At 31.5% G+C, this 1153433-nt stretch overlaps 2 protein-coding genes across 2 annotated transcripts; one reads left to right on the top strand and one right to left on the bottom strand.

Moving 5' to 3' along the window:
- Positions 1 to 16981: 16981 nt before the first annotated feature.
- Ac3 (Adenylate cyclase 3) lies at positions 16982 to 968655 on the bottom strand. The gene is made up of 20 exons (XM_075358061.1): positions 968200 to 968655; positions 591141 to 591290; positions 416655 to 416773; positions 366120 to 366231; positions 331703 to 331830; positions 248852 to 249010; positions 235957 to 236095; positions 65251 to 65328; positions 59556 to 59665; positions 55638 to 55799; positions 50650 to 50737; positions 47750 to 47866; positions 45609 to 45874; positions 43426 to 43501; positions 39746 to 39971; positions 35894 to 35976; positions 32140 to 32238; positions 26379 to 26502; positions 19351 to 19475; positions 16982 to 17608 (listed from the first exon to the last, which is right to left on the bottom strand). The coding sequence occupies exons 1-20, from the start codon at positions 968653 to 968655 to the stop codon at positions 17333 to 17335; spliced, it is 3093 nt and encodes a 1030-aa protein (XP_075214176.1). The 3' UTR covers positions 16982 to 17332.
- Positions 968656 to 1076051: 107396 nt separating this feature from the next.
- bor (ATPase family AAA domain containing bor) lies at positions 1076052 to 1117242 on the top strand. Its single transcript, XM_075357098.1, has 12 exons — positions 1076052 to 1076368; positions 1077039 to 1077252; positions 1087599 to 1087693; positions 1088823 to 1088988; positions 1093354 to 1093511; positions 1096119 to 1096266; positions 1098976 to 1099078; positions 1101363 to 1101610; positions 1110040 to 1110207; positions 1111492 to 1111690; positions 1115012 to 1115175; positions 1116886 to 1117242. The coding sequence occupies exons 1-11, from the start codon at positions 1076179 to 1076181 to the stop codon at positions 1115165 to 1115167; spliced, it is 1845 nt and encodes a 614-aa protein (XP_075213213.1). The 5' UTR covers positions 1076052 to 1076178; the 3' UTR covers positions 1115168 to 1115175; positions 1116886 to 1117242.
- The last annotated feature ends 36191 nt before the right edge of the window (positions 1117243 to 1153433 follow it).

The raw sequence follows: 1153433 nt of genomic DNA on the forward strand, positions 1-1153433 counted from the left end.
AAATATCAATAAATAAAATGATTATTATCAATTTGAATAAATAAAACATAATGAAAATGATCAGGAAATGGAAACAGAAAAATTGAAATAGGAACAGAAGGTTTGAAATGTAATTTCAAGTGTAATAGGAAAAAAGGTAAACTGTAAGTTCAAGAATTCCAAACTAAAGCGACCAAGATCAGATTGAAACTTTATTTTAAAAAACCAAAATAATGACCAAAATGAAAGATACACCAGAGTATCTTAAAATATAAAACTGTAAGATTGGAAAAATAGATTACTTCACACATCTAAGAGAATGGATAAACTGAGACATGTCCAAAAAGAAACTGATTGTAAATAAAACGAGAAGATAAAACTAGCATTCTAGCTGACCAAAAGTAGTTACAACAAAAAGTCACTTTCCTGGAATTCCAAACTAAGTAATAAAATGGAACAGTAATAAAACCAGAAGCTCTCTACGCAGCAGAAATGCTAACACTAAACAGCAAATGACAAACTGAAAAATTGGAAAAGAAGAGAGAAAATTATTCAAATTCCAAATTGATGAAACAAAATTTATACCAAATATAGAACTACACAGGAAAATTGAAAAACTCTCTGACCCAATGTAGAAAAGAGAAATCATCTTCTACTGCCACATGAAAAGGATGAACCAAAGCAGACTGACTAAATAGATTTTTGACTTCTACACGAACAGCTAAGCCAAGAAAAACTGAACACACGCAAAAAGACCTAAAAGAACTAAAGATCTATGAAGACATCACCAACATACAAAAGATCAGAATGACACTTAAAAATTCAGAACTAAGATCCCACGAAAATATCTGTCAAAACTGGATTGAAGATGTCAGAAAAGAGGAAAATCACCTCAGAAAGAATGAAAAAATATTGGGAGAAGAGAAAAGAACGACACATAGAAATAACGTATTCCTACAAAAGGGAATTCTTTTGTTTGGTACCATAGTTGGATATATTTTTAAATTATTTTAAATTAAGCGAACTATTTTCCTAAATCAACAATTGTTTTTTGAACCACTTGTTCATTGATTACATTTCATGGATTTTTTTATAATATGTACTTTTCCCCTTATCTAAAAGTACTAGAGAATCTAAGAAATGCCAATTAGGTCTTAGATTTCATAAGGGGAAAATCCTGAAATTTACTTCTCCTTGATAGAGAGGGGGCAACGATCATATATATTGTTTACATATTATATATGTGTTGATCACATATAAGTTAACCGAATTATGTATTTCACACATAAACGAAGGGACCGAACAGCTTCTGCGATAAGGAACTCTAATTCTACAACTGTCAGTGAGCTTTTTGGAGGGTGGTTGAGCAACAGAGGTCTGGGCACTTTTTGGCCCAGGGGCAGAAATTGCCCCCAAAGATGGAAGAAACTTCTACAGAAAGTCAATGACAGCATACAGAAGGCAACAAAATACTACTGTATTTTGCTAGTCAGGCACTATGGTGAATTCTTCTTTTGTTAAATAATTCCAGAGGTATAATGACTTTTCATGTGGATCTCTCAGAAAGCAGCAGAAGGAGTGTCATAGAAAATACAAACCAGTGAGAACAGGTACATGGAATGTCTTAACATTATTGTTGTTAGGCAAGTTGAAAAACTTGAAGAGAGAGAGATAAAAATAAATAAAATGGATATAGTAGGGATAAGCAAGGTTAGATGGGAGGGAGGAGGAGAGTTGAGATGTGAAGTTATTAATCAGAAATTGAAAGAGGAAAAACAAAGTAGGAATAGCTGTAAAAAATAGCACAGCAAGAAGAGTATAAAAAGTAATTTATTTGGATGATAGAGTAATTGCTTAAAGGATTGGAATGTTGCCCAAAAATCTAGTAATAGTTCAGGTATACATGCCAGTGTCAGTATAAGGATGAAGTTATTGAAAAGATGTATACATTAAGAAATTATTAGAAAATGAACAGGACTGCTGTAAAATAACTATGGGGACTGGAACACAGTGGTGTAAGAAGGTGAGGAGGTTTAAACAGAGCTAGGAAAAGATATCTAAAAGAAGGATGTAAAAAGACATAAAAGATTTAGAAGAGAAACATAATTAAAAGAAGTATTCTACAAGAAGGTAAAAAATGCCACATGGGATAGAAGAAATCGAACTTATAAAATGAGAGTACATGAAAAGAAAGATGGTAAAAGCATTTATTAAGAACATGAAATAAAGGAACGATGGTAAGAGTGTATAGAGGACCTGTATGTAGGTAGAAGGAAACATGAAACTCGGGAAGCTGAGATGTAAGAAGAAGTTATGGAAGAAAAGAAAAGCCCACTACTTTTGAGATTTGAAATTACACAAGCTATTTAAGACATGAACAGGAAAGCAACAAGAGTATATAAACTTCCAATAGAACTCGTTAAATGTTTAGAAGATAAATGAATAGATGAAATACTCTCAATGTGTGCAATTTAAGATACTGGAGTATAGCCAGATTTTGTTAAAACAATAATTATATCGATACCAAAAAAGATTGGAACCAAAAATATGTGAAGAACATAGAACTATCAGCTTCATATCACATGCTGCAAAAATAATGCTGAGAGTTATGAATAGAAAGTTGATTAAAAAAATGGAGGAGAATGCTGGGGAAGAACAGTCTGGTTTCAGAAAATGAAAGGGAATAAGAGAAGTTGTAGGACTGATCAAAATGATTGGAGAGAGGTGTTTTGAAAGAGGAAGAGGATTGAACTTGTGTTTTATAGATATGGAAAAGGCATTTGACAGAGTAGTGGGAAAAATTATTTGAAATTTGAAAGAGAATAGTTCATTGGAAGGTTAGGAGATTGAACAGAGAATTATATATGAAGAAAAAAGAAGCTATGAAAATAAATGAGAATCTCACTAATTGATTAGAATTAGGCTGAGGAGTGAGGCAAGGCTGCTGTTTATCACAATCACTGTTTACCCTTTATGTCGAGGAAATGTTAAAAGAAATACTGATGGCCAAAAATGAGTAAGCATAGATGGAAGAAATATAAATTGTGTCAGATTTGTTGTTTATAGCTAAACACCGATGAAAATAAATGTGAGAAAAACAAAACTAATGAAAGTGAATGAGAGGGAAGATATGATTTTTGTAACAGCAGAAGATACAGATAACTCAGGACAATACTAATTGAAGATTGGAAGAGTAAAGAAGACATTAAGATGAGAATTGCAATGGCAAATCAGGAGAAAACTTTTTACTTTAAAGCAAATTGATGCAGAACCTGAGGAACAGATTGATAAAATGCTGTGTTTGGAGTATACTTTTGTCCAATAGTGAAATGTGGTCACTGGGGGAAAGGAATAAGATAAGATCAAGGCTTTTGAGATGTGGGTCAGGATAAGGATGGAGAAGATAAAATGAGTGGAAAGAGTAAGAAACATATAAGTATTAAGAATAATAATGAAAATAGAACAATATTGGTGATTATCAGAAGGAGTAAAGGAAACTGGATCAGGCATATAATTAGGAGAAAAGGTATAAATAAATACAGTTCTTGAAGGCCCCATTGAAAGTAAAAAAAGGATGAAAGAAGAGGCTAAAATTAATAAGTGAGATAAAGGTTATAATGAGACAAAAAGAAAAGCATAGAACGAAACACATGTAAACAACAGCGGAGCCAGGGACTGGCAGAATACCATACGATGATGATTATCTTTTTTTCAAGTTTAAGATGTACGTATATATGCATATATTACGTATATATTTTTTTGTTTTAAAAATTCATATAATTCATTAACATATTGACTGCTGTGCTAATAAAATTTAATATTATATGAAATATAAACCATTGAAACACAGTAATTAAGATAGCAAGTTAAACACCATATTAATTTCTAATAATTGATTTTCGCGGCATCCGCATCTTCAGTTTTTTTTTTTGTTTAGTCTCCAGAACCACAGGCTTATTTCAGAGGATGATGTGTATGAGTGTAGTCTTGTCTCAGGTCGACCATTTCTGAGATGCGTGGTTAATTGAAACCCAACCACCAAAGAACATCGGTATCCGCGATCTAGTATTCAAATCCGTATAAAAGTAACTGCCCTTAGTAATACTTGAACGCCGGAACACTCGACTTCGAAATCAGCTGATTTGCGAAGACGAGTTCATCACTAATCCAAACCGGTGAGTTCGTATCTTCAATTGGGGTGAAATTCTATAACTATATTAAACATATTCTTTTTATAATTTGTCATTTTATTTAAAATCGATTGTTTAAAAAATTTTATGTAGCTGATAATTTGTTAGAACGCAAACAGTATAACTAATTGCAAAAATTATTTAGAGATTTTGAAAATTTGTAATATTGAAAAAAAAAAATATTCTTGAACAATTTAAAAATCTAAATATAAAAAAAAAATAAGTAAAATGATGAACCACCAGATCACATTCGGAGTGATAATTTAATTAAAAACATTAAAAAAATACAATCTAAAAGTTGGTACTAAAGAGAGTAGAACAAGTACTACGTTTTAACGTTTACATCATGCCAGTACTGGACAGCCGAATTTGATATTACGTTTGTAATATAATTCAACATTTTTAAAACTGAAGCAATTTTAAAGTGACAAATCATAAAAAGAATATGTTTTAATGTAGGAATAGAATTCGATACCAACTGAAGATGCGGGATGCCGCGAAAATCGATTATTGGAAATTAATATGGTAAGTTGTAACTTAAACTAATACTGCATTTTGGTGGTTGTCTTTAATATAATATTAAAGTTTATTAACCCAGTGTTCAATATCTTATTGAATTATTTGAATATTCAGAAAATTGTATGTATTTGTAAATTATTATTTTTAGACGCGGGAAACATTTTTGATTTCTTAAAAACTCGATTCTGAATGTAATCAGTGAAGTTAAATTTGTAGTTTTCTCTTTCAGTATCCTTTAAAGAATAAAAAACAAGTCCGTTAACTGTTTCTGTAAACGTACATTTTTAAACGTATGTGTATGTATAAAATGCGCCCAGGGTTTTATTTTAAGCTATTTATGTGACCACGACCATCGTTAATTTTTTTTATGAGAAAACTCATTTATATGTTGGTGAGGCAATGATGATTAGAAAATTGGTTTGATGCCCAACCAAACTATTTGATATTATTCCTGACCACCATTCTGTTTTTAGGTTCTTATAATAACGTTTTCTGGTTGTACTGATCCCCAAACAGAATCAGAAATTTTCACCAGATATGTAGAGATAACAATAGCCAGCTTATTGTTAGCAAACCCACCGGGTTGGTCTAGTGGTGAACGCGTCTTAGTCCTAGTAAAGGCAGTTACTTTTATACGGATTTGAATAGATCGTGGTTACTGGTGTTCTTTGGTGGTTGGATTTCAATTAACCACACATCTCAGGAATGGTCGAACTGAGACTGTACAGGATTACACTCGTACATATCATCCTCAAGTAATACCTGAACGATAATTCCTGGAGGCTAAACAGGAAAAAGAAGAAAAAAGCTTAATATTAGCAATTTTACAGCACTATCATCATTATTGCACTACTGTATTAACAATAAATTCTATGGATTTAATCAAGTGATGACAGTTTCTAAGTGATGAACAGGCATATTCACAATTGTCATGTGCTCCAAATTATACAAAACTTATGCACTTGTCTTTCTATTTGGAAGGTGGACAGATTGAAATCCCTTTAAATTTTAACATGATATTTCTTGATTTTTTCTCCTTTTTTTTAGCTGTTTTTAGATTTTTTATTAACAAAATACTTTTTCTGGTTATTTTAAATGTAACACTGCTAGTACATTCTCACTTCATGAAAAAGAGTTGCAGTTACTTGGGATTCTGACTAAATAAACCTGCACTAGGTATCCTAGATACTTCTAGATTGTTATATTACTCATTTTCTACAAATTCTATTGTCAATTACTTTCTTTTCAAGCATATAAAATGTTTTATCTGTATCACAAAATATAATAAGTAAAAACTCCAATCGTAATTTTGATTACTGTGAAAAACAATAAAATATAGTTTACTGAAAATATACTTATAAAATGCAGTATATTTGTATTGTTAAAACCATGAAATATATAAAAAATACTTTTCATATTTCAAGCGCTTCTTACTAATATGCTTGCTTGGTCCCTCAAAATACCAGTTTTTACTACTAATCTCAAATACCGTTAGTGTTGGTTCATGTAATTCTCCACAGGTATTTTATTTATATTTAAAAAAATAAATAATTTTAATAGACTATTAGCTTTTTTCTAGTGTAACTTTGAATTTAGTAGTTGAAAAATGTTTTTAAATAAAAAATATGTAATGTAAAATATAAAAACAAAAAGAATAAGTTTGAAGGTGCATGCACTATCATTCTTCTATAATAGGGCACTATTTTCTCCTAAATTAAATACAGTAATGATTAATGGTAACTGACACTCAATAGTAATATTTTTATATATCATTACACATGAACTTATTTTACTGTGCTATAACTTAATGAAAATTATTTAAGCATAAATATTAATATTATTTACAGTTAAAAGTTATTTTTTATAAACAATCAGTTTTACATACTTTTAGTCATATTTTCTTTACTTGTTTCATGAATGCTTTTTAGTACTGTTACAATTCTTCAGAAATACTCTACAATATGCACAACATGTTCTCTTGAGAGAGCGTGTTATGCATGTTGTATGTTAAGCAGTTGCCTGGAGAGATCAAGGAAAACTGTGATAAATGTTGGTCAGAGCAGCATCACAAAATGCGAAGTTATAAGATTAAAAGATAGAAGAAGTTAGAATTATTCTTGTTAATACTTAAATATAGTAAATTAAATTAGTAATTAGAGTATTGTATTATCTCTACAAAAGAAAATTTTATATTAAAAAAATAAAAGTAAATTGGTGGTGGGATGATCATTTAAGAGAATTGTTATTTTTATCACAATGACAATAGAAGCATATTAAGTCACTTGCTTTTTCTCCAAAGTATTGTACTAAGTATATAAAAATAATTAATATTGTCTGGTTTGATATAATTGGATGTTATTATTTATTTTTTTAAATAAGTGAGTATCTTTAGGGTAGCACATTCTTTAATATATATAATATAAACATGATTAACTTAGAATTTTTAATTTAATAAATATCTGTCTATTTCATTAGTAAGATGATATTTAGTAAATATCCAACTACAGTACTTCATTAATAGGTGTCAAACAATGATCTAACAGCTCATTTTTGTCTTTTAAAAATTCTTCTTACTTTCTGAAAGACCAACTAGAAGTGATATAATATTTTACGACGAATATACAACAAAAACATTCACAAAATAAGCAAAAAGTAATATATATATTTATGTAAAATCATTCTTTTTCTGGAATAGATTTAATAAATTTCAGTTTTTTCACATTAAATAATTTTCTAATTATTACTTCTTAAAAAAAAAAATTAAATATAGTAATTTTAATAAGCTTTTTTATAATTAAAAGTTGTTGCTGATACCAAGCAGTTCCTTCTTTATACAGTACATTTATCATTTTATCCTTTTTTTTATATTTATTGTTAAAATATTTTATCTGATTTATCTATTCCATTTTTATATACAATATTATAATAAACAATTTACATTTAAAATTAAAACTAAAGTTTACACAGTCTTAATCCTTTTTAAAAAATTAAAAATTAAAATTAGCATTAAATACCTGTTTATCATAATTATTGCCACCTTATACAAAAAGCTTCTGAATAGTCAAAGCTCATGCTCAGAAGAGGGATATACAAAATAAATTTTATTTTAAAACATTACAAAATATCTTGTAGTCTAAATTACATAATATGTATTTATTAATATGTATTACATAATAAGTAAATTTGTATTTTATGTATAATTAAGATTATTACACAACAGCAACACAAATAATCATTTTTTTCTAATATTTATCTATTAATGAATCAGAGAGATGAATAAGAGTGCCATACAAACATTATTTATTTTCCAGTCTGGGTTTTTGAACTTCTTGAGATAAATAAGCTTTTTGATGAAACATAAATTGATGGAAAAGTGAAAAATTTATTAATTAATTAATAAGAAAACTATTATTTTATTTTTTTTACTCCTGTTTTTTTACTTTTATAAATTCTATTTTTGGAACCAGTTTTTTTAACTCGATTTTGACTTTTCTTAAATATTTTTTATATGCAGTAATTATTAAACTTATTGGTAAGTTGGGAAAGAAAATGAGTAAGCTTATATTTATAATTCATATTTCAATGTATGCAAAACTAAAGTCATTTACAGTATCAGTTACGAAAAAAAAAATCATTTGAATTATCTTCCTGTTTATACTCCTCACCGTTTATACTTCTATTTTTAAACACAGAGATATTTTATTTATAATACAAAGATAAAAGCTCACTGACGATACTCAAGTCAAGACCAATATAATATCCTTCATTTTCCTTGGTGATTTGTTTCAAAAAATCATTAATCATTTATATTTGTTCTTATAATTGTGTTAAAGAACATAGCAATAATTGTTTGAAAAAATATATTATGTGAAAAGAAAAAATTATTATTTATTTTTTTCATTAATTTAACTTAATAAAAAAATATTTTAATCTATCTTAAATTTAAAAAAAATTTCTTCTTTTATTTATCTATTTATTTTAAATAATTTATTTTTTTATAAAGAAACACATCATCAGGAATTTCCTAAAGTTTATCTGCTGAAACTAGTAGTCACTAGCACAAAATAATTATTTGTATTGCTGGGTAGAAAATTAGTTTAAAAATTATTAGTGGCTTATTTTCACATAATTTTATCATGTATTTTGAAGCTAAGATGCAGCACTTTGGTAAATTTATTGGTGGCAATTTATCTCCACTGAAAAGGTTCTGCATGATTACTTCTAAAAGGATGTTCTTGAAGCATAATTTTCATATATTTTTGAAAGCGAGTTGCTAATATTTCTATTATTATAAGTAAGTTATATTATATTTTGCTTTGGTGATAAATGAATTTAATTTAATTTGAAGAATAATATTGTTATTATTATGAATTAAAGGTAATAAATTATTCTAAATCTAAAGAAATTAAGTACCGATTAAGTTAGAATAAATTAATTAATTTTATAATTTAAATTATCTATCTGTTTTTTCACATATTTATTTTGTAAAATTTTGTGCACTCATAACTTAATAATAAAATATACATATATCATATTTACATAAAAAACAATTATTTTTATTGATTTACTTAATCATTGTGATAAAAGTTTAAGATTATTATTTTTCCGACTACATAATAGCAAATTACAAACCATTTATTTTTAAAAACTGCGTAAAATAAAAATAATAGTTTTTGATACAAGATTTAGAAATAATTGTTCTTCAAGATTGTGTTTTTTAAGTTTAGATTATAGTATTTTCTTTGTTATAAATGATGGATATTACGACTTTAATCTACATTTAAAAATTAAAATTTATTTATAATTTGTTACTAAAGATTATGTAAATACAGCATTTTATTGATTAAAATATTTTCATATCAGAATGGGGAAAAAATGTGTGGTATATAAGTTTTTAATATAGTATTTTAAGATTCTTGACATTCTGAGATGTGACAATGCAAATCAACGAGTTCTTGTTTTCTAATACCTTTTATAAAAAATAAACAAAAATTTTATTCTTAGACAGTTTCAGTTTTAAAAATCAGTATAATATCTAAAATTGATATAAAATTATCATTTTTAAAATTACTAAAATTAATTCTTTTATATAATTATCACCACTGACCATCACAAGCAAAATATATTTAAAAAAAATCATTTTGCAAGTCCATAACTCATAACAATTGCTTATAATGTATTAAAGTATATCTTTTTTATTACTGCTAAATATCAACATTATATGACATATTTATTTAATGGTCATAAAGAAGAAATGCTATGGTTAAATAACTGCTTACATGATAACTAGATAAGTAGTTTAATACTCTCTCCTCTTACTAAATTTTATTTACATATACATATTAAGTGATATAAATTAAATTTGGCAGAACAGGTTAGTTAAAAATAATATCCATGGAGGCTAGCTGGTTAGGAAAGGTTTGTGTTGCTGATTTGAATAAACTACTGACAAATTTGAACATAAACTACTAAAGTCAATCAACAATTAATTATAATGTTTTTGTTATACAATTTTCTTTTGTTGTATTGCTTTTTTATTATTTCTACCAATGTTTTTACTGACTGAGCCCATGTTCTGACTAGTTGGAGGGAGTGCAATGTATCAGTACAATAGTAGAGGAGCATGTATGTATTGTAATGATGATTAACTAGAAGACACGAAATAAAAATACGTTATATGATTCATTTTTTTTTTAAGTATGACACAGGTCCCCAAGTTTTGGTGAAAATTAGAAAAAAATCTTCAAGCAATTGATAAAAATAGGTAAAATTTACCATTTTTGGTGCGATACTGGATGTAGAGGATGGTTGGTAAACAAGATAGAAATTTGTACAGCTCAAAATACTGCTGAGTAACACAAACGGTTCTATCAATGGCTGACAGTTAGTGTTAGAAGAAGCAAAAGCTTACAAGATATGGATGTCCTGTAACACACCAGTGGATATTAGACAATGGAAACTTTTAATGCAAAAAGTCACATACATTAAAAAAAATACTGCAGCCAATGTGTTAAACAGATTAATCACAATATAACTCATAAATTGCTAATTTATTTAATACGAGGATTATTTTTTTTCAAGGTCTGATTGGTCGCGAAATAAAAACCCGCGCAAAAATCAGATTAACCTTTGCACATATGTGTTGCACAGCGTCTCTAGTATGTCCTTCAATCATGCCGCATCACTTCGTTTAGCTCTGAACACGCAGCTAACATGTAAACATATCTACAACAATACCATCTCCCGCCAAGTGTGAAGTGCGTGTGGTAATTTGATTTCTTCAGGTGAGGGATGTAATGCAGCTGAATTTCATTGAGTAAGTAATGTGTACGTTGAAACTTCAATGAGTGACAGCCAAGTGCAACAGTGGTGCAGGAACTTTAAAGCAGGACGTACAGATGTTCATGATGCAGGCGGTCAGGGAAGGAAGCCAGTGTCAACCGATGATCTTGTTGAGCGAGTGGATGAGGCAATTTGAGAAAATTGTCGGTTCACAATTTCTGTATTGAGTGATTTGTTTCCTGAAATTTGAAGGTCACACCATTGTGAGTGAGAGACTTAAGTACTGCAAACTGTGTGCGAGATGGGTTCCCAAGATGCTGTCCGACCATCACAAAACAATGAGAATGGATGCCTCCCTAATGTTTCTCCAGCGCTACCACAATGAAGGAGAAGAATTTTTGAACAAAATTGTCACAGGGGATGAGACATGGATCCATTTCGAAACTGAAGAAACAAAAGAACAATCCAAACATTGGATGCATTCTCATTCTCCCAGTAAACCAAAGAAGTTCAAACGAACCTTCTCCAACAGAAAGTGTATGGCTACTTTGTTCTGGGATCGGAACGGAGTTCTCTTGGTGGAATTCATGGAACGTGGCACGACCATCATTGCAGTCTCATACTGCGTGACTCTTCAATGTCTACGAAGGGCAATTCAGAATAAGCGGAGAGGAATGTTGTCATCATGTAGAGAAATAGCGTAACTATGTAAGTACTTGTTACAAATAAAAAATGTTTTATTTTCACTGTGGTTTTAATTTTGTGACCGATTGAACCTTGGAAAAAAAATAACCCTTGTATGATATTTATTTTCTTTCCAGTTGTTATCAAAATGAAAATTTTGATAGTCATTGTTATATTATTTTTCTTAGAAAAAACTGTTCAATACATATATAAAGACATATATTATTTTTTCTTGTTATATTTTTACTTAAATTATTTATATGGTTTCTAAACATTTTTGAAGTACTACTTTTCTGGTTTAAATTCTTATTACTAGTAGTTTAGAATCTTTTCATTTAATTTTTGTAGTAATTGTTGGTATGTAATATGCAAGTATTTTTAACAATTTATTTATATATTCATAAAATTTATTAATGTACTCATTCATAGAAATATTACATCTTTAGTAGTAACATATGTAATGAGAAATTTATTGCATACTTGTTTTCACAATAACCAGCAGAAGAATTTTGGGGCCTTAAGTTATTTCTTAAATTTTTTTTAAATATCAATAATTCTTTTCATTTTTTCTGTAGTTATATAAAATAATGTGTTAATGCAGAATTCATTTTAGTTGAATAGAGGGTCTATATAATTTTAATTATAATATACAAAATTTTTCTAAAAAGTTTCATTTTATCCAAAAATATTTTTGTTCCATTATGTTTGATAAAGATTTTTAATCTCATTATTCTTAGGTATGACTCTTGCTGAAATCATTTCTTTTTGAAATATTTTGAAAATTATGAAACAAAAATATTTATTGTAAGTATTCTGTTACTAGGTTTTCATTATGTACATAAGGGATTAAATTACATGCAACTGTTTAAAAATATAAATTTAGTTTGTTTTAAAATCAAAAGTAGCTATATTATATGAGAGAAGTAATAAAATGATAATGTCTACGTTACAATACTAATAAAATAATCTATTTTATTTACAAAAACTAACTCAAATTGAATTACATATAAAATTATATTTAATAACTACTTGTTTAATATATCTAAAAAGTAGGCAATTAATTATACTAGAAATAATAAATAAACTTAAAAAATAACCATTAGGCCAAATAATAACAAAGGTTTGCAGATCTTCATGATGGAGTACCTTTCATTCACAGGTCCTGGGTTTGAATTCCGGTCAGGCATGGCATATTTCATATGCTACAAGTTTTGATTATCATATAGCAAAATGACCCAAGCATTAATGCCAGTCATCTCAAAAAATAAAAAGTAAATTAAGTACTTCTTATTAAAAATTAAAATCTTTAATCTTTAATTGTGAAGTAAATTCATACAATCATGTAGCGAAAAAAAATTTTATGATGATTTCACTCAACTGTATTTATGGATTTCATAAAAATTAATTCTAGGAGAAATCCCTTTCTCTGGTAAGGTAGTAAAAAAATCTATATTTTTTGGACAAAAGTGAACTCATCAAAAAAGTTGCCAAAATCTTTTAATGTTTAATGATTAAAACCTCATTTGAATTTTCAGAACAGTGAACTCACAAAATTATTGTACTGAAAATGTTACTGTATTGTAATTATTAGAACTGTTACTAAAATCTCCTAAAGTGTAGTCCTATTTGGTGTGTGCGTGTGTGTGTTTTAATGTAAATATTCAGCTTGTTAAATATAAATTTTCATAATATTACATGTAAATGAACTTGAAAAGTGGCATTCAACACATTGAGTGGGGTTACATTTTATGGAATCTGTATTTTTTTAAATTTTAATAACATAAAACTTTTGTCAAAGTATAAAAACTAGAACTTCTATAATAAAAATAAAAATTCAAACTTTTTGTAATAAATGACTGCCTTTAGCCTCAATTAATTACCTAGCATTATATCAATCATGTTAAAACAGACTTTAAAATCATCTTATTTAATAATTCAGATTCCTATTCGTACAACCTATCCTGATCAGAGACATTACAAGTTTGCATTGATCTTGCCCTTTTTTATCCTCACTCTTCATTAATTTATCCTTTAGCCCTTCTTTCTTGGATAAAATGCTGAGATTTTTAAGGCAATCAATAATGATATTACATATGGATGTTGTATCAGCTGTTTTCCTGGTTCTATCTTAGTGCCATGGTGGCATCATTTAGTAGTATGGTGGTAGAGCAAACTTCATTAATGGGATTCACTATTTTGGCTACTCTGCCAGCAGGATTCTGTAGGGTTCACTTTGGTATTCAGAAGTTGCATATGAAATCTAATGGGTCATGGCTATTGGGTATAGCCAGGACTTTTCACAAAATTTAAATTTAGAATCTATCTTATTTATTATTATATATATAGTTTTTTCAAATCAGGTCTCAGTGCTATTTTATCCTTTTATTTTCTTGACAACAAGAATGTCTTTTATTCCTTGATGTTTTGTAACAAAATTTTAGAAGAGAAAAATATCAAAATTGTAAAATACAATTTTTATTTAATATCTAATAAAATAAAATAAATAATAAATACGAGTGTAAACTAAAATAATCCTGTTTGAAATTAACTTTTTTTTCATTTTATGACTATTTAAATGATAAATTCATCGTCGATCTTGTAGTCGAGGATGTAAGGTGACCCCACTTGTACCAGCACCATGAACATGAGCACAGCTGTGCTATGGTATCTGCAACGGATAGCCTCATTCGGGTTGGGTGGGAGGCTCCACCGTCTCATCTTTGATGATCAGGTGGGGACTCTTTTGTAGTATTGTTGGGGGAAAGTAAGACCATATAGTCCTGGTGGGGATCCCTTTAGAGTTCCTTATTAGAGGTGAGGAACCCTTTGGGATCCCCTCAAGTAATGCATGGCAGGCAAGGAAGACTGAGTCCCAGCTGCCTCTCTCTTTTCCTGTTTAGCCTCCGGTAACTACCGTTTAGATAATACTTCAGAGGATGAATGAGGATGATATGTATGAGTGTAAATGAAGTGTAGTCTTGTAAATTCTCAGTTCGACTATTCCTGAGATGTTTGGTTAATTGAAACCCAACCACCAAAGAACACCGGTATCCACGATCTAGTATTCAAATCCATGTAAAAATAACTGGCTTTACTAGGACTTGAACGCTGGAACTCTCGGCTTCCAAATCAGCTGATTTGGGAAGACGCGTTCACCACTAGACCAACCCGGTGGGTGAGTCCCAGCTGCCTGGGATTAGTGAAAAATTCAATAAAATAATAAACAATTTTTAAATTAAGAAAATTTAGTTACTCATCAGAACATTTACATTCAATAAAACTATTCTTCAATAAAAATTTGTTATTTTTTCATGAAATAAGGGAACAAATAAACAATTTTTTTTATAGGGATTTTAAAATATTGCTTTTTGAGAAAATGTCCAATATGTTTTTTTTTTTTAACTATATTGTAAATACTGATCAATATAGAATTTTCTTTACATAAATACTATTTTCACCATTAAAGAAATAACACTTGTTTATGTGTAATTTCTTCATTAAAACAAGGTACAAACAAATGCGAAAAATAAATTACTATAAAAAATAGATGTTCAACAGTTCCAGACAGAACTTCAACTTTTTTCTACTTGTGTTAAATTTTAGTGACAATAAACATCCATGTTGTTTGCTTTGGTGATCATATCAGAGAATAAGAACTTGACTGTTGAAAACTGTCAATATTTATTTCAACTTTGTTGAAAAGGATTATTTTTTTAAAACACTGACATTCTTGTATTCTGTTTTATGTCCGTAAGAATAAAATTATTTTTACTAAAATTTTTAAGTTGTTTTTATATTTAATTTGATATGAAGATAAAATTAATCTTACAAAAATATATAAGAACAAAATGGTATTTCTTCATTATTTTATTTTTCATTAGCTGTTCTTAAACATAAACAATAACAGTTTAATAACATACACATAATTTTACAGTTATAAATATTATCTTTATTACGCTGGTATAAAGGCTTGTGAAAATATCAAATTGAGGATTTAGTTTTATCAAAAATTAATATTTCTTAGTTTATATACAAATAAATTCTGATTTTTTTACTTGTGATGCTTCTTCCTGCACCATTGTGGAATATGGTTAGTGATGTTGATGTAACATCTTACATTTTTTTTTGCATATGTATATTTTTGGTTTATTGTTACTAGATATGTGTCGCATAGTTAGACTGTTTGTTTTGATATATAAATGTGTTTGAATATACTTCAAAATATAAGTGGATTGACCTACTTGTAGAATATAATGACTATCAAACTTTTTAAATATTTTCCATAGCTTATTTATAGTTATTTCATGAGTTCACTTTTACTGTAAACAATATGTATTCACATAATTGTAAACTGTATTCACTGAAAAAATTAAAAAATCAAAAAGAAGTAGTAGGTGTTTGAATAATTAGAAGATAATTCATAAATTAAAAGAAACATTTCATTGTTTTGCGGTTCACTTTATCCTTGATTAATTTTCTCCTTTTACAGTCAAATAAATCCTTAATAATCTGTAAAATTGTTTTACTAAAAAAAAAAAATATTTATATTAAAAAATCTCTTAAAGCGTGTGTTTTATTCATGAGAATTAAAATATTAAAAGCCACATTCTCTGAGAATTCAGTACCATTTTATTTTTACAGCTTTTTTTTATAAATACAGGTGAAATAAAATTGCAGTTTATGAGTTAGTTTACTTAAGGTAATAATTGTTAGCTGCTATAAACATTAAAGAGATTCATTTTGTTTCGTGTTGTTAAGATGAAGGACAACATATTAAATAGCTTAAATAGTGAAAACGTAAATAGAAATTGGGTAGAAAGAGATGCTTATTTAACAAGAAAAAGTTTTCACCAATTAAAAAACAACTTCAACAAAGTACTTCTTAAATTCTTAAATAAATGCATTCTAAACACATCGCTTATTAAATTAACTTTTTTAAATAGCGTACAGCTAAAATCTAATATTTTATGTTAATAGGGAGTATTATTTATTATTATTGTTTTATTTAATTATAATTAATTTTTTATAGACATCTACACAGTAAAAAAATTATAGCATAAATGCAATAGTTCTGGTGCTGTAATGAGTATAATTATTTAACAATACTTATAAGTACAAAATATAAAAAAACTTTTCATAGATTATTCATTTTTTATAACCTTAAAATCACTGTAATATTAACAAGGAAGGACTGATTAAAATTCTAGTTCACTACATGTTGTTAAGTCTATCATTTATAATGTATGAACATCAATTTTCTAACGGATTTTCCTTTTTAAATGCAAACTTTATAATTAGTCTTTAAATATGTGGTTGGTAGACTACAGTAACATAATAATTACTCACTTATAAATAAGATATTTAACTAAAAATAATTAGCGGTATATTATAAAAACATAATATATTTCTTATAATATATGTAATACTTCAATAAAACTGTTCAACCAACTTTATGAAGTCTGTCTGTTGTAAAACAAAATTAGTTGTCAGTTATTTTTCCTGCATTATGCAGTTTTCACTTACATTTATTAGATGTCTAGTTGGTAGGAATAACTTATTTCTCCATTTTCAGAACTGGCAATAAGTTTTTATCCATAAATGGTAACACTACACCGGTATATGGTATGATAGGCTACACTATGTGTAATTTTTTTTATCTGTACATAATCAGAATCACATTAATGAATTGCATTATCAGTTGCTGGAGTTATTACGGGTACTGGTCCACCAGATAATAATGCTTCTTTATCACCTAAATTTGTATCTTCACTTTCTTCTTCCTCTTCTTCTCGTAATGTTTCCATGGTGGAATAAACCTGTCCACTGGTAGGGTTATTACCTTTACCGATTAAATAGTATGTCATTAATTGTCCCTTACCTTTAACAGCAACTAAACCTCGCTGTTCAAAAACATAACCAAAATTTTGTAAAATTGCACATGTCTCTTCTGTAACCTAAAAACCAAATCATACATAATAAAGTGAAATAAATATATTGAAATGTTACTTAGAAGCAATAAAAATTATAATTTATAAGATAAATACTCAGTCTTTTATTAATGTCATAGTTACAGAAATACATTAGGTGGCCTTCATTAATAGATTAATCCGTATATGAAGAATATGTAAAGACCGTGCTGTATAATTAATAAAATATAGTTGTAATTTTAAAATAAATAATCTGTATGTGATTGATTTATAATACTGAATTGCCTTAAAAAATCATTTTATTTGCAGCACTTTTAGAATAATACACTCACTGTAAACTAATACTGGATAAAATATGATTGTGATAAATAATTAGGGTACAGAAATACCAAAAAAGGATAAAAATTTTGGGTATTTATTTTATAAAAAAGTTTACACTTAATAATATTAGTATGTTTAAAGTTACTGTTTTTTTTATGGTCAAAGGATACTAATACATAACAAATTTAGTAGGAAATGTTTTTGATTTTTTTTTTTTTACTGATTAACTATAAAATCAATCAAATCAAATCAATTGCTAAAGGTGATGCTTCATTGAGATTGCCGTGTATCTCTGCTTCCATCACTGCTATTTTGAAGCCTGTACAACATGAAGTCCATCTCCCTCTTCATGTTGTTGAAGAATGGAATTCTATGATTTCCTTTGGTTTCTTACCTGTTACTTAATTTCCAGTATATTTTTAGGAATTAATTATGTCATATTATTTGCCCAATCAGTTTTTCCTACTTTGTCCATTACTTGTAAAGAAATATGGTGATGTACAAAATATCTTGTTTTCAGATGAATGTTTAGTGTTGGAAAGAATTATATGGAAAATTTAATGTGTTCAGTGCATTATATTTAGGTGTCATGACCATTCCTGTGAACATTTTTTGTTTTCATATTGTGTTATTATTTTTAAGAATTAATATAAATCTATACAATTTCCATAGTGCGTGTGTGTGACCTTTCAAATAAACTGAAACAAATTTATAAACATACGGTTTTTAAAAGTCACACCTGTGATGTTTCACCCTTGACTAAGCTGATTTTACAGCTAGGTTTTTGGGAATTACACAGACACATATTTATAATGTGATAAAAATTAAATTGGGTATGAACTGTTTCTGTTGTCGTGTATCTGTATATCTCATAATCTTTGAGTGCGTTATGTGGTTCTTTTTTGTGTTTGCATATATATCAAGGTAATCAAATGACAAAAATGAATGACAATGTACAAAATAAAAGAAAGATTTCAAATCAAACTCAGGCGTTACGCGCTTACCTAACTGTAAAAATGTAACTCACAATAACATCCTCTGATGCCACTGTAAAAACAGTGACACCATTTTGTAAGATAGCCGTTTATAAGAGCAACTGAAAGTATTATAACATGATTCTTAAAAACTGTGCGTAATAAATTTGGTTCAAATTTGTTGTTAAATATTATGAAAGTGATGTAATCAGGTCTAGCTTCTAAATCAAGTACTCAATCTCTACAGCAATTTGGTTTGAGTAAAAGCTACCTCATACTTGGATAATTTCTATTTTAAAATTCACATTAAAATAAGATAATTTATTTAGATTTAAATTCTATTGTACATTTATTTATTTTATAATCTGGTTTTTGGGAATCCATACTGTGTAATTTCTATTTAATGTTACTACATATGCTTAATGAAGTATCAAAAACTATATTAACCTGAAAATTTTATGTAAAAATATTCACCTGTATGCATCCTGCTTTACCAGTGCTTTCCATTCTTGATGCAACATTAACAGAATTTCCCCAAATGTCATAATGTGGTTTTCTTGCACCGATAACTCCTGCTGTGATTGGTCCATGATTAATCCCTGTTTGTTACATAATAACTTTGATTACTAAAACTATAAGATTTGTAATCCAATAATTATGATTATTAAAATTTAGGACAGGATGATCAGTTATGTAATGAAAATGAGTGTGGTAAAATTAGAATAATGTAGTGAACCTGTGGATAAACAAACATATAAAATAACTAAAACATAATATTAAATAGTAATTCCTAGGAAAGACAAATCATCTCATAAGTCATAGTGAAATCCATTTGGACTTCACTAAAATGATTGATATGGCGGTTGGTGACCATGGAGTGACTGTGTTCTTATGAAGATCAGTTCCACGTTTGTTGCAGGAGGTACAAGATCACCCAGTCTGTTTTTCTGGATCTTCGGGGTAGGCCGATAAGAACTTATGGTGCTCTGTAGAATATGTGTCCAGGTGGATGGAGACAAAGCACTTTATTCATCTCTTCAGTTAGACATCAGCACAGCCATCTAAAGGCAAGAAGATACCGCCAGGTCCTAACCCCGCCATGGTTGTAGTTAAAGCAGAGGGGAAGACCTATGTGAACCTCCTCCACTCTGTAAAGGGTGCGGTGTTGCCAGGGGAGACAGGAGTTCTATCCACAAGGCAGGGTCAGGGAGAAGACTTGCATATCCAGGTGTTGCCAGTGGTGTTGCAGAACAACTCAGTGGAGAAGATCGAGGGTGCCACTGTGGCATTAATTGGAAAGGGTGGCAGGAGGAGTCATGTTGTCATCAAGGACTTAAATGTTATTACAATGATGGGTGAGTTCATGAAGGAACTTTGTAAAGTCATTGGGAGAGTTGGTGTCTGTGGAAATTCTGTTTATGCGGTCGGCTTGTGGTTCAACACAAGTGGTACTTTGGTCTTGCCACTTCTTCTTGCAGAGAAACTACTTTTCGACAGGTGCATCTGCATTGGCTGGGTGACTCAATGTGCCTCAGGTGACCTTTGCTTTCAGTGTTGGGTTACAGGGCGTAGGGCCAAGTTTTCTCTTGGCCCAGACCGAAGTGGTCATGGTTTTGCCTGTGGTATGGCCGGCCACATGAGGAGGGACTGCACATAGGAACCCCGCTGTTTGTCATGATCACACAGACATGCACCCGGAGGTCGAGGACGTAAGGTGGCTCCACCTGCACCAGTGCCATGAATATGTGTACAGCTGCATTGTGGTATATGCAAGGGACAGCTTCATCCGGGAGGGGTGGGAGGCTCCAGCATGTCATCTTTGATGATCAGGTGGGATTGCAGTGCCATTGGGGAGAAAGTATGATCGTAGTCCTGGTGGCGGATCCCTTTGGGGTTCCTTGTTAGAGGCGAGGCGTTACCGAAGTCCCAGTGAGGGGAATCCTTTGGTATCCCTCCATTTGAGGTATGGCAAGCAAGGAAGACCGAGACCCAGCTGCCTGGGTGGGACCTTGTGCTCTTCCAAGGTAGTTTGAGGCAATGACATGTTGTCCATGCAAATATTTATACTTTCTAAAAATTCTGGTTTTTTTTTTTTTAATTTTAGGTATTTTTTCAATTTCACTCCATTTGCTTTCTATCACTGTATGTTCTATACAATGTACCAAACCTTCTTTTCAACCTTTAGACCGGACCCGAACAAGCCTAAGATGAAATGTCACAATCTTTACTTATAAATCGTAAATGAAGAAATGGAATTTCCCTTGCGTTGAGATTATTTGGTTGTTATTTAACTTTTTTGAATTACAGAATTTAAAAAAATGAAAATGTTCGTAATAACCAAGTTTATGATGCGTCAATACCTGGCTAAAAGCAAGTTAATTTATCATTAATGAAATAGAACACCAAATAAATCCCAGAATGTTGCTCGTTACAAGCGAACTCGTTATTTGAGGGTACCACTGTACATGATGTTTTAGCTGTAACTGGAAAATATATTGATTGGTAATGAAAAAATTGGTCCTTAAGTTTTGTGCCTTAAAAGACATTAAGAAAAACTTTAAGATAAAGAAAAAATAATTGATTTTATTAAATTGTAAATAATTTTTGAAATAAAACTTTATTCCAATATTTCTTCAAGTCCAAAAAAAAATTATTTTTGCCAGATGAACGTTTGTGTGTGTGTGTGTGTGTGTGTGCGTTGCTCGCGCGCCCGTGCGTTGCATATTAGCTTGTATTGGTCTTACAACTCTGAATCCCGACAACCAATTTTCTTCAATCATAGGAGACAGATACTATCCTCAGGGGAAAAGAATGTATTAAATTTTTGCAAAAATTGTTAAAAGGTGAGGGTCATTTTGACCAATGTAGAATTTTAAATTTGTACTGGGGCAGTTTAACATAACATTTTTTTACAAAAGTTGAATTTTTTTTTATCAAGATCACAAATTACCAATTCTCTATAGTTAATATTCACCCCTCCCTAAAAAAATACTTTATACAGAGTGATTCAAAAGTATGGAAACCCCTCAACAACTTTAAAACTGTTCCAAATAGAATCTGTAACTTTCAGGTATCAGTCAACTACCTTTTGATGAAAAATAAAATTTACTTTTTGGGGAGGGTGGCCTAGGAGTTGGTAACTTAAATATTTTATTTTAAATGTTACACTCTTTGTGTGATATATCATTTTAAAGGTCTAAGACAAGAAAAATGGTTTAAGTGAAAAGTTTGAATTTTGAAAATTACTAAATTAAGATCAAATAATAAAATTAAATAAAGTTTAAAATTTTGTTAAATTATTAAAAAAATAATTAATTAAAAATTAAATTAAATAACTAAAATAAACTGAATCTAATTAAAATTTATTTTAATTAATTTTAAGTTAAATTAAAATTTAAAAAAAATTATTTTTTAACAAAAAATTGTTGTTCTTCAAAAGTAATGAGTAAACAAATAAAAATATTGTCACCTAATCATGCTGATCAGCTGTTCATTGATGGTTTGTTACCATTGCTGCAAAAATGAAGCTTACTTCATTGTGTAGTATTCCATTTAGAATGTTTCATTACTACATGTTAGTTTCTTATGAGAATTTATTGTGATCAGTTAGCTAATTGATTTTGTACCTTTACCACATTTATAAGCAGTTTTTGTTATTTACATATTTTTTACCTTTTTTGTAATAGTTTTTTAGTGAATTAATTTTTTCTGTTTGCTACTTGCTAAGATTCGCTCTCAACATATCACTTAGTGAACAAGAGGGGGTCACACTTTTAATGATGATGGGCTTTGTTGATAGAGTTAGGTCGTATGTTGAAGTCTGTGAATTGTTTATTCTATTTAGAATCTTCATTCCTCGACTCAAACAACAGCATGAGAACATAACAGTCATAGTTCAATGATTTGAACATTAAAAGTGAAAATTTCAGACCCTTCAAAATTTGTATGATGCAAGAACTTAATGAAGATGACTATGATCAAAGACTTTAATTCTGCAAAATTATGATGAACAATATTTATGTGGATCCTAGTTTATTAAACTACATAGTTTTTAGTGATAGGCTACATTTTATAAAATCGAAATTAAATTACCGTAATTGTCAATAATGGACTGATATTAATCCCCCATGGTATCGTGAGGCCCATACGCAGTATCCAGTGGGCCAAATCCATGGGCAGGTATTTTTGGTGGACGATTGATAGGACCTAGATTTATTGATGAAAGTTTAAACGGAGTGAAATATGAGGTTGTGCTTCTTGACCATATCATTCCAAACATTCAAATCGTTGTTGGCCTCCAAATTCCAAAACATTGAGTTTCAACATTATGGTGCTTGCCTCATTTTGGTCTTCAGGTAACTGAAATTTTAAATACATTTTTTCCTGAAAGATGGATTGGCCAAAGGGATCAAGAAGAATGGTTAGCAAGATCACCCCCCACCCACCACCATTGGATTACTTTCTATGGGGTCACTTAAAAAGTATTGTTTATCATAATAAGCCCCAATGTAACAAATATTTGCAAAATGGAATTCAAGAATCAGCACAAAATATCACTAGGGGATCAATGAATAATGCAGTATCATCCTTTTACAACCAACTGACACGCTGTCAAACAACAGAAGGAAGACATTTTGAACATTTATTAAAATGAAATATTAGTAAATAATGCTTAATAAATAATTTAAAAAAAATATTTGATAATATCCATTTAATAAAATTTTTATAAATTTATTTATTTGCACAATTGCTTAAATTTTCAATATAATTTTTTTTCAAAATCCAAACTATTTTGTTGACATTTTGGGTACAGACATCGTACCAATTTTTTATTTATACCATTTTTCTTGTCTTAAAGAGACCTTTAAAATGATCACACAAATGGTGTTACCCTTTTAAAATATTTTAGTGGCAACCCCTGAACTATCCCTGAAGAGGGGGTTGAAATTCTATTTCTCATCAAAAGGTAAAGTAGTTCACTGATACCTTATTCTGAAATTTACAGTATTCTATTTAGAACAGTTTTAAAGTTGTTGATGGATTTCCATTCTTTTTGACTTGCTCTGTATATTTTTGTTAGGTAAATCATAATTTAGAAAAGGAATTAATGGGAATTTTTTTGCATCTATATTTTCTACATTGTAAGAATTCAAACCACTTTAATTTCTTTTGTCCATCCCTTTCCAATGATCTGTGTAACAAATAATAAATGCATTTCTTTAAAGTTCAATTTTAATTTAATTGTATCTCACAAATTACTTGTTGCATTTAAAATGCAAAAATCCTTTTTTTTATAGCCCTTATTCTTTAGTTTTCTTGAAAAAAAAATAGCCAAAACTTTTTAATTACTTTCCCAGAAAATTACTACTTTGTTTATTTAGAATTATGGCCTTATTAAACAATTTTAAAAAGTTATATTTTTAAATTTATTACTAACACTTGCGGTTTGTTTTCTTAAAAAGTAATTTTATCCGAATGCTTCCCCTTAAGTATGGGAGTCCCCAAAATTATTCTTTTTTTTTGCAATTTTTAATGCTCAAAACATATTTTTTTACATAATAAAGTCTCCAAAATAACTTAATATCACCTTTACTGATGGGGAAGCTCCTAAATTTAAAAAAAATTGAAATTTAAAAAAAACATTAATTGTAATTTATTAAAAAAATAAATTTTGGTGATTATTTTAATCATTCAAAAGCCCCCTGATGCACGAGTTCCTAAAGTTTCAAAAAGTCAAAAACATATTTTTCAGAGTTGTGATAATAATAAAGTAGTTGCCACTTATTAAAATCACTGGGTAATTGAATCATTTTTCTAAAACCCAAACCAAAATACAGAAAATCTGTGTAAAGTTCTTCATGTCAACATTGGTATATTGAATCAACATTTTAATATTTTATGTTTATTTGTTATAATACAAAATGGATTGTTTATGTTTATTGCATTGCATTATATTGGTTTTGCTTTCATTTTACTGTGGTACCTCTATTTAATGTTTAACGTAAAAAGATGAAACACACTGAAAGACAAATGGGCTAGAGTGTACTGTGCTGCATGTATACATATTTAATCTGCCATCTTTTAATGACAGAAGTCTGGCATCGCACCGTTTATCTTTCGCCAGCTAGCGACCAGACCATGGTACGATGACACATTTCCTTGAAGTAATCAAGTTAAACATTAAATAGAGGTACCACAGTAAAATGATAACCACAGTAAAATGATGAGGTACCACAGTGTAAAAAGATGAAACACACTGAAAGACAAATGGGCTAGAGTGTACTGTGCTGCATGTATACATATTTAATCTGCCATCTTTTAATGACAGAAGTCTGGCATCGCACCGTTTATCTTTCGCCAGCTAGCGACCAGACCATGGTACGATGACACATTTCCTTGGAGTAATCAAGTTAAACATTAAATAGAGGTACCACAGTAAAATGATGACCACAGTAAAATGATGAGGTACCACAGTGTAAAAAGATGAAACACACTGAAAGACAAATGGGCTAGAGTGTACTGTGCTGCATGTATACATATTTAATCTGCCATCTTTTAATGACAGAAGTCTGGCATCGCACCGTTTATCTTTCGCCAGCTAGCGACCAGACCATGGTACGATGACACATTTCCTTGGAGTAATCACTGTGTATATGCGGTTCGATTCGTATGTTTGTTTAAATCTTTTAGTTTTCTTTTTGTGTGTGTTTTACCTGTTGTTAATGTTTAGTATTATGTTGTTTGCTTGTGATCATTTACGTTTTTTCTGTTTATTTTTTGTGTACTGCACTGAAATTTTTGTGAATTTTGAAGCTATGTCACAAACATAAGGATTTAAATTTACATGAAAAATTAGGTGTTTTAAAAAAAAGATCCCTTTCAGCATGCCGGAAGGCTGAGGTAGATTTCACCAGTGCTAAGTAGAGGAAAAAAAAGATTTCCACCTTAAAGTTAAGAAAAACTTCAAATTTACTCAATATAACAGTGGTTGCATGTGAAAAAAAGTTTCACGTGTTTACCATATGACAAACCCCATCTTCTTATAATTCCAGCAAGATTCTGGTCATCCCTTACCATAAAGGTTAGTTATATCAAAAATAGTTTTAGACAAAAGTTTTATGTTACGTTTAGAGGACTATCAACCACTTTAAACTGATTCGATACTGTGCCTATCTTGGGAGGTATGATTTTTTTTTTTTGTCTTTAAAACCCCATTTCTTCCACCCCCTGAACCAGTGGTTGGTGATATCAAAAAGCTTTTTGTAGATAAGTTTCTAGCCCTTATCCAAAGAATAGTAGAAACTTTAAACGAATTTGATATTTTACTTAATAAGAAAGTTATAGTGATATTATCTCCATATTTTATTCTTATTTTTTTTTTAATTATGCTAACATTTGGAAATTAAATTATTTTTCTTATTTTAGAAAGTCAACTTAATAATTTTTGAAATTGGCAAAAGATTAAGCAGTCTATTAGTTTGAAATTAGTAAATATATCTTACCCATTTTTAAGACAAAGTGATTAAAACTCTGTTCATTAATACTTTGTAGTGCTTTTTTCAATTCGAAAGCAAATTCAACTAAAAGTGCTAAGTGTGCCCATCTCACCTCAATTGGATCTTCAGGCTGTAAAAATAAAAAATAAAATTAATTTTAAATGAATTTTATTGTGTTATAAATTAGTGCACTTTTTTCCATTTTTTTATTTGAAAGTAATAGCAGAATTTATTTGTTATAAATATTGACAAAACCATTTTGTTTTTCATTTGGCATTTATTTAATATAATGTGTTTTATACATAAAATGTTTGACATTTTTAATGTGTTTTGTGTGCGAGCCCTTTTTATATTTTTTTATTTTTTATGCTTAAGTTGAAACTACTTTAAATATAATATTTTTGTAAGTAGTTTTACTTACACGTGTTTACTTTGATACTGTGTCATTAAAAAAGTGACATTTTTTAAAAATCTTTTTGCTTCTTTCACGCTTATTAAAACACTAACTATATCAATTGCAGCAGGCAATATGAGGTTTTCTGCAATTTTATGGGGTTTGGACATCTCAGCTCTCTTAATGGTATGAGATAAGATGCTTCAAAAGTACTTATATCAGTATGGCTTGATTTACAAATAGAAGTTAGTTGATTTCTCAGAGTATCTAATTTTCTTTTGAAAAATTTCAAGGGTTTATTTTAAGATCTGGATGTTTAGTTTACAGTTTTGATGACTTCATGCTTTTATCAGAGAGGACTTGAAAGTAAGCAACGTACTCTTGCTTTCCATCCAATGAGGTAAAATCGTAATTTAAATAACTGTCATTGTACAATCTTGTCTTTTTATCATCAATTCATTGGATGTACACAGCTCACTTCATTTTTCAAAAATTTATCCAATTTACATAAGAATCTAATTGAAACAAAAAAAGACAGTCATACATCTGACCGCATGCTTAAATACTGAAACTACAATTATTATTATTTCCAATGAAGCTACACTTTTAAAAACGTAAATAAAGGCACCAGATCCATGGTTCATATTCGAAAATAAACTGATATTCTACAATCCCTTACGCCTCTTTTATACAGCTGAACATGACATGTTCAAACATATTATATGCATGTTTGAAATGATGCTCTCACAGCAAATTTTATTTAAGCAGATTAAATTACAAGGAGCACATACACAACCAAGTTGGAACGTGTAAATGCTCATAGTTGTACACTTCATATATGCATTCGTTCATACCCATTGCTATCAACACAGCTAGATAGTTTTAACTAAGTTTTATTGGGTTACAGTTGGGCTGGTCACAAAGTATTCATATTTTTTTTTTTTTACTTTTTTGGAGGTCTTGGAGCTAAAAAGTTTGAGAATTACTGATCAAATTAAATCATTATCTTTATTTGTTTTGTTGTAATAATTTACAATGTATTGTACATTATGAGTTTTTGTGTGCACTTAGAGTTGTATTTTGTGACAAATCAATTTGGATGATAAATGTTTTGTGGGTGAAAAAATTCCAAACTTTTGGAACGTTGAGAAAAGAGGGAGTCTATTAAAAACTTGTCTTCGACTTTGGATTGGAAAAATTACAGTAAAAGACTGGAAGAAGAATAAAACATACATAAAGACTTTTTGTTCCAGTGTATAAAGTGCAATACCTTCTTTATCAGGTCAATATACGCTGAAGAAACCGAACCTGGAAACTTTGCTTGATGTTTTATGGTTATGATTTGTTTAACAAAAACATAAAAATGTGCCTTTGTGTAACCCAATAATTCAACAGAAAGTTAAAAATTTATATTGGTCACTTAATGGTGACATGAGTTTTATTGCTAGCGAGGGTTGTTTATGAAATGGAAAAAAAAATGACACGGTGTTCACATTCAATTTGCAGAGAAAAGTTATCAGCTGATCAGTTGGCTGCTATTAATTTTTCAAATCTGTTAATAAATATTAAACTGATGAAAATTTGTTGGCTGATCAGATTTATAATATAGATAAAATGGATTTAAATTGTAGAATGGTTCTGTATAAGATGTTTGTTTGACAATTTTAACTGAATGCACCAGGTCATAAATTGTCTAAAGATAGAATTACTATTGCAGTTTGCTTGAATGCTTTGGGATCATATAAATTACTCCTTTTTGTCATAGAAAAATCTGCAGAACCTAGGGCTTTTAAAAATATAAGTTCATCATCACCTCATCGCTAGCCGTTTATTAATCACCCACAGAAATCTGCTTGGATGGATTTCTTTTTATTTCAAGACTGACTGTTAGTGAATTTGTTTCAAAAATTAAAAATATTTCTAAAATCGAAAATTTTCCAGAAAAGTCTATTGTGCTATTAGACAATGCATCTTATCTCAAATGCGATCAAATTAAAGCTGTACTCTTGCCTGAATGTTTAGTATACCTGATGGATCATGGTGTTATAACTTTAATGAAAAAACTGTACAAAAATGGTTTCTGACTTCAATTTTGGAACGATCTGACAACTGTAATTTTGATATAATACTAGTTTTAAAACAAATTAACATCAAGGACATTATTTACAATATAGCAGGCATATGGAATGAAATATTTGAAACCACACCGAAAATATCTTTGTGAAAAATTTAGCGTTCAGTATCACAGATGGTGTCACCCAGCACTGGGGAAGATGAACTCTTCTCATTAGTATGACAAATGCAAAAGACTGATAAACAAGTGTGTCGCAAATCGACTGACAAACAAAACATAATTGATTAAATGAAGATGAAAATGTGGAAAAAAGAAATGGACAATGATGAAATTACTATTTCTGCATTGATGAATATTGAAGAACAAAATGAAAGTGAGAATGAATCCGATGATCAAGAACAAAACATTTTTCACGCAGAAGTTAAAGGTGCACTAGAAATGACCCTGCAATATGTTGTAACAGCAGCTAACTTCAATTCTAGTCAGTGTTCTGAATCTGAAAAGATGATGGGATTATGCAGCTGACAAATGCAAGAGTAACATGAAAATGAAAGAAAATTACAAATTTTTTCTCATACTAACAAGTTTTTGACATGTACTGTACATTTACAGTACTGAATTTACAGCAATGTATAATGTAAAATGTGTATAATATTGTTTGTGTTGTTTTAATACAGTATATGTATAATGTACTGTACATAAATTACATGCCGCAAAATTTTATTTCATTTAACCTATCTATATGGGACAAGGAAAATTAAGATATGTAAATCATTCATATGTACAGTACTATTACACATAATCTTATTAGGTATATATAACACTAGTATAATATTATAATTACAATTTTCTATCTAATCATATATGTTCTTAATTTCGTAATCTAAATTGGGATTACAAAAATAAATTAAATTGAAATCTAAATCTAAATTGGGATGTGACTTGGTCACATCCTAGTCTGTTAAGAGAGAGGCCACATATATATATATATATATATATATATATATATATAATAAAGGTGTTCTGCTATTAGCATTATCTCCTAAGCTATCTATGCATTATTTCCTAAGCTATCTATGCATTTCCCACTTTTATATACTTATGTTTGAAACTTAAATCAACCAGTCTAATTATTTAATAAAAAGTGTAAAAGTTTATTAATAAATTATAATTATTGTGTCTTCTTTCCTGGTTGGTTTATGGAAACAAAACTTCTGAATATTTATCATTATCTGATAGTCTGATGTTTCCTATATTGAGCCAACTGCATACAGAACTTCACATAATGTTTGCACATGTTGCAAATAGTTAAAAAATTTGTACCAGTACTTATTAAAAAACTGATGCCTGCAATACTTGACATATACATAACCCAGTTAAAAAAATCAGTTTCGGAAGAAAATAGCAGTGAAAGACTGCTTGTTTCTAGCACCATTAGTGGTATTTATACTGTAATATGTAGTATGGAATAATAGATTTTATAAATCAAAAGGAGTCAAGATAAAAAACCTGATGATCCCTTCTGGGTTGGAGTTTTTCCTAACCAATTTAAAGTTTTCATCAGTTGTGAAACCTAAAGAGATTAGAATGCTTTTTTTTTTGAGGACACTTACAAGTCTTCTGATTACATAACTTCTGAGGAACTGTCTGTTAGTTTCTTCAAGATAAAAGAAAAAGGAAGGAACTTATACATGAGAAATAAATTTAGTACCTTGGAATTGTTGATGTTATTCACTGCTGAATGGAAGTTATAAAGTTGATTATGACCAAAGGAAATGGTTAACACATAATCAAAAGTGAGACAACTTTACTTTTAAAAATTATTATTAATTTAGATATGATTCTCTAGAAATGGATAGAGGTTGTGAAAATAAAGCTACAATATTTTTTCTGTAGTTTAGCCACTAAAAAGCTTTCTTATATCTCTTTAGTTGTAAACTTTTCTGTTCTTATTTTTTATTATACATTTCTCATTCGTATGTATTTGCTGTTAAATAATGATATTTCTGAACTAGATTTTAATGTTGTAAGTACTACCTCTATACTTAGTAGTGGATAAATTAAATAGGTAGTTTTAGCTTCCACTTCCTGTAAATAACCAGAAAGAAATAATAATTGAAAGTATTGCAGAATATAGATCTTTATCTTCTCTATGATGATTCATCTAAGTTCTCTTATCTGATGATATGTGAACTGATATTGATCTTCGTTTAAATTTACATTTTGTATCTTCTTATTTCTATCTTCATTGAACATTTAGTATTGGTAATTATTATTATGATGTTTTTAACACTGAATTTTTTGGTTGAAAAAATCATGTATATTCATGTAATATGCCTACAGGGACGCATTCGTAAATTTTCCAGTACTGGAATGTTTGATTTTGTATTATAGCAGACACAAGAATGTGGTTCACAGCCTTAGGCCATTGTCTACATGACAGTATTATGAACAATGCAAATTCATTTCGATGTTTACATTGATAAGAACCAAAACTTATCTTTTACATGTCAAATTTTTAGCCTTTTGTTTTGTGAATTAGATTTTTAGCAAATTATTTTGTTGTCATTTACTTACTGGTAACCAAAAATAAGGCCCATTTTCATGGGGTCTGATTTTTATAATTTAGGTTATATTTTTTATCGACTTGTAGTTTGTTAATAACATATCAAAATAAATATTAAAAATAAAAGTGGAGTGAGGGTTAGAAATCAAACCAAACTATTTTAATATCCACAAAAATACTTAATACATGATCATTCATTACACCCCATTTCAGCATTTAAGAGAGTGATAATATCTTTCATTAAGAAATATAACAATGAATACTTAATGTAAGCCAGACTCTAAATTAAAACAGATTTTATGTGAAAGGACAATGTTTTATTTCTCTCAAAAATCAGTATTGGAATGGTGTTAAGCACCATTGTACACCTTTATGCTTATGGCATAACCTAAATGTTAACTTATGGAGAAAACAAACCGGGATATATATTTTGGAGTATTAGACCAGAAGGATTTATTATGTTACACTATAAGTCAATGATTACAGGAATTCAATTAACTCGGTTAACTGCACAATTATTCTACTGGTAAATCTATATCTGTCACATCTGGGAAATCAGTTCATGATGAAAGAATGACTAGATGAACACCTTCGGAGACCATCAGAGGTTTCTATAGCTTTTCAATCATAGATCAAATCCTGAAGCTTATTTAGTCATTATAAAGAGCAAAAAATGATTTTAAATACTGCTAAAATATGGAATATACATATTTTGATTTAGGCAGTAACTAACCTTCACTTTTTTTGTAGGATTTAATCCACTAGCTGCCATGTAAGTCGAACCTATTGTTTTTATTTTTATTATGTCTTGAAATTGTGGTAATTCAAGGAGCTGTAAAAGAATAAATAATTTATTAACATAAGTCAGTTTTTTAACCGTAACATTTAATTTCTGGAGAATTCACATTAATTATAATAGGAATATTATAACTTAATTTATTACACAAAGAAATAACAATGCTAAATGTTATTGAAATAAACTAGAAGAAAAAAAATAGTCAAAAAATGTTTGCAAAAAAATTTACTTAAAATCTAAAAAAAAATGTTTCAATTATTAAATAATCAGCATCAATGTATTTTGTTCCATTTTAAAACCCCTACCCCCACCACCAGTTGATTTTCTTGGAAACTTCCATCAATATAAAAAAATTTCTTAAACAAAAGTTACTCCGACTGGAGGAGAACACCTCATGGTGACCTTGGATTTAAATTTGATTGTTATTTTAAGGTTAACCATCTTAGATAGTCTTATATGAATGCTGGATTCTTTTCACAGATATTTATAGACATTGGTTTCTAAGTTTTAAGAAGATGATTACTATTTGGTACTGCCTTCAAATTTCAGCAAATTGTGTTAATCAGATACTGCATGTAATTCGTAAACCATGAACTTCAAGAGGATCGAAAAAATAAAATGTCATGACTAAATTCAAGTATGACAATGTGAGATTTTTTCACTCTTTCCATTGGCACTATCAAAAAAAGAAACTACATTTGAAAAACCTTGATGATCTTTGAATTACCTGCAAAGAGGACCTCAAGCTCATGGTCAAGGTCACCATCGGATGCCTCTCTCTTATCCACATAACTGTAAATTCAATTTTATGCTTTTTCCTATAGTTTGTGGGATAAACGGTCTAGATTATAAATATTACGTTGCGTGACCTTCAAAAAAGTTTGAAGGTCATATGTGTGACTACATATTTCATTGTAAAATGTTCCCCTGTTTTCATTGGTGGGGTTAAAAAGATCATTCCATTTTTTTTTTAAATGTTAACCTTGAAATAACAATGAAGGTGATTATGAATCACCCCCCCTCCAGTTCGAGTAACTTTTGTTTAGGTAATTTTTTTGGATTGTGGGTAGTTTACAAAAAAATTTCCTAGAAGGAATTAAAATGAAATACCCCAGTACATAAATAAATTTAAAAAAATCACTAATATTTCCCTTAAAATTCCAATTATCTTTTCCTTAAAGTTTGTTCATGGGAGGATCCTTGAAATATTTCTAAATTCTTGAGATAAATTTTTATCTTATTCAATTCTGTTTAAGAGATACTCATTAGGTTGTGTAATGGACAAATGAGTTGAGATTTTATGGGTTTTTTTTTAACCTCTGAGATGAATGACAATTTTTGTAGCGTGTTAAAATGCCGTGCTTGAACAAGATTTTATGGGAATAGGTGCTTTTAAGCTAACTTCTTCTGTTTTCATTTTGGATTACCTTAAACACAACATTTCTTAGTTATTGTTTATATAAAAATATATTATTTAACTTTTTCTATATTGTTAGAAGTATTGATTTTTTTTATAGTTTTATTAATTATCTGTCTTACCTCTATCAAAAATCGAACTAAACAGAGCAAAAAAATCATTTTCTAGTTATTCATAGTTATCAATTATTTTTAGTTTTTTTTTTTTTTTTAATGATTGGTTAGATGTAAATATTCAACTTATTTGTTTGTTAAGTTAGTTAAATATTTTAAAAAGTGATATTCCTAACAAAATACGTAGTGTGGCAATTAAAGTTTATGTCATAAATTTGAATTTACATGTGTAGTAATAAATATTACTCGCATTTCTTAAAGTATTACCTTGTTATTATGATATACAGACTATGATAATTACATAATAATTAGTGCAGTTAAAAGGTGGAATAATTAATCAAATTAATTAAAGTATGAAAAATGTTAAGATAGGAAAATATATGTGGTATGCAATTTTCTCTTTGGAATGGAAATGAAATGATATCTTTAATAGATTTTTTAAAGTAAATTTTAACTGATATCAGAAAACATCTGAAGGATAAAAAATCTCTTAAAAATTAATGAAGACTGTTATGAGCTGAGCATTGTTAAATTTACAAGTATACAGAGCTTGAAATTGATCTATTAAAATTAATAAGGGAATTTTTTCCTGATACATCAAATATAATTTTAAATTCACTCAGTAGTTCATTTTAGTTCAGTTCAGTTGGTGAAAAACATACCAGAATGATTGTTTTGCATATACTAGTTTTACTTACTAGTTTTCATAAATCCATGTATGTGTAGAGGCGAAAAAATTAATCCAAACCAAGGGAATTTTTGTTCTGTTATAGGGAATTTTCATTCTGTAGCAGATTGCTTGCTATTTGGTGTTTCAGGTTTTGTTGTTCATATATAAACAGAAGTAGTGGTTTTTGTGCTTTTATAGTTTGTTGTCAATTTAGTTTTTGGTGACCTTGTCAGTTTCTGTTGAAAGTTTGTTATTTGTTTCTAGTTATTACAATGGATTAACCCCATAAAAGTGGTTAAAAATTGTTGCTCTGTCCCAACACACACAAATGATTCAAAAACAGATTGCCAGTGAGTGTAATTTGGGGTTATGTACTGAAAATGAAATTGTGAAAAGGTTTAGGGAAACGGGTTCTGTCTCTCCAAAGAGAAAATATAAATTGGACGAAAGCCAATGGGATTAATGTTTCTGATATGACAGTTTGTAGAAGATTATTGGCAGTGGGAAGGATTGCTCAGAAACCTAAAAAGAAGCAGTTACTGACACAGGTTATGAAGACAAAGAGACTTCAATGGGGAAAGAAACATAATTAATGGACTATTGAGATGTAGAAAAAAGTTACTTTTTCAGATGAGTTTCGTTTCTTTGTCCAAGGGGAGAGAGTAGCCTATATTCGTAAGTCAGTAGATGATAATACTATGCCAGCACACCTGTAACAATTTCCCAAACACCCAGGCAAAAAGATGTTTTGGGGATGTTTTACACAAGAAGGGTCAGAAGCACTTATAGCTGTGTATGGAATGATGAAATCTGATCAATACATTAACATATGCCAAAGAAAAATTGTCCTACTTACGCAGAAGAATCCACAACTCATTTTCCAACAGGACCTTGCACCATGTCGCATGTCAAAGCAAAAGAGTTCTTCAAAAACCAAAAAAATTCAAATGCTCTCGTGGCTAGGGAACTCCTTTGACTTGAATCCCATTGAAAATTTATGGGCCAAACTAAAAACAAGACTTGGGAAAATGAATTGTAGCACAAAAACTGACCTTATTAGTTTAGTGATACAGCTTTGGTTTTGAGATGAAGAAACCAAAAATCATTATTCTACCTTAGAAATCAATGCTAATGAGGATTAATGAGATAATCAAAAACAATGGAGGACACATAAACTATTAAATTTGAGTAAGTTTGACTATTAAACATTTTTTTCTTTTAAAAATAAAATTTTCTGTTAAAAATACTGTGTTCGGATTAGTTTGTTTGTCACTGTAAGAAGAGTTATTTTAGTAATTAGAAATGTTATTTTATTTACAATTTACCATTATATACACAAATTTAATATTTAACAAATAAATAAACAAATAACTTCGGAAGATATATTAAAACCTAACTGTTGCATGTTAGCTTTCATAACTTAAGTTAGGCATCAATCAGTATGTTATGCACTAACTTAACAAAAAAAAATTCTTTTGACCCTATACTTACAGCATCAAAATCAGATATGACCTCATTTAAGAACCGAAGACATTCCAAACCTTGATTATTAACTGTCTCTTCTGAATAGAAATCTGAAAAAAATAACATTAATTACTAACACTAATAATATTTTACTATACTTTGTAAAATCCAAATCATAAATCCTTTTTGATGACTGGCAGCTCTTAAAATATTATCATTTCTTTCAAATAAATCCATGGCTGTACATTTTTACTGAATTTAGGATGTACAGAGCAAGAATAATAATGATTACAGTTTTTATAATAGTTATTTTAATCATGCAATTTTGTTAATTTGTAATATTTTATCATAATTTATAAAAGTATCTACAAGTAAGTCAGTAATGAAAAAATAAAGTTTATGAGAATATGTTTATTATTAAAAAAAGTCTCTATGTAAGATGTTATAATTATTAAACTAAAATAAGGAAGAATTCAAATCTCTTGAAGTTATCTTAAACAATGATAATGAGGAAAGAAGTGAAATGAAGATGAAATAGAAAGTATCTTCAGCTGTAGTTTTTATAATAGACTTATCAAATATCTGTGAAATAATTTAATATCCAAAAATACAAAAATAAAAATATATAAAACTATTCTTCAGTCTGTACTGCTTTATGAAGCAGGAAAGTGAACAATTTTAAGAACTTAACAAGGAGTAAAACTTATAGTTTCTCTGAGAAGGATATTTGGATGGCCATGCATATATGGTGCATAGAGAGTAGAAATAATGGAAAACAATTTAAAGAAATAGGTTCCTTTTCACCTTAAAGGAAAGGCAGTGTAGCCATAAAAGAAAAATCACTCCAACAAAGGATTGGTTACTAGAGAGAAAAAGTAAATTTGATCCAGAATTATCTGCTGTGAACTTAAATTGAGAATTAGCAGCCAGAGGAACAGATTTATCTGTGAAAACTATTTGATGCCGACTTCTTGCAGCTAGATGTAAAGCATGTTAGCCAGTTTTAACACCAGCATTGTGCAAAAACAGGCTGTCGTGGGAGAAAGCATATGCTAACAGGACCAAAGAAGACGGGAGAATTTTGTTTTTCAATTAGTCACATTTTTATGTTTTAGGGGTTAAGGGTTCCATCGTTATAAAAGCATCAGATAAAGTACATCACCAGGTCTTAACTAGTAATCTGTTAAACATCCCTCAAAAATGGTTTTGTGGTTGTTTGACATTTAACGGCCCTTTTCATTACTTCCAGTAGATGATAAATTGGAAAGTGATGGATATATCAAGATTCGGAAGGAAAACACACTACTTCAAAATGAATTCTCATAAGGCAACTGAGTGTTCTAACAAGATTTGGCACTATGTTACTGCCAAAAAAGTGGGAAAATATTTTTAAGAATGAAACATTAAAGTGCTCCTGTGGCCAGGTAACTCCCCAGATTTAAATCTAATTGAAAATCTTTGAGCAATAGTCTAAAAATGACTCAATAATGGATTGTACCATAAAAATTGACTTCATTAAAGCAATAATATAGGTATGATTTCACGATGAAGAAATCACAAAAATGTGTAGAAATCTTGTTGAATTCTGAGGTAATATTACTTCTGAATTTTGAGATATTATTACACTTCATATTTTTATTTCTCTATTTAGGATTAATTATTTTTTATCCGATTGAAATGTATATTTATTTTTTTCCATATAAATAAAAAATAACAATCGTATTTATTACTTCTATTTTTATTGTTGTAATGTTATAATTTATATTCGGTTTGGCAAATCATGTACATGAAATGAGTAAGAATATACTAATTATTAGATATTTGCAAATTATACAGGTATGATCTTTTTTTTTATAAAGTTGATTTTTATTTAACACCTGTGTTCAGATTAATTTGTAGGTGGATGCACTAGATAAAAATTTATTTTTGAAGATTGTAGTGACATAAAAGACAAAGTGAACAGGTAGGGATTAGTGGATATATATTTTTTATGAGGCCTAAAACTTACTGGTTTTCAAATAGTCTGGGATGTAAGAGAGTAATTTATTTTGTAGTAAACTGATTACATAATTTTAACTGTGTTAACATTAAAAAAAAAAAAGTATTGGAATTTTCTCTTATTACACAGACTTTTCAGTTTAATGTATTTTCTCTGAAAAATATGTTTGTTATAATATAAATTAATTGTCTCAGAGTAAGTTATATAAAAAAGCCTAGTAAGAAAGGTAGATTAACATTTGCTGAAAAATACTGGTATTGATGATAATGAGTTAGAAAGTAATACTCATAAACTAAATTAACTCAAGTTTAATATTGCAAAATTATATGATTTCTTCAAAATTTCTTTATTCTTCAAATATATAAAAAAAAAGTGATAATTCTTAAAAAACACTATTGAGTATTAAATGATTTACTTTCATTTTTCAAAGGATCTTTCACAATACATTTTGAAAACAATAAACAATATGTACAAATTTATATAGAATTCTAACAAAATACATACTACTAATACAGCCAACCAAAAGTATACAAACTAAACTGCAATGATAGGACAGAATAGATGCAATTCACCTCAGATACATACAAGCGCTACACAAAATAAAATAAAATTTCATAAATCATTTACAACAAATATACTAGTTGAAACAGGACACATACACAAAATTCCTCTCAAGTACAGCATATGAATTAAAAGTTGTACGTTCAGGGTAGAGTTACATATATGCAATAAATATGTAAACACAAAGTCTGTGAAACCAAAATATCAACATACTAAAAAGTATGGAATTTATAAACCCTCAAAATTTGACAAAAACATCATACTACATGAGTAAACAACATAAATCAAATACGTTATTTTATTACATTCTTGAAAGTTCTCTAACTGCTTATTGATGAGAATCATTAATAATGCTCATTCCACTTTCAGGAATCCCACCAGTAGATACTGCTAATTAGCTCGGTAAAATCCTTTGGAAGAATCCTAAGCATCTCCATGAAATTAAAGATGCCATTATTTTCAAAGTGAGTTGTTAAATAGTTTTAAAATAAGTTTCGTTAAAATGTACAGCAGATACTTCAGCCTGATATAGCTTGTGCTTTGATTAGATTTTTTATTTTATTTTATAAGCTTATTTAAATAATTACACAAATACAAAAGATAATTATTCCTAATGATAATTTGGAAAATAGTTCACTTTTTCTCTCTGGTTTTTTGTTATATACAAGTAACATTTCCAATGATCGTAGCTGGTGAAGGCAATTTAAATACAGATATATTGTTACATAGCTACTACTCTTAAACACCACATGTAGTATATGACTCCATTGCTCAGACAATTTCTTTTTATTAAAAAAAAAAAAAAATCATTTTTTTCATAATTATATCTACTAATGACTTAATATAAAAAACTACAGATCAATATTTGTTCTTAATGAGATCAAATTCAACTTGCTTGAAATAAATTTCAGCCCATACAATGTAATTTTTATAATTAAAATTAAATATGATAAGTTTTAATGTTGTTAAAATAGTTATTTTACCTACATAGCTCTTATGTAGGAACACATTGATTTACTACAATGAATCTATAATAAACAGAATTAAATTATTGTCTTATTAAGAATAAGAATTAAATATCAAAATTTAAAAAAACTTCAAAAAATAAAAAAAATATCTAGTAATGTATTAAAAGATAAAGTTACTCGTACTTCATCAGAGTTTAAAAAGACTGTTTGAACTGAATTCTATAAAATAATAATAGTTAAATACATAGGTAAAATCTTTTCTGCGACTGCATCAGTATAGGGTTTATTGGTTGTCAGGAAACTTTGTCATTTACAAATTATTAAATAATGTTAAATAGATAAATATTATACCAGAAAAATTCGGCATTGATGCAAACAATACCCCAACTTCTGCATAACTCTGACTGTATAATTCATCATGTTGTCTTTTGCGACTGCCAAGAAAATGAGCAGCAACATGTTGTGGTAAGATGTTATAAACCAATGCTTCATTCCTGCGTCTAATATCAGATGCACGCTCTCTTTGTTCTTCAACTTCGGTTTTCCATAAGAATAATACTCGTGAGGATTTTTCCATCTGTTTGGAAATAATTAAAGAATTATTAGTTATGGTCTTCTATTACACTTCATATTTTTATTTCTCTATGTAGGATTAATTATTTTTATCTAATTGATATGGATATTTATTTTTTTCATATGAATAAAAACTAAGAATATTATTTATTACTTTTATTGTTATTATTTTTGTAATGTTATAATGTATATTTTTTAAAAACTTTTTCCTGTACTGCAATAAAGTTTTATATACTACTTTTAAGCCACAGAAAATGTAATACTTATAAAGGTAGTCATAAAGTTGGAAACTACTTTTTTTTATTAATAATAAAAATATTGTTGAAAAATAAACATTTATATATCTTCTGCACAATTAATGTAATTAAATTGTTCTATTTTTTTATTTAATTAAACTAGAAAAAACATTTCCTAATTGTTAATAATAAATTTAAACAAACATAGATTACTAAAAATTGGACTTTATAAAGTTAGTTTTTAAATTTATTAAGTTAACAATTATTAGTTATACTTCTAAAATATTAAAAGTAAAAATTAAAATAAAGCTTATTCTTTGTATAACATTTATTTATTAAAATCAAAAAGTAAATAATTTCATTTAACTGTCAGTAATTGAATAATTTTTTTTTAACCTCCGGGACTACCATTAGTATTGCTTCGGAGGATGAGATGAATTATTTGTATGTCAAAGTCAAAAGTGAAATGCATGCTTGTGTGCTTCTTCGATTCCAAGGGAATTGTTCATAAGGAGTGGGTGCCTCCTGGACAAACAGTTAACCAATATTTCTACAAAGAAATTTTAGAAAGACTTCGTAAACAAGTTCTTCGTGTCCATGCCAACATTGCTGATAATTGGATTCTGCATCACGATAATGCGCCATCCCATACTGCTCTGTCAGTACAGTAATTTTTAACCTCGAAACAAATTTCAATACTACCACAGCCACCTTATTCACCAGATATCGCTCCGCGGGACTTTTTTCTATTTCCAAGAGTTAAAATGGCGGTCAAGGGACACCATTTTCAAACAACACAAGATGTCCAAAAAGCTGTAACGAGGGACACAAACACGTGTTCACTTATTACAGCACAACTCACGACTGAGCAGTTGCATCAATGTGCTGCTTGGACTAGAAGTAGCTTATAGACCAAGGTCAAAGATGGTGTGCCTACGCAAGCTGCAGGGTTGCCACAGCTTGCAAAGAAAAATCAGTCTCATTACTTTATTGTCACACCTCGTATATATATATATATATATGTATATTTTTTTTTTATTGTTATTATTAAATTATTATTTATCGTAAAAATGTTTCTACAGCCAGAGATTAATAATTATTAATAAATCAATATATTTAAATTAAAAAAAAATTTTTAAAAGTAGATGAAGTCTGATTCGAACCGATGTGCCTTCCCCTTGTAAGATCCAAATATTTCATTAATTAAGCGTTTTATTTGGATATAACTCTGGAACCAATGAAAATAAGTAACACTTATGATATCATTGAAAAGTTTTTGATAAGGACTTATTATTGCAGTTAAGAAAAAGTCCAAAATCCAGATTTTTTTGAATTTTTGGACACTTTTTGTCCAGTTGATTGATTGCAATCAAAAGGGGAGGTACACAAGTAGATGTTAAAACAGTCCTATCAAAATTTCTACATCCTATGGCTAATTGATTTTTGAGTTATATGAGATACATACGTATGCACATATGTACGTACATACAAATGTCATGCCAATACTAGTCAAAATGGATTCAGGGATGGTCAAAATGGATATTTCCGTTGAAATCTGAAAACTGAAATTTTTCATGATCACAATACTTCCTTTATTTTGTACAAGGAAGTAAAATATAAAAAAGCTTATCTAAAAATAATAGTTGTATATTAACAGATATTAATCACAAATGTAACAAATATTAATAATGTGACTAAAGACTATGGCCAAATCTAAAATGTTAATGGCAATATTTTTGTATGAATAAAATAACCTTTTATCTCAATATTAACTTATACTTACATCTCATAAGTTGATCATAAGCAAACATTAAAAAATTCTAAAGCCATTAAAGCAAACTATCAAAGTATGAAGTTAGAAATCACAAAATTCATTTGACCAATTATTTATTTTTGTTACAAGTACTGTTGCAGCAAAAAGTGATAATGAAAGGAAAAGGTTATACTGTTAAAAAAAAAGAAAGCATAAAAAATGTAGAGGAAGACAATGATTAAGACATGTAAATATTCTAGATGCAAGATATCAGAGCATTGTTACACATTATTAATTAATGTGTATTAAACAATTAAAAGATTACAAAAGAGTGAAGAAATGCTGAAACAAATCAATTAATGCCTTTTTTATATTTGATAATTTAATAGTTAGTTCATCTGCCACTATCAGTGCTTATTTCTTTGATTAAATAGATATTTATTTTATTATTATATACAAAGTTATGAATACTGAAATTAGAAGTGGTGATACTTGCAGTGAATTATCTAACTCATTATACAAATTGTCAGTAGAATATTTCTTATTAGATTCATAGCAGGCAGGATATCTAATTTCAAATTTTGGATGCATCTTCACCATATGATGAGGTATCCAAAATATAAGTAGAATCTGTACTCACAGTTTAGATGTAGTTGTGAATTCTGCTATTAGGTGTAGTTAGCTTTCAGTACTGTATTACTCTGTAGCATTCTGTCAAGTACGTTGTTGCTCTCTATTGTTCATAAGGTGTTCAGTGTCAGTTTTTTTGGGGCTTGGTAAATGTAATCTGTGATTTTTGTGATGAGTGAAAATAAAGAACAGAGAACGCACTAAATTTTTTTTCTCCTAGAAAAAATAGCTGCTGAAAGAGTAGTGATGCTTCAAAACACTTTCAGAAAGGAAACTTTAAGTAAAACTCTGGTCTATAAGTGGTTTTTGTGTTTTAAAACTATGAAATATCTCTTCAAGGGGTTGACCTTCCACAATTAGGAAAATCTTGAAAAAATTTGCAGAGAAGTTTACAAGTTCATTGTCAGACTGTTGAACAGATTTCTAATTGACTTATGTGTCGTAGAATTCTTGTGAACAAATTTTAACAATTATTTGAATATTTTTGTTTTACAGAAAATCAGAAAACCATTCTTGTTAATATATGCTATGATTTGAAGAACCAATTGTAGACTGATTTATACTTTAAAGTACTCTGTTCGATAAACTATTGATATAAGTTTTGAGTCTTGCTTAGAAACAAACCAATACGTGAAGGATAATGTTTTTAATCGAATTTCATTGACTAAAATATACCAGTAGTAAAGACATAAAACCCTAATTAAAATTAATACTCTTTAAGTAGGATATGAACATGAGTTTTTTCATTACATTACATCATAATCACAATGGTTGAATATAAATTTAACTCATTAATTTATCAACAACGATTAATTAATTACAATTAGTTAAATACTGACATGTCGTGCTAATACAGCAAGAGCTATTGTTACAGCCACCAAGAGCGCTGATAAACTGTATTTCCCAGGTGTAATACTGAAATATGAAATATATATCAATTAGGTTTATAAAATAAGGTAAAATATAAATTAATATTTCATATTTACAATAAATTATATTAATGTACTATAAAGTAACTAAAGGATGTAATGTTTAGAATTAGACGTTTTAAATTTTCTCCAGAATAACAACTTTAACAAAAGTCAGATCAAGCCTCCACAAGGTGTGCCTGAGCATATCCAGAACAAATAGGAGAAATCTGTCTGGTAAACTGAATCTAAACAAACTTCATCTATCATTGAGCCATATCCCACTATCACCTTACTAGATGACATCTAGAGTTGTAACTTGGGACCTACCCACCACAGGTGATTCCTTGACAGTCTTTAAGGAATACTAAACTAGCTTAAACAAGCAACTTTAGAGTTCAGAGTAGGTAGCAATCTGATAGGTGGGCTGCTAGAAGATAATATGTGATCGGAAGCACTGGAATGCCCTAATACTGACCAGAAATAAGAAAAATACGTAGCCAGAAATAAGAAAAACCATCCAGGACTTCATGGAATCTTAAGGATATAGCTCTACAAAGGTATACCAGGGAAGAGAGTGATGAAAAGTGCCCCGCAGTTTGGAACAGGCTTTTTGGTTAGCCTGGAAATGATAAACTCTATACAAGAATTTAGGTTACAATTCCCAAGAATATCAACACTCACCCTAAAAGTATCTAATAAAATCTACATCATAATAAACACTTGCACCCCCAATAATAATAAAAAAAGAAATTTCCAAAAGACCGTAAAGAAACAGAAACGTTTTGGATCTGCTTGACTAGACTATAAATAACATTCCCAAAAATCATGTTAAACAACTAATCGGAGACTTCAATTAACAACTGGATAGAAAAAGAAGATACTGTGACATCATTGGAAAATGGCCCGCCCAAAAGAAAACAAGTGAAAACATACAGATTCATTGATCTCTCAGGAATCACATCCAAATCTCGAAATTCACATGTTTCAAGAGGAAACCTCAGAAACTCTACTTGGAAACACCTCAACTACACTAAAGGAGAATAGTAACTAGAGCATGTCTTCAAGATAAATGCCACCACAATGAGATCTACAACGTAAAAGTCCTCCAAGAAATACACACAGATACAGATCACTACGTAGACAGAATTAAAACTAAATTCACTCTCCAAAGGAAGAAACAAAACCAAACCAATTTATTTTTTCAAGAACATCACTTTGTATGTCTCTTTAAAATTAATACCGTAAGCGATTGGTATCAAAGGATATTTGTTATCATTGTGTTGTAGAACCACTTTTAAACTATACTTGGATGAATCTATGAAAAGGCACCAGTCCTCAGTTTATAAACTTCTCCTAACCAAATTATTTTCATCAATAAAGTACTGAGAAAGATCTTTTTGTTGGCTTCAAAAGCCCAAAATTAAAAATTTTTTTAAAGTAAATTCCAACCTTGCAGTCTTGATCCTAACAGTTTAGCTTGATTTTTTAATAAATCCCTAATCAAGTCATTTAATTCACCTTGTGATATAAACAATAAAAAATGAGCTAACAAAATACAATATAGGAGCTTAAAATGCTTACTATATGTTGAAAAATGAAAAAAATCCTTTAATTAAAATTTAAAAATTTTTCAAAAATAGTGTGTGATAGAAAGATTCTGAGTTGATATATGTTTTCAGCATCAAAAAACAGATTAAAATCATGTATTGCATGTTAGGAAACAAAAATGATATTTATCCGTATAATCAGTAAAGGATCAAGGCACTGAGATAAATGAGTAAATCATGAAACGACTGACATTTAGTTATCAAATTATAATAATTTCTTTTATTTTTACAACTCTCCTTCATAGTGTTCTTCCAGTACAGCAGATATTTGTTATATTGTTCCAATATGAAATATAAAATAGTGTACCCCGAAAAGAAAATGATGTTTTCATCTATAAATAATATTGCTTAACAAAATAATGTTTTGTATAATAATAAAAAATACAAAATAATCTGCCCCTTTAATTAATAATAATGTGTACATTAATAGAGAGTATGTTTCATTTTTAATATGTAAAAAAGATTTTTTTTTTTAAGTGATGGTTTTTTTTAATTGCTACTTACTTTGCCCAATCACGATGATTGACAGCTTCTTCACAATCTAAAGCTGGTCCAATAACAGTTATATTGACAATACATTGTGCTAATGATAATACAGCTAATACACCTGCTTTGACTAAATGAGATAATTGTGCCGGCAGTCCTGCTGCAACCAGAACTAATACACTAAAGTATGAAAAATACGATGGATAGAGACATGCCTGAGTTACATCTTCTATACTTGTACAATTATACAGCGGTTCTATAGATTTAGGTTCTGTACAAGATGCCTGAAATAATAGATTAAAACATTAATTAATTAAAATTAATTACATTATATAATTTTTTCCAACCAATCTGTAAAAATGTTGGCTTACATTTATTCACAAAAAAAATCATATATTAAAAAACGTAACAATTCAAAACAAGTTGTTAATTACTGTCAACAGGCACTGTTCAAATTTACTTGGCTATTATTAAATAATTATGAGAATTAAGACATAAGACACAATAAATTTGGCATAAAAATTGATTAAAATCTCTAAAAAAAAATTCACTGGTAATGCATATTATCGCTTGGCAAGTGAAAGAAACTTCTTGTGTGTTAAAAACAAAATTTTACAGGAGAAGCAAAACCAATAATGTAATAGCTTTAATTTAGAATAACAGTATAATATAGATGTTCTGATGTATGGTTTAATTAAACTGTAAATAATTAACACATTTTGAAATATGTTTTTGACTGTTGTCGACTTCTTGATAATGAAATTAATTTTTTTTGTTACATTTTTGGTTTTGCTTGTACCTTAAATGTCATTTAGAAGATATTACTGAGTATTTATTAAAATACTATGATATCTTGAATACAAATAACTATTTAAATTTTTTTTAAATAAAGCATCATATAAAAATTTACACACAATAGATATTAAAGTGATTTAAAATATATATATATATATATATAAATGATTTAAAACACAAAAATTAAAGCATTCTTTTTTTTAAAGATAATTTTACCATATTACATTAAATAGATGTTAAAATTATTAATAATCTTTTTTAAAATTTAAATGCTTTTTCACATCCAGTTACTATATCTCTTACTAATTTAAAAAAAATAAAAATTTCAGTTTTTTATATTGTTCTTTGTCAAAATGTGTTCTACATTTAGACAAGAGCAGTAGTAAATTAAATAGTACTAAAATGTTTGTAGAACTCTTAACTTATTTGGTTGTCCAGACCCCTCAATTAAAAAAATATATATATATATAAATGTTTTTATAGATTCTTCTGCTTGGAGAGGGTAGTAAATACTCATGTCAGTAACTTGCACTCTTACTTCTCCTTTCCCCCGCAATTAACATTTGTAAAGTATTGTTAGTATGTTATAAACTCATATATAACTACAGTCTAAGGTACTAAAATGCTTGTGTTTTGCTAAATTTAGGTGGTGTTTATTATAAAATGGACTAATAAAATAATATTTTTAAACTTAAAAAAAAATTAATGACTTTTTTCATATTATGTTTCGAAGCCATACATATAACATTTGTGTAAATCAAAGTTTGACTTTGAATCTAATAGATTCAAAATAATTTAGAAGGTAAATTTATTGCACTAAAGTTATTAATTTTTATATCACTAATAATTAAGTCTTAAGTCTTAAATCATGCGATTATATAAATAAATATATTTAAATGCAAAAATTTGATAAAAGCACAATATATATAAAGCATGAAATGATTAATCAACAGATCATTTTTGAAGATGATGATTTAATTATAGTTGTTTATAGTTAGTTGGTTGTAGCAGTTGGCACCAGTGTTTATAAACATAGTTGCATAACATTTTAAATTTATAATCATTCTAATTGATACTAAGTTGTGTTGTTCAAGTTTTGTTGGTTGTTAGGGTTTACGTCTTCAAATTTTTGAGTTTTTATTTATTTATTTGTTTTTGTTTGATGTTGATGGTGGATCCTGCAAAAGTCAACTTTTCGTATTAGTTTTTCAGATTCTGTTACTGTGTTTGGTGGTTGTTTAGTTGTTATTTTAGATACATACAAGTATGTGTATATATATATATATATATATATATATATATATATATATATATATATATATATACATATGAAAACAGTATAATAAAAAATTGTGCTGACTTACAACATCTACAAGATTGGCAACACCTAGTACACATATAGCAAGAACAGCTATACATCTTCTTAACCACAAAGCACTATTTATAGTCTCACTCAAATTAACCAATGCCCGTGGAAATATCTGAAAAATAAACAAACTGTAATAATATAATGAATACAGATAATTTATTTAAAACTGTTCAGTTTGTAAATTAATTAATTGGTTTAATAAAATAAATTAACTTTGTTTTTAATTTCATTATACCGATTGATCATTATTAGTATGTTTTAATGAAGCTAATATTTACAAGTTACTTAAAAGGAATAAATGTGTAATTGATATTTAATTTTTGTGTCATTTGAGTTACAATTAACTTTGAAAATTAATTTAAAAGTTTTCTTCAATAAAATAGTGTAAAAATGGCAAATATTCATCTGAATTTTTCCTCATATAGAAAAAGGTTTGGTGTTTTTCTCTTAAATATTTATAGATAGGTACTGTGTGTAAATTTTCCGTAATTGACCACTTTTCTGCATTTAGGTGGTATGATAAGTATATGAAATTGTATAATGTAGAATCTCTATATTGAAATAGTCTACAGTGTGTATTTTAAATTCAATTTCAATTGAAAACTCAATTTCAATGTAGCTTTCATTCATCTTTATTCTTCTGTACAGTTGAAACCTGCATGATGATTGAAATTTAAGAAGAGTATTATTTACAGAAGGCCTGATCATTAGCTTGAATTTAGTGTGTTCAAAGATTTTTTTAATGATCTCAATTAATAAAAATATCTAAATTGAATTTTATTTATTTTATCATTATTTCAACATTAAAGGAATATGCTGTCTCATAAGACTTATTGAATTTATAAAACTTAACTTAATTTTTTGGATTTAGTTGGGATTTTATTATTTATGCAAATACTTAAAATGGTACAAAGGCCGTGAGTGTAAAATACAACACCTGTGCCTTGTCTCCTGATTAAAGCTATTTTATTTAATACATAAAAATAATCTAATGGTTCTAATACTTTTTCTAATAACTAACTATATACTGCATACTTCTTATAAGAATTTTGTATTATAATTTCATCGATTAAAAATAAAAATAATATTTTTTTATGTGTAGGTAGTTCAATGATTATTTTTCTAATGGTGTTTCAATTATATTTTCTAATCTCGAGTGATGAAGGTAATACTTCTTGAATTTAATATTGTTTTAATCAGAAATTAAAATTTTGTTTTAATTGATTAATCAGAAGTTAATAATTAATTATCTCATCTTAGCAAAGTCATACACATAACATTGTCGTCTGCTAATATTTTATATTCAAAATTTAAAAAAAATTTCTTTCTGCCTTGTAAAGTTAACTCTTTTAAACAGAGAATAATTCAATTCCTTGCAGGAGCCATTACTTAGTATTTCTTTTATCTAAATATTGATAAGACAGGAGAATTATTGATAAGCTAATAATGAAAGCTTCATCTTATAAAGTAATTGAAATACTTATCTGTCTTCCATATTTCATTAATTGCTGTGGTTTGTGTACTGATAGGAAGCTGTTTCATCAGAGGAACTGACAAAGAAGAAACAGTATGTTTAATTTGACTGTTTTTCTGTTCTACTAAGGTATATCAATAAGTATTTTCTAATGTGATTTTCTAAATGTGATTCTGTTTTCAGTACAAAACATCAATCACCATTTCATTTTGATTTTATAACATATTTTCACTTGAATAAAATAATTAATGCATGTAGCTCAGCTTGTACAGTACATAGCTTGATTAGGTGACTGAATTTAACTTTCTCATCATTATTTGGTGCAATCCTTTCCTTTTTGTAGCTTTTGATATTTTTTGTGATACAGTATGTAACTTACAGTATTTTATTTTGCTGTATCCAATACGTTGTTCTCTTTTTTGAATTTTAATTAGTGTGTAGTGTACTAATCACATAACATCTAAGCTTAGAAATAATAATATAGTAATGTCGTAGTTAATACAAGTTTTTAGTGTATTCTTTTTCTTTCTTTTTCCTGTTTAGCTTCTGGGAATTACCATTCAGGTATTCAGAGGATGAATGAGGATGACATGCATGAGTGTAAATGATGAGGTGTAGTCTTGTACAGTCTTAGGTCGACCATTTCTGAGATGTTTAATCGAAACCCAACCAGTAATCGAAACCAAAGAACACCAGTATCGATGATCTGGTATTCAAATCTGTATAAAAGTAACTGGCTTTACTAGGATCCATCTTCCTTCCTTTTTTCTGTTAAGCCTCCTGGAGTCACCGTCAGTTATTACTTCAGAGGATGAATGAGGATGATATGTATGAGTGTAAGTGAAGTATAGTCTTGTACAGTCTGAGGTCAACCATTTCTGAGATGTCTGGTTAATTGAAACCCAACCACCAAAGAACACCAGTATCCATGATCTAGTTTTCAAATCCGTATAAAAATAACTAACTTTACTAGGACTTGAACGCTGGAACTCTTGAATTGTTTGTTGTATTGAATAAACTCATCTCACTACAAATTAATCTAACAGTCTTGGAAATATGACTAAATCAGAATTTTTAGTGTTAAAAAAGTTTCTGTTCAATTTAGGTTACTGATATTTGACTGTACTTAAAGTTTTACAGATTGATCTCGTTAACAATATTCAATTCAACAGTTTGTTGGTAAATTTCAACGTAAATTTAAATATTGCTTTTCATTAAACAAATTTATTAACCAGTATTATTTCATAGTTGGATAGGATAATATATCACCTGAAATAAATCAACAAAAAAGTGACTTTGATTAGGAATAAATGTATGAAAATAGTATGTACTATTTATTTTTATGATAGTGTAAAGCAAATTATTATATCGTATAAATTATATTGAACTGATATATAAGTATGTTAGAGAATATTACTTACAGAAGGGAAAGCCTCAGCCACTGGAATGACAGTTATCACCAGAAGAACAATGAGACCCACAGTAAAAGATAATGCACTTAGAAGATCCCTGAAATTTGAAATAGAATGTAAATATATCATGTGATATATATTTAAGTAGTTATATTCTACATTAATGAATAATAATAATAAAAATTTCATGACCCAAAAAAACACAAAAACAAAGGGATTTGCTAAATATTTGAGTATGTAAGTACTCATTAACTGAGTACTGCAAATAATGCTAGTTTATCTAAATAGTACTTAACATATAAACAGTTACATAGTTTCTTTAAAAGGGTACTTTTCAATTTAACCTAAAATAAGTTAAACATTTTTTAAATAATTTAAAATTGTTATTTTCCCCAGTTATATTGATATATGCTGCTGTACCAGCTATATTTATAATGGTATATGCTACGTATATAGATTGATAAACAAAAAAAAAAAAAAATTGGAATTTTACTTCCCTGTATAAAGTAAAGGAAATACTGTGATCGTGAAAAATTTCCGTTTTCAGAATTAAATGGAAGTATCCATTTTGATCATCCCTGAATGCATTTTAACTAGTTTTGGCGTGACATCTGTATGTACTTATGTATCTCAGATAACCCAAAAACAATTAGCTGTAGGATATTGAAATTTTGGATTTAGGACTGTTTAGGATTTTGACTATGTAGTTGTGCAATTTCCCTTTTGATTGCAGTTTACTGAACCAGAAGTGTCCAAAAAACTTTCTTAACTGCAGTAATAAGCCCTCATAGAGAGATTTCCAACGATACATCATAAGTGGTACTTATTTTAATTGGTTTCAGAGTTACAGACAAATTAAGTTTTAATTAATAAAATATTTGGATCTACAAGGGGAAGGCACATAGGTTTGAATCAGACTTCATCTCCTTTTGTTTTTGCAACTTTTTGTCTTGTAATTTAAATATATTTATTAATAATTATTTACCTCTGCAAAAAAAAAAATACGATAAATAATAATTCAATAATAACAATAAAAAATATCAGAAGTTATTAATGAAATAAAATTTTATGTACTTTTCATTTTAAAAAATGTGTATGTATAATTTAATAGGCGTACAAGGAAGTCATGTGTGTCCACATCAGATTTTTTATGTTTTGTTTCTTAAGGAGATATTTAAAAAAAAGATTTTTTACAAAATAAAAATATTTAATAAATTGTATATAAGTTGAAAAAAAAATTGTTCAATGCTCCCGAGTCCAAAAAATCCATTTTTGTCAGACAGACATTTGTGTGTATACATATATATATATATATATATATATATATATATATTTATTTTTCTAAATTTTCGAAAAAAAATTAGAAAAAGCGATCGGGGTATTTTGGCCAAAATAAAATTTCTCAAATTTTTACTGGGGCATTTTAGCAAAAATTTTTTTTTACAAGTTCATGTTTTTTTATCATATCATAAATTACCAAAAGGTTTAATAATATTCACCCCTTCTCAAAAAATGTCTATATATATTTTTTTTTACGTATACATTGCTTCAGAAAAGAAGTTAATGTCAGTTTTTGCATCGGAATTTTGTCTAAATCAATAGCCCTTCAAACCATTATAAAAAGTCTTTACCTGTTCCACTCCAACCGTCTATGCTATCAAAAACTATTTTATAAATTTTAAAATTCTTTAAAAAATTTATTTTATATTTAAATCCATCTCGCAAGTTACCCATTGCATTTAGAATGTAAATATCTTAAATTTTCACAGCACTTACTAGCACTATAGTAGTCTTTAATATTTCTTGAAAAAAAGATTAACCAAAAATTTTCCCCCTTCCTAGAAAATTACAACTTTTTTTATTTAGAATTATGCTGTATTTTAGTGTTTTTAAAACAGTTTTAAAAACATTTTTTATTTTATTACCATTTAGGGATAATTTTCTTACTTTACCCAAATAAAGTAAAAATCTTTTACTATCAAAAAAAATCTTTTTGTGCTATTTCAATTTTTTAATGCTCAAAACTTATTTTGTTTAACAATAAGCTCCACTAAAATAACTTTCCCTAATAGGGAACTTTCCCTTCTCGATGGGGAGCTCCCAAATTTTCCCAAATTTTTTGTCGAAAACATATTTTTTCACATTGTGACACTAATATATTATTATAAGCTTATATTTGTTGAGCACCTTGGCTTCAAATTTTAAAATTAAACAATTTAAATATAATCAAACAAGTAATTTTATATTTAATAAAAAAAATTGTTAAATCAAGAACATTAAAATTTATTAAGATAAATTACTATCTAATATGTTTTTTTTTAAATATGTCAATGAAGAAATAACTGAAGTTGACCAATTGAATATTTTTGGATGAAATTTTATAACACATTTGTAAGTTGAAAAAAGAATTCATAATTTTGGTATTGTTTTTCAATAGAAAGAGATTATTTTATCATAAAGATACAAATAGAGCTTAAAATAATTTAATAAGCCGAAAGTTTTTTCATAAATGAATTCCATAATTTGATTGGCATAGCCTCGAAAGTTATGCAGTTCATGCCTGGCTTTTAGTTAATTAAATTATGAGGACTGTCCAGAAAATAACTTCTATTTTGAAATAAAAAATCAGCCACGTAAAAAAAAATAAATTTTATTATATACATTTGAAAGGGACAATAAACTGTTTTTCTACATAGTCGCCATTTATATTGGCCATTATCGTAATGATGCACAAGCTTTTCAATTCCTTCTCTGTACAGATCTGCCACCTCAGATTTTTGGTACCCATCTTGCACAAAACTTATGATAACCAAGCTTTCTCGATACAATTTCATGCAGCAAACTTCGTGAAATTTGGGGGAAATGAAGCGAGAGTTTCATAATTGTAATGCGGCAATTTTCACGAATTTTATCATTGATTTTCTTCATCTATCACAAGGCTAGGGGGACCACTGTGGTCCTCATTATTAACATTATTGTGGCCATTTTTAAACTGAATGTACCACTGCCTCGCTCCACCTTCACTCATTATTCCTTCTCCATACACCCCACAAATTTGCTGATTAATTTCTTTCTATTGGTTTGAGGTTTTTTGCCAGTAAAAACCTAATCACTGAATGCACATCACAACTTGTAAGATTTTCTATTGAATCGCACATTTCAATAACTCACAACAAACAAAGCAGAAAAATCACAGTCTACACGCTATGACAGCTTGATGCGTACTGAGTGTAGAAACAAATGTCTTGACGCCAAGATGGTGGCACTATCCCAAAATATAATTTACTTTCTGGACCGCCCTAGTAAATAGAAACTGTACCTGGTTTACTAAAAATAGGAACTGAAGCGTAATAAATAACAAAATTATTAATTTTTTGTATTAAACTAAATCATTATTATTCTTTTAAAGTACACATTAATTTTTGTATAAGAATTTATTAGAATGATAAGTTTATGCATATAGATCAACTTTAAATGTCCTGATTAACATAATGAAATTAATATATTGATTCAGTCAAAGATCTGAACTAGTTGACTTCATATCTGTTTGATCAGACTTAATAAATTACATATTTTATTATACTGGTATATGATCGGTCATATAAAGTTTTGTAGTAGATGTATGTGCATCTGAAAATAAAAGTTTAGTTTCCCTCCATAAAAAGAGAAGGCTAAATGATAACTCTCTTTTCCGATCTTCCTAATATAAATTCTTTTTCCATTAATTCCATTTTCTTCAAGATTCTTTTTCATGAAGTCAACCATTCCTTCTTCTTCCTTCATATATGTTTTTTTTTTTTTCATAGTCCTCTCCTCTTATTAAGTGGTCAGACCAATTCAATTAGCTTTTCAACTCTTTCTTTGATATCTCTCCTACTTTTTGCTAATTGGCTTTTCCCAATTAGCTTATTCTTGATTTTATACTTTCAAGATTTATTATTACTTAAAATTTTCAGTGAACATGATAAAATTGAAATAAATTGTAAACATAAAAAAATTAAATAATTAAAAAGACAAACTGGCTAAAAAAAAAAAGAAAAAAATAGCTGTCTTTTAATATTCCATTGAAATAAGCTGCTGGCTGAATCATCATATTTTGTTTTTTCTTAGCCAGCAAGCATTCATCCCATCTAAACCTCTGGGGAGATTGAACAGTTTTGCCCAGGATGGGAGAGTATAATTGATAAATGAAACGTATTTGCGAGAAATATTGAATTTTCTAGAAAAAATTAATGACTGTGCTAAAGAATAAATTTAATATTTCTAAGGAAAACCTCACTTTATTATGGAAGTGGGTAGAATATCAAAGAAAACAACTGTACTATAAATTATTCAATCCCTCGCATTGTAGGATGTTCAATCTGTTAAATTTTTCATGTTCTTATTAAAAAAATGTAATTTTTTTATTTATTTTACTGCCAATTATTGTTAGTTTGAATTTGGTTAACTGACAATTTGAGAAAAAGTTTATTGTATAACATTGCCCTACTCTGTCTTCACTTAGTAAGGATTTGCTTCTTGTAAAATAACATACTTACAGCATACAAAATTATAAGAAACTTAATGGAAGAGGGAATTAGTTATCGAGAGTTCTTATAGCACATTTCATTATTTGCTTATATCAGCAATAATTTGAGTAATAAGTTATCTTAACTTGTTGGCAGGTGTTCTCAGTAAACTTAAACTGTTACAGACATTGGTTTTGTAATAACATTGCAGTTCTATCTTGCTTCTCTTTGGAAATAAAATGATAGAGTGCTGCAGAAAGGGAACAGTGAAATGTACTTTTAATTAGTTCTGCTCAAAATTAAATTAGCGTATCTCTTTTCAGGTATTGCTTAATTTTTAGTATTCTCAAGGTATCCGTATCAAATAGATTGATATGTACCATATTTTAATTAGCTGTTAAAAACAAAAATTAAATTTGAATAATATGATTATAATGTCATATTTATATTTTAAAATAGATTATGATAAATAAATATTTAACTTTTTACCTTGGTAGAATGATGAATTGTGCTGATGATGTGAATAATAATACTAATGGACAGCCGATGAGGCTTACTCCTGAGAATGATTCTTTATGATAATTATAATCACGTTCTTTAATGCTGTCTTTAAACGCTAAAGAAAAGAATGTTGTATGCTTGCTTAGATCTCTAAAATTATAAAACAGAAATAACAGTATTAAAAATTTATCAAATATTATATTAATTATGCATTATTAATTATTATTTCGAAAATAAATGGTCACAAACTATTTTCTACGTAATTTTTAGTTTATTATGGCTTATAGATTGCTTTATGCAAGATAAAATTTCATCTTTGTGTCAATATAAATAGTTCAAAACAAGATGGAAGGAATCATTTTATCTGTTTTTTTCTGAAGTAGAAAAACCAAATTTTTAAAAATTCATATAGTAATCTGATATAGGTAATATTGACACGATTGCAGTAGTTAAATTACCCTTTCATAAAATTAGAGCAGCTGAGAAATAGCTCCATATTTTTCTTGAACTAACTAGTTGTATGTATTATAACGATTCTAGAAATATTACCTAATGGTATTTCTAAGTAGGTAATGAAATATCAAACTATAAATCTTTAAATTACATTACAACTTCTATTGATTGAAACGTTTGTAATTCAAATACACTTCAGTTGATTTCCATGTTTCAAAAACTTTGTAAAATTTGGAATCTTACCTAAATCTCAGTAGGAGACATTATTTGCTTATTATGAAATACAACTTGGTCAGTGACTCAAAAATGAATTACATGATACAAAGCTTTCATTTATATTAGAATTTTAAATGTTACAAGAGTTAAATAAATTTCATATGTATATCACAGGCAAAAAGAAAAAAAAAAAATAATATAAATAGTTAAATTAACATTTAATAGTTGTTCCCAAGCCAATTTTGACGTTAAACAGCAGCATGTTTTTATAGTAGAATTGTCTCGTAAAAAAATAACACACTTTGGAAAGTAGTGGATAATGTTTCAGTCTTTTTTTATGTCAAATTCAGTATATTTGTAAATTTTGTTGATCAAGAATATTGGGGGTCTTAATTTTTATGGTACGCTTTTTCTATTTTAAAGCTTTTCTTTCTTGAGATGTGATTTGGTTATTGAATTTGATCAATCAAATTTGCGTGGATGCATTTTTTAGAATAACTGATGAGGATATCTAAATTTAAACAGTTATTAAGAACTAATTTTGTATATTGACATAGATTTTTTATAATTTTGTTAAATATATATGTAAAATATCACGTACTCCCTAATCATGGTAACTGCCAAACCATGTGGTCTAATAAATTTTAAAGAATATTTGACATGTATCTGCTGATCTCTCCGACAGTGTGGATCCTTTCACATCACCAAGATTCTGTTTATCAGTTTAGGCATTTTTCATTTATAACAAAATAAGTAATTTTTAATTGTGTTCTACATACATCTGCAGATTTTCATGACAGAGAGGAATACTTCATCTGAAGGTTTTGCTTTTGAAACCCCATCAGGCTTGGAATTTTTCATACAATTAAATTCAACTTACATGAAAAAAAAAATTAGGTAACTGTTATTACGCATTTACCTGATGTCTAAATAAGTGAAAAAATAAATAAGTTGGTGTAATACAGTTGCTAAGAAATAAATTTAATTTGACCACAAAAAAAATTTAGTGTTGAATTGACCGTGGTAACTATACAACACCCTTAATAACCAGAAGCAGAAATTTTATCTTTTCATTTATTTGAATATTATTCTGCTGGTAGAATTTTTAACAATGTTTTATAGAATTTCAAAAAAATTAAATTTCTGGTTATGACCACTAAAAATTTATGTAGGGAGATATTTGGGATTTGAGTCCAAATTCATATTAAAATTATAACGTAGTTACACTGCCACATTCAGTTTTGTTACAAGAGGTGTTTCAAATTCACCTTAAACATACACATGTGCACACACAGAAAATTAAAAAAAAATATAAGTACAAAATGATAGTCAACACGAGTCTTCAGAACCCTAATTCTAAAATGTTTAAATTTTCTTGACAAACTTTATTTCATTATGACCATCAACAAAGAACATGAACTGTCTCATAGACTTGTATGATTTTGTGGGATAATAGTTTATATCTTGGCCATTTTTATTTGTTTTTCTAGGGAAAGTTCTTTCATCTTGCAGCGGAAAGACGAATATAAGTCAACTAGTCTTAAAGGAATTCTACAGTCACCGTAATGGAGGCTCTACTCAGGTATATTTTAATTATTGTTTGAATTACAGATTTATTTAATCGTAAAATATAAAAGAATGAACATAGAGAACACTAGTATTATGACAGTACCACTAATAATGACATTAATTACAATAATAATGAAATTTTAACTGTTTTAAGCATATCTTTCTGGTGGGAATATACATTCTCTTGCAAGTGCTAAATTTTGGATATAACTAACGTTTTGGAGACCTAGACAGCCCCTTCTTTTACCGTTCTGAATTAACAATTTAGTCAACCGTTATTCTTTTTTGCTAGTTAGTTATGTTAAAATTTTCATCATGATTAATCTGTGCACTATCTTAGTATGAGTTGCTATCTTTTATATAATTTCCAGTAATATTACAAATGAAAGAAAACTTGACTGTATAATTGAAATAAGGTATTAAGGTTATAAGGTAATGAGGTATTTAATAAGCTTTATTTTGGTTAAATTAAATACTCGCTTAAAACTGAGATTTTGGCTGTGCTTAAAATGAGTACTAAGTAATGTTCTCATTGATTTGAGTGTTATTTTCTATCCATCTTAGCATTGTCACTCTTAATATTTATAGTCTATGCATTTTGGAGTACCTCCATTCTCAGAATTACTTTTACACTGTTAAAAGTTGTTAAAGAGTACTTCACTCACTTTTAGAGTGTGTGTCAAAAGTAGTTTTGAGAAAGGAGGTACTCTGAAATAGGTCGATTACGAATGTTAGAGTGACAGTGATAGGAAGAGTAGAAATAACACTCGGATCAATTATGATAATCCTAGCAGAAATAAAACAAATATTATGAAAATGTTCATATCCCCTTTTTATAATTTTAATGTTACCTTTGTGTATTAATAAAAATCCACCTTCCTCTGCTATATATATTAAAATCTATGTTAACTGAGTTCTTCAGTAGAAAAGATATCTAAGTTTAAAATCACATGAACATCATAAAAATGCAAATAATAAACATTTGTATTTGTAATTGTAGTAAAAAATATTATTATTATTGCTGATTTTGTAATTTAATTCTATGTAACTGTAATTCCTTCAAATTATATTTGTCAAGCATTATTATTAATATTTGCAACTTATTCAGCTAAATATATGCATTTTTTTAAATAAAAAAAAAGTTAAGGAATTTCTTTTGAAAATGCTTTTGTATCTTTTCAACAGCTTGTAAGTATGATTTTTTTTTTTCGATTATGTCAGTTTAAAATTTAAACTTTTGTAATGACAACCAAAGAAAGTATATAATACAAACAATCTTCAGATTGTTTCAAAGATGACTGAAAATGTTTTTGAAATAAGTTACAAAATTGTTGTTTTATTATATACTTTGGTTCAGTGCATCATTATAAAAGTTTAAATTTTAAAATAAATATGTTTTATCACACATAAAATTTAATCAGGCAACAATTTTATACATTTTATAAATGTTAATAAATCTTCATCACCACTGGTTAAAAGAGAATCTTTTAAACCTTAGTGAAAATACTTTTTATTATTTAAACTAAAGATGCATTGCAAAAAAAAATGAAATTAGTCTTAAAGGTCGGTCCTTTAATAAATTAAAAAATACCTCTTAACATATTTTTAAATTATTCAAAATAAATAGAATGCTAATTATATGTTATGAAAAAAAATAGTATTGCGTACCTATGGCCATCTCGATTCATTAGATCCTTTCTGAGCCTTTGTTTGAAATCATCAGAATCTTCACTCGACTGTGCATTTCCTGTTCCTTGCTCCTCGACAGGAGAAGCCCCCTACACACAACCAATCCGCCTGCGTCCATAAAACGTTTTTGAAGTAACTAATCATACTCAAATCTTAATATGTGTAAAATATTTTACTTTATAAAAAAAAATTAAGAACCTCCTTCTTAAAAAAAAGATAAATTAAAACAATCAAAAATTGAATTTATTATATAGAAAACTGATATAATTTAAATAATAATTAAATAATAAAATATAAACTTAAAAAAAAAATTGTAATACTGTATTATATAAGGGAGGTTTAGATATAAATAGGGATTTTAACGTTGTACCTTACAGTAACTACTAGGTGGATATGCATGAAATGCATAAACATTAAATGGATAAACATTTGCCTGTCTGAAACTGTAGTTAGTATTATTGGCTGCTTTATCTTTTTTTCTTGTCAGTTGTAATTAATATACAATAGTGATCTAAAATTAAATTAATTATTAAATTATTACAAATAATTACTAATTCTATTTTACATTCATTTGAAGCATAAGAATCGGTACCGGGTAACCGTGACTCTTTCTGTATCATTCCAGAATGAATGAATAGTGCAAGTCATTCAGAGATGGTTAAAAGAGAATTGAAAATGAGCCGTATGCTAGTCAGCCGAGAACCTAACTCGATGAAGACAGACAAAGTGAAGTCGAAGTGTTTATTTGACAATATCAGCAAATTACTTAATGAAAAGCTCTGAAAACTTAAAATAAATATTGCCAGCCTAGAAAAATCTGTTGGGATCATTTTAAATTTAAAAAATTGATTACATGTTGGGCTTTCCCCTTTACAGTCCGAACACAAAGAAAGAAATCAGGTTGCTGTTGCACAACTTCTGAAGCATTAACTTAAAGATACACAAATTTTTAAGCTCTACGATAACCTCTGATGAAATGTGGGAGCAATATTTCATTCCAGAATCAAAATAAACACATGCAAGTAGGCAGTATAAGTAGGCAGTTCATTAACTATGAGATACAAAAACCATTCTTTCACCTGGGAAAAATAAAGAAAGAGAACCTTATTTTCAGATTCAAATGTTACATTCCACTTTGACTTTCTCAGAAAACAAAGAACTATCTCTGCCTAGTACTATGCTCATTCTTGTGTTGTTGCATTAACTACAGTAATGCTGGAAGAGCTGAAGTAGAGGGGTGCTAGATATCCTCGTTAGTATCATAGGACTAATAGCATCTTAACCCGCTAATTATTTTTAGGCGGGAAGAAATTTGATTCATATGATGAGGTTACTTTATAGGCAAGGATGGTGGGTGTATTGTACAATTGTGTGTTAAAACTTTGTAATAATTTTTATTAAAAGAATCCTTTTCTTCCGAGTTCATGAAGCTTTCCGAGTACTGAGCAAATGGAAGAGTAATGAAAGCAGAGCAATTGAAAAGTAGTGTAAAATTAAGCTCATTGTACCTAGTACAATGAGATACCTAGTAAATAGATATAGATATAAAATTGTTCATATTTGAACAATTCTATCCCTCTGTAGATTAAATTATAATAGATGTTTAAATACATAGGTGTATAGATAAAAATTTAGAATAATAATAATAATCTCTGTTTTTCTAAATAAAATCATTTTTTATTATGTATTATGAGAGAAAAAAAAGTGTTTGACGAAACAAACATTTTAATTTTTTGATCGAGTTAAATTTCATTGTGGTTGTGTATTATACAGAAAGAAAACCGTGAAAATTATTTTCTTTAATTGAACACGATACACATCTACATTTGTTATATCTATATATTTCTTTAGTTTAAAAATCCAAGATAAACTATTTTAAAATACATTCGAAAAGAATGAGTAAAAAACTGATAACTTTTATACTGTCATTCATGATTAGTAGTGATTATATGATCACATAAATCGTAAAAATAAACCATATTCGTTAAAGTTTCACCACAAATTCCTGGTGTTCAGAGACGACTTATCGAACACCATAAACATCTTTAAGATGTTCCAGAAATGCAAATGATTTTATAATGTGAAAAGATTTTGTAAATTTCGTGAGGCGATAACAAAATAAAAACTGCCGCTTGTGATCTCGAATCTGCCGTAGAGAAATTGTTGGGTGGTCGTAGTACGGCGGCTTTGAAATTAATATATAATATGTAGAAACAAAAATAACAGGAATAGTTATATTCCTGTTTCCACATTTTTGTACGGAAACTTACGAATTTGTAGGAAATTTTATAAAAATATTTAAGTAAAAATAATAAATTTAAAAACTACACAATTCAAATAATTATTACTCGGCTTCATTATTATTATTATTATTATTATTATTATTATTATTATTTATATTTGTTTATAAGATTTAACTTTTAGCTGACAGTAAAAAAGATTTAGAGGAAACTATAACGGCATGGATGAAATTCTACGCAAGAACTATCGCATGAAAAAACAAGAACAAAACGAAAGTAATGAAATGTAGTAGAAATATCGAAGATGGAGCACTGAATGTAAAAATAGGAGGAGAAAAGATTATGGAGTAGAAGAATTTTGCTATTTGGGAAGTAGAATTACTAAAGATGAACGAAGCAGGAGCGATATAAAATGCCGAATAGCACAGGCGAAACGAGCCTTCAGTCAGAAATATAATTTGTTTACATCAAAAATTAATTTAAACGTCAGGTAAACATTTTTGAAAGTATATTTTTGGTGCGTAGCTTTATATGAAAGAGAAACTTGGATGATCGGAGTACCTGAGAAGAAAAGATTAGAAGCTTTTGAAATGCGGTGCTACAGGAGAATGTTAAAAATCAGATGGGTGGATAAAGTGACAAATGAAGAGGTACTGCGGCAAATCGATGAAGAAAGGAACATTTGGAAAAATATAGTTAAAAGAAGAGACGGACTTATAGGTCACATATTAAGGCATCCTGGAATAGTCGCTTTACTATTGGAGGGACAGTTAGAAGGGAAAAATTGTGCAGGCAGGCAACGATTGAAATTTGTAAAACAAACTGTTAGGGATGTAGGATGTAGGGGGTATACAGAAATTAAACGACTGGCATTGGGTAGGGAATCTTGGAGAGCTTCATCTAACCAATCAAATGACTGAAGACAAAAAAAAAAATAATTAACATATTGATTTAAAATTTTAGTATTTATATTAAGCTGAAATTGAATTTTTGGACTAAATCCTGCATTTATCGAGCTATTGATTTTTGTTCGTCCGGACCACTAAGCATCACGTTTGCTTAATAATTTGGAACTTCTTTCGTTTTCCCAGTATCTTTTCATATTTGCACTTTGTTGTTGTTTTTCTTCCTCGGTCCACTTTCTTCCTATACTCCTCTTATCCACCTTCTCCGTAAACTTAAACACTGCGATTAATTTTCTAAATTGGTCATTATATAAACAGGTTTCTTTGGAGATTTTTAAGGTTTTAAGATCGTGTTTTACTTCTTTTAAACCAAGTAATTTTAATAGTCCAACGTTTTAAAAGTAGCCTGCCTCCGTGGCGCGAGTGGTAGCGTCTCGGCCTTTCATCCGGAGGTCCCGGGTTCAAATCCCGGTTAGGCATGGCATTTTCAATCACACTAAAAATCATTCATCTCATACTCTGAAGCAGTACTTGACGATAGTCCTGGAGGTTGAAAAAAAACCTTAAATATTTGATTTGTCAATGTGTTTTCACTCATTCTGTATAAATGACCGTAAAACTGTATCTTTTATACTATCTTCTTCGGATGGTATCTTTTATTTTTTCTGTATTTTATAAATTTCAGTTTTACTTTTTAGTTTATAAATTCCTTCCAAGTTTTCGGGTCCATATATTTTACTTAAAACTTTTTTTCTGTCTGAAAAAGGTCTTCTTTATCCGAAACGTTTTGCGTTCAGCGCCGTATAACGCCTCCGGAAGAATAACTGTTTTGTAATGACGAGGTTTAGCATTATGCGAAAGCGATTTTTGTTACATAAATTTCCTGTTAAGTTGAATGCTAATGCCAATTTCTGCGTTCGTTCTTTTAACGCTTCCTTTTCTAGAGCGTTTGGCGTTATTCTTCGTGATATATAAATTTTGATAATCTTTTAATTTCCTGATTTCCGACAATTTTTAGTGTGTGTAATTTTATTTTTTTATTGTTGGAGAACCGTTTTATTTTTTCGAAAGAGATTTGTAAGTTATTAGCACATTCACTTAATTTGTTGACCAATTCGAGCGTCGTCCACGTACTTTGCAAATATTGCGATATCATCTACGACGGCTAATAAGGTTGTGTTTATAAATTTGTTTTTATATCCCATTTTAAAATTCTTTGCAATATTCAGTTTTTTGAGTTCTTTCTTCCATTCTCTTAATTACGTTTTCTAGAATGCAGTTAAAGAGGATCGGAGGCGTCTCCTTGTCTGACGCCTAAAATTTAACTTTGGATTTTGTATTTTTAAGTGTTTCTTTAATAATGTTAATTGTTTTTGTGTCATTTTAAATTATACTATTTTAAATAAAGACTCGCGATGTATGGAATCATACGCTTTTTGAAAATCTATGTTAATTAATTTTGGGTTTCTAATTTTCTGGTACTGTAAAATTTGTTTTAAATTAAATATTTGTACCGCGCAACTTCTTCGGTTGTAAAACCTTGGTATTCGTCTATCTCTTTTTGTATTATCGGCTGTTTAGCAAGGCATTGGACAGAATTTTATACGGAACTGGTAGAAATGAGATCCCTCTGTAATTATTAATATCTGTTTTATATCCTTTTTTATGGAGTGGATGTATTAACGCGTTTTTCCACTTTGTCGAGATTTTCTCTTTTTCCCAGATTTCTTTTAGAATGGTTTCCAGTTTTGGGGCTTCATTCATCGGTCACATACGTCAGTATTTCTGCTACTACACAATCCTCTTCATAAGTTTGTTTTTTTATAGAATTTTTTTTCTTTTTTCATAAAACATGTATATTTTTATCGTAAAGGAAAAAAAAATAGAAAACCGTTTTTGAATAATGAAACAGATTTAAAATTATAGACATTTTTATGTTGTAAATGAAATCACAGAGATAACAATTGGTTAGAATTGAATTTTTTGTAAAAATTGAACCACTATTCAGCCATATCGTAGCTGTTTATTTACTGGTTTGAATAAATGAGGTGTCTTGTTTTGTTCATAATAAAAGGTTTAATGTTTTATCTAATAAAACTGTTTTGTTCATAATAAAAGGTTTAATGTTTTATCTAATAAAACATAATTTGGTAAAACTAAAATTTACGAAGGTTTTGATTAAATTATGTAAATGGCCACCATTTTTTGATTTTATTTATTTTGTAGATTCTGAAGTTATAAATTTTTATTGAAAAACTTAAAACCAAAGCCAAAGTGGAAATGAAGCAAGATAGGAAATTTGTCCGTGTGTCTGTGTCTAAAACTATAAATTAAAAAAAAAACAAATAGTAAAATTAACTATTCATTTCTAATTAATAATACAAAAATACAGATATAAAAGCATTAGGTATTAAGATGTAAAATAAAGGGAATAAAAGTTAAATAATTTTTTTTTTAAATTGTCGGATGTCAGTACATCTGAAGATTGTTGATTCATAAACTTTAAGCGATAAAATAAAATAACCTCACCATGAAATCAAAATCTTCTTTTTCATAAGAAAAGTCCTCTGTTACGGCACCATTTTGGACGTCTCCTCCGGGACGAAACTGTAAAAATAAATAAATAATTAAAATATTATTTTTTCAAACCTCCAGGAATGGAATATAACCGAAGTTGATTTTAGAATTAATTCTACCGAAACTGCTTTTATAGGTTACATAGAAGGGGAAGTAGTTTATATCGACAAAAAAAAACCTTTTTGAGAAAGGAGATTTATTTATTTATTAATATTTTCAGTTTTAAATAAAAATTTAAATTTACATTTTGAGTTTAAAATAAATCATAATTATTATTTTTTTGTCAAATTATAATAATATTAGGAAGAGATAATGCTTACATTGTTTTTGTATTACGAAGTTCGGCTGATAAATTTTTCACATATATACGTAGCGTGGGAATGAAAAGAGATATTGGGATGAAATAAAAAATGAATAAAAGTACAATAGCTACAAAATACACTATTTATTTTTCAATGTAATCCCTGTTTACACGGATACACTTTTCCCAATGTGTAACAAGTTTTTGTATTCCGTCACTGAAACATTCGGGCGATCTTTCTCGGATCCAAGTGGCTACAGCTTCCTTCACTTCATCGTCGGTGGTGTAATGATTACCTTTGATATTCATCTTAAGATGAGGAAAGAAGTGGAAGCCCCACGGAGCCAAATCCGGCGAGTATGACGGATGCGGAACAGGCTCAAACTTCAGCTTGCGAAGATCTATCAAAGAGTTTGCGTGGCACTCTTCTTCTTTTTCCTGTTAACCCTCCGAGCTAAACAGGCTTCATCATGCCACGGTTATATTGGTATTGTTTGTGATTCGCTTTGGAGCTCCCGCTGGTGAGAGGGGCGTGCCACCAGGGTATGGTAACCCGTGCGACCGAGGGCGTGGCTTCCTCCGTCGATGGCAGTCCTGATCGTTACTTGGTAATGCCACGCGAGACACCATGATGGGACCGGATGGTGGTGCGGGGTTTGTCCCCGGCTCCTGCGCGAACCGGAATGAGGTTACGTTCCCCTTGTTAGGTGACCTAAATTGGTCGACTTATTTGGGTGTTGCGTAAAACATAAATTTGATTTGTATGAGTGTAGCACTGATTTAACGTTCAACTCGTTCGTTTTCTGAGACATTCACAATCACGAACGGTGTTGTGAAATCTGGACTAGGCGCAGGGTTCTCGCTTCCGCGGTTTCGGTCAGTTAGTTGGAGGAAATCATGTTAGGTTGGATGTGAAGATGTTCGTTTGAGACCTATGTGAAGGGAAAATTTGATTTCTATTTTACTGATCCAAATGTCTGCCGAGTCATTTACATCGGTTGCATCCGACCGAGGTCTGGCTGATGACTGTGAGTTGTAATCGGTTAGAGGGTCTAAAGACGACCTCCGGTAAAGCCCCTCAGGGCTTGGAACGGAGAGGGTGGTGTAGCGACCGGTAAGTCACAAGGTGTCTTCCCGCTACGGGGTTGGGATATTTAGCCTCCGGGAATTACCGTTCAGGGATTACTTCAGAAGATGAATGAGGATGATATGTATGAGTGGAAATGAAGTGTAGTCTTGTACAGTCTCAGTTCGACCACTCCTGAGATGTGTGGTTAATTGAAACCCAACCACCAAAGAACACCAGTATCCACCATTTAGTATTCAAATCCGTGTAAAAATAACTGCCTCTACTAGGACTTGAACGCTGGAACTCTTGACTTCCAAATCAGCTGATTTGGTAAGACGCTTCACCACTAGACCAACCCGGTGGGTTTTGTGCGGAACCCATCGTGCATAGATTTTACGGTAACTCAATTGTGCGATAATATGGCCTACTCGTTCTTTAGATATGCCTAACTGGATAGCAATTCTTTGCTGGGTGATTCACCGGTCACCTTGAAGCAAGTCGTCCACCTTCTTTTGGTGTTTCTCGTCAGTGAAAGAAACTGGTTGTCCGAGGTGCATCCCCAATTTTCGCTTTATCAGCTTCACATTCGCCAAATTTCAACGCCCATCTATTCACAGTACTGTCAACAGTTTCGCTACCATAAACCGCTTCTAAACGATGCAAAATATTCGTAGGATTCATATTTTCTGCTGTTAAAAATTCTATCGCTGCGCGCTCTTTTAACCGTGCTGACATATTGGCCTTACCCGACTCCATTTTAACTGCTACTGAAAACAAACCGGTGAATGGATTTCAACGCATTATCGCAGGTTTGTAGAGGAGGATTTTAGTTATGATGTTCTGCCACGTCAACTCGATAGTACCTTTTATCTCCGTATAGCACGCTAGTGTGTAAATTTATCAGCCCAGCCTCGTAGTAATGGTTTTAACAATAATTGTATAACATGGTTTGGCAAATTAAAGTTACTAAGGTATTGATTCAATTAAATTTTTGAGAAATAATTTTAGGACGGGTTCCTGTGTTTTAGAGTGGTTGGAATTTATAAAAAAAAATTCGTTTTTTTATGTATACTTTCAAAAATCATACCTCAACAAGAAAGAATAATCATTTATTCCCTTATAACAGTATTTACATTTTTCTACCTTTTTACGTTGCAGTGTATCGATTTGAAATTTTGAGTTATTTTTACACGACTTCCAAAATACGTGTGTATTGTATTTAGGGTGTATGTCTGTTCCACCTTAGCGCTGAACAAATTTAGATTATGACTCCGCGTTGGAGTCCTTACGTTACCGGGATTTTCGTCGGCTATATAAATACGTATGTAGTAGTGATTTGCTGGTATGAATTGAATTAATGAACTGTGAGCTTCTCTACCACTGTGTGAGCTGGGTTTGAACTGAATTATTCCGAATCAATCGAACGAATAATATTACAAAAATAATACAATTAAATTTACTTTAAATAAAATATAGTAATATTAAATACATTTAAAGAAAATCTGTTTAATAATAATGGGCTTCCCGTGGAGGACTGCGTGTGAAGCTAGAGTGATGATGTGATGTGAGTACCTCGTAAGAGGCTAGAATAATCGTCAGAATCATCCGGAAACTAACTGGGGCGCTGTTTTGGGAGGTGCAATGGGGTGCTCTTATAATAGCTATTCAAACAATCGTCCGATTTTCAAAATTCAAACGGGGTATTTGTTAGTACGTAGGTTGAGGACTAACTTTTGCACGCATCAGGTACTAGTTCGATCTAACAGCTCACGGTTATTCGGAAACGTTCTTATGTCTCGCAACCGATATTCCGAGTTTCAAATTTCAAACAGGGTATTATCTAGTATTATCTACAAAATTACGATGGAACCAAATCAGAACAAAAAGAGCAGTGTTTCTCAGCAATGGTTTTTTCGGAAGTCATGTTTTTTTAATTTTTAATATTTATCTATTGTATTATTTTAGGCATTATAACTGTGAGAATAGATATTTATCACAGGTGCATGAAATAAATTATAACATTTCAATAATAAATTATTTCTTCTCAAATTGCTATTATTTTTGTTTTGGGTGATATTAAATTAATTTATTAAATCTTAAGAGGGAATACTGTTTAATTTATTAATTTAATTCGGATAACATTTAATGGTTTAAAAAATATAGGAAGATATATTTTCTTTTGAATAAATATAAAAGCTGGCAAAATATCGCATGACTTTTTGGCTACGCCGGTCAAGTCATGATTACCATAATATGATTTAAGCATTAAAATTCTCAAATTTGAATAAACAAATTTTTGATTATAGGAGCTTCCTCATTTCTTAAATTCTATAAAAGTTAAGGAAATGTATATAAGAAGTGAATAGTTTTGTATATAAAACTAGATTTATTTACTTTTTATGTGAACCAAAAAAACCGCATATGATGTTCTCATCACGAAGTTCGTTAGATCTTCATCGGTAAGAGGCGACGAAGTCAACAACTACGTTTACAGTTCTAAACATGACCTCAGCTAACAGTGAAATGAAAATGGGGGGGGGGGATATGAAAACATTATATTTCAGTTCAGTTAGATTAGTAGTAAAGAATATTTTCAAAAAATATCTCGAAGTTTGTTAGACAACGTTTTTTTTTTTTCTATTTGATGAACCGCGGGACTCGAATATGTAATTTTATTCATTTTTTACAGTGACTACGAATCGCGCCGCTAGATAGCATTAGTTGATAGCACTACATAGCGAACAAAAATTTGATATTGTACATGAAATAATACAATTTAAAAGAAAATATACTACAGCTTCTTTTAATATTAAATGCCGTTACGTAAATGAAAGTACTGAAGATGAAACAATTTTTTAGATTCCCATCACTTCTTAAAAATAAATAAAAGTATTAGTTTACGAGAGATTATACTAGTTTTATTAAAAAAGGAATAAATAAAACAGAAATAATTTCGACTGGTAAAATCGAATTTAACAATAAAAATCGAAGGTTACACTTACAAAGTAATAACTGCAGTATTACATCATGGATTTTCGATTCGTAAAATCCATTATATATAATTGTTTTATTAAAAAAGGAAAAATATGGTATGAAGTGAATGACTATCAAAAGAAAAAATTGACCAGGAAATTCAATTTGTTTGTTCTAAGACAGTAAATTTTAATAATTAATCCCATAAAATAATAATCAGAAATTCATAAAAAAAAATAAAAGCATAATCTAACAAAATGCAGTGATATCAAAAAAAAAAATTACATGAAATTGTAAACCGTACGGTAAGAATCTCAAAACAAGTCTCCAGCATCACCACCCAGCCAGCCGGGACTGGGTCTTTACGCCTTATTAATTATTTTTTACCCCAAACCTGTCCTCCCCTGGAGTCCTCGCCCAGTATCGTGAGTGGGACACCTCAGCGCCATGGACCCACCCCTCATGGACGGGGCTATTCTAACAATCCCAACGACCTCTTCGTCGGTGTCATCTTCCATCTCTTCCTGAACTTTTTTCGTCATGTTGGCAATGATTATCTTGCTAATGATGTCCCAGTTTCGCCTTCCAACAACCATCGCCTCAACAAGAAATATCTTCTTCTTTTTTTTCCCCCAAACCGGTTATCCATTTAAGTATACTCGGTCTGGGAGAGTGTCCTTATACTCTAAGGGGGCCTTCCCGCCCACCGGTTATAATTCCGGCATGGCAGGTCGGTCCCCGGTCGGATCTTTTATTACTTTTACTGCTTGCCTGCCTCCAATCCCCAAGTAGGTAGCCAGGTCCAGCAAAGCTGTCCCCAGTCCCGCCCCAGGGACCGGGTCTCGGTCTTTTAGTATGCCTGCCTCAAACCCCGCAGCCGGGGAGCCCGCCCCGGCTATGCCGTTACGGACCCCGACCACGAGAGGCCGGGTCTCGGTCTTGATATTTACCCCACACACTAAATCAGAAACAAAAAGACGCTTCACTCATTTGAATTCAACCAACAATAAAAGTCATGTAATACCTCTCCAGAAGAAAAAAAACAGAAGGCTCCTAATAGCCTCTTCCTCATCTTTTTCTCTTAAGACCAGACGTGTGAAGTCCTCAAATTTCATCCAGTTGTCAGACGAAGTCAGCAAAAATCCCAGAAATACATCGGCATTGAGGCCCCGAATATCAGCAGCTCTTCTGCGTTCAGTCCAATATGGGCAATAAAATAAAGTGTGCTCGGCCGTATCAACCGTCGGACAATACATACAAATGGAGGATCTTCTCCGGCCAAAACGGAAGAGGTATTCCTCAAAACAGCCGTGCCCAGTAATCATTTGAGTTGTATAATATCCAACCTCGCCATAAGCACGATCAAGCCACATATCCAAATTCGTAATCAGTTTTTTAGTCCATACAGATCCTTGTAGCTGTGTCCATCTTTCACGCCACTTCTGTCTTGTGGTATTAATAGCCTCTTGCTTGCCAATCCCTTGGAACCTATACAACCGTTCCAAAACTTGTAACTCGATAGGTGGTACTGATGTAACCACGCACACAGTTTCATAGGCAACCGTACGATATCCACAAGCTACCCTCAGAAGAGCCCGCCTATGGAGGCTTTGAAGTCGTCTAACATTTCTCATTGCACCTAGTGCTCTACTCCATACCGGGGCAGCATACAATAAAGCAGATGTCACAGCTGAAATATTAACCCGGCGTTTAGACGATCTTGGGGCATATCGGCCAGCTAATAGCCTTATGAAGGCTTGTAGTAATCCTTCGACTCTCTCGCATCTATATACTATATGAGCACTAAAGCTCAAGGCTTTATCAATTATCACTCCCAGATATTTAGCTTGATTGACACGTTCAAGCCTATGTTCCCCTATCTTAAGTTCAAGATCTCGCAGCCGTCTCCTTCCCGCCAACATAATATATTGACTTTTATCTACTGAAAGTGTTAATCCTTTGTCGGTTAGCCAGTTATTTACGATCTCTAGAGTATCATTGCCCCTTTGTTCGAGGACATCTTCTGATCTCGCAGAGGTAAGTATCGCTAAATCATCAGCATAGGCCACTATTTCCGTCTCTTCAGGTAGCTGTAGTCGTAATACATTATCAATGACCAGTAACCAAAGTAATAGTCCCAGTACTGACCCCTGGGGGACACCACCATGAACTTGGTATCGTATGTCACCATCAAGCGTGCTAACCGTAGTCCATCTTTCAGACAGGTATTCGGAGATCTGTCTCCTAATGTAAAGGCTTATTTGCCTTCTGACTAAAGCCGCCATGATGGAGTCCCACTGGACGGTCCCAAAAGCATTTCTAATGTCGAGGATAACCAGTAAAGGAATCTTCCTGGTGCGCCATGTTCCAGCCTTGACTGTTATAGCCCAGCTAGTTATCTTTTCAGTCGCCTGAAGCGTTGATCTGCCACGCCTGAACCCATACTGGTTGTTATGCATACCCCCGCCTGTCTCTAACTCAAGCAGTAACCTTTCTGCGATCAATCTCTCAGTTACTTTCCCTATATTGTTTATGAGGCTCAACGGGCGGTAACTAACCACTTCTGCATCAGCAGTCTTCTTGGGCAAGAACACAGTGCGCGACTCCCTCCAACAATCAGGGAATGTCCTGTTCTGCAAGCAATAACTTGCCACATCTGTCATTTCCCAAGGGGCTTTCATCATAAGTCCCTTGAGGATCGCAGCAGGAATACAGTCTGGACCCGGACTCTTTTTGTTCCTAAGTCTAGATACCGCCAAGGTGACTTCATGTTGTGTGAATCGACCTGCATCGCATTCAACCAGCTCCGATAGACCCGATTCAGCCACCGGAAAAAGTGTTCTTAATTGTATACCAGCAGACTCAGCCGTAAGGACAGGTAAACGTCTACCCAGTCTTCCCATGACGATCTGAAAAGGACGTCCCCACGGGTCCGAGTCTAACTCCAGGCATAACTCCTTCCAATGTGCTCTCTTGCTAGACTTTATAAGGTAATTTAGTAACCGCCTGGCATCAGCAAACATATTTACAGCATGCTCATACACAGCACCGCCTCTTCTACGGAATCTAAATTTTCTCCTTCGCCAGTACTGCAGAATCTGTGTTTGGTCCGCAATCTCCGCAGTCCACCAGTAAGCGGGTTGATACCCCCTGATATTTTGGGGAATCCTCGCCATCTCTGTGACTATTAATTCCTGCAGAACAAAAGGCGTAACCTCTCTGCCATCCATGAGCTTGCGAGCAACTTTGTCAACCACTACTTCTACTCTTTTAGACAATCTCGGCGGCTTTGATGTTCTCCCGATCACCAGTCGTATACTGTCAAAAGAAAATATCGTGGCAAAGTAATCACTACCAGTTTCTGACCTCAAAACTATCCAATGATAGAACGAAGGATCCCAACTATTGTCAACCAATGTCAGGTCTAATACACATCTATGACCTCTGGCTTCAAATATATAAGAGTCGTCATTTAGACAGATCATATCAGTCGCCCATCATCATTTCTGTAAAGATTTGCCCTGTAAAAATTTAGCCACAAGGATAAAATTCGGCAAAATAATCGCTAAAATCCCCTCTCCACTATGATGCAACTGCCATTCGATCCTATTACTGTGGTTTGTTATAGCGACATCACCAACAGCATCAGCCAGCCAGTCATGACGAGCAGCGGTACCCAAGTTCGGCTCAGTAGTAATCACGATGTCAACATTCAATTCCCTGGCAGTCTGTCTCCCACTAAATCATGGGACAGAATACTCCTGTTGGCATTGGACAATATTATACTAATCATTTCTGGCTTTGCCGCACTTTACGCCTCCGGTGCGATGGTCAGTCCCATTACAATCGAGGCATTTGGACGCCGCTTTACAATCACGTATAAGGTGGCCTGTACCCCCACAGTTGTAGCACAAAGCCGACCTATCAGAACCTCTGCATTCAAAACTGGTGTGTCCCAGCGCCCAACATTTATGACATTTGACAGGATCCGTTCTGATGTATGAGCGGCAGTGCACCCAGCCAACTCTTAAGTCTATTCGAAATCAATTTTAGTGCTGCCCTGATTTGTGATGACTGTAGCATTACGTGTATTACCGTAGGCGTTTCTTATCGAGGTGATCCGGAACGTTTCAGCGGCACCAATAACTGCAACTATCGCCTCACTAATATCACGCTCCGACGTGTCTTCTTCTAAGTCCTTTATATGCACAACCGCTCTTCTATCACCCCTAGTTCTTACGTTCACTTGAAGGTCTGCCGCTCTGTCCTTAAGCACCGTAGTAAATTGAGCTGCTTGCTCGGCATCCTTGATCCTGACCTCTAATTCGTTGTTTCTTCCTCTTCTTAGAGAAAGAACTTCTCCAGCTTCTTCCTTGTTTATTTTTCCCTTTATGGTACGGAGAAAATCCGCATAGGACTTGCCCTGTCCCTTGATAACAACTATCTTGCTCCCCTCAACCGGAGGCGTCGAGCGACGAGCCGAAGCAGACCTAGATCGCCCACGGCTTGAGTCTGATTTCCTGGGTACTACCAATGTTGGAGGTTCCTCGTTGTTTCTATGCAAATAAATAAGTATTTTTCTCAAAATATTGCCGTATTCACCAGTTGGTAGAATATAGGTCACTTTGCGTACACTGACTAGTACCTTTCTTAATGCATTTATAATGCATCTGGCCGCAAGCTTTTCCCCTTTTTCGGAATCGAAGAAAATAGTAAATTTATTTTTCTTAGTAGCCTCCATTTGGAAACTCACCATCATTGTAGAGGAGTCTAATGCGATCATGCCTGCTTGGATCTTCTCTATGGCGGCTCTCTTCGATTTACTGATGTCAATAAATTGACATGTATCCCCGTCTGTCGAAGAAATTATATTTTTTTTTATTTTTTTTATTTTTATATTCCCACCTACTCCTCTGGAACGGATCTACAATCAAGTTTGACTTGCGCCAGAGGAGTGTCCTTTACTCTAGCTCGCCTCCCCGCCCGCCGGCTGTATGTCCGGCGCGGCAGGTCAGTTCACCGGTTAGCTCTTTTATTTCTTTTATAGGTATTCATCATACACTGATTACTGAGAGTCCACCACCCTTGTTCTCTCAGCAACAGTCACCCCTATTCTTTAATCTCTCTCTTTTTTTTATATGATATCATACCAACCCAACCAATTAGTTTAAAACTTAAGCCACGGAGTCCTCAGGTTTCTTCACCTCTCTGCCCATCCACGCAAGCACGAACGAGCATGAGCTCCACCTTCGGCTGTCCGTCATCACAATCGAGCAAGAGCACCACCTTAAATTACCCGTCAACAACAAACCTTATGACAGTTTTCAGTATCTTTTAACAAATTTTTATAAACTTATAATATAAGAAACACAAAGTTTAAGAATCTATAAGTTCCTTCACCACTTATCCGATAAAACCTACAAACCAGAGCTCCATCATCAGCTTCCCCTCAACAACAAACAATTTCCTCTTGTAAGTTTTCAGTATATTAATACATTTTTATACATATTTTATAAATTTTTTTTTTTGGTGTGTAAACCACACTCAAAGCTATATCTCAATATTGCCCATTCTTTCAAATATTGACAAACGGAAATTCCACCTACGACAAGCCGTCATCAGCGAGCGGTTTCTTCTTGACGAGCTTCCTCATCTTTCTTCTTTATAACTGCGGTTATAAACGACGAGATCACATTAAAGTTATCCTCGTTAAGTAGCATTTTATCCTCCACATTCTCCGTAGATAATGGCCCTATACGTCTTACACAGGATTGCCTGCTTTCAGTCCAACGGTTACATTCAAATACTACATGTTCAGGGGAATCATATGCCCCACAGTAAGGACAGTTGTTGTTATCTACCCTTAGTCTTGCACATAAATAGGACCTGAACGACCCATGCCCTGTAAAAAATTGCGTTATCCAGTAATTTATGTCCCCGAACTTCCTTTCTATCCATGGTCGGATCAAAGGTATCAAACGATGTGTCCATCGTCCCGTGTTGGCTACTTCCCAACGATGTTGCCAATTACGCAGCATCTCTTCATATGCTTCTTTAGAAGGTTGTCCACGTGCTATATTCACTCGCATCTCCGCCAGTTGTTTAAGCGGAGGAACTCCTGCAATTACGAGTACTGCCTCGGTGGAGACTGAAGAATATGCGCATATCACTCTTAAGCCAATGCGCCGTTGAATTCCTTCAAGGGCTCTTCTGTTCTTGTCGGCACGCAGAGCTCTTTCTCAGACTTGTATACCGTAAAGTAAGATGGAATTAACTACGTGAGCGTAAATCTTACGCTTCGCAGTTCTGGATCCTGTCATATTACCGAGTAATCTGCTAAGATTTTTGACCGTGTATTCAGCTCATTTACGTATTTCATTCACGTGTGCCGTAAAACCTCTCCTCTTGTCAAGCCAGATCCCTAAATATTTGGCTGAAGTCTGTTGCTGGACAAGATTACCCCCTACTCGAATTAGGATGTCAGATATTCTCCTACGACCTGTCATGACTACGTATTTTGTTTTACCATGCGAAAGTTTTAAGCCTTTAGTGGACATCCAGACTTCTGCCGTTCGTATCGCTACGTTTGCCTTCTCCGATACCTCTACTTCAGTTTTTCCAGTAACAACCAAGACCAGGTCGTCAGCAAAAGCCACTGGGAAAACACCCAGAGGATAACTCAGCCCGAGAATTCCGTCATAGACCAGATTCCAAAGGAATGGCCCCAAGACAGAGCCTTGAGGCATTCCACACGTCACTTTGAAGCGGAAGCAGGATCTACCCTGGTGACAAACAACAAACCTATCCTGCAGGTAATTCTGGATAATTCTTCTTAGATATCCAGGAATATCCTTATCTCTCAACGCTTGTAGGATCGCATCCCATTTCAGCGAATTTAAAGCATTGCTCACATCAAGCAATATCACAATTGTTATCTTCCTGGTGCGCCAAGTACCCGATGCCGCTTCGTCCACCAGACGCATAACTGTCTTAACAGCACCCACGGTAGAACGCCCCTTACGGAAACCAAATTGTGCGTTAGAAAGGCCACCATGTTCTTCAATCGCATTTTTCAGCTGCAATTCCAACAATCTCTCTAGGAGTTTGCAGATGTTATTGATCATGCATATAGGTCTATATGCTACTTGTAAGTCATCGGTCCCCGGTTTCTTGATAAGGGCCAACCTGGACTCTTTCCATTGCATTGGAATACAACCATCTCTCAGGATCTTATTCATGATATTAAGAAGCTCTGCAGGCATCCTCTCTGCTAATATTCTGATTATCTCGGCTGGAATGCCATCTGGCCCGAGTCCCTTATGTAGCTTCAGTCTTTTCACCGCCATTAATAGCTCACTAGCGTCAAGAAGTTCAAAGTTATTATCCACAATCTCTTCCCGAATAGGATCCGCTTGCTGAGGAAATAATTCCTTAACAACACGATGGATCTTATCGTCTGTTAAGGCAGGTAATCTCTTCCCTAACTTGTTGGTAACAATTTTAAAACCCCTGCCCCATGGATCAGCATCTATATCTTGACACAGTCGCTTCCAGCAACTGGCTTTAGCCCTTTTAATTGATGCATTATATGCATTCCTTGCTTCCACGTATACCTCACGCGCAGCATCTCTTAATCTAGCATTCTGCCTACCCGATCTTTGGTAGGCTCTTCTTGCTTTCCATGCTGCCTTCCGTAGTTGTTCCAAATCAGGCGACCACCAGTAAGCATGTTGCTGCCTCCGGGGATAAACTAAGACCCCCGCTTTTCCGCATTCCTCTTGAACTTGTTCCACAAAGTCTTCGGGGGACATATCGCCAGCAAGTCTTAGGATTATTCTGTCCCTAAACCGTAAGCATCCTTTTTTGGAGAGGATCAGCCTTCCCGACATTACACGAATTTCCCTGGGTCGGGACTCAAATGTTATAAATAGATGGTCCGATAAACTCTCTTTATTAATAATCCTCCAATCAAAGAAGTCGTTAATATCAGTACTCGTAAAGGCTAAATCTATTGCCGAACACGACATTCGTCTACGGAACGTCATATCTTCACCGTTTATACACGTCAGCCCTAGTGTATTAACATACTCACTCAGGTGACGCCCTCTTAGACTGTTTACAGTTCCCGCAAATTCGGACTTTTGGCGTTAAAGTCTCCAGCGATTAAGACTTTACGACCTCTATGCCTCATAACTTCTCCTGCAAGATTTTCTAGGAATACTACAAAATTATCTATTCCCGCATTTGGAGAATTGTAGCAAGAAAATACCACGATTTCACCGAGGTCGGCCCATGTAAAACCGTCACTGCTGCCACTGCTAATTATAGGGATCCCAGACACCGGAAAACCAATAGCTGCTGTCGTTGTCGTATCCACTAGCCATCCTGTTCCAGAAGTAAGATCATAAGGAGGTTCCGACACAAAAATGACGTCTGAGCGCTCCGTCAAAGCGGTGTCCCACGATAAAGCCAATGACTGTCGGCTCCTATTGCAATTGATTTGTAGAAATCTTATTTTGCAACAGTACACCGACCGGTCCTGTGGCCCTCCTTACCACATAGCATGCACGTTGTCAGGTCTTTACATTGTGCTCTGTGATGACCCGCTTTTCCACACCCGAAGCACAGTTGCGTACGGTCCACACCCTTGCAGGTCGCAGAGACGTGGCCGAAAGACCAACATCTAAAACATCTTTCTTCCGGTTCTCTTATGTACGCTCCACAATGAACCCAGCCGATGCGAACCCGTCTTTCCGTTAATTCTTTTGCGGCCCGGAAGTTCGTGATTACGGTGACGTTTTTAGTTTCACCGTAAGCTTGTCTTATTGACGATAATTTAAAGTCTTCGTCCTCACCGAGTACTCGCGATAACGCAGTGGTTATTTCTTCTTCTGTTGTATCCATGGCTATGTCCTTAACATGTACCACCGTCCGCCTGCTTTCACGTGACCTGAGATCAATTTTAAAATCAGCCGCCTTGGTTTTCAATAACGTTTTCAGCTCGGCAGCTTTCGTTGAACCTTGGACCGGAATATATAAATCATCATTTACACCTTTCTTTAGTGACAAAATATCACCCACTTCTTCTTGTGACACCGAAGACTTGACAGTCCGTAATAAATCCGCGTAGGATCTTCCCTGCGCTTTAACAATAACAGTACCGCTATCAGTTACCGCGGGTGTAGTTCTTAAGACCTGTTTTACTTCTTGACGTCCTTCTCCTGGTCGGACATAAATCTTAATGTTTCCCTCCTGTTGACGAAGCAAGTACAATATAATCTTGCGTAAGCTTGTCCCGAATTTGCCTCCAGGAAGAACGAAAGTCGGCACTGCAGAACTACTTACAACTCTTTTCAAGGCAGCTAATATCGTCTTGAGTAATGGCTCCTCATGCTCCGATGAGTCATAAAATCTTGTATATCGCGTAAATTGAATCGTAGAAGCATCACTACACATTATAGTAGAGATATCTTGCTTTATTTCACCTGGTTTCGCTTGGTACCTCCTAGATTCTTGAACGCTTTTATTTTTCACAATGTCATGAAAATGACATGTGTCACCCTCCTGTGGATATTCCTCTAGTTGTACAAGACGCTGCAATAAATCAATAGGCCATTTCCTTTGTAGGAGGCGTATCAGATCATCGTCCGATGTTATATCCGCCATTATGTCCACTACTTGACTTTGGTGTGACAATTCAGTCTGAGTCGGAATCTCATTACATTGCTTCGGATGTGAGAGCTCATAAAGAGCCCTCACCGAGGTTCCTAAGTCTTTAGCTAATTCAAAAATCTTAAAAGCGCATTCTTTAATTTCTTTCTTAGTATTAGTGCTTTCATGCACTAATTTCACTAAATTTCCAACTTCTTTCATCAACTGATCAAAGTCTGTGCCCTCGATAGAATCACTATCTGTGCTAGCTTCAATCTCCTCTAGTTTACGTTTTTGAGGCTTATCACCAAGGGCCTCCCTTCTCTTGTCTCTTTGTGGAAGTGGGACCGTCCGTACACTAGGTGTAGTCTGCGGAGACACGCTCTCCAATTGGCTCACAGACTGTTCCTGCTGCGATACTTCCATCCTAACAGGGGAACGAGCCAGTGTTTTTTTAGTTTTAAAACATTTGTCAGCCATCTCACAATTCAGTAAAAGCAGATAAAATTATAAAATATTAAAAATCTAACTCTCAACTCAATCCCAATTAACTTGATACCCCACTCACTATAATCGGAGGGGGTCCAATACGGGGGTCAGGGGGTCACTTACTAGAAGCAAAACTAATAAAACTAGGTCTATATATAACAAGATTAAACTTGACTTCTATTCCAGTAACTTATAAATTAAAATATTTATATACTAACACACTGCATGTTAATAACACACACACACAAATGCAGTTAAATGTAAATAGTTTACTCACTACGATACACAAGTAACACGCACAGTCTTAATATAATAAAATAGCTTAATATTATATTTATAAGTCTCTTATCAAGAGATAACGCAAACAAAAGAAATAAATTTAACTCTGTTCAAGCCACAATAGCTTATCACTGTAAGCTATTGTTATTAATAATATAAAGTAATTATAGATAACAATTTATATTAAACACCTGCATCCATAATAATGTAGAAGCAAGCAACTCTGAACCTTATTGAAACTCAACAAAAAGTTTTATACACTATTAAAAATGTAAAACACACGAAAAAAACACTCACACCTACCTCGCGCACTCACAAAAAACCACCAAAACCATACCAATAGCTCCAGAAAACCTCTGGACCGAAAATTTCTCCTAAATTCACTAGACTATAACCAGTTTCAGTACCGAAGTACGGAGCCAGTTACAAAGCAACCAAACACGCTGACGTCGAGTCAGACACTCGACGTATCATAAGACACTCGACGTATCAGACGTATCAGACACTCGTTGTATCAGATATCATAAAGAAATGATATCTGCGAGACTCTTACCGTACGGTTTACAAATTCATTGTAATTTTTTTGGGTTGTCTGTACTTCAAATTTTCTAATAAAATCAGTTTCATATTTAAAAAAAGTATTCATCAGATTTATTTAAATAAATTGAAAAATCCGAGCCAGTAAAGATTAAGTATTGAATTTTGATAGGTTAATTAAAATTTTTTAATGTTTTGAGTTATATAATGAACTATCGTGATCATTTTAGCTCGGTATTTTAGAGTGATGTAGAATAGTGTAATGTAAATCTTTTGTAAATAGAAATTAATACTGCTCAGTAAGAAAAAACGAAATAGCATGAACTAAATAAATAAAATAACACTTTGCTACTGTTCTACGAAGCCAAACGGCTCAAATTAAATTTCATTCCTATTTACATTGTAAACTCAATAAAATTTTTATTTCTCTGTCAGGCTTTAAAGGATTTAAAAAAGTAAAGTAAGGTCATTGCATGTAATAAATTTTTATTTAGTTACAAAACTAAATTTGTATTGTTTTTATCTTAACAGTAAAATAATTTTTTTTTGTTTTTTTTTTTAAATTTAGTAATATAATAAAAACAAGTTTTTATAACAGATTCAAAGGAAACTTTAATTTATCTTCATGTACTTCAGAAGACCACAAGAGAAGTGCATGTTATTAATTATATTCATTACCTTAAATTGTAAGTGGAAAAAAAACTCGTTCTATTTTCTGTGTACATTATTTTAACCTTTCCGAAAAACAGGAGGAGGTCCAATGCATTCGATCTATATACTTGTTTTTAGTTTGTATGTTTAAGGCCACCAAAATGTGACAATTTCTTGTCTTTTTTTCGTTTTGTAGAGGAATTTCATCTCCGATTAGCGGAATCATTTTATCTATATATATATATAAAGGAGTTGATTTCTTTGAAATGCAAGATTAAGGACCCCCATAGGCATACAAAAAAATCTAATTCGGCTAAAAGTTTCTGTTTATTGTAGTGGTGGTTTTTATATTTTTCTTTTACACTCTCGATTAACCGGTCATTCTCTTATTCCAAATTGAATTATATCTACGAAACGGAACGATCAATTTAAAAATTCAAACTGCTAATTTTTTACCATATTGAGTGCTAACGTTTGGCTAAAAAAAGATGTACGTTGAATCATTCGGTTATCCGTTAATTTTCCGAAATTTACTTCTCCGAAACGATACGACCAATTTTAAAAATTCAAACAGCGTATTTACTAGCTGTAAATACGCTGTATGCAGTACGTTTGCATACAAAAGATATACTCTCGATCATCCGGTTATCTCGTTATGTATATTCATATCTATATTTATAAAAAAGGAATTGATTTATTTGAAATTCAAGACTAAGGGCCCCATAGGTATATAAAAAAATCTAATTCAGCTAAAAGTTTCTATTTATTGCAAGTGTTGTTTTTATGTTTTTCTTTTTTGGATGCGACTGCTCATGCGTCAGTAAATCGCACATTTCTATTGCACGAATCCGGTTACACAACTATTTTTTTGAAATGGTTAAAAGATTCATTTTTTAATTATTTATCGATATGCCAAATAAACAAACATATTTTGTCGATCGTTATCTAAAGTTATCGGTTATCGAAGATTTAAAAATTTCTATTTTTGTATTAAATAACTTTTAAATGAAACATATAAAAGTAAAATTCAGGACAATGATAAGTTTCGATTTTTAGGAACTTTTGAAGTTTTTACAAACTTTCTACACCCAATTTAAGGCTGTAAACCGCGAAAATTTACTGCGCAAGCGCTATTGAGTACAGATTTAAAAAAAAAAATCGAAGAATGTTTCCTTGAAAATGTCTATTTATATGCACTTTTAGTTCCATAAGTTTTGGATCGATAAAAAAGTTAAAAAGTATAAAAAGTTTTGGATCTGTAGCTAAAAAATGACTACAATAATTTCATCGCGACGAAATGCTAATAAAAAATTTTATGAAAGAATATTTTGTGATCATTTATAATATCAGATAACAATATCAGTAAAATTTGTTAATAGTAACACTTCTTTTTTTGAAATTCGTTAAATTCGAAGTAACTAAATACATAACCTCAAAACAATAAAAACCACGTTATATATCGTGAAAGTAATTTATATTTAGTACTTCTTTAAGGTGCTTAACTTTAGTTGTATAGTGCTTTTTCAAGGTGCTAAAGTTTAATTGTTTGGTAATTTTTCTGCGATTGTGGCGAAATGTTAATATTTATATTCTTAAAATATTTCAATAAAATACTTAATGTTTTGACAAACATGTGGATACGAACGTGTCGAGGATTTAGGAGGCACAGCCTTCCGGCTAGACGGTCGGACGAGCGAAGAAAACCCTGACCGGCTAGTTTTTTATACAGTTGTAAAGTTTTTTCGTACAATTTAAGGAGAACTTTTTCAAAGTATTTTTTTCTCTTATTGTTGTAGTAATAATTTTATCCGTACTGGTTTCTTACCGCGTAATGATATATAATTTGATGTCAACGTTTTTGCCGATAAAAATTTATTGAAATATTAGCTGGAAAACTAGGATAAAAAGGTTATACATATTACCACAATTAAGGGAATCTTGATCCACCATTTTTAACGATCTCTATTTTTTTACTCGTATTTCGTTTCATTCTAAAATAGGGTTCTCGCTTATGCAGTGTTTGCAAATGGCTTTCTTCATATCAGATTTTCGACGGTGAGGGTATATATTCGTTCAGTTGCTTTTTCGCTGTCGTAGTGTGTTTGTTACTGTGACTGTATGAATATATGTTGGTAGAGTGTGTTATATTAGTTTTGTGAAAACGTCATGTTGAGTTTTGTGAAAATCATCGGCGTCGTTACAGTAATTTTTATAATGGATTCTCTTTCTTTAGATTACAATAAGTTTAACGCAGCATAGTATTATAATTCCATTTTATTATCACGGAAGGTGAAAGAAGTGGGGGGTATACGAGAAAAAAATTTGGGGAGCGGCGTAAACTTATCCAAAACCAGTTACCCACCGGGTTGGTCTAGTGGTTAACGCGTCTTCCCAAATCAGCTGATTTGGAAAGTCGAGAGTTACAGCGTTCAAGTCCCAGTAAAGCCAGTTATTTTTATACGGATTTGAATACTAGATCGTGGATACCGGTGTTCTTTGGTGGTTGGGTTTCAATTAACCACACATCTCAGGAACGGTCAAAGTGGGACTGTAGAAGACTACACTTTCATTTACACTCGTACATATCATCGTCATTCATCGTCTGAAGTATTATCTGAAAGGTAATTACCGAAGGCTAAACAGGAAAAAAGAAGTTACCCTCCGGGTTGGCCTAGTGGTGAACTCTTATCGCAAATCAGGTGATTTCGAAGTCGAGGTTTTGTGAGGTTGAAATCCTAGTAAAGGCAGTTAATTTTATACGGATTTAAATATTAGATTGTGGATACCGGTGTTCTTTGGTGTTTGGGTTTCAATTAACCATACATCTCAGGAATGGACGAACTGAGATTGTACAAGACTACACTTCATACATATCATCCTCATTCACCCTGTGAAGTAATACCTTACGGTAGTTCCGGAGACTAAACAGAAAAAAAGACGAGAATAGTCGTGTTTAATGTTTTTAACTTTGACAAACAGGCTCAAGTTAGACCGATCCTCCTTAAACAAGTTCAGAAACGGTGTCTCCTAAGCTATGGGAATTTTACTTAGTAGTGTTCAAAAAATTCTAAATGAAGCAAAATCTAATTCCGATAAGTTTTAGCAGTCCTAAAATAATTGCAATATAAAAAAAAACAAACTAAAACGTCCGTAGACAGCTTTTATAAAAGTTATTGGTAAAACGATTTATAATTTTCAGATCGATGAAGATGAACGCGTTCCTCTTACTTACTACTGATTGTAAAAGAAAAAATCAATTTTCAGGGAAGCCTTTGATCTTTATGGCTCATTATCAAAGATGTGGGTTTCAAACGGAAGAAACTGTAGATAATAAAAAAAATTTAGTAGAAAAGTTAGGAAATCGGGAACTGAGACTACGTTACTTCAGACCTATTAAAAAGTACCATAACGAAAACAGACCTATAATTTACAAAGGCGAATCCTAAGTGCATGCTAATCATTTCAAACCAATATCGAAGAGTCACGGCTCTGACCGCATCCTTACTGCTCCGATTTCTAAAGGCCAACGTGCTTGAATTGTTTACGCCGGTTTTGAAAATGGTTTTGTCAATAACGTGCTTCTTATATTTAAATCTGGTACCAAAACAGGAGATTACCATGATGAAATGAATTATGTTAATTACAAAGCGGTGAGTAAAACAGCAATTAATTCTTAATCTTCCCTTTAACTCCGTCATCGTCGTAGATAATGCTTCGTATCGTAACGTACATCTGAACCGCGCTCCGAATTGGAACACGCGAAAAGCAGACAAGATCGATTGGCTTATATAAAATAACGTGTCACGAGTACAATGTTGAAACCAGAACTGTGTAAACTGCATAAGACGCGTTTTGCATTATTTAAAATCGATTCAGTTTTAGCCGAGATAGGTCACTGTTTTTTTTTCTTCAGATTGCCTCCTTATTCTCCGGAATTAAATCTGTTTGAAAAAATTTAGGCAAAAAAATATTTCAAGATTGATGCATGTCGCGGTAAGGTAATTTTAAATTAGATGATGTTATTGCATTAATAGAACGACCAAATTCAATTACGATTGTAGAATAGAAATCAATGTGCGACATCTAATTTGTCTCGGGAACCTTTAATTAATAATCCGATTGAAAGTATCGTTATAGCTTAAATGGTCATAGCGATGATAGTGATTTAAGTGATGATTGTGATATAAATATTAGTGGTGATGATATAAGCGATGACGTGTTATCACTAATTGAAACACAATGACTTGATTAGGTTAAAAGCAGTTCAAACAATGTTCGTACGTTTTATAGCACTACCTGCGCCACTTCTCGACAGTTATTTCTTCTTCCTTTTCTACGTCAGTCACTTCCCTTTCAAACTTATTGCAGTTTGCAACAAGCTCGTAAAACCTTTTTAATCTATCAGTTTTTTAAATTAAAAAAGATTAAATAATTTTAAAATAAACTTTCTTAAAACATAAAACCGCGTAGAAAATTATTTAAAAAATATTTTGTCAATTCTTGTTTAATTTATACGTTTTACTCGGTGTGCCAGAGATATTTTACGGTAACAAATTAATGGAAATTATTTTTAATTTGGCACTGTTTCTGAAAGTCAAAACCTAAAGAATTTTAAGAAATTATTTTTATTTTTTTAGAACGTTTTTTTAATGTCTTTTTTTAAAACATTAATATAGATGTTTACTTCAAATAAAATTCATTCATTTGAATAATAAAATTGATTTCTATTTTATGAAGTTTCGTTGAAACAGCTTCTCTAGTTGAAAACAAATTCTCTAATATGAGGTATGCTTTTATCTTATCGGTAACTGAATATACAGGTGATTCCAAATTGCACGGCAATCTCTTAGGAGATGATTCTAAAGCCAAAAATAAGAAAAACGTCCATATACACGTAGGTAAGGAAACGATTGGTTAACGAGTTTCAGCTAGCGAATATTTAGCCCTGCTTTCTGCTCCCTCTGTGAACTTAAACCGTACTGAAATTTTTGTTGTACAAATCGAGGGGTAAATTTGGTGCTTCAAAGTTTACTAGAAACGTATATTTGTTTCTTCTTATTATTATCTTTTATGATCGTGTAGGATCATTTTAGTCACTCCATTACCCAAGTCTCTTCAATGGACCTGTTTGGGCCTTGCGGTACTTTGTCATACTTTCCGATCTTTGTGCCCTTTCTAATGTTGAAATATTCGTGTTCCGAGTTTTTTCTTGAGTCTTTTTGTTCTTGATTTTCGTGTTTAATTTATTTTATTTGTGATGTCTTCTGGTTTAAGGCCAATTTCCTTCAGATTCTCTTTTGTTTCTTTGATCCATCTTGTCTGTCTTGGTGTTTTTCGAGTCGAGATTGTACTGTACTAGCTGTTTCAGAAGTCTTAAATCATGCATCCTCCTGATGTGTACAAAGAATCCTAGTCTCCTCTTACGCACGGTATTAGTGATGGATTCTAACTACGTACATGACTTTGTTGGGCACACTCCACCACTGTCCGTCTTCTGAGAAATGATAATTTCTCAAAATTTTAAATGATAATTGCTATCAAACGATAATGTTTTTCGAATGATAATTTTATTTGCAATGTTTTGAAATTCTAATATTATTTTTACTTTTTGGGGGCATTTTTTTTAGCCATACAATTTCTAGAGCGCAGTTGAATAATACCGGTTAGATCCCGTCACCTTAGCGCAGTCCTGTTTTGATCTCAAATGGTTCCCAGAGCTCACATGTGAATTTTATCTTCGATGTTGTATTTGTAACGGTCAGTTTTAGCGTGTATATTAATTTTGTTTGTAGTTCCAGATGTCTTAGGATTTTTCTTGAAATCTGCAAACGTTATCACCATGTCTCCGTTTCTTCTCCTGTTGTAAGCCATTATTAGCTTGAGACTCGTGATCTGGTCTGGACATCTTCTCCAGGGTCTGAAACTTCCCTGGTATTCTCCTAGTTCTTTCTTGTTGTGAACCAGTCTATACAAAATTCTTTCAAGAATCATCTTCAATGTTGTGTCAAGGAGTGAGATACCCCTCTAATTGTTAAGGTCTATTTTATCCCCTTTTTTGTATAGAAGATAGATGAGGGCTGTCGTTCAGTGTTCTGGTACTTCTTCTTTGATGCACATATTGACAAGCTGTTGATGAAGGGAAACTTTTGTTGATCTTCCTGCGTGTTTCCTTATCTCAAAAGTCGTATCCCAAAAGTCAAATTCTCAAAGTTTGTACCCTAAAGAAAAGTCTGATCTTCTTTCGCTGGTTTGTAATTCTTCATCTCATCGAGTGCTTGGTGGATTGCTTTTATTGTGGGAGGATTGGTGTTTAGTGATGGTGTTGAATTTGAGTTCTGTCGGTTCTTCGGAATTATATTTATTGATAAATTTACAGTTATTTTATTGTAAACCTAAAAAAGTGTATTTTCCGACAAAACATTTTCGTGTTTTATCCCTTATTTCTTAAAATCTGAGATAGAGGCCTGATCGACCACTTTTATTCAATATTTTAGATAAAAAACCATAAGGAAGCGCCACATTTACCCTTCGATTTTTACCCCAGGGATTTTAGTTCGGTTTAATTTCAGAGAGAAAATAGAAAGCAGGGCTAAATATTTCGCGAGCCGAAACTCGCTAACAGAGTTTCTGACTTATGTTTATACGGACATTTTTCTTATTTTTCGCTTTAGAATCATCTGCCTAAAGATTGCCCGTACAATTTGGACTCTGTAATGGAATGTTTTTCATCAATTTTATATTTAAATGCTTTTTTTAATTTCCTTCTTTATTCAAATCGGTTAACATGATGCTACATTTTTTCTTTCTTTGCTTGTTTTACAGATAATTTTTCTCTATTTTTTATTTTTATTTTTGAAGCTGATAGGTTTCTTTATATCAAGTTAATAAATCTTAATATCCAAAAATGTATAGAAAACATTGAAATTTTTTTTCTAGCTCAAACAATCACAAGAATTTTAGGCGGGTTATATATTTATATTATAAATTTTAAAAAATTCCGTTGAGAAACGAAATTAACTAAATTTTGCTTATGTAATCAGTAAGTTGGATGGATTTTCTAAATCAAATTCGCGTTTATCTATTCAGTATTTTATTTTAGTCGATCTGCCATAACTCGCAAGTCAGTTTCTAAAATCTCACATTTATTCCCTAGAATAGCAAACTTCTTCGTTGAAATATAAGATTTATATATTATTCAATGTATGATGCGTAACATGCACACATGGAAATTGAAATTATAAAATTCAGCCTTACAAGTGAGCCTGTACACTATGCAGTATAGGGACTGGCTATTCATCATCATCATTAATCTTATAGAAAGTAAGACTGATTGATACCTTTTGTAAATCAGTGATTTAGATGCATCACAGATAGCTTTGATAGGGTAATGCAACAAATTAATGTAATGTAACCCCTTTCCGTTGTAAAGTAATGCATTATAATGAACTGTTTCAATTCAGCGAATGAATTATTACAACTATTAAAATTTTCAGTATTTGAATGGTTGTTTTTAATTATGTAAAATCTTTGTATCATGTAATAATTCAAAATTAACCAAGATAATTTGTACAGCTTTGTTTACTTTAACCTTGTAGGTTCTTTGTGAGCGAAACGACAATGTGTGTAAATAATATAACGTACCAGCTTTACCAAACAGATGTGTATGTTGTTAATTATAGCCTAAAAACAGTTATTAAACGTGAGATGAGGGTAGAGAAAATTGTAGAATGAAAATTTAACCGGAACGGTTTAACATCGACGTGTTCTAAACCTTCCGCATGAAAATACAACATTTAAAATATGTGCTACGTTGTCTCACATTTTACAATAAAAGATTCAAAACTATTATTGTTTTAGAATATATTTTATATATTTATAGCATTGTAGTAACTTGGAGAAGAGAGAAGCTGCCCTACTTTTGAATTAAAAAATTTCGATTTAAAAATGATTTTTTCTGTTTCTTTCTAATAAGTATATCACAGTTTTAGTTATTGTTATTTAATCACTAAAATAACCGTAAAGCAGATCGATTTATAGAGATCACATCTGAATTAATTACATTGATACACAAACCGAGTTAGTGTATTTTAGAGTACATATCGTTTGATAGTATATCATACTCTAAGCTATTTTATTATAATATCGTTTCAGTGAACCTTTATATCATATTATATTTGAGCAAAGGATGTCCAATATATATATATATATATATATATATAATTCTATCCTTCATTAGTTAGCCGTGATCCTTTGAAACGCTTTGAATACCTGACTATTCAACTATAAAATATTACTAATCGATATTCTTTAATCCTCTCTCGGTCCGTGTATAATTTCAGAATTCCTAATAAAAAAAATATCGCGTCATATAACATATTATATTTCCACTTCGAAGAATAAAAAATGACATTTTATTATACTCCACGTTGAAAAATAACTTTTCAAAAATTCTCGAACATTATTATGGTATTTGTTTGAGTTTTTAATTTTTTTAGTTTTTTAACTCAGTTTGTCTGGATTTATTCCCTTATTTAAAAAAAAAAAAAATTGGTTTAAGTACTGAAATTTGAAATTTGGCTACTTTTGACGGATATTGAATTTTGCTTGACCTTCCTAATAGTCTTTAAAACTTTTTTCGAATAATATGATTAAGAGTAATTATTAAAAAAAAGTCAAATTTGAATTTAGAATGTTCTTTATAAAAAACTAAAGTTAAATAATTTTTAATTTTAATTAAGAAATTTTTTATTTTATAGGATCCCTTTTAAATAAAATGCTCAGTTTATTAATATATTGATTGTAATAGTTTACAAAATACAACATATTTCTTTATGGTTGATGAGAGGAGGTGCTTAAAATTAAAAAAAATCTGTAAAGGTTTGTTTAAATTTACCGCCTTTGATTTGATGGATTTTTATTTCCATATATTCCATAGAGTTTTTATATATGCATGATTTAATTACGATATATTTAGAGTATTGCAAAAAATATCAAAATATCTATTAAAAAACGTTTTGCTTCGATTTGACCCATTTGATTAGCACAATTTTACGTTAAAATTATACAATATTAAAAGTGTAATTGAGAAAAAAATAATTCGTAGTTAAAAAATTTCGGCCCCATTTGAACTACCTTAACGAAATTACGTTTTTTAATCAAAATTATCTACTATTTAGAATATAATTACTAAAAGAAAAAAACTTTTCGTAAAACAATTTGGAAACGTTTTGGATACCATTGTTCGATATCTATCCGTATAACACTTTTTGTACAAAAAAAAGAAATTTAAAAAAAAAATTAATTTTTTTAGTCGGATTCCATTTTATTAAAAGTTTCCGACTTGTTTACACTAATATTAAATAAATTTGGATTTTTAATCTTGAAAATTAAAATTTAAAAAAAATCTGATGTGGAGACCACATCACTTCCTTGTACGCCTATTAAATTACTTATATACACACATTTTTTTAAAACCCCGAGTACATAAAATTTTATATAAGTTCTGATATTTTTTCACATTTTTTTTTATTGTTACAATAAAATTATTATTTATCGTAAAACGTTTTCTAGAATCAGAAGTTAATAAACCAATATAATAATAATAAATCAATAGTATTAGTATTAAAGTATTAAATTAAATTATTAAATTAGTAATAATATTAAATTAATAGTATTAGTATAAATCAATAGTATTAGTATAAATCAATAGTATTAGTATTAGTATTAAATCAGTAGTAGTAAATGAATAGTATTAATAAATCAATATACTTAAAACGAATAAAAAGTTAAAAAAGGAGTGAAGTCTGATTTCGAATCGATGTGCCTTCCTCTTTTAAGATCCAAATATTTCAGTAATTAAAGTTTTATTTCGCTATAACTCTGGAACCAACGAAAATAAGTAATTATATATCGTTGAAAAGCTCACAATGAGGGCCTTTTAACTGCAGTTAAATAAAAGTCCAAAATCAAAATTTTTTTGCATTGGGCATTTTTAGACACTTTTGGTTCAGTCAATTGCAATCAAAAGGGGTGATGCACATCTAGATGTTACAACAGTCCTAAATCCAAAATTTCAACTAACTACTGCTAATCGTTTTTATGTTATCCGAGATACATATGTACGTACAGACGTCACGCTGAAATTAGTCAAACTGGATTCAGGGATGATCAAAGTGCATATTTCCGTTGAAATCTGAAAATTGAAATTTTTCGCTACTTCCTTTACTACAGAAGTACTAAGCCCTCATTGAGAGCTTTTCAACGATAGGTACTTATTTTAATTGGTTCCAGAGTTATAGCGAAATGAAATTTTAATTATTGAAATATTTGGATCTACAAGAAGACACATGGTTCGAATCTGACTTCACCTCCTTTTTTATTTTTTTAACTTTTTTTAAATTTATTTTTTAACACTTTTTTAAAATTAAATATATTAATTTATTAATAAATATTAACAATAAAAAATAAATTTAAAAAAAAACCGAAGTTATTAGTAAAATAAAATTATATGTACTTTTAAAAATGTGTATGTGTAATTTAATAGGCATTATACGTATGTGTATATGTAATAGAGTTGGTGATCTGATTTGATCTGATTATTTAATATTAATTGAAAATTATAATTTAGAATCGTATTATGTTTGAAAAGAAAGGTTAACGATTGTAAATGAAAGAGAAAGTGTAACTAAAGTGGTACAAAGGATATATTTAATAGATTCAAATAATAGTCAAATATTATATAAGAATAGCCTACTATAGTATAAGATTAAAAGTTGGTATCCTAAATTTATTGATGTAAATGAATTGAATATGACGAAGTGCAATATTCTGAATTATCAATAGACCTTAAGAAGTATTGTATATTAATTGTAATTGCTATTATTGTATTTTATATTGAAATATTTTTAATAAAACACACCTGTGCGTAATAATCAATCCCACGGTGATCTATTTGGGGATGGAGGAGTTATGTTACAATAACATCCTGGCACATTATATTACGTAAGCCATTTGTGCTTCGTATCATTCTGTATTTAGAAATCTACCGTATGACAGAATGCAATGCAGCTGCATCCTGTACAAGTGTACAGAATAATTATTCAATTCTGAATAGACTCTCGTCGAGTAAAGTTCTGTTGCAGTACTCGTTCGATGCACTTTGTCGACCTAAGTAAACAGAGACCAGTCGAGTGCGGATACTCTGTATGAGAGGACGTGCATATTGAGCTTCACGTTTTATATAATTTTGGTTTGGTTTTTCGGATAATTTACTGATTTTGACTTCCGGGACTCAAAGTGGTATGGTTAACGGACACGATTGTTAATTTTCAAGAGATTTGGTTAAGGACTTAGTTTTATATTAAGATTTTTAGTGAAATGGCACTTAGAAGAGTACTGACTAGATCAACTTGCGCCATATACATTTTGCCTGGTGGTCCCCACGGAAATATAATTAAAAAGATGTTGATTTATCTACATAGGACCAGTGATGTGTTAGTCTCTCTGGTGGCCCCCAGGAGGGCTGACGCAAGCCGAACGCGGTCACGGTCAGCTTCAAGACGTCGCTCCACGCCTCCCGTTGAGGGAAGCGAAACAGTGGTCGTAAAGGCTCAAGGCAAATCTTTTGCCGATCTTCTCAGAACTGTCAAAAATACTGTGACTAAGGAGGAGGCCGGCGAGGTCCTGTCTCTTAGAAAAGGCAGGAATGACGAGTTGGAGATCCGTATTAAGGGAGAAGACAGTGCCGCCCAATTTACGACCACATTACGCGACAGAGCTGCTGAGTTGCAAGTGGACATGAGAACCAAAGGCGATAGGCGTGCTATCGTTCATATCAAGGATCTTGACTCGGGCACGACAGAAAGAGACATTAATGATGCAATTGTTGCTGTGGTTGGTGCTACTGAGACTTTTAGGGTGACGTCCCTAAGACATGCATATGGAGACACTCGTAATGCTACCGTAATTACAAATCACAGAACTGCGACAAGGCGGGTCCCTAACAGGCTTAAGATAGGTTGAGGCCACTGAAGGGCTTACATTCGCACTGATAATAAGTGTCATAGATGCTGGTCCACAGGACATAAGACCGCGGACTGTAAAGGACCGGATAGATCTGCCTTCTGTTTCAATTGTGGTGAGAAGGGACACATCATCAGGGACTGTAGAGAAGCCATGAAGTGCCTGGACTGTGGCAGTAGAAATCACCGCACGGGAGGCGTGAAGTGCGGATCCGAAGACCATGGCTAGGTTATTATTATTATCTAATGCCAATCGGAGCTGTCTCTCCCATGAACTAGTGGAGGTGAATGCCATGGAGATTGAGGCTGACTTGGTAATTACCACGGAGCCTAACAGGAATGTTGCCGCTCGTCACGACTGTATAGCTGACATGTTGCAATCAAGAATTGTAGTAATAGACACACTTGGCAGTTGCATCGCCGGGATGAAGGAATTTTGTCAATTATACTGACTGAATTTGTCTTAGTAGCTGGTTACCTTAGTCCCGATATTGTTCTCGAGGACTACGAGACATACATTGACAGACTAATGGGTATAATTATGCAGGCGCCCAAAAGAGTCATTTTAATGGGAGATTTCAATTGCAAAGCAATTATCGCTGGCAGTGACTATACTAACAATAGAGGGCATATATTTGCGGATATGATGATTGCTACGGGTCTAGTTTGTCTTAACAATGGGACTCACACCTTTGAAGCCAGAGGTCATAGATCAGTACTTGACCTAACTTTGGTGGATAATAGATGGAGTACACACATCTTCCAATGGAGTGTACTGGAGACAGACACGAGCAGCGATCATCGTGCAACTCTATTAGTTATGGATGATTCCCCTGAACTCGCCCAGACCATCTCCAAACCACCACGATTCAGTGAGAGACAACTTGACATGGTCGTTGAGAGGTCAGCAGTAAAACTGGCTGACTGTAGGGAGGTTACTCCATTGGTCTTGCAAAATATTATAATAGAAGAGATGGCCAGAATTCCGCAGCCGAACAACAGAAGGCATCCTGTCTATTGGTGGACTCCAGAGATAGCACATCAGCGCGATAAACGACAATTTTGGAGACGCAAAAATATAGACTGCGAATTGCTGGTGGTCCTCCATATGTGGCTGCATCAAATGAGTTCGTCGTGGCTAGGCGTGAGCTTAATTATCTGATCAAACGCGCCAAAAGGGATCGATGGAGGGAGCTCTGTTCCGAACTGGACTCTGACCCTTGGGGACGGGCGTATCAGGTAGTCATGAAGAGATTTGGACGACCATTGCCCGTCCTCACGTCAGAGAACGCCATGTTACAACTAAGGGATTTGTTTCCCGTTAGAGACTCAAATCGCCTTGAAAGGGTCGAGTGTGAAGGGGCAAGATTCACGCAGGATAAAGTCAATGAAGCCATCAGTCATCTCAGAAATAAAAAAAGTCCAGGACCTGACGGTATCACCGCTGCCATTCTCAAGGGGCTAATGAAAAGAGTCCCTTGGGAGATGACGGACTTAGCCAACTTTGGAGTCTCGTATAGAATGTTTCCTGACTGCTGGAAAGCCTCTCGGACTGTGTTTTTACCAAAAAGAACTTCCGATGGAACTACAGTCGCATACAGTCCTCTTAGCCTAATCAACAACTTGGGTAAGGTGGCTGAGAGGCTTGTACCAAACAGGATAATTCAGGAATTGGAAGACAACAACGTCTTACACCATAGTCAATATGGCTTCAGGTGGGACAAGTCTGCTCTACATGCTATTAATAAAATTGTCACTTGGGCGCATGAAACCAGAAGAGGGACCTGGCGAACCAGGAAAATCCCTTTGTTTATAACTGTTGACATAAAAAATGCTTTTGGGTCCGTCAGATGGGACGCCATAGTGGCCGCGTTAAACAGGAAGCAAGTCAGTCCATATCTGCAGAGGCAGGAGGCTGACTACTTGACTGAAAGATGGACCATGGTCGATACGCTTGAGGGACCCATCAGGCATCAGATTTTTGGCGGGGTCCCTCAGGGGTCTGTTTTGGGCCCCCTATTATGGATCATAGTATTTGATGATATACTGAGGTTACGAATGCCTGCCGGTGCCGAAATTTTGGCGTATGCGACGATCTAGCCATTCTTGTCGGTGCCAAATCAGAAGTCGATCTTGAATTAATAGGAAATACCGTACTTGAGGCTATACACGAGTGTTTGACAGGCGTCGGGCTAATTTCGTCCTTAGATAAATGCGAATACACCGTGCTGGCTGGTAGAAGAAACATCCGTAATTTAGACCTAAAGGTAGGAATGTATAATAAGCGTAGGGTACCGCATATCAAATATCTTGGAGTTACTATTGATAAGTCGCTGACCTTTAGTACTCATATTGCCAATAAGTGCAAAGAATCAGAAGTGTTGTTGAAGACTCTGCTGGGGCTAATGTCGAGTCGAGACGCGCCAAGATCTTCTAAACGTAGGGTCATTGCGTCGGCCTTGACCTCTACTCTCCTTTATGCCGCCCCGATTTGGCATAGTGCCATGACAATAAATAGGAACGTTAGGCGCCTCCAGAGTATATATAGGCGAGTGCTAATTGGAGTTATCTGTGGATACCGTACAATATCATACGAAGCTGTGTGCGTAATGGCAACAGTTCCACCCATTGATCTGCTGGTGATGGAACGTTGGCTGCCCTTCCATGGTTTGGGGAAGCGGTAGGCGACCGTTATACAACAAAAATGGCAGGAGAGATGGAACCGACATACAGTTGCATCGTGGTCTAGGAAAACGGTGCCCGATATCAGCCAATGGATTAATATAAGACATGGCGAGATGGGTTTTTATACTTCACAAATAATGACAGGGCATGGAAACTTCGAGCAGTATCTGGATCGATTTGGTCGACGGGTCTCTTCAAGATGCATGTACCGCGAAGAGGAGGATACAACAGAACATACTCTACTTAAATGCCCAAAGTGGAGAGTCCAGAGATCACGGAACAGTATTCAAGGTTTAACGATTGATGATCTACTACCGTTTCTGCTGGCCAATGTGGATAATTGGCAGAAATTTGAAACTTTTGCCAGTCAAGTTCTACGAGAAAAGAACAATGAGGGAAGAAGGAGGGACTTCTAATATTGGTTTAATGGGGTAACTAAATCAAGACCGAGACCCGGCCTCGTGGCTGGTGGTCGGGAACGACATCGTCGTGCCTGGCCTACCTTCTGCGAGGTTAGAGGCAGGCAAAAACAAAAGACCGAGACCCGGTTCCTGGGGTTGGGGCTGGGGACGGCATAGCCGGACTCGGTTCTTGCCCTGGGGATTTGAGGCAGGCAATATAAAGATAAATTAAAAAAAAAAAGATGAAAAGATCCGACCGGGCGGGCTGACTTACCGTGCCGAGGACACTTCCTCGGGCTGCGTATACTTAATTGGATAACCGGCCCGAGGGAGTAGGGGGAAAAAAAAGAAAAAAGTAAACAGAGACCAAATAGCCAATTTTTTGGTACGAAGCCGGGATCCATGGTTATACAAGACTCAACCGTGCTAGAAGATGATCGTGTAACAACACGTGGCACAAAATACTATGTGTTATATAATTCTGAGGATGGTGACAGCCATGGCGGCACAAGTAATAAAAGCCATGAGAAGGGTGGTTGATAAGTCGGAGTCTGCAGTATTCATTATGCCGCCTGGGCCAACGGGAAACGTGATTAGGAAAATTGTGATCTACCTATCGCGGGGAGAAGACCTTGCCGAGAATGATCTTGCCCGGCTTGGGGGATCAGGCTCGAACGAGATCGAGGTCAGCATCGGCACAGAGAGGTACGCCACCCGTGACGGATAGCAACATGGTCGTGGTTAAGGCTCCAGGGAAAACACATGCTGATCTTCTTCGGACGGTCAAAGACAAAGTCAGCAAAGAAGAGGCGGGAGAAGTTCTCTCCATAAGAATAGGGAGAAATCAGGAGTTGGAGGTCCGGATTCAAGGGACCCAAAAGGCCGGGGAATTCACGTCAATATTACGAGATCGAGCGGCTGAGCTACAGGTCGATTTACGAACTAGGGGAGACATGAGGACAGTAGTGCACATCAAAGATTTGGATAGTGATACCACAGACCAGGATGTCAAAGATGGGCCGACGAGGTGAAGAGAGGCACTTGGCGAACCAGGAGAATTCCACTGATGCTATCACTAGACATAAAAAACGCGTTCGGGGCTATTAGTTGGGGTCATATTAATGACGCAATTGCGGCTAGGGGCCTCAGCCCGTACCTGCGTAGGCAAATTGAATGTTACTTGTCCAACAGAGGATGTCTGGTGGAAGCACAAGAAGAAACAGTACATTTTCAAATGCACGGTGGAGTTCCGCAGGGCTCTGTTCTGGGGCCGTTGTTGTGGCTGGTGATTATAGATGAACTCCGTCAGAAGGAGTTTCCTGTCGGCGTCCAGGTCCTGGCTTATGCAGATGACCTTGCAGTCCTCGTAGAGGGAAGGACGGTCTTGGATGTGCGGGAGAGGGTGTATGCGGCCATCGACACTATACAGGAGTGGTTGAGGTCCAGGGGTCTGCAACTGTCTACGGAAAAATGCCGTTGTATTGCCTTTACGGGTAGAAGAGTGCTAGAACCGTTCAATATTTTCATCAACGGTCATGCTATAGAAGAAGCGAATAACATCAAGTACTTAGGAGTTATCCTCCAGAAAAACGGTAGATACACCGAGCACATAGTCAATGTATGCAACAAGGCAGAAAGGATGATAAAAAGTCTAAACATCATTATGTCATCGCAGAATGCCCCTCGGACCTCAAAGCGCCGTTTACTGGCGACCACCGTCGTGTCTTCGCTTATGTATGCCGTTCCGGCCTGGTGGCGCTCTATCGCCATCAGGCGCAACAGAGAGACTGGCGAAGACGCACAGGTGTGTGCTCCTAGGTGTTGTGTCCGCATACAGGACAGTGTCCTATGCCGCCCTGTGCGTGGTATTGGGTATCGCAAAAAAGAGGGTGGAGAGGGCACAAGGCAAGCCAGAACAAGAGGTCAGGGATGCCGTTTATAATATCTGGCAGGAAAGATGGTCGCAGGAAGCTGTGGGTCGATGGACGAGTACCCTCATCCCCAACATCAAGCCGTGGTTGTCGAGAAGATTTGGTGAGGTTGATCATCACCTATCGCAGTTTTTTACAGGACATGGTTCCTTCAATAACTACCTGCACAAAATAGGCAAGAGAGAAGAGCCAATTTGCAACTACTGCAACGAGATAGATGATGCTGAGCACACCTTTTTTGAGTGCAATAGGTGGGACACACTTAGACATAGTAAGGCACCCCTATAACTCCAGAGACAACAGTAGACTACATGCTAAGAAGCGAGTCAAACTGGAATAATTTTGCTAGTTTTGTTAGACAAGTTGTTCTACAGAAATACTCCGATGAGAGAAGACAAGGTGTTGGCTAGAATAGGACTGGGTGGACAGCCTTGCTGGTGAGGTCCAGCATGCTGCGGTGTGTTGGCACTGATGAGCCACCAAGGACTCCACGGGTAACAGTCAGGCAAGAGCACACTGAATACTGAAGGGACCCGGTACCGCGTCGCGGCGAACTGGGTCTGGCGTGGTGTATTAGTATTGCCCTTTTGGGTCCCCAAGGGGCCAATATTGACAAAGAACTCTCAAAAAGAGCTAACCGGTAGGCCGACCTGCCTTGCTGGTATATAGCCGGTAGGTGGGGAGGCCTATTTGAGTTTAAAGACACTCCCCTGGGCGGCGTAATACCAACAAGTCGGTCCGGCCCAGGGGAGCCGAGAGGAAAAAAAAGAAAAAAAAAAAAAAAGAAAAGGATGTCAAAGATGCGCTCAATAAAGTTTTAGGGACTAGCGAAAGCTTCCAGGTTACCTCACTCAGGGGTGTCTACGGGGATAATAAAAACGCAACAGTGATTACCACTCACAGGGGTGCGACTAGACTGGTAGCAACAAAACTCAAGGTGGGTTGGGTTAATTGTCGCACTTATATCAGAACAGAATAAGAACGCTGCTATCGCTGTTGGGATGCAGAACATGGCAGTAGAAACTGTAGGGGACCTGACCGCACCAACTTGTGTTTTAATTGTGGCGGTGCGGGGCACCTAATTAGGGAGTGCAGAGAGGCAACCAAGTGTCTTGATTGCAAAAGACTGACGCACAGAACAGGAAGTGTAGACTGTACAAAGCGGCATGCTTAAAGTATTGTTAGTTAACAATAACAGAAGTCTCCTCTCCAATGACTTGGTGGAGATCGCCAATAGGGGTGGCTACGATTTCATCGTGGCAACCGAACCGAACGTCTATTCGGTTGCTAGAGCACAGTGGATGGCTGAGATTGTTGGAAATGCGGCTATAAGAAGAGCCACGGGAAACAGGGGATTCCGCCTTCACCTCAGAGCCGAGGGATCTCTGACCATCGAATTGGATGAGTATGTGATATTTGGTATATAAATTAGTCCAAATGTTTCTACAGGGGAATATCAGAACAGGATAATTCACCTACAACGCCTGATAATGCAGTCCCCCAAGAGAGTCATCATTTTGGGGGACTTTAATTGTAAGACTATGGCCGCCGGTGCGGAGTCTACTAATGCGAGAGGTGAAGCCCTGGAGGATTTTCTAGCGGCCACTGGCACTACATGCCTAAACAACGGAACGCCAACCTTTAGAGCTAGAGGACATGAGTCCATCCTAGACCTAGTGATAATAGATGGGAGAATGGCCCTAAATTTAGCCACGGAAACTGTATTGGAGGAGGAGACCGGTAGTGACCATTTGGCAGTATCCTTGGAAGTTATGAACCCACTGGCAGCTACTACTTTGCGGTATACCATCCGCAGGCTGACTGAGAGACAGGTGCGGATAGTTGTAGAGAGATCTGCACAAAGTTATTGAAGTCAGGAGGCTAAATCCCGATATACTACAGAGCATCATTGGAGAGGAGATCTCTAATGTGCCGGCCAGAGATGTTAAACAATACTCGGTGTACTGGTGGAATCAAGGGATTGGTGACCAACGGACAGTTTTGCAGCGGTGCAAACAGAGGGTCCAGAGGCTGAAAGCGCGTGTAGATCTGACGACTGAAAGCAATATAGCGATTGAAGATTATAGGATGGCTCGCAGGAGACTGAATTTCCTTATCAAGCAGGATAAACGAGATAAATGGAGGGATATGTGCGGTGAGTTGGATGCGGACCCTTGGGGGCTCGCCTTCCAGATTATTACAAAACGCCTTGGAAGGCGTCTGCCAGCTCTAAATAAGGATAAAGTGGCGCAACAAATGACTATACTTTTCCCGTGGGGGTAAACTGAGAGACTAGGTACAGTCCTGTGTGAACGTGGCAGGTTCACACAGGACGAGGTGACTGCTACAGTCAATAAACTGAAGAATAAGAAAAGCCCGGGCCCAGATGGGGTTCCGGCTGCAGTCATTAAAGGTCTAATTAGGATCGTCCCGTGGGAGATGACGGATTTCGCCAGTTATGGTTTACAATACCGCACATTCCCAGACTGTTGAACGGCAGCGAGAACGGTCTTCCTATCTGAATCAGCCGCTAGTCTAGGCACCAATGACTACCGTCCAATAAGCTTAATAAACAACATGGGCAAAGTCGTGGAAAGGCTTGTAGCAATCAGGCTACAAGAAGAATTAGAAAGAAACAACAGCCTGCACGGTGAGCAATACGGTTACCGTAAGGGTCGCTCGACGGTAGTTGAAATAAATATGGTGGTGCGATGGGCAACGGAGGTCCGACAGGGCACTTGGCGGACGAGAAGGATACCGCTAATGATACAGCTTGATATAAGGAACGCGTTTGGGTCCGTTCCGTGGTCGGCTATAATGGCAGCGTTGAGAGGAATGAATATAAGTGACTATTTGATTAATCAAATAAATTGTTATCTCAGTGACAGATGGACAGAGGTCAACACGGTTGAGGGGACGGAGAGGTAGCAGATTTTTGGTGGTGTCCCGCTGGGATCCGTATTAGGAGCCCTGCTTTGGAACGTTTTTATGATTTCGTGTTTCGGCTTAATTACCCAGACGGCGTTACTATTGTAGCATATGCCGACGACGTTGCTGTACTGGTTGAAGATCGGGAGCTAGACGCTGTGGAGGCAAAGGCTAACCTACCCCTTAGATTGATAGACGAGGGTCTAGCGAGAAATAGTATGGAGGTGTCGCCTACTAAAAGTAGGTGTATCCTCTTCACGGGTAGACTGAGACTTCGCGGTGTGAATATTGCGATCCGTTAAGAGGATATTACTGAAGTTACTAGCATATTACTCTAGTTACGACATTGTACTACCGTACAATGTCGTACAATGCGTTATGCGTTTTGGCATCAGTTTCGCCAATTGACCTACAAGTCAAAGGTAGGAGGCTAAGGGCGGCTGGTAATAATAAAATTGAAGCAGAAGAGGTGGTCAGGAATGAGTGGAAGACGGTCTGGACCGAGTCATCAGTAGCAGAGTGGACCAGGCGATTAATAGATGAATTAGATAATTGGCTGGACCAGCATCACGGTGATATGGATTACCACATTACCCAATTAATGTCTGGCCATGGCTGTTTCAGCACCTACCTGATTAGAATTGGTAAGAAGGAGTCGCCTCTTTGTGGATATTGTCAGGGCGTAGATGACGCCGAAAATACGCTGTTCGAGTGCCATAGACGGGCGCAACACCGCCAACGATTAGTAGATGAACGCATTGTGACGGGAAATCTTGAGGAGTGGATTTTGGCCTCTGAAAATAACTGGAAATGGTTCGCAAACTTCGCGAGAACAGTTCTCCGAACGAAGGTGGAGGAATATCGACGCCGGGGTTACTAGAGTGCTAAGTGTAGGGAAGGATGGACAGCCCCGTCTCGGAGGACCCGTATGCTTAGGTGTGCGGGTTCCTTTGAGGGGACGGGGACTCCATGGGAAAGCCTTCGCGAGGGGTTAAGTTAAGACCGAGACCCGGCCGAGGGTGTTGGTTTTCTGGGGGTGCTTGAGCCCTTGGTGCTGGCACCTTCGGTTTGAGGCATCGCATAATGACCGAGACCCGATTCCTGGTGGGGGCGGGGAACGGCATAGCCCGGCCCTGTTTCCCCCGCCGGGGATTAGAGGCAGGCACAAAAGATCCAGAATCGGGGGGGTTGACCTGTCGTGCCGGATGTTAAGCAGGTGGATGGGGAGACCTCCTTAGAGTCGGAAGGACACGTCCCTGGGCCGAGTATACTTAATTGGACGTCCGGCCCAGGGGAAAAATAAAACTTCGATGCACTTCAACGTCATATTTAATTCATCATTAACATATACGCAAACTGCCAAAAATGGCAAATGCTAAGATACAATGCTGGTATTGACGGAAAGACTCCGAGAGAGATGATAGATCATATGCTCAGTAGGGTAGAGAATTGGAGCAAAGGTTGTAGAGTTCATAAGGTCAGTCCTTAAACAAAAAATTATAGATGAAAGGAATATGGGTTTTTAGATTGTAGTTTGGGTGGACAGCCTCAGCGGTGAGAGCCAGCATGCTGAGGTGTGCTGGTTTCGATGAGCCGCTGAGGACTCCTTGGGTTGACTGTTAGGTTTTCTTAACTAAGTTAAAAAAGGGGAAAAAAATCTCAAAAGAGCCAACCGGTAGGCCTGACCTGCCATGCCGGTATGTAGCCGGTAGGTGGGGAGGGCCTATTAGAGTAACGGACACACCCCTGGGTGGCGTAATACCATCAAGTCGGTCCGGCCCAGGGGAGTAGAGAAGTTAAAAAAAAAAAAAAAAAAAAAAAAAACGCAAAGTGATGTTAAAAGTTAATTATTTAGTTAATGTATACCGATTGTAATAATGTTAATTGTATAAATGAAGTTCATGTTTGATTTATAATTAATCATGTTATATTAATAATTACTTATTATATTAATAATAATACCTCTGATTGTAAAAAGAGTTTTACGATACATTAGAATTCAATAAGTTATTAATGAAATAAAATTTTTTATACTTTTCATTTTTAAAAAATGAGTATATGTAATTTAATAGTTGTACAAGGGAATCATGTGGTGTGTACATCAGATTTTGTGTTTGTATCTACAAGTTGTACTGTTGTCAATTTCTATATTTTTATCTGTCTATCGGCTCGTTATCGTTAAATTATTTGTTGTTTTTATGGACTATGAAGTGAAGGCAAATATATTTTTTTTTACTAACGAAGTTTTAGAACATTGCTTACTGATAACCTTTGTTATGGACTGATTTATTATGGGAGTTTCTTAAGAACACCTTATCATGTGATAATTATCAAACGATTTACTTACGGTTCCATTTGAGGAGCCGATTATAAATATACTAATTATGGAACTATTGTTACGCGCTCGTAGTTTTATAAAATAAATGTATTTTGTGCATTTTTATAGGATATGTAATTAATACCTAATCAATATATAACATTTTTACCTGGTTAAACACGTAGCACCATCTGTAGGTTAAATAAATTCGTTTTTTGGTAGATGCTTGCTTTTAAGCCAACTCAGTTATTCATATCATCGATAAATAATTTGTTCGCTTTCAATTTGAATTGCTGCTTTTAATAATTATGTTAACGTTCGAAAATCCTGTTATTACGTCTGCAATTAAATTGATAAAAAGAAAAATTTATTTATAAAAAGTTAAAAGATATTTTTACCTTTTCGAAAAATAAAACTATCTTTAAATATTAATTTTTTTATTAATGTTTTAACTCCTCTTTAATTAGCAATTAATCATTAAGAAAGTTATAAAGTTTTTTATTGTAATAATAAAAGAATCCTAAAAGTATATGGTATTTGATATAAATATATAATCCATAACTTCCAATATACTAAACCTTAAATTTTTATATCGAGTGATATAAAAACAAAAGATTAAACCTAACTTTAAAAAGCTTAACTTTATTATTAGATACCGGATTATATGCAAAATAAAAAGCGTGAAATATGCATGTAAAATGCTTAAAATATGCAACTTTTTAAATAATAAAAAAATAGTAATTTTTAGTTTTTATTTCAAAATTAGCATACAATTAGTAAATAGTAGAATAATATGTCGATAAATTCGATAATTAACTTTTTTTTTTACTTTTGTAAACGTAAACAATCAGGTACTGTTCCAAATCTTCGGTAGTAAAATTGTGTCTTGGATTACACAAAATATTTTTATAAGATGAAAAAGATCGCTCCACATCCACTGTAGCAGTAACTGGGCAGTATTTGAATTTAGGTGCTATGTTAGCACTTATTGTTTCTGAAAAAAATTCCCCTGTTTTTAATAAAACTATCAATTTGACCCAAAGGTTCAAAGCCTAGGTTATTGTTCAAAATGTTTTCAAATTTTTCTTTAATTTTACACAGGCAACGCGAAGTTCATTTGGCGGATTTTATTCATTAACTAAATAAAAGACAACGCCAAGCCTTGAGTTTCAAGCGTTTTAATAGTCGCAGATATGTGGGAAAAATGAATTCTAATCACAGCTATGTTTTTTTTTTATGCTAGAATCGTTAAATGCTTCCTTGGACTGATTAAGTACTATAGTGTAGATGCTACACTATCGAAGTCTTGTACTACACCTTTGATGGCCTCGAAATGTTCATTGTAAAACAGTACAGCTTCATTCCACCTTCCCCATCAAGTAACCACTGGTTCGGGGGGTAACGGCACATTTGGTAGTTTTTCTTTATAGACTTTCAAGTGTAGTCTTGTAGAGTCTTAGTTCGACCATTCCTGAGATGTGTGGTTAATTGAAACCCAACTACCAAAGAACATCTGTTACCATGATATAGTATTCAAATCCGTATGAAAGTAACTGCCTTTACACGGATTTGAACGTTGGAACTCTCGACTTCGAAATTAGCTGATTTGCAAAGACTCGTTCACCACTAGTCCAACCTGGTGGGTTTCTCATAATAATATTATCCTACCAAAACAATAGATGCGCGGCTGCTAAGTGTGCTCTAAGAGCCGCGGGACTGATAGGTTTGGTCGGCTACAAGTAAGATTTCATTTATTAACTAGGCACCCTACTGAAAAATATTGTAAATACAGCGAAAATATGCATCATCACTAGATTTTAAGGAAAACAGTATGCAGTAACTGGTGAGAATGGTCTTAATATGCAAATGCATATAATCCGGTCTCTATTTATTATACTGTTTTCAAGTACGAGTAATAATCAATGAATTGATTAAATGAATTAATGACCGCAAAAGTTAGCATTTTTTATCGTTTGTATAATGTCAATAAAAAATATTAGTGTATAGGTAAACAAACATATTAAAATATATTTTGGTATTAAACAAATTAATATAATTACGAGTATAATGTTGTGCAAAATTTTGGCAATTTAATTTTAAACAGTTGATAAAATAAAATACAATAAAGCCTCAGTTTTCCAAATTGACGATTTCTGACAATTTCAGACAACTGATTTTTTGGATAATTACTCGCATTATTAATAAAAAATTAAATAAATTCATTGAATTATATAGAAATATAATAATGTATTACTTTTTAATTTTCATTAAATGCTGCTTAATTATCATTAACTCTATGATTAGGTCTTTTTTTTTTTTTTTTTTTTTTTTTTTTATATCTTATTAAACACCCCAAGGCAACCAGCCTCCGCCCGTTAGGACATAGCATGGTCACCTTGCAGTGTCGTGGCAGCAGTCTCTGCCCCCCCTATCTGCCTCCTGCCGGAGGATCTCCCACCGGGGTCCCCAAAGCCTCTTCGGGGTGAGCCAACCACCTCGTGCGGGCAGCTAACTCCCATCTCCTCAATGGGGCTACCCTCCCCGTCCCTATCCTACCTGTAGCCGGCGGCACGCCTTCCGCGTACCGCTACCCCCACGCGTACCTCTCATACCTGAGGGTCCTTAATGCCATCATCGGGGAGCCCCGACTCCATTACATGGGGCCAGAACACCCTAGGCAAGAAGGCTACCTCCCTGGTCCCTAATCGTCGCCACGATTCAAACCCCAGCCTCCAGAATTTTTTGAGGCTAATTTTTTTTTTTTTTTTTTTTTTTTTTTCCCAGCACTATATTACATCAACAATATACAAAATTAAAACACTCATACATTAATATACTATATAAAAACACACAAACATCCGAAAAAACCACACAATAATACTGTAAACCGAGAGCTCCAAAATGGCTACCTTCCACCTTCAAGTCCAGCACTCGACTCTCTATGATTAGGTCTGGTGAAAGGTAACACCACCACTTGTCAGACGATGATTAAAATATTGTAATACAAAAATATATTAAACGTTTATTAAATTATAGAGATTAAAACATCCACTCTCAGTTAATTTCAAATTAAAATAAAAAAAATTCCCTTTCGACATGCCGGATGCCGGAAGGTGGAGGGAGATAGATTTCACCGGTACTAAGTAGGGGATAAAAAAAAAATTCCACCTTAAAGTTAAGAAAAACGGCAAATTAACTCAATACGTGAATGGTTGCATGTGAAAAAAAAAGTTCACATGTTTAGCATACGCAAGCCCAAGCTTACAATTCTGCACGATTTTGGTCATCCCTTGCCGAAAGGATAGGTCATATCAAAACTTATTTCAGACAAAAGGTTTTAGGTAATGTTTAGAGGACTAATGACCACTTTAAACCGATTCGATATTGTGCTATTAAGGGAGGTATGATTCTTTTCTGTCTTCGAAACCCCATTTTTTCAACCCCCAGTGGTTGGTGATATCAAAATAATTTACTTATATAAATTTTAGGCCCCTATCCAAAGAATAGTATGAACTTTAAACAAATTTGCTATTTTACTTAATAAGAAAGTTATAGCGATATTTTTTTTTCGAAAACCCCCCTCCACTTCCATTCACATTGTCCGATACTGGCCGTTAACGAACTCAGCCAAGATTTTCGGACGAGTTAAGGAACAATTTAAAAGTGATTGGCGGAAAATTACAGCAGTTATCGTGTCCACAATAAAGTGAAATATATATATATATATGTATATTTATTTATTTCACTTTCTTATATATATATATATATATATATATATATATATATATATATATAAACGTTTGAGCTGACGGTGGTCTTGGGGTCTGGGGAACGTGAAACGCGAAAATATGTCGAAATTTTCCGTAAGTTGAATCATGGTACTCATTACAGTGGTTGCTTTCTTAAGAAATCTACCTAAAAACTGTTACAATTAGTATTCCATCCAATTGTAACATAATACGATTATATTTAATGAAATAATTATTACAATACTAGGTAGGGGGCTCCACCCCCGGGGCCCAGGTTGGGCCAGGCGAATCGCGAGGCCGACCCCGTGGTTTAGGGGCCTACTCCAGGGCCGCGAAGCTCGCTTCATTTGCCGTTACCGTCGTGCCATTGGACCCTGCCCCCTGAAGACCCCCCCTGTATTGCTTGCTTCACTAGCCCTTACAGCAGAGATAAGATTAATTAATATCTTATTATATATGAAGCCGAAAGTCTGTTCCTGCATCATTCGGGACCCAACCGGTCCATTGCATTCAAATTTTCTGGAGCGAGTGAGACATGAGGTAAATTACAAAAATTCACTCACCGTGGGGCTGTTTCAATTACAAAATAATGAATAGCAAAATAATATTACTCTAAATAAATGTTGGGTTCTTGCATCCAAATAAGCGAAACAATGATGTTTACTAACGTACAAGACAACGTGAAAAGACAGTCTTTGACAGATGGATATAAACGAAAATAACTCCGTGGCGAGAAAATTTTTGTTATCTTTTCAAGTTTTAAAGAAGTTTGAGAGTAGCAAATAGTATTCAGCTTCTTTGTATATCAATTTTTTTTTCGGATTCGGGGTTAGTAATTGTTTTTTAAGGGATACCTTCACTGTAGATATCTAGGATATCTAGATGTTTTTATAAACTTCACTAGATGTTTTACATAAAGAGGATATGTTCACACCAGAAGAAGTGCAAGATATATTATTGCACTCTGAGATGAACTTGCTGTCGCTGACTATACCAGGACAGTCCTGCGGGACCTAATTACCTGGATGGAGACTCGCATAAGAGCTAGGCGTCGGAGGGCACGTGGGCGGACAAGCCAGGGGAGCCCCCCGGGCGCGTGGGGGTCACCTTGGCGCGATGAAGCTGCGGGCACTTCGCACAGGTGTTGGAAGGCAGCCAACACCTGTGCGAAGGTGTTGGAAGGCTTGGTATTTTAGGTATGTACTGTATCTGTGAAATGTGTGACAGCTGTGTACAGCTTCTGTGCTTCTGGTGTGACGTACTCTAAATTTTTGTGTTTATCCTGTTCTGAATGATAATATGATGTTTAGTTTTAGATGTTTTGAACTTACATTGTTTGTTGTATATGGTTAGCTGTATTTGTACATGTATCGTGTATAATTTGTATCACGTTATGTTTGTTTTGTGTTTTGTACTGATTATTTAATGATCTCCTGTAAGAATCTGTATTGTGTTTTCAACTTAAGATCTGTACTTGTAGTATGATATGACGTACGACTGTGTGTGGGCGATATCTCCCTACCTGATGGAATGCGTTATTAGCTATGTCAGGGTGGGTGGGTAGCCAGGGATGGAGGTTTAGTCGGTAGTGCGCAGGTATACATACGCTCTTCCTAAAACCTAGCGGGACCTGTTAGCGACCCCGACACTGCTTCGGCTCTGTAAAATGGATTCCTTACCTCTACAAAAAAAGAAAAAGAAAAAAAGGATATCTTCACATTATAAGTGTTTGTATTATTCACCAATTTTCTTATATCGTTCTGTTTTTGTTGGTAATCAGGACAACAATGTATTTTATGCTTCTTTTCAACTAATTTTTTTTTTTTTGGGTGTGATATTTGGGAGTTTGATAAGGAGATTCTCTAACACTTTTACAATGAAATTATTTTGTTTGATGTTTGTGATTTAAAGTTTATAAATAGTCTATTACTAGCTGCAGGGCGTACCTACGGCACGTCTCCGCCTAGGCCGTCTAGGCGGGGTGTGAATTAGGCAATTCACCACGCATATGAAAAAATTGGCAAAAACATCAAATTTTTAATTTGAAGCTATGACTTTCACATAATCCTACATATCACCAACAAAACTTGTTGTCAAATCCATTCTTATATACCGTCCTAAAATTATTTTTTACATTTTAGTGCGTTTAATTTAATAATGGTGTTTAAGAAATTTTTTTACATATTTTTTATTTTCTACTTTTTAGTCTTTTTAAGTTTATACTTTACAGCTGCACTAGCGCACAGGTTTGAACGTATTTAACGAAACATCGGATCGGTACGTTTTACGGTGGGTGAGTGCAATCAAAACATAGGACTAAACGATTTAATTTCCGGATAACCGAGATCCGGTCGATCAAGAGTGTACCTGATGCGTTAAACAGCTAAAGCTCGACCTGCTCATACATATGCCGTTTGAATCGTGAAGTTGGAGGAGTGGTTGCCGAAATATTACGGTGGCACCCCATCGCACCCCCTCTCCAATTTCCGAACGGCGCTCATGGGCTTTTGAAAATATTATCAACCGACGGATACCACTGGGAGCGGATGGTTTGTTATAAAGCTGGTCGAAAAGATTTTCCAGAGCGCTACGATCCACCGTTTTCGAGATATTTGCGATTTTCATCCGAAAATTAAGATCGGGTTAAAAAGCACTAAATTTTCCCAAAACTTCGAAATTTAATGAATAATTGTGGCTGTAACGTTTTTCAGAATACTACGTTACAGTATGTTATTATATTTTACTACATTTAACGTACAATAATATTTGGAATCGCAGAATAAATAAAACGTAGTCAGAGATAACAATGTAGTTAGCTCTAGGGGATTTAAAAAAAAAGCGGAATTTTATTTATTTAAGCGTGTTCACTGTACTCAGCGTATCATCTATTAAATAGAAACTTCGTTCTATCTTTATTATTTTAGGTAACAAGTGAGAGAATTTTCGTAGCGATCCGTATTTGTATGCCGCATACATAATTAACATTACTCGCACTGTTTTTGGTAAATTTACACGATAGAAAAATATTTATAATATCTGTTACTTCTTCAATTTACGTATTCCCAATTGGAAAAAATTAGTATTCCTATGTACGAATACCAATCGTTCAATTTTTCTCGCAAAATATAAATTTATAAAGAAAAAAATCGCTTAACACATCTGCACATGTGACTAATTCTTTTACCAGTGCTGTTGAAATATTTGGAATCTATGAAGCCGTTAATTTATCCGAACATCTGGATTAATTAGTGCCCATTAAAGCTTAAAACTGGAGAAAATGCTATTTTAATAACCTAATTTCTAGTGCAGTTATATGCTATTGAAGTTTTAGCACGGTAGGGTATGTTTTATTTAGTCGAAGTATTTCATTTTTGAAATCTGTTCGTTCTATTTGAGCTAAGGGTTATTAGTTAAAAGATCTTTTTTCACCTTTATTTTCCTAAGTTCACATGCGATCAATTTTTCTAGCGAGCGATATTTAAATACTCCTTTTTTTCCTCTTTTCCCCGGGCCTGCAGTTAAGTACTACACAGCCCAGGGGAGTGTCTTTATTCTAACAGGTCTCCACGTCTCAACTCGCCGGTCGGATCTAACTTTGCTGCCGCCTCAAACCCCCATAGTAGGATCCAGCAGGCCCGGCTATGCCGTCCCTGGGTCCCCATTTCGGGAGCCGGGACTCAGTCGTTATGCCAATGCCTCTGACGGAGACACCTCGAGTGGGGCATCCCTGCCGGGACTCAGTTTTTTTCGCTCAGCGGTGCGAGAGTTTCCGTGCCTCATCGCTGTCGCCTACTCGTGTAAGCACGTGCGAACGGCACCTCCGCAGAGGGCTGCCCCTCATCCCCGAGCCCGCCGGTCCTTCTCCGGAAGAACCCTGTAATGGTATCAAAACTCTTTTGGATCCGATTTAAAGACTCCTTCTGTAATTTTTTTTTTGCTTATTACTGTAAATAATTCAAAAAATGATTTTATTTGCTTGTTATTTCTTGGTATCCAACAAAATTAATTTATTTAAATTTGTGACCATCAACGCGATTCTTCCGAATTAGGGTCAGTACGGAATAACACAAAAACGATATAATTATTTGTAAGACATCATTATTGTTGGCTCGTTGGATCCACAAACTGGGGTTTGTATAGCAGCCTTCAGTTTTAAGAATCAATTAATTTAAACTAGATCAAGTACTTTACACATTGGAAATTTTAACATCTGCTATTTTTTCACTAGAATATGATTACAATTTATATATTGTAATGTACTGTATATGGTATGATTACAATTGCCTGCCTGCTCCCTTTTGGTTACAAATATGTTTTAGTTAATTCTTATCGCTCATAGTGGAATTACATTATACTTGTAGACTAACAAATTAAGACATCCTTCCGTAGTAGTTAAAATTTTAAAAGTTGCTAATAGGCTACATTCTCGGACTGTTTTTAAACTATTGTGTGAAATATGCAATTTATGCATATGTCCTCTAGAATTTCTATTTGAATCTTTATTTAGTTTTTATGTTTTAAAAGTAAGAAATATTTTTCAAGGAGACATTTTGATATACAAAATATGTTAATCGACCGTTATTTTCTTAACAAATAAACTAATTGCAGTTTAATTTTGTATAAAGTTTTTATAATGGCCTCATTTTTTTTTCTTTTTAAATGTTAATTAACAAATATTTCGACGTGCAAGGGAAAAAAATGCTAATGAAAATCAGTTTATTTAATATGAAATCTTACAAATATCATACAAATATATTTTTTTTAAATTACTACATCCTTTGTGATCATTAAAATAAATAAATATTACATATTAAGAAATGTAATAAAAAAACTAATGATACATTATTATCTTCTGCTAGTCGCTGATGAAATGTAAACTAATAAATACTCGTAGATATCGTTTGAAATTTCATGTATTTAAAAGAATAATGATTTTTATTCATTGTGGTAACCGCTTAGCCACTTAGTAACTACTATGTATCGTAATCCTTTCGGTATTTGATTAAAAGTGTATAAAGACTAGCGATGACTCAGTAGGGCTGTGTTTGGTCCCGACGCGGTTTCTATAAGTTCAAATCCCTCCTCTTTTGATTCGTTAGTACAAAAAAAGGAAAAATTATTTATACTGTTATTCTCAAAAACGAACTTTCATAACGATATGCAATTATTTACGTGGAATGAAAACGAGTTTGATTTTAACGATTATTAAACTTAGCCTCGAACCTATATATTTCAATTTACACTTACATTTTTATATCGGTTATTAAACTTATTAATAATTTAATTAATTTTCGAAGCTCATAAGAAATTTCAAAGATTTTATTCTTTAGTAAAGTAATAAGTATTTCGTATTCTTTTTTCTTTTGGAGAGTATTAAATACCGTAATTTCGTAAATGTTACCTAGGAGTCAAGAACCATCAAATTATTGGATCGATTTATGTAGTCACTTAATACAACCGAACGAAAATTTAATACAATTCGATTGGCTCGACGTATTCCTTATTTTGATCGGTTAAAATTGTGATATTTATGTTAAAAGTATTTGATTATTGTAGGAATTTGGTGTATTGTAATTGCTTAGAACATTTCCTCCGTTAGAGCCACTACTGGCTAGGAACGGAGGGGGTGGTGTAGCGACCTGACACGCTGTGAGGCGGGATCTTCTCCCATCGGTTGGGAGGGGGGGGGGAATCGAGATGCTTAGAACATTCAATGCTGTTTTAAAATTGGTCATTTTTTGTAACCTATTAAATAGTTGAGATATTGGGAGCGGTTGGAAATACATGTAAGTGATTTTTGTTATCGATTTGCAATACAACTATTCCACGGTTTTCATTTGATAAAGAAATTTTCCATGATGTCTAATCATTTAAATGTGAATTTGAAAGAAGCCAATAATTCAGTAATTTAGTTTCATTGATTTTGTTTTTATTCCTAAAATATGTCACGGGTAAACTTGAGAGAATTTCTGACCTCTTTTTATGTTTTATTTACTACTTAAAAGTGGCAGAAACTATTTTGTTTTGATGGATGGGAATTTTCACATTTTCTAGCTTTAATTTTTGAGCGCCTGCAAGAAAAATGCACAGTCATAAATGTGATTGCGCATAGCAACTTTTGTCACTATTAATGTTAAATAAATTAAATCAATTTGATTAAATATGATCTAATATTAATATATTTATTAAATCTCACTCTCATTTTCTATTTTTCAATAAAGGAAATAAACGTTCCGTATTCAGTTTTTTAATAAAGGAAAAATTAATTATGGAACGTTTCTTTATTAAAATTTCAATTAATCTCTTGTTTAAATAAAAATTGGCCATTCACTTGAAAATCAATAATTATAACATTGAAAGAAATACGGTAAAGGCAAAGATTTTTTTAATATTCACCATATTTTCAATAAAATTATATTTTTTTTTAAATTACTGGAGATTTGTAACACATCGTTGTTACCTATCATGTTTCGTTAGTAATTTGATACTTTAATCGGGAAAAATGAGATAATCCAGTATTCCATGCTCTTTATGAGTATGTTAAATGCATGGCATTTAACATATTTTATTGTATGTACTAGCCGGTCAAAGCACGCTTCGCTCGCCCGATCGCCTGACCAGAGGGATTCGCCCCCTAGACCTTTGGCCCTTTCGTATCCTCATGTTTGTGAGAATATTAAGTATTTTACAGATATTCATTAAAGAAAAAAGATAGTAGCGTGTAAAAAGATATTTTTCTGAACTTTTTTGTGTTTTTATGTTTAAAATAAGCTTAATGGTAGATATATAATTTAATGGTTTTTAATAGAAATATGTAATATTTAACGCTAGCCATATTGATAACAGGGAGTTGTCTTGGGGACGCCGTATTCTTAGTTTAGTCTTGCGTGTGTACGTATGAGGTTATGTTAGTTGCCGGGCTGCTGCACCTTACTCTGATGCTATCCGCGCAAAGCGGACCACGTGGTACACTGGGCGGCTGCGCGCAGCCGACTCTCTCCCGTTCCCTGTGCCTCTTAGTCTTTCGTTCCCGCAGTTCTTTGTAACGTACTTTTAAATAAGGAATCCTTTTTTTTTACTGCTAAATATTAACTAAAAACACCTTTGTTTTATTAATAAGTTTGAATAATAATTATATAAATAATTAATTTAAATATTAATAAGAATTGTTAATCTTTGATTTAAATTTAATAATAAATTATAAATATTCATTATTCAGTTGTTAAATTATTTTCCGCTAGATGGTAGCGTTATAAAATAAAAATGTGAGCACACAGTAAACAAACCAACGCACCATCCTTTTTTATTGAAGAGAAATAAAACTTTCGGTAGGAATTAGTTTAATACGGCCTAGTTAGCCGTATGTTTATTATTTAATTAATGTTTTCCTTCCTTTTCGAAGTAAAGGAAGTATTGTGATCGCGTAAAATTTCGGTTTTCAGATTTCAATGGAAATATTCATTTTGACTTTCGTTTCGGCGTGAGATCTGTAAGTACGTACGTACGTATGTATCTCGCATAACTCAAAAACGATTAGCTGTAGGATGTTGAAATTTTGTACTTAGGACTGTTGTAACATCTAGTTGTGCACCTCCCCTTTTGATTTCAATCGACTGCACCAAAAGTGTCCAAAAAAGCCCAAAATCCAAAAATATTTTGATTTTGGACTTTTTCTTAATTGCAGTGATAAGCCCTAATTGAGAGCTTTTCAACGATATAACGTAAGTGGTACTTTTTACTTACTAGTAAGTGGTACTTGGGTACTTACGTATTAACGTCACCGCAGCTATAGCTTTATTTAAAAACAAAGTAGTCAATCGGATTTCGGTGGAAAATGGGCCGATATAGAGTTTAACATAGATTCAAAACAGTCTATTTATTTTATAAATATAATTTAACCAAACCTAACCTACGCCCGCCTCGCTCGCTAACCTTGACTAATTAACACCGTAATTTTTTGAGTATTTATTTAATAAATTCAGTAATTATTGCAATTATTTATTATTTAAATAACAATATAAAATAAATAAATATAAATAACCATTTCTTAAAATTAATAAAGAGACTGAATAAAAAAAATACTCAATTTTAAATAAAGCTGTAGCTGCGGTGGCGTTAATATGTAAGTACCGGTACTTATTTTTATTGGTTCCAGAGTTATAAGCAAATAAAATTTTCATTAATGAAATATTTGGGTCTTACAAGGTGAAGTCACATCGGTTTGAATCAGACTTCATTTCTTTTTTTTTTTTTTTAATTTAAATGTATTGATTTATTAATAATTGTTTACCTCTAATCGTAAAAAAATTACAATAAATAATAATTCAATAATAGCAATAAAAAAAAATAAATATGAAAAAAAATCAGAAGTTATGAATGAAATAAAATTTTATGTACTTTTAAAAATGTGTATATGTAATTTAATAGGCGTACAAGGTGGTGTCCACCAAATGTGGTGTCCACATCAGATTTGGTGAAACATCTGATTGTTTAATATTAATCGAAAATTATAATTTAGAATCGTATTAATTTTATTTATGTATTTGTTTCAGTCTACTTGATAAATATCGCTATAAAATTTAGTAACCTTCTTCTGTTTTGTTTTTGTTTTTATTTTGTTGATGGTTACATCATAATAATTAAAAACAACATAATAATAATAAACATAATAAATCTTACATTTATTTAAAGAGTAATATTACTCTAATCTAATATTTTAGGTAAGGTTGTTGAATTAATAATTGTATAAATATTTGATGTTAATAAAAAGTAATATTTTGGCAATTGTGTAACTGTCCACTTTTATTAAACAACTGTAGGATTGTATCTCACTTTTAAATGAAATAAGTATAAATGAAGTGCAGCAAAAATGTGATATGTAATTTAATAGGCGTACAAGGAAGTCATATGGTGTCCACATCAGATTTTTTATTGAAATTTTAGGAATTTTTGCAACTATACAGTCATCAACTCAAAATTTATTTTGTAAGCAGTAAAGCTTAACTGATCCCTCATTATATTTTACTATGTGAACTTTATCTAGAAAAATCTAAAGCCTCTGATAAAATAATATTCGATAAGAGATAGGCAAATAATATCGCCGAACGGTTTTTTAGAAAGAGACTGAATCATAACTTGCTTACAATGAGTTCCTTATTTTAAGATATTTAAATTAAATTTATTCTGTGCAAACTACTCGTTATAAATAAGTTTAATTTAATGAATACGACGTTTACATTTGCTTAGTTTTAATTAACGACTTTGTTAATTAGATTATTAATGCATAAACGAATATTTTATACATCGTATTAAGTAAACTGCGTAATAAATAAATTCATTCTGTTCGAAATAGCGTTCTTCCGATTAACTTAATCAGATGTACAATTTCCCTTTTACATCTAACTACGAAGATGCAGTTGCGAAACAACGGTTAAGTTTGCTAACAGAACTAAAGTTTCTTTTATTTTATTTTAACCTTTTCTTGTTTCGTAAATAAATTACAACAAATTATAATTCACTCTTATAAAATGTAATTATTTATTATTTTCGGAAAGAAGCTCTAACCGGAATCTTTTCTTTTAATGTAAGTATCTATTCTCAGTTATGGTTTACAAAATTAAAAAAAAAAAAAATCAAAGTATAATGCTTGTAAAAAGAGAAGATAACTTATTTTTAAAACCAACTTATTTAATATTGATTACTCATGAAAAAAATGAAAAAAGTGTCTTTTGTTTAGCATAGATGGTTTCGACGTTTTCTTTTACCATACGTCTCACATTTGACGTACGCATACAACATAAAGTTGTATGCGTACGTCAAATGTTGAGTTATAATTGATGGTGCTCAGTTTCGTTTCGTTTATCGGAATCAGTAGTTGCGAGAAACCTAATGGTTATTTCGGTAGGAGAATGCATTTTTGTCGTCGAACATCTTTCGTGAAGGTGACAATTATACTGATCTAAGGAACACAAGTTTTTTGAAAAGTTTCTTTCATCGCAATGCAGTTCGAACTCTTTATGAAAAAAGTTTCGGCAACAGGGTTTATTAAAAATGCTGATCGAAAAGGAAGATCGCCCTAAGCTAAACGAATTCTGTGGACGAAAGTCCATCGAATTCAACGCGTAAGTTAGCACAGTAACAAGATATCGGACTTGCTACCGCACATAAAGATGTAAGAAAAGAACTGTATCTTTACCTCTACTAGGTAAAGTGTGTTCGAGAACTGAAACCTACAGATCATGCCAAAAGACTAAATTACTGACAACGTTTTTAACGTTTATCCTCGACATTACGTTTTTTACAGATGAAGCGTGGTTTTATCCGAAAGGGTTCATTAATTCACAAAATACACAATTTTGGTCGACAACTAAGCCTCATGAATTTAACGAATAATCTTTACACGAAACGAAAATTGAGTCTGGGTTGGTGCGTGTAGAAGGCGCATTGTGGGTCCAATCTTTTTTAAAAATACAGTTATTAGTGATCGTTATTGTGCTATTTTAACAAACGTCATTGGACAGTTAACAACGGAAGTGGAAATCAGTCGCGGTCGGTTCGAACAAGTTCGGTGGGCCCACAGAGTATTCAGCTAACAGGTCAATTATTTTTTTATGAAATGTCTTTGTTGAACGAATCATTTAGAGCGATTTGTGGCCTGCACGATCGCCCGATATGGCTCTCCCAGATTACTTTCTACGGAGGGGCAGCAAAACAAGCAATTTTTAGCAGTAGACCACGCACGATTGACGAATTAAAATCCGCAATAACGGCTTATGTACTAGATATTCCAGTGTATCAGCCGGTTAGTGTTTGAAAAAAAATTGAAACTTGTGCAGAGTGTATGTTGAAGGAGGTAATTTTCAACAACTTTTTTAAACTATTCCAGTTATTGTAATATCCGTTTTTGTAAAATAATGAAATAAAAAGACAAAGTAATAATTAAAAATGTTTCGTCATTATACTTACATTACATAACTCCAGTGCACAGCAATTTTTCGAACGCTGTGTATAATAATATTCATATACTTGTGACGCACTAACGTAAGTAATTTTATCAGTCAAATTGAATTCTTTTACTCCTAATTTCACCATTATTGGGGTCTTTTAATAATTTTTATCGACTGTGTAAATTATAAATAAACAATTGATCAGAAACATCTAATTAAGTACCAATTTATCTTGTTTAACTTGAAATTTGACTCTTTGAAGTCGATTTCGCTTAATAAATTATTCGAATAATAGGTCTACTGTAATAAATTTTTTATGGGTTCTTAAACGAATGCGTTGTATGCTTAACTGCTAATTTTTTTTTCTTATAGTACAATATTCACGTTTTTATAGTTGATATTTTTTATGTTAAGTAAATTGCAGTCATTCCTTTGCAGGCGTTTATCGTTAAACGTAGTGTCCGATAAGAATCTACGATATCGAATTAAGCATAATTTTGTTTTTTAATTTCGAAATTATTTTACTTAATAGTTTAATTTGTGTATATATATTTTTTTAATTTTATCTTTCAAGTTAACTCTGAGCTTAGTAATATCAATTTTAATGTTATATTAACAGCATAAAAATTGAATTACCTGGAACAAACAGGATAAAAGTTTATATCCAGTCGTGAGACAGTTTTAATTAACGTTTTATCCCGATTATAATGTTCAGCTGATACGAAATACAGATGGAGAAGATGGAGGAAACAGTTTTATTGTGCATCTGTTCTCAACTGACAAGCACCTCTTTTTCGTAAAATTCCCATATATCCTTTCATCCTGTTCCGTAATTTCTTTATCTTTACAACTCCCTGCCAAAACCGACAATTCCAGGCTTAATGAGCGATAAGATTAATTACATGCTAATGACTACAGTTGGAATGACACTGCTTAAGCTCATATACCGGCAAATAAGACTTACAATATGAGTATAAGGATATAGTTTTGTTATACAAAATTTGTCACTCAATCGAAGTAATGTAATTTCTACCTTATGTTCGTTATCCAAGATAAATTGAAAATGAAGAGTAGAAATGTACTTATACAAATTTAACTATTCTCAAAATGAAAAATAAATTATAAATAATTAATTTTGTTTGAAAAATATGTTAAGAATAAAGTATGAATAATGAAATGTAAAAAAATAAAAGTAATCTTTTTTTTTTAATTTACGTATATGACCTTATTAAATGAGAACTAATCGTAAATAGTCAAAATCGATTTTGGTTTTGATTATTTTTAAATATCTATTAACTATAGCGTCTGTATGTAATTGTTTTCAATTAAAGTATTGCAAAAAAAGGAAAATTCATTAATTTGTTTTAGTTGGTTATCTATTACAGTGAAACCTCTACAAAACGGAACGTCCAGAAAACGGAAACCTCCTCAAAACGTACGGTTTCCCAAGTTCCGATGTATTTTTATAGAAATTAATCTCTTCAAGACGGAAAACTCCGCAATACGGAAACGGAAAAGAAACATAGATTTTTCTTTTAATTTTACATATTAATCTTGTCCCATAAGACGGAAAGGAAAATAAAAAAAAGATTGTACATTCTAACGATTTAAAAATTATAAATCCAGTAGAGATGATTATTATTATTATAATGCAGTACTGGAACTGTTGTTTATGTAACAATCGACTTTCAGGTGAGGCTAAAGATGTAGATACATGAAATAGTTATAGATTGGAAAAATAAAATTAATGAAATAACCGCAGGTTACGAACAAAAAAAATATCGGTAGTTGCGATGAAACCGGTTTATTTTTTCGAGCTTTACCGGACAAAACACTATGTTTCAAAAATTAAAAGTGTATTGGAGGCAAACAATCCAAAAAAAAAGACTGTTCTGGTGTGCGGTTTTGCGGATGGCAAGTTGTTTAAACTATTGGTGATAGGTAAATCTTGGAAGCCTTGATGTTTCAAAAATTTCATTTAGTTACCACTGGAATAGTACGCAAAAAAAAAGTTTTAGATGACGTCTAACGTAACGGAAAAAATGGCTATATGATTTAAATGAAAAAAATGGTTAATGAAAATAGAAATATTCTACTGTTTTCAGACAATGCGTCGTGTCACCCTCATGGAAATTATTCTAACATAATACTTGTGTTCTTTCCTCCAAACACAAATAGTGTAACTCGAACGACTGATCAGGGAATTATTAAGTCATGAAAATTCATTATCGGAAATACATTCTGCAGGCGCTAGTCGCCAATATGGATTCATGTTCATCTGCTCAAGAACTGAAGCATAAAATTACTATTCTGGATGCACTAAGGTGGCTCTCTTCATCATACAAACAAATTTCAAATAACTGTGTTAAAAATGCGTTTAAAGAAGCTGGTTTCTGCACGGAAACCGATTATGATTATGTTCCTGATACATGTATTTTGCACAATACAAATATATTGCGCGAAGTTGAATTTCTGACACGTAGAAAGTGGTCAAATATCGGTTCATGCTGAAGACTACGTGGGTATTGATAGTGATTTGGTAACCGAAGAAGGATTTCAGAATAGATGAAATTATTTTCTCTGAAACTAGCGAGATTAACCAAAGTTCAGAAGAAGGACACGGAGAAGACAAAGAAGACAAAATTAACAGTTTCCGAGAAGCATTGGGTATGGTCGCGCAGCTGGAAGAATTCGCGATTCGTATAAACAGCGATGATTTGCGAAAGAATATGTTAAACGCTAGAATATATTATAGAAAACGAAAGGGTGTTATTGAAACAGAACTGTACTTGATTATCTTAGAAAATGATTTTATTTTATTTTTATTTATATTTATATTTTATTTTTAAAAATATAAAATACCCTCTTTTGGTTTAACTGAACAATTTTTGAAAATTAGTGGTTAATGTTTTCTATATGCGGTTTAATTTCCAGATTATTCCAAATGTTTATCCTTGTATAACTTCATTTTACATTTGTATAATTTATAACACAGGATCTCACAATAAATTAGCCCAATTTTTAAAAACTCTGCAAGACGGAAACCTCTTCAAAACGGAATTCTTATTCGGTCCCATCAGATTCCGTTTTGGGGAGGTTTTACTTTGTTTCAATACATACCCGTAAAATAAAATATTTTCTTCATTTTTTGTCACGCTTGGTGTAGTTCCCATTCTCTTGCAAAACGGAGAACTACACTTTCTCAATAGAACGACTTTACTAAAAATTATAATCTCTGATATCTGTAGATTTTATTACTTTGTTGTGTAATTTGATTAAATTCGAAAAATAGAAAAATTATCTCCTTTCTTAATTTTTTTGTAATATTAGTACGTCACAGGAATATTCATACATTATTAAATGTATTCTGTATGTTATACATCCCGTTCTAACTTTAGAAAGAAAAAATAACTTTTTCCTTAATATGCTTTTTTGAAGTAATGCGGTATCGTATACAATTTTTACAGAGTTTTATGAAGACCATAAAATAAATTAACATGAATTACTACTGGTCATATGAAAAATCGTGTAAATTTCGAATACTGTCATGCATTGCATTTTTTCCAATTTTTTAGAAAGGTTTTTCTAGAAATATTCATCTACAGGTTAAACTTAACAAATTTGATGAAATAAAATTTTCTCTAAATCCAATACCCGCTTCAATAAAAGCTAAATAAGAAAAAGAAGATTTAAAAAAATGTTCCGCATATCAGATCCGGAGTTTATAATTTAAAACAATTGCAGACATTTCTTTACAGCTCTGTATATGAATTATAAATTTTCAATACATTTTTTTGAAAAATATTCAAACCGAATGGAGACAAAGCAAAAGTACAAAAAAACATTAAAGAGCTGCAAGGTTGATTTTTTGGATTATTTATATAATCCATTGTTGTAGGTAACAAATTTGATTTAATAAAGTTTTCTCTGAAGAAAATCAAAATTTGTTTTTTAGCGATATCTACTCCCCCTTGACGAGTTTGAAAAATCTGTTATGAACAATACGCCATATACAGAAATATTAGAGCCAAAATTGAAGAAAATCGGTCAATTGTGAGATATAAGGCCAAAAGCAGTGCTCCACACATATGTGCTCGCATTTGGTTTGCTTGGCATTTCTCCTGCCACCACCCCATTCGGTCGCCCTAAAGCATAAGACCGAATGTCTGTGCCACAAACGGCTATTGAGCCTCAAACAATTTAGCGACCAGTATCCTAAATAGCTCCTATAGCTAAAAATATATATGACATCCATAAATTAAAATTCATATCATCGAGACAGCAATACCCTGTTACGCCTAGGTCGTTGAATGACAGAAAGTACCTGTCCACCATATTATACCGCTTGGAGCCTTAATTGGCTGGTGGTCAGCTATATATATCCCTATGTTAGGTTCCCACAGCACATATTCCCTTAGGTGAACTACTGATATCGGTTGAACAAAGCAACCGCATCAAGGAACTCCCATACGGTCCGACAATGCGGTTCACGCCACATTGACTCGTCGTTTGTAAGTGGCCAATTTTTCCTTTGAACTCTAAGTTCCAGGGTGGCCCGGTCTTGCCCCCCCCCCATGAGCAGGGCAGTCAAACATCAGGTGTTCATTTGACTGGACCTCCTCGCAGACGCACAACTTATCAGCTGCCAGGCGGAACCGAAACAGGATATTGGGTAAATTAACATGGTTGGTGAGCACCTAGACACCCGTTGCGCTTAAAAACGAGTTCGAGGCATACCATCCCCCAGAACCTGTATAAATTTATACAAGGATCTTCCCTTAGTCGTGGTGTGGCATTCCAGCTGCCACGCAGCTGCCTGTATACGTACTCACAAGATTTGCAAAAAATACAATATCCCATTTTTTACTTTATCACCATACTTTCTCCTTTAATATAGCTAGAATAGTTATATTCACCGGGTAAGTAAATTAGTTTCATTATTTTATTTAATTAACTTCATTTAGACCGCCGCCTAACATGAAAGAAATCATGTGAGAAAAGAGAATACGATTATATGCGATTGAATTGGTTACCAGGAAGGAGGTCCGTGTTGTTAAGTGACAAACTGTTGTAGAAGGCGTTTTTAAAGCCAATATGGGCCTTTGGAATACAACTTTGCGGTACGGTTATTGGCATCATCCAAAGGTTCCAGAACAAAGTGCTGAGTAAGATATCGGAGGTGCCATAGTTTGTTAACAACAGATCCCCGATGATATATATTTTCGTGAAGAAATTGACCGGTTAAACTCAAAGTATGTACTTAAGCTTAACACTTTTGAAACCCATCTGCCGTTAACTTAGTAGAAAATAGGCAGGATGTGGTAAGTCGGCTGAAATGATTGCACGTACCGGATCATGAAACTTTTGGACAGTAAATATTTTCCTTTTCTTTGTTTTATTGACCATTTATCCATTTTTGCTCTGTTTAATTACTTGTTCGTTAATATATACTTTGTTCCGAACTTTGTGTGCATTTTAGTTATATTTTACTCGTTCTACGTTTAATTATATTCAGACTTTCATTGTATTGTATTGGGAGATATGTTCATCATTTCGACAGAATTGTGATAAGAGTTTTTTTTTAAAATAGAAGTTCAATAAGTTATCTGAAAACAGATGTAAAGCAAAATATGTAAGAACTAATAAACAGAATTGAAGTCGCAGATTAAAAAGTGAAACAATTTTAAATTTAGAAAAAAATTCCCGTGAACTAAGTATGCTGTAGTATTAGATTGCCTGTGAGGTGTTTGCTTATGTGATTGGATGTGACTGATTGATGTGGAGTGTGCGGGGTGAGGTATGTATTCTGGAGTGATGATTGGAGTGTTAGGTGTGGTTTTAGTCTGATGTGTGATAACTTGCGGGTAGGTGAGGTCTGTTAACTGTGGTGTCTGACTGTGTGTGAAAGCATATTTCCTCCGTCCTGAAGTAATGCATACCAGCTGTATCAGTAAGGGTGGGTAACCAGGGGTGAAGGTTTAGTCGGTAGTGCGCAGGAACACATACGCATTTAATAACATCTTGCGGAACCTGTTAGCGAGCCCGACACTGCCTAGACGCCCGTGAATGGGATTCTTCAACTTCTTGTATAGCGGAGGACCAGGGTAACGGATTTCTTCCAGTTAAGAAGAAAGAAAGAGAAATAAAATAATATTGAAAAGAAGAATCCATAAGGAACTAAAAGAGATTCTTTTGTTAGAGTAACGGGTCCGTTTAACAATCTGTTCGCTTAATGAAAATAATTACGCTTCAACAATTAAAGGAATGAGGCGGGTACTGGTTCTGCAAGCCAGAGAATATAAATACTGTCAGAGACCGGCGAGAGAGTAAGTAGTTCTGCGAGGCCGTTTTCGGCGGGGTCGTGATAAGCGATAACAAAGTAGTTTCGAAAGCCGAGTTGGACGCAGTTGCGTTGACGACAATATCAGTAAGCGTGTGATAACAACGAGTGAAGAGTAAGAAACGAACGTTCTATTGCGGACAGTATTTGAATGCAGGAAGTTGTTCGGCGAGTTATTGGTAAACAGAAAGGGAGAGTATTCTACTCATTCATAAAGTGCAGGATAGTTGTATTGTAAACAGTAAAAGTAATAGTATTTGCAGAAAATGAATCGGATGAATTCTCTTCTTGCAATATTGGGCTCTAACGATCGATCATTATAATATTTTTAGTAAATTGGATTGTATTCTGGTTTTTATAATTTAACTCTTATTAAATAAATTTTGTCTTTTTATTTGATTTAATTTTTTGTATGTTATATATAATTATTGTTATTGAAACTATTATTTTCATTATTTATTTTGTTTATATGTCTCTAGAGTAATAAATTGTATTTATTATTTAGTTCGCTAGTCTCTCAATATCCTGGTCGAACTGCGAACACGCGACAGTATTTTATATTGTAATATTAATACAAAACCAAGAATTTATAAATAATTTTTGTATCTTAAAATTTTGCGTCTGCGGTTGTCCGATAAGAATAAGAAAATTAAAATGTAATGTATTTGTTTACCATACACACATTTTATACATTCCACCATGTTAAACTAAATAACGACTAGTAATGCTCTGTTTCATATTTAGTATCGTATTGAAGCATTAAAAGCGATGGAATATGGTATTCCCTTAATTTGTGATGCATTTACGTGGAATATCCTTTCCCTCGCTCAGTATTCATGAACAAAATCCCGCATACTCAGGCACGCTCACACACTTACGTATACACACGAAAATATACGTACGCATCTCTTTATATTGCTTGTTCATGCAAATGTGAAATACATTTTTAACTCTGTATGGAGATTTAACATGAGAAGATTTAAAGGGTAGCCATTTTTCTTATTTCTTGGAATGTAATTTTATCTTTTTTTTAATTTAAATAAATATAAAATAAAGAATATAGAATTTACTGAAATACCGATCTATTTCGTGATATTTGAATATAGCGAACGTATTTTTTATTTTTTTAAATAAAGCGCTTTAAAACACATAAATTACTTGAAAATGTTTTACGGTTTTTTTTTTATTTCTTTATATTCACATTCATTTGTTTGACAGTGTATTGATAGAGAGTGAAATAACCGATTGTATTTTGATAAAGCAATTAATTACATTACGGCTGATTCAAAAACATCAGTCCTGAGATGTGCGATTAATTTCAACCCACAACCATCAAAGAACATCGGTATACTAGATACTTGTATACCGGTGTTCTTTGTCGGTTGGGTTTCAATAAACCACACATCTCAGGAACGGTCGACCTGAGACTGTACAGGACTACATTTAATTTACATTCGTTCATATCATCCTCATTCATCCTCTTTAAGTAATACCTTACGGTGGTGGTTCCGGAGGCTAAACAGAAAAGAAACAGTTGGTGATTCAAAAAGGACTTCATAATTTGAAAATCGTATAAAAATTACTTATAGATTACAGATAACTTACAGATTCGGTTGGATCTCATTTAATAGCAAGACACATCAAGTTTTGATTACGTATTCATTAGTACCGAATTCGATCACCAGCGCTATCATCAGTATTTTTAAAAATGAATATATTACTGGTGAGGAAAATGCTGATTGTGTATTTTGGTTTCATGATTTGCAGTCTGCGACTGTAGTTCAATATAATTTTCGTAGAGAATACGGTAGGGAGTCTCCTAGTGGGCATTCATATTACTTTGGCAACAAAAAAATCGTTGAGCCGGGTTCTGTTAAACGTACAAAATCACCAGACGCCCACGGGTCCCTAAAGGTGTTGTGGAACAACTCAGAGAAAGCTTTGCACGTAGTCCGAAAAATCAACTCGACGCGCGTCACGTAAGGGATTGCACTTTAAGCTATACAGACTAACCGGGGTTTAGCAAATTACAGATGTCGACGTAGTTGCTCGGTTACAGTTTTGGGTGGAAATGATAAATAGTATTGCAGACAACGATACATTTTTGGACAGTGTCATTTTTAGTGATGTGTCATCGTTTCACAACAATGGAAAGGTGAACACCCCATAACTGCAGAATATGGGGTAGCAAAAACTCGTGAAATTTTGAAACATTTGCGATAGCCCTAAGGTCAATGTTTTTTTTCCTCTAAGTAGACACAGACTGTACGGCCCGTTCTTCTTCTATGAAGCAACCGTAAATGGTGTCGTTTATCTGGATATGCTTCAACATTTTTTAATTCCTCGTTTAGACGATCTGGACCAACGTGGACGCTATTACTATCAGCAAGACGGGGCACTACCTCACTACCGCCTACAAAATTTACCCGATACTCGATTCCCAGGTCAGTGGATCGGTCGTGAAGGTCAATCGCGTGGCCACCTCGCTCCCCAGATTTGACCCCGCTAAATTTTGTTGAGTTAAAACTTCGAATTAATGTCACAGCTGTAGAGGTAACGCCCAGCTTACTGGCTACATTCTGAAATAAAATCGACTTCAGGTGGGTGGGATGTACGAGTATTTCTCATTGCAAATGGAAGCCAATATCGAACCAAAGTGAATGTCGGGCGATAAACTTGATGTTTTTTTTTCTATGAAATTAGACCTCAACCGAATGTGTAAGTTACCTCAATAAATGTTTATATGTTTTTAAATTTGTGAAGTCCTTTTCGAATCATCTGGTGTTTATTAACTATATTTTAGTAACTTGTAAAAAAATCTAAGTACCTCTTACTCCCGACTCATTCAGTCAGGAGATGGAAGAATTTTAGAGATAAGCTGTTATTATATATAAAAAAGTTGGTACTATTGCGGTTTTTTTTTTTCATAATGGTTGGTCGATAAGTTATTTTAAAACAATTTTAAAGAGGAAATGTTGGTCAACAAATCAATATAGTTGATAGAGCAAATATTTGAGGGGAGCTGCTTAAATATTTATAATGTAGAATAATTCATCAGATATTGAAAAAATTTCAATATTTAAAAATACAATTTATTATTAATTTCAGTGCATCTCTTTAATAATTGAATTTTGACATCTGAATGGCATTATTTATTTTCCTCTCGTTTTTATGAATATGATAAATTTTAGATCATTGCACATATTATATTTACTTTAATTCTTTCAGATCTCTTTTATATTTTTAAGTAACGCTTTAATTTGTATTACGCAGATAAAATTCGAGGGTAGCTCATTATATTTCAATAAATTTGTACTTCATCTTCGGTCTTAATTAAAAATCTCTTATCGCCTTATTTTGTGTATCTGTTGCTTTGAAATTTCTACGAATTTTTATTTTTAAATCACTGGTGTATGAGGACGACGTCATCGATCAGTAAAGAAGCGTTAGTCTTTTAATCCGTTACCTAAATATCTTTTCTCATATTTTGTAGTCGTTCAAAGGTATTCAGCTCGTACCACTTTCATAGAACATCTTTCTGTAACAGACTTCGAAATCTCATCATTACCGAAAAATAAATTGAATTACAACATAGTTATCTGTGAGATATTTTGAATCACTTATTTGAATTAAATGCTACGTAACTGGTTTCCGATTGTACACAACATCTTTTAAGTGATTGTAGCCAAGTAAGTCTCGAGGTGAAATTTCTGAAGAACAAATAAATTGTTAATTCATATCTCCAATTGGTTATACGATGCTTCTTTCAAACAAGTTACAAAAATAGTAGCCTTGCATATATGTTGTGTTTATTTTAGTCGTTTTACTGAAATCATTAGTTCTTTCTCTCGCGTATCCTACTGATTTTTTAACTGAAACAATTATTCAAAAATACAGTAAGTTATATAGAATCATGTCGACTGAACTGGCTACTAAATTCTCGCCAACTAATAGAAAAATAAATAGTTAAAAATAAAGCATATCTACTGAACAATTCTTGTTTTTTAATTGATACGTTGTAAATTTACATATAAAATTTATTTAAAACAGTATTTAAGATTTTTCATCTAACGGGGAGTTTCACATTACATCGCAAATTAATACAGATACGAGATATATAGAGTGACTTGATGCAATAATCATTGACTTCATGTTATCTGAACTGCTAAGTTTATTTCTTTATAAGGAATCTGAAACTTAACTGCTTATTTCTTTCTGATATACAGTATGTATTGTAGTTACGGTGTTTTTAGTCGTGTCTAATAATATTGATAGCAAGACGTAGGCACTCACTCTGCGTCTCCACCAAGCATTCTCTATTTGAGAGGTATTCCCCTATCTGCCTTCTTAAATAAGGACTGATACCTTTTTCCACTAATGCCCTATTTATTGATTCCCACTTAATAGAACCGAATGCATTTTTTACATCTAAAGCTATGAATAGGGGAATACGCCTCGGTCTCCATGTGCCGCTCCTAGTATCCTTAGCCCAGTCGATCACCTTTGTCGCCGCCTGTATCGTCGAACGACCCTTCATGAATCCAAACTGATTTCCACTAATGCCTATTCCTTCCTCAAGTTCCTTAGAGATTCGGCCAGCGAGCATCTTCTCCACTACGTTCGCCATGGTATTTAAAAGACTCAATGGTCTGTATAAAGGTTCTCCATTCTCATTTGTGCCTTTTGGGATAAACACCACCTTAGATTCCTTCCAGATTCCTGGAAATGTCTTGTTTTCTAATCCATGGCTGGCAACATCAAGCATTTCATAAGGAATTCTCTTTATCAGCCCTTTAAGGAGTGCCGCTGGAATTCCATCTGGACCCGGGCTCTTCCTATTACCCAGTTGTGCTACAGCCAAGTGCAGTTTAGAAAACGTGAAGCGTCTGGGTTCGCAATCTATAACATTTCCTGCAGTTTCTACTCTACCGGGGAATAGCTCATTAAATTGTTGTTCTACCTGCTCATTATTTAATACGGGCAGACGCCTTCCAAATGGCTTAGTGATTATTTTGTATGCCTGTCCCCAGGGGTCTCCGTCTAACTCCTCGCAGAGTCTGTGCCATTGTTTTTTCTTAGACATATGAATAGCTTTGTTTAAGGCCCGTCTGGTCTCTTTATAAGCCAGAGATGCCTCCTCGTACTCCTGTCCGCCTCGCATTCTGAGTCTCTGCTTCCTTCTTCTGCGCGATTGTAGGAGCCCTCTCAGTGTTTCAATCTCCATATTCCACCAATACACTGAGTGTCTATTGGCTCTTCTGTGAGCTACTCTGCCCATTTCTTGTCTTATAACGTTAGTCAGGGCAACTGGTGTCAGATTCTCTATGTTGATAATCCTTTCGGCCGTTCTATCGATTATGATCTCGATCTGTTCCTTTGTAAAACTACTATAGGGCATTTTCTCTCTAGTCACATAGTCTGAGCCTTTTATGGTAATCATAGTGGCATGATGGTCACTCGCCACATCATGTGGTAACACTCGCCAGTCCCAGTGTTCCCTACTCCTTCTATCGTCTATGATTGTTAAGTCCAAGACTGACGAGTGTCCTCTCGCCTCATATGTAGGGGTGCCATCATTTACACAATGACAGCTAATTGCCCCCATCATATCCGTAAGGATCTCACCTCTGCGATTGGTGTATGCGCTCCCTGCTGCAATCGCTTTACTATTGAAATCACCTAGAATAATGACTTTCTTCCTAGCGTTATTTACTACTCCTTTACTAGACATAATACAAATGTCTAGTCTTCTAGTAAATTCATGTATTCACAGTTTGGAGACACATAGGCACCAATCGCTAGTGTTGAATCCGACTCCACCGCCAACATGCCTCCAGATCTGGACGTCAATCTCCATGCTATCCTGCCACTTACATCCATAATTGCCACATCACCATTTGTATCCACCATCCAGCCTGATCTAGCAACAAGGTACTTGTTCGGCTCCGTGATTATTGCCACATCACCATTTGTATCCACCATCCAGCCTGATCTAGCAACAAGGTACTTGTTCGGCTCCGTGATTATCAATAAATCAGCCCTCTGCTCTATGACCAGTTCACTAACCAAATCATGAGACATGGTGCTTCTGTTTGCGTTAACCATTATCACCCTAAGCATTTAAATGTTTTGAGCACCCCCAGCCCCCGGTGCGGTGTTCTTGGCTCCCACAGTCCAGGCAGCTACTATGCTCCCGGCATTCAGCAATCTTGTGGTCTCTGCCTCCACAATTGAAGCAGAGATCCATTCTGTCAGGGCCCTTGCACTCATGTTTACGATGTTCAGTATTCCAGCATCTGAAGCACTTTTCCTCTGATTCCCTAATATATGCCCGACAATTTACCCAGCCAATCCTCAACCTTTGTTCCACCAGCTTACAGGCAGCCCTATACGAGGTGATAACTGTAACATTTTGGGTCTCGGCGTACCCTTTTCTAATTGACGATATCTTGATGTCCTCATCAGTACCTACTCTTGCAGTAATTGCAGCAAAAATTTCTGCCTCAGTGGTGTCATATTCTACATCTCTGATGTGAACTATTGTGCGCCTTCCCGCTCTTGTACGCAGGTCAACATGCAAATCTGCCGCCTTATCTCGTAGGTTACTTGTAAACTCAGCAGCTTTCTGTGCTCACTGAATTCTCACGTGGAGTTCTTCATTCCTGCCCTTACGTAAGGAGATGACCTCTTTTGCATCTTCGCTACTTACTGCAGACTTCATCGTTTTAAGTAAATCAGAATAGGATTTTCCAGCTGCTTTGATAATCACAGTACGACTGTCAACTGCCGGTGGTGTCGACTTTTTAATACGGGCTTGTCCAGACTTGCCTTGTATAGCTTTACCTTCAACTGGGATCGTAAGCACTTTAAACGCTACTTCCTCGTCTCTCCGCAAATAAGATATTAATTTCTTCGTATAGTTTCCAATATTATTATTGGGGACGACAAAAAACTAAATTACCAGCCTGAGGAATAATCTTCCTTAAAGCCCTCAATATAGCTCCCATTGTGCTCTTCTCAGTAGCATTACCATCATAGTAGATTTTGTATTTACTTTTCTTAATGTCGTCACAGTCTCCAAGAATTGATTGTACATCTTTACGAATGTCGCCTACTTTGTATTTGGTACTAATACCTTCTTTTTCATCCCCTTGTACTTAAATCACCAACAGTACAAGAGTCCACCACCTCAGAAGGCAACTCGTTAATCAAACTAATTTTGTTCCGCAAACTATTTGGCCACCTTTTGGGCAGTAGATCTATTATTTGCTCATCTGTCAGCTCCTTAGTAAGAATTTGCTCCATCTCATCTTCCACAACTATAGGGTCCGTCTGAGTAGCCTGCGTAACAAGACTTGCGTCAAGGCATTAAGCCCATCATATATGCCTTTGAGCTCCTGCTCATGTGTACTTATGTATTTTGAGAGACCCGGTCCCATATGCTGTCTCAACGCCACCATAGTTAATCCTAATTGGTAAACCAGATTGCTAAGGCTCTCCGGCGGTCCTTCTTCTTCTTCTTCTGAGGACCCATGTCGGGGTCTCTTTTTACATTTACCCTTCGTTTTCTTAGTAATGGTAACCTTTTGTGAGCTAGAAGCTCCCTGCAATGATCCCTCTAAGGGGAGTGATCCTCTTCGTCTCATATTAGCGCTGTTGGACTATGGGGACGATCCCGAGTCCAACGAGTACCCACTCGGGGATGGGAGCCCCAAAAGAAAATTGGGGGGGTCGATAAAATGTGTCAACCCAAAAATAGGGTCCAAAATTTTGGGGGGTCAGTGGGTAGGAAACTTTTTGGGATGGATTTATAACTTGGGATGAGGGATGTAGGACGAGTGGTTCAGAAATTATTAAGGAACTAAGAATTCCCTAATAAAAACTAGTCTAAGGACTCGTATAACGACTAATACACGAAAAAATTTCCCAAGTCCTTGTTTACAGTTAATTTCAGACTGGTATTAGCCTGTCGACTAACTTAGAATAATTTGCTTCTATAAGCTCTATTATAACCCACAAAACTGTTAAAAAGTTATTGTACAATAAGTTTACTCACTTTTTATACACACTAGTGGTCTTTTCGTTATTGTTAAAAGTCACCAACACTTTAACACACTATAATATCTAATATTTAGCGAGTAAAAAACACAAAAATATTGATCTCACTAATGAGAACAAAAAACTATAAAAAACTTGATAAATCCGTAACCAAATAACTCAAAAATGATAGTCCGTATTCCTTGTCCAATCCACTTATAGTTCCAGTCCACCAAATCAATGTAAAAACCAAAAAACCCATCGAAAATAACAAAAAACGCGGAGCTCTAGAAAGACACGTCTACACCCCGTGCAGTCCATAACTCGACAGCTTCTTCCGCTCACCTTTTTTTTTTTTTCTCAGCTCCCCTGGGCCGGACCGACTTGGTATTACGCCGCCCAGGGGAGTGTCTTTAAACTCAAATAGGCCTCCCCACCTACCGGCTATATACCGGCAAGGCAGGTCGGCCTACCGGTTAGCTCTTTTTGAGAGTTCTTTATCAATATTGGCCCCTTGGGGACCCAAAAGGGCAATACTAATACACCACGCCAGACCCAGATCGCCGCGACGCGGTACCGGGTCCCTTCAGTATTCAGTGTGCTGTTACCTGACTGTTACCCGTGGAGTCCTTGGTGGCCCATCAGTGCCAACACACCGCAGCATGCTGGACCTCACCAGCAAGGCTGTCCACCCAGTCCTATTCTAGCCAACACCTTGTCTTCTCTCATCGGAGTATTTCTGTAGAACAACTTGTCTAACAAAACTAGCAAAATTATTCCAGTTTGACTCGCTTCTTAGCATGTAGTCTATTGTTGTCTCTGGAGTTATACCTGTGAGTGCCTTACTATGTCTAAGTGTGTCCCACCTATTGCACTCAAAAAAGGTGTGCTCAGCATCATCTATCGTTGCAGTAGTTGCAAATTGGCTCTTCTCTCTTGCCTATTTTGTGCAGGTAGTTATTGAAGGAACCATGTCCTGTAAAAAACTGCGATAGGTGATGATCAACCTCACCAAATCTTCTCGACAACCATGGCTTGATGTTGGGGATGAGGGTTCTCCTCCATCGACCCACAGCTTCCTGCGACCATCTTTCCTGCCAGATATTATAAACGGCATCCCTGACCTCTTGTTCTGGCTTGCCTTGTGCCCTCTCCACCCTCTTTTTTGCAATTAGGTCAATAGGAGGTGTACCCGATAACACGCACAGGGCGGCATAGGACACTGTCCTGTATGCGGACACGACGGTGGTCGCCAGTAAACTGCGCTTTGAGGCCCGAGGGCCATTCTGCGATGACATAATGATGTTTAGACTTTTTATCATCCTTTCTGCCTTGTTGCATACATTGACTATGTGCTCGGTGTATCTACCGTTTTTCTGGAGGATAACTCCTAAGTACTTGATGTTATTCGCTTCTTCTATAGCATAACCGTTGATGGAAATATTGAACGGTTCTAGCACTCTTCTACCCGTAAAGGCAATACACCAGCATTTTTCCGTAGACAGTTGCAGACCCCTGGACCTCAACCACTCCTGTATAGTGTCGATGGCCGCATACACCCTCTCCCGCACCTCCAAGACCGTCCTTCCCTCTACGAGGACTGCAAGGTCATCTGCATAAGCCAGAACCTGAACGCCGACAGGAAACTCCTTCTGAAGGAGTTCATCTATAATCACCAGCCACAACAACGGCCCCAGAACAGAGCCCTGCGGAACTCCACCGTGCATTTGAAAATGTACTGTTTCTTCCTGTGCTTCCACCAGACATCCTCTGTTGGACAAGTAACATTCAATTTGCCTACGCAGGTACGGGCTGAGGCCCCTAGCCGCAATTGCGTCATTAATATGACCCCAACCAATAGCCCCGAACGCGTTTTTTATGTCTAGTGATAGCATCAGTGGAATTCTCCTGGTTCGCCAAGTGCCTCTCTTCACCTCGTCGGCCCATCCCGAAATTCGGCAGATAGCCTGCACGGTGGATCGCCTCCGCATAAACCCGTACTGGTTAGTACTGATTCCGGCTCCCTCTTCTAGTTCTTTGATGATGCGGCGAGCCAGCATCTTTTCTACTAGCTTCCCCATCATGTTAAGGAGGCTCAGGGGTCTATAGGTTATATCTTCCTCCGAAGAGGTGCCTTTAGGTAGGAATACCACTCTGGTCTCCTTCCAGCAGTCGGGGAAGTCTCCGTTCTCCATGCCATGGCTGGCAATCTCGAGCATCTCCCAGGGAGCCTTCTGAACCAGCCCCTTGATTACTGCCGCGGGAATCTTGTCCGGGCCAGGGCTCTTTTTGGTTGCCAAACTCGCCGCAAGTTGTAGCTCTTCCATGGTGAATCTTCTATTGTCGCAAGGTGTGGATCTCACGATATCAGGCACTGTATGCGGGGAACAACCAGGCTACCTCCCTGGCAACACTGGTCTTATTGAGGATAGGCATACGTCTCCCGAACTTTTTGGTCACAATACGATATGCCTGGCTCCAGGGATTGCTGTCAAGCTCTTCGCAGAGCCTGATCCAGCAATCCTTTTTACGTCTCTTAATAGCCTTATTGAGCGTTCATCTTGCCTCGAGGTATCTATTGGCTATTTCCTGGTACCCTTCTCTGTTATTTCTAAGAATACGTTGTTTCCTTCTCCTAAGGGACTGGAGCTCTTGTCTCATTGCTTCAATTTCAGCAGTCCACCAATATACGGAGCGCCTCCTTGTATTGTTAGCTGCCATTCTGTCCATTTCCTGCTTTATTATATTAGATAAAGCCTCAGGTGATTGTTGATGTCTATCAGACATCAGTCTACTTGGAGTCCTGTTGACGATTTGCTCTATTTGTACTGATGAGAACCTCGGTGGGGGGGAGTGCACTTCACGCCTGAAATCTACGTCTTTAAGATCCAAGATAGTGGCGCTGTGATCGCTCGCTATATCTTCTGAGAGAACCATCCACTGGTACTGATTCCTCCTCCACCTGCAGTCCAGGATGGTGAGGTCAAGCACCGACCGATGACCTCTCGCTACGTACGTGGGCGTATCGTCATTAATGCAGATGCAGCCGGTAGTTTCCAGGAGATCGGCAAGGATATGTCCCCTCCTGTTGGTGTGTCGACTGCCAGCCGCCACCATTTTGCTGTTAAAATCACCCCACATTACGATCCTCTTGGTTGAATTGGTAATCACACCTTGTAAAGTATCGATGAAGTTAGTAAAGTCCGCGATCGCAATGTTGGGCGAAATGTACACACCCACGAATAGAGTTGTTTCGGTCTCAACAGACACCACGCCACTACCGCTAAACTTGAAATTCCATTGTATACTATGACTTACATCCATAATGGCAACATCTCCCGACATATCAACAGTCCATCCAAGTTTGGCAGCTTCATATTTATTGGGTTCGGTGACCACAAGGAGGTCTACGTTCTTGTCTGCAACAACACGACTAATTAAGTCGTGAGCGAGAATACTCCTATTGGCATTCGCTAACATAGTCCTAATCATGCAATTTTTTCTTACATTGCCATGCTCCAGTCCTGTGTTCACCGCTCTTACAATCGAGGCATTGCTTAGGTTCAAGACAATCCGCTATCTTGTGACCTCTGCTACCGCAGTTGAAGCACAAATCGAGCCTATCTGGGCCCTTACATTCGTGCCTTCTATGGTCCGTGCCCCAACAACGGTAGCACCTGTCTTCATCTTCCCGGATGTACGCCCGGCAACTAATCCATCCGATTCTTATTCTTTCCTCGACCAGTTTGCATGCCGCTCTATAAGAGGTCATGACCGTAATATTTTGTGTCTCGCCAAAACCTTTCCTCATGGATGTTATCTTGACTTCCTCGCTAGAACCCACGCGTTTTAAAATGGCAGCCATAACCTCTTATTCTGTTGTGTCATGCTCGACATCTCGGATGTGCACAACAGTTCTTCTTCCAGCTCTGCTTTTTATATCAACGTGAAGGTCGGCAGCCTTGTCCCTCAGGATAGATGTAAATTGTTCCGCTTTCTCTGCACCCTGTATCCTAATGTGGAGCTCCTCGTTACGGCCCTTTCGCAATGAGATGACGTTATTTGCCTCCTCGCTGGTGACAGCATCCTTCATAGACCGGAGGAGCTCCGCGTACGTTTTTCCTTCCGCCTTAACAATCACTGTACGGCTTTGCTCCGCCGGTGGAGTAGCCTTCTTTATCGGGATTTGATTATTACCGATGTGCCTGGAGAGTTAACACATATACAGGTGTTTCCCTTGCTCTGAAGATATAGGATATGATCTTCTTGGCAAAATTTCCCATACTGCCCGAAGGCAGTATGTACGCTGAATTTGGTGACTGTATAGCTATCTTTTTGAACGCCTTCAACAAAACAAGAAAGGGTTTCCTTTTCCGGGGCTCCCGAGTCATAATGTATCTTAAATTTCTTCTTCTTTTCTTCAACGGTTTGGTCTCCTATTAGAGTTATTTCGTCTTTTATGATGTCACCAGCTGCGAGCTTGTTACCTATATCCTGCTCACCTTCTCTCCTTAAATCTCTACTCTCCTTAAATCTACTCTCTAAGTCTTAGACATTTGTCTAAGACAAATGTCTTTGACTTCAGGTGGAAGGTCAGTAACCAACTTTAGCTTGCCCCTAAGTGAGTTAGGCCACCTTTTAGGGAGGAGCTCAATGAGTTCTTCATCACTCAAATCGCTGGTCAAAATATACTCCATGTAATCGTCACCCGCAATAGGGTCCGTTTGGGTAGCTTGGGAAGTCTTTGTGTCTGGAGAGGACCGCTCGGAAAGCGCATTCAGTCCCTCGTATACTCGCCTTAGATCCTGTTCATGGGTCGCAATGTACTTATTCAAACCTGGCCTAAATGCTGTTTCAACGATATCAGTATCAGACCCAATTGGTATGCTAGACTGCTCACTGTATCGGGTGCCTCTTCTTCCTCCTCGTTCTTTCGCTCACCTTTTTTTTTTTTTTTTTTTCCCCTACTCTCAGACCGGATATCCATTTAAGTATACTCAGTCGGGGAGAGTGTCCTTTTACTCTATGGGAGTTTTCCCCGCCCACCGGTTGTACACTCGGCACGGCAGGTTAGCTCCCCCGGTCTCGGATCTTTAATTTTATTTTATTCGCCTGCCTCTAATCCCCCGCCTCGGTGACGGGGTATGGCTACGCCACCTCCCATCCCCTCAGCAGGGAACCGGGTCTCGGTCATTATGTCTTTGCCTCTAATCAGCGGTACCGCCCCCACTAAGCGCCGAGGCACCCGCAGGAGCGGCACTGCCACCCGGGACTCGGTCTTTTATTTGTCCCACACTCCCCAGGAGTTCCCCCCCTTCTCAGGAACCCGCACACCACGGCGTACGGGCCTTCCACGGAGGGACTGTCCTCCCTACCCTAATTTCATAAACCCCTTGTTCTGTCCTCTTCTTCCTTGGTGCGTAAGATTTCCCCGGCAAACCTACGGAACCAATCCCAGTTATCGTCACTATAAACCATCCAATTTAAAAGGTTTTCAGGTGTAAGTCCGTTGTCCGAAATTTCTCTTCTATTTGGAGCCCAGCTTGGGCAGACAAACACAGTGTGTTCCGCATCATCAGTCTCTGGCAGTACACACATTGTGGGGTAGGTCTTTTTCCAATTCTATACAGATAATGGCCGAACGAGCCATGCCCCGTCAACAGTTGTGTCGTATAAAAATCTACATTACCTATTCTATTACTAGTCCACATATTTATGTTGGGGATTAGTCGCCTGGTCCAATCCCCAACTCTAGAGTGTGTCCATGTATCCTGCCACTCTTGATCAATTAGCCGTTCAATCTCATCTTTGGACATACCCCTATATCTAAATGTTCTTTGTTTAATTTGTAAATCAATGGGTAGAACCTTCGTTAGTATACACAGCGCGTCGTATGACACTGTTCTGTATCCCGCGGCTACACGCAGTAAAGCAAGCCTGTGTACTCTTTTTAATTTTGTTTTGTTTCTCTGAATATTCATTGTATCTCCCCATATCGGGGCCGCATATAAAATTGCTGACGTGGTAGCCGCAGTTATCAGTCTCCTTATTACCATTTTCGGTGTACCATGGTTCTGGAAAAGAGTCCTCAATGCCTTAATCAAAGGAGTGACCTTGTTACAAATCATCTCTACGTGTTTGCTAAATCTTAGGCTTTTATCCAAAAGAACCCCTAAATACTTTGCTTCTATGACCTCCTTAATTCTCTCTCCTCTAATGTTTATATTGAGGTTTCTAATAGGTCTTCTACTTGAAAACACCAAACAACAGGATTTGTTAGGGGATATCTGTAGCATGCTTCCTACCAGCCATTCATCAATTATTCGTAACGCCTGATTTGCTTTATCCTCTAGGTTATTAACTTCTCTGTCTTCTACTAGGATAGCAATGTCATCAGCATATCCAACAACAAAAACCCCCTCGGGATAATCTAATCTAAAAATTTTGTCATAAAAAATATTCCACAGTATAGGCCCAAGGACTGATCCTTGTGGAACTCCTCCAAATATCTCAAATGTGGATTTTCCTTCTAACGTTTTAACCTCAATGAATCTATGGTAAAGGTATTGATTAATCTGGTTGACTAGATAATCACTTATATTCATGGCTTGTAATGCTGCGATAATGGCTCTCCAAGGAACAGATCCAAAAGCATTTTTTATATCCAACATTATAATAAGTGGGATTTTCCTAGTTCTCCACGTGCCGTTTCTACTATTTAATGCCCAGGTCTTAACTTTGTCGATCGCGTTTATCGTAGACCGGCCTTTTCTAAAACCATATTGCTTCGCATGTAAACAACCTTTTTCCTCGATTTCTTCTCTGAGTCGGGTTTCTAGTAATCTTTCGACTACCTTACCCATGTTATTTATTAGTGTGATTGGTCTGTATCCTACTTGTTCTTGATTTGGTCCTATTTTAGGAATGAAAACAGTTCTGGCTTCTTTCCAACTATTGGGGAAGTTACGGTTTTGTAAGCCATAACTTGCAACATCCACTAATTCCCAGGGTATGATCCTGGCAAGGTCTTTAATGATGGCGGCAGGTATGCCATCCGGTCCTGGACTTTTTTTATTTTTTAATTTCATGATGGCTTCCAAAACCTCCTTTTGAGTGAACCTGCCAGCCTGACACTCAATTACCTCTCTATTGAGATCTTCTATTCTGGGAAATAGCAATTTAACCTGTGACGTCCGCTCACCTGTGACGTCACGTCTTCCGCTCACCTGTGACGTCACAACATAACGGACGATTGCAACAGCATTTTTTAATCGTTATCCTTCTTGGTATCTATTTTAGTTGTAATGCGAGTAAATCGCCTAAAAGATAAATTATCAAGTCAGAGTTGCTTTCTTTAAAAGTAGTATCTTCATTTTATAGCAAGCTATATCAGTGATCGAAAAGGTGAAGGTGTCGCTTAAAGACCTAAATGTATCCTGCAATTCAATGCCGCTTTGTATGCTGAAATATGTTTAGTTCCGTGCAGATGATGAAAAAAGCAACTTCAATTTTTTTTTTTTATAAATCAGATGTAAAAAAGAGTATTTGTATACGTGAAAAGGAAATTCTTAGTATTTATAAATATCACGTAAATTTAAAAATTTGTCCTTCTAAATATCTAAACCTGTACCTGTGAGTGGCGGCTGAGATTGAATTTACATAAATGATACAAATAAATGTAATTATACCATTATACCATATCGATGTGGTTATAACAACTGGAAATCAAAATTTTCATTGAATAACAATTATTGCACATAATTATCCTTAAATCGTTCTGGACATGAGCTACGCAGTTTTGGATAAGTCAAATAACAACAGCATTGAAATATTTGAGCGATTCCAATCAAAAATGCTTATGATCGTTACAAATATATTTTGGTGTATATATCCAACACCATAATAGTTTAACAGTAAATGAAGAAATTAAACGCTTCAGAAGCAGATAAAAAAGAAAACCATAAAAGTCGACGAGCTACAGATCTCCTTGACAACATGAAAGACTACAGTATAAGCGAGTATATGGAATTATTTTTACAACTATTCATTAACATATAAACAAAAATATGCCAAGAGGTATTTTGTCAATCGAAATATGTAACATTTTAGGCATCTATTTAATGAGTGTTCTATTAAAAATAATATGTGTGTGTGTTTATGATATATATATATATATATTACATTACAATATTTAAAAAAATAAATTATTATTAATCCCTCACAGTTTTTAGAAACAAAGATTTTATATAGGACTTAGAGAAAATAAGGGGAAAAAACCTTGCGTCCTGCGCAAGAAGTCCGACTTTACATTATACATGATATTAAATATAAATATATCATATTTTGATTTGCTTGACATTTCTCCTGCCACCACCCCATTAGGTCGCCCTAAAGCATGAGACTGAATGTCTGTGCCAGAAACGGCAACTGAGGCTCGATTTAGTGACCAGTGAAAAACCTTCGGTTTAGTGACCAGTGTCATAACATAGCTGCTAGAGCTTACCTAACAGCATAAGCTGACTAAGCGCGGTGCCATACACCATCGGCTTACGTGTCCCAACCGCTCATTGTCATATATTTGCTAAAATGGGTAGACGCACCCCCCTCAACTACTGAAAATATATATGACAACCATAATAAAATTTATTTCGTCTAGGCAACAATTCGCTGCCACGGCTAGGTCGCTGAACGCCAGCAAATACTTGTCCACCATTTTATAGTGCTTGTAGCCATAGTAATTAGCTGGCGGTCAGCCACACTCAGGGTTAGCTTCCCACAGCCAATGCGGTAAGAGTCTTTCCCTTAAGCAAACTACTGATGTCGGTTGAACATAGCAACCGCTGTGTGGCTCTCGCCATATTGACTCGCCGCATATGAGTGGTCAATATTCCCCTTGACCTCTAAGTTCCAGGGTGGCTCGGTCTCTGCCCCCCCCCAAACCCCAGAAGCAAGGCAGTCAAACATCAGGTGTTCATTTGATTGGAACTCCCCACAGACGCTCAGCTGCGGGGACTCATCAGCTGCCAGGCGGATCTGAAATAGATATTATATTGTTTCAAGTTAGCGTGGTTGGTGAGCACCCGCTGCCCTTAAAAACGAACTCGAAGCATATCATCCCCCTAAATTCTGTATAAACTTATACAAGATAGATATTATATAATTTAACTAATATTAAATATAATATTTTATATTTAACTTTTTTTTCAAATTTGGTTTTATATTGCTAACAGTAGACACCACAAATAAAGAAACGTCAACTTTCCAACTTGCAGCATCATAAGAGACCACGCTTCAAACTTGCCTTGAACTAATTTTTCCGACTATAAATTGCAATTCAAGAATGATTCAACTATTCTTCATAAAATTTTCATATAAACAACTTCAGATACGCTACTGCAGCAAATCTAAATTATAATGTAATTTACGTAGTGGTTTTGCAGATTTTTGAGACAAAAAATTTTATACATTGGCATTTGTATATATACACACACACACACACACAAGGAAACCCCCAATTTAAGCGATTTTCGTACTCCTTTTATCTCAAAACGTATATAAAATTCATTTTCGCCCTCCACTCCCATCACGCGACCTTCAGCAATATTGTACTTATCTTCGAAAAGTCGGTAAAATAATATTTTAAAATTATAATAAATAAAAATAAAACAGAAGACAAAAAGATTAAATAACATTTATATTAATTTCATAAATTTTAAACTAAAATAAAACATCTGTTTTATATCTATATAACAAAAACAACAAAAAGGAACTTAATAAAAATGCACTTTACTATATGTGTTTGGAAATAAAATTGTAAAATTTATTTCTGATAAAATATTGAAAGTAGGGTATCCCATTGCACAATTTCAGTAATATTATATATATATATATACATATATATATATATTTTTTTATTCCATTTAGGTTAGTATTTTTATGTTCTATCTCAAACACTAACATAGATTTGTATAATAAATATTTTATTTTATCTTTTTTAAAATTTCGTTCGTAATAGGGAACTTTAATTCTTATGTTTTATTTAACGTTTAAAAAAATTGTTTTTTATAATTTAGGTAGAAAGTTTTTACAACTTTAGTAGTTTAATTTTTCTTTCGGTAGAATTTCTTCTAGCTGTTTTCTAATGATAAGAAATATTTATTTTTAATTGGTTGGATTATTAGTTATATAAAATATATGTAGATCTTTTCATAATCTACTGTTTATTACAGAATTAAAATAAAATAGAACATCAAACAATTATTTCAGTAGGTAGATTTATTTGACATCACATGCAATATATTGTTCATTAATGTTAATCTGAAATTAAAACTAGCAAAGAAAATAAGGTTAAGAAATCCTGTTTTCCAATTAACGTTAGTATATAGTAAAACAAGTGTTATCGAACACTTTTAACAAGTGTTAAAAGTTTATTTATTATAATAAATCCTTTGTTCCCTGCCGAAAACTTAGAAATAAGAAATTTTGGTACATCTTTGAAGCAGTCTGGTTTGTAATTACAAAAAAAAAAAAACAATATAATCTATCACAAAGTTTACCTTTACAACCTATTCTTCTCGTGAAAATAATAAAAAAAGTTCGTATAAAATATGTGTCCTAAAATGCTTCATTTGCGAGTTACGGCTTGTGAAAGATTTCCCTCAGATTTCAGGTACCCCGATGAAATTAAAAAATTTCAGTACCCCGGTACTGAAATTTTTAGACGTTAAGTAAAACGTAAAATGAATGATTTCTTATGGGTTTTGACCTGAAAAATCAAATAAATTAGGTCTCAGAACCATATCTGCAGCATTTTATGATAAATCTTGGGTGGAAACCATTTTTATTCCGATTAGAATAAAACATCTGTTTTTTATGTTTGACGTACAATAACATTATTAAATAGGTGATAAACGCATAACATTTTTAAATGACATTTATAGGGAATTTAATTCTCAACTAAATAATGTAAGATAAGTTGTATAAAGCAAAGTTAGAAAAATTATTATTTTATTTACACTAGACCAAAGTGTACGTACCACTTTATAATAAATATTCAAAATTGAGACCGCCATCTTCAACACATTTTATTGGCGTGCTTCTGTACTTTTGTTGCTCTTTTTATTTCATCAAGGCTATTTTTAAGTTGTTCAGCTGCATCTGTGATGCGGATAATCAATTCCTTAGGAAAATATATTTTTGTTTTGTATACAATATTTTTCATCCCCAGACGCAAAAATCTAAAGGAGAACCCTTTATCTAAAGGTTAAATCTAAACCTTTAGATTTTGTTTAAATTTTTCATCAGGCGATGTTGGTGACAAGTAATGTGGACTTCCACGACCGATCCATTTCTCAGGCAAATGATGAATTAAGTGAGTGGAAACGGCACAAAAGACGTATGGAGGCGTGCCTCGTGCTAGAAGTATACTTTGCGACTCAGCGCTAGAGGAAAATCTTCAAGCAGCTGTGGAAATTCTTTGTGAAGAAATTGCATGTAGACCTCAACATTTAAGCGGCCGGGTAATATGAACGATCCAGACGGCTGATTGTGAAGAAGGTCACACCGGGCACTAACGCTAAATCTATGTTGAAAATTGCCTTTCACCGTTTCATGCAAATTTACTTCTGCCCATGTATGCTTCTTGCGTAAGTTGTTGACGTCATCTACAGTGAAATTTTTCTCGGTAAACAAAACATACTTTAAGAGGTGTCGATTTGTATTCCAATTGCAGAACACCAAGGGAAGCTGACCGTCTCCTGGGTGTAGATGTTGAACTAGCTGTTTATGATGAAGATAAAATGTTTATTGTCTGTGTCCTCTAAACCGTCGAATGCGAAACAACGATCCGCTTAGAGCGATGTTGTGTACTGATACATGAACTGCATAGATAATAATTTCATAAGCAATAGCATCGTGTTAGACGGGTCGTAGTGAATCTCTTTCCTGAAGATTGCGAATAGTCGCGCTAATTGTTTTGGGATCTAAAATCCTGCGATTCTAGTAGTAATGTCCAGTATCTAAATAAAATTCAAATGTTTTTTTTTTTTTTTTTTTTTTTGTTATATTCTTCTCTTAAACCATTTTGTTCAGAATTAAATTCTTTACAAAATAGTTTTAAAAGTTTTATGTGTTTATTACCCATTTAGCAAAGTTATTGTACGTCAAAGATAAAAAACAAGTTTTTTTCCCCAGTGTATTGGTTTTCGTCCCTTTTTTTTCAAAACCTACTGCAGGTACGGTTCTGGGATCTATTTTATCAGGTTTTTCAGCTCATCAACAATATGAAATCACTAATTTTTTCTCTTAAGTTGCGTTCTACACCTGATTTCATCAGGGCAGCTGAAATCTGAGCGGAATTTTTCACCAGCTGTAACTATCAAAAGAATCTTTTTAGAACATATATTTATATCAATTATTCCCGTTATTTTCACAATTAGAATAGGTTACAAAACTCCCGAGAGAACTTTGTGATATACTTTGTACACAGAGAGAGAGAGAGAGAGAGACACTGGGGGACTCTCAATCCTTCGAGAAAAAGACCGGAGGTCTTCATCCGGAGGTCCCGGGTTCGAATCCTGATCAGACATGGCATTTTCACACGCTATAGGATAATTTATGTCATCCTCTGAAGCAATATCTAACGACGGACCCGGAGGTTAAACAAAAAAAAAATTATTTATTTAATTCTTCCGCTCACCTTTTTTTTTCTCCCCTACTCTCCCCGACCGGATATCCATTTAAGTACACTCAGTCGGGGAGAGTGTCCTTCTATTCAAAGAGGGCGTCCCCCAACACCCACCGGCTTTACATCCGGCACGGCAGGTTGGCCCCCCCAGTCTTGGATCTTTTGTTTTATTTTTTGCCTGCCTCTAATTCCCCGCGTTAGGGCCAAGGTCCGGCGATGCCGTCCCCCAGCTTCTCCGCAGGGAACCGGGTCTCGGTCTTTACGCCTATACCTCTAACCGACAGTACCCACCCCACAAAGCGCCTAGACGCCCGCAGGGAGAAACACCGCCGGCCGGGACTCGGTCTTTTCTTTTACTCCCATCTCCCCTGGAGTTCTCCCCCTTCGCAGGAACCCGCATACCAGGGAATACGGGCCCTCCACGGAGAGACTGTCCACTCTTCCCTACTTAACTTAATCACAGTCTTTCGCCCTCTTCTTCCTTAGTTCTCACGATCTCTCCAGCAAACCTTCTGAACCAGTCCCAGTTCTCTTGATTTTGTACCATTCAATTAATTAGATTATCCGGTGTCAATCGATTTGTTAAACATTACCCTCCAGTTTTCAGCCCATCTAGGACATACAAATATAGTGTGCTCCGCATTATCTGTTTCCTCACAATAAACACATTGTGGTGTGTCCCTTTATCCAATTCTGGCAAGGTACTGCCCGAAAAATCCATGCCCCGATAATAACTGTGTCATATAGAAGTCAACGTTTCCGTATCCACTTCCATACCATTTACCTGTATCAGGGATTAGTCTTCTAGTCCAATCCCCGACTCTTGAGCGTGACCATTCCAACTGCCATTCTTGCTCCAATTGAGCTGCTATCTCGTCTTGTGGTAGTCCCTCATATCTAAGCATCCTGCTTTTAATCTGCAAGTCTATTGGTAGAACCTCTGTTATTACGCAAAGCGCGTCATAGGACACCGTTCTGTAACTAGCGGCCACCCTCAACAGTGCAAGTCTATGCGCGCTTCTCAATTTTCCTTTATTATCCCCTTAGAGCGATGTTGTGTACTGATACATGAACTGCATCGATAATAATTTCATAAGCAATAGCATCGTGTTAGACGGGTCGTAGTGAATCTCTTTCCTGAAGATTGCGAATAGTCGCGCTAATTGTTTTGGGATCTAAAATCCTGCGATTCTAGTAGTAATGTCCAGTATCTAAATAAAATTCAAATGTTTTTTTTTTTTTTTTTTTTTTTGTTATATTCTTCTCTTAAACCATTTTGTTCAGAATTAAATTCTTTACAAAATAGTTTTAAAAGTTTTATGTGTTTATTACCCATTTAGCAAAGTTATTGTACGTCAAAGATAAAAAACAAGTTTTTTTACCACAGTGTATTGGTTTTCGTCCCATTTTTTTTCAAAACCTACTGTAGGTACGGTTCTGGGATCTATTTTATCAGGTTTTTCAGCTCATCAACAATATGAAATCACTAATTTTTTCTCTTAAGTTGCGTTTTATACCTCATTTCATCTGGGCAGCTGAAATCTGAGCGGAATTTTTCACCAGCTGTAACTTTCAAAAGAATCTTTTTAGAACATATATTTATATCAATTATTCCCGTTATTTTCACAATTAGAATAGGTTACGAAACTCCCGAGAGAACTTAGTGATATACTTTGTACACACACAGAGAGAGAGAGAGTGACTGGGGGTCTCTTAATCCTTCGAGAAAAAGACCGAGACCCGGTTTGAGTGCCCTGCACAGGGTGTATTCACTAGAGGAACTGGCTTCAAGACCGAGTCCCGGCTTCTGAAACGACATAGTCGGGCTTGGATACCCCGTCATAGGGGTTAGAGGCAGGCAATGAAAACATCTAACCGGCGGGCTGACCTATTGGACTAGATTTATGACCTGTGGACGGGGAGGCCCGTTTGAGAAGACAACTCCCTGGGCTGTGCTTTCCTTTGTTGTGGATCTGGCCCGGGGGGTAGGGTGAAAGAAAACGCGAGAGGGTTGTCAAAGTAAATAAAAATGTTAATATGTAATACATACGCACGCTATCTATTTGTATTGTTTTTTCAAATTTTTTTTTTGTTTTTTATAAAAACGATAAATATATATATATCTATATACAGGGTCATTCACGGGGACCGGATGTTTTTGCAGTGGGTTGTACTCGGGCGTTCGTGGTGGGAGGGGCACGTGGCTGGTGACTGACGTTTCCTTTCTTCATAGCATTTACATTTTAGTCGTTGAGATGGAGCCGTGGACGCTAAACCAACGCCTGTACGCGTATGACAGTTTTGTGCGAAATGACGAATCCGTAACTGCTGTTCAGCGAGATTTCCGCCGTCAGTTTAATATCCATCGTAATGCAAGTGTCCCTTCTCGTAACACAATATTGCGATGGATAAACAACCTTCGAACAAGCGGTTCAATATTGAAGAAAAAACCACCGGGTCCCCGACGAACTGCTAGCACTCAGGAGAGCATCGAACGAGTAATGGAAGCCATTGTCAGAAGCCCACGCCGCTCTATTCAGAGGTATTCAGCAGCGCTTCAAATGAGCACAAGTACGGTAAGACGAATTCTGCATGCATTTCCATCCTTACAAGATAGCCGTCGTGCAGCAGTTAAACGAGCAAGATTTCACGCAGCGATTACAATTTTGTCGACAAATGCTTACCATTTTTGAAGAAAACGAAAATTTTTTATTGTTAATGAGTGACGAAGCCCATTTTCATCTGAATGGCTTCGTCAACAAACAGAATTGCCGGTATTGGGCAGAAAGAAACCCACATCAGCTTCACGAGAGACTACTTCATAGCCCAAAGGTGACTGTCTGGTGTGCAATAGGAAAGGTCGGTGTTATTGGACCATATTTTTTTGAAGAAAATGACGCTGCCGTAACTGTAACAGCTGATCGTTACATTACGAAACCGGGGAATCGATTGTCAAAATGTGTTATTCCAGCAGGATGGAGCTACAGCGCACACAGCGAGGGCAACGATGGCTGTTCTCCATAACTTGTTTCCGGGACGGATCGTTTCCAGATTCAGCGACATTCCTTAGCCCCCTCGGTCCCCCGACTTGAGTAGTTGTGATTTTTTTCTGTGGGGGTTTCTGAAATCGCGTGTGTACGGCAATAAACCGCGTACATTGGAGGACCTAAAGATCGCACGCAATTCGTCATCACGTCACCCAGATTGATGTAGGTAGACATGCTACAAAGAATTGAGGCCAGTTACCGTGAAAGTCTACAACAATGTATTGCCCAAATGGGCATCACTTGCCGGACATAATTTTTCGTTCATGACTAAGTAACAAATGCTTTGATTTAACAAGTGTTTCAGTACCAATAAAACTTTTTTAAAGTAAATATTCAATTTTTTATGATTATTTTAAAAACATCCGGTTCCCGTGAATGACCCTGTATATATATATATATATCTTAATAATTTTAAATTTAAGGTATACAAAAACTATTACAAAATAAATAAGTTTGAACATTTTTTTTTTTGAAATTCCAAAACTTCACAACTTTCAACAGTACACATACTACTTTTTCATCATTAATATTTTCTTAAATATTTTTTTACCAGCTATATTATTTGTGTTAAATAAAATATAAAGAAGAATTTTACTGTAAATAAAATTATATTTTATTTGTTCAAATCGGTAAATGAGATAAGATAGAACAGAAGTAGAAAGCAAAATTATGCAGTCTGACAATTTTGTACCTGTTCTGATATTAATAATAATAGAAATTATTAAAATAATTCAATCAGTAAACGAAGTATTAACACAAATATTGAAAAAGCAGAAAATGGTAGGCGGAGAAAAAGTGAAGAGGGATAGGGCGTTGTCCACATATAAACGTTTCAATCGAATTAAAATTGGAAAATTTATTTCCGGTAAAATATTGAAAGTAGGGTATCCCATTGCACAATACCGTAGGAAAATAAATACATTATCCATTCAGGTTTTCAATTTTGTTTAAAGTGCATTATATGAGCATTGTTTAAAAGTTATGTGAGTTTTGTATATATATATATATATATATATATATATATATATATATATATATATATATATATATATATATATATATATATATATATATATATTATATATATATATTATATAATATATATCATATTATTTTTATATGTACACCGGGAGAGGAACTTAAAACCGAACCGCCACAGTCTAAACACAACTGCAACATGTACCATTTTATCAGTGAAATGAAAACGTAAAATATTTTAAATTCTATATTTATATTAGCAGTTAACATATTTAATATATTTTTAAAAAAGATTTCGAAGTGAGCACCCTGAATAGCGATGCGCTTTTGAGTGTTCATATTAAGAGCCATCTGACGTAAAACGTTGTAGAATCAAATTCTTAAAAGTTTTGCTTAAACCTTTTATCTGTTTATTACTTATTTAAACAGTGTGTTTTTCGGCCTCAATATTTTTTATTTTACTTCAGATTTACTTCAGAACATGTACAGGAACCAAATAACAACAGTAACAATTGAAGAACATAAGAAAGAAGCCGTAATAAGAAAGGGAGTCCAACAAGGATATTCCCTAACTCCATTACTTTTTAATCTTTACATGGAACTAGCAGTTAATGATGTTAAAGAACAATTTAGATTCGGAGTAACAGTACAAGGTGAAAAGATAAAGATGCTACGATTTGCTGATGATATAGTAATTCTAGCCGAGAGTAAAAAGGATTTAGAAGAAACAATGAACGGCATGGATGAAGTCCTACGCAAGAACTATCGCATGAAAATAAACAAGAACAAAACAAAAGTAATGAAATGTAGTAGAAATAACAAAGATGGACCACTGAATGTGAAAATAGGAGGAGAAAAGAATACGGAGGTAGAAGCATTTTGTTATTTGGGAAGTAGAATTACTAAAGATGGAAAGATGGACGAAGCAAAAGCGATATAAAATGCCGAATAGCACAAGCTAAACGAGCCTTCAGTAAGAAATATAATTTGTTTACATCAAAAATTAATTTAAATGTCAGGCAAAGATTTTTGAAAGTGTATGTTTGGAGTGTCGCTTTATATGGAAGTGAAACTTGGACGATCGGAGTATCTGAGAAGAAAAGATTAGAAACTTTTGAAATGCGGTGCTATAGGAGACTGTTAAAAATCAGATGGGTGGATAAAGTGACAAATGAAGAGTTATTGCGGCAAATATATGAAGAAAGAACCATTTGGAAATATATAGTTAAAAGAAGAGACAGACTTATAGGCCACATACTAAGGCATCCTGAAATACTTGCTTTAATATTGGAAGGACAGGTAGAAGGGAAAAATTGTGTAGGCAAGCCACGTTTGGAATATGTAAAACAAATTGTTAGGGATGTAGGATGTAGAGGGTATACTGAAATGAAACGACTAGCACTAGATAGGGAATCTTGGAGAGCTGCATCAAACCAGTCAAATGACTGAAGACAAAAAAAAAACTTCAGATTTTTCGAAAACTACTTTTTTTTTACCTCAGAAAACAATTTTTCACCGAATTTATTCCTTAATCTGGATCTCATGAATATCGACTACGGCTTATGGATTCCTAATGGAAATCGCCTAGTTCTTTTAAATTTTGAAACCGATCACATTGCGTTTTTAAACCGAATCGTATATGTTACGCTTTGCAGGGATACTGGTATTCACAATTTTTTCCGCGTTTATTTGACGCGTTTTTTGAAAGGAACCAGAACTCAGATAAGCATCCAATATAGCGATCCTTTCATCGATTAAAAAACACAATTTAGAAAAACATTATTTTAATATATCTCACAGAGACACTAACACAATTTTACGCATTGTTGATCAGCTGTTGTTATTTTACTGCCGACTTTGAAATTCAAATAATTTGTTTTATTTCTGTCATTAAGAAATAGAAAATTATTGTCTTAGTAATTTTTATGTAGTTTTTTTTATTGTTTAATTTCCAGTTATTTTTTTATTTTTTAACAGCATTTTTTAATAGTAAGTTTTTTACTTTTTAGCAAATTTTTCTCTTCACCAAAAAAAATTTGGTTTTGGTATACATTAAATAAGTACTTTTCTGACAGATGTAGTAATGTATTGTTTCTACATAAAATTTATATTTTCTTTGTTTTATTTTTTATTTTTTTTTTACTTTTGAGGCCACGTTCTAGTCATTCATTATATTTAGTCAACCATATTTCAGTTCCTCTTGAATTTCTGGCCATTCGATTTTCCCAGTATTTCTTCATTCTATCGGATCGTTGCTTCCTCATCTCGTCTGTGACCTCCACTTTGTTATGCCTTATTAACGTTTAATCTATTGTTTTGAAATGCGAAGTTAATTTTCATTTTATTACAGCTGTCCTCAACCCTCAATCCAATTTCTTGAAGATCTCTTTTGTTTTCTCAACGTATTTTCCACAGGTTTTTTGTTAATATTCTTTGTGACCGGTTGTTTTAGAATTCGGTTCTCAGGTATTCTTAATATGTGGAAAAAATGGGAAATCCTTCGTGTTTTCATTGTACTGAGAATCAGATCGACTTGTTTGTAGACTGTTTCATTTGTGGCGATTTGCCAAACTCCATCCTTTTGATAACTTTTAAATTAAGCAAGTTCTGATAATTCGCCTTTCTGTTTTAAGTAATCGGTCCGTTTTACTTTCATTCTTAATCTGAAAGATAGTCTCACAAGCATAAAGCGCCACCGGAAGAACTTCTGTGATATAATGGAGAATTTTGGATTTTATTGAAAGACATTTTTTACTGTATGTTTGCCAAGTTTGACTTTATACTCTTTTAATTATTGTTATTCTGTTTTGCCATGTTTGTTTTTCCTTCAATCTGCAGTGAATGATTTTACCTAAATATTTAAATTGTTCAACTAATTTTATTTCTTTATCGTCAATTTTGACTTTGCTTATGCAGAGGGAATCCATTGGCCATTATTTCTGTCTTTTCATAAGAGATTTTCAGGCCAATCCTTTGGGAAATTTTTTCTATGCTGGTGATTTGTTTTGTAATCTCTTCCATATTTAATGCTAGTAAAGCCAAATCATCAGCAACTCCTAATATAATAGTTTTTATTGAATTTTTACCTGTTCCTATTATTGTTTTAACGGAAATTTTCCTTATGCCAAATTTTAATTATGTTGTCCAGTGTAATATTGAATAGCAGTGGGGAAAGTCCATTACCTTGTCTCAATCCGGTCTTTATCGGGAAGGGTTCAGACATCTCGTTTCTGAATTTAACCTTGGACTGTGTGTTGTTAATGTTAATTCTATAATTTTCACCAATTTTGGGTAAAGCCCATAATTTCGTGGGATCTAGCAAAGTTTGTTTATGAATACAATCATATGCCTTTTTAAAGTCGATGAAAGTTATAAATAATTGCTTGTTATTTATTTTATAGTTTTCCTTGTTATTAATTTTAATGTAAGAATCAGGTCTGCACAACTTCTATATGGTCTAAATCCACTTTGATATTCCCCTAATTGGGGCTCTAATATGTTTTTATCTTTAAGTTTATTCTGGAGAGAATTTCATAGGTACAGTCGTAACAGCGTTGTCCCCTGTGGTTTTCTGAAGTTGTCTTATCCCCTTTTTTAAAGCGGATGGATTATACCAATCGTCCAGTGTTCTGGGAGTATTTCTTCTCTCCAGATTCCTATTAAATACCTGTGCAGTTTTACCAGTGTGTTTTGACAGGATTTTTCCAAACTTCCGCAAACATTTGATCTTCACCACAAGTTTTGTAGTTCTTCAATTCTTTTTTTGCTTGTGTTAATTTGATGTAGGATGGGCTTCTTCCCGTTTAGAGAGAACTTCTGGATTTGTTTCTATAAGGAGCAATTTAGCAGGTTGTTCGCAATTATAAAATTTTGAACGCTTCAGCCAGAATTTTAGCATTTTCTGAACTATGTGGGCTGTTTTACCTTCATCGTCTTTTAGCATTAGTGTAGGAGGATCGAATTTTTGCAGATATTCAATTATCTTATTAGAAACACATTTTAGTAACTGTACTGCATTGAACAATAATAGACGTGTAGTAACATATACGACCAAACCGAGGCGGTTCGGTTTGGTTTTAAATTGCTCATTCGGTACATATATATATATGTATATATATGTACTTACATATATATTTATTTATGTATTTTTCTAAAGTTAATGTTTTCAAGACCCATTCTTTGTACTAATATACAAATATAAACCAAATTGATCCACCTAAGTATAGAAATTACATTAAATAAGATGACTTACCTTATTTTTTCATATCTTTACAAAAACGTTTACGTGGAAACCCACATCTTCAGTTGTAATTTATCTTAAACTCTTTATATCAAATTACATACTACATTCGAATAAATTCAAATTTTTCAAGGTAAATATAAAACATTTTTAAAATATAAATTATAGAAATTAAAAATTAAAAACTAAATATATAAAATATGACATCAAATTTGATAAAACTTAAAATAAATAAATAACTAAATAACCAGGATGAAATGGAACACGTAACTTGTCTAGCCAATGTTACAGTATTGTCACTTTAATTTCGATAATTTATATTTTATAAAAGTTTTAATTTATTTTTAATTTTTAAAATAAAAAAAGTTACATTTACCTTTATAATTTGGAATGTATTCGAGTGTAGTATGTAATTTAATATAAACCGTTTAAGAATATATTACAACTGAAGATGTGGGTTTCCACGAAAACGTTTTTGTAAAGATATGAAAAAATAAGGTAAGTGTTATCTTATTTAATATATATTTCTGTACTTGGATCAATTTCGTTTATATTGTAACAAGACCGGTATAGCATGCCTGAGTAACGGATTACTTAATTGGAAGTAATCCGTTATGAAAGTAATAATTAATATAACAATTAGAAGAATCCAGGAAGGGTCAAAAAGGAGAACCCTTTTAGTAAAGTATAGGTCCGTTTTACAGTTGACTTTTGTTATACCGCCCGCTAACATGAAAACCTGTTGAAAACAGGTTGTACGGCAAGAAGAGTCCAGGCTTGGAATTCATGGGAGCAAAGCCTCGGTCGACTCTTCTCACGCTTTGCAGTATAAATAGCCCAGTAAGACCAGCTAAGAAACAGTTCGGCGGAATTAAAAACCAGTCTGTGGGGCGTTACGACATCGGTCCCGCAAGGTCAATTTTGCGAGGAGAGGAGGCTCCGAGTTGTGTGGGTTCGATGGAGTTCTGCGAACCAGTCCAGCGACAAGTTACGACTTCGGTCCAGCGAGGAGAGTCACAGGTGTGAGTTTGCGAGACGTCAGTCCAGCGAGGAGAGTATCCAGTTCGATACGATTAAGGTGACGCCACGAGTAATTCCAGTAACCAAGAAATACTATCGGTGAGTTACAGTAAATCTAAAAGTATATAAGCGAAAGAAATAATGCAATAACTTCATTCATAAACTGTTAGGGTAGACAACAAAACGGTATTTGCAAGTGAATTTTATAAAATTGTTTTTTAATATAAGACTGGTGGTTAAGAAGGGTTAAAACTTGTTAATGGGTCTGAATACTAGTTTTCTGCTTATATACTTGGAATAAATTCCGAAGGATTGTTTATTTTGTAACTCTGTATTATGTGTAATCTGTACTTATTATCGACTATTGACGTTGCTATCACTATTTAATGGATAGTAATTTGATTGTTATTCTTTGTTGATTACGTTATGTATTTTTGTCTTTTTTTATGTCATGGTTACTGTTTTGATTATTTTATGTCTTATATCAATGTAATTATCGTTTACTACAATTATCCTGACTATTATTGTGGTTGTAATTACTATATTAATATTAATATTTGTGTTCATTATCTGTTTTATTATTGTCACCTATTATTATCATTATTGTTATTACTATTAATTTGCCTGGTTGTAATTTGAACATTTTAAACCAATAAATTGTAATTATAAAACATTGTTTTAGTTTAACTAGTCATGCATCAAAAATATTAACTAGAATTTTATACAGAAGAATTGAGAGGAGAGTGGAAGAAGTGTTAGGAGAAGACCAATTTGGTTTCAGGAAAAGTATAGGGACAAGGGAAGCAATTTTAGGCCTCAGATTAATAGTAGAAGGAAGATTAAAGAAAAACAAACCAACATACTTGGCGTTTATAGATTTAGAAAAGGCTTTCGATAACGTATATTGGAATAAAATGTTCAGCATTTTAAAAAAATAGGGTTCAAATACAGAGATAGAAGAACAATTGCTAACATGTACAGGAACCAAACAGCAACAATAACAATTGAAGAACATAAGAAAGAAGCCCTAATAAGAAAGGGAGTCCGACAAGGATGTTCCCTATCTCCGTTGCTTTTTAATCTTTACATGGAACTAGCAGTTAATGATGTTAAAGAACAATTTAGATTCGGAGTAACAGTACAAGGTGAAAAGATAAAGATGCTACGATTTGCTGATGATATAGTAATTCTAGCCGAGAGTAAAAAGGATTTAGAAGAAACAATGAACGGCATAGATGAAGTCCTACGCAAGAACTATCGCATGAAAATAAACAAGAACAAAACAAAAGTAATGAAATGTAGTAGAAATAACAAAGATGGACCACTGAATGTGAAAATAGGAGGAGAAAAGATTATGGAGGTAGAAGAATTTTGTTATTTGGGAAGTAAAATTACTAAAGATGGACGAAGCAGGAGCGATATAAAATGCCGAATAGCACAAGCTAAACGAGCCTTCAGTGGTCGAAATATAATTTGTTTACATCAAAAATTAAATGTCAGGAAAAGATTTTTGAAAGTGTATGTTTGGAGTGTCGCTTTATATGGAAGTGAAACTTGGACAATCGGAGTATCTGAGAAGAAAAGATTAGAAGCTTTTGAAATGTGGTGCTATAGGAGAATGTTAAAAATCAGATGGGTGGATAAAGTGACAAATGAAGAGGTATTGCGGCAAATAGATGAAGAAAGAAGCATTTGGAAAAATATAGTTAAAAGAAGAGACCGACTTATAGGCCACATACTAAGGCATCCTGGAATAGTCGCTTTAATATTGGAAGGACAGGTAGAAGGGAAAAATTGTGTAGGCAGGCCACGTTTGGAGTATGTAAAACAAATTGTTGGGGATGTAGGATGTAGAGGGTATACTGAAATGAAACTACTAGCACTAGATAGGGAATCTCGGAGAGCTGCATCAAACCAGTCAAATGACTGAAGACAAAAAAAAAAAAAAAACATTGTTAATTTTCAACAACCTCTATATCCTGATCGAGCCACGGAACACGCGACAATTTTTATATATATATATATATATATATATAAAGGACATTTTTTCTGTTAATTTTTCAAGTTATTAAGAGCCATTTTATGAATACTAATAAGATCATACGAACGATAACTAAAATCATTTAAAAAACGTTTATACTTATCCCATTTTTATTTTACTTTCAACTTTAACCTTATTCATTTTAGTTCAATAAAATGCTGTTACAGGAATATTTTAAAATTTAACATGTCGCAAACCATATTTTCAAATGGAACAAAGCCGATCTTAGCGTCTAAACTATGCATTAAAAAAATAATATCTTAAGTAGTGTATGGTAGATTGAAAAAACGTCTTGAGGTGGTTTTCAATAAAAATTGATTTTTAAATTGATTTTATTTCATTTTAGTATCTTAAAATGAATTTTCTTAATATTAATTTCTCTATAAATTTTGTTTTTGTACTTAATTGACAGTTTAACAAAATTAATTTATTCCAAACGTGTGCTTATTGACTCCAGCTTAATTTTTTGGGGTTTTACAATGATTTTCTTGAAAACTGCTGGAGACACAGTTGTGGAACCAAACAGTTTTCAATCTTTCATATAAATTTACATACATATAAAACTAGTAAATTTGCTGAATAATTAGATTTCATAGAGGTTTTGTTTTGCATTATTCGACAGCAAAAATCTGGGATAATTATTTCGCTATGTAACTTAAAATTAAAGTGTTTCCCGACCTATGATTTTATGAATTTTTTTCATTATTTTAATGAGAAAAATACCTTAAATATCTTTCTGTGAAGTTCTCAAACATATTTGAATAAATATAAATTCATCTATTACAGAAATTTATAATACATAAGCAGTTTGATGAAACGAGTAATTCAAATTGGATTACTATGCGTGAAAAATTGAACAGATTACTATAGCTGCTAAACGATAGTACGTTGATAATACAGTTCTAAATTTTGTTTATGATCAATTTCATGCAATAACAAAAAAAAGCTTTTCACGAAACTAACATCTCCATTTAAATACTTTGGGAATCCTAATATGATTATTTGTCTCAAATGTGTTTTTTTTTTTTTATTATTTTTTTTTATTATTTTATTTATTAGAGGAAAAAGAATTTTTGAATTAAAATATAATAAAGTTTGACAAATACACATTTTAACGCTAAGAAAATAAAGTTATCCGATTTCTTTTTGTAAAGGTTTAAAATTAAAGTTATGAATAAATTTATAATCTGTTAACATTGTAGATAATAAGAATCTTGAGTGTTACCTTTCATTAGGTACTATGCTTTTTAAGAACCATTACGGATCAACTAACGCACCTGGTGTCGTTAAAAGGTTTTCGGTTTAACTGAGGTAAATTCAAGTAGATAAGCGAGTGACAAGGATTTTTTTGTGTTATAGAATACACACGATAAAAATTTCTTTCTTCTCATTATTTTGATTAACAATTTCACTTACTTCGTTTATTTTGATTTTCATTAAAATGATTATTGTTTTAATCATTTAATCATCACACATTAAAAAAAAAATTATGTTAAGGCATTACTAAAATAAAATATCTTGTTTTAGAGATAAAATTTATACCTAGAAGTTAAAATTTATACCTAGATACATTTAGGTTTTCGAACAGTCACTGTAAGTAAATAAAAACATATTTAAAAAATCTGATGTGGACACCACATGACTTCCTTGTACGCCTATTAAATTACATAACATATTTTTTGCTGCAATTCATTTTAGCTTATTTCATTTGAAAGTGAGATACAGTTCTCTAATAAATGGTCAGTTACACAATTGGTGAAATATTAGTTTTTATTAACATCAAATATTAATAATAATTATTAATCATAATAATTATAAATTAATTAATTATTAATAATTAATTAATAATTAATAATTATTATTTGTTTACATTAATTATTAAACAAATAATAATTAATAATTATTATTTGTTTACATTAATTATTAAACAATTATTAATTCAAGAATCTTACATGAAATATTGGTTTAGAGAAAAAGTTCGTTTATTACTCGTTTCACCAGATCAGTATTGTTTGTATTTTCGTGAGTTGCTGATTAACAAATGTTTCAGATTTCTGGTGTTTCGAAAAAATAAAAGTTAATAATAATTAAATTATTCCGTTTAGTGAACTCCTGTATACTGGTTACACATGTTACTTTCGACGTTTCGGTGTAAAATGTTCAGTTTTTATTATTGGATTACTTGGTGAATAATCAATAATGAAAAAGGAACAACTATACAGGAGAAGAAAATAACATGTAAAAATAAATGCCAAAAAAACAACAAGAAGATGAATATGAAGAGGAAGAAATTGTTAAGAACAAGGGAAGAATAAAAAAATTAAGAGATGATAAATATATAAAGAGGAAAAAAATGTTAAAACTAAAGAAAGAATTAACAGATTAAGACGATCATAAATATAAAGAGGAAGAAAACGTTAAGAGCAAGGAAAGAATAAAAAGATTAAGATAGGGTGATGAATATAAAGAGATTGAACATTTGAAAACTAGTGTATAAAATTAAGTTCAGAAGAATTATATCAAACCAAAGAGCGATTAAAAAATCGGCAAAAAAAAGAAATAAAAGAAGTGATGATGAATTTCGACTTAGGGGAATATTGTCCGACAATATCAGAGGAGTAATGAACTAAAAGATAAGAATGTTTGCAATTTATTAAAGATCGGGCATGTATGCCTTTAAATCCGCCGAGTTGGTCTAGTGATGAACGCGTCATCCCAAATCAGCTGATTTGGAAGTCGAAAGTTCCAACGTTCAAGTCCTAGTAAAGACCTAAAGTCTCTATACGGATTTGAATACTAGATCGTGGATACCGGTGTTCTTTGGTGGTTGGGTTTCAAGTAACCGCACATCTTAGGAATGGTCGAGCTGACACTGTAAAAGACTACACTTCATTTAAACTCATACATATCATCCTCATTCATTCTTTGAAGTAATGCCTGAACGGTCATTCCCGGAGGCTAAACACGAAAAAGAAAGAAAAAAAAAGGGCATGTATGCCTCAAGTGTATATGTTATTCTTTTGAGGGTCCAAAATTTCAACATCGACAGTTAAACGTTTTTGAGTTATGTGACATACATGCATACATTCTTACCTACAGACGTCACGCCGAAACTAGTCAAAATGGATTCAGGTATGGGTAAAAATGGATATTTCCGTTGAAATCTAAAAACCGAAATTTTTCGTGATCACAGTACTTCCTTTTACTTCGTACAAGGAATTAAAAAATTACGAATTTAAAAAGGTAATAAAATTCAGATGTATAACCCCAAGTTGAAAGGGAAAGAATAGCTAATGATGCAGTACTTAATCTCTGTACTCAGACTGATCACAGAGACATTTTCCAATCGTTTTTATCAAATAGGATAAGAGTTACGGTTTATCTTTCCTCATGGATAAATGAGGAAATATTTAAAACAATCAAGATTATTTTAAGACAAATTGTATCACGAGATTTTTATGTTCTCAAGAGAGAAAAAGAACTATGATAAATACAGTAGTATGTATTTACAGTAGTTTTTAAATTCCTTATCCGTATTCAACAATAATTCATTTTTGTAATCATTATTAGTAAAGTAAATTTTCCACCTATCTAATTCCTGTTTATTACAAACGTTTTTTAAAACTTTTTTAATGAATTCTCTTTGGTTTTACTATAATCAACGGTCTCGTCTTTCAAAAGACTTAATTTGTATCTTCTAAAAATAACCATAACAAAAATGTTTTTCATAATCTTTATTTTGAGTTAACTTTATTTTCTCGGACTAGTTAATGCATTAGTAGGTATCATCTTTATACAGCGGCTGAGAAATTAAAAAATATTGAAAATCCATAAAAGTCACACAAATGAAACTGAAAAATGAAATTTCCTTTTATTTTTAAATTAAATTGGTAAAGGTTTAACAAATTCAATTTCCATTTTTTATTTACAGATTTTACACCTTGGTTAGCATCGACGATTAATATTTCATTTTCTTGGACATATACTGTAATATTGTTATCCACGTAATGATTTTCAATATAAATAGGATGAGATTATTTTGGAATAAAGCGGTTTTCCTTTCAGTGATTTAGCATAGATGAATGTAGAGAAAATATAATAGCGAATTAAAAAAAAAAAAATTAATAGACAATACATTTATTAGAAAGACCAAAAAAACTGTACATCGAAAATCAGATAAGATATGAATCCGTCTTCCAAATGAATCGTAATAGGTAAATTGTTAATAAAAGCAAATATGTATGAAACTACATAATATAGTAAATTATCATGTAAAATTTACCTAACACTTCTTCAAATCTATAATAAAAATAATCACAATTTTAAAATACTGTCGCTTGTTCCGCAGCTCGATCAGGATATTGAGAGGTTGTTGACAATTAACAATGTTTTATAATTACAATTTATTGGTTTAAAATGTTCAAATTACAACCAGGCAAATTAATAGTAATAACAATAATGATAATAATAGGTGACAGTAATAAAACAGTTAATGAACACAAATATAAATATAGTAATTACAACCACAATAATAATCAGGATAATAATAGTAAACGATAATAATATTACATGTCAATAATAACAAATCAAATAATTAATACATAAAAAAGTAGGATATAAAAACAGAGCAAAATACATAACGTAATCAACAAAGAATAAAAATCAAAATATTACACATCAAGTAGTGATAAATAGTAAATAATCAATACAGATTACACGCAAGACAGAGTTCAAAATAAATAATCGTTCGAAATTTATTCTAGGTAGACAATTAGAAAACTATACCCATTAACAAAAGAAACAGCTAGTTTTAACCCTTTTTAACCACTAGTCTTACATTAACAAACGATCTTATAAAATTCACTTGCAAATCCCTTTTGTTGTCTACTCTAATAATTTATGAATGAAGTCTATCGCATTATTTCTTTCACTTATACACTTGTAGTTAGTTTTATTGTAACTCACCGATAGTATTTCTTGCATACTTGGATTTACTCGTGGCGTCACTTTAATCGTGTGGAACTGGTTTCAGGACTCTTCTCGCTAGACTGACGTCTCGCAGACTCACACCTGTGACTCTCCTCGCTGGACCGTCGTTGTACGTTTCGTCTCGCTGGACTGGTTCGCAGACTCCACCGAACTTACACGACTCCACACAACTCGCAGCCTCTCCTCGATGAACTGCCCTTGTGGGACTGACGTCGTAATGCCTCGCAGACTGGTTCTAATAGAACTCTCTTTTAGCTGTCTTATCCTGACAATTTATAATGCTCGCCTCTTTACCTGACGGACCGGATCCAAGTCGAAGTGTCAGACCGGTTGACCGAGGCTTTTTTCCCCATAAATTCCAAACCTTGTCTTTTCTCACCGTACAACAGGCGTTCATTGTGTGTTAATGGGCAGTGTAACAAAAGACAATTGTAAAACAGACCTATTCTTTACAAAAAGGGTTCTCCTATTTGTCCCTTTCTGAATTCTTCCAATTATATTAACTATTACTTGCATAATAATTGGTAGGAATCAGTTACTCAGGCCCGCTATACTGATTTTGTTACAATACCTTTTACGCAAAAAAAAAAAAAAAAATAATAAATAATGTTTAAATCAGTAAACGAACTGCTTCATTATAACAAAAATAATTTTATGGTTTCGTATAGTTGTTTTGAAATTGGGAAAGATATCTAAATTATTACATCACAAAATATTAAATGTGGATAAGCGCGTATTACGAATGTAAAAGATAATTTTTAAAGAAAAGTTTAATATAAATATAAAATGAGGTAGAGCAAGATAAAGATTAGGTAAATGAGGATCAGGGTTCGGGTACAGAGAGGTAGAGAGAAATTTGTTTTGATAGAGGAACGTAAAAGGTGTTGTAAAGGAAGCGAATCCTTACAATGCGCCGACAAAAAAAAAGAAGAAAGTTGTTTTTTGTCAAAATATTTAGCTAATATTTTTTTATTGCAGATTTTTTTAAAAATTATGAACCTGTTTTGATGTGTTTTAAAATAGTCACTAATACATGAATATATATTTCATACTCATTTTTACTTTTTCGGCTATAGCTCTTACGATTGCTGCAAGGGAAAGTGTATACTTTCCCTTGTCTGTCCAAAATCTTAATGTCTGATTTTTTGCGAATAGCGACATTTTACACGTTTCCCTTACCGATATTTCAAGGGAAACATCGATATTTCTGTTTTTTTTTTTGTTTTTTTTTTTTAATTAATCTTTTTTAAAAGAACATAAACGTAATTTTGTAGAAGATGTATGCATATGCATACGTGTGTTGGCCTGAATTTTTATTAATATCTCTGGATTGTTTCAACATATTTTTTTGAAAACTGTTAAAAAATGTCTAGATTATGATTTCATTAGATTTTGAACAAAATAAGAAAAGGGGTAAGGTAGTTTTTGCTATTTTTAATATTTTACTTTTTTATGATAGTGGAAGAAAACTGGGCTTCAGCACGATGAAAGTTATTAAGAATTAAAAGTTATAATGCCGATTGAATTAGTAATGAGGAATTTAACATTATCTCGAAACAGTCTTGTTTTGCTTCATATTTCGTAAATCCATAAAAAAATTGAAATTTGTTACAAATATTTGTCAATATGTATGTATTTTGATTATTATTTATGTATTGAAATGTTTTGTTTTTTTTTTTTTTTTTTTTGTTAAACTGTATTAGTTTGAGGCTATGTACTGAGCCCTAGTCTGGTCCGTCTCGCTGCAGATGGGGAGAGCCCGTGGAATATTTAGCCGGGTGTACAAGGACGTCATCCTTCGGGTATGCCGGACTTGCGTCTCTAGATCTTTTCGTTCGGAAGAGGGATGAGATGTACAGAAAGATGGGTAAGGCGGATGCTGAGGCATCACTTGCCTGCAGGTGGCTGGAGATATGGAATCAGTCGATAAAAGGCAGATAGACCTACCAGACTGATCCCGGGCCTTCAGAGACGGCTGTGCCGAAAACATGGGGAACTAGGGTACGAGTTGACCATTTATTTACGGGTATTGGGTGTTTCAAGTCATACTTGTGCGCGCGGACACTTAGGCCCACAGAGGATTGTGATTACTGCGGGGAGGAAGGCACCGCGGAACACTCTGTGTTCGGTTCCTGCAGCATAGGGAACATGCGAGAGAAAATTCGGTGTGCTTATCCTAGAGAACATCATCGGGACTCTGCTAAAAACTGAACGATCGTGGCACGCTGTGTCCACAATGCTAATTAAGATCATCCGAACAAAGTTGGCGGTAGATGTCTAGAGCTGAATAACTACCTCTGAGTATCCCTTGGGGCAGGTACCCGGCCCAAAAATGTCGAAGTTAAAAAACCGCGGAATCCCGACAAGTTTATGCGTGGGGCCAGCAATGGAGGCGCGGATGGAGACAGGACAGATGGATTACTGTGAAAATACCGTAAGGAGAGCCCGACATCCCGTTTTGTAGAGGGGGAGGGGCTTTAGTGGATAGGTCCGCAAGGGAGAGTCCCATAGTACTATGGGGTATTAGACCGCATGGTGCTTAAAAAGGTTTCCCCTCCTGCGAGAAAAAAAAAGAAACGAAGTTAGCGACTCCCTTATTTTTATTCTTTTAACTGAATTATTATTTCATTTTTCTCACTACCAATGAGGTGCTTCTGTTTTAGCTTTAGTTAAAATTATTTTATTAATATCTTTCATTTTGACGATTTATTTCCTTAATTTTAGCTCGAAATTAAGTGTAATTTTACCTCTATATTCTCTTCTTTACTGTAATTTAAGAAATATTAAATATTTGAAGAAGTATTGATTTTGATTTCAATGCTTTTTATTTGCAAAATAAATGTTATTTTTAACTATTTTATTTAATTTTTTCCTTCATTATATTTATGTTTTTCATTCATGGATTACTACTAGAATTACAAATTTTAATACGATATTATTAAATCTTTGGACTGATTTTCAATCCAATTTTTTTTAACATGGCAAAAAATCGGAACCAACTTATTGAAGCAGATAATTATTCGAATGAATAAAATTTTAAGCTCCAAAAAATAAAGGGCTGAACGAGACCCCTATTGTAAAAATCATTTTTTTTTTTAATTTTGAATTTCAGGAATAAAAATTAAACTGTTTAATGTTAATGTAGACAACATAGGAATGTTTTTAAAAAAGGGGTCTCATGGTACCCGATTGAATAATTAAATATATTTTTTATAATTTCTGATGCTTTATCTGTTTTTCAAGTCGTGACTGTTACTAAAAGTTTTGTATGAGGTAGCTGTTTGGCAAGGGGGACACAAGTTTTTTTTTTACTAAATCTTTATTTTTTTTTATGATAAAAATGTAATTTGGTCATCGAGGTCAAATCGAATCAAAATCTTTTTATTGAAGATTTTGTTCTTGTTTCCAGTTGTATTCTCAGTATTAGATAATTAAAATTTTATGGTATATTTAATAACAAAATCTGTAAAGAATGATGCGGGTAAAATTATGAACCTTTACTGGCTCCTTAGAATCTCAGAATTACAACAAAGAATAATAATAATGTTTTTTTCAACAGTACTCTTTATTTGATAACATTGACGCCGCTTTGTTTATAGGATTGAAAGAAAGCTTTTACCTGTCGCTTATTCTTCTCGTCATTTATCTCAAAGGTTGAAGACGGAAGTCATAACTTTTCAATACAAAGTTTATTTTCAGTTCTCTCAATACTCCGGTAGAAAGTTTAGTTATCTACAAGCTTGAGAACTTATTATGAGTATAAATTCGTGAGAGAATGTGCGCCGCACACACGCGTGCATGATCTAAACAACTTTGTTTCGTGTTTAAACTTTATCGTGAAGATAACAACGTATATGGCCTTTTTACTACAGTTCTCTCCAATAATAATTGGATGGAAAATTTAATAAAGATTTAATTTATTTTTATAGGCTTAATTTTCCCATCGAATAAAGTATAGTACTGAAACTTAAAGGATCTTTTCAAATTACGTGTACATTACAGTATTTTATTTATTTTGTTTTTATAAATAACGTCCTGTAAGATAAAAAAGTTAGTAAGATAGTATGATTGAATAACTAATACAAGTAAGTTAAGTAAAAAAGGAAACAAAACAAAAATACATATATCAATATATTGAATAAATGAAAAGAAACCGGACAAAAGTTGCATAACTTTTCCGGCTTTTCTCTAGACAGGTTTTGTTTCAAATAAGCCATTGGTTTTTTAAATGTTAAGACATAATTATGCAGTTTTTAGAGTACAGCTGCGAAAAGTATCAAAATGTTCAGTAAACACATTAGGGTTTCATTATCCCCTCGTTCAAACGACCTTTATAACATTAATTGTGATACTAAAAGTACATAATTGAGAAAAAAACGAGTGCGTTGGTGCGCGAACACTCGACGGAAGCGCTTCCGTCGATGTATTTCTATTTTTTGAATATTTTATGAATAATTAATGTAATGTAATTTATGCAATATTTTATGAATTATTAATGGTATAAAAAACGTATACGCAATATATATACAAATGATAACATTTTATTAATAAAAATTTTAACTAACAATGAAATACACATATTATAAAATATATTTATTTCACGCGTATACGCATAAAGCCGTATATAAGAGTGAGAGAGAGAGAAACAGCGCGCTTACTGAACGGCGTATTAATATCGGAATATAGAACGCGATAGGCATAATGGGAGAATCAGCTAGCGCGTGACGCTCGTTTTTTTCAGACTGGCCATTCCGAAGACAGCGTTAAGACGCTTCCCTTCAAAAAAATTCTTAGTAAAACACATAATGGGTCTCAGTTGATCCTTAACCAAATGTAATTGTTATCATAAAAAAATATATATCCGTTATTTAGAGTGTAAATGCTAAAAAAGACATAATTTTTAGTAAAAGAATTTGGATACCATATGATCCCCTAAAAAAGAGGTAGGAGAGCTACCTCTTTTTTTAAATTTTGTCCAAGACTTACCGCCATAAATGCCCCATACATAAAACGTTTTTGAGTCACTTATAAAAAATCTAAGTTAAAAATATATATGAAAAATTAATATCAGTTGTTTCTTACTTTACGATATTATACTGATCTTTGACACTCGTACAATATATAAAGTTTAAAATTTAAGCTTATGTCATCGTATTAAAAATATGATGACATAAAATACCACTAAAATTTAGAAAAAATAACAATCTAACTATTACCGTAAACTACTATTATCTGTAAACTATTACAGATCTTATAAAAGACATTGTGGAATTTTTCCAACAAAATTTTTATTAAGCTGTTGAGTAATTGCTTGATTTTTCTCCTTAGATTTAAATGCTGTTGTAGATCTAACCTGAATGGTTGTAATAGATCTGATGAGAAACGCTTATTACAATCGAAAATGGAAAAGTGTTTAGGGGGACATGAAATGGTTTACCATTGATGTTCTTATTGACCCGAAAATACAGTAGAATACAAGGATAACAAATCGACCAAAATATATATAATATAACAGTGTGGATAATAATTTGTGGGTATAGTTAACTCAACCCAACGGGGTGGTCTAGTGGTGAACTCGTCTTCCCAAATCAGCTGATTTGGGAAGACGCGTTGAGTGTTCCAGCGTTCAATTCAGACGCGTTGAGTGTTCCAGCGTTCAAGTCAGACAAGTTGAGTGTTCCAGCGTTCAAGTCCTAGTAAAAGCGATGGCGGTTACTTTTATACCGATTTGAATACTAGATCGTGGATACAGGTGTTCTTTGGTGGTTGGGTTTCAATTAACCACACATCTCGGGAATGGTCGAACGGAGACTGTTCAAGACTAAATTTCATTTTCACTCATACATATCATCCTCATTCATCCCCTGTTACTAAAAAGTTACTTTTTAATCTTTACATGGAACTAGCAGTTAATGATGTTAAAGAACAATTTAGATTCGGAGTAACAGTACAAGGTGAAAAGATAAAGATGCTACGATTTGCTGATGATATAGTAATTCTAGCCGAGAGTAAAAAGGATTTAGAAGAAACAATGAACGGCATAGATGAAGTCCTACGCAAGAACTATCGCATGAAAATAAACAAGAACAAAACAAAAGTGATGAAATGTAGTAGAAATAACAAAGATGGACCGCTGAATGTGAAAATAGGAGGAGAAAAGATTATGGAGGTAGAAGAATTTTTTTATTTGGGAAGTAAAATTACTAAAGATGGACGAAGCAGGAGCGATATAAAATGCCGAATAGCACAAGCTAAACGAGCCTTCAGTAAGAAATATAATTTGTTTACATCAAAAATTAATTTAAATCTCAGGAAAAGATTTTTGAAAGTGTATGTTTGGAGTGTCGCTTTATATGGAAGTGAAACTTGGAATATCGGAGTATCTGAGAAGAAAAGATTAGAAGCTTTTGAAATGTGGTGCTATAGGAGAATGTTAAAAATCAGATGGGTGGATAAAGTGACAAATGAAGAGGTATTGAGGCAAATAGATGAAGAAAGAAGCATTTGAAAAAAATATAGTTAAAAGAAGAGACAGACTTATAGGCCACATACTAAGGCATCTTGGAATAGTCGCTTTAATATTGGAAGGACAGGTAGAAGGGAAAAATTGTGTAGGCAGGCCACGTTTGGAGTATGTAAAACAAATTGTTGGGGATGTAGGATGTAGAGGGTATACTGAAATGAAACGACTAGCACTAGATAGGGAATCTTGGAGAGCTGCATCAAACCAGTCAAATGACTGAAGACAAAAAAAAAAAAATCATCCCCTGTAGTAATATCTGAACGGTAATTCCCGGAGGCAAAATAGGAAAAAAGAAGGGTATAGTTAACTCAATATTATACGTAATATTCAGTGGTATTCCTGCAACAGAGGCATAAGTATAAAATATTCATTGTTGTCAGAGTAAGCGATAGAAGTTTGTGAGTCTTGTACCTCATTGGCTACAAGAAAGAATGGTATTGAGTGTATAAAACAACAAATTAATAATTTTTTTTTTTTCTTGGACTGAAAAAAAAAACAGACTGTTACAAAGTAGAAGAAGGTTTTAATTTTATACACATTGTCTCTATTTAGTAAGAGGAAAATAAGCTGGTTTAAAATAATGGTGATTCCTTAATCATTATTGTGTAATATACTTACTATATGGCTTACAGCTCTTAACAAGGAGTTAAGCTGGAGTTTTATTTTCTCCTCAATATGATAACGGATAAAATTTAAGTACCGACTGATTTATGATGCTCATTTAGTATAAATTTGTTAGCCATTGCAACAGTACCGAGCTGTGTTTACTGTTACAGTATAAGAGATTTCAGAATACCATTCTCTATGATAATAAAAAGTAGAAAGAGATTTCAAGCCAAATTTTCGAATATTATTTTTTGTATTAAAAATCTCCCTTTAATGTGCTTCTGTGAGAGTTTCCCTAAGGAAATTAAACTAGCATTTGCCTAAGATAAAAGTTTTATATACGAATAGGTTTCGAAAATATAGTATCTTAATAAATGTTTCTAACTTTTATATACACGTTTTTATTAAAAAATGATCATTTATTATAAATTTTAATGGAATTATAGAGAAAAATTTTAAATAAAGTAATTATTAATTTAAGAGCTTTATCGATTTTTTCCATTGCCACTTATCATTTAAATGTAAAGTAAAGGTTCTTTGTTGAAGTGAATTATGAATACAGTTATCAGGTAACAGTGTTAAAATAATTAAGCCTGTCGTAAATTAGGAGGGTTGCTTGGAAGGACTACGGGGTGTCGGGCTGTCATTTTTACATGGTGCACTGAGGTGTCTTCGAAAGTATGACCTCTTATGCTGCGTCCGTTTGGGCGCATAGGTTGGGAAGAAATCGAGTACTTATTAAAAATTTAAGGAGTGCCCAGCGCACAGCCTTAATCGTATGTACTGGTGTGCTTAAAACAACCTCCTACGAGGCTACCACCGTATTGTGATAAGCTCTCTCAATTGATTTAGTGGCGAAAGGTCGGGCGACCATGTGGAAATTGCGAAGAGATAGGAAGGCCGAGGTATTTGGGATGAGGTTTCGAGCCGGCCCTGTATCGGAGTGGAACGGTGATCACAATGCACCGGTTCTAAATTTCGAACAGTTGCCCAATTTCCCGCCTGCGGAGGAGGCTTTACAACCTCGCGATGAAAGCATGGTAGCAAAAATGGCACGCCACGTCTAAGGGTAGGTCTTTGTATAGATTTATGCAGAACTTGGGTGGATGGTACGCCTCTAGCTTCGTTTTTAAGGGCAACGGGAGCCCAACTGCTCTCCAACCACGCGAATTTGAACCAATATTTGCTTCGGTTCCACCTGGCAGCTGTTGAGCTGTGCGTCTGCGGGGAGGTCCAATCGAACGAACACATGATGTTCGACTGCCCCGTTCGGGGGGCGGGGGGGCAGAACTCAGGCCACCTTGGAACTTAGAGGTCAAGGGGAAAACTGGCCACTCGTAAGTGGCGAGTCAATGTGGCGCGAGCCGCATTGCCGGACCGTGTGCGAGTTCCTTGATGCTGTTGCTTTGTTCAACCGGCATCAGTAGTTTAAGGGATGTAAGATTTCTACGGCTTACTGACGGAAGCTACCTTCGAGAAATGACTGACCATCAGTCAAATACAGCTCCAAGCGCTATAATATGATGGAGAGGTACTTGCTGACATTCAGCGACCTAGGAGTGGCAGCAAATTGCTGTCCATGACAGAATGAATTTTAATTTATTGACAAGTCATATATTTTAGTATATAGACGGGGTGCGTCTACCCATTTTAGTAATGTATGACAAGTGAGCGGTGAGACTCGCAAGCGAGTGGTGTAGAGCACTACGCTTATTCCGCTCATGCAGTTAGGTGAGCTCTAGGAGCTAATTAGGATGTTAGTCGCTAAACCGTTTTGAGGCACAATAGCCGTTTGTGGTACGGACATTCGGACATTTCAGTTCCTTAAGATCATCATACACCTAGAATCACTCCCGGTTTAAATCAATTTATTTCATTCCAATCTAGTGAAAATATATACAGACATTCAGTAGTTACAAACCCACAAAGAAAGACACATTTCAGTTAAATTCTTTCTTTTCCTGATACCGTTTGGTAATAATAATTATTAATAAGTGAAAAATATTTTCTTTTAAAAACCATAGAATATTACTCCTATCAAATTATGTTCAGTGCTTCGCATCTGTACTCGGGGAGCTTTAAGAATTTCACAACACTTAGGCTTAAGACGAAGTTCTGTCCGTTGTACTTCCCGAAGGAGCAACCCTGAATGGAATTACCGACGACTTGGCTTTGCTCGTGAACGAAAGCCAGGTTATGGATACTGGCGACGATACATAGCATCGTCGTCATATATCGAGATATTGGAATGCAGCTTTTGCCCGAGAAAATCCAGCGGTCGTGATCTCGGGTAGGCGGAAGTTCAGCCCGATTTCTTTTAGAATTGGGGACATAGTTGTTCACCCTTCTTCTGCAGCGAAATACGTAGTGGTATAAATAGAAAAAATTCTACTTTCCTAAGGCACCTTACCGATGTGTCTCAGAAGACAGAAATATCGGCTGTTACCATCGGTCGGATAATGACAAATATCGAGGCTCTCGCACGTCTAAGTGGAGGGTTACGTCACACGTGTTGCTCTCCGAAGTGTTCTAACGAACAGTAGTCTGGTTTGTTGCGGTTGCAAAGGAGAGTACTTGAAAAATTTCGAACCGTGTTCATAGGGTTGTCTCAAAACGATATGCTGTTTCTACAGGACCATCTCAAGGATACCAACGAGATAATGGCCGGGGAGCACCTCTGCTTCTCGTCGTTCTAAAGCGGGAAAAAAAATACCGAAGTGTAAGTAAAGCAGAAGGTAGACAGGAGAGATGGTATCACTTAACCAAGGGTTGATAGGCTCATAGACTGATCCCCAATCTCCAAAAATAGCGGGTGTAGAAAATTGCAGGTTGAGTTGAGCCAGTTCCTCACCGGTCACGGAAGCTTTTCGTCAGCGCGGAAATTGAGACTATTACCCGAATCTGACTGTTGAGGGTTGGTAGGACCCCTCAGAGCACACAGTGTATGCAGGAGACAGGTTTATGCATCATACGAAAGCATGCCTAAGAAAACAAGCGGGCAAGGAACGCGGTTTTTATAATGTTGGTATCAATTACCCGAACCAATATAGGAAAAGTACTTCCTTGATTTCCCTTGGGCTTGTGTTCGTAATAAAAGCAGGTGTGATCGCAAGGAGTAGTGGTAAAAAACATTACCTAATCCGATGTAAGAATTCAACATGAAATACAGTATAAATAGAATTTGTTTTAAATTATTTATCACAAGATCTGAATTTTTTTTTATAAACATAAGATATATAAAAATTTTGTAGTTACGCAAATGGTAAGTCTGACCGGGATTCGAACAATTAAACCTTCCTAAATACAGATGTTCAGAAAAAATGGTAGAAAATTATTTGCGATTATTGTATTTATCCGTTGTAAGTTTTTTTTTATTAAAAACTATTAGCATTTTTCGATCTGACCATCGATAAATAATTAACAATGCACTTCTAATTTATTTAGAAAAATGAGTAACATTATGTGTTATTCGATGAAAGAATTTGTATAAAATATGACCCCTTTCCAACTCAATTTTTTTGTTTTTTGTAATAGGAAGTAGGCTTAAGTCAAAATAATGATTAACTTGGAGGGGCGAGGTAATGAGGGACAGCCCCCTGCGGAGCTGCCGTTCGTCTGTGCTTGCACTGATGGGCGGTAGTGATGAGACACTTCGTTCCTTCGTGAAGAGACAGATACTCTGTGCGGGTTCCCTTCACGAATCCCTACATTAGAGGCTAAGGCGACAGGACCGAGTGTCAGCATGGAAAGATCCACTGGAAGGCCGGAGAACGCGACCTGTGTGTGAGGGGGAAGTGAAAGACAGCTCCCTGCGGAGCCGTCGTTCGTCAGCGCTTGCGCAGGTGGGCGGTGGTGGTGATGCACGGAGACTCCGAATTCCCCCTTGCCCAAAGGCACCTCCTGGGGTCGTTTAGTGGTTGATTGCGGATTCGGCCTTAGGATGGGGAGTTGATGAGGTGGTTAGGTTGAGTCGTTAGGGCGCAGGCAAACATGCGCACTTAAGTAACAATTAGCGGAACCTGTTACGAGTCCGACACTTTGTCCGTAAATGGTATTCCCCTCTCATCAGGAAAAAAAATATTAACTTGGAGTATAGCATATAACATATAAAATTATACATCTCATGTTTTACAATGCGTAAACTTAACCTTTTAAATCCGACTAAGAAAATTACTTAACTATGCATTGGTAAATTTGTTTCGTTTCGTATGAATACATGTAATGTGATATGACACTATCACATTAAATTTAACGATCACATAATCTAAGTATAACAATTTTTTTTAAATCCCATAACATACCTATTTAAAAAAAAAATTAAGGCTAACAACCAGACAAGTTATAATTGCAAATTTAATTAACTTACTTTTGTTATACATAATATGTTTTGTAATTTAAATGAATAAATTGTCTTATTTAAGATGCCTGTCAATATGAGTACCATGAAATGGAAGAATGTAATTGTCCAATTGAATGCAATTACTGTAACAGATTTTAAGTTTTATTTACGTATTTGTTTTAAGTTATATGCATATTAAATTGTTTTTGAATATTCGCTGTTAACTGAAGAATGCCAGTATAAATTTTACTTTACTATTTCTGTAATAAAAGTTTATTTGTTTTTTGTGTTTGTCAGATATCAGTCATATTTTATTTTTATTTCTTTAATGAGTTTTGTAGTCCTATGAAGGTAATGAAAAGAGTCCTGGTGATAGAGGACTAATTATAGATAAGAATTATTAATTAATTAATGTTATTACAGTAGAGGTTTATATTTCCTTTTTGAATTCCTTTTACTTATTTTTGTCATTTATCTTTATTATTATTATTTTCTTTATTATATACAAAAAATAAAGTTATATCGCAAGTTTACTAAAAAATATTATAGGATTTTTATAGAAAAGCAAAGCTTCACATAAAAAAAAAATTAAAAAGCAACGGTATTTAAGAAATAAATAAGCAGCACTGAGATATTTAAGGGGAAATCTGTTAATTGAATATCAACGAAAATTTGCGTTAAATCTATATTAAAGAAAGAAGTTTTTTAGAGATGAAGGAAAAAAATAAGTAAGAAGACCGTAATGTACGTTTCCCACGCCTATTTGAATCTAAGTATATAAATTTATGGACGATGATTGACTTTAATTTAATATACAGTCGCTCAAAACTCTCAAATGAAAAATCTGATCTGAACATCTCATGTCTTTCTTGCACGCCTATTAAATTACTTACACACATTTTTTTTTTTTTTTTTAAATGAAAAGTACATAAAATTTTATTTCATTAATAACTTCTGATATTTTTCATATTTTTATTATTATAATATTATTTATTGTAAAACTTTTTACTATCTGAGATTAATAATTATTAATAAATCAATATAATTAAATTAAAAAAAAAAAGGTTAAAAAAAAAACGGAAATGAAATCTGATTCGAAACGATATGCCTTCCCCTTGTAATTTCCTAATATTTCACTAATTAAAATTTTATTTGGCTGTAACTCTGGAATCAATGAAAATAAATACCACTTATGATATATCGTAGAAAATCTCTCAATGAAGGGTTATTACTGTAGTTAAGAAACAATCAAAAATCCATTTTTTTGACTTTTTTGGTCCAGTCGATTGCAATCAAAAGGGGAGGTGCACAACTAGATGTTACAATAGTCCTAAATTCAAAATTTTAACATCCTACGGCTAATCGTTTTTGAGTTATGCGAGATACATACGCACATATATTCGTACAGATGTCACGCCGAACGTAATCAAAATGGATTCAGGGATGATCAAAATGGATATTTCTGTTAAAATCTGATAACCGAAATATTTCGATATCACAATACTTGCTTTACTTCGTTCAAAGGAATAAAAAAGGTAGTCTAATGAAAAAAGTATGGTATAAAATGCATTTTATTTTCTATAAAAACGAACATTATTTTTCCACACAATCATTTTTTTTTTGTACTTTTAAGACCATAATGGATCACTTTAGTTCATTTTTTTTGGCAAGTTCTTTCTTTTCTTGCTGATTTGTTGTTTTTCTGCTTTTCTTTTTTGCCAGTAATTTCTATTGGTTTCAGATCTTCTTGCCCTTTCTTGTTCAGAGTACACCCGGCTTATTGTTTTCTTGGGTTTTGATAGGAATCTTGTTTCTTTATTTTTTAATTTCTCAGTTTCCGGTTTTCGTTTTTAGGTTTTCATGGGTTATGTCTAATTCCTCCATGTCTTTCTGTACTTCGTATAACCAGTTCGGTCTGCTTTTCTTGTTCCAGAAAAGTTCGATTATCCGCCTGATATGTCTGGTCTCTTCCATTCTGAAAATATGTTCTAGAAAGGAAATTCTCTTCTTTCTAAATTTATTAGTTATCGAGATGATCGTTTTGTAAATCCCTTCGTTTGGAATAATTCTCCAAATCCCGTCTTTTTTATTGTTTTTCCCGATGCATCGTCGTAGAATCTGTCTTTCAGTCTTTTCCAGTTTGTCGGTAAACCTTGTCTGGTACGGTCCAAATATGGTTTCGCATCCGTAAAGTATTTCTGGTTGGATAACTGAGTTATAATGTCTTATTTTTGTGTTTATGGACATGCATTATTTGTTATAGATGTTTTGTGTTTTTATTGTGGCTTTGATGAGTTTATTTATTCTTTCATTCCAGTTTTGATTTTCTTGGAGGTTGTGTGTGATGTTTTCCCCCAAACATTTAAAGTTTTCTACTAATTCTATATCATTATTGTTTACTTTTGCTTTGCTTATGCATAGTGGGTCTGTCACCATAATTTTGTTTTTTTCGTATGAAAGTTTTGACCAATTTTTCTTGCAATTTCTTCCAGTGTTGACTGTTGGTATCTGGCCTCTTCTATATTTTGGGCTAGTAGGGCTAAATCGTCCGCAAATCCTAGGCAATTTACTGAGATACCTTTTCCTATTTTAACGTCATCTTTATTTAATTTTTTCCAATCCCGTATTACAAATTCAAGGGCACAGTTACTATGCCCTTGAATTATATGTATATACTCATTATTTATATATACACATTTCTCCCAAAATAACCCGGTTTTCTTATTCCGTCACTGGAGAATCCTGTCAAACTTATCTTGATCCACGATCTCACCGCGTACTTCAGTTCTTAATTTTTTCCTTAAGAAGTGAATACTCTGTAATTGCGAAAAGATATGAAAATGTCACAATGTATGTGATATTTGTGTATGTATGTATTGTTGTGTGCAGAATTATCGGCTAACAACAAATGCTTCCTAAGGTATTGTAATAAGACTGGTATAGCAGACCTGAATAACGTATTCTTACCAATTATTACAAAAGCAATAGAAAATGTAATTGACTGGTAAGAATCCAGAAACCTACTCTTTACCCTTTTCTAAAGAATAGGTCCGTTTTGCAATTGTCTTTTGTTATACTACCCCTTAACACACAATGAACACCTGTTGGATGGTGAGAAGAGACCAGGCTTGCAATTTATGGGAACAAAGCCTCGGTCGACTCTTCTCACGCTTCGACTTAGATCCGATCCTTCAGATAAATAGGTTAGCAGTATAAATAGACCAGCTAAAAGATTTGTAAGATCGGCATAGAGTTCTGCGAACCAGTCTGCGAGGCGTTACGACGTCGGTCCCGCAAGGGAAGTTCTGCGATGAGAGCCTGCAAGTTGTGTGGAGTTGTGCGAGTTCGGCGAACCAGTCTAGCGAGACGTACGACAACGGTCCAGCGTGGAGAGTCACAGGTGTGAGTCAGCGTGACGTCAGACCAGCAAGGAGAGTATCCAGTTGGATCCGATTAAGATGAGGCCACGAGTAATTCAGTAACAAAGAAAGTACTATTTGTGAGTTACAGTAAAACTATAAGTTATATCTGAAAGAAATAATGCACTAGACTTCACTCATAAACTGTTAAGGTAGACAATATAAGGGATTTTCAAGTGAATTTTATAAGATTGTTTGTTGATATAAGACTAGTTGTTGAAAAGGGTTAAAACTAGCGTTTCTTTTGTTAATGGGTCTGAATACTAGTTTTCTGTTTATATACTTGGAATAAATTCTGAACTGTTATTTATTTTAAACTCTCTAGTGGATAATCTGTATTCACATGCTATCACTATTTGACGTGTAATAATTTTGATTGTTATCTTTGTTGATTACTTTATGTATTTTTGTCTGTTTATATGTCATACTTATTGTTTTGATTATGTTATGTTTTTATATCACGTAATAATTGTTTACTACTATTATCCTGACTATTATTGTGGTTGTAATTACTGTATTAATATTTGTGTTCATTGACCGTTTTATTATTGTCAATTATTATTATCATCATTATTGTATTTATCACCATTGTTATTATTATTAATTTGTCTGGTTTAATTTGAACATTTTAAATCAATAAAACTATAATTATATAAATATTATAAATTGTCAACAACCCCTCAATATCCTGATCAAACCGCGGGGACCACCTCATTAGGCGACAGTATTTTTAGATCTCTATGTATCGTACAGAATTTAGTCGATCTGGTTTCTAGGTAATCGGTAACGTACGCCTGGTTGTAATTCCAGAACACTGTAACAGAACTTTTTTAGCAGAGGGTTGTGTTTTGAATTTTTCTGAACCATTAGTGCCGGTGTTCCCTATTCTGCCGTTTTTTCTTTAGGGTCGTAATGATGCATCGGAGGTTCATTACCTGTCACAATATCGAAAAGGAAGTAATCTTTTTCATTATTTTGAAAAGGATTAATTCTTTTCAACACTTTCTGTGTTCAGATTACTTGTATTGTTGTTTTTCTTTTCTGTAAATCATCTCATAACTACCTTTGTAGCGAGTTATACACCGCGAACAGATTTTACGGTAGCCCGTTTAAGAAATAATATTTTCTACTCGTTTTTCATTACGCATATCTGGGTGGCGATGCGTTACTGTGTGATGCGATTTTTAATTTATTTATTCACCTCCACAGTGGATTCTCATCAAGACTGAGTGTGCGCTGTACGGCTTCTGATGCACGAAGTTTTATTGCTCGCCTATTCACAGTACTTCGATCAATAGTTTCATCACCATAAATGGCTTCTAGACGATGATGTTCTGCATGTAACATTCAGCTGTTAAAAATTCAATCACTGCACGTTATTTTACACGCTTAGACATAACACGATTATTCGACTGTACAGTAGTAAGACTAGCAATAATTAGACAGAAAATGAGAGGGATTGGGTCATAGAGTATGGAAAGTTAGTAGTAGCGCTGTTGGTTTGTGCGAAATGTTTTTCTCCCGTTACATTCCAGTGTGCATTACATTTTGGTCGTTCCTCTATTATAACGAAATTAAATTCTACACCTAATATAGTATTTTACATTACATTGCAGATCACATGTGTTATAAAAAAATACACCCTATATTTATACTCTTTTAACTTACAACTCGTTCGTTTTCTGACGTATTCACAGTCACGAACGGTGTTGTCAAATTTGAATTAGGTACGGGGTCCGCGCTTCTGCGGTCAAGGTTAGTTAGTTTGAGGGAATCATGTTAGGTTGGATATGAAGATGTCCGTTTGAGGCCTACGTGAAGACAAAAATTGATTTGTATTTTACTGATGCAAAGATCTCCTGAGGCATTTACATCGGTGGCATCCCGACCGAAGGCTGGCTGATGACTGTAAAATGTAATCAGTTAGAGGGTTTAAAGACGACCTCCGGTAAAGCCCCTCAGAGCTCGGAATGGAAGGGGTGGTGTGGCGACCGGTAACGTCACAAGGTCTTCCCCCTACTGGGTTGGGATAGTATATTACATTGCAGACCACGTGTGCTGTAAAAAAAAGTACACCCAGTATTTAAATATCATAATTTAATTCAGTATATTTTTTTTAAATTATGCAGAATGACCTTAATGTATTTGTTAGTGCTAATATGTTGCAGAGAATGAGTCTTTAGTACATCACAACACATCAGCTCATTCAGGAATGATATTTCTTTTAATCATTTATTTATTAAAACCTATTTATTTTCTGTTTTGTCTTTTTTTTTATTATTATTTTGTTTTGCACAAAAATATTTTATTTTGTGTTAAAATATTCAGTAATTTTATTATTTTTCATTTATAAATATATATGCTCTGTATTGATAACATTAAATAAATTGTAAGGCTCTGTATTTGACTGAATCCTTTATTTATTGAAGCAGTTTAATATGTTCTTATCTTTGTGAACTCTATAAAACGTGGCTGAAATAATTATGAACTTTTAAACAAAGGGTTTGGGTGATTGACCCGTAAAACAAGAATTCCCACCAGGCAAAACCTCATTCCTAAGCGAAATAACAGTGACGTCATTTACCTAATAATTCTCATTCTGATGCTTCTTTTTTCTCTTCATAACTTCTCACTTCATAATCGTAATTAAAAATCTTTATAATTTTCAAACAATAATAACTTTCTATTTAATTACTTTCAAAATTTGTACTATGAAAAAAAAAAGTGTATTACTATAAACATTTAGAAATAACACACGAGTTTATTCATTTATAAAATGACAGAGAAAGTAATTATTATAGTTTGAAAAGAAGCTATACATCATGATGGTTTTATTGTTTGCCGTCGAGTGAATAGAAAATTTATGACAGATTTTTAATGCATGTGACTGAAAAAGGCTAATTAAGTTTCTTTTTACTCGTAATATTTTTAAAATTATTACAAAAATTAATTATTTTTTAAATTAAAAAAATAAATCTACTTTTTGGCTATCTATCTTTCATCGGTTGGTTTTTAATTAGTTCTAATTCATCATTTGGCTGCTCTATACTTGTAACAATTTAAAAAAATATGCCATCACGAACCGATTTTCTCACTTTGGGATTAAAAAATAGGTTTGACTTAATTTTCATTTAAAAGAAAAAAATCCCTTTCGGCAAGCCGGAAGACGGAGGTAGATTTTACCGCTGCTAAGTAGGGGATAAAAAAGATTTCCACCTTAAAGTTAAAAAAAAAAAAACTTCAAATTTACTCAATACAACGGTTGCATGTGAAAAAAAAAAGGTTCACATGTTTACCATACAACAAGCCCCTTACGAAGATGGGGATCTTCTTAAAATTCTAGCAAAATTTTGTTCATCCCTTACCGTAAGGAATAGTTCATATCAAAAATTGTTACGAAAAATAGTTTTAGGTAATATTTAGAGGACTAACGACCACTTTAAACCGATGCGATAATGCGCTTATTAAGGGAGATAAGATTTTTTTTTCTTCAAAACCCCATTTTTTCCACCCCCTGAGTCAATGGTTGGTGATATCAAAAAACTTTATTTACATAAGATTTTAGGTCCTTATCCAAAGAATTGTAGGAATTTTAAACAAATTCGATATTTTACTTAATAATAATGTTATAGAAATATTTTTTTAATTTTTTTTCGAAAAAGCTCCCCTCATTTCCATTCCCATGGTCTGATTTTCGCCCGTGGTAATCCTTCTAGTGGTAATCCTTCCAGGTCTTTGGTATAGAAGAAACCAAATGATCTGCTCCTATGTAGCTCATATTATAGCGCAACCAAATCATCCGACCTTTGATGCGGTGTTCGTGAACCCGCATTTTAGTCAATATCAGGAGCAGCCGAGATCTACTACCCGGTTGGGCATCAGAGTCCATTACCTTTTCTTATCTTTAAATGTACGGATACCTCACTATTTACTGTTACTCAATGTTATTACCCCTTGGCGGTCTCATGTCGTAAATTATAGCTTTAGTCTTTCTGTAGATCATAAAAGTACACAAATCCTGTTATCGTACGAGAAAAATTTTACAATATTGTAAATAGCGTGAATCCTAACGCTATACTTTATATAGACGGGTCCAAAAATTATAATTCTGATGGTTGTAGTTTTGTGATTGGCAAACAACATACATGTTTGACCTTCCCAGCATCGTCAGTGTTTCGTCGCGGAGCTGTATACTTTTAATACTTTTAACATTTCCACACGTACTTTATCTTATCTTATCTTTAATATGAAATTCTTTTGGTTTGAAATAGTTTCCTGGAAGAGGCCACGAATTGCTGAAGCGAAATACTTAATGTACTATTTTGTCTGCCTGTCCAGTTACTATCAAACAGTATTTTGTTTTCAATCCTTTAGTTACTTCAAGTATGAACGGTCAATCCAGTTTTGAGTAAATTTATTGATAATAGTTATCCTGGCAATGATTTATACGTTGGATAAATTTAATACGAAATATTTTAAGAAGCTCTTCCTGTTTGTGAGAGACGAGACATAACAGGGTGAAGCTGAATAATTAGAAATATTCGTTCGTACATAATTATTTGAGATAATTTTTTCAAAACAGACAACACAACTATTTGCTCTTAATTAAATATAATACTTCGGTTTATGAGAAAGGGCGTTCTTATGTTTCAGTTATCATCTTTAGTCAATTATTGAATCATTTAAAAAAACTTCCCTCTAATTAATTTAGAACACAGTTAAAAAAATTTCTTTTACAAAACAGTATTACTCTATTGATGAATTCTATAGAACTAGATTAACTAAGTAAAAACTTAAACAACCGTGAATTTTCTACAGCTCCTTTCAGTTTAAAAATTTGCTCAATAATTTTCATTAACGTCTTCCGAATTGTAAATTATTTTTCAGTTCTTCTTTAGTATCATTTCGTATTTAACTTATTATTTCATTGTACATGTTTTACTTAAATAACTAATACGCACTTCAGTCACATCTATTTTTACAATCCTGGTTATAGCTCTACTGCTGCTGCAGGAGCATAGCTATAAAAGGAAAGAAATAAGGAGAAAAATTGTTAGTATCAAGATTTTTGCAAATATCGACGCTTCAATACTCTCTTGGTTCAAAAAACAAAAAAAAGAATTAGATATTTGCGGACGATGAATGCATGTACGTATGTTGGGCTATATTTTCATTAATATTTCCCAACTGGCTCAACAAAAATTCTTCGAATGTAATACCAAATATTTGTATATATAAGGGGAATTGATAATATTAAATTTTATAAATGTATAGAGAGAACAGCAACGTGGGTGGCTAGGGACCCGCCTCGATGCTTACTTCGCAAAGATAGCGTTTTGTTATCGAGGCCCGTTTAGCTGAGATATTCACTGTTAGGATGAGAATGGATGTGTGGAGAAGTCTGTGAATGAGCTTTGGTGTGGGAGAGTATATGCATCGACCTCGCTCCCGAAAGCGAACCAGAGTAGTGAGAGATAGGTTATGTTTTCATTAGATGCTTATTAAATTTGTGAATCGGTTTCTTGATTTTTAAATAAATCAAGTGGACTTTGAGTAAATTGAATCGTTGGACAAAGTTGTCTCATTTGCGATCATCACTTGTTTTCTTGGTATGAGGATAGAATTTTTCGTGTTTAAAGACTCAGTCATGTATTGATCTGAGTCTATAGTCTAATTAAAGTTAGATATAAGAAGAGTTTTTGTGTGAAACTCTCGCTGATTGAGGAAGACGCGGGAATCGCACTTCCGCGAATCGGGTAATTTGTTAGTTGAGGGTTGTAAGTTACGGTAGATGGTCGTGGTTGGAAGAGTCCATCCGAAGATGATAATAAGTTGTGTAAATACACTGATTGAAATATGTGCCGAGTTATTTGCATCGGTGGTTTCCTGACAAGAGGTCTAACTGATGACTGTGTTGGATTATCAAGTTTAGAGGGTCTAAAAGACGACATCCGATAAAGCCCACCAAGGCTAGGAACGGAAGGGAATATGTGGCGACCGGGCTCGTCACAAGGCGGGTCTATTCCCCTACGGGGATCAGGATGGATGATATTAAATTTTGGAAAGAATTAAAAAACGGGAATATTATTTTCCCTATTTTTAATTTTCGATTTTTTTGTACAGTGGTCGTATAAAATTGAGCTTTAATAGTAACAAAACACTTGAGTAATTAAAAATTGAATACGTTTAAACAAATCAGATTTATAGGTGAGAGAATATTCAACGTTATTTTTAAATATTTTTCCTCTATTTCGAAACTCAAAGTTCAAATTTGACACACGTATTTACATATATTCCTGCATTTTCGATCCCATCGGATACTGGGGAATCAAGGTATTCACATATATATTTTTTCTTTTCCTCCAAAATGAAGTATACAGAGCTTACTGAGTATTGTTAGCCAAACTTAAGATACTGATTCAGGATGTCAAAATAAATGTATATCCTATTTCAACTTCATCTTCACTTTATCCGCCGTATTTTAAAAACTAAATGAATTATTTAAATGAAATTTTGTGAATACATGTCCGACAAAATGTTCTATAAAATACATAAATTTAAAAATTTTAACTGTGGAAATAATCAAATGGCGGCCGTTTTAATTTTTAACAACTACTCGTTATAACTCTGTACATATTAGTTTTGCCAAATAATATTTTCAGAGATAAAATGTTAAGCCTTTTATTGTAAATAAAATGAATACTTATTTATTCAAATCGTTTGGTGAACAACCGAGATATGAATGAAATTGTTACAGTTTGTTAAAAAATTATGCGTGAAAACAGCCACAAAATGAGACTGTATAATTTTTGTTATTCCATTTAATGATTTCAACCGCGTATCTCTTATATAAAAAAAAAATTAAAATGAAATTGTAAACCGTACGGTAAGAGTCTCGCATCCCCTTTTAACGATTTCAGACGCGTATCTCTTTTATCAACTGATTTGGAAAAATGAGATGTATCCTGAATTGAGCAAATAATGAACAAAACCCTTTGGCAGTTTTCTTATTTAATAATTGGGGAAATTGTTGATGGTGCTTTACCACGGTTAGATATGGTACTCTACAAATAAAAAATAAACTTCTCCAGTATTCCCTGGATGAATCAAGGAAAACCGTGGTAAGATCTTTAAGTATCCAGGAAAAATACTGGAGTGAAGTTTATCATATTTTTCTATTTGTATAGCAGCATATTTCCTCTTTATTTTCGTGATTTATGAAATTTACTTTTATACACCAGTCAGAATACAAATACCTACTTATTGTTTTTAAACTGTTTTTTAAGTGCTTTTCTTTGTTACGACGTTAATAATAAACTTGTTATATTTCTTTATTATTAATAAAAATACTTTTTAAATAATAAGCAGTAAAGACAAGAAGGAAAACAATAATTTTTTTTTTACAATTTACTGCAGGATGAAATTAAATTCTCTATTTGTATGTTTATGTGAGTCTGTGTAAAAGATGAATAACAACAAATATATGTTAAATAATGTTAATAAAAATAAAGGAAAAAGTAGACTTTTATTTAATTTTTGACAATTGTTTGACAGCAAGATTTTTTTTGATCGTCGATTTTAGTAAAACTAATTGTAAACTATTGTAACATTACTAAAATAGTTTTTTCTCTTTAATAAATGTTGAAGAGTAATGTAACTTAAAACAATTTTATTTCATCCAATTATTAAAATATACTTTTTCAATATATATATATATATATATATATATATATATATATATATATATATATATATAAATTTGATGTGTACAGCAAATAACTTCCTTGTACGTCAATTAAATTACATATACACATATTTTTAAAATGAAAAGTACATAAAATTTAATTTCATTAATAACTTGTGATATTTTTCTATTTTATTTTTTTATTATTATTGAATTATTATTTATCTTATTTTTCCAATCGGAGATTATTAATAAATCAATATATTTAAATTTAAAAAAAAAGTTAAAAAAAGATTAATTAGTATCTAATTTCGCTATAACCCTGGAACCAATGAAAATATCACCAACCAATGCTTGTGATATATTGAAAAGCTCTCAATGAGCGCTTATTACTTCAGTTATGAAAAAGTAAAAAATCCAAATTTGTTTGAATTTTGTGTTTTTTTGGACACTTTTGGTTCAGTCGATTGCAATCAAAAGGGGAGGTGCACAACTGTATGTTAAAACAGTCTTAAATCCAAATTTCAACATCTACGTCTAATAGTTTTTGAGTTTTACGATATACATAAGTACATACAGACGTCACGCCGAAACCAGTCAGAATGGATTCAGGGGTGGTCAAAATGCATATTTCCGTTGAAATATCAAAACCGAAATTTTTCGCGATCTCAATACTTTACTTCGTACAAGGAGGTAAAAATGTATGTTTGTCCCGCATGCGTTCCTATACCACTCATCCGATTGCGACGAAACTTTGATGAGTTGTGCGCACGCCCGCGAAGGTTTCTGAATTGGTTTGGACTGACGCTAGGTGGCGCTGGGGTCGAGATATTTCGAAAAATAGTATTTATGATCCGATTTGGCTCATATTAACAATATATATTAGTTACGCGAAAAGAAATGTTTTTGCAAACAATGGATTCACTAGATGGCGTTGGGGTTGAGATATTTAGAAAAATTGTATTTATGGACCGATTTGGTTCATATTCAGAATATGAATATTAGTTACGTGTAAAGAAATATTTTTGCAAAAACTATACCCGCTAGGTTTCGAGATATTTACGAAACAAACAAACAAATATACATACAGATTTTCTTCTATATATAAGGCAATGTTCGTATGCGTGTCCCTTTAAACTAAAAAAACTAGTGGACCCATTTACGCGCGGGATTTTTCAAAACGGTCCGCGTTGTCCAGAGAAGATTTAAAACTTTTGAAATTCTCGATCTGACCAGTAGAAAAAAAGGGGTATTTTGAACCTACTACTGCGTTTAGTGAGTAATTTCAATTAAATCCGATAGGTAGTGCTGCTGTTTTGACGATTGGATTTATTTACATTCTGATTTATATAAAGTGGAAGGTTACATTTTGTGAAGTTCCGTAATGTTTTGTAAGTTTGTTAATGTTCAATATTAATCGTGATGATTTTGCAGCCATATCTCTTTTCGTTAAAAAGTAATTTTTTTACCGACAACTGTGTTTAGAGAGTGGTTTGAATTAAATCCGTTAGGTAGTGCTGTTGTTTTGCCAATTGGATTTATTTAAATTCTGACTCTTATAAAATGAAAAGTTAAATTTTGTGACGTTCTGTAATATAAATTTTTTTAAATGTTTTATCAAACTTTCAACTGTATTCATTTAATCTATTCATATACTCAAATCCAGCAATAGCGAAGCATTACCTGATCTGCTAGAAATAAATAAATATATTGAGCGTTTCAAACAGATAAATAAATATTAATGAATCCAATCGGAAAATGAATAATATTGATATGAATTTTTTTTATATAAACAAGAAATAGTTTATTAATATAGCTTACCCTTGTGTACTTCAACAAACCGTTTTTATTACAAAAAAAATATATATTTAAAAAAAATTTTTTTTTTTTTTTTCTTCTAATCTATTAAATGATAAATCCTTTTATTCGTTATCACTTCACGTATATATTTTTGTATTACAATATACATTTTTTGCCGTAAATTGAAATAATCAGTTTTGAAAACTAAAAAAAAAAAAATCAACCGATTATTTTATATAATATTAGTGTAATCGTTATTATCATCATAATCATTATGCATGCAAAAGTAATGAAATATGTATATATCAATTTAAAGTATTGTTTTGAATAATATTATAAATGTTCGTGTGTGTGTGTATATATACGAGAGACGATCAGAAAGTAAGTTACAGCCCCTATTTGAAACAAACACGTATTTATAAGGCAATTTTTTTTTATTGAAAAAAATACATATTTTTATCTAATTTTTGACGTAATCACCAAGTTTTTCTAAACACTTTTCATACTTCGCAAGAAGTTTTTCAATTCCACTCTCATAAAAATTTCGTCCAATTTCCTTTTACCATTTAAGGACCGCTTCCTTCAGTTCATCATCATTAGCGAAACCCTTCCCTGTCAGTCCTCGCTTGAGAGCACCAAACAGGTGTTAGTCGCAGGGTGCTAGGTCAGGGTTGTAAGGCGGATGAGACCGCACTACCTATTTGAATTTTCGCAGTAATTCCTTTGTCACATGAGCTGAACGAGGAGTAGCGTTGTCATGAAGAAAAACGATCCCATCGCTCAATCTTCCGGGTCTTCCGTCATTAATGGCTTTACGCAATTTTTTTAAAGTCTCACAGTAAGATTTGACATTATTCCTGTTCATCGAGGAATAAATTGATTGTAATTACTTCCGCGGTACCCGTCGTATTTGCAATTGAAGGATCCCCAGCACGCAGTTGGTCACTCTCTTTTGTTCTTCCGTTTCTGAACATTTGGCACCATTTTGTGATCTTGGGGCGTTTTCATCGTATAAGTCAACAATTTTGCGATGACTTTCAGAACAATTTTAATTTTTTTCCCACAAAAATCAGACTACCGAACGGCAATTCTAAGCTGGATAAAACCTCTAGAGAACACGCCATATTGACAACGACACTACACACGTACTGAATGTCTTACGGAATCGCTGCTGGGGAAGCGTGAAAACAACAACACAACCAGTGCTGCCACCACAAGACATTAATATATCCCTTTCAGTACAAGAACACGGTGAGGGTGTAACTTATTTTTTGATTCACCACTCGTGTGAGGGTAAGTCAATTATTATCCGCAATGTAGTTATAAATTTTATTGAAATACAAATAGGAAACTTACATGTACATCATTTTTCAACGTAGTCCCCTTGCATTTCAACGCATTTGGTCCTTCGTTGCACAGGCTTCCTGATGCCCTCATAAAAGAAGGTTTTCGGTTGAGCTGCGAGCAAGGAATGCACCGCTTCTTTCACTGTTTCGTCCGAGGTAAATCGAAGGCCCCTTAATGCCTCTTTGAGTGGACCAAACAAGTAGTGTCAGAAAGGGTAAGATCTAGACTATACGGAGGACGAGCCAGTACTTCAAAGTTGAGTTTCTGGAGCGTTTCAGCAGTGTGGACAGCAGTATGTGGACGGGCATTGTCATGAAACAACACAACACCTTTCGACAGCAGTCCTCGATGTTTGCTTCAAATTGCAGGCTTCAGCTTGGCAGTAACCATCTCACTGTAACGCGCACTGTTTATTTTCGTGCTCTTTTCCTCATAATGTTCCAGTACTGGGCTTCGTGAGTCCCAAAAAACCGTAAGCATCAGTTTTCCTGCGGACGGTTGGGTCTTGAACGTTTTTTGCAGGGCGAATACGGATGTTTCCATTCCATACTCTTCCGTTTACTCTCCGGCTCGTAATGATGGATCCATGTTTCGTCACCAGTGATGATTCCGTCTAAGAAACTGCCCCGTTTGTTACCGTAGCGATCCAAAGGTTTCTGGCAGATGTCCAAGCGCGTTTGTTTATGCGACTGTGTGAATTGTTTTGGGACCCATCTTGCACAGACATTATGATACTCAAGTCTGTTGTGGATGATTTCGTAGGCAGAACCGTGACTAATTTGCAGACGATGTGCCACTTCATCGATAGTTACTCATCTGTCTAAGAAAACCATGTGACGTGCACGCTCAGTGTTTTCCTCATTTGTGGCGGTAAACGGTCGTCTGGCTCTCGTGCGACCATTTTTGAATTTATCAATCTATTCGTAGACACTCCGTTGTGGCAACACACTGTTCCCGTATTGTACCGAATGTTTTCGATAAATTTCGGCCCCTGACCACAAAAAACAGATCACTGAACGTTGCTCTTCTTTAGTGCAAATAGAAAGCGGAGCAGCCATGATTAACGGTAGAGCAGCGATAATGGAACTAACCTAGCAGGATCAAACCTGCACAGACATAACAAAAATTAAACCTCACATGCTTCATCTACGCAACACGACAGTACTACCAACACAAACAAAAATATAACTAAATTGCGGATAATGATTGACTTACCCTCGTATATATATAATACGAGTAAACATAATAATATTATTATACATTATATGTATTCTTTTTCCTAATGTGTACGTTGCAATCTGTTCAACTGGTGAACAATAAGCAACGCTCCACGGCCCAATGAGATGAGGATATGTATTTCGTGTAAATGAGATGTAGTCTTGAACAGATTCAAGTCAACTATTCCTGAGACGTGAGGTTAATTGAACCCCAACCACCAAACTACATCGGTGTCCACCGTTGTCTACTATACAATTCCGTATAAAAACAGCTAACGTTTAGTAGGATTTAAACTTTACAACTTTCGACTTCGAAAATCAGCTGTTAAAAACTGTTTTATGATGACGAGTTATTCGCTAGACCAGTTCGGTGGGCTTATTATATTATATGTAAGTAAATTATTATTTAAATCTAAGGCATAACATTAACTGATAAATTTATCTATAAAATATTACTGAACTAATAGAATATTATATTATATATATATATATATATATATATATATATATATTATATATTTTTTTCATGACTTAGTTAAAGAGTTATACTTTCACTATGTAAATTTTTTTTACCAACCCGGCTGTTCAGTTCCACTGCATAGCTGCTCAATGTAACGATATAACCGGGATAGTTCGTTAGTCTGATCAATTTTTGAACGTTAGCGTTTTTGGAGATAAGATCTTGGTCTTTCATGACCCTTATAAACAAAAACAAAATTTTATCTTTAAAAATTTCTGTATGTATATTCATACTTAAGTATATTTTTCTATTCTTTGATATCTCTTGACTGGACGGACCGCTTTTGATGTAATTGGGTTAAGAGAACAAACAGATAGTGACTATTACTTCCTTTTACGAAGTAAAAAAAACTTTCGGTTTTCAGATTTCAACGGAAATATCCATTTTGGTCATCCTCGAATCCATGTTGACTAGTTTTGGCGTGATTTTTTGTACGTACTTATGTATGTACGTACGTATCTCGCATAACTCAAAAACGATTAGCCGTAGGATGTTGAAATTTTGGATTTAGGATGGTTGTAACATCTAGTTGTGCACTCATTTGATTGCAATCGACTGAACCAAAAGTGTTCAAAAAAGCCCAAAATCCAAAAGAAATTTGATTTTGGACTTTTTCTTAACTTCAATAATAAGCCTTCATTGAGAGCTTTTCAACGATGTATAAGTAGTAATCATTTTCATTAGTTCCAGACTTATAGCCAAATAAAATTTTAATTAATGAAATATTTGGATCTTACAAAGGGAAAGCACATCGGTTCGAATCAGACTTCATCTCCTTTTTTTAAATTTAAATATATTGGTTTATTAATAATTATTAACCTCTGGTTGTAAAAAGAAAACACAATAAATAATAATTCAGTAATAACCATAAAAAAAAAAAAAATATGAAAAATATCAGAAGTTATTAATGAAATAAAACTTTATGTACTTTTCATTTTTTTTAAATATGTAAATGTAATTTATAGGCGTACAAGAAAGTTGTGTGTTGTGTAAACATCATATTTTTTTTTTTAAATATGCATGCAATGAATGAATTCAAAATATAGGAGATAAATATTAAAAAATATCTCCTTTTAGTATTGCTGATTTCAAAACTAATGAATGCGTTTGGAATAATTTCCATTCGTAATATTCCATTTTTTTTGTAGTTCTGAGAATTAATTAAAATTATTAAATTTATTTAAAAATAAAATCCCTTCTTTGGAAAAAATATATTTTTCAAATTACGTAATAGAAATTATTTTACTTCATTATAAAAATTAAAAAAATGAAAACTATTATGTTTAATTTAACCGGCATTTCCAAAGAGCTTTAAATTTATCCCCAGCAATAAAATTAAAATTTATAATACCCTTAATATTATTTCATAACCCAAAGAAAGATAAGAAAAAGAGTTCAAAAATCATCATAGATAAAAAAAAAAAGTTAAATTTCATACTAAGGAATTCAGTCATCGGTTTTATATAATCTTTGTAAGAAAAAACTTCAGATGACAATATACTGGGCTATTAAAGTAAAAAAAAAACTTAATTTTTTTTTTTATTTTGTAAAAATGAAATAAAAAAAATACAAAATGAATTGCAATAGAAAAAAGTACCATATTTTTCGGGATATTGCATTTATTATTTCCTAAGCAACTGTTAATGTTTGAAGAAAAAAACATTGCTTCGCCATTGATCAATGCAAGGTTTACAGTAAAAAGAACGAAAAATAATTTAAATTGAAAAGAAGGAACAGAAAATTTTAAATAATTTATAAAACTCGCCTCTTCTTGTTAGGTTTATTACTGCTAACATTCTTACAAATTATGAAAAAAGTCATGTCGATAATTTGAAAAAATAAACAAAATAATAGATCCAAATTTTATTACTTGAAGAGGGGCAGGTATCTTATTGTAATTTCGTTTTCAATAAGTAAAAACCCAACGGCGAACACAATATATCTTAAAATCCAGTTCCCCTTTGAAATATATCCTCAGCCGATTAAAAAAAACCTAACCAAAGAAAGCCAATATCTTTAATATAAAGGTTACTATATTTCATATATGTTGATAAGAATGACATGTAAAACCAAATTTAAAAACCAAAACACAAATATTCACATTGAGGAATTCCTGGTTTTCGCCCGCCCGCGCGGGCCCACACGCAAAAAATCAGAAAACTTTAACAAAGAATTTAGGATTTTTTGAATTTTATTATTTATTGTGGATCAAGAACCGTAAATAAGTACAAAAATTCTGAAGAGAATCATTTTTTGATTGGTAACTTTACCTTTCCTCTGAAATATATCCTGCATTAATAGAGGTATTAAAAATATAGCAATTTCTGATATATATGTCGTACGACACAGGCTATACAATTTGTTTTAGATTAATACAAAGCAATGGAAAGAAAATGAGAAATAACCAACCAGAAAATGATAACGATGGATTTCATAATTTTTTTATCTGTTCTCCCATCCGTTAAACATCCGTTTGACGTTTTTTTGTTTCAATAAATTCTGTATATGTAATTTAATCTCTTGAATAATTCTTATTGTCTTTATAATATAAATGATAAATTGAAAATTCGTTTTTATAATTGTATCAGATTTTATAAATCATAACTCCTGATTTTCAATAACAAATGTCTTTTGTATCAAAAAAAACAATAAAGTGTATTTATTTATTCATTATTTTAAATATTAAACGTTGTTTAATTTGATTGTCTCTTGTTAATGAATTTTTATGAATTGAAATGAGAAGCGATTAAATCTATGTTTAAAGAGCTTTTACCCGTATTGTTAAAGTACAAAATAATTCAGCATCGTGTTTTTACATATTTTAATGAAAAGACTAGCATTTATCAGTGACTTTAGTTAAATTACTTTCTAACTTTTTTATTGATACAATTTTATGAAAGGTTGATTAATTTTTGAAATGGTCTCTCTCTTAAGGAATATTAAGTGTAAAAATACACTTCATATATAACGTTTTACCCGTTCAGAACACATGTCACCTCAATTCTCCAATACAGTAGGGTTTTTTAAGCGTTTCTAACAAAGAAGCATAACCAAAGAAAACTTTCTACTGTGTCGGGTGTAAGATCTAAAAACAATTGATTATAGTGTAAACAATATCAAAGAACTGCTTGTATTAAGAGGAGGTCAGAATCTCATGGCGTAGCTTGGGGTAACTAACGGGACTCAATTTATCTTCCGGACCATCGCGATGATCTGATAATGTTGTCTCGTATTACTCTATCCGAGTAATTGTTTAAAGAAGTTCGTTGTGTTAGTATTTGATTTCGTTCCGAAGTTTAATATCCTTAGGAAGTTGTTCTAATTTATCCTTTGTTTGCGAAATTCGTTCTGTGTCGGTGATTACGTTTCGTCAATACAGTATATCTCAACGCTTTTGAATCTTTTAGTTTAATGTAGATTTTTTTATAGTTATTTATTTTACCAAGAATAACTTGAACTGTACATTACATTAATACTTTTTTTTTAAATTGTGCTTAAAAATGTTGTCTGCCCAAATATTGTACCAGTTATAAGCCAAAATGTAAAGATTTTCAGATGTAGAATTTACATCTGATTACGAAAAAAATGATCTTGTAAATTTCACAGGAAATATATTATCAGAAAAAGTATCTGTAATTTAGTGAACAACATTTTAGAGAAGAAATCCACTAATAAGGTCTATGTCACTGAATATTAACTATTTAACGTGTAAAATAGACATCGAATTATCTCTTTTATCATGCTTATACCACTACATTTAAGAATCTTTCCCAATAAAAAGACCTAAATGCCTCATAACAGATGAAAAAATATGATGTGGACACCACATTATTTCCTTCTACGCATATTAAATTACATGTACACATTTTTTTAAATTAAAAGTACGTAGAATTTCATTTTATATAAATATAAAATATTTACATCTTTTAGATATGAAGTTTTATATAATATTATATATATATATATATATATATATATATATATATATATATATATATATATATATATATATTTGTTTTTTATTGTTATTATTGAATTATTATTAATCGAAATTTTTTTACAATCAGAATTTAATAATAAGGTCCAAATATTTCGTTAATTAAAATTAATTTGACTATAACTGTGAAACCAATGAAAATAAGTAACACTTATGATATATAGTTGTAAAGCTCTCAATGTGAGCTTATTACTGCAGTTAAGAAAAAGTAAAAAATGCAAACTTTTTGGATTTTGAACTTTTTTTTGAGACTTTTGTCCAGTTGATTGCAATAAAAAGGGGAGGTGCACAACTAAATTTTACAACAGTATTAAATAAAAAATTTCAACATTCTGCGGGTAATCGTTTTTGAGTTATGCGAGATACGTCACGTACGTACGTACAGAAGTCGAAACTGATGAAAGTGGATATTTCCGTTGAAATCTGACATTTTTTGCCATCACAATACTTCCTTTACTTCGATTAAGGAAGTAAAAAGAAGCGGCTAAATAGCAAGAGATTAAGAATGCGCAAAAAATAAACGGACAACTCAAGTAAATTAGATAATTTTACGAGTAACAGAACTACTGATTAAATATAATAAAAAAAATTTTCAATCGAAAAATAATTCCTACAAGAAGCTAAATGTGAATAAAATCTGGCACAAAACTTTTAGATTGGATCATTTTTGCGATCCCCACTCTGAAAATTTCAGTCGTATTTTTGTCAGCTGTTATTTTCGTAATGTTCAACAACGTTTTAAGCAAATGAGTTGTCATTTTATAAACAATAAAAAGTTTAATACTTTAAGAAAACATTAGATAGACTAATATTTACAGTGCTAATAATTAACAAAAAATTAAAATGGTCGCTAATTTGTAATTTTCAAAGGTAAAATTTCAAAAATTAGGTATTTTGTAGAAAAACTTGTAAAAAATTTATATGTACAAAATTTATTTTAAATATATCAGATATACATTTTTATTGAAAGAACAAAGTGGTGGACAGAGAGAAAATAATGCGAAATAGGTCATTTAAATTTTTTATTTTAAATCAATTCCGGTTATTAGAGAGTAAAAATAAGGGCACCCTTATTTTTTTTTGACCCAACAGGGTCAAAAATCAGGCCAGATCTGAGATGTATGTAGTCAAATATTTGTTCTAAATTTCAACTTTTTTGTTCAACGGCTTTGCGAGATATGAGGTAAAAATTATTAAGAAATAACGATATCTCTCGCCCCTAAATCCGATTTTCTTAAAACTTTAGGATTTTAAATAAATAACAATTACTTTCCCCCTTTTTTCTCTATAATTTAATATCGTAAAATTCCCCATGTATAAAAATATTTTCAGTCATTTTTGAAGAATTTATGTCGAACAGTCAAGAGATATTAATAAAAAATACTAGCCAACACGTGCACGTACACAAGTACATAACTTCTTCCAGAAATTTCTATAACATTTTTTTATGTTTTTATGACTAAGAGGAGCCTTAAAACGTCAACATTTGTAAAAACGCCGATACCCAAAATTTTAGACGATAAAGTAAAATGTAGTAAAGGTTTATGAGTGACTACAATTCGGGGTTTGAACGCAATGTTTACAGTGATAACGATCAAATTATTTTCATTACACTCAATGGACTATAAGGACAAGCAGCTTTCATATAGCTGTCAATTTGTGGAGGCGGAGGCGATAAATTACTAAAATTTATTTTAAGAATGATGAAGAAGAATTCAACAAAACGCAGTTGAGAGACTGCCACAAAAATGTCAAAAAACAAATTCAAAAATATCAACCCCTACTACTACTGAAGAATGAAAACCATAATCTGATATTACAGAATTTCACTGATATTACAGATTTTTTTTTGTGTTGTAATAAAACGCACGCTAATGCAAATCAATAGTAACATTTACTGTTATTTGAATAATTAAAAAAATTGAATTTAACCCAGACACTTAAAGCGTGACACAAAAAGAAATTATTATAGGTACGTAAATAAAGTAAAAACAAATTGTACGTAAATATATACACAAACCTGTTCTTAGAAGATAAGTAAAATTCCAAATAAATATAATATATATATATATTTGGAACAAAAACAAATAATAATTTTAGAACGTGCCCTAGGCATTTTTCTTGTAAACAGCAATTCTGTTTTTTGGTTCCTTGTACGAAGTAAAGGAAGTATTGAGATCGTGAAAAATTTCGGTTTTGATATTTCAACGAAAATATCAATTTTGACCATCCCTGAATACATTTTGACTGGTATCGGCGTGACGTCTGTATGTGCTTATGTATATCGTAAAAGTCAAAAACCATTAGACGTAGATGTTGAAATTTTGGATTTAGGACTGTTGTAACATCTAGTTGTGCATGTGCACCTCCCCTTTTGATTACAATCGACTGGACAAAAAAAGTCCAAAATCCAAAAATAATTGGATTTTGGACTTTTTCTTAACTGCAGTAATAAGTCCTTATTGAGAGTTTTTCTACGATATATCATAACTGGGACTTATTTTCAGTGGTTCCAGAGTTATAGCCAAATAAAATTTTAATTAATGAAGTATTTAGATATTACAAGGAGAAGGCTCAAAGGTTCAAATTCGACTGTTTCTCCTTTTTTTTTTAATTTAAATATATTGATTTATTAATAATTATTAACCTCTGATTGTAAAAAAAGTTTTACGATAAATAATTCAATAATAACATTAAAAAAAGTATGAAAAAACATCAGAAGTTATTAATGAAATAAAATTTTATGTACTTTTAAAAAAGTGGTTATATGTAGTTTACTAGGCGTACAAAGAAGTCATGTGGTGTACACATCAGATTTTTACTTTCTAATAAACTATTGTTCTGATCAAACATTACAATTGTCATCGCGTATAGTACCAATTTAATATACTCTTTGCCACAGATGGCACAGATCAGTATAGCTTAAGTTAATGCATCTGCCAATCCGGTAGTTACTTATTCTCTTTGTGTGTGTGTGGGCGCGCGCAAACAGTGGTGATTTTTGATTGGGGCAGCGATCGTGACGTTTCATCCCTTTTTCATTCATGCTAACTTCAGTGAAAACTTTACTTTTTACTAGAATATCGTACATTATTTTTTAATAAGAAACGATTTTGTATTTGTATTAAAACAGTGGTAAAGAAAAAGAGTTAATAATGTCATGAAAATATTTTATTAATAAATTATTATTAACTTTGATGTTTTTTTTTTTTTTTTTAAATGAACTTATATTTTTTTAATATAAACAGTACTGAGGCAGAATCAAATTAAAAAAAAAAACAAAACATAACTTGAATACAATGGTTTTGAGTAATGTGAAACAATACTGGTTTTAGTTCCTAACGATTAAACCATTCACAATTTTGGTGATTTCGTTTCTCAAAGCTCTTGATGAATCCAGATTTTTCCGAGGCCCCCTGCATTATGCGTAAATTTTAACAAGTGTGCTTTGAAAAATTGCCAATAATGTTAGATAAAAATAAATAGGTAACATCATTTTAGATTACGCAAAATGTAATTGAATAAATTCAACTAATAATAATTACACTTTAGACAAGAAAAGGTTTTTAATGTTTCTCTAAGTGTGATACCATTTCTTGAATTGATTTTTTGCGTACATTACAGATCTGTAAATACAATTTTCTACCACCCTCAGTTTTAAATAAATTACGCTCCAAAAAACATTATGGGAAAATATAATTAAAATCTGTAAAATTTATAATTTTGCATGACCGTACCTGTGTTAGAATGATTTCGCTATGGTTTTCTTTTATAAATAGCCCCAGTCGCATCCCGAATTAATGCCCAACAGTAATCGACTAGCATATTGGTATCCCATTTCCCTTTATAGCGGCTTTCCATCACCTAAATGTGTTGGTGGAAACGTTCACCGTGTTCGTCACTTACGTCTCCAAGGTTCTCCGGGAAAAATTCCAGATGTGAGTGGAGGAAATGTATTTTCAGACATATTATATCCCATAGCTTGGTATGAAGTAAGTAGTTGATTAACAATATCGTAGTAATTGTCGGAGTTTTGTTTGCCGAGAAAACTTTTGCAAACGTCTATAAATGAGCCCAAGCTGCACTTTCTACATTATTTAACATCGAGTTAAATACATCATCTTTGGCCGACTCTCTTTTTGAGGACCAAAAGTATTCCTTCTTTAATTTTTCCTTCACTTACACTCGGAAATTTCTACCTTATGTACGAAAATCCAGGACTATCCTTCTTCATTGTTTTTACAAAAGTTTTCGTTAGTCCTAGCTTGATATGGAGACGGGGAAAAATATTTTTTGGGCTCAACTAAGGAATCAAGAATAATATTTTTACCATTTGGAGTTAGGTTGTCTCGTTTCTTCCACTCTTTGGTAACATAATGTTTATCCCTAGCTCGGCTGTCCCATTCGCAAAGAAAACACATGTACTTAGTATAGCCTAACTGCATGCGTAACAAAATAGCTATAACTTTCAAATCACCTCATAGGTTTCAGTAACGTTTTTTATAATTTATTTTTTTCAAGAACGTCTTTCCTCACATCGTATGTCTCTTTCAAATTAATATCATAAGCGATTGGGATCGAAGGATATTTGTTACCGTTGTTTAGTAGAACTACTTTTATACTACATTTGGACGAATCTATGAAAAGGCGCCAGTCCTCAGTTTTATGAACTTGTCCTAAGTACAACATAAGCTCATCAATATTTGTGCAATAAACCAAATTATTTTCATCAATAAAGTACTGAGAAAGTTTTTTTTATCGGCTTTGAAAGCCCGAAATTTTTGTATTTTTTTAAAGTAAATTCCGACCTTGCAGTCTTGATTGTAACAGTTCAGCTTGATTTTTCGATAAATTTAAATCCCTAACCGAGTCATTTAATTCACCTTGTGATATAAGACGTGGCTTATCGGAAGATAATTCAAAATCAAAAGCATTGTTGTCTTCTTCAGTACTGCCTGATTCTTCATCGTTGTTTTCTGTGGTGGCTGAGGAACTGGAATAATTTCATTGTGAATATATATATATATATATATAATATATATATATATATATATATGTATATATATATATATACATTATTTATAGCTTAAAAATTATGTTAATAAAGTTATACAATAAAAAAGAGCTAACAAAATACCACATTGGAGCTTAAAGTGCTAACTACACGTTGAAAAATGGAAAAAATCCTTTAATAGAAATTGAAAAAGATTTCAAAAATGGTGGACTATAGAGAAAGATTCTGAGTTCATATTCGTTTTCAGCATAAAAAACAAACAGATTAAAATTACGTATCACATATTAGGAAACAAAAATTATGTTTATCAGTGTTACTGGGATGGATGAATTTCATGATCGCTACACTTTTTCTCAAAACGTGAAATTAAATTAGTCACAACCACCCTCATTCCTTCTCTATATTAATTTTTGCGTGAAACTGATTTTTTCAAAGAAACTGCCAAAAACCCGGTTTCACGCAAATAAAAAATTGCAAACCAATTTTTTGGAGCGTTACCACTTTGGAGTGAATATTCATCTTTTACTGACATACAAAATTCAGTTAATTCCATTCGGGTAAATTAACATTTCAACGTATTGTCACAATATAACTCGACTAGGTTATTTTATTCTGCATCATTGAACTAAGATGGAGCAATGTCATTAAATAGATTTTGAATCCATGTAAATTTATCGTAATTATTTGGAAGATATATCTTAAAGATGATAAGCTATAGTAAGTATAATTCTCATACCTCCAGAGAAATCACCTCCATTGAAGGTAAAACGTTATTTCAACAAGGTGAAATATTGCTTGTCTTCCATCATTTTTCAATTACATAGTTAAATTTTTCTCAATCGGTTTTAAAATTTGCATGTTGCTTCCCTGCAGGGTGAGTTTAAGAGCATTCAGCTTTTTAAAAATAACACCAGTAAATATTGGTTTGCTTGGCATTTCTCCCGCCACCACCCCATTTTGTTTTGAAACAGTTTAGCGACCAGTGTCCTAAATAGCTCCTAGAGCTTACCTAACAGCGTGAGCGGACTAAGCGCGGTGCCATACACCACCGGCTAACGTGTCCCAACCGCTCAGTTGTCATATATTTACTAAAATGGGTAGGCGCACCCCCTCAACTACTAAAAATATATATGACACCAAAAATTAAAATCTACTTTGTCTAGACAGCAATTCCCTGCCACGTCTAGGTCGCTGAATGCCAGCAAGTACTTGTCCACCATATTAAAGCGCTTGGAGCCTAATTGGCTGGTGGTCAGCCTATATCTCAAGGTTAGCTTCCGACAGCATTGCATTAGGAGTCTTTTCCTTAAGTAAACTACTGATGTCGGTTGAACGTAGCAACCGCTACGTCCGCTAATCAAGGAACTCCCACACGGTCCAACAATGCGGCTCTCGCCGCTTGGGAATGGCCAATTTTCCCCTTGACCTCCAAGATCCAGGGTGGCCCGGTCTCTGGATCCCCAAGAACAGGGCAGTCAAACATCAGTTGTTCATTTGACTGGAACCCCAGACGTACAGCTCATCACTGCCAGCCGGAACGGAAATAGATATTGGTTCTTTGGTGGTTGGGTTTTCAATTAATCACACATCTCAGGAATGGTCGAACTGATACTGTACAAGACTACACTTCATTTACACTCGTACATATCATCCACATTTACCCTCTGAAGTATTATCTGAAAGGTAATTAGTGGAGGCTAAACAGGAAAAAGAAAAAGTATTCAAATCCGAATTAAAGCACTACTTTTTAGTAGGATTTGAACCTGAGAATATTGACTGTATCGCTAGCATTAGATAAAAAGGGAAGAGGAGCAAACCCTCTGTTGGGTATTTAAGGAATATTTTTTTAAAACTTGTCTAAACTTTTTTTTAATAATTGTGGAAGAGCAATTACATTTTGAAAACTATAATATTTTAAAACAACGTACCTGAAAGCGTTATAAATTTTTTAAAGGTGCTACCAGTTATGTAAATATTTTATAGAAATACTTGCATAACAAATAACCATTTATATCTTGCTGGAAAAATGATGAAAACTCAAAAGTTTTATAAATCAGCATTTCTGTTTAAAAAAATTCATATGATGATGAAAAATAAAGCTACTTTTTAACGCGGGGATTATTTATTTGTCAAATATATAATATATATGATGAGTGTCAACCAAGCAGAAATGAAATAGAACCTGGAGAATTAATTTATGAGAGGAAACTATTTTAGTGAAGGAAGAAGATAAAAATATATGTAGAGCAGGGATTCAGTTTTCACTTCATTTTATCAAAAATAATTTATTATTATTACGGAGAGAATTATAATCGTTCATTTTTCTACTAGTCATAAATATATAAATATGGAATGCATAAACTGGACACTCGTGTATGCTTGATGACATACGTCTCATTATAATATTAATTGCTTAAAATATTAATGAATTTATAATTATATTGGGATTATTTTCATTTAGTAATAATAATGAACTTTAAACAGAATATTATAACCGATAGCCATTAATTCTATATTTTGAATATATATATATATATATATATATATATATATATATCGGTGGTCCAATTAAATTGAGATGTATCTATATCTCAAAAAGTACACATTTTAGGAAAAATTTTATCTATTAAATTATCTCTATTTCAAGGGGGAAATACGTTTACAACCTATGTTGTCCTTGATAAGGTCAAATAAAGGTAATTTCAAGGTCAACATTATTTTTAAATAGGAACCTATATATTTTTTATTGCAGACTCAAATTCTTTGCAAAAAAATTAAAATTTTATATCAGACTTTTTTTTTCTAAAATTGACAGTTTTTTTTAGTAATTCATCTTCAAAAATTCTGTATGCATATAAATCGGGTATTTTTAATTTCATTAGGTACGGCCCAGTTGACACGTTACATCCAACTGATGTTAAATAAAAAAAAATTAAATCTAAATAAAAAACGATCGATGCTAACAATAATGAAGAAGAAGAAAAATGTTGAGCATTAAAACACACCGAGCTTTTTTAAATAGCCTAAAGTGAAGTACAAGTTGCAAATGACATTTATCTAAGTGAATATATTATCAGTGTCTTCAATTAATTTTTTTATTATTTTGTTACTCGCCAATTATTGAACATTAAATTAATTAGTTTTTATCTACTGGAAATTAAGGAACGATTTAAAATTAGAGAAAAACCTGAGGTAATTTTGTTTTACGAGCAATGTCACAGAAATGTTGATCAGACAGTAGCTTTATATGCTCTACGATTCCCCGATAGAAATATTCCTAGTCGTGCTTCTGTGTACAGAATTGTAAAACAGTTTAGTGATGCTTGAAGTGTGGGGGCCGAAAATAGGAACCATCAAAATTCTATGACAGCAGAAAACAATTAATTAGCGGTGCCTGCGGTGTCATTGTAGATCTTCATGTTAGTTCAAGGATTTCGTGTGACTACGGGAAACTAAAAACCAATGTTCTGAAAACATTAAAATGCCTGCAATACCATCCGCAATATACGAGGTGTGTGAGAAAAGTAATGAGACTGACTTTATACTTACAAAGTTTTAATTTTTTCAAACAACAATATTATCCCCTTCAAAGTAGTTCCCTTGGGCAGCTATACACCGGCGGAGTCGGTGTATATGAAAAAAATAACTAAACCGCTTACATATTCCTTCCGCTGACTAAACTAGAAAAGGGAACGAACACGGAACATTCCATATACAAGCGGAGTAAAAAAAAACTATCTCCCAAGAGCACGCCAGTTTCGGCACTGCGGGCGCGACAATGCTCTCTATCCCTCGCAGCCTCGCATGCAGCTTCCTGTGTGTGCACGCACACAACAGTCAAACACCAGGCCTCTGGAACTGTGAAGCGCACAGTTCCGCACAACGAGTTTTCTATATTTTTCATAAACTGGGGATGGCTACTTACATTAAGCTTAGGGATTATACAATGTACATGCATAATGAAAAAAGAATTCATTATATTAAATGTTATCGATAATATCAGGTGGAAATAGGAGGTGCTGTGATTCCACAGTACCTGTACGCGAGCCCCCACTGGACAAATATAGTGGTATTTTTTGTTCGAGACATGGAACGGGTTATCGACATATGAAGCAAAAACTTTTTAAAACTAATGAATACCACTATGCCCCCAAATCCAGTTAATATAAAACTTTAGGATTTTAAACAACTTAATAAGTACTTGCATCTTACGAAACTAAATTTCAGTTTTATACTACCACTGTAAGATAAAAAAAATTAAAATGCAGAAACTATGTCTTGCTACTTTTAATTTTGTCAAAATTTTAATGCCATCAGTATGACATTAAATTTTCTACCAAACCTTTCTACAACATTTTTTTTTTATTATAACAAAAAGTTTTTCTGTACTAAATGTCGACGTCTGAAACATCCCAGGGCATTTTTAAATGCCCTGAAGCACAAAATTTGGCTATCATTATATCTATTGTCCCTTTATATGTGTTATGATAAGAATTTTCTAGAATGTGAGATTACGTACTATTTTTATCTTTATTCAAGAACAATCATATTTAATGTAAAACAAAATCAAAATAGTTTTTCGAATTATTTTTAAATATAAATTTAAAATTAAGGTTAGGAGAACGATAGTCTTCTACTAGTTTTCTTTAAGGTTTGCTTAGAAATTTTTCTTATGTTAAGAGTAACAACAAGCTATAACAGTTCAGTACCAAATAATTATGATGAAAAAATACCAATTCTTTATAGTTTTTGTTTACAAAATATTTTTATATCTGCTACTGAAATTATTCAGAAGAAAATTATCATAGGATCATCCTAATAAGTACATCGATGCTAAACCCAAAAATTGGTAGTTTACAAGGGTTGTCTGAAAAGTTTTGAGCCTCAACATGAAGATGGCAGCACTCGTCAACAAAAGTGAGGGAATGTATTCGCGCATGCGTTGAAATTGTACCCACTACAATTTAAGCCATTTTGGACGTTCAGTTGTTTGATAATCGTTTGAGTAAGTCATTGTCAGTCTTATTTCGAAAATGATAAAAAATCGAATATCGTGCCGTGATAAGATATTTGCATTTGAAAGGCAATACGCCTAAATTAAAACCGAGTTGGACACTGCTTATGGGGACTCTGTCCCATCATTTGCCATCGTGACAAGATGGGCAGCTGAATTTAAACATGCTGGTTTAAACAAGCTAGTCTTACCAGTTTGGTTGATGGTGAGCGTATGGGACGGCCAAAAACTGCAACCATCACCGATGTCATCGAAAAACTTTACAAAATGGTACTGGACGACCGACGAATTAAGGTTATACTATGGGCATATTGAAAGAACGTGTTTGTTATATATTAAGTAAAGAATTAGATATGCGTAAGCCATCTGCGCGTTTGCTCACTTCGGGACAAAAATGTATTCGAATGAACATTTCGCAAAACTAGTCAGATTTTTTGCGTCGATTCATAACTGTAGATGAAACGTGGATCTACCACTGTACTCCTGAGATAAAACAAAGTCAAAACAGTGGACTGCAAAGGGTGAACCTGCTCCGAAAAAGGCAAAGACGGTTCTATTCGGCCGGGAATGGGATGGCGACTGTTTTTTGGTATAGTAACGGAATTCTGTTTATCTATTATCCTCAAAAAGGTAAAACAATAACGGGACAGTATAACGCATTATTACTTGACAAGTTGAAGGCAGAAACTGCAAAATACGATCATATTTGAAGAAGAAAGTGCTTTTCTATCAGGACAATGCGTGCCTGCTCACACATCGACGGTCGCCGTGACTAAAATTCACGAATTGCACTCATGAATTGGTTACCACTCATCTTATTCTCCAAATCTGGCCCCAAGCGATTTTTTCTTGTTTCCTAACCTTAATGTTTCGGTTGGAGGAAAGAGATTTTCATCGGACAAGGAGGTTATCGTATACATAACGCCTATTTTGAGGAGAAAGACACCATATACTATTTGGAAGGATTAAAGAGATTGGCGCATCTCTAGAAAAAGTGTATCGACTTCAAAGGAAACGTTGAAATATAAAACTATATTTCACAGAAAAAGTATGTCGTTTTATGTTAGGCTCAAAACAAGACGAGGGTTGCCTGAATTTAAAAAAACAAAAAACATTCAGACAACCCTTAAATTCCTTTTAGCCCTTTTTTTAATTGAGGGTTGAATTTTTTTTTTAATTTTTAAAAAGTTAAAAAAAATTGTTATATTTGTAATTTGGTTGAACGTGAGTTAAAAATATTGTAAATGGATGATAAAAAAACCTTTTACTGAAAATTACCAACAAATTGACTGAAATATTAAAGTAGATTTAATCAACGGGTCTCCATGATATTTACGTGATAGCATCTCAGCTTTTCATTCGGAAGGTCTACGGTTTAAATCCGGGTGTGATATTTTTCATACTGTTTCATTCCAAGTTCAAACTTCGAACTTATTTTGTGAATTTAAAAAGATGAATATGCTGCATATATCGTTGAATCCTAATAGACCTGTTAGTCCAATTAACCTAGCACTCCTGTTTATTTAATGTAGGCCGATATCTTATTTTTTTCAAATCTGCAGTATAATTAAAATTTATATACGCTAATTAAATAATTATTGTTATTAAATTCAAGTTTAGTCGGTAAGATATTAAAAAATATACTATATATTTTTAGAAAATTGCCGAACATAAAAATAATAAAATGCTTATAAATTTAATACTTTTTACCAAATTAAAAAAAATATGTTAGTTAAAATCATTTAGTACAAATTTAAATTTATTTAAACCGATAATTGAACTTAGATTCGGTTTTAGCTTACTTAAGCTACATTGCTATAACAAAAAGTATTATTGTGATAGAAGAAAAAATATATTAACGGAGTTCTTAATTAAAATTCAGCGCAGATGTTAAACAAAATGGCCTTCTTTTGTTGCAAATTAAGAATACATTAGTGTACTGTTTCATTTCCAGCGCGTGTTATTAAAGAAATAAATTAGTTTAAAATTAAAGTTTTTCAAATAAAATTTAATATAAATATAAAATATTTTAGAATCCTCTCTCATAAAATTTTACAAATAAAAATACATCCTGATTTGATGATATAAAGGGTTTCAAAAGAAATAATTTCTAAACTGTCTATATATTTCAAAACAAAGTGAATAATTTCGTCTAAAGACGACTTGCTCGAAGCGAAGTTAATTTTACGTTGTTTCGTACAGGATAATAATATTATTATAACAGATTACACTATGTAATTTTCATCGTGGATGACTATGCGTTCAATAGCTTTGTTTACAGTACAAACAATGCGGTGTTTGTATTTCGAACTTGCCACAGTAAATCTTGCGTTCTGAATTATTTGCATCATAAAGTAACAAAGTTATTTTAATTAAAGATAAGGAAAACACATAAAAATTTTAAACACTAGCGTTTCTCTGTGAACATATAATAATATGTCTATTAGTACCAAAATCGTAGCTGTTAATTGCTGCATGACGTATGATAACTATTACTTCCGTAAATGAAGATTAACAGGTATTTGTCACATAGTTATTACGAAAAGTCAGAAGTATTTTGATTTTGATTACTTCTATTGTCGTTCTACATTTTACAAAAGAAACAAAATAGTCTATTTTGTTTAGTCTATATTAATAGAACTGTTAATTGACTGGTAATATATACATATATACTTACGTATACAGCAATATCTGCGGAGATGATTCTACGGTCAAAAATTAGAAAAAAGTGTGTCTGTAAACATAGGTCAGAAAACGATTCGTTTACTAATTTCGGCTCGCAAAAATTTTGTCCTGCTTTCTGCTCCCTCTGCTGTGAAATTAAAACGTATTAAAATTTATGGAGTACAAATCGAGGGGTAAACTAATCGTTTTTAATATGTGAAATTCAATAAAAATGGCCCCAGACACCTACCTCACGTAAGGCTTTAAGAAAAACGGGATAAAACAGAAAAAACGTTTTATCTGGAAATACACTTTTTAGGATTGGTATAAAATAACTTTGTTAATTTACCGATAAAAAATATAAATTTATAGTTAACTTTGAAGAGAATTTAATTTTAAGAAAATTGATGTAAATAACATCTATTAAAATTAACACAAATTTGAAAAGTTCAACTTTAATTACAAATAAAACACACAAACCGGATCGAAAAAGCGATACGATTTCAAACAGAATAATATTCATCAGTGTTTAAAAAACGTTATGTAAATGAAAACAAATAAAAAACTTGTATGAAATAAAGTTCCACTTACCAAAAAATTTAAAAGTATATATCCGAGTACTTTCGGAGCCCTTACTTCAACATCAGGGATTTCCTCAAAGATAATTCAAATTCAAATGTATAAATTTAATTTCCACTTTCCATCAGTTTAAATACTGTAAATCCTAGTACTTTCGGAGCTATTACTCCATCTTCGGGGATGTACAAGGATGTTAATTTACATTCAAATCAATAATTGTTTTTAAATTAAAATTTTTACGTCAATAAGACAGTAATGTCATCTTACATACGTACGAATTAATTTTATTCTTGACGACTGACTATTATAAACATAACAGTTTAATTTAAAAACAATTATCGATTTGAATTTAAATTAAAATCCCTGAAGATGGAGGAACAGCTCCGAAAGTACTAGGATTTATACTTTTTAAATTGTTGGTAAGTGGCAATTTAATGTATACAATTGTATTAATACCAACAGTATCAAATGCTTTGTAAATTATATCAAATTCAAATGTATAATTGTGTTTAGCTCTGGTTGTGGTGAAAAAGACCGAAGAAGAGGTGAAACGTGCCGCGATCGCGATGGTCGGTGAGTGGATGGCCGGGGTGGAACTCCATCTGTCCTGCGATAAATCTCTATTTGTCTCAATGGCGGGAAGTCGGCGACTGATGCCTTTCCCGATTTCGATGGAGGGAGCGATGGTCCAATCACGAGAGGCCGCCAAATATCTTTGAATGTGGTTGGACCATAGGCGGTCATTCATTCGTCACGTCTAGGCAGTGAGTGAGAAAGCTGGACAGACTGTCAAGAACTTAGTTAAGTTACTATCGAATGTTGGAGGGCCTCGTACCTCGAAGAGGTACGAGGCCCTCCATGTAGCGTACGCGCATGTGGCGAACTCAATTCTTTATAGTGCGCCAGTGTGGAAGGTAGCTATGGCGGTAGGGCGTAACAGAAGACTGTTGGAGGGAGTACAGTGTCGTATGGCTCTTACGGTGGCGTCGGTATACGCCTCTGTCTCGACTTAGACGGTGCTGGTGGTAACTGGGATGCCGCCACTACAGCAGCTGGTGGCGGCTCGTGCGCAAATTTATTAGGGTGTGTCTAAGAGCAATGCCAAGACAACTGTACAGGGATTGGCAAACCAGGTGGGATGCATCCACGAAAGTGAGGTGGACGCATCGTTTGATCGCGCACACTGAGCCGTGGGCCGAGAAGAAGTTTGGCGAACTGGGATTCTAGCTGACTCAATTCCTGACCGGCCATGGGGTCTTTCGTTCGTACCTGTGGTATGAAGAAGAGCTAAGCTTAGCCCTTTAGAGCTAAGCTTAGCCCCTACGGGGGTGTCCCCGTTAGAGGTAAAGCACAAAGGACCGAGTCCCGGTTGCTAGGTGATGGAGGCTGGGAACGGCATTGCCGAGCCTGGCCTTTCCCTCGTCTGACGACTAGAGGCAAAGGCACCTCCCGGAACCGTGTTCATGCTTAATTGGGGGTCTGGTTCCGGGAGGTAGGAGGAAAAATTTATAATTATGTTTAAATTATAATTGTTACGTTCATAATGGTCGGTCTTCAAGAAATTAAATTAAATTTTACTTCAAATTTATATTTATATTTTCTTCTTTTTTCTAAAAATTATAAATATCAAAATGGTTACTTGATAAAAGCTGCAAACGTTTTTTTAGAGCAGTTGCTCAATGTTTTGCCATTCTGTTCAATGCATTGTTCACTTCGGTGAATCCATGCTAGCCGGGTACGTCTAATAAGATAATGATTAATTTCTCAACAGTGTGTAGTAGGACCGGGACAGTCATGGCTGTTTTTAAATTCTGAGTTTGATTTAATTTTAACTTTTAATGATGGCTTCCAAGTACGTCTAAAGATTTAGGGAACGTAGAACGTATCAACGTGCTGGTAAAGTGGATTATAGTAATTGTTAATTTATTGATAAGATAATGACTATTGGTATCATTCTGATTCCTAATAGTTTCACCTAGTAAATTTCTAATATTTTCACTAAGTAGTAAACAGTGTTGGAACTTGAAAATCGTTGAGAAATTTGCAGTCCTTCATATGCACAATGATAAAAAAAAAGCTTTGTACATATATAATAAAATAACATTAAAAATGGGGTCAGAAATTTCAATTTTTTTTTATTTATTATTGTATATATAATTAAAACTGGTGAAGATACATTTACGTAACATTTTTTGTTCACATTTAAGGAATTTTTTTATAATATTAAAATATGTGTGAGTAAATAAAACTCATTTATTTTAAATTTTAGAAATTTTTTATAGAAGCAAATGTTGTACATTACACACAATTATTATCAAACTTTATAATTCTTATAAGCTTTGTAAAATTATACATTCAGTCAAGTGGAGTCGGATTTCTACCCAAGAAGAAGTTTTTCTTCGTTTGATTTTTTATTGTAATTTTAGGTCTATCCGTAGTTAAAAATAAGTATGAAAAAATAATTAAAATAAATAGTTATACAGATGGTATATACGAAAAAACGCATTACCCTGATATCGTAATTATTTCTTCACAAATTTACAAAGCTAAATGACAAGAGTGTGGCTGGATTGCTGAAAAACAACTGGCATTTTCTTATTTACGACGACCTGTCACGCGAATTTTGCTATCTTATCTTTGGTACTATTAACAATGCAACACTAGTTCATACGTATCACGTAGTATTATTATGCATCTACGAATATATATAATAAAAAAAAGATATATTATTCTTAAAATTATTACTTTTACAATTCTCTTGGGTTAACCAATGAACGACTATAAATTAAATACACAACGTTTCAGTTAGAATTCTCTAAGCTTCCTCGGGTGATAATATACATTCATATCTACATCACAAAAAAATTCTCTTAAATACTAAAAAATTAACTGGTCTACCCATTCCTAGGTAACAATATTTTATTTCCACTCTTGTTGTAATATATATCGTAGTCATCCTGACTCAACTTATCTTAAAATAATTACATGTATCTGTAATTATTACAAATTACTCCCAAATTCTTTTTATAGTAAAAAATGGCGAAGAGGGTATAACCCTAATCTGGGTTTTGCTAGCGCATGTGTTGGGGGAAGTTGTGCCAAGGAGGTATATGACCATATCCCGAGATCGCAGCACAGGCCTGTTGGAATAAGTGTCTACTCAGCCATTAAAACTACTGAAATTCCATTCAAAAGGAGATTTAACTTTAAAAAAGCAGACTGGGAGCAATTTTCCTCTGAATTGGATATAGCTGTTACTGATGTTGAGCCGACACTTCAACATTGTGAAACCTTTGTTATAATCCTAAGGGAAATTTGCTGAAAGGACCCTTTCAGCGAGGAAACAATCGCATGTGGAGAAACCCTGATCCAGTCAATGGGTAAAGAGAGACAAAGAAAGTGGATAGAGACCCTGGAAAGGATGGATATGACACATAGTAGTAAAGTGGCTTGGAACTTGATAAAGAAGCTCAATGGGGATAGGAAAGTTTTAACTCCATCTAGCCAGATTACCTCCAACCAAATAGCACATCAACTTCTTCTGAATGGGAAGACCCAACATGCAAATTTTAAGCGACAAAAGCGTACCATAATACCAACAACTAGTAGCATGTTCAACACTCCTTTCCGAATACAAGAACTGGAGAAATGTGTGAGTGGATTGAAGATTGGGAAGGCCGCAGGAGAGGATGATATTTGTACAGAGCAAATAAAATATTTCGGAGACATAACCAAGAGCTGGGTCCTTAAACTCTTTAACAACTGTGCTATTAAATACACTATTCCGAAACTATGGAGGAAATCCAAGGTGGTCTCACTTCTCAAGCCGGGCAAAGCTCCTGAAGAACCCAGCAGTTACAGACCTATATATATCACTTCTCAGTCACATGTACAAGCTATACGAGAGAATGATTCTGGAACGCATTCAACCGGTTATTGAACAAATACTTATTCCTCAACAAGCTGGGTTTAGACCGGGAAAAAACTGTACAGGTCAAGTTTTAAAGCTGACAGAGCACATTGAACAGGGCTTTCAGGAGAAACTCATCACAGGCGTTGCATACGTCGACTTATCGGCGGCTTACGATACAGTAAACCACAGACTGCTTCTACAAAAAATACTTATATCAACAGGGGATCACCAACTAGCTAAAATAGTAAAATCATTACTACAGAATAGGCGTTTTTATGTTAGCTTCGAAGGAAAGAAAAGTCGCTGGAGAAGCCAGAGGAATGGACTGCCTCAGGGCGGTGTGCTATCACCCTTACTTTTCAACCTGTATACCAACGATCAACCTATCTTCCCCGAGGCCGAGAATTTTCTGTATGCGGACGACCTTGCCTTGGCTATTCAAAATCGAACTTTTCCAGAAGTTGAGAAGAGACTTACCGCAGCCCTAAACGGTTTAACTGAGTATTATAAAACAAACTCCTTAAAACCAAATCCAGCGAAAACAATTCTATGCGCGTACCATCTGAAAACCAGGAAAGCAAAAAGACGATTGAATGTTATATGGATCAGCAGCTGGAACACTCAGAAGCGCCAAAGTACCTTGGAGTTATATTAGACAGATCACTTACGTATAGGGCTCACTGTCAAAGCACAATGTTGAAAGTAAATACGAGGAACAATCTCCTGAGGAAACTCCGAAGCAGTAAATAGGGTCCTAAGCCAACCGTCCTGTCGACGACAGGACGGTTTTAGAGCTTTGTGCTATTCAACAGGCGAATATGCATGTCCTGTGTGGAACAGATCAACACACACCAAAAAGGTTGATATAGCGCTGAACGAGACCTGTCGTTTAATAACGGGATGTATGAAACCCACTCCTATTGAAAAGGTGCACCGAGCGGCAGGCATGGAGGAACCTGGAATACGTCGAGCTGAAGCCGAGTACATTGAACGGTTCAGACGATCTTTCGATACACGACATACAATGTACCAGATGGAGCGACCACCCCCTCCGAGACTGAAATCGAGAAAGGGATTTTTGAACTCTACATCTATCGAGCCCCCTCAATGGTTCCCAAACAGAGCTCCAACACCTCCAGGACATGACCTGGACTGGCAAACGCGGGTGACTTTAAACCGGCTTCGAACTGGGGTTTCACCAACCAGAGTTAACCGCGCTAGATGGCGTCAAATAGAGCCTAACGACCTGAACTGCGAGTGCGGTGAGATTCAGGACTCTGAAGATCTCCTAAAATGCACCCTCTGCCCAACCAAATGCACACTAGAAGATCTGTGGCAAGGAAATGCTTCTGGTGTTTCGGTGGCACAATACTGGTCGCAAAGGTTTTAATGTCTCATCGCTCGGACAAGAAAAAGTAAAGTAAGTACATGTATTTGTGTATAACCTAATTGCTACTTCCTGTGTATTGAAACCTTTACAATGCACTCATTTTTCTCAAAAATTAAAAACATTAAACATTATTTTTCTTAATACTAAATTTATAATATATATATATATATGATTTTTTAAACATTAAATTAACATATATGTTGCTTAATCCGGCTATGTCCATTGTATTGTTGACAGCGTTTGTACTTTTCTTGATGCATATCATTTCTATGTTCATATTGTTAAAATCGAAAGAGTGTTCATTTTCTATTGCATGTTTTGTGAGCGATTTCAACAGCACCAAAATATTAGACAAAGGACAATATACATATAAAAAGACCACTCTAGAAATGATATACGTCAAGAAAAATACAGAAGCTGTCAGCAATAGAACGGACAACCGGATTAATTTAATCTGAAACGTCATATTTATGTTGTAAATTTAGTTTTAAATAATGTTTAATGGTTGTCATTTTTGAGAAAAATGGGTGCATTTTAAAGGTTTCAATACACAGGAAATAGCCATCAAATTGTATAAAGAAATACATATAATTATCTAAAGATAATTCTTATTTTATTTTTAGTATGAATAGGAGTTCTATTAAAACAAGGGTGAAGATAAAATATTGTTATCTAGAATAGACCAGTTAATTTCTTAGTATGTACGAGAATTTTGTATGATGTGTATATGATTGTGTATTGTCACCTGAGAAAGCTTAGAGAATTTTAAGTGAAACGTTGTGTATTTAATTTATAAGTTTGTATAGTTGACTGGTTAACCCAAGAAATTAATAAAAGTAATATTTTTAAGTAAATTATGTTCTTTTATTATATTTAATTTTATTCAATCATGAAGAAAATAGATTTAAATAAATTACATTTAAGTTAATATTTATATTTATATATATCGGTATTCCGAAAAAAAGAGTTTCAATAACAAAAATAGTTTTTATTTTGCAGCACTCGACAGTGTTTTATCCATAATCTTGAAGTGACAATTGAATTTCATATTCTCCTGTTGATTCCGTATGTTGACTGTTGCACAGGCCAAGCTGTTATGAGCTAATACCGAAAAAAAAAGAATTTGATTTTCTTTCTAACGATGTCAAAAATGTTCACTTCTTAGTGTTAGTAGTCGACTAACCATTCGTAAAATAACTATTTATGATGTTTGTCGCAAGCGATTGAAACTTCGGAAATAAAAACTGAGCTACTCCTAGCGATAAGCCACAGAGTTTAATCTGAAACATTCATGTAAGACTTCATTTCTGCTCATGAGAACCACATGCAGCTACAGTATTTTCTGATGAAGTCACATTTCATGTTAATGGAGTGGTAAATTACCATAATTTTTGAGTATGGGGCTCAGAAAATCCACACGAATTGGGGAAATTCCGCAACTTTCGGAAAGGGAATGTCTGGTATGATATGAATAATCATATTTTGGACCGCATTTTTCCCCAAACAGATTATGGCCATGGTGTACTCTAATACGAATACGTACAATACTTTCTTTTCTACAGGTTGAAAGAGTGGAGGGGCTAATTTTCCAACAGCATGGAGCTCCTCTACATCATGCAGAAATTGCGCGGACTGCACTTAACGACTGGTTTTCAGAAGACTGGAGGGAGAAAGAAGCTCATGTCGCTTGGTAATCACGAAAACCCGATTTGACGCCATTGGATTTCTTCGTTTGGGACTACGTAAAAGACATCGCATACCGAGAAATAATCCAGTTATTTGACTACTTGCGCCAAAGGATAATAATACCCGTGGAAGCGATTCCTGGAGACGTGCTAGGCAAGTGTAAAAAGAGATTATCTGGTTTGACGTCTTTAGGCCAACAAACTGTGCTCATATTGAATTACATAGAGATGGAAAAGAATTGTGTTTTCATGTAATGAAACACATATATACGTAATTCTAAATGGATAAAAATGAAATTTAAATTTAAATCATCAGAGCTCTTCGGACATCCGGTATATGTACAAAATACACATCCGGTATACACACAGACATTGTTATGCAAATCATTTGAAACAAAATATTTCAATTAAAATAAAATATAAAACGTAGGAAAATATTATTTATATGAAAATGCTTTGTAGTAGTTAGTTTATACTCCTTTAACTTTAATTAATATTTTTATCTTATTAGGCATCTAGTTAACCAATAATTTATCCTTCTTTTAGATTTCTGGGTCATGAAACCACGTTCGTATAAGTGACAAAATCATCTTTTCTTTAGTTGTACAATCCATTTTCTTGAGCTTGTCTTTTGAAATAGACCACGTTATGAAATTGGATTCATATCTGGTAAATTTCCAGGATAATCTAGACTTTTATACCTGTTTCAAAAAAATAATTATAATTTTTGCTCATCAAGCTCTGAAGTTTTATTAATTCTAGTAATACTCTGCTTCAGTAATGGTAATTTTTTTTTTACTATTCATCATACCTTCAGAAAACATAAGTAATAATTTCCATTATATAGTTAAATTTATTAAATGTAAAACAACAATAAAACATCTTTTACAGAGGATACTTCGAATTGGTAGATATGTTTCAGGTTTAACATTCACCATCGGGTAATCTTAGGAGCGGAACCTTAAATTCCTTGAACATAAAATTGGGATTCATCAGAAAAAAATACCTCCAGTTTTCCTGAGTCCATTCTTTATATTTTCTACTTCGATCAAGCCTTTTTTTCATCAATGTAGATGTTAAAATATGATGATGGCCTTCCAACCGACCTCTAACAATTTCCGATGAACCACTAACGAATTTTCTTCGGGTTCTACAAGTTTTTCTTTTTTTTTAAGGACCTACCTTCATTTTTCTTATCAACATGTTTCACATGTGAAGTTGTTTTCCTCCCATAAATTATTTCACGTTTAAGTGATAATGAACAAGTTATACTTTCCAGTTAACTGTATTTCAACTCGCCTTACATTTGGCCAATAATATGTCGTCGAGTAATATACTGTTTTCACATAAAGCAATTACACCATTCCTTTCTAGGTGATACATCCATTATTAAAAATTCTCTATTCTCACACAAATACAGAAGAATTTAGAAAGAACTAACCGTACATAAAATAATTATAAAAAAACTCAGCATTTATTGAAAGTCGAACTTTACTTCTCAACTCGTTTTAAGTATTCTACAGTGTCTGTATCAAAAATATTATTGTACTTGTTTCAATCAATCCTTGTGTGTATCAGTCTTTAATTGTTTTCTATATTGTAAAGATCAAAATAAAAATAAAAAATATCTTATATTTTTTATTTAATGCAACTTGAAAGAAATATTTTTCTAAGATAAAGTTAATTCCCTGTGGAGGGGCGCTTTGGCTATCCAGAAGAGGATATCGGAACGTCTGGTTGACATACGGAAGAACCCGATAGGGGCCCCGAAAAGGGGCTAAGCTAGGGTGGGGCTACCTGCTTTCACGTCATTGCGGAAGTAACTAGAAGGTAATGTTGAAAAGTGATGATACCGGTTAATCCCGGGGGGAGGTTAATAAGGATAGGAAAAAAAGATAAGGTTAATAAAATACAATATAAATTTTAAAGGTTATTTAAGCTGCAGTATGACAATACGGTAACCTACTAATTGTTATGTAATTGTAATGATAAGGTTTTATTTATGAATCTGATTAGGTGCCCTAGCGTCAATTTATGAAGATTCTAAATGTAGTAGGCTAATTAATATTACAACACGTAACTTTATTTTTATCCTATCAACTCCGTTACTCCTATCAAGTAGCTATTATATTTTATAAAATACTTTACAATAAATAGTATTTATAATTTTAAGAATATAAAGGAATACGTATTCAATGATTTGAAAATATCTTTTTATTAACTATTTCTTTTTTTATATTAACTTATTTTTATAAGAACGTAAAAGGAAAAACACCTTGAACTTACTTTTAGTTTTGTATTCGTAAAGGATAAAAAGATATTATATTAACTTCCGGTAGTTTTATTGACTTTAGTTCTTCATAATAGATTTCTCATTTGAATAAAACGAAAAATCTGATGTGTATATCACATGACTTCCTTGTACTCGTATTAAATAAATTACATATAAACTTTTTTTTTTTTTTTTAATGAAAAGTACATAAAATTTTATTTCATTAATAACTTCAGATATTTTTTCATATTTTATTTTTATTATTGAATTATTATTTATCGTAAAACTTTTTTACAATCAGAGGTTAATAATTAATAAATCAATATATTTAAATTACCCGGAGGTCCCGGATTCGAATCCCGGTCAGGCATGGCATGTTTCACACACGCTACAAATCATTTATCTCATCCTCTGTACAGTAATGCTTAACTGCGGCCCTGGAGGTTAAAAAAAAAAAAAAAAAAAAAAATATATATATATATATATATATATTTAAATTTAAAAAAAGGAGATGAAGCCTGATTTCAACCGATGTTCCTTCCCCTTATAAGATCCAAATATTTAATTATAATTTCTATTGGCTATAACTCTGACACCAATGAAAATAATTACTACTTATAATATAGCATTGAAAAGCACTCAATGAGGGCTTATTACTGCAGGTAAGAAAAAGACAAAATCCAAATGTTTTGGATTTTGGGCTTTTTTTGGATACTTTTGGTTCAGTTGATTGCAATAAGAAGGGGCGGTGCACAACTAGATATTACAACAGTCCTAAATCCAAATTTTCAACATCCTACAGCTAATCGATTTTGAGTTATGCGTGATAGGTACATACGTGTCATGTACGTACAGACTTCACGCCGAAACTAGTCAAAATGGTTTCAGGGATGATCAAAATGGATATTTCCGTTGAAATTTGAAAACCGAATTTTTTTGCGATCACAATACTTCCTTTAGTTTAAGTAGTAAAAAATTTAACCTTTTTACTTCCTTGTAGGAAGTATTGTGATCCTGAAAAATTTCGGTTTTCAGATTTTAACGGAAATATCCATTTTTACCTTCCCTGAATCCATTTTGACTAGTTTTGGCGTGACGTCAGTACGTAGTATGTATCTTGCATAACTAAAAACGATCAGCCGTTGTTGAAAATTTAGATTTAGGACTGTTGTAGCATCTAGTTGTACACCTCCCCTTTTGATTACAATCGATTGAACCAAAAGTATCCAAAAACGTTTCGTTTGGACAACAGTTCAGTAAAAATAAATAATACAGTAAAGTAATATTACAAGAATATTTAAAATTTAAAAAAAAAACTTGCTTTGTAGTCAGTTAATATTTCCTAATTACTAATTAATACTTGATTTTAATAAAATTATTATCATACATTTCATGAGGTTAATTTGTAGGTTAATCTGGATTTCAAAAGATAAATCATTGGAATTTATAAAATATCAAACAAATTTTCAATCAAACATTTAATGTACAAAGTAATTAAAAAGTGAAGTTTTTGCTTAGTGAAGCTTTTATTCCATTTACTTAATTAAATTGTTAATTAAGGAGCTGTGTCTCCTTAATGATCCAGAAATCATCTTTATGTATATATATATATATATATGTTATTAAATTCAAACTACAAAAACTTCCGTACCAAGTTTTTGTCATTTTTTTTTTAATGTCAAATGGCTATTGGATTGGAGAGTCCCAAGTCACCGTTAGCAACACTATCGGCTGATGCATTTAAGTTTTGATTTTTTTCTGACAAAGAATTCGGATGTTTCCATTCTGTACATTGAAATTTAAATTTCCGTTTTAAAACGATGAATTCAAGCTTCATCTATTTTACAGTCTACAAAAATGCATTACATTTTTTAAAAAGGTCGTCTTTGTTTCGTACAAATCTGAATACGGATGTCTTGTGATTTTGATTTTTTGCGATATTTGAGACGGTCTCGGAATCCACCTTGAACCGTTTTACGGTAATTCAGCTTATCATGGGTAATGAAACAAACAATTTCAATATTCGTACGACAAATCGCTGCTTCTCTCAAATTTTTATATGTCTATCCTTGCGAATAAAATCATTAATGCGATATTACAAAATTTCCACTCAAAACTTCCACTGGTATTCCGCTAAAATGAAAATCTGTGACAATTGTTTTGTTCGATTTAAACTTTTATCGATCCGTTAGTATAAATTTTCATAATTAATAAACTTTTTACCTTCTGCGAGTTAATATTGGCCGTTGTTACACTTTGAGAGAATAAAAATCTTATCTTAAACAGTTTATGTATCAAGCTAAGCTGACACATTTTGAAGTACGCAAAGGAGTTTATAATAATGAAAATTCTTTTGGAGCAGCTTGACAGTTTCTATGTCAGGGGTGCCAACTTGAAAGTTAAAAAGTTTGTTTATTCCAGTAAAAGTTTCCTTTAATTAATGAACGATCCTCATATAATGTGCGTATTATTACAACGTAACATTTAATATCTAAATCTTCAAAGAGTAATTGTTTACTCTTTACAATTTTTAGGATTATTTTTATTTTAAATTGTAAAATTTTTAATTTGTTCTTAATCTTCTAAAAAAAACGTTTTTTTTTTTGTCTTCAGTCATTTGACTGGTTTGATGCAGCTCTCCAAGATACCCTATCTAGTGCTAGTCGCTTCATTTCGGTATACCCCCTACATCCTACATCCCTAACAGTCTGATTTACATATTCCAAACGTTGCCTGCCTACACAATTTTTTCCTTCTACCTGACCCTCTAATATTAAAGCGACTATTCCAGGTTGTCCTAATATGTGGCCTATAAGTCTGTCTTTTCTTTTAACTATATTTTTCCAAATGCTCCTTTCTTGATCGATTTGCCGCAACACCTCTTCATTTGTCACTTTATCCGCCCATCTGATTTTTAACATTCTCCTATAGCACCGCATTTGAAAAGCTTCTAATCTTTTTTTCTCAGATACTCCGATCGTCCAAGTTTCACTTCCATATAAAGCGACGCTCCAAACATATATTCTTTCAAACATCTTTTCCTGACATTTAAATTAATTTTTGATGTAAACAAATTACATTTCTGATTGAAAGCTCGTTTCGCCTGTGCTATTCGGCATTTTATATCGCTCCTACTTCGTCCATCTTTAGTAATTCTACTTCCCAAATAACAAAATTCTTCCTACCTCCATAATCTTTTCTCCTCCTGTTTTCACATTCAGTGGTCCATCTTTGTTATTTCTACTACATTTCATTACTTTCGTTTTGTTCTTGTTTATTTTCATGCGGTAGTTCTTGGGTTGGATTTCATCCATGCCGTTCATTGTTTTTTCTAAATCCTTTTTACTCTTAACTAGAATTACTATATCATCAGCAAATCGTATCATCTTTATCTTTTCACCTTATACTGTTACTCCGGATCTAAATTGTTCTTTAACATCATTAACTGCTCGTTCTATGTAAAGATTAAAAAGTAACGGGGATAGCGAACATCCTTGTCGGACTCCCTTTCTTATTACGGCTTCTTTCTTATGTTCTTCAATTATTACTATTGCTGTTTGGCTCCTGTAAATGTTAGCAATTGTTCTTCTATCTCTGTATTTGAGCCCTTAATTTTTTTTAAAATGCTGAACATTTTATTCCAGGCTATGTTATCGAATACCTTTACCAGGTTTATAAATGCCAAGTATGTTGGTTTGTTTTTCTTCAATCTTCCTTTTACTATTAATCTGAGGCCTAAAATTGCTTTTCTTGTCCCTATACTTTCCTGAAACCAAATTGGTCTTCTCCTAATCCTTCTTCCACTCTTCTTTCAATTCTTCTGTATAGAATTCTAGTTAAGATAAAAAAAAAGCTAAAAAACGGTAATTCATTTTATAAAAAAACAATTGAATTTCTAAAAACTCAATTTAATTAAATTAAATCTAAGTAACTGAATTTTTTAATCTGTTTTTTACGAAAAACAGTAAAAAAATTGTAAAATTAATTCTTCACTGGATATAAATTTTGATAAAACATAACTATGATAACAGCCCTGAACAGTATACTATACTAAAAATTCCTAAAGGAGGGATTAATTAACGTTTATTTTTTTTTCTTGCAGCCAGAGGGAAGAAAATAGGAGTAAAAACAAGGAATTTTTGAAAATTAATGTTTTATTTATTTTTTTTTTTTGGTAGTATGGTATAAATAAACTAATACGATTAAAACATAAATTTAAGTATATTTTGGTTTAAACTTAAAGAAAATGAAAAATATTCTTAAAATAATTTTTTTTCAATGGAAGGTTGATGTGAACTTATATATTTGTGAAAATCAATATTCCATAAATTTTATATTTAACCACTTTTTTTTTATCTGCACGTACGCGTGTGGATGATTGTTTGCATATGACAAAGGTAGAATATACAAGCTATAGCGTACGAGAATGTGATCCATCATAACATAAAGAAGGCGTGACACAACTGAGTGACACAAGTGGTGGCAGTGTACTGTATAAAATAGAGAGGTTATAACTTGTAATCTCATTTTATACTTGGATTATATAAATCATCTAATTCTCATATTAAACCGGGAATATTTTGCTTTCAGTATTACCTAATTTGTTCTGATATCGCGTCAATGAAAATGACATTCCTTTTTTTTATAAAAGCTTTTTCTTTTTTCTTTTTTTTTTAAGGATCTAATAAGTTACTTAATATTGAAGAGTCGCTTTCATAAATATAAAAAAAAATCTTTTTGCCTTTCATTTTAAGTTGACTAAAATATATGAACAGTGAAGGTAAAATTCATTCGTTAAGCTAAAGTATAATGCTAGACATTATTTTAACATACTTAAAATTAAACTAAGATTTATAATAAAAAAAACTTATTATTCTTCTTTTTACGTTATCATTATTTTTCAATTTATTAAATTTGTTAATATAACACATATTTAATTTGGTTTTTGAAAATAATCAAAACTGAATAATGAAAATTAAAAAAATATAAAGTAATTGAATTATTTCATCTTCAATTTATCTGCTTTTGTAAATATTTTATTTATTTCTAAAAGACATTTTTTTGGCAGTTTTTTATAATCTTTTCAATATAATTTTGAATTTATAAAACATGAAAATTCAGTTCAGGGATTATTTGTAATTTATACCTTTCAGAAATATCAAAACTTACAAAGATTTTATAATTATTGATTTATCTGTCAGCAGTCGATAAAATATAAAAAATACTAAAATAAAAAAAAAAAGATTAAAAAATTAGTTCAAATTTTTTTTATTATTACACTCATAATTATTAAAATTTTTACACCGATTAAAAAAACACGATTCGAAGATTGTACTGACGAAATAGTGAAAAAATTACTTATTAACTGCAGTATTAATACTTCATTGACAGCTTTTCAACGATATATCATAAGTGGTATTTATTTTCATTGATTCCAGAGTTATAGTCAAATGCAATTTTAATTAATGAAATATTTGGATCTTACAAGGGGAAGGCACATCGGTTTGAATCAGACTTCATTTCTTTTTTTAACTTTTCTTTTAATTTAAATATATTGATTTATTTATAATAATTATTAATCTCTGATTGGAAAAAAAAATTACGATAAACAATAATTCAATAATAAAAATAAATATCAGAAGTTATTAATGAAATAAAATTTTATGTACCTTTCTTCTTAAAAAAATGTGTTCATGTAATTTAATAGGCGTACAAGGAAGTCATGTTCTGTCTACTTCAGATTTTTTACAAAAGGTAGTAAAATAAAGTCACCTTCGTTTTTTTTCACTTTAAAAGGAAGTCATAAAGATTAAACTAATCATCCAAGATATATAAAGATATTATAATTAATAAAGCCAGAATGAAATAAATTTTATAAGATTATATCTGTTTAAAAGAAAGAAAATTATATTAAATTAAATTATAAAGTATTTTGAACAAAATTTTCTTTCCGAAAAAAGTCTATTACTTTTTTCGGCGAGGACATTACTAGATTACTGTAAGAAGATTGTCGTGGGCGTGAGGCAAACGGACATGAATTTTAATCTCGCAACATGAAAGGGATTTTAAAAGTTACAATATTATAAATATGAAAAAAACTACCCTCTTCTCTATCGGCGATGCCTTCCCTACATCTGCAAAATAGATTCTGTTTTTTAGGTTTTACTCAATTTCCAGAAATTAAATACTATGAATCGTTACAAAATGACGATATTACTCAAACGCTAAAACTGAATCTTGCAAAAGATTTAGCTGTTAAAGCAACAGTAAATATTTTTGTACGTGTTATTAAAAATGCCAAACAATGAGCGTAAGAATGCAACAAATAAATCTGATGTTCTGTACGGAGGCGTTTGATATATTGGTTCACGTCAAATATAGTCGCTCAACTTGTGTGTTACCTATGAAAATCCCCTCCTTGAATAACAGTTCTCCTTCTCTTTTCACACTTATTCTGTCTCATTCTATTCCTGTCATTTTCTTTTTCTAGCATCTACTGTATAAAATGTGTCTATCTCACGATCCGCTCTCTGTTGTTGAAATCATTTTTCATTATAAAATATTGTGATTCAATTTTCTTTTCTTCATCTCTCAAATATCGTATCCCGCTTTTGATCCTCTCTGTTGAAGGAAACAAAGATAAGCAATAAATCGTTCTTCATATATCGGTATTAAATAATTATTTACACTAATCCTTTTATATAAAATCATCAAGATATTTATACACCAATTCAAATGAAATATTTAATAAAATGTATCACCTCTCATCTTATTAAAATAAAGATTTTTTTTACTTTTCATATAATTAAGTTTATAAATAAGTAATAAATTTTGTAAAAGATTATAAAAAAAATCAGCACGCCAGAAGGCGGAGGTAGATTTCGTCGGTGCTAAGTAGAAGATAACAAAAATTTCCACCCTAAAGTTAAGAAAAACTTCAAATTTACTCAATACTACAATGGTTGCATGTGAAAAAACGTTTTGTATGTTTAGCAAACGACAAACCCCATCCTCTTAAAATTTCAGCAACATTTTGGTCATTCCTTGTCGTAAGGGTTGGTCATATAAAAAATTGTTTCAAACAAAAGGTTTTAGGTAATGTTTAGAGGACCGACGACCACTTTAAACCGACTCGATACTCTGCCTATTAAGGGAGGTATGATATTTTATCTTCGAAACCCCATTTTTTGTACTCCCTGGACCAGTGGTTGGTGATGTAAAAATATTTTATTTAGATGAGTTTTAGGCCCATATCCAAAGAATAGTAGGAACTTTAAACGAATTCGATTTTTTTAAAGTTATACCGATATTTTGTTTTTTCGAAACCCGCCCTCCCATTTACACCCTCATTGTCCGAATTTGCTCATTAACGAACTCGACCGAGATTTTTGGTCGTTATATTTTATGTATCAATTTGAAAGTGATTGGCGCAAAATTACGGCAGTTATCGTTTCCACAAGAAAGTGAAATATATATATATATATATATATATATATATATATATATATATATAAACTGACGGTGGTTTTCGGGTCTGAGGGAAGTGAAACGCAAAGATATGTCGAAAATTATTTATGGCACTTTTGGTCAAGTCGATTACAATCAAAAGGGGAGGTGCACAAGTAGATGTTAAAACAGTCCTTAATCCAAAATTTTAACATCCTGCGGCTAATCGTTTTTTGAGTTATGCGTCGTACATACGTACAGACGTTACACCGAAAACTAGTGAAAATGTTTGTAGGAATGGTCAAAGTGGATATTTCAATTAGAATCTGAAAACCGAAATTTTCCGCTATCACACTAGTTCCTTTACGTCATACAAGGAAGTAATAAGTAAAAATAAAATTATTTTTTTTTTAACACAATCGTAAAATTAAGAAATTTAACTTACATTTACACAATTGCATTTGAAGAGTCAGTAAAAGGAGAAAAAAAGCGAGGAAGGATATGGATGAAGTTAATAGATGAGATGAAGATTGTAAACTACAAGGGAACTAAACGAGATAGAAATAAATGGCGAAAGCAGTGGCGTAAGGGACCTGCCACTAGGCAGAACAAGATGAAATCGGATATTATTTATTTACACCCATTTACATTCGTAATATAGTGAATTTACGCAAAGTTTTAATCCTTTCAGAAATAATAAAATTTTTCTCTGTTAAAGAAATGTTTTAGATTTATTTGTAAATGAATAAATTAACAATTAATGTAATCCACCTTAGTAGCACGTTGAAATGTGTACTCTGATCTTTCGGCGTATCCGGAAACCGTCATCAGGAGTTAAAATTAATATAATTACAGTCATGACTGTCTCAGTCTTACCAGTATACTCTACTGGTACTGTAGGACCGGTACAGTCATGACTGTTTTTAAATTTTAACTATGATTTTTTAAACTTTTGATTTTAAAAGCGTTTATTTTAACTCCTGATAATGGCTTCCAGGTAGGCCGAAAAATCTAGAGTACATATTAACGTGCTGGAAAGGTAGATTACATTAATTGTTAATTTATTCATTTAACATTATTAGTAAATATTATATTTGCCTTATTTGTGTAAATAAAATGTTTTTGTGATTACTGAAAAAGTCTAAATATTCTAATTATGAGTGAATGGTGAGAAAGGGAAAATAATAAAATAATCGCAGATCCTAATATTTTGAAAGTAATTAAATTACGAATTTGTATTTTAATTCTAATGGAATTGTTGACCAATATACATAAGCTTGGAGATAAACGAAATCCGTTTTAAAATGAATAATTAATTTTATTTTAATTATAGTCATACGAGTAATTCGTATTTCTTTTATATAAATTTTTGGGGTATTCCTTAATATTACATGTTTTTAACGCCAAAGAGGTAAAAACTGTAACGATATTGCGTCCTATGTTTTTACGATTCTATGTGTGTGCTTATCTGTGTGTTGTTTAGTTGATAAAATCATAATTTTATAACAGATGAATCAAATTTGATATGGCCGAGTTAACTTCCTATATGCAAAACACTCTGACAGAAAGGTTCATAAGTAAATATCGCATCATATTCACCCACCAGGTAGGTATGAAATGAAGATTAATTTGTGTTTACTGTACGTGTCTGTTATGTATATTTAACGATCTGATTCACTATTGAGAGTTCATTCAACTTTAGTTGCTAATGATAAAAGAGAGTGGGTAGTAAAAGTTTGTAAAGAGATTTCATTAATCAACTTTACCTAGGAGATATGCAATTTTAATTTTTTTTACGTTTACCTTTTTCATTATTTAAACTCTAATTAGTATATAACATATGTTATTTGTTTTTTAAATTTTTATTGGTTAAATGTTTTCTTTTTTTTATAAATTAATACATTAAATTAAGATATAGAATTTCCTTTCTAAATGTCCAAAATTTTAAACTTTCATTTTCTTCTTTTTCGTTTCACCCCAGAGGTAGGGAATACGTTGGATTAATTTTTTTTTTGTTTTCTGCCTTTTTTTTTAGCCCAGTGTTGTTTAATTCTTCAATATTGTTTCTTTCCGATGTCACGTTCCTTTGTTCTACGGAAAATTGGATCTTACGTTTGTTTTTGGGCTTGGAACCTCGTTTTCTTGTCCTTTTTGATTTTTTTTTAGGTTTTGCTCACAAACATGTTTTCTGTGATTTCGAGTACCGTAGGATCTTTCTGTTCTAGGATTCTAGGATTTTTCTGTTTGATTGAACTAATCTGATTTGTTTTTTTTTTTTTTTTTGTGTGTGTGGAGATAATCAAAGATTTCTTTGGTTAGTCTGACCTCATTCCGAGTCTGTAGAAGTCGATTTTTCTTTTTCATTACGTCTGATACTTTTTCTGTTTTTTGATATAGGATTTCGTTTTAATGTCGATTACTTTGTTGTTTTGGAATTTGGGAATCTAGGATTTTTCATAAGATTTTTCTTTTATTTCCAGTCTTTCGATTGGGCCGTAATTGGTGATGGGTAATATTTCGGCTGCAGAAGGGCTTCCGGTTTGATTAACGTGTTCTGCATTCTAGGATAGAAATTTTTTGTTGTAGGTGTTTTTGGTGAGTTGAAAAGCTTGTTCAAGTTTGTTTCTTTTGGTTTCCATTGCCTTTTCTCGATGGTATTCCAGCTGATCCGTGCTCCGAGATATTTAAATCTTTTGACCATTTCTATCTCTTATTCACCAATTTTAAGGTCTCGTAGTAGATTTGTGATGTTTTTATATTATTTTGGTGTTTTCGAAGGAAATTTTAAGACCTATTTTCACTGCTTGTTTTTCATGTTCTTTGGCTTTATTCCATATTCAACTAGTAAAGATTTGTCCTCTGTAAAGGCTGAACAGTTGATAGCTGTTTTTTTTTTCTAGCGGATTCCAATATGGATTTTTTGATTCCGTTCTCTAACTATTTTTCGTATTTATTTTATTTCCCAGTTAAATATTAGTGGTGAGAGTCCGTCTCTTTGTACGCCGGTTTTAATCTTTGAAAGAATCGGATACTTCTCACATGAATTTACTTCGAGGTATGTGCCGGTGAGGGTTTCTTTAATTAGGTTGGTGGTTATGTTGTCTAGGTGTATATCTTTTAGTTTGGAGAAGAGGGAGTTTCAGTCTATTGAGTTGTACGCTTTTTGGAAGTTTTTGAAAGAGATAATATGTATGGCTTTACTCTTGAATTTTGGTATTTCATGGTGTTTTTGACATTCAGACCCTTAGATATCACAGATAACTAAATTAGGAACCTCAGCTTTAAACGGTAATCAAGATAAAACAAAGATTCTGCGAGAATAGAGTAGAGATATTTATAATATTTTAAGGGAACTTTGTTAAATATAAAAGAACTTCGTAAGACAACCTGAATTTCTTCAACTGGAAACTTTTGTATTTTTCTAATATTGAAGAAACTTTATTATTTTAAAATAGTTCATCTTTTCTTTCTTTTTCTGGTTAGTCTCGGGGAATTACCGCTCAGGTAATTAATATGTATGAGTGTAAATGAAGTGTAATCTTATACAGTCTCAGGTTGACCATTTCTGAGATGTGTGGTTAATTGAAACCCAACCACCAAAGAACACCGGTATCCACGATCTAGTACTCAAATTCGCGTAAAAGTCATTGCCAATAGTAGGAGTTGAACGCTGAAACTCTCGACTTCCAAATCAGCTGATTTGGGAAGACGCGTTCACCACTAGACCAACCCGGTGGGTTAAAATGGTTTATCTGGATGAAATAAATCAAACGTAAAATTAGATATTTAACTTAATTGTGGTTACTGTCAAACCATTGCTGTCATGTACATGGTGATTTTTGTTATCTAGAAGGATAAATGTAGATCTTCGTAATAAAGATTAAACTGTCATTTATGGATACCGGAAAAAAAACACACACACAAACGACAGTAGGTCTGAAAAGTTCCCGAACTAAATTTCTGTAGTCGATACAAGTACTGCCATCTCTCAGACAACCAAGGAACTACGTAATACTATGTCTGACGAGTGTGTGTACAAATTTTCATCACTCCAGTCTCGAATTAAATTCGGCAGCGTACGTAGTGTTCATGTGACCTTGTGTGAGCTCACGACATTAAACAGAGTAGCACGATAAAATTTTGTGTTCGACTTCAAAAATCTTTCTTTGAAATTTATTCTATGATACAGCAAGCATTCGGTATGAAGCCACATCTCACCCTACAACGTGGTGGAAGCGGTTTAAAGACGGTAGAGAGTCGTTGGATGACGACGAACAAGGCGAGAGGCTGTCAACAGCTGTTCACGATGAAAACGTTGCGAAAGTGCGCGCGCTCCTGCTCGAACAACCTCATCTTACCATTCGGGCCATAGTAGAAGAATTAAATATCGCGGTAAATAAGCCGTACAAACAGTTCTAACAGAAAAACTGAACTGCCGAAGGTGTGCTTTCGTTACGTTCCACACTTCTTGACCAAAGTACAAAACCAGGTGCGTCTTTCTTGAGCTCAAGACTTCGTTGAAACTGCCGATAGTGACCCGAATTTTTTGTAACTGGGGATAAAGCTGGTGCTTCATGTATGATCCGCAAACCAAGCGTCGATCCGCTACTTGGTTGGATCCTGGAGCAAAAAGGCCGGCGAAAGTCAGGTAGTAAAAATCAAGAGTGAGAAGGATGTTGATTGCATTCTTCGACTCAAAGGGTCTAGTTCATCATGAATTTATCACAATTTGTCAGACCGTGAATTCTAAATTCTATTTGGAAGTAATGAAACGCCTGATGCGTCGCATTCATCGAATCCGATCCGAGTACCGGATCCGGACAGTTGGACTCTCTTGCACGACAATGCCCCGGCACACATGGCAACAGTTGTAACACGTTATTACGCCGCAAATCAAATTACCATCTTATCTTACGCGCCCTATTCACCTGACTTGGCTCTCGCAGATTATTTTATATTCCCAAAACTCAAGTTGAAGGTGAAAGGCCGCTTTTTCGACGAAATTCCGGCCATTCTAAGGGCTTCCACCGAGCAGTTGAAGGTGATCCCGTAAAAGATTTCTCCAGAGCGTTTGACGGGCTTTACCGGCGCTGCAACAAGTGTATAACAAGAGTAAGGTTCTATGTAGAGGGCTGATGTAAGTAAATTCGTTTATCTTTAAATCTGTATTTTTATATAATTTAGTTTGGGAACTTTTCAGACATACTGTGCATATTTATGTACCCTATGACACCCCGATAACGTATGGATTTCAACGCGAGGTCATACATCTAAATTAGTTCAGCCGTTGAGTTGCTATGGTGAAACAAACATACGTACACCCTAAATGCATTAAACTCCTTTTTGGGCAGTCGTGTAAAAATAACATCAAATTAGCAAGTATTTGTTAACTATTTTCATGTATAAATTTTCTACTGAAAAGAAATTCAATTATTGTTGAAAATAAAATGTTTTATTTTTATCATTTTGTAACAAACCATTATAAAAATAATACTATTTTGTAAATTTTAGTTTTACTTTCCGGCATCACAGCTCTAGAGCTTTGCTGCAGGAAGGAAAATATGGCAATATTTTCATAAAATGGGGTGTGGGTTTTATTTTTCGACGTTTCATGACCCTGGAACCCCAAAAAATAAAGAGCAGGAGGTAATGTTCGTCCCCGTACTTTTATAAAGTACTTAGTTCATAAAATAAATGAAAAAAATACGTGGTATCTCAGTTCAGTTAATCCATTCGATTACTTGTAAAAAGACAGAAAAATGTTCATTATTCTTAACATTTAAAACTCCAAAGGCTATTAAAAACACGTAATTAGAAATGTTCAATCATATTGCACATGTAACATACGTTATTGTACGTATATACGTGGCTTGTTTGAAGCTATTCACTAGATAAAATGGTTTTGATGAAATCTTGTACAGAGATTCGTGTATACGGGGAAATTTGTGGTGAAAGGTTTGGGGCCAATATCTCCTGGGGTAGGGTAGATAGTTTCTTTTGATCAATTTTCTCAAAATTTTGCAAACATAACTAAACTTTATATCAAGTAAGTATCTTTGTATAAATACATTATTATTTACCATTTAAAAAAAAAACATTTTTCCCCAATTTTCCCTTCCAAAAATTTAAAAAGCTATCTTTTTATTTATTAGACATATTTAACCGAATTTCTTGTGTTCCTAAGCATAGTAGTACTGCAAGAAAAAAAAATGAGGGCAATATTGTGGGTGGGGAACCGATCAAAGTTTAAAAATATCGATTTTTTTTTTATATATAACAACATTGGATAATGGATATAAATAACTAATGCCAGAAAAGTATAACAATTTTGTTTTCAGTTTTTACTTCCTTGTACGAAGTAAAGGAAGAAGTATTGTGATCGCGAAAAATTTCATTCAAATTTCAACGGAAATATTCATTTTGACCATCCTTGAATCCATTTTGACTTGTTTCGGCGTGACGTCTGTACGTACGTATGTATCTCGCATAAGTCAAAAACGAATAGCCGTAGTATGTTGAAATTTTGGTTTTAGGACTGTTATAACATTTAGTTGTGGACCTTCCCTTTTGATTGCAATTTACTGGGCCAAAAGTGTCCAAAAAAGTCCAAAATCCAAAAAAAATATGGATTTGAACTTTTTCTTAACTGCAATAATAAGGTCTCGCTGAGCGCTTTTCAAATTTTCAACGATATATCATAAGTGGTAGTTATTTTTATTGGTTCCAGAGTTGTAGCCAAATAAAATTTTAATTAGGCTAATGAAATATTTGGATCTTTCAAGGGGAAGGCACTTCAGTTCAAATCCGACTTCATCTCCTTTTTTTTAACTTTTTTTTTAATTTAAACATATTGATTTATTAATAATTATTAACCTCTGATTGTAAAAAAAATTCTCGATTAATAATAATTCAATAATAGCAATAATAAAACATATATATTAAAAAATATCAGAAGTTATTTGTGAAATAAAATTTTATGTACTTTTAAAAATGTTTATATGTAATTCAATAGGCGTACAAGGAAGTCATGTGATCCACATCATATTTTTTAAAAAATGTTTAAAGGTTGTTTTTAACAAGTAGAGTAAATAAGCATTCCACCGGGAAAATATGGCAATTTATCTGTTTTAATTTATTTTTAATTCAATAAAAAAGTGTTATTCGAAATTGTGTAACACGGATCTTGTATAGGCAAACAAAATTCCGAAATATTTTAATGAAAAATAGGTGGTGTAAAACTACATATTGCTTAACAATTTGATTACAAAACCAACTAGACTAATATAAAATTTAATTCCGCACGTAGCTAAATTAATAGAAATAATTCATTTATTTATTCTGTGGAAAACACTAAAAATACAAAAATTAGATGTAGTTTAACTTTTTAATTTTAAACTGTATTATAATCATTTTAAGGACACGGTTTTAGAGAGAGAGTATAGCTAACTCCAAGTATTACAGTGATAAAAGTCGTAGATAACACCGCTAACGGTGTCGCTAGTATATTCTCATTCTAAGGTAAGAGGATGTTCTTGAACTCTTCCTAATTTACTATATACACCGAGGTTCTGCATCACCTCCTTGACTGCTATATAAGAGCATTATAAGAAAATTATATCGATCAATAATGAAATTATAACCTTTAACCTACACTTACAAATATGATAGTATAAAACGAAATAACATTTGGTTACGTATACAGATGTACATTTCTAATTCCATGTCTAATGGCCTTTGAATTTTTAAATTAATTTTTTCTGCCTTTTTACGAATAATCGAACAGATTAAGTGAATTAAGATACGACGTACGTGTTTTTTTTTCATTTAATTTATAAACTAAGTTTGGAGAATAATAAAAACTCGCAGTAAGTGATAAAACATTTAGCTAATCGGTTGTTTTATAAATTAATAAAATTATCATAAAATGTAAAATTCTATTGTATTTAACTTAATTAATAAAAATGAACTTTAGTTTTCTGTGGATGGGATTGATGGTTTACAGCCTGATGATTTGAAATCAGCTGATTTGGAAATCTAGAGTTCCAGCGTTCAAGTCCCAGTAAAGGCTACTTTTATACGGATTTTAATACTAGATCGTGGATACCGGTGCTCTTTGGTGGTTGGGTTTCAATTAACCAGACATCTCAGGAATGGTCGAACTGAGAATGTGCAAGGCTACTCTTCATTTACACTCATATATATCATCCTCTGAAGTAATAATACCTGAACAGTAATTCCCGGAGGCTAAACAGGAAAAAGAAAGCCTGTTGATTTAATTGGCTTCATGCTAATATCCGAAGCCAACTGGCGAGCTGTTGATGGTTTCGCTGTTACCATGTTAAGAAGGAAGACTAAGGAAGAACGTCGACTAGATTTCTAGGACGCGAAATAGGATATGGGCTGGACAACAGCCAAGATTGCTGGCATGCCTCAAAATGTCGGTTTCGTTGAGTGGCTGGGGATTCCAAGGGAGACCGTAATAGTGATTAGGAAGACGGAAAAAGAACAAGAAACAAAATAAAAAATACCCAAAAACCAAAGAAGGGAAAAAGGATGAGGGATTATAAGAAATAATAATTTAAAAGATCTGGTTGCCCCAGGCTGACATGCCATGCCAGACATACAACCGATTGGCGGAAAGGCTCGGATACAGCATGGACACGCTCCTGGGCAATGTATACTTAATTGGATGACCGGCCTAGGAATTTAGGGGGAAAAAAATAAGTTTTGTGCGGGTAGATACATATTACCCCCAAAAAAATTTTAAGACTTGTTTTATAGCGGAAATTAATTTATTCAAAACAGAAAAAAGACTAAAGAATGCGCGAAAAATTTAATTTTAATGAAATATGCAATGAAAATATTATTAAAATTAAAACTCACTGTTTGATGGAACTCTAATTTTACTCAATTTAAAACATATTTACAAAAATGTAATACAATGGAAGTGCTAATTATTGAAATTCTCAGTGCAATTCAACTAATACAATCTGTAGAATTACGGAATGCCACCAAAAATATTGATCATTAAGTAGAGTACTATTCGTATATCCACTGTGGCAGAGGACATTTTCAGCAGTTTATAAGTTGTTTTTATTGTTTGTATTTGTTATTTTTCTAAACTTGTTAATTTTTTGGTTTATATATTGAAAGTTGTGTTTCATTTAATACCTGATTAAAATGTACCACATTTTTATACGCTGTATTTTTAATAAACTTCGTAATTCTTACTTCTGTATTTATTTTCTATCGATTTTAAACATACTATTTTACTCAGAATCAAATTTTTCTACATGTTTTGTTTAAAACTTTTATATGTTTTTTTATCCGTTTAACTAAGTTATTTTACGCCAAACATAAAATAATATGTTTTTCGACCCCGGTCTTTCGTTTTTTAGCCCCAAATTTCTGGAAAATGACTAAAAATACAGTTATGGGACATGTTTTTTTTTCTTTTTCAGTCCGCATTATATATAAAACCACTTAATTTGGATGCGAATACTTAAAGACTGGCTTATTTATACCGAAGGCGAAGAAATTAAAACGAAATGTTTTGTCAGCCGACACTCGCTAACGAAGCGTTTCCGAATCTATTTTTATATGAATTTTCTTCTTTATTTTTCCCGGTATGACATTTCCTGAAAGTTTTCTACATTCTTTATATATCACTCTGTATGTATGTATATGTATATAAATGTAAAATGTTTTATTACTAATTACTAGAATTGGATTATATGGATTTGCATATTCAGCCCATTCTCACCGGTTATTGCATATTTTCCTTAAAATCTAGTGATTTTAGCTACATTTACAATATTTTTCGGTAGGGTACCTAGTTAATAAATGAAATCTTACGATGTATTCGGCCAAACCTAAAAGTTTCACCGCTCTTAGAGCGCACTTAGGAGCTGCGAGTCTATGGTTTTGGTAGGATAATATTATTATAAGGCAAAATAAAACACAGTCTCACGCGAGACAAAGACGGACGATACCGTTCTGCGTCGCACACGCCTTACTGCAGCACTCCTCCCACTAGGCAATTAAATTATGTAAGCTATTGTTGACGCGCTCATTGTATTAGTTTAGTTTTTTATTTATTTGAGCAAGGTTTAATCGGTACCATGCCTTCCGAAAAAAGTGCCTCTTCGTAGATAGCTGACTATTCTGAACCGTTGACATACGACGGAAATGTTTTCTATAGTCGAGCTTGCGAGAAAAATAATTTGTGCACAGAAAAGTTTCAAATAACCCGGCATGTCAAGACAAGTCTTCATATCGCAGGATTGCAAAAGAAAGCCCCACGAGAACAACTTAAAAGCGGTAAGTAGCAGTGATTTCACTTTAAAAAGTAAACAAAAAAACTACTTTTAGCATGGATTTACGTGAAGCGTTGCTTAGAAGTAATATTCCTCATTCACAAACTTACAAATCCTACCTTCAACGTTTTTCTGCGAAAATATTGCTTGAATCAAAATATACCAGATGACTCAACATTGCGTAAAGATTACATACCAACAATTTACCTACATGTTCTGGAAGAAATACGCAATGAACTCAAGGATAGCATTACTTGGATTTCAGCTGACAAAACTACCGACGCTTGTGGTCGTTACATAGCGAATTTAATTGTCGGTACATTAAAACTAAAGCCCTCTTCTTCCTATCTGGTGGCCTACAAAGAACTCGAAAAGATAAATCATTCTACCATCGCCAGATTTGTGAATTAATGTATTAAAAAAATATTTCCTTAATCTTCTGCAGATAAAAGGGTGTTTGTACATTTCTCAGATGCGGTTACCTATATGATCAAGGCAGCCGAAACGCAAATGATGCATCTGACGTGCTTTGCTCTCGGAGTACATCGATTTGCTCAAGAAGTATAATCCACGTTTGGGAATGTAAATAAACTGATTTCATCAACAAAGAAAGTGTTTCTTAAGGCACCTGCTCATAATAAGGCCTACAAAGAAAAACTGTCAAATGCGCCTTTACGTCCCAGTGGTACCAGTGGTAACTCGATAGGGAACGTGGTTTGAAGCTGTGCTGTTTTACAATGAACATTTTGAGGCCATCAGAGGTGTAGTAAACGACTTCAATATTGTAGAGGCTATGGCAGTTTGTCAGTCCAAGGAAGCATTTAACGATTCTAGTATCAAAAAACATAGCTGTGATTAGTACTCATTTTCCCCACATACCTGCGAGTAATAAAAAGCTTGAAACTCAAGGTTTGGCGTTGACTGAATCTACTCAGTTAATGAATAAATTCCGCCAAATGAACTCCGCATTGCCAGAGGTATTCCCGTGTAAACTTAAAGAAAAATATGAAAACATTTGGAACAATAACCCAGGCTTTGAACCTTTGTGAAAAATTGATAGTTTTATTAATGGGACGGGTGAACTTTTACCAGAAACAATAAGTGCTAACAAAGCTCCCAAATTCAAATACTGCCCAGTTACCTCAGTGGATGTGGAGCGATCCTTTTCCACGAATAAAAATATTTTGCGTGATCATAATCATTGAGTGAACATAATCTTACTACCGAACATTTGGAACAGTACCTGATTGTTTACATTTACAAAAGTAACAAAATGTTAAATAATTGTTAATTATCGATCTGTTATTCAACTACTTACTAATTATATGCTGATTTTGAAATAAAAAAACTAAAAATTACTATATTTTATTATTTAAAGTTGCTTATTTTAACACTTTTCATGCATATTTTAAGCATTCTTCATGCATATTTCAAGCGCTTTATGTTGCATATAATTTGTTTACAAATCAAAAATTAATTTAAATGTCAGGAAAAGATTTTTGAAAGTATATGTTTGGAGCATCGCTTTATATGAAAGTGAAACTTGGACGATCAGAGTCCCTGAGAAGAAAAGATCAGAAGCTTTTGAAATGTGGTCCTACAGGAGAATGTTAAAAATCAGATGGGTGGATAAAGTGACAAATGAAGAGGTGTTGCGGCAAATCGATGAAGAAAGAAACATTTGGAAAAATATAGTTAAAAGAACAGACAGACTTATAGGCCCCATATTAAGACATCCTGGAATAGCCGCTTTAGTATTAGAGAGTCAAGTAGAAGGAAAAAAATGTGCAGGCACGCAACGTTTGTAATATGTAAAACAAATTGTTAGGGATGTAAGATGTAAGGGGTATATCGAAATGCAACGACTAGCACTAGATAGGGAATCTTGGAGAGCTGCATCAAACCAGTCAAATGACTGAAAACAAGAAAAAATAATTTTGCATATAATCCGGTCTCTACTAATAACTAACCTGTAAAATATTCATAATTTCAGAATATATTTCCATAGCGTCTGACTAATATTACATCCCTAATTTTCCTCCCTTCCTTATTTAGGGTAGAAGTATTATTATAAATCTTTATTGCATAATTTATAAAACCAATTCTACAGTCGTGAAATTCGACTATCAAAGTTGAATCGCTTTTCGGGAACTTTTATTAATGAAAAAATTATATAATTCATTAATTAAATATTAGCATTACCTCAACTAATTATTATTATTAATGAAGTTATTTCGTAATCGTGTTTATTCTTTTCAATCAGAAAATATAATTCTTAATAGATGTTGAAATTAAAATTTAAGTATTAAATCTAAAGTAGATATGAATTGATTTGATTTACGTTCACTTGAATTAATAAAAAAAAATTGTGTTATTAATTACTTATTGAGAATAAAAATGTAACATTCAATTGAAGTCGTTAGTTTTACAAACTATAAATATTTTTATCAATTACTATTTTTAAAAAATAGTAGAATGAATTCACCTGAAGAAAAGATAAAAATACATTAGACGTTATTTTAAGAAAGATATTAGGAATTATTTTTTTGCAATACGCTTACTTTTCTTTCGTATTTAATATTTAGAAGTAAAAACTTTAATGAGCTTACCGGCTTAAGTATTTTAACAATGAAAAATGTTTTTATTCCAGCCATTCTTAACATTTCTTCTCTTTTCTCTCCGAGTGCAGGTTCTACTTCGAATTCTCCGTTCAGGTAGCTTAATGTTTTCTCAGAGATATGAACTCTCCTGTAACAACATAAAAACTCCTTCAAAATGTGCTTTAAAAACTATCATTCATAACACAAAATTGATACAAAAATCTCTTCAAAAATATATGGGTGCTCTTATATAGCATACGTTATATACAGCACCTTTGCATATGGATATTATATTTGCATATTTTGTACAAATATATATATATATATATATATTCTGTCGCGGTTTCGCCCCCGAAAAAATGAATAAACACCCGTAAAAGTTGAAAATCACCATTATGCTGAAACATCAAAACGGGTCTCACAGCTCAGTTGCACATTAGACTTAAAACGCTTTTTGTTTTTTATTTTTTTTTTATCCTTTACTCCCCTCGGCCGGACATACAATCAAGTAAAGCTCAGCCCAGGAGTCCTTCAACTCTAAGAGGGCCTCTCCACCTACCGGCATGGCAGTTCAGCCCCCCGATGGATCTTTTTTATCGCCTGCCTCTAATCTCTGAGTACCGGACCCGACTATGTCGTTCCCCGACCCCTCCCCGAAGACCGGGTCTTGGTCTCTACTTTTTAATGCCTCACGCCTCTAACCACTGAGCAGGGAGAACGGGGCTTGACCAAGTCGCCCCGGCCCCACAACCCAGCAGCCGGGTCTAGGTCTTTTATTTTGTCCCATCCCAGCCTAAGGACCGCGGAGTCCCTGGTCGATCATCGTAACCGACACGCTGGCCATCACGACCGAGATTATCCGCCCTTCCCTAACTCTAAAATCCACGCCGGCGCCCCTCCTCGACTTTGTTTCGTACCACTTTAGTGTTAAATGAATTAAAAGGCCTTCAATTTTCATCTGATGCCAAAATAAAAGGTATTAAATTCTCTGGCTGAAGCCCATCCAGGCCAGCCTGCCTACGTAAAACGCGCCATTCCTCACACTCGAAGATTGTATGTTCCGCAGTATCTACCCTACTACAATACATACAGCAGGGGGAACTACGTCTGCCGAACCTATACAAATAATACTCGAAAGTCCCATGACCTGTTAACATTTGTGTCATGAAGAAATTCATTTAGCCATGACCCCTATTTAGTCAAAGATCTATGTCTGTAATTAGCCGCCTGATCCAATTAAAACCTCCACCTATCGTCCATTTCATTTTCCAGGAATTTCTCGTAGCCTCCATCGCATCACGTTTCCCTATCCATACCTTCATATCGCTTAGACTTAAAACCTAGAATGGCATCTCATAACAATCAATCTGTTAATTCCATTTACATATACTGGGTTAATTTTATTTTTCAGAAATTATTATTGTATTTTAATGCTTGGAAATTTGGTAAAGTTTAGAGAATTTAAAGAAAACTCAATTTTCTAGGGCTTTTTTTTCCTTTGTTGAATCAACTAAATAAATCTGATGAATTTTCAATTTATCATTAAAAGAAAATAATGATTAATTTAAAGAAATTTTAATGTAAATATTTCTATAATATGATTACGTTTAAAAACGTTTAATGTGTATATAACAAAAAAAGTGTAATTACATAAAAAATATCTCTGAATATTTGTTTTTATATGTGCAAACAGATTTATGAATGATTTGACTTTAAATTTAATTTGACTGAGTGTAGCTATTGTTTTGCAGATTAGTATGAAATTCATTTTTAAAACAAATTTTCATGATGTGAGAAGTTTCTCCGCGTAATATTGTAAAAAAAAAGAACAACATTTTTTGTACATTAATATATATTAAAACATTCAGGGGTAGTAAATTCAATAGTAGCTATCATGTACGTACGTATATATTATTAACTGGATTGTAAAATCTATATATCGAGTTCTTAGAATCAAACTGTTGTAACTCCAGTGTGAATAACCCCACTCTGAAGTTACAGTTCAAATAATTTACTCCATAAAGCTATACTGTCCTTCCTTCTTTTACAGTTGAACTCCTAATTTTGCAGCTGATACTTGTGATCTAACTTGTAACCGTTTCATTTTTATTAATTATAACATCATAATAAATTAAATTATAATAAAAAATATACATCAATTATAATATAAATGTCCATTTTATTTTTATATGTTTATATTTATCTATCCAGTAAATAATTGGGTTTAGAAAAAAAAAATTAATATTTAAAAAGGAATTTTAATATTGGATTGTTTGAACTAGTCAGATCAGTTTGGTTCATGGAAAGAGTATGACATTTTGAACAAAAACAAGCTTTTTTATTAAATAACAGAAACAAAGTTTCCAAGACATCAATACGAAAAAAACAATTCTTTTCGCGAAGAAAAAAGAAAGATAAAGATGAAGCAATTCATAAATCTGATAGTACTGAAATTTGCATTGATTTACAGAAAGTAATGAACAACTGTCCTGTCTTCAATCTAATAGTTTTAAAAACTAAGGAAATTTAAAAACAATTTTTTTTTCAGTCATTTGACTGGTTTGATGCAGCTCTCCAAGATTCCCTATCTAATGCTAGTCGTTGCATTACAGTATACCCCGTACATCCTACATCCCTAACAATTTGTATTATTTATACCAAACGTTGCCTGCCTGCACACTTTGTTCCTTCTACCTGTCCCTCCCGTATTAAAGCGACTATTCCAGGAAGCCTTAATATGTAGCCTATAACTGTGTCTTTTCTTTTAACTATATTTTTCAAAATGTTTCTTTCTTCATCGATTTGCCGCAATAGCTCTTCATTTGTCACTTTATCCAAACATATGATTTTTAACAGTCTTCTGCAGCACCACATTTAAAAAGCTTTTAATCTTATCTTCTCAGGTTCTCCGATCATCCAAGTTTCTCTTTCAATAAAGCTACGATCTAAACATATACTTTAAAAAATCTTTACCTGACGTTTAAATTAATTTTTATATAAACAAATTATATTTCTGACTGAAGGAACGTTTCGACTGTGCTATTCGGCATTTTATATCGCTCCTGCTTCGTCCATCTTTAGTAATTCTACTTCCCAAATAATAAAATTCTTCTACCCCCGTAATGTTTTCTCTTCCTATTTTTACATTCATTGGTCGATCTTTGCTTCTACATTTCATTACTTTCGTTTTGTTCGTAGAATTAATGTATCACCAGCAAATCGTAGCATCTTTATCTTTTCACCTTGTACTGCTAATTCGGATCTAAGTTGTTCTTCATCATTAACTGCTAGTTCTATGTAAATATTAAAAAGTAACGAGGATAGGGAACATCCTTGTCGGATCCCTTTTTTACTACGGTTTCTTTCTTATGTTTTTCAATTATTATTGTTGCTGTCTGGTTCCTGTAAATGTTAGCCATTGTTCTTCTCTCTGTATTTAAACCCTTATTTTTTTTAAATGCTGAACATTTTATTTCAGTATACGTTGTCGAACGCCTTTTCCAGGTTTATAAATGCCAACTATGTTGGTTTGTTTTTCTTTAATCTTACTTGTACTATTAATCTGAGGGCTAAAATTGCTTCCCTTGTTCCTATACTATTCCTGAAACCAATCTTCTCCTAACCCTGCTTCCACTCTCTTCTCAGTTCTTCTGTAGAGAATTCTAGTTAAGATTTTTGATGCATGATTAGTTAAGCTAATTGTTCTGTATTCTTCACATTTATCTGTTCCTGGTTTCTTTTGTATCATGACTATAACACTCTTTTTAAGTCTGACGGAACTCCTCCTTTTTCGTAAATATTACTCACCAGTTTGTATAATCTATCAATCGCTTCCTCACCTGCACTGCGCAGTAATTCTACAGGTATTCCGTCTATTCCAGGAGCCTTTCTGCCATTTAAATCTTTTAATGTTCTCTTAACTTCAGATCTCAGTATTGTTTCTCCCATTTCATCCTCTTCAACTTCCTCTTCTTCCTCTATAACACCATCATCTAATTCATTTCCTCCGTATAACTCTTCAATATATTCCACTCACCTATCGACTTTACATTTCGTATTATAAATTGGTGTACCATCTTTGTTTAACACATTATTGGATTTTAATTTATGCACCCCAAAATTTTCCTTAACTTTCTTGTATGCTCCGTCTATTTTACCAATATTCATTTCTCTTTCCACTTCTGAACAGTTTTCTTTAATCCACTTTTTATTCGCTAGTTTGATCTTCATGTTTATAGTACTTCTTAATTGTCGATAGTTCCTTTTACTTTCTTCATCACTAGCATTCTTATATTTTCTATGTTCATCCATCAGTTGCAATGTATCGTCTGAAACCCAAGGTTTTCTACCAGTGCTCTTTGTTCCGCCTAAGTTTGCTTCTGCTGATTTAAGAATTTCCTTTTTAACATTCTCCCATTCTTCTTCTACATTTTCTACCGTATCCTTTTTTACTCAGACCTCTTGTGATGTCCTCCTCAAAAATTTTCTTTACCTCCTCTTCCTCAAGCTTCTCTAAATTCCACCGATTCATCTGACACCTTTTCTTCAGGATTTTAAACTCCAATCTAGGTTTCATTATCACTAAACTATGGTCGATATCAATGACTGCTCCAGCAGTCATTGATATTCATTGGTATTCTTTGCATTCGACGAGTTAATTTCTAAATCTTTCCTAAACCATGATGTAATCTATCTGATACCTTGCAGTATCGCCTGGCTTTTTCCATGTGCTATAAAACAATATTAAATTTTTATTATAATTAAAAATTTTTTAATTCAGGGTTACTAATATATATATATATATATATATATATATACACAGAGGTAGTGGATCACGAAGTTCTCTCGCAACTTTCATAACCTATTCTGCAGATGTGAAAATAAAGGAAAAAGTTAATATAATTTTATGTCCTAAGATGCTTCTTTTGCGAGTTACGGCTAGTGAAGGATTTCGCTCAAATTTCAGCTACCCCGATAAAATGAGACCGTACTTAACTTTTTAGGACGTTAATTATGGTGAATAAGTACTGTACGGTTTTTGACGTGAAAAATCGAATAAAATAGGTTCCAGAACCGTATCTGCAGTAATCTTTGATAAATCTGGAGTTAAAACCAATAAATTGGGGTAAAATCCCTGTTATTTATTTTTGACGTACAATATAACTTTGTTAAATGATTATTTTATATATATAAGAATTTTAAACAAAACTTACAGAAAAGTTAATTCTAAACAAAATGGTGTAAGATAACTGTAATAAAACAAACAAAAGTTAGAAAAATTCGAAATGGTACTCGCAAGCGAGGCATTTCAGGACGTATATAAACTTTTTTCATTATTTTCACGTTTAGAATCGGTTATGAAAATCCCGGGAGAACTTCGCGATAAACATTGTATTTATTTAAACCCATACAGCGTCGTTAATGATATAAAAAATTATAATTTGTCAATGATAAAATGATTTTTCTCTCTTCTTTAATATGTCCCTCTCAATTTTAAATATTTTTAAACAGTTAAAATGTTACCTGACTTAAAACGTTTTATAAAGGTCATACAGTAATAAAGAAGTTGGAAGTTAATAAGAGTTTCTTGTATTCAGCAAACAGCAATATTATTTTCCTTAGTTTACTATATGTTGTAAGCAGAATGATTTAAAAAGATCATTGCAAAAAGTTTTTTTAAAAAAAAGTAATAAATTTAAATGAACAGCAGAATGCAATTCTTGATATAAAATTTATTAGATTGTTTTAATTTAGTACAGTATTTTTATTTTTTTATAATGATGAGTATCAAAGCAGTAAACAAAAGAAATAAATTTCACAAGATTAAGAAGAAAATTCATTAAGTTGATATTTTAAATTGCAAAATTAAATTTCATTGTTTGTTTTCTACGGGCTTTTATTTAATTATTTATAAATAAGAAGTTTTTTATTAGACTTTGAAATCAAAATACTGGGTATTTTTTCAAGTTAAATAAATGCTCGAACATTAAATAATTTACTTTTATAAGTAAAACAAAGATAAAATCTTAAATAAATCAAAAATGCTTTAAAATGAATTTTATTTGATCAGCCTCATCTAGTTTGACGATGTATTTCAGAGAAAAATATAAAAAGGAAAGCATTTGTTAAAAAAAAATAATATATTGGTCATAAGACCACTATTTTATATATTTTTATGAACAAGCATAGAAAATATAAGTAAATAAATTGCAAAAAACTCTTGCAGTTGATGGCTCTGAGATAAATAAATTTTGTCTTAAAACCGTTATTCTCCTTACCATGCACTAAGTTAATAAGACTGCTTCAAATTTTATCCGGCTTTTTTTTACAACTTTTGTTTTTATAAATCGACTTCCGTTTATTTAGAGAAATATTTTTATTATACTCGAACTATAGGAATTATAAAGTTTATTTATTTTAAATTCATTAAAACTTAAATATTTTTAAAAAATGCAAAAGCTTTGATCCTATAAAAGATTATTTTTATGCAACTTAGGATTAAATTTATAAATGAGGATAACGGTAAGCAAGTTATTTTGTATTCAACGAAGCCTAGTAAGGTAAAACTGATGTGTGCTTATAACCAGTATATGTTCAATTTCCGACAGAATTGCCTCAAACCGCGCTAAACCATAGCTACTTTATTAAACCGCTTCAATATTAATTATTGTAGTAGTTTCTATGGAAACCCGACCTTCTTGTACGGTTTAAATCGATATTAATTTTTCTAATAAACTTCTATAGGGAAGTGTTTCTTTTAGTAAAGATTTAGTTGAATTTAAATTTTAATTATTACTGCCTTGTTTAAGACTATTACCCAAAAATGCAACAACAGTTATTTTCTAAATTATTTAAAATTAAAGTCTTCGCTAATTCATAAACCTTTAGTTAAATTTAGTTATTTTTATTGTTGTTTACAAATTTAGTTATTCTAAAACAAAACTAAGTTATATAGAATTTACAAATAAAAACTAAAAATTGTCATTTATTTTGTACCTGATTCAAGTAATCGTCCCTGAAGTATTATAATAAAAAAATTGTAATAGACCAGTGATGAATTGGCTGAAGTGAATTCCGGAAAAGGCAAAACCAATCATCAAGAATGACAATCATTCCAAATTAGGCTTACTGGGAAAAGTAAACAACTTTATTCCCAAAAACCGGTTTGTTTTCTTTTAACAAGCCAAATACACGGTCACACTTTAGCATGCAGTACTGAAATGTACGGCCTGAGTTTTAGGTCATTGAGTATCTTATATAAAAATATGTGCAAGGCGATCATGATTTATGCCGCACATATTTGGGCGGATAGGATGAAATTTAAAAGTTATAGGGATATATTATCAGTCCACCGGGTTGGCCTAGTGGTGAATGCGTCTTCCCAAATCAGCAGATTTGGTAGTCGAGAGTTCCAGCGTTCAAGTCCTTGTAAAGTCAGTTATTTTTACACATATTTAAATACTAGATCGTGGATACCGGAGTTCTTTGGTGGTTGGGTTTCAATTAACCATACATCTCAGGAGTGGTCGAACTGAGACTGTACAAGACTACACTTCATTTACAGTCATACATATCATCCTCATTCATCCTCTGAAGAATAATGTGAACGGTAATTACCGGAGGCTAAACAAGAAAAAGAAAGAAAAGGTATTTATTATCAAGAGCCCAGCGCCTCTTGTTGACGGTGAAGGGAGGCTACAGAAAAATCACGAGGCGGTTTTGGTAATCACCGGGGTAAAACCTATAGACATCCTTGAATCTAAGCGACAGCAGCGAAATTTTGCTAAGAAGTCTGGTAAATTGACTTCTGTAAACTAAAAGAATTGAACAAAATGGATATCAGTTACGGCACGCTAAGTGGGATGAGATGGCAGATGGCCTAGCCTAGACTGCTACGTGGTAGACTCGGGTTTGTGACTGCAGTCGGGAGTAATTGATGTTGACGCCTTTCATGTTTTAAGTGTATTTACAAGATATGAGCTTAAACAAATGAAGGTTATCTGCCAGTTTGACGAAATCGGGTCGATTTTAGACTTGAAAGAAAATTGGAATAATCAGGACGAATCGACGATTGTCGAGGGATTTTTTGTTTCTTTAGAGAATGACTAAGGGAATTTAGATTGTGACCCTTTAGATAGGGTCCCGTTTCAAGTCCTAGTAAAGCCAGTTATTTTTACACGTATTTGAATACTAGATCGTGGATACCAGTGTTCTTTGGTGGTGGGTTTCAATTAACCACACATCTCAGGAATTGTCAACTGAGAATGTACAAGACTACACTTCATTTACACTCATACATATCATCCTCATTCATCCTTTGAAGAATTATCTAAACAGTAGTTACCGGAGTCTAAAACAGGAAAAAAAGAAGAAGAAGATAGGGTCCCGTTTAGGTGCTCTTTCCGCCAAGAAAGGTGCTTTGGCAGTGGTGCCCCGGTTAGGTAGATTTGCGTGTTAGTCTATATTTATTACTATATGTTGTGTTGGAGACTGTGATAGGCTGCGATTCGGGAAAGGGTCTTGTCAGCCTTATTCTCAGTACAGTCGGATGAGAGATCAGTTACTTTGTATTATGTATTTAATATAATTTTAATAAGAAAAGTTTTCTTATTAAAAAATTTATTTAGGTCAAAATTTAAGATATTGCGAAAAACATATTTTATGCGATGTGCCATTTAGTATGTAATTAGATTTGAGACTCAACTTTATTTAAATTTAAATCATTCCAGCTTTTTTTTTGGGTAACGATTAATTGAATTTACGGTTAAGTGATTCTTGGGTTAGAATAAGCACGGGATTCGCACTTTCGCAGGGGCAGTTAATGTAATTGTTTGGTCGGTTGTTTGCTGTCGGAGTATGTAATGGGACAAGTCTTGATACGAAGGCGAAAGTATAGGTTTGTTTTAACCGCTGCAAATGCCTCGACAGACATTTCCATCGGTGGCATCCTGACACAGGCCAAACTAACGATTCTTGTGTTATAAGGTTTATAGAGTATAAAAGACGACTTCCGGTAAAACCCATCATGGGTAGGGTGACTTCCCCTAGGAACGTTTCAGTATTGAAATGTAGTTTCAAGATAGTTTCACTGGTACCTTCTAATTAATCTACGAAATTTATTTTAGAGAAACTAACTAGCTCCTTTCTTTTTCATATTCTTTATTTACGTCACAGCAATCAGAAAAACTAAAAAAAAAAAAATTAGTAGTAAGGGTTGCTGTCATTGCTAGCAACATCGCTTTAACTGTAGTTAAAAATGTCTTGTCAACATAAGTTATTAATTTACCAATGTTCATTAGTAGTTTTATATAGCATGGATATCGTGTTGCATAATTTTTTGATCACCAAGCAGGATTTTTATTCAATAATATAGGCAATAAAAAGGACGTAAAGAATAACATGTCATAATAATGGTGTCTAAACAACTTTCTTTTATGACAGTATTAGGATCTATAAGCAATAACATTTAATATGACTTCCTTTACAAAATATTAATGTGATTACAATTAAACCTTATTAGAATCATTACATTATCAATAATTTTTGTGAACAATATGTAAAATAAAGGTAATAAATTATTTGCCCACCGGGCTAATCTAGTGGTTAAAATGTCACAAATAAATTGTTTAACAGCTGACTTTTGAAATCGAAGGTTATGAGATTCAAATCTTAGTAAAAGTTACTTTTATGGGGATTTGAATACTAGACAGTGAACTAGACCTGTGAACTTTGGTGGTTGGGTTTCAATTAACCACACATCTTAGGAACGGTCGAACTGAGATTGTACAAGACTACACTCATACATATCATCCTCCTTCAGCCTCTGAGGTAATACCTCAACGGTAATTAGCGGAGGCTAAACAGGAAAAAAAAAGAAAATTTTGTTTAGATATGACCAGCTGCCGACTTCCGTGGCTCGAGTGGTAGCGTCTCGGCCTTTCATCCGGTGGTTCAGGGTTCGAATCCCGATCAGACATGGCATTTTCACACGCTACAAAAATTGGCATTCATTTCATCCTCTGAAAAAATACCAAACGGTGGTCCCGGAGGTAGAAAAAAAAGTTTGGCTCAGCTGACGAGTTACATCCAGCTGATATATAAAAAGAAATTAAATAAAAGTTAAATTTTAAATAAAAGAAAAGTAAATTTTAATTAAAATACAGTCAGTTGAAGGATTAGAATAAATAAAATCCATTTACGTTTTGATGAATTTTTTTTAATCAAATAGTACATACCGGTATAGTGCATAGCCTGCAGGTGTTGCACGCTTTGGTCAGTTAAGTTATGTCAACTGTATGAAAATATTTGGTTTAATGATTTTATTGATACTTTCCAATTTTTTTTTTTAATGCCTTCATTTAAAATAATTACAAAAATTTACTCTACATAAATTACAGCAACAAATGTTCTATTTCTATGCATTTTTCGATTCTTTTTAAGAACGACCTATAGAGATTCTCTATTGATATCTCTAGACATTTGTTATACGCTCTTTCATGTTTTCAAAGGTAGTTGGTACTTTTAGGTAAACTTCTTTTTTAAGGTAACCCCATAAAACAAAGTCTACTGGAGTAAAGTCGGGGGAACGTGCAAGCCAATGAACAGGACCAACTCGACCAATCCAACGACCATTGTATTTGCGGTCGAAAATTACTCTGGTGATAACTGAATAATGTGCCGGAGAGCCATCATGATAACACATAGTTCTTCTCTTCTCCAAGGGTAGTTCATCAAGCAGTAAAGGCAACTGATTTTCTAGAAAATCTGCGTATTTCTCTTCGTTTCAAATTCCATAGTAAAAGTGTGGTATGATTAACGTACAGCCTATGATTCCCCATCAAACATTGACAGTCCACGGACGTTGATATTCTACTTTCATTAGCCACCGTGGAGTTTGCACAGCCCAATAATGCATATTATGTCTGTTTACTGCTCCGTGATTAGTAAAACCTGATTCGACGGAAAATAGAACATTATGAAAAAAATGTTGATCTATCTATACTTTTGCCAACTCCCATCGACAAAATGCTACTCTTAATTTAAAGTCGTTGCTATGAAACTCCTGATGCAGTGAAACGTGGTACGGATGAAATTGCATAAGTTTTAATATTCTTAGAACACTGTTTTTTGATATCCCGAAGTCACGTGAAATTCTTTTCGAACTAACGTAAGGATTTATAATGTCCGTCACAGCCACCGCTATTTCATCGTTTTCTGCTCTCACAGTATTTTGACGGTCCCTATTTTTGGCCTTCATACTTCCAGCATCACTAAATTGTTTTACAATTCTGTACACAGAAACGCAACTTGAAGTATTTGTACCGGGGAATCATAGAGCATATAAAGTAAATGTCTGATCAATATCTCAGTGGCATTTTCCCATCGTAAAGCAAAATTACTTCAGGTTTTTTTTCTAATTGTATATCGTTCCATAATTTCCAATAAATAAAAACTAATTAATTTCATATTTAATAGTTGGCGAGTAATAAAGTAATAAATAAATAATTGAAGGCACTATTAATACATTCACTTAGACAAATGACATTTGCAACTTAAACTTCACTTTTAGGCTGTTTTAAAACTTTCACTGGTGTTTACATGGTCAACTTCTTGTTCTTCTTCTTCATTATTTTTAGCTTCATTATTAATAGCACTGATTCTTTTTTATTTAACATCTTATTTTCTTTTCCTTTAAAATTTAACATCAGTTGCATGTAACTTGTCAGCTGTGCCAGCCCTAATGAAAGTAAAAATACCAATTTATAGGCCTACAATATTTTTGAAGATGAATAACTAATAAACTATAAATTTTAGAAAAAGTCTGCAATGAAATTCTAATTTTTTTCAAAGAATTCGATTCTGCGATAAAAAATACAGTTCCTATTTAGAAAAAAAAGTTGATCTTGAAATGGCCTTTATTTGACCTTATCAAGGACAACATAGCTTGTGAATGTATTTCCCCCTTGAAATGGAAAAACTTTAATATGAAACATTTTTTCCTAAAATGTGTATTTTTTGAGATATAGATGTGTTTAATTTAAAAATGGACCACCCAGTATATCTTCAACTCGTTGAGCCGTACGTTGCTTATTGTTCGCTAGTTGAACAGATTGCAACGTAGGCATTAGGGAAATAAAAAATATTACTGTAATATTATTTTTTTTATTTTCCTAATGTGTACGTTGTAATCTTCACTTCCTTCCTTTTTCCTGTTTAGCCTCCGGGAATTACGGTCAGGTATTACTTCAGAGGATGAATGAGGATATGTATGAGTATAAGTGAAGTGTAATCTTGTACAGTCAGGTCGAGCATTTCTGAGATATGTGTTTAATTGAAACCCAACTACCAAACAACACCGGTATCTACTATGTAGTATTCAAATCCGTATGAAAGTAACTGTCTTTAGTAGGACTTGAATGCTGGAACTCTCGACTTCCAAATCAGCTGATTTTTTGCGAAGACGGGTTCACTATTAGACCTACCCGGCGGTTGTAATCTGTTCCAACTAGTGAATAATAAGCTAACCCCCCCCCCCTCAGAACCCAATTTGATGAGGGTGATATGTATGACAAGTAATCTCTGATAAAGGTTTACATTATAATCATTTATCAAAATAATTGATTTAGTGAGAGGGGTTAAAGATGGTGGACAAAATTTTCAATCATACCACATAGTAATTTTGTAACTACGTAGATCCCCACTTGCTTCTACCTACTGGTATCGCTTAATTTTAAAATATGTAGCCGTCTCTATATATTACACTCTCTCTCTCCCCCCCCCTCACTATATATATATATATATATATATATATATATATATATATATATATATATGTACACACATTGATGTTCTAATTTATATGTATCTCTTTATTTTTTTGTGTATAACTATTTGTTTTACTTACCCTGGTAGTCCGCTGCTTTCCATTTTATTAGCGAGTTCTACGTCTTTTGAATAAACATCAAACTGCCACTGCCTCTGACCCAATACACCCGCTAAAACTGCCCCAGTATGTATTCCAACTCTCATGTCTACAGGAGAATTTGTCTTCTGTTGAACGTATCTGAAAAAAAGATTATAGGCTATTAGTCAAATAATAAGGTAATCATTATTTTTTCAAACACACATTTTAATTATTAACAGCATATATGTCGGAATACCAAACAGGATTAGTACTTGCTTACTGTGTAGGATGTAAACAGTTCGAAGTAAGGCCAGAAGTTAGCTATTTTTACGTTAAAATTCCAGATATTACCATCAGTCTCCTGTTTGGTACTGATTAATACTACAACCAGTTTACAAATCAAAAGCTGTAACAAACAATTAGTGCACTTACTGCACGAGCCACGGCGCAACTGTTCATGGGCTGAGAATCAACAAGCCTGCATTAGATTTTTGGAGATTTACGAAATATCATAAAAATCAGTGTCAACTATTATTAAATGTAATTTTAATATACGTCTACAAGAGAAAAACGATATATAAATATATATATATATATATATATATATATATATATATATATATATATATATATATATATATATATACATATATATATACAAGTATAAGTTCCCTTTCAATTACGTTTCCAATAATATGAAGATAAGAAAATTTTTCTTGGATCATTAAATTTTAGAGATATTTCACTAGTCGTAAATAAAGAGATCTAATCTGAGTTCATCCTGTTATCCTTGGTCTTTCTACTTTCTTCAGATCTGACGGGTGATATGTCATTGCTAAAAGAGAAATTCATGTTCCTTATTCTTCCTAGTAACTGAAGATGTGAATAGATCTTTTTAACGTACGAAAAACTGATAGGCCGATCAGAATTCGAACCCAGAACATTCAGAGTAATCACTTTACAATGAGAAGTGATAAATCTGTGTTCATAAATCTGTGTTTGGAGATTTGTGAAATATTCAAAAAGAACTTCACAGTTTTAACAGCATATAAAAATATATTTAGATAACTTACAAATTAGGTTGATAATTATTTCATAGCAAAACATCAAATTTTTACTCATGATTTTATTAGTACCGAATTTGGCCACCACCGCTTTCACCAGTGATCTTAAAAATGAATACATTTACTGGTAATGAACGTGCTCGTTGCAGTCCGTAACTGCAGTTCAACGTAATTTTCGTAGAAGGTACAGTAGGAGGCATCCTAATTGGCATGCAATCTATCTTCGGTACCAAACCTTCGTTAAGACAACTTATTCCGTTAAACATACAAAATCATGAGGACGCTCACACGTCCCTAAAGCTGTTGTGGAAAAACTCAGAGAAAGCTTTGCAGGTAGTCCGGAGAAATCAACTCGATGTGCGTCACGTGGGACTGGCATTCCACAAACTTGTGTATTACGTAAATAATTGCAGTTGAAGCCGTACAAACTAACCGTGATTCAAAGCATTACAGATGACGACAAAGTAGCTCGGCTCTAGTTTTGTGTGGAAATGATGGATAAAACTGCAGAAAACGATACCTTTTTAAACATGTAATTTTTAGTGATGAGAGAACGTTTCACATCAACGGCAAGGTAAACACCCAAACTGCCGGTTATGGAGTAGCGAAAACCCTCAAGAAACTTTGCAGTGCATTCGTGATAATCCTAAGGTCAATATTTTTTTGTGATCTAAGCAATCAAAGACTGTACAGCCTGTTGTTCTTCCTGGAGGCAACCGTAAATGTTATCATTTATCTGAACAGACTTCCAAATTTATTATTTCTTCAGTTAGACAATGATGCCCATAATAGACAGCATTACTATCAGCAAGACCAGCTCACCTGAATACCGTCTAGAAGTCTGACATTTTCTTGATACTCAATTCCTAGATCGGTCGTAAAGGTTCAATTGCATTGTCACCTCGCTCCACAGATTTTTTCTTGCGGGGTTCCATTAAAGATAGGGTTTATGTACCGCCTTTACCTACCGATCTTGTTCAGCTAAGAATTCAAATTAACGCCGCAGCTTCAGTGGTAACGCCCGACTTGCTGACTACAATCTAGAGTGAAATCGACTTCACGAGGGATGTATATCGCGTTACAGATGGAAGCCATATCGAACCAAAGTGAATTGATGTGTTTTTCTATCAAACGATGTCTCAACCGAGTCACCTGTAACTTATCTCAATAAATTTCTATATGCTTTTAAAGTTGTTTCAAAAATCCTTTTTGAATCAGCTGTATGCGTATGTATCTCATCTTTTAGTTGACCTCTTACGAGCCCATAAAAATAGATTTATAACAAATCATGTTGAGTGTATTTTCTTTTTGAATTTAGTTCAATGAAAAAATGTGTATTTCAAATATTGGGATTAAATTAATTTAGAGATAAATAAACAAAAGATAATCAAAGATAAAAATAAAAAATTAATTTTGATTTTTTTTTCTTTTTTTAATTAAATAACTAACAAATCAAACCTTAGTCATTTTGTTTTAAGTAGAAGTAATGTCGATTTTTTTTTAAACTTATTTTTCTTCATTTTAGTATCTGGTCAAAAAAAAACATATTTTCTAAAAACTCTTAATTTGGTGTTCTTTTCAACTAAATTTCATAAGCATTCGTAATAAAATTTTTCACTTCCAGTTTTATTCTTGTCATTGATCTAAATTTATTTTTTCGGTTAAAAATTGAATAAAAAAAAAGTTAGGATTAGAAGAAAGGTGGAACTTTACGATGTAAAATATAGTAGATCGATGTAAAATTTAACAAAATTAGCTTATTTAATTCGTTTCCTCCACTGTGTGAATGGAAGTGTTTCTAACAGATGCTACAGAAAGGTTTCCCTCAAAACTGTATAAATTTCCCATTGTAAGTGATAATTTGTTGCTTTAAACTGCACGCCTTAGTTTTTATTATATCCGTGACCCATCTGTAGCACGAGGTAATTTCAGTTTATTGATTTCCATCGGTTACAGAACCTAGCGAGACCCGGTTAATACTGAAGATGTAATTTAAAGTACTGAATATCACTTACATTTTGGAGAGCTTAACACTCCAATATTAATGTAACGATATATATTTGACTTTCTGAAAACGTTATAGAGAAACCACTTCATTTCGCACTTTCCCTGGTAAGCCTGGAACGGAATGATTGTTATTTTTTAAATAATTATACTATTCTCCAGAAATATTTCTATTTGTGTGAAGTTATCACAACATTCTCTTATGAATAAAGGTAAAATATTATTACCGTAGTTTTATTTTATTTCCCGATCCTTTTTTTGTTAACCATTGAAATTAATTTCAATTTGTTTTCATAAAACTGACGACAAATACCCGTATTTGACTTGTTTTAATTAAATGTACTTTAGGCTCGTGTGAAATGGGAAAAGTATTAAATATTAAAAATATACCCTATTAATTGCCTAATGATTTACTATCCAGTTTGGTCGTTTTTAAACTAATGATTCTTCCAATTATCGATATTTTGAAATAATTTACTTTTCTTAATAAAGTAATTACTTTAGATAGAAATGATTATTTAGAAAAAAAAACTGCAGTTGTAGGACTTTCCCGTCACAACTGTGAATTGTTTCTGATGCTCCGTTTGCACACACAACTTAATTTAAAATGTTTATCGTATTATTTAAATAATATATTTTCGTTTATTAATTCAATAATTCTAACTAAAGCGCGTTCGCATACCGCATTTAATACCGGGTGTGCGCGCATACCGGATATGGCAAAACTAGGGGCGACGGTTGGCACTAACTAAACTAATCTAATTTCACAACTTGCATATAACAAATTTTGCTCGTACGTTCGGCAGACTGGTGTAGCCGCAAGGCTTAACGTACCAAGTACCGAGTTAACCGATCGGTTCGAGATCCAGCCAGATCAAGTTTCTTTTTTACATATTAAATATTAATAATTTATTTAATTCTACCGCTCACCTGTGATGTCACAACAACGACTAAAACGGAATTTTTTGGGGTGGGGGTGCGATTTTTCGAAATGTTTTTGCAAATATTGTTATTTTTTAATCGTTAAGAAATGTTCCTGAAAAAAATATGACCTTAATTATACGAAATCTCGAGACACTGAAGGTGACCTTACCCTTCAGCCTCATCCACTTAATATTTTAAGTTAAAAATTTAATGGAACCAGTGCCCCATACATAGAAGTAATGTGATCAAGTTTGGTCAAAATCGGTCCAGTAGTTCTGGAGATATAAGGTGATTTAGAGGTCAACATCGAACACACGTTCATATGAACATTAACAACCGGAAAATTTCCATCCGGGTTTTTTGGGTTCCTTTGGTGTCAAAATGTCAAGATCCGATGAAAACCGCATACTCCCAAATTGGACCGATTACTATACTTCCCTTCTAGAGCTATAGCGCTTGAAGGGAGAGTAAAAATGTTTTGACATTTGTTTGAATAAGTCGAATAATATTATTTATTAAAATATAAAAAATAAATACAGAAATACAGAAATAATATATAAAAAATAAGGAACCTATTCTAAAAAATCGGTTTTTAAAAATTTAATACTATCAACCATTGACACATTTTTATTTGCAAAGATATTGAATATTCAATTAATAATTCAAGTATGTATGAATTGAATTAATTCATACATAATTTAAATAACTATGTAGTACACTCCAGATATTCAGACCACTTCGGGACATATGGCTATATTAAATGGTTGGCCTTATTATGTGATATTATAGTTTGCATAAAATGAGAGATACACACAAGAGTACAGTACAATAAATAATAATTATTAAAAACGATTTAACCTCTTATTATTCAGAATTTTATTTCTAGCACAGTATTAAAACAGAGGCTTCCAGTAAAATTTACTCACTGTTTGCTAGTCCAATATCTCGTGACAAATTTGACTTGACGTGACAATTGTTGGAACTGTGAGAGGGTTATGGTATGTGTTCGAAATGACCACCACCAGCTTCTATAAAACGCCCATGGCGCCGAGCTGCACACGGAACTACGGCTGTTAGTGTATCTGGCGTAATAGCAGCACATGACACTGCGATATTTTCACGTAGCTCGTCGATTGTTGCTGGTTTTTGTCGATACACGTCATTCTTGACGGTCTCCCAGAGATAGAAGTCTAGAGGTGTCAAATCAGGAGGTGAATGCTCAACAGCACCTCTTCAACCCACCCACTGTTCGGGTAGAGTTTTATCGAGGTACAATCTGACATCTCGATGGTAGTAGGCGGGGTTCCATCTTATATGTAAAAACGTTCATCACCGTACAGGTTTTGGATGGCAGGGAAAATCCTTGTCTGAAGCATATCAAGATACGCCTCATTACTTACGGTACCCTCAAAAAAAGAAGGGACCAATCAAACCACGCACTGATAGACCACACCACACAGCAACCCCTGTATATTCACCGCCCTGTCTAGACACAGTTGTGGCGGTTCACAGTACCTTTAATATTGAATTGCGCCTCGTCAGTTCCAGACAAGCATCCCTGTATTTTCCTCATCCTCGCCAACCAAGTGCTGAAACCATTCACACTATTCCATCCTTCGATCTGGGTCTTCCTCATTCATCGCGTGTAGCAGTCTTGGAATGTACACTTGCCCTCTTCACAATGCGTCTTACACTTGGCACCGGCACACCCCACTTTTGCGCGCTCCCTGGTTCTCTGATTTTTCCGGGATAGGCTGAAATGTTCCAATACCGCAGCACTAGACGCCGGACTTGTTCACGGTCGGCCGGATCTTTCTTTGTATACATCTTTAAACTCTCTCTGTCATTGCCGTTGTATCTCGTGAATGCTCTCGTACTTAGTACCATTTCTGTACAGCCTTGCGTTCAACAAACGATAAGCGAACCTCAGCCGTTGTTCCTATTCCATTGTGTTATGCTGCATTAGCTAATACGACTGGCTTGTTCCATCACCAACCAGCTGCGCATGCGCGGCATAAATTGCCAGCTCCGCCTACGTCGACAAATTTTTTAATACCTTACACTACACTACATACTAGATTTTTTTTTTTGTCTTCAGTCATTTGACTGGTTTGATGCAGCTCTCCAAGATTTCCTATCTAGTGCTAGTCGTTTCATTTCAGTATACACTCTACATCCTACATCCCTAACAATTTGTTTTACATATTCCAAACGTGGCCTGCCTACACAATTTCTTTCTTCTACCTGTCCTTCCAATATTAAAACGACTATTCCAGGATGCCTTAGTGTGTGGCCTATAAGTCTGTCTCTTCTTTTAACTATATTTTTCCAAATGCTTCTTTCTTCATCTATTTGCCGCAATACCTCTTCATATGTCACTTTATCCACCCATCTGATTTTTAACATTCTCCTATAGCACCGCATTTCAAAAGCTTCTAATCTTTTCTTCTCAGATACTCCGATCGTCCAAGTTTCACTTCCATATAAAGCGACACTCCAAACATATACTTTCAAAAATCTTTTCCTGACATTTAAATTAATTTTTGATGTAAACAAATTATATTTCTTACTGAAGGCTCGTTTCGCTTGTGCTATTTGGCATTTTTTATCGCTCCTGCTTCGTCCATCTTTAGTAATTCTACTTCCCAAATAACAAAATTCTTCTACCTCCATAATATTTTCTCCTCCTATTTTCACATTCAGTCGTCCATCTTTGTTATTTCTACTACATTTTATTACTTTTGTTTTGTTCTTGTTTATATTAGATTAGCGAGACTGTAAGTCTTTTTGTTTAGATATTATTTAATTACAAACATTGAGTACATTTTTTTGGACCCCTCGTGTATATTTGTACATTAATGTCTCGTGCTGGGTTGTACTTGAAAAAATTCTTCAACTTTGCTCTGTCGTCAACGTTTCATTACCTGGAATTCTATAAATTCGGCACAGACTCACAGTTTTGCTATCCGAATTTATAGAATTCCAGGTAATGAAATTGTGACAACAAAACAAAGTTTAGAAATTTTTTCAAGAAGTTTAACCCAGCATGAAACTTTAATTTTAACAAGGAAAAAAATTTTACATTTTATAATAATTTAATCGTTTCGTCAAAAGGTTTTTCCTTAAATCCAATCATCCTGGTCTAAGGGTTTCTTAATTCAGTAATTAGATCTACCTTAGTATTATCTTCGAAATATATTGTATTATATTTTTATTAAAAACTGTATTTGCATCTAAGTATTGTTCATACATAAAATCATTTAAAAAAATAGAGGCATTTCTAATCGATAATTTTTTTGGTAAAAACGAAATTATTGAAGTATATGGTTGTCTATATTTTTATTTATAGTTAGATTAGTTTAATTAATATTATTTCTCTTGTTGAAAATATTTAATGGTTATGAAAATCGTACAAAAAACTTTATATAAATATAATAAAAGCTAAGGCAAAAAATATGTATTTTTAGTCTAATATCTTTTGATTATTGTAATTTTAGAATATAAAAATTCATTAAATCTGTACTAATTTAATTAATCCGTACAGGGTTAAATATTTCTAGTAATCTAAACCGCTTGTAGTATTATTTTTTGATTGGTTATTTTCTACTAATGTGGCAGCTTACAAAATAGGCACGGCGTGCCTACAAATTATTTTTTTTTGTTAACTCGCAGATAAGTTATTGATTTAGTATCACCTTTAAACTCCTATATGTTGGAAGTCTATTAATAAATAAAGATTATATATTCTTAGTAAAATCATAAAAATTAGGTTGTTACAAATAAAAGTAAAAAAATCCCTTTCGGCACGCCGGAAGGCGGAGGTAGATTTCACCAATGCTAAGTAGAGGATAAAAAATATTTCTCTTAAAATTAAGAAAAACTTCAAATTTATTCAATACGACAATGGTTGCATGTAAAAAAGTTTCATATGTTTAGTATACGAAAAGCCCATATTCGTAAAATTCCAGCAAAATTTTGCTCTTCCCTTGCCGTAAGGGTTGATCATATCAAAAATTGTTTCAGACAAAGGTTTTAGGTAATGTTTAGAGGACTAACAACCACTTTAAATCGATTCGATACTGTGCCTATTAAGGGAAATATGATGTTTTTTGTCTTGACAATGGAAACACAATTTTTTCCATCCCCTGGGACAATAGTTGGTGATATCAAAAAACTTTACTTAGGTAAGTTTTAGGCCCTTATCAAAAAAAAAAAATAAGAAGAACTTGAACAAATTTGATATTTTACTTAATTAGAAAGTTATAGCGATATTTTATTATTTCGAAAAAGTCCCCCCATTTCCACCCGATGGTCCGATTTTGGCCGTTAACGAACCCTACCGAGATTTTGGGTTGAGTTTTTTTTAGGAAACAATTTCAAAGAGATTGGCGCAAAATTACGGCAGTCATCGTGTCCACAAGAAAGTGAAATATATACATATATATATATATATATATATATATATATATATAAATGTATACATGAAGCTTTGAGCTGACGGTTGTTTTGGGGTTTGGAGGATGTAAAACGCAAAGATATGTCGAAATTTTCCGGAAGTCGAATCATGGTACCCATTACAATAGGTAGCTTTCTTATGAAATCTACTTAATGTGTTAACTAGCCCTGTTTTCTAATAAATTTTGTTTATTGATTTTTACAACCAAAGCTGTAATTTTCTTTAGTTCTTAACTATTTTTATCAGGTTGATACAATTAAACGAAACGAGTTTTGTGGTATTTTTATTTCCGAATTCCTTTCCAGAGGCCAGTATATTATATTTAAATTTTCATAGTTTGAAGAATTCCAAGCCCTATTGGGATAAAAGCAGAAAAATCCGATCAAAGATAATGTCCTACTATTTCACCCGTCTTTACTTCCTTGTATGAAGTTATGTAATCGAAGAATTGTATTCGCGAAAAATCTCGGTTTTCAGAATTCAACGGAAATATTCATTTTGACCATCTCTGAATCCATTTTGACTAGTTTCGGCGTGACGTCTGTACGTAAGTATGTATGTATCTCGCATAATTCAAAAACGATTAGCCGTAAAATGTTAAAATTTTGTATTTAGGACTGTTGCAACATCTAGTTGTGCACCTCCTCTTTTGATTGCAATCGACTGGGCCAAATATATGTATATAGTCTGGCCTGTAAATAAAGCGGGGTTTCAGTTTTTAAATATTTACATTTTGGACTTACATAAGGATTTTTGGACTTTACATAAGTAGTTATCTGTAATCCAGTGGTTTAATGGATCTTAACTGCAGTAATAAGCCCTCGTTGAGAGCTTTTCAACGATATATCATAAGTAATATATAACCATATAAAATATATAACCATAAATAATAATTCAATAATAACAATATAAAAAACAAAATATGAAAAAAATCAGAAATTATTAGTGAAAAAAAATTCATGTACTTTTCATATTAATTCAAGTTTTTTTCTCAACAGAGATTAATAATTATTAATAAATCTATATATTTAAATTAAAAAAAATATGTATATGAAATCTGATTCGAACTGATGTGTACATGGTTATGGATCCGACACGTTCTCAGTTATACCACATATCTACTTGAGCGACGTGAAACAAAATTAATATATAAACTAATATAAAAATACTAACCATACTTTTAGGGCCATTTTTTTATAATTAAAGTTTGCGTGTATTTTGTGATTCTTACTTTCAAATGAAATAAGTTTAAATTAAGTGTAGCAAAAATTGTATATATGTAATTTAATAGGCCTACAACGAAGTCATGTGGTGTGTATCAGATTTTTAATAATTATATTATTAAGACGGTTGGTTTATGAGCTAAACATTTATATAAATGTTATGTCTAAGCGCTCTATGTTTAATTAATTTGATTGTAGAAGAAAGCGCAGTTAATAAAATTTGAAAACGAAGACATTTAAAAAGTTGATAAATTAAGAGTGCAGAAAGTAAGTAAATACTTATAGATCTTAGGATTTTGTCGTATATCGATCTTTATTTATATTATTTTTTTTATTTTTTTATTGTTTAACCTCCGGAACCACCGTTAGATGTTGCTTCAGAGGATGAAATGATTGGTTTGTAGCATGTGTGGAAATCTCATGCCTGACCGGGTTTCGAACCCGGGACTTCCGGATGAAGGGCCAAGACGCTACCACTCGCGCCGCAGAGGCCGGCTATTATTAATGTTTGATTTTCTTTTTTTATAACTTTTGTAGATTTACATTAAAATATTCTATGAGAAAAATGAAATGAGTTATATGATATTTGGAAAAATGCCGTGGAATTAAACCCACGTGACCAGGTATTTTACAAATCAGTTTATTCAATGATGCTAAGCGATCAGTTTAATTAAACATTGGTTTAAAATTAATTAAATATTAATGACTAGCAGACTACGTAATGCTTCGGTATCACTAGATTTGAATACATGTGTAGATTAAATGAACACAATTGATAGTTTGATAAAACATTAACAAAATGATCATTACGGAACTTCACAAAATTTAAATTTTCCCTTTTTATTTTTTCCATTTTCCCCTTTCCTTTCCCTTTTCCTCATGTTCCTTTTCAAATTTTATTTTTTACCACACTCCCTTTCCCTTATATTCCCCGTTCCTTTTCACCCTTTCCCCTTTCCATCCCCAAATTTGTCTTCCCCTATTTCCCTTTTCACCCTTCCTTTTTCCCATTTTCTTTTTTCTCCTTTCCCCCTTTACATTTCCTTTTCCCGTTTTTCCTTTTTTATATTTTCCACTTTCCCTTCTCTTTTTACCTTCTTCCCTTTAAACTTTTTCGATTTTTCCCTTTTCCGAGTTTTCTCTTTTTCCCCGCGCGTAAATCGGTCCAGTAGTTTTTTAGTTTGTAGCGGACGCACATATCGGAAACATTGAAATAGAATCGTTATATATTTAGTATATCGTGTATTGCTTTTACGCCCAACAGATAGCGCTGTTTTTTTTTTAAAAAAAACATGCTTTTACCTGTCACAGGTGTGACATCTTAGGTATAAAAATAGTAGGTATATAAAAGCACGCGCATATATAACGTTTTGTCAAAATTTGAAAACAATCGATGAAAAACTTTCGGATATTTAAGATTTTGAACAAACGAACGTTTACATTTTTATTTGTATAGAAGATTAACTTAATTTAATGAAGTGGTTTATGTTATTTATTTAATCATTGTTTGTTAAAACAGTCAGTTAAATTGGACTGTAATTGATTAATCAGTGTTTGGGAATTTGCAAATCTTGATAGAGTATGTACGTACAGGCGTGCCTATGTGCATATGCATATATAGGGAGAGATATTATCATATTTAGCTAGTTTCAGGACCCTTATCTTGAAACTTCTGTCTTCCGTTTATATCCCTTAAGGATACTGAAGGATTTGAACAGGACAAAGGGAATGAGAATTGCATCGCCTAGTTATATGAGTAGTAGTTATTTGTAGTCCAACGGTTTAACGGGTCAACTGCATATAATACGATCGATTGTACGAGTTATACTGAACTAGCAGGAATCGATATACGTATTATCTGTACGGATATGTAATATGCAAATTGTTCATTTTATTGTATGATTTTGAATATCCGATCCACCGTATTATCGTTTTTAGAAAAATATTCAAACCTACTTGTTTCCTAAACAATAAAGGACATTACACTATTCGATATCAGAAGTCGAGCAGCTGAATAATCTTTAGCAGAGTTTTGCTGATTCCATCCAGTTATTTCTTATAATCTAAAATTCCGATTTTGTATGGTTAAATTAACGGTTTTAAAGCTCGAACACTTACATATTGGCACGGTTGTGTGTATATTATTCAAAGGTTGTTTAACCCTTCCTAAATTTTTACCGACTGAAGATGAAAAGGTTTAATTTTGTTAGCAGTTACTATGCCGCAATAATATGTTTTTTCCCAATGTCGAATCTTCTGCGAGAGGATTGCTGAAGTGGAAGAAGGTTAAAATGTTATATACAAAGGTAGGAGCGTAAGGTACAGTTTTTAAAGCCTATTTAAAAACATAATAAATAATTACAACCGGAGTTCCTTAAATACGAGTATTTTTTTTTTCTTCAGTCGTTTGACTGGTTTGATACAGGTCTTCAAGATTTCCTATCTTGTGCTAGTCGTTCGTTTCATTTCGGTATACCCTCTACTTCCTACATCCCTAAAAATTTCTTTTACATATTCCAAACGTTGAGTGCCTGCAAAACTTTTCCTTTCTACCTGTACCTCCAATATTAAAGCGACTATTCCAGGATGCCTTAATATGTGGCTTATAAGTCTGTCTTTTCTTTTAACTATATTTTTCCAATTATTTCTCTCTTCATCGATTTGCCGCAACACCTCTTCATTTGTCACTTTATCCACCCATCTGATTTTTAACATTTTCCTATAGCACCATGTTTCAAAAGCTTCTAATCTTTTCTTCTCAGGTACTCCGATCGTCCAAGTTTCATTTAATAATTTAGCACTTTTTTCACTTAATACTAAATATGAGTATATGTATAAAAATAATAGTGGATGAGCAAAATTTGAAATATTACGACAGAGCGATCGGAAAGTTGTGCACTGGAATTACGGAAGTGTAATGACGAAACTTTGTTAATTATTACTTTGTATTTTTATTTGATATTTTATAGAAAGGGTTTTTACTGTAACTGGAATAATTTATAAAAGCCAATGAAAATGTCCTCCTCCAACATCAATACAACACTGCATACATTCAGGTTAACCGGCTGATGTACTGGAATATTTCGTATGTATGCCATTATTGCGGTTTTCAGTTTGTCAATCGTGCGTGGTCTGAAGTGTACACTACTTGTTTTGCTGTCCCCACTGAAAGTAATCTGGGATAAAGCTAACTTAAAAACTATGACTTTGGGAGACTTTCAGCGTTAATAACCTAAATATCAAGCATGTTCTGTTTGTTTAACTTAGGTTTTCCTACCCTTGATCAGTATCTTCACCCGAGCCTGTTACTCAAAATTTTTCAATAAGTGTTCGATAAATGCAAGGGGGAACAGGAGTATTTTAAAACAACAGAAAACTTGTGCTTCGCTGGATTAGTATACTTAATACCTTCACGAAAGACGTGTTCAACGAGAAAAATGCGTTCCTCTACCGAAAGAACTTACATTTCTCGCAGCTATTGATTTCGATAAACGAAACAAACCACGTGTTCAATCACAACTCAACAACTGACGTCTTGGTTTATTACTGAGCAAAGCCAACGAATTTTCAAGGCCAACTAACCTAACTCCGAAAAAAAAGAATGCACCACATAATTCTAAAGCATCCTGCACAGCAACTTTCCGAACGTACTGTATATACTGTAGTTTTAAAAACATAAGCAATCTAAAAGTAGTAATAAGTTATTGGCAAATTATCTGAGGTTTCTAGAATTGTTTGTGGGTGTTAAAATGATTAGCTGATATTAAAAAAAATTACTTGAAACCCATGGTTAACAGCTAAATCAACTGCTAAATACTGATGAAACTGAACTTAGCGCAAACTTCAGCTCCAGATAGTACCTGGTTTTGTGTTTAAGCTTATCATATTTTACATTTCAAATTTTTGAGTCCCTTTCTGGTGAAAGGGACTCAAAAATTGATCCCTAAGGACCCCAGAAAACCGAAAAATGGCATCGAAATTTCCTAGACAAAATGTACGTACTTATGTATGTCTGTGTTTTGGCGTATAAATCGCCTTATACCTCCAGAACTACGCGACCGATTTTCACCAAACTTGGCTATAATATTTCTTTAGTATGGATATAGATGGTATTAAATTTTCAATTGAAAACGTCAGCTATGAGCGGTAGAATTAAATAAATGATAAATATTTACTGTAAAAATTTATTTAAAGTGGACGCTAGTACCGCCACACCCGCGCGAATAAAATACGGTATGCACACGCGCTTTCAGAATCATTACACACTAATATATATGTATATATATATATTAATCAATCGTTTTTAATTAAACTGTTATATTCATAATAGTCATGATAGTTATGAACATAACAATTTAATTTAACGATATGAATTTAAATTAACATCTTTTAGGAAATCCCTGAAGATGGAGTAACAGCTCCGAAAGTACTAGGATTTACACTTTTTAAATTGTTGGTAAATGGAAATTTAATTTATTCAATTGTATTAATACCAACGGTACCAAATGCTTAGTAAATTAAATCAGAACAAACCTATATAAATTGTATTCAGGATAAAAATACACAATGATCACATTTAAAATAGATAACGGCTGGTTTGATTTATCAGTAAATTTAGGATTTAATAAAAAGTACAGGTTAATTTTAATCTAATTAGAATTTTACCTTTTTAAAGCGATGTTTAAGTATAGCTTATTATAACTACGCTTTTGTTTAATAATCCTTTATAGAGTTTTCTCTCAGTTCATTGTTTATTCCTAGGCAGCTACAACTAGCAGTGATGTTAAGGCGCAGCCAAAAGCCTTTCAATAGACCTTAATTGTTAATAAAAACATTATTAAAATTTAGAAGACGCTTTTATTTGTTTTTATATTAAAAAAAACCAATTTTGTTCTTATTGTAAAATTATATTATCTCATAAATATTAATAGCATCTCATTAAACCTTTTAAGATATTAAGTGAATCCTTCATGTAATTAATATTCATTATCATATAATTTAATATAGAATACATTTCTTTTAATCTTGAAAACAAAAAAAATCTTGCAAATTAGTAGTATACATCACTGAAAAAGTTTGCTGAAAGTATCATAACAGCTTGCATAGGTGAAATTTTGTTTTAGTAGGCTATTGTTAGTGACAGTATATATACAGAAATCCTATGTGTATTTTTATAATGCATTATCTTCGTGAGTGAAAAACAAACATACGACATTAAAAATAAATTGCAGCTTCAGCTTCTTCTATTCAGCTAATGTTATTTATACTTGGAAGTAGTTGAACAATCAGTATAATTTTATTTTCTCGTCTATATAGAATCTGCAGCTATATACTCGTAGAAAGGAAAGTAAGTTGGTCGGTCAAAATTGGGCATATCCGATTTTCACCGAATCTTGATGTATTGATCCCTAAGACCACAGAAAACCGAAAAATGGCATCGAAATTTCCGCGAAAAAATTTACGTACGTATGTATTAAAATCACACGTCATTTACACGTTGGCGTGTAAATCGCCTTATATCGCTACAACTACTTGACCGATTTTCATCAAACTTGGCTATAATATTTCTATAGTAGGGGTATTAAATTTTCAATTCAAAATATCAGCGGGTGGAGAATACAGGAGGGAAATGAAATCATCTCCAGATTTTGCATAATAAAGGTTATATATTTTTTTAAATAGATTTCATATATATATATTTTTTTTTTCATCAAGAGGTTCATATCACGCCTCGAACCATGGCTGTGAAGGCGATTTGGGGAAGTGTACTACTTGCTGACCCAGCTTCTCTCGGGGCATGGAGGGTTTGGGGCGTACCTCTACAGATTAAGCAGGAGGGACACTCCGACCTGTATCTATTGCGAGGAAGAGGATACAGTGGAGCATGTATTCTTTCAATGTAGGTGATGGGAGGGGGTCAGACGGCTGAAGCGATTTAGATGGTTGACCCCAGACACCTTGGTGGGATACATGCTCCAGGGTTTGAGGCAGTGAGCTGAAGCTGCGTCTCTGGCCTCACAGATACTACAGACTAAAGACAGGTAAGAAGCACTCTGGGGCGTAGAGTAATATTTTGGAAAGAACAAAGGAGTTATGGAATAGGGATACCCAATATGCCAGGGTTGGAGCTGCATCCGACCTTAAGCGTAATAAGCTTGGTTATTAGATAAAGGTTCTTAGTAATTAGTACATTCTGAATTGTAATTGTTCCAGTTATTATGTTGGTTTTTGTCTTGTTTTATATTTGATGTATTTGTTTGTGACTTTAAAAAATGAAGGAAGTCGGGACGAAACGTGGCGACGTCTAGGGCCAGTTAGGCAGCCTCCTTGCCTAGGACACGTTGGCTTGCTCGCACACAAGAGTGGGGAAGTCGAGATGCTTCCGATGATGACACGGAGGACCCTGATGGTATGAGAGGGCGTGCTGAGGGGAAGAGCAAGCGAAATGCATGCCTGGAACCTAGTAGGTAAGGTCAACTCTCCTGGGGAGAGGCAGCTCGGCTATCCAGAAGCGGAAGTCGGGCTGTTCCTATGACCCAGGGGAGACCCCGGTGGGGTCCTCTGGGTGGGCCAATCTGCTGCCACGACACTCCGGAGCGATTGTAATGCTTTAAGGCTGTACCTGTCTTTCTGGAAGTAACAAAAAAAAAAAAGGTAGATTTCATAAGAAAGCTACCTGTTGCAATGGGTACCATGATTCTACTTCCGTGGGAAAATTTTGATATATCTGCGCGTTTCACCCCAGACCCCACCACCGTAAGCTCAGGAGTTTATATATACATTTCACTTTCTTGTGGACACGATAACTGCCATAATTTTGCGCCAATCACTTACAAATTGTTCCCTAAAAATAACTCGACTCAAAATCTCGGTCGAGTTTGTTAACGGAAAAAATAGGTCCATGGGGCTGGAAATTGGGGTGCGTTTTCGAAAAAAAAAAACAAAATATCGCTATAACTTTCTTATTAAGTAAAATATCGATTGTTTAAAGTTCCTACTATTCTTTGGATAAGAGCCTAAAACTTACCTAAGTAAAGTTTTTTGATATCACCAACAATTGACCCATTGAGTGGGAAAAAATAGATTTTGAATAGAAAAAATATTATACTTCCCTTAATAGCCATAGCATCAAATCGGTTTAAAGTGGTCGTCTAAACATTAGTCCAAGTAACATTAACATTAGTCCAAGTAGTCCTCTAAACATTACCTAAAACTTTTGTCTGAAACAGTTTTTGATATGACCAACCCTTACGGCAAGGGATGATCAAAATTTTGCTGGAATTTTACGAATATGGGCTTTTCGTATACTAAACATATGAAACTTTTTTTACATGCAACCATTGTCGTATTGAATAAATTTGAAGTTTTTCTGAATTTTAAGGTGGAATCTTTGTTAAACCCCTACTTTCTTTCTTTCTTTCTTTTTCCTGTTAGCCTCCGGTAACTACCGTTTAGATAATTCTTCAGAGGAAGAATGAGGATGATATGTATGAGTGTAAATGAAGTGTAGTCTTGTACATTCTCAGTTCGACCATTCCTGAGATGTGTGGTTAATTGAAACGCAACCACCAAAGAACACCGGTATCCACGATCTAGTAATCAAATCCGTGTAAAAATACTGGCTTTACTAGGACTTGAACGCTAGAACTCTCGACTTCCAAATCAGCTGATTTGGGAAGACGCGTTAACCACTAGACCAACCCGGTGGGTTTGTTATCCCCTACTTAGCACCGGTGAAATGTACCTCCGCCTTCCGGTATGCCGAAAGGGATTTTTTTTAAAATAATTTTGTGAATATTAATAAACAACTTTTGTAAAAAGATTTTTTGCTAAATCTCACCCCCCCCCCCCCCACTACTAAAGGTGGTTTTCCGTGTTGGCCTACAAATCACCTTATGTCTCCAGAACTACTCGACCGATTTTGATCAAACTTGATCAAATTACTTCTATATATGGGGCATTGTAACTACGAAATTTTCAATTCAAAAGGTCATCGGGGAAGATATAGGGCGATAACGAAATCGTCTCCAGATTTTGGATAATTAATGAATATATTTTTTTGACAATTTGTGAATATTTATAAAGAAGTAAACAACTTTATAATTTTTTTTTTGCTAAATTTTACGTCTACCCGTAAAAATAATTTTAATTTTGAAGAGTTATACAAGGCACAAGGTACAAGGGGTGATTTTCGTTGCATTTTTTTTAATAAATATTTTTGTGAACATTTATAAAAAAACATCTTTAGGGTAAAAATGTTTTTGCTAAATTGCAGCTCCACTCCAAAAAATAAAAATAATTTTGAAACGTTGTAGAAGGCAGTACAGTGGGTCTATTTCGTTACAGATTTTTCTATTAGCCTCTCGTTGGATCCACAAATTTGTTTCCTATCAAAGTGGTTTCTTAGCCACCACCTCTTACACACCCCCATATCCCACTTAGCGGCCGGACTATTTTTGTAATCGTTAGCTATGTTGTATATCACAGGTGAGTGGTAGAATTAAATAAATGATTAATATTTAAAGTGTAAAAATTTATTTAAAGTAGCCGCTAATACCTTAGCACCCGCGCGAATGAAATACGGTATGCGCGCGCGCTTTTATAATAATTGAATTAAATAAATAAAAAATATTGTATTTAAATAAAATGAGATAACTAAATATTTTTAATTAATTTGTGTGTGTAAGCCGTACATCAGAAAAAAGCTGCGTGACGGGAAAGTCCTACAACTGTGTGGTCAGCTTTTTTATCTTTAATTTACTGTAATGCAAAATAATAGTACGTATTATACTCGTAGTTACGAAATCAATTTTTCTATATCTTTCCTAATCTAATTGTTATTTTTTTAATCTTTAATAAATACATATCAGGCTACAATAAGTAGTATAAATTAAACTTTAAAGTAAAATGATTTCTTTTAGGGGTTGCACACATTTTACGTAATAAAACTGAACAATATCTGAGAATCCCGCTGTTCATTGACTATTTAAATAATAAATTTAATAAAAAATAGGAACAAGATTTAAATTCAACTGACGTTCATAGATAAAATATGCTGTTAATTTTGTAAATATTATGCCCATTTATGAAACTTTTTTCCCAATATTTCTAAAATATTTGAAAAATAAATCTGTCTCCTTTTGAGCGAATTTAATTTAACATATCGTCAAGACAAGTTTAACTGAAAAAAATCAGTCTATATTCAATCCTGGAAGTCAGATTTACATTCTATTTAACACTGGAAATGGCTAAATAATTAAAATCTTAACTTTCAAAGAAAGCAACTATGTTGACACATATACCTTTTACGCTTTATATGTCTCACAGCTATGTAGGTGACTGGGATAGAGAGATTAAAATTAAAAAATATAGGAGGTGTGTTAGAAAAGTAATGAGACTGACTTTTTACTTACCAAAGTTTTTATTTTTTTCAAACAACAATATTATCCCCTTCAAAGTAGTTCCCTTGGACAGCTATACACCGGCGGAGTCGTTGTTCCCACTCCTGGTAGCAGCGATGGAAGGCTTCAACTGGTAGGGCTTTTAACTTATCGGTTACAGTCTTTTGAATGTTCTCCAGAGTTCCAAAATGACGTCCTTTTAAGACATTTCAATTTCGGGAAAAGGAAAAAGTCACAAGGACTCAAATAAGGTGAATAGGGGGGGTTGAGGAACCGTAGGAATGCGTTTTGAGGTCAAAAATTCCCTGATGGAAATGGCCGTGTGACACGGGGCAGTGTCATGATGAAGCATCCACTTGTCTGCAATGCCTGGTCTTACGCGAATCACTCTTTTCCTGAGCCTTTAAAGGACACCTTTGTAAAACACTTGGTTGAAAGTTTGTTCTGGAGGAACAAATTCTTTATACATCATACCCCTACAGTCAAAAAAGCAAATCAGCATGGTTTTGATCTTTGATTTGCTCATTAGACATTTTTTCGGTCGAGGAGATGACGGAGTATGCCACACTTCGCTTTGTTTCAGGATCGTACTGAAATATCCGGGATTCATCACCTGTGATCACTCGATTGAAGAATTCTTGGTCATTGTCAGTCCTCTCAAGAAGATCAACGCACACGTTTCTTCGATTGTCCTTCTGTTCCGTTGTGAGGTTTTTCGGCACCAATTTCACACAAATCTTTCGCATCGTCTGTCAAAATTTGATGTACGGTGAAAGTGTTTAAATTTAACTGTTCACTGATCATCCTTGTTGTTAAAGGACGGTCTGATCTCACAAGAACCCTCACAAGCTCAACGTTTTCGTCAGATTTTGAAGTTGAAGGTCTCCCTGAGCGAAGTTGATCTTCAACGTGTTCTCCGAAAATGATTTGTGCCGGTGGAAAACTTGTGCTCTTGATAAGCAATGTTCCCCATAGGCTGTTTCAACTTTTCAAAGGTCACACTCGCGGATTCCCCAAGATTAATACAAAACTTGATTGCACAACGTTGCTCTAAATTCCGACGCTCCATTTTCGTAACACACAACAAAAACACAACTTCACTGACGGTGCTGTGAAAAATAATGTGTTGGCTGAACGGAGTTGAAACTCGTACTGAGCATGTGGAAGGGATGAACAAACCGATCTAGCACAGACCGGTAGACACAGCATTGCCAGATCGCTCGCAGTGTTACCAATCTCATTACTTTTCTCACACACCTCGTATATTTTATATCCTGTATTTTATTTGCAATTTTATAGTGGTTTCAATTTAGTAGGAAAAGCATGTATTAGCCCAAGGAAAGCGACAGTTAAGTCTGAATACAGATTTTTAATAAGTTTTACAGAATTATTTATCTTTCTTTCACCTCAAACAGTAAATCTTATAATATGTTATTCTTGCAAAATTTGCCTAACATTATCAAATACTTCTAAAAAAAATTATTTTATTTTTTAATTTCAGGTAGCATCATCTACGTATAAATTAACAAAATATGATTAGATTGTTAGGTAGATATTTTATTTAACAGTATTCCTATCAATTTAATAAAATCTAATATAAAACTTTTACTTGATAAAAACATATTACTCTGACGATGAGATTTCGTTAAAGATAATGATAATTAATTACACACGACAAATTATTGCATCCTAGTTTGTCATTAGGACAGAGTGTTCGGAAATTTGTGGGGCACTGAATTACGGAAGTATAATGACGAAACTTTCTTAATTATTACTTTGCATTTTTATTTAATTATTTTATAGAAAGGGTTTTTACAATAACTGGAATAGTTTATAAAAGGCGTTGAAAATGACCTTCTACAACATTACTGTACCACTTCCAGGTTGTTTTCAAATACTTTAACCAGCTGATGTACTGCAATGGCTCATATGTATGTCGCTTCATCGATAGTTGCTCGTCTGTCTAAGAAAACCGTGTCACGTGCACGCTCGATGTTTTCCTCATTTGTGGCGCTAAACGGTCGACCGTCTCCTTCGTCATCCGTAATACTTGTACGAACGTTTTTGAATTTTTCAATCCATTCGTAGACGCTCCGTTGCGACAACACACTGTTCCCGTACTGTTCCGAAAGTCTTCGAAGAATTTCGGCCCCTAATACACCTTCCGACCACAAAAACGGATCGCTGAACGTTGCTCTTCTTTGGTGCAAACAGAAAGCGGAGCAGCTGTGGTTAAAGGCAGGGCAGCGATAAAGGAACTAACCTAGCAGCATCAAACCTGCACTGACATAACAACAACTAAATCACGCATGCGTCATCTACGCAACATGATAGTACTAGCAACATAAACAAAAATATAACTAGATTGCGGATAATAATTTACTTACCCTCGTATATATAACCTCGTTATATATTATTCCCTATGTATAAAATTTTGATAGTCAAAAATCTGCAAACTACTACATCAGTTTCAATGAAATTAGATATGCATTTTAAAATTTGATTAGAATTGGTTGAGTCTTCTTATCCAATAATCATCAGCTGATCTTGGTCGAACCACTTCTCAAATTTGAATATTTTTAGAGTAGTTATTGTGGGACTTTAATGTACTTCAATAAAAAAATGAGTATGCTAATAAAAAAACTGTTTTACCCATACGATTATTATATTATTCAAGATTCTTAAACATAATTTATTATCTAAAATCATTCTTATTTATTTAATAAAATGTATTTCACTATATGGAATATGTTGAAAATCCATATTTTAATGACTATAGAGGTAGTGTTGCCGCCTCTGTGTCAAGTTGTCATACTCTCCAAAGGACGCTTGCGACACCCCTCGATAATTAAATTAAAAATTTATTCTGGTTTTCCCTTATTTCAATTTTCCTTTTATTCGCAAAATTCTGTTGTGTAATTCTAGTTTATCTGTAATGTTTTTTTTCTTTAGTTTTTTAGGGTACAGCGAAGTCCATAATTAAACATCAATCTAATTCTTTAAATTTCATTAATTAATTTGATAAAAAAACAAAATTACTTTTTCAGCTTTTTGTAATATGCATGTGTGTACATATACTTTTTGTTAATTATATATCTTTTGTCCTTCTAACAAAGTTCTAATCCCTGCATTATATTACGCCAGCATTTAGTTTTTATAGCACCATTAAAAGTTTGGCTGTAGGTTATACAATAATAACAGAAACAATTATTTATTTATTTCGGTTGAAGCACAAGCTTTAATGAATCGAATTGATGAACTGTGAGTCTCTTGTTTTAGTTGGGTTTGAACCGAATGAATAATATTACAAAAATAATAGAATTAAATTTACGTTAAGTAAAATAATATATTTCATTTAAAAAATTTCTGTAATAAAAATTGGGCTTCCCACGGGGATTGCGTATGAGGCTAGAGTAGTGAGGTAATGCGAGGCTAGAGCAGTCATTAACATCAACTGGTAACAAACAGGGTGCCGTGGGTTGCTGTTTTGGGAGCCTCAATTGGGTGCTCCTATAATATCTCTGCAAACAATCGTCCGATTTTCAAAATTCAAACGGGGTATTTTTTAATTGGTTGGAGGCTAACGTTTTCATGCATCTGGTACACTCTCTCGAGTTTCTAAATTTCTCTATTCGGAAATGTTATATCTTCGCAACCGATCTTCCTATTTTCAACATTCAAACGGGGTATTTGATAGTATAATACAAAATCACGATGGACCCAACCGGTATACTAAGAAAAATCGAGTGGTCTCTACCCTACGCCGAGACCAGGTTGAGCACGGCGAGCTCCCACAAATGGTCTTTGTAGAGTTTGATGAGATTATGATTAGTGGTAATGTTGTTAGCATCGGATTGAGTCCACTATTGTCAAATTGAATGTTTTAAGAGGGCAGGGCAAAGTGGAACGGCGTATGCTGCCGCTAATAATAGTGTGCTAAGCTGTGACGGTACAAAAACTACAAGGGAGTATCCTAGATAGCGCTGTCGTAGATCTGAGCACTCGCATCTTTGCCAAGGGCAAAGTGCGAAGTGCTTACCCAGCACTGAGTCTCGTGAGACACCTGGAGAGTTTAGCCATTATTTATTTGAATCCCAGAAAATTGAATTATTATCCGCACGACAAAAAGTCTTTCGAGGAACTCAATCGCTTGAGAAATCTGTAAGTTTAGATTGGTATACCACAATTAAATAAATATGTTGATCTGGTGGAAGAAATCTTCGGAGAGGAAAGCAGGGAACTAGCTAGGGTCCTGTCCTTCCACCATTGTTATCCAAGAAGGAAGAGGCCCTTAAACTTAAGGCTCTTGAGGAAAATATTTCCAAACAGGAACTTGTTGACGGGCAGACACTAAAGGAGGTAGTCGGAAACGTACTCACGTTTTAAAAACTGAAAATGTTAAAAACGCGAGTACACAATGCTTATTTCGTAACATTTTTAAAAGGTTTTAAAGGACTACAATTTCCTCATTTGGCTCAGTACGGTAAATACATTGTATCCATCATTTTTCTAATCGTGAATTTTTCTAGTGATCACTAAAAAGTATTAAATAATAAAATCAATTATAACAATTTAAAAACCTATTGCCAAAAAAGAAAGAAATTGAGCTAAAAAACGATAATAAATCGAACTAAAAAAGAGGAAACAAATTATGGAAATAAAGGACTAATAATCGTTATGCAGTATTTAAATAAAATAATGAATAACCAATCAATTTTCAGACAGATGTAATTTGTTTAAATATATTTTTTATGTTGTAGAAATAGAAGCATGTAAGGTTGTATAATCATCATCTTCTCACCACGTCTTACATCGATAAGAAAATTTGGTCCTTAACAAAAATATTTAAATGCAATCGGGGGGCTAATATAACATAGTTACTACTCAGAGCTTTCATATAGGACAATTACTATTCAAAACCTCCGACTGCCGATATATGACCTGGTGAAAACGTAATCATTAGACAACCTAAAATGAATCATGCATTAGAGAACCTATTTGGTCAAACATGGTTTTATTTAATTAAATACTGCATAACGATGTTTAGTCCTTTATTTCCATACCTTGATTTGTTTTTCTTTTTTTTTTTTGTTAGATTTTCGTTTTTTTTGGCAGTAGTTTTTTAATTTTTATAATTTGCTTTTATTATTTTGCAGGTTTCATTATGAGGAATGAATAAAACAGGATATCTTTTTATTTGTAAACTAACTAGGCTTCTATTCCTTAGTATTCTTTTCTAATGAATTTACACACCAATTCTCCATAAAAAAAAAAGTTATTACTTGAAAATAATACAGTAATTAAAGGATTTTTGTTCCAAGTTTTTAATTCAATTTAAAAATGCATCCGTTCAATTTATATACATCCATTAATATATCAGCAAATAAATTTTACATATTTCGTAAATCAGTTTAGAGTGCATAATTATACATTTTTAATTAAAATGTAGCTAAAAGAGAACAGGACTCGTTAAGACTTTTTTTTTTTTAATCGCAATTATTTATATTCAAATGATAAAAAAAAAAAAAAATTAAAATTCAGTAACATTAATTAAAATAACAAGAAATATCAGAATTACATGAATCATATGATAGAATTTATATAACAATGTTGTTGGTAAATGCTACAATTAAATTGGTTTAGTTTATTGTATTCTTAGTTATTTTTTAAATTTCCCTCAAATATACAGAAATTTTCAATGTAAATATATTCATGTATAAATTTATTTAATGTAATTAAGGTTTATTTATGGATTATGTGCAAGTAAAATTTTGAATATCAGTTCTTTCAGAGTTGAATTCGTTAGAAGTATCATATTTGACTTAAGGTTGATTTAGTGTAGCCTGTTTCGAAAATTTTTAAAACACGAGCACAGAATGACCTTATTTCGTAACATTTTTAAAAGGTTAAATCTGATCAGAAATATCACAATTCAGACTAACTGTAGCGGTGAAGGAGATAGTATTGGTCTTTTATTAGGACTATACAATGATCCCAAAGACCAACACAACAGAAACTTCACACTCACAAAAACAGCAGATACTTATAATAGAATATGTAAAAGAAAATTGCAGGAATTGTTAGTTGTCTGGACCTGCATTGCGTAGGAATGAAGTAAGAACGTTTTATAGTCCGGAACCAAAATTTACAAGTGTTGCTGTAGTTGGCTTAGGAGAACAGTGTCTCTGTTATAATGAAGATGAGAAAATAGATGAGCACAAAGAACAAATTAGAGAAGCAGCAGCTAAAGGAAGCCTGATTTTACACTTAAATTACAGCTGTGAAAATATTTATGTAGAGAGTTTTGGACATGCAGAAGGAGCAGTGACTGGTGTCTGTTCACCAAGAGAACAGAAAAATTCAGACGCGAAGAATTATTCCAAAACTATATCTTTTTGATGACAGTGATTTCACCGGTTGGCAAATTGGCCTACTCAAAGCTGCAGCACAGAATCTCGTACGTCAGTTGTGTGAAATGCCACCGATCCTTCTGACACCACGAACATTTGCAGTGCATTCAGTTAAGCTATTTCATGTTTCTGAATTAATTTAGAAATGAAGATAAAACACTGGTTAAAACTGGTGGGGATGGATGCATTTCTGGCTTTTGCTGGATGATCATGTGAAGAAAAACCAATACTACTTGAAGCTTCTTATTATGGGTGTGATCCAACTGTCTCGCCTGCTGTCTTGTGTTAATGTCTTCCTATTTATTATCTTCTCCTAATGTTTTATTCTTTCTGTGGTTTTAACATTTTTTACCTCTTTATATATATCATCTTCTTGACATTTTTTTGTAATATATTTCTTCATGTTATTTTTAGTTTTCCTCAGATTGTTTCTTTTTCATTTTTGACAAGTCGCCAAATAATACAAAAAATAAAAACTGAATATTTTATACTGTAAGTTTGAAATTAACCAGTAACTGGTATATAGGAATTCACTAAACAAAATACTGTAATTATTATTAACTTTTATTTAAATGACACACCAGAAATCTGTAACTTTTAATCAGCAACTCACAAAGATACGAATAATACTGATGTAGTAATATGAGTAGTAATGACACTTTTACTCTATCCTAATATTTCATATAAGAATGTTGAATTAATAATAGTATAAATATTTGATGTTAATACAAACTTCAGCAACTGTGTGTAACTTTCCACTTAAAGAATTGGAGGATCCTATTTCACTTTCAAATGAAATAAGTTTAAATGAAGTTCAGCAAAAAATGTGTATATATAATGTAATAGGCATGCATACAAGGAAGTCATGTGATGTCCAAATCAGATTTTTTCATGCTGATCAACAAATCTTCTTTCAGTATTATGAATGTTTTCTGCAAATATATCAGTTTATTTGATATTAATGGTTGATAATTATGCTAAGAAGGTTTTATGTAACTAATATTAAAACTAAAAAGCATTAATCAAATTATTTTTAGGAACATCATAAATTCATAAAAATTCACTCATCATACAAAGACCGACAAGTAGATTTTCTATCATTGTTGATCGTAACCAAGCTTTTATCCTGCGTAAGGTAAGGTGCTGAAGGATCCATTAATAGTGCATGTAGTGCAGGGCTGTGCAATTAAGATAAGTATTGCCTGTTTTATGGTTGGGTAGAGCAATTGGGTTTCTTTTAGTGCAGCTAGTAATTCTCCTTTAGTTTGGCATTTGGCACATTTTTTCTTTTCCATTCATTGTACCAAAGTATAGCTTCACTGAGGAAATCATTCAGATTGTAGTAACTACTAAAACTTTGAGGATTTAAAAAAAAATCCTCATATGTCATATCAAGCATTATGTGAGGGTGCAATGAGAATGCAGGCAAGTTCTCCTCTGAAAAATGCTATCGCAGATATTAATGAATTTTTGTACAGAATAATTGGTAATCTTTTCTAAAACTCGCTAGGAGTCTTGCTGATGGATTTTCATGATGTTTCTGCTGATTTATGACCTTCAGCATATTGAAATCTGTTCAAAGATGCTCTGTGATTGTTTCAGCCCCTGCTGTAACACTTTTATCTTTTAACAAATCCATTTCCATGGTATTTTCACATGATGTCTTGTGATTTTTTTTAATATGATTTGCTCAATAAAGTAAGTCCACACTTGACTGGAGCATTTACCACCGGTTGCAGGAGTTTTGAATATTTTGCTACTAGACAAATACTAACAATGAATTCTGATTTTATAGCAGTGTAATGCATTTGAAAAGTAGCTTTTCTTATTGCATTGTTACTGTCTGTTGATAGTTTTTCAAGCACCATAACAATTGGCACATAATGTATCTTGAAGGTGGCAATACTTTTATATTTTTGAGACAATAGGTTTCACAGAGCATTTGTATATTCAGAATGCATTTTTGGCGAACAGCCAATTCTCAGGAGAATTTATTATTTCTTTTACTGTGGAGACCATATTTCATATCACTGCTATTTTGTTTAAATTGTTTACAGCTAAGTTCAGTTTGTGACTAGCATGGCGATAGTATAATGCTCTCGTATATTTATCTCAATTCTTTGGACATCACCATCCTTTCCTACCATACTGGAACCCATCGTATCCGTGACCAACACACCTTTATGGATCACATCCTTCCTTTTCTAAACAGTTGTTAATTGCAGATGCTACAGATTTTGCATGCATGTTCATCAACTCTACAAAAGCTAGAAATTCCATGAACAATCATCTTTTTTACATCAGAAAATCTAACCCCAATGGAAAGTTGCTCTTTCCCTGAAATATCACTGCTCTCATCTGCCATGAAATTGTAAGCACATGCTTTCTTTACAACAATAGTGATGTCTCTAATGATGTCACCACATAGGCCGACAGGCAAGTGGCATTTTTATGGTATTTCTTTGTGTATTTTTAAAATGCTATCACCAGCATCAATTCTGAATTTGATCAAGTTTTCAAAAAAAAAAACATGATCCAGTTTCTTTCCCCCTCAAAAGTTGGTCATGTGTACCACAGAATATCACAGTCAAAATTATTGATGCAACTGATTTGTTGTTGGCTTGTGTTTTTTGTTGGTGGACAGAGATCAGCTGTACATCAGCGGGTATATTTTTAACTAAACATTTTGCTGTTTGGCTGTCAATTTGTGCCACTGCATTCCTGCATGTCTTTATAGTGAGTAAAGGGCCTCACTATGAAAGAACCCAAAACACCATGCACATTAGTTTCAACACACATAGTAAATGCATAATGCGAATTTTAATTTCTTGGAATACGCCAGCCAAGGAGCATAATTCGCCTACCAGCTGTATTTGAAATTTACAGTTTTTTTTTTAAAACTGAAATTTTTTGAGATGAGTTCATACTAATTGAACGTCCAAGCCAGTTGCCCTGATCATATCAAAATACATTATCATAAAAAATACATTGTAATCATATCCTAAACACTAGAACCAAATGGTAGCGAAGATACACTTGATTTTTCACCAACAAAAATAAATACCTACCACTACTACACTTCCCCAAAAAATTAAGCAACTAAGAATTTAAGCTTCTGAATGAACTCTAATAAACTCTAATAATTGTTCTAATGAATAATAGAGTTTGTAATGAACTGTAATAATTTTTCACATAGTTACAGCATTTTGAAAATGAATAAAAAATTTTTCTGTACATGAAAAATGTTCTTAACCTAAATATGAGTTTCAAAACCATTTATAATTGTCATTTTTTCAAATTTAAAAAAGTAGACTTTTCATTTCTACAAATGTTTACTAGTGGAATAAGTAAAAACACAAAGAAACTGGTGAAATGGTCAAATTTAACAGGCTGTTGCTGTGTATAGATTAAAATTATGTGAACCAACATGGTTCTGATTCGAGGTTAGAAATTTTTGTGTTAGAACTGTGTAATGTTTTAACATAACAAGTTTTGTAGTAATTGAACTTGATCATAACAAAAACTGGAGTTTTGAACCGTTCACTATTATTAGCTATCAAACTTGTAATGTCTTTTATTATTGAATGATTGAATTTTTTAAAAAACCTTTAATATTTTGTACAAATTTGTTTCATTACTTGTAACTAGCATAAGCAAAACATTATACAATCATTATTTAAAATTACTGGAGTGTGGTATACTTGTAATTACTTCCTTATTTAGTATTGTATGATTTTTCTTAAAATTTCAGTAATAAAGACAACATCAAAATCATTATTACAAACAAAAAAACAGTCTTCGCATTTCCTGAATATTTTATATTGCTTTAATTAGATAGTTTTGCAATTCCAGTCAAATGAAAATAATATAGATACACACCTTCCATGCTATAAAAGTTAATAATATCCATTTTAGATCGCTATTGTTATGGAATTGAGGTTTGACTAGCTCAGATGCGTTAACTGACTCACACTGATTGCAGCACTTAAATAGGGATCAGAAGATTCAAACTTTCCTGTGAAATCCAAACTCAAACATTCTGTAATCTTCGAGTTTCACCACAAACAAGACTTTGAACCCCCAGTTCCCCACTTGTTCACCAGAGAGTGCTTCTGCCATGAATCACATGCTTTTTGCTGTGCAATACTATTATAACCTATGACCTATAATTTTTCGTTAAACTAAATGAACCAAGGGGGGCAAGCGCCCCATCGTGGTTACACCTATGCATATCGATAAAAGTAATTATTAATAATGTTAATTGTTAATATGTTGAATACCTCTTCTAAGCAACAATACACCAAATGTGTAATTTGTAATTCTAGTTTAGCTCTAAATGTTTGTTTTCGGTTACCTAATCTATTTATTTTTTTTTCAAAAGACTACAGCAAAGTCCACATGTGTTATTTGATAAATTAAATTACACAAAACTCATTCTTTAAGTTTTATAATTAATTTAATTAAAATACAAAACTACTTTTTCACTTTTTCAATATAATTGTATTATTTATCTTTTGCTCTTATTGCAATTTTCCAATCCAGCATTACATCCCTTTCAACCCTAAATACCTTCTTGGTAATTTCTTCACATCTTTTTAATGTTCTTTATACTATGTCTACTTCTAAATAACAGAAAAAAATATTTCATTTATTTTCTATAAAAGGCAAACAGCACAATTGTGCTGGTTCTGTTTTATTTACAAAATAAGAAAAAATTCTAACCAGTATGATTGTGCTGGTTAGGGTTATACTGAGTAAAATGAGCATGTGTATAAAATAAATAAAAAAATGATACCTTACTTTATAAAAAAGTCACACACTGAAATAAAAAATACTTAATTGTTGACAAAAACAATTATAATAGTAATGCATTACTGGATATTTAATACTGTATTACATACAAAGATTAATGGTGATAAAAAATTGTCTTAATTAACCAAAATTACCTTTCAGAAGACAAAAACATAAATCATACGTTAGAACTCAGTTCTCACAGAATACATGTATTTATAGAAAAATTAATTGTAAAATAAATAACATTCTCCCAAAAAGCCATTAGTAATGAAAATTAATATATATGCCATTTATTTCATTTGAAAACAAAAAAAAGTTAGTTTTAAAAGTCATAAATTGTAAATGATAGCCTGGTAAAGTAGTTCATATAACAGAAATAAAACACTTTTTAAAAAGTTTTAAAACTGTTTTGATTTTCAAGAAGACAGAGGTATACATTGAACTTCTCACACAAAGTTTTTGTTTTGCGTTTGTAATTTTCCAGCCTGCAAATTTTTGGAGATGTAATATCATCTGCAGTTGTAAGTGATCATACCAATTATACCTTTGTCATTACAAGGAACTGGAGCAGGTGGATTGTAGTAATAATTAGACCGTTTTACAGGAGGTCTAAATCTTTGGTATTTCTTCTAAGCCAATTAGGACTTGCTTGACCAACAATAAAAATTAATGTAAACTAAGAATACAATAAACTAAACCAATTTAATTGTAGCATTTACTTAACAACATTGTTATATGAATTGTATCATATGATTCATGTAATTCTGAGATTTCTTGTTATTTTAATTAATGTTACAGAATTTAAAAATTATTTATTTTTTTATCATATTAATATTTGCGAAAACAGTACATAAATATTTTCACAGCTGTTGTTTCACAGCATTTGTATAGCTGCTGCTTCTCTTTGTGCTCATCTTTAACATCTATAACTTGGCTTTGCTCATCTGTAACAGAGAGCTCTCTTACAGAGAGCACTGAAGATGAGCAAAGCCAACTACAGCAACACTCGTAAATTTTGGTTCCAGACCATAAAAAGTTCTTACTTGATTCCTATGCAATGAAGACAACTAACAATTCCTGCAATTTTCTTTACGTATTCTATCATAAGTATTTGCTGTTTTTGTGAGCGTGAAGGGTCTGTTGTGTTGATCTTTGGGACCTTCACCTATATGGTGAAGGTGAGAGTATAGGTCTTGTATTAGGACTACACAATGATCCCAAATGTTATGAAATAAGATCATTCTGCACCCACGTTTTAAAAATTTTCAAAACAGGCTGCACTAAATATCAAACTTATATGATACTTCAAACGAATTCAACTCTGAAAGAACTGATATTCAAAATTTCACTTGCTCATAATCCATAAATAAACCTTAGTTACATTATTTAATGTAACTTAAGGTTTATTTATAATTTATACTTATATTTATTCTTACATGAAATATTAGGATAGAGTAAAAGTTTCATTACTACTCATATTACTACATCAGTATTATTCGTATCTTTGTGAGTTGCTGATTAAAAGTTACAGATTTCTGGTGTGTCGTTTAAATAAAAGTTAATAATAATTACAGTATTTTGTTTAGTGAATTCCTATATACCAGTTACTGGTTAATTTCGAACTTACAGAGTAAAATATTCAGTTTTAATTTTTTTTATTTTGCGACTAGTCAAAAATGAAAAAGAAACAATCTGAGGAAAACTAAAAATAACATGAAATATATTACAAAAAAAGTCAAGAAAATGATATCAAGAGGTAAAAAGTGTTAAAACCACAGAAAGAATAAAACATTAAGAGAAGATAATAAATAGGAAGACATTAACACAAGACAGCAGGTGAGACAGTTGGATCACACCCATAATAAGAAGCTTCAAGTAGTATTGGTTCTTCTTCACATGATCATCCAGCAAAAGCCAGAAATGCATCCATCCCCACCAGTTTTAACCAGTGTTTTATCTTCATTTCTAAATTAATTCAGAAACATGAAATAGCTTAACTGAATGCACTGCAAATGTTCGTGGTGTCAGAAGGATCGGTGGCATTTCACACAACTGACGTACGAGATTCTGTGCTGCAGCTTTGAGTAGGCCAATTTGCCAACCGGTGAAATCACTGTCATCAAAAAGATATAGTTTTGGAATAATTCTTCGCGTCTGAATTTTTCTGTTCTCTTGGTGAACAGACACCAGTCACTGCTCCTTCTGCATGTCCAAAACTCTCTACATAAATATTTTCACAGCTGTAATTTAAGTGTAAAATCAGGCTTCCTTTAGCTGCTGCTTCTCTAATTTGTTCTTTGTGCTCATCTATTTTCTCATCTTCATTATAACAGAGACACTGTTCTCCTAAGCCAACTACAGCAACACTTGTAAATTTTGGTTCCGGACTATAAAACGTTCTTACTTCATTCCTACGCAATGCAGGTCCAGACAACTAACAATTCCTGCAATTTTCTTTTACATATTCTATTATAAGTATCTGCTGTTTTTGTGAGTGTGAAGTTTCTGTTGTGTTGGTCTTTGGGATCATTGTATAGTCCTAATAAAAAGACCAATACTATCTCCTCACCCCTACAGTTAGTCTGAATTGTAATATTTCTGATCAGATTAACCTTTTAAAAATGTTACGAAATAAGGTCATTCTGTGCTCGTGTTTTAAAAATTTTCGAAACAGGCTACGCTAAATCAACCTTAAGTCAAATATGATACTTCTAACGAATTCAACTCTGAAAGAACTGATATTCAAAATTTTACTTGCACATAATCCATAAATAAACTTTAATTACATTAAATAAATTTATACATGAATATATTTACATTGAAAATTTCTGTAAATTTGAAGGAAATTAAAAAAATAACTAAGAATACAATAAACTAAACCAATTTAATTGTAGCATTTACTTAACAACATTGTTATATAAATTCTGTCATATGATTCATCTAATTCTGATAATTCTTGTTATTTTAATTAATGTTACAGAATTTTAAATTTAATTTTTTTATCATATTTGAAAATAAATATTTGCGATTGAAAAAAAAAAGTCATAATAAATCCCGTTCTCTTTCAGCTACATTTTAATTAAAAATTTATAATTACACTCTAAACCGATTTATGAAATATGTAAACTTTATTTGCTGATATATTAATGGATGTATATAAATTGAAGGGATGCATTTTTAAATTGAATTAAAAACTTGGAACAAAAATCCTTTAATTACTGTATTATTTTCAAGTAATAACTTTTTTTTTGATGGAGAATTGGTGTGTAAATTCATTAGAAAAGAATACTGAGGAATAGAAGCCTAGTTAGTTTACAAATACAAAGATATCCTGTTTTATTCATTCCTCATAATGAAACCTGCAAAATAATAAAAACAAATTATAAAAATTAAAAAAAACTACTGCCAAAAAAAAAAACGAAAATCTAACTAAAAAAAAGAAAAAGAAAAAGAAACCAAGGTATGGAAATAAAGGATTAAACATTGTTATGAAGTATTTAATTACATAAAATCATGTTTGGCCAGTCAACTTTAAGACAGTTTTAATTTGTTTAAAAATATTTTTCAGGTTGTAGAAATAGGTTGTCTAATGCATGTTGCATGTTAGGTTGTCTAATGATTAATTTTTCACCAGGTCATATATTTTCACCAAAACTGTTTATTGTCGCGCCCCTTTCCTCATAATGTTCCAGTACTGGGCCTTATGAGTCCCAAAACTCCGTAAGCATCAGTTTTTCTGTGGACGGTTGGGTCTTGACCTTTTTTTTGCAAGGCGAGTTTGGATGTTTTTTTTTCATTCCATACTCAGCCGTTTACTCTCCGGCTCGTAATGATGGATCCGTGTTTCGTCACCAGTGATGATTCTGTTTAAGAAGATGTTCGTTACCGTAGCGATCCAAATTTTTTGGCAGATGTCCAAGCGCGTTTGTTTATGCGACTGTGTGAGTTGTTTTGCATCTTGCACAGACTTTATGAAACCCAAATCTGTTGTGGATGATTTCGTAGGCAGAACCGAGACTAATTTGCAGACGATCTGCTACTTCATCGATAGTTACTCGTCTGTCTAAGAAAACCATGTCACGTGCACGGTCAATGTTTTCCTCATTTGTGGCAGTAAACGGTCGTCCAGCTCCTTCGTGATCTATTGGAGGTTACAGGAGCGATTTGTGTGAATGATGGAGCAGCCACATATAGCGCTAGGGGGCACGAATCGATTATCTACCTAGTAATAATAGATAGTAGAATACGTATCGACACAATTGATTTCTCAGTGCTTAATGAAGAGACTGGAAGTGATCACAAGGCTGTTTCGATTCCCATTAGAGACTGTCCTTCAAGAGTAATGCACATAAACATTAACCATAGGCTGACAGATTATCAAATTCACCGTGTGACTAGGGAAGCGGCAAATAAGATCATAAGTTGTGCGCGTATAGATCCGGAGATATTTCAAAATATAATTAAAGATGAAATAGCCAATATACCAAAGAATACCAACAGACATCATCCAGTTTATTGGTGGTCTAGTGATATCGAGGATCAAAGGAGAACAATGCAGAGGAAAAAGAGAATAGCCCAGCGACTACGAGCCCGAACGGGCATGGAAGAAGAAGGTCGCCTAGCCGTAGAAGAATACAGGAATGCAAGGAAGAAACTTAACTTCCTTATAAAACAATCCAAGAAAAGAAAATGGCAGGAGCTGTGTGATGATCTGGATGCCGACCCCTGGGGGAAGGCATTCAGGATCATAACCAAACGTTTGGGTAGACATGTGCCGACATTAAGTAACGAAATGTCGGCACAACAAGTAAGAGCCTTGTTCCCTAGAGAGGAGTCTGCTAATAGAGAAGTGATCAGATGTGAAGGTGGCAGATTCACACAACAGGAAGTCCTGGAGGCAATTAATAAACTGAATCATAAAAAAAGCCCAGGACCGGACGGAATACCGGCTGCCGTTATTAAAGGACTGGCAAAGATTATTCCCTGGGAAATGGTAGACATAGCCAGTTATGGTCTGCAAAACTGCACTTTTCCTGATTGCTGGAAAGCATCCAGGACAGTATTCCTCCCCAAAGCAGGAACAAACAACGAACAAGGAGGTTACAGACCAATCAGTCTCATAAATAACATGGGCAAAGTCGCTGAAAGATTAATAGCAGCCAGGCTGAGAGAAGTACTCGAAGAGAGGGACTGCCTACACCCAGAGCATTATGGCTTCAGGAAAGGACATTCAACGATAAATGCGATAAATAGAGTCATGAACTGGGCATTAACAAGCAGAAGAGGATCGAGGAGGACCAGGAAACTCCCCTTAATGGTAATGTTAGACATTAAAAACGCATTCGGATCCGTTCCATGGCCATCAATAATTAAAGCATTACAAGGAATGAACATTAGCGATTACTTGATTAATCAAATCAATCAATACCTTCATCAAAGATATATTGAAGTGAAAACGCTGGAGGGGAAGTCTACATTCCAAATTTTTGGAGGTGTCCCTCAGGTGTCCGTACTTGGACCCATCCTCTGGAACATCTTTTACGATGGGGTTTTCAGACTGAACTACGCGGAGGGGGTATTCGTGATAGGGTATGCTGATGATTTAGCGGTTTTAGTTGAAGATAAGGAGGTCGTGAACATAGAGGAAAAAGTCAATCGGGCTTTAAGCCTAATAGATGAGTGGCTAGAAAGGAACTTGCTGCAGATATCCCCTACGAAATCTAGCTGTATAATTTTCTCTGGAAGAAGACGGATAAGGAATATCAACTTAGACATTAGAGGAGAACGAATTATAGAGGTCAATAATGCAAAATATCTTGGAGTTATACTGGACAAAAGCCTAAAATTCGGGAACCATGTCGATATGATAAGTAAGAGGGTAACCCCCACTTATCAAGGCTCTGAGGGGTCTCTTTCATAACCACGGCGCACCAAGGATGGAGATTAGGAGGTTGATAACTGCAGCCACTACGTCTACGATACTATATGCGGCCCCGGCATGGGGAGACGCTATGAACATCCAGAGGAAGAAATTGAAACTAAGAAGCGTTCATCGGCTTGCTTTGCTACGAGTTGCTGCAGGGTACAGGGCTGTTTCATATGATGCACTGTGTATATTGACTGAGGTCCCCCCTATTGACCTACAAGTCAAAGGGCGTACATTAAGATTTACGGGACTGTTAAGAGATGAGGTTGCAGTTTTAATAGATAAGGAATGGCAGAATGCATGGGCTTGCTCAGAGGTGGGGGATTGGACCAGAAGACTAATCCCTAACATAAGAAATTGGAAAGGTAAAAGAAGGGGCAACGTAGACTTCTATGTTACACAATTATTGACGGGTCACGGCTCCTTTGGTCAGTACTTATATAAAATTGGAAAAAAGGCTACACCGCAGTGTGATTACTGCCAAGAGATAGACAACGCTGAACATACTATTTTTGTTTGTCCCAGATGGGCACGCAACAAAAGTGAGATCTCTGCCAACAAGCTAACACCGGATATTTTAATCAACTGGCTGGTGTTCAGTGATGTAAACTGGAATTGGTTTAGAAGGTTCGCGGGTGAAGTTCTCCGATCTAAGGAAGAAGCTAGAAGACGGGGAATGTAGTAGGGATGGGAGGACAGTCCCTCCGTGGAGGGCCCGTATGCCGAGGTTCCTGAGAAGGGAGGGAACTCCTGGGAAGAAGTTGGGTAAAAAAAAGACCGAGTCCCGGCCGGCGGTGTCGGCCCTGCGGGTGCCCTGGCACTCAGTGGGGTCGGTGCCGCCGGTTTGAGGCGTGGCATAAAGACCGAGACCCGGTTCCCTGCTGAGGGGGTGGTGGGCGGCGTAGCCAGACCTCATCTCTGAGGCGGGGAATTTGAGGCAGGCAAACAAAGAAGTAAAGATCCGAGACCGGGGAGGCTAACCTGTCATGCCGGGCGTACTACCGGTGGGCGGGCGACGCCTCCTTAGAGTAATGGACACTCCCCATAACTAAGTTATACTTAATTGGATATCCGGTTGGGGGGAGAAGGGGATATAAAAAAAAAGCTCCTTCGTGTGCGTAACACTTGTGTGACCATTTTTTATTTTTTCAATCCATTCGTAGATACTCCGTTGCGGCAACACACTGTTCCAAAAGTCTTCGATAAATTTCGGCCCCTTATACACCTTCCGACCACAAAAAACTGATCACTGAACGTTGCTCTTCTTTGGTACAAATAGAAAGCGAAGCAGCCACAGTTAACGGCAGGGCAGCGATAATGGAACTTACCTAGTAGTATTAAACCTGCACTGACATAACAATTAAACCGCACATCCGTCATCTACGCAATATGATAGTACTACCAACATAAACACAAATATAACTAAATTGCGGATAATAATTGACTTATACTCGTATATAGTATTTTTTTTTTACAGTTGGAGGTTAATAATAATTAAAAAATCAATATATTTAAATTAAAAAAAGGAGATGAAGTCGGATTTGAACCGATGTGCCTTCCCCTTGTAAGATCCAAATATTTCATTAATTAAAATTTTATTGGAACTAATGAAAGTAAATACCACTTTTAGATACCGTAGAAAAGCTCTCAATGTGGGCTTTTACTGCAGTTAAGAAAAAGTCTAATTTAAGAAAAAGTAAACCTAATTGTTTGAATTTTTGGGCTTTTTCAGAGATTATCAAAATGGATATTTCCGTTGAAATCTGAAAACTGAAATTTTTCACGATCACAATACTTCCTTGTTCTTCGTTCAAGGAAATAAAAATGAAGATTTTTGAAATCATTATACAATTCTCTTTATCTCATAAAATTACATATAAGAATGTAACATACATGCCTCGAAAGGGTCTATACAATAACAGCAATGAAATAATGTATTGCAAATTAGTATTTGACTTCTTGAAGGAATCTTTATAACCATTAGCTACCTACCGTACCGCAAGTTGCGGCTGACGCCTTGAAGGATAAATTTCGCATTTAAAATTAAGAAATCTGTATTATTCAAAAGGTTTACGCTGTCTGCTTTCACAAAGTAACTCTCGGTGATGGGACAGAATACAATAATGCGGTATGGAAAATGTAAAATATCACACGGTATTATAATAATTAATAAGTTCAAAATCGCAAGACACCAGGGAACGCAGAGGAACGGCAATGACAGATTTATCTACTGACGTGTGACGTCATCATAGATTCAGCCAATCCAGACCTTTTTCGAGCCGTTTCCAGCCCGTTTTAGTTGGCACGGAACCAGCTAAAAAAATTAAGTTTTTTTTTCATAAATAATCCATTATTTTTTAGCCAGATTAATGCAAATCGCTTTTAAACCCCATAATCTATGCGGATATCGATAATTATGACATTATTTTTCACACTATCAAATATCCTATTGAGTTATTTAATTTTTAAATGAAGGTTGGCATCCCTGCCAAATTCTCACTTTTTCTGTTACTCGTATTAAATGAATTTTTCTACTACTCTATTGTTAGTGAGTGTAGTACCAACCACCAGAGACTCAACATGTATTTAACAGTCATGTATAATTAATTAATTTATAATAATGTTACAAATAACACGTATAACTTTGAATATTATAATTAAAATAATTTGGAATATAATCTAAACAAAAATTTTTATTTGTTTTCTAAACAGCGAATAATAAAATGTTTAGAATAATTTAAACCAACACAGGTATTACACCAAATTATTCAACAAGCTATTCTCAAAAAAAAAAAATAAAAAAAGAACGACTTTTCGTTTACATCAACCTCCCTATTTCGCACTCAGAAACGCACTGATTTTCAGTGTACAATGCAAAACATACGTTCGATTAACGAGTAGACTCTACACAAAAACACCATAATTTTTGTCCGCCATATTGAATCAAACTAAATTTTTTTAAACAGGAAGTTGGACATATTACATGTGATCTCGAATAAAAATTTTACAAGAAAAACAATGGTGCAACCCGTTTTTCTGTTAATGCCTTAATTATGGAGTTGTAACCATTCAAAGTTGCAATGATGTAAAAATTGTGATAACAATAAAAGGAGGTAAAATGCGCCGCATGAACTATTTTATTGCGTTTTACATTCATAATGCGTACAATAACGAACTTTAAACACTGTTGTAACATTTAGCTATGTAAACAAACGAAAATTTACATTTTCGTTTGTTCAAAATCTTAATTCTCCGAAAGTTCTTCAACGATTGCTTTGAAATTTTGACACAACGTTGCGTTCGAACACGCGCGTTTTTATATACCTATTACGTATATACCTAAGATGTAACACCTGTGACCGGTAAAAACATGTGTTTTTTTTTTTAAAACAGCGCTATCTGTTGGATGTGAAAGCAACACACACGATCATAAATATTTTATGATTCCATTTCAGTGTTTCCGAATGTGTGTCCGCTATACTCTAAAAAACTACTGGACCGATTAACTTGCGGAGAAAAAGGGGAAAAATAAAAAAAGGTAAAATTGAAGAAAGGGAAAATGGAAAAAAGAAAAACGGGGAAAAGGAAATGGAAAGGGGAAAAGATAAAAAAGAAAAGGAAAGGCGGGAAAGGTTGATAAAGGGGAAAGGAGAATGATAAATCCCCCGGGTTCAAATTCCGGTCAGGCATGGAATTTTCACACATGCTACAAATCATTCGTAACATGCTCTGAAGCAATACCTAACGGTAGTCCCAGAGGTTAAACAAAAAAATGAAAAATGGAAAGGGAAAGGGAGAGGACCCTTTCCCTTTTCTTACTTAATGGGGGAAATGTAAAGGGGAAAACGGAAAATAGGAAAGGTTTAATTTTGTGAAGTTCCGTAATGTTCATTTTGTTAATGTTTAACCAACTTTCAATTATGTTCATTTAATCTAAATATATACTCAAATCTAGCAATAGCGAAGCATTGACGGGTCTGCTTGTTAATAATAAAAAAAAATAACTAGTAATTAACAACACAACAAAAAAACGGCTATAATCAACTCATAATATTTACCTTTAATATTACAATATTCATTATAAAATTTTAAATAAATGTTTCCGAACGTAAATTACTTATGAAATAAATTTTTAAAGCGTAATACAAAGCATCGGTATAAATTAACTACAGATTTACACAATTAAATTTGTAATACATATTTTAAGTAAATATTTTTAGCCGATTTGTTTCATTTACGATAAGTAACAAATGTCGGCTCATATTAACAGTAGAAGTTAATTTTTATTTAGAAAATAACATCATCAGTTGACATAGCCGATTAATCTGTTGATGTGCTGTTAATTATTAGTTACTGTTTTTTTATTGTTATTAATATTACAGCACTGTATAAAGTTCGTTACAGTATGCATTGCGGGTGTAAAATGCAATAAAATTGTTCATGCAGAGCATTTTACCTGCTTTTATTGTTAACACGATTTTTCCATCGTTCAAATTTTGAATACGTATAACTGTAAAAAAGGAATTAACAGAAAAATAGGTTTCACCAATTTATTTTCTTGTAAAATTTTAAATCGAAATCATGTGTCATATTTAAAAAACCTTCCTATTAAAAAAATTAAGTTTGATTGAAGATAGCGGACAAAAATTAAAAACCTACTTATGTAGATTTTTTTTTAACTATGTAGAACCCCATTTCTTTCTGCCTGCAAATCCTTTTAAATGTGCAGTTTCCTTACTTAAATATCACCCGGTATATGTAAGGATATATCATTTTTTAATTGAATGGTATTTTCGTACTCCTCATACCTGAAAACGCAATGAAAATTCAGTTTCATCCTCGTACGACCGAAAGTATCTTTTTTACAGTACATCTCTTCAAAAAGTCGGTAAAAGCTAACAATTTCGTAGACTCACGTTTCATTTACATATTTTAATATTTTAACTGTTATATAACAATATCAGTAATTTTACTTTTACGTTAAAATTAATAATTTAATAACTACATTTTTATATTAAGATTCATTCTACGGAGAATGATAACGATGAAGACATTCATAATGACAGAATGCTATGTCGACATAATTTTAAACATATGACGGTCATCGTTATATTATATTAAGTTACATAAACAAATTTACACGACAAAGAAATTTTAGTTTAAATAGGATTATAACATACATTTTTTAATTCCCTGATGATAGAATTTTATCCTGAAAGTGTTTGAACGTATATATAAAAGAATCGTTGGTAAGTGGTTTTTTAATTATTAATTATATAATCGTACCAACGGGTCATGTTTAATAAAAGTATTATAAAAATAATCACGTTAAAAGAATTTTATACATCAATGTATTCAACGATTATTATTTAAAATTTGTTATTATTCTCAAGATAATACAATAGTTATTAATGCATTCTCAGAAGTAAGGATTCCATCATTGGAACGCTATTCGTATTTCACTGTTCCTAAATTAAGAAAATAAACTATATATTATGCAAATGTCAGTGCGTGTGCTCTTTGTTTGTATTTGAATACGCTAAAAGAAAATATATATATAAATATATAAATACCTTATATATATATAAGGTGAATATATATTATATATATATATATATATATAGTTTGATACGTTCATAAAAAAAAACCGAAAATGAATTTTTTGCGCTATCATTTAGACCATACGGAACTACCCATCTAACAATGGAAAAATGTTGACTAAATTCATTATTTGACATAAAAAAATTATATTAAAAGTTGAATATAGCTACAAACGTGTTTTTTTTTTCAGAGTCGGAAAAGTTCCAATATCTGTAATGTCTACTGCTATTATTGCAGCAAACGATGCTTCTCCTATTCAACATTACAACGATGTTACTAATCCTGTTCCAAAAGTCGTTACCTCCATACTTCCTTTTTATCCTTCACTGAGATTAATTAACTATAAAATATTATGTTTTTATTCAAAATTAAACAATTATTTTATTAAGCCACCATCCGTTACGCTATTTTCAATTGAAATCCAGGAAAAGATAATAATTAGTGAGAAAAAACGATACGATAGGTGTGATAGTAACAGGGGTACAAGTCTACAAAATTGATGTCGGAGATGGTAAATCTATTTGCAAAAAAAAAAGAAAATATAGTTTTGACGTATATCATTTAGGAATTTTTAGTGGCGTTTAGTATATCCCGCCGGCTTGGTTTAGAGGTGAACGCGTCTTCCCAAATCAGCTGATTTGGAAGTCGAGAGTTCCAGCGTTCAAGTCCTAGTAAAGTCAGTTATTTTTACTGATTTGAATAGTAGGTCGCGGATACCGGTCCACACATCTCAGGAATGGTCGGACTGAGACTGTACAAGACTACACTTTATTTACACTCATATATATCATCCTCATTCATCCTTTGAGGTAATACCCGAACGGTAATTCCCGGAGGCTAAACAGGAAATCAAAAAAAAAAGTGGCGTTTAGCATGATTTTTCTGAGTTAGCATATTTAGTCACGGTTTCAAAATGTTATAATGGATAGTTTCGAATAGTTTAATAGATGGGTACAAAAAAATCTCATTTTGGATTTTCACGGACATATACCAGCTTCAGAAAACGGATAATTCAAGTACGCTATTATATGTATAGATGGGATTAAGTAAGTCGAATAACAAATTCTTAAATATTTATTATTCAAGGTAGGACAGAGGTGTCTTACAGTTTCTTCTAAATAGTAAAATAATTATTGTGGTATAACTCTTTAACCACATTTACAACAAAAATAATTTAAATCAATTGATTTAATTGAAACTTAAATCAATTGAACAAATGTGGTTGTTCAAAAACTGATACAACTAGGAAACTTTTACAAAATTTTAACCGTTTCCAGATGAAGGAAAAAAAAATCAACGCCAGTTAAGAAGAGGTTGCTTCACGAGACGGTAAAAAAAAAAATTAAACAAATAATGTTTACAATTTAACAGATGATTGATTTTTTGTTATAACAGGATGAAATAATTATCATATCCGATGAGAAAAAAGTCTGGTTCTTGGATAAGCAGGTAAACTTTATCCTTTTAAAACCTGATATTTATCCAAAATCCTGAATCTTTATGGTAAACGTTTACTAAAAGTAAAAGCTTGTGAAGCATACATAACATTTCATTCTATAAACCGTAGCTGATTTATCCTCAAATTTTGCTGTAAAAATTTTTTTAACACCGTACCCCTTATGTTTAGTAATAATGAATTAAGTAAGAATTAAATATCATCAAAATTAAAGTCTTCACTTGGTAAAAATAAATTAAACTGAACATGTTTCATAAAATAAATTCGAGTACAAAAACATTATAAAATAAATGTGCAGATATTTTTTTGCGTGATTAATTCACCATTGTATCGTAAGAAAAAATGCCAAGCCTGACCGGGACTCGAACCCGAGACTTCCGGATGAAAGACTAAAAAATGGACTGATCGTGACGCTAACAACAGACGCCACGATCAGAAGGATTGTTACCACAGAAAATTTCCTCTTTTGAAGAATTATAAGTATGATGTACGTATGTGGCCTTATTCCTGATGTCCGTTCAGGTTTTTGTAATATGTATGTAGATTTTCTATTAAATATCAAATGAAAATGGAATTAAGGTAAAATTATTTACAAAAAAGCGGTGAACAAAACTGTTTTTTAAATTGCCGTAAACATTAAATGGATATGTTTGGAGAATGTTGTCAAGATAGAAAAATTCTTCAGTTGCTTTACAGGTATTGTTAAAAGATATATTTTTATGGATCCATAAAATTGAATGATAAAAGAAATTTATAAATATAATAAGAAAGGATGCTAAAAATAATTTTGGTAATTTTGATAAGTTTACAAATTTATCATAAATTTTCCTTCTTGCAAATAGTTTTTTCTTTCCTTGTACGAAGTAAAGAAGTATTGTGGTTGCGAAAAATTTCGTTTTCAGATTTCCAAGGAAATATCCATTTTTACCGTCCCTGAATCCATTATGACTAGTTTCGGCGTGACTTCTGAACGTGCATATGTATGTATCTCGCATAACTCAAAAACGATTAGCTGTGGGATGTTGAAATTTTGGATTTAGGACTGTTGTGACATCTAGTTGTGCACCTCCTTTTTTGACTTGCAATCGGCTGGACCAAAAAAGCCCAAAATTAAAAAAAAAAATATTTTCACTTTTTCTTAACTGGACTAATAAGCCCTCTGAGAGCTTTTCAACGATGTACCATTAGTGGTACTTATTTTCATTGCTTTCAGAATCCCAACCAAATTTATTGATTTATTAATAAGAGAATTTACCATAAATAATAAAAATAAAATTATGAAACAGTATCAGAAGTTATTAATGAAATAAAATTTTATGTGCTTTTAATTTAAAAAAATAATGTGAATGTGTAATTTAATAAGCGTACAAGGAAGTCATGCGGCCGGCCTCCGTGGCACGAGTGGTAGCGTCTCGCCTTTTCATTCCAAGGTCCCGGGTTCGAATCTCGATCAGGCATGGCATTTTCATACACGCTACAAATCTTTTATTTCATCCTCTGATGCAATACCTACCTAACGGTGTGTGCTCGGAGGTTAAAAAAAGGAAGTTATGTAGTGTCCACTTCAGATATTTTTATCAAAATATTGGACAAAGTAGAAACCAAAACGATTGTTTATTACGCCACAGCGGTAGATATGCTAATGACAAATAGTCGTACTATTTGAAGGTATTTATTTCCCTTCATTGTTTTAAGTAACTTTATAAATATTTTAAAGTATTTAAATTACCGCATATAATAATAAAACAGAAGATAGAAGATGGAAGATAGGGTTAAAAGTGAATGTATAATATTTTCCCAGTCCTCTAAATTTTTGACGAGACACCACAAATGTGTAGGGTTTGGTATTATCGTGATGCAAAACTATATTTTTCCTGTCGATCAACTCTGGTCGATTTATCTCGATTACGTGCGTAATATTTCAAATTATTGACAGCAGAGGTTAGAATCAATCGTTTGATCGGGCGGTAGCGCCTCATAATGAATAATTTCGTTCGAATCCTACACTCGCACAGCATCATCACTTTCCTTGCCTTCAAACCTCTCTATGAAAACGTATGCGGAGCTTCACTTTGCTTCAACCCGATATTTTCCATACATTGTTGTGGTATGTGACCCATTTTTCATCGCTAATAATGAGCCGTTTCAAAATTGGTTTGATTTCGTTCCTTTTTAGCAACGATTTACCAATTTAAATTCGATCCATTAAATTTTTCATTGTTAAATCGTGTGGCTATCTAACATCGAGTTTTATTTTATTAAACCTTTTTCAAACGGTTTAAAACTGTTTTCGAGTTGATGATTAGTTTGTTACTAAAATTACCACTGTTAATGTGTTGATAGTAATCGACGTTATTCATGATTTCATTGACTGAAAAATCATAGTCATATCATAATCAATATGATATTATGTCATATCGTAGTCAATCATAATCATAGTCATTGGCTGATTAGCGAGATGCAAAAAGTCATCAAATTTTCCAACTTTGTGCAAACGTCATAGGCATAATAACATATTTAACAACCTGAAGCGTATTCTTCCTTTTTTTGAAATAAAATATCAAATTTCTTCTTTATTTTCATTTGTTTACAAGACTGGATACATTTTAATTAGATAATCTAATATAATCGTAACTTTTCTAAAAATACTTAACGATATAATTATCTTACATTTCTAAAATATGCAAGTGTGGACAAATTTGATTGTTACCAGAGTTAGGAGATCTTAAAGCCATCTACCCGGAGAACACGAAGAAACTTTTAATCCATCGCCAAGATTGTGATAATTACGACTTTCGTTCATTCTTGTGTTGTGACATTAGGGTAGGTCCTGTCTCGGGAGCTGCTCTCCAACTTGTTCTATTCTTCGGTAACCTCTTCGTTTCAGCATATTTTCCCTTTTCCATAATCTCATTCTTCCTTTCTTTCCGTTCACCAAACCTTTTATCGCATCCGCTAATACGATTTTCTAACCGGTTCCTTTTCCTGCATTCAATCACGTTTAGCATTTTCCTGTTCTCTCCGATTCTCCTTAATATTTCATTTCTTACATGGTCTTGCAATCTGAAATTGATCATTCTGCGCCACACCCACATCTCAAAAGTCTCAATTTGTTTTCTGTTTGCCTTTTTCATCGTTCACGCTTCACACGCAGAGCATCACACTCATAATAAAACTTTTTATTAATCTCTTCCTTAACGCTAAGTTTAACTCTCCTCCGTGGCGTGAGAAGTAGCATCTTGGCCTTTCATCCGGAGATCCCGGGTTCGAATCCCGGTCAGGCATGCCATTTTTCACATACTACAAAACATTCATCTCATTCTGAAGCAATACCTGACGGTGATCCCGGAGGTTAAAAAAAGGTTAACTTTCCACACAGCAGTCTTCCCTTCTTATAAAATTCCTAATTACGTTTTGATATTCTTATTTTTATTTCTATTGGGAAAGTCAGGTCATCAGTTGTAAAGCTCTCCATGTATTGAAATTTCTTCACCTGCTCTTAAACTACACTTCTAATCTTAATCTCAATACATTATAAAGGGTCGTTTTTCTTTAGTAGTGCTTGGTTTTTACGGTATAACGATGCAAGAGAAATATATATACAGATGCTTACTTCCTTTTTTTGTTACCGATTACAAATTGTCCCCCAAGAAATCAAAATATTAGAAACCTACTAGCTACACATGTATATACTAAGACACTAGTGTTGTTTAGTGTGCTAGTAGACTAGTGTCTGCTAGCTACCAAGACACATGTGTGTTAGTTTTCAACCATTACATATAGTGAAAGAAAAAATCAAAGCAGATGGTTTTAGAAGTTAAAAAAAAAAAAAATAAATATTTACGTAATAGCATTTTACTACCCAAATTAATTCATCACAATATAATTACTTGTATTAATTCATTATTATATCTTAAGCACCTATAAACAAAAACGGAGTACCGATAAAGAAATCTTTTATTTTTTCTGCTCATTTATCTGATTTAAAATAATAGGACATCGGCAGATTTTAAAAAAGCCTAACTGTTTTTCCAAATAATTTTTTTGTTTTTTTAACCTCAGTGACCACCGTAAGGTATTACTTCAGAGGATGAGGTGAATGATAATTAGCGTGTGAAAATGCCATGCCTGACCGGGATTCGAACACGAGATCTCCGGATGAAATGCCGTGACGCTACCATTCGCGCCACGGAAGCCAGCACAATAAAGTGTTAGAAATAATAAAGAACTCAAGTTAATAAAAGATATTTACTCGTCCATTAAGTAATTTTATTCGCAGCTTACTTAACGACTTGTTTATATCATTATTATGTTTGTACTCTACTAATGTGTAAGTGATTTCACTCGTTTACGTCTCATTCCATTAATACAGTATGTAAACTGCCCGAAGTTTTTCTAAATTATACAAGAAAATTTAAAAACATCATTAAATATGCAAAAATTTACCTTTAACGTACTTTATGTTGTTTAATTTCAAGAAAAAAAATTAGAATAGTGAAAAACTCTTTACTTAAACACTAAAAACGGGTATTTTTGTAATTATTTATTATTTTTAACTAACCTAAGTCCTATTAATTTCAGTTGTTATGTTTAAAGTACAACAAAATTAAGTCAGAAATTTTTTTTCGAGAGTCGGAGGAACCCTATTTATGGGCAGAGTGTCGGGCTCGCTAACAGAGTGTCGGGTTCCGCAACGTGTTACTAAAAGTGGGTATGTATGCCTGCGCTCAACCGACTAAACCTCCTATCTCACTGGACTACGCTCTCGGGGATAGATCGGCAATTAAGCATTAAACAGCCCCGGGAGATGCCTTCGGGCTCGGGGGCGGGGTTAGGAGACCCCGTGCCTCATCACCGACACCCATCCTCGCAAGCGTGGACGAACGGTGGCTCAGCAGAGGGTTGTCCGTCACCCCTTCTCCCTCCGGCTTTGAATTTCTAAGGATTACCTTCAAGGTCACGCCGATTAGCCTTTCATTCCCTGAAATCTTGCTCTTAGAACTTCCTCAATGTATTTCTCAACATCTTCCTACTGTTTACGGCCGACCAGCATGTAGCTCACAGTTGTCTCCGGTAATAACCTGTCTAGTTCCAGTCTTTCTTTGATCTGTACCCATCTTGGGCATTTAAAAAATGTGTGGGGCCCACACATTTTTTAAATGTGTGGGGTCTTCCTTCTTGGAGTAAAAACATGTCGGCGAGTCTCTTCTCCCAAAATCTATGGAGATACGCGCAGAATACCCCGTGCTCGGATAGAAAGTGGGTTAAGTAAAATAGGAAAATATTGTAAGTTACAAAAATTTCCTGGAAATATTGTTAAAATTGAGACAAACCGAATAGATCGAAAATTTTAATTTAATAACAAAAAAAACTTTTAATAACAAAAAAAAAAGAAAAGAAAACATTGAAAGTGCATAAAATATTTTATAAAATGGTGTACCAAAATTTTATACCTTGATTTACGTACGTAAGAGAATCTACTTTACAGTTAATGGACAGGACGGCTGGTAAGCAGCAAGTACTACTACCGTAAGTGCAGCTTGAGATATCGAGTAGGCAAACACAACACAAATACCTTCTTTTTTCCATTAATTAATATAATTTTAAAAAATAAAATAGAAATTTACTATATATCCACTCGAGATGCGCACATCTCGCATTCCTGATTTGGACTTTTATAGCCGGCGCTGAATTTTAAAAATTGTAGTATTGATTCAAGAAATCTCAAACGAAGTTTTTATAATCTGAATGATGGTTTTAATTTCTTATTGATCATCATATTAATATAATTTTTTTTCGTAATGTTTTATGTATTGTTTCCTTCCATCTGATTAATTTGCCTTTTGAGTTAACTTTAAATCGCATTGCTACACATGAGCTCATTTTTAAATGTAATATGTTGTTTGCAAAAAACATAAAATTGTAAGGAATTGAAATTTTCATACAAGCTTTTAATGTTGACTGCCCAGTAGATATTCATACTGAATCTTCTGATACGTAAATTATCTATATAAATAAAAATGTAATTGTTCGTTTGTTCAAAATCTTAAATCTCCGCTAGTTATTCACCGATTGGTTTGAAATTTTGACAACGTTGCATTCGAATACGCGCATATTTTTATATATCTACTATTACATAGATGTCACACCTGCGACAGGTAAACACCTGCTTTTTTTGAAGAAAAGCACTATCTGATGGCGTAAAAGCAATACACGCTATACTTAATATTTTACGATTCCATTTCAATGTTTCCGAAATGTGTGTCCGCGGACTCTGATTAGGATGTAGGGACAGGAAGGGCAGCGGTTTTAGGTATATGCACTAGGATGGGTTATTCTACAGCAACGTCACTCGGGGCCGACCGAGGCAGCGTCTTCTAGGCGATTACCAGTTGCCCCTATGTGGTTAAAAACGGTCAAAAAAAAGTATATTTTAAATAGTCCAATGTGTAGAAGTATAATTATACGAAATGTCACACTGATGAAATCCTACGTCTGCACTTCAGTATGAGAAAAAAACATTTAAATATAATATTGAAATCACGTTACCGATAATTAGTTAATTTTTTTCTAGCGTTTTCAGTTATTCAGCCATCTTCAGGAGGATAATTCTTTCATATAAATTAATATTAAAATATAAAGTATAAATAAAATTTATAAGTAAAATCAATAAACTAAGTCATAACGACTGATCATAACAGCTGTATGTAACTGCTGTTAAAAAAACATTTATTTGGTATATTAACTGAATAAAACGCTTGGCTCAAGTACTTAAAGGACAGTTCTTCTCGGCTCATAATTTTAACAAAATTTTTCATCAAACCCAGCTTTATAGAATGGGTGGATGAACATCTTTAGTCCGTGAGAGGCTCGAGTCCATTAATGCGTAAAATTATGCTAGAGTTCTCAGACCCTATCAAATATTTCAAGTTATTTCATAGTTAGTAATTTTCTTGTATTTAATCATAGTAATTATATTTTTACTGGTTGAAGATTGTCATTGGATCATCCTATTTTAAATTAAAGTCTATCATACGACTTACTTATAACTTCAATATTATTAAATATTGTAAATAAACAAATTTAAAAAAAATTATATAATATATTGATCAGGTTCAAAATAAATCTATCAATAATAACCTTCATAAAAATAGGGAGTTTATTTACATCATTTGTAAAAAAATTCCGAAATAAATTAATAGAGGTAAAAATATTGGGCTAATCTCCCATCAGTTTTATATAAAATAAGAGTGTACAAGATATATAAAAAGATGAGACAAAGGTTTATTCCAGCATCCATGAGAAATAGTAATATTAAATATAACTAACAGGAAATCTGACCTTTTGACATTTTGAAAAGCTAAAATATTATCCTGTTTTTCATAATATCTTTGTCAACTGTCTAAATATAATATCTATCTACCTAATACGGTGATACATTATGACAAGAGATATATTTTAACTAAAATTTATGCGAATAATGTTCTCAAAGTTAACATTTATGTCATTAAAAGATAACATTTCATTCGATTATAATTACTATATTATATCAACGAAATAAAATATTATTCATAACGGACACCTTTTAAGTTCGTGGTTTTAAATATAGCCTACTTTTTAATATCATTTTTTTTTTTTTTATCTGTTGACTTTAAAATTAAAATGGTTTACTTTTTCTTGTCTGGTTAAATGGTTAGGATATTTGAATAATTTAGTTTAAATACATTAATAACAGTAAATCAATGTTGATCACCCTTACATTAAAATAAAGCTTATATCCTTCGTTAATTTTGCGTAACTTAAAGAACGTTTTTTTAGTCTCTTTAACTGGACAGGCTTCTAACGTAAAACGATCTCATAAAAATTATATGGTTTGACTTGAACAGCCAAAGAAAAATTTTATGTAGCTTATTTTAATTTAAATAAAAATTTTCAAATAATTACTAACGGTAAATAACAGCATCATAAGAGCTGTAAGAAGGTTTGTAATTCAATTGGTTTAGTTTTTATAGTGAGCTGGTAAAAACTCCAGTCATTTCAATAAACATTTTTTGAAAATCTGATGCCCCCTTTTATGTAAGCAGTTTTACGTTGCACTCGGATCTTAATTTAACCTTTATTTAAAACTAGCCGGCCGGTCTAACAACCTACGCCGACCGTCGAAGAATCTGAAACCCTAGGGTTGAGGTCAGTACAGGCGAATCCCGGAACCAACAGGGGCTCAACAATTTTTCGGGGTCAAGGAGCTTAACCCTTAGCCGCAGAGCTCACTTCGCTCGCTATTCCTGATTTTCCAGATGGACCGTCGCCCTAGACACCTGCAGAGCTTGCTTCGGTTGCTATTCCCATCCACCCAGAGGGCTACACCACCTGGATCCCCGCACTGTACGTTATCCTCATGGCGTGAGAATAATACTGATAAATAACAGTTTAATATTCAGGTATTATCGAAATATGAAAAAGAAACTAAATTACAAAAGATAGAATAATAGTAATTCTTCTTCTTTCTTTTCCTGTTTAGCTTAAGGGAATTACCTTTCAGGTATTACTTCACAGGATGAATGAGGATGATATGTATGAGTGTAGTCTTGAACAGTCTCAGTTCGACTTTTCCTGGATGTGTGGTTATAATTGAAACCCAACTAACCAAAGAACACCGGTATCCACTATCTAGTATTCAAATCCGTATAAAAGTAACTGCCTTTACTTAGACTTGAACGCTAGAACTCTCGACTTCTAAATCAGCTGATTTGGGAAGACGCGTTCACCACTAGACCAACCCGATGGATTACAATAATAGTAATTTTTTTTTTCGTTTAACCTCCGACTCCACAGTTAAGCATTACTTCAGAGGATGAGATGAATGATTTGTAGCGTGTGTGAAAATGCCATGCCTGACCGGGATTCGAACCCGGGACCTCTGGTAATAATAATAGTAATTATGGTAACTAAAGTGCACGCATCTTTGACGACAAAAAATTCATAACTTATTTTTTTGCCATGGTGGTAAAAACATAATAATGAAAGAAAGCGATTAATCTATTTTTCCTTAATAAATATGTTTAATTAACAATCGCACCATTCTTGGGGGCGAAGAAATAATAAATATTTTTAATATCTTAACCCTCAAGGAAACTAGGGCCTCGATCGATGACTTAAAACCTTCCCTGTGACTTCACAAATGTATCCTGCAAATTTGAAAGTAATGGTTTTCGCGTGATGCGATAACAAACAGACAAATATATATATATATATATATATATATATATATATATATATATATATATATATTTCCGAATAACCGTGATCTTCTAGTTCGAGAGTGTACCTGATGCGTTCAAAATTTAGCCTTCAACCTACAAACAAATACCCTGTTTGAATTTTGAAAATCGGACGATTGTTTGCAGAAGTATTATAAAAGCACCCCAATGCACCTCCCAAAGTTATAACGTAAAAAAATGTAAGATCTTCATTAAAATTTTCATCAATTTAACTTCCAACTTTTTTATGTATAAAAATCAACATTACTCATAAAAGAATTTCAACTGTTATGCTGTTTTTTCCTTACTAAATTTAATTTTCTCAAATTATACCGATGAAAAATAATCAAATTCTACGTACTCGAAGAAGTCAATGTAATCTCAACTTCTTCCAACAACCCAGTTTATATCCTTTCTTAACAGCTTATTTAGAAGTTGTGTAATATTGTGTGTATACTAGTAATAGATGTTAAATATAAAAATAAACACATTGCTGTCTCTTATCACGTTGTCCGAATCAATGAAATTTACATTTGACTCTCAGAGGTACCCAGAGATATACAGATTTATAATAAAAAGATTATTTTTTAAGTTTTACTCATCCCATTAAACGCGATTTATAAAAAAATAATAATCTTCAAACAATCAGCGCAGTTGTGATTTTATAAAATATAAATAAAATTGAAGCATATATATATATATATATATATATATATATATATATAAAATGAAGGAGAACGTAGAAAGATCGCTTCATGAATAATAAATTTTCTGTAAGAAGTTCAAGCAACATTTGGAAGTTGCGCTAACATAGATTTATGAATACTTACCACTGTCTCTACATCTTTTCAAAACATCGATAATGTAATTTACTTCCATTGACAACTATTAAATTATTCTTCACATGCCAATATTCGATGATACCGTCAAGCAGGTTTCATTAAAAAAAAAATATACATAAAAATATCATTGAATGTAGGCTGTCATTCGATAATCTGTCAGTCCTTTAGCGGGTGATGTGAAAAATAAAAAAAATTGTAAAGTTCATCGTGAAAATTGGCCCTTTATAAAATATGTCATATAGCTATGAAAACATACGAAATATAAGCAACTTGTTCGTATTTTAAACTGTTGATAGAAGTTAACTATTTTATTAAAACAAAATTATTTTAGATAAATAAAAGTATTTTTAATTTAGAATACTGAATTATATTATAAAGATTGTTATAAAACAAAAAAAATATTCGTTAATAAAATTCTATTCCAATTCGAGAATATTTGAATTCAACAGTACATGCTGCAGTTCTTGTAAAAATTCACACGGTAGCAAATATTTCAGTAAATTAAAATGGCTATTTTTACTGATTATTAATTCTGTATATGTTTTATTATTATATGCGGTAATTTAAATACTTTAAAATATTACGCAAGTAATCGAGATAAATCGACCAGAGGTGATCGACAGGAAAAATATAGTTTTCCATCACGATAATACCAAAACCTACACATTTGTGGTGTCTCATCAAAAATTTAGAGGACTGGGAAAATTTTATACATTCACTTTTAACCCTATCTTCCATCTTCTATCTTCTGTTTTATTATTATATCCGGTAATTTAAATACTTTAAAATATTTATAAAGTTACTTAAACAATGAAGGGAAATAAATACCTTCAAATAGTACGGCTATTTGTCATTAGCATTTCTACCGCTGTGGCGTAATAAACAATCGTTTTGGTTTCTACTTTGTCCAATATTTTGATAAAAATATCTGAAGTGGACACTACATGACGTCCTATTTTTAACCTCCAAAAACACACCGTTAGGTATTGCTTCAGAGGATGAAATAAATGATTTATAGCTTGTATGAAACTGCTATGCCTGACCGAGATTCGAACCCGGGAACTTTGAATGAAAAGGCGAGACGCTATGGAGGCCGGCCACATGACTTCCTTGTACGCTTATTAAATTACACATTCACATTTTTTTTTTTTAAATTAAAAGCACATAAAAATTTATATCATTAATAACTTCTGATACTGTTTCATAATTTTATTTTTATTATTTATGGTAAATTCTTTTATTAATAAATCAATATATTTGGCTGTGATTCTGAAAGCAATGAAAATAAGTACCACTCATGGTACATCGTTGAAAAGCTCTCATGAGGCCTTATTGGTCCAGTTCAGAAAAAGTAAAAATATTTTTTTTTTTAATTTTGGGCTTTTTTGGTCCAGCCGATTGCAAGTCAAAAAAGGAGGTGCACAACTAGATGTCACAACAGTCCTAAATCCAAAATTTCAACATCCCACAGCTAATCGTTTTTGAGTTATGCGAGATACATACATATGCACGTTCAGAAGTCACGCCGAAACTAGTCATAATGGATTCAGGGACGGTAAAAATGGATATTTCCTTGGAAATTTGAATACGAAATTTTTCGCAATCACAATACTTCTTTACTTCGTACAAGGAAGTAAAAAGCTACTTGCAACAAGGAAAATTTATGATAAATTTGTAAACTTATCAAAATTATTTTTAGCATCCTTTCTTATTATATTTATAAATTTCTTTTATCATTCAATTTTATGGATCCATAAAAATATATCTTTTAACAATACCTTTAAAGCAAATTAAGAATTTTATTTCTATTCGATTTCATAGTTATTGAAGAAAAGCAAGTAATTTTTTTTTTTTGGAAAAATAATATTTATAAAAAATTTCTGTATGTACAAATTCTTTACTTTAAGTAGACTAATATTAATGGCTCATTAACTGAAATATCTACAAGAAACTTTAATTGGAGAACATTCTCTATTACTTTGAACTATTAAAAAAATATTGATATGATATATATATATATATATATATATATATATATATATATGTATTTGTAATGAAACAAAAAGATTACAAGAAAGATATTTTCTATCTTGACAACATTCTCCAAACATATTCGTTTAATGTTTACGGCAATTTAAAAAATAGTTTTTTTCACTGCTTTTTTGTAAATAATTTCAACTTAATTCCATTTTTATTGGATATTTGGTAGAAAATCTACATCCATATTACGAAAACCTGAACGGACATCAGAAATAAGGCCACATACGTACATCATACTTATAATTCTTCAAAAGAGGAAATTTTCTGTGGTAACAATCCTTCTGATCGTGGCGTCGATTGTTAGCGTCACGATCAGTTCATTTTTTAGTCTTTCATCCGGAAGTCTCGGGTTCGAGTCCCGGTCAGGCTTGGCATTTTTTCTTACGATACAATGGTGAATTAATCACGCAAAAAAATATCTGCACATTTATTTTATAATGTTTTTGTACTCGAATTTATTTTATGAAACATGTTCAGTTTAATTTATTTTTATCAAGTGAGGACTTTAATTTTGATGATATTTAATTCTTACTTAATTCATTATTACTAAACATAAGGGGTACGGTGTTAAAAAAAAATTTTGCAGCAAAATTTGAGGATAAATCAGCTATGGTTTCATCGAATGAAATTTTATGTATGCTTCACAAGCTTTTACTTTTAGTAAACGTCTACCATAAAGATTCAGGATTTTGGATAAATATCAGATTTTAAAAGGATAAAGTTTATCTGCTTATCCAAGAACCAGACTTTTTTCTCATCGGATATGATAATTATTTCATCTTGTTATAACAAAAAATCAATCATCTGTTAAATTGTAAACATTATTTGTTTTATTTTCTTTTTTTTACCGTCTCGTGAAGCAACCTCTTCTTAACTGACGTTGATTTTTTTCTCCTTCATCTGGAAACCGTTAAAATTTTGTAAAAGTTTCCTAGTTGTATCAGTTTTTGAACAACCTTATTTGTTCAATTGATTTAAGTTTCAATTAAATCAATTTTTTAAATTATTTTTGTTGTAAATGTGGTTAATGAGTTTTACCACAAATATTATTTTATGATTTAGACAAAACGGTAAGACACCTCTGTCTTACCTTGAATAATAAATATTTAAGAATTTGTTATTCGACTTACTTAATCCCGTCTATGCATATAATAGCTTACTTGAATTATCCGTTTTCTGAAGCTGGTATACCTCCGTGAAAATCGAAAATGAGATTTTTTTGTACCCATCTATTGAACGATTCGGAACTAACCATTATGACATTTTGAAAACGTGCATAAATATGGTAACTCAGAAAAATCACACTAAACGCCACTTTTTTCTTTTTCTTTTTCCTGCTTAGCCTCCGGTAACTACCGTTTACATAATTTTTCAGAGGATGAATGAAGATGATATATATGAGTGTAAATGAAGTGTAGTCTTGTACAGTCTGAGTTCGACATTTCTGAGATGTGTGGACCGGTATCCGCGATCTACTATTCAAATCCGTAATAATTCCTAAATGATCTACGTCAAATTTATATTTTCTTTTTTTTTGCAAATAGATTTACCATCTCCGACATCAATTTTGTAGACTTGTTCTCCTGTTACTATCACACCTATCGTATCCTTTTTTCTCACTAATTATTATATTTTTCTGGATTTCAATTGAAAATAGCGTAAGGGATGGTGGCTTAATAAAATAATTGTTTAATTTTGAATAAAAATATAATATTTTATAGTTAATTAATCTCAGTGAAGGATAAAAAGGAAGTATGGAGGTAACGACTTTTGGAACAGGATTAGTTACATCGTTGTAATGTTGAATAGGAGAAGCATCGTTTGCTGCAATAATAGCAGTAGACATTACAGACATCGGAACTTTTCAGACTCTGAAAAAAAAAAACACGATTTGAAGCTATATACAAATTTTAATATAATTTTTGGTATGTCAAATAACGAATTTAGTCAACATTTTTCCATTGTTAGATGGGTAGTTCCGTATTGTCTAAATGAAAGCGCAAAAAATTCTATTTCGGTTTTTTTTTATGAACGTATCAAACTATATATATATATATATATATATATATATATATATATATATATATATATATTGTGTGTGTGTGTGTGTGTGTGTGTGTGTAAATGTATTTGTTTTTTCTGTAATTTGTTTAAATCTATGACCTCGTTACATGTTACATTTTACATTATTTATGAAAAATTAAATTTAAAAAAACTTTCTGTTTATTATTATTCTTTTAGCGTGTTCAAATACAAACAAAGAGCACACGCACTGACATTTGCAAAATATGTAGTTTATTTTCTTAATTTAGGAACAGTGAGATACGAATACCGTTCCAATGATGGAATCCTTACTTCTGAGAATGCATTAATAACTATTGTATTATCTTGAGAATAATAACAAATTTTAAATAAAAATCGTAGAATACATTGATGTATAAAATTCTTTTAACGTGATTATTTTTATAATACTTTTATCAAACATGACATACGATATTTGACAGTGTGAAAAATAATGTCATAATTATCGATATCCGCATAGATTATGGGTTTTAAAAGCGATTTGCATTAATCTGGCTAAAAAATAATGGATTATTTATGAAACAAAAACTTAATTTTTTTAGCTGGTGCCGTGCCGACTAAAACGGGCTGGAAACGACTCGAAAGCGGTCTGGATTGGCTGAATTTATGTTGTCGCATGTCAGTAGGTAAGTCTGTCATTGCCGTTCCTCTGCGTTCCCTGGTGTCTTGCGATTTTGAACTTATTAATTATTATAATAACGTGTGATATTTTGCGATTTCCATTCCGCATTATTCTATTCTGTCCCATCATCGAGAGCAACTTTGTGAAAGCAGACAGCGGAAACCTGCCTAAAGTTGATGTCATTGTGGTCGGAGATTTCTTTAAAAATAACACCGATTTTTATGCTGCTGAGCATAGAAATGTGAAAATCTGTCATTTTCCATATTTTACATATAAAATAACATGATTTTGGCTTAAGCTGAATGCGGTAGTGCACCTAAATGGCCAGTCGGGCCTGACTTGGAACTCCCCTTATGTAATACAACATTGAATTCTAAACGCAAATAGATCGGTAAAATAGACCATCCATAATTTAAATATTATGTCTTTATAATGAAATACTCATTAATAACAATATGTTTACTTAAATCAAAGTGGTTTTCCCAGAAGAAAACTGTAATTAATCCTCTGTATCATCAGGATTTCTGCGAGGTAGTTGTAACCAGTTATTGCGCATTTTGGAATTTTTTGGAACACATACAAATAGTTATTCCGGTGTCTTTATTGACGAATTTGTGTACGCTGGCACTACACATTATTTGCAAGTCATTTTCTTTGGTAAATCACGGTAAAAAATAACAGAAACAACAGAATGCTAACTCAACTTGTGACTTTTGATGTTTATTTACTGAAGTGTGACGTCACTTAAACCAGTGCTACGCCATATTGCTCAAGATAGCGTTTTGGCAGCTTATTTAAATAGTCATTTTTATTTGCTATTTTTTTAAGAATTACATAAAAGAATTAAAAGTAACCACTTTTTTGGGCTCGAGAAACACTACTAAATAATCTGAGATGGTTTCGAGGAACCAGTCAAATACCCCATTTAAATAACCCTGCTTCTTAACAAGGGAGAATTATTCTTTTTACATAGAAAACAAAGAGGTTTATTATGATTAAAAATATACTTTATTTTATACTACAAAAGGAGAAATTACTGCCGCATTCGGGTTATATTATTATCCTTATTCTCTAAATTTCTATAGAAAATAATAAAAAATGATAAGAGCTGAGATCTAAACACTTTCCGCTAGCTGTTCTCAAAAACAAAGAAGGGCCAGGCCTAAATTTGAATTATTTTTTTTATTATGTTATATGAGAGGAATATATTATATGGCAGAAACTTTCTGAAACATTCTGTATATGTATCTGTATTTTGTTAAAAAGATTTATTATTTATGAAATTAATCAAAATATTCTTATATTTAAATTTTTTCGCGAAAAAGAGAATAACTAATTTTGGAATGTTTTATTTCATCGGAATAAAATAGTTTCAAAGATTTTGGATGATTAGGAAAACAAAATGAACTCAGTCCTTTATAAATCGCACAACGTTTTAAAAACTGAAGTACTGGATTACAAGTGTTCTAGTAATAGAAAAAAATACAGTTGTGATAAATGTGTGTGTTGTAAGATATAAATTTACAGATACTCGAATCTAGACTCACCGGGTTGTTCTTGAGGTGAACGCGTCATCCCAAATAAGCTGATTTTGGAAGTCGAGAGTTCCAGCGTTCAAGTCATGGTAAAGTCAGTTATTTTTATACGGATTTGAGTATTAGATCGTGGATACCGGTGTTCTTTGGTTGGGTTTCAATTAACCATACATCTCAGGAATGGTGGAACTGAGACTGTACAAGACTATACACTTCATTTATACTCATACATATCATACTCTGTAACAATATCTCAAGGTAATTTCCGGAGGCTAAACAGGAAAAAAGAAATGATACTCGAACCTAATATGTTTGCAAACGGGTAATCAGTATGCTTTAAAGATTCCCGGATTTATAAATTTATTTAATATTTTCCTTGTTTTAATCATAGATAAATGTGGTTGTTTAATTTTTTATTGGTTTTATAATACTACTTATTAGAAAAACATAATTTTAATATTTTTATTAATTAAAATTCCTACAGATCAAAGCGAAATCAATACAACCTTCTTCAATCCATTCAATTTTAAGGACAAAAATTTATTTTATGCTTCTACTGAAAAAATATTTTGAGATAAATTTCTTTATAATGACTATTAACAAAATGTATTTGATATAAATGTATTTTTATAAAATATTGTTTTTATTCGGACATAATCCCTTTTGAATATATAAATATATATATATATATATATATATATATATATATATATACACATATATATTTATTTTATTTGTATATGTGTGCTGATGAAAAGTTACATTCAAAAAAAGTTCTGTAGTTTCTTACAATATTACATGACAGTTAAACAGATGATGTAGCTGTTTTATGAATGTTTGTATCCTATATATATTTATACAGCATACTTTTAGTTTTGTACGTAATCCAACACAATAACGACTACGACTTGCAAACCGATGAAATGTACAAAAATGTCAAGACTTTATATATTATATATGGGTTTAGCCAATATTTGAGTCAAATATATATACTAAAAAGGATTTCACAAAAGAATTCTCCATTCAGCCGCTAGAGAAACTTTTTATTCAAATGATCTTTTGTAAAACTAAACCATCAAAAATGTCAGAGTTTTATTTCATATCTATTTATTGTTATTATCCTTTTTCAACAAAAAAAACGTTGAAAAGAAAAATATATTGTAAACGGAATATTCAAAATAACTTCGTATGAAAAAACTTGCATTTATTTTTATAAGGTAAATAAAATTTCATCTAAATATATTTTTTTTTACGTTTAAATGATTTTAATATTATCCACTTGCAGACCATAAACCAATAAAAATTAAATAGTTGCGTTAAAAGTGAGAAATTATTAGTTAAACTTAAAGTAAGACAGCTTAAGGAATGAAGCCGGCCTCCGTAGCGGGAGTGTTAGCATCTCGTCCTTTCATCTGGAGGTCCCGGGTTCGAATCCCGGTCAGGCATAGCATTTTCACACACGCTTAAAATTATTTATCTCATCCTCTGATGCAATACCTAACAGTGAACCCGGAGGTTAAATAAAATAAAATTTAAGGAATGTACTGAGTTTAAAAATTAAATAAACGACAGCAGTAATACTACCGAAGTTCAGCACAAACTTTTCAAAAATTTTTTCAATATAATTTAAAACCAAAGAAGATAAAAAAATAAAGTTAAACAGATTTAAAAATTAAGATTAATTTTAATTTAAAAAAACTAATTTAAAAATTTAATGTGGACAACACATGACTTCCTTGTACATCTATTAAATTACATTAACACTTTTTTTTTTTAAATGAAAAGTACATAAAACTTTATTTCATTAACAACTTCTGATATTTTTTTCATATTGTAATTATTGAATTATTATTCATCGTAAAATATTTTATAATCAGAGGTTAATATTAATTATAAATCAATATATTTAAATTAAAAATGAAAGGTTAGAAAATAAAAGGAAATGAAGTCCGATTCGAACCGATATGCCTTCCCCTTGTAAGTCCAATATTTCATTACTTAAAATTTTATTTGGCTACAACTCTGGAACCAATAAAAAAAAAAAAGTACCACTTATGATATATCCTTAAAAAGCTCTCAATGAGGGCTTATTACTGCAGTTAAGAAAAAGTCCAAAATCAAAATTTTTTGTATTTTAGCCTTTTTTGGGAATGTTTGGTATAGTCGATTGCAATTAAAAGGGAACGTGCACAACTAGACCAAAATTTCAACATCCTACGGCCAATCGTATTTGAGTTATTCGAGATTACAACGCACATACGTACTACATACAGACGTCACGCCGAAATTCGTAAAAATGGATCCGTAAAACGGATATTTCCGTTGAAATTTGAAAACCTACATTTTTTGCGATGACAATACTTCCTTTACTTTGTACAAGGAAGTAAAAAACTAATTTAAAAATTATATTGTTTTATCCCCCAATTTTCCTTTCAAGTTCAAGTTATTTTAACTTTTAGAGAACATTTAAATTGAGTTATTACTAAAAGAAAAGAAAAGATTAAGACACCCTTTTATTTCCTCTCCCTATAGAAATTATTATCTGTAAGATTTTAATCTGCTAGAGATAAATACTTGTTTAGAGATAAATACAAAACTTGTTTCTCATTTAAACAGAAGACATTGTCAGATAAAAGAAATTAGTTTTTCACATATTTTAATTAGGCATCATCTCTTTATTATAGAAGATAGTATTCTAATGCTTTTTTTTTACGGGAAAGTAGGTACATTGTTTTTATTTATAATATTTGACCTGATCTTTCTTATGGCTGTGATTCATATAAAACCTTTTAAAGTACAGTTGGACGTAATCTGTGCTGTTTTTTTTTTTTTAACAAAGTGGTTCTTATACGGTTTAACACCGCTTTTATTTCGATAAAGTTTCCATACCAAGTAAACTGTCGCATACATTCATTCACTAGCCAAACTGGCTCAGTAAAGACGCTAACGGGAAACCGCTTCACTTCACATTTTCTTCAGTAAGTCTTATATTAATACTTGTTATTCTTTTGAATGGCCATGAATTCTTTTAGGAATGTCTGATATCACGTCACCTGCAACCGTTATGTCATCTAAAAAACGTGTAAATGTTGAATGAAAAAGTTAACTAAGATCTTGGTCTCTGCTGATCTTTTAACCTTCCGTTGTTATACGGTTATGTGTACTGAGTTTGTTTCTTTGTACTTTGTTCATCTTCAGTCTCCTCTGCTTCTTGATTAACTAGCTAGATCCTTTTAGCATATATGTTCCTCTTAATTCATTTGTAATTGTTACTCTTCTACTACTCATTTCTTAATCTTCTAATCCTTCTAGAACTGTTTTAATCAGTTTTCTCCTCTGAAAATATGATCCAGACAATAAAATTTGTTTCGAGTTGTTCTGATCAACTACTGTTCTCCATTTTTTACGTTTTATATTTAATCTGTTTCATCTCCTTTTTACTTGTTTCCAAAATATTTCCTTTTATTTAATACTCTTTAGATACTTCAAAACAAGGGAAATTATTTTAGGTTCATTTTTAAACAAACAATTGTTTCAAGACTTTAAGTTTTAGGCCGTTTCAAATTTTGCTCAAGAAATTGAATTAATGAGGACTAATATTAATTTTAAAAGATACTTTATTTTTTCTAAATTATTTAATTTTTCTTGGTATTTGATCATTCTAAAATAAGAAAATGTCAAATTTAACATTAAAGAAATGAGCCCTTAGCTATGTTTTTTGGTTCTTCCATGTAATTACAATAAAGACTATTAATTTACCGGCGGATAATAAAAAAAATATTGGTATTATATACATATATATATATATATATATATATATATATATATATATATCACATTTTTTTTATTTATTTATTTATTTAAATTTTTTAAATTGATTATTATGTACCCATCAGATAGGGTACATAGAAGTTTAGAAAAAAAATGTTGTAGTTATACTTCGTTTGGCGCGTAAGGAGAAACTGATCGGAGTGCATTTTCAGCAAGTTACGGAAGTTGCGCCCGCCAATGTAACACATCATGAAGATTTGCGCAGGCCGAAGTGGATCGGTTTGCATGCACATGCGTGTAGTCTCTAATTCAAACAGTCTTTCAATTCAATTAAGTTCATTAATTCAATACATGAACGTATGCCTTCAACCGGAAAATCATCCCTTACTTTTATATATAAGTTTTTCTAAATTTTTCCTGATGAAATTATTGAAAAACCTTTTCAGTTTAAAAAACTTGGGTAAAATTTAATTGCGATCGATCGTGTACTTTTTGTGTTTATCACGAACAAACAAAATCCTCTTCCTCTTTATATAATAATATAGATTTAAATAATACAATTATTGAGAGGTACGCATAAAGTATTTAAAAAGCGTGGAAGTTAACAAAATATGATTTCTTAATACTTAATCTGGCAGTTATTTGTTTATTCCAATACTATTTTATCCCCACTGGAAAAAAATTTATATTTAAAATTACTGTACATATTTTCTAATTCAACTTACCAAAATTAATATATACATATATATGTATATATATTATATATATATATATATATATATATATATATATATATATATATATATATATTCTTTTTATAACTTAAAAATACCAGTTTTGCTAAAGGTTCTATTACATCTTGACAGAATTACATATTTATAGTCTGATCCTTTGGAAAAATGTCTAGATGTCTTGAATGATTTGAAGGAAATGAAACTCAATACAATAACAATTAACTTCTATATTCTGTTTTATTCCGGCTAGCACCCTATAATAATAGCTGTCAATGAATAAAATTGAAATGAATTTTTTGTAGCTTGCGAAAAAATTGCTATGCCTGACCTGGATTCAAACCCAGATCCTCCGTTTGAAAGAGAGAGAGTTACTATTCTGTCACGGAGATTAGCAGCTGTTATTTAAACGAAAGAGAAACCTATAACTTAAAATCTATTGATCTCTAAACAAACAGACAGGACGAGGAAATGAAATAAGATTAATCAAGCAGTGAACGAGAAATATTTAAAACATTTTTACGCTACGTTTTCACCAGGGCATAACTTTCAGTTATAGTTAAAAGTAAATGTAAAATTAAATGAAATTGCACGTTTCAAAATTAATTTCACATAAAATCCTTATTATAATAAGAGTAATTAAGATTTAAACTCATCGGCGTAGATCTCTAAAGTGGCTGATACAACCCGTCTGTCAACCTATAATACATCAGTACAGCTGCATGTAATGCGCTTTGCATTAAACCTGCTAATTATTGTATGTAAATGTCACTTAAAATAATATATAAATCTTACTATTAGTACATTACTTCAATTACGAAAAATTGTTAAACTCATTTTTTTGAAAAAATTATTTTCACTTACTAAAAATTCATGAAAATTTTGTTATAAAATATTTTGCCACAGTATAGCAAATGTTATCTCTATAATAGTAAAAGTAATGTTTATAGATAAGTTTTACGTGTCCGGTGTTAACAAAGTATGACAGAAATAATTTTTCAACAACCATACATAGAAAAATAAGATTTAACAAATGTTCCTACCTTGAAACGATCCTAATTTCCGGCATGAGACCTCTACTTTGGGTGTTTGTACTATAAACAAATTTTAAAAAAGTAGCTGAAAAATGTTAAATTGGCGCAATTTTGGTTATAATTCTGTAACTCAAAATTTTTACATTAAAAACTAAGTTTTTCAATGCCTTTAGAATGATATTTACAATTCCACCCTTTAAATTTTAACTTCTTTAGTTGTACCTTATAGAAGCTTGAGAATGTCGAGGTTTCATTCAGAAAAGTAGAATGTTTTAAGGTAGGAACGTTTGAAAAATCTCATTTTCTCCTTTGTTTAACTGCTAGAAAGTTATTTAAGTGTTCCCATAATTTTTTAACGCTGTGTATATGTATATTTAAAGAGTAGTAAATTTCATGAAACATTCACTAACCACATAAAAAAAAAGCTAACAGCACAGTTGTAGGACTTTCCCGTCAAGCGACTAAAGCTGCGTTCGGGTATGCTTAACAACTGTGAGTGTTTCTGATGCACGGCTTACACATACACATTCATTTAATTAAAAATATTTATCATTTTATTTAAACATAATATTTTTTCGTCTATTTAAATCTATGTATTTAACTAAAGCGCGCTCGCATATCGTAGTTAATACGCGTGGGTGTGGCGGTACTAGCGGCGACGGTCTGCACTAACTAAATTAATGTAATTCCACAAGTAACATAGAACAAATTTCGCTTGTACGGTCGACAGGCTTAACGCAACAGGTTCCGAGTCAATCGGGACACACACGAGTTCGAGACACAGCCAGAACAAGTTAGTTCTTTACACTTTAAATTTTATTAATTTATCTAATTCTAACGCTCACCTGTGATGTCACAACATAACAGACGACTACAACAGCTGTACGTCAGTGCTACCAACCTTTGAAATATTAACAAAATAAAATAAATAATTAATGTTTAATGCGTAAAAAATAATTTTGTTGGCAATCCTGTGGAATTTAAAATTAACCGGTACAAGAGGACGTGGGAAAAGAGAATTTCCCACAGGGAAATAGGGAAATTCCAAGTTGGCGGACTTCGAGACTGGCGATACTTGTGGTAACAAAAGATGTTATTAATGCAGCATGCACACTTAGCAACTAATTTAGAGTATTTTTTTGGGGTATGGGTGCAAAATATTTTTGCAATTTTTTTTTTACTTGTTTACAAATGCGCCTAAGAAAAATATGGCCTTAATTAGGCGAAATTTTGAGATGCTGAAGGTAAGCTGCTCTACAGCCTCACCCCTTTAACCTTTTAAGTTGAATATTTAATGATATTAATGTTCCATATATAAAAGTAGTAATATGACCAAGTTTGGTCAAAATCGGTCCCGTAGTTCTGGAGACTAACACCGAACACATGTACATATGAACTTTAACATCTGATTAAAACAAATAAAAAATTTCCATCCGGTTTTTTTTGGGTTCCTTAGGTGTCAAAATGATAAGATACGGTGAAAACCGCATATACCCGTATTGGACTAATTACAATAGTTTCCCTTCTAGATCTATAGCGCTGTCTAGACGGGAAAGTCATACATTAATCTTCACAAATATTATTACTTTTGACAGATAAAAATAATTAAAGGTTTGCAACAGTTCTTTTGAAATGAAATAAAAATAACAAAATACACATCACTGACTGCTAAATTGATTTACAACGACTTTAAGAAAATATTTAAATATTTTGTACCCAAAAATATTTTTAAAAAAAATTAAAATTTCTCAAAACTTTTGACATTGAGTGAAAGGTTCTGTTGTAGTAAATTACATTTATCATGTATACGTGATTACCTGTTATTAATAAATTTACTAATTATCAGTAATTATATATTATTTAATGAACAAGTATTTTATGTGTAGAATAGTTTGTTTATCTGTTATAATAAATAGGCAAATATTCTGTTAAATAAAAAAATTTACTATTATAAACGAGAAGCGTTGCAACAAAGGTGACATTTCAAATGAGTATCTGTTTTAAAAATGTTACCCATCCCGGTAGACCAGCTAAGATAATGACACACTGATTTATGAATAATGTTAACTTATAACACGTAAAATTATAAATATTTGTAATCTGTGTAATGGCACAAAATTATAAACATTTCTTGTAAATATCCCTTATTTTCATTTGTTTTTAATTTGAGTGTGGACAGTCATTTTGTTTTTTCGTATGAAATTTGTAAATTTATTTTATTTGGGTGTTTAAAAATATCACTTCTTTATTATTATTATTATTATTTATTAACGTAGGAGGAGATAAACCATAAGTAATAAAAAGTTACAGGTCAAAGCTGGGAATCGAATCTGGAACTTTCGGAATATTATCATTAACATCCGGAATAAGGAGGTTAATGATACTTGGCATTTATAGATCTGGAAAAGGCGTTCGATAACGTAGACTGTAATAAAATGTTCAGCATTTAAAAAAAAAATAGGGTTCAGATACAGAGATAAAGAACTAACAATTGCAGGAATGAAACAGCAACAGTAATAATTGAAGAACATAAGAAAGAAGCCGTAATAAAAAAAGGGAGTCTGACAAGGATGTTCTCTATCCTCGTTACTTTTTAATCTTTCATAGAACTAGCGGTTAATGATGTTAAAGAACAATTTAGATCCGGAGTAACTGTACAAGGTGAAAAGATAAAGGTGCTACGATTTGCTGATGATATAGTAATTCTAGCCGAGAGTAAAAAAGTTTAGAAGAAACAATTAACGGCATGGACGAAGTCCTACGCAACAACTACCGCATGAAAATAAACGAGAACAAAACAAAAGTAATTAAATGTAGTAGAAATAACGAAGTTGAACTACTGAATGTAAAAATAGGAAGAGAAAAGATTATGGAGGTAGAAGAATTTTGTTATTTGGGAAGTAGAATTACTAAAGATGGTCGAAGTAGGAGCGATGTAAAATGCCGAATAGCACAGGCGAAACGAGGCTTCAGTCAGAAATATAATTTGTTTACATCAAAAATTAATTTAAACGTCAGGTAAAGAGTATTGAAAGTATATGTTTGGAGCGTAGTTTTATATGGAAGTGAAACTTGGACGATCAGAGTACCAGAGAAGTAAAGATTAGAAGCTTTTGAAATGCGGTGCTATAGGAAAATGTTAAAAATCAAATGGATGGATAAAGTGACAAATGAAGAGGTGCAAATCGATGAAGAAAGAAATATTTGGAAAAATATAATCAAAAGAAGAGACAGACTTATAGGCCACATATTAATGCATCTTGGAATAGTCGTTTTAACATTGGAGGAACAGCTAGAAGGAACAAAAATTGAGCAGGCAGGCAACGTTTGGAATATGTAAAACAAATTGTTAGGGATATATGACGTAGGGAGTATACTAAAATGAAACGACTAGCATTAGATAGGGAATCTTGGAGAGCTGCATCAAACCAATTCAATGACTGAAGACAAAAAAAAATCATTAACCTAAACGTCCCAGTTCGGTATCTTTTGTAGTTATAAATAATACTAAAATAATTAATATTAAATATTATAATTTTTTTTTGTTATGAAAGAACGGGGTATCAGCTACGGTAATTGCCATAACCCGTTGGAAATTGGTAGCATTTGTAAAGATGCCGTGCTTGACCGGGATTCGAACCCGGAATCTCCGCACGAATACCAAGACGCTACCACAGAGGTCGACAAATTTTATTTTAATAATATTAAATATTATATAAAACTAGAAAGAGAATCAACTTCTTAGATAAGTCTTAAAACAGTCTGATTTAAAGAAAAAGAAAGATTATAGAAAATCAAATTAGAAAGGTGCTTCATAAAATTAATTATAAAATTCTTTATTAAGTAATGAAATAAGATATTTTGATTAACTTTTACGTGGAATAAATTATTATCATCAGTTAATCCACTCTTTTCAGTCAGTAATAATTTATTATATCAAAATTTCATTTCCAGAGATGTACAAAAATTAAGTTGTGTTTATAAGTCGTCTTTGTAAGGTTACTTTTAAGTTTTTTTTTCCAGTTCTTAATTAAGTTAATTAAATATTCCCATTGAAATTTTAATAAATTTATATTAAATGTTAATTAATTTAAATAAAACCTATTTGTTCATTTATAATAGTAAATTTTTTTTGCGCAGATTTGAATAAATTCTAAAAATTTTCTATTTAAAAAATCTTAATTCGAAATGTTAAAAAAATAAATCCGCGAAAAATACGAGTATTTACAATTAATATATATCTAAAAAAAATTGCTTTTCATGATTTTAAAATTAAAGGTATGTTTATTTTTAAATAACTTTCATTCAATTTTTTATCTTCAAAAATATATACGTATAAAATGTGTACTTTATTCTTGTGGTTTATCCATCAATATTTTATAATTATAAAAAAAATCGTGTGTTTATTGTCTACCAATTTTTTTATTCTTCTTCTTGAATAGTCAAATAAAACGCTTATGAAAAAATATTAATTTAAAAATAAATTTTACTTTTTTAACTTGTTTTACTTCTGTTATATGTTCTGATTACTTTGAATAATTTTCTTTTCATAATGGAAGAATTTTTTTTAATTTTCATTGAAAATTTATAATTTTTTTTAATACGATTTAAAGAGTTTAAGCTTCAGGACAATGGAAGTCGCCATATATAGATATTTTTATCGAATTAATATTCGATTACTTACTTACTTCTCCGATACTTCTCCGCTTCTCTCTTCAAGTCATTATATGAACCAACGCCCATCTGCTCTTTAACATTATTGATGATGGTTGCTCTCGATCTACCTCTAGGTTTTTTACCCAAATCTTTGCCCTCAAATATATTCCTCAAGAACTGGTCATGCCGTAGTACATGTCCTATCAGTTTCGCTCTTCTTCTTCGTATAACAATTACCTCCTCTCACTCACTTCTGCTAACATTTGATCATTTCTTTCCCTTTCCACCCAGCTTTTTCTTGTTATTCTCCTCCAAATCTACATTTCCATTGCTTCCAGTCTTCTTTCTGCTTCCCAAGCGTCCATGTTTCACACGCATAAGTCAGAACACTCCAGACATAAGTTTTAGCGAACTGTTTCCTTATTTGCATCATATGATTATCAGTCAGTATATTCTTTTTATCCTGGAAAGCACGTTTTGCCGGCGCTATTCTTTCATTTTACTTGTGTGGCACATTTATTATCGCTAGTGACGATGCTTCCCAAATTACAAAAACCGTCAACCTTCTCAACAACAGTACCTCTAATTTAATATCAACCTTTGTACCTTCCTTTGTTTTTCCTACAATCATAATCTTTGTCTTCTACATTAATTTAGTACTTTACATAATGTTTCTAACATAATATCCATTCCCCTTGCTGATTCCGCCTGTAATACAATATCATCTGCAAAGCGGATACAATGTATGGATTTTCCATTAATTCTGATTCCTTTTGTTTTTTCTTTCATTTCTAAAATAGCTTTTTCAATAAACAAATTAAACAGAAACGGTGATAGTGGGCAACCTTGCCTGACTCCCCTTCATAATTTGGCCTCTTTCTTTAAGCCGTTGATTTCAATCTCCGTTTTCTGCATTTTATACAGATTCAGAATTAATCTTTTATCCCTCCAGTCGAGCTTTATTTCCCTCACTGTTTGAAATAGCAATTCTAAATCCACCTTGTCAAAGGCTTCATCTAAGTCTATAAAAGTGAAAAAGGTTTTTATATTTACCCCAATTCTTCTCTCCAATAACACTCTCAGCGCTAGTATCGCTTCTCTAGTTCCCTTCCCAGATCTGAAACCGGACTGGTCTTCTCTCAAATTTGCCTCAATTTTCCCTTTTATTCGGCTTTTTACTGTATTTAGCATTATCATTAAAGTGTGGAATAACAAAGAGATGTTCTGTTACTGGTGCAATCCATTCAGTTATGAGAATAAATTTAAAATTCATCAAATGAAACGTTAAGAAAAAGTAAATTCTTAATATAATTATTTTATTAAACCATAATAATTTAAAGCGTGGACTGTATAAATCTAATCTGTGGATAGCATTTGATGAATGGAATATTTTTAAAAAATAAATGAAAGAAAAAAAGTTCTTTTTCCTAAATTTAATTGTCAACCAAGTCAGAAGGTAATACTGTTAATACCCTATAATAACATTTTCTTTTTATAAAAAAAACTAATTTATTTGAAAAATTGTTATAGGTATAGTTGTGAATTATTTTATTCACTTTTCATCAATAAGGTGATTCAAAACCGTGCGGCAGTCTCTCGGGAGCTGATTCTGTAGCTAAAGATAGGAAAAACGTTCATATAAAAGTAGGCCCGAAATCTCTTCGTTAGCGATAGATTTCGCTCGGATTTCGGTTCCCTCGGGGAAATAAAGTCCTCCTGAAATTCTGGCAAGGTAAATTAAGGAGCGAATTTGGTTGTTTCTTACGGTTTTTCACCTGAAAATATTAAAAGAATTGTTCCCAGAACTGTACTTCCATTAATTTTAAAGATATCTGAGGTAGAACACAAAAATTGGGGGTAAAAAATAGCAAGTTTTTGGGTTTAACGTGAAAAAGTCATTGACCTGTTAGCTGTGTGCACTGTGATGCCATCTTGTTGGAATCGACCGTGATTAATTTCCACATTTGTTAACTGACTAATGAAGTTTGCTAAAACAGCACAGTATCGATCACTATTAACTGTATTTTCAAAAAAAGATTGGATCCGTAATACGCGTTCTACTCGCACCGATCCAGATTCCAATTTTCGCTTGGTGTAAAGTTTGTTCGTGTAATTCATGAAGGTTAGATCTCCACTACAGGCGTGTATTTTGTGAATTATATACTATTCCAGATGAAACCACGCTTAATCTGTAAAAACGAAATGTGGAGGATACCTACAAAATTTTAGTCAATAAAACGTTTAAACCGTTGACAAAATTTAATCTTTTGGCATGATCTGTAAGTTTCAGTTCTTTAACGCAACATTATTTTGTACAGAAAAAGTTTCAGTTCACTTCTTACATCTTAATGTGCAGTAGCAAGTCCGACATCTTCCCCCCCCCCTGCCACCCGGAGCCAGACCCCCAATTAAGCATGAAAACGGTTTCGGGAGGTGCCCCTCTAGTCGCCAGACGAGGGAAACGCAAGGTCCGGCTATCCCGTTCCCGGCCTCTATCACCCAGAAACCGGGACTCGGTTCTTGGTGCTTCACCTGTAACGGGGACACCTCCGTAGGGGCGGCCCCACGGGGACTCTGTCTTTTAGCTCAGGGGCTCGAGAGTCCCCGCACTTCATCACCACCGTCCATCCGTGTAAGCACGGGCGAACGGCAGCTCCGTACGGAGCTGTCCCTCATTCCCTCGCTTCCCGATATTTCATTTGCAGTACTCCCGACACATACCCGTCACAGTGTCGATGTCCGACATCTTGCTGCTGTGCTAACTTACGCGTTGACTTTGATGGGCTCGATCATAGCATCCGAAATGTCAACCAGCTTCTGTTCGTTTAGTTTAGGTGGTTTCCACTTAGATCAATGTGTTCAACACATTTCAGAGCCTGTTGCCCGAAAGTTTTCGATAAGAGTTCGGACTACATTGGGGTGAGGAACAGACGTATTTGGAGACTTTTCAGAAAACTTGTGCTTCTAAATCAATATACTTTTCATCTTCACGAAAGACGTGTTCAACGAGAAACATGCGTTCCTCTACCGAAAAAACTGTTACGTTTCTCGCAATTATTGATTCCGATAAACGAAACGAAGCGCGTTCAACCACAACTGAACTGACGTTTTGTTTTATTCCTAAGCAACGAACCCAAGGACATGAAACCTAACGCCGAAAGAACAGAATGTACCACATAATTAAAAAGCATACTGCACAGTGACTTTCTGAATCCTCTGAATTACTTTTATATAAAGATGTTCTGATTATTCAAAAGAAAACTTTAAAGAAAAAAATAAACTGAATTCCAACCAGTGTTAAACAACGAGAAATGAGGTTATAACTTAATACCAGTTAGGGGCTGAATTATAAGGGTTAACATGGCATTTAATTTTAATTTAATACAGGATTAATACCCTTGTCACTTTATGTTTTTTAAAACATCATCATCATCATCATAAATATAAGAAATTCAAATAAACTTATTTTTCCTACGAGTTGATTTTTTTGTATTGCAAGAATTTCTTACCGTATTTTGTTACCAAATGAAGTTAATTATGGAAAAAAATGATTTCGTTCATTTCTACAGATTAATAAATTGTTCGTGAATAATTATTGTTTAAATATTATTTTTGAAGATTAGATTTAATTTTAATAAAAAAAAAAGTAATAATAAAACAGAACCGAATACCTGGTTAAAAAACGATAAAAATTTCAACCTGGGACGTTGAGGAAGTACTGGGAAGAGAAGAGAAAAGTTGAACAAGAAATAAACGCGATCCATGGCAGTTCGTAAAGAAAAATAAATAATACGTAATTTTTTTCAATTTATTTTATTCATTATTTATATATTTATATCCTATCTATTTTTCGATTTCCAGTTCAGTCAGACGAAGAATACTTTGTTAAATTAGAAAACAAGAGGGAGAAATAAGAATAATGAGAATATTAAGCCTTAGGAAAGCTAAAATATGTTCAATCAAAAGTTCCATTATTTAATAACTCCATATATCTATGGAACCTCTGAATGGTAAATAAAATTTTAGAACCAGTTATAATTTTTTAATAATGTTACCTACTTTTCAGGACAATCCACTTGTTAATAATGAATTTTCACAATTGTAGTTTATTCTCTTACCTGATCATCTTCCTGTATCATTTGATTGGATTTCGATAAATTTTTTTATAATTAATTCAATGTTCTTGGTCTTTCTTTAGGTCGTTCATTCACAAATTGTTATTCTCACATTTTCTTTGGAAATTTTCCATCCACTTTTCGTCGAATATAACTGCATTATAAAACTATCAATGCAGAAAAAATAAATAATTGCAGAAATTAGAAAACGTATTTCATTTGTTTTTTTAATGGTCTCATTCTTTGCCAAGTAACCTGGAAAAAATCTTTGTCAGTACATCATCTTTGCAGCGACCAGACATTCCTTCATACCTTTAACCAATGTTTAGACTTTAGGACCATTTTCATTATTTATTTATCTGATGATCTAACTATATATTTAATTTTTGATAATTTTTGTATATAATTTGAATATACGAAAATTAGTTCTATAATGAAAAAAAATATAATAATTTACTAAGTGTGGACTGATTTTACTCCTGATTTCTTTCAAACGCAACATATGTTGATATTTCACAACTTCAGTAATATTGGGAAAAACTGCAGCTTGTATTAGCAACAAGCAACGGTTGTTTGTATTATTAAAGATGTTTGAACATATGGTGTTTTTGTCTATGTTTGTAGTTATGTTTATGTTTTGATCACTGTTCTACATTATAGAGGGTTCAAATTTTTTTAAATACAGAATTCTGTAATCTGTAGTGTGTCGTTTATTGTGTTGGATATCTATTATTTTCGTGTAGTAACTGTGGGATAAAATACAGGTAAAGTTTTCAAAAAAACGAACGACGTTAGAAAAGCCGAAAGAACATTCACAAGTTCAGAACTCCTTCAACTTCATCTCGTAAACGTGATAATACTGACCTTAAGAAGCCAGCAACATCTTTTACCTCCTCAAAAAAGCTGTCTGCTTCTGATTTTAGTGAGTTTGTTTGTAATAGTAGTAACTTAGGTAAAGAAAGATGAGAAAGCTCCTGGAAGAGGCTGAAGATGAACCTGATTATGCACTAGGGATGTTTTCAGAACAGTAGGAAAATTTGGGTTTTACGTTGATTTTTGAAAAACGCTATGTTTTAATATATTATGTAACTTTTCTCAAAAACTTTTTGGTCCAATTTCCTGGGAATTTTGCAGTATTCCACTAACTAGGGGCTTTATTTTCAGTATCTTAATGTACGGTGATGTATCATGTTTGCTGTGACCTATGTGTTTTTGTTGATATCGCTATTGTAATGCGATTGCATTATGACGTATTAGTGTGTGAGTGGGCGTGTAACTTCCCCACTTCTAGAAGGAATGGTTCACTAGCGGTTCCAGGAAGGGTGGTAGTTTAGTTGGTAGTGCGTTGGTTACATACGCATATTAATAACATCTTGCGGCATCTGTTAGCAAGCCCGACACTGCTTAGGCGTCTGTAAATGGAATCCCCCACCACTTAAACAAAAAAAAGAAAAGGCGGGCTTTACTTTAACACATAGATTACTTAAAAGAATTGTTTACAAAACTTTTACAAAGAAAAATATAATTTTTTTCTTTATGATAATTCTTTATTTTATCATATCCCTGTGTTAAACTATTGTAGACATATGTAAGAATACCTGGTAAAAATTTCAAGAAGATTGGTTTAGTAGTTTTGAGAAATATGCATAACGTTAACCTTGCGAGAGATAGACTTTCCTTGTACCCTTAAGGATGTACTTCATCACTCATCGTGCATATTACACACACACACACACACACACACACACACACACACACACACACACACACACACACACACACACACACACACACACACACACACACACACACACACACACACACACACACACACACACACACACACACACACATACACACATACACACACACACACACACACACACACACACACACACACAACTAATGTGTGTGCATATATATATGTGTGTGTGTGTGTGTGTGCGTTTGTAGTACACAGCAAAAACCTATGTAATTAAATAAATATGTTATAAATAAAGTGCCTAAGATTAATCTTTAGAAGCCGAGGTACAAGATGGCTGAAAAATATTTAACAGAAGAATAAAATATATTTATAAACAGGATATGTAAATGTGTTTTTTCTTTTCTCTGTTATTGTAATAAATGATACTTTTGCATTGTCTCTTAGCATGATGAACAGCATTTATTTCTTATTCCGTATTTCTTAATAAGTGGTTTTTTAAAATAAATAAAAAATTCTTGTCTTTTTCTCAGAAGGTATATTTTATACATGCATGTCGCTTCCTGTATATAGTCGTAGGTATTGCATGCTCAAAAAAAAAGAGGAGAATTTGAAAGGATAGTAAGAGTAGCAGTTGTAATGAGAAATAATGGATCACAGTCCTTTGTCAACCTGTCTTTTGTTACTACCTTTTTTTTTCTTTTTCATCAACACCTTCTTTTTATTTACTCTCTCAACTACACCCGTTTCTAACACTCAATTCATATTTTATACTATACTATATTATAACATTTCTATATTTTCAAACTGTGGGAAGAGAGTTTAATTATATATGTGTGTATATATATATATATTTATATATATATATATATATATATATACACGCTCACAAACACACACACACAATATTCAGAGTGTTTCTAAAATTATGGGCTGGCTATATTTTTTCGAATTATACTTGTAAAACTAAACAAAAAATATCCTTAGAAAAAATGGCAATTTCTTGTTCGTTCTCCCATGTCCGCCATTTTGTTATTTTTATATAAAAATTTATATCTTAAGTTAAGATAGAGAAATCACATTCACATTTTATAAGCGTCTTGGTAATAAAGTTTTAAAATTAGCAATAATTCCTGATCGAAATACCTTCACAAATTACAAAATGGCGCCCATGTTTAATTTTCAATCTGTTATATCTCTATAAATATAAGTTTTATCAAAATGTATATTTGTGCTAAAATATTAAGCATTTTATTACGAACAAAATGACATTTTATTTTTTTAAATCGATTAACAAATAGCGGAGTTATGGTTGATGTTGTAATTTTGTGTCTGTTTTCTTGTTCTTCACTTTACGTTCAATTCCAGTAAATATTAATTGTTTTTATTTATTGTTAATTCTAGTATTTTAAATTAATATCAGATTAAGTAATAATTTTCTCACAACATAATTTAATATTAAATAATAATAAAACAATTGATATTAATTTTTCACTTATGAATAATTTTACACAGCGACTATTACTGCTGATCTAGATAACAATGAAAAAAATGAAGCTTCTTTCAACAGGAATGGTGTTCAAAACTATCACAAAAAGCCTATCTGGGACGACGAGAATCCACATGGTACCTTCCAAAGTAGCCATCTGCAAAGATTTTCCCTGAATATATGGGCAGGTATTTTTAATGACTATATTTTGGGTCCTGTCAATTCTACCAAATCATTTAAACGGCGAAAATTTCATTCTCATTTAACAGAAAAGACCTAACTGTACAATTAAGAGGAAATATGTGGCTTCACAACGATGGAGCTTCAGCACATTTCAGTCAGTTGGTATCATATTTCCTGCATGAAACTTTCCATGAAAAACGGATAGGCCGCCGCGAAGGGCCAGTGCCCTGGACTGCCCGATCACCTCACTTAAACCCTCTTGACTTCTACCTATGGGGTCATTTGAAACATATTATTGTTTATTCAATTCAACATTGAGGATTTTCAACAAAGGATCCAAAATGAATTTCAAGAAATTAGGAATACTCCCGGAATCTTTGAACGGTTAAGACAATCTCTCAGAAAAAGACTGCAGATTTGTGTAATTTCTAATGGTGGACACTTTAAAACTGAGAGACTTATCTCTTATAACTTTTAATAATTGCTTACTGTTTATTTAAACAAAGCGTACGACATAAGTTTCTACAACAATTAACGTAAGATTATCACAGGTAATTGTTTTATTTTTTTAAATTATTAGGTCTATTATTGTGAAAAAAATATTACTAGAATTAACAATACATAAAAGCAATTAATATTTAATCGAAATTGAACATAATTTGAAGGTCATGAAAACAGACACAACATCTATTTTCTGCCATAACTCGGTTATTTGTTAAACGATTTAAAAAAATAAAATATCATTTTATTCAAAATAAAAGGCTTAATACTTTATTAATAATATACATTTTGATAAAACTTATATTTATGGAGATATAACGGATTGAAAATAAACATGACCTCTATTCTGTAATTTGTGAATGTATTTAAGTCCTGATTTTTTGCTAATTTTATAATTTTACTACCAAGACGCTTATCAAATATTAATGTAATTCCTCCTCTATCCGAACTTGAGATATAATTTTTTATATAAAAATAACAAAATGGCGGGCAGTGGGAGAACGAAGGAGAAATTGCAATTTTTCCTAAGGATATTTTTTGTTTAGTTTTATAAATAGAGTTTGAAAAAGTAGAGCTAACCGACCATTTTACAAACAGCTTTTATATATATATAAAATAACATCACGTTTTCAGCAACAGATAAATGACACATTTCATTTCATTTCTGTTACGTTTCCTGAACGAATCATTCTGAAAACATTCATATTCATGTTTATTTATATTGGAATTTAAAGAGAAATTACATTAAAGCTTTCTTTCTACTTACAGATATGGAAAACTGTGTAACAATTTTTAATATTTATTATTAACATGAAATTTTATAGTTATCATTTATTTCTTTTGATTGTTTTAAAATAATTTAATTACTAATTATATACAGCTGTATTTTTGCAATTATGATGATAACATTTTATATTGAAGTAATTTTGTGATACAGCAGTATACTAATCATTTAATACTGAAAAAGGGTATGTTTTAAGGGAGTATAATCAGAAAAGATAAAATACCAGACCTGCGCTGTGTATAGATTATCAGTTTTTGTTATAAAGTACTAAATATGATTTGGTTTAAGAATATTAAAACATATAAGTTAACAAAAATAATAAAGTTTTCCATTTTCTCAATAAAAACTACGATTTTAAAAAAAAATGGACATCTGAAAGAAGGAAAATAATATTAAATGATATAGGAACAGATTATTTAATTACACTGTCTTGTACTTGCTTACTAACAAATAATATCAAAAATGATTTCTTTTGTAACGTATATGAAATTATCGATATATCTGGGTAAAAAAGGAAAACTTCATTAAAAAGGTTATCAAATAAAATGTATTTAGTTATAGGACAAATTGTGTGACTTGATTATCCGAACTCCAATTTTCCGGATTTTCAAATATTCGAACCGCTTACGTCTACACTAAGCAATTAAAAACAAAACTTAATTCATTACTTAAAAAAAAAAAAAACTAAAATACTATTCAAATGAAGGAAGCTTTGCTTCAACAGGAAATTTTTTATCGATTTTACTGTTTTTTAATGGACTTTATTGGAATTCGTATAGCATCCTGACCCCGTAGGGGAAGACACCCTCCGTTCTGAGCCCTTATGGACTTACCAGGGGATATCTTCGAAACTTCGGTTTTTGAGATATTCCAGTCGCCTCGGCCAGGATGCCGTCGATGCGAATGCCATGAATGACATTCCCATCGGTGTACTACTATTTAAGGAATCCATAAATAAATCACATCTCACCGAGTCTTAAGCAAGACTGAAAATACGTAACTAAACAAAGGAATTGAACTACCTACCCGTAGAAGGTAAAAGTGAGTTCAATACACAAAACGAAACATAAAAATATTACACGGAACAATAACAACAAAGTAACATTGAAAAAAAAAACAAAGAACAAGAACACCACAAATGTAATTAATATAACAAAAATAGAATAAAAGATAAATCCAAACAGAGATCTAGATCCCCTCAGCAATCCTATCCTTTCCTAAGTACATTATAAAACTCTCCATTACTGCCCATTCGGCCTGGTTCTTCCAGTTTACACGGAGATCCAACGCCGACCCGATAAGATCAAGCCAACAGATGATCTCCGTACGCACTAACTCGTACTTCGAACACTCATAAAGGACATGGTAGGTGCCGTTCAATTGTCCACACTGAGGACACATCCCAGAATCTACCAGGCCGAATTTCTGCAGTGTGTCCCTAAAAGCACCATGGCCGGAAAGAAATTGCGTCACATATTTATTAAGGTGCACCCAAGTGGCGTCCCACAAACCAACAACATTTGGAAAAAGATCATGCGTATAACGCCCACCCTCTGTCTCATCTCATCTGGCCTGCCACAAGGCATTGCCATGTTGTTCAATTTCTCGAACTTTATCGGAAGTCATTCATATAGCACAAAAGTTACGTAAATTTAGGCCTGTGTTAAACTAATTAATTATAAAATTAACTTATGAAATGACTGATTGAAACATATTAATTGGCCAAGCATGAACTAGGATGTAATGATTTGTATTCAAGGTTGTCAAACGAAAAACTCTCGTGAATATTTGTCAATTTTTTGGACTCATTAAAGAACAAAACAATGCGACATGATAAGAATTTGAGATGGTTTCCTCAGATTATTTGTTAACAATTATGTGATCTTCCAACTCAAACGAAGATATTAAAGCAAGTATAAATTAATGATTTATTTTTAAAAGAAAAGTTAGTGTTTTTAAACATATATTTTTACTAGTAAGTATCACTAAGTTTTATGCTACTAAATGAATGGTAATTCCTTCGATTTTCAGTAAATTTTAAAAAATTATATTTTTTATAACAAACAGTAACTTAATTCAATTTCTCTTCAATACGATTTATCTAAGAATTTTCTTATGTTTTTATTTTAATATGTTCTATTTAATGACATTATTTTATAAAACAGCAGGATATTAAATTTTGTATTTCTTTTTTCAGTTATTTTTAGTAAATCTGATTTTTTTAATAGCCAGTTTCTACTTACTGGATTTTTTGTAACGTTTTACTAACAGCAGTCGTAACCGGTAAGGGGTCAAAAAAAATATTTATTTTTGGAATTTCTACTCAGTTTTATTTTTCAATATTTTCTGAGTCATGATATAAAATTCATAACTGTCCGTTAACAAATAATTTTTTTATGATTTTTTTTTTTTTTAATCGAGTAAAACTGGCAAATTTACAAGTAAATACTGTTGCTACCACATACAAAATGTTCTTGAGGCTATAAAACCAATATTTCAATGTTTATCTGATGAAGATTTGTTGAAAAAATGTCTCCATGGACAGACGCAGAATTCCAACGAGTCTGTCAACCATATAATTTGGAACCAGTTGCCGAAAAATATTTTTTTCAACATTTAGTAATAGAATTATTGGTAAGTGTAAAGTTCTGCAGCATCTTGGAATCAATCCGGTTTTTCATACTGTAAACGTTTTAAAAAAGATTGACGCAATACGGGTAACCGAGGTGGAAAATACAGTTCAAGAAATGCAGAAAAAAGGCAAGACAGACAAGCAGAAATAAAAAGATAAAAGCTAAAAGATTAGGAAGCTAACACTGATGACGCAGATTATGAAGCTGGGAAATTTTTAAACGGGTAACTTAAAAAAGGTATTTTATATAATTTTTAAATCCCGTTTTCCAAAAACCATATTTTTCTGTATTATATTTTTTATCTTAGGAACTTCTGTATTCTTTTTTTTATCTTAGGAACCACTGAATATAACAACTTGAATTTTTTTTTTAATTTTTCTATATGTGTAAATTTTTCTATAATGTAATTTTTTTTGTAGATTTTCCAAAAAATCTAGAATTTGAAAATATGTGAACAATTATCCGTTAAAAAATATAATTCCAAAAAATAAAAAAAAGTACTATTATTATTATTAATTTATGTTTCATGAAGGAAGTGGTTTATAGTTATAATTCTAGATGCATCTAATCTACTTAGAATATCAAGTATCTAGAAAAAAATTTAAGTCTTTAACATTAATAGTTCCTGAGATTTTAACATTAATGGGTCTGAAATTAAATTTAATTTTATTGAAATATAAAGGAAGTAATATAATATATGTAATCGCGAAAAATTTTGGTTTTCAGATTTCAACGGAAATATTCATTTTTACCATCCCTGAATCCATTATAACTAGTATCAGGGTGACGTCTGTATCTACGTACATTTTTCGCATAAGTCAAAAACTATTAGTCGCAGGACGTTTAAATTTTGGATTTAGGACTGTTTTAACGTCTAGTTTTGCACCTCCCCTTTTCATTGCAATCGATTAAACCGAAAGTGACCAAAAAAGCCCAAAATCCAAAACATTTGGATTTTGAACTTTTTCTTAACTGTGGTAATACCCTCATTGAGAGCTTTTCAACGATATATTATAAGCGGTTTTTATTTTCATTGGTTCCAGAGTTATAGCCAAATAAAATTTTAATTAATGAAATATTTGGATTTTACCAGGGGAAGGCACATTGGTTCGAATCCAACTTCATCTCCTTTTTTATTTTTTTTTTAATTTAAATATATTGATTTATAAATAATTATTAACCTCTGATTGTAAAAAAAATTACGATAAATAATACTTCAATAATAACAATAACAAAATTAAAAAAATATCAGAATTTTATAATGAAATAAAATTTTATGTACTTTTCCTTTAAAAAAAAAATGTGTGTATGTAATTTAATAAGTGTACAAAGAAGTTATTTTTTTGAACACATCAAATTTTTTTGTGTTATATTTTCGTCTTTTTATTAAGTATATACTTATTACACATTTAAATGATTATTGTTTAAACCTTTTGTAATTTTTCATTTATCCGGATTCGCCCTTGGAAAGGTTAGTCAGAATAATCGGCATTCCACTGAACCTTTTTTGAACCATTAATTTTATATTATATGGTAATTTATTTTATAATACTATGTAATAAATTAAAGAATTTCATTAAATAAAAAAAATTATGATATATTTTTAACTTACTTTATAGCTTTCACCATTGATAAGCCCATATGAACACTGAGAACTGCATGATCTGGTCTTTCACGAGGTGCTCCACTGATACAATAGTAACAATCACCAAGAATTTTGATTCTCAGTTGATTATATCTCTGTAAATAAATTAAAAAAAAATATTAATCTAATTTAAGAATATAAAATTGATTAAAAATGTATTTTTATTTATCATACGTATAAATTTATACTGAAATGATTCTTTTGCAAACATAATTAATATGAAGTAAAGTAAATTCTCGCATTTCTGTATATATAAACATATACATCTGAGAGTAATCTCTAACTGACTATTTTGATTTTCATCTTGTCGGAATATAGAAGAGATTCAATGTTAATCTTGATTCAAATTTCACCCGTCGTAGGTCTCGCTCTTTCTCGTCATGTACATTAATGGAATTTACAAACCAACCTCTGAGAATTTCATTAAATTCTCACTCAGAAGACAACACAAATTGTAAATACAACATCATAAATTATACAGATTGTTTATCCGACAGAAAACAGAGCGGTTTGTTGTATATATAACCTAAAATAATATTAAATAATTAAACAAGTTGACAGTTTTCAGTGGGGTAATGTAATTGACGGAAGTCGTTAGAGTATATTTAATAGAAATAACCGATTACTTCTACTAAAATTAACTTTTTTATTTAATTTTTATAAAAGCCAGATGTTTCATTAGTTATGAAATATTATTACCTTTTTATTCGATTTACACTTCCTAAAAATATTGCATTTTAATGTTTTCACTTTATCTTTTAAAGGAATGTATTATGAAATCTAGAAAAAATATTAATATGTTGTATTAGATTTTACAAGATACAGGGTGTCCCATATAAAACGCAACCCATCAATCACTCATCCATGAAGTTTCAAAAGTCAAGCTTACTCCCCTACTCGTTACTGAAATGGACTCGTCCAACATCTGAACATCGCGGCGACGCAGTAGAACACTACCGATAGTAACAACAATGCAATCATAACGTTCAGTGTATTGCTATAGACAAGACGGTGTTTTCGCTAGATGAACGTGTTTTCATTGTTGAGTCGTACTTCAGTACGATATCAGTGGTTGCAGTGCAAGATTTGTTTCGCCATAAGTACCCAGATAAACCAGCTCCTAACAAAACATCAGTATTAAGGTTAGTTGCAAAATTTAGAGAGACCGGTTCTGTTAATAACAAGGAACACAAAAGATCTGCGTCAGTGTTGAATACAGATACAGTCACTGAAATCAAAGACCGATTACTCGCCTCGTCAAATAAATCGATCAGACGTTTGTCTGCTGAAATTAATTTGTCTAAATCAACTGTTCATCGGGCGACCAATCAATTACAATTATGACCTTATCGCATTTAAATGGTTCATCAACTTCTTGAGCCCGACAAAGAAAAACGGCTACAATATTGTCAACGGGTGTCGATTTCTGCGTGAGGGAATTAATGTTATGATTTCGTTATTTTTCACAGATGAAGCACGGTTTCATTTGGATGGCTACGTAAACAGCCAAAACAGTAGAATTTGGAGCGCTGAAAATCCCCACGTTTATCACGAAAAACAATTACACCCGCAGAAGTTGGGCGTGTGGTGCGCGATATCGCGGAAGAAAATAATCGGTCCTATTTTTTTTCGAGTACACCATTAATGCAGAACGATATCAGGATATTTTATTTCAGTTCATTGCACTCTTGGAAGAGGAAGGACAGACATTGCTGGGTACAACATGACGGTGCGACATCGCACTACGCAGGTTCAACTTCTGATTTCGTTGAGGAATTCTTTGGTAATCGTGTTATCGGTCGAAACTTGTGGCCACCAAGATCTCCAGATTTGACTGCGGCGGACTTTTTTCTATGGGGTTACCTCAAAGAAAAAGCCTACAGCAACAAACCACGAACACTTGAACAATTGAAAATCAATGTTGAACAAGCTGTATTAAATATCCAGCCACAAACTTTGAAAAAAGTTGCAGTAAAAAGAATTGAAGCATGTATTCAAGAAGATGGCGGCCACTTCCAACATTTATTCTAAATTAAGGTAATGGATGGTGATAATAAAAATTACATTTACATTTACACATGCCTTTTTATTATTTCAATACCTACCAATATAAGGTTGGGTTGCGTTTTATATGGGACACTCTGTATAATATACCCTCTTAACCCGACAGACACTGTTACGAATCGGCTTACTTAGCAGTTACACTACTGGATAAACTTCCTGCCACACCTCTCCCCGACGACATGAAGGATACACTGAAGTTTAAAGTTTCCTGAAACCTCAGCGCGGTCTGACTTAAGGCCACCGAATCCAAAAGAAGAAGAAGAAGGAATAAAGGTTATGAATAAAGCAGTAGATGGTAGTCTATAAAACCACAAGCAGTTTGGCATGAGTGATTTATAGGAAATAGGTGGTATGAAATAAACAACCCCCATTTAAATTATTGTTTCAAGACTTCTTCGAGGAAGTAAACACTTTTTTTACCCCCCATCCCTCCACCCGAGGTGGACACAACTAGTCATAAACTCGTCTCCGAGGGGTGCCACAGCCTCTAACTACCTTGTCGGGAATAAAGTTCCCGACGATATGTAGATATGTAGAAGGCTTGTGATGGAGCATTCAATTTTACTAAAACAAATACAATTTTTTACTGGAAAAAAAATTGATATTAGAGGGATTGTTAATAAATAGTGGTTCTCGAGATATTTTCAAAATAGAATTAATAGAAATAGAGTTGGTAATGTATTAAATAGGCCAGGTAAATTATCGCTTAGAGTTCCACAGGATTTGTGCTTGGTCACATCCTATTTGTTATACATGTGAATGATTTTTGTAAATTTAAAGGTGAAGTTATTGCTTTTACAGATGATATGACTACGTGCTATCGACCAATTAGAATTCAGAAATTACCCACTAATATTGTCAGTGATCTCAGAGACATAAGGGCTTGGCTAACGTTGAATGAAATTACTTTAAATGTTCATAAAACGAATTTTTTTTAAGATCTAGGGATAATGTAAGTAATAATTTAAAATATCATAATGTAAATTTTACGGGTGGAAACTTGTGTAACCGAGTATTTTGATTAAGGTTGATAGTGTTAAATATCTTAGAATTACCGTAAATAGCCGATTGACATGAAAAAGTCACGTTCATTATGTTACAAATCTTATTGGTTTTTGTATAATGAAGTCTTGAAACAATAATTTAGATGTCGGTTGTTTATTTCATACCACCTATTTCTTATAAATCACTCATGCCAAACTGCTTGGGGTTTTATAGACTACCACCAACTACTTTTTCATAACCTTTATTCCTTCTTCTTCTTTTGGATTCGGTGGCCTTAAGTCAGACCGCGCTGAGGTTTCAGCAAACTTAAAAAAAACAGGTTTCAGGTTTTATTAAAAAATATGGCCTCGATTATAAAATGAAAATTTGTTTTTTCTCTTAATCAATCCAGAATCAATTATGCAATAACATGTTGGGGAGGAACATATAAATCGATTTTTGACCCATTTATTATAATCCGGAAATATAGTGTGAGATTGATTGCTAATGAGCCTTTTTCTTCTTTTATTTTTTTTTTTTTTTAGAGGTGGGGAATCAATTTTACAGCCGCCATATGGCAACCGACCGAGTTGGTCAAGTGGTGAACGCGTCTTCCCAAATCAGTTGATTTGGAAGTCGAGAGTTCCAGCGTTCAAGTTCTAGTAAAGGAAGTTACTTTTATACGGATTTGAATACCAGATCGTGGATACCGGTGTTCTTTGGTGGTTGGGTTTCAATTAACCACACATCTCAAGAAATGGTCGAACTGAAACTGTACAAGACTACCCTTCATTTACATATCAGAGGATACATATTCAGAGGATACATATCATCCTCTGAAGCATAATCTGAACGGTAATTCCTGGATACTAAATAGGAAAAAGAAAAGACACCATATGGCAGTGTCGGGGTCGCTAACAGGTTCCGCAAGATGTTGTTAAATGCGTATGTATATCTGCGCAATACCGTCGAAACTGGAATTGCTTAAGAAGCATTACATCAGGAAAGGGGGTGATGCGTCCACTCACACATTAATATACTAGAATGCAATACATCATCGTCAAGCAGTACATAGCAATAACATTACGCCAAGAAAATGCATCCAAAGATGGACAATATGAATCATGAACAAACAAAATCAAATAAAAACAGAACATATATGCAAAAAATCTAACAGAAAACTCTAGACTAGTTCACATCAAACACCAAATGAGCAAAGAACATAATTGCAGACAGTACATCAAAACGTATCAAATCAGCCCCTTTCAGAGGTCATCATATGTACAAAGTCCCACGATCATCCAGACAGATCACAACAAGGTTCCGTAGCAAAGAAAAAAAGATAACATAATACATCAACATCATAGTACATTGCTAATGAGCCTAATGAATTGCTAATCAGCCTAGGTTATTATGGTTATCCATCGTCGTTATTAGGTATTCATCGTTATTCATTTTTAGGAAATTAGAAATATTACCTATGAGACAATTAATTGTACATCCTTAAATTAATGGATAATTTCTATTTAAAAGGAGGAAATTTTGAAGGAGTTCATAATATCCTACAGTCTGGTAGAAGTAAAGGAAAAATTATTTTTCCCTTTCAAAAATATCGTAAGATTATATGACTCCTAAGATTTATAACTTATTATCTGGTGATATCATGGAAACTGGAACTTATTCTGCGAAAAAAGATCCCTTTTGAATAAAATCTTTGAGATGGATGATCCAGAGTGTTTCTTCCTATCGATTGACCAATTCCCATGCTTATGAGGTTGATTGGTCGGTATTTATTACAGGATTACTTCCTTTTTTTGACGAATATATTCGTTAATTACTCTGATCTTTCATGTTGTTCGATGTATGTGATATACAACTAATATGATGATATCGAACTTTATATGATATTTGTCTTCTATATTTGAGTGGTGGATTGTTCGAATTTGATCACAGTGGTTAATGGTCAATACGTCAATTGAATGAAATTCTGTGTCTCTTTAATAGGAAATATGTTATATGATAAGTTTATGATGAATACCACTTTTCAGCTCTTTTAAATTATTAATTGATGTTTTAGTTTTGCCTTTATTGTAGTAATTAATTATATTTCTGGTAACCTTTAAAATAGGTTTGCCTCTAGGGATACCTAATTTCCAGTTATATGGAGTGTTTTATAAACTGTATTATTAAGTCATTTTATTTCGATTGTAAAATATAATACAGAGTGATCAGTTTAGCGATACACCATTATTTAATAAAATGAATTTTATTCGTATTTTTACATTTAGGCCTGGCTTTATACCAACTAATCTACAGTAAATGCTGAAAGCGGTTACCATTTTGTTCCAGACACTTATCCACACGTTTAACCGTTGACCTAGATACGTTTCTTAACATCCAAAGCGAAATTGCTTGTATTGTAGCAGTAATGTTCGTCTTAAGTTCTACTAGGGTATGAGAATTGTCTGATAAACCTTTTCCTTTAGAAAATCCCGTAGATAGAAATCCAAACTGGAGATTTCACCTTAATTGTACTCATCACCTCTTCTGTTGTACTCTTTCTGATTCGTGTTATGTCACAAACAGAACCTGTATCGTATAATATTTTTACCGATTTCTTCAATAGCTTTCTTTGTTGGTGCCCTTGTTGAATTTACCAGTAAATTCGTTCATGTATTGAATATAAGAACGCGTGGCGAAATACTTTTCGACTATAAACACTCTTTCTTCTATTGATTATCGCATATTGACACAACAAACTACTGTTTACTACTACTACTACTGTTCAACAACTAAGCGTGTACCGATAGATGCAACGGCTACTGAGTCGGTTACGATTCAGTCTTAACGGTGTTTCCCTCATATACGAACTGTAATACACTAAATTTCTCTCATTCAAATGAATTATTCCCGCTATGACAAATTTTGATGTATAAACATTCACAAAGAAAGTAGCGGTGTACTTTTAAATTGATCTCCCGGTATAATTAGAGTTTGTAATATTTGATTTAATTGTAAATAAAATAATAATATATAATAGTATTTTCATTTATTGCTGGTTTTATCTTATAATTTATTTTTATATTTATAATTTAACGTCTAATGATTTGTTTTAAGAAGGTGAGGTTAAAGTATAGAAACAGCTTCATATTTTAAAACCGAAGTATACAAGGACGTAGAATAAGTGCGGATCTGGTTACAAAATTACTATTTTAGGGTGTATTTGAAATTTTTTTCCCCATCTTGGATCTATAATATTGAATCACTTTTGTTTAAAAAAGAAGTTGAACATATGATAGATGATATTAATATAAATTTTTATTAGACAAATGATGGTAAAAACCATTTCTCTAAAAGTAGTTATAAGCAATCCGGTTTATAAACAATCGAAGTTAAAATCGCGGTAGTAATAAAACGATATAAAAAGCCTGATAGTAACCGCTTTTATTTCAAATTACCTTCAGAATTGTAATTAATGGTCCAAACACTAATAATAACAACCTTCACGATAATAAGAACGCTGATAATAATAATATACAATAACTAATAATTTGCATAATTATTGCCTCTAAATAGCTAGGTCAATTGATATTGTTGTTTTTTCCAACCAGTTTTCCAGCTACTGCCGGGTCCGGATATGTGTGAATTGGCAAATTTAATTATTGTTACCGGCTTACCAGACCTGTCGTAGCTATGTAAGCTAGCTAATGTAAGTGTAAATATACCGGTAAACATGTAGTCTAAAACAGACTTAGATCGACCGCTCCTAGACCCTGGAAGAAGTGGAAGATGGGTGAGGGGTGTTAGTTTTATGGCATGGAGGACAGCCCCGTTCAGGAGGGGTGGGATGCTCCCACCACTCCTGATTGAACTGGGACTTCTGGGGTCCTTAGGTGAGGAAAAGAAAGACTGGGAACCGGATTAGAAGCAGGCCCTTATTAAAAGACCGAGATTCAGTCATTGGGGGTGCTGTCAGGAACGGCATAGCTGGTCTGGCATGGCCTCCTAGGGGATTAGAGGGAACTGGTATCCTCAAGGCTGTGTTATACGGGATGTGGATCGGGCCTTGATGGGAAGGAAGAAGAAAAAAAGGACGCCCGCTCCTGAGTCATCCGCACGACTCAGGAGCGGGCGTCCTTTTTTTCTTCACCACCAAAGAAACCCACCGGGTTGGTCTAGTGGTGAACGCGTCTTCCAAAATCAGCTGATTTGGAAGCCGAGAGTTCCAGCGTTCACGTCCTAGTAAAGCCAGTTATTTTTACCACGGATTTGAATACTAGATCGTGGATACCGGTGTTCTGTGGTGGTTGGGTTTCAGTTAACCACACATCTCAGGAATAGTCGAACCTGAGAATGTACAAGACTACACTTCATTTACACTCATACATATCATCCTCATTCATCCTCTGAAGTATTATCTAAACGGTAGTTACCGGAGACTAAACAGGAAAAAAAGAACCACCAAAGAACACCGGTATCCACAGTTTAGCATTCAAATCCATGCAAAAACAACTGCTTTTATAAGGGCTTGGACCTTTAGAATTATTATAACTCTTAGGTGACTTTGAAAATCAGCTGATTTTATTATGACCACTAGACTAAGCCGGCGGATTTAAACTGATATTATTTACTTTGAACACACAAAACTTATTTTAAAAAATTATTTAAATGCATTCGGTTCTAAATTACTTAATAAAATAAATTAAAAAAAAAAAAATTAAATCATTTTAACAATTTTGAAATTTAAAAACTATATTACAAATTTTGGAGTAGTAAATCAACTGTTATTACAACAGCGAATTTTGTATTACGTTACAACAATGGAAGTTATTAAATTCTTATCTTGGCTTCAACGTAAAAGTACAATATTTGATCGTCTCTAAATTAATTACGTATTGGGAAATTAAGTTGTAGTTCAAATATTTGCTCTCTAATGTAAATTTTATTATTGTTATCTTCGATTATTCGTTTAATTTTATCAGATAATAAAACATCCTTTCAGTGAAACCGAAAGAATAGCACTGTTGATGAGATACCAGTAAAAATGTCTAATTAAATTGATTTTTAATACTTCGAATTTTCAATTATTAATTTAAATTTCCTATACTTTCAATCTGCAATAATATCCAGTTTAAATTTTTAACTTATTTGCATATATTTAAAAAAATATATTTTAAATAAACCTTATCTAAGTAAGTAATAATTAGGAAAAATGTATGAAAAATATTTTATACAAAAATCATTTCTATTATATTGAACTGTTAACTAACTATACCAGATGATCATTTCAAAAGTTACCACATTTATTATTCAACAGCTATCAGTCCCATCGTATTTTTGTTTGCAGGTATGTACACCATTATCAGGGGAAGCTTTTTTAAATTATTTTTAAAGGGGTCGAACCAACTCTATCTGCTACACCTACTCCAACTCAAAAATCTTAAATGGTATTTGTAACATTTAATTATATTAATTGACAACTCGAAAATATAATGAATTTTGGTGAAAAGACGATTATAATCCGTCACCCCTTTGCTCAGTAGGTGCAAAACACCATTTGGGGTAGTACTTTTTTTAAATTTCAGTTTAACGAAAATAACTATAAAATTACTTGACATTACTTCGTAAACCATTTGAAATAATCATAATCTGTGGATTAAAACTATGAAAATTATTTTTTAAATTACCAACACAAAATTTCGCCCTAAATGTTTTCTAAATTTTCAAGGGTTGAAAACTTTTTTTTAACTGAGACGACGTAGCATATAACCGAATTGAAAAGCCCTTTGAATGACAAGTAGTTTAGTCCAAATAAAATAGAAATTGGTTCACTGGTATTAAAGTTATCTGTTTTTTTTTTCTTTAGGTTATGTCGGGATACAGTGCTACTGACCCAACCCATTAGGTCTGAAATCGTCCGTTCTTCTTTTAAAAATCTGGGTTTTAGGTATCTCTAGTATTGAGAAAAAGAAGCAGTAAACACAGCATTATAACATCAGTTATACCTACGAAAAACCAGTTATAAGGTACCTACTTCTTTGCTGGCAACATGTTGAAAAATTTATTGGAAAATTTGATTGTTTACTGTTTAGTTTTTTAAGGAATTGCAACAGCTTTTCATTTGGAGGTAAGGGAGAAAGGATGAAAAATGTTAAAGGATTGATGGGGTATGCGAATCTGGAATTTCAAGACATTGTTGTAGAACGGAAAGTTTGGGAACCTTAAGAGGAAAATGAAGATAAATAAAATGGATGATTAGTTTTGAATAAAGTAAGGTAAGAGAGATAAGGTGAAATTAAGAGTAGAGAAGTAGAGTTTTTAATAAGAGAAGTAGAGAAGATTTTATTCTAGAAGAAAGAAAAAAAAATGGAGTGGCAGTAATTTTGAGAAATGAATTAGTAAAAGAGATAGAAAATATACTTTATGTAAATGATAGATTAGTATAGTTAAGGATTTTGAAATTACCAAAAGATTTAGTTACAATATAAGTATATATGGCAATAAAATTATGAAGAGGAAGACATCGAGGAGGTGTATGAGAGTATTGGAAAAGCAATAAAATTGGAAAAGAGCTGCTTTAGAGCAGCTCCTTTTCAGTCTCCCTTCAGTACCTTAGGATACTGAAGGGAGAGTGAAATAATATTGGCGAAAAGGGAATTTTGTAGATTATTTAACTTTGAGTTAAGGAACGGAATCGGAACAGATTAATGGAATTTTTCCAAAAAAAAAAAAAAATTATAACCATCACTTGATTCAAATATCACAGGAAGGTAACAGGATAAGGAAGCCTTCAGTAATGAAGTTTGGACTTTGTTAAGGTTAGTTTAAGTTTGGACTTACTTAAGGAAGAAGTTAGCCACATTTAATGTAGGGAAGCATGGACCAAAAGAAACCAAGTGGGACTACATTGAGGGTTTTGAGATGTAGATATGTAGAAGGTTGGAAAAAGTATGATGGACGGATAAAGTTATTAATGAGGATGTAATGATCAGGATTAAAGAAGAAAACATTTATGAGGGAAGTTTACAAAACAAAGGGAAACTAGTTAGCACATGTAGTGAGAGAGAGTGGAATCTTGGCAATTGAATTGAAAGGCATTAAAAGAGTAAAATAAGGAAAGTTGAAGTTTATTGATAAGGATGTACAAGGAGAGGAAGAAGAATGGTTGGTATAGAAATGAATGGGAATAACATTAGTGTAAAGACCTACCACCAGGTAGAACCCCAGATTAAGAAAAAATTTATAAACATTGGTATGATCTTATAAATGTAATAAAATTCCGAAAGCAAAGTTGTAATACTTTCCTTCCATTGGTTATTTATTCTTATTTAGTAGGAAAATAATGATTCGTAAAAATAAACAAAAATAGTTTAAAAAGATTCAAATAAATCAATATTTTTATAATTTGTTCGGCTTTCCCATACCTAACGTTGGCCTCAAAGTATTATTTTGGACCACGTGTACTATTATTATTTTTAGGAAGACATAGAAAAAACTTCAGTTAAAAAATATGAAATTGTGTAATAAATAAAAATATAACTTTGTTCGATTTATGGTGAAGTGGAGAATTTTGGGGAAAATCTTTTCAAAAAATCGTAAGATAAGCATTCACTTCATTTATAGATAAGATATGATAAAGAGATAAGCATACTGAGCTTATTATAAAGTGAGGCAAGTGCATATTCCTTGCCGGCCTCCGTGGCGTGAGTGATAGCGTCTCGGCCTTTTATCCGGAGATCCCGGGTACGAATCCCGGTCAGGCATGGCATTTTCATATACGCTATCCTCTGAAGGAATACCTAACGGTGAACTCGGAAGTTAAAAAATAAGTGCATGCCCCAAAATGTGTTTGCAAAGTTTTGAGAAAAGTGACCCCAAAATACTATTTTCTCCTACCCCTGGAGATAGTGACCACAAAATTTTACCAACAAATTTAACTCTACAGAAGAGCCTATGTACAAAATTTCATCAAGATCGGTGTATCCAGTCAAAATTTTTTTTTTCGGGGGTGGGGCGAAAAACCCCTGTGCGTTATCATCGCCCGGAATTTTCTTTAATAAAATGGTAGAATAACACTAAAAAATAAAACTAAATAAGGTTTAAAACTAATATAAATTATATAATAAAAAATTTAAAACTAAGTTAAAACAAAAATTAGAAAGTGAAATGAAACTCAAAACTAATATCACAGACGGAGTCTTTAAAATATAAAAGCTAAAATAATAGAAAAATGAAACTATATAAAACTTAAATAATTCCGATAGGGAGTGCAAAAGGCTCTCTACTCGGATAATAAAATTAAAAAAATAGTACCAAAAAAATTAAAATTGAAAGTAAGGGAAAAAATGATCAAAAACTCTTCTAGCATAAAAAATATATATCACAATATTAATTTTTTTGCAGTAACCCAGTACTACGCAAAAACAGAAACATCCGGTTCAAAATTTCTTTATCATTGTACAAGATACCACGGATGTTTCTGGGTAGATTAAATTTATGACGCAACGCCGCATAACATATGCAGTCTATGAGAATGTGATGCAGTCATGCGGCAGTTGCATCGTGTACATAGGGGTGCGTGTCCTCCTGACATTAGGTACTCGTGTGTGATCCTCATATGTCCTATTCGCAATCGGCAGAGGACTAGCAAATTTTATACTTCACGTCGAGTTTTTCTGCAAGAGGAGTCCAATGGCAACGCAGAATCTTTAATCCGTCGGAGTTTATTATCGACGGTAGTCGTCAAGTCACTCTGCCACCTTGCTCTCAGTGATTGTTTTACACGATTAATAAAATCAGAGGTAGTAACTCGGGTGTGAAAGGAGGTTGAGTACACGCTCAAATCTGCTTGTTCATTACCTGGAATCCCTACGTGGCTAGAAACCCAGCAAAAACTTAGTTCTGTGTTGTAAACTTCAATGACGGCAGAATGTTTAGAATAAAAGTTTTCTAACGCCTGGAGCGCACTACACGAGTCACTACAAATAAGAATGTTTCTATATTTAGGATTAATGATATTTAAAGCCTTTTTTATAGCGAGCAGTCCAGCGGTGAACACACTCGTAATACCGGGTAGGCCAAACATTTAAGTTATTAAGCTCATACTTGTACATAACATACTAACATTAACCGCCACTTTTTTTGGTAAGGTCCCTAGATCATGAAACGTCGAGTAATGAAAAAGAAACACCATACCCCATTTTTTGATTGATTACCTTTTCTTCTCGCGGTGTAGCTCTAGAATTCTGGTGACAGTAAAATAAAATTATTAAAAAGCTTCTTATTAGAAAGCTGAATTTCAGCAGGCTTCACTCCTTATCATACGGATGGATCTAGGTTCAAATCCCGACCTTTTTTTTCTACGCAGTACAAAATTCATAACCTAATTCAAAGGGAAGATGAAATTAGTTGTAAAGCTTGTAATTGCTGAAGTGAAATAAATTAAATAAAATATTAAATAATTTAATAATGCATTTCAATTTAGGAAAAAAAAACTGACAACACAGTTGTGGGACTTGTTGTCTTTGAGTTGAGTTGTTTTTGAGTTTACCTTTACCTTTTAAGTTGAAAATCTAATGGAATTATCAATGCCACATATATAGAAATAATCTGATCGAGTTTGGTCAAAATCGGTCCAGTAGTTCTGGAAATATAAGGGGATTTAGAGGTCAACACCGAAGACACATTAGTATATACGAACGTTCACATCCGGAAAATTTCCATCCGGTTTTTTTGGGTTCCGTGTCAAGACGTCAAGATCCGATGAAACCGCATGCCCAAATTGAACCGATTACAATAATTTCCCTTCCCATTTCCCTGGAAAGTAAAAATTATATTTTAATCATAAAATTTTATCATTTTATTTCGATCTCTTATGACTTATTATCAGAAAATACATTTTTTCATAGCTCATATTCTTAATAATAAATCCAATTTATCTGAGTTTCTACTTTTTATTTTACAGATATTCATTACGCATTAATTCAGTAAAGAATAATTTAATATATAATTAATATCTATAAAATGAAAAGTAGAAACTAAGAGAAAGTAATTTCACAACTATCTTTTATTTTTAATATTAACTATAATTTTTTTTTTCTGATAATACGCGTAATTTTTCTGATTCAAATAAAGCGTAAGTAATATTTTTATCGTAAAATTTGTAAATAAAACGAAGTTTTTTTTTGTAATTTTTTTATTAGTAATTAGGAGTACAAGGCTATTAGTTTTTAAAGTAATAGGTTATTAAAGATAGTAATATGTTCGAGTGCGGTCTTGTATTTGTGGTTAGATTAAACAAATGTAAATCCTGAGTTAAGTCTTTTCTCAGAATTAAATTGATGAGAACACTCTCTAAATGTAGTAGTAAAATTTAAAGTAGAATACGTGCATTGAAATCTACCGCCGTTGTTCAATTTGTTACGGTCTTGTATGTAGGTAGATTTACAAACCACAGTTGTATACAATTAATTTACTGTAATATGCACTTGCGGTCATAGTAGTGACCTGTAATGAACATTAGAAACTAGAAGTGTAAACCTCTTTTTTATTAAGACAGATAAAATGTAAGCCTAATAATACGGTAGAAAGTACATTTATTTCAGTTTCTAGTAGGTAATAGGATTAATTCTTTAAAAATAAATATAATAATTTATATAATACAAATATATCCTTAGTAATAAAAAATAAAATATTAAATAATAATTGAGTTATACTTTGTTATTTGATTTTCAATTACACTTTAAATAAATTCAATTTTTTTTTAATGTTATAAATTATTTTTTATTAATAATGAGTTAATATAAAAATAATCCTTTAGAGATTTCTCTCATCAAGTCGTAGATATCTCTCTCTAGAATAATTTTTTTCTTTTTTAAAACTGATCCTTTGTTTTTCTAAGTAGAGTTTTTATACTTTCACGTCAAAATTGCCAGTAATAGATTCCTGCAATAATGAGGGAATGGACTTTTCTTCCTTAAGAAATTTTTCGCATTCATTTACAAAATTATAGGGCGATTTCGGTAATTATCCAAAGCATTAAAAAATATAATGAAAAATCAAATCTTATCATTTCTTGAAAAGCATAAAGGTTAAATGTGAGCCTGAACTTCCCCAACCTTAATCTTTTTCAAACTGAAATGTATTGAAAAATATGTTATATAATTAATAAAAATACAAGTTTCAAAAGTCGCAATAATGAAATTACCTCATTATTCTTCCTCAGAATCTGTAATGACAGTAGCGTTGTTATCAACTATTTTGGGCAACTCCATCATTTAGTCAGGATCATTTAGTGAAGCAATACTGGACCATAAATGATCTGCTCGGGTGGGTAATGTAGTTCCTGTATTTTATTTTGAAAAAGAACTCTGCGAGATGCCCGTGCAAGTGGTGCTTACAGTTTCCGTACCGAAACCAAGTGAACGCACTTCTCGCTACATACACTCGTCTTATGTATGAGCTCCCGTTAAATATACAAATTATATATATATTTTGCCTATTTAGGTGGGTTTTTTTTTTTTTTTTTAATTATAGAATATATTTTTCAACATACTTCAGTTTGAAAAAGATTAAGATTGAAGACGTTCGGGCTTACAATTACCGCATAAAGTACTAACGTACTTCAAGCGTGGTTTTAGGCAAAAAATAATTACTAAAATATCCTTTTCCCAGTTTTTCGAAAATATTTTAGATTGTGCAGATAAAAAAATTTCATTTTCAATTTTTTGCGATTTCAGTAAAGCATTTGATTTAGTTGAACATATTTAAGTGAAGAAAAACTTAATAGGTATGGTATTAAAAGAACTGTTTACAATTAAAGTCATATGCTACAGACAAGTAATTGAAATTTCATCTACTGTTAAAGATATAAATGTAAGATGTAGGTTCTCACTTCAAGATATGGAGTGCTTCAAAGTTTCTTGGTCCCTTGCTTTTCTTATTGTTTATTAATGACCTGCCCAAAAACCTTGAGCCATTCATTGTAATCCTCTTCGTACACGAAATAACTGTATCTATATCTGAAGTTAATTATTTAAAAGAAATTGAAAGTTCTACGATAATAATAAAAAAAAATTATTCACGTCCAGAAAATATCTTCATTATCAAAGTTAGATGGATAATTAATAATTAATTTTAATATGGATAAAATTATTGTATTGTGTTTCTCAGATAGACGTAAAATTGCTGATCTTGTGGATAGCAATGACGTGTGTGGATAACATCGTAATGTTTATGATAACGATGCTATTTCTGTTGTACATAAAAAAAAAAAATTCTGGGTGTTTAGATGTCAAATTTTCGTGGGATAATAAAATTGATTTCGTTTGGATCAAAATCAAACCGTACTGTTTTTCCAGAAGCAATTTCTCAATAAAATATTAAGAGTGTTATAATTATAAAATACACGTATTTATTTTGATTCTTTATATTCCTGTCTGAACTACGACATCTCTTGGGTGTCCATCATAAAGTCAAAAAGAGTTTTTATGATACCAAAAGTAGGCGTCAGATCATTATCTGACGCCCGTAGGGCTCTCCATACGGGCGTTATTTGTGACTGATATTTAGAAAATTAAATACATTAACTTATTATTGCTTTTATATTGTCGCGTGGTTCGTGGCTCGATCACGATATTGATAGATTGACGATTGAAAATTTTTATGTAATTAGAATTTATGGTTTAAAAACGGAAGAAAAACAAGACTAAACAATGATTATAATGATGACAATAGTAATAATAATAATAAGCGACAATAATAAACAGCTCACAATAATCATTAGAATAATGGCAAATTATATATAATCTCGCAGACTTACATCATAACGTTTCGTTTAGACTGATTTCAATTGGTTTTCCCCGGATTATTTATACTACTATCCTCTTTACCTGCCGGACCAAACCCAACTCGAAGCGTGAGAATGATCGTCCGCTCTCAAATATTCTCATGAAATTCCTACCCTGGTCCGGTTACTCTTTCCACGGAACAACATCTGTTTAGGTGTGTCAATGGGCGGTATTATAAAAGACGATTGTTAAACGGACCTGTTACCTTTACTAAAGGGTTTCTTTTAGCCTCTTTCTGGATTCTTCCCTTTATTATATTTTCTATTACTTAATTGGTAGGAATTCGTTACTCAAGTCCGTTATACCGGTCTTGTTACAATATTTATAAATGTTCAATCATTGCTAAAAAGAATGATTGTATTTATAAAAAAAAACTTTACTAAACCAGAAAAGAGAACTGTTTTCGTATAATTCAACACAATACTTCCTTGACTCTTTATACTTCTATTGCTATCTTTAATAAATAACCGAACCGCCTGAAAAACCATCAAATCAAATTATTTAAAATACACTAAAACGTTTTTTATACGGAAACAGTCTTACTGTGTCAATAGCATTAAAGAAAAACATGATTTTCTTGCTTTCTGTTCAGCATATTGATAGAATAAAAAAAAAAAAAATTAATTTTATATCTTCTTACCAACAAAAGAGATATGTTTTCTGGAGATATTTCGGTTTATTTCAAACCATCATCAGGAGACAAAAATAATATAATTGTCTAAAATTAAAATAATTACACAGACATGACTTAATGTCAAAAGTATACTGAAGACAATATAGTGAATTCTGGTGGAATAAAATAGAATAAAAGGAAACCATGTTATCAAATATTATATTTTAGTTTGTGATTATTATATCTTTGTATTATTTTTATTTAACATATATTTAAATTTAAATAATTTATCTTCTTTAAAAAGTTTATGTTCATTAATTTAAATTATTATGGTTACTATATATGTGAATTTTTTCTAACTTATATCTATTATACGGAATATCTAAAATTTCTATAAAATTATTTTGATTGTATGTATGACCATTATATAAGATGTGTTTAAAAAATTAGAATTTTCGGGTTTACTGTTTTTAATACTGTCAATGTGCTCTTATGCGCGTAAGCAGAATTTACGGTTAATCATACCAATATATTCATATCACAATCTTTACAGTTTAGACTACATACACCTTGTTTATTAAATTTAGAATCGTTATTATTTAATGTTTTATTTAATTATTAATAATATATTTCATTAATTTATTATTTGTTGTATAGGCCGGTGTTACGTTCATTTTTTTCAATTTTTTGACTATGTGGCGTGTATATATATATATTCAGATTTTTCTGGTAATAATTTTACATTGTTTACCGTATTAATTTTATTATGTATTCTATTATATAATTTATTTATTGTAATAGTATCATATCCATTTGTATGGGTAGTATTTTTAATTATTTCATTATTTTATTTTTTTTTTATTTTTTTTTGAGGTTTTTAGGGGCATCGACTACTTTGGTCATTAGCCCCACCCCGCTTCAAAAAAAGGTTCAGTAATTCATTTTCATGAATCAAAAATGTTCAAAATTTTGCATTCTTCTATAACTACAAATCCAAAAAAATTACTTCCTAGGCTTTCCTTTCGGCCATCCTTTCTTGCACCGTTTCTCCATCCTGCGAACAGCCTCAACTTCTGACGAGAGAGTGTCTGAGGCCTCGGACATGGCCTCAGATGCCAATGACGTTCGTCGACTTACATTACGTGATGAAAGTTTCGTCGTTGCTGTTAGGATCGTTGCTAAGGAATCTAAGCTAGCAAGCGATGCACTTTCCGTGACTGATGAGCTGGATTCTATCTCTACTGCAGTGCTGGGTCAGTTGAAATAGATGCTCTTACCGAAGCTGTTCTTTGCGCTTTTGGAGGCTCTATTGTTACAGGTTTTATATCCTCTACGTCTGGTGCTTTCTCAATAATAACTTGCACCTCCATTTCCGTAGATTCAGATTTTCTTGTCACAATTTCTTTAGGCTTGAACAGATCACGGAGTGATCTGTTTCTCTTTGCTAGATAAGTCAAGATTTTTTATTTTTCTTCAGTTGGTGGTTTTATAATCGCAGGTTTGGCTGGTTTTTTAAACGGGGCTGGTGCGTCTCTCATGTCAACGGCGTCAGACGGAGAGTGAGCCTTCTCATCTTTACTTTGTTCCATCCGATGAGTCGACTCAAACTTTGAATCAATGATTCTTTCAATCATCGTCGCAAGACTTGTTCCCATCGTGTTAAGCAACTGCTCCACGTTAATTTTAGATGTGGATGGGGCAGCCGCTGCTTCTGCATAAGAAGTCGATGGTCGAGGTTTACGCTGATTAACAATTTTCTTCGCTTCAGGATAACTGACCTTTTGAAGCGTTTTAACTTCCTGAATTGCCGTTTCTAATTTATATATAGGGCAGTTCCTTGAACGACAGTTGTGGTGCCCTTTACAGTTAACGCAGATCGGAGGGTCTTTACATGGGTCACCCTCATGTGTTTTCACTCCACATATACATATTTCCTGCGCTTCACATATAGCTGTTGTGTGTCCAAATCGTTGGCACTTAAAACATCTCATCGGTTGCGGAACGAATGCCCGAACATCAAGACGATGGATGCCAGCTCGCACCTTTTCAGGAAGGCTCGGCCTATTAAATGTTAAAACATCCGAAGCCGAAGGTAGAACTTCACCATTTCTTTGCATGGTTAGTCTGCGACACTGAGTCACTCCCTGACTCGACATTTCTTGTACAATTTCTTCTTTTCTACAATTTAGAAGATCGCGACAAACAACAACTCCTCTGGATGAGTTAAGTGTGCTATGCGGTTGGACAGAAACCGCAAATTCACCGATCTTCTTCAACGCCTGTACTTTCTGGCTTTGCACGTCGTTGATGGTTTCGACATGCAATCCATTAAAAGTTTTACGAATTTCCTTAACAGGACCACTAGCACAGTTTGTTATTTCTCTTGCGATTAAAAATGGACTAACTTTTTGAAAGTTTCCATTCTCCTTTGTAATAATTAAAAATCTTGGCTTAGGTACGTTATAGTCAAATAAACTTTTCTTTAAGTCTTTACTGATTCTATCAGCATCTTTCTTTATCTTATCAGATTCCTTACTTTTTCCTCTTCGCTTGTGGCGAATCGGAGGTTTCTAAACGAGGTGTTTACGTGCACCCTCTGTCACGTTTGTTTGTTCAAGTATGTTCATGAAAGATTATCCCTTCTGTAGCAAGGCTAGCCGCCGGGGTACACCCCCACTCCAGGGCTACTAACCTTGGAGGTCCGATCCGGTACTCCGGTGGAACCGGTATATGTCCTGGCAGAGAGCGGATGCGCAGTCTCTGCACTGACTCCAGACTTCCCATGCACCGACATACATTGGGACCATTGCTACATGCTTGCCATCGCAGGGGGCATGTGGACAACGGAAGGGTCTCCGTTACACCTGCAATAACATTGACCCTGGCCGCCACATCGCCAGCTCTAAGTTTGGTATGTGTCCACTTGCTAATCAATTAATTGTTCATATCCTGCAGGTAGCCGAAAAATCCAGTCCGTCTGTTGACCTGAAGACAGGTCAATAAAGTAATACATCCGAGGAATTTACTCGGAGCCCCGTTAGCCAGCTATATGTATTGTACATAAGTACAGCTGTTGCCGCCCTGGTCGTGGAACGTAGATTTTGTGTTCCGGACGTGGGGATTACCTACCTCAGGGCATTATTATATTATTTTTAACATTTGTTTGTTGGTAGGTGGATATACAATTTAAATTTTTTTTTCATTCTATTAAAAAAATTATCAGCGGAAACCATGTTTATGAAATTTATATTAATAGATGTGTGCTCAAATAATTTTCAGGAGTGCTTTTTGAATTATGGGTAATGTTGTAGTAATTTTTATATTTAATATATTTTAAGGTTTATGTTTAAATAATTACCGTGGACTTTTATCACGTATATGTTTTATCTTATAATTTATTTGCTTTTATATTTATATGAGATGATCTATATCAAAATGTACATTATAAAAAAAGTATTTACGTATTTATTGTCGGTTATTTTGCAGCAATAAAAATAAATTTATTTATTAAAAAATAGAAAATAAAATTCTCTTTAATCATGCCACTCGTATATCATGTAAGATTAAGAGTCCTGCTGCAGCTTCCCCTGCATCATATCCATCTCTATTTTCAGCTCAACCTTTCACTTCCACAGCTCTAATTTTATTTCATCAAGATTTAATTTTTTTCGTCTTCTCTTCTTTGCACTTCTACTTATGTGTTGCACTATTTTAATTAATCCTTTACCTTTCAGGGCTTGTCTCAGTCGATTTTTTATTTTGAATTGTACTGATTAAGTTTCTACTCTAATTTACTCTCTTCATTACTAAATTTTTTACTTTTTCGTTTATTTTTTTATATGTATTTCATTCTCTTTTTTCAAATGCTCTTAAACTTTCGTTCATTATTTTTTTTGTGCCAGTGTTAACTAAAAACTTCCTAAAGTTTTTATCTTGCTGTTTTCTTACCATATAATATCTGTTTCTTTTTATTAAACATTTCTTTAGCTATTTAATTTCTTGTTTTTTTTTTTCACCTTTAGAGATATATTTCATCTCGAAAAAAATTTCGAAAAAGAAAAATATATATATATAAATTTGCCGGTTGAAGCTTTGATGAATTGAATTACTGTGAGTGTCTATCACTTCGTGAGCTGGGTTTGCAGTAAATGATTATATGAATATCTAAAAACAAATTTCTAGATTTTTGAAATTCCAAGATTCAGGTGTTAAAATGGATTTTTGAAACCTTCTTTTGTTTACAAATGAAGAAATCAACCTGATTTTTGGTGTGTGTAATTTTCATGCCGATAAACTAATGTCTAGATTTTTGAAATTCGACCTTGAAAGGTGATGAAGAAAGATAAAAAACATTTTGAAAAATGATTGTAAATTTTCCCTACCACGACTGTAGTAAACGAGATCCAAACTCCCAAAACAATAAAATTGTTAAGATTTCGGCGAGAGTTTGCCGTCAATTGAAAACATCGAAAATCAAAATTCATCAATTTATTTATTTATATTTCTTCAAAAAGACATTGTCTTAATTAAAAAAGTGCAGATGTGTATAAAAGACGAGATAATAAATGTTATGCTGTAAATTAAAACGTCGAAAATCAAAATTCATCAATCTATTTATTTATAGTTCTTCAGAAATACATTGTCTGAATCAAAAAAGTACAGATATGTATGAAAGGCGAGATAATAATTGTTTTCCTATATATTGAATATTAAATATTCATAAATATTATATATTTTATTCCTGTACTAATATTGTAACTAAATGATAGAAATATTTTGATATAAAACAAATATGAAATCACCGATAAATAATTGGAGATAAAAATATTTTTTTATATACTTGTATAGTTACTTAATTAACAAAATAATATAAAAAATTTGTCAAATTTTCTCAGATTGAAAATGAAAATCTGTTGCCGGCTCGATCTTATACTTTTAAGAACGAATTTGAACGAAACTTCAATAGTTTCCGCTTAACATTATTTATTGTGCACCACCAAATAGTTCTAATTGTAGAATAAAGGTTTTACCAATATATTTCTGTTTAGTTATTCCTTTTTTAACAAAACTGGTATAATCTCTTTTAAATTGTATTTTTTCAAGTATACTTTACTTAGTATTATAAAGTACTGCTATCTAGCGACGCGATTCGTAAACGGGTTAGGAAAAATAATCTGTGTTAGAAGAATAAAAATTTCACATCTTCAAATTAAAAAACGTGAAATTATATAACAAAAACAATGATTGTCACAAATTTATCGAAAAAAAAATCTATATTCATTAAGAAGATCTATTTCTGCAATGATATGTAGCTTTATTTCATCAAAATAATTTTTTTTTTATATTTTAAACAACTTAAACAATTTTCGAAATGTCGATTTGCGAGTTGGTCAGCGGAAATAAGTCTTCGGTGTTTCCGCCGTCGGACTAACTCTCGCCAGCGTCATTCTACCGAATGACTTGATATTCAGTAGACTTGGGCTTGCAAATACTCTTGAGATAAATATCTAAAAATTATTTTCGGTTTTTTTTAAATTCCGTTTTTTAAGGGGTGCGGAGGTATACGGCGCTCTGGCTCAACCACCACAGCCACTCTTAATGTATGTGTGACTAGCTGCAGCTGCCTCTTGTTACTTGACTAAAAAAAATGACGCTACAGAGTCTCTCGATCGAAGCGTGGCAACTGGAATGGAACACCACGACTAAGGGAAAATCCTTGTATAAGTTTATACAGGATTTGGGGGATGGTGTGCCTCGAGCTCGTTTTTAAGAGCAACGATTGCTCACCAACCACGCTAACTTGAACCAATATCTGTTTCGGTTCCGCCAGGCAGCTGATGAGCTGTGCGGCTGCAGGCAGGTCCAGTCAAATGAACACCTGATGTTTGACTGCCCTGCTCTTAGAGGGGGGGGGGGGGCAGTGACCAGGCCACACTGGAATTTACAGATTAAGGGGAAGATTAATCACAAGCGGCGAATCAGTGTGGCTGGAGCCGTATTGTCGGACCGTATGGGAATTTCTAAATGCGGTTGCTTTGTTCAACCGGCATCCATAGTTTACTTAAGGGAAAGACTCTTACCGTATTGCCGTGGGAAGCTAACCACACATGGTCAGCCTGCAGCCAATTATTATGGCTCCAAGCGCTATAAAATGGTGGACAAGTACTTGCTGGCATTCTGCGACCTAGGCGTGGCAGCGAATTGGCGCCTTCCCATTTTAGAAAATATATGACAAGTGAGCGGTTGGGATACGTAGCCGGTGGTATGTCACCGCGCTTAGTCAGCTCACGCTGTTAGGTAAGCTCTAGGAGCTATGTTTGGATACTGATCGCTAAACTGTTCGAGGCTCAGTTGCCTTTGTGGCACAGAAATTCGGTCATATGCTTTAGGGCGACCGAATGGGTGGGTGAGGGGTGACATGCCAAGCAAACTAAATCTGTGTTGTCAGATTTTTTGTTAATTGAAAGAAACCTCTATAAAAGTTTTTTGCTATTAAAATTAACATTATTTTGTAAAAAATTATATTAATAGAACGAACAACCACATAATTATCCCGGCATATAATATGTTTTTGCTGTAAGTGTTCTGCTAATATCTCTTTTAAAGTATTTGACCTAAAAATTTAAAGCCGGCTCTTATGGAAACTGATTTATTTTTTTATTTTTAATTGTAAAAATTATATTTTTATAGGTATATAAAATAGTAATAATTGTAATAAATAAATAAAATTGATTAATATATTTAAGTACTTCGTTAAATTTAAAATAATACCTAACTCCCTTACAATTTTTCCATACATAGTACTGTATATTATATTGTAACAATTTGGTATTTTTGGCAAGCTTCTAGCTGGGATCAAACAGTTTCACAAACTATTAGCTTGGTAAATAATGTGAAGATTTTGTAACGAAATAAGGTTCTTCAGTCATTTTTCTTCCTTTTTTTTTATATTATGTTTTTTATATAATTATTTTTATATTTATTTTTTTATATAACTATTTTTTTATTATATTTTTAATAGGTTTTAAATTATATTTATTTTTTAAATTAATTTCATCAGAAATATTTTTGTAAATCAAGTCTTTTCTTGATTTACAAAAATATTTCTGATAATACAAACAGTCTTTTAGACTATTGTATTTGTTCTATTTAATCTAATCTAAGTTGTACGAGACCGGAATACTTTTATTGGTAATTGACATAAAGCTGAAACTGTGAAATGAAATAAATCGTTCGGTTCTGGAAACATGCCTGATTGCATATGAGTAGTAGCGCAGTTTTATAGATTTAGAGAAAAATACTATATTTTACTGTTCAGCTCTGCCGACTTAAAGTATTTAAATTTTCTTTTTGTTGTAGATGTATAATTTAAACTTATATAATTAAATTTTTTATTTTATTTCTTTTTATACGACATATATTTATTTTATTGTTTGAGAAAATAGAATGCCAGTCATGAAATTATTTATTGATTTAAATGCAAAAAAAATAGAGTCAAATTTCAAAATAAGTTCCTGCCCGTATAAAACAGTAGATCGTAAAATGTTTTTCTATTTTATAATAGTGTGATAATCCTTTATTTTCTATTCGTTTTTAATTAAATAATTAAATTTTTTTGGGAGAAGTACGAAGCTTTTAATTAATAATAATAATCTTGTAATATTTACAGAATTATTTCATTGTTTTTAGATTTGAATACAAGAATTTTTAACAATTCTGTTTGGTGTTATTATCTTTAACTACATCCTAGTGTTTTAAGGACATACAGATATAAAAACATGCCATCAAATCTATTTACCTAATTGTAAACCATTTGATATGGACAACACACAACTTCTTTGTACGCCTATTAAAATACATTTACACATTTTTTTTAAAATGAAAAGCACATAAAATTTTATTCCATTAAAAACTTCTGATATTTTTTTTTCTAATTATTGAATTATTATTCATCGTAAAAAATGTTTTTACAATGAGACGTAAAAATATTTATTACTGATGATTTTTTTTTTTGTCTTCAGTCATTTGACTGGTTTGATGCAGCTCTCCAAGATTCCCTATCTAGTGCTAGTCGTTTCATTTCAGTATACCCTCTGCATCCTACATCCCTAACAATTTGTTTTACATATTCCAAACGTGGCCGGCCTACACAATTTTTTCCTTCTACCTATTCTTCCAATATTATAGCGACTATTCCAGGATGCCTTAGTATGTGGCCTATAAGTCTGTCTCTTCTTTTAACTATATTTTTCCAAATGCTTCTTTCTTCATCTATTTGCCGCAATACCTCTTCATTTGTCACTTTATCCACCCATCTGATTTTTAACATTCTCCTATAGCACCACATTTCAAAAGCTTCTAATCTTTTCTTCTCGGATACTCCGATTGTCCAAGTTTCACTTCCATATAAAGCGACATTCCAAACATATACTTTCAAAAATCTTTTCTTGACATTTAAATTAATTTTTGATGTAAACAAATTATATTTCTTACTGAAGGCTCGTTTCGCTTGTGCTATTCGGCATTTTATATCACTCCTGCTTCGTCCATCTTTAGTAATTCTACTTCCCAAATAATAAAATTCTTCTACCTCCATAATCTTATCTCCTCCTATTTTCACATTCAGTGGTCCATCTTTGTTATTTCTACTACATTTCATTACTTTTGTTTTCTTCTTGTTTATTTTCATGCGATAGTTCTTGCGTAGGACTTCATCTATGCCGTTCATTGTTTCTTCTAAATCCTTTTTACTCTCGGCTAGAATTACTATATCATCAGCAAATCGTAGCATCTTTATCTTTTCACCTTGTACTGTTACTCCGAATCTAAATTGTTCTTTCACATCATTAACTGCTAGTTCCATGTAAAGATTAAGAAGTAACGGAGATAGGGGACATCCTTGTCGGACTCCCTTTCTTATTACGGCTTCTTTCTTATGTTCTTCAATTATTACTGTTGCTGTTTGGTTCCTGTACATGTTAGCAATTGTTCTTCTATCTTTGTATTTGAACCCTATTTTTTTTTAAAATGCTGAACATTTTATTCCAGTCTACGTTATCGAATGCCTTTTCTAGGTCTATAAACGCCAAGTATGTTGGTTTGTTTTTCTTTAATCTTCCTTCTACTATTAATCTGAGACCTAAAATTGCTTCCCTTGTCCCTATACTTTTCCTGAAACCAAATTGGTCTTCTCCTAACACTTCTTCCACTCTCCTCTCAATTTTTACTAATTATTATTACTCTCCTCTATTACTAATTATAGTAATAAATAAATATATTTAAATAAAAGAAAGGAGATGAAGACTGATTTGAATCAATGTGCTTTTCCCTTGTAAGATCCAAATATTTCATTAATTAAAATTTTATTTGTCTATAACTGTGGAACCGATGAAAATAAGTACAACTTATGATACATTGTTGAAAATCTCTCAATAAGGGCTTATTACAGCAGTTAAGAAAATTTCAAAAATCCAAATTTGTTTGGATTTTGGGCTCTTTTGGTTCAGTCGATTGCAATCAAAAGGGGAGGTGTACAACTAGATGTTACAACAGTCCTAAATCCAAAATTTCAACATCCTACGGCTAATCGTTTTTAAGTTATATGAGGTACATACGTACGTAAGTACAGACGGCACGCCGTAACTAGTCAAAATGGATTCAAGGATAGTCAAAATGGATATTTCCACGAAAAATTTCGGTTTGTAGATTTCAACGATACTTCCTTTATTTCGTACGAGGAAGTAATCACTATGGAAATATGGGGACAAAAAGACAGAAATTAAACCAAGCGGTACAACAGATACAGGAATAAATAAATAAAAAGATATCTGTGATACCATTCATAAAAATATCAGCATTTCGTACGGAGGTCCGGGGTTTGAATCCCGATTAAGCATGGCATCATTTTTTTCGCTTCTAAGCTTAAAGCTTATACGTGGGAATATGAGAAAAAAATATATCGTATGAAAAATGCCATACTTGACTGGGATTCGAACTCGGCACCTCAGGATGAAAGGCCAAGAAGCTATCACCACTTCTCCACGGAGATCATACACCACCAATTTCCACCAGACTATTGATCGTAGCTGCGGACGCTCGCTATTTCATAACAACAAAAAAATCAATAAATAAATAAAAAGTAGAAGTAAAAATGGATTTTTGAACAATTTATTCGGTCAAATTAACTTTAATTACATAATTTTTCCCAGAAATAAATTCCCTAAATTACTTAGGCCTAATAATTAATTCGGAAAATAATAAACTAAATTTGGTGAAATAAATGAAGTGTGATTTTACAACTTTTTGAGTTTTAGATCAACTTTCTTTGAAACTACTGGAGATAATTCTGGATCTATTTTTGCTCAATTTCTCATATAATACTGCATATAAGATAACTAATTTATTCCCTAAAGTTTTAGTGTAGCATTATTTAACCTCTACAGCAGAAATGCTTATAATACAAGAAATTGCCCTACAGTACTGGTTCCCGTCCTAAATATGTCTAAATATCTATAAAAAGATTAAATTAAATATTTATTACGATATAATGGGTAATAGGAAATATAGGCTATTTCAAAAAGAGTGTTACAAACACTTAAAATATGTTCTCATGAAAATAAAGAAGAAGGTTCATATAAAAAACATAGGTTCGGAAACTCTTCATCAGCGAGTGTCGGTTGGCGAAAGATATCGCCCCTTATTTTTGCACTTTCGATATAGTTAAGCCAAACTGTAAATTCTTGGGACCAAAATTAAGGTGTAAATTTGGTGGTTTGATATGAAATCTTGCCTGAAACACTGAAAAAATAGGCCCCAGGACTGCATCTTTAGTAGTTTTGCATAAATCTGGATTAAAGGACAAAAATATTGGGTTCGAAGGACACAGTATTTTATGTTTGTCGTACATTTTTGTTCGTAACTTACGTTTGTATTTAGTTTCTGTAGACTTTATTCATATAATTTTACTCAAAATCAAATTCTCCAATTTTTTGTCTTTTATTCCAGATTTCTCATAAACTACTAAAAATACAGTTCTATGACCTTTTTTCAAATTTTCAGGTCTGATTTCATATAAACATCAAATTTACCCCCTTAATTAAACTTCAAAGAATTACAGTCTGACTTAATTACACCGAAGGCGCAGAAACAAGGGCGAAATCATTCACCAGCCGACACTCGCTAACAAAGTGTTTCCGAAATTTTGTTTTTAAGGCTTTCTTTCTTTGTTTTCACCAGTAGGCGTTGAATGTTTGTTACATACTTCTTAAGTCATTCTGTATATGATTTCTGATAGCAGTATTATATACAATAGTATTGGGAAATCATAAACACTAAACAATATTTTCACATTCAGAGATGAGCACATACTCTTGCCGTTCACGGGATTGAATAAAGTTTTCTTTAAAAAATTTGTAGCTAATCTAATAATGAATGTTTTATTCATAAATGTTGAATAAACGTATTTGAATTTAATTTACTTATATACATTCAGTACAATATTTTATTTTCCATTAAATGCAACTATGCATTTTCAACAATATGAATTTCAGACTCTACTATTTAGTTTTCTCTCTCATTCTCTCTCTCTCTCATATACATCTCTTATATAAAAGAAAATGTCCTGACTGATTCACTGACTCATAATCAACTTACAACCAAAACTATTATAGGCAGAGACTTGACATTTTAAGGGTACCTTCGTTTCTTTAAATAGGCGTGCACCAAGAAAGGATTTTGCAAAGTTTTGATTTTAAGGAGTTCAAATCGATAAAACACTAAATTTCGTGTTAACAGCCGTATCTGTTGGAGGTAAAAGCAACATACGATATACTAAATATTTTACTATTCCATTGCAATGTTTCTGATATGTGTGTCCGCTACAGACTAAAAAGCTACTGGACCGATTTACGCACGGGGAAGAAGGGAGAAAGGGAAACATCGGAAAAGGGAAATAGGGAAGAAGGAGAAAATTTAAAAAAGAAAAAGGGAAAAATGGGGAAAGGAAATGGAAAGGGAAATTCTGAAGAGGAAGGGAATTAAACAAATTTAATTAAAATTAAATAAAATAATATTGAATTAAATGTAAAATAAATAAATAATTAAATTAAAATTGAAAAAAAAATAGAATATGTAAAGCAAATAATAGAAGATGTCAAAAAAATTGGTTGAAATTAAAAGCGTAGGTAAAGCGTGGAAATGAAGTAATTCATTACATCTGTCAAATAAGTAATATAAATACATCGTGTCCGTGCGCAAAACGACAGAATGAGTGTTAGAGTGCTCCAGAAGAATGCCGTTAAATTTTACAGCTGTATTTCTCTGTTTAAAATAATGGAAAAAGTTCATAATAAACATGTGTCCGGAAAAGCCTTTGTTTTTAAATTAGGAATAACAAAGAATTTTACCATGATTTCTGCTTAGGGGCAAAATAAACCTATACCGAAATTCATCGAAAACCAACTGGAATCAAAAACCGGGGAAGAAGGGAGAAAGGAAAAAATCGGAAAAGGTAAAAGGTAAAGAAGAGAAGAAGGGGAAAATAGAAAAAATAAAAAAGGGGATAACGGGGAAAAGGAAATGGAAAGGGAGAAGAGAAAAAAGAAAAAAAAGGAAAGAGGTAGGGGAAAGGGAAATGGAGGAAGAGGAAAGGAAAAGAAAAGTAAGGGAAAGAGAAGCGGGAGAAGGAAAGGGAAACGGGAGAAAACGGGAAGTTAGAGCCAAGCGAGCCATGACCTTCTGATCGTGACGGGAAGCGCAAGTAACCATAGAGCAGGGCGAAGCCGCGATGGGGATGTTAGATTTGGGATTGGAGTAAATTTTTTGATTATCTTTATTGAACTATTTTAATTCATTCATAAAATGGATTGGTCTAACAAATATTGTTCAATTTTCTTATCTTCCTTCATTTAAGTTTTGGGGAACAATTCACTGTTTATCGTATATTCCTTCAGTATTTTTCATAAAAATATTTATTTACCGTTTTATCAGGATTTAATGAAAATGTAAATATAATATTGTTGATTAAATATTTTTTATTTATAAAAAAATTAGTTTGCTATAAAAAAAACATTGCGAGTGAAGTTACATCTATATTGTGGGCGAAGTTGCGACGGGGTACGCTAGCATATATATATATGTGTGTGTGTGTGTGTAAAAAGTACGTTTTTATGTTTGTTACTTTTATTCTTTATACCTCATAACTTAAGTTTTTTTGGTTTTTTGTATGACAATATCTTCGATAATATTACTTCTGTGTTATGTATTTTAAAATAATTTCATTGAAAATAAAAATTTCTACTTTGTCTTTTTTTATTACTTTTGCATCGATGTGCACAGGACAGATCGGCCAAAACTGGCGCTCTCGCTCATTTCCATTCAGTGTAGCTCACGACTTAAACATAATAGTGACGTGATTCATGTGTTTGTGTTCAGAGTTTGTCGAGATAGATTGATTTCAGTAATAATAAGTGTATTTTGGCCAATATTTTTGTGTAAAAAATTAAAGTAAACGTATAAAGAAGTATAAGAATTCAATATGTCAGCCTCAGCCTGCGCAAACGCCAACCGGAAATATAAATTACGCATATCATTGTAAAGGGCAGGTTATGGGCCACGCACCGGTACTCCGTTGTCCGGTGCCGAGCGAGCGAGACTGTTTTGGGAGCGTCGCAAAGCTGGCGCGGCGCGCCCAGGGAACGACGCTGACGGAGCGAGCATCACTACCGCTGCTTATTATGCCTTATGTCTCTTCCTTCACATATCACAGACCGATGTTGAACAGAATTTTTGTCGAATATTAGTCGAATAAATATCATGTACTATTCAGTATCTGTTTATGTTAAAATTAAATTTAGTAAAGAAAAGTCACCACCGGTTCGGCACTAACACAAAGTAACGAAAGTAAAAAATAAAAACACAAGAACATAAAATAACTAAACGAAACATCACAGAACAACGAATAACAATAAGAACAACAAAAAACTTGAAAACGAAAACACAGTGGGCATCCAAAGACAAAGCAAAAATAACACGTCTGTATCTCTCACAGATCTTAACCTGACCGACCTCCGTTCTTTGGTGGTTGGGTTTCAATTAACCACATATCTTAGGATTAGTCGACATGGATTGTTCAGGACTACAAATTTAACCGGTACATTACACTGATAAGTCGCTAATGACTAATTGTTGATGCTATTGTAAATTTAAGTATTAAAAAATTAAAGTTTTCAGACTTTAATATTAGTAGGGCAATATTATTATTTTTTAATATAATAAAAATCCAGAAAAAATAAAATATTGCGGTATTTACGTAATAGCCCGTCGACCAACAAATTGCAAATTTTTGGGTTATTGTTAATATCACCCGAAATAACTATTATATTACCATTTTTATAACCGTTTATATTTATTCATTTTATAAATATAATTTAACCAAACTTAACCTATGCTCGCTTTGCTCGCTAACCTTCACTAATTAACACAGTAATGTTTTGTGTATTTAAATAATAAATTCAGTAATTATTGCAGTTATTTAAATAATCAAAACATTACTACTGTTAATTAGCTGAGGTTAGCGAGCGTAGGTTAAATTTGATTAATTTATATCTATTATTATAAGCATTAATGCTTATATTTTTAATTTGTAAAATATGTTAATGGTCCCGTAAGTTTGTAGTTTTTTTGAAGTTACGGGATCATTATGGGTATGGTCGACGGACTAATACGTAATTACCAATATTGCTATTTTACTGCTTAATTTTATTCCACGTCATGATTACACACAAGCGACTATAAAAAAATATTTTTTTTTATTTATAAAATACTGTATTTATTTGAGTTTAATATTTATTTATTTATTTTTTTAAATATTACAGCAATTCCGTCTCGCAGAAAAATGTTTTAAATTGATTTTTTTACGGGAAATTATTTGTTCTGATTGATTAGGAATTAAAAGATGAGTTACATGTTTGTAGGTAAGCAAAATACATTGCTATTGTTTACGTACTTCTACATCGTTGTAATCGGTAAACAGATATATTGCTATCGGTAGTATATGGAACAGACGCTGTGGCAACGAATGCGCCCTCCGTTGATTACTGCGTTACGTGCGCGCAGACAGAGCTCTACTGCCGAAGTAAGGTTAGTTAACAACGTAGTCCGTTCGTAAATTGATCGAGTCCGTGAATAATTTTTATTTATGTCGTAAATAATTGTTTAATTATGTATCAACTATATATTTATCGTAAACTGGACAAACACTGCGTAATACAGGTACGTAATGTTTTATACACGTCTTAATTACATTATTTTTACTAAAGGAGTCGTATCATGTTACATTAGTTAATAGCATTTATGTAGTAACAAAAATTTAGTTTTATTATTTCATTTATATTATTTACATTGAACTAAAATTGATGTTTTTGTAATTTTCATCGTTGATAATAATATAAATATTTATCGATAAAAAAAGAAGTATATTATTTGTAGGAAGTAACAAACTATAACTGTTCATGTTAATACAGTACTGTTATATACATAATCACCTATTTGTAAGATACAACGTACAGTATTAAATAATTATCGATTACACAATACATCGATATTATTAGTCTTAGTATTGTAGCCAGTTATTTAAAATTAAAAAATTGAAACGACAATCTAAACTTTTTAATGACATATTGCAATCTGTCTTGTCTCTACTGAGACCATCTGTAGTAGCTGTTGCTGTTGCTTACGTCCTGTTAGTGCTTGTGAATTTTGAATTAACCAGACACAAAAGTGAGCTGGATTTTTATAGTATCTATTTAATATATCATTACTGTTTGTTTATGTTTTTCATCATTTTCTTATTTTTGTACAATATCATAAAGTTAATAACTGGTATTTTATAATAATACTGGGTACTTACGTATTAACGCCACCGCAGCTACAGCTTTATTTAAAAACAAAGTAGTCAATCGGATTTCGGTGGAAAATGGGCCGAAACAGATTCAAAACAGAATATAAATGGTTATTTATTTTATATACCGTATATTTTTTATAACACCGTAATTTTTTGAGTATTTATTTAATAAATTCAGTAATTATTGCAATTATTTATTATTTAAAAAACTATAAATACCCAAAAAATTACGGCGGTAATTAGTCAAGGTTAGCGAGCGTAGGTTAAGTTTGGTTAAATAATATTTATTCAATAAAAAATATAAATAACCATTTCTTAAAATTAATAAAGATACTCAATAAAAGAAATACTCAATTTTAAATAAAGCTGTAGCTGCGGTGGCGTTAATACGTAAGTATCAAATATAATTATTATTATTATTATTATTATTTGCTGAATTATGTCTTTTCTTACGTCCTTGTTCGAAGTAAAGGAAGTATTGTGATAGCAAAAAATCTCGGTTTTAAGATTTCAACGGAAATATCCATTTTGACCATTACTGAAACCATTTTCACTAGTTTCCGGCGTGTTTTAGTTTAAATTGTGTGCGCAATTTTAGTTTAAATGCCTTACGCATTTAGACCCTCAAGCCTCAATAATCCTGTAATTAGTGAAAATTGGTATATTACGTACGATATTCAAGCCTTTCTTTTTAAAAAAAAGTTATGCTTCCGGAAAAGGCCAGAAAATATCTTAGTAGTACAGTTTACCCTCCTTTGTCCCATAAAATCTTTATATATTGATACCCTTACATTTATAAACATTAGAATATTCCGTTATTTCAACAATGATTTTCTCCATACAGTTGTATTTTATAGACTAATGAAATGAACAAAGTCGTTAATTGTTTTGCAGTTGCTAGACTTTTTTTTTCTTGTTTATCCTACGGGAATCACCGTCAGGAATTACTTCAGAGGATGATATGAGTGTAAATGAAGTGTAGGCTTGTACAGTTCCAGGTCGACCATTTCTGAGATGCGTGGTTAATTGAAACCCAATCACCAAAAGAACACTGGTATCCAGGATCTAATATTCAAATCCGCATTAAAGTAAATCTGCCTTTACTAGGATTTGAAAGTTGGAACCCTCGACTTCGAAATCAGCTGATTTGCGAAGACGCGTTCAACACTAGACCAAACCGGTCGGTAATATCTAGACCTGTTACTCAATTTACCATAGAATAACTTACTATTATTTGAACTTTTTTTTTTCAAAATTTGTTGAACGTTTAAGGATAAACAATAAATCAAATGTGTATTTTTGAGTAAAATGTAATCAACAAAGTCTCTAATTTTTTTGCGATCTCTAGAAGACTTACATTTCATTGGCTCCACTCAATTTACCAAAGAATAACTTCCTATTATTTGAACTGAACTTTTTCAAAATATGTTGAACTTTTAAGGAAAAGTAATAAACTCAAATCTCAGTGATGCAGAGGTTGTAGATCAATTGCGCATTTTGCTTAGCTTATTTTCAAAAGTATTTAATTATCTACTCGATCCATTTTTATAAAAGTGCTCTGCTTCTACAAATCTATAAAACTTTTATAGCTCGAAAAGATAGTCTAGGTTCTTGAAGGTCTCTTCATTAGTAGCTTTTCCGAGATGCTCTTCATTAACAAAAAACTGAGCTTCTGTAATATTGAACGATATCTTGATATTTCTGATATCTTGAAAGAGATTTTCTATTTTGGAAGAGGGTAAATATCCCTGTTGTGTTAAAGAAATCCGGGACCTTATAGATTCTCCAGGTTCCCTTTAATTATAAAAACTTAATGATTATTATTATTGTAAACTATAAATACAAAATTAACATTTTTGGCCTAGTTAAACATTATTTATCGCTTCCATGAATAGGTGATGATGGTATATTATCACCATCCGGTTGAAATCAAATATTATGCCAAAGTTTATGAAAAGAAAATTTATATATTACCTCTGATAAGCGATCAAATCTTGCGAATAGCTCGTTGAGTATTTTTACTAATTCGGATGCAGAGTATGTTGATGAAATTGCTGTAAATCCAACTATGTCAGCGTACAAGATACTGCAAAAAAAAAGAATATAATTAATAATATTTAATCATAATAAAAATAAATCATATCATATTTAAATCTAATTAATTTATAATAATTAATCAATTTGTCCATCTTTATTAATGATTAATAAATGTTTTTAACGTTAATGTATATAAGTTATCCTAATTTTTACTTATTGGTAATTAAAATTTTTATTTTAATAATGCTGACCACAAAAATTACTTAACATTAATGTTGTTGTTCTTAGCATTTTTCTTAAGAGTGAAGAGTTAAAATATTGCGTAATTTAATAAAAAAAATTAACCCATTGGGCCGGTCTAGTGGTTAACTCAACATTGCAAATAAGTTGTTAAATTGCTTTCTGAAATTTAAATTTATTCTGAAATTTAAATCCTAGTAAAAGATAGTTGCTAGTTGCTTTTTTACAGATTTGAATACTAGACCACTAAAGTACACTGATATACTTTGGTGATTGGGGTACAATTAACCACAAGTCTCAGGAATGGTAGGTCTGAGTCTGTATTAGACTACACCTTGTTTACACATCATCCTCATCACATTGGATGGGTGGGCGGGGGTGTTGCTTATGTTCGCTATTTGAACAGATTGTAACTAGGAAATAGAATATCTAAATGTTTTCCTTCAAGAATATATATATATATATACAGTATTATACAATTATGGGAATCCTTAAATAACTTTCAACAGTTAAATATTGTAAAATTTAATTAAGTAACACTGCTTTAACTCGAAGAATATAATCTCTAGTATAATACCACTGCATCGAAAGAACACAGAGGATTGCAGTATGATGGGGACAACTTAAAAAATTAAATTAAAAGGGTTGTAATTCATTATTTTAAAAGGGATTGAAAATATTTAAATATATTTAAATGGGTAGCCATTTAATATTTTTCATAACTAGTTTCAAAAATTGTCTATACTACATTTCAAATAACTGCTGAACTGTGAAGTACTAAATAAAAAAGGAATAATAAAATAAAATTTAGCAATTGCTTTATACCTTAAAATTATATATTTTTTGGTATGAGAGACCACTACTTGGGGTGTACTGTAGACTACTTTTGAAAAAAACTTATTTTTAAAGTTGTTTAATTTTTAAAATTAATTAATTGATATTTATTTTGGTTAGAGTTGACATAGTCCAAATACGATTGCATAAAATATTTTGTTTTCAATGAGCCTTAAAATAATGTGTTACTGAACTATACTGAATATTTAATTTTTTTAATTGCCCTCCATTTGGGCTCTCTGGTTGTTTATTATTTTTTTTAATGTCATACTAAAAAATTACATCATTAAGGTAGGTGCAATGAGTAAATTCCATTTTTCTTCATTTATGTGTTGTAAAATTATCTAAGGATTTTATACTTTGTTAAAATTCTTTATATTTAATAATGTTTGCACCAAATTTTTTAAACTTGGCTTTGAAATACTATAGAACTGTCATTGAAAAACTAATAACAAACATAAAGGTTTAGAAACAAGTTTTAATCTGATTGCTAATCTACCTGCTTAGTCTAGTGGTTAAACTTGCCCTCGCAAAAATCACTGATTTTTGAACTCGAGAGTTCTAAGGTTCAAGTCCTCATAAAGGCAGTTGCTTTTATATGGATTTGAATGCTAGACTGTGAATACTGGTGTTCTGTGTTGGTTGGGTTTCAATTAACCACATATCACAAGAGTGGTTGTTCTGAGTATGTTCAAGACTAGACATTTACTGGTACATTTACAATTACCCGCCCGACTGTGCACAAATGCTTAGACATCTTTGCAGAGTGATATTGACATCATGTTATTATGCTGTTTTTCTTTAACCTTTCTTTATTTTTCCTGTTTAGCTTCCAGTAATTACCTTTCAGATGATACTTCAGAGGATGAATGAGGATAATATTTATGAGTGTAAATGAAGTGTAGTCTTGTACAGTCTCAGTTCGACCATTCCTGAGATGTGTGGTTAATTGAAACCCAACCACCAAAGAATACTGGTATCCACGATCTAGTATTCAAATCCATGTAAAATTGACTGTCTTTACTAGGACTTCAACGCTGGAACTCTCAACCTCCAAATCAGCTGATTTGGGAAGATGCATCCAGCCCGGTGGGTTTGTTATTCTGTAACCTGGTGTTACACAAATAAATGAAATAAATTACTGTAAACTAATAAAGTAAACAAAGAGTATATTAGCACACTGCAAACAAAAGAAAATTAATAAAATAAATTTTTATCAAAATAATGAACTAGCAACAGAAATATCATGCGTTATTAACAACTTGTGTACAACTATAGATGTTTGAGTAGTTAATATTTTACAGAAGGGAATTTTTTATGGTAACTGAAGTAGCCAAGTCAGTTTTAATTATTACACAAATTTTGCAAGTAGTAATAGTTTTTACAAGTATAAAGAAGGATGCACGGGAAAGACTGGGATTAAATTTAAAAACAAATTCTTTACATAAATACATTTAACCAATTATCACCATTATTTTTATTAAGGTTAAAATACAGTTTATTAGACTATCTGACTTCTGAGGTTATGTATAGTCCCACTTAACCAGTAGTCGTGTTTAGGTGCAGTCGTGTTATGGTGCAGAAGTCTTCTAATCCTGCACAATATGAACTAATGATCATGTAAGTTGTATCACTTCATATGGCTTACGTCAAGAGCAATAAACCAGATCATTGACAATAACAATTCTAAATACATTGAGATTCTATCTAAAGACTACACCCATTTGGATGTATAAACAAATCGTGCATCGTGGAATTTATGATAATTATTGCACCAGGTCAAGTTTTCTTGATAGAATAATATAGGATAATTGTGTTTCTTCTTTGCTAAGGATCTTTAATTAATATTTAAAGTATATCAATAATTATTAAGAGAAAGCAGAATTGTATATTATTAGAAATACAGTCTGCTAATACGTTGAAAATTTTCCCTGTCTTAAATTTGGCTGAACATTTTTTATCAATTCCCAAAGATGTAGTTGAAAATCTAAAGACATACAAAAAGAGAAGGGTCTCTGTTATTCACAACATATATTACATGTTCTGGAACATATGTTTTGAGATGTATGAGTTTGAGATTATTTTGTTCAAAAATCTGTTAAGGTTTTATTCAGATAGGCAAATGAAATTTTCTTTTTCTTATTCATGTTCTCTTCTACCTCCAGGAGTCAAGGTTACACAAGATTTTCATACTTTTCGTTCTCCAACCACCTGCATCACTCGACTTCAGTTTCCTTTCCATCTCAAAAAATTATCCCTAACCTCATTCTCCTAGCTTTATTCCGACCGCTTATTCTACCAGTCTTGTAGTTCCACATCCTTCTAGAAAGAATCTTTACACATTCATGACATTATTTTATATTGAGGCTTCAGAAATAAAATTATAACATGCAAATTTGTATGTCAAAAATTAATGGAATATATAAGTACAATTAAAAAACGTTAATTGTTTACATTATAACTTTTTTTCTTCAAATTTATTGAAAATGGCTATGTAGAATTCCCCTACTTAAATTCTTTTTCCTTTAAACTTATTTTTTCAGTATGATTAATCTCTTTCTTATTTACTAATCTGACACAAATTTTATTTCTTTTCCACAAGTTTTTTGAGGTGCCAAAACCAAAATTTTGTAATTGCCATGACATAAAATACTTTAAAAACTGACATAACAGTTATCAAAATAACAAGTATCTCATGAAAACTAAACCAATTGAAGGTATTCCCTATTTCATTTACTCATCGAACTTATATTTGTTTTAAAAAGTTTCTATTTATATTAGTTGTTTTTTTTTTTAGCATTTAGAACAAATACATCGCTTAAAAAAAATGCCATTTTAATATGTTTCTATCAGTCTTTATATAGGCAACTATTGAAATATAAATTAGAGTAATTGTCGTTATGTAATACATAATTCATCAAAAACAGTGACTGAACTATTAAACTATCATATGGATGATGGCTTTGTGTCATCAACCCTTTTAGGAAGTAACATATACGGCAATTTTATTTAATGAATAACACAAAATAAGAACAAGTATGTGTAACAAGATATACACTTGTGGCGTTCTTTGAGTTTGAATTATAATAACAATCTGGTTTTCCCCATTAATAAATGTTTATACATAATTCAATCTTGTTTATTTTGTTTTGCTAAACTTTTCTTAATTTATTAAACTTGATACGGAGTGGTAAAGTTAAACATAATAAATTATAATCTTAAAAGTTTCTGTTTTAATTAAAAATTGTATTAATATTTCATAGAATTTCAAAGTTAATTTATACTGATTGTAAATATGATATATTGAACTTTATTATCTTATTTAATAAACTATATTAATTTTTTTGAATTATTATTATTATGTATGTTGTTGAATCCATTTTTATTAATAATACTTAATTTACTAAGATTAAACATTAATTAGTCAAAATAAAAGCAGAAAGTTAAGCTGTTCTACTAACACTAAAATAATCAACCAACTTAGTTAAGGTATGTACAAACTTAACTTTTATTTAACACTTTGACTGCTAGCCTATTTCGAGCATCATTTGCAATGGCCTTGTCAGTCAAAAATGTCTGACTAACTTTCTACAATTGCCGTATAAATAATTTTTGACTGACCTCAGCTGTTTTACAAAATCTGTCGTAAAAAAAATCATTTATTTAGAATTAAAATAAAGTTAGAATAGTTTTTTGCACATATTAGTAGTTAAATTTTTAAACCTACAAATATTATGTTATTGTAATAAAAGGCCACAAGTTCTTGGAACAAATATCTTTATTTATAATTGTTTTAAACATGAAAAAGTATAAAATGTAACTATAAAATGAAGGATTACATAAACTAATCAAAAAACAAAGATATATTTAAGATACTTTACATGAATGAATTTTAATAAAACATGGATGACAGATAGTTGGTTGCCCAGGACATCCATCACAATGTGTTTATACTTTCTTCTCTTGTCGCCTTGCATCACTCCTTGACACTTTTTGTTTTATTAAAATATTATAGCGTGATTTACATTGCTTTCAGTCTGCTGTCCTATTATTTTCCCTTTTTCTAAACAAGTGACTTAAGCCTTTCCTTGAAGTAGTTGGCATTATCGTTTAGTAATAGCATTAGGCCTATCGTTTTCAAGAACTAACAGAGACCGTACTACATCAGCCTGAAATTTAGTTACCTTTACCTATTTGTTTGCAATTTGTTTGTACTCTGTACATGGGCATTTATTAATGTTGTTGCAGTAAGAAGTTCTATTGCAGCTTTTCTGTACCACTTTAAACCTTTCCTGTGTACTGCTACATAGCTAGCCATTTGATCTGAACGGTCAATAGCACACTTTCCCAGGTTATAATCTACCACTACATGTGGTTTAATTTTCTCTCATTTTTAAGAACTGCCTTGGCCATCTCCCGGAACCTGCTTTGGATTTACAGGCATAAGAGCAGGGCTGTGCATTGTTGGTAACATATCATCTTTAGCATCTTTCCACTTGCAAATCATTATTCAATCATGAGATTCATGGCTGATAATTTCACCTTTCTCTGCAAGAATAACATCTGAAGGAAGAGATCTTCTATTTTTATGTATTGTACCACCTAAGTATGTCTTTTTTGATAACAATGATCTAGGTAAAGTAAAAATTGTCCGTATAAAGTACTCTGCCCTCACTCAAAACAGGAGCAGATAATTTATGAAAAATGGAGTCTCCAACACTTCCTGATTGTATAAGATGAACTTTACCACAATAAAGTTCTAAATTCCATGTAAAACTAAGAGGACAACATATTTTAAATATCTTTAAACCATATTTGTACCTTTTTTTAGGGATGTATTGTTGAAAAAAGAGTCTGCCACACCATGCATGGCACCAAGCTCTCATCAGTTAGCATTTTTTTCCTACAGTATAAAATCTCTGAAAGTTATTAATTAACATGTTAACAAGTGGTATCAGTTTTGCTAACCGGTCTCCTTCTAATGCTTCAGATTTGTTGTTAAAGTTTTATTGAAAGTTCAAAACGATTCCTTGACAACTTTTGTCACTACTGGACATTTAAATAATGGATCACTAGACCAATAATCAGGCACACGTGACCTCTTACACAGTCCTATTCACTTAAGAATACCAAAATACTTCTTAATTTTGTCAGCATTAGTATTTTCTACTTACTTAAACGTGACTGTCCAGTTATGCTATAGTCAAGAATGTACTTTTTTGCATATCTATTAATTTCTACTTTAATAATATCTATTATATCATCATTGACCATAATTTTTAATGCTTTCAAAGGGAGAAATTTTATTTGATAGCTCAGTACTAAAAGTAAATTTTTTACGTCTGCCTTCATAGGTATTCCACACAAAATTTGTACCAACATCTAGCTCAGAATTTCCATTTCTGCTTTAGTATTTAACATGTAGTTGTAGTCTAGGAATTTTTCATTATTATTAAACAGGTTATTATTATTATTCCATATATAATCCACATTCCTTTTTTCCGTAGAATAATTATTTACAATGGACTTCCACTTAATTCAGATTCACAGGAACTATGGTCATCCCTTGATGAAACCATATATTCAGGATCAGCATCTGAGTCTGGACCCCAAAGTCTTTTTTATTATTCTGTTTAGTTTCTTCATTAGACTGATCAAGAACTTTTTGTATCATTTTAGTTTCATTTTCATCCATAGTAATTCTAGAACAAGAATAACGGCCAAAATTAAAATCTTCGTAAATGTTCTAATCCAGTGATATATAATTCCTTTTTAGGTAACAAAAATATGTATGCATGTATGAAAATTTGTTTGTTGCACATTTATTTTTTAATAAAACCTGATTTATTAATTACTTGCTGTTTCAATTTACCTTATAGATCCATTCAAAAAATAATTAAGTTTTACACAATTAGGCTAACGTAAGTTTACTGAGCCCTGAACTTAAAAAGCGTTAGGTTTTAAACAATTATATATTTTTTTAATTGGGCATAATTGACACACGCACGCACCTGGATATGTGTTTCCGGATATGAGCGGGGTCCTCCCGCCTGGTAAAGGTGTTGGGACCTTCACATTAACGTACGAGCTGTGGGGGAACGTGCGCAGTAGCTCCGACAGGAGATAACTGAGAAAGGTGCAGGGTGTTACGGTGTCGGCGCGAAAAAGAAGCAGACGGGTCCAGGTTTTGATGAAAGACGTGGATGTCTTGACTACCAAGGAAGAGTTTGTTGGGGACTTCCGCCAAGTTGCGAGTGAGAAGGTAACGAGGTTGAGGTCGAGGTGCTTTCGATGCGGCCGGCTTTTGGGACTATTGTGCTGTTGGTGGCTGTACCACCTATCCTTGCGGATAATTTTTGACGGGAGGTCGGGTCAGGAGAAAGGGAAAAAGGGAAAAGGGAAGAAGGGAAAAGTTAAATTTTATTAAGTTCTGTTATATTCAGTTTTTTAATATTTTATCACATTTTCATTTTTGTCATTTAATCTATATACGAGTATATACTCAAACGTAACAATGGCGAAGCATTGCCGGGTCAGCTGGTATACGATAAAATATTATTAAAAGAAAATTATTATTTACATTTAATTTTATAAAAAGAAATTTCATAAAAAAGGAAAATTTATTTGTAAATAAAAATAGTTCGTTTTGTATTTTTTTCTAAATATAACTGTTGAAAAATCATTTAAGTATTGTCATCTGAATCTGTAATATAGTATACCCATATAAATTATGACAAACTTTAAATAATTTATCACCCGTTAATGAAACACAGAAAAACGAATTTATGCTCCTATCTCAAAATGATTTATTTAAGGTATGAAACGATTACCTAAGCTTCCGGGGACACCCACGCGAGGCAACTCAAGTATTTTAAATGGAAGGATAAAGTTACCACACGTTACTGTAAAAAGCTTTAAAAGACAAAAATTTTGATGTACAAAATTATAAATCATAAATCTCATACCGCAATAAAAATAGTTATAAGAATAATATTATATATTTATAATAGAATAAAATATAACATATTTTAAGAATAATAAGTAATAGTATACGTTTATAAATTATAAACATTATATATACGTTTATAAATATCTCGTATGTTTCATTTTTGAGTAGTTATTTAAAAGGTATTCTAGAACACATTTGAAAATAGAGTTGAAAAAGATTAAATACCTATCATTTTGGTTGGGATTATGTAGCCCAAAGTTCTTTTACAAACAAAATTGGATTTTTATTGCTCTTTAAATTGTCACATTCCTACCGTTTCTATTTTAAATTTTAACCCATCCATGATGGTCTTTTAGATGCTTGGGGTGCAGTAGTCTCATAAAATATATAGTTTCAAGTTTCATGTAGAAAAATTATTTAGTGGTGCCATACTTTGACACGTGTATATATATATATATATATTCAATTAGACCGATTCCAGCCGATATTAGCCAGAGATTCCTCCCCGAAAAATAGATTAAAACGAGTTGTAAACTTCTGTTCTGGCCATTGTAATTATTCTATTGATGTGTATATCTGTGTGTTTGTGTGTGCGCGCGCGTGTAAAGGGAACCGATTTACTACCTCCCCGAATCGTTTTAATCCTTTTCTTCCTCATTGTTTTTTTTTTCGAAAAAGCTCCCCTCCATTTTAAAATCAGTTAGTTTCATCGCAGTAGGATGAATGGTATCGGAACGCATACGGGACAAACAAGATAAGGCTGAAATAGAAGTATCGGCGAAAGAAGACGTCGGCCAAAAAAAGATCGGAAAACAAGCATGAAGAGAAACAGGACCCGGACAACCCTTTGTATGTAGCCGGGATGTTAGTTTCAACTCGTCCAGAAATCTCAGTCGAGTTCATTAACGGCCAAAATCGGACCATGGAGGTGTGAATGGGGGGGCTTTTTCGAAAAAAAAATGAGGAAGAGAAAGATTAAAACGATTCGGGGAGGTTATAAATCGGTTCCCTTTACGCGCGCGCGCACACATCAATATAATAATTAATAATAACAATATAATATAACAATGGCGAAAACAGAAGTTTATTCTTAACTTATTCTTATTAATTTTTTTAAATTTATATTCCGTTATTTAAACCAAATATATTTTCCTCCTAGAGGTCTTCTTAACGGACTCTTCAAAATCAAGGATTTTCTGTGTTGAATAACTCAATTTGTATCTAAGCCCGATAAAAATAAACACTTAATTTGAATCGATAATATTTTTTTTAGAAGCAGTCGATAACATTGTAGCATTTCATCTAGAAAATCGTAGGTTTTATTTGTGATGAAGATCTTCATTTATATACTATGAGAAAAATAAAAAAAGTAAAACAAATATGTGAATTATTCTAGTATATATATATTTTTTTTAATAAAAATCCTGCGTGAAAAGTCTATCCTTTACAAAAATTATGTATAATTTTTTTTTTTTTTACAATCCAGTTTTTCGCGAAAAAGTATTCTGTTCAACAAAATGTTCTTCTTCTTTAACTTTGTGTTTCATAAAAAATTAATTATACTATCTTGATCTTTATCGCTTAGTCGGTTGTTTGCTTAAGAACGATTAATTTGAAAGGAATTAAAATGTACTTAAACCTAATCAAAATAATAAATAAGTACATCTTAATTAATATTTATCGAAAAAAGTTTCGTTTTTTAATTTATTCGCGTAGGATACAATTTACTACGTTACTAAGTACTTAGAAGATATATATACCGTAAATCCTTCCTAAAATGTTTGTAATGAAATTTTATTGAAATATTAAACGAGTATACCGACTCGTTCTGGCGTAAACTAACTTATATGATTTATTCCTTGAGGATGTGAACTACTCTGGCTGATATAGGGGAAGAATATTAAGTTGTATAACTTATTCCATCAACTTCTACCAGAAAAAAAGAATCAATACCGTATTTATTTTTATATATTTATCAACGGTTTATGTAATTTTAATTAAAGTGATACTTCTCATTAAACTATATCAATAAAATTTTGAGTTAGCGTGCAGGTGTATGTGTTTGTGCATGCGCATTTTATGTGACCAATCAATTATATTTATTTTTATTTATTTCCAGAATTAACTGAAAATATAATTTTTGATTGTAGTTACTTAGCTGTATTACCGACTGCATAATTTTTAAAACTATAAGTTTTTAAAAATATTGTAATTTAAGTTATAAACGACAGTATAACGTATATAATAGTTATATTACCGTATATAAATATAAATAAATTTAAATCCTGAATAAAAAATTAATCGTGCAAAAAAATTTACCCTTAATTTTTAAAATTTTTATGACAACGATCATTCTCACCATTTATATTACATTTATTTCTACAAAAACGTTGTGAGAAAAAATAATTAGTTAAGGTGAAAAATTTTTAAAGGATTAGCATTAATTAAGCGAACAGCTCTCTCTAATTTGAATGTAAAACAATACAACTACTCTAATCTTTTTATATCACTGGATTTAAATTAACTGTTAGATTTTAATTCCCTAAATTTCGAGTTCTAATTTAATTACTTAAAAGGAAAGAAAATATGATAATTTTAAAATAATTATAAAATCCTTAAGTTACATATAATTATTTATAATTTAAAAACCGTTGGTCTATTTTAATTCTATTAGATAAAATTTCCCATTTATTGGCATGAAACAGTCAGGAGATCCTCAAAGCACACTTGGAACAGTCTGTATTATATGATATTGTTTTATTTTTAATTAATTTTTTACTAGATTCTTTTTCCTTTTTTTTTTAATGTTTTTATTTATAGTCGCATCAACAATTATAGTCATTAGAAACTACAGTAAATTGTTGTTATTATGTATAAGACAACAAAAATCATAAAGAACAAAAATAAACAATAAAGAAATAGAAACAATAAATAACAAACATAGACAAGTGACAACAATAAATACAAAATAAAATACATAAACCAGACAAAAATCACTAAATCGTATTCTTCATTCCACTGTAGGAGAGGAACCGCAACAGACGTTTTATACCTTCTTTCTGGTTTAATAAAAATTTCATATCCAAACTCAGGTCTAAGTTTTGTCGGATGGTTCCAAAGATTGGGCAATCAACGAGCAGATTGTACACGGACCATCTTCTGAGGAGAGTGAAATAGGTGAGCGTGGGTAAGCCTGGTGTGTCCAATCCTTAGCCAAGTTAAGATGACTTGGTTCTTTTGCTCGGGGATGGACGTTTCTCGAGCACATTCTCCCGGATGTTGTGTAATGCCGTGGGAGGACTCAGCAGCCAGAATCTATTCCATTCAGTCCGCAATTTTACACGGATTGATCTCATGAAGTCTCTTTCACATGTCGATTGTACTTGGATACCATTTACTGCAGCTCTCTTGGCAACCTCGTCGGCCCATTCGTTCCCAAGGATGCCCCCCTGGCCATTGTGGCATCCATACCACCCACTGACTTATGGCACCCATACCAGTACCACAGTCATATTTATTCTTGAAAGGATATCATAATCCGGACGATGGATTCAGAACGTTTGCAGCTCAATTTCTCAAGTACACTTCTACAGTCTGTAATTACTAGGAAGCTGTCATCGTTACTGGTTTTGAAAACTTTCAAGGTAGAATAAATTGCAAAGGCCTCGCAAAAGAACACAGAAGAACAGCCATTAAGTTTATATAATATCTCGGTGTTAGGAAGAACAGCCACATCCATCGGCCGAGACAGACTCGTCTGTGTAGATGAGAGTGTACCCATTGTACATTTTGGCCATGTTGTTAAATTGGTCTCCAACAGACTAGAAACCTGTGTCCCGTTTACGACTTCCAGATTGTAAGTATACGATCTCTGGAGACGCGTCTAACCAAGGGGCGCTGGATCCTATTCTCTTTTCAAGGATCTTCAGGGCAGACAGATCTAATTCTTAATATAATAAAAGCCAACAAATTTAAAAATAGTGGTGGAAATCTGTATAACATATTGGTTATTGAAGTAAATTGAACATTAGAAAATGACTGATTAATCTTTACGATTATTAATTACTATTTTACAATAAAAATACTCATTTAATATTACATGAAATAAATATTTTATTTAATTAAATAAATACTATTTTTATTAATACATTTAAAGAGGGTAATAATAATAATAATAATAGGTAAAAGGTTATTCATTTTTTTGCATAAATAATACACCTTGATGAGATTTATGAACACCTGTCGAGGATATTCAAGGGTTAACGATAAAATTGATTCAATCAGATTTATTTGAATGAATAAGGAAAAAAGTAGTTTACCCTTTTTGGGGGGGTGCTTGCTTGAATTAAATATCATCCTAATATTTACCATTATTTATTATTATTATTATTTTTTTAAATCGAAATATTTGTTACATCTTATATTTTCAAATGTTTTTTAATGAATTTTAATTGTAATTTTTCTTTATAGTTCTACATCAGTAGTTTAGAAGTAAACCAGGATGTAAGTATATGTAAACTGTATCAAGTGGGCTTTCATAATTCTGGATTTAATTTCAGTTCTAATTATTTAAATACGAACGTTCATAAAATAACGTGATGTAAAATTAATACGAATTTTGCCTAGTATTCGTTGCCGTGTTATTGCAAGAGTAGAATTTTCCTATAACTGTATTAATGAGCATATTTGATGGCTGAAAAGTAATTTACACCCCCCTCTAACTTTTTTTATAACTGAGATATCTGGATGCGGTTTGCGGCATATACTTCCTTGTACCAAGAAGCTACTTCAATGAACATATTTTCCCTCTTTTTTAGTCGTCGGATGGCGGGTAGCAACTTAAGAATTTCAAATGAGACCAATGATCATTTGACGTATAATTTTAAAGAGCTCCATGAAACGAGAGAAATGATGCAATTAAAACTAAACTCTGATCTACCAATACAAAATGGCGGTAAACAATATGTTTATTTCAGATACTGGAACGAGATTAGCTGCTTCCACTTATTACTTGAGGTATCTGGATTCTCTCTTTAAAAATCTTCTCCTATAAGAGAGGCTAACTCAGTAAGCCCCAATTTTACAATTTTACATTTACATTTTAGTACAAAAATTACAAATGGAACATATGGTCATGTGATACCTTTTTTTAAAAGTCTTTGCGTGACAAGCAAAACGGTATCAAAAAAAGACTATTTAAACCAAAATAGCAGCTAGAAATATTATTACGTTAATAAAAAATTAATTATTAAAATTTTTCGAATATTTCTTTTAGTTAAACTTACAAGGAAAAAGCTAAAACCACATCCAGTTTTCTCAATTATAAAAAAAGTTAGAGAGGGAGTAATTTACTTTTCAGCCACCCAGTGTGAGTGTATGTGTATGTTTATATATATATATATTTACACAAGAGTAAATCAAAAAAGAAAGTGAAATATATTTACTTGTACTTACGTAAATAATACATGTAATATTTTTCAACATTCCCTCCTACTTCTATGCAATTAATCCATCTTTTAACGACCTTTTGAATTCCTTCCTGGAAGAAGTGGTAAACCTCCTAATTCGTAAACAACTTTTTCATTGAAATACACGGTTTGTTAATTTATAAAGTTTTTCTTGGGCTGTTTTTCGTTTCTAAGTTGTTTAAAATAGTAATCTCGTAAATTTTCACGTAGGAATTTCTCCAACCGCTGATAGCAACATATAGAGAGAGATACCAAGTATGTCTTTACACTACTTCATTGTCGAATAATCATTTTTACAAATCGTATATAAAGAATATGAATGTACGAACAATAGTCGATTTTCAGACAACTGTTGTTCTGCGATCCAATATTTTACCATATTGTCACCTGTTGGATCTATACTTTACTTTCAACAGTATCACATTAGTTGCCCATTTTAGTAATTTATTTTATACAGTACTGTTCCTTTTGGAAAAATTATTAATTTTTTTTCACAATTTGTTAAATCGATATGTTTTAAACAAGAAATATCTGTATAGTTTTTTTATTTAATACTCGTGTTTTATTTTAATAGTCAATTTCAAGGAAGTAAAAATTCATAATTTTATTTAGTAAATAAATCTTCGAAGTAAGAAGTCGTTTTTCTTTCTCGTTCAGAGTAATATAATAAATTTAAAAAAAGTTACACGCAAAAGAAATTAATTTCATTTTATTATTATTATTATTATTAATGATAAATCCCTCGTTAAAAGTGTTGAACATCCAAACTAATTCAATTATTTAATTCGCAATATTGTTTATTATAGGTTTTATATTTCACTACTTTCTTAAAACTAATCAATTATTTTTAATCTCGAATGAAACATACTTTGAAAAGTGAAATATATAGTTTTGCCAATAAATGTTAACGAGTTATAATTATAGTTTCTTATTAGTTTAATAAGTTGCTAAATTTACGTCAGTTTTTCTCTTTAATTAACTGTTTAATTAATTATAGTACTGGAATAAGCTAATTTTACATTCATAAGACCCAATGATGGTATTACTTCCACCCTATCTTTGCGGGTTTTGTGTGAAACCAACAAAGATAATGTTTGTTCTCTCGCCTTTATGCAGTTATCTATACATACGTTTATAATTAGATACATTAATTTAAACACTTTCTTTCATTTTTGGCATAATTTTATGAATTTTTCGACATTTTTATACATTTTTTTTTACGAATTATTGGCAATGAATGAAACATTTTTTTGTCAAATATTTTACATATAATTGCTGTTTACTGTTTATTGATTATCAAATTACAATTTTATTTGTAGTTTTATTACAAAGCAGTATTTAGAAGATAAATTAAAAGAAAATTCCATGAAAAAGTATTCTAAACGAAGATGTGTTAACTGCTTCTTTATCCCTAGATCAGCATCGCTCAACATGGGGGTCGCGGATTTTAACCTAAAAATTTACACGCAAACATTGAAATCATTTTATGAGAGAAAATCGTTCATTATAAACATTTTACTTAAATTTATAAAAACACATGTAAAACATGTAAAGAAAATAAATTTTCGAGGTAGTTGCGTTTGTTTTACGTTTAAAAGTTTTTCCATAGGGGTATTTATATTATAAACAAACAAATGCAAATTATTTTCAAGTGATAAAAAACTATTTCTATATTTAATTTTTAGCGAAACAACAGACGAAAAACCCTTTTCACAGAGGTAAGACGTGACGAAAAGGATTAATGTTTCAAAGCTTCTATGACTAAATGTCTGTATTCGCTTCGACAAGCAAGCCAAAACGTAACTAAATCTTCAGATCTGACTTGTAGTTGTAACGTTTTATCGGCAGGCATTTCGATGAGCCGGTCGTGAATCTCAACCGGTAACTTAGGAGCTGCAACAACCTTTTCACTAAATGGATTTAGTACCCATCTCCAGAAATCGTTTTCATCTTTCGGGATATACTCCGCCGACCGAATTTTTAGCTCACGAAAATTCATCTTCATGCTATTCAAACTATGGTCATTCTTCAAGTTCAGTACTAAATCATTCACTTAAATTCACTTGCTGAATTATATGACCACAAAAACCTGCAGCCATGACATCGATTCGCCTTGATATTGTATAATTAGAAAGCGGTTTAATGTTCAATTTATTTTGCTTCTTTCACGCTTAAAAACACTGACCATAACAATTGCAGCAAGTTATATGAGGTTTTCTGCGATTGTATGGGATTTGGACATCTTAGTTACTCTTAATGCTACGACACAATATGCTTCATGTGTACTTTTTTCATTATCGTTTGATTTACAACTAGAAATTTGTTGATTCCTCAAAGTGTGTAATTTTTTTTGGAAAAACTCCAAGGATTTGCTTTTTTGATCCGGATGTTTAGTTTCAAAGTGTCGAATCAATTTCTAAGGCTTCGTGGTTTCATCGGAGAGAACTTGAAAGAAAAATTACGCATTCTGGCTTTCCATCCAGTGAGGTAAAACAATAGTTTAAATAAGTCGTTGTACAATCTTGTCTTTTTCCAATGGATTTGCTGGATGTAGAATGGTTTGCTTGGCATTTCTCCCGCCACTACCCCATTCGGTCGCCCTAAAGCATAAGACCGAATGTCTGTGTCACAAACGGCTACTGAGCCTCCAAAAAGTTTAGCGACTAGTGTCCTAAATAGCTCCAAGAGCGTACCTAACAGCATGAGCGGACTAAGCGCTGTGCCATACACCACCGGCTTACGTGTCCCAACCGCTCACTTGTCATATATTTACTAAAATGGGTAGGCGCACCTCGTCAACTACTAAAAATATTTATGACATCCATAAAATAAAATTTACTTCGTCTAGATAGCAATTCGCTGTCACGGCTAGGTCGCTGAATCCCAGCAAGTACCTGTCCACCATATTAAAGCGCTTGGAGCTTTAATTGGCTGGTGGTCAGCCATATATTTTTAGGTTAGCTTCCGACAGCAGTGTGGTAAGAATCTTCCCTTAGATAAACTACTGATGTGGGTTGAACATAGTAACCGCATCAAGAAACTCCCACACAATCTGACAATGCGGCTTCCGCCACATTGACTTGGCGCTTGTGAGTGACCAGCTTAGAAGTCAAGGGAAAAATTGGGTGGATGTAGACGGCTCACTTTTTTTTTTTTAAATTATTTGTCAATTTTGCATAAGGATAAAAAAACAGTTTTTATGTTTGACTGTACACTAAAAAAAATGAAATCTCAATTATTATTATTTTCAATGAAACTAAGTTTTTAAAAACTTAAATAAATGGACCAGACACACCCTTCGCATTTGAAACTAAACTAACGTTCTGCAATCTCTTCGCCTCTTCTGTACTGCTGAGTGCACAAGGTGTTCAAGCATATCATATGCATGTTCGAACATGACACTCTCACAGCAAATATTATTCCAAACACACCAAATTACAAGGCGCACGTACACATCAAGTTGGAACCTCTAAACTGCTCACGTTTGTATGTACTTCAGACATGTATGTTCATACCCGACGCCATCAACGCAGTTAAATAGTTTTAACTACGTTTCATTGAGTTGTGGTTGAATGGGGGGGGGGGGGAGGTCGCAAAATATTCATTGTATATTTTTTTTACCATTTGGGAGTTGTGGAACAAAAAGGTTGAGAATTACTGCCCTAGATTAGTTTATAAAACCCACCGGATTGGTCCGTTGGTGAACGCGTCTCCCAAATCAACTGATTTGAAAGTCAAGAGTTTCAGGTTAAAGTCCTAGTAAAGGCAGTTAGTTACTTTTACACGGATTTGAATACTAGATCCGTGTATACCGGTGTTCTTTGGTGGTTGGGTTTCAATTAACCACACTTCTGAGAATTAATGATCGAACTGAGACTGTACAAGGCTAAACTTCATTTACACTCATACATATCATCCTCTGAAGTAATACCTGAACGGTAATTCCCAAAGGCTAAACAAGAAAAAGAAAGAATAGATTAATTTATATAAAATCCGAAAAGAGACACAGAGTACTCTTGTTACTTTCATGCTATTGATTATAAAATTAAATTTAGTTTTAAATAAATACTAAAAGGAATTTACAGCAAATAAAACATTACGAAAAGAAGTAAAAAAAATTAAAAAACAAGTGTTTAAAATAAATAAAAAATTAAACCTGAGAAAATTAAAGGTGTTTCGTGATAAAAACGAATTTGTAGTTGAGTTTAAAGGTATATTCTTTATTTATTGAAAATAAAGATTACGAACCACATTCATGTATGTCTAAAGATGCGAAATTTTGTTGATTACGAACAGTTAACTGATAGGCTTAGAATAAGATAAAATATCTAACGGTGAACAAGAAAAAAAAGGAAAGTTGTTACCGTACTAAGTCCTATGAATGTATTGGAGAAAAACAAATTATGAAAATCAAATTACCGGAACAAGCAGGGAAAATTTATTTGTTAGGAACTGGCCGCTTATTATTTAAGCAATATAAAATAATAATGTACATTGTTCATATTTGTCCAGCCTGTATTCGTATCTATGGAATTTATTAATTATTTTTTTTTTATTTCCTAATGTGTTTGTTGCAATCTGTTAAACTAATGAACAATAAGCAACCGTCCCTCAAAGACCCAATGAGATGAGGATGAGATGTATGAAGTGTAGATGAGGTGTAGTCTTGTATATATATTCAGGCCAACTATTCCTGAGATATGTAGTTAATTTAACCCGAACTACCAATGTACAATGTTTCCACTGTATAATATTAAAATCCGTGTAAAAGCAATTTATATTTATTAGGATTTGAACGTCAGAACCTTCGACTTCGAGAATCAGCTATTAAATAGGTGATTTTGCGACGTGGAGTTTACCACTAGATCGGCTCGTTGAATAAAATTTATTAATGAAATGAAATTGTGTAAGAAGTCAACCAATTTTGTAAGGTAATTATTAATCAGCACGCTCATAAAAAAAGTATGTATAATTTTTTGCTGTGTATTTAAACGTACTTATATCGAGGCATTACAGAAATCTTTTAAAACGTTGTAGGATTAATAAACTTCTAATCATTTTTAAAAAAATCAAAAACCTTTTACAAAAATTTTAATTAAGATTTAAAACTAAATGCCCATGTCAGTTGTTAAACGATCATAATCATTTTATGTTGAGGAAATTACTTGTACTAATGTATGAAATAATTTTAAAATAAACAAATGACATAATAATAAAAAAAAAAAAAAAAAAAAAAAAAAAATTAAATACAAGCGGACGCGTACCGAGAATTTCGCAAAATTCCTCTGATTAGTTTATGTTTAACTTTGAGTTTTCTGTGACGGGTTAAAAATTTTATAATAAAAAATATGAAAAAAAATTTTAAAACACCAATCTTAAATTTTGAAGTTATGACTTTCACATAATCTTACATATCACCGTCAAAGCTTGTTGTCAGATCCGTTCTAAGATACCATCCTAAAATTATTTATTAGCTTTTAGTGCGTTTAATTTAAGGTTGGTGTTTTAAAAACGTTTTTACATATTTTTTATTTTCTACTTTTTAATGTATTTAATATGAGTGGTTTTTAAAAAGTTTAATTTCCGGATAACCAAGATCCGGTCAGTCAAGAGTGTACCCGATGCATTAAACAGTTATCTTTCGACCTGCTGATACATATACCGTTTGAATTGTAAATATCGGACGAGCGGTTGCCGAGATATTTTGGTGGCACACCGTCGTACTCCCTCACCAATTTCCGAACGACGTCCCGGGGCGCTTGAAAATATTATCATCCGACGGTACCACTGGGAGCGGATTGGATATCGTCGAGGGGGGTCAGAAAGATTTTTCGGAGCGCTAGAACCAACCGCTTTTGAGATATTTGCGATTTTTGTCCGAAAAATCGGATCCGGTTAAAAAGTACTAAATTTTTCTAAAACTTTGGAAAAATCATAGCTCCATTAATAGGCGCAGGATCGATTCCTTTTAAAGTGGTTGTTAGTCCTCTAAATTACCTAAAAATTTTATCTGAAATGATTTTTGATATGACCAACCCGAAATATTGTTGGAATTGTAGGAAGTATGGTTTCCCATATTCTAAACTTGTCAAACTTGTCTACATATGAAACCATTGTTGTATTGAGTGAATTCATTTAAACTGCCGTGACTTAGTACCGAGTATATTTTTATTTTTGCAAGTGACAATATTTTATTGCCAGAAGTATTGTTTGATACGAGCTCATACAATCCGAGTTCGCCTACCCCTAATTTGCCCCGGTCAAATCTACATCCGCCTTCCGGCGTGCCGAAAGGAATTTTTTATATATTGAGTAGGATTTAATTTTTATTTACCATTATTATTCTCACAAGCATGAGTTTAATGAACACGGTGAGTTCAGGAGCAGATGATGCTCCTGCTAAATATTTCCTGATCTCGTCGGGAAACGCAAGTAAAGCATAAAGCGCGACGGGAATGCTAGTTTGTGCGCGGTGTATGTGCGTTTGTGTGTGTGAGCGATCGATCGCGCGCGCGTGTATGTGTATATATATATATATATATATATATATATATATATAAATATATGTAGGGAATAAGTAATATTTATCGATGCTTTCTCAGATCCTGTTTCTCTATTTTTCTGATTTAAATTGGTTTTACGGAATTTACATTTCTTTAGTAAAAGCAATGAACTTGTTTGTACCTTTAATAAAATTGATTTCTTTTGAATATTCTTATAAAGCGTGACAACCGAATTTGCTTTGAAAACCATTGTACTCTTTGCATAGGATTAATGATATTTTTATTAGGGTGCGTAGTCTTATACGTGCAAAAAACATGAAAGTGAATTATATATTCATATAAATTACAAAAAAATATTATATATTAGTAATATATATAATAGTTATAAATTAAAAAAAAAAAAAGTTAATAACTTTTTTCTTTCAGTTTATAGTTAAATTTTATGTTTTTATTGATTTAGTTTATTTTTTCAACATGTTTTTAATATACCGAAAAGTACCATAAACAGAAAGAGTATCTCCACCAGTATCAGTTAATATATTGAAATTATTTATCTTTTAGCATTTATTTTAATTATGTATTTTAAGATTAATAAGGAAACCAGATGTGGGGTTATCTATTGCTCTTTCGTGAATTCGTTTATAAAAATGGTTATTAAAGTGAAAATATTTTGGTTCATTGAAGTTGTTAATTTCATCCTTTAATAAAGTCATTGTACCCACGGGATCAAGATGGGACGCTGGTTGGCCGGCCAGCTGATGAAAGAGCTGGCGATAACCAATTGTCAGGTGCCGGCTCACAAATACAAGCGTGGAACAACGACACGTTGAAATCCTCTGAATCTTCTCGACCGTCAGATTGCGGTTACAAATCCAAACCAGGTCTGGTGCAACAATGTAACTTACACTTCGCCGGGCAAGTGCTGGGGCTTATCTGGCGGTGGTGCTGGACTTATTCGCTCGTAAACCGTGGACTGGGCGATGTCGACCTTACCGGACTCGGCTTTAACCGTGAAAGCGCTTCAGATGGCCTTTACTATGAGCGGATTCAATATTTCTTCATCACATTTTTCTTTGTTTGTAAATAAGCTGTCAATTAATTTACTTACATTAGAGAGAAGTTAGAATTTATTATGTTTTATTTTTATAAAGTTCTTTTTGACAATTTCTCACACCCAGTGAAATATTATTTATTTATTTGTAAAAAAAAAATAATCCAAAATAAAAGAAATAGTATATATATATATATACACTCGTGTGTTATTTAAATAACATATTTCATTTCAAGCTCCTATTTTTAACTCTCATCGTAGCTGAAGTCTGTTTAAAAAAGTATATTGGTTGCGAACAGTTTATTACTGGGTGAATTTATAGCTTAAACGTGAGAAGAAAAAAATGTTGTGTTCTTTTTAAGCTCATATAGTAGTAAAATCCGATATTAAATAAGTTATCAGAAATTTAGTGTTTAATCATGAGATATTTTGTAGTCTAATGAAATTTTCTTCCTAAAAAAAAAAAATATATATTTCTTCGATCAAAACTAAACTTCAGTGGTGATAAGAAAATATCAGTCTATTTATTCTCCTCTCATATCAATTTAGTAAGGTAAATTAATTAAAAATTAACATATAAATTTAAAAAAGATATATACTTTTGCATATTCATTTATACGTCTTGAATTGAATAATGCATTTAATTTAAATGCTGAGCGATTCTATCTTATAAAACAAAGGGTTTAATTTTCTACCCGCTGTTAATTATATTTTAACTATCAGTTCTAAAAGATTATTAATTAGTATTTAGTTGCAAGTGACAAAAAAAAAAAAAAATAGTTCTTGTAAATGTGGAATTCTTGTCAATGCATTAAAAATAACTTCATATTATTTTAATATTAATCAAAAATTTGAAAAAGATTAAAATGATTATTAAGCATTCTCGGGTGACCGAGAATTACTTGAACAATTTTGATATCGAGTAAAATTTATTTATTAATATAAAAAAACGGGTAGTGTAAATTTAGAAACATTAAAACTGAATTTTTTTTACCTATAATCAAATACATTTCGATGCTTACACCATTAATTCGAAAAATATCCAACCGGTAATCAATTTCATGCCATGTTCGTTGTAACATATCCACATCTATGAGTTCGAATGCGTTAACAATCCTCTCCTTAAGGTCATAAATATCCACTACACGAGAATTAAATACATTATCCTTGATGGTATCCCGAATTAAAAAATCACAAAGAGTTATATCCGATGATCGAGGTGGCCAGACGATCGGTCTATCACGTCAGACCAGCGACGTTGCCTAAGTTGCCTGGTCTATCACGACGTGATAGACCAGGGACTTAGTGTGTTAAGGGATTCACGCACTAATAAACCCCAATGTCGTGGCACTCTGTCTTGTTAGAATATAATTTCGGAACTAACTCATCAAGCCGAGGGTAAATAAACACTTCTATCAAGACCAATAGATATTCGCGTTAACTGCCGTTTTCGCAAAGAAAAAAGGTCCAATCACACAATCGAGATGCAGTCCGCACGAAGCATTAATTTTTGGTTTATCTCTAATACTATTAAAGTAACATATGAGTTCTCTGATCCCCATATTCGAACGTTCTGTGTATTTTTTTCAGATACGTGAAATGTAGCCTCGTCTGAGAACATAACTTTTTTAAGGTAACAATTACCATTTTCAATTCATTTCTACAGCAAATTCCTTTCTCGTAGTATGAACTTTCAGTGTAATGTACTGCAATATTTTTAATTTTTAAGGACGCAATTTTAATCGTTTCTTCAAAATATCGTAAATGGTAGATCACGGAAGAATTAATTCGCGCGCTGCACTGAGAGTTGACTTTCCAGGGCTGCGAACAAAAAACTGGCGAATGATCATCTGATGTTCTGGCATGCCTTCACCCTTCTTATGTTGAACACCGCCTGATTCTTTAAATTTATCATACTGTGAACGAATACTTGTTGTAGAGGGTGACTAAGCTATACTAAGTTGTTTTGTTAGATGAGAAGTTGTTGCTTAGCAGCCACTTTAGGCAAGTAGCGGCAGACGCCGTCTCAGTGATGCACAAACTTAGGAAAGTTGCTCGGATGGGTTATCTGGCCGCCAAATGTACACGGTGTACCGAGATGTGTTCGAAAGCATGACCTCTTACGCGGCGCCCGTTTAAGCGCGTAGGTTGGAAATGAATAGAGTATTTCCTCAAAATTAAAGGAGTGCCCAGCACCGAGCCGTAATTGTATGCACTGGTGTTTTTAAAAAAACAACCTCCTACGAGGCTACCACTGTAATGGAAAAGGTTCTCCCCATCAATTTAGTGGTGAAAGTTTTGGCAGCCATGTATGTATGGTTTTAGGCCGGGTCAGTATCGGAACGGAACGGTGGTCACAATGCACCGGATCTAAATTTCGTTCAGTTGCCCATCTCCCGCCTGCGGAAGAGGCTGGCGATGGCAACTGGAATGGGTCACCACGACTAAGGGAAGATTCCTGCACACGTATTTACGAGATCTGGGGGGATGGTATGCCTCGAGTTCGTTTTTGAGGGTAACGGGTACCCAGGTCACCAACCATGTTAATTCAAACCAATATCTGTTTCGGTTCCGCCTGGCAGCTGATGAGCTGTGCGTCTGTGAGGAGGTCCAGTCAAATGAACACTTGATATTTGACTGCCCTGATCTTGGGAGAGGGGCGACAGAGACCGGGCCACCCTGGAACTACAATATTATATATTTAAAAATATACATGTATAATACCAATAAACTTTTAAGTTTGTATAAATAATTTTAAATTAAATAGAATGGATGAATGGTAGTCAGTTAAACACTAGAATTATATAAATATAGATCAGTGTTTAAATTGGCCACTCACAAGCAGCGAGTCAATGTGGCAAGATCCGCATTGTCGGATCTCCCGCCGTGTGGGAGTTCCTTGATGCAGTTGTTTTGTTCAACCGACATCAGTAGTTTACTTAAGGGCAAGACTCCTACCGCACTGCTGTGGGAAGCTGACCTTGAGATATATGGCTGACCATCAGCCAATTAAGACTCCAAGCGCTTTAATATGGTGGACAGGTACTTTCTGGCATTCAGCGACTTAGGCGTGGCAGCGAATTGTTTTCTAGACGAAGTAAATTTCAATTTATGGATGTCATATGTATTTTTAGTAGTTTACGGGGTGCGCCTACTCTTTTTTGTAAATATATGAAAAGTGAGCGGTTGAGATATGTTAGCCGGTGGTGTTTGGCGTCGTGCTTAGTCCGATAACGCAGTTACGTAAGCTCTTGGAGCTATTTAGGACAATGGTCGCTAAACTGTTTCGAGGTTCAGTAGCCGTTTGTAGCACAGACATTTGGTCTTATTCTTTAGGGCGACCGAATCGGGTGGTTGCGGGCCAAGGAAACCAATATACTGACTTCTAAAATTGCGTCGAATTTGTGTGTCTGATTTTGTTTCAATAAACCACTCTACGTATTGTGTTTTCATCTATGAATTCATCGAGACTGATGTTCGATCGTACGTATGTAATCACAGGACTATCTAAACTTCGCCTAGAGAAACTTTATGAGTTTCCTGTTAAAGAGAGCCCAACCAATCTATTAATAGGACTATATTTTTTACTTTTTTTCTAATAAGACATCAAAGTTGTTCAAATAATTCTCGGAGAATTATTTGAAATAATTCTCGGTAAATAATGTCCGGTTAATTGAGGATTACAAAGAAAATTAATTAAAATTCTGAAAAGTTTGAGTAAAACTTACTTTTAAATTATAATCAACTAAAATAACATGGAAAATTGAAAATATATATTTAGGTCTTATTAAAAAACGGACTTAAGCAATTATAAAAATATTCTTTCAGGCGTATTCATCTGCTGTGATTTAAAATTATTTAATTTTACATCATAATTATTAAATATTAAAATAGGCTGTCCATTCCAAAAATAAGTAAAAATACTCATTACGTATGTTGTCGTTCTACATATGTGACGACTTGATGTGGCAGTGAAATGGACAAAGGGTTGTTGTGGTCGTGCTCGGTATGACAAATGGACTGTCAACAACATTCCAGTTTTATCATTAATCTTGCTGAACTGTACTTGTAGCTGTAAGCTGCACAATGATGTACGAAACGAGAACAATGAAGATTCTTATCAGAGTAAAATTATTATGTAAATAATATTAAGATTTTAAAATAAATAATTTTAAATATATTATTGTTGTTGTACTAGGATATATATTTATATTATTCAGCAAAGCCATTTACTTGTCCGACTGTAAAGGTTATCGCATTAATATAAGTAACCAAGGTGTATTGTATTTTACCGTACATTACATCGAGAAAAATATCTCATGATAATCAGAAATTGTAAACTACATAAATAAAATAACATGTCATTTTATTTTTTACTTTCTAAACCTGTTGTAATATATTGCTAACATTAAATATTATAGGACCGTATTTTCAGAAAATTTTCTACACTCATTATAAAAAATTTAGCAGTAAAATATAAATTTAACAGTTTACAATTGATAAACGAATCAGCTGTTTGATAAGGATACTGACTGACCGCTGGCTTGCCTTATTCACTATGGATCTCTGTCATTACATTTTATCGATTTATTGAATACAATATTTTTTATTATTTATTCACCTGTATCACGATGTAACTTGACATTATCTAACTATAGATATGTTATATTTCATAAATAAATAAGTCAATCTATATGACGGCGTATAAACTTCTTTTTAAAGCGTTACATTAGATTCGAAGATCGTTCAGAAGGCTTGACAAAGAAAACATAAGGTTCTTAGAAATGGTTTTTATTTTTCAACGTACTCATCTTGCAGTTTGATACATCTAGACCAACAACTCTCCAATTCTTTAAAACAGTATAATACAACTTCTGTAACTTCGTAAAGTAACCGGTTGTCTTACATTTGACCTCATCATTTAAGTAAATCTTAGTTCAACGAACCGTTTCTTCACTTTTTTTTTTATAGAGGTAGATGAACCCCATCATGATGGCGCCTAGGCAGTGTGGGGCTCGCTAACAGATTCCGAAAGATATTATTAGGTGCGTATGTGTTCCTGTGCACTACCGAATAAACTTTCACCCCTCCTGGAAACCGCTTATGCAGCATTACTTCAGGAAGAGGGAAACACCCGCTCACACAGTCGGATACCGCAATCAAGGAACACCAATACAATCACACACTCAACACAAACATACAAAACACAGGCAGCATTAAGACACAGCAAAACACAGTTACGCCCACACACACAGTCGACCCTCACAGGCAAACACCAAACGCACACAACAGTCAAAAAAATCGTGGTACACATATATGTACATACACACAGCCAACATCATGTACACTCTCAGGTCCTTACTACATACTTATACAGAACTTACGAGGACGTCCACAGTTTAACCTTCAGAAGAGGGGAACTTACCTACTTCAAGTTTGGAAAGAGTAAATAGACGCTGGGAAATAAATGCGGTGAATATACCTAAGCGTAAAGTTTTGCAGGAATAACCCTAGACGGTTCTGCAAACACATTATCGTGGTGAAAAAGTTTTCTTATTCAATATTCAACATTCAATAAGTCCAGTAATGAAACATAATACTCTCTGGTGACTGTCCATTCTTTTTTCAGGTAGTCTATTACCACCAAACCACGAAAATCCCAAAACCTGTAACCGTGATTCCTGCAGACGGAACAGTTTTCACTTGGGGAATTTCGTAGATGGCGAATATTTTCCTGGTCCCACCCACTGTTTGGTCTTTGGCATATCTGTGTTGAATCTATGTTTTATCTGCTATTAAAAGATGTTGTAGAAAATCAGCAGAATCGCGTTTAATAAATATAAACACACTTGAGAAGTGTTCAGTAGAATGGGTTTCGGTCGATTATTGACAAATGCAGCCCACATCTCAAAAAGTTAGCGGATACGGTCTATCGAGATATTTCGATATCAGCAAGCTTAATTTCTTTCAGTCGGCGATCATTTAATAGTATCCAAGATTTTTTTGCCGATTTAGTTGATCAAAGCGGTTTACCGAGCATTTAACATCTTGAATGGATATTCGTTTAATTCAGCAGCCAATTTTTACTTCTTTGTACCAAGTAAAGGAAGTATTGTAATCGCAGAAAATTTCGGTTCTGAGATTTTAACGGATATATTCATTTTGACCATCCCTTAATTTATTTTGACTAGTTTCGGCGTGACGTCTGTACGTACGTATGTATCTCGCATGATTCAAAAACGATTAGCCGTTGAAATTTTAGATTATGATTGTTGTAACATCTAGTTATGTACCTACCCTTTTGAATGCAATCGACTGGACCAGAAAATCCCAAAATACAAATATTTGGATTTTGGAATTTTTCTTAACTGCAGTAATAAGCCCTCATCGAGAGCTTTTCAATGATATATAGTAAGTGGTGCTTATTTTCATCGGTTCCAGAGTTACAGCCAAATAAAAGTTTAATTAATGAAATATTTGGATCTTACAAGGGGAAGGCACATCAGTTCGAATCAGATTCATCTTCTTTTTTTAACCTTTTTTTTTTTAATTTAAGTGTACTGATTTATTAATAATTATTAACCTCTGATTGTAAAAAAAAGTTTTACAATCAATAACAACAATAAAAAGAAAAAATATAAAAAAATATCAAAATGTATTAATGAAATAAAATTTTACCTACCTTTCATTTAAAAAAAAAATGTGTATATGTAATTTAATAGGCGTACAAGGAAGTCGTGTGGTGTCCAAATCAGATTTTTTATTTCAAAAAACGAAGGCAAAGAATCCTTTAAAGTGAAATCTAACTTTTTCTATATCTGTCGTGGTTAAAGCTTTTAAAACAAAATTCATTAAAATAACTCATACTGCCTTAAGGATCATGCTTTACAACATTCATTACGTTATACTTGCACCATCATCTTGTAAGTGCAAGAACTTTTCGGACAACCCTGGTAATTTAATTTATAGAATTAATTCACGATATACCGGATAAAGCTAATGCCGTTCTTACAAAGTAAACGAATTTTTCATGAAATTAGATTTTTTCCTTGAATTCATGTAATAAAATTATAACTTTCCGACAACAAAGTCAGAGATGTGATAGATGTGCAACATCCTACAGCAAATCATTTTTGAGCTATGCGAGATACATACGTACGTACAGATATCACGCCGAAACTAGTCAAAATGGATTCAGGGATTGTCAAAATGGATGTTTCCGTTGTTATCTGAAAACCGAAATTTTTCGCGATTACAATACTTCCTCTACTTTGTACAAGGAAGTAAAAATGAATAATAACAATTTTATTTTCCAGCGTCAACTCTGCATCATTTTATTTTTCAAAATTAAGACGTATCTTAATTTACATTAAAAACGTCACGATTTGTTAAGTGGACATTTTGTAACTTAATTGATCTTTTATTTGCACTAGAAATTGTGTTCTATCTTTAAGAAAAATATTAATGTTTAAGTGTTTTGATAAAATATGGTTCTTTGTTCACATTTTTCAAGATCACATCATTCGATAGTTTTTATTTATGATTAGTATTAATTAGATATATGATTAAAACCTTATCAAAAAAATATTTCTTGTTATTTTTTCTTAAAAAGGAAATTAAAAAAATATATGTATATATTTTTTTCTTCAGTCGCTTAAATGGTTGGATGCAGATTTCCAAGCTTCCCTCTAGTGCTAGTCATTTCATTTCGGTATACTCCCTACATCCTACATCTCTAACAATTTGTTTTCCATATTCCAAACGTGGACTGCCTGCAAAATTTTTTTCATCTACCTCCCCCTCCAGTATCAAACCAGGATGTCTTAATTTAAGGCCTCTCTGTCTCTTCTTTAAGCTAGATATTTCCAAATATCTTCTGTCTTCATCGATTTGCCCCAAAACCTCTTCAATTGTCACTTTATCCGCCATCTGATTTTTAATATTCTAACACCGCATTTCAAAAGCTTCTAATCTTTTCTTCTCAGGTACTCCGATCGTCCAAGTTTCATTTCCATATAAACCTACGCTCCAAACATATAATTTCAAAAATCTTTTACTAACATTTAAATTAATTTTTTATGTAAAAAAAAAAAATATATATATTTCTAATTGTAAGCTCGTTTCACCTGTGCTATTAGGCATTTTATATCGCTCCTACTTTGTCCATCTTTAGTAATTCTGCTTTCCATGTAACAAAATTCTTTTACTTCCATAATCTTTTCTCTTCCTATTTTTATATTCAGCTATCTCAACTACTTTACTTCTACTACATTTCATTACTTTCGTTTTCTTGTAGTTTATTTTTATGCGGTAGTTCTTGCGTAGGGCTTCATCTATGCCGTTCATTGTTTCTTGTAATTTTTTTTTCTCAGCTAGAATTAATATATCATCAGCAAATCGTAGCATTTTTATTCTTTCACCTTGCATAGTTATTCCGGATCTAAATTGTTCTTTAACCTCGTTAACTGCTATTCCTTTGTAAAGAATTAAAAGTAATGGTGTTAGGGAAGATCCTTATCTGACTCTTTTTTTGATTACTTCTTATGCTCTTCGCTTATTACTGTTGCAGTTTATGATAATTATACGAGTGTACATAAGTACACAGATCAGATCTTAATGACAATAATTTTCCTCACTATTACAGGGGGAAGGGTTACATTTTAAGCTTTATGCAATTGCAGGTAACGATTTACTAGCAACGTTACTGACTTTATAGAGAAATTACGAAAATCTTTGGAAATTTTCATACAACATAAAAATTCTTATGAAAGAAGTTTCACGAACTTTTTTTTAATTTCTCACATTAAATTAACATCTACCTTCGATGTGTAAAACATAAAGAATATATAATTTAGCTCAAAAGTTATGTGCAATATAATCCAATAGCATAATTTTTATACTATTACTATTAGAAAATAGTAAGAAGCTTTTTCATAATAGTAATTGCACAATACGTGTCTAGGACTGTCTGTTCTTTACTTTTTACGATCGGCACCAGTCGATACCTGTTGTATTTTACTTCTCTATTCCAGTCTTACTTTGAATATAAAATCCGAATGTCTTCTTGCCTTTTTTTTACGTTTCTGAGTAATCCGTTTGTACTTTAAGCAAAATGCGCATATTCTTTTCTTGTTTTACTTCCCAAATAGTATGCGTATAAATCATTATTATTTTTTCTAGAAAGCTTTAGTTACTGACTTAATATCTTCAGTTTTGTTAAAAATATACTCGCTATTTAAAAGTAACATCTGTCTATCAAATCAAACAGAAGAACTGTTTTCATGTAACTTAGTAAATTGTGTTTGACTTACGAGAAAGAGTTTTATACTGTTTCCGTTGCCGTTTTTAATAAATTACTTACGTTTAAAGAGATTTTTCGTACCAATTTATTTAAAATACAAAAGATAAACATTAAAAAATTAAAAATCACGACTGGAAAAAATATCATTGCTCTGTAATACAGGATAATTACTAATATAGGATAATAAATGAGTGTACGGGTGATAATTTTGTATATAATATAATTTTTTTCTAATTTTTTAAAATTTATTTAATCATATATATATAATATTTATTTAATAGTAATTATCCTATATTAAAGAGCAATGATTTTTTTTCGCAGTCGTGTTTTTTAATTTTTTAATATTTATCTCTTGTATTTTAAATAAATTGGTCGGAAATATAATATTATTAAATTTATTATTAAATTACCAGGAGTTTCAACTGCTGCATATAAAACTGACGTGAGGTCATACATCTAAATCGGTTCAACCGTTGGGCTGCTACGGTGGAACAAACATATGTACCCAATATATTACACTCCTTTTGGGAAGTCTTTAAAAGACACCAGTAATACAACTTCACACGTATAAGATATGAGCTTTCCGAATCGTTCAGAATGAATCGTTGAGATGCGAGTTATTCAAAAAGGCTCATTCATCTGATAGATTTTTAAATTTATTTAAATATATTTAAATATATATATATAAGGTGTTTCATTTATATCGCCCCAGGCAATTTTCTCGTAAACTGCGCGCGATACAAAAAATTACCTAAACAAAAAGTTATTCAGATTGAAGGAGGGCACCTCATATTGACGTTAGATTTAACCTTGAACTTGACCTTAACACGATTTTTTCAAATTTAATGACCTATTTTTGACCTCACTAATGAAAAGAGAATAATATTTTACATTGGAATATGTAGTTATGATCTTCGATCTTTTTTGAATATCATATGGTTAACCATAAAAAATGGTGTTATACGTGTTACACGTTTTTGAAGGTCATACAATATTCCTGGAATAACTATATCCCAGGAATTTATTTATTAATTTTATGCTCTATGGTAAAGAGCATAAAAATGACTTTACACTATCGTGCAATTATATGTCTATATAATTGATAGATATTATATATAGATTAACTATCTATATATATTAATAGATACATATTTATATAGGTATGACACTCCCAGTAAGGTATGGATTCCTACGCGGGGGATATATCTAAATCGGTTCGGCCGTTGAGCTGCTACGGTGGAACATAGATACATATATCCTAAATACATTACACTCCTTTTTTGGCAGTCGTATAATAAATTTTTTCCTTTACAGAAAATTATTAGTTTGTCAATGAATTTATAATATCGATTAAGAATATAAAAAATCTCTGAATTTTCTTCATTCCGTTTTTGTATATAAATATGTGTTAAAATAATTTTAATTAATGCCTTATGAATGAGAATTATTTTCTTATATATACCTAATAACTTCCCATATTATTTACCTTATCACTATTTTATGAGTTATATTTTAAGTAATTAATGAGGATTTTAATTATTTTTTTTAAATTTTATATTTATGTATTTTTGATTCCTCTGTGATCAGAATTTTGCCATGATATCCCTTGATCCATCCAAGCAAATGGTTCTATTTTTCATCCTTGAAATAGCGTACATACTCATTCCTGACTTAATCGACATAATTTATTACTTTATACCGATTAAAACAAAAAAAAAAAAAAAATTTCACTTATAAAATATTAGTTATAAAAACTACTTCTTTTATTCAACCATAAAAGTTATTACAAAATCAGTAATTTATTACTTTATTCAATTTTAAAATAACAGAATATATTGTTTTTAGTATACTATCTTAATTAAGTAAAATAATTTACGGTAAAAATAATAATGAAACTGACTTTAATAATATTATTATTTTGATAACTTAAAATATTAATGATTTCCATTTACAGGATTTAAATGGTCCCATGAATAATCCCAAAATATATCATTATTTTTTATTAATTAAAAGATAACACATTGATAATATTTCTATAAAATAATGGTTGAATATCATATGATAGATTTATAAAACAAGATAATTTTTTTTTTCTTTTTTGCGGAGGTAGGTAGAAATGAATTTAAATGAGTGTCAGGCTCACACTGACTGTATTATCCAATCACCATCATCAGACTACCCGGTAAAACCATCCACGTTTCTACCAACACTCGACTCGGAGCCGTTTAACACATTATTTCCAGCCGAGTCCTCCTATACCAGCCTTAGAATGACGCTACCTAATCTTCATGACTGTTCAGGTCACCCGTCTTGGTCCTGAGAATGCTGTCGACGAATCGGGCTACACTTTCCTAGCAGCTCAGGTTAGAAGCATCATCGCAACCACGTTGGGGGGCTCAGTGCTTCGAGATCCGTCTCTACTGTTCCTCGTTGTGCAACGTGCACATTTGAAAAAGGTGTGCTCGGCGTCATCCCGTACACCGGAGCAATAGAGACAGTCGGGCGCTTTCCCTATGACATGGAGGTAAGCGCGGAAGCCGTGACCCGTTAAAAGCTGGGTAATGTAGTCCTCCACCTCTCCATGCCGCCGCTCCGTTCACGGTTTGACCAGAGGGATAAGCCTTGCGGTCCATCGTCCTCCGGTCTCGTGATCTCAGGTCTCTTGCCGTGCGAGAAACGTGCGAGTCCGTTCCTCGTTGGCGATTGTCTCCCGGTCTTCGCCTGCACTGTAGGTCGCCTGGCGCTCCCTTGTCAAAAGAGCAATGGATATGACGCCGGCAACCATCAGTACTGCAGGCTCGAAAACTGTCCGATACGCGGAAGCGACTCGCAAGGCCGCTGCGCTTTGAACCTGCGCGAGCCGCTTCCGGTTTCTTTCAACTTTTAATGTCTGGGCCCACACTTTCGCCTCGTATAACAGGACGGAATGCACCGTGGACAACAGCAATTGCCGTCTGCTGGCCTTCGGTCCGCCTGTATTCACCATTAGCCCGCTGAGAGCTGTTATGGCTCTCGCAGCTTTGTCGGCGGCTCTCCGAAGCTGCTCAGCAAAGCTGATTTGCCGGTCAATCATAATAATAATAATAATAATAATAATAATAATAATAATAATAACAAGAAATAAAAATAATAAATTTTTATTAGAACAAATAAAACTTTATTAAAAAATTGGTAATGTAAGAAAAATTTATTACGAAAGGTGTCGAGTTTTATGTGTAAAAATGGATTAAAAAACGCGATGTTTTTTTTTAAAATGAAATTAATAATTGTCATCAATCTCGGTTTTTTCCCTAGCATCATAATAAAGTCATGAGATACGATCTCAATGTCAACTATAGATCATAATAATAGCTATCGTTTCAATTTTTGACATTATATAGATTATCTGTCCGAGCACTTCATTTATCAGTTATTCAAAAAAGGTAAGCAGTAACCTTTTTTTACAATGATTTATTTATTTACTATAGTAACTGTTAATTACAGCATACTGAGTTTTCTTTTTTCTAGAAATATTATTTATACCAGTGATACTGTAGACTGTAGAGCATATCATTAATAATATAAAATTATCAGTAGATGACACTGAACGCTGTTTGTATGAGGTATTGAAGATAAATGAGAGGTAAAGTACGTTGAGAGAGAGAGGGACAGAGAGAAAGTGTAGTGTGAGCAGTCGTACGTATGTAGGCGCTTGAATAAGAAATAATAGATAAAATTTCAAATGCCGTAGTAAACTTTTTTAAATATAACAGAAAGGACTTCCTTCTTCCGATAGACAAGATATAGGGTTTGCCCGGGTCGGTTACATGAGGGTTACGCTTCAGTTTTATTGTTTATAAATTTCTGAAATGCCAGTTTACTCAATTATTGTCTACGCTAGAATAACGTTGACAAACAATAGCAGATCAGTTCGTACAGTTATATATCGGTGTCATTGATGCAATCTGTATAAACTGTTCTAAAAGTATTGAATATATTAAGTTTTGCATTGAAAAAATTGACAACTGATTCTAATGTAAGGTAATTATGTTAATTACGTGAATAAATTACGTTTTCATTTTTCGAATAAAGATGAAGATTTTTCGACCGTCCTTAGAATATTCAACAGAGATAAAAATATTTAATAAAGTTGAAATTTGTTTATTAAACGAACAATTTCAAATCATAACGAACTGGATTCACTCCTGGATCTTTCAAACGGGATGGTACGGCGCTATTATTTCATCATGGAGGTTGAAGGAGTTATTTCTTTTGGAAAAATAAATTATAAATTTTCGAAACACTTTGGTAAAATATGTTTATGAATCTGTATTGCAATCGAGAAGTTCCTTAGAACTTCGCCGGTAAGAGTCCGTAGAACGGGACGGCACGGTGAATCAACAAACTATGTTTACAGTTATAAACATAACCTAACCTAAAAGTGAAATAAAAATGGGGAAAAAATTAAAAAATAAGTATGAAAACATTTTGTTTCAATTCGGTTAGATTTGTAATAAACAATACTTTTCAAAAAATACCTCAAATCTTTTTAGACAACGTTTTCATTCTTCCGTTTGATGAACCTCGGGATTCGAATATGTCACTTTTTCTTCAAAAAGGTGGGTTTACAAATCACGCCTAGGTGATTTGTACTTCAAGTACTGCTAGTACTGCTAGGTAGCAGTACTTAAAAGTGTTTTTGAATTTACGAATGATCTCGTTTAAAAACTTGATAATGTACATGAAATAATAAAAGTTAAAAGAAAATATACAACAGTTTGTTTAAATAAATGCTCTTATGTAAATGAAAGTGCTGATAAAGAAACAATTTTTACTTCCTGGTACGAAGTAAAGGAAGTATTGTGATCGGAAAAATTTCGGTTTTAAGATTTTTCACCAGAAATGTCCATTTTGACTAGTTTCGGGGTGACATCTGTACGTACGTATGTACTTATGTATCTCGCATGACTCAACTATGATTAGCCGTAGGATGTTGAAATTTTTGATTTAGAACTGTTGCAACATCTAGTTTTGCACCTCTCATTTTGATTGCATTCGAATGGACAAAGTGCCCAAAAATGTCCAAAGTCCAAAAAAAAAACTTTGATTGTGGAATTTTTTTTAACTGCAGTAATAAGCTCTCATTGAAAGTTTTGCAACGGTGTATGATAAGTGGTACTTATTTTCATTTGTTCCACGGTTATAGCAAAATAAAATTTTAATTAATGAAATATTTGGATTTTACAAAGGGATGGCACATCGGTTCGAATTCTACTTCATCTCCTTTTTGTTTAAAATTTTTTATTTAATTTAAATATATTGATTTATTAATTATTATTAACCTCTGATTGTAAAAAAAATTACAATAAATAATAATTCAATAATAATAAAAAAATATCAAAAGTTATTAATGAAATAAATTTCTTTTTGTAATTTCAAAAAAATGTCTTAATGTAATTTAATAGGCATACAAGGAAGTCATGTGGTATGCACTCAGATTTTTTTAATTCCTATCATTTCATTAAAAAAAAAAAAAAAAATATATATATAAATATTAGTTTACAAGAGATTGTAGCCGCTAATCACAAAAATACACAAGTTGTACGAATGTATTGCAAATGTGGGAACAAAGATTTGTTACATAAAACAGAAATAAATTCGATCGGTAGCATTTTTATTCTACAGTTAGAACTATTTGAACTAATAAATGCAGAAATAAAAAAATAAGTTTATTTAATAATATAAAAAGTGCATTTCCAAACAAGCAAAGATAAGACACTATAATACGGTGATCAAACCGGTAGTAATGAATGGGAGTGAAACACTGGGTCAAATCAAGATAGCATCGAGAACTGAAAAATTAGCCAAAATAGAAAGAAGGATCGTAAGAACCTGTATTGGCGGGGTAAACTTGGTGGAAGGAAAGTGGAGAATACACCCAAACCATAAAATCTATGAGGTCGTTACACCAATTACAGAAGAAATAAGAAAGAACAGAATAAAATTCTTTGGCCACCTCTTGCGTTTGGAGGAATCAAGGAAAAGTAAACAACTCTTGGAAAGATTGCTAAAGCTAGAAACGCAACCAGTGTGGCTCACTGAGGTGCTTCAAGACATCAAAGGAGCAGGCATTGCACTGCATTATCTCAGAACAGGATCTGGAAATTATAAAACTTGCCCGATGTTAAATTTGCAGAAAAGCCTAAAAAGAGAACGGGGACGGTTTGGACAGAGGAACGGAAAAGGGAGTTTTCCAGGAAAATGAAAGAATATTGGAAGATAAGAGAAAGACTAAACATAAATGACTAATTGGTCCTTCTGGGCCGTAACAAAATATGGAAATATGGCCGTAAAAGTGTGTCCACGGATACGATAAAAATCGAGGATTACACTTACAGAATAATAAGTGCAATATTACTTCGATAATATTCTAATATATCTTCGATTGGTGAAGGTCATAATAGTTTTATTAAAATTGGTAAAATATGGTATGAAATAAATGATATGACTAACAACAAAAACAATTGGCTGAGAAATTCAAAAAATGTGTATTTGTTTGTTCTAGAAAGGCAATAAATTTTAATAATAAATCCATAAGATAACAATCAATAATTCATTAAAAAGATAAAAGAATAATCTATCAAAACGAAGTGACATCAAAAAACCTACTGTGATAAACCGTACGGTAAATTCTCACAGATATCACTTCTGCTAAAAACAAAAATTTCTGTAATATAAATAAAACTGTTTTTAACAAAATAACACTGATATAAAAAAAAGGTAAGACACTACATTTCTATTATCAAAATCTGTTATAATTTAGAATTTTGTTTAAAAAAAATACATGTTAAATATATGTAAAGACAATTGATATACAGTAATAGATAATACAAAATGTTTAATCGTTCCATGTAATAAGCAAAAAATAGAAAAAAATTGCTACAAAACTCTTATTAAAAAGCGAATAATCATAAGAAGTGTATTGTTTATGTAAATGTGGTATGTATTACATATAAATGAAATCGGGCCAGTAAGAGTTTTGTAACAAATTTTTCTTTTTTTTCTTATTATATGGAACGCTTAAACATAGTTTATTAATAATTATTATATATCAATTGTCTATTACATATATTTGATTTTTTTTTAAATTCTCTAAATTAATAACAGTTTTTGATTTTAGAAATGTTATGTCTTTCCTTTTTTGATATCCGTATCATTTTTGTTAAAAAAAATTTATTTATATTATTGAAAGTTTTGTTTTTGAAGAAATGACATCTTTCTTTCTTTCGTTTTCCTGTTTAGCCTCCGGTAACTACCGTTTAGATAATTCTTCAGAGGATGATATGTATGAGTGTAAATGAAGTGTAGTCTTGTACATTCTCAGTTCGACCATTCCTGAGATGTGTGGTTAACTGAAACCCAACCACCAAAGAATACCGGTATCCACGATCTAGTATTCAAATCCGTGTAAAAATAACTGGCTTTACTAGGGACTTGAACGCTGTAACTCTCGACTCCCAAATCAGCTAATTTGGGAAGACGCGTTAACCACTAGACCAACCCGGTGGGTTGAAGAAATGACATCTACGAGGCTGTTACCGTACGGTTTACAATTTCATTGTAATCTTTTTGGATTATCTGTATCTATAAATATTTCAAGAGATTTAAAAAAGGTTTTTTTTATTTAGTGTTTAATTCCGTTATTTCTTAGTAAAACACTGTCTTTTTCTAAAGATGCTGTCTTCCAGATGTCTCTCTGTGGGTTTGTTTGTTTTCAATAGCATCAAGCGAGAAACATCGGATTTTTCGTTTCAAATTTTCAGGAGATATTCGTGTTATCCAAGGGAAGGTTTTAAGCCATAGATCGAAACCTTAGTCCCCTTCAGAGTGAAGTTATAATTAAAAGATAATCACAAAAGAAAAAAATGTATATCGTTTTATTCCATTATTACATCTCTTTAATAATAGAAATATAATGAAGTACCATTTATTCCATTATATTTCCATAACAACAAGACTATAATTAAGGAAAATGACTAATTTGCCTTCTTTAATGAATATCTGTAAACTATTTCATATTCACATTATTTACAACCATGAGGATAACGAACTGGTCGGGGATTAAGGGAGCGGTGTCTCCTGGCTGGAAGTCGGGTGAATGAAACGAGCCCCGACCGGCTAGTACTTTCATATAAATTTTATCAACATTAATGTAGAATTTTACGATTATAAATAAGATTAAACTTTTAGCAGGGATAAATGTGTTATTAAAATTAATGAAGTTTTATGAATTAAGAAAACTAAACTATAAGATGAAAATTAATTTTACGTTTTATAATTCGTCATTTTCTGTGCTTTTTGCCTTATTTGAACATTGTAATAAAAAGAAAGGATTAGATTTTAGTCTTTATTTGTAATTAAAATTATGGTTTTAATTTATATATTGCCGAGTGGTGGTTCCGCGCGGCTCGATCAGGATATTGAGAGGTTGTTGACAATTTATAATGTTTATGTAATTATAGTTTATTGGTTTAAAATATTCAAATTAAAACCAGGCAAATTAATAATAATAACAAGGGTGATAAATACAATAATGATAATAATAATAAGTAACAATAATAAAACACTTAATGAACTCAAATATTAATATAGTAATTAATCCAAAATAATAGTCAGGATAATAGTAGTAATCGATAATTAGATGATATAAGATATATAACAGACAAAAATACATAACGTCATCAAGAAAGATAACAATCAAAATTATTACACATCAAATAGTGATAATAATGTCAATAGTAAGTAATAAATACAGATTACACAAAAGACAAAATAGGAATTTATCCCTAGTATATAAACAGAAAATTAGTATTCAGACCCATTTAAAAAAAAGAACGGCTAGTTTTAACCCTTTTTAACCACTAGTCTTATAATAAGAAACAATCTTATAAAATTAACTTTCAATTCCCTTTAGTTGTCTACCCTGACAGTTTATGAATGAAGTCTATTGCATTATTTCTTTCACTTATACACTTATAGTTTTACTGTAACTCGTAAATAGTATTTTCTTGGTTACTGAATTACTCGTGGCCTCACCTTAATCTTACCGAACTGGATACTATCCTCGCTAGACTGACGTCTCGGAGACTCACATCTGTGACTCTCCACGCTGGACCATCATCGTACGTCTCGCTAGACTGACTCGCAGAACTCTCTGTCGAATTCACACAACTCGCAGCCTCTCCCCTCTGAACTCCTCGCTGATTGCTTCGTGGAACTCCGCCGAACTGGTTTTTAGCTGTCTTACTGCGCTATTTATACTGTCGGCCTTTTTATTTGTAGGATCGGACCCAAGTCGAAGCGTGAGAAGAGTCGACCAGGCTTTGTTCCCGTGAATTCCAAGCCTGGTCTCTTCTCACCGTACAACAGGTGTGCGATGTGTGTTAGCAGACAGTATAACAAAGGACAATTGTAACACGGACCTATTCTTTACAAAAAGGGTTCTTCTTTTTATACCTTTCTGGAATCTCTCGGTTATTACTTTCATAATAATTGGTAGGAATCCGTTACTCAGCCCCGCTATACAAAATTCTAAACCCCCGTATTTGATCTGAAACCGCTCTTTCGTAGAGTTTGAAAAAGCTCTTTGTTAGAAATGTTTAAAATTGCCACATTACACGTTAGAGCAACGTTTATTTATTGTAAAATCTCATAACAAAAACGGGAAGTGTTTGGTAGAAACATGAGAAAATTACGTACTCATTTCGGTAGACAACATACCACTTTTCGGTCAACTGTTACGGAGTTGAATAAGAAATATGAACGCACGTATCCCCTCAAATATGATGTACACCGCGTGTTCATCAACTTTTCGACCATTACTTCACTGTATTGAAGAAATTGATTGACAAACATATGAATATGTACTTGAAAATTTTATTATAAGAAAGGACCCTAGTGATGATCCATTTGGCTGACTTATTCCATATTTAACATCCTACATTGGGTTTTATATTACAATAAAGATATTAAATATTATTAATTAATAATTAAAAAACCCACTTACCAACAATTCTTTTATATGTCTTCAAGCGATTTCAGAATAAAATTCCATCATCAGGAACTTAAAAAAATATATGTTATAATCTTAATAAAACTAAAACTTCTTCGTCATGTAAATTTTTTTCTGTAACGTAATATAATACAATAATGATCGTCAAATGTTTAAAATTATGTCGATTTAACGTCCTTTCATTATGGATGCCACCACCGTTAAACTATATTATAAAACTATATTAAATATTGCTGACAAAAATGAGTTATTTGTTTATTAAAATACTGGTTCATGTTGCGATACCTTTAAACACACACACACACACACACACACACATATATATATATATATATATATATGTATATAGATAGTGTGAGGTGGGATGATTTATTTTCTTGTTGTAGAGAACTAAATTCTGTAATATTTTAAATGAGGAGTAAGTTGATATGTTTTATTTGCATGTTCAACGAGTAGAACACATTACTTATCGGTAACATAAGAATGACGATATTTCTAAGTATAGTAGTCGGGACTTGAGGGAATTCAGTCATGCAAAACAGATAATGGTATACGTGAATATTCTTTACTTTTTCTTCTCTCTTTAATTTTGATTTATACGCTCGTTTTTACTGCATATGATAAAATATAATTCAAAATTAGAATCGTAAATATAAATAGAATATTTTAATATAAATGAGAGATGGAATTTATTAGTATTGTAGTATTTTTATATCAGTAATTTCGAAGGAACTTTTTATGAGAATTTTTTATAATACAATTTTTACGTCATTTTTTTAACGAACTTCTAATGTGAAAAGAAAACCTCTCTTTCCATAATTTATTTATACGATGGAAATTTAAGAATAAAACACAAACAAAAATTCGCTTCCTTGGATTTTACGACGTAGTAAACTTTGCAGTGACGATCACTACTTAAGTCATTCTAAATAATAAAGCCGTTGACACTACCACGAATTTTTCCTAATTCATAAAATTTCTTTCTGAGGTATAAGTAAATGATAATCGTATCTAATAGGATGCGGGTTGAATGAGAGAGAATTTCGGTTGAGCTGACGGAAGATTATTATTGTTTAAGGATTGAAATGAAAATAGCATTTTTTTTTGGTACAACTAAATTGTGTCGTAGTTTAATTTTTATCTGGAATAGATTGTTGGTTTTATATTTCATTCAACAAAGTTAAATAATATTTAATGTACATTTTAAACGATTAAGAATTCTAGTTATTCGCATTTCAGAAAGGAATTTATGAACACAGTACCATGTTTTTGCTTACAAAGAAAAATTGTTTTGTTTAGACTATTTTTTTTTCTTTTAAGTTGGTTTTATTCTATTTTTTCACCAATACTTCATTTATTTTATTTTTCTTATTAGTATAAGCATAAAGGCCTAACCGAGGGGATAATAAATAAAATAAATGTGTAGATGTTTTCATTAATTCAGGAGTAAAGTAGTTTGCGTAATCCTATCCTACTAAACGGCACTTGTATATATGTGTCTGTGTGTGCGCCCTCCTTAGCTTAGATCAGAATGTGCCGATCACTAACGGAAAATCCCGATTCGATAGTACATATCTCGTGGTGATCAGGTGTATACTTGGTATATTACTGTATATCGATATATATGCGAAATATATATCGAAGTTTTGGGAAAAATTAGAACTCGGACAAAAAATCGCAAATATCTCTAAAACGGTCGGTCCTAGCGCCCAGAAAAATTTTTCCGACTTCCTTATATGATTCTATTATGCGCTCCTGGTGGTACCCGTCGGATGATAATATTTTCGAGTGCCCCCGGAGCACCATTCTGAAATTGGGAGGGGGTGTATAGGGTGACACCGTCATACCGCTCGTCCGATTTTTGTAATTCAAACGGCATATGTATCAGTAGATTGAACGCTAACTGTTCAACGCATCGGGTACACTTTTGACTTTGGATCTTGGTTATCCGGAAATTAAATCGTTTAGTCCTTTGTTTTGATTGCATTTACCTACCGTAAAACGTACCGATCCGATATTTCGCTAAATACGCTCAAACCTGTGCGCTAGCGAAGCTGTAAAGTATAAACTTATGAAGACTAAAAAGTAAAAAATAAAGAATATATAAAAAACGTTTTAAAAATCATATTAAATGAACTGTAAAATAAAAATATTTAAAAAAATTTGTTAATACGCCACTTTAAAATTAAACGCACTAAAATGTAAAAAATAATTTTAGGACGGTATCTCACAATGGATTTGACAACAACCTTTGAAGGTGATATGTAAGATTATGTGAAAGTCATAGCTTCAAATTAAAGATTTGATGTTTTTACCAATTTTTCTTATGCATTATGAGTGGCTCAGAGAGGGGTACAAACACGCGTAAGAAAAAATGTGCAAAAACATCAAATCTTTAATCAGAAGCTATGACTTTCACATAATCTTACATATCACTATCAAAACTTGTTGTCAAATCCAATCTGAGATACCGTCTTAAAATAATTTTTTTACCGTAAGGCTTTTTATGTAAGAATAGTGATTTAAAAATTATTTTTCATATTTTCTATTTATTTATGTGATTGTTTTTCTTCATAAAATAATAAACTATAATTAAAAAGTAGGCACGGGAATGTAACGATCATTAGTGGAAAATCCTGAATCGATAGTATCAATTTCTAGAGTTAAATTACTAATTTAGATTTCGTTCAAGTTTCATCATTAAAAAAAAAAAATATTTTTACACATGAGGTAATCAATTTTGGACATCTAATGATCAAATTCCGAGACGCCTCTCGCCACGGCAACCTGCTCAGAGGGCCTAGCAGAGGAGGCGTGCCATAGGCATGCCCTGCAGAGTAGTATTTATATAATATGTAAGTGGAATGGAATTGGAACTATTGATTATTTTTTCTTATTTTGTTAAATGAGGAAGTTATGAACGCGCCTGAATGACGCAATTATGCATTTAATTTAATTTGCACCTCTAATATTACACTCTAATATAAGAGATATTTTACTATATCTTTAATGATTTATCGCGTTACATGTAGGGGTCAAAAAAATCCTAACAGTATTTTAAACATGTTAAGAGGTTAAGACGTTCTCGGTCATCGATAGTAGGTAGGGTATAAAAACTAGTATAATAACTAACAGATTCTGCGGTAGTTAATAGGGTGCTGGAAAAATGCATGCCCTCATCTCTATCTAGACCTTGTTTTCCTTTCAACAAATCAGGAATTTTAATTTTTTTTACTAAAATTGTATATTTGATTCACTGTTTTAAGATTGCTCCCTACTACCGGGAAACGTTTCTTTGGTTTGTTGTAGCATACGTCTCCGAAGACCGACTCAGAATAAATTTACTGCCTTCCAAATAAATACCTCTTTTAATCCTTAATTCAGTTCTGCATGTTGATTTATTATACCATTAACGCTCAGATTTTTTAATGTTAATCCATCGCATGACCGTTCATAAAAAGATGTAGTTATAGAGCGACACGCATTTTTGTAAAAGTTAAACGGCCTTTGCTCTGTATCCATGTCCGGTCTAACTGGAAAATAAACGTTGTAATGAGCAGTATAACAAACAGGCTTATACAAAAAGCAGCCGAAGAAGCAGGACATATTTTTATGTAGCACACGAATAGAAAAGAAGAATATTTGTAGATAAGATAGCAATAAACAAAACTTGTTTAAGATTCGTTATGTTAGTTAGAACAGTTTCATATAGACTAATAATGAACAGTATGATATAGTATTACAATAGTGTAAAATACTTATAGTATGATAATAGTACGAAAAAAAGATATTTCTAATTACTGAACAGAAGTCTACTAATTTTTTATTCAACTCTATTAATATCATACTATGTTATTTTTATTTATTTAAAATTTAAATTTTACAATATCCACTCAAGATGTTTTTAAATACCTTAAATCTGAGATTAACAATAAGGAATTGTATTAAACACAAATAGAGAATCCGTTTTTTGTGGAGGGAATAACTATGTATATATGACCAAATTAAACATAGAAAGTTTGGCAATTATATTGCCCATGATAAATAAAGCATCATTTAATTTGGGTAGAGAAAAACGAATGAATTCATTTATTATAGTAAAAAAAAAGATGGAAAAATTTTTCAAGAGATTTTTCACTTATAGTTAGATCAGCTATATATAATTTCTCCATTTAGTTATTAAACTTTATCGTACTAAAGATAGCTTTATTTATTCGTATTTTTTTAACCATAAATTATTTTTAATTTTTATCACCTTTTTCCCACGTTACTTATTTTAATTTCGTCAGTTTTTACTAATATTACTTATATAACTAACTAACAAATAATATGTTTTATTTTTATAAAACCTTTATTTTATTTATTTTCTTAATTTTTAATATGAAAATTTAAATCTTTAAAGTAAATTAGGTTTTTGTAAAATAAACATTACAATGTTTATGTTTTAATCATATGCCAATTACAATTTCACAATATCCGTTAGTACTTTTACATTTAGAGAATTTCTCCTTATTACTGAAAGAGTGATAATTTGATTTGAGATTAAAAACTATAACGGAATTTAGGTTACTCTTGGTATAACTTAATGAACGATCCTAATAAGCAAAGCCCTAACCGGAGAACATTATAAAGAGGCATATGACTTCAATATTTTAAATGTAAAAAACAATAATCAATTTAAAAATATAACAAAAAAAAAAGAATACGTCAAAAATCGGTTAATGACGTTATGTAATTTTAATATATTTAGCTTCTTGTATTAATTTTAATAGAATACTTAGATCTGTTATGTTTACACGCTGAATACCGGTGAAAAATCCGGAAAAACACGATTTTTACAACTTCAGCGCCACCTAGTATTTTAATTTCAAATTATACGGCATAACCTCTACATTTTTTGTTTGAAAACCTTTTCTCTAAAATGCATAGATTCAGAGAAAAACGCATTTCAAATATTTTCGGGTTTTTCAAAAATCTATGGGAGGGTAGATGTTAAAAATCTGGAGTTAAGCTTCCCTCATCACCCCTAACATATGGAAAAAACATCAATCTCTAGGTAAGGATTTTCAAATAAAAATACAAATTGACTGTATTATTTGCAAGTTTCAAAAGTTATATTTAAACATCTGACTTGTTATTTTATTTTTATAAATTCCTATTTTAATTGTGTAAATGGAGTGTGTTTTTTTTTGTCGAGTTTAAGTGATTTATGATATATTTTAGTTTGGTATATGTTTGCTTACTTTTAAATAAATAAAATTTTTACATTTGTTATGAATAATTTTTTTTGTACTACTTCATACCCTTCGATCACAGTAACTGGTAATATCTGTGTATTGTTTTCATTTATCACTTTTAATAAGTTTAGATATAAATAAGTTTTTATTATTCTACAGTTCTAAAATAAACAGCTATGTGTTTTCGTAACTTGATTTTCTGTTTAAATAACTTTGACCTACTTAGTAGAAATAAAACTTAATTTTTTCAATAACAAGGCATTGTTAATCCTTATAAAGGAATAAAATATACAATTGAAAGGAGGATTTGACCCAACGTTTTTGTTTCTTTTTGAGTGCATAACATTTAATTTATTATGAAAATAATTGTAATTTTTAATTTTAGGTATATGCATAAGTAGGCTATTACTATTTCTCCATATCATACATTATACGAATTTAAAATTCTAAGAAATGAAATGAAATTTTAATGCCATTGAATAGAAATAATTAACACAAGTTCAAACTTTATTGTTAGAATTTATTTTCTCCTTAAACGAAAAAGATATATACTTGAAAAAATAGTCAATATAATTATTATTTATCTTAGAAATAAAGGGTTTTTAACATCAGATTTATCATTCAGACTTAGTCAAATAAGAATATATGGTTCTTAGTGTGTTCAGATATTACATTTGTATTTAAAAATTTAAACACTTTATCTTCATTTACATATAGAAAGTAAACAAAATGCGTCACCTGCATGAAAAAAGGTCTTCATTATGAAGCAAAAGGCAAGAATGTTGCAACTTAATTAAAGTAGGAAAATAAATCATAGTAAATACGCCCGAGTTAACGCTTTTTAGAGTGTTTAGCTTCAAGCTCTTGCGTAGGCGGCAGTTTGGCCGCCTTTTTAATATTTTTTGATTTTTTTTTTTTTAGTAAGGAATTTAATAAGTCAGTTGGGCTTTTAGGTATTTTCAAATGAACTATTAAGAGAAAAGGTCCTGTTATAATGGTGATTGTTGAGCATTTGAGGGAATGGCAGAAAGAAGTCAAATTCCCAAGGGTCTGCGGGCGGCCAACCTGCCGACTACACGTGTTCTTGTGTTATAAAACGAGCGTTCACGCAGTGTGATTCCTCGTCTTCTACTGTGTGTTTGTTCGTTAAAATAAAATGTAAGTAAATATTTCTACTTTTTTATTCTTTTTTACAATGTGTTTATAGTCGTATTTAATAAAATTTGTATAAACATATTTTTTTTTAATTTTATTAAAAATAAAAAGAAATTTTTATATGAAAAATAACTTTTTCTAGAATTTTTAGGGAAAAATTCTGTACACCAGATAAAATCCTTCAAGTTTTTGATGAACTGGAAGACCTTGAAAATTAGCTCGTCCGCATTGCCGTGAAAGAGGCTATCGAAAAACTACAAGAACAGAAATATTAGCTACATTTGGTGCATTATTTTTGTTAGCTGACGAAAACGAGGCAATCGGACTTATCAGAATGTTTTACTGATAACGGCACTGGGCTAACAGTTCTCCGGGTAAACTTCAGTAAAAATTGTATTCGATTTTTATTGAGGCCTCAGATTTGATTATATAAATACTAGAGTTCAGCATTCTTAATACCGATAAACTTCCCCCAATCAGGGAGTATTTTGATAATTCTGTATCAAACTGCCAAATTTGATATAACCCAAGGGAATTTATTACAATTGACGAAATTCTAATTGAATTTGCAGACCGTTGTAGTTTAATACAATATATGGTAAAGAGTCCTGCCAAATATGGACTAAAAATCGATGCGTTCTGCTATTCCCGCACATTGTACATACACAACATGATTATTTATTTACGACAGCAGAACTAGGACCAGAAGCAGAACCAGGACCTTTTGTATGTTCATACAAGCCACTGGTGTTTTTAAAACAAACTCCTACGAGGCTACCACCGTATGTGGAAAGGCTCTCCCAATCGATTTAATGGTGAAAGTTCGGGCAGCCATGTGGAAATTGCAAAGAGGTCGGGAGACCGAGTTATTTGGGGTGCGGTTTCAGCCGGGCCAGTACCGGGGCGGAATGGTGATCACAATGCACCGGATTTAAATTTCTTTCAGTTGGCAATCTCCCCCCTGAAGAAGAGGCTGCAGAGCCTCGCGATGGATATATGGCAGCTGGAATGGGACACCACGACTAAGAAAAGATCCCTGTACAATGTTATACGGGATCTGGTGGGATGGTATGTCTCGACTTCGTTTTTAAGGGCAACGGGTGCCCAGGTGCTCACCAGCTATGTTAATTGAAACTAATATCTGTTTCGGTTTCGCCTGGCAGCTGATGAGCTGTGCGTCTGCGGAGAGGTCCAGTCAAATGAACACCTGATATTTGACTGCCCTACTCTTGAGGTGGGGGGGGGGGGGACAGCGACCGGGCCACCCTGAACTTAGAGGTTAAGGGGAAAATTGGCCACTCATAAGCGGCGAGTCAATGTGGTGTGAGCCGCATTGTCGAATCGTTTGGGACTTCCTTGATGCGGTTGCTATGTTCAACCGATATCAGTAGTTTACCTAATGGGAGATTCTTACCGCACTGCTGTCGGAAGCTAACCTAGAAATATATGACTGACTACCAGCCAATTTAGGCTCCAAGCGCTTTAATATGGTGGACAGGTACTTGCTGGCATTCAGACACCTAGGCGTGGCAGCGAATTACTGTCTGACGAGATAACTTTAATTATTGATAGTGACATATGTTTTAGTAGTTGACGGGGTGCGCTTAGCCATTTTAGTAAATATCACAAGTGAGCGGTTGGGACCACAACGTATAACGTACGTAGTAATTCCACAATGTAAGCCGATGGTGTATGGCACCGCGCTTAGTCCGCTCACGCTGTTAGGTAAGCTCTAGGAGTAATTTAGGATACTGGTCGCTAAACTGTTTCGAGGCTCAGTAGCCGTTCGTGGTACAGACATTGGGTCTTACGCTTTAGTGCGACCGAATCGGTGGGGCCGGGAGAAATGCATACCAAGACATTTGATTTGATCAAAACATTGATTGACCCATTAGAAATACAAACAGAAATATAACAGCTGATAATTATTTTAGTAGCTGTCCACTTGCAGAGTACATATTGGACGTAGGCCTTACATTTTTATGAATTCAGAAAAAAAATTAATTAAAAAAGAAGTTCCTCCAGAATTTGTTACTGAAATTAGGCATTTGATTCCCGGAAAATACCAGTTTGGGTGTCAACCAGACAAAATTTTGGTTTCTAGGGTTACAAAGAAAAAAAGGTTATGTTGGTTTTGTCAACAATGCGCGATGCTGATGAAGTTGATGAAGAAACTAGAAAGCCGTTACATGGAATGGATTATAATTCCACAAAAGTGGGTGTGGACACTGTTGATCTAATGTGTTCGAGACTTTCAACCTCTAGAAGAACTCAGCGTTGGCCAATGGCTTTGTTTTTTCGTTTACTAGATATGAACAGAATAAATTTGATGAAAATCTTTCGCGCAAACAACTCTGATCAAAAACCTGTTGTGATCAAAAACCCATTCAACTTGGTGATGATACTAATGAAATGTAATTTGCAAGAACGGGTAAAAATGATGACCCTTGCAAAAGATTCTCAGGGTTTCTTACAAAATTACGGAGTGCAACCAGCACAAACGTCAGTATCAAACACCCGACATATTTTTTATATATGTGGATTGAAAAAAAAACAAACACAGTAAATTAGGTTGTCATAACTGCCCATGATGTGTATGCAAAAAAAAATTCTCTACAATAAATTACTTGCTCAAATTATTAAACAGAGACACAGGATAATGATGTAGATATGGCTTATTTCGGTGGAACAAACTCGCCGGGTTGGTCTAGTAGTGAAACACGTCTTTTCAAATTAGTTGATTTAGAAGTCGAGAGTTCTAGCGTTCAAATCTTAATAAAGGCAGTAACTTTTATACGGATTTGAATACTAGATCGTGGATGCCAGTGTTCCTTGGTGGTTGGGTTTCAATTAACTACACATCTCAGGAATGGTCGAACTGAGACTGTAGGACTACGCTTCATTTATACCCATACATATCATCCTCATTCATCCTCTGAGGTAATACCTGAACGCTAATTCCCGGAGGCTAAGCAGGAAAAAAGAAAATTCGGTGGAAGAAACTTTACGATTTTTTTTTTTGTTGAAATAGTTTTAATTGTCATTGCTTTATTTTTTTATTATATTTTACTGTATTTAAATTTTTATCTCATTTATGTGGCATTTCTCTCTTTCATATGTTGCCAACATTTGGACATTTAAACATATGGACAGTGCTTTTGGGAATGTGTGGACGACTAAGGCTACGAATTGAACGGTTTAGACTTTGCTAGAAAGTCAGTCGAATTCTTTTTCTTTCGCGGTACTTGCTTTAGATCTACCTGGTGAGTGTCGTTTCAAAACGCTTCCGATTTTTAGAAAATATTTATATTACTTAGCTCTTGTAACTTTTTAAAGTTCTGCTATAGCCTCGGTACTGAAATTCGAATTGATAACAGCTTGGCCTGTACAACAGTCTAACGCAGCTTCTATCTGACGAAGAATGTGTAAACTAAAACTTTATTGTTATCTATTTGCATTCGTTTACTGCAATTATAAGCAAATGTAAGTAAACTTCACATATTTTTTAATAAAAATATAGAAATCACCGTTACAATTTTTTTGCATATTCTGTTATACAGATCTAAAATTTTATAGAATTTTATAGCTTGTATTAGTATTTATAAATTAGCATTTTATAGCTTGATGATAATTGTGATGAATGAATTTTATGGGGTTTTTAGCTATATAAATTAAAATCATACCTGACATTTTCATGACGACTCATATAAATCTTTTTGAACTGAGAATCAAGTGCTGATCCTAGATCCTGACGCATTTTAACCGCAACGTGTTCGGGTAATACACTCAGCAACAAACGCTCCTAAAAAATAGAATAAAATTAATGATCAAATTAAGAATAAAACAAAAAATATATAAATATAAAGTTGTTTTAATATAGATATAAAATACTTTCATGAATACATGAAAACAGCAATAATAATAAAAAATATTTAACCAAACAATAATTTAATGCTAAATATTATTCAGGGTGTTTGGTGGTGTCAAATGTTAAAATAATCTGTTCAATTTTTCTGATTAAGTTTAGAAAGTACCAAGACTGCATAAATTTTAAACAAATATTTATCAAGGAATCTATTTTATTCTGTTATCAGTTATCATCTTATGTATCTAATATTTTGGTTTTGCTATATTAAGAATAATTTTTATTAACTACAGAAATAATATACGATTTTCTGTCTATTAAATGGTCTGCTTTCTTTAACAAAAAACCGATTTTTAAAAGATTTTTACGTTTTATTGGCTGCATTTACATGAATTTTCTCAGAGTTAAATTCTCTATAGGTTTTATTATAAATCTTCCGCATTTATTAGTCGGTTAATAAACCTATTGTACTACAGTCGAATATCTTAACTACTGGAGTTACAGTTCTGGAAATTTTTTATCCTATTTTCCAGCTAAAATAACTTTAGAAACCGCGAAGTTGCTCCTTAATTTGAGTCCCAAAAATTACTTGTTCTTATTAGAAGATCTGAAATGCGGGCGAAATCTTTTGCTAATTGTAACTCGAAAACGAAGCGTTTCCAGGCTTATGTTTATGTGAAAGTTTTTTATTATTTTCACCAGTATAACATGTCCTGAAAGTTTCTTCCTTTCTGCGTTGAACACTTGTGCATATATGTGTACTAGCAGACCCGGCAATGCTTCGCTATTGCTCGATTTGAGTATATACGAGTATATAGGTTAAATGAACACAATTTGAAGTTTGATAAACATTAAAAACTGAACATTACGGAACTTCACAAAATTTAATCTCTCATTTTATTTCTTTTTCCTTTTCACTTTTTCTTTTTATTCTTTTCATTTCTCCCTTTGTCCCTTTCTCTGTTTTTCCCTCTTTCCCTTTTTACAAGTTTTCTTTTTCTCTTTTCTTCTTTCATTTTTTCTCCTTTTTCCCCTTTTTTTCTATTTCCCTTTTCCTATTTTCACTTTTTCCATTTTTCCCTTTTATCCACGTGTAAATCTTTCCAGTAGTTTTTTAGTCTATAGCGGACACGCATATGAAGATTTCCTTTTATAGAAGAAGAAAGTCTGTTTGTGTCGTAAAAATCTCGACACCGTCGCTTCCTAGCGGATATACGTTTTGTAAAAATATTTTTTTTTACGTAACTAATGTATATTCTGAATATGAGCCAAATCGGACCATAAATGCAATTTTTCCAAATATGTCATCTAGCTTCCCTAGGTCATCTAGCTGGTCCATTTTTTTTTTTTGCAGAGGTATTTCTATCATTGTAACACATATTGTGAATATGAGCGAAATCGGACCACAAATACAATTTCTCGAAATATCTCGACGCAGCGCCATCTAGCGGGTCCAAACTAATTCAGAATCCTTCTGGCTTCTGGATTATTGTGTAGGATGTTATTATTATGATTTTTATTATTTGGACCATTAATTTCAACATGTTTAAAGTTTGTTCTTGAATGTAATTCTGAAGTTGATACAAAATAAAAAAAATCCCTTTCGGCTCGCTGCAAGGCGGAGGTATATTTCACCGGTGCTAAGTAGGGGATAAGAATGATTTCCACCATAATATTAAGAAAAACAAATTTACTCAACACGACAATGGTTGCACGTGAAAAAATTTCACATATTTAGCATTTGACAAGCCCCATCTTCTTACAATTACAGCAACATTTTGGTCATCCGTTGACGTAATGGTTCGTCATATAAAAAATTGTTTCCGACAAAAGTTTTAGATAATGTTTAGAAGAATAACGATCACTTCAAACCGATTCGATACTGTGTCTATTAAGGGAGGTATGATTATTTTTTGTTTTCGAAACTCCATTTTTAACACCCCCTGAGCCGATGGTTGGTGATATCAAAAAACTTTACTTTCATAAGTTTTAGGCTCTTATCCAAAGAATAGTAGGAACTTTAAAAGAATTCATTACTTTACTTAATAAAAAGGTTATAGTGATATTTTGGTTTTTCGAAAAACCCCTCCACCCATTTCCAACCACAAGGTCCGATTTTGCCCATTAATTAACTCAACCGAGATTTTGGGACGATATATTTTATGTATCAATTTGAGACTGATTGGCGCAAAATTACGGCAGTTATTGTCTCCACAAGAAAGTGAAATATATATATAAATGTTTATATAAACTTTTGAGCTGACAAGTGGTTTTGTGGTCTGGGGGATGTGAAACGCGAAGATATGTCGAAGTTTTCCGGAAGTCGAATCATGGTACATATTGTAATAAGTAGCTTCCTTATGAAATATACCTAAAAGTTGCTACGGGTGTGTTTTACCTCGTTTTATTACTACTACGATTTTTTTGTTTGCAACTTTGCTTATAATTAAAAACCGAAGGCATTTGTCAGAAACTATTTTTAGTATCGTATTTATCGTAACATTTTAAATTAAAATCATATATCACATGTTCACCTTCCTATTTGAATAAAAGGATTGATTCAATAAGCCGTATCTAAGGAGGTAGACAAAAATTTATACACGCATAAAGTAGTAAATTTCTAACTATGTAGATCTACACTGCCTCCTAGTATCCCTACATCGGAGGTGTTTCCACCTCCTAATTTTGAAATATGTAGATATATCCATATTTTAATATCGCTTTGAGAATATACACTCTATATATCAATCACTCTGTATAGTTTGTGATGTATGTATACAACAGCAAATATTTATGTCTCAAGCACATAAAAATTTATTTCCTGCAATAGCACACGTATATTAAACAACGGTTATATTATATATTTAAATCATTATTTAAACCACCGGGATGGTCTATTGGTAAACTCCTCGTCGTAAATCAGCTGATTTCGAAGCCGAAGTTCTCAAGTTCAAATCCTAATAAAGGTAGTAGTTGCTACTATTAGAATTTAGATACTAGGTAGTAGATACCGGTGTTCTTTGGTGTTTCAGTTAACTACACGTCTCAGGAATGGTCGGCCTGAGTTTGTTGAAGAGTACACATTTACCGGTACAATTAGAATACACTGATAAGTCGCTAATTACTTTAATTGATTATGCGACTATAAATAAAGTATTAAATAAAAAATCATTATTTATTAAAATTTATTTTTTTAAGTAACATCTATTTTAAAAACTGAAATTTTAACTTATAATCGTAACCACCGTAAAAGCTTAAACCTTTATTCACAGCCAAAAATGTTCACTGCCAAATTTTGGTTTTATATCTTACCTGTAATCGGTATAATTGATGAAAATATCAAATAAATAATACAAAGCGCCAAGAAAAGATTAAAAAAAAAATTAAAATAAAGAAAGGCTTTTTATTCTTTATCTAATTTAATATGAGTAGGCGTCTTAATTTTTTAAATACGTTTTAGTGTTAAACGGTTTCTTTATAACAATTCTTAGTCAATTCCCGACTTCTGATATTGGAAAATAGATTTTTATAACAAAGAACTTTTATTCATTTGGATCATTTCCAAATTAAACAAAATAAAAAGTAATTCACTTTAAATATAGGTGAATATTAAACTGCTGAAATTGTTTTTATTATTAAAAATTTATATATATATATATATATATATATATATATATATATATATGTGTGTGTGTGTGTGTGTGTGTGTGTGTGTGTGTGTGTGTGTGTGTGTGTGTGTGTGTGTGTGTGTGTGTGTGTGTGTGTGTGTGTGTGTGTGTGTGTGTGTGTGTGTGTGTGTGTGTGTGTGTGTGTGTGTGTGTGTGTGTGTGTGTGTGTGTGTGTGTGTGTGTGTGTAAGAATTTATGTAAATTAGATTTTTATTTAACTTCTATAAGAGGATGGATATAATCAAATACATATATGCTAATATTTTAATACTTTTTATTTTCTTTAGGACGATGTAGTGAGCTTTTGGTGATAATTTATGTTCGTTCTTTAATTGCTTTAAGAGTCCACTTGAAAAATGTTCATTTATATTATTAGATAATTGTTTTTTTATTTTTTCAAGATAAAAAAAAAATGGCAGTTTTCTGTTTATTCAATTGTAAACTTTTTTTATTTATTTATTTTTAATATTAACGAATATTTTATCTCTTCCTAATAAATTCCAGTCGTCTAATCTTAATAAATAGTTTTTATTCTAAAAATTGCTCGTTTACAAGTTAAATAAAGAAGACATTTTTCTTTCATTTAATTTTCGTTTCTTTAAAAAAGACCCTTTTTGTTTTGAATCAAGTTTGTTGTTTTCAGAGATTTCTATTGGCTGTCCGATTTATTTTATTCCCAAACTTATATTTATTGACTTTTTGTCATTTTTATTCGGTATCTACCATAACTGGATATATATCAAGTTTTGAGCACTTTGACTTATTAAGAAATCATTTAAACAAGCCTTCTTCGTAAACGAAATATGTGAAATAATAAAAATTGATAGGATTTATAAATAAATTTTACGAATCGATTTTTTTCTCATCGATAATGAATTCTTGTTAATCAAGAAAACACAATATATCTTTGTAATAAATTTCTTAAAATATTCATTCCTTAAGTTACCATCGAACAGTATTAATTTTGGTCAATCCGTTTTTTTTTTCAATTAAAAGACTGCCGATATCCGTGGCGGAATGGTAGCGTCTCAGTCTTTTATCCCGGAGATCCTGGGTTTGAATCCCGTAGTGAAAACGTAATTCGGTGAGTTCACCACAACCCGGGCCCAGTACTAGAAAAATTTCAAATCATATCGGTTTGCAAGCAATAAAGTAGATCGAATACTTTTTTAAAGAAAATGTCTACCTGACACACATCCAGGAGTTACATGCCATTTCTATAGCCTTTGATTGTTGACGAATTCTGTGTAATCATAACATAGTACGTTTCTTTGTTTAATTGTGGGTTTATATGTATATATTTTGATTGTTAAAAAAGGTTTTTCAGTATTTATGTTTTAACGAAAATTATTTTCTAACTGGTATAAACCATTTTAGCTTACTACCATTTTAGCTCCCTTCTGTGGATCTAAGCGTATTTGAATTTAACGTCTGATATATATTTATTAATAACCTGGACTAAATAATTTACAGTGTAAACAAAAAATATTACATACGATGTCTAGATCTTTTAAAATTTAAATTCTAAATAAAGAGATAATCGCAATAATTGTGCGCAAATAATGTGTTTAGAAACAATATGATTTAAGACGACTCAACAAGGAATAGATAATGGTTATCACTAGACGTAGCAATCCAACTAATGCATCGTATCTTTCAGTTCGACTCATCAACCCACTTTCTCACTTCCATTCGCTCCCTTTTCTTTATTGCTTCACGTTCAGTAGCTCAAAGCAATCCCAGGAGTATCAGCTTGTACACGATTCTGTTTCAACAGTACTCGTACAATTTGAACGATCACAGAACTCCATTTCGTTCAACTTACGTATTGTTATCGGTAGAGTGACGTATCTAAAAGTTTTAAATAATCATCAGGGACTTCTATTTTCTAATATAATTTCAAGTATAAACACATTAAAACTAAAACTCAACGTATTTGTAGGATTGAAAAAAAGATTTGAAAAAGATTTTAATTTTTAGCAAAAAAATTAAATATTATTTTTACACAATTTAAAAAAAAAATTGATGTGGACACCAGATGACGTCCTTGTACGCCTATTAAATTATATATACACATTTTTAAAAGTACATAAAAGTTTATTTCACTAATAACTTCTGATTTTTTTCATACATTTTTTTTATTATATAATTGAATTATTATTTATTGTTTTTTTTTTGTTTTTTTTAATCAGATGTTAATAATTAATAAATATATTTAAATTTTTAAAAAAAGTTAAAAAAAATAAAACGAATAAATAAAAATAAAGAAAACGAACTCGAACCGATGTGCCTTCTCCTTGTAAGATCCAAATATTTCATTAATTAAAATTTTATTTAGCTATAACTCTGGAACCAATGAAAATAAGAATCACTTGTCATTAAAAAGCTCTCAATGAGAACTTATTACTGTAGTTAAGAAAAAGTCCAAAATCCAATTTTTTGGGGATTTTGGGCCTTTTTGGACACTTCTGGCCCAGTCGAATGCGATCAAAATATTTTTTTTAAGATTTCATTATTTTCGAGTATCAGTCAAGTGATACTCGAAAGTACTTTTTGATTTTTTAATCAAAACCAGTACTGTCAACACATAAATGTTCATCGCATACTCGCAAATAAGACAACAAAAATAACAAAATATAAGGAACAAATACTATTATTATTACACTCATGGACTACATTGATCTAGATGTGAAACCATCTAATCAATTACGTTGGCGTAAACATTTTGTAGTTTATTTTAAACATTATTTAAAATAAAATCATTAAACAATCTAGATGTAAACCTTGTTAAATAAAAGTTTTAACTCTTGGTAGAGCAGCTGCTAAAAAATAATATAACTAAAGTTAACCCTGACACTGGGTGTCAGGGATGAACTATGAATATATGGGCCTGAAGTGTTTTTATAAATCACTATTAGATCAAAATAATTATAAAGGAAAAAGCTTGTAAATAATGTACATAAATGTTTTTTAAAACTGCTAGTTTTGTTAGATATGTTTTCATTTTTTCCACGACGAAGTTCTTTTTGAGATATATTGTTACAAAGTAATAGGTAAAATAAAAAGTTATGTGATACAAAGTATTTTAAATTTGTGTAAATTAAATCCATTTACAACAGTTGTGTAAATCCTAGTACTTTCGGAGCTGTTACTCCATCTTCAGGGATTTTCAGCGATGTTAATTTAAATTCAAATCAATAATAGTTTTTAAAATTACTGTTATGTTTATAATGGTCTGTCGTCAAGAATAAAATTAAATAGTACGTCAATAAGACAGTAATGTCATCTATGTAACATGTTTGCGACAATTGTGTCGCTTACATTGCCGCAATGTAAACGATGTAATACTCGCAAACATCTTTATTTCATATGGTATTTCAATATGGAAGTTTATTTCATATGTCTTATCAGTAACTGATTTAAGACTCTAAACTGATTTAAGTAAAAAAATGTAGTATCCATTTTGCCATGATTCACCGAATTATATTTTCGTATTATTCAGAATTTACCATAATTGCAATTCGATTCTTAATCTACCTATAATTTTTAAACGTAATGCTATAAGATATCACGAGAACTGTTGCTGTTAACTGATGTGTGATAATCAAAAGAAACGTGTTTTGCTTGATGAGAAGTTCTGTTTAGCAACCACATTAGGCAAGTAGCGGCGGACGCCGTCTTTTTGATGCAAAGCTTAGTAGGATTGCTCGGAAGGATTACGGGCTGTCGGGCCGTCATTTTTACATGGTGTACCGAGGTGTCTTCGAAAGTATGGCCTCTTATGCTGCGTCTGTTTGGGCGCATAGATTGGAAAGAAATCGAGCCCGTATTCAAAATTTAAGGAGTGCCCAGCGCAGAACATTAATAATATGCACTGGTGTTTCTAAAACAACCGCCTACGAGGCTATCACCGTATTGGGAAAGGCTCTCCCAATCGAATCAGTGGTGAAAGTTCGGGCAGCCATATGGAAGTTGCAAAGAGGCTGAAGTATTTGGGATGCGGTTTCGAACCGGGCCTATACCGAAGCGGAACGGTGATTGCAATGCACCGGTTCTAAATTTCGTTCAGTTACTCATCTCCCGCCTAAGGAGGAGGTTTTACAGCCTCGCAATGGATGCATGACAGCAAGAATGACACACTACGACTAAGGGAAGGTCCTTGTATCGATTTATACAGGACTTGGGAGATGGTACCTCTCCTTCGTTTTTAAGGGAAACGAGGCTGCCCAGGTGCTCTCCAACCACGTCAACTTGAACCAATATTTGTTTCGGTTCCGCCCGGCAAATGATGAGCTGTGCGTCTGCAAAGAGGTCCAGTCGAACGAACATATGATGTTCGACTGCCCAGATCTTGGGAGGGGGTAGAACTCAGGCCACCCTGGAACGTAGGAGTCAAGGGGGAAATTGGCCACTCATAAGCGCCGAGTTAATGTGGCGTGAGCCGCATTGTCGGACCGTGAAGGTGTTCCTTAATGCCGTTGCTTTGTTGAATCGGCATAAGTAGTTGATTTAAGGGAAAGACTCCTACCTCGCTGCTGTGGGAAGCTGCCCGAGAGCTATGGCTAACCATTAGCCAGTTAAAGCTCCAAGCGCTTTAATATTGGTGAACAGTTACTTGCTGGCATTCAGCGACCTAGGCGTGGCAGCGAATTGCTATCTTGACGAGATAAATTTAATTTATTGAATGTTATGTATATTTTAGTAGTTGACGGGGTGCGCCTACCCATTTTAGAATATATGACAAGTGAGCAGTGGGACATGAAGCAAGTGGTGTGTGCCACTATGCTTAGTTCGTTCACGCAATTAGGTTAGCTCTAGGAGCTAGATTAGGATACTGGTCGCTAAACTGATTCGAGGCGCAGTTGCTGTTTGTGGCACAGACATTCGGTCTTATGCTTTAAGATTACCGAATGGGGTGGTAGCAAGAGAAATGCAATACAAATCAATCAATCGAAAGAAACACAAATGAGCTAGAATATTCACATGATTTTAAGACTGGTAATAAACATCTTCTATTTGGGCTCGAGAACAGAGCTTCTTGGTACACTCATATAAATTTTTTATTAACTATTCCGGTTATTATAATATCCATTTCTATAAAATAATGACAAAATAATAAAGCAGTAATTAAGAAAGTTTCGTCATTATACGTTATAATTCTAGAATTATAAAGTATACACAAATCACAGAAACTTTCCGAACGCATTTTATAAATTTTAATTATTACATTTATACAGGGCGGCAGTAAATTTCTTATTTCTTATTTTATAGTGAAGTAGTTCTGTTCATTACGTTTTTACTTCGTTAAAGAAGTTCCTTTAATAGTTTTGTTGTATATATTAGTTGAAAGATTTTTAAATATAAACTACGTCAAAGTTCTATTTAGATGGCTTAAAAATATTTATTATATTACTAAATATTTTTGATGTTATCATTTTTTAATGCAGATCGAAGTTATTAACATGAAGTCATACTGATATTTAAATTAGTTTGTCGAATAAACTTCAGTAATATTAGATAGTAAACTTAAAGTATAAACTTGATATTTCCTGCATTCCATCAAATGTTAACCACACTCGTAGTAGCTTTTTTATATCATTCCTCAGAATTTCTTTTCTTATTTTTAATCAAGTCGCAAGATTATAGTCTTTGTGTGTCCTGCAAACAACATTTTTTAATAGATCTGAGCTTTCTTAAGCATTATTTATTTTTTTAAATAAAAATAAAAGTATTAAATAATCTTAACAAATCAAATCAAATCTTTATAAAACAATTTTTAAAAAAAATTGTTAAATTTATACTTTTTTTTGTTCTTACTGAATTAAAACTTACTGAAATAGGCGGCAAATTAAAAGTTATTAAGTCAATAGAAGTTGTTTTAATTTTATATATTTTTAAACAAATTGAAAAATTAAATTAGAATAAATAAAAAGATTTTTTTCAATTCCAACACATTTTTATTGTTGAAAAAAAATTATTATAAGAGAAATTGTCATAAAAATCATCGTAATATAAGTATATTTAAATTCTGTTTATTTTGTTACAATCTGTGATGAGTTTACAGCGTGCAGTATTGCAGTTCTGAGCGTTATTTATACAAATATTAAGTTTATAATTAACATTAAGTATATAATGATACTTTAACACCAATGTTTTTAATACTTAACTCTACACAATATAATATGTCGCAGACGTTTTAATTTACGGATTTTTTTTTTACATAAGATGTAGAATTTCTATGTAATAGTACTGATTACAATATCTTATTATTTCTTATCATTTAGGCCAATTATATAACATTTTGTGAAACTATTTTATTATTAATAATGTTATATTACCGAAGATAAACAAACATTTTTAAATTTAACAGTACATTAATAAATATCATAAATTTTTGCGTGAACATAGTTTTCATAACTATAAAGAACGTAGGACTATTACCCATATGAAATATTTCACCGTTTCAAATTGATGGACGTTTAAATGGCTTGCGATAACAATCAGAGTATGTTCATTGTCGATATTCAACTTCAGTATGGCTAAACGTTTGGAGAAATCAAATTCAGAAACTGGATGCAATTTTGAAAGAAAAATCAAAAAAAAAAAAAATTTTTTTTTTAAATATTTTTCATATCTCTTTTGGTTATCGAGAAAAGTAGCTTTAAATGTATAGCGCATACTTCACTTTGAAGCACTTCCAGTTCTACTTAAAGTTATTTTTCGATGACGACAAATAAATCACAAAGGCAGACGCAAGTGACTACTCTTCACTTGAACAATCAATGCTTCTCTCATGGGCAACTATATAAATTCTGCGCAAGAAGATCGACTTTTCGTTATTTAATTTGTTTACTCTGCTCAAAATTTTTCGAGCGGAGCGAAACACAAGAATGACTCAATCAATCTTCAACAAATCTGTATATGTACAGCTACAATTTCACTACTATTGCTATGCATGTAAATTTCCATGAAATTGATCAAGCAGTATTGAAAATTTTCGAGAAACAAAATTTCATTTCTAGGCCTATAAGTAGCCGGCCTCCGTGGTGCGAGTGGTAGCGTCTTGAAGGTCCTGGGTTCGAATCCTGGTCAGGCATGACATTTTCACATAATTTACAAGTCATTCATCTCATCCTCTGAAGCAATACCTAACGGTAGACCCGGAGGTTAAAAAAAAGAAAAAAGCCTATAAATAAATATATATATATATATATATATATATATATATATATATATATATATATATATATAAGGAAAACACAATTTTAAGTGAATAGTATTTTACTCTTCATATCTCAAAACATACAGAAAATTCATTTTCACCCCGAACACCCGCCATAGAACTGAAGGTAATACCATACGTACATTTCATTGAAAAGTCGGTAAAAGAAAACTAACATAAAAAATAGAAATGCAATACGGTCACCTCCTAGTGCTGTTTGTTGGGTAACTGTAAGAATAATGCAAAATGCTTTTTTTATCCGTTGTTTTTATGGGTAATCAGCTCTTTTAAGATAACCCATCGGGTTGGTCTAGTGGTGAACGCGTCTTCTCAAATCAGCTGATTTGGAATTTGAGAGTTCCAGCGTTCAAGTCCTAGTAAAATCTGTTATTTTTACACGGATTTGAATACTAGGTCGTGGATATCGGTGTTCTTTGGTGGTTGGGTTTCAGTTAACCACACATCTCAGGAATGGTCAAACTGAGACTGTACAAGACTACTTTTCATTTACACTCATACATATCATCCTCTGAAGTATTATCTGAAAGGTAATTTTCCGGAAGTTAAACAGGAAAAAGAAAGAAAAGCTCTTTTAAGACGGGGATCGACTATTTTGAAACCTGCATACTGTAGCTCAATCAAAATTTCGAGTCCTGTCCTGAACAAAATGTTGTTGCTTTGAAAAAATTATAATATACTGATAGTTTATAAATTTAACAGGCTTTAATTGTTATTAATCAGTATTGTTTAACAAGCATGAGGATAATTAACATAGTGGGGTCCTGAAGGTGGAGAAACACAGCTGGATGGGAAGGGCTCGCTTTGTTTTCCCTGACCAAATCATCATAAATTAATTGATCATTGTAAAAGATAAAGTTTTTTTTTATAAAAGAAACTCTATGAAGAGATTTACTAAATTTTAAGCCTTCATAAGTTATTGATTGTTAATAGATGTTTAAAATGTTAAAGCCCTGTTTGAATGATAAAACTGACGACAAAAAGGTATGATCATTTGTCCTACATAATCGTTTTAGATGATTGCGCCTGACGGAGACTTATGAATTTCTGTCGAACCTGAAGTTTTCGGGTTCGAAAACCCAACAGTCATGGTATGTTTTACACGCTACAAAATGTATTATTATTCATCGGTGACTGTTATTAAGCGTCAGCCTGTTGTACCATTCAAACAAATCATTTAAATTAATATGCTCCCTATTAATTATACATAATTATACAATACATAATTCAAACAAATTTTCACTATTGTAAAGTGGACAACAGTTTATGTCCACTTTACAATAGCGACAATTTGTTTGAAACGATATGCCATTATGTTAAGTTTTCTGGGTACGAATAACATATCAGAGTTGAGGTTTATCAAACGCTAATATCATATTTCTACATAAAATCTTCAAGCTTATTTGATGAGAATTAATTATTCATTTAAAAAACTTAAAATGCTGATCCGCTTCTTACTCGTATAACTTTTTTACTTTGAATTTCCCCTCCCCCTGAAGTCGGACCCGCAATTAAGCATCAACTCAGCTTCAGGGAGTGCCAGTGCCTCAAACTGTCTCGGCAACGCCACGGAGAAGCTGCTCCCAGGACATCACTCAGACAACCGGAACTCGGTCTTTTGATACCTTGCCTCTATTGATAAATTATACTCGTATAACTTGCAACATCGAAAATATACCAGTAAGAGGTATTTAAAAATAATAATTTCAATGTTTGTCTACAATCAGAAAATTCGTACAACAATAGAACTAGTATATCATTACTTTTATTTTATTAAAACTTATTTCTTTTTTATCTTACAGGTTTATTAACATTATATTTTAATCGTGGGAAGCCTTCGTTGGAATTTCTATTTATACCTTATATTTGTTTTTTTTTTTTTTACTTTTATAATATCAAAATCTACATACATTTTTTTGTTATATTTCTGTTGAAAAATATTACTGAAGTTAAAAGATATCTATAGATATCTTGATTAGAAATTTTAATCTTAGAAGTAAGAGATTTTGCCCGAAGTTGGTTACGTGCAAGTCTGAACCGGCTTTAATTTTCATTTATATGCACTTTGCTAACTAATTATAATTGTTTGAATTATTTAATTAATTTGAATAACTGAATTAATTATTTCAAGTGGTTAACAGATCAAACTTACTTCATTGTGTAGATGCGCTCAATAACTTAAAGGTTCCAAAAATAGAAATTTATGCATTAAGAGTTTTTTTTTTTTTTTTTTATTTGTCTTCAGTCATTTGACTGGTTTGATGCAACTCTCCAAGATTTCCCTATCTAGTGCTAGTCGTTTCATTTCAGTATACCCTCTACATTCTACATCCCTAACAATTTGTTTTACATATTCCAAACGTGGCCTGCCTACACAATTTTTTTCCTTCTACCTGTCCTTCCAATATTAAAGCGACTATTCCAGGATGCCTTAGTATGTGGTCTATAAGTCTCTCTCTTCTTTTAACTATATTTTTCCAAATGCTTCTTTCTTCATCTATTTCCCGCAATACCTCTTCATTTGTCTCTTTATCCACCCATCTGTTTTTTAACATTCTCCTATAGCACCACATTTCAAAAGCTTCTAATCTTTTCTTCTCAGATACTCCGATTGTCCAAGTTTCACTTCCATATAAAGCGACACTCCAAACATGCACTTTCAAAAATCTTTTCCTGACATTTAAATTAATTTTTGATGTAAACAAATTATATTTCTTACTGAAGGCTCGTTTCGCTTGCGGCATTTTATATCGCTCCTGCTTCGTCCATCTTTAGTAATTCTACTTGCCAAATAACAAAATTCTTCTACCTCCATAATCTTTTCTCCTCCTATTTTTACATTCAGTGGTCCATCTGTGTTATTTCTACTACATTTCATTACTTTTGATTTGTTCTTGTATATTTTCATGCGATAGTCCTTGCCTAGGACTTCATCTATGCCGTTCATTGTTTCTTCTAAATCCTTTTTACTCTCGGCTAGAATTACTATATCATCAGCAAATCGTAGCGTCGTTATCTTTTCACCTTGTACTGTTACTCCGAATCTAAATTGTTCTTTAACATCATTAACTGCTAGTTCCATGTAAAGATTAAAAAGCAACGGAGATAGGGAACATCCTTGCGGACTCCCTTTCTTATTACGGCTTCTTTCTTATGTTCTTCAATTGTTACTGTTGCTGTTTGGTTCCTGTACATGTTAGCAATTGTTCTTCTATCTCTGTATTTGAACCCTAATTTTTTTAAAATGCTTAACATTTTATTCCAGTCTACGTTATCGAATGCCTTTTCTAGATCTATAAACGCCAAGTAAGTTGGTTTGATTTTCTTTAATCATCCTTCTACTATTAATCTGATGCCTAAAATTGCTTCCCTTGTCACTATACTTTTCCTGAAACCAAATTTGAGTTTTAGTTGGATCTCTATTATTAAAATAACTTATGATTTTGTTATTAGGTGTATATGCTGTTTGTAGATTAAATTATTTATATGTTTTATTAAATTTTCTATAATTTAAATTATATTCCATTTTTACATAATCGTTTGCCGAGTTATTATGTTCTAGTATTATTTTTTCTCTTCTATATAATTTATTTTTTAATTTGAAGTACAATTTATCTATTAAATTATTATTATATCCATTCGATGTGGCAATTAATTTAATATTATTAAATTCGTTATTTAATTTCATTGTATTAATTGCTCTGTAAATTAATGAATTTAATGACTTAATGAAATTAATTAATTTTCTGGTTCCGTGGATGAAAATATTTACAGTGTATTATTATAATCTCTTGGGTTGGCTTCCTATATATATCTATGTTCAATTTATTATTATTGTAATTTTTATTAATTGTTATATCTAAAAAATCGATGTTATTGTTAATTTCTTGATTCATAGTGAATTTAATATTTTCATCTAATGACTTGATTTCATTAACTATTATGTTTTCTTCATTATTAGTTTTTTGATTGGATATGATTAAAATATTATCCACATACCTTTTATATAGTGTGATTTGATGTTTGTTAATTACTGATGGTAAAATTATTCATAAAAATGTCTGCCAGAATTTCCGAAAGTAGTGATTCCATGTCAAGCCCTTTCTACTGTTGATAGAATTTATTATTGGATTTAAAATAATTATATTTAAGGCATAATTTTAATAAATCAGTTATTTCACTTATTAAATTGGTTTATAGTTTCAATTTAGACAAAGTAGTATTAATTATATTTATATCAATACTTGTACACGTATCTTTTATGTCAAGTGTCATACGTTTAGTATGATTGTTTATATTGATATTATCAAGAATATTTATTAATTAATAGCTGTTTAATAAATTATATTTATTTTCTATTTTAATATGTTCCATTTAATGTACGTGATAAAAATTTACTTAATTTGTATGTGGATGAATTAATAAAATTTATGAGTGGACGTATAAGCATATCGGTTATGTGAATTTTTGGTAATGCTTTTACCAAATTAATTTAGAGTGTTCATAACCTTACAGAAACTATTACAATGTTTGCAGACACTATTACAATACACATATAGTCATTTAGAATTAAAACTTTAACTTTTGATGAATTTTAGCAAACTGACGACCAATTCAATATATTTATCTTTGAATGACAGAATAATATTAGTTTTTCAAACATGGCCTAAGAACTATTAAGAATATTAGTTTTGGTCTAAGAACTATTATATATAATTTTAAAAACAGCTTAGCAAGTTCCAGTTTTATTTCCTCTAGCGCTTTCGGCTATTCTGTCATCTTCAAGAGGAGTAGAATTTTGATTACCATATATCATATTATAATCTTACACATTTAAATATATATATATATATTTATAAATTATAATATTTATATATAAATTATAATATTTATAGAAGAATATATATTATATATGTAGAAGATGACAGAATAGCCGAAAGCGCTCGAGGAAATAAAATTGGAACTTGTAAAGCTGTTTTTAAAATTAAATATAATAGTTTTTATACCAAACGGTGCCATGTTCGAAAAATTAATATTATTCTGTCATTCAACATATATACAAAAATACCCGTTCAAATATTTTTTTTAAGGCCTTCTGATTGGCTAATTATTTTTTAACAATTTTGAATGTTTATTGTTTTTATGTTATTTCCCAAAATATTATTTCATGTAATAATTAATATTGACCTTTATTCACATCTATCTTTATTTTATAATTATGTATATATTACGGTTTACTTTGATTTATTCAGTCAGATTCTTGGGCAATTTCTTTTATTATCCGTAGATTACGTTAAGTGCTCATGTAGTGTAATCAGTATGCTCATATAGTATCGTATGATTCAAAAAGTTTAGTTAAAATTACAACTTTTGTTGGTAATTGTTTCATTTTATGAAAGAATCGTGTTTCTAGTCGAAGACTGTATATGAAAGAAGATTAATTTAGAATTACTTATGAAAACAAAAACTTCCCTTTTATGTATTAATTCTTAAAGAATATTTTGTATAAGACATGTAATATATTAAAAATTATTCGTTACTCTCAGTTTTATGTCTATAGAATTACTTATTAATTTCTGATAAGTCCTTTCCTTCTTAACTCATTTTTAAACTTCTCCGTTAATTTTCGTGATTATTATTATTATCATCATCATTTTTTTTATAACTTTTTGAGATTTTCTTCTTAATCTTTTCTCTTTGTAATAATTTTCTTCTGCTTTCTTGGTGCTTCTCTATATCTTTCTTTAATATACTCAACTTTTTATAATATGTTTTATCCTTCTCTATAGCCACATCTTAATGCTTTTCAGGAATATGTATTCCTTTTTTTTAAAATTAACAGTTACACTTTAAACCGTTAAAATTAAAATTAAAAGACTAAGAAACCGAAGTAAATTACGTTAATTAATTTTGAGATCGAATATCATGAAATTGCGTAAAGCTTTCAGGATTCTTTTTTTAAATTTATAATTTTAAATTATTGTAAATGTACGTAAAATTAAGAGAACGATCATTATCACGTTTATCAGTACCGACTGATAATGTATTAATGTTTTTCACATTAAGGATAATCATCTGTTCATCCAAACTTCTACGTCAGAGATTGAGTATTTAGATGTCACCTCCCTGCTGATCATCTATCACATATAATTTTTTTTCTTCATTCTTATTTACTGTTTCAAACACCTCCATCACCATCTGAAACGTTCTTTACAATTTGACCCAAATTACTGTTTCCTACAAGAAAAGCTTTTTCCTTATTTCTATTTATATTTTTTCTCTATTTCTACCTCGTTTCTGTTCGTTTTCCATCCATATTATTTACTCCTTCTTTCTTTTATTCTTCTGTAGCACCCGCTTTGTTAAAACCCCTATTCATATTCCATATATTATGAAGCTAAAACATACTAAAAAAAAAGAAATTAAAAAATATAAACAACAAGCGTACCTTGTCGCGTCTTCGTCCACAATTTAGATGTAGCTTCACTCGCAATCCTTTTTTAATAGCAAACTTATTTTTTTATAAATAAAAAATATTTAATCAACAATATTATATTTAGATTTTCATTAAATCCTGATAAAACGGTAAATAAAAATTTTATGAAAAATACTGAAGGAATATATGATAAACAGTGAATTGTTGCCCAGAACTTAAATAAAGAAAAACAAAAAAAGAAAGATAAGAAAATTGAACAGTATTTGTTAGACCAATCCATTTTATGAATGAATTAAAATAGTTCAATATAAAAGTCCAATAAAGGTAAAAAATTTATTACAATCCCAAATCTAGCATCCCCATCGCGGTTTCGCCCGTTCTCTTTGGTTACTTGCGCTTCCCGTCACGATTAGAGGATCATGGGTCCCTTCCCATGATCCTCATGGAAGGGACCCATGAGGAATTTCTAACGTTTTCCTTTCGTTCTGCCGTTTCTCTTTCCCTTACATTTCTTTTCCTTTTCTCTTCCATCATTTCCCTTTCCCCTTCCTTTTTCTTTTTTCTCTTTTCCATTTCCTTTTCCCCGTTTTCCCTTTTTTCTTTTTTCCATTTTCCCCTTCTTCTATTTTTATCCTCTTCCCTTTTACCTTATCCGATTATCCCTTTCTCCCTTCTTCCCCGCGCGTAAATCGGTCCAGTACTTTTTTAATCTATACAGACACACATATCGGAAACATTGCAATGGAATCGTAAAATATTTAGTATAGCGTATGTTGCTTTTACGTCCAACGGATAGTGCTGTTAACATAAATTTAGTTTTTTATCGATTTGAACCCCTTAAAATCAAAATTTATCAAAATCCTTTCTTAGTGTACGCCTACTTAAAGATACAAAGGTACCCTGAAAATTTCAAGTCTCTACCTAAAATTCTTTCGGTTGTACGTTGGTTATGAGTCAGTGAATCAGTCAGGACATTCTCTTTTATATAAGAGATAAAATATCTAAATAATTTTCAATAAATTTTTCTGTATAGTGATAAATTTATCTTCCTAATGACTCGTAGTGTTACTGATGAAGTCTAATACATGAACTATTAACTACTTAATTACGTTTTACTTTGTAATCATAGCGCCATTTAGAAAAGGAACTCTTTCTTATTCCGTTAATCAATTCCGTCCATTTCTCTAGTATATATGTTACCGGGAAAGACCTAAATTAGTGAATGCCAATACACAACAAATACGTCGGTGAAAGACCGAAATATTTGCTTATTTGGATCTTCGCCGGTATATGTCGACAAACACAGATAAGCTCTGGTGGGGATCGAAACGATAACTAGAAATTTAAAAAAGAAAATCACCTGTTACCAATCTCTAAGGAAAATAGATTACGAAAAACCTTCGTAAAAAAAATGAAGTTTAAATTTAAGCCAAACATAACCCATTCTAACATTGCTCGATAACGTCTTCTAATTAATTTTAAATATACAAATTATACATGGTACTCTTCAATTATTCAAATTCACTACATTTAGCACGCACTGGTGGTGAAAGTTGAATAAAGATGTTTTTATAAAAAAATTGAACAGAGGGCAAATCATCTGACCATTTATATGCATCGTTATCGTTCATCCATGCAGTTAACATATTCTGTATATCCTGATTGACCCTTTCAATATAATTTTAATATAATGAAATTTGTTCAACTTTTCAAAATAAGCAACTGTCTCTGCTTTGACTTCATCATTTGAAGTGAATATTAGTTCAGCGAACCATTTCTTTAGGTATGGGAAAAGAAAGTATTCGCTGGAAGTCGAATTCGGATAATACGACTAATTAAGTGTTTATGTAAAAACAGTTAGACGGAGTTTTGCAGCAACAAACCGAAAAGTGTATGTAGGCGCATTATCGTGGTAAAAAAATGTTATTTTTAGTAAGATGTGGACGTTTTATCCTGAATCGGTCCAGTAGTAGAGGTTAATACATCCCGGTGATGATCCTGCCATTATTTAAATTGTCATCACCTACTAAAATCCCTCTCAAAAAATCTTAGCCTTAACGTTTCCTACAGATAGAAGAATCATTTTCACTTTTTTTTTTTTTTTTTGAGCGAACTTGTTTCTTCTCCCATCCACTGTTTGGTGTCATGCCTTTAATGGTGAATCCGTTTTTCTTGTGCTGTTATAAAGAGAATGAATAAACTCAGCGTCGTCGCCTTTAAATATGTCTAAATACTCACTCTTGAAAAGTGTTCAGCTGAATACGTGTTTGGTCGACTATTAAAAAACGCGGTACCCATCGAGCGGAAAAGTTTTTCATTTCTAAATCATAGTGTAAAATGTAGTGGACACGATATGTCGAGATGTTTGCAATGTTAGAAATTTCGCGTACCTTCATGCGGTCATTAAAGATGTCATTGTGGACTTTTGTGACGATTTTGTCAGTAGCGTTTTTGGGCGTCACAAACGTCCATTATCGTGAATAGATGTACGACCGACGAATTTAAATTCAGCAGCCCAATTTTTTATTAAAACGAAGGAAAAGAATCCGTTATAATGAAATCTAATTCTTGTATTTCTGTCGGGGTTACTTTTGAAACAAAGTATTTTATAACAACTTCAATCTTATTCATTTTTCATAAATTTTAAAACTTGTTTATTCTACTCGATTAAACAGGCAAGTAAACGCACACGTCTGAAACTTTGCCTTACGATATGTAAAGAATTATACATCACAATACACATTTGGTCATACTTGTGCTAACTGAAAGTCGAAAACTTTCTGAACGACTGTGATATCTTTTCTTCTCCATAAAAAAGGATGTTTGTTTGTTTCTTTGTTAAATGTGCTCACATTTTTATTTTAGCTGCTATTGGTACAAAACGGATCAATGATGGTGCGCCGGGCGGTTGCGCGCAGTGCACGAACGATTTAAACTTCTTGAACGATTCATTCGTTCAAACGATTTATATTTCTTGATATGAGCGATTTATTTAAAATTATATTTGTGTTTTGCGGATAAAAAAGGCAAACATTGGAATAAGAGCTGTGTTAAAAAATCACAACTTACGAAACAGCTAAAAGTGTTGAGGATTTTGAAGCTTTTCATTTCAAAAGTTCTTGATGTTGTTAGTACGATAAATTCATGAACGTTGTTTGGTTAAAATTGGCAAAAAAATTTAACAAAATCATGTATAATGAAACATAAACCATGTAAAATTTTCGCGGCGGGCCGTAGGCCTTTTTTTCTTCCTCTTCTCCCTTCCACTCAAGGCCCGATCCATGATCCCTTGGGAGTGCCGGTTGCCTCTACTCCCCTGGGAGGCCATGCCAGACCCGGGGATATGCCGTTCGTGACAGCACCCCCAGTGGCTGGGTCTCGGTCTTTTAATAAGCGCCTGCCTCTAATCCGGGGCCCTAGACTGGGTCTCGTTCTTTCTTTTCCCCACCTAAGAACCCCAGGAGTGCCCATTCAGTCACTGAAGGTGGAACACCGGAGCATCCCACCACTCCTGAACGGGGTTTTCCTCCCTGTCATAACGCTAACACCCCTCACCCATCTTCCACTTCTTCCAGGATCTTCTTTCGGATGATGTTCTGTATTTATTGCCTTACTGATTATTGACCAGTTCCGCTCACCATGAAGCATTACCTTCATTATATTATCTGCGGTAACTTCTCCAAGCCGCTTCCGCATCATCATCCTGCCTTCCTCCCGCCTTGGGTACTGGAAGACATATGTTCTGCGGTATCCCTCTCCCCATAATACTGGCAACTTTCAGACGACCGTCTCTAGGCCTGCATTTTTCCTAGTTAACAATAAATATTTCCTTTATTGCACTTGTTTACATGTAATAAGTGAAAAAAGAGGAATCTAAATTATATTTTTAAAGATTTTTAATGCAGTTTTGAAAGGTTTTTGAATAAAAGATGTATACATTTAAAGGAAATTAGCCACAAAAAAATGCATAAAATTTTAATTTTGAATACTATAAATATTAAATATACTGTATTTAAAATGTCTTATTTGTATATGAAGCAAGAAAAAATGAAGATAACAGGAAGTTTTAGTGACAATAGTATGAAATAAATTTAAAAAAATAAAGAAGAAAGGAAGCAGTGCTTTGGTAAAACAATAACAGTAATGCTAATAACAATAAAAAATATTATAAGAGAGTTAAAAAGTGAAGCTGACATGTGAAATGTTTAATATGCTAGTTGAGTGAAGGAGATGTGAAAGAAAGAAAAAAACTAAAGAATAACGAGTTTGAAAGAATGCATCCGCTTTTATATACTTTATATAACACACTACTATTGTTCTGGCAAGAATATCCTTAAACCTACACTAGTTTAAAAATTCCAGATTTTTTGTTTTTTTTTAATTCTTTCATCTTAATAAATTAACACATCTTGCTTCACTTAAATTAACACAACATTCTTCTCCTGTTACTTCTTTTATGAGTTTTCATTTTACACTACTGTTACGTACAAGATATCGTAATTTATACTTTGCGATTGATGAACTTATCTTTGTAAGGATAACCTTTTTAAATAGTTATTAAATATTCTGCATCTTGCACGTATTTTCTTATATGTCACCACTAAGAATTATTTTATTAATTATTTATAATTATTAATACCGATGTTAAATTATACTTTTCATCCAATCTCTGAAGTGTGTCGACTAGGGAAAATTTAATTAAAAAAAAAAAAAAAACATAAATAAAATCAGAACCGTTTCGTACATCATTTTAGAGAAATATTATGAATACTATATTATATTTTTAGGCAGTATTAATTTGAATTAAATTATAAAATAATCATAATTTTTATTTAAAAATTAAAAAAGAGAAATAAAGTAATTCAATTATCATTAAAATAAAATTCTCCAGTAAAATTAACAAGCTTTAAAAAACAAAATAATTTGAAGTAATTTAAATCCAAATGTGTTGGCTTAACTTTATTTTGAAAGAGTTAATGATAGTCATTAAAAAGAGATTGACTAATAATTCCGAATTTAAATTATTGCGCACGATCGTGCTGATAAATTTTCTTATCTCTTATTTTTGTGCACCACAGAATGAAAAAGCGCAACTCAAAGCGAGTAAGGATAGCCTTTTTCTTTTTACTGTTTAGCCTCCGGTAATTACCGTTTAGATATTACTTCAAAGGATGAATGAGGATGATATGTATGAGTGTAGTCTTGTACCGTCTCAGTTCGACAGTTCCTCACATGTGTAGTTAATTGAAACTCAACCACCAAAGAATATCGGTATCTACGATCTAGTATTCAAACCTGTGTAAAAATAACCGACTTTATTAGAACTTGAACGCTAGAACTCTCGACTTCTAAATCAGCTGATTTGGAAATACGCGTTCACCACTAGACCAACCCGATGGGTTATCTTAAAAGAGCTGATTACTCGTAAAAACAAAGCATTTTTGCATGATTCTTACAGTTAGCCGACAAATAACGCGAGGAGGTGACCGTATTGCGTTTCTTTTTTTTTGTGTTTCTTTAATTTTATTTTAAAATAAAATGTACAAAGCATGTACATAATTATCGTCAGTTTCAAGGTTTGATAACAGCGCTGTTTATTATTAATTATATTTATGAATTTTTATGTCGTTATGTTTTTACAGTCGTGTTAAATATTTCTACAGCTTTGCAAAATTAAATTCTTTACTTAATGTGAAACTGCACATTTTTAAAAACTAAAAATAAAACTATTCAGTTAGGTAAAATGGATTGTAAAAAATAATACAACCTTTATAAAAATGCGTTTAAATAAAAAAGGTGTAATAAGTATAAATTCAAAAATGTTTCTTAGGTACATAAAATCGAGAAATGAATTGTATAACTTTTCCGGATATGCTGGTCAAGTTATGCTATTAATTTTTGAAAAAAATACTTCTAGCTAAGTCGTAAAACATTTTAAATTAAATAATTTTAAGCAGTTCGGGAACTGATGCGTCAGGGAGCTTTTTTAATGATTAAAATATTCACTAAGATTGATTTTAAATAAATTAAAATCAAATTAAAAACAAAAAAAAAAAATTTCAATTTTTTCTTGAATTTATTGTTTAATAAAACGGGGTTTGAGCATTGATCATTTTAAATGATTAATTTTTAAAATATTTAATTTTAAATATTAATGATTTTAAATTATGGAAAAGAGTTGCTTTTTCATTTTTTTTATGGAAAAGAGTTGCTCCAATTTACAAAGAAAAGCATTCGGGTAAAATTAATTTTGAAAAAATAATCCCTGGGTGGTGATAATAAATTAAAAAAAAAAAAAAATTTAAAAATGTTTAAAAAATCCATCCGAATTTTAAATAAACTAAACTGTAATATTTTAGGAAGGGGTGATTATGTGTAATCTTTTTCAAAAAATACTAAATATTAACTATCAAAAAGTTAGGACTTTTATTTTTAAATGCAAAAGTATATTGATATGTCGTATACATGAGTATATATTTAATTTTAATATTTAAAAACTTATTTCTATCAATGAATGAATTGGCTGATCGTCGTTAAAATAGTTGTATAAAAGAAAATCTACGCGCATTAATGAAAAAATAATATATTTATCGTTACTTATAAACGGAACAGAAACAATAACCAGATTTTTACAAATGATTTCTCTGTAAATAAGCAGATATAAACTCGTCGAATAATTGTAGACAAGACATTTGCCAAGAAACTCCTAAGATTAATTAAAGGTATAAAACAAACCTGTTATAGAGTTTTATGTTTTATGAGAAAATAAGAATTTTTTTTAAATTATATTTTTTATCTTCTTTTAATTAAATCCATTCCTTCTGTTTTGGTTATTGAAGGGACTTCGCTGACTACGGTTTATAATGATCAACATTTTCGTATAAAATTCATAATCATCCCAATTATCACACAGCATCGATTGTATACAAAAACAAATAGAAAATGCAAAAAACTGTCAGTTTTCCCAGAAAACTAGGAAAAGATGCTATAAAAAAATTAATTATTTGTATCCATTAACATGGTTTTAACTTAACCTAAGAATAAAAATATATGATGAATATATAAATACATGTTTGAAAGTTATTTATTTATATAGAGAAATATATTTTCATCTAATTTTTTTGAATTTATTTTTAAAAAGTATCATACATGTGTGCGGTGTAGTACACATACAATTATAAACTAAAAAAAAAAAAAAATTCGAAATTACTTCCCGTAAAGATCGTGCCAAAACTCTATGCCAAGTTTCACGTTAAATTACATTCAGATGCATCACGCATAACATTTATTTTGCTTTTATAAATGTTATATAGTAACGCATAATTAAATTTCAACAAAAATAAAACTTTGAAATTGAAATGGCTTAAATGAGAGATTTTATAAATGTATATATTTAGTACATTAGTTTATTATATATGATAACTAATTATATTACGTGTTAATGAGTTTACACAAATAAAGATAAAACTTAACATATGAAAAATAGGACTAATTTTGTAATATATTTATCGTTATAGATAAATATATATTTTTTTTTTTTTTTTTTTTTTTTTTAAAGTGTTGTTTTTTTTTTGAAGAATTTTATAAGCAAGAATAATAAATAGAAAAACATCCTTTCTTCAGAAAAATAATTTCTACTAGTGCACACTGTGTTCTCGTTTTAGACGTTTTCCTTTGTAAATATAGAATCCTACGTGCTCACTGATAAATTAATTCACATCTAAGATAAATTAATATTTTGAGTGTAAATATGACTGACTTCTATCCTATCTTTCCATGTAGTCTAAATAAACCGGTTCTGATATCTAAAGCTACATCCCATTAAACATTCAAAAGTGTTCTAGTTTTGTCTCTGTCCATCTATCTTTTACTATCTTTCTCTCTCTCTCTCTCTCTCTCCCAGTATTTGCGAATATAACAGGATCACTTTCAAAATCTTATAGTAAAGCTATAGCTATAAAAGAAAAGTAATGTAATCGGTCCAGTTTGGGCGTATGCGGTTTTCAACGGATCTTTACGTTTTAACACCTAAGGAACCCAAAAAACGGGATGAAAATGTTTCCTGATATTCGTATATAAGTGGATGGATCCGGTGGTAGTTGTCGCACCCTAAATCGCCTTATATCTCTACAACTACTCGACCGATTTTGACCAAACGTGGTCAGATTACTTCTTTTTAAGGGGCATTGATGCCATTAAATTTTCAACTTAAAAGGTCAAGGGGGTAAGGTTTTAGAGCAAGGTCAGTCTCGCTCAGTATCTCGAGATTTGCCTAATTAAAGTTTTATTTTTTTTTAGGCACATATGTTAACAATTAAAAAATAATATTTCAAAAAAAAAACTATTGGTCAATTGCAGCCGAACCCCAAAAAAAGATCTAATACACTAGTGGCTAAGTGGGTATGGTGTGTCATTAGTATTTCGTCTCACCACAAGGAGCGCCAGTGTAGCGCTGACGTATAGCTGCTGCAGCCATCTTATTTTGTCTATCTGTTTAGCATCCGGAACCACCGTAAGATAGTTCAAGGTATGAATGATGATATGTATGAATGAAATGTAGTCCTGTACAGTCTCAGCTCAGGCCGACCGTTATTGAGACGTGCGGTTAATTGAAATTCAACCAACAAAGAACATCGCTATCGACGATCTATTATTCAAATCCGTATTAAATGAACTGCCTTTACTAGGATTTATACCTTAAAACCTTAAAACTCTCGACATCAAAATCAGCTGATTTACAATGACGAGTTCATCACTAGACCAACCCGGTGGGTTGCTGTAGTCGTCTGCTAAGTTGTAACGTCACAGGTGAGCGGTAGAATTAAATAAATAAAGTACCGCCACACCCGTGCGAATTAAATATGGTATGTGCGCGCGTTTTAGTTAAAATTACTGATTTAAATAAACAAAAAATATTATATTTAAATGAAATGATAAATACTTTAAATTAAGTTGTGTGTGTAAGCCGTGAATGAGAAAAAAGCCACATGGCGGGAAAGTTCTACAACTGCGCTGTCAGATTTTTCACTTCTTTTTTTTAATTTTAATATCTGTAGAATTTTAAATAAATTAAAAATCTTGTTTTATTTGCAGATTCCTAAGATTTGTTGGATTTAATTTTAATTATTTTTGTTAACCCGTAAATTTCCTTCACTTACCAAGTTAACATAGGAGAAGATGCGTATGTTCTTTTAAAATAATACTTTTTTTTGGAAACTATTTTTACTGTACTACCGAACTGTACATTTATCTATATGGCATTTTTTAAAGAATATTTTAACTTTAAAAGACAATTTGAATGTTTTTAATTGTCTTTTATGCGACATTTTAAATGTATTATATTCAAAATATAAGTACAAAAAGGATTTTTCTCGAATGTTTTTTTTTATTAAACCTATTATGTATAAATAATTACCAACAATTTTTATAAACAATATATTTCCGTTTACCAAATATTTTTTCAATGTGTTATCCAAGCGCTTTCAGTCATTTCTCCATCATCAGAGATTATTTAAAACTATGATTTTGTATCGGTGCATATAGTGTTATACGTATGATAATAATTAAAATTAAATTAAATTAAAATTGTTATTTTCATAACAAACTAATTTTTCTAGAAAATCGTGACACTACCATTATATATTTTAGAGATTTTGAATGTAGAATTATTCAAAATATAGAATTAATTTTGTTTAATTAAATTTCATATTTTCGATGTAATACGTTCCGACATTTACCAACACAAAGATTTTAATTTTGTATCTTTCACGTTCAGACTTAACTAACTGATGAAATGAACATATTTTCTGAATGTTGGTAGCTTCTCGTTTATAATATTATATTCTCTCAAAACGTAGCTTTCTTTAAAAAATATAAACCTTCAAAATTTCTCTACTGGATAACACTTTTTATCAGACTTTTCTTATTTCACAGTTATTATTATTATTAGCATCTGACAACTCGTCAAAAGGAAAAAGTCTGTTTATTTAATATGTGTTCACAGGAGCACGTAATCTTCTCTACCTCTTAATAAATTTTACGTTTCTATATCTTCTAATAATTTTCGAATGCTTCCTAATCTTATTAGGGCTTTATAAGTCAATTCTATTTGAGTAAAAACCGTTTATAAAACGAAAGGATTTGAAAAAAATTTGAAAAAAAAGTTATATAATATGAAGAAAAAAAATATATACCGTAATTCTTCTAATTGAAGACGCACCCTAAATTTAATAGATAATTTCTGGAAAACATAAAATAAAACATCCAATTGAAATATTAAAATACTGTATAATTTATTTGTTATAAATTACGGTAAGTCATAAAAGTATTTTTCATTACGTTCATGCTTTTTTAAAAATTAATATAAAAATCCCTTTCGGCATGATAGAAGGCGGAAGTAGATTTCACCTGTGCTAAGTAGGGGATAAAAAAGATTTCCACCTTTGAATTAAGAAAAACTTCAAATTTACTCAGTACGACTATTTTTCTTGCGTATGAAAAAAAAAATTTACATGTTTAACATGCGACAAGCTCCATCTTCTTACAATTCTAGCAACAGTTTGATCATCCCTTGCCGTAAGGGTTAGTCACACCTGTAACTGTTTACGACAAACGTTTTAGGTAATGTTTAGAGGACTAACGACCACTTTAAATCGATTCGATACTGTGCCTATTAAGGGAGGTTTTTTTTTGTCTTCAAAACCCCATTTTTCCACCTCCTGCGCCTATCAAAAAACCTGATATCAAAAAACTTTACTTACATAAGTTTTAAGCACTTCCAAAGAATAGTTGGAACTTTAAACGAATTCGATATTTTACTTAATTACAGTGATATTTTGTTTTATCGAAAATGGTCCCCCATTTCCACTCGCATGGTCCGATTTTGGCCGTTAATGAACTCGACCGAGATTTTGAGACGATTTATATTTAGGAAAAAATTTGAAAGTGATTGGAGCAAAATTACAGCAGTTATCGTGTTCACAAGAAAGTGAAATATATATATATACTTTTGAGCTGACTGTGGTTTTTGGGTCTGGGGGATGTGAAACGCGAAGATATGTCGAAATTTTCCAAAAATCGATTCGTGGTACCCGCTACAATAGGCAGCTTTCTTATGAAATCTAAAAGTTAAATAGTAGCTACTTACAACATTTTATTGAATAATCCAAATATGCAGTAAAATACCTAAATCGAAAGTGCTTAACAATATATTTTGTATTGTAGTACCTAAAATGTAATGTTGTTAGCTACTTACGTATTTAGCTTTATAATTACGGTATTTTACCCCAAATCACAATAATTTTTCGGGACTAAATAGTACGTCTCGTTTGCTTTTTTTGCTGTTGTCAAGTCGTCGTCGTCAGTTTCTTCTGAGTCGGATGTTGATTCGGATTCATTTCCGTTAGTGCGATTCCGAAGTACATCTTTTTCAGAACTATCCGATGCATTCGACAGCAGCACTTTAAAAATGACTTTTTATTTATTTCTAATGGTAAATCATTCCAAGCTTTCGAAATCCATTCTACAATCATAGCTGCTCATTTAATTTCTTCGCTCGGTGTAAGGGGATGATCATTTTCATTCAACCACCCACTGTATTGCCCATTAATACGATCTTTAAAAGATTTATTAACACCCACATCCAGTGGTTGTATAACTCCAGGAATTACAATTAAATCGCATTTTCCATTTGTCAGTTTTATTTTAATGATGTCAAACGAATGACCGACCGCACAAAAAGCTTCCGACACTAACAAACTGTTTCATTTCAGAAGACCACCCGGTTTTCGTTCCCGTACACACCCTAATCGATCTTGCATTAGATCCCTGGTCATCCAGATGTGTTCCGTTGAGCTCGAACAATTATATTATCACAGAACCTTTCTTTTGGCATATTTTTATTGTTCAGAAATACATACGGCGATAATATGTTTCCGTCGGCAGTAGCAATGAACGTAACAGTAACTCTTACTTTCTTGTATCCGGTTGTTTTTGTCACTCCTTATTTACGATGTAATTTGGTGGCATATCAAAGAACTCAGCGACTTCATCAGCATTACTGATTTAACTGAGACTGTATTGTTTTTTTAATCGTAGATCGGTTACGTAACGTTGATATTATGCTAATTTATGTTCGAAATCTTTTTTTTTTTCAATCTTTAACCACACCAGGTCAACCGGTAACCACCTAAAAGACGTTGCCTCGGTTGACCTAATGTGACTCGGCGATGTTCAAGGTATTTCCTGGTTCATTGAAGCATTACGATCTTCGTTTCTGGATGCCGCAATACCCCTCCCCAGGAGATCTACCCTTCCCTAATTCTAGTCGGGGTCCGAGTATGCCCCCATGCATACCCCCCCCCACCGATCTTTGTGTCACCACCCCTCATACCTCGAGGGTCCTTCATGTCTCATTAGAGTGCCTCGACCTAGTCGTACTTGATGGTAACTTGTGGCAAATGAAGGTTCTGCAACGGAATGACAGACATTACCTTTTTATGAGAATTTCTTACACCATCCATCTAGTTACTATATCTGGTAATTTTTCACTAATTGAGCATTTTAAGTACAAAAAATTAGTATTTAACCTCTTAGAAAAGGAACTTAAGAATCTACTACAGTAAAAATGAATAAACATGAAAAAATAATTTCTAGTAATTAATATGAATTTGTTTTTGAAATAATATAATAAAATAATGACAGGTTCAGGTGGTATAAATCATAAGTACGTGTTTTTTATTTTCATTATATATGATTTCACTATTGAACATTTTTTGATGGATTCCTATTGCCTCATGATCATGCGGCAATTATAAACGATTTAACAATCATAAAATTGAAACGAAATTCTTCATTATACCGTATAACATTTTTCGTCGCCAGTTGTTTCGAGTACGAGAGCATTGCAATACATTTTTCAGACTGCCCTATATCAACAACTATCTCACTAGTGTTCAGTATTAAATATATGAGTCCTAAAAGTTTAGCGACACATTTTGGTTTGGACTAAATTACCGATATACTGCGATGATATCATGACTTTTTATCGCAGTGAAATTTAGTAAAAGATACTAAGTCTGGCATCCTCCGTTTTATTTCCTTGTTCGAAGTAAAGGAAATATAGTGATCGTGAAAAATTTTGGTTTTCAGATTTCAATAGAAATATACATTTTGACCATTCCTGAATCAATTTTGACTAGTTTCGGCATGACATCTGTATGTATGTACGTACCTGTGTATCTCGCATAACTAAAAAACGATTACTTGTAAGATGTTGAAATTTTGGACTTAGGACTGTTGTAATATCTAGTTGTGTACACCTTCCCTTATGATTGCAATCGAATGAACTAAAAGTGTCCAAAAAAGCCCAAAATTAATAAAAAATTGAATTTTTAATTTTTTTTAACTGCAATAAAAAGTCCTCATTGAGAGCTTTTCAACAATATATCAATAAGTGGTACTTTTTTTCCTGTTTAGCCTCCGGTAACTACCGTTTAGATAATTCTTCAGAGGATGAATGAGGATGATATGTGTGAGTGTACAGTCTTGTACATTCTCAGTTCGACCATTCCTGAGATGTGTGGTTAATTGAAACCCAACCACCAAAGAACACCGGTATCCACGATCTAGTTTTCAAATCTGTGTAAAAATAACTGACTTTACTAGGACTTGAACGCTGAAACTCTCGACTTCCAAATCAGCCGTTTTGGGAAGGCGCGTTCGCCACTAGACCAACCCGGTGGACTGAACAAATTTGGATTTTGGACTTTTTCTTAAGTGCGGTTATAAGCCATCATTGAGAGCTTTTCAACGATATATCATAAATAGTACTTATTTTCATTGGTTCCAGAGTTATAGCCAAATGAAATTTTAATTAATGAAATATTTGGATCTTACAAAGTTGAGACACATCGGTTCGAATTAGCTTCATTTCCTTTTTTAACTTTTTTTTAAACTTAAATATATTGATTTATCAATAATTATTATTTACCTCTGATTGTAAAAAAAAAATTACGATAGATAACAATTCAATATCAATAAAAATAAAAAAATGAAAAAATATCAGAAGTTGTTAATGAAATAAAATTTTATATACGTTTCATTTAAAAAAAAACGTGTATATATAATTTAATAGGCTTACAAGGAAGCCGTGTGATGTCCATATCAGTTTTTTTACATTGGAAATGTTTTTGATGAGTGATATCAGTAGTATTTGTTCAACATTGTTTATCATCAGATCGTTTGAAATTCAATAATTTGATGAGTGAATTAAAATATCTGATTTCACGTTTGATAACCATGAATTTATATAGTTTTTTATTCGGAAAAAGATAGGTATTCCTTTTTTGTCGGTTTCGATTAGTTTCAGATTTTAATCCTATCTTTTTAAACTATATCTTTTGCATCATCTCAATCAGTTGTCATGTTTAAATTTTTCATCGTTCATAGGGACCCGTTTTTCATTTGTTTTATGATGCATGGTGCTCGCTCCAGTTTATAAATGATTTTTTGTTATAAATACTGCTGTCCCTGCTTATACGTTTGGAAAGATTTAGTGTAGGCCGCGTGTCTGTGCGTTTTGTTGCGTTCCAGCAAAACGTGTCAGACCTGTTGAGTAGACGGCGTGTACGGGTAGCAATAATGATTGCTAGAAGGCCATAAATTATTGCTTGCACGTAAAAGTCAAGTAATATTTGTTGAAATAAGGGAGAACTTATCGTCATAATGAACGGTCATGTAGACATTATATTGTAAAAGAAACGTGAAAAATCATACAATTGTTTAGTTTCATAAAATTGTATATTTTTTAAGATAAAAAATTTGTTTCTAAATAAATATATCGTTAACCTTGTAATCTAATACTTTATTATAAATTCGCAGATAATTGATAAGGTGTGTTATTTTCATTATATTATTCTTGTTTTTGAAGTTATTTATTAAGCATTAGGCACAATGCTCACAGATGAACGTAAGGATGTAGCGGAAACTGGTGGCGAGTTGTGAAACCCACATCCACTAATGTTCAGGCAAAAAGATTTTTTCATACTTGATATGGAAAAATAATTATTTAATGACTAACAGTTGATGGATTGAGATAATTTCTTTTTAATTCAGAGTTTAATCAAAAGTACACAATCGACAATTTTTTAGATTTTTTTGTTTAATATTTTTCAGGCAATTCACAGTAAAATGAGTAAAGAAAACAAAGAAAAATTGTTTCGTTTATGTACGTTAGATATTTTTTTTTTTTTGTTTGACATTTCACCACCTACCTACAACAAGCATAAAAATAAAATAGTAAATATATTAATTTTTTTTCAAAATATTACGAAACATTTTTATCAAATTCACCTTTAAAATTGTGCAAAATATTGGTCTTACTTATTTAGATTAAACTATTCATAAAATATTATACATATATACATTTTTCAACGGTAATTATTTGAATTTAAATATTAAAATTTCATGATTTTTCAAAAAATATAGACAATTTTACAATTTTCTGATATTATATTGTATATTTACTAAACATTTGATCAGAAAATAATAAGATTTTTATTTATCTGTCAAGACGAAACCCAGTACAGGGTTTTCTTTTTTTTCTCAATGGGTTTTCTCAATGGGAGCCAGTTGAGCCAGTTCCTGGCTCAATGGGAGCAGCATCCAGAATAGTTGACACAGAATGGAATATCAGTAAGTGCAAAGAAGGAGATCGTTACAAAATTTTACGATACATTCCCCACTAAATTAAAATAAATTGATAGCTATATCTATTTAAATAATTAAATAACTGATAACAGTTTTTTATTTTCTAATCATATTTACGCTATTAATGTTGTGATATTCTATTATTTATTTTATTCAAATTTACAGATCATTAACATTAATTTAATTTTGAGCTTGTATAGGTGGTAATTTGGATTTCAATCAAAATGATAGTTGATGTAAAAATGTCATCACTATTCTCTTCAAAGCCGCTATAATTTTATGCATCGATGAGTTTTATTATAATCGATCTTATCTATTTCGAAATGTTAGCAAAATATTTTAATGTAATATCCAAACGCTGAGATTAAATGCAATGAAACTTTCGTCGTATCTTTATTAGAGCTTTCTAATATAGTGGATATAAAAAAAAATTATTAAGCTGAAATTTATAGAAAATGTTAATACTAATAATTGGTATACCAATCTAGATCATTTTCTTGAAATATTATGATTTTGCGCTTGCTTTTCTTTAACTCACAATATTTTTTTTTATATCCTTAAATCTTGCATCTTTAACTTAATATACTGATATTGCCAATTGATGAAATTTTGCACAGTTACAATATAATATTCCACCATTACTTTTGCAAAAATCCCCCGGTACTGGGGTAAATTAAGGGTGCGGGTGTAAAAAATTGAAAAATCTGCAAAACGGCTATGCGGGTTTTTTGCGGTTGCGATGAAAAATCCGATACTCGTTTGGAAAATCAAATGAGAAATCTTTTATAAAGACTAATAAAAATGTTTGTCGAAAATTGTGAAATCAAAATTAACCTACTAATTAATTAATTAATATACAATATATGATAATAATCTGATTAAAGTATGAGTAAAAAAATATAAAAAAAGTATTTAAAAGGTTTGAAAATTTTTTGTAGTATTATTTATTAATGCTTGCAAGTATAAACTTGTTCATTTTTGCTATTTAATTTTTAAACAACCGTTTCCTCTCGTTCTGTAAATGAATTTAAACAATTTCTTTTACATTTGCATGATTCTTTTTGTTTCTTTGCTAAAAGTGTTTTTTCTTTTTGATTAATGTACTCGTTGTCTTCCCATTTTTCCTTTTTTCTTATATTTTCTTTCAATGAACTCTTGTTTGCAACTCCACGCTTCCGTTTTTTAGATTCATTATTTTGACTTACCTCACTTCTATCACTGTCACCCATTTTCTTAAAATTTTAATATCAACTTAAAAAACAATCTGCGAAAAGCTTTATCACAAAAACAGCAGAAAAATTCTTAATTAATCTAGAAAAATGATCATTCAAATACTATTCACTAATTAGCTGACTATCGTATGTTTAGATTTGTAACAATACAATTCCAGCACGTGTATGCTGTTTTAGTTCTAAACAAAATTACTTATTCTCCATAACTACCTATAGATTGCATCGGGACATGCAATATTTTTTCAGTAAATAGAAGTGCTTCCACTCTCCCAATATTTATCATAAAATGAAAAAGGAGCAAAAGTGGACATGTGATGTTTCAATTCTAAACGATTCAATTATTAAGATTAATGCAGTGTGTTACTATAAGTCATATTCTCATTCATACGAGATCGGAAGTAATATAAAGTAATGTAATCTCTTGCAAAGTAGTTTGCTTCTGTATGCGTACACTTACGTCAACGATTGTGTCCTTAGTGGTAGCATATCTGAACTCTTCTTTTGAAATTCTGTTTAAGATCCTTGTTACAATCCTTTGGATATCTTCTTTTGTTTTAGTCTCACCAATTTGGTATTCAGAAATAGAAAAATTCACACGAAGTGAGATTAGGTGAATCAGGTGAATGTGGATGTACTGAAATGCCTTTGAAGTCGATAACTACTGTACAACAGTGCGATATGGGATGACGCAGAATCCAGTTATTGGCAAATTAAAATTATTATATTTTTTTTTTACTCTTTTTCTTTTTTCGTTCTTTTTAAACTTTATCAGAACAATATTATCACAACACATATGTGTATAAATATATATGTGTATTGTGCTACAAGATTGCAGACTACCTAACATGAACTATAAGCCACTAGCACAAATTGAATAATTATTATCAAGAATAACAATAGTATCATACCAAGCATTACTACGAAAATTGTAAAATTTACCTGATATTTCTCTTTGACTTCTTTACTAAGCCGAATATACTGTTGTATATGAGTCTGACAAATCTTAAAATGTTATTTATCATAGTAAAAGATACCTTGATTCTGTTCATCAAAATATGTGTATAATACAGATAATTAATTTTTGAGAAAGTAACTCTTCAAATGCTTAAAATGTAGCTAAGAATAATGTTTGGAATAAATAGTATAATAGGAAAAAATTACAAATTTATGTATCTGTTTCTGTTTTGTACTGTTTAGCGGTTTTCCTCGATATCAATCAGTCTTTTGACAAGGTTTGGCAGTATGGTTTCTCTATACACTGAAATAGGTTTTACCGCATGTTTTCTACATAGTGCTAAAATCTTACCTAGAATACAGGTGTTTGCGGGTTAAACATGGAGAGGTTTTGACGGATTTGTTCCTTATTCAATCAGGGGTACCTCAAGGAAGCGTTCTCGGACCCTTCTTGTATGTTCTATTTACGGCTGACTTGCCAATTACGGCAGATACCACAGTTGCAACGTTTGCTGATGATACTGCAATTCTTGCTGTTCACGAAAATCAGGCTACTGCGTATCGTTTTGTTCAAGATTATATCATCCTCCTCGAATCGTGGCTTACATGTTGGAAAATAAAAATAAACGAAACAAAATCAAAGCACGTCAGGTTCAACCTTCATAAACAACCCTGTCCTCCTGTTTTTATCTTCAATGTTCCGATTCCGAGATCTCAAGATTATAAATATTGGGGGTTTCATCTTGACCGATGACTTACCTGGGCAAAACATATCAAATTTATGCGAAAACAGTTGAATCTCAAGTTTAAACATATGTATTCGCTGTTAGGATGTAGGCTTTCAATAGAAAGTATATATTAATTTATAAATCAGTTTTGAAGCCTGTTTGAACTTACGTGATTGAATTGTGGGGTACAGCATACAATTCCAGTATTGACATACTTGAACGCTACAAGAAAAAATACTGCGGAAAATACTAAACATACCCTGGTTCATAAGCAATAGCTTTATATACATATAAGGCTTATATATATATATATATATATATATATATAATCTTATGTTGCAAACCGTTCGGCAGGAAATCTCTCTGGTCAGCCGACGATATCAAAATTGTTTGGACAGGCACCCAAATTATTTGGCGGTCAATTTAGTGGATAACACGATCATGATTTTTCAAGGTTGCTAAGGAACAATAATTTCGGTTTTCCTTATCGTTTCAATTAGTAGATGAATTTATGGTCTGGCGGTACGGAATGCTCTTCTATTTCATTTCTTTTATTTCGTTGTTATCGTTAAGTCACCAGCCACTGGGTCTGTGACTATTTAAAATTAGTTCAAATACATCTTATATATTTGTTGTTCAGTTATCTTGCTGAAAAGATTGTAAAGTTGCTGTGTCACTATAATAAAAAAAAAATGTCTGTTTTAAGAATGTGTTACACTGCTTCATATCAGTAAAGGAAATTATTTCTTATAATTTATACGAAATATTCTTTAATTAACTTTTATCACAGCCTTCATATTAGTACATTTTTTACATTATTCTATATAAGCGTATAACGTTTTACTTTCATAATATATTTTTTAATTAATTTTTACTGATTTTTTATTAAAAAAATGTGAATATATATATATATAGAACTTTATTGGAGATAATATCTTTAAGATTCATATTATTCCTCTGTTTCTTATCTCAATATTCTATACTCGGTGTTTTATTTAGTATATATATATATATATATATATATATATATTTCTACTCTACGGGTTTTCAGACACCTGATAAATATTAATCAAATCAGTGAAATTAAAGTCATTCTTCCGTAAAATGAATATGAGAGTTACTACGTTTGAGTAAAGATAAATTTTCTTAGATGCGACTGTCGCTGAATCGTATTTGTAAAAGTGTTTTTCTACAGACGTATCTGTTCGTTTTAGAATAACTGTTCGAGTTTTAATTTTAAATATCCATTGACATATAAAAAAAATAATTTTTAATATTTTAAAGAATATCGATAAAGATAAAATTTATCTTTATTTACTGACCTATATAAATTACCTGGCATTTTTTTCCAGTAGTATTTTTTTTTAATATAAAAATCATTTCAAAGTTAATTTGTTTTTTTTCTGCAAATCTTTTAATACAGTGCATCCCAACGCCTAAATTAAAAAAAAAAACAATAGATAAAAATGTATACCCAAGTTATAATTTTTATACGTTACTAAGCATTTTCATAAGTATATTGTACAGATATTTTTTCAAAGAGGGAGTAAAACTCTCATAAAAAAGTTCTTCGAAATATTTTTCAAATTTTGTTTTTGTTTTCGTTAAAATTTATTGTTGAAATATGTCTTAAATGTATAAAGGACAACGACAAAAAAAAATATTTTTATTAAAAAGAAAAGTGTACTCTCTTAAATGGGAGAGTACACTCCTAAATTAATTTTTTCTACAAAGGTGTGTTAAATATTTATTTTATTCATTCTGAAAAATTAATAAATGTTCTAAATAAATCACAAAACTGTTCCAGTTTTTAAACGATTTAAAGGAGTTTTAAAGGGCATTTGTGGAAAACTTGTAAAAAATTATTTCTTACATAAGTTGTAGAAAATTTGTATAAACGTTGTTTTTTATAATACATACTTTTTATTTTGTCAGGTGTTGGTAACTGTGGAAAATTAATTTTTAGTCTAAAGGAAAAGGCCCTCTAGACGGCCTTGTTAATAAATAGGTTGCCACATAAATAAGAACAAATGAAGTTAATTAAATGTTACATTAGATTTATAATTAATGCAAAAAAACATTAAAAATTCTTTAGAATATTCAAACAATACCTTATTTTTACATTTGTACTTCAAGAGGTGATAAAAAAACTTACATTATTTATCTTACTACGAAAATATAGAATAGTAGAATTTTATACTAAATCTCCGATACCTCCATAATGGAGAGCTTAAATAAGTTATTAAAATTCCTCACAAAATAGCACAACCCTTTGTAAATTTTGGTTTTCCGAACAAAAATAATGTGATTTAGTGAATAAATCAAAATATTAGTATATGACAATGTCTCTGGCATTACAAGTTTTTAATTTTTATTTTTGAAAAAAATATTAGGACCATTTATTTTCAATGAGAAGTTTTGGGTGCTTCATACTTAAATTTTTTGCAGTATAATTTCCCAGTACTGTTGAAAAATGTTCATCTAATAACAAAAAAGCAGGTGGTTTTCCATCTCGCTGTGCATCTCTACACGTTTCTGTTGCAGTTAGACAATACTTCAAAGCGACTTTTTAAAAAAAAGTGATTTGAATATGGCAGAACTATCAAATGGTCCCCAAAGGTTGCCTGACATTTTTTTTTTGCGATTTTAGCAGGTAACTCAGTCCCCACCCTGTAAGAGGTTCCCACCACTGCAAAAACGGTAACCCCCGAGTAATTTTCGGCCACACAATGGCAAATAATTGTTTAATACAATTTTCATATACTGAACAATGTTATGCTCCACACTTTTCCCCCTTTCATGAATGAAGAACCCCTTAATGAAGAACGAGAAGTAAAAACATTTATTTGATGAAATCCAACACACATATATATCCATTACAATCTAACACAATAGTACCACCACAAAACAAATTATTGTAGCAGCCACCCAAAGTATACATCACATATACATATATATATATATATATATATGTAATTTGTTTTTTATCGTAGTACGTTAAAACGAACACGTACGATACGATACACGGTACGAACACCCGACCCACGACACGATACGATACAATGCACAATACAAACACGCAGGAATACGCACAATAGCACCACCGCAACACGAATTACTGTAGCATCCGAATTATACATCATACGTTTTAATTATTTTTTACTATAAAATGAATAAGTACTATAAAATGAATACGCAGAAGCATAATATTACATCATAAAACCAACACAAAATAAAGACACATGGGAATCCGGCACGATTACACCACGACTACACAGTTTGCACTTAAAGACAACACACGATGATGAGAAAGCATAAAAAACCAGTATAACTAGCTACCCGACACGTTTAGGTTGCCTGACTTAAAACCTCTGAACTATACTATCTGTAAGGCCACTTGAAATCATTAGTATATGAACAAAAATGTAATACAAAAGAAGTGTTAGTTATTAAAATTTTCAATACAGTACGGCTAATAAAAAACAATCCTCGTTGAAATAAGATATCTGATTGTGTAGAAGCAATGGTGCGGTCACTGAATAGGCTCTTAGGCAACGTGGCCGGCCCCCGATCATCGAAAAGGATGTTGTACGGCCATGTGATCAATCAATTCTGTTCTGCTGTATGGGGCCATTGTTTGGTCGAAAGCTCAGGTGTGATCGAAATCGGAGGTTACTGGAGGGTTTGCAGAGGTGGGTTGCCCTTCGCATCGTTTCAGCGTACCCTTCAGTTTCGACTGAGGGATTGTTAGGCTTTGAGGGAATCCCTCCATTTAAGCAACTAGCCGGGATGAGGATTGGGATTATTGGAGGATCTGGCAGGAGAGATATTCACAGGTGGTTGTTCCGAGAACGGCAGGTCAACTGGGACCTGTTCTCCACGGGGCGATGGACACGTAGTCTGATCCGGCAAGTTGAGCCTTGGGTCAACCGCAGCTTTAGTGAAGTCACCTACTGGTTGACCCAATTTTTATCTGGCCATGGCGTGTTTCGGGTGTACTTACATATCAGGAAGAGAGCTGACCCGTTTTGCCTTTCTTGCGGAGAGCTCGATACACCAGAACACGTCGTGTACGACTGCCGGACGTGGGTTGCTGAATGTCGCTGCTGTGAGTTGGTGACTGCGCCCCTTACAGTTGACACAGTCACAGACTGTATGTTATCAGGGGCAGAGAGGTTTCGTGTAGTAACTGACTTTGTGACACGGATACTCCAGGACAAAGCCAGGGCGGATAGGGTGGCGAGGGGTTGAGGGACAACCCTCTGCGGAGCTACCGTTTGTCTGTGCTTGCAAAGATGAGCGGCAGTGATGAGGCACTGGAACTCTCTCATCCCTTCCCGAAAAAGACCGAGACCCGATGTGAGTGCCCTGCACATGGTGCTCTCACTAGAAGCATTGGCGTCAAGACCGAGTCCCGGTTTCTGGAGTGGGGTCCAAGAACGACATAGTCGGGCTTGGATACCCAGCCCTAGGGGTTAGAGGAAGGCAATGAAAAGATCTAACCGGCGGGCTGACCTGACGGACTACACTTATGGCCGGCGGACGGGGAGGCCCGTTTGAGTAGACAACCCCCTCGACTATGCTTTGCTTTGGTGTGGATCCGGCCGGGGGGGTAGGGTGGAAAAAAAATCCTCGTTAAAATATGCAAAGCCACCCGGAGGACATTTTCAACAGTTTATTTAATTTTTTGAAAATTAGTTTTATTATTTATGTCTCTATTTGTTATATTTGTAAAATATTCATTTTTTTGTTTTTTAATACTACCTAGTTAAAACCTACTACTTTTTGTTAAGTTTTATTTTTAATAAACTGAAAATCCTATTGTGTATTAAATTTTTGTGTACATAATTCATGTAATATTACTCAGAATCAAATTCTGTGCAAGTTTTGATTATAGTTTTTGTGTTTAATATCCATTTAACAAACCTATTTTAAACTAAATACAAAATAGTGTGTTTTTCGACCCAAACCTTTTGTCTTTCACCCAAGGTTTTTCTTAAACTACTGAAAATACAGTTTCGGGGCCCCTTTTTTTTAATTTTTCAGGAAAGATCTCATATAACATCACTAAATTTATTCCTGTTTAGGATCCCAAGAATTATAGTCTGGCTTAATATACCGAATATGCAGAAATCAGGGCAAAATCTTTCACCAGCCGACAGTCGCTAACGAAGTGTTTCTGAACCTTTGTTTATATGAACTTTCTTAATTATTTTCATCAATAGAAAATGTTTTTAAGTTTTTTAAAAGAAATATTTATTTCAAATTTGTAGTTCTGTAAATTTGGAAATCTGGTGTTCTGCCTGGCGGCAGGTCTCTTGCGCCACCGCTGTCTCAATCCATTTTTGTCCCGAGTCATCTCATACATTCCCTTGTAATTACAAATCTTCACCTCATCTATTAATTTCATCCTTCTTCTTTTTCACTTTTCTTTTTGCTTCCACTAACTCTTCCGATGAAGTTGTCAACATTCCACTTCCTCTAACCACATGGCCTAAAGTTTTTCTTTTCTTTTGTGTATTTCTTGCGTACGACCAATTTCTTCATTAAACTTGCCTATTACTTCTTCAAACAGCGATATGAATAAGGTATATGTCTACGAATATTCTTTTATATATTTAGAATTTAGTGATGAGAAAGGCAATAGTTTTAAGCCTTTTTCAAACAACCTGCAATCTGCTAAATATTACCATTAAGTATTTATTAATAAATCCTATAAAATTAAGAAAATTTATTATAATTATTATTTTTCAATGTTTTGTTTTTTTAATTTATCCAGTTGTAAAGTTTAAAATATACAGTATTTATTAGATATATTTTTATAAAATTTAAATTTTCATAATTTAATTAAATTTAAAAGTTAAAAGATAAATTAGATTTAAATTGAATTGAAAAAAATAACCATTCTTCTTTGAGCTGGTGCATCTTAGGTAGCTTCCATAAGAAAGTTACCTGTAACATGTAAAGGGTAACATGATTCGTCTTCCGTAAAATTGCGATATATCTTCGCGTTTCACATCCCCCAGACCCCAAAACCACTGTCAGTATGAAATTTTATATATATATTTATATATATTTCACTTTCTTGTTGACACGATAACTGCCGTAATTTTGCTCTAGTCACTTTCAAATTGATACGTAGAATATAACGATGCAAAATCTCGGCCGCGTTTGTTAATGGGAAAAATCGGAGCACGGGGGTGGAAATGCGGAGGCTTTTTTGAAAAAAAAAACAAAATATCGCTATAAATTTTTTATTAAGTAAAATATCGAATACATTTAAAGTTCCTACTATTCTTTGGATAAGGGCATAAAACTTATGTGGGTAAAGTTTTTTGATATCACCAATCATTGACTACGGGTTGGAAGAAATGGGGTTTTGAAGACAAAAAAGTTCATACCTCCCTTAATAGGCACAGTACCGAATCGGTTTAAAGTAGTCGTTAGTCCTGTAAACATTACCTAAAAAATTTGTCTTCAACAATTTTTTATATGATCAACCCTTACGACAAGGGATGACCAAAAAAAAAAAAACAGTAAAAAAAATATCGCTATAATTTTCTTATTTAGTAAAATATCAAATTCGTTTAAAGTTCCTGCTATTTTTTTTTTTTTTTTTGATAATAGCCAGGGGGTGGAGGCCATAGCTTCCTTAATAGGCACAGGATCGAATCCGTTTTAAGTGGTCGTTAGTCCTCTAAATACTACCTTAACTTTCTTTTTGCTGTTTAGACTCCGGTAATTACCTTTCGGATAATAATACTTCAGCGCATGAATGAGGATGATACGTATGAGTGTAAATAAAGTGTAGCCTTGTACAGTCTCAGTTCGACCATTCCTGAGATGTGTGGTTGACTGAAACCAAACCACCAAAGAACACCGGTATCCACGATCTAGTATTCAAATCCGTGTAAAAATATCTAAATATTACCAAAAAATTTTGTCTGAAACGATTTTTGGTATGACCAACCCTTACGGCAAGGGATGATCAAAATGTTGTTGGAATTGTAAGTAGAAACGGCTTTCCATATGCTAAACATGTGAAACGTATGAAACCATTTTTGTATTGAATGAATTTGAAGTGAACGCATTTAAACTTCCGTGACTTAGTACTATATTTTACAGTACAATATAAAGTACAATATTTTATTGCCAAAAGTAATGTTTGATACGAGCCGAGCTCGTACATTCCGAGTTCACCTACCCCTATTTTTCCCCGGCGAAATCTATCTCTACCTTCCGACGTCTCGAAAGGAAATTTTTTAAATATATACTTGTCTAAAATTCAAAAATCTCTGACAATCACAAATTAAAATCTATTTTTCGTATACATGTAAATCAGCCTTAATATATGAGAAACTCTAGTGGATATTGCACAATCATGTTGAACAGCTACCGCAGAGCGATGATTGCTGTTTTAATTTAAATGTAAATACGGGTTTGAAGCTTTACAAACTATATTAATCTTTAATTATTAAATACTCCTAATATCACAAAATATAATAAACGTTCTTCATACTGTTATATTAATTTAATCGAAGTGAAAAAAGGATGAATGCAGAAATATTTCAATTTTTGCATGTTATTTTATGTCAAAATGTTACGTATGACAAAGTATTTGAATATTTTATTAACTGATTATGAACCTTACTATTAAGGGAGGTTTCGTTTCTCCCCACTATGACTGTTCTGCCTTTACAACCAAACGATACAATATTGTATAAGGACTAAGTAAGGCCCTTTCATTATGGTTCAGTTGACGGTTTTTTCAATAAAAATGACAACGCTATTTGTTGGCTAATAAGTTTTCATATAACTGAACAGAACAGTTAGTTAAATATACCAAAATGAAATTTAGCAAATCCTCCTACCTGAAAGCGATGCATTTTTCGGTATAAAACGATACACCCCCAAACCCTTCAGGGAGACTTCATGAAAAGAAACTTAACAATTTAAATAGAAAGGATAAGGTTATGATATATGTTTAAAGGGGATTGATAAATAAATATCATTACATAAAATATATCGAGTTACAAACCCTAACCAAATTGGCGGCCGTTTATTTTTTTCCACAACCAGTTTCAAAAGTTATCTATAGTAAATAACTGATCAACAGGGAAACATTTAAAAAATATAGAAAAAATTTAGTGAATGCACCGATCTTAAAACAATCCATTTTTTTCGTATGAGAGCACTATTTTGGGGTGTACAGTTGGCCACTTTTGAAACTACCTTTGAATCTATAATAAATGGCCATGATTTATTTAAGAGTTGTAGCCTAAAGTTTTTACATCAAAGGTTTTGTTTTTCATTGCTCTTTAACATTATGTGTTACATTTACTACATATTTACATTAAAAATTTTTGAGTTTCTCCCCTATGGGGGTTTGGGTATATCGTTATCTCTTACCAAAAAATAGATCCGTTTTAAGGTAGGAGCATTTGCTAAATTTCACATTCTTTTTTTTTTAATTACTGAAAAGTCACTTAATGGTTCTCTGCATATTTATTAATTAACACTATGCTTATCTATTTTTCTTGAAAATATCTTATTTATAATGCGATGTTTGTTATTTAATTTACGAAATTATACAACGATCAGCATCCGGATGCTCAAATAACTACATTTGTTTTTTCATTTATTTATTGTACTTCAGTGAATTTGTAATTTTAATACTTTTCTGTTTAATCTTTCGTGTTTATTTAATTTAGATTAATAACTAATGGCTTACGGTACGAAATATTTTTTAAACGACAAATTAAACAAATTTAATTCATAATAATTGAATAATTAGGAAGCGATTCGGTTAGTTTAATAAAATAGTATATCGAACATAACGTTAATATATTCGTACTAGCGTACCCCGTCGCGACTTCACCCACAATATAGATGTAGCTTCACTCGCAATGCTTTTTTTATAGCAGTTATTTATTTTATAAATATAAAATATTTAATCGACAATATTATATTTAGATTTTCATTAAATCCTGATAAAACGGTAAATAAAAATTTTTATGACAAATACTAAAGGAGTATACGATAACAATGAATTGTTGTCCAAAACTTAAATAAAGGAAAACAAAAAAGGAAGTTAAGAAAATTGCACAATATTTGTTGCATCAATTCATTTTATGAACTAATTAAAATAGTTCAATATAAGAATATAATAAAGATAAACAAAAAAATTATTACAATCCCAAATCTAGCATCCCCATCCCGGCTTGGCCCGTACTCCATAGTTACTTGCGCTTCCCGTTACGATCAGAAGGTCATGGCTCGCTTCGCTTTCCCTTCCCGTTTATCTTTCCTTTACTTCCCTCTCCCCTTCCTCTTTCCCCATTTACTTTTCCCCGTTTTCCTCTTTTTTCCATTTTCCCCTTGTTCCCTTCTTGCTCTGTTCCCCTTTAACTTTTTCGATTTTTCCCTATTTCCCGTTTCCGATTTTTCTTTTCTTCCTTGTTCCCCGCGCCTAAATCGGTGCAGTAGTTTTTTAGTCTATAACGGGCACACATATCGGAGACATTTGTTTTTACGTCCAACAGATAGCACTGTTAACACGAAATTTAGTTATTTATCGATTTGAACTCCTTAAAATCAAAATTTCGCAGTATCCTTTCTTAGTACACGCCTATTTAAAGATACGAAGGTACCCTGAAAATTTCAAGTCTCTACCTATAATAGTTTTGGTTGTACGTTAATTATGAGGCAGTGAATCAGTCAGGACATTCTCTTTTATATGAGGTTATGTAAAAGCGAAAAAGTACTTAGTGCGTTTATATATCTAGAAAAATGTATTAATATTATTTTAAAAGTCAGATTTTTTTTAAAGATATAATTCTATTTTTTCCTTTTTAATTGTAAAAATAATATTATTTGAATAAGATATTTATTTTATTCTGCTCTTATCTGATTTTGCAATAATTTTATCACGTTACAATTGCTATTGATTTGTTGTCAAAAAGCTTTTTCGTTATATACTGCGTTTATAAACTTCGCAATGCAGGTAGGTGTTTAGATTAAATTTATATACGCGTATGAATCCATGTACATCGGTGGATGGGTAATGGAATATAGGTAAATGAAACGCATTTACAGGAAACTGTAAAGAGGAATATATACTACTTGATACAAATAACATTCTTTCTTCTACGATCAAAAAAATAATTATTAAAAAAGAAACATTCTAAATGTATTTCCGTTCCGTATCATAAAATTTCTTTTTTTTCTTTTTTAATAATGACATTTGTTATTTATATTTTTCAGCTTTATTTAACACGTTCTTTCCATTACTTTTTTAACTCCGCTTATTGTATTTATTTTTTTTGTTTTATAAAAAAAAACTTTTTATAATTTTACTTTTAAAGAAAAACATTAAAGAGTAAATCGGTTACATATATAACTTTTCCTAATGTATATTTCCATTTATTTTTATAATGCGATTTTAATTATAATTTCTTTCCTTAAATATTCATGCAGTTTACTTATGAAAATTAGTGTATAATTGCGATGTTGATTTTACTATTAAAATTACTCTTTGTTATTTAACCGCTGTCACATTTCACTCCAATTTTCTTTCCACTTTACGATCTATTATTTATCACTTTCAAACATGTTTTCTAGTTAAGTAAAAATTATAATAAATTAAAAGCAACCACCAAACACTTACGGGCTGAAATATTTTAATCCATTACTGTTGTTTATTACTAAAATAGTGAAAAAAAATTTTTTATCTGATTTTAACTGTTTTTATGATTTTTTAAAGTAGATCTTAAAACTCTTTGGCGGGACTAATATAATTTTTAGTGGATACTTTTCTGTCTACGTAAGAAACATTGAAGAAAATCACTTACTGTATTTTAGCATGACGTTTACCGCACCTATTATTGTCTATATTAAAGCCTAAATTAACAGCTTCCGTCGGTAGGCTATTTTTCATTAAAGCTTATTTATAGAGTAAAAAAAAAAAAATCATTGCAGCCAAAATTCATGAGATTTTTTGTGAGTAAAAATTTGTTTTCATATTTTAATAAAAATTATGTGTGGACACCACATGACTTCTTTGCTCACCTATTAAATTACATATACACATTTTTTTTTGTAAATTTATTTCATTTCATTTTTTTTGTAAATGTAAATATATTTCGTTTGACTGTGAGATACGATCATCCAGTTCTTTAATAAAGTAAATAGTTACACAGTTGCGAAAATATTAGTTATTAACATCAAATATTTATACAATTATTAATTCAACAATATTACCTGAAATATTAGAGTAGAGTAAAAGTCCCTTAATTACTCTTTAAATAAATGTATGTCATATGTATCTAATATTATGTTGTTTTTTTTTTAAATTATTACGATGTAACCATCAACAAAATGAAAACAAAAACAAATGATCATATGTTTCACAAAATCTGATGTGGACACCACATGACTTACTTGTATATTAAATTACATATACACATACTTTTAAAATTAAAAGTACATAAAATTTTATTCCATTAATAACTTCTGATATTTCTTCATTTTTTTCATTGTTATTATTGAATTATTATTTATTGTATTTTTTTTTTTTTTCAATCAGAGGTTAATAATTATAAATAAATTTATATATTTAAATTTAAAAAAAAAAGAAAAGAATTGAAGTCTGATTCAAACCGATATGCCTTCCCCTTATAAGATCCAAATATTTCATTAATTAAAATTTCATATGGCTATAACTGTAGAGCCGATGAAAATAAGTACTACTTACGATATATCGCTGAAAAAGGTTTCAATGAGGATTTATTACTGCAGTTAAGAAAAAGTCCAAAATCCAAATTTGTTCGGGTTTTGGGCGTTTTTGGACTGTTTTGGTTCAGTCGATTGCAATCTAAAGGGTAGGTGCACAACTTGATGTTACAACAGTCCTAAATTCAAAATGTCAACATTATACGGCTAATCGTTTTTGAGATACATACGTACGTACAGACGTCACGCCGAAACTCGTAAAAATGGATTCAGGGATGGTCAGAATGGATATTTCCGTTGAAATTTGAAAACCGAAATTTTTCGCGATCACAATATTTCCTTTACTTCGTACAAGGAAGTAAAAATCATTGGAGCCAAAATTCATGATTTTTTTTTGTGAATAAAGATTTTGTTTTCATATTTAAAAATCTAAATTTTCTATTTTAATTAAAATTTAACTTAATTATTAAATGAAATTTAAAACTTATGTGATGTAGAATCATTTTTTCAACTAGTATTTAAACTAAAATCAGAATAATCAATTTTCTTTTAATTAAGTAGTAAATTGTTTATTGTTATATGTACTGTATTATTGTTTACTGTGATTTTATAAAGAAAGCCAATGTGTAAAAAAAAGATAAAGTCTAATAAAACAACTTATACTTCGCATCAGTAAAAACATGAGAAAAATCAGTGTTCCAGCAATAATCTCTCGGGATATTGGAAATATATTTTGTAACGTGCAAAAATTCCCGTATCTACGTTAGCTGTACTGTGTAAATTTCAGGATCTTACATTTCAGCCTTATAATCCACCAACTGTAAAGTTAATCTTCATTTTTATTCCACGAATATCTCATTATCCTTGACATTTTACTTGTAATTTTTAAGTTTATAGATAAGATTAAACAATAATCCTTATCTCTCTTTTTTTTTAAAATTAAATCAAAAAATTAGCAAAAACATTATTTCATGTATCTTTGATGACCATCGTATGAAATTTCTATTAAGCCCGTAGATTGCTATAATAAATATAATTTGGAAATGGTTAATGATACTTCTGTTAAAATCATAAAATAGTATTTTTGTAATTAAAAGGGCTTTGAGGGTTTTTTATCAAAAAATAGAAAAAACATAAGATTTAAAAAAAAATATTGAATAATAAAAAATGTGATGTGGATACTACATGACTTCCTTGTATGCCTATTAAATTACATATACACTTTTTTTAAAAATGAAAAGTGCGTAAAATTTATTTCATATATAACTTCTGATATTTTTTCATACTTTTTTTATTACTGTTATTATTATTTATTGTAATTTTTTTTACAATCACAGGTTTATAATTATTAATAAATCAGTTTATTTAAATTAAAAAAAAATTAAAAAGAAGGAGATGAAGTCAGATTCGAACCGATGTGCCTTCCTCTTGTAAGATTCCAACATTTCATTAATTAAAATTTTATTTGTCTATAGCTCTGGAACCAATGAAAATAAGTACCGCTTGCCATACATTGTTGCAAAGCTTTTAATGAGGGCTTGTTACTGCAGTTAAGAAGAAGTCCAAAATCCAAAATCTTTTGATTTTGGGCTTTTTTGGACACTTTTTGGTCCAGTCGATTGCAGTCAAAAGGAGAGGTGCAAAACAAAATGTTATAACAGTCCTAAATGTAAAATTTCAACATCCTACTCTTAATCGTTTTTGAGTTACGCGAGGTTCATACGTGCGTACAGACGTCACACCGAAACTAGTCAAAATGGATTCAAGGATGGTCAAAATGGATATTTCCATTGAAATCTGAAAACCGACATTTTCGCAATCACAATACTTTCTTTACTTTGTACAAAGAAGTAAAAAGCTATTTCTACTTTGAGAAGAATACTTCAAACTGTAAAATCTGAAAGAATATAATTTAAAAATTTCGTAGAATGTTCATTACAACGATTTTTATTGTAAAGTTTGAAATTTAGGACCTTTAAGTCTCAGAAAATAAAGCCTTTCAGGATGAGATTACTAACGCTTTTGACAATTCAATAGATCATAAGAGGAACGAGGATACCTGAAAAGAACTTAATGTATCATCAGATGTTTTAAACATCAATGTTGTATTGCAAGGAGGAATGGTATGTTTATACTCCACGCTAGTCAAATGCGAGCATCTCTCAACTTATCTTTACTTAGATCGACAAAGCAGAACCCACCAGGTTGGTCTAGTGGCGAACGCGTCTTCCCAAATCAGCTGATTTGGAAGTCGAGATTTCCAGCGTTAAAGTCCTAGTAAAGTCAGTTAGTTTTACGGATTTGAATACAGATCGCGGATACTGGTGTTCTTAGGTGGCTGGGTTTCAATTAACCGCACATCTCAAGAATGGTCGAACTGAGACTGTACAGGAATACACTTCATTTACACTCATACATATTATCTTCATTCATCCTCTGAAGTAATAAAACCTGAACGTTAATTCCCGGTGACTAAACAGGAAAAAGATCGACAAGGCAGAGTAATGTTGAGTGACCTTGAAAGAAATAAATTGCTAATTTTTTCCATCAGGAATTTCAAAGTTTCAGTTATATACGATTTTTTTTTTTAGTCAGAACAGGCCTTGATGCTTCACGCACTACGTATGATAATGAAAATGAAAAAAATCTGTTTGATTATAATTCATCAATGTGAAATCCAGATTTTCTATAACTGTCTTGCATTCCGATAAGGATTCTTCTCTTTTGGTTGCAGATTGCATTATCAATCTTCTATAATTTTTATTACATACATGTTTTTTTATACTGTAGACTTCATATTCATTATATTTTTTCTCGGATAAATTATATACGCCTTCGTAGCGCGAGAGGTAGCTATTTATCCGGAGGTCACGGTTTTGAATCCCGGTCAGGCATGGCATTTTCACACGGGTAAAAATCCTAACCAATACCTAACGGTAATCCCGAAGATTAAAAAAAAAAAAAATATATATGTTTGTTATCTCCTTTTATACCCTCTTCTGATTGGTATCACATTAAGATAAAACTGGCAAAAGGTTTGTATAACTTTTTAGGGTTTAACCTTTACCGATTTTTTTCAAATATAACATAGGGGTTTTAAATAGAAATAACTTAATTATGCAATGTTTTAAGAGTAAAATTCCGGAAAAGCCAAAATGTTTAATAAAAATATTTGTGTCCAGTTTAACTTCCTTTCCCAAATGGCACGTTCTTATCCTAAAAATTATACAGTAATTAAAGTATAATGAGAAAAAAATAAAAATTGTTATTAAAAGTTTTAGGTTTTAGCTGACTTCCAAATTTTTCTTTGCTCGACAATTACCTCATAAAATTTTCTAATGACAACCAAATCTTGAAAAATAGAAAACAATAAAGTATTAGAAATTATAAAAAAATTCAATTATTTTTTTTATATTTTCTTAATTTGGGTCCCGTAGAACCTCTTTTTTTAAAGTTTCCCATCTCTGTACATTAATGCTAGATACAGTTGGATTTTCAATTTTAAAAATTCATTTTTTAACAAAAATTGGTATTTTAAGAACAGGTCTCATTCAGCCCCCTTGTTTTTTGGGGTCTTAGAAGTTTGTTTAATGGAGTTAATAATTAAGTTGAATTTACTTCAGTGTACTCGAAAAAAAATTATTTATTCAATAAAAAAGATCGTAACTTACAAATACAAAACATGATTTTCCCTTGTCCGATGAGATCGAAAATAAAACCAAAGCTGGAATATATATGGCCAAATATTTGTATTAAATTTCGTCGTTTTTGGTCAACAAGTTTTCAAGATATGAGAAAAAACGTTTTTGAAATAATGTTGAATACTCCTTTCCAACTAAATTTGATAGATTTAAAACTTTGGAATTTTAAATAAACTAATAAAGAGCTCATCGTACTAAAACTCAATTTCTTGAACCGCTTTATAAAAGATGAAACTTAAAAATGGCCCACAACTCCTTTTATAATTTTTTCCTAAATGTAATATTGAAATTTTTTCGAAGAATTTATGTTCAATCAATTTGGAGATTTTAATCAAAGTACAGCCCAACGCAGTACATATGTACAGACATCTTCCGAAACTTTTTATACCTTTTTCTTTAATTTCGGTTTTAGACAAAGATGGTTTTAAAAATTAAAAAATCTAGATAATAAAAAATTGGCTATCGCTATATTTTTCCCTTTATAGCTGTGCTTTTACAGTAGCAATGAAGGTGTAATTGGGAAAGTAAAGGAGATGTATAGTGAAATGGGAAGATGTGTGTGTGTGTGTGTGTGTGTGTGTGTATATATATATATATATATATATATATATATATATATATATATATATATATATATATAAGAAATGTATGTACGTGGGTATGTATCTGATATAAATTCAACAGAATACATCTCAAAATGAACCGTTTGTAGTTGGCCTCTGAACTAATAGTTCTGACTGAATTGGTAATTGAACAGAACATGGTAGTCACTCGGCGGTACAAATACACAAGGAAACCGTTTCATAAGTCCTGTAACTACGTTATGTCATGTTCGTATTCAGATTTTCACTAAGAGAATTGCAAATCTACAGAAATCACATATGTAATATGCTAAAATCTGAATACGGTCTAACAGTTGGTGTAACTATTTGTTATGCAAAATTGTTTCATTTCAAAACTATAAAATTTTAATCTCTGTAATCGATTTCCTAAAATTAAAATAAAATTTATTTTTTTGTGATAATTGTAAATTTTTTCCATAATTAAAAATAAATCAATATACTCTTTTTTATTTTATTTTATCCTCTGAAACCAGCGTTAAGTATTACTTCAGAGGATCATATGTATGGATATAAATGAAGTGTAGTCTTGTACAGTCTCAGACCTGTTCCTGAGACTTCCTGAGATGTGTGGTTAATTGAAACCCAACCACCAAAGAACACTGGTATACACTCGGATATATAAATATCCGAGTGTATACCGGTGTTCTTCACCGATGATCACCGGTAATCAGTTTTATAACTGCTTAGTAGTACTTTATAATACTATCTATAAGTACTTATTTTATTAAAATAATCGGAAAATTATACATTAATTTTCTTAAAACCTTTTGAAATTTTTAGTATTCAGAATACTTCTATATTTTTCATCAGGAAACTCGATTGAATATTCGTATTTCAGGTTACACACACTATGAATACTTATCCTATTCTACCACTGTACACTGTACACTGTTTCGTAACATTTGATAAATATAAGGTCAAACAAACACAAGACTGTAACTCTAAACATTCGTCTAAAATTTTAATATTTAATTCTCATTAATGTAATATTATTTTCAAAGGATCAAAGAATGGTATTCGGTGGTCATCTATCTTATTTATCCACAAAGTATATACTGATCTAAATTTAGGAAGCTGCTTTTGTTTCAAATTATTAAACTGTCTTCAGCTAATCAATTTATTAAACTCTTTTATTCTTAAAGTACCGGAGCAAACGTAGGGTTAATTTAAATACTGTTTTCCAGGAATCCAAGAAATATAATTGAATAGCAGTTTCGAGGAATTGAAAATTTAGAGTAAATTAGTAGTGAATAGAAAATTTGAAGTTAAATTAAAAATACACGAAAATTTTATATATATAAACGAAAGTATCTATTAAAAAAAAATATATATATTATATATTAAAAAAAAAAAAAAATACATCATGCTTATAAATAGAAAAAGATCTTCTTTTAATCTTACAAAGATGATTTTAGGAATGCAGTTTCATTAAATTTTTCGGTAAAAATTTAATTAAAATATGTTTTTCCGTAATTCATACAATTTTGTTACATTCAAATTTAGTAATTTTAAACTATACAAAATTTCTTTATTTAACTTCAAAATCTCCCTTGTAATACGGTGAGTATAAAAAATATTTAACTTGACTAAAATATCATCATATTTTATAGTCCATCATCGTATGTATTGTTTCAAGAAGTTCGTTAGGACTTCGCCGGTAAGATTCCGCAGAAATGGACGGATAGCGGAGTCAACAAATTATGTTTACACATCTAAACATGACCTGACCTAAAAGTGAAATGAAAATAGGAAAAAAAATTAAAAAATAAGCATGAAAGCATTACATTTCAGTTCAGTTAGATTTGTAATAAAGAATACTTTCAAAAAATACCTCGAATTTTGTTAGAAAACGTTTTTTCTTCCATTTGACGAACCGCGGGACTCGAACATGTCACTTTTTCCTCAAAAAGCTGGGTTTACTATTCGCGAATTTTCGAATATAGGTAACGTACAAAAACTTGATAATGTACTTTAAATAGTAAAATTTAAAAGAAAATATACTACAGCTTGTTTTAGTAATAAATACTCTTATGTAAATGAAACTACTGAAGTTGAAACAATTTTTTTAATTCCTATCACTTCATTAAAAAGTATTATAAGTATTGTCACTTCTTGTAAGTATTTATTTACAAGAGATTATAGCTGCTAATAAAACACAAAAAAACTAACAGTAGGAAAGTGTTCTAAATGTGACAACAAAGATTTGTTACAAAAAACAGAAATAAATTCGATCGGTAAAATTTTAGTAAATTTTCTACAATTAGAACTACTTGAACTAATTGATGGAGAAATAACAAAAGTTTATTTATTAATAATATAAAAAGTGTGTCCACGGATACGAAAAAATCTATGGTTACTGTTCAAAATAATAAATGCAATATTACATCACGATCTTCGATTCGTAAAGGTCATTAATTTTTATTAACAAAGGAAAAATATGGTAGTGAATGATATGACTATCAACAAAAAAAATTGGCAGAGAAATCAAAAAATGTATACTTGTTTGTTCTAGAAAAAGCAATAAAATTTAATAATAAATCGATAAGAAAAAAATCAGTAATTCATAGAAAAGATAAAAGATTAATTTAACAAAACGCAGTGATATCCAAAAAAAATTACAATGAAATTGTAAACCGCACAGTAAGTCTTGCTGATATCGTTTCTTGCGCTCAAAAAAAAAATTCTGTAATAGAAATAAAACTGTTTTTAACAAAATGATACTGACATCAAAGAAGGTAAGATGCTACATTTCTATTATCAAAATCTGTTATTAATGTAGAATTTTGTTTAAAAAAAAAATACATGTTAAATATATGTAATAGACAATTGATATGCAATAATAGATAATAAACAATGTTTAAGCGTTCCATACAATAAGCAAAAAAATAGAAAAAATTGTTACAAAACTCTTACCGGCCTGATTTCATTTATATTTAATACATATCCCATTTACAGAAATAATACAATTCTTATGATTATTCGTTTTTTAATAAATAAAATCGGGCCGGTAAGAGTTTAGAAACAAATTTTTCTATTTTTTACTTATTATATGGAACGCTTAAATATTGTTTATTATCTATTATTGCATATCTATTTTCTGTTACGTATATTTAACTTTATATTTTTTTAAACAAAATTCTAAATTAATAAAAAATTTTGATAATAGATATTACAGTAATATTATTTATATTACAGAATTTTTTTTTTGTGCGCAGAAATGATATCTGCGAGACATACTGTACGGTTTACAATTTCATTGTAATTTTTTTATGTTGAACATGTATGATCCTTCATACATGTTTAATCGACTCTCATATGTTCCACTCAGTTAGCTTTCCTTTTTTTTTTGAATTTTACCTACTAAGTTTTCTACTCTTGTTTGTTTTTATATTACTTCAAAATTTTTTTCTCTGACTATTTAATTTTTTCCAATTTCTTTAAAATGTATAAATGGCGGTTCTGGTACACATATTTCAAGTTGTCAACTCGCTTTGATCTTAGATTCAGGAATGGATACAGAAATCAAGGTGAATGTTAACGTGCATTGTAACGTAAAAGCCTGGACGCTAATGTGCGCACTAGTTTGCCCTCGATCTTGCCATCTGTCCCAATCCTGACTCCGAATTTGGACATTTTCATTCCATACTCTGCCGTTTACACTCCGGTTCGTAAAGATGGATCCATGTTTCGTCACCAGTGATGATTCCGTATAAGAATATGTCCCGTTCTTTACCATAGCGATCCAAATGTTTTCGGCAGATGTCCTAACGTGTTTATTTATGCGACCGTGTGAGTTGTTTTGGGGCCTATCCTGCAAAAACTTTATGAAACCCAAGTCTGTTGTGGATGATTTCGTAGGTAGAACTGTGACTAAATTGCAGACGATGTGCCGCTTCATCGATAGTTACTCGTCTGTCTAATAAAACCATGTCGTGTGCACGCTCAATGTTTTCTTCATTTGTGGCAGTAAACGGTCGTCCGGCTCCTTCGTCGTGCGTAACACTTGTGTGACCGTTTTTGAATTTTTCAATCCATTCGTAGACACTCCGTTGTGGCAACACACTGTTCCCGTACTGTACCGAAAATCTTCGATGAATTTCGGCCCCTGTTACACCTTCCGACCACAAAAATGGGATCATTGAATGTTGCTTTTCTTTGGTGCAAACAGAGAATGGAGCAGCCATGGTTAACGGCAGGGCAGCGATAATGGAACTAACCTAGCAGCATCAAGCCTGCACAGACATAACAACAATTAAACCACGCATGCGTCATCTATGCAACGCGACAGTACTACCAACATAAACAAAAATATAACTAAATTGCGGATAATAATCGTCTTACCCTCGTATATAACATATACACGAGGTGTGTGTTCAAAAAGTAACGAGAATTTTTGTTTTTTGGAAATAATTTTATTTATTCGTCTGCATTAATGTTATCCCCTTCAGAATAGTCTCCAGTAGATATTATACCCTTATGCCAGCGCTTTTTCCATTCACGAAACACTTCTGCAAGTCGATCTGTGGAATAGTGTTTAGCTCTTTCAGGTATTCGCTTTTAATCTCATTTATGCTTGTAAAACGACGGCTCTTTAAGGTTCTCTTTATTTTTTTGAATAGTAAAACGTCACACGGGATGATATCTGGCGAATATGGCGGCTGGGATATCATTACAGTGTTGTTTTTGGCTAAACATTGACGAACAATCAGTGAAGTGTGAGTAGACTCATACATAACATCCTCATTCATCCTCTGATGAATTATCTAAATGGTAGTTACCGGAGGCTAAAGAAAAAAAGGCTCATTATCGTGGTGCAAAAGCCATGAATTGTTTCGCTACAAATCCGGGCGTGTTTTCGGATTGCTTCACGCAAACGGCGTTGAACTTGTCCGTAATAGTCCTTATAGATCGTTTGACCTTGTGGCAAGAACTCATGATGTACTGTGCCGTTATAATCGAAGAACTCGGTGAGCATAACCTTCAAGTTCTACCGTACTTGTCGAGATTTTTTCGGCATTGGTGATCCAGAATTCCTCCACTGGGACGATTGAGCCTTAGTTTCGACAACATATCCATAAATTCATGTTTCATCACATGTTATGACACGTTTCAGTAGTTCTGCATCCTTTAACGACTTCATTTAACAACTGCTGAGCATCTTCCATTCGCCGCTGTTTTTGTTCTAAATTCAACAATTTTGGAACAAATTTTGCTGTCACACATTTCATACCCAAAAAATCCGAAAATATTTCATGGTATGAGCCAATTGATATCCCACCATCATCAACAACTACTCTGATTCTGATTCGGCGATAATTCATAATTATTTCTTTCATGTTTTTCACGTTTTCATCGTTGTTGATGAGCTGCGTCGTCCGGGGGGGGGGCGCTCTTCATCTTCAACGCCTTCACGACCTTCTTGTAAACGCTTATCCAACTCGTAAACCCTTGCTTTACTCTCAGCAGACTCCCAAAGGCAATATTTAACATTTTAAAAGATTGCTACACTTTATTCCATTCTTATAGAAAAATTTAATACAAATTCTCTGATCTATTATTTATACAAATAAAAAATCGCCGATCGTACCGAAACACTAGTTATACTCTTGACAGCTGAAAACAGACTAAACATCCAATATTGCTAAAAATGTACAATAATACTTTTTAGACATGTTTACCAATACAAAACGAAAAAATCGACCCGAGAATCGGACTAATACGACCCGCGAAATTTCAAAATTCTCGTTACTTTATGAATTTTTTTTTTGTCTTCAGTCATTTGACTGGTTTGATGCAGCTCTCCAAGATTCCCTATCTAGTGCTAGTCGTTTCATTTCAGTATACCCTCTACATCCTACACCCCTTACAATTTGTTTTACATATTCCAAACGTGGCCTGCCTACACAATTTTTTCCTTCTACCTGTCCTTCCAATATTAAAGCGACTATTCCAGGATGCCTTAGTATGTGGCCTATAAGTCTGTCTCTTCTTTTAACTATATTTTTCCATATGCTTCTTTCTTCATCTATTTGCCGCAATACCTCTTTATTTGTCACTTTATCCACCCATCTGATTTTTAACATTCTCCTATAGCACCGCATTTCAAAAGCTTCTAATCTTTTCTTCTCAGATACTCCGATTGTCCAAGTTTCACTTCCATATAAAACTACGCTCCAAACATATACTTTCAATACTCTTTTCCTGACGATTAAATTAATTTTTGATGTAAACAAATTATTTTCTGACTGAAGCCTCGTTTCGCCTGTGCTATTCGGCATTTTACATCGCTCCTACTTCGACCATCTTTAGTAATTCTACTTCCCAAATAACAAAATTCTTCTACCTCCATAATCTTTTCTCTTCCTATTTTTACATTCAGTAGTTCAACTTCGTTATTTCTACTACATTTAATTACTTTTGTTTTGTTCTCGTTTATTTTCATGCGGTAGTTGTAACACTCCAAACATATACTAATACACCTAACCAAACTTTATGAATACACCTTATATATGTATACAGGCTTATGTATAAAATTATTTGTGGCTCGAAAATCTCCAAAACTAGTAAATAGATTTAAATAATAATAGTATTAATTATTTAGATATGATCATTGAAAAAAAATCTAATAATAATATTTTAGAAATAAACATATATAGATAACCAAAACAACATAATATTTTAATACACGCTAATTCATCTCATCCATGGTTAAACAAAACGGCATCTTATAACTCCTTAATTACAGAGCTCTTAAATATCTCATCACAATTTAAAACTAAATACCGAAATAAAGTTTATAAAGAATATATACAATGAAGAACTAATGAATAAATTATACTTCAAAATTAAATATTAAATATACATAAAAGAAAACATAAAACTACTACCTAATGACTTAAAAAAAATATTATGTAAAAATAGAATTTAATCCATTTTATAAATATTTTGATAAAATATGTAAAAATTATAATCTAAAAACAACATATACCACTGTAAGAAAATAATAAACTTTATAAACAATTAGAATCTACTAAAATAGCAAACTCCAAAACACAAATAACAGATAGACAAGGAATCTATAGCTTAAAATACGAGGATTGCAATTTAGAATATATAGGGGAGCGACATAGGCTCCCTCGCAGCTTCCTATGTGAGCATGCGCACAACAGCCAAACACCATGCCGCTGGACTGTGAAAGCGCACAAACATACAAACATTTTTGTATGGTTTTCATAAACTGAGGGATAACTACTGACATTAAACTTAAGGATTTTATATCGTACTAGTATAAAGAAGAATTAAAGAAAAACGGTCTCATTATATTAAATGTTATCGATAATATCAAGTGGAATTAGAGAGTGTTGCATTTCAACAGTGCCTGTACGCGGGCCGCCACTGGTACGAATTAGATTTCAGTAAAATATTTACTATTAGGAAAATTCTTAATTTTATTTAATCATTTGATTGTGTATTCCAATGGTAAGAACTCAAAAATTACTAAACCTTTTAGCCTGTTGTAACACTGGTTTATGTATTCTGTATTTTTAACATTTATCAGAATTTTAAACAGTTGAAAAACTACTTTTCTTTGTAATCAATTAAAATTATAAATGATATGAACAATCTTTATGAATTCATCCAAATTTAATTAAAGCTAAAATGTATATTTTTGATCATTTCTAATATAAAATCAATTTTTTTTTTATTTAGAAAATTTTATTAAAAAAAAATTAAATTGAATTTAAAAAAAAAGTTTTATATATAGACACGGAAATTTTCCAATCAGTTTACCACGATATAGTTTTTATATGGAAAACATATTATTTGAAACAGCTTTAACGATCAAGATAAATTATTTTTACGTTCTTTATAAATCTTCCGGGCGGTTTTAAGGTCTAATTATTTTGTGTAAACCAGCCCGATACTACAATAAGATCTAATGATTCCCTATTTTTCTTCAGTTTGTAGTCATTAATATCTTAAGAACAAACAACGTTGGCAAACTATGTAAACATTATATTAATAAAGTTTTTCTGAAATATTTTTGTAGGCACAGAAAAGATTACATTCATCTTGGATGAAATGAAATGTTCACAAATAGGAAATATGATACGTTACTAATTTGTTGATGTAGAAACTATTTCAATCATTTCATTGAAAAACAAATGTAACGTGGTATTATTTCTCACTTATTACAAGACAATAGAATAAAAAGTAATGACGAAATTTTTAAATGAAATACTTAGAACTTTAATTTCAAAAGATAACGAAGTTTTTTTTTATTATAAAAGAACGAAATGTCAAGATTTTATTGTATTCATAAATTTTTTAGCAAGTTTTAATGTTTTATTTTTTAAGGAATATTTTTTCCGATCAAAGTTTTAAGATATAAATAAATTATAAAAGTTTCTAGTTTTTATTTCAGTTTGTAGTGGTTAATTATAATGCAAGTCATTCTAGTTTTGAAATTGTTCTTTACTTGTGGAATTCTCATTTTTATCGATTCATAGAATAACGTTTTTATACGAAATTAAAAATGTAGTTTGTGTAAATTTTCATGTCACTTTCTGTTTACCAAAATAAAGAATCGTTAAGTCGCTTTATTTTATATTCACGTTAAAAAACCTTCATCTTATATAAAAATGCATATATATCTTTTTGTATGGTGGTTTTGTTTGTATTTTATCCTGCAGAAAAAAAAAACAAGCAGATAAAACTGAAAAGCCTCTTTTACTGAAAACTGATACAATTTAAGTAATCCAAAAATAAAAAAAAAATTAAGTGAATTAAAATATAATTTTGTTTAAAACGAAACTAAAATTTATTAATTTCAGGGAATTAATTTTAAGTAATAAAATTAATAATTGGTTTACATTCAATATGTAAAGAAATATGTTCATGTGATAACGCGCAGATTGTTTTGTCTCAGAATGAGTAAATATTGTAATACGTGCTTATTAGGTATATTAATCTTGTATCGCCAGAAGCGATTTCTATGTAAAGCCTTTAGTAACACTCAATTCATGTTGGTTTGATTCAGTGTATAATGCTTAAGGGTTTTATATCGAGTTTGCGTCTTGTATTCTGTTGCATCAACTTTGTTAATAACCTTCCAAAATAAAATACATCATTCATATCCCGTTACAATAAGTTAACTGTTCTCTTGTAAAATTCTAAACATCTATAAGTTTTTAGTTTTGACAATGTACGCTTGAAACTTATTTCATTTTAATGTAAATTTAAATGTAAAATTTTTATAAAGTTTCAAGTATAAATCTTACGAAAATATTGAGGAAATCTTTAAATTGTTTTTCAAACATTCATTTCTGGAAAAAATAGGTTACTCTTTTCCTAGACTACAATTTTTCTCGTCCCGTAAAAGACTTATCTTCTTAGGGCGCCAGCGATCATTAAGGAATATTTGTTCAGTTTTTGGAAAAATGTAAGTTTATGGAAATCGATATGTGTGCATTTTTCTGTCGTGAAACTTACTGTTATGTAGGCTTTTTATTTTCATTGAATCTACTCTGAGTAATATAACATAATTGACTGTTAATATCTATATAATTTATATAATTGTAATTATGATAAAATTTTGAAAACTTAAACTGAATTTTTTCGTGCGGGTAAGAAGAAGTTTGAGAATATATTTTTAGATCATCCCGGAAGATGTTGGCCAAACTTAAAGAATTTATTCGGGGCATCAGAACTAATAAAAAAAATCTAATGTGCACATCACATGACTTCCTTGTACGTCTATTAAATTACACATTTTATTAAAATGAAAAGTACATAAAATTTTATTTCACTAACAACTTCCGATATTTTTTCATATTTTTTTTTTATTGAATTATTATTTATGGCATTTTTTTACAATCAGAGGTTAATAATTACTAATAAATAAATATATTTAAATTTAAAAAAAGGAGATGGAAGTCTGATTCGAACCGATGTGCCTTCCCCTAATAAGATCCAAATATTTCATTAAATAAAATTTTATTTGGCTACCTATAACTCTGAAACCAATGAAAATAAGTATCATTTATGATATATCATTGAAAATTTCTCAATGAGAGCTTATTATTGCAGTTAAGAATAAGTCCAAAACCCAATTTTTTGGATTTTGGACTTTTCTGGACACTTTTGGTTCTGCCGATTGCAATGAAAAGGGTAAGTGCACAACTAGATGTTACAACAGTATTAAATGCAAAATTTCAACATCCTACGGTTTATCGTTTTTAAGTTATACGAGATGCATACGCACGTACAGATGTCAAGCCGAAACTAGTCAAGATGAATTCAGAGATGGTCAAAATGGATTTTTCCGTTGAAATCTAAAAAAACCGAAATTTTTCGCCATCACAGTACTTCCTTAAAAATAATTTGGATAAACACTTACTTCATTTTTCCGCTGATCGTTATTTTGTATTTTACTAATAAAAATCTACTCTTAAAAAGAAATTGAAATATTTTGTATACATATACATAACTACTTCTACAAAGCATATTTACTTTGTTCGAAAAATTTACATTTGAAAATGTTAAAATGACAGCATTTAAATGTTTGAATCATTAATGACTCCGTAGATATTAGTTTTATCGAACTAAGTTAAAATTAAATAAAATTTTAAGCTTTTTATACCGTACAAAATAAGACACCATATTTGTTTAAATTACTTAAAATCAACGGGAGTATATTTAAAATTGTTAAAATCAACAAAATTTAATTAATTATGTGATTGACAATGTTGTGCCTATTTTCACCTCCTTTGATAATTGAATTGAAATAATTATTAATGATTTCTATTATTAATCAATATACAACGGTTATAAAATTGTTAGATAGCACAATCTATTTTAACAATTTCTGCCTAACTTCGGATTATTTGTAATCGATTTAAACAAGCAAAGTGTGAATTAGTTCACTATGAACGTTATTAACATTTCATCAATAAAACTAATGTTTACATTGTTATTAATGATCAGAGATTTTAATGGCCGCTATTTTAAAGTTTTCGGGGTTTTTTCACTCATACTTTCTCACTTTCGGGTGATTTGGGGCATACCTAAACAGGTTCAAAAATAGATCCTCACCTGACTATATACTGTGGAGCGGAAGATACTCGGGAAAGTGTGTTCTTTGTTTGTGGTACATAGAATGCTTTTAGGGTCTTGCCTGAACTAGCCAGTTGGACACCGGAAAATGCGATAGAATTTATGTTGAAGAAACTGGACAATGGAAACTGGTGGTATCAAGTATGGTAGCAAATATTCTCAGTGCGAAGGAAACAGAAGAGAGAACTGGAATACTGACTGACTGAGTTGGGTAGTCGATAGTATTTCTATAGTGCCGCCAGCGGAATGATAGTTTCTGGGAAAAATCCTCTGAAAGAGGTAGAATAACATGACTGGAGGATGAAGAGGTGAAGGACATCTCCCTGCTCAGCAATCGCTGGTCTGTGCTTGCGTGGATAGGCGACGGTAATGACGCACGGGGCTCTGAATCCCGTGAGTCCAAAGGCACCCGCCAGGACCGGGGTAATGCTTCATTGTCGGTCTGGCCCTGCATGGTGGGAGTCGGTGAGGTGGTTTAGGTTTAGTCGGTATAGCGCAGGAACACAAACGCACTTTAATTAACACCTTCAGAACCTGTGGCTAGTCCGATACTACCCTTTATGGGGCGTATGACTGGTGTTCCTCCCTGACAAAAAAAAGGGGTCATTTGTCGTGGGAATCATTCGGAAAGATCCCGTAATTGCCTTATATATAAGCAAGAAGTAGTTTAAGAGGTTAAAGCTGTACAAAAAATCAGCTACTATTAAGAAAGGAAAATTGTGCTAAGGAAAATTGTGCTCGACAGAACGTCAAGGATTGCAGCCTACGCACAGGTTGCTGCAGCTTCCTTTAAATTAAAGGACGTAGTCTCTCAAGTGGCACGAGCTCTGACTAGTATGGATGTAATCAAAGAAAAATTGAACAGTCGATCGACACGAGAAAGTAGTCCAGAACCGATGCATAAGAAAACAGACGTCTCCAGAACAAAGATTGTTACATAACCTAGAGATGAGCCATCGACCGGTCAAAAGACGAAGGAAAGTCAAACTACCAAAGAAATTTAAGCATGTACTGAGGGTAAAAGTTGAAATACAGAAATCCCCACTCAGGGAACTGCGAAGCCTGAATTAAATACCAGAGGGTGACAATTTTGATCGACCGACAATGGAGCCTCAAAAAGCACGGCGATCTTTAAATTAGAGAGGGAACATTTCAGCCACCCTACATGCTTCCTAGTGTACTGCGGAGGATGAGAAGAATTCATCTCCGAGGCCTCAGGCAGGTGCCTGACTGGTGTTCCTCCCTGACAAAAAAAAAGGGGTCATTTGAATTCCAAGGTTGGAATTCAACATCGAGGCCTTCATGAAAATGTAAAAAAGAAGAGAAAAAGGATGGTCTAAGGGTAAACCAAGGAGATAGGAAATATGACGGTAATTAGTTACATGAAGTTTTGACAAATTTAATTAAATGACTTTTTAAAAAAAATTGTAAAGACTTTGCAGTTATTTTGGTAGTTTCAACAACATATCATTTGAAATGGTTTGTGCTTTTTAAATGGTTGGGCCTTGTACACCCTTGTCATATTGTATTTTTATTTTTATTTTTGAGGTTCTTAATATACTTTGACAAGTCTTTTTTAGATGATCTGATCGACAACACTAGTCTTCTGACTAAGTCGCCAGTGCTATTATCAGAAAGAAAAGAATTTTGTTTTTTTGTTTTTGTGGTAAAGGGCTAGGTCCTGATGATGCTGAAATAAATTCGTCATAGATCAGCATTTATCATTATTAATCTATCATTTAATAATAATTTTTCATTTTTACTAGGAATTAAAGTAAATTCATATAAAATTATTTCTACAGAGTTATAGATAAAGTAAAAAGAAAACTACGTAAAAGATTTTATTTAAAAAAAAAATATTTTCGCCTTCTAATAACTAATTTAAATATGAATTCAGTATTTATATTATTTCTAAACAATTAAACAGAAATATTACGTTTTAGTTTGGTCATTTATTTAACTAACTGCTATAATAAACAATTGAGTTAGACTTTATAATGAATATTTGACTATTTTCGTTATTGCCAATTAATAATACGTCACCATTTACCAGACTACAACATCAAGTACAATTATATCTTGTAATAAATGCAGTTTTAATGAATATATATTGTTTAGTGTAGGTAAAAGCTAACAGTAATAAAACTGTCCTGAATACGTAATTTACGTATACTTATACTATAACAGTGGAGCTTTTAATGGTTCTATGTTACGGCCGGTAAATTTAAGTAGTCTAATTAGTAGTAGTAGTAATTTGATTTTCACCTGCATGAAATCAATAAGGCTGTAACTGATTTTTTTTGTCAAAAAATCGGTTCAGTGTTCCTTTTTTATATTCCACTTTTCAAAAACAAATGTATTAATGGTAATCAAGCACGTTTAATATTATATTCTTTTTAAAGTTACACTAATTTTGAATGATTACGTCGTTATATTTAGTTCTTCGTAGTAAATTTTGTAAAAAAAAATATATATATATATATATATATATATATATGTTTAAAAATGTATGATAAATAGATATTTATTTAATGTAGTTATTTTTGTATTTTGACTTTATGTCTCTAACATAAAATAAAATCAGGGACACCATCCATACTCTTTTGTGTCTAGAAGGGAAGGCTTTGAACAAATTGACAAAATTAGATTTCAACAAAAAGAGGTAAAATTTCAAAATAAAATGACGAGCTTGAATACTGCCTGAATTACGTATCAGATGCTATAAACATTCTAAACAGTCCAAATATGTACTCTACGAAGGGGAAATAAAATATTTGGTTTTTGCTCACCAAAATTTATTTCAATTATCTAAATGAAATATGATTTTTTTATTTTTTAAAATATAATACGCTTATACAAGGTACGATTGAAATACTTTCCGTGATTTGAGAGCGCAAACTGCAATTAGTTTCACAAGATCTTTATATGTTTCAACTTGAAAATCTTTGGATAATTAATTGGGATCTGGCTGAACGGTTTAAAATTCAAGTGAATAGTTTATATTTCTATGGACTTCACTCGTACTATTTTATTCATAATTAGATTAAATGCAAGTTTTCTTTAAAACATTTATGTATACCTTACCGTTTTTTTGAGTGCATCATTTCTTATCCACCTTCTGAATCCGGACACACCGTTTTAACAAAGTTATTTTACACCAAACATAACATAGTTTGTTTTTCCACTCTAATTTTTTATTTTTTTACCTCAGATTTCTAGAAAACTGCTAAAATTAGAGCTGTAGGATTTATTTTTCATTAAATTTTTAAGGTCGGATTTTATATAAAACCACCAAATTTAACCCCTCCAGGATTACATCCTGGTTTAAATTTTATCGGCGGTCTGGTTTAAAGGCGGAAAAATCAGGGGGATATCTTTCGTTATCCGACACTCCGCCAACGAAGCCTATCCAAATCTATGTTTATACAAACTATCATCTTTATTTTACGAATGGAACATGTCCTGAATTTGTTACCGTTACTTGAATACCGCCTAGATTGCTCGGCGATTACCGGACCGCTCAGCGTGTTACATCATCGCCACCGTGTTGCAGAACCCCAAGAGTTTTGACACCATTGCAGGATTCGTGGCGAGAGTTCTTCAGGAGAAGGATCGGGGGTCTCGGAGATGAGGGATAGCTCTCTGCGGAGCTGCCGTTCGCACGTGCTTGTAGGATTGGGCGGTAGCGATGAGACACGGGGACTCTCGCACTCCCGAACGAAAAAGACCTAGTCCCGGCGCGGATGCCCCACTCGGGCTGTCCCCGTTAGAGGCATTGGCATAAATACCGAGTCCCGGCTTCCGGAGTGGGGACCCAGGGATGACATAGCCAGGCCTGGTGGATCCTACTCTGGGGATTTTAAGGCGAGCGCAAAGTGAGACCGAACGGCGGGCCGAGACGTGAAGGCCCGTTAGAGTAAAGGACACTCCCCTGGACTGTGTAATACTTAACTACAGGATCCGGCCCGGGAGAGAAGAAAAAAAATATATAATTCATATATATTTAACCTAGCGAATTAATTTATACTTACATATTTAGATATATATATATATATATATATATATTTTTTTTTTTTTTCTTTTTTCTCATATATATTTAACAAAGTCAATTAATTTGTGTACTAGCTGCTCCAGTCCTAGATATTTCTGATTTCCCTAAGAAATTTGTGTTGTACGTGCACCTAGTACTTGTAGAATTTATGATTACTTCATTAGCATCCACTTAAACGGTACTTTTTTTCTTTGTGGATGATTAATTCATCACACAACCTTGAAGGTTGTGTTTGAGAATATGGAATTGAAATTTTATGGCATACGAAAATTCCCAGATCGGGATTCGAATCTGGGGCCTTCTAGATGATAGGCTGAAAACTTCCATTCATCCGCTTTCTGTGAATGAATCATCTTTTTCTACATAGTTTTCTTTTCCTTTTTCAACTATATTTCTTGGCGTTCAGAGCGTTTTAGTTTAATCTTTCTGATCTGTTCTACGGATGGTTTGATCTGAGACAACTTTTTTTTATGTTTTTCTAACGTTCTTGCCATTTTTATAGTTGTTTAGAGATAGAATTGTTTTTGAAATTCTCCGGACACTCGGTTTTCTACTTCGTCGATGTATAAAAAGCGAAATTTTAATCTAATATGTTTGTTGGAGAAAGAAAGACCTTCTTTCTCCAATCCTTCCTAATAGGGAGGAATTGGTATTCAGATAATCCCTCCTAATGCACATATACATATATACAATTTGCTTTACGGGATTCGTATTCTTATCTGAATAGAAGTCTACTTTTAAGTTTGAATAATTATACGATACAGATATTGAATGCGGAACAGTAAATTACTGCACCACATAAGGCTCGTAATTAGTAAAATTGCTCTTGCATTTTAAGACATGTTTCATCCTTTGCTGCGATTAGTTATTTTTAATGATGATATAAAAAGTGTCCTTTCTTTAAATTAAGAACTGTTTTCAATTAAAAATATGCTATTTCATCACCTTATTTATACGTAGTTCCAACTGAAATTTGTTAATATCAGAGCATAGCCATTACAATTTTTCATTTAACTTGTCAAAAATTGAATCAAGATCAGTTGTATATATTGGTACCCCTTTACAATTGTCTAGGGTTTAAGAACTTTAGCAAAAAACAACGGTCTAACAATCTTGTCAAATGTACGTCGTAATATGTTTTTATTTTCCACCCTACTCCAAAAGTTGGATCCGCAGCAAAGCAAAGCATAGTCCAGGGGGTTGTCTACTCAAACGGGCCTCCCCGTCCGCCGGCCATAAGTGTAGTCCGTCAGGTCAAACCGCCGGTTAGATCTTTTCATTGCCTGCCTCTAACCTTTAGGGCGGGGTATCCAAGTCCGACTATATCGTTCCTGGACTCCACCCCAGAAGCCGGGACTCGGTCTTGACGTCAATGCCTTTAGTGAGAGCACTCTGTGCAGGGCACTCACACCGGGTCTCGGTCTTTTTCGCGAAGGGATGAGAGATTCACAGTGCCTCATTACTGCCGCCGATCCGTGCAAGCACAGACGAATGGCAGTTCCGCAGGGGGCTGTCGTAGTGTTTGCCGAAGCATATGTGAACGTAGCGAATGACACACTGAAGGGAATTGTTAGCTGTGTGTGTTAATTGTTATTATTTCTTCCTGCTGCAATATACACACAAATGCGCACACGCGTAGATGAACTGATTAATAAACCCAACAATCGGTTTTCTATCATTATGTCCATCGGCTCCTCAGGCTGGAACATGTACACTACTTGTTTCTCTAAAATGAACGACTATGCGTGAAAATGTAGATTATTCTGTACGTTTGATTGAAAAAACTTAATGAAAAATCTTAAATTCTTTGCGATTTAAATAACTCTCAAGTATAAATGCTCGTTGAGACTGTAAAAAGCAAGGTAGTTTTTTATACCACACCTGTCACTGACAGACAAAGTAGGGAGACATTACTAGATTGTTATGTATACGTTATTTGCTAGAAGGTCAAGCATTACAAACCCACCCATTAGTGCCAACCTAAAAACAAATTTCCCACTTCAGTGGATTAATGGAAACAGTATTGCGTAACTTTTCACTCGCTCCGTATTTAATTGTGTTAAAAAAGTGTTCAACTTAGCCATACTATGTCGTATAAAAAAATGTGCTTAATATTATTGCATAATTATTTTTATTCACTTTTGTTTAAAATAAAATTAACGGATGTTTTTGTTATTTGTATTTGTCAGTGTTAAAGTAGAATGTTTTCTAAAAATAATTCTGTATAGAGGCCATGGCATATTTATTGTTTTCCTTAAAAAATATTTCTGCATAATTTTGAAAGTGAAAAAAATTGTTACAACTCTTTTTCGAGCTTTTCCAAGCTCGATAATTTTTTTTTTCTAGGAAGGTTTAATTATCAAAAATCTACCTCAGAATAACTGTTATAATTATTTAAAATAATTGTTTGAGTTTATAGCTGCAATTTACTTTTCTTCATCTCCTTGAACACTAGTTTAATATTTCATTCGGTTTATTTTTTAAACCGAATGAAATATTCGAACCGATGTACCTTCCCCTTGTAAGATCCAAATATTTCATTAATTAAAATTTTATTTGGCTATAACTCTGGAACCAATGAAAATAAGTACCACTTATATGATATATCGTTGAAAATCTCTTAATTCTTAATTCTCAATTCTTACTGTAGGTAAGAAAAAGCCCAAAACCCAATTTTTTTGGATTTTTATCTTTTTTGGACACTTTTGGTCCAGTCGATTGCAATCAAAAGGGATGGTGCACAACAAGATGTTACAACAGTAGTAAATCCAAAATTTTAATACCCTATGGTTAATCGTTTTTGAGTTATTCGAGATACATACGTAAGTACAGATAGACGTCGCGCCGAAAATAGACAAAATGGATTCAGGGATGGTCAAAATGGATATTTTCGTTGAAATCTAAAAAACGACATTTTTTGTTATCACAATACTTCCTTTACGTTGTACAAGGAAGTACAAATTAAGTAAAAATATTATTTGATCACCTGGGTCTTGCCTACTACAACGAAGGTGCTGTTTGTATTTCTCCGTTAGGGTCTGATTAATTCATATAGTGAACCCTTGTAAAGCAGTGTTTTAAAAAAATTTTAGCAAATTATTTTAATTTCCTATTCAAGTAAAAAATATAAATTATTATTTTTTTAAAAATTGTTAGGACCTCATGCATCCAGTACTTTTGTTATCGTAAAGGCATTTAAAATATGACAGTTATTTTATATTCAGAACCATTACCATGTAAACGAAAAATATTTTCTAGGCTGTATGACGTGACATATATGCTTATATTTTAAATGAATTATGAAAATTCTTTAACCTCATTCATCAAATATTTTATCATTTTTATGTTTTTTTGTGAACGAGACAACGTTATAAAGGAATCTTTCATAAAAAAGTCACTGAAGATTAAATTACATTAATCGTATAAATACACATTTAAGAAAGTAATTTAAAAGCATCGTTTATCATCACTAATTCTATATTTTATGACTAAGAAAAATATTCTCTCAAATTTAAGTAAAGTATGTATTTAGAAAATAGTTACGGCTAATACATCAAATTTATTTCTAGTTGGTAACGGATTCACTCAGTTTTTTTAAGTTATTCTGTAAAACATTTTATTATATTTTGTGTTAAACTAATCTTTATATGATTATTTCTTTACCGATTGATTTCATTTCTTTTTTAATAGCAGTTATAAATATGAAAGAGAGGAATTAGTCGAATAATGTAAAAACTGAGATTATAACTTTTAATTGAAAAAAAAACCTGTAAAGTTTAATAAACAGTTTCACTATTTAATTGTTAAAAATCCATAATATATTAATTTGTAACATGTAAAAGATTTAATTGAGGAATAATTGAATTATTCAACGAGTATAACGATTATTTTGTTGTACCTGTTTTTTTTTGTTTTTTTTTAATTTTGACACGGAGGAGTCCTCGTTATTGGAGAAATATAAATACATGAATAAATATGCGTGATGGGTAAGCGATTTTGTTTTTGTCAATTTTTCTCCCTTAATTTCAAATGAGTGGTCAATTCATCAACACCGTTGATTCCAATTTTGATTCGTTAAAGAATCTAGCCACCCTGCCAATATATTAGCCTTATCAAAGTAAAAAGAAAAGTCACTTCTTCGCAGTCCCGAAAAGTATAATTCTTATCAATTACTTAATCGAATTTAATTTTCTTCAAATTTTAATATACCATAGTAGATATATGCTTCGGATCAGGAAAACAAGATCTAAATGTCGGAAAGCAGGTTTGGACAGCAGGTTAGGTTACCCGTGAAAGATCAAACTTTATGCCGCGTTATCTGTACTTTAGTCGATTAGCTACAAGTTTTGTTTGTTATCGATACCTTTTCAGATGCTAATCTGTCTGCGGAAAGAGGTTAGAATTAAGGTTAGATTTCTGTAGAGAGAGATAAATTACCAAAGTATTGCAATAATACTTAACAACATCTCGTAGGATGCTTTGTCGGGTATATGTATAAACGGGAATGATAGATAGATAGGAACTTGGATAGATAGATAGGTAGAGAGAGAGAGAGAGAGAGAGTGAGAGAGTGTGTGAGAGAGAGAGAGTGAGAGAGAGAGAGAGAGAGAGAGAGAAATAGAGAGAGATATAGTGAGAGAGAGAGATATAGATTAAGACTGCACTATGTTTTCTGCTATTAGTTATGTTTAGGACAAAGAGTCACCTTACGAAGAGCGCCGTCAATCTTTTTCAACGACTGCCTGCAAGTCTGACAACTATTAAAATTAGTTCAAAAAATAACTCGTGACAAAGCACTAAGAAAAGTAAGGATAGAAGGGGTTCTTGGCTGTATTTTTTATTGAACAATACATTATATTCTTCATATGACCAATCGGGATTATATTGAATCTAGTCAATTGAAATATTGGTAGTATTCAGATCCAAAAATGACACCTTCACAACATTTTTAATATAGTAATAAACTGTAATAAACATCGTTGTTCCAGGAAGGACAGGAGCACACCTTCACCTGTGCTTTACGTCAATGCGACCATCCAGCAAACTATCAAGGCTGTTAGAATGTACCAAGAAATAATAGAAAGGAAATGAAGGCAAAAGGCAAACTGGAACTCAAAATTTGCTCCAAGAGTTGAATCCGTATTTCTAACGTTATACGTATACGTATAAATATATATATACTAGCCGACCTAGGTAGAGAGAGAGAGAAATAGAGAGAGATATAGTGAGAGAGAGAGATAGAGAGAAACTGCACTCTGTTTTCTGCTATTAGTTATGTTTAGGACAAAGTCACCTTACGAAGAGCACCGTCAATCTAGCCAGAACCTGGACCCTCGGGGCTCAGATCAGCCCAGGTGAATCTCGGAGCCAACTCAGGAGCTCCTCGTGGCTTTCCGGGGCCAAGGGGTCTACCCCATGGATGCAGAGCTCGCTACGATCGCCATTCCCATCTACCCAGGAAGCTCCACCCCCTGGACCCCACATTGTACGTTATCCTCACGATTAAACTATAGCAAAGAAACTACAGGAAAGAAAAATATTAACGTGAAACAGAAATTGAACCTAATTTTTCAAGTGTTTACATTTGTCAGAAAAAAGTGTACGTTGGCTAATTTTACGCACAATAATTGTGTGGATTTTATACTTAGTCGTTTACTGTTCATGTGTAATTTTTCACATGTACTTACCGATTAATAGCATCCAACCAATTTAATAAAAAATAAATAAATACGTAATTAATGTGTAAGCATGCATATATATATATATATGTAGATGATGCATGATTTTTTTTTATGTTTAAGATATTTCTATATAAATTGTAAAAAAATAAACGAAGACTAGATAGTGATAGAATTCTTATTGTCCGAGGTAATAACTATATAAATATATATATATATAGATATATATATATACACGAGTATATATAAAATATGTATTCGATTGCGTGAATGTACTTAAGCACACGTATGTGTTGAGGAAAGTCTGATTCATAAAAAATTGTAATATCTGTGGTAATTCTGAGTACAATCCAAAGTGGAGTTCTTACCAAAAAAAAAAAAAGTAGCTAAAACTTTTACGAGAACTAACTTGAACAAATTTCCAAATGAAGCTTAGTTAAGGCAAAACAAAAACCTTAACTTTAAAATAAAAGTTTTTATTACAATGGAAAACCGTAATCTAGCAACTTTTATAAGAAAAATAACGGTATTACTTATCTTTCTAGATTTTATTTCATCTCTTTTTGGAAGACAGTTTTTTATTTAAAATATTTTCCTCACTATGTTACAATATTTTTTGGATAAGCCCCATGTATTTTCATTTATTTTATATTTTCTTATTATTAAGCTATACATTTTTTTAATTATGTGTATTAATTTAAAATTTTTATGATATTTTAGGGCACTGAATCAAAACCGCTTAAAGATAATCACTATTTTACTACAACTGAGCCACAATGTCACCAGTATACGCTGATCGGTAAGGTTTAATAAATAGAACTTTATTTCTATAAAGAAATTTGTAGTTTATTATTTTAATTTTTAAATTTAAAAAGTCATAATTTTTTTTTAAATGATAGAATAATGACACCGGATATAGTATCCGTACTTGTTTTAAATTTTATTTAATACTTAGACTATCTCAGATTTTTATAAGAAATTCTATAAAATTTAATATACATGTATAATGTATTCCTAAATATTTAGAGGAACACTAAAATAAAAACTATGATTAGAAATACTATTATAAAAAGAATGCCTTAATAATTAAATTTCACATTAAGGCCGTAAAACTTAATTTTAAAGTTATTTTGATGATGTGAAAAGTACATATTTTCAGTAGTAGAATGATATTAATTTTTTATGCCTGTGATTAATGAACTGAAGTGAACCTTCCCTGTAAAAATAAATCAATATTAACTGTAGTATAGCAGGGAGAACTGTTTTGTGCAAAGGAATTCGTTTATTATCAGAAACATATCCGTTATTTCACAGATTTATTAAAATATAAAATTTATTAATAATCATCGCAGTATTTTATAATCTTAATCGATTATTTTGTATTTAAAAGGAATTTTTAATTAAAACAAAAGATATATTTACAAAAATGTTAATATTAACTTTTAAATATTAAATTAGATATTACATTAATTATCTAAACTTTAATGTTTACATACTTTGCCGCAATTGTGATTTAAAAAAGTGAATTGTAGATGGTTTCTTGTTTATTCTATCTTATAATTATATATATATATTAATGAATTATAACTTATCATCATAAGCTAACGATTATAAATTTATATGATACCTGCAAATTTCCTCTCTTGTTTTATTTTTTCTATTGTGACAAAATAAAATTAAGAATTTCTTATCTGATTTGACTAACTTATTTTAATTCAGCGATTAGAATAAGATTACATATTACTCTTGATTATGTCTACTTCTAATCTGTAGAAGGCAGTATTTCACTTCGTTTATTGTAAGATATCAGGGTGGTAATGAATTTCTCTGAAAATATATAAAAAGAGATAATATATCTTGTAAACTGTATTTACAGTTTACAGATTTTAAACTCTAAAAGCTTGTTCTATATATAAACGAATTTTATAACTATAGTTTTTTTTTAAAATATTATTTACGAATAGTCAATTGTATATTTTATTTCAATGTAAAGATTTGTGTCTGAATGATTGATTTCTAAGCAGTTATAACTTTGTATCGATGGGAAATAAATATTAAGGTTTTTACATTCTTAACAGATTTTCTATTATCTGTGACTAATGATTATAATACTAATGAAATTTAACATCAAACGAATATTATAAGAATGAAATCAAGCGATATATAAACAAATAATATTTTGCTATATGTTGTACACCGATGCTCGTATTTACATAATTCAAAATAAGAATACTTAGAGATGTACAAACTTCAGTCAGTTTTTTTTTAGAAAAATTAATTTCATATCAACATAAAAATAAGGCTTTAAAAACTTCTTTAAACTGAGGAAAGTGTCCCTAAATTTTTTCAGTAGTACGGCTACTAAATTCGAAAAAAGTCATGACTTGGAATTATTTTTTAATGAATCAAATATTTTGAAACACAATTACGTTGTTGTGCTGATAAAAATTCATCGTAAGAGTTGATAAATGGATAGAATGTTGCAGATGTAAACATTGTAATTTGGTTTGCATACGTTTAAGGTTCGAGAACAATTGGTTCCATTGCTTTCCGAATTAAACTGAATATCAGATAGAATATCCTGTTAAAATAAAATCCTGTTGAATAAAATCCTTTTTTATAACCTGTTAGAATATAAAAGTGTGTTAGATTTATGATTGTACTTACAAAATTGGTCGGAAAAAAAAAACGGGAGGTCAGTTGTACAAGTGGAAGTATGCTATAGAAAAATGAATTTTTATGCAAGCTTAATTTCTTCGGCAACAACGGATTTTCGGAAGTTTTAGCAACGATCAGAATCAATTTTTTATTGTGAAACTACATAAAGTTTCAGTAAGTAGTGTTGGAAAAGACACGGAGGTGGTTTTCGAAAATCAAGGCGATATTAATTAGTTTTGTAATCAAGAATAAGGTATTGGATATACTTTTAGATGAAAAATTTACATTTAAAACCTATTTTCTGGCGGTTTTATTAGGGTATTGAATTCATAAAGTAAACCTGCTAAGCAGTAGATCGAAATTAGATTTCTTTGCATTACGGAATGTATTATGGCTTTTTACAAACGATGGTTTTTGTGTGAAAATGTATTTGCGCCGATAGGATAAAAATCATTACTTATAAATCTTAGTACTTAATTTCTCAGAAATTAACTTTCTTCATTAACCGAAGTGTTGATACGCTTTTGATTTAGCATCACTCACCCATTCTTCCACTGATTGTGTTAAAACTTTAGATGCCTATTAACTAAGGTTCTAGAAATATTCTTTTAAAATTCCAACCTTCTAGCATTTATAATGGCATTTAAAATGGCGGCTTAACAAAAAAAAAACATGAATTTCAGATAAATCACATTATTTATTCATTACAAAATAGCTGGTAAAAATGATTAAAAACAGATGATGTAATGTTGAAAAGATCTTCAAATTGAATAAAACAAGTTAATAATTAGTCATAACCATGACTAATTATCTAACTGTTTCTGATTATTTTATTTCTAATTATAATCTGTTTTAATCATTTTTACCAGCTATTTTGCATTGAATAAATAACGTGGTTTATCTGGAATTGATGTTTTTTTTTTAAAGTTGCCATTTTGTTTCTATAATTCCTAGAAGGTTGGAATTTTCTCAGAACATTTTTAGAAGCTTAGTTAAATGGTTTTTTTTTTTGGCTTACCTCCGGGTCCGCAGTCAAGCAATTCATTCCGCAGAGGATGAGATGAATGTGTATATTAGCCTATGTGAAAAATGCAATTCTTGACCGGGATTCGAACCCAGGACTTCCGGTTGTTACTTAAATGGTCTAAAGTTTCAATAGAATCAGAAAATGTGTGGGGTGGGTGGGTGAGTGATCCTAAAACAAAAGCGTACATCTCTTCGTGAGGTATTCTGTATACGTATATCATTAGGTCAAGAAGATGAGAATTCCAAACAGCTCCTGAAAATTTTGAAAGGAATCCTAAGGATTGTTCCGCCCATCTTTGATTTTTCTGTAGGTAGAGGATGTCATTCATTATCTGTTTATGTGGCAAATGCAGGTCTCTAGGACCATGCCAGTTTCTATTTTCCTCTATTTAAATCTTGAGTTCTTGATAGGTCACATTTTCTTTTAGATTATCTATTATTTTTAATCTTATTCACCCTGTCTTCTTTGAATATTTTTTTTTTAGCAAAGGATGTACATAAAGGATATAAAACATTTGGAACAGAAAATTATGGGAGTAAAATTTCTGTAAATGCAATATACATCTTGCAGAAAAAAAAGTTTGAATGGAAAACTATCAGCAAAATGAAGATGAAGGTTACCGGATGAAGTGTGAAATATTGCAGTTTGGAACCGATATATCTTATATATATTGATACTATAAAGACAGCTAGATTCCATTAAGAAGGGAGCGAATAATGATAATTTTCAGTGATTAGAAATTATTTTTAAATTTCGCTTGATTTCTTAATTAAGTATTGTTATGCGGGAATTTTTTGCGGACACATATTTCAAACTGACATCCGTTTACCTAACCCACCGGGTTGGTCTAGTGGTGAACGCGTCTTCCCAAATTAAATGATTTGGAAATCGAGACTTCCAGCGTTGAAGTCCTAGTAAAGGCAGTTTTATACGGATTTGACTACTAGATCGTGGATACCAGTGTTCATTAGTGGTTGGGTTTCAATTAACGTCACATCTCAGGAATGGTTGAACTGAGACTGTACAAGACTACACTTCGTTTACACTTACACATATCATCCTCTAAAGTAATACCTGAACGGTAATTCCCGGAGGCTAAACAAGAAAAAGAAAGACCTATTTACCTATTCATCAGGTCTTATGTTTAGGAAGAATTATTTAATTAAAAAATAAGTTAACCTAAAGAAAAATAGCCGGGTGTGATTACAACTATAAAAATCTTGCGCAGTTCTGAGTCAGAAGATCGACTTCTCGCTATTTGAAAATATGTAATACGAAATACATATTTTCTAACTTGCAACTTTTAATAATTTTCTTGCAGTAAAATTTTTTATAATTTGAAGAATTTTTTCTTATAATTGTTATTAAATGATCAAAGTATATTGTTGTTTTAATTTTCTAAGTTTAGTCCATTCGTGGTTTTCAATAAATTCTTTATATGGTCTGAAATTGTTTTTTCTATTAATTTATGATATTCTTTGTTATTAAATTTTAACAGCCCTTATAAACCTTATTTCTAATAGATATAATTGAAACAAACAAAATACATTTTACTTTTTTGTTCATCTGAGAGAGGAATTGAAATAATTTTTTTTGATAACAAACCTAAATATTTTAGTTAAACAACTTATACTCATTCAATGTATGTAATCCAAAATACTGGGTGTTTGTTTTAAAACGCAACCCTAGAAAATGCTTTTTAGAAAATTTAATTCAATAAATTCGGATGAAAAAGTTGGCAGCAGTATTACCTGCTTTCGTTATTTTATAATCAGCTGATATAATCTTCTATTTATTTTTTATGAACAGTTATTTATTTTTTATTATCTGTGTTTTTGATTAAGAAGAAATGATTTTGAATACGAAAGAAAGGATTTTTATAACTAAATCTTTTGTTCTGTATCAAGAAGCTTTTTGATTGCAGTTCCCGGGTAAGGATGTGCCAAATAAATCTCCAATTCATGGTTTAATAAAGAATTATAGAGGGATTGGTTCTGTTTAAGTTCAGAGACATAGCTGGAAACGTTCAGTATTTAATGACGAAACATTGGAAGACGTTAAGCTTTGTAAATTGCCTAACAAATCATTCCGAAAACTTGCGCAACAAAAAGGATTATTTCTGTATAATGCCTTTAAAGCAACCCGATTAGTTAACTTAAAGTAATACCGAATTCACGTGAAACATGAATTACACCCGGTTGTTTATGCTGCTAGGCTCAACTACTGTCAGTGGTTTAATCAGTTTGTTCGGGAAAGCATTAATGTGTCGGATAATGTATTTTTTTTTAAATGACGCTTGCCTTCATTTGAATGGTTATGTTAATAGCCGGAATTATCGCTACTGGAGCTCCAACAATCTTCATATCATCCGTTTACGATCTCTACACCCACAGAAAATTGGCGTGTGGTGTGTAATTTCCAGACGAAGAATAATTGACCCCATATTCTTTGAAAAGAGTGTTAATGCAGACCTCTACTAAAAAATTGTAACTTAATTTATTGCAAATTTAGAATTAAACGATAAAGTTTCATGGTTTTAACAAGATAGGGCGACATTTCACACGGCAAGAGCAACAATGGACCTTTTGAGAAATTTCTTTAATGAAAGAAAAATATAGACTGGCTTATGGACAGCTATGTCACCTGATCTGTCTTCTGCTGATTTTTTCTGTGGGTATATCTAAAAGGTTTTTTATTAAAAAATAATCCACATACCATTGAAGAACTAAAAGCCAACGTAACTCAAGAATTACGAGAAATTGGACTTCGAGTGGTTGCGCGGAATATAAAAAAGAAGGTAAATCTTGCATTGATCAAAATGGTAGACCTTTTCAACATTTATTATAATGCATTTTAATTTCAATATTGTTTTGCACAAATAATTGTTATGTTTATAACTAATGGCATTTAATATAGCACATTATTTTTTTTTTAAATTGGGTTGCGTTTTCAAATAAACACTGTGTACCATCTTTTATAGTACCATGTAAATTAGATTTTTTATTTTAATACTGTACATAAATATAAGATAGATTGATTGAAAATATTAACAAAACTAAAACCTTAATGTCAAATGAGAAATTTCCTAAAATGATAAGGTAAACCCTTCGGGAGTGATAAACTTTTATTTCTAAACCTTCGCTTTGAAAAAAATAAAGAAGTTATTTAATGTTCATCTCGTCAGTTATTTTGTGAGTAAAAAGAACTGAAAAAAGGAAATATGATAAAATTTATATTCTTACCGCTCTAGGGTGTGATTTATTTACTCATACCCCCTAGGGTTGTTTACAAATAATGCGTTCTAAATTTAAAAAAAAAAAATCAATGTTTCTATATTCTATTTCTCTTAGTTACCTTATACCTAAACCTGTTTTGGGACCATAAATTGTAAACCATCAATCAAAATTTGTTTATCTAAATTTTCACGGATTTTATAAATTTCTCTTATTTGATAAATAAACATTAGATTTGCAACATTACAGAATAGATAATCTCTCTTGAAAGACTTCATACTTATACCTAAGAATAAAAAGTTTAACGGTTAAGAATTATTAATTATTTTAATGAATTATATAATTGAGCACTATTAATTATAAACTATCTTCAAATAAGAAGTAAGGAATTTCTGAATTACAAATTTATTGGTTTATATCTAATGTCGTGAAAGAAATGAAAAAACAACGGTATGTTATCAGGTTTGTGCTAATGTTATAATATAGGTAATAGAAACTTCTAAAACCATTAAATTCAAATGTAAATTCCCAAAAGTGGTTAAAATAAAATTTTTTTTTTTTTTTTTTTTTTTTTTTGAACTCTACTCCCCTGGGCCGGTCCGACTGGTTGGTATTGCGCCACCCAGGGGAGTGCCTGTTCTACTCTAATGGGCCTTCGCACCTACCGGCTATAAGTCCGGCATGGCAAGTCGGCCCACCGGTCAGTTATTTTGAGTTCTTTTGCCCATCCGTATATCGCCACATCTATACCATGTATTGTCGTGACGTGGCGATTGGGTTTTTTCAGATCTTGATATTAGCCTAACGAAAACCCCTTAGGAGTCCCCAGTGGATCATTGGAACCGACACACCTCGGCATGTCAGCCCTCACCTCTGAGGCTGTCCACCCTGCCCTATGCTAAAGTTTAAAATCCTAGTCTCCTCTCATCGTTGTTTTTCTGCATAAGTATTCTTTTGATGACCAACTCAACTTTTTTCCAAGTTTCTTCCCTGTTTAACATGCTATTGATTAGTCTGCCAGTTCCAACAGATGACAAGTCAATACCGTCGGTCTCTTCCCTCCATTTGACATACAGTGAAAGTATGTTCGACATCATCATCACAGTCACAGTACATACAGGCTGCAGTTTCCCTTCTACCGACTCTATGCAGATAGTAATTAAAACTACCGTGTCCTGTAAAATAATGTGACGTGTAAAAGTTTATTTCACCGTGTTTTCTATGTATCCAGTTCCTTAGATTGGGGATTAGCCTTCTGGTCCTGTCTCCAGGGCCTGCTGTGCTCCATCTCTCCTGCCATCTCTCTATTAGCCTACGCCTCGCTTCATGAACTTCAACACCTTGATCTCTTTCGACTCTGAAATGAGCCATAAGGTCGATCGGAGGTACTCCTGATAAAATGCATAACGCCTCAGCAACATAACCACGCCAAGCAACAGTCTCCTATGGGTCCTAACTAATCGTGCCAAGTTCTTCTTTATCCGTACTGAAGGCCACCATATCGGGACAGCATATAATATCGACGACACAACCGAGGACGCAACAACCCTCCTTTTAGACGCTTTAGGTGCTCTTTGAGAAGTCAAAATAATATTAAGAGATTTAGTCATCTTATCAGCCCTATTGCAAACCTCGTGTATGTGTTCCGTAAATGCACAATTTCTCTGAAAGGTGACCCCCAAGTACTTTAATCTATCTGTTTCCGCTATTACTTGTTCATTGACCTTGATATTTAAAATTATTTGGCGAGATTTAAGGGCACGACAAAGATTTCTTAAATTTAGAGTCGGTTGTTTGTTGGGTACAAAAGTATTCTTATGTTCAATTTTCGGACACGTTAACGAAAGAATTCGGATACGGTCTGATAAATTATGGAAAAAACAAATAAACCTGTATTTAAAGTAGCAATCCATAATTACCGAATCATCATCTAGCAAAGCTCATTTTCACGAGAAGGAATTGTAGAGCCCAGCGATCAAATAATAAGTTGAAAATAAATATGTTCAACACATTTTAATATTTAATTGCGAAATAGACTTAAACGATTTGGTATTCGACAACAATTTGTTTAGGAAATTATTAAAATTTTACCGCATCAAGATTAAATGCTGTCATGGGACCGATAGAAAACCGAACATTGCAATGGTTGGTCTACCGTTAAGTAAGATCATATTAATATATTGTTACTACCCCCCGGTTGGTGGTTGGGTTTAAATTAACCACACATCTCAGAAACGGTCGAACTGAGACTATACAAGACTACACTTCATTTATACTCATACATATCATCCTCAATCATCCTCTGAAGTAATACCTGACGGTGATTCCCGGAGACTAAACAGGAAAAAGGAATATATTGTTACTAACTCATAGGGTTGGTGTAGTGGTGAACGCGTCTTCCCAGATAAGCGATTTGGAAGTCGAGATTCCAGCGTTCAAATCCTAGAAAAGGCAGTTACTTTTATACTGATTTGAATACTAGATCGTAGATATTGGTGTCTTTTGGTGGTTGGGTTCCAGTTAACCACACATGTCATGAATGGTCAAACTGAGACTGTACAAGACTGCACTTTATTTACATTCATACTTATCATCCTCATTCATTATCTGAAGTAGTAACTGACGGTGAGGTATCTCCCGGAGACTAAACAGGAAAAAATATATATTGTTATTAAGTAAATTGTGTCATATATTAATGTTATAGATTTTCTATACTCGATATGTAAATTTGCTTTAGTGAAGGGAAATTGTATTTAATATTATTTCTAGTTGTAAGCAATCGAAGTTGCAAAAACGAGAAAATATCGGTAGTAAAACAACGAGGTAAAATACATGCTTCGTAACTTTTTTATTTTGTATTACCTTCAGAATTACATCCAATAACAAACTTTAAACAGTTATTAATAGTTAGTCTTGTAATTACTGGCCCAACACTAATAATTACACTGATAATAATAAGCTCATCTAAAGCACAAATCCCTACTACAAATGTACGACATCCATATTTGAAAATATTAAACACAAACTCTACAGGTATGTCGATATTCATACGGATAAAACAATCACTGTCAATAAGACTGTCACTAGACATCACCTTCCAATCCAAAAAAGAAAAAATCAGTTCTCTAATCGATATTGCCATCTTCAACGACATAACATCCAAACTAAAAACATCCAAATGCACAGATCTATCGTTAGAAATAAAAAGTTCTGGAAACAAGAAAATGTCGTCATCATCCCCCTCATTATGTCAGTCACGGGCCTCTCACACACACACCACATTTAGTACAGTGTTTAGGACTCAATATAAACACACCGAGAGACTTCCAGAAATCAGTCGTGCTCAAAACAAGTAACACTGTCAGATGTTTCTTTAATACAGAATAATAACAGTATTTGTACTGATTTGACATAGCTGTTCCAGTGCAGATTAAGACCTCAATCACACGAGGGTGAAGAAAAATAATAATTTATTCCTATGAAAAAACGTTAATTAAAGTTTACTCTAATTAATTTTTATTTACTTTTTCCTACTCTCTAACGTTTCCTTAATTAAATATTTTATAACATTTATCTATTATCTAAGCATATAGGTATATATTTTATTGTATTTATTTGTGTTGTACTGTGTGAATAACTTGTATTCAAAGTATGTTAATACGGGATCATGCTGATATGATGTACGTCTTAGCGGGACACATATTGTATAATTTATGGCAGCAAAAAAAAGTGTCTCTCTCGCTCTCTCTCTCTCTGTCTCTCTGTGTGTGTGTGTGTGTGTGTGTGTGTGTGTGTGTGTGTGTGTATATATATATATATTTATATATATTACTTTCCCGTCTAGATAGCGCTATAGCTCTAGAAAGGAATCTATTACAATCGGTAAAATTTGGGCATATGCGGTTTTCATCGAATCTTGACATTTTGACACCTAAGGAACCCAAAAAACCGGATGGAAATTTTTCGTATGTTAATGTTTGTATGTATATTTATTCGGTTTTGGCCTAAATCATCTTATATTTCCAGGACCAATTTTGACCAAGCTTGATCAGATTACTTGTACAAATGAGGCATTAATGCCATTAAATTTTCAATTTCAAAAGTCAAGGGGTGAGTTATAAAGCAAAGTCACCCTCAGTATCTCGAGATTTCACCAAGTTAACGTAATATTTTTCTCAGGCTCATTTGTTAACGATTAAAAAAAAAACAATATTTGCAACAAAAAAATTGCAAATCGCACCAAAAAAAATGCTGTTTTAGTCGTCTGTTATGTTGTGACGTCACAGTTGAGCGGTATAATTAAATAAATGAATAATATTTAAAGTGTAAAATAGTAACTCGGTCTGGCTGGATCTTGAACTCGATCGGCCGGTGGACTAGGTACCTGGTGCGTTATACCTCGCGGCTAAACCAGTTTGCCGAATGTAAAAGCAAAATTTGTTTTATGTAAGTTGTGAAATTACATTAGTTTAGTAGGTATCGACCGTCGTCGCTAGTACCGCTGCAATCGCGCGAATTACATAGGTTTGCGCGGCGCGCTTTAGTTAGAATCATTAAATTAAATAAAGGAAGAAATATTGTATTTAAATAAAATATAAATATTTTAAATTAAATTATATGTGTATGTAAACTGTGACAGGAAAATTCTGTTATCAGTTTATATATATATATATGTGCTCTTATTATTATTATTATGATTAGTGTTGTTATTGAGAAGGCTATTGTTATTATTTGTGTTTGGGTAATTAACTTCAACATTAACTGTTTAAATTTTATAATTGGATGTAATTCTGAAATTAATACTAAATAAAAAGTTGCTACGGGGCGTTTTACCTAGTTTTTATTACTACCGCGATTTTTCCGTTTGATGAAACTTTGATTGCTTATAACTCGAAAACGAAGGCATTTAACGACAGTCTCCGGTAATGTTTTTTCTCGTTAATGGTTACAGTAAAATCATGTATCACATCTCCACCTTTCTACTTAAAAAAAAAGTTCGATTCAATATGGCGGAACAAAATTTCCAACACCTCATTAAGTAGAAAATTTGTAACTGTGTAGATCCGTACTTGTACCTACTTCCTAGAATTGATCAGTTTTGAAATATGAATCCGTCTCCATACTTTAACATTACTCTGTTATAAGTTTGCTTTAGTAACGGGAAATCGTATTAGTTTCATATATAACTTGTCTTTTAGTATTGCAGAATTTATATCAAATGTGTAAATATCTACATAAATGTTTTTAAATGAGGGTTATATTTAGGTTCTAGTTTCAGTCGGAAAACTCGACAAATATATAATAACAAAATATTGAAAAAGTGTAAATAATTTTCTGTTACTGCTTAATCAATTTTATTGAATTATAGATAACAAAGTGTAGGGGAATACTGCATTGTAGTGCATTATATTTTATCAAAAACACAATTTCACGATGTAAAATACGGTAATTTTTAGAAGGAAGTAATATTAATATTCCATTTTACAAATTCTCTCGCTATTACTCGTATATTGAAAACCGCATTCGCTTCACCATTCCGAAAGACTTTCTCAAAGAGAAGTAAATTCATCGATTCTAAATCCCTTTCAGTGGTTCAAAATAAAAATAATAAAAAGGAAAGAAAAACACAGTTCTTTTTAATGATGAAATCATTTTAATAGAAAACTTTCTATATACTGTGTTTTTATTATTATATTATATAGACGGTTTTTTTATGCTTACGCCATCGTACATCAACCATCTCATTTAATATTTATGAATATTACTGTTGGCTTAAATGTTGTGCTTTACATAATTCTTTCCCTTATGAAAGAATTCCAATTTTTATTTCTCTTTTTGTTTTATTCTCCGTATCGGAGTTTATTATTTTTATTTAAAGTATATATATATATGTATTATACGTGTATATATTTATTTATTATTTATTGCAAAATTGTCATTATTTAAAATTTTTTTATTACTTTCAACTTTTTTGATTAGATTTTCATTTATGAAACTATTATCGCGTTAGCTGAATTTTATCATATTTCTGTTGTTCAAATTGATTTTAATTTTAAATTGATGAAGAACTACAGTTTTAGTGAAATTTGTAGGTTTCTTATAATATTTGTTATAAGTTTATAACAGACAAAAGTTAAAATTTTTTTTTAAATTAATATATTTAAAAATATATTTAAAAAAATTAACAATAAAATTTTTATACGTGTTATAACATATAATATGTTATATGTTATCTTTAAAAGCACGCAAATGATGCAGGATTTGGTTAATATTATCTATTATGCGATCCATACCGGTATACCGGGAAAATATAAAAGAAACGTTTTCCCTAATTCCATATTACTTTACTTTTTTTATTTATGAATTATATTGTTTATATGATTTTTTTTAATACGTTTATTAATAGTCACACCCACAATTAAAGTCATTAGCGACTTATCAGTGTAATGTAACTGTACCGGTAAATTTGTAGTCTTCAACAAATTCAGGTCGACTACTCCTGAGACGTGTAGTTAGTTGCAACCCAACCATCAAAGAACACCGGTATCCACGATCTAATATTCAAATTCCAATAAAAGTAACTACCTACATTAGGATTTGAACCTGATAACTTCGAAATCAGCTGATTTGCGACGACGAGTTTACTACTAGACCAACCGATTGGGTATACATGAATTTATAGTGTGCGTAAATAATTTATTATTAGATAAAAAATCAATAATATTAGATTTAGGCTTTTGAATCAAAAATATTAACACGCACACGCGCGGGCGCATATATGAATATATATGAAACCGAAATAAAAACAAATATAGATCTTTCTCGTTCTTGACAGCATTTGCATTTTGTTGGGAATAGTGTAAAACGCGCCTCGGTGGCGTCATTACTGCCGCCACCGCGCCGTTATTAATTTATTTACAATATTCAATTTCTCAGAAGTTATTCGTGCAAGTTGAAGCCTTCATTCTTTATTTTCATAAAAACTTTAATTTATTTGTTAAAATTAAAGTATTTACTGCAGTTGTCAGGTTACATTGATAATAACGAAACAGCTATTCAATTCTTGCAAAACGAAGGTGTTCTACACAATCTACGCTTTTGCTAATGGGCATAAAATAATACACTCGATGTATAGAATAATACACTCATGAACAAATCCAATAAGTGTATTGGGTTTGTTCATGAAAAGACTGTTGTCAATCTAAACAGACGTGGAACGTTGCTCATCAAATCTCGGTTAGATTTTGGCATGTTGTGTTATTCATTTACTAGTAAATGAATAGTAAAGAAAAGCAGTAAAGAATACACTTCGGACAAATTCTATCCAGAAGAACTGGGTATGAATCACAACACTTGCGTCGATTGGAACAATTATATGCGTTAGGTGTGCGAAGACAATTTATTAAACAATCCGTTGGCGATTGGTGGATCTAATATGCACATCGAAATTGACAAAACCTTGAGTGGAATTTATGTCACCCGAATAAATTATTCTTCATATTTTGTATGATTCTGTATTATAGACGTATAATATCCTTAGTTTCTCAATTCGGTACTTTTTTACACTTCTTTTGTGTGTTTATGTGTTTATACTTTTCGTTTATTATGAAATAAAGTTAAAAATACCAATTTGTAAAAAACGTATTTAAAAAATATTCAAGTATGTAATAACATGATAATAATCTAATTTTAAATCGTTATTGTTTTGATATTAATCTGGCACCGCCGAGTCGCGGTCATCGGGTCAGTCACTGCGGTGTTATCCACAATATTCAACGGTGATGTCGTTTCATCTTATACCGAATCGCGTTTACATTATTCTAACAGAAACAAAAATTGTGCCACTTAAAGGAGAAGGTCCCAAATATAAATATATTTCTTTTTCCTTTCATGAATCTGTAAAAATTTATCTACTGATCAATTTATTTGTGTATACATTTGACTCGTGTAACAATTACCTATTGACAAACCATCATTGTTATTTAAATATAATAATTTGCTTCGGTTTATTATGTTAAATAGTAACAGAATAAATAAAACGACGATCATCACTAAATGAGTTTTGTTCTATTCATTTTGAAAAACTAATTGACTATTATTATGTAAATGCCACACTTATAACCCAATTTGTTTTTTTCTTATGAATGTGTTTGTAACAGAAAAAAAGTTTATCTGTTGTTTTTGGTGATTCTAAACAATAATCTTGTACCATTATTTTAATGTCTAATTTTTTTTTAGATCTACTCATCGGAAATTATAAACATTATAAAACATGAATCATCTTTTATTTTTAATACTGTAATGTTTCCGCTCATCCGACATAAACGCGCCGGCAAAATATCGGATAAGAGAACATATCGGATAATAGGAAGGTGTTAAGAAAAAGCCTGTTAAACGTCAAACCTTATGTTTTAATTTTACACGTTACCAAAATAATAATCATGTTTTACAACAAAACAGGATAAATTAACTAAAAAAAAATAAACTTACAGTTACAGAATTGTCTGAAGTTTAATACAGTAGTGTATATCTGTACACTACAGTATTCCTTACTGTACAGTAAGTTAAGGCCTGTAATGATTGAAAGAAATTTTTGAGTGTAATCTGATTTCCTGTCGAATGTCGTTTCTTCGCTGTCAAGTCTCGCCATCTTTTTACCATCAGTATATCGACGATTCTTGCAGCTTCTTGTTGCTCAATGTATTAATTGCAGTTTCTAGAGTCTTAACTCCGTCGTTATGTGTAATTCTGCTAGGCTCAAAACAGTCGATGCTAGATCTTCATCTTCAGTTTCGTTGTCATCACAGTTTACAAGAGCGACAATTTCATCATCAGCTATTTCATACTGATCATCATCTTTCATCTGATTTTCGATTTCTTGCAAAGATGCATCCTCACATCAGTTATAGTTGCACTAAAGGGAGAATGGTTTCTTCGGTTTCATCTGTGTTTTCCATATTCATATTTTCATCACTGCCTAGCAGCTTTTTCCATGATGTGGAAATTTTTATAGCTCTTACGTCAGCCCAGGCTCATGCAACCCAACAAGCAGCATCCTTTATATTGATGGGTTTCAATTATTCAATTATGTGTTGTCCTTCTTCAGTTTCTTCTATCACTATGAACAGTAGCTTCCTGCGATAGTCCTTTTTTTATGGTTTCTAAAACGCCTGATCCATAGGTTAAATTGAGCATACACCTTAGTATATAGCGGTTACATTGAGGAGCAGAAACATCGCCTTAATATCACCTTCTTGAAGCCCCTCTGCAACAGAGTGTGTTGGAGCATTATCTAGCAACAAAACAGCTTTTTTGGATAAATTATATTCTTTCAAAAACTTCTCCGTTGAAAAAAATGAATTTCCTAAAGATCCAGTCTTAGAAAATATCACTGCCCATCCATGGGCTTTTCTGAAATAGTATTTACAGGAAGAGCGTTTTTTTAAATTGTTTTAAAGGTTCCAGGATTTTGGGACTTTCCAATCATTACAAGGTCCATTTGAGGCCTGCTGCATGCTAAAATTATTAGCCTTTCTTTACTAAGCTAAAAGCCAAGGGCTGTCGCTTCATTTCTGGCCGCAAGACACTTACTAGATAACATTTTGTAATTAAGGCCTGACTCATTACAGGTGATCAGATATTTAGGGTTTCATATGACTGATAGTCTACAAACAATCTACCGGTTTCTAGGTATTTTGTTTGTAACTGCTTCTTGCATTCAACTTCATAATGCACTACATTAGATCACTCGCAAATTCTTTCACAGACTTATCCGTATATTGAACTCGTACTGCGTCAAAAAACCCCTCCTCACTGATCATGAAACGTCGTACACAATCATTCATGGCATCAAGACTTTTGTGGTGACAGTCATGATAAAATATTATTTAATGCTTCATTTTTTCCTATTCCTTTCTCAGTTTCACCATCATTAGCCACGATTCGTACAGCTTTCGGATTATTCTGAATCCTAACTATTCTCAGTCCTTTTTTCTTGGCTTCCAGGCTCTTCACCACCTCACCCTTAAAGGATGAGGAGGTGACACCTTCTGGCTTGCCAATCAGTATCACCTTGGGTCTCTGAGACTTCAGCTTCTGCTGCCGTCCTCTTTGTTGGGGTCGTTACAATCATTTTTTCGTTGTCCCATACCAGCCCTGAAATCCTCTATGTATCCTTGTAGTCTTTCAACACGTTTCGCTGTTAAAAGGTGTAAAAATTGCAGCTTCATCATTCGTGTCGTTATATACGTCACACCCCTCTCTTTAACGTTCTTTAAATCACCGATGAACTTCTCAATCGCACAACAGTGTTGAACATCCCAGTCACCTTTGTCACCATGTCTCCCGAGATCACATCGGATGACGACAATCGCGCTTCCAGATCTTTCTTGGCCGCTACTTCAACTTTTCTGGTTTTCATCGGTGATACGACCCGTTTAGACTGGCTTGTCGACCGGCTTGTTGTAGGACCGAATAGTTCTTCCATTAATTCTAGGTCTGAGTCTACATCGGGACCTTGTGCACATTTCTCATCCTTTTCTTTCGTTTCTTTTCTCTCCTTCTCCTTTTGCCTCATTTCCCTCTCTGCCTGCATTGCCTACTATGCTCCGCTTGTATTTTCAATTCCTTTGCCTTTTGCATTTTTTCCGCCTGGGTGGCCTTTCGCCGCAAATGGTTATTAGAAGTGATGTAGAATCGTCTGATTCTACTGCACTACTCATATTAAATAAATATAAACAACTAAATAAAGATCTACCAATGACAAGAAATAAAAACAAACGTAGCAGCCAATCCTAAAAAAAAGCAAACAAAATAATCAGCCAATCAAAATGCCAGTATGCTCATCTTGTTGTCAAGCGGTTGTTACAATAAACAAGAAGATGAACAAAATCAACTATAATAAAATATATGTTTATAAAATCCTAAAACAAAAACTGTAACAAAACAAACAACAAAAGAAACCGATTAACCACTACAAAACAATCCTAAAAATATAATTAACGAAACCAAAAAATACCAAGACAGCCTAGAACATCTTTAAAAAAAAAACTATAAATACCTGACAGTAAAAAGAAAGAAAAACTAAAACCTAAATAACTAATTACCTACTAAACAAAAACTAATTAATTAGAGCATCCTAAAACACGCCCACACTGACCAACCAGAGTTGTGAGCTGAACTATACGTGTGAACAGTAACAGCGATAAACCGATCCACATATAATGATAAGTGCACTGCAATAATGATAGATACACGAGTCATAGAGAAGACGGGCGCGCCACGCGGTATAGTCGGGAACAAAAAAAAAACACTACCCTCACAATTTGCAGTTCTTATTGCCAATTTGATGGTTTTTAATGTTATGTCGGATAATACGGGATGTCGGATAAGCGAAGGTCAGATGAGTGAGACTCTACTGTATTTTAAACCCTACTGGTTAATCGTATCATCAGCGTTATTTTTATTCTCATTCCACCGAAAACAATGTTAAAAATTCAGTGGGCCATTTAACACGCCCTCTTAATGAAGCTCCGCGTTTTAAATTACTCTTCTAATGCTGATTTCCATCCACTCTTCACTAAAAAGCAGCCCCCGGAAATTAAAACTTTAACATCATCCTCCCTATGTCTTTCGTTCTCACTCACTGAACGCCCTCTCACTCTCTCTACATCTCCTCTTTCTCTCTCTTTCATTCTGTCAATCCTGTTTATCATTCTCCGATTTAAATCCAGACTTTACTGTTTGAATTTCACTCGCTGTACTATCTTGTTTCGATTTTAAAAATAGAAGCTACAGTTTCGTTTTTCATTAATTATTAAATAAAAGATCAAAGTTTTGTTTTCCGCAAAGGAAAAATACATTAATGGATAAAAATTACTGTTAGTTCAGAAAAACACAATATTATTCTTAAACAGTGTTTTCAAATTCATCTATCCTTTGTGGGTAGTTTTTCATAAACGATCGTATTATTTAATTATTAATTAATGTGAATATCACCTCTATAAATAGTAATTCGATTATATCAATTAATTTTTTTCTAATTTATGGTTAATAAATACAGCAGTTATTGATTAATTATTATTAAATAAACAAAACAATAGTAAAATTTAATTGTAATTTTCAGCAAAAAATCTTTTAAGTGAAACAAAAAATTACAAAATGTAAAAAGCAATTTAAAAGTTATTAAAACAAATATGCAATGCTTTGTTATAAAAATGTTATACTAATTAATATAATTAGTAACTAGAATATTATAACAATGAAATAATAACAGAAAATTAAAACAGTATTCAAATTGAAACAGAATCTGAATAAATGTTTTCTGCTTTAATATCGGCTGGAATATTATTCATTATAAGATCTAAATCGCTATATAAGGTTCGTTTCAAAATACACCTTCATCTATGTAATGATTTTTTATAATTAATTTTTATAACAGTAATTAATTATTGACGTTGGAGTAGAAAATAAATTTTAAAAATTGCAAATTATTTGTTAAAATGTAAATCCAAAAATGATCCGTCAGGTTATCGGTATAACGATTGATTTCCTTAACATTTTCCTTCTCGCTATGAAATATTAATAGAGAAATATTCACTTCTAAGTATTTTTTCTTTTTTTTTATATCACCGAGTGTTTCGCGTATTTTATTTTATTTTTTTTTTAATTCTGTAAAACAGTATTTTCATCGTTCCCCTGTAATTAACCTTTTCTACATGGCAAATAGCCAAATTAAAGGTAAAGGGAATAAATATTTTATTTATTCTTCAAACATTTTCCTAGGTTACCCGAAACAAATAAACCTGAATCCATCCTCAGTGCTTCTGGTACTGCCATTACTGATTACTAAGTTGAAATTTTTGAAGTAGACTCGCGTTCCTATATTTTAAGACGGAACAAACATTTTAAGAGATATCTCCAAAAAAAGCCCTTTTAAATATTAGCGAAAAAATTGAAATAATTATATAATTTAGAATAATTTTTAATTTATCTTTTTTAATTTCTTGATTTCGAAACAAATTTCAATGATTGAACTTTATACATTTCTAATGAACCTAAAGTTTTGCTACAGAAAGGAAAGAACTTAAACATTCATTGACAAAAATGCGCAGTCTACATATTTAATTTCTTTAAGATTTTTAATTTCCTGGCATCATAGTAAGCGTCATAGTATATAGAACAATTTGTTGATAAAATCTTGGAGTCGGTTTTTTGCTAGTTTTGAGAATAAAATCCCAATTTATATTGAGTTCGTACATGCGTTTATGCTTATCTTACCATTAAAAAAAAAAAAAATGTTGCCCCAAAATTCTCCCCTTCCCAAAAAATTGAAACAAATCTTTCTTTTTATTTATTGAATATATTTTAACCGAATTTTGTTTTCTTCCTAGGCATAGTAAAGTTTTCTAGAGTCAAAAAAAATACTTTAATGACAATATTTAGGGGAAAGGAGTCAATCAAAGTTTAAAAATTTTGATTTTTTTTTTTTTAATTTTTCTTAACTTTTGTGGCTTATTTAAACTTTTAATAATATTAAAAATTTAATATTATTAAAAGTTTGTATTATTTAAACTTTTAATATTATTAAAAATTTAAATAATAAACTTTTAGTAATAACATTAAAATAAGACTACATCATAATTCCCCCCACACTAAAAAAAAGGAAACCTTAGGTAACTTTTTATTAGTTGTACATTTTTTAATAACATTTTTTTAGGAGTTAAATGAAAGAACAAACTAAACAATGTCACAAACAATTATACAATATTTATAATAATATTTATTTCCGACTAAATTATTTTCTTAAAGTAATCTTTATAATCCTAAGTTATGTCTACTTCATTAGGAACACATATATACAGAGAATTTCTAAAATGGTGGGTTGGCTATACATTTTCGAATTCTACTTTTAGAACTAAAAAAAATTATCTTTAAGAAAAAGGTAATTTCTCCTTCGTTCTCCTCTTGTACGCCATTTTGTTATTTTTAAACAAAAATTTATATTTCAAGTTCGAGTTGAGTAATCACATTAATATTTGGTAAGCGTCTTGGTAATAAAGTTTTAAAATTAGAAAAAAAACGGGACTTAAATAACTCCGAAAATTACAAAATGGCGAACATGTTTATTTTCATTCCATTAAGTCTCCATAACCAAAACCAAACGATGGTTTCTAATGAAAGGTAGTACTTTTAAGATCGTATAACTTGTTATGAAACTTGGGTTCATAATTTTAGGCGGAATTCAAACGTTTGAGAATGGAATGGTAACGTCAGATTTTGCCCGCCAGGGAAAATTTAAAACCTACTTGTTAGCCTGTAAAATGATGCTTACGATGTTTTGATATTATGAAAGTCCAATTTATTGCAATTATTTGGAAGGACAAAGGACAGTTAACAATGAAGCACGCTAAAAAATGAAATATAACTCACAGTAAGAAGGAAACGTATTTTTAAAAAAGAAAACGTCTGCCTGTATACTGTTCTAAAGACACCTGAAACTATTCAAAGGCCGGGTCGGGAAGTGTTGCCATAACCACCTTACAGTCCGATCTCGTAAATTTTTATTTATTTATATTTTTGGTCCTCCGGAAAAGATTTCATATTGTACAGAGTTTTGCAACAATGAACTTATTGATCAAGAATGCGGGACAAGAATGACTCAGACTCCAAGGTGAGCAATTCTTTACTTTCTTTTCCTGTTTAGCCTCCGGTAACTACCGTTTAGATAATTCTTCAGAGGATGAATGAGGTTGATATGTATGAGTTTAAATGAAGTGTATAGTCTTGTACATTCTCAGTTCGACCATTCCTGAGATGTGTGGTTAATTGAAACCCAACCACCAAAGAACACCGGTATTCACGATCTAATATTCAAATCCGTGTAAAAATAACTGGCTTTACTAGGACTGGAACGCTGTAACTCTCTACTTCCAAACCAGCTGATTTGGGAAGACGCGTTAACCACTAGACCAACCCGGTGGGTTGAGCAATTCTTTACTGGAATAAGAAAGCTCACAAGAAGACGGGACAGGTGCTTAAATATACCCGAGAATTGGTTAGAAAAGTATCGTCCAGTTTCATTATTATCGAATCGATAATAATATTTCTATAGTTGTTTGTCCGAATTATTGACCGATCCTCATATTTATTAACAATGAATGATTTTAATCAGATATTTAGTCTATTATAATCCAAGATATGAGAATGTTGTAAAATAATTATTTAAACTTAAAACATTTAAATAATTTATAAAATCTAAACCGATAAAATAAGCAAAAAATGAAAAAATATGAAAACGTAAAATATTTAGATTATAACTTTAAAAAGGAACTTTTACGTTAAGTGACCTGAAGGTTTGTCCCGTCGTTGACAACCGAACTGTCGGCTGACTTTGGTGGAATAGGGTTCGTTATAATATCTAACCAGCACCAACCGATTATTAACAATATGACACATATTACTACTAGCATTTGTATGTGTGTCTGTGTGTGCGTTCTTCTTAGCTTAGCACCGGAATGTACGATCACTAGCGGAAAATCCTGATTGGTTAGTACATATCTATTGGTGGTCAAGTGTATACTTGTTTTATTATTGTATATCGATATACCGTATATATATCGATATGTGTGCGAAATATATATCGATATTTTGAGAAAATTTAGTAGTTTTAACCGGATCCGAATTTTCGAACGAAAATCACAAATATCTCGAAAACGGTCGGTCCTAGCGCTCTGAAAACATTTTCTACCACCCCCACACATAATACTTCATCCGCTCCCAGTGATACCCGTCGGATGATAATATTTTCAAGAGTTCCCGGAGCGCCGTTCGGAAATTGGAGAGAGAGTGGGATGGGGTGCCACCGTAATATCTCGGCAACCGCTTGCTCGATTTTCACGATTAAAACGGCGTATGTGTCAGCATCTCGAGCGATAACTGTTTAATGCATCGGGTACATTCTTAATTGACCAGATCTTGCTTATCCGAAAATTATTAATTAATTAAATTATTATAAATAGTTTAGCTCTATGTTTTGATTGCACCACCCACTGGAAAACTTACCGATCCCTCATAAAACCAGTGCGCTAGAGCAGCTGTAAAGTATAAATTTATGAAGACTATAAAATATAAAATAAAAAATATGGAAGTCGCACCTTCAAATTAAAAATTTGTTATTTTTGACTATTTTTTCATATGCGTGATGAATGGCCTAAAAAGTGGGGAAAAATTGGAAAAAATCATAAAATTTTTAATTTGAAGCTATGACTTTCACATAATTTTAGATATCACCATCAAAGCTTGTTGTCAAATCCATTCTGCGATACCGTCCATTTAGTGCGTTTAATTTAAGAGCAATGTTTTAACATTTTTTTACATATTTTTTATTTATTTATTTATTTATGTGTTTCTTTTTCTTCATAAAATAATCAACTATAACTAGAAAGTAGGCGTCGGAATGTACGGTGCCACCGTAATATCTCGGCAACCGCTTGCTCGATTTTCACGATTAAAACGGCGTATGTGTCAGCATCTCGAGCGATAACTGTTTAATGCATCGGGTACATTCTTAATTGACCAGATCTTGCTTATCCGAAAATTATTAATTAATTAAATTATTATAAATAGTTTAGCTCTATGTTTTGATTGCACCACCCACTGGAAAACTTACCGATCCCTCATAAAACCAGTGCGCTAGAGCAGCTGTAAAGTATAAATTTATGAAGACTATAAAATATAAAATAAAAAATATGGAAGTCGCACCTTCAAATTAAAAATTTGTTATTTTTGACTATTTTTTCATATGCGTGATGAATGGCCTAAAAAGTGGGGAAAAATTGGAAAAAATCATAAAATTTTTAATTTGAAGCTATGACTTTCACATAATTTTAGATATCACCATCAAAGCTTGTTGTCAAATCCATTCTGCGATACCGTCCATTTAGTGCGTTTAATTTAAGAGCAATGTTTTAACATTTTTTTACATATTTTTTATTTATTTATTTATTTATGTGTTTCTTTTTCTTCATAAAATAATCAACTATAACTAGAAAGTAGGCGTCGGAATGTACTGATCAAACGATCACTAGGGAAGAATCCCGATTCGTTAGTATCAATTTCTAGAGTTACATTTCTAATTAAACTTTGGCTGTATCAATTTTCATCATTCAAAAAAATAAGCTCGTGTGCACTTATGTACGCTCGTAAGAAGTTATATTTCTTAAAAAGGAAAATGGAATATGGTAAAAATGAAAATGGGGAAAAGATAAAAAAGGAAAGGGGGAAATGAAAGGGGAAAAGGAAAAGACCAAATTTTAATTAAGTTCCCTATATTCATTTTGTTTACGTTTTACCAAACTTTCAACTGGATTCATTTAATCTTTATATATATATATATATATATATACTCAAATCTAGCAATAGCGAAGCATTGCCGGCTTTGGTAGCTTTACTCATAAAAAATAAATCCTACATAAATATAACCTCAAATATTGATACACAATTTTCACAAAAATATAAATAAATATACGCTGCAACATAAATAACGTTTTATGAATATGAACAACAATATTCACAATTTAATATATCGGTCTTCAGAAATCCGTGTATATAAATATATATTTATTACGACTCAATATCTGTTATGTTTACATCACGTGCTAATCACTTAATTGCATTGAACGATTGACTGAATTATACACTATACGCATGTGCGTGCAAACTGATCCACTTGGACCTGCGCAAATCTTCATGGTGTGTTACATCGGCGCGCGCAACTTCCGTATCTTGCTGAAAATACACTGTGATCAGTTTCTCATAACGCGCCAAAAGAAGTGTAACTCTTCAAAAATAGTTTTACACAAGAGGTAATCCATTTTGGACACCTAATAATCCCATTTCGAGACTCCGCCCGCCCGGAGAGCCTAGCTGCAGGCGCGTGCTGTACGCACTCCCTGATGCTAGTTTGTATATAAAACGTAAACACAACAAACTAGTACAATACAATGACTGGCACAATAAACAAAACAGTTGACGAATGGCAAACGTTGAAGTCGCATATTGAATACCTTGTTGATAAAAATTATTCCTGAATTTTTAAAAAGATTTATTATTGCTCTTTTTAACCAACTTTCAACTTTATTAATGAACTACAAATCTAAAGTGCAATGTTTATAAGTACAACATTATTTCAGCTTTTGATGTTACTATATTTTATCTCTTTCTTAAGATAATTTAACGTACGGATAGTCTTGTCTGCACGGTTAAAAGTATTTAAAGAATTTAAGTTGAAATAATAAATAAATGAACTGTACTAAATTATGTCAAATTATTATAATTATATCACCAGTATATAAATCTGTAATTTATTTAATTGACGGTAAAATATAGCAAAATAATTTCAATGGTAAGTGAACAAGAATTCAACGGTTTTATGTTGAGACGAACGGTTACCGGTCTGGAGTCCCGGAAGAATACAAAAAATTTCTTTACAGATTTATTGGAACTGCATTTCCTTCCTTTGAGTAACAATACAGTATAATGCCGCCAACTGTTTAATAAATCGAGTCTGGGACAGCCCAACACACCTGTATAACCGGTTCCTCCTACTGAATTGTTTTAATGACTTTCTCTAGTTAGACTTGTTTATCATTCTCCTGTCTAAATCTCTCCACTCTTTATCAACAGTTCTCCTTTACATGTCGCTCTTCTCTCTCTCTCTTTTTCTCACTCTTTCACGTATACTTATTGATTACTTTTTAATTTTTTCTGTGTAGAACTGTTATAATTTTCGTTCACGTAATTGAGGTGTTGCAGCCAATTCATCTGTATATTTTGTATAGCACGACGAGTTTTCGCCGATACTAATAAAAATAGTTGACGTTTTAAAAAAATTACTTTGTGAAACTTCGATTAATTGATTTTTTCACATTACTTTAACATATTTCGCTTCAAAAAATTATCTAACAGGTTTTAAAATGAAAAAAAAAGTTGATTATTTATTGCTGTTTAATACGCAACGTGTAATTACTGTAATGTAGTAATAATATATTAAAATACAAGAATATTTATTTTAGTAATTAAATTCAAACAGAATTGAAAGTACAGGTGTGTTATTAATGAATATGTTTTAACTTACTATATTATTAATTAATTATTAAAGTATTACTGTAATGTTGAGAAAGATAACTTAACTAAACAATCTTGCATCGCTTTCATAATTCGAAGTCTTTGGTAAAGTTTACATAATTTATGTGAGATTAGTTTACTCATCCGATGATATTATAGGGATTGTCCGTAAACAACTAATGACTGAAGAATTAATTTTCGTTTGGTAGTACAAAATAAATATGAAAAAACCCTAAATATTTTTTTAGGGGACGAAAAACGTTTCCCGGGTTAAAATAATAACAAAGGCTTTTTTTAGGATATTAAAATATAGCAAAATATGGTTAAAATTATGTTGAAAACTAAGATAATAAAATTGAAACTGTAAAAGAAACGAAAAATTCCGGTAATATATTAAACTTGAATAACAAATTAATATAAAACTTTTGACAGTTAAATCTTATCAAGTTTATTAATTCTTTTTAGAAGTAATAATACCCAGTCCAGTACATTCTTGTCATTTCCCAGGACGCGCCGTTTGCCTATCAGAAATTGAAATTTACTAAGCGTATGATATGCGTAAGGCTGCATAGCATATGCAGTCCACAAGGATGTGGTGCACAGTCGCATCGACGCACAGTGTTACGCTCTCCGTTGATAACAGAAGTCCGTGAATAGCTTTGGTATGTGCTAATCGCAATCGACAGAGGACCACTTCTTTTCGGCGAATTTGCCTGCATGAAGAGTCTCGCAGTAACACAGTGTCTTTTATGTATCGGAGTTTAATATTCGCTGTATCAGACCGGTCATCTTGCCATCTCCCACCTGGCAGCTGATGAGCTGTGCATCTGCGGAGAGATCCAGTCGAACGAACACATGATGTTTGACTGCCCAGCTCAATTCAGAACTCAGCTCACCCTGAAACTTAGAGGTCAAGGGGAAAATTGGCCGCTCATAAACGGCGAGTCAATGTGACATTAGCCGCATTGTCGTACCGCGTGGGAGTTCCTTGATGCCATTGCTTTGTTCAACCGGCATCAGTAGTTCAAGGGATATAAGACTTCTACCGCTTGCTGTGGGAATCTACCCTCGAGAAATGGCTGGCCATCGGTCAAATTTAGTTCCAAGCGTTATAATATTGTGGACAGGTACTTGCTGGCATTCAGCGACCTAGGCGTGGCAGCAAATTGCTGTTATTGACGGAATAAATTTTAATTTATTGACAAGTCATATATTTTAGTATGTAGACGGGGTGCGCCTACCCATTTTAGTAATATATTACAAATGAGCGGTGGGGCACGCAAGCGAGTGGTGTAGAGCACCACGCTTATTCCGCTCACGCAGTTAGGTATGTTCTAAGAACTAATTAGGATATTGGTCACTAAACCGTTTTCAGGCACAGTAGCAATTTGTGGTATGGACATTCGGTCTTATGCTTTAGCGCGACCGAATGCGGTGCTGGTGGGAGAAATGCCAGACAAACCAATTGCCATCTTCTTCGAAGTGCATATTTAATGGAATATATGAAATCGGTAGTTGTAATACGAAAGAAGAAAGACGGTTGGTTATATGCGTCCGTAACAGGGGAATCCGCACGTAACAAATGGGATTCCCACACGGCTAGAGATCCAGTAGAAATTACATGTGTGTTAAAATTTAAAACTTTGTTAAAATTTATGATTCGTACAAACTTCTTTTTCATATTTATTTAATCTAGTCTCAATCCAGAAAGAATAAATTATGATAATATGATTTTTATTAATGCGTTGAATTTTATAAGAAAACATATCGGTTGTCGGAATTTTTCGATAAGAACTAGTTTAAGCGTACCGACTGTAAACTTTAATCATCGTTTTTATTATATTCTCGGTCACTCCTAGAGTTATTATTCATTGTAAATACTGAATTTAAATCGATTATTTAGCACCTCATCGTTTCCTAAACAGATGTCTTGTGTGTGATATGGAGCTCTTTACAACTCAATCAACTGCATACTATAAAAATGAAAAATTAGAAATCTAATCAATAGTTTCCCAAAGAGAAAATTCAAAAACACCATTATTTTACAAATTTATTTATACGAATAATATTTATTACAAAGAGTTGTATTTTATTCAGTCCATCAATAATTCCTATTTATAGTCTTTATAAAAAGTAGTTTTTAAACAATTGTAGTTTTAATAAAGTTAAACAAAATGTACCAAGACTTTGGAAATAAATAATTACTATTTATGTCGCAGATAAGTTTTTCTTTATTTCAATTATTGGATGATTGTTTTATGATCGTTATTTGTGAAAACAGATTGGTGGTTTTTGGGTTTTTTTTTCTTAAGAGAAAAAAAAGGATGAATCGCAATATTAAAAAAAAAAAATATTTCGAAAGGCGCAATTATCGTGAAATATTAATATTCGACTAATTTTAACATTTAAAATATTTATTCATCATTGGAGTACGGAGGAAATTATTTGGATGAAATCTGTTTTGTTAAATACAAATATATGTATATTTTTAAAAAAAAGCAATATATTTTTTTATTGTATAAAAAAAATATTTCAAAAGTGGGTATACAAAATTGTAAAAGTAAATTACAAAATTCAATTAATATAAAAAAAGGTATGCATTTTAGAATGTTATCACCAGATAATGTATAAAATATCTAGAAGATGTTCATAGACATTGAAAGATAAGATAAAGTGAAATAAAAATTTTCCAGTTACCTAATTTAATGTCAATATTTCAAACATAGGTTATGAAAAAACAGTTGTCATATCTTATGTATTAATTTGAAAGTGATTGGCGCAAAATTACGCCAGTTATCGTGTCCACAAGAAAGTGCTTATATATATATGTATATATATATATATATATATATATATATATTATAAACTTTTAAACTGACGGTGGTTTTGGGGTCTGGGAGATGTGAAACGCGAAGATACGTAGAAATTTTCCGGAAGTCGAATCATGGTACTCATTACAATAGGTAGCTTTCTCATGAAATCTACTTAAAAATTTGATGTGGACACCGCATGACTACCTTGTACGCCTATTAAATTACATACACACATTTTTTGTTAAAAATGAAAAGAACAATAACTTCTGATTTTTCATTTTTTTATTGTTATTATTGAATTATTATTTATTGTACATTTTTTTACAATCAGAGGTTAATTATTATTATAAATGATTATATTTAAATTTAAAAAAAATAGTTAAAAAAATGGAGGTGAAGTCTGATTCGAACCGATGTGCCTTCCCCTTGTAAGATCAAAATATTTCATTAATTAAAATTTTATTTGGCCATAATTCTGAGACGAATGAAAATAAGTACCACAAATTATATATCGTTGAGAAGATCTTAATAACGGCTTATTATTGCAGTTAATAAAAATACCAAAATCCAAATGTTTTGGATTTTTGGATTTTTTGGACAAGTCGATTGCAATCAAAAGTGGAGGTGCACAACTAGATGTAAGAACAGTCCTAAATCCAAAACTACAAGATTCTACGGCTTATCATTTTTGAGTTATGCGAGATACGGCGTAGGTAAGACGTTACGCCGAAACTGGTCAAAATGGATATTTCCGTTGAAATATGAAAACCGAAATTTTTCGCGATTACAATACTTTCTTTACTTCGTACAAGGAAGTAAATTTGTTGAGAAATAATTATTTTTTATTTTATGTCACGTTTAATATACATTTATTCTATTTTTACTATGCATTTATTTCATTTTATTTAAATAGTAATTATCAATAGGATTTATTTTTAAAGATATTAAGCAATTATCATTATTAATTTTCTTTAAACGTTCTATTGTGTACTGATTTATTTCTATTATCAAAGCAAAGAAATAGCATTAAAATAATATTATTATAATTAAATATTATTATGATGGATATGTCCATTCCATCTTGATATAACATACTGTATTTAATTAACAAAAGAGTGCCTACTTGTGGAAGTGTTATTGTATCTTCGTAACGTTTATGTGTAAACTATGTATGACATCACTCCATCTACTCTAGCCAACGAAATTTATTTCTGTTTTAAAATGCAGGATATCTTCAGCTGTTAAATATGTTAATAAATTACGTGTACAAGACGGGTAAGGAATGATCCTATTTTGTGCTACAAAACCGTGTAACGTCTTTATAGCTTTTTCTTTCCTACTTTTCTTTATCGAAATGCATACTTAAAACTATATACATATGAACTGTGCTTTAAAAAACATTTATCTATGCAATTTGATATGTAAATACCGTAAAAATTCGCATGTTTAAAGAGTGTAGATCTCCCCAACTTAATAAGTTTAACTTGGTTGTGTTATGTTATCGTCATCTTTTCCTTCTTTCTTTTTTAGCCTTCGGAACTACCGTAAGGTATTTCATCAGAGGATGAATCAGGGTGATATGCATGAATATAAATGAAATGTAAACTTCTTGTAAATTTTCTTCTTATTCCTATCATCAAAAGTTATTTTAAAGAAACAGTTTTTATGAAGTTTAGTTCGTAAAATTAAAACAATTATCAGAAAAAAAATATCAGGTTGGTAAGCATATAATAATAATGTTTTATTTTATTTTTTGTTCATCCGGACTACTAAGGATCACTTTTGTAATAGTTTGAAACTTCTTTTGTTTATCCAATAAAATAAAATACAACATAATAGAAATGTAATATAATTTTATTTTATTTATATACTAGCTGCAGGGCGTGCCTACGACACACATCCGCGGATAGACACTCCGGGCGGGTTGCTCTGGGGGGCGGTATCTCGGAATGGGATTATTAGGTGACCAAAATTGATTACCTGTTGTGTAAAAATACTTCTTTTGAAATGATGGAAATTGATACAACGAAAGTTAAATTAGAAATTTAACTGTAGAAATTGATAGTAAGGAATCGGAATTCTCCGCTAGTGTTCGGAACATTCCGGTGCCTACATTTTTGTTATAATTCATTATTTTATGAAGAAAAATAATAACATAATTAAATAAAAACTATGTAAAAATAAAAAAAATACTTTTAAAACACCAAACTTAAATTAAACGCACTAAAAGGTAAAATATAATTTCAGGACGGTACTGAGAATGGATTTGACAACAAGCTTTGGTTGACTTTCAGTTAATCTTACATATCACACTATCAAAGCTTGTTGTTAAATCCATTCTGAGATACCGTCCTAAATTTATTTTCTAATTTTTAGTACATTTAATGTAAGAGTGGTTTTTAAAAAGGATTTTTTGTATAGTTTTTATTTTATACTTTTTAGTCTACATAAGTTTATAATTTACAGCAGCACTAGCGCATAGGTGAGCGTATTTAGTGAAAGATCAAATCGTTATGTTTTACGGTTGGTGAGTGCAATCAAAACGTAGGACTAAACGATTTAATTTCCGGATAACCAAGATCCAGTTGATCAAGAATGCACCAAATGCGTTGAACAGTTAGCGTATTTGCTGATACATACGCCGTTTGAATCGTGAAAATCGGACGAGAGATTGCCGAGATATTACGGTACGACCCAATCATACCCCCTCTCCAATTTTCGAACGGCGGCCCGGGGGCACTTGAAAATATTATCATCCGACGGGAACCACTGGGAACGAATGGGTTCTGTTGAAGGGGGGTCGAAAAAGTTTTTCAGAGCGCTAGGACCGATAGTTTTCGAGATATTTGCGATTTTCGTCCGAAAATTCGGATCCGGTTAAAAAGTACTCTAAATTTTTCCAAAACGTCAATATATATTTCTCATATATATCGATATATAATGATATAACAAGTGTACACCTGACCACCATGAGACATATACTAACGAATCTGGATTTTCCGCTAGTGATCGGTACATTCCGGTGCTAAGCTGACACACACACACACACACACACAAACACACACACACACACACACACACACACACACACACACACACACACACAAATGCCGTTCAGTAGGAAAGGATTTCACTCTGTTGTTTTTTCCTCTGCCTTTTTTCTTTCTACACTCCTCTTATCCTTCTTCTCTGAAAGAAATTAGATTCTTTGATTAGTTTTCAAAATTGGTTTCTATTTAAATCGGTTTTTTGCAGATTTAAAGTTTTAATATCATTTTCTACTTCTTTAAACCTTTCCTTTCTTTTTCCTGTTTAGCCTTCGGAAATTACCGTTCAGGTATTACTTCAGAGGATGAATGAGGATGATATGTATGAGTGTGAATGAAGTGTAGTCTTGTACAGTCTCAGTTTGGCCATTCCTGTGATGTGTGGTTAATTCAAACTCAAGTACCAAAAAACACCGGTATCCACGATCTAGTATTCATATCCATATAAAAGTAACTAACTATTAGGCCTTTGTACGCTGCAACTCCCGTCTTTCAAATCAGCTGATTAGGGAAGACGCGTTTAACACTGGACTACTTCTTTAAACCGTCTAGTTTTAATAATTCTGCTGTTGTAAAAGTTAAATATTTGTTCTGCTCGTTCTATATTAATGCCTTTATAATTGTAATATTCTTCTCCGGATGGTTTCTTCTATTATTTCTATATTTTTATAAATTTCTGTTCATTTTTTACTTTATAAATTCTGTTGAGGTAATCGAGTCCATATAAGTTTCTTAAAATCCTTTTTTCTATTTTAAAAAGGTCTTTATCTGAAACATTTTGAAAACGCTCAGCCCCATATAACGCCTCCAAAAGAATTACTGTTTTGTAATGTCGAAGTTTAGCATTATGTAAAAGCTATTTTTTATTACAAAAATTTCGTGTTAAGTTGAACGTTGACGCCATTTTCTGCGTTCGCTCTTTTAGCATTTTCTCTTCTAGAATGTTTGAGGTTTTACTCTTCCAAGATATTTAAATTTTTTATATTCTTTTAATTTCCTGATTTTTGTAAGAAGAAGAAGAAGAATAAGAAATTTGTAAGCCTATTTTATTTGCTCATTCGCTTAATTTCTGGACTATGATTCGAGTCTCGTCCATGTCTTTTGGAAATATCGCGATATCATCTGCGAAGGTTGTATTTATAAATTTGTTTTTATATCCCATTTTAACATTTTCTGTAATATTTAGTTTTTCGAGTTCTTTCTTTCATTCTCTAATTACTCTTTCTAGAGTGCAATTAAAGAGGATCGGAGAAAGTCCATCCCCTTGTCTGACGTCTGTTTTTATTTCAAACGGTTCAGAAAGATCTCCAAGAAATTTAACTTTGGATTTTATATTTATAAGTGTTTCTTTAATAATATTAATATTTTTTGTGCCTATTTATGTTATTTTTTTATTTGTTTATATTTAAGTTATTTGTGTACTTTTTAATAAAATTATACAATATAGGGGCTTCCTAAGACGTAAGTCTTAGCAGGTTCCCGTATTAACATAATTTGAAGTTATTTAAACGGTACAACACAAAAATATACGATGAAAAATATACTTATATGTTTAGTAAATATTTAAAATTTTATTAAATACTTAATTAAGGTGACGTCTGATAGTTTTGCAAAAGTAAATAAAAATTAAGTAAATATGAGATTAATCTATAAAATTATATTAAAGAGAATTCAATAAAAAAATAATTATTATAAGCTTAAATTAATTTTAAAAAATTTACGTAAAAGTAACTTTTAATACGTGCATTCGTTTAAATTTAGGCAGATCTTGGACATTACAGATTACATGTTATAAAATAAAATGCAGAAATAAATAATACATAGATTTTATAATAAAAACAAAAACAATTATTGTAATATACAAAATATATATATATATATATAAGTTTAATTTATAACTATACTGAGACTTTAAAAAAATATATATTTGTGTGTGTGTATGTGTATGATTTTGTATTAGAATTATTGCTGCGAAATTTTTTTTTCAAATATTTCTCTATAGAGCATCTTCTTTATAACGGATGAAGGTCCTAAATTCCTTTCATAATCTAATTATGTTACTATAACCCTCTTGAAGCGGATTGCAAAAAAAATCCGGCCGAAACCTCTGTCACGAGTTGTGCGTGGAAGGCTGCGACCGGAACCGCACAATTAGTACATTGTAAGGATGAGCGAGCCAAGCCCGAAGGGCGCCTTCCCCACGAAGTCAAAGGAAGTGGAAGTTGACGGTGAAGTGATAAGCTCTAGGCGGGAGTTCTTGGGAGGTTCTTCTGCTAAGAAGCAGGATTACTCCTGGTCCGAAGGTTTAGCGCGGATCGAAGAAATGCGGTTGGAGTGGGCCAAAATCTCCTCAGAAAAGGAGTTGAGATTGTCCTTGAAAATTCGGCAGCTTGTCGACTCCTATTTGAGTCAATGTGCGTTGTTGGTCTCGGATCTGGCATTAAAATGTGAGTGACTCAAAGGTGCCAACCTTGCCTTGGATTCGGTCGTTTCACGACTGTCCGGCAAGGTGACCAGGTTATGGAGGGAGTCAGGGGCTTCAAGCCGGTGACGGGTGATGGTCTGAGTGAACTCCAAAAGTCTTCGTTCTTGTGCTTTAGGGCGAGCGAATAGGGTAATGGCGGGAGAAATGCCAAGCAAACCAATATGTTACTATTTATTCTTTTACGATGTCTTGTGATACAATTCAATTTTTTGTTTTTGTTAAGATTTTACTGACTTTTATACTTTTTATGAAGTGAATCTGTGGTAGTGCATTTATACAAATGAACTATTGTCTTCTACTTATATCATATTGGCTTACGTTTTTCTTTTCATTTGTCTTGTAATATTATTTGATTATTTGTTTTTTGTTAGTCTTACGGACTATTGTACTTTTTATGGAGTGAATGTGTGTTAGTGCATTTATGCAAATGAACTATTGTCATGTATGTACTCTTTATTATGGGGGGATTCATTGGAAACCTCTCATCAAGCGCTTATTGTAATTCAATTTAGTTAGTTCCTTTTTGGTACTGATTGTAAATAAACAAATTGTGATACAAAAAAAAAAAAATTATAATTTCCTATAGTCTAAAACCAATTAAACTTTGATGGGCCATTTATTTTGTTTCCAATCTTTGACATACAGCTGGATACTTAATGTACTAAAAAAAATGCTGCTTTTGAGGCAAAAACATATTCGCGTAAAATTAATTTAGATTTAGTGCTTCTTTTAGCAGTCAATTTTGGTTTAGTGAATACAGTTTTATTCTAGAAAGTACGATAATACAAGATTACAAAACAACTGTAAAAAAAGAAAAAGGTTAATTATAATTAATCACAATAATGGTAGATATTTATTATTCGAATAGGGAAAAATTAATAGCCTGAAGAATAAGTAGGAATGTAACATTGTATATTACTTAAATGTCTTTCCGTTCAAGCGCTGTAAACAAAAGGTTGTAGGCAACCTGCGACGGAACCTTTTTACTTGGAAACATGCCATAGTTTTTTTTTCAGGTGTATAAATTTTATTTCCCGTGCAAATATTTATTAAGGAATAAAAGTGAAGTAGTTTCTTCTAGAAACAGAAGTCTAATATGTAAATCATTATTTAAGAAATTTTAATCCGTACAGATATTTTTTAACATTTAGAGTAATTTAACATTCTTAAAAGTCTCTTCGTATCTAGTTTTTTTATTCGTGGACTATATAAAATATATCGGATGTCCTTGACCATCCGTCCATCACTCTAAAATTGAAGTAAGTGATTTTTCTGAAAAATGCAAAGAAATCTGATCACCAAGTCGGGGACCCTCTACTTTGTAGTCATATTACCAATTTCTGTTTTTGACCTGCAGTGAGCTAACTAGACCGTTCATTTTTTTAAATTTGGATTTTAGAAACAAAGATAAGTAAGTGTTGTCCGAAATACTTTTCCATAAAGTGCCATCTTTAACCTCTAAATGACCTTCGAACTTTACGTAGTCCTGAATTCCTTTCAAAAACACTTTTAAGCACCAAAAACTTGACTTTTACAAAACAAACAAACATTTACAATAGTGTACCTTTCGGTTCTGTAATAATAAGTACTACATTCCTTCAAAAAAAAAATTGAGATCCTGTCAAAGTAATTTAGTTTCCGGTCGAGACTGTAAAATTAATGAGCTCACCGTTCGATAGGATGAACGTGATTTGCCATAAAATTGTTTTCTTTTCATTTTATCATTACCAAGGAGTTCATTCACATTTCCAAGGAGGAAAGATTTTGAAAGAATTTACCACCAGTTAGAGTTTAAAGGTCATTTTAGGAACAAAAAAGGCGCTTTTTGGTAAAATGTTTCAAAAGACTTACGTACTTTTGTGCGTATAATGCAAATCCGTGGTAAAAAAGTGTCCCGTTTAGAAAAATGAAGGTCCGGTCTTACTAACTCATTTCCCGTCAGAACTGGAAGTTGATAATATCACCAAACGCAAAAAAAAAAAAAAAACATGTGGGTTTATTATTGTAAATTTTTCTTTGGTTTGTAAAAATCAAGTTTTTGGTGCTTATAAAAGGGTTTTTGAAAGAAATTCAGGACTAGATAAAGTTGGAAGGTCATTTAGATTTTAAAGAAAAGGTTTTTCTGACACGTATCTTTGTTCCTGGAATCGTAATTCGCAGTGAAGTATGTGTGTTCTATTTAAAAAAATGAATTTCCGGTTTAGTTAGCTCACTTCCGGTCAAAAATGGAAGTTGGTAATATAACAAAAAGGTAGAGCGCCCCCCGACTTGGCGATCAAATTTCTTTGTATTTTCCAGGATTTCCTTCAATTTTAGAAAGGGTGGATAGGTAGTCTAGGACACCCGGTGTGTACGTTAGATGCTATAATCAAATTTTTCTTGGTGGTACCTATTAACGTGCAAATGAAATCTTCTCAAAGACCCGTGCGAGAACCATGTAATGTAACATCATGTAAGGAGTGAAGTGATTTTCCGATGCCTTATTCTCAGAGAAGAATATTCTGCGACACTTCAAGTACTCGAATTAGATTTTTGAAAATTCAAATCGAATTCAATCCTAAAGAGATTTTTATGGTTGGAATGCCAAAAAAAGTAAAAAAAATTGCAACTATGAAATACGGTAAACATTTTACTAATCTGTTTGACTTAGGTGATCTCAGGAATTTTTCAGCAGGTTTGAAAAGATCCATTTCTTTTTTAAAACCTTATTTTTACCCAAAATACATTCACCAAACAGTAATGGACATTACATTATTTATTTTAATGTTTTATTTATTTTTATCTTGTATTTTAATCTTTTGGCATTCCATTTTTATAATTTTATACAAATAATCAAATGAGCTGGTGAGAAACTGTTCACTGTTCTCAGGGGTTAACCATCTATCACTAAGATTTATAAGCAAGCGAAATTTTTATAAGTCCTTCTATTAACGCATAGTTAATCTAAATTGTGCCATTAATCCATTATTTTCCTTTTTATATTTTCTTCTTTTAGTGAAAAGTAAAATATATGAAGAAGTCGGTCAATCTATAATTGATAGCTTCACTACATAACTGAAATATTTGCTATGTTGGAAACACAATATTGTGATCCACAAAAAATAATGTGGGGGTTTGGGTCTTCTCGGTTTAAAAAAAAAAAATAGTTAATTCCGATTGAAGCCAAAAGAAAAAACAACTTTGTGGTATCATAACGAAATATTTTTCGAAATTTCAATGTTTTTTGAATTTCTACCTTCGCAATAATTCCTGAAATTACATTTTTATCTAAGTATAAATTATAAGAAATAAGAATTATAAATTATAAAAATTTAACTTACATATTGAAATTTTACATTGATATTTTAATAAATAATTTAGTTAAAAACAGTTTTAACTCGTTTACTTCAATGAATTAATTTAACCGTAATTTGTCTGGAAATATATAATATCGCAGAGTGCGAGTTAAAAAATCAACTGAAAAAATACAGAAATTAAAATGAAATTATGAACATACATTTTTCTAAAATTAAGTATATTCATTATATTAATGTTAATGCAAGAATAAATTATACAAATAAAGCGATTAAGTTAAAGCTTTTAATAAATATTTTACTACTATAATTACCAAATAAAACAGTTTACTAGCCAGGAAAAAAAGGAACACACTATATAAGTTGATTACGATCTAAATAATACATTAAATAATCTTAAATTTATAAAATTAGACAACTTTAATCACGTTTTTTAAAAAAATGAATCTTTTCATTCCACGATACGGTTAATAATGAAACAATTCTACATCGTCCAGTATTATTTTGAACTCTCCTTGTTTTTTTTCTGTTCATCTTGGAAGGAAATATTTAACACCGTTTTCATTTACCTAGTTATTCTATTTCATTTTTGTGGTAACCTGATTTGTAGGAGTACATAAATTGTATAACAAAGTTCTAGGACATGTCCTTCTTTGGTATTTGTTTGCATGGTAAGAAGTTTTAATTAGAGGTGTACTTAAGTTTTTCATTTAGACAAAAAGTTGCTTTATATTCTTTTCAAAGTTTAAAACTGTGAAATTTCGTATGTAACTCCTGTTACATAATATAGAATAATATTTTATGGTAAAACTAAGTTTGACTAAAAGAAACTGTTGTGTAATCAATAGAGTATGTGTCTAAACGATTTTCTACGGAACAATTGAGGACCAAAGAGTACTATAGCTCTGAAATAAACTGGCCTTGAGGCGGTAGAAATGTTGTCGCTCAGTACCAACCATCGGGCAATAAATAAAAAATATAATTTAAAATGTTTGGGTATATAGATGATGTTTTGTCTCAAAACAACAGTTTAAAGGTATAATAAATAAAACAAAATTTAGATCTAATAAATAGTTTTACAGAATTAATTAAACATTTATTTCGATTTTCTAATGTATTAAACTCGAGTTAATACATGCCATACACTAACATTCAAACTTACTTTCATTAAAATATTTTATTTACACTAAAACAAAAAATTTTGTAATACTTTTTTTTTGTTCGTAAAACCAATTTTAAAATTGTTCAAAAAACTTCTGTGGCACTATAAGTTCATAAAAGTATATTTAAACGTTCGTGATCTCCTTGGAAATAAAAATATAAATTTTGTATATAAAAGAATGTTTGTAATTTGCTTTTTGAAAAATGTATACACTTATATTTACTGCACGCATACTTAGCCGTTATATAATACAAGACATCTATGTTAAACAGCTTAGTTGTTTCTGTTTGCTTTACTACGGATCATGATCTAATTTTGATCAAAAGAACGTGTCTGTTATAGATCAATATGTAACCGTTGTGTTTTTTTTTTAACTACAATTCAAAACTACGTTTAAAAATTAGATTATTTTCCTTCACAAAAGTAATTTAATGCTTATTTATCTCTAATTAATATTTGTAATCTGAAATTATTTTTACTGTAGTAGTTTTTAGGATTAACAGTAGCCTAATAGATAGGAGATTACTGTTTTTCATAACTTCATTTTCTTTGATTAAAATCTGATGTTTTTCACTGAGAACGCTTCTTTTTTCGAAACTCGTATTCAATTTTCATGTATTATTTTGGAGAAAAATTATACGAGTTTAACCTTCAATTCATTGAACATTTTGTAATTTTTGTTTCCTTGTACGAAGTAAAGGAAGTATTGTGATCGCGAAAAATTTCGGTTTCCAGTTTTCAACGGAAATATCCATTTTGACCATTCCTGATTCCATTTTGACTAGTTTCGACGTGATGTACTTATGTATGTATGTATATACGTATGTATTTCGCATAACTCAAAAACGATTAGCAGTAGGATGTTGAAATTTTGGTTTTAGAATACTGTTATAAAATCTAGATGTGCACCTCCCCTTTTGATTGCAATAGACTGAACTAAAAGTGTCAAAAAGTGCTCAAAATCCAAAACAGTTTGGATTTTGGTATTTTCGTAACTGTAGTAATAACTCCTGATCCAGAGATTTTAAAAGATATATCATAAGTGGTTCTTATTTTCATTGGTTCCAGAGCTATAGCCAAATAAAATTTTAATTAATGAAATATTTGGATCTTAGGTGAAGGCACATCGGTTCGAACCAGACTTCATCTCCTTTTTTTTTAACTTTTTTTAAATTTAAATATATTGATTTTCCTGTCATTGTAAAAAAACTTTTACGATGAATAATAATAATTCAATAATAAAAAAAAATAGAAAATATCAGAAGTTTTAATGAAATAAAATTTTACGAACTTTTCATTAAAAAAAAAAATTGTAATGCAATTTAATTGGCGTTCAACGAATTCATATGTTGCCCACATCAGATTTTTTTTTTTAATACTAATTTAAAAGTTTATATAATTTTTGTTACCATTATATAAATTTATATTATATATATATATATTATTTATAATAATCTTTTATACACAAACAAAAATGTACAAAACTGTTGGTTCAATGTTCTGATGAATTTACGTTGACGCTAAAAGTAACAGTGAAGTCCAAAAGCATTTTTTTTTTGAAAGAAGATTATTCTTTTGTCGTGTTGAATGATACACAATATTAATTTATATTAATTTCGAAATTACAAATGAAAATATGTAATAAGATTTAAATAAAATAATAAAATGAAGAAAGTCGTGAAAGTTTTTGTCTTCCGGCGTTACGCTTTTGTTATCCATAAATTATTGGAAAACCTAAATAAAAAAAAAATAAATAAAAAAATAAACCATAAATAAATCCAACATAATTTAAGCTAAAAGGAAATAATAATCAAAACAATAAACAAATAACCAAACCCAAAATAGGAATCAAAAATAAATTAAATAATTACCAAAAGAAAGAAAATAAGATTCCCTTATACATAACTTTAAAGATTCACTAAAAGGCTGAAATAAACCAAACATAAAAACCATACCAAACATGAACCAAAACATAAACCAAACATGTTCATTACCAACTTATTATCTCTCTGTAACCGTTTACAAATAAGTATAAATGAAAAGTTTTTTTAATTATTAAAGAGATAAATGGCAACGGCAGAATAGTATTTAATAGAATAAAAAGAAACCCTATCTTTCGTTCTAGTTGGCACCACAGAAAAAATAAAATATCTGTTGTTCAAAAAGAATTTCTATTATTATAACTCTTTTGTTTATTTCAGAATGTCGATTTTGTTTGAAATGTGTACTGTGAAAAACACAAGAGTGTGATAAGATATTGTCACATATTTGCGGCTCGACCAGGATATTAAAAGACTAATAAACTAAAATTTTCTTATAAATAAAATTTATTACTCTAAAGACGTAGAAAATAAAATAAATAATAATAGCAGTAGTGACAATAAATAGATATAGACGAGATTTGTTTAACGATAGTTAAATTATAAAAATCAGAATACAGTCTATTTACTAAAAATGTTATAATGATCACTGGAACATGAATTGCATTAACAACAAGATAACTCTAGAAAAGTCTAAAGTTCATACAATTTAATTTCTGAAAATATTATTACTTTTACCGTCTATAATAGAAATACCCTAAATTTATCAATAAATATAATACTTTAACTTTCACTTGTGTACCGATAACTTCCTGCATTTTCCCACTGTGCACAATGGAATGCTCGTGAAGTACTCTTCACTGGCTGTTAGTACACGCTTATTGATATCGCCGTCACCGCAACCGCATCGAAATCGGGCATGCGAATCTCCTCTGTATCGCTTGTTATCATGACTACACCGAACACGGCCTCACAGAACTACTTATAGTACTAGACTGTTCCTGCTGGCCCTGAAAGTATTTATATCCCCTGGCCTGCAAAATCAAGTACCAGCCTCATCCACCTAACTGTTGAAGCGTAGTAATTTTCATCGTCCGCGCCCTTAAGTTTTTCTCTGTTTAAACTACAGTTTTTGGAGGTACATGCCCGTACCTGTACATGCCCTTTGTAATACAGACAATGGTCTGTATTACAAAGAACAGATTTTTAAATGGACCTGATAGTCTGAGAAAAGGATCCCTTTTAGTTTCCACTCCTGGATTCTTCTTTTCATTATTATTTTCTCTTTCTTTATTCTTTATTGGAAGAAATCCAAACGTCAGAGTATTGAATAGAAATATCCAAGTTCACCCGGCAGAAAAAAATTCAAAATCTACGCGTCAGCCGATAAAACGATGCTAAAGGTGTTTTGGAATAAAGGCACAGTTTATTATGATTATTTTGAGAACGTACAATCAGGAGCAGATGTTACTGGAACATGCTAGAAAATAAATTGAAACCCGCAATAAGGAAGGAAATTCCTGGTCTTTTTTTCTGTGATAACAACCCCCCCCCCGTACCGCTTAAGAAATTGGAACGCTATTCACAATTCTGGTCGGAAGGTGTTGTATTCACCTTACAATTTCGATTTCATATCATCACATTTTTCCTTTTGTTTGGTGTTCTCAAAAGGTTTTTATATAGTACCAAGTTAAGCGACAAGAAAAAGTTAGAAGAATAGCTCAGACACCAAGGTAAACGATTCTTTACTATTAAAACAAGAAACCTTACTGAAAGAAGAGACAAGTATCTAAATATAGCTGGAAATTATGTTGAAATGCGGTTTTATTGTTACTGAAAAATAATAATGTTTCTACAATCATTTGTCTCTAATTATTAATGCCCTTTTTTGTATTTAATAAATAGTTTACACTGTTTCTAAATGGAGTTAAATCGAATGGTTTTTTTTAACTTAACAAATTATTTTATAAATATTTTAAAAACATATTTATATTAATCTGTTTCAATAAATATCGTTTACAACTAAAAATAAGTTTATAAGTGTAAATGAAAGCTAAAAATCTAGTAGATTAAAAAAAACTGTAAATTATTATCATACGTAGGTGGATTATTCAACTAGTAGCCAATCGGATATCACATGTTACGACTGATTACCGGTCCCGCCTAACGGAGGTCTGATCGATCTCATCGGGCAATACGGTGGGCGCATAGCATTACTGTAATTTACCTAATGTACTATTGTATTGTTACATTTGTGTACTGTACTATAAAAAATTCACTTATCAACTCAACTGAATCACGCTTGATTAACGCTATTTTTAGAAGCACGATTGATTTTTGTATCTTTTTCCCGTTTGTTTATTAATGATTTTCTAGTTGTACGTAAGTTATTGTAAAACATTTAAATAATTTATCATAAATAAGTAGGCATCAGAAGTAACAGTATTACTATAATTAAATCCGTTTCTTTACAGTTTATTTTTCCCCCACAAAAGATAAAATAGGTTTTATTAATTAAAATACTCTCCTGTATATTATTATATAAATAATTAAACATATTATTTCATAAATATTATGAGTCACGTAAAGTAAACTGATTATAGGAACCTTATAAATAAATATAAACACATTATGTTAATTATTTATAAAAATGAATTATAATCTACTTACTGCTTAATCTTTTTTCTTTGTTAAGCACCTTCGCAGAGATTTCTGCTGCGTTAGAAATCTTTTACAAATTATATATTAAAAATACGTTTTTATGTTTAATTAAGTTATTATTATTATATTATTAAAAATGAATCCAGTATATATATTTTAAAATTTTCTGACGAAGCAGAGATCACTGCGAAAGCGCTTAATAAAAGGGAAAGACAAAAAATATATATAGGTGTACCACGAATTTCATTCAAAACTTTCATAACGTATTCTACACGTTAAAATATTGTAAATAATTCATATAAACATATGTCCTAAAATGCTTTGTTAGTGAGTTACAGCTAGAGAAACATTTCACACGGATTTCAGCTATCCCGGTGAAACGAAATCGTACTAAAATTTTTAGGACATTAATTAAGGGGCAGAAATAGTGAAATCAATTACAATGTCTTGTTGGATAGATTGTTCGTAGCTGGTACGAATACTAGGTAGTAAACCTGTTTTCCTAATATTGCGAAAAGTCGCGTTAATTGTTTTGGGATCTGGAATCTTGCGATTCGGAAAACGTATTTCATATTCTATTGCAGCAGCTATAGCATTACTATTAAACATATCGAAAATGTATACCGCATTAGCGTATTCGTGTGTTATAAATAACTACGGCATTAGTTCAACGGTAAACTGATCGCGTTCAAACTAAACTTTACAGAAAACCTTCGCCTACTACAGCACAGTTCACAGTACCCGATATACTTAACGTACCTTACAGAATTATTTAAACACTAATACATTATTGCGCATTGTTGATCAACTGTTATTATCTTTTTGCCATCTTTGAAATAATACTTTTTCAAAAATTTACTGTATTTCTTCAGTAATAAAAAAATTATTATCAAAGTTAGTTTTATTTATTTTACAATTGTCGTATAATTTCCAGTGTTTTTTTAATTTTTTAACAATAGTTTTTGGCATTAAATTTTGTTTTTAAAAATTTTTCACATAAAATAAATTGATTTTTTTTTACATTAAAATAAGTACTTTTCTGTTAAATGTAGTAATGTACTGTTTCTAAATATAATTTTACTTTTTCTAATTCTTCTTTGTTTTATTCAGCTTATCTTACACCGTTTTTTTCAACATTAAATTCTGTACAAGTTTTATGTTAACAAAGTTATTGTACGTCAAATATAAAAAACAGGATGCTTTTACCCGAATTTATTGGTTTTCACCCCGTATTTCTCAAAAAAACTACTGTTGTTACGGTTCTGGGACCTATTTTATACAATTTTTCAGGTAACAATTCGAAATCAGCTAAATCAGGTAAATTTTCGAAATCGAGAGTTCTAAGGTTCGAATCCTAGTAAAGGCAGTTACTTTTATATGAATTTGAATACTAGATCGTGGATACAGATGTTCTTTGGTGGTTGGATTTCAATTAACCACACATTTCATGAACGAACGGTCGACCTGAAATTGTACAACGCTACATACACTTTATTTATATTTATAAATATCATTCTCACTCATCCTCTAAAGTAATACCTTACGGTGGTTCCGTAAGCTAAACAGAAAAGAGAGAGAGAGGTAAAAATTCATTAGAAATTACTAGACGTGCTCCTTAATTAACGTTATAAACATTTCAGTACGACCTCCTTTCACCGGGGTAGCTGAAATCCAAGCGAAATCTTTTTCTACCCGTAACTCGCAAACGAAACATTTTTGAACAATTGTTTTTTTATGAACTTTTTTTCATATTTTCACGAGTAGATTAGGTTAAGAAAGTCCCGGGAGAACTTCGTGATACGTATATTAGGTAATAAATGATTTTTTTTTTATAAGTAATTATGCTGCTAGGATGCAATTTGCTAAATTATTATTAGGATTATACTAAATATTTATTATACTTATTATTATAAGATATTATAAAATAGAATTATTTAACAGAAATTAAAATTATTAATCTGCTTATTAATGAATATTTTTAATAAAATATATTTTAATCAATTAATTACATAAAAGGTATGTTGTGAAACAAAACCTGAATAAATAATAATTTTGTGAAAAGTATATGTTGTTCATGAATTTCTGAATGAAAATAAAGTACAAAAATAGATTTTTTCGGTAAAAATTGTGAAAAATTTGGTAAGGGGGCTGAATACGAGATCGTGGATACCGGTGTTCTTTGGTGGTTGGGTTTCAATTAACCACACATCTCAAGAATGGTCGAACTGAGAATGTACAAGACTGCACACTTCATTTCCACTCATACATATCATCCTCATTCATCCTCTGAAGTATTATCTGAACGGTAATTACCGGAGGCTAAACAGGAAAAAGAAAGAAAGATTAATCACGAGATGACAGGGATAAAGTGGATTTCTTATAGAATACGATTATATTCAGAAAATAATAATAAAATTATTACAATTATGATGAATTCGGTGGGCATCTATATTTAGATTATCAAGTTGTATTTACATTACTATCGCATAGTATAAATCTGTTACATAGTGAATTTTTCTAATCGCTGTTGCTTTGTTTTCTACTTGAACATATTATTTTTACCTTATCTACGATATATTAAGTTAAATTTTATTTTGGATCGACTTAGTACCCAGTTCATTTTTAAAATTTTTCCAGCTAATACGTAATGTTTCCGATAAGGTGACCAACGTCGAGTTTTTGCAATATAAATGGATATTAGAGTGATCGCGGGATTATTATACAACTGGAGTTATTTGACAAACACGACTGTAGGCCTATCGTACAACAGTGGCCTTACGGAAGCACATTGGATTTGTAGAATTCGAAACATCCATTCACTAAAGTTATTTTAGTTTATTTGTGAACGAGTTAATGTATATTATATAAATAAGTTTCACATAACCAAATTTAAATGACTTCTTTCACAAGTAAGGATTGCAAAAACTAAAATAGATATGTGCCACCACATTTTTAAATCGAATTATAATTGGAAGTTTCAGGGAAGACAAATATTGATTTCGAGAGATTCGTTGTCACGTTAACTGGAAAAATGAAGAGTGAATACAGTAATAAAGAGTCATACACTCTGTATCACGTCTATGTCAGACAAATTTAAAGCGCATGACTAGCAGATAACGAATGTATTATGCTCAATATAATGTCAAACCCTCTTACTATTTTTTCGAGTATTTTAACTCCACAGTATAGACTCCATAAGAAATGGAGTCGCAGGCGATCTTGAAACTTAATAACTAATACGAGCCTGGCACCAAAGAGATGTTGTCGATTCCTACTTGTGTGAATATTTATAGTGCCAGCTATTAGAGACTGTAATTTATTTGAACAAATATGGTGTAACACATACCCTTTCTGGCCATCAGAATAATTAATCGTTTCAAAATATTTACAATTAGGTAGGAGTGGCTTAAATTCAAAATAAACTGGTTCAAAATGATTCAAATACTGTTCAGATCAGTTTGTCATTAAATTTATATATATATATTTCTTTGACACAATATGTATCTTTTTAAAGTGATTTTTTTTTGTCATATATCCAATAAACTTAGCTTTTTATTGAAGGAAATTTACCAAACGATTGAATAAAATTGATAATATTAAATTTTGAAATCAAATTCAAAATGTATTTATAAAAAGGTTTCCTTGATGTGGTAAGGAGGAATCATTAAACAGTAGAATATTTAATTCATTGCAAATTAGGTAACGAAGTGATTAAGTGTTTAATAGTGTGCTTAGAAAAGCCGTACACTGTATAACAGTAAGAAAACGACCTTAAAGATGACCTTTAGACTTAAAGATGAAGTACAACGTGAAAAAGTGAAGTATCTTACGTGTAGCCGCAGAGAAAGAAAACTCGAAGTGGTGAGTGATGGTTTTTTAAAATGTATTCTTGTATTGCAAATTTAATAGAAATTCTGGCTGTTTAACGTTTGATAATAATAATAATAATAATAATAAATAAATAATTAAAATAATAATAATAACCCAGGGGGGATCCTGACCCCTACTGGGCGCGTCCTCAAGGTGGCAGGCCTTGTAGATATACAGGGTAGGTGGTGTTCTTCAAAGGCCCACCCGCGGACCATAACATGTACTTTAAATCCAACGCGTCTGTTCCAGATTGGGCGGCGTTTGGTCGGCGTCTGTTTCCCATGTTAGGGACGACCGTTTCTAGAGGTGTCGGAGCCTTGCCCGCAGGAGCTTATCCTGTTACCTATTTGTTTTGAAAATTAATGGAGTACAACGATGTTAATAAATGCCGGGGCGGTAGGGTGTTGCGGGCTGACACCCTTCGGAGCCGTCGTCATGTTCAGTCTAGGGTGAGGAGTGCTGGATCGAGTGGCGGCACCTCACCTAATGGTACCACAAGGCCTGGAACGTCTTCTGTGGATTCTGTTCTGGCTGAAGTTCAGTCACCCAGTGCTGTAGAACCCCGGGGTAGGAAGCGGTTTAAATGGACAGATGAATATAATGCCTTCCTTTACCGTACCTACCTAACGATAACAAAAATGGAATCGGACATGAAACCGTATAGTGTTCCGCTGCACCAAGCGATGGTTGAGAAGTTCCCTGAGCTACAATGTCTGTCCACCAATGTCTGTACAAAAGTCTGTCCAAAACATCCTGGATCAGCGCAGATCCCTTTTTAAGTCTAATAGGGTTCCTGCGGATGTGGTGGCGTCAATCCGAGCTGATGTATCTAGGGAGTTAGGGTTGTTGTCCAGCCCATCTTCAGATGAAAGTACTGTAGAAGAAACGATAAGAGCCGAAAATCCCCTCTCCGATCAATTTGCTGAGAACGAGATGCTGTATGGTGGTATGGATCCGTTGGCCAGACAGCGTATACTAAGGCTGAGGGTTAATGGCGGAACGAGGAACATAGTGAGCCTTATTAATGAGATTCTTGAAGAAAAAGTAAGATTAGTACCCTCCATAACTGAGCTCCATGAGTTAGTGTACATCGGTGCGATTACGGCAGTCAAAGCGAATGGCCAACGAATCGTCGCTCCTGCAATGCGTAAGAGTCCCCAGCGTCCACCTTGGGAGGAAAGACTGTGTAGGAAAGTCGATAAGCTGAGAAAAGAGATTGGTCGTTTGTCCAGTTTCTTAACATCTGCTAACCCCAGTGGAAGGATCCGATCGGCGGCGGAGTCGATAATCCGAACATATGAGAACCCGGAAAACACCACCGGCCATGAAGTCCTGGATTTGTTAAAGCAACGATTGATGGTACTGTCATGTCGGCTGCGGCGGTATCGGCAGAGTAACATGCGCCGGGAACAAGCTCACTTGTTCCGTACCAATCAAAAGGAGCTGTATAAGCGGTTGCAGGTTTCACCTCAGCAACAACCTCAGGCGAACGCGTCCCCTACTAGTGAGGAGGTCTTGGGTTATTGGGGCCCGCTTTGGTCGTGTTCCTCACAGCATAACAGTGGGGCAAGGTGGATTCGTGAGGAGCGAAAACGAGTTGATAGAGTCCAGACAATGGTAGGTAATTTAATCACCCTAGAAGATGTACAGAAGGCAATTAGGAAAACCCATAATTGGAGGGCGCCTGGGATTGATGGAGTGCATAACGTTTGGTACAAGCGCTTTTCTTCTGTTCACAGGCGTCTTGCAGACTTTTACTCTGCCATCTTGCGAGATGCAGGTCTAATGCCGACCTTTTTCACCCAGGGGATGACCTATCTGATCCCGAAATCGTCTACTGCGAAGGCAGATCCGTCCAAGTACAGACCTATTACCTGTCTCCCCACAATATATAAGCTTTTTACTTCTGTTCTCACTGCCAAAATCAATAAGCATCTTGAGAGGCATCAGATCTTAGCTGAGGAGCAAAAAGGGTGTCGTCAGGGTAGTAGGGGCTGCAAAGAGCAGCTAGTGATTGATAGCGTTATCTCTGTAACGGCAAAGAAGAGTCGGGGCAGCCTATATACTGGTTATATGGACTACAGAAAGGCATTTGACTCGGTTCCGCACTCCTGGTTGATAGAGGTCTTACGTCTCTACAAAGTCGATCCCGTTGTCGTTGAGTGCCTAAGTGTCGTTATGGGTAAGTGGTGCACAAATCTTTTGTTGACTATTCCAGATAAGAACCCCGTTAAGGTCGGAGTAACACAGATCAACCGACGCGTTTTTCAGGGCGATTCCTTGAGTGCTCTATGGTTTTGCTTAGCGTTGAACCCTCTGTCTTCCATCTTACAGAAGTCCAAGAAGGGTTTTGCTCTTGGGCAGTACAGTTTTAGCCACCTCATGTATATGGATGATATTAAGCTTATTTCTGACACTGAAAAAGGGATCCGGCAACTTGTCAAATTAGTCGAGAGGTTCAGTGTCGACATATTCATCAGTTTTGGTCTTGACAAGTGTAGGGTCAATGCTATGAAGAGAGGAAAATGGTCGCAGATTGAGGCGTGTGAAGTGCCGCAGATGGATGCTCCTGCACTCATGAATGCAATGCAGCGTGGTGAGACATATAAGTACCTTGGTTTCCTGCAGGATATTGGAATTAGCCATAGTCGAGCGAAAGAGGCCCTTACATCTGGCTTCAAGAGTAGAGTAAGAGCCGTCATGAGTTCCCATTTGAGTGGTTCTAATAAGGTAAAGGCCATTAACATATTTGCCGTTCCGTTGATTTCCTATAGCTTTGGCGTGATAAATTGGACGCGGACAGACCTTGAAGGGCTTAATAGAATGATTCGTGTATAGTTCACGCGACACCGCTCCCATCACCCGCTCAGCTCCGTCGAGCGGTTTCACCTGTCCAGGAATAGAGGAGGAAGAGGCGTTGTGGATTTGCGGGAGGTTCATGCAAAACAACTGCTGAATCTCCGGAAATACTTCCTAGAGAAGAGCCAATCCAGCTTGCTCCACGGGGTTATAGTAAAAAGTGACAGTAATCTAACCCCACTGCGCCTCAGTGATGAGAAATTTCAGCCCCTTGAGGATACCTTCTCCGAGATCAGTGAGATGAATAGGTGGCGTTCGAGGGAGTTGCATGGGAGGTACTATGCGGCGCTTATGGATGGAGCGGTTGATGGAGATGCGTCTGTGGCCTGGCTGGAGTATGCCGAGTTGTTTGCTGAGACGGAGGGCCTTGTATTTGCTATACAGGATAGGGTCATCAGCACACTCAGCTACAGAAAGCATGTAGTCAAGGATCCTGCTGTAACTATTGACCTGTGCCGTCTTTGTGGATCGACCAACGAGTCCATCGAACATGTCGTTAGCGGGTGTCAGTTTTTAGCTCCAAGGGAGTATACAGTCCGACATAACAACGTGGCGAAGATACTTCATCATAGACTCGCTTTGGACCTGGGTTTCCTCTCCGTTTCAGTCCCGTATTTTAAGTATGCATCTCAGCCTGTATAAGAGGACGATCAGTATAAACTGTACTACGATCGCACTGCTCTGACGGACAGGACAGTGAAGCATAATCGTTCTGACCAAGAAGCAGGAAAAAATCACCTTCCTGATTGATGTCACAATCCCATTGTCCACCAACATAGTGAAGAAGTACACGGAAAAACTAGTGAAGTATAGGGATCTTGCAGAACAAGTCAGGGAGATTTGGGACCAGGAGAGCGTAACGGTGGTCCCGGTGGTTTTGGGCGCGATGGGAGAGATTCCACGTTCTCTGCATGGTTCATTAAGATCCGTTGGAGCACCAGCAAATCTGTTCCGACCAATGCAGAAGGCTGTGTTGCTGGATACATGCCGCTTGGTCCGTCGGTACATCACAAGCTCGAGCGATAAGATAACGCCTGTTCTTGAGGGGCCACCTGATCGTCATCAGATGGAGCTGCAGACGGGGGACAATGGCCGTTAACATCTGGCAGTTCATAAATTTTTATGTCTGGTATTTTGTCTTTCATTCATACATTTTACCCATAGTTTTCAATAGTTCATGTTACCATATACAATGCACGTCAGAACAATAGTTATAGCTCCTGCGCCTTGCCTATGGGCCGGCCAGGATGCTTTTTACTGGGCTTGCCCAAGAGAATAATAATAATAATAATAAAATATTAGGAGCTTTTGAAATGTGGTGCTATAGGAGAATGTTAAAAATCAGATGGGTGGATTAAGTGACAAATGAAGAGGTATTGCGGCAAATAGATGAAGAAAGAAGCATTTGGAAAAATATAGTTAAAAGAAGAGACAGATTTATAGGCCACATATTAAGGCATTCTGGAATAGTCGCTTTAATATTGGAGGGACAGGTAGAAGGAAACAATTGTACAGGCAGGCAACGTTTGGAATATGTAAAACAAATTGTTAGGGATGTAGGATGTAGGGGGTATACCGAAATGAAACGAACGAGCATTAGATAGGGAATCTTGGAGAGTTGCATCAAACCAGTCAAATGACTGAAGATAAAAAAAAATAACAAAAAAAAAAATCTGAATTTTAGTACACTTTTTAAGCAGGTCGTCTGTAAGACCACCGCATATAATTTTTAACAAAATAATATTTTCCATAGAAAATACTGTCTTCTACAGAAAATATTTTAACATATTTTTTTGGTGTATTCAAGCTTTTCAGATTTTTCAAGCTTTAAAACGTCTTATTTTCATTCCCAAGCCGCTTAGCGAAATTACATTCCTACAGAAAAAAATAAAGAGCGAATCCTCAATTAATGTCCTTCATAATGTGATATATATTTTTATAGTCTTAGCCCTAATAAAAGAAAATTAATGATTTTGATTCTTATTATGAGAAATTACGATTATATCTACCAAAAATATAAAAAAATTGAATAGATATTATTAGATTAATTATTCATTATTTGTTTTATAATTTTCTTGCACGGAATGTGCAAGTGTCAGAATGTGCAATTTTAGTCGGTAATGTGTTCTATTTGGAGGAAGTAGTTGAATATCTGGTTATCAGAGTTATGTGGACATAATTCTAATTCAGTACCCAAGAAATTTTTTTAAGCATTGACGCCAAAACTTTCTATGGCAGTGTACGATAAAATTCACTGATAAACCAGCTTGCACAAGTGTATAGTCATTTAAGGAACAACGCTAGTATTTACTTATTTTATAGTAATATCGATTTCTTATTATCATATGTCCGGAAAAGATTTGTTTTTGAGTTAAGTTTAGCGAAATATTTTACATTTATTTCTGATTCAAGAGTAATTAAAGTAATACTGAGAAAGTTTTGAGTCCCAAAGAAAAGAGCCATATTTAATGATTTTATATGATTAATTGCCTGAAATACTTAACAGAACTGTATAGTTTGTAGTTTCCGAAAAAATCATTGCAAAGCCTGAATAAATGAAGTTTGAAACGCTCTTTTAGGTTTGCGTTAACCTAACTTAGATGTATTACCTACAGAAAACAAAATTTCTTGAAAAATTTGAAGAGAATTTAATTTTTTAAAGATCGATTTAAATAGAAGAATAGAAAAAGTAAAAAGATTCGGTAATTGCAATTTAAGTGAAAAATAAATAGATAAAATCGTACCAGAAAATTTGTGATTCTTTAAACATTCTAAAAATGTCACTTTATTCACAAAGGTGAAAATAAATAAAAAGTTTTTCGTTCGAAAGAGTAAATTTAGTGTTGTTTAACTATTATTACTAAAATAAAAATTATTATTATGTAATAAAGCCTTTTTAAATTGCAACTAATAAAAAAATTGATATGACACTATATGATTTCCTTGAACGCCTATTAAATTACATATACATATTTTTTAAAGTACATAACATTTTTTTCATTAATAACTTCTGATATTTTATCATATTTTTTTTATTTTTTTAATATTATTATTGAATTATTATTTATCTTAATCTTTTTTTACAATGAGAGATTAATACGCGTAATTACTAATAAATCAAAATATTTAAATTAAAAAAAAAAGTTAAAAAACAAGTGATGAAGTCGTATTCGAACCGATGTGCCTTACCCCTTGTAAGATCCAAATATTTCAGTAATTAAAATTTTACGACTCTGGAACCGATGAGAATAAGTACCACTTATATATATATATATATATATTTATTGTTGAAAAGCTCTCAATGAGGGCAGTTAAGAAAAAGTCCAAAATCCAAATTTTTTTTTGGACACTTTTGATCCAGTTGATTGCAAACAAAAGGGGAGGTGCACAACTAGATGTTACAACAGTCCTAAATCCGAAATTTCAACATCCTACGGCTAATCGTTTTTAAGTTATGCGACATACTTAAGTTATGCGTACGTACAGACGTCACGCCGAAACTAGTCAAAAGGGATTCAGGGATGGTCAAAATGGATATTTCTGTTGAAATATGAAAACCGAAATTTTTCGCAGTAACAATACTTCCTTTATTTTTTATAAGAAAGTAAAAAGGAATAAACTAAAAATCTCACTATTATATAGACAAAGTATTTTTCGTTAGTTCCCGATAACGGTGAAAATTACAGAACCAATCATTACGAAATTTTAACTGTAACTATCGTATGATTCCCGGAATGTTTATCACTGTTTAAACCTCACCAATCTCACTACCATATAAATCATAAATAATATACAAAAACCATATAAATAAATAATCTAGAATTTCTTTTAGAAAATGAAATATCATTGCCTATGTTTGCCCTTCTCTTTTCCATTGTATAGATTAATTAAGACTGTTATTTTGTGTGGCTACTAAATGTAATGTCACTGTCTAATCTGATCTGCGAGAAATCTTGCTTCATGCGAGTAAAAATTTCATATCTTGAACTAAGATGTTCCATCAGGGTAAGCCGTACAAATAATTGGCCTGATTCGACTTTCAGTTTGGTATTATGCCTAAGTCAGCGAGGTCACAGGTAGAAAAAAAGATTGTCTAGGGTTACTACAATTTATGATCGTAGACAAAATGAATCTACGCGAGCGTTTCAAATACTTGAACAGCAACGTTTACGCTCGGCTCAAAATCGACTTCACCTTTCAGAATTAATTTATGTCTCAAATCGGCATTTGATTGTCATTTGAAATTGATTGTCTGCGCTGGGAAAACTAGTTCTTGAATAATTTTTACACCTCTGTTATCTAAACATTTTTTAGGTAATTCTAGTTGGTAGAATACTTTATATGAAATGATATCATTTAGAGTAAAATAAATAAGAGAAGAAAAATTTTGAGTAACGATTACTCTGTGGGCAACGATCCTACATAATTACTAATTTCTTATTTTATATGCTTGGGCGAAGTCGCTACAGGGGACTAGTGAGTTACACATAGGTTTTTAATATAGTAAAGCAAAAAGATTTAACAAATAAATAGTGTATGAAACACAGTTTCAATTAAATATTTATCGGACTATTTTATTTATTTAGTCAACTTTACTTTCGCTAATAAATTTTATACTTTTAATTTAATCAGAATCGCTTCAATGTTTTTATATAACTAATTTATAAACTTTATATGAATTAAAGAGATTACGTCGGCATCGTTAATTTTATTGAAAATTTTATCCGTTACTCTTTCGTAGCTCAGTCCGTTCTATAAATATAACAAATTTGTTGAGCAGAATAATAAGTATCTTTAATAAACTTAGTGAGGGCTTTCACAAACTTGAATTTACTAAATCCTCATTCATTTGTTCTTCGTTTTATGCTGTACAAAAAGAGTCAATAAAACAGATCAAGTGACTATAAGTTATTGATAAATTTTTGTAATAACAGATTTAATACAAAGTTGTTTCAAATGTAAACAAGAATTTAAGAGGTGTAATTTTAAGTATATGAGCAGTGGCGGCTTGCAGCTAAAATTAGTGGGGGTGCTGCTCCAGAAAATTTTTCTGACCCTTTTCAAGGCCATGGTTAAAGCTTTCTGTAAAATAAAAGAACGGAAAAAATGAATCAAACAGTAGAGATGGAAGCAGAATAATAATCTAATTTTACACTTTATCAGATTCAAGAATATGGTATACGGTTTTTAAGGACAATTGCTTAAAAACCGTATTTAGTTTAACCGAATAAATGATAAAATGACAATACAGATAATATTTTTTAATATTATTAGATAATAACTTAGTGAAATGTCCACTTAACACTATAGTCCAACGAGCTTAATTTAAATTTCGATGTACACAAAAACAAATACATAATTAGTTTTTATTAATTACCTTCTCTTTCGCCCTTCCAGCATGTTTTTGGACAGATGTGGCAATCAAAGAAACCTTGCCTTCCGCCATCTTCTGAACACTACTGAAAAAAAAACAGCTAAACCGCTTTCATATTCCTTCCACCGACTAAACTAGAAAAGGGAACGAACAAGGAACGTTCCATTCACACGCGGAGTTAAAAAAACTACCTTCTACCATCACGCCAGGGTCGGCACTGCGGGAGCTATAGTGCTCTCTCTCCCTTGCAGCCTTGCGTGCAGCTTCCTATTGTGCCCCTTTTGATTGCAATTGATTGAACCAAATGTCTATAAAAGCCCAAAATCCAAAAAATTTGGATTTTGCACGTTTGCTTAACTGCAGTAATAATCCCTCATTGAAAGCTTTTCAACGATATATCATAAGTGTACTTATATTCATTGGTACCAAAATTTTAGCCAAATAAAATTTTAATTAATGAAATATTTGAATCTTACAAGGGAAAGGCACACCGGTTCAAATCTCACTTCATCTCCTTTTTTTAACTTTTGTTTTTAATTTAAATATATTGATTTATTAATAATTATTTACTTCTCATTGTAAAAAAATTGTAAAAAAAATTTACAATAAATAATAATTCAATATAACAATAAAAAAATTATCAGAACTTAGTAATGAAATAAAATTTTATGTACTTTTCATTTAAAAAAAATGTTATATGTAATTTAATAGGCGATTAACAAAGTTTTGTGGGGTCCACATCAAACTTTTTCTTAAAAAACACTTTGAATGTAATTTATTCTGTTGAATAAGCTTAAAAGATTATTAAAGAAATAATACATATAAATATGAGCTTTCAAAATCTGCTGCTTGGTTTGATACAAATTGTGAAAAATGGTATTTTGATGTTAAAATCGTTTGTTTTTTTATATAATACTGATTGTTTTAAAATTGTATGCATGCTCATGATTAAATTATTAAATCGATTCTCTTCTGGTTATTTTATGATATATATTTAATCACAGAGTAATCTGTCTGATAATGATAGTGTAAATATCTTGTCTCTATTAAACGTAACAGGGTAATTAACACCCGACACATCATTAAATTATGAGTAATTACGATCTCTCAGTTAGTGTACCTACTCAAATGATTTCTAACGGTTTGCTAACCTCATTTATAAACAATATACCGAACCTTATACAGTCAGTACGTTTCAAATCGTCTAGACCAAACGGTAAACTCATTAAATATATTTTTTTTAAAATCAAGAGAGTTGACTTAACCTCAGACTTGATATATATAAATATATATATCACTATTTTCTTACACAATTAAAAAACTAGTTTTACGTATCAAAGATTGGCTCAGATATTATAAATAAGAAGTAAAATAGTCGGATTTCGAGTTCATATTGACAGTTTACTAGAATGTTCCATTTTCTTTACAAAACCAGTTAAAATGTATTTATTTATGTACTTACAATTTTGCTTTATTAACTATATAAGAAGTGAAAAAACAAAATTAATGTTAATAGAATTTTTTTAAGGATTAATTATCAGTAAGAAAATGTAAGGTATTTTAAGCAGTCTGTTTTAAAAACTAGCAGTACAATCATTTTGCAAAGAGTGAAGCAAATTAAAACATGAAAAATAAAATTTGTAATTTAAAACTGAGTTTTAATCCGAGAAAAAATTATTTAAAAATCTTCACTCTTACCGGTGTCATAAGCGTTTCTAATCAATCTCGCGAGCTTTTTTTTGATGATATCATCGATAATTATTATTTTTTTTATATATAAAATGTATTTTTAACTCGTTAAAAAAGTTATCTTATTTCTGAAGTTCATGAGAATTTATTTATTAACTAAACAATAATAATAATCTTATTTCCGAATAGTATATACTATTCGATATACTTAACAACGATTTTAATACATGTAAGTTAAACCGATATAGACTTGAAATTTTGTAATTAAATCCACCTTCAAATTAATCGACGATGTTAAATCGCTTTTCTAATCTGTATTGAATATATTGATTGCAACTAATTTACAATTAATGTAGATTAATTTTAGACTAAGAGTACTTTAGTCATCTTTAGAATAACAACACTGTTTAACTACGAACTGCTTTCATAATCGTCATGCATACTATGTTCCGATTATAATAAAATTAAATATAAAAAATTACAAGCTTTTCAAAGCGATACGATTTGTTTAATTATAAATTATTTGAAATAATAACATAATACTTCCGTGTTAGAATAATTAATTAAAATTATATTATAGGAAAGCGGGTTCCAATTATCAAAAACAAAATTCTTTATAAAATACTTCTTGTAATCCTAGAATGATACTAGCTGTAAAGTGTGCCTAAGGCACGCCTCCGCAGCTAGGTCCTCCTGGCGGGTTGCCCTGGCGGCCAGCGTCTCAGAAAGAGATTATTAGGTGTTCAAAATTGATTACTTATTGCGTAAAATAATTTTTTTTTTGTGGATGAAGAAAATTGATGTAACGAAAGTTAAAATGGAAATTTAACTTTAAAAACTGATACTAACGAATCGGGATTTTCCGTTAGTGATCAGTTCATCCGGCGCCTTATTTTTGTTTATAGTTCATTATTTTATGAAGAAAAACAATCACCTAAATATATAAAAATATATGTAAAATAATCTTTAAAACACCACCACTCTTAAATTAAACGCACTAAAAGGTAAAAAATAATTTTAGGACTCAGAATGGATTCAAATGTTTAATTTGAAGTTATGACTTGTACATAATCTTACATACCACCATCAAAGCTTGTTGTCAGATCCATCTAAGATACCGTCCTAAAATTATTTTTTACCTTTTAGTGCGTTTAAGTTAAGAATGCTTTTTAAAAAGTTTTCTTTTTTTATATATTTTTTTATTTTCTATATTTTAGTCTTCATAAGTTTATACTTTACAGATGCGCTAGCGCACAGGTTTGAGCGTATTTAGCGGAAGATCGGATCGGTTCGTTTTATGGTGGGTGAGTGCAATCAAAGTATAGGGCTAAATGATTTAGTTTTCGGATAACCAAGATCCAGTAGATCAAGAGTATCCCCAATACTTTAAACAGTTAGCGCTTGACCTGTTGATGCAAACGCCATTTGAATCGCGAAAATCGGATGAACGGTTGCCGAGATATTACGGTGGCATCCAATCGCACCCCCTCCACATTTTCCGAACGACGCCCCGGAGCACTTGAAAATATTATCGGGGGTTGAAGGAATTTTTTAAAGCGGGGTAGGACCGAGCATGTTTGAGATGTTTACGATTTCTGTCCGAAAGTTTGGATCCAGTTAGGAAGTACTATATTTTCCCAAAATTTCGATATATATATATATATATATATATACTAACGAATCGGGATTTTCCGCTAGTAATCGGTACATTCCGGTGGTAAGCTAAGAGGGACATACACATTCAAATGCCGATTAGTAGGGTAAGATATAAAAGTAAGAGATTTGTGTCACACTGTTCACTCGAACGTTATGAATGTATTAGATATGAAACTTTTATTCAGTGCGAGATATCTATTTTCAGTTAATGTAGATAACAGAAAGAATAAATTTCAATACAGAAGACGTCTGTTGAATAATAACCTGAATGATAAGTAATAAAAACTAGAAACCATATACAACTAAAGGCAATGTATTACTTTCAGTGAACCGAATCACCAATAGTTCTTGTTTTTATTCTTTCGTGTATATAAATATTATATTCTCGTCCAAATGAGAGATGGTGAAATGTAGTGCAGAATCGCTCATAATTTGCAAATAAAAAAGAAAGCCAAATGAAACAAATATGAATACACAGTGTATAAGTAAATTTTATTTGCTACAAAAAGTTACATTTATTTTTCACTAATAGCTACACACCCTTTCTCCCAACGGAGAACCAGTTTTTACTTTCCGTAAATGAAGAATGCGAAATTTCAATAGTAGTTAACACTATCAACAATAGTGAAATGAGTACCTTATCTTTCTTTAACCATTGAGTGCTAATGATTCAGCGCATCACACTGAACCCTGCCGAATGACTGATAAGTTGACTCTTCAAATGATTTTATATTGCTTTTAATTGAATTCAGGGTTGCGTTAATGCTGTGCCGTTATTTCGAAAGGTTTTTCCAACGCTATCGTTGAAGTATTCTTTGGTTATGTCGTCCCAATTTTTAAAAAAAACTTTTTTCCAACTGATTATTTCGTCCTCGCGGTTTCCGTATTTCTTGTACTCATTTAAGGTTGATCTTTATTTCTTTTATTGAAACGTACTAAAATAATATTATACAAATACAAAATCTTATTCTTCCGTGCTGATCGGATGATGGCTTACTACCATTTCCGCCTGCACCGGAAGAAAAAATGTGGATTGTCATCTTAAGACGCTGGTGATCCACATTTTCCGATTAACCTTCATTTACAGTCTTTACTTACAAAAAAAAATTCACACTTCCCTTACATTTTTATGTGAATATTGTATATCTGTAATTACGTTATTGTTCCTTCCATTTTACTGACTTCAACTAGGTATCCAGCCTGCTCTACACGATAACATACTATTTCTCAACAGCAGACTCTATATTACGCACCTGTGAACCTTGGGAAACTGATGTACAATAATTTTTTAGCGGCTCATCGGGTTCATTGTTTAAGAACTGTTTAACTTTGAATTTACTTTAAGCAGTAAATTACCCCAGATCTTAAGCTCTCGGATAATTTACAGAATGGCCTGCGTATCAGTATCCCATTTATCACTCCAGTTTCTCACTATCTTTCATTAATTTAACTGAATAACTGAATTAAATAATTTTAATATAAATGAAATGAATAATCGTTTAATTTAATTTTATTAAATAATTAATTAATGGATTTATAGTTGTAACTACTGAATACATATTTCATATAAAACCGATATATTGTAATGCGATTCACGAGATAACTGATAGTACACGACTAAGTTACGTTGGCATAAATTACAAGAAGTGATGTAAAATGACAACCTTAAAGTTACTATCTATCTAACATTTGTTTGACTTAAACTTGTTTGATATTTATAGTTTCAAAGCAATAAATCTGAAAGTTGATAAATTGTAACTTGGAAATTTTGATATTTAAGTTTTTTAATTACACAGACTACAGATATAAATGGATGTTTGAAATTTATTTACTTAGGAGACTTTCTCTCATTCATTAACATCTAGATACAAACATTCCGTGCGCACGCTCTCCGAGTTTCTGACATTTCTTAAGTATTTAAAATAAATGATTGCTACTGCTTTGAAAAAAAATTTAATTTTTTTTTTTTTATCATTTCTCAACAGTTTACCATAATTAATGTTATTCACTCAGAAATAAATAATATTTATTTAATATTTTTTACAGTTTTCTTTATTTTATTAATTTATTAATTATTGAGTATTTTATGTAATACAGACTTTCTGATATGAAACATAAGTCGCTTAGAAAATTAGTACGGTCATTCCTAAGAATAATAAGCTTCCTATGCCAAAATCGATAGGCAAAGTAAGAGGTGCATCGGTTCCCATCTGCTTTTCTCATTGAACCGATTACATTGTTTCATTTCAGTATGCCATATTTGATGCAAAAATTGACTACCAAATCATTGTTTAGAACTAATAAATATGAATCATTTAAACCTGCACTAAGAAGATAAATTTTTAACTATCATTTTGTTTATATTTATAAATATACAATGTTTTTGTTTTAAAAAAAAAAGAAGAATAGTTACTTACACTTAAAAAAAGAAATAAAATCGGCCTCGATCAAACCGGAAAACAGAAATTTGTTTGCTTTGTTGTAACGAAACTGTAATTTGGCTTATGAAAAAGAACCTTATTATGATTCCATTGAATTTTTAATAAATTATCGAATGTTTTACAAACTTTTCTCAAATTTATTTTAAATAAAGTTAAAAAATTTTCTTTTACAGAAAATATGCCATTCTATTGGTTTGGTTTATTTGGAATTATTCCCGTCACCATCCCATTTGGTCGCCCTAAAGATCAATTTCGGCGCAGACCGAATGTCTGCGCCACAAACGTCTATTGAGCCTCGAAACAGTTTAGCGATCAGTGTCCTAACTAGCTCCTAGACCTTACCTAAAAGCGTGGTACCGTACACCACTCGCTTGCGTGTCCCACCGCCCACTTGTCATATATCACTAAAATGGGTAGGCGCATCCCGTCAACTACTAAAACATATATGACTATCAATAATTAAATTTATCTCGTTAAAGACAGCAATTCGTCCAGCAAGTACTTGTTCACCATTGAAGCGCTTGGAGCCTTAATCTAGCTGGTAGCCAGCCATATCTCTCCGTTAACTTCCTACAGCAGCGCGGTAAGAGTCTTTTCCCTTAGGTAAACTACTGATGTCGGTTGAACAAAACAACCGCATCAAGGAACTCCCACACGAAATCATTACTGAGGATGGGCTTATACCCGAAAGCGCTCTAATGTAAAGGAAATAAAGTAAAAAACAAAGGCTAGAGTTTTTATTTAATTCTGTACTTCACGGATTGGCTGACAAAAAAATTCTTTCAATATATATATAATAAGTCCGCTATTTAGCTATGTGTATTGAATTTCTAAATTAATAATTGATTTTGTAAAAAATTATTTACGTTACACAGTAACAATGATATCATTATTAATGTAGAGAAATCTACCAGCAAAGGCAGCAGCCTAGGAGAGTAGTAGTAACTGACAGGCTTAGAGGAGAAAATGGACAGGTGATAACAGTGGTGGGACAGTACGGGTAGGAAACTGAACAGGACGTCTCATTAAAGATCTGAGAACATGGATAGGTCGATCGCATGAAGAAATGAATTTTTATCATACCCAGTTCCTTACAGGACATTACTACTACTGGTGGTACCTCTACTGTGTGGGAAAGTTAACACTTTTAATGTCAGTACCGCGAAAAGATAAAGAGGTGACGCATGTCATACCTTTAGGCTCATTTTTTCTCTAGAGTGGAGAATGCTCTATTAGGTGTTGAAGAAGTTTCTTCTTACAACATTGTTCACGAGATGATGACGGATAAGGAGGCTTGGGACTAGGTATCAGCACTTGTCGTACGGGTGTGAGAGGTAAAAAGGTGAATTACTGTTAAGCAGACCCCTCGATTCCTAAGAAGGTGGTATAAATAAGAGGGTTGCTCAAAGGCAATAAATAGTACCCCCCCCCCGGACTGAAATCCGAAAGCGGTTTGGTTCGGGGAAAACGTCGATGAAAGCGAGGATTTTAGTCTGTAAGAATCTCACACGACGAGGCGATACCACAACGTCTGGTGCCTTTGGGAGGTTTTCCTACTTTCCAAAATAAAAATAATAATGTTTAAATTTAAAATTTTTTCTAATTGCTAGTGCAGTTTTTCTACCTAGATGGTACTTATAATACTTAGGTGTAGGTTGAAAACATTTTATCTTTTGATATTTAAAGCTTTCATTACTTAAAAATCACTTGCATTTTTATAAACTTGGTAATTGATGTGCAACTGTTAATGATCTGATTCTCATATTAGATTGCCAACAACCATTCGGTTATAAATAAATTAATTTTTTATTCTGATAGGTTAATAATAATACAATAAAAAAAAAATCATTATAAAAAAATCTTTTTTATATATTAAACTAAAACTTTGTTCTCGCTTCACACGAGAACAAACTGAACGATAATTTTAAAATTTTCAGAATATAATCGTGTTATCCCAAGAAAGGTTTTAAGCCGTTGATTGAGGCCCTAGCCCCCTTGGGGGTGAGTTGTGAATTAGAAATATTCATTAAAGAAAAAAAAAATCCTTTATTTCATTATAATATTTCTGTTGCTATGGGAAAAGAAGTAAGTTTTGAATTTTTCGTCGTTAAAGGTGTGTGTACTTTAGTTACCGTAGGTGTAATTATTTTGAATACTAGATCGTGGATATCGGTGTTCTTTGGTGGTTGGGTTTCAATTAACCACACATCTCAGAAATGGTCGAACTGAGAATGTACAAGACTACACTTCATTTACACTCATACATATCATCCTCATTCAACCTCTTAGGTATTATCTGAACGGTAGTTACCGGAGGCTAAACAGGAAAAAGAAAAGAAAAGGTGTAATTATTTTGTAATCAAACTCCTGGGCTGTGCTTTGCTTTGTTGTGGATCTGGTCTGGTGGTCAGGGTGAAAAAAAAAGAATAAAAAACGGTACTACTAATTTTTCTTTTATAATTTAGTTTCTTCTTCAGATTTCTATAAAGCCTGAATATTTTAATTATTATTTATCAGTATTATTCTCATAACCATGAGGGTAACGAACACTGCGGGGGGTCCAAGGGGTGGAGTCCCCTTCCTAGACCGGTTAGTTATAAGTATAAAAATATAAATAAGATAAAAAAAAATATTTTCATTAAATATAGAATATTATTACACTATACTTCACAATTTTGATGGCGCTATTGATAATTATTTTTGAGTACTTATTTATGTACGCGTTTATAAATCAGGAATTTTTAAATTTTTATAATAATAATCAATATAGTAATATTGTTTCAATAAGAAAAAAAATTATCTTTTAAATAAATTTATAAGAAGAATTTTCAAATTGTCTGTTTTCAAATCTGTTGCCATTTTTAATAAATTACTATTATTAAAAATGGCAACAGAAGAATATTGCGGATTTTTCTCGGAAGCCATAATATTATGCGAGTTCCGTTGTCTGGTTTGGTAGTGGTGGGTGTTTTTGGTTCTTTTTTTAATAATTAGCTATTCTTTTGAGAAAAAAGTACACTAAATTTAAACAAAACGATTGAGGTAACATATTTAATTTTCAAAATGTCGATTCACGATTCATACTTTTGAACACTAGATAATGAACTGACAGCCATTCATTGTAGCTCCCGACTTAGAGGTGATTAGCGCGGTGATTCGTGTGTTTGTGTTTAGAACCTGTCGAGGTAGATCGATTTAAGTAATAAGAGTATGTTGGACAATAATGTGTAAAAAATTAAAGTAAACGTGTATGTAGTAAAGTAAAAGTAAAAAAATTCAAAATGCCAGCCTCAGCCCGCGCAAAAGCCAGCCGGAAATATAAATTATGAATATCGAAGGAAACGGGAAGTTATAGGCCACGCACAGGTATTCCAATGTTCAGTTCCGAGCGAGTGAGATTTTCGGCAACGTCGCAAAGCTGGTACGGCGCGCTCAATGAACGACGCCGACGGCGTTATTATGCCTTATGTCTCTTACTTCTCATATCACAGACATTGAACAAAATTGTCGTCGAATATTATTCAAAATAAATAACACGTACCATTTAGTGTCTGTTTTATATTAAAATTAAATTTAGTACGCAGTCAATGTCTCGTTTTCATTTCAATCCGATTCGCTAAAAGCGACTTGCTGGCATAAGACAGTCCAGTTTATCTGTAGAGTTGGCAAAATGAAGGAACTAAAATTTTCCATTGTAGATTTTTCAGTTTTGTTCAAAAAAAAAAAAATACGATGGTGGTTCTCCCATGTATCTCTACAGATAATTTGGTCGGTCTGTAGCTCGGAGGAATTTCGTCCGTAACATTTCACATTAAACAAACGACCTGCGCCCCGACATAGCCCCGCCCGATTTTTTTTTTTAAAGTTAATAATATATTTTTCAAATTAGATTTTTCATCATTTTTATTAAAGAGCTAATAACGAACGGGTTTCGTAATCAGAACAATGTTAAGTGAATTTATTCGTGAAGAAAATAAATTAAAGTTATGTTTCGTTTACATCATGAGCTTTTGGTATCCGTGTAGCAGTTGATTTATGTCTGGAAGATATTTGTCGGTAAAGATCCATCAAATGTATCTTGCCTTTTGTAGGAAAACCTGAAGTAGGCATAAAGATAAAAAAGCACATTCATATAAATGTGTGTGTGCGCGCGCGTATGAAATAATATTATGTTTTAGTTATAATTTATAATGTTACAATTTTTATTACATTTTTTGTTTAGAAATTAATTACGCGTACATATTAAACATTACATCGTAAAGGAAAATTTAACAAATAGTAATGTAAAATTAATTGTGTTGTAAAAACTATTCCAAAAATGTTAAATTCATTTCATCATACTTTCACGTAATGCCATGTAATTAAGAAAGTAGCTAAAATTTTATTGTGTTTGATAACGTAGTCCTATTGCATAATTTTATGCAGGAAATGGAAATTTAAGATGTAAAAATTTAAAAAAATTGTACAATAAAATTTGTTGTATAAAAACTATTTTTTTTAAATTAATTTTATTACATTAATGTTTAACAACTAATAGATTATTAATCTTAATTTATATGTGTTTAAAGCGCATTGAATCATTATACTTGTTTAAAAAGGATTACAGAATAAACAAACATTCGTGCACATTGCATTTCCTACGTATTCTAATAAAACCAGATAAACAAATGATCTATGTACGCTGAAAATAGAGAAACCGCGCGGGAGACGAATGATAGAGAAATTAATTCACAACCGTGAACAATTGTGCCGATAAAGGCCTAACAGTTAACAATTAACTGTTTAATACAACTAAAACAAACTGTAAGTAATTTAAATTCTGTTTGAACTTTCTCAGTCTCATTGTAGGTCGACTGAGTGTTAATTATGCAATAAATTTATTTTTATTAGTAGTACACTCGTTTCAATGAAAGATCTTAAGAAAATACGTCTACATGGTGTTACGAATCTTATTTTAATGTTATGCTAATTTAGCAAATGCAAAAGATGTACTTAATTTCAGGATTATGAAAGAGTACAAATAATTGCACCTTTGTTTTTTTTTTTGTTTAGATTTTTTGACACAAATTTACTCTCCTATTATTTGTTATTCCAATAAAATACGTACCTATGATTAAAGATATTCATTTCATTAATTATTGTTATATTCTGGTTAAGAACTCATTATATGTTACGCGTAATTTAATCTGATTTATTCAAAATTTAATAAATATAAATTTCATATAATTAAATTTAAAAAAAAATTAATATTTATTTAATTACTCAGATTATTAAAAAAATTAATTATTTACATTCTTTAAATATTATCTTTAAGCTAATGTTTGTTAACAATAATGTTATTTTTTTTAAAAAAATAACATTATTGTTAACATGTTATTTTTGTTTTAAAATTACATAACATAGCATAATATGTTAACACTAAGACTCTGTGTCACATTTCTTTTCACAAAAAAAGATGACAAAATTTGCTAGCATTGGTTATTTATACTTTTTTTTTTTTTTAACCTCCGAGTCCACAATTAAGCATTACTTCAGAGGATGAAATGAATGAATTGTAGCGTGAGTGAAAATGCCATGCCTGACCGGGATTCAAACCCGGGACCTCTGGGTGGGGTTATTTATACTTACATAATGGAAAAATACATGAAAAAGTTACCTAAAATTTTTATTTTTGAGTGTAAGTAATTTATGATGAAGTTTTATTATAAAATTATCATTATATATATGTTTAAATAAACTGAAAAAGATTAAAAAATTTTAAAAAAATCGGTATATTTTATTTTTTCCGCTCCTCACTTCTAAAATCACCTTTTAAGAACGTTTACTACGTTTAATGGAAAAAAAAAAACTAAAAAGTTTTCCACTAAAATTGTAAAACCAATAAACTGACCTAAGCTTTCTTTTTTCGGAGTAGGAAGTGAATTATAATGAAATTTTATTGTAATATTATTATTAAAAGTTTAAATAATAAACATTTAATATTATTAGAAGTTGAAATAAACCAAAAAGTGTTGCAGTAAATTCAATAAAAACGATATTTTTTAATTTTGATCAGCTATCCCCTACCCACAATATTGCCCTAATGCCCTAAAGTTTTTTTTGGTGGGGTCAGGCGCACTAGTACTATGTCTAGGAAGAAATAAAAAATATTAATTTAAAAAATATGTCGTAAATTCTTGTTTTTGGGAAGGTGGGAATTTTGGGGAAAATTAAAAAAAAAATTATAAGCATGCATTCATGTACTGAGCTTAAAATTCGTATAAAGTGGGGTTATTTTTTTCAATATTCTGAGAAAATTGACCCCAAAAAACCACCTAGAAATATCGATACCAAATTTTTACCAACAAATTTCTATATATAATGGGAATCTCGGTACAAAATTTCATCGAAATCGGTTTATCCAATCAAAAATTATTAAGCTTGAATCAACCACGCCAACACAAATACATACTTACGTACTTATGAGTATTACTCCAATTTTTTTGGGGGGATATCTGGGTCATGAAAAGTCATGAAATACAAAGAAAACCCGTACCCCTTTTTTGATGATTACCATACTCTACTTCTTACAGCATAGCTTTCTAGAGTTGGGATTCCAGGAAAGTAAAATTATATATATATATATATATATATATATATATATATAATTTTTTTTGTTGAGTTTATCAGTTTTTATCCTCACCCCCTGGACCCAGACTCGAAACCAAGCATGAACACAGTTCCAGGGTGCTATCGCCTCAAACTGCGTAGTCAAGAACTGACGTTCCCCCCAGACAGCCGGGACTCGGTCTTTTAATTAGTCGCCATGCCTCTAATGAGGGGACCTCGTAGAGATTCCCCCACCGGGACTCCGGTCTTGACGCTACGCCTCAAATGAGGAATCCCAAAGGGATCCCCCATGGGGGCAACGGTTTTACTTTGCCCTCCTTATCGAATTATGATCGGAACACTAAGGGAGTCCCTGTCCAATCACCGGCAGCGGGACACCTAAGCGCCCGCCCCCTCCTGGACAGGACTGTCCGAACCCAGGTCTTCCCCAAAACCCAGGAAAAGCGCCTCATTACTTGGTCTTGGTCTGCGTTTCCCGAGAGAATGCCTCCGAGAATTACAAAAGGTACATTTGGCCTCCTTTGGGCAATCCTTATGTAGATGCTCCGCAATCCTACATCCCAAACCCGTAGGAGAAGATACCCGCCTTGTGACGCTGCCGGTCGCCCCCCCCCCCCCCCGCCAACTGATCACAGCCCTTATGGGGTTTAACGGGAGTCGTTTTTCGAGTCATCGATTGTCGAATCTTTAAACTGGTAGAATAAATCCTACCAGTTTAAAGATTTTTTCTAAATCCCTTGTATACTACTTTACCACAGCCTTAGGTTTTACTTTTTACAAAAGCATAAGAAAAAAAATTTACGGAAATTTAAAATATTTTATTACTACAAAAATATAAATTTGTACACGTAGTTCATAAAATAAATATTTTGAAATAGCTGGACTGCATATAAATATATATATATATTTGAATTCTGTATGAATTGAATCAGATTAATTTTGGAATAATTCATGTTTGTAGTACACGTAAAAGACTGTTAATAGAGTGGATAAACAAAGTGAATGTTTTAATACAATGTATTAACCTGCCAATCAAATAACAAGCTGCTAACTAAAAGATTATTTAAAGGTGTTAATGCAAGTACAAATAACTGACTGATGGTGGCAACAGTGTCAGATCTCACTTAGCCTAAGTGTTACCTACTTGTAAAACGTTTAACAAAGCTGTCAAACGGGCTGCAGTAATTAATTCTCTCGTTTATTTTACTGAATGAACCAGATTGTTACCTTTAAAATTTAAAGTTTAAATTCGTGACAAATATAACGCGTATAAATCGTAAATCGTTTAAAATAGATAAAGTTGCTTAAGAATATTATCTACAATGATTCTAACTTTATTATTTCTGTAAAAAATCTGCAATTTAGTTTTATTTATTTATTCTTTTAAATTTTTTCTCTCAAATTATTTTACAACTTTATTTTTCAGTTCTTACCTTTAGGTAAGATCTTCTGCGAAGATAAGAAATAATATATTTCAAAATTGAAGTTTAAATCCAACAGGAAAGTAAAAAGGTAAAATTATTATAAATGATTTATATTTAGGGATTTTTCTTTTTCATTATTATTTAGCAATTTTAAAGTTTCTCCCTTTTTTTGCTGAAAAAATGTTTTCTTATAAACCTACTTATCACAATCTCGTATTTCTAATGTATATTTTCAAAAGACGTTTTATATATATTGTATAAAAATCTGTCCCTTTTAAAGTAAACTCTGGCTACCAAAGGCTTTGTCTTCAACTGACTGCTAGTCTGGGGAACATTGAGGAAAATTAAGTTGAAGATTAAAAAGTATATTTATGAAAATAAAGAATTACAAAAAAAAATTATTCTACTCTTGGGTAAAATTTTAAAGTGATGGGATCGACGATTACCGTGTCATTTCACCCGCTTGATTTATTGTATCCGAAATTAAATGTTATCAATGACCTATACCCAGAATTTATCCAAGAAAGTTTCATAAACATTTTCTAATCCAACTTGAAGATAACATGAAAAAATAATTGACGATAAAAGTTAAGCTATAGGATTTTTAATTTAAATCTTTATATGTTTTTACTACTAAGCGTCTTTTACCCTCCATCCCTAAATTAAATTATTAAAGTACATAACCAAACTGACATATTAATGTAATGGAATGAATTAGTTAGTGCAAGAATAAGGCTTTCAGTATACAAACAACAAATGTTTTATGTGGATACCTCGTGACTTCCTTGTACGCCTATTAAATTACATGCACACATTTTTTTTAAATTAAAAGTACATGAAATTTTATTTCATTAATAACCTCTGATATTTTTTTTTTTTTTTGAATTATTATTCATCGTAATAGGTTTTTTACAATGAGAGGTTAATTATTAACAAATGAATATATTTAAATTAAAAAAAAGGAGATGAAGGCTGATTCGAAGGATGTGCTTTCCTCTAATATCCAGATATTTCATTAATTAAAGCTTATTTGGCAATAACTCTGGAACCAATAGAAATAAGTACCACTTCTAATAAATCCTTGAAAAGCTTATTATAAGGGCTTATTACTGCAGTTAAGAAAAAGTAAAAAATCCAAATTGTTTTGGATTTTGGGCTTTTTTGACACTTTTGGTTCAGTCGATTGCAATCAAAAGTGGAGATGCACAACTAAATGTTACAACACTCCTAAAACCAAAATTCCAATATCCTACGGTTAATTGTTTTTGAGTTATGCGAGATAATATGTACATATGTCACGCCGAAACTAAGAATGGATTCATGGATGGTTAAAATGGATATTTCCGTTGAAATATGAAAACCGAAATGTTTTGCGTTTACAATGTTTTACTTCATTTACCAGACAGGAAGTAAAAAAGAAAGACTTTTTTTCTCTTCATCTCTTTGCTAGTAATTGGATAAAACTAAATCTCATCAGTTTTATTTTTTCTAAATATTATGTTCGATTCTGACATTTAAAATTTGATCCGACTCATACATTTTTCCTTATACAGTATCCTGTATACTTGCATGGTATAAATTCTTCGAGGTCACTCGTATCGTGCCGTGATAACTTTGCTTTTCATTGTCGTTCACTACTGAGACCCATTCCAATCCCGTAGAGGGAAGACACCCACTTTGTGACGTTACCGGTGGCTACATCTTCCCCTGCGTTCCGAGCCCTGAGAGGCTTTACCGGAGGTCGTCTTTAGACCCTTTAACTGATTACATCTCTCATACATATCAAATTTCGCCTTCACCTAGGCCTCAAACTGACATCCAACCTAACATGATTCCGTCAAACTGACCGACCAAAACTACTGAGCCCCAGCCAGCACATGTGTCTCCCTCCGGAAAGGGGAGCGCATTGCTTCCTCCAAACACTAGGGTCCCTAGGAAGGCAAATTCCTGTTAGGCCGAAAGGCGCTAGCACCGAAAGGACTTCAGAGGTCGGAAAGAAGGGGAATCATGCCGAAGCACGAAGCTCAAATACGCCTAGTCTCCCACGTTTAGCCCTAGTCAATTTCTCATTGGTCTAAAGAACCGAAAAGCAAATATCAAATCAATCCATAAATAAAACACATAAAATCTATAACCGCCACTAAATAAATAATGACCCGTCCGATAAAAAAAGTTGCAGCAGCAAGGGACGTCTGTCCAGGTCTGCAATTAGTAAGGAGATAATAAAACTCCCGCTATCATTGTGTTCCATTCCGTTCCACTACTGATTTTTTCACGGAATTTGTTTCGGTTAATTCCCTTTCGAAAATATCGTCAGTCGACTTATGCTCTTCTTCAAAAATTTATCGACTTGCTACTTTGTTTCATTTTACTTATTATTTTACAGATTTCAGAGATATTATTTATTACATTATTATCAATAAATTTCTCAAATAATCGAATCTTTGTTGCTGTCGACACTCTTTCATTCTAAAGAAGAGAGTGCATCATTCTGATTACTGCCCTTTCATTGCCGGCCTTAATCAGTATATTCCGTTCATAGAAACTCTCAGCAGTTAGTTCACAATAAAGTATTTTGAAATACTTAAAATTACATTTTTTAATTATAATTTAATTCCTTGCTTAAAAAAAATTGTTCCTGGATATTATCAATTTATTCTTCGGGTTCTCTTTTGCTAAATATTTTATTTTCATTCATGTTTCAAGTATACGTTAGCAAAATTTATATTTTTTAAGGTTTTATTTTTTATAACATTGAAAAGTGTTTATCTCAATGCCAATACAAAACGAAAAATTGTTAGATACAAAGTTAATTGTTAATGTTTATTTTACAATAACAATAAACAATAAACAGTACAATATTAGAATACTTTTCATACATAAATAATTTTAATGCATTTATTTTTTTAATGAAAATATTATGAAAACGATCATTATTGAGGAAAATAAATAAAATTTTTACAAATATCCGTATTTTATTTCTTGCATATTTACTTATATAATTAAAGAAAAACAAACCAACATACTTGGCATTTATAGACCTAGAAAAGTCATTCGATAACGTTGACTGGAATAAAATGTTCAGGATTTTAAAAAAATTAGCGTTCAAATACAGAGATAGAAGAAGAGTTGTTAACATTTACAGGAACCAAACAGCAACAGTAATAATTGAAGAACATAAGAAAGAAGCCGTAATAAGAAAGGGAGTCCGACAAGGTTGTCCCCTATCCCCGTTACGTTTTAATATTTACATAGAACTAGCAGTTAATGATGTTAAAGAACAATTTAGATCCGGAGTAACAGTACAAGGTGAAAAGATAAAGGTGCTCCGATTTGCCGATGATATAGTAATTCTAGCTGAGAGTAAAAAGGATTTAGACAGAACAATGAACGGCATGGATGAAGTCCTACGCATGAGAATAAACAAGAACAAAACGAAAGTAATGAAATGTAGTAGAATTACTAAAGATGGACGTAGCAGGAGCGACATAAAATGCCGAATAGCACAGGTGAAACGAGCCTTCAGTCAGAAATATAATTTGTTTACATCAAAAATTAATTTAAATGTCAGGAAAAGATTTTTGAAACTATATATGTGGAGCGTCGCTTTATATGGAAGTGAAACTTGGACGATCGGAGTATCTGAGAAGAAAAGATTAGAATCTTCTGAAATGTGGTGCTATAGGAGAATGTTAAAAATCATATGGGTGAATAAAGTGACAAATGAAGATGTCTTGCGGCAAATTGACGAAGAAAGAAGCATTTGGAAAAATATAGTTAAAAGAAGAGACAGACTTATAAGCCACATTTTAAGGCATCCTGGAATAGTCGCTTTAATATTGGAAGGACAGGTAGAAGGAAAAAATTATGCAGGCAGGCAACGTTTGGAATATGTAAAACAAATTGTTAGTGATGTAGGGGGTATACCGAAATGAAACGACTAGCATTAGATAGGGAATCTTGGAGAGCTGCATCAAACCAGTCAAATGACTAAAAACAAAAATGAATTACTTTTATTTTGCAACAATTGAGATGTACATTTTATTTTGTAATACCTTAACAAGTTTTATGCAAAAAACACATTTAGAGACGTACGGGAGCTTAAATATTGGCTATGAATCAAAGTAGCAGGAACAGAATATAAAAGAAAAAATAGCTTTTACCATATCTGAAGGAGTTAGAAGAAAATTTGTTGAGAGTAGTAAGAGGGTATCCTTACTGAGAAGGACCTGAAAAAAAATCATATCTCTTAGAGATTAGGAATATAAATGGAGTTGGAAGGAATAAGTATTGCTCAAAAAAGATAAGAAGATAAAGTTTAGTGGATAAGGCTTTTACATATACATATACATAGAAACTAAAAAGTGAAAGAATCCATAGCACAATACTTTTTTTTTAAATATTCAATGAATCTTGAAAAGAAGATAAAATATTGTTCATGTTATGTAATTATAATTATATAGTCACAAATAAACACATTTAATCAGAATTAGATTTTATGGAAATATTTGTTGTAATTTTAAGAAATATTTCTAATCGGTACGTTCAGATTTTATGCGCAGAAAACATATTATTTTAAAGAGATACTACAGTAAATAATTACTTTATTACAATTTTTTCTTTCTTTTCTTTTAATTGTTACGTTAATATTACATATTGATTTTTAAAAAAATATAATTAATAAAAAATTTTAAAGTAAGACTGTTTTTTTAAATATTTTTATTTATAATCGCATCAACAATAAAGTCATTAGCAACTTATCAGTGTAATGTAACTGTACCAGTAAATTTGTAGCCTTGAACAAACTCAGGTCGATTACTCCTGAGACGTGTGGTTAATTAAAACCCGACCACCAAAGAACACCGGTAACCATGATCTAGTATTCAAATCCGAATAAAAGTAACTACCTATATTAGGATTTGAACCTGAGAACTTCGACTTCGATTTACGACGACAAGTTTACCACTTGGCTTACCCGGTGGGATTATATTTTTTTTATTCAAATTATTTAATAAAATAATTTAATTTATTATTACCTCAATTTGTCTATGGTAATATTACAGAAGAAAATACTAAATATTAAATTTCATAGAACTGTTAACACTATTTTAAATCTACTTTAAATAAAGATATATTATACATCAATACGTTATTCAAAAAAGTGTTATATAGAAATCTTTTAGTCCTTAATCTTGGTTCGCTATTTAAAGACTCCCCGACAATATTTGTATATAAAATGATCGAATTATTTGATTTTCTTTGGAAATAATATTATTACAAGAATTATTAATATGCATAATGAACAGATTCCTTAATTTAGAACATTATTGTAGAGACACCACATTGTTTTAGCCAAAAACTTCTAATATAACTTTAAATGTATATTACGTAATATAAATCATTCAAACACATTGAAGAAAGATTTAAATAATGTTCTTTTAATTTTAATTATATTATACAGAGCGTTTGGAAAGTTGCTATGCACTTGAATTATGGAAGAGTAATGACGAAACTTTATTAATTACTGCTTTATATTTTTATTTTCAGTGGCAGCTCGTATCTAAAATTAGTGGGGATGCTGCTCCAGAGAATCTTTTTCTGGGCCTTTTCAAGGCCATGATTAAATTTTTTTATGTAAAATAAAAGAACCGAAAAAAATCTGAATCAAATAGAATTGCTGAAAGCAAGATAATAATCTAATTCTACACTTTATCACATTCAAGAATATGGTACACTATTTTCAATCACATTGTGTTTAAAACCCGTATTCGGTTTAACCGAATAAATAATAAAATTTCAATACAGATAATATTTTTTAGCAATAACTTAATAAAATGTCCGCTTAAAAACACTATAGTCCAACGTTGCTTAATTTATATTTCTATGCTTATAGAAACAAATACATAATTAGTTTTTACTAATTACCTTCTCTTTCGGCCTTCCAGCGTGTTTTTGGACAATGTGGAAACCAAAGAGACCTTGCTTCCGCCATCTTCTGATCACTACTGAAAAAGCAACTAAACCGCTTTCACATTCCTTCCACCGACTAAACTAGAAAAGGGAACGAATTAGGAACGTTCCATACACAAGTGGATTAATGAAAAAACTACCAGCACGCCAGGGTTGGTATTGTGGGAGCGACAGTGCTATCTTCCTCGCTGCCTCGCGTCAGCTTCCTATGTGGGCGTGCACACAATAGCCAAACACCATGCCACCGAAACTGCGAAGCACACAGTTCCATACAAAGTAGCAGTTTTTTTTGTAGCGTTTTCATAAACTGTAGGATAGCTGTAGGATAACTGTAGGATGACTGTAGGATAACATTAAGTTTAAGGATTATATATTGTACAAATATAAAAAAAAATAATTAAATAAAAAAGGATTCATTATATTAAATGTTGTCGATAATATCAAGTGGAAAGAGGGGGTGCTGCAGTTCCACAGTGCCTATACGCGAGCCGCCACTGTTTATTTCATTACTTGCTAGAAACGAATATTATAATAATCGGAATAATTTATACAAGTTGTTGAAAATGACCTCCTCGAACATCAATACAATTGTTCACGTGTTTTAATTTGTTTTAAACACTTTTAACTGGTGATGCATTAGAATGTCTCGCATGTTTGCCGTAATTGCGGTTTTTATTTCGTCGATCGAACTTTATCTATTGCGATACTCTGTTCTTTTCGCTTCGTTCCATAGAAGTGATGTAGAGGAGTCAGATCGCAAACCCCGGGCGATCGTGAAGACCACAAACGCTTCGAAATGATTCGTTCACCAGAGACATTTCGTAAAAAAATATTTGACATTTTAGCTGTGTACACTGAGGCGCCATCTAGTTTGAATCGACCGTGATTATTTACACTGCTGTTAAAAGTCTAATAACCTTTGTTAAAACACTACAATAACAATTACAGTAACTGTATTCTTAAAACAAAATTGGACTCACAATGCGCATTCTACTCACGTAGACCCAGTTTCCAATTTCTGCTTCGTGTAAAGATTGTTCTTGTCATTCATGCGGGATTAGTTGTCGATCTTAGATGTGTATTTTTTATTAATAAACCACCCAGATGAAACCACGCTTCATCTGTAAAAAATGTAATGTCCAGGACATCTACGTAATTTTGGTCAATAAAATGTTTAAAATGTGCTAATTTATTTTGATTTTAATGAACTTTCGGCCATAGCATCCGAAATATCAAGCGTCCTCTGTTCGTTTAAGTTGTCTTACACTCGATCAGTGTCTTAACAGAGCCTGTTGCCTGAAATTTTTCGATAAGAGTTCAAACTATATTGCGGTGAGGAACAGAAGTATTTGAAAACTTCTCAGAAAACTTGTGCTTCACTAAATCAGTACAGTTGTCACCTTAACGAAAGATGTGTTCGAGAAAGAAAAATGCGTTTCTCAACCGAAAAAATTCATTACGTTTTTTTGGAACTTTATTGATTCCGATAAACGAAGCACATTCAATCACAACTCAACTGACGTCTTGGTTTATTTCTGAGCTCGCCCAGCGAACCCGCAAGATAACCAACCTAACGCCGAAAGAACAAAATGCACATCTAATTCTAAAACATACTGCACAGCGACTTTCGGAACTTACTGTAATTTAATAATTGAAATAAAAAGGGTTATTCTTTTATTATATTTAGATTATAATATAGGGAGGTTCACGAAGAAATTAACAAATTTTTAGGACATGTTCTACTGGCGAAAATAAAGAAGAAAGTTTGTATGAAACAGGTTCGGAAAAGCTTCATTAGCGAGTGTCGGTTGGCAAATGATTTCACCCTGACTTCTGCGCCTTTGGTAAAATTAAGCGAGACTGTAATTTTTGGGTTTCAAATTACTGGAAAATTTAATCGTTTTCTATAAAATTTGAGGTTAAAAATAAAAAAAAAGGTCCGGAACAGTATTTTCAATAATTTTTATTAAAATCTGGGTTAGAAGGTCGAAAAACATACCATTTTATGCTTGATATATAATAATAACTTTGTTAACTGGTTCTAAACAAATTGTGTAGACTGTTTCAGTAAAACAGTATGAACAAAGGGACACAAATTAAATACTAACATAAAAATTTTAAAGTATATGAAAAATAAAACTATACGAATATATTGATTTTTTTTTTTTAATTTTATTGTTTATTTTTCTAAAATATTTCATTCTTTTCTTTCGTTTTATCATATGAAGTTTGCATTTAATTTCTGTGGGCTTTATTATTACCACTTTACTCAAAATCAAATTCTCTAAAAATTTTGTTTAAAACGTTTATTACTTTATTATCAAATTAACAAAGATTTCTTGAAAAGTAGAAAGGTTCGAAAACGCCAAATTTCTCAAAAACTAGTAAAACTAAAGTTCTGGTACCTATTTTTTTATTTTTTTTCAACTTTTCAAGTCAGGTTTCATTTAAAACTACTAAATTTACCCCTTAGTTTGTGCAATAAAAATTATAGTCTGGCTTAATTTTACCGAAGGCGTAGAAATCGAGGCGAAATTCGCCAGCACGGTTTGGAAACACGAAGTGTTTCTGAACCAATATTTGTATGAAATTTCTTCCTTATTTCTACCAGTAGAAGATGTCCTGAAAGTTCATCACATTTGTGAATCTCTCTGTTACAACGTTTGCTTTTTATTTATTATTATTACTATTGTGTGTTTGTGTGTGTGTTTGTGCGCGCGCGTGCGAATTCCGTATTATCGATTTTCATCTTTCAGTATTCTGCATAAAATCATCACAAATTTAAGATTAATCAATAATATATTTAAATATTTGTAGAATATTTAGCTGTACTATCACCGATTTTCTGTTCCAAATATTCCGTGTATTCCAGTTTTCTATTTTCCTTTAATTACACTTTCTTTATCCAAAACTGTGCCCTTCAAATATGTTACATAAATTAAAAATTTATTTTTAACAAACAATAACTAATATATTTTTTTTTTTGTTCTAATGTCAAGTGTAAAATTAGATTTTATTCTATCGTATAATGCACAACTTTTAAAAAATAATTTGATTTTACTACAGTAAATTGGTTTTTAACAACCCAAATGAAATGTGTATAGAAGTTCAGTAAATCGTAAAAAATGTTACATCATAAAATATATTTTCTTTACCGTAGCAAAAAGGTACTCGATGGCGTTGGTAGGCTAAGCGTAAAACAGATTTTGAAAATTGAATGTCACGAAATACAATTTCTGAAACCATCATGGAATCAACCGTGAGTAAAATTAGATTTACTTGATTTATAGGGAACTGACAGAATATATATTTTAGTAAGAATTTGCCCTATATGTTAGGTTACATTGTTTTAAAGAAATAATTAAATTAATTTAAAAAGGATTCAGTTGATATATTAATTTATTTATTAAAATGGTAGAATAATAATTTTTGCAACGACTTTCAGTTTTAGAAATGATGTTAACTATTTAATTTTATGATATATTATAGACAACTTACTTATAGAGGAAAAAAAAAAAACAATATCATCATAAATTAAATTACATTGCAAAAAATGTATACCTTACATTTTACATTTATAAAGGAATTTTCTTTAATACATCATATAAAATTAAATAGGAAATATATATTTACTGTAAATTAATTTAAGCTGATTTGTATCTATTCTGAATTAAATAATTTTTTTTTTTATTAAGCTAATAAGAATATATAAATTAGAAATATACAAGAGAAGACCACCATATTACAAGTATTATTTATAATGACTAACGCGAGATGGTGAAATCCAAACCTAACTGAAAAAAATCTGATGTGGACTGAACACATGACTTCCTTGTACGCCTATTAAATTATAAATACACATTTTTAAAAGTACATAAAATTTTATTTCACTCATAACTTCTATTTTTTTTTCATTTTTGTTGTTGTTATTATTGAATTATTTATTGTTTTTTTTTTTTTTTACAATCAGAGATTATTAATTATTAATAAATCAATATGTTAAATTAAAAAAAAATAAATTTAAAAAAGGAAGGGAAATGAAGTCTGATTCGAACCGATATGACTTCCCCTAGTAAGTTTACTAGGCGCCATGAATATTTCATTAATTAAAATTTTATTTGGCTATAACTTTGGAACCAATGAAAATAAGTACTACTTATGATATATCGTTGAAAAGGTCTCAATGAGGGCTTATTCCTGCAGTTAAAAAAAAGTCGAAAACCCAAAGTCGATTGCAATCAAAAGGAGAGGTGCACAAGTAGATTTTACAACAGTCCAAAATAAAAAATTTCAACATCCTACGGCTAATCGTTTTTGTGTTATGCGAGATACATACGTACGTATGTACGTACGTACAGACGTCACACCGAAACTAGTCAAATAGATCCAGGGATGGTCAAAAAGGATATTTCTGTTGAAATCTGAAAACCAAAATTTTTCGCGATGACAGTACTTTCAAAATAGATTAGAAATTGCAAGTATTCGTTTCTTTTGTTAAATATATCTTAGTGATACTTATTTTAATTGGTTCAAGAGTTATAGCCAAATGAAATTTTAATTACCGAAATATTTGGTTCTTACAAGGGGAAGGTACATCGGTTCAAATCTAACTTTTTTTTGTTTTAATTAATTACATTGATTTATTAATAATTTATTAACCTCTGGTTGTAAAACAAAAATTTACGATAAATAATATTTCAATAACAGCAATAAAAAAAATATATAGAAGTTATTAATGAAATAAATTTTATGTACTTTTCATTTTATGTGTATATGAAATTTAATAGGTGTACAATTAAGTTAAATGGGGTGTCCACATTAGAGTTTTTAAATAGTCAAAGGTTAAAACTCTGGCATTCGAATGATTTAAACTAAATTAAATAAACTAAGTTTATAAAATAATCGATAAAAAATATTTATAAACGTTAATTTTTTTAATTTAGTTTTTTTTTTTTTGTCTTCAGTCATTTGACTGGTTTGATGCAGCTCTCCAAGATTCCCTATCTAATGCTAGTCGTTTCATTTCAGTATACCCTCTACATCCTACATCCCTAACAATTTGTTTTACATATTCCAAACGTGGCCTGCCTACACAATTTTTCCCTTCTACCTGTCCTTCCAAAATTAAAGCGACTATTCCAGGATGCCTTAGTATGTGGCCTATAAGTCTGTCTCTTCTTTTAAGTATATTTTTCCAAATGCTTCTTTCTTCATCTATTTGCCGCAATACCTCCTCATTTGTCACTTTATCCACCCATCTGATTTTTAACATTCTCCTATAGCACCACATTTCAAAAGCTTCTAACCTTTTCTTCTCAGATACTCCGATTGTCCAAGTTTCACTTCCATATAAAGCGACACTCCAAACATACACTTTCAAAAATCTTTTCCTGACATTTAAATTAATTTTTGATGTAAACAACTTATATTTCTTACTGAAGGCTCGTTTAGCTTGTGCTATTCGGCATTTTATATCGCTCTTGCTTCGTCCATCTTTAGTAATTCTACTTCCCAAATAACAAAATTCTTCTACCTCCATAATCTTTTCTCCTCCCTACTACTAGAAATTTAGTAGATAATCAAAACATCTATGAAAGTTTTAACAAAAATAAACATGTATAAGAGATACAAATATGTTATGTTTGATTCTATATTAAATTTCTACTTCAAATTTATTTTTTATCTAGCAAAAACTTAATTTTCTAAATAATATTATTGCAGTCAAAAACAAGAATGAATTAATATTAAAATTATTCCATACATTTTACTTAGAATATTTTTTACTAAGAGTTTTTGCAACAACTTATGAATATTACTTAACTTGCAAAAACTAACTCATTTGTTTTGTAGTTGAGTGAAAGGAAATAGAAATGAAATTAGGTCGTTGTTATAGATTCCAGACAGTAGATGAAACCAAAGGAATTCTTTTTTATTCTGTATTTTTGTGTAAAAGCTACATTGTAAGAAATTAAGTGTAAAACCTTTTTTTTACATTTTTATATTTGGAAAAATTAATTACGTTACATGAAAAATATACCATTAAAAACAATATTTAACTTTGTAACTTTTTTTAAGTAAATTTGAAATAACCTTTTATTATTTAGAATTGATTAAATAGTTATTGAAATTAACTCTTTCCATTAAAAAATTTAAAAGATTGTTTCGTACTTTCATTACTCATCGTCAAAGAGTAGCCAATACTGTTCAGCGTAGAGTCTTAAAGAATATGTTCCACTAGCTTATAAACCCGGCTTATAAAACTCGAGATCATAACTTCTTTATAAGCCCATCAATTTCCTTTTTTAAAAAGATTGTCCTTCACTTCCCACAATAAACATAAATCTCTGTTATTTCTTCTTATAAAATTTAATCTTTCAAATCTGTCTGCTTATTAACCTACAATGTTTATCAACCTTAAACTTTCAAATAATATATAGTACAGTAGCTAAAGCAATCAATTTATAAATATAATAAAATGATAACTAGGATCGTCCCTGTGCGCGTATCACACAAAAACTACTGAACATATTTTAATAAAACTGCATATCTATATACCTTAAAGGGTTGGTCATTATTTCCAGTTAGAATTATCACGATATTCCTAATTAGGGATAAAAGATTAAAGATGACTAATCCAATGCTTTCCTTAAAAATCATTTTTTGTCTTTCCTTCTTCATCCCCTTTTTGAAGCCTTTGAAAATATTTTAGAATATTTCCAAATGTTCCAGAACTTTCACCTTTCATAATGTTTTAGGGTTTTCATCACCACCCTCCCACGGCGGTTGTGGTAGGGATGTCACCTACATAATTTTTACTCAGAAAGTAATAATTGTTCTAAATTTGGTTGAAATCAGTTCTGTGATTTAGGAAGAGATGTGGAAAAAACTCACGAAATACAGTAACTTATTTAAAGGTCAGCTCAAGAAGTTTGTCATTTCTTACCGGGCTGTGATTGTTTACTAAATGAGGAACTGCGACTGATTTAAGTTTAATGCATTCCAATTGATCAGTTTCTTACTGTGATTTAATTTTTTTTTAAATTGGATAATTTCTTCATTTTTTGAAATATTATAGAAATTTGTATTTCACTTTAAAAAAGAAAGAAAATTAAAAAAAAAAAAACATTCATTGAAATCGGTGCATTAGAAAGAGTATTGTCTAATGTACAATGATCTATCGATTAACTAGATGAGTAAACAGTAACGTAGTAAATTAATAAAGTATTTAAAATCTTAACTAGAATTATGTACAGAAGAATTAAGAGGAGAGTAGAAGTGTCAGGTGAACACCAATTTGATTTCAAAAAAAGTATAGGGACAAGGAAATCAATTTTAGCGGTCAGATTAATAGTAGAAAAAGGATTAAAGAAAAACAAAACGACATACATGACATTTATAGACTTAGAAAAAACATTCGATAACGTAGACGAATAAAATTTTCAGCATTTTAAAACGTTTAGGGTTCAAGTATAGAGATAGAAGAACAATTGCTAACATTTACAGAAACCAAACTGCAACAGTAAACTGCAGAAGTAGTAATCGAAGAGCATAAGAAAGAAGCAGTAATAAAAAGGAAGTCCGACAAGGATGTTCCCTATCCCCGTTATTTTTTAATTTGTACACAGAACTAGCTGTTAATGACATTAAAGAGCAATTTCGATCCGGAGTAACGATGCAAGGTGAAAAGATAAAGATACTACTATTTTCTGGTGATAGTAATTCTAGCCGAAAGTAAAAACGATTTAGAAGAAACAATAAATGGCAGGGATGAAGTCCTACGCAAGAACTACCGCATGAAAATAATAAAAAAAAAAAAACGAAAGTAATGAAATTTTGTAGAAATAATGAAGATGGACCACAGAATATAAAAATAGGAAGAGAAAAGATTATGGAGGTAGAAATATTTTGTTGTTTGGGAAGTAGAATTACTAAAGATGGCAAAGCAGGACTGATATAAATAGCTCAGGCGAAACGAGCTTTCAGTCAGAAATATAATTTGCTTACATCAAAAATTAATCTAAACATCAGAATTTTTGAAATTTTGGAGCGTAGGTTTATATGGAAGTGAAACTTGGACGATCGGAGTTCCTGAGAAGAAAAGATTAGAAGATTTTGAAATGTGGTGCTACAGGAGAATGTTAAAAATCAGGCGGGTGACATATGAAGAGGTGTTGCGGAAAATCAATGAAGAAAGAAGCATTTGGAAAAATATAGTTAAAAGAAGAGACAGAATTGTAGGCCATCATCTTAAGATATCCTAGAATAGGCGCTTTAATATTGGAGGGACATGTACAAGGGAAAAAATGTGTAGGTAGGTAACGTTTGGAATATATAAAACAAATTTTTAGGAATGTAGGATGTAAGGGAGTATACCAAAATGAAATGACTGGCACTAGATAGGGAATGTTGGAGAGCTGCATCAAACCAATCAAAGAGGACAAAATAAAAATCTGTAAATTATCGTTTTTATTTACTTTTTATTTGTTATTAAGCTTTTATTTGACATTAGCTTCATTATACCGTAACACACCTATTTGATACAACTAATCCAGTCCAGTTTCTTTGGGAAATAAATATTTAAATAATAAAATGTGTATTTAAATGAATATTGCTATATGCAAAATATAGCTAGCTTTTAGTCTACTGTGCTATTTTTTTTTTACATTTTAGGAAGAGTTCATATTCTTTTTATTAATGTTCATCAATCTGTAGCTGGATTTGTTTTGATTCAGGGCAGTCGGCCAAGTTTTTGTTCTCGGCACTCTTCTCTGCTTCCTGTGCAAACGTTAATAACTTATAAAAAATATTTACGCTAAAACATAAAAATATATTTGTTTAATGTTTAGTTTTGTTGTAAGATTATCAGTAAGTAATTAATGCGATGAAACATGTGTGAGTAAATAATAATTTTTATGTTTAAAATATATCTTTATTATTCATATTATTTTATGGATTTAGTATTTTAAAGGTGTAGTATAGTTTGAAAAATTACCCCAGTGTTTGGCAGAATGAAGCAATTCTTTTAGTTTATTTTCTTGTTTTTTTTTTGTTACTGTATTTTATTTAACAAAATTGGTTAATTTAAAAAAAAAAAATTTAATATTTAATTATGTAATTTTTAAGCATAAAGAAATGTTTAATGATACATAAAGTTTATTTAGCTTATTATAATAGGGAGGATAAAAACATGATGGGACCACCTGTATCTAAGGAAGAGTTTGTCAACAACGCCTTGAATAACCTGAATAATGGCAAAACGACAGGTACAGATAACATCTCCGCATAAATATTAAAAGAATTAGAAGAGTCAACAAAGGACTGTTTGTATAGGCTTATCATATGTTGCTATGACGAGGGAACAATACCGCCGCTAGATTTTACAAATAGCAAAACGGTAATAATTCCTAAGAATGGAAATGCAATGGATTGCGCTAATTACAGAGCAATCTCTTTGTTTTCCCACACTAATGCTAAAAATGGTTGAAAGCCGAATAAAAGGGAAAATTGAGGCAAATTTGAGAGAAGACCAGTTCGGTTTCAGATCTGGGAAGGGAACTAGAGAAGCGATACTAGCGCTGAGAGTGTTATTAGACAGAAGAATTGGGGTTAATAGGAAGACCTTTTTGACTTTTGTAGACTTAGAAAAAGCCTTTGACAAGGTGGATTGGTAATTGCTATTTCAAACAATGAGGGAAATAAAGCTCGACTGGAGGAATAGAAGATTAATTCTGAATCTGTACAAAATGCAGAAAACGGAGATTGTAATGAACGGCTTAAAGAAAGAGACCAAAATAAGCATGGGAGTCAGGCAAGGTTGCCCATTGTCACCGTTTCTGTTTAATTTGTTTACTGAAAAAGCCTTTGTAGAAATGAAAGCAAAAACAAAAGGAATCAGAATTAATGGAAAATCCATACATTGTATCCGCTTTGCACATGATATTGTGTTACTGACGGAATCAGAAAGAGGAATGGAAATTATGTCAGAAATACTATCTGAAGTACTAACAAAACTTAAACTGAAAATTAATAAGGAAAAGACAAAGATTACGGCTGTAGGAAAAACAAAGGAAGGTACAAAGGTTGATATTAAATTAGACAGTTTTTGTTATTTGTGAAGCACCGTCACTAGGGAAAATAAATGTGCCACAGAAGTAAAAAAAAAGAATAGCGCTGGTAAAACGAGTTTTCCAGGATAAAAAGATTTTACTGACTGATAATCATATGAGTATGCAAATAAGGAAACAGTTCGCTAGAAAAGAAGCTAGTCATACATCTGTTTTCTTTCTCTCAAATCTAATAGTTTTATCTATGCACTTGTTAACTAGCGGTATTTTATCTATACATTTCTTAAAAGTACTCGCGGCTTCTCAGGCATACTTTTAACATTATAGTCTATAAAAAAAGAAATTTTTTTATAAAAAAAAGAAATAAAATAGAAAAGGATTCATCGAAATCGGTTCAATAGTACTCTCTGAAATGAAAAAAAATTTACACGTTTCACAAGCTAATAGATTTTCAAAATATCTGTAATTCTTCATTTATTGAAAAATTAACGTACGAGATCGGTTTTGTCTTTATAACCTATACATTTCTCTATAACAAAGAAAAAGATAGTCATTGAAATCGTTGTATTAATTTCTGCGTGATTGAGTAACAAAAAAACAAACTTTCAGATTTATATGTTTATATGATATGCAATATCGTCCAATGTTGCAATTGTTTAATGTTCAGCAATATTGTCATGTATTCTTGTTGATCCAATTTACTTAGATATTTTTTATTTATTACTCTTGCTGTTAATATTTTTATGATAATCTATTTATTAATGTATTTTATGTTATACATTTTTTGAAATAAATTTATTTTAAGAAAATTCAAAAGGATTTTAAAAATTTCCCATGCTCTAAACAGTTGTGCTTTTCTGATACATTTGTTTAAGAATCAAAAATTAGCATCTTCCCTATTCGCCTGATATGTTTGCTTATACTCGTACATTTTAATCTTTTTAACTTTATGCGTATAATTTAAAAGGGGGGATTACTTGTTTATCAAATAACTTTCTTCCAAAACCAGAAGAAATAAGAAATAATCAAATAAGAGCTCCTTATTTTATTACCAATTTAAATCTCATTAAATTTTACTCTCCTATGAAACTTTTTAAATATTTTTTTTTTAATTATCTGAATATAAATGATTATTTAATCTTGGCTTTATCTTTTATTTTCCAATTTATAGGTGTCACCTATTTTACAAGTAAAACCTCTGTTAGATAGAAACGGTTATTTTTATAAAATTTGAAAAAAATTCTTAGTATTTTCAAAGGAACTAGGACTAAATAAAAAATATAAGTATGAATATAGTTAAAACAGTTATTATTGCGTGAGAGCAGCGATATTTGAAAAAAAAAATTGATTAAATATTATGCATTAGTTCCCGACACTTGTCCGTAAATGGTATTACTCTCCTAACCAGAGGGGAAAAAAATATTTTGCTTCTGTATTAACGATGGCAATGTCCGTTTACAAGATAATACCAATGGTAAATCGCTGAAAATTTATTTTGATAGTAGTTCATAATGTCTTATTTATCTAATATTTAATCAGATCTATGGAAAAGTTAAATATCGTTATTTTAAGGGTGAATTAATTTCTACAATAATTAATTTTTGTCACCTAATATATACTTATTTACTCAAAGAATTCTGGAACTAATAAATGCTTAGCCGCACTACAAATGTCAGCCACCAATTCTCGTTATCTTGAGTCAACCCGATGCAATCTCGGTCCCTACACCCCAACTTCCCCCAGACCAATCTTATTTTTCCATCAACGTCTTAGCCTATACAAATACCTCGATTCATTGGGTTTCCCAATTAAAACCCCAGCAGCTATGCCACGTAGTTGCGAGGTTATTTTTTCTCTTTTTTTTCTCCCCCAGACCATCCTGCAGTTAAGTATTACACAGCCCAGGTAAGGTCTGATCGGTGGGCCGAGACCAGTAGACCCGTTAGAGTAACTTAACTGCAGGTGTAATACTTTACTCTAACGGTTTTCCATCTCTCGGCCCGCCGGCCGGATCTCACTTTGCGCCCGCCTCAAAAAACCCCCAGAATAGGATCTATCAGGCTCGGTTATGCTGTCTCTGGGTTCCCATTCCGGGAGCCGGGACTCGGTCTTTATGCCAGTGTCTCTAACTGGGACATCCCGAGTAGTGGGGTGTCCCAGTTAGTGACAGCCCAATTATCAGCCACGTCACGTAGCTGGTGGGGTCATTCCCTAAACGCCATCATTCTCCATGCGCGCGTCGTGTCCCGCCCAGTGCAATCTACAACCATTAATCGTTTTAACTACATCTGGATTCGAATATAATCTATTTAGTTCATAGATGTGGCATTTTCTCTACTACCCAGAATATTCGTCAATTACAAGTTTTTTTCAGAATTCTATTCTTAAACAATAATGAAATAGTAAATTAATTTTGTTCCCAGAAGATTATATGCAACTCCTAGATAATGAGGGTAGAGATTGTTATTTATAGAGATTTTCTTATTGTTGATCATACTGTATTATTAAAATTCTTTGCCTATTCGGGGTCTCTAATAATTTAGTGGAGCTGATTGGATCAAATCTAATCAACAGGAGGCAGTATGTAAGTTACTCAAACATTGTATCTGATGGTTACTGTGTTACTTCTGGGCTTCCCCAAGGGTCTAATATGGGATCATTGTTTTTTATATTGTTCGTCAGTGACTTGCCTGATGTTTTTGCTGTATGTAAAAACGTTCGATGTATGTCCATGATGTTAAAATTTATCATGTTGTCAAAAAAAATTCCTACTCCTGATTTATCAAGGAGACTGGAATAATTTCTTGATCTCGTGTGATATAAATAAATTGTATTTAATTCCAAAGAAAAGGAAAGTGTTTGTTGCGTCTAGGCAGAGATATTTAGTACCTGTAGCTTCTTGTCGTTGGTGATTATATGTTACCCGAGGTGAGTCTGTTTGGGATCTGAAAATTATAAGTTTGGATGAGCATCTTAGTTTATTTTAGATGATGTTAATAGGCGACTGAGGTTTATAATGAGAACGCTAAATATTTTCGGAATATTGAAGGGAATAAAATACTACATTATTCTAAGTGAGCGAAGGTTTGCCCCTGTTTTTGTCAACTGTAATGTCAGCTGGCTGAGTGGTGACGGGCGAGCGGGTTTTGTTTTACTATCTAATCAGATGACATCATAGGATTACTAATAACATGACACATTTCTATATAAAATGCAAACACGACAGATTAATACAATACAATGACTTGTACAGTAGACACATTTGGTGAGGGGCAAACTTTCAGCTCGCGTGTTGTATTCCAAGCGCAAAGTCTCCTTGAGTACGCTGTATAGATGTAAGACTCGTTCACCAATTATTGGATTCACCAGTTAGAGTTAATATGAAACAGCTTTTAAGGCATTAATTTTTTGAGGTTAATAATGAATTTTGTATGTATAGCATTTCTACGTCTCAATTAAGTGCAGTGTTCAACATCAGTCATATTAAATTTAGACGCGAGTTATTACAATTATTAATGTTATATTATAAGTTTATTATTAATCTAATCAACTGTCAGTCTATTTAAGAAAGATTAATATTTTATGTTCTTAAGTTAACTAGAGGTATACGTTTTTGGTTTTTTTATTCTACATCCTGTATCTTGCAATGTGCCAATTAAGTTCTGCTGTTAAACCTTTCATTATTGTGCGCTTAAGAGGAATATTGGTCTACTTAATAATAGTTTGTGTAGATATAGATAAGGGTGTTCAGAAGCATTGATGTAGCTAGTTGTGTTTTTTTTTCTTTAAGTGAAGGAAACCATCTTGAAGGAACCATCCTTCCAGAAGAACCCATGGCTCGTTGGATTTTAATTTAACCCAGTTGCTGGCGGGCCATGGGGGATTTAGAGAATATATATTCCGTTTTGGGTTGGATTACTCTGATGTATGTCCCGATTGTAAGGTTGAGGAGTCAGCGTTCCAGTGTTCTTTTGTTGTCCTCGTTTTAACACAGAAAGAGAGGAGATGATTGATTCCATTGGAAGAGACGTAATGTTTGAACCAGAGGAACTAATGGGGATTATGCTGTATAGTGAAAAATACTGGCCTGCCGTTTCCGGATTTGCAAGAGCGGTTATGACAAAATTACGCAGTATCGAGGAAAATCGTAGGCCAAGATCGGGTTGGAGGTGGATGCGGAGACGGACAGGCGCGCGGCTGAAAGCCTAGGGGGTTCCCTGTATGTGTGAGGGTTGCCTGGGTGCGATGAGGTCGTGGGCACTCTGCTTCCCCATCCGATGGTGACCCGTGAAGTAAGTATGCTGTAGTGTTCGATTCCCTGTGTGATGTTTATTTATATGATTGGATATGACTGATTCATGTGGAGTGTGCGGCGTGAGGTATGTGTTCTGGAGTGATGCTTGGATGTCGTGGAGTCTATGGTGTGATTTTAGTCTAAGGTGAGGTACCTTGTGGATGTGTGTCATATATATATATATATATATATATATATATATATATATATATATACATACATATATATATATATGACACATTCAGATGACTGAATGTATGTGAGGACGTATTTCCCCCTTCCTAAAGTAATTCACACCAGCTGTACCGGGAAGGATGGACAGCCAGGTGTGGAAGTTTAGTCGGTAGTGCGCAGGAACACATACGCATTTAATAACATCTTGCGGAACCTGTTAGCAAGCACGACAGAGCCTAGGCGCCTGTTAATGGGGTTCCTGCAGCTCTTAAAAAAAAATGAAAAAAAAGTGGACCATCCTGACATTTTACCGTTTTTATTTTAATTTAATTGATTCTTTTAACATTTGTTTTATGTATTTTTTTTTTAAGTACTTTAGAGAGAAATTACATATTCGTTTAAAATTAAGAAAATATATTTTGGTTGATCTTCGAATCACATGGAATCTGTAATTGCTTGGAAATAAATAAAGGAATTAAAAAAGAAAATTCTTTAAACCTCCTTGCATCCAGTAACCTCAATGACTAAGTATCAAAACCATTTAAGACAATTTCTTTACTAATGAAAATGTTTATAAAAGAGATTATTATATTGTGTGAATATAAGATAATAAAAGTTATAGTTTTATAAAATAAACTCTGGTGCAACCGTACAGATTTACAACAGACAATATTCTTTAGTCATCAAACTGTCTGAGGAATTGCAGATTTTCACTACATAAAAAGTAGTAAGAAAGAAAGAAATAATACGATAAATGTAGGGTAAAATCAAAGTTACAATAGTTACTCATAATTGCCATCACAAACTAAATATAAACTTCCGTTATAGAGAAAAATATTATATAAACAATATTAACAAACAAATTATATGTGCAATACAAACTTATATTTATCACAAAAAAAAAAGTAGTAATAAAAGTAAAAATAAATTTATTAATCATAATTAAATTTTTGTACTAGAGTGTACTAATAATTGCAAACATATTTACAACAGAATTATATTCGATCATTTATCACCGTTATGATACACAATTAATTTTTGTCTAGTTAGAGAGAGAGCTTTTTCTTTCAAAAACCTCATTCTGTATTCCATCAAAAGTGTAATGCACTTTGTTGCATATCATGATGATGTGTATTATATCCTCTCTAGCAATCTCATTTTACATAATTAACAGTTTTTTTATGTTTTGTGACAGGTGATAATTATTTATAAAATAGCTTGACTCTCGCTTTAAACATTTATCTTATCAACCTTAACTTTTTTTTACTTTTAATATCACTACGTTTTTATTATTATTTATATTATTTTATAATTTATCTTACATATAAATGTGAATGTTTGTGAATCTGTCTTTTGGTTGCCAACAGTATCACACAAGGAACAACTTACCAACATAACATTACTTTAACTTACTTTAACATTACTTTACCAACATAGACCAACATAACTTTAACATTTTCAGGATAAATTCGTGTTATTCCAGTGAAGATTTTAAGCTATAGATAAAATTTTCAGTATTCACATGAAGATCACACACACACACACACACACACACACACACACACACACACACACACACACACACACACACACACACACACACACACACACACACACACACACACACACCAAAAATCAGGTTGATGTATTCAATTGTTACTGAGAAATTAAAAAAATTTCCGAGTTAAAAAAATCAATCAATTATTTATTTTAACCTTTTAAACCCTTCTTTGTGTTCACTCACACTGTAAGAAAAATGTGTATACAAAATTTCATCAATTTATCAATTTGTTTTCAGTATTTTTTCTGATCGTTAATTATAAATCAGTACGAGATGTTATATATATATATATATATATATATATATATATATAAGAGATGAATGAAAAATAGATTTTTTTAATTTTATACAGCACGGTTTGATGGTTTTTAAACAGCACTACAATAACATTGTACTGGACGATGGTGTAATTTAATGAATTTATTCTCTATAATGAATGTTAGTCACAAATAAACCTCATAGTCACGTTTGGCAACAGTCAACTTTATGATAGTTTGATGCAATATCATGTATTACAGCTGTTTACAATCCATCCGTACTGTATACTTCAATATTGATTAAAGTTTAATTAAACCTCGTAATAGTAGACCAAAATATTTAATTAACCATTATATTACACAAGTAGTAATTGTTGTACGTATTTCATTAAAGTCTTACGTTAAATGTGATGTCATTTAGCTATAACCTGCTAACACGTGCAATTAATTTTGAAATATTTGTTAATATTTCATAAATTAATTCAGTTTTTTTTTCTCTGATTATTGTTGAATAATTTTGACTAAAATTATATTTTTTCACAACATACGATTATTATTGTTCTGTTTAATAAACGAGTGGCAAATGAAAATAGTAAATTTATAAAAAACAAACATCGCAGATACTGAAAATATGAGAGAGAAAATTTCGTTTAATATTTGAATGTAAGTTATAGTACCGTCGGGTGAATCTGCAAAAATGAAATTTTCAGTTTTCAACACAAATCAACGTAATTTTTCGTTTTTTATCCTGTCTTCTAACAAAATAATCTTTAGCTGCCTTTTAAAAATAAGTCTTTGGAATTAAATTATTGACAAGGTTTGAAAGTTATGAGAATATAAAAGCATAATGAAGTATAAAATCTTTGTATAAAATTTAGTTTAAGTGTACAAAGAGAATATGTCTCTTTAATTCTAAGTAACTAAATCCTATATAACAACAATAGACTTTCGTTCGTGATAGGATTGTTACTCTTTAGAATTCATTATCACATAAAAGTATCGCTTATAAAATAAATAGGAATTTATCATTTCCTCCTGATTAAATTACAGGAATACGATGGTTCAAAACCAAAGGAACCGTAACTATAATTTGCTTATTTTACAGAACGAAAAAAGCTAACAATTTCTACATTTACAAAAATTTTATTCTGAACATAAATCAAGTTCTATAAAGAAATAAAATTAGTATTTTTAAAATATATATACGTGTATATATATTTATATATTTTTTATTAAGTCCTTTTAAAACAGTCTGAGTTTTTCTTTGTTAAATTTGTTGTATATATCTATATATGTTCTGTTTTTATTTGATTTTCTTTGATCATGACTTATATTGTCCGTCATTGGATGCATTTTCTTGGCGTAATGTTATTGCTATGTATTGTTTGGACAGTGATGTATTGCATTGTGGTGTATGAGTGTGTGAGTGGGCTCATTACCCCCTTTCCTGAAGTAATGCTTCTTTAAGCAATTCCAGGAAGGCCGGGTAGTCAGGGGTGTAGGTTTAGTCGGTAGTGCGCAGGTACACATACGTATTTAACAACATCTTGCGCTGTTAGCGACCCTAACACTCCCATATGACGTCTGTAAAATGGATTCCTCACCTCTACAAAAACAAGTCCTTTTAAAACAGTGAACTTAATGAAATGTTTGTCTATCTCTAAAAAAAAATTATGATTATTTTGTTTTCGGCACTTTTGAAATGTACAGACGAAGCAGATTATTTTCAGTAATCTTTGTGCTATGCAAAAGTTGAACATTTGAAAAACTATTATCACTGTTTCTTTGAACAAGGACATTCAAAAATGGAATTCGATTTGGCGCATACAATACTTCAGAAATGTGCAAAGAATGAAATGTATAAAATCCTTCGGGTTTGTACAGTATAATACGAATTACTTCAAAGAGTTATATTTATGAAGTGGAGAAGATGAAACAAAAGAGTTATTTAGATTATAAATCTATGTTGAAGGAGAGGATAAAAAGTAGAGATTTAGACTCAAATAGAAATTAAGTTTTTCACAACCTCCTGGGAGGTGGGGGCAAACTTAAAGGATTGATTCATGATAAAAATATTTTTTTTAAAATTTAAAAAAAATCTCATGTAGGTAAGTCAGTTGTTGGACAGCTGATTTTTGATGTCGAATGTTCTGAGAATATTCTGGAATCAGTTAGTCGACTTTTATACGGATTTGAATACTAGAAAATGGATACCGGTGTGCCTAGGTGGTGGGGAGGGGTTCAATTAACTACACATCTCAGGAATAGTCGGCCTGAGTTTGTACGAGGCTACACTTATTATGAATCATCAATCATCCTAGGAACAGGAGTTATTTTTTAGCCTTAAACTGATTTAATGGCAATGGTCCAAAATTTAGTGTCCACTCTAAATATTCACTGGACCTATATATCACTGTCGTGATATTTATTCTATATTTCATTGTCGTGTAATGATCTGCATTGGCCGGACATCCTATTTTTTTTCTTTAGTTATTTTGGCAGTCATGTTTTTTTAATTTTTAACAGAATTAAAACTTGTTTGCATTTTAATTGAAAGACATCCAAGAATGTCCGACTCGGTTATTCAGCTTCAAAATATTTTCATGGGTTTCCAAAAATTAAAGAGGAAAAAATTTCAGTAACTGTGATAGATTTATGTTAATCTGAAATAATAAAATATCAAGTTTTATGGAAGTCTACATACAGGAAGGGAAATGAAGATTTCATAAACAGTGATATTGAATGTAATGAAAATGATGAACATAAAGAAAGCGTAAGAATTTTTCGAACCGTGCTTTATTCTTTACGCTTAAATTATTAATTATGTATAGTTTATTTGTTTTTTTTTTCAATATTCTGTCTCTACTTTTTATAATGAAATATTACCTTTGAGTTTACTATTAATATTTAATTTAATTTAATATTTCATGCATGTAAATATTAATTTTTTTGATCAAAATTAGTCATATTTTTTAACGGATATTTTACAATAATTTGTTAGATTTAGAATTATTGTAATTATTAACTTTAAATCAGACTAAGCAAAAAATGGGATTAAATAAATTTAAGTAAATATAAAAACAATAATTAACTACTAAGATCTTTTTTATTACATTAATAAAATTTACTACATTTTTACTCGCACAAAACGTTAATTGTAGTTTTATAATTTTTATATCTTTAGCTGAAATTAATGAAAGTTATCTCAATAAGTTTATTCTTCATTAAATTTTTTTTAAAGTATGACGAATAAAATATTTTTTTCAGAATTGGTGTATCACACCAACAATTGCAAGTACGATTTAACGAATTTTCAAGATGTGTGTTTGAAGAAAACGCATTTCCTAGTTTATTAGTTTAAAAGTCCCCTAATAAAAAAAATGAAAATATGTTAATTTAATTCTTAACTAATTAACATCACTTTTTAATAATCTAGAATTACAGCTACTTCTTATACCGAATATTTGTTTTATTTATAATGTTTTCATATATTGGTGCTGATGACATCGTTTTTATTTTTATTCTTTTCTACCTGTTATTTATTTCTAGTGCTATATAAGTACTGAACTTTACTTGGATCGCTTATTCGAGTGCTTTTTCTTTGTTTAAGGTGTTGACTCTTTGAATGCTTTAGGGGTTTCTTCCGAGACCTCTCTTCACGTGATTATCGTTAATCAAATTTACTTATCGTCCCCTATGAAATACAGATTGTAAATACTAACAGATAGGAAAATAAGATTGTTAATAGAAATTTTAATTTTTTTTTTTACTTATTTTAATTTTCTTTCTTGTAGAGATGATGTGGCAAAAAAACCCAAAAAAATATGTGTTAGCGTTCTATCTTTTTAATCTCCAATAAAATTAGCAAGTTGGTGCTACATTCCTCTGGTACTGAGCCGACGGTTAATAAGAAAAAGTAATAGTTAAAGGGAGAATAAATGAATACTCATAATGTTAAACGCGTATCTGATTTACATTTAAATTTAATGACCAGTCACCTACTTAATTCATACTGGTTTCTTTAATCTTTTATTGCACATAAACAAATTGCTGTAAAACAAGTTTGTGTTATGTTACTATAACTGATTTTACTGACTTTTATTTATTAAATGTAAGAAATCTTTCTTTAAAGGTTAATGATAAAGATTTTTTTAAATTGTTTAATTCATTAGTTTGTAATTTATTCTTTCTTATAAATAGAGTTTTTAAAAAATACTCATAAATCTTGATAAAGCGTAGTGGTTAATATAACAAATTTTTTTTTGTTTTATTACAACGACTCAGCAACTTTACAATCTGTTCAGCAAGATAATTGAAGAATAAGTAAATATGATGTATTTGAAGTAACATTAAGTTGCCACAAACTCAGCGGCTTGTGACTTAATAATAAAATAGAAGAGCAATCCGTACGGCCAGACCATAAAGTCACCTGATTGATAAGACAAACCAAGAATATTGTTCCTCAGCAATCTTATAAAAAACCATGACCGTGTTATCTTAATAATTGACCGCCAAATAATTCGGGTGCTGATCCAAACGATTTTGATACCTTAGGTTGACCAGAGAGATTTCCTGCCGAACGGTTCGCAATTTAAGGTCATGATATATAAGGCTATTACTTATATACCAGGATATGTTGAGCATTTTTCGCATTGTTTTTGTTTGGAATCGTTCAAGTATATCAATACTGGAGTTGCACGCTGTACCCCACAATTCAAGCCCGCAAGTCCAAACACGCTTCAAAACTGATTTATAAATCAATAATTTACTTTCTGTTGAAAGCCGAGATCTACATCCTATCAGCCAGTATATCTGTTTAAACTTCAGATCCAACTGTTTCCGATTAGAAGTTATATGTTTCTCACAAGTAAGTCATCGATCAAGATGAAAACCCAAATATTTACAGTTTTGAGATCTCGGAATCGGAGAACATTGAAGTTAGAATAATTGAAGATAACAAAAAATGAATAAATAAAATTTGCAGTTAATTTAATTATACGTATACAGTTCCCACAATTGTCTTAATATTAAAAATTACCAAGAAATTTTTGTTTTATTACTTTAATGAAAAATTCTTAATTTTTTTGTATTTTTAGAAAAATAAATTATTATTCCTAATGTGTACGTTACATTCTGTTCAACTAGGGAACAGTAAGCAAACCCACCGGGTTGGTCTAGTGGTTAACGCGTCTTCCCAAATCAGCTGATTTGGAAGTCGAGAGTTACAGCGTTCAAGTCCTAGTAAAGCCAGTTATTTTTACACGGATTTGAATACTAGATCGTGGATACCGGTGTTCTTTGGTGGTTGGGTTTCAATTAACCACACATCTCAGAAATGGTCGAACTGAGAATGTACAAGACTACACTTCATTTACACCCATACATATCATCCTCATTCATCCTCTGAAGAATTATCTAAACGGTAGTTACCGGAGGCTAACCAGGAAAAAGAAAAAGTTAAAAAAAAGTTAAAAAAAAAAGGGAACAGTAAGCAACCCCCCATGGCCCAGTGAGATGAAGATCTATATATGACATATAAATGTATAGTTTTGTAAGACTCAGGCCGACCTTTCATTGGACCCACAGGGTTAGTCTAGTGGTGAACGCGCTTCCCAAATCAGCTGATTTGGAAAGCTGAGAGTTCCAGCGTTCAAGTCCTAGTAAAGCCAGTTATTTTTACACGGATTTGAATACTAGATCCTGGATACCGGTGTTCTTTGGTGGTTGGGTTTCAATTAACCACACATCTCAGGAATAGTCGAACTGAGAATGTACAAGACTACACTTTATTTACACTCACACATAACATCCTCATTCATCCTCTGAAGTATTATCTAAACGGTAGTTACCGGAGGCTAAACAGGAAAAGAGAGAGAGGCCGACCATTCCTGAGACGTGTAGTTAATTAAATCCCAACCACCTAAAGTGTACCGGTGTCCACTGTCTAGTATTCAAATCCGAATAAAAGTAACTAAGTTTTTACTAGAATTTGAATCTCAGAACCTTCGACTTCGAAAATCATCATGCGACTTGCGACGACGAGTTTATCACTAGATCAGTCTGATGGGCTAAAAAATTAAATATAAAACCAAAAACAAAAAGTTAAATGTATAAAAGTTAATGTATATAATTAATATTAAATTTTTCTTAAAATAGAAGGTGTCCCGGGAGGCGGGGACCAAACTTAAGGGATTGAATCATGATACAAAATTTTGATTTAGGTAAATCAGTTGATTTTTTGAACAGCTGATTTTTGAAGTTGAAGGTTTTGAGGTTCTAATCGTGTTATAAGTAAGTTGACTTTTATATGGATTTGAATACTAGACAATGGATACCGGTGCACGTTTGGCGGTTGGGGTTCAATTAATTATACATCTCAGGAATGGTCGGTCTGAGTCTGTACAAGTCTACACCTCATCATATCCTCATCTCTTTGGGCCGTGGGGGAGTTGCTTATTTTTTATTAGTTCAACAGATTACAACACATTAGGAAAATAAATAAATTTAGGTAAATCATTTTGAAGGAAATGAAAATACGTTTTTCCTCTCTTCAGTAATTAAATTAATAATAATTTCTATTACTTTTAGTAGTAGAAAAGGTATAAAAATGTCATAATGTGACATTTTTGCGATACTTTTTAACAGTTTCAGACATATCTCGGACGTGTGTCAAAAAATTTGAACAAATGAAATGCCATTTTGTTTCACAATAAAAGGATTAACATTTTATTTAATAAAACTAATATTTACGGAGTTATTAAATATAAAAAAAAATTAAATAGCTGCCGGTATGGAATTTTCAAACTTTTTATTTTGTAGATGTTTTTGGGTGCATCTATAAGAAATTTGTTTTAAAACATTTCAATCTGTTCTTAATATATAAACTTTAATTGAAAAGATGGGAAATAGCGGAGAGAGAGAAAATGTCATTTGTCCACATTAACTTAGTTTTTTTACTTTGTTCACATGAATTTTGTTTTTTGTTTATTTTGGTGTCCCAAACTACTTCCTTAATTTCGGCCCAACAACTCCCAGGAACTCTCTTTCTTTTTCCTGTTTAGCCTCCGGTAATTACCTTTCAGATAATACTACAGAGGATGATATGTATGAGTGTAAATGAAGTGTAGTCTTGTTCAGTCTCAGTTCGAGCATTCCTAAGATGTGTTGTTAATTGAAACCCAATCACCAAAGAACACCGGTATCCACGATCTAGTATTCATATGTGTATAAAAATTACTGACTTTACTAGGACTTGATCGCTGGAACTCTCGACTCAGAGTTCCCAGGAATTTTTTTGACGTACAATGTATATTTTTATGTTTATATATAAATTTTAACTATTAGTTTCGTATTTAATTAATTATAATTCTTACATGAAATATAAATTAAAAACGATCTCATCTTAATGAAAACGATATCAAAGACTTTCAGACATTTCAGAAATAAAAATTAGCAAAATAGTAATGTAAATTGTTAGATCGAGAAAATATATTTTTCAAAATAGTTAAACCATTATTTTTTTGTAAAATAAAGATTTATTATTAATTTTTTTTACTTTTAAAATTTTATTTCGAGATTCATTTCATTTCGATAACCCAAAATTATAAACACCTATATAAAGTTTACTACGGTGCTTACTTCAAAAACGTAATTCAATGAATTTAAAATGTAATATTTCCTTTTTAGTACAATTTGTATGAAATCAATTTAATTTTTATATTTATTTTATTTAAAAAAAAATAAATAAACATCACTATTTGTTATTTCTCCGGGTACCAGACCTTATTGATTTCTTTATATCATTAACTTTGTTTACTATTAGTCAAAATTCCGCTTTCTCAAAAAAGATTACTTAGGAAAACTGTTTTCATTTTACTTATTTTAATTTTTATCCCATTGAAATCTTTTACTAAAATTTTATCTACCTTGTAAATTAAAAAATACTGTCTCTGAAGGTTGGGGAAAAAATTCCTGTTTGAAATTTCATAAAATGTTTTTCTGTGAAAGATTTATACAGTTTTATTTGTCTTATCATTACACGTTTTGCTGAAACATATTGTGCTCTTATAAATTAAAAACGGTTTTACCAAAAGTGAAACGGATGTAATTTTTATCCAACTATTTTATTTTAAATGCATCCTCAGTGAAAAAAAAACAAACTAGAAATCAATTTTTCTTCAACAGTGAGCGGCCTCTCGGTAAATATTTCAAGTAAAGGTATAATAAACATTACTAAAATTTCATTCGTTTATGAACTGTTATATTTAATTTAATTACGTACATTCGTTATTGAAGTTTCAAGTTAAAATAGGTAAGTCTTCCATACGTAATCTCATACAATGAGTAGATTTGAAATAATTAGAGATAATGGGTACAAATTGAAAAAAATATAAAACTATTAAAGTAGAAATTATTTTTAATTATTTTGTACAAAACGTAAAGGCAACATAAAAATAAATTGTTGTTACTTTCAGACACGGTTTTAATTATGTACACAGTACATATATATAGTCATTAGGGGTAACTACGTCAATTTCCAAGGAATTCAAATTGCAGTAAAACAACATTTTCTATTACACAACGTCATTTCTAAAATTGTCTACTTCAATTTTGTAAATGGAATGTTGGATTAATTTACTTTTTTAGTTTATAGTTTTTCAAACTGTTATCTCTAAATAGACAGACATTCCTTCGCTCACGAGATATCCAAATCTAAAGGCATACAGTTTTTTTGAGGGTTGTTCAAAGAATAGACTACTTATAAAGATCCATCCCCTCCTAAAACTTTAAAACGCTCAAAAGATTTTCAATAAATTAAGAACAAGAACAAAATATCGCATGATTATTTCAGTTTCAATGGATATGTAATCTAGTATTATGGAATATCAAAGATTCGACTTTAAGATTGTGTAAATCGAAATAGTGACCATCTTCATCTTACGAAATCTTTTTTCGTTTTTTTCCCGCCTCTAGAACCGGGTCGGCATCTAAGCATAACTTAGTCCTGTGAGGTGCTTTCGCTTCTAACCCCTAGAACGGAGCTAATTCGGTTCCGTACCGTTCAAATGTGTAAGTAACATTTAAATGATACTATGTAAACGCCGACCTCTGTAGCGGAGTGGTAGCGTTTCAGCCTTTCATTCGGAAATCCTGGGTTTGAATCCCAGTCAGGTATATCATTTTTCATACGCTAAAAAATTTCATTACAAGCATCAAAAAAATTTCGGTACAAGCATCAAGCTTATCTGGCGATTTTATCAATTTTTAATAAAATATACTTTGTAAATATTTAACTAAAGAAAATGATTTATATGAAGGAAATTAAGAAGAGTTAGAAGAAATCGATAAGAAATAACTATTAAACATGGTCCTATAGTGATCGGTAACAATCCAAAAAAAGAAAATTATTTAATTTCCAAACATCATTTTTATTTGCTAATTTCTTATTTGGTTCAACAATCAGTTAATAGATTAACGAAAATTAATAGATAACAATTAATAAATTAATATGCAATAATGATGATCATGAAAATGAGAATAAAAAAATTCTTCATTCAGATTTTCTGAAAATAAAAATAAAACTAGCAACGAATCGTTAGAAGAAGAATTCTATAATAAAAAAAGAAGAAAACTGTTTCATTTAATTGACATGAATTTATATAAAAGAAATACTTTACATACAAAATAAATTGAAACCTCCTATTTTTGGAAATCGTTAAGAAAGAATGTTTAACATTTTATTTTAACATCAAATTAAAAAATAATATACAAATAAATATTATTATATTGTAGAAAAAAAATTGTTTTTTTGTTATTAAATCTGTAATAAATAGCAATCGTTACTTTTTTTACATTATTCATAAATAAATATTACCTGTTCGGCAGATTGTTCTTCAATAACAAGTTTCATTTCCAGACATTGACGTGTTTCAAGAAACGCGGTTCTTTGTTGCCTGTCTTCTATATAATAAGCAGTTAGACCGAGTAGATTTACCGTCATTAATAATATCACGTTTGCAGCAATCTGTAAACAGAATAAAAATAAAAACAGATTAAGATATAGATATTAAAAAAATAATAATTAATTTATGAAAAGAAATGGTATTAATTTTCTGTTTACATAAAATTACAATTTTTGTAAAAAAAAATTACATGAATTATAGTTTGTGTACATAAAATTATTTTAAAGAAAGATTTTCTATCTTTAATGTTTATCGCAAAGTTTCTTAGAGAAATATTTTACGTTAACGGCATTGAGAAAGGATACACTAGCCTTATCAAATTTATTTTGTTTTTTGATCTAACCGTTCTAATTCTTCAACTTAAGTGACTTCCGACAGTCGTTGATAATGTTTACATTAATATTGTTTACTCTCCTATATTGTTTTCTGTAACAAATATTCGTGCATTAATTTAAGTCTTCCTTGTTTTTCTTTGTAGATATTACAACATTTTTGCCTTCTCTTTTTTTAATGGTTTAGATTTATTTAGGTGACATTCAAATTTAATGGAGCAATATACAAATATTATTTTTATTATCGCTAATGATTGTTTTCATTTTGTTAAATCAGAGCCGATAATAATTTTTCTATCGCTCAACATATAAATAACATTATAACTACCTAAATAAATATAACATAAATCGTACATATAAAACCCAACGTTTGTTTGTTCTCATCACGCGAGAACCAACCGACCGATTGCTTTCAAGTTTTGCAGGATGCGTTCTTTTATCCCAGCCCAATGTTTTAACCAGAGGTCGAGGCCCTAGCCCCCTTGGGGATAAAGCTGACAAAATTAAAGATATTTATTAAATAAAAAATTCATTATTATATTATATTACTATTCTGTCTTTTGTAATTTAATTATTTTTCAGGTTTCTATAAGGCCTGAATACTTTAATTGTTATTTATCAGAATTATTTTCATAACCATGAGGGTAACGATCAGTTTCGGAGTCCTAGGTAGAGATGGGAGTGGCCCTGACCGGCTAGTTATAAATAATATAATAATAATATATATATATATATATAATGCTAATAAAATATAAATAAGGTCTTTTTGTTAATAAAGAGGAAAATTAACTAATAAATTTGCCGACCTCGAAAAAATGTATTTTCGAAAAGAGCCCACCATGTTCCCATAGTGCACTCAAAATTTTGATTGAAAGAGTACAGACACGATAATCATTTTAAAGGGCATTGAAAATTTTTACTCACAAAATTTCAGTCTATGAAAATTCTAACTAAAATGATGGGCATTTAATAATTTTACAATTATTTTCAAGATACCACAGTTGCAACGTTTGCTGACGATACAGCAGTATCATTGCTATTCACGAAAATCTGACTACTGCGTTTCGTTTTATTCAAGATTATATCATTCTCCTCGAATCGAGGCTTACATGTTGGAAAATAAAAGTAAACGAAACAAAATCAAAGCAAGTCACGTTCACCCTTCGTAAGGAACACTGTCCTCTTGTTTATATCTGCAATATCCCGATTCCAAGATCTCAAGGCTGTAAATATTTGGGTTTTCATCTTGATCGACGACTTACTTGCGGACTATCACTTCTAAGCGGAAACAGTTGAATCTCAAATTTAAACACATGTACTGGCTGTTAGGACATAAATCTCGTCTTTCATCAGAAAGTAAATTATTGATTTACAAATCCGTTTTGAAGCCTGTTTGGACTTACGGGCTTGAATTGTGGGATACAGCGTGCAACTCCAGTATTCACATTACATGAACTTCCAAACAAAACCACTCCGGAAAATGCTCAATATACCCTTCTTCATATGTAATAGCCTTATATAGTGATCTTAAGTTGAGAACCGTTCCGCAGGAAGTCTCTCTGGTCAGCCCACGGTATCAAAATCGTTTCGATCGTCACTCAAATTATTTGGCGGTCAATCTGTTAGATAATACAATCAGTGATTTTTCAAGATTGCTGAGGAACAATATTCTTGGTTTGCCTTATCGCTTCATTTAGTTGACTTTTTTGTCTCATCTATTCCATTATTAAGTCACAAGCCGCTAGGTTTGTGGCAACTCAATACTAATTCAAATACATCTTATTAACTTATTGTTCTATGAACAAATTGTAAAGTCGTTGTGTTGTTATAATAAAAAAATATATATATATATTTTTAGAGTAGCCTAGTACAGTAATCCCAAGAAAGTGGTCTAATACAAAACAATAAATAGTTTTGAGGTAGAGAAGCATTCACTAAATTTCGTTTTTCCCTATTTGACTGTTAAACATTTAATTAAGAGATACTACAGGCCACTTCTGATAAAATCTGTGAAAAAATATAATATTCAGGTTAGGTTTGTAAGAGCCCAAAATATTTTATGTCAAAATGTTATTTTCAATGCCGCCTGATCTGTTACAATCCTATCCTTTCCATTTAAAATTTTTGAGTTGCTCTGTCCCCCGTGGGTGCTGAGAAACTCGGGGCTTAAGATGCGGTGGTCTTAAAACAAAATATAGATCGTTTTGAACTAAGAACAAACACTAAATTTTATTTTCTTAGCTTTACCGATTATTTAAGAGTTCTCTTGTTTGGAATCCTGCTATTTAGGAATCCGTGATCTTGCTGCACAGTTCGTGTAAATTTTACGTTTTTATTGCAGAACCCATAACAAAAATGATGTCCGCGAAATTTTCATTGTAAAATTTTTAAGGTATTGTTAGATATCATTTATTCAAATGTTTATTACTGTTTAAATGCAATCAAGAGGTCAAACGATGACTGTGTTGTGTTATCAAGTTTACAGGGTCGAAAAGATGACCGCCGGTAGAGCCCATCAAGACTATGAACGGAGGGGTTAGTGTGGTGACCCAGAGTGTCACAAAGCAGGTGTCTTCCCCTATTATGTCAGGATTTTCATTTGCATAAAAAAAAAGCTAATTGCTGGGATCAGTTGTTAGTATTGCCAACTTTTAAAATATATTATTTAAATAAATTTTTATAAAATTAATTTTTAATTAACTTTAAAGATGTTTAGTAAATTATTTTATTTTATTTTTCTTTTTTATAATTTTGATTGTCTAATTTTCAAAAATAACTGCTTCTTTCGTCTTGTAATATTGAAAATCTTGTTTCGTTTAATACCTAGTTAAAAATCTGCCACCTCTTCTTGTTTTGTTTTAATAATCTGCAAAATTCTTACATTTATATTTTAGTTTCTGTGAAATTGATTCATACCATTTCACTCAGAATCAAATTTCCTAAAAGTTTTGTTATAATTTTTATGTGTTTATTACCCATTTAACAAAATTATTTTACATCGAATATAGAATAGTGTATTTTTTGACCTTTTGTCTTTTACCCTAAATTTCTCAAAAACTACTAAAAAATATTTCTTGGACCTAATTTTTACAATTTTCTGGTCAGATTTTGTTTATATCCACTAAATTCATCCCTTAATTTGAATCTCAAGAATTACAGTTTGGCTTAATTTGACCGAAAGCGCAGAAATCAGGGCGAAATCTTTCGTCAGCCGACACTCGTTAACGAAACTATGTTTATATGAACATTGTTCTTTATTTTCACCAGTAGAGCAAAGCCTGAAAGTCTGTTATATTCTTCTTGAATAATTAATAATATAGGAATAAAAATAGCGTAACTTTTCAAATTTTTGATATTAAATTTCTATATTTCACAATATAAATCCCGTAAAAAGTTTCTAGGCTAGGATTTTAGGCTTTTTTGGACAATTAGGTCCAGTCTATTGCAATCAAAAGGAGAGGTGCACAAGTAGATGTTACAAGAGTCGTAAAACCAAAATTTCCACATCCTACGGGTAATCGTTTTTCAGTCATGCGAGATACATACATACGTACAGACGTCATGCCGAAACTAGTCAAAATGGATTCAGGGATGGTAAAAATGGATATTTCCGTTGAAATCTGAAAACCGAAAATTTTCGCGACCAGAATACTTCCTTTACTTCTTGCAGGAAGTAAAAAAAATAAATCCATTTCTGGTTTGGGATACAATGTTATGATTTTTTTTTACTTCCTTGTACGAAGTAAAAAGGATGGTGGGTGGGTTTGTTGTATATGGTCGCATTTTTATTTTAGCTGCTATTGGCGCAGAGCGGACCAGGGTAGCATCTATAGCTGCTATCGGCGCATCAATAGCAGCGCCAATAGCTGCCATCTGTGCACCAATAGCTGCTATTGGTGCGCCGGGTGGCTGTGGGCAGCGCACGAACGATTCATTCATTAGAACGATTTATACTTATTGATACGAAAGTTTATCTAAAAATATTTGTATTTTGTGGATAAAAAAGAAAAACATTCGGTGGTTACAGCTGTGTTAAAAAATCCGAACTCAATGAACAGTTAAAAATGTTAGGACGCGATTGGAGGTAGGCCCGCCTTTTTCCTTGTAATTATTATTTCTTGTTCATAACACACACACACACACACACACAGTTTAATGTTAACATTAAACTATATATATATATATATATATATAGTTGAAATAACATTAGAACATTGAAATATACTTACATAAAATATATTATTATTACTTTTAAAGTCGTTTGTATATAGACCTTATTTTTTTTTTAGATTAATATCACTGAGTTTATAAATTTATTTATAAATACATTAATTACAATTTTTAATTAATTTTTTCAACTCATTATAATTATATTTACGTCCTCGCACGAAGTAAAGAAAGTATTGTGATCGCGAAAAATTTCGGTTTTCAGATTTCAACGTAAATATCCATTTTGACCATCCCTGAATCCATTTTTACTAGTTTCGGCATGACGTTTGTACGTACGTACGTATGTGCGAATGTATTTCGCATAATTGTATTTCAAAAACTATTAGCCGAAGGATGTTGAAATTTAGGACTTTTGTAACATCTAATTGTGCACCTCCCCATTTCATTGAAATCGGTTGGACCCAAAGTGTCCAAAAAAAGTCCAAAAGCAAAAACATTTGGATTTTGGACTTTTGTTAACTGCAGCAATAAACCCTCATTGAGAGCTTTTCAACGATATATTATAAGTGGCACTTATTTTCGTTGGTTCCAGAGTTAATAAAATTAATGAAATATTTGGATCTTAGAAGGGGAAGACACATCGGTTTAAATCCAACTTCATCTCCGTTTTTTTTATTTGCATATATTGATTTATTAATAATTATTAATTTCTGATTGTAAAAACGTTTTAACTATAAATAATAATTCAATAAAACTATTAAAAAAAAATATGAAAAAATATCCGAAGTTATTACTGAAGTCAAATTTTATCTACTTTTCATTTAAAAAAAAAATTGTATATGTAATTTAACAGGCGTACAAGGAAGTCATGTGATATCCACATAAGATTTTTGATAAAATATTATACAAATTCTATAATGGAATTAAGCACGATGAAATAAGTTTTAGCAACATTACTTAAATTTTTGATTAATGTAACTGAGTCAAAATAAATTTCATAAAGAAACGAAAAATACTCGTATATCGAAAGAAAACTGCGTTAAACAACTAAAATTTGTTATATCGTAATGTTTGCTTTGCTATATTAAGAGATTTACATGAAATATTTTTTGTAAAAAAACTTATATGAGTATTATATATAGTTTGTTAATTAACTTTTTACCCATTTATCTCTTTTTGTGCTTATTACAATATGTTTTTTTATGTGAGTAATTTAAATTTGTTTCGTCCTTTCATCGATTTTAAAAATTAGATTTTTTTTTACAAAACTAACATGCTACAAAATTCAGTCTATTATATGTTCAGATAGTGTGTTATTGTATCAGACACACTCATTGTCTCTATTGTACGTGCTGTTGTCCTACATCTTTGTAACCTGGATTACGATGTTAATGTAAGCTGTTATTTGTTGGTACAATTTGGATCGCTTTAGTAGATGGGTGGATTAAGAATATAGAATGACTAAAAGAGAGGTGGAATAATTGAATTCTCTCCTTTGAATTATTTTGAGTAATTTATGAAACATTATCCGAGATTTGTTCAGTAAATATGCGAGTAATGTCTGTTGTTTTATGTTAAAGAGGCCTGTTGTGTATAAATAACCTCTCTTTGTTAAAATAACCTTAATAGCATTAATATTATCCTTCCATTCTTATTTTAATTTTTGTGGTGTATTACGGATTGATTTCAAATAAAATGTAAAGGTTTGAACTGTTTGGTTTGGTCTGTCAAACGGTTTGAAAAGACCGTGGTATGTATTGATAGTATTCGCCACTAAGGTGTGAATAAACTTTATAATTAAAAAAAAAGAGATATCTAAAACCCGTAATATTTTTTATTGTTTTGTTAAATTATATTTTGTATTTGTTACTTTTACTTGGTACCGGACTGCTTCAATGACTAACAAAGGAGAGAAATCAGTGAGTATGCAGAATCCCTGCACTTTTTCCTCCATCATTGTTCGGATAATTGACAGCAATACCCTCGACACCATGTGCCACTCTCTTTCTTTTTTCTCCTCTTGGGCGCAAAACGAAGTGTCGTGTCATTGGCCCTTGAACAAGATATTTATATAATAAAAAATTAAATTTAAATGATTAACCCAAAAATTAAAGAAAAGTAATATATAAACACAGTATACGTAGATGGAAAATGCCGATGTCGCATGCTAAAACCACAATTAAATATAATAAATTTAACTTTAAAGAAAAAAATACCATCTGGCATACGCAAAATGACATAAATAGATGAAAAATCCGTATGAATAATACAATTTTTGAATCCAGATGTACGACCTTAAGAAATCGTACAGCATTCGATAACATAGTAGTATTTCGATAAAATAATATTTCTGATGTTAGCTTCAAGTTTAAATTTTCGACGCAATGCCGCATAACAGACACAGTCCACAAGTATGCGGTGTACCGTTGGCAATCGAAACGAACGCTAATAGGTGCATCGATCAGAATCATCCATCAGATATCCATGAGTGAGCCTAGTGCACCCTATTTGCAAACGGCAAATAATAATCTCCTCACGACGCGAAGATGGTGTTTATTCCTACAGGAAGAGCTTCAGGATAACATAGTGTCCTTAACTGGACGAAGTTTATTATTGATGGTAACACTTCATTCACTCTGCCACTCATCAGGAACTACACTTTTCATAAACCTGACAAGTTCATTCGAAACAAGGCGATTAGTGAAAAGAAGCTGCAAACAAATCTCCTTTGCCGCACGATCAGCGCGCTCACTTTCGTCCTGCAGCATAGTTCCTGACCTCCCTGCAGACGCACAGCTAATCAGTTGTCAGGCAGAACCGTAATAAATATTGATTCAAGTTCGCGTAGTTGGAGAGCACCTGGGCACCCGTTGCCCTTAAAAACGAAGGAGACGCATACCATCCCTCCAAGTAATATATATATCTATATACGGGGTAGAATGTTTTCAATCCCTTAGAAATGCTTCTCCGGGCTCCTAAAGCCTGTCGCGTTCGAATACAGTGTACACTGCGGTGTTTTCTATTCCGCAATAATCGCGTTCAGTAAAGAGTCTCAATATCCACGCCTACAGGTATACTTTGGAGAAATGTAGATGGGTAAGGAACTGGGTCAACTCGTATCCCGATTCCCTGTGCTCGCTTCAGTTCCGGGATCAGTCTACGGATCCATCTACCTTTTATCGACTGATCCCATCTCTCTTCCTAGTTCTGAAAAAGCGATACCTCTGTTTCAGCATTGCTTACCCACTAGTAAATCGTCATCCTCTTCTGAACGAGGAGTTCTAGAGGTGCAAGGCCAGGTTCTACCTCGGCAGATTCGCCTGAGATTGTCGTGTAGTGTATCAGACCTGTAAGGAGACAGCCCTGTGTACCCAGTTCAGAATTTTTAACATGATTTTCCCCTTCCCCTGGTTAAATGATTCAGAAGTTATTCACAAAATATCTGCAAAATATATCAGTGCCTTTTATTTAAAATAAAATAATAATAATAAATAATAATTTCCTTCCAAAACTGTATGAAAATTATTTTTCCGTAAGATCTTCGGGGCTAATAATTTAGCTTCTTTAGTTAAATAAGTTGTGACTGTAGGTACAATGCTTTCCGTAACATAATTAGGTAACAAACACCTTACTATATCCTCCAACAGTATAGTTGCCCTATGTCGTGTTTGTCTCTAATATGTTTAATCTTTCCTTATATGTATTGAACATTTTTTTTTTATCTGCTATTTGAAAGACTTACACATTATATTTTAATGTAATTGTTTGTACATAATTTTCTATATTTATAGAAGCTACATAAATAATGGAATCTACCATTGCAGATAACTGTTAGAAACAGGAAACGCATAAAGAAATTTAATAAACCTCGCAAATTATAAATTCAGCACATTATATCTTGTGTATATATTCTACCGAATGAATAATTTCCAAGTAAATTTTGATAATTATTTTTGCTTGTAAAAAGTGTTATCAAATTTATTCATACCGATTAATCAAATTACTCTTTATTTGTAGTCACTGTTATACCGGGTGTTTAGAGTTGTTACTATTTAAGGGTCTGATTCAGGAAATAAAAATAAAACAAAAATTCAAATAGACGTATAAATATCTCACTTCATTTTTCTACTGTATGCATTTTATAAATATTTTTTTTTTTTTTTTTAATAAAACTTAAGAGTGGATAAAGATATTTTGATTAATTTTGGCAAAAATGTACTAAACAAAATGTAAAAAATAAATAAATTTGAAAATTCTAAAATGGCGGCCATTTAAATTTTAAAATGCTAACAACTTTTTAGATGTTAGTTTATTGAATTATGTTTTCAATAATGAAATGTTACGTGAAAAAATGATACATCATTTCTTAAAATCCGTTGATAAAAAGCTGAAATTTTTAAAGTGGATCGCAAAATTTACGTAGTCTGACAATAATGTACTTATTCTATTATTTCTAATAGTAGAAATTTTTAATTCAATTAATGAAGAAAGTGAAAAGAAGAGAAAAAAATTCAATTCATAATTTTTTCGATACACTTTAAAATTCCAGCTGACAAATTCATTAATAAATTTCAATGTTTGGTATTTTGGAATTTTTAAAGGTAAAACTTTCAAAAATATGTATTTTGAAGTTATTGGGACATTTAAAAAAATCTCAATATATCTTAAAATGTTCTTAAGATATAACTTATTAAAAAATATATATATACAAAATGGCGGATGGTGGAAAAAAGAAAACTAGATAGGAATTTTGTTCACATATATGTTTTTGCTTATTCTGATATTCTGAATTCGTCTCTTAAGTTGCCAAACTTTTCTGGACACTCTTTAAAATTTTTTATCATAAAATATAATATTACAAAAATATATATAATTACAATTTTTATCATAAAAATAAAATTTTATTACTTTCCCGTCTAGATAGCGCTACAGCAGAGCTATAGTTCTAGAACGTAAAGTATTGTAATCGGTCCAATTTAGGCGTATGCGGTTTTCATCGGATCTTGACGTTTTGACACCTTCTTCTTTTTCCTGTTTAGCCTCCGGTAACTACCGTTTAGATAATTCTTCAGAGGATGAATGAGAATGATATGTATGAGTGCAAATGAAGTGTTAGTCTTGTACATTCTCAGTTCGACCGTTCCTGAGATGTGTGGTTAATTGAAACCCAACCACCAAAGAACACCGGTATCCACGATCTAGTATTCAAATCCGTGTAAAAATATCTGGCATTACTAGGACTTGAACGCTGTAACTCTCGACTTCCAAATCAGATGATTTGGGAAGACGCGTTAACCACTAGACCAACCCGGTGGGTTAACGTTTTGACACCTAAAAACCCCAAAAAACCGGATGGAAATTTTCCGGTTGTTAATGTTCGTATATACGTGTCTGTGTCTGTGTTCGGTGTTGGCCTCTAAATCATATCTCCAGAACTACTGAACCGATTTTGGCAATAAAAAAAAAACTTGGTCAGATTACTTCTATATATAGGGCATAGAAGCCATTCAATTTTTAACTTAAAACGTCAAGGGCGTGAGGCTGTAGAGCAAGGTCACCCTCAGTACTCGAGATTTCGGTGAATTAAGGCCATATTTGTCTTAGGTATATTTGTCAACTATTAAAAAATAACAATATTTGCAACAAAAAAAAATATATTTCAAAATCGCACCCCCACCCCAATAATTGCTGTTGCGGTAGTCTGCTATGTTGTGAGGTCACAGTCGAGCGGTAGAATTAAATAAATTAATAATATTTTTAAACACTTAAGTGTTTTTAAACACTTTTTAAGTGTAAAAAGTAACTCGATCCTGCTGGGTCTCGAACTCGATCACCCGGTTGACTCGGTATCTGGTGCGTTAAATCTCGCGGCTACACCAGTCGACCGTACAAGCGAAATTTGTTCGATGTAAGTTGTGAAATTATATTAGTTTAATTAGTGCCGATCGTCTCAGTTTGTACCGTCACACCCGCGCAAATTAAATACGGTATGCGTATGCACTCTGGTTAGAATTATTGAATTAACCGAAAAAATATTATATCTATTTAAAATTTTAAATTATAATATTAAAATTATAATATAAATTTAAAAATAAATATAAATTATTAATTATTATAATATTAATTATAATATTTTAAATTATTATATTTTAAATTATAAATATTTTAAATTAAGTTGTGTGTTATGATTATAAGCCATGCATCAGAAACAACCCACAGTTGAAGACGTCACGCGGTTAAAGCCGCCTTCCGGGAAAGTCCTAAAACTATGTTATCAGCTTTTTTTAATATAATATCAAATAAAATTTCTGTCATATTAAAGATAAAGGAAATATATGTGTTAATAATCAAATTTGGGATTTAAAAAAAAAAATCTTTCTGCCTTCTTATCAGAAAATGATTAAAATTTGCTTCTCTTCAGGTTTCTTTCCGAGATGGATTAATAATATGCTAATAAAGCTCTTTGTTTGTTTGTTAAAAGAACTTCATGTGATACCGTTTATTACGTTTTAATCGCGAGAAATATATTTTTAAAAAGATTCATTTGAAATTTTACAGTAATTTTTTTTCTTTTAGGGAAAATTAATTACTAATAATTTTAACTGTAAAATAAAATAATTCAAAGGAAATTATATTTTATGTCAAAAAAAAAAGAAGGAAAACTGCAGTGGAATAAATAGGACACAGTCGTATTTGTCACTCCATTATGAAATAATTAGTTTTAACCACGCTTATTACTATAAAACTTGTTAGAAGTTACGTAAATTAAATCAAGTTTTGAATTATAAGAAAATGTTACATTAAGAAAACTTAATTTCCTTTTAAATCTACATATGAAGAAAGATAGATGAAATTAAAACAAACTCAACGCATCCATATATATATTTCCTTATATAATAAGGAAATATTTCGAATCTGTATATGACATCGAATAAATATCATGTCTGTTATTTGTAGACTGCAGTACTCAACCCTTCTACCAACAGTGTGTTTAATTATGAAGAGATTTGAACCGCCATTTGTACAGAAGAGGCATTTAATGAACGCGATCGTTCTGTTTATTTAGAGCTGGTAAGAAATAATTTTACGATGAGAAGTTTCAGTCACTTTTACGACATGACAACTATTACGTTACGCCTCAATTACTATATAGAGCACATTTTCTTTTTTTTATAAATTATTCATTAGATAAGGTCAAAGGTGTTGCCAACAGATATATCGTTAGCGTATTATAAATGCCAACGCTAGCCGGGTTTAATTCTAGAATCATCAGATTGAAAGATTGATGGTACAATATTCCACGGTTATTACCAAAATTACTGCAATAATATATATTCTAGGACGCCATACAAACTACACCGATTATAGCGAGTGGAACATTTTTTTTTATCGGTTTCAAATATGAGGTATAAAACTTTTAATTATCTATTTGTAATGAAAAATATAATTTGTAAAATTATAAGCAATTAATACATGGCTTTTTAATAAATATAGAGTAATAAATACTTCACCATAATATAAAGTTTAATGATAGACTAGTTTATGAAATATAACGTATTAAGTTTTAAGATTATTAGTTCCAAAGCATTTAATTTCCAACTTTGATGAGGAGTGCTTTATTTTAGAATCGATCGGTCTAAGCGTACATTAATTGAGTTGGCCCGTCGTTATCTTGTACAGGTTGGTTAAATTTCTAAGAGTTTTGGATTGATCATGCGCACCTACTCCAGCCCACAATGTTCGAACACTTCTCCAGGCCACAATTTTCAATTCTCCGTTTTATATTAAAAAAAAAAAGGATATAAATTCTTAACATTAAGTAAAACATTATTGCATAGACACATTATTAATTTTTGTATGCAAATTACAGAAAAAAGATTAGTATGTATTTATTGAACGGGTTTTATAATAGGGATCGAATTTCCCCGGGTGAATTCTATGCAGAAATATTAATAGAAAATTTCAATTTCACGTTTATAAAATTTTCCTGATGTTATGTTTATTAATTTTTATTTAGATGTGCTAATTTTAGTAAACAATATATTGTTTTCTTTTTAATACATAAATAAAAATAAAAGTTATATTTAATTGTTGAAAACATTAAAAAATATTTACCCATATTAAAGTTAACGAATTATTTAGTGATGAATAGTAAATGCAAATTATTTAGATTACTCAAATATATAATTTCTAAATTTTGAATAACGTAGCTTTAAGAACGTATAATAGATAAAATTTTGTAATCGAGTTTAGTTTCAAGGTATTTGACGTTTTATGTAGGCTCGGTGTTCAGTTTAAAAAAAAGCTGACCACAAAGTTTTAATATTTTCAAAGCATTACTTATTTATTCTTATATAGTATAAAAATAATGATACATGAAAAACTTTAAAAAAATTCAAAAATATATATTTTTCAAATTTTCTGCTCTTCTACCCTCAAAATTACTTCCCATGAGTAGTTATTTATTTTTCTATGTTTACTACGTTAAAAAGAGAACCCAAAAAAAATCAAATGAAAAATGTGTAACCGATACAAAGTTACCTAAGATTTATTTTATTTGGGTGGAGGTGAATTATAATGAATTACTGTAGAGTTTAAATTAACGGAAAACGTTTTAAAAAATTCTAATATTCGATATTTTGAAACTTTGATCGGCTCCCCTACACCTAGTATTGACTCCAAATTATTTTTTTGGAGTGGTTTGCCCTACTATGCCTAGAAAGACGTAAAAAATGTTTGAAAAATATACAATAAATAAAAAGATAATTTTTGATTTTGGTGGAAGGGGAAAATTAATGGTGAAATTTAAAAAAAAATGGTAAGGTAAGCATGCATGTACGCATATTTTTTTTCTTTAATATAAAGTGGATTTACACAAAAGTACTCCACTCTAAGTTTTGATAGTTTTCGAGCGGGAAAAATGTGTATGGAAGCATCGATTTGATGCTCTTTTAAAATTTAAAAGTATGTTAGGAATACTAATGAAATGACTTAATTTATTCCAGGCACTTGATATTTGTATTAATGGTCCTTTCAAAACTCATTTGAAATATTTTTATTCAGAATGGATGGCGATTACAGTCCATGAGACGACTCATACAGGAAGTCTGAAAAAGCCAACTTGACATTAATAAGCGATTGGCTGTACGGGATCTTACTCCAGATCATTTGGTTGTGAACAGCTTCAAGAAATGCCGCATTTCTAATAGCTTAGATGGAAGTGAAGAATCTGCCGTACGGGACGTAGTCGGTCACACCCCTTCTGAAGTTGGAGATTCAAACAGCGATGAAGATTAAAAAGTAGGTAAGATTCATCTTCAGGTTTACCGTATTACTGCTAACTTCCTTATTCTTTAAAATGATCATACGATATTGCTATATAAGGTCTTGGTTCTTTTGTTATTTCTGAGATGCCTGCTAGCCTGTATTTTTTACAGTTTATATATGTAGTTTTTACAGTAATTTTTAAGTACATATTTCAGTATTTAATTTTTATTGTGCAAAAAATCAGTAGAATTAATTGAAATATTTGCGTGTTAACCTTTTTCCCGACTACACTATTTGATTTCGGGTGCGTGTCTTACATTAGGACGCGTCGTACGCGAGTAAATATAGTAATTTTAATAACTAAATTGTAATTATTAACTTTAATTCATTGTAAATCCTATACAATACTGTACGGGTAATATATTAATATTATATATCGAAATCGATCGAAATGAGTTAATTCTTAAAATTAATTATAGTGATTAAGGATTATATTAAAGACCGATGAATACTTGAAAATCGCTTTAAAACTCTATAGCAATAAAAATAATAAAGCAGGAAGAAAAAAGACGTCCTGGAAATAAGTTGAAAAAATATGAATTGAAACTGAAAGTTTATAACAGTGAGAAGAAAAAAGAGGATAATAATATGAAGACTTATCAAACTGTAGACAAAAAAAAATTATGACTAAAACTTTTCCACAAATAAATTTCCAATCTAATTAGATTTTCAAATAAAATAAATATGTATTTTTTTTCATATCACTATACTTTATTATAATTCTCTTTAAAAATATTTTTTTCTAAACAGAATAATTTAAATGAAAATAATAAAACTAAATAATATCTAGAGATAGGCTGTCAAGAGAGCTGCAATAAATGGCATCCGAGTACAATCGACATGTGAGAGAGATTTCATGAGATCAGTCCGTGTAAAATTGCGGGCTCAGTGGAATAGATTCTGGCTGCTGAGTTCTCCCACGGCAACATCCGGGAGAATGTGCTCGAGAAACCTCTTTCCCCGAGTAACATAAGAGACCAAGTCATCTGAACTCGGCTAAGGATTGGACACACCAGACTTACCCACGCTCATCTATTTGGCTCTCCTCAGAAGATCTGTGAGGCTTGCAAGGTCAAATTGTCTGTGCACCATCTGATCTTTGATTGTCCAATCTGTGGAACTATCCGACAAAACTTAGACCTGGGTTCGAATATGAAATTTCTATTAAACCAGAACGAGGGTGTAAAACGTTTGTTGCGGTTCCTCTCCTACGGTGGAATGAAGAATACGATTTAGTGATTTTTGTCTGATATATTTATTTTATTTTGTATTTATTGTTGTTACTTGTCTGTGTTTATTCTTTATTGTTTATTTTTGTTACTTATAGTGTTACTCATGATAGTGTTACTTTAGTCACTAATAAGTCTAATTGTTGATGCGAGTAAAAAAAAAAAATGATTATTTCAAAACCTTAATTATATTTACTGCATAAAAAGTCATACCGGTTGTTCTAAATTAAAAATAAATAATGCAATACGAATAACAACTAACATAAAAAAATTGTGTAATTGGAAATTGTATGTTAAAAAATATTCAATAAATAATGAATGTAAATAAACATTATAATAAATGTATTTTATTACTAATTTAAATAAAACTAGTAAATATTGAAACTTTCATATTATAAGATGTGTTTTACTGACAAATTATAATATAAACATGACCTATGCCATGTTTATTTAAACGAATTACAATATTGTGCATGAATTTTATATAAACCGTTCTGAATAAATAAATTTATTAAAGGTCAAGTGTTAGTGATTATCGGCAAACAATTTTCTAACAATATATGCTGCTTCAACATAACATTTATAGAATTATTTTTATTACTCTTATTATTATTATAATTACATTTACTGTGTACATTTAAGTTTCTTTTTTAAAAAAAAATTTGTATAAAAAGAGAATTTTTATATATCAACCTATTAAAAAAAATCACTTAATTTTATCTAGTCTTTTGCTTTTAGGGTGTTCGGGACCGCTCACATTCAGAGTGGGGCGGTCGGGACTCCCTGATAATGGCATAAAGAACCCTCAAGGTATGAGTGGGTCGCGAAGTGAAGGATGTGCGAAACGCACATCTGGAAATGTTAGAGTAGAGACGGAATGGGTACTTCTTAGCGGAAGGGCATATCGGATATCCAGAAGAAGATGGTCAATGTGTCATAGTGAAGTTAGGGAGACCCCGGTGGGAAAGCCCCGGAAGGGGGCTAGCTAGGTGGGCAGAGATTGCTGCCACGACACTCCCAGGTGACTGTGTTTTGCTTAACGGCGAGGACCGGTTGCCTTGAGGGTGTTTAAAGAAAAAAAAATAAAGTCTTTTCCTTTTAACGTACACGTAAAATTAATTAATTATTAATTTTAATAATAAATTCCACGCAAAATTTTGAATTTAAAGTTTTATTTCTACAAAGTAACTCGTGAAAAATTTTGAGAAATTATACATTTAATGAGAGATATAATTACTATAAATACTGATAAATATGTTTTTATCATTAGGGACAAATTTATTTATTAAACACAATAATTGGTTTAGAAATTAAAAAATATTATGGAGACAGAAACACCAATAAGTCAATTTTAATCTATTTCTGCGCTGAATCTGAAAACCAAGTCAGTTTGTCTCCAACACCCTTCGCCTTTTTATTATACACCCTTTAGAATTGGTAAATAATATTAAATTTTGAAAGTAACTAAGTTTATCGGTATAATAAATTTTGTAATTTATTATATTTAATTTCAATACTCTTATTTTATGTTTTTTTAAATAAATAAAAATCCTTGTAGAATACAACAGATAAAGCTGTAACAGATAAATATACCTACAATTGGAAGTGATGAATTAATATAAATTATTTCATCCTTTTGTGTGTAGTAGAATCATCTTTCTCATTTTAGAAACCAATAAAAGTCGGTTATCACTGATTCATTCCATCTGCCTTGGGAACGTGGCTCCATTTGTAATATATCTTGGTGGAAACTTTCTCCCTGCTTATCACTCACAGGACTCAAATTTGATTGGAAAAAGTCATGATTGCAAAAATGAATGGCATTTGCCAGCCTTATTTCCAAGAAAACCATGAACTACATCCTTAGATGACTTCCTTACCCCTAGCTCTACGTTATTCAACTTTTTATCAAAATTTTCATCATTGAGTAATTTTCTAATTTCAGGTCCATCGAATATCAGTTCTTTTAATTATCCATCACTTAACTTAGTAAAAATTTGTCTTAAATATTTTAATCCTTCTTTTTTATTCAGTGCTTCGAAAAAATTCTTCATCGACTCTTGATTTTATATGTAAAGGTGGCAAAAACCACGCCGAGTGTTGACTAATGGAACATTTATTTTATTGTTTCGTCCAAGAGTGAAAGCGTCTCTTTTTGGCCACTCTTTAATCGCGTAATGTTGACTTGCTGCACGACCTTCCCACAAACATAAGAAAAGCAGTATTTTGTAAAGCCACCTTGCAGATCGAGAAGATCGATAACTTTGAGGTCGCCACAGCTCTTCCGTAAATGAACATCGTAATTGACTGCTTTGAAAATTAATGACGTACTTTCATATTTCTCTTTCATTTCAAAGAACGCGCTACAGGTACTAAAGGATTCTTGTTTAAATTATGCAGTAGTACTTCTTTTAAATCTATTTTTTGACGAATCGATAAATGATCGCGGATCGGGAACATTATAAGCAATAATCAGAGCAGACATCAAATTATCTACTTCACAACAGGAGCACAGCAGATCTTTCTTAGTAAAATAATTCATCAGGTTTTTATTTCTGTCTCTAAAATATGAAATTTGAGTATCATTATTCAATAAATTGCACTCCTTTAAGCGTGAAGCTAGAAGTTTTGCTTGCTGTTTGATAAATACAATTCGTGAACCAAAACTTTAAGTTTCACTTGTGAAATGAGATGCTAAATTTTCTGTTATGAAATCATCTGCTTTTGAAGCCTGTGCTGCCTCAGTATTCCTAGAACAATCCTCTTTAGAATCTGAAGTCTCCTGCCAGAAAGCTGGGGCTGTCGGAGTAGGTAAATTGTCCCCATGAAGAATTGGTCTCAGCCGATAGAGCATTTGGGTAAACAATATGGTTTATATTTTTGGAACAAAAACCCAGTGACATGATTGTATAGCAATAGCATTTGTCATAATTATATAAAGAAATTATAAAATATAATTATATTATACGTCAAATACGCCATAATAGGGATCTTTAAAAGAGATAACTCAAAAACGTGTGACGTGATAGAGCATGTTTAATTGCACTTTCTGTTTCTGCATAAAGAATATGTAATAAAACGCTGACGTAACTGGTTCGAAAATGTGGTAGACTAGTAATAAATTATAATTTATTACAAAAATACAAACATGAAAATATATAATATAGCCCGCATATAACAAAAAACAAACGACTTGTACCGGTTAGCTGTAACTAAGTAATAAATCTGATAAAAAAAAATTGTTATTCGAAGAAGTGATTTTTTAATTACTAAAAAAACTGCAAAGTGTCAAAAAAATAAACAATGCCTTATTAAACGAATAAAGGTACGGGAGGTTGCTGACATACAAACATCTCGATAGACTATTCAATACATTTTACACGATGTTTTGAATATGAAAAAGCTTTCTACCCGATGGCTGCGCGTTTGTTAACAGTCAATCAAAACTTCATTCGATAGACTTCTTGATGGTGTTTAGACATAACTAACCTCGATTCCGCTGAGTTTCTTTGACGTTTTAAACAGTATGTGTAATATGGATTCATTATTACTCGTCAGAAATCAAACAACAGGCCATATAGTGCGTGGAGCAGGTGAATATGGAAAAAAGCGAGAATCTTTCCATCAGTAGGAAAAGTATTGGGTACGGTTTTTTGGGATTCTCGTGATGTGGTGCGCATATGGAAAAAGGCAGGACCATGACGATGAGTACTAATCTTTGTTACTGGACCGATTGAAGGGTGCTATTTAGACTAAACTTCCACATCTAGCCAAAATTAAAATGTTCCTTCATCATAATAGAGTCCCTGCACACACGTCCTGGGTTGTTGCTACATCTCAAAGAACTTCCACATGCTTTATATTCGCCAGATTTAACTTCCAGTAATTAGTTTAGCTTTCAAACCTGAAAAAATGGATCGCTGGATGAAGATTCGTTTCAAATGATATGTTCAGAAAGTGAGATAATTGCTTAGTTTGCAGAATTTGACAAATCGAATTATACTGAGCGTTTTAAAAAGTTACTAAGTCAGTGGTCTAAATTATAATCGAATTACAAGGTCACTATTTTGAAAAATAAAAGATTCTGAAAAATCTTTTTTCTTTATCAAGGCGAGGAACTTCCCAACGACCATATTCAATCTGAACACCAACAATCGGTCAATTAAATGACCAATACGCCTATACATTAATCCAAATCGTTTTTAAATAAATAAAATGAAAATTGTCAAGGCTAGATCAATCCAATAAGTCAAGCAAAAATATTACCAGTAATCGTTAAATTTCTTTTAAAGGTTGGATAGTGTTAACAATTTTTGTATTTATATATATTTAATATTCACGTCTCTGCACTTTAAACATAGCCATTTTTCTAATAATACTGTTCGATATTTAGGAATTGTTGTTATTTCAACTAATTCGAGCCGGGACCATGTGCAAAAAAAAAATTCAAAAAGGTTAACATTTCAATAGATAGATAGTTATTAGGAATTATGATCTAATAAAATGATGTAGTCTAATGAACTGTCTAAATAATGTTTCAGTACATTATCGCCTTGGTTTATCACAAATAGTTTTATTTTCCTGGGATCATAACTTTAGAGTTACGCTGCATCAATGAAATTAGTATAATAATCATTCAAAAATGGGGTATGGATTTTTTTTACATTTTCTGAAATTTCGATGTAGGTTGTCCGTATGTACGTGTGTTGACATGCTTTAAAATTAATAACCATTTAATGGACAGATTTTGATTAAATTTGGTACAGAGATGCATATATATGGAGCAATTTGTTTATAAAATTTTGAGGTCAATACCTCCCAGGGATGGGATAAATTGGGGTCAAATTCCTCAAACGTTTGCAAACATAACTCAACTTTATAGTAACCTCACTATATGTGTGCGTACTTATCTTACTATATTTTTTTTAAAAAAATACCCTCAAAATCTTCTCTCTTTCCTCAAAGTCGAAAAAAGCTATATTTTAATTTGTTGCATATTTTTCAAACGAATTTTTTTTAATGTCTTCCAAAGATTAATAATATTGCAAACGACCCAAAAAAAAATTTAGGGATAATATTGGGGGTAAGAGAACCGATCAATGTTCAAAAATATTGATTGTTGAAAGTTTTTAAAAGTTGTTTTTGTCTATTTAAACTTATAATAATAAATTAAATATCATCATAATTCACCTCCACCCCAAAAATAAATCTAAGGTAACTTTTTAATGGTTATATGTTTTTCAGTATTTATCATTCTTGAGAAATGATTTTGGTGATGGGGAAGCAAAACAAACTAAAAAAATATCGATTATAAAAATGTTTTAAACGTTGTTCATATGTCATTATTTTTTCACTATATTATAATAAATAACCAGTGCCAGGAAAGTATAAAAACTGTGTTGTCAGTTTTTTTATTAATGATTTCAGACTTGTATTTAGTTATTTAATAAATTACCGGCTGTAATAAAGCGTATAAAATTTTCACCGCTTTTGTTTTTTCTTAAAAAAATTTCTAAGGATAATACGTGTATAATAAAAATCTTACTTGAAAATCTTTTTGTAATAAATATCTCTTTTTTTCAATTATAATGCTCAAGATGAATTTTTTTTATTTTATTAGTCGTAAATTGAATACATACATTATTGCTAAAAAGGTAATCGATAAATTCCTTACCGTGATAAAGTATTAAAACAGATCAATGTTGTATATTATTATTCATTAAATTGTGAAGTCTACAGCTAAAATTGAGTTTTTCCCTCTAGGTAGCGCTATATCTTTAGAAGGGAAAGTATTGTTATCGGTCTAATCTGGGCATATGCAGTTTTTACCGGATCTTAACGTTTTGACACTTAAGGAACCCAAAAAACCGGATGGAAGTTTTTTTGGATTTTAATGTTCGTATGAACGTGTGTGTGTTGATCATTAAATCGTCAGAACTACTAGACCGCGTTTGAAAAAAACTTGGTCAGATTACTTCTATATATAGGGCATTGATACCAATAAATTTTCAACTTAAAAGGTTAAAGGATGAGGCTATATAGCAAGGTCAACCTCAGTATATCGAAATTTCGTCTATTTAAGATCATTAATTATTTCGTTTAATTAAGATCATTTCTTAGGCATATTATTTAACCATTAAAAAATAACTTTTATTGAAAAAAATATTTTTTGCAAAATCGCACCCACACCATAAAAAATTCTGTTGTAGTCATCTACAATGTTGTGACGTCACTGGTAAGCGCTAAGATTAAATAAATGAATAATATTTAAAGTGTAAAAAAGTAACTCTGTCTTGGGTGGTCTCGAACTCGTTCGCCCGGTCAATTCGGTATTTGGTGTGTTAAGTCCCGCGGCTATACCAGTCTGCCGACCGTACAAGCGAAATTTGTTCTATGTAAATTGTAAAATTACGTTAGTTTAGTTAATGCAGACCGTGGTCGCTTGTACCGGCACACCCGCGCGTTTTAATTATGGCGTGTGGGTATGCTTTAGTTAGAAAAAATACACGAAAAAGTAATAAATTAAAATAATATGATAAATATTTTTAATTAAGTTGAGTGTGTAACCCGTGCATCAGAAACAACCCACAGTAGGACTTAGGACTATCGCGGTACGAGGCTTTAGCTACGAGAACGGAAAGTCCTACAACTGTATTGTCAGTTTTTTTAACTCTTAGAAATGATTATATAAATATAATAAATATTATTATATTATATATATTTCTTTTATCTACACTTCAAAGATATGTTTTGAAGTTATACTTCTTTTGGCGCGTTAGGAAAAACTGATCAGAGTGTGTTTTCAGCAAGTTACGGAAGTTGCGCGCGCCGATGTAACATACCATGAACATTTCGTTGGCCCAAGTGAATCAGTTTGCACGTACATGAGTGTAGTGTCTAATTCAGTCAGTCGTTCAATGCAATTAAGTGATTAGCACAGACAGATATTGAGTTGTAATAAATATATATTTATATACACGGATTTCTGAAGACGGATACGCACATACCACCACCAAACCTGCACCGTATGAACGCTCTTGTAAGAGAGTACAAGAAGATTATGGACAATCGAAACCTACCAATACATGAGGATATTGAGGTTGCCAATCGTGGCCGCCTTCGATCTAGAAAGCCACCTATCAAGACAGCAATTGCTGCCACAGAGAACGGATTTAACCTAACTGACGCCTGGCGTCAAGAATGTACCACAAAGCAGAATAACCAAATTCCATGTATTACTCAAAGGCCGCCGGGTTTTAACTTGTCACGTAAGACATGGTCAACACTAAACAGAATACGAACTCAGCACGGTAGGTGCACCTATTTCCTTTATAAATGGGGTAAAACACCGACGCCCCTTTGTGAGTGTGGTGAAAATCAAACTGTTAAACACATCACAGACGTTTGTCGTAGGACAGCTTATGAAGAGAATCCGGAACATTTCCTGATGGCGACTCCAGAATCAGTAGCTTATATTAATTTTTTAAATCTTTGTTTGTAATTTTTGACTGTAATTGGTGTTGTGTTTTGGTGCCATAGCTAAATAAATCTGAAGACAGATATTTTAATTTGTGAATATTGTTGTACGTTTTCATAAAACTTTATTTATAATGCAGTGTATATTTATTTATTTTTTTGTGAAAATTGTTTATCAAGATTTTAGGTTATATTTATGTATTATTTTTTTTATGTCTAAAATTATATTTTTTAATGACACAGAAAATAGCACATATCAGATAAATTCTTGATTTTGCATAAACAATTTTAAATTTACCAAAAAAAGTTTTCATAAAATACACTATTATAAAATAAAACTATTTGTATCATATTTATCATACCATAACCCTCTTGCCTATTCAATCGTCATCCGAAGAATCAATGGAACTAAACTAATCGAAATTTATTCGATGAACTTAGTTTAATATAAGAACGAATCTTTTTAAATGTATAAAATAAATATTAAGTTTTATTTATTCAAACTTTTATTCATGGTATTCAATGTCTTTTACCGATCGTTTGACTCAGTTTAAATTTGTTTGAAAATTATTTTTTTTCACACCAAAGAAGAATAACTTCTTACGTGCGTACATAAGTACACATGAGCTTTTTTTTTATTATTCAGGGGGTAAAACTTTACTCTCTCCAAAAAAAACTGAGCTATTACAAAAATGAAACTACTTAAAGTGTGACTTTTATAGCCACATATCTCAAAAAAATATAATTATTTAATTGAGTTTGGGATTCCAAAAAAAAATTATATTATTTTATTACTTATATTTTTTAATTTCGGTCAATAAAAAAATTGATTTTAAAACTTTTAAAAATAATTAACATATAAAAACACTTTTTTTAAAAATTATAAAAAATTAACTTAAGCCGATAAGTTGTGATCCTGTTTAATTGTTACTTTGAGGAATGTTTATCAGGTTCTGTTAATGGATAAAATAAATACAATAACTAATAAAGAAGTAATTTTTCATTAATAACATCACAGTGTCACAAACAGAAGTGATATTACGGTGGGATTTCCATACAAGAACTTAATGTACCATTCCAGAACTGGGTTTAAACAAAAGTTTCTTAGAGTAATGAATCATTAAGTAAATTACAATATAATTTAGTCTGTTTTTTTTGTTTTTTTTTAATTCCTTCTAATCCCTTAGAAATTACAATGCACACCATTGTAATTTTGATTTGTTTTGTTGATATTTCTTTCTCCTATCTTTCTAATATTTTCTCATTCTAGATGCATATCCTTTCTTTTTTTTCACTGTATTTTAAATTCAAAATTGATTTTTTTTTCAGCATGAGGGTCCTTTATTCTTTTTATTATATTTCTATAATCACAAATGTGAAGAATACAGAACAATTAGCTTAACTAGTCATGCATCAACAATCTTAACTAGAATTCTGTACGGACGAATGGAGAGAAGAGTGGAAGAAGTGTTAGGAGAAGACCAATTTTGTTTCAGGAAAAGTATAAGGACAAGGGAAGCAATTTTTGCGTTCAGATTAATAGTAGAAGGAAGATTAAAGAAAAACATAATTGGTATTTATAGATATAGAAAAGGCATTCGATAACGTAGACTGGAATTAAATATTCAGCATTTTATTCCAGTCTACGTTATGCTCTACAGTCCTAGACCTGATTTGTTCGTTACATGAACTCTATATTCTAAATCCCCTTTGCCATTTTCCTCATTTTTCAAAATTTTATCAAAATTTTAGAATTCAATCAACATTTTTCTATTTTTTACTCAAATTGTATTTTGTAATTTTCTAGGTAATATTTTATATGCTACAACACATAAAGATATTCATCTATAATTGTTTATATTTTCCTGTCTACTTTCTTATAGAGCAGATGTATGAAAGCTGTTTTCACTTTTAATATTAAAAAAGATTAATTTAAAGGCTTTTTTTAATTAATATATATACTGAAGAAACAATGATATTGACAGAATTGAATAATTAAAGAGAGGAAGAACTAATAAAATGTTCAATACGTAGAAAAATCTTTTGAAGAACAAATTAAATAAAAATTAAGAATTTTATACTTCCTTCTCAATAAATTAACGTGACATTATTAAAAATCATGATTGGAAGAACTAAAAAGAAAGTATTTAAATTTAATTTTTTTTTTTACCATCAATTGTTATCACCAGCTGAACTGAAAAAATACGATGAGAATCAGTCTTCTGCAGGCTATTCCATTGGATTCACATTCAATCAAAGTATGATAAAAAGTGAGAAATACGTATATATAAAAATTCTCTGCAAAACTAGTATCAATTTAATTTTTTTAGTATACCTCAATTATATATACCGGTATTCTGAAGATTATTTGAATGGAGAACCATATTTACGTCTTTCTAAGATATCGAACAGGTAATAAATAAAAAAAAAAACAAAAATGATAAAATATTAAATTTTACCGAAATTATTTCTAATAATATTTTTTGTAACTACAATAAATCGAAACGTAACGAGATTATTTTGAATTTTTATAAATGGCTTAAATTTTTCAGGCCGATAACTTTAACGAAATTTTCTGAGATGTGGTTGTTATGAATCATCAAAATATATATTTTATTAAAACAAATTAATATCTATTATGTTATCTAGGGTAGTGAATAAATTTGTTGACTGAATTTAATTTATTGACCGAGAGAAAACCCAATAATAGTTAAATCCTTTATATTCCGTTTTATTTTTGTTATCACGGTAGGAAGGTGTTATAAAGGATGGATGATGATATGATGTCTTTTTTGTAGTATATAAAAAAAATGTTATGCCTTTCAGTGTCTTGAAAACAGAACCACCTTATGAAATGAAGTAAACCTACCACTCTGCTTCGGAGGTCGGGATCCAACAATTAAAATTAAAATGTTATTTTATAACTCATTTTTTTAAAAGGTTTTTTCTTTGATAATTTAATGTAACAAAAATTTTAGTAAGATTTCAATCTTGAAATCAAGAGACTTCATAAAATATTAAATTTTTGAGTCTTAAAAATGTTAAATATTTGTTGTGCTTTGGAATGGTAAATGAATATAAATATTTAAGCATTATATCACAAAAGATTAGTTAAAATATATATATTTTATTAAAAATCATTTTAAGGGTTCTTAATTACATAGCTTTTTTTTTTTGAGGGATTATTAATTTTCAGTTTGTTAAAAAAAAATTTGATTTGAATACCAAAAAAAGTTTAATGATTATAAATACAATAATAATTGTAATACTGCTACTCATAAATATTTTTAGATAGAGAATGACGTAAAGATTTGAAAAATAAATAAGAGGGAATATTCGTACAAGTATGTTAAGGCTTAAACACTTTTTTTTTTAAAGTAAATATTTACAAAAACAAGCTGTACAAACTATTACGGAAATTTTTAAATACTAAAAAACATTTTGAACAATATAATTAACCGTAATTTTAAATTTCTTTACAGTTATAAGTTAAAAACATTTACTTAAGTAAAACAAATCTAAACAACACTGGTTAAAATATAAATAAAAAGATTAACCTACGATTCCTTTATTTTACACAAACATTTTCCTTTTAATGAACAATAAACATTAAAATCGTTTATTCAAGATCTTTATGTACCTTTAGTAGTTTTATAAAGCCGAGCTAAATACTTTTCTTTTTTTTTTATTAAAGAGAATAAATAGAATGACGTAATTCTGAAATGTGAAAAACATAACAAACGGCCAGATTTAAAAGCTCTACTTTCACAATATTATTTGAATCAGACGTGTACATCTGGAATTACGTAGACTGTTCTGTAATAATATCACAGCAAGAGGAAGTACTATTAATTTGAAAATAAATTATTCATTTGAATTAATAAAGGCTCCTTATGTTGCATTATGTTACTATTTTCCAGGATGTCGTCCTATTTTTACTGCAGCAGCATAAAGAGAAATTATATCGATCGATCAAAACTTTGGATATCGGGGTTTTAACCCTAGTCCGAAAAATCACAAAACCGTTACAGAAATTTCCGAAAGATATAAGTACGTCGTTAATTGACACGTATTATGATTAATAAAAATAAGTTCTTTGAAAATGTTTCAAAAAATTCTATATTTCAGGCACTGATGGCAAAACAATCTGGACAAAATAATACAAAAAGGGAAGGGATAGTTTTTGAGCATTTCTTTATTTTTTTTTTTTTGTCTAGTGGTAATAGAAAATTGAGCTTTAGTACGATGCAAATACCTATTAAGTTACCTTTGCTTTTTCTTTTTCCTGTTTAGCCTCCGGTACCGCTCAGATAGTATTTCAGAGGATGATATGTATGAGTGTAAATGAACTGTAGTCTTGTACAGTCTCAGTTCGAAGATTCCTGAGATGTGTGGTTAATTGAAACCCAACCACCAAAGAACACCGGTATCCACGATCTAGTATTCAAATCCGTGTAAAAATTACTGACTTTACTAGGACTTGAACGCTGAAACTCTCGACTTCCAAATCAACTGATTTGGTAAGACGCGTTCACTACTAGACAAACCCGATGGGTTATTCCTAAATTTTAAGTCAATTTGATTTAAGGGTACAGGATAATCAACATTATTTTGAAAACGGTTTTATCTCATATCTCGAAAACCTTGTTCACAAAAGTGATTAAAAAAATTTTATTAACATAAACCATCAAAATCAAATCACCATCAAAAATCTGACTGTACATATCCCAGCTTTGGCCTGATTTTCGACCCCATTAACACGGGGATTTACGGTACCCACGCTTTTATTAAGTAAATTATAATATTTTACCCTTTTTGAATAACACTGGACTGAATTGGGCCCACTTATTGAAGTATGAAATTACACTGATATATAAATCTTCAAGCCCTCCAAAAATAAGGGGGTCTTATTTAAATATCAATTAATTTTTTTTAAATATTAATTTTATAAATTGAAAATCTAACTGTATTTAATATTAATCTAAACAAAATTTAAACAGTTAGTGATCCTATGGGACTCGATTTTAGAAATGAACAAATTCTTAATTTTTAAAATTTTTGTTACTTCACCTGTTTTTCAAGTTGTGGCTACAATTAAAATTGTTAACTGAGATAGCTGTCGAGCAAAGGTGTCAAAGGGAACACAAATGTTTTAAAAATTATATCTAAATAAAGATACAATGTCATCAAAATGATATTTTGATGAAGAAAATATCATTTGATCAAGTGAATCAAAATATTTGATCAAGTGAATCAAACGGGAACTAAAACTTTTTCCTAACTATTTTGGATTTGTTTTCAGTTACACTTTCAATACTTTTTTTTTGTTACCTCCACTTTGGGCCAAACCTTCTTAAATATGAAATAAGACTGAAGGGATCATGAGGGACATGTATTCATCCCTGCATTTCATGACATTAAATTGAATAAATCACATAATAGCTTTATGAAAGATGATAATGGTGTAAACAATTATCGACATATACAACGACATGAAAAATTGGACCTAAAATTTATAAGTTCTGTACTCGTATAGAGCGGGTGAAGCCGCGTTATATGTATGTAGAATTTTTAGATTAGTTAAATATTTTATTATTTTATGCAAAGTAATTATTATTATACTGAATGTAAACTCTCACTAATTTTTGCGGAGATCGAATTAGTGCTGACCTAGAATTCTTTTTAATATTTTGGAGTGGGGGGCAATTTATGATGAAGTTTTATTGTAAAATTATAAGTTTAAATAAATCAAAAAAGTATTAAAAAAAATCAATATTTTTAAACTTTGATTGACTTCTCATCCCCCAATATTGGAAGATAAAAAAATTCTATTAAAAATGTGCAGTAAATAAAAAAAAGCTTTTTCCAATTTTTGGGAAAGGTTGAGAATTTGGGGGCAAACATTTAAAAAAATGGTAAGATAATCATGCACGCATGTACCGAGCTTAATATAAAAGACGTTATGTTTGCAAAATTTTGGGAAGATTGGCCCAAAAAAATCTATCTATCATACCCCGAGAGATATTGACCCGAAAATTTTACCAAAAGATTTACCCTTATACGCGGGTCTTTGTACCACATTTCATTAAAATCGATTTATCCAGTCAAAGGTTATTAAGCTTTAAACATTGATGAGTATCAAAGCACGTACGTATGTACTTTTACGTTCGTGCGAACATTATCCCCACTTTTTTCGGGGATTCCTAGATCACGAAACGTCGAGAAATGCAAAAAACCCCATACCCCATACATTGATTACTTACTTTCTTTCTTGCCACATAGCTCTATGCTATGATGCTAGGAAGTAAAATACTTTAAAGAAATTATATTAGCCATTTTATTTATTACTATTCCATACAGTATTTTTTTAATATGAAAAAATTAATATTTTTGTATCGTTTTTGAAAAAGGAAATGATTTGTAAAATTTCACTTATAAAGTTTTTGGTATGGGATAAAATACTGATGTTTGGAAAAAGAGAGAAGGAAGTGAAGCAATATGGGGATAGAATAACATATGGGTAGACCTAGTAAAAAATCTGGTGTGGGCACCACATAACTTCCTTGTACGCCTATTAAATTACATGTACACATTTTTAAAAGTACATAAAATTTTATTTTATTAATTTTTTTTTGTCTTCAGTCATTTGACTGGTTTGATGCAGCTCTCCAAGATTCCCTACCTAGTGCTAGTCGTTTCATTTCAGTATACCCTCTACATGCTACATCCCTAACAATTTGTTTTACATATTCCAAACGTGGCCTGCCTACACAATTTTTTCCTTCTACCTGTCCTTCCAATATTAAAGCGACTATTCCAGGATGCCTTTTAGTATGTGGCCTATAAGTCTGTCTCTTCTTTTAACTATATTTCTCCAAATGCTTCTTTCTTCATCTATTTGCCGCAATACTTTATTAATATGTTCTGATATTTTTTCATATTCTTTTTTTTATGGTTATTATTTATCATACATTTTTTTACTATCAGACAGGTAATTATTAATAAATCAATATATTAAAAAAAATATTAAAAAAATAAAATAAAATAAAAGGAGATGAAGTCTGATTCGAATCTTCCCCTTCTAAAAACCAAATATTTCATTAATTAAAATATCATTTGGATATAATTCTGGAACCAATGAAAATAAGTACCTCTTAAGATATATCGTTGAAAAGCTCTCAATTAAGATCTTATTACTGCAGTTAAGAAAAAGTCCAAAATCCAAATTGTTTTGATTTTGGGCTTTTTGGACACGTTTAGTTCAATCGATTGCAATCAAAAAGGAAGGTGAACAACTAGATATTACAACAGTCCTACATCCAAAATTTCAACCCCGTACTGCTAATCGTTTTTGAGTTATGCAAGATACATACGAACGTACGTACGTACGTACATACATAAGTACGAACGTACAGACGCGAAAACTGGTAAAAATGGATTGAGGGATGGTTAAAATGGATATTTCCTTTGAAATCCGAAAACCGAAATTTTTTGCGATTACAATAATTCCTTTACTTCGTACAAGCATGTAAAAATAGTAAGGTGTTTGTTTTAAAAGGATTTCTGTCGATAGAGTACTGTACGTGAAAATAAAGGTACTGAGATCATAGAACGTTTGAAAGGAAAACGACAATTAACAAAATAGTTCTTATGGAAAAATGTTTACAGTAGAAGAGGTTGGAGTTGATGACGAAGTCTAGATATGTAAGAGGATATATATAAAGTCTTTTGTTTTTGTGAAGTGACTTTCATATGTCGATTCTTTTGTTATACGTCGTTCTTCTATTTTTGGATGAATGAGTATTCAATCTCTCTAAAATAGGGAAAGACTTTCTAAAAAAAAAAAATAAATAAAAGAATTGGAAATAAGCTTATCATAATATAATCAAATACATTACAAAATTATACAACTAAAACGTGCAAATTTTAACGCATTACATGCATTTAATAATTTATTTTATAAAATACTTTTCTATTCAAACACTGTTGTAGATTCAATGTTTTATAAATTATCGAAGGGGGAGATGATGAAATTTATTTTTTTTATTAAAAAAATATGTATATTTTTAAAAATTATTTATTTTATTAACATATTATTAAAATATAATATTTTAGTCATAAGAAAGTTTTCTTGTTATAATAACAATTATAAACAATATTACAGTTGTTTCGCTGCCACCACACTCCTCCCACAAACTACCACCATTAGACAAAACTTTTATACTTCACTCAAAATCTATTATAGTGAGGAAATCGGACAGTGGTTAAGACATAATGAACGTACACTCAGTACTTTTAATGTAATAGAGCTGTTCGGCAAAGCGTTTAGTAGATGCAAAACTGCTCTAAAAGCAAAAGTCAACGGATTTTAAGTAACAGGAATATATTTAGCCCTTGAACAAAAACCAGTTCTCAGATGCAAGATACATTAAAGAGGCTAACAAAAAGTAAGATTCTTCTTTTTATGAATCTGTGTTAAAAATTAAGACAGTAGGAAATCATCTCACAGAGAACAGACAAAAGTGTGATGAGGATGAACCACAAGTTATTGAGCTAGACTTTGATCCAAATAAACCAAGAACGTATTCATCAGATAAGGAAAGGTGTTTGCTGTCAATAGTTCTTGGTAAACAACTCAAGGGTTCTATAGTGAAAATGATCCCACCTTGCAGAACAGTTTCGCAATTTCTAGCATTTCTTCTCCACTGCAATCACTTAATGATCATTAAGGTATGACGTCTTCCAAATCCAGCCCGTTTGAAATCACCCTCTTTCCACAAGTGCATAAGAGGACCTCGAATATGCAATGAAAGGCAAGCAGCTCCTATGATCATTACATCGCCTTACAAAGCCAAATTGGTGGAAATCAAACAAGCTAAAGACGCTGAACAGCAAGCAGAGAATCTTGGTCGTGGACACGGACTAAACCTTGGGCGCGGACGTGAGTCAGGTCCTATTCTTTCAGATGTTCAGGAAGGAAAGAGCTAGTGAAAAAGCGCCTCAGTTTTATAAGAAAACTATAGTAATCCATGAACGAAAATGGTACAAGCGTGTCCTTCGGTGGCTCAGAACTAGAGTTTCTTCCAGGGATTTCTCCTGCCAAAGACGATGATGTTTGGTGTATGTTTGATGATGGGAAGTTTGCAGGTGAACTTTGGGTCATGTGCGTAATATGTTTGGTATGGGCCGTCATCTACTGTGCAGAGGTTGAGACAATCTTTATGACTTTTGTCACCAGCCAGTGTAAATAATTGTAAAAGGAATTGTAACTGTAATTTGTTTTTCATGTACTAAAAGTATAGTTTGAAATTGTATAACATTTTCTCTAATTTATTCCCTTATTTATTTTGGTAACAGTTATTTTAGATTTTTTTTTTATTAGGAATCCGATTATTTTTTTTACCATTTGAGAGCAACCGGTAACCGCCTAGAAGATGTTAATTCGGTCGGTCCCAAGTGACGTGGCTGAAGACTAACCCCCCCCCCCTTTGTGCAGCTTGAAGCTGATCTCCCGACGGGGTCCCTCTTGGATCATTAAGGACGACATCCCTCCCGGCTGCCATGGTGATTCTTCCCAAGAGGGCTACCTTTCCCTTCCCTATTACTTACTCTGGGTCCGGGAGTGCATCCCACACATACCCCCCTGAATCGCGCGCCCACCTCACAAACCTTGAGGGTCCTCAATGGGTCATCAGAACATCCCGATCCAGCCATCTACTGGATCCGAACGCCTTCAGCAAAGAAGCTACCTCCTGCACGTGCCCACCATTCGACCCCCTGGCGACAGAATCTTTTTCGCCAGTTTCGCCCGAATTTTTTTTTTTTTTTAATCTACATAAGTGGAGTTTGACATCCACACAGTATAGTTTCATTAGCTCCAGCCAGTCGAAGATATATGTCATTGCCCTTCAGTGAGGTGAGGTATAGCACCTCAGTTATATATGTATCTAGATTTATTTACCGTGTCCGATTTAGGCAACTTTTAATAAAACGCTGCAATGTAGTGTTGGTGAAAAACATTTTTCAACCAAAAGTGTTTTAGTTTTCAATTCTTAAAGATTTATTTATAATAACCACATAAACCAATTATACATTACGAGTGTTTTAGTTCATTAGAGTGAATTCAAAAAAAAGTAAATTTTTTAAAATTCAAAAAAAAAATGGGGGTCCGAACTTGGACACCCTTTTTATTCATTTATTCTCATATTTTTGAATAAATTTTTATGGTTTATAATAAAACTTGTAATAACTTCTGATTTTAAATAATATTGTGGGAAAAACTAAAAAAGGAAAAAATTTAAGAAGAAATTTTCGTTTGATTAATAGATGCTATTTAATTTATTTCGATATGTAAGCACTCAGTCACCTGATTATAGTTCGATAGTTTGAGCGAAGATAGTAATTCTGTTCACGTTCTAATTTAGGAGACAATTTGGTTTCTAATGGTTTTAAGCTACTCGCCTGTGGTTTATTAATTAACGGGATGATTAGCAGAACCTGTCGGTTTCAGTTAGTTACAAAGATTAACTGCATATGCACATTCTACACTCTATGTAGCTCGAAAATGCTTTGTTAAGCCTATCATTATCACATGGTAAATGTGTAGAGGTTAAAGGAGGTATTTTAATACCAGTTTATTAATTATTGTTATTGTTATTAAACCGATTTAGTAGAATTATCATATTTTACTTTGAATTTATAATCTTCAAGATGATACCTACAAAATTTATTTATTTTTTTAAATCGCTATTCGATAAGAAATTTATATACATATTTTAAATTCTAAATTCATTTTTAAATTTAAAAATTAATTTAGGATTTTAAAAATCATTAGACTGAATTAACAGTTTTTATGAATTTTATGTGATTACTTCTAAAATGAATCATAGATGCAGTTTAAGTTCGGTTAGTCAATTCGGTTACGGCACCATACGTTCCATAATTCAAAAGTTTACTCCAAGTAAAGAACATTTTTTTTATATATTTTAATTTTTTTTGAGGCCTATAGGTTTATTTTTATAAGAAACGAGGATTAATACACCATATACAGCAGAAAAGCAGCATGAATCGTCAAAAACTTTTTAAATTCTTTTTTCGATTTTTTTTTAATTTTTTTAATTAACAAAATGCTTATATAATTATGCTCTCTTTTCTTAATTAGCATTCTTCATTTTTTTAAACATTGGTTGGTTTGCCCGGCATTTCTTCCGCCACCACCCCATTCGGTCATCCTAAATCATAAGACAGAATGTCTGTGCCACAAACGGATACTGAGCCTCGAAACAGTTTAGCGACCAGTATCCTAAATAGCTCCTAGAGCTTAACTAACAGCGTGAGCGGACTAAGCGCGGTGGTGCCATACACCACCGGCTTACGTGTCCCAACCGCTCACTTGTCATATATTTACTAAATTGGGTAGGCGCACTCCCTCACCTTCAAAAAATATATATGACATCCATAATAAAATTTATTTTGACTAGGCAGCAATTTGCTGCCACGCCTAGGTCGCTGAATGCCAGCAAGTACCTGTCCACCATCTTATAGCGCTTGGAGCTATAATAATTGGCTGGTGGTCAGTCATGCTAAGGGTTAGCTTCCTACGCAATGCGGTAAGAGTCTTTCCCTTAAGTAAGCTACGGATGCCGGTTGAACAAAGCAACCCCATCTAGGAACTTCCACACGGTTCGACAATGCGGTTCTCGCCACGTTGACTCGCCACTTGTGAGTGGCCAATTTTCCCCTTGACCTCTAAGTTCCAGGGTGGCCCGGTCTCTGGTCCCCCCAAGAGCAGGGCAGTCAAACATCAGGTATTCATTTTACTGGACCTCTCCACAGACGCACAGCTCATCTCCTGCCAGGCGGAACCGAAACAGATTTTCATTCAAGTTAGCGTGGTTGGTGAGCACCCGGGCACCCGTTGCCCTTAAAAACGAGCTCGAGCCATACCATCTCCCCAAATCTTTTATAAACTTATACAAGGATCTTTCCTTAGTCATGGTGTTCCATTCCAGCTGCCATGCTTCCATCACGAGTCTTTGCAGCCTCTTCTGCTGGCGGAAGATGGGCAACTGAACGAAATTATATCCGGTGCATTGTGATCACCGTTCCACTCCGGTACTGGCCCGGCTCGAAACCGCATCCCCACATGGATGCCCACATGGATCCACACATGGATCCGCAATTTCCACATGGTTGCCCGAACTTTCACCATTAAATCGATTGGGAGAGCCTTTCCCAATACGGTGGTAGCCTCCTAGGAGGTTGTTTTAAAAGCACCAGTGCATACAATTAAGGCTATGCACTGGGCACTCCTTAAATTTTGTACAAGTGCTCTATTCATATCCAACCTATGCGCCCAAAGGGGCGCCACCCGTCATGAGAGGTCATGTTTTCAAAGACACCTCGGTACACCATGTACATTTGATGGCCCGACAACCCATAATTGGAGGGTTGCTCCAACCCCCCAATGAATGAGGATTGCTCCTTCCGAGCAATCCTCCTAAGTTTTTGCATCACTAAGACGGCATCCGCCGCTATTTGCCTAATGTGGTTGCTAAACAGTAACTTTTCATCAAACAAAACACCTAGGTACTTATGAAAGTCCTTATTTATTTATTCCTCTTGGTTTTCGATTCGAATATTTCGTAAGAAGTTCATATTGATTGATTTCGTCACCAACAAAAAGATGTTCGTCCGCAACACATATCTTTCTCTTTCCAAATGAAGCCTGGAAATTTAAAATAATATTTGCTGGTTTTTCTTAATAATATTATCCGAGCATATATTTTATAGTATATCTTACTATAAAATGTATCAGTATACTATAAAAAATTATAAAATACTAAACTATAAAACACTAAAAAGTTACTTGTTTGATATATTTAATTATATATCAAAAAGTAAATTTTATCAATCCACCCTTCGATAATTTATAAAACATTGAATCTACAACTGTGTTTGAATAGAAAAGTATTTTATAAAGTAAAATATTATATGCGTTAGAATTTGCACGTTTTAGTTGTATAATAATTATTTTTTTTTTTTAGTAAAATTTTCCCTATTTTGGAGTGATTGAATACTCATTCATCCAAAAATAGAAGGACCACGTATAACAAAAGAATCGACTTATGAATGTCACTTAACAAAAGCAGGACACATGTTTATAAACCCATTAACCCACTACGTTCAAATTTTATTCATAGGACTTAAAAATTAAAACATTAACCTACCTAAACTATTTGAAATAGTGTGCCACAATAAAATTTACAACAAAAAAAATTACTAAAACATAATATTGTTAAAAAAAAATTTATATGTGCATTTATTAGTTCCGTTGTTTATTTATTTTTTTTTTTAATATTTAAACATCATAATGTTGAATAAATTACTCTATTAAATGTTTAAGAAGTTTTCCACTCTCGTTAATAAAGGGTGCCATTTATGTAAGTGCTATAGGATACTCCAATGAATAAGATAGAAAACACCTTTAGAAGATAAAGTTCCATTAAGTTTGAAAATAAATTTAATAATTAATGGTTTCTTTACGACAAATTATTAAATCCTAACTGCATATTTAAATTTATTCACACATTTTATTTTATTTTAAAAAAATCCATAAATTAATTATTAATTCAACTTAAAGTAAAATGTACCGTAATTTATTAAGGTATAATTAATTTTAATGTTTAAAATCTTTCATTAATTAGTTTTCAACATATAATTTTAAAGAATAAATGGGTCAACCTCAGAGATAATAAATATATAGTCGCATCAAAAATCAAGTTATTTACCGATATTAATGTAGTGGTATTAAACAAGAGATTTCTTAAATGTTTATTTTAAATTAATTATAATCATACTAGTCACCTCTTGCAGCTCCGCAACGTTATTATTACAAAGTAATATTAAATATTTTAAAAATTTGCTAAAAATCTATCTAATTTACAACACGTCTCATTCCCAACCATTCTTTTTTTTTCTTTCCTTTCCTATCACAGCTAAAATGCGTGTTCAAAACCTATTTCGAGTCCGTCAAGACGTTTTACAGAACGGATCGGACTGATTTTTTTAATTTGCACGAAATGACCTGCAGATATAACATCAATTGACGGACTTTTAAAGTGAATTTACTGAGAGTAATAACGTCGGAAAGTTTCTCTATTAAGGAATAAGTGGCCAAGGCCTTTGACAAAGTTTGGCATAGCGGGCTGCTTTATAAGCTAGCGCGATCGGCGATCCCTTACCGCTATGTCAGACTGATGCGGTCATATCTGCTAGACCGACATTTTGTCGTGCGCGTAGGGGAAACGATTTCCTCTACCAGAGAAATAGCCGCTGGGGTTCCCCAAGGAGCAGTACTTTCCCCGTTCTTGTACACTGTACGTGAACGATATGCTGCTGTCGGAAGGGGTCAAAACGGCCCTTTACGCAGACGACACGGCATATTTCTACGAATCCGGAAATGTGGATTACGTGGTCCGGAGGCTCCAAAGGCAGCTGGACTTAGTGGAACCGTGGCTCGACATGTGGAGAATCAGGGTCAACGGTGAAAAATCGGTGGCCGTGATGTTCACATGCAAGACACGAAAACCGACCAGAGAGCTGGAAATCTCAGGGGAGAAAATCCCTTTTGAGAAAACGGTTAAGTACCTGGGGGTGGTGTTGGACAGGCGGCTTACCTTCGGCGAACATGTAAATTATGCGACCCGGAGGGCTAAGGCCGCCAGAGCCTCACTATACCCAGTGCTGAACAGTGCCAGCCCGTACCCACTGGCAACTAAGCTTCTCATTTTTCGGCTGTACGTACTGCCGATTCTAACATATGCTTACCCGGCATGGGGGGCAGTGTTGAGCTCCTCGCTTAAAAAGAAGATCGAGGCCGTCCAAAACATCGCGTTGCGGACGATCTTTGGAGCTCCGTGGTTCGTCAGGAACGCCACTCTCCGATCTGATGCGAGATTTCAATCCGTGTCCGAGGTGGGGGTGGCGCAGGCGCGCAGACTGTTCGGGAGAGCGGCTGTGTCCGAACACAGTCATCTTCGGGACATCTGCCGAGAGGACCCAACTCCGACAGTTGTAAGGAAGCGGCCTCACGCCGTACTGGACGAACCACCGTGATGGTGCGGTGCGGTAGCCGAAAATCGACAAACCAGGCTTAGGGGCCTCCATATCGCATGAGCCATAAACGGAATAGTGCGTCAGACGCGTTTCCGGGGTCGCGAGTGAATAGTTTTCGCGAGTTATATAGTTTGAAGACGTCAAACACGGTAAGTCGCGCATAAAACAAAAACGCGGTCAAAATTTTAAATTTTTTTTTTTTTTTTTTTTTCCGCGTGTGTTTTGTTCTGTTTCTCTTGTTTCAGAAACGGGAGAAACGTGGATGTGGAACGACTCGTCGTGCCGTCTCATCCTGCCAGTCGAAAGAAAAGTAAAAAAAAAAATTTTTTTTTTTTTTTTTTTCTTCGTGTGTGTGTTCTGCTTCTTTTGTTGCAGATACCAACAGCCACCACAAAAACAAATGGTTTCTTCACTGCGGCCACGCGGTCCCCCCAACCCCTTCTCAGACACACGTGTGTCTGAAGGTTAATAATTACGTGGAGTGAATAATTTCTGTTTACTTCTTTCCAGAAAATCGCCGCCCCAAAACCGCGATCGCGAATAGGTGTCACCATTTGTAAGTTCCTTATTACCTTCCTTTCCTTTAAAGAAAGAAGAAAGAGGGAACGAGCCCAGCAGCCATCAGCCCAGCAGTCACAAGCCCAGCAGCCACCTGCCCAGCAGCCACCTGCCCAGCAGACACCTGCCCAGCAGTGACCTGCCCAGCAGCCACTGACAGCACAGAAGAACGAAGAAACCTGCACTTTCCCCCGTTCAGCCCTTCGGGGCCTCGGGAATTTCAAGGTTAATGGTATGTAACTTCGGTTACTACCAATTCTTGGAAAGTGCAGGCCAAAGAAGAACGAAGAGGTCTTCGGAAGAAGAAGAGGGAGAAGAAGAAGGAAGACCAACCACTCGCCTCAACATCACGGACTGGAGTCCGGAACAGAGCCCAGCAGATATGCGTCCTGAAGGGCAGCCATACCAGAAGCGGATGAAGAGCTTCTACACAACCTCTCCTATTTCAAAACTTACAGTAAGATAAAATAACCCAGCAATTGCGACTCCTCCGGAAAAGGGGACGCATTGCTCCCTCCTTACAGGTAGTGCCCCGTTGTGGCGTATTCCTGCTAGCCTATTAAAGAGTTAGCACCGAAAGGACTTCAGTGGACGGTCTGAAGGGGAATTACGTCGGGAGGACAGGCTTTATAAGCCTAGCCTTCCGCGGTCGGCCCATAAAATGGGTTCGATGACGCTGGTTTAGCAACGGATTGGAATGCAATTAAATCCGTCCTTAAAATACTAAATAATAATAAACAAAACTTGAGAAAATTAGAACCGAGATTTAAAATAATTCTTTTAAAAACCAAGCCCGATTAGAATGATCCAGCAGCAAGGGACTCTGTTCAGGTTCTGCGATGGAGTAGGGAGTAATAAACTCCTGCCAACTTTGCATTCCATTCCATTCCCTAAGGAATAAATTAGGATTTCTCAGAGGAGACTCAAGTGTTGGATCCGATGACCCTTGATGATATATCTGTGAGTGATTAGCAGAAAACAAAAAAAATCAACTCAATCTTTCCAGTAGAACGCCCAGACGGAATGGAAATAGGTGTTTAGCTCATTTTTTTATTGTACCAGAGGTTATCTCTGAAGTAAAGACCGTTTCATTATAAAAAAATTTATTCTCAAAACTTTATAAATATTTTTTATTTCTCTTAAACTGTATACTTTATACTATTGCTCTATATAATCGTCACATTAATTAAGACATTTATCGTAGCGATACACCAGCTTCAATATACCTTCGTCGTATTCTTCTGCCTCCAGTCCATTTAGCCACTGATTAACAGCATTTTAAAGTTATCATCGCCCGCGAGTTGCTTACCAGTCAAAAATTCCTTCAATTTCCCAAACTAATGGTAATCAGAAGGAGCTAAGCCTGACTATATGGTAGGTTGTCGTAAATTTCCCATCCAAATGTTCTCAGTAAATCACATGTCGGACCCACAACATGTGGATGTGCATTATCGTCCAGCAGGACAATGCCGTCGGTCAGCCGCCCACCTCGCCGATTTTGCATGGCGCGCCATAACTTAAGTCGAGTTTCGCAGCAGGCTTCCGCATTTATAATCGTTCCACGCGACATGAAACCAACCAGTAGTATGCCAAACCGATCCCAAAAGATCTTTTGCGCCCAAATGGCAATGGCTTGACATTTGTTGGGTTTGGGTGGTGATTGAGGAGGACGCCATTCACTTGACTGCCGTTTTCTCTCTGACGTGTAATAGGAAATCAATGTTTCATCGCTGGTAACGATTGAAATAAGAAACTCATCACCTTTTTCTGTGTAGCGCATCAAAAATTCCAAAGCAGATCCCATTCGGATTTTTTTGTGACATTCCGTTAAAACGTGCGGCACCCAACGTGTACAAACCTTACTAAAGCCTAAATCCTAAAGCCCGGGAGCCGGGACTCGGTCTTTATACCAATGCCTTCGACGGAGACACCCCGAGTGGGGCATCCTCACCGGGACTCGGTCTTTTTCACTCGGGGGTGCGAGAGTCCCCGTGCCTTATCGCTACCGCCCACTCGTGCAAGCACGTGCGATCGGCACCTCCGGACAGGGCTGTCCCTTAACCCCGAGTTCCCGATCCTTCTCCTAAAGAACCCTCGCCACGAACCCTGCGATGGTGTCAAAGCTCTTGAGGCTCCGTAACATGGTGGTGATAATGTTCTCTACGCTTAGGGGACCGGTAATCGCCGAGCAAGCTACGAGGTAATCAATCCACTGCGGGCACCAGAACACCACGTGTTCTGGGGTATCCGGGTCGCCGCAGTAAGGGCAGTAGGGGCCATTCACCCTCCTCCTACCAGACAGATAGGCGCGGAAGACCCCATGGACAGTCATGAATTGCGTGAGCCAGTAGTTCAGCTCACCAAACCTCCGATTGGCCCACGGCTTTATATCCTGTTCATTTTATAACATAACTCGCACGTAAACAAAGATACTACAACGGTACAGCTTACAGACAACAATGCAGTGTGTACATTACAAGCGTGGCCATGAATGACACAGTTTCGCCAACCTTAAGGAGGGAAATTTCCCAGCATTCTTTACTTTAGAGATATCCCTCGTACATTATAACAATAGGCATAATACTAATTTGAACAAGAGAATTGTAAATATCAAAACTCGTTCTATGAAACGGAAACCGCTTTAAAGCTTTACTTCTATAAAATAAAATTACTCTGGTATATATGTATATGTATTATACTCAAACGATTGCGAATTTGTTTGGATAAGCCTACCTTCTAAGTGGTGAATTAAGTCGTCTGGTTGTAAAAGAATTCTGAATGACTGCGAAGAGTAAATTGATTTAACTGTTGAGTGGTATCGGTTTTCTTCTCTCGTTTTAGAATACACGTTTAATATATTCGTGCGGATGATCTAGAATTGTTATACGTATAGAACGCGTCGACTATACGTCATAAGATGTATATTCTTAATATTCTAATAATCTTCCTTACAATTTTATGAAAGAAACAATATTCTTCAGGAGTTAGTAGAATATATGTTTTATGTAAGTAAGTCTACAGTCTAGTACACATTCATCGTCCTGCATATTGTAATGTATTTTGCATTTCTACAATGTTCCTTAATATTTATAAATCCTTGTATTAAATATAATGTAAATAAATTATTATATATTTCTTAATGCAATAAATGCCGTGATTCCTTAAGAAAATTCTCCAAAAGCCCGGTTTATTTTAATTAAATATTATATAAATATATTAATTTTAAATATACAAATATATTTATAAAAATTATACTGAGTAATATTAAAGTATGGAAACGGCTTATATTTATTATATATATTTTTTAATCATAGGGATACTAGGAGGTAGAAATAAGTACTGATCTACATAGTTAAGAAATAAATACTTTGTGGTGTGTCTGAAATTTATGTTTGCCATTTTGGTCCGCCACACTGACTCTACTGTTTTTTTAAATAGTAGGACATGTAATACAAGATTTTAATGTAAAAATTTACGAGAAAAAAGTAATAAAACTAGGTAAAACGCCTTGTAGTAACGTTTTATTTCTTATTCTCTTCAGAATAATATCCAGTACTAAACTTTAAACAGTTAATGTTGGAATTAATGGCTCAAACAATAATAAATAACACTAATAATGATAATAAACTATTTTGAAGCAAAGAAAATCGTCAAAAATAGATCGCCGAAGTTAATGTCATATGCACAAATTAATGTCATATTTCAAAGCAAAGGGTGTGATTGCGGAATTGACACTGGCGTATCGTGAATAGAAGCAAACTTAGAAATAAACGGGAGAAGAAATCAGTAGCTGTTCAGCAAAAAAGTTTTTCTCCTTTGAAAAATGAATCATCGACCAGTTTCAAGGCGAAGTACAGTAAATACACACAGAAAAGAGAAGAAGCCTGAACCGAAAGTTGAGATTACAAAAATTCCCTTGCAGGAACTAAGATGATAGAGGTGAAAATAAGAGAAAAAAACAAAAATGGACCCACCAAAAGCGCAGAGGCCTTTCAGTGTAAGCCCGAACATTTCTATGTGGACCCCAAATATAACTATAGATTATGAGGGTCCTACATAATCTAGTGGTGAGTGCATCCAGTCTCAACTGCGATGTACTTTTGACCGCGCTACCGGAGTCTGTGTCATCTGATGCCGGCAGCAGAAATCCTCCGCGATATCCGGCGGAGACTTTGAAGACTCCATTTCCGAGGCCTCAGATACCTTGAATTTCGACGTCGAGGCCTTCAGAAAGTTGGAAAAACGAAAAAAAGAGGATGGTCTAAGAAAAAACATAGGAGGTAGATGTGATATTTGAGATAGATTTTTCTTGAAATTTTGAAGAATTTTAATCAAGGAAAAGTATTTAATATTGTTTGACAGTGAACTTATTTTCATATATCTACAACATTTTGATAGAAAAGGAATGATATTTTCAGTATTTTACATAATTCTGAAGTGGTATTAATATGTTGTTATTTTTATTTTTTAATGTTTCTTAGGTGGCAAGGGTCCTCCTTTACACCCTTTTCATTTTGTATTTCTTTTGAGGTTTTCTAATACAACTTGACAAGTTTATTTCTGGACAATATGTTTTTTTTTTTAACTCCGAGACCACTGTCAGGTATTGCTTCAGAGGATGTGATGATTTGTAGCGTGTATAAAAAATGCCATGCCTTACCGGGATTCGAACCCGGGACCTCCAGATGAAAGCCCGAGACGTTACCACTTGCGCCACGGAGGTCGGCTGAATAATCTGTTTTTCTTTTTTTTACCCTACTCCCCGGGCTGGATCCACAACAAAGCATAGCACAGCCCAGGGGGTGTCTACTCAAACGGGCCTCCCTGTCTGCCGGCCATAAGTCTAGTCCGACAGGTCAGCCCGCCGGTTAGATCTTTTTATTGTCTATCTCTAATCCATAGAGCGAGGTATCCAAGTCCGCCTATGTCCTTCCTGGATTCCACTCCAGAAGCCGGGACTCGGTCTTGACGCCAATGCCTCTAGTGAGAGCACCCTGTTCTGGACACTCATACCGGGTCTCGGTCTTTTTCGCAAAGAGATCAGAGAGTCCCAGTGCCTCATCACTGCCGCCTATCTGTACAAGCACAGACGAACGGCAGCTCCGCAGGAGGCTGTCTCTCAACTCCTCGCCACCCCATCATCCGTGGCTTTATGCTGGATTATCCGTGTCAGAAAGTCAGTTACCACACGAAACCTCTCTGCCCCTTATAACATAAAACATACCCCTGATAACATGGATAATCTGATATGACAAGACTAGTCTACGGACTATGTCGCTAGTATTTTTAACAGAGAGGGGAAAAGATTTTTCTGTTTTGTTTTTCATGTTGAAAGGGGCTAATGACCACAGCAATCGAAGCTCCTAAACCTTCAAAAAAAAAAAAATAATAATAATTTCCAACACTAATACAAATTAAATGGCTAGTTCAATTGATATTATTTACCTTAATTATCGCAATATTTGATCTTAAAGTTTAATTAAATTTTTACGTCCTTTAAAATTTGTTATTGGGTGTAATTATGTAGGTAATACCGACATAATGTTACGATGGAACGTTTTGCTTTTATCACTTTTGCGAATTTTGGTTTTTTCAAGTTTGATTGCTTTTAACTCGAAAATGAAGGCATTTATCGTAAATAGATTTTCGCTATTTCGTTTATCTCGTAAAAGTTTACGTTAAAATCATATATCACATGTCCATCTTCATATCTAAAAAAAAGTTTTGATTTATAGTTTGACAAATCCAAGATTGCGGACAAAAATTTCTTGTTTTTACCTCCTTAGATTTGAAATATGAAGCCTATTCTACACTATAATATCACTCTGATTAATAAACAAAATTTATAAAATATATAAATTATATAACATCTACGTTAGTCCTGCCTAATTGTAACCATAATAAAATAAATCGCCGAAAATATTTCTTCAGGTATATCTGCATAAAAAAATAAAATACTAACAGGAAACCAAAAAGTGTTAATAAAATATTTAAAAAAGTAAAAATTATGGTAAAGAAACGTATTGCTGAAAACATTAATTGTTCTAGTGCATATCTACTATTAATTTAAGGACGCTCTGTTTAAGAATAGTTACTTAAAAAATGTTGGAAAATAACCTATATCATGATCATTGGTTTGCTTGGCATTTCTCCCGCCACCATCTCATTCGATCGCCCTAAACTATAAGACCGAATGAATGTCTGTGTCACAAAAGGCTACTGAGTCACGAAACAGTTTAGCGACTAGTATCCTAACTAGCTCCTAGAGCTAACCTAAACGCGTGAGCAGAATAAGCGTTGTACCATGCACCACTCGCTTACGTGTCCCACCGCCCATTTGTCATATATCACTAAAATGGGTAGGCGCACCCCGTCAACTACTAAAACGTATATGATTATCAATAATTAATTTATCTCGTTAAAGACAGCAATAATTCGCTGCCACGCCTACGCTCCTGAATGCCAGCAAATATCAGTCCACCGTTAAAGCGCTTGGAGCCTTAATCTGGTTGGAAGCCAGCCATATCTCTCGGGCACCTTCCTACAGCAGTGCGGTAGAAGTCTTTTCCCTTGGGTAAATTACTGATGTCAGTTGAACAAAGCAACCGCACGGTTCGACAATGCAGCTTTCACCGCATGACTCGCCGCTTGTGAGTGGCCAATTTTCCCCTTGACCTCTAAGTTCTAAGGTGGCCTGAGTTTTCTAAGAGCTGGAAAGTCGAAGGGCATCATGTGTTCGTTCAACTGGGCTTCCCCGCAGACGCAAAGCTCATCAGCTGCCAGGTGGAACTGAAATAAATATTGGTTTAAATTTACATGGTTGGAGAGCATTCGGGCTCCCGTTACCCTTAAAAACAAATTTGAGGCGTACCATCCCCCCCAGATCCTGTATAAATCTATACAAAGACCTTCTCTTAGTCGTGGCTTCCATTGCGATATCATGAACATTACCAAAAGGTTTGTTTTTTCTGGAAAGTTTAATACATAACGCTTCATACGTATCCGATGCACTATGTTATAATAAATACGTTCGCACACTAAGTTTGTAATTGATAGCTCAGAATTTATCATTTAGGCACTGTTATTTTAGAAAACTCATTGTGAAAATTCATTTCACAACTGTTACAAAAAATAACTGTAATTAATTTTTGAAACCTTGAAAAAATATTAATTACGAAATTAACTAAAAAACATTTGTAAAAAAAGTCGAAATTTCCATATTTTATTTAAACTTTATTCTTTATTTTTTCATAAAAACTTAAAAATAAAAATTGTACAACTCGAATGGGATATTATGTCTCATTCACCAAAAAGCCTTGGCTTCGCCAGATTATCATTTAAGTTTAGAACTTAAGTGTTTTTTGGGGTAAAAAATTAAGAAGTAAGCATGAATCATTGAATTTTCACGAAGTTAGTTGGATAAATAATCAAAGGAATTGATGAGAATAGAATTAAAAAATGTTTACTTAGAAAAAATGAATTGCAATCAGCTAAGATATATAAAACAATTGAAAAATAAATTTAAATTAGGTAATAAAGAACCAGTCCATAAAGTAATCCATTTTTCATCGTTGGACCACTTTTTAATAATATTTTTGTTTTATTTTAGTTTTGGTGTAAATCGGGTTCTGAAAGCTGCACGATTTTCAAAATCAAATGTACGTTTATTTGATACATATATACAATTTTCAATGCTAGTAAATAGCAACAAGAAGGAGCAATAAAATTATTTTTAAAGTTTTTACTTCCTTGTACGAAGTAGAGGAAGTATTGTAACGCAAAAAATTTCGGTTTTCAGATTTCAACGGAAATATCCATTTTGACCATCCCTGATCTAATTGTGCACTTCCCCTTTTGATTGCAATCGACTGATTAAAAAAATTTGAATTTGGGCTTTTTCTGCAGTAATAAGCTCTTATTTAGAGCTTTTTAACGATATATCATAAGTGGTAGTTATTTTTTGTGGTTCCAGAGTTACAGCCAAATAAATTTTTAATTAATGAAATATTTGGATTTTACAAGGGGAAAGCACATCGGTTCGAAACCGACTTCATTCCCGATTTTTTTAAATTTAAAATATATTTATTTATTAATAATTATTAACCTCTGGTTGTAAACCATCTTTACAATAAATAATAATTCAATAATAGCAATAAAAAAAACACAAAAAAACCAAAATTTCGTTTTTGTTTCCATTTTGTTAATGGTAATAATAATTAAAATAAATTAATAATAATAATTAAAAAGAAAAGAAAACATAGTATTAGACACATATAAGACGTATATTTAAAGAATAATAAAGAAACTTTTACTGTAACCTAATATTTAAGGTAAGATTGTTGAATTAGTAATTGTATTAATATCTGATGCTAATAAAAACTAATATTTAGCATCTGTGTAACTGTCCACTTTTATTAAAGAACTGGAGGATCGAATGTCATTTTCAAATGAAATAAGTTTAAATGAAGTACAGCAAAAATGTGTATATGTAATTTAAAGAAGTCATAGGGTGCTCACATCAAATTTTTTTAACAAAAATCTAGGATGGTTCAATACAACTTGCAATTGTTTTCAAATTCTTTTGAAAAAAAATTAAAAAATCCAGTAATATAAAATGAAATAAATTGGAAGTTGAGTTAGAAGTTTCTAATAGTACTTTATATTATTTTATTACAAGATTTTAAACTTATGTACCAACTGTTTGATTTGAATGTGATTAGTAAAATATGAACCCCCGTTTTAATTATCAACGATCTGTGAAACTTCCAGATATTCTGAACACCTCATAGAGTTTAACGTTTGCTGATGAAGGATAGTTTCACTACTATTCCTGGAATTTCGAACCCTTAGTTTGCCAGACTGTTGTAAACTCTGTTTAACAAAAGCCTTTAATATAAACCCTATTAAAATGACCCCTTCATATGCCATTTTGACGTGACAGCGCGGAGGACATATTTCCAATGTTGTGAAAGTGTTAAAGGTTTTCAGTCCAGTTCTTTGACTATGATACTTTGTTGAGAATAGCGCTCTTCAATCTGACCCTCGCTTTTTCATAAATATTTTAGACCTTTTAAATTAAATGTCATAAAATGAATTAAGTATTAATTTATAATATAAAACGTTTTTATTTCAGGCCTCATCAATTTTTTAGTAAAAACAAAAATAATTGTGAAGGTAAAATCTTTATTTTTCTTTGGTTTTATTCAGTTTTATTTTGTAGCATATTTTCAATGGATATAAAACAAGTCTACACAATTTATTAGAAATTTAATCGTAATTAGCAGACACGGCAGTGCTTCGCTATTGCTAGATTTGAGTGTATATATATACCAATATATATTAAATGAACGCAATTAAAAGTTTGATAAAACATTAAAAACCTGAACATTACGGAAATTCACAAAATTTAACCTTTCACTATGTAAAAGTCAGAATGTAAATAAATCCATTTGGTAAAACAACATCTATCGGATTTAATTCAAACCACTTTCTATCACAGTACTCAGTGGAAAATGACTTTTTAACGATAAGCGATATGGCTGCAAATCATCACAATTAATATTGAACATTAAGAAACTTACAAAACTTTACGGAACTTCACAAAATTTAACCTTCTACTTTATAAAAGTTAGAATATAAATAAATCCAATCATCAAAACAGCACTACCTATCGGATTTAATTCAGCATACTCTCTAAATATAGTAGTCGATTCAAAATACACTTAACTTTCTTTCTACTGGTCAGATCGAGGATTTTAGTAGCTTTAAACATTCTCCGAAAAATGCAGACCATTTTGCAAAAACCCGTGCGAAAATCAGTCCCATAGTTTTTTAGTTTATAGCGGACACACACACGAATATTGCCTTTTATATATACAGACGAAGAAAGGCTGTTTGTATATTTGTTTGTTTGTTTCGTAAATATCTTGACATCGACGCCACCTGGCGGGTATAGTTTATGCAAAAATTGTTCTTTTCACGTAACAAACATATATTTATTCTTAATATGAGCCAAATTGCCGTAAATACAATTTTTCGAAGTATCTCGACCCCAGCGCCATTTAGCGGGTTCATCTTTTGTAAAACTATTTTTTTTTACCTAACTAATATATATTCTGAATATGAGCCAAATCGGACAATAAATATATTTTTTCGAAATATCCCGAACCCAGCGCCACCTAGCGGGTCTAGACTAATTCAGAAATCTTCGCGTGCGTGCGCAATCATTGATTTTTATATATCAAGAAGATAATTCTTATATTTAGGCTTATATTTCCACAAAGTACGATCTAGAAATACATATAAACAGTTCTAGTCGAAAATATTTTTTGTTTTTGTTTTAATATAATGACTTTAATATTTAATTCGGTTTCAGTTATGAATTGAATTCAAAATTAAAATGAAAAATAAAAAAATTAGTTCGTTTTAATATTTCAAATATAAGTAAAAGCACTCCAGTCAACTGAATGAAATATCTTCTCATTATTTTATGAATACATTCATCAACTAATTCTGAAAGCTCTAGTTCTAAACAGTTATTTACATCAAAACCTTTATGTTCAATAAAAGATAAAAAACGTTTTTACATTGGCCTCTTTGTAGAGCATCCATTTATATTCAACCGGTTTTTAAAACGGTACAAAAGATGTTTTTCTTTATTTTAAATCAGTATGCTCTCTTTCAGTTTAGTTATTTATGGAATAAATAACATTGATGTAAAATACACGCAGTTAGAAATAAGCAACCGTAAATCTGAAAAGGATAAAACTTTACCTTTACATTCATAGTTCAAGTTTTATAGTTACAAATAATATTTAATTATGGCTGTATTAATCCATATATTATGTTTTACAGAATTATGTTCCATCCAATTCAAAGTAATTGTACAAAAATATCTCGTTATCATTTGAAAGTGCTGACTAATTTTTTCAGAACGATATCTACGTTCATTTATAAATGACTAAAACTTATTTGTAAATAATTATTCTCAAAAATTTAAGAATTTTTTTGTATTTGGTTCATGGTACAGGTTAGTTCAGAAATTACAATCCCATTATGATCCAATCGTTGTTATAATATTAGGTAAAGTTAAAACAAAATCCTTTATAATGAATATTCTATATTTAAAATTTAAATTTCAAACTAATATACGAGTAGTTTAGTTTTAATGCAGTTAACTTTTAAAACAGAATGTACCATAATTATGTCCAAAAGACTTCATTGAACGATGATACATTTGATGCTGTAATATATTTCAATAAAATTATGTGGAGACAATTACCAAAATAAAAAGTTCACTTGAATTTGTGAGAAAACATTTATTTTATTTTTTTTAATTTATTTTTTGTGAGAATATTTAGGTAAAATATAAACCGTGTACTTTACAAAGTCCAAAAATTTACGAAGGTTTTCAGTAACTAAAATGACAAATGACTAGAAAAATCTATTTCTTTATTCAATGACAATGAAATTAACGCTGCATTACATCATCATCGGCTATATTTAGGCACTTGTCCCATCATTTTTTGAGTTTCCTTATTCCACTAGAAAATAATTGTTTATAACGGTGTCCAAGCCAATCTTATACTGAATTCTTGACTCGCTCATTGTTGAAAGGACTAACCAACAAAAAATTGATGTTTCGCGATCGGGACTGTAAGGGAGATATGACAATACATCCCGATCTCTCCTTTTCTGTTTAGTCTCCGGAACCACCGTCACGTATTACTTCAGAGGATAATATATATGTATGTAAATGAAGAGTAGTCTTGTACAGTCTCAGGTCGACTACCCCAGAGATGTGTGGTTAATTGAAACCCAACCACCAAAGAACACCGGTATCCACAATCCATATAAAAGTAATACAGGCCCATATAAAAGTAATACTCCTGTATTAGGATTTGAACTTCGACTACGAAATCATCTGATTTGTGATGATGACGAGTTCTCCACTAGACCAACTCTCTGATCCCCTGATCTGACTAGTACAAACTTCTTTCTGTGGAGTTACATAAAATAAATTTTTTTATAGGAACAGTCCACACACTCTGTAGATCATTACCGATGCCTTTCAAGAAATAGACAGGGTAAAAAAAGCAGTCAGGAACCTGGTCAAACGTGCTGATACGTGTCTGTGCACGTGGATGGACATCATTTTCAGCACCTTCTGTAAATTACTATGTAAGTGTTTGCAAATAAATTATTATTTAAAGAAAAACTAAGTGATGGAACTTCTTTTAAGTAGAACACTTCATAAATATTTTAATGAAGAATCTCAGGTCGAGCGTTTCTGAGATGTGTAGTTAGTTGTAACCCGACCATCAACCATCAAAGAACACCGTTATCCATGATCTAACATTCAAATCCGTATAAAAGTTAAATAAAGTATCTCCCGACCTTTTTTTTTTTTTTTTTTTTTTTTCTCTCAGCTCCCCTGGGCCGGACCGACTTGTTGGTATTACGCCGCCCAGGGGAGTGTCTTTAAACTCAAATAGGCCTCCCCACCTACCGGCTATATACCGGCAAGGCAGGTCGGCCTACCGGTTAGCTCTTTTTGAGAGTTCTTTATCAATATTGGCCCCTTGGGGACCCAAAAGGGCAATACTAATACACCACGCCAGACCCAGTTCGCCGCGACGCGGTACCGGGTCCCTTCAGTATTCAGTGTGCTCTTGCCTGACTGTTACCCGTGGAGTCCTTGGTGGCTCATCAGTGCCAACACACCGCAGCATGCTGGACCTCACCAGCAAGGCTGTCCACCCAGTCCTATTCTAGCCAACATCTTGTCTTCTCTCATCGGAGTATTTCTGTAGAACAACTTGTCTAACAAAACTAGCAAAATTATTCCAGTTTGACTCGCTTCTTAGCATGTAGTCTATTGTTGTCTTTGGAGTTATACCTGTGAGTGCCTTACTATGTCTAAGTGTGTCCACCTGTCTCCCGACCTGCATTTGAATAGAGTCACGTGGTTTTTGGGTGTAATGGGGATGGCGTTACCATGTAGAAAAATTATGCCTTTTTAGAGAGAATTAAAACGTGGAACCGTTAAAGTAAATCTGCAATAAGGTGGAATTATTGCAGATTTACTTTAGTTTCTAGCCCCCAAAAAAGTCGCAATAGTACTCGTTGCTGATTGTATGTTGTTATTCCAGATAATCGCAATAAATTTAGTTTTTATTATCTCAAAACACCGTTAGCGACATTTTACGGGCTGACGAATAGGTTCTGAATTTCTTCTGGCGGGCAAACTGGGAGATTTCCATTCCACACCTATGACGTTTGGATTCCGGCTCATAATGATGAGTCTAAATTTCAGTATTCAATTTATAAAGCATTCTATAAGCATTTATAAAACCCTCAGTTACAGACCGTGGTTTAAGTTCCCTACTGATGTAAATTCGGGTGTCTTTATGATTTTGAATTAACTGTCCAGAACCCACTTCGAATAAGTTTTGAGGTAATTCAGCTCACCATGAATTACAGAATAGACAAGGTTAAGTCTAGGGCTATACATTTCAGCGATTTCCCAAATTTTGATTCGCTCGCCTTTGCGAATAAGATGATAAATGCAATTTTATAAAGCGTCAGACGAAACTTCCACCGGTCTTTCATTACGATCAATAAAAAAAATCGGTGACGCCTTGTTCTGCCCAATTTAAACAATTCAATTCACTTTTCAAATTTTGCATAGTTATTTCACTTTTTTACAACATGATTTTACCAGCTGTGAGTGAATTTTGATCGGTTTTACGTTATCTAATGATAAACATCTTATCATAGCACTGTGAAAATCTTTCACGGTACACGTTTCAAGCGGAGCCAGCATTTTTAAATACAGAAAAGAAGTAATAAAAGAAATTCTTTTGAAAAGCTGATGTTTTCTGTAAAGGGTGCCAACTTGAAGTCAAACTGATTCCCCATTTTCTTCTTCTTCTTGTGCCTTGTCCGCTGAGCGAACGTTGATTGTCATGTTGGCGATCATCATTTTTATTTATCGCTTTCCTGAAAAGAGATACACTCGACATTTCAAACCACTGCCTCAATTTTTTTTTTTAGCCATGATGTCCTCCGCCTGTCTGGATAATTCATTATGTTCTGGTATCATTTTTTGGGTAACTAAATGTAGGGAATATTTATCTGGATGTCTATTGGTCTGAAGGCGAATGTGGCCTACGCGAAGGCGATATTTTATATGTATTTTACTGATGCAAATGTCTTCCGAGGCATTTACATCGGTGAGAGGCCTGGCTGATGACTGTGAGATGTAATCAGTTAGAGGGTCTAAAGACGACCTCCGGTAAAGCCCCTCAGGGCTTGGAACGGGACGGTGGTGCGGTGACCGGTAACGTCACAAGGTAGGTGTCATCCTCCTACGCGGTTGGGATATTTATTGTTGTAACAAAAAGGGGATAATTTCTGGATTTTAACTGTTTGCACAATCTCTGTTATGTTTTATTACCCGGCTTAGAATCGTTTTATTAGTTGCGCTGTCCGTCTAACGCACTTTTAGACGACGCCGATAATATATCTCGAAGACTTTCATCTTTTTAATAAATGCCACAGTGAGTGTCTACGATTCCATCTCATACAAAAGGAAAGAAAACTCGTACAATCTGAGCATTCTTGTACTCGGGCCCAGTAAAAGGTCTGGTGATTTTCACATTCTTAAGTCGGAATTAGGTTGATCTACCCTTCTCAATTCTGCAATCTATTTCTAGACTGTGATAGCAACGTTTAGTACTATTCCCCAATCACACATACTATTTCACTCTTTCTAATGTCACGTCTGCAGCCTGTAAAATGATTCCTTTTACCTGATTCGAACTGACGATCACGTAGCCTTTTTCGTTATTTTTGGTGTTAGACTTAAAGCACACTTTTTACATGAAATAAAAATTCGATCTAAGAGTTCTTTCATATCTTTTAGAGTCTTTGCCAATAATACATTCTTATTAGCATATAGAAGGTTGCTTGCTACTTTCAATGCCATTGACCTTTATACCTTCCTCGTGCTTTGTCAAGGCCTTTTTTGAATATACGATGTATTTTCATATTGTTACTCGTAAATTTAGAATCGATATTAAAAAAAACGTGATTAAAATAACAACACCCTGCTCCGCCCCTCTTCTTATAACCATATCCTCAGTTGTACCACCATTGACTCGAACTCAAGCCTTTTGATGACAAGAAAGAATAGCTCAGGAATTTTTGTCAATTCCTGAGAAGTTTAGAATTTGAATCTTATGATTATGCAAATCTTGTCGAATCCATTTTCAAAGTCAGTGAATAGTAAGAAACATTTACATCTGTCACATTTACGTCTCTATATTCAAAGGTCTTTATTAGGTCTTTATTCAAAGACCTACAATCTAAATAGAACTACCCTCGTTCCCAGTTCTTTTTGGAAATCAAATGTATTTCACCGTCCTACCTTTGATGTATTATTTAATGGATGATGCGCAGGAATGCTTTAAGCACAAGACTCATTTAACTTATTGTGCGAAAATCTGAGCATTTATTGACGTTAATTTTCTTTACTATAGGTATGAAGGGTTTTCTTTAACTTACCGGTTTGGTCTAGTGGTGAACACGTCTTCCCAAATCAGCTGATTTGAAAGTCGACAGTTCCAGCGTTCAATGGCCTAGTAAAGTCAGTTATTTTTACATGGATTTGAATACTAGATAGTGGATGTCAGTGTTCTTTGGTGGTTGGGTTTCAATTAACCATACATCTCAGGAATTTCGAACTGAGAGTGTACAAGACTATAATTCATTTACTCTCATACATATCATCCTCATTCATCCTCTGAAGTACTATCTGAAAGGTAATTACCGAAGGAAAAAAGTGTGAAGGTTTATTGTATGAAATATTTTTCGGTTGTTGCAATTTGTATTTATAATTAATAAACGACTCTCATAATGAAATATTAAACGGCATTATATAAACATCACTTAATAGTAATTAAATCATCGAATTTTTTAAATTCTGATAATATGAAATTTTTATTTTCTGAGGGGTTACCACTTTGGTCCCAAGCATCTATTTATTGAGATCTTTTTTTTTGTTGATAATTTTACTCCTAAAAAATGATTTTTGTGATAGCTTGGTAATTTTGTAATTAGAAAGCTGAATGGCATTTGTAATCTCTCAAAGTTTCTATTATCTCATTAATAAATTATCCTTGACTTTCGTTGATGAAATACTGGCCGGTCAGGGCTCGCTTTGCTCTCCCGACCGTTTAGCCAGAGGACATAGTCCGCTGGACCTTCGACCTGTTCATGTCCTCGTGTTTGTGAGAATATTAAATATTTTATAGAAATATTTTAAGTAAAGAAATATTAGTGTGTAAAGAATATTTTTGCTGTTTTTATATTTAAAAAAGGCTCAAAGAGTGAGTAGATATATAATATAATAGGTTTTAATAAAAATATAATGTTTAATGCTAGCCATATTGATAACGCAATTGGCTTGAAGACGCCGTCTTCTTCGTTTAGTCTGGTGTATGTTCTTGTAAGGTTGTGTTAATTGCCAGTCCAGCTGCTATTAGCACAGAGCGGGCCACATGATGCGCCGGCCGGATGCGTGCCAACGACTCTCTTCGCCAAATAAAGAATCCTTTTTTTAATGGTAAATGTTAACTAATAATCCCTTTCTTTTATTAATAAGAAAATTGAAAAAAATAATAATAAGTAAATAAAAATAATCTACTGTTAGAAATTAAATAAAATAATCTGTAAATTAATTGACCACGAACTGCTTCTAGCGACAGAGAGACGGGTGGGAGTAGTCGGAGAGAGTCGCCGTGTTTGCAGCCACCCAGCGCCCCACCATTGGCCCGCACTGCGCCAATAGAAGTTAAAATAAATATGTGAGCACATACAGCAAAAAAATAAACCTGATAAACCTGTTCCCAAAAATATCTACAACGATAGACGAGTAAGATGTTATTTTAAGATTAATTCTCAAAAATTAAATTGATTTATATAAATATTTTTATAAAATTTGCTATATTAAATTATTTAAACAATCTCCAGTGTAAGAGTATAAAATATAAATAACCCTGTAAGTTTTTCTGTTTGTTATTCAGAGTTTAATAATACTCTACGTTTAACTTGCTTAAAACCAGATTTATTCTTCAAAGAATACTTACTGATTCAGTGGTCTGCCAATAAGCTCTAGTGAGATGAAATAGGATTATTAAGTTGCTGGATGATATTAGTAGACCACTATTATATTATTCAGTTGTTCCTGTTAGATCATTAATAACATTAGTATTATAAATAGCACTTTTAACTTTTTTTAACATTAAGTGTCACTTTTATAAGCTTCATTAATTAACAACAGTGCTTGTTAATGAACATCCGCTTATTTTTTTACTGTAATAAAAAATTATAATTTTTTATGTAAACTTAATTAATATATGAAATGATATTTAGAACTATTCTAATATAACAAGTATTGTACATAGATGAGAAAGTAATATTTGTTTGTAGCAATAGTAGACTCAGCATGTTGCAAAAAGTAATATCCCGTCACTTTTAGCAGTGTAAATAGTGAGTGTTTATAAAAGAACTCTCTGGTTCCAAAAAATCATAATGAAATAATGGAATCAGTTAAAAGCATCCGGTTTTCATATTATTTTTCGTTATATTATGAAGTTTTTCATCGCAAATATTCGTCGTGTTTGGCACCGCTTAGTGACCTTCAATGCTATCTGGTCGGCGTCTCACTCTCATTCACGATGACATACAGAGCAGAAAACTCAGTACGTGATTTGGTTTAACGAAACAAGATCGGTTATGACAGTTCAGTCTACTTATTGATGCGAATATAACGGTGCCGCGGCTATGAATAAAATAACACTCCACTGGCTTAGTCTCATTAAGGAAACAGGCAGTGTCTTAAAGGGGAAATTACCATGCAGGCCGACCTAATCTAAATAGAATATGGAACGAACGGACCTGAGTATCATGTACACGTAGCCCGAAAAAGTTATTAGCAAGGCGCAGTTTAAAGTTAACAATACCTAAATTTACAGCGTACAAAGTGGTGCGTAAAAGGCTTAGACTACGTGCGTATGAGATACAACTTTTTAGGCAAATCAATTTAGGTTTTTACATGTCAAAATTAACTTCCGTTAGGTAAGTCATGTAGAAATTAGGAAAAATTCCGTAGAGTTGAATAAATTACTTTTCCACCTTCTCATTTTTCCGCATCGTTTTCAAAATGTTTTTCAAACGTTTCCAAAGTTGGCGAAAAACAGTTTTTTCGTTTTAGAATAACTAGCCGTTTAAAATAAAGATATTATAAATAAAAGTTGTAGAACGTTTTGAAACAAAAATGTTAAGTTCTGTCCCGTGTCAATTGATCAACAAATAAATTAGTTATTGTAAAAAAAACCGGTGAAAATAACGTTTTCTTCAATTACATATCTTTAAAATGAAAAAAAGATTTTTGACGTTTCCAAATATTCCATAGTTTTTGCAGAAATCGATTTTTTCGAATAAAATACTTTTGTTAAAATTCGAATAACTCATACTGTAATGCACTTACGTAACCCATTTGGGGTTTAAAACTTTCTTTAAGAGTTGTACTAACCTGTTCAAATAGTGCGCGTATTCCAAATCAATTGAAAATATTCGAAAAATCGACTGAAAGATTGAATTTTTTTTCGGTTGAAAAACTTAAATTATTTTTTAAAGTTAGAATTCCATCGAAATGTCATTACTGCCAATCGATAGCTGCCATTTTTCTACGTATTTAAAAACAAAACGTTTTGCTCTACGATCTACTGGAACCAAGATAATTTTTTTTTTTCAAAAAATTTCGACGATCTCATTTGTCAATATTAAGGTCTGAAATTTTCACAGGTTTTACTCGAATACTTGTACTTTAATATAAAAATTATTCCGCAGCGATCGATTTCGTTTTTTACACTGTAAGCTAAATTATGTTGGTCCCCGTAAAATTCTTATTCTATTCGGCATGTGGTGGGCGGAGACAGACTTCGACTAATCGGTTGACTGACTAGCTGAGGACACCAACTAGATTTCGTTTTGTGGGGGACATGTGAAAAACATTGTTTATTTGTAGAAAATCCGTGACATCAACCACCTACAGGAGAGGATTGTTGGGGTAGTAGCATCAATACACCCGACATGCTGACGAATACTTGGGAAGAGCTGGATTATGTCTGTACGTGTACAGGGCAACGAGTGGTACACATTTCGAAGTGTATTCAACAAAAAACTTCAGAGTTTACTTTCAGAATATATACTTATAAGTAATACTTTAAGTATAGTGTTATTTGAATAATACTTGAAAACCGAGTAAGTTTTTTATAAACATTCTGTATTATTAAATTATTTCTGGCACTAAACTAGAGCTGTATTTTCTATATACGTAACCGTATTACGAAATTATATCATAAATATATTCAAATTATATATTTTCTTAATTAACAAATTGACTAAAATAAAAGTTAAAAATACCAAAATAATTTTTATTTAGTAACACGATCCATATAATAAGCACCGATTTGTTTGTTTGTTTATTTATGAGATACAGCACAACTTGATGTCGGTGGTTTATAGTTGAGAATAATGTAATTGGACTAGAAAAACTGGTTTTGAAAAATATTACGGCCTAATAGTAGGATAAAAATTATTGTCAAAGATTCTGCGTTAAAAATGATTACATTACTGAATTAAAAAAATTACAGGGTAAATAGAATGTATAAAATAAATCTAATTAAAATAATTAATAATTAGTAACATTTCAAAAAAAAAAAAAAAATACAACAATTCTTTCAATAGTTTCATAACATGTTAAGGCGTAGATTATCAGGAAGGTGGGAAAAATTACAGAGTTATTTCGGTACAAATATATTTCAGATATCAGTTCATCAACATTTATTAAAAACTAGGAAAGTTTCGTAACAAATATGCTTAGTATAGGCTTATATAAAATTCTCATCAAAATAGTCCTATATAATTAGGTCTATGTAAAAGTAATAATCATTTTAAGAAAAAAAAAACTGGAAAATTTGATCTGACATTAATGTCGAATAGTAAGTAATTTTAAGCATGTATTTACAGCGGTAACTGCGCTGAATGTAATTCGTTTAAAAAGAAACTGAATCTACAGTATTATATTTTATTAATAATAAATGTAGACGAGATAGTAATTTTATAGTTTTGAAAAATCAAACTAACAAAAATATTAGTAAAATTATATTAGATTGCTACTAATTTTAATTTTATTTTAAATGGAAATTTATTTTTTAAATTCATGTCTATCAAATCGCCTGCATAATTAAGTAAAAATAAAAACTTAATTTTAACTAATTAATATGCATAAATGAAGAACTTTTTTTGTTCTTTTTTGATTTTTTTATAGAGGTGGAGGAATCCTATTTACGGACGCCTAAGCAGCGTCGGGCTCGCTAACAGGTGCCGCAAGATGTTATGAGTATGCATTTGTATACCTGCGCACAACCAACTAAACCTCCACCCCTGGGTATCCACCCTTTCTGGTACCGCTAGTGTGGCATTTCTTCAGGAAGAGGGTGTTACGACTACTCACACATTCATACGCTGTAATGCAGTGCTCCACATGACAGTGTATCAAATATATTAAACAATTGTGATCAAACAGCATGCAGAATACATTACAAATAATATTTAACTTATATGACAATTACATATTACACAAATCTATGTTATACAATTATGCATTTTATATACATATATATAAAACATACACTACGCAAAATAATACATAATAAACAAAATACATGAACAACAACATAGGCAACTATTAACATAGTAACATTAAATCAGTAATACAAAACGTTACACCTGAAATGCTACGTATATGCACGATCAAATGCAAATACAACACAAGATAATACATACATAAACAGGAGTACACAAGAAATAAAGAAAAACTGAAAATGAATTATCATAAAACATACAGCTCAACACGATACTTCCAAGTATCACGACTCAAGAAAATTCAGTCAATTTGTATCATTAACAAACTCGTCTCATCACCCACTCCATAATGGACACATGTCTACGACAGACTTACCGTCTGCGGTTGCTGTTAGACACACAGGCGGAATGCTTCGCCATTTTTGGATTATTAACATGCAATAATCATTATCCTTGAATCATAAATTTTGTATTTTTGAAAATAGAGAAATTAGTTATTCTTAGGAATGATGGGGGGATAATTTATAAATCTTAAATAGAAAATATACCTGAATTATAATTTTCAAAATTTTTTAAATAATATGAAACAGATAATATTTGCAATAATTAAATTATCTTGTTTAAAATAATTTTTAATTTTATGAAAAAATTAAAAATTAATTATATGATTTTTTCCAAAAGAAAAAGTCAAGGAAAGTTGAATAGAGATTGGTGTTCAGTTTACTACAAAGTTGTCGTTTTTTCGATCAAAACTTGTTTTGTTGGTATGAGGATAGCGTTTTAATGTTTAAATATTCACTGAAGCATTGATCTTTAGGTGATCAATGAATAGTGAATAATCTAATTGAAGTAAGATATTTGAAGAATTTTTGTTTAAAACTCAATGTTATCCAAAGGCGCGGGGATCGCGCTTCCGCGAATCGGTTAATTTGGTAGTTGAGGGTTGTAAGTTATGGTAGGTGGTCCCGGTTGGAAGAGGTCATACGAAGGTGCTAGTAACTTGTGTAAATACACTGATGAAAACGTCTGCTGAGACATTTGCATCGGTGGCATCCTGACAGAGGCCAAACTGATTACTGTGTTGTGTTATCAAGTTTAGAGAGTCTAAAAGACGACCTCCGGTAAAGTTCATCATGGATGGGAACGGAGGGGTGGTGTGGCGATCGAAATCGTCACAAGGCAGATGTATTTTCCTACAGGGGTTGGGATGCACCTACTTTACTTGAATATGTTGAACCTATCGTCACGAAATGTTTGGTTTAAGTAGTCATTCAAACAAGAGTAGTAAGAACAGATGCACCATTTAACTAAATGGTTTTAAAAGCTATTCCCAAAACTTCTATACTTGACCACCCTGGTATAAAACGTTTCTCTCTTCAATCCATAAACTTTCTATTAAAGATATTTGGATTGAAAATTTCTAGCTTAATTTCTGTGAATATATAATTTGAAAAATATAACGCGTAAATATGGGCCCTGCCGTATTTTAGTAAGTGATACACAAATTGGTGCCTCAAAAAAAAAAAAAAAAAAAAAAATTAATTAATTCATCGATTGAGATATAGATGGGAAATTTTAATTATAATAATTGTTTTATTTACAATGACAAAATAAGGGAAAAATTTTTTCAGTCATCTGAGATAATGAAATTCAAGAGTGGTAACGTCTTGGCCTTTAATCCGGAGGTTCTGAGTTTGAATCTCGGTCAGGCATGACATTTTCACACGCTACAAAATCATTCATCTCGTGTCCTTCTGCAGCAATACCTAACGGTGGTCCCGGAGATAAAAAAATAAAAAAATGTATAGGTTTGTATAGGATAACTTGCTTGCCGACCAAAATAAATTTTTTTGTATAAAATTTTGCAAAAATCAGCTGTAATTTTATTACAATTATATATATATATATATATATAAAACAATATGTTACATATTAGTATGTTATCGGGCTAGTCTTGTGGTTGACATGTCATCGCAAATCAGTGATTTACCAGCTGATTTTCGAAGTCAAACGTTCTTATGTTCAAATCCTAGTAAAGATTAGTTTCTTTTATACAGATTTGAATATTGGACAGTGGACACCGGAGACCACAAATCTCAGGAATGTTCATCCTGAGTCTGAACAAAACTACACCTTATTATTAAAATGTCATACATATCATCCTCACCACCCTTTGGTGCGAGGGAGAGGTTGCTTATTGTTCACTAGTTTAACATATAGCAATATCCAAATTAGGAAAACATACACACACACACACACACACACACACACACATATATATATATATATATATATATATATATATATATATTACGAGTTTATTTTTACTATATTTAATATGATGTTTTTAAACTGTGTTAAAAAATAGATATTTATTATGAAAAATTGAATTAGTTTTCTGGTATTCAAATAGAAAACAAAAAAGAAAGAAATATCTGTAAATATTTCAAATTATTCTTTCCTGTTTGTAAAAAGAAAGAATAAGAAAAACGAACACGTTACCAATTTATTGACATGCCCTATTTACGCTAAATAGAATGCTTTGTTGGTGGAATTTAATTTTCTTGATAACTTGAGTTATACGGAGTTGCATTCATTCTTTCAACTTTTTTAATGTACTCGTTCCGTTATGTTATATTCATTGTCCGTTGGGCACAGTAAAAACAAAAGAGTTATTTTTCTTCTAAATAAAAGTGTTAGATTTTTAGATAATAATTTATTATTACATATTCTTTTAAATATTCTTTCTCTTTTTTAATCTCTTGTAATAATAATTTTATAATTCAATGGAAAAGTAGTTTAAATTTAATATTTCAAATGTTTATAACTCTCGTGTAAATTATGTAAGTCAAAATTTAAAGTAACACTAGATAAATTATTAAGATTTCATAAAGGCGAGAATATGAATTATCTTCATTTACTAATCAAGTATTAAATGATTTATCTATTGGCATGAAAATGAATTATTAAAGCAATAAATTCTATTGTAGTGGTTGCAACAAGAAAACTATACGAATTGTTAAATTAAGTACAGTGAAAGTATAGATACGGTACATATATTTTACTCTATCAACTAAATTTTTCTTTAAATCGGAACTGTTATCGGAATTTCACAGCTAAAATTTTTCACCAATCATTCTTTAGCATATTATTTGTAAATTCGGTTTAAAAATTCGTTTTCACCTCCTTTCCTCCTTATAAAATGAGTGGACAGGGAAGTAGGAATGCAGAGATAATATTTTCCATTTTTCCAGGAATCAGGGAAATTTTACCTGCAGTTCCGTAAGAAATAGCTATGTACTTTACAAATGAATTATTGTTTTATTTTTCCAGGTTTTTACTATTTGATAAATTGGATTATCAATTATGATTCTTTTTTTTTGTGTAGATTTTACGGTTTTAATAATTATGAAACCGCACACTTTTGCTTGGCTTGTTTGCAATATTAATATTACTGAAAAGGTTGTTTCAGCCTTTTTTTACAAAGATTTTTTTTTACAAAAAAAGAAAATTCTTTAGACAACAAGAATTTGTAAAAAAAAATCAAATGACATTAAATTCCCATTAAAAGCAAATTCGTTGATTATCGAAGATGTCACAAAGCAGTTTCTTAAAAAAAAAAAAATTAAAAATTAGTTGACTCTTGAAAAGTATTATTAAATTTGGATTAATAAACATACGACAACCAATTTCTGTTAAAGGAAATTGACATCAAAACGGGAAGTTTAACCAACTGGAAAAACTATTTACATGAAGAAATTTGTGCTGATAATTTGTAGAAGAATCCGTAGAAAATAGGAGTTGCCGGCTTGACTGTGGAAATCGATGAAAATGCTTTTCCTTCAAAATAAAATATAATAGAGAAAGAGTCTTACCGAATCAATGGATTTTCGGTGGTATATGCAGAGAAACTAGGTCCTTTGATGCAGGCAAAGTTACGTTGCAATCGAGCCTTCTTTAGTCTTGTGTTTTAATCTGTGGTCGAGTAAGTAACCTTCCGCAGGAAGTAAGTAAGAACCTTCCGCAGTTCTTAGCGTTTTCTGATTGATTGTTTAAGCAACGATAGCTTCAGTTTTAATTAAGGCTAATTCATCCAAATTACCTACGAAGTGATAGGCTCAGATCTGTTCGGGCACCCACTTCAGCGCGGCGATAAGGTGGCAACGACTTCTGGTCGTAAGTCCCCGTTACGCTATCTCGAATATACGAGCCATTTACGCGAATTGGATCTATAAAATGTAGAACTAGGCGCGATTTGTGTTTCCGCTTACTTGGTTAGCTAGTTCAGAGGGCAACGATGTAGAACATTTAAGATGACGCCTGCAGCGAAGGCAAAAGCTTTATTTATAAATCACCGATGTAAATGTCTACCGAGACATTTACATCAGTGGAATCCCAACGAGGCCTGTTTTATTACTATGAGATGTAAAAAGTTAGAGGGGGAAAGATGAATCCCGTTAAAGCCCATCAGGGCTAGGAATTGGGGGATGGTGTGGCGACTGTAAGTGTCACAAGGCACTTCCCCTACGGGATTGTGCTGGTATATGCAGAGAGAGACAAGAGATTGTTTTACGTATGCTCTTTCAGATCGAAAAAAGACACTTTAATTGATACCACTAAAGCTTGTGTTGAAGAAGGTTCGTCCAAGCCTCGTCTGTACGTAATACATTATCCGACACTTTAATGCTGTCCTGAACAAACTGATTAAACATTAATAGCATTAAAATAAACTGCGTGTAAATCATGCGTTACGTGATCTCGGTTTGGGTTTAAGTTAAGTAGCCGGGTAGCTTTAAATACACTATACTGAAATATTGTTTTTCGTTACGCAAGTTGTCGTAATGATTTGTAAGGCTAGTTTAAAAAGCTTTAATCTACCGGGTTGGTCTAGTGATGAACACGTCTTCCAAAATCAGCTGATTTGGAAGTCGAGAGCTCCAGCGTTCAAGTCCTAGTAAAGTCAGTTATTTTTACACGGATTTGAATACTAGATCGTGGATACCGATGTTCCTTGGTGGTTGGATTTCAATTAACACATCTCAGGAGTGGTCGAACTTCGACTGTACACGACTACACTTAATTTACACTCATACATATCATCTTCATTCATCCTATGAATTATTATCTGAAAGGTAATTACCGGAGGCTAAACAGGAAAAAGAAAGAAAAATTTTAAAAATCTTTACCCCCTAACATCTTCCAATGTTTTGTGTTTAAGTACTAAACGTTTACAGCTATGTGTTTGATTGTAAATAGAACTGGTTCCTCTGAATTTCTTTATCAAACGATGAATTGAAGATCTACTTGGTACATTCTTACCGGTGAACTGAAATCGAAAAGCTTCTTGGTACAAAACATAAGGTTTAGTTGTTAAGTAAGTTTTCATAATAAAAAATCCTTTCTTCCGTGTTCAAACCTATTGGTTCTTGATAAAAAAAGATAGATAACAGAAAATAAAAAAACTGTTCACAAAAAATAAATAGAAGATTATATTATCTGATTGTAAAACAATAATAGGTAGACAACCTCCTCCGAAATGATTCTATTAACTTCTAAAAAGTATTTTTGTTGGATTGCGTTTTAAAACAAACACCAGTACATTACAATTTAATTTATATTACGTGAAGTGTGTTTATCCTCTTGTTTTAGTTAAGCCTCAAGGCTTCTTCTTTTATTTTTATTTTTTTTATTATTATTTATCTTATTTTTCTTTTATTTTAACTATATTTTGGTGATAAAAAGTTGTTATATATTCTTAATATCGTTACTTTATCGGCTACAACTGTGTTGCTGCAACAACATAGCTACAAAGGAAAAGTATATCGATCGGTCAAAATTTTGGGTATCGTGTTTTTGCAAATGTTAACATTACAAGGTCCAACGTTCACAAAAAATGTTATAGACATTTTTTTTAAATGTATTTCGTAATTGCTGAGCAGAAATTCTTGGAAAGTGCTCAAAAATAAAAATGAGCATTAAACTTTCATTCACAACTTTTTTTTTATTATTAAGGTAATGTTCATACTACGATATATCTATTATTTTGTGTTTTATAATATATTGCTATATGACGATAATAACCTAAGGCAGTTATTATTCGTTCGGGATTAGTAATACATGTATAACGTCACTAATAAATATATTATCATTGTAAACGTTGGTAACTGTTTTTGTCAGAATACTTAAAACGAATGATGAAATAAATTATAAATGAAACAAATAAAACTTAAATTTAATAATAAATAATATATATCAAACAAACTTCTCTGCTAAAGGATAATCAAATGTATTCAGCTTTAATGTAAATTGTGAATTCATTCACTGTTTATATTTAATAAATATATTTTACTACTTGTAAACACAAGACTTCATTTCGAATACAAATTGTTAGCTGATTAATCCGATATTACTAAAATATATGTTCTTGTTTTCTATAAACTTGGTAGTAAATGTATTACGAGTATTTCAAAAGCCCAAAACTTTTAACCGATTTATTAAAGTTAAGTTTTTGCTTATTACCTAAATATATATATATATATATTTATAATTAATATTATTACTAATATATATATATATATATATATATATTAGTAATATTTTTATTATCTATTAAATTATTTTCATTATTATCATTTTTAATTCCAAATTTAAATGAATAAAATTTGTTACTTTTAATAGTCAAATCTGTGAACTTCATTGTTATTTTTGTCTTTAATTGACTTTTTTCTTAATAACTTTGATGTACATTCAGTTTTTATTTTATAGCTTTATACTTTCCCGTCTAGATAGCGCTATAGCAGAGCCGTAGCTTTGCAAGGGAAAGTATTGTAATCGGTCAAATTTGGACATGTGCGGTTTTTATCGGTTCTTTTCATTTTGACCCCTAAGGATTCCAAAAAACCGGAAATTTTCCGTTTGTTAAGGTTCGTATATACATGCGTGTGTGTGTTTGATGTTGGTGTTTATATCTCCAGAACTACTCAACTGATTTGATATCTTGGTCAGATTACTTACATATATATGGGGTGTTGATGTCATTAAATTTTCAACTTTAAAGATCAAAGGAATGAGGCTGTAGAGCAAGGTTACCCTCAGTATTTCGAGATTTCACCTAATTAAGGTTATATTAGTTTCACCTAATTAAGGTTTATACGTTTGTTAACAATTAAAAAATAACAGTATTTGCAATAAAATTTTGCAAAATCCTATCCCACCCCAAAAAATGCTCTAAACTAATGGCTAAGTGAGCATACTGTGTCATTAGTAACCCTTTGTCATCACAAGGAGCATTAGAGTCATAGCCCGCCATTTTGGAATTTCCTTTTTACCCTGTGGGAAATTACTTTTTCCCTACGGACCGTGCTTTGATGAGGCTATCGAGACCCCGATGAGATGCCACTGATTGTGACTAGCTAGAGGGGTAGACGACCGTCCCGGTACTCGGAAGTAACTGTGTTAAGTTTAAACGGCGAGAACGAGTTACTCGTATTTTGGGGGTTAAAAAAAAGAGTTAGTGCCGATCGTCGCTGCGAGTACGTCTCACCCAAAGAAATTAAATACGGTATGCGCGAGCGCTTTAGTTAGAATCATTGAATTAAACGAAAAAATATATTTAAATAAAATGATAAATATTTTCAATCGTCGTTTGTATAAGCCGTGCTTCAGAAACAACCCACACATAGTTGTAAGACTTACCCGGAACGCGGCTTTAGTTCCGTGACGGGAAAGTCCTACTGCTGTGTTGTCAGCTTTTTTTGAAATAATATTGCGAAAATATTTATGATTAAATTATGCCTACAATTTAAAATTTATTTATTTGTTAAATACTTACTTTATTTTGTTTAACTCCGGAGCCACCGTTAGGTATTGCTTCAGAGGATGAGATGAATGATTTGTAGCGTGTGTGAAAATGCCATGCCTGACCGGGATTCGGACCCGGGACCTCTGGATGAAGGGCCACGACGCTACCACTTGCGCCACGGAGGCCGGCATAATTTTTAAATAATACAACCCGTAAAATAGATACAATAATGTACGTAATAACTCGTTTAGGAAACGAAAATTTCTTATTTAGTTTCCCATCACAAAAAAATTTATACATCAGTAACAGCAGCTAAAAAATATAAATTCTAATTAGTAATTTCATCAGCAGTGCCTAATTGTTCAAATAAAAATATTGTAATAAATGTACTCAACAGTAATCGGTAAATAAAAACAGAAATAAAAATCTTCGAATTACAATAAAAAAAGTCAAAGCTAATAGAATTACAAATTATTAATAACTGATAATATTAAGATTCCATTATTATTCTCATTATAAAATATAAAATTATGTATATTATACGATAATGAATTGTCAAACTATTAAAATTCCCATAAGAAAATTTAATTTAAAATATACATTTTCTATAATCTACTCACATTTCCACAAATTTATATTCACTCATCAAACCATGTACTTTTCACCGAGGTAATTCAGCTTAAGTCAATTAATTTATTGCATATATAGTCTCATGTCGGTGTGGAATTGTAAAACAAATTGTTAGGGATGTGGTTGTAGGGGGTATACTGAAATGAAACGACTGGTACTAGATAGGGAATCTTGGAGAGCTGTATCAAACCAGTCAAATGACTGAAGACAAAAAAAATATTTCGATGTATGAATTTTTCATTTGAATCTATATTCTCAAAATATTTATTTAAAATACTGAATTGGATAAATAACAGTTGATTGGTTTTTTAATCCCAATTGATCGCCGCATAGTTCCCGAGCGTCAATTTTATAGTAGTAATCTCCGGAGAATTCTTATTAAGAATTATTGATCATAGTACACTCTTTGCCATATTGTTTTGTTTTTTTTGGCAATAAATTTGCTTATTAATACTAACTCTGTTAAAGCTACTCAGTTAGAATTTTGAAATCATTTTAATACAGAAACCATGCCTTTTAGAAATTCCTGGTTATTGTGCATTAAAAAATATCATGAAGAGAGGTCAGTGCAAGATTCAAAACCACCTGATCGTTTTGTATCAGTCTGTATGACTGAAAATGTAAAGGTGCAAGTTGTCATCACCCGTCAGCTCAACGCCACACCACGGTACTTCACCGTATTCTGAAATGCGATTGATATAAACTTCTAGTTGTTCACAAATTAACAGAGAGAAAGAAAATACAACAAGAGTAAACTTTTGAGAAGTTCTTTTACCACTAATGATAAAAATTTCAGTAATCTTGATTATTTTGTAACGTCTCAAAAAGTCCATTTTCATCTGAACGGTTTTGTAAACAAGCAAAGCTATCATCATCGGACAGGCAATTTTTGGTACCCAAAGCAAAACCCACTACCCACTAGAAAAATGTTTTTGGGTGTAGTATGACTTCATATTTACTGGAATTTTCTTTTTCGAATAAAGATTATGATGTTTCTGTAATCGTCAATAGTGAACGCTGTACAATGGTGGAACATTTTTGTATCGAACCAATTGAATGACAATGAAAGACAATAAATTGCTGAATTTGGTTTCAACAATATTGTACTATCGTCAGCCTCCGTGGCGCGAGTGGTAACGTCTCGGCCTTTCATCCGAAGCTCCCAGCTTCGAATCCCGGTAGGCATGGCATTTTTACACACACTACAAATAATTCATCTCATTTTCTGAAGCGATACCTACCAGTGATCCCGGAGATAAAACAAAAAAAAAACTGTACTATCGTCAACAAAGTGGTTGGAAGCACGTTTTCATTTATAAGAATGTTCTTTAGATTTCTTATTCTTTGGTATAGTAACGTCAACTGATAAACCTTTTGCTAATTCGCTAAGGGATTTTTGCCTTTGGAAATATTTGAAACGCAAAGTTTTCTAGACGTGGCTGACCAATATATTTGAACTGAAATAGCACATTAAAAGAGGCTAAAGGGCCTTCCAGGATCTTTTTACAATAAGTTGTTCATTTCCTTAAGGTAAATTAGAACAGTATTTAGAAATTATGGTGGATGTTTAATGTACTTCGTTTTTAAAATAAATTATATCAATTTAAACGCCATTGAATTCTGTATATTTTTATAGTAATAAAATATTTGTAAATACAATCTCAAAATTTGTAAATTGTTATGTGTTTATGCCCACCTTATTTCTAAAATCATATTTATTTTTTATGTAAATTTTGGAGCTAACATTTTTAACTGAAAATGCAACGGATTAAACTTTTCTAATACAATCGCTTAATAATTAATAAATGAGATTATAAAAAGATATATTGAATTAGAACTTATTTTTGGTTTTATTATTCATTTTGTAAAAATAAATAAAAAAAATTATTCATATGGCCATTCCGTCACCTTTAAATAACCAAACCATAATTTAGTATTGACCTCGGGTATATAATTTTTTTAGCAATTAAAATTTTATCAGCTTATTAAATTTAAGTCTTCTAATTAGAATTTATTTCATAATAATTAAACAAATAATAATTTATCTAAAATAGAATAATTATAACAATATCCTTTATTATTTCTACAACAAATTTTTTTTGTTCTCACAATTAAATTACTTTAATATTTAAACGATTCTAATATTTATGTTCATAGAATATTTTTCAAGCAACGCTACTTACGCTGTGTTGGATTAGTTATATGTAAATAATAAACATTTAAATATTTAAGACATTCATTATTAGTTTTTCACTCAATAGTGAATTCTGTATTGCTGTAAAAAGTATTTAATTTATTAAATAATTATTTGACTTTCCTTATTATTAATCTTTCCTTTCTGTTCACAATTATATTAGTATATTTTCTTAATATATCTATATATATAAAAATGAATGTTTGTCTGTCTGTATGTCTCTTATACCTTCCTAAACCGTTCTTCCGATAGCAATGAAACTTTGGGGAATAGTTGGACACATGCCAGGGAAGGTTTTTGAATTAGTTTGGACCCGCTAGGTGGCGCTGGTGTCGAGATATTTCGAAAAAATTGTATTTATGGTTCGATTTGCCTCATATTCAGAATACATGTTACTTACATGGAAAGAATTATCTCTGCAAAAATGAACCCGCTAGATGGCGCTGGGTTTGAGATATTTACAAAAATTATATTTATGGACAGATTTGGTTCATATTCAGAATATGAATATTAGTTACGCGAAAAGAAATATTTCTGCAAAAACTATACCCGCTAGGTGGGGCCGGCGTAGAGATAGATATTTACGAAACAAATATACAAACAGACTTTTTTTTTCTATATATATAGGCATGTTCTTATGTGTGTCCGCTAAAGACCAAAAAACTAATGGACCGATTTACGCGCGGGCAAAAGGGAAAAAAAAGAAAATGGAAAACGGGGAAAAGTGGAAAGATAAAAGAGGAAAACGGGAAAGGGTAAAAAGGAAACTGGGAGAGGGGCAAGGGAGAAGTTGGAAAGGGAAAAATGGAAGGAGAATAAGTGAAAGGTAAAATTTGAATTTTTCAATTTGAAATTTCACAAATTTTCAATTGTGTTCGTTTAAACTCTCTCTCTCCCACTCCCTCTCACTCACTCTCTCTCTCTCTCTCTCTGTATATATATATATATATATATATATATATATATATATATGCATAGGAATAGCGAAGCATTCCCTGGTCTGCTAGTTATTAATAAAATTAGATGCATTTGTGCTATCACACATCTAGTAATACAGATTTATTTTATTTAAATCTATATCCTAGTAAAACTTAGTTGCTATCATACGAATTTGATTGCTATACAGTGGATACCGGTGTACTTTGATAGTTTCTCTCTTCTTCTGTTTACTCTCTGGAACTACCTTAAGATTACTTCAGAGGTTGAATGATAATGATGTGTGTGAATGTAAATGAAGTGTAGTCTTGTACAATCTCAGGTAGACTATTCCTGATGTGTGGTTAATTCCACACATCAGGAAACCTAACCTCCAAAGAACACCGGTCTCTACGATGTAGTATTCAAGTCCGTATAAAAGTAACTACCTCTACTAGGATTTCAATCTTAGAACTCTCGACATCGTAAATGGTTGATTTGCGATGACGAGTTACCCACTAGCCCGGTGGGTTACTTTGGTGGTTTTTCTTTTCATTTTCTGTTTAGCCTCTGAAACCACCGTTGGCGGTTTTTTAAAAATGTTTATACTCTTTTTGGTTCTTTTCCTTTTTTATTAAGATTTTTTTATGTAAATGATTGTTATTGCTATTTTAATTATTTATTTTTTGTTCTTTTTGTTTAGTACTTCAGACAATGAATGAGGATGATATGTATGAGTGTAAATGAAGTGTAGTCTTGTTCAGTCTCAGTTCGACCATTCCTGAGATGTGTGTTTAATTGAAATCCAATCACCAAAGACTACCGGTATCCACGATATAATATTCAGATCCGTATGTAAGTATCTGCCTTTACTAGGACTTGAATCTTAGAACTCTCGATTTCCGAATATGATTTGGGAAGACGCGTTCACCAATAGACCAACCCGGTGAGTTAAAACTTATAACTTTTTTTTTCCTTACTCCCTTACCCCAGACCCGCAATTAAGCACAGAACAGCGTAATGGGTTTCCTTTCTACTCTTACAGCCCTTCCTACCTACAGGCATGGTAGGTGGGGCTGCCGGTCGGATCTTTATTTTATATTAGTAAACAACCAATTAGAGTACCCCACTTCCTGTGTAGTTTTTTAGCAGTGATCCTATATTAGGCTATAAAGCTTCCAGTTGTCATTATTCAAAAACTACCACAAGGGGTTCCGATCCCTCATCAAGAACAATCCATTTCGGCGAACCATCCTCTCCAGATCGAGGCTGTTCTCCCTAACTAAACACACATACAGTTACACACGATCGAGGTCCCAATCGTCACGGGATTGTCTTCAAAATCAATATTGAAGACAAAGATCAGCTCATTTCCCTAGGCCTGCCGACTGGAAATCATATAGCCATAGTCCTGCCTGGAGTAAGCCGGGTCAAACTCAGCTCCTGTCAAACACCGTCCCACCTACAACAGTGATATATGGTGTGGTTCGGTGTGTCCTGTGATTCGCAGTATCTACAAATAGAGGTAGCTCATTTACCAAATCGGCATAGGTACCCTTCAAACGTCTCATGCTCGGTTAGCAGCTGGAAGAGGTAGAATCCCACTTCCCGAAAACCACGCTGAACCCACAGATCAATGCTATGTATAATGCGCCTTGTCCATTCTCCCGTAGCAGAAGCATTCCAGACTTCCTGCCAATCTCTCAAAAGGATTTGTCTAGCCTCAACTTTGGGCATTTTGTTACACACCCTGTACAGCATTTGAGCCCTCAGAAGAACAGGAGGGATGCCCGAAACCATTTTAGCAGCATTACGGGAAACAGTCCTGTATGCCAAAAAAAAAATAAACAAAATAATAACCTAAACATACAAAAAATAACTTTAATTAATAGTTTTAAAAAATGTTTAATCATTAACCTTTTAGAATGTAAATTATAGTGTGATATTTAGTAATATAAAAAAGAATACTAAAAATAAAACTAATGAATAAACAACAATCTAACATTTTATTTATTATTCATTAGTGTACCCGGCACTTTATAACGTAACTGATCAACCCAGATATGAAGCAAGAATTTTATAGATCTTTAGTAAAAATTTAATATCATAAATTATTTGTTTTTAGAAGACGTACGAGTATTCTAACTTTCAGATGCGTCAATAAGCATCAGTCGTAATGTACGATAAATAAAGGATGTTTATATCTCTAACGCTTGACATGCTAAACATCTTTAAATACGCATCGATCTTTCGTAGTATTTAATATTGTAATAGATTAATAAAAGTCCGATTGGTTGTAAGTCATCTAACTACGGGTATAAACATTTATTAGAAAATATATTCTAAATTAAATATATTTAAAAAAATAAATAGAATTTTATGTTTTATATTGTTAATTATTTTTATGTCTTATTTACTCTAAGAATATTTATTTTTTAAACGTAAATATAAGATTATAAACTGAAGTTACACAGCAAAACACTGATCTCTATTTAATTGGAGAGAGGATCCTATGTACTGGAATAGGTAAAATTTGAAGCTTAAACTAGCGTCACCTAATGAGCGGCTAGAAATAAATAAAATGAAACGGTGCATGTGCAGAGGTAAGTATAAGAGTAGGGCCTTACCATCACAATTACAGTCGCGCAAGCGTACAGTGGTTTTATTTAGTTCCCAGCCACTCATTCTGGAGCGCTGGAGTATGCTTCAGTATTGAAAACTTAGTTGTATTTTACGTCATAATGATCTTCTATCCAGTTTATATATAGAGATCAGTGTAGCAAAATGATCAAAGAAAAACAGTAAAGAGATAAGGCAACATACCGTAGGTTATTGACTGCAGTTTGATTCATTAGTTTTTAATTTTTTGTTGTAGCATAATGTTTTCTTATTTTAATAGAACGTTTAATTTTCTAGAATGGTGTGTAGATTTAATTATATTTTATTTATTTTAGCACGATCGATTATATATATATATATATATATATATATATATATATATATATATATATATAAAAATTTACATTTATCGAAAATACGGTAAAAAAAAGATCACGTCGTTTGTCGTTACCATCGTCCGAGCTTTGAATTTTTATTAGATAGTCTGCCCGGTTAATAGTAAATAAAAAGGGAGTAGGCGCCCGCTAACCCGTTATGCAGTCATACCCTCTGTGTATAACGCGGTCCCTTAACGGAGACATAAAAAGTAAGTAACCTATTTATGGCATTAAAGGATAACAGTCGAATAAACTTTCAAATATTTAAATAAAGATATAAATGTAAGTATTTTATTTGTATGATAATACATTTCAAATTGTTTTTACCTACAAGACATAAGAGTAATGCAACTTAAAAGAGTTGAAAGTTAATTTACACATAATTATATAGTCCTAAAAATGTATAAAAGTATATTATAATGGTTTTTATGTTAACGATAAAAGTTTCATTTATTTATATGATTCGTTTTTAGTAGTAGACAACGCCTTTAGATTATCGTACTGTTGCTTGGATTTGTGTCTGATTAACGAATTTAAAATTGTGATTGTTGTTTACCCGGTGTATTCCATTCAATAGGTAAGAATATTCATATTCAATAGATAATAATTTATTAACACTTTACAAAGAAATAGGATGTTATTTGTACAATTGTTCATTAGAGTTCTCAAGTTGGTTTGTTGAATTACAATGGTAGCGTTTAATTAATTTCAATCTACTGATTTCATTGTGTTTGGTGAAAAAGATACTACTAAATTTTTTCAAATTGGGGGGGGGCATATTCATATCAAAATCAAATCTGGTACCAGTAAAAAATATATGAAGTTATCGTGGTAATACAATTTTATGACGGTGCGGTAAGTTTAAGATAATATTACAACATTTTTAAAGACTTGCTTTATACTCATACTTTAATCAAATTATTATCATTCATTACATAAGTTTAATTATTTGATTTGATTTGTTTGACATTTCTGCCGACACCACCTCATTCAGTCGCCCTAAAGCATAAGATCGAATGTGTGACACTAACGGCAACTGAGCCTTGAACAATTTAGCGACCAGTGTCCTAACTAGCTCCTAGAGCTTACCTAATTGCGTGATTACACTAAGCATGGTGCCACACACCACCTGCTTTGTGACCCACGCCTCACTTGACATATATTCTAAAATGGGTAGGCGCACCCCGTCAACTACTACAAATATGTGACATCCATAAATAAAAATTTAATTTGTCTAGGCAGCAATTCGCTGCCACGCCTAGGTCGCTGAATGCCAGCAAGTACCTGTCCACCAATATTAAAGTGTTTGGAGCTTTAATTGGCTTATGGCCAACCATAACTCTCGAGTAGCTTCCCACAGCAGCGAGGTAGAAGTCTTTCCTTTAAATAAACTACCGATGCGGGTTGAACAAAACAACGGCATCAAGGAAAACCCACACGGTCCGACAATGCGGCTCACACCGCATTGACTCGCCGCTTATGGGTGGCCAATTTTCCTCTTGACCTCTAAGTTCCAAGGTGGCCTGAGTTTTGGCCCTCCCAAGAGCTTGGAAGTCGAACATCATATGTTCGTTCGACTGGACCTCCCCGCAGACGCACAGTTCATCAGCTACCAGGCGGAACCGAAACAAATTTTATTGATTCAAGTTCGCGTGGTTTGAGAGCACCTTGGCACCCGCTGCCCTTAAAAACGATGGAGAGGCATACCACCCCCCCAAATGGTGAGCCATTCTTGCTGCAATCCATCCATCGCGAGGCTGTAAAGCTTCCTCCGCTTTTAATTTAATTAGTAGGTTAATTTGGATTTCAAAAGAAAACACCATGTATTGAAATTCCACATAGCCGTTTTGCAGATTTAAAAGTTTTTTACACCCGCAATAACCCTTAATTACATCCTTAATTTACTCCCGTACGGGGTGATATTTGCAAAAGTAATGTTGTAACAGAATATAATGTTGTAAAAACCCGACCTTAGTAACTGTGCAAAATTTAATCAATCAGCAATGTCAGGAAATATGTTAAATTAAAGATGCAAAGTTTAAAGACAAACATGAAACAAAAAACATTGTTAAAGAAAAGCAAATAATAATTCGCGTTATTCAATCGCTTTTAAACAAATAAATGCTTTTTAGCAGTCGATTATGTTCTTCGAAGATTATGAAATTCATTTTTTGTTTTATAAATGTTAGTAAAAAGTTTATGCTGATTTGGCTATCTGTGGAAGGTGGTCGTTAACTTCGGGAAGTTCATGCCAACTCATTATTAGAAAACCTGTGGCAATCGGGGGTCTGAGACGCCATGAAAATTTAATAAAAGTCTATTTGGCAATATTCCTCATATATTCGATAGGATTTGTAGAGAGGAAAAGGAAATTTTCTTCTCACTGTACTCGACTGTTTCTCTGGTATTTTATTTCTGTGTTAGAACGGTATTTGAGATCGAGTTCAACTGTTAATTTAGATTTGAAGAAGACGTCCAGCTTGATAAGTTTTGACGAAATATTAAATTACCAACTGTTAACCATAAGCTTTACTTGGTCTATCCGAAAACGCAGGTACAGAATAACAGAAACAGATATCTTATAACGCAGGTACAGGAACAGATATCTTATTTGGTACAATTGAAAAACAAGAAAATGTATGGTACTCATAGGAAAATGCTCGATAGTTATTTGTGTCGATTGATTTAATGTTTCAGAGTTAAAAATTCTGGCTTAGATGAGTTCATCAAGATATTAAGAGACATTTCATTGTCCATGCCACCATAATAAAATACTTATGATTAAATGTTAGAAGTAAATAACCTCAGAACACTGAGTTTTGCTAATTAAATCTCTGGCAATTTAAATTTTAATATTAAAACAAATCCGTGGATCCAACTAAGGAAGGAAGTTGTGGGTATCAACTTGCGCAAATAATTTTGGGCCAGTCAAATGACCCCAGCTTAGATAAAAACAAGACATGATTAATTGATTTTCGAGAGATCTTTTTCTTCCGTTTTAGCCTCCGAAATAGGGTGGTTCTGGGATAATTATTAATTTTTTGATCTTCTTATTTATTATTTTAGAGGATAGATGAGGATGATATGTGTGAATATAAATGAAGTAAAGTCTTGTAGTCTCAGATCGACCATTCCTGAGATGTGTGGTTAATTGAAACCCAACCACCAAAGACACCGGTATCTATAATCAACTATTCAAATTCGTATAGAAATAACAGCCTTCACTAGGATATGAACCTTAGAACTCTCGACTCCAAAATCAGCTGATTTGCGATTACGAGTCCACCACTAAACCAACTCGATTGGGTAGAGATGATACAACTATGAATAATTGAAAACAAACAGTTGAATTCTTTTCCGTAGTAATATGCCAGCATCCCATCCAAATAGATCAAGAAGTGCCTCCCCCCCCCCCCCATTGACACAACTTGACACAATCTTATTTCTTCTCCTGACAAAGGAAAATTATATAATGATGCTAACAACATCATTAGCAATGTGATCCAGCAAATGAACGATATTTCAAGTTCAAAGAATTCTTTTAGAAACTTGTGTCGGTAAAAATGTTGAAATGTTGAAGGAGTATTATGAAACAAATATAATCTTAAAATTAATTTAAAAAAAATTTAAGTTGATTAAAATTTATATATTAGAATTAATTAATTAATGAAAACAGTTTTTTTTTTTTTTAATTATTTTTCTCCAGGGACTTTTTGAAAGTAACTCGTAATGTACATGTATAATATGGAATCAGAACTACATTTTTTACTAGTAATGTGTTAAAGTAGTCGACTTAGGTCTTCGTAATTCATAATTTTTTAAAAATTTTCAATTAAAAGTGATTTTTAATTTTTTTAAATCACAAAAATAAGCTATTCGCTCTGATATTTGAAGCTTAAATATTTTTTTGTTTCTGTATTGATCCAAACCGGTTGAAGTTTATTTAAAACATAAAACCATAAAGGATTGCAGTTTTAACCAGATATGACATTCAGAAGCGAAATTTTCATTTCTTTCGGAAATATATACCTATACATAAAAAAAATTTAGAAACATATTTCAGTACTAGAAACATATAATATGGTAAAATGGGTTTGTTAGTCACTTAAGACCGTTTATATGATTACAAATAAAGTTGATTTTAATAAAATGACTTAGAATCGTTCAATTATTATTATGTAATCTTATTATTTACCTCATATTCTGACGGTGACGGGGAAGAGAGTAGTTTAACTCGACTGAAAATATGAATCATTCCCAAGTCACGTTTCAGTTTTATTGATCTAACTCAAACTTTATTTAAATATTTTCTTTTAGGGCGCAATTGACTGGTTTCTCTTCCTTTTCCTTTTACTACCGGGCTGTATGAGGAACTTATATTAAAGTCCTCAGTCTCTACACGAACGTTTTCGTAAACTAAAGAATTTTAATTAATATGAATATTTTGTCTCACTATTTTAATGTATTTGTACTTTTAAACAAATTGCTACTACAAGGATCATTCAATAATCAATTACCCCGAAGTTAAAACAATTTATTTAATCGATGCGACACTTTTTTTCACGTTTTCAACATAATCTCCAGCAACGTTAATACACTTGTCTCATCTCTGAATCGGCTTATTTATGCTTGCTGCAAAGAAATACTTATCTTGATGACGGAGCCAATTTATCACATTTTATTTGATCTCATTTCCATTAATCCTCTTACTACGTATCGCCACTTAGAGTTGACCAAACAAGTGGAAATTCAATGAAGACGAATTAGGATTCTACGGGGGATAAGGTAGTACTTCCCGATACAATTTGTAGAAGGTTTCTCGAATTATCTGAGCTGTGTAAGGCCGACCGTTATCGTGAATCATAATTATCTTGTCTGCTGTGAAACAGAAGTTTTTTCAACCATTGCTGCTTCACTTTATTGATAAGCATGTCAACGTAGTATACGCTATTTATTGTTCTCTGATCTAGAAAATCGAAAAAACCGAGTCTTGTATCCCAAACGATTGTCGTTATGATATATCCTGATGATGGTCGGGCTAGGAATTTTATCTTGACGGATGAACTCTTGTGCTTCCACTTCATGTTCTCTCTGTTTTTTTGATTACGTTCATAATAATGAATTCGTGTCTCACCACAAGTAGACTATTATGTAAAAAAAAGCATCACCTTACCGATGACACCTTTGGTTTCATCTCTGTGCATATGGGAACTTTTGTCTCCGTATGTGTTATGTTAACTATCTTGGAACCCATCTTGCGCTTTTTTACGGTACTTCAGCTTGTTTATGATGTTATGAACGGTGCCAATTTACTTGTAGTTTGCAGTTGTAATCTCAAGTGTAATCCGTTGGATTTCTTGGATGAGACAGTCCTTGCGAAATTCAAACGCTGGACTTGAAACTTCAGTCGGACGTCCAGAACAGTCCTCATCAGTCTCTACAATTCGACCGTCATTTTCTACATTCCACATTTTTCTATTCGCTTGAAAAAAAAAATCTGTGGTTCATATAAATTTATATTTATTGCTTGATCATATGAGAGAAGCTATTAATCGGGTTTACTCCTTCGAAAAGCAAAAAACGGATCAATGCACGGTGTTGTAGATCTTGAGACAGTGACGGCTGGCGTATAGGTACTGTGAAACTTCAGCACCCCCTATTTCCATTTGATATTATCGATAACATTTAATATAATGAGTTCCATTATGTTTTAATTCTTTCTTTATAATTGTCCAATATATATATATTGGACATATATATATATGTCAATAGCCATCCCCCACTTTATGAAAAAACATATAAAACTTTGTATGGAACTGTGCGCTTCACAGTTCCAGCGGCGTGGTGTTTGGCTGTTGTGCGTACGCGCACATAGGAAGCTACACGCTAGGCTACGAGGGAGCGAGAGCACTGTCGCTCTCGTAGTGGCGACCTTGGCGTGCTGGTGGAAGGGTTTTTACTCCGCGTGTGTATGGAACGTTCCTTGTTCGTTTCCTTTTCTAATTTAGTCGGTGGAGGAATATGAAAGCGGTATAGTTGTTTTTTCAGCAATAATCAGAAGATGGCAGAAAGCAAGGGCTCTTTGATTGTCAAATCTATCCAAAAACACGCTGGAAGGGCGAAAGAGAAGATAAGTAGTAAAAAATAATTATATATTTGTTTCTGTGTACATGGAAATTTAAATTAAGCCCAGTTGGACTATAGTGTTTTTAAACGGACATTAACTTATTATCTAATATAAAAAATATGATCTGTATTGACATTTTATTATTTATTCGGTTAAATCAAATACGGGTTTTAAGCACAATGTAGTTAAATATAGTGTACCATATTCTTGAATGTGATAAAGTATAGAATTAGATTATTATTCTGCTTCCAGCTATTCTATGTGATTAATTTTTTCGGTTCTTTTATTTTACAGAAAACTTTAACCATGACCTTGAAAAAGCCCAGAAAAGTTTTTTCTGGAGCAGTACCTCCACTAATTTTAGCTACGAACTTTCATTGCCTTGAGATAAGATTAGAGGCTACAAACAAAAATGTTTTACTAAAACAGCTGCTCAAAATACATCATAGAATTGCCAACTTACTGTTTAAAAATATCATAACCATTTTTTCAACTGTTATGTTTCCACACCTTCTTGTGTCTTTAATTGCGGAACAACCCTCGGAAAAAGCGTTAAGTATGGTACAGTTTGTTACAATCTCATGTCAGTTATACATTACCAGAAAGATTTGACGATTTGAAGATTAAAACAACTGGAGTTTTTATCATAAAATATACTCATATTTAACGTATAATAATAATATTGATTTTCTCAATACAATCCGTGTTTATCCTGATAATTAATCTTCAAATTCCGATTCTCTAAATCCTTTATTAATTATAAAAGATGAAAAATTGCAATTTTTTTCAGTATTAAATAAAATTTGATTCGTAACCAATTTCTTCTTCTTTTCGGAAATTTTTTTAATATGTGGCCTACACTAAATGAAGCTTGAACTGCAAATACAAAAAAAATATAAGTGAAATTTTATCACTACTTGTAATCAAAAAAAATTTAGAAAAAAGATTTAAAACTCTTTTTAAATGAATAGGAAAAAATATTGAAAATACTTTAAAAAATGATTAAAATTCTGATGAAAATAGAAAAGTAAAAAAGAAAATAGTTTTATAAATGTAAAAATATTAATAACGTTCATTATGTAAGATCAGGAGATAACATACAAAAGCGACAACATATTCTTTATTAGATCTAAAACATAATTTATTCAATTAATGATGATTTGGAACTAATTTTTAGCTAATAATTTATTTTTACATTTAAATTATATTGCACTTTGCGATTAAATTTACAATAGTATTTGGTTGTAACCAAATTCGACTTGATTTTGTTTATTTATTTATATTTGAATAGGTCTAATTTAAAATTAATATACGTATTACCGGCTTCCGTGGCGTGAGTAGTAGCGTCTCGGCCTTTCATCAGGAGGTCCCGGGTTCAAATCCCAGGTATCGAATTTTCTTACACGTTACAAATAATTCATCTCACGGTAAACCCAGAGGTTAAAAAAAAACGTATTACCAAAATTTTAGCTGTTTGGTACTTTTATAAACTTCCCTTTTAATCAGGAATTATCGAATAATAAATTGATAAACCTTATAAATGAATAAAGACAATCGTCTATCGCTACTTACAGTTTAATTATTAATTAGCCCCTAGCAAAGGAACGAATTTGTACGTGTGTACACTTGCGTGTGTGAGTGAATATAATGATTATCCAAATATTTCTTAGAACTACGATATACATTCAGTTTATTAAAAGTTTATAAATATTTTTCAAATGTTTATAACAACACTGGTGGCTTCTGTTATTCTTTTGTTATCTCTACAAATGTGCTTTGTTCTTATAAAGAGAAAAATTCTTAGTTAAGATACGTCTACAATCTCTTTTGTTTTTTTAATTTCCTCTAGCCATGAAAAAAACTGCAAAGAAATACTCTGGCAGCCTATCTCTTGGCACTTCTCTTAATATGAACAGAGAACGAAAATTTACTCATTTCCTTAGTCTGTCCTTTGAAATTTGTCCTCGGCTTTTCTCTTCTACTATTAATTATAATACCATGAGATTTATTTATTTATTTTTTTTTTTTTTTAAATTATTATTGTTAATTTTTTATTATATAATTTTTAAAAATCATTATCAAAAAAATAATTATTCATTAATTTACATGAAGAATAATTATAATTCCTTAAATTCCAGACCACTTTCGTTTTCAAATTTAACGTTTTATATATTATGCGTAAAAGGACAACTAATCTTCCAAAAGGAAAACAATAATAATGGGAATAATAACAACAAAACAAATATTTTTTATATTTTTAGTGGTGATAATGTTAACCAAACGAATATGTATGATTTTATGTAAAATAACGAACTTCTAGTCGTTCAACAAAAATAACTAGCGTATCTATATTTTTAAAGCTAAACAATTCAATTTTACTCCTTTCTCTAAATCATTTCCCCTGTAACTATTATTTTTAAATTCGTTTCACGAAACAAATGAATTTCACAGAAGAATAAATAAATAGATATTTTTGGTATCACAATTTTTTATGACTTTTACTGATAATAAAAATTAGAGAAGAAAGTTATTTGACCCTAAAGATGTAGATCAGTATTTTAAATTAAACGTTGAATTAATAGTAAATATATAACTGATACTCTAAGTTTATCTTATTGTACTACTTTTGTAATTAAAATAGATAGATTAAAGAAATTATAATAAGAATTGTGATTAATTATCATGTGGTTCCTAAATTACGTTTACATCTAAACTGATAATTTTTCAATAAATTTTAAAAATCATTTATTGGTCAACAAGTAATAAAGTTGATAATAAAGCGAATCACATTAGAGTTTATATAAACATTTACATAAATATTTCAAACGTAGTAAGTAAATTGAAAAAGACCACACCCATGTAAAATTACAATTCTTCTCCATAAGGTACGATAAAAGTGTAAATTGGGGTATCTCCTGCTTCTAATAATAGTGTTTTGAATGGATATGTGCGCATCTACATGGTTTAAGCATAATATTTTTCATTGCTTCTCATGTAAACAGGCTACGTTAAATTCCTGTTTTGCATTTAACCCTTTTTGAAACTTTATAATTTATAATTTAGGATCTTAATAATTACATGGTTATGCATATCTGTTATTACAGGCCGTGATAATCCCACATAGGATATACAATTTTCTCTTTCTTTCAAACTTTCTATTTTAGTAAAAAACGAAGAATATGAGTTTCATTGGCAAATGATGTTTTTTACATTCTCCATACTAACAAATTTACTTTAGAAAACCCTTATTCTTCTCTTTCTTCCATCGATCAACTCTATTGAAACGTAATTTTTATTAATATTTAATTTTTTAATCAAAAATTAATTTAAACGTCAGGAAATTATTTTTGTAAGTATATGTTTGGTGCGAAGCTTTATATGGAAGTAAAACTTGGACGATCGGAGTACCTGAGAAGAAAAGATTAGAACCTTTTGAAATGTAGTGCTACAGAAAAATGTTAAAAATCAGATGGGTGGATAAAGTGACAAATGAAGAGGTGTTCGATGAAGAAAGAAATATTTGGAAAAATATAGTTAAAACAAGAGACAGACTTATATATAGGCCACATATTAAGACATTCTGGAATAAACGCTTTAATATTGGAGGGACAGGTAGAAGGAAAAAATTGTGAAGGCAGGCAACGTTTGGAATATGTAAAACAAATTTTTAGTGGTGTAGGATGTAGGGGGTATACCGAAATGAAACGACTAGCACTAGACAGGGAATCTTGGAAAGCTCCATCAAACCAGTCAAATGACTAAAGACAAAAAAAATGTTTCGTTTAAGTTCTTTTTGATAAAACTGAATTTCATATCAGATCATGTTGTTGAGTATATAACTACAAGTTAAAAATAATTTTTACCAAAAAAAAAAATACTGATAGTTTTACCATTATAAGTTTTTTTATTTCTTAAATTTATTCTTGCATAAATCTTAAGACAATTTTTATTTTTACAAGAACTTATAATCCTTTCTTTTTTACGTATACTTACTTTTAAATGCATGGAAGAGAATACGATGGCAACTAACTGAATTTTTAAGAAATTTTAAGATCGAACAACACCTAAAAGACAATCGAATATGCTTAATAAAAATTGAGTCTGTTTTTCCAATATTATCTTTTGAGAAGCAAATACATTTAAATATATAAATTTTTTCTTTCATTTATTTTATTTTTACTTACATAAATAAAATAAAGTAGTAAAAAATGTGATTTAAAAAACATAATGATGTTAAAAACCTTATCTATGGACTACAGAGAATTTGAATAGTTTTGTCTGGTATGGAATATAACTTTAATTTTTTTTTATATATATGAAAAAAAGAATTTTAGTTTTAAACTTCAACACGTTACTATGAAATAAAAACCAAATCTATAATCTATTTTAACATACTGGTCAAAACACGTTAATATAATTGAACGAACAAAGCAAGGACCGATTTAAATTCGATCTTATGCAATGTTTCTTACGTAATTTTACCCAACCGCAAAAGTTATGAAATTTTGCGGATTATCTGTTAAAGTTAACTATTAAATAGGGTGTTTGCTGTTAACTAAAAAGATGAACTCGTATGTGTGACGATTTTCCATAAAATTTTATTTTCAAACAAGTGATCGATTGATAATGATGATGGAGTTGAACGTGAGAGGGAAAGTTTCGATCAAGAAGCTACTGTTAAGAACAGCACGTCGTTCTTCTCATCTCCGTCGCGACCTAGGCTATTAGGAACCTCTTCGCTTTGGTTGTATTCATTGGATGCATTTGGTAATCATTATTTCTGATTTGAACCAGCGTACTGCATTCTAGTTGTTGCTAACATACTGCCTCTACCAATCCTGTCGTTGCTTCTTTCTACATAGGTCCAATATAAATAAATACTAATCGTACTTGCAAGTAAATCTCATTGCTTATAAACAGCTCAATCGTCAGTCCCCTTCCATTTTCTGTTTGTATCTCAGGTATGGAGACACGTTAAATATTTCAATTTTTCGCATTTTACGTCACTTTTAAGCCTAACGGTTGTCTCTGAAACTGTTTTCTTACTACTGTGCAGTTTCTTTCTCAGTAAACTGTTCAGTATTTAATTTCATGTTGGTTTACTATAAATGTATGTTTAATCGTTATCCCCTCCACCTTATTTACAATATAATACACATTTTGAAAATTAAATATTTTAAAAATGTTTTAAATTTCAGTCTAAAAAGAAAAACTATTTCGTCCATATTTTTTTTTGATTTTATACAGAATTTTATAAAAATATAAGTTTGTTGCCCTTAATGAAGCATTAGACCTATCGTCTTAAATAATTAAATAAGTTTTTCCATTAGTTATTAATTTGTATGAATTTTTAAGTAATTTTATTATATTATTAAAAAATTAAATTAAGCTCCAACAAGAGGTAAAGCAATGATTAAAATAACAATGCATGAATAGAGTCTGATTCACCTATTCAAATAATGCTTAGGATGTTGTAAAAACAGTAAGGTTATTTTTGGCAGTCACTAAACCTTCTATAACCATTAATTTTGTTTTTTAATTCATTTCAACTTTGACTTTATTAGTATAATTACATTATAAATTTTAATATGTTAAAAATATAATAGAAATGCAAAATCAACCTACATATTAGATTTTTTTCTGGTTTTATTAATTTACTTCTTGGCCATCATTAGCATGATTTAATGCAAATAAAAATGCATTTTTTTTGTTATAATGCATTTTCTATTGATAAATCACCAGATAAACCTTCAACATGCTAAAGCTCACGTACGGGTCTCCGAAAAAGAATTGAGGAATTTCAAGAACGAATAGAGTTTTTATTTTACAATACTCAATAAAAGTTTATCCTTAACAACGAAGCAATTAAAATTAACTTTTATTTTATTTTACACTTCGTCAGATAGTAGCTGTGTTAGACTGTTGCACAATCTGTTATGAGCCTGTACTTCAGTACAATGGCTTCGCCAATGGAGAAGCACATTGAGTGTACTGGTTTGCAGAAACAAGGTCAGTGACTGTAGTAAAAAGAAATTATACGCGAGTTTATCATAAAAATTATGCGAATGACAAAAGCATATGTAAATGATGTGAATAGTTTATGAAAACCGGAAGCGTTTTAAAATGACACCGGAAAGGCGTTTTGATCGGCCTGAAACAAGTGCCGAAAAATCAGAAAGAATTTGTCTTTCCAACGACGTCCAAAACGTTTAGTTCATAGTGTTAGTCGTCAACAAAAAATTCCTAAAAAAGCACTATACATGATATTGTTTGCACACGTTTAAAATTTGCGCTTGAAATCCGCAGGTACTTCATCACCTGCACATTACAAGTTAGGTTTACTTAAAACCTAACTATAAGTCACAAAAAGTTCAATTTGTAACGACATATTAGACATCATTTCTGCTGATGAAACTACCTAAAACACATTTTATTTTTTGATTAAGCAGTATTTATTTATGGAATGGTGAAATGCCGTAATTGTAGAGAATAAAGCTCAGAAAATCAACAGGAATCGGTGGAATTCGTCTACAAGTGAATGACTGGTGTCGTATCATACATAATCGAATTTATGGATCATTTTTCTCCATGAGTAGACTTATGACAGGCATAGTATACTCGGACATAGAGAATTTTGTTCTTTCGCAGATCGAAAATATGGAGGGCTTAATTTTCCAACAGAATGGAGCCCCTCCACGTTTGCAGAAGTTGCGCAGACTACGCTAAACTACATATTCTCAGAAGGCCGGGTTGGCAGAAAAAATCCCATCGCTTGTTCAGCGCAAATGATGATTTGACGCTGATACTGTAGATTTCTTATTTTGGAGTACATAGAGAAAATCTAGTTACTTGACCACCAACACCAAAAATTAACTGCAGTCTTGGAAGCGATTCCTGCAGACATACTTACCAAAATGTGGAATGACGTGGATTGTCGATTTAATGCCTGCAGGGCTAATACTGACTATACAACGTGGATGACGTATAAAAAAAATGTAGACTTTGTACTTACACGTAATAAAATACATACATCCGTAGTTTTAAATATAATAAAGTAAATTTAATTTAAAACCTTGGAGTTCTTTTTTTACCCTCTTTATACATTTGTTGTATATTTTGTTATATTAGGTAGGTTTCATAAAAAAGTTACCTATTGTAATGGGTACCACGGAAAATTTCGACATACCTTCGCGTTTTACATCCCCCAGACCCCAAAGCTACCTTCAGCTTAAAATTTTATATATATATATATATTTTTTTTTAATTTCATTTTCTTTTGGATACAATAACTGCCGTAATTTTGCGCCAGTCAGTTTCAAATCGTTCCCTAAAAAACACTCGACCTATAATCTCAGTCTAGTTTGTTAACGGCCAAAATCGGACCATGGGGTGGCTTTTTCGAAAAAAAAAATATCGGTATAACTATGCTATTAAGAAAAGTATCGAATTCTATTTACTATTCTTTGGATAAGTGTCTAAAACTTATTTCAGTAAAGTTTTTTGATATAACCAACCATTGGCCCACGGGGTGGAAAAAAACGGGGTTTTGAAGATAAAATAAAATCATAATTAAGTTAATAGGCACAGTTTCGAATCGGTTTAAAATGGTCTTTAGTCCTCTAAATATTACGTAAAACTTTTAGCTGTAACAATTTTTGATATAACCAACCCTTACAGCAAGGGATGACCAAAATACTATTGAAATTGTAAGATGTGGTTTATCGTATGCTAAACATACGACAACTTTTTTACATACAACTATTGTTATATTGAGTAAATTTGAAGTTTTTCTTAACTTTATGGTGGGAATTTTTTTATCCCCTCCTTAGCACCGGTGAAATCTTTTTTTCAACTTTTTTTTTAATTTAATTATATCGATTTATTAATAATTCTTAACCTGTAATTGTAAAAAATACTTACAATAAATAATAATTCAGTAATAACAATAAAAAAAAAGAAAAAAGGAAATGAAGTCTGCTTCGATTACAATATAGAATTATAAATGAGTGTTCCGGTTTAAAGTAATAAAAAAACATTTGCTATTTAATAATTAAAGAGATAAAACATTTCATTTAATAGAACGTAATAATATTAAAAATTCCTATCTTATTAAAACGAAACATATAAAAAAATACGAATAATACACGTGTGTGTGTCTTATAATAAATTATATGTACAAAAAAGATTAAATTTAATGTTACATTATAATACAATACGAATAGGATAGAGCAACTTACACTTTAATATCAACGCATCACTTTATATTTAAATGACTTGATATTTAATAATTAAAGGTCCGATGTTTAATATAAATGAGGTCATGATTTTAAATGGATTTTTATTCAAAATTAGTAAAAGATCTTCAATAATTAAAAAGAAATTATTGTTTTTATTTTTACGTAAAATATTATTTTTCAAACAGAATGAATTTTAATTTTTTCAAACCGAATTTTAAGGGGTTTTAAATGGGTAAACCCCCCCCCCCCCACCCAAATTACAAAATAATTTATTTCTTTATATTTTTGTACAATCTAATGTTTCAGGTAAATTTCATAAGAAAGTGACATATTGTAATGGGTATCATGATTTGATTTCCGGAAAAAAAAAAAAATATATATATATATATGTATTTTTTTAAACTTTCTTGTGAACACGATAACTGCCGTAATTTTGTGCCAATCACTTTCAAATTGTACCTTAAAAATAAATCGTCCCAAAATCTCGGTCGAGTTCGTTAACGGCCAAAATCGGACCATGGAAATGAAAATAGGGGGCTTTTTCGAAAAAACAAATTATTCCTATAACTTTCTTATTAAGTAAAATATAGATTCTGTTTCAAGTTCCTACTATTCTTTGAATAAGTGCCTAAAACTTAAAGTAAAGTTTTTTGATAACACCAACCATTGACCTTGGGGGTGGAAAAAATGGGGTTTTGAAGACAAAAAACATCATACTTACCTTAATAGGCGTAGTATCTAATCGGTTTAAAGTGGTCATTAGTCCTCTAAACATTACCTAAAACCTTTTTCTATAACAATTTATGATATGACTAACCCTTACGGCAAGGGTTGACCAACATTTTGTTGGCATTGTAGGAAGATTTCTACAATGGCTTTTTGTATGCTGAACATGTGAAATTTTTTTCACATGCAACCAATGTCATATTGAGTAAAATTGAAGTTTTTCTTAATTTTAAGGTGGAAATCTTTTTTATCCCCTATTTAGCACCAGTGAAATCTACCTCCGCCTTCCGACGTGCAGAAAGGGATTTTTTTTTTAATTTGATGATTTTTGAAATCTGAATGAAGTATACTGCCAAAAGTAGAGTATTCAATCTTTAATTATTTTTTTATTCGTCTCTCTAAGCCTCTTCTCTGCAAAGTTAAAGTAGTTTGAATGCAATAATTCTTTATCATAAAATATATCTTTTATGATTTTTTTAATAGTTGTCTTTCTTTACATTTTTTTTTATAGCAGAATATTCTTCGCCTATTACATTCTTTTTTTCAAAATATTTTCCGACTAATATTTTCTTGTAAATGTTTTAAAAGACTCTTCGTTTAATACTCAATTAGCCCATCGAAGTCGTTTATTTTATTTTTTGTACGCATTTCTAATGAATGTGTATTCTTTTTTGGGTTACATATACAAAATAACTGCATTCTTACAAGGATTTTTAAGAATTTTTTCACTTTAAAATATGTGTCAGATACTACAAATAGTATTTTTTTAATTGCATGAATCCTTCTGTTTTTGGTCAGTTTTTTAATCTGTTTTTTGCTCCGTATGTATATTGTGTTTTTTTTCGCTTTTTGAATAACAAAATATAGCATTTTATTTTTCTTTGTTTTAGATTTTTTTCCCTGTTATTCATTACTTTATATCAAATTTTATTTTATTTGCTTTCTCTTAGATAATTTTAAATAAAATTCTCCCTCTTCCGCACTGCAGTGAATCCATACATTACCTAGTTATTTCTACTTTACCTAGTTTCTCTAAAAAATATAATATGAATTTTATTAATGTTACGTAAATTATTGTGGTGGCTTTTATATATTTAGATTTGCACAAAACAAAGTTTTTTGAATAAAAATTTTTATTAAAAAATTGTCTCGGTAAGCTAAGTATTTAAAAATTAAACGTATTTATTTTTTGGTAGTAATATGAATGAAATAAGTCTAGAAATAACTTCTTTTTTTTAGTTATGTGGGCATTAACTTTGACTGAATTATTTTTTACTCGTATTATTATTATTATTATTAAAAAAACAGGGAGACTAGTATACGCTTAAATTAAACGCAAATTTTATATCTCATTTTCATTAATAATATTCAACTTATTTTTTTTAAATTAAAAAAAAAAAATACTTCGCCAGATCTTAAAATAAAATCAGACTATTATACATATACTACTGGAACATTAACACAGACGCACCTGTAATGTAGTACGTTAATATAGCTGCCAACTGTTCGGAGATTAGTTTTTTAGCTACAGACTAAGGACAAGTACGATATCATCAATTTATATGAGCTACTTAATTATAGAACTATTACGACAACTTTCAATTCTTGGCGACTTTAACTTTAAAAGTTTTTATCCTTAAGTATGTATACATGTTCTTTCAAATTTATAGTTATATATATATTCATATCAGTTGGCTATTTAATGCACAATATTTATTTTTATTAATATAAAATTAATGATATCTAAAATTTATATTTAAAAATTATACATATATATTTTTTCATCTATTTGACCTATTTTTAATTTTTTTTTATATACAAATATTGCATTTTGATGAGATTGCAAACTGAAATTAGTATTATTATAAGGACGGAGATTTGTGAGCAGATTAAAAGTTTAAATTACTTGAGAAACTTTAAAAATATATATAAATATATTTATGCATTAATCTTTATACTGTCCCAAAGTATAGTTTTAATGTATATCAATACAGTAACTACGTAAGGAAAATTATGTTAATCAGATCAAATTTTGCATGTCGGGGTTTATGCAAATGTTGAAGTTTCATGATCCTTTCTAACAACAAAAGATCATTTTCGAGCCCGTATTTACGTGCATATTGGCTTTTTATTGATATTTCCGGACCGCATGAGCTGTTTTTGATGGAATTTGGCACAATAATTTCTGTGTGTGGGACATTAATGCCATTTAATTTTGGTCAAAATAGGCCAAGAAGGCAAGTGATACGGGACCTAGTGGATACCGTATGTAAAAATTGTACTCAAAGAGTAGATCAATTTTTTCACGTAATTTAATGCATCTTAGGTAGCTTTGTAAATTCGTTCTGTGGTGTGTTGTCTTATTCAACCCCAATAAATGATGATGAAAAAAATTCCTTTTTTCTTTTTTTCTGCACTCAGACACGTTTTTTTTACTAATTAGATGATTACATTACATTATGTATATTACTTTAAGTATTTGAGTATTTGGTCGTTTTCCTTTAGGGTTAGGAAACAATAAGCCAATTTTTTTATTTTGTCAGGGGTTTTATAAACCTTCAAACTGCATTAAAGAATTTTTTCCAATGAAATTTTTTTACGATAACTTCTGAATAAGAGGCTTTGATGCCATTTAATTTTAGATACAATTACTCAACAGTATGGAGAAATGTATTTACCATGGGTGCCGTATCTGAAAATTTTATCAAAGAGAAGAAATAATTTTTATATTATTCTTGACTTGTATGCTTACATTTTTACTGTTAGCTGGCTTACACCCATAACCATTGTCAGTTTTTTCTAAATTTAGATATTATCTTATTAACTTCTTTCAAAAGTAATGTCCTGTTACGGCACCCCACTCTTTTGGCCATTCATCACGCACATGAAAAAATTGGTAAAAACGTCAAATTTTTAATTTGAAGCTATGACTTTCACATAATCTTACATATCAATATCAAAGCTTATTGTAAAAGTTATTCTGAGATGTCGTTCTAAAATTACTTTTTATATTTTTTATTGCGTTTAATTTTATAGTGGTGTTTAAAATCTTTTTTTTTACCTATTTTTTATTTTCTACTTTTTATTCCATTTAATATAAAGGTGGTTTTTAAAAAGTTTTTTTATATATTTTGTATTTTTTTAAATTTAGTTTTCACAGTTTTGTACTTTACAGCTGCGCCAGCGCACAGTTTGGAGCGTATTTAGTGAAGGATCGGATCGGTACGTTTTATGGTGAGTGAATGCAATGAAAACATAGGGCTAAACAATATAATTTCCGAATAACCAAGATCCGGTCAATCAAGAGTGTACCCGTTGAGTTGAACAATTAGCATTCAACTTGCCGATACATACATCGTTTGAATCGTGAAAATCGGACGAATGTTTGCCGAGATATTACGGTGGCATCCCATCGCACCCTCTCCCCAATTTCCGAACGACGTCCCAAGGCCTCTTAAAAATATTATCATTCAACAGGTACTATTGGGAGCGAATGGGATGTCGTTGAGGAGGGTCGAAAAAAATTTTCAGAGCGCTAGAACCGACCGTTTTCTAGATATTTTTGATTTCGTCCGAAAATTTGTATCTGGTTAAAAAGTACTAAATTTTCTCAAAATTTATATATATCAATATATAATAATATATATGTATATAATAATTTATATTTCATATATATATCGATACATATATATTCGATATATAATAATTATACACCGACCACCACGAGACATGTACTAACGAATTGAGATTTTCCACTAGTGATCGGTACATTCCGGTGCTACGCTAGTGGGAATTCACACACAGACACACATACAAATACCGTTTAGTAGGGTAGAATATACGTTATAGATACTTTTACATAGTATATACTAACTCGCCGGGTTAGTCTAGTGGTAACACTCGTCATCAGAAATCGGCAGATTTTAAAGTCGAGAGTTCCCAAATTCGAATCCTAACAGAGTATTTGCCTTTATGCGGATTAGTACTAGATCATGGATACCGGTGTTCTTTGGTTTCAATTAAACAATCTCAGGTATGGTCGGCCAGAGTCTAAGCAAGACTACAATCATGTACGAGTAAAGGATGCAGCTACCTACAGGACCCTAATTCAGAAAGCTGCATGGTATATCTAGAGACTTCAGAAATATTCATAAGCGAAAATAAATACTACGAGTATATACTTGAAGATAGTGTAAGTTTTGAAAAGGATAAATAGTGAACTTCAGCAATATTATTTTTCCAACTTGCACGCTCTTATATACCTTATATATTATATCCCAAAAATAATTAAGTTTTCACTATCCCGAAAATGAATAATTTCATTCATTAAAATTAATTTTCCAAATAATAACTTTATACATTTAATTCAACAAAGAGAACTGGTAGAAAACCTTGAATTTCAGAGGATATATTGCAGCTGATGGAGGAACGTAGAAAATATAAGAATGCTAGTGATGAAGAAGGTAAAAGGAACTATTGACGTTTAAGAAATACTATAAACAGAAAATGCAAACTATTGAAAGAAGAGTGGATTAAATAAAAGTGTTCATAAGTGAAAAGAGAAATGAACATTGGTAAAATAGACTGAACATACAGGAAACTTAAGGAAAATTTTGGGGTATATAAATTAAAATCGAATAATGTGTAAAGAAAATTGAAACTTTAAAAAAAATCTAAATATTGATTATTTCCAATTTGTATGTATCAATAAATATAGAAGGGGGATTGACGCACGTTAGCCAATCATAGAGCAGCATTTTGACAATACATTAATGAAGAGAAATTACCTTTTCCCCTCTGGGAATTTCCCCATTCCAGTTTTCCCCTCCAAAAAATTCCTTTTTTCCCTTTTCTTGCACTCTTTTGCGAGTATAATTTTCTCACTTATGATTCTGTAATGCATCTAAATCTGACGGGTATTCCTCGATCTTTACAATAGTCCATTTCTTGGAATGCCACATGAGCATCATTTTCTGGTTCGGTGTCCAGTGCAGTTATCGATGACTTCAGCTGTTAATGATTCTGTATTGTATCAGTTTTGGTAGCTCAAATTCGAGCCCCCTAAATATTTCGTAGAAAGCAACAAAATATAAAAAATTTATCGATGAAACAGATTATTTTGCAGGTTCTGCATCATTAATCGTAGTTTGTTATTTTAATATATTTTATTATAACATATTGTAGTCTGTCGATTACGTCAGGAATTCCCCGCAGCAGCAGCTGTCAATCATTCATTCTAAATAAACAATATATCATTGATGTATCATTAAATGAAATAATAATTAGTTCTTTTTACATGTATAGTTTACTTATAATAAAAACTAACTATCTTGCTTATTCTTGTTTTTACAAAATGATAAAAATTAAGTTAACAATAGCAGATATAGCTTTGATCTCTATTTAATATAAATTACAGTTTTTACGTATGCGCAATAGCACATTTACTAATAAAAATACAATATTATACAATAACTTCCTTATTTATTATATAGACGGCATGGATTGCACACGTGTCTGCTTAGACAATGATTGCGAAACCGCAAGAAAAGTTGTACTTTCAGATGAAACGTTAACATATAAATAATATCACAAACATTATCCATTTATAGATAAATTTGATGTGTGTAAGAACATTAAAATCACTATAAATCAACCGGGTATGTATACTCTTCCTGGCGATAGTTTTATTTTGTTTTGGAAAGCTTGTAGGTGATAACGGGAAAAAATCAGCAACATCGGAATTAGTTAGTTTTGCGGGTGCATTTTTATTCGAGGAGATACAGTATATAATAAACGTCCAAGAAATAACCAGCATAAGAAATGTAGGCGTGTCAACCATTATGATAAATGGGATTTCAATAACAAACTCTTTAATTTCATCGGTTGAAAGAGCCGGATGGGTTAATGGTAAAAATAAAATTGATATGGATGATGAGGTAATTTTACTTTATGTATACCATTATCAATGTTGATGGATTTTGTCGAAAACTTAAAAAAAAAATATTCATTAACAATACACAAGAATTAGTGTTCAAACGTAGTAAGAACGACTTGAACGCGATACGTGCTAGTTTCAGATCGTAAATCTAAACTAGAATTAATAGAAGTCGTATGGGTTGTACCATATTTAAAACCGGCGTCTGAATATCAATTGGAATTGGTTAAATTGAGAGATAAAAATGAGCTGCGTATGGTATTTAGAAATTGGGAACTTCATGAAACCTACCGGGTTGGTCTAGTGGTGAACGCGTCTTCCCAAATCAGCTGATTTGGAAGTGGAGAGTTCCAGGGTTCAAGTCCTAGTAAAGTCAGTTATTTTTATACGGATTTGAATACTAGATCGTGGATGCCGGTGTTCTTTGGGGGTTGAGTTTCAATTAACCACACATCTCAGGAATGGTCGAACTGAGACTGTACAACACTACACTTCATTTACACTCATACATATCATCCTCATTCATCCTCTGAAGTATTATGTGAACGGTAATTACCGGAGGCTAAACAGAAAAACGAAAGAAAAGAAATGGAACTTCATGAAAATCCAGTAGTTCCTCAAACAAATTCTATGACATATAACCTGAAAACATCATCACAATTAGACAAACCGTGATATTGTAGGTTTTCAAACTGATAAGAACGATAACGCTACTAAAGACGCGTCAGAATTTGATTTTTGCAACGTGAAAAATATTTATGTAATGATAAATTCAACTCATCCATATGAAGATTTACGGGGGAATCAGATGTTGATGTATAATATGTTTATAGAGTTTCAAAAATCATGTTATAAAAATATCGATTCACTTTACACATTTTCAGATTATAAAAAACATATATCCATATATGGTTGATTGTTTCGACAAGATGAATCTATAAAAATAGGCGTTTTCGATTTGAAAATTAAAATTGAAACCGAAGAGAATTTCAAGCCCAGTACAATCGCATACTGTTTATTGATATATGACAATAAAGTTGCTTACTCATCGCTAACTGGTAATGTAATAAAACAACCCATCGATGAATAGATCATGGGTCAAATATAGTAATATTATCTTATTTAATTAATTTAAAAAGCGGAATGAATGACCTGCATACTGATAAATTTATCATCAAGGACGGTGTTAGATAATTTAATTTTTATTAACATTAATACTGAAAATATTTTACTTTTTGTTAAAGTGCATGTATATGAAATTATTTTTGTCCCGCAATCCTGTAGAAGCATTAAACAAATATTTTCTTGGAATCCCCATCAGATTTATATACAATAAAGAATCATAAGTGAGAAAATTATCTTTGCAAATGAGTATGAGAAAAGGAAAATGGGGATTTCTCAGTGGTAAAAGGGAATTTCCCAGAGGGAAGGGGAAAAAGAGAAATTCCCAGATGGGAAAAGAGAAAGTGAAATTTCCAGAGGGAAATAAGGAAGGGGAAATTATCCGAGATAAAAGGGGAAAGAGAAATTCCCCGAGGGGAAAAAGGGAAATTCCCTTATTTAATGTATAGTCAAAATGCTGCTCTCCGATTGGCTCCTATGAGTCAATCTCCCTTCTATATCCACTATAATCCAGACCACATTGTACTTTTATTGGTTTTGTTAGAACTGTGAGTTTTTCTTGTTTTTCTACATACCTCCCACCCCTCCCAGACAAATAATTATTGAAAACCATAAGCCTTGTTTCAATCCCTATCAAATTGAATCAGTTTGAAAATCAGACTATAGCAATTGGTTTTCTTAATATTAATTACTTATGCTATTTCCATTTTATTTATAATTATTATTATTTATTTAATTTTCAGTAATTCTTCTGGGTTTCTTATTGTCATCATAAAATAAACTAGCTACAGTTTTATAATTTTACATTATCATTCTATTATGAACGCTCCAGGTTAAACAACGAATTTAACATGATTAATAAATTATGATTAATAATTATAAATGTAATTAGTAATTTAAAAAATACATAGGAAATGAAAAAATCTCCTTATTTAACTATTTTCTATGATTTTTTCTTTGCTTCTGAAAGGGAATAGAAAGAATACAGTGTTGCTTATTCTTTTACCAAATTCTCTTAACACCGTTAACTTAGAGTAGCGTAGAATATTACACTTTATTATATAATACAACCCAACAATGGGACATCTACAGAAAGATGCAATTAAATTAAAAGATTTTTTAAATTTATTTTTTATTTCAGTATACTAAGAAAGTGTGAAAATAAGTCAATACTAAAAAACAAAACTGTTTTTGTTTAGTATTCTTTTCAATCTATTCCACTTTAGGACTTCTTTTTCTTCATTATCATTTATCACTTCTTCTTCATTACAGTTTTCTCTTTTTTCAGTACCATTTCATTCATTCAGCTACTTCTTTGCGTTTTTCTGACTTTTTAATATTCGGATTTTCTTTTCTGAACTTTTATTCTTGAAAACTCTCAATTTTAAAGATGTCTAATGTTTTTTTGTTGTATCTTTAAATTAATTTTTTTTTTTAACTTAATCAGTTGATTTCTGTTTTCTTATTACAGAACATAGTTTTAGTTAATTTGTTTATTTTTTAACTTATCTGAAAAGTTGACAAGTGAAGTTCAGCCTTATGATAAAACTAATCATAAACGAGATAAAGTATATGAAAAATTCACATGACCGATATTTTAAATTCGTGAAAGGGTTTAGGTTATTAGTAATATTCTACGTATTAGAAAAGGTTGGTGTAAATATGTTTATCAAAAATAATTATTCCACATATCGATCTTGTGATAAAAATATTTCTTTGGGGAAAAGAAGCAAAACGAAGTAACTTTCTTCTAGACCTGTTTACTTCCTTGTACGAAGTAAAGGAAATATTTTGATGGCGTAAAATTTCGGTTTTCAGATTTCAACGGAGATATCCATTTTAATCATCCCTGAATCCATTTTCACTAGTTTCGGCGTGAAGTTTGTACGTGCGTACGTACAAATACTCAAAAAAAATTAGCAGTAGGATGTTGAAATTTTGAATATAGGACTGTTGTAACATCTAGTTGTGCACCCCCCCTTTTGATTACAATTGACAGAACTAAACGTGTCAAAAAAAGCTCAAAATCCAGAGCAATTTGGATTTTGGAGTTTTTTTAACTGCAGTAATTAGGCCTCATTGAGAGCTTTTAAACGATATAGCATGTGGTACTTATTTTCATTGGTTCCCGGGTGATAGCCAAATAAAATTTTAGTTAATGAAATATTTGGATCATGCGAAAGGGATATTGGTTCGAATCAGACTTCATCTCCTTAAATTTTTTTAACTTTTTTTTTTTAATTTGAATACGTGGGTAAGTCAATTATTATCCGCAATGTAGTTATAAATTTTATTATAATACAAATAGGAAACTTACATGTGCATCATTTTTCAACGTAGTCCACTTGCATTTCAACGCACTTGGTCCATCGTTGCACAAGCTTCCTGATGCCCTCATAAAAAAAGGTTGAGCTGCGAGCCAGGAATGCACCGCTTCTTTCACTGTTTCGTCCGAGGTCCCTTAATGAGACGGCCCTTAATGCCTCTTTGAGTGGGACCAAACAAGTGGTAGTCAGATGGGGCAAGATCAGGACTATAAGGAGGATGAGCCGGTATTTCAAAGTTGAGTTTCTGAAGCGTTTCAGCAGTGTGAGCAGCAGTATGTGGACGGGCATTGTCGCGCAACAATACAACACCATTCGACAGCATTCCTCGGCGTTTGCTTCGAATTGCAGGCTTTAGCTTGGCAGTAAGCATCTCTCTGTAACGCTCACTGTTTATTGTCGTCCCCCTTTCCTCATGATGTTTGTGGCAGGTGTCCTAGCGCGTTTCTTTATGCATCTGTGTGAGTTGTTTCGGGACCCATCTTGCACAGACTTTATGAAACCCAATTCTGTTGTGGATGATTTCTTAGGCAGAACCGTGTCTAATTTGCAGACGATGTGCCACTTCATCAATAGTTAGTCGTCTATCTAAGAAAACCATATCACGTGCACGCCAATGTTTTCCTCATTTGTAACGGTAAACGGTCGTCCGGCTCCTTCGTCATGCGCAACACTTGTGCGACCATTTTTGAATTTTTCAATCCATTCGTAGACACTCCGTTGCGACAACACACACTGTTCCCGTACTGTACCGAAAGTCTTCGATGAATTTCGGCCCCTGATACACCTTCCGACCACAAAAAACGGATCGCTGAACGCGTTGCTCTTCTTTGGAGCAAACAGAAAGCGGAGCAGCCATGGTTAACGACAGGGCAGCGATAATGGAACTAACACAACAGCATCAAACCTGCACAGACATAACAACAATTAAACCACGCATGCGTCATCTACGCAACACGACAGTACTACCAACATAAACAAAAATATAACTAAATTGCGGATAGTAATTGACTTATCCTCGTATATTGATTTATTAATAATTATTGAACTGTGATTGTAAAAAAGTTTTACGATAAATAATAATTTAATAATAACAACAAAAACAATATGGAAAAATATCAGACGTTAATAATGAAATAAAATTTTATGTACTTTTCATTTAAAAAAAAATGTGCTTATGTAATTTAATAAACGTGCAAGGAAGTCATGTGGTGTATACATCAGGATTTTTTTTTATAAGTTGAATTCGAAAAACGTTTATGTTCTGAGTATAGAAACAATTTTTGATTACGTCATTTTAATCTCTGATAAGATTTCAAGTATCACCACATTTAATGATTTATTAGAATTGACAATAGTAATAATGATAATATTTTTATTTTCTATGTATTGCAAATTTGATTTAAACATTTCTCTAATTCATCCAATCTAATTTTCGTAAAAAGGTTTTTTTTAAAAATAAAGTACAAAACTTTTATTTTTAAATGAATACTGTGAAATTATACCTGCACGAATTTTTAGGTTACTTGATTTTATACATTATATTACATAGTTAAAAACAATCACCGTTATAAAAATGGAATTTTCTAGGTAGCTGTAAATGGAATTTAGGTATAGGCTAATTGTAGGGGTTAATTAACTTAACTATGCGTTAATTAACACCCTGCCATAACAAGGTTATATGTTTGATGCTTGGAGACAATGTATGCATACATCAATATCACATTTCTGATGTTATGGATTGACTTATTCAAATAAGTAACTAATTACTAACTAACTAATTCAAATGATCAAACTGAGATTTTCAATAAGTATTGCGTATATATATATTATATTAAACCAACAATTTTTTTTTTTCATAACGCACATAGAGTGCTTTTTAACAATAGAGGTCTAAGATTAAAACAGAATCTTTTCTTATTGCTTGATCCTTTTAACATTTCTGTTAAAACACTCATTTAACTGGTTTGATACAGTTCTCCAAGATTCCCTATCTAGTGCCAATCGTTTCATTTCATTATACCCCCTACATCCTATATCCCTAACAATTTGTTTTACATATTCCATACGTAATCTGCCTGCCCAATTTTTATCTACCTGTCCCTCCAATATCAAAGCGACTATTCCAGGATTCCTTAATATGTAACTTCTTAATAAGTCTATCTCTTCTTTTAACTATATTTTTCCAAAAGCTTCTTTCTTCATCGATTTGCAGTAACACCTCTTCATTTGTCACTTTATCTATCCATCTGATTTTTAACATTCTCCAAAAACACCGCATTTCAAAAGTTTCTAATCTATTCTTCTCAGGTATTCTGATCGTCCAAGTTTCCCTTCCATATAAATCTACGCTCCAAACATATACTTAAAAAATCTTTTCCTGACGTTTAAATTAATTTTTGATGTAAGCAAATTGTATTTCGGACTGAAAGCTCGTTTCGCTTGGGCTATTCGGCATTTTATATCGTTTCTGTTTCGTCCATCTTTAGTAATTCTACTTAGCAAATAACAAAATTCTTCTATCACCACAATCTTTTCTTTTCATATTTTTACATTCAGTGGTCCATATTCGTTATTTTTACTGCATTTCATTACTTTCGTTTTGTTCTTGTTTATTTTCATACGTTAGTTCTTGCGTAGGACTTCATCCATGCCGTTCCTTCTAAATATTTTTTACTCTCGGCTAGAATTACTATATCATCAGCAAATCGGAGCACCTTTATCTTTTCAACTTGTACTGTTACTCCAAATCTAAATTGTTCTTTAACATCATTAACTGCTAGTTCTATGTAAATATTAAAAAGTAACGAGGATAGGGAACATCCTTGTCGGACTCCCTTTTTTATTACAGCTTCTTTCTTATCTTCTTCAATTATTACTGTTGCTTTTTGGTTCCTGTAAATGTTAGCAGTTCTTCTATCTCTGAATTTGGACCCTAATTTTTTCAAAATGTGTAACATTTTATTCCAGTCAACGTTATCGAACGCCTTTTCCAGGTCTCTAAATGCCAAGTACGTCGGTTTATTTTTCTTTAATCTTCTTTCTACCATTAATTTGAGGGCTAAAATTGCATTCCTTGCCCCTTTAGTATTCCTGAAACCAAATTGTATTTCATTTACACTTATTTCAGTTGAAAGTGAGATACGATCCTCCAATTCTTTAATAAAGTAAACAGTTACAAAATTCCTTTGGGATAGCCACTACATTGCACCACATTTATTTGTGGTGTCCGTATCAGCATTTTAAATTAGTTCATACATTCAATTTGTTTGACCCCGCTCAAGTAGTTATGTGGTGTAAGTGAGATCGTATCGGATCCGTAACCACGCACACATTGTTCGAATCCGACTTCAAATACATATATTTTTTTAATCTTTTTTTTAATTTAAATATATTTAGATATTAATAATTATGAACTACTGTAAATTTTTTGTATTAAAATGAAAAGTACATAAAATTTCATTTCACTAATTACTTCTGACTTTTTTCATATTTTTTTTATTGTGATTATTGAATTATTATTTATCGTAAAAGGTTTTTCACAATCAGATGTTGTAATTATTAATAATATATATATTTAAATTAAAAAAAAAAGATGAAATCTGATTCAAACCGATGTTTCTTCCCCTTATATGATCCAAATATTTCATTAGTTAAAATTTTATTTGGCTGTAACTGTGGAACCAATGAAAATAAGTGCCACATGATATATAGTTGAAAAGCTCTCCATTAGGACTTATTATTGCAGTTAAGAAAATTCCAAATCTTTTGGATTTTTGGCTTTTTTGTACACTTTTGGTCCAGTCGATTGCAATCAAAATGGGAAGTGCACAACTAATTGTAACAACAGTCCTAAATCAAAAATTTCAACATTCTACTAAGGCTAACCGTTTTTGAGTTATGAGAGATGCGTACGTACGTACAGACGTCACGTCGAAATTAATGAAAATGGATTCAGGGATGATGAAAATGGATATTTCTATTGAAATCTGAAAATCTAAATTTTTCGCCAGCATACTTTCTTTACTTTGTACAAAAAAGTAAAAATCATAAATTTCTTCAGAAATCCAAGAAAGGCAAAAAGAATTTAGAAAAAACAATTTGTTTTGTTTAAATTCAGGAACGAAACTTAATGAAATTGCCTTAAATATAAATTATCATAAGCAACTATTTGTAACATTTAAATAACCAAGGATATTACTGAATTTTAAATAAATAAAAACTACTACATTGATGCTTTCGCAGACTTATTAAAATTTCAAAATATAAATAAATTCAATGAAGTAGAATGTATTAATATTATTAAATTTATAACTGATTTATTTTTCTTGATGAATTAATTCACCACATAAGTTTACAGAGAAGCTTGCACGTAGTTATATGGAAATGGAATTTTGTAGCGTGTGAAAAATGCCGTACTTTAACGGGTTCCGAACCTGAAAACTCCGGTTGAAAGGCCGAGACGCTACCACTCAGCCACGGAGATCGACATTTTAAAACTAAAGAAGTAAAAGTTGATTTGTTTGTTCGAGTTAGTAAGCCGAACTGTATTATATTAAAGAACTTGATGAAATATTGTGTAGATATTTTTATCTTAAAGCTAAATTAATATTTTAACTAAAACAGTATAGTTTTGGTAAATACAGGAAAGTAAATAGGTAAATAGTTCTTATTTGATACGCAATACGTTCAGTATTTTACACAGTACAGAACGGTACAAAATCTGTCTTTGCCATTAAACTGCTTTTATACAAATTTATTTCCAGCGGGTTCTACCTGCAGTACAGTCTTGACAAAAAGGTTGTACATTGCTAGACTCGATTTACTATCGCAATTAAGTCATTCTTTTTGGGGAGTAGGGCACCTACTGTAGTAATTATACGTTCTTATATCGTGCAGAAGTACAGGAGTGACAAAATTCTGATTAGACAGAAAGAAAAATGAAGTTAAGTAATATCAACTGCTTTCTATTACAGTAATGATTGATTAACTATTTGGGGTTAATTATAATAAAAAATGTGTGCTTATTTTATTAGTTTAAATAAATATCACTAGTGAGGTGGAATTAATATTTTAATAGAGATTTTCCATAGACCACATATATATTTTTTTTTATTTTAAGATTTCTGCTTCCTTGTACGACGTAAAGGAAGTATTGTGATCGCAGAAAATGATGGTTTTCATATCTCAACGGAAATATCCATTTTGACCATCCCAAAATCCATTTTACTAGTTTCGGCGTGACTTCTGTACGTAATTATGCACGTAGATGTGTATCTCGCATAACTCAAAAGCGATTAGTTGTAGGTTGTTGAAATTTTGGATTTAGGATTGCTATAACATCAAGTTGTGCACCTCTCTTTTTCTTTGCAATAGACTGTATCAAAACTGTTCAAAAAAGTCCAAAACCCAAAACAATTTGGTTTTTCGACTTTTTCTTAACTGCAATAATAAGCCTTTAATGAGAGTTTTTCAACGATATATAATAAGTGGTACTTATTTTCATCGACACCAGAGTTATAGCCAAATGAAATTTTAATTAATGAAATATTTGGATCAAATGGAAGGCACATCGATTCGAATCAGACTTCATCTACTTCTTTTTAATTTTCATATATTAATTTATTAACAATTATTAACCTCCGATTGTAAAAACATTTACCATAAATAATAGTTCACATCAAAAATTAATTTAAATGTCAGGAAAAGATTTTTTAAAGTGTATGTTTGGAGTGTCGCTTTATATGGAAGTGAAACTTGGACAATCGGAGTATCTGAGAAGAAAAGATTAGAAGCTTTTGAAATGTGGTGCTATAGGAGAATGTTAAAAATCAGATGGGGGGATAAAGTGACAAATGAAGAGGTATTGTGGCAAATAGATGAAGAATGAAGCATTTGGAAAAATATAGTTAAAAGAAGAGACAGACTTACAGGCCACATACTAAGGCATCCTGGAATAGTCGCTTTGATATTGGAAGGACAGGTAGAAGGAAAAAATTGTGTAGGCAGGCCACGTTTGGAATATGTAAAACAAATTTTTAGGGATGTAGGATGTAGAGGGTATACTGAAATGAAACGACTAGCACTAGATAGGGAATCTTGGAGAGCTGCATCAAACCAGTCAAATGACTGAAGACAAAAAAAAATAGTAATTCAATAATAACAATAAGAAAAAATATATAAAAAATATCAGAAGTTATTAATGAAATAGAATTTATGTATTTTTCATTTAAAAAAAAAAATGTGTTATACGTAATTTAATAGGCGTACAAGGAAGTCATGCGGTGTCCATATCAGACATTTTTTATAAAATTTACATTTCAGTTATATTTGTGTTTATTATAAAATAATATTATGAAATATAAATTGTTGTAAATACATATTTAAAAAATAAATAACGATATTTCAAACTGTTGTGACAAATTTTTGTCTTTCCCAGGTGGACTAAAAATACATAACTTTCGAAGAAGTAGACAGTTAATTGATATGTTGTTAACCAACGTAGAACTAATTAAAACTTTTTAAAAAGAAGTAACATAAAATATCTTTCTGGAACAAGTACAACTATTTTAATAGTAAGGTAAGAAAAACACATTTAAATACTATGATAATTCATCAAAAATATTTAACGTAAAACAAATTATATAACATCTACGATTTAAAGGAATTTATGTAAATAAACCATTTATATTTTCTATGCTATTCCAATTTATTTTTTGTCAAGACATTCTTTGGATATTCTCTTGTAATTAATATTTTATAAAAAAATTATATGATATTTTCTGAAAATAACTTCTTTTAATTCCTTTCGTATTAGTTGGTTTTTGTTTCTTAATGAATGTAAAATTATATATTTCTCCGTAATTATAAAACAAAAAAACATATCTTTCTTAGCAACCGCGAGTGATTATATATTGTAAGTATGATTATATATTTTAATATTGTTACATTTACAATCAATTCAAATACGAATGACATATAAAAAAAATAAAATAAGACAGGTTTCTATTTTAGAAAAGAATATGTAGCAATAACTATAGTTTATAACCTATAAGTCTCTTTCTTATTCTCTCATTCCTTCTCAGTTTCTCTCGCTATACATAATACATTAAAACCAACATGGCTGTCAGTATGTCATATTTAAAGGTTTATCCTTTTTTAATGAAACTCACAGGCTGCTTTGATATTAGCATCGACTTAACCTTTAACCTCTAGACTGTATACCGTTACAAAACTTATATAGATGATGCTACCTCCACTTCTATTTAATCTTTGGATATTTTTTTCGCGTAAGAATTATCTTATTTAAAAATTAATGGGAACAAAATATTATTTCTACAAAATTGTAAAAAAAAAAGAAAATTCATTTACTCTAATCAATACTCTTTCTGCTACTAATTTTGATTTCAATTTCCTACTATTACATATCGGTATGTTATTGTGTATAATATATGATCACGTATCGATACCTTACTTACATCGATTTGTTTATAGTATTATATAAAGTAGATAGGGTTTTATTGCATAAAGAGGAAGCCGGCTGAAGCACAAACTTTAATGAATTGAATTAATGAACTGTGAGTTTCTATCGCTGTGTGAGCTGGATTTAAACTGAATGATTCGGTTCAATGGAATGAATAATATTACATAAATAATAGAATTAAATTTACGTTAAATAATATAAAATAAATTTAAAAACTTTCTCTTCATCAATAATGGGCTTCCCGTGTAGACTAAGTGCGAGGCTAGAATGGTGAGGTATCCGAGCACCTCATGGGAGGCTAGTCCAATCATCACCATCAACTGGTAACAAGTAGGATGCCCCTGAAACGCTGTTTTGGGAGCTGCAATAGGGTGCTCTTGTAATATCTCGATTTTCATAATTTGAACGTGGTAGGTTGAAGACTAACTTTTGCAAGCATCAGGTACATTCTCTATTTACAGATCACGATTATTCCGATATGTGTAAATATATGTATATATATATATAAAATTTCCTATTTGTTATCGAATTATGCGATAACCAAATTTGACTATTTTCAAATTTGCAGGATACATACACCAGGGAAGGTTTTAAGCTATTGACCGAGGTACTAGCATCCTTGAAGGTTAAGATAATAAAAATATTTATTATTTTTTCGGTCCCAAGGAGGGTGAAGTTGTGATTTAAAGATATTCGTTTAGGAAAAAATAGATTAATCCTTTAACTTCATTATTATATTTCTGCCCCCATGGCATTGAATAAGTTATGAATTTTTCGTCGTCAAAGGTGTTTGTACTTTAGTTACCATAGTTACTATTACTCTGTATTTTGTAATTTAGTTTCTTTTTCAGGTTTTTATAAAGCCTAAATACTATAATTATTATTTATCAGTATTATTCTCATGAGGTTAACATACAGTGCGAAGGTCCAGGGCTGGATCACTCTGGATAGATGGGAATGGCGACTGAGCAAGCTCTGCGGCTGTCCAGGTCGCCGATCCTCATGGAAAATCGGGAGTGGCAAGCATAGCGAGCTCTCTGGCCATGGAGTAGGCCTCGAGGGGTCCCGAAGAGTTCCTAACTTGGCTCCGGGATTCGGCCGGGCTGACCTGAACCCCGAGAGTCCATGTTCTGCCTAGACGGGCCGGTTAGAATTACATAATATAATTTTAATTGTAATAATTTTCACCAGTAGGTTAATCGTAAATCAACCATAGCATTTTTAGGTAAATATCAAATTAAATATTCTAACTCAAATGACTGGAATTAATTTGGGAGTTAAATAAATGTGTGTACACAGTTCTGTTTTGTTGAACTGTGTGTACACAGTTCAGATATTTTGATTATTCGATCGATATGTTTATGATAATGAAACCTATTATATTGTAAATGTTTTGAAAAAAAAAGTTTTGAACATGTTTGAATGTTTTGAACGTGATACGGATGAAATATGAAAAGGAATGCTGACTTCTATGGCAGAGTGATCCGTCTTTTCTATGATCTTATAAATCCCAACTTGAACATTTTTTTGCTATAGAAATATAGCAATAATTATATTTCGTACGGAAAAGTTAAAATTTATTTAGTTAATTAATGATCTAAAAAAAATAATAAGTATAAAAAAATCCTGGGCCAAAAATTGGATAATTTATTTTTTTTAACTAGAATTTTTTGTCTGGCTCAAAAGTTTTTTTAAACATTTCCTGCTAGTACGACAGCAAGAAAGATGAGTGTCTATTTATTTTTTACAATAATCTTCGCGGCAAAATAATTGTTATGAACAATTTCATTAAAGATTATTTTGGAATAATCAAAATAACTTTCTGATCAGTTTACGCATACGCTAATTTTTTATCTTATTAGTACGATATGAAAACTTATTTTTTCGTATCAGCACGTAAAACTATATACAATATGTCCCACAAAGAAGTATACTTTTGATTTATACTATCAGCTTTTGATTTATACTATACTAGCTTTTGATTTAGTATCATCAGTAGCGGCTCGCGTACAGGCATTGTAGAACTGCAGCATCCCCTATTTCCACACGATATTAAAGATAAAATTAAATATAATGAGTCCTTTTTTCTGTAATTAATTCTCTATGCTTGTACAATTTATAATCCGTAAGCTTAATTTCAGTACTTATCCCCAGGTTTATGAAAAGATTCAAAAATCTTTGTACGGGACTGTGCGCTTCACAGTTCCAGTTGCGTGGTGTTTGGATGGATGTTGTGCGCATGCACACATAGGAAGTTACATGCGAGACTGTGACGGAGAGAGAGAACTGTTGCTCCCGCAGTGCCGACCCTGGCGTGCTGGTGGAAAGTAGTTTTTTTTACTCCGCGTATATGGAACGTTCCTTGTTTGTTCCCTTTTCTAGTTTAGTCGGTGGAAGGAATATGAAAGCGGTTTAGTTGTTTTTTCAGTAGAGATCAAAAGATGGAGGAAAGCAAGGACTCTTTGATTGCCAAATCTGTCCAAAAAAAACCCTGGAAGGATGAAAGAGAAGATAATTAGTAAAAACTAATAATGTATTTATTTCTGTGTACATAGAAATTTAAATTATGCACCATTGCATTATATTGCTTTTAAGCGGATATTTTATTAAGTTATTATCTAGTAATACTAAAAAAATATTATCTGTATAGACATTTTATTATTTATTCGGTTAAACCGAATAGTGTTTTTAAGCATAATCTGCTTAAAAACCGTGCACCTTCTTCTTGAATGTGATAAAGTGTAGAATTAGATTATAAGCCTGCTTTCAGCTATTTTACTTGATTAATTTTTTCGGTTCTTTTATTTTACAGAAAACTTTAACCATGGCCTTGAAAAGGTCCAGAAAAAATTTTTCTGGACCCCTCCCCAACTAATTTTTGCTACGAGCCACCACTGAGTATCAGTCACCCATTCTTCCGGCAATTTTATTGTAAATTGACAGAACTTTAAACGAAGGTTGTCAAAATGTTCTGTGAAAATTTAACCTTTTAGGATTTATAGAAACAAAATAGCGGCTTTCAAATATAAATATCAATTTCACATAAACCACATTTTTTATTCATTACAGAATAGCTGGTAAAAATGATTTAAAACCGATACGTATTTTTAAACAGCTGTTCAAATTCAATAAAAAAAAGTTAATATTTAGTCACAATCACGAATAAATTTAATTGTTTTTAATTATTCTAGTTTTAATTATCATCTGCTTTTAATCATTTAATCTGAAATTGATGTTTGTATTTGAAAGCCACCTTTCTTTTCTACAAATTATGGATGGTTGAAATTTTCACGGAAGTTTTTAGCACCGTCATTAACAGATCTGTAAAGTTTCAATAGAATCGCTGGGAAAATGGGCGAGTGATACTAAATCAAATGTGTGGGACCCACGTTACATCCTATAGTAGAATAAAAGAAAAGTTGTGGGGAATAGACATTGCTAAAAAAAAATGAACTCTGCTGTCTGTTAGGCAGTAACGTAGATTTGAATATTATTGGTGTTTTTGATTACTTTTACATTCATTTCTTTCTTTTCCCGTACCATTTCCACCAAAAATTTATTTTTATTTGATGAAGTAATATCTTTAAATTTTAATCACATTGTTTATACACCTTCAGTCACCTTTTTTTAATTTCAATTTAATAATTTATGTGATTAAATAATAAATTTTTTTCTTTTATATTTTTTAGGTTTTCCTTATTTTGTAAAAGAAAGAAGGGTAACTAATCTTCTGCAAAAAAAGAGAATTTTTTAATAAAACATCTCTCTGGTCTATACAGTTTAAAAGAATAGTTTTTTAGTATAATCTTGTTTTTTTTTTCTGAGAGGGGAAGTGAAATCTTTTAGTGCTTAGTGGAACGAAAACGGATAGAATAAAAATCTCACAAATTTAAAAAAAAAGTGGTGCCAACTTCACGGATCTGATGAAAGCATCTGCGGGTACTATTAAAGCAGTAGCCAGTTATCGATTTCTGCTGCCGCAACGCTACTGATTGTCTCGTCTTCAATGCTGCTGTCTCAACCAGAACCTAAAGCATTCATACATACCCCCACTTCTTTTCTATCTCTTCCTACTTTTTGCCCGTTTAATCTTTACAACCTTCACTGTTCTGTTGTTCAGTAGAATGTGCAATCAATGTCGCACAAAAGTTCAATAAAATGCGACTGTTTGGAACTTCTGATTGTAAATAATAGGTGTTGGGATGAGTTATTTTTTTTAATATAATGAATAATTTTCTGAAGGATTGGAATTTAATAAAAACGTCAAGACAGTTTTTACGGTAGGGATTCAACATTAAAAAATGTTACTCTAATAGTATCTAAGTTAAAAAAAATAGCATCGAAGTTTTATTTTTCCACGATATAAAATTTTAATTAATAGTTTAAAATAAATCTTTTATAATAAATTTGAACGTAATATTTATATGTTGATTATATAAATTATTAAGCACGTGCTGGTTAAATATACTTCAGGATTGATTTTCTTAGTTCGTAAGTATACATGCAACATTGAAAGAGGACCGTTAGTAGAAAGTACACTTCATTCTTAGTTTCGTGTTTATCATGACTAGAGCTATCGAAAGGTATTTGGCATCGTTTCTTATTACTCTTTCTCAACTTCTATATTTAGTATTTAACAGAAAATTGTAGTTTTATGATAATGTGTAATCCTACTCATTAATTTCATATAACATGTGCGCCGATCTTGCAAACATTCATGCCATTAATTAATTTTTTTCTAGGTTACGAATTCTTTTCAGTATTATTTCTTTTTTTTTTTGAGGTTTTTAGGGGAATCGACTACTTTGGTCATTAGCCCCATCGCACTTCAAAAAAAAGAAGAAAAAAACTTCTTTTCATTCTATCTGTGATACTGGCTGTTAATTCTTTCTTAGTTACAAAATCGAAAAATGCAGAAGTTTAATCTAGATGAATTTAGATTCTTCAACGTATCACAAATTTTATTTTTGTTTACCGCCTAGGTTTTCCTTTCGGCCATTTTTTCTTGGCCTTTTTACCGTTCTTCTTATGGCCTCAACTTCTGATGACAACGTGTCTGAGGCCTCGGTCATGGCATCTTCCTCCCTTTTTGATACCAATGATGTTCTACGGCTGACATCGGGTGATGACAACTTAGATAAAGCAGTTAGCATTGTTGTTATTGAATCCAAACTTGATGCTATCGCTAGTGTTACATTTTCAACGGTTGACGAACTCGATTTGATCTCTATAGATGTACTTGGGGCGGCTGAAATACATGCCCTCCCCGTAGATGTCCTGTGGGCTTTTGGAGTTTCTATAGGTACAGATCCTATATCGTCTGTGTCTGGTGCTTTCTTTATAATTACTTGCATCTCCATTGCACAACTTTCAGATTTTTCATGAACTCTTGCCACACCCTCATTATTATTGTTAATGGCATAATTATTATTATTATTGCCACACCCTTATTATTGTTATTACCGACATGAATCAATAACAAAATACTATAATTAACAATTTAAAAATATTGAACCAATTTTTTAATGTGATAATTGTTTAGCGATATACAGAATGAACTTCTTCTGGGGCTTTGATAACCTATTCTATTCGTGAAAATAATGGAAAAGATCTAGTAAACATACGTTCTAATATGCTTTTCGTTTGCGAGTTCAGACTAGTGAAAATTTCCCCCGGATTTTAGCTACACCGGTGAAATGAGGTCGTACTAAAATTTTTAGGACTTCATTAAGAAAAAAATATAGAGATTTCTTATGGCTTTGACCTGAAAAATTGAATAAAATAGGTCTCAGAATCGTATCTGTAGTAATTTTTGAGAAATCTGGAGTTAAAACGAATGAATTGGGGTAACAACTCCGGTTTTTTATGTTCGACGTACAATAAGTTTGTTAAATGATTAAAAACGTTGATTAAAACAAAAATATCTTAGAAAAATTTGAATTAGACAGCTACGTCAGTCTGTAGAGCTGTGTTAAATGGTGTTGTCTACATTAAAGTTAAATTGAAAAAAAAATTATATAATACTAACCACACTAATAAAGTTTTTCTATCGTTCAGCTCATTATTTAAGAATTTTCATCGGTCTATTGTTCAACTTTGTCGTATTTATATACGACTTTCTTGTTAATTGCGCAATTTTTAAGTTATTTTAAAAACAAAGAGTAATGAAATCAAAGAAAACACCTTGAGCAATAATTAATGCGTCGGTTTTTTCAGCCGTTTTTTTAACTGTTATGTGTTTGTATGGTTTTAATCATTATGGTACAAATGATCTCAATATCGGTTATATTAGAGTTCTGAAAATAGGAACAGAAATTTCCGCTGCTATTAAACATGTTTTAATACGGCGTATTTTAAACACTTTTATGTGTATAAATAGTACAAATGAAATACTCGATTAAATTATTCTTTCCAGATTTATTGTTCTATCGTTAATAAATTTAAACAGTGCATTATAAGCAAATTAAAGTCGACATATTTACAAAGTTTCTCGACAATTAATTGGACTTCTGCGTCACCTAACCTAACGCCAATGGACTACTTTATCTGAGAGTACAAATGAAGTTAGTATACGAAAAAAAAGTTAAGAACCAACAAAAAAAATTAATGACAAGAATTTTCCATCCAGTTAAAATTGTACAAAATAATTCTAAGATATTATAAATCCATCCAAGGAATTTTATAACAGAGTGGAATATCGTGTAAAAACTGAAGGATTTATTTAAATCTGAATAATCATTGTAATGGTAAACTTGTATACGTTTTTATTTATTTAATTTTAACAATTGATTTTATTTGAAGATGTTTTCTAATAATAAAATGATTCATGATTTAATTTAAAATTACAATACCGAATTTTTCTGCCAAATTTCAGCTAATTTATTAATTTATTTTTCACTTTTTGTCAATATTATTGAAATATATTTAAATCTATAATTAAATCTAAAGATTAAATTTTGTACAGCTTTCGTTGCAAAAGTTCATTTGTATACCAGCAATTTAACAAAGTTATTATACGAAAAACATAAAACCTTTTGTTTTTCGACACAAATGTTTTGTGTTTTACAATATTCTTCTAAAATATTACTAGAGATAAAGTTCTGAGACGTATTTTTTTCTCCATTATTCATATCAAGACTCATATAAATGTATTAAATCTACCTTTTAATTTAAGTTCCAAGAATTACAGTAGGGGTTTATTTTACCCTTGAACCAGAAATTAGTGTGAAATTTTTTTTTTGCAAGTTTAATCCAAAAATGAGGCGTTTCCGGGATCACATTTATATTAACTTATTTCTTTATTCTCATTCGTAGAAAATATACTAAAATTCTTTTCCACTTCTTCGAAAAATATTTCCTATACACTGAGAGAGAAAGACTGAGAGAGAACCAAGATGCTAAAAACAGATTCCTTAGTTTTAATACGTTTATATTATTATTATTATTAACAACGTAGCGGAGTGATAGTGTCTCTGATTATTATATAAATGGTTTTGGATATGAATCACGGCGAGGCTTGGCAATTCATTTTCTCCATCAGTAAATGTAATTATGCCAAAATATTTATTGTTCTTTTTTTCGGCAGGGGGAGGAAAAAGCTCTGCCTGCCGTCGTCAAGCCTGCACTGACGGCAGTGCGGGGCTCTCACCCGCTACAAAACCTCCCCTCTTATCATGCAGAGGCCGGATCTAAGCTATATGGTGCGTACAGCCCCTACATTATCACCCAGGCACTCTACTATCCGAATCCGTATGACCGGAAGGCGTCCCCAGTGGGCGACCGACGAGCGACGACTTCGAGGAGCCCTCGCCGCCCACCACCAGAAGCTGGCCTCCCTCATTTATTCTTACATAAAAAATAAATAATTGTTATTTATATTATCTTTCTTGAACGTTCATACCGTTTTTTTACTTCCTTGTACGAAGTAAAGGAAGTAAAGTACATATGTATCTCATAAATCAAAGAAGAATACCTGTAGGATGTTGAAATTTTGGATTTAGAACTGTTCTAACATCTAATTGTGCAACCGACTGTACCAAAAGTGTCCAAAAGCAGAAAATTCAAAAACCTTTGGATTTGGGAGTTTTTCTTAACTACAGTAATAAGCTCTTATTGAAAGCTTTCAACGATATATCATCATAAGTGGTACTTATTTTCATCGGTTCCGGAGTAACAACAAATAAATTTTTAATTAATGAAATATTTGGATCTTACAAGGGAAGGAATATCCGTTCGAATCAGACTTCATCTCCTTTTTTTTAACTTTAAAAAAATTTTTTTTGTAAAATTTTTAATTTTAAATATATTGATTTATTAATAATTTTTAATCCGAGTGAAATGAGATTTTTACAATAAATAATTATTCAATAATAAAAATATTAAAAAAATGAAAAAAAATCAGAAGTTATTAGTGAAATGAAATTTTATGTACTTTTAAAAATTTGAATATGTAATTTAATAGACATTGTTACGTATGTGTATGTAATAGGTTTGGTGAAACATCTCTTTATTTAATATTAATTGAGAATTATAATTTAGAATAGTATTATTTTTGGATTTTATAATTTAATTTCTGTTTAATTTTATTTAATTGTACTGGAATTTCTTTTTAATTTTACCTACAATATAATTAACTACAGAGTTATTGAAAAATAAAGCCTCATAAGAACAACATATAAAGTGAGGCATAGATCTTTAATAAACTGCTAAAAATTCTTACCTTTTGGTTTATTACTCTGTGATATTGTCGGAAGTATTCTCTCTAAGTCGGAGTTGATCATCATTTCGTTAATTTGTTTTTTGTTACAAATCCTTTAATCGCTCTTTGGTTTGATAATAATTCTTCTGATCACAATTTGTGAACACGTTCTGTAGCTTTCAAATTTTCTCTCTCTTAATCTTTTTAGTTTTCGCTTGGTTTTAACGTTTTCTTCCTGTTTATATTTATCATCTTCACTTAATGTTTTTATTCTTTCTTTGTTGCAACATTTCTTTCAGTTTATTTATGTTTTTTTTTTTTAGTTTTAACATTTTTTCCTTTTCATATTTATATTTTCGTTTCTTTCAGATATATTTCTTCATGTTATCTTTCTTTTTCCTGTATGATTGTTTCTTTTTCATTTTTGATTATTCACCAAATAATCTAATAATAAAAACTGAATATTTTACACCGTAAGGTCGAAATTAAAATTTGTAACCAGTATGCAGGAGTTAACTAAACGGAATTGTTTAATTATGATTAACTTTTATTTATACGACACACCAGAAATCTGAAACTTTTGTTGATCAGCAACTCGCGAAGATACGAATAATACTGATCTAGTAATACGAGTAATAAAAGGAGTTTTACTCTATCCTAATATTTCATGCAATATTTTTGAATTAATAATTATTAGATGTTAATAAAAACTGATATTTCAGTAATTGTGTAACTTTCCACTTTATTAAAGAATTGGAAAATCGTATCTCACTTTCAAATGAAATAAGTTTAAATGAAGTGCAGTAAAAAAATGTGTACACGTAATTTAATAGGCGTACAAGGAAGTCATATGTGTCCTCATCAGATTTTTTTTTGTGGAAGGGAGAGAAATGTAACTTCTAGGAGTACGATAAATTCTATTCATAACAGGTATTATCAAACTGATATCGTATTAGCAGGTCGATGGTTATTGTATGTATATCAATGCTATCGCCAGCAGCTATATAAATACCTACACAGCGCGGGAAATGTATTAAGGAAAGATTATGATCTGGAAGACCTTTTTACGTTTTAAAATCGTAAGCAGCCAGAAGTAAACTGTATCAGTTGGGGAACAGTAAACTTGAATATATATATATATATATATATATATATATATATATATATATATATATATACATATAAACTAAAATCCATACATATATATATTACTCGTGTATTTATATATATAAATAAAGTAATTAATATAAAGAATCAAAAATTGTTTAATTAATTTACCCAAGTTAACATTTTGTTTTAGAGTATTAGGGTCGCATTTTATGAAAAAATACAAGCATGTTATAACCGATTATTTTTTTGTGTTTTTTATAAACATCAATTCTGTTCTATTTATTTTTTTAATCTTCCAAAGACATCAGTCGTAGTGGTATTACCTAGTCGAGCGGAATTCTTACCCATTAAACCCCCCCCCCCCCTTCACCCACGTTTACCCGGGCTGGGACCGCTTTGGCATTATTTCAGTCCGGGATATCCTGTCTGATGCCTTAAAGCAACCCTTCTGTTCTTACTAACTTCCTAGCAATCTAGAGGTCCGCTAAAGTCTTCATCCTACTTGCACCTCAGGAGGACCCATAATTATTATTAGCCTATATTTAAATTTTGTATTAAAATAAATAAATATGGTTCAAAGATTTCTCGAAAGTTTTTTTGAAGTTATTAAATTAAAATTTAGTATAATTACATAAATTAATCTACTTTCTTGATTTTTAGAGTCGAGAGTAAAATTTGTAACGATAAATTAAAGTTTTATTAAACATCAGTAAAAAAAATAATAATAATAATAATAAATAATAAAATAATTTTATTTCTAAACTTGGTTCTTTAAATTTGTTAAAGTACAAGAAAAAGTTAATAATGGATAAAATATAATTTGTTTGGTATTTTAAACTAGGTTACAATAACAATCTGAAGTTAATCAAGCTCTTTTAAGTTTTCACCCGCATTCATTTATCATATTACGTAAAGAAACCAAATTATGTTTGAAACTGATTAACTAAAAAAAAAAAATCATTCTATATAGAACTTGATCAAAGGTTTCTTAAACAAAAAAAAAAAAATATTACTTATGAAAAATATTAGTACGTTTGTTTATTTACTGGTAGTTATCATCAAACCTATCATTTTGATGATAACTACTTTTATAATTCCATGGCATTGATCGATTAAACTAATTTATTTGTTCAATCCACACGCATACTTGAATGTGGTGGCGTTGGTGGCATTGGCGCTGGTGGCGGTGCTGAGTGAGTGAGTGCGTGTGTACATGATTACATTCCTGTATGTTTACCATATATATTAACTATATTACGTAATAAATATTCATAGTTTTAAATGGATTTATTCGTTCGGTAAAAATTAAAAGATTTAATTTTTAGTTTTCTTTTAAAAAAAGTGATTAACTGAATCAAGGGGAAATGAAAATAGTAGCCAGGGTTAATTATTTCACTAAATTCTACTAAAATCAAATTTTAAAGCATGTAAATAATTTCTATTTTTTACATTTAATAAATTAAAAAAAATAAAATAATAATATATATAAAATGTTTCATTTTAATCGTCTCAGGCAGTTTTCTCGTTCGCACAATACCAAAAAATGACCTAAACAGAAGTTACTCAGATTAGAGTGGGACACCTCATGGTGATCTTGGATTTAAACTTGACCTTGAGCTTGAACTTATTTCAGGGTTAGCGCGATTTATTCAAATAAATATTTCTGACCCCGCAATTGAAAGAGCTGAAAGGTTTTATATTGGTATATGTAGCCACGCATATAACCTTGGACAGTTTTTGAAGGTCCTACGACTAAACATCAGAGATAATGTTATACGATAGTGTAAAGTCATTATTACGTTTTTTCCCACAATTTATTAGATAAATGACCTGGAATGTAAGTATTCTAGGAATATTGTATGACCTTCAAAAACATGTAACTCGTATAATACCACCATCTCCGTACAACACTTTCTTTGACGGTTAACCGTATGACCTTCAAAAAATGTTCAAGGTCATAACTACATATTCCAATGTAAAATTTTCTGCTCTTTTCATTCGTGTGGTCAAAAATTTATTATTCTATTTTAAAAAAAAATTGTGTTAACCTTGAAATAACGGTAAAGGTCAAATTAAAGGTCACCATGAGGATCCCCCTACAATCTGAGTAACCTTTGTTAGGATCATTTTTCTTTATTGTGCGTAGTTTACGAGAAAATCGCCTGGGGGCAATTAAAATGAAAACCCTGCATATCCGATTTTTTAAAACAACTATAACCGTACTAATAAGCGGCTGAGTTAACTACTAATTCTTTTATCACGGAGTTCGTTAGAATTTCGTCGGTAAGAGGCGACGAAGTCAACGAACTACGTTTATAGTTCTAAACATGACCTAACCTAACGGTGAAATGAAAGTGGGGGAAAAATAAACATGAAAACATTATATTTCAGTTGAATTAGATTAGTAATGAAGAATATTTTCAAAATATACCTTGAATTTTATTAGACAACGTTTGGTTTTAATTTTTCCATTTGATCAACCGCGGAACTCGAATACGTCATTTTATTCATTTTTTAATGTACCTTTACGAATCGCGCCGCTAGATAGCAGTACTTGATAGTACTAGGTAGCGTAAAAAAACTTGATAATTTTCTTGAAATAATAAAATTTAAAAGAAAATATACTACAGCTTTGTTTAATAGTAAATGCTGTTATGTAAATGAAAGTACTGAAGATGAAACCATTTTTTTTAATTCCCATAACTTCTTTAAAAAAAAATGAAAAGTATTACTTTACAAGAGATTATACTAGTTTTATTAAAATAAGGAATAAATGAAACAGAAATAAATTCGACTGATAAAATCGAATTTAACAATAAAATTCGAGGGTTACACTTACGAAGTAATAAGTGCAATATTACATCACGGATCTTCGATTCGTAAAGATCATTATACTAGTTTTATTAAAAAAAAAAGAAAAATATGGTAGGAAGTGAATGATATGATTGTCAACAAAAAAAAAAATGGGCCGTGAAATTCAATTTGTTTGTTCTTGAAAGGCAATAAATTTTAATAATAAATCCATAAGATAACAATCAGTAATTCATAAAAAAAAAGAAACGCAGTGATATAAATTTGATTTCAATTGAAACGCAGTGATATAAAAAGAAATTACAATGAAATTGTACACCGGACGGTAAGAGTCTCGCAGATATCATTTCTTTCGATCAAAAAAAAAAAAAAATTTCTGTAATATAAATAAAACTGTTTTTAACAAAAGATACTGATATCAAAAAAGGTAAGACACTACATTACTATTATCAAAATCTGTTATTAATTCAGAATTTTCTTTAAAAAAAAATTCTAGTTTAAATATGCAATAGATATACAATAATAGATAAACAATGTTTAATTGTTCCATATAATAAGAGAAAAAATTTTTGTAAAACTCTTATCGGCCTGATTTTATTTATTAAACAACGAATAATATATAAATATTTTTATTTTTTTCTTATTACATGGAACACTTAAACATTGTTTATTATCTATTATTGTATATCTATTGTTTATTACATATATTTACGTGTATTTTTTTTTAAGAAAATTTTTATAATATATTTTGATTATAGAAATGTAGTGACTTACTTTTATTGATGTGAATATCGTTTTGTTAAAAAAATCTTTATTTATATTACAGAAATTTTTGTTTTTTGAGCAGAAGAAATGATATCTGTGAGACTCTTAGCGTACGATATAAAATTTCATTGTAATTTTTTTGGATACGAATTCCAGCTAACATGATATTAATGAGTAAGAAAGTTTGTCATTAAAAATGTCTCTTTTTATTAATTACAAAAAAGCTCGAGAGATTATTCAATTCTCCTGTGTATTCTATATCACCCTTCTCAATTAAATTTCCCAAAGGACCATTTATATTAATTTTATAATAATATGATGTGTTTGCTAAGGCCAAAGATTAATAGCCGTTTCAAACAATCGTTTTTTTTAGAAAATAAGAAGGGGGAAACTGATAAATTATTTAATAATATAATGCAGTGCAAATATTTATCGATATATTAATTGTAGTGAATTAGTTTAGAACACTATAAATATTTAAAGGATATGAAACGGTGACCTTGGATGGAAAAACTGCCCCTACTCTTATTTCAAAAGTCCTTAACTGGTGAGGAAAACGCGCAGTAGGCATTCAAGCGTAAAACTCCTATTTCTTCTCTTGATAAAAGTCATTGCATTGAATCTTCTCTCGCAGTTGATCCAAATAATGTAGGAATTTTTATGGTAAAAATGTGTGATAATTGATAAATAAAAATAAAAAATAAAAAACGGTAATAAAATTATCATTATAGATTTTATAAAATTTACCATAATTATCATTATGGTAAAATTGATAAAAATATGTAATGAATAAAAAAAAAATAAACGGTTTATTTTACTCAGTTCAGTTTAGAATTGTTTATAGTAAGTAAACTTAAAGAATTTGTTGACTTCACAGAAAATCACATACATATTCAATTTCACTTCATCAAAAGTAAACCAATCTTTAAGCTTATTTACCAGTTACGTCACAGTTGTGTCATCTGAAGTCAACGGCTTTCAAAGGAACTGAAAAATTTCCCCGATTTTTATAAACTTGGAAGTAAAACTCAACTTTAAAATTATTCAAGAATTCAATAAGTTGTATATATTTTAAAAGTTAATTTTTTGACTTCTGTGAAATTTGTAAAACGTGGACACTTTTCCTTAAATATTGACAGGTTTTGATGGTTTACCCTGTTACTTATCTTTAGCTAGTATGATGGGGTTTATTTCACTGAAGTAAGACAAATTATCAAACTGGAAACAATCCTTGGAAGTTATAAATTTTGGAATATATTTTAGAAGTGGTCCCTAAATTAACCCAAATGTAAATTTATACAGCAACTGATTGAATAGGATAATTTTTCTTCTGAAATTCCACATTCTTTAAAAATATTTCCTTTAGTCAGCTATCCCCCCATTTATAAAGAATTTATCATAAAGAAGTAAATCTTTTAAATTAAAAGTGAAATCTTTTATAAATTAACAGAGCTGGTATTCATCTTAGTAAGTCGACCAAATTTATAATTTCATAAAATAAGGGGCGAATATTTTAAAAATATTTTCCATGTAGTACAGCATTGTAGATAATGAATTTTTAAGGGATGATGCAACTGTTTTTTTTTCAACCAAACCTATTTCATTTGACATAGCAGGTGTTACATTAGTAGTAGCAACTGCAGCAATATTTTAAAAGCTAAGAATTTTTGGTTTAAGTATCTCTGAAATTTTATTATAATGATTTTCTTGTAATTCGTTAATGGAATGTTATAAGTTCCAGTTACTCTACTAAAAATCTCTCACCATTAACAAATCTAAAAATACTTTCAGTTAAGCTGTATTTCTAATCTTTGTAGATTCATCAGGTGTAAAGAGAACTACTATTCTGTGAATGTTTAATCAGAGGTTGATCACTAATATTACTGGGCAGTCCTTGATAGCAACGAGTGTCAGTATTATTCGATAACTAATAATTATCAGATAATTTTCTTGTATTTTTTTGCCTTCCATAATCTTCACTGTTTTAATCATGGAATCTTTGACGACTTCGGAATTTGTAAAATTTGTAAAAACCAGCATAGTTTACCATTACATAATTCATGAGTCTCTGAAAAATCCTCTGTATTATTATTATAATTTGTACATCCTTCACGCATCATTGAATTGGGCTGGATGTATGTTAATTGGATACTGTTAATTTTCCTTCGCCTTGATAAAGATCCAGGGAGAATCTTACAACGGAAATATTTGTGTTTAGTTTCATAATTTACTTTTAAATTACATCTTGAACAAAAATTATCTAATTATAAATTAAACACATCGACTTACTTGAAGACAATATAAAAAACAAAATTAGTTAAACATTCGTCTTGATGGTTTTCTTTATCTTGTTTTACTCAACAACATTAAATACTGATACGGTAAACAGGAATACAATCGACGTAACGGGATTACCGACCGGATGGATGGTTTGCGTGGAAAAGAATAGATCGATTATATTAGATCCGTTAGTGTAGTTGGTAATTTGGAAGCGATGGCATTGCCACTTAACAGATCTTGGGATCATAAAGGTATACACCGCTCCAAGTGGCCGTTACACGAACTACCAATTCAACTTGTTATTCATTTTTTTGTTTCTATTTCTAATGTGTTCTACGTAATCTTTTGAATTTGAGAATAATAAGCAACTCTAAAGCCCAGTGAAATGAGTATGTGGTATGTATGACAAGTAAGTGAGTGGGGTGTAGTCTTGTACAGGTCCATCGTTATATGTGCGGTTAATTGAACCCCAACCACCAAAGTATACCGGTATCCATTATCCAGTATACAAATCCATATAAAAGTAACTTACTTTTACTAACATTTGAATCTTAGAACTTTCAACTTAGAAAATCACCTGTAAAACAAATGATTTTACGACGACGATTTTACCACTAGATTAACCCGATTGGTTGAACCCCAATAAAGCGGAAAATTAAAAAAAATTATCAATTTTTCAATATCTTTTTCATTACTTCTATTGATTTCCTTCTGCGGGTCAACAGATATATCGAGCTTGAATTCTTGTACAGAAGCCCTTTTCTACAGATCACTAAATTTTTTACAAACTTGAAGTCAATTAAAATAATTACTTCCTTGTACGAAGTAAAGGAAGTATTGTATCGCGAAAAATTTCGGTTTTCAGATTTCAACGGAAATATACATTTTGACTAGTTTCGACTTGATGTCTGTACGTACGTATGTATGTAACTCGCATAACTCAAAAACAATTAGCCGTAGGTTGTTAAAATTTTGGATTTACTGTTGTAACATCTAGTTCTTCACCTCTCTTTTTGATTGCAATCGACTGAACCAAAAGTGTCCAGAAAAGCCCAAAATCCAAAAAAATTGGGTTTTGAACTTTTGGGTTTTGAACTGCAGTAATAAGCTGTTATTGAAAAATTTTCAACGATATATCATAATTGGTACTTATTTTCATTGGTTCCAGAGTTATAGGTAGCCAAATAAATTTTTATTAATGAAATATTTGTATCTTACAAGGGAAGGTACATCGGTTCGAATCAGACATGATCTCTTTTTTTATTTTTTATTTTTTTATTTAAATATATTGATTTATTAATAATTATTAACCCGTGATGGTAAAAACTTTTACAATAACTAATAATTCAATAAAGAAAAAAATATGAAAAAGAATCATAAGTTATTAGTGAAATAAAATTTGATGTACTTTTAAAAATGTTTATGTGTAATTTAGTAGGCATTATTTACATATGTGTTTATGTAATAGTTTTGGTGAAACGTCTGATTATTTAATATTAATTGAAGATTATAATTTAGAATTGTATTATTTTTGGGAGTTTCTAGTTTAATTTTATTTAATCAGTCTGGAATTTCTGTTTAATTTTATCTACATTAAAGTTAACTACAGAGTGACTGAAAAAGAGACCCTCACAAGAACAACATATTCACTGAGGCATACATGCCCGATCTTTAATAAATTGCAAAAGATTTGTCTCTTTTAGTTCATTACTCCTCTGATATTGTCTGATTATTCTCCCTAAGTCGGAGTTTATATTCATTTCGTTTTTTTTTTTTGTCAATCATTATAATATAATTATTCTGATCTTAATTTGTGTCCACGTTCTCTAGTTTCAGTAATTGTGTAACTGTCCACTTTGTTAAAGAATTGGAGGATCGTATCGCACTTTCAAATGAAATAAGTTAAAATGAAGTGCAGTTAAAAATGCGTATATGTAATTTAATAGGCGTACAAGAAAGTCATGTAGTATCCACATCCATATCTTTTTTCTAAAGAAGCAATCATTAACGGTAATTGGTTTCATCAAAATAACATGATTTTTTAAATATTTTGTGAAAGTTTTCTTTAGATAACAATATCTTGGTGCAGTGATGTATTATTTCATACAAAGTTTACCATTAAAAATATATAAAATTTATACAGGATCTTTGAAAAATTTTCCATCTTAAAATTTAACAGTTGAGAAAATATTTTTATTAAAAAAGAGATGATTTTTCCAATAATTTCTAAAAAGCTTTGAATATGATGAAAATATTCCAAAAAAATAAAATAAAATTATTTACCAACTTACCAAAAAGATTTTACCAACCATTTTTCTTATAATATCAATTGTATTATTTTTCATACTAGTAGTATATTCTATTTTCTTCTGTAACTAATATTATTCTAAAGTAATCACGATAAATCAGTAACAATAAAATACAGACATATCATTTTCCTGATTCAAAAAGATTTTCTTCTTTGTGAAGTTGAATGCTGTAAAATACTAATAAAACCTTTTTGTGAAAAAATTATATTTTTTACATTGTGTAATAATTTACACACTTATACCGATCGGTATAAAAATATGAAATAAATATATGAATCGGTTAATTAAGAAGGAGTCGCTATTAATCAAGGAGAGTAAATGAAAGTTGTATAATTATTAGTACTCAATTTATTTCAGTTTATTATTCATAAACTCTGTCTTCCATAATGGGATATGTTTAATATGTTTAGGATTATTACTTCATTATTTTTTTTCAAAAAATAAGTTATATTGATATAACATTTGGACAAATAAGGAATAATTTTTGTAAACAACATCATTAAAAACACATAAAATCATTACTAGTCATGTATAGTTACCCTACTCGTACCGTAATAAAACCAGAGAAAGTGTTATAATGTTTAAATCACTATTAAATAATTTTATTTCGCTGAAATAATTGTATATTCATAAGATCTGACCTACAAAGAGGTTTACATGTTTAGTTAACAGTTAGTTGTAGAAATTTTATTTTTAACCAATTTAGCTGTAATTCCTGGAAACTAATTACAGAACTTTTTGAAGCGTACAAATAAAATGAGTATTCAATATAAAAATTCCGTTTTCAATAGTTTATGATATTTTCTTTTCTAGTGAAAACCTACTATTTAGTGAACTGAAATTACGCATTGTACGTTAATTAAAGGAAACAATAATAATAAGTTACCCATATGAAAAAAAAGAATACTTTATTTGTCATTAAAAGGGGATAGTTATTGCCATTTTGAATTTTTAACATTTTCTATAGCGGTCGTAGAAAACTGAAGTTTATTACGAAGAAAATACTTGTAATATTAATTGAAGTTCTAAAATTTTACTCAATCGGAGTTATGGTTGGCGATGTTCAGAATTATTTCTAAATAGGTCTTTTGCGTCATAACTCAGAACCTCATCCATCAAAAACGTTGAAATTTGACACAAATTATTTGCAATATTTTCCCATTTTTGGCCTGATTTTCGATTCAATTGGACAAGGAGTATCACAATATTCACATATACGAGAATATAATTTGTTTTAGTCTTGTTAAGTAACATTGCACCAAATTGGGTCCACTAATTGCTACTCTTGTAAATAAATTTTAAAAATAAAAAAAAAAAACAAGGGGCTAAATAGAATAGATATATTCTAAATAGGATATATAAACGTCAATTCTTTAAAATTTAAATTTTCTGATTGAAAGTTCAATTCTATGTAGCTTTAACGGAGACGACGTGAGAAGATTTTTAAAATCGTTTGTCCCATGGGACCCAATTTTTTTCTTCTAATATCACTCTTTAGAGCCGGACCTGATTTGAATACGAATATACCGCCCCAAGGGAAAATCAGGGGGAATTCATACTTCTTCCGCTAACTGTCTGTTAATAATTCTGATTGACATCTTTGCCACCACGTATCGCCCGTTCGTTCTGTAGCATATTCCCCGGGGGTAAGAGTGCTTTTCTGTGCTGTAAAAATCGGTCTCACTCGAATACTACACGTTCTGCGGTATCCTCCGTTCCGCAATAATCTCATTCGGAGGAGAGTCTCAACGCCTGCGCGCACAGATATGCTGTAAAGCATTTGTTCTCAAAGTAGGCGATAACGCACCATTTTGGGCATTCAGGTGGCCGGGGGGGGGGGCGCTAGAAGGCTCACAGAAAATCATCGGCGACGTTGAGGCGGTCTAGGAAGGCGATGGTTAATTTAAAAAAAAGCAAACATTATGTTTTCCTGATATTTCAAACTAAAATGTAAGTTCAACTCAGAAATAGGATATACCATGTTTAAGAATAATAATTGCAATTGCTGTTTTTAAGAGCGCTTCTTAAAAACAGCGATTGCAATTATTAACAGATGATAAGTTTAGAAATTTTGTGGGTGCTAGAAAATGTTTGATTCTCAATGTGGGCGGTGGGAAAAAAGGTTTGAAAATCAATGTTCTAAAGCAGTTGTGACAGGTCATGAACTGGGTTGTTCGTACCTCGGTTCCGCCTGCTTGCAGTCCAACTATATCTAGAAATCCGGGATCAGTCTATAGCAGTGGTTCTTAACCGGGAGTGCCCGCACCCCAACGGGTGCGGGAAGGTAAATTTCCGGGTGCGGGAGAAGCCTCTAACAATATACATATATTATTTTTGCGATATTTGAAAAGTATGTATTTGAATTTTCGGTGCATCAACCAATTGTTTTTTGTCTAGTCATTAAGAAAAATAATATTGTTATAAAAAATTTACATTTTTAAAAAAATAAACAATAAATTTCACAAAAAAACGTGTTTTTCTAAATTTAAAATCGAAATGTATTTTTCAATGGGGTCCGGAGACCTTTTCTCAGATTCAAAGGGGTGAAGCTCACTTAAAAGGTTAAGAAACACTGGTCTATAGGTTCATCTACCTTTCGTCGACTGATCCCATATCTCCTGCTTCCTGCAAATAAACGAGCCTCTTATCCGCTTTACTTACTTCCTTATCTCTCGTTCGAACAAGGAGGTCCAGGGGAGGGGACCAACTTAAGAATTTAAAGTTTTTTTTAATAATTTCCGTTACTTAATTTGTTTTTCAATTTGCGGCTGTTATTAAAAATGTTATGAAATAGCTCTCTTTGTAAGGAAGTAAAAATATTTCTCAAATAGTTTACTAAAAATATTTTTTCTTTCCTTCTACTTCCTTATACGAATTAAAGGAAGTATTGGATCGCGAAATATAGTTTTCAGATTTCAACGGAAATATCCATTTTGACCATTAGTGAAACCATTTTGACCAGTTTCAACGTAACGTCCATACGTACGTATGTAACTCGCATAACTCAAAAACGATTAGCCGCAGGATTATGAAATTTTGGATTTGGGACTGTTGTAACATCTAGTTGGTGCACCTTCTCTTTTGATTGCAATCGATAGGACTAAAAGTATCAAAAAAAGCTCAAAATCCAAAAATATTTGGATTATAGACTTTTTCGTAACTGTAGTTATAAGCCCCTATTGAGAGCTTTCTAACGATATATCATAAGTGGTACTTATTTTTATTGGTTCCAGAATTATAGGCAAATCAAATTTCAATTAATGATATATTTGGATCTTACAAGGAGAAGGCACATCGGTTTGAATCGGTCTTCTTCTCCTTTTTTTTAACTTTTTTTTAAATTAAAATTTACTGATTTATTAATAATTATTGTCCTCTGATTGTAAAAAAATTACAATAAATAATTCAATAATAATAATAAAAATTAAAAATATCAGAAGTTAATAATGAAATAAAATTTTATGTACTTTCCATCTAAAAAAATGTGAATATGTAATTTAATAGGCGTACAAGGAAGTCATGTGGTGCCCACATCAGATTTTATTTTATATTATTCTTAAATTATTATTATCAATTAATCTCTTAATTATTATTTCTTATTCTTAATTATATTCTAGAAAAGGTGATTTGATAATAACAGCATCATTTGCTCAAGGTAGTCAACTAGTTCCGAAATATTTAAAAAAAATATTTTTATTTTTTCGCAATTTACTTTTAATACTGCATAATGTTTTAAGGTATAAACGTTTGATGAAGACGGTCAAATCAGTCCCAATTTTATAATGAATTTTTTTCGCATTTTTACTTTTTTTATAATAACAATTTTTTTGTATGATAACAATCAATATTTTTTAGTTAAATTAGATTTGTAATAAACTTCTGGAGATATTTTAAAATAATGATTAATGATTAAGTTTAAAAGGAAGATAACTTTCCTAAGTTAAAAGAGCGCATTTGTTATAAATGATGTATTTTATTGTTATGAAGTTTTACAAAATTATTATTTGTGTCAAAGAATTGATATGCTTTGAAGTGTTATAAGAGGTCTGTAAATAAAATAATAAGACTAGTTTTTTTTCTGACAGCCAAAGCGGCAACACTGTATAGTTACTAAGAAACACATTTATATTAAGTAATAATATTTTTAGTCTATTTTTGCCATGTTTTACGTAAACAAACTTTTCGTGAAACAAGTTTTTGTTGTGCGTTACAAAAATGAGTGATACTAATTATGAGCAACGTTGTGCAATCAAGTTTAGTGTTAAACTCTGTGAGAATGTTACTGAAACTTTTTAAAAATTGAAAAGGGCGTATGGAGATGACGGTCTATCACTAGCCCATGTTTTTAGGTAGTTTAAAGCATTTTCAGATAGCCGGGAATTAGTTGCGGACAATCCACGCTCTGGTTTAACTGCGAATAACTATCAGAATGATTGCAAAACAATTTCATTTGAACCATACCAGTCTTTAAAATTTTGATAAACGAATTAGAAATGAAATAGTTTATGCAAAATTTGTCCCAAAAAACCTCACTGTTGAACAGAAAAACAACAGGGTGGAAGTGTGCCGCGATCTTCTAGGGCGAATTGGAACTGATACTGATTTTCTAAAAAAATGTTATTACTGGTGATGAATCTTGGATTTTTGAGTACGACCCAGAAACAAAACGCCAGAGCAATGCACACTTCAAACTCACCGCGTCCAAAAAAGCAAAATGAGCAAATCAAAAATCAAAACCACACCAATTTGTTTCTTCGATAGTAATTGCATTGTCCATAAAGAGTTTTTGCCTACAGGACAGACTGTAAATCAATATGTTTACCAAGTAATTCTTGAAAGACTGCGGGAAAGAGTTGCCCACGTGAGACCAGCTATCTAAGACAACTGAATGCTGCATCATGATAATGCAACGTGTCACATTGCATTCTCATTTAATTAGTTTTTGGCAAAGAAAAATATTTCTGTAGTTCTTCAACCACCTTATTCTTCTTTGAATCCCTGCAATTGTTTCCTGTTCTCGACTTTAAAAAAAATGCTTCAAGGACACCATTTTGGTATAGTAAAAAACATTAAAAAAATGTAACCGACCATCTGAAGGATATTCCGATTTCTGGGTTCCAACACTGCTATGAAGAGTGGAAAAACCGTTTGAAGCTTTGTGTGGCTTCCCAAGAGAGCTATTTAGAAGGTGATAGGAATCCATGTATAATTGGATTGTAAATAAAAAGTTTTTCTGAATCAGTTTCATTACTTTATTTACAGATCTCGTATGACTTATCTAACTGTAATTCAATATGGATGTCTTGTTTGTAACTATTATTTTTTATTTTTTTTGTTTTTGACGCTGTAACTGTTTCTTTAACAGAATTAAAAGTACAAACAAAATCTACCTTGTACGAATAAATTGGCCAAATCGTCTACTAAGATTAAAACCACTGACAAAGATGGCGACTAAAAGGGGTTGCTTTGTTGAACGAAAAAGCAAATCTGCGTTATTTAGCTTTATTAAAACAAAGAAAACACGAATTTGGTCATTTTCAATGACTCATCAAACATTCTGAACTTTTCTATGAGAGAATTCCATTTTTTCAATAATTTTAATGAATTTTGGACAATTTATTATAATTAGTATATATTCCTTTTACTCCTGATTGAAATATAATTATTTTTTCTACCTATTTATTCAGTAAATATACTGACAGATGTAAAAATAGTGTTACATCCTATTTAATTTAAAAAATATTATTTTAATACTTAATCTTAACTGATTGAAGCTATAACCTCTTTTATTTTTAAATAAGGTATTGGTGTTTTTCATTACAGGTTTACTTTGAATAGAGTAAGGTAACGTTTTCTTTTTCCTGTTTAGCTTCCTGTAATTACCGTTCAGATAATACTTCAGAGGATGAAAGAGGATGATATGTATCAGTGTAAATGAAGTGTAGTCTTGTACAGTCTTTGTTCGACCATTCCTGAGATGTGTGGTTAATTGAAACTCAACCACCAAAGAACACCGATATCCACGATCCAGTATTCACATCCGTGTAAGAATAACTGACTCTACTAGGACTTGAACGCTGGAACTCTCGACTTCCAAATCAGCTGATTTGGGAAGACGCATTCACTACTATACCAAGCCGGTGGGTTAGACTAAGGTAATCTAAAACCAAGTAAACTTAAACCCATTTAAATTTACACTAATCGCTTTCAGATTGTACTTACTCGTAAATAACTTTAAAGGTATAATAAACTAATTTTTGAAACTATCCTGTTGCCGTGAAAATATCAGACTTTAAATATATATATATATATATAAATATAAATACGGACAAAATTTGAAATTGGATAGTGTTTGGTTTTAATCACGGTTATATCGTTTCTAGTGAAAATTAATATTTCTTTAATTAGGCTATATATAATTAATAACATTAATAAAATGAGTAATAATTGTTAATAAATGAGTAAGAATACAGAAATCAAAAATCAAGTTGATGTCTTCATTTATTACCGAGAAGTTAAAAAAAAAAAAATAGTAAATTTAAAAAAAACATTTTTCTTAGTGTGGACTTACACCGTAAGAACATGTATACAAATTTTCGTCAGTTTATTTTTTTGCTGATAGTTGATTATCAGCAAAAAATTATCAGTAACAAGATTTGCTTTTATATAAATAAAGTGGACATAACTTGGAACTGGGAAAAATTTTGGCTTTGATTACTGTTATATCTTCATTAGTTATAGTTAATATTCGTTAGAATAATTTATACATATAATTTATAAAATTAATAATAACTTTTAATTTGTAAAGAATGAAGAAATAAACCACTGAGAATAAAGATTAAACAGTTATGTTAATCTCTAAACGGCCTTCCGAAAAGTTATTATTTCAGAAAGTCTAGTCAAAAGACTATAATTTTTGTTATTGATCATTTGTAGGTGTATGATAGGCATAAAGAAAGAGTAAAAGGAGAAAAATTAATTAGATATACAATAATCGTATTAAAATTATAAAATATACATAACAAATTAATGGAGTATCAGAAAGAATAGCGAGTTATAAGACATTACGTGTGCTCAAAAATAACAAAATTAATTATGAAAGATGGGAAAACCCGGTAAGACATTAATGAAACGAGGAAAGTTGAGAAACACTTAAAGCGGAATGGATAAACTATGAATGATTTATGGAGTAAGGTGAAAGAGAGGGTGAGACCAAGTTATAGCGGGACTAATAAGATCAAATTAGTCTTGGGTGACAAGCGGTAGAAATTGGAGAGGATCGATTAAACTGGAGAAGCTTGTAAAGCAGGTCATGAATCCTTGAGATACGTTATTATCAAACTACTTCCCATATTTTTTTTATAGTTAAACTCTAGATGTTGGTGGGAGGGACTTAGCTTCTGTTTAGGCATTGGCTTTACCGTTATCACTAGCCAGTATCACCGAACTTGACAAGATTGTCCCGCATGAGCATTGGTTACTTGCTGTAGTGTAGCGAATTGATTGTGATGGACATGTTTTCTCTCTACACGTTGAGTGAGTAAGTTATGTTATACAATTACATACTCGTCTGCCTGCCAGTTACGTTTTAGGTAAGCCCAGACCTTTCTCCCTCTTACTCTCTCTCTCTCTCTCTCTCTCTCTCTCACTGGCTGAAAAATACTGCAGTAAAAAATAATTTATTAAATTAATGTACAAAATATCAGTATTGATTTACTTAGAATTTGATTTAAGTATTTATTATATTTTTAATAAATAAATATATTACTTATTATGAATCACGATTGTATTTATCAAATATATTGCATAATTAAATTTTTTTATAATATTATTTTTTGTTTTAAACATATACCTTTTTTCCGACTGGACCATCTATGGATCACTGCTGCACAACTTTAGACTTCTTTCACCTCTTCAAATGCTACATTTTTCCCTGTATTTTTCTCTTCTCTCTTTATTCCATTTTAATTTTTAGTTTTTGGCTTTTTCTGGAAATTTAGATTCGTATATTACTTTTCAAAATGTGTTTCTGTTTCCAATTATTTTTTTTTTTATATTTAATATTTATAAATCGTTGTCAACTTCTTTAAACCACGCAATTTTTGCTTTTCTGTTTTTAAAGTATGTAAATAACCGCTTACTTAATCTGTTACATTAATTCTGCATAGATGTCTATAAAATTTAAGTCTTCTTTTTCTTATTGTTTCTATTATTTCCAAATTTCTTCTGAGCTTTTAAGCCTATAGTCTCCATTGATAATATTAGGGCCGTGAATTTTTGATATATTTTTTTCTCCATTTTAATTATGGTAATTTTTGAAAAAAATTGGTAGATTTTAGAGCGAGGTTGGACTGTATATTCATAGGTGACGAATGAAGACAACGCCTTGTTGGTTGTTGAATAATGGTTTAATGAATTATTGTCTTGTATAACGCCATAACTACGAATAACTTGACATATAAAAAAAATATATAACATTAAATAAAACATTAAAGCTAACGTTCATCCGAACAAAGAATGGAGTCCATCCGGACTAAGAGTATGACGTGACCGCCTTGGATCAGATTCGAGCACCGAATGCTAGTAACTATGCTATAAACTACTGATGTTGGTTAAACAAAGCAACCGCATCAAGGAACTCCCACACGGTCCGACAGTGCCACATTGACTCGCCACTCGCCACATTGACTCGCAGCTTGTGAGTGGCCAATTTTTCCCTTGACCTCTAAGTTCCAAGGAAGCCTGAGTTCTGGCCCCTCAAGAGCTGGGCAGACGAACATCATGTGTTCGTTCGACTGGACCTCCCCGCAGACGCACAGCTCATCAGCTGTACATTTGGGGAGTCCGCAGTAACCAGATACAAAATAGACAAGAGCCAAAATTCTTCTACAGCGCGTTAAATTTAGAGCAGGTGAAGAAATTTCAGTATATGAGAAGCTGTACAACCGATGATCTGAATTGCACAATAGAGATTAAAACAAGAATATGAAGAAGTAAGCAGACATTTTATAAGAAGGGAAGACTGTCGAAAGTTAAACTTAACATTAAGGAAGAGATTAATGAAATTCTTTATTTGGAGTGTGATGCTGTATGGAGTTGAAACATGGACGATGAGAAAGACGGACGGAAAACGAATTGAGGTTTTTGAGATACGGGTATGGCGCAGAATGATTAAATGTCAGATGGTAAGACCGTGTAACAAATGAAGAAGTGTTAAGGAGAATCGGAGAGAATACGAAAATGTTAAACGTGATTGAATATAGAAAAAAGACCGGCTAGAACATTGTATGAGAATAAGGTGTTTATTAATGGTTGCGATGGAAGGAAAAGAAGAGAAAGGAAAATATTTCAAATGACGGATGGGATTATGGAAAAGGGAAAATATACTGAAACAGAGAGGTTAGCAAAGGATAGAACATAGTGAAGATCAGCAGCTGTGACAGCACCTTCCCTAATGGCAGAACACTATGAATGAATAAAATCGTACATATCGATTAAATAAAACATATATCAACTTCAAAAAAATCGACAATAATGGCGAACTAAAAATACATCATATTCTAAGCGCAAGTTGAATTTATAATTTTTATAAATTATTTTAATGAACATTTGTTAATCTTAAACTATAAAATATAAGTAGGCGTTCTATAAAAGTTGATGTATTAAAACACCTTGTTACTAAGAAACGTAACTCACGATAAAAGTTTTTTTTAATTTTAAAGGAATGCAGGAAATCTAGGTAGCAATGTAAATCTAGGTCGGCTTCGAGATTGAAAATAAGTGATAAAAATCATCGACTCAAATTTGACATATACCAAATGAGAATACAAAGCAACTGTAAGGTAACTTACAAAGTCACAAGCTTCCTTCAAATCAGAGTAGTCAGCAACTTTCTTATCGTCTCAGTTTAATACATGAAAGGTTATTATTAAACTAATAAGTGAGGGTCAATGATAGGTCATCAATATTCTTTACGGTTATTCGGAAATGTAGTTTCTGGAGGTTTTAAAATAAAAGAAAAACGAATGAATTTTCAGAGTGTACACACTGAAAAATATGTTTTAGTTCGGCAATATGTGCTTTTGGAAATTTTCTTTAGAAAAAAGCATCAAAACTTTATATGTATACTGATAAATAACATTTTCAAATTTTTAAATTATATATTATTATTCGATTCAAAACTTTTTTTATAGCTTTCATTTAAAGTTATCTAAAACAAAGCTTTTCTACAGGATTACCAAATGATACGTCATAAACATAGAAAAATCTGATAACTTCCTTGTCCGCCTATTAAATCACATGTACACATTTTTATTGTACATCATTTAAACTTATTTCATTTGAAAGTGAGATACGATCATCCAATTCTTTAATAAAGTGGATAGTTACACAATTGCATGGTGGTGGACACCACATTGTATCACATTTTTTTCTGGTGTCCGAATCAGAATTTTATAATTGTTAATATGTTAATTTTGTTTCACGTCGCTCAAGTAATGTGATGTAAGTGAGGACGTGTCGAATCGGTAACCGTCTCGAATCCGACTTCATATACATATTATTTTAACTTTTTTTAAAATTTAAATATATTGATATATTCATAAGTATTAACCTCTGTAAAAATTTTTGAATTAAAATGAAAAGTATATAAAATGTTATTTCGCTAATAACTTCTGCTTTTTTCCATTTTTTACAGTCGGAGGTTAATAATTATTAATAAATCAATACATTTAAATTAAAAAAATATATGTATATAAAAAAAAGGAATGAAGTCGGATTCGAACCGATGTGCTTTCACCTTTTAAGAACCAAATATTTCATTAATTAAAATTTTATTTGGCTATAACTCTGAAACCATGAAAATAAGTACCCCTTATGATATATCGTTGAAAAGCTTTTATTGAGGGCATACTGCAGTTAAGAAAAAGTCAAAAATCTAATTTTTTTGGACTTTGGACACTTTTGTTCCAGTTGATTGCAATAAAAAGGGGAGGTACACAACTTGATGTTAAAACAATCCTAAATCCAAAATTTCAACATCCTACGATTAATCGTTTTTCAGTTATGCTAGATGTATACGTACGTATGTACAGACGTCACGTCGAAACTAGTCAAATCAGGGATGGTCAAAATGGATATTTCTATTGAAATTTGAAAAGCGAAATTTTTAGTGATTACAATATTTCCTTTTCTTTGCTGTGCAAGGAAGTAAAACTAATCGAAATAGTTGTATTTAATAAAGAGTTGAACAGTGGCAGTTAAAAATATAAAAATTACTTTTATATCGTGAAAACCGCAAGCATATTCCAAAATTTTTAAGGATATATAGCTACAATGGGAAATTTACCTATATAAATTAACTGAAAAAAGATTTTTTTTAATTAGTCTTTTTAGTTAGTGCGTTAAGAAGACGTTAAAAAACCTAACAAAAAAGGATATTTAAATAAATTGTAATTATCTGCTAAAAAGAACAATTCTTGCTTATTCTAATGCTCCCAAGTTCATAAAAACTATTTTTGTCCGACGGACATTTGTGCATATTTACGGATGAAAGTTTAGATACTTTTGTACATATGTTGTCCTGTATTTGGTCTTACAACTCTGAAACTCGTTTACCGATTTTCTTCAAAATTGGTAGACAGGTACTACTTTTCGAGGGAAAGAATGTGATAAATTTGTGCAAAAATTTGAAAAAGGGGTGGAGGTATTTTGGTCGAAATAAAATTTCAAATCTTTATAGCAAAAAATTGTTAACGTTTTTTTTTTTTTTTTTAATAAAGATCCCAAATTACCACAAATTTTTTAATATTTACCCCTTCCCAAAAAAAAATAATTTATATATTTTACTATTTTTTTAGCTATATCTTGCTTCAGAAAAGGAGTTAATTGAATTTTTTCATCAAATTTTTATTGGTAATTTTGTAACAAAAAGTATTCTTTTTTTTTTTTTTAATTTAAAAAAAATATATTAAAATTATTTTTAAATTTAAATCAATTTCGCAGGTTACCCGTTTCATTTAAGATGTAAAAATCTTAATTTTTTGATATTCCTTACGTTTGAAAATTTTTACAAAAACTTTTCACCAACTTTCTAGAAAATTACAACTTCTTTATTTACTCGTAAATTATGGTTGTATGTTTGTTTTTTAAACAATCTTAAAAAGTTATTGTTATAAATTTATTATAAAAACCCCCACTTAGGGATTATATTCTTATAAATTAATTTTACACAAATCCCTTTCCCTTGAGTATACCAGCTTCCAAAATGAAAAAAAGTGTTTCTCATGTACCTCTCCACTGATGGGAAGCTCTCAAATATAAAAATCAATAAGAAAATACTTTTTAAATTTAATTTATATAAAATTCATTTTAATGAATATTTTAATCATTAAAAAAGCCCCCTTATAAAGATAAAAAGACAAACATTCTGGCGTAATTAATTCAAAGAATGTTTGTTTCAAAATTGGACTGCATAATTTTCACGCCTATGCCGGTCAAGTTATGCAATTCATTGCCAGTATTTTCACCACCCTTGTCGTACACCGATCAATTTTACTTTCTCATCTAGATAACGCTATAGGAGAATTATAGCTCTAGAAGGGAAAGTATTTTAATCTGTCTAATTTGGTAAACGCGGTATTCACCGGATCTTGACGTTTTGACACCTAAGGAACTTAAAAATTCGGATGGAAATTTTCCGGATGTTATTGTTCGTATGTACGGTGTTGACCTTTAAATCACCATATATCTCCAGTACTACAGGACCGATTTTGACCAAACTTGATAAAATTGCCGGATTACTTCCATATATGGAGAATTAATGCCGTTAAATTTTCATTTTAAAAGGTCAAAGGGATGAGATGTAGAGCAAAGTCACCTTCAGTTTCTCAAGATTTCGCCTAATTAAGGTTATATTTTTCTTAGGCAAATCTTTTAATTAAAAATAACATTTTCAAAAAAGAATTTTTACAAAATCGCACTCCCACCACAAAAATTTAGTTTTAGTCGTCTGCTATGTTGTTATATCGCAGGTAAACGGTAGAATAATATTTGAAGTGTAGAAAAGTAACTCGGTCTGAGTGGGTTTCGAACTCGATCGCCCGGTAGACTCGGTACCTGGTGCGTTTAGTCTCGCGGCATATACTAGTATGCTGAGCCTACAAGCGAAATCTGTTCTAAGTAGTGAAATTATATTAGTTTAGTTAGTGCCAACCTTCGTGTAAGCCGTGCATTAGAAATAACTCTATTGTTATTTTATTTTATTATTTGCATATTTTCTTTTTATTTACTATATTTTACATCCACAAAAATTGATATTGAGATAGATATTTTATTGCAAAAGTTATATATTTTAAACGAATATATATTTTAATTAAATATTAATCTCTTGGTTATATCATTTGAAATAATAAATAATATTTGTGATAAAAAAATTAGTTTGTATGTAACTTAATTAGGTATGAATATTGTGCCTTAAGTGTATAATAAACATACAAAAATTAGATGTTTGAATGATTGATATATAAACACGTAAAAAATGTAATTGAAAGAATTTAAAATAAACTAATAAACAAATTCATGTTTCCCACATTTGGCCCTCTTCCATAAAACTTTTCTAAAATTGTTGTCTAGTTTTTTCACATCTGGTGAACTATAGACCTTCATAAAATTATTTAGTGCATTACTTACCTCATTCTTATTCATTCAGTTGTTAAAATGATATGAAAAAATGTTTTATTTATTGTTTTTTTTTTTTTTTTTTTAATAATATTTTCCAATTTATTTTTAATCACAAATAAGTTTAAAGAATGAACTATTTCAGAAGTATGCACAAGTACGCCTCTGTACATGGTAGCAATTGTTCTTCTGTCTCTGTATTTGAACCCTAACTTTTTTTAAAATGCTGAACATTTTATTCCAGTCTACGTTATCGAATGAGTTTTCTAGGTCTATAAACGCCAAGTATGTTGGTTTGTTTTTCTTTAATCTTCTTTACCTCCTCTTCCTCAAGCTTCTCTAAATTCCACCGATTCATCTGACACCTTTTCTTCAGGTTTTTAAACCCCAATCTACATTTCATTATCACAAAATTATGGTCGCTATCAATGTCTGCTCATGGGTAAGTTTTGCAGTCAACGAGGTGATTTCTAAATCTTTGCTTAACCATGATATAATCTATCTGATACCTTGCAGTATCGCCTGGCTTTTTCTAAGTGTATATTCTTCTATTATGATTTTTAAATTGGGTGTTGGCAATTACTAAATCATACTTCGCGCAAAACTCTATAAGTCGGTCCCCTCTTTCATTCCTTTTACCCAGCCCGTATTCACCCACTATATTTCCTTCCTTGCCTTTTCCAATGCTTGCATTCCAATCTCCAACTATTATTAAATTTTCATCTCCTTTTACGTGTTTAATTGCTTCATCAATCTCTTCGTATACACACTCTACCTCATCATCTTCATGGGCGCTTGTAGGGATATAGACGTTAACAATCGTTGTCACTTTAGGTTTTGATTTTATCCTTATTACAATGATTCTATCGCTATGCGTTTTGAAATATTCTACTCTCTTCCCTATCTTCTTGTTCATTAGAAACCTACTCCTAAATATTCAATTTAAATTATAAAAAATTATTCACTCATCACTCTTTCATTTTAAGATTCAGTTAAATTGTTAATATGTTAGCTATGATGTTCATATCACGAAAGGTGACTAGTATATGATATCAGTATGAATAATGTTACTATATGTATATATTTCTGAAAGATAAATGTACGAATATACATAATAAATTTTGCACATAATAACTTCACAAAAAAAACATTTAAGATATTTTTTCATACGAACTTCATATAGGAGCAAGCGAAGGTAATAAAATACCTACCACTTTTTAAAATCTATACTTCGCCTTCTTATTTTCAAGGAAAAACCTCGCCCATGTTCACGTAGATGCAATATACTTTAAATATGGTTACTAAAAATAAGTTGAATGACCAAGTAGTAATATTTTATTTTGAATTTTAACGATAAAACGACCAGAAAGTAAATTGGAGGTGTGTTTTAGAATTCAGGAGGTATAGAATTTTCATGCAAACATTTGATACATCCCCTTACCCCTCAAATTAGTGTTCTTAAAAAGGAAACGCGTGTCGAATTTGTTTTTAAGACGTGTCTAAATACAAATTTTCACGACTATAACACACTTTTGATTCCTGATATAATGAATTGAAAAAACTTGATCCCCTTTTTCATCCCCTTATAGACGGAGTTCTATAGGACGAGTTCTATAGACTGAGTCCTTAGTGGATGTTTTGGTTTTAAAAATGATGTACCTTCCAAGATTAACTTATCGTGGAAGATAATTTGTGCTTTGAAGATAATTTGGTTAAGCGATTTGTGCGACTATTCCGGGATGCCTTAATATTGGCCTATAAGTCTGTCTCATCTCTTAACTATATTTTTCCAAACGCTTCTTTCTTCATCAATTTTCCGCAACACATCTTCATCTGTCACTTTATCCACCCATATGATTTTTAACATTCTCCTGTAGCACCACATTTAAAAAGCTTCTAATCTTTTCTTCTCAAGTACTCCGATCGTCCAACTTTTACTTCCATATAAACCTACATTCGAAACACATACTTTGAAAAAGTTTTACTGTCATTTAAATTAATTTTTGATGTAAACAAATTATATTTATAATTGAAGGCTCGTTTCGCTTGTGCTATACGACATTTTATATCGTTCCTGCTTCTTCCATCTTTAATAATTCGGAATAACAGAATTCTTCTTCGTCTATAATCTTTTCTCTCTCTGTTTTTATGTTAAGTTGTCCATCTACATTATTTCTACTTCATTTCAGTATTTTCATTTGTTCTTGTTTATTTTATACATGCGGTAGTTCTTACGAAGGACTTCATCCATACCATTCAGTGTTACTTCTAAATTGTTAGTAATCGATTTAATTAATTAGTTCGATAATAATCGAAGAACATAAGAATGTTCTTCGATTATTACTGTTGCAGTTTGGTTCCTGTAAATGTTAGCAATTGTTCTTGAACCCTAAATTTTTTCAAATTCTGAAATTTTTTTCCAGTCTAAGTTATCAAATGCCTTTTTTAAGTCTACAAATGCCACGTATGTTTGTTTTTCTTTAATCTTCTTTCTATTATTAATCTGAGCGCTAAAATTCATTCATTATATCCCTAATATTGTGTATATTATTAATTCAAATTATTTTCTGACAAATGATACTTTCTTTAGTAATGAGCAATACTGTAATTATAACACATTTAATTATTAATTGGAAAATCCCTTCTTTAGTAATTTTGATGGTTTATTATAACTTTAACAGGTTATTTTTTTATGAATTTTTTAATATTAGTTTCAAAATTATTACTTAATATTATCGCCATAAAAAATTTTTAATTATTTAAAAGATTGTAAATCCACTCGTTCAACAAGGAGCATAGTTAAATAAAATAGATTAATATTCGCATATATAAGCTTTTTAATTTAAATGGATTCTGTTATAATTTTCATTTTATTTGATAGATTAATGCTTATCTCCAATCATAATGTAATTAATGCTTATCATATATCGTACGTACTATCTGATGGAAAATAGTATAGGTAACTTAGTTATAGAGCGTTTTTACGGCTTATATCCATTAAACTTAAATCATAGACCAATCAAAATGTCCCTAATTAAATGTCACCTTATATTTGTAAAATCATTAATCCTTAGTATTTTATGGCATATTACGTTTATATTGAAATTTGATTATTTTACTATTATCTTCCTTCCTTCTTTTATAAATACTAATCATTTTCTCACTTGTTTAATAAAAATATTATCGTTAGAATTAAGTTTATTCAGTTTTTGCTGAAAATTTTCATAATTACTTCAAACATATGCAAGTCAATTACTGTGACGGTAATAACTACCAATTTTGATGTAAAATTCATTCGGCCCATTTTTCGTTGAATTATAGAACTGCACTGTATATCCCAAAGGTAAATGAATTGCACTGCTGCTTTAAAGAGATTGTATCGAATTACTTTATCAATTGAATCTCTCTTTTTCTGTTTAGCCTTCCACAGTAAGGTATTCCTTCAGAGGCTAAATGAGAATGATATATATGTATGTAAATGAACTGTAGTCTTGTACAGTCTCAGGTCGACCGTTCCTGAGATGGTTAATTAAAATCCGACTATCGAAGAACACCGTTATCTAGTATTCAAATCCGTATAAAAGTAAGATAAAATACCTCCCGACATGCCTTTGAATAGAGTCACGTGTTTTTTGAGTGTAATGGGGGTGGCGTTACCATACATAAAAATTATGCCTTTTCAGAGAGAACTAAAACGTGGAATCGTTTTCCACCTTATTGCAGCTGTACTTTAGTTTCTAATCACATTAGTATTCACTGTTGATTGTATGTCGTTTTCCCAAATAATCGCAATAAATTAAGTTTTTATAATCGCAACATCGTTTATTTAACATCGCTAGCAACACTTTAATAACAAATAGGTTCTGAATTTCTTCTGGCAAACTCGGAGATTTCCATTCCGGACCTACGACGTTTGGATTCCAGCTCATAATGATGAGTCCAAGTTTCTTTATTCAATTTATAAAGCATTCTACCTTCGGCAAAGATACATTTACCTTCCGCTACAAATCGTAGTTTAAGTTCCGTGGAGGTGTAAATTCGGGTTTTTATGATTTTGAAGTTTTCAGTCAGAAATATAATTTGTTTACACCAAAAATTAATTTAATCGTTAGGAAATGATTTTTGAAAATATGTTTGGAGCGTAGCTTTATATGGAAGTGAAATTTGGACGATCGGAGTACCTGAGAAGAAAAGATTAGAAACTTTTGAAATGTGATGCTGCAGGAGAATGTTAAAAATAAGATGGGCTGATAACGTAACAAATGAAGAGATGTAGCGGCAAATTGATGAAGAAAGAAGCATTTGGAAAGATATACTTAAAAGAAGAGACAAAATTATAGGCCACATATTAAGACATCCTAGAGTAGTCGCTTTAATATTGGAGGGACAGGTAGAAGGAAAAAATTATGCAGGCAGGCAACGTTTGGAATATGTAAAACAAATTGTTAGGGATAGAGAGGGTATACTGAAATGAAACGACTAACAGTAGATAGGGGATCTTGGAGAGCTGCATCAAACTAGTCAAATGACTGAAGACAAAGAAAATGATTTTGAATTAACTGTCTGTGAACCCATTTCGAATAAGTTTTGAGATAATTCAGCTTACCATGAATGGACAATGTTAAGAGTAGGACTACAAATTTCATCGATTTCCCAAATTTTGATGCGTCCGCCTTCGCAACTAAGATGATAAATGCAATTCTACAAAGCGTCAGACGAAACTTTCACCGGTCTTTCGTTACGATGGATAAAAATCGGTGACACCTTGTTCACTGCCTTTACTAGGTTTTGAACATTAGAACTCTGGACATCGAAATCAGCTGATTTGCGATGACGAGTTCACCACTAGACCTCCCGGTGGGAGGTCATTTGATTCACCCGAATTTTATACATCATCCGGTTTAAAATATTTCATCCTCATAATGTGTAAGTTGCAATTTGTTAAAATAGTGAACAGTAAGCAACCTCCTTCCTAATCCCAATGAGATACCGAATCCCTGGCGGAGATACCTTACTCGGCGTGTCTCCGTTAGAGGCACTGTCATAAAGGCTGAGTCCCGGTTTCCGCAATGGGGACCCAGGGACGGCATAGCCGGGCCTTGTGGATCCAACTGGGAGTTTGAGACGGGCGCAAAGTGAGTTCCGACCGGGGGCCGCGACGTGAAGGCCCGTTAGTGTAAAGGACACTTCCCTGAGCTGTATAATACTTAACTGCAGAATCCGGCCTGGTGGAGAAGAAAAGATTGAAAAAAATTTATCTATACAGTCTACGGGTCATGCATGGCGGTCAATCAAAATCTTAAATTTTATTGTCTTAAAAATAAGCCCAATGAGATGAGGATGATACGTACAACATGCAAGTGAATTGTAGTCTTGTACAGATTCAGGCTGACCATTCTTAAGACGTATGATTAGTTGAACCCTAATCACTAAAATACACCGATATCTACTGTCTAGTATTCAAACCCGTATAAAAGTGATTAACCTTTACTAGGGTTTGAATCTCAGAACCTTCGACTCCAAAAATCTGCTTTAAATAACTGATTTGAAACGACGAGTTAATCACTAGACCAATCCATCCGGTAGTCGAAAATTTTAAATCGATTAATATATTTTGGACTGTTAAATTTTATATCTTGTGAAAGCGTTTATGAACGAGTTAACGTCAAAAAAAAAAATCAGGTCTGAGCGGGTTTTCTAGGTATTAGTAGATGTATACAGGAAAGTTTGTATATGCTATTGACCTTGCCATACAGAAAACAGTTGTATTTCTTCATTTGTTTCGTGAACGTGGCACCTGTTTTGCTATAATTTGTTAGAAGTTCTAGATTTTAGAAGTTGTAACTTGATCTTAACTGCAATTTCACCTACTTTAATGAAAATTCAAAGGAAGAACTGGAAGATATTACTTAACTCTCTTCTGTGTTTAAAACCGTTTTACTTTAGTTATTAGCATTTTATAAACGCATTGCTACTAATTTATTTAAATTATCTGTTTCATTTAATATTTAAAATCTGTCTTAGTTTGTTCAACGCTATTAGCCATTTTAATTTAATTTTTGATGAATCTCAGAAAAACCGCTTATTTATTTTTCCTTTTGTCTGTGTCGCAGCTTGAAAAATATTTTGACTAGTTTTATGTTTATTTCTCTTTCAGAAAAATTAGCTTAAGTTTTTTTAATAAATTACTTATAGCAATACCTTTTTTGCTTAGATTTTTGTTGTATAACAGTTTTTGTTTTTTAAAAACAAGATATATTAAAATAAATTCTCAAAATACACTGTATTTAAAAAGGGCAGTTATTTGTTATGGTATACAACACACTGGTCGACAAAACTGACCACAATTAGTACGAAGTTCTGACTCAATAAAATTAACAGTTTTTTTTATGTTAACAGTTGAATATTGGAAATAAAACTCCTATAAAATAAGTTTATGAGCAGCAAAATCTTCCTAGTTTGGTTTCTAGCAAGATTAATTCTCAACTTTAGAGGGATAGAGCGCGGGCAACCATTAACGGTAACTTTAATAACTAGTTTAATTCTAACTGCAAAATTTTGCTAAAAGTAAATAAAACTTACATTTAAACGTACTTTGAGAATGTTCTCAATCCAAGTTTGAACTAAAACTTATAGTTCCATTTTTGGAACTATAGAACAAAAAATTAAAACAAAAAAAAATAACAGAAAAAATAATAAACTCTTGTTTAAATAAAAACCAGGTTCTTTAATATATAACATTGATTTTGTTTTCTTACGTGATCAGGAACATGTAATACATATTTTAAAAAGAGTAAAATTTTTTTACATGCAATTGCCTCAAACTTTTTTCCGGTTTCTGTGTATTGTTTTTTATATAGAACTATATATTTTATTTTTAGAAATAAAAAAAAAAATTTAAGTAAATTTTAAGCTTTCTGAAAGCCAGAATAAACTCAAAATGAAATTAATGAAATGAAACTCATTAATGAAATTTTTTTACAAAAATTGCTAAAATTTTTCAATTAAATATTTTATTTTTAAATCATAATGTGAATAATTTAGTAATAATAGTATAATTAATATGAAGTAATAGAATTCGTACCACAATGTGATATTTTAATCATATAGGTTATTTGATGAAAAAAAATTTACATAGATGGAGATAATTTAAGCCAACACGTACCACTATGATCGAAAAATGTTCATCGCACTTCGTTACAGAATAGTAAAGCAACAGTTAAAGCAGGATTTCACTTTTACTGGTCTTATTAAAATCCATCACGTGGCAGATAAGCACAGGGACTATAAAACAGGATTGTAGAATTCTTTTAGTAATTTTTAAATAAACTTCCAGTTTATATCATTTTTTATCATAATTTTTATGTACTACTAAAAAAAAATCTGAACAACTGCAATAACAGTGATTTACGGTAATATTATAAGTTTTAAGGGTATTAAGTTGAACTAACTAAATGTAAGTAATTTTGATACTATTTAACAATCCATAGATTGGATATCCTTATATGCAGATGTATTTCAGAAAATATTTGTATATTGTATGTTTGATAGGTAACAACAAGAAGATTATCGACCGATGAAATTAAAAAATATATTTTTCTTTGTTTTAATGTTTGTCAGTTTAATATTATTTTGTTTTTATGCTTATTTATCTCAGATGAAATGTAACGTTTAATTAATTTGCTGAGTCTGACTGTTTATTTAAATAATTTGGCGTGCAAGTATCAGATCGAAAAGAGAAAGTCACCTGGTCAGATTTTATCCGGTTATCTTTAATCTTTAAAAAAGATTTTTAATTAAATTTATCTTATGTTATCTATTTTTGTTAAATTTTATATTTATCAATGTTTTTTTAACTATTATCCTTTTTCTTTTTTTTATATTATTATGATTTATTCTAAAAAAGTAGTTAAACATTTTTTAAAAATCAATCATATTTAAATATTAGAAATACTTTTTTATAATATATATATATATATTTTTTTTTTTTAATTTAACTCTTCAATTGTAGATTTCAATTAATTCTGATTTTTGTTTTTTTCTTTTTTAGTAAGAAAAAACAAAACAGTAAATCAGTAGATCTTCATCTAGTAAATATCTCTCATAAATTGGAGGAATTTTTTGTACTTAACAGTGACGGTTCGTAGCTAAAATTAGTGGTGGTGCTGCTTCAGATTTTTTTTCTGGGCCTTTTCATGGTCATGGTTAAAGTTTTCTGTAAAATAATAGAACCAAAAAAAAGTGAATCTAATAGAATAGCTGGAAGCAGGATAATAATCTAATTCTACACTTTATCACATTCAAGAATATGATACACTGTATTTAAGCACATTGTGCTTAAAAACCGTATTTAATTGAACTGAATAAATAATAAATGTCAATACATATAATATTTTTTATTATTATTAGATAATAATTTAATAAAATATTCGCTTAAAAACAATATACTCCAACGGTGATTAATTTAAATTTCTATGTACACAGAAACAAATACATAATTAGTTTTTTACTAATTATCTTCGTTTTTGCCCTTCCAGTGTGTTTTTGGACAGATTTTGCAATCAAAGGGCCCTTTCTTTCTGCCATTTTCTGATCGTTATTGAAAAAACATCTAAACCTCTTTTATATTCCTTCCACCGATTAAACTAGAAAAGGGAAAAACAAGGAACGTTCCATATACACGCGGAATCAAAATAAAACTACCTTCCACCAGCACCCAGGATCGGCACTGCAGGAACGATAGTGCTCTCGCTCTCACTCTCTCTGTGTCTCTCCCTCGCAGCCTCACGTGCAGCTTCTTGTGTGCGCATGCGCAAAACCCGCCAAACACCACGCCGCTGGAACTGTAAAACTCCCAGTTCCATACAAAAGTTTTTGTATCTTTTTCATAAACCGGGGAATGACTACTGACATTAAGCTTAAGGATTATATACTGTACAAATATAAAAAAAGTTAAAGAAAAAAGGACTTATTATATTAAATGATATCGATAATATCAAGTGAAATAGGGGATGCTGCAGTTCCACAGTGCCTATACGCGAGCCGTCACTGGTACTTAAGACAAAAAAATTGGTTTATCTCTCCTAGAAAAAATTACAGGTTTATAAACAAATAAATGTATTATCAAACGCATTACCCATCTATTGGTACAATTTAGTAAAAATATGGTTACTTTATGTTTAATTAGACAAATGTTTCCTCGTAAAGTTAATTGAAGTGGATTCTGTTGAGAATAGTAATTAATTTTATTTTATACATCCACAAAGTTTTTGGTTGAAGATTATAGAAAAAATAGCTTTTATTTCATTGAAATTATCAACAAATTTACAATTATGGGACACATTTTACTTATGTAAAACGCTTTCGGTTATTTTTTCGATCTTCATACGAAACACTTGGACAACTAACTACTGTAAAATCCTTTGTAAATGATTCAACTTGAACGGCATAACGGATAAAGAGGTCTTAAGATTGATTGAATCACTTTGACGAAAGTTAAAATTAATTTTTCGATATTTATATAAAAAGTTTGTTTAAATAAACATTTTTTGAATATAAATTTTCTTTACTTTTTGATTAAAATAATTTTTATGTATCAAACCTTGTTTTATTTTTTATTTTTTTGCTTTTACGATCTTGTAGGATCATTTTAGTTCAATTTCTAGGTCAGTCCATTTTGTAATCAGTTCTTATTTCCGAATCGTGTGAGTTGTTTTTTTCATGCTTCTTTTCTTTTTGCCACATCTTTTTGAGACGTTCTGATCTTTAGCGCCTGTCCTCGTCTAAATACACCCTATTAGATTTGTTTTTGATTTTTGTTTCAAATGTTATATTAGTTTTTAATTAGTTTGTCGTATTTTTCAGATTTTGTGTTTAGGAGTTCTTTGGAGATTCTCAACTCTTCCATATCTTTTCGGACTTCCTTATCCATTTCGGTTTTGTTGTTCTTTCCCAGTATAAATTAATTATTTGTCTTGAAAAACTGATGTTTTCTACTCTAAGTAGGTGCCCCAAGAATGAAATTCTTTTTTTCCTGAAGAAATTTGTTAGTGGGGGTTATTATTTTATATACTTCTTAGTTTTGGATTATCCTCAACTGTCCTACTATGTTTTTCTTGTTTATGCATTTTCTGACTATCTTCCTTTCTTTCTTTTCGATTCTTTCTATTTCTCCAATTTTGTATGGTTCGAAGAGAGTCACGCTGGCGTATTGTATTTTTGAAAGAATTAGTGTTTGGTAACGTCTTCTTCTTTTTTTTCTTTTTTCCTGTTTAGCCTCCGGTAACTACCGTTTAGATAATTCTTCAGAGGATGAATGAGGATGATATGTATGAGTGTAAATGAAGTGTTGGTCTTGTACATTCTCAGTTCGACCATTCCTGAGATGTGTGGTTAATTGAAACCCAACCCCCAAAGAACACCGGTATCCACGATCTAGTATTCAAATCCATGTAAAAATATCTGGCTTTACTAGGACTTGAACGCTGTAACTTTCGACTTCCAAATCAGCTGATTTAGGAAGACGCGTTAACCACTAGACCAACCCGGTGGGTTGCTTGGTAACGTCTAATTTTAGTTTTTGTCGATAGGCATTTTTTATTGTGTATGTTTTGGGTAGTTATTAATGATTTTTTAAGTTTCTCAGTTCTTTCTTGCCGGTTTATTTTCTCATTGATGTTATGTGTTATGGTATCTCCTAGGTATTTAAATTTTCCCACTAGTTCCACTTTGTTTCCGTTTACGTTTACATGATTAATGCATAGTGGATCCCTGACCATAATTTTAGTTTTTTCGTATGATATTTTCAAACCTATTTTTTCAGCAAGTTGTTCTAGTGTTTCCGTTTGTGTAAGTTTTATAATATAATAATTATTTAACTGTATGTTATAGATCTAATTAATGGAGGAAAAATATTTCTATAAATAAAAATAGTTTTAGTGGCTGTTATACATTATGTAAAAAGTATTTTTTTGTTAGTTGAGCGTATTCTAATAAACTTATTTTCTGTCCCAAATTAAATTAAACTGATGTGCTCGAAAAAATTTAAGTTATGAATTTGCAGATAAACTTATTTATGTTTATTCTTTGAATGTTAACAGGTAGGTTCACTTTATTGTTTGTTTTTTCAATTAATTCATTTTTTTTTTTTAAAGCGTAATAACTTTCCAACATTAGACCAAGTAATAGCAATCTGTTATTAACTTATACCGGTTCTTCTGTTTGTAAATATGATATAGTTATGCAGCAGTACGGTGAATATCGATTATAAAATATTTGTTTCAGAAAATAAAAAAATTAAATATTTTTAAATTATTGTAAAAAAAAAATCAAACTCCAGAATTATAATTTTAAATAAAATTTTAAAAATTCTTCGTGATGAATGAGTTCCACAAATACATTTAGATTTATTTCTGATCGTTTCTTCTTTTTTTTTTTTTTTTTTTTTTTTTACAAATTATTCGGTAGTTTTTAAAAAGGTGATAATATTTAATTATGTTTCACATACAGTACGTTCTTTCTCAAAATATTGAGAGAGAAATCGTAAACGTTAGAGTAATCAAAGGTCAGTGGTAGTGACATTTGATTTCTTAACTCTGTTGACCCTAGAGGTCAACCTCATCGCCTTGCCTGCAAGTCAGCTGAACTCACGAATTCTGAAGTTTTTACAACTTGTTAAAAATAATATTTCTTTTGTAATATAGGATTGTAAAATTTTCAAAATATATGTGTATAAAATACTAAGCGATACTGAAATTTTAAATAAAAACAAAATAAAATAAAAATAATAATTTAGTCGTTTATTCAAAATAAGAGTTATGTGTATATAAGATTTATTAAAAGTTATGTGTATATACGTATAATTCGCAGTATTATATTAATTTTTATGTGTAATATGAAATAAAAGTTGATGAGTGTTATTTATTTAAATATATAAAAGTAATATTGTGTACATTCATCTTAGTCAACTGATATATACAGCAAACAACTGTCACAATACATTTAATTAACTTTTAACAAATATTCAGTAAAAAAATGTATTTTTAAATAAGTAGAGATTTTAAAAAAGACTATGAAAATCATAAAAAAGCCCGTAATGAATTGTACAAATTTTCCGACTACGCCGGTTAATTAATTTTCTCAATTCAATCATTTTAATCTTTATTTGTATCTTTAGAATAAAAAAAAATCCCTTTCGGCAAGTCGGAAGGCGGAGGTAGATTTCACCGGTGCTAAGCAGGAGATAAAACAGACTTCCACCTTAAAGTTAAGAAAAACTTCAAATTTATTCAATACGACAATGTAGCATTTGAAAAAAGATTTACATGTTTAGTATACGACAAGCTCCATCTTCTTACAATTCCAGCAATATTTTGGTTATCCCTTGCCGTAAGGGTTGGCCATACCAAAAATTATTTCAGACAAAAGTTTTAGCTAATGTTTAGAGGACGAATACTTTAAACCGATTCGATACTGCGCCTATTGAATGAGAAATGATTTTTTTTGTCTTCGAAACCCCATTTTTACCACCTTCAGGTGCAATGATGGATCAAAAAACTTTCTTTAGATAAGTTTTAAGTCCTTATCCAAAAAAATAATAGGAACTTTAAACGAATTCGATATTTTATTTAATAAAAAAGTTAGATCAATATTTTATCACTTCTCGGCCTCTTGGCTAAGATCAAAGTGTAGATCGATATTTTCATTTTACGAAAAAAAACCCATTTCCACCCAAATTGTCCGATTTTTCCCATTAACAAACTCGACCGAGATTTTTGGTCGTTATATTTTTAGATTTTATGTATCAAATTGAAAGGGATTTGTGCAAAATTATGGCAGTTATCTGTTTACAAGAAAGTGAAAAAAAAATAAAAATATATATATATATACGAGTATATAAATGTATATGTAAACCTTTGAACTGACGGTGGTTTTGGGGTCTGGGAGATATGAAACGCAAAGATATGCCGAAATTTTCTGTAAGTCGAATCATGGTACATATTACAATACTTACTTTCTTATAAAATCTACCTAAAATTCCTTTAAAAATTCGGTGACTCATGGTTTAAGGCGCTTTTTATAATGATTCAAATGTTCAGGAAAATTGAATTTAAATAAATTAATATCAAAATTTTTTAAAAAATTGTTTTTGGAATCTCTCCCCTATTCGAGGAGAAGATTTTAAGCTATTTTAACAACTTTTTTGTGTTAAAAGATACGTTTTGAACATTAAAAATTTGAAATTGCAAAAAAAATTCATTTTGCTAGCTTCCATAAGTCAAGGGGATGCATTCTGTTAAAATTTATTTTCAAGAAAATAATCTTTAAGTAGTGATAATTAATTTATAAAAGATTTTTTAATTGTTTTAAAAAAATACAAAGATACCCATAATTCTACATAAACAAAGTTGTCATATTGTAAATAGGGATGAAAGTTTTTGGCTGATTGTTTTTCTTTTTTTTTTGAAGCTGTACTAAGTGTAAGGGATATCAAAAGATTTAGATTCTTTGAAAGAATCATTTCTAAAAAATTCTGACCACTAAGATCCCCTGATCTTTCTTACTTTTTCCTGTTTAGCCTCCGGGAATTACCGTTCAGGTTTTACTCAGAGGTTGAATGAGGATGATATGTATGAATGTAAATGAAGTGTAGTCTTGTTCAGTCTCAGGTCGACTATCCCAGAGATGTGTGGTTAATTGAAACCCAAACACCAAAGAACACCGGTTTCCACAACCCATATAAAAGTAATACAGGCCCATATAAAAGTAATACTCCTGTATTAGGATTTGAACCTCGACTACGAAATCATCTGATTTGTGATGATGACGAGTTCTCCACTATACAAACTCCCTGATCCCCTGATCTGACTAGTACAAACTTCTTTCTGTGGGGTTTCGTAAAATAAATTGTTTATAGGAACAGTCTAGTCTACACACTCTGTAGATCATTACCGCTGCCATCCAGGAAATAGACAGGGTAAAAAGAGCAGCCAGGAACATGGTCAAACGTGTTGATACGTGTCTGTGCACGTGGATGGACATCATTTTCAACACTTTCTGTAAATAATTATGTAAGTGTTTGAAAATAAATTATTATTTAAAGAAAAACTAAGTGATGGAACTTCTTTTAAGTTGAACACTTCATAAATATTTTAATATACTGTTGTTTTCTCCAACCAGTTTTCCAGCTACCGCCGGAACTGGTTTTGTGTGTGCATGTGTGTGTATAGATAAATGCAGTTACCGCTACCGGCTTTCCAGGCTTGATGTAGCTGCAAATAAGTTCAATTAAAGTATAAATTACCGGTAAACATGTAATCTGGAACAGACACAGGTCAACCACTCCTGTGACACAACCACCAAGAAACACTGGTATCCACAGTGTAGTCAAATCCATATAAAAGTAAATGCTTTTATAAGGACTAGAAACTTGGAATTTTTTATTTCGAAAATCAGCTGATTTTGCGATGACGAGTTTAAGCACTAGACTAACCCGGTGAGTATACATTTTAACATTGTAATATATTTTAATTTAACTGAAATATTAATAATTTGATTTTTTAATTACTACTTTTCTACATTAAAATCAATAACATTATTCGTTTTACATCTACAATTTCCCCCCCCCCCCAAAAAAAAATTCATTTTATTTATATTACTTTTATATATATATATATATAAAATCAATTTCTTCCTTACTACTCTTAAACGGGAGGTAGAACACCTGGTGTAACTTTGAATTGCAGGCTATTTCATTAAAATACTTCTTTTATATGCATTTCCAGGCAATAATTTATTGATTATTTTTTCTCTTAAAAGTTTGATTTTCAATCTCCGTTCCTGGATGTTGCAATGTTGAAAACACTTTCATACAGTTTAGACTGAATTATTAACACCATTCGCTTTGTAATCGTTCTACCAACGTTTCCCTGTTATAACTAAAGTTATTTCATAGCATTTCAAAAGTATCAGATGTTTTACAATTTACTTTAATAAACTTTAATTCTAATACGCTTATCTAATCTTTTAAATTGTTAAAGGATGGTTTAATTGAACTGATTACGTTTTTTCCATGTTATCTTTTATAAACGAGATAAAAATCAACCACCTCGATCTTATCAAAAGTAGTTCTGTTTTAACTTTTCATTGCAATATCAATTCTCTTTTACTTTAAATTAAAAAAGTAATATAGTTTTCATAGCGTACACATATATTTATTTTAGTTAAACAAGTTTTGATATAAAGTTGATAATAGTATTTCATTTAAAATTATTTTTGAAATAAATAAAATTGTTGCGTAAAATAGAGATTTGTAATGTTAAAAAATAATGGTGATACGCAATTTATAGGTAAAATATACTCCAAAATAGAACAAATAATTTTGTCTTGATTTATATTCAACGAGATATTTCAGAGCGTAGGATACTAAATACAAACTGAAAGGGGGAAGTGATAGAAGTGAGATTGTTTTGTAAACAAAACCAACATCAACGTAAGCGGATTTCGTGGGTTATCACATCAAACTATAGAGCTACACCTCTGTTTGTTGTATTAACAATGTGTGTTGTTATAAAAAAATAACCAATAAAATATTTTAAAAAAGACTAATAAATACGGTATAATATTACTGAAATTTTATGAAATTTCAAGAAATTACAACCAACAATAACGATGGAAAATATGTATTTTTAAAATTGTTTAAATATTTACTTACCAGAGGATTATTAAACTAACTAACAGAGGATGATATAACATTAAGAAAGAAATTTTTAAATCCGAAAGATACAAAGGAAAAAACAATATTTAGACAATATTTTTAAAATTCTTCCCTTACGCTGTTGATACAAAAAATCAGTTAGGGTTTTTGACTTTCCATGGGTATGACAACTACTTTAAAGAGCATAAACAATGCCTCACTGAAGGATTGCTTTATCACATCTTTTATTATAACTTAATAATTTTTTTTATATTGTTACAAAATCATAATTGTGTTTAATTTTTTAAACCAATCCTTAAATCAGTAATTTTTATTAAATTAGAATCTGCTTGTATCAGATGCCATTTAAATTAATATTTCTTTTCTTATATGTTTCATTGTTGAAATTTTTGGGAGCTTTATGAAGAAATAGTAAAATTACCAGTGTAGAAATTGGTTGATAAAGAATAGTAATTTAGTAAAATCAAAGGATTTTTTTTTAATCGTAATAATTCATTTTTTAATTAAAACTTTTTTTTTTTTATTGTAAAGATTAAATTTTATTTTAACCATGTTTTAATTTAGTTATTTGTTTCTGTCAGTCCTGTATCATCAAATTCTCCCCGGACTTTTATAACCTATTCTACTCGTGAAAATAATGGAAAAGGTTCATATAAACATTTGACCTAAAATGCTCGTCTGTGAGTTAAGGCTAGTGAAAGGTTTTGCTGGGATTCCAGCTATCCCGGTGAACGGAGAGCATATTGACATTTTTACGAGATTAGTATAGAGGCAGAATTAGCGATTTCTTATAGTTTTGACCTGAAAAATCGAATAAAATAGTTTCTAGAACTGTATCTGCAGTAGTTTTTGGTAAATTTGGGGAGATAAATTAAGATAAAAAAGCTCCGTTTTTTATGTTTGATGTACAATATAATTCTGTTAAACATATATAATCTTTAAATAAAACTTGTAGAGAATTTAATTTTGAACAAAATGATTTAAGATACGTTGAATAAAACAAAGAAATATTCGAAATTCTGTTTTTTTATTTAGATCAGAATTTTAGATTAACAGATTGTTCATGACTGTATTTACAAAACTTACTAATCAGGACGAAGACCTGTATGATATCAACATATTTGACGAGAAGTTATAAATCTGCTAATATTTTATTATTCCTTATACAGGAAGGATCATGGTGAATTTGTACAAAAGGCCAGGATTTTATGTGACTTGAGAAAATCCATTTGATATAATTAAATTTATTATAATTAAACTGATCTTAGTTACTTAAAAAAAGAAAAACAATATGTAGATGTCATAAATTAGTTGAAATTATTAAATATTAAAAATTATTCAGTTTCGAAATATTTGATTTTTTCTTCTAAATCAAAATTTTCTATGGTGTGTTATGCACAGAAACAGAACACATACAAATGTATAAATCTACGTGAAACTTTTTTACTGATATATATATATATATATATATATATATATATACTAACAAAATTCACTAAGCTAGTTTATAACTTGCTGCATTATTAGTGATACTGATTCAGTGAAGAAAACTCTGCCAGTTACTACGAAAATACGTTTGTAAGAAAAAGTTTTATTACTTTGAAACCGAGTCGTTATAACGTGTATTTAACTGCTTTAAAGTATTATAACGTTTCGACACGCTATTCAACGAATTATATAAATCAAAATACCTGCTACAGATAATATACCTTTGGTTTGAATACGGACTAATACGATTACAACTAGGGGACATTGATAACAACTGTAATAATTCGGTTTTGAAGGACAAAGACTCTACTAAAATGTTCCTCTCTTCAAAAAACCCTTAATAGCTTACAAGGCTCTTGAAATACACGAAATAAGCAGCTTACGTCCATTTCATTTGCCTTGTGGTATTATAAGACTTCTTAAGCCAGTTGCAAATTACAATTACTTCGTAATATAATTTCAATATAGATTATTACAATTACTTAGTAATTGGCTTCGTAAGCCAATTACTTTGTAATCCATAGGGTGGATTTGACTATCAAATCAAAAAGTTATTATTTTTTATTTAAATATAAACTTACAACAAAATTTAGAGATAACATGAATTCGATGATACATTATTTATAGGTATTATACAACAGTCTTATTTAAATCATCCAGTATGTCATTTTCTTCGAATCACACATTTCCTTAAATGTAATAGCAAGTCGTTTTCTCTTTCTTCTTACTTGGATCCTCCACGTAAGATGACGATCAACATGAAGACCAAGATACGGTACACTTTGAGCATCCGGTATGAAAACGCCATCGAGGTGGATCCGTGGGCATTCTCCTCTCCTTACTGTGAATGTCATATGTATCGACTTTGCTTGATTAACCCTAATCTTCTACCTTGAAAGCCATTCCTTGGTTTGGTCCAATTCAGATAGTAGATTACTTGAAGCTAGAGTGAGGTCAATATCGACAGCCAGGATAGCCGTGTCATAGGCAAATGAAGCGACGATATTGATGGTCCGTTGTCGGAAGGTCCGCTGTGAAGATAGAATATAAAACAGGTCCTAAAACCGATCCTTGATGAATACCCCTTAGTGCCAAAGAACACAGAAATCTCCTTATTATATTTCACTTGCAAAAAAAAAGTCTATCCAGGTAACTACGCAGAACCAAGTAATATGGTTGAGGTATGCTCTTTTTTAATTTGAAATAGAATATGGAACTTAAGACTTTTTAATTCAAGCATTACCGGATATCTTCCTTTTTATCGAGTTATACCTAACAACTGTTTCAATTATAAGGTTATTCCATTAGTTTTTTCGGAAATTAAAATCTAATCACTTGAAAAAAGTTACAAAGGTGAAAAAAATGATATGTAAAAAGTGTCTTTTTACAAATCGCAAGTGTTATAGTACTTATACATAACATGTAACTTATACATTTATCTACTTATACATCTATTTACACACTAATAAATAGTAATCTAGAGATTATAATGTTTATGCCTAATCAAATAAATCCGGTCTGGCCTCGGACGGGGGAAGTTGGTGAGTTGTTGAGGGGGTTTAGGTTTAGACGGTAGGGCGCAGGAACACATACGCACTTCACTTTAATTAACACCTTGCAGATCCTGTGGCGAGTCCGACACTGTTCCTTACGGGGCGTACGTAACTGGTATTCCCCCTCCTTTGCAAAAAAAAAAAAAAAGATGACAACACAATTGTAGGACTGTTTCTTCACGCTCCTTTTTTCTGATGCACAGCTTACACGCACAACGTAATTAAAAATATTTATCATTTTATTTAAATATAACATTTTTTGTTTATTTAATTCAATGTTTCTAACTAAAGCGCACGCGCGCGCTCATACCGTTTTTCATTCGCGCGGGTTTTGCTGCAGTACTAGCGGTCATTTTAATTACGTTTTACCTTTAAACATTATTTAAATCTACGGGTCACCTGTGACGTGACAACAAAGCAGACGACTACAGCAGCTGTACGTCAGTGCTACAGTACCGCTCCTGTGGCGAGAGGGAGTACTAATGACATAGTATACCCACTTACATTTTTCATGGTGGTGGTGGGATTTTGCAAACAAATTTTGAAGAAATATTATTATTATCTTTTAATCGCTAACAAATCTGCCTAAGAAAAATAAGATCTTAATTAAGCAAAATCTCGAGATACTGAGGGTGAACTTACTCTACAGCCTCATCTCCTTGACCCTTTAAGTTGAAAATTTAATGGGATCAATGCCCCATGAATAGAAGTAATCTGAGCCAGTTTGATCAAAATCAGTTGAGTAGTTATGGAGATATAACATGATTTAGGATGTGACACTGAACACACACGTACATACGAACATCTGGAAAATTTCATTCCGGTTTTTTGGGTTACTTAGGTGTCAAAACGTCAAGATCCGGTGCAAACCGCGTATGCCCAAATTGGATCGATTAAATACTTTCCCTTTTAAAGTTATAATGCTAGACGGGAAAGTAAAAATATAAAAAATAATTTAAAAAATTTATTGGTGTTTAAAAAAATTAATGTTGTATATTTTAATTTAAATTATGTTTGCAGTTACAAAGTTACTATTTTTGTTAAATATAAAACCGTTGAATATCGCTTGTAATTAAGTAATAAATTAAATCAGTTACAAGACCTACAAATAATTTTTTTTTGTCATCATTCATTTGACTGGTTTGATGCAGCTCTCCAACATTCCCTATCTAGTGCTACTCTTTTCATTTCGGTACACACGCTACATCCTACATCCCTAACAACTTGTTTTACATATTCCAAGCGTTGTCTGCCTGCATCATTGTATCCTTCTACCTGTCCCTCCACTATTAAAGCGACTATTCCAGGATGCCTTAATATGTGGCCTATAAGTCTGTTTCTTCTTTTAAGTATATTTTTCCAAATGCTTCTTTCTTCATCAATTTACCGCAACGCTTCTTCATTTGTCACTTTATCCACCAATCTGATTTTTATCATTTGTTATATCAATGTTATAATACTTATTATTATACAAATAATATTTGCCTTATTAATAATTAACCAAGCTCTTTTGTTTGAAATGCTATAATAAAACCAAGCTTGTCATCATTACAAATATTTATCATGTTTAGCGTATTTCCGTCTAAAGTATAATTTCATCTCTTGGGGCTCCCTCAAAAAGTCAGAATCAGTTTTTTGATACAAAAATAGGTTTCAGATTGTTATCTGAAGCCCATAATTGTGAAGTCGTATAGACCGATTTAGAAAATTATTTGTGTTAACTTCCCGTAGTATTTATATTTATTAATGTGCAATCTTTACTAAAAAGAACAACCTCTTATCCATAAAAAAATAACAATATCCACCACCTCAACCTAACCAAAGAGAACCTGTATTCATGTAAATTAATATAACGCTTCAGTATATGAGAAGTATCTTTATTGAACCTCTGATATTATTTTTAATAAATTACCGAACCATTTGATAAAAAACTTTCTAACCAATCTACTTAAAATAAAATTAAAAAAATTTATTTTACTAGATCAATATTTTTGATGAATTTTTAATAATATTAATTTAAAACAAAAAAAAATGATTTAATGCATCCTGTTCAACGTGTATATGCTCAAAAAAAAATGTAATAAAAGCTTATCGAATGCTAAATTATATTTTAGCAGCTTTTTAAATATATATATATATATATATAATTATATATATATTTTTTAAGCTCCGGATCCACCGTTAGGCATTCTTTAGAGGATAATGTGAATGATTTGTAGCGTATCTGAAAATGCCTTATACTTGACCGAGATTTGAACCTGGGACCTCCGGATGAAAGGCCGAGACGCTATCAATCGCGCCACGAAAGCTAACAGCTTTTTAAATATTAAATGTATTTAACTTAACTTTATTTTAGGTTTTTGTATTTAAATAGTCAATATGATTGTTAATTAATTATCTATTTCTTTTATTTATAATTTATCAAATAATGACGTAATATATATCATATATATATATATATATATATATATATATATATATATATATATATATATATATATGTAATCTATATATTGTCTCTTAAATTGACTTTAAAATTGAGGTTAATGAATCGATTTCTGAAAATATAACCTTTCATTTAATATTTATTATATAGACTACAAAGAACAGAAGGTAATTTTAATTGTTGAGGTCATTATGAGTTTTTTTATTGAAAGCATGTGCCCATTGCCGAACCCTTCACTTTCCTCACAGTTTATATGTTTGCATGTACATGTGCTGCGTGTCTGTTTTATATAGTGATGAGCGCAAGCCTTTCCTTATTGAGTCCGGTTTTGTCCGGATGCTGTCAATTCCGCTTATTTATTCACTGAATGTATAATGTACTCTGGCTGCTCTGAGGTGTTAAAATTTAAAATAAAAGTTGGATTTTATGTATATATATATATATATATATAGAGAGAGAGAGAGAGAGAGAGAGAGTGTGAGAGAGAGAGAGAGAGAGAGTGAACATTATATATAATAAAATTCTATCCCTCTTTCTTTGTGAGAAAGTAACCATTAAACATCGGACTATAGTAAATGAGAGAGTACAAAATAAGTGAAAAGTTATGTATTACCAAAAGAAAAAGAAAAAAAAAAGAAGAATTTACTGGAATTCACTGAACGTACTTGTTTCATCTGACCATGCATCTAATACAAAATTTAAAGAACTTCTGATAAATTTTACATCAGCAGAAGTGAACTCGCTTACTATTCCCACAATTCAGAAATAATTCATGAGCTGAAAGGGATCAAAAGTTAGAAACCAGTTAATAATGACAAATAAATACTTAAGACTGGAATAATTTCTGAATATTATTATTATAAAAAATTGAATACAACATCATTTACTGGGATGTATTTGTTTTTATCGATACTTAAATAACAATTTCAAGCAACGCTATGTTGTTGTCTGTCTGTGTGTGTGTGTGTGTGTTTGTGTCATTATTCCGATTATCCCCCTTCAGGAGAGCGCGAGAACTTGACTTTACTTCTCTTTTCTTTTCTTCCCAAAACCTCTTCATCCGTTCACTGTGTTTCTTCTTCCTCTCTTCTGTCCATCTTCATCCTGTTATTTTTCTTTTTCGCTCTTGCTTCAATTTTTTATTATTTTTAATACCATCCCTAAACTTCCTTCTGTCCATGATTTCTTCTTCTGAGATGTTCAGTCGTTCCAGGTCGTCTTGTGTTTCTTTCATCAAATTGGACTTTAACTTACTTGCCTTGACGATGTTGAAAATTTTCTTAGTGAGTCTATCTTCTATCTTCACTCACCTGCATAAGTGTCCGTAGAATTGTAGACGCCTTTTCTTAAACATGTCGGTGATGGAGTCTGTGTTTTCATATAATTCCTTTGTGGATCTCTTGATCCAGGTTCCGTCACTGAGGACTGCACCGTAGATTTTCCTGAGGATTTTTCGTTCTAGCTTCTTGATTTCATGAATTTTGGTCATTTTTCTGATTACTGTGGTTTCTGCTGCTTACAAGACAACTCTGTTGTAATGTCGTAGTTTCGCATTGCGGGACATTGGCCTTTTGTTGTAATGACTCCACGGAAGCCTGTGCTTCTTTTGCAGTTTGAGTATTCTTTCTGTGTTGGATATTGTATTTAGTCCCGTGGGCTGCATGGTTTATCCCAAGTACTTGAAGTCGGGTACTTGTATTGCCGTACTGTGTTTGCAGCGGGAATTTTCCAGTTGATTTTGTGTTCGTATATTGGTGTCTTTTCATAAGAAATTTGGAGTCCGGTTTTACAGAACATTTTTATGCAGTTTCTCCAGTGCAAAAATGACGTCAACTTTGTAGTTTGTTAATATTGCCTTCTCTGAGATGATGTTGAACAAAAGTGACGATAAACCGTCCTCTTGCCGGATTTTTTTTTGTGAACGTAGATCGGTTTTGAAATTTCTCCCATGAATTTGATCTTTTTAGATGATTTCTGATAATATATCCTGGATGATGGCTCTGTTCTTACTTTCGACTGGAAATTCTTGTAGGGTATTGAATAAATTTCGTCTTTCAACAGAGTCGTAGGCTTTTTTAAAATCTAAAAATGTGACTGTGGTGTTCAAAGATCATCTGATGTGTAGTATGGTCTTGAGTTTCTAGATTTGTTTTATACAGGACCTTCCTTTTCTGAGTCCTGCCTGATACTTGCCAATCTGCGGGTCCACTTGGGGTTCGAGTTGGTTCAGCAAGACTGTAAAGAGGTTCTTACAGGTGACTGGGAGAAGTGAGATCCCTCTGTAATTGTTTGGATATGTCCTATCTCATTTCTTATGGAGTGGGTGTGTCAAGGCATTCTTCCATTCTTTCGGGATTTTCTATGTTCTCCAGACTTACAATATTATTCTGTGAATTTTAGGCGTTATGTTTTTATGGTCCAATTTCCAGAATTCTGTGATAATTCCAACCTCGCCAGGCTATAAAAGGAAAATTTTCACCCTGATTTCTGCGTCTTCGGTAAAATTAAGCCAGATTAAAATTCTTGGGACTCAAATTAAGGAAGTAAACCCACAAACAAAAATTATATCTGCGTATTTTTCGTTGGAAAATTTATAAAAGATTATTAGATAATGACATACTATTCTGATCATTTATTAAAATTTTTATTGCTGTTCAAATGCAATACAAAAACTTAATTAAAGGAATCAGCTGTTAGAATTACCAATTTATCAAATAAATCATTGTAATAAATAAATTTAGATGAAATAAATTTTTAATTAGTTCTAAAGTTGTCTATTAAAGAAATGGTTTTTTATGTTCTTTTTTATTTGATTTTTCATATTTTTTTATAAATTTTGATATATATTTTTATAAAACACTTATTTTTTTGTTTTGTAATATTGAAAGTTTTGATTCGTTCAATACCTAATTAAAATCTGCACATTTTGATTTGTTTTTCATTTTTAGTAAATTTCGAAATTCTTGTATTTGTTTTGTTTACAGTGGCCATTATTCATATAATTTTATCCAAAATCAAATTGTCTACATGTTTCCTTTAAAACGTTTCTGTGTTTATTACCCATTTAACAAATCTTTTTTACGCCAATAATACTTTAAGTGTTTTCGACTCCAATCTTTTGTATTTTATCCCAGATTTCTCAAAAATTACTAAATATACCGTGCTTGCACCTATTTTATTATATTTTAAGGTTTTATTTTATATAAAACCACTAAATTTACTCCTTAATTTTAGTCTCAAAAATCTGGCTTAATTTAACCGAAGGCGCAGAAACCAGGGCGAAATATTTCGCGTACTGACACTTGCTAATGAAGAGTTTCCGTACCTATGTTTACATGGACTTATTTCTTTATTTTCATCAGTAGTTTTTTCTTCGTAAATCACTGTATGCATATATATGCACATACACATATACTCGTTCAACATAACCTGTTACAAGCTGTAAATTCAGCTGTTTATATATTTTAATATATTTATTTGAAAACTTTTTATAACTTAATACGCTATTACTAAAATATTTCCTTTATTTATTTTGTTATTGTGTTAGTAGGAAAGAGACAAAGAGATAAAAATATACACTAAAGAATCTTGCTGATAATATAAAATAGGGATCAACGAAAATAATATAATTTTGAGTTTAACCTTATGGCTAGAAACTTTTTATAGATTTGTTATTGATGGTGGAAAAATATTCAGATTTATTATTTAAAATATATCACTGACTAACCTAAAATAAGTTTGTATTTAAAAACCTGATTTTCAGTCTAATAATTCAAAAAAATTTATTCGTTCATCGATAGTAAATCTTTTTTTAATTAACATAGATTTTATCTTTTAAAAATATGACGTATAGTTGATGAATTTTAAATTAAATGTAACAACCACTGACAGTATTTAATTGTCAAAGAATTAATTTATTTAGCTAGGGTAAGAAATTATAAAATATTATTTTGTCATGTAATAAATATAATTCTGATTTCTTGTTTAAAACATTTTCCTTTGAAATTGAAAATTATCTTAATTTTTTATAGTAAATATTTTCGGTTTTGAATCTTTTTTAAAGCAGATTTTATTTAAAAACTTTAATTTTTTTCTTGAGATATGTATTTTTTATTTAATTTTTTTATTAAATACAGTTAACTTCTTATGAGAAAAATAAAATTTATTTCTTATATTGTGTCATGCGTACAAATTGTCTGTTTTTTGTTGTTTTTTTTTTTATATATATTCAATGTGGACATGCAACTATCTAATAAAAATAAAATAATTTATATAATATTCACCTTAAATCTATAAAACTTTAAAAATGTAGATTATTAAAATAGGTGAATAATGTAAATCAAGTAACAATAAAGAGATTAAAACACATTAATCGTATGTACATATGTCCATGATGTCCGCAGACGAATTTTACCCTATGTCTACAAAATGTATCTACATTTATGTAGATACAGAGTAAAATTAGAAGAGAAAACTTTCATCTAGATCTAATGAATAATAGGGCAGCTTCATGAAACTCAGATATTAGGACGAATACCCGATGCTTTAGCCTTGTGAATGGACGTGAATGCAATATTATGACGTTCAGTGAATTGCCTTGATCTAGAAGTCGGATATCTAATACGTATTTGTAATGGTACACTAATTGTGCAAAGCGGGAAAATGTACAGTAGTCTTCTAGTCCGGTTAATACTGTAAAGAAAAACTCTATGACCGTTTTACTTTTTCTTATACGAAGTAATCACTATTAAAGGTACGATGATAAAGATACATGATGCTGTTATCTTTTATCAAATGGTATAACAAAAATATATATGAATATACTAATAAAGATTGAAAGTTTATAGTCCTATTCAACCCAGTTTTAGACAAAATTATGAAACCTGAAAAAAGAATGAAAAAATTGTTAGAAAAGAAATTAAAATTAAATCTAAAAATCAACTTCCTTCCTTTCGTAGATGATCTAACACGTTTTGCAAAATCAAAAGAAGACGCAGTTTCCCAAATTAACAACTTAAAAGAAACAACAGAAAAAGTAGGCTTGGAACATTTTCTTCAAAAACAAATCTCAAAGATTATCCTAAAAATTAAATTAGGACTAAATATGGAAAAATAAATGTCACAATCCAATTTAAATGTGTGGGAGAAATAATCTGTATAAAGCGGACGACCGTACAGCTTTGGAAATCCATAAATCGAAATTAGAAAAATTAACTTTTCTTAACAAAAAAATGTATAACAAAAAGGATCTGGTTTTTTTTTACAAACTTAAAATTGGGGTTTTACATTACTGTAGACCAATCAGTAATCTTATACCAAATTGAAATAAAAATGTCTGGCCAAGAAAATTTCCTCAATACGAAAGGAAAATCCTAAGGAGGATCTACGATCCCAGAAAACCAAAAGAATACATACTAATAGAATTAAATATTGAAATTTATAAAACCCGATTAGATTTGTAAAGCACTGTTAAAACAAAATAAAATCAGATGACTCCAAAGAGACTAGATAAACAGATTTTTAAGAAGCTTTAGAGAATAAAAAGGAAAAATAGGATGATTTTGAGAAAATGAAGGAAATATGTAAAAGAAGAAATTTGGAAAACGTAATGAATGATATTGACATGGTCCCTATTAATCAACTTCAAAATAAATTTAAAATAATTAAACTTAAGATATCTTAAAGTCGATCCTTCAGAATTTACTTAGTTGTTTTTTTTTATTTTAAGGAAGTGTTTGTTGTGATAAACATTGCTTAAGTTTACGGTCTATTTAAGTATTTTCGCTATAAAAATGTTAAACTATATTGTAAACACATGTTTTTAATAAAATAAAGTGATGTTATCGGATAAAAATAGAAAGAAAACAAATGGAAACAGAAATATTTCAGTAAATTATTTTTCGCAGCTTGTGTCGTAGAGAATAACTAACTAAGTAAATGTTGATGCAATAAAAAAAATTAAAATACAGTTTTTTACACTACACACTACAACTGTTTTGCTTGGTTTTAACTTACACTCGGTTTTAAACACAACAAATATCAAATATTATCGTACTTCTGTTTCTTTTATGATGAAAAAAAAATGTTGTACGGTGTGAAATATGTTAAGCCTAACAAGAATGCGAACCCAGAAGCCTACGGATAAAAAATAAAAGGAATACTTAAAAAACCAAAACAAAAATTAATTTCAATTAATTCATTTTAATTAAAAATTAAAATAAAAAACATTGATGTAAATTAATTCGTTTTTATATTTTTGTTTGTTTTAAGAATGATTTTTGAATATTTTATAGCCTGGTTTGTTTATTTTTATTGTGATGGTCAGCACAAATAAAAAATCTTAGATTTAATTTCTGTGTTTATTTTAACTATTTTATGTTTTCACAGAACGAAAACAAATATAATAATAAATATTAGAAACAGTAATATCAACCCGTGCACCTTTTATGTAGACCTTACATAAATAATGTTGTTTATTTGTTAACTTTTAATTCCAGAATGATTAAGCTAAATTTTGTGAAAAATCTATTAAAAAAATTCCTAAGATCTTAATTACGTAAGTAATATTTGGTGTTTGATAACATTAAAAAAAATCTGATGTGGAGTCACATGACTTCCTTGTACCCCTATTAAATTACGTATACACATTATTACTTCCTTGTACGAAGTAAAGGAAGTAATCGCAAAAAACGTAGGTTTTCAGATTTCAGTGAAAATATAAATTTTGACTCATTTTGAATCCATTTTGACTCGTTTCGGCGTGACGTCTGTACGTACGTATTTATCTCGCATAACTCAAAACGATTAGCACTAGGATATTTAAATTTTGGATTTACGACTGCTGTAACAACTAGTTGTGCATCTCTCATTTTGATTGCAATCGATTGAACCAAAAGTGTCCATAAAAACCCAAAATCCAAAGAAATTTGAACTTTTAACTTTTTCTTAACTGGAATAATAAGCCCTCATTGAGAGCTTTTCAACGATCTATCTATTATAAGTGGAAATTATTTTCATTAGTTCCACAGTTAAAGCCAAATGAAAGTTTAATTAATGCAATATTTGGATCAAGAAGGCACATCGAATCACACTTTATCTCCTTTTTTTTAATTTAAATATATTGGTTTATTAATAATTATTAACTTCTGATTGTAAAAAAAATTTACGATAATATTAATTCAATAGCAACAATAAAAATATTGAAAACATTTCATAAGTTTTTAATGAAATAAAATTTGATGTACTTGTCATTTAAAAAAAAATTATATATGTAATTTAATAGGCGCACAAGGAAGTCATGTAGTGCCCACATCAGATTTTTTTTAAATGTACATAAAAAGTACATAAAATTTTATTTCATTAATAACTTCAGATATTTTTTCATTTTTTTTTTCGTTATTGAATTATTATTTATTGTAAAAGATTTTTTACAATCAAAGGTTAATATTTATTAATAAATAAATATATTACTCTTTTTTCTTCTTTTCCCCCGGGCTGGATCCTGCAGTTAAGTATTACACAGCCCAGGGGAGTGTCCTTTACTCTAACGGGCTTCACGTCTCGGCCCGCCGGTCGGATCTCACTTTGCGCCCGCCTCAAACCCCCAGAATAGGATCCACCAGGCCCGGCTATGCCGTCCCTGGGTCCTCATTCCGGAAGCCGGGACTCGGTCTTTATGCCAATGCCTTTCTAACGGGGACATCCCGAGTGGGGCATCCCCGCCGGGACTCGGTCTTTTTCGCTCGGAGTTGCGAGAATTCCCGTATCTCATCGCTACCGCTCACTCGTGCAAGCACGTGCGAACGACAGCTCCACAGAATGGTGGCCCTCATTTCCGAGCCCCCGATCCTTATCCTGAAGAACCCTTGCCATGATTTCAAAGCTTTTGGGGGTCCGCAACATGGTGGCGATGATGTTCTTCATGCTGAGCGGTCCGGTAATCGCCGAGGAAGCTAAGCGGTAATCAACCCACTGCGGGCACCAGAACACCACGTGTTCGGGAGTAATCGGGTCGCCGCAGTAAGGGCAGTAGGGGTCATCCGCCCTCCTCCTACCGCACAGGTAAGCGCGGAAGACCCCATAGCCGGTCAGGAATTGCGTGAGCCAGTAGTTCAGCTCACCAAATTTCCGACTGGCCCACGGCTTTATATCCGCGATAAGGCGGTGCGTCTACCTCCCCTTGGTGGACGCATCCACCTAGCTTGCCAATCTCGGAACAGGGCCGGATGTATGTCCCGCTTGGGAACTCCCTGGTGGCCCAACACTCGAACCTCTGCCAGTTGCTGAAGAGGTGGCTGTCCCGTGATCACCAGTACCGCCTTTGTTGACACCGAGGCATATGCTGATACCACCTTGAGGACCATGCAGCGCTGTACTCCCTCTAGGATTCTCTAGGATTTAAAATAAATTTAAATTAAAAAAAAAGGAAACGTTGTCTAATTCGAACCGATATGTCTTCCCCATGATCCAAATATTTCATTAATTAAAATTCTATTTGACTGTCAGTCTGGAACCAATGAAAATAAGTACCGCTTATGATATATAATTGAAAAGCAATGAGGGCTATTACTACAGTTTAGAAAAAGTCTAAAATTCAGATTTTTTTTAATTTTAGGCTTTTAGACACTTTTTGTTCAGCCGATTGCAATCAAAAGGAGAGGTGTACAACTAGATGTTACAACAATCCTAAATTCAAAATTTCAACATCCTACCGCTAATCGTTTTACAGTTATGCGAGATATATACGTACGTACAGATGTCACGCTGAAACTAGTCAAAATGGATTCAGGGATGATCAATATGGATATTTCCGTTGAAATCTAAAATCGGAAATTTTTCGCCATCACAATGATTTCTTTACTTCGTACAGGAAATAAAAAAGGAATAAATCCATTTCTGGTTTGGGATACAATGTTATGATTTTTTTTTGTTTCATACTTTGAAATTAAAAAAAACTTCCGTTAGCATAAAATCGCAATTTTTAGGTGTATTTTTGATGTGAACTTGAGAATTTATTTTCGACGAAATTGCTTTTTATAATATATTAACATACTTGTGTAATAGCTTTCACTTCCACCATTAAAAGAAATCAGATTCTGTCAAATATTTGAGGAAAACATTTTTTATTGTTTTACTCTCCCCACTACCGATATATTTTGTTTTTACACAAAATATGACTTTTAATAGACTCTGTCAATCGCACGAGTGTGTAATTTAAATTTCAAATTGGTAGAAGTTAATTAGATACGCAACTTCTAAATTTAAACTTTCTAATATACAGTTGGAATACTCGTATTATTTCAATAAGAATATTCATCGTATTATCGTTTAAATCTTAAGCAGATTTAAGATTAATGTATAAAAAATCTATACCTTTTTTTCATGAATTTGTTTAAGTCTATTTATTTTTTTTTATAACCGAAATTTATATTTTCAATACATTAATAAAACAGCATGTATTAAAAAGAATGACACGATTCCAAAACTATACATCCGTGCAATCCCACGCATGCTCAGTGAATGAGTTTTGCATAATTTGGAAATGCGCGTCCTAGCGTTTCAAATGTCGGCCGCGAGAATGCATTACTAGCTTTCAAACGTTAATTTAACTCAGTCGTAAGCAACATGGCATCTATACAACAGACGGCATTTTGTGTTCTCGATTAAGCAAATAAAGTCCGTTTAGACTGCATTTCATCCACCATCGGCCAAACACATTCCTCGCTAATTTGAAGAATCGGAGTGTTTATGTAAGGGAAAGAGACCAGCATGTCCAGATACTTCAAAGGAAAATGTACAATCAATTTAAGAGGCTTTTCAGTGATTCCAAAAAAGACCACCGTCTCGCTAGCCAGAAATTTAAATCTCCTATATGATTGTTTGGCAAGTGTTAAGACGGCCTTTTAATTTCAGATCATACCGATTAAAACCGGTACAAGATCTTTGTGTAAGCAACAAAAGAAAATATAAAGATTTCTGTGAAATGGAATATAGGTTCTTATCGCAGTAAGATTTTAGTATAAAGCAATATTTCTGTTTAGCGGTAAAGTTTCACGTCACATTGAGGACTTGAGAATAAGTACCAGATTATACAGCAGGAAAGAGAATCACTAAAAGTTTTTTCTGTGCGATATTATTTTTAACAGTAACAGCGAAATTTTATTTCGCTGTACTAGCGCCATTTGCATCTCGCTGCACCATTCCTCCAGCTGAGAAGCTGCAGGAATGGTTTTTCCAAGTTGATGACGACTGGAGAAATCATTTTAAACAAGATAGGGCCCGCCATATCGGCACAACTAAATTCGTCAGTTTCTAAATGAAACATTGTCTTGACGCTTGATGTGGCCTAAGGGAACCCAAGACTTGGCACTACACTCTTAGTCCTCAAGATCCCCAAATATCACACCTTGTGATATTTTCTTGTGGGGATATGTAAAACAAAATGTATGTGTTCCATCGTTATCTCTTATTTGTTTCAACTGAAAACCAAGTTCAAAGCTGCAGCAACTTTTGTAAAAGAACAGTGTCTGAAACGCATTGCGGAAGAATTCATCTATCGTCTTAATGTTATTCGTATAGCAAATGGAGGACATAAGTACATTTATAAGTTGATAAACGAAATTTTAAACTGTATAAATAGCATCTAATTTGCCTTGAATTGTAACACATTTTATTTTTTACAAGCTGCAAGGCGTGCCTAGGCACGCCTAACAGCCGGGAGGGGCCTAACAGTGGAGGCGTGCTCTAGAGCACGCCTCCACTGTTAGGCCCCCCGGGCGGGTTGGACTGGGGGGCGGCGTCTCGAAATGGGATTATTAAGTGTCCAAAATTGATTATCTCTTGTATAAAAATACTTTTTTTAAATGATGAAAATTGATATAACGATAGTTAAATTAGAAATCTAACTCTAGAAATTGACACCAACGAATCGGGATTCTCCGCTAGTGATCAGTACATTCCAGTGCTCCCCATCGCACCCCTTCACAATTTTCGAACGGCGCCCCGGGAGCACTTTAAAATATTATCATCCGATCACTGAGAGCGGATGAGGTTGTTATAGTGGACACTCGAACAAATTTTTCACAGAGGTAGGACCGACCGTTTTCGAGGTATTTGCGATATTTGGATGGTATTTGAAAATTCGGATCCGGTTAAAAAGAACTAAATTTTTCAAAACTTCGATATATATATATATATATATATATATATATGTATAATATAACAATATCTAATAATATAACAAGTATACATATGACCATCACGATACGTACTAACGAATTGGGATTTTCCGCTAGCAATCAGTACATTCTGGTGCTAAGCTAAGGGGGACGCACTCATAGACACACATACAAATGCCGTTTAGTAGAGTAGGATTATAAAACATATCTCTATTAAACAGGGTCTTCCTTTTTTATAAAATTTGTATTAAAAAAATTATTTTAATAATTAACATTGTATTGGAAAATTTATTTTTAATGTGCGTTTAATTAGTACGATTATGCTATGTAAGACTGGATGGACTCCTACGTGCGAGTGTAGGTGTGCAGTGTGATTTTCTTAAAAGAAATGTCAGTACAATTCTAATTAATAGTTATGTTTGATGAATGACAGAAAAATATTTTAATTGAAATTAATAATTTTTATTTGTTCTGTTACTTATTAAGTTTTTTAAATTCCTGGTCTCGACCGGGAAGGGCAGCCTCCCCGCCGAGGAGTTCTTTGGCCGTCCTGAACAGGTGGTCGAATTGCTCTTATGACGCGGGGGGGACCCCGCGGGTTACGTCCTACGGGACTATTTATAGAAGGGAGTCAACTGACTCAGCATTCTAGGGCGACTGATGTTTTGCTTAACGGCGGTTCCATTGCCCTGGGGGTGTTTAAATAAAATAAGGGATACAAAAAAGAAATGTTGGTATTGTAAAGCCGTTCTTTTTTCATTTATATTTTTGTGTTTATTTATTTTTTATTTTAATATCGGGGCCTTTACACTCTGTAAGTGTTTTCAGGGTTTGTGTTTAAATGTCGTATGTATTTTAGTGTTTTTAAATGAATTGTACGGGCCCTTTACACCCTTACATATGACGAACCTGATGGTGATTTAATTACTGTTTTAAAGAATATGATGAGGACTAATGACCATAGAAGTTGATGCCCATATATATAATAAAAAAAAAAAAAAAAATATATATATATATATATAAATAATTACAGTTTTTTCTTTTCAGAACATTTAAATAAAAAAAAAAAAATGGTTGTAATATAAAAAAATAGGTAAATTAATTGAATTATAAGAATTTTAGAAACTGAAGTAAGATCTTATTTATTTTTCATTCTGTTTAAATTAGTTAGACATACATTATCATAATACGCAACTATTTTACTAGTGGATAATGATATTTTAAATTAAATGTAATTAACTATTTAATAAACCATTTATAAATTGCTATCGTATAATTTTTCGTAGTCAGTTATGAAGGAAGATGTGTGCCTGTTTTGATTAAACAGTGGAAGAGGAGTAATTTAGAAGGTATCAGAGACTTAGACTTTACTTAAACTTGTGGCGTTCTTACAATAATGGGTTTACTTAACCGAGAAAATGGTGTGAGAGTCTCTCATTCTCTCTTTCTCCTCTCGATGTATGTGTTTGTATGTATTATTAGATGAAAATAGACTTATACGTAGTTTTTATAGAAGCATAAAAGAGATAGAATGAAGCAGAAGTCTGAACGACCCTAAACATTAATTATATTGTTTCAAGTTGACTGTTTTTCGTTAAAGTTTTATACGTACTTAAGCTGTTGTTAAAACAGTTTTAAAGTAAATTTTACATAAAATACCTTCATGAAATTTTTAACTTTCTTTTTTAAAATAAGGTACAAATAAATTATTGTCATTGATTTAATAAAACTTATTTATGCATACACTAGCACCTATTCATCTGTCGCGGCTTCTCGCGCGCTATATGGTTAGTTGCGTTTCCCGTCGCGATAAATTTTTTATTTTATTTTACGTTTTTTTTTTTTAGTTAAATAACCGGAAGCAGGTGTAGCCAGTCGCGTCGCACAGAGAGTAACAGTGACAGTGGCCGTACCGCCACCGCCTGTTCACAGTCCCGCACTCCTTAAAAAATCCAAATTAAAAAAACCCAAAAATGGTTTTTAAATGTTTATCTACAGAATATTTAATAAGAGTATAAAATTTGTAATTATTGTTTAAGTTTTTTTTTTTACCTTTCTTCAGCATTTTCAAGGTCGAATTTTTAAAAATCTAAAAGGTAGTTTTTGATATGTACATGAAAATTAAAACGCATAAAAATTTTAACTCTTTAAACTCGGAAATTCAAAAAATCTAGATATTAATTTTTAGATATTCACATGAAAATTATATACGCTAAAAATGAAGCTGATATCTTCATTTGTTACCGAGAAATTAAAAAAAAATAAATTTCATTTTTGCTCCATTTGAACCGGTTAAACTCGGAATTTCAAGAAATACTTTCTTATCGTGCACTTGCGCCATACGAAGAACATGTATACAAATTTTCATCAATTTAGCTTCAGTATTTTTTGCTGGGCATTGATGAATCAGTAAGTCAGGAAAATTAACTTTGTAAGCACAAATGTGCTTATTCTAAATACTTTATTCATCATTTATCATTTATGAGGAATGAATCAGCATTTGCATCTTTATTTTATACCTTTTTTTGTTTTTTTATTTTATATTTTATGCAGCGAGTTCATAAAACCTTATGAACTAGTGTTTGTGAAGGTAATATACCTTCACAAACACGATTATATACTGAGGGATTGTATTCCGTGCGCTGCGAGTAATGTTTTATACAAAGATTGGTAATCCTACGTTGTGAGCAATTTGCTTTAACAAACTTGATGATTTTAAAACAAGGTTCTTTATTGTTCATTATAGAGAATATTTCTAAAGTAGTTATATAAAAGTAACCTTCAATAATGATAAAAGTAAATAACTTACATAAATGTTCGATATAACATTGAATACAGTTTATTTTCAAGTTTCATTTGCAAATTTTCAATATGGCATATAACTTTGTAACACGGCAGATGTTCTATCTGTAACCAATTTCATGCCAAACCCTATGAAGCATGTCTTGATCTACGGTGGCGACTATTTCTGTTATCCGGGACCGAAGCACATCGACATTTCCTGAAACCGGAGGAACAAACACTTGGTCTTTAACGTAACCCCAAACAGTGAAGTCCAGTGAAGTTAAATCAAGTGATCGTAGCGGCCAGGAAATTGTTCTACCACGTCGACTCCAAGTCGGCACTTTGCTATTAAGATAAGTGACAGCTGCACGATGATAATCTGGTCGCGCGCCATCTTGCTGGAAAATTAATTCTGTTCCCGTATCCTGTTGTAATTGTGGCATTAGATAGATAATATTCAAGCATGTCCGGGTACGATATGCCAGTTACAGTTGACTCGGAGAAAGGGAAAGGATCATAAATTTTGTGACAGCTTACAACACAAAAACCATTTACCTTTGGCGAGTACCGTACTGTGACGTGGACTCCGTTCATCCCATATCCGTCGATATTACGTCGATTCACTTTACTGCTGGTATGGAAGTTGTTATGTCACTGAATACAATTTTAGTAAGATGACTAAAGAAAAATCTTCAGTCTCAATTTTATTTAACATGTTTACTCAAAACTAAGTTCGTTTTTTTTCACCATCACTCGATGCTTGTATCAGTTGTAATTTGTAGGGGTTAGCCTATTTAAATGAAACGATTGTACCATGCAATAACTGACTATTTTGTGAGGCGGTTTTTTGCAATATTATTCATGAATTGTCTCCAAATTTTTATAGCCGATTATATAATCGGCTATAAACATTGTTATGTACATAAGAGAATCCCCACATCTTATGATAATTGAGCAATACAATAAATTTTATATAAAACAAAACGTTAAACTGACCAGATTTTAAAAATTAGAATTTCCCAATCGGGAAAAGTCATCATTAATAAGTTCAGCTGATAATTACATTAAGTAATAGTCATCTTGGCTAAAGCTATGAAATCGGCTCGCATCAAGCTTCACGACCGATACATATATATATACACACACACACAAGGTGTCCTGGGAGTTGTTGGCCAATCTTCAAGACAACTCCAGATATAACAAAAAAAACATAAGAACAAACATCCTATCTCGCTTCATATTCCCTCTGTACAACATTTCGTGTTTTTTCAATGAAAACCGATATTTTAAGAAAGGATTGAGATATTTTTGTATCTAACAAAATCTTTACATATTAAATAAGTTTGAACATTTTATTTTTAATAATTAAAATTCTGCTGCCTTTTAAATCTTTTAATCATTAATAGTATTAATTACCCTATGTATTAATTTTACAGAACTATATTTTTGTTAAATAAAATGTTAAGCCTTCTATTATGAAAAAAAAAGAAGATAATCTCATTTGTTGAAATCGGTTGATAAATAGCTGATTTATGTCTGGAATTGTTGGACTGAATCGCAAAAATTAACCAGTCTGTCAATTATGTGCCAGTTTTCACTTCAATCATTGATTAAATTAAAAATAATTATTAATTACTTATATTATTAATAATTTTGTTTATTTTTATGTTTTTTAATTAATTTCTTAAGTTTGGTCTACCCTGTATGGCCAAACGTTCGAAACGTAAAGTCATGATTACCAAAATAAGATTTAACCATAAAAATGTCCAAATATTGAATAAACGAATTTTTTATTTTAGAGGCTTCTTTGTTTGAGGCTTCTTTTCTCGAGGTAAATTTAGGATATATTTATTTATAAAGAAGTGAATCCTAACGATAAAATTAGTTTAAAAGAGAATTTTTTAAGAATGTTGAAAAAATAAAGTACAACTTTTAAAAAAGCAATGAATAAAAATGCTTCTCATTTTAGGTCGGGAATATAACATAGGTGTTAAAGCTACTTTAAGTTTAACAGGTCTTTAAGGGATAAAGATATTACAAAAATAAAAATTTTATAATGAAAAATTTTTTTGTTAAAGCCAAAAAACAAAACGTAGAATATATATTATTTATAATGGGGATTAAATTTTAAGAAATACTTTTCTAAAAACATTCATTTTGAAAGGTCAAACGTAAAGGTCTAAGTAGACTATTTAGGTAGTAATAAATAGATCACTGGATGCCTAAATCAGTAGTTATTTAATTTAAAACAATACACTATTAAACAGAAAACTAATGAAAACAGAAAAAGTAATTAATTATTACTCATCATAAGTATGAATTATGTCAATTTTCATATGATCCGTAAAAGAAAAGGCGCTAAGTCGACCTTCTTGGTTATCACCACAAACACTAATGGTTTAGTAAATTAATACTAGTTGCCAAAACACCCGCTCGCGCCAGACCGCGCCTACTGGCAGCGGCAATAGCCAAACACATTTATAGATTAAGTTTAACAAATTTTTAAATCTAACAACCCCTTCAATAAACGTTAAAACAAGAAAAAGGATATTTTCAACGAAACGTTTTTCCATTTTAGGTCCGGGTTATACACAGTAATTTAAAAAACTTGTAGACATATCTTAATAGTTCTATGTATGAAGGATAAACTTACAACAATTTAAAAAAAACATACCAAATCGAAGGAATATAAACCGAAAAAAAAGAACACAAATATTTCAACTTTAATAGTTGAGGTTGATTTAAAAAATAGTTGGATTATTTATTTATGCATTGCAGGTAAAATATTTGCTTTAATAATGCTTTTCTATAATGCCTCTGAAGAAAGAAGAAATTCGTTTTTTCATGATATTCACCACTCCCTTAAACGATATGAAAAAAAAATAATGTGATTTATGCCCCATATATAGAAAGATATTTGAGCCAGATTTGAAGAAAATCGGTTTGGTTAATCTTGAAATATTAAGAAAAAAGTAATGATCACATACAAACGTACACCATGATTTTTTTTTTTGGTATATATAAACTAGTTGTATCCTAAGACATAAAGATTTTGAAAAAACTCGATACCCCATTTTCGACAAGATTAACATGCTTTTTTCTTTACTATTTATTCTCGATATATTCATTGGGAAAGGGGAAAAAAGTTAAAATGGAAAGACTTTTTGTATATAAAGCTTATAAATTGTTTTTTAAACGTTAAAAGTTGACTCTTATTTAAAAAAAAAAAAGAATTATTCCACATATTTAAAATTTTAAGTTTAAATTCGTGTAATATTTTTTTATATATTATCGTAAAAAAATTTGAAAACAATACTCAAAATAATTTTTGAATTTTTAAATTTGCAAATTACCTGCGTTTTAGCTTGGTAATTTTTTTTTTTTTCATTTATTTGTGAATGTGAAGGTTGTTAAGTGTTTGAGCCATTAATTTCAAGATTAATTGTTTAACATTTTTTGTTGGATGTAATTCTGAAGATAATATGAAATAGAAAAAATACGGCTCGTTTTATTTCTTCCGCGATTTTTCCGCTTTTGCAACTTTGTTTATATCTGAAAAACGAAGGCCTTTATTGAGAACCGATTTTTCCATCGTTTTTCGCGTAAATAGTTACAGTTAAATCATGTATCACATTTTCATCTTCCTATTTAAAAAAAAAAATCTGATATGGAGACCATATGACTTCCTTGTACGCCTATTAAATTACATATACACATTTTTAAAAGTACATAACATTTTATTTCACTAATAACTTCATTTTTTTTTATTATTATTGAATTATTATTTACTGTAAAAATGCTTTTACAATCAGAGGTTAATAATTATTATTAAATCAATATATTTATATTAAAAAAAAAAGAAGAACGGAAATGAAGTCGGATTCAAACCGATGTGCCTTCCTCTTGTAAGATCCAAATATTTCATTAATTAAAATTTTATTTGGTTATAACTCTGTAACCTGAAAAATAAGTACCACTTATGATATATAGTTGAAAAGCTCTCAATGAGGGCTTATTACTGCAGTTAAGAAAAAGTACAAAATATAAATTGTTTTGGATTTTGGGCTTTTTGGACACTTTTAGTACAGTCGATTGCAGTCAAAAGAACAGGTGCAGAACTAGATATTACAGCAGTCCTTAATTCAAAATTTCAACATCCTATAGCTAATCGTTTTTAAGTTACGCGATATACGTACGTACGTACAGACGTCACGCCGAAACTAGTCAAAATGGATATTTCCGTTGAAATCTGAAAACCGAAATTATTCCCGATCGCAATATTTTCTCTACTTCGTACAAGGAAGTAAAAAAATTGATTTAATGCAGCAGATCCAAGATGGCTGAAAAAATTTCATGAAGTAAAATTTCCAAGGAGTAGTAATTTTGTATCGCGAGTATTTAGATCCGCACTTTCGAAGACGAGATTTGTAAGGTTCAACTCCTAGTAACGGTAGTTACTTTTATGTGGATTCATTTACTTACTATTATGTTACTTTTATGTAGTTACTTTTATGTTACACTTCATTTACGATTCATACATGTCATCTTGATTCATCCTCTTAAGTAATACCCTACGGTGATTCCAGAGGCTTAACAGAAAAAGAGTGAGATCCGCACTTGTTTGTACCTCATAGTATCCCTATGTTTTGAAATATGAAGCGTTTATAAACTTTAATTTAAAGTGTTCTGTATAATTTAATGTGGACGATCCATCATCGATCCATCTTTTAAACAATTTTTAAAGCTTTTTAAAAAAAAGCGGGTTATACATGGGACAAGGCTCTCATAAACGCATGTAAGGTAACACAATTAAAGGTAAAATGCTGATTTTTACTACAGGTTGCCATATTATTGGGAAAATATTCTACTATCTTCACCGATAAATAAGTAAATTTAGTTTACCGTGGCATAAAATTCTATTCGTATGTTTTTTTCTGATTAATATTAATAATGTATGTATAAATAATGAACCAATTATAAAAATAATCATAATACATTTTTTTAAATAAAAGTCCTCTTCAATTTAAAAAGAAAATTAATTAAAACCACAACAAAAGTTACAATTCGATAAATTGTTTAGATGTCAACAAACCAATCAGCTAAACGGCATTATTCTTGACCGAACAACCAATTAAAAACAGAATCAAAATAATGAGCTAGCGTTCTCCTTTTAAACTTATCTTATTACTATATAAGTAACATGACAATTATTTAACTTTAAAAGTACTTCTAATAATTCTTAGTTCTTAACTTGAAATTCTATCTTACTGTTTTATTTTATTCTACTATTATATTTATTTATTTATTTTTTTTTAATTTTATTTTATCGCCTTATATTTATTCAGTTACCTTATATAGCTACAAGATATTTCTGTCACAGTAATTTTCTTTTTATGCAATCGATTTAATTCTTATACGGTTATTGTTATCTAAATTGTATTTCATTTATAAATAAAAATCTGGTGACACATTATTTCATATTACTATAATAAATAAAAATATCGTTTACAAATAATTACGTATTTGATTTCTATTGGAAAATTAACATAATATTTTATTATAATAAACAATTATTATTGTTCGTAATTTCTAAAATATTTGTCTAAATTATGAAAAATTAACTTTTAGCATTTCTTGAAAAGTTCCGTATTTACAAACTTTCAGCATGGTTTTAAGAAAAATATTTTGTACTGACAGCCATTTCCCAATTTAATATCGTAAATAGGTGTATATATTAAAAAGATTCCATTTTCAATTTTTTGCGATGTCAGGTTTTTTTTCTTCTCACCTAAAGGGAACCTAAATTCCCTTTAGGTTCAAATATTTTACTGATGAGAATACTTAAAATTATGGTATCAGAGAAATTGCTTTCAGTTGGTTAAACTCACACCTTAGCAACCGTAAACAAGTAGTTGAAATTTTATCTTTTGAAAAGAAAACATATATAAAATTTATGTCTTCACTTCAAGATGTAGAAACGCGGAGTGCGTCAGAGAATCGTTCTCGGCCCTTGCAATTTTTATGTGTATTTATGACCTACCTAAAAATCTTGAGCCGTTCATTGTAACCGTTTTCACGTATGACACAGCTGTATTTATATCAGTACATAATTATTTAAAAGGAATTGAAAATCGTACGAAAGCAGTTCAGAAACTTTTCCACCGGATGGATTGTAAACATCTAACATTAAACAAGGTTGGAACCCTTGCATTGTGCTTTTAAATAGACGTAACATTGCTGATCGCGCGGATAATTTTCGCTAATAATAACGCTAGTTTTTCTGTTGCCTACAAAACAAAATTTCTGGGCTTTTTATTACATGAAAACTTTTCGTGTGACGAAAAAATTGATTTTGTTTGTAACAAAATCAAGCTTCCTGTTTTGTGAGCACGATAACGACCTTTTCTCTTTAAAGTGGTATATTTCGGTTCAGAAAAATCGTTGAGATATATACAATAAAAAAAAGAAATTAAAGCTAAATTCTTAATCTTCTAAACAATTTTAATGCAGTTTACTGAAACAATTTCGTTTCCCCCATGAACTTCATCAAACACGAAGAAGAGCTTTCAATTTAAAAAATTTTTCTTCTCACTGATTTTAGGAAGATTTCATAAGAAAGCTACCTATCGTAATGGGTACCACGATTCAATTTCCATAAAATTTCGACATATCTTCGCGTTTCATATCCTCCAGTCCAAAACCACCGTCAGATCAAAAGTTTATATATATATATTTCACTTTCATGTGGACACGATAACTACCGTAATTTTGCACCAATCACTTTCAAATTTTTCCTTAAAAATAAGTCTTTCCTTAATATTGGTCGAGTTTGTTAACGGCTAAAATCGGACCATGAGGGTAAAAATAGGGGGGGGGGCTTTTTTGAAAAAACTAAATATTACTATAACTTTCTTATTAAGTAAAATGTCGAATTTATTTAAAGGTCCTACTGTTATTTGGATAAGGGCCTAACTCTTATGTAAGTAAGGTTTTTGATATATCTAACCCTTACGGCAAGGGATGACCAAAATGTTGCTGGAATTGTAAGAAGATGGGGTTGTCATATGCTAAACGTGTGAAACTTTTTTTCACATGCAACTATTGTCGTATTGAGTAAACTTGAAGTTTTTCTTAACTTTAAGATGGAAATCTTTTTATCCCCTAGATAACACTGGTGAAATCTACCTCCCCCTTCCGGCGTGCCGAAAGGGATTATTTTATACTTTGATGATTTTTTAAATTTGAATGAAGTATACTGCCAAAAAGAGTATTCAAGCATTAATTATTTTTTTATTCGTCTCTCTAAGCCTCTTCACTGCAAAGTTGAATGCAATAATTTTTATCATAAAATATAGGTGTTCCTTTAATTTTTTGTACTAGTGTAGTAGGTATTTAATTTTAGTTTGAAATATCAGGCCTTTTTTTTAATCACCCATCGCCTTCCTAGACCACCTGAACGTCTCCAGTTTTCTGTTGGTCTTCTACCGTCTCCCCTGAAGGCCTCCAGTGCTCGCAAGGGAGCGTTATCGCCGACTTTGAGAATGAATGCTGTAGAATATATGTAGAAAATTGAATTTGTTAACTTATCCTTGTGTTTATATTTATGAATGTTGGATCTTTGCTAAAAAGAACGGTCTCTCATTCTTAAAAAAAAAAAAATATGAATAATATTCACCTTTATCAAACCAGCAACGAAAATATTTTTATACAACTCAAAAATATTTTTCAGTTTACAAAAAAAGACCTTGTTATGCTACCGTTGCTATGTTTAATAAATTGTTGAACGACTTGAAAACTCTTCCCAACAATTTATTAAACAATTAAAAGATAGATTAATAGATCTATAGATTGCAATATGAAATACGATGAGCGTCGAAAGTGGTTAAGAGAAGAATTAGAAATTAAAAACCAGTAAAGTGAGCTATTATTAAAATAAAATAACTTAAATATAAAATGGATAAATTATTCTTAAAATTTTTACAGATTAATAAGATGTTAAGAATATTTTTTATTATGTAGGAATAATACTTCCAAATATAGACTAATAAATGTTTACCAATAATTTTAAAATTTGCTATTATGAGGTAAGTATTATTACAAATCCCCAATAGTTGTTTAGATTAAGAGATAATCATAATAATAATAACAATAATAATAATAATAATACATTAGTTTATGATGATAAATTCCATCACTATAATTAATTAATGTTGCATTACCACATGGATTATACGTGTATTATATAATAATGTCATAATATTAATTCTGTATTTACTCGTAATCATTCTATTATAAGTTCATTTTATTTATTCAAAAATCTTATTTTAAAATTTAAAATTATTACGTTATGATACTGAATTATTCACTTTAATTTAAAAATTATAAATCATATTACTTAATACGATTGATATTATTACAAATATTTTATATTTATTCATATTTACATTATTTTTTATTATTATGATATAAACTAAAAAGCCACCTTTGAGTAAAATGTTGATGTTTGGGATTTATAGTGACTATATTTCCCAATCCTTTGACCTGTTTTAATTAAAATTAAACAATATTAATGACCCATATTTAGAAGTCATCGCACAATATGCTATAAAAATCGGTTAATCTAGTTTGAAAATTCAAAGCAAAACTATAACTGATGAAAAAAGTGAAGAAAATTAGGCCTATTATTCCCTATCCTTGAATGAAATTACCCAAATACGTTAAAATACATATAATGGAATCATCTAATTAGTTCAAGAATGTATGACTTTGAGAGTAGAGTCTATATAAAAAAAAGAACAAAAACGGATTTTTTTTCTCACCCCTTTATATTTAATATAAGTTTTTTTCTTTTCAGTCATTTGACTGGTTTGATGCAGGCTCTCCAAGATTTCCTATCTAGTGTCAGTCGTTTGATTTCGGTATAACGCCTACATCCTACATCCCTAACAATTTTTATTTATTTATTTTTTCCCTTCTCTCCCCAAGCGGATATCCAATTAAGTATACTCAGTTGGGGAGAGTGTCCATATACTCTAAGGAGGCGTCCCCTACCCACCGGTTGTGCGCCCAGCACGGCAGGTTAGCCTCCCCGGTCTCGGATCTTTTTTTTTCCTTTTTGCTTTTCAGTGCCTGCCTCTAATTCCCCGGCTATGCCGGGGTCCGGCTATGCCGTCCCCCACTCCCTCAACGGGGAACCGGGACTCGGTCATGATGCCTGCCTCTAACCGACGATGCCGGCCCCAGAATCTCCGAAGAGCCACGGTACCAACACCGCCGGCCGGAACTCAGTCTTTTCTTTTCCCTTCCCCACTCACAGTATCCCCAGGAGTTCCATCCCCATCATTGGAACCCGCACACCTCAGCATACGGGCCCTCCGAGGATGGACTCGAAGGGCCCGTAACCCTACGGAGGGCTCCCTACCCTACACAGTGCCCAAAGTCCTTGACGCCTCGCGTCTTCCTCTTTCGTTCGGAGAACCACTGCAGCGAAGTTTGCGAACCAATCCCAGTTATTATTGTTACTAGATAACCAACTCACTAGATTTTCCACATTTAAGTTGTTTATTATTATTTCTTGTCTTAAGTTCTCCCATCTCCGGCACGTGAAAACCGTGTGTTCTACGGTATCTACCTCTTGGCAATAGATACATTGAGGGCTTGTACGCTTACCAAATCTGTATAGATACTGGCCGAAGGACCCGTGACCGGTCATAATCTGCGTCACGTAAAAATTCATGTTTCCTTTTTCCTTGTTTAGCCAGTTATCTAAATTAGGTATCAATTGTCTAGTCCATGTCCCAGTCTGCAATCCAGCCCATTCCCTAACAATTTGTTTTACATATTCCAAACGTTACCTGTCTGCACAATTTTTTCCTTCTACCTGTTCCTCCAATATTAAAGCGACTATTCCAGGATGCCTTAATATTCGGCCTATAAGTCTGTCTATTCTTTTAACTATATTTTTCCAAATACTTATTTTTTCATAGATTTGCCGCAACTTCTCTTCATTTGTCACTTTATTCACCCATTTGATTTTAAAATTCTCCTGTAGCACCGCATTTCAAAAACTTCTAATCCTTTCTTTTCAGGTACTCCGATCGTCCAAGTTTCACTTCCATATAAAGCTACGCTCCAAACATATACTTTCAAACATGTTTTCCTGATGTTTAAATTGATTTTTGATGTAATCAAATTATATTTCTGACTGAAGGCTTGTTTCGCCTGTGCTAGTTGGTATTTCATATCGCTCCTGCTTTGTCCATCTTTAGTAATTCAACTTCCCAAATGACAAAATTCTTCTACCTCAATAATCTTTTCTCTTCCTACTTTTACATTCAGTAGTACATTACATACATTCAGTAACGAATTCTTCGTTAATTCTATTACATTTCATTACTTTCGTTTTGTTCTTATTTATTTTCATACGGTAGTTATTGCGTAGGACTTCATCCATGCCGTTCATGGTTTCTTCTAAATCTTTTTTACTCTCGGCTAGAATTACTATATCATCAGCAAATCATAGCATTTTTATATTTTCACCTTGTACTGTTAGTTCGGATCTAAATTGTTCTTTTACATTATTAACTGCTATTTCTATGTAAAGATAGAACGGGGATAGAGAACATCCTTATCAGACTCCATTTTTAATATGGCTTCTTTCTTATGTTCTTCTATTATTACTGTTGCTGTTTGGTTCCTGAAAATTTTGGCAATTGTTCTTCTATCTCTATATTTGAACCCTAATTTTTTTTAAATGCTGAACATTTTATTCCTGTCAACGTTATCGAACGCCTTTTCTAGGTCTATAAATGCCAGTGTGTTGGTTTGGTTTTCTTTAATCTTCCTTCTACTATTAATCTCAGCGCTAAAATTGTTTCCCTTGTCCCTTTACTTTTCCTGAAACTAAATTGGTCTTCTCCTTACAGTTGCTCCACTCTCTTCTCACGTCTGTACAGAATTAGAGTTAAGATTTTTGATGCATGACTAGTTAAGCTAATTGTTCTGTATTTTTGACGTATATCTGCTCCTGATTTATTTGGTGTCAATATGATACCATGAAAATGTGTCTTAGCTTAATTTTATTAAGTATGGGCCATTGGTATGTTAATATATAAATTATTTATATAATAGTTTTCACTTACCAACAATCTTTAATGGTAATGTTCCAGCGTTTTCGAATTATTAAGCCATTCTCAGGAACAATGATGTGTAATCAATGCATAATAATGTATGTATGTATGTATGTGTATATCAATTTAGTATAATTAATGATATGTGAAGTAAATAATTATAATCTGTAACACAACATTGTTCCTGAGGATGGATTAATAATTCGAAAGTGCTCGAACATTACTATTACAGATTTGTTGGTAAGTGAAAACTACTATATAAATAATTTGTATTAAGGAACCAAAAAATTAAGTGAAAAAAAATGTACTTATCCTTTGAATACTACTTTTATATACGGGAACCATAACATGGTTGCCGTACGGAGAACAAACACAAAAAAAACCATAACATTCAGTATCCCTTTCTTTCTTGACCAATTTTAACCAAAATTAAATGGCAACATTGCTCTACTTATAGAAGTTATGGTGCAAAGTTTCATGCAAACTGGTCTATGTAATTGAAAGGTATGAAGCAAATAACAGGTCAACACATAAATACGTACGTAAATACATAATTCAATATTATTTTAATGAAAAAATTTTGTTTTTATTAAAGGTAATCGTATAAGTCAAAGTTTGTAAAAGCCCCGGACTTGTAAAATTTTATCCATGTTGCATTCACAATTTATTTCGTATAATATACAATGTAATTAAATAGCCATGAAAATAAAAATTAAACGATTATTGATTGCAGAACAATATGATATTTTCTTAAAAACAAAAGAGGGAAAATTTAATTAAAAAAGAAAAAAATATTATTTTTTTCTTTATTATTAAAAGTATAATATTTTCACTTAATAGCCAATAAAAGCTGTCAGATGTCAACAAATCTTTGACCATTCTATTTCTATAACTGTGAGAAAGGTTTTCAACGCAAATTTAAAAAAAACTAACTCAAAACTGATCAAAAAGTGGTAGGAAAACAAGGGATTTAATTTATAATGTCATTCAACCTTAGAGAAATGTTTAAGTCGTGGTCTAAATCATATATTCTAATATACTTCAGAATTTCTTTCGTAAATCAACTTAATAAATCTTTAAATTTCTCCTTTTTCTTTATAATAATTGAGAAATTTTATTTTGAAGATATTATTTTCAAAGAAAATTTTAGTTTCAAATATTCGTAGGAAAATATTTTTTAGGGAGAAAACAACTTTATCAAATTGTTCAAAACTTTGCTAAAGGTGTAATTTAAATTTATAAATAAATACCTTTAAATTTGCTTCCAAATTAAAATATTTTCTGAATTAGATGGTATAATTTTAAAAGGTTTTAGAACATTCTTTACATGTTTTCATATGGTATAGTTTCTTCGATAGTTGAGCTTGTTGCTCTTAAAAATGTTCTTTAATTGAATTGAGGACATAGGATAAATTGTCTTGTCTTACAGAAATAAGTAAACTATTTACAGAATGTATAGCGAAGTTCTCAGAGACTTTCATGACCTACTCTAGTCGTGTTTAAAATTTTCATATAAACAACATACATCCTAAAATGCTGGTTTGCGAGTTATGCTAGTGAAATATTTTGTTCTGATTCAGCTACCCCTTGAAAAAAGGTCGTATTAAAATTTTTAGGACGTTAATTCTTTTTAGGACATTAATATCATAACAATAGCTGATGGGAGTGCTGGAAGAACTTCGTGATACACTCTGAATATAAACAGAGTCTGTGTATACACACGAGGACTGTTCAGAAAATAACCGAAAATTTTTAATTACGCGCCAACGGAGATATGTAATGACGTGCGGTTGGTAGCATTGTATTCCCCATAATCTCTTCTGTAATTGCATGTTCTTGAATTGTTGATATCTCGTTTAGTCTCGTTTTATTGTTATTTGAGTGCAATGTGTTTAAGTTTTAGTAGTGATTTTTTAATGTGCGATTTTCTGGAGCAACGATGCAACGTAACATTTTGTGTGAAACTGGGGAAAATTTAAACAGAAACGTTTCCACTTTTGAACAAGCTTACAAGGTTTACACGATTTAATAGTGGTCGTCAGTCAGTTGAAGATTACCCTCGACCAGGAAGGCTTTCAACTGCAATTGATGACATCAGCGTACTGAAAATCAACGATCTGATGCGTTCAAGTCGCCGATTGACTGTCAGAGAACTTTGTAGAAGAGGATAGCATCTCGGTTGGATCATGTCGTGACATTTTACTGAAAAATTGAACATGTATGGAGTTGTAGCAAAGTTTGTTCATTGTTTGATGACCGAACAGCAGAAAGAACATCGAGTGGACGTTTGTCGGCAACTTGCCGACTTGCATGAAAAAATTCATGCATAAGATCATAACAGGAGACGAAAGCTGGGTTTACGGCTACGACATTGAGACAAAAGTTCAATCATAAAAAAATCGCACATTAGAAAAATCGCTACTAACACTTAAACACGTTGCACTCAAATAACAATAACACGTGAACTAAAAGAGATATCAACAATCCACGAATATTTGCTTACAGAGGAGGTTATGGGGAAAACGATGTTGCCAACCGCACGTCATTAAATATCTCTGTTGGCGCGTAATTAAAAGTTTTAGTTATTTTCTGAATAGACCTCGTATATATAAATAAAACCTATGTTTTTGAAGATCACAATTGAGATGTACAATTTCCTTTTAATATAAACCAAAAGAGCATGAACTTCAAATGGTGTTTATTGATTTACTTTCATTGCATCTTTTAATTGTTTTTTTTTAAATAATTTTTTATAAAAATAAACTGATCTAGCGTTATTAAATAATACAAAACATTAACTTAAAAAAAAAGTATCTAAATTTTACTATCTCGTTATAAAAATGTTTACTGACTAAATTTGAATATATATTTTTGAAGCATTATTTTAGCATTAATAATTCAGAATAAATTTGAATAAAGACTTGTTATCCGCTTAATCCTATAACAATATATGTAAAATTTATATAGTCTAACGAGACCGGATGGGATACTTTGGTAATATTTATGTAAATAACGCAAACACTAGAAGTTAGATTTACTGATCAAAAACCTTTTTCCTCGGTAAGTTACAGCAAAGTATTTTGTAGAATTATCGTTAATTTTTAACAGACGTTTTACATTATGCATGTATTTAAAAATAAAACTTGGGATGCGATATAATAATTTATGATGTCTCTTCTTCTCTAAAATTTTAAGTCTGAAAATAATATTATTTACAAAACCTTTTGAATAGATTATATTATTATTATTTCTAATGTGCATTTTGCAATCGGTTTAACCGATGAACAATAAGTAACTCTCCCCTGTGACCTAATGAGAAGAAGATGATATTTGACATATAAATGAAGTGTAGTATGTACAAACTCAGGCCAACCATTTCTAAGATGTACCGTTAATTGAACCCTAACAACAAATTACACCAGTATCCACGGACTATTCAAACGATATAAAGGCAAATTAACTTTACTAGAATTTGAACCTCAGAACATTCGGCTTCGAAAAACAGCTGTTAAAGAACTGATTTGTGACGTCGAGTTTGTCACTAAAATAAATAGATTAAAACAGAATTGTTATTAATTTGCAAATTTAGATTCAAAGATAATGTATTCTTATTTGATATTTATCTAACAAAAATTTTGATTTGTTGGTCTCGTGTAAGAAATGAAAATATGAAAATACATTAAAACTCTACAGTAAATGATTATACTTCTTTTAAAGTTTGATGCAAAACTTTGTATCAATTTGAATAAAAATAAATAAATAAATAAAAGATAACTTCCTTGTGCTGAATCTGAACGCTGTTTTAATTTTATTACTTCCTTGTACTCGTACAAGGAAGTATCGTAATCGCGAAATTATAGCTATTTCAGAATAAACTGTTAATATTGAATGAGCAGCGTTTATCAATCTGGGGTTCTGTTGTTGCGAATTGCAACCATGGAGGTTGACGTGATATAAAAGAAGTGTTGTGAAATTAGTCTACAAATTTACACGTACACATTAATGAAGTCATTTTATGAGAAAAAAAAATTATTATAAACATTTTACTTACATTTATTATTTATTTAAGAATACATGTAAAGAAAATAAATTAACGAGATGGTTGCGTTTGTTTTTCATTTAAAAATTTCTCCATATGTTGAGCTGTTTTAGAAACACACAAACGCAAATTTTTTTCAAGTGATAGAAGGTGATTCCTATATTTTGTTTTTAGCACACAACCATAGCCGAAAATATCTTTTCACAGAGGTAAGACATAGCGAAAGAGATTAATATTCTTAATGTTTCTCTGATTAAATTTCCTTATTCACTTCCACGAGCAAGAAATCAATTTTCACTAAATGGATTCAGTACCCTTCTCTTCGAGAAATAATTTTTATCTTTCGGGAAATGCTCCTCCAGCTGAACATTTAGCTCAAGCAATGCATCTTCATTCTATCCAAACCGTTGTGAATAATAGCTTCTGCTTTACGAAAAGTTTTTTCCAATATAATCGGTAACGAGTGGAAACACATTAAAGTTTTGCTCTAAAGGCAAGTAATCCAGATATCAATCTTCTTAATAAAAGCATGAACTTTATCTGTCATTAATAAATTGTTTCACGTCCTTGTAAATTCACATTCAAGTCGTTTAAAAGCGAAAATACATCATCAACAAATGCAATTAAGCCATCAGTAACATATGCTCATTATTTTGTAAAAATAATGAAAATGGCGTTTGTTTATCCTGGAAAAATATTACTAATTCATATCGCAGTTCCAGTAACCGGGTTAACACTTTCCCTCGCGATAACCATCTGACTTCTGTATGGAAAGAAGAGTTTTTTTTATTTTCGCCCATTTCATTTCATGGTTTAGCAAACAGCCTATTCTGTAATGGCCGACTTTTAATAAAATTATCTATTTTCATAGCTTTAAAAAGAATGTCTTTGAGATTTTTTGTGGAAAGAGCATATCTGTGAAGGAATCATAGCGTTTATACTGTCCTTGTTATAAGACGACTTTTTAAATTTTTTTTTCATAAATTCACTATTCTTTCCTGTTATCGCCTTTGCACCATCACTAACACTGCAGTTTATTCTGTCCAATCACTATGTTATAGTTTTTAATAGCTTCATAAAAAACATCAAAAAGATAATGTCCTGTTCGTGACCAGGTAATGATTTACAACACCACATATTTTCTTTGATTGATCTGTCTCTATCGCATTCATATTTCACAATACATAATAACTGAGGAATTTTTGCCATATCTGTCGATTCATCAAATTGAATACTAAAGAATTCACTTGAACTCGCTTACTGAATTATCTGATTGCGAACATCGGCAGTCATACATCGATTCGCCATGATACTGTATCGTTAGAAAGCGGAATCTTTTTCAATTTTTGTGATTCTTACACGCCTATTAAAACACTGAGCATATCAACTGCAGCAGGAAATATGAGGTTTTCTGAAATTTTATGGGGTTTGGACATCTTAGATATTCTTAATATTACGAGATAAGAGGTGTACTTTATCGGTATGGCTTGATTTACAAATAGAAGCTGGTTAATTTCTCAAAGTATGTAATTATCTTTCGAAAAATTCCAAGGGTTTACTTTTGTGATACGTATTCTTTGTTCCTAAGGGTAGAATTAATTTTGATTGCTTCATGCTTTCATCGGAGAGGACTTAAAAGCAAACAACGCACTGTGGCTTTCCATCCAATGAGGTAAAACCATAATTTAAATTGTACAATCTTGTCTTTATACCAATGAATTCACCGGATGTAGATGCCTCACGTCTTTGTTTCACAAATTTATCCATTTTGCATGAGAAACTAACTGAAAAAACAAAATAACTGAACAGTTACACCGTTTAACGGCACACTACAAAACCAAAGTGTCAATTATTATTTTTTTCAATGAAATTCTCCTTCAAAAACTTAAATAAAAGCACCAGATGCGCGCTTCGCATTCGACACTAAACTGAATTTTGCAATCACTTACGCTTTTTTATACCGCTTAGAGCATGACGTGTTCAAACGTATATATACATGTTCGAACATGACGCTCTCACAGCGAATATTATGCAAGCAGATCAAATTATAAGGAGCACGTAAACATCAAGTTGGAACCTGTAAATTGCTCATGTTTGTAAACTTCACACATGCGTGTTCATACCCGTCGCTCATCAATGCAACTAACTAGTTTTAATTAGGTTTCATTGGGTTGTGGTTGGGGGGAGATAGGTAAATATTCATTATATACTTTTTTTTTACGTTTTGGGAGTCGTGAAGAGGTTGAGAATCACTAGTAGAACACTGTAAATGTACTATACAAGAGCGAACTATGTCTAATCATCGAAGAAAAAAATCGGGGCTACAGTGTAAATTATCTTAATAATTTTAAATTTACATTTCAATTATGTATGTGAACACTACAGAATTAATTGAAAACATTTAATAGTTTAAAAACGTCATATTATTTCCAAAGCATAAATTAAATAAATTTTAAATGCGACTGAAAATAAATTATATTCAATATGAATACTCATATGATAAAATCTACATGCAAATTTGATGTAAAATATTTTCAATTAAAATTAGCATTAAAATCTTCATCCACAAATGTTTAAAAATAAAATGTAACATCACGTTTAATGACAGATGTTCATAAACATTATTTATTTAATATTCAAAATATATATATAAAAATAAATTTGAGATGTGATTAATTATTAAAAAATAAATTGATTATTAAGCATTTAATAATACATGACAATGCTTAAATAATAAACTATTTTAATAATTTACAAATAATAATTTATTTAAATAAATTCGCTTAAGATTATTTATAAAAACAGATGTTTTTTTTTATTAATCCAGTATTTATTACCAATGAATGCGATATAAAATAAATAATCTCTTTTTAATCAATGTCTATTAACACAATAAAAAATAATCATATTAACCAAGAAAAATCTAACGACATTTAATTTTTTTGAAAATTAATAACATTTTTAAAGTGAGTGAATATTGTAAGGAGATAATTTTTACTTCCTTGTACGAAGTAAAAGAAGTATTGTGATCAAAAAAAATTTCGGTTTTTAGATTTCAACGGAAACATTCATTTTGACCATCATTGTATCCATTTTGACTAGTTTCGGCGTGACATCTGTATGTACATATCTCGCATAACTCAAAAACGATTAGCCGTAGGATGTTGAATTTTTTATTTAGATCTGTTGTAACATCTAGTTGTTCACCTTCCCTTTTGATTGCAATCGACTGAACCAAAAGTGTTCAAAAAAGCCCAAAAATTTGGATTTTGGACTTTTTCTTAACTACAGTAATAAACCCTAATTGAGAGCTTTTCAACGGTATACCATAAGTGGTACTTATTTTCAGTAGTTTCAGATTTATAGCCAAATAACATTTTAACTAACGAAATATTTGGATCTTACATGAGGAAGGCACATCAATTCGAATCAGATTTCATAATCTGATTCGAATAATTTTTTTAATATTTTTTTTATTTTATTTAAATATATTGATTTATTAATAATTATTAACCTGTCATTGTAAAAAAATTATTACGATAAATAATAATTGACTAATAACATTGAAAAAAAAACTAAACACAAATAAGAAAAATATCAGAAGTTATTAATGAAATAAAATTTTGCGTAATTTTCCTTTAAAAAAACTATATATATATATATATATATATATATATATATGTAATTTAATAGGTGTACAAGGAAGTCATGTGGGGTACACATAAGATTTTTTAGGTAAATCATGCCAAAAAGACTCAAATATATAATTAAGAAGTTTTAATTTACCCTATTACTTTTTCAGTCAATATAGCTAGAATATCTACATTAAAAGGAATAGTATAGTGATCATGCCAAAACTAGGGTATCGGGTTTTTGCAAATCTTTACGTTTTAGAACCAAACTAGCTCATCTAGACAAAAAAACAAAAAAAAAGGTATAAATGTATGTATGTACATATGTGTGTCGAACTACTATTGACATTATATCTCAGGTTTGATCAAACCGATTTTCTTCAAATTTGGCTCAAATATTATCATATTAATTTTTTTCAAAATTCGTTTTGAAAAACGTCAAAATGTCAAAAAAGACATTCTCGATTTTCTTCAGAGGGATTTAAGGAAAACTTTACTAAAGCAATTTGTTACTTACAATGCATAAATAAATAATCCGAAAAAAGATTTTTTTCCAAAATACAACCTCCAGTTCTTAAAATCGAAGTAGGCTGGTTATATGATTATGTTTCTTTTGCTCTGTATCCCTTCGGTTTAAATATTTTTCAAAAACTTTTTGAAAGTTTATACTTAATATATAGAGCTATCGAGAAATGTCAACAATTTTTTTTTTTTTTTTTAATTTAAACCCTGCACTTAAAATGCAGAAGTTTTTGAAAATTTTCTTTTTTTCTTTTTTTTTAGTTTTATTGAAGGCTGTGTTAGATTTACATAAAACTTTACTTAAGCAAATTTGTTAAGCTTAACCTGTTTATGAATATTTTTAGATATATATTTTTTTTAAATTATTTATTCCCCTTCTCTAAAAACATAATTTTCTTATTGGGTTTTAACTGTTTTAATTTTTATTAATTTTTTTTAATGTAATTTTCTTCATCACTTAAAGGCTTATTAAAATTACGGTATTTTTTGTACCCATATTATATTCCGGACCCAAAATGAGATAAAAAGAAGTTATGCAATTTACGCGATTTCAGTCATACGCGTTTGATTAAGTTAGGAAAATTATTTCCCAGATTTCTCTTATACGCTGTCCCGTCATCAACATATTTTGTAAAAACCGAAAATACTATAGTGCAGTACATATTTCGATTAGGAGATTAAATAAGCGTACATTTTTCCTATTTTATCAGGAAATGCCTATGGGTTATTGTAATGAATAGAGCACAGGTTACACAATTATCTTTCATTCGTAGTTTATGTTAGCCTACTTGTGCCTGTGTACAAAAACACTGGGTTAAATACGTCTCGTTACTGTTATTAAGTTTTAGTGTGTTTCGTCGCTGAGTTTGTAAGAATAATTTTTTTTGTACTGTACTGTTCCTTTAAGTACTGTTATCAAAAATTAGCTGTGTTAAAATCTAAGAAACAAAAAAAATTGTTGTCTAGATGATAAAGATACTGTGGCGTCTGCGGCTAGAAAGATTAATTTAATGAATCGTTTGTGCGTACAGTACGACAAAATATGTAGTAAGTATCGCGGCCAGTGTACTAATTGTGCCAAGGTCGTTTTGTACACGCGAAATCCGATATGGGAGAAAGTCGAAATATTTTTAGTGACTCGGATAGTAGACCGAACTCAAAAGCATACGCCATTAAATTCAGCTTCAATTCGAGAAAAGGCTATGTGGCTTTTTCGCAGGGTGACCAGTGAAACAGTTAATGAATCTGAAATTTCTACCAATAGTTTATCAAGTTTCATTTTTAATGCTAGTAAGGGCAGGTTCAAGAGATTTAAAAAACACATAGTTTGCACGGTGTGAAACTTGAAGGCTGAAAAGCTTCTGCAAATTTCAAAGCTGCTGATCACTAGTCAGCACAATCTTTAAACATTAAAAAGGAGAAAGGATACGTACCAGAACAGGTTTTCAATGCAAATAATAAGACCTGAAAACTGCAGGGTCTTAAAGCAGCAAAGGATTGTTTTAAGTTGTTGTTGTGCAGGAATGCGTCTGGAGACTGCTTGATTTACCCGTTGTTAGTTTATAAATCCTCGAATCCTCCCGCATTAAAAAAAAAATGAATAAAAATAACCTTTCATTTTTCTGGCGAGCTAATAAACGTGCTTGGGTTACTGCCGATATTTGTATGGATTGGTTAAATTATTGTTTTAAACCAGAGGTTAAAAAGTTCTTAGCGTCCAAAAAACTTGCATAGAAAATTTTATTTGTTCTAGACAACTGTACGGCTTACCCAGAGGTGCTACTTCATTTTTTTATAAATAAGTTTTTCCTAAATTTTCCTGGCATAGTAGGGAAGCTCCTAAAATCAGATATTTTATACATAATTTGGTAATTTTGATCTGAATCTTGTTATAGTAATCATGTCTTGACCGCCGTAGCCGGCAAAGTTATACGTTACTTTGCCAGTTTTCTGGTATTAAATTTTTAATTTAAATATATGTTACTACGTACTCTATTGATTATATTTTAGATATATTATAAAATCCTTGTTATTATAATAGCGAAAATACATTTTTCAGCCTGTTTACGAAGATCTTCATCATTTCCTGTGCAGTTCTAATCCGGTCATAATCTGGAGATTGCAATCGATAAACAGCTGTTCTAAAATTTTCGTGACCGACCTGAACAACATCCCAACCCCGTAGAGGAAGACTTTTAACGCTTCCGGTCTCCACCCCCACCCATCATTTTGGATCAACAGACAGAAAAAAGTTCATAAATATCTCTGGGAAGGAATATTTTTATATTTAGAAATATATCATAAATATTGAGTCGTCTTTTTATTGAATTTATTCCCAGATATTTATTTATTTATTTTTTTGTTTAACCTCCGGGTACACCGCTAGGCATACTTCAAAGTATGAGATGAATGATTTGTAGCCTGTGTGAAAATGCCACGCCTGACCGGGATTCGAACCCGATACCTCGGGAATGAAAGGCCGAGACGCTACCACTCGCAATACAGAGGCCGGCATTCTCAGATATTAAGAAGGAAAACTGTTACTGAGTAATGTTGCTTAAAAAGTTACTAATCGTGAATATTTAAAATCTTTCGTCCTTATATTAATTATATATAAATATTATCTGATTTTAAAATATTAATACTTGTATGAAACACAAGTGTTTGCTTCCACACAAAAAAATTATCACAATTGATTAACTTTTTTGTAAATAAGTTGATTGCAAAACCTTCTTCCTAGCGTTAATAAAATTAAAAATATAAATACAATTTTAATTATTATTTTTATTATAACACCATGATATTGTAAGGATTAATTAAATAATAAATAGGGTATCGTATTATTATGATCAGGAATATGCAGTAACACAGTATTGTTTCAACGAAAGTGATAAGATGAATGAAATAGTGGATGTAAATGAGTTAGTTCGTAGCAGCTACATTCTTCATCGGTTGATAAGAGTATGAGAAATTACTACAACCCTTTACTAGTGAATGAGGCAAGTTATAGTTACATCTTACTACTAACATTTTATAACTTTCTATTTATAGATTAACCATAATAGCATCAAAATTTAAACTTTCAATTAACAATAAACTATGTTTTAATGATTTTATAACAAAGAAACTAAATGAACAAGGGTTGTTAAAGAAACTAACAACGTCAGACATTTAAATTAAGCCTCACAAAGGAAAAACATGTGAAAAGAAAATTAACTTATTTCAACGGAATTTGTAGAATAATTAAACAAATAAATTAACTTCTTTAATTGATATAAATTACGTAGTTATTGTTAAATAATATAATTTATTCGTTTCTTTTTTCATATTATTCTACTTTTAAATGAATTGTTTTATTATAAACATATCGTATTATATCGGGTGATTCTAAAAGTACTTCACAATTTTAAAAGCGTGTAAAAATATATTTAGATAACTTGTAGATTCGGTTAAGGTCTTATTTTCTAGCAAAATACATCAAATTTTGACCCACGTAGTTCATTTGTACCGAAGTTGGTCGCCAGTGGTGTTAAAAACGAATTCATTTATTGGTGCGAGACGTGCTCACTGTGTGTTTTGGTTTCACGATTTGCAATCAGCGACTGCAGTTCAACGTACTTTTCATAGAGTATACGGTAGGGAGCCTGCTAGTAGCCGAAAAATTTTCTCTTGGCACCAAACCTTCGTTGAGATAGGTTGTTCTTCTCCCCGACAGAACGGCCCGTTCTTTTCCAGGAGGCAACGGTAAATGGTACCGTTTATCTATACACGTTTCAAAATTTTCTAATTCTTTGATTAGATGATGATGACCAAGATGGATGCCATTACTATCAGCAAGATTGAGGACCATCCTGACCCCGTAGGGAAAGATACCCTCTCCGTAACGAGCCCCTATGGGCTTTACCGGAGATCATCTTCGAAACCTCGGCTTTTGACAAATTCCATTCCGCCTCGGCCAGGATGCCACGAGTGATATTCTCATCGGTGTACTACTATTTAATGAACTCAAAACAAAACACATCCATCGAGTCTTAAGTAAGACTGAAAATACCTAACTAGTAAAGGAATTGAATTACCTACCCGTAGAAGGTAAAAGTGAGTTCAACACAAAACACAAAACAACACGAAACATAAAAATATTACATGGAACAATAATGAAACAGTAATATTGAAACAAAATAAGGACAAGAACAACAACAAAAACATAATTTATAAAACAAAACATCAACAAAAATAGAATAAAAGAAAAATCCAAGCAGAGCTCTAAATCCCTCAGTAATCCTTTCCCTTGCTAAGTACACTACAGAACTCTACATTATTGCCCATTCGCCCTAGCTTCTCCAGTTTACACGGAGATCCAACGCCGATCCGATAAGATCAAGCCGGCAGATGGTCTCCGAACGCATTAAATCGTATTTCGAGCACTCATAAAGAACATGGTAGGTGTCGTCCAATTGTCCATACTGAGGACACATCCCAGAATCTATCAGGCCGAATTTCTGTAGTCTGCCCCTAAATGCACCATGGCCGTAAAGAAATTGCATTACATATTTATTAGGGTTCACCCAAGAGGCGTCCCGCAAACCAACAACATTTGGAAAGAGATTATGCGTATAACGCCCACCATCTGTCTCATCCCATCTGGCCTGCCACAACGCATTGCCATGTTGTACAATTTCTCGAACTTCATCCAAAGTCAACTCACCGGACTTCTTAGCAACATACCGCTGCTGCTTCTCAGACGCAATCATCGGTTTCACGCCTGCAATCACTAAGACTGTCTCCCATGAAATAGTACGGTAACCACCCGTTACCTTTAACAATATTAGGCGTTGAGAAGACTGGGCACCACCTCACTACCGTCTAGAAATTCGAGATTTTCGTGATACTCAATCCCACGTTGGAGGATCGGTCATGAAGGTCCAAAATTGCATGTACATCTCGCTCCAAAAATTTCACCCCGTTAGATTTTTCTTGTAGGATTTTATTAAAGATCGGATTTCTGTACCGCCTTTTCCTGCCGATCTTGTGAAGCTAAGACCTTGAAGTAACGCCTGAGTTGTTGGCCACAATCTAGAATTAAATCGACTTCAGGTAGAAATTATGTCTCATTACAAGCTATATTGAAACAAAGTAAATTCGATTGACAAACGTGAGGTATTTTTCTAAGAAATGAGACCTCAACCCAATTTGCAAGTCATCTTAATGCGTAAATTTTTACATGCTTTTAAAATTATGATTTTCTATTTGGAACATCCAGTATTTAAAATGAAATATCTATTTTCTCAAAAAGTAATGTCATTATTTGTTTAAAAAATAAAATAATAATTTAATTAGAGAAAAACAATTCTATTTTGTGTAGGTACTTCAATAGGTTAATTTACCAATTTTAGAAAAATAGACTATATATATAAGTCTATATATATATATATATATATATATATATATATATATACAGAGTGATTCACTAAGAATGATGTGTTCTAGTGGCAGGACATAGCAACATTAAATATTTAAATAAAGCCCCACAAAGGAAAAACATGTGAAAAGAAAATTAACTTATTAAATCAGGACATGTTCTACTGGTGATAATAAAGAAGAAAGTTTATAAAACCATAGTTTTGTAAAGTCTTAGCGAATGTCAACTGGCGAAAAATTTCGCCAAGATTTCTATGCCTTCAGTAAAATTAAGTCAGTCTATATTTCTTCCGACCCAAATTAAGGGGTAAATTTAGTAGTTTCATATGATATATGACCTGAAAAATAAAAAAAGTAATAAATTCCAGAACTGTATTTTTAGTAGATTTCGATAATCTGGGATGAGAGTCAAAGGATATTTGGCCGAAGACATACTATTTTATGTTTGGTAAAATAATCTTGTTAAATTGTTATAAACACAGACAAGTTTTAAACAAAACATAGAAAATTTTATTTACGAATGAAGTATACAGTCACTACACATTTATTAGAAGTTTACTAGTAATACAAAATATCAAAATGCGACAGATTTTAACTACGTAGTAAAATAATAATAATAATAATTTATTAATGTATTTATAAATTAATATTTATAATAACATTAATTAATGTTGCCTAATTTTATTCATTAGGATCTATTTCAGAATAAAGTCATTACACAAAAAAAAGTTTAATGAGTTGATTTAGATCATAATAGCTACCAATATAATTTATTAATTATCTTCTACTTCATATAAGAAGAGAATTTTAGAGCAGAAATTGTAATTATTTTTACTTCCTTGTTCGAAGTATTGTGATCACGAAGAATGTCGCTTTTCAGATTTCAACGGAAATATACATTTCAATCATCCCTGAATCCATTTTGACTAGTTTCGGCGTGACGTCTGTACGTACCTCGCATAATTCAAAAACGATTAGCCGTAGGATGTAGAAATTTTGGATTTAGTATTGTTTTAACATCTAATTGTATACCTCCCATTATGATTGTAATCTAATGGACCAAAAGTGTCCAAAAAAGCCGAAAATAAAAAAAAATATTTATTTTGGACTTTTTCTTAACTGTAGTAATAAGCCCTCAATGAGACTTTTCAACGATATATCATAAGTGGTACTTATTTTCGTCGGTTCTAGAGTTATAAAACTTTAATTAACGAACTTTAATTAACTTTAAATTAAAACTTTAATTAATGAAAAATTTGGATCTTACAAGAGGAAGGCATATCGGTTCGAATCAACTTCATCTCCTTTTCTTTTTTTTATTTAAATATATTGATTTATAAATATTATTAACCTCTGATTGTAAAAAAAAAATTACGATAAGTAATAATTCAATAATAACAATGAAAAATATACGGAAAAATATCAGAAGTTATTAATGAAATAAAATTTTATATATTTTTCATTTTAAAAAAAAAGTGTAATGTAATTTAATAGGCGTATAAGGAAGTCATGTGTTGTAAACATCAGATTTTTTTTAAAAAGGTTAATACTTGATTCATCTCCATTTAAACAACAGTCTCAACTATAAGTGTCATTTAGTATACTTGTACATACGTTGAAATAAGAAATCAAAATGAGATGTTGAACTTGCATTGTTGTGAGGTTTTAACTAATTTACCACTCTAAATCTATAATCTGTTTTTATTTTTTTCAAAAAATATTGTATTAAATAATTTAGTACAAAAAAATTAAAGTAAAATCTTTATTTTACTTAAACGCTGCCCACCACCTAAGGCTGGTCGCCCACAATCATCGGCATCGGTCGCTCTACCTCAGGTCAATTACAGACTTCCAGCCTGCCTGCCCCTGTCTTCCGCTGCCTTGTTTCGAATTAAGGCTGACACCACATTCGTTACTTTCGTCCAAGCATCTTTGTCACCCAACATCACACTTATGACATTACCTACATTTACTGCGCCGTGGACCATCATGGCGGCTCTCAAGTCTCTCCACTTCGTGCAAAAAAACATTACGTATTCTGCCGTTTCCTGCTCCCCACAATCATAACAGCATCTTGTGGTTCACCTTCTAATAAGGTACAGGTAATCCTGAAAGCATCCGTTCCCTGATAGAAAGTGGGTGAGCTCATAATTGGTATCACCGTGCTTCCGCTCTACCCAGCTCTTGACGTCACTGATGAGCCGGTGTGTCCACCGTCCCGTCTCCGCCGCGTTCCACCTGTCATTCCAATCTCTGAATACCTGGTCGACAGCCACTTTCCTGTCACTCCCCGAAGTAATAGAATGTCTCATCTTAGCCTGCAGGTCAGTCGGTGGCACACAAGCTGTGACTGACGCCACTCCTGTACCTGTCGTCCGGTACCCTGCGATAACCCACTGATTGAGCTTAACAACCTTCTTCTGTTGCGTGCCCTATCCAGAGCACCTACCGAAACAGACACCCCATAGAGCACTACTGAAGAGTATACACTGAACAGTAGACTCTGAAGGTACAGTAGCCGCCAAGTAATGGCGAACTTGGATGATTAGCCCAGCCCGCACGTTACCGCTGTACTATTGTTCTCTGAAACATTGGCACATCATGATTAGTCATCTCTTAGTAACATAAACATGATGCAACTTCGTTGGGTAGTAATCGTCGCCCCTCCAACCTCGCCGTTACTAGGCGGCGACTGTAACACCAAATAAAAAAGGTACTACCGGGCGTTTTACCTTATTACTTATTCCATACTTTCATATCATTCTGTATGTTTATTTGTTTACCTTATATTAATCGCAAGAGTTTATTTTATATATTTTTATGGATTTATGTTTGGATTTGTTGAACTTGTAAATTATACACAGTGTGTTTACGTATTATCATTTTTATGGTTTGATTGTTTTATTTATTTGTGTATTCATAAGTTTTACTATTACTTATTATTAAAATGTCATGAAATATAGAACCTGAATCTATGTATATAAAACAAAATCAGTCTTTTTTAAGTTATATCATTATGTTGATATTAGATAATATTTCTTTAACACGTTGTTTAAAACATCGTCGATACAACCTTGAGTGTAACTCAAACGTCTTTGTGTGTAGCAACAATAAAATGAGTTTAAATAAATCATGAACAGTTGTACTGGCCCCTACAATGATAGTCGTGGGATGAATAAAGAGTGTTTTGTGGTAAGGCAATCAATCACCGAATAGTTTAATTTACCTCCTACTGGCAAATCTGGCTATAATTATTTATATTCAGAAAATTTCTTGCTGAGATTTTATAAATATAGGAATACTTTCTTGTACGTAATGTTACAATAAATTAATTACGAGTATATCAAGCAAGAGGGTAAAGATAGGAAAAAAATGTATTTATTACCATCTGTATTTTTTTAAATATTAATTAAAAATAGAGAAATCTAAAACTTTTCTTTAATGGTGAAATTTTATTAGGCATATAAACAAAATAGATAATATTGTCTTGTTCAGTTTGCGATTAAAATGAAACACCCTGTTTTTGTATATATATATATATATATATATATATATATATATATATATATATGTGTGTGTGTGTGTGTGTATTTTTTTTTTAGGGGGTGATGAAACTTTCCACGTTATTATCGCCCAGAAAAAAAAAAAAAAAAACGCTAGATTAAAGCAGTCGGATACAATATTTATTTAGTAAACATATAAATATTTAAAAGAGACAATTAAAGAATAATTAAAAGGTTAAGCAACAGAATATAAAAACACTGCATAGATGGAAAGAGTCCATGACGTAAGTTAAAAGATAAAATAAATACCACAGTGGATATAACATTAAAAAAGTACTTAAAAGAACAAAATTAACATCCGGCATACGCCAAATGGTACGGGCAGACGTCAAGGTTCGTATAAGTTATTAAATTTTTGATTAAAGATGAGCGGCCTTTATAAATCACAAGACATAGTTTATAAATTATTACAGAAAATTTAAACTAAACATTTCATTACTTACAATAGTATAAAAATAGTGATAAAAATCCATTGTTGTAAAATATAAACAAGAATTCAGATTTAATTTATATCTTATCATTTCAAATAATTTTATGAGATTAAATTAATTCACAAGTTCTTTACCTCTTTTTTGAGAATTCAATCTTGTATTCATTTTACCTGTAAAAAAATACAACGATTAATTAAAATGGAAAAAAATGATAATAATATTAATAGTTTTTAAATAATCTCAATTCTTAATAATTACTAATCTATATAAATAAAAATGTAAATGTTCGTTTGTTCAAAATTTTAAATCTCCGAAAGTTCTTCAGCGATTACTATGAAATTTTGACACAACTTTGCATTCGAATACGCTCGTGTTTTTATATACCTATACCTAATATGTAACACCTGTGACAGGTAAAAATGCCTTTTTTTTTAAAACAGCCCTGTCTGTTTGACGTATATATTTGGTAATTTTTGAGCTTGATAAAACAGTCAACTTTGGTAAAAATACTTTTGTAAGAAAAATTTCCTTACAGTTTACCCCAGTAAAGATTTGAAATTATTTTCGCCCAAAACACGCTTCTCCATCTTCCAATTTTTGACAAAATATAATATATTGTTTCTCCCTAATTTTATTATCTGTCTACCAAGTTTGAAGTAAATCGGTTAACGGGTCCCGAGCTGTAAGACCAAATACAGATCAGCATATATATGCGTACAAATGTACAAACTTCCGTTGACAGAAATACGTTTTTTCCACTTCGGATCATTGAAATTTTTTTTTTGTAAATTATTTACAGTTTAACTATATTTTTTGTTAAATTTTTTTTAGAATATCTTTTAAGGCACAAATTAGAAAAAAGACTAGTTGTTTAATTTTTTTTATCAATTTACTCGTTTGTATTCGGAAAATAGTTTAAATTATCATTATTTAAATTTAATTTATTTTTTTTTTATATCTGGGAAAGTAAATAAAAAATTAAATTAAATATTTCACTAAAACTAATTCAAATATCTTAGAAATTCATCATAAAGAATCGGTGGTGATGAGGACTAAACATTTAAATTAATTAACTATATTACATTTTTTCTTCTTGAAAAAAAAAATTGAGAATCATCTTCTATCAATTGCAGTAATTAATTGACAGCTCTGAAAATAAAAAAAAACCCATTTTAAGTCACATTCTATCGGTATCGATTCAGATTGAGCGCAATCGCATAGATCAAGTAAAACAAACAGTTACTAAGTAGAACCAGCCGCAGGAGCAAATTGCCCTAGAAATTTAGCTGCATTTAATAAAACATTTTCATAATCTATAAATGGAGTGAAATTTCTTTTGTTTCAATCTTTATTAACTCTATAGCTGTTTTCTCTTTTTACGACCTATATTTTTCTAGTGTTGAAAAAAATAATACTTTTAGTTTTTCCTTTTACGTTCATTCATAAAAATAAAAAAAATAAACATTGTGATATTTTGTAAGTTTTAGTATATCAAGTCGTTCGGTAGAATGACGCCGGCAAGAGTTTGTCCGACGGCGAAAATACTGAAGACTTATTTACTCTGACCAATTCGCAAATCTACATTTCAAAATTTTTTAAATTGTTTAAAATATAAAAAAAAATAATTATTTTGATGAAATAAAGTTGCATATCAACGCAGAAATACATTTTCTTAATGAATATGTTTTTTTTTTTTAATTTTATTAATATGTGATAATCTTTCTAATTTCACGTTTTTTAATTTAAAAATTTGAAATTTTTGTTCTTCTGTCCCTGATTTTTTCCCTAACCCGAGGTAGGAGTACTTGATAGTATGTACTAGGTAGCGAATACTTGAAATAATAAAATTTAAAAGAGATTATACTAGCTTTATTAAAAAAGGAGTAAATAAAACAGAAATAAATTGGTAAAATTTATTTCGTAAAACTATTTCGTGTATCTGGGGTCAATATTTTGAAAAATTGTATTTATGTACAATTATATTTATCCGATTTATTCATATTCGGAATATACATTAGCTACATGAAAAGACTTATTTTTGCAAAAAAATGAAAAAAATATTTTTATTCACGTAGATCGAGTGCTTTGATGAGAATTTTGAAGTTGCTTTTTCATAAAAATAAGAAGAGTCTTATTATTAACAGATGAATAGTTATTGAGTGGACTTGATATATCGTCCAATCAACCAATCGCATGATTTCAGATTTAGTATATTCTCGCTGTTCTACTTGAGTGGAATCTTTTTATTTAACTTAGCTTAAATTTTTTTTCAGTGCATTTGGTAAAATCTTTTCAACTTGATTATCAGCTACATAGTATCAGTTTCATAGGTAATTTGAATTATAATTCTGATGCTCTCATTCTTAACATTTTATATAACAACAACAAACGTTCCGTATATCTAGATGAGGTAACAGCACTAATTCTATTAATGTTTTGTAGACTGGAAAGAGACAGTATTATAAAAGGTGGTACAGTTGTTATTCCAGTATGTTTACGATTACGTTATCTTAATTATTATTATTATAACACCATCAAAATTATTGGAATAAATATTTTTTTCGTATAAAATCAGTTTATACATTTTATCAACTTGTTTTAAGTTAGGTTGATTTAATACTTTATAAATAAATATTAATTCACAATAAGAGTATATGTTATATTTATTTAATAGCTGATTAATTATAAATCTTAAAAAATGTGTAACACACAAAATTACTGGGTGTATAATATAAGTATGTGATGTTTCCAAAAGTAATAGAAAGTTTTTTAGCCGGCTTTTTATTTTAATGAATGAAAATGAAATGTAAACAGTTTATTTTTTTTATAAATGTCTTTAATATTTCTTCAAAATATCGGTTTTTAGTGATTTAATATTTATTCGGTATCATATATTATCAATTTTATAACATTTTTAAATCTAATATAAATTTAAAAAATTTATCTGTAATATTTAAAAAATATATTTACCATAATCTTATATAAAATTTAACCACTTTTTTCGCCTGATGAATTAATTCCACATATTAGCTTAAAGCTTATCTGTGAGAATGTGAAAAATTCAATTTTGTAGCGTATGAAAAATGCCTTGCCTACCATGATCCGAACTGTTCGGTTTTATTTATCTCTGTTTCTTTCGATATGTGTGCATGAATTGTATGTATATTTTGTACATATTTTTTAAGCATATATATGTTGGAATATTTTTGAAAAAAAAACCAGAAAACTGCTGAAATATTTGTTATGTTTTATTGATTTTAACTGAACTGACAAAATACAAGAATGTTCCATCGAGTGATGATAACGACTTTAAAGAAGAATCGAAAAATTATCTCTAAAAAAAAAAATCAGTATATTTTTTAAATGACTTCTTTTTTTATTTTACTATCCCGGAAAAGGATGGTAACCATCTTCAAAAAAAAAAGGTATCGGGTATTTTTTAAAATCTTTACGTTTGCAATTAGTTCATTTAGACCAAAACAAATATACGTACGCATGTATGTGTCTCGCACTGTGTTTAGTATCATCTGAGGATTGACCAACCCGATTTTCGTGAATCGAAATTTGGGTCAAATATATAGAGCATCTATCACATTAATTTTTTTAAATTTCGTTATGAGAGGTGGAAGATATCACAAAAACATTTTCGAATTTCTTCAAAGTCCTTTTATTAAAGCTTTGTTAAAACAAATTTATTACGTACAATCCGTATATAAATAATAAAAAATTATTTCAAAAATCAACTCCCCAGCTTTTAAAACTGGAATATATATTTTTTGTTATTTCGATCTATTTCGTTTGATTTATATATTTTCAGAAACTTTTTTAAAGTTTATACTTTACATATAGTGCTATCAAGAAATGTCTATTATTTTTACTTCCTTGTAAGAACTAAAGTAGGTAATTTTTCACGATCAAAATCGTGAAAAATTTCCGTTTTCAGATTTCAACGGAAATATCCATTTTGACCATCCCTGAATCCATTTTTACCAGTTTCGGCGTAACGTCTGATCGTACATATGTACGTATGTATCTCGCGTAACTCAAAAACGATTAGCCGTAGGATGTTAAAATTTTAGATTTAGGACTGTTTTAACATCTAGTTATGCACCTTTCCTTTTCATTGCAATCGACTGGACTAAAATTGTCCAAAAATGGACAAAATCCAAAAATATTGGATTTTGTACTTTTGCTTAGTTGCTGTGATAAGTCCTCATTGTGAACCTTTCAGCGATATATAATAAGTGGTACTTATTTTCATCGGTTCCAGAGTTATAGCAAAATAAAATTTTAATTGATCAAATATTTGGATCTTACAAGGAGAAGGCACAAATTAGGTCGTCTCAAATCCGACCTAATCTCCTTTTTTTTAACTTTTTCTTTTAATTTAAATATATTGCTTTAATAATAATTATTAACCTCTATTTGTAAAAAAAAGACGATAAATAATAATTCATATAACAATAAATAAATAAAAAAATTTTGGAAAATATCAGAATTTATTAAAGAAATAAAATTTTAACTATTTTCAGTATAAAAAATAATGTGTATATGAAATTTAATAAGCGAGCAGGAAGTTATATGGAGTCCACATCAGATTTTTTTTAATTTGTAAACCCGAATCTGAAATACATTACGAATTTACAGAATGTGTAAATAAATCAAAAATATATTACCCGAGGTTTTTTTTGTGATTTTTCTTTTTTTAAATCTTGTCTATATTGAAGTGGGGATGTTTAAAGAAAACTTTACTTAAGAAAATTTGTTAATCTTACTCTATATGTGTACATTTTTAGAGAAAGTTTTCTTAAAATTTATTCCCCACCTCTAAAACACACACACACACACACACACACACACACACACACACATATATATATATATATATATATATATATTCTCTTTTTGGCTCAAACGTTTTAATTTGTAGTATAAAAAAAGTTTTTTTAGTATTTTTATTCATTCCTGAAAGGGGAGTTAAAATTATTGTTGGTTTAGCTTTCGCACCTATATTACATTTCGGTCCCAAAATGAGAACCAACTATTCTGAATTTAAAGCAACTTTCATAAAAGTTGTACTTTATTTTTTTCCGTATTGTAAAACAATTTACTCTTAAGTAGTTTTTGTTTTATTTTTGCTTATTTATATTTTTTTAAATCTTTAACTTTATATTTATTGTCCCACCGGGCTGGCCTACTGTTTAACTTGTGGTCTCAAGTCTATTGTTTAGCAGCTGATTTCCGAAGTCCAAGGTTCTGAGGGTGAAATCCCAGTAAAACGATAGTTGTTTTTATACGGATTTGAATACTTCATAATGGATATCGGTGTACTTTGGTGATTAGGCTTTAATTAATCACACGTCTAGTTTGAGTCTGTACAAAACTACACCCTATTTACATGTCATATATTTCATCCTCATCTCATTGGGTCTTGAGGGGGTTGCTTATTCTTTACGAGTTGAACAGATTCCAAAGTACACATTAGAAAATAAATTAAAAATAATATTTAACTATATGTCTTATTAAACGTTTTGTTGCTAAAAATGTTTTGTTATATTGTTAGTTATATTGTTAATTAAAGATTAGTTATACCTAGCATTAATGTAGACGAGGTGAGAATGTTTGAAAATAAACGATATTTCATAGAAAACAACTTGTGCTTAAAAATGTTTTTTTGTTTTTTTTTTATAACTTTCTGATATTTAAATTTTTTTAAAGTTCTCTTATTAAAATTTCTATATGAGATAGCTGTCGAGCAAAGGCTCAAACAGGTCCCAAGTATTTTTACTAATGATTTTTTGTTTTATTTTTATCAATCACACTCACTGCGTTAAAATTTTAATATAAAAACATTATTTATTTATTTTTTTACAGAACATTACTACTTGCTTTCAATTGTTTTCTAAATATTGTATAATAATATCACTGATATTTAAAAATTCTAAAATGTATTTGAGATTAATATCTTATAAGGGAAAATCCGGGAAAGTAATGCAACTCTTTTCAATTTTTGTTACATTTTACAATAAAAATCATTTTGATAAAAACTAAAGTCCACTGATAATTTTACAACTTTTTTCTTTCACTGTATAATTTTAATTACTGAAACACCTATTAAGAAATAAAATTATAAAAATATATAATTCAGCCAAATAAACGATACGAGAATGAAGATAAAAGATTTAAAAACCCTAAATACTCTACTTTGTATATTTCGGAGACGTGTAGTAGAGATGTTTAAGATAGATCAATTTGTATTTACTAAAGGGAAAGAGTGATGAAAATGAAGATAGTAAAGGAGAAAGACATAGATTGGTAAGGTACATTGTGGGAGGGAAAGGGAGTGAGAGAGAAAATAATAAAATGAGAGATACCATCAACATCAATTGGACAATTGTTTGTATGGGTTAGTGGAACATCACAAATTAGATTGAGGCGAAAGAGGTACAATAACAGACCATTACCAGTACGGCTACGCGCCTGGTTATTAAGTTAGCTTTTATTCTATGTTATTTTGTACTTTAATTAAATACGGGAAGTAAAACAAAAATGAAAACGAAAGAATAAAAATAAATGAAAGAAGATTATATATATTGTTAACTGATATTTAAAGTTTATTCTCAAATTTACATAACGTTAACAAAAAATATCTTGTACTTGTTCATTAATCATTTCATTGGCGTTTAGAAGGATAAAAAAGATATTTCTTTTTTTATTTTATATTTTTAGCAGTAGGAGAATGGCGGAGGAGTTTTATTTATATAACAAAATAAAAATATTTTTTAAAGATTGAAATAATTTTCTCAAAATAATTCAGTTACCATTTTAAATTGTAAAATACCATGAAAAAAAAGGCAAAGTACTGCATGACTTATTCAGATACGCCGGTCAATTGACAGAATATCTTGAAGCTTTGTCGAAGTAAAATTTTTTAGGCTTTGCCGAAAAGTTTTCGCAATTCAAACAAACATTAAGTGACTGAATTTTATTTTTATAGTGAAATAATTTCACCTTTTTACATAAAAATAGAGTATCCACTTACCAACAATTGTGAATATTGATTATCCAAGCGCTTTCAGATTATTCTTCCATCAACAGGGATTACTGATTAATTTTGTAGTTGTGCATATAAATATTTATAAATAGGAATTTAAATGAAATAAAATTTAAAATTATGTTCATAATAGTTAATAATATTTTAGAAGAATATGCTAAAATAGAATAAAATATAAATTATAATAAGTTTAATAAAATATTTAAAACATTTAAATTAAAACAGCCTATATAACTAATAATAAAATAATAAATTACATAAATAATAAGGATCCTTCTAAAAAAATAAAATATATAACAAATATGATCTAGAAATACAAGAAGTCTTAAAATGTGTTAAATGAGAAAATTGTGATTTGAAATATATTTGAATGACAAATCGTTCATTCTGGATTAGCTATTCTCGATTGAACACATAAATTGCATTAATAAAAATAATAAAGATCGATCTAACTTTGCTAAACACACTATAGAGAATGGATATAACATAAATACAATCGAATTTTTTAAAATATTGGATAACATTAATAGCCTTCATAAAACTAGTATATTGGATTTTTTTTTTTTTTTTTTTGTCTTCAGTCATTTGACTGGTTTGATGCAGCTCTCCAAGATTCCCTATCTAGTGCTAGTCGTTTCATTTCAGTATACCCTCTACATCCTACATCCCCAACAATTTGTTTTACATACTCCAAACGTGGCCTGCCTACACAATTTTTTCCTTCTACCTGTTCCTCCAATATTAAAGCGACTATTCCAGGATGCCTTAATATGTGGCCTATAAGTCTGCCTCTTCTTTTAACTATATTTTTCCAAATGCTTCTTTCTTCATCTATCTGCCGCAATACCTCTTCATTTGTCACTTTATCCACCCATCTGATTTTTAACATTCTCCTATAGCACCACATTTCAAAAGCTTCTAATCTTTTCTTCTCATATACTCCGATTGTCCAAGTTTCACTTCCATATAAACCGACACTCCAAACATACACTTTCAAAAATCTTTTCCTGACATTTAAATTCATTTTTGATGTAAACAAATTATATTTCTTACTGAAGGCTCGTTTAGCTTGTGCTATTCGGCATTTTATATCGGTCCTGCTTCGTCCATCTTTAGTAATTCTACTTCCCAAATAACAAAATTCTTCTACCGCCATAATTTTTTCTCCTCCTATTTTCACATTCAGCGGTCCATCTTTGTTATTTCTACTACATTTCATTACTTTTGTTTTGTTCTTGTTTATTTTCATGCGATAGTTCTTGCGTAGGACTTCATCTATGCCGTTCATTGTTTCTTCTAAATCCTTTTTACTCTCGGCTAGAATTACTATATTATCAGCAAATCGTAGCATCTTTATCTTTTCACCTTGTACTGTTACTCCGAATCTAAATTGTTCTTTAACATCATTAACTGCTAGTTCCATGTAAAGATTAAAAAGTAACGGAGATAGGGAACATCCTTGTCGGACTCCCTTTCTTATTAGGGCTTCTTTCTTATGTTCTTCAATTGTTATTGTTGCTGTTTGGTTCCTGTACATGTTAGCAATTGTTCTTCTATCTCTGTATTTGAACCCTAATTTTTTTTAAAATGCTGAACATTTTATTCCAGTCTACGTTATCGAAAGCCTTTTCTAGGTCTATAAACGCCAAGTATGTTGGTTTGTTTTTCTTTAATCTTCCTTCTACTATTAATCTGAGACCTAAAATTGCTTCCCTTGTCCCTATATTTTTCCTGAAACCAAATTGGTCTTCTCCTAACACTTCTTCCACTCTCCTCTCAATTCTTCTGTATAAAATTCTAGTTAAGATTTTTGATTCATGATGTTAGAAGCTTGAAAAAGGTTGGTAGTATATTGGATAAATGTCATATATATACACACACATATATGCCTTATTTAATATCGGCGGACGAACAACACTGTAGCAACTCAATGTGAGCTGACACACATTATACGGATGCGCCGATACAAGCATCACTACCGCCGCGCAGATGACCGTGCAGTTCTCCCATCATAGTGGCACTGCGGACCCACCACTCTCAGGCTCCATTAAAAGAGCGTGCATGAGAGTGAATATTCATATTCGTCGACCACCATCCGGAGAAGACCAAGAAGAAGATAATGGAAGAAGACAGAAGAAGTTTCCTGGAGGATGTTTTCAAATTTTTGATTAGTTATATGTGCATTGTAGGTAACAAATTTTCTTCAAATAATATATTTTTGTAAAATGCTTCTAAAGAAAATCGGAATTGGTTTTTTTTCCAGTATCTCTCCACCTCCTCAACAAATTTTGAAAAAACTTAATATGATCAATGCTACATATGTATAAATATTTGAGCTAAATTTGAAGAAAATCGATTTGGTCAGTCCTGAGATATAAGGCCAAAAGTAGTGGGGCGTACATATGAACTTTATTTTTTTTAGTCTAGATGAATTGGTTAGACCCTAAAACGTAAAGATTAGCAAAGAAAAACCCGATACCCCATTTTTGGGATGATCACTATACTTTTCCCTTTAATATAGCTATTCTAGTTATATTTGTTGGGGGAAGTAATATCGGTACAGTGTAGGTCTTTTATCGGATGACGTGAAAATAAGGCCAAAGCTGAGACATATATATATATATATTTTTATCTATATATAACCAAATGTGTTTTATATTAGGCAATGGGTTTTCAGATATGAGGAAAAAAGTGTTTAGAAATAATGCGAAACCCAGTTCTAAACCCAGTATTTTCCCCCGCCCAGTACTTTCTACCCAGTATTTTCTTCGATGAATTCATAAAAAATCAAAAGTGGAAATCTACCCCTACTCAGTTTACTTTAATTTTGTTCAAAATAATATGCTACCGTTGTCCCATGTATAAAAATTTTTGAGCAATTTATTTGTAGCTAGTCCTAAAATATAGGTCAGCCTACTTACGTTATATACACATCTTCGTTATATATCCCCGTAATGTTTTTATGTTTTTTGTTCCAGATGGTTTTCAGACGTTGACGTTTACAAAAAATTACGATACCTAAAATTTTGACTGAACCATATACTTTTCCTTTATAGCTACGCTAATGCAGAAAGAATATAGCTGTAACCGAGAAAGTAATAAATCTTAAAAAAGATTTTAATGAAAGCAATTTTTTCATATACATCTTCAATCGATTATTTTAATTCTTAAGATATGAGAATAAACCTAAAATTTTAGCCGGATGAATAAATTTGTTGAAACAAGTAAAAAAATTGATTAAAAAAAGATCTGAATTAAAAAAATTACTAAATGATTTTAAATATATATTTTTTTAAATTTTTAAACCGTTTTATCATTGTTTTTCATAGATCTTCCCAACCGGTAATTCGGTTAAACTGACTCCTTCTATCCAACTAAATTCTAACATTTATACTCGTACATCTGTTTATGTTTGATCTCTGTACTTACAAATAGTTAAAGAGAATAATTAATCTCCCCGAACTAAGTACAATTTTTCCTTCAGGTTTCCCCTATTTATATTTTGTCAATTTGACATGAACTCTTATGTATAATATCTACTAATTCTTCTCAAGTATAATTTCATACGCGTATTTTACTACATTTGATTTTATCATATTAAATATGATTTCCTCATTATATGTATATTTTTTTCGTTATAGTATATTTGCGTTAAAGGTTGTCATATTTACTTCCTTGTACGAAGTAAAGAAAGTATTGTGATCGCGAAAAATTTCGGTTTTCAGATTTCAACAAAAATTATCAATTTAACTCATTTTGAATCTATTTTGACTCGTTTCGGCATGACGTCTGTACGTACGTATGTATTTCGCATAACTCAAAAACGATTAGCTGTAGAATGTTGAAATTTTGGATTTAAGACTGCTGCAACATCTAGTTTTGCAATCGACTGGACCAAAAGTGTCAAAAAAGTCGAAAATTCAAAGAAATTTGGATTTTGGACTTTTTCTTAACTGCAGTAATAAGCCCTCATTGAGAGCTTTTACACGATATAACATAAGTGGTACTTATTTTCATCGGTTCCAGAGTTTTCGCCAAATAAAATTTTAATTGACGATATATTGTGATCTTACAAGGTGAAGGCACATCGTTTCGAATCAGACTTCATCACCTTTTTTTTTTAATTTAATTATATTGATTTATTAATAATTATTAACCTCTGATTTGACCTCGGGCCGGTCCGACTGGTTGGTATTGCGCCACCCAGGGGAGTGCCTGTTCTACTCTAATGGGCCTTCCCACCTACCGGCTATTAGTCCGGCATGGCAGGTCGGCCCACCGGTCAGTTCTTTTGAGTTCTTTTGCCCCATCCGTATATCGCCACGTCAATACCATGTATTGTCGTGACGTGGCGATTGGGACTTCTCAGATCTTGGTATTAACCTAACGAAAAACCCTTAGGAGTCCCCAGTGGATCATCGGAACCGACACACCTCGGCATGTCAGCCCTCACCGCTGAGGCTGTCCACCCTGCCCTATGCTAAAGTTTAAAATCCTAGTCTCCTCTCATCGTTGTTTTTCTGCATAAGTATTCTTTTGATGACCAACTCAACTTTTTTCCAATTCTTCACAGTTTAACATGCTCTTGATTAGTCTGCCAGCTCCATCAGATGACAGGTCAATACCGTCTGTCTGTTCCCTCCACTTATGACATACAGTGAAAGTATGTTCGACATAATCATCACAGTCACAGTACATGCAGGCTGTAGTTTCCCTTCTACCAACTCTATGCAGATAGTAATTAAAACTACCGTTTTAATTACTGTAAAAGTACTGTGACGTGTAAAAGTTTATTTCACCGTGTTTTCTATATATTTAGTTCCTTAGATTGGGGATTAGCCTTCTGCTCCTGTCTCCAGGGCCTGCTGTGCTCCATCTCTCCTGCCATCACTCTATTAGCCTATGCCTCGCTTCATGAACTTCAACACCTTGATCTCTTTCGACTCTGAAATGAGCCATAAGGTCGATCGGAGGCACTCCTGACAAAACGCATAGCGCCTCATAGGAGACTGTCCTATACGCGGAAACCACGCCAAGTAACAGTCTCCTAGGGGTCCTAACTAAGCGTGCCAAGTTCTTCTTTATCCGTACTGAAGGCCACCATACCGGGACAGCATATAATATCGACGACATAACCGAGGACGCAACAACCCTCCTTTTAGACGCTTTAGGTGCTCTTTGAGAAGTCATAATAATATTAAGAGATTTAGTCATCTTATCAGCCCTATTGCAAACCTCGTGTATGTGTTCCGTAAATGCACCATTTCTCTGAAAGGTGACCCCCAAGTCAAACTTTTAATCCCCCAAACTCTTTAATCCTACACTTTTGTAACGTGCCAGGAACAAATTAACTTATCAATTAATACACAGTTTTTTTGTATTTTACGATTTAAAAAACGTTTATGTAGAATCAATATTAACAACAACCACAGAATTTTAAATAATATATGATACTTTTCTCTGTAACTATCAGTACACTTTCCTCTAACGAATGACGAACTACAAATGCCAGTGGATTTTTGTTACAGGTGGTGGGGAGATTGAGGTTAGGTATTCACTTGAGTGCGGCCTACCATTTTAGTCACAATGGTGCAGTGGACAATACAGTATCGTGTTTTCGCGCACTATAATTTTATTCAAAAAAATGAGTCTATTGTCAGAACAGAGCGGATCTTAGGTCGCCACTTCAACATCGGTCGGAATGGTACAGTTCCAAGCCGAAACACATTGTTAAGATGGGTTGAGGCGTTCAGAACAAGATAAATAACAAAAAAAAAGCCACCAGGCTCTACAAGAACCGAAGGACATCCCAACCCCCGTAGGGGAAGATACCCACCTTGTGACGATTCCGGTCGCCACACCGTCGTTCTTAGCCTTGATTGGCCTTAACGGGAGTCGTCTTCAGACCCTTTAACTGATTACACCTCACAGTAATAAGCCAGGCCTCGGTTGCTCGGTTGGGATGCCACCGATGTGAATGCCTCGGTAGGCATTCGAATCGGAGATTTTAAACTCAGCTTTTACCTTCGTTGCAGGCCTCATCCGGACATCTTGCATGTCCTAAAAACCGTAAGGACGCCCGAAAACATCGCCAGAGTGAGAGCTGCATTATTCGGGAGTCCGAGTCGATCTGCACGCAGACATGCACGAGAACTGAACATGAACCGTGATTGTGTGAGGAAGATTTTATGACTTGATTTGAAATTCCATCCGTATAAAACGCAGGTGGTCCAGCAACCCAAAATGGGGGACTATGAATAAATAAAAGACTTCGTAGTACGTATTCAAGTGTTGTTTAATGATAACCCTAATGCTATACTGTTAATGAGCGACGAAGCTCATTTTCAGCAAAACGGCTGGATAAATAAAAAACTTCGTTACTGGGCCTCTCAAAATCCCTGTAACGTTCGTGAAAAACCTTTCCACTCTTCGAAAGTTACTGTTTTCTATGCGGTTGCCGGTTTTGGAGTAATCGGGCAGTATTTTTTTTTTTTTTAAGGAAAATATCGTCACAGTGATAGTGAAGTCACAACGCTATGTTCACATGTTAAATAAATTTCTCGGGGCAGAACTTCACAGGCGAGAATTAAACATGAGAAACCTTTATTTCCAATAGGATAGTGCCACGGCGCACACTGCCTGCACATCGATTGCAGTTGCGAGAAACATGTTCCCGGGCCTGCTGATTTCGCGTTTTGGTGACGTAACGTGGCCGCCAAGGTCACCGGATTTGTCCTCCTGTAGGTATATTTTAAAGAACGTATATGCTCACAAATACCGTAATTTAAAGACTTGAAAGATACAATTACAGTGCATTTGATTGAACAAGAGATGTTGACCAGAGTTGAGGATGATTTTCTAAGAGGCTGGAAACCTGCACTCAAGTGGATGGCCACCAAATGAGTGACATAATTTTCAAAAAATGACTGCTTTAATCGAATAGTATGTTTTGACCTTTATTTGGGTAATAATAAAATAATATTACTTTGTAAATTCACTTTGTACTGCTCATTTGAATACCGTCCGTTTCCTGTAAGTCACCCTATATTAGTTTTTGAGAATTATTATGTTCAAAATGAACCTCATATACTAGTATCTGAGCTAATATTAATCGGATAAATAATTTGCGTTAAAATAATTATAAAAATAAAATTCAATGACCTACTTACAGTAGTGTAATTCATACAAATTAAAATTAGTTATAGCTAAACAGACGTCATCAATTTGTTTAAAAAGGATGCTTAAATGAATGCTTTAAAAAGAATGTATATTAGTTACAGAATGATTAATACAATTTTCCGTCTATTTTTATCTATTTTGCTTCAATAAAAAACCGATTTTTAAAAGTTTTTATTTACTTTTTATTAGCTGTATTTACATTAATTTTTTCACAGTTAAATTAAAATTTTTGTTAACAAATCTTTCTCATTTAATAGTCGTTTAACGAAGCTTATGTACTGCAAAACTAAAAACAAAAACCTTTTTCGACAACGTATCTTGTGTTAAGTCGGATATCTTAAAAACTACTAATTTACAGTCTTGGTACCTATTTTAACCTACTTCCCGACTCAAATTACTTAAGAAACCACCAACTTTATTCTTTAATTTGGGTTCCAAAAATTACAGTAGAGCTTTTTTTTTTATTAGAAGAGCTGAAATTCGGGCTAGATCTTTCGCTAGCCGTAACTTGAAAACAGAGCGTTTCCAGATCTATGTTTATATAAACTTTTTTTATTACTCTTTTATTAGTAAAAACATCCCTTCAGCACCCAGAAGGCGGAAGTAAATTTCAACTGTGCTAAGTAGGGGATAAAAGAGGATTTCCACCTTAAAGTTAAGAAATACTTCAAATTTACTCAAAACGACAATGGTGGCATGTGAAAAAAGATTGACACGTTTAGTATACGACAAGCTTCATCATCTTACAGTTCCAGCAAAATTTTGGTCATCCCTTGCCGTAAGGGTTGGTCATATCAAAAATCGTTTCAGACAAAAGTTTTAGGTAATCTTTTAGAGGTCTAACGACCACTTTAAACCGATTCGATACTGTGCCTATTAAGGGAGGTATTATTTTGTCTTCGAAACCCCATTTTTTCCACCTCCTGGGCCAATGGTTAATGGTATCAAAAAACTTTACTGAGATAGGTTTTAGGCCTTTATTCAAAGAATAGTACAAATTTTAAACGAATTCCATATTTTACTTAATAAGTAAGTTATAACGATATTTTGTTTTTTTTTTCGAAAAAGCCTCTCCATTTCTATCCTGTTGGACTGATTTTGCCCATTAATGCTCGACCGAAATTTTGGGTCGTTATATTTTATGTATCAATTTGAAAGTGAGTAGCGCAAAATTACGGCAGTTGTGTCCACAAGAAAGTGAAATATATATAACAACTTTTGAGCTGACGGTGGTTTTGGAGTCTGTGGATGTGAAACGTGAAGATATGTCGAAATTTTCCGGAAGTCGAATCATGGTACTCATTACAATAGGTAGCTTCCTTTTGAAATCAACCTAACATGTCCTTCTTTCTTTCTTTTCTGTTTAGCCTCCGGGAATTATCGTTCAGGTATTACTTCAGAAGATGATATATATGAGTGTAAATGAAGTGTGTAGTATTCAACAGTCTCAGTTCGACCATTCCTGAGATGTGTGGTTAATTGAAACCCAACCATCAAAGAACACCAGTATCCACGATCTAGTATTCAAATCCGTATAAAAGTAACTGCCTTTACTACTAGTTGAACGCTGGAACTCTAACATGTTTCGAGAATTTCTTCCTTTTTTCGTCAGACACTCTTATAAGGAAAATAGTTTTTTTCAAAATCCAGTAGATTATAAAATCTATCAATGGATTAGATAGAGAAAAAAATTATTTTATAATAGCCCATTTACATATTTTCTTAGATTATTGAATTAATTTTTATTTGAAAAAGTAAATAATGGAATTAGTTCAGTTTTAAAATTACTTTTCTCCTACGTGACACGTACCACTTTATTTTAACAGTTTTAAATTCCACCTTATATATTTAAAATTTACGTATGAAAGTTATTCTTAAACAAGTAAAATACAGATCTTTGATTTACCTGTGAACTCTATTTTTTTTTTTTAATGCATTAATCCTCCTCTATGAATCATGAGACCTTGTCGTTGGTGAGGGGGCTTGAGTGCTCAGGGATACAGAGTAGCTGGACCGAAGGTGCAACCATATCGGAGAGGTATCTGTTGAGAGCCAGACTAAGGAATGATTCCTGAAAGAGGGCAGCAGCTCTTTCAGTAGTTGTTAGGGGCGTGAGTCAGGACGACTTAAACGGCCGTATCAACATCACTCAGTCCTCTGAGTGCTGCGCAGCTGAAAGCAATGGAAAACTACAGCTGCTTTTTTTCCAAGAAAATGTGGCTTTCTGCATTTTCACATAGCAATAATGGAGGCGCCTTCCTTGGTAAAATATTCCGGAGGTAAAATAGTCCCCCGTTCGGATCTCCGGGTGGGGACTACTAAGGAAGGGGTCACCAGAAAATTAAAAAATAACATTCTACGAGTCGGAGCGTGGAATGTTAGAAGCTTGAAAAAGGTTGGTAGGCTAGAAAATTTAAAAAGGGAAATGGGTAGGACAAATGTGGATATAGTAGGAATTAGTGAGGTTCGGTGGGAAGAGGAAGGCGACTTTTGGTCAGGTGATTTTAGAGTAATTAACTCAGCGTCAAATAATGGGCAGGCAGGAGTAGGTTTCGTGATGAACAAGAAGATAGGGAGGAGAGTGGAGTATTTCAAAACGCATAGCGATAGAATCATTGTAATAAGGATAAAATCAAAACCTAAACCGACAACGTCTATATGCCTACAAGCGCCCATGATGATGATGAGGTAGAGTGTGTATACGAAGAGATTGATGAAGCAATTAAACACGTAAAAGGAGATGAAAATTTAATAATAGTTGGAGATTGGAATGCAAGCATTGGAAAAGGCAAGGAAGGAAATATAGTGGGTGAATACGGGCTGGGCAAAAGGAATGAAAGAGGGGACCGACTTATAGAATTTTGCACGAAGTATAATTTAGTAATTGCCAACACCCGATTTAAAAATCATAATAGAAGAATATACACTTGGAAAAAGCCAGGCGATACTGGAAGGTATCAGATAGATTATATCATGGTTAAGCAAAGATTTAGAAATCAACTCGTTGACTGCAAAACTTACCCTGGAGCAGACATTGATAGCGACCATAATTTGGTGATAATGAAATGTAGATTGGGGTTTAAAAACCTGAAGAAAAGGTGTCAGATGAATCGGTGGAATTTAGAGAAGCTTGAGGAAGAGGAGGTAAAGAAGATTTTTGAGGAGGACATCGCAAGAGGTCTGAGTAAAAAAGATAAGGTAGAAAATGTAGAAGAAGAATGGGAGAATGTTAAAAAGGAAATTCTTAAATCAGCAGAAGCAAACTTAGGCGGAATAAAGAGAACCGGTAGAAAACCTTGGGTTTCAGACGATATATTGCAGCTGATGGATGAACGTAGAAAATAAAAGAATGCTAGTGATGAAGAAAGTAAAAGGAACTATCGGAAATTAAGAAATGGTATAAACAGGAAGTGGAAACTGGTGAAAGAAGAGTGGATTAAAGAAAAGTGTTCAGAAGTGGAAAGAGAAATGAACATTGGTAAAATAGACGGAGCATACAGGAAAGTTAAGGAAAATTTTGGGGTACATAAATTAAAATCGAATAATGTGTTAAACAAAGATGGTACACCAATATATAATACAAAAGGTAAAGTCGATAGATGGGTGGAATATATTCAAGAGTTATACGGAGGAAATGAATTAGAAAATGGTGTTATAGAGGAAGAAGAGGAAGTTGAGGAGGATGAAATGGGAGAAACAATACTGAGATCTGAATTTATGAGAGCATTAAAAGATTTAAATGGCAGAAAGGCTCCTGGAATAGACGGAATACCTGTAGAATTAGTGCGCAGTGCAGGTGAGGAAGCAATTGATAGATTATACAAACTGGTGTGTAATATTTATGAAAATGGGGAATTTCCATCAGACTTCAAAAAAAGTGTTATAGTTATGATACCAAAGAAAGCAGGGGCAGATAAATGTGAAGAATACTGAACAATTAGTTTAACTAGTCATGCATCAAAAATCATAACTAGAATTTTATACAGAAGAATTGAGAGGAGAGTGGAAGAAGTGTTAGGAGAAGACCAATTTGGTTTCAGAAAAAGTATAGGGATAAGGGAAGCAATTTTAGGCCTCAGATTAATAGTAGAAGGAAGATTAAAGAAAAACAAACCAACATACTTGGCGTTTATAGACCTAGAAAAGGCTTTCGATAACGTAGACTGTAATAAAATGTTCAGCATTTTAAAAAAATTAGGGTTCAAATACAGAGATAGAAGAACAATTGCTAACATGTACAGGAACCAAACAGCAACAATAACAATTGAAGAACATAAGAAAGAAGCCCTAACAAGAAAGGGAGTCCGACAAGGATGTTCCCTATCTCCGTTACTTTTTAATCTTTACATGGAACTAGCAGTTAATGATGTTAAAGAACAATTTAGATTCGTAGTAACAGTACAAGGTGAAAAGATAAAGATGCTACGATTTGCTGATGATATAGTAATTTTAGCCGAGAGTAAAAAGGATTTAGAAGAAACAATGAACGGCATAGATGAAGTCCTACGCAATAACTATCGCATGAAAATAAACAAGAACAAAACAGAAGTAATGAAATGTAGTAGAAATAACAAAGATGGACCACTGAATGTGAAAATAGGAGGAGAAAATATTATGGAGGTAGAAGAATTTTATTATTTGGGAAGTAGAATTACTAAAGATGGACGAAGCAGGAGCGATATAAAATGCCGAATAGCACAAGCTAAACGAGCCTTCAGTAAGAAATACAATTTGTTTACATCAAAAATTAATTTAAATGTCAGGAAAAGATTTTTGAAAGTGTATGTTTGGAGTGTCGGTTTATATGGAAGTGAAACTTGGACAATCGGAGTATCTGAGAAGAAAATATTAGAAGCTTTTGAAATGTGGTGCTATAGGAGAATGTTAAAAATCAGACGGGTGGATAAAGTGACAAATGAGGAGGTATTGCGGCAAATAGATGAAGAAAGAAGCATTTGGAAAAATATAGTTAAAAGAAGAGACAGACTTATAGGCCACATACTAAGGCATCCTGGAATAGTCGCTTTAATATTGGAAGGACAGGTAGAAGGGAAAAATTGTGTAGGCAGGCCACGTTTGGAGTATGTAAAACAAATTGTTGGGGATGTAGGATGTAGAGGGTATACTGAAATGAAACGACTAGCACTAGATAGGGAATCTTGGAGAGCTGCATCAAACCAGTCAAATGACTGAAGACAAAAAAAAAAAAAAAAAAAAAAATGCATTAATAAAACTAAAAAGTTTAAAAAATTGATCGTGTTCGTATTACACATGAAATTTAACAAAAAATAAAATTCCCGTGGTTTAGCTTTTAGGTATTGTTAAATAGTGCGAGTAGAAATAAACATACAGATGAACTTTTCAAAGAAAGAAAAAGTAGATTTTCTTTTGTTAAAGTGGACTTCGATTAATCACAGAAACTTTTATCCTAAATATTATACTTTAAATACGTAGTGGAGAGAATTTTATTGGTGTGATAATGAATAAATGGAATATTGATTTTTTTATATAAAAACATACCCTAGTGTATGAAAAAGAAACACCAGCATGAAGTCATACATCCGTTTGTTAATAGAAAAATCTAAATGTACGGAAATTATTTTTATAATCAAATGTCAATGAATTTTATACATTATCTGTATAATAGAGTTTAGTAATTACAGTTAATTAAAGAACTTATAGAGCTATAAAGTTATTCAGTTTGTATAATTTATGCATGAATAAGCATCATACAAACATTAAATCTAAATTACAGTTTTTTATATATATAGTCTTATTATAAAAAACTTGAAAAGGAAATCTAAAGCAATTGTAATTGTAGAAAGTAAAAATCTTATGTAGTGTGAAAATACGGATGTTCAGTTGATTATCATCCACTCAAAGCTAAGCATTGATTCGAAAAGAACGTAGATCAGTTATAGAATGTTTATTCATAGGAAATGAACATCACTCACTCTTGTACGATAAATTCAGATCAGGTGTCTGATAAGACAAGTGGAAATTGTCGAGCGAAATAAACGCGTTCGATAACTTTCTGCTATAAAATAGTAAATTTCCCTCAGAAACTTCTCTAAAAGTTTACTCGTTCTGAAAGCATTGTAACCACAATTGATAGAACATAATAACCGCAAATAACTGAGCGTTTATTGAGATAACAAACACAATGAGTTCTTTAAAATCTTTTCTGTTCAAAGGAAATACCGGAGAAAATATTTGTTTATTTTGTCGAACTTAATCGAATAATTCTTTAAGATTACTAAAAAATAAAATTTTATATTGTGCTAACTCTTACCCTACGGTGATCTGCTCTAGTTTGATTTTATTTGTAAATATTGATGCATTGCCAAAGTGTATTAAGTTGTTGATAGAATTTAAAAATACTTTATAGTATAAGCATCTTTAAATATTACAGTTGTTAAAAAATAACATCAATAAAACTGAATTTAGCATTAAATAGACCAATTTTAGAAGTATAATATTTAATGTCAAAATTTATAATGTTTTATTTAAAGGGTGTATTACATTTTTTTTTGTCTTCAGTCATTTGACTGACTGGTTTGATGCAGCTCTCCAAGATTTCCTATCTAGTGCCAGTCGTTTCATTTCAGTATACCCCCTACATCCTACATCCCTAAAAATTTGTTTTACATATTTCAAACGTTGCCTACTTGCACAATTCTTTCCTTCTACCTGTCCCTCCAATATTAAGCGACTATTCCAGGATACCTAAATATGTGGCCTATAAGTTTGGCTCCTCTTTTAACTATATGTTTTCCAAATGCGTCTTTCTTCATCAATTTGCCGCAACAACTCGTCGTTTGTCACTTTGATTCACCCATCTGATTCTTAACATTCTCCTGTAGCACCCCATTTCAAAAGATTCTAATCTTTTCTTCTCAGGTACTCCGATCGTCCAAGTTTCACTTCCATATAAAGCGACGCTCCAAACATATACTTTCAAATATCTTTTTCTGACGTTTAGATTAATTTTTGATGTAAAAAAATTATGTTTCTGGCTGAAGGCACGTTTCACCTGTGCTATTCAGCATTTTATATCGCTACTGCTTCGTTCATCTTTAGTAATTCTACTTCCCAAATAACAGAATTCTTCTGTCTCCATAATCTTTTAGTTCAGATGCGACACTCTGTACACTGAAAATGTTAGTAAATATCTTCAACAATAGTAGAATAGAAGAAAAGAAACGAGTAAATATATAATTTATTGACGTAGTTAATCGTTAACTATTATCACTTTATATGAAAAATATATGTATTTTTAATTATAGAAATGAATTTGTGCAATATTACCAAGCGAATTCATGAAACGTTTGAATAGAAAAAGCCTTCGGGTGAGTGCAACTCTCTCCAGTTATTAACTACGTTGCAGTTACTTTAATGTTAGCATGTTGACACTAATATTAGGTTCAGCAATATAAAACATTATGTAAGAGGGATCAGTCTTATTCCAATCTTTAAACAGTAAATATCCTAATATATATAAAAGAGAGTGTACCCTAACTTTATGACCAAATTTAAGGAAATGATTCAAGACATCTTGAATATTCCTTAAGTTTGGCTAAGGATTCCTGGAATACTCTGTACTTAAAAGATATCTAAACATTTTTATTTACAGCATTATTTATGCTGTAAAGATTTTGTTGGTTTGACAGAAATATTAATATATATATTAATTTCAAGACTTACATTTACATTATAATCGTTAAATTTTAATTCTTTCGTTACCAACCACATAAACAAAAAAAAGACACCAAATTAAATTAAATAATTTAAAAAAATAATAAAGCCAAACAAAAATTAGGCATGACGTTTTATTTAAAAACCCAGGCTTTATCAAATAAAAACCGTTAACATTTTGTTAGTTTTTCATTTGACCAAACTGGGTTACCTCATTAATTAGTATAAGAGCTTATTTGTATATCTAATTGAAAACCTTCAGTGATATTATTTATTTCTTTAATAAAAAATCAGTTTAAAGTTTTCAATATATCTGTTTATATTTTAAAAACAGCAAAAACCTAGTTAAATGACGTAATAGAACTCAAAATAATTAAAAGCAATTAATTTAACATTAGGTATTAAGTTATATGGTTTCTCTTTTATCAAGAGGAGTTATACAACCTTTTATCAGTATCTCAGACTTAACTTTCCTATATTAAAGATTGTAATGTGTTCAGTATATTATGAATGATTCAAGCTGTTATTTTATATATTCTACATATATTTCAACATAATTGAAAATTTTTTCAGTTGTAATCACATATTATTCACTTATAACTAGCTGTTGGATTTATGACTTTACAAACTAATTACACGAGTATGTTAGGGTGAAAAATATTGAGTGAATTAGGCAAATCTAATCTTAATTTTGAATAATTTTTTTCATCTTTAGTAATATTTCAAAATTTAAATACGAAAAGAATGCATAAAAATTTCACGGTTAATCTCTTAAATAATTCAAATTATTACGAAATTTAATATGTTAGCACTGGCACGTTAATTTTTTTTTAGTTTGCAAAAATTTCACCACGGTTAATATTATAGCAATTTATTACTTTATTTAATAGATTTGTTACCGTGAAAAACCGAAATTAGACAATGTCAGTATTCTCCGGTCAATGTCGACACAAATGTCAGTGAAAGACCGATATATGTTGGCAAACACAGATAAGCTCTGGTGGGGATCGAAACGATAACTAGAAATTAAAAAAAAAAAAATCACCCGATACCACCAATCTCAAAGGTAAATAGATTTCGAGAAACCCTCGTAAAAAAGGGAAGTTTAAATAAACTTCCAACAATATAACGTACGCTTGCTAATCTCGTCTAATTAACGTTAAATATAAAAATGTTCTATGTTAATCTCCAATACTGGAGACGATTAATCTAATTCAGCGCATTCAAAGTACATTGATGGTGAAAGTTGAATAAACATTTTTTATTAAAAAAATTGAACAAAAGCAAAACATCTGACCATTTGTACAAATTAAATTCCATTTACTAACAATTTAAAAAGTGAAAATCGTAGTACTTTCGGAGCTGTTACTCCATCTTCAGGGATTTTCTAAAAGGTGTTAATTTAAATTCAAATAAATAATCGTTTTTAAATTAAACTGTTATGTTCATAATAGTCTGTCGTCAAGAATAAAATTAATTCGTAAGTCAATAAGACAAAGTCACGTCATGTTTATAAGATGTTTGCGACTACTGAAGATGGAGTAACAGCTCCGAAAGTACTAGGATTTACATTTTTTAAATTGTTGGTAAGTGGAATCTTAATTTATACAATAGTATTAATACCGATGGTGTCAAATGCTTAGTAAATTAAATCTGAACATTTATTAGTATCGTTATCGTTCATCCACGCAGTTAATATATTTTATATATCCTGATTGGTCCTTTCAGTTTATAAAATGCTAAAAATTTAATTAAAATTTTATTAGTTTGATTAATCGCCTTTAATGATGGAGAGTATACATATTTGGTATTTGTTGACATTCACTAGAGAATATCGTCAATTGCCGGATATCGCGGTCTTTCACGGTAACAAATTTAATATTTATTCGTATTTGTTAGTTATGTCAAATGAATTTTCTACCATTCTACGTCGAAAAATTAGAATTTACAATGTTCTAATATTTTAGATATTTTATGTAATTATTTTACATAATCATAGCTTAAAGAAAAACCCAATCGCGCAGTTTTTCAAAACTACTTTGAATTTTTTTCTGTAATAAATTTGGAAACTTATAAAATATTAAAACTTATTTAATGTGTTTAGACTAATAAAATTTTATTTTCATTGTTTTTCACATTCGAATAATATTTTAGATTTTATCTTACGGCCACAGCTCCCACCCTGATCTTTCTTATTCAGTTATTCTGCCAGATCAAGAATATATTAATGTCTGGCTAAGATTGACCAACAGTTTTCTTTTACAGATATGAACAAATTCTGTACCTCTTTTTACCTTCTGCACTCAGCAAAGAACAACGCTAATTCCGAACTAAGTCAAACGTACCCTGCTAGAAGTTATTATTGAAACAAACCTAACCTTTTCTTGCCCGCAATATTTAAGATCCACATATGTAATAATGTTTCAATCGGCCTACTGTAACTGACTGAATTAATAACGTCGATCTAATTTTCAAATTGACTGTATCAAGCAACGATGTATTGATTTTTGATGGCGGAAGTTTATTTTTATGAGTTTTAAAAAAATAATGAATTGTTTTGGCGTTGCTATAGTGAAACATTTAAAACTGAAGTGATGAAATAAAACCGGAAAAGATTTTACCCGGGTGACAATTACGCAAACAACTCCAAATTATCAAACACAAATAAATGTAGATTTTTTATTTTTACAAATTCTACTTATTTAATTTTTATAAATAAAAAACAGTAATAATAATAATAATAATATAGAAGTTTTATCCTGGAGACAGGATTCAACTCAAAAAACAAAATCAGAGCCATTAACTCTTGGTGTGTACCAGTTCTCACATACTCGCATACTCATTTGGAGTTGTTCATTGATCCCAAACAGATCTTAAAAACCTGAACTTCTTGGTACGCACAAGCGTTTTTCGACCCCCCTCCAAAAAAAGAAAAACATTAACAAAATACATTTAGGATTTAGGGTGATGCATCCTAAATCCGCAGTAGAACTTTTGTATACGTATTTCTCAAAAAGAAGGTGGTAGACGGTTCTTCGACTTGTAGTCACTTTGTAATAGACAGATTGTATCAATAAAGAGATATTTTCTCTCCAGATCTGGAACATCATCACTGCACAAAGCAATAGTTACATTTGACGAGGGCTAGTTCCGTCTAAAACTGAATGATGACAATTTCTACCCCAAAATCATAACAACCAGTGAGAGGATCCAAGCATGAAAATCTAAGGCACTCCACGGTAGATTTCGCCATTCTCTCGAAAATTCCGATAAGAGCGCATGTACGCGTTGGCTAAGGGATGGGTCTCTATTTGGAGAAACTGAAGAGTTTTTCCATGCCATACAGGACCAATTCATTGGATAAACAATTACAAAAAGTTATCGGTGATGATTACAGAATATGTCACAAGTCATCAGAAATGATTGACCATTTGGTAACTGGATGCTCCAATTTGGCTAACACGGAATGTCTGCATCGCCACAATCTTACAGTAAATATTGTTCATAAGGTATTAAAATTAGGATTTGTAGATGACAGGAAACATTGTCCTGACTGGGAAAAAGGCCAGACCTACATTGGAAAATGAGCATTATAGACCGTATCTCTCCATACATACTGACAAATTTATTACTGCAAATAAGCCAGACATTGTTCTTCAAAACATTATAGAAAAAGCAACTCTTCTCATTGATTTCACTCACCCATCAGATCGCAATATTAATAAGGCTGAAACAGATAAAATAACCAAGTACAACCCTCTACCAATAGAATATAAAGAAATTTACAGACTGAACTCAATCGAATTCATTCCCATTGTGATAAAATCAAATGGATTAATTAATAAAAATTTAAAGAATTATATAGAAAAGGTAAGCCTTGATCCTAAAATCATAATTCCAAAACCCAAAAATCATTAATCCTGGAGACGTGCAGGATTGTGAGAATTGTGCTAAATGTACCACAGCACTGAATAAGGTATGCCCCAATGGCCCACAATACTGAAGATCCGGATGTGAAACATCTTAGAGACATTTTAAAATAATAATAATAATACAATGGATATGTTATAATAAGCCCTTATATATAGGTTTAACTGCATTAAAAACCATCGTCGTCATGCTTAAAAAGGTTGCCATCCAGTAATTTTTTTGTAGTCTGTTCTAAATCAGACACAAATGGTTGAATTATTTGTTCGCTTGATTTTGATTATTTTTAAAAGTTTCTGCAATATCTGATTGTTTTATTTTCGAATTAGTGAGTGTATAACCACTAAAAGAAAGATTCCAACGTTTTCAGATTGTTTGAATGATTCATAATATCGGAAAATTAAGTGTTTTCTACAAATCATAGGCCAGTTTAGAAAGAACAACGAGTTGCTGTGAATAGTTTCACTAACGTAATGCAAGATTTAACGAATCCCACTCGTGTTTAAATAACTTTTTAAGTGATTTTTTTTTTAATTTTAAACAATCGCTTTATATAAAAGAAAAGTAGAAAATGAACTTTGTAGAGTTAAGAATCCTGCAATAAGATTTCGAGATGAGCTAAGAAAATTAAAATAGTTTGGTATCTTAATAAGGGTAACTGCAGTTCGTTAAATTTTTAAAATATGTAACAATTACATTAATGGTATATAATATGGCAAGACTTAAATTTTATTAATAAAATAACTTATGTTTCATTTGTATTATTATAATTTGGTATTAAACAAATTTGAGTTAATTTTTTCGCATTATTATATTATTACCCAGATTACTAAATAATTTTACATTTACATACCTCTGCCTATATTTTGTAACTTTTTCGCAATTTCTCATATACAAGGCCTATAGATGTTTTTCTGAGGTAAAAACCAAGTAAAGGATGCACGGTTGGCCTATTGTACGTGTCCTAATCTGGGGTACAGTACGGAGTTCAACTATCTTCATACTTCATAGTTGTAAGGAATTGAAAGCACCCTCTTTGTACCATAATAAATTATTCATACGGAACTATTAAACAATGGGAAAGATCTCGAAGACGTTGAAAAATTATATTATCATATGAAAAATATTAATTCGTGGCGCGTACAGAAGGCTTTTAGCAATGGTAAGCAATGGTAACCTTCAGAGGACGGATTGAAGGAGAATGGTCCCGGGAGAAGGGCGCAAAATTTTGCAATTTTCTCAAGAAATAATCCCAGTTAAATATTATCATACTAATGACCTTTAAAAAAATAAGGATCGGAACCCGATCCTAAATTCCATCCACATTTAAACAACATAAACCTAAATTATACTCACAGTAAAAATAAATAACCCGTCACTTAATCGGGAAAGATTCAGCAGAAGTGGAAAACGTCGTGGTTTTGCAATAAGTAAGGCGATAAAACGTCTTCCGACAAGCTTGCGTTCTGCGTTTAGTGTTACAAAATGTACAATAACATTCGAAGTTCGTGTGCGTGTGGGATAACATTTAAGCCTACGAGCGAAGAATGCGTTTTGGGACGATGTTCTTTTCTTAGGTTGCTTACAAGAAGCTGTTTAATGAGGTCATTGAGAAGAGGAAGCTAAGTATCATTCGTTTATAAACGTTTTGTAAGAAGTAGAAATAAATAATTCTTGTATGAAGTTTATTACTGATATTGTAATTATTGCGCTATCGGCAAAATCACTTATTAACTTTATTAATTTTCTTTAGTTTTTTAAAATTTCACTGTAAAATAAAATTCATTATTTGCGCCGTTTAATTTACACAGTAAGTTAATTAGTAAATGAATTAAATTTGTAAGAATTTTAACGTAAGCAGTCTCTCAATTTTCTTTCTCAAATCGATATAAAATTGACAAAAAATTTTTATAAATTTTGTGAATAATTAGCGCTTCTGCCTGAGACAGTTAACAAAATTATAAATAGTTTGAATAGTAAAAAATAGATTTTTTACCGTTGAGACAGTAACTTAGATGTAAACTCTTAAAGAGACAGGGATTGTAAAAATCTGATAACAAAGTTGTAATAGATTCCGGGCTTTGGTTATTTATTCTCATACTAGCTACAGAGGCAGTCTCAGGTTCGAATCCCCGGTTAGACATGGTATTTTCGCGCACGCAACATATCATTCATCTCATCCTTTGAATCAATACCTAACGGTGGACCGGAAGGTTAAACAAAAAAAAAAGCTAAAGAGGCGTGCCAAGGCAGGCCCTCTGCAGCTAGACCCTCCGGGCGGGTTGCCCTGGCGGGCGGCGTCTCGGAATGAGATTATTAGGTGTCCAAAATTGATTACCTCTTATGTAAAAATATTTTTTTTGAATGATGTAAACGAAACTTTAATTAGAAATTTGACTCTAGAAATTGATATTTTTTGAATCGGTATTTTCCGCTAGTGATCGGTACATTCCGGTGCCTACTTTTTGGTTATAATTCATTATTTTATGAAGAAAAACAAACACATGAATAAAAAAAATATATATATTATTAATATGTATTTTGCATATATATCAACATATTTGCGATATATCGATATATAATAATATAACAAGTATATATTTGACCACTACGAGACGTGTAGTAACGAATCGGGATTTTCCGTTAGTGATCGGTACATTCCCGTGCTGAGCTACAGGGAACGGATACACACACAGATAGACATACATACAAATGCCCTGTAGTAGGGTAGGATAGTGGAAAATGATAAATGAAAAAAGTTAACTAAAATTTTGTTTTTTGGTAGGGGTAATTCATGATGAAGATATATTGCAAAATAATCATTATTTGTTTAAATAAACAAACGTTTAGCAAATTTAAAAAAAAATTGTTTTTTTAACTTTTTTCTGCCCCTCACCAACAAAACCAGCTTCTAAGAAAGTATTTTCTGATTTCAACGTTTATTATGTTAAATGAAAGAAACTAAAACCTTCCACTGAAAAATATACAACCAATAAATATTAATTAAAATTTCCTTTTTTGGGTTGGGGGTGAATTATAATGAAATTTTATTGTAATTATCATCATTTTAAGTTTACTATCTTAAATTTAATAATAATAATAAAAGTTTAAATAAACTAAATAATTAATTAAAACTAAAAAAACTAAACTAACTAAAAAATTCAAAAAGATAAATATTTTTAAACCCTATTCAGCTCTCCTCCCCTCAATATTGACCCAAAATATTTTTTTTGGTGTCACTTGTACTACTATGCTTAGGAAGACAAAAAATCGGTTACAAAATTTGCAATAAATAAAATGATCATTTTTAAAAAAGCCACAAACATTTTTCCAACGTTTGGAGAAGGGGAATTGTGAGGCAAATTTATTTTAAAAATGGTAAGATAAACATGCACACATGTACTGAGCTCAATATATAGTGGGGTTATATTTGCAAAATTTTTAGAAAATTGACTTCAAAAATCTATCTAAACTGAAGATATTGATTCCAGTATTTTATGAATAAATTCCCTCGTATACTCGAGTTTCTGTACAAAATTTTATCAAAACCGGTTCATCCAGTCAAAAGTTATTGAACTTAAAATATGCCAACACACGAACATACATGTACACATACGGACGTACGAACATTATTCCTCACTTAGTTTTGTTTTTTGGGGTCTCTGGTCATGAAATGTCGAGTAACTTGAGTTATTACCAAACTTTCCTTCTTGCAGCATAGCTCTACACCTGTGATGCCAGTAAAGAAAAAATTATTCACGTCGAATATAATGCAAGAAGAACAGAATGTAAAAATCTTATAATTTTATTTGTAACATAATGTGAAAATAATTTTCAAATGCACTAAATATAATATTTTCGATAAAATAACAATAAATATCACTGTTTTAATAAGTATATAAATTTAATTATACTCGTATATTTAATACTTTAATACTGTTCTATTAATTGATAATTCTCAGTCGAATGAAGCGAGTTACTTAAAAGTGACTCGCTAACAAATCAAATTATGAGAATAAAGTTCAAACTACTTCATTATGCTAAGTTCAAAGCTCACTTTATTCAAGTAAAGTTCACTTCCGCTAAGCTTTCTTATTCATTCAAAACGGTTCATTCAAAATATTCATTTATTTCAATCAACATTTTCTCAATATAATTTGTAGTTCTTTACAATGGTGGGAAGAAAATTCAAAATATAATTTTAGTGTAATCTTCCTTATCGTGGAGAATGTCGTAGTCAAATTATATATACTTTTATATTAAAAATCTTTAACAAAATACTTTAAAGTGATTATTTTTTGGAGTGTTTTACTAAGAGATATTAACGAATTAACTAACTTTTCTGAAGTTAATAACGTACAGAATCTAATATTTAATTGGAATAACTATCGTTATATAAGTTATGAGCCGATATCGAAGTATATTTTCATTTTATTTAAAAATTAAAAAATGAATATTGTTCAATACAATAAATGTCAACTTTTTATTCCGATAAGAGTGCACATTCTCTAATTAAAAGTAATAAAGTAATGAAATTTTACCATCTCTTAATTCGAATTGTATTCTTATCAGTAATATATATAAATGTATATTATATATATATATATATATATATCAATGGCTTTGATAAGCATCAAACAATCTCATATTAAAAAAATACCAGAATGATTTATCTAAGAATAATAATCTTTATTATCATACTAATTACTGCAATTTGTTTTTTTAGCGTATGGCACCAAGACACAACACAAATTACAGTCAAAAATTACAAAGAAACACTTAACAAATTAATATAAGCTACTGATTCTGGAGTCTCCCATCAGAAAATCTTCAGGAGTCCCTTCATAAGCTGTCTAGGGCAAACTTCTGTGATGTGTTTAAAAGTTTGATTTTCACCATACTGGCAAAGGGGCGTCGGTGTTTTACTCCATTTATACAGAAAATGGGCGCACCTACCATGCTGAGTTCGTATTCTGTTTAACTTTGACCATGTCTTACGTGGCAATTCAAAACCCGGCTCTTTAGTAGTACATGGAATTTGGTTATTCTGCTTTGTGGTCCATTCTTGACGCCAGGCGTCAGTCAGGTTGAATTCTTCCTCTATGGCAGCAATTTCTGTTTTGATAGATGGGTTTCTAGATCGAAGGCGACCATGATTGGCATCCTCAATGTCCTCATGTATCGGTAGGTTTCGATTGTCCATAATATTCTTGTACTATCTTATAAGAGCGTTCATACGGCGCAAAATTGGGGTTGTAAGTGGTTCAATAGTGGGAATCATTCCACAGTAGACCTGATAACCCCGGAAATCATTCTCATAGTGTTATTAAGTTGAACATCAATTTTATGAACATAAGGGCAGTTAAGCCACACTGGTGCACAATCTTCCGCAGGTGAGAAGACGAGATTCAGAGCCGATAAGTACAAAGTGGAAGCCGATGCTCTTCACGTTGTTCCACAGAGCTTATATATAATTTTGTTTCTCGTTTTCAATTTTCTGCAGTTTTCATTAGGTGTTAAATGAAAGCGTTCTATCAAGTGTCACGCCTAGGTATTTTGGTGTCTTATTGTGAAAGAGCCGTGTATTCTCGAACAGAATTTTAAGCTTCCTATTAGCGAACTTCTAATTTAGATGGAAGCATGACACCTCTGTTTTATAGCATTTGGTTGGAGGCGCCATCTTCCGAAATACCTTCCCAGTTTCTCCAGGTCGGCCATCAGGACCTCCTCCAACTCTTAAAATGATCTACATTTTGTTGTTAGCACCTAGCCATGCTTTTCAGATCTTGTCCCTGGCATGTCTGCAACATAGAGGCTGAAAAGGAGAGGCGCAAGTACCGACCCTTGTGGCAGGCTATTCTTGAGTTTCCTTGGTGAGCTTGGTGGTATGTGGCTCAATTCTGGGAGCCATTCCACAGGAGTAGACCTGATAACCCCATTTTATTTCTGAAATAAATAAATGAAAGTGATACTTGCAAAGTAGTTTTTCATTTACAAACATAATTGGCTGTATTAAAAAAAATGTAAAATTTAATTCTTGGGCACGGTTACGGTATTTTTTGGTGCGAACTGTATCTCATGTTTGGTCGCCTCTTTACAATTACTATAGCAACATAGAGATATTTTCAGCTAACTAGACTTTTCAGATAACTATTGTACTACAATAGTTATCTTCAGTACGTCCAGTGCTAAATTAAACTCCTAATTACTCTCCCGTATAAAAGTTAACTAACTTACTAACTAAGCAACTGGTAATATTCTGCATGTTGGATTTATAATTAAAAGTTTATTTGTTTTTTGTGTATTCGTATGGATATGCTTTCTGAATTTAATAAACACGGCAATGTTTTTTTTTCTTCTTTCAAGTTATTCGTTAATATTAATTCACTTATAAAGTTAGGTTAGCGTTAGTAGAGGAGATTATTCCCCTCACCTAGAAGGTGAGGTAAGTAATATTTGTACTACATTTCACGACCCTGCTAAATACTACATTTCACGACCAGAGTCGTTATCCGCCTACCGACCACCGACTTATGAAACCGCGCACCATGTATCTTTAGAGCGTTTCTCATTTTCAAACATCTCGCTAATTATAATTAGCGATATAATAATTATTATGTTAATAATTGTAGTTAATATCAAAACTCGTTATAACATTTAAAAATGTTTCTTTAATTAATAGATTATGTTCAATAAATTAACGTGATATTTTTTTATAGTTTCGTCAGGAGAAATCGATTATAAATTTTTGGTCTATAGTAAAAAAAATAATCGTCTTAAACATTTTTGCACTTAAAAAAATTTTGTCATGATTGTTCTTATATGTCTTATATTAAAGCTAGTCGTTCTAATTTATCATAATATTATCAACCACCGTCATAAATTTATTTTTATTTGTAAAAAAAAAAAAACAATATTTCCAACCATTACCTCTAATTTAAGTCATTGCATAGTTTATATGTATGAAATAACATGTAAATCGGAGAAAAAATTGCCTAAAGAAAATACTGTTTAACAAAAATATGTAATATATAAAAAAAAAGTCACGTTTCCAAAATGGATGCAAGGACTTAAAATGCATAAAGTTAAAAATTGCAGTTATTTAATTTTAGAATATATAGAAATTTAAGCTAATCAGGTTTATGTTTAAAGAAGTACTGTTTAACCGAAAAAAACGTAACTTATATTTACGCTTTTTACTCGGACGATATAATATTTCAATCTTTTTTTTTTTGGATAATAGAAGGAAATATATTTATACATAGAAGCCGGTGAGGGCTCGCTTCGTTCGCCCGACCGTCTAACCTGATCTGGATTCTCAACGCGATCGTTATACTCTTAATTGTTAAATATTAAATATTTTACAGATATTTATTAAACAAAATACAATTAAAGTCATTTTACTTCATTATATTTCTGTCGCTATGGTAACAGAAGTATAAAGACGTTAAAGGATTAAATTTTTCTTTAATGAATATCTGTAATTCACAACTTTACCCCTAAAGGGGCTAGAAGCTCGGTCTATGACTTAAAATCTTACTTGAGATAACAGAAACGGATTTTGAAAATTTGAAAGCAATCAGATGGTTGGTTCTCGCGTGATGCTATTGCAAACAAACAGATCCACAAACTTTCGCATTTATATATATGGAACAACAACCTTGCCGTTTAAGAAGATAAATAAACAGTACGTTATAGCTATAAAAATTTAATTATTGTAGAAAGGTGATTAAAAATTTTTAATCACCTTTCTACATTGCTACTATTGCTTCTTGGCATAACAAACCACTCACAAAGTGTCAATGGCTTCTTAGTAGAGGATAAGAGTGGGTGATGGTCTACTGGGACAGGAAGTGGCCGCAAAAGGCGGATGATGTTAACAGCTAACGGCATAGATGCCAGGGTAAGCTAGGAGAGAAACTTATTACATATCTACGGTTATATCTAATTTCAGCAAATAGGATGGAGCTTTTTATATAATTTTTCCCGAGGTAATATAGTCATTACTCCGATTGACAATTTATATGAGGGAGACACCACACAGAAGGAAACTCATAATTGAAAAAGAAAAATTCATCATATTAGTAGAATATACACATATTTTCTTTTTGTCGAAAGAGAAGAAACCTTTTATAGGCGCTATGTGGTGTTAAACTCCATTGTAATGTGGGATACTCCCTTGCGGGCCTACCCACTAAAACCTCTATATAATGGGATGCGGGGCGCAACCTTCGGTATTATCAGGGCACCCCTTGTGTTTTATCACCATCTGCACCTTCATTGTTGACCCCATGTCTCAAACCTTTCGGGATCCTGCGTTTTTTTTTTAACTTCGAACTCTTGGGGCCGGGGACCTCCCCCAAAGGAGACTCAGAGGTTATCCATCCCTGAATATCTTAGTAGGGATGATCTTAACCAGCATCGTGGGCACCGCCTGCCACGATCGTTCTGATTGTAGCATAGTCGTAATGAAGTTCTCTGGAGTAAGCACGCAGAATTTTCTTCTGCATGCTTCCCTATGCTTTATATATATATTTTTTTTTTTCTCTCAGCTCCCCTGGGCCGGACCGACTTGTTGGTATTACGCCGCCTAGGGGAGTGTCTTTAAACTCAAATAGGCCTCCCCACCTACCGGCTATATACCGGCAAGGCAGGTCGGCCTACCGGTTAGCTCTTTTTGAGAGTTCTTTATCAATATTGCCCCTTTGGGGACCCAAAAGGGCAATATTAATACACCACATTATTACACCACGCCAGACCCAGTTCGCCGCGACGCGGCGCCGGGTCCCTTCAGTATTCAGTGTGCTGTTGCCTGACTGTTACCCGTGGAGTCCTTGGTGGCTCATCAGTGCCAACACACCGCAGCATGCTGGACCTCACCAGCAAGGCTGTCCGCCCAGTCCTATTCTAGCCAACACCTTGTCTTCTCTCATCGGAGTATTTCTGTAGAACAACTTGTCTAACAAAACTAGCAAAATTATTCCAGTTTGACTCGCTTCTTAGCATGTAGTCTATTGTTGTCTCTGGAGTTATACCTGTGAGTGCCTTACTATGTCTAAGTGTGTCCCACCTATTGCACTCAAAAAAGGTGTGCTCAGCATCATCTATCTCGTTGCAGTAGTTGCATATTGGCTCTTCTCTCTTGCCTATTTTGTGCAGGTAGTTATTGAAGGAACCATGTCCTGTAAAAAACTGCGATAGGTGATGATCAACCTCACCAAATCTTCTCGACAACCATGGCTTGATGTTGGGGATGAGGGTTCTCGTCCATCGACCCGCAGCTTCCTGCGACCATCTTTCCTGCCAGATATTATAAACGGCATCCCTGACCTCTTGTTATGGCTTGCCTTGTGCCCTCTCCACCCTCTTTTTTGCGATTAGGTCAATAGGAGGTGTACCCGATAACACGCACAGGGCGGCATAGGCCACTGTCCTGTATGCGGACACAACACCTAGGAGCACACACCTGTGCGTCCTCGCCAGTCTCTCTTTGTTGCGCCTGATGGCGATAGAGCGCCACCAGACCCGAACGGCATACATAAGCGAAGACACGACGGTGGTCGCCAGTAAACGGCGCTTTGAGGCCCGAGGGGCATTCTGCGATGACATAATGATGTTTAGACTTTTTATCATCCTTTCTGCCTTGTTGCATACATTGACTATGTGCTCGATGTATCTACCGTTTTTCTGGAGGATAACTCCTAAGTACTTGATGTTATTCGCTTTTTCTATAGCATGACCGTTGATGGAAATATTGAACGGTTCTAGCACTCTTCTACCCGTAAAGGCAATACACCGGCATTTTTCCGTAGACAGTTGCAGACCCCTGGATCTCCACCACTCCTGTATAGTGTCGATGGCCGCATACACCCTCTCCCGCACCTACAAGACCGTCCTTCACAGGATACAGCGGTCACTCACCGTTCTGCCTCAGAGCAAATTTTTAATATCGAAATCGCCTCCAACCAAGACAGTTTTGGCCGATTGTCTGCTTATCTTCACAATTAAACCGTGCAGGCAATGCTGGAAAAGATCGAATGAAGAGTTTTGCTAGATATAGCAACTAAACAACAGGGTCGTCGAAGTCTCTAGCCAGACAAAGCCTAGGACGCTACGGGAACAAATTATCGACAAAGAGCAAAGACCTCGATAACGGTGGCCCTGCTCAGCGAGGCAGACTCACTGTCTCTAAGCGACCGATGCTATATTTGGCTCGCTGCATAGCATGTAATCGGGTTTTTTCCGTCTTGCAACCTCTGAGACCTAGTCGTAGACCCTACGGCTCCTGTTAGTATTTATCTGGAGAACTTTCATTTCTTATTTTTATGGAACTCTTTACTACCAGTCTTGGGACTGGTACTTTTGCAGGCTGCGCATCTTTATGCTTCTTTGCATTTAGACCTTTTGTGGCCAGCCTTATCATAGTTGAAAAAAAGCGCCGAGCGGTCAGGGCCTTGCACTTACAGGCAGGATGGCCCATTTTCCAGCATCTAAAACACTTAGATTTTTCCTTCTGTGTAGCAACACGGCAGCTGACCAAACCAATTAGGATCTTGGTATTATGACCGTGCCATCGGGCCACAGTCGCCTTCTGGGTATTGCTAAAAGCTGGCCTGAGAGACGTAATTGACACCGAGGTTTTGTCCCCAAGGGCAGACGAAACGCACTCTTGCACATTTCGGGATGTGGTCTCAGCATCCAACTCCTTCATTTGGACGAAATATTTCTTATCGACTAGTTAAATATCTACAAATAGAAAATTTCTCGGGAATTGATGACATTCGCGTAGAACTACTAAAACAGATGATTTGCTAAAAACTTTTTCGTATGATTTCATATGCGAATCATATGAGTATGAGATGTGTAGTAAAGACAAGTAGAAATAGACAATAGAAATGAGATAACCGGATTTCCGTACAATAAGTTTGATTTTCCATGTATTGTACATCTTAAAACCGATAATTTTTCATAGCAATGAAAAGAAAATTTACTTTTAAGTAAAGATCCATTTGACCGAACAGAGAAGGGAATTAAGCAAAGTTATGTTAGCAGTTAATGTACTTATTCTGAAAACCCTAAAAAAAAGAAAAAATCGTGTATGTTACATTTGTTGACCGTGAAAAAGTATTCGAATATTTTGATCTTGGGGGAGGGGAGAGAATGTTTCAAATGTTGGAAAAGCAAAAGGCCAAAAATTATTTGGAAACTATAACAAAAGAAAGAGCGATAGTGAAATAGGGCGGACAACAAAAGAAGCAAAGGCTCAAAAAGTGAAAGGTAAGGTTGTACCCTGTCAACTATCTATTAAATACCTAAGTACAGAAAGCACAACGACAGTAACGGTAGACATAAGTGTTGACATTCCTAAGTAATGAAAAATAACCGTTTCGCAAATGACATTGCAGTTATTATACAAAATGAGCAGGATAAGGAAGCTAACATAAATATGAATAATATTTTTTTTTTTTTTTTGTCTTCACTCATTTGACTGGTTTGATGCAGCTCTCCAAGATTCCCTATCTAGTGCTAGTCGTTTCATTTCAGTATACCCTCTACATCCTACATCCCCAACAATTTGTTTTACATACTCCAAACGTGGCCTGCCTACACAATTTTGCCCTTCTACCTGTCCTTCCAATATTAAAGCGACTATTCCAGGATGCCTTAGTATGTGGCCTATAAGTCTGTCTCTTCTTTTAACTATATTTTTCCAAATGCTACTTTCTTCATCTATTTGCCGCAATACCTCTTCATTTGTCACTTTATCCACCCATCTGATTTTTAACATTCTCCTATAGCACCACATTTCAAAAGCTTCTAATCTTTTCTTCTCAGATACTCCGATTGTCCAAGTTTCACTTCCATATAAAGCGACACTCCAAACATACACTTTCAAAAATCTTTTCCTGACATTTAAATTCATTTTTGATGTAAACAAATTATATTTCTTACTGAAGGCTCGTTTAGCTTGTGCTATTCGGCATTTTATATCGCTCCTGCTTTGTCCATCTTTAGTAATTCTACTTCCCAAATAACAAAATTCTTCTACCTCCATAATCTTTTCTCCTCCTATTTTCACATTCAGTGGTCCATCTTTGTTATTTCTACTACATTTCATTACTTTTGTTTTGTTCTTGTTTATTTTCATGCGATAGTTCTTGCGTAGGACTTCATCTATGCCGTTCATTGTTTCTTCTAAATCCTTTTTATTCTCGGCTAGAATTACTATATCATCAGCAAATCGTAGCATCTTTATCTTTTCACCTTGTACTGTTACTCCGAATCTAAATTGTTCTTTAACATCATTAACTGCTAGTTCCATGTAAAGATTAAAAAGTAACGGAGATAGGGAGTCCTTATCGTATTCCCTTTCTTATTACGGCTTCTTTCTTATGTTCTTCAATTATTACTGTTGCTGTTTGGTTCCTGTACATGGTAGCAATTGTTCTTCTATCTCTGTATTTGAACCCTAATTTTTTTAAAATGCTGAACATTTTATTCCAGTCTACGTTATCGAATGCCTTTTCTAGGTCTATAAACGCCAAGCATGTTGGTTTGTTTTTCTTTAATCTTCCTTCTACTATTAATCTGAGGCCTAAAATTGCTTCCCTTGTCCCTATACTTTTCCTGAAACCAAATTGGTCTTCTCCTAACACTTCCTCCACTCTCCTCTCAATTCTTCTGTATAGAATTCTAGTTAAGATTTTTGATGCATGACTAGTTAAACTAATTTTTCTGTATTCTTCACATTTATCTGCCCCTGATTTCTTTGGTATCATAACTATAACACTTTTTTTGAAGTCTGATGGAAATTCCCCATTTTCATAAATATTACACACCAGTTTGTATAATCTATCAATCGCTTCCTCACCTGCACTGCGCAGTAATTCTACAGGTATTCCGTCTATTCCAGGAGCCTTTCTGCCATTTAAATCTTTTAATGCTCTCTTAAATTCAGATCTCAGTATTGTTTTTCCCATTTCATCCTCCTCAACTTCCTCTTCTTCCTCTATAACACCATTTTCTAATTCATTTCCTCCGTATAACTCTTCAATATATTCCACCCATCTATCGACTTTACCTTTCGTATTATATATTGGTGTACCATCTTAGTTTAACACATTATTACATTTTAATTTATGTACCCCAAAATTTTCCTTAACTTTCCTGTATGCTCCGTCTATTTTACCAATGTTCATTTCTCTTTCCACTTTTGAACACTTTTCTTCAATCAACTCTTCTTTCACCAGTTTGCACTTCCTGTTTATAGCATTTCTTAATTGTCGATAGTTCCTTTTACTTTCTTCATCACTAGCATTCTTATATTTTCTACGTTCATCCATCAGCTGCAATAAATCGTCTGAAACCCAAGGTTTTCTACCAGTTCTCTTTATTCCGCCTAAGTTTGCTTCTGCTGATTTAAGAATTTCCTTTTTAACATTCTCCCATTCTTCTTCTACATTTTCTACCTTATCTTTTTTACTCAGACCTCTTGCTATGTCCTCCTCAAAAATCTTCTTTACCTCCTCTTCCTCAAGCTTCTCTAAATTCCACCGATTCATCTGACACCTTTTCTTCAGGTTTTTAAACCCCAATCTACATTTCATTATCACCAAATTATGGTCGCTATCAATGTCTGCTCCAGGGTAAGTTTTGCAGTCAACGAGTTGATTTCTAAATATTTGCTTAACCATGATATAATCTATCTGATACCTTGCAGTATCGCCTGGCTTTTTCCAAGTGTATATTCTTCTATTATGATTTTTAAATCGGGTGTTGGCAATTACTAAATTATACTTCGTGCAAAATTCTATAAGTCGGTCCCCTCTTTCATTCCTTTTGCCCAGCCCGTATTCACCCACTATATTTCCTTCCTTGCCTTCTCCAATGCTTGCATTCCAATCTCCAACTATTATTAAATTTTCATATCCTTTTACGTGTTTAATTGCTTCATCAATCTCTTCGTATACACACTCTACCTCATCATCATCATGGGCGCTTGTAGGCATATAGACGTTAACAATCGTTGTCGGTTTAGGTTTTGATTTTATCCTTATTACAATGATTCTATCGCTATGCGTTTTGAAATACTCTTCTCTCTTCCCTATCTTCTTGTTCATCACGAAACCTACTCCTGCCTGCCCATTATTTGACGGTGAGTTAATTACTCTAAAATCACCTGACCAAAAGTCGCCTTCCTCTTCCCACTGAACCTCACTAATTCCTACTATATCCACATTTGTCCTACCCATTTCCCTTTTTAAATTTTCTAGCCTACCAACCTTTTTTAAGCTTCTAACCTTCCACGCTCCGACTCGTAGAATGTTATTTTTTAATTTTCTGGTGACCCCTTCCTTAGTAGTCCCCACCCGGAGATCCGAACGGGGGACTATTTTACCTCCGGAATATTTTACCAAGGAAGGCGCCTCCATTATTGCTATGTGAAAATGCAGAGAGCCACATTTTCTTGGAAAAAAAGCAGCTGTAGTTTTCCATTGCTTTCAGCTGCGCAGTACTCAGAGGACTGAGTTATGTTGATACAGCTGTTTAAGTCGTCCTGACTCACGCCCCTAACAACTACTGAAAGAGCTGCTGCCCTCTTTCAGGAATCATTCCTTAGTCTGGCTCTCAACAGATACCTCTCCGATATGGTTACACCTTCGGTCCAGCTACTCTGTATCCCTGAGCACTCAAGCCCCCTCACCAACGGCAAGGTCTCATGATTCATAGAGGAGGATGAATAATATACTTACTAGAAATTATAATCTTAAACTGAACGAAGCAAAACTCAAATTCATAGTCTATGGCCGGGAACAAAAGGATAAAATGTAATAAACACAGCCTTAAACCAAGCGGATGAATTTAAGTAGCTGAGTAGTCCTAAACCGGATGGAAGAAGCAGCAAAGAAATAACATCAAGAATGACCCAAGCGAAAGTTGTTTTTAGAACAAACGACTCAGATCTGTCTCAGTAACATTTGTCTGTTAATAAGAAATCTATTTCTTGACATATCAGCGCTGCATATATATGTCAACAAATTGATAAAATAAATCATATGTCAATCATATCCTAGCCCTGTATAGAAGAAAAAACTAATTTAGGTAAAGTTTAAAGAAAAAAAAAAGGTAAAGTGAAATCTTTCAAAATATGATGCTAATAACGGATACTGAAAGTTAGATGGTTAGATCGAATATCTAATTAAGAGATACTTGAAAGGACAAATGATAGGCGCAATTTCAAGAAAACTATAATTAAAAGAAGAGACGTGTTAATTTGTCACGTTTTAAAACACGATGGGCTATCAAAAATCATTATTAAACGAATTCTTGATTGAATGAACTATAGAAGATTTAGCAGAGTAGAATACATAAAATAAATTATGAATAAAGTTATTTGCCTAAGCCGTCAGAAACTTGAGATTAAAACACAGGTTAGACAATTATGGACCCTATCTGCAAACCAATTTGAGAATTGATAACAGTAAGAAAGAAACGTCATAAAGTCTCTTTTTTCATTGGAAAAAGAAAACAATTATAAAAATAAATATAATTGGTAATTGTAAAAGAAGACGCAATTTTTATACTTTCTAATGTACTATAGATACAAAAAATTGTTCTGGCCAATTTAAAATACAGATATATGAATAGAGAGCATAAATAAATATAAAATAATGTGAGAACGTATTTTCTTTAATAATATTATAATACAGTAGAGCCTAGCTTTCTAAAAAAAAAAAAACATGAAAAAAATTATTAAATTCAATAACTTCTTTTATGCCTTATAAATTTTAATGTATTTTAATAAGGGATAGACAAATCAATTCAGCGATTTCTAAAATAATTTTGAACAAGCTATAAAGAAGCTTTTTCCTAATATTCATTTTTTTTTTTTTTTATAAAGACAGGATTTACTTTTTTTTATAGAATCGTGTAGGTTTTTTTAAATATATTATACCTACGAAATCTATAGACTATACTGGTCAAGGTCACTGCAATATTTTCACTCAAATATCGATTCTAATGCTTGTAAAACTACCCTGTAGAGTGCATACTGACAAGTTAATTTTACTTTTTTCAACAAAAAAAAATTACGAATAAATTTGGGTTGATGCAAAAAAAAAGTATTTCCTTTATACTAATGAACTGGAAGAATGTAGAGTATAAATAATTATTTTTTATTATTATAATATAGAAGAAATTCATAGAACATTAATAAAACATTACTGAAAAACACATTTTTTTAAAATGATTTGACCAAATAAAATAAATATTCTTTATTCCAAATCCTTGGTAGAGCCTGTCGTGTTTTATCGATAATGTCATTAATATTATCTCTACTCATTGAAATGACAAGAGCATTCAATTAAATTCGTAAATGTATCAACTATAATAAAACTGAGTATGAAAAAAAAACACATTATAGCAGACTTTTAATAAATTTTTACAACAACTGTTGAAAAACTAAATACGTTATTTTAATCACATTTCGCATATTTTATCACAGAAGATTAAAAAAAATGAATATTTTCCCGTTTCGTGATACCATAATTCTACAATCAAAAAGTGGTAAGTGGTTGCAGAATTAGAACAAAATTTTTACTTTCTTTAATTAGAGTAGGAGCATTAGATTTAGTACATGAATATGGGGACAACATTTTCCTGTCGATCGGACCAGGTGGAAAAGTTCCCTGAGCATATCTCAATTAACATACTTTTCTTTCTTTTTCCTCTTTAGCCTCCGGTAATTACCTTTCAGATAATACTTCAGAGGATGAATGAGGATGATATGTATGAGTGTAAATAAAGTGCAGTCTTGTACCGTCTCAGTTCGACCATTCCTGAGATGTGTGGTTAATTGAAACTCAACAATCAAAAAACACTGGTATCCACGATCTAGTATTCAAATACGTATACAAATAACTGACTTTACTAGAACTTGAACGCTGAAACTCTCGACTTCCAAATCAGTTGATTTGGTAAGACGCGTTCACCACTAGACCAAACCGGCGGGTTCAATTAACATCGCTTTTTTTCCTTTTTTTTTTATCTCTACTCCCCTGGGCCGGTCCAACTGGTTGGTATTACGCCTCCCAGGGGAGCGTCTGCCTTACTCTAACGAGCCTTCCCGCCTACCGGCTGTATGTCCGGCATGGCAGTACGGCTCGCCGGTCAGATCTTTTGAGTACTTATTTTATTTTTGCCCTCTTTTCTGACACCACGCCATACCATGATTTGTCTTGACGTGGTGTCGGGTCTTTTTTCTTTTATCTAATTTAATTTTACAATTATTCCCCTTACCTAAATTCCCATGGAGTCCCCAGTGTGGATCCTTGAAGCCATGGATCCACTTCAGCATGCCGACCCTCATCACTGGGGCTGTCCGCTCTTCTCTGAATTATAGTGATAGAGAAGAGCGGACATCTTCTCTATCACTATCCCTAAAAACCTAGTGTCCTCTCATCCGCATCCTTCTGTGATATAACCCCCCTCGTGAAGTCCGCCACCTTCCTCCAATTATTCTCGTTGACCATCATATATCTAAGTACTTCTATGGGGCTTTTCCCATCAATTCCTGAGGTGGCCCTGAGTGTTCTCCATTTACCACACTCAAAAAAGGTGTGTTTGGCACTGTCTTCTATCCCACAATACATGCAGCCCGGTTCCGGCCTTCTTCCAATTCTACACAGGTACTTATTAAAATTTCCGTGACCTGTAAAGAACTGAGTAAGATAGAAGTCGACCTCTCCGAATCTTCTATCCAACCGTCTAAATAAATCTGGGATTAGATCCTTTGTTCGTTTGGCGGTCCCCTGCACTCTCCATCTATTTTGCCACCTCGTCCTTAATCTATTTTTTGTTTCTTGTACCTCTATCCCCTGCATCCTCTCTACCCTACTTTATGCCATTAAGTCTATAGGGGGGACCCCAGACAGAACACATAGCGCCTGATATGAAAATGTTCTGTAGAACCCCAGTTCTGTAGAGACCAACCCCAGCAACAGTCTCCTATTAATTAACAGTCTCAATTAACATCCTTTTCTTTTTCCTGTGTAGCCTCCGGTAACTACCGTTTAGATAATTCTTCAGAGGATGATGTGTATGAGTATAGATAAAGTGTAGTCTTGTACATTCTCAGTTCGATCATTCCTGAGATGTGTGGTTATAATTGAACACCGGTATCCACGATCTAGTACTCAAATCATTGTAAAAATAACTGGCTTTACTAGGACTTGAACGCTGTAACTCTCGACTTCCAAATCAGCTGATTTGGGAAGACGCGTTAACCACTAGACCAACCCGGAGGGTTCAATTAACATCCTAAAAGTCGAGAACCTCACTACTATTCCGATATTTTTATATAAATGTAAATCATAGTTGAAAAGAAAAAAAAAATGTTTAAAACCACATTTATTAATTTACATTAAACGTATTTTTTTTTAATAATAAACATTTTAAACTATTTTTGAAAACAATCTCCAGTTACAAAATTTTAATTTATTTTCAATTACCACTTATTTAAAGTTAATACACACTGATTTGTTAAGGGAAAGTTGGATTGCATAGTTTCTCCTATTAACATTTCCTCACCATTACCAAGAAGAAAATCATCAGTCAAATTACAAAAAAATATTTCTAATTAAATTAAAAAATCATTTCATTTGTTTATAACCACAAATGTTATTTAATAGAATAAAATTTTGATAAAAATATTATTTTCTTTGATTTTCCACTCTTGAATTTTTCCTCAAAAATTCATTCTCAATTAGTAAATTATAAAAATAGTAAGCGTAATATTCTTATTAGAAATTAAAAAGAAAAACTTTCTGATGATGTTATAAAAATTTTATATTCTATAAAAGTTTTTGCGTAAATTTTTCCAAAGCGGGTAACTGAAAAAAATTAGCAACAGAAAAGTCGGTTTACATTTTTGAGGTTTTTTTTAAAGATGTATTCAATTAATACCTGAATTACTATGTCTAGTTTATAAAAATCAAATCGGTAATTTTTCTTTAAAACATGGTTTGTCGTTTCATGTGTGATTATGGACACACATTTAAATAATCAATTTTTACTTCATATCTGTACTAAACACGAAAATTTTAGCAAATTCACCAAAGCTAAATGTATTGTATATAAATAACGCTTCAACGATAATATTATGTCATTCATCAATTTATAAAAAAGTGAAAAAATATTTCCTATTATTTCTATTTTAGATTGCTCAATTTGTGTAGATGAATAAAAAAGCTTTAATTGCATTCGCAAAACCGTTTATCCGTTTATCAACTTAGGGGATCAAAATTTTAATACAAGTTAATAAATATCAAACACTGTAAGTTTAAGCCTTACTGATTACCTAATAATAATGAAGTTATCTGAATAAATCTTTCTCATATGCTTTCCTCAAAGTTCATGAAGGACTTGAAGTTCATGAAGTATTATTATTAAATATAAAAAAGCATCATTTTAATTCACATAAAAATAAAAAGATTTTAATTTTCCTTAATTTTTTCATAAATGTTTTTAATGATATTTCGAACAAATAACATATTTATATATTTTATAAAATTATTAATTTAATTCAAACATAACTGCCAGCAACTGACCCAAATTTAGAGAATCTTTTAGTTTCTTTGTCGACTTAAATTAACATTTTATATGTTTTAAATAGATCTTGAGTGTATATATGTGAGGGTGCGCGCACGCGTTATGTATTTGATAAAATAAAACTTCAACGAAATAACAATCTATATTGTACAAGTTAAGCAGTCGTGTGTACTCATTCACCGAAGATCTGCGATTGTACACGGAGATTTACGAACATATATTCAATAACTCAGTCGATCAGTCGCTTACAGTTAGGAACAATGAACAAGGGTTAAATATACGTATCATTAATGTGTGTTGTTAAATTTCTACAAAATTATCGTCTTTATTTTAACATTTTGGTATGTTTTTTTTTTTTACATATTTTATTTGTTTTATCTAACACAATTTATTAAAACAAGGATTTTAATTTAAAAAATTCAATACGTATATATTTAATTTTTAAATGGTCACTTTTGTTTCGCTTTCTAATTATATATTTAATATAGAATACAGTGTATTACCTTTTTGTATTATATTATAAATTAGCACTATAATACAAATTTTTAATATATAAATAATTCCTAAACCCGTAAAGCATATCGAAAAAATCAAACATAGAAATAATCCAGTCAAAATTTCTGCGAATAGCTAGCTACTGAAGCAGAATGATACATGATAAACAAAATTATTCATACAGATCTAAACACTTCTATCACCATCAAAGAAGAAATTTTAAAATTTAGCAGTAAAAAATAAAAAACGATTTGAATACCAAAAAATTTATTTGACAGTAAATTTAGTATACACCGGGGAAAAACGACACGAAGATTGAAACATTCGTATCCAATGGATTTATTTAGATAAATTTGAAAAGCTTAATTTTAGTAATGGTGATCGTGTTAAAATAAATTTAAATACATTGGATTGTAAAAGTAACCCTTTACATTACGAGAATCATTCAATAATAATTAAAGACAGAAAAAGCGGTGGGCGCAAAATAGACGGTATGATACTTTCAGGACAGTAAGTTATTAAACCGTTCAATGACTTGTGATCACCTGTTTGAGTAAAATTTTTTTATTTATTATCTCAAAATCTCATTTTATGATAGCGAGTCCTCTTGAAGTTTGCCCACAGTTGAACAGTGTCCAACACTGTACCAGCTCTTCGAAGGCCGTGAGTGTCCAACATTGTTCAATACTTTTCCAAACACTTGTTTGGGACAAGTGTGTTAATGTTGGGTACTTACGTATTAACGCCATCGCAGCTACAGCTTTATTTAAAAACAAAGTAGTCAATCGGATTTCGGTGGAAAATGGGCCGATATAGAGTTTAACATAGACTCAAAACAGTCTCTTTAATAATTTTAATAAATGGTTATATATTTATTTATTTTATAAATATATAATCAAACTTAACCTTTCTTTTTCCTGTTTAGCCTCCGGTAACTACCGTTTAGATAATTCTTCAGAGGATGAATGAGGATGATATGTATGAGTGTAAAGGAAGTGTAGTCTTGTACATTCTCAGTCCGACCATTCCTGAGATGTGTGGTTAATTGAAACCCAACCACCAAAGAACACCGGTATCCACGATCTAGTATTCAAATCCGTGTAAAAACAACTGGCTTTACTAGGACTTGAACACTGGAACTTTCGACTTCCAAATCAGCTGATTTGGGAAGACGCGTTAACCACTAGACCAACCCGGTGGGTTAACCAAACTTAACCTACGCTCGCTAACCTTGACTAATTAACAGGAGTGTTTTGATTATTTAAATAATAAATAATTGCAATAATTACTGAATTTATTAAATAAATACTCAAAAAATTACGGTGTTAATTAGTCAAGGTTAGTGAACGGAGCGAGCGTAGGTTAAGTTTGGTTAAATTTATATTTATAAAATAAATAAATATAAATAACCATTTATTAAAATTAATAAAGACACTGTTCACTTTCCACCGAAATCCGATTGACTACTTTGTTTTTAAATAAAGCTGTAGCTGCGGTGGCGTTAATACGTAAATACCTAATGTTGCTTAAGATTATATTGAAAAGTGAAAAAAAAAAGTCTTACATTTATTAGATAAATCGTTTGAACAATTTATGTCTTTAATTACTAAATGAATCTCATATTAAAAATGGGATCGCTCTTCCGAAAGTTTCTTATTTATGTCACTATTTCTATATTAAAATCTAATGAATTTTTCATTGTAGAATAATTAGAAGATCCAAACAGTTAATAATAATAAAAAAATACGATTTTTTAAAGTAAATTGTTTGGTTAAAAATTGTATTTAATTCAAAATGATGAAATGCATTTTTCACATCAAAGAATTCCATATAGGTGGTTTTATTGTAGAATGTATGCATTTTTGTGTTAACTGTATCATTCGTTTTAATGATAATAAATAACAAAAAAAAAAATTACTGAACTTATGTAACTTACTTATATAAAATTAGAGTAATAGTTTCAACATTAAATATGCACACTATTATTTAATAATTTTCTGTACTTATGTATGAACGATTTTTGTTTTATTGCTAAGAGAAAATTGGGTACTTACGTATTAACGCCACCGCAGCTACAGCTTTATTTAAATTCAATGTAGTCAATCGGATTTCGGTGTAAAATAGGCCGATATAGAGTTTAACATAGATTCAAAACAGTCTCTTTATTAATTTTAATAAATGGTTATATATATTTATTTATTTTATAAATATAATTTAACCAAATTTAATCTACGCTCGCTAACATTGACTAATTAACACCGTAATTTTTTGAGTATTTATTTAATAAATTCAGTAATTATTGCAATTATTTATTATTTAAATAATCAAAACACTCCTGTTAATTAACACTCCGATAGACTACTTTGTTTTTAAATAAAGCTGTAGCTGCAGTGGCGTTAATACGTAAGTACCGAAAATTCTATCACAAACTATAATGTTTCCTTTTTTCAAATCAATGTATGTTCAGTTTGATCCTCATAATTAAGACAACCGGTTTGAAATTATCTATACAAAAATCGGTGCAGCCATTTAGGAGTTATAAAATCACAAATAAACTCATCCACACACACGCATTATTCCTCTTCAGGTGTAGTATAATCAAAAATAAAGTATTAATAAAAATAACATGCGTATATAATAGTTGAGCTATAATCTTAAAGTTATTTATTATATTTAAATCAAGATCTTCTGTGTCAGATTAAATAAGTTAGGTGATAAATTAGGTGTAACTTATAAGCGACACCTAGGTTATAAATTATCTAGTAAAACCGGAATTTTTCTTTGTTGACTGAAGTTGTAATCTCAAATATATGAAGGCTCAATTAATAAACGTCTAAGTTTTAACTAACTTAGAAATCATTTACAACTAACTCTTACTTAGAATTAATAATAATAATTACAGGTCAAAAATTATCTATAATCTAAACCACTAATTTTCAAAATTTAATTTCTTGTAATCTATCTGTAAGAATAAATTAGATTTGAATTTCCCATTAATATGTATCTGCATATTTCAAGATAGTTAATAAATATATCGATATTATTTTTAAACTTTTTATCGAGGTTGCAGTTAAAGGTTAATATTTGGAAAAGATAATTTTGCTTTGTAAAATTTAAGTTTAATTATAAGTTGGTCGGTGCAAATGCAGTGCATTTTCACAAGAATACGAACAAAAACATTACGTAAAATAATTAAAAAACTATCTTGGTGTTTACAATTGCTAAAATAAAATATATTGGGAGTGAATGATAAAGATTTAAGACGTAAGCCCACACGTACGTGCACGAGAGGGCGTAACGATGAGGCACGGGGATTCTCGCACCCCCGAGCAAAAAAGGTCGAATCCCGGTTGGGATGCTTCGCTCCGGGTGTCCCCGTTAGAGGCATTGGCATAAAGACCGATTCCCGGCTCCCGGAGTGGGGACCCAGGGACGGCATAGCTGGGCCTGGATGATCCTACGCTGGGGGTTTGAGGCGGGCGCAAAGTGAGATCCGGTGAGAAGGGTTATCAATAAATTTACAAATATTCACATAATTATATAATATTTTATTTAGATCGTTGTTTAACGATTAAAATTTAATTTTAATTACGTTATACAATAATTTAGGTTGAACGTTCATTAAGTTTTAATATTGATTTAAAGAATATAATTTTGAACTAAGACAATATGTTCTTACTGTAAACGAAACACTTAAGAAGAAATTTATAATAAACCGATTAAATAAAAAGAAATAACATATGTTTTCACAATCGAACATTTGTTTTAGGTAGATTATTTCGAAGAAGTGCCGTTAATTTAATCTAACGAAAAATAAGGTTGCCGGTGTCCCCTCTCCAGTACAACAGATAACGAAAGCAAGAATAAAAGTTTCTTAGGGGATGAGTAGAGAAGACGCTAATCGGGAGCTTATACAAGAATAAGAAAACAGGTGGAGGACCTCCAGGAAAGGGGAGTGGACTTGTCGCCTTATAGGCGAAATCAGACCGTGGCTTGGGAGGGGATTTGGTGAGCTAACTTTCTGGCTAACCCAGTTCCTGACCGGCCACGGTTTATTCCGGGCATATTTTTTTAGAAGGAATAGGACGGAAGCCCAATTTGTCTACACTGCGACCACGGGAAACAGTAGAACATGTTTTTTTCGAATGTTATAGCTGGGTGAATGAGACAAGACAGGGTACTGCGGTGACAGGTCCGATTGATCCAGATAATGTGGTCCAGATGATGTTAACTGATGCTTATAAATTTTCGGCTGTGTCCGTTATCGGGATAAAAAAAGGAAAAACAAAAGCAATAGCGTAGGGAAGGGTGGATAGCCCCAGTCGTGAGGGCCGGCATGCTTAGCAGGTGTGTCGGTATCAATGAGTGGCTGGGGACTCCAGAGGTACGTTAGGTTGGATATATAAGGCAGCAAAATAGAAGATTGAACATTGTGAACCGAGACAGGTATTAGAGATAATAGTGGATGGATAAAGTAGACCGGGTTGAGTGCAAATAAAAGAAGATAACTGTGATAAAGTAAAAGACTAAAACCCGAGAATGGTGCTAATAGAAGGCACAAATTGATGTAACAAAAGACCTGAAACAATCGGTGAAGAATTGACCGGAGAGCGAAGGGGGGAAAGACAGCCCTCTGTGGAGCCATCGTTCGTCTGCGCTTGAGCGGATGGGCGATGGTGATGAAACACGGGGACTCTTGACTCCCTGAGTTCAAAGGCACCCCTAGGGGTTGAGCTATGCTTAATTGCTGATCCGACCCCCGGTGGAGAGGAATGGTGAAATAGGAATTTTAGTCGGTAAGATGCGGGCACACATAGGCTCTTATAAAAACTTCTAGAAACCTGTGCCAGTCCGACACTCCCCCACTCGTGAGGGGTTCTTAAATGATATTACTCCACAACACCGATAAAAAAAAGAAAAAATTAATTCATGATACTACGTTCGAGTTTTTTATTTATCGTAATGTATTTTTTAGTAAATTTTTAAAACATAATTGCTTATCAATAAATTTTTATGACAGTTTTTCTGATTTTTGTTGGACACTAGTTAAAATTTAGCCAGTTTAAATGATAATCAGCGTTGATACCTTTAAAAAAAATAATACGCTGATTATCATTTAAACCATGTTACGATAAATAAAAAACTCGAACGTAGTATCATGAATTAATTGTTTTCTAACCGCTATAGAAAGTTATTAAGTTACTCTATTATTAATATTATTATTTTCTTTTTTTTAGGCTGATCCTGGCTTTACATATCCATCGGCTGGAGGAGATATGTCCCGAGTACATGACTACTCATTTGTAAGATAAGAACTTTGCACGTACCAAGAACTTTCCTCATCATGCTACATGTTTTTAGGGTAAAAATTTTCTGTAGATCTTTATAGATGTTTTAGTAGTCCTATTTAGTGTAAGCCACGATGCAGCCGTTGAGATATTATTCCTAGGTCATCGATCACTTTAGGTACTACCACTTTATCCCGATGACAAAGGTTTTTGTCGTCATTGGACAAAATTATTATTATTTTGAAGTTTCTATAATTGTAAGTGTTAAAACATTTTTTTTTTTTAATTTATCCTCGTAAAGAGGTTAAAATTTAAAACAGTCATAGAAAATTGTTTGAGTTTGATTAAAACTTATCATGAACTTAATTGTTTGTCAGTTGATTAATACAATCCTCTTAAACATTTTAATTTACTTTAACTCAATTTTTAAAATTATTCTTTAATTAAATTTGATTATATTTTCATATCAGTTAATGAATATGCAAAAATTGAAGAAACTATTCGTTTATTTGATGTAAAACCTTGATAGATTAACATTGCTGTGATTTTGTAAAGAGTTTCAGGTTTTATTAATAATTATATATATATATATAATTATATTTTATGTATATATTTTATATGTTTTATATATTTTATTTTGACTTCATTTAGGATCGGAAATATTAAAGCAAATTGATATTCATAAAAAAATTAATTGATAAATATGAATTTTTTTTTAATTACTGATTACATTTAAAAGTTGTTTTAAATAAAAATACTGACTTTTTTATTTATTTACTATTACTGTAATAAAAGTTTGTTTCTTATTCACGAATATTTTAATTTTTGTTTATGATTTTAAGTTAAATATTATTGTGTTGTTCTAATATAGGTAATGGAAAGGATTTTGACAATACGGATGATACAACTACATTATAAATTTATTTATTAATTTTTTACATTATTGTAAAATATTAATTTTGTTTAACTTTATACATAGTATTGGGTTGTTATAAATATGTGCAGCAAAGAAGTCTGGCATTTCTATATTATTGAAATTGTAATCGGTATTATGTTTTGTATTTTAAATATGGATACGTTGAATTGTTTAAGGCATCTGTCCTTATTAGTGTAGTAAAATGGAAGAATGTAATTTACTGATTAATTTTATACCATTACTGTATAGATATTAAGTTTTATTTACGTTTATATGCAGAGGATGTTATATACAGAGTGATTCAAAAATTGCTGGTCAATCTCTCAGGAGATGATTCTACCATCAAAAATAAGAAAAAAAGTACATACAAACAAAAGTCAGAATACAGTTCGTTAGCGAGTTTCAGCTCGCGAAATATTTAGCTCAGCTTTCTGCCTCTGTAAAATTAAACCGGACTAAAATTCATGAGATATAAATCGAGAGGGAAATTTGGTGGTTCCTTATGGATTTTGATCCATAAAAAATTGAATAAAAGTGGTCCCAGATATCTATCTCGCTTAGATTTTAAGAAAAACGGGTTAAAACACGGAAAGGTTTTGTCGGAAAATACACTTTTTTAGATTTAAAATAAAATAACTTTGTTATTCTACCCTACTCAACAGCATCTGTATGTTTCTGTGTATACGTCCTCCTTAGCTTAGCACCGGAATGTACCGATCACTAGCGGAAAATTCCGATTCGTTAGTACATGTCTCGTGGTGCTCAGTTGTATACTTATTAAACCACCTTCGAAAATCGGCTGATTCGTAAGTCGGCAGTTCTAGCATTCAAGTTCTAGAGAAGACTTATTTTTATACGGATTTGAATACTAGATCGTGGGTAACGGTGTTCTTTGTTGGTTGCGTTTCAATTAACCACACATCTCATGAATAGTCAAACTGATACTGTACAAGACTATACTTCATTTACACTCATACATATCATCCTCATTCATCCTCTGAAGTAATATCTGAACGGTAATTCCCGGAGGCTAAACAGGAAAAGAAAGAAAGATGTATACTTGTTATATTATTATATACCGATATCCCGTATATATATATATGTATATAGAAGTTTTGGGAAAAATGAGTATTTTTAACCGGATCCGAATTTTCCCTCGAAAATCGCAAATATCTGAAAAAACGGTCGGTCCTAGCGCTCTGACAAATTTTTTCTACTCCTTCACGATATCTAATCCGCTCCCGGTGGTACTCGTCGGATGATAATATTTTCAAGTGCCCCCTTGGCGCCGTTTGGAATTGGGGTATGGGTGCAATGGGGTGACACCGTAATATCTCGATAACCGCTCGTCCGATTTTCACGATTCAAACGGTATGTGTATCAGCAGGTCAGGCGCTAATTGTTTAACGCATCGGGTACATTCTTGATCGACCAGATGTTGGTTATCCGGAAATTAAATCGTTTAGCCCTGTAATTTGATTGCACTCGCCCACCGTAAAACGTACCGATCCGATCTTTCGCTAAATACGCTGAAACCTGTGCACTAGCGTACCTGTAAAGTATAAACTTATGAATACTAAAAAGTATAAAATAAAAAAATACATTAAAAAAATTTAAAAAACCTTTCTTATATTAAATGCACTAAAAAGAAGACAATAGAAAATACGTAAAAGAGAGTTTTAAAATATCACTATAAAATTAAACGTACTAAAATGTAAAAAATAATTTTAGGACAGCTAGTTTACCAATAAGCAAATATAGATTTCTAGTTAGCTTTATAGAAAATTTAATTCTGAGAAAATTGATGTAAATAACGTCTACTGTAATTAAACACAAATTTGAGAATTTCAACTTTAATTGGAAATAAAACTTCAACTTTGAAGTTTCATCTTTATTCCAAGATAGTTCAATTTCTTTCCCCTGAATAACTTTAATTAACGTTTTTGTATAAGAAGGTCTAAAGTTCTTTACACTATTATATTCAACTGAGGAGGATTAAAAGACACCTTGTAATATTAAATGGAGTTAAAGTTACTCTCATTTTAATATTTTAATCAATTTTTTTTTTCTAACATGTAAGTTGCAATCTGCTCAACTAGTGAACAATAAGCAACCCCCCTCACACAACCCAATGAGATAAGGATGATGTATGACATATAAATGAGGTGTATTCTTGTACAGTCTCAGTCCCACTCATTCCTGATATTTGTAGTTAATTGAACCCCAATCATAAAAGTACCCCGGTATCCACTGTCTAGTACTCAAATCCGATAAAAGCTACTAAATTTTACTGTAGTTGAACTTTAGAGCTTCGATTTCAAAAATATTTTATTTTAGATGAATTTCTTTTGTTTTTAATGTTATTTATCATAGCAGTTGTGGTAGCTATGAAAGTTTTAGATATTAAAATAATTAATTAAAATGTTGGCTAGTTATTATGTAGGTAACTCACAAAAAGCCGGCCTCCGTGGCGCGAGTGGTAACGTCTCGGCCTTTCACCCGGAGGTCCCGGGTTCGTATCCCGGTCAGGCATGACGTTTTCACACGCTACAAAAATTGTCATTCATCTCATCCTCTGAAGCAATACCTAACGGTGGTCCCGGAGGTTAAAAAAAAGGTAACTCACGAAACTCCAGTTTTGTAAATTACAGAGTTTTGTTGTGTTTATAAATATTTTTCCAATTATTTACAAAATTATGTGAATGAAATTTACTAAAGTAACAAACAGAAAAAAGTAATTTTATTTCAATGGTGAGTTTTATATGATTAAAATTTTAGATTAATTAATTCATATTAGCTTGTGATTGGTAGTAAGATATATAATATTTTTAAAATAAATATATACTTATTTTTTGCGATTTGAATCCTAAGCCTTCCGGAAGAAGGAGATAATAATACTCTGTAATACAAAACAAACGCTTACTTAGGAAAAAAACAAAAAAACAAAAAAAAAACGCCTCATTAAATTGTTGTCGAGATATTGTAATGAAAACATTTCATTTTAGGGAGCTTCTTTTGTATTGTAAGAGTTCATAGGGATTTCCTCACCACTAAGTATGCGGCTTTATGTGTGTTAATTCTTCTACTAGGATGAAATGTCTCATTACTAAACACAATACGATCAAGAAAGTTGTCATTTTCAAAGCTGAAACATATCGATTGCAAATTTGGCATGTACAGCACTGTGTAGCCGGTAGGCTTCAAACCCTGTAACACCTGTGAACACCATGGACGTATATGTAAGCGTTTTATTAAAAAAAAAACTCCACAGGTCATCACCGCCATTGCTAGTTTGCGTCCGACCTTCCTAACAGGCGTTTTAGGATTGACAAGAAAGACTGTCTGACACGTGCAGCATCTTTTTTAGACCATCTCGGTCATCCTGGTGCTCTTTCCTGTGCACAGACATCCGATAAATGTTGTTGTGATTCGAAGGAACAAAATTAAAGTTTCTTCAGAACACACGTCGAACTATAACCACAGATTTACATTTCACAAACTGGAAAACACATAACCTTTCTGTTTAGGAGTCACCATCTTTGTCAGTGACCGTATAAAATGGAACGATAGGGAATCAATATACGTCATGCTCTCAAAAAAAAACCTGTTCATTTTGCTCTTTGATTCTAAATTAACACTAGAAACATCATCCAAAAGATATTATAACAAATTAAATCCGCGGTATTATTTTTTTGTAACCCGGTTATTTTTTTTTAAAAATTCGTGAAAGCAGTAGCAAATAAAGATGTTGATTGTACTGTCTAAGAAATGATTCAACTATTATAAGTAAATAATTATATTTCCGTGAGAAGATTTTAGAATTTATATCCGGAAACAGTCACGCAGTATTGGTTAACGGTAATTTTTACAGATTTCCTAGACTTTTTAAAACGTAATACATGTTTCTAAGGTCCATCAATAAAAAATAATAAATTCCTTCTAATATTTAGTTTATCCTCGGCAAAAAAATCAGTGTAACGAAAATTTGTGACCGGTTGTTTAGAAACTGCACAAAACTGATTTTAAACCCACAAATCTACTGATAAATTTCAAAATAGCTGCACATAATGCTACTGTGTTTACTAATTCACAAATTCAGATCTGTTGATCTCATTTAAGTAAATTGTGTGGTCGTAAAATAAGTAATTAAGTTTACAAATTCAATATCTAATTCAGAAGTTAATTTGTGGTTATATTTTGGGTTTTGAGTACAACAGAAAGATTTAACGTGGCTGATGCTTTTTATGAATTAATTTCTGATAATTCCTTAAAGTCAAATGTCGAGCCTTTTCTGATTTCGTACTAGAAAACTACGTTAATAAAATCTACAGTTTTATTTTGAATTATGGGCAACCTCTCCTTCTGTTACCGATCTTTTCCAGGTACAACTAAAAACGACCGAAACCTCTTTAAAAGATGGGAAGAATAAACGTACATCAGTTCTTAAAAGCTGGAAGGCCTATTAAGATCTAAACATCTCATACGAGGAGTAACTAACAAGGTTTTCTTCAACTTTCTACCTAAGGACATTTGACAGTGACATTGTAAATCGTGAGTTATTTTCGTTTGTTATCCATTATCATTTCATACAAATATGACCTTATGTCCCAGAAATTTTGTGATTTTAATCATATAAAATCTATGTTAGTTACGTCACCTTTGAATAATCTTTCGTTTAAAGTTCAATTATTTAGAATTAAGAAATAGAGCAGGGCAGAAACGCCTTTTTGATGGCTATTGTTCTCGTAGTTGCGGGTAGGTGAGATAACGGGAAATTCCACTTTTCACTAACTGCCATTTTAGTCATCACAGAGCGGTGGAAAGCTATGCAATGCGCTTTTTCTGTGGAAATAATTTTTAACAATAAAGGTACAACACAGCGCCAGTATTAAAAAGAAAACCATCGGGAAGGCAAAGATCAGTACAAACACCAGAGAACATGGATCAGGTAAGGCATTGAACACTTGGCGTTCGGTTCGTGGAAATTCCTCCTCTATGAACATTCCCGATCGAATTTTCAGAAAAATTCTATATTCTAACTTAAATTTCCATCCCTACAAACCGATTACAAATTGACTTCTTGTGGTTGGAATCAACGTCGAATTTTTACAGAGACGATGTTGGAAACTATGACATCTATCACAGTAATTTTCTTGAATGATGATGCCCATTTCCACTTAAAAGGTTGTGTTAACTTCCTAATTTGGTCCAATACAAATCCAAGGCGGCTTTATGAGCGTCCACTTCAAACTAAATGGGTCGCAGTGTGGTACGGGGTGGGGAAGTTTGGTCCTTATATCTTTAAAGAATACAGAACGGAACACTTCGAATTTGTAAAACTTCCTCGTGCCAGAACTTTACAAAAATTGTTTAAACCTAGCCGAAAAGTCGTTTTAATAGCATGAGGCAACTATCGATGCGAATCGGATTTCGATAGTAGTGTTAGGAAGATGTTTTCGAAACGTATAATTTTTCTAATCGGAAACATCTCCTAGCCATTCCGACTGCCCGATCTTTCGATATATGACATCTTCCCGAGGTTATTTAACAAAATATAAAGGGTACGCCGGAAAATCACTTCACTAACTAAACTAAAGGAAGCGACTCAACGTGAGATGGCCACCAAATCTGGTTGCGTGCTATGAAAAGTAACGAGAAGTTTCGGTGATCGATTACAGAAGTTTTTGAACCAAAATGGTTGACGTTAACATAAATAAAAGAGCTATTATTGTGTTTTATTAATGTATCAATTATCAGGGTTTTAATATTTGTTTTTCTTTTAATAATTTAAATTCTCAGACTGCACATCCCAGTATTATTTATTTATTAGTGTAATATTAATAATAATGTTAACATAAAATTGAGTACTGTATTGGTTATTTATAAGTCTATTCTCTTTATATATATATATATATATATATATATATCACTGATAACGTCTGGTCGTATCCAGGTGGATAATAAATTCAAAACTATTTGACGCAGTATGTATGATGTTATTTTCCTAACGTCCCACTGAAACTGTTATAACAGTTTCAAACACACGAGAAATAAGTTAGCTAATTCTTTGAAAATTAATAAGAATCGCTAGTATTGCATCGGGCATTGTATAATTTTACCTTGATATAAACTTTCTAGTCTGTAGAGTGTTGATAATTATTTATTAAACTAATTTCTTATGTACTTTGAATTTAGGTAAACGTGTTTTACTGGACAATGTAGAATATAACATAACACACACGTATGTTTACATTATATACTTTTATAACAATGAACGTTTGTAGAAAATTCAGGTCCCGGCAAGAATTTATTCATAGCCGTACCATTTTATATAATTTATTTTCTTATTTATTTACATTGTTATTACGCCTTTTTAATGTTAACGACTGTTTTTATTGATTTTTATCGTTAACATTATTTATCGATTGACTGACCTTTACAATGAAAACTACTAACGAATAAATAAACTAATCGACAATAAATGTTGAATAGATTAATAAATGTATTATTCAAAATATTTTTCTCGACTTGTATAAATACGGCGTTATATTGAGTAATGAATTTATTTTTTTCTAATAATTATTATCACAATATCACAATAAAATAAATTTATAAAATCTTAATTAGATTTAAGACGTTTGTACAGATTGAGATTTTTATTGTAGTAGAATAATGGTTATATTAATATTATAATTTAAAGATTTTCTTTTAATTAAAAGCTTATAAAATAAATTTTATATCTTTAAAAGTAACAACTTTTAATTAAAGGGAATATGTTATATGTTTTAATTTATATTTTGTTTTAATACAATAGAATTTTTTTTAGGTCAGACTCATAGAATTTACGAATTAACTATTTAATTTTGCTTCGATACCGTAACATTCAAACAAGTTTATTTATTTATTAAGTGTATTTATAAGTTCAACTTTTTCGTTTTAAGTTATGTTACATCGACTTATTAAGATATTATTTTAAAAACAATACATTAAGAAATATAATAATAGTATAACCATGTAATATAATTATAAATAATATTGATTTAATGGATCGTCTACAGACATATTAAAGTTGAGTTTATTTCTTATTACAGTATCAAACCGACCTCGTAGGTGATTTCATTGAACAGAGAAAAGAAGATCACTGATAATCTGATTCAAGTTGTGCTCTGAACTGATGATAAAGAAAATTAAAGATGTGGAGATACTAAAAGAGGTAGAATGATTAAGAGTAGATTTATAGGACGTATAATCTAAGAATACTTTAGAATTTAATATTGTAGTAGTAGTTTTTTCTGATAGATTTATTAAATGCTTATCTTGAATTATATTATAATCGATAACAGTTTTCGTTCCTATAAATATAAAAAATACTTTTTTTTCTAAGTACTTAATATTTCCATCTTTCGTCATCATTTTTATTCATACTTGTATAAATATTGATCCTAAATAAAAACTTTAAAATAACATGATCTTGAGAAATTTACCATATTTCTGAAATTTATATTCTACTCTTTCTTCTTGCTTTAGTTAATAGTAAAGGTTCAGTATACTTTTCCAAAAAAATCATTGTAAGAAAAATGTTTAATCTCCAAATAATTGCAATACTTTTACGTTTATAATAATCCTAAATTTAATCTAAATAAATTAAAATTAAATTTTTGAGATTTAGAATTTTCATTCCCACTAAATAACTATTCTTTTATTTCTTGTTTTTTACTTTTTTTTTTTTTTTTTTTTTTTTTTGACTGCCCCCTGGGCCGGTCCGACTGGTTGGTATTACGCCACCCAGGGGAGTGCCTGTTATACTCTAATGGGCCTCCCCACCTACCGGCTGTATGTCCGGCAAGGCAGGTCGGCCCACCGGTCAGGTCTTTTGAGTCTCATTTGCCCTTCTGTATCGCTACGCCATACCTTGGAAAGTCGTGAGGCATCGATGGGTCTTTTACACTTGTATAGACCTATTCTCCCTCGGAGTCCCCAGTGGATCCTTGGAACTGACACACCTAAGCATGCCAGCCCTCACCACTGGGGCTATACACCCTACCCTAATCTATTCACTCAGAAGCCCAGTTTCCTCTCGTCTTCGTTTTTTACTGTTAAGATATTCCTGATAGTTCCTTCAATTCTTTTCCAATTGTCCTCACTATGTAGCATGTTACTCGTAATCTTCTCAGGTCTCATCGTTGATAAATTTGTGTCCCGTCTATTTTGTATCCATCTGATGCATTCCTTGAAGGTATGGTCTGCATCGTCCTCAATGCCGCAGTACATACAGGCCGGCGTTTGTCTTCTCCCAACTCTGTGAAGATAATAATTAAAATTACCGTGGCTCATTACTATTTTGTAGGCTTGGCCCCAGGGATCCTTGTCCAAGTCCTCACACAATCTCATCCAATGATCCCTCTTCGACTTTTTTGTTTTTTACTTTTGCACCTCCTAAGGATCACGCATAGTGTTCTGAACCTTTTCTTTTTCAAAATTCTCTCATTTTTCTCTTACCTTTTCTGAAAGGTTCCACTAGTTTTCTGAAAGATTGTTTGTCGAAAGCTACTTTGGAAATATTTATTATTTTTAGATCATTTTTAATTTCTATGTACCAGGTTTTCCTTTTTTCGAAAAATGTAAATTTTTTTTCGATGATATTGTCACATAAGCTTGGAGCTTGTGCGTGGGATATGGAAATGAAATTTTATAGCATTTGAAAAATGCCATGCCTGACCGGGATTCAAACCCGGGATCTCCGGATGAAAGGCCGAGACGCTACCACTCGCACCAAGTAGGTTATTATAGTTTTATTTAGTCTATATAAATAACCGTAAAATTGAGTGTTTTTTTCTCATTATGCGGTTATATAATTTTCTCATTTCTTTTGAGAATTAGGCCAGGATATTTCTTAATTATTTTTTTCAACTTTTATAAATTTTTTCCTTATAAATTCTGTAGTTCTCCGCATAACAGTTACGGGAAAATTACAGTTTTATAGTGTCTTAATTTTGGGTTTTTTTATAAGGATTTTTTATTGCAAATGTTTTTTGAAAGATAATAAACAAATTCCATTTTTTTTTGGTCTCTGGCTCTTATTTCTTCTTTTAAAAAAATATTTGGTATTATTATTTCATCTAATTATTCAATCTTTGGACTCTTTTTATTTTATTTCTTTCTGAAATTTTCATTATTTGGATTCTCTTTTTATTATTGGAAAACCAGTCGTATATAACATTGCAGACCAAGTCAGTTTGCATTTTTTCTAATTCTTAAATTTTGATTTTCGCTGTTAGGTCTTTTACCAAAATTCGTGAGATCGTGAGAAAATGTTAAAACTTTTAACGTTTAAAGATTTAGATTTTTTCCTAATTTTTAAAAGTTTATTCGTTTTAAATGGAACTGGAAGTTTCCTATTCTACTCTCGAATTACTTTTTTAAGAGCAATTGAACAATATTGGTGAGAGAGTCATTGTCTCGTTCCACTTTTTATTTTAAATGTATTGGGAATTTTTTGTGAAAATTTAACTTTCGAATTTGTATCAGTTAATATATTATTTATAATATTATTATAAATCATTTTCTAATATTTACTGTTTTATTATCGATCTTAAATTCTTTCAATATTTTAACAACAGATTCTCTATTTATTGAATTATATGCAGTTTTTAAATTCAGAAATATAATTATTGATTCTGGATTTGTACTTTTTTTATAATGTGAAGTAGATTTTAATTAGAAATTTGTTCATGCAATTTCCACATGGTCAAAAGCAATTTTGACATTCTCCTAATTCCCTTTCAATTATCGTCTGAATTCTGTTTAATAATGCTTTTAAAAAAAGGTGTATGACGGACAAAAGTGAAATTTATCTGTAATTGATTAAATCGGTTTCACACGTTTTTTGTGTTAAGGCATTTTCCCATTTTTTTTTTTTTTTTAATTTTACCAAATTGCTTTAAATAATTTTTTTTATTTACTGCATAAATCATTCGATGCACACTTCAAAATTTCCGCAACAATATTATATTCACCACTGATTTGTTCTTTTTCTACCTTGTAACGATTTCTTAATTTTCTTTTGAGTCTAGAGGTTTTGAAGATCATTTGTTATTAAATTTTTCAAATTCAAAATTTTCTGCCGGATCTGGACAATTAAGAAATTTTCAAATACTTTGCCAACGATTGCAGGTTGTTTTGGAAATTCATCAATATTTCTCTTTTTAATTTTTGAGATTTGTACACATTGGTTAAATAGCTTTGCTGATATTACGAATTTAATTTTGCTGCATCAATAAAAATGAACGTTTATTAGAAATAGTTTTTAAACTACACTGTTTAAAAAAACAGTAAGTAAAATTTTCTGTTTTTATTAAAAGTACATTTTTAATAAATAATTCAATTTTCATTTTTTAGTTTTTTAATATTTTTTTTTTTTTAAAGTAAGATTTTATTATAGTTTTAAAGGGATTAGAAATTTGAATCTTTATTTGACAGTTAAGGATGAACTTGCTCTCTTGGTCTCTTCACGTGTCTAAAGGTATATGAAATTAATATAAGAATCAGAAATAGGAAAGAAAGTTACGATAATAATATAAAGGATAAAGGATTATTTAGCGTAGAAGAAAATTTTACTCAAGAAAGAAACATAACAGCGTAAAAAAAAAAAACACGCTTTAAATGTCATCTCCAGGAAGTGGATCTCCTCCGACTGGAACTTATCGATGAACGGGGAATTTTATCCAACAAAAGAGAAGAAAATTAACTAAGGATTTTGCGTTAATCAACTTAAATATACAATATAATTTTTTATTTTCAGAAATTAAAAATTCAACCGAAAACAGCCCTCGCTATTCTAAAGGAATACTTAAATCTTTTCCTGGAATATGGTGTTCCGTGTACTAATTGAATTATAAACCCTTCCATCGCAGTAATTATGCTCAAATTAATTGATTTTGTAACAATTTTTCAGATGTCAGGTTTGTGCATAAACAGAAACAAGACAGATTTGGCCTTTTACATTAAAGAGCTTGCAGTGAGATCTGAATATAAAATACTCATGAAAATGAGAATAGTCTATAGATAGGGGAAAAAATAAACCGTGTGTTAGTACTTTATAAAAAGCGGAGGCTAGAAATGCTTGACAATTATGTTGTGCAAAATAATCACAATACGAAGTTAATTATTTCGTTTGTGGTTGTGTGTGAGCGCTCGTGTGTGATTTATTTATTACATTTTTTATTTATAATCGTGGGTGTTTGTGATAGTAAAATCTAGTTATACTTTTTTTGCATTGACTCCTCATCATTCTCAAGGAGAATTAAAAATAATTCTATATCAATTCTCTATCAATTCCTCCAAATTTCAAATCTTTTATATTTTAATATCACATTTTATAGATTTTTTTAAAAAGAAAACTTGCAAGGGATTGAAATTTAATAAAACAATCTTATCTTTAGCCTTTATAATAGTTAAATTAAAAAAAAGTTATAAAATTTGGAGATTTTACAATATTTTATACGTGTTTGATGTTGAATATAAAGTTAAAAAAAACTTTGTTCTAAAGAACAAATTTCATTTTAAGGAAATGAGAAAAGTTTTGTTTTTCTAACAGTAAATGAGTTTTCTATTAACTATTTATTACGGTTTGCATACTACTACGATATTTTTTGCAATTGTAAAATGTTCGGAAAATTAAAACTATAAACTTATAAAACCATCCGAAAACATACTCGTAATAAGTAACTGAAGTAAATACTTGTAATTTAAATAACGATCCGTTCGTTCATTATATTTGGAGGAAAATAAATATTTATTAGTATAAACAAATTAGTTAATTTGGTAAAAACAGTAAAGTTTTCTGTTTTTATTTTCTTTTTTCCTGGAAATCAAATGTTGAAAAATTTAATGAGTGATAAAAAAATATTCTTTTTTGTTTACCTTTGTTACTCTCCCAAATGTTAAATAAACAAGAGTTTTAACATAGAGAAAATATTGTTATCGATTTAAAAATGACCTTCCAGATTTTTGGGCTTCAAGCATCTCAAATCGTGAATATTTACAAAAGGTTTTATAAATATTCATAAATATTTATAAAAGGTTTTATAAATATTCCGCTTGATTGTGTTTGATTGTGTAAATCGCTCTAAATCTTAGCGCTAGGTTGTAAATTGTGAAAAGAATGTTTAATTTTGCACAATGCTTCTCTATATGGGGCATTAATGTCATTAAAATTTGGTGCTAATATAACTAAGAGGTGTGTCATATTTTATGGTTTAAGGCTTACTCTGATGCAGTTGAGTGCATGACAAGAAACTCACAACTAGCCAAAAAAATCTTCAGCAAACCAACCTACTCTTACAATGAATAATGTATTTATTTCCTTTCTTTGTTGCTTTTATTCCATTTCTAAGTTTTAACGACTTTCATATACAAAATTTTTAACAATATTAATAATGATATATGTTATGTAGTAAGGTGATATGATGGGATAAGGACTGTATCTGCTCGTGTGTAAAATTTGACAAAAAAATTCCTTTGAGCAATTATTAACAAGCGTTTACATTTACAATTTACAATTAAAATTACGTAAAATTACATTTACAATTATCCAAAATTAAAGTTGCTAAATTAAATTTTTTTTTCACATAAAACTTTTTCTAATATTGCTTTTTCCAATCAGTTTTGCAGTTACTGCGGGATCCGCGCGCGCGCGCGTGTGTGTGTACATATTAGCAACTGAAATTAGCGCCATCGGAATGTCAGGCCTGACGAAAAAAAAGGACTGGAGAGAAAAAAATGAGGTCGCCAGGGGTCGAATCGTGCACACGTGTAGGATCAAGGTAGGTAGACTCAATGCTGAGGACGTTTCTAGTCCGTCAACAGTGGTTGGATGGGCGCTCCGATGAAGCATTGAGAACCTTCAAGGTATGTGAGGTGGGCACGCGATTCGGAGGGGGTATTCGTGTGGTGCATATCCGGACCCTGATTAGTATTTAGGGACGGGAAGGGTAGCCTTTCTGGGGAGGGACATCGTGGCAACCAGAAGCGGTGGTCATGATAAACCAGGAGTGACCCACTGCGTTGGTGTAGTGGTGAACACGTCTTCCCAAATCAGCTGATTTGGAAGTCGAGAGTTTCAACGATCAAGTCCTAGTAAAGTCAGTTATTTTTACACGGATTTGAATACTATATCGTGGATACCGGTGTTCTTTGGTGGTTGGGTTTAAATTAAACACACATCTCAGGAATGGTCGAACTAAGACTGTACAAGATTACACTTCATTTACACTAATACATATCGTCCTCATTCATCCTCTGAAGTATTATATGCAATGTAATTACCGGAGGTTAAACATGAAAAAGAAAAAGAAAGAACCAGGAGTGACCACTACGGGCAGGATAGCGATGTTAGCTGCATGCACAGGGTGGAATAATCTACAGCCACGTCACTCAGGGTCGACCTAGGCAGCATTTTCTAGGCGTTTACCGGTTGCCCCTGAGTAGTTAAAAAAGGTACGACAAAAAGAAATCACCAAAGAACACCAGTATCCACAGTCTAACATTCAAATCTAATATAAAACCAACTGCCTTTACAAGCACTCGAACCTTAGAACTTGTGATTTCAAAAATCAGTTTTGCGATGATGAGTTTAACCGCTAGAATAACCCGGCGGGTTTTACATAATAATATTTACTTTATTTTCTTAATATGTACGTTGCAATCTGTTCAACTAATGAACAATAAATACCCCTCTTCGGCCTAATGAGGTGAGGATGATATGTATGACATGTAAATGAGGTTTAGTCGTGTACAAACTCAGGCCGACCATTCCTGAGACGTGTGATTAATTGAATCCTAACCATCAAAATACACCGGTTTTCACTGTCTGGAATTCAAATTCGTATAAAATCAACTTTTAGTAAGATTTTAACGTCAGAACCTTCTACTTCGAAAATCAGCTGCTAAATAACTGTTTATATGGGCTGATATTATTGACACAATACTACATACTTTGAATTGAAAGAGAGGCCTATACTCGATAATGGGTTTGTTTCAAACGTGAAAGTTGAATAACATTTGATTAAATGATAAATAATTTAACAAATACCTTAAAAATTGCGTAATTTCGTTAAAATTTCATTACGTATATATGCATAAAATTTTTAAATTAAACTTAATAAATGGTTTATTTGTGTATTTATTTTACAGTTTAAAATGTGATACCAATTAATTAATTCATATAGATGTACTAAAAATAGCCCTTTTCGACAGCCGTTAATATCCACTTACTCTGAAATCAGCCCTTAAACCTTTTTTACATACAGTAATATTTCTTGACTTGGCAATACTGTCGGATCACTTGTTGATGTTTTATACTCTATTTTAAATTTCGTTAAAGTAATTTAGTTGAAGAGCTTAAATGGTTGAATCCAGCAAAAAATAAGTTATACCTATACACTGTTACTATGCCTAATCATCTATTGATATTATTATTAATTATTTAATACAGAAAAAAATTTCTTAAACAAAAGTACTAATAAATAATATTTCTTATTTATTTCGTAAAATGTTAAATTTTATCATTCTGTGAGACGTAACAATTTTTGTTTTCAGTCACAAATTTAAATTATTAACCGTGAAACTGTTAATACGACAAGCAACGAACGGTACTAGCTGTCATGAAAGTCTTGATAATAATTTACTTACTCCCAGATAGTATAATACTAGTTCATTATTAAAGATAAAAGTTGATTACATGCATGTTATCTGTGTTATGTCCTTGGCTAAAACTTACTTATTCAGTTCCAACAGGTAACAATAAATACAAAAGTCTTTTTTTTTACGTTTATTTAAATCGTTTAAATCGGCTTTTTTAATATTTGTTGTTTTTTTTTAATATGAATATATTCTTTTATTCTAAATTTACATCTTTTTTTCTTAAATTTTCTACATATTTTGTCCCTAAATTTAAACTAGTTCATGAATACTAATACGAATATTAAGCAAGTATTGTTACAAGCAGTTTATCGAAATATGTTTAAGAGAAATAAATTTGTGAACATGAGAACCATGCGCAGTTTGAAAATTTAATTTTTAGTCATTTTAACACTGAAATTGTTTCGTTAATCTAACAAAATTTAAAGGAGAATTATGAATGTAACGTAAATTACACTGTCAGAAACAGTTTCGGTTTCTTGTCCCTACATATTCAGTACTTTAAATATTTAAAAATTTATAAGTTTCTTTTATTTTTAACCATTTTTAATTAATTAATTATTTTGTAAAACGAAGTGTAATAAAACATACTAATTTTTACTTGGAAACAGATGTTTTCTATTGTTTTACTTTCTCCGTTCTTATAGTCTGCATTGTAATTATTGATGTAATAATGAGCATCATTGTAATTCATGTGCTGACAACGTTTGAAGAAAAAATCATTAAACACTCGTCTACATATTTTTTTTCTTTTAAGTAAAAACATAGAAACGAATTTACCAAATCAACTCTAAAAAATTCCTTCCTAATTCTTCTTAAATATTGACTTTACGAACCCAGGACCAAGTTAAAAAATACAGTAAGAGGCAAGTTGAAAACTATTGTACTACAAAAATATTTACTAAATCATAATTTTGGTATCAAATTCAAATAGTAGAAATTAAATGAAAAAGCATTTTTTTTTATGAAGTCTTCTTGAAATTTGATTTAATTTAAAGTTTGTTTAAAAGGTTTGTGATCTCCGTGGTGGAATTGTAGCGTCTCGACCTTTCATCTGAGGGTACAGTGTTCAGATCCCGGTCAGGCATGGTATTTTTCATACGCTGTAAATTTCAGTTTTGTATTCCCACGCATAAACTTCATAAGCTTCTGTGGTGAATTGATTTATCAATAATTTTTTATTTGGATCGTTTAAAAGTAATTATTTAATCTTAAATTACAAATAAATTTCTATAACTTTTACGGAATGAAATATTCAATCATAATAATTTATGTAATAAAAATAAAAGATTATTGTTATCTTTAAATGAAAATTAGCTGTATAAATTTATATTTTTATTGATATAAAAAATTGGTGCAATTTTTTTCTCATAATAAACACATTCAACTGGTTTCAAATAAAAGTAAAAATTAAAAAATATATATACACAGGAAAATAAATTACTACGAGTATTAATTATTTGTATAAATAAATATTAATATTATCTAAAAGATCAGGGAGTTTAGAAAACAAAACGGCTGACAGTTTTTTATTGTAATCTAACCAAATTTTAACTATTATATTGTTGTACAAGTGATCAGTTCCAGGTAGTTGTTATGAAGAAGTTGGTTCTTAGTTAACTACGTTTAAGGCTCTCAAGGTTAATGTACGAATATGAATACCTCTTATCATGAGGTGTTGCTCAAATTTGTACTTTTTTCCCTGCCTCCCAGAGCACAGACCCGCATTTAAGCACAAACTCGGCTCTGGAAGGTGTCTTTCCGGTACCTTCCAGAGAAGGTCTGTGAAGACCGGGTCTCGGTCTTCACAGTCTCGTCTCTAACGAGGACACCCCCCGGAGGGGCATCCTCGCCGGGTCTTGATCTTTTCAGCTCGGGGTCAAAAATCCCACTGCTTCACCGCCGCCGCCCATCCAAACAAGCTCAGACGAACGACAGCTCTACAAAGGGTTGTCCCTTAACCCCTTGTTCCCCGGTTTTTTTGTTGTATCACCCCATTCTGTACTTTGAGGTAATGGTGAACCTATGTTCACTCTCTAGCATCTTATCAATAATGTTCTCTGTGTTCAGTGGACCTACAAGTGATATGCACGACGGCGTTCGCGGATCCACTTGCCACACTCGAATATCACATGTTTGGGGGTGTCCTTCTCTTCACATTATGGGAATTCCTCATCGCCAGTCCTCCGCCACACAAATTTGGGACGCATGTGCTAACAATTTTGGTGTAGGCATCACCACCATAAGTTCGGTGTGTCCAAACTGATACGTAGAAACTATGATTTTTTTCAAATTTCTAAAGTATATTACGCTTATTCCATTAATTTTAATTAATTTCTACTTACTGTTTACTTTGGATGTAATATATATTTTTAGTAGTTGAAGGAGTGCGCCTACCCATTTTAGTAAATATATGACTAGCGAGCAGTTGGGGCACGTAAGTCGGTGGTGTATGGCACCGCGCTTAGTCCGCTCACGCCATTAGATAAGCTCTATGAGCTATTTAGGAGCTAAACTGTTTCGAGGCTCAGTAGCCGTTTGTGGCACAGACATTCGGTCGTGTGCTTTAGGGCGACCGAATGGTGTGGTGGCGGGAGAAATGCCTAGCAAACCAATTACTGTTTACTTTTTCTCGTTTATACCTTCTCATCTCCAGTTCATTACGTGGTATAATCGGTCAAGTTGTAAAAGTTCCCGGTGTGATCAACGTGGTATATCGATTACCGAGACGATTGGATAATTATTTCGCTTTCAACGTAAACAGAGCATCAAGAGTTTGATTTTCAAGTCTGTAACTTGCATGGTTTTATTAGAAAATCAGTACTAATTGATTTAAATATTTAATGAACATGACGCTGTACAAACATTATAATATACAAGTTGTCTTGAATGTTTTGTTTCATCAACATCCAAGTCACAAATATCGGTCATGTAAGACGTATTTGCGTGAATATTTCTTACTTGTGAGTGTACGTCTGATAAGTTTACCTCAGTATTTTTTTTTTTTTTTTTTGTAAGTAGTTGATTGGAAGATATTTTTTATAAACCTTCATGTAGATTTCTTTTCAGTTTTGTAGGTAAAATAATTTTTTTTTTTTGTAGATATCAATTAGTTTTGTCTTTCTTACGATTTTTGGATGTTAGTAATGTTAATATTATTTTATTCTAAAGGTTTTACCTTTTAAAAATCATTGCTAAATTAACAAACCTGGATGTTTAATAAACGACTCGTTAACCTTTTTTTTAATTTTTTTAAAAATTAAATGCAATTTTATTTACATTGTGTGGTGCATGTACGAGATTAAGATCCCTAATTACTCTTTATTATACCGGTTTTTATTTTTTAGTAACAAATAATTACTAGTTTAAAAAAAAAAAGATTTCACGAAATATTAATAGAGTTTACAATTCATTTTAACGTTTTAACAAGTGTATGACAGACTATATATTTCTTTAGTCTGATCCGTTATTCCTTCCAGTCAAGGATAATTTTTTATTGATCCCTGACTTATGTATGACGACGAACGACTTTGTACAATTATAGAAAGTCGAGATGGTACTTTTATTATTGAAATCTTACGAATTCCGTTAAAATATATAAATACGTTAAAATGCGAAGGAGATGTTTAACGATAATTTAAAAATTCATATACAGTATACGTGTATATATGGATTATTAATAAAAAAAAGTAAATTACAATATTTTTTCTTTTTGCAAAAATAAAAAGCTGACGACAAACTTGTGATACTTTCCTGGTGATTTTTATTTGTTCTTACAAAATGGAAAAATAATGATACATGAAAAAAGTTAACTAAAAATTAAAAAAGTTTAAATAAATTAAAAGAGTTTTAAATATAGATTTTTTAAACTTCGTTCGGCTGCCCCCAAAGTATTTTTTGGGGGGCCACTTGCACTACTACTATTTTTAGAAACACGTAAAAATCTCGGCATAAAAAATATGCCATAAATCAAAAAAAAATTTTTTTCTGATTTTTAGGGAAGGGTTTTGTAACAATAAGATAAGCATGCACCCATATACTGAGCTTAATATAAAGTAAGGTTATGTTTGAAAAATTTTGAGAAAATTGGCTTCAAAAAACTATTTACCTCATCCGCTGGAAATAAATAATGACCTCAAAATTTGATTATCCTGACCCCGTCATGGTGGTTGAAGACAACCACCATGTGACAGTTGCGGTCGCCACGCCATCGTACCTAGCCCTTATGGGCTTTACCGGAGGTCATCTTCAAAACTTCGGCAAATGGCATCTCTCAGCCTTATTCTTGCCTCAATCAGAATGCCATTAAAGGAATACCACATGTGACATTCCCATAGATGTACTACTATCGCTAAAAAACTACAAAACGCATCTTACGTTACTTTCAAACAAGAATGAGTAAACAATATAAGGAAAGGAACTAAGATCCACTACCTACTCGAAGGTAAAAAAAGTAAGTTCAATACGTAGTTACAATAAAACAATCCAACAACAAAAACTTAGCAACTACAAAACAAACAAAAGAAGAACACGGGAAAGCCCAGCTGGCACTTTAAATGCACTCGGCAATCCTTTCTTTTGCCGAATAGTGTATAAAATTTTCAACTATTATCTATTCGACCTGGTTTTGCCAATTGGCACGGAGATCCAGCGCCGACCTGTTAATAACGAGCCGTGAGATAGTCTCTGAATGTATTCTTTGAACAAACGTACAGAACAGGATTACATCTTCCGATTGCCCGCATAGAGGACGTACTCCTGAGTCGACCAGGCCGAATCTCCGCAGCCTGTCCCGGAAAGCACCATACCCAAAATGATATTGCTTCACGTACTTATTCGGGTATACTCAAGTGGTGCCCTGCAAACTAACAACATCAGGAAAGAGACCATGCGTGTAACGTTCGCCCTCTTCCTCATTCCATTTGCCCTGCCATAAAGCATTACCATGTTATTCAATCTCCTAAACTTTGTCAGAAGTTAATTCACAAATTGTCTCAGAAACAAGAGCGCCAAATTTCATCAAAATCTGTTTATCCGGTCAAAAGTTATTAAGCATTAAACACGCCAACAAAGTACATGGATATCCAATATAATTTGTACGTAGGAACATTATCTACATTTCTTTTTGGTCTCTGGATCACGAAATGTCGAGAAATGAAAAAAAAAAAATCCTACACAATTTTTTTGACTGATCACCATACTTTCCTTCTTGCAAAGTAACTCTAGAACTTTGATGCCAGGAAAGTAAAATTTTGTTATATGAGTATTTATGTTATATGTTAAAAGTAGGGTGGTGTTTGTATTAGTACGTGAAATATGTGTACATCTTACGTATGTAAAGCAATTTGTTATTTGTGACGTTGTAAATTACTTTTGAATTTTATAACTAAATAAATGAATTAAATAAATAGATAACAAAAATCACATACGTAAATAGAACAATTAGATAAGAAAGCTGGTTAAAATTATGACATCATTGTAATATAATTTTTTTTTTAAATAAAAGTTAAATAACGGACTAGGACAAATCAATTTATGTAACAGAATTTTTAGAATATATAACAATTTTTCTTTAACATTATTTATATTATTATTAATAATATTCTTACAAAATATTGAAAGAGTTATTTTATTCGTAATAGGTATTTTTCATTAAAAAAAAAATAAATAAAAACAAAACAAATAGAGGTCAATACAACAATTTATTACTTTAGTAGAAAATTGTTTAAAAGCAAAATTTTCACTTTGTGTTATTCTGTATACATGTGCATCGATCACGTTACTAGCGTTACCAACTTAACAACGTGAATATATGGTATAAAATCAAAAAAAGTAATACCGCAGCTTTAACAGACATAAACAGATTCAATATTTCATGAAATGAACCGGCACAATCGTCAATAAGTTAAATATAAATAAATGACTGAAATATTTCTTTTTTTTTATTCTTATATAATCTTTTATAGAAAAGATCATTCCGTAACTGGTTAAACCGTACTAATTTCTGTTGGCGAACACTGTGTAACGTAGTAGTAAATTTAGTGGTTGTATAATTATTAAAAAGTGGAGTCTAATTCATAAATAAAAACACATTAATATTAGATTATAACCACTGAAAATTAACTATTATTTTGATTAAATATTTTATAAACTGCTCTGATTTTAGGCCTGGATTTACTTATTTTAAATACCTTTATATTATTGAATGTTAAATAAATATTTAAAAGAAAAAATAATTCTAGCTGTTTTGAAAAATTATTTTTCAAAAGGTAAATAAGATTTTACTATAAAATATATTTTTAATACATCAATAAAAAATTACATTTTAGGTAAAAATTGTTTCCCAAAATTTACTACTCTAACTCACTTATTGATTTCAGAATAATTAACTGAAAGCAGTAAGTATATAAATTAAAAGTTTTCACGGATGAGACGGGTAACCGTATAACGTTATTAATATCCAATATCTCGTATAACATTATATATTAATAATATATTGTATCTCATAATCGCATGGCTTATGTAAGCGTTAAGCGTTATCAATCATCTGCTATTTCGTGATGATACAATATCCAAATCTTAATAATAATATTTAATTATTTTCTAATAATAATTAATTAGAATTCATTTGTGTACATCTGTACGTATAAAGAACCTTATCCTGACCGGCTGATTCATCAACGCCACAGCAAAAACTAATTAAGATAAATTGTTGAAAATTTGTATACATATTCTTTTTACTGTGTAACTGCAAAAGAAGAAAGGATTTTTTTTTAATTCCGAGTTTAAAGGGTTAAAATGGAATTATAATAACATTTATTATTTTTTTTTTTAATTTCTCTGCAATAAATGAAGATATCAACTTTGTTTTTGGTTTGTATAATCTTCATGTAAATAACTAAAAAATAATTTTTTGAAATTTCAAATTTTAAGGGCGAAGATGGAATATGAATTTTTTTTTAAATCCGGCTAATTTTTATTTTTTAATTTCTCGGTAACAAATGTTGAGATATCAACTTTGTTTTATCTAAAAACTAATTTCTAATTTTTCGAAATTCGAACTTGAAAGCGATGAAGAAAGATAAAAAATTTGTGATTGCAAATTTTCTCCATCTTTGACTACACAAAACTAGATATTCACTTCGAGCATGCAAATACTCCTTAGATAAATATTTAAAAACTGTTTTACGGTTTTATTTTTAATTTCAATTTTTTAAGGGGTGCGGCGGTGTACTGCGCGGGGGATCAACCTACACAGCCACTGTTACTGTACTTGTGTACAGTAACTGGCTGCACGACTGGTTGCACGTATCTCCGGTTATTTGACTTCAAAAATAAGAGTAATAAAAAATAAAATAAAAAAGATAATAAACGAAGTATCATCTTCGAATTATAATCTCCAAGTATGGAGGTATTTATACCCAAGTGGTTTTTGTCAGGTAACGCTCATAACCGGGCAAAATACTAACTTTTAACTGTACTTCGTACGGGTAACCAGCTGTAACTAATATTTTTAAGATAGAAGCTGACTGTTTTTAAACATACAATTTTAGATTATTCAAAGTTTCGGGTGTTTAGTGACCGTGAATTGTTACTGTGAAGAAATTACAATACATTGATATTTTTAATAAATTGAACAGGCTTTAATTTTTATTTATCATTACTATTATCACAAGCCTGAGTTTAATGAAGATAGCGGGGTCCGAGTGACAGAGCCCTAGCCTAGACGAGAAGTGCAAGCGAAACGAGCCGACCGTTTTAATATCACCTGATCGCAACGGGAAACACAAGTGCGCGGGCGAAGCCACGACGAAGACGCTACATTGAGGTATATAATACATTTTTTTAATCTTTATTGGGATTTTGCTTATCGGTTTATATTGGATTATTTCATTTCATTAATAAATGGATTGGTCTAACAAAGATTGTTCAATTTTCTTATCTTTCTTTTTTGTTGTTCTTTATTGAAGCGCTGGACAACAATTTGATGTTTATGATATACTCCTTCTATATATTTAACAAAAAATTTCATTTAACGTTTTACCAGGATTAAATGAAAATTTAAAATCAATTTTTTTTTTTGTCTTCAGTCATTTGATTGGTTTGATGCAGCTCTCCAAGATTCCCTATCTAGCGCTAGTCGTTTCATTTCAGTATACCCTCTACACCCTACATCCCTAACAATTTCTTTTACATATTCCAAACGTGGCCAGCCTACACAATTTTTCCCTTCTACCTGTCCTTCCAATATTAAAGCGACTATTCCAGGATGCCTTAGTATGTGGCCTATAAGTCTGTCTCTTCTTTTAACCATATTTTTCCAAATGCTTCTTTCTTCATCTATTTGCCGCAATACCTCTTCATTTGTCACTTTATCCACCCATCTGATTTTTACCGTTCTCCTATATCACCGCATTTCAAAAGCTTCTAATCTTTTCTTCTCAGGTACTCCGATCGTCCAAGTTTCACTACCATATAAAGCGACACTCCAAACATACACTTTCAAAAATCTTTTCCTGACATTTAAATTCATTTTTGATGTAAACAAATTATATTTCTTACTGAAGGCTCGTTTAGCTTGTGCTATTCGGCATTTTATATCGCTCCTGGTTCGTCCATCTTTAGTAATTCTACTTCCCAAATAATAAAATTCTTCTACCTCCATAATCTTTTCTCCTCCTATTTTCACATTCAGTGGTCCATCTTTGTTATTTCTACTACATTTCATTACTTCTGTTTTGTTCTTGTTTATTTTCATGCGATAGTTCTTGCGTAGGACTTCTATGCCGTTCATTGTTTCTTCTAAATCCTTTTTACTCTCGGCTAGAATTACTATATCATCAGCAAATCGTAGCATCTTTATCTTTTCACCTTTTACTGTTACTCCGAATCTAAATTGTTCTTTAACATCATTAACTGCTAGTTCCATGTAAAGATTAAAAAGTAACGGAGATAGGGAACATCCTTGTCGGACTCCCTTTCTTATTACGGCTTCTTTCTTATGTTCTTCAATTGTTACTGTTGCTGTTTGGTTCCTGTACATGTTAGCAATTGTTCTTTTTTTACATGTTAGCAATGGTTTGTTTTTCTTTAATCTTCCTTTTACTATTAATCTGAGGCCTAAAATTGCTTCCCTTGTCCCTATACTTTTCCTGAAACCAAATTAGTCTTCTCCTAACACTTCCTCCACTCTCCTCTCAATTCTTCTGTATAGAATTCTAGTTAAGATTTTTGATGCAATCAAAAATTAAAATCAATATTCTTCATAAAATAATTTGTATTTATAAATAAATAAGTTTGCTATTAAAGGAATATTGCGGGTGAAGCCGCGACAGGGAAACGCTGGTATATATATATTTCCAAGCAAATTGATGTTGAATTAATAAAAAATAATCTTTTTGAATGCAAAGATGTCTTATAAATAAATATAACGGCATTAAAATAAATAAATGGTTACAAAAATACTTCATTATCTTTTTATTTTAATACAAAATTAGATTTTTGTTTCGTTAGGTTTTATCTTAGACATAGACAAGTGGGATTAGGAAGAATTTTGTATTAAAATTATTAGAATATATTCCAAAAGGAAAAGTAAAAGCGTTTTCTTAAATCATACTTTTATCCAAATAACTTTCTTTTCATTGTAAAAGTTAAAACAACATATGAATCGTTCTTATAACTTTTTTTAAAGAAAGAATAATAAATAATACATTTGATTCGATGAAATCGATCAAAGTCAATCGATAAACGTCATAAAAACGAGTAAACAAAATAATTAAAAAATCTTTAACTGGAATCAGTATATAACAGTTCATAACTTAGCTCATGTCAGAAATGGATAGATTTACTAGTCCACGGATAAAAAAAACGAGCTGTCCAAAAATTTGGATAGATTACCTGGAAATTGCGGTAAAACCTTGATCATAACAGAATCACGCAGAACAATCAGTTACATAGGTATTATTAAAGTTCATATTACTTAATTAGTTGATAAACACAAAAAAAAGATTTATAGTTAATTTATGAAGATATTAAATACAAAGAGTAATCACAATTCAGAATGCGTAAATAAAACTTATTTAAGCACATATTTATTGCCTGGACGATGAGGCTCATACCGCGCCTCCAACCATGGCTCCGAAGTGGATTTGGAGAATTGGAGTACTTCCTGACCCAGCTCCTCTCGGGGCATGAAGGATTTGGAGCGTACCTATACAGATTTGGCAGGAGGGAAACTCCGACCTGTTTATATTGCAAGGAAGAGGATACAGTGGAGCATGTATTCTTTCAAGGTAGAAGATGGAAGGGGGTCAAACGGCTGAAGGGACATAGTTGGTTGACCCCATACACCTTGGTAGAATACATTCCCCAGAGTCGGAAGCAATGGCTGAAGTTGCGTCACTGATACTGGTCTCACAGATACTGCAGACTTAAAGGCAGGAAAGAAGCACTCTGGGCCGTCGAGTAATATGTTGGAAATAACAAAGCAGTTATGGAATAAGTATACCCAATCTATCAGGGTTGGAGCTGCAACCGGCCTTAAGTGTAATAAGGTTTGTTATTATAATTAAGATTCTTAGTAATTAGTACATTCTGAATTGTAATCGTTCAAGTTATTATGTTGTTTTTTGTCTTGTTTTATATTTGATTATTTGATTGTGACTGCAAAAAATGAAGGAAGTCGGGAAGAAATGTGGCGACGTCTAGGCCCAGGTAGCAGCCTCCTTGCCTAGGCGCTCGCCCGCACACGAGAGTGGGGAAGTCGGGGTGCTTCCAATGATGACCCGGAGTACCCTGATGGTATGAGAGGGAGTGTTGAGGAGAAGGGCATGCAAAATACATGCCTGGAACCTAGTAGGCTAGGATAAGGAAGGGCAGCTCTCCTGGGAAGAGGCATCTCGGCTATCCAAAAGCGGAAGTCGGGCTGTTCCTATGATCCAGGGGAGACCCCGATGGCGGTCTCTAGGGCGGCGAAGTCAGGGGAGGCAATCTGCGGTCACGACACTCCGGAGCGATTGAGGTAATGCTCTAAAGCTGTACCGGTCGCTCTGGATGTAAAAAAAAGGACATATTTATATACACACTACACGAGATGCAGCAATTAAAAAAAAATATTATTTAAAATTACCCTGAAAGAGAAATATTGTTTCTGTATTTCATTTATTTCTGTATTGTAATTTTAAATAAATCGGTGGGAAGATACTAGTATTTTAAATACCTAGGTAATTTAACGGAACATATTAAGGCACTTTCTCTTAAGCCAAAGTATTGTCTTGGTTTACACAAAAACAGCTCTGTTTTCTGGTTTAACAGAGATGGATATTGTTTTTTTTTTTTTTTTTTTGTGAAAGAATATTCTTTTTGATTGTAGTAGTTATTTCTGGGTTTTCATGAGTAAAAAACTACAATCTAAATTTATATAAAGATAATTATATAAAATTTAACGAATACAACGTAATTCTTTTTCCAAGTTTTACTAACTTTCCCTGGAAAATTCAATAGGCTTTCCGTATTATATAAGTCTTATAAAACTACGGTTTTATGGTGTCTTAATTTCGCATTTTTTTTACGAGCATCTTATATTGTAAATGTTTCATGTAAAATGATAAGCCACTTCCATTTTTTTATATCCAGGCTTTTATTCCTTCTTTTTTTAAAACATTCGGGGAAATTATTTCAACTAAACATTTAAATTTTTGGACTCCTTTGATCGAGTCCTTTTCTAAAATTTTCATTTTTGGAGATTTTATTTTATTATTGGAAAATCATAAATATAAGTAAAATCTCTAAAGAGCACGTAATTTAATGGTTTTACCTGGATTGTAAATCGCTTGATTAGGAAAAATATTTATGAGTTTTGTATAACGTGTAAAATGCTTTGTTAAGCATATACGGTAATGTAGAGTAGGTGTTTGTTGTGGGTGTGGCTTCAACTTTTATATAACAAAAAGAAAGGCTGCAACCAGCTCTTCGGACCCACCAGGTCTTTATTCTCATTTCTCTCAAAGGATAAGAGTTCTGAGATGGACTATTGTAAAGATTAACAGAGTAAACAAAATATATGTTTGTATTTTTTATGAAGAAATTCTCACTGCAATTAATTATTGGATCTCTTTTATTACAGTTATTATTAAATAAGTACTTTGGAGTAAATAAATGATTTGCATAGGTAATACATAAATAATTTGTTTTCAAAAACTGATGGAGAGCCTGAATAAATAAAAAAAAATGAAAATTGAAATATTCTATCAAAAAGAAAATATGTTTACTCCTTTTAGCATATTACATAGCCTCTTATTCATCAGTACATATATTTTATGTTTCTCCAATCATGTAACTGATTGGAGAAAACAAACAATTGAAAATAATTTTAAAGCAAAACGATGTGTTTCATGAATAAAATAAACGATACCTGATTTAAATTTTGTAATTCAGTGAAAGCACACTTCATTATACACATTTCCTTAAAATAAAAAAAAAAATTTAAAAAACCTAAATTAAAATTCAATAATTTTTTTTTATCCTCAGTCATTTGACTGGTTTGATGAAGCTCTCCAATGAATAAATAAATATATATATATGTATATTTCAATTTATTTAAATAATATATATTGTTATTTATATAATTTTTTTTATATTTATTTATATTCTTTTTTGGACAAATACAAGTTAACCGCTCATTTACAATTTTGATGGTAAATGAATCTTTCTATTGAAAGAAAAATGGCAAGGCTGACTGGAATTCGAACCCAGGATCTGCAGTATTAAAGACGGATGAACTATCATTTCGCTATAGAGGTCGACAGAAATTAATTTTAAGATAAACTAAGTAATTGAACTTGATTTATCATTCATTATCGCAAAAGTATCTACAATATAAGAGCTTACGTAATTATTTTTGTTATAACCTAATTTAAATTATGTGTATCACTCACCAGAAGGTACTAATATTTTACTTTTAAGGAGGTTAAAATAATAAGTCTAAATAGTAAAAATATTTTTATTTCATCATTTTTAAACGAATGAATATTAATTTTACTCAAATTATATTCACAGTCTGTTTCGTAGGTAGAGACCGTAAGTAATTTTTAACACAATAAGCAAGTAGTGTAAAGGAGTTTCCTTAAAACATCTTAATGTTTAGAATCTATTAATGTTAGAATCTATCTTAATGTTAGAATCTATTTATAGATTCTAAAAATATCAATAGTAAATCAAAGTTAGTATATAAAATGATAAAGTATACCTAACAAATAATAGAATCCATAAAATTATCAGTAATAATAATAAAACCACAAGATTTACTACAAGAAAAATTATCATAAGACCAAATGACACCAGAAACATAAACAATCATAAAAATTAACATAAATTCTTAGATGATGCACGACTCAAGAACAGTAGCCTCTTCTTAATTTTCACTATTAAGTTCCTAGCTCTAATATATACAGCCGCATTAACAGCCTAACATGTTCGCCATTGTCCAAGAGGTTAACATCTAGATAAATTTTATTTTGTACTTGGTTGCCGATCGATTAACTTTTTCCCGAATATACCGTAAGCCTAAGTGCTTATAGATTTCGGTGTTCTGAACCAGCCATGGTGTCTGCGTTATGCGTTTCCAAATTTATTTTGAAAGCGCTGAATAGTCTCTATATTGTACTTGCTGTATTCCAAAATTGGAATCCGTGTGTCCAAATTGGGTTTATGATCACCTTGTACAATAATAGCTTGTTAGATACGTAAATTTCCGATTCCTTGCCTATTAACCAGAATAGCTCCTTAAATTTGTTATCTAGCTGCTTTTTTTTTTCTTTAGTATGAACCTTTCATCTTAAACGACGATCTAGGTGAATACTTAAATAAAGTACACTCTCAGCTCGCGGAATTTATTTTATAAATGGATTCCTGAGCAGTCACCCCTTCTTTCATCTGTATTTTCCATTTTCTCTACCACTCGAGTAAGAGGTCCAATTCCGATTGCCACGTAGCTGAGGTTCATTATCATGAACGGTCATGATTGTCATCGTAAGCGGGAAATAATGTTACCGTATGTAACCGGAATATCCTCAGTGAAGACGGAGTAGAGGATAAGCCCAAACATTGAGCCCTGGGGAACACCCGAGGTAGTGGCAAATAAATAAGATAAAACCTCCTTATATTAAATCTGAGTTGAGTCGTGTATATTACAGCCTTAGATGGAAGCGTAGCGACCGTTTTATTGGTAATCAAGTCAAAGCCATGTGATTTATATGAGATTTTCTCCTTCTTAATCAGCTTTAACATTTCCCTAGATAAGAAGGGTATAATCGGAAGACTCATCAGAACTGGGGTCTCTAAGAAGCTCATTATATCCTCTCCACCGGCGCCGTAGATGGTTAGGAGTTGAAAGACCGACCGCATGTGTCCATCAAAAAGGGTTGGCCTTCTCACTGTCACATGGTCCATCTGTATTAAGTGGAAGGAATTGAGGCAACGGTAATCTTTCGTTGCCTTCCACGAATAGTCCTTCATTTCTAAAGGTAAAATATTATTTAGGTAATTTTTAAATGTTTCTTCCTTGGAAGACTTTAGCATCATTTTTAGCCTCCCTGTTTAAAGTCGTCCTATTCTCTGGTCTCCTCTATCACCGCTATCTGAAACACCGTCATCTCCATCTGAGAGCCTCTTCGTTGAAATGCGATCCATTGGACAGGAATGTCCAATGGATCGCATTGGATATTGGACAAGAATAGTCCGCTTCACCTTGCCTCTCATACTTATACCCAGGAGTTGAACGCCAGGCTGCCTCCTGCAACGCCCTGGTCAGGTGTCTACTCTACATATATCAGAACATTTCAACTGAGTGAGTACGACCAGTTCATCCAGTTCCTATAAGAATCCGTGTCTGTCCTGTTAAAAATGTAGGATCGGAAATTTCTTCTTGTGAAATAGCACCGTGCTTATAGTGAGTATGACCGACGAATGATCAGACGTTGAATCGTAGCTTATCTTTACAGGAGTTTATATAGACGATACACCGGAAGTAACATAAAAATCGAATTGTTAAACTGAAACAGTATTATTTATACTCATAACAAGAATTTGCCCTCATCGAACAAGTAGATCAATTTTCTAAAATCGATGTAAATGTAAAGGACGTTTCATGATTTGAGTTAATAAAATGTTTTAAAGTTGTGTTTATTTACAATAAAGATTAATTTTATAGGATTAAGATAGTCTATACACGATAGTCATTACAGGAAAAGTTACATAAAGTTGGAAATATGATATGAATTTCTATCTAACAAATCATATTTATTTTAAAAAGTGTTAATTCGCAGAGATATTTCTGTAATTTAAACAAGTAAATTTAATAATATAATCAAGTAAAGTTCTTTATTAAAGATTTTTTCAGAATGTGGATAGAAAAATTAGTTAACAGTATGACGTGCATGCGCTACACTAGTAGCCTAACTCTTCCTCGTATACCACGTTTATCTGTTCTACGACTGCTCTGTTTTTCGTAAGGAGATAAAATAAGTTTATGGCAAACAATATACCATTTTTATAGCTTAATATCCATTTATAATACATTTCTGCACAGTTGTACATGCTTCGTAACGTTAACATATAAAACATTCCAAAAAAACCAAAATTAAATTATTTTTCTTATCATGAACTGTCTGTTTTTCTTATCAATATTGTGAATAATATTCAAAGAAAAAGGAATATTTAAAAAGTAAATTTAATATTATTGTTTTTCGTATTGCTTTACATTACAATTTTGAGTTGTATGCCCATCAAAACGACACGAGAGTTGATCTGATAACAACACATAGCAAAGTGTCAATGACTTAACTTTCACACTATAAAATACACATTGTCTTGTGCCAAAGCTTACAAGAATATCAAAATCTGGTAATGATGTTTTTGCGTAATTAATGTTGTTAAATATAAACAATTATGATAAAAAAAACGTTAGTATTAGGTACAATCATATTTAAGAGAAATTAATGAGAAAGGTTGAGATTTCTTTTGAAATTTTTCCCACGCGTTATCCTGGAAATTTCTTTTGCTAAAATCGGGGTTCGTAAAATTTTATAAACCAAGATGCTTTTCTACAAATGATTTAATATTAAAGTCTGATTCACCCTTAATTGAAGAGTAATTACTTATATCAGTGAACGGATTAATAATTTTTTACAGAAAAAAGAAACAGTAGAAAGAAAAGATAGGTACATTCAGTAATTTTACACACTAGACAGAAGAAATAGAAAATGGGACATATATATAGCAAAGACCCTTACGGCAGAGATACAATTTCTGTTTATCTTTCGTGTATTGCATCATCTATATGATACTTACTTCATCTGTTAACACCTTCATTTAATATCTAAATTAAATGATACCACTGTTAGATCTCAATTGTAGTGCCATGAGTTTACTCCAAGGTGGGTCCTCGGCCTTCCATTGATGATTAAGAAGAGAAGTTTGTAGGTATCCTTTAAATAAGGAGAGGTTTTATTAGGTAGGCCCGCTAGGGAGAGCCTGCAATGGGGTTCAAGGCCCTATTATGCCTATAAAAGGTTTCCCTTCTCCTCCATCCTTAAATACAATTATAGTCAGCTAACAACAGTTTTTATCAAATGGTCAAATTTATATAAATTTATGCAATTGTAACTTAATTATAGTACATATACATATAAATAAAATCGCGTAAAAATTAATACAGTAAAACATTTGTGTTTTGCATTTAATAAATCGTATAAATACAAAATTTCCCTTTGTTTACTTATTATACAATATATTCGTATTATTTATTATGAAACTTAAAAGAATTTTATTACAGCTTTTTTTTCCATTAATTTTTCATATTCTTTTTAAAATTTCTTTAACAATACGCGTACAAATAATAATTAATTAAGGATAGGAATTTACAAATCTAATTGTATTGTTTGTAAACTAAGTAAATAGGAAATCTACTGTTGACAGAATTCTATGGTAAATTTAACTGATAAATTCTTAGTTAATGGTATGTTTCAGGAATGTATCATGTAGCATACTGAAACTGTAATTACCATAGACTACAATTGTGGTTTATTATTATTATTGTTGTTATAACATTCATTTGTAGTTGAATATTGCTGTCATTAATATTAAAATATCTGATCATTATATACATGGTTGTCTATAGTTAAGAAAGATTCCCAGTGATGTTTCTGTAAATGATAAAATTAATAAAATTTATCATAATAAAAAAATGTATAATTATTGCTTCACGTGGTCCTCACTCGGTAAAATAAAAAAAATCTGATGTGGACCCCACATGACTTCCTTCAACTCCTATTAAAGTACATATACACTTTTTTTTTTTTAAATGTGAAGTACATAAAATTTTATTTCATTAATAACTTTTGATATTTTTTTCATATTCTTTTTATTTTTTATTGAATTATTATTTATTGTAAAAAAAAATTACAATCAGAGGTTAATAACTTAATAAATCAATATATTAAAATAGTAAAAAAAAAATCTGAACACCACATAACTTCCTTGTACGCCTATTAAATTAAAAAAAAAAAGAGTTAAAAAAAGGAGATGAAGTCTGATTCGAACCGATGTGACTTCCCCTGTAACATCCAATTTAATTAATTAAAATTTCATTTGGCTACAATTCTGGAACCAATTAAAATAAATACCATTTATGAAATATCGTTGAAAAGCTCTAAATTAGGACTTATTCTGCAGTTAACAAAAAGTCCAAAATCCAAATTTTTGGCGACTTTGGGCTTTTTTGGACACTTTCGATTCAGTCGATTGCAATCAGAACGGAAGGTGCACAACTAGATGTTACAACAGTCCTAAATCCAAAATATCAACATCCTACGGCTAATCGTTTTTGAGTTAAGCGAGCCCCGACGGGGAGTCTTATTCTTTAAGACTTTGGGGGTTGGCGTCCCCACGGGCCTAGCCACTGCAGCTTTTCTTCCCACTACACATTGAGCTGCAGAACATTTAGCACTATACACGTGCACTACACCAAGAACACTGAATAAATTACAACATATACCCTTACACAACTACACAACATCCTATACTGATATTTCTTACATTTACACTCGATTGTGTTGCGACATCTTACGAAACGTAACCGTAACCTAAGGTGGGAACAATTGTGGCGATGGGTGAATGGCTCTTCGTAGTGAGTCTCGAACGATGTCCTCTGGGTACCAAAGCAAACCCAGTTGTATTTTGCTCTAACCCCAGTACGCATGTGCTCTGCTGGAGTGGTTTGTTTTATCGCCGATACTCGTGGGACCAAAATTTCAGTTCCAGTTACAAATATTATGATGGTAGGTGGTCCATCTGAAAAAACCACCAAACCTAGGCTTGTGAAGAGGCCTCAGTCAGCTTTGTCTGGTCTGACGAGGATGAAAGTCCTAACGAAGAGAACTGCAAATCATTAGAGTTGAATTTGAAAAATATTCGATTCGTTGTTCTCCGAAATAGTCATGAAAGTGGCTCCCTCCAAAAGGTTTCACCTTTTTTAATAAACAAAACTATAACAGGTGCAAGTGGTTCCCCGAAGAATATCAGAAAATTACGTGATGGATCATTTCTGATTGAAAATTCGATGATGAGCAGAGTATATCCATCTTATGTCTCCGTAATATGGGCAGTATAAAAATAAGTGTGGAATGCACAAAACCCTAAATACGAGTCGCGGAGTGATTTTTTGTCGAGATCTTATGGATATAGATGTCACTGAAATAGCTGATGAGCTTCGATGTTGTAGAAGTGTATAATACATTTTTTTTTAAGAAGCGTATAATGAAAAGGCAGAACGGAATAAAAGAACCAACACCTTCTCTTACACTGACGTTCAACCTTCCACTCCCACCGGAAAAAATAAAAATTGGTTATCTTTCAGTTCGAGTACTACCTTTAAATTCCAACCCTCGACGATGTTTCAAATACCAAATGTATCTTTTTCTACCGCTACATCACAACAAGCTCCTATAAATTTAAGTAATCAGCCATGCGAATCCTGCAATGAGCTAAAAAAAATTGTTCAGATGTTATCTGATCAAGTTGCATCACTAACAGCCATTATTTCTGAGCTGACAAAGATGAACAAAAAGTCTTTCGTCGCAGTTTGTGAATCCAACAATGTGATGCCAATGAAAGTTCCTGTTCCCAAAGTTTTACTGGTACGGGCAGTGGTAATCACAGCTGGTGGCAAGCAATCTAATAAGCTCCTTGTTAAGGGAACCCACGTAACCACCCCCTCTGGTATGTCATCTGCGGCATCCCATTCTACTAAATCTCCTGCACCATCACCTCACATACTAGAGGATATGGTTGAAAAACCACTAGAACCCAGGCATCGGAATTCTTTAAAATCAAAAATACAAAAAAAAAAAAGCCAAATCACGTACAACTAATTTTGATGTACTTCCCTGAATTTATTTATCTAAGTGTATGAACATTATTCAGTGGAACGTTAGACGTCTTCAGTTCCGCATTGAAGATATTAGAGTATTGGCGCATGCACATGATCATGTACTTCCAAGAAACACATGATTAGTGGAATTACCCTCAGAGGGTATTTCTGTGAGATAGGACTGTCTAGTAGACAGTAGAGAGAGTGGTGGAATGGCTATTTTCATGAAGGATGAGGTGTCGGCTATAAGGATTCAACTAGCCACCCTCATTCCTTCTGTTGCAGTAAAGGTCTCTATCCCCTTCAAATTGCATATCTGCAATTTGTATCTCTCAACGAACTTGAGTTTAGTGCTCTAGAAATCTCAAATCTCCTCACGTAAATATCATTACCATCGTTAATAGTCGGAGAGTTCAATGCCCACCATATTTCCTGGGGCTCAACGTTCTGCTCCACTCGAGGAAATATGATAAACAGAGTGAGACAAAATTTGAACCTTAGTCTACTGAATGTGGATCACACACATTCATCATGTCTTTATCATCTTAAATCAAGGGCAATATGCTTGCCCTTGATTTAAAAGCGTGATTTAAAAAACCTCGGATGGGTTAAATCACCTTTTTCGTTTGGTATTCGTGTGGACGATTCTCTTTCAGGGAGTGTCGTCTTGGAGAATGGAATGCCTCAAGGTAGTGTATTAAGTGCTACCTTATTTTCTGTAGCCATAAGCAGTATTACCAAATGTGTGCAGGCACCTGTCTCATGTTCTCTATTTGATGACGATTTTGCTATTTACGCTGCGACCCGTTCAAAATCAACAGCAGAAAGACTTCTCCAGAACACTATATCTCACCTTGAACCTTGGTCCAAGGTTACCGGCTTCACGTTTTCATCTGAAAAAACAAAATGTATAGTCTTTACTCGGCTAAGAAAGCCTTCTATTCCGCAAGTTTTTCTGAACGGAGAGCTTATTGATGTCTCTCCCAACGTCAAGTTTTTAGGTTTACTTTTTTGATAGTCGTCTTACTTGGGTCATACATATTAAAAAAAAATGTTCTATACTTTTAGATATGATGCGAGTCCTTAGTAACACCATTTGGGGAGCCGATCGGTCATGTATGTTTTTATTATTCCTTTTCTCGTTCCCGTTTAGATTATGGTTGTGTCGCCTACTCTCTAGCTCGTCATACCGTGCTTAAAATGCTGGATGCTGTACATCATGCATTCCTTCGGCTTGCCACAGGTGCATTTAGATCAAGCCCTGATACAAGCTTACTTGTATACTGTGGTGAGCCATCACTTTGGGTTTGACGGGACCAGCTTTTAGCATATTATTTTGCTCGCTCAAAGAACAGCCAAATCACCCGGCTTTTGACTCAGTCCTTAGAAATCCTAATTTAGGAACGTACGAGGACCATCCACGTTGTACTGCACCTGTAGGTGTCCATACCGGACATTTACTGCACCATATAAATGATGGCACACCTTCATTCTTTCCAATGTATCTGTGCTGATATCCTCCGTGGGGAATAAACCTTATAAATTTTATGTTTGACTTTACGATATACAATAAACAATCAACATTACTTACGGGTCTTCCAACAAATATTTCAGTGTTCTCTCCAAGATGAACTCAGATGTGGTGGTATACACTGATGGATCGAAACAGAACGATACCGTTGGTTGTCAGTGATAGAACTTATATGTTTGATCTACCTGGTATTACGAGTGTGTTTACCGCTGAACTATACACTATAAATAAGGCTTTAAATATCATTAACCCTAAGTACAGAAATATCCTTGTTTGCAACGACTCGTGTAGTGCTCTCCAAGCCTTAGAAAACTTTTATTCCAGACATCCTATCGTCATCGAAATGTACAACGCAATCACTGAGTTGAAAAATCGAAACACAGAAGTAAGTTCTGCTAGGTCCCTAGCTACGTAGGGATTCCGGGTAATGAACATGTAGGTTCCGCAGCCAAAGACGAATTTAATCAACCCCCTTTCCCCCTTCGTGTAGCTGCTTCTGACTTTATCAATTACATAAATCAGTCTCTTCGAACAAAGTGCCAAGGTGAATCGACGGCTACCGTTGATAACAAACTCCGGCACATTAAAGATTCTGTGTTGCCATGGGACTCCTCATGCAGAAAAACTCGTCGCGAGGAACTGGTCCTCTGTCGATTACGATTAAGACATACGAGAGTTACATACGAGTAGCTGATGTCAGCAGGACACGCCCCCTTATGCGCACGATGCAGCTGCCGCATGACTGTGCGCCACATACTTATAGATTGCATATGTTACTCGGCGTTGCGTCGTAAATTTAAACTGCCCAGAAATATCCGTGGATCTTGTGCAATGGTAATAGGTTTAAACCGGATATTTCTATTTTTACGTAGTACTGGGTTTATACAAAAAAATTAACCGTGTTGCACAAATGTTTTGTACTGGAAGAGTTTTAATAAGTTTGTTTTTTGTTTTATTCTTTGTCGTTCTGTATTTTTGATTCTATTATCCGATTAGGGAGCCTTTTACACTCCCTGCGGGACTTTGTTCAATTTTATATAGTTTTTGTTATTATTTTTACTTTTATATTTCTTTTAAATAAATTTATTGTATTTTTAGGAATCCGTCTGTGATATTATTTGTAAGTTTTTAATGATATTAGTTTTAAATTTATTTTTATTTTTTATTATATTGTTTTTATTAGTTTTAAGTTTTATTTCATTGTGTTTTTTAGTGTTTCTGTTATCCGAGAATGATCCCTTTACACCCATCTCGGAATTTGTTAAATTCTTTTTACTTTTAGTTTTATTTTAGATTTTATCTATGATATTAGTTATTTCTTAGTTTCTTTTATTTTTGTATAAAAAAATATTCCAGGCGATGATAACGCGTAGGCGTTTTTCGCCCTCCAAAAAAGAAAAAAATAGTTATGCGAGATACATACGCACATACGTACATACATAAAGACGCCACGCTGAAACTAGTCAAAACGGATTCAGGGATACTCAAAATGGATATTTCCGTTGAAATCTGAATACCGAAATCTTTCGTGATCACAATACTTCCTTTACTTCGTACAAGGAAGTAAAAAGATTAAAGCTGAATTATTTAATAATTATGGTTGGACTGGTATCGTATTTAAAGGAAATACTAACGATTTTTATCATTTTCTGATAAAAATATCAGGTTTCTGTATTTTAATATTCTTACAATAATAGCTCACAAATTAGATCATATGACAATCCCCTCTCTTATCACAAAATAAACCCTGAATGACTAAACAGATTGCTATAGCAATATATATAAATTTCCTTTTGGCACGCCGGAAGGAGGAGGTAGATTTCAACGTGTTTAGTAGGGGATAAAAAAGATTTCTACTGTAAATTTAAGAAAAGCTTCAAATCTACTCAATACGACATCGGTTTCATATGAAAAAAAGTTTCACGCGTTTAGTATACGACAAGCCCCGTCTTACAATGCCAGGAATATTTTGTTAATTTCTGTGCATAAGGTTTGGTAATATTAAAAATTGTTTCAGACAAAAGTTTTAGGTAATGGTTAAAGAACTAACGACCACTTTAAACTGATTCGATACTGTTTTTTTTTGACTTCTAAACCCCATTTTTTCACCCCCTGGACCAATGGTTGGTGATATCAAAAACCTTTACTGAAATAAGTTTTAGGCTCTTATCCAACTAGAAACTTTAAACGAATTCACTATTTTACTTAGTAAGAAAGTTATAGCAATATTTTGTTTTTTCGAAAAAGTCACCCCATTTCCTCCCTGGTGGTCCCAATTAACAAACTCGACCGAGATTTTGGGTCGAGTTAATTTTAGGAAACAGTTTGAAAATGATTGCCGCAAAATTACGGCAGTTATCGTGTTCAGAAGAAAGTGAAATAAATATATATATATATATATATAAACTTTTGAGCTGACGGTGGTTCTGGGGAGTAGAGGCAGTTAAATGCGAAGATATGTCGAAATTTTCCGGAAGTTGAATCATGGTACCCATTACAATAGGTAGGTTTCTTATGAAATTTATCTATAAAGGATGCTTCCATTAGCAGATGGAAAAATTACCCTTTAAATAATATTTATAGAGCTGACTATAACAAGATCAGGAATATGGTTATTAAAATGATGAGAGATGTTAAAAATTATTATTAAGGATTAGACACACTAGGCTCAGCCACAATCATCTATTTGGCTCACCTCAGAAGATCTGTGAGGCTTGTGAGGTCAAATGGTCTGTGCACCATCTGCTTTTTGATTGCCCAATCTTTGTAACCATCCGACAAATCTTAGACCTGGGTTCAGATATGAAATTTCTATTAAACCAGAAAGAAGGTATAAAACGTCTGTTGCGGTTCCTCTCCTACAGTGGAATGAAGAATACGATTTAGTGATTTTGTCTGATTTATCTATTTTAGTTTGTATTTGTTGTTGTTACTTGTGTATGTTTATTCTTTATTTTTCCTGTTTCTTGTTAAGTTAATTTTAATGATCCCCCCCCCCCAAAAAATCTATGGCAATTCATCAATCTTTTAAGTTGGAAATCTAAGAATAATCTAGAGGAGAGCATTTTAAAACACATACGTAATTTCGGAACTGAGAAAGAACGCTAATAGATTTTGCTAAATCTTTTGCTTGAGAACTAATAATGTCCCCTGTGGATTTCCAGTATTTCTCAGTTTGTAAGTTAATTTTCCAAAATAATAATTACCTGGTAAAACGTAATGTACCCCTTTACTTGCAACACAAGAGAATGTATACGGTACCTAATTATTTTAATTTACATGGTTGGAAAATTTTAAAAACCAAATTCCAACCATTTCTAATAAATTGCTTTCAAATATCTTAAAAATAGAATTTTTAATTATTTGGAATTTCTTAATATTTATAAATAACTAGTATGTACCCTGTATGTGCTTCGCTGTGGCACATTGTGGTTGCATGGATGAGAAATGAGAAACAAAACAAAACATACGTTTCATAGAAGTTTAATTTTGCAATACTTGTGGATATACAATATTTTTTTGTTTTTCCACTGTCTGCGTAGATATAAAAGCTCTCTGGTTTGCCAACTCGGGAACACGCAGCATACTGTAGTCCATGTGAGAAGCAATCCGCATCTAAATCTTAACAACACAATTCTAAAGATTGACCTTGAGCTTTATTGATTGTGATTGCAGATGCCAGTCGAATTGGGAATTGCAATCTTTTAAATTAAAATGGTGTATCGGTCGGGATCATGGGTAATCGAGAAATGAGGACATCTTCACCTGTGAAAGGCCCAGTTAAAATCGTTGTTTCCACTATGTTTTCATCAATTTCTTAACTGCAAGTCGCGTGCCGTTGCAGAGTTTTGGCTGATTAATATTCCGCAACAGGATAATTGGCACACCTATTTCCAATTTTAATATGTGTGGTGGCATCCCTAGCAGATCAAGTGAGTTTAAAAATTCCGTTGGATAATTAACTGGACACGCATATTCGTAGTCAACTGGAATGTACGTACGTGTCATATTTCAGGCAAGCATTTATTTCGTCTGCTGGTGTCGATCGAGATATTACAGGCAATGTTTGCCTAAAATCTCCTGCGAGCAATATCAAAGCATTCCCGAATGGTTGAACGTTTCCACGCAAATCTCGTAACGATCGATCAAGAGCTTTAAGCGATTTTTTATGTGCCATCATGCATTCATCCCAAACAATGAGTTTACATTTTTGTAATACTTTTCCCATACAGGATGCTTTGGAAATATTGCACGTGGGAGTCTCGATGATTTGCATGTTTAATGGCAACTTCAGAGCTGAATGCGCAGTCCTTCCACCTGGTAACAATGTCGCAGCTATTCCAGACGAAGCAAGAGCTAAGGCTATGTCATTTTTTGATCGAACCGTTGCTAGAATCAATCTAATGAGGAATGTTTTCCCAGTTCCTCCTGGCGCATCCAAGAAGAAGGTCCCCCCAAATCCGTCATTTATCATTTGCATTATGCGATCATAAATGCCTTTCTGTTCACGCGTTAATTTGGGAATGTTTGATTGGACATATGACTGAAGATCACCAATGTTGTAACTCTGTTCACGGCTTAAATCCACATCAAATGAAGCAATCGCAGCTCGGGTAGGTGCTGGCATTCCCAATTGACTAAGAACTTTATTTGCAATAGCTAAGCACTTGTCTTCAATATTTATCAATGCTTCGTTGTAAATGCCTTCTGTAAATTCAGACAAAAGTGAATATTTAACCTAACAAAGGATTTTTTGGTCATTATGGATTTTATTTTGATATTATTTTCTGTGTATTTGGTTATTTCGACTTTTTTTGTTTGCATAGTTCTAAGTCTATCTGGGCTATAAGAAAGTTGGGTAAGTCATCCTTCTTGGTGGCTTTTCTTTTTGTTTTGGTGTTTTTTTTTGTTTTTTTTTAAATAAAATACAGATGTTTCAGCTGTTAAATATAATTCAAAGAAATTTTTTACTTAATCAGTTGTGATTTTGTTTACATTGGCAACGGCCATATGATCGGCCATGTGATTGGTCGTTGTGTTTGACAGCGGCCATCTTGCATTGATCTGATTGGTTTTCCTTTGTTTACATTTCCATCTGATTTATTAGCCTCTTATTTATTAAAAAAATGTACAAATTACAAATAGATAATAGATTTATTAAAAATAATGAAAACAATCTTTGATGCGGTTTATATATCGTGCTAAAATTTGAGCTCAATCGGTGCAGAACATTTTGAGTTTTTGATACGTACACAAACGAACTTAACATTTTTATATGTATAGATATTCAACATACCTTTTATTATAAATTATTATGTGCTATTAGTTTTTTTTTGTATTTTGTAAATTTATAAAATGTAATCTGTAATCTGCAAGTACAGTCTGATTTAGATGTATGCATTTATTAAAAAATACCTTTACTTACACTTATTTTAATTTTTTACTGAAATTTATTTAATTTTTTTTTTTAATTAATCTGTATTTACTTTAATTAATTTTTACTTTTTCTTATTTTTTAACGCCACCTGGCGTTAAATATTAACTATTTGGTAATATTTTACGCATTATCTAAGTTAAGTATATTTTTCATTGTATTTTCGTGTTATATTATGCGACTAACATCTATTCAAATTGTGTCTTATGGGAAAACACAAAATCTATGTCTGATAAAATCTACGTCTTAGCAGGACCCAGTAGCGTACAATTTTTAAAATAAATAATAAAATAGAATAAATTATTATTACTATTATGCCTTTTTACCTTTTTGACCTTCTCTTTTTCTGTTTAGCCTCCGTAACCACCTAAGGTATTAATTCAGAGGATGAATGAGGATATGTATAAATTTAAACGAATTGTAGTCTTGTACAGTCTCAGGTCGACCATTCCTCAGATGTATGGTTAATTGAAACCCAACTACCGAAGAACACCGGTATCCATGATCTAGTATTCAAATCCGTGTAAAAGTAACTGCCTTTACTAGGATTTGAATTAGCTGATTAGCCTTAGAATTCTCGACTTCGAAATCAGCTGATTTGCGATGACGAATACACCACTAGACCAACCCGACGGTTAACCTTTTTGATCTGGTGCACTTCTATCGTCTGCTCCACGGAAAATTTGCCAGGAATCCAATATTCAAATTCATGTATCTTTTTTCTCAATAAGGAATCGAAGATTGATTTTATATTTATTTATTGATTTTTATTTTATTATGCCGGCCTCCGTGGGGCAAGTGGTAGCGTCTCGGCTTTTCATCCGGAGGTCCCTGGTTCGAAAGCCGGTCAGGCATGACATTTTTCATACGCTACAAAATTCCATTTCCATATCCCACGTACAAGGTTCAAGCTTATGTGGCGATATCATCAAGAAAAAAAAAATATGATCGAAGATCTGATCTATCTCCTAATGAGCGACGTAAAGGAGTATCCAATACTTGCAATGAGAAAATTGACTTAGTTCAGTGAAAACAAATTCAAGAGTAATATTCAATTAAGGAGGTGGTAATATGCTCATAAGAGCATTACACAACTTTTGTGATTATATATTAACGTTATATTTACATAAGTGTTTTAGATTACCTGTATTGATTATGTCGTAAATCAAGTCGAAAACAGTTGTTTTACTGTACAAAATAAAATTATTATCATTCCCCTTTTAAACGGTTATTATAATTTTAAAAAATAAAAATAAAAAAGTATGAGAGATTGAGTAAATAATACCTGCAGTTGTGACAGTTTTGTGGGCTATACAATGTATTGAAAACAATCTTGCTTTAACTTTTAACGATAGAAATATAATTTACATTATTTATGCACATAAGCAGTAATTAAAATATAAAGTATATTTGAAATAGTAGATTTGTAGCATGTGAAAATGCCATGCCTGACCGGGTTCGAACCCGGGACTTCCGGATGAAAGGCCGAGACGCTACCACTCGTACCACGGAGGCCGACTAATAATTTGTTTTACATATTTCAAACGTTGCCTGCCTGCACAATTTTTTCTTTCTACCTGCCCCTCCAGTATCAAAGCAATTATTCCAATATGCCTTAATATGTGGCTTATAAGCTGTCTCTTCTTTTAACTATATTTTTCCAAACGCTTCTTTCTTCATCAATTTGCCGCAATAGCTCTTCATTTGTCACTTTATTCACCAATCTGATTTTTAACATCTCCTGTAGCACCACATTTCAAAAGGTTCTAATCTTTTCTTCTCAGGTAGTCTTTTCTGACTGAAAGCTCGTTTAGCTTGTGCTATTCGGCATTTTATATCGCTCCTGCTTCGTCCATCTTTAGTAATTCTACTTCCCAAATAACATAATTCTTCTCCGTCCATAATCTTTTCTCTCCCTATTTTTATATTCAGTGGTCCATCTACATTATTTCTACTACATTTCATACATTCGTTTTGTTCTTGTTTATTTTCATGCGGTAGTTCTTGCGTAGGACTTCATCCATGCCATTCATTGTTTCTTCTAAATTTTTTTTACTCACGGCTAAAATTAATATATCATTAAAAAACAGTAGCATCTTTATCTTTTCTCCTTGTACTGTTACTCCGAATCTAAATTTTTCTTTAACATCATTAACTGCTAGTTCTATGTAAAGATTAAAAAGTAACGGTGCTAGGGAATATCCTTGTCGGACTCCCTTTTTTATTTTGCCTTCTTTCTTATGTTATTCGAATATCACTGATACAGTTTGGTTCCTGTAAATGTTAGCAATTGTTTTTCTATCTCTATACTTGAGCCCAGAATGTTTAAAATGCTGAGCATTTTATTCCAGTCTAAGTTATCAAACTCGTTTTTGTAAGTATATAAATGCTATGTATATCGGTTTTTTCTTTTACCTTCTTTCTACTATTAATCTAAGCGTTAAAATTGCTTCTCTTATCCCTATACTTTTCTTGAAACGAAATTGGTGTTATCCTAACATTTTTTCTACTATCCTCTCAATTCTTCTGTGAAAAATTCTAGTTAAGATTTTTGATGCCTGAGTAATTAAGCTAATTATTCTCTATTCTTCATATTTTTCTGCTCCTGTTTTCTCTGGTATCATGACAATAATACTCTTTTTGAAGTCTGTAGGAACTTCCACGTTTTTGTAAATATTTCAATAAATGTATTTTATAAATATATAAAACATGAAAAATATTAAATTTTTTCATACTTTGAGTGCATTAATTACCTTATTGGTATTAAATAATCTTCATGAGCTATAACATAATAACAGTTATTTATTATAATAATTTTATTTGTTATATGCTCTTTCGGGTGGGATGCGTTTAATTGATGGTTTGTATTATTTCTTCTCCTTTTTTCAAATTATAGCCAGAAATAGTAAAGTACCTTATTATGATTTATTTTGGAGATCATATATATGAACAAATTATATTTATTTTTTGGATTATTATTATTATCTTGTGAATAGATGCACGTTATTTATATCCACTATTACTTGTGTGTACGTTTTTTGTATACATTAACGAAATGTGTACATTAATGTTTGTGTTAACGTATACTATACCAAGGCTTAAGTAGGTGTTCTGTTGTATAAAAATAAAAAAGTAAATAAATAAATTATTATTACTAATAATATTTTATTATTATTAATGCAGTCAAGGTTTGAATACGTCTAACAACCCTCAAAGTGTAACAAATTACACTTTTTTTTACAAAACTATTCAATCAAGACCGACTTGTATAAAAGAAAATGATTTATGATACTCATGCAACACGATTTGTTGTTATTAATTGATATCCTATTTCATACATGATTTAAAGTTTTGTTTAAATTAAATAAAATAAAAAATACTTAAAGAAATAAATATATATATATATATATATATATTGTCTCGTATTTGTATATATATATATATATATTGTCTCGTATTTGTATATATATATATATATAAAAATTTAAAAAACTGAATAAATAGCTATTTTTTTATAACATATTTAAGAAACATTATCACACCTGTTACAGGAATTCAAAAGGAATGCAAAATAAACTCGAAAGAAGAAAGTTTTGATATTTCTATTTATTTATTTATTCATTTATATCAAATATTCATGATTACTAAAGAGAAATTGTTACAATTTACATAAATATTTACAAAACATGGTTTTATTCAGTTTTTAAATATTTTATCAAATAAAAAACTGTTTGAGTTATTTTATTGTTATTATTATTAAAGATAAGTTGTTTTTTGTTAATGTTATAATATGAATTTATTAAAAAATACATATTTTTTATAAGCTATTATTTTAATCTCGTATTTGTCAAACGTAATTCATTTGCCTAAATTATCGAAGAAAAAAACAGAGAAGTAGTCCTTGAGAAATTAGGTTTTTGATTCTACCATGAAATCTCAATTTTTTTAGCATGAATTCCAAATACAGAGTGTCCTGGAAGGAGTTGGCCACACGCAAGGAGTCGATTCAGCACATCAAAATTAAAAAAACTTCATGTAGACAGACGTATATCATATTTCGCGTTATATTCGTTGTCTGCCATTTTGTAGTTTTTCAATAAAAAATGTTTATCTTACGAAACGTTTAATATAATTCAATGAAATTTGGTTTACCTGTACTAAACAACGTTTTCTGCAAAGTAAATGCGTTTCAACATTCTAAAATGCGCTTCAAAAATTCTATTTTTGTTCAAATCGTTTGATAAGCTTCTAAGATATGGTTGGAATTATTAAAATAGATTGCAAAAATTAGGCAGACTGTGTCATTTTATGCTAGCCTTCCCTTCCTTCACTAATCGAATTAAAAATAATTTTTTCCTAATGCGTACGTTGCATCTATTCAATTAGTAACGATAAGCAACCCCCCCCCCCACAACACGGAACAGTGAATTGAGGGTGATATGTATGCCATGTAAAGAAGATGTAGTCTTGTACAGACTCAGGAGGACCATTCCTGAGACTGTGGTTAATTGAATCCCAACCATCAAAATAGGTATCCAGTAGTATTCAAATATGCATAAAAGCAACTAACTTTTATTAGAATTTGAAAGTCAGAACCTTCGACTTCGAAAATCGGGTGATAAACAACTGACTTACGTCGACGGGTTAACCACTGGACCAGCCCCCTGATTTAAAAATAATTAATAATAATTTCTTATTTTATTAGTAATGTAACAGACCTTGTTTTCAGTCCCTATCAGAAAGGACGTACCACAGTACTCATGTTTTTATACATTGTATAAAATTGGGCTGAGATTTCTTTTTGAGTTCATCAGGTTTTATCGCCCCCCTGAAGCTATACCCGAAACCAAGCATGAACACAGCTTCAGAAGTGCCATTGACTCAAACTGCGTAGTCGAGTATTGACGTTCTCTCCAGACAGCCGGGACTTTGTCTTTAATTAATCGCCATGCCTCTTATGAAGGGACCTCGTAGAGATCTCCTCACCGGGGCTCCGTTCGATCGGAGCAATAAGGGAGTCGCTGGTAGCGGGACACCTAAGCGGCCCACCGCTCCTGGACAGGGCTGTTCTAACGCAGTTCTTCCCCAAAACACAGGAAAAGCAATTCATTAATTGGTCTTGATCCTGCAGCCGCGTCACCAAAGAGAATGCCCCCAAGATTTACAAAGGGTACATTTGGCCTCAATTGGGCAATCTCTACGTAGATGCCCGCAATCCCACAATTGAAGCAATGTTCTTGAAACCCGATCCCGATAAGACAACCACCCAATGTGGATGCGGTCATCCTTCAGCAATTTATTCGCGATCAGAGGCGAAACCACCACCATCGTCGCCACTTTTTTATCCCCAAATGAGGGCCGCAGGGAGAGGACGTGGACATCTATCCACACTGAATCTCTATCCGTCTTGAGGATATCACGCACTAAATCCACCTCAGATGTATGGGCATCTACGTCCTTTATGAGCAAGTGAATACGTCGAACGCCCCTACCGGCCGTAACTGACGTGCCCTTTACCTTGTCCAAAATTTTGGCCGACTTATTGAAGCAAATAATTACTTCAATAAATAAACTTTTAAGCCATAAAAAAGAAGGATTCTGAATGGGATTCTTACTTAAAATAACATTAATATGTGTTTAAGATTGAAGGTTGTGTATTTTTAACTTAATTTACAAGATTAAAAATCAGACTGTGTCTAATATATAGACTACATAGTAACTTTTCAAAAAAGGGGTCCACGGGACCCGTCAAGAAAATATATATTTTTTTAATATTTTTATAATTTCTGATACTATTACCTGTTTTGCAAACTGTGGCTGTTATTACAATTATTTTGTGTGGTAGCTCTCGCGCAAAGAATCAAATTCTTTTTAACTAAAAAAAATTATTTATTTTTTTTTCATCAAACTATAGTTTTGATGATAAGAACATCATTTAATCAAACTGATTAAATGTAATTATTTTATCAAATGGTTTTATTAAGATTTCTGTTTTTTTTTTTTTTCAATTGCATAATTATTAAGGTAAATACTTAATTTTACCAAGGATGTCAGTTCAAAGTGAGTTATCTGTAGTACTATGGCATTGCTAATAGAGAGGATGTCCCGTTACAAAACGTTGTAGGTAGAAAGAAGCCAACCACCGGTCTAGCAATCAATCCAACCATTTATGTCAACTGAGCTTTCTAAATTTGATGAATAAAAAATATATCGTTTCAGTATAAGGTTAGGTTAGTAAAAATATTCCCACAGTGGATTCAGATTTTTGGACCTATTGGATTTATATGTCAACTGATACAACCAGTCGTTAGCAGCGATGACAAAAAATAAATGCAATTAAAATTAAATAAACAATTTAACATTACATGAAATATTATATGGATAATTTAATAATATTCGGATGTGCCGCGCTAACAGTGTGTTAAAGGATACAACCCATCAACAGCCAATTATTAATATGTTTGCTTATGTCAGTTCCATACATGAGCGGTAGAAATATAGATTTAAACCTTCACAAAAACTCTCATCTGTTATGCAAAGCAATATAGAACTCTACAAGCTATTGTTAGGGGAAAAGTATTTGTTTATTGGCTCGATTTGTTTCTAGGGAAAAAGGAATATTTTACTAATACTTTACCTATTTATAAATCGCTTATGATTGGGAAATAATTCAGACAACTAAACTCATATTTATGTTTTGTTATTAACAGCAAATATGGACACAAATAAAATTATATTAAAACCTGCATTAAAATTATTTGCAAGTAAAATAAGTATTTACTTGTATTAATTTTTTAATTATAATATTAATCTTCTTACTTCATACTCGGAATGTTGGGTACCTAGAAAGGAGGATTTCGGACATATATAGACGGCCGAATGACATTTCTCAAATCGGTCAAAGATGTTACAAGGAAAGAAAGATTAAAAAAACTAACGTACACTAGCGGATCTTTGTGTAACACCTATATTTAATTGAAGATTCAGTTATATAAAGAGTTGAAATCATGCTCTTGTATATCTCCGAAACGGATGACTCAAAAAATCAATGGAGTACCAACCGTTACAAAGCAGAAATAACGGCAGACCGTGGATGTGATCTGAACTGGAAACAGATCATAACCCCGGACGAAGCGAACAAGAAAAATAAGTTATTTCCGATTACAATAATTATTTTACATTATCGATATATATTTATTTAAACGTTTAGATTTTTTTTTATCTTCAGTCTTTGGACTGGTTTGATGCAGCTCTCCAAGATTTCCTATCTAGTGCCAGTCGTTTCATATCGGCCCTACATCCTACATCCCCAACAATTTGTTTTACATATTCCAAACGTTGCCTGCCTGTACAATTTTTTCCTTCTATCTTTCCCTCCAATATTAAAGCGACTATTCCAGGATGCCTTAATACGTGGCCTATAAGTCTATCTCTTCTTTTAACTATATTTTTCCAAATGCTTCTTTCTTCATAAATTTGCCGCAACACCTCTTCATTTGTCACTTTAACCACCCATCTGATTTTAATATTATCCTGTAGCACCGCATTTCAAAAGCTTCCAATCTTTTCTTCTCAGGTACTCCGATCATCCAAGTTTTACTTCCATATAAAGCTACGCTCCAAACATATACTTTCAAAAATCTTTTCCTGACGTTTAAATTAATTTTTGATTTAAACAAATTATATTTCTGACTGAAGGCTCGTTTCGCCTGTTTAGATTATAAGAACGTTTTGGATTATTAGATTACGTTTAGATTATTATTACTCAATAATTGATCACAAAAAAAAAGTTATTTTCATTCGATATGCTGTTTATGTTTAAAACCATATACTGCGAGCCGAATTTATAGCCTGAGGAAAAGTAACATGACAATACAACATTTTCTGCATGATTATTTTTATGAAGTCAAAAATTTAATTACTAGTAGAATACGATAGAATATATTTAAATTTTATTTTACTTTGTAACTATAAATATTTTCTTTCGTGCGTATTACATATCTTAATAGCTAATTATCTTTTGTGTTATTTGTCCTTTGAAATCACTCTTAATTCTTATGTAGTTCAATACGTACAAAGTCATTCATAATATATTCTATACTCTTTTCTTTATCTGTTTACTTCCTTTTGATTTATACTTCGTTTGCGGCACGGAGCAACAATGAAATCAATTTATGTTCTACTCTGTTGTTTGGATGGAGTGTGTCTTCACATACATTGAATAAACTTTCACACACCTGTGCATACTAACTGCCTACCTGCTAAAATCTAGGCCTCTCTATTATTATCATAACCCAACTAAACAGTATTTTTATGTTATTAAAATGTATATATATATATATATATATATATATATATATATACATTTTTACATTTTAATCTTGTTCTTAAAGAATAATGTATTTATTTAAATATTAAAAAAACTTTCAATAATTTTATTATGAATAAATTAACAATTAATATATCCGAATTAATAAATTGTAAATAATTAATAATCCAATTTATTATTGTAATTAAATATATATTAACAATTAATCCACCTTACCAGCATGTTGATACGTTCTCTAGGTCTTTTGAGTATACTAGTAAGACCGGGACAGTCTTGACTTTTTAAAAATTTTAACTATATTTTATAAACTTTGACTTTAATGCATTAATTTTAACTCCTGATGATGTCTTCCAAATAAGCCGAAAGATCTAGACAACGTATCAACGTGCTGATAAGGTGGAATATATTGTTAATTTATTTATTTAACATATCTGCGGCACCATGTTTGAGAAATTAATTTTATGATGTTGTTATTATTTAGCTATTATATGGAAATTCGTACAGTTTAATTGGTTTTCTATTCTTTCATTAGTCAAATTATGATTTATCATATTATTTAGTTCTTTGGTGGTTGAGTTTCAATTAACCACACATCTGAGAAATGTTCGACCTGAGACTGTACAAGACTACATTTCACTTGCACTCGTATATATCATCTTCATTCATCCTCTGAAGTAATACCTGGCGTTGATTCCCGAAGAATCACCGGAAATCAAACTGGGGAAAAAAGACCCGAAACTTAGAATGACCTGGTTTCAAAATAGTCGGCCTCCATCTTAAAGATATTAGTTATATAGCTAGTTATCCATACAAAGGATGGGTAAAAATGTATTTTGCTCGGTTTTAGCGTTACCCGACAAAAACCATAACGTACTTCGTTTCTTGGTGTTTTATTTTATGTTTTTTTTAGTAAAATGACGTGTATACAAATTTTCATCACTTAATATTCAATAGCTTTTATGGGGCGATGATTATGTTATTTTGTACATATAAATTATATAATACACAAGAAGTTATATAATCTATATTTTTAGTGGAAGCTAATTTTCTACAATTAATTTCTGAATATTTATTTGTGAAATGTTTTAGAATAAACACATATATTTTTGTTTAGAAAAAAAACTTTTTTTGAAAATACTTTGCGTGGAAATGTTAATAATAAAAAGAGTTAAAAAATGTACAGGCCTAAAAGTTATGGTTTTTATAAATCGGTATAATTGGAATATCATAATACAAGTTTTAATGACATTTATATATACGAATAAAAAGTTTGCAATTTATAATTTTTGTGAAATTCTTGAAGTACATTTAGTCGAGAGCAGTCCGTATTTTATCAAAGACAGCTAGCTCATTAGTGAGTGAAAAGTAGGAACTTGCGACACAGTCACAACTACAAGACAGGCGGTGCATGCATGCACTCTAGAAACGAATGTAGTTAGCATTAATAAATTTTTACTTGTTTTATTCGCTCAAACTTTACCTACCGTTAGCTTTGTCATGAATTATTTACAAACTTTTTCTATGTAATTCCAGTGTAAAAAGAAAGAATTAGTTCTTATTTTAATTGCAGTGTAATCAGTTTTAAAATTTAGAAAATTTTCACTCTTTTATTTAATTATTATTTTATATTGTTACTGTATTTTTTCTTGTAAAATTATTAGATTGTATTTTATATTACATGGATATGTATTATACAATAATACATGTAAATTACTGCGTAATGTACATTAATTATTTGTGGTTAATTTAAAATATATTAAACCAGAAATTAAAACTTCTTACATTTAGCTATATTGTTAAAGAGCTTTACCTGTAAAAGTTTCAATGAAAATTTTATCATTTTTTTTCACTCGAATTTTAAATACTGGTTCTTTGATTTAAAACGCAACCCAGAAAATACTTTATACAAAACTTAATATAATAATTTAGAAGTACTACCTATTCATGTTTTATAATCAGCTGATATAATTTTCTATTTCTTTTACTTTCCAGTTTAGATATCACTGTAGCAGAGCTATAGCTTTAGAAGGAAAAGTATTGTAATCGGCCCAATTTTGGGAATATGGGGTTTTCACCGGATCTTTATGTTTTGACACCGAAGGAACCCAAAAAACCGGATAGAAATTTTTCGGATGTTAATGTTTGCATGTACCTGTGTGTGTGTGTGTGTGTGTGTGTGTGTGTGTGTGTTCGGTATTTCGAAAATTATATTTTTAGAACTGCTCGGCCGATTTTCACCAAACTTCGTCAGATTATTACTACACATGGGACATTGATGGCATTAAATTTTCACTTTAAATGACTCTAGGGATAAGGCTGCAGAGCAAGGTAACCCTCAGTACCTCGAGATTTCGTCCAATTAAAATCTTTTTTTTTTTAGGGTCCATTTATTAACAATTAGAAAGTAATAATTTTTCAAAAAAAAAACTTTTGTAAATTCGCCCCCCCCCCCCACCACAAACAATTCTGTATATAAACTAATAGCTAAGTGGGAATAGTGCATCATTATCCCCTCTCACGACAATCAGCGCTAGTGTAGCACTGACGTACTTGTAGTCGTCTTTTTTTTTTAACCGCCGTTAGGTATTGCTTCAGAGAAAGAGATGGATGACAATGTAGCGTATGAAAATGCCATGCCCGACCGGGATTCGAACCCGGGACCTCCACATGAAAGGCCGAGACACTACCATTCGCGCCACGGAAGCCGGCTCTCTTGTAGTCGTCTTTTATGTTGTAACGTCACTTTTGAGCGGTAGAATTAAATAAATTAATAATATTTAAAGTGTAAAAATATAAAGTGGCTGCTAGTACTGCCACACGCGCGCGAATGCAATATGGTATGCGCGCGCGTACTTTAGCTAGAATCATTGAATTAAATAAACAAAAAATATTACATTTAAATAAAATGATAAATATTTTAAATTGAGTGTGTATATGTGAGTAAACCGTGCATCAGAAAAAGGCCGCCTAACGGGAAAGTCCTTCAACTCTATTGCCAGATTTTTTATGAACGATTAGTTAATTTGGGTTATCTGTTTTTTCTATTAAGAAGAAATGGTTTTGAATGCAAAAGAAAGGATTTTTATAGTGGAAAATTATTTAACTTCTAAATCTTTTGTGCCAAGAAGCTTTTCAATTGCAGTTTCCGGGTAAAAACGTACCAAATAAATCAACAATTCGTGGTTTGTTAAAGAAATATAGAGGGACTGCTTCTGTTTGCGATCAAAGACATAGCCGGAAAAGTTCAGTACTTAGTTACGAAAGATTGGGAGATATTCTGGTAAACTTTTTAAACTCGCCTAACAAATCGTTACGAAAACTTGCGCAGCAAAAATCAATATCAATATCTATGTCTACAAAGCAGTGTCTTTAAAGCTCCTACTCGGCTACTTAACTTAATGCCATACCGATTCATGTATCACATGCATTACATTCGGTCGATTATACTGCTAGGATGCACTAGTATTAATGGTTTAATAAGTTTGTTCTGGATATTAATGCTCTCCAGTGTTGATAATGAATTTTTTAGAGATGACTCTTGGTTTCATTTGAGTAGTTACGTTAGTAGTCGGAGTTATCGCTACTGAAGCTCTAAAAATCATCATATCATCCATTCACGACCTCTATACCGGCAGAAAATTGATGTATGGTGTGCAGTTTCCAGGTGAAGAATAATTGGCTCCATATTCTTTGAAAACATTCTTAACGCAGACCTCTACCGAAAAATTAGAACGCAATTTATTGTAAATATATAATTAAATAAACGAGAGAGTATCGTTTTTTCAGCAATTGTCACACTGCAAGAGAAACAGTGGAGCTTTTGAGAAATTAGTTCGACTGGTTTATGTTCAACTGGGTCACCTGGTCTTTCTTCTGCAGATGTTTTTTCTATGGGATGTATAAAAAGTTGTTTTAAAAATAATCGAAACACCAATGAAGAACTGAATGCCAATATAACTCAAGAATTATGAGAAATCGGAAGAAATACACTTCGAAAGGTTGCACGGAATATAAAAAAGAAAGTAATGGCTTGCATTGATGAAATTGGTAGACACTTTCATTTGTTGTAAAGGAATTTGATCTCAATTTATTTTTGCACAAATAATTATAACATTTTTAACTTATCACATTAAATATAGTACATTATTTTTCTTTAAAATGTATTGCTTTTTTAATATTTAAAACAAACATTCAATAGAAGATTACATTTTCTAATATCATTTTTTTATTTATACTTTGTTAAAATGTTGACGTTTACTTTGCAAAAACTTGATAATGTTTGCAAAAACATTATCAAGTAGTAGTAGTAGTAGTAGTAGTAGTAGTAGTAGTAGTAATATTTTAAAATAAAATGGAAATAATTCAATAAGTTGTCCTGTAAATAGGATATTATTATATTTAAGCTTTTACTAATGCAAAACTCAAATAATATTTAATTCCAGGAAGTCAATAATTGTATAAAATTAAGAAAAAATTATGAATTTTTATTTCCCTTTTAATTTTAATAAATGTATGCTTAAGTATAAGTTGTAATATGATAGGAGGAGGCCGGATGAACCCTACTGTCCTTACTGCGGCGACCCGGATACCCCAGAACACGTGGTGTTCTGGTGCCCGTTCTGGGATGAACACCGTCTAGCTTGCTTGGTAACTATCGGACCGCTCAGCGTGGAGAATATCATCGCAACCGTGTTGCGGAGCTCCAAGAGTTTTGATACCATAGCAGGGTTCGTGGCGAGGGTTCTCCAGGAGAAGAATCGGGGGGCTCGGGGATGAGGGACAGCCCTTTGCGGTGCTGCCGTTCACACGTGCTTGCACGAATGGGCGGTAGCGATGAGGAACGGAAATTCTCGCACTCCCGAGCAAAAAGATCGAGTCCTGGTGGGGATGCCCCACCCGGGGTGTCCCCGTTAGAGGCATTGGCATAAAGACCGAGTCCCGGCTCCCGGAGTGGGGACCCGGGGACGGCATAGCCGGGCCTGGTGGATCCTACTCTGCGGATTTGAGGCGGGCGCAAAGTGAGATCCGACCGGTGGGCCGAGACGTGGAGGCCCGTTAGAGTAAAGGACACTCCCCTGGGCTGTGTAATACTTAACTGCAGGATCTGGCCCGGGGCAGAAGAAGAATAAATAAAAAGAAAAAAATATAAGTGATGATGATAATTAGTCCTTATTACCATTAAAAGTAGTGATGAAAAATAGTGAATTTATTGGTTAGAGTAACCATGAACGAGTGCAGGAAGCAAAATTTGACCACCAATTACGAAAAGGATCAAAATGTTTAGTGAGAAATTTGGATTCGATGTGACCCCCTTGGTTAAATGATCTTTTTACTTTAAAAATTATGCAATATTAAAGGCGTAACTGAAAAAAAATCAAATTTCTTAGTAAAAGATTTTAGATTCCAGTTTACCGTAAACAGATGACTTTTTATCATAACAAATTACGATATGCTATATTTAGCGTATAATTACTGAAAAAATTAATCTGAATTTTTATAAAAAAATATTTGGAACCCATTTGATCCCTGAATCGACAAGCTTTATATGTAATAATATCACACCGTGAAAAATAAATTAAGTATCAGAAATTTTATATATGTATTAAAAAAAAATTGTAAAATGTTTAAGCGAGCGTCATCGGACCTCTTTTTTTAAAAAGTTTCTTTCGTTTATATTAATAGAGTTAGATTTTCAATCTTGAAACTTGATATTTCATATATCGGTTCCATTAAACCGTTTTTATAAAAAAAGCTTAATTACCTACGACCACTAATCAAAAAGGTTAAAACTACTCCTTCCTTTTTTTAAATTATTTACAAAATGCAATCTTACAAATGACCCGTATATTGACATTTTTTGAGCTGTTTTCGAAAAATTTATGTCGAGCCAGTTCGGAGATTTTAATCAAAATATAAGCCAGTATAAATGTGTACATATCTACGTACGTACATTTGTATAAGGGTTTTTGTAATTATTCCATTAAACGACAGAGTTTTTAAAAATCCTCTTTAGCACTAAAGCAGCTGCAACAGCAGCAGTAGAGCAATGTTTAACCGGATAGTAAAAAGTATGATTACTAAATTTTGGTCTCTACATAAAACACAAATCCGGTTTAAACTGTAGGTTAAAGAATAAAATTTGGCCTGAAAATAAACTTGAGAGGTGTCAAAAATTAAATGTAAAATTATTATTTACATTTTCTTTTATCTAAAAACACTATTTTTGTAAGATGTTTTAAATCAAATACTGTGTTTGTTTAATTATTAATATATTACTTTCCCGGCGAATATACGAGTAGCTAAAAAAATTATATTTTAGGTGAAATCATGGTGAACATGTCAAAAAATGTGGTATCGAGTCTTTAGTAAATCTTTACGTTTTAGAGTCCAACTCAACAAAGTTCATCTCGACCAAAAATACACATGTAGTTGCGTAGGTATGGAAGTATGTATTCTTTGATTTTCTTCGAATTTGGCTCAAATAATTATATATATGTGGCATTGATCATATTTTTTTTTCAAAATACGTTAAAAGGGAAGTGGTGATATAGAAAAAAACAGTTTCGGATTTTTTCAGAGGAACTTAACAAATGTCTTTGACAAATTTGTTACCTACATGGTATGTATCATATATATATGAATGTTTTGATTGTTTGTCCCTTATGTGTTCCTATACCATTCATCCGATTGCTATGAAACTTTGGTGAGTTGTTTTGCGCACGCCCGCAAAGGTTTCTAAATTAGTTTGGACCCGCTAGGTGGCGCTAGGGTTGAGATATTTGAAAAATTGCATTTATGGCCCGATTAGGCTCATATTTAGAATATATATTAGTTACGTGAAAAGAAATATTTTTGCAAAAACTGGAAACAGGGAAATAGTGAGGAAGGGGAAAGAAAAAAAGGGAAAAGGAAAGAAGAAAGAAAGGGAAAAAGGGAAAGGTTAAATTTTTGAAGTTCAATAATGTTCAGTTTTTATGTTTTATCAAACTTTAATTTGTGTTCATTTAATCTACAAATATACTCAAATCTAACAATGGTGGAGCACTGCCGGTCAGCTAGTTAATAATAAAATAAAATTCTTTGATCTTAGTCACGTTGATGTGCTTTGATCTTAGGATTGAAATATATGTGTTTGTTTTGCTATATCTCCTTCAGTTTTATTATTAATTTTTTTTTTTAATTTTATACATCATATATAGAGTGATCTAATAATGTTTACAATTTTACAAAATTATAAACCCCGAACATTAATCTTAAATTTTTTTTTTTTTAATTTTTATGTTCCTGTTTTAGCCTTTATTGGAAGGGATATTATTACCAACCTATTGATTTATTTATTATTATTACCTATTGATTTAGAGAAAACTTTACTTAAGTAAAATTTTTAAGGTTAACATAAATATGGATATTTTTAGAGATTTTTTTTTTTTTAATTTATTCCCTGCCTCTAAAAAAAATATATTCTGTTTTTTTAGATCTAACTCTTTTAATTTTTATTATTATTAAAAAAAAAAGGGAAAATAAAATTTAAATATTTATTGCCCCTATACTACACCCCGAATTCAAAATAAGTAGCAATGTTTATGATTACTGTCATAGAAGTAATACTTTTTTCAATATTTTCATACAATCCTTTTTTTAAATTTATTTTTTATTAAGGATCATTTCTATATAAAAATCTTTAACTAAATTAACCACACCCTGTAAGGAACCTCCCAAAATCATTTTATTTGAAATTTGGAAATGTTGATGCTTAAATCTTATTTCGATAATCATTATTATAATCAATAAAAAAAAACATTGATACGGGAACCCGAACATTTTTAAAAATTCGGAAAATTTATTTTTGTTACTTTAAAGTTTATAATAATAATAAAACTAAAATTTCTAATGATTGAATTACAAAAAGAAATGGTTTTGAAATAAAAAAGCTGTGCAAGATATTGCATAAGTTTACCCCGGCGAAGCCGGCAAAGTCATCTAATACTATACCAGTTTTTGTATATAACAGATATGCAATGATTGAAACTGATAATGTAGTATCATTAATATTTTACTTTTTTTTTAATTTGCCTAAATTAGCGACATGATTTATAATTTAATCATTAATTAAAATGTGATTAGGTATACGCATTCCGTCCCTTTTACAAATTGAACAATTATTTTACGTTTAACCCAAATTTTCTTTTTAAATAATAATAGGATCATTTTTTTCCCTGTATCGTGAATATAAAAATGTAATTAATAATATTGTATGAAATTTGTGACAGAATCTTGTAAATACGTGAATTAGTTTTATAGGCCATATACAGTAAAACATCCACGTTTAGTTAATTTTTTGATAACAAAGGTGTACATTAGATGGTAAACACTATCATATATTCCTTTATAAAATGTGTCAAGTACGGTGACATTAAAAGATTAGCACAGAACCGTAAGAAATGAAGAACATAATTAAAAATTTGTAGAACACAATGTCAACTGTCTACTAAAAAAAAAAAAAAATCAAGTTTGAATATTAAAACTATTTTAGGCATAAACAGTTCGTATTTATGATTTTACACACAATTTAATTTTAATTTAAATTATAAAATATTCATAATGTTTTCGTATACGTATCTTAGTGTGGGAAAGCGTGTCGTATGTTAATTTTTTGCAGTATTACTGCTTTGCTTTAGCTTATTCTATTATTACACGAAGGATGTGATAAAATGTTTAAATGAAAACTTTTTTTTTGAAAAAACGTTTTTTTCTCTTTATTATTTAAATTTTTATTTCAAGGAGATTTTATTAACAGTGAAAATAATATTTAAATATAATCGTTGCTATTATAGTCATAATCGCTATCGTATGAAAGGGTAATGAACGCATCCAGTACTCATTTTTCTCTGTTTACCAGGAATTTCTATTTTTCCTTGTTTGTAGCAAAAATTAGATTTTATTGATTCTATAATAAGGTGACGTTGTCGTATAAATTTTCATTTTCATTCGTTAAACTTCAGTTTCTTAAGACTAACAGATAAAAAAACAATTTGGTATTATTTTTAAGCCGACCGTAACGAACTCTGTTGAATTTTCGTTTTATATTAGGACTTCATAAAATCTCTAATACTCCTGCTTCTAACGTTGCTGTTCTACCAATCTTAAATTCATATTTCGTTTTTCTTCTCTGAACGCTTGTTATTCATTATCCTTATTTATTGTCTGCTCTTAGAAACAAAATCACTTCTTAAAACTCATTATAAAATAATAAAGTATAAATTATTATTCTCCTTTCTTTATCTTATCCTGTCTTTTACTCTATTTAAACAAACATGAAAACTTTAAATCTTCAATAAAAAGAAAAAATCTCATTTATTTTTTAACTAATTTATATTATATTAATTTTTTTTTGTTCTTCATTTTTATACAAATAAATCTTTAACGTTCATCCAACCAACTTAAGTTTAATAAAATAGGAGAATATATTCAATCGCTGTTTGTAATTTAATATTTTAAATACAAAAAATATATTATTTTTACGTAAGAGAGAATGAATAATATACAGAATTCAAACAAAAATTAATGTAAATTATACGCGCTGTTTTATAATATTGTGACTTGTTTTGAAAAAAAAAAATTATAAAAACTTTTGTTTCAAAGTGTATTTACACAATTTTGTTCAGAATGTAGGGTAATTGCGTGTAGGATAACTAGTGGTTTATTTTTAATGATGTATACCTTTAATGTGCGAGAATAAAGCGTTATAATTTGTTCCTTTTAATCCGCCTATTGTGAAAAAAATATAGTATTCATAAAAATATTTTTAAAGCTTGTTAAATACGTAATTAAATATTCTTTTCGATGCATAAATAAATTTCGTACTGGTCGGGTTAATAAAATGTATTCGCTCTTTTTTATAAAGGTTTTTATTTATTTTTTAAAACTTTTTCTTTTTAAATTAGTTTTATAAATATCCATGATTCGGCTTTCATGTGATTCTTTGTTATTTTAAAATTGCATAACGTTGTGCAGAGCTTATGTGTGGAAAAATGCATTTTCCCTATAATTTATTTTTACAGTAGTACTAATGGAAAATATCTTCTTCTTAACGTATCTTATTTTTTTTGAACCCGCTAAACTAAACATTGTTTGAAATTTACGCAATTTAATGACAAAATAATTTAAATTAAACTAGCCGATCAAGACTCGCTTCGCTCATCCTTCTGGTTCCTCCAGGGGGCGGAGCTCCGTGAATCCCCGTTGTGTTCATTACCGTCGTGGTTGTGAGAATAATACTGATAAATAACAATTAAAACCTGAAAATCTCTTTTTTTTTCCACCGTTTTCCTTGTGTTTGAGATAGAAGCTCTGATACCCCTTCATATACCCCAAGAGGGCTAGGGCTTCGATCTATAACACAAATACATCCTGAAAATTTAAAAGCACTCCGTCTGTTGGTTTTCGTGTGAGGCGACGGAACTAATCCAGTATTTGCCTAATAGATGGTGGAAAACCGAGGTAAAACTCAGCAGCATCACAAAATACTTTAATAATAACTATTATCCAGTAGTTTTTGCGTGAAGCGCGCACATGGACGACCCTAGTATATGTATAGATGGCTATGAAAGAACTTTCCAATATCAGGCCCTTTCTTGAAAAAAAAAAAAAAATAGGAAGGTCATTTCTTGTAAGCTGAAGTAGTTTTGAGTTACAAAAAAATACTACTTTGACAGAATTGGATATTGCTATTTTTTTAAATATAAGTTACTCTTCTTTTTTTTTTAGAAAAAAATGTATATTTTTAAATATCAACACAAAAATGGATAACTTAAAATTTTTAATTTTCTAAATATGGGTCAACATGATTCATCCCTACGAACATCAAACGATGATCTTACACCCCATTTTTTGTATCGTGACATAGATAATTTTATTTTAGTACGCATCGTAAAAGCGTAAAATAATTTTATCTATTCTAAAACACCGATACAAGTATAATTTGTCTAACCTCTCATGGTCCTTGTAATATTAACAAGACCTGAATAGCTCCGTACTTCACCACTCAATCATAGTGTTAAAGAGGTCGCTTTAACAAACTGTAATCAACAGTCGATTTAAAATTTAAAATACTTGTCACACATTCGAATGAGATTTTTTTCTAATAGTCCTTTCTATTTCTTTTGTTATTTGATACTTGTAATCCGTACTTGTAGTCCTAATTGTTATAAATGTGAAGTAAAATTTATTGAAAAAATAATTTTATCAAATTTTTATTATTATCCATTCGCTTCGTTTTTAATTACTGAATTATATTTTTTTGTAATTTAACTCGCTTGGATAAATTAGCCTTTCTGTTTTAATTGATTCGTTATTCGAATCAAATATTTCTTTCAAAATTAAAAATAAAATACTATTTGAAAATTGTTAAGAAAAATATTAATATAAAAATGTCTACTTGTGTAAAACTAAGGCTCTGTTTTAGTAAAAATAAAACCAATAAAAAAGTGAAATATTTACCTCAATGTCCAGCATATATAAGTGAAAGATTGTTAATTACATTCGACAAACAGTTACTGAATGTATGAAATTATTTTTTCCTTATTATATCCAATATTACTAAGATTAAACAAAATTATATTTGAAGAAAAACTTAGAAAAATTAATTTTACTTCATCTCATAAAAACATTAAAAGATTACTGCAAGAATGATTTCATAAATACGTTATAAAATGGATTAATTCCCAATTTGTATATAATATAAATCGATAAGAAACCAAAATATTATCTTTTGAGAAATACTTTAAATGTCGAATCGCATAAATTATATGTAATAGCACAAAAAAGAACCTGAGTTGTGATACTTTACATATGAAAATACGATTGCACACACAATCCTATTTCTTACTTAGCAAGAATCTTATACGAAAAATATCACAATTGAGACCCATTTTTTGTAAAATTACATGTAATTTATGCACGTTTTACGTTATAAGCCAATGTTAATTAGTCCATTAATTTTCTGCTGATATGTAATACTTTGCATCATTTATCATACAACCTTTAATGTTCACAATTGTTAAAAAAATTATTTCAAAACTAAAGAAGTAAAGTCGTAAACAAAAATTACTGAACCTTATGTATCCTATGTATCTCTTATGAACCCTCTAATGATATGAAGACATTGTACAAGAAGTGAAGTTAAGAAATTTCTATATTTTAATCGATTGAAAAATATATATATTCATTTATGCTGGTTAAATAGAAGTGAAAATATAGGTTAATTACTACGAAAATAGACGTTTTGATGGTCTAACAAAACTTTTACTCTTGTATCTAAAAACAGTAATTAATATGGTTTTGCGTGGAATGTTTTTAAAGTCGGTAACAGTACTGATTGTTGTGTCGCCTGACTCGATCAACAAAATGGCCGCTACTTCTATGAAGAAAGCATTTCCTGTCCTCGAATTGTAGAAAACAAACTCCGTTAGTATCGTGTGGCGAAGTTTCTAAAATAAATTACGGTAAACGATCACAAGTCAATTCACCTACGAGCGGAAATTGATTTGCTTGGCATTTCTTTCAAAAGCAGTACCTCGCAAACGAAGCATTAGAGGAAGTATGTTCATACTATGAACTTTTCCCATCATTTTCGCTAGTAGAATAGGTTATGAGTGTCCTGAGAGAACTTCGTCATATATATATATATATATATATATTATTTATATACTATTATAAAATGATGAAGAGGGTTTACTGATCGGGATGAACGAAAAACTACCCAATCTATCGCTACTAAATGTTTACCCATGTTTCTTGGCATAACTGTGAGGTTTTTTGATATATTTCATCTCAAAAAAATGTCTAAAATATATATATAAATAAATATATATATATATTTATAAAATGTAGTAGTGAGGATTTGCCGGTTGAAGCAAAAAACTTTAATGAATTGTGAAGTGTGTCTATCACTGTGTGAGCTGAGTTTGACCTGATTGATTACGAACATCTAAAACTTAATTTCTAGATTTTTCTTAGTTTCATTCCAAGTTTCAAGGGTTAAAATTGATTTTAGAATTTTTTGAAACCCTGTTATTTTTTTAAATTTCTCGGTAACAAATGAAGAAATCAATTTGATTTTTGGTGAGTGTAATCTTCATGTGAATAAAAAATAATTTCCAGATTTTTGAAATTCGACCTTGAAAGGTGATGAAGAAAGGCAAAAAAATGTTTCAACAGGGATTGTAAATTTTCCCAATCCCGACTATAGTCAACAAGATATTCAGTAGATTTGGGCTTGCAAATAACCTTCAGATAAATATTTAAAAACCATTTTCGGTTTTGTAAGTCCGATTTTTTTAAGGAGTGTGAAGGTATACGGCGCTGTGGCTCAACCACCACAGGTACTTCCATCTTTAACTGCATGTGTGACTGGCCGCATCTGTCTCCCCGGTTACCTGACTAATTGACATACAAAAAAAAAATTGATCGTAACGGAAAACATAAGTAACCATATAGCGCGGGTGAAGCTGCGACAAGGAGCTAGTGTGTGTGTGCGCGCGCGCGTGTATATATATATATATATTAAACTAGTAGATAATCTAACAAATTCCAAATAAAGTTCGTAATTTATTATTTCAATAAATTAGAAGTAGTTTTTTTATGACTCTTAAAGCATATATTTTAATAATACTTATCTTTTATTTAATTAAAAATTTTAAATTATCTTTCCTTAAACAGTCACTTATCCTTAAAAAAACAATACCGAAGCAAACAAAAATACTCTACCACAGCAGACAACAGAATTTCAGTAATAATTATAATAATATTTTATTATTTAATTTATAAACCCAAATATTTACAATTTGGGTTTTCATCTTGATCTACGACTTACTTGGGAGAAAGATATCCCTTCTAAGCGGAAACAGTTGGATCTGAAGTTTAACTACATGTACTGGCTAATAGGACATAGATCTCGGCTTTCTGCAGAAAGTAAATTATTGATTTACAAATCCATTTTGAAGACTGTTTGGACTTAGGACTTGAATGTGGGGTACAGCGTGTAACTCCAGTATTGACATACTTGAACGCTTCCAAACAAAAACACTGTGGAAAATGCTCAACATACCCTGGTACATAAGTAATAGCCTTATATATAATGATCTTAAGATGCGAACCGTTCGACAGGAAATCTCTCTGGTCAGCCTACGGTATCAAAATCCTTTGGATCGACACTCGAATTATTTGGCGGTCAATTTGTTAGATAACATGATCAGTGATTTTTCAAGATTTCATGGTTTGCCTTATCGCTTCAATTACGTGACTTTATTGTCTCATCTACTCCATTATTAAGTCACAAGCCGCTGGGTCTGTAGCACCTTAATGTTAATTCAAATTCATCTTATTTACTTATTTTTCTATGAAATGATTCTAAAGTTGCCGTGTCGTTATAATAAAAAAAAAAAATATTTAGTCAATTTTTTTAATTAATTTATTTTTTAATCATCTCATTAAAATTCATTAAAAAAATCATTTTTCCACTACGTATTTATGAATACTTAAAATCTTAAAAAAATTATTTTGATAGGTTCTTGATTATTTTCTTGGCATTAATAATCAAGTACTATCAAAAATGTTTTACTTTAATAATAAAACATACTACTTTTTATGAAAATATACTATTAAAGTAGAATTTATCATCCGAGTTGTTTTATTAAGGAAAAAGTAAATAAGGATGAAAATAATTTATAAATCAAATTATTTTGTCGCATAAATTAATTTAAAAGTAGATACGTTAATTTGGTTTCAAATGAAGTAATAATAAATTCAGAAAAAAGAAAAAATTGAAAAAGAATACCGGAAAATAATAATGAAATTGCAAGATATCATTATCATTTATTTATTAGCTATAAATCGTGTAGCTGGAAAATAATTATAAGTTAGAAAAACAGATAGTTATATAAGATATAACATTTTATTCAGAAAAATAGAATAGCTCATTAAAATTTTGACATAAATTGCAATTTACGAAAAAAACTAAGCTTTGAGAAATAATTTTTAAATAGCAAATTGTGATACTGAAATAATTTTATCTCGTTATTAATTTGATGTCAACCTAATAAATGATGATCAACGGAAAGAAAACGGGAAGAAAGAATCAATTTCAGTTTTTCTAACATAAATTTATTTTATTTCAATCGCACAATTATGTCAAGGGAATACAACTTTTTTTTTAATAACAATTATCGATAAAAGTCTAACAAGCAATAATTAAGAGTTAGTTTTTATGACATTAATAAATCGACCCCCGTTAGTGCAACATCAATTTATTACTACTAATATTTTCGTTTTTACTTTAGAGGATGATCAATTTTTGTAAATAAAAGAACGTAATTACAGAAAGATCCCTTTTCGTGTTACACTACGACCTCTTGTGGAGTTTTATGTAATGAACAATTACAGAAGTGTGAATTAATTGAACAAGCTTATTTTTGTTCCACAACTCAACAAAACACTTAAAATCATCTCAGATCCAAGTCCACGTGCACACACACACACACACACACTCACACACACTCGCACACATATATATATATATATAGAGAGAGAGAGAGAGAGGCACACAAAATAAAATATTTTACTAACTTTTTGCAAGTTAAATTAAGGAAACCTCTTAAACTATTAGCATGGAGTTATATCTTTAGGCTTTAAGCAAAGTATTTGGTCGAAGTCCGATGATAAAAGTATTATAATTTATTACATTTGTAATCTGTAAGTATTATATATATATATTTTTTGAAAATATTTTGAAAAAATATACATTTTTAAGTATTAAAAATTAAATACATAAAGAGTAGTATACATACTTTTTATGTATTTTCAAAAAATAATTTTTTCAGTTTAAAATGGTTTTTGTGACTTCTGTAGAGTAACTGTAAAGATTTATACATAAATTATTTTCACATCGTAAGGTAAAAATTTAATTTTCAATTATTTATCAAATTCAGATTTATTTCAATAATAATTTAACAAATAGATGTACAAAGTTCCATTCTCTTGAATACATTGAGCAACATAAAAGTTCCAATGCCAAAGGTAATAATACATAAATGAATAGCCTAATCTAAATATAATTAAAGTTTGTCACATCGATTCTAATTCATATTACTAATCGTTACATATAAGGATGTGTGCGATTCGATTCATCGAGAGCAGTAGAAAACCATGATAATATTAAATTTCGAACATTATTTTAATTTTATTCGTTTTATATTACTTTTATTAATTTTAATTCACAAAGCAAAACGCTAGTGTCCTGAATACTGGAAACCCATTTATTCACCTCGTTAATGAAGATATTTTCAACAGTTATAAGCTTTATACTATTATCTATCATATTTTTAATTTTAGGTCCTAAATAGATTATCGAAACCTCTCTTTAAATACAGCCGAGATTTGTGTATTTTTTCATCAGTATTTCTTGTCTTGTCACATTATTTATTTTATGAGCTTAACAATTATTGAAAAATATTCTTAATATTTTGCATATGCATATGTATAGATGCTTTATTGGTAAAATATTCAGTTTTTTAAAATCCTCAAGAGAAGAGTTGAAACTGCTTTTGAAATCCATAATTCTAATTATTATTTTTTGTGCGATTTCCACACTTTTTAAGTGAGATTTATGAGTGCGTGCCCAACATTCGATTCCAAATTCAAGTCCAGATTTAATTAGCGCATTATATATACAACCAATCATTTTGATTGCAATCATTTCGTTACTTTTAAAATTGATATGAGTAAAATAATAATTTTTTTCCTTAATTTCAATATGTGAGGCTTCCAACTTAATTTATTTGAATAATTCAAAGAAAAAAAGCACGCTTATAAATTTTCTGATAATAGTCTATCGCATTCGAAAAGTAAAGAGTTATTTTCAAGAATAATAGAATCCCATACCAGATTCGTTAAGAAAAGGGAAGATTAAAATGGTACCGTTGTCCTCTTTATTTCTAGGAATTTACTATAATTATATTAACCGTTGCACATAAATTAGCGGATGAATTTTCTGTGTTTTTGTGTGATAAAATATGTGATAGAAAAAAATGTAGTTGTATCTTTAGAATTATCAGTCTTTTCTGGGTAAAGTATAAAAAAAAATACAAAAAAAAAAAAACAAAAAAAATTACAAAAATATATTTGATTACATATATATATATTTTTTTAAAGAGCTTTTAGTTAACTAATATTAATATTAAAATTAATAAAAAAAAAAACAAATTAAAAAAACCCTCTAAAAAGTAAAAAAATAAGAATTAAATCAAATTGAGAATTTGAAACAAAAAAAAATATTTTAACAAATATAAAAACTCACTGAAAAGTAAAAAATAAATATCTAATAAATAACCAATAAATAAAAAATAAATAAATGTAATAATTATTAAATTTTAAAATTAAAAGTAATGAAAATATTTAGTTAAATAAAATAAAATGTGGCGCATTTTTTATAATTTATTTAAAACAACACAACATTTATTATTACAACAATTAATCCTCATTTTCATTTTCAATAACGACGCGAGGAGGCGGAAAGGTCTGCTGGAACCTCTCCACTTGAGACTGACTAGCTACAAGTAACAATCTGGGAAAATGCACCCACTCGCTTTCTCTGTACGTGTTCTCACATAGTTGAAGTTCATTCTCGAATTCTGCTTGTAATCTAAGCCAAATTGAACGGACTCTTTCCGCTAAAAGTTTCATTTTTATTAATTATGAATTTTTATTTAATGAATTCATAATTACGATTACAATTATAATAATGATAATAATTAATAATTTTTCCGATTACCGTCAAAATGAAATAAATTTGTGCAAGATTTCTAAATTTAATTTTTATTTTTAATCTTATTAACCCTTAAAGGTCATCTCGGTACAAATTTGAACCATCAAAGAATTAAAATTTGAGTTGTTTTATTACAGATAAATAAAGTATATATACATATACCAAACAACCTCATTAAACTTTTCTTTTTTTTTGTCTTCAGTCATTTGACTGGTTTGATGCAGCTCTCCAAGATTCCCTATCTAGTGCTAGTCGTTTCATTTCAGTATACCCTCTACATCCTACATCCCAACAATTTGTTTTACATATTCCAAACTCATTAAACAAAAAATATATTTTAAAATACAGCAAATGTCTATAAATACTTATTCGAAAACATTGTTATAAAAACTGCCCCACGCTTTTATTTAACTAAATATTTTCATTACTTTAAATTTTAAAATTTAATAATTATTACATTTATTTATCGGTTATTTATTAAATATTTATATAATTTATTTTTTACTTTTCAGTGCATTTTTATATTAGTTTTTTTTTGTTTAAAATTCTCAATTTGATTTAATTCTTATTTTTTACTTTTTAAGGGTTTTTCTAATTTGCTTCCTTTTTTTATTAATGTTAATCAAATATATTTTTGTAATTTTTTGTTTTTTTGTATTTTTTACTTTTTACTCTTAAGAACCTTTTTTACATTAAAAAAAAAATATATTCTTAATAATATTTATATCTGAATATTATTATTGTTTGTTCAAGTTTGTTTGTTTATTAAGACTAAAAAGTAAAAATATTTATTTTTACACATCGAAGTTACATACATGTACCAAATTTCAATCATTTTCATACGAAAATGTTCATGAGAAATAAAAATTTTCAACTAAAAGCATGAATTTAGCGTAGGGGTAGCGCGTGGAGGCGTGCGGGTGGGTCATATCAAATTCCGACACCGTAGCTGTATTGTCATCGATACGTGTAAGAAATTTCATTGATTTTCATACGATAGATCAAAAGATATAGCGAGTTAAATAAAAGATTTAAAAAAAAATTGTTATGACGTTCTCAATTTTCTTTTATTGGTCTGAAAACAGAAAAGATACTTTTTTCAGAAGATTTGCGAAAAAGAAAAATTTATACTGTTATAAAAAAATTACCGATGGTGATAAAAATTTATATTAGAACAAAACTTGTTCACCTAATGATTATGTATCACTCTGCCATCTACCAGTTTAATTAAATGATTTAAAAAGGTCCACGACTTTTTTTGTGTAAAAGAAGCCTACGAGATCAAACAAGCATTTTTCAATAAATCTGATATCGTTGGAAATGTCAATGCAATATGAATTCACCTGTAACGATTTGATATCGAAACAAGATGATCATGATAATTCTAACGGCATAATAAAACTTTCTCTACGATTTTTTTTTGTCGCTGTCCACTTTATACGGCGTCGCTTAAGACGGTATGTGAAGCCCCGTAAAATCACGTCTGCCTTACAAGCAAGATATTTTCATCATTCTATTAATTTCTTCAGATGCTTTTAGTTAAAATATAGACCGGGGTAATGATGAATGTATCAGATAATATAACTTATTCTTTTTTGTATCATAGATTTATATTTATATCTTAAGTTGGCAATACTTAAAGTTGATTTCAACAATAACATTTTTTTGTATTGCAGTAAAACAGTAAAAAACATTTAAATAAGTGAATGGAATAGTGTGCATCCATGTAATTATCTAACAATTTCTAATAAATTTTCCAATAAAGATTATGCAAACCACAATTTTTTACGGATTCTGCATTGCAGATGCTCGATTCTGAATCAGAAATTATTTTTATTTTTTATATAATATTTAATTCTTTTGTTTTGTAATTTTTTTGCATTTTTTTATACTTAGTTAAAATACTCAGTTAAAATAAATACTTTAAAATAAAGGTAAAAAGTTTTACCTTTATATTTACTTCCTGCGGACTTTATTCAAACCATTTGACTCAAAATAAAATTCTCTACAATTTAAAACTTTAATCTGTTTATTTCCCATTGAACAAAATTATTTTACACCAAATACAGAATAGTGTGTCTTTACCTCAGATTACTCAAAAACTACTGAAAATACAGTTTTCAAAACTACTTTTTCTTCAGATATTTCTGGTCACATTTCATACAAAAGCACTAAATTTACCCCTTAATTTAGGACCAAAGAATTACAATCTTTTTTTCCTGTTTAGCCTCCGGGAATTACCGTTCAGGTATTACTTCAGAGGATGATATGTATGGGTATAAATGAAGTGTAGTCTTGTGCAGTTCAACCGTTCCTGTGACGTGTGGTTAATTGAAACCCAACCACCAAAGAACACCGGTATCCACGATCTAGCATTCAAATCCGTATAAAAGTAACTGCCTTTACTAGGATTTGGACGCTGGAACTTTCGACTTCAAATCAGCTGATTTGGTAATATGCGTTTACCACCAGACCAACCCGGTGTGTTAAGAATTACAATCTCTTTTAATTTTATGGCAGGCGAAAAAAATCAGGATTATTTCTTTCGCCAGTATTCGCTTTGAAGTATTTCCGACCCTCTTTTTATATAAACTTTCTTCTTCATTTTTACCTGTAGAACATTACCTGAAAACTTGTTAAATTTATCGTGAATCATTCTGTATATATCTGGGGATTAAAACTTTTATCCTTTTTTTATCTAGAAGAAGAATTTTAGAAATAATTTAAATAATTATTTTCATTTGCTTTTTGATATATCTTATTACAATATTGAACACATTTTGAAGTATTTCATGGCTATTATTTTTTTAAATTTATATGAATATCGACCATAAGAGGTTTATTTGAAAAAGGAATAAAGTCCGTACTTTATATATTTTTAATATATTGAATCAACCTTAGTTTGAGAATATCTTAATAAAGATATTTTAAATGTTAAATAACACCTATCATCAAAATAAATACGATAACACAGAAAATATATATGATAATTAAAGTACACAAACAAACAGCGTACATATGTGAGGGAGATGTTTAACAATTCGTACGATGAACTGAAGAAACAGAAATAAATGAAAAGCTTAAGGACATTGGATCCCTCATGAGATCGTTTGAAATAATATTTTTTTTTGTAAACAATACTGTAGGTTATACTAGTTTCCAAATACCTAAGTTATACCGCAGTTAGTAAACATTAAATTTCCCATAACCTACAAAGTTTACTTGTGAATATACCCTCAGGAATATTATGTTCCGTTTTCAACAAGAATAATTCATGAATGTAGTATTGTTTTCAAAAGCCGTACTGCAAATATTTAGAATTTATGTTTTACCGAAATTTTCAGTTTGCTTATCGTGTTCTGTTATTATTTTATTAAATTCATATACGAAACTCCATGTAATAAATTAGTTAGATTTTAACTTCCTAGCGGTTTTATACAAAAGTTCTTTTTAATTTATCTCTCATCTATTTCTATAAAAATATTATTATAAATAAACGAAATTATTATTATTTTTCTATTAAATTTTAATTTTTTTAAATATGAAAACAAGCTTCTTTTCTTTCTTTTTTCTTTTTCTGTTTAGCCTTCGGAACCACCGTAAGGTATTACTTCAGAGGTAATACCTTACGGTGGTTCATATCATCCTCTGAAGTTCAGAGGATATGTGTGAGTATAAATGAAGGGTAGTCTTGTACAGTCTAAGGTCAACCATTCCTGAGGGGTGTGGTTAATTGAAATCCAACTACCAAAGAACACCGGTATCCACGATCTAGTATTCAAATCCGTATAAAAGTAACTGCCTTTACTAGGATTTGAATTTAAAGAAGCTAGCTGCTTATTTCAGTCACTAGCAAATCAGTAATTTGTCATTTTTTACTAGCATTAATAATGATTACTCTCATAAAAAGTATATATAAAAGGGCATATGCCGTTGAAAAATAAATAAATACAACTCATACATTTAAAGAAAATCATGTATTTTATAATTAAAGATAATTTAAAATATGTAATAACTAAGTTCCATTTAGAAACGTATAAACGCTTAGGTAAAGTAAAAATGTAAAATAAAATACGATTTTCGGTTGCTGAACAGTTATCTAAAGTAAGTATAATCAAATCAGTAAAGGTTACATTAATACAAAAAAATATCAGGATTGTTCGGAAAGTTCTCAGCCTGACACAGAAATTGCGCATTTAAGACCAAAAGACAATGATATTTGTCAAATATGATCCTTTAAGTACCGTTCTGTAATGTTTCAGACGTGTGACATTTGATGGTTATTTGTGGTGATCTAGTAAATCAGATAGGGAATCTTGGAGAGCTGCATCAAACCAGTCAAATGACTGAAGATAAAAAAAAAAAAAGAAAAGTAAATCAAATAAGTTATAACGTTTTCTGAAAAATTGATAAAACTGAATTTCAAGCTTTATGAAGTATTTTGTTTTAAAAGGTTTAACCCAGATGGACTTACAGAAAGAGTCAGATTACATATTAAAGGATTTTTCCCTCCCATGTTTTCAACGGTAAAAAAAGTGGACTACTGAATTTAAATATGGTCACTCATTCATTTAAAATGACAAAAGCTCGGAATATTCAAAAGCTGCTAGACGACGAAATTGTTAGAAAATTCCATAATTAAATGAACAAAGGTATGTAAGTGTGCTGACATAGCAAATATCTCAATAGGCCTTCTTTATACATTTTACGCGATATTTTGGATAAGAGAAATATTTCCGCGTAATGGTGCCGCATTTTTTATCAATCAACCAAATATACTTCGACTGAACATTCGTCATGGGTGTTTAAACTTATTTAAGCCTGATTATTCTGTTTCTTCAACGTTTTATAACAATAAATGAAACATGTATTTGCTATTATCTTCTTTTTTTTAAGAGTTGGAGGAACCCCATTTACGGGCACCGAAGTAGTGTCGGACTCGCTAACAGGTTCCGCAAGATATTAAAAAAGTCGTATATATTCCTGCGCACTACCGACTAACCCCCCACCCCTGCCAACCCACCTCTCCTGGGAATAGCTGGTAAAGCATTACTTCAGAAGGAGGGTAAGCGTTTACACACACATTCAGACAACAAAGAAAATAGCAGGGCACATACACATAGTTATATGTTTTTTTAGTTATGTGTGAATCCACATATAAATAAAAAAGCAGCACAAACCAACACGTATACACCACCCGCGCGCAGACACACGCACAGCAACAATCTCACAACACTCATACTTACCATACGCATGTTTACTTGCCATCAGCTTTAGCTCGGAATTGGGGAAGCCCCCGGGAACCCAGCCGGTGGAGTGACCGCGGCTTCATTGCATTCAGCCGATCTCCACAAGATCGGGGGCTCTCTAGAGACTCGCTCGCAGCCCTGTCCCCCGCACTGGGACCCCCGGGCCTCTATTTAACCAGTGGCTTTCTTCGGCAGAACGTAATCTCTCCATAACTGGTTTTGCATATCGGGCAACAGCCGCCCAATGATTCTCACTGGTTAACATAATTTCCTTGAGGTCCTCAGGTTCAAAAAGTTTCTCTCTGCCAATAGCATTTACGATCTCCTCACTATTATTTACTATTTCGCTATTATGTGTCAGATCAAAAAACAGTGGGTGAGATCAGGTGAAAGTGTGCCAAAAAAAGCGAAAACGGTTTTTGGAGGCTTTTTCACCTGGCTACACGGATTTTGGGATTTTCGTGGTGTGATCTTAGAAAAAGGCAGGACTATCAACGGAAAATATATATTTTCTCTACTGGACCAACTAAAGAGTGATGTTCAGGCTAAACGTCTACATCTGGCCGAAAAGAAAACGCTCTTTCACCACGATCATGTGTCTGCTCACAGATTTAGAGTTATTGCTCCAAAATTCCATGATCTATACTTAGACGTGGTTTCACATGTGCCGTGTTTGCCTAATTTGGTACCCAGAGATTGTGTCCTCTCTATTATAGAGAGTTTTTAGATACCATAAAATATTAGTAAACATTTTGTTTTCAAGATTATAAAAACACAATTACGTTATTTTGAGATGTTCTTTGAAGTTTCAAATTTAGAAAATTTTGTAGTATACAATGGTATACTACATAATGTCATTTATTATAAATATAAATGTAAGATATAGCAAATTTATCATTTTTTAAAACAATAAAAAATTTGTTGCCATTATATACTGTGTTTTGAGAAAAAATCTAGTTTTATTTAGGTATACACCGATTTTAGATAAAATCTAACGCGACGAGTAACCACGTAATTTTCAGACACGCGATTGATCCCGAGTTAGTAACTAACCCACTTGTTTTTATCTTAACAATGTAGTCTTTTTAGATTAGGCTTTCTTATTGTATTCTAAAAACAGTCTATATTAGCTCATTATCAATAGTTTAACATTTCTTATTTTCTAAGATAAATAAAATTCGGCAAGTAAATTATTTTTTGAATTTAGCTACTCATTCACACTTATGTACGATGGATTGGACGTATAAAAATATATCTTTCGTCTTGTTCAGTCCCTACATCCTTTCACCACAACACTCAGCACCCCGTTCGGTGTTCTAGTCTCATTCCTCTGTATGTTTTACTTCTCGACCACTCTTTTCTCTAAACAAAAATTTTCTCCTCATTAACTATTCACGGCACTCGATAACGTAGACTGAAATGAAATGTTCAGCATTTTTAAAAATTAGGGTTCAAATATGAGATAGAAGAACGATTGCTAACATTTACAGAAATCAAACAGCAACAGTAATAATTGAAGAACATAAGAAAGAAGCTGTAATAAGAAAGGGAGTCCGACAAGGATGTTCCCTATCCCCGTTACTTTTTAACCTTTACATAGAACTAGCACTTAATGATGTTAAAGAACAATTTAGATCCGGAGTAACAGTACAAGGTGAAAAGATAAAGATGCTACGATTTGCTGATGATATAGTAATTCTAGCTGAGAGTAAAAAGGATTTAGAAGGAACAATGAACGGCATGGATGAAGTGCTACGCAAGAACTACCGCATGAAAATAAACAAGAACAAAACAAAAGTAATGAAATGTAGTAGAAATAACGATGATGGACTACTGAATGTGAAAATAGGATGAGAAAAGATTATGGAAGTACAAGAATTTTGTTACTCTGTAAGTAGAATTACTAAAGATGGACGAATCAGGAGCAATATAAAATGCCGAATAGCACAGTCGAAAACAGCTTTCAGTCAGATATATAATTTGTTTACATAAAAAATTAATTTAAACGTCAGGAAAAGATTTCTGAAAGTATATGTTTGGAGCGTGGCTTTAAATGGAAGTAAAAGTTGGACGATCGGAGTACCTGAAAAGAAAAGATTAGTAGCTTTTGAAGTGTGGTGCTACAGGAGAATGCTAAAAATCAGATGGGTGAATAAAGTGACAAATGAAGAGGTGTTGCGGCAAATTAATGAAGAAAGATGCATTTAAAATATAGTTTATAGGAAAAAATAGTATATAAAAATATAGTATAGAAAAAATATAGTTAAAAGAAAAGGCCACATATTAAAGCATCCTGGAATAGTCGCTTTAATATTGGAGGGACAGATAGAAGGAAAAAATTGTGCACGCAGGAAACGTTTGGAATATGTAAAAAAAATTGTTAGGGATTGTTAGGGATGTTAGATTGTTTGATATGAAACAACTAGCACTAGATAGGGAATCTTGGAGAGCTGCATCAAACCAGTCAGACTGCAGACAAAAAAACTCTATTCACCCCCCAAAAACTTTCGTCAAAATTTCTCATATACTGAATTTCAACTCAAACTTTCCTTCAGCAAATTGTTTTGGAAACAAACTCGGTTTTAATTATTTTCCTGTTTTCATATGAACCGCATTACAATAAATTCGTAAAGAAGTATATTTCTGTTATTCTGTAGGCTCATAAATTATAGAAGTTTTTAGATTTCTTCAGAGTTTTACTATTTAACGAATTTACTACATTATTTTCAACGCTACAGACTTTATATATTTTTAAATATTTTCTATAGTATTTACACGTAACAGAATTGAAAATAATCATTTCTATTTCATATATTTTTCCATTACGCAACACTTCCCACCTCATGGTCACAATGGTAGTAAAATCATCTCCAGTTCCTTAATTTATTAACTTAGTAACCTATCTCATTCTTAGTGATTAGATGATTCGATGATTTCAAACTGCATGTCTATTAGAGTTAAAATTATTTATTAAATTCTACTGCCGTAGAAAAATGAATTTTATCTAATAGTGTTAATATAATCAGTATATTATGCTAGTCATTTTTCCATCGCTTGATTTATTACCACGTTAAGACAAATGGGTTCAAAATTTTCACTTTCAAAATTAAACATTAAATATAAGATATTATTCTCATATAATAAAAATTGTAGTATTTTTATTCGATGTAATAATTTTTTTCTTATTCAATTTTTAAGAAAAATATTTCAATAAATAGGAAAAGATTCCGTACATATCTTAAGGAAATAGTCATAATTAATCCATAATCCATTATTTTTTTATTTACTGATTAAGTTAAAATAATTTTTGTTGGTTTTTTATATCACCACTAGATTTAGATTAAATTATGAATAACAATCGTACATATATAGAACTAATAACGATAATATACATATAATAACTATAACGATAATTATCGATAATAATTATCGTTATATAAGAATCATTCTATAAAGTATGACCTAATACAAGTATGATTTATAAAGTATAACATTTATACAAGACCGACGGGCCGAGACGTGGAGGCCCGTTATAGTAAAGGACGCTCCCCTGGGCTGTGTAATACTTAACTGCAGGATCCGGCCCGGGGAGAAGAAGAATAATAAAAAAAATAAATAAATAAAACATTTATACAAGAGGATCATTAAAACTTGAAACACTTCAAATAGTTTCGAAAATCACGCAGCCACAAATAGATGAAGTCGTCGTCACATATCACAGTTTTTAGATGAACTACGACTAGAATGCTTGAATACATATTTCAAGTTTGGGTAGCTTAAATTAAACATCCTGTGACGTTATTCAAATTAAATACAAGATGAAATGATAACAATTTTATTAAATTACTTTATTTATTAAGCTTTATACTGCACTACAATTTTATAAAATTGACCATAAAATTATTCGGAAATTACTATATATATTGCTATTAATGATTTTTTTTATCATCATAGAATGAATTGGTTGTCAAATGTTTAAGACAAACAGATTAGTACTATTTTAATAATAGTTATCAAAGTAAATATCCTTTATTTTTTTAAATAATAAAATATTTACATAAAAGATTATTTTATAGCTAAAATTTGGATCGCACTTTAATTCGTTTAGTTACCCAGTTTTGAACAGTATTGGCTTCTGCCGCCTGTTTTATTCCATAATGAACTTGTAATATGAACTACATTAGATATTTTCTTATATTATTTATAAATTTATATTTTTTGTTCTTTTAACATTCAAATATTTTTTGAAGCTTAAATCTCAGTTACTGTGGTTTTTTTTTGCTTGTGATCTGTATCACTTATTTCATTTTTTTTTTTTAACCAACAACTTGTTGCTTCTTTTCATTGCGTATGTATAAAAAGGATGCAGTGATTAAAGCATATAACTTAGGGCAATTTTTTCTTTATGCTTAACTGATTATTGCTGTAACCTTTTTTTATAAAATGTAAATAAAAAATAAAAAAAACATTAAAAATGATAATAAAATAATTTTATTAAAAAATTAATTTATTATATTACAGAAACTTTTACGCGTTATTATTGTATCTTACCTTATTTTTCTTGGCAAAATTTTGTTAAAAAAAAAAACACACGAATAATAAAGTAGATTCACGTGAAGAAACTTCCACAATAATTATTTATATGTGTTATAATAATAATTGAAACATTCAACCTATGAATTTACATTTTTGGTTATACTTTTTTCCTTTTAAACAATAGTAATATAAATAACTGCTTTATTATGCAAATTATCGTATTTATCATTAAAATTACTTTCCTTTCTTCATCTCATCGAATATCTGAGATGTTCCATAAGTAAAGAAATTATAAAATTGATTAATATTTAACGTTAATGATCTGTTTCGGGAAAACTTTTAAAAAAGAATAGGTTTTGACGACATTGACATGTAGGCGGGAATAGGACTGACGCTAACGTTGCGTACCGGATGCTATTTCAATAATGGAAGCGGTGCCGTATACAGTGGTTCTTAGTAGAAACATATTTTTAAAGTGGTAATTAAATTTTGATTACGGTGGCAATTATTACGTCCGCTATTTAATATTTGATTGCACGGTTTCATTCCTAGCTGGAATATGATAAACGTTGTGCTTAAATTAATTTTGATGTACTACTCCTGCAACAATAAAGAAACTATCGATTCCTGTTCACACCGTGAGCACCCTGAAACGTTGACAGAGTCAAGCAGATAAGGAACCTTCAGCGCTCAACAGAAAGTGCTACGTAGCTATCTATATATCCGACAGGCATGTCAGAATTGTTTGCAAGAATTTGAACAGTAATCCATATAAAATGATAGTACAAGAGTTAAGTGAGCGGAAAAAACAAATCGGGAGATATTTTTTGAGAATTTTCTTAATTGTATTTCCAATAGAACGGTTTTTTTAACGAGTAACGAACTACATTTTCAATTGTCGGACACAGTGAACAGACAAAATTTTCGCTATTGATCCGATTTGAAACCCCAATAGCTTCATAAGCGTTCCTCATCACATTTGATTTCCGGTAAAGCCCATAAGGGCTAGTTACGGAGGGGATAGCGTGGTGATTGAAACTGCCACATGGAGGGTGTCTTCCTCTAGGGAGTCAGGATGTTCCTGAACTACATCGCAATTCAGTGTTATTGACTTGAAGGTGGTGAAAACACCACCCATCGATTCCCGCCTACATGTCAGTGTTGCCAAAACTTATTAATACATAATTTCAGCATTATGAGGAAACTTCTCATAATGGCAAAGCTAATAGTTTGAGAGATCTATCTAAGCCAAATATAATTTTCAAAAATTGATATGTTCCATGATCGTCAAATTCTCAAGATCTGACAGTATGAGATCACTTTCTCCGGGGATTCTAAGATGCTTATTAGTAAAACTGGAAACACTAACGAACTCAAGGTCTCTGTATAACATGAAATTACAATCATACCAGACAACATGCTGCTAGAAGAGATGTGAAATCTGCGGGATTGACTACAACAATGTGTAACAAATGATGCAAGCTATTTCATAAATGTCTAATAAAAAATGAAGTTACGTTCTTAAATGGTAGAATATTTGATTTAAATGCTTTCCCTTCATTTTATATATATATATATATATTGATTGAATATATATAAAATAAATTTTAAATCGTTATGAACGGAACATATGGAATTATTGAAATGTATCAAGAAATTTTTTCTTCATTTTTTAAATAATTATAAGATTAAAAGAAACATTTATTTTCTAAATTATATGTTTCCTGTTATTAGTGACTGTCACTAACACTCGTATTTACGTAAATATTCGATTTTAAAACTTTTATTAGCTGAAATAGAAAAAAATCATAATTATAAACTTATTTTAATTTATGCTTTTTTTTATTTATGCTTATTTATACTTATTTTAATTTTAACCTATTTTATTTTTTTATTTATTTATTTTTACTTATTTCTTTATTTTAATTTTTGTAACATCATTAAAGAACAAGTTGTACTTGGAAAAGAAAGCACAACATCAAAATAGAAAGTGTAATCTACTTGTATGCTGAAGGCTGACAAATTTCAAAATTTTGATCATTAGTACTATGTACCTAATATCTGCAACGTGAATCATGTTGTTGTTGTTACAAGGACCTTATCTGAAATAGTATAAAAAAATTAATTCTAAGATCCTTTCTTGTTACACGACTGCCCAAAAAGGAGTGTAATATATTTAGAGTGTATGTACGTATACAGAACTGATTTAGATGTATGACCCTGCGTTGGAATTCTTACGTTACCTGGGGTGTCGTAAGCTATATCAATTAATGAACGGTGAACTTTGAGTCTCTATCACTGTGTGAACCGGGTTTAAACCGATTGATTTGAATCAATCAAATTAATAATATTACCAAAAAAAACTAAAAAAAAAACAGAATTACATTTGCATTAAATAAAATAAAATAGTATTAAATAAATTTAAAAAAATTACTGTTTATTATTAATTCCCGTGGAGACTGCGGGTGAGGCTATATCTTACATATATTGTAAGGTATATCTTATATATAATGTAGGGAGGTGATGCAAGTACCTCGAGGAAGGCTGCGCCAATCATCACTATCAACCTCTAACAAACGGGGTGCCACTGGGGCGTTGTTTTGGGAGGTTCAATGGGGTTCTCTTCTAATATCTCTGCAAATAATCGTCCGATTTTCAAAATTCAAACGGGGTATTTGTTAGTAGGTTGAAGGCTAACTTTTCCAAGCATCAGATAAAGTCTCGGTCTAACAGATCACGGTTATTCGGAAGTTTTGTTATATCTTCGCAACCGCTCTTCCAATTTTCAAAATTTAAACGGGGCATTTGCTAGTATAATCCAAATTACGATGAGATCAAACCATTACAAAAAATAACTGATATACTCAGAAATGGACCTCACGTCAGTCGTGTTTTTTTTTTTAATTTTTAATATTTATCTTTTGTTAATAAATATAATCATTACATTAGTATTTTAAATAGATATTTGCCATTTAATTTATGATTATCAAACACTTACTCATTGATTTTTGCGTAGGAACACATTAATTTGTTGTGTAAGTTATTATTTGCTTCAATATTGATCGGTATTCAAATTTTAATTCTCTTTTTTTTATATTTAGCTATTACCAAAAATGTATTTTTATAGCAGATAAACTTTGAATTTTAAATTATGAATAATTTCCAGCCCAAGCTATGGACCAAGATCCGAATCTTTTACCAGTATACGAGGGTTTTTTTTCAAGGTCCGCTCGGTCACGAAATTAAAACCACAGTGAAAATAAAAAGTTTTTTATTTGTAAGAATATTCGCAACTCCGATTTAGACATTTGTCGTAGCGTGGTACCAACTTTGCAATACCCTCATCGTAGAACGGAGCCGCCTGTGTTTACAGCCACGTTTCTACGCTGGTCTGCAGCTCGATGTCTGTGCCAAAATGTTGTCCTCCTAGCCAGCGTTTCATGTGAGCAAAGAGGTGAAAATCGGATGGAGCCAAGTACGGTCTGTATGGTGGGTGATCAAACAATTCCCAACTAAAACGCTGCATGAGCTTCTTTGTTACAGCTGCAGTGTGCGGCCGAGCATTGTCTTGGAGAAAGACAATGCCTGATGACAACATTCCTCTCCGCTTATTCTGAATTGCCCTTCGTAGACGTTTAAGAGTCACGCAGTATGAGGCTGCAGTGATGGTCGTGCCACGTTCCATGAATTCCACCAAGAGCTGCAGACCAGCGTAGAAACATAGCTGAAAACACAGGCGACTCCGTTCTGTGACGAGGGTATTGGAAAGTTGGTACCACGCTACGACAAATGTCTAAATCGGAGTGGCGGCTATGTAGAGAAATAGCGTAACTATGTAAGTACTTGTTACAAATAAAAAATTGTTTATTTTCACTGTGGTTTTAATTTCGTGATCGATCGGATCTTGAAAGAAAATAACCCTCGTATATGACTCAATTGTTGTACTCGTATAGTTGCAGTGGTAATTTAATTAGAAATAATTTTTTATTTGATTTTATTTAGTATCATATTTAAAAAATATAGTAAGCTTGAAATGTGGTGCTATAGGAGAATGTAAAAAATCAGATGGGTGAGTAAAGTGACAAATGATGAGGCAAATACGGAGGCAAAATGATACGGCAAATCGATGAAGAAAGAAGCATTTGAAAAAATATAGTTAAAAAAAGAAACAGACTTATAGGCCACATATTAAGGCATCCTGGAATATTCGCTTTAATATTGGAGGGACAGGTAGAAGGAAAAAATTGTGTAGGCAGGCAACATTTGCAATATGTAAAATAAATTATTAGGGATATAGGAGGTAGGGGGTATACCGAAATGAAATAACTGGCACAGGATAGGGAATCTTAGAGAGCTACATCTATCCAGTCAAATGACTGAGGCCAAAAAAAGTAAGCTTTAATAAATAAAACATTTAATTAAATAAAAGTGAATTAATTGAAATAAACTATAGCGGTATTTATTTTTATTTTTTAAGTATTTAAAACTAAACATGCTTTCATAATGGAAATAAGGTTTTGTATGAAAAGAATATAAAGAGAATATAATTAATGTCTTCTGAATACACGTAAATTAAAACTTGTGTGACTTTATAAATAATTCAATCAATACGCGGTGCATTACAAAGCTTATTTCTTATGTACTGTAGTTCTATGGAATAAAAGTAAACTTCATACCTCGAAGCTAGTTGTATTAATTTAATTAAAATAACTTTTAAAGTACACCACGAATTTTAATTGAAGAGGTTTTTTTTACAATTATCTGTTCTTGTACTAAATTCGATGTGTAAACAATAAACAATGTTTTGAAAGCTTTTAACTGATATTTTACCTCAACATTGATTACATTAAGTGCTTTTTCGTACATGTCCGTATAAAAATAATATTACATCTTGCGCTGTGAATTATTGTAATCCTGTGCGTTGTAATTAGTTTTCTTATTAAGGGGTGAAATCCTGAAAGATTCATCCGTTCAATTAGAAAGATAACTTGATCTTAATTATAAGGAAATTATACTAGAAATATTATTGATCCCTCTAAAACCTTTATGTAATATCTCTTAGGCAAAAACCACACACGGGCTTACGGACAGCAGAATGGAGCCTCCTTTATGTAAAGCAAATCAAATAGATGATTATCTTATCAAAAAGTAAGTGTTTGCTGAAACAGCAAAGAGATCTGTAAAAAATGAGATCGTCAGCTGAGGAATCTAATTCTTTTTTGTAAATGATCTGTTGATCAGTAGGGAAGAAGACTGTTCTTGTATCTGTACTGTATCTGTTCTTCACCTGTTCCCCCAGGTGAAGAACAGACTGCAAGGGAGGCATTTTAGAATCAATGATCATTTCTAAGAGCTTGAGACAATGAGTGTGACTGGATCTCCGACATGACAGGGTTTCTTTAAAGATTGCTTGCAAAACATGAAGAAATGTATAATGTATAGTGGAGATTATTTTGAAAAAATATTTTAAAAAGCCGTATTGCAAAATTTTCTAGTGCCTTTTTTTAATTTTTTAACATTCCCCTGGGGGTCCATGCCAGATCCGGCTAAGCCGTTCCTGACAGCACCCTCCCCCCAGTGGCTGGGTCTCGGTCTTTTAATAAGCGCCTGCCTCTCTAATCCGGGGTTCCCTACCGGGATCCCAGACCGGGTCTCGGTCTTTCTTTTCCCCACCTAAGGACTCCAGGAGTCCCCGTTCAATCACTGAAGGTGGGACGCCGGAGCAACCCACCCCTCCTGAACGGGGCTATCCTCCCTGCCCTAACGCTAACACCCCTAACTCATCTTCTACTTCTTCCAGGGTTTTCTTTCGGATGATGTTCCCTATTACTTTACTGACTATTGACCAGTTCCGCTCACAATGAAGTATTACCTCCACTATATTCTCTGCAATAACCTCTCCCGACCACGTCCGCATCATCATCCTGTCTTCCTCCTAAGTTCGGCACTAGAAGACAGTATTTTCTGCGATATCCCACTCTCCGCAATACTGGTAGCTTTCAGAAGACTGTATAGGTAGCTATTAAAGCTACTATGCCCCGATAAAAATTTGGTTAGCTCAAACGTGAGTTCTCCGTGCTCACGTCTGAACCAAGGCCTGAAATCTGGTATTAACTTCTTAATCCAGAGACCCACCTCTGATCCAGTCTATCTCTCCTACCAACGTTCTGTCATCTCCTTCCTGGTCATGCTCTTTGTCATCTCTTCTCTTCTTTGCACCCGTTCTTCCGCCAAGAGCTCCATAGAGTGGAGCGAGGCAATCACCAGAACTGTCTGTAGAGACCGTTCGGTAAGCCCTACAAAATCCGATTACCATTCGGCGCTGTAGCCTTTGTATAATTGCCATTCTCTATAACCTCCTTTTTTAATGCCTTCTTTATAAATAAATTATTATTATTTTTTATTTAAATTTATTTGGACATATATATATATATATATTATGAATTATTTATTTATTCTGAAAGCAACAACAAATTTACGCCCAATTGTAGCATATGAAATAACAAACCTGAAAGGGATTCAAACACGTATCATCAGGATGAAGCAGACATTCTACTATTTCTACACGAAGGTCGGCATCATTATAAGCACATTACCATAAATTAATAATAAATTTTAATTTACATTAAAATAAATAAAAGCAATTTTTAAATAACATGTACGATTAATCGAGTGAATATTAACACAATAGTAATTTATCGTAATCTACGGTAGAATATAAAAAAAAATACTTTATTTCTTAATAGGTTAATTTATTGTAAATAAAACTGTTGTAATATTTTTAAATAATATGATTTAAATATTATTTTTTTATAAATTCTTTAGTTAAAAAAAGGCAACTACTTAAACAGTAGTCGTTATTGATCCTTTCCTCATTGTATAAGGTGTTCATGATTACGTTCAAAGTTACGTGACAACAGATGTAGGACTATATCATCATCAAGGGCATTTCATGATAATAACTCTGAGTCAATCAAGGATATTTTATTATAAAAAACAACAATTTGTTTTTCGTTACATGAAATAGCAATAAAAATAATTACTTATTATAACTTGTAATTTTTAATGTACCAAATAAAACGATCCGGTTTATGCAGTATCAATTAATGAATTAATATATACGCGTAAATAAATATTAACATTTAAATTCATCATACTAATGTAGTGTTGGGACCTTTTAATATGTTTTAAACAGTTAGAAATAGAAAATTTTTAAATATAGCAAATATTTCTACCTCATAACGATTTACCTGCTGGTATGAGAACATCATATTCCAAGCTCCCTAGAGGACTTCAAAGGAAAAGTCAAAATTTTAAATGGTTAAGTTTCGATTGTCATTCATCACTTTAAAGAACATTGAAAAAATAATAAAAAAAGTTCAAGCTATGACAACCCTAACCAAAATTGCAACCATTTCATATTTTTCATAACTAGTTTCAAAAGTGGTCTACATTAAAACCACTCAGACAGTTATCACATACAAAAAAAAAATCTTTTTTTTAGATAGGACCATTTGTTACATTTTATTTTTTTAATGTACTTTAATTTCATTTTTAATTTTGAATAGTTATTTAAATTTATTATTTATCAGTGCTCATATAAAAACGCTGCCATTATTTTCTTCATCTAAAATGATGTGTCGCAGTTCTATCCTTTTCATTTAAAATATTTAAGTCGTTCCAACCTCATGGTTTTTCAGACAGGAATATTTTCGAAATTTAACTTTTCAAAGTTTAACTCTGAAACGTTATGAAAGGGTTCCCGTACATTATGAATACTCTACGTATATTATTTAAATACTATTATTTTCAAATATTACATATATATTTTGGTTGATATTTCATTTCTGAAGGTTATATTTATTTAGGGGACGCTGAACAGTTGCCAAAGAAATTTCTTTCCCCAGTTTATTTTAATAGATCGGAGACAACAAAATCTTGATTCTGAGCCATTAGATGGAATTTTGATTTACATTCCTCTTTTCAAGACTACATAATTATTTTATATATATAATGGATTCAAACAGGCTTATGAAGAGAATTTTAGCAAGTGAAATGGTTACAAGGCGAACCTTAAACGGTTCAAGCAAGTTAAGAAGGACTTAGAGTAGCAAACATAACGGATTTAAAAGACAGAAGGGTTCTTAACAAGAAAATCTTAGAATTCAAAGGGGTCCAGAAGGAGAAGAAAAAATGCGGTAACCGAAAGTGGTCGGAAGAAATACGGAAGCGTCACAGAGTAAGAGTTAGTATTGGAGAGCTAAAAAACTAGCATAGAAAAATATTCTATGTAGTCATATAATGATCGATGTCGAAAAAAAAAATATATATACATAGAGAGAGAGAGAGAGAGAGAGAGAGAGAATAGTTATATATATATATATATACATATATATCACTGTGTATGTATATATATATATATATATATATATATATATATATATATATATATATATATATACAGTGATTCCCGAAAAATGTAACAAACTTTCAGAACATATTCTACTGGTGAAAATAAAGAGGAATATTTACATAAAACTAGATTCGGAAAGGTTTCATTCAGTATATATAGAGGACAGCAATGATCCAGCGGTACGTAAGTTCCGAGATCGAAGCCAAGGTTTTTTAGTCTGGAATCCTCCTTGTATTTGGAAATCTTTGATGATATTCTCACTGTCCAGCTTCAGCCTTTCAGTGAAGAACAATAAACAAAAATGATCCCTGCTTACCAGTCACTTGAAAATTGATAAGACATTCTTAGACAGTGATACACATGCACTATTTCATTTAATTATTTAAATGTTTATTGTCGTTCAAATATAATAACCTACCGGGTTGGTCTAGTTCTAGTTGAATTCGTCATCGCAAATCAGCTGATTTAAAAGTCGAGAGTTCCAAGATTCAAATCCTATTAAAGGCAGTTACTTTTATATGGATTTGAATACTAGATCTTGAATATCGGTGTTCTTTGATGGTTGGGTTTCAATTAACCACACATCTTAGGAACGGTCGACGTGAGACTGTATAAACTATACTTCATTTCCATTCATACATATCATCCTCTGAAGTAATACCTTACGGTGGTTCCGGAGGGTAAACAGAAAAAAAGAAAGAAGGAAATTTGAGTTCAAATTTAATACAAAAAACTTAATTGCTAGAATCTTTTGTTAGTATTGACAACTAATGAAATAAGTTATCTCAAACAAATTGAAATAAAATGAATCTTTAATTAGCTTTAAAGATGTCTAATAAGTTGTTTTTAGTGATGTGTTTTTCATTTAAAAAAGTTTTTTAATTTTATTGTTTATTTTTCCAAAATATTTAATAATTGTTTTTTTTAAAAATGAAAATTTTGTTTCGTGTAGTACCTTTCTTTCTTTTTCCTGTTTAGCCTCCGGTAATTACTTTTCAGATAATTCTTCAGAGAATGAGTGAGGATGATATGTATGAGTGTAAATGAAGTGTAGTCTTGTACCTTCTCAGTTCGACCATTCCTGAGACGTGTGGTTAATTGAAACCCAACCACTAAAGAACACCGGTATCCACGATCTAGTATTCAAATCCGTGTAAAAATAACTGGCTTTACTAGGACTTGAACGCTGGAACTCTGAACTTCCAAATCAGCTGATTTGGGAAGACGCGTTTACCATTAGACCATCCCGGTGGGCTTTCGTTTTGTATCTAGTTAAAATATGCCACACTTTGATATTTTTAAATAATCTTCTAAATTATTACGTTTATATTTAGTCTCTGTGGACCCTTAATCCGTACCATTTTATTCAGAATCAAGTTCCGTACAAGGTTTGTTTAGAATTTTTATCCGTTTATTCCGCATTTAACAAACTTGTTTTACTCCAAACATAAAATAATTTGTTTTTGGATCCCAATATTCTATCACCTCTGGAAAACTTCTAAAAAGTACAGTCTGGGACCTATTTTTTAATTGTTTTTTTTTTTTCAATTTTTCAGGGCAGATTTTATAAAAAAACTGCTAAACCTATGTCTTATTTTGCATGCGGAGAATATCACTGGCTTAATTTGACAATTTTTTTAAATATATTTAATCTATATTTAAAACTGAAGAGATTATCAGTTCGGTAAGAATAAATTTATTTATTACGAATCAAAAAAATCATTCTCATTTCATAAAAAACTCTATCAAATATGTTCAATATATTCACTAGATCTAAATTGTGATACGAGTAAATTACTTGTTTGCATGTTAAGATACAATTCATCCGTATTATTTTGTGTGTATTCCTTCATTCTGAATTATTTTATAAGAATGGATTTGTATTTAAAATTACGACGGATAATTTATTTTAATAGTATTAGCAAAAATACAATTTCAAAGAAGTATTACATCGTTGAAAAATCCGATGGTTTTAATTCATTCAAATAAACTTATTAAAAAAAAGCATCGAAATTAATGATTCTTGATCCCGTGAGGTGTATTTTTATACCAATGTTTGGCTTTGATCTTTGTTAATGCTAGCATAAGCTATCTCATAAACATTAAGTATCGACGGTAATATTTCACTAATCCAAATATATATGGATTATTCTTTTTCCACTCACAAAAATAAATTGCTGAAAATTAATAAATTTGTTAAATAAAAGTGTAAACGAAAAAATTAATATGATTTATTATGGTGAGGTTACTGCTTATTTTAAAATATTGTATTTTTGAAAGATATATACAAATGTGTTTGTTAAATATCATTTAGTTTGTATCGACAAGTCTGTTAAACAACCGTATTTAATATGTACAGAATGATTCACGAAAAATGTAAACTTATGTTTGGAAACGATTCGTTAGCGAGTGTTGGCAGGAAAACGATTTTGCCTTGTTCTCTGCTTCTTCGGAAATATTAAGCCAGACTGCAACTTTTGGGATCCAAATTAAGGAGTAAATTTAGCTGTTTTATATAAAATCTAATCTAAAACACTGAATATAATAGATTGGTAAACTGTATTTTGAGTAGTTTAAAAAAAAAATTGAGTTAAAGACACGATAGGAGTCGAAAACACACTATATTATGTTTTATCATAAAACTAGCTGCAAGGCGTGCCTATGGTACGCCTCTACAGCTAGGCCCACCAGGCGGATTACTCTGGCGAGCGGCGTTTCGGAATGGGATTATTAGGTGTTCGAAATTGATGACGTCCTGTGTAAAAATACACATTCATTTTTTAATTATGAAAATTGATATAACGAAAAGTAAATTAGAAATTTAACTCTAGAAATTGATGATATTAACGAATCGAGATTTTCCACTAGTGATCGGTACATTTCGGTGCTTACATTCTGGTTATAGTTCATTATTTAATGAAGAAAAACAATCACGTAATGAAATAAAAATTTGTAAAAAAAATTGTTAAAACACCACTCTTAAATTAAGCATACTAAATTGCAAAAATTAATTTTAGGACGGTATCTCAGAATGGATTTGACAAGCATTGATGGTGATATGTAAGATTATGTGAAAGTCATACCTTCAAATTAAAAGTTTCATGTTATTAACAATTTTTTTCATGTGCGTGATGAATAGCTTAAAGAGTGGGGTACCTCAGCACCACACTCTTTAAGCCATTCATACCAATAATTAATAATTAATTTAATTCACAAACATACAACGAAAGATGAAAATTGTTATTGAAACCCTGTGTGGCTCATTATTAAGAGAAAAAACATAAACACTTGATGTATGATTTGTATTAAAGATGGTTTCATGTGTTACATGTTGCATAAAATTACTTTGAGTACTTTACAATTATACAATAAAGAACAAAGTGTCCAGTTGTTAATCTTGGAGATTACGTATAGCTTATAATTTACATTATATTACTAAAAACATTTCCTTTCGATGGAAATACTTTCACATATATTTTTAATACTTAAAATGAGATTCAGCCAACTAGTGCAAAATGTTTAGAAGTTAAAAGAAAAATTTATATTTACATTCCTGAAACACATTAAGAAATAGCTGAATTCTGTATAAAAATTAGGTTTTTTGGTTTTTCATTATTTGGCAACAACATTTATACTATTGTTTCTTATTTTATGAAATAATGTAATATATAGAACTTTTAGTGCATAAACATTGTCATCCTTATTAATTGACAAGAACAAAGCGTTACTTTATATATATATATATATATATATATATATGTGTGTGTGTGTGTGTGTGTGTGTGTGTGATTTTATTTTATGAATGTAATGGATTGCTATATTAAATTATTTTGTGCTACATATTTATGTAGTAACTTTAACAAAACGATATTAAATTACCGAAATGTTTGTGAACATACAAACTTTGTGAAGTCCATTAAATAATTAAATCAAACAACGCTCTTGTTCGCTCTGTCTTTCAATATTGTTCCTCTTCTGTATTCGGCTATAAGCGTACGTTTAGGAACATTCGTGTGCGTGCGTGCGTATGTATTCAAGTATTCCTGACCTCTGTGTTAAATTTTATCAAGAAGAGAAATAGTACTGTTTCTTTTATACAGGCCGTTTAATCTTAGTGTCTTACACGGTTGTTTGTAAATTTAAATCTTACCGATCCAGTATTCATGTGTATAAATTTTTTCAAGCGGTATTTCAACTTAAAAAATGTTCGTCGATTTTCTGAGGTAGGTCATAAGCCTTAAAATTTATTAACTATGGCTACCGTTAAATTCTGTATATGTCAATAAAAAAATGTTTCTGCATTAAATTTTTTAAATTTTATTCTACTTATTTAATCACTGGAATTTCTTTCTAAAATTCCTCCTGATACAGTAAATTACGTATAAAAAAATTTTGTTATAACAAGTAAGGGAACTTTTATAACGTTGGATGTAAAACGTCTTACCTCTATATCTTTTCTAAATACAATACACATTCAGGCTTTTTTAAAAACAATAGAAATCTGAATATCCGAATACCGATTTTTAGGATTTCCAACTATCTAGGATGTTACATCCTTACTAGGCATTTTAAAAAAATCCCTAGGAAATATATTTTTATATATATTATTTATATTTTTATAATAATAGTTTATATATATAATAATTATTATTATTTATTTTTTGTATTATCAATAGGAAATATATTTCTATCCGTCTATTTTAACTGGGATTTTTAAATGACTTTTGCAATCGGTACTGCGTAAAACATACTTAAATAATAAGCCTTTAAACCTTTATAAGCCTTTACTAAGCTTAATTGAACCTTTAATAAGCCTTTATTAAACTAATTATGAAATTATTTTCTGAAAAGATTGATGGAAACATATTAACGGTGAATTGTGAACTATGATATAATGATGTATCCAGGGCCGTCACAAAAAAAAAAAAGCTCATGAATATTTTGTCAGAATGCGATTTTGCGCAGGATTTTTAAAAAGATTACGTGAACTTGCCGTTCATATACTAAGATTAAAGCAAGTACAGATTACAGGTTATTTTAAGAAGGGATAGTGTTTTTAAAGAAACATTTTGATCATTGACTGTCAAGTTTTTTTTATTAAAAGTATTGTAATTTTTTTAGATTTTTTTGTAATTTTTAAGAAATGATATTTTTTAATACATAGAAACTGAACACATTTTTTTTGCTTGATTAATTAATTCATCACAGAAGCTTCTGAAGCCTCTTTGGGAAGCTATTCTGAAGGGAATATAGGAATGAAAATTTATAGCGTTAGAAAAATGCCATTCCCGACCACGATTCGAACCCGGGATCCCCGGATGAAAGCTCGAGACGCTACTATTTCGCTATTGAGATAAGTACGATACGTTTTCTTTAATTTATTTGTTTTATTTACTTTAGTTTTTGTTTATTAGCAATGACTTTTATTCTCTCTTCAATACTGCTTTTTATGTCAATCTTTCTTTAACGTTTTTAAATGACACTCCGTATAAAACGGTAGGATAGTAAATTTTAATTTCTTTCAGGTAATTTTTGTAAATTCTAATTCTTTTTATCAGAAAATCTTCACTCAATGGAATTTTTTGTAATGTTATTACTGAATATTTTTTTATTATTACATTCTACGTATCTTTTTGCAAAAACACATTTATTGTTTATTATTTTCGTTTTTTATTTGTTTTTTTTATTAAGTGTGATACCCATAAAATATTACTACGATGTCCAGTATTTACGAAAAACTTTTCTAATTTTCCAACTGTCTGCAAATTTGATTTTCCGGATTTAATCTTGCAATGGTAAATTTGAGTAATTTGTTTTCTGCAGTATTTAAATAAATGGAATTACACTCTAAAAGTAAGTAAATAAATACATATATATACACTTTACAAACCTACATCATATATATAATACTTTAACTTAATACATACATATCTGTGATGTGTCTTTTGTATGTGCTCGTGTGTATGTATAAGTTTTCTATTTATCGATGAATATTAATGTTAATTTTATTGAAATATTTGCTATTTGTATCCTATAAAATTTTTACAACAAAGTATTGTTAGATACTATTTACTTTGTTAAAGCGTTTAAATAGATTTATTAACTGAATCATGTATTGAAAAGAAATAAATTATATATATATATTTTTTTTTCCGCATTTATAACTAAATGGGCTTTTCGTTTAGCAACACGCTACCGACATCATGTTACTTGTATGTGTTCATACAACTGAACCAACTGAATTAGATATAAATTTAAATCAGAAATTCTTATCACTATTTATTAAATAAATTGTTGATTAACATTATTAAAATACTGTAGCTTATTTAATGAAAATCTTCCTTTTATAAAAATTGGAAATAAAGATTAGCATCAATTAGTAAAACTGAAAAAAAATCGAATATACTGTCATTATACTAACACGATTTTAAATGAAAAAAATTCCTTTAAAATTATTTATACTTTTATTTAAATTAAATAATTCTTTTGTTTCATATGAATCTATTTGTATTTACAAATACGAAGAAGGCGACAATAAATTACATCAATTGACTAATATTTTGTAAGGATCCTTAAATACAAAAAAGCTCTTTTTTAAAATTATATGCGCGCACGTGTATGTGCGTAATCTATTTAAATTCATTAAATTTAATCCCTCGAAATAAACCGTTAGAAAATATTATTCTAGAATTATTTTAAGTATTATCAACAAAATCCTTTGTTTATTTTTTAAAAATTCCGAAATCTTTAATAAATAAAAAAAAATAGATTTTGTAAACAATATCTTTAAATGCGACTGTAACAATGTTCAAATTAGTAATTTTCCCTTATTCATATTAAGGTAGCAGTATGTCAAAATATTTTAAATAGCATTCGTCCAACTTATATAAAAATAAAGTATTTTTGAGGTTTTTCTTTGCAACTTATTAATGGTTCTTATTAAAATTTGTGATAATGAATTATTATGATGCAATTTTTATTTGAGAATACATTCCTTATTGTATAGTATATACAAAATTACAATTTAAGAGATTTTTAATATTAAAATCATCACTAGTAGTCTTCCAGACTAGAAGTTATAAAATACCGTTTTTTTTTTTTGTTTATATTTTTAGTAGGGGTGGAATTATTAAACTTCGAACAACTCTTTCTATATAAAAAATCGCTATGATCCTAGGATTAAAATAATTTTTCATTTGTATCACTTCCCTTAATATTTTACATCTAATCTAAGTTTTATTAGTTGGAAAACAATTTAGATTTATATAAATGAGGAAGTTCCTTCAAATATTTTATAAACGAATATTTTAATTAAATTAATCAATATTTCATTAATTAAATTTAATTATTTTTAATTCTATATTTTTGTTAATTACAATATCAACTTTCCATCTGTTTTTCTTAAAGATATTTTTCCTTGGTTCATTTAGTTTATGATTTTTCTCCATTAGAAGCCTTTACGGTTTCTCAATTATATACTACTAGGGCTTTTTTCAATTAATTTCTCGATACAAAGTTATAGAAATTTATTTCTTGTATGTTTTTTCTGAAAATAATTGAAATATTTTTTTTATAATTTAAAATTATTTCTGTTGTAATTTAAAAATAGAGAATTTTAAATCTGAATAAAAATATAAACGAATAATAAAAAAAAACGTTAGATGGGATCACGTGACTTCCTTGTACGCCTATTAAATTACATATATACATTTTTTTTAAATGGAAAGTACATAAGATTTATTCATTAATAACTTCTGATTTTTTTTTTACAATCAGAGGTAAATAATTATTAATAAATCAATATATTTAAATTAAAAGAAATGTTAAAAAAATGAATTCGGATTCAAACCGATGTGCCTTTCCCTTGTAAGATAAATATTTCTTTAATTAAAATTTTATTTGGCTATAACTCTAGAACCAATGAAAATAAGTGTCACTTATGATATATCGTTGAAATGTTCTCAATGATGACTTATTACTGCAATTAAAAAAAAGTCCAACATGCAAATTTTTTGGATTTTTGGTTTCTTTGGACACTTTTGGTTCAGTCGATTGCCATCAAAAGGGGACGTGCACATCTAGTTGTTATAACAGTCCCAAACTTAAAATTTCAACATACTATGGCTAATCGTTTTTTATTTATACGAGATACATATATGTACACACGCACGCCGAAAGTAGTCAAAATGGATTCACGAATGATTAAAATGGATATTTCCGTTGAAATCTGAAAACCGACATTTTTCGCGATCACAATACTTCCTCCTTCACTTCATATAAGGAAGTAGTAATAAAATGATATAAAATACTCTTACACAGAGTACATCAGCGAAGTGGAAACATTTAAAACTCCTGCATTTAAAAAGAGTTTTATTGTAATATGAATGTTCCTGTATTTTCTAATAAGTAAGACATGCCATTCTAATTTTAAAAATTATGCTTGCCGGCCGAGCATTATTACAATCGACAGAGTTTTGTAGTTTTAATCGAAAACTTTCCATTATTCACATATTAACACGGCCAGTGTAATTCGTCAAATTTCTTAAATTTTTATTTCCGCTAACGTTTACAATCGCTCGAAATACACCTTGCTCTTGAGCAAACCCCAAAGAAAAAATTCGCGCAATAAAAAAATCACGAGATCTTGCCTGCCAAACAATGTCACCATTTTTGGATTCAGAAAGAGTTTATCTTAAAACAGCAATAGACACACGCAGCAGTATGAATAGTAACATCGTCCTGCTGGAACCCTATAATATGTGAAAATCCAATTAACTTTTGCCTCAAAAATTTTATAACCATGTAACTCGCTGCAGTAACGTTTGCAGCTTTTCCTTGATCGTCTTGAAAAACAAAAAACGATCGAATAAGCCAGATAACAAAAGTGAAAACCACCCTGTAACCCTCAGTCTCTTCAACTGTTTCTCGTGTAACTGAAGTGGGTTTTTTGCGATCAAACATCGACTATTTTACTTATTTATGTAGCTATCTAGATGAACATGAGCTTCATCTTATATAAACATATGATGGTTTAAGTTTTCATTACCATCGAAACGCTGCAATATTTCTTGACAAGAATTCATGCGAGCGACCAAATTAGCATCTTTTAATTCCTGAATAATTTGACTTTTGTAGGGATGAAAACTTAAGTCCTTATGTAAGATTCGATTATTTACTAATATTTAATGAAAATGCATGTTTAATCTTAGAGAGTTTTGAACAGTGTGTTATGGCATTTCGAACTCTATCAATGTTTTCTGGCGTTATAAACCTTTTCTCTGCTCCTGCTTGTGCAGATTAGCGCACCATGTTTCCTCAAACCTTTTTAACACTTAAGTCAATTACATGAACAGACGGTACCCACTAATGACAAAATAACAGTTGTCGCGAAGTTACCAATTTTATAAAACGATTTAACACAGAAAACACGATGTGCAACTGATCACTGTTCCATGTTTACTAAATTACTAGCAATGTACCAGCAAGTTCAGCGACCTCACGCAAATGTCAAATAAATAGCAAGCTTTGCTGATGTGTCCTATATAATAACACAGGGTCCTGTCTAATGGTAAATTCGTCCTTGCAAATCAGCTGTTTAATAAATGATTTTTAAAGTCTGGTTCTGAAATTCAAACCCTAGAAAAGGTAGTTTACTTTTTGTACGGATTTAAATACTCTCTCTTTTTCTGTTTAGCCTCCGGAACCACCGTAAGGTATTTTTTTCGACCCACTCGGGGTGTCCTGTTAGAGACATGGGAATGAAGATCGAGTCCCGGCTCCCAAAGTAGGGATCCAGGGAACCGCATAGCCGGGCCTGGTGAATCCTTCTCTAGGGGTTTGAGACGGGCGCAAAGTAAGATCCGACCGGTGGGCCGAGACGTGGAGGTCCGTTAGAGTAAAGAACACTTCTCTGGGCTGTGTAATACTTAACTACAGGATCCGGCCCGGGGAGAAGTAAAAAACAACCAACGAACATCAATATCCACGATCTAGTATTCAATTAAGTATAAAAGTTACGTTAACAAATTACGTATAAAAGTATAAGTTACAAGTTACGTATAAAAGTTACAATTACGTATACAGTCTTTACTAGGATTTGAACCTTAGAACTCTCAACTTCGAAATCAGCTGATTTATGTTGATGAGTTAACCACTAGACCAGCCCGGTGGGCTGAATTTGAATACTAGACAGTGGATGCCGGCATACTTGGCGGTTTGAGTTTAATTAACCACATATCTCAGGAATGATCGGCATTTGATACGTATGACATTTACATGTCATACATATCATCTTCACCTCATTAGGTTGAGCTCGTTCACAATTTGAATAGTCTGCAACGTACACGTTACGAATAAAAAATAAAAATATAATAAAACGTTAAACAATAATAAATTACTATAATAAATAATAACGAATTACAATTTTTTTTCAATATTTAGATATAATAGTTTCTTCAGTAATACATAGAATGGAATGAAAAAAAAATGCATTCAATATTTTGAATAAAATATATGTCTCTTGGTTATGATAAATTTTATGACAAAGCTCAGGAATTAAATTAATCATTAGAAAAATTGATGTAAAATAATGAACGGTGGTAGGTCACAAATGTTTTACATTCAGCAAGGAGATAATGCAAATAAAATGAATGCACATAAAAGTTAATATAAATAAGATGTCAATTTATTGTAAATTCTATTAGACATTGCATAAATTTATAATTACGTAGATATGGATATAAAATTCTTAAGTTTCTCAATTATTTAAGAATATAACTACGAAAAATATTTAATTAAAATCTCGTAAACGTTTTAAGATCAAATGAAAGAAATGTGAAATATGAAAAAAGATGTAAAAAAAAGACAGATGAGTGGAATGAGTCTGGCGTAAATACGCCCGGAATATCCACGCGATCCGGCTGTTTTTGTTTTATACAACCTTCGCACTTCGATACATGTTCATAAATAAAATTTCAAAAATCCTAATTAATACACATCGCGTGGAACACACAGCTGCACTATATTCTAACAGTTAATAACACATACATAATTTATGGTATAAAGTTTAGCATATATCCAAGCCGTGAAGAATGTTAGTCTTATTATTATTGTTAATATGTTGGAATTACATAGATAACATCGATAAATTGTTATCCATCTAATTTAACAATTACTTGATAATACTTGTTTCTAGTACGATAAGGAGTTTATCACGCCCAACAAATCTTCATTTTGACACCACTTTATAGCTATCTAGGTTTTTTATGGCAAATTACGATTGTATTGAGAAGGTCCGACTTCTTCTCAGGCTGATAAATACACTTTGAGGCTCATAAATCTTATGAGAACATCGAAATACGAGTTTTTTGAGCTGTCCATAGAAATTATCTTATTAAAGATTATGTGAGAAATATTCAAATTTAAATTATAATCTGTTTTTGGCTACAATAAACGAAATAAGGCCAAAGTTGTTAGCACTGTCTGATGAGCGAAAACAACACTAACCTAATTCAATGACTCAAAAACCACTTGTTATATGCAATTTGTTTACAGGTACGAGTAAAACAGAATTGCATCCAAACGTAGAACAGAATATTATTGTAAAATTTCTTACAAACGAAAATGTGATATCATCAGAAATTTGTGAAATACTTCACAGACAGTATGGTGAGGAAACGCTGACAAATATAAACATGTATAATTTTTTTGTTGAATTTATTTATTTACTTACAATCAGCTACTACAATGTAGTTAAAAGTAAGTCGTATGACTGATCATCACTTGAAAGAGGACCACCCAATGATAATCCTCAATACAAAAACAATAGTATAACATAATAATATAACATTTAATAGTATCTTTGAATGTCTATTCGAATGTCCAACCAATATTAATCTTAAAACAAGAAAATGCATAACAACTTTAAATAAAACAGTAAACGGAACAGTAACTTTAAAAAAGCCAAGAAATAATAAACGTGAGCACTAAGCCGCCAATCCGTATCATCATAACGGGCCAACACGATCAAATACATGGAACCTTTTTAACCTCCTAACGTCCTCGCTGTTTCTAGCGAATTCAAAGCGAGATGATTAATATGCTTATCCAACCTGGAAACATACCTCGAAACTAGACATCCAACTTCCTCTCGAACTTGTAGTAAATATTTTAAAGATGGACCTTATTTCTTCTGTTTTTAGTTCATTTTCTATTATTTTTGTTTACCCTCAAAATTAAATGTTATCGTTAAAAGCTAATTCATATTATTTTATAACATATATTGAAAATGTGTAGAGTTTGAACCGCACTCCACCGACTAAATACATCAACAACAGAAGAATAATAAGATTAACGCACCAAATTAAAATTATCGTCAAGGGAATAATGCTTCTACACTCAATATCAATGTCGCCGACGTGGATAGCTATAACATAAATCAATCTAATTACCAAAAAGTATGCGCCCGTTGGATAAATTCCAAGAATGCTAACAGACAAATACAAGCAAACCCACCTGGAAGTGATTCACGTATTCTTAACACAATACTGAAAAGAGAGATGATTTTTTACATTGTTTTTACTACTCGTGAAATTCGGGTACATTATTTTATCGTAGAAAGCAAAAGAGCATCGATATAATCACGATATCTTTCATCTCGAGGACCGAAAAAAGAAAAACATTTTTTTTTTCAGCAGTAGAAACTACTTCTTCATTCTTTTGGCGTGTGAGGAGTATTCTACAGATTGATTTTCTAATTAAGCAGCGCATTATAAATGCCGAGTAATATTAAATTTATCGAAGAGTCCAGGTAAAACAAACCACGCGAAATAAACGAAAAAGTCAGAATTTCGTCTATTTATTATAGAATAATGCCCTCATATGATCGATAACAATATGACTTCCTAGATCGTAATGTAAAGGGTCCTTAAAAGAGGCTCTACAGTGTAAAAGTTTTGTTCTAAAAAAGAACCTTTGAACCTGTTTAAGAGTGGATCCTCAGTAGCCACATGTAGTTTTTGTCTGAAGAATTAGGAAAACTACCCGAAAGATGGAAGCCTGGGCACTGAAATGAAGGGAAACTATGTTAAAAGATAACAGAATGTAACTTGTTTCGTATTAGTTCTTTAATAAATCATAATTTAAATTTTAAAGGCTCCAATATTAATAGATTAAATATTTAAATTTAAATTATTATGATTATGTTGATTTAAATTTTGTAAAATGCGAATTACGTAGTACGAAATATACTTGATAAGAGAGTAAATATATTTTAAAAAACTATAAAAATAAAAATAAACTAATTGCTTCACAGGTGTTTTCCTTTTTTTTAACATACTTTCATTATCGTTTGACATTAACGTAAAAAAATAATTAAATATTGTAGTAATAAAATTATAGATAAATGTTTAAAATGTAAGATATCTAATGATGAAGATAAACCGGTCATAATTTATATATGAAATAATTTTAATAAATGAAAAGTAGTTTTAATTAATTAGAGACAAATATGTATATATATATTTTTCAAAAAGGCTGTTATGCTCATATTCCTAAGGTTTTCTATGTTTATGTTGTAGGATTTATGTAATCAATTATAGTTTGTAATCAGTCATTTAACTTGTTTGACCCAGTTTTCTGTTCCATTATGCATTAATCTGCTAATCTCAGAATATATTTCAAGTTTATTTTACACTCTGTTATCCTTTTTATCTGCAATCCTAACATAAAATGAACCGTCCTAATAACCTCAGAATAAAATAAGATCTTTTTACAGGATTTCAACACAATGTTATTTTTTACTTAAAACTTTGTATCAACAAATATAATCCTTAACATTTCCCTGAAACATAAAAAAATTCTCTCTGGTTCTTCTTTTAACTTGGTTTTACTATCGCAAAAACTCCACACACAAAACAAATACGTTAAGAACTTCTTGAATTTATAATACATAAGATACAATCATACTTCTTTGATCCATAAAAATCTTACTTACATTGACCCGGTTTTTATATCTTCCTTTTTTCGTCTGTTAAATACGATGTTAGAAAGATAATAAAATTTACTCCAACTTTTCTCGAATTTTTTTTTTTAATTTTACCTTCGCATAGCCTGAATTATATCATCTGTTTCCATTTTTAAAAGATTGTTCGTTTCGTAAATCTTTGAAATAATAATCTGTATACGTTTTTTTATTATTTTTTAACTTTAATTTCATGTGATGTTTTTCTAGTGGGTGATAATCTCTCTACATCAGCTTTAAGCTTGTTGTCCACAGGAATATACCGGGTGTTTAAAAAAAGAATATTGGGATTTTATTTATTTATAATACGGTTTAGGTGAAATTTACAGTTCTGATTTAAGGCTTACAGTTTTATTTTTATTCAATCTCCAATTGATAATAATTCGTCGATGGCATAATCAGTTTAAAACGACTGGATGACTGTGACGGAAAAATTACGGGACCACCTAAGGTGACTCAAAAAACTTTTGAACGTGTTAAGGAGTCTTTCCTGCGTAGTCCTAAAAAGCCGTTGGCCGGCTTCGAATATCCCTAAAAACGGGATGGCCGGCCTCGAATTAGCAATGCCGATGATGATAATGTGGAATGTTTTAAGAAAAAGCTTACATAGGCGTCCATCCGTTTGCAGGTGTTGCAGTTCAGTTTAAAACTAGGAAAGATATGTTTGGGTTTGAGTTTTAGATAGTAGTACACCTACAGAATGTTAGTCGTGGCATTCGCATTGGTTTCATCCTGGCTGAAACGCCAGGATGAAACCAATATGTCACGCCGAGGAACTGGAATATGTCAAACGCCGAGGTTTCGAAGATGACTTTCAATTGGCTCCCCCTACGGAGGTCAAGTCTTGAAATCTTCCGACTACGCTTTGCGTTCGAATTTTGCAATCGAAATTGTGCAGCGTGAAGATAAGAATTATCTTGATCCTATCGTGTTTAATGATGAGCTAACATTTTATTTTAGCTGAAAATTTTACATTCATGGTAACCGTATCTGGGGTCATCCCAACCCCGTAGGAGGATACGCCCGCCCTGTGACGAAAGGGCGGGGGGTCGCCACCCCCGCCCGACCTTACCATGATGGGCTTTAACGGGTTTCGTCTTTCGCCCTCTTTCTACATCTGGTAGTAATAAGTCAGGCTTCTTTAGGATGCCACCGATGAAAATGCCTCGGTAGACATTTACATCGGTGATTTATAAACTCAGCTTTTGCCTTCGCTGCAGGCCTCATCCGGATATCTTGAATGTCCTACATCGTTATCCTCTCTGAACTAGCTAATCGAGTTCGTGGAAGCACGAACTCCGCGCCTAGTTCTACATTTAATAGAGCCAATTTGTGTGTAAACGTATCATAAATTTGAGGCAATTGAATAATGACTTACCACCAGAAATGTTGTTCGCAGCATCGAAATTTATTCCTAGTTCGCTTAGTGAACTCAACTTCAGTTCATACCCCTGATTTAGTTTTACGTACCTGGGGGTCAGAAAATACACCATGAACTTTTTCAAAGCGAAAAGGACTCCCCAAAAATAAATATTTTATGCAATATCCGGACGGCAAGTTTACGTGCCGTTTCCCGTATGCCGTTGCTGAACAGAATTTGCTTTCTTTCGGATATACTGCGTACATTACTGTTTCCTTAACTGCAAGATGGATTACTGCGTGACGAAAAGTACTTACATTGAATACTATTAGGAAAAACTGTAAGAATTATTCTTTCTTTTTATACTTTATTCATTACTATAAGTCAAATTTAAGAGAGATTAAATAGCTTTAAAACCCCGTATTCCTTTTTGTACATCCTGTACAATATAAATATTGTAGCTTATGAAAAATCACATGTCTACCTTCGAGCTTTTCATGAGGTGCTGAAGATTTGCCACAAAGGTCGGCGGAGTTTTAATTTAATTTATAAAACTAAATTTATTAAAAATTTAGCTAAATTATAAATCAAAATTTTGTGTAAATAACTTTTAAAGTAGTTTTAAAAAGGTCTACAGAATCTCTTAAATAATTTATAAACAGTAAACAAATAAAAAAAAAAAATTGAGTAATACTTCTACCTGAAAACTATCTATTTTTCGATATGACACCGTTTCTTGGAATACACAGAGTCGATTTTTTAACTAACTGTTAAAAAATGAGCACCTTTTTGTACAGTTTTCTTACCTGAAATTGATTACATGAAAAATATTTTCAAAACCCTTTAAAATGAACCCCACAACCCTACCCTTCAATTTAGAATGCTTTAGTTTCCCCCTAGAGGACCCTCTGAGTGCTTGGGGTGTGGTGATGTCATACCGAAAAATAGATATTTTCAAGGTTGGAGAATTTTTCTATATTTAACTATTCAAATATTACTTAAGAGTTGGCCGCTGTGTGGATTATTACACATTATCTTACCTGTTTATTATCGGTTCTTTGGACGTAAAAATAAAATTTCAAGATGTTATAATCATGAAATTTATAATTATCATTGTATTTGACGCTGATCACTAGATATAATAACTGGAAGTAATTTTCTACATCTAAATATTTATGCAGTATTGTTTCCATTAAAATGAAATTCGGTAAAAATGGAATGTTATATATAATAATTAACAAATCTTCAAAAAATTACAAATTGTAACTTATCGAATGATGTTTGAATGAATTTTTTATCTAGGCCACGAAATAAGATAAATTTTGAATTATATAATGAATGAATAGGTTAGATTTTTAAATTTATTTTCTAAAATATATTTAATTAAACTAAAAAAAAAATAGAACTTTAAAAAAGTTTTCCAAAAAAAAGAAAAAATTAAATAAAATTTATTAATGAAAATATTTTAAAATTGATAAAATAATAATATTAATAATACAATAGTAATAATTTCACTGACCATTCAGATTGCCAAATATTCTTAGCCGCAGTGATTAAAGGAAGCTTTCTTCTTTATTAGGCGTTTGAATATTAGAATACTAATCGATAACCATCGTTATATGATAAGTTCCCGATAAAGAAATATAATAATAAAAATAATGACTATTAGAATGGCCGTCTCTACTGGGTCACGACCCATTTGGATAAGAATAAACTGGGATATAGATAATTATACGGATTATAAAACCGAATGATCGTCCAATAAAATTTACAGTTAGCTTAACTTTTAAAAAAAAATATTGTTTGATTCTAACAGAACCTATAAAAAGATAGTCAAATGTAATAAAATTGTGAGGTAAGTACTATGACACAATGACAAAATAAATATTATAAATAAAGTACTACAGTAAAATAAATATAATTACAGTAGGGATTATATATTTCCTTTTGGATTTGTAACTTAATAACTTCTACTTTTTTTTATAATTACGGTATAAAAAAAATCGGAAGTAATTTTTTTCTGTTAAATTAGGAATTTCATTATTTAAAAACCAAATTAAAAACTTTACCTTGAAACATAAAATTATGTTAGGGTTCAGTTCCATTTTATTGTTTTCTTTCAGTTTTATGATCGTTATATCCGAGATTTCAACAACAATAAGTCTATGCACCGTTTTAAAAATGTACAAAACATCTTGCACTTACCTCCTTGAGTTCAAGAACGCAATTACCAGTTTATTACATTCAGCTACATATGAACGTTAGCGCGTACTCAACACTCACTGTCGTAAATCCCGAAGGTACTTCCTTTACACAGCTTCACTCTTCAGATTAATGACCTCTCTGTTGTAATTACAAATCACTGAATACTATTCCAAAATTGGTCTAACAGTAGTTTGGTAAACATGGCAGATTGAGTTCAGTCGGTGAAAGTAACGAAATACTCATAAAAACAATCAACCCGTGATTCCTTCGCGCTTTAGGTGCTATGCTATCTACATGTTGCGTAAATAAAGGCATAAAGTCGAAGGTAAGATCTAAAGTCATAAACGCCTAAAGACATAAAGTCATAAATGGTTTCATCACGACATATTTCTTGGGTAGCTATTTTATAATGGTGTTTTACTAATAAGCGTCTTTCTAGTACAGGTTATAACAAATATAGGTAATAATATAAATAAAACAAAAAACAAATGAAGTCACTACTGAAAATAGTAGAAGAGTTCACACAAGACACGTGCATGGAATTCGGCATTAAAAAATTTAAAATAATTCGCGTAACTGAAGCAAAGTTCAGACAAATAGAGACAACAGAAACACTGAATAAACACCTGGAAACATGAAATCACAGGAAACGTACACATACCTCGATTTTCAAAACAAAATACAAATATACATCAAAGAACGGCTCAAAAAGAGATACAAACTAACCAACTCAAATCACAACTAACACTGAAATCAAAACTTCAGGCCGAAAACATCATAAAGGCAATAAATACATAGGTAGTTCCGGTTCTTATTTGCTTTTGGAGTAATTAAATGGTCAGACAGACCTGGATGTGCTCAACCCTCTCAACAGGATTAAACTATCACACGATCGTAAATTACTTTCAAATTCGTGTATTGAAAGAAGCAGATAGAAGACTTAACAGACCTAAAAATATTACACAAAGAACAAAGAGAAAAGCTAATATTTTATTTCAAGAACAAAAACATATCGCTCCACGAAGTAGAGTTAATGAAGTAGATAAGCAATATACATCACTCGATCTAAAAAAATTATCTCATAACACCCATACAACCATAGCACAATATAAAAATAGAATCAGGGCAGAAAAAGCACTCTGTGGTATGACCTGAGATACGCAAACCGAACATTATCATATAAATAGCTCACAATAGTAGTACTATTTCCAGAGACTGAAGGATTTGTACTAACCGTCCAAGTTAAAGTAATCGCCACAAAAAATTAGAAAAAATACATCATGAAAGATAACATAGAAACAGATAGGCAGAAAATGCCTACAATTCAAAGAAATTATCAAACATATAACAGGATACTGAAAAATACTCGCTGGAACAGATTACACTGAAAGACACGATACATTGGCGAAAATAATCACCAATATTTTCATAAGATCATAAATAAACGTGAGAATGATCTGTTACATAAAAAAATTAAAAAAAACCTGGTTTTATATTAATTTCTTGTACGAAGTAAAGGAAGTATTGTGATCGACAAAAATTTCGGTTTTCAGATTTTAACGGAAATATTCATTCCATCCGTGAAGCCATTCTGACTAGTTTCGACGTGACGTCTGTATGCACGTATGTATCTCGCATAACTCAAAAACTATTAGCCGTAGGTTGTTGAAATTCTGGATTTAGTACTGTTGCAACATCTAGTTGTGCACCTTCCCTTTTCATTGCAATCGATTGGATCAAAAGTGTTCAAAAAAAGCTCAAATTAAAAAATTTAGACTTTCGACTTTTTATTAACTGCAGTAATAAGCCCTCATTGAGAGCTTTTCAACGATATATCATAAGTGGAACTTATTTTCATCAGTTCCAGAGTTATAGCAAAATAAAATTTTAATTAATGAAATGTTTGGATTTTACAAGTGGAAGGCAGCTCGGTTCGATCTCATTTCCTTCTTTTTTAATTTTTTTTTTAATTTAAATATATTGATTTATCAATAATTATAAACCTCTTGATTGTAAAAATATTTTTACGGTAAATAATAATTTAGTAATAACAATAAAAAAAATATATAATATGAAAAAATATTGAAGTTATTAATGAAGTAAACTTTTATGTTCTTTTCATTTAAAAAAGATGTGTGTACATAATTTAATAAGCATACAAAGAAGTCAAATAGTATCCACATCAGATTTTCTTAAATAATTAAATTTTTCAAAAATAATGAAATCAAAAGTTAACACTTAAAGTGTTTATTTCTGAATAACGTTACCATGTTTAACATAAAAACCTGTTTTTTTTTTAACGTTTTAAAAACATTTACAAGTATTTATGTTGTTATTTTCACTGTTTGGTGTGCACTGACGCATTTTAAAATATTACGCTCACAAAACTCAGTTAAAAGTTAAAATTTACGTAAAACTGATATTACTATCTAAAAGTAAATATTTGTCTATTGTTTAATATTAAATTTCGTAAAATTTTATTAAGTTATGATTGGTTTTTTGTACTTAGTTGAAGTCGTAAAATTTGTTTTTTGAAATATAATGATTTTAAAATTACTAATATTAAAAAACGACAATACATTTTGCTTCAATACCTTTTTCTTCTTCTCCCCCGGGCCGGATCCTGCAGTTAAGTATTACATACTAGGGGAGTGTCCTTTACTCTAACGGGCCTCCAGCCGGTCGGATCTCACTTTGCACCCGCCTCAAACCCCCAGAGTAGGATCCACCAGGCCCGGCTATGCCGTCCCTGGGTCCCCACTCCGGGAGCCGGGACTCGGTCTTTATGCTAATGCTTCTAACGGGGACACCCCGAGTGGGACATACCCGCCGGGACTAGATCTTTTTTCGCTCGGGGGTGATAGAGTCCCCGTGCCTCATTGCTACCGTCCACTCGTGCAAGCCCGTGCGAACGGCAGCTCCGCAGAGGGTTGTCCCTCATCCTCGAGCTATAAAACTTATTACATTCATAAATAATCAGGTTAAAGATATCTTCGCATAGTATTTTTTCGAATTTTTGAATTTTGTTTTTATTTGCGGGTCTTTGATAAACAAATATGAAAATTCTTCGATCTGACAAGAACTTTGTACATTTAGGAATAAGATATAGATCTTATTCCTAAATGTACAAAGTTCTTTTAAATTTTCCATAGGTTATACCTTTATGTATCTTTCATAAAAGACATTTTGATTTTTTGCATTATCTATAGCAGATAAAAAGTATTTATTTATAGCGCACGCTTATTGAAACTGTATCGTCGATTGCCTCATATCTCTCTACATAGGCTGTACATAGAGCGCTACTGTTTATTGCGATAGCTCGTTTATCTTTGATCTGATCGGAATATATCCATAGCCTTTTTTGTATAAAAGTTCTCGCTCTACATGTTTTATACGAATAAGTTTTTTCTGTAAAATCATTATTTAACGACCTACAGCCAAAATAGTAAAAAAAGACATGGTTCTTAAGATTTATTTTTTTTAGCCCATAAACAAATGTCGGGATGTTGGCGAGGATCTCGACTTATATTACATTAATTGAGACGTGCTTAGGGACCTTTACCATCTGGTATGATCGACAGGAAAGTTTTGCCCCTATATCCATGTTTTGAATCTAATGCTCTTATTCTAACTCTTTACACAGCCCCTACTTTACAAAAGAAATTTATTTATCCTATCGATTTATTTCTCTTGTTATCAGTGTATTATCTATAATCTTTATAAATTATATAAGATGTCTGGATTGATTTAAACGTATTTAAAATATTTTAGAATGCATTCTGAATCAAGCATTTAAAAACTGCGCGCTATTTTAGTCCGATAATAAAAAGTAAACAAACATAAAAAATAAACGAACGATTTAAACAGATGTTAAGGTTAAATTGTGTATATTTAATAAAAATTTATAATAACAATAAAAAAACTTTCTACAACAAATAATCCATTCATTCTCTGAAATCGTTCATTCTTTCATTCATAAGCTGTTATGCACATGAATTATTTATAGATTGAATAGAGTTTCAGTGTTAAACAATTCTTTACAATAATATTATACGCCTTTGTGAATTAATTTAAATGTTATTACATTTATTTATTTCTTTAATCGAGTTATTCGCGTTCAATAAAATTATTTTTTGTGACAGATGAATGATGAAAATATGGAAAATCGGATCTAGGAATCGAAGCCATGATAAGCTGACCTAATCACCAATCGGTTGGTCAGATAAATTTAAAAAAAATTAAATTTAAACATAAATCTATACTTAAAATAAATCGTTAATAAAATGAAGGATACAGTGAGAAAAGCGGGGTTTTGTCACGTTTTTCCAATGTTACACTAATAATTTTAAAAATTAACTATTTTTTTAATTTATTTAACGGTAACCTGTAAGTTAAAAAATATTTTTTTCTAAAAATACCGATCCCAACAGAAATGTACATCAAACAAAAAAAATATAAAAATATTTTCGTAACGTCAATACAAGATTATTCACGCAAAAAGGTGTAAAATTACGAACTTAACGCCATTTTACCTAGACAAATAATAAATGAAAATGTTAATTATGAAATGAAATAATAATTTAAATACTATATTTAAACTATAATAAATAGCATTACAAACTTTATTATTATGAAATTACAATAACATAATTTTTGCGTTAAAATATAAAAATGAAGCTACAAATTAGAAAAGTGTTGAAAAAATACCGTTCGTTAAATGACTGTAATAACTCATTAGTTACAATAATAACTAATCGGTATTTACATAACGTAATATAATTGTTTACAATAGCAATAGTGTCTTCAATTATTGTGTGAAGCTTGTTTTTGTGTTCCTCGTTGGTTTTTAGGAGATAAATCTTATTTTTAGATTTATAAGATAAATGTTATTTTAATCTTATTTTATAACGAAACTAGTGCCTCTAAAATTTAATTAATTTTCACATTACGAATTACATTTTTTCTAGACGACAACAGCACTTATTAACCCACATTAACAAGAATTCTTCTCGTTACTACTATTCATATCATTAAAAAGCTAAATAATCTAAGAATCTATTTTCGACCTTCATCTGAAAGAGCTTCAAAATATTTAATTCGTTTGAATCGGTAATAATCACTGAACTCATACTTGATAATTTACTCTATTTATTAATTTCAATTAATCTATCACACCTCTACGTTTCTTGATTAAGTAGTTCTACCGTTTGCTTTACTGTCACCATTTCTCATGTCAGTGATCGTGTAAAATAAAAATTGCTTACTAAAAATGAAGCCAAAAAGGAAACAGAATAATAGTAAAAATAGCACTCATGTTTACGATATAACAATTGGCTAAAAACGAATTAGGTTGTTGTATAAGGCTAACTGTAGACTAAACTGTCTTTTGAGTAATGATTAACTTAACGAAAATAGGATGGATTTCAGAGCACCGAGAATGGCGCGTGAACTTACTCGTAGCATTTCCTTTGCGTGTTCATTGGCCTAATCTCTTTCTTTGCATACGAAGTTTTGCGATACGTATTTTTACTTTACAACTGAACTCTTTTTTCGCTATAATAAATGAACAGGACGATACGGATTATCTTTAAAATACTCATGATGTAACGAAACAAAAGTAAAGTAATGGACTAAATCTCTTTTTCCCCTGTACCCTAAAAATAAATAAAAACACAACTACAATCGAAAAAACAAAAAAAAATTGCAAAAATATATTTGATTACATATAAAAAATTACTTTTTAAAAAAAGGTTTATTTAACTAATATTAATATTAACATTAAAAAAAGGAAAAAAAATAGAAAAACCCTCTGAAAAGTAAAATATAAGAATTAAATCAAATTGAGAATTTTAAACAAAAAAATATAATATATTAAGTGACAGAAACAATATTTTTTAAAGAAATTGTTTACTGTTTTTATTTTAATTAAATTTTTTCTATGGTTATTTTAAAAAAAAAACCTTTAACATCAGTTTAACAAACAATTTGAAAATAAATACTTTTTTTTGTTATAACGACGCAGCAACTTAACAATCTGTTCAGCAAGATAATTGAACAATAAGTTAATAAGATCTATTTGAAATAACATTAAGTAGTCACAGACCCAGCAGCTGGTGACTCAACGATAACAACGAAATGAAATAGAAGGTCACTCGGTACAGCCAGACTATAAATTCACCTAATTGATAAGGCAAACCAACAATATTGTCCCTCAACAATCTTGAAAAATCACTGATCTTGTTATCCAATAAATTGACCGCCAAATAATTCGGGTATCGATCCAAACGGTTCTGATATTATAGGCTGACCAGAGAGATTTCCTTTCGAACGGTTCGCAATTTAAGATCACTATACATAAGGCTATTGCTTATATACCAGGGTATATTTACAATTTTTAGCAATGTTTTTATCTAGCGTTCAAGTATGTCAACAGTAGAATTGGATGCTGTACATCACAATTCAAGCCCGTAAGTCCAGACAGGCTTCGAAACTGATTTATAAATCAATAATTGACTGTCTACTAAAATAAGTAAATAAAAATAAATTTATAAAAAAAATATACCAAATTATAAATAATAAATAAAATCTATTCAGTACTTTTAATCTAAGGAATAGAGTTCATTTAGAATGAACAGCAGCATTTTATATTATTTTTCCCTTTAACGGTTTACTGTTTTTTATAAACTGTTATTGATTTCACTCTGCCAGAGTAATATAACCCACCGGGTTGGTCTAGTGGTTAACGCGTCTTCCCAAATCAGCTTATTTGGAAGTCGAGAGTTACAGCGTTCAAGTCCTAGTAAAGCCAGTTATTTTTACACAGATTTGAATACTAGATCGTGGATACCGGTGTTCTTTGGTGGTTGGGTTTTAATTAACCACACATCTCAGGAATGGTCGAACTGAGAATGTACAAGACTACACTTCATTTACACTCATACATATCATTCTCATTCATCCTCTGAAGAATTATCTAAGCGGTAGTTAACACATCTCAGGAATGGTCGAACTGAGAATGTACAAGACTACACTTCATTTACACTCATACATATCATTCTCATTCATCCTCTGAAGAATTATCTAAGCGGTAGTTACCGGAGGCTAAACAGGAAAAAGAAAAGAGTAATATAAAAACAATAACATAAATATAAAAACACATAACTATGTTAAAAAAAATTTTATTGGCATGAAGCTAATTTAAATCTTTCATTTAGAATTTGGTAATGAATGGTTAAATAAAAATACTAATGAATGGCGTGATATTGCCCTATATAATTTATACCAGCATTTAAAATTATTTGTATAACAGTAGGAGACTAAATAAAAATGTATTTTGTGAATATTTTAAACAATTATTTTAAAGTTTATCAGCAGCATATAAAATTTTTATAATACGTTTTTAATAGAGGGATTTTGATTAGGGTCACTAAGCTGAAAGTATACCCGTAAGGATTAACCATTAAATTGTAAACCGAACGCCATTTTTAATGCAATTTTTATTTCCTTAAATAACTTCAACATAAGTCTCGACATTTTAATTTAATTATATTTTCATAAACATTAAAATAGAATTCATACTGTTTGAAGCTTTTAAACGAAATCATTTTTGGGATAAAATATTCGTTAACGTGAATTGTTTTATGATTTTCTAAACGAGCAGGACGATTTTATAAATCAATCAATCCGAGTTGACACTTCACTTTCCATAAGTAAATAAAAAACCGTAAATTTTTGCGCTTCTAAACCAACAATATTTACTGAGGATAATAAAAAAGTAATTTTATTTGTTTTATTATAGAACTAACAAGTTGTTTCAGAGATCTTTTTTTTACTTAAATTTCTAATTTCCCAATCCAAGATAATTGAACTTGTGAATTCAAATAAGACTGAACTATATATATATATATATATATTTATTTAATTCAATTAACTATTACTAAATTTCCTTTTTAATATTCTCTAAAAGAAATGTATATATATGTACATATATATATTTTTTTTATAACTACATGACGAATTAAATATAGAAGGACGAATAACAGATGCATAAGGTTTGCTGAAGATATGATAATTTTAACTGATGGCTCATACTGATTCAAAGATTTCTTATCATTTCTGGAATTAAAGAGTATGGCATAAAAGTAGATGAAGGAAAAACTAAGAGTATTGAAAGTAGACAACAAAGAGGATTTAATGATAAGGACAAGTGAAAGAAGAATAGAAAAAATTAAAAATTATATAAAAAAAGTAAAAAATAATATTACTTGATAAATATGGTGACAGAGGACTGAAAGAGCACAATGGAAATAAAAGGAAGTATAGCGATGGTAAAGGAAACCTTCAGTAAAAAGAGGAGATTATTATGTAGAAACCTTAGAGTTAAAAAAGAGGTTAGCCAAATGCTATATATACCTATATATCCAAATACAATTTATATTAATAGTTAAGATCCAGTCGGCGTGTTAGAGTAAAAGGATTCTTCCCCGGATTTTGTTATGCTTCACTCTGGAATCCGATTCGGAAGAGAGGAGGGGAAAAAGCTATATATGGAGTGTCTTGTTATATGGAAATAAAGCACAGTCGATGAGGAAAAGAGAGAAGAGACTGGATTGAGGCTTTTTAGATGGGGATATGGAGAATGATGAAGAAAGTAAAATGAACGGATATAATGAGGAATGAGAAAGTAATGAATAGGATTAAAAAAAAAAGAGCATTTATGCGAGAAATACATATAAGAAAAGGAAACCGGTTTGGTCATGTGGTTAAAGTATATGGAATCTTGAAAAGTGCATTGAAAGAATCAGAAAAAGGAGAAAGGAAGGAAGGAAGGAAGGAAGGAAAAGGATGAAAATGAAAAATAAGGTGAACCTTGGAAACTGCAAGCGAATGTTAGAGAAGAATTGGGACGGAAATGGATGGCGATAGCGGTGTAATAAGGGATTTGCCGCCAGGTAGAACACTAATAATAATATAAGATATCTTTATTTTAATCTTGATAAGGAAATTAACCACATATTTTTAAAATCTATATAGGTTTTTTGAATCCGTTTAGAGTTTCTCATATATTAGAAATGCCCATAAGAATATTCATTTTGAAAGTAGAATCGTACATAACAGTATGTTAAAACCTAATCACTCGTACGTTTCTTTCTTTTCAGTCATTCATTATCTATAAAAAGATTTACATTTTTATTCAATATCAGGAAAATGTAACAGAAAGATATGCTCAAACAAATTTTTGAGTTTTTAAATAGAAAATTATAGATTTATGTCATTAATATGATTAAACAACCAACTGATTTGATGGGGAAAAAATTATTATAATTATGCAAGGAAAACATTTATTTTAAGAAAGGTTTTTAATTGGTAGTTTATTAAATAACGTATATTACTAATTTATTTTATAATTTATAGTTACAAATTATAATAAATAAAATAACTAAATATATTACTATAAAAAATATTTTACAATTAAAAAATAATTAAATACATATAATAAAAAAAATTATCTGTTTTTTTTTTTTTAAATTATTAAATTAGATATCTCCATAGAAAGTAAATGGGAAAAAACGTGATTGAAATAAAAAGCACACAATTTTTTTAGGATTATTTTTTTAAACCTTAAATTATAAGGTCATATTTTATAAACTGAAATAATGTAAAATTGCATTCGACTAAATTCTCATCCAACTATTAAACTACAATTACAAAATCTATGTCTATAATTGAAAAAGAATTATAAAAATTAAATGAAAATAATTAGTAGAATAAATAAATTGGTAATTGTGACCATAAACCACAAATTAAAACTAAACTTTTATTCAGTTGTGCACAAAAAAAAAGTAGATAATTTAACTAGGATAAAAAAAAAATGGCATTAAAGTAGAAAAAAAGGACTAAATTTAATCGCCTAGCATTTGAATATATGGAATCTGCAAACCTTGGAATACGATACATGCCAAGGTACTTGGCCAAGGTTTGGTTACTTTGATTTTCAACGCTATTATCCGAATTTGGTCATTTTTCTGGTCCGTGGAAAATTCCACAGTTAATTGTTTTAGCAAAACCGGGTAAAGACCCCACAAATGTAACATCTTATAGGTCTATCAGCCTGCTTCCTATACTCTCTAAGGTCTTTGAAAACCTCTTTTTGAAAATACTGAAGCGGTTCGTGGACGATCACATTTCGGTTCACCAATTTGGGTTTAGGGAGCAATTATACTCTTGTGAAGCAAGCAAACATGATTGTTACCGTTATAAATCATTCTCTAGAGGAGAAAAAGTACTTTCAGCGGTTTTCCTCGATGTCAGTCAGGCTTTTAAGAAAGTTTGGCATGTAGGATTGTTCTATAAACTGAAAAAGATTTTACCGCATGTTTTCTATGTGGTACTAAAATCTTACCTAGAATACACGTGCTTTCAAGTTAGACATGGAGAGGTTTTGACGGATTTGTTCCTTATACAATCAGAGGTACCTCAAGGAAGCGTTCTTGGACCCGTCTTTTATGTTCTGTTTACGGCTGACCAATGGCAGATACAACAGTTGCAACGTTTGCTGACGATACTGCAATTCTTACTGTCAACGAAAATCCGACTACTGCGTCTCGTTTTATTCAAGATTATATCACTCTCCTCGAATCATGGCTTACATGTTGGAAAAAAAAATATACGAAACGAAATCAAAGCCTTCGTAAGGAACCCTACCCTTCTTTTTCTATCTTTAATGTTCCGATTCCGAGATCTCAAGACTGTAAATATTTGGATTTTCATTTTTATGGACGACTTACTTGAGCGAAACATATCACTTCTAAGCGGAAACAGTTGGATCTCAAGTTTAAATACATGTACTGGTTAATAGGACATAGATCTCGGCTTTCAGCAGAAAGTAAATTATTGATTTACAAATCCGTTTTGAATCCTATTTGGACTTAGGACTTGAATTGTGGCGTACAGCGTATAACTCCAGCATTGACATACTTGAACGCTTTCAAACAAAAGCACTGTGGAAAATGCTCAACATACCCTGGTACATAAGTAATAGCCATATATATAATGATCTTAAGTTGCAAACCGGTCGGCAGGAAATCTCTCTGGTCAGCCAACGGTATCAAAATCGTTTGAATCGGCACCCGAATTATTTGGCGGTCAGTTTATTAGATAACACGATCAGTGATTTTTCAAGATTTCTGAGGAAAAATATTCTTGGTTTGCCTTATCGTTTCAATTAGGTGACTTTATGGTCTGTCCGTACAGAGTTTTCTTCTATTTCATTATTAAGTCACAAGCCGCTGAATCTGTGGCAACTTAATGTTAGTTCAAATACATCTTATTTACTTACTGTTCAATTATTTTCCTGAACAGATTGTAAAGTTGCTGTGTCGTTATAATAAAATAAAAATTCTCTAGATGTACTTTTTTACTTAAAAATCTTGAATACAATTTATTTGGAAAAAGTATGAAACAAAATAACCGTAGGAACTTTTTAAAAAAAAATAAAAAAGTTGTTATTGAAATCAATTTATCTAGTGAAGTGTAAAACTTAAACCTGTCGAATTGAAAAACCTATTTTTCATGAAGTCATTTTTAAATGTTTTACTTATCAGTTTTTATTATCGTTTTACTTGTAGAAATATTTTATTTATACTAAAAATAAAATTTATTCCATAAAATTAACTAAAATTAATAAGCTTACGGTTAAAAATGATCTTATTTCACGCTATCTTCCAAACTAATCGCGAAAGCAAGGTTAGACGAGATAAGACATCCACGACATCGTATTTTACTCGACAAATAAAATATTACCAGCTTAAAATTATATAATTTTTTTTTTCTTTTTACCACAAATAACTTAATTTTGATATATATTTAGTATTTATATATATTTAGCGTACCATAATATCCAAGGAAAAAGGTAAAAAAAATATATATATTATTATGAATTCTTAACGTATTAATATGTATTTACCCAAGCTGATTTTTTGTTTAAATTCTTTACTGCAAAAAATGTAATATTTATGTTGTTAAAATAAAAAATAACGATACTATTATAAACCCATAACTAGGTGGATATACTAAAATTAGACAAACAACATGTAATTACGTGCATTGGAATTAATTGTCACGCTTACGTATTCACCGCACAATATCATAAATACAGGCGTACACATACACACCACACACACACACACACACACCAATCTACACTCAAAAGACATATAATAGATGTATCGATAATACAATGATTTGAACCGTACTAACGTATGAAAATAATTTTCTTTATTAGATATAATGTATAAATAAATACCTCCTTTACTTATATAGTATAAATTTAGAAATATCTTTGAAATAAAATATGTATATTTTTTATTTTTATTTTTCGTGAAGAATGTAATAAATTATAGCAGAATATAAGCTGAGTTAATTCAAAACAGGTGGTCTTGCTTAGAAGTGATATATACAAAAAAACATAAAATAAAAAACGTTTCTCGTTTTTCTTAACTGTAAAACATTTTTTATCATTTCGGGTTTGTATAAATTAGAAAAATAAACATTTTTTCTTCAATACAATTCTTACTTTCTTTAATAACCGTCTCTTAATTAATAATATCAAACCGTAAAAATAAATAATTTCTATGCATGATTTCTTATTTAGTTTAAATAAAAAATATACAGATTTTTTTTAAATACTTTTTTCATCTTTTTTAATAAATCCTTCTTAAATGTATTATTAGTCGTTGCTTGGAATGTAATAATAATTTAACAGTTAACTTTTATTTTGCAGTTGCACTGGTACATTTTTAATTCATAAAAATAAATTCTAATTCTTGTATTTATTAAAATCAAAACATTAAAAAGTTTAGTTTTCTTTCGATTTTCTTTTAAGAAATATTTAAGTAATAATATTAAATATTATGAGCTAACTGAAAAATTATTAAAAAAATAAAATACCCTCAATTATTTTTATTGTTATTATTATAACTATAATTCAATCTGTAAAACTATAACTTAAGAAATATAAAATGTAAATAGTTGTTATAACTTCACAAATATTAAATAATAATTTAAAAATTATTCGCATTAATCGTGTCACCAATAATATTCAAAGTATTGTTACAGAATCGTGAGTAAACATCATTTAAATCATTATATATTAATTTAATTTGTAAAATATTTATAGTTTTCGATTCTATTTATTTTTTCATTTCTAATTTCCGACCGATTCTCCAAAACATTTCCTATAATACAATTTAATTACCTGTATATTCACGTTTTTTTATGTTATTAATTTATTTAACTATTATAATATAATGATTATTTGTAACAAATGACATTTTTAAATTCATATTTGAACAACTTCATAAAGGGACGAAACTATTAATCCGGTGTATGGATATTTTTGTGTATGTGTGTGTGTATTTTATATACATTTATATATACGGGTGATTCAGAAGGAAAAATTTAAAAGCATATAAATATTTTTTGAGATAACTGGCAGATGCGGTTGAGGTCTTATTTTGTAAAAAAACATATTATGTTTGTTACCCAACATTTACTTTAGTTCGATGTGAGTTTAATTTGTAATGCAACATACGTACCATTTAAATTCGATTTCATTCTAGACTCTAGCTAGCAAGTCGGGCGTTACCTTTAAAGCTGCGGCTTTAATTCGAAATCGTAGTTTAACAAGATTAAAGCAATGGTAGTACATAAACCCGATCTTTAATGAAATCCCAAAAGATAAAATCTATTTTGGTCAAATCTGGGGAACGTGTTGGCTATGCAATTGGACCTTCGCGACAGATCCATCGACCTAGGAATCGAGTATCAAGAAAATCTCGGACTTCTAGGCGGTAGTAGATGGTGCCCCGATCTTGCTGACAGTGGTGGTCCATCTTGTTCTAATTGAGGAATTAGAGAATGTTGTTGAAGCACGTGCAAATAAACGATACCATTCACGGTTGCCCCCTGGAAGAATAACAGACCTTTCTGTCTGGAAGAAGAACAATGTGTCTCAACGAAGGTTTGGTGCTAAGAAAAATAAATTATGCATACTAAGAGGCTTCCTACTGTATTTTCTACGTAAATTACGTTGAACTACAGTTGCTGACTCCAAATCGTGAAACAAAAACACAAAGCGAGCACGTTTCGCACCAGTAAATGTGGGTCTATGTATCCAGTCTATGTATCCATTTATTGGTGACAGCAACGGCGACCGAATTTGGTACTAATAAACTCCGTGGCTCAAAACTTGATGTATTTTGCAATGAAATGGGACCTCATCCGAATCTGCAATTTATCTCATTAAATTTTTATATACTAATAAATTAGTGAAATCCTTTTTAAATCGCCCAGATTTAAGTTTATGTATGCTAAAAATATATAGTAAATAATAATGAAATGAAAGAAATTATACTACTGGGTGAATCTCTACAGACTAAACACTGTGTGACACGTAACGTTTTTTGTTTGAAATGAATAAAGGAAAACGTTAATTAAACTAAATTCTTTATTTAAATTAGCATAATCAGCAATCAGTATTTACATTACTTTTATTTATATTTATCATATTTTTTCAGAAAATATTCAATCTGAACGCCCTGCTCAGGATGTGGTTTTTTACTAGTGTGATCACATTGAGAGTCAGATGACTCAAAACGTTGTTCAAAGCCGTCGATTTCTTTTTGAATATTTTTCTTCAGTTCATTGTTAGTATAGAAATTCGATTGAGAAGCCCTGTCCTTAAATAGCCCCAAAGATAAAAATAGTAACTATGTAAATCTGGGAAACGCGAAAGCCATCGCCCGCTGCTGACAGTTCGTTTTTCTGTAAATGACGCACGAACGGATGCTAGTGAATCGTATGACGTGTCACAACTTGCTCTTTCAAATTGGAAGAAACCATACGTTTTTGCATGATCTCTTGACCAAGGTAGAATACTTCAAAAATTGTACATCACTTCTGTATTGTCAATTCAATTCAAAGAGATTGGTTGCAATATACGACTACCAGAAACAGCACACCCTACATCGATTTTCTCATCGTTAGTTGGACACTAATATCCAGTGAGGATATTCAGTCATTCAGTATTTTTGTACAGATAACATAGACAAATAAATGCAACCACGCCTCGTCGAAATACAGCACCGGATTTATCTGTCCGCCGACTTTGTTTTTTATAGAAGCCAGTATTAAAACATTTAGGTCTGTCTGTTCTATTAAGTTGTTATACGGACACTTTTCTTTCCTGAAGAAAGAAGTTGCCGTAAGATTCTTCATGAAAAAATCTTATGGCAAGATGTAATTTTTTACAGCGCTTTGTTGCGATAATTTACGTTTACTGTAAATTTTTTAGCACCGGCAAGAAAAAATTATTTTTGTAATATCGGCTAAGACCTATGGAGTCCTAGGAAGGTCGCCTATTTACCGGTGTACACAACATTTTAAGAAAATGTTTTATCCTACTCTCGGCTGGAAATTTTTTAAAGGAATAATTGACGCGTTTCTTGAAAGGATCCAGAGCACGGATAAGCTTCCACTATGAAAACTCTTTTTTCAGTCGAAAAAGGCATTTTATAAAAACACAACTTCAACGAATAAAACTGCACCACATTTAATTAATATGAATTTTACATTGTTTTGTTGTGATAACTTGTATAAATATTTTTTTCTCGATCGGCAGAAATTCTTCTTTGAATATTGGCTTTGGTTATTTCATTTTTTGTTTTAAACAAACGCCATTTTACACCATTATTAACCAAATTGTGTATGCTACTTATTGTCAGTACTATGTCATTTGAATTGTTTTTAGTTTATGCGTTTGTTGAAACGATCATGAAGAAAATTAAACTTCCACTATAACAACTCTTTATTGCATAAGGTATTTTAGAAAAATACAATTGAAAAGAACGAAACTGTACCTCATTGAAGCAACAACAGTTCACAATTGACAACGATAGTAATAGCAACGTACATAACCAATAATGGCGCTAGAAGTAGCAGCGCCGGTAGCAGCGTTAAATGTGGCTCTCGTTGGAATGAAAAAAACCATCTGAGGTTCAGAGAATAGGGAGTATTAACTGTTGAATTAAGAATAAATCATATATTCCGTATTTTTTCTTAATAAAGAAACTTTATTTTTATGCACTTGTTTTTATTTTAATTCAGAATAGCTGATTCTACAACTAAATCTGGTATTCTTGCAATGCTAACCGATCGGGATAAAATGGCTGTAGCTGCAGAAGGTTTTATCTCCTATTCCTTTAGTCATATATATACTCGTATTTTCTACTAATCCGGTATTTACGTTTATTTATTCCTACTAAATGCATCTATATCAATGATATTCATTTTAGAGATTCGTTACAGCAATTTTAGAGAACTCATATTACAGTCTATCTGCTAGCTCATGTTTGGCAATAATATTTTTCTTTCTCTCCCCGCATTTCTTTTCTTATTTTATTAAGACAGTACAGCTTGTATCTTTTGCGTTTCTTATGAGTAGTTCCTTTTCATTGGTGGGAGTTTTTTTGATAGACCAACTCGTAATTAAATTAAATATATAAAAATCTAAAAAATAATATTAGAAGCGATATCGAAACGTTCATAAAAGTAGGAAAAAGGAAAAATAGTACGAATGAATAAGTGTGTTTTTAATTAGATATCCCTAAATTTTTTAACCATTAGACTACCAAGGAGGAGGGATTCCAACTGCCAGCATCTTATAATTTTATCGACTTTACAGGAAATGCCTGTATTAAATTCATTTCTTGTAAGCTATGTGTCAAAAACAGTTCTTTTTTGCGGAAAAGGCAAAAAAATTATTAAAAATGCACACTTTTACACGTGACAGACAGAAAAGTAACAAGCGTGCTCTTGGAACCCCCTCGTTGGTAATCGGTGTGACAACTTTTTAGGTATAAGAATGTCAACTTGTCTTAAAATACTAATTATTTTACCTCATTCGAGAGGATTATTTCTTTAAAAATTCATTTTTAACTTTCTACAAAACAATATTTTTATTTATTTATAACTGCCCAGGAATCAATGTTACATATGCACAAAGAAAGCATCATCAAAAAAAGCAAAGGATAATGTGTGCAAATAATTTCAATATTGTCCATGCAACAGACATGAGTGCAAGAAACATTCAGAAACTCTAGTAAACTGCACCCAATGTATTCCCTCAAGTGACTCAGAATCGATGTGTTTCAATTTACTAACAATGTCTAAAAACAAATACATATAGTAAAAATATTTTTTAAAGTAAACTCTAGTAATTATAATTGCGTAAGGCCTAAAAAGGAATTTTTTAGAAATATGTAGATTAAACTGTATTAATTTAAATAAATTAGTATCATAACTTGGTTAGTTTATATTTTATTGGTACCAGTGAAGCCTGACTTCTGCGGGCTCTAGGAACCCCCTCTTGGTAATCATTGTAACATAAAAAAGCTTGGTAGTCCAAGGGTTAATACGTGAATATGAGATCTGTCGTTTTATTTACGAGATTAAAAATTTTAATAACCCTTTCCATAACAGCTTTCTCTTGGAAAAGTTGAATAAAAAAATATAATTTGAAATAACCTAGTGCAGACTTCTATTAGCTGACCGATGACTGATGAGACATTACGTATGTGTCGTGTTATACATATCAAATTCAAGTGATGGGAAAAACTGATAAAAATGATCATTATTTCATGCAAATCCTGCTACTGTAAGGTCTTCTGTTTGTAAAACTTAAATTAGAAAGAAAAATAGAATACATTTATTAAAAAAATATCGGAAATATTTATATATATTGAGCTTCTGGACACCATATTTTACTTTATAATAATAAATAGTTGAAAGTTGAGTAAATATTTTAAATTCAAGTTGTTTGAGTATATGATTATATTCATTTTAATTCCCTCATAATTTTTAAAAATGTTTCATCGAAAAATAAATAAAATGGAACTTTTTTTCAATGATTTATTATTTAAATTTTATCGCCGTTTTTATTTTTCAAATTTATAATTTTTATGTATAATATCATTTAAATGTACGTTTTTTTTAAAATTTAAAAAACAAACAAAAAAGCGAATATTTCTAAAATTAACGTAACACCTATTTTTTGTTAAAAATGTTCCCTTGTAGTGTTCAATTTTTACGATTTTAAAAATTTGTATTTAAAAGGTATTATTTTAACAAGAATTTCTTAAAATATGAATATAACAATTTGATATTTATTATTATTTTCTAATTTTAAATTAAATTATTATAATTAATTAATAGCGCTGAAAATAAACTTAAGTAAGTCAATATCACATGAATATATAACCTGCACCATTGTTTCTCAAACTTTTTCACCCACCGCCCACATTAATAATCAAAATTTTCTAGCGCCCTCCAAAATGTTTAAATTTAACATCTGTTAAAGATAATAATAGCAATTGCTGTTTTTAAGATGCGCTCTTAAAAACTGCAATTGCAATTATTGTTTTGTTGATTTATCGAAATCTGAAGTATATTGTCAAAAAGTAGAGTATTCAAGCTTTAATTTTTTTTTTATTCATCTCTAAGTCTCTTGGTTGTACAGTTAAAGTAGTTTCAATACAATAATTTTTCATCATAAAATATAGGTGTTCCTTTAATTTTTTGTACTAGTGTAGTAGATATTTAATTTTAGTTTGAAATATCAGGAAAACATAATTTTTGCCTTTTGTTTAACAGCCGTCGCCTTCCTAGACTGCCTGAACACTTCAAATTTTCCATGGGCCTTCTACCGCCCCTCTGAAGGCCACTAGCACCCAAAAGGGGGCGTTATCGCCCACTTTGAGAACGAATGTTCTACACTAACAGTTTCGTAAGAAGTGTTTTCTTCACTTTATTTTTCAAGTATAAAAAATTAGAAATATGAAAAAATAGACAAAATGTCTTAACAAAAAATTTTATAAATTGCTTATTTTCAAATTATATTTAAAGCAAGAAGAAAATTCAAAATATAATCGAATTCACCGACTGACAATATGTCTGATATATTCATATAATTTACCCGATCTTTTATAACTTTTTTTAACTATTCTTTGGTAAGTTAGTATTGTTCCACGAATAGCTCAAGAAAAAACAATTGAATTAATTTGCGTACAATATTTTTTTTTTTTTAAATAAAATAAAAATTCTTAGTTTTACACCGTTCATTTCACAACCTCGTAATGATATCCAAACAGATTTTTAATTACAAAATATTGAAGGTAGTATTAATATTTGTAGTAAATATTACTAGAACAAAATATCACAGTTAATAAAGCGTTTAAATTACACTTGTATAAAAAAAAAACCTTTAAAAATCATAATTTTTTTAATATCATTATTTATGCACTTAAATATTTTAATAGTAATAATAATAAATATTAAAAATAAAAAATAATTGCGTTTTTTTATTAAATTAAAAATATTTATAAAGAAATTTTTGCGGTTAATTATTTTTATTAATTTATTTTTTATGAAAGTGCATGTAAAAAAAACATTTTTTAACTAAATTTTCGTCCAAATGAAGTCGAATAAATACTTCTTATGAAAATTTGGCTACTGTGATGTTAAATCCTATAGATTACAATAAATGTCAAAATTTAAACAGGGTTTTCATTTTCTTTTTTTAATATAATAAAAAATTCATCTATTATTAAAAAATAGCAATTTTACGAAAGAAAAAAGATTTTTTGTATTATATTTGTAACCATTTCAGTTCTTGCATCTACGAATAATACATATTACTATTAATAATATAATAAAAGAAATTATGGTGTAAATTTCCAAATTTTTGAGGAAAACTTATAAAACAAACCAAAATTGTTCTAAGTAGATCTTCCTGAACTATTTGTTTGAAATTATTTACAATCGTTTTAACAAATCTATTAATTTCTTTTTATTTAATTAATAAAACATTTAATTCTTAACTATCTTAAAACGCATAATTTTTCAAAAATCTATGCCAAAATCTAAAATAAATCAATTCCTAACGTTTGAAAATTTAAACCAAACATAAACTTCATTTTGTACGTGTGCTGTGTGTAAACTTAGTGGTATTATACAAATGTGTGCCTTACGTAGGTCACGGATATTATGTATTCTACTAAGTGGATATGTTTATCTTTCTGGATGAGTTTTTTTTAGCTTAGAAATATTCTTCTTGAAAATGGTTTTCTTTCTTATGCAAAATATATCGTCTTATTTAAATATAATTGGAAATTTTTACAAGTCATTTATTTTTATTATTATTACAATTACTATTATTGTATTTTACGGCAATAGATTTTAAAATCAAATTTAATTTTAAATACATTACTGCAAACATATTTTTTTAAATGTTACTTAGGAAACATTATATTTTTCCTATTTATATGTAACACTGTAAGCTATATCACGAACTACGTATCAGTAAGTTATCAATTTATTTATAATATCAGCATGTACAATAAAATTATCATTTTAAGTAACAATTTCCAGACCGATTGTAAAACTTCAAAATATTTATATATAAATAAACTATTTTTATGCATATCAGGATTATTTCTATTTATCTATAAATATTATAATTACAGTATTTTTACACTACTAAACTCATATTATTCTCAAGAAAAGTAAGCGTCCAAATTATTATCTTTTTATTTACGTATTATTATTTTTCATAATTGCATATTAATATTATTCAAAATAGATTCCAAAGTATTTTGTACATTTCATTTGGTACATTAAAACATTTATAAAATAATATTTTACGGTGTAACGTTATTAATTTCTTGCCTAAGGACGTTAACGATATAAAAATTAATATTTAGGTAATTACCTGATAAGGAAGGTGACCGTCAGATTTCGCTAGACCGAAGATGGTAGCAAGATAAGTTCCGCAAGTTCCCAGCGAAAGCATGATGCAATATCGAAGCCGAAGAGGAAGCGTGAGATATAACAAGTAGTCCAAAAGGAGCGCCCATCCGAGATTCGAGCGTAACGTGACTTCGTGTTTCTGGAAGAAGAGGTGGGCCAGCATCTGAATCGTAGCGAGATGCCAGGCCAGATGGGGAACCAGGTCCCAGAAAGGCCGATGCCCGAACCGAATCCATAATAAAAGTGCCGTATTAAGTAATAAAAATATTCCCGTGAGAATATCTTGGCCTCCGCGCACCGCCAACCAGTAAACATCATAAAGTACCGCGGCACATAAGAAACACTGTAGGGCCGCGCGCTTCTGTTTTACGCTGTAGCTGCGGTACAGCCGTTCCTCGTCGACTCGCAACGCCTCCATCCCGCAGACTGCCCCCTCTGACTTACCGGCCCCCACTCCTGCCAACTGCTGCCCCCGACTTTCCCTACCGGCAGGCGCTTTCCCTTCTCTTCCCTGCTTTTATCCCGTCAACCACACCTCGCTAAACAACGTGCACCGACTGACTGCCCGTCTGTATGTCTGTTTGACTGTACGTCCTACCGATCGAGCCTTGTATATTAACCAATTAAGTAACAATTACTATATAAACAACTTAAGTATCGAATACCTTAACTGTTAGTATCTAGTACAGCAGAGCGCTCATAATTTCCTTATTATTATTGTTATTATTTTGCATAATTTTCCTTGAAAAGGTGACAAAATACGATAATACTATTTATATCTACAAAACTATATTTAAAATTATTGAACTTTTCATTCATAATTTTAAATTAAATTGTTTTAAAAATAAATTATTTTACGATAACCGTATTAATTTTAAATACTTTCAGACAAAATATACTCTTAAAATTGATTTTAATAATAAATTATTTAAACATTGTAGCTGAACTGCGATAACTTATTTAATTTTATTTTCTTTCGGATAGGTCCTTATAATTTATTAAATTCACCTTAGAGTATTTTTCATTACACCTTATTCAAATTCAATCGATAAAACATCGTTATCCATAATATATGGAACAGAATAATTATATTATATGTAACATTAATTAGTTATTTTTATTTTTTAATATTCTTGTACAAATAATTTCTGTCTACGAAAAAAGTGTAATAAAACAAAAAATTCAAAACAATACAAAAAAAAAAATCTGATGTGGACAACACATGACTTCCTTGTACGCCTATTAAATTGCATATATACATTTTTTGCTGCACTTCATTTAAACTTATTTCATTTGAGCGTAAGATACGATCCTCCAGTTCTTTAATAAAGTGGACAGTTAATAATTTATGAAGTATTAGTTTTTATTAACATCAAATATTTATACAACTATTTATTCAATAATCTTACCTGAAACATTAGGTTAGAGTAAAATTCCCTTAATTACTTAGTCTTAATCTAATGCTATGTTTTTTTTTTGTTTTAAATTATTATGATGTAACCATCAACAAACTGGTGACAAAAACAAAAGAGAAGAAGGTTTCTAAATTTTATACCAATATTTATTATCAAGTAGACTGAAGCAACGAGGATAGCGATGCGTATTTGTATGGACTCCGAGGTATGCTGGTATTACAGGTAATGAAATCGCAGACGAAGCTGCCAGAAAGGCAACAGTCTGCGATGATTTGGATGCATTTCCTGTAAGAGTGGCAGATGTTAAAAACCGTCTAACAAACATAGTAAAAAACAAGTGGAATGCTGAATGGAGGAGTTTAAATACAAAATTAAACTCGGTAAAAACTTCTCCTTATAAATGGAAAAACGACTTTAAGTTGACTCGCCGTGAACAAGTAGCGGTGACCAGACTTAGAATCGGTCACACGCGATTACCAAATTTATATCTGTTAACCGCTGAAGTGATACCAATGTGCGGTGTTTGTAATAAAACACTGACAATCAAGCATCTAATAGAAGAGTGTACCATATATGAGGATCTCAGAAAGAGGTTCCGTCTTAAAAATAATATTAGTGCTGATCTGGATAATGGAAATGAAGAAAATATAGTTGCATTTTTACACGCCAGTGGACTTCTTAAAAGTCTATAAAATGAAAGTTTAAAGCTGTGATAGAAGAATCTCTAAGCGGTAGTTTTATATATATATATATATATAAAGAAAGAAATGGTATTGATAAGTTGAAATTTTAATTTCATGGTCTTTTGAGAACCTTATCTCAAATTTTAATATCGGGGCCCTTTACACCCCGTAAGTGTTTGTGTTTGTTCTTGTCTTTTATGTCTTAATGTATATGGTGAAATTTGTGTTTTTTAAATAAAATGTAAGGGCCCTTTACACCCTTACATATGACGATCCTTATGGAGATAATAATTTCTTTTAAAGTATGTGACGATCTTAGCAGTCGATGCCCATAAAAATTCAAAAAAAAAAAAATAAATAAAAAAAAAAATAATGTGATTCTAAATTATAATTTTCAGTTATTATTAAATAAACAGATATTTCACAAAAAATCTGATGTGGAATTTTTATTGGTATTATGGAATTATTATTTATTCTAATTTTTTTTTTTACAATCATAGAGGTTAATAATTATAAATAAACCAATATATTTAAATTTAAAAAAAAGTTGGAAATGAAGTCAGATTCGAACAGATGTGCCTTCCCCTTGTAAGATCCAAACATTTCATTAATTAAAATTTAATTTGGGTATAACTCAGGAACCAATGAAAATAAGTACCACTTATCACATATCGTTGAAAAGCTCTCAATGAGAGCTTATTTCTGCAGTTAAGAAAAAGTCCAAAATCCAGTATTTTTTATTTGAGCTTTTTTGGTCACTTTTGGTTCAGTCGATTGCAATCAAAAGGGGAGGTGCATAATTAGTTGTTACAATAGTCCTACATCCAAAATCTCAACATCCTACGGCTAATCGTTTTTGAGTTATACGAGATACAAATAAACGTACGTACGTACAGAGTCACGCCGAAACTGGTCAAAATGAATTCAGGGATGGTCAAAATGAAAATTTCCGTTGAAATCTGAAAACCGAAGTTTTTCGCGATCATAATACTTCATTTACTTCGTAAAAGGAAGTAAAAAGATATACTAGCTTGTAATAACATTATTTTGTATTTATAAATTATAACTAAGATTAATATTATTTAAAACACATAAAATTATTGCACAAATAGATAATAATTTTTAGTTAATAGAAGTATGATTTAAATATAATTGAGATAAAAATCTGCATAAAATAAAAAAGGAAAATTTAAAAGATGAAACCACGATAATTTTTTTTTAAACCGTAATAATCGCCCAATAATTGAAAATTTCATATTTAGAAAACTATTTAAACGTTTACAATATTCAATTTGAGCAAGTGAATAATGTTAAAGCTTCACGTCTTAACTTTTACTCCGGTGAAATCGTACGATAATACGTATCATAAAATTATTTACTTATAGGAAAATGTAAAACAGTTCCTTAAATGTTAAAAAGGTGCAATTATTTTATTTTCCAATGTTAGGAGAGTAATATATATATATATATATATATATATATATCATTCAGTCAGAAATTTTAAATGTTTTTTTTTCAATGGTATTAAGAATTCAAGCAAATAATTAGATGAACGGCCCCTGTAACACAGCAGTGACTTAATGACTATTGTAACGGGCAAAAAAAATGTAAAGTTTCCTTGTTATAACTGGCAAACGTTTGCAATCATAATTTTTTTTTTTTTGGGAGGAGGTAGAAATACATTTACGTACGGAGTGTCGGGTTCTCAATGGTGGCTTTATCCAACTACCATCACCAGACTACCGACTAAAACTGCTCTCTTTGTACCAGAACTCGGCTCGGAACCGTTTTATACGTTAGGGAAGTCGGCCTTTCCCTATCCTAGCCTGAGAAGGCCGCTACTTAATTTTCAACCGGCTTAGGACTATCCAGGTCGCTGATAATGCTATCGACGAGCCGAGCTGCACTCTCCTAGCTGTTCAGGTTGGAGAGCATCATTGCAACCACGTTGTGGGGACAGTGTTCCGAGATCCGTCTCTAGTGTCTCCTCAATCTGCCACACACCGGGAACATTTGAAAAAGGTGTCCTCGGCGTTGTCCTGTACACCGGAGCAATTGAGGCAGTTGAGGGACTGCACTTCCCTATGGCGTGGAGATAAGCACGGAAGTACCCGTCACCCGTTAAAAACTGGGTCACGTAATACTCCACCTCTCCATACCGCCGCTCTATTCATGGTCTAATCAGAGAGTCAGGACCTTGCGGTTCATCGTTTTCTGGTCTCATGATCCCAGGTCTCGTGCCAGGCAAAGAACGTGCGAGTCCGTTCCTTCTCGGCGATCGCCTTCCGCTCTTCGCTCGCCCTATAATAATAATAAGAAGAAGAAGAAGAAGAAAAAGAACTTGAAAGATAAATAAACAAAATCAGAAAATAGTTTAGCCAATTCCAATTAATTCATTGATTATACTAATCAAAACTAAAATTGATGTATTATCAAACACTTTTAATCTTATCTGTAGCTTAAATGCTAACATTAATAAACAATTCTTTAATGTTTCCTTGGTTCAGTGTTGCAACTAAACTGACTAAATATCAAGGTTAAATATTTTAGTAAATTATACAACTATCATTTTTAATTTTGTCCAACTTTTTTTATATGGAACGGTTGACGCATCCTTATATTACCTTCTTTTATCTATATATTTTAACTAATTATTTAATCTTGGCATTCTGTGCTTTGTTAAAATAAGACTTTATTAAGTAGTTATATTTAGATAAATAATTAAACTAAGTGTAAAAAAATTAATCTTACAAAATGTAACTCTTTTTTTAATGACACGTGTGTAACTTGATATTAAAGTATGTTTTCATGCAAACAGGCTTTTATTACGGTTTATTACAATACGTAACAGAGACTTCTCATATCATTTATGTAAATTATAAATTCTATATTTTACATTAATATTGTCTCACGACGAAGCTTAAGAATATATACGTTTTTATTGTTATATATTTTTTTTTTATACGTTACTTAAGGCCGATTTCCCTATCCTAGCCTGAGAAGCCCGCTACCTAATTTTCACCCGGCTTACGACTATCATAAAAATTATGATAGAATATAATCATAAAACTGTATATAATTATCTCAAATTGTTTTTTGTATATAATTATATCGATTAAATTGTTTTAAATTCCAGCAGTACTTTAAAAGATTAAAGTCTGACATATTTGAAATCAATAAGTGTTCGCTTTTCTAACCAATTTTTATTATATTAACACGTCTTTAAAACGGTGATCACACAATTTTCAATTCTAAAAAAAAAAATTATTTTAGCTTTTAAATTTATCTCTAGAGGGAGATTAAAGAAAAGTTACTTATATGTTGATTTTAATTACATAAAAGAAGATAATTTGATGACTTTCTCAGGAAAATAATTTAAATATTTATAAATTTTATATATTAATCAATCTTTACCAAATAATATATTTTTTACTTTCCCGGAGAATACCGCTAAAATATCTATAAAGAAGGGGAAAATCAAGGAAACATGTAAACCATATCAAAGTAAACTGTCTAGGACTTGCAGATGACTTAGCGTTGCTACCCAATAAAATCGCAGAAACTAGAATCGAAGTACTTCATTGGAAGAACTAGCAGGAAAAATAGGCCTAAGAATATCATATGAAAAGACAAGGATAATGGTCATAAATCCCCTGGTATTGAACCACGTAATCACAAACGGACACAGAGTCGAGCAAGTCAAACGGTTTAAATATTTAGGAGAAAATATCACACATGACCTTAAAGAAAAATTAAACTGGAAAGAAAGAACACAAATGCTCAATTTTGTACAAAATACCACCAAAAAACATATAACAATAGATGCATCTCAATAGATATCAAACTCAAACATTACAAAACTGTAATCAGACCTATAATATCATTTCGAAGCGAAACACTCTTCAAACTAACATCCAACATTTCCTACTCAGGAGAGATGCAAAGAATAGAAAGAAGAACTTTAAGAACATGCATAAATAAAAGACGACTTACTGATCGGGTAAAATGAAGACTCATACCAAATGAAGAGGTACATAAAGACGTAGCACCAGCTCTAGACTACTTTAGAAAGAAAAGAATCTCCTTCTTTGGACACATAATAAGATTAGGACTGAACAGGCTCGTCAGGAAACTGGTCGAAAAATATTGGAAAATGTCCAAAACACCGACCTGGTTCACCGAAATTAAACAAGATATAAAAGAACTAGAAATCACAATAGAAGATTTACGAAAGAAAACTGACAATATAAAAATAATGAAAGAAGCAATACTAAATTTAAAATTAAAGTAAAGAAAACAACAACAAGTTCAGAAGAACTCAATAAAGAAAGATCTAACAGAACGAAGAAGTATTGGGAAGCAATCAAGAACAAAAAAAAAAGAAAAGACGAACCAGAGTTAAATAAAGTGGTCCACTGTGACCTAAAAATCCTCAAAAAAAGGATAAAATATGTGATTACATAAAAAATGTGGTATCTTTTTTTTTTTAAACTACGTTTTAGTTTCTTACTAATTAATTTATCTAAATCAAACAGGATTAACCAAACCGATTTTTTTTTTAAATTAGGCTCAAATATTTCTGTATATGGGACATTGATTGAATTAATTTTTTCTCAAAATTTAAGACTGTGAGGGGATATTTCGAAGAATGTCAATTTCGATTTTCTTCAGATTTATTTTTGAGAAAACTTTATTAAAGCAGAATTGTTATCTACAATCTACATAAATAATGGAATTTAAAAAAAAAATATCAATCCCCCCCAGCACTATAATTTTTTGTTCTTTATCTTTATCTTTGTTCGGGTTAAATATTTTTCAAATTTTTTTTGAATACTTCATATATAGAGCTATTAAAAAATGCTTAAAATGTCTTTTTAAATTATAGATCCCGTTCTAAAATGCACAAAAGTTGTTTGAAAACATTTTTTTTTCAGACTTTATGAAGTGGTGGTACATTTAGAGAAAATTTTATTTAAGTAAATTTTTTAGGCATAACCTATATATATATGAATATTTTTAAAACAATTTTTCTTAAAATTTGTTCCCCACCACTAAATAATATATATATATATATATATATGTTGTTTGTTTTTTTTTTTTGCTCTAATTCTTTTAATTTTTATTTTTAACAACTGGTAATGTCATGCAATACTTAGCCAGCTTTTTTTAAAATCATCAGTAATTAGACCGTTTTAATGCCATTCTACATTCCTTTCTATTTTTTGCTGAATTTTTAAAATCTACATAATTAATACCTTCTAAATTCTCTTTCATTTGTTTAAGTATGTCAATCTTTACCTTCTATTAGAAATTTTTATCTTTTACACATTCCTCATAATAAAAAATTAATAAAAACTGGATATGTTAATCGGCGGCCTTATAAAATACTTACAGATTTGATACATCTCTCTTTATAAGATTCTGTTATATACTCTTTTCCTCGTCTATTCTAGTAATGATTTTTCATTTGTGCCTCATCTAGCTAGAATTATACAACCAGCTGTTTTAAAGTAGATAATAAATATAAGATACTTATATTTACTCAATATCTTATATTGGCCTTATTTTTCAATATGAAGAAAATATCCACAATTTGTGATTTTTGTTGTTTTTTTTTATTTGATTAGTCAATATTTTCCATTTAACTTCGAAAATGAAATATAAGAACAAAAAATGAAAAATAAAAGTCTAATATTTAAGTTAAGGCTTGGAATTGGTGTTACAAAATTCATACATATACACAATATTGTCAAATACATAACCCTCTTTTAATCCTCTTCTAATCAGTATATATAAAAAAAAATTAATAAAAAATACGATAAAATCCATTAAAGAAATAATTTGTTTGTTGATCATATCATAAATTATTGTAATTGTGAAGAATAAATAAAATGTAACCTACGGTATTAAACTAAAACAATGTATCAGTGAGAATATTTTTTTTTTTTTTTTTGATAATTTTATTTACAGTCGTATCAATTTTAATACAGTAACACTATCATGGTATTATAGAAAACAAAAATAAACAGGAATAATAAAGAATAAACATAGATAAGTGACAACAATAATTATAAAATAAAATACATAAATCAGACAAAATCACTAAATCATATTCTTCATTCTACTGTAGGAGACGAACCGCAACAGACATTTTATATCTTCGTTCTGGTTTAACAGAAATTTCATATCGGAACCCAGGTCTAAGTTTTGTCGGATGGTTACAAAGATTGAGCAGTCAAATAGCAGATGATGCACGGACCATTTGACTTCGCAAGTCTCACAGATCTTCTGAGGAGAGCCAAATAGATGAGTGTGGCTGAGCCTAGTGTGTCTAATCCTTAATAATAATTTTTAACATCACTCATCATTTTAATAACCATATTCCTGATCTTGTTATAGTCAGCTTTATAAATATTATTTAAAGAGTAATTTTTCCATCTGCTAATGGAAGCATCCTTTTTAGGTAGATTTCATAAGAAACCTACCTATTGTAATGGGTACCATGATTTAACTTCCGGAAAATTTCGACATATCTTCGCGTTTCACATCCCTCAGACCCAATACCACCGTCAGTTCAAAAGTTTATATATATATATATATATATATATATATTTCACTTTCTTCTGAACACGATAACTGCCTTAATTTCACTAAATTACGGCATAACTGCCGACAAAAATCACTAAATTATATTCTTCATTCCACTGTAGGAGAGGAACCACAACAGACATTTTATACCTTCTTTCTGGTTTAATAGAAATTTCATATCTGAACCCAGGTCTAAGTTTTGCCTGATGGTTCCAAAGATTGGGCAATCAAAGAGCAGGAGGTACACGGACCATTTGTCCTTGCAAGCCTCACAGATCTTCTGAGGGAGCCAAGTTGGTGAGCGTGGGTAAGCCTGGTGTGTCCAATCTTTAGCCGAGTTAAGATGACTTGGTCACTTCTATTGTTCGGGGAAAGAGGTTTCTCAAGCACATTCTTCTGAATGTTAGTAATACCGTGGGAGGACTCAGCAGCCAGAGTCTGTTTCACTGACCCCGCAATTTTACACGGACTGATCTCATGAAGTCTCTCTCACATGTCGATTGCACTCGGATGCCATTTACTGCAGCTCTCTTGGCAGCCTCATCGGCCCGTTCGTTCCCGAGGATGCCACAATGGCCAGGGACCCATACCAGTAATACAGTATTATTTATCCTTCAAAGAATATCATGAATAATCTGTACGATGGATTTAGAACGTTTGCAGATCAAACCCTCAAGTACACTTCTAATCTGTAATTACTAGGAAGCTGTCATCGCTACGGGTTTCGATAACTTTCAAGGCGGTGTAAATCGCAAAAGAACACAGAAGAACAGGAATTAAGTTTATATAATATCTCGGTGTCAGGAAGAACAATAGAACAGCCACAAACATCAACCGAAACAGACCCGTCTGTGTAGATGAGAGTGTACCCATTGTACGTCTTAGCCATGTTGATAAATTAGTAATAGACTGGAAACCTGAGTCCCGTTTACGACTTCCAGATTGTAAGTGTAAGATCTCTGGAGACCATAAACTATTTTAATTGTGAAGGATAAATAAAATGTAACCTACGGTATTAAACTATAACAATGCATTAGTGAGAATAATTATATTATAAAAATTAAAATAATTTTAAATAAACTATTTCTACAAGAATAATATAGTAAAAATACTCAACGTAATTTACGAGTAGAATTAATGCAAGCTAACCGAGTTAATTCATTTCAGTATAAAAAAGAAATTTACTTCACTTGTTATAAAGCACTAATTATTTAAACTAAGTCATTAAAATACCAGTAAGGATTTATCCTACAATAATAAAGTATCTTCTAAAGGAAAGATGAAACATTTATTCTACACCCAATATACTCGTACCCTGCAGCAAAAAGAAAAAAGATTGACTGTATTAAAAAAATGACTAAGCAAAATCATTTAAATAAATAATATAATTAATTCCATAAGAGCAATTGAATGTAAATAGATTTCGTTCTAACAATACAAAGTGTTATTACAGTAGACTTGAATAATCTTATACGTTCATATATATATATTTTTAATAATTGCAGTACAAAAATTTCTTTAAAATTTACGTATACTTTTATTTTTTTTTAAGAAATTATGACAGAAGTTTAAAATATTTGATCTATAATATTAATTTAAATAAAAGACAAGATTCAGTTATTTGACTGGTTTGATACAGCTCTCCAAGATTCCCTATCAAGTGCTAGTCGTTTCATTTCGGTTTACCTCCTACATCCTACATCTCTAACAATTTGTTTTACGTATTCCAAACGTTGCCTGCCTGCACTTTTTTCCCTTCTATCTGTCCCTCCAATATTAAAGCGCCTATTCCAGAATGCCTTAATATGTGGCTTATAAGTCTCTCGTCTTTTAACTATATTTTACCAGATTCTTCTTTCTTCATCGATTTGCCGCAACATCTCTTCATTTGTTACTTTATTCACCCATCTGATTTTTAACATTCTCCTGTAGCACCACATTTCAAAAGCTTCAAATTTTTTCTTCTCGGGTACTCCAATCGTCCAAGTTTCACTTCCATATAAAGCTACGCTCCAAACATATACTTTCAAAAATGTTTTCCTGACGTTAAAATTAATTTTTGATGTAAACAAATTATATTCCTGACTGAAGACTTGTTTTGCCTGTGCCATTTGACATTTTATATTCCTCCTGCTTCGTCCATCTTTAATAATTCTACTTCCCATATAGCAAAATTCTTCTACCTCCGTAATCTTTTATCTTCCTATTTTTACACTCAGTGGTCCATCTTCACTACATTTTGTTACTTTCGTTTTGTTCTTGTTTTTTTTTCATGCGTAGTTCTTGCGTAGTACTTCATCCATACCATTCATTACTCGTTTTTTACTCTCAGCTAGAATTACTATATTATCAGCAAATCGTAGCATTTTTATCTTTTCACCTTGTACTGTTACTCCGGTTATAAATTGTTCTTTAACATCATTAGTTGCTAGTTCTATGTAAAGATTAAAAAGTAACGGGGTTAAGGAACATCCTTGTCGGACTCCATTTCTTATTACAGCTTCTTTCAATCACTTTCTTCAATTATTACTGTTGCTGTTTGGTTCATGTAAATGTTAGCAATCGTTCTTCTATCTCTGCATTTGAACACTAATTTTTTCAAAATTCTGAACATTTTATTCCAGTCTACGTTATCGAACGCCTTTTCCAGGTCTATAAATTCCAATTATGTCGGTTTGTTTTTCTTTAATCTTCCTTCTACTATTAATCTGAGCCCTAAAATTGTTTCTCTTATCCCTATACTTTTCCTGAAACCAAATTGACCTTCTCCTAACACTTCTTTCACTACTCTCAATTTTTCTGTACAGAACTCTTGTTAAAATTTTTGATCGTGGCTAGTTAAGCTAATTGTTCTGTATTCTTCACATTTATATACTCTACTGCTTTCTTTGGTATGAAGACTATAACAATATTTTTGAAGTTTGACGGAACTTCCCCTTTTCCGTAAATATATTCCCCAGTTTGTATAATCTATCAATCGCTTGCTCACCTGCACTGCGCAGTAATTCTACAGGTATTCCGTCTATTGCAGGAGCCTTTCTACCATTCAAATCTTTTAATGCTCTCCTAAACTCAGATCTCAGTATTGTTTCTCCCCTTTCATCCTCTTCGACTTTTTTATATTAAAAAATATAAGAATAAAATCACCTATTTTTATCTCTTTTAAAACTGGAAAATTCAATTTTTACAATAAATGGCTGAAATATAATGCACGGTTGCTAATAAATTGCAAATGAAAAGAGATAAAAAAGAAACAAAAACCAACGTATTAAACAAAATTACAATGTATTAAACAAAAAAATATGTTTGTTAGCGAGCGTAATTTCTGCTGTTCTCATTTGTACGAAAGGATATTCTAAAAAGACTAACGTTAGTCTAACTATTATAGAAACAGCATTATTTTATGTCTACATATATATCTAGCAAACTGTTGTTATTACTCGGCATTTTCATCCCTTAGAAATTTTTAACAAAATCATAAATCATATTACTGAACTTATAAATGAGGTCGTCATAAATAATTCTATTAAATGTCATCAATTTTTAGTAATTTTATTATTATTGTTGTGTTATTAAAGTAGCTGTGATTCTGTTTAATAAATGGTTGGTGGATGGTCATTTTGAAGTGGATCACTTAATTTTAATTATTTATTATTGCTTATTTATTAAATTCTTATTATTTCTTTAAACTGATTTTTTTTGGATAATCATTATGTACAAAAGGATTCTATTGTTATTATTTGTTTGATTTATAAATAATCTTTGTAAATTTAAAACATTTATTATTTTCACCTGATTTTTTTTCCAGGAATATAAATTCATTTAAGTTTTTATGTGATTTAAAACTTTTTGTTTTGATAGTTTTAAATTTAATTATATTTTGTTTTTCCCTATTGTATTAAAATATTTAATTTTTAAAGTACATTTGCTGTCCCTGCTCTCAAATCTTTGGAGCGCTGTTTTACGGTAATTTATGTAACTTTTCCAATTGGTTTACAAATAGGTTTGTTTAATTTTATGTTTTACTGTTTTGTAATTTTTTTATTATCAAAGAAATGAACAATTAAATAAATAATATGTGTGAATATGGATTAGAAAAAGGGTAATTTATTTTAATAAGGACAAATTGTTTGTACTTTTATTAAAATCTGTTTTATAGTTACTTGTTTCGTAATTCAAATTTTTATTTAGTCAGATACGTACGTCTTTATGACTTATCTAATACTTTATTCATACTTTTTGAGATAATAATTTAAACGTTTTCATCAGATTAAAATTGAAGATTTTTAGTTAATAGGCTTAATATATCAATATTAAAATGCAACCGCGAACATAAGATTGTAATTATATTTTAATAATTTGAATTGGTTAATAATGAAATATTTAATTTAAACTATTTCTGAATCAATTTTTTTTTAACTTATTTATGTATATTTTACTTCTACATTTTTATTTATTGCTTTTGGATTCAAATTTATTATTATTAGTTATTCATGAGACCGGTTTTAACTGCAATATAATATATGTTAAAATTATACTTCTCAAACAACGATAAATTATCTAATTGAATTAATTTTAAAATATTTTAGTTTTTTTTTTAAATTTTAAATATATTAAAGTTCAGAACTGTATTATTTATTACCGAGGTCGATATATTGCCCCATCTTTCCATTACTATTAGTTATATAACTGCAGTTAAAACGAACATGTAATATGCTATATAACTCATGCGAATAATTTTGCTGATGGATGTGATGTAAAGGTATTCATAAATAAATAATCGTAAAAAACATGTAAAATATTTATAAATTCAAATTTATTGATTTATGACTAACAATCCATTTTTAATTTATATAAAAATTAGCCGGTCGGGGCTCCACCCCCGTAAACCTCCGGGACCCAGGTTGGACCAGGAAAACCCCAGAACCGATTCAGAGATTCCCGGAGCTTTCTCGGTTGCGGGGTCTAGCCAAGCGCCTCAGAGCTCGCAGTTTCGCATAGCCAGAAGGCTCTGCTCCCTGATCTTCTGCAGCATTCGTTACCCTTATGGTTGTAATAATACCGATAAAAAACAGTTAAAGTATTCAGACTTTATATAAACCTGAAAAAGAGACTAAATTACAAAAGACAGAATAGTAATAATTATTATAACTAAAGTAAACACATCTTTGATGACAAAAAAATTTATAATATATCTGTTGCCGTGGGGACAGAAACATTATAATGAAGTAACAGGATTAATCTTCTTTTTTTTCTTTAATGAATATCTTTAATTCACAACTTCAACCCCAAGGGGGCTAGGGCATCTCTCTATGGCTTAAAACGACATCCTTGGGATAGTACGATTGTATCCTGTAAATTTGAAAGCAATCGGACCGTTTGTTCTGGCGTGATGCCAGAAGAAACAAATAAAATTTCGGCTTTATGTGTAAAATATTTAAAATAATATCTACATATGTTATTACAAGAAACGAATTTTCTCAATTTTTTTCAGGAAGAAAGGCTTTCTTGTAAACGTAAAGCTCAACAAAAAAAAATATATATATAAAAAACAAAACATTTATTTAGATTTTCAAGTAAATAATAATAAACAAAAATAAATATAAAAAATACTACTACTTCGTTATGTTATCAATATTAGGAAATGCAGGATTGATTAATTTTCATACATTAGTAAATTCATAAATTTGAAAGTTTTTAGTTCAAATCCCCTTCAGAACCGTTCCAATATACTCGTAAAACTTTTAAGTGGCTCAATAACTCCCTAAGCATCACCAAAAGTTAAACATTGCTTCAAATAAAAGTTGAAGTAGTTTAAAAAGGATTTTAACCTAATTACCATTTTTAAAAAAATGAGCCTGGGGAATCAAATCCCAACCATATCGGCATCGTGTCTTAAAATAATACCAATAAATTTTTTTAAACTCAATTTTTTTTTTTACAACAAAGTAAACTGCAATTATAATTATTATTGTTATTATTATTTCTTTGTTGGGTTATATGGGCATCGACTTCTACGGTCATTAGCTTTCGTCACATTCTTATAATAAGGTTTAAATACCATCAGGTTCGTCATATGTAAGGGTGTAAAGGGTTCTTACACTTGACACCAAAATAAACAAGACAGAACATTTAACACAAACACTAAAAACAGTTACAGGGTGTAAAGGGCTCCGATATTAAAATGAAAAACTAAATGGAACTTAACCCATCGGAGTCCCCCACGCGTTATAGGAGCAATTCGACTACATGTTCAGGACGGCTAAAGAACCCCTCGGCGGGGAGACTGCTCTTCCCGGTTCTGACCTATCTGGCTCCAGGCATGCTTTGCGCATACCCTTTGCCCCAAGCCATTATTCCATGTCGCCAGGTCATACCGAGTGTCTTCTGCAGACCAAAGAAGACTCCGACACAATATTTTATTGTGATGAAGCTGTTATATACGATGTTCTCTAAGTTAATCATTGATCAGTAGTTGAGTGGTATTGTCGAAAACCTGCTTGATGTGAAGATAAAAGAATTTATTTTTCTAAAATCCAAATGAGTCGATTATTTATCATTTTTGTCAAACGTTTTTCCCATAGCGCACGTTAAAGAAACAGGACGGTAACTATTGGAATTTGTTAGATTTTTATCTTTCTTTAAACTGGAACAATACGTACTTTTTTCCACTGCTGCGGGTACGTTACATCCCACTATATCTGATTATACAGTTGTACCAATCTACGTATGGAAGTGGTACTCAGCTGCCTGATCATGACATAATGAATTTCATCCGGACCAGCAGCTGTGTTGCCGGCTTTCTTCAACGCTTTCACAAGTTCTTCTATTTTAAAAGGTACACTACGTGAATTGATTTCAGCTCTGAAATTTAATAGACTATAAAGTTCTGTTTTTTGCATTCTAAAAATATCCATCGTAGTTGGCCGTCTTGCTGGATTCTTTGAAATGATTAGCTAGTAGCTCTGAAATGGTTTTTGTAGTATCTTTAACTTCATCTTAATATTGAATGAAAGTTATGTGAGCAAAGCTTGCACGCTCACAAATAGCCCTCACTTTCTTCCAAACGTCTGATGCAGTTATGTTTCTGTTAATGGATGACACGTATTTCTGCCAGGATTATTTTTTCGCATCTATCATACGTCTTTTTGCATACGATTTTTTAAAGGCAATTATATTTTCCAATGTTGGACGTTTCTTAAAAGCATTATATTCTATTTTCTTTCTTTTAATAGCTTCACTTTTTTCATTGTTCCACCACGGAACGGGTCGCTTCTTGAGTTTCTCGGATGTTTTAGAATTATATGTTGATGCCGAGTCAAATATGGCGTTAGTTATAGCATCGACATCGGCTTCGATAATTCCAGTTATTTCAGGGAGTATCGTACTAGCTGTGAAGCTTGTCCAATCTGCTTTATCATCCATCTTTTGGAGATTGGATATATGTTTCTTGTAACGTCAGTTATAATTTTTTTTTGTTTATCTTTTTTTATACGCAGTCCGAGGGATTGTTCTTTAATTCTAACGTGCCTTCCCGCCCACCAGCTGAACATCCGACAAGACAAGTCACCTCGCCGGTTGTTTCTTTTACTTTATGCAGCTTCTAACCCCCAGCTAGGAGACTCCAGATCCAGCAATGTCGTAACCTTCATCCCTACTCCAGACCGGGTTTCGGCCTTTTGAGTGCCTTATGCCTCAAATGAGGGGTCCCAAGGGGATCTTCTACCGGGACTTTGGTCTGTGTAATAATTTGCACCGGAAAATGATAACTTCCGTGCAGATGTTCTAAAACTTGGAAAGAGAACCTCGATCTAAATCTGTACAGATAGTCGATCCATCTCTAGCACTGGAAAAAGATCCTGAGCCATCATATAAGATAGGTAAATTAGAATTTAATAGGAACTTTTCCAATTCTCTTCCACGGGGATCTACTCGATCCGACTCTCAAAGAGAATTTTATTGGTGTAGGAAGCTGAGCAATTAAACGTGTTATTTCATCCACCTTCCAATCAAAATTCGGCAGGTATATGCTGCAGATAGTGATATGCAGCGAATGTTTCATTCTGATTGCCACTGCTTGCAGATTTATGTTTCTTTCAGCCGCTTCATTGATAGCTCTAATCGATGTTAATATGACTACTCCACCTCTAAATCTTATATTTGTCGTTGATCTCGCCGAAATGTATTGTATCTTCTTAATTGGAAATTTTCATTTCGGGAGAAATGTGTTTCTTGCAGGTATATACAAATTGGGTCTACATCATGTACAGTCGTGAAACTCATGGATGTTTGACAAACATCCATTGATGTTCCATTGGAGAATCGACTCGCTAATGTTTTTATATTATTCAATCCCTAGGTTTGCCTTTCGGCCGTCATTTTTTCCTCTTCTATTCCATTTTGCGAACAGCTTCGTGTTCGTTAACAATATTATCGCCCGTATAGGTCTCACCCTCCAAATCGGAGACCATCAAAGCCGCGGACGATGAACGGACGTAGATCAGCGCTTGGTTTAGACGCCGATTGTGAGTCTGGAATTATTATTTTTATTATTTTTGTTGTTCTTGTCAATATACTATTCTGTATATCACTTTAAATGATCCATTTTTCCTTTTAACAAAAATTGAATTTCGTCTTGTATTAATTTTGTAAAATAACGATTACACACAAGAAATATTCAAATTGATTTCCTGAAATAGATGTTCAATTTAACAGGCTTTATGAATTTCACTTTAGTTTTAATTATAAAGAAAATACAAACAGTACTAAAGTGCTTTGAAAGAGAATTTAAAGGAACTCATTAACTGTTTTACATTCCCTTTTCGTTTTCTTTTTCCTTGTCCTTTTTTTAAAATAATTATGTAATTAATACCATTTGACAATTTAAATTTTTATTTCAGTTTTTAATTAAAATATGTTACCATCAATTTTAATTTTATATTAAAACTTATCTCTACATCGTAAAATTAAGTTATTTAAAATGTTGAAATGAACCTTTAAAAAACTTAAAGTAATTTCACTTTTCATTCTTTATTCTTCAACAAACTAAATTTTTTATTAAATAAAATAATTGATACTTCTATCGAATACCTTTTATTAACTGGATATCGTATAAACAAATATTTTATAAACTAGTTTTACACTATAAAGGAATATATACATGATATAGAAATACTGTTAAGAAAGCTAATGGATTACGCAGTAAAGATATCAATAGTGATCATGAGATTTAATGAAGAATGGCTTTAAAGAAAGTAGAGAAAGTGTAAGGTAGTTAAGAAATGGAACTTAGAAAAGTTGAACAATTCGGATGAGGAAACAATTGGAGAAATGGGTAAGGCGATTGAAGAAAGCAGAATGAAAAATGGAAACAGTAAGGAAACCTGGATGAGACTGAAAAATAATATAGTAAAAATAACAAAGGAAGAAGTAAGCTATTATGAGAGAAATAGAGCCAAGAAACAGAAAAAATTGTAAAGAAAGTGGAAGAAAGAAGGTGGTAAAATAAGACAGAAGAAAATGAAGTATCGCAAATTAAACATTGAATTAAGGAGAAGAACACAAAAAGCTAGGGACAGATGGTTGAAAGAAGGATGGAATGATATTGCAGAGCTAAAAAGACAGGACAGTACAATGTGATGTATAGGAAGGAACGTGAAGAGCAGTACATTTGGATAAATGTTCATTGCTACCTATAATTCCCATTTTAGCATAAATGATCCTTTATTCCTTTCAGCTATTTCCCATTTCTCTACCATCTTTAATTTATCAGGTACCTCTCTTGACTTATACAGGTCCTACGCGTATTCCTTTCCTCTTTATCTTACTTCTTTCTCCTCATGTAACATTTTATCATCCTTATCCTCAATTTGTCACATTTTACCATTCCCTTCAATATAAGGATTATATTAGAAGAAAGAAAAAAAGGAATAAGGTTAGGAAGAAGAAAATTTAGATGTGTTAGTTTTGATGATAATATGGTAAGTCTAGCTGATGTTTCTTCAAACATTATCAGCAATCCTGAAGGATTGCTGACAATCGCTTTTTGACAATAGCTTTTTCAATCGTGAAAAAGTATAAAATGAAAATAAATATAGGAAAAACTAGAGTAACAGAAATAAACAACAAAGAGGATTTATTGGTAGAAGAAATAATAGAAAAAGTACAAAATTACAGATACTTAGGGATCATGGTGATATGATCAAAGACAAAGGAAGACTTCAGTAAAAAGAGAAAATTACTATGTAGTAAAAGTCTAGAACTTGAGTTACAGAAGAGGTTAGCCAGATACTATGTATGGAAATGAAACATGGAAGATAAGGAAGAGGAAGAGGGACTGGTTTGAGGATTTTGAGATGTAGATATGGAGAAGAATGAAGAAAATAAGATGGACGGATAAAGCGAGGAACGAGGAATTAATGGACATGATTAAAGAAAAATGAACACTTATGCAGGAAATATTCAAAAGAAAGAGAAACGTTAGAATACGTGGTTGGAATTTTGAAAAATTTACTAGAGAACTCAACAGAAGGAGAAAGGAATCGAGGGCGAAGTAGGAAGTTAAAAGGTGAGAAGGTTTGAGACAGAAACGGATAGACACAGAGGTTGCGTAAGGGACTTTTTTCTTTTCTTTTTTATTACTGCAATCCCCCTCAACGCCCGATCCTCGATCCTGTATAACACGTCCTTGAGAGTGCCAGTTGCCTGTACTCCCCTGGGAGGCCATGCCAGACCTGACTATGCTGTTCCTGACAGCATCCCCCAGTGGCTGGGTCTCGGTCTTTTAATAAGCCTCTGCCTCTAATCCGGGGTCCTCTACCGGGTCTCGGTAGAGGAGCCCAGGAGTCCCCATTCAATCATTAAAGGTGGGACGCCGGAGCATCCCACCCCTCCTGAACGGGACAGTCCTCCCTGCCCTAACGCTAACACCCCTAACTCATCTTCCACTTTTTCCAGGGTCTTCTTTCGGATGATGTTTCCTATTACCTTACTGACTATTGACCAGTTCCGCTCACCATGAAGCATTACCTACAATATATTATCAGCGATAACCTCTCTCAACCGCTTCCGCATCATCTTGTCTTCTTCCCACCTTGAGCACTGGAAGACAATATGTTTCGCGGTATCCTGCTCTCCACAATACTGGCAGCTTTCAGACGACCGTGTCCTCCTGCCGCATAGATAGAAATTAAAGTTACCATGTCCCGAGGTGTATGGGACCTGCCTCCAGGCAAAGCACCGAATGATGAGTTTATTTACTTTATCAGAATTTTAAAAGAAAAAACGTAATTTTTATTTTCAAAGATACAAGAATTACTTTCATGAATTTAAAATCGTAAAAAAATCTATTTTTTTTTTTTTTTTTACTTAATTTATTTACTATCAGAAAAATACATAATGTGTTTGCATAAATTTAAAGTTTGTTATTTAATATATAATATTTTGTATTATATAGAAACACTATTATCATTACTATAATAAAGATCGATTTGTCATTTACAATGTAAAACAGCAAATTATTTTCCTTCATTCTCTTAAAACTATGTAAATAAAGATTGCACCTTTAAAAATGTAAGATAACAGTTTATTTTCTTAGTTTTCTGGAATATTAAATATGTTTCTGGTATAACTTTATCCATTGAAATTTTTGTCTTAAATTAAAAAATGTTTATTTAAATTAGCTGCGACGAACATAACTCTTGCATATTATAAGTAAAGTATTTTTCTTATGAACAAAAAAGATTATTTAATGTGTAATTTTACTTAAAAATGTAAAATATTAAAAAATTAAGTTATTTTTAAATTATTTTTTTTAGTTGAATATTTTGCATAATTATTTAAAGAAATACATTAAAAGTTGGAATTTCTTATTTAATTTTTCCCCTTAAATTAAAAATAAACCTAGATTTCAATTTCGTCTCTTGTTTGGAGAAGGAAGAATGTGTCCTCAAAAAACTTTAAACTTATATATAAAAAAATGGAGCGCGAAGGAACAACACTATATCTATGTTAGTTTTTAGAATTTAGCGCTTAGATCAAAAATAATGTAGATGATAGAAACTTTTTTAATATCAAATTATTTATGAATAAGTCAGCCTAAATTTCAATATAATTTGTTGAATAAATGTACTTGTAAATTCTCTACACATATGCAATGCCAAAAACCATTTTCTTAAATATTACTTCATCACAAACAGACGCTTTCAGAAATAAGTACCCGCAAAAATACTTAATATTCGTATTTGTAATGAACTGCTTCAAGGACTTAGAAATTAAATATAGATGTTTACTTTAACTGCACCGTAATTAGTACACGAAAATTAACACTTTACGCCGGTTTATACAAAAATAAATAAATACTGTTAATATTTTAAGTAATTTTAATGTTTATCAGCAACATATTGACTATTTGTTTATATATATATATTTTTTATCGTTCCCCTTTGTTTAACTCCCCTCGGCCGTGGAGTCGGATCCACAACTAAGCTTGTACACAGCTCCAGGGAGTGCTATCGTCTCAAACTACCTCGGCAGGAACTAAGGTTCCCTCCAGGTATTCGGGACTCGGTTTTTAATTATTTGCCATGCCTCTAATGACGAGACCCAAGGGAGTCTCCCCACCGGGACTCCGGTCTTGACGCCACGCCTCTAATGGGGAACCTCAGAGGGATCCCCCACCCTGGTGTTTATTTTTAAACATTTTTTATTTTAGATAGGATTGTAAATAAAATAAAGGTTATTTTAGTTACAACCTAAGCCTAATAAAACCTTTAATACCAAGGAATTTTAAATGAAAGTTGTTCTTATTTTTGAAAAGAAAACATGTAAATTGACGAAATTTAATTGTATAAAACTCATGGGAAGACTTTTCTTTTGAATTATGTAGTTGAAAAATAAATACAAAAATTAGGTAATTCTTGCTTGATCAATTTTTATTATGATCAGAAAACTTTTATTACATATCTACAATCTGCCTCTATCACTTAAATAATTTTCGTCTCCAGTGGTCTGATAGTTTTTTTTTTTTTACAATCAGAGATTAATAAATCAATATATTTAAATTAAAAAAAAAGTTAATAACAAGAAGATGAATTCGGATTTGAACCGATGTCCTTCCCCTTTTAAGATCCAAATATTTCAATAATTAAACTTTTATTTGGCTATAACTCTGGAATTAATGAAAATAAGAACCAGTTATCGCTGAAAAGCTCTCAATGACGACTTATTACTGCAGTTAAGAAAAAGTCCAAAATCCAATTTTTTGGATTTTGGGCTTTTATAGACACTTTTGGTCCAGTCGATTGCAATCAAAAGGCGAGCACCTCCCTTTTTCGTTGCACAACTAGATGTTACAACAGTCCTAAATCCAAAATTTCAATATTCTACGTTTTTGAGTTACGCGAGATACATACGCACATACGTACGTACGTACGTACAGACGTCACGCCGAAACTAGTCAAAATGGATATTTCAGTTGAAATCTGAAAACCGAAATTTTTCGAAATCACAATACTTACTTCGTACAAGGAAGTAAAAAGGATTTAGTTTAATTTTTTTAATCTGCAAAAATTTTAAAAATTACCCGCAAATTCAGTTCTAAGCAAGGCTTACTGATTTATCATATATTATATTTAGAAATCAAATTAAAGGAAAATATTTTGGATTAGAATCGTTCTTAAAAAAAAACAAAATAATAATAATTTATTCGCAAATACTGAAATAAAAGTTTAAAACTATTACCACATAATAGTATTTCATTTTTAATAAAAGTATAATTAAAATAAAGTTTGATATTTAAGTTATCACAATATTTTATCCATTAAAAAAATATAGTGTCCCACTAAGAATGGATGAAATTTTCAGGATATGTTCTATTGATGAAAATAATGAAAAAAATTCATATAAACATAGATCTGATCTAGAACACTTGGTTTACGAGTTACGGCTAGCAAAAGATTTCGTTCGGATTTCAGCTATTCTAATAATAAGAAGAATTTAATTTTTGGTTGTAATTTTGCGACAAAAATTAAGAAGTAAAGTTAATTGTTTCTTATATAATTTGAGCAGGGAAATAGGATAAAGCAGGTGCAACTGTAACTCTAATAGTTTTTAAGATATTCGACATATGACACAAAATTCGGTGTCGAAAAACAATATTTGTTTTAGTTTTTTTTGTGTCGTAGATCGTTATTGAAATCGCCAAAGAGAACGATCGGAGTCTCGCAAGTCTGGACGACAGCTTGGTAATAATTTCTTCTAGTTCGCTGAATATGACAGGAGCGATTGATAAAGACAGCCTAACATCTTCGACCGACGCTTTGTGATGTATATTTACGGCACCGAGGATATATACGCTGCAAGATAGACCAAACGGATTGTTTTCAAATACCTTTTTGAAGTGTTTGCCCGCTGCACGCTAATGGTCCCGCATCGCATCAATACGACTGCTGTTGATATCCATCAGCCCGAGGACGTCTTCAACAGATGTATGGGTGTTACTTCACTCGCTGTGTCCATTAGTTTGGGTACAGCAGCGGTAGAGGTACTCGCGCCTTCGGCGTCGTTCACTAAGCGCGCCGTGCCAGCTTTACGAAGCTCCCGAAACAGTCTCGTTCGATCGGCACCGGACATCGGGGTACCTGTGCGTGACACATAACTTCCTTTTTCCAATGATATGCGTAATTTATATTTCTGGCTGTCTTTGCGCGGGCTGAGGCTGACATATTAAATTTTTATCCTTTTTTACATGTTTACTTTAATTTCTTACCTTAAATATACTTATTATTACTTAAATCGATCTATCTCGACAAACTCTAAACATAAACATACGAATCACTTCGCTATCACGTCTAAGTCGTGAGCAACATGGATGGAAATGAGTGAGAGCGCCAGTTTTGGCCGATCTGCGCTGTGCCCCTTCCTGCCAACCCGGTTGCCAGAGACACAAACTCAAAGTCGTATTGGCTAGCTGAGGCATGTAAGTTATAAACTGACACCGGGTACACGTCTCTGATAGTTAGGAAGTTATTGAGGCAGGACGATATAGACCTTTTCGTTATAGTATAAATTTCTGTTCTGGTATTCGTATGTTTCGGTGCGATTTTAAAAACTTTTCATGTCAAAAGACTGAAATAACAATATTTTGTGTCAATGCATATTGCTAGTGGTGTCGCCATCTGTAAATCTAACCGGTGACATCGTGCAACCATCAGAAGATTTCTCTTCAAAGCATCAGCTGCCAGCTTAAAGGGCAATGTTGTCGTTTTTCGAAATGTTATGGTAATTTTATTGCTTGACCCTCTCTTATATTTTATCGAATAAAAAAGCGTGAAGATGTGAGTAAAGTTGACAGCGAGAAGCAAAGGTAGATTGGAAATGGTTCTTTGTGACTGTGATTATGAGTAATACGCACTGTGATAAAAATGCGGTAGTTCATTTCAAAGTAATCGTAAATTAATATATTAATCTATAAATATATTGTAATTATTTATTAATTATTCAACTCTCTCTTTTTTTCTCTCCATTATTTATATATATATATATATATATATATATATATATTATTACATTTTATTATTTGCTAATAATAATCACTTTATTTAGGTTTATATTTGAATAAAATAGATAAATAATCTGCCTGAAAACGTCAGCTGCTATTAAGATGTGAACTATGTTATCACATTATTATGAATAAATTGACAAAATTTTTAGGTGCAACATTCATTATATTCTCAACCTAAAAACACCCTTGCTGTAGTTTTTTTTTTTTTTTGATTTTGTGATTTTTGGATTCTTTTGGTTCAGTCGATTGCAATCAAAACGGGAGGTGCATAACTAAATGTTACAACAGTCCTAAATCCAAAATTTCAACACCCTACGGCTAATAGTTTTTGAGTTATGCGAGATAAACATACATACTTGCGTACAGACGTCACCCCGAAACTAGTCCAAATGGATATTTCCGTTGAAATCTGGGTTTTTCGCGATCACAATACTTTCTTTACTTCATACAAAGAAGTAAAAACTATGAACATTTTCTATCATCCACAATATTTTCATTTTTAATTCATTAACTAAAGAATTTCATGTTCATTAAAATTACCCTCATTTCATAAAGTAATAGTTGTGGAAAAATTTACTGGTTAAGTAAACTTTCATGAGAAACGTACATTAACGTTTAAAAATATTACTATAAAAAGTATACTTTATTACTACAAATATTTTCTTGGAACTTTTTTATTTTTATGAAAGTTAATTATAAGTAACGACAATGCTTCAAAATTTTACACTAAGGTAATAGTTTATATTCTACAAAACCCGGTAAAAAATGTATTATTAATGTTTTTAATGTATTTAGATTACAATTAAACATCCTTCATTCTATCTTGAGATCAAAGTATTGAAATATATTTTAATATTATACAGACTGTATCACAATGTTCTCCCAAGACTTTCATAATCTACGTGAAAATAATGTCAAAAATTCCTATAAACATATGTCCTAAAATTCTTCGTTTGTGAGTTACGGCTAGTAAAATATTTTGTTCTAATTTCAGCTACTCCGGTGAAATGAGATCGTACTGAAATTTTTTGGACGTTAATTAAGGGACAAAATTAGTGACTTCTTATGGCTTTTGACCTGAAAATTGAAAAAATAGGCCCCAAAACCGTATTTTGCGTATTTTTTTAGAAATTTGAAGTAGACCCCAGATTTCTAAAAATACTTATATTAACTCATATATCGGCTAAAAATCCTGTTTTTTATGTTTGACGTGCGATAACTTTGTTAAATGAGTAATAAACACATAAAACATTTAAATAAAACTTGTATCAGTAATAATTTCATAAATAACAGCGTCGTGATGGACAGATTCACTACCTAGTATTCGTAGTTGGTACGAATACTAGGTACTATTTACCTATTCGTACAACTAGTAAGTATTCTATTAGTAGTAGTACAGTATTCGTACCAACTACGAATACTAGGTACTGAACTTGTTTCCCTATCATTACGAAAAGTCGCGCTAATTGTTTTCGGATTTGAATCCTGCAATTTGAATAACGTATTTCATATTCTACTGCAGCAGCTGTAGCTTTCCCGTTACATACACCCAAAATGAATACTAGATCAGCGTATTCCTCTGTTGTAAATAACTACGGCATTACTTCAATGGCAAACCGTACACGTTCAAACGAAAATTCACAGAAAATCTTTGCTAACAGTTGCACAATTCAGAGAACCAGATATATTTAATGTACCTTACAGTATGATTTAAACACTAATGGAATATTTTGTGTAGTTGATCAGCTGTTGTTATGTTATTGCTGATTGAAGTATTAATTTTTCAAATAATGTTTTGTATTCCTCATCATGAATAAAATAATTATTATCTAAGTAATTTTTATTAATTTATTTTTATTTTACAATTGTTGTATAATTTCCAGTTTTTTTTGGTTTTTTTTTATTTTTTAACAGCACAGCCATTTTTAACACCAAATTTTATTTTTATTTTTTTAATTTTTCACGTCGCTAGAAAATAATTAATTTTTTGTTTACATTAAAAAAAATACTTTTCTGACAAATATAATCATGTACTGCTTGTAAATAAAATTCGAATATTTCTAATTATTCTTTATTTTATTCAACTTGTCTAACACCATTCTGTTCAGAATTAAATTCTGTACAAGTTTTGTTTAAATATTTTATGTGTTTATTACCCATTTAACAATGTTATTGTACGTTAAATATAAAAAAATAGGACCAATTGATTGGCCTTTATACACCAATTTATTGGTTTACACCCCAGATTTTTCAAAACCTACTGCAGGTACGGCTCTGGGACCTATTTCTTTAATTTTTCAGGTCAAAAACAATAAGAAATCACTAATTTTGTTCCTTAATTAACGTCCAAAAAATTCCAGAACGACCTAATTTCACCGGAGTAGCTGAAATCCAAACGAAATCTTTCACTACCCGTAATTCGCAAACGAAGCATTTTAGGACGTATGTTTATACGCACTTTTTCTATTATTTTCACTAGTGCAATAGGTTATGGAAGTCTCTGGAGTACTTTGGGACACACTCTGTATAAGAAACATTTTATTTTTGCCGTTCAACTATCAAGCTTTTTAAAATAGAATGTTTAATTTACAGGCTTTTTTTAATAATTAACTTTTAAATAAGTAGTATTTAATTATTATAACTCTTACTGTTTTATTAAAATATTATTTATAACACAATAATTTAAACACGCTTAATGTTATAAAATAAACGTGTATTACATTAAAATATAAATGTTTTTGAATAAAAAGTCAAAAAAATTGTTAAAAAACATAATGCGATCACAAGTGTTTTTAACTGGAGAAATTTTTATTTCACAGATTTATACTTACACTACTTCTTACATTACACTTACTTACTTACTTTACACTATACCTTACTTTACACTATACTTACACTGTACTTACTTTACACTATATCAGCCCCATCGGGCTGATATAGTGGTTAACCGGTCGTCAAATCAGTTGTTTAACAGCTGATTCTCGATGTCGAAGGTTCTGAGGTTCAAATCCCTAGTAAAAGTTAGTTGTTTTTATAGGGTTTTGAATACTAGACAGTGATTACTGGTGTAATTTGGTATTCGGGTTTCAATTAACCGCACGTCTTAGGAATGGTCGGCCGGTGTCTGTGCAAGGCTACACCTGATTTACATGTTATACATACTACCTTCATCTCATTGGTCCGTGGTGAGGGAGTTGCTTATTGTTCACTATTTGAATAGCGTACAGATTAGGAAAATAAAAAATTGATACTTGGAAATAAGTAATAAAAAAAATAAACAACATTTTATGAAATATTTAAATTTAATTCAAGAAACAAAAATTAAATATTTAAAATCTTTTTACTTGCAATATTATATGCATGGAATATTCAACAAAGAAATTAAACTGAGTGAAGTGGATTTATCCTTTTTACTTACACACAAAGCTTCTAGAATATAAAGTAAGATTGAAACCCCATTTGAAAGTGGATTTCAATATTTTCCTTAATTTAAATGAGTTCTAAATATCTATTCAATTATTCAGAATAAAAGGATCGTGATTCCGAAAGAATTACAGACTATTTGAATTTTGTAAAAGCACTTAAATGATAATAATTGGATTAAGTTTTATCGTATCTAAAATAATAATGAGATAAAGCTGACAGATAAACCAATATTAACATTAATTAACTCAAGAAATGTGACTTTTGAGTTAGACTGTATATAAAAAAAAATTTCTTAATGTTTTATTAATATAACTAATTTTAATATACCTTTTTATTAGTATCAATAACAATTAATTCATATTTACATTAATTTTTTTTTGAGTTTTTATTTATTTTATATTTATTATGATTATATTTTATTTTTACCACGAAGTTTTTTTTACCATTATTTCTTAAATTAGGAAATAAGTTTATGTATCACAATATATAGATTTCTATTTTTTAAATGTCATATTAGAGAACAATGTGTACTACGTCAATTCAAAACAACCCTAAAATTACAGAATCAAATATATAAACACATGTAAGAATGATATCCTATTTTATGGAAGTTAAAAATATGATGTGGACACCACACGACTTCCTGGTACGCCTATTAAATTATATATATACATTTTTATTTTTAATTGAGAAGTACATAAAATTTTACATCATTAGTAATTTCTGATATTTTTTCTTTTTTTTTTTTTTTTGTTATTGAATTATTATTATTTATCGAAAGTTTTTTTTACAATCAGAGGTTAATAATTATTAATGAATTAATATATTTAAATTAAAAAATAAACGGTAAAAAAAAGAAGATGAAATCAGATTTGAACCGATGTGCCTTCCCCTTGTAAAATCCAAATATTTCATTAATTAAAATTTTAATATATATCTCTGGAACAAATGAAAATAAGTACCAATTGTAATATATTGTTGAAAAGCTCTCAATGAGGGGGGCTTATTACTGCTGCAGTTATTATATAGTGCATTTTTTTTTTTTTTATTTAGGGCTTTTTTAAATACTTTTGTTTCAGTCGATTACAATTAAAACGAGTGGTGCACAACTAGATGTTACAATAATCCTAAATCCAAAATTTCAGCATCCTACGGCTAATCGTTTTTGAGTTATGCGAGATACAAACGTATGTACAGACGTCACGCTGAAACTAGTCAAAATGAATTCAGAGATAGTCAAAATGGATATTTCCCTTGAAATCTGAAAACCGACATTTTTCGCGATCACAATATAAACAAACAATAAAATATACATATTATAAAAAATAATTATTTACATAAAAGATAGAAAAATTTAAACAAAACATAGAATTTTAATAATTATTATAAGTTGGAGCACGTGTTTTCTATACTATATAGTCAGCTGTATTTCACTACTTTATAGCATAGACTGCGGGTGAGAGAGACAGAAAGAACGTGCGTATACGAATAAGCCGAGTATAATTGAGAGAGAAAGTGAGTTTACCGAACACGCGTGTTGTTACCGTAGCACGCGGTAGGCATAGTGGGGGTATCAGCTATCACGTGACGCTTTTTCGTGACACTCCTTTTTTCTCAGTTGACTTCCCACCTTGAAGCTTGCGTTAAGAAGCTTCGCTTCAGTTATACAAATATTTAAGCAATTATTTTTTAAATTATTATTATTGCATAGAAAGAAAAACCGAAAAGAGTTGCACAATTTTCACCGGAAATCTTATACATCTGTTATACAATTCTGGTTAGCGAGAGATTTACCCTCGGCAGAGTACTTATGAGGATAATTATTAATAAGCCCGTAGTTATAATTTCATCAGGCAATTTATACCAATTTAAATAATAGTATTTGTTTGATTCAAATATTTACAGAATTAGTATATAATATCTGCTGGGAATTTGTTAAAAATAAAAAAAATTAAAAAACTATTTTACTCGATATAATTTTGAGATGATGGACTTGTGGTGACCGTAACCACCTTCATCTATTGTAATCAAAATTAATAGGTACTAATTACCTGTATTTAGAAGTCATCGTACAAAATTTCATAAAAACCGGTTATTCCAGCCTGAAGATATCAAATAAATCGGTAAATGACGAAACAAAAAAAAAAAAAATTAAGCTATTTTCCTCCACCTATGAATGAAATTCCCCACGTACATAATCAATGTAACAAATTAACGTACAAGAATTATCTAACTAATTTAAGAATGTACTTTAAGTTCAAAGGTGACAAAAAATTGTTTTTTTCCTGTACCTCCGACTCTCTTAAAAATTGAGATCAAATTTAAATGACCAATTCACCGTATATAGAAATCATTGAAGTAAATTTCATAACAATCGGTCTATCCAATCCGATGTTATCAAGCAAATATTTCCGGAAGGATGTACAAATACATTGTTCTCGTGTATTAATTTTTTTTTGTACAGTCTACCGATCGTACAAGCAAAGTTTGTTCTATGTAAGTTGTGAAATTATATTAGTTAGTACCGACCGTTGCCGCTAGTACTACCACACCCGAGCGAATTAAATTCGGTATACGCGTACGCCTTAGTTAGAATCATTGAATTAAATAAACGAAAAAATATTGTATTTAAAATATGAGATATATTTTAAATTGAGATTTATGTATATGCATGCATATAAGCCATGCATCACAAACATCTGTCAGCTTTTTTTCCTAATAAAACATCAAAGTTGTTTAGGTAATATTCCGATGCCTGGTGTTCTATTTTCTTTGTTAGATTGGGTGAAACTTCAAGATCTTCAAAATTTCCGATAGTAAAATTTGACCTAATTAGCATAACTTCATCTATTTTGATTACTGTACAATCATATACACGGGAAAAGTAAAAGCAATTTGTGAATAAATTTTATTTATTCTGTTCGTTATTAATAATTTTTTTTTGTATTGTTTACTGGTTTTTAGAGGCACATTTTTACAATATTTTGTATTGAAATTTTGCGTTTGAGATGTGTTATAGTTGAAATTAATATTTTTTTAACGCGATATTATTTTTGAAAATTAAAAGAAAAATTACAAAAATATATTTGATTACATATAAAAAATTATTTTTTAAAAAAGCTTTTATTTAACTAATATTAATATAAAAAAGGAAACAAATTAGAAAAACCATCTAAAAAGTAAAAAATAAGAATTAAATAAAATTGAGAATTTTAAACAAAAAAATATAATATATTAACAAATATAAAAATGTACTGAAAAGTAAAAAATAAATTATATAAATATCTAATAAATAAATGTAATAATTATTAAATTTTAAAATTAAAAGTAATGAAAATATTTAGTTTAATAAAAGCGTGGCATAGTTTTTATAATTTATTTAAAACAACACAACATTTATTTTCACAACAATTAATCTTCATTTTCATTTTCAATAACGACGCGAGGAGGCGGAAAGGTCTGCTGGAAACTCTCCAGTTGAGACTGACTAGCTACAAGTAACAATCTGGGAAAATGCACTCACTCGCTTTCTTTGTACGTGTTCGCAAATAGTTGAAGTTCATCTTCGAATTCTGTTTGTAATCTAAGCCAAATTGAACGCACTCTTTCCCCTAAAAGTTTCAATTTAATTAATTATGAATTCATAATTACGATTACAATTATAATAATTAATAATTTTTCAGATTACCGTGAAAATGTAATAACTTTGTGCAAGATTTCTAAATTTAATTTTTATTTTTAATCTTATTAAACCTTAAAGGTCATCTCGGTGCAAATTTGGATCACCAAAGTATTAAAACTTGAGTTATTTTATTACAGATAAATAAAGTATATACATATACTAAACAACCTCATTAAACAAAAAATATATTTTAAAATACAGCAAATGTCTGTAAATATTTATTCGAAAAGATTGTTATAAAAACTGTGCCACGCTTTTATTTAACTAAATATTTTCATTAACTTTAATTTTAAAATTTAATAATTATTACATTTATTTATTTTTTTTTTATTGGTTATTTATATAATTTATTTTTTATTTTTCAGTGCATTTTTTTATTTGTTAATATATTATATTTTGTTGTTGAAAATTCGCAATTTGATTTAATTCTTATTTTTTACTTTATAGAAGGTTTTTCTAATTTATTTCCTTTTTTATTAATGTTAATATTAGTATTAAATCAAAGCTTTTTTAAAAAAAAATATTTTTTTATGTGTAATCAAATATATTTTTGTAATTTTTTTGTTTTTTTTTAATACTAAAAATGAAAGCTTGTGAAAAAGTAAAAATATTTATTTTTACACATCGAAGTTACATACGTGTACCAAATTTCAATCATTTTCATACGATAGTTCATGAGAAATGAAAATTTTTACTAAATGCATGAATTTAGCGTAGGGGTAGAGCGTGGTGGCATGGGGGTGGGTAATATCAAATTCCGACACCGTAGTGCTGTATTGTCATCGAAGTTACATACGTGTACCAAATTTCATTGATTTTCATACGACAAATCAAGATATAGCAGTTGCAACATTTGATTATTCCTAAAGCGAGTTAAATAAAAGCTTTTAAAAACAAAAATAATTACTCAATCACGTGAACAAACTTCTTTAAAATAATGATAATTGGAACAATGGGAATAGAATTGTAGTATTGTTTCATTATCCACATAAGATTTTTTTTTTTAAGAATATTGTGTTCAAAAAGGAAAAAATAAATTTAACGTGACATTACGGCTACGCGCCCCTACAATTATCCTATTAATAAAGTAATATGTTCTGGATTAACATAGAGTTTTAAAGTGTAATTCTACGGACTATCTCTAAACAGATTTGAGTATTTACTTCTTCGAAAGCCACTGATCTGATTTATCCATTCTACGGGGTTTTCTGTTTTGGTGCGCGGTCGCCTAGCGTAGACGTGGAGCTTTATTGTTTTCTTCTACTTCTTCTATCCTTTATCTGATACATTAAGTATATTTCTTTCCCTTTCCACTGCCCGAATGGGTCAAATTTTCTTCATTCCGTGGCGACTGATAGCAAAATGAAGTGTTGCATTTTACTTTTCCTAAATTCCTTTATCATAAAATTTTATTTAATTTTACATTATTAAATTTGCTTTAAAGGAGAATTTTACGAGTGGAACAGTTACTAAACTAATGAAACTATATGTTACATCGTAAGTTGATTGAAACAGCTTAAACAATTACACAATCGTCTTATAAGAATGTAATCCGCCGTCAGTTTATCTTCTTTTCCTATAGTTTAAATTATTAATTTAGTTTGTTTTACAGCTTTGTCAGCGATTCTAGAAAGTTTACGTGGAGAAATTAATTATTTAAAAATAAAATCTTTGGGAATCTATTTTTCCCTCTTATAATTATTGTGATGTTTTTTTATTTTATTTTATATGTATGGCCTTTGTTTTATAATTAAAAAAGTACAGAACATTTTACGTTTAAATTTAAAATAATTTTTCGAAATTAATTTTAATTTTTCGGTATATTATCATGTATTTTATCAAAGTTGGTGCTTTGGTAACTTATTGTTCCATCTAGATTTTACAAGCAAATATCCTGTATGAATATTCAACATTCTCATAATATCATAACGATATTTGCACCTGTTACCCAGGTGCTGTAACACGTGCACTCAGTCGCATCGTTCTTACAGTAACAGTAGCAGTGGAGTGTTGGTTGAGCTGCCGCGCTGTACAACGTCGTATCCCTTAAAAAATCGAAATTTACAAAAACCCAAAAATGGTTTTTAGATGATTATCTGAAGAGAATTTGCAAGGCCAAACCTACTGAATATCTCGTTTAGTATAGTCGGAAATGAGGAAAATTTACAATTATCATTCAAAATTTTTTAATTTTTTCACTCCTTTCGTGGTCGAATTTCAGATATTCTAAATATCAATTTTTAGATATTCACATGAAAATTGCACACACCGTAAAACCAAATTGATATCTTCTTTTTTTATTGAGAAATTAAAAAAAATATTCGGGTTTCAAAAGAAATAGCCGGAATTAAAAGAAGGTATATAAATTAATTTAAAAAAATAAGATTTTAATCATACATATATAAATCCAACGAGAAGAACAATTTTTTTAAAAACTATGTATAATTGGAAGAAATTTTTTTTTTTTGTATGATAATAATTTATTTATTTATCTTATTATATCTCATACAATAATTTTCACTTATTCCTATCCTGGTGCCATCTCTCTCAAAAGATACAATTTGCTTGAGTGAGGAAGTGCTATATCATCATCTCCAAAAATAATATTCTTAAATATATATCTTTCTTTAAAAATACATTTCGTTTCACATTTTTAGATAATAAAAATTTTTTCATCGCTGTTTTGTTTCAATATTCCATAAATTTCACAAATATTTGAACGATTTTCGTATAATTGATAGGTAATCCATAGTTTTCAGTTTTACTTCTATTATGTATCGATGTTATTGTTTTTACCGGTAATGTAATATTTATCGTTTGTCATGTTCTATCTATCTATATGAATGGCGTCAATTGATTTTAAGATTATGTTAATCCCATATAAATAAAACTTTTGCGTATATAACTTATAATTTCTATTACATTTAAGTTTTGAATCCAATATTGTAATTTTCTATGATATTATTATATATTTGTAATTTGCGTATTGGATTTTTATTAACGATTAAGAAAGTGATGTGATGTGTATACTTTTGTTTTGTGACTTATTATTTATAAAAAGAATTCTTTTAATTCTGTCTTTAAAAGAGAATATTTTTTTTTAGCTGCTCATGTAATGCAGGAGCATGTTCATATATTTTTTTTGTCTTTAGTCATTGGACTGGTTTGATGCAGCTCGCTAAGATTCTCTATCTAGTGCCAGTCGTTACATTTCGGTATACCGCCTACATTTTACACCCCTAACAATTTGTTTTACATATTCTAAACGTTGCCTGCCTGCACAATTTTTCCCTTCTACGTGTCCCTCCAATATCCAGGATGCCTTAATATGTATCCTGTAAGTCTATATCTTCTTCTAATTATATTTTTCCAAACGCTTCTTTCTTCATCGATTTGCCGAAACACCTCTTCATTTGTCACTTTATCTACTCATCTGATTTTTAACATTATCCTATAGCACCACATTTCAAAAGCTTCTAATTTTTTCTTCACAGGTACTCCGATCATCCAAGTTTCACTTGGACGATCTTCCATGGAAACGTCCACTTGGACGTTTCCATATAAAGCTACGCTCCAAACATATACTTTCAGAAATATTTTCTTGACGTTTAAATTAATTTTTGATGTATAAAAATTATATTTCTGAATGAAGGCTCGTTTCGCCTATGCTATTCGGCATTTTATATCGCTCCTGCTTCGTCCATCTTTAATAATTCTACTTCCCAAATAACAAAATTCTTCTACCTCCGTAATCTTTTCTCTTCCTATTTGAATATTCAGTGGTTCATCTACATAATTTCTTCTACATTTCATTACTTTCGTTTTGTTCTTGTTTATTTTCATGCGATAGTTTTTGCGTAGGACTTCATCCATGCCGTTCATTGTTTCTTCTAAACTGTTTTTGCTCTCAGCTAGAATTACTACATCATCAGGAAATCGTAGCATCTTTATCTTTTCACCTTGCTGTTACTCCGGATCTAAATTGTTCTTTAATATCATTAGTTGCTAGTTCTAAGTAAAGATTAAAAAGTAACGGTAATAGGGAACATCCTTGTCGGACTTCCTTTTGCATTTCATCGTACGCGGATGATACGACGGTCTTAGTAGTTGGCGATGACCGGATTATAGCCTCGGTCTGCGTTGGATGCAATTAGTATGTAGCTGCGTAAGTGGAAGATTAAAGTCAATCGGGTGAAATCTACCCTCGTTACTTTTATGATTAAGAGAGCAGACTGCCCTTCGACTTGGACCCTACTCGGATAACATTGAAATTCCTCATACAACTAATGTGAAATACCTTGGCTACATCTAGATCGATGCCCGATGTGGAGAAGTCATATACTGGAGAAGAAAAAGCAATCGACCATAAATTCATGCGTATGTATTGGTTAATGGATTGCGGTTCTCATTTCTCTCTTTCTAACAAGGTTCTTCCTCTTTAAGACATTCTTGAAACCAATATGGACTATGGGATTCAGCTCTGGGGGACGACTAGTGACAAAGTGATCCAAAGGTAACAGAACAAGATACTGGAGACAGTGAACCAACCGCCTTGTTTCATCAGGAATTCTGAAATACAAGAATATCTGAGGATCCCATATGTTCGGGATAAGATTGTCTATTTCAGTTCTAAATACATGGTTAGACTAAATAGACATGTAAATCTTCTTCCTTTAAATCTGCTGGACAACGATGTTCACATCTAATGTTAACAGTCTTGACATTAGACGATTGAAAAAGGTTCATGTGATGGACCTTAATGGTCGTTGAAGATAATCTATTTTTCTTCTTTTTTCCGGTACTATTTTTTATTACTGGTTTTTTTAATAATTTTTGTTTATTATTGTTTTTTTTTAACGCTTACTTTTGTTGTTTTAACGCTGCTTACTGTTACTGTTCGTTTATCTACCTGTATCTTCTATTTGATAAAAGATATTGCGTGCGAGCTGATTGTGTTTGACATATGTAGATGTGAACATTTGTTGGTCCATAGATTGAACAAGTTAGAGAACTCAGTGATGATAGTGCTTTTAACATAATGAGTGTTTAATGGAGCTTACTTGTTACTATTAATATGAATGTTACTATTAATATTATAACCTTTTACTGCTTGTTAACTTGGAGGGAGAGGTCATCATTGGATGACATTCTTTCATATAATATTTTTAACATATTATTTATTTATGGTCTCGTCAGGAGATACCGACATTAAATTTTTCTTCTACAGCAAATATATATATATATATATATTTATAAGAATATATATGTAGATATACAAAATTATACACAAAATTTCCTGCTCAAGTGACGGTTTTGTTAATAATCAATCAATCATATCACGATCGTAAAATTTTAATTACATTTATGTTATTATTTTCGTTTAGCACCAATAAGCAAACATCCAATAACAACCGCTTATAAGAGATGAATTTTGTAGGATATGAAAAATGTCACACCGGACCCAGATTTGAAATGCTACCGAATAAATAGTAGAGACACTACCATATGACCATAAAGGTTAGCTACAACATTTCTTTTCTCCTAATAAAAAGGATTTTCGTAATTTTTTCCTCATTTCCTTAGTTTATATTAATTTATTACTTACATCATTTGTTGGTAAGTTACAATCCTTAATAAAATATTTTCTCAGTAATCAACCTCTATTAGCTCTACTGGAGATTTATCTTTGTTCTGTCAAGAAATTAATATCAGTTTAAAGCAGATCTCCTTTTTGTACCTCACATTCTCATTTACTTATTTTATTTGTACCCCCATATAAAATTTAAAAAAAAAGTTTCAATAAACTTCAATTTATTACTTTTCTTTTATAAAAGGAGCAAGAAAAATAAAAATAAAATTATTTTTGGTTTTATTCATGATTGTAAAAGATTATTATTGATAGAACTAAGTAGGTCAGATGCTTATTTTTTTTTTATGCTGAAAAATTATAATAGGGAAAAATAAACTATTATTACGTAAATGTATAATACATGTCATGTTTTTCTATAAAAATGGCTGTTAACGATTTTTTTTATTTAATTAATTAAGACTAAAACGTCTTTAAAAAGTAAAACAGTTTGAGAGTTTCTTAACTTGATTATTTAACACGATATACCGGGTAAAAAAGTAAATGTATTTTTAGTAAGATCAGAACCAGATGTTGCTTTGAAAGTTTTTCTTTCATTATCAAGAAAATTCTAAAAATAAAACACAAACTGTTAGTCTGAAAAAGAAAACACTTAACAACAATTCAATAATTGTAACAAGACAGCTTTAAAAAAAATTGATAGAGATACTTAAAGAATGTCATAAACTCTTGTCAGACGTGTTTTTGAGCTCGTTAACTGAGCACACCTTTATAGAAGACTGAAAATTTCCTAGGAATAAAAGTAAATATCTCAATTTTTAACAATCCATTTACTTTTTAATATAGAAAAAAAATGATAAGAAAAATTATATAGACATATTCCGGCTCCCTAATATAATAGTAGATTACATCATGAGTGTTGAAAAACCACATTAAAATGTATGAATGCATTTCTGTATTTTATTTATATATTATGTTTTCCGTGATTTATGATACAAATATTTCACAATGTATATATATTACAATTACAAGACAAATTACATACTATTCATAAATTTTTTAAATTTCACTTACTAGTGTTAAAAGTGTACTATATTCCCTCAATCTGCTGTACGGTTAACATCATGACAGTAGCTAAATACTTCCGCGACGCGTTGCTAACAGTCTTCTGTCTTCTTTTATGCAACTTTGATCCTGATTTTCAGCTAACTGAAATCAACAGGTAACGTTAGAACGTAAATACTTTGTTTTACTTATTCCCACAACAAGTCACAAGGTGAAATGTCTAAGGGGTTTTCGGGGTCAACAATATAATGCCAAATCTTGGGCTCCCGTATACCTTACCCAGCGTCGAAGCAATCTTTCATTTAGAAATCGACAAACTTGTGCCGATTGGAAGAGCCCCATCTTGCTAAAAAGTGAATTCGTCAGTCTTCATTTAGTTACAGAGAAAGCGATTCCTGCATAATCTCAAGATAAGAGTGCCATATTGTTGTATTTTCTTAGAAAATACATTTTTGTGAACAGGTAAAAATTATTAGATTTTAGTGAATCTTGCTCCCGTTGTACAATCTCGTACGGATATTTAATTCCCCATATGTGAACATTGTGACGTGAAACTTTACCGCTTAAATGAATTTTTGCTTAAAAATTAAAGATAAATCACGTTAAGAACCTATCGTCTTTCATATTAACTAAGAGCATATCTCACAACTCTTAAGGTTTTCTTTTATTAAGTATACAAACAGTTTTTTACCGGTTGTAATACAACCAGACTGAAATACAAGCGTCGCCTTAACACGCGCCAAACAGTTATAAAACGGATGGCAAGGATTAAATTACCATGACTAGTGGACTTTGATGGTTTCGCTGAAAACTCTCTTGAATTCGTTGTACAGTTTCCTCTAAAGTGCGCGGTCGCCTTGAACTCTTCCCTTACAAATCTTCATATTGTTTATACCAGTGACGAATGTTCTTAGCCAGTTGTGGATTGATCGTGAAACGCACGCTGAATCGTTATTACGGACTCTATCTTGCTGAATTGTAGAACCCAAAACGCCTTCTTTTGCATAAAAGCCATGTTGTTTATGTTTACGACTAAGCTTAGCGTACTTTTTAGGGCGGCCTGTATTTGGAACTCTACAACACCCACTTTCAGATCTTAAGTTAAAATTGTAATTAATTTAATTAATTAAACTAATTTAATTTTTATCTTTCAAATCTTAACTAAATTTCATTTACTTTGTTCATATGTCTGGTACGTTTGTAGATAGACAGGTCTCTCTTTTTTCTATCTAGCCTTCGGAACCACCGTAAGGTATTACTTCAGAGAATGATATGTATGAATGTAAATAAAATGGAGTATTGTACAGTCTCAAGTCGACCATTCCTGAGATGTGTGGTTAATTGAAATCCAACCACCAAAGAACACCGGTATCCACGATCTAGTATTCAAATCCATATTAAAGTAACTGCCCTTATTACTACTATGCCTAGGAAGACAGAAAATAAATTAAATTAAAAATACACATCCTGATCCTTGAAAATAAAGCGTTTACAGATCTGCGGTTACATGAACTTTTTTAATTATTTTCACCAATAAAATATGTCCTAAAAGTTTTTCTGTTCTTCGTGGAACACCCTTGATATATATAAAGAGTATTAAAGCATGGGAACTCAAATAATTTTTATGTAATGAAACAGAAAAGTGAAATTTAGCAAATACCAAGAAACGACCTATTTTTCAGTATAAGACCGCTATAACCCCCCCCCCTCCCAAAAGCCTCTACGATGGAGAAGGCAATCAACTATTTTAAATGGATAGTGTAGTATTGAGATACAACATTTTAAAGGACATTAAAACAAAACTTTTGGATAAAAATTTTGGGCTACGATAACCCTACCCAAATTACGAACATTTAAAATTTTGTACAGCTAGTATCAAAAGCGGCCTATAGTACTCCAAATAATGATTTCATAACCAAAATTAGATCTTTCTGTTATAGGAGCGTTTTATTTTTGAAAGTTTAACGATTGAAAAGTTATTTATAGCCTGCCTTAATTCATAAACTTTCTGAATTTTGAAACTATAGGTAGAAAGGATAGGGTTGTTATAGATCATTTTTAAGGCGTTTAAAAAACTTTGACGTAAAACCATAAAAGTACAACTCCGACAAAAATGGTTGCCATATAAAGGTTTTCACAGCTAATTTCAAAAAATACCTACAGTATACTCTAAATAGCGATCTCATATCAAAAAAAAAAAAAAATGGTTTTAAGGTAGAAGCGTTGCTAAATATAATTTTTCACTGATCAGCAGTTATTTAAGACGACATAACAGTCTATTTTTAAGGCTACCGTTTATTACTTCCTTGTATGAAGTAAAGGAAGTATTGTGAACGCGAAAAATGTCGGTTTTCAGATTTCAACGGAAATATCCATTTTGACCATCCCTGAATTCATTGTGATTAGTTTCGTTGTGACGTCTGTACGTACATACGTATGTATCTTGTATAACTCTAAAATGATTAGCCGTAGGATTTTTAAATTTTGGGTTTAGGACTGTTGTAACAACTTGTTGTGCACCTCCCCTTTTTGATTACAATTGACTGAATCAAAAATGCTCAAAAAGTCTAAAATCCAAAATCTTTTGATTTTGTACTTTTTCTTAACTGCAGTAATAAGCCTTCATTGAGAGTTTTTCAACGATATATCATAATGGTATCTATTTTCACTGGTTCCTGAGTTTTTTTTTTTTATAACACTGCCAAGACAACCAGTCCCCGCCGTTAGTTAAGCACAACACAGTCACCTCAGGGTGTCGTAGCAGCAATCTGTGCCCTTCCTAACTTGGGAATGAAATTTCCCAAATTGGGAATGGAGATTTCCCAACGGGGTTCCTCCAGTCTCATAGGAACACGCCGACTTCCTCTTCTGGACAGCTGACACGCCCCTCCGCTGGAGAGCTACCCTCCCCGACTCTACTTTACAAGCTCCCGACGTGCGTTGCACAGGTCCTTTGCTGTCCGCGACCCTCTCACACCTCGAGAGTCCGCTATACCATCATCGGGGAACTTCGACCCCCCCTCATGTGTGTGGGCGGGCCAAAAAACACCCTAGGCATAGAAGCTATCTCCCTGTCCCTACACGTTGCCACGCTTCCTGAATTCACACTTCCTGAATTTTTTGAAGTCTTCCCCGTTTTATTTTTATACACAATTTTGTCAGAACACAATAACCGGCATTTCCTGAACCGGGGTTCATGAGTTATGGCCAAATAAAAGTTTAATTAATGAAATATTGGTACATCGGTTCAAATTAGCTTCATCTCCTTTTTTTTAATTTAAATATATTGATTTATTAATAATTCATAACTTCTGATTGGAAAAGATTTTTACGATCAATAATAAAAATAGAAAAATATCAGAAGTTATTTATGAAATACAATTGCACGTATCTTTCATTAAAAAAAAAAATGTGTATATGTAATTTAATAGACTTACAAGGAAGTCTATTGTAAGTCATGTGATGTCCACATCAGATTTTTTTTAGGAAAAAAACAGTGTTACAATATTTTTTTTAAATTAGCTAATTTTGTGAAAAATGGCTGCAATTTGGGTTAGCAGGATCGAAACTCGGAAGTTTTGTAAGAAAAATTTTTGTTTTTAAATAACGTTTAAAATATTTTTTACAACTTTTCCTTTCCAGTTAAACGTTTTTATTTATTCTGAACGGGGGTCATGAAGTGTATTGACTTCATACTTAAAAATTGATTGTTTCAATATAGGAGCATTTCTTAAATTTCACTGTTCTATGATAATTGTTGAAAATTTATTTAACGGTTCTTGCACATCGATAATTATAATAATTGGCAATTAATTGTAACATTTTCAATATTATAATTATTAATTTAATGATATGTTCTTTTTTTGGAAATTACGATAAATGTGTGATTATTGAAAGAAATTATAGATTTTAGTACTGTAATATTATTTAAATAAAACATAAATATTCAGTATTCTTAGTTTTAAAATAACAAAAAAATGATTCACGCAAAACTTTTAGCTTTTAGGTCTGTTTTTCATTCTTGACAGAGTTTCATTTTATAAGAATACATCTCTTTCCTTACCTTTTCCATCTCCATTAAACGTAGACTATCTCACGTTCCAGTTCTTCCTCTTTAAAACACTTCCACTTCCCTAACAATCCTTTCTTAATGCCTCATTTAATAACACAATATCAGTATCACAACAAAAAAAACTTATTTTCGTATTTATTTACTTATTTGTGATAGTATTAAATAATTTATTATTATTTAACTGATTTACTGTGTTATAGATGAACATTTTTTTACATTAAATAAATATTTATTCAATTCTAATATAAAATAATTTAAAAAGTTAACTACAGTAAATTGCTTTTATCAATATTAATTGTTATACAGTGTGTACAAAAAAGAACATCGGGGTTTTAAAGCTATTTAATAAGCTCTTAATTTGGGCTTACAGTAATAAATAGCATACAAAATTCTTACAGTTTTTCCCTTAAATAGTTCAATTTGATCACCTTTCCTTACGCGGTACATATCCAACTGGCAGGAGAGTTCGTCCCATCTTTAACAGGTACGTCTGGAATAATGGAAGCGACAGCTTCTTCAATCCTGTGCCTCAAATCGGACAGGTCAGTAGGTAGCAGAAGCAATCCAAGAAAAAATCCTTTATAAAGACCCCAAAAGTAAAAATCACATGACCTTGAAGACTACTACAAACAGGCTGTGTCACTTGATCGACCGATGTAACGGTGGGGAATAACGTCGTTCAACAGTTCCCGTTCAGAGTTATGCCAGTGAGGAAGGAGAAGAAGCACGATCTTATTTCCAAATAAGTTTCTCTGGTTTATCTTGCAATCAAGGAAACAGCCTTGTACTTAGCACATCTAAATAAGAAACTCCTATTACGCTTGCTTCAGCTAAAATATACGGCCCATAAAGATTCCGTCGGGTTTTCGCGTGGCAAACGCTTAATTGTAGGGAGTCCCTTTCGCATTGCAAGAGTTCATGGAAATTTTCTGACTCGCAGATACGTACAATTTGAGTGTGAATTATTTCATTAAAATAAAATACTCAAACATCAAATGTTTTTTGATGAGTCAACTAAACGTTGACTTATCAGTAAACAGTACGATTAATAAAGTCGCCATCTTCACGCTGCGGCATTACGATTGCGAAGTGAGGACGCGTAATTGGTAGGCATCAAATCCTGTAACAACTATAAACAATATGGACGCTTATGCTTCCTTAAAATATTCCGCATCATTATCACCGGAATCGTCAGTTTTCGGTTGGCCTTCCTAATAGATTTTTTAGGATTATACAGGAAAGGCTCCCTGACGCGTTCAACATTTTCTTCATAAACCCATGGTCGTCCCGTACTCTTCTTTTTAAACATATTTCTGATGGTTTCATACTGATTTTACCGTCGATGAATGTTACTGTTAGTCGGATACAATTAAACTATCTGCAGAACACACTTTGTACTGTAACTACAGATTTACATTTGACTAACTGCAAAAAACTGAAGGCTTTCTGTTCAGAGTCGTCATCTTTGCTAATGGTGCTGTCAAGCAAAGAGATAGGGAGTACAGTAGGGGGTAAGGTCTACGGCCATACCTGTTTACTCAATTATAAATTTACTTTTTATTTTGATTCGACTCTTAAATCGATACTGTACACCTCATCCAAGAGATATTATAAAAAATTGAAATCCTGATATTCTTTTTTTTTTGTACACCCGGTACTTATTATCACTATGTTAATAACAGATTAGATCTAATACTAACACCAGATTCAAGCAACATTGGGAACGATAAGTAGGTGGACAGATGAGCGTTCATTCATTTGTATCATGCTTTTATACTTAATAAGGTTGGTATCAAAGATGCCGCAAAATTATAAAAAATACTTCCAACCACTATTAAAAACAGAAGTGGGTGGAAATAACGGCTACAAACTAAACTAATAAATACCCTTATTAAATATTTAAATCTGTTTTAACTAGTATAACTTGCAGAATTTTATAATTTATGTTAAATTTTCCATGGAATTCTTAACAGAAGATTTAGAACCAATATGTGCTAAAATAAAATTATTATATTTATTCCTAAAGTTGATTTTATTTTGAAAGATTAAGTACCCTACTAATGAGAGCTCGCGAGTTAAACATCTGAACTTTCTCAAGAAAATATTACATCATGTTATGAATGTTGAACTTAATAGATATTTTCTTAAGTTTTGTACGTAACTTTCTGGTAACACAAGATGGAGTTTCACCTTTATTTAATGCAGCAAAAGTAAATTTGAATAACTTTAATAAAGTTTGAACTGAAATCTGCGAAGCACTTATCCGATCTTATTAATTCAAGATTCTAAATTATTTTATTTTAATCGATTCAATATTTCTGAAATAACATATTAATTCAATTGATTTATCGTTCATACCTTTATTTTAGTTTAAAATACGAAGCACCATTTCAAATTCTTTAGGTGATCATTTCAAATTACTTATGAATTTTTTAAATTTTATACAATTCTACCATTTTTTAGTTTTACTGATTTAAAAAATAGAAATTCCTAAAGTTGTGTACGATACAAATTTTTTTAAAAAATTTTAATTATATCATATCGTTGATGTGGTAGGTGATAAAGAAATGTTTTTACGTAATCAGAGATTTGATTTATTTAATAGGCAATAATTTTGGCTTTAAATTTGGTAATAATTTTCAGGCTTTTGAATTGTAATAATTTTTCTGGGCTTCATTCTTGCTTTCAGTTTTCAGAAGGCTCTTTGGAAAGAAGTGCACAAAAATTAGTTTTTTAATAATACCTGTGATAAATGATTTAAAATATTATTTACACACTCACTCTCTCTCTCTCTCTCTCTCTCTCTCTCTCTCTCTCTCTCTCACGCACACACACACACACACACACACACACACACACACACACACACACACACACACACACACACACACACACACACACACACACATATATATATATATATATATATACGCGTGCACACACACAAAATGTGTAAACCCTGAGAAATAACACCCAGTCAAAAATAGAAAACTAAAGTTTACTAGATGACGCTCCTCTGCTACAAAAAACAATTACAAGGTTTACCCGAAAGACTAACTGAAACTGTAATCGATAGATTCATAGGATTGACATAAAGAGTAAATGTAAATTTAAGGTTCGATATGGTATTTGATAAAAATGACAGAGGCAGATGGAAACGTTAATTCAGCGTGGTTTTAGAGAAAATGAACGAGAAAGGCAGAAAAGTGTTGTTTTTGCTAGTTGGTCACGGTAATACGAATATCATGAAATAAATTTAAATTTGGGGAAAAGACATTATATAAATTATTCAAGTAACGGAAATTTTTATTAATACGGTTTTCAGAGCATGAGGAGTGCTGCTACCCTTAAACAGTGTGCCATATTGGAAAGTCAAAAGAAACATAAGCTCACTATGCAACGCGAGGAGGTAATCACTGTATATTTTTTTTAGATTCATATCGGATTCTCGGGAATATTAGATTCTTCTGCTTCAGAAGATGAATTAAGCGAGCAGGATATCGTTTGTATATTGAATGAAGAGGAGTGGGCTAAATTCGTTAATTGTGTTCGGGACGCACTAAAATTTAGAGGGCAGTGGATTGAGGAATTTAATTTTTAATTAGGAAAAGCCAATATATTTCGCGTAGCCAGTTTTTAATTTAAGAGTATTGGTGAAACTAATATTGAACAGTATCTAAAATGAACTGTTCCTTTTTTTCTTTCCATTCTTGAATTCAACCAGGTAGACGGTTGTATCGTATAGTATTATTCATGCGTAAATCTTTGTACGTTAATTTTGTTTTTTTATTTTGATTTTGAGTGATTCATTTTGTTGGAATTCTATTTTACGTCAATAAACAAACATTTATTATTATTATTTATTATCATTATCATCACCACCACCGCCACCGTCGCAACCACCATTACCATCATCATTATTTGGTCAGACCGTGTACAGAGTGGCGGCATGGACAGCTGGAGTACTACGTAACTCAGTCTTTAACGGGTCCCGGGTACTTCTGCGCTTATCTGCACGCCATGGGGAAAGCACTAACCCCCGACTGCCTGCATTGCCTCGGTGTACGGAATGACACTGAGGTCATCTATTTCAATTGTGCTCGTTGGGCGGCAGATTGGAGGACACTAATAGAGGCGGATTGAGGAGCATTGTTCTCCCATCGGTTGCAATGATGCTCCGGTGATCTGAGCAGGTGGGAGAATGTAACCTGATTCGTTAGAGCATTCTCAGGGCCAAGAAGGACGATCTGGATAGTCTTGAGCCGGGTGAAAACTAGGTTGTGGCCTTCTCAGGCTAGGATAGGAGGACTCGCCCTGAAGTAATGTGTAAAACCTACACAGTAATGTATATCTACGCAGGTTTAGAAGAAAGGAGCTCCCAAATTGTGTGTACTGCGGTCAAAAGGACACTCCCTGCCACAACTTTTTTGAATGTGCACGTTGGGAGGATCTAAAAGCAAAATGTAACTTACAAGAGATTTCTCTAGAAACTACAACAAAGTATATGCTGAGATAAAGAGGAGTGCCTGACAATAAAGAGATTCATGGCTGAAGTTATACGAGCAAAGGAAGTGGATTACAAATAGTGAGACGAGTTAAAAAAAAGAAACAAAAAAGACCGAGACCCGGCTGCTGGGGCAGGGCCCGGTGTCCCTGACCTTAACGGTTAGAGGCAGAAGCAAGATGAAACTAAGGAAAAGACCCTGAACTGGTGTGCCGACCTACCATGCCGGACATACTATCGGTAGGCGGAGGAGGATCATTAGTCACAAGAATAATCCCCTGGACTGAGTAACACTTTTTGAGCTGGTCTAAGGGAGCAGGAGAACAAACAAAAAAAAAGACCTGCATATTAATTATTTACTGATTCGTTTTCTCTAGATATCTTTCACATTACATAATAAGGTATAATGCTGTCATATATGCTGACAATTCGTTTTGTACACCACATCTGCTTAATTAATCAATACTTGAGAATTCTTGGATCACACTTACGGGTTTAATTTTACCTGATATTATTAATTGTTTATTTCATTAAATCAATATTCAGGTTTTTGATTTATAGAATAACGAAGGGCTTTCCAAAACATTGTGTAATGTTACTTATGTATGTTCACCGACCTCGTTCCTTAATGTATCTCTAATTATCCTACAAACATCCCGGATACGAGCTGCAACATCTTTACAACAATATCGACTTCTCCTGAGGTAAGTAAATTACCTTACGCAATAGACGGCTATCAGGTTCCCGGCTTTTCTTAATTGGGATTATTGTCAAGGTGAATTATCTGCATAATGACAGTTGATAAATTGATATTTGCAGTTCGTCTTGGGATTCCTTAACAGCGATCTGACCACTTACCACAAACAAGATAACATTAAGCAAAAAGGCATTATTATAGTAATTGGAGCTTTACTCTATTCTTCCTCTTCTTCTTCAAGTGGCATCTCCTTTCAGGAGGTTTGTAAACATCATCGCTATTTTGACCTTTGAGTAGACAGCTCGGAAGAGTTCAGAGGACGTTGTGAGGAACCATTCCCTCAGATTATGCAACCAAGTGATTTTGCGCTTCCCAACGTTACGTCTACCCACTATCTTTCACTGCATGTTCAACTGGAACAATTGGATCTTCTCTCCCCTCTTTATGTGACCTATATTCTGTAATTCCCTGCTCGTAATGTAGACGTAATCTTGAGTGGTTTATTCATACCCTCTAGTACTTTGATGTTTGACCCAAACATTGGAAGGATAAGGATCCTTCCAAGATATCTTTAGCATGTGTCTATAGCACCACAATTCAAAGGCCGCCAACTTTTCCATATGTAGGTTTTTCAATGTCCATGCCTCCATTTCATATAGCAGCACAGGAAACACATAACATTTTACCATTCTATCCCGCAGATATAATATGTATGACCTGCCGATTACACAAGAAAGTACGCATATTGAGAAGTGCGATTCTAGCCATTTCTATTCGGGTTTTAATTTCTAGTGTTTGGTCCATGTTGTTGGTTATCCATGTACCAAGACATTTGTACTTTGTTGTTTTCTCAATTATCGCACTGTCGATGTATAACTCTGGGCCTGTCATTTGTGATCTGGTTATCACCATGTACTTCGTCTTCTTGAGGTTCATTCTAAGGCCAAACTATATACTAAAATCTTTAATCTTTTGAACTGCTCTCTGTAGATCGTTCAAAGTCTCCGTTATGACGACAGTGTCGTCTGCGTACCTCATTTTACAAATTGGCCGACCACTGGCTATAACTGCAGCTTTATCCTCATTTAGTGTCTCCTTGAATGTCGCTTCGGAATACAGATTAAATACCGTGGGGGACAAAATGCATCCTTGACTTACTCCCCTTTGTATTTGTATTTCCTCTGTAACCTCTATTCTTCCATTCACTCAAAATCTCATCTATATAAATACTGAAAAATACAGTTGACACGCTGTATTCTTGTTGTACGCCTTGATTTCCTTCAAACTTCTCAGAATTTTCGTCCATTTTTAATACAAATATTAGTTTAAAATCCTTTTAACTGCATCAGTCCGATGAAATGGCACTCCTTGTCTCATAGTACTTTCCCATATTACGTTCTTATTCAATTAATAAAAGCTTTTTGAAGTTTGAAAAAGATGAATGGATTTCCTTGTTAAATTATCGCATTTTCTCAATTAAAGTCCTTAAACTAAACAAATTTTTATTTTTAATGGCCTGTTCTAAATCCTCTCTGTTCTTCAGATGAAAAAGCTGCCCACCAATTATCCAGTTTAAGCTTCCCTTAAGCTTAAACTTACTTTTTTACTTTCTTGGACTTGTGCCCACTATTTTACAGAATGAGACTTCCATAATTAGAACAATTATTCTTATCTCAATTTTAAATATTGATTTAAAAATTAATATAAAAATATTAATTTTTAAATATCTTCAATCGATAGGAGTTTGTAGGCTTCTCCAACAAAGTTTAGTGAATTCAATTTACCAGCATATTTAAATAGTTCTGTTTGAAAGTTTTATTATACGAGTAATAACTAAAACTTTTTTATTGAAGCTTTATAAAATAAGAATATGATATATGATAATTTCAGAAATTGAAAACGTAAATAGTTATTTTATAATGAAAACCAGCAAAAAAGAAGTAATAAATATTTTTTTATTTTATAACATGCCATCTTTTTACTTCCTACAAATACATGCTATATTGTTTGAAGTAAACTTTGGCAGAGGATATGTAACAATGAATACTCCATGTAGCCATTATATCCACGCCAATCCGCCAACCCTAGTCCGATCGATTTTACCTCATCATGAAAACATTTGTAGTTAATAGTTAGTGCCACCTGCCTTCTTATCGTTATTCGCCTTAGCTCTGCAATCCATATCGTCCCTTTTTTATCCTTAGATATGTAAAAACTAGAATAGTCTGTCACACCTAGTAAAATATTACTCAATTTCTCAAACTTGGTTGTTGTTGATGTGTTAATAAATTATTAAAAAAGTGAAAATCCACCTTACCAGCAAATTAAATGTGTTTTCCCTAGAGCTTTCAGCCCTTAGACCATTATCAGAAGAATATAATAATGTTATAAAATAAAGTTAAAAAATTAAAATTATTAAGCAGTCATGACTGTTTGCTATTTATCAGCAGTATACTGGCGGTGGTCTAATGACTGAAAGATCTAGGGAAAACACATATAATTTGCTGATAAGGTAGATTTTAACTTTTTTAATAAAATATTACTGTTGCTAATATGTGTATGATTTCAGTAAAAGCAGTTCACTATTCTGTTTCTAATTTAATATCACATCGCCAAGTTAAATGAATTATATTACAGTTAATAAATATATCAAAAACTCTGTTTGAAATAAAATAATATCTTTGATATAATAATCCGTGAAATATTAAAATAATAATATATCAAAAAACACAGTATTTTTTTTTTTTTTTTATAAAAAAAGAAGCAAAATAAAGTTGGGATAAACACATTATTTTCTTCTTACAAATTTAGAAAAACAATACGAATCATCATTTACTTCTTTAATCTTTTCTAATACAAAAAAAAAATCAATATAAGAAGAGACCTTAATCCTATTTTGGTGAAATTGAATTTATACCGCATATTATGTAATTCTATAAATAGCTTAATAATCTGCCAACAAGTTTTAGATAAGGTCATATATAATCATGATAACAAAAATCAATGTTACACAGTTCCCTCAATCAGGCAACTGAATTTACTCAAATGGTGTATTTAGCCGCGACACTTTTTTCTGATTGCTATTCCTTCGAGCCGGAGATTCAGAGGGAATTATTTACTCCTACATTTCCTCCACCATCTTTGTACGGATGATCTTGATCAATATCAGGGACACTGCGTGCCACGTCCGTTCGATCGCAGTATAATTCCTATGATGTCGTCCGGGTTAAACACGACAAATTCTCTCAAGCATGCTGAAAAGCACGCATCACCACCCGTTCAGACTTGGCCGTCAAAAGTGTCAAGTCGTCCACTAATCCAGGCAGGATTGGCCTTTCGAGAAGCGTAAAATAAGGAATGGCAGTCATGACACTGCCGTAGGATTTAAGCGGCTTTTGTTTATAAAATAAACTACTTACTATGTCTGTGTTTATAGTCTGTAGTAATACATCTTGATGGCAAAGTTTTTCCGTTTCTCTGATTAGTTATTCTGTTCATCCGAAAAATATACTAATTTTTACAAGAATTTACATCAGATAGTACTTAAATTCTCCTAGAAGAATTAAAAATTCGTTTTAGAAAGATTTTTCAGTGAATGAATTTTTCATTTCAAACGGATTTTAAAATGAGTTTTATGTAAGCTTTCTTCTAATTCTACCAATTTTTTTCTAAGGCTTTCAAATCCTGTAAGGCCCCTTCCAATCCGATTAGAAAAGATATTATTATATTTTGTTATTTTTACTTTCCCAGATATAACTCTTTGCTGATTCATTAGCACATCTGTAAAAAGGAAAGTATTGCAATTGGCAAAAATTTTGGGTATAGGGTTTTTGTAAACATCAACGTTTCATGACTCCGTTGGTCCAAAAAACAAAAAAAAAAAAATAAAGAATTTTCCTAAAAATGTGCCTAAATGGGTGTGTATTTTGATTAATATCGCCGGACTGATACAACATAAATTCTTCGAAAACGATTCAAAAATGTCTATACGTGAAGAATGATTGGCATTAAATTTCAGACTAGATTAAACAAAGGGAAAGGGTAATGTTTTATTTTTTACTTTTATGGTGGTCGTAAAATATTGACATTTATTTTAGAACCATGAAGTCCTTAATTCCAAAGATTAATTTCGATCGGATTTAGTTGGGGAGGAAAGCCCAACGTTATCTCTAAATAATTTTTGCTTCGTATCTCAAAAACCCATTCATTTTTAATGTTGAAATTTGATTAGATATATGTATCCCAGCTTTGGTCTAAGTTTTAACACCATCGGACAAGAGGCATCTCCCACATTTTTTTTTTTTAAGTAAAGTATAATTTTTTCGGCCTTGTTGAATAAAATTTCACCAAAACAGACCCGATTTATTGAAATAATTGCTCCAGTAAGTAAACTTTTAATTCCCTAAAAATACAAGTGGCTGAATGAGACAGGTACTTAAAATATCAATTTTTTTTAACTTTAAAATTAAAAAAAAAAATCCCTTTCGGCACGCTGAAAGGCTGAGGTAGATTTCACCGTTGCTAAGTAGGGGATAAAAAAAATTAAGAAAAACTTAAACTTAAAAAGTCTTTCTTAAAGTTAAGAAAAACTTCAAATTTACTCAATTCAATAATGATTGCATGTGAAAAAAAAGTTTCACATGTTTAGCATACGACAAGCCCCATCTTCTTACAATTCCAGTAATAGGTCATCCCTTGCCGTAAAGGTTGGTCATATCAAAAATTGTTTAAGGCAAAAGTTTTAGGTAATATTTAGAGGACTATTGACCACTTAAACCCGATTATTTACTGTGCCTATTAAGGGAGGTGTGATTTTTTTGTCTTTGTAACCCATTTTTTTCATCACCTGGGCTGGTTGGTGATATCAAAAAACTTTACTTAGATAGGTTTTAGGCTCAGAGAATAATAGAAACTTTAAAAAAATTCGATATTTTACTTAATAAGAAAGTTATATCTGTTTTTTTTTTCGAAAAAGCCTCTTCATTTCCACCACCATGATCCGATTTTGCTCATTAACAATCTCGACCGAGATTCTGGGTAGTAATAGTTTATGTAACAATTTGATTTGTGATTGGCGCAAAATTACGGCAGTTACCATATCCAAAAGAAAGTGAAATATATATAATTAAATGTATATATATATATTTTTGAATTGACGGTGGTTTTGGGGCTCGGAGATGTGAAACGCGATGATATGTGGAAATCGAATCATGGTATCCACTACAATAAGTAGCTTTCTCATGAAATCTACCTAACTGAAAATCCAACTGTATGTTGTAGAGGACATGAGGACTTTAATTTTTATACTGAGTATTTAGATCTTTTTCGCACTAGTACTCTAAATTTTGTACAATTAAGTCACTAATACTTAAATATTCATTAATATTTGATATAAAACTCCGTCAGAGGCTAAACCAGTAAAGTTATGCAATCCTTTCCCCGTCATTTTCTTTATATAAAACACAGATATTTTTACTAAATTTTGTGTATTATTCATTAGAAAAAGAAATAAAAATTTACTAAATAGGTTTTTATTTGTTATGCTACTACTATTATAATTAATTTCATAGTATTAGAAATCTCCTGAACAATTTTAAAAAAACCTGTAAGGCTCCTTCTAATACTTCAGGTCCTTAATTACGTAATGGCCTGCGACCATCTTCATCCTACACATAATGCACGCCTGTAGTCTTCATCCTATCAAGGAACAGCAGGCTGCCTTGGCTTTCCAAAGGTGAAAGGAATAAATTCATTTGCGTTATCGAGTATCAGGTGTGTAAACTTGGGAAGTTGGTGGATCGCGCTACCAATCTTGTCGTTTTGGCAAAAGTTTAAGTTCTGTTTCAGTCGATCAACTATATAATCGTGAAGAACTTGATAATGAGCGCTATGAATAGTGACAGGCATTGAAATCGCGAATTATTAGGCAGGTGAAGAAATTTGTCAAAACAAATTGGACAGATCATCCTCACTGAAATCGGAATCTGGTGGGAGATAAGTCGCAGCTATTCATTTTGAAATACGTTACTGAGACTGCAGTGATGTTTCTCAGTAGCGAAATACACACGGGTAATTTTCTTCTGAAAAACAGCCACATCTTCACGTCCTCTGTCCTCAGTTTGATGATCACATCTTTTGCTGACGTAACCGGAAAAAGATATCATCCCGCGAGAAGGGAAATCTCTTGCAGATACAGCATTAAAGGTTTTTTCCTTTAATAAGATTTCAATTTTACTTTATTTAACAGGAAAGGTGAAATCTTTTGAAGGTACCCTCCTTTCTGATCGTTGAGGAGAACTACAAATTTTATATTTTTATACTCTTGGTGGATGCATCACCATTTAAACTATTCTCTTCAATACAGTTCTTATTCTCATCAGATAACGCTGAATGAAGTCTTTTCACATAACATAATGGTTTTTCAGTGGACACCAAACCATCATAGAATAATTTTTGAGAACTGGTAATTTTGATCCCACGAGTACCTGGGGAATACCTTTGCAGAGTCCAGAGGCTAGAGCTAAATACAACTGGGTTCAGCCAGGTGAAGACATCGTTCGAGGTGTATGTTTATATCGTGGAAAGTTCTGCAGCTTGGTGTGTAGTGGGAAGAAAAGCTGCGTAGACTAGGACCTTGGGGACGCCAACCCCCAAAGTTTTTAAGAGTAAGACTCCCCGTCGGGGTTTGTTTTTAATATCAGCAGCCAGTTGATAACGTTCTACAAAATGACTGGCTAATACTGAATCTACATTAGATTGGAGTGTTTATATGTGTTCATTTTATGTTTCTGTGTTATTGCGCCCTGTTTGACCAATCCATTATTTATTTCAATCAAGAGTATTTTGCTAGAGTAAAACAACCAGAGGGTTGTTTTATTTAACATTATATTTGTAAAAATATATTCTGTTTTATATTTTTTATCTTAGATATTTTTTTATCTTTCATTTTCACCTTACTAGATTTTTTTCAGAATTTTGTGTTACTGTGATATATAAATAAACTCTTTTATTGCTTGTTTATGCTTTTATTATTTTTTTTATTCTATCTAGGAGTGAGTCATAAGAGTCTGGTTATTGTCTATCCTTTGTTAGGCTATTTATCTTACAGTGTTAATAGTATTATTTTATTGTGTTTAGATTGTTAATAAAATTTTCTGGTAATACTGGTACGTTAACAACTTTGTAAATTACTGTAATAAAAGTTGATATTTTATGTAATACGAAAATAATTTTTTTTTTTGTTATTTTTTCCTTTGAAGATAATATTATAATATAGTGCAGCGGGTATTTTATTACGCCGCTTTTTGAGACTGTGAGGTCAAGAAAATTTATGTTTTGTATTACGGTTGCCGTTGTGATTGTATTCATCTAAGAAATATAGTTTATATATAGATTTTTTTTCTGTATAATGAAACCTGTTTGACTTGTCTAAACTCGCCTGGATTAAGCGTAATTTTATCAACGGTATACTTCTACCTACTATTACTTTGTTTGTAAGATATTCATGCATAACTTAAATCGTTTAGACTTAAGCAAAAAACGTTTAAATTATCTTCCTGTTTTTTTTTAAACAGATAAAATAAGAATAATATTTTTGGGTAAAGAGGTTATATTTTTCATAAAAAAAAGTTATTTAATAATTTAAATTATTTCTTTTTACTTTTTTTTATGGGAACATTTAATGGACTTCTCAAAACGAATTTATATATTTTAAAACGTTTTTTTTAAATATCGTTTAAATCGTTTTATTTACTTTTTTTAACCTACGTATTATTTACATAAAATTCACAGATAAACTCGCATGTATCGCAAAGTTTCGTAAAATAAAATTTATTAAAATTGGAAATTCTGAAAAAGAATACGATTTATAGATATCGTATACTGTTTCAATTAAAAAAATTAATGCGTCCTATCAGAAATTCAATACTACTTTCTTATATGGAAAAATAATATATGTCAAAATGAAAAACTAATTGAAAAGTGAGAAAAAGAACGTTTACGGTTAAAGATTTAACATTATAAATTTATGTTAAAATTACGGTTTATCCGATAAAAATATTAATATAATTTTAAAAGATGTATTAAAATATTTGGATAAATGTATGTTTATACCTTACGGTTAAACTTAAAGCAACCTTAACTTTCGACTTCAATAAAGAAAAATTGTAAAATACGATTTTTTTCTTGTTGAAAATAACTTTCTCCAGTTACAAATTAAACGCTTCGTACGAAAGGGGTCGTAATTTAAGTTTCTGAATCAAGTTTAATTGGGTTTGTTTCGTGAAGAATTAACTCCATTTAACACGGTTTGCAGCTTTTCTCAATTTCTAAACTAGCTTTGCTAAGCAGTTAATTTGCAAAGGGGGCTAAGAATGGTCTCTTTTTTTGGAAGGGATCGTATACTTTCATGATCAAACTAGACTTTTAATCTTTCTTTCGTTTACATCACAGCTGAATTAATCTAGTTTAGGTTTTTTTTTTCAACGAATTATCCCTGATATTATTTGATAATTTTTATTAATAATTTTATTATTATTACATGGTTAAAGATAATGCTTGCTAGCCTAAATAAAACATAACAATTATGTATAAAACAAAAAAAAGATTGCAATAAAAAAAGAAATTAACAAAAATCTTCGAAATTTATAATATTATAAAAACCAAAATATGTAGTTATAGATACCAATTAAATTACAATAATAATAATTTGAAAGATACAATTTCTTATCTAATTCTGTCAAAATGGGTTTAGAAGAATTAACTGAACCACTTTCTACATCTTCTGGAAGTTGTTTCCACAAATCCACAACACGCATATTCAAAGAATTTACGTGTTATTCACTTCCAAACGACACACCATCAAGTTTTTAAAATAACCTTTTTTATTTAATATTTTTTTGTAGAAATAGAATTTGTATATTTATTTTTTTTTTTTTTAGAAGTTAAATGTTGAATTAGTATTATTTAAATAAACCGAATAAGATTTTAGATTTTTATTAATTTTTTTAAATAATTTTTACACTTTTTATAACATGTTTTAATCTATAGTTATATTCTCTACCTAAGAATAGATTTATTTTCCAACTATTCCCAGCTGAAGTGTTAATTTTTTATTTCATCTTTTAATATTATCAGAAGATTTACCAAGTTACTTTATAAGTTTAAAGTGTAGGAATAATATTACAAAAAAATTAATAAAAGTCCACTTTTAACTTCACGTAAAACGACCGAATTTATTCAAAAGCGAAGTTAAAGTCGGATAGAATAAATTATTCGGGACAGTCTCTTTATGCAAATTCAGGTATTTGCTTTCATTAAAATTCACCGTTCCCTTTTAATGTAGAGTTCTCCGGTACTTGGCGCTCTATAATCTATCTTGTTCGTTCAGTCGCATACAGACGACGGTTTGATTATTCAATTTTTGATGTCATTGTATATATCGTAAATGTCTTTATAAATTATAAATATGCAAAACGAATTTTTAAATCCTATGAACAATAGTTTTATTAATATAGTGGTATGTTAAATTAATGACTTCTGAAAAGATTATCAGAACCCTTCGGCTCATTTACTTTAAAGGAAAAAATCAACAGCGTTATTTTACGTTTCTTTTCTCTGTTTATACATTCCAAATCCGTGTCACTATACTTACATACTAAAAACAAAATCAATAAATTACTGATTTTTATAAATTCTTTACTGAATTTAGGACAGAAGAAATGAATTTAAAAAAAGTAGACATCTGTGGGTTGTTTCTGATGCACGGCTTACGTATACATACACACACAACTTAATTTAAGATATTTATAATCTTATTTAAATATTATATTTTTTCATTTTTTAAATTCAATTATTCAAACTAAAGCGCGCGCACATATCGTAATTAATTCGCGCGGGTATGGCGGTACTGGCGACGACGGTTGGCACTAACCAAATGTAATTTCACAACTTACATAAAACAAATTTCGCTTATTCGATCGGCTTACCGTTGTAGCCGCGAGAATTAACGCACCAGGTACTGAGTCGACTAGGCGATCGAGTTCGAGACCCAGGTAGACCATGTTACTTTTTAACACTTTAAATATTATTCACTTAATTTTGTCCCTCACCTGTGACGTCACAACGTAGCAGTAGTTTAGAGCATTTTTTGGAGTAGGGTGAGATTTTATAATTTTTTTTTCAAATATTGTTACTTTTTAATCGTTAAAAATGTACCTAAAAAAAATATTACCGTAATTGGGTGGAATCTCGAGATACTAAGGATGACCTTGCTCTACAGCCTCACCCCCTCGACCCTTTAGGCTGAACATTTAATGGCATCAATCCCCCATATATAGAAGTAATCTGAGAAAATTTGGTCAAAATCGGTCCTGTTGTTCTGGAGATATAAGTTAATTTAGAGGGCAACACCAAACACACAAATGTACATACCAGCATTAACATCCGGAAAATTTCCATCCGGTTTTTTTGGATTCCTTAGGTGTCAAAATGTCAAGATCCGGTGAAAACTGAATATGCCCAAAATGGACCAATAACAATACTTTCCCTCCCAGAGTTATAGCTCTGCTATAGCGCTAACTATAGACGGGAAAGTAAAAATATTTTCTATTTAGCTATTTTTCATATTACTCTTATGTGAATTAACAACATTTCAAGTACACTAAGCGCTGAATATTGTAATGGATGAGCAACCTAAAATCGAGTCGAGCAGTCTCAAACTACATCTATCTATTGCTACTATTACTAGCGCAGCTATTGGTTGAGTATGTAACTACTCTTGTTTACAATTGTCAGTTCATGCTTCAGTGAAGTATAATTTTGCTATTTTTTTTATGAGAACAGACAAACCGAAACCTCTTACCTACTGCCACTGGTTTTCAAGAACAATTTCGATGGAGAGGTATATTGTATTTCACATCAGATCGTTTCATTTATCTGGGGATATTAAAAGCACAGCAATAATGGATGACTGAAATTCCTCACCAGATATTAAAACGTCCACTTCGTAATGAGAAAATCACTGTACGGTGTGCTTTTCTGGTAATCTTATAGTAGGCATTCATCTTATAATTTTGACCAGATTGTCGATACAAAAGTGTAGCGTACAATTTTTTTTTAAGAATTCTATGCTCAGTTATCAGATCATGATAAAGAGTACGGCTTCTTCCAACAAACGGAGCAACTTGTCTCAGATATCAAATGATTCACTAACATGCAATCATGCGAATTTTATAGAAAAACGAACTGTCAGCGGAGGACAGTTAGAGTGAACGACGACTCCCGTTAAAACTCATCAGGGATAGAAATGGGGAGGGGTGTGGCGACCGGAAGCGTCTCAAAACAGGTGTGTCCCCTACGGGGATGGAATGTCAGTGGAGGACGGTAACTTCCATGTACACCACTTTTGTCTAGATGCGATATTTTCCTTTTCTATTGCAGGTTATTTGAAGGATAAAGAATATGAAGCAAATCCCCACACTATCGATGAACTGAAGGTTATATTAAACAAGAAATCGATAGCGTTAACTACACAAATTTGCGTCAGTATTATCACTAAAGTAAAAAATTGAATCGCTGCGCAGGGCGCTCACTTCAAATATATTTTGTAAAAAATATGTCAACTTTAGCATAACTGAATTTAATTTAAAGTTTTTACTTCATTTTTTCATTTCATTCATAAAATTTTACATGTAGTATTTAGTCTGTTGGTTCGGATTTAAGTTGCTCACCCAATAGTATAATTTCCACCCTTTTATTATTATTTACTGTATAACTTTATTAAATCCGTTGGTACACAAAATTGGTTAAAAATAATAATTCTATTCTCTAAATTTCTATTCATAATTTCATGCTGTATCTTGAAAAATAATTTATCAATTGAAAAAAAGATCATGTTTATGAAATTAAGAACCTTTTTTAAAAATCATAACGTAGAAAAAAATTACTAATAAATTGTCTTTGTATGATTTCATGCGCATTCATAAACAACGTAAACTTTTTAAATGTTTATTTCTTTTTAAGCTTTTCGAGCTAAATATCCAACTGTAATTGTAACTGACAAGTAACTATACAAAAATTTTGGAACATATCGTACCAAGACCGGTGTAGTGAACCTGAGTAACGAATTCCTACCAATTAAGAAGAAAGTAGTAGAAAATATAATAATAGGAGGAATCCAGAAAGGAACTAAAAGAAACCCTTTTAATAAAGGTAATAGGCCGCTTATCAATAGTCTTTTGTAATACTGCTCACTGGCACAACTAAACAGATATGATTCCGTGAGAAGAGTCAAGGTTTGGAATTTCACGGGAAAATGTGAGGGCGGTCGATTACTCGCACGCTCAACTGGGGTCTGGTCCGGCAGGTAAAGAAAATAGGAGTGTAAATAATCCGAGGAAAACCAGTTGAGTTTCGTACTGCGAAATGAATCTACACGAGACGTTATGAAGTCAGTCTGTGAGATGTGAGTTCTGAGAATCAGTCCAAGCGAGACGTTATGATGTCAGTCTGCGAGATGATAGTCAACGAGGAGAATCTATGAGAGTGCTAAAATAGAGGAATTATTATGCGATTTCGACGCAATTAAGGTGACGTGAGAAATAATTTCAGTATACGAGAACAATAAATAGATCAATGAGTTACTGTAAGACTATAAGTGAAAGAGATAAAGTACTAAATTTCATTCATAAATGGTACGGTAGTTTTATTTGTAAACAGCAAAGTTATTTTGCAGTGATACTTGTCTTGTCTATTGTACTAATGTTTTTAATACAAGACTAGTGATTAAAAGTCTTGAGACTAGCGGTCATACTAATGTCGTTTGTCAATGGGGCTGAATTCTGGTTTCATTATTTATATACCTGTGAATAAATCCTGACAATTATTTTAAATTCTGTTTTGTATGTAATCGCTGTTATTATTATTATTTGTTTGTTTTGTTTTGTTTTACTTATGTTCTTTAACTAATAAATTGTAATTATATAAACATTTTCAATTGTCAATTTCTCAATATCCTGATCGAGCCGCGAACACGCGATAATATGATTGATCGCATACGTATGCGATCAGCAGAACAAATACCTACTCTCTCCTTCATCATCGGCTTACAGATAGTAACAAGGAACCCAGTCCGCTACAACTGTAAATAAACAACAGCGCTTATCTAATTAAATTGGATTGTACTAAAACAAATTAATTAAACCGTTGAAAATTAGTTTAGATACTCAAAGATTTGAATTACTGAACGCAAAACAAGAAAACAAATCAATATTTCTCTTCGATAAGTCGAAGTTTTTCCCACTAATTTTGGGTATTGAATCACTGTTACGTAAATTTACGAATCGGTAAGGTTAATGATAAACGAATTAACAACTGATTAACTATAAATTATCGGTCAGTATTTGTGGTAAATGAAATTACTTAAAACACTTCATTTTTTATTAGACAACAGATTCTTATTTTCTATTTTATATCACAGGATTAATAGTAATAGTTATTCATAATTAACTTAAAAATAAAACAACTACAGTGTAAATTTAGAATTGTGGTACTTGGCCGGCCTCGGTGGCGCGAGTAGGTAGCGTCTTAGACTTTCATCCAGAGGTCCCGGGTTCGAATCCCGGTCAAACATGACCTTTTCACTCGCTATAAAAACACTCATCTCATCCTCTGAAGCAATACCTAACGGTGGTCCCGGAGGATAAACAAAAAAATAAATAAAAACAAGAATTGTGGTACCCGAGTTTAAACGATTTCTCTACATTCGACTTTTACTTCTATTAAATGTATTAATATACACAGATTCCCGTTTAGATCAATATTTCAGTTTCATCAGTCGAGATGAAGTGTATGTTTGATGCAGGCTTTGGTTCAAGGCTAATATTTTTCTTTCTGCTTGGACAGCTCACAGCTAAATTATAATGTTATTTTCTAAACGTTTTCAGTCTTTATATTTTATGAGTCGATTTTTTATATTTTTTCAATGAAAAAAGAATTTTCTAAAATAACGTCATCATCATTTACTAAAGGCTACGCCTAGTCGCCACGTCACTCTCATTTCTGCTTCTCTCTTCAAATCATTATATGAACCAAGGCCCATCTCTTCTTTAAAATTATTGTTGATGATGGTTGCTCTCGATCTACCTCTAGGTATTTTTACCGAAAACCTTGCCCTCAAATATATTCGTTAAGAACTGGTCATGTCGTACTGCATGTCCTATCAATTTCGCTCTTCTTCGTATAACATTTAGTAAGGACCTCCTCTCACTCACTTCTGCTAACACTTGATCATTCCTTTTCCTATCCACCCAGCTTGTTCTTGTTATTCTCCTCCAAATCCACATTTCCATTACTTCCAGTATTCTTCTTTCTGCTTTCCCAAGCGTCCATGTTTCACACTCGTAAGTTAGAACACCTAAGTTTTAGCGAACTGTTTCCTTATTTGCATACTCATATGATTATCAGTCAGTATAATCTTTTTATCCTGGAAAGCTCGCTTTGCCAGTATTATTCTTCTTTTTACTTCTGTGGCACATTTATTATCGCTAGTGATGGTGCTTCCCAAATAACAAAAATTGTTAACCGGTTTTCTACAACAGTACAGTCTAATTTAGTCTAAGAATTTAATATTTTTTTATAATTTTTCTATTGTTTTATTCTGTATATTTATTCATTATTGTTGATTACTTTAAAAATGGAAATGGGCATTTAGAATTTCAGTTGTATGTTTTGTAAATATTAAACTACTCTTAAACGAATTATGATAAAAACTGTTTGGTTAATCTATTTATGTGTACATCCTATAATATTCACTTTGATATTTTTCTGTTTCTTTTTATTTTAATTAAAAAACACTTTTCTCTAAGATAAACTACTTAATCATAAAATGTGAAATCGCGAAAAGAATTATGAGATGAAACAAAACATAGGTTCACAAATTAATCACCAGAGCTCGTTAGTTGACTGTCTCGTACTCTGACGTAGATGCTGCTAACCTAATCTTTTATTTAACACACCTTCGTTCATTTGTAGTATTTCACTACAACCGGGGAACAACAAACAATCGTTATGTTAACAACAATTATTCTCTATTTTCACATAAAAATAGATTTTTACGAGTTAATACTTTTTTTTTATTTTAATCGCTTGTTAAAAATACTCGTTTACTGTTTATTTATCTATCAGAATTTTTAAACAAATTGACTTTAACGACCCAGTCAGTAAATAATAAATACAATTAACGATGAAACAACTTTTTTTTTATTATTATAAAAAAACATGTAGGTTTATTCAACTACATATTGAATATTTTGTTTTTGCCAATTTAAAAGTGAAATATATTATTATATTTAAGTAATTAGTTTCTCTGATAAATTAAAGTATGAATTACTCTTATACTCTTAAGTAAAGGGTATTTAATTTAGGACTGTAAAAATCCAGGAATTCATAATCAGGATGAAAAAAAATGAGGCTAATTGAGTTCATTTCCAACTTCTTGTAACAGGAAGTAACACATACCCACCTCTATTTTTTTTCTCTTTTTTGTATAGTTTTAAGAAACTATTCTGTAGTTTTCTACCCATAATATTATCGGTCTTTTAGATTATTTTATTTTCACAACAATAGCCATAAAGTTGCAACAATAACTATAAGTGAAGTACGGTAATCGGTCAAAAATTTTGGATCTGAGGATTTTTTGAAAATTTTGACGTTTTATGAACCCTTCTAATTGAAAAAAACAAATAAAACCGTGAACAATTCCGGAAGGATGTGCGTATATTTATACGTACCCGAATTTTTATTAATATCTCTGGACGCCTAAAGATTAAAAGATTTGATCAAATATTTCTAAATATGGGACATGAATGCCATTCAATTTTTAATTTAATCTGTCAAAATTTGAGGTGAGATATTTACCACCATTTTAAAAATTCAACTTTTTTGAGGGGGCATCGTAGGAACTTGAAATTCGGTAAAGTGGTAATACTGAGTTGCTTAAATTACTGAAATTTTAAGCTGATCAGTCTCAGAAGTCAGAATATAACTTAATTGTTTTAGAGTTTTTGTTATATTTTTCCAAAACGGATTATTTAAACTTACAAAACATGGAAAAAATATTCTACATACGATCTAACTTTCATTAATGTATATATGCTCGTATTACTTCGACCAGTTTTCCAACCACGCCAAACTAACCTTTCCAGCTACCGCTAAATCATCCGGGTGTGTGTAAATAGGCAACTGCACTACCGGCTATCAGGCCTGACGCAGCTGCAGGGTACGAGGGAAAGTCAATTATTATCCGCAATTTAGTTATATTTTTGTTTATGTTGGTAGTACTGTCGTGTTGCGTAGATGACGCATCCGTGGTTTAATTGTTGTTATGTCTGTGCAGGTTTGATACTGCTAGGTTAGTTCCATTATCGCTGTCCTGCCGTTAACCATGGCTTCTCCGCTTTATGTCTGCACCAAAGAAGAGAAACGGATCAGGGATCCGTTTTTTGTGATCGGAAAGTGTATCAATTTATCGAATTGATACACAGTATTCACTGTACGGGAACAGTGTGTCGCCGCAACGGAATGTCTACGAATAGATTGAAAAATTCAAAAACAGTCGCACAAGTGTTACGCACGACGAAGGAGCCGGACGACCGTTTACCGCCACAAATGAGGAAAGTATTGAGCGTGCACGTGACATGGTTTTCTTAGACAGACGAGTAACTATCAATGAAGTGGCACATCGTCTGCAAATTAGTCACGGTTCTGCCAACGAAATAATCCACAACCGACTTGGGTTTCATAAAGTCTGTTCAAGATGGATCCCAAAACAACTCGCACAGTCGCATAAATAAACGCGCTTGGACATTTGCCAAAAACATTTGGTACCGAACGGGACATCTTCTTAGACAGACTCATCACTGGAGACGAAACACGGATCCATCGTTGCGAACCGGAGGGTAAACGACAGAGTATGGAATGGAAAGATCCAAATTCGCCCTGGAAAAAAGTCCAAGACCCAACCGTCCGCAGGAAAACTGATGCTAATGGTTTTTTGGGACTCACAAGACCCAGTACTGGAACATTATGAGGAAAAGAGCACGAAAATAAAAAGTGCGCGTTACAGTGAGATGCTTACTGCCAAGCTGAAGCCTACAATTCAAAGCAAACGCCGAGGACTGCTGTCGAAATGTGTTGTGTTGTTGCACGACAATGCCCGTCCACATACTGCTGCCCGCACTGCTGAAACGCTCTAGAAACTCAACTTTGAGTACTGGCTCATCCTCCGTATAGTCCTCATGTTTCCCCTTCTGACTACCACTTGTTTGATCCACACAAAGAGGCATTAAGGAGTCGTCGATTTACCTCGGACGAAACAGTGAAAGAAGCGGTGTATTCCTGGCTCGTAGCTCAACCGAAAACCTTCTTTTATGAGGGCATCAGGAAGCTTGTGCAACAATAAACCAAGTGCGTTGAAATGCAAGGGGACTATGTTGAAAAATGATGTACATGTAAGTTTCATATTTGTATTGCAATAAAATTTATAACTACATTTCGGATAATAATTGACTTACCCTCGTAAGTGTAAATGTACCGGTTAACATGCAGTCTGGAACGGACTCAGGTTGACCGCTTCTGAGAAGTGTGGGTAATTGAAACCCGACGACCAAAGAACTCCGTTATCTACTGTCTAGCATTGAAATCCTTATAAAAGCAACCGCCTTTACAAGGACTCGAACTTTATAACTCTCGACTTCAAAAATCAACTGATTTTGCAATGACGAGTTTAACCACTAGACTAACCCGGCAAGGTGACTTCTATTAAACGTTAGCCAAATATGGCCGTGTCCAAATAATATTTTTTTAAAGATTTTTTGATATTTCCGACCGGCTTAACCGTAAAGCTTCAAATTAGATAAAAGTATTTTTATACATGATATCCTCATTTAATTATATTTTATATCCTTAATGACAAGCGATTAAGACAGATTTCACAACTCATTAGTTTTGTTCTAATATCTAAGATTATTATCAAAACTTTTAAAATATTTTCCATTTTGTATTTTATAATTTACTTTAAGTAATAATAATATCATATCTATTTAAAAATACTATAGCTTATTTGAAATAAAAAATTGTCGAAGTGCGAATTTAGGAAAGTTATACAACTCTTACGGGATTTTTTTTTTAAACTTGTATAATTAATTTTTCTTTCCAAATTCTCAATTTTTATTTTCTTTAACTTAGCTAATTAATGTGACTCTCATTATTTCATTTATACTTCAATTTTTTTATTCTACTTTTATATTATTTCCACCATATTTTTGGAACTAAGAAGTTTTCTTAAGCTATTCTTTCCCATAACTATAAAATCCTTTCGTCTTTTATTACCAATTTTTCTATTTTTCACCGGCATATTTTCAAAATGGCATCGCCATCAGCTTACAAAATTCCATTAAGTACGATTTAATCTTTCAATGTTCTTCAAATAGCCTACTTATGCAAGCAAAGGATATAGCTTACTCTCGGTATAAGAGAGTTAAATTTTATTTTAAAGGGAAATAAAATCTAAATTCAAGAAATTCTTACAAACATGAATACTGCTTTTAATACTTCGGAAGCAATATTATAGAAAGTTTTATACCGAATACGAATGAATAATATTCCATATAATGTTTTATTTCAATAAATCTACGTTGTGCATATTTTATTTGTTAAAATATTACAACGTATTCCATTTTCAGTTTAAAATCTGTGTTCATTACAGTTTCATGTGGCTAATAATTTCATTAATTGTTGTAAGATTATTTATAACAGTTCTTAATATTTATTATTAATAAACAATCACTTATTTATTTATAGTTATGAATATTCCGGAAGTTTCCAGATATCTCATGCAGTTTTCCGGATCGCGAGCCTGTAAGCAGCCGCGTCCTTTGTTCGTGACGTCTGATTGAGGTGTAGTTATGTACAGGCTCAGACCGACCGATGTAGAGACGTGTGGTTACTTAAAACTCGACCACCAAAGAACAGCGGTATTGACAGTCTAGCATTCAAATCCGACTAAAACTGACTACCTTAATTGACTAATAGAAACTACCGATACAAATTTAAAAATTTTCCGTTTCCCTGAATCATCCCATGATTTCTCAATCTATTTTTTATATTAAAAAAATTCCATTCCTGAAATCTGATGACGTAAATAACCGCACAGAAACCGTTTTCTCGTTAAAAGTTAAAAATATTTTTATTTATTGATTAGAGAGGAATACTCAAATGCCTCACTAATTACATGAAATGGTTGAAATTATGAAAAAATTCCTTACTTAAGAATCAAGTCCAGGGCTGAAAAAACTAGAAAGTAAGGAATGGTAGATCGATTTCGACGCAATCGGCTGACTAATTTTAGCCTGATATAATAAATTTCAAACGATAAACATAAACAACGTCGATTTTTTTTCTCAGACTCCTTCAGAAGAGACTACAAGAGATTATGTAAGTGTCATCCGATGATAGTTTGGGGCTACAGTACAATATCTACTGTTGAACTTTCTTCATCCGGTCGCAAATATTACTTTTTCAATATTTTACAACAAATTAATTAAAATTACATGTAGCTTGTCTAATGATACCTTTATACATAAAGAATAACATAATTAAAAATCTAGTCACCGAAATTTTTCACGATTACAATACTTCCTTTATTTCGTAGAAGGAAGTAAAAAAGAGATTAAATAATTGAAATTTTTTTTTACCGTAATATCAGCAATATTTTAAATAATAACTTATTTTTGACAATTAGGTGACGTCTAATTCAAGGTAATTTGTCAGTGTTTGTTGAAATTTCCTTATTGTTTTACGTTTTATCAGTTTTCTATTCCCATAATGTGTAAAAATAAGAACGTACATATTACTTAGGTAAGATAAAAGTTTAAGTGTGATGCAAAAAAAAGTTAATATTTAATTATTAAAATGCGATTCTGAGTAAAAACGTTTAGTAATATGACGTTAACATAAACAACAATGTAAAATAAAATTAAAAAGAGGACATATATATATATATATATATTTTTAAATTTCTTAATCGCATAAATCTACACGTCGATAAAATCTACTTTGTATGAAAAAATATCATTCTTAATGATGGGAAATCTGTCAAATGTTCTTTTGTGGATATTATCTCTGTTGAAAACAAAATCAAAAGTATATAATAAAGTATAAACATAATTCATGCCATATAACAAAATGTTAAGGATTGAAATTGAAAAATAGCTTTGTTTAAGTGTAATCTAATAAAAAAGAAGGTGGTAGTACCTTATGCAAAACAATGTTCCAATTTGAAAGATACCTAATTGAGTGTAATAGCAAAAACATTATATTAGATTATTGGTGTGGTATCAAAAAGTATGTTTTCTAAAATTTTAAATTCTCTAAAATCGAGCCAACATTGCATTTTAGTAAATTTAGTATTCAAATTCCAATGTCCATGACACAGTCATACCTTCTCGGCCTTTCATCCAGAGGTTACAGGTTTGAATTCCGGTGAGGCATTTTTGATATTAGAAATTTCCCTCTGCACAAGCTTCGAACTTAAGTAGTGAATTAATAATAAAAATAAGTTCCAATAGGCTGAAACGTATACTCAAATGAAAAGGAATATTTATGGATCATTGATTCGCTCTAGGAAGTAGTTTAGCTTGACTGAAATTCTATTTTATTCTTTGAATAATTAAGAAAATAAATAAAATTATTTCAAGAAAATTTCCTTTCCCCTTCTTATTGTTTGCCTTCGCATATGCTTTATTTTTGAAAATTTGTTAATTTTATATCAATAATTACAAAGACCTATGCGGATAACGCATTCTAGCTTGTTAAATGAATTCTGAGCTGTATATATTATTAATTGTAAATATTAAATGTAAATAGTGTCTGAATGTGTTGTGTAAATATTGGTGTAAATGAGAAGTGTGCCTGTGACGCGGGTGGTGCTGATTTTTGATTGATCAATTTTAGCACTACCCTGCGTGAGGTAGTGGGTTTTTAGTGGGTCCCACCGCATAGGCGGTGAACCCCACACACCCCCAGATTGTGAAGGCTGCCTGGGCGTTTGGTTCAGGTAAATTTTCCCACTTTCTACGGAAAACAAAAAAAAACAAAAAAACAAAAAAAGCTTGTTAAAAGAAATAAAATATATTCTGAAAAAGAATGCTTTATCAAATTTTAAATATTTTCTCTGTTGTATGTAAAATAACAAGACATAAATATTAAAAATTAAAAAACTGCCAAAGAAAAAACATTGCTCTTTAATATAGAATAATTACTAATTTAGGATAATGAAAGAGCGTGCGGGTGACAATTTTAGGTAGATTTGATAAGAAAGCTACCTATTGTAATGGGTACCATGATTCGACTTCCGGAAAATTTCGACATATCTTCGTGTTTCACATCCCCCAGACCCCAAAACCACCGTCAGTTTATATATATATTTCAGTTTATATGAGTTTATATATATATATTTCACTTTCTTGTGGACACGAGAACTGCCGTAATTTTGCGCCAATCAATTTCAAATTTATACATAAAATATAACGTCCCAAAATCTCGGTCGAGATCGTTAATGGATAAAATAAGATCACGGGGAGTGGAAATGGAGGGGGCCTTTTGAATAAAAAAAACAACAAAATATCGCTATAACTTTCTTATTAAGTAAAATATCGAATTTGTTTAAAGTTTCTACTATTCTTTAGATAAGGCCTAAAACTTACCTAACTAAATTTTATTAATATCAGCAAGTACTGACTCAGAGGATGGTAAAAATGGGATTTCGAAAACAAAAAAAATCATACCTCTCTTAATAGGCACAATATAGAATCGGTTTAAAGCGGTTACTACTCTAAACATTACCTAAAACGTTTACCAGAAACAATTTTTGATATGATCAACCCTTACGGCAAGGGATTACCAAAACTTTGCTGGAATTGTAAGAAGTTGGGGTTTGTCGTACGCTAAACATGTGAAACTTTTCTTCATATGCATCATTCAGTAATTTTTATCCCCTATTTAGCAGCGGTGAAATCTGCCTCCGCCTTCCGGCGAGCCGAAACGGATTTTTCTATATTGTATTTGTATGTAGTGTAATTATTTTCAAATTGTTTAAATTTATTTAAACGTATACGTCTCATGTATGTGTGTATGTGTGTATATATATATATATATATATATATATATATATATATAAAGACACTGTCGGTAACGTATAGATTTCAATGCGGGGTCATACATTTAAACTGGTTCAGCCGTTGAACTGCTACGGTAGAACAAACACACATTCACTCTAAATACATTATACTGCTTTTTGGGCAATCGTGTAATAATGTTTTTATTGTTCTAGTTATTTCTACATTATTATATTTTGAGGGTCATTTAATAATTAAAAAGACAAATTACTGTAGAAAAATTATTATTTATTTCAATAACAATGAACCTAACACTACTTTTAAACGTAATCCTTGGCTACATTTAAGTCCTTGTTACATTTTTCTGGGAACTTCTTTTTGTAGTTGCAAAAAAATTGTTCACCTCGGTGTCTGAGCCCTTCTTGCACTGCGTTCTTTACCCGCTTATTGTTATCAAACTCGGTGCCACGTAAAAAATTTTTGAGAGAACCGAATAAAAATTTTGATGGTGCTAGTGACGCTTCCCGATTCGAATTTTGAGTAGCTTTCCATGTCTTTTAGGCGGTATGAGCGAAGGCATTGTCAGGCAGAAGAATTACGCCGTTTGAGAGAGAATCATACGTTTCCTTCTTACTATGGGTTTCGCTTTACTTTCTAGCGTGTCATAATAGTTACTGCTGTTATACTGTCGTATGTTGTTCTTACAAATAATAGTAATAAATTGGACCTTTATAGTCCCAAAATACCGTCACTATAACTTTACTGATTAAATCAATGATACATATCCTGACCGATTTAAACTTTTCAATCCTGCTGCGCGTGAAAAAAATTTGTAACTATTAATACACTTTTTACCACATTGTTTTAACATTTTTTAATGAATTTCGGCCGGTTTTACTTTTTCAGAAAATAAAAATCTTACCACAGCTCGCTTTTATTCCACAGTACACATTTCCAATAAGCCGACATTTTGAAAAAAAAAATTAATGTGGACTCTACAAGACTTCCTTGTAGACCTATCAAATTATATAAACACATTTTTGCTGCACTTTATTTAAACTTATTTAATTTGGAAGTTATTTAATTTGCAGATACGATCACCCAAAGATACGATCTTTGACAAAGTGGACAGTTACACAATTGCATTGTGGTGGACACCACATTGCATCACATTTTTTTGTGGTGTTCGTATCAGCATTTTATATTAGTTTAAATATAATTTTGTTTCACGTCGCTGAAGTAGTTATGTGGTGTAAGTGAGAAGGTATCGGATCGTAGATATGTCGGATCGGAGAACGTAATCATGCACACATCAGTTCGAATCCGACTTCATATACATATATTTCTTTTAAACTTTTTTTTTTTAATTTAAGTATATTGATTTATTAATAATTATTACCTCTGAAAAACGTTTTGAATTAAAATTAAAAGTACATAAAATTTTATTTTACTAATAACGATTGATTTTTTTTCAATCGGGGGTTTATAATTAAATAAATCGATATGAGGTATTTAAATTTTAAAAAAATGTTAAAAAAGGAAATAAGTTGGATTCGAACCGATATGCCTTCCTCTTGTAAGATCCAAATATTTCATTAATTAAAATTTTATTTGGCTATAACTCTAGAACCGATGAAAATAAGTACCATTTATGATATATCGTTGACAATTTTTCAATGAGGGTTTATTACTGTAGTTAAGAAAAAGTCCAAAATAAAAAAAATTTGGATTTTGAGCTTTTTTGGACACTTTTGGTCTAATCGATTGCAGTCAAGTACAATTAGATGTGACAACAGTCCTAAATCAAAAATTTCAACATTCTACCGCTAATTGTTTTTGACTTATGCGAGATACGTACGTACAGACGTGACGCCAAACTAGTCAAAATGATTCAGGGATGGTCAAAATGGATATTTCTGTTGAATTCTGAAAACCGAAATTTTTCGCGATTACAATACTTCCTTTACTTCGTAGAAGGAACCAAAAAAGAGATTAAATAATTGAAATTGTTTTTTATCATCTGAATGTCGACTTAAACGACTGACAGTTTTAATTTATTCTATTAAATAGTTTTCCGCTGTTTCTATTTGTCTCTAATTTCTGAACAACTATCTTAAAAAATTATTGTCATGAGGTCTGTTTCCGATATTCCCTGTTTTAGTATCGGCTAATTATCTTAAACAATCGATAACTTCACGCCTAACTACATTTTTTTAAAAACAGAAAAAATCAAACTATCTTTTTAAAACATAAAATTTTTCTTAAACGTTCTATTAACTATTTTTATCGTCTGTTTTATGTATTTATGTACAAAAAATAGTAAAATTAAATTTAAAAAAAAAAACAATTTATAAAATTAAAAAAATGTTTCACATTGAAAATTAATATTTTTTTCTTTATATAAACGTAATTAAAAATAAATTACATATTTATAAATGGTAATTAGCATTGCCTGTAAACAGATTCATTCTTCTACGGTAAGGGTAGACTACAAATTATCTCGTGACCTTCAGTGATTAAAATGTCAGACTTTAAAAGAAGAACTTAGCTTTTAATAAAGATTAACCTAGTAAGAGTATACAACTCGGGGGAAAAAAGGGGTACCTGCACTGAAAATACAGATTATGAATCCTGATAATGAAATCTTTTGAAGCAGTATCGGTAGCGATGGTAACAAGAAAATCTTTGTTTTTGTGAAAGATAATAAATAACAAGAAGCTCCTCGCTGCACCCTTAATTAAGTTTGCCTAACCTGCTTTCTAGTTAGGTCAAATAACCTAATATTGTCATTTTTCGTTATATTTTGATAACTTTCAAAATATCAACTTTGTATATAAAACCGAAATAGGCTTTTATTTTTTAGAAAGAGGTTTTAATTATGGATATATATATATATATATATATATATATATATATATATATATATTCTGTTAAATATTAGCATAAACATTCCTCTAGTCATGCGTTATGTCTAAAATGACTGCAACTAATTTCTCAGAAAATAATAATAATCTTTATTTAACAAAAAAAAGACTCTTGTGAACAGATCGTGTATAAATCTGAATGTCAGTTACACTTAGGCTCTTTAGGCCGATATGTAATAGTTATCTGAGCTCCTTTTTATTTGGCCTTTTGTTATTTCGTCTATTTATTCTGTGCTTATGATTCAATTACAGACAAGCGTGGTTTCCAATCCTTTTTTCTTTTAATTTCGCTGTAAAAACTCCTTGCTATTAGATGGAACGTATGGGTAAATGTGAATTCACTTTATTGTCAACAAGAGAAATTCAATTTTTATTTTACAAGTAGATTTAAGGGCTTTATTTTGATACTACAATACCAGAAGAAAAATAAATTTTTGAAAGCAACATATTCAACGGCCATAATTGTGTATTATATTTTGTAAAGTAAAATCAAGTGTGACAAGAATAAACATTTAATCGTAAAATGTGTTACTTTATTACGTTGTTTTAGAAAGATATTTAGTGATAAATATATCTTTCTTCAGCCTGTGCAGTAAAAAAAAAAAAAAATATTACAACTAACATTATTATTTGTTAGCTCAATTTACATAATAATGCATCAAGAAAAATAAAGATATATATTTTAACCGTTCTTTACAATTTTATGGTATTCTTATTCTATGGTTATTCTTATTAAATAATCCAACATAGAATATACGAATTGTAAAAATGTATAAATCGTAAGATTAAATGATATTTTCGTTATATGAGTAATTAAAGCTATCGATTTTTTTAAAGCTATAGAAATATAAAAATCTGTTTCATATATAAATATCTAGCATTAAATTACATTTCGCTTATCGGATATTATTTATTTTAAAAAAATAGTGTAACAAGACCGCTGTAGCGGACCTGAGTTACGGATTCCTACCAATTAAGAAGAAAGTAGTAATAATATAATAAGTAGTAAAATATAATAATGGGAGGAATCCAGAAAGGATCTAAAAGAAACCCTTTTATTAAAGGCAACAGGTCCGTTTAACAATCGTCTTTTGTAATACTGCCCACTGACACACAACAAAACACTTGTCGTTCGTTAGAAGAGTTACCGGACCAAGGTTTGTAATACATAGAAACGAAAGGGCTTGGCTGATCGTTTTCACGCTTTGAATTGGGTCCGGTCCGGCAGATAAAGATGATGAGTATAAATACTTCGGGGAAGTCTAGTTAAAAGTCAGTTCTGCGAGGAAAGTCTGCGATGTGAATCTGAAAGATGAGAATCTGCAGATGTGAGTCTGCAAGGTGAGTTCTACGAATCAGTCCGCAAGACGTCAGTCAGCAAGAGTATTCTGCGAGGAGGTCAGTGAAGTAGTGAATTTCGAGTACTGGTAATCACAGGAGCAAGCGAGACTGTTTCGGGGGCGTCGCAAAGCTGGCATGGCGCGCTCAGTGAACGAGGCTGACGGTCTACCGCTGCTTATTATGCCTTATGTCTTACTTCTCATAACACAGACCAATGTTGAAAAAAATTGTCGTCGAATATTATTAATACACTAAAAGTGATTCGCTGACATACAGACCGACCAATTTATCTGTTGAGTTGGCCAAATGAAGGAACTAAAGTTTTCCATTGGAGGCTTTCAGTTTTGTTCAAAAAAATACGTAATGGCTCCCCCATTTAACTCAACAGTTAGGTTGGTCGGTCTGTAGATCGGAGGAAATTCATCCAAGGTCTGTAACGTTTCACGTTAAACCAACGGCCGTGCGCCCTGACACAGCCCCACACGTTTATTATTATTATTATTATTATTGTTCTCTCAATTATTAATTAATTTCTAACAACGTTATTATCTCTTTTACTTACGCTGCATACAGCTAAGTTAGCGTAATTTATTTATCTCGTGTTTCGGCCGTTTTATATTTTATTTTTCAATTATTAAAAAATTAGTTTTTCCACCATTTTGAGATCTTACACTTGATTTAAAAAATTAATATTTATATATTTTATTGATATCTATATATTTTAAATTGATACTTATATTTTTAGTAAACTTTACATTAGTGCGTTTGAACCGACTAGATAGCTTAAACCGTTAGTTCTTAATGATTATTACAAAACTTTTATTTTGACGGCCATTTTGAGATAAATCCGACTGCTTTTTATCTGCTGTTTTATCCGAATGCTTCGCCTTATGTATAGGAGTCCACATAATGAAAAACAAATGTTTTTTCAGTTTCAAATTTTTATGTTCAAAACAATAAAGTACCTTAGGAACAGCAATGACTTTATTGTTAAACAATAAGATCACTAAAATAACTTAATATCCCTCCCCTGATGGGCAGCTCCCAAATAAAAATAATAAAAAAACGAAAAAACTTTTTTTTAATTTTGATTTTAATTTATTTAAAACCAATTTTTAGTAAATATTTTAATCATTAAAATACTTCTCCTGATGCATGAGAGAAAAGCTTAAAATTATCGAATTGAAGAAATGAATTCCATAACTTGACTGGCATACCCGGAAAAGTTTTGTAGATTATTGCCGAGTTTCTTTTTAAGAAGTCTTTTGTTTTATAGGGTCTGTATATCCAAATTAACAATATAAAATTTTGTTTTCGTACTTGATTATTATTAATCTTAGACAGGAAAAAATGTATATCCGGAAATACCAATTCCCATTAGTCAAACATTACAATTAGCGTGTTACAGCTCTCAACATTTTCACATAGTTCCCCAAACCACTTCTCACCTGAATTCGATTAGTTACATGATAGTATTCCTATGTTATTTTAGTAAAATTTCAATGAAAATACAGTGTTAGTGTTTGTTAAATTAAAATAATTGTAATTCCAAACAAATGTATACGTTTTAAACCATTTGTTTGTTTTCAATTTCAGCATTTAGTGAAAAAATCTCACAAAGAGTCAGCAGTTTTTAATTTATTTTACATTTCCCATTAAAATACATGTGGAAATTTTTATTCAATTTTTAATAAAAGTAAAAAATTATCAAATGGAATAAATATTAAGATATAAAATGCTTAAACAATTATTATATAATTTTTTTTTTTAATTTTCTAATAGTTTATGACGTTGTGAAATTAATGTTTTATCTAATATAATACTACTCTTTTATGACTAATTACATCCAATCGATTGGATAATATAAAGACAGTGTTCTACTACATTGTATTCTTATTATGATTACTTAGAATAAATGATTTTTTAAACATTTTGAGAAGTGTCTAAAAAATAAGAAATTTAATTTAAAACTAATTTCGCTATTACAATATGAAATAACTCTTACTGAATTGATAATAAAATAAAAACGACCCAGATTATTTAATCATTTATTGCCTCTTTTTCAAAAACTTCTTGACCAAAAAACGTTAAATTTGACACAAATAATAGCCAAAAAAGAAAAAACAAAATTACTTCATATATTTTTTTTTTGTCTTCAGTCATTTGACTGGTTTGATGCAGCTCTCCAAGATTCCCTTTCTAGTGCTAGTCGTTTCATTTCAGTATACCCTCTACATCCTACATCCCTAACAATTTGTTTTACATATTTCAAACGTGGCCTGCCTACACAATTTTTTCCTTCTACCTGTCCTTCCAGTATTAAAGCGACTATTCCAGGATGCCTTAGTATGTGGCCTATAAGTCTGTCTCTTCTTTTAACTATATTTTTCCAAATGCTTCTTTCTTCATCTATTTGCCGCAATACCTCTTCATTTGTCACTTTATCCACCCATCTGATTTTTAACATTCTCCTATAGCACCGCATTTCAAAAGCTTCTAATCTTTTCTTCTCAGATATTCCGATTGTCCCAAGTTTCACTTCCATATAAAGCGACACTCCAAACATATACTTTCAAAAATCTTTTCCTGACATTTAAATTAATTTTTTATGTAAACAAATTATATTTCTTACTGAATGCTCGTTTCGCTTGTGCTATTCGGCATTTTATATCGCTCCTGCTTCGTCCATCTCTAGTAATTCTACTTCCCAAATAACAAAATTCTTCTACCTCCATAATCTTTTCTCCTCCTATTTTCACATTCAGTGAAATCTTTGTTATTTCTACTACGTTTCATTACTTTTGTTTTGTTCTTGTTTATTTTCATGCGATAATTCTTGCGTAGGACTTCATCTATGCCGTTCATCGTTTCTTCTAACTCCTTTTTACTCTCGGCTAGAATTACTATATCATCAGCAAATCGTAGTATCTTTATCTTTTCACCTTGTACTGTTATTCCGAATCTAAATTGTTCTTTAACATCATTAACTGCTGGTTCCATGTAAAGATTAAAAAGTAACGGAGATAGGGAACATCCTTGTCGGACTCCCTTTCTTTTTACGGCTTCTTTCTTATGTTCTTCAATTATTACTGTTGCTGTTTGGTTCCTGTACATGTTAGCAACTGCTCTTCAATCTCTGTATTTGAACCCTAATTTTTTTTAAATGCTGAACATTTTATTCCAGTCTACGTTATCGAATGCCTTTTCTAGGTCTATAAACGCCAAGTATGTTGGTTTGTTTTTCTTTAATCTTCCTTCTACTATTAATCTGAGGCCTAAAATTGCTTCCCTTGTCCCTATACTTTTTCTTAAACCAAATTGGTCTTCTCCTAACACTTCCTCCACTCTCCTCTCAATTCTTCTGTATAGAATTCTAGTTAAGATTTTTGATGCATGTATAGTTAAACTAATTGTTCTGTATTCTTCACATTTATCTGCCCCTGCTTTCTTTGGTATCATTATTATAACACTTTTTTTGAAGTCTGACGGAAATTCCCCTTTTTCATAAATATTACATACCAGTTTGTATAATCTATCAATCGTTTCCTCACCTGCACTGCGCAGTAATTCTTCAGGTATTCCGTCTATTCCAGGAACTTTTCTGCCATTTAAATCTTTTAATGCTCTCTTAAATTCAGATCTCAGTATTGTTTCTCCCATTTCATCCTCCTCAACTTCCTCTTCTTTCTCTATAACACCATTTTCTAATTCATTTCCTCCGTATAACTCTTCAATATATTCCACCCATCTATCGACTTTACCTTTTCTATTATATATTGGTGTACCATCTTTGTTTAACACATTATTAGATTTTAATTTATGTACCCCAAAATTTTCCTTAACTTTCCTGTATGCTCCGTCTATTTTACCAATGTTCATTTCTCTTTCCACTTCTGAACACTTTTCTTTAATCCACTCTTCTTTCGCCAGTTTGCACTTCCTGTTTATAGCATTTCTTAATTGCCGATAGTTTCTTTTACTTTCTTCATCACTAGCATTCTTATATTTTCTACGTTCATCCATCAGCTGCAATATATCGTCTGAAACCCAAGGTTTTCTACCAGTTCTCTTTATTCTGCCTAAGTTTGCTTCTGCTGATTTAAGAATTTCCTTTTTCACATTCTCCCATTCTTCTTCTACATTTTCTACCTTATCTTTTTTTACTCAGACCTCTTGCGATGTCCTCCTCAAAAATCTTCTTTACCTCCTCTTCCTCAAGCTTCTCTAAATTCCACCGATTCATCTGACACCTTTTCTTCAGGTTTTTAAACCCCAATCTACATTTCATTATCACCAAATTATGGTCGCTATCAATGTCTGCTCCAGGGTAAGTTTTGCAGTCAACGAGTTGATTTCTAAATCTTTGCTTAACCATGATATAATCTATCTGATACCTTGCAGTATCGCCTGGCTTTTTCCAAGTGTATATTCTTCTATTATGATTTTTAAATTGGATGTTGGCAATTACTAAATTATACTTCGTGCAAAACTCTATAAGTCGGTCCCCTCTTTCGTTCCTTTTGCCCAGCCCGTATTCACCCACTATATTTCCTTCCTTGTCTTTTCCAATGCTTGCATTCCAATCTCCAACTATTATTAAATTTTCATCTCCTTTTACGTGTTTAATTGCTTCATCAAACTCTTCGTATACACACTCTACCTCATCATCATCATGGGCGCTTGTAGCATATAGACGTTAACAATCGTAGTCGGTATAGGTTTTGATTTTATCCTTATTACAATGATTCTATCGCTATGCGTTTTGAAATACTCTACTCTCTTCCCTATCTTCTTGTTCATTATGAAACCTACTCCTGCCTGCCCATTATTTGATGCTGAGTTAATTATTCTATAATCATCTGACCAAAAGTCGCCTTCCTCTTCCCACCGAACCTCACTAATTCCTACTACATCCACATTTATCCTATCCATTTCCCTTTTTAAATTTTCTAGCCTACCAACCTTTTTTAAACTTCTAACATTCCACGCTCCGACTCGTGGAATGTTATTTTTTAGTTTTCTGGTGACCCCTTCCTTAGTAGTCCCCACCCGGAGATCCGAACGGGGGACTAGTTTACCTCCGTAATATTTTACCAAGGAAGGCGCCTCCATCATTGCTATTTGAAAGTGCAGAGAGCTACATTTTCTTGGAAAAAAAGCAGCTGTAGTTTCCATTGCTTTCAGCTGCGCAGTACTCAGAGGACTGAGTGATGTTGATATGGCTGTTTAAGTCATTCTGACTCACGTCCCTAACAACTACTGATAGAGCTGCTGCCCTCTTTCAGGAATCATTCCTTAGTCTGGCTCTCAACAGATACCTCTCCGATATGGTTGCACCTTCGGTCCAGCTACTCTGTATCTCTTAGCACTCAAGCCCCCTCACCAACGGCAAGGTCTCTTGATTCATAGAGGAGGATATTAGATATATACTACATATATATCTAAATTAATATCGGCGGGCGATAACGGTAGCAACGATGTGAGCTGGCGCACGGTATACGGACGCGTCATTACAGCATCACTCCCACCGCGCAGTTCTCCCACCATAGCGGCGTTGCAGCTCCACCAGTCACAGGCTCCAGTAAAAGAGCGTGCACGAGAGTGAATTTTCAATTCATCGTCGACCACCAGCTAGAGAAGACAAAGAAGAACAAGAAGATGGAAAAAGATAGAAGAAGTTCCCTGGCCGGCTCAACGTGGGACCTCCCGGCGGTTGCCAACATCCCCGCCAAGGGAGCCGCTGGACGCTGACGCTACCTTTTCGCTCCAGCTCGCCGGGCTTCCAGATCGCCGTGGCCGGCGGACTCAGCAGCAGTAGCCGGCTCAGCGTGGAATCGCTCGGGAGAACCGCCTCGGCCGCGCCGGTGAAGGACAACCGACACTGCGGGGCTCTGGGGGCCACCACTGCCACACTGTAGTGGGGACCCAACTGCCGCTGACGGAAAGCTCGGTCAGACTACAATGGAAGAGCCGCAACTCCCCGATTTCACCGGAGACCAACTTCCTGACCCAACAGCTCTTCTCAGAGCTAACGCTAAAAAAACGGCCCTTTTCAGTGTCACCGCAAGGTTGTGAATTACGTGCCGTCGAAGCCATTCGGCGTTAATATATATATATATATATATATATATATATATATATATATATATAAAATAGTTGCTTTATACTCATAAAGTATAAAGTAGTTGGGGTCTAACTCACTTCACCCCGTTGAAATGAGTAGGACCTCATTTCACCGGGGGTAGTTGAAATCCGAGTGAAATCTTTCACTAGCCATAAACTCGCAAACGAAGAATTTTAGGACGTAGGTTTACATGAACTTGTTCAATTAGTTTCACAAGCAGAATAGGTTATAAAAGTCCCGGGAGAACTTCGTGATACACACTCTCTCACTCAATCTCTCTCTCTCTCTCTCTCTCTCTCTCTCTCTCTCTCTATATATATATATATATATATATATATTGTATTACTGTATGTTTACATATCCAGTTTTAATTGGTGCAACTCGTTAACCATATTTTATTTTTAGTGAACTATAATTTTTTAAGACTTGTTGAATAACATTGCACCAAATCGGGGAAAGTAAGCAATTCTTCTTACAAACAGAATATTATTGATCCCGGTAACCCCCACGCCCGGGTTCGAATCCCGATCACCTTGGCATTTTCACACATACTACAAATCATTTATCTCATCCTCTGAAGTAATTCCTAACGGTGATCCCGGAGGTTAAACAAAGAAAAAAAAAGAATATTATTGCAACTATAACTCTGTTGCTGGTACAGCCACAATTTTTTTTTTTTTTTTTTTTTTTTTTTTAAGATGTGACTATAATTAAAAATGAAGAAGGTAAACAAAAAAACTACTCGATCAATCGGACCCAATTTTTACCCATATTTCTTGCATATCTGAGAAGGTTTTTACATAGTATATTTCATCTAACTTGAATTAATGAACTCTGAAATATGAGTCTCTCTACCACTGTGTGAGCTGGGTGTGAACTGAATGAATCAATCGAATGAATAATATTACAAAAATAATACGTAGAATTAAATTTACGTTAAATAAAATAATATTAAATAAATTTTAAAAAATGTTAACAATAAAAAATTGGTTTCCCATGGGGACTGCGTGTAAGGCTAGAATGGTGAGGTATGGGATCACTTCGTTTGAGGCTTTTTTTTTTTTTGTTAAAGAGGTGGGGAATCTCATTTACGGACGCTTAAGCAGTGTCGGGCTCGCTAACAGGTGCCGCAAGATGTTATTAATATGCGTATGTAAACCTGCGCACTACCAACTAAACCGCCACCCCTGGCTACCACCCTTCCTGGAACCGCTAACGAAGCATTCCTTCTGGAAGGGGGTTACACGCCCACTCACACATTCATATGTCATAGTGCAATATCAACAGAAACACATCAGTTACAGCAAAACAACAGCATACAAGAAACATCACCATACATCAAGTAACTATACAACTATATGTAACTACATATTACACACAAAATAGAACGTCACACAATATCTGTGGATGCAACAGATACGGAAGCGGAGTGTCCACGGCCTCTTCACGTCAAGGCGACCCCCATATGTACGAGGGACCCCCTAGTCGCTCACTCACGAACCTGTTCGCCCCCGCACTCTCCGACGCCGCCCATTGTTTCGTGACTCCTCCCATGCTTGGAGGTCCCTCATCATGATTTTCACATACGTAGTGATCGCCTTCCAGTTTCCTTTCTTTTCTATCATTATGTTCATAAGCTCCTCAGGCTGGAACATCACTTACCTACCTAGTACGTCAAGTAGCTCTTTCCTAGGTCCTTCGTATCTCGGACAGTGGAAGAACGCGTGGTATACCGTTTCCTCCTCCTCGCATACTGGGCAGCTCTGTTCATCGTTGAGGCCGTACTTATGGAGGTATGCTCTGTATCCCCCATGGCCCGGCATAAACTGGGTAAGGCTGTAGTCCAGCAAGTCATGAGCTCTCTCTCGCCAGCGCCTTACATCTCTCACCAGGCGGTGTGTCCATCTGCCTTTTGTGCTGCCGTCCCACCGTTCTTGCCACTTGTTCTCCATCTCCTCCGTCAGTGTACGTGTCCATCTTCTTCTGTCTGCGGAGGAGAGAACCCCAAGCTCACGTAATCTTATCCGTATTTCGATTACCAAATCTATCGGAAGGATTCCCGCAAGTACTTCTATCGCATCTTTCAACACGGTTCTGTATGCTGCGGTGATTCTTAGACAGCACCTCCTGGGTAAAGACTCCATCATGCCTTTGTACTTTTGGCACTTCGTTACTGTCCCCCATACTTCTGCTCCATAGAGTAGCGTTGAATAAACTACGCTTACAAGTAGTTTCCTTCTTTGTTGCTTCGGGCCATGGCAGTTCGGGAGAAGGGCAGCAACTAACCTCCTTGTTCTTTCGGCTTTTTCACATGCCTCCTTTACGTGTGTGCTGAAACGAAGCCGGGCGTCTATCCAGACGCCTAGGTACTTAACCGCCGGTCGTGATACTATTCTTTGTTCTTCTAGTGGTATCACTATGGTGATTCTTCGTTTGGCCTTTGTGATCACGACAGCTTCTGTCTTTTCGGGCACCATCTGCAGCCCAACTTCGTTCATCCATCCGCTTATTGTGTTGTAAGCATTGGTTATCTTCTCGACTGCCTTTCTCCTGTTCTTGGCTTCAGCCACGAGGGCCAGATCGTCAGCATAGCCCAACTTCGTTTGAGGCTAGATCAATCATCACCGTCGACCGGTAATAAACGGGATGTCCCTGGGGCGCTGTTTTAGGAGATGCAATAGGGTGCTGTTATAATATTTCTACAAAAAATCGTCCGATTTTCAAAATTCAAACGGTGTATTTGCAAGTAGGTTGGAGGCTAACTTTTGTGTGCATCAGGTATCTATCTAACAGATGACGATTATTCGGAAATGTTGTTATATCTTCGCAATAAATTTTTCGATTTTCAAAATTCAAACGTGGTGTTGGCTCTCCGCTAGGCGGCGGACACGTTGTGATGGTCTTTAGACAAAATTTTTTCACAGTTCAATCTACTTAATCACGAAAGCGTACGCTGCCGATACTAGTTAATTATTGAATATCAGGCAATTTTTATTCGTTCCTTTGATGTACGTCTAGGAATTACTGCAGTCGTATTCGATTTCTTAGGTTATATGGTATATCGGTTCTGTGATAGGCGATAAATTTTTAATTAATTTTTATGAGGAAACGTCTGTTGTACGTTAGCAAAAATTTTAGCAACCGCTAAACTAATCGCTGCGAAATTTTAACAGTAGCTTCATTATGTAATCCGGATAACATAGGCAATATTAAGAAGAAAAACTATTTATTTAAACGTGTAAATAAAATATAATCCGTTACGGTACTGCACTTCTTATTCGGCCCCTCCTTTCTTATGGTGAGCCGCTTCCAAGATATTTTCCAGTAGAGATATTTTCAATAGAGATGTTACTGAAATTGAAGATAAGATAATAAGTGTTGGTGAAACTTATTTATGTGATTTCGGTTTACCATCGCCAATTCGTGATGAACCAGATAATAAAAACCGCTAAGACACAATGTTCCAAAACTGTTTCATGTTAATGAACTTCAAGAGTACATAAATCTTAACCTTTCTAAATTAAAACCAAGAATATGATTCCATCATTCGCAGTATCCGTACTAATAGAAAAAGTATTTTTTTTTTTTGGATGCTCCTGAAGGCCCTAGAAAAACCTTTTTGATTAATCTACTTCTGGTATATATATTCGATGAAGAGGTAGCGTTTCTCTCGGTGTAGCATCTTCAGGCATTGCTGCGATGCTCCTCTCTGGTGGTAGGACTGTTCATTAAACTTTTAAATTGCCGTTAAATGTATGACGTGACTACGTGATACACTTTAACCGACTCTTGACTAAGAGTCGGTTAAAATGGTAGTCAGTGCGTAAAAATGGTAGTCTTGGCAAATTCTTCCAAGATAAAACACTTACTGTATGGAGTGAATGAATCTTGATTCATCGAGCTCATGTTGAAACGATTTTCCGTGCTCTCAGAGACCTTACGTCACGTGATAAGTTAATTGGAGGAATAACTTTTGTCTTTGGCAAAATTCCCAGTCCGTAAAAAGCCGACTGGGGATGCTAGTACATATATATATATAAAATATATTTTTTTTAAATAAATTTTAATACATATATTTTTTTAAATATACTCTATAATCTTGACTATAAAAAGGCCATTTGATCAAGGGATCATCTAGAACCTATAAGCTATTACTAAAAAATTTTGATTTTATTCTCAACTCGTACTTTAATGGTGGATAATTTTTATGGTAAAAAAGGTATCACGTAACCAGGGAGGTCAGATTGGAACCAATTTTTTTACTTTTCGCAGTTGTACTCTAAATATTGCATAATTAAGTCACTAATATTTAAAAAAACCCTATGGCGTATGTGAAATAAATTCTGTCAGTGGCAAAGCCAAAAAAGTTATACAACCCTTTCCCAGTTTTTTTTTTTTTTTTTTTTTTTTTTTTTTTAAATACACTCGTTAATAATTGACAAGTGTGATTTACTCTATCGCGAAAGAATACCAATTCTGATTAATACAAGTATATCTACTTTTTTTTTAAATACACTCGTTAATAATTGACAAGTGTGATTTACTCTATCGCGAAAGAATACCAATTCTGATTAATACAAGTATATCTACTTATATCGTACGAGCTTTCAAGGAAAATGTAAAGTATCATCCTAGCTTATAACTCCCAGCTTAAAAAGCCTTCTAAATGTTGGTTTAAGCTTCTGTTAGGCTTAATTAGTATAAATAAATATTTATCTTGCCTTTGGATAAGTTTAAACTAGTATTTATTTACTTAATAAATAAATAATATACTTTTATGAATATACAGATATAAACCCACAATAAATAAATGTTCTATTTTGATTGATAACGTATTACATTTAATAACGTATTACATAGATCACATTATAAAGGTGAGGTATGGCGCTCCACGAATGAATCCTCCTAGCACTTGCCAGGATGGATAAAGGGAAACCCTAGTAAAACCTTGATCGAAGTAACAAAATATGCAATTAATTACAAAATAAAAAAAATTGAACGAATTAAAATCGATAAAATAATTAAAAATAATAATGCATGAAGATATTAATAATTAAAAAATAATAATTCAGAAAGATGAAACAGAAATTATTTTTAAGTATATCAAAAAGTTCGTTAGAACTTCGCCAGTAAGAGTCCTCAAAGCTGGACGGCACGGCGAAGTCAGAGAACTATGTTTACAATTCTAAACGTGACCTAACCAGCAAGTGAAATGAACATGGGAAAAATTAAAAAAATAAGCATGAAAATATTATATTTCAGTTCGGTTAGAATTGTAATAAAGAATACTTTAAAAAAATAACTCGAATTTTATTAAACAACATTTTTTTTTATTCCATTTGATGAACTGCAGGACTCGAATATGTCACTTTTTCCTCAAAAAAGTGAATTTACGAATCGCGTCGCTAGTTAGCAGTATTTAACGGCGTCTATGAATTTACGAATGATCTCGTACAATAACTTGATAAGGAATTTGAAATAATAAAATCTAAAAATTTAAAAAAAAATATTCTACAGCTTGTTTTAATAGTAAATGTTCTTATGTAAATGAAAATACTGAAGATGAAACAATTTTTTTAATCCCATCAGTTCATTAAAAAAAATAAATAAATAAATAAAAGTATTAGTTTACAAGAAATTTTACCTGCTAATAAAACACAAAAAAACACGAACAGTAGGAAAGTGTGGCAAATGTGACGACAAAGATTTGTTTGATTTACAGAAATAAATTCGAATAGTAAAAATTTTTATTCTACAATTAGAATTTTTTGAACTGATTGATGGAGAAATAACATTTAATAATAATATAAAAAGTGTATCCACGGATTTGATAAAAATCGAGGGTTACACTTACGAAGTTATAAGCGCAATATTAGTTACTCGCCTCAGTGACGCGAGTGGTACCGTCTCGACCTTTCATCCGGTGGTCCCGGGTTCAAATCCCGGTCAGGCATGGCATTTTCACACGCTACTTGTCATTCATCTCATCCTCTGAAGCAATATCTAACGGTGGTGTCGGAGATTAAAAGAAAAAAGTATAATATTACATCACATATCTTCGCTTCGTGAAGATCACTGTACTAGTTTTATTAAAAAAGGAAAAATATGGTATGAAGTGAATGATATAACTATCAACAAAAAAAAATTGGCCAAGAAATTTTAAAAATGTATATTTATTTAATCTAGAAAGGCAATAAATTTTAATAATAAATCCATAAGATAACAATCAATAATTCATAAAAAAAATAAAAGACTAATCTAACAAAACGCAGCGATATCCAAAAAGAAATGCAATGAAATTGTAAACCGTACGGCAAGAGTCTCGTTGATGTCGTTTCTTCCGCTCAAAAAACAGAAATTTCTGTAATATAAATAAAACTGTTTTTAACAAATTGATACTGATATAAAAAAAAACGTAAGACGTTACATTTCTATTATCATATCAAAATGTATTATTAATTTAGAATTTTGTTCAAAAAAAATACATGTTAAATATATGTAAAAGACAATAGATACACAATAATAAATAATGTTTTCTTTTTATTTATTAAACAACGGATAATCATAAGAATTGTATTATTTCTGTAAATGTGATATGTATTACAAATAAATGAAATCGGGCCGGTAAGAGTTGTGTCATATTTTTTCTATCTTTTGCTTATTGTATGAAACACTTAAACATTGTTTATTATCTATTATTGTATATCTATTGTCTATTACATATATTTAACATGTATTTTTTTTAAACAAAATACTAAATTAACAACAAATTTTTATAATAAAAAATGTAGTGACTTCCTTTTTTTTTATCATTATCATTTTGTTAAAAACAGTTTTATCTATATTACAGAAATTTTTGTTTTTTGAGCGAAAAAAATTATATCTGTGAGACTCTTACCGTACGGTTTACAATTTCATTGTAATTTTTTTGAATATTTTTGTACGCGTTAAACGGAGATGAAGAAATTTCAAGTATTTTTAAAAAAATTTTTTTTAAATTTATTAACAGCATTATTATTTCTGAAAAAGAAATATCTTTTAGTTTTATTTTAAATATATTAGTGGGAAAATCATTTAGATAAATCAGATAATTTATTAAAAACGACAGTAAAATTACATTAAAATCCTTTTTTCGTAAACCAAATTTGAAAAAGAACATTTGTTTCCTACAATTATTTGAAACTGAAGAATTTTATAACTTTTCACAATCAAGCACGAATATATTCAAATAAAACAAAATCATTTTAAAAAAATTGTGATCATAAATTTTTTTTAATTTTTGGTAATTAAAAATGAGAATAAGTGTTATTTTTTTATTTATAATTTGCATAAAATTTATGATAATTTTTTTTAATTTAAAACATCCAATAAGATAAAAATTAATTATAAATATTAATAACTTATTTCCTTCGAAATTAAAATCATACTGCAAATATTACTGCTTTAATTAAAAATATTTATAGTTGTAAATGTGATTTTGATATAAACAAAGGGAAAAACGGAACAAATTTATTGCGACGAAGGTTCCCTTTAGGGCATCACTGCTTTAAAGCCCGGGTTGTTGAATCGATAGTAGCGTTACGAGAGTACCATGCTACCTGCACTCCTAGCCAGACTGCCTGCTGCCTGTGCATGCTACTTGTGTGCTAACACCACTCCAACTATTCTGCACTTTACTACCCCTGGAATTCTATGCGACTTTTTTACAGTTGTTTTACATTGTTTCTTGTCATCCTAAAAAGCGAATTTAATTCCTTTAAATTCGTTACAGAACGAGGGAATATTTTATGCATTCTTTTTTTTTTCATTTTTTATCCTGTAATCAAGGGTTGATTGGCAGGGAGGTATGATTGCATGTGAACAATCTAGGGCTGAAAAAGAAATGAGGTTTATAGAAAAGAGAAAATAAAATTAAAGAGAAGATGAAACGTATGATCATTGGAAAATACGTTTCCTTTGAACTCATAATCAGATAAATTTACTAACGTATGTTTATAAGTTTGCTGAATTGGAGCTCGGTTACAGACGCAAATAGAAAAAAAGATTATGTTATACTATTTTCTTACCATGTTAGTGATTTTTTTTCTAAGCCGCGTGACTACACGATTTAATATACGAATACATTATAAGTATTACCTACTACAATGTACTAATAATTTATTTATAATATATGCGTTTGTGAAAAGTAACATGAAACAGATTTAACTTCGAACAAACTTAATTACATTGAAACATAACTTGTATCAGTTATAAACATTAATGAAAGTGAAATATTATTTAAAAATAAAGTTTAATTGTCAAAAATATGAATAAAATTTCATAAATTAAAAGTTTTTCTTAAAACTATTAATCCTTAATGTTAATTATTCTTAAAACTATTATATATATATATATATATATATATATATATATATATATATATATATAAACTTAGAAATATATGTATATATTTCTAAGTTTTATTTTGATTCTTAAAGAAAGCCCCTTTTCTGCTTATTTATTGATTCTATATTAAATCATATATTACCTCTATCTACAAATCACCCCATTAAATACACCTTCTCAAATCTATAATAGGTCCATTTACAAATTGCAAAGTAAATATTTAACATAATATTAACTAATTTTATTCACAATTTATTTTTTATTTGTTTCTTTTTTTCTACAATCGATTGCCAAAATGATTGCGACTGTAAGTAAAATTTCATGGCTAAAAGTACCGTGTCAGGAAACATGTTACCAAAAGATAGCCCACGCAAGATACAATATTAATAATAAGCATCACCCCTCAAACATAAACGTAGCAATTGGTTTGCTTGGCATTTCTCCCGCCACCACCCCATTCGGTCGCCCTAACGCATACGACCAAATATCTGTGCCGCAAACGGCTATTGAGCCTCGAAACAGTTTAGCAACCAGTATCCTAAATAGCTCCTAGAGCTTACCTAACAGCGTGAGTGGACTAAGCGCGGTGCCACACACCACCGGCTTACGTGTCCCAACCACTCATTTGTCATATATTTGCTAAAATGGGTAGGCACAGCCCATCAACTACTAAAAATATATATGACATTCATAAATTAAAATGCATTTCGTTTAGACAGCAATTCGCTGCCACGCCTAGATCGCTGAATGCCAGCAAGTACCTGTCTACCACATTAAAGCGCTTGAAGCCTTAATTTGCTGGTGGTCAGCCATATATATCTCTAGGTTAGCTTCCCACAGCAGTGCGGTAGGAAGCTAACCTACCGGTGGTGGGGTCTTTTCCCCTCAGGTAAACTACTGATGTTGGTTGAACAAAGCAACCGCATCAAGGAACTCCCACACGGTCCGACAATGCGGCTCTCACCACATTGACTCACCGCTTGTGAGTGGCCAATTTTCCCCTTGACCTCTAACTTCCAGGATCGCCCAGTCTCTGCCCCCCTCCCCAAAAGCAGGGCAGTCAAACATCAGGTGTTCATTTGACTGGACCTCTTCGCAGATGCAAAGCTCATCAGCTGTCAGGCGGAACCGAAACAGATATTGGTTCAAATTAACATGGTTGGTGAGCACCTGAGCACCCGTTGCCCTTAAAAATGAACTCGAGGCATGCCATCCCCTTAGATCCCGTTTAAACTTGTACAGGGATCTTCCCTTAGTTGTGGTGTCCCATTCCAGCTGCTGTGCTTCCATCGCAAGGCTCTACAGCCTCTTCCACAGGCGGGAGATGGGCAACTGAACGAAATTTAGATCCGGTGCAGTGAAATCACCGTTCAGTTCCAGTACTGGCTCGGCCCGAAACCGCATCCCAAATACCTCGACCTCCCGGCCTCTTCATAAAACGAAGCAATTAGTTTACAAATTCAAAGATAAGAGATAAATAATAAAGTCAAAAAACATTAAAATCGTACAAGTAGAGTCACAAATATTAAACCCAGATAAAAGCGTCAATCACAAAACAATAAAGTCGCCAAATTCTCAGCAAAGAATCATACCTCCGAGTCAGAGTCAACCGCCAGCTTCAACATTTGTCAAATTTCAGTATAGATTCTAAAATGTAAACTATCTTTGACGTAATATCTACTCTTTGACATAATACTATATCATCACAAGAGTCATGTGAGAATGATCATCCGTGCCCTAAAAGATTACGAGGTCTAATATATGTAGCCTATCTAAAAACCATTTCTATATAGTAAAAATTCCTCTTCTAGCTTTTTAGAGACCCCCAAGAGTTGATATTATACAGAGTGATTACAAATGAAATATACACTTTCGATAGCTTATAAAAAATTAAACTGGCGTATGTGAATACAGTAAGTGATGTGGTTTAACAGGGAATTTTTTGAAGTTTATGTTGGTATATTTGCTCTGCTGCTAATATCACCGATTGACGTGTCTTGTTACTTTTTTTGCGCTCGAATTAGTCAAAACAAACTTGGTTACTGTCGTGCAACGAAATTTCAGAACAAAATACGTGTGGTGGAAGGAAATTTTTTTGTCACTTAGCCACGTCTTCTGCAGACTGAACACACGTAACCTCCCTTTCGCTCCTGAAACGTCCGACGGACGTCAATCAATCATTTTTAGTCTGCCTTTTAGTGACTACGAATGAGATACTTTAATACAGCATGATGCCTCCTTAATAAAGACAGTAATCACTTTTTAATACTACGCTGCTTATCGATAAACTTATTTAGCGTTTTTCCTTCGGACATCAAATTTAAAAAACCTTTAAAAATAATAATTCTACGCGCACGCACAGGGTAATATTAAAGTATCGGAACGGTTTCATATTTCAAAACTGAGGGAAACTCAGAAGTAAAACCAAATACGGACCTACATTTTTAATAAAATTACTATTTATATTGTGTATGAAAATTTTGTCTGCAGTCTTGGATCCGCCATATTGAATCAAACGTTTTTTTTTTAACTGAAAAGTGGACATTTGATACATGGTTTTAATGTAAAACTTTATGATAAAAACGATGGTGAAAATCGTTTCTCGATAAATGCCTTCGTTTTTTAGTAATAAGTAATCAAATTTGCAAAAATCGAAAAATCGCGGTAGTAATAAAACCATCGTAGTAACTTTTTTATTTCATATTATCTTCAGAATTATATCCAATAACAAACCTAAAATAGTTAATGATGGAATTAATGGCTCAGAATAATAAATAACAATAATAAAAAATAAATAATAATTTGAAACATTATTATAAATTAAATGGCTAGGTCAAATGACATTATTTACTTTAATTATCACAATATTTAACTTGAAATCTTGGTTAAATGTTTTCGGTTCAAATTTTTTTAATATAGTAAATTTAGGGATACATTTTTAAATTTGAAGATTGAAATAATTAAAAAGTGAAAAATCCACCTGACCAGCAAATAAAAATACGCTCTCTAGATCTTTCGATTTTTTCAAATCATCATCAGGAGATTAAAATATTATATAAAAGTCAAAAATTAAAATGAATTACACAGTCATAACTTTGCTTGTCAACAATATACTGAAGAAATATAAAGACTGCTTTGGTGGAATAAAATAAAATTAATAGAAACCATTTTATCAAGAATATTTTAATTGTTATGACTATTATATTTTTCTGTTTAAATTTAGGGCATGTTTAAATAATAACTTATCCTACTTAAAAAATTTTTGTTCATTAATTAGATTTTTGTGGTTACTATAAATGTAACCACATGTAATTTCTCTAAATTACATGTGTCAAAATAATTATAAGAGATAATCTTTAACACATTTTAATTTTACTAATAAAATGCCACATACCCATGAAATAATAGACCATATTACCGAAGGATTTAAAATATTGTCAAGCACGCTCTATACAGAAAGACCTGATATAGCTGCAAAAATTATTCACCAACAAATCGTGACAAATTACAGCTTACTTAAAACAAAAACTCCAAACTACAAATACATCCCAGAATCAATTCTAGAGAATGAATCGGCAAAACTACACTGCGACAGGACGCTACTCATCTATAAAACTGTTATTGGCAATAGAAAGGACATTAATTTAATAAATAAGAAGAATAAAACACTTATTTCATAAAAGTATCCGTACCTAATAACTCCAGCCTACAGAAAAAGGAAGACAAGAAAATTTCAAAATATATAAGCTTAAAGGAAGAAATAAAGAAACTCTGGAGACAAAATCGAATCATTATACTATCAATAGTTATATCCGCAATAGAAACCATCAAAAGAAAAACCTTAAAGGCTACCTAAATAAACTGAAAATTCTGGAAAACATTCATACTGCAATCCATAAAGTCATAGTATTAAAAGCACGCGGAATAATTAGACAGTTTCTAAACAATCAGTGAACAAATCACGACTTGGCCAGTCCCGTCATGATGGATACTTTCCGAGTGTGAGACTGAGAATGGAAGATAATAATAATAATATGAAGGCGGCATCGGTTATAGCTGAGGTCCGCCCATAGACTTACAAGCGCAAATGAGAGCTTCAATAGTGGCCGGATGGAACAGAAAGGAAGCACCTGACGATCTCTACATGGCTTGGTGTGACAGTTGGCGGGATTCGGACAAAGGAAGGTGGACCAATGGGCTCATCAGCAACGTCAGGAACTGGGTGGAACGAAAGCATGGTAACAGAGGCTACCAATTCACCCAGTTCCTGTCTGGACATGGATATTTCCGAGACTATCTGTGCAGGATGGGCAGACAATATGGGCCATAGAATTTTCTGTCATAATTGCGGTGGACTGGATACAGTAGAGCATATGGTTTTTTTTTGCCCTAGATGGCGCGACTTAAGAATAGTGCTAGAGGATCAGGGTGTGGAGGGGGCCAACAATACAATCGAGCAATAGCGACAAATGGGAATATATTTCGACTACGATCACATCAATGATAAGAGAGAAGGTCAATGAAGTGAGGCGACGACTGGCTGAGCAGATGCGAATCGATAAAGACATGGAGTTTGATGACGGGTAATCAAGAGGGGGCCAGCTTCTGGTAGGCGGCGGGGGCTCCTCGGAGTCGTCGTTCGTCGATCGCCCCCTGGGGACGCCTTCCGGTAATCCGGGTTTGGATGACCGCCAAGCGGAGAGTGCCTGGGTGATCATGCAGAGGCTATACATACCATGTGGCTTAGATCCGGCCTCTACGTGATAAGAGGGGAGGTTTTTAAGCGGGTGAGAGCCCCGCATTGCCATCACTGCGGGCCTGACGGCGGCTGGCAGAGCTTTCTCCTCCCCCTACGGAAAAAAAAAGTAAATAATAATAATAATAATAAAGAACATCCACTTCATAAAGTATATATTGAACTCTCCCCCTCAACGATCAAATTAAAATCATTAAGATTCCACGAACTAATTTATTTTATATAAAAAAAAAAAAAAAAAACATTATTCAAGATAATGGCAAAATATTTAAAATCACCTAAAATAAATAATTGAAATAATAATTTTTACATTTATTTACTAAGCCTCTTACATGTAGCTTGACATGTAATTCCATTCTTAATTCCTTAGTTAAAAAAAAAAAAAATTAAGTTAGACGCTTAGTTAAACCAACAAGTCGATAAAATACCACAAGAAAAGATTAAAAAATTATCGAATAAATTTTATTTTAGACGCATAACTGAATAAAAAAAACCCGGCGAATGGTTGCATAATACTCCCGTTTTTTCCCTTGTCGTATTTTATTTTTCAATTATTCCATGGATTTTTAAATAATGACTTAATTATGCAATATTTCAAGTACTATTACGAAAATAATTAAAATATTCGGTAAAAAATTTGCATTCGATTTGACCTTAAAAATGGAGTCCAATTTAACCCGTTTTTTGGTCAACATGTTTTAGAGTTATACGGCCAAAAGTGATAAGAAATAATTTTGAATATTCACCCATCCCTACCTAACTTCGACGGACTTACAACTTTGTAATTTTAATTAACTTAATCGTTATAAAGCTAAATGTTCCACCAATATGCAAAAGATAAAAAGTGAAAAATGACGAAAACTATCAGTTCTCTACTAATTCTGCATAAAATTTAATGCTACTAATTCTCCACACATATATACATGTATATTAAGTTTTTTAACCTTTGTCGAGGAATTTATGTTGAACTAGACTGAAGATAATAAAAATACAGACTAACAAACGTACAGAGTACATCTTCCGGAAATTTATTTAATCTTTTTTGCATTTTTTGGATAAAGGTCTTGAAACTTTGACATTTACGAAAGTCCCGATGCCCATAATTTTTCCTTTATAATTATTATTTATTAGCTTCATAGTTTTTTAGCTAATTATAAACCTTTTATATTTCTAGCTGTATGTTTCCTTGGAGTCATGCGGATGCATCAGCAATGGAGAGATGTAGCCAAAAATATAAAAAGATATGTTTTTTTCAAATTAAGATAATAAATTTAATATTATTTTTCCAATTCTTAGAAAGAAATTACATGAAAAACATTTTTTCTCTCTCAAAAAAAAAAAATTAATACGTAATTTCTGTTTCTTATTAATTTAAATTAATTGTTATAATCTTTACTCATACATTTTAGCAGAATTACAGATGAACTTAGCATTTATACTATATTATATCAAATATAAATTTGTTTTCCTAGTATTAAAAGTTAATTTTCCTCAAAAACAGAAAAAGTAATTTTATTTGTACATTAGGAATTCAGTGAAGCTAGTAAACGAGCAATTTCACTTACGAGACTACAATTCCACAGATGGACTCTCCATAAAAAGAAAAAGAAAATCGGTTTCAATAAAATTCGTTTCTTTTAAAAGAATTTCTTATTAGATTTTCATTTAATTTTCTACATTAATAAATTTTTTCCCTTTTCTAAATTTCATTTTCCTATCCTGTATTTTTATTATATAATCCTGTGATGCGAATATTTTTATTGATAGAAGCGACTTCATACGATTTAAAGTATAGCATCATAACAATGCGATTGCTGGGAAAGGGAATTATTGAAAAACTAATTCCCAGAAAATGAATTTTTGTGAAAATAGCAAACAATATCAAAATATAATTTTAAATAATACGAGGTCTGTAAATAAAGTAAAGAGACTGGTTCAGAAAAACTTTTTATTTACAACCTAATTATATATGGACTCTTATCACCATCGAAACAGTTCCCTTGGGAAGCCACGCAACGCTTCAAACGGCTTTCCCACTCTTCATAGCAGTGTTGGAACTCAAAAACCAAAATATCCTTCAGATGTTACATTTTTTTTTTAATGTTTTCTACTGTTCCAAAATGGTGTCCTTTGAGCTGTTTTTTTTTAAGTCGTGAACAGGAAAAATTCGTAGGGACTGAAGCCAGGTGAATAAGGTGTTTGAGGAACTACAGGAATCTTTTTCTTTGTCAAAAACTCATTAATTGAGAGCTGAGTGTGACAAGATGCAGCATCCGGTTGTCTTTGATGGTTGGTCTCACGCGAGCATCTCTTTTCCACAGTCTTTCAAGAATTTCTCGGTAAGCATATTGATTTACAGTGTTCTGTAGGTAAAAACTCATTATGGACAATGCCATCACTATCGAAATTACAAATTAGCATGGTTTTGATTTTTGATTTGCTCATTTTTGCATTTTTGGGACGTCGTGAGTTTGATGAAGTGTACCACTCCTTGCTCTAGCATTTTTTCTGGGTTGTACTCAAATATCCAAGATTCATCTCCAGTAACAACATTTTTTTAGAAAATCAGGATCAGTTTCAATTCACCCTAGAAGATCGCGGCACACTTCCACTCTGTTGTTTTTCTGTTCAACAGTCAGGTTTTTCGGGACCAATTTTGCACAAACTTTTTTCATGCCCAATTTGTTTCTCAAAATTTGATGGTCCGTGGTGTGGTTCAAATTAAATATTTCTACAATCATTGTGATAGTCAATCGGTAGTCGTACCGTATGAAGTCAATTCGCTCAACATTGTCGTCACTTTTTGACGTTAACGGTCTTCCAGAGCGAGGATTGTCCGCAACTGATTCCCGGCCATTTGAAAATGCTTTAAACCACCTAAAAACTTGGGCTCGTGACAGAGCGTCATCTCCATATACCCTTTTCAATTTTTAAAAAGTTTCAGTAGCATTCTCACCGAGTTTAACACAAAACTTGATTGCACAACGTTGCTCATAATTAGTATCACTCATTTTTGTAACGCACAACAGAAACTTTTTATCACAAAACGTTTGTTACGTCTTACGTGGCAATAGTAGACTAAAAATATTAATACCCAACATAAATCAGCTATTCATATAGCCATATTTTAACTAGTAACTTTACAGTGTTGCCACTTTGACTACTATATATAAATTTACTACTGTTTATACAGGCTCTCATTTAAAAAACTTACAGAAGAAAAAAATAAGCTAAATTACTGTCATAAAAAAATGTAATTTCTTAAAAATTACAATACGTTTAATAGAAAAAACTGAGTGACAGTCAATAATCAATATAAACCTTTAAAAACACTTTCTTCTTAAAAAAAAAAATCGGTAATCTGTACTTGCTTTAATGTTGATCGTTTATGAACTACAATCATTTTAAATAATCTGTATAAGATTGCATGATTTTTATCGCTATAGTCAGTCCGTAGCGATAAATAAACATTCATGAGCTTTTTCGTGTAACGGCCTGAATGCCTTTGCACCATTACATCATACTTCATGCTTGACTGATTAATGGTTTCCATCAATCTTTTCAGAAGTTAATTTCATAATTAGTTTAGTACGGGCCTAAATTTACGTCTGTATTGTGCTAAATGAACTGCGAAAAGCCAATCAAAAAAAATAAATAAAAGTTAATGGTGGGTGGACACTCGACGTAAGCGAAGCTTCTTACGCAATATTATATGAATGGTGCAAAATAACGTAATGCAATCTATACAAATGATTTTACTTGTTTTTTTTATTAATAAGAATATAAACTAATAATGAAATACATTATATACAACAAAAACATTGTATAATCCAAAGAATGTACCAGTTATTAAAAAAAAAATAACAGATAAGAGCGTGATCAAAAACCGTTCACAAGAGAATAACAGTATAATTCTGTAAAAAGATTCTGGAAAGAGCAGTGTTATCAGCTACCGCGTGACGCTCGTTTTTACATATATTTCATTTTTTTTATTACTTTTTTATTTATATATATATATATATATATATATATATATATATATATATATATATTGTTTATATTGCTTATACATACTACTGTTCATTTCAATTAATGATGTACTTATAGCAATATTGAACCCAGATAGTACAGTCCATTCTAAATTACTTAGAATATAATAAGTTGAAAAGGGAGTACATTACTGAAAGAACATGTACAAAGATAAATGGTGGTCAGAAGAAAAAACAACTAAATTTTACAATTGTCATTAAGATAACAATTACTATTATCTTTTTTTCTAAGATCACTATAGTTTCTGTGTTGAGTACATCTTACCTTTCTTAGTTTCACTCTTTTGTCGCTTGTTGATGCGTTTCAGAACCACTACATTCACGAAACTTATTGTACTCTTTACAATGATACAATTTTGCAGTCTTCTGCTATTCTTATATCTTTTAATTTTTCTGCTACTTCAATTGAATTTTTTGCTGTATATTGATTTTTCAATATTCCCATGTTTTTTAATACATTTGCTAAATATTTTGCTAATTTATATGTTAGCACATTTATGTAATTTATTATAGGTCTTACGGATAAATTCTCTTTGTGGATTCTTATCTGTATTCTCATAACTGGTACAATGAGATTCATGTTAATATACTAGTAATCATTTTCTTTAATTAGATTTTATCATTTCTTTCTGATATTTTTCAGCTTTATCTTTCTTTTCTATTGCACATTGTATTTTATTTATAAAATTTTCTCTTTTCTTTATATAATCTTCTTTTTTAATAATAACTACTGCATTTCCTTTATCTGCTTTTGTATACAGTGCATTATTTTCTTTTAGTTTTTTTTACATATATTTCACTTTTGTTATTACTTTTTTAATTAATTCTGTCCCTAAATGTCTTGCATGCATCTGTTCTATTGGTATCATTTCTATTGCGTTCTCTACATCGATAATTTTTTGTTCAACATTTTGTCCATTGTTAAAATTTTCAATTCATATGTTAACTATGTTAACAATTCTTTGATGGAATTTAATTTTTGTATTTTTTTCTGGTTTCATTTCTTTTATTATGTTTGGTTAGTTTATCCAATTTTTTCTTCATTTGTGTATATTTTACATTGGTTTCTTTCTTTATAATACTTTTTATTTCTTCTATTATATTATTTACAGCATCTACTAAAAAACTTTAGTTAAGTTGCAAATTAATGCATTTAATTATTTCTTAATTAAGTTTTTCTTTTTCTAACCAGTACAATAACTTTTGGCAATGGAGTGGTTCTGAAACATGTCAACATGTGATAAAATAATGTAGTAAAGAAAGAAACATAGAAACTAAATTCCCAACAAAGAAACTAAATTGTTTCTTAATTTCAGCTTTCTGTCTTTTGTTAGCTGTTACATCTATAACCCTTGATAACTTTAATTTTGATTTTCTTTATTCATTCAACCAATAATACTAATCATGCTAAAGAAAAAATTCAATTATAATCACTTAGTCGCCACAAATTTACCAATATTGGTAAACCATAAATCTCTCTCAACTAAAAGATTTTCCTTAAATTAATCTTTCTGAAGGAAATCCATGAAATAATTTATCATAATTTAAGCACATCATTTTATTCTGGCTTGCTAAGTTAGTGTGTAGCTCTGAAAAATGTCTTAATTATTAAACAGCCTCAACTGACATATTCTACCAAAAGAAATAATCCAGCCATTCAAATGTTACATTGTCTTTCAGGGCTGACCCTTAAGATCTTTTTTGTCAGTAGAGTGATTAAAGGTTATAATAAAATCAATACTATGTAATAGATCAATTAAAAAATTGAGTTCTGTTCTGGAATTATTCTGGTTGAAATGAAGCTGATAATTACTGAGTGGCAATATCTTTCAATTTCAATCAAAATATCATATTTTGCCATAAATTAAGAGATTTGTACATATCTTTATCGTGAACTGTTTGCCTTAGCTTGAAGACAATATAGAAAATCCAACACTAGTAATTATTCTGCCTTCTGCTTTTCATCTCTCCTAACAAATGAAGGTTAGGTACTTCTTGTTTCAGCATTTTCTGAATTAAGACAATGTTTTAATTGTTGATATTTTGATAAAGAAAATTTGTCCGCATTCTAAATTGAAAATATTGGATTATGAAGATTATCTGGACTGGAGCTATGATATGACAACTATAAACTTGTAGAAACAATAAATACAGTTTTGGTATTAAATAATTATTATTTGTTTTTAATATTCTCAAAAACTTTTAAACAGCTCTGTAACATCTGGGTTTTGAGAAAAATACTGAAGAATAAAAATCTCTTAAAATAATATTTTCTATCCAAAAATGTGATAAAAACATGGGGTTTTCATTTGAAATAATGAAGTTGACCAAAATATTGCTAAAAAGGTAAAGATTTTAAAAATGTAATACTGTATTTTTAATCTGGGGAAAGATATAGGAAAGGTTCCCCATTAAAGTTTTTCATAAATAAAACTTATAGCTTCTGAGATCCCAGTGGTGCCCATCTTGAGTTGATCACTGTATAAATGGGTATATACATGTGGCACTAAACAAGATGTTGAGTCAGCATTCACTACTGGTTGGTAAGTTTACAATACCAACTGACTGGCTCTAAAACCATTTTATTTATTTTGCGAAGTAGTAAATACCAAATTAATTATTTAATTCTGTTTTTTTTTTAACATTTTATTTCCAGTCTTAAAAAGTCAAACAGGAAACAGCTAAACAGTCCTTATTTCTTTTGAAAAAAGAAATCTACAAAAGTTTTTTTTATTATGTAACCATGCTCTGAAAGTAGTTGTTAAAGAAATACATTTCTTTAAACATCAAGAAAAATGTATCTAATAGAATTTAATTATAAAAATGAATATTGAAATGTTTCAATTTTAATTCTTTTTTTTTAAATTTAGTACTAAAATTTAATATACTATTCTTCTATAAAATTATCTAAATATAGGAAGTTTAAAATACCATTACTTAAATCAATAAAAATACTGAAATCATTATTATTACGCTGATTTTTATTTGAATAAGAAAATTATCTATAAGATGTACTTTTATTTCTATCATGTTAATAGTATGAAATACTTTTAAGAGTTCTTTTGTTTTACCATAAATGATTATTTACGACAAAAGTTTGTTGTAAATGATTGCTACCCTCATGTTGAGAAGTTAATGTGCTCACACATTTAAATATTTCTTCCATTTTTTTATATTATGCATGGTTTTCTATTAGACATGTGCTGGAAAATGGGTAATGCCACTTATATTCACCAATTATCATTATAAAAATTTATTTTCATAATATAAATAGTTTATTAAATTGTGATAGATTTTATATATTTATATATAAAAGATAGATAGATCTATCTATCTATCTATCCTCTAAAGGAGGTTAAGATAGATCGATTTTATTTATTTATATATTTTTTATAAATTTTGTGATAGATTTAATTCATAATTAACGATAACTAAAATAGTTTGTTAATCTCTTGTTCAGTGAATTTTCATATTTACCTTTTTCTGTGAAATAAAGCTTAGATTTTAAATGATACAATTTTTCATATCAAAAATTTTGATTTACTTAAAAATAGTGATAAAATTTTATCGAATTCTAACAAAATATAATATATATATATATATATATAGGGTACTTAGATTTTTAGTATTTTTCTGAATAAAATTATACAATTTTTGATTTATCAAAGACATAGTTGTATAATTTTAGAAAGTTGCATTATGTGAATAGAAAAATATATAAATTATGTAAGACATGTAGATTAAATAATATATCTTAATTGTAGCCATAACTTTTTATTTAAAAAATCCCTGCAGCGAGTTAATAGAAAAGGAAGCATACCAGAAAAATATTAATAATAATGTATAAAAGTTATAGGCAACATAAAAAAATAACAGTAAATGCAAGATTTACAAGAGCATTCTATTTTTTACAAAATGTATTGTTCTAGGGCAATCCACTATCCAGTAGGTAAAGTTTTTTTCTATAATAATTATCATTTAATTATCCATTTATTATTATCAACCTCTGGTTTAGGATTCTTAATAATATTTTAGTCAAATAGGTTATTAAACTTATTGTTCTGTAAATTTTCATGTACATTTTTAATTCTTTATTTTTTCATTTAATTATTGATTCATTCATTATTATTTGAAGCTAAGTATCTGAAATTTGGCTTAGGAATTACAAAGAAAGACTTTAGGAGAAAAGCAATAAAGGATTATGGATTATTAAAGGAGGTTATAAATTCAGTATTTCAATATTCAAAGAAGGTAAACTTCATAGAAGACAGCATTACCCACTTTTAACATTAAAATTTTAAGTTTAAAATATGTACAATAAGCATAAATTTTGGATTTCTAAGTGTGTTCTGTTTCATAGGTCACTGCAAGAATTCTTTATTAAAGAAAAAATGTGTTGGACCAAATATCGCTTGGTAAATATATGACCTTAAAGTACAATAAATATTAAAATTAAAAAAAAAATTGGACATCCTTGGATTAGAAAAAAACTAGCTTTCAGCCCAGAATTATTAAATATTCTTTGTAATATTCGTTGATATTTATATATATAATACTTTAGAATTATTTGATTATTTATAGAAACTTTAACCAATGTTAAAAAATTTCTCACCTTTTTAATACTCCACCTAAATAATAAGTGCTAACAAAATTATGAGAAAATTACATTGGGTTTATAGAAAAACTAAAATTTCCTAAACATATATTTAAAATAATATTGTTATTAATTTTATAATTCTAACTTCCTGTCACTATAATTTCTAAGTATCAATTAAAAATAATAAATGTCCATGATAGTTTTATGTAGACTATTTAATTATCTTATACTTAAGTAGAAAAGAACTCTGAAGTGTATACTTGTAAAAAAGTAAAGATAGCAGTTGTAACATAACTGTTGGGAAGTAACGAATATGCTGTTTTATTTAAATAGTAGCTGTTACTTTCTGAATCTCTGATCACTGATCTTCTGATGAGATCTAGTGCTCTCTTAGATCACTCTTGGAATCATTTCTAATCTTCCTCTCATACAACGATGAATGGTAACAGATCATGTGGTCTATCTACAATTTATCTATATGGCCTAACATTGTTGGGATAAAAGATATTCCAGAAGAAAGATGACTACCATTCTGCCATTATGTCCAGGAGGTTAAATATGGCTGGTTTTGTCCCCTAAGGTTGTATCTTCCCCTCAGGGTTACAGGCAGTTAGATAGATTAAATAAAATATTCAAAAATTACGGTTTCAGAGTTATAAAGCAGACGTAATAACACGTACTTTCCAAATCACTCAGATAAACTAGAGTCAATGATGTAATATTAAAAAAAAATCAGATTAGTGTAGTAAGTAAATGGTCTCAAACATAAAAACAATTAATGTACTGGGATAGAGAAACAAGAAACCTGTAATAAATTTTTAAATTAATTAATTGTAAAATACAATATTATCAAAACATCTAACCACATAAAAGGTTAGAAATTTAATAAAACGAAGCTATTATAATTCTACAAGTTTATCTTATTTAATCATGAAATAATATGCAAAATTAGAAAAAATTAGTCTCCTTTGAGCATTAAAAATTTGAAATTGTGAAAAATATTTTTTTTCCATTTAGGGGATTCCCATATTCAAGGGAAGCATTCAGGTAAAATTAATTTTTAAGAAAATAATCCCTAAGTGTTAATAATAAATAAAAAAGGACATTTTTAAAACTGCTTAAAAAATATAAAGATACGGCCAAAATCCTGAATGAACAAAGTTGTAATTTTTTTAGGAAGGGGTGAAAATTTTTTTCCACGAAATACTAAAGAATAAGGGATATAAAAAATTATTTTTTTTTTAGTTACGGGTAACTTTCAAAGTGGATTTAAATTTAAAATAAATTGTAAATTTATTTAAATCTTAATTTATTTAATATCTCCTTAAGACACAAAACTTGGAAAAATGACCAACTTTTTGGTGTTGACCAATATAGTAAAACTATAGCTTAAAACTAAAGCTGTTTTAGCTCACGAAGTAAAAATACAGAAATATTATAAATAGAGAAATAAGAAAGGTGAAGGAGTTACGGCTGGAAACCAAATGCAAGGAGATAGAACAAAAACTGGCTAAGGGAAACATAGAAGGACATATACAACAATAAGACAACAGTTAAAAATAAAGATATAGAAAAAATAAAGAGGATGTTGAAAAAGACAAGATAGGATCACCTATAATTAAAAGTGATTTGACAAAGCACTAAATTAACTTGTAGATTGCAAGACACCAGGGGTAGATAATGTTCCACAAGAAATCCTCACGGCACTAGTAACGAAGAGAAGAGAAGCTTGTGAAATGCACACAAAAGATAAGGTACCATATGATTCAGAAGTAATGGAGGATTTGCATCTCCCAAGAATAGTACCACACTGAAATGAATGTGAAGAATATAGAGCTTTAAGCCTTGTGTAACATCCCTTTAAAATATTAGCTAGTATTATTTATCACCAAATAAAAAATGAAGAAAAACATAACAGAAGATCAATTAGGCTTTAGAAAAAACCAAGGAATGCAGGAAACTATTCTTGGTTAAATATTATAATTGAAAAATCTTTGCAATTGAATAAAGAGGTTATAATAATTTTCATTGATATTGAGAAAGCCTTTGGTAATTGAATACCATGTTTAACATTTAAAAAATATAAAAGTGAATTTCTGAGATCAAAGAATTATCCTACAACTATATTCAAATAAGAAAACTCTCATATGACAAGAGATGGACTACCCACAAAGACATCAAATGTGTAAGACAAGGGGCGGTTTGTAACCCCTATTGTTCAGCTTATGTATTGAAAGAATCTAAGGAAACCAGCAGGAATGGGAAAAAGACGGTTGACAAGTATTACAAAACCATTCAATCTGACTGTAACATTGCCTTAATTGTTAATAAAGCAGAACTATAAGATGCCTTATACTATATGAAATGATTTTAATGAATACATGCGGTATGGAAACAAACAGAAAAAAAAATTATGAAGCATATGAGAGATGGGAAACAGAAAGCTGAGGTTTGGTTAGAAAAGGGAAACTAACATAAAATACAAATTTAAATACCTGAGATGTAATATTTTCTACGTTGAAAGAAGCAAAGTAAATAGCACAGGCTAAAAAAGCATTGTTCAAAAAGAGAAGTTTACTGGTGTTAAAGAGTATTGCTCTGATAACAAGGAAAAGCTAGTGAAAAGCTTAATCTGGAGTATTTATAAATATATCTCCATGTCATGGACCCTAATAAAAACAGAAAAGCATAAATTCAGGCATTTGAGATGTTGTGTTGGAGAAAACTTTTTGAAGGTTTCTTGGGACAGTTAGAATGGAAAACAAGGAAGGAGGATCTAAAAAGAATGGCTGAAAAAAACATTACTATCAACTGCAGTGAAAAGAAGTATGATTGGCCACTTGTTTCGGCATTCCAGATGGTTAACTACATTGATAGAAGAGAATTTAATGAATAGAAGAAAGGTAAGAGTAAGACGTGGACAAAGGTTTGTGGATTAAGTGGAGGAAATAAAATATTATAAGGAAGTTATTATAAGAAAACTGAAGTCCATGAACGTTAAGGTTGATGAAGAAAAGAACTTACAACTAGAAAAACAATTTATAATTTTCTAATCATTGACAAAAATAATTTGAGAACTTGTTATGTATACCATAATTGGAGATGCATTATAATTTTTTATTCAATTTCAATTAGAATTACTTAGGAACATAACAGAATAACATTGTTTCTGAAAAGTTTTTTTTATTTTAAATAAACTGGAAGGAAGATCTTTTAAATGATTAAGTAATCTATTAAAAATTACAATGGAACATAAGGGTATTTCTTGCATTATGTTTAGTTTTACAAAAATAATTGTCTGGTTTTGATCAAGTCCTTTTGTATTTTTGGTGAAGTTATTACATTTTATTTCCATATCCACCTCATTTTTAACTTAACTGTTTAAATTAGAAGTTAATTTATCATAATGTAATCTTTTAGTATCACAAATATTTTTAGTATTAATTTCTTTGTAATTTTCAAATAATTTTGGAAGTTATCAGAAAAATTGTATTTCAACATTTCACAGAGATTCCTTAATGTAGGGCAAAATTTTACAATCTCCATAGCAATCCACGAGTTTTTTCTTTTTACATTTAAATTTTTTTTTCTAAAGAACAAGTTAAAAGGAACATCTTCCAAATAATAAAAAACATTAAGAAAATTTACATTTTTGATCAAAGTTTTATTATTTCCCCAACTTATTGTACAATTTGGTTCTCAAATTCCTAATTGAATCATTATTTACCAGCTATGTAACAGAAAAAATATAACTATTTTCTTGTTACATGATTTCACTAATAAATTATACCTTTAATAAAAACCTTTAAAAAGGTTTTTGTCTATTTATGTAGAAAGGTTTTAAAAGCACCAGAAAAATTATAAATTACCATTAAAAACTTTAGGTTAGAGCATTGAATTTCCTTGCATTTAAATCTTTTTCTTTATTTAAGTTTTATTTTCACAAAACTTTGATCATAACATTTTAGAGACAATCATTGTTTCTGGGATACTGGCTTCTATGATTATAATGTATAATCTACTGCATTTAGTGTATATATATATATATATATATATATATATATATATATATATATATATATATATATATATACACTAAAGCCACCACTAACAAACTGTGGGTTTTTATTTACCATTAGAACCATTATTATTTGTACCTATAATTGATGAAATATTAAAGTTGTAACCACTGCTAGATTCATTGACTGTAATTGCACTTATGTTTGCTAGAAGAAATACAATGAGATGAGAATGTTTTGAAGTTTTAAATCCAGATCAGATTTTTCTTCTGTGAATTATACATCATTTATGCTAAAAGTTTCATTTCATCCATAAAATAGAATACTCATTTTGGTTGTATGTCCTTCTATTGTAAGATCATATTATCCACCCATAATGGTTTTCATATGCAGAAAAAAATTAATGGCCAAAACAAAATCAGAACTTACAAGCTTCCCTGAAATTATATATTGTAGCTTGCAGTGAAATTACAAATTCTTCAATCAACTCTTCTCCTTTTTTAATGTCTTCAACTTTCCTTTTATGTAAAAAGCTATCAAATTAATCAAAGTATCTTTTTATCCATCCATATTCCTGTTTCTCCATATTTTCTATTAGGAAACTTTTAACAATTCCCTGTAGACAAAGAGATAGACAACAGTATTTACAGTTACCTTTTTCTGTCATTAATTCAACTAAATTCCATGCACTAATTTCAAATTCTATGCACTGAGAACTTACATTCCATGTAAAGACAATAACTACCAGTAAAAAAAAAAAAACCAAACAAAACAACAAACAAGAAAAATTCAGTTCACTTGACGTACAAGTTCTAGTTCCTTAAAGGAGAATACAAATTAAGAAAAGGAAATTTATTAAGTATTAAATCTTTACTTTTTGGCCCTTAAATTATATTTTTCTGGATTATTGGCATATTAAATTGTTGACTAGCGGATACAAACTAATGATATTTAATTTAAACTGTATTAAGCAGATATCAATATACTACATAAGCAATCTAATGTCATAGCTATAAATAATTTGATGAAAAAAAAGGTGAAATAGGTTTCCAAATGGAAAACTTCTAAATGGAAACCAATTCAGTTTTTAATTTAGGAAAGAAAAATTTGGCAAATTACACACTGTTTCAGTTTCAATAATTTATAAGATAAACTATTTATTAAAATAAAAACACATTCTTCTTATATTTTTTCATTAGTCTTAAACATTTGTATGTTATTTCAAATGTTAATTCACACTACATATCATAACATAATTGAAACAAAAATTATGACTCAGTTTAGTTACCAAAACCATTAAATATCAATACTAAAATATCTGAATACATAAAACCACTGTGTTGATGTAGTTCATCTCCAAAGTAACCTCGCGCCAACTTTAGCTACCATGATAAATATAACAATCGACAATAAAATGAAATCTTCCATCAAAAGAAAGCTTTGATACCATGCAAGATGAAGCGACAAGTAAATGTTTTGAAAGTGCATCTGAGCAGACGAATAAGGAAAACAAAATTGAAAGTTGAGGTTCAGTTACATCTCTGTCAGATGAACTAGTTAGAAAGTTAATTGTATCAAAACCATGAGCAGAATTCAGTCGTAAATTTTAAAAAAGTACATTTAGTCAAAAAGTGAAATGCAATAAGAGAAAATATGAAATATAAAGGTTACTTTTAGAATTGTTACGTAATAAGCAAAAGGTTTTACAAAAAACTTTTAACATTAATTCATATCCCCTCCACTGCATAATTTACTAGAGGTTAACGGGTGTTGAAAGTCAAAGAACATTTTTTTTGAATGAAAAGATTTACATCAATTAAATTTGTTTGATGTTCAAGCGCGAAGTATTTAATGATTTATAAAGTTCTAAAAACATTTCTAAAGTCTCAAAATACTACTTTACTGAAAAAGGATGAAATTTATACATTACTAAAAGATGCAAAGAAGTTCAATTTTTATTGAATAAATTTTAACAAATGAATTATTGTGTGATAATAATACAAAACACAGTTTGGAGAATTTCATAATTCTTATTATCAACTATAGAATTTACATCTTTAATTCTTTTAATTAATTAGAAATGTGTAAGTGCAAATCAGTTTCAGCTACTTCGAAAAGATGGCAGCACAGCGGGAGAATTCTGTACCATTTCGTTCAAAGCTTCAAATATAACCTTAAAGTTTTTGTTCCATAACCTTACGTATTACTCGTGGTCTCTCTTCTGTTTTCCAGGGCAAGAAGTAAATTAAAACATAGCACATTTTATAAGGTACAGTTTGTTTAATTAATAAACATGTCGTGGATATTTGGCTATAATAAGAAAGATCCGCAGGATCCTTTAATTCCTGAAATTCCAGCAGCCGGTGGCGGTGATTCAGGTCCTCCTATGAATGAAGCCGACAGAAAACGAATGGAGGCGTACCGTTTTGATTCGACAGCGTTAGAAAGAGCTGCCCAAGCTGCTCGAGAATTGGAAAAAAACAGTATGTATATTTTTTTATTAATGGAGACTAATTGTTTTTATTAGTTCTTGCTGTATTTTTAATAACATGCTTTTTTCTTGTTGTAAATTACAGAAAAAATGGAATGAGGAGATTTGACAAGTTATCAAATTTCTTCATTTAGAAGAAGAGATGTGCTATGTTATCACATTACTTCATTTCATCACTATTCATTAGAAGTTACATCATCTTTCATTTCCTTAACTGTTCATAAGTGAGTTGATTTTTTTTAGGATTTCTAAATTTTAAATTGGCTAGTATTTGCTTGCCTAAAACCATTAAAATATGATAGATTGTAACCATAATAGGATCTATTTGTTGTTAGATGATCTGTGATGTTAATAGTATCATGTAATCATTCAGATCTTGTAAGGGAATTTAGAGTTTGTTGACTTTGACTGTTTGAAAATAAATAGCAAACATAATGAAAATTTCTGGTTTTAAATACTTGGATGCAGCAATGTATTATTTGTATTTCCCACACTGTATGTAGATTTTTGGCTCATATTTAAATTTATTGATGCTTCATTTAGCACCATCCAAATGTACCAGTGATTTACGTCACTTTTACTGTTATAATTTCAGAGTTTATCAATTTTGCCCCATTTTTTGGAATTAATCATTGTTGTTAGTTATCTTTCTTTTTGTGTAGAATATGCCAAGGAAGCATTGGAACTGTCAAAGTTGCAAGAGGTTACGCGACAGCAGGACTTGTCCGCAAAGATGAAAGAGTATGAAGCACATGTTGAACAAAGTAAAATAGAACAAAAAAAAATTGAAGCTGAAGAACGAAGGAAAACTTTAGCAGAAGAAACAAAACAACATCAATTAAGAGCACAGTACCAGGATCAGTTGTCAAGGAAAAGGTAAATTTTATGATGTCTGATAAACAGTACTGTAGTTAATCAGTTGAAAACAGTTTGAATCATTGGAAATACGTTGATAGTTGTGATCATATGAGTATTTCTGTATAAAACAATTTCTTATTGGTTAAATAAGAAATTTATTGCTTAAACATTTTACGTATGTATAAATTTTTGTTTTTGAAAGTAATGCAATTATTTCTGGATCTGTGGTTTTTTGGGGTAAAAGCCCCACTATAAGAAACTAGTTTTTCATTGAAGGTTTTTTTTTATTAATTAAAAACTTTGTAATGGAGGTGTTCTCCGGAAGAAGGGAACATAACTGAAAAATTATGTTTTGAGAAAAATGGGATTAAATTTTTTGTTTCATTATAAATTTTTTTAAATGTAGTTGATTGTGAATTAATGTTGATAATTTAATTACTATCAGATTTATACAATTAGTAATTTATAATAGTATTTAGTAATAGCAAATTATTTACAATTTACAGCAAAAATTATTAATAAGGTTATGTTTCATTTTTGCACAGAATGCAAGAAATGTTGTATGTATTATAAAAAAATTGTTTACCATCTTGAAATAGCATTTGTTTTGTACATTTGACACTTGTCAAGTATTTTTTATAAAAACCAGTTATATATTTAATAAAACCAACATCTGTAATATAACATTTTTTTGTTTTCTACACTAAGGAAATAAAAGTGCGAACCAATATTTAAATAAATTTAGTTTGTTGATTTAGTAGGCAATAAAAATTTCATGTTCATAAAATCTGTGCTACCTTAAATAAAATAGTATTACTTGAAAGAAAATTTACATTGATTTAAATATTCATCAAAAATCATTTCATACCGCATTACATCACTGTCATTTAAAATTTTAAACAATGCCTTTATGTCTTTTACTTTATTTCCGCTAACTAGAGCAAAAGAAACAGTATGAAGAGCAAAGTTGAAGTTGTTAATACTTTTATTCCAAATAACAAACGGTAGTCAGTAATCCATATTGTACATTGTTAAACACAATAAGGTACCATTGTGTTTATATTTCATTGTAACTTATTTTTGTATTTAAAATGTACTTCTTGAAGTTTGAGGTTTTCGAAGAAAGAAAGAACCAAATGCCCTCTTCCACTCTTTTAATCAAATTCCTATCCATTATAACAGTGAAAGGAGATGGGGTTTTCTTGCAAAGAACCCTTACCTTCCAAGTATGGGACTGCTGTAGAAACTTTTTCTTCTTTTTTTTAAATATGACTTTACCTCTTACAGGATAAATTTATTGTATATCTACATTAAACTTTTTTGAAAACCACGTTTCAAATGAAACTATAAAATAGTTTTTATTTTGACCTCCTGCAGAATTGGAGAATATTATTCTAGAAACATCTGCGTTTATAAACAGTCTTTAATGGTTTAACTAAACAGTCATACAGAAATGAAATAACAGAATCTCCGCCTTTTTTTGATTGATTTTCAGTGAAGAAATACATAAATGCTGCACCATTATGTATTTGAACATTAAACATGTACAGCTACAAGAGAAGTTTGTAAAACCGAAGTGTAACATTTATTTTTGGCAATGATAGATTTTGACCATAATCATCCTCTACTACCAGAATAAATCAGTCTGGCGTTGTGTAATAAGATTATTTTTTATTTCAAAATATTTTTCAAGTTTACATTTGTGTAAGGTGTATTCTACTTTACATGGATCATTCAAGTCAGCATTCAATTTCACTTCACAAGCTGAACAAAAATCACATACATCAATTTTTGGCTGTGTGGAACCATATCCACTGCATCTACTTTTTAAATTCTGATAATAGGTTTTATTTCATTCTTAGTCGATTACCTGTTTCGCTGAGAAAATTTTCAGAAAACATATCAAATGGAATTTTAATATTAAGGTTAGGGCTAATAAAGTATTTCTTTTCAGATTTATAATGACAGTAATGACTTCTTTTACAAGGTAATAAAGCTAGATGATGTTTTAGTAAATCATACATGTCATTAACAATTTTATGGGGTCTGTTAGAGTATTTCTCACATTTGCCATTCAGTGTGTCATTACACAACATTTTACTTTGAATAACCCAAATCCTTTTATCAGTTACTTGAAAAAGGTTTTTAATCATCATTTTATGGACTTCAAAACAGCTTATATTTCCAAATATTCCGCAGTTTACAATTTAACAAGACTGTCTTTTGATTGTGCCTACACATATAAAAACTGAAGATGCATCTTGCATTTGTTTATTTTGGGAATAAAACTTTGTAAAATACAGTCTATGAATTACCTGTATTTATTTTGAACTAACATCCATTTTTACAACATTTATTAGTGTTTTTTTTGTAAACAATCATTCATCCACATTTTTACCTACACTGGTGTCATAACTTTGTCCAGACTATTTCTTTATTTTTCGCACTTCCAATTTAACACTAACTTTTTTTAAGTTTACATTTTTATTTTTCACTTCTTTTTCAACAAAACTATTCATTTTAAAATCACCAACTCAAATTAAAACACAAACAGAAAAACCAACAAAATATCCTGGAGAAACACAACCTAGTATAAATTGGAACATGTGTTCAGTTAAAATTTTGCACTGCCTTCTGTAGTTGAGTTATTGAAATGGAATTTTCACGTTAGAGAAAGGTAGTGCACATTTTAATAGTTCTGTAAAAAAGGAAACATAGGAGGAGGATACAGCGGCAAACAAATTAATCCAAACAGTATTTTTAACAGAAAATTTATTTTTAAAAGAAAAAATGTTTAATAGTCAAACTTATTCAAATTTAATAGTTTATGTGTCCTCCTTTGTTTTTTATTATCTCATTAATCCTCTTTGGCATCGATTTCACTAAGGTAGAACAATGATTTTTGATTTGTTCATCTCAAAATCAAACCTGCATCACTGAACTAAAAGGTAAGTGTTTGTGCTGCAAATCATTTTCTCAAGACTTTTATTTGGTATGGCCAATAAATTTTCAATGGGATTCTGGTCGGGGGACTTCGCGGCCACGAAAGCATTGAAATGTTTTGGTTTTTGAAAAACTCTTTTGCTTTCTTTGATGTGTAACATGGTGCAAGGTCTTGTTGGAAAATGATTTCTGGGTTCTTTTGCATAAGTGGGACTATTTTTCATTGGCATATGTTAATATATTTGTCCGATTTCATCATCCCATCCACAGGCATAAGTGCTTCTGGCCCTTCATGTGTAGAACATCCCCAAAACATTTTTTTGACTGGCTGTTTGGGAACTTCTTGCAGTAGTCTTCTCATCTACTGACTTATGAATGTAGGCTGCTCTCTCCCCTTGGACAAAGAAATGAGTTTCTTCTGGAAAAATAGCTTTTTTCCATATCTCAATAGTCCTTTCTTTATGTTCCTTTGCCCATTCTTCTTTTTGTCTTCTTGACCTACGTCAGTAGCTGCTTCTTTTTAGGTTTCCAATTCTTCCCACTGCCAACAATCTTCTCCAGACTGTCAAATTAGTCCCACTGGCTCTCAAGACCCTATTAAGGTCAATAATCGTGGATTAATTTTGCTTTTTTTGTTAGTAATTGATCCTGTGTAGGCGTGGTTTTCTTTTTCTGCCCACATTTTACTTTTCTCTTTGGAGAGATGAACCTGTTTCCTTAAACCTTTTCACGATTTCATTTACAGTACCTTACCCCACACTACACTCACTGGCAATTTGTCTTCGACATTTGTGTGTGTTGGGACAGAGCAACAATTTTTTACCTCTTTCGTGAGGTTATATTCACTGTATTAACTAGAAAGGTCACCAAAAATTAATTGACAATGAATTATAAAAGTACAAAAACTACTAAATCTGTTTGTATATGAATTAACAACGTAACCTGAAACACCAAACAACAGTCGGACAAGAATTTTCTTCTGTTACCACACAACAAAAATTCCCATTGTTCAGATTAATTTGTTCACTACTGTATTTCCTTCTTCCAGAGATTGCCTCAATTGTAATTTTTTTTAAATCTGGAAGAATTTAACAGGTTAATAAAAGATTTTTATTGGAAGTAAAAAAATGTATTAGTATAATAAAAAATGAGTAATTAATTTTTAAAAATTTATTACTGAGAAGTCAAATTTAAAAGCAAAAAAAATAATGAGGAAGCTTGGATTCAATAACATAGAAAGATATATGTCTATAATTTGATATATCTTAAATAGAGATATTTTTTCTTAGATAAACTTGTGGTGGCTAAAAGGATAAAAAGTCCAATCTAAGATGGAGTACTTGAGGAAAAGTACATTTTTATAAGAGGAAATTTTAAGTATCTGTCTTAAGATTGTTATTAAAATTAATGTCCGATATTGTAAAATAATATATAAAGAATGTCAAACATTTATCCAATGTGGTGACTACAGAATAGAAAATGCTGAAACAAAGTGAAAGTTAAAAGTCTAAAATAATTCTTTTGGCAAGTTTTTTTTATTTCTACCAGACTTTTTGAACTCCTGTCTAAATACTAATTTGTTTCTCTTATATAATTTAGAGGTTTAATTGTAAAATTAAAAGCACTTACATAAATGCGTTATTTCATGCATAATTTTTTTAATGTTATTAGTGTCAAAACTTTTATGAACATTGAAAAGAAGTAGAAGCTTAATCTAGATATTTAGCTTTCTCATAAATAAATTCTTACAGAACATTTATGACACTGTTTGAAGGATAATTACTTTTTTGACACGTCTAAAAGTTGTTAAACCTTCTTCCTCTTAAACTATTAGTAAGATTGTTTTTTAAACAATACCTAAAGAAGAGTCTAAAGTAACAATCATTACTTCACATAATCTAAGACTGTTGCATTCAGTTATTGGCAGTTATTATCTAAAATAAGATAAAATATTCTGAAAGAATCTTTGGTCATGGTAACTTAAGAGAATCCATAAAAATGTACAATTGGAGAAAAAAGATAAAGTGGTGTAATGAAATAGTAAAGCTAAGATAAGTGAACAAAGTTTAAGGACATGCAAGAACTAAAATTGGAGGGTGATTAATATACAAGAAATAAAGAAAACAAAGCCAGTAAAAAATATACTAGGAGGTTTCAGCAAATAGTTGAAACCATAAGTTTAAGTTCCTAAAACCATGTAGAATATTATAGGAATGAATCTCGGAATTGAAGTAAGAAAAGTGCTTTAGATTTTCAGTAAACATGCTATTAATGAATGTATCTTTTAAAAAGAAATAAGAGGTTACAATTGCTGGCAATGAGAAGTAAATATGGAGTCTGTGGGGAAGGGAAGTAGCAATCAATTAAGGGTACTTGCGTATTAACACCACCGCAGCTACAGTTTTATTTAAAAACAAACTAGTCAATCGGATTTCGGTGGAAAATGGGTCGATATAGAGTTGAACATAGATTCAAAACAGTATCTTTATTAATTTTAATAAATGGTTATTTATATTTATTTATTTTATAAATATAATTTAACCAAACTTAACCTACGCTCGCTTCGTTCGCTAATCTTGACTAATTAACACCGTAATTTTTTGAGTATTTATTTAATAAATTCAGTAATTATTGCAATTATTTATTATTTAAATAATCAAAACACTCCTGTTAATTAGTCAAGGTTAGCGAGCGTAGATTAAGTTTGGTTATATATTTATAAAATAAATAAATATAAATAACCATTTATTAAAATTAATAAATAACTGTTTTGAATCTAGGTTAAACTCATTGGCCCATTTTCCACTGAAATCCGATTGACTACTTTGTTTTTAAATAAAGCTGTAGCTACAGTGGCGTTAATACGTAAGTACCCAATAAAGTTTTAGTGGTACCAAAGATAATAAAACCAAGTATGTTACTAGGAATTGATGAGGTAGCTCTAAAATTCATCAGATGTGTTGGAAAGGCGTTTGGAGAACTGGGTATGGAAATTACATGAGTCATGGTTTAATGAAAAAACATTTCCAAGGATTGTAAAATGAATTTGATCATTTAAGTAAACAAGAAAGGAATATTATAATGAGTAGAAACTGGCTGATTGATTTGCCATCAGTTTTTTTTTAAGAACTGTACTAATATTATAAGTGTAGAAAAATATGAACAAACTGCCATTGAAATAAAAATAGAGTGGACTTAAATAACTTAATTTTTATCGCATTCTCTGAAAATAATAGTTTCTTCTAATATATACTGTAAAAGGAGTTAATTTATTTGATCGTAATGATTTATCAGTAATAAATAAAAACATAGAGTTAACCTCAGCCCACTATCATAGTATAGTAATGAATAGAGGAAGATCATTGATTAGTTTAAGCTGAAAGCAAGCCGAATATTTTTTTGTCAAATTAACTCCCTTTAGTTCCATCTAAAAATATTGAGGCTTGGTTTTCTAGTCACATTTAATTTTTAAAAAAAATAAATTTTACATGTTCATGTGATTTTTGTTGTAATCTTTTAAATTATCATTTTTTGTTTAATTATTTCACATGATTTTTATAAGAAAACTGAGAAATAACATTATATTTGTTTTTTTAATATTCTTTAAAATAACATTACATTGTATAGAGAAATTATAAAATAAAAAATAGATTTGATTTAAATCCTATTAATTATTTAAATCTAAACATATTTCATTGAAGACATAGAACTGTTTTCTTTAAAGAAAATTTTTTATTTTTTTAAAAAATAAATTGGGGATAAGATTCAAAATGACAGTCTAGGTAACAAAAATAAAACTTCTTTTAAACCAAAATTTTATCTATTTGCATAAAAACTAAACAACCTTTGCGCATTGATTTTTAATTTTTATAAAACTAATGCTTCTACCAAGAAGCATGCTAGGTCATTTTAGTTGTTGAAATCTTCTAATTCGTGATATTCTTTCCCTATAAAATAAAGATCTATTATAAGTTTTTAAAAATAAACAAATCTATAATATGAATGCAGCACTACTAAACAGTAATAGAAATAGATCTAGCAAAATAATGTTTTTTCCTAATTTTAGGTTATGCATCCTACTAGATTTTCCTGGAAAAAGTGAAATGTATGAGGAGTATAAATGTATGAATGTGTATGAATATTAATACAATTTAATATAAATAACTGAGTTAACAATAAAATAATAATATATGTATCTTAAACAGTTTATTTAATAATACATTTTAAAAATCAGTAACAAATATCATTTTAATGTGGATACAGAACACACATTAACCTCAAAAAATTAATAATAATTTATAATTTATGATTGCTTGAAAGGATAATGTAGTAAAATAAAACGATCAGAATTTTTGAAAATTCATGTCATCTGAAATACCTAATATTAACAATGAAATTTAAAAATATGTCCATTTTCTAGGTAAAAAGTGGTACTTTACCCTGATATCAGGGACATTTATCTGGTAGACGATTGGCAATAAAAAGATGCCAAAGAAGGTACCAGTGAGGAAAAAAATTTGACTAGACCCTTTGTAATAACTGATGGGTTTTTACTTTTTGGGAGAAGTGTGTTATGAAGAGAGAGAAAAGCAATCATACATGTAGTAAAGATATGAACCTGCACAGAAAGTTAGTATAATGAAAGAGAGGGAATGAAATTGAGCCGGTCAGCACCTCCAAATTTAAATAGAAGTTCTAAATTTTATTATTAGTTCAGATGTAATATTTAATGGATTTATATTTGAGATTTTACAGTTGATAGTTAAGAACTGATAAGTTTGTAATTGTGATCAAAAAGTTATTATGACTATTAATTGAGTATTACTTTGTTGAAATTTATATTAACGTGACAGTATATGTGTACAGTTTTGTACTTGAACAACATTGTGAGCAGCAGAATGTTTAATCTTGGTCGAATGGCTAAAATTAATAATATGAGGAAAGTAATTTTACGATGCCAAGAATGGTGTTGGATGCAAAACCTGAAGAAAAGTGAGGAAGAGGACAACTGAGAATGGAATCAAAGAATTTTATCCTTCAGATTCTGAATAAAATAAAGACATCTCTGAAGTAGTAAAAGGTTGCAATGTTGATTGAAGATAGGAAGGATATTTAAAAAAATGACTAAGATTTAATGCCTAGTGTCATTACCATAAAATGATAAAAGTAAAAAAGGAAGATACAGTAGCATTTGATTGAAAAATTTGGAAAGAGTATTACAAGTATTGATAGATGTTGAACTAGTTAAAAATATCTGATTGCTTTATTGTAACAAATATGGGCTTATGTGTAACATTTTTCACAAGATGATTACTTGCATTGTAACTAAATAACAGGTTCTATTATTCTGATTGTGAAATCGAACACAGAGATATTTGATATAAAAAAAAAACAATTTGTTACATATTTATCCTAAATGTTATATCTAAACATGTAAGCTATTGATTGAAAACCATGCTGTTACAGTTATATTTTCTGAAAATATCTGATTATAAAATTTTGTGAAAATGAGAATATGAAAAAATTTATTGAATGTTTAAAAATATTCTTGGTTATTATCCTACTATAGAATTTGGGTTAAGCTTATTTGGATATTGAGATACCTGAAACTTTTACAGTTGTTCCAGAATCTGTCTGAGAACTTCAAATGTAACATTTCAGTAAAATTATATTAATAAATATTATATAAAAAATAATGATTATGACAATCATTTGTTGTAAAACAAGTAAAAAATAAATGTAAATAATAAAAATAAAGTTGAGCGCCTGCTTCTTCGTAGTCTTTGGAATGAATTGTTTTAAATATGCTTGTTATTCAGCAATTTGCAAAGTGCTTTCCTGTTATTTCAGAACCTCTGCATGTTTTACATCAGTTACTTTATTCTACAACAGTTAACCACTTATGTTACTTCAATCAAGTTTGATATTCTAAACTTTCTCATCCTTTGAATCAGTTTATGTTGGTGTATTTAATCAATTTATGTTAAGTAATATATAAGTGTATAACGTGGTTCTCAGAGGCAGTAAATGTCAGGAAATGTAAACGTAGTCAGGAAAAGCTATAAAAAGTTGCAAAAAATTTCAGAGAATTACATTTCTTTACTGAATTAAGATTATGTTATAATTAAAGTATTTTTTAAGTAATTCCAAAATATATTTGATATACTTTACTGGCATCAGAAAGTGGCAACCCCCATTGCCCAGCACATTGCAACTATACACATCAAGCAGCCATTAAAATGTCACCTGTTCTTACTTACATTCCCTAATTTTTCTTTTATATTAAAGGAGTAATATTCCAAATTGTAGTTAATTTCTCATTGATGATATTTTAACAAAAAGTTACCATTGCAAAATTTAAAGGTTGTTAACTGTTTTCTTGGAATTACTCTCAAATCACCATGAATTTTTTTGTATTTTAGGTAGTTAATTGCTTTTTAATGGTATATAAAAAGACTGTTTAATTACTGATGATTAGACATAAACTTACACCCAGAATTTGTTTGGTTGAGAAGAGCTAAAGATGTATATCAAGTTTTTTGTGATGATTGTAAAAAACATTTTGTTCTTTGCCTACATTGAATCCTCAACTTCAGTTACACAAAATGGCAACACAATTACTTCTTTTTGTTATAAAGACGATGTTTCTAAGGTGGAGATTATGTAGGTTCTCAATGTACAAAATAAGTTATCCCTAAGTTTATGTGATAATATTGGTGCAACTTTTAAAATTATGTTTCCTGATAGTTGTATAGCATCAAAATTCTAGCTTGGAGCTAGTAAATGCGCTTATATCATTAATCATGGCCTTCCATCATACTTTGTTGTCATTCTGCAAGTACATTAGAATAAGTTGGGCAGCTATATGGTTGGTGGAGAGGCTGCAAAAAAAAAAATATATGTACATTTTGCTGAGTAAATGGCAACAGCATAACATTATGAAAGTAAGGAAATTTTTTACTAAATTGGTCAGGAAAAAAGAAACTTAAAATTCGGTGGGTGCCCTGCATAAATATTGACTTATTTTAATCCTATAAATTTAACATGAATATGATCTAGTATCACAATGAATTTTGACCATATTGAGATTAATTTCATAAAATTGCTTACTTATGTACAACTGATTTGTTGTTGTGCTAAGATACTATTATGTACTTTTTTAAATCTATTTATTTACATTATATCTCAGATTCTGGGATATAATTAATGTACCTTATAATAATTTTTAATTGTGTTATTTGCCAAAATATTTTATAGTAGTAGTTGCTCTGTAATGTTATTGAGAATTTTCTGTACATCCTTAGAAAATTAGTGATTAGTAAATGTGATCATTGTAACATTTTAAAATCAATTTAAAAATCTCATTTTTTATATTATGAATTATTTTTTGTTTTAATATATTATGTGTTTAATTTTATTAGATATGAAGACCAGTTAATGCAACAGCAAAAGATTAATGATGAAAACCTTAGGCGACAAGAAGAATCTGTTGCGAAACAAGAAGCTATGAGAAAAGGTTCGTGTTATGTGCTTTTGCTTGTTACAGTGGTAATAGTTGTAATATTTTAGTAATAATGTGAAAATAAAAGCGCTGTCTTGAAAATATTTTACTTTTTTATAAGTAACGTATTAAAAAATTTTATTTTAATTATTAACACAAAGTATGTAATATTTACCTCTAGTCCTGCTTAAAAAGTTTTTTCTGTAGCAGATTTATTGCTTTTCATAGTTTTTTTAATTCTAAGTAGAACTGAAAAAGATATTTATATTTTTTATTGCTAGCTAACTTATTCTTAACTAATAATCAGTCTTAGTATTAAGATAAATAGGTTTTCGTGAACTTAAATAACTGGTAAAACTTTTCTAGCAAGTATGCAGAGCCTGTACAAAAAGTTACAGGACTGAGGTTTTAAAAGTAACAAAAATGTTCAGAAAAAAATTTATTTGTATTAAGTTTTTAAAGTCTCCCATTAATACTGTAGAATGCTATATCAGTTATAAAATTCATCAAAAGGCTTTGAGAAGTCTTTTGGAATTGCCATTATGATGCACCTAATATTTTCTTCTATGGTATCTATCGACTCTTACCATTCCCCCTTCATGTGCATCTTGACTTTAGGAAATGTAGTCCACAGTGACTACGGGTTAAATAGAGATTTGGGTTTATCTGGCAAGTATTGAGGGTGGTCAAAAACTGCTGTTTAATAATGGCTGCATGAGTTGGTGCATTGCAGTGAAGCAGCAACTAATTCTTGGTTTTATGAAAATGCAGTTGGGAAACCACTTATCCACACTGAATGAACTTTGTTTATATTGTTTACAAAGCTTCTCTCAACAAGTTACAACCTTACGTATGAGATTGCACCATGACCTTTTTTTTTATCCTTAGTCTCCGTACATTTATACGGACTTTGTATGTGTTGACAGTATGATTTTTTGCATTAATGTTTTGGGTTGTTACAGTGTTTGAAAAAAGTAAATTAGTTTAATATCAATAGTGCATGTTGCCTTTTATATTAAATAATACTTTATAATTAGTTTTATTTTAACAGAAATTGCTCAGCCATTTTGCATTCAAAATCAATTAATCATTCAGTTTGATGGTTTGAACAGAATTAAACTTTACAATTTCTTTTGTGTTTTAGCAACAATTGAACATGAGATGGAATTGAGATCAAATCTTGAATTGAAGAGAGTTCAGGCAGAAATCGCTGCTAAGGCAAAGATTGATAGAGATAATCAAGATATAAATCTTGAAAAAATTCGACTTAAAGCTGCTGAAAACAGAATTACTATCATTGAATCTATTAAGTCAGTATATTTCTTAAGATTATGTACCATATATGTAGATATATAATAATGAATAAAGTATACAGGTTGTTTCACATAGTGATAACGGTGCTTTCTGAGCTCATTCTAGTAGCAAAAATAATGAAAAGATTTTATATAAATATGAGTCCAGAAATGTTCCATTAGCAAGTACGGCTAGTGAGAGATTTTACTGTGATTCCTGGGCAGAGTAAAATAAAACCATACTGAAATTCTAGGGACCCAAATTAAGGGGTAAACTTGATAGTTTTTTATGGTTTTTGACCTGAAAAATTGAATAAAATAGATTCCAGAAACATATTTCGAATAGTTTTCATAATATCTGATGTGTAGCAGAAAAATTTGTTATCTAAAAATATGTTTTTCTTTACATTGGTCATACAAAAACTTTGTTAAATAAATTAAAATTAACTTTGTTAATAAATGTGTAAAATCTATTATCAAAACATGTAGAGAATTTAATTGTGAGAAAATTGTAAAATAGTTTAATACAAAACAAATACAATTTCAAGAAATTTGATTTTATTACACTTTCTGTGTTAAAACTTAATGTTAATTAATACAAAAAATGAAGTTAACATATTGATATAATGTTAAAAAATTAAAATGTAATTGATACATTTAATAAATTTACAGTAAATTTTCAAAATCTTTCTTTCTAATTCAATTCATTTGGCTGCACACTTTGGATTGCTCTGTAATTCTGCACTACTTTTTTTAATTTGTGTAGTGGCATCTGTAATATGAACAACCAGCTCTTCACACATACAACATTTTCTCTTGACACAGTAATTTTCATGCAACCCAACACGCAAAAATCTGAGTTAGATCAGGTGATCTTATGTCCTGCTTTGGTCAATCCATCACTCTGGAAATTGCTCATTTAAGTATGCCGATACAGTACATGAAAAGTGGAGAGGCACTCTATTTTGTTGAAAGGATATGCGGTATCTTAATGCTAGTGCAACATCTAATAGTAATGGCAGTTGTTCCTTAAGGAATTCCAAGTAAATGTCTGAATTTAGATGTCCTGGGAGAAAGCATGGTCCAGTTAGCTGTTTGTAAACTGGTCTATACCACACATTGGATGCTAAATGTGTATTTGAAATTTATGTTCTGCTGTCATGTGTGGATTGACTTCTTTCTAAGTATGTTCATTGCGTACTAATTCCTGGACTACGTTGAGTAGTCTCGAAAATGATTTAATCAATATCAGTATTATGATTTCATCATATCCAATATTGTATTTTATCACTGCAACCAGAACGGCTGGTTAGGAAAATGTCTTTGATATTCTGCAGCAGCAGCAGTTGCATTTCCATCATATACCTAAAATAAATACCATGTCAGCGTATTCCTGACAATAAACAACTGAGGAATTGCTGCAGTATGTCACCAATTAAAACAAACACACACTTAATTAAATCTCAATTTACTGGGTACAATTCACAGCAGTAATGCAAAACATTCAGTGCACTACTGACACAACATAATATGCATTGTTGGATAGGTGATTTCAATGTATTACCAACTTACAGAAACATAATTTCACAAATTTTCAATTTGACAGTGAATTCGAGAAAGATACATAAACTTTATTATCTGAATAACATTATTACTGTTTTTTAATTTAATTTTTTTTTCCCCAACACTATTTTTCATATCATTGCACTTCGTAGGAAAGCAAACATGCTTTTAATATTTAATCTCTTTGTTTTCATATGTTATATGTTAAGTGTTAGTAATAAGATCAAATTTCTTGAGCTTGTATTTGTTTTTTATTGGGCTATTTTACATCTATTTTCTCAGAATTAAATTCTCTACAAGTTTTGATAATAAATTTTATGTATTGGTCATTTAAAAAGTTTTTGTATTACAAACATAAAAGAAGTGTTTTTAAACAGAAAATTTTTGTGTTTCATCTTAAATATTATGAAAATTATTGGAGATATGGTTCTGGAACCTTCTTATTCAATTTTTTATGTCAAAAACCATAAGAAACCATCAAGTTTATCCCTTAATATGGGTTCCTAAAATTTCAAGTTTTATTTCACTCTTTGCCCAGGAATCAAGGCGAAATCTTTTGCTAGCCATAACTTGGTAGTGGAACTTTTCTGAACCCATGTTTATATGAATTTTTTCCATTATTTTCACTAGTAGAATGAGCTCAGGAAACACCAATAACACTGCGTGAATCACTCTATGTATGTATAGTTGAATATTTGGAGGTCCAGCTTATAAATTCTTAATTTGTATAATAAATATTTTTCTTAGAAATAAAATTTGATTCCTGTTGTTAATGTATAAAAGTCCTTTAAAATTTAAGTGCTATTTTTCATTGCATGTAGAAAAATTCCCTCATTAAAATCTATTGTACCACCTACCTCAGTGATGGAGTGGAATCATCTCAACCTTTTTTCCCAGGTTCAAATCCTGGCCAGGCATCACAATTTTTTATATATTATAAAAGTTCCATTTCATATTCCCATGCACTAGCTTTGAGCTTGTGAGGTGAATTCATTAAATGAAAAAGAAATGTTATACAAATGTTATGTTATACAAATTTCTGCAGAACAAAAGAATTTACAGAAATATTTTCTCATCCAAAGTGAATACTGTCTTGTATGTATCTGAAGATTTCACTGTAAAATTGCAAATTATTGAATCATATTTATTTTTATTCTAATATGTTACAAACTGTGAAATCAATTTTGATTTATTGATTGATCTTCTTCAGTTAGTGCTGTTTATTGAATCCTAATGACACATGCAATCACTAATATAGTGTACAGATCCAGATAAAAACATAAGAATTTCAATATTATAGAATATTTTTAATAGCAGCCGATTTCTAAAAATGCCAATCGCTTACCCAGATGTCGGTGAATGAGAATTTTACTTTGAACTTTGTGGTTATTAATCGTGTATTATCAGTGGCTGAGGAATGAAAAATTAATGTTAATGTTTAAAAGCGTTAATAAAAATATTGTGAACCGAAATATATTGTTTAAATAAATGAAGTTTCTGTTTCAAAATCTTGATATATTGTAAAATAAAAAATAAATTATTAAATAAATTCTCTCACTATACATTTGCAAAAGATGTTCAAAGACAGCACCCTGAACAGCGATGCACTTTTGTGCTTGAGTGATCATATTGAGAGTCACCCAATGCAAAATATTCTAGACTGTGCCATTGATTTCTTATTAAATATTTGCTTTCAGTTCATCAATAGTATGGGGATTCAATTCATAAACTGTATCTTTCAAATAACCTCTAAGGAAAAAAATAACAATTATGCAAATCTGGAGAATGCAGAGGCGACTGCTCTCTGCTGACAGTTCTTCTGTAAAAGCTGCATGAATGGATGCAGTGAATCATTTGATATGTGGTATGACTCATTGCTCCAGCTTGACAGAAGAAGCTGTATTCTTTGTTAATATTTTAACTGAATGTAAAATTCTTCAAAAATTACATGGTACATGTCTGTATTGACAGTCTGATCAAAAAATATTAGCCCTGCTACATTATTATCAGAAACAGGATGTCATGCACCTGGTTTCTTATCCTGAATTGGAATCTTAAACATCCAGTGAGGATTTCCAGTTGTCTGATACTTGGTTTTTTGGGAATTAACAGTCCCATGTAAATGAAAGTGTGCCTCATCTAACATAAAAAAAACAGCATTGAGTTTGTCATATGTTCATCGACTTATTTTTTTTTTTTGAGATTTCAGTAGCAATAATTAAAATATTTCAGCTCGTCTATTTTCATAGGTTGCTGCACAGTTGTTACACGATACAGTTTTAAATTTAATTTGTGTTGGTCTTATGCCAAGATGTGAATTTTACACTGTTTTGTAGTGATAACTTATATATATATTTTTTCGACTGGCAGAAATTCTTCTTTGAATATTGGCTTTGCGTATTTCATTTTGTGTTTTAAACAAACCCTATTTTACACCATTATGCAACAAAATTGTGAATGTTATTCATAGCTGGTACGCTGGCATTTGGAAATTTACTTGTAATTATTTGATGTGTTTCTTGAAGTGATCCAGAAGGAACTTAAGCTTCCATTGTAGCCTTCCCTTTCTTTGATCGAATAAGACATTTTAGAAAAATACAATTGCAATGAACGAACTAAAAATAACTGCAGTTCAAGATAGTTCTAAGCTGCTTACCTAATCACATACACATACTACATTTGTGTGATTTTTCTCATCAAAATGAAAAACCACCTGGAGTTCAATATATACGAATCTGGAATATTAGCTGTTGAAATAAGAATTTTTTTTTTGTGATGAAAATGTATTTTAATGTGTTTTTGTTTTATTTATTAATTCAGGGCAGCTGGTTCTGTAATTGGATCTGGTATTCATACTATGTTAACTGATTGGGACAAAATGGTTATAGCTGCTGGAGGTTTATCACTTCTAGCTCTAGGTGTATATTCTGCCAAAGGTGTAACCGGTGTTACTGCACGATATGTTGAAGCAAGATTAGGTATGCTAATGATTAGTTATTTATTTATTTATTTTTATTATGTGATAATTTTAATTAAAAGAGCTAGTAGAATCGTGATTGCTTTGCTGATACATTTTTAAATTATTTGAATAAAATAAAAGAAAATAAAAGATTATGAAAAATAGCTGTTTGAATTATTTACGAAAAATTATTGTAACAATTGTTCTAAATGGGTAATTGTTGAAAGAAGTTAATTTGAATAAAAAAATGGTTGTATTAAAGTATTAAAATTGGAAAACTATTTTACCAAAATATCTCAACCGGTAAGGTGAAGTAAAAAGATATTTATTAGGGAAAATATTTGAATGGAATAATGATCTTAATAAAGATAAAAAATAAATATCTCAGATGAGCAACAACCCAAAAAGCTATTATATTTTCTAAATATAATTGTTAAAAAAGATTTCTATTGAAAGATTTAGTAATCCTTAAAAAGCAAATAAAAGAATAGGAAGGTACCTGAAGCAAAAGATAAAAAATTCTTCCTTGTTGTAAATAAATAAATGTAGATGTAAAATTATATTGAAAAATAATCAAATTATTCACTTTCTCACTCATACCAAACCAAATCTAACTTAAAAATTTACCTGCTACTGTTCGTTTTTTTCTACATAGTTCTTAATTTATATAAATAGTACAAACTATACTATGTTGTTAAATATAAAATCTTATATTTACAGACCAAATATAGTGTGTCCAAATATACTAGGCATACAGAAAAGACTTATATAAGTTTATTATCCAGATATAATTTTTCAATTTGATGCAGTAAACCTTAGATAGAAATTTTTGCTTTATTCACTATAATATAAATATATATAATTATCTGTTTGTATTTTAATAATTTTATATAGAAATATAAAATTATCTGAAGAAATTAAGATTTACGAGGAAATGAATGTTCAGTGAGAATAAATCTGCAAATAGTTGAATTTGTTAAATAATTATTATATTAAAAATAAATAGTTAAAACAGAAATTTTTACAATTAAAAAATAATCTCAAAAAAGCAGCTTATTATAAATATTAAATATAAACTATAAATATTAACTAAAAAAAAAGAAAAACTATTAAAAAAGCATTCACTGAAAAAATAGAAACAAACAAACTTCCTTGTAATGTAACAGAAGTAGTATAATTTAATAAAAAAAGGACTCAAAAGGTGCTGGCACCTACTAGAGTCAATAGAAACTGTAATACTCTTACCGCATGGTCTACTGCTCATTTCTGCTGCAGATTTCTGTAGATACCAATGAATATGTTAAATGACAATAATTTTAATTTTATTTATATTAACTGATTGTAATTTTTATGCCCGTGATGTATATTTTATTAATTGCAACCAAGACTGTGCAATAAATTAATTGTGTATATTTATGGATAAATGAAAGGGTTAAGGGGTTGTTTAACAGTAATAGCATTAAATAAAGTTCAGTTTTTATAAAATTAATGTTAACTTTAAACTGCTTGGAGAAAGATTGAAAAAATAGGTTTTAACTTCTTACAGTTATGAGAATTGCTTGTTCCCTTAATTCTAGTGACATAATTTTTAAAGGCTTAATATCCCTCCCAGCCTATGTTATAACGTTTGAGCAGAAACAACTAATAAAGTAGGATAAAATAATTTAATTGTTTATGAGCTCTTGAAATAGGTAATAACGAATCAAAGGAGTTTTTGGATTTCCATGGCTATAAAAATCTAAAATTAGATGCAGTGTACATTAACAACTATCATCAGTAGAAACAAAGGCATTAAAAAAGAAAAAAATAACATATAATGTATATATTTTGTTTATATTTATTTATTTTGTTTTGTATTTATTTTTTTTATAATTCCTGTGCACGTACTGATTATTGTTTGACTATTGAAATAACATTACATTTTCATTTTATTTCTATAACTGGGTACATTGTATTTTTTTGTTTTTTTTTTGGTGATGATTTTTAGTTTTTTTCCAAGCACTCTTTAGTTAGAATGTTAGAAATAGTTATTGTTACCCATTTACTTTTTTATTGTTCAAATTACAATCCTGTGGAATATTTTATTAGTCTTTTCTAGTGACTTATGACAACTATTTTTGGTATCATTCTTGAACAAAACACATGCTGTTAATTTGGGATATGAATTTAAATGTTCGTTATAAGGTTTACTATTGATTAGAAGTGATGGTCGATTAGGAAAAATAATAATTCTTAATACAATCAGAATTTATTATTAAAATTAATTGAAGAATATAACTGCATTTAGTTTACTGTATAAAAAACCAGTTGGAGGCTTATGCTTTAACTAAGATGAGGCTTTAACTCTCAACAGTTTCCCAAGCTTGCGAACAGTTTTTTATTATTATGATTTGCTTATGATATGAGTTGGATTTACCTGCTCGGTATATAATTATTGTTACATGGTGTATTAAGTGTTGTTGTGAGAGTAATTATATAATATTGTAAAATTTTATATTTACTAATACCAGCTGAATAATAAATTTTTTATCGTGTCATAATAATTAACATTTTCTTAGTTTGTATTGAACTGCAAGGCTACACTTGAAAAATTATTTAATTTTTAAAATATTTTTGCATATTTCAGGTAAACCATCGTTGGTGAGAGAGACATCACGGTTTTCGTTCGTTGAAAGTTTGCAACATCCTATTAAAACATTAAAAAAATTAAGGTTAAAATCTGATGATGCATTGTCAGATGTTATATTAGCGCCAAATTTAGAAGAAAGATTGAGGTATACTTTTACATTGTACATTTCAAAACCTATTTATCTTATCTTAATAATTATATACTTGGAAAGATTGTTCACTTATATTTTAGAAATGTTAAATATTACCTCAGGATAATAAATAAATGCCATGTAAAATGATAATTAAAATAAATATTTGATTGTTGTGTATTTCTACTATCTACTGCAAAGTTAATGTGTGTGTATCTGTACGGGTACATTACAAACAGCTGACACAGAGGGTTTTAGAAAAATTAAAAAACATGATTCTTACATAAACATTATTTATAACTAGTACCTAAATTATACAGCTTCATAAAAACATTTTGTTTTCCAATTTGGTTTGATTTGTTGCTGTAAGAGTTGTGACCATTATGTCTTGTTATGGACATTAAATTTTGTAGCTGTACTGTGACAAGGATTGAATTTTATGTGTGACCAACTGTGACTTACAATCAGTCATATGTTTTCTGAATGCGCAAGGTGTTTGTCCTGCGGAGATTCATCGTCAACTTAGTTTCTATTGTGTATATGGTGACAGTGGTAATGAATGCAGAAAATGGTGTCATTTGTTTATAACAGGGAGAACATCTGTTGATGACAAGCAACACTCAGGATATCCTACTCTCATTACTCAACATTTGAAAAGTAAGATTGACTGACATGTTAAAGGGAACTGGCGTTCCACATTAGACAACTTAGTGATAAACTTTCTATATGTTCATGGTCTCTGTAACTTGAAATTGTGACTGTTCATTTAAATTATCTTAAAATTTGTGCCTGATGAAAAATGTTGACAATCATAAAAAAATGCATGTCTGTCTGCTGCCCTGTCATTCCTGAGCAGTACCATAAAGATGGCTACAAAATGCTGGATCATGTAATGATTGGTGATGAAATATGGGTTTTCGCACTATGCACCATAGAGTAAATATCAGTGGCTACATTTTCGATCGCTTTCAAAGTCAAACAAATTCAAGCAAACACTTTATAAACACAGTGAAGATCACAATTTTTTGGGATTGCCCAGGGCTGAGGCAACTGTGTGAGTTTATGGTAGAAATAATGCAAACTTTTATTCAGAAATTTTAATGAAACCTTATAATCAAAATCACCAGGGTGGTCTTTTGACTTGAGGACTGTGCTTCATGACAATGGAGGTCCACATGCCACAAAAATAAACTTGTGAACATCTCAAAGATTTCAGATGTTCACAATTGAATATCTGAAAACATGTTATCAACCATCTGTTTTCATGAGTGGCTTAATGGCTGGCGGCAGACTTCTTTGATGTTGGCATACAAAAACTAGTGCTATAATTTGACAACTGCTTGAACTCGGGGAGATAATTATGTTGAAAAAATAGCTTTAAAAATGTAGATTATAGTGCATGTATTAAAGTTAAAACAAAGACAATAAATTGTTATAAAACAAAAACTGTTTTTACTTTCTGGACAACCCTCGTAATCAGATTATTAATTATATAATTACAATTTCTGTATTCCATTCTACATGGGAATTATTCAGTGGAGTTTTACTTTTCAGTATAGAAATATAAAAAAAAATGGATTCTTGCAAAAGAATCTTTTGTTTTATTCTTTCTTTAAAATATTTAGTAAACTCGAAGCAGCTTAAATTTTGCTGACAATTTTAGGCCAAGACTTAATGATATTCTTGTTATAAAATTTTGAAAAAAAATAAAATGTATTTTGTTTAATGTTGGTTAACTGGTATGTTTAAATTCAGTTTAGGAAAATAGATTTTTTCTTTTTTTTAAGTTACCAAAATCATAGCTCTTATCATAGAAAAGATATTAATGATATTTTGCTACATTCTATTTTCATATGGAATTTTTGCTTTGGTATTTGGAATTATGTATTTTTTCTAATGATCAAAATGGTTGAAATGAAAGGGGTTGTTCAGTATTATAATAGTGTACTGTTGCCAAACTATTTTTTCCTAAATTTGTATTATTTCTTGGTAAAGAAGATTCAGAAAAATGTGATTAATATTTGAATAACACTAATTCTATTTATATATATTTCAAGAGAATAACTGAATTCTATTTTATGTTTTTGTTTTCATTAATTCCATTAAGTAAATAATATTTATTTTCTGAAATAAATGTAAGAAAATAAATATTATCTGGCAAAATTCAGTTTTTCTTATTATGTGGGTGATAAAAATATTAATGTAATATTAACAAACAAAACTTATATTATGGGAATGGGTGAAATCTAATGCACAGTGCTATGTAACAATAGAACAAAATGTTGCACGAAGCAATGTCATCTGGTGCTATCATCTTAAGTTTTATTCCCCTGCTACTAACATTCCTAACACTAACATTCCTGCTACTAACATTGACCCACACCTTCTCATTTTCTGTCAGTCACCATCGTTATGGAGTTGAGTATGTTGCTTGGTCAATTCCTGAAATAATATGCAATGATGAATTTTTAATAGTGGAAAATGTGAACACTGTTAAAAACAGTTTTTTTCATAAAATTTTTTTTATAATATTAAAATTTTATTTAACAAGATTTTCAAAGAAAGTATTGCCTGTTAAGTCTTTTCAAAATGCCTGTTGCTTCTGAAAAGCAATACCTTCCCTTTAGTCCTGACTGCTTCTTCTAAATTGTCAATTTTTAATTGGTAAATGTTTTATTAGTTTTAGCAATCTTTTTATTTATTAATTTTTTTAAATATTTTTAGGGATGTTGCAATCGCTACAAAAAATACAAAAAAAAACCATGGTGTGTATAGAAATATTCTTATGCATGGTCCACCTGGAACAGGGAAAACAATGTTTGCTAAGGTAAAGTGTAAATTTATTTTAATAAAGTTTATTGATTGGTTCTTATATGATGAAGTAACCTTTTTATACTGCCGCAAGACTGACCTCATGTCATTGAATACTGCCGCAAGAGTGATAAAAAAAAAATAGTTTCAAATTAGTATTAATGTTGAGGAGAGCTTTCTTTTGTTTTCACCAAAACATGTACCTTATACAGTAACCACTTTTTGCTGCATGATTACAAGCACAAACTTTAATAAACTGTCAAATTAATATACTAAATCTATTTAAATTCTATTCAACAGCTTAACTATATAAGATGTCTGCTCTTAATAATCAACAAGGCAAAATTGCTGCGTTAATAACAACTAATATTAACAATAAACTCCATCCAATCAAGAATACTGTGTCACCGTGGAGGTCTTCATGCAGAAATAACTGACGAGAGGAGTTATTATTTGCCATTGGCAAATAGGGTTACACACACGAGGCTCACACTGGATATCTGATGATGCAAACAGATGCACCCATTTGTGCATGCTGCGACTGCAAACTAACAGTACACTAAATCCTTGCGGATTGTATCTTTTATGCAGCATTGCATCACAAGTTTAAACTATGGAACTAGTGAACTATTCATAACATGTTGATCCTATAATGATGAAATGTTGTTATCTTATGTTTTACAGTTTCTTAGGGCTGTCCATATACATTCAAGTATTTGAATTAATGTAGTGTGTCTCAGCTATTCATGATAATTGCTGTAAAGCAGATGGTAATTTTAATATTTTAATTGAGATATATCTTTGTTTATTGCAACTCATATATCGTGTCCAGACTATGATAATGCGGAAGCGTTTTCCACCCAGAAAAAAATTACTAGTAAGGATAAAAAGAACTTGAACTTTATTTTCAAACATGATAGGCTTTTCTAAGCTTTATTTAAATAATAAAAGAATAAAAACTTGTGCTATATTATCTGTAATTTCAATTTGTAATATTTATAAATTACTTAGATTTATTTTTGTAACAAAAGACAATAGTTTGAAGCATAATTCTGCTGTGAATAATTTTGTAACAATTTATAACAATATTTTTCTATATTCTTCAAATGACTAAAATTATGCTGAGCTACATATAGTTTTCTGTGAATAAGTTATTGTGTGTTGTTAAAAAAATCAATACTGATTGTATAAACATTGTCTGTATCACCACACCTTAGTTGTGATTGAGATTATTTTTGCCAATGTCCTATTTTATTGTTCTTATTTATTTGTTTATTTATTGTAAAAGTTATTTTCAATGTACTCTATAAATTTATTCCTTTAGTCTTTTTGTTGTGGAATAATCATTAAATCATAGACAGACTTTTATTAAGAAATAGAATTTAATATAGTCCAATTTACTGTGGTACAATGTAAAAGGTATTTATTTATACCTTATAGGAGAACATGATTATTTTTGGCATTATACATTTATATGTTTTCAAATGTGTATAAACCTGTCTTTTGTTTTAAAGAAATTAAAAATTATTCACTTTTAAATGCTAGGATTGTGGTTCCAATTTTACATATTTAGAATCTGGGTTGTTTTTAATTATTTTCAGTGCTATTATATTCCACATTTTTATTAGAGCACTGTTAATTTTCCATCATGAAATGATTAGAAAAACCGTAGGTATGTATTCAAATTGTATGTTTGATTTTTATTATGTTCTCATTTATTATTTTTTAATATGCTCATTTAGTATCCTTTTTTTTTATGAAATTTAATGTGCTTATAAATTCACAATATTCAAATGTGTTGAGATCATAGTGTTAATGTACAATAGGTAAAATTTTCATGTGATCAGTATGTGTATGTCCTGTGTTAGTGAGGTGATTTGAAAAGGTTAATTTTACTGATGTACTGAATTGTGTTGGTGAATGAGCATTTGGTTTTGCAGATATATTTAGTGAAATCACAAGAGTATTAATGGTTATATTCCAGCGGTTTAATGTTTAGTAGTTAGTGTTTTAGTAATTTTTCACATAATTTTTTTATTCTGTTTGTTGTCTTGAAGTAACACAGTATCATTACTTCTTGAAAATGGGACAGTTCTATCAACTTACATTAGTATTAATATTAGTTTTATTTACAGTAGTATTGTGTATCTTCTAGATATGTTTTTGGTTCTTGTTGGTATATTGTGTGGTATGTTTTATATGATTGTTGATGAGAAGCTAGTGGAAAAAATAAAATTAATATATGTTTAAAATTTTAGGTTTAATTTCAGAAATGTTTATTTCAGTATGTTTAATTTCAGAAATTAGCTACTCATTCTGGAATGGATTACGCTATAATGACAGGTGGTGATGTAGCTCCCATGGGCAAAGAAGGTGTGACTGCAGTTCATAAAGTGTTTGATTGGGCTTCTAGTTCAAGGAAAGGACTTATTTTATTTATTGATGAAGCTGATGCATTCCTAAGAAAACGTAGCTCTGAAACAATAAGTGAGAATCTCCGAGCAACACTTAATGCATTCCTTTATAGAACCGGTGAACAGAGTTCAAAGTAAGAAAATGCTAATATCTAAAATTAAGGAAAGTTGATTAAAAATTGCTGGTTATGCCAAAATACATTTGTTTTTAATGATTATCTGCAGTAAAATAAGTGAAGTTAAACACTGTGTTTTACCTTTTATGGCCATTTACACTTTTAGTGTAAACTTACTTATTTTAAATTAAATCTTGGTTAGTGAGATTAAAATTTAAAAATGAGTTTTCAGCTGATGTTTAGTCTGAGCTATGTCTGTTTTATTGTTGGTTTAAACTAATTTTTCAGTTTAAAATACGATTTTCCAGTACCAGTTTTAAGTTGCATATGTTATATATAGTTTTATTTTTTAATTATTTAAACTATTACTGAGAGAGTAATATTGGCTCTATAAAAAGTTAATTTTATTTTGAATCAGTTGGAGAGAAGATCTACAAAGTGATTCGGTAATTTATTAAAAATTATGTTCAGATATAATAGCCTACTTTTTATACATCAGTATTAGGTTCTGTTGTATAAAAGTATATACTTCTACAGTCTAGTCTGATGAGGTGGTTTTTGCAATTTTTTAAAGAATAAACAATTGTATTGTATATTTAAAAATATTTTTATAAAATTTTTCTTAAGTATCATCATTCAAGAAATGTATTATTGTAAATATAATGCATGGATAAGCCAGAATGTTTAATTTTATCAAATGTCAGTCTGCTTTATACTTATTTATAGACTTCAAATAATGATCTGACATTCCATTTATTTATTTTGAAATTACTCTCTCTTACTATGAAAGAAACAAAATATAATATATTTCAAATTTTAATTGTAATAACAATAATCTAATTGAAGAAATATTGACTGAAGAATTTATCTGCATTTAATGAACTTAAATTGCTCTACAATACTGGTATGCACCATTATACTTTTGAGTAAACATGCAAAACAAACTCGATAATATACTAGCAGTACTTGCTAACATTTAATGTGCCCCATTGTGGAATGAGTGAAAATGCTGAACTGGCAGTCGTCAGCCCTTGTTTCGTATTTATATAAAATTTTTCACTGTATGGATCATTATTTTTATTATTATATAGTAAGAATTGCTATATAAAGGGTTCGGCAGAATAACTCTCAGATTTGAAATGTAAATAAAATAGTCATTTCCACAAAATTATAAAAAATTAAATATATTCTGAAAGAAGTGTTTGCCTTTTATTTTCACATAACTTTTATTAATTTTTAAATATTATGTCGTTCATATGTCTACCTTCACTATCTGTAAAGGTCTTTAACCTCTCTCTGAAATTTCACGTTACTTTTCTTGTCAAGATTTCAGCCTTTAGATGTCCCCAGAGAAAAACCATGCAGGTCAAAGGATGTTTCCTTGTTTTGAAATAAGATGTTGAGGAAACGCTTCTCTGAGGAAATTCATTGATTGTCTTGCTGTGTGAAGAGTGGCCTCATCTTGTTAAAACCATAATTTTCAGCTTGATTTCCAGATTCATTGTCTTGATAGCAAGAAATAGTGTCACATTTTTAGTAATGTTCAGAAATTACTGTAATGGATTTCCTTTCTTCCTTAAAAACGTTTAGCCCTATTAATCCAAATTCAGCAACTTTGCACCAAACTGTATGTAACTCATTGAGAGTGTAGAGAACACTCATGAAGTTGTAGGGGATTATTTTCTGCCCAGTATCAAAAGTTTTGATTGTTAACACAGTCCAATAAATTAAAATGAGCTTAGTCACTTGATAGCACAATCAAGTTCACTGGAACATTTTCCAGAATATCTGCTAGAAGTAATATGGCTATTCCTGTCAGGTTTATTTAGCTGCTGCATGACCATCATTTGTAAGGATGAAACTGTAAGTGGGTCTATAAAATTCTCCTTACAATTCGATCAGAAATTTGTGACGCAGCAGAGTGTAGCCTACTTGGTGGTTTCTTCTTCAAAACTGAATCTGAATTGTCTTCTTATTGGGTACTGTGGCTTGTTGATCTAGCCGAAAGTGTGAACAAATTAATCGCTATGTGTTGATAATAGAATCACCATTTTTAAAATACATTTCAATAATAAAAGCACAATGCTTACTACTCCATGCCATGGTTGTAACTGAATTGGCAAGTATACACTACAAAATGGCGTGTTGACACCATGCCTTGTGCTATTAGCACTCCACCAGCAGGAGTGGGAAATTGGGGAGTTATTTCTGCCAGACCCTTTGTTACTATATGCAATTTTATTTTATGTTTATATGTTATTTACTTTTCAATTATTCTCTGATGTTTTCTTGTGAGAAATAGCAATTATTTTCTTTCACTCATAAAGTTACAGGATTAAATTTTATAATTGGTAAGAAAGAAATATCTGTCCTGGAAGTGAATTTATTTTATTTTTTGCAATAAGTAAACCTAAATATTTTTAGATATCTGCACATTATTTCGTTTCCCTAAAGCTCTTTAACAAAAGTTACAGCAATTTAGAATATTTTTTGTCCGTTTTAGATATAAAATAGTTTATCTGGTCATTTTTACAAAATAAGTTAAACTCTTCTATATAGAGATTTGGAATAGTTATTTTTATAATTACTTCTATTAATAGTTCATTATTAGAAAATTATTTTTTTTAATTTTGTTAATAGAAACATTAATATAAGAAATAAATGTCTCAAATTGGCATCTCACATCAATAATTCTGAATTTTTATAACTGAAATTTTACACACATATATACACACATGCACACACACACAAACGAAACAAATTTATGCACAGTTAAACAACAAAATATCTATTACAATCAGAGGTTAGAAAAATCACGTAACCCATTTTTAGCCTACAAATTAATATCACAAAAATAACTGGAATTGTTTTAAAAAACCCTGTTTTAATAATTTTTATTTACTGAAGCTTTAATCTCCTTCCATGTACTCTCCATGTGATCGAATGCACTTGTCCTAATAAGCAGTGGTTTTCTCACCGCTAGAAACATTTTATGTGTTTAAATCTATTAAAATTGTTTGGTAAGATTCCAAGATACACAAGTCATAAATTTCTTCAGTACAATGATCTTCAATATTTTACATTGCTAACTTTTTCAAGATTTTTGCCAATTCTAACCGTGGAAGGTCAGGCAGATCTTAGTTTGCTTTCAAGTGACATATCACCTTGTTTGATACTCACGTAAGGAATTGGTTGCTCATAGAGTAGTCACTTTCAGACTCCAAATCGACTTACCTAGCCATAGAGGTGGAAAGTTGCTTTATTAATAAAGTGACAATAATATGTATGCTGACCTCCATGGGGGAGTGGTAGTGCTTCTCTATTCATCTGGAAGGTTTTGGGTTTGAATCCCTGTTTGGCTTGACATTTTTCACATGATACAAAGAATTCTTCTCTCATCAGAGGTGTAATTGAGTGGTTAGCTTGTTATCTAACAAGGAAATAAAGGTTAAAAAGGTTAAAGGTTAAAAAGGAAATAAATAAATATTAGAAGTGTTTTTTTGTTGTTTAAGAGGCAGCTATAATAAAAGGTTTCAGCTAGTATGAAAAAACACATTCAGGCATACATTGAGATAAGCTGTGAATCTTTTTAACATTGGTTGTAACATTTCAAATATTTTTTTCAGAAAATATAATATAATAATAATTAATATGAATATATTAATATCTGAAACAAACTGTGTAAACTACAGGCATTACTACTGTCATTTTTCCTTGCTTGGTTCTTCTGTTTTATGCATTTAATGAATGAGTCGAGACGGTACTTCAACATTTTTGTTGCTTTCTCAATACTTCCATATGTTAATCCATACTGACTAGAAAATTTCTAATTGAATTACTTGAACGTACTATGAATGTTGAACCACTGGCAAAATTTCATCAACTAAAAAACAGTTTAATGTCTTCAACAAATTTAATGTGTAACATATGTCTGTAGAGAGAAGTTATTTAATTAGAGGTAGTTATTTTTTTGGGCGCTTTACCATCTGGGTACAACTGAGGAAAGTTTTATAGCATTTCATGAATTTTAAATAAGCCTCAGGCTAAATAAAAAATGTCTGCTTGTTACACATTTAACACAGGCTGTTTAGTGGTGAATGATTAACTTCTCTATCATTATCAGTTTTGCTGAATGTCAGAAATGTTCCAGATATTCTCAAAAACTGCAAATATTGGGTTGTTTGACTTTTCAGTTGCCTGTTTTAATTATACAAACCCTGCCATATAAATAAATATATGCATATATACTCTGGCATACCAAACATTCTTTTATGTAGATTTTCCTTTTAAAAATTACAAATAATAACATTTGATTATTTAATAAATTATACTTGCACAAATGACACTATTACTATCGTGTATTACTGTCACAATTACTTATTAGTAATGAAACAGACAAATGGCTGTAGAAAAATTATTATTTATTCAATGGCAATGGAGCTATTGCTACTTTTCAATATAGTCCCTAAATTTAGACACTTGTTTTATCTTTCTGTGAGATTTCTTATTTCAGTAGTAAAAAATTGATCACATTGGTGTTTGATAGATAGATTCTTAGCCTTTTCAACCTGCTGCTCATTGTTGTCAAGCATTGTGAGATGTAAAAACTTATTTTTAAAACAAAAAATCACATTGTGAAAGATTGTGTAACTCATTCCAGCCCAATTTTGGAATAGCTTCCTATGTTTTTTGAGCGGTATGGGAGGCATTATCATGGAGAAGAATTACGCCTTTTGAGATTGAATCTGGGTATTTCCTCCATTTTGCTGGTTTCACTTTTCTAGCACGTCACAATAGTACTCATTGTTGATTGTACATTGTTCTTCCAAAAAATCTCAATAAATTGATCCTTTATAGTTCCAAAACATTGTTAGCATCACTTAATTGACTGACACATATGTTTTGAATTTCTTCCTGATGGATGAACTCTAATGTTTTCATAACATATTCTTGGGTTTTGGATTTTGGCTCAAAATGGTGAGAATTCATCATAAGTTTCATCACAAGTTGTTATGCGATAAAAATTATAATCTTCTGCTAAAAACCATTGTTGGTCATTCCTTGTCAAGTGGACCAGGGGTCCCCAGTTGACAAACTCCAAACTTCATCAAATATTACATGGACATTCACTGTGGTCTTAAATGCCATTTTACCAAATTGTAGCTGTGTATCTGCTATTGTTGATTTTTTGTAATCTCTTGAAGAAATTGTACTTACTGGTAGTTCGTGCATACATGCAAAAAACAGACTTATAATTTTGAAGACAATAATAAAGCTATAGGTTTGAGTTTAATACTTTTGGTTAACATTTTATGCTGAATTCAAATATGATATTTACAAGTTTCTTTTAGCACCAGGTTTTGAAATATAAAAGGTGAAATTCAGCTAAAAAGTTTTTGCGACATTTTGTAAGTCAGATTGAGCTTATTTAAATCCTTATCTATTACTCTAATCGAAACGAGACTTTGAAACCTGAAAAAGGACATAATTGTGTGTAACATCTTAAAGTTTCAAAGCAACTGGAGGCTTATGTCAGGAGATATTCATCATCAAATTTAGTCAAAAATTTTTTAGCTTGATTTTTTACCTACCTTTGAAAGCTTATATCTTAGGTATACCTTCTTAGATTTTACTAGTTTTGTAATAGTTAGAAAGAGTAACTTTTAAACTAAAATCCATGCAGTTTGTTTTTTGGCTCGTATTTTATAAGGGGCAGAAAGCAAAGTTGAAATATAATGCATCTTTCATAAGGGAACAAGTTTTATGGCTTAAATGAAATTCAGTATTAATGATTTAATGTCTGTAATTTTTATGGATGAAGTGAATACTCTCTAGTAGAAAGTTTTTTTTGAACCTCTCTTTTAGCCAATTCTTGCCTACATTGTGGGCATAACTTTAGACCTGGCTTGAAGTCATAATTTATTAAAGTTTTCACTCTGTCAACAGAATCAATATCAATAGGCCACAATCCTTTTCTGGCTTTGTGAGACTCTTTTCCAAGTGGATTACAGTAGTTCTTCTGTAGGAATTGAAACTTCATCAGCAAAATAGCTTTATGATAGAAATGTACGTCAGCATCTTCATTAAAACTAATTCCAGATTGCGACTGTAAATGTTTTTTTGTCTATTACTGATAGTTCTTTCACAGACAACAAAAAAAGCTTTTTTCCTTATAAACGTTAAAGACATGGCATTCAAAGCCATCAGACTTGCCAAAATGGCAAGAGCCAAGAACTTCACTCATTTTAAAACAATTCAAAACACAGTTGGAGATAACAATAAATGTCAAAACTGATTATAGAAGCTATTCACTAACAACTACGCTAATTCACAAAAAGTTGATGCTTATATACTCTTTCTTCAAAATAAAGAACATTCTAGAATGTTCTAGAAGTGGGATTTTCCAGAATATTCCAGAAATTTTTGGAATGTTTTGGAGATGGAGTTTTACAGAATGTTCTAGAATTTTTTTTAAATGGATTTTTTCACATCAGCATAAAAAATTCTACAGTAGTCATTTTCTGGAACATTACGCATTTTTTTTCAAGAAATTGTAAATTTTAGAACATTCTTTAAAAACTAATAATATTCTGAAGCATTGAATGTTTTTCCACCTTCAGCTGTTTTAATTAAGTAGAAATGTCCACAGATTAAAAATCTATCACATGCAAAAGATTAATTATCTTTGAAAAGGTTTTTCTTACTTATTATAATATACGAGTCAAAAAACAAAATGCATGGATTATGTTGTTTAAAAACTTCCCTTTCCACCTATTATAAAACTAACAAAATCTGAGGTGTGGTATACCTGAGATATAAGCCTTTGAAGATCGGCCAAAAATCATGATAAAATATTTTTGACCAAATTTGGCGATGGATTTCTCCTGACATAAGATTCCAATTGCTTTAAATCTGCAGGATCCTACACATAATTATTCCCTATTTCAAATTTAAAAATCTCATTCTGATTAAAGAATTAGATAAGGAGATATATAAGCTCAAACTTTGACTTTCAAAATGTTGTGACAAGTTTTTGGTTGAATTTCAGTTACTATATCTCAAAACCAGGATCCAAAAGAAAGTTGTGACTAACATATTCACGATAAACCATAAAAAGTTAACCAACAGTACCAAAATTTGAATCTGTATCTTTATTATTGCTGGCAAAATTGTTAGTCAGGATAACAATTTTTACATGTGTCCACAAATTATAAGTAAGTATCCCTTTTTCAAGAGGCCACGAAAAATCAGTCATAGCAGATAAAGAACTGCACGTTAGTAAAATGGCATTTCAGACCATGGGGAACCTCTACAAAAAATTTATATTTGGAAAATATATTCCAATTATATTTGGAAATTGTCACCTGGCGACAATTTTCAAAACTGAACCACTTGACATGGAATGACGCTTATGTAAGTTCATGCAAATAGATATCTTTGTGATTTTGAATCAGCTATCTCAGAATTCACCTCAAAATATTTTGCTGTAGTTCAGTTTATCATAGTTAATGGGACGGACAGCACTGATTGTCACACTACAAATTTCAAAGTTTCCTTAAATTTTTATGCATCTATCCTTGAAAATAAGATCATTAATATGATTTTGCAAAGCTCAGTCAAAAATCTCACTGCTATAATGAAATATATATATATATATATATATATATATATGAAATACATTATTTTTCTTATATACGCAGAAGAAATATATCTTATATTTGCAGAAGAAAATATTTCTTCCGCTATTTTAAGAATCAGTTAATATACTTTTTACCATACTGTTTTAACATCTGCAAGTGAATTTTTGCCAGTTTCACAAAATCTTCAGAAAATAAAAATATTGTCACAGTATGTTATTTTTCCATGGTAATGTTTCAAGTGGAGCTGAAATTTTTAAATAAACAAAAGAGGATTATAATAATGAAAATTCTTTTTGAACAGCTGATATTTTCCAAAATTGAACATCAGACAGTTAAAGTATTATATAGTAGTTTTTCTGCAGTTTTCATTTGAATGGCCTTGAACCAATCCTCACCAATTAAGTAAAGAACTGATTTTAATGAAACATAACTTTGTTACTAATGAAAAAATTGTTACTAGTCATTAAAATATCAATAATATACATGTCTTCATGGCACTAGTTGTGAAATAACGGGGGAACAAAATCTATTTACTTTGGGTCCATGTGAATGCACATTTTCTGAAGATACTGATAAATGAATATTTACTTAAATTAATAGATTAATTCAGCTTAATTCATTATTATTCATTAGGTTCAATTAATTCATTATTTTTTGTAGTGAGGATGATGAATTCCACAATTAAAATAAAATTTTCAGATTGAAATTTTAGTTTTTAATTTATGATTTCTTATGTTCAGCAACAACATTGAGAAATTGCATAACTGTTTTTCTTAATATAATCAATCAGTAATTGTAACTTTTCAGGTTTATGTTGGTGCTAGCTAGTAATACTCCAGAACAATTTGATTGGGCAGTTAATGACAGACTTGATGAAATGGTTGAGTTTTACTTACCGGGATTAAAAGAAAGAGAGCGACTTGTTAGACTCTATTTTGATAAATTTGTATTACAGCCCGCTATGGAAGGAAATAGGTTTGTGTTATTACTTTTTTAAATTTTATTTTTAAAATGTAAGTAGATTTTTGACTTTGTTAACTGCTGTGTAGAAGCTTTTAATAATTTTTTTTTTTTTTATATGTCTGACCTAGGTTTTCTACATTTATGAATTAAACTCCTGAACAATTTCCTTTTAACTTTTGATTGTGAACTATTTTAATAATTTACTGTCATGTTTTTTTTTTTTTTTTACATGCCCAAATTATATAACTAATGTAAAGTAATATGCCTAAACATTATTTAAAAATGTCTAATCGATTGAGTTGGTGGTAGCTTTAAATAAAATTATATGAATGGTTATTAAATTACAAATTTTCTATTTCTTCAGTCAGATTGCAGTTATTCTTACTTCTTTTATTTGTACCTTTTTTTTAATTATAGATTTTCATTAGCTAATTTTGTTGAAAGAAAAACAGTATAAGTGAACTACTAATTCAATTCTGATTGATTTATTCCACTTATTAAATGAAAATGTATTCAATTTTTCTTTTTTATCTTCATCATCATTATTATTATTATTATTATTATTATTATTATTAATTAATTATTTTGCTATAAGAATGCTTGTGGGATTTTAGCTGTTAAGCAAATCTAAATGGCTGTCATATCACATAACCAACCTTGTTATATTAATTCTACATCGAAGCACTTATTCATGAATGTTAATTAAGAACACTGATTAGTCATATTTTTAAATATATTCTTTATTACCTGTGTAATGTTGAGTACATGTTTTATGTGTAATAATTGTATTGTGTTACTGATTGTGTGACTGTGTAGTTCAATATAATAAGAATAACTAATTACAATAATACATTTTAAACATAGCTTAATATAATCACCTGGTAACTATGCCAGCAACATAACAAACTAGTTTACATTTACATAAAGAAGAACAATAGTAAATATCTTTATATTAAAAATAAAGAGGAAAGAAGCATATGAGGCTGACCGGACTTAATGTTGATTTTACATTATATTCTGTTCGTCCTACTAAGAGGTAGGTAATAGGTATGAAAGAGAACATTCGCTGTAGAAGTGAAATTCCATCTAAATCCCTTGCACCTGAATTCAGATAAACCTAAGAGAGAATTTTAACCTTATAAAATATAAGAAGAATAATAAGTTACTATTTTTGTAATTTTTTACAGTTGCTGTTTATTTTAATTGTTTCTTCCTCAAAAGAGGAGGAGCTTTGCTGTTTTATGAGGTGCAGTAATTTTTTTAATTTTTTCTTTGATTTCTTATGTTGCATCTCAGACGTTTGAAATTAGCCCAATTTGACTACAGCAAGTTATGTTCAGAAATGGCAATTCTAATGGAAGGCCTTTCTGGTAGAGAAATTGCCAAACTAGGAGCAGCATGGCAAGCAGCTGCTTTTGCATCAGAAGATGGTATACTGACCGACAAAATGGTTATGGACAAATGTCTCGATGCTATTCAACAGCACAGGCAAAAGGTAAAAAATTTATTTTGTTATATAATAGCAAGCATCAAGGTTAAAATATTTGTTTGTGAATACCCAAATTTTGTTGACATGTAACTTACAATTCAACAAAGCCCTTCTTAAATTTCAACATGGCTGCCTTTTTTAGTATAGTTAGTTTATTTACTGTTTGATCAGTAGTGTATCTATTGCAGACATCTTTACAAACTAGTGAGCTTTTTTTAAACAAATGTATAATTGTTTGCTGCTTCTGTGTATGTGAAATAATGATTAAATTTTTAATTTCAGTTTGGTTTAACTTATTTCTATTTTAATTTTCAGAGAATCAACAATTTCCAATTTTTTCTTTTAATTTTGTAGTAAATAATGTAATACTGTTTGTATTTCTTATAATGAAATTCAGTTTTCATTATTTCATTTAAATTATTATTTCAGAATTTCCTATCGCTGAATTTTTCTCCCTTCAAAAATTTACATGCGTGTAATAAACAGTCAACATAAATACAATAAAAGATGTTCACTGTTTCATCCAATTTTATCAGTAATATATTTTGAATGTTCTTTGTTGTTAAGTGTTCTCTAGTAGTAGTATACAGAGTATCCGGAAAGTCTAGAAACAGCTTAATTATATAAAATACCAAGTGTGACTACGTTACCAGAATAAATGTAGTTGATTACTGTATCTAAGAAATTACTCTGGGTTGTGTTTAAAATTGCTATTGGTCACCTTGGATCTGCCATATTGAATTCAACTTTATTTTTTTTAATGGCATGATTGTCATATTACACTTGATTTCAATGTAGATTTGAACGGGAAAAATTTTTGTAAAAACCTTCCATCCGTAGCTTCATCAGTGTTTTAGATACTAACCATTAAAGAGTGTCCAGATCAGAGTAAAATGGTCATCCCCAACCTACATTCAAGATAAATATTTTCGGTAGAACGGGGGATAATTACACATCACATAACATTGTATTTTCATGTTGGAAACTATTCTGCATACCATTCTCCAAAATTTCTTCTCATTAGTTAATTATTCAAAATTTATCTTTATGATATTTGATAAAAGAATTCTAACAGAATTAGTAAGTTTAATTAAATAATTTAAAAAAAATTGTTTTTTTTTTTTTTTTTTATAAAAAGTATTTTTTTAAGTAAATGAGAACGTAATAAACACATACCATATATGTACTAAAATCACAACAGATGTTCAAAGTGGCCTCCTCCTATTTGTTGACAAAATCTTGTATATATGTGAAAATTATGTACAGGATCTGAATTGATTTTCTTGAGATTTCAGCAGCTGTATAGTCACACTCAATTTTCTATAATTAAGCGGTTTCCAGACTTTTTAGACAATCTACATTTTCTCACTTTACTGCTTATATTATGTATTGTGATGTGACTATTCCTATCTTTGCCTCTTTACCAGTCATTACATTATAAACTTTTGTAACTATCTGTTATTGCTCATCCTGGCTGCATGATCAAAGCTTGTCAACTGTTCGCATTCCATAGTTATCATAAAAATTCTATCTTGTGTAAGTCTTATATAAGTCTTCTGCGTTCCTTATTCTTCCTCCTCTACATTTCTTTACAGACATCAAAAAATCCACCAGAGATCTGTTCTGTAGTCTTTGCTCCACTATTCATGTTTCCGACCTACGCAGCACCACACTTTTCAAGGTTGTCTTATAAGTAATAGTCTTTGTTCCATTAATGGTACCTTTACTCCACAAAATAGAGTTTAAAATAATTTTAGTTTTCCTACCCAAAGTAATTTTTTCTTTACTTTCAATTTAGAAGTGTTTATTCCTGGTTTACATTGAGTAATAATAAAATTATTTATTTACTTTACATTATTATTCTTTTACCATGTAATAATTCATCAATATTTTTTTAACAAATCTTGTTTTTAAAACTCATTTTTGATACTATCCAACAAATTTCTTGCAAATTTAGTACCTATTCTATTCTATGTTGTTATTATTTCATCATCCATGAATAAAAGATAGTCTACATTTTATTATTAATATTTTCAGAAAGAAATATATTTCTAATCCAGTTTTTACTCTTAAAATCTGAATGAGAACATTTCTCATTCAGATTTTAATTACTGTCTCCAGTGTAAGACATTCCCAATCTATAATAGTTTGGAACATTTGTGTCAGGTTCAATTTCAATTTGACATACTTAACATCATTTCTTTTACTTCGGTAAAAGGATCTATCAATATATTTGAAATGCCCCTTCTATAGCATTTTCTTGAAACCTTGTATAAATTTTTTCCAGAAATAAAAAATAAAATTGTGACATTTATTCATCTATGTATTTCTCTGGAATTATCTTCAGATAAAAATGTAGAGTACAGAAGACCTGTCCTCTGCTACTCCTTTCTATCAAACTGGGTCTATCCATTTTATTACTTTCCAAATATTTTCATTAGTTCACTTGTTATTTTAACATTGTATTTCATTTAAACTATTTTAAATAATAAACCTTCCTTTTTCCAGTATACAACACCTACCTTGTATTTAGTCTGTATATGAAGAAGGTTCTTAAAACAATTTAAAAGCTGAAATTTTCTGCAGCAAACAAGATGTTCTCTTTCAGATTTGCCAGTATTTTTATTCACAATAGATAGGTTAACATTTTAAAAAATGTTAATCTGTTGAAAATCGTTAAATATGCTACAATTTCTTGAAATTTAGTGTTTACAGTAGAAATCATTTAGGTTGGTTGTAGATGATGTAGCCAAAATAATTGGATGTGTTTTACTGCCCCCTTTTTTTTAAACATCTTGGTTAATTTCATTCTGAAAACATCATGTAATTAATGATTTAGGATATAATATCATCTGAATAACCCATTAAGTTAATGTCATTATTCAATTTAATGTTTATCTTTTTTTACATGTAATTGAAACCTTTTTATAGAAATTTTTTCTATAACCAGTTCTGTTTGTACTTTGCAATGTTCTGTCAAATCTTGTAATATATTGTAGAATATTCCACCACATTTTATTTAAAACAAATATTATAATTTTTTTTTTATTCTTATTATAGTGTATAATCAAAAAGTAGCATGAAGAAAATTAGTACTTTGCTAAAACTAATGCCAATAACTAGAAAACCAGTAATTATGCCAATAGCATATTGTTTAAGGTTAGGTAATTTTATTACTGAAGAAAGTGATTTTTGTTTAAAATCACTTTTGCACTAATACTAGAACATTTATATGCAATAAATTGTGTATAGATGTTCTTAAATTCATATTGCATTGTTGTTCATTTCAGTGGTAGCATGTATTTGAGTTCTTTGATTTTTTTTTAGGTTGACTGGCAAAGTGAACAAGAAAAACGAGAATCAAAATCTTTGACTTCACAATATTCATCAGCAAAAGATTCCATTTTTAAACCGACAGTTTCATCACCTACTTCATCCGTAGACACACAAAAAGTAGCTACTGTATCTGCAGGGAAAAGCTAGTTGTTAAAGTAAGCAAATAATAAATTAATTCATATCAATGAAAATATAATACATGTTAGGAATTATGTTGTATAAGTGAAGTTCTATGGAAAACAAAGGGAGAATACTCTTCCATTATTTGATTGATCCCTTGGAAAACAGTGATTGGAACATGAATTGTGGTTTTCGTAGGGCAACATGTAATATTATACAAAAATTTAAATTCTTAATGAAATTAATTCTTTTGTTACAATATCGTTCTATTCTGTGCTATGTTAAGTTAGTTAAATTAAAGAAAAATTCATCTGTCTTTTTGTTTATTTTATTGTCATCTTGAAGGTTAGTACATTTAATTTCTGTTTGTAAAACTGATATTTTAGAAAATAGTGCATTAGTATTATTTACAAATTTTAACTAAATAATTTGTGTTCCTCTGTTCTTTAACTGTTGTGTATTGTAACAATCAGCTTTTTTTATAATTATTATTATATTAATCAACTAAACTCTTAATTTTCTCTAAAATACTATACGTACCTCATTTTGATCAGTTTCTTTTATTTATTTATTTACAACAGGATAACAATTGCCCAATACTGAATTTATAACAGTTTTATTTACACTTTGTATATTAAGTTATTACAAGTTAATAAGTTTTTTGTTTAGATTAAAAGATATTCCATTAAATAAGAATACCCTGTTGATTGCTGGTCGGTCTAGTATATACTTTTTAAGGGACATTAATGCTTTAAACTAGTAAACTTTACTGCTTTAATTTCGTGTTATTTTGATAGACTGTTAATATGAAATAAAGCCGAAATGATCTGACAAATTTTGATAAGTTCACTAATTTATCTATGTTTGCTATACTAGGTGGCAAATAATGCCAGGTCAAGAGATGCTAAAATTATTTTATTTCAAATATAGTAATTGCATTGCAGTCGCTTTTAAGTCTTAATTATAAATTAAGTAAAGACATAAAATTCTTATCTAAGTTGAGGAAATAACATATTATATAAATCCATGCATGGGAAAAATGTTTAAAAGATAGAGTGGTTTTTTAGTGATTCCTGAAAGTGTGATATGAAGTTGGCCAAACCAGATACATAAAAAATAATACAAAGCTTCATTAATTCAAAAATTCAATTAATCAATAAAAAATTTACTGTAATTACTTGGCCTCTAAGCTATATATATATATATATATATATATATATATCATTTTTTTCCCCCACTTTTATAATGTACATTTTAACGAAAAGATGACCACGAAATTATAGAGATGTTTAGAGAAATTAATTCTTTCATCATGAGTCATTAGTTTATCTGTATGACATTGAATTAAAACATGTGAGTGCTCAGTGTATGATTATATTTTTATTAATTTTGGTAGGCATGTTCTATGTTAGACAGATTCTGGCTAAATTTTATCGTTCTTTATTTTCAATTTGCAGAAAATACTTTTAAAATGGTAAAACTTTTTATCTTGTAAAATTAAGTGTTACATTTTTTTCTGTAATTGTGATTAAGCAGTGAGAAAGCAACATTTTAGTTGTGTTTGAAATAACATGATTTAAGACTATGAATTAGCTGATGTTTTAGGCGAATTGACGTTATTACGGTCAGTACTGTTAAAAACATTTTAATTCAAGCTTCACATATTATATAAATTGCTTTTAGGATTAGGTGCTTGAAGGTTAAACAAAAAAAAATAATAAGTTATGTTTTTCTTTTTGTTTTAGGTAACTTCTAGTCATTAGTGATGTTTGGTATAGCTTTGTTGATGATGTATTGTGTTACATAAGGTTAAAGTGTTATGTTAGCCAGTGATTGGCTGTATGACTTTGTTTTCTGTACAAAAACAGCAGTTTATTGAACTTAGCAATTCATTGGATGTTGTAGAAACCAGTGATGTTAGTGTTACAGGGCACTGATATTTTTGTTACCTCGACAGCTGTTACTATTATTATGTATGTTTGTTAAGAAATATTATGTGTTCTTTTGTTATCAGTTATAAAAATCAATATTTTAGAAAAAAAATATATAAATGAAATAGATAAAATACACTCTGTTAAGTATAAATAGAGGTATAAAGGTAATTGAAAATGTTGTATTTCAACCTTCCTTTTTTTTCATTGATTTCAGAGAGAAAGTCTCATTTATTGATTTAAAATTTAACATTTTCCCTGTGAAATGTTAATAGAGAAATTGCAAGGGGTAGTATTTTTTGCTTTTAAATTGTGAAATTCTACATATGGTATTTCCTGAAGATTTTTTATAATGGAAAACATTGTGTCATAGGGCAGTGTGTCCTGTCCTACGTGTAACCGTATTTATTCTTATGTATAAATAAACATAATAAAATGCTTTAAAAGCTCAGACATTTCTTTGCAATGCGTTCATGATTTTGGAATCTGTGTCACCATGATTAGCAACTGTTGCCGAGTGTTTATTTTGAAATTTCACTTATTTTATTAGAAGATTAGGTGACAAATATTGAGTTTAAATTTTCTGTTTCTAAAACTGAGAACAACAGCGTATGCTATTTTCTTTTGCAGATGTGTAATACATTGAGATTGTTATTAAATTGACAAGAAAGCTTCAGTTTGCACATGTAAAATTTTCTCTTTTGATGATTGATAACGTTAGATTTTTCTTTTGATCGATGACTTGAATTGAACTTGTAAGAAAATTCAAAATGTGATGTTTTTGGCTAAGTTACTTGTAGTTAGTAACAGTTGTTCTAGCTGCTGAGGTGTAGCTAAATTTTATTCAGTCTTCATTAGATTTCGATCAGATTACAGATTTTTGTAAGACAACTTAGGTTGTTTGATCTTTTCAATAACACCCGTCTTTGATTCACAGCTAGTACATTATGATCTAGCAGTTGACCAGAATAAAATTAGTTAACTGCAATTTATATATCATATTAAGACACATCATTATTTTCTGTGTAATATATTTTGCAAGAACCCCTTAATGAATATTTTACACAGTGACCCCCATAATAATTTTAATGCGTATATGTATTTGAACTCCTATGTTCAAGTCGGATTTGAACTCCTTGCTTTGTTTGCTGTCCGTTAGTGTGTTTTCCACCATAACAAACTTCAACCGCTTCTTTACCATCTTCAGCTAACTTGCCACAGGAGGTCGATACTAATTTATACTTTATTACAACCTGAAATGCAGTATCTGATTTTACAACAAGAGTTTTGTAAACCAGATTCTAAGGTAAAGTCAGACATTAATTTACACCGATGAATCTTAGCTGGATGATTCCATTGAATTTTTTTTCTTTGCGGTCAATCAAAAGAGTTACTTTCTGATTATACGTGGTAGTCATTGCCCTTTATCATAGCTACAAACACTCTTTCATTGTCTGGTATGCTTTTATTCCGTTCACGCTTTTCAAGATTTATTTGGATTAAGTACACACATCAAAAATTTGTATATATTCATGTCTCTCGACAAATACAAAGCAAATATTAGTTTTTTCTGGATTATTCTCCTCAGAGGCAATGAACAAGCAGATGTAACAGCCAAAGAAGGTGGCAGTCAACTGATTTCCATATTTAATTTTATCCATTAATTCATTCTCATATTTATTATCATATTCATTATTTATGTGTCACATCATATTCATATTCATTATTTATTATCATATTCATTCTCATATTTATTCTCTATTTATTATGTATGTGGGTGGATTTGAACATATATGTTTAAAAAAAAAATGAATTTTTAGGAAGCAATAATACATGTTTCAAGCAGTATCTACCTTACTTTGTTGTAAGCGTATACAGTATTGACCATACATTAGGTGGAAAGTGGTTTAAATGCTACCTGCAGGTAAAAATTACAGCATTTTTTATTACAGTATAGTAAAATAGCTCAAAGTACTTGTACATCAAGAAATAATGAACTCAAAAAAAAATTCTTTGGATTCATAGTCAAATGGTGATTTTTTTTTTGTCTTCAGTCATTTGACTGGTTTGATGCAGCTCTCCAAGATTCCCTATCTAGTGCTAGTTGTTTCATTTCAGTATACCCTCAACATCCTACATCCCTAACAATTTGTTTTACATATTCCAAACGTGACCTGCCTACACAATTTTTTCCTTCTACCTGTCCCTCCAATATCAAAGGGAATATCAAAATAGGGAACATCCTTGTCGGAATCCCTTTCTTATTACGGCTTCTTTCTTATGTTCTTCAATTATTACTGTTGCTGTTTGGTTCCTGTACATGTTAGCAATTGTTCTTCTATCTCTGTATTTGAACCCTAATTTTTTTAAAATGCTGAACATTTTATTCCAGTCTACGTTATCGAATGCCTTTTCTTGGTCTCTAAATGCCAAGTATGTTGTTTGTTTTTCTTTAATCTTCCTTCTTCTATTAATCTGAGGCCTAAAATTGCTTCCCTTGTCCCTATACTTTTCCTGAAACCAAATTGGTCTTCTCCTAACACTTCTTTCACTCTCCTCTCAATTCTTCTGTATAGAATCCTAGTTAAGATTTTTGATGCATGACTAGTTAAACTAATTGTTCTGTATTCTTCACATTTATCTGCCCCTGCTTTCTTTGGTATCATAACTATAACACTTTTTTTGAAGTCTGATGGAAATTCCCCATTTTCATAAATATTACACACCAGTTTGTATAATCTATCAATCGCTTCCTCACCTGCACTGCGCAGTAATTCTACAGGTATTCCGTCTATTCCAGGAGCCTTTCTGCCATTTAAATCTTTTAATGCTCTCTTAAATTCAGATCTCAGTATTGTTTCTCCCATTTCATCCTCCTCAACTTCCTGTTCTTCCTCTATAACACCATTTTCTAATTCATTTCCTCCGTATAACTCTTCAATATATTCCACCCATCTATCGACTTTACCTTTCATATTATATATTGGTGTACCATCTTTGTTTAACACATTATTAGATTTTAATTTATGTACCCCAAAACTTTCCTGTATGCTCCGTCTATTTTACCAATGTTCATTTCTCTTTCCACTTCTGAACACTTTTCTTTAATCCACTCTTCTTTCGCCAGTTTGCACTTCCTGTTTATAGCATTTCTTAATTGCCGATAGTTCCTTTTACTTTCTTCATCACTAGCATTCTTATATTTTCTACGTTCATCCATCAGCTGCAATATATCGTCTGAAACCCAAGGTTTTCTACCAGTTCTCTTTATTCCGCCTAAGTTTGCTTCTGCTGATTTAAGAATTTAATTTTTAACATTCTCCCATTCTTCTTCTACATTTTCTACCTTATCTTTTTTACTCAGACCTCTTGCGATGTCCTCCTCAAAAATCTTCTTTACCTCCTCTTCCTCAAGCTTCTCTAAATTCCACCGAATCATCTGACACCTTTTCTTCAGGTTTTTAAACCCCAATCTACATTTCATTATCACCAAATTATGGTCGCTATCAATGTCTGCTCCAGGGTAAGTTTTGCAGTCAACGAGTTGATTTCTAAATCTTTGCTTAACCATGATATAATCTATCTGATACCTTGCAGTATCGCCTGGCTTTTTCCAAGTGTATATTCTTCTATTATGATTTTTAAATTGGGTGTTGGCAATTACTAAATTATACTTCGTGCAAAACTCTATAAGTCGGTCCCCTCTTTCATTCCTTTTGCCCAGCCCGTATTCACGCACTATATTTCCTTCCTTGTCTTTACCAATGCTTGCATTCCAATCTCCAACTATTATTAAATTTTCATCTCCTTTTACGTGTTTAATTGCTTCATCAGTCTCTTCGTATACACACTCTACCTCATCATCATCATCATGGGCGCTTGTAGGCATATAGACGTTAACAATCATTGTCGGTTTAGGTTTTGATTTTATCCTTATTACAATGATTCTATCGCTATGTGTTTTGAAATACTCTTCTCTCTTCCCTATCTTCTTGTTTATTATGAAACCTACTCCTGCCTGCCCATTATTTGAAGCTGAGTTAATTATTCTAAAATCACCTGACCAAAAGTCGCCTTCCTCTTCCCACCGAACCTCAGTAATTCCTACTACATCCACATTTATCCTATCCATTTCCCTTTTTAAATTTTCTAGCCTACCAACCTTTTTTAAACTTCTAACATTCCACGCTCCGACTCGTAGAATGTTATTTTTTAATTTTCTGGTGACCCCTTCCTTAGTAGTCCCCACCCTGAGATCCGAACGGAGGACTAGTTTACCTCCGGAATATTTTACGAAGGAAGGCGCCTCATCATTGCTATATGAAAATGCAGAGGGCCACATTTTCTTGGAAAAAAAGTAGCTGTAGTTTTCCATTGCTTTCAGCTGCGCAGTACTCAGAGGACTGAGTGATTTTGATATGGCCATTTAAGTCATTCTGACTCACGCCCCTAACAACTACTGAAAGAGCTGCTGCCCTCTTTCAGGAATCATTCCTTAGTCTGGCTCTCAAGAGACACCTCTCCGATATGGTTGCACCTTCAGTCCAGCTACTCTGTATCCCTGAGCACTCAAGCCCCCTCACCAATGGCAAGGTCTCATGATTCATAGAGGAGGTCAAATGGTGAATTGCATTTCTTTACTGATGGTTCCACAATTCCCGGATTCTTTTGAAAAGTACATCCTAAAAATGAAAAGAGATGAATTAAGGACAACATGCAAACAACTGAAGCCATATTTTATAAATTATTTTTTGTGAATCACAAAAAATAACTGGTTACAGATGCACTGCTTTTTATTGGCAGTGCATGTTTATTAAGATCACTGTTGATGTCTGTTAAAAGAGGAGAAAATTTCTGATTCTATGCCATGAATTCTTTTTGAATATTTCTTACTGTACAAGTAATGTTATTAAGTTTGCTAGTGAATGATCGTAAATGTGTTTTTCAGTTTACATTTCCATGTGTATGATCGATTGCCTAATACTTTAAACTTTGTAACTTATAAATACATGTTCTATTCATCTGGACATTTTGAAGGTATTTTTCCCCTGGTTAAAAACAGTGGAATATGTTTGAGAGTTAGAAAATTACCTCTAAAACCAGACCTTTTATTTTGCCAGTATTATCTCTGTGACTGATTTTTTTTATGACTTCTTTATAATAAAATACTTGTACAGTTTTTTGTAAGAAGATTGATTGCAAATCCTCTATAAAAATATTACATTTATTCCTAAACAATATTAAACGTACAAGCCCATAAAATTAATAACAGTTAACAGTTAAATTCTAATGTGATTTAAATGTATGTGTTTCTAGTTTAAGAAGAAAATAATCTCCTGTGATAATTTCAGTTAGAACTACAGAGTAAAATAACAGTGCTAGTGTCTTAAAATGACAAAAAGGTTGAAATATTTTGACTGCTTAAATGCCTTCAAAAAGTTTAAATTTGATTCATTTTATCATTAAAAATTAATATTTTGCGTAATTAAACTCATCTAATCTCTATCTATACCTCTTATTCTCTTATATATCTCTTCTAAAGTATTAAATAAAGATTATTAAAGAAGAGCCAGTGTTATACTGATTGTGATGCTTATCATCCTAGGGAGAAATATTGTTGATTGTGAAAGAAGACTAATTCTGCTAATTCTAAGCAGTAAAATTACATTGATCAATAATGATCTTATTAAATGAGAGTGAGTAACTAACCGATTCTTAGACTATTTTTCATTTATGAATTCTTCTCTCAGGCTTAGTTTTTTTTGTAACTACCACTCTTATTTTCAGGTAGTACCATGTATGAACTCCATAAGCATAGCATTTTTTGAACGTATTTTCGTTCACGAATATTCCCTCTGCCATGTAGCCAGTGCCACATAGCCAAGAGCTTCCAATTCCAGTACCACCAAATACATACAGCTTAGATGAAGATGAAAATGTCGAATCTTGTGCTGACATATCAGGGGATGAAGAAAGAGATTCAGAATTTTTAGAATATAGACATACTGAACCCCATTTAAAATTAATCAGTTTCGTGATCTGAATGTATCTAACAATCAAGCAGAAATACTGGCATCAAGACTGAAAGGATGGCATCTTTTAAAACCAAACACTAAAAAAGTGCTTTCCGTGACACACAGTCAGAATTTGAACATTTCTTTTCTCAGTATTAAAACTTAGTATACTGTAATGATGTGGACTCTTTACTGGAAGCTTTGGGATATATGCACCAGCCTGACAAGTGGTGACTTTTTATTGACTCGTCAAAGCTTAGTTTGAAAGCTGGTCTACTTCACATTGAAAATAAATACCCAGCAATACCATTACCATACGCTGTTTACATGAAGGAGTCTTATGAAAATATGAGACTTGTATTGAACAGCATTCAGTATGGGAAATATTTATAGCATATTTGTGGAGAACAGGGAATAGTAGCACTTTTACTTGGACTGCAAATTGGATACTCTAAGTTCTGTTGATTTTTGTGCGAGTGGGACAGCAGGGATAGGAAAATGCATTACATAAAAGAACAGTAGCCAAAGAGAGAGGTACTAACTATAGGATAGAAGAATGTTGTTAGTTGGGTAGTAGTAAAACCAGAAAAAGTTTATCTTCTGCCACTACAGATTAAGTTAGGTTTATTCAAAAATTTTGTTAAAGAAATTGATCGTAATGGTACAGGGTTTCAGTTTCTAAAAAACAAATTCCCTAATATAAGCGATGCTAAAATAAAGGAAGGTACATTTATTAGACCACAAGTAAGAAAACTAATGAGTGATCCGGTGTTTGTAGCACGTTTGAATTGCTTGAAGGTTGCTGCATGGAAATCATTTCAAAATATGGTAAACAACTTCCTTGGAAACCATAAGACCAGTAACTACTGAGAACTTGTGAGTGAACTTCAAAACTACAAAGAACTTGAATATAACATGTCACTAAAAATCTTACATTCACATTTGGATTTTTTCCCTAACAATTTCAGTGCTGTCAGTGATGAATATGAAGAACACATTCACCAAGAGACATCTACAATGAAGCACGATACCAGGGAAAATGGAACCCAAAAATGCTAGCTGATTACTGTTGAAATCTAAAGAGGGATCTACCTACAGCAGAAAATCCAAAAGAAATAGATTTTAAGTGAGTACAAAATGCATGTAATGTATTGTCATTTTTCATTCACCATACATTTTTTTGTTTCAAAAGAAATTTCAGTTACAAAATACTGAGTCTAACATATATGAAATCAGCATGAAAAATACTATAAGAATCAGCCATTCACTCTCATTTAACAAACAAAAAACTTTGTTGACCACGTTATCAGTCATCAACTTTTTGTCCTGAAACATAATTTAATGGAATTAAATTCATCACTACACATATACCTTGATCTTTCTCGTCTGCCTGATTGCTATTGTCCTACGTAAACTTTTACGATATAAAAATCAAATCTGTTACAATCATCATCAAGCTATATTTTTATGTCATATTTTCCCTTTTTTGTTTTTGTATTGCCTAAATGGGTATTTCCCTGTTGTATAATACCAAGACCTTATTAGTTAAATAATTTTGGTCCAGGCAACTTAAAATTTTCTATAATTTAAAACAAAAAAAATATTTAAAAATCTTTCTACTTTTCTTCATTCATTTTATGTAAATATATAAACAACCACTTATTTCTTGATAAATTTTCCTACTGCGTAGTTATTGCTAAATTTTCTTCTTCATTTCAAATTCCACTCAAAATTTCTAGTGAAATACGATTTTATAGAATCCAACACCTTTTTTAACTGTAAACTTTATAATATTTAATCCCTATTAATTTTTTTCATGGGAGAATTGATTGGTTTAAGACTCTTTAAAGTAATTGTGGATGAGGAATCAGAGTTGGAACCTTCAGTGGCTTAGATTGATTTTTAAATTATTTCTTGATTTTTGATTGGCTGTACCTAAAACGATAAGTCTTACCTTTTGCCAGCATTTGTTTTTATTTGTATTTTATTAATATTGATAGAAATACTAATTTTGTAGCATTTTATAAAGTATTTTTATTTGTTAATTATTTATTTATCAATTTCACAATGACTACTGATGATTGTTTAACAGCCAAAGTAGCTAGCGCTCTATACATGAGGGATGTTTTGTTTTTAACATCTGCTAGGCTACAAAAAAAAAGATACATTGACATAACAAATTGATTTTATTACTAAAAGTTGAGTAGTATATAACTTATTTTTCTACATAATTGCCAAAACGATTGTGGTTTTTGTCGTATCTTGACACCAGCTTTCCATTGCCCTCTTCAAAGAAGTTTGTTACCGGTGAGATAATGTATGTCTTGACAGCCTCCTGAAATTCTTCGTTGGTGACGAACTGTTCTCTGCCTAACCAAACCTTCATTTCTTGAAAAAGATGAAAATCGCTAGATGCTAGGTCTGGAATATAAGGTGGATGGTCAAAAACTACCACTTGAATTGTTTAAGGTCTTGTGTCACGTTGGCACAGTGCAATCGTGCATTGTCATGGATCAAAACCACGCCAAATGAGAGCATGTCTCTTCGTTTTTTCTGGTTCCCTATATGGAGGCTATGTAAAGAGTCATAATAAACTTCCTTTGCTATTGTCCTCTGTTCCATAAGGTCTACCAAGACTCCTTTATGGTCTCAAAAACTGTAGCTATTGTTTTCCTATTCTCAGTGTCTGTTTGAACTTTTTCAGCGTGTTTGAAGAAGTGTGCATCCTCTGCTTAGACTGTCCTTTGGTTTCTGGATTGTCATACTGGATCCAAGTCTCATTACCAGTAATGCTGACACCATTTGCTGTGCTTTGTGATAATCACTCAGCATTTCTGGGACCCATCGTACACTCAGTTTCTGGTATACTAGGTCTTTAGTCACAATTGTACTGAGAAGACTTTGAAATTTCTGTAGAAAGTTCACTTATCATAAACTTCCATTTGTCACGGACAAAATCAACACGCTCAGCCAGATGTATAAACTTGCATCCTTGCCCACACCTTCATCATGGACATCTTGTTCACCCATCTTTAAATTCCCTACACCATTCCTGTACACTACCATCACTCAGTTTTCACCATACACTTGGCTCATTCTGCGATGGATTTCAGCAGTGCTACATCATTCTGCTTGCAGAAAACGTATCACACTTTGCAACTCACACCTGTCAGGAGTGTTGATCATAGTGGTCATGTTCAATTGTTTGTAGCTCAGCTCAGACTGATGCAATGGAGCCAGCAGTAGCAGAGGTTCTGATGGGGAGGGGGGGGGCGCAATCGCATGACATGCAGACCTAGCTCTCACCTATCTCTTGTTTACTTAGATGCAGAGGTTGAAAAGATCTTTGATCTGCTTTGATGCTCAAAGATCTACTTTGATGCAGATCAGAGGTTGAAAAAAAAAACAGCCCTCGTAGTTCAAATTTTAAGTTATTTTTCCTAAATAAATATTTAGTGTTTTCCTGTTCTCGTTCAATTTATTTTACTGTCCATGCTGCTCATTTGTACATAATAAATGTGAATATAAATATGTAAAAATAAGGGGAAATAAATTTCTATACATTAATGGAAAATCACATAAAGATTTTACAGATTTATTAGTTAATGAATCCACTTTCACAGACAATATTGGTTGTATAAAGTAATTTTTTTTCTAATTAACAAATTCTACTTGACCTAAATTGACAGGAAGCTTTTTGTTTTTAAATAAGTCTGTAATTATGGAAAAACAACGATTATATGGTAAGGCCTCCTGTATCCCAAAGTATTGTGTCATTTTATGCAAAAAAATTAAGTTGTCTTAATTTCGGTGTAGGTATGGATGGACATTGTTATTTTTTTAAACAATTGAGTTTTTTATTTTACAAAGGTAATACGTGCTATATAATTGTATGTGGGTTAGGTAGACATGTTGGAATTTTTAATATACTAAAAATTGGTCTTCATGATTCATTTATTGACATCCAACACACAATTTTATTCCTTGAAAACTTATGTTGACTTTTTGAAGTCATTATATTTTTCAGATTATATGGTGGTATTATTATTTAGTAAATGAATTTATATTATGTGTTAGTTACAAGCTACTGAATTATACCTTGCACCCTCCGATCGGCAATGCTAAGATATGGTGTTAAACTCCACTCTTTACCTCACCATGCAGGACATCTTACAACTAACTATACGCTAGCTTACCTTATACATCACACTCTATTCACTTTACTCATGAAGTTATTTACTATTAACTGTTATAAGAAATTCGTCATTTAAAATTAATGATAGTATTGAGATAATTTAAAAAAAATATAACATGGAAGTATGTATGACTTGTATTCTATGTTGAAAGAAATATGTAGGACTTGTGTCTTGATAAAATAATAGGGTATTCGTATATACTGATCTTCGAATTGTTTGTACTCTTACGTGTGGACTTAGCGCTAGTTCAGTTGTGTACAACCCACAATATCGTATACATTATTTACGGTTGTAAAATTACGTGCCGACTTGTTTGTGCTGCTATCTTACGAGCATTGTTGTAATTTCGTCGCGGTGTTACTTCTAAAATAAGTACATATCTTGTAAATAACGTCTAACAAGGTATGTTTTTTGTATTTAGGTAGACTGTACAGATTAGATAAACGAAACGTATATTTATTTTAAAACACACGTAACTCGTTTAAAACAGGATACAATGTCTTTCGTAGGCTGTAATGATACGTATGTGCTCCATGCTGTGTGTAAGCAACAGTCGCTGTAAAATACGTATATAAGTTTTAAATAAAAAAAATTACGGTCTAAGACCTGATTTTAGGTGTGAAAGAAATTATTATTATAATAAATATATACGGGGTATGTTTGAAGAACGTAAATAAAAGGAAATATAGAAAATTTACTCGCTACGGAATAATTGCGTAGACTAACAATCGTGCCTTGAAACGGTTAAATTACTTAACCGTTAAATATTTTAATATTTAAAAAAATTGATGTAACATTTCGTAATGATAATCAACGGGTTTGTGACACTTGTTAAAGCTAAACAAATATTATTACAAACATGATTTTCGATTTTCAATTGCTATAATTTTAAATAATAGTGAGAATGTTTTTTTTTTTTCATTTTACGTTTATCTAGGTTAGGTTTCTGTTATTAAAATTTTCAGATTTTATTTATTGTTTTTTTGGATCTGATTAAGTTTGAATAATTCAAAGATGAATTTTTGGGTTGGGTTAGCAAATTAACGATCTCTTTTTTAATACTTCGTAGCAGTCCTTTGTCATCTGCAAAATAAAAATCTACGTAATATATTGTGAAATACTTTTTTGTTAAAATGAGTTAAGGTAAAGCGTTGTTATTGACAACATGGAAGTGCAGCCTCGTAATCTGTTTTTAGTTGTTTTTAATTTTTTTTTATTACTTTCGGATAACTACACATCTTAGGAACGGTCGACCTGAGACTGTACAAGACTACACTTCATTTACATTATTATATATCATCCTCTGAAGTAATACCTTACGGTGGTTTGGGGTTCCGGAGACAACAGAAAAAACATAGTTAACGTTACTGCCTGATATAGGACATCAGGCAGTATAACGTATGACATTTGCGGGAGTCACCAGGGATTAGTGCTGTTTTGGATGTTTGTGTTTTCGTCGTTGTGTTTGACGTCTTGTGCTTTTTAATTTTTTTTAGAAATAATACGATATCTACATAAGAAGTATAACGAGAATACTTCAAAAATATTAAATCTTTTGGAAATGAACGATAAAACTAGTGATTACTTCGTTTCATATCGAATGATGAATGATAAAAAGTAATGTATGAATAATATTATGTTCGTTAGTAATAATGCGGGTATAATGAAGTAAATTACCCATAATGAGCTGGTATATATTCTTTAATGCTTTATTTCACAACAGAATGTAATGTTTAGTTACTTTGAATTAACTTTTTTTATTGCTGGAGGGGGGGGGGAGCTGGCGCATGCGCAACACCTGACGTATGAAAGATCCCTAGCATAGTTGTTTTCTCTTAGATTAATTAAATAATGATATACATTAACCAGTAGCATGTTGTGGTGAACAGAGAGTGTAATTTGTATACCTGGAGGCATCATTTAAAGGACCAGTATTCTTGAATTTCAATCGGCTTGAGTGTATAGATTTGCAAACTTGATACGGCTTAACGAAGAAAATTTGCTAAAAATTTAGTGAATTTCCATAGAATTTGGAAATCGGTACTGCGCCGACTATGTTTGTTTACATATGTATGAATAAGATTTTTTCGTACGCTGTATCGGATGTAAATCTTAACCGATTTTAACTAACTCGGTGGGGTCATCTAAACGGTTGGGAATAGGGCTCTATTAATTTTCAAGCGAATCTGTTCACAGGAACCAGAGTTAGAGTCAAAAAACGGGGTTTTCAGCCTTTTACTTCCTTAAAAAAAGTACCGTAAAGAAGAAGAAGAAGAGTAAGAAGTTCCGTAAAGAAAGTACTATGTTCGCGAAAAAATTCGGTTTTCAGATGTCAACGGAAATATCCATTTTGACAATTCCTGAATCCATTTTGATTAGTTTCGGCGTGACGTGTATGTGTCTCATAATTCAAAAACGATTAGCCGTAGGATCTTGAAATTTTGGATTTAGGACTGCTGTAACATCTAGTTGCCCACCTCCCCATTTGATTTCAATCTACTGAACAAAAAGTGTTCAAAAGTACCCAAATTCCAAAAAAAATGGATTTTGGACTTTTTCTTACTGCATTAATTAGTCCTTATTGAGAGTTTTTCTATGACATATATCATAAGTGGTCCTTATTTTCATTCGTTCCAGTTATAGCAAAATAAAAATTTTAATCAATGAAATATTGGATCTTGTGTGAAGGCACATCGGTTCGAATCGGACTTCATCTCCTTTTTTTTAATTTATAATATTGATTTATTAATAATTACTAAACTCTGATTGTAAAAACATTTTTACAATATAATAATTTAATAACAATAAAAAAAAAAAAAATGAAAAATATCAGAAGTTATTAATGAAATAAAATTTGATGTACTTTTAAGTACATAAAATTGTAATGTTAATCTTAAAAAAAAAATGAAGTTTATTAAAAAAAAACCTAGGGATTTCTTTCCACATAGAAGTACTTCAAAATTGCGGCAAGTAATTAATTTAATTTTTTTTAAAATGTTTTTATGAAATTTAATAGACGTGCAAGGAAATCATGTGGTGTCCGTATCAGATTTTTTCGTTCCACTGGGCGTAATTTTTAATCGATTTTGATGAAATTTAGTACGATACTGTAAGTCTAGTACTTATAATACCCTGTTGATTTTCAAGCAAACTGGATCGCAGGAACCGAAGTTAGAGGAAAAAACTGTGTTTTTGGATACGTTTTCAAGGTTAACTAAAAACTGGAAATCCTCCCTTTTGACGCACTTTCTGCGTCAGAGTTATTATACTTGCAAAATTTTTACGTCATTTTCGTGTTTGATTTGATTCTAATATCAGCCATATGCGTTCGGTTACAGTAACCAACAATGAAATAAGGTACTTAGATACGTGAAAGAAATAATCGTTTACAAAATCAAAATTTTATTTTATTTTATTTTGTGTGTTGTTCCATATAATGACATCCCAACCCTCCGTAGGGGAAGACACCCACTTTCTGACGATTCCGGTCGCCAAACCGTCGTTCTTAGCCCTGATTGGCTTTAATGGGAGTCGTCTTCAGACCCTTTAACTGATTACACAGTAATAAGCCAGGCCTCGGTTGGGATGCCACCGATAGACATTTACATCGGTGATTTTTCACTCGGCTTTTGCCTTCGCTGCAGGCCTCTTCCGGACATCTTGATGGTCCTACATCGTTGCCGTGTGAACTGGTTAACCGTGTTCGCCGAAGCACGAACCCCGCGCCTAATTCTAAATTTTAAGTAAGCTACTAGTAGTTGTAAATGTCTCATATCGTACGATTCTATTTGGGATACCACCAGCAATATTGATCGGAACTACGGAATTTATTCCTGTTTCTCTTAATGTTCTCAGATGTTTGTGATCTAAGCCTTCAATTAGATTACGACTACGGACTCCGGTCTGGTTTACCACAGAGAAATGGACAGACCGCCGACTCCCGCTCAGCTTCATCTCAGAGTCCCGCGTTATATTTCACCTTAAAAAACCATCGTCGAGATAGCGTTATACCTCACGCTGCACGGATACCTATGCCCTCGACAGTACAGTCACCATCACGTCAACAGCTATATTGTTACTCATTTATTAACCACCCTCGTCAAGACGGTGCTACACTTCACGGCTGCATTGCTAACTACGCCCTCGGTAGTGAAGTCGCCGTCCCACCGACAGCTTATTCTTTACATAATTCCTAATATTCCTTATAATGACATCTCGATTCCCCCCCGAGGGGAGAAGATCCCACCTCGTAGCGTGTCCGGTCGCTGCACCACCCCCTCCGTTCCTAGCCAGCAGTGGCTTTAACGGAGGACATCATCTTCTCGCCCTCAAACTGATTGTGCCACACAGCTTTCAGTCCAGGCTCCGCAGAGATGCCACCGATGCAGATGCCCCGAGGGACATCTACATCGGTAAAAATTCACCCCGAGATAGATTTACGTGTTTATGCCTTCAGAATGAAGACAACGGACACCTGCAGCTACCACGTCGCCCTCAGGAACTAAGCTAGAAACCTAACCGCGAAAAGAAGACCCCGCGCCTAGATCCAACTATTAAAGAGCCACTTTCTTAATGTCTCAGATCCGTACTAACAACCTCAACAATAAACTTTCCCACTAAAGTTTGTACATCGAAATTTAGACCTAGTTCCCTTAAGAACCCCGCTTAATACTCAAAATGGGTTTCTATCTGACTCCGTTCCGGTCTGCCCGGGAGAGGAGAATTAACGCCTACTCCCGCACAGCGCCATCACGGAGTCCTGCGTGACATTCACCATCTTTCGCAGACCGCCGCCAAGACTCCCTTGCATACCACCAAAGCAGCACCCAGAGAAGCCCCGCCGACAGTGTCATTAGCTCATTAGTGCCCCCGTCGGAGCGCGACCGCACCCACCGGGCAAGAATAATCCCGCCCGCCGTCCTTATAATGACAGCCATTTTCAAGAATGAAAATACCGTACCAGGCTTACTAAGAAAACTTAGGGGTTAAGTGGTTTCCAATTGAAGTTCTTAATTGAGCCGAATATAGAATTCAGATGTTATTCAGAGCTACAGAAAGATAAATGACCTCTTCATTCTGTCTACCGCAAGCCTATAAGCTTAAAACCATTATCAGTATCCTCAGAGAAAGCAGCAGTGTCTGGTGTGTTTAGTACCTTAGGTGTTTTTAATTGGTACCCAGCCATAAGATAGTGTGAAGCAACAAATCGTTTTAGCTCTTTCTATTGTGAAATAATGTGTTGCACACTACTTAAATTTAATTGGAGAACTTTTGAATTATAATCAAATTTTGTTTGCTACTATAAATCTGATTAACTATTTAAAGTTGTTTCAGGCTTTACAAACCACGATAATATTATAAAACTATGATTTGATTAGAGGTTTATACGTTATAGTATTTGAAAGACTTTTTTTGTGTTTTGCGTTGAAAAATCTAGCTTACAGGTAATGTTTTTCAAAAAGCCATTATGTAATATTTTTTGCACACCAAACACGCTTTTCAATAAATCATATGTTATTTAATAGATTATTATGTAGGTAAATTTAAGCGAATTTGATATCAGATTTTCGTACTTTTCCTTTCGTCACATTCGATGATCTAGTGTCCTAGAAGTTTTTGTTTTACGCAATCAGATCAGAAATATTAAAAGAATTGGCACAAAACAAAACTAATTATGTAACAATACATCTGTATTCAACAAGGAAACTTTCTGTTAATATTTGCAATATTTGATTATAATTCTAGTTTCGTTTACGTAGGCCTTGAATGAAAATGGGTATATTACATACAAATCCGGTCACATTTGTTGTTGTCCTACTTCTAATCGGAACCTATACAGACAAATATTCAACCCACTATTTACAATATTGAGAGCCGAAACGGAATAGGTGGGGCTTGAAATAAATATGAGAAATAAATACTCATACGTAGAAAACAAAACATTTGAAAATGGTGATAAGAGAAACCGATGCAGAAACTCGACAAGGTCGACTAGTAGAGCATTATTTTAAATATTTAAGAGCCTTTATGAATGAAAAAATGTCTAGGAAGAAATAATTACTGAATTGCGACTAGAAAGAAGAATTTGTTCTGCCGATATGAAACCGATAAAATGAAGTTTTTTCGATATAAGACCAAAAATAGAATGTACGGAATACCGATTACATCTATTGCAACTAGTGAAAGATGAATGCCAAAAATGAGAATTCGTCAAGGATATTTGAAAAGATGGTGATCAGGAAAACTTTGAGCTCGATCATAATAGAAGAGCAGTTGAGATTAAGAGAACGTAATGAGATATTTAATTATCAAGAGAGCAGGATAATTGATATTATATTCTTTGTTAAATTCAAGAGAAAATATTGGTTTGAACATGTGCAAAGAACGGCAGAAAGAATGTAATGCCGCAACGGTGAGCAGCGCAGTTGAAAGAAGGAGAAATAAAAGAAACTTCAGAAGTACCTCCTGGAGAATTTGAAAGTTTTACTTGTCCAAGAGTACTGGGAGGAGCGAATAATCAAGAAGAGTAGAGGTGAATTGCAAAAGAAGTAAAAGGTTCACAATTTCTTTTTCCTTTACCGTTGAAAAAAACATTAATCCCTACATTTGTTGGAGATTAATTAATAACTCGATTAGTTAATTAAACGAATATAAGAAAAACTTTAAGGAGTTTCCCAGTTTTAAAAGAAATTATGTTTAATTAATTTTTAATTTACAAGTAAGCAAAATTTATTTTAATGAAACATAAAATCATCGACTTGGTAAGCCTGATTATGGAAATGAAATCAACAAAAAAGTAAATTGTTTCTTTTTTTCCTAGCAGGATATTTTTTAATTAAAAATAGTAATTTTTGTGTATTGCACTCTCGCATATGCTTTTTTCTTATTTAAAATTAGTTTAAGATGATTGAGAGAATGAAAAAAAAATGGAAAAACACTAGACCATTACCATGAATCGAACAGAACTAATTATTTAGATTTTGGAAGTCGGTAAACCAATTATTACATGGAGACAGATGTTTCATAAAAATGAAAAATACACAGTTCAATAAATAGTATTTTCTATTTAGCCGGATTTTTTTACTATTGTTGTGGGTTAATACAACAATACTGCTCATGCTCTTTTTATAACATTACTAATTGCGTCGGGTCACTATGACCCGAACATTCCTAAATTAAATTAATAGTACATTATTCGAATTAAAAGAAATGAACACTTATATTCGAAAAAGAAACTATTTGTATTCAAATAAAAATAAATATCTCCTTGTTTAAAACAAAATAATCAAAGAAAAACAGAAATTACAAAATCTTGTAAAAAATAAAGATCTTCATTTTAGTTGAAATTTGCTGGCGTAAAAATATAATTATTCCCGATTGACTTTTGAAGACAAACTTACAACACATCTGTAAATGTTTTCAAATAAAAATATGGTCGATTTATTTGGATATAGGTCTGAATTTCTATGTTGCGTAAAACATAATTTTGATTGGTATGAGTGTAACACTGATTTAACTTTCAACTCGTTCGTTTTTTGAGGCATTCACAGTCACGAACGGTACTGTCAAAATTTGAACTAGGCGCGGGGTCCGCGGTTTCGGTTAGTTAATTTAAGGGAATCATATTAGGTTTTAGGTTAGACATGAAGATATCCGTTTGAGGCTTACGTGAAGGCAAAATTTTATTTGTATTTTACTGATGCAAATGTCTGCCGAGGCCTGGTTGATGACTGTGAGATGTAATCAGTTAGAGGGTTTAAAGACGACCTCCGGTAAAGCCCCTCAGGGCTCGGAACGGAGGGGGTGGTGTGGCGACCGGTAACGTCACAAGGTGAGTGTCTTTCCCGTGCGGGGTTGGGGTGAAGTAAGCCGAACATCTTCTACAAGTAAACAATGCACGATTTGCCTGGGTGTTAAATTGATGTCCTAAACATTATATTTGTAAACATTTTTTCTTAAATTTATTATTTCAGAGTTAGAAATTCTTTATTTCCAACCCTAACATTAATCACAATCTTTACAAATAAAAGAAGTGTGATTTTTAAAAATATCATACCCACATTTCACACAAAAAATGTTATATTTATTGTCTTTGGTGCTCGGGCCAAGATGGTAGCGTTTACGTTTCCTTCCTTCTAACTTCCGCATCTCGCTTCTCTAGTTCTTGAACATCAACTACAGTAATGATGTATTCTTTAAAATATAATTTTATTTTGTTCGAGTTTTTTTGGGTTCCCGGAGTGAGATACCTTTTAACAAGTAAATGCACTACTAAAATGTGGCCTAAATTTTTAAGAAAACCTCTCGCAATAGTGATAACACAACTGGTCGCGTCGGGTCAAATAGCTTATTTTTGTTACTTATATTACACAAACTAAGGGAAGCTGTATACCGACTGATAAAACGGATTACGATAGGAGATTAGCAAGCTTGCCAACATAATATCATTGAGGCAAATTAAACTGTAAATATAAAATAGTGTCTCGGGTCATATAGACCAGACGCGACCAGTTAAGGGTTAAACTAATACCTCTAAACAAACAGAAAAACTTTCATATAGTATCTACCAGTAATTATTAGGTATGTAAGATAGACGGTACTGTTAAAACAAATAAATAAAAGGATAAATGAAGTAATGCGCTTTTGTTTTTGTATTGCTGAAAAAATAGTTATTGTTCTAACTAGTGGAGCTGTGTTTGAACAATTCAGCAAGTCCTTTGGACGTAAAAAGTACAGGGGAAAATGCAACAGTTGCAATATCCATAACCACTTAAGCAAGAAACAATAGGTATAAAATATGTACTACAGAATAATAGGCGAGGAACAAGTGCGTCATTTTAAACTCTCACTTTTAACCCTCTCTTATTAACTAATGAAATGTGCAAGATCTTAATTTAAAAGAGGGTTAGGTTTTAGCGGGGTTGATTCGTTTCTAGCGTGATTGTTATACTTAGACTCCTCTAAGCAAACGATTGTTTCCTTACTAAAGAAATTTAAAATAAAGAGAATTACCAAAGAATAGAAATTCAAATGTATTAAATATAAGAAACGCGTAACTGATTTTGTAAAATTTCATGAAACAAACTAGTCGTGTTACGTTATTGATGAATTGAAAGCATTACAAAAATACTAGAAAACCAAGTGTGGTTTCATTCTATTCCCGATAACCCCCTTCTTTTACCAAGATTTAAAAACTTAGTTTTGATGTAAGTAATGAATACTTTGATGTACCTGATTATTTTTTAATATAACCAGAATTTACATCAGCGTCAAAATTCTTAAAATATCCTTTATTAATCAATCTCTTCTCATTGTCTTCAAATATTTTTAACATTTCTTTATTAACAGTTTTAGTTTTCCGGCGAATATAGCTGGAATAACCTTCCAAAAGCAATTATTATTGCGTTTGGGAGGTTAAACGGTTAAGACCGTACATCGGTAATAAAATTGTGTTTTTTTACGAGTAAAATAAACATACGAACTAGTGGTCCTTATAAGGGGCATTTTGGGCCTATAAACCGGCGTAATTATACATGATTTATACCAATATGTTTTTTTTTTTTTTTTTTTTTTTTTTATAAAATTGCTCCAAATAAATGACTGGTTCAAACAATCGGTGGTCCTATTAACCGGAATTCACTATATACGTTTTTTGTTCTTTTGCTTTATTTCCCTTTGGCTTAAATATTTTTCAAAAATTGTTTAAAAGTTTATTATAAGTCATATATATACAGCTGCTAAGAAATATATACAGTTTTTTTTTTTTTTAAATTATAGACCCCTGACCTAAAATGCAGAAAATTTTATTTTTATTTTTTATTTTAGCCTTTATTGAAGGAGATGTAAGATTTGACTTTACTTAAACAAATTTAAGCTTAACCTATATATAAAAATGTTTAAAGAAATTTCTTTTATAACGTATTTCCCATCTTTAAAAAATATATATTCTATTTTTTTGGCTCTAACCTTTTAATTTTCAGTATTAATAGATGAGAAAGTCATACAATACTTTACCAGCATTTTTTTGGTTTGCAAATAATATTTAGTATTTTAGTCAGGGATGATTATTTAAAAAAATTAATAACTGGTATTTCCTTACAGACAAAAATGGAAAATGTCAACATTAATAATTAAAAGCATTCGTTATTATCTCGAAAAAAATTTTATTTGTAAATAAAAATTCGATAAATTATTTCGTACCGGTACACATTAGGTAAACAGTAATAACGAGTTTTTCAAAAAAGACGCAACCCCTTTGTTTGACGACGTGAATTTATTACAAAAATATTAATGTTAATAAAACACTTATAAATCAATATTGAAATTAATTTTATTATTCATGGCCCGTTGGTATTGGTATATAATTTTTTTTATACAATAGCTTCCACTTACCAACAGTCTGTAATAGTATGTTCGAGCGCGTTCGGACTAGTAATTCATCCTCAGAAACATAGATGTGTCATAATTATAATTATTTACTTCACGTATCAGTAATTATACAAACTTGAATTTAAAAAAAAATATATATATATATATATAAATGTAATAATTGATCGTCAAAGTAATGTAGACGTTATCCGTCATGTCAGTATGAAGGTCTCAATTGTTATCCAATTTTATTGAATAAAATTGGATACATTTGTATACAATTGTTACATTTATACATATATATATTTTTTAAATTCAAGTTAGTACAATTAATGATACGTGAAGTAAATAATTATAATTATGATACATCTATGTTCCTGAGGATGGATTACTAATCCGAAAGTACTCGAACATACTATTAAAAATTGTTTGTAAGTGGAAACTATTATATAAATAAAATATTCAAATTGCCTTTAATAACTTTGCAATAGATATTCAGAATGATTTCCTGTGATCCCGATGCAGGTTCGTATATACACGTTTGATAACATATACAGCCGCTTTTCGTAATGTTTGCCCGGTAATGTTTGAAATCTCACTTTCAATATTAGCCTTCAATTGGTTAAGTGTATGAGGATTGCTTTTAAAAACTACACTTTTTCAATAACCCCCCAAAGGAAAAAGTCTGCCGGTGTAAGATCTGGAGATCTTGGAGAATACAACCCTTTTGATATCAAACGATGACCAAAGAATTCCCGTAACATATCCAGCGTTGCATTAGCAGTACGACACGTTGCGTTATCCTGCCGAAAACGACATTCTTCTTCGTGTAAATCTTAACACCGCAATTAGCTGTTCGATTAAGTTGCGATAAATCATACCGTCTATAGATTTGCCAAAAAATAAGGGCCCTATTACACGACGCCAGGAGATCGCACACCAAACACCAATTTTACGTGCGTGTAATAGTCGTTCATGAAACGCGTGAGGATTTTCAGCGCTTCATATTCGGCAGTTTTGGCTGTTAATATATCTTCGTCGCTGAAATAACTCCAAAATTTCAATACTCTTGTCATCAACAAGAGAACGAAACCGACGTCAATACTGTAAACATTTTCCGTGATCTACTTCTTTCAGTTCTTAAACGACTTCGATGCGATAAGCACGCGATTGTAATTTTTTAACCTGTAAAGATAACTTTCTGGGTGAGCGAGTCAAACGTTCTTTCTCATCCTCCAGAACTTCTACTGTTAATGGTGACGGTTGACCTGTGCTTTTCCGATCGTGTATACTTCCGGTCTCACAAAATTTATTAATCGAACGCGATATTGTCGACTTTTTTATTAGTAACCGAAGAATTGGGAAATTTTATCCGAAACTTATCTTTTACTCTTTCGTAAGATCTATACGCGCAATAAATATCAATAATAAACACACGTTCCTCTTTGGAAAACGACATAGTTAACATTATAGAGACGAATTTATACGGGTATAACACTAGTGCATAAGGAAGAACATTTCACCCGATACAAGCTGCTAACCTTGTGTTGCCAAGTGACATGTAAGGAGAAACAAAATTTACCTTTGCGTGGCTTCTACCTTCTTAATCTTAGGGTTGCGTCCTTTTTGAAAACCCGTTAGTTATCATGTCGTTTAACAAGATTTTATAATGAAATTAATATAATCATTATTCCAAAGGAAACCTATTTCATTTAAAATTTGAACTTCGACCCTGTAATTGCCTACATTCAAATTTAAACATACCAGTTTTTTTCAAATATAATTTTTGCCTGTTTTTATTTCCTTCACCAAATGTAATAAAAATTATGAATAATAAATAATATTAAATAAATACAAATTATCAGCTTGCATTACGGTGCGCAACCGTACTGCAGAGTTAATTGTCTGCAATAACTCGATAGTTTGTCAATAGATTTTTACAAATGAGGTTTCTGTTAATTTGTTCAAAATAAAACGCTTAATAAATTTTGTAATAAGTAAAAATTTGATAGAACAAATAATTTCAAAGATATTGAAAATTAAAATATTAAGATAGCCACCATTTTGAAATTTTTTAAGGTTAACGTTTTTAATTTTTTTTTCATTTTGTAGCTTAAGACGCGTCTTAGATTTGCCAATTTTAACTGAAGTAAATTTACCTGTTCCTGAGAAAAAAATCTGTTTGTTGAAAATCACAAAATGGCGTCCGAAGGAAAACAAAGCAAAATAGGATTTAAGTCGATATGAACTTTTTTGCTCATCTTTGTGTCCTGCATCAGTATCTGAAGTTCGGGGAATATCTCCCGGATTACTCCGTATGTAATCGTATTCCTAAAATAATTTACTTTTTTTATTTTCTCCCCCCACATATGTGTATGATTTATGGATTTGAGAGCATTATAAATGTGACGAGGTACGTATTTTGTTACTACAAAAGAAGGCTTTAAAGGTGAAATCTGGCTCGGTAAAATTAGCTAATATATCTTGGCAGTTTTAAAAATTTAGCTCTTAGATACATTTAAAATAAAATATGAAGTTTTATAATTAAGTGAAATACATTTCGTAATTTTAAGAAGCAAACGAAATTTAGGTGTACTGATTTTCAGACTCGGAAAAAAATAAGTCATAAAATTACGAGTATAAATCTGCAAAAAATATGCAATCCAACCAGCAGATTTGTTGAGTTTTAATATGAATTAATGCCTATTCAAAAAAAGCTTTTTACTTCTTGGATAACAAGTATGTCACGTCTCAGATCAGCTTGAAATCTTCCTATTACTTTTTTTTAATCTTGAATTTCAGGTACAAGCCACGTGTTTATTTTAGTTTTTGTCTTACGAATACGTAGATTAGATTGCTACACGAATTAATTTACATTACGTAATATTTTAATTTAATTTATGTAAATTTATTTCTATATTTTGTGTAAATTTTAATTTTTTAACTTGTAGTATTAAGATCATATTTAATTATGATGAAACCTTGTTTTATTTGAACTGGTTACCGGTTAATACAGATGATTTATTATTATTAAAAATTGACTTACAGATCAGCTGAATTACTAAGAGGGCTGGTCTAAGCGTGCGCACTTGTAATGTAACCTCCCCATTCGTTCCGAAACTACAATATTCAGTACATTCCGTGCAATATTAAAGCTAGACTATAAAAAGATATTGTAATGTGTTATGCATGATAAATATAGTAACCATATTAAATATATAGTAACGTATTATGTTCTTATAAAAGTAGCAAATCTTTTATCGATTGATTTAGTCGAAATATAAGCAGGAAGTTTAATGAAGAAAATTTTATTTAAAAATTTGAAATTACTTCTCGATGACTCATTTATTCTGTATTTAGTAAATCGGTTTTTAAGTGCATCGTTTGCATTGCAATAGATAAACCAAGTCGTCACGAAAGTTATTCGGTAATTAATAAAGTGTTTCCCAATTACTTAATGATGACTATAGTGTATATAATATCTAAACGCGGGTATGTAGTGCGCTATGGCTTCCTTCCACTGCTATTAATGTCACTCAGCGACTTCTCACATCAGCAGTCACAGTAGTGTATTCCAATAATCACATCAAATAATTTGCAACGACTCTTACCGTACCTATTATAGTAACGAAATATTTTCTAGTAATTTTGTTACAAATAAAATTACTATTTTTTTTCAACATGTATATGAAGTAATTTATTTATTTATTGAAAGTGCATGTTTTTTTCCTAGTATGTTAAACTAAAGTTTTAGCATAAATAAATAATAACAATGGCGTAATACAAAAGTATATGAAATGAGTTGTTTATTTACTATAGGCGATAATGTTATGATTTTATTTGACTTGGGGTAATTATTTACGAGCGTTGTAGGCCTAAAAAATTATAAAATAAAAATTTTAAATTGTACAAAAAAAAAAATAAATAAAATGTTAAAGAAACGTTAGTAAAAGTAAATACAATTATAATCATCATTAAATTTATTGTAAAAAAAATATGAATACTAGAGATATTACGTTCGTACTATAATAAACATAAAACTTAAAATGATTTCATACAAAGTAATTTATGTAGTACCTCAAATGAATAAATACAGTAAATTAATGAATAACAGATGAAGTAAATGATTAATAATAAATAAATAATAGAAAAAATAAATAGAATAAAAATAATAAAAAAATAAGTACAAACAATATCATTCTGAGGTCTTACTTTTGTAGCAACCAGTACCAAATGATCCACATGCCGGGTAATAGGAATGGTGTCGAGGAGGCAAGTAAAGGCAGTTTGTAGGAGTAACCCGCTTTTAGATTTTACATACACTATAGTTATACTCTATTCGTGCGTATAATTTATACATGTGGAATAAACAATAAATTTTTATTATCTATACAGTGAAGTTACACGTTGTTTTATCTCGATAAACATTCGATTGTCAACATAAAAACCTTATCTAAAAGTAATACCTAAAAATAATAGTCACTTATTCTTAGAAAAAAAAAACAATGCTACGTCTACTAAGCAAGACAACTGATTTAGTAATAAATCAACACAATACTTCGGCTTAAGAGAAAGAGCCTTAACATAATCGAGCTACTATACCAATTTTAATAAATTATTCAACTCTTTAAAATAATTCCCTCCAATTTAATTGAAATAAAATTAAAAGTTTTTTTTTTTATAGAAATGATTTACTTAATCGATACATTTTTTAATGATAAATTATAAAAAACCCTGAATTTTCTGTCTACTCTTCCAACTGTAGGAAAAGAAAATTTTCTATTTTATCTTGTAGATTGCGAATTATTTTGTAGTTATTTTTCTATATTTAGTATTTTAGTGTATTTACACATTATTTTATCTATTTAAATCTTAAATAATCCGTATGGACTTTAATCACATCTATTTTTACTTTTCCGGTTATAGCGATATGCGCTGCTGTAACAACTTTGTGACGGGAAAGTATTTGGATCGGTTAAAAAAAACATTTTTTTTAATCAGTCTTTTTGTAAGTTTTATGCTTTAAGGAGACATAAAACAATTCTTTAAAAAAAAAAGATTTAAATAAGTTTTAATTAATGTGTGAAAAATAATTTTATTCCAGTGCTCCTAGGTTCAAAGAGTCTATTTTTTCAGACGACTATTTGTGTGTTTGTTTAAATGAATTTATGTACGAATATGTTGACCTGTAATTGTTCTTATAACTCTGGACCCGTTGACCGATTTTATTCAAACGTGGTAGACAAGTACTACCTTCGAGGAAAAAGAATTTATTAAATTTTTGCAAAAATTGGAATAAGGAGTGGGTGTGTTTAGGCCGAAATAAAGATTCAAATCCTTGTTGGGGCACTGAGCAAAAAAATTTACTTGCAAAAGTTTAAGTTTTTTTACAAGATCAAAAATAATTAATATTCACCCCCTCCTCAACAATGGCTATATTTTTCTTTTTTAGTATATCTTGATTCAGAAAAGGACTTAATATTTTCTACATCGATAACCAACTATAAACAATTTTTACCCACCTAACTCCTATGGTCTACACTAACAAAATTTATTTTTTTTTTTAATTTTTAACAAATTATAATTGATTTTAGATTTAAATCCATCACAAAAGATACCCATCGCATTAAAAATGTAAAAATTTTAATTTTGTGATAGCCCTTGTTCTTCAGTATTTCTTGAAGAAAAAAGCCAATTATCCATAAGTTTTCACCCCCTTCCACGAAAATTACAACTTTTTTTATTTAGAACTACGCCTGTATCTTTGTATTAAAAAATTTAAAAAGTTCGTTTTTAAAATTTATTATCACTATTAGGAATTATTTTTTCTTAAAAATTAACTTTACGCGAATGCTTATGGGAGCACATAAAATGGCAGAAAAATGTCTTATCAATTTCAAATTTTTAAAGTTCAAAAAGTATTTTGTTAAACATTAGTCACCAGCATAACTTAATGATACGGGAGCTCTCAAATTTAAAAAAAAAAAATTGAAAAAATCTGTTTTGCCGGGTTTATTTTATAATTAATTGTGTATTTTGGAATTCTGCTTTGTTCAAGATTTTACCCAGATTTTCCTTTATCCATCCAAGGAAATACTTTGTCAGTTCTTTTTTTTATCCGTGGTATTGTTTGTGATGGAATTTATATAACGTATTAATATTTATATATTTAAGATTGTCTTTGTATCTGTATCATAGTTCAACGTTTTCCATTTAGTGAGTGAAAAGTACCAGATTTTATATTTTAAGAATAACCATTCTTGAATGAAATAGTCATTACTTGAAAATATTCAGATAAAAGGAAACTTTTGATATAAAGCTGCTCAAATTCGGTAAGAAAACAGAAAAAAGAATGGCTATTTAGCAAGCCGGTAGATATGATATAGTATTAGGCATTTTTTTAACAATAAATTCGAATTTAAAGGTTAAAAAGCATTCCAAAAAGGTATTTTTCTTCAAATGTTTTCAGGAAAAATATGAGCAATGTTATAAAATTGTTATTAAATATTTAAAAAAGCGAATAAAATAATCACTTTCGAGTTTTTATCGTCATTATAAAAGTTTAAAGTTATCGTCATATAAGTTTAAACTTATCAACAAAGATTTAAAACACGATTAAAATATTCATTCATCTGATAAAATTAAAATTTACTATTTACATTATTAGGTGATTTTTTTTTATATTTAAAATGTTGGAGCGATTCTTAAATGTATATAAAAATTTAAAAGGAAATTAAATCGGAAGTAAAGTAAATTCATAAATTACGGACCCTTAGAATCTAATCATATACTTTTCTTAGCCCAGATGAAGGTGAAATCCCAGGGTGGAATATCTAAATCACTTAGCCCAGGGTGAAATATCTTTATAGAATTATGTTGACAGCAGTAGTAAATAATATGGTCGATATACACAAAATGTATTAGTAGATGTATTAGATCGAGTTTTGAAAAAACGAAGAGATTTGTTTGAAAAGTTTAATGTACTATTCAAACGAATCTAAATAAATTTAAAAAAAAACCAGCTATATTAATTAATTATCTGTATGTAGAATGTGAACACTAAATTAGATTTGTCTTCTTAAATCTCATGTAGGTTAATCGATATGAACGCAACTACATCCAAAAAGTACAGATTAATTTACTTAAAATTATTGTAGACTAAAATCTAATCGATTATTATTTTGTTTTTATTTAGACTTCATGTTAATTTTTTTACATATCTAATAAGACACAAGTGACTGTACAGTAGATTAAGTTAACTGACGTTCATTGATGTTTCATCGTCAAAATTAAAGATTAAATCATCTCGTACTTCAATAAGAAGTGTTATTACTAAAATGTTTTATCTTAATGCACATTGTAATTATTTCTTTAGATTTTGTTTTACAGTTAAAGCGACAGTTTATTTTTTATAATTCTTTCCGTTTTCGTAATTATTCATACACATGGCATATTTTACGAGGGCTGAAATTTAATGCAAAGTCGCTCGTAACGACCAAACGAAAAGAGATAATTAATGAAATAAATACGGCATAAAAGTACATTTTATTTGATACTAAAACGAATATTTATTTTTCCACGAAGTCAACATTTACAGTTACATATTTTTCCTAACGGTAACCGCTTTTCTCATTCCACCGTTTAAAAATGCTGGCGGACTTTCCTCGATCCACGACATCACTGCGTCCTTTAGTTCATCATACCGGGTGAAAATAATACCCCTTCACATCACTTTTAATTGCAGAGTAGTAAAAATCGTAGGATGCCAAAACTGGTGAGGATGGAAGTTGAAATATAAGTTCAAATCTTAATTTCACAAGATTCTCGGCGGTTGCACGCGATTTGTATCGGCGAGCATTTCGTGTTGCAGAATTACCGGTTTCGTGGATTTTCGAACGTGTTACACACGTCTTCTCTTAAGGTGTTTTAACGTCTAGAATTAGTCCAACCGGCTTGCGAACACCCTGTAAAGCCACCCGTTAACCGAACGGTTGTTTTAAATTTTTGTTTTGCCGTTTTTTTGCTGGATCGTAATGTTATCCGACTTTCGTTTCACGTCACAGTATTAAAAATAAAATCATCGCCGTTCTCTTGATAAAATTTTAGATGCGATGACATAGAAGGTGTATTCGAATTCATAACAATGACTACTGACAAAAAATGAGAGGGCTTGAATATCAGTGAGTTTTGAATATTAGTAAAAGAATGAAACTACAAGATAGCAGTATCTGCCGCTTTGTGCGGCGTTTTATTCTCCAGTCAGTTCCATTATGCATCACATCTCAGCCGCCCCTCGTAAGTATAAAAAATCGGTTGGGGTTGGGTCTGGGTGCATGACGTTAGCTTAACCTGAAACGTTACATACCTTGGATGAAGTTCCTACGAGCTTCAGACCGACCAACTTAAAGTTAAATACGAGAGCCACCACCGTATTCTTTTTAACAAAACTAGAAGTCTCCAATGGAAAATTTTAGTTCCTTCATCTGGTCAACTCTACAGATAAATTGGTCGGTCTGTGTGTCAGCGAATCGCTTTTATTGTATCGGATTAAAATAAAACGAGACATTGACTGCACATTAAATTTAATTTTAAAATAAAATTTATTTATTTATTATTATTATTTTATTTTATATTATTTTATTTTTATATTATTTATTTATATTATATTAATTTTATTTTATATTATTTATTTGTTTTTTTTATTATTATTATTATTTATTTATTTAGACACTACATAATATTTATTTCGTCTAATACTCGATGACAATTTTGTTACAAACGCTGCAAGATAAATCAAACAGATTATTTAAAATACCGTTTTGAAGCGTTTGTTCGTTACACGCCAATTAGTCCTGCATCTCATCAATTCGATGTTGATATCAATCAGCCCGGGGACGTTTTCGATAGATTTATGGGTGTTATCTTCACTCGTTATGTCCATTAGTTCGGGTACAGCAGCGGTAGAGGTGCTCGCGCCGTCGGCTCGTTCACTGAGCGCGCCGTGCCACCTTTGCAACATTCCCGAAACAATCTCGTTCGCTCGGCACCGGACATTAGGGTACCTGTGCATGACCCATAACCTCCCCTTTCCAACGATATATATCATTTATATTTCCGGCTGGCTTTTGCGCGAGTCTGACATATTGAAATTTTATACTTTTTTACACGTGTACTTTTTTTACACATAAATACTGTTCAAAATGTAGTTATTATTAAATCGATCTATTTTGATAAATTCTAAACACAAACACACGAATCACGACGCTTTCACGTCTAAGTTGTGAGTTACACTGAATGGAAACGAGCGAGAGCACCAGTTTTGGTCGTTCTGCGCTGTGCCCCCTCCCCATCAACCCGCTCTCCAGTGACGCAAACTCCAAGTCGTATCGGCGAGCTGACCATGTAATTTATAAAATGACTTCGCATTTACGTCTCTGAGACTAATAGTTGGGGAGTTATTAAGGCAGGACGATGTAGACGTTTTCGTTACGCTACAAATTTCTGTTCTGGTACCCGTATTTTTCGGTGTGATTTTAAAGACGTTTCACGTAAAAATCTTATAAGCTGGATATTATTAATCGATGTGTTCTAAAAAACTAGATATTTTTATAACAATTATGCCATTTTTTAAAACTGTACCTAATTTTTTATTTGAATTAATTACGCCTGTTTTAAATTAATTAACTTTGTATTATGTCTTTCGGTTTTAAAAGTTGAATAAACTGTAGTTTATTACATATATATTTTTGTAATAGAATCCAAAGAATTAGGTTTATTCTGTTTCTACTACATATTTTTAAAAAGTGACAATTATAATTTTCATTGAAAAAGAGATTGAAATGAAGGGAATTTTTATTAATCCAGCAATTGTTTTTCAATCTCATTCATTGAAAACGATTATCAATTATTGAATAAAAAAAACGTAACGGTTTTATGGAATAAATGAACTCTTTTTTTCATACTTGCTTGTTAATGAACTTGAAGTTAGGTTATTATTTTAACTTTTTTGATTCAGCGATAACTAATTGATTTTTTTCTTATTACTAAATTGCTTCTCATTACAGAATATTTCTTCTACTTTTTCAAATTAACGGTGCCAGTTAAATACATAAAACAGGGCCACTTAGAAATATTTTGTTTATTTCAGTACATGTGAAACCGGTCTAAAATATTCCAGATTTTAAAGTTAAGAAAGAATTCAGAGTTTTCAGACTTTAATTTATTTAATTTAATAATATTTCTCTTTTTAAGTGTTCTTTTCACTTATTGTGTGATTTGTTGTAATCTGAACTACTGTCTTCTTCCTGCATCGATTCACATCTTTCCTTTTTCATTTTTCTATTTCTCACTTCTGTAGGAATTCTAAAACTCTTCGTAATTTTCAGATGACATTTCCGATTTTATTTTACAACAGTTTTACTTTATCTGTTACAGTTTTATTTAATAGTTACAAATATTCAGTTTTATAACTAATTTTGAGTAAGCGTTTAAAAACGTAACAATCTTTTATATATTTCAAAATTAAATACAGAGATTATAATAGTAAACAAGAGGAAAATACTTTGATAAAATGAAATAATAATATTTACGTTACATAATGAGTGCATAGATTTCTATGTTATAATTATTAAGAATAAACAATCTGAAGAACAACTTTCAAGCTATTCTTTCCATACACTTTAATATTATTTAATTTATTTTTTCCCTAATATATTTTAACCGCTGTGATTCTTCGGCCTAAATTGGATCAGCGTTATTAAAAAAAAAAAATTGATGTGAACACCACATGACTTCCTTTCACGTCTATTAAATTTCATATACAGATTTTTTTAAATGAAAAGTACGTTAAATTTTATTTCATTAATTACTTCTGATATTTTATGTTTTATTTTTTTTGTTATTATTGCATTATTATTCATCGTAATTTTTTTAATGAGAGGTTAATAATTATTAATAAATAATTGATTTATATTTAAATAAAAAAATAAAAAAAAAATATGATGTCTGATTCGAACCCCTAAGATCCAAATGGTTCATGAATTAAAATTTTTTTGGCTATAACTCTGAAAGCAATGAAAATAAGTATCACTTGTATAACGTTGAGATGCTCTCAATGAGGGCTTAACTGCAGTTAAGAAATTGTCCAAAATCCAGTTTTTTTTTTTATTTTGGGCTTCTTTGGACAATTTTTGTTCCAGTCGATTGCAATACAAAGGGGCGGTACACAAACAGTTGTTATAGTAGTCCTAAATCCAAAATTTCAGTATTCTACGGCTAATTTTGAATTATGCGAGATGCATACGTACGTGCAGACGTCACACCGAAACTGAAAAATATTCAAAATTATCTGAAAACCGAAATTTTTCGCGATCACAATATTTCCTTTACTTCGTACTAGGAAGTAAAAAGAAAATAAATTATACATTTTTGGACATAGTTATTCGTAAGCGTAATTTAATATTTAAAATATCTTGAAGATCTAGCATCAAAAATTTCTTTATACTCGTATATTTATAAAATTTGTGGAAAATACATTACATATTTTTTCGTATTAAATTTGTATTTGTTCAAACATAAGCAGCATATCTATACTAATGTTACTTATAGATAGTTTTTCTTCTTTTTTTTAAATTACGGGTTAATAATTGTATCAAATATAAATCATTATATTTAATTTAAAAAAAGTTAAAAAATGAAAAGGGAGATGATTTTTGATTCGAACCGTGTGCCTTCCCCTTACAGATCCAAATATTTCATTAATTAAAATTTTATTTGGCTATAACTCTGGAACCAATGAAAATAAGTTCCACTTACGATATTTCGTTGAAAAGTTCTCAATGTGCACTTATTAGTGCAGTTAAGAAGTCAAAAAATCCAAATGCTTTGGATTTTGAGCTTTTTCGGACACTTTTGGAGGTGTCGATTGCAATCAAAAGGGAAGGTGCACTTCTAGATGTTACAACAGTTCTAAATCCTAAATTTCAACATTCTACGGCTAATCGTTTTTGAGTTGTGCTAGATACGTACATACATACGTACAGATATCACCCCGAAACTAGTGAAAATGGAATCAGGGTGGTGAAAATGGATATTTCCGTTGAAATCTGAAAACTTAATATTTTTCCGATTACAATGCTTCCTCGTACTTCGTACAAGAAAATATTTGTACGAAGTACAAAGGAAGTATGAAATCCAAGGAAGTATTGTAAAGAAAAAGTAATTTATATATGGTATTGTGATGTTTCCTTGAATAGCGGAATCAAAAATCAAGCCAAAGCTGGGCCACATATAGCCAAATTTCAACTTTTTGGTCGACGAGTTTTCTATATACAAAAAGTAAAATAAGTAAAAATGGTCCAACGACTCTTTTTCCTTTTTTAATTTGTCAAAAAGTTATTGCCACAATGCCCGATATAAATAAATAATAAAATAGATTTTGAGGAAGAATTTTTGTTAAACAAGTTCGGAGATACTAATAAAAAAAACATTTTGCGCAGATTTCTTAAATTTCTATTTCTGTAACTCCCTATACTAAGGGAGACTTGAAACGGAAACTTATTTTTAAATAGCTCAATATCCAAAATTTTGGGCCGATCGCTATACTTTCCCTTTATGTAGCTATACTATAAAATTCTTGAGCCGGAAAAGTAAAAATTACGCTCATGATTCTAGGAAAATGGAGTTATACCAGTATTGCAGTTGATAGAACAAAACATTCTTACTACGGGTCTTTATATGCATCAAAATCGAAGGTACGTGAGTTTATTACATTACTGAGTATATAATCGTGTGTGCGTTGTGTTTGTGTGTGTGTGTGTGTGTGTAGGTGTAAGAGGAAAGTAAAAAATAGGGTGTCGAAACTCACCGAGCAGGTTCTAAAAAAAACATTTTCTCAGGTAATTATATAGATAGTAAGCAATCTAAGTTGTTTTAAAATAAACCGAATCATATTCAGGACTGTAGAAGTTGTATCAGGCGATTACTTTCATAGTATTTTATTAATTTTTCTTTTAGTGTAAAATGTGTATTAAATATTATTAAATTTCCATTAGTCAGTACTTTAATAACTTTCCAAACTTACCTTATTATAGATACAATTATACAAGTTTCTGTTCTTTTTAAATCATTATTGTTAGGTTTAGTGATCGTAATAGAAATATAACCGTAACTAAAATTTTACATAACAATTTATAATTTCAGTAAGCTATATTATAATTCCATGGCTTACCATCAGTTTTTAGCGTTTCAGCTAACCGTCATGGCAAGGCTTAAAACGATTTTAAAATACCATTGACACGGTATTATGAGAACATAAAACATTAATTATCCGTGTGCAAAGATTCTGTTAAATTATGAATGGGCTTTATGTTTCCTATTCCATATCACTATTAATGAGCAACCAAGATCAGATGTTACATACCTCCTTACTAATTTACAGGTGTCCAATAGAACAGCCAAGATGGATATACCAATGCAGAACCATCGGGAGGAATAAACTAGCTACAAAAATGAACTTTAATGCTTTATGCAGCTAGTGCCGAATTTCACCGTTCGAATCCGACAGAACATAACACGTACTTCTTTCTAGTATCAGATCTACTTCACCCGCTGGAATGGTTTCGTGCATCCCTCCTGTTCTGCTGAGGGCTCAAATACTGTACAGTGTATAACGGAATGTCTAAAGTTGAGGCTAAACAAATCTTTTTGAGAGATTGGCAGGAAGTCTGGAATGCTTCTCCTACGGGAGGATGGACAACACGCATTATAGTAAGCATTGATCTGTGGGTTCAACGTGGCTTTGTGGAGGTGGAATTCTACCTCTCCCAGCCGCTAACCGGATATAGGGAATTTGAGGGGTACTTGTGCTAGTTTGGTAAACACGCTACCTCTGTTTGTATGCAAATCACAGGACACACCGAAGCACACCATATACCACTATTGCAGGCGGGACGGTGTTCGACAGGAGCTGGGTTTGACCTGGCTTACTCCAGAGAGGACTATAGGTTATATGCTTTCTTTCCAGTAGACAGACCTGGTGAAATGTGGAGAAGCTAGCTACTAGAATATTGAAGACAAAATCCCGTGACGGTTGGAACCTCGATCGTGTGTAACCGTGCGTGTTTTTAGCTAGGGAGGGCAGCCTCGATCTGGAGACGACGGTTCACCGAGGTGGGCCGTTCTTGATGAGGGATCGGAGACCCCTTATGCTAGTTTTTGTATAATGATAACTGGAAACTACGCTGTTCTATGCTTAATTGCGGGTCCGCCGTCGGGGAGTAAGGAAGAAAAAAAAGAAAAAAAGATCTACTTCACCCAGTCCGCTAAATCTCTGTACTTTATCATATTTTGACAGTATTTTTTCTCAAGTTGTTTACAAGTGGATTAGCAACATCTATAAGCGAGGTGATCTTTACCCACTTATCTGTCACTAGGAATTCAGATCGGTTATGTTTAACCGACCTATTTGTGAGAATCTTACTGTCGTAATAAACACTATACCGAGCGTTTTCAAGTACAGATAGAGAAATATACCGGAAATTGGGGACTGTATCTTCAAATATCGTTAGGTTCAGAGCTATAAGCCGATGTAGTATTTTGGCCTCGTTTTTGTGACGATCTGTTTAATCTCTCCCAACCAAAATCTGATAACTGCTATTTACGTGTTCGATGGATTTTTTCATACAGACGGTACAGGTCGTCCCCTATACTCGTAGGATTTTCCAGTACGTGCTTCTTGTTACTGAGGGTGCCACGATTCTAATCCTGTATGACAAATACAAGGCCCTTGGTCTGTTAAAATAGCCCTGCACCCCTCGGGGAAGTGAACCGCTTTCCCGTTCATTAGGCATAAAATGAATCTACCGTGAAACTCTTTTTCTTTCCGTCCATTTACATTCTTATCAACCGTGGAGGCCTCAGCCAAGAATCGGAAATCATTTTTGTTTAGTTGTAGAAATAAACAAATATCCACTGCTACTACCTCCCTTTGGAGTAACCTTAAGGATGTTCCTTCTTCTAAAGGAATCTCTCAGGCTCTGTCAGCAGGGATATTTTTATTATTATTTGGCTCTCCTAGTTATTACCAACAATTATTTTAAAATTAATAGTTAAACGTGTAAATGTGGTTTGTATTTTGATATCAGACTTTTAGTATTTATTACTTGCTTTTATTTTTCAACTTGTTTGTCTTCATGTTTGTCTTCAATGCTTGTATCCTTAATTTAACGTACTTCCTAACATTCCCGACTGATGAAATTTTACACTGTCACTAAGGTCGGGTGACAATACAATATTCAACCATTACTTTCGCAAACATTCCCCTCGTTAGGGGACAAATTAGGAGTGCGAATGTAAAAAGTTCCGAAACGGCTGTGCGAAATTTTTGGCTTTGCAGATAACAAATCCGATAGCCGTATGACACAAAAAATTGATACGAGAGCAGGTGGTTTCGAATTTGACAACATTTCGTCATATATATATATAGAATGGCTTAGACGGCACGTAATTCATAACCTTGTGGTGGCCCTGAAAAGGGCCGTTTTTTGCGTTAGCTCTAAGAAAAGCTGTTGGGTCCGAAAGCTGGTCTCCGGAGAAGTCGGGGAGTTGCGGCTTAGCCACTAAAGTTCGACCGGGCTTTTCATCAGCGGCAGTTTGGTCCCCACTACAGCGTGGCAGTGATGGCCGCCAGAGACCCGTAGTGTCAGGTCGGCGTTGGTCATCCTTCACTGGCGCGGCCGAGGCGGTTCTCCCCGAACGATTGCACGCTGGGCCGGCTCCTGTTGCT

This window comes from Lycorma delicatula, chromosome 2 (genome assembly GCF_047948215.1).
Source record: "Lycorma delicatula isolate Av1 chromosome 2, ASM4794821v1, whole genome shotgun sequence".
In the NCBI taxonomy this organism is placed as follows: Eukaryota; Metazoa; Arthropoda; class Insecta; order Hemiptera; family Fulgoridae; genus Lycorma; species Lycorma delicatula.

Excerpts from the sequence above, each read along its gene's own strand:
- bor (XM_075357098.1), top strand. The coding sequence starts at position 1,076,179 with ATGTCGTGGATATTTGGCTATAATAAGAAAGATCCGCAGGATCCTTTA. Across the intron at positions 1,076,369-1,077,038 it reads TCGAGAATTGGAAAAAAACA|AATATGCCAAGGAAGCATTG; the intron begins GTATGTATATTT and ends CTTTTTGTGTAG. Across the intron at positions 1,087,694-1,088,822 it reads ACAAGAAGCTATGAGAAAAG|CAACAATTGAACATGAGATG; the intron begins GTTCGTGTTATG and ends TTTGTGTTTTAG.
- Ac3 (XM_075358061.1), bottom strand. The coding sequence starts at position 968,655 with ATGGAGGCGTTGCGAGTCGACGAGGAACGGCTGTACCGCAGCTACAGC. Across the intron at positions 55,800-59,555 it reads ATGAATCGAGATGGCCATAG|AGATCTAAGCAAGCATACAA; the intron begins GTACGCAATACT and ends TTATAATTTTAG. Across the intron at positions 43,502-45,608 it reads AATCATCGTGATTGGGCAAA|TATTACACCTGGGAAATACA; the intron begins GTAAGTAGCAAT and ends TTCATATTTCAG.